General features: G+C 41.9%; 26 protein-coding genes, 3 long non-coding RNA genes and 1 other non-coding gene across 120 annotated transcripts; 17 read left to right on the forward strand and 13 right to left on the reverse strand.

Annotated features, from left to right (window-relative positions):
• Nucleotides 1-267: 267 nt before the first annotated feature.
• Nucleotides 268-31434, reverse strand: LOC107225270 (dynamin). 10 transcript variants are annotated; one of them, XM_046735393.1, is made up of 19 exons: nt 31324-31434; nt 28198-28271; nt 25288-25437; nt 24196-24399; nt 23774-23966; nt 23165-23374; nt 22045-22244; nt 21770-21915; nt 21381-21538; nt 18558-18584; nt 15492-15663; nt 15026-15271; nt 14293-14304; nt 13671-13877; nt 12862-13037; nt 12743-12748; nt 12015-12206; nt 9292-9387; nt 268-2735 (listed from the first exon to the last, which is right to left on the reverse strand). In XM_046735393.1, the coding sequence occupies exons 1-19, from the start codon at nt 31347-31349 to the stop codon at nt 2672-2674; spliced, it is 2559 nt and encodes an 852-aa protein (XP_046591349.1). In that variant the 5' UTR covers nt 31350-31434; the 3' UTR covers nt 268-2671. The 10 variants fall into 10 exon arrangements, with proteins under 10 accessions (XP_046591349.1, XP_046591341.1, XP_046591348.1 ...); XM_046735385.1 differs by lacking the exon at nt 31324-31434 and adding an exon at nt 30214-30767; XM_046735392.1 differs by lacking the exons at nt 9292-9387; nt 31324-31434 and adding an exon at nt 30214-30767.
• On the forward strand, nt 31035-34538 carry LOC107225268 (serine/threonine-protein phosphatase 6 catalytic subunit). The gene is made up of 7 exons (XM_015665679.2): nt 31035-31176; nt 31336-31431; nt 31522-31729; nt 32056-32135; nt 32243-32348; nt 32692-32853; nt 33192-34538. Exons 1-7 carry the CDS (start codon nt 31108-31110, stop codon nt 33380-33382), a joined length of 912 nt encoding a protein of 303 aa, XP_015521165.1. The 5' UTR covers nt 31035-31107; the 3' UTR covers nt 33383-34538.
• Nucleotides 34539-37132: 2594 nt separating this feature from the next.
• On the reverse strand, nt 37133-154766 carry LOC107225267 (hormone receptor 4). 5 transcript variants are annotated; one of them, XM_046735398.1, is made up of 12 exons: nt 154614-154766; nt 152035-153148; nt 57864-57968; nt 52431-53186; nt 50993-51518; nt 50091-50301; nt 49355-49708; nt 47135-47269; nt 46748-47011; nt 46284-46476; nt 45758-45885; nt 37133-45553 (listed from the first exon to the last, which is right to left on the reverse strand). In XM_046735398.1, the coding sequence occupies exons 3-12, from the start codon at nt 57961-57963 to the stop codon at nt 45473-45475; spliced, it is 2748 nt and encodes a 915-aa protein (XP_046591354.1). In that variant the 5' UTR covers nt 57964-57968; nt 152035-153148; nt 154614-154766; the 3' UTR covers nt 37133-45472. The 5 variants fall into 5 exon arrangements, with proteins under 5 accessions (XP_046591354.1, XP_046591353.1, XP_046591356.1 ...); XM_046735397.1 differs by having other exon boundaries at nt 152035-152200; nt 152745-154766; XM_046735400.1 differs by lacking the exons at nt 152035-153148; nt 154614-154766 and adding an exon at nt 71235-73013.
• A 15445-nt stretch (nt 154767-170211) lies between these two features.
• Nucleotides 170212-176109, forward strand: LOC107221298 (death domain-associated protein 6). Of its 3 annotated transcripts, XM_046734001.1 has the most exons (5): nt 170289-170423; nt 170497-170635; nt 171542-172847; nt 173056-173910; nt 174875-176109. In XM_046734001.1, exons 3-5 carry the CDS (start codon nt 171551-171553, stop codon nt 175879-175881), a joined length of 3159 nt encoding a protein of 1052 aa, XP_046589957.1. In that variant the 5' UTR covers nt 170289-170423; nt 170497-170635; nt 171542-171550; the 3' UTR covers nt 175882-176109. The 3 variants fall into 3 exon arrangements, with proteins under 3 accessions (XP_046589958.1, XP_015515729.1, XP_046589957.1); XM_046734002.1 differs by lacking the exon at nt 170497-170635 and having other exon boundaries at nt 170212-170423; nt 174765-174901; XM_015660243.2 differs by lacking the exon at nt 170497-170635 and having other exon boundaries at nt 170215-170423.
• Nucleotides 174879-186092, reverse strand: LOC107221290 (kynurenine formamidase). Of its 9 annotated transcripts, XM_046734011.1 has the most exons (10): nt 179565-179980; nt 178895-179048; nt 178626-178716; nt 178405-178506; nt 178177-178311; nt 178005-178083; nt 177680-177859; nt 176494-176620; nt 176191-176320; nt 174879-174994 (listed from the first exon to the last, which is right to left on the reverse strand). In XM_046734011.1, exons 2-10 carry the CDS (start codon nt 178904-178906, stop codon nt 174990-174992), a joined length of 861 nt encoding a protein of 286 aa, XP_046589967.1. In that variant the 5' UTR covers nt 178907-179048; nt 179565-179980; the 3' UTR covers nt 174879-174989. The 9 variants fall into 9 exon arrangements, with proteins under 9 accessions (XP_046589967.1, XP_046589965.1, XP_046589960.1 ...); XM_046734009.1 differs by lacking the exons at nt 174879-174994; nt 179565-179980 and adding an exon at nt 185848-186092 and having other exon boundaries at nt 176021-176320; nt 178895-179043; XM_046734004.1 differs by lacking the exons at nt 174879-174994; nt 179565-179980 and adding an exon at nt 185848-186092 and having other exon boundaries at nt 176021-176320.
• An 11962-nt stretch (nt 186093-198054) lies between these two features.
• Nucleotides 198055-198127, reverse strand: Trnar-acg. Its single transcript has one exon. It is a non-coding gene; the product is annotated as a tRNA-Arg (tRNA).
• A 4145-nt stretch (nt 198128-202272) lies between these two features.
• On the forward strand, nt 202273-206653 carry LOC107223419 (innexin inx2). The gene has a single exon (XM_015663100.2). It carries the CDS (start codon nt 202497-202499, stop codon nt 203568-203570), a length of 1074 nt encoding a protein of 357 aa, XP_015518586.1. The 5' UTR covers nt 202273-202496; the 3' UTR covers nt 203571-206653.
• Nucleotides 206654-212717: 6064 nt separating this feature from the next.
• LOC107223429 (innexin inx7) lies at nt 212718-216612 on the forward strand. Its single transcript, XM_015663111.2, has 6 exons — nt 212718-213119; nt 213547-213637; nt 213727-213799; nt 215296-215473; nt 215620-216148; nt 216232-216612. Exons 1-6 carry the CDS (start codon nt 213032-213034, stop codon nt 216521-216523), a joined length of 1251 nt encoding a protein of 416 aa, XP_015518597.2. The 5' UTR covers nt 212718-213031; the 3' UTR covers nt 216524-216612.
• A 16255-nt stretch (nt 216613-232867) lies between these two features.
• LOC107223786 (innexin inx1) lies at nt 232868-242862 on the forward strand. The gene is made up of 4 exons (XM_015663593.2): nt 232868-234080; nt 237897-238004; nt 238087-238242; nt 241098-242862. Exons 1-4 carry the CDS (start codon nt 233829-233831, stop codon nt 241671-241673), a joined length of 1092 nt encoding a protein of 363 aa, XP_015519079.1. The 5' UTR covers nt 232868-233828; the 3' UTR covers nt 241674-242862.
• Nucleotides 242863-255451: 12589 nt separating this feature from the next.
• LOC107223744 (innexin shaking-B) lies at nt 255452-279765 on the forward strand. Of its 4 annotated transcripts, XM_046735985.1 has the most exons (7): nt 255452-256148; nt 257172-257302; nt 257397-257601; nt 273616-273835; nt 274402-274691; nt 275352-275610; nt 278587-279765. In XM_046735985.1, exons 1-6 carry the CDS (start codon nt 255915-255917, stop codon nt 275598-275600), a joined length of 1329 nt encoding a protein of 442 aa, XP_046591941.1. In that variant the 5' UTR covers nt 255452-255914; the 3' UTR covers nt 275601-275610; nt 278587-279765. The 4 variants fall into 4 exon arrangements, with proteins under 4 accessions (XP_046591941.1, XP_046591943.1, XP_015519022.1 ...); XM_046735987.1 differs by lacking the exons at nt 255452-256148; nt 257172-257302; nt 257397-257601 and adding exons at nt 262766-263123; nt 264323-265375 and having other exon boundaries at nt 278587-279762; XM_015663536.2 differs by lacking the exons at nt 255452-256148; nt 257172-257302; nt 257397-257601 and adding an exon at nt 262766-265375 and having other exon boundaries at nt 278587-279762.
• An 11848-nt stretch (nt 279766-291613) lies between these two features.
• LOC107223740 lies at nt 291614-305284 on the forward strand. Of its 4 annotated transcripts, none has more exons than XM_015663530.2 (5): nt 291614-291736; nt 296271-296343; nt 299591-299930; nt 300001-300160; nt 300234-305284. In XM_015663530.2, exons 2-5 carry the CDS (start codon nt 296320-296322, stop codon nt 302587-302589), a joined length of 2880 nt encoding a protein of 959 aa, XP_015519016.2. In that variant the 5' UTR covers nt 291614-291736; nt 296271-296319; the 3' UTR covers nt 302590-305284. The 4 variants fall into 4 exon arrangements, with proteins under 4 accessions (XP_015519016.2, XP_015519014.2, XP_015519015.2 ...); XM_015663528.2 differs by having other exon boundaries at nt 291633-292027; XM_015663529.2 differs by having other exon boundaries at nt 291634-291758.
• Nucleotides 305285-308201: 2917 nt separating this feature from the next.
• LOC107223742 (GTPase-activating Rap/Ran-GAP domain-like protein 3) lies at nt 308202-371342 on the forward strand. Of its 21 annotated transcripts, XM_046735904.1 has the most exons (19): nt 328197-328373; nt 328452-328637; nt 329089-329818; nt 348211-348280; nt 360693-360776; nt 361048-361129; nt 361399-361520; nt 361642-361706; nt 361820-361886; nt 362674-362776; nt 363248-363346; nt 363923-364135; nt 364275-364540; nt 364649-364937; nt 367563-367831; nt 368118-368454; nt 368539-368625; nt 368701-368943; nt 369248-371342. In XM_046735904.1, the coding sequence occupies exons 3-19, from the start codon at nt 329496-329498 to the stop codon at nt 369502-369504; spliced, it is 2976 nt and encodes a 991-aa protein (XP_046591860.1). In that variant the 5' UTR covers nt 328197-328373; nt 328452-328637; nt 329089-329495; the 3' UTR covers nt 369505-371342. The 21 variants fall into 21 exon arrangements, with proteins under 21 accessions (XP_046591868.1, XP_046591878.1, XP_046591867.1 ...); XM_046735905.1 differs by having other exon boundaries at nt 328195-328637; nt 369260-371342; XM_046735915.1 differs by having other exon boundaries at nt 328195-328637; nt 369228-369416.
• A 1594-nt stretch (nt 371343-372936) lies between these two features.
• LOC107219189 (nuclear hormone receptor FTZ-F1 beta) lies at nt 372937-391691 on the forward strand. Of its 2 annotated transcripts, none has more exons than XM_015657337.2 (7): nt 372937-373123; nt 383425-383742; nt 385442-385734; nt 386745-387113; nt 387225-388634; nt 388833-389118; nt 389276-391691. In XM_015657337.2, the coding sequence occupies exons 2-6, from the start codon at nt 383592-383594 to the stop codon at nt 389097-389099; spliced, it is 2490 nt and encodes an 829-aa protein (XP_015512823.1). In that variant the 5' UTR covers nt 372937-373123; nt 383425-383591; the 3' UTR covers nt 389100-389118; nt 389276-391691. The 2 variants fall into 2 exon arrangements, with proteins under 2 accessions (XP_015512823.1, XP_015512831.1); XM_015657345.2 differs by lacking the exon at nt 372937-373123 and adding an exon at nt 378021-378693.
• A 2021-nt stretch (nt 391692-393712) lies between these two features.
• Nucleotides 393713-402590, reverse strand: LOC107219211 (NADPH:adrenodoxin oxidoreductase, mitochondrial). Of its 8 annotated transcripts, none has more exons than XM_015657367.2 (6): nt 402453-402583; nt 402146-402354; nt 398723-398861; nt 398333-398551; nt 397972-398187; nt 393713-397770 (listed from the first exon to the last, which is right to left on the reverse strand). In XM_015657367.2, the coding sequence occupies exons 3-6, from the start codon at nt 398840-398842 to the stop codon at nt 396943-396945; spliced, it is 1383 nt and encodes a 460-aa protein (XP_015512853.1). In that variant the 5' UTR covers nt 398843-398861; nt 402146-402354; nt 402453-402583; the 3' UTR covers nt 393713-396942. The 8 variants fall into 8 exon arrangements, 6 of the variants coding, with proteins under 6 accessions (XP_015512853.1, XP_046591887.1, XP_046591886.1 ...); XR_006903615.1 differs by lacking the exons at nt 393713-397770; nt 397972-398187 and adding exons at nt 399516-399611; nt 399700-400246 and having other exon boundaries at nt 398415-398551; nt 400330-402354; nt 402453-402590; XM_046735931.1 differs by lacking the exons at nt 402146-402354; nt 402453-402583 and adding an exon at nt 399700-399825.
• LOC124293738 (anoctamin-3-like) lies at nt 395311-396427 on the forward strand. The gene is made up of 3 exons (XM_046735932.1): nt 395311-395411; nt 395762-396013; nt 396296-396427. Exons 1-3 carry the CDS (start codon nt 395373-395375, stop codon nt 396425-396427), a joined length of 423 nt encoding a protein of 140 aa, XP_046591888.1. The 5' UTR covers nt 395311-395372.
• A 1137-nt stretch (nt 402591-403727) lies between the features above and the next one.
• On the reverse strand, nt 403728-406760 carry LOC107219220 (chromobox protein homolog 1). Of its 2 annotated transcripts, none has more exons than XM_015657377.2 (3): nt 406665-406760; nt 405071-405407; nt 403728-404807 (listed from the first exon to the last, which is right to left on the reverse strand). In XM_015657377.2, exons 2-3 carry the CDS (start codon nt 405399-405401, stop codon nt 404584-404586), a joined length of 555 nt encoding a protein of 184 aa, XP_015512863.1. In that variant the 5' UTR covers nt 405402-405407; nt 406665-406760; the 3' UTR covers nt 403728-404583. The 2 variants fall into 2 exon arrangements, with proteins under 2 accessions (XP_015512863.1, XP_046589569.1); XM_046733613.1 differs by lacking the exon at nt 406665-406760 and adding an exon at nt 406433-406640.
• Nucleotides 406761-415964: 9204 nt separating this feature from the next.
• On the reverse strand, nt 415965-418979 carry LOC107225851. Of its 2 annotated transcripts, none has more exons than XM_046733612.1 (2): nt 417997-418979; nt 415965-417735 (listed from the first exon to the last, which is right to left on the reverse strand). In XM_046733612.1, exons 1-2 carry the CDS (start codon nt 418330-418332, stop codon nt 417583-417585), a joined length of 489 nt encoding a protein of 162 aa, XP_046589568.1. In that variant the 5' UTR covers nt 418333-418979; the 3' UTR covers nt 415965-417582. The 2 variants fall into 2 exon arrangements, with proteins under 2 accessions (XP_046589568.1, XP_015521931.1); XM_015666445.2 differs by having other exon boundaries at nt 415965-417743; nt 417997-418950.
• Nucleotides 418980-419196: 217 nt separating this feature from the next.
• Nucleotides 419197-421443, reverse strand: LOC107225850 (tRNA (adenine(58)-N(1))-methyltransferase non-catalytic subunit TRM6). The gene is made up of 2 exons (XM_015666444.2): nt 421063-421443; nt 419197-420992 (listed from the first exon to the last, which is right to left on the reverse strand). Exon 2 carries the CDS (start codon nt 420957-420959, stop codon nt 419562-419564), a length of 1398 nt encoding a protein of 465 aa, XP_015521930.1. The 5' UTR covers nt 420960-420992; nt 421063-421443; the 3' UTR covers nt 419197-419561.
• Nucleotides 421444-422781: 1338 nt separating this feature from the next.
• On the reverse strand, nt 422782-454200 carry LOC107225853. Of its 3 annotated transcripts, XM_046733610.1 has the most exons (7): nt 454145-454200; nt 453749-453897; nt 434756-434961; nt 429189-429324; nt 427071-427204; nt 425001-425232; nt 422782-422967 (listed from the first exon to the last, which is right to left on the reverse strand). In XM_046733610.1, the coding sequence occupies exons 1-7, from the start codon at nt 454183-454185 to the stop codon at nt 422891-422893; spliced, it is 975 nt and encodes a 324-aa protein (XP_046589566.1). In that variant the 5' UTR covers nt 454186-454200; the 3' UTR covers nt 422782-422890. The 3 variants fall into 3 exon arrangements, with proteins under 3 accessions (XP_046589566.1, XP_046589567.1, XP_015521933.1); XM_046733611.1 differs by lacking the exon at nt 425001-425232; XM_015666447.2 differs by lacking the exons at nt 453749-453897; nt 454145-454200 and adding an exon at nt 447413-447979.
• A 1300-nt stretch (nt 454201-455500) lies between these two features.
• On the reverse strand, nt 455501-694458 carry LOC107218160 (autophagy-related protein 16-1). 9 transcript variants are annotated; one of them, XM_046735152.1, is made up of 15 exons: nt 694186-694458; nt 691174-691387; nt 690660-690912; nt 689914-690076; nt 689630-689718; nt 688104-688157; nt 686656-686794; nt 680593-680682; nt 678575-678680; nt 674949-675091; nt 470590-470710; nt 465162-465341; nt 463100-463184; nt 462310-462456; nt 455501-455922 (listed from the first exon to the last, which is right to left on the reverse strand). In XM_046735152.1, exons 2-15 carry the CDS (start codon nt 691301-691303, stop codon nt 455829-455831), a joined length of 1794 nt encoding a protein of 597 aa, XP_046591108.1. In that variant the 5' UTR covers nt 691304-691387; nt 694186-694458; the 3' UTR covers nt 455501-455828. The 9 variants fall into 9 exon arrangements, with proteins under 9 accessions (XP_046591108.1, XP_046591107.1, XP_046591105.1 ...); XM_046735151.1 differs by lacking the exon at nt 694186-694458 and adding an exon at nt 691719-691852; XM_046735149.1 differs by lacking the exon at nt 694186-694458 and adding an exon at nt 691714-691846.
• LOC124293632 lies at nt 457862-461408 on the reverse strand. Its single transcript, XR_006903505.1, has 2 exons — nt 459994-461408; nt 457862-459779 (listed from the first exon to the last, which is right to left on the reverse strand). It is a non-coding gene; the product is annotated as an uncharacterized LOC124293632 (long non-coding RNA).
• On the forward strand, nt 482484-576444 carry LOC107222060. Of its 3 annotated transcripts, none has more exons than XM_046735145.1 (6): nt 482484-482619; nt 537567-537970; nt 546803-547004; nt 569298-569634; nt 570005-570670; nt 573368-576444. In XM_046735145.1, exons 2-6 carry the CDS (start codon nt 537598-537600, stop codon nt 573905-573907), a joined length of 2118 nt encoding a protein of 705 aa, XP_046591101.1. In that variant the 5' UTR covers nt 482484-482619; nt 537567-537597; the 3' UTR covers nt 573908-576444. The 3 variants fall into 3 exon arrangements, with proteins under 3 accessions (XP_046591101.1, XP_046591103.1, XP_046591102.1); XM_046735147.1 differs by lacking the exon at nt 482484-482619 and adding an exon at nt 494222-494242; XM_046735146.1 differs by lacking the exon at nt 482484-482619 and adding an exon at nt 535979-536097.
• On the forward strand, nt 691989-693985 carry LOC107218162. The gene is made up of 5 exons (XM_046735157.1): nt 691989-692127; nt 692226-692425; nt 692706-692877; nt 693109-693194; nt 693557-693985. The coding sequence occupies exons 1-5, from the start codon at nt 692020-692022 to the stop codon at nt 693750-693752; spliced, it is 762 nt and encodes a 253-aa protein (XP_046591113.1). The 5' UTR covers nt 691989-692019; the 3' UTR covers nt 693753-693985.
• Nucleotides 694459-694571: 113 nt separating the features above from the next.
• LOC107218166 (peripheral plasma membrane protein CASK) lies at nt 694572-839302 on the forward strand. Of its 15 annotated transcripts, none has more exons than XM_046735133.1 (23): nt 694572-695099; nt 706576-706688; nt 710104-710209; nt 711075-711152; nt 712119-712294; nt 715722-715793; nt 719790-719879; nt 725353-725531; nt 728878-729000; nt 729362-729551; nt 729815-729936; nt 736187-736366; nt 816489-816680; nt 817064-817228; nt 819792-819866; nt 826067-826096; nt 828219-828456; nt 830961-831017; nt 833014-833133; nt 833523-833639; nt 834130-834237; nt 834512-834687; nt 835304-839302. In XM_046735133.1, exons 1-23 carry the CDS (start codon nt 695041-695043, stop codon nt 835481-835483), a joined length of 2946 nt encoding a protein of 981 aa, XP_046591089.1. In that variant the 5' UTR covers nt 694572-695040; the 3' UTR covers nt 835484-839302. The 15 variants fall into 15 exon arrangements, with proteins under 15 accessions (XP_046591089.1, XP_046591091.1, XP_046591090.1 ...); XM_046735135.1 differs by having other exon boundaries at nt 819792-819860; XM_046735134.1 differs by having other exon boundaries at nt 725356-725531.
• On the forward strand, nt 745589-763834 carry LOC124293631. The gene is made up of 3 exons (XM_046735159.1): nt 745589-745866; nt 758400-759179; nt 763776-763834. Exons 2-3 carry the CDS (start codon nt 758712-758714, stop codon nt 763791-763793), a joined length of 486 nt encoding a protein of 161 aa, XP_046591115.1. The 5' UTR covers nt 745589-745866; nt 758400-758711; the 3' UTR covers nt 763794-763834.
• Nucleotides 839303-839350: 48 nt separating the features above from the next.
• LOC107218163 lies at nt 839351-860931 on the reverse strand. 2 transcript variants are annotated; one of them, XM_046735158.1, is made up of 4 exons: nt 860719-860931; nt 841047-841275; nt 840451-840622; nt 839351-840244 (listed from the first exon to the last, which is right to left on the reverse strand). In XM_046735158.1, the coding sequence occupies exons 1-4, from the start codon at nt 860746-860748 to the stop codon at nt 840082-840084; spliced, it is 594 nt and encodes a 197-aa protein (XP_046591114.1). In that variant the 5' UTR covers nt 860749-860931; the 3' UTR covers nt 839351-840081. The 2 variants fall into 2 exon arrangements, with proteins under 2 accessions (XP_046591114.1, XP_015511425.1); XM_015655939.2 differs by lacking the exon at nt 860719-860931 and adding an exon at nt 844655-845183.
• On the forward strand, nt 849987-893541 carry LOC107218161 (ras-related and estrogen-regulated growth inhibitor). The gene is made up of 5 exons (XM_015655938.2): nt 849987-851670; nt 858504-858560; nt 866309-866385; nt 885306-885487; nt 890316-893541. The coding sequence occupies exons 1-5, from the start codon at nt 851610-851612 to the stop codon at nt 890572-890574; spliced, it is 636 nt and encodes a 211-aa protein (XP_015511424.1). The 5' UTR covers nt 849987-851609; the 3' UTR covers nt 890575-893541.
• Nucleotides 893542-924266: 30725 nt separating this feature from the next.
• Nucleotides 924267-927073, forward strand: LOC107218165 (hemolymph lipopolysaccharide-binding protein-like). The gene is made up of 2 exons (XM_015655940.2): nt 924267-924887; nt 925483-927073. The coding sequence occupies exons 1-2, from the start codon at nt 924471-924473 to the stop codon at nt 925777-925779; spliced, it is 714 nt and encodes a 237-aa protein (XP_015511426.1). The 5' UTR covers nt 924267-924470; the 3' UTR covers nt 925780-927073.
• Nucleotides 927074-935074: 8001 nt separating this feature from the next.
• Nucleotides 935075-938758, forward strand: LOC124293285. 3 transcript variants are annotated; one of them, XR_006903196.1, is made up of 8 exons: nt 935075-935105; nt 935166-935595; nt 935836-935972; nt 936245-936374; nt 936636-936757; nt 937532-937758; nt 938329-938434; nt 938699-938758. It is a non-coding gene; the product is annotated as an uncharacterized LOC124293285 (long non-coding RNA). The 3 variants fall into 3 exon arrangements; XR_006903194.1 differs by having other exon boundaries at nt 935085-935595; XR_006903195.1 differs by lacking the exon at nt 937532-937758 and having other exon boundaries at nt 935085-935595.
• Nucleotides 938759-947525: 8767 nt separating this feature from the next.
• On the reverse strand, nt 947526-953026 carry LOC124293315. Of its 3 annotated transcripts, none has more exons than XR_006903247.1 (4): nt 952391-953026; nt 948205-948310; nt 947835-947940; nt 947526-947568 (listed from the first exon to the last, which is right to left on the reverse strand). It is a non-coding gene; the product is annotated as an uncharacterized LOC124293315 (long non-coding RNA). The 3 variants fall into 3 exon arrangements; XR_006903246.1 differs by lacking the exon at nt 952391-953026 and adding an exon at nt 948633-948776; XR_006903245.1 differs by lacking the exon at nt 952391-953026 and having other exon boundaries at nt 948205-948479.
• Between the last annotated feature and the right edge of the window lie 22172 nt (nt 953027-975198).

Below are 975198 nucleotides of genomic sequence, written 5' to 3' on the forward strand. Positions count from 1 at the left end.
GAATTAAAAAAAAAGGTGAATAAATCGTTCGGAATTAAAAACAAACTTACCTTATGTATAAGGAGGCCAAGTTCATGTATACAAAGCACGTCACTCATGCGATCCAAGTTTCGTTCAATCATTTCTAACATGATCATCGGTTTTCAATCGAATAATTTTTGTTTTTGACTTACAAATAAAGAATATTTCCAAAAATGTATATTCAAAAATATCAATATCACCGTCTCAGTGTCATTTGATGGTACGATTTTCATCAAACGACAGAAGTCTAAGGTCGGTATTCCAAGTTAGTTTTTATTTTCACGACGGCCTTAAGACAGCTCTATAGACGTATATTGCGGGCGTAGAGCCGTTTATCAGGTAAGGATGACAGATTTTTTTATTATGACTATTAAATAACGTATATTAGTATTATACAGCCTAGGTACATTCATCAGTCATCGAGTTGCATTGTATAACGGACTGGCAATTGAAACAATGTTTGGTTGAATACAAAATTCTTCTATGCCAATACATGTACATATAATACTATAGCGATTTATTTACAATAATTATAGTAGCGCAAGCTTATGATGAAATTAAATGTACTTGATCAGTGTTTATATCCAACATATAATTGCATCAGATAATTCTTAGAACATACTGCGTGACATCCAAAATCGTAAAATTTTTCGCTAATATAGTGTTTAAATCGTGCCTATGATCACTTGGTGATTCGCTAAATTTGAGAGAAGAATCATAATGACATTACTGATAGAAAATATTGTATTAAATAACTTAAATCGAATCAAAAATTTACAATGATTATATTCGAAATGGCCTCGCTGCTAAACATTCTGCATGCAGCAAAATAATGTCTGATACAGTTTCAATTGTTAATTAAGCCTAAAATTGCCTGAGCGCTAGCCTTGTCTTATAGTCCTGGTTTCGTTTGCTGCTCGATTACAGGTTTAAAATGTATTCATTGTCTATCATATTTTAACATCTATTTGTACACGCGGTGAGTATAAATTGATTTGAAAGGTAGGAAATATAGTTGCACTTATGGCTTAGCGGCGATACATATTTCACTATTACTTATGTTTGTACGTTAATACATTCCTCATGCTATGAAGAGATAATTATACGAAAAAACGGATCAATATTTCTTCACTGGAGTTGAATGATATTTGAAAAAAAAAAAAAAAGAAACACGCTAAGTTAGTATACGACAACCTTGGGTGTGGCAAAGAGAAGAAAAATATTTCATTCGACTTTATTGTTGCGTATTTAAAATTTTCTATAATTGAAATTAATTGTTGCTGTGTTAATGGGTGTTCATTAAAATGAAAATGCACCGCTCTTCAACAGGTTCAACAATTTTTAATTCACTTTAAATATTGGACTTGTGCTGTACAAGTAATGCAATGGAAAAAGTAACTAGATGAAGAATTATGCTCTCACAGTGTGTTATCTCAATTTTTCTACACCGCAACTCTATCTTGTTTAACTAGGTAGGAGGCAGGTTACATGACAATATCCAATTGTTGCCTGACAAGAATGAGTGGAAGATAAAATATACACATACAAGGTGAAAGGAAGCTCCCACCTGCTTAATTGATGCCGGCATCAAAAAATAAAACACATACATACCCTGAAAGTAGAATTGCATGTTATAAATGTTAGAGTTAAAATATTTTTAGAGAGCCTGTATAAGTGTGTTACTTCTCTGCGAGGTAATCGATATATTTCAATTTTCCGATACACGATAACGAATATAATGATAAGAAAAAATGATACATGGTATTACGCGGTAAAGTCATTCATCCAAATAATAGATGCCATTTCACTCTAATGTAAAATTTTCTAAGTATCAAAATCAAATATAACTGTTGATGAACGTGTTACATTGCTTTGTTTTCGAATTACATTATTAGTATTTCTTTTTTTTCCGTCTCAGGGTATTCAAGTCTTAATATCAGCAGATCAATGAGAAGATTTTGTTAGCCACATTCCTTATTTATCAATCCAAGCCTTGATTTGGTAACGGCTGCGCCATTCACAAAAAAGATATATTTTTTACTCATCAAATTAATTAATGAAAAGAAACTATCTTCGTTACTGACCTCGGTATAAATTTACTTACGTCCAATTATATAGTTCGACCATTTTATGCCACATGACTTTCCTCATCCTGATACATAGGGTATTTTATTTAAACAATAGACCTCGATTAGGATGGAAAAAAGTTAGTGACCACCAACCTTGCAAGTCTGCTGACAAGGATGCATTGACATAATAGACATTTGTTATTTCGATAAACAAACGCTGCCAATTTCGTTGACTTATTGCTCCATTGCTCGTGCGGTGCAATGCTAATACTTAATCGACTAATATATCACGTTAAATAAAAATGACTCTGGATTTATAAGTGTTGACTTTATATAAACAGGGATCGGTATAATAGTTCACTACCTGTTTACTTTGGTCCCATCTCATTCCCTCGCTCTCTTCTTCACTATCTTCTAACACTGTGTGCGGCAGCAGTCTTCACAGTTTGACACAACTCTACACACACTCGTATACTCGTTTGTCCATTGGATACAACGGTCCTTCTTTTGATCCTTTATACACTTTGGAGTTGAAGATAGTATTTATCAGCACGTGTTGCAGGCATGCACTATGCACTAGCTCAGTTTAGCCGCCCAGAGTATGGTCTGTCAGGAATTCGGGGGGGAATATTGGGAACAGGTCGCCTACAACATACATATTTAATGAGTAACAGTTATATGTGATAATAAATAATAACGATTAATTTATAATACGATGAGATATGACCAATGAATTTTTTTACGTTATTATTGAATTTGATTTTTAATCTGACATCGTTACCAGAATGACAAACCGGTTCTACGGAACTTGGCATCAGAAAAATTCGATGTAAGTATCCAATAATTCGATGAGCTGACCATACTAATAATATTGATTGAATAGACTGCAAAAGATACAGAAATTAAATTTACACTGTGCGTATACTTTGTAATACAAAAGTGTTATTTTTTTTTCTCAATTTCAATAAATACGTATAATCATTATTATCCAGAGCTAATGAAAATATTAACTAATATAGAATGCCGAGTTTTGATCAAATGAATTCTTTTCATATGAATGCAATAACACAATGAATACTGAAAACACTTTATTGAAAACATTTCTTGCGTAACATGCATAAAAAGTAAGACATGCATGAATAGAATAGTTTCGAAGGAGTTCTAAAAATCTGTCAAAATTGCAAACAGTAACTGAAGTATATCAACATAGAAGAAAAAAGAATGGGAAACTCAGCGACCTTAGAAATAATATATTAAACAATTTGATTTAGAAATCCCTTGATTCTTAAACAATAACATATACATATCCTGAAATGCATGTCAAGCACAGAAACACCAAAGACCCGTGAATGAAATGAGATAATTTATTATACACATGAAACTAATTAGAAACAGAAAATAATGAATTATGATAGTAAGCTGAAGCAACAACGTGTACATTTATTATTATCGAGGAAAAGGAATTAGATTAGGATTAATAACAAGACAGAACATAGGCACACATCTTACAAATAATGTATAAATGTGTGTCCAGTATTCGTACAATTTACGATTATTATGTCATAATCGTTTATATTTTTTAACATAGTATAGTAGTCCCTATATACACATTTATATTGCAATAATCAGTGTACTTCTTATACAATATAAGTTCACATAAAACTTGTGTTTTATATATTAGAGTACGTTCGTGAAGTAACCCTACGTTAGAAGCATGAATGGCATTTCATCTTTGGAAGGTACAATTGCAGATGCCCATGCGTGTGTGTGTATGTGTGTGTCTATGTTCATATGCCACAATACGATTCCCGGTATATGGTCTACCAATAATTATTACAATTTTTCAACGCATTGCAATACAACTGAATGATAAAAACTTAGTCTACCTACGTGAAGGAACACTTCAAGAGAAAGAAAAAAAAAAAAGATGGAAACCTCATCTATAGATGTTGGTCGCGGGGTTTTTCAACAAGGCTTTGAGCCTATAATACCAATGATACTTCATAAATTATGTGCTAGATTTGATGTAATGTATTAAATCTTTCAAGACCAAGAAACCTTCGAAGTGAAATGGACTTATGTGGCGTTATCAATTAAGCTGCTGATTGGAAGAGCCATGTATTAAAATTCTACTATGTAACCGATTTATAACCAGAAGAAAATATGTCTCATATTTTAAACCGGGGAACCTAATTACGTTCAGCACGGAACGATGAGCAAAGAGAAACACGGAATAGTGCAAATTTAGCATGTACAACTTAAGAAGTGGACCCCAGGAAATTGTTTCTACCACATAGGTACGTATTAAAATTCAACCCATAAATTTTCAGGTTTTACGATTTATTATTATATGCAAAATATTTTCATCCAAAGAATAATTTTTGTCATACATTTCCATTTTGGCGTATTCAGACTATAAGATTCCCATGTATGTGTGTGCATATATGGTAATACAATATTTTTAAAAACTGCCTGGGGACTAACTCCCGAAGTCGAGACGAGTATGAAAGTTGTACACCACTAGTATGAAGAATCGATAATATTCGGCACACCACTTACGCAAAGACCCTAATCGTGTGATATTCCACTAGATATCATTTTGCATTGATCAAAATCATTTGATAAAATCAGAATTCCCCAATTTAAAGCATTCATTACATAAATATGACTATAGTACAAAAATATAAATTCAATTGAACCAAGGATTACTTCACGTACAAGTATTTTAGCTTTTCGTTTTTAAATTCACTTCAAACGTCTGATGGCAAGTAATATTCTTAAACCGTTAGAAGTGTAACATTAATTAATCGAGGACACTATTTTATTGAAGTCACTATACATTGCAAATATTCAACTTGGTATACTTATCTGTCAAATATTAAGGCTCTAGGTGGAAGCATTCAGTGTATCAAACTTCGATTTTATAAAAGAAAAATGTTATTGATGTTTCAATGTAAATTTTGTAACAAACACAATGAAAAGTATAGTCAGAAAAAAACATAGATTTGAAAATGAAAATAGCGATACCAAGCCGTATTATTCATAATGGTGCGGATGAATACTGAAGATGAATTTCTCGAATGATCTGAATGAAAATATTGTTAAGGAGTACTTTAGGAGTTGAGTTGAATATCCGCAAGCAAGTTTATGTTATATCCCTGGGATTCATCATTTTATGTAGTACTACGATCTAAATTGCAATAACTACTTACGCTAATGTCATAAATATTATTATTATTTTTTAGTTTTCTCTGTTTTTTTTTTCTAATTGTTATATATTTACCAACATTGTTTTATTTAGTCACAGAAGCGATCAGTTCAGTGCATTACTACAGTAACAATTTTTCCGCCCCATATTCAGTACTACGTGAGAGCATTTAGTAATTGCAAAAACAGAAGGAAAATTCATGTTCTCAATATAATTTAATTTGGAAAATTTACAACTAATATCTATTCTAAGTTGTCTCTAATCGCGTTTCTTCTAAGAAGTCGTATTAATAATTGACTTATGAATCCAGAGTGAATATAAGAAACCATCAATTAACTCATAAGACTCTGGTTTCCAAATAACTAGTTACACCGTCTGTTCGTTGTCGTTTGATCTGTGAACTTACTTCTCATTTCACATATATTGAAAACAAGCTACTACTTACACGCAAGTGATTTTTACAGATTGACCTGCGTACAGAAATCATACTCCGATCGAAAATTATAAGGAAATAAAAAATAAAAAAATGAAATGGTAAAAGTTAATTGAAACTGCAATGTAGGTAACTTTGAACATTTCTTAATGTGCTAATATCTACCGAACATGGGACATGGTGCTACAGACTAGATTTATAACTTATTAGCCTGGCAACAGTGCATGAATCTGTTAGATATACAATGTATACTGTACAATAACATTCCGATATAATGCCACTCGTGACTGCACATATTTTCATAAATAATAAATATTATTCATATATGAATGTAGCACTGCTCAGCTCTGAATGGAATGGTACGAGTTGACGTTTTTCTTATCATTTAATTTGAAAAAAACATTCACTTTCACAGTGAAATAGATTGTTTTATTAAGCAGAACTTGACATATATTTTGGCAATTAATGTTGTAACCTTCATACGGATCAAGTATATTCAGATATAATAATTTGATGCGATAACGTTTACATGACTTACGATTGATACTCTATATTTGAAAAGACCAAATAATTGTTATAACAAATCTCTAATTTCGTTGACGATAGAGTTAATGTTTTCATTATCTTTTACAATAAACTCCGAAGGTAGCTGCAATATATCACATATTATGATGAAGTAGGTTTTGCTTTAGGTAGCTAATAGTTAAACAATCTTTATCAACGCACTGACATTTCTATAAATGAAAACGACCAAACATCAAATTTATACTAAAGTTCAATCTCCTGTTTTCCAATTTTTTAAAACTACTTAGCACTTCACTTGTTCAGTATCGATTTCTAACATTTAAAATTTAATTAACACGATGATATAACCGTACAGTGAATACGAGATCGCTTTATCATAACAGCATGACATTTTTGTCCGATAATAATTGTAAATATCACTGAGAATCGTTATCAAGTAATTATATATGAAGATAACATTTATTCTTCTATATCAGAAAACAATACATTGCGGTTCAACTGCAAGAAATGCTTATATTTCTAATTCAACTGATCTATTTGTGGAATGCCGGCAGAGTTTACTTGTAGTAAGGACATCTAATAATCACCGCTATTCTTGGTAGACTTTTCAGGACTTAGTTACTTAGGGAATCGTTTTCCGTTTACTAGGAATGTTAGAACCTTCAATTATACTTACGACTATATGTAAAATTAAACCGATTGCTCAGCTGATAAATACTAATCTTTTTATCCATTTCAAACACATTCGCAGCAGGTTCTGATTTCACGAAGCAAAATAATTTTGACATCAATCATAATTTCACGCAAAGAATAGGGGGACTTGACCCACTGCAAAGTGGGACACTCGAGAAAAGCACACGATTATGATTATTCGAGTGAAATTTTTCTGTTTCTGTTTGCATACCTGCATTGATTTTTTAAAATTTTTTTTCGGAACAAAATAGGGTTCCTTCGAAAAATATGAAGAATAATTTTTCATACAAGTTTTACCTGTCTCATTTTGCTTTACTTTCACTGGTCTCACTTATATTCTTTACGCCGGAAACGTTTTTCACAACTAATAATTATATTGGAGCTGCTTAGCAATTCTCGCAATTGAATAATTTAAAATTGTATTTAAACTATATCATTCATTAATAGCAATAAATTTATTTTACACAGAGTTGAATTTGATAATTCTGAATAATTTACTTGAAAACACGTATGGCGTCAATGAATTCAACGCTGCGAACTGTCCAACACTTGGTGAATTACTTTTACTTTTTTGAGACGTCAGTCATCAAATAAAGCAAAAATCCAATTTTCAAGGGTCAAATCTCTCAACTAACGTTTCATTAAAATATAATATCTATACATCGTAATAATTACCATTGGATCGTTAGATTGAGTTTTTTTTTTTTCTATTCAGTAATTTAACAATATTAATCTTTCCTCTTTTCAAACCTACAAATATTATGTGTATTAAATATACACTTAAGAACTAGGGTGCCAATAAGGAAATCTTTGGTGAAAGGGCAACCTCCGAACTACGCGCACAACGCCTGTGCCAACACATGCACAAGTTTTCGTTTGCAGCATTTGTCCGTTACGCTCGGCTCACGTAAAAGTTGTGCACACATGGCTCGGAGGTTTCCTCTTTCACCAAAGATTCCCTGCATAATTAGCTATGATCTATTATCCAATTGAAACACAGCACAAGACAATCAAAAACTAGGTACTGTACAGGTATAGCTAATGCCAATTTTATATAATTGATACAATATTCAATCGCGATTGAATAAAAATCCATTTCTAGAACATTTATCGCAACCCAGAAAGTCATATTCATTTCTGTGATCATTTATAATTGAAGTACATACAACACATATCCAAGCAACTTTTGAAAAGTTCACTTCATTCGTAGCATCAAAATTTAATCTGTCTGTAACAATTTTGTGGCTAGAATTACACTAGTTATTAATTGACGTTTAGTCATAGTCTGTTGAAAAATTTTCTTTATCCAAATTTCCAACAGCCTGATTTATGTTGTAAATAAAAGAAATCTCAAGATCGTATTCAAGTCCAGTATCCAATACGGGATTTATTATTTTGTCCAGTCCCACAATCCATTGTAGCATACAATTAGATAAGTATACAATTTATACACATATCATGTCTTCTAATACCGTATATCATGACTACAGATTTTAGTTGAAACTTCAGTTTTGGAATAAACAGCCATGGCAAGAGCTGAATAAAAATTCTCCGATCTGAGTTATGAAAAATTTCTATAGTCTGATTTGTACACTAGTTTTCACTCTGGCTCGTTGGCCAGTACACAAAGTTTGATAAGACTTTGCATCGTCGTACATATGAATGTATACTAAGAAGCAATTTTGAAAATCTAGTTGGAATCGAAACAGTAAATATATTCTAGAATTTACCAAAAATTACCTAAAACTGTCCTTAGACACGGTTCAACGAATACCTATTATTATTATAATTTTTGTTTTCTTTGCAAATACACGAATTTGTAAAACGAACAATTCAATTTTCTTCAACTCTGGGTTACACGTGCATGTGTACTTCAATCAATGTATTGGTTTCATGCGAGACGAGTTACCCTTGATGTTAAAACTTGTTAACCCGGGACTTTTCCATTTATGCTCTAAATGATAGGTTTTGTAAAATCGAATACTAATTCTATCCTGTTGAACCTTGAGAATGATCCAAGGGTAAAGCAGTCTGTTCATGATCGCATGAGATACAATATGAATAATGTTATACCATACTTTGTGTTTATTTCCCAATGTCGTATACTTGTAAATAGTTTAGAAATCTAACAGTCATTAATTCAGCTTGTAAAATCATGCACAGAAATCAATAAGTTAGTTGCAAATTAGTAAACTTTTTCCATACAACAGAGATTAGAATTAGTTTCATCTTAACCCTGAACAGTCTACCATTCTACATAAGTTCAATTATTCATTTCAATTTAGATAGGCAACTGCAAAGTTGGATATGGCAAGCGATAGCATTTTTTTTTCATTATTTACTTGATCCTGAATGCATCCATCATCTCGTTCATAGCAGCATTAGCAGCAGCCTGTGTCGCAGCTTGACCCACTCGTTGCTGCAGCCCACCCCCACGACTAAACACATCAGTTTGTATTTACACTCTAAATTAACTAGAAATAGTTTACGTTTTGCTTAACACAATAATATGCTTGTTTAAGGGTTCCATTTTCTTTCAAAATAGCTGTAGAAACAAGGCTGTGAACAATGGTACTGAGTTTTTACTGAGACATCCACATTGTTCCAAACTGATCCATTTTCTTTGCATTGTAAATAATTTGGAGCCTCTTCAGAAGGTATGTGCATCTTAAAATAGGGCATTTCTGGGTGGATAGTGTTAAAAAAAAAACAAAAAACATTCCAGTGGCCGATTGACATTTTCTACACTTTAGGAACGCTTGACTAATTTTTACCCATATTAAGTAGGACTAAAAATATTGCAACACTTTAAATAGCGTTATATAGTTTATAGATAGCCCCGTGCCATTTTTAAGAAATAATTTTCTGGCACTTGCTCTAACGGGATATAACCATTAAGGAAGAAGAAGAAAAAATCGTCCTTCGAACTTCAATGAATTAAAGAATTAGTTGATTTTCACGAAAGTTTCGCAAATATCTTTATAATAACATTGAAAATGAATTTGCGTTTCATTCACTTTCAAATTTATATTCACGTATGTGTATTATCATAATAACTGATTTTCAAATGATCTTCTTTACACAAGATGAAGAAAACTGAAACTTTTGGTTTATAGTTTGTTCCACTTTTTCAGAACCTAACAGTAGTTATGTATCACTGATGTTATAGAATTGCATTTTTAGTCTTCTATCACCAAGCATCCACTCACAAAAGAAAGTGCATAGAGAAAATAACGTTATAATCGGGCGCACATTACATTCTTAGTTTCGTGTCTTTACGCATCCACTTAACAAACAGAGTGCATAATATGAATCGAGCTCATGTTATAATCAGGCGCCGACATGTCCTTCTCCAGGGAAATTTTCAAGTGATATAATATGTATTCGGCTTAGTGACAATATTAAAAACATGAGTACGTAATTCAAAAATTACGATGTATTGCTGACATGTGGACACCTGTACTGAATGACGTCAAAAGAATACTAATGATACAGTACCGATTGTAGAATGTTGGGTGTTAAATGCAATGTCATGCTGTTATTTGTTACAATTGTTATTTGGTGAAAACCAAAAACCGTTAACCACTGAATTATAAATATTTTCAAATGGTATATACAAGAATTACATACAATTTGAAATGCAAGTAGCTCAACAGTGGAAAAAGTAATTTAAACATGAATAATAAATTGTATTTTACATTTTTTGAAATATCCAAAACACATCATGTTTAAATTAAGAACAGACAAGTACTTGCATTTCATAAATTCTCAGTATTGCCAGGCTAAATTATGCTGTTAGTAACACTAGCAGAGATGTGCAGATTTTAGTAACTACACATCAAAGCTGACTTGATGGTATACGTATAAGCGAGACGATATCAACAATAATAGAATTTTATTCAATACTGCCGTTACTGTACATGAGAAACTGCATGTTGACTCAGCAGCTCAGGTTATCTCCAAAATGCAAGACAAACATAATAACATTTGAAAAGCTTTTACCATACCTATTAACCAAAGTTAGATTTCAATGATGACCGAAAACATGTCTAATTCCACAATGCAATGATTGAAGTTACGTTACTGCCGTAGATATGTTTACCATAAATTGAAAGTGATTCCGGCAAGGAGTATTTTATAAGTGAACTTTACATTTATTGTACAAATTTGCACACCTCCAACAGCAACTATCACGTACTATACATAGAATATGTAGATATAGAATACAATTTAGTGAGAACATTTTGAGTATTAAATATTTACGAACTAGATGCAACAAATATATATGGGTTAGTAGCGACTAGATGTTAATGTGAAGAAGTTATTGTCGGCGCCTGGAATAAAAAGGAACATTAACACTGCAGCCCGATTGAATATGAAACTAAATTGCCTGGCGTGTAGATTTTGAGTCACAAAAATATCTGGAATTCCGTTAGTGAGAAAATGTTTCTCTATAAATTGATAACTCATCTCTACCTAGGTATTATAATAGGTATTACATAGATAATTAACACAGACCTGTAGGCAGTAGAATCAATAGCAAAGCTTCTTTATATTCAAGCGTATTTGGAGCTGAATGCACAAATATTACCACAAAGCATTCATATATTATTCAAGATCACAACGTATGTGATGTTTCATACACGTAATGTATTTTGCATTCCAGGAATCATTCAAGATTAACTTCAATACCTGCCCTGATTTTCTTTTACCACACCCCTAAATAACTCTTGTATTTAACTGCCATCCATTTTTTAATTTTGTGAAGACCTGAACTCTAATTCTGAACTGTGAGTAACTGGAACATGCTGTTCAAATTAGTGACCTAATCGTCTAATTATCACAATTGTAAAATCTTCAAAAAAGATATTGAAGATAAGACATTGCTAAAAATACGTAATGTAGTTTCAAAGTTTCGGAAAAAGATATTGGTAAGGATAATTTCCACTTTGTGAAATTTGCGTAACAATTACGTTATTTCATTTTACACTAATAGTGTATCAACAGTTCGCAACGGATGATGAAATTTTAAATAAAGAGAGTAAAGCACGCGATTAGTACTTACGATGGTATGAGTGGTGGTGGCAGGCCAGGGGTGGCTCGGACTGGAGGGGGTGCACCGGGTCCAGGTCTGTTGGGAATAGCTGGTGCTGGTCGTCCCCCAGCTGGTACCGGTGGCGGAGCCCGCGAGCTTGCTGGAGGCACCATTGACTGTGCAACACCTCGCCTCGGCCCACCAGGAGATGGTGGAGACAGCCTGTAAAAAAACATGCAATGAGTATTTACCAATGAATGATAATCATCACTGGTTCTTTACTCATCCGTCACACGTGACTAAGAAATTCAATTGTCAAAATGTCTTTTACGATGTAAGTTGGATACTTGAAGTTATCAATAGATTTGAAGGTTTGTATGCGGCTAGAAATAACACATAATAGCAATTTCAATAATACACTTTAAAATTGATATTCAACTTTCGATACTTTTAATTATCTGTTTTTTTCCTCCCAATCCATACCAATATTGATGCACTCTGGCTCAATTGGCACAGAACATAGTGCTTTAGCTAACACTTATGACATGATATATCAATGCGCAACTGGTCATTGAATTAGATAAATTATATTCACACTGTATGAACAATATAAAAAACTTTTTATAAATAGTTCACATCAACTACAGATTGACGAAGCAAAAAGACAAATCGTAAATAAAAGTGGTAAAAATGGAGACAATCGAGGTGTAATAAGATTCAGAAATGTAAAGTATGAGTGAGTAAATATATGGTCTTACCCAAGACTGAAGCGTTCACGTTCAGAGCAAATGGAAAAAGCGGACAGAAAGATGTAGAAAAGTAGTAAATTCGTAACATAGGCAAATAAGAGCATGCAAATATGTAATCCAAATATTACCTTGGATTTTCACCGGACGCCAGCCAATCACTTTTGACTGGAGGTGGTACTGGTGTAGAAACTGTTGCCATTGAGACATCTCCAATAATTCGTAAAGCTTCTTTGCAAGCATGATACATTCTAAGCATTTCCTCGCGCTTCTGGGCTTCTTCGGGTGATTCTTCCATCATAGAAGACTGAAAATTCTCTCAGCATTAGTAATTTAAGGATTCACGATTTGAAATTATATTATAATTAAAGTCATCTGTTCATTGTTTCAGTTAAAATTACTGCCCCATTGATTCATCGCCGAACAATCAACGGAACATTGTTGCATTACACGGACATACAATATTATCATCTGCTATAAATACTGAATACACTGTGGTTTTCCAGAGACACTTCAGTCTTTATCCACTATATTCTCCCACAAATATATTGTTACAATACAGAATACACAAAATTAGTAGAGTTTTTGCTTTTGAGATACGAACGTTCTTTTCTTTTTAAATACAAAATATCATCAAATTAATCATAGCGTACATATATCCAGATTTGTTCTCTGTTACAAGGACAAAAAAACGAATAAGGTAGGGATAAGGATTAGCTTAGGAATCGGTAAGCATTATTTAGGACAAGGACTTACAGTAAGAGGTGAAATGAAATTCTTCAAATTATCTATTTCTTCTTTGGATAACTGGGAAAAAAGGAATTATTCGTAAGTTTTATAAAAATAAATAACAGTTTCCGTCCAAACATCTTGTTCACATTCCTGTAAAGTTTTCACGAAAAATATTAACAATTAGACAAGATAATTTGCTTTGACTTACTTGGTCACCGCTGGCATAAAGATGAGCTAATAATTCTCCATTGATGAAATCCTTTGCATTATTGATAATCAACATCATGATAGCTTTTGGTACAAGATCTCGCGTTGTTTTTGTGACTATTTTCATATAGGAGTCAACAAGATTTCTTATAGTTTCCACCTGTCGTTCCAGCTGAGGATCCATTGAAGATTGATTCTCAGTTCCACCCTAAGAACAGACATCTTCCATTTGTATCACAATCATTATAAAGAGTATACTTGGTAGACGTATCCTGTATTGCCATTGTGTAAACAATGTGCGCAGTGTCGAATGTGAAATGATACAAACGAGTTCAAAGAATAAGTTTAACTGTGCTTTATATTTTTGTGCGAAGAAATGATGGTACCTTAATTAACGTAACAAAATGAACAAAACGTATAATCAGGAAACATAAAACCATTGTGTTTTGTGGTGTTTTCGATTTCAGGTGTAATCACAGTATGCCAGATATGATGCAAGTATATGTATATCTATGTAACCATGGTGAAAGTAGTTTGTGATTTTACAACAGCGTGGCATGAATATTTAAAAGTGCATCATACGATTTCATCAAACACCAAATCAACTCAAATTTCATACCAACCTCATATCCTTCCTTTTGTGTGAAACAGTTTGAAAACAGAGATACAATGACAAATACAAGAAATAAATATATTTCAATTAACCACCACCATGAATATGCCTAGCTTCTAACATGGTGATTGCACTTTTACAATACTGACGCAAAAACAGCACTCGATCTTGTCATTGTTAAGAGTCTAAGGACGATGGAAGTACTATTAGATCCAAACCACCACATAGTTAAAATCAAAATAAGAAAACTGAAAAACTAAAAGCCCAATTTCGCATGCTGTGGAACCACTCACCCTAGGCAGTAGAATATCCTAGAACGAACGAAAGAAATGGTAATGATAGAAATTATAACACTAATGGGACTGTTTAATGCAATCACCTGTGAGACTGCAGGATTACAAAAAAAAAAAACAGAATATTTAAAATATAGGTCCCATTATATTCGTATAGATTCGAAAAGTGAAAGTTAGATGAGATGAGCATGGAACTCGGCGGATGTATAAGTATTGATTCTCACATGCAAATTGACGATCGATTGGTGAATAAGTTTTCGAATTTTGATAGTTACTAAAAATTACATAGGTATATACTTCGGTCTGCAGGAATATATGATATTTTTAATTTCCTTGAAGATTAATGAATAATTATCAATTCGAAGGATTGTTGAACTGTCTTCAAAGACACCTGATGATATCGGTATTTTCTGACATCTTAAGTAAAGATTAAAGTGACAGATATCTTACCTCGCCATCGCCATTAGCCTGTTCTGTTGCTCTCTCAGGATATACTCCAGCTCTGAGGAACGAGGCTTTCCATGAATCGACATCATCTTGTGTCTCACAACTCAATTCCAACTGCTTATAGTCTTTGTATACATTTCTCCCTTCGGGATTGAACAACGCGAATAAATGCCTTCGTGACATGAAGCTCTGTTCCAGATCTCGTAGCTTCAATCCATCCAGAGGTAACATATACTTTTTTTCTCTTTCCTACTCAAACAGGATAGAACCCCGTCATTTCAACAATTCACATGTCACGTACAAGTCCATATTAGTAGCTAACATTAACGAATAGAGATTACAAAACTTTTAAGGTTTGTCCAGAATTATAGCAATTTCAATGTCATTCATCTTTGTATTTACCTTAATTTACACAATTATTATGATGTCGGTAAAAAGCATCGAGTTGTGTTGAAAAAAAGATATTTACCTCCTCATCTTTGAACCAGGAGATGCTCTCTGAAGTAAGAACAAACCAATAATCTCTCGAACCACCCTTCATAATTCCCAAGTTATGTATGCACATGTAGCCCTTGCGGATAACTTGATTTCCCAACGTATGACGACCTGCTTTAACTGAATTTTCAGACGATTGCTGAGCACTATAACAGAAACAACATTGTACTGTGAAATACTAGGCAAACAGGTACAGTGTGCAGGTACTTTATTATAGGTATAAAGGTACTTTGCTGTTGAAGACGTAATTTGAAAAATAGATAGAAAAAAAAACAAAGAAAAATAATAAACTATGATATATTCAACGGAGCAATAGGCAAAGCATTCGAATGAACTAATAAATATATCATATAGAGGGGGGAGAAAAAAGTCTCAGTACTCATAGCATCACTCTGAGATAGTGTGCACTGTGTTGCAATGCCATAAATTCCATGAATTAATCAATACGTTTTCGTTTCTTTGTACATGCTTTCATATTTCGTTTATACTACACATGACCATTGAATGTTGTGGCACCTATTGAATTAATTTCTTCATTACACTTCTAGATTGGGGATTATGTTTTTACTCAAGTTCAAAGATTTTTAGATAAGTTTAGAATTAGGAATACTGATTACAAAGTCTATATCCACAAATTTATAAATCAATCATTCCTTACAGTGTAAGAAAAGTCATACGAGTAATTTATTTTCTGTAATTTTGAATAAGTAATTCAGTGTTATAATTATAATGTGATAATAAGAAAAATATTGATGAGAACTTTAACTTAATAGAAACAAACTAAGAAAGCGTCAGAAGAAAGCAGTTTTTTGCAACTAAAACTGTCTCTAAAGCAAAATTTATAATATAAGAGATGTGGCTTAGTTCTATTTCAATTTTATGGTACTGCGAACTTTTTACAAATATTCACTGGTAGCCTGGGTTATTGAATTCTTTTGAATTCCGAACAAATGAGCATTTTTAATTACACGCTGTGAGACAACAATTTACCCTGTTATTAGCATTGTTTTTTTAAATTAAAACATTTATGGTTAAATGTCAACTATAGCTGTATCAATTATGATTGGCGTTTTACAACTCGATGTTTGATTTTATTGTTAATATTAAATAATTGTCAGTAATTCATGTGATTTTACTACAATGCTACACATGCCAATACATGAAGTTGGCATGTAATTGAACAGATCAGAACAAAATATAAAAATAACCGATATTCGATTAAATACTAAAGCCAATCTGATCCAGAGTTACTTACAACTGATCGATAAGTTGTTATTATCGTGAATATTGATTGAAATTCAAGTTATCGGTACACCGTGACAAATAAACATGTACAAAGAAAATTTATAATTATAGTTGTTAGTAATGATGAATATTTGTAACCGTCTTTAATGTTCGTTCAAGACATCAAATGTTAAACATGTGGAAAAATTCAAATCTCTAAATGTTAAGATTAGAATTTATTAGAATTTGCATATAAATGCTATACCGGAAATATGGTTGAGAGACGTGATGGAATAGATAATCGTTTCTAAATACTAATATTAGCAAAATGAATTATGGTAGACTTCTGGCATACTTGTAATTATGATATTTGATATGAGAACAAAGTGAAAAACGAGAAAATGATTCTTCAATCCAGTTGAAAATCAGCACATGGCACGTACACTACCGGACATCAGATTGAAAAAAGTAACGGATATTGTGATTTAATTAAATCATAGTAGTATCTGCACACTGAAATAGAAATAGTATAACATAGATACTAAATTTTATATAAAATGCATAAAGAATTGCACATCTAGGACCTGCACAAAGAAAATAATTACAAGCAAACTATATTTCGTCAACTTTCACAAAAGCCAAAAAGAATTTATGGTAAGAATTTGTTGTTGATGTTGAGAATAATTTTAAAAATAACTGTAACAAAGCATTCACCGATCAAAAAAATAGTAGTCTGTTCAGCTTACAGCTTGAATCTTTTTTTTTCAATATTCCATAAAATTATACTGTATATGGATAAATAGAAGTTTACACAACCAAAATACGCGATTAGCCACATCATAGTTTACTCTAGAATGGCCAAAGAATTTACTTTTAGAAATACTGATAAAAAATTTTCAACCATATCAGTGAGAAATAATTTGAAAAAACCATAGCTTTGATGTTTTGAATTACTAAAAGAATTATCGTGTTAGATTCACCGTTTCTCTTAATGCAATTTTACTGTATGATGCGAATTTCGCTTGGAATAAATTAGAGACAAATTTGCGTTGCACTATATCTTTGAGGTTTCTCACTGAAACATCTTATAGATTTCATTTTCAAGTCAGTATTAGTGAAATATTTGCAAGGTTTCCTTTCACACGTATATCTGAAAATTATTTTGGTACCTATGATGCACGCATTACTTTATAACATGCCAGTAGGTAATCAACAATCTTCTGTTGATCTTATTGTTCATAATTAAGTAATTTAAATCACAGCTCAAGTACATCCCATTTAGAAAGCACAAAGATATCAAAAAATTGTCGGGAAAAATTAGGAAAAAAAACAAAATAAAAATAACCATAAATATCATGTATATGAATATTATACACAATATATTGTTTTATATTTATGCAAAAATATTCAATAAAACGCATACATACAAAACTAAACATATGAAAAAGATATAGAGACAATATCTGGAGCAGGAGATCTACATAAGAACACACATCACCGATTTTGAATTATAAATGGTGTTGAAATTACAGAAACATATATATATGTATATATACATATACATATACATATATAATATAATATTTCAAATTATAAAACGGGTGACATTTAAAAAAAACACAGAGTTGCATGCTTGCAAAAATTTGTTTCTGTATTTCGTCGGTGTTATGTGCTGCGGACTAGTGTTCTAGAGCAATGAGATGAAAAGTGGATAAATAGAAAAATTCAAGAATGAGGGTAAGGTGAGAATAGAGAGAGAGAGAGAGAAAGAGAGAGTGGTGTCAACCTCTGTTGCCATGTACGTTGATGTTCTTACCTTGCATTATGGCTACTGGCCGCCGCGCTGCCGGTATAATTAAATAATTGTTTTTATTCGTGAAATACAGTAAAGTTGATTATGGATATAGCAATACATGTCGGGAATGAAACATATTAGAATGTGTGTGGCTGGCCAATAAATACCACGCAGTCGGATTGATTATGCATGCCAGTTTTTTTTTGGTTTTACGCGAGCTTGAACAAAATTTAATTTATTTCAACATTCTAGTGCAATCGCAATACACTCAACTGTAGAAATACAATCAAATACAGGAGTTAATATTTTTACTTTATTTAGTCATAAAACACAATCACTCCTGAATTTATAGGTCAATTTGTATCCGGCACAAGGCAACCTTATATGAAATCAATGTAAGGTTCCTAATCACGTAGTATTTAAGGCATAGTACGATAGTATTTAAACAAGACCATTGCTTTTACCAAGTTTGTAAAGTTTCTGACTTTTGTGAGTTTTAATAATGCATTAATAATTGAAATCACCGAATATATCAACATTTCAATTTGCTTCGCGTTATGGTCTTTCGAACATTAATTCATTATATGTGATTCGTAATGATGCATTAGCTGAACAGGTCAGACTCTAAATAATTTCGAACATGACAGTGTGCTGATTATTAAACATTGAAATTGAATATAATTGAACATTATTCCACAAAAATTATTGCTGGTAAGCAGCCGTTTAAAGATCACTTCAATTCTACTTAATAATTTGCGAAACTTGTACTACAAGCTTAAATTGCAGATCCAATGTTAATATACAACAATATTTGAAATTAGCGTGAAAACCATTAGATTTTAAAACTTTACACACTGGTTACTTAATAATAAATGATTGTATATGATATGAGTGTATGAGAGAAAAAAATGCAACGAATTAGATTTTATGAAATAATAAAATGAAAATAATAATGATTATAAACAAGAGAATGTGTGCAATGTACACGATACAGGTATATATGGATATAGCCATTTAGATTAATGTGATGTACGCACAATGTCATACAATTACATGTACACAACGTGAATATAGGCATAATTAAGGCTTGTGATTTAGTTACTTATCAAGCACTAGAGAACTGCGACTGTGCCTCCTAATGGAAATGCGCCATGAGCGACGACGCCTAAGTTTGCCAAGTGAATAGGTCCTCATGAGGCATGCACTGCTCGAGCAAAAGTAACGTTGGGGAAATGAACTAATAAATAAAATTGTTGCAAATAAAAATAAACAATAACACCTTTCAAATCATTTTCTGCATTGATGGGTCAAAAGGAGGTATGTTCAGTTTTTTCGATGATTAAAAATATATAAAATGTTCAAATCCTATTGAAGGTGATGTCTTTTAGAAAATATTCCAGAATATAATAATATTACAATGCTACCATGCAGTGTGAAATTTAAACCGAATGTTACTGATTAATTGACTGCACTACATGTTAATATAGTAAGAAATCGCATCATTTACGCATTTACATGATAAGACTCTGTGAATGCACCTGACTGAATGTTTATTACGTTTTAACGAATCGATACGGGTTTGAATATAATACAAATAATGTAAAAATGAGCATTTTTAATAAAAAAAATCAGCATAAAGTATCTGCTAGTTTATTGTGTAATATGAGTGCAAAGGTTGGAACATCATTTATGACACCATAAAATTTTCGTAACTGTCAAGATACTGCGATAATGATAAGAAGAGAAATAAATAAAATTTTTTGTGCATGTACAAACGACATAGTACGTGTATGGGGCAACGTACGAGTACAGCAATGTTTATTAACAGCGAAAAAATATGCACTGAATCCCTTACAATTAGTCGCTAAACGTGCGAATTTAGTTCGTGCAGCGAGTACAAAAAAACGCCAAAAAAACTTTTAATAAATACAAGTGACATGACCAAATATCACCATCAAAAGCTGGTAGTATTAAGCGGCAAAGTATTTTCACTCGTCAGTCGACTCTGCTGCTCTCGTACACGAACACTATGTATTTGAAGCTCTGTGCATGAGGATAGGTAGAGCACTAAATTTCAATGCTTGTTATGAATCGTAATTTTATCGTTCGATTAGAACTTTTTTACAATGCGTATCTTTGGAACAATTATCAGTAACATTGGTGAATTTAGAAGTGCCTTTGTTCAACGCTTCGCATCTTTAGTGATTGACCAGATAACTATGAATGTCGTTGTCCCGAAAAAAATGGAATTCTGCACACAAAAGTTGATATTTTTATGTTCAAGTTATCGAAGTACAATTCCAGTTATTAAACTCAGTTTGTGGTTGACCGACTAGATATTGAGAATTGGAGAAGATGTGATATTATATGTCATAATGAATTTTAAATCTTTTTTGACACATGTACAAACCTGTATGCAATTTATAAAATACTCCAAAGATATTACAATTTACGGGATTCTAAAGTGAGATTGTTTGAGTTAGTTTGCGTACAAAAAATTATGTACAATAAAGCACTTATGAGGAAGAGGATAGGTGGTATAGAAAACTGTTCAGTAATAAGTAAACTGAAAAAAAAAAAAAAATGGCCAAATAAAAAGAAATATACCAAGCCAACGTAAAGTATTAAGAGAAAAAAAAGAGAGAAAGAAGAGAAATAAATTTACAAAATAAGAAGATAATAATATAACGGAATAACTAACGATTCTAAAAGTTTCAGTTTTTCTATATATTTGCCACAGCTTGATCTGATAAAATTCTGACGAAATATTAGCAGACCGATGAAAGACTATGTAAGTACGTAATCGTATGCCAAAGAGCGACTTGTAGGTGAAATAGCACTTACTTGGCAAAGCCGATAAAATCTTCGTGGTTCGTGTTCATGTATGCCAGTTCACAATCAACCAAGAGTATCAACTGGTCTTTACAAAGCTGCTCTCGCTGCCTTACATGAGTGGTTATAATACGTTCAGTTTCCTCTCGAAGTCTGGGATAACGAGCCATCTGTAATTTAAAAAAGAAACGGATCAAAAAGTGGATAATATTTTATAATTTAATTTCTATTAATTATAATTTTTAATAATTTAAAATTTGTATTAATACATTCATCTTTCATTGTCAGTTTATGAAAACACAAATAGCAGCCACACGCAACAGCAATCAAGTTTTCAATTCGATAATCAAAACTTGCAATTTATTCTCTTCGATAGTAATTATGAATTTCGATATACTAACCCTGTCAGTGCAAATACGCACAACATTGCTAAGTTCTTGTACAACCAAATCGACACACTTGAGGCTGGGCTCCTTCAGCCTGTTAATTTGTTTTTTGACGATGGCTTCAAAGGCCATATCGGGAGTGAACAGACCAACTCTGATTCCTAAAAAAAAGCATAAACAATTCGTATGATTTAAGCTTTATACATAATACTAGGGTCACCGGATTAGCAACGTATTTTTATCATGATTTTAGAATAAGTGATTAAGAAAAATATTTCTGGAATACTAACCGTGAATATTTCTAATTGCAAAAGCAATTTCTCGCCTTAGTTCCTTTTCGTCAAATTCCATTTTAACTATTTCAAATGGGAAACGTTCATGGAAGATTCTGTTTATTTTCGCACCACCACTTAATTCATTGGTATTGATTTGTGCTGAACCAGAACCCTCGATGGTCCTCTCAAAATCTGACTGCAGTTGTTGAATCATTCTAGAAAATCAAATGACTCAATGCAATTTATAACAATTTACAAACGTAATTATGTACATCTGAAGAGAGAAGATGATGTTTTAAAGATAGGAATATCTCACAAGATTTACCATATAAGACTTGCAATAACTGCAATAACCAGCGAGGTAGGTATAATTCGAAGGAAGCAAGAATAAATATTTGTTAATTTTTTATCTAACTCTATTTTCGATATTATGGCAGCTAGAATTGACATTACTTATTCCACATAATAGTCTGTACATAAAGCTTTTTTTCAAAATGAAGTTAATTGTTAAATGTAAGTTATTTACTTCTATGTTAGGAATTAAAAATCAATGAATTTCAGAATGCCTTGGTAATGTAGGCAAAAAATGTTCACTACTCAAACATTGCAAGTCTCATGCTTCGTTATAAACGCAATCACTGCAAGTATTTTGCTTTGTTAGAATTCTACAATTATCAGCGTACTAATAATAATTGGCGAAAACCGTAATGGGGGAAAAAAAAATAAATACTCGAGATACATACATAAACGTTTGTATTGATCTGTAAAAAAAAAAGAGAAATATGTGTCTAAAAACCAAGACTGTTCATCCATCAAATATTATTTTCTAACCACGTAAGTAGCCACCGACGAATGAAATGATTACGTCAATCCTATTCAACTCTGTTAAATTTGGACTTGAATTTTGCATTTAACTGATTCAGGTATGACGGATATGTTTTTATCAATTCTAATCCATTTATACGGGCATAATATTAGTAGCACTAGCAGAATATCCCACTAACGTAACAAATCAAATGCAGTTTTTGAAATAACTCAAATTTCAATGGAATTTAATTGCAGTGTATTTCGTTTCGAAATATATTTCCGTGTGAATTTCGTTACTTAAATTGAATTTAGTGAATAAAACACTCACTGAAGCATTGCCTTCGTCTTTATAGCTGGATCATCCGGTCTGAAGTGCTTGTATTGATCCACATCTTTTTCCAAAGTAAGTAATTGCTTCTGCAATCTATCTCGCAGCGCTGGTAATGTGTCTCTTATATGGTTCGTCAGCTGTTGGTTAAGAACTCTCTGCAAGTACGGTGTTCCAAGTCTGTCTGCCAAGTGTCGATAAGACGGATGGCTACGCATAGTAAACGATAGGTCAATTCATTTTCAAAGTTAGGATGAATAGGATGATGTAAATGCTGTGGTATTGAATATGAATATTTTTATGCAAATAGAAAATTTCGATTTGTCTCTTTTAACTTCGTACTTTCTAATCTATTGAATTTTTCAGTGTTTAGATTTGGCAATGAATACTACACAATTTTCGGAGTAATTTTTTTTTTTCTTAATCTCGGTTCCGTTGAAGAAATGTAGCTATTGTGTGCCTACCTCAATATTTTTTATGATTGTCGAGCATTTTTAGATAGAGTTTGAAGAATTTTTTTTGAAGATCAGGTTCTGAGATATTCAGTCTGAATAGAAAGAATGAATTTTTTAAATTTCCTAATACATCTTTTACTGAAACTTTGCTTACCTGAGAAAGAACTTTCTTTCGGCAGCCAAAGCATTTTTGATATCTTTACGACCCTCGATATCTTTTTGACTCCTATTAACGACACCGATATATCCTCGTCGAAGTGGTAGTAACTTATTTTCCAAAATATCTCTTGCATCGGTACCTTCGTCCATAAGATCGAGCTTTGTAATAACACCAATTGTGCGCACACCTTGGTGAAAAAAAGAAATACCAAGAGATTATACAACATGATACACTGTATTTAACCGATCAACAAAGATTATTCATTATTCTCAGGACATTAAAGCTTTGTTGTCAAATTCAAGATGGTAGTGAAACTCATTAACAACAATCATCCAATAATATGAATATAAACGCCAGCAGCAATAGAATCACCAATAGCAGAATTAAAATTTCATTGTCACATGAATATCACTCACCCTGCGGATCCACTTCCTTGGCCAACTTGAGTGCATCACTGTTTGCCAAATCAGTGTTAGCCGGTGTTACAGCTAATATAAGACAATTGTCCCTTTTGATGAACTGAAATATCATGCCCTTTATCTGAGCTTCGATATCTACTGGTTGATCTCCGATCGGTACTTTGGTGAGACCAGGCAAATCGATCAGAGTTAAATTTAGGACTGTAAAAATAAAAAATATGCTTCAATTTTAATCTGTTAGTTCTTTATCAAATCTTCAAATATTAGCATCTACCAGTTTTGCATACTTATATAAAATCTTTGTGTGAGTTATCTTATGTTAGGTTGAGCCCATCATGTAATTAGAAGAGGAAGAAAAGGTGACTTAAAAGATATTCCCCACATGCAATATCCTATTACTCCCCATTCTAGAGATTAACAATTAGATAGAAACACGGTGTTCACTTATACATGATTCATTTTAAAATAAGTCATGTAGCTGAAAATAGGTTGAATCAATATTAGCTAACTACACCAATATAGCAGGTTCTTATTTAAATCTCTTTTGAATCAAGTACTTCTACTGCATGAATATGGAAAATTTGATGATTAAGATTGTTTCATTTTACAATAAGTAAATAATTACAGATAAGGTTTTAAGCACTCAGCACTATTCTGTATTTAATGCATATGTTTTGAAATTTAAACAACTTATTAACGCATATTGACAATTGAATGTTTGGTAGTTTGGTGTGCCTTGAATGCATCGGCTGTTTATTTGCTGCCGTTTTGATAAGGCAATGCGCAACTGGTTGTTGAGCTTATCGCAAATTTTATAGTACACGATTATCCTCAACAATCATAGCAGATTCTCTGTTAAACGTTAATTTTAAGTTAAAAATGATAAATCTTTATTACGTATACATGCAGATATTTGTGCGTTATCAAATCAAAGACTCAACCGCCACTGTTACTTCTCATAAACAAAGTAGTTAGAATGGATAAATCAGAAGGTACACAATAAGAAAATTAAACAGGTTAAAACATGACGAAAGATGTTTACAATTCGCAAAGTTAAAAATATCACAGACAGATCCCAAAAATACATACCATTCGGCGAATATACTCTGAGGTTAATTGGTATGTTTGAAATTCCTTTGTTGCTCCCTGTAACTCTATCTGTCTCTGCCTCGATTTCTCTACGCACTTCATCAAAATCCACAAATTTTTTACCTTTACAATGAAGGAACTCGGCATGTTCTGAAACAAAAAAAATCACAAACTATTTAACACCGTATCTTTCAGTTTCATTGTACAACGAACAATGAATAAGAACAGTTGTAGTTCCCACATGAAAGAAAAAATCACTAATACGTATAACGATATTGTTCATCAGCATTTTCGACCAAATACCACGTGGATTTGTAGGTTCATTTTCATACTTAACTCCAAGATGAATATTATCTGAATTTTTAAACGGTTAGTGACAAATATCAGAGGCAACACAAAGAAAGACATTTTTTGTTGAAAAATGGTTGCGTTACATTCCTATGAGGTTGAATATAATGATGCACTTTCACAAAAAAATCGTTATTCCATTAGTTTACAACCGTCTGAAATTCATCATTCTATAATACCTTAATACAACGTACTCATATTTTGAAAACTTAACTCTTTCAAAGGCATTCCTGAGTTGTAAGTCAGTTATTTTTTAATAATGTTTGATTATATTAATGTCACTGACTTTATCTTGGCAAATTTATTTCAAAAGATTTGTTTTACCAGCATAAAGTAGAAGCATTTATAAATTTTTATGAAATTTAGTATCGCATCATTTCACATGAATATTACGAAATATTTCTAGTTTATTCCATTTAGTAAACAAAAAGCACGTTGCAACTTGTTAAAACTTTCAGGGTGAGTCAGCCGAGTTTTATGTATCGATTAAAATATCGGAACACCTAGTTTTGTGTTTATCAGTTTCCACTTGAATATCAGTTGCAAAAAATGTAATACCAGATGAAATTTTTACAAAAGTATCTGGAACATGAAAAATTGAATTTATCAACACTTTTAAACATTTGACAATGCCATGCACAAATTCGTGCTTGTAATGCTATAATTTTTAATATTTGTATTTTCTCGAATTAGACCGTTAGTGATTATATACCAAGTGAATTAACATCAAGGTAGTATAAAGGTAATGTGCCTGAAGTGCGAAAGAGAAACTTTGGAATGCAAATGCATGCAATATTTATGATACAAGTTCTTTTGATAAAAATCTCTACAGATTACATAATAAAAATTATCAATTCTGTCTGAATAAACCAGAAACAAAATGTCGTACCCAGTGACGATATTTTACAAACTAACCAGTATAGATATAATTTCGTTTACATTTTCCTTCAACTGAAAGTACCGAAGATCAAGCACATAAAAGCCGAGTGAAGGAGATAACTTTTACATTATAAACCTAAGTTGCGAAGCCTATCTGCAGCTGCCAACTCGCTACCATATGCATGTGAAGAGATAACATTGACAGGATGTTCCACAACTAAAAGCACGCCCAATACGTATTCAACAATGAACACATAGACTGAATTGTTGAAGAAAATTTGAGCGATCCACAGTAGTATTTGTAATGCTACATCTCACGGAAGGTATATCTTTTTTCATAAAAAAAATCCGCCATTTACCACACTATCTTTTAAATCGTGATCAATTTTTGTAGCTGCTCAGAGTTTTAGTAAAATTTGGGTATGTGAGTATATGCGGTAAGGCTCAAACTAGTCAGACTGCAGACTCGTTGAACCTTGCGTCCTCATCGGCACCCACTGATTGTGATAAGGAGATGAGAAGGTTTATGACTATTGAAATATTAAGAAAAAAGAGTCCTTTGATTTAGTGAATTTTTGTGGAGAACAATAGCCTTTTTCTTTATCTTTATCATTGACCATGGCAACATATATAACTTGCTTTATTATCTTCGATTCCAAGCATATCCTAATGACAAATGATTTGTATAATGATACGTATATGTAATGTAAAAAAAATTAAATTGAGTTCCCTTTTCGCAAGTGACATCTAATAATCGGCTAATCGAATTATAGCTCTGTTCCACAGTGTGAAATAATTCTGTGTCATTCTATCTACGATCTCGGATGCTAAACAATATCAAATATTAGCCGAAAACATTCAACAATCAAACAAATCAAATATTTAGTTAAATTATATTTTTATCTTCATTCCCACTGTTTTACAGATTTGTGCAAGTTGTTAATTTTTAATATATATATATGCATAGATTAATTATGTAGATTTTTTCTGGCAATTATAATGGTATAGAATAATGGAAAATCTAACAAGCCATTGTGCAATCCAAGTAAGCGTCTTAGGCAGAAGTAAGTAGATGGCTGAAGGCAGAATTGTGATATAAACACAAGCCTTGTATGCAGTGTTAATAGCTCATGTTACATAAACAAAGACAACAGTAGCTCAGGAATGTCATAATTGGACATAATAAAGAGAATTTTGCAATGCTGTATAATTTAATTTTCAATATCGATGACTCGAAAGCTATCATTTATTAAATCAAAGTTCAAACTGATACTATATTCTAATGACTAGCTGTTGGTTTGGCCATGCATATCAGCCGGAGCTGAGTAAAAGAGGAGAGTGGGAGGAAAGGGGATGAGAATCAATACTGGGCCTACACTTCCCTCATGTAGCTATGCTCATCACTTTTTGGTAACAATTTTTTTTCTCTACAATCAAGACAAGAATACTGCAGCAAGAATTGCTCATGGATCCTTGATGAAAAGAACAATATTTCTCAAAAATGTGAACTATTCGTAATTACATGAAAAAAAAGTAGAACAATCGAATCAAAATACAATGCATCGTTCTGCATTTACAAGTTTCCTAGTATGAATAGTATTCGGTTTTTGGAAGAAAACGAGATAATGAACCAACAAATGTTGATGATTTATAACCAGATGTTGAGTAAAAAATTGAACTTACCAGTAGAGCTATTGATCAGCTGGAGAATAAGTGGTCTTCTTGTTACAATGCCTGATCCTCTTGGCAAGAAATCTCTGTGAAAAAAACATATACGTTAACATATGATTGCTAAGATCAATACATTAAAGGTAATTTTATTGCAGAATTTTATTCTTAAAAAACGCTCCGCAGGCTTATTCTCTATCTTTGAAGTAACGCATACCCACAGAAATATTTGCGGTTCTATCGGAAAGAGCTAATGGGTAGTTTGATTCTACAATAACGTTATTCGTATTTTGAAATTTCGACGTTGTTTATCTATTGTCATGACAGATTTGAACACACAGGTAACAGATAGGCACGATTCCCTATTTTTTTAGTTATTTTAGCTGCAATTATTTTGTCGGGATGAATTCTGCGATTACGTAGCTGCAAGGTTGGAGAATAAGCCCCCAGGTCTTTAGGTAAAATAAAATTCTTTTTTTATGGTTAGATTAAAACTTAGTTCAGAGTTCTGGTTTGATGAATTATATCTTGACAAAAGATTCTTTGTGGTGGCAAAAACAATTCGAGTTGACTGTAACATGTGCGTGTGCTTAGAAGAGACAAGTGAATCCTCTTTTTTACTCACGCAGTATGAATCATTGGGCTAACTGCTGTGACATTCTTTGCTAAATGAATGAAAATTGCATTTAGCAAAGTTCACGGTAGCTGCAATTGTGTTTTAATTTCGTATGCAGAGATGAACAATAACACGAGGCTCGAATATTTTCAAAAAGCACTTCGTAACGGGAAATACTTGTGTTACAGCTTCTTTATACAATTACTCTAAAGTAGAGTGATAATTCTTCACCAATAACAAAATTTCTACAAAAATTTGGGTGAAAGAAGCATTTGGCAATCTTAAATTTTGGAAAATATTGAAATATGACGCTGTATTGATCTGTTAGGAAAATTGCAAATGCCAATATAGGGTGATTCTTTATCTGGGCTCGTATCAGTCTTATTTATTTACTGTGGAAATAATTATTCTTCACAAAGCACAATTTCTTTCAATAAGCGTTTATGTATGAATCGTTAACGAAAGACTGATTAGAAAATCGATATTCAATAAAGTAATTCTACATTACAAAAAACAACTGTATAGTTTGAAATACACAATCAAGCAAAGTAGAAACTAATTTGAAGTTATCATTGATTCATGACTCCACTTACGAAGACACCTTTGTTTGAGAATGATCCAATTTTTATTGAATTTATGCTACATCGACAAATCTTTAATCAGAAAGACAATTGACTAGCAAAAAATTTCAAGAAATCTTATGGCATGGATAATATATCGTGGAAAATCGTAAAAATTGTAACCAAATTTGGGCACTGAGATAAAATTCGGAAAAGAGACCCAAGAAAATTTTTTTCTTTTTGTAGATTTATTTTTCTGCACATGTCAGCACTGTTGAGTCTAATTTTTTTCCAATCAATATACAATTTGAAAGTGGTCTTGAGGTTGGATCTTTCTTCATCGGTGTCGCATGTCGTTTATTTGTTCAATTGTTTGCCATTTTTACATCTAGCTCTTTTTCTTTTGTTACCGTACAAAAGTCGCGTGTTTCTCAAGCCAACTTTCATTTGGAATAACGGGTGAAAGATAGCGTGAAAACAGGCTGACTCATATTATCAATTGTTAGATCATCGGGACGATTGAGACTTTAGAATAGAGAATTAGAGTCTGGACTAAATATTCGCGAAGGAACTTGATACAGGGTGTCACTCGAGGCGAGTGGGCGACCGGGGAATTTCGTTATTGACCCTGGCGACCCGTACGTTTGAAATTTCCCAACTGTCAAACGCGTTGACGTATCGTTAATTCCCAGCATCGACGGTATTATTATATTGACGGGACGTTTAAGGTCGGCTTGGTAATTTGCCACGCCTTGCGTTGTATCGGAGCAAATAGGTTAAGAATAACGATAAAAAAAATTAGCATGGATTCGTCGATAATTTCGGGGCGTTGATGGATGGAAGGATCGAACTTACCTGCCGACAAAATTTTCCAGAACGGAACTCTTGCCAGCACTTTGTCCGCCCACAACAGCGATCTGTGGCAGGTCGAGTTGCATGTGCACTCCGAGCTGAGTGAACGCATCTTGAAGCTTATTTACAATTGGTATCAACTGTTCCATTCCCGTATTGCCTGACATTTTGGTTAATTTTAAGTTATCGTCGGCACTTCCTCGAGCAACAAGAGCTATTCAACGACACTGGAAAACAGAATAAAAGCGTATCAGCACGGAGCCGCGACCACCACCTCCGTCCGACAGGGTAGCAGTAGAGCGGTCAGAACTGTCTCTCACACTGCTCGTCTCTCTCTCGATAGAGCAAAATGGCTGGGCCCACGATATTCCTTGAGCCGATTCGAACTCCGAACCCGAGTGTTTTCACCGCATTTTTAATACCCGGAGCCCGATTCTGCGAGCGAGAAACGCGCGTTTCAGCAAAGTTCCGTAAGAAAACGGACAGAACAGCAACACTGCGAGTGCCCTACGCCGCGATCACGCAAATGAGATCCAGCATCAAGATTCTGGACGTTAACGTTATAATCGATAATCGAAGCTTGCGCAGTGCCGCCGAGTTTCTGACCCAGTTTTAGAAACGGAAAGAAAATCTATACAGATAACGACGTAGTGAATAGCGTTTCGTTGACAGGGGTATTTACCAGCGTTAAAAGACACGTTTTATACAGTTTTTCAATCAAACAGTTATCCACAAAATTACCCGGAGTCGGTGAAATTTTTAATTAATAAATATGATATTTTTTAAGCAGCGCGCTCTTTCTTCCGGAATATATAGCGATAAGCCAGTCACAAGTACCCTGTTCCACAGATAGGTGACAGGGCAGACCCGCTATTTCCGCGACATTACGAATCCAAAATGTCAGACATCGATAAATGGATTGATATTGCAAAAGAGTGCAAATACCTACCAGAAAATGACCTCAAGGTAATGAGCGCATTTCATTGACGATAAATAAATATTTACTGCTCGTATAATCTCTCGCCGTACTTTCGAAATACCAATTTTCATGAAAATATTTTAGGTTACATTTCCCGAAGTATTATCTTTGAATAATTTAACTTGTACTTTTACCTGTTTATACAGAAATTGTGTGACATGGTTTGCGATTTGCTCCTCGAAGAATCCAATATCCAGCCAGTATCGACTCCAGTAACCGTATGCGGTGATATTCACGGACAGGTGAGCTACTGCGACCCAATATAACCTCAAAACTTTAGGGCAGTACTTGTTGATGCATATCCCATAATATTTGTGCGTCTTTCATGTCAGTTCTACGACCTGGAGGAGTTGTTTCGGAGCGGAGGCCCAGTACCTGATACAAATTACATATTTATGGGAGATTTTGTCGATAGAGGATATTACAGCTTAGAAACATTTACCCGTCTGCTAACACTAAAGGCCAAATGGTCAGACAGGATAACGCTATTACGAGGAAATCATGAATCGCGCCAAATCACACAAGTTTATGGATTTTACGGTAACCATGTGCTCTTCTATTTACCATTGTAGGATCCAGTAATCTCAGAGCTTTGGCTATACGTTAGGATGGATCTGAAGCCCAAAATATAATTAGCAAGTTTTCACGCTGCGAGCATGCGGTTGATTTTCGTTTTAGTATCTGTTTGATTTGCTTTTCTTTCAAGCCTTACGCTTCTTTCGCTACTGGAAGGAAATCACATAATGTTTACATGCAAAATTTAGTTTGACGAGCATGGGAGTTAAATGTCAGCTTTATAAGTTATTCAGGTTGCCTGCCCCCAAACTTTTTTGGAATTTGACTCCAGAATTCTCTTTCCTTCACAGATGAGTGTCACAATAAGTATGGAAATGCAAATGCGTGGAAGTACTGCTGCAGAGTATTCGATCTTCTTACAGTAGCTGCTGTGAGTATATTTATACATTAATGCACCATGATTTTCAGTACAAAAGTAGTAAAAACTGAAAATACTAGATACGTAATAATTTATTTCAACGAAATTTTTTCTTCTAGTTAATTGACGAACAAGTGCTCTGTGTTCATGGTGGTTTGTCACCAGCTATTAGGACTCTAGATCAAATTAGGACAATTGAAAGAAATCAAGAAATCCCACATAAAGGTATGAACAACTATAAATCAAGTCTATCGTATAACAATTTGAGTAAATATTATATCCATCAAAAATATTATGTAATGATTAGGAACGCTATCCTGAAAACTTCCAGTAAGCATTAAGTTACTCAGCTTTGCACTTTTGAAACTGGTGGGTGAAGTTCGTTGCCGAAATCTTGTCAAAGCTCATGGAATGCCAACATTTAAATAAATTTATAAACACAAAAGTGTACTGCTTTCCTCTATATAAGAAAAGTTTTGGTTCGATTGCCTGCCAAATTTGACTGTCAGTTTCAACTTCGTATGTGGCCAACTCGATTGATATTTTCTCATTCTTTATTTACTTGCAGGTGCTTTCTGTGATCTAGTGTGGTCCGACCCAGAAGATGTCGATACCTGGACAGTAAGCCCACGAGGAGCCGGATGGCTATTCGGAAGTAAAGTTACTCATGAATTTATGGGTATAAATGATCTTCAACTCATATGTAGAGCACATCAGTTAGTTCACGAAGGTAAGCCCTTGCGGTAATAATAGTTAGGTTATTATTTTGTTTATCCAATATATTATTTTTCTTTGCTTCTTCAACTAATCGTAAGCATATTGTTACTGTCGAAAGAAACTAGTCAATAATTTCGTATCAAGACATTTGAAATTTATTTACCAAATGCAATATCTCATTGCCAATGAAGTCGCCAGAATTCACTAAAGTTGAAAACTATAGATTTCAACTTGGTATAGCAAACACAAATGCACGTACGGCAATAACTTGATGCTAAAGGATCGAAATATTCTTTAAATCGTTAAGTATTATTCATATTTTGTAAATAAATATAACATTTACCTTTGTAGGGTATAGATACATGTTCAATGATAAGTTGGTGACAGTTTGGTCGGCGCCAAACTATTGTTATCGATGTGGCAACATAGCCAGTATTCTACAGTTCACAACGGTGGACCAGAGAAATGCGGTGTTATTCCAGGCAGTGCCAGATGCCGAAAGAGTGATTCCCCCACTTACGACAACACCTTACTTTTTGTGATCTAACTCGGCGCTCCATCTGTCTCGATGCAGAGGAGCGGCGTCGGGATCTAGGCCTCACGGAGATACATGACTGCTCCTTTGTCAATGAATTGGGCTGGTATTTTGACAGCATGAACGAATGTTCTTGTAGTATATCATAATTTGGGAGGTTTTTTTATACATCAGTTTATCATGAAATTCGTAGTTTTTGTTTTCTTTTTTTTCCGTATCAAGATATATTTCCGGCACAATGATTGTGCCCTTCTTTATTGTTCAAGTAAAATTATATGTAAAGGAATTTATGACCTTGTTTTTTAAAAAAATTTTATACGCTAGAAAGTTGTCTGTGGTAAACTATACTGAGAAATATAATGATATAAAAAGGTTCTGCCATTGCATCAGCCTGATCTGTTTACTTAAAAGAGCTTCTGTAAAAATTCAACAACGACATTCTATGGTCTAGATGCTTTTGCTGCCTACTGTGTACATTCTGTAGAGCATTCGCACCTCAGAGCAGCAAGTTGGACATGTTTGGTCGCCTGAGAGCTTTTAAGTAACTTATAAATACACGAAATGTCATTGGTCCAGTGATGTAAAGGGAAATAACATAGAAAATATTATTATTCAAACATTCCGACAAGAAGTGGGCTCTGGGAACAGTGAATGCTTCTTCGACATTACAGTTTACTGTGTCTAGAATTCAGGTTTCAAGAATGCATAAGCCAATGTCGTATCGTTAGGGTCTTCCCGAAGATATTAATAACTTGATTCTGTTCTAACGAGCTTCGTACCGACTATTATTGCTAATGCTAATATTGTATCTTTATCTTGAATAATTGTACAATAAAAATAAAACAGTATGATCACGGATGGTCCGGTAAAAGTTTAGCACATACCATTTTACTTGATGATAAAAAAAGCATTGCAACATTTTTGTACGAAACATGGCAATATTTTATCGATAACCAATTCCTTGCATTTCGTAAATTATATGATGGCTTATTGATATCAATACATAAATGTTTTATAAATGTTTAAATTCCGTGGATCGCAATAACTGATACTCATAAAAAAAAAAAAGACACATTACTTTAGGAACGATGGTAACCATAAACTGTACGAAGTTGAACGTAGTATACAGCTAGTTCAGTCCTTTCCGTGACCATCTTGATACAGTTGAAGCAGAGATACCACTTTGCCAAATAAAAAGAAACGAATAACAAGTATGAGTGTACAGTTTCCATATCATGTATTCATATGCCAAATTATTGTTGTATTAAATAATTGATAGGTAGATTATCATAAGTTTATTAACGTAGGGAGCAATTTTTTAAACTGAGACCCTTAGCAATGTGCCTCTAAATTAATAAGCGTTTGTGTAATATAATAATGCATAATGAAAATACATGGATAGTATTAACTCACCAGCTGCTGCTGTTGCTGTTGCTGTATGTAACAAACCTGAATTCTGGCACTCTTTGTCACTAATTTATGATACTCCTACTGAACTCACAAACGAAAGAATTATAGTATAAAATGGCACTAGCTGCCAAATCAAACCAATATACAATTTCAAATTTTATCAAATCGACGGAGTAGATCTGCTCCGAGCAGATCATATAGAATTTATATCGTGCACGTAATGCGTGTTCTTTGTTACAAAATCATGTCAGTTCTCAAATGCCACGTTACAGTGCTTTATTTTTAATGCAATTACTGTGAGAAATTCCTCAGCTTGGCATCTACACATTATAGAGTTATATCAATATCTGAATTTCATGTATCCGTAAGAATGATAGACATTTATATTGCCTCATATTACTTGCCAACTGACACAGAATCGTTGAACAGTCTGTTTTAAAGTGACAACAACAGTATGCAAGTGTCTTTTCTCGTTTCCCCCTGTTGGTCATGATAAAAATACTTTTGATATAAATAAAGAATAAAGACTTGAATAAAATCATTGGCTTGAATGGATGTGGGACTAATTAAGACATTGGGACTCACGTTATAAATTTTATAATCGCTTCGGCAGCATCTGATCCTTCGTAGATATGAAAACGTGAATATCTATACGGTTCGTACTCTTGGGAACCTTATAGTATTAGCGCCTACACCTGCTGAGGTACTTATCACATTTGCCTCCGTATCTCTCTATTTGCAAACACTCAAGCTTTGTCAAAGTGTCTAAGTACTTGCACCAAAACACATAAGTATACTTGATTCACCAAACTTAACTGATAAAAAATAAAGGAAGCTCAAATTTTGTGCAGGAGCTTGAACGCTACAAATGACCTTCAAATATCTCACATGGAGACACCACATTATCACGATCATGTACCTTGAAAGTATAGAACTTTGTTATGTTAACGTAATAAACATCTGTAATAAAAAATCCGTAAAAACTGATTTTATACATAAATTCATTTTTTCTATTACCCATTGTGTATTAGACAGAACAATATTTTAAATCGGTATAAGGAACGGTAAGTAGGTTGAAAAAAATGTACCCTTCGATTAGCGTTATGTGAAACGATATCACGGCATTAATTTATCAAATGATGCAACACGAATCTAGTTGTTGTGATCACCTATCTAGATATTGTAATAGATTTGTATTCAATGAATAACATAAATCAGTATCTAATAACTAGATTTTTGTTAACAAAGTTGTGAGGTCAAAGCTTCTTTAATTCAAAGTTACTCCAGATTTTCGTATTGGTTTCAATGATCCAGGAAGGGAGTTCTAGGTCTATTATAAATTTGATTGAGAACTCACAATGATTTAGCTGTCATATATTTATATACACACCATCGCAATCTCGCATATATTACACGTTGTTTTCGCATTATTTTCGTGTATCCGTACCGGGGGATCTTGAGCTATTGCCGTCCTCTCGGTCAAATGTTCATTGTCAAAGGATCGGAGAATCTCGAGCCGTTGCCGTTCTCTCGATCTCTATGACAAGAACTATTTCCGTCAACCGCGTGAGGTTGTATGTGTATCGGCCTTAGACTTTGACGTAAACGTGTTTTCCGGAGCGCGTCGTTCTGACGACTGCTCCAAATTCGCGCGCGCGTCTGCTCACTCGTCAGCGAGAAATCAGGTACCAGTGCTGCCATGAACCGATGGAGCGCGGCGATCTCGAGAAACTACGACGGCGCGATATCCAAACGACTTTCAGTCACCAGACAAAAGTGTTACCGGTTTGAATCCACCTTTTCACTCACAGTCACTGATATTTTTGTATGATTTTCCGTCTTATAAATTCGCTGACGGTAATCCCGTTTGGTATAAATATTCCAAGTAGATACACAATCATTAAATGGTTCAGGAACAGTTGTATTGACGATATTATTTTTATAAAAAGTAACAGAAACAAATAAACATTATGCAAGAATGTGTTTTACTTTAAGTACGGAGACAAGATTAATATTGAGGGAGAGGTATCAAAATTGGTATTAAGATTCGATAAAAAGAAAAATGCTAGTTTTACTGAGATATCTCACAAAAGGCTGATATAAGGATTTCCCACGAAGTGGACAATGTTGACCATGGATATGCTTTCTTTTCCTTCATAATGAAAGTTTGCATTTTATGATTAAAAAAAGTTGGTATTGACTCGGGGATTACAGTACAATTTGTTATTGACTTTTGTGAAATATTATAGTAAAAGTCTATATTTCTCACTTTTCCGTGGATCTAACATATCACCGTTTTCCGTGTTGAGAAATATAGATAATAAACAGTATGAAACACCGTTCACGATTTATTAATCAGTAATCAGTTTATTTACTTGTAATAATTATTTTTCGTCATATATATAATTCTATTAACTCCTTATTATTTATATAATAATATAGTATATTTATATTTAGTATGTATAATATATTATCTACATTTATACTCCCTATGAAAGGCATCTCCAAACAGACTTCAGATTTACTTCTTAAAATATCTTATTTATTCATAAAAATACAGGGGGCTGGGAGAGGCTTGTTACATGCCACTATTCGGGAGTTGTCTACTTTGCTGGGAACTAGCTTTTCAGTACAATTGACAATACGGTATTGTCTCTGCGAACAGTAGTACAACTTTGGATTATACTTTAATCACTATGAAGTGACACAAAAAAAAGAATAAAATAAAATAAACTGATGGGGGAAAGGGAGACTGGAAAAGTGTAAAATTACTTTCCAGTACGATCTCCAATTTCAGGAACTGTATAATAATGCAAATGCACAATTTATTATCGTCCTATTCCGATCAAAATGTAAATTATAGTACAACTAAATAGACTGCTGTATTCATTTTTAAGTCGATATTAAATATTTACAAGGCATTTTCGAAATAAGAATATTATGCGCGTATCATTCGTGACTAACTTTTTGCTTTGTAAAACAAAAATTAAATTTCACGCCGTTAAAATAAATAAAAAAAGAAATAAATAAATCAAATCGCGTTACGTGAATGTGTGTTTCTGAAACGATAATTTGTTTATAAGCGTTACAATAAATTCTACTACGATTTCGTGATATTTAGTCCATTCAGAAACGTTTAGTAACATCTTCGATCATTCTAACTTTTATAATGGTCTAATGTATGGGTGATACTCGTTTGTAAAGTTTTACTGCAGTTATTCAATTACAAATTAGCAGAAACCAATTTCATAACGACGTGTGGGATCTCTGTCAACCATAGTGAAATAATGAGATTGTTTTACAAGATGGAAATTATTATTAATCGATACCATTTGATTCTTGAAGAACTTGTGAATTGTGATAAAACCCCCAAATTTTATTACCGTGCACCTCTGCAGACAATGTTTCGAAATACAATTATATTACCGTACTAATATTTTAACCAATGATTGAGCACATACTCTCAAACAAATGTTTTTCCAGAAACCTTGTGCTCGCAGAATAATTTTGAAGAGTATAAGCATAATCCAGATGCATTTTCATTTTATAATACAAAATAATATCATAAACGAATCTATTTTTCTTTTGCTACTTTGTAAACATCTCACATCACACATGTATAAATCAGACGTAAATTTCTCCCATAAAGTGATCGAAAAAAGCAAAAACAAAAAATAAAAAAATACTCGGATAAAAGAATAAAATATTATTAAAACGGTACTGGAATTTTCAAAAAATTCACCTCTTTACCAGGCTTCAATAGCAAAGTGAAGGCAGGAGATCGGATAAGTTTTTCACCTAAAACTGAGTAATACAAAACCATAGTCAGTCTTTCAAAGCGACATCGTAAGTATATGAATCTATTGTTCTTTACATCAAGTGTTCGTATCACCCTTATTAGAACACGAGTTCCCAGCATTGACAACGATCTCCGCAGTATCCAATCTCAATAAAAAAAAAAGGAGATGTAAAATAAGAAAGAAAGCCCCAATCATTAATGGTAAACATAATAATGATGGTTCGCTTTCTAAAAATAGGTAGAAATTGGTAACTTTGACTCACTCGTTGAAAAATTATTGCCAATATGGCAATCATACATGTCTGTCGTTTCTGGGTTAACATTTGCTCACGTATACAAGTAAAACGCGTCTACTTTGGTTTATAGTCAAAGTCGACTCTTGTTGAAGTATGGGTATTTTTTACAGCGTGTCATAACCAAAAGTTATGATTTTTTTACATTCATTTTCAAATATAATTTTCATTTTTTCTTACGTTTTTTTTTTTTTTTTATATTTTATATTTAAAATTTATGAAAACAAATATATAATATGATATAATACAGATTCTCCGTTATAGTTAGCAAGCATTAGATTTCAAGCTACAAATGGTATTATTCTGCTCATATAAACACTAATTTAATCTAATAAATGTAAGCAAATACGAAACCAGAACACAATGAAAATGTTTAATTGTGATGAATAGATTATATCTCGCAAAATTGTAGGGAACGTAATTAAAAAACAAAAAAATAAATAAGTCTACCAGAATTTTCTGTAATTCTGATGGACGTTACTTGTTGAAAATATCAATCAATTAAATGTATCAAAAACTCGGCGATTTTTTTAAAGGACTGAGTAAATCACATATAAGATTGCTGTTATACTGATCAAGTAGCTTCTAACACTAACAGATTTCTAAATGCGATTAAATGATCTTTCGTTCCTGAGACAATTGTAATGAATTGCCTTACGATGTGTTTATAATTAAATTCGTTTATATGAGCAGGATCAGAAGAGTTGAAAATAAAATAGCACATAATCCTAATATTCTCTTACTGATCTAGGATTCAAAAACAGGATTTGAATTCTAATAATAATAGATGAACGTAGAAAATTATTGCTCTAACATCATTAATCAAACATGTAAGTATCAGTGTGATATAACAAAAGTATATATATATATATATATACCTAAATTAATAATAACTCACAATTTGAATTTCAAATCCTTTGAATAATCATTATCTAATAATTTGCTAAGAATTATAAAGCTACCCTTCAACGAATAGAGAATAATTTGGTTGCTTCGAATGGATTAAATACAGCAAGAGAGACTTAATTCTTATTCATTGAAAGTCATTCTGAAGCTCGAAACATTATATGCAGTATCACAAATAAATTCACCATACAACTGTCTAGACATACTTTCATGTGCGATTTTCCACAGAATTACCGATAAGTATAACAACACGTCATTGCAATATGAAATCGTTACATTTTCTTTTTTCTTTTTCTTTTTTTTTTTTGATAATAGGTAATCGGAAGTACAAAAACAGACTAGTACTTTCAACATAGTTATTTAATTTAAATTTTCGTACAATATGTACAAAGTTGAACCCATAAACGAGAGGCATTCTCATCGACTCTCACTCGTACTTAAATATTAAAGGTTGGGCATAATAATACTCTCGGTAGTATAATGCCCTAAGTCTTGCTGATCAAACGCTTTCTTTCCTGTAAGAAATACCTGTACTCCCTAATATGCATGAACGAATATGTATTTCAGTATACATGTATACCTTATTGGATCATTTCATAAAGGAAGTAGAATTATATCCTTCCAAAGAAATCACAAACCCAACTAAGATTTGTCGAAAATGTGTCAAATTATGGGAAAGTCTTAAACAAACATCTATTTGACACATTGCACCGGTATATTTTAGCAATAAATTTTTTTGGTCATCCGGGATCTCATTATTCGTCGTCTCGAAATTGAGAATAATTGTGCTGTTGAAAATGTATTTGTGACAACGTGTGTTAAAGGATAATAGCTAGATGGTACTATAGTTGTACATTTGTGCGTAGGCAACGAAAGAATGTACAACTCTTCCGGTGAGCATCCACAGTTAACAAAGTTATGCCACAGTTAACAGAGAAATATATTTGATGAATTTTCACTTTTATTGTTGTAATTGTCATGGGAATAATTACTTGATAATTAAACAGTGACCGTTTCTGTTTAAACACGGAATTAGTGTTATTCAGTTAATACCTACTATGCATGAAATTTACACGTTTTCACATCGATGATGAATTTCTGACGAACTAATGAATTTTAAAAACTATACGGGTGAAACTGATAAAGCAAAGTATAAAATGTAATCAACTAATACGAACCTGCACATATTTATAAATTCACAATAAAGTAATTTCGCCTGTAAGAAATGTTCGCTAAATGCTGAGATGCTACAAAACTGACGTGAAATACCTATGGTTTCAAATCAACTGTAAAGAATTGAAAATTTCTATTACTTTTATCCATTACCAATTTTTCTGATCATCCATGATAAAAGAATCTCTCTATTTGTTTCCACAATTCATTATTTACTCATTTTAATAAATATAAATCGTTATCAGAAAGAATTGTCCGAATTTGCTGTTGAAATTAATTGTTAGAGCCAAAGTTACGTAAGGAACTGGTAGTAGGAAAGCATGTAAGATAGACCCAAGACATTGCTGTTACGCTACAGAGGCTCCTGTGTTTTTTTACGGGGAAAATTATTATACAAGTAATATTGTCTGGTATATTTCATAGTGCCAGACAAAAGCAATGTCCCGCATATTACATGAATTGGAAGTAGCATTTGGATTTGGTAACTGCTTTACTCGTCTAAAAATGGAACAAAATAAAAAATCATGTGATATCAGGTGGACTGGAAAGATGAATCATGCGTGCAAAAATTATTTGCTCTGTTTTTCATTTTTTCTCTTCACTTAATTTTGGCGATACTGAGTGACCTAAATTATTAGAGGACGTAGCATTGAATTTTTCAAAAACATCGCATTTAAATATTATTTTAAATCTTTAGAGCACACAGAATTCATCCCGAAGGTCAAAAGTGACTTTGTAGTTTTATCGTAATTGTGGTCAGGCCCAGTGCTGGTAGTTTTCTTGTTGCAAACTTATATAATAATAATAATAATAATAATAATAACAACAATAATAATAATAATAATAATAATAATATATACATATATATATATATATATGTATGTATATTCCGATATCAGGGAATACAGGAATTCTTACTGCATATTCATATTCACAAATAATATAAATGTTTACAATATAAAGTATCCATCAGTAGTTAAGTCTTATAATATGGACAAGTAGCCTTGAGTCAATAGACCTAAGATTCTGCGTTATTCATGTTCATCCTTTGAAGTGTATTTTTGGTCATAAGTCAAGTTTTGTTTTGCGGAACAAGATTTCCGATGACTTTTCATCTGCGTTTCGTTCCGTCTTCGCAAATTGTATTTCAGTACAAGTCCTCCCGACAGCATTGTTGCACCAAATTGATTATTAATCTTCTAAACGTGAACCATATCAAATAACGATAATCTGTTTAGTCATAAGATTAATACGCACTAACAGACTTGTACCAAATAGAAAAATGGTGATTTTGTTGTTTTTCATGTAATATACAAATTTATTTGATGCAACATCGCCACAATGATTCATATTGTAATGTTTGCGGGTACTAGTTAGGTTTCAAATACCATTTGTAATGAAAAATTGGTAAATGTTCCGATCTGGTGTAGCAAAAATAAGTTGACGCGCAAACAGTACACTCGGAAACATATTGGGTGAAGTTTCAGACAGATATTCCACAAACCGCAGTGGGAATAGTATTTTTGAAATAACACGCACAAGTTCTTCATCATCGATGCAGGCACAATACAAACCACTTACGACCATGAATACATCAGTGATTTATATTTATGATAATTTCTATGGAGGCAAGATCAAATAACTAAAGGTTGTGTCGAAACAACATGCACGAAGTATGTGTTATTATAGTTATTTTTGTAACATGAACATTATTAACTAGCATCGCCCACTGGTACTTTTTGTTTAACATCTCGTACCTTAAATAGTTGAGCCAATTGTTATTACTAGCTGTTTCTCTTGTAAAAAAAATATATATTACTCACATTCGTAAAGATGTAACATATGCACCGATTTTGTGTTTTGTACGTATTAAATGTAATAGTAAATCGTGACGAATTTGATTTTTTCTTAACGTGATGAAAATGAAATGGGAATTTTGCAAACCCATTTAAATCCGCAGTTGTGTATCGCGTGGTTTGAGCTATGCCGCATATGTTTGTTTCAGTGCACAAAATTTGTAATAACGATATAAAAAGAGATCACCATTTATATTTTTTTTTCAAGAGAAACATGTAGCATATTCACATTTTACTATACACGTAATATATGTAGTCAGAATTCAGATGCGTCCAACCTTTAGTAATACTATGACATTTACTGTGGTAACTTTAGCAAGAAATAATAAATATAATGATTTACTGACGATTTTAATCAATATAATTGGTAACTGTAGGTGTTTTATGACGAGTGTCTGGTATAGGTACAAAAATTCACAAAGATAAAATAGTTTATTTAAAGCACAGTATTGTTCTGTGTATGGTATAACACAGTGCCTGTACTAGATGCTCGCCAAAAAATACCCAAACTTGTATTGAATTGTCAGTTATTGATTATGTTAGGTTCACTGCTATTTCAATCCAATTCATTCGTCGTCGAGTGGAATTGACTTGAGAATATTAATAACTATTGTCAATAATATTGATGTTATATAAGCATACCCGATCAGTTATCTCAAAGTTCAGATTACACATAAATGTTTGCGTCGCTTGCAATATCCTGTAGTGCTATGTCGAAAAGATATGTCATTTGAAATTATATCTATACTCGTATTATTGGATCCTGATATCTCAATTATCTACAACGATTCTTATTTATTTGGTGAATCTGGACCACTGAATAAATTTTAAAGTGTAAATTTATACCGTCACCAAAATGCTAATTGTTACAGATTCGACATTTTGCGATAGTTTATTCGGTAAATGAGTAATTATTTCAGATGTCCAAGTCCCCAGCGCTTGGCAGGATAATTGATTTGCTTTGAAGATTCAGATGCATACAAAGGCGTATGCAGATTTATTGTGTTTTAAATACTTCTATGTAAATGTACTTTGCAACATCGCACTTACGGTTATTACATTCTTTTCGCTTCTGCATTTATTCAAGTGGGCTATTTTAATTTTATTCTGTGTAGCGTATCAAGCTGGAAAATATGGATGAACTGATTCAAGCGTTGGGGTTGAAAGTTGAGTGAATATTTTTTTCTGAAGGTGAAAAACTCGTACGTACAAACGTAAAATATTTATATTTCAGTTACGTATATTTCTATGGTTCTCGATTTGAACGGGGCATTGAAACGTAATGGGAAATTCGTTTTCTAGATCTTCTCATTTAATTTCATCATCCTAATTGACTTTGAGATTTAAATGTAAAAGATTTAAAATATTATTACGAACTTAGCATATGTGGGTATGAGGCTATGATTAAAATATTATTTTGACTATTATACTTTTTTAGCAATTCGAAAATTTAGATCTGTTCGGTCAAACGTCGCAATTAGGGTATTCATATTTGCAACTTATTGTGATTAGACAAAAAACGTGAAAGAGAAGAACAAGGTGTGCGACTTCCCTTTTTTACACGCGCTATGGGAAACTATTACGGGAACACTGTATGAGATGGAAACTATCGCCTTTTGATTAAAATGACAATATCCACAGCTTTTAAACAAACTTCCAACGGAACTATTGAATGAAGTTTGCCGAGAAGAAATTCCAAAAATTGAATTTTCCGTTAGACGGATTGGCATTTTTCCCGCGTCCCTGCGTAATTTTTCAATTAATGTTTCTTGTCACAACAATTACTATCTTTCGCAAAGCAAGGCCAAGATTTCTATCACCCGGGCAATTCCATCATTGTTTTGACGAGATTAAACTATGCATATGTTAGAAAATATGCCAATAATAATCGGAATAATATTGGAACATTGGGCACTTTTTGACGAGTATCCAGTACAAGAACCAAATTATACCAAGAAATAGTTTACATCGTTAAATACTATTCCGATACAGCTTGATACCTAGATCAGAGCCCGCAGAAAATTCCTTTAAATGTAACACGTCAAGTGAACCTAACATAGAGACAATAAATGATTTAACTGTGTATCGCAAAATGGTAACGAAAAATACTTGTTGGCCACAAAGCTGTAGAGTTTTTAGTACTAGAGATAGGGTGGATATTATTATTCTGAAAGACGAGACGTAAAGGAAGCAAAACAATGGCTTCGTTGCACTAATGGCAGTATAACACAGTAGATGCTAGATACAAAAGAATGCTTTATGTATATAATTACGATGATTGTATCGATATTATGAGTTGATAAAGTTAGAAAAGAGTCGAGTTGATCCATAGAAATGTAGTATATCACGTCAGATGTGGAGATTGTGGTTGAGATGTGGGTGTGACGTGACCAATGGTGAGCATTCGAGAGTCTTATTAATCGGATTATGCAATGTGAACACACATGACGTAGTTGCGCAGCTGCGTACAGAAATATAGTCTTCTAGTTTTGGTAAAAAAGTTCAGTTCCTTTGTTTTTTTTTCTTTGTTTTTTGTTTTTTAGTTTTAGTTTTGTACAACGCAACGAACACACACATTTATATTATATAGTTATTATACATACACAAACAAAGCTTTCATTTCATAAGTCTATTTGTTTGTTTAGGTATTCATTTATTTACTATCTTTGAATTGCTGAGTTCAATAGGAAAGGAACGTAGAACATTTTGCTCTCGAGTAGTAGAGCTGCCGCTGATTGTACCTGTAATTACCAAATCATAACTTAAAAGTCGAAACGTAAAACAAAATCATCGCAGCCTGCATAAGGTAATGAATCCTTCACGGGCTGTAAACTTTTCGTTTCATTTGTAAATTGAAAAATAAAACTCATTTCGCAATTCCAATATCCAATACTGGATTCTCAGAAAAATACACTGATTAGCAAAGCACAGAATTCGAAACTTACTTCGGGCAATCTGACGAGAAGATCATGGAAGCGACCTGGCTGCTGAGGCGCACTGTGTTCCACAAAACTGCGTAAGCAGCTCATATACCGCTCTTGGATTTGTTCCAATTCCAATGTACCATCTCGTGCTAAAAGTATGATTAAGCCAACAATTATTCGAAGAACATCATCAATTTACAGTGAGTTTAGATAATGAGATGGCCGTTCACGACGTTGATACGATAACAATAATCACGCATCTCGCTTGAAAGCATAAATTTTGGCATAACTGTAAGAGTAGAAAATGTGAAACAAGTATATTATTACGTATGCTGCGTGATGCACATAATGGTTATAGGTATAACAGCAAAGAAAAGGAGACTTACATTTCGCATCTCCATTTGCAGCAATTTAATAAAAGAGTGAAAGTTTAGAAATGATTAACATCAAAAGCAACACTTATAAAGTCGGAGAATAATGTACAAGAGCTGTGTTTCTTAGTCGAAAACTTCTCAACGAATTCGTTATTTTCAATTCTAGAGCTTACCTTGAGATAACATGGTGATGACTTTTAGACACACATATTCCTCCATTCTTAATTTCACCTGTCGAAACATGAGCGTCACGTACGTAATTTTTTCTACCATCAGTCCCACGTCTTGTCGCAATTGGTCCATGGTTATTGGCCTTCCCATCATACTTGTGAGACACGTTTGCAGAGTACACAAGTTATTCGAAACCTGTTATAAATATACATAAAATATCGTACTTGAGTGTCAATTGATTCCATTCAAACATCACGATAGTTATGCTATTGAAATAGCTTTGAAACAGTTCGCTCTAATCGTAGGAAATTCAACAGAAAACTGTGTTTCGTAAAAAAGCTGATCTGATTTTGGTGAGGGGACAGGGTGAAAAGGTTTCATTTCATGTGACATTGCAGTGTTGGATGCAGCGTTATTTTGGAGTAATTTCTGTTTACGTTGAAAAAGATTACGTTGGTCAACATACCTCTTCCGTAAAATCTGCACTCGTGCCGTCGCTACCGACGCCAGTCCATTTCTGTTGCCCGTGAATCGCTTGATAAGCAGAGGTGGTGAGCACCAGTAATTCGTGCCACTTGTGGGTGAGCAGCCTCGTATGCACTTCAACAGGCAGCTCAAGGTAAAAGGGTAACCTCTTGGTCCACTGCACCAATTTATACACTATACTGTCTCCTATCTGACACAACTTTTCACTTAAGTCTGACTTATGATCCAGTAGTTCATCCAAGTTCTGAAACATATTTGAGACTTTATTAGACATTTCATGATATCTCTTTCGCTAGCTGCGACGGTCGTGAGAAAATTAATATGTTATAACGACGAAGATATTGTTGAAAATTACTCAAGAACTTACCCTTAACGTGGCAATGTCTTGGAACTCGTCACAGTCTATGAGGGTTTGAATCATCGCGAGCGTTGCGTCCAAAGGGAATGCTCTATCCCTTGAACTGCTCACTGCGTTGTCTAGCCTTTGTCGTAAATGTACAACCTGAAAAATTATACAAATTTGTAATCACGAATCGCGTAGAATTATCGTGACTATAATTACAATGGTTCTACGATTTGCGCAATACATCTCGTGACGTCCCTTCCCTCATTGCGTTTTATTTTTCTTTTCTTTTGCAATTTTTACATACGGCTAGATTAATATGGTGATCGCCGCTTTATCTGCGTAAAATTATGAAAGTGCGGTTTCTGAATATAAACAATTGTTTTTAATGACATGTTCGTTTATGGACGGAAATTGGGCACGATTGCGTATTAGAAAGTGTACGAAGTAGGAACTTTTCATCCGCAATTGTATGATAAAATACCGCTAACGTTTCTTGTTTAACAATTGCCTTACATGCGACACAAGGATAAGTTCAACGGTAATCAACTGTGTGATCAGTTCATTATAAATGTTCCGATGACAACAGATAATTTAGGCTTATGTAAAAAGACTTTTATTGGGAAAGCTGAACGTCGTGTCGATTCGAGAAGGTGAGTAGTAAAATTGTAAGTGCGGATCGGCCGTGAGAGGCCAATAAGTCATAACTTGGCGGAGAAGGATGAGGTCAGTGTCCCCGTATGAACACTTTCACAAAGTTACGAAAGCAGCGGACAACTGCCTGACTTTGGCACCAGCTACCGTTGCGTTTCTGTTGTCCAACAACGTATTTTATCAGAAACTTGCGCAAATTTGAGACTGAAAATTTCAAATATTCTCATTTTTGACCTTCCAACGAGGAAAATATTGCTAGTTATAAAGTGACTTGTGTTGCAATGCTGTTTGAGACTAAAAATGTTAGGTATGATAACACAGGCCTACGAAATACAACTTTCAATCCCCCCCCCCAAATACTAATGTTTTTTCTTTAGGTATCTAGGTACGTTGAATGAAAATATATTTTATTTATACAAATATAAGCTATATTTTAATTGAACATACCTAAATACCTAAAAAAAATGCATTATTACTTGGGCGGAAATTGAAAGTCATACTTCGCAGATCTGTGTAATCATTCAACGAGTTGTACGTAAATATTCGCATTGATTTTCGTAGGAGAATTGGAAAAGGGCTTCGGTCAGAGATCTTTCGTAAGTTATACCGATTTCACTTTTGGCAATGGCCTTTGTGCTTAAATCAACGATATGATGGTCAAATGTTGCGAGCACCTTTATTCAACAACTGCAGCTGGAACAGCCACAGAAGGTTTGAAATTTCATTACGGTATGATGGAAAAATTCCTGAAAAAATCCTGCGAGTAGACTGAATTAACCACGCGAAATAGGAGCGCCTATTATCGCTGCATTTTCCGAAAGTACAAGTACCTCAAACACTTGAATTTACCAGAACTAACCGACTGAATTTCAGACTGAAACGGGTGGTTCGTATTTTCAGATAGTCAAATACATAAGAATAATCGAAATTCCTTCAAGTCGAGAATGCAGATTCATTTCTGAAGCGATGATAGTCAAACATATGCTAAAAACGTGGTAAGGTTTGTTATATTTGGCATTTCATTTACGTACCTGTATGTGTAAACAAAATACATATTTACGTATATAATTATGTACTTGAGGCCGCGAGTTAGCGTGCAGATATCTATGCCCTTTCGTCAAACATACGTAGGTACTTCAACACTGCGAAGGCGAGTGCGTAGATGCATGGTGAATATCGATAGGAGTATACGCGCAGCATGCACGTATCAGAGTTGGGATCGCGTACAAGCTTCTATCGCTTTCGTAACGTAAGAAACCTTGAGGTTTACGCAACGGAACGTAAGAAAGTGAAATTGCGCTGAGAGTTCATTCATTCCAAGCGAGTGAAACGAGGATACGGCCAGTATTCAAGCAGTCTATAATACTCGATATTTATAACTTCGCGAACGGGTATAAAGAATACGCTGGCAATCACACTGGATTCTTTGTTCCCCCCCAAAAAAAAACGACAATAATGTGGATAACGGAGATATAAAAATATGATTCTACAAAAGTATGAAGCGGAGAATTCACCAAACTCCAAGACGCGTGAAACCCTGCGACAATAATCATTCAAGGGAAAATATCCGGCTGGTCTTTACGATCTTACCTCGGAAGGATTGGTGAGAGCAGTCTTAAGAATGGTACCATTGACGAGGTGACCGGCGTGCCCCTGATGACCTTGAACACTCTGATGCCCAGAGGCAGGCTGCTGAGAGGTATTCTGTGATTCCGGACCGGATGAGCCTTTGTGATGCTGCATGAGGGCCCCGGCCAATTGCCCGTGTTGCTGATTATGCTGCGCCGCCGCCGCCGCAGCCTGTATGTGTTTCTCCAGCATCGTCGGCGCCATTGTACCCTTGGTCGCATTCAAAGACCCGGAACCATTTATTCCGCCCGTACCGCCAAGACCAACGCCGACGTTCATTCCCTTGTTCGTCTTCTTGTGTTTCTTGTACTTCACCTGTACATCGATACACAAATCACACACATCGATCGAATTTATTAATCTAAGTAGGTATACGTCCACAATGGAGCCCAAAAATCACCACCAGTGGTGTGATTTGTCCAAACACAGTGATCGGCATACTTTCACAATTAAATTCTTTCAACGCAGCTGAACTAAACTCGTTCAATGATCGATTTTCTATTTTACCAAAAATACTATAAGTTGTTTTTTCAACATTGGATTTGGTTACAATACTACCAATTCACTTGAATAAACCACACTTGAAACAGTTTTAACGTTTATTCGTTAAATCTTTCAACCTGCGAATCGCGTTGCTGCATTCATATAGATGGAAATCGAATGTTGGAACGAATGACGAATGGATGCATGAATTTACCTTGTAGAGGTTGTAGACAGCTCCGGAGTTGCGACCACCCGGCATTCTGTCCTCGCGAACCGCTTGGAGTACCATACCCTGTTCGATGCACTTTTTGAACCGACAGTATTGACACCGGTTCCGTTGGGCTTTCGTGATTTCACAAATGCCTTCGGCCACGCATGTGTATACTCTCCGATTCTGAACGGTTCTCTTGAAGAAACCCTTGCATCTGTAAACGTGAAACTTGTTCATAAAGTCCAAAGATTTCGCTAATTATTGTTCTTCCGCTTCTTTCCTCGTTACGATATTATCCGTAAACGCAACGCTCTCCTTTTAATAATTCTCAATACGCCTTACCTACGATAATAATATCTGTTGAGGATAATGAACGAAGTTGTTACCAAGTTACTGATCTCAAGTTCATCTAAACTTTAAACAGTGAGGATATGATGTATATTTTCATAGCTGCCCTTGCTTCGGTTTATCCTACTGTGATTACTGCCGTAAGTAGAACAAAATAATCATATGATAGTAGCCTAATCGTCATTTCATTAAAAATAAACCAGCGTCGTTAATATCAAGCATGAAGCTAATGTCCCTGGTGAAGATTTGTTTATTTCTAGTAGGTATTCGAGAATCCTTGAAAGTAGGCTATACTTGAACACGATTAAAATATCGTTTGTTATTGACAAATTTGAAAATTAACAACATAAGAAATGAGCTGAAATCGGTTAAACTTGTGTTTATAAGGTCAGAAAGTAACGACCAGCATACCGCAACAGGTATCCGATAACCCTTAATTACCAGCCTATCAATCAGTGCTGAATCGTGACGTTAAAAGCACGAATCGACGACGAGTCGCTTGAACCGAGTGACAGAATTCGATAGTGACACACGCACACAAAGAAACGTTGACTTACCCCTCGCAGGTAATGATGCCGTAATGGAGTCCCGTCGCTTTGTCCTCGCAGATCATGCATATCATCGGCTGTTCCTCCTCCTCGTGTTCCTGAGGCTGAAGAGACGGCGCCGATGGTGTTTGCGAGGGTGCCTCCGTCGTGACCATGTTACCATTTCTCGACCAAGGCTGGCTGGAACTCGCGGTAAGGTTGAGTGCTTGGATCTGCTGCGCAGCGGGGAGTTGAGAGAGATCGCCGGCCCACAGGCGTTCCATGTTCAGCGGGGGTCCGAAGGATTGCGACGTGCCCGGCGGTTTCCCCCTCGGTTCGGACCTGAGGTTCAGAAGGACGTGGGCCGCTGACTCCTCGGACGTGGAACTCGAAGCGGTTGTCGCTGTCCAGGAGGCGGTAGGAGTTGGCGTAGGTTCCAACGGTGGCACGGACCAAATCATCGTCCGAACGCCGCCGACCTCGCCCATGATCACCGATGGAGCCGGTCGCGGCGTAGCCGGGGCGACTCTTTGAGCAGGTGGTTTCATCCCTTCGTCTGAACAGGAGGAAAAGAATTTTTTCTGTTCAAACGATCGCTTGAGCTTCTTGTTTCAGTAGAGAAGATGTGCCGGTCTTGGTCTCAGCTGAGTACCATTTGTGGCCACATTCATTACGTCTAATCGAAGAATATGACCACAAATGGTACGGAGGTACTTTGACCAACGTATAAACACTCACGTTCAAACAACACGGTATCGAAAACCTCTGCTCAAAACTTGCTCGGAGTCGTACTTTAGTCATGTATCAGGTAATTGAAGAGATTTCATTTAATTCGAAAAGAATTGTATCGGAGAACTATTATTTGTCACGTTCAATGAAACTTTGTTGTAATTATCTTGATACTTTTCAAACCATAAAATTAGATTGTTTCACAAGATTTCACGAGTTCAACAAGTCTAGAAAATTAATTCTATAACAATATTTGCTCGTGATTTAGAAACAACGTGTAATATCTACCTGATGATACGAGTAAACGCGTCATTGCAAATAATATTATCTTGAATAAATAATTATACGAGTAAGATGCACTTCATCTTGTCCCGTGTGTTCCCGATACACTCATTGATTTCAGTTTGGCACATCCTCCCGCTTCTCGAACTCATTATAAGATGTTATTGTTAGTTCGGACGTATATAGTTTCTAATTTTTCAAACCATCCTGTTGCTGAGAAAATAAATTATTTAAGCCGAGTTATTTCCCCGATCGCTCCCCATGGCGTGATAAAAATTTTATATGCACTTCATGTTAATTGAAGAAGTAATATATCTAGTCAAAGTTGATTATCGTAAAAGCCGACGATGCTCGAACGATAAACTATTTCAGGATGCCGTGAACAGAACTTTGAATTGTCTGAAAAAATCCCCATACATCCTCCCACATGCTTCTTCTTACAAATCATTCTACTTACTCGACGCACCGGTTGCGCTGGATAGGTTTTGTCCAAAGTTCACAGCACTGCTGATCACTCCGTTTAGCAGTCTTGTGTCGTAGCCCTGAACGCCACGGTTCTGGCTCCAGAATTGATGATGGGCTAGTATGTGGGAAGGGACCGTTGGCGCTCGTTGCCGGGGTCCAGGCTGCTGATTGGCACACGAACTCGAACCAGAACCGGAACTAGCACCAGAACCACAGCCACCGGCGGGCCCACCGCCACCGGGATTGCCGGTACCAGGGCTCGGACTCTCGATCCGATTGACACTCGGCGAAGGGGTGCGGTGACTAGGGTGGCTCGATCCATCCCCGCGGCCTCCGCCGTCGAAGACCGAGTTGTCCGACTCTTCCTTGGGCTGCACCAGGTAGTGGCTATTCGTGCCCCGATCGGGGGTTTCGCCGCGGTGAATTTCCCGCGGGGTTGGGCTTGTGAACACGTTGGTGTGACTTTGGAGCGGCGATACGGGCGACGCGCTAGCTGCCGGAGTGCAAAACCGCTCCTCAGCACCCCTGGAGCTCGCCGCCTCGGGGAAGACGGAGTCGGGCGAGGCGCGGTCGGCCGTCACCTCCCTCGTGTCCGTGCCCCTCAGGTCTCGCAGGTCCCGAGTATCCCGGGGAGTCCCGGGACTCGGGCTGCTACGAATGCATTCCGTCTTCACTTTGACCACTGGACAGCCCGGCGAGCCTGGCATATTGTCCGGCGACGAAGTCGACGTGTCAGCTGCGCTTTCCCCTGAAACAGGAGAAACGATCTTAGATGGTGATGATTCAGATTTTTAAGGACTGCCATGTTCCGAGTGACTGTTCATTTTTTTTTTTGTTTTTTTTATTCACGCAGCTGAAAGTGGATGTACCGATTTGCCGAATCCTCGTATGTTCGATAATTACAAAATATTGGTGAGTAATACGGTTGGCGACATTCACGCAACGGAATTCATAAAAAAAAATTCAAAACTGACGAAAGAAAAAGGATATTAAATTAGAGCCACGTTGGCGATTCAGTTCAGAGACAAGACGATTACCTTTATGCATAATTCCGACGTATATTGAAAACAGTTTTCCAAATAATACAGTCTCTGATCTAATTACGCGATCTACCTCTTCGATTGTACTCGAAACATGAGGAAGGCGACATTATATTACCGATCTGTTAGGTATTTTCACATTGGATTAAACCTGTGACGAAAGTTTTGTTTCACACACAGGAGCCGAGTGTTATAATCTATAAATAGACCTGAGACCCTCCAGCAATTCCCATCGGTATAATAGCAGTTTCCAATTATCGCTATCATCGGCAAATTGACGATTAGCAACGCGAACTCGCTCTGTGTTGAGGATGGCAGCGCTGTGCTTGTGGCGTAGGTCATGGGAGGAATGCGGTTGACAAGGTCGATTGTTCGCCGTCCCTGAGCCCTGAGGCCAACTGTAATATTAGCTTATGACAATGCAGTGATCGTGTCGTGAATAAGCTTTATCTACTGCCAATGATACGGTTAACTACTGTGATGTATGTGTCTCACACAGTTCCCTAAGTTGTACGTACGTACTTAAATGTATAATGCCAAGTTATTAAACTGGTTATCCAACAGTTGCGTTCCTGATCTACGCAACGTGATGTCGCAAGTATATCAACGAAATAATTTGACATCAAGAATTATAGGCATGTACTATTTTACGGTACGTTTGCAAAATGACATCTTATCAATCGCTTTGGAGCATATACATTTGCGAAGTATTGCACTGCACGGACAGATAATTATTATTCTGTGAATCGCGAGCTGCGGAGTTTACGATCATTCCAACAAACGGCAAAAAATTGAACGGAATTGATTACCATACTTGTAATACCTGTTTCGTCAAATTTTCGAACTGAGTACACGTGTTTCTAGTGAGAATTTATTCGCTTCAATCCATGTATTCGTTTCCATCCGCGCAAATGTAACCTTTCGATGCTTATTCGATTTAATTTTTCATTGCAATTGCAAATCCGATTTAGTACTATTTATCCGAATGAATTCTTTTAAAAAAAGACAAATCACATGAATCAATCCAAATCGAGGAACACCATTTCTTTTCTTGCCAAACGAATTCTTCTTAAAAAATAGGAAACACTATATTCGATGAATTTTTACGACGTTACGGATTCCTTTATATTATGTGCAATTCCGTCCAATTTTTCGAGCGAGTTAACTAATTCATGAATTTATTTATATTCGGGGTGCACTTAAGTATAAATAAGAGTTCTAGCGACGGTAAACTCCAAGTCGGGCATGTCCTGCGCCTATGTCCGTCCAATCCTTCGGTTTATTCAGGTTTTTCTGAGCGATGCCGGATGATTTTGATATAGGCGACGGTATATGTTTCGTTCCATTCCACAGTTTATATCAAAGTGAATTTTCCAGGTTGAATAGAACGTAAAAAGAAGCCGATAGTTACCTGTAAAACCTTACTTGTAAAACCAAACGACAAAACTACCTACTCAACCAAATAAATCATGATATTATTGTATTTAGTGTACAGATTTGTGAATAATTGTTATAAATAAGCCATTTGACAAATTTATATATGTATGTATGTACTTAATCTGACAAAATATTAACCTCAAGCAGTTTTTAAAGATGTAATTGTAGGAATTGTTTCGTATTGAAAAGTAAAAGCAAAATTCCTTTCTATTCGTTTCTACACTCGGATCACTTTATTTTCGATTCGTACTTGTACGGATTACCCGATAAAGAAACTAGGTTGGATCGAATTAAAAAATCTCAATCCGTTTGAATTCAAAAGCCGAACGGAGATTGCAAAATATTTGAAACGTCGATACTCGAAGCACGATTTACAGGCCACGGTTCGACACAGGATCATTGTTCGTTTATCTAATTATTATCCATTCCTCTCGTCGCGGTTTCGGTACAGTTAGAGATCACGGTCAGCCAGAGAATCGGATTCGACGGTCCGTACTTCCTGCGACTCTTTGTTCGGCCGAATGCGTGGACATTAACGATTTTTATTGCAGAGCTCGGGATAGTTTTTCACGAGGATCCCGTGAATCATCTATTCTTCATTGTCGCAGAACGTTACTTTGACCCCCACATACTATACATGTACCTTTCGTAATGCCGTTTCTGCACCGGGGCAACGACACCAGAAGAAGTCGCACAACGCGGTCTCAAGTTCCGCATGATGACCCGCACGCAGGAAATTGCGTCGTACCTAAACCGCTGCATACGTGCAAGCCCAGGTCCATGACGACAAATTTTCACCTGTTGGTTCAGCGTGTCTTTATCTGCACGTTATTTCTAGCCTCTCATGCTGTTTTATAGAGGTAAAAAACGAAATCTTATCACAAAAACACCTTTCTATAAGCAAACTGCCGCATGATGCACCCACCTGAGAAACTGTGGGAGACAACTATCTTCATGTTATTTTACGAAAATCATGCAGGACAGGTGCACGGTAAGCGAGTAGAAACTTTTTCGTAATCGTGACTACAGTAATTAGGCAAGGGACAATTGGTTGTGTCACGTTGTCGCGTGAAAGTTGCGTACAAAAGTACTACCTTACGGTTTTTAACCGAATAATAACCGGCGTATTAAACAGTCTTTGATAGTATAATTGAGGATGCGGGAAACCAGATCAGGTTCAACCGATCGCATTAATGCCAAACTATGAATAACACAAAATCACGCCAGTGATGAGAATACTTGTAATATCCGTCTAGCTAACGAAGATGAAGAATGAAGATTAGTTCCCAAATGTATGAAAACGTAAATTCACTCCGTACGTATTGTATAATCTACACTGTCAACGAGTAAAAGTATAAAGTAAAAAATGTAAGATAGCATTTAATTCAAACGGCAGATCGGTAATTTCCATCTTCAATTTTCAAAGCAAAATTGACTGAAAAGTGTAAGTTCGTGATCGAAACTCACGGGCCTGCTTAGCTGGCACATACACATCGCGATACGGTACGTGCAAGATAGAAGTAGATACCAAACGTTACATGATATCAGGCTGCATTCGATACGGTCGTATCTGCAAAGTAATTAATAGCATTCCACGATTATTCGCAAGCCTCGTCGCGGAGTTGCCGCGATGACGGAACGGACGATTGTAAGCAGATATGATGGTCCGCCGCTGTCTGACCTGTGCGAGGCTAAACCCCTGAATTATCAGTAGTACAGACCGTATTGCGTCGCGCACGGCAAAAGTGGTAAAAGTCGGGATCGTCAGCCGCGCCGCTTTGCATCGGCAGTGACGGCGCGGTGGTAGAAATCGATTAGAAAAAATTCGACAAAGTCTGACTGTCGATGAAGTTTTGACAATTTGAACGAATCGTAATGTACATACTATACGATATACTTTCCGATGGCATTCGTCGATCAAATTTGAAGGGTACAAGGGCATTGTACAACTGTATCCCGATATTTGTTGAAATTTATAAGGTGCCCTACGAAGTAAAGGTGCATATCACGTATACACGTTCTTTGCGAATTCACACGCCATGAATCATTAAATTTAGTCGACCGAAACCTGCACTCAGTTTTTCATTGGGTTTAATTGAACAAAGTGTCAAAGTTTCACCCGGATGAATATCGAGGCTAGATTTATTATAGTACTTAATCGGCGCAAAGTTTGACGGTTATAAGGTTGGGTTTAATTATCCGCGTGGTGTCAGAACGTCCGAATCAGTGCAGTGTGACGAGATAAACCCGAGACGTAGTATATATCCTTCACATCACCGATTTGGAGGACGCGTGTCCTTCGCATAAGAATGCTAAAAATACGAGCGAATTTTCGTGAATCCTTGGTCCTTCGTGGATAAGAAATTTTAAACAATATCTATTTTATGCTCGCAGTGCTTACGAGCAAGGTGACCAAACATTACTAGTCTTTTCTCGTCTGCACCGTGCAGCATTAGAACATGCCAACAGCGTATCCTAGTTCCAACGGAGTGCAATTATCCGAACTCAAAGTTATTCAATTATACGAAACACGACTAAAGTTTGCACTTGACGGTCCTATAATAGAGATTTCGCGCAAAGACAAAAATACCACGAACTATTAAGAGATTCGCATAATTGGTGGTATGCGAGTGACGATTTGATGCAACGTTATAGCTGCAGATAAGGTGCAAGTAGAAAAACTATAACTGTAGATGAATCCAGGAAGTGCCGAATTAACGCAATGCAACCACACACGCCTCGTTGACCCAAAGAGTAGTTTATTCGAGTTCATTAATTCAGGGAATGAAAGATGGGAAGCAGAAGCTGGTAGTTTGATAGAGGTGAGAATAAATGTGAATAGAAAGATGACGTTTTGCGTGATATAATCAATTTGGAGCGAGATGTTGTTTCCATCTGGAGACGAATAACCCCGAAGGGAAATAAATAGTTACAGAGTAAGCTCTTACCATCACTACTGCATCTGGAATCAACCTTTCTCCTTTTCAACTTGAGGTCTTGAAACAAGCTCATGTTGTCTAGCTCACACGGGCTGCTCGTAAGGGTCATAATTCCTGTAATCATAAAATAAGAAATTGCTCAGTAAAGTCCACCTCGTGGGTGAATAGTGATACGATTACTCCTCGAGCGAAAAAAAGAGAACAAAAGAAAAGAATTAAATTTGACATCCCAATTCGATGGAGTTTCGTACTGTAACAAATTTTAGAGTTTCACGGATGACTGTAAGTCGATGAGATTAACGTGACAACCTTTATCGGGTGTAAGTATAAGGAAGTTTTCAGATTACGGTTAAATTGCGAGCCAGCTTTGAAGCCGCTAATACGTTGAAAGTGTGGGACGGAATGGATTCAACCATTGAATACCGTGGCAACGTAATTATCCTTCTCGCAAAGAATAATCACGATACCTGCACACTGATTTACTCGGGTAACGAATTAGAGCATCGGATGTGTCGACAACGCGCGTTTCTCTCGTACCGGCAAGTACGTCTATAATAAATTACGCCACCAGCTGGCAGGAGATGCGCTTTCTGTGTCGCCGGCTTTAACTCCTCCGGGGTTTCGAGCCGTTCTACGACGAGCAGTTGCAGTCGCAGCTGGTACCAGTTCGCACTCAAGCAACGCACATGTTCGTTGTTTTAAAAAACAACCGATGCCTTCTTTCACTGTTTACGGCATTGACGAAGATTGAACTTACAGCTCCGTACGATCAACAGGATGATTTCCATCACAGAATTGTTTCAGTTTCTTACAGTTCAAAGCTTGTACTAATCTTCAGAATCATACTATCAATAGAATGTGAGGAAACGAAATTCGATGAAAGATAGGAAAGGATTATCGATGTATCGCACAGGAGGATATAAATTCCCACTCATCGAATTGAAATATAGACGTAGGTTGAGATGTAAGTATCGTGATCCGTATGTGCATTAATACGTACGAGAACAGGTATATACAGTTTCCGCGATTGCGAAAAAAAGGGATCGTTCAATGAAACAGGCGCGTAAGAGGTACGTACATAAGTGCAAAGCAATCACTGTTGGCATCGAACTTCGAGATGCGTCAACACGCGTTGAATGCCACAGCGTGATAATAAACATGCGTTCAAGGCGATATAAATGTTATGACGAACACATCGTAGTGCAAGAGGAGAAAGGAAAAAACATACCTACTATTATCACGTAGAATGACGAGGACGATGACGATGACGAAGGATGAAACGACCAGTGCGAAAAGAAAAGAAACCAGAGAAAAGATGGAAAATGAGAGCAAAAGAAAAAGAAGAGGAAAATCCGTGTAAACTCTCGACGAGCAACCTCGAACCGCAGAATTCGCTGCAACACCCCAACGAGAAAAAATGATTTTTTATCGCCCCCTCCAGACCAGGGAACGTGGAGTACGAGAGTGTGAATCTAGCTTGACGCCGACGTGCCGGAGGGCTAGCTGGCTAGGCGAGAGCTAGGCGAGAGTGTGTGGGTGAAGCGAAAGAGCGCGCTCACGCTGCCGGCACACCGAGAAGGCAAACAGGCAAACAGGCAGGCGCACGCGCGTTGCGCGCTGCTGCAACGGGGTCCTTGCTCCCCGTGCCGTATGTGGGTCACCAGGCGCACACACGACGTGAGTCGTTGCGTAAGCCGTGCATGCACGCGCCATTGCTTGTCGTTGTAAGCCACCCAACCTAACCCAACGCTCGTTGACGTAACCCAACCTGCCCCCTGTCTAACTGGTATACAGCCTCGGTGTCAGCCGGTTGGTTGGATGGACGGATGGATGGTGGTGAGTGCGACGTCAGCCCCGAGGCGTCGTCGCGGCGGTTAAAAAACTTCTTTTCATTTTCTAAATTCCATTTTACCGGCCTCGCAGCACGCCCGAAGGCTGCACTCGAACGGATATCCTTCGCAGGACGACTCGAGCTTTCGTCCCAACTATGGGACAACCAATCCGTGATGCCGTTCTTCTTGTTTCAGGGAAAATACAAAGATAGAAAGAAAGAGCAAGCGTGTAGATCAGTTCGATTTGTCACGGCTTTAAGAGGGTGCTCTGGTCGATTTCGGCGTGACGTATGTATCTCCAAATATCGAAGTCCGCGTATCTGAAACGCAAAAAAGGGCTTAACAGTCTCATTCTATACGCAATTCTGAACAAAAACACTCCAAAGAATTTTCATTTGACGCAGAAATTGAGAAATGACACGGATTTTACGAAATTACAATAGTAAATCATAAGTCCTTATTTGCGTTTGAGATACGTGGACCGTGATATTTGGATATATATACGTCAACGTCGAAATCGACCAGGGCACCCCCTTAAGGGATCCATAACCGGGAGCAACGTCATCTTTTTTTCCTCGTGCTCTTGCAGATGAGAAAGTGAAACAGATTTCGAACTGAGAATCGACGACGTAAGAGTATTTAATCTCTGTTACCTGAACAACTTATGTGTGCAAACCTCGAACGTGATTTTTCGAAATGAAATGCGGCAGTATCGAGATGAAGGTGCAGGAACCGCAAGCTCATTCGAATTAGATATGATGGACAGAATATACGTCGCAAGATACAAGTCGCTACTTGTACTTGGTAGTATCCTTTTCTCGATAGTGAACTCAATGCTAGAAATGTCGGTAATACCAGCCTGATATTCTTACAGAGTAGTCGATTTCGAGATATACAGATTCCGACCGAGCAGGCGTCATTTACCGGTGGTAACTGGCCACTCTATGGATCGATAGAAATACTGCAAGGTCCTGCACGTAGGTTAGCATCAGGCACTGGTATCGGACTCTCCGGTCGTGTCATGAATAAAACGTCAATTGGTTAGAGACAAGAGGCCGAGCGGCTCGCGGAGCGACTTAACGGTGCCGAGCAACAGATAGTGAAAGTTTGTCTCCCACGCTAGACATCCTAACCGTCTTGCCCCCCACTGGTCCTACCAAGTTCGCTCTAGCCACGTCCGCACTCCGAACGGATAGGTGTGGGATTCACGGCGCAACGGAAATCCTCGGCAGGAATTGATATTTCCGAATTCGAATTCCCGCAACGCGGCACTTGTCGCTGGGTCGATTTCCTGTCGGATCAGGGTCCAAGAATGCGTCGGCGACAACTCACGTCAGCGGCATCATGAACGCGGAACCAGAACTGTTCGTAATCATTTGCTCGAAATCAGTTCGTCATTTGTCTCTTTCAATCTGGTATTTCCTTTGTCTTTATACGAATATGTATATGTTTATACGTATTCAGACCAAGGTCCACTCAATTACCCGCTCCTTGAGGTAACCGTAGATTATTTTTCCGAGGATCTATTTCCGAGGTCATACGGCAAGGATGTTTCGTACTTCTACCCAACTGTCCGGTATTAGATATTGAATTTGTTAAGGTATACACACCGGGAGATTACGACTTACGCCTACCCCCCTCCCCTCCGCCCCGGTTACCTTTACTCCTTTCAATTTGCCGTAAGAAAAGTGAACCAGGTTAGGTTAGGTTAGGTTAAGTTAGGTGAGGTGAGGTGAGGTGAGGTGAGGCGAGACCGGTGGTATAATAGAAACTTTCACTGCTGAGGTTCAACGTACCGACTCTCACCGACTGCCGTTCTCACTCTCGAATCGCTCCTCTGTCTCTCCGTACATACAGCTAGCTAGCTAGTTCCTTCTCAAGATGGGTTTGTACTTGAAAGTTCGTCTGGCTACAACAAGGCGAACGTTACGTTAGGACGCACGTGCTTCTACCACCGCAGTAGGACAATCATTTTTATACTCTCACGTAAGCTTACTCACAGCCTGTAGTGAAATTCGACGGCAGTAACAATACGTAGGGATGCGTGAGAAATGGTCGAGCAGGAAATGATAGGGATCAGATACCTTTTGCAGGATCAAAGATAACTGCAAAGTGTATAGAACTTGGGTTAGAGCGGGGAATTTCTCGAAGTAGAAAACGAAAGTTACGTGCACACGTGTTACGTACGTATAATACGTGCATGCACACATGTCCGAGTGAACAGACTTAACGAGTTACCTATTATGCTTGGCACACATGCGTGAGTTTTGAAATTTGTAAAGAAAAAATTTTTTTCCCAGCACCAACACATTCATGGTCAGGGTTCTTTTGCGGGGTTTATTTGCCTCTCGACGTACTGCAGCGAGTCAATCAGATAAAGTTGGTCGGCCAATAACGTGGCCCAACACTACGAACGTTCAAATATCAAGGCCGATATTTGTCAGATGTCTAAGAATTTCGAAACAAATCTTGCACACACAAGCATCGTTCGTGTATCGTACGTACACGCGTATGTTTCAACACCGCGGCACCGGTTCGAAGCATTGGTACATAACCGCCTCCTCCAGCTATTCAGTCGATCCGGGAATCGCGAATTTAGAATCAAGAAAGAATCGTTGACTTGGCTCGGTGGGCTTACTCGTTGCAAAATCGATATGACGCGTGCCTAAACTCATGGGGAAAATACAGGGAATTGCAGAGTCGTCCGGTATTCGTAATTGCTTTTAATCCCTCAGGTGGCGGAAGCACGTAGAAAAGGAAAATTACCCTTAGAGACAAAACTTTGAACAATATTCCTAATCGCGCGTCCGCACGTCTGCATTATGCATCATGTAATGCTTGTATACATATGCATCAGCAGATAACGTATACATGCAGGATGTATATACCTAGAAGCATGTATACGTAGGTATGGCATGTACTTGAGTGCTGAAGAAAGAATATATACGGCGGGTCGGTTTATCTATACCGGTAATTCGCAATTGTAATTTGCACCCAGCGAACCATGCAGGAGTGTTGAAACCGTGTCATGGTGTTAATAACCTGCGGTAAGTACTCCCCTCCGAACTTCGAAACCGTTGAATGCTTGTTAAAGCAAAAAAGGATCCCGTTGCTCCGCGTAATTATTTAGAAAGTTAAAAAAATTAAATACTTCCGTACCTAAATGTCTGCCTTGGAGGACGCTCATCTTTGCACACATTTTACGACACCTTTATCCAAATAAATCCATTGGTTTTTCCGTTCTTTAGTTAATTTTTTTTTTTTTTCTCCTCGTTTTCCTTGATTAAACAATACTTATTACTAGCACTCCGGTATTATAACTTTACAAGCGTTCTACCCGCCACTCTTCACTACATTGTTATACATACATTGACACGTCTAAGACAGTCGTTTCTGTCCTATATTGCAAAGACGATCTAAGGTCGTTCGTCGGATGTTGAATAATGTTTTCCAAAGAAAAATCAAACCGGCGATAAAATTACTCCATAATATCACGTTTACTTTGTCACTTTTCCTCATTTTCATATCCACACTGCGAGAATAAGGCGTATACAACTGAAACATATCCGGTCACTGCGTTCCGCGATGCATACGAAGATTAGAAGGTACGAAACGAAATAACAAGTAGGTGACTTCTGCGTTAAGCGCGCGTCAATTAATCACCGGGGAAAGTTCTTCGCACGATAAATGCCATAGCGTCTGGCCCCGGCAGGTTGTGGTTCCACTCTCGATAAAGCCGCGCACAAAACTCAAGCGACGACTTGGCACAGGCGAAGAGATCGCCGGCAAAGCGCTCCGACGTCACCTGTTCCGCAGACCGACAAACGGCACGGGGTGCTTCTGACGCCAACTACCCGTTGCTCGACGATCTCCGCTGATCTCGGTAGCAGTCGGCGAGGAATACGCGTGCTAATTTGCTCAGCGTTCGAGCCCTGGAGGGCGCCAACCGGAGACTCCTCGTTCAGTTTTTGGCGTCCAGTCGGGTTCGGGCCACGCGGTGGGAACCGGGTGGTGGAAACGATGACCTCGATACCGTCGCTGATCCTCCAATCCCGAGCTCAATGCCAAAAGGCCCGCGTCGCTTTCACTGGCGAACCACAAACGGTGCTCGCACCATTTATCGGTACCACTTGCGAACACCGTAAGCGAGCGGTTGACGGTACCGAAATCACGATGGTCTGCAAGAGTTGCGGCACGTTTGAGGATCCCTTTCGCGAATTTCGAGCCTGCGATTGAACTGGTAAGAAGGAATACGCGCGGGTAGATCAGTTCTACTTAATGCTAAATCATACGATGACATAGGTACGATAACTTGGTGGTGCTCCGAGTTCGAAACGTCTGCAATTTCGTCGAATATTTCAACGATCATCGGACTTTCCAATATTCCAAAAGCAGATACATATAATGCGGGGAAATTTCATCGCTCAATGTTCTTCTCGTCTTCGTCGATGTCTTGTTGGTTATTATTCGAAGAAACCGCGGTGTTTTCGGTCGCTGTTGCAGCAGCGGTAGCCGCTTATTCTGGCTTAGGAATAGCATCCGCCCACCTAAAGACTGGACGACAGTTACGAGGCAGACTTACGAGAAGCGAGTTGGTTAACCTTGTTGGAGGGGATTCCACCGCCCCCCTCCCTGCCATACCGCTCGCGGTTTTTTACCACGGTATCCAGGATTATCTCGTACCGGAACACCGCCTGCAGGTATAGGTATACATAAACTTCCGGCGATTCTGCACCGTTCTCGCTCTCGATTGACGCGGAGCCGCGGGTAACTGGATTTTCGAGTGTTTCACTTTTAACCGAAGAAAGTAACGAAAGTTTATTGCGGATGAAAGTTCCGAAAAAAGATGCGACTCCGGCCGTGTAGTGGGAGACTCAGACGTCGGAGAAGGAGGAGGTACCACTAAGGGGAAGGGGAAATGGAGAGCGGAGAGCGGAGTCGTTCGGTTCTGCCGATAATTCGTTTCGTCTCTCCGTGCATTAATCCAATAAATTTACAATGACTTTTCGACTTTACGTATCGACGGAAATTTACCAATTTCCCAGAGCTGGCTAATTTTTGATTTTTTTTTTCTCTGATTAATTTTTATCGCACTTGTTATCAAGGTCAACAACTCTTGAATCTGCGGTTCTCGTTTAATATAATCGAACGAAATTTTATTATACGTTGAAAGAAGAGAGATAGCGCGACTTGTTTACGCGGTTAGTTGCAAAGTTGTATATATAGGTACTAGATAATCGTAAAAGCTTATTTTTCCCACATTGCGATCTAAGAACACTTAAAATGGTTTTCCGTATATTTTTTTTTTTTTTTTCAACTTTTTGAACGAATTTTCAGTACTTGACGAAATATTTCCACGTGGCAACGATTGTCTTCGGTGCGAATTGATACTCGCATAACTGTCGTCCCGGAAGAATATGTGTATCAATATTTTCTCCGTGACTAAGCAACAGTCAACTGTTGCTCTTATAGATATATACGAATATAGCAATTGGCCTGAGTCCAAAAAACCGATGACTCCTTGGTATACGAGTGAAAAATATGTAATGAACATACTGTGCAGTTCTTTATTATACACATCGAGTATCCGAGAACGTTACGCACAAATTTCAAGCCTACCGGAAATACAATTCACGATTCCTCACAAATAGAGCCGCGCAAGAGGACCAGCACTCGGTGTTCTTGGCCATGTACGTGGACACGCAAGTTACCTACGGCATACATCAGCATATATGTATATAAATTTATACCACGGATGAGAACAGCGCCAGCATCGCGTCGTAGGCAGTGCAACGGCAACTGGCCATGGCACACTTACGAATGTCAATCACACCGTATATACCGTGCACACTTCGCACACTTTACCCTTTTCCTGTGTGTTTGTCAGCTATGTACGCCGTAAATCTAGTCGTAGCTGAACGTATCTCGCAGAGTTTAGCGAGAATACGATTGGGTTGAAGAGGAGAGCATCCTGCATCTTGCGTCCTGCATCTCTTGCAGTTATCATGCGACTTGCGAATGTCCAAGCACATGGGGAAAAGGTGAAAATAATTGATGTGTGTGTTTTACAGAATTGAATCCGCCGATTTACGATGTTACGCAATACTGCAAAGGATGCGAAACTTGTCATTGTCACGCGGTGAAATATGCTCTCGCACCTTTTCGTCGAATAAGATTTTAATTTATCCTACCGAGCATCGGTGATTTCACCTTTGCTAAGTTCCATACACGCATTGCGCGTGAATATAAACCACGTATTTTTACCTCTTTTTTTTCACCTTGTATAATTCGTACCCGATTTATCGTTTGAAAGTTTTTTTTATCCACGTTCGTGTCGACATACCTCCCTGCAATAACGCTGTATGCTTGTATACAGAAAAATAAGTATCGAAATATATCTCTGCGTGTATATACTTTCGCAATGTGTAATAAAAACCTTGCAAACTACGCACGCATTGCTGCATCGGGTAGCCCGCTTGTGGATTTTATAGTGTAAACAATACGATAGTCGGGATCCGTGAAGAAAAGGTCCCGAAAAACGTCAAGAGCTCCTGTATTTGTACAAAGCAAGATATGATTGTAGATACTCCGAAACCGATTGCGGAGCCAATACGACAATACGAGCAGTCGATAATTATATTCACCTTCGGGGCTTTCGGTCGTTTGCAGCGTATCACGGAAGTTTGGGAAAAAAAAATGCGGTCAACCAACACTTGCAGGTATCAGATTCGAACAGACAACGTTGCATGAACGACACTGTCAAAGCTGATGGCTAACACACGCTGGCTGTTCAGAGGAGGTAACGGCTGCGTTCTTATCGCATATAACGCTGCGATGCATGGCATTGGACTTTGTGTATAATGAACCTGTGCGCTGCATCGACGTACATGTGTTCAAAAGCATTATAGCTTCATTGATCTTATACAATTAACCGGTTATTTACACGTTCTTCGGTGAAAAAGTTACGGAAACCAGGACAAAAAAATTCGTCATTTATAGTTATCTTCGAGATAAGACTTATCTCTAACGCTGCGCTGCAAGGCTACGAAACGAACGTCCCACCCAACAGCGCTGCACATGTGGCACGCAATCAACTACTCACAATTGTTTGGTGGTAATTAGAGCCGGAACAACGAAACGATCTTTCGATGAAAAGATTTCAGTGACACCGACACGTTGAGTTGCAATTTTAGATTAACCTGCATTGGTCGATAGAGCAATTTTCTACATTACAAAAACATTCCCAGATCGTGCAGAAATCTTCGATGGAAACTGTAAGGTATCCGCGCACAACCCCGTACCACAAATGTTAAAAAAAATTTCCGTGACCCTCTGATTCTTCCTAAATACCTCTGACAATGAAAAGCTTTATTATATATTCAGGAAGTTGGTCGGGCCTGATACTTTTAACGTAGCGAGGCGTGGATTCGTGTATAAATCCTTTTAACAAAATAAATAATAAAATCTTCTCATAGAGAAAACCACGTGCTGGCTCGCCAGTGTTTTGAACTTGAGTATGTCTATCATATTTTGTCAACAAATTACGTCGAAGGAGGAAAAAAAGCGCCGACTCGCTTTTTTTTTATTGATGGAGAAAACGATAAGTCGTTTGAAATACGTACCTACCTGTTAGAAACGTTTATCGATATTAAAATTTTTATAGGCTCAGTATATTCAAGCTATAGCACTTTTTAACAGAAAATAACGAATTTTCCTGGTAGTCTTACAAGTTTGGCATCACTAACTATGTTTTCGTTGACTTGGATGGGTGATTATCGTTTGTCACAGAGGATCCAAGGAGATGAAGACAAAATCAAAAATGAGAAAAACGAACATAGTACGTCAAAATGGTTTATAAATTGTCATATCAAGTGGCTTATCGATTATCTTCGGTTTTTGTTTTCCAAATACAATAGTATCACAGCTCTTGTAATAATGTACCGCACCTACGGAATAGTATAGCGAACGTATTTCTATGTATAAAATATCGCAGAAGGCCGTGTCGAGCCTTGGAGATAAATTTGCAAATAAATTTATCAGTTTTACCAATATGAAACATTTGTATAGATTCGCGGGTGGGATGGTCAACATGAATCTCATTGAAGTCCAGCGAACGTTGTTATTCTAACAAGCCATGACTAATATCTATCAAGAGATTACTCTCGCCTTCGGCACACGTTTAATGGACTTTGAATTTTGCTAGGTAGATGACGAAATTTAAGGCACTCACGTTAAACTTTGCGCGCCTCAAATCTCACGGTGGGGAGATTTTGTTGGAAGTTGGCGGTCACCTATAATTCTAAACAGTTTCCGCAATCCCGCAACTCGCACACGTTAGCCATCAGCAAAACAGTTAACATTTTATTCGTTTTATTCAAGGTTGGGTCCGTCAATAATTTTCAAATGTTAAGGTCCTTCTAGACGGTAGTTCACTAATTCTGATTAGAGGAAAAAAATACATATGCATAGTGGTATAAAAATAAAAAATAAACAGACAAATAAAAAAAAAAAAACATCGGTTGACGCGTAGAAGAGTCGTAACGTTGACAAGCTCTGTTTATCACTTCGCATCTTAGTCACCATGGTTTCCTACAGTGTTGCGTCAGAATACGGGTTGGTTATTAACTTCAAGGAAATTGACAAGCGCTGCGATAAAAAATGCGTGATTTATATGGTTATTTTAACGTCTTTTTTCGAATCGAGAAAAAAAAAACTGTAAATTTTTACCTAAGAATCCAAAGGCATTGGATACTTCTGTTAGAATTGTTAGTTGTCGATAAAACTCACTGAAAATTCTAGCAAATACTGCGTTTGATCAACATGCGCACGGAGGCACAGGTATCTACTATCGCGTATAGTAAACGTTAATTACAAGTTTCAAGGATTTCCCCACGGCTGCCATGTTATTATAATTGAGGTGGTAAAGAAAAAAAAAAAAAATTCTGGTATCTAATACGAGGCAACTACAGCAGTTGTACCGAGGTTGAGTACAAAATTGCGGTAGGTCGCGTATACGTAAGTACAGGAGGTATACAGGATAATATTATTCTGCACAAGATCAGCAACTGCAACGGAATTACGGACAATAAGAAATATTTTCCGATGCTTGAACATGGACGAATATCCGATCGATTCTTCACCGTGTCCTCTCAAGTTTTCACCTTGTGCCTCTACTTGGAAATACAATTAATATCCTGCAGCTCTTTCCCAAGATTTTCCATATCTCTTGCTTACTTATCTCTTTATCTCTTTTTATCCCTCCGTGCTTGAGCTCTCTGTGTGCCTGCAATGACCGTCTGTCAGGGTCAGATGAGATCACTCGGTGCAAGGATATTCATAACGTCGGTATTGAGTGTCCTTACGATACCGTGATTTGTCCTGGTAAAATCACTGTCTTGGTAATTCATCACCGCCTCCGTCATTCCGTTTTTCAATCGTCCCGGAAGTAGATACGAGATACAATTTGCCGCAAGCCACCGAAACTCCCAAGTGCATTCAAATACAAATATCTGTCAATATCGAAGGTTTTGCGTCAATATTAAGCGTATAGAAACGAACAAACAATAATGATAATAATTAAAAATGAAAGTATATCAAGTTCTACGAGTAATTGCACTTCCACTTTACTTGTCATTTTTTTTTCTCCTTCTCGCCTTTAACCAACGGTCGTTAAATTATTCCGTCAATGAAATTACTGCTAATAAGTAGGCGTATTATACGCTGCCTTTGAATTAGTTTCTTATCTTGCCTCGCTCTTAGCGACATTGAATAACATTCCTTATATCGTATTGCATTACAATTTTTTCACATCTCGACAGAATTCGAAAAGTTTTGCCGACCGACATATCAGGCGCAATCGATTATCAATTATTATTTGCTACGGAATACACAGTCTTTTGCAAATCAAAACCGAGGACATTGGATTTTTCTGATCGAAGGTTACCGTTGCGATAAAGTGCGTCCGGTAGGTTCTGAACAACATCCATGCCTGCGGATGAGCGAAGGTGTACCTACGCGATCTGAGAATCACTTGCGATTCGCGATACGACGGAACTGCAACCGTGCACCACGTCCTGCCCGCCACCCGACGGAGACTTTGCACGCGACCTACGCCAACCTCGTCATCGGCAACGTCGTGGACATGCGCAATGTGCAGAAACCGAACGCCGCAAGCTAAGCTTGTGGAACACGAACGTCACGTGAGCATTTCGCGTAGGAAGGATTCGTTACAGTTACAAGTTGATAAGAATTCAGCAGTGCACAGGTAAGTGGATTTGGTGAAAGTTTGTCTCGCGTCGAAGGCACCTTTCCTAGTAATAAAACCGTATCGTCACTTTTGACAGGTTACATGTACGATTGAACGCAGCGTTACTTACGTTGTACGAAGCGAAGAATATTATGCGCGATTTTGAAAGTGAATTTCCATAATTTGGCAAAAACTGTATAATTGCTGAATTTTTAGCATTGAAAATATTCCGCCTTTTCGCATTCAAGCATCTACGGATTATAGAAACGTGTTTAAATTTTACGAGTGAAAGTGACGGCTTTGATTTAATGAATCGTACCACTGCTTCTTCGAAATTATAACTCCCCCTCCCTCTCGATGTACGTATATGTAATCGGCTTCGCCACTATCCCTTGCTCCCCTTTTGCTCTAATTGTCTTAGGCGAGGGAGGGATGATCGAACGGAGCTCGAAGTACGTGCGTTTAGGGGGGAAACAGGTAATCAATAACGTTGCGAGATTAAATAATTTCAACGAATACAAGCTAGTAACTTTTAGTCGTATAAAAAAGCTCCATCCGATTGTAAAGGCAAATTAGCGAGAGGGGCGCAAAAACAAAACATATTATTACGAAAAATTGATTGGGAACTAGGTAACGTTATTGATATCAAACAGCTGCATTCGCTGGGCGGGGTGAGAAGTAAAAGTATTTCTCCCGCAGATGTAATGTATTGTGTAACGAAAAATATTAGCCCGTGAATTTTAACGGCAAATCCCTTGCGGTGTCGCTAGGCGAATATTGGCATGCTCGTTGGCAAATGAATTCTTGCATTTTTCAAGGCCTAAAATATGGACGCGATGGCCATGCGAGAAGCCTCGCGACCTAGACCTTTCGAGGAGCGACCATGGCACGTGCTGATTCTTTTGCGTACATCCGCGCCACGACGACATATTTATTACTATTACTTTTAAAAGTCATATACTTTTTTTTTTTACTTCGCCCACATCAACGGCGTGGTAAATTTAAACAAAAGGACTAGTTTTATTTATTTTACATTTTATCTATTCAGTCAAATAACCGAAAAAATATTATACTCGCCGGAATTAAGCGATGATGTTGATCATCAGAAATGGGCATACACCCGTGTAATAGGACGGAATTGATTATACGCGAGGCTCTCACGCGCGTATCTCGGATTCCGTTTAGCAGAATATAGAGGCATCAAAGCTGGCGATAGAAGGATTGCCGGGAATCTGTTTTCCAGATTCGCATATTTTATTTGGTAATATTTTAGGTATTTCATGGTATGGAATGGGCACTTACATTTCTCAAAACCAGACATCCAAGAAACAAAAATTGCTCCTTTCGGACAGTTGAAGCGATCTCGAGATGCGACCAGGCACTGCAATATTCAACCGTGTATCTTTTATACAAGCGACCAATACGGGGATAAAAAAGAACTCAGAAGACGATGAAAAAATCACGACTCAACAGTCTTTAAAGTCACGAGGCGAACCAAAACTGACATGTTATAGGAACTGTACGGTAGTTATCTATGCGTTATCGAGGAAGTCACTCTCGTCACTTGTGCAATAGGTGCCGCTCACTCTATCACTGCCGAAAAGGACTCGGGGGAAACAGAAGGCTACTATCTCCACCGCCGACGTTTCGTCCGTTTTCTCAGACACTTACTCGTATGCTCGTACCTCATTTGTTATAAAATAGTCACTATTCGAGCAGCCCTCGGTTTCTCTTTCTCCATTTATTCCCATCACCTTTTTGTTTAGTCACTCTTTTTCAGCCCCAGCAAACAACCATCGGAAAATTGCATCGTTTACACGTCCTTTCGTTTTTAATCCGATTCACAAGCGGCGTGCGATGCTAATTACACCATCCGCAGTGAGGCCGCACAGTGCGAAACAGCTGTGCGAAATTATTTTTCCTTTCCGTGTGTGATATATTTTGCCTCGTTACGATCCTTTAAAGTGTTCTTAATTAAACGGCACGGGAATCGAAATCTAGGCTGAAAGCCTTTCGTCCTAACACTAGAGGTTGTATCCTACGTTATCCATCCTCGTCGCTCTCACGCAACTCCTGTAACGGTTCCTCGCGTGGCCCACTGATCGCGAGTCGACGAGTCGCTGGTCATCTTCTTCGTCCTCTTTCTCCTTCTCCTCCGTCTCCTTCTACCGAGCCTCGTGGCCGTTGGCTCACTTTCTACTTCTTCGAGAAGCCCGGTGTCAAAAGCGAAGAGCGCCGTACGGAGCAACTTCCAGGAAATATCGTTTTCAAGTCATTTCACGTAAATATCACTTTCATTCGAGCGTACGTACGAACGTACGTGTACGATATGTGTGTATATGTGCCCTCCGTGTTCTTTTAAAATTCTCAACGCGGTATCGCGCAGGTTTTGTCGCCGCGTATCCGAAGCGCTTCGCGTTTTCACCGCGAAATCACAGCGTCGTTTGTCATCGCACTCCTGCACCTTTCGCTCCGAAAGTGTCCCTCAGGATGCCAGCAGGACGAGGAATGAATGAACGGCCTCCGTCTCTCGACTGCTGTGCGAAGTTTCCAATGTCGTCGCGGCGCAAGGTAAACACCAAGATCACCGGTCGAGTGTCGCATACGTGAAATACGAACGGTTGCAATCTTCCGCGTCGAAACGATCGATACGTGAGGTTGCGATCAATCACCTAAGCGGTCGAATTCCTTGGATTTCCGCCTTTTTCGCCGCCGACGCGTGTCACGAGTTTTCTCATCCAGCGCGGAGATGACGCGGTTAAAATTCAAAAATTTCCGGATCAACAAATGCGCGGGAAATGCGTAAGAACAAAGCGCGAAAAAAACGAAAGGGTTCGCAGAAACACTGGTAAAAATCAATCGTCGATGCCCTCTTCCGGCCGCCGCCCGGAAGTCCGAAACTGGCCGTTCAACCGCACGGAAAGCTTCTCGCGGTCGAATATCCCTCGGCGGTAATAAGAACAAGTCTTGAGGGATCTCGTCGAATTTCAAATCATTTTCGCACGGCCAAGTCGAGGAATATAGTAGCGCGCCGAGAGTTGGCTTGGTTAAAGTAGGGCGACGACTGGGGCAGCGGCCGCCAACAACGGCGCTCCGTCGTGAAGCAGCGCGGCGGTGGAAGTGGAACCCTCCTCGTAGACCCGCGGAGAGACCCAGTGGGGAAACCTATCCTCGTGTTTAGAGGTTATGTTCGTATTAGTTTGTCAATGTTTCCCAGGCGAGCCGCAGAACCACCGCGGGGTCGAGCGGTGCTGCGGAAATAATATTACGACTACGAGTACCTACAACGACGGTGATCGCGAGTGCGGCGATCCGGGAGCTACCCGTCACTTCGACGGAGACGACCGTGCCGCGGGACTACTCCGTAAAAATTGGCCGCCTAGATAAGCGCGTTCCAGGGTGGCCGCACACTTGGAAAACCTAGAATTATCAGGGGATTTTCAATTTGGTCGCGGAAAATACTGAAAATATCAGTTTTTCTATCGTAGGAATTAGAAATTATTTTTTTAAGTAACGAGTTTACTTTTCTTCGTCGAGAAAACAAATTGGCTTAAGCTGAATTTTTTTTTTTTTTCTTTTGTTTTGTACATAATATTATTCTTCAAATTCGAATTGAATTTGAATCGTATATAGAGTTAATATGCTGAACGTTTTAGGTTTTAGTAAATTACTAAAACTTGAAAAATGTTGATGAAAAATACTAGGTCTCAGGTCTTGGAAAACCTTGCGATGTTATGGAATGGTTTTCCTAAAAATTTGTGGCCATCCTAGTATTTGGAAAAATGCCCACTCCTTAGACACCGTTCAAATTCATTTTCATCATTTCAGCGATGGATCGTGACGTCACATTCTGTACCAAATGTGCATTGGTCATTTTAACTGGAGATTTTTAATATGTATGGTTTATACTACGTAGAACTGTTCAGATTATTTCGACTATGCTTTGACCAAGAATCAACTCATAATAATCGTTAACCAAACTGACAAATCATTTTTTGGTATTTTCTTACAACGGTTGAATCATATTTGCCAACAAATGTATCACCCTTTCAGTTGATTAGGATTACATAAAAACATCGCGGATGTGTAGTGTCAGTACAGTTGTTTTCACCTGTATAACGCCAAATGTTTATTGAGTACATATAATTTGTATACATTCGGTATAACCACTATTGAACTTGCGGGGTCAAATATGGCAACGACATTTTCACTTGTTAACACGAATTCCGGAATTGTTGACACAGCTAGATAGGTACGAAAGTGTATAGAAGTCGAAACAACTGCATAACTGAAAAATACTTGATTACTCCATGTAATTGTGAGTACGTATAACTGTTACAGCTGTTGTAGCAAAATGTACTTCATATTCGAAATATTTTGTAGTATCATCATTTTAAATTAACAGTTTCATCGGTGTGATGGCCAGATATGCGTTATACCTAGTCAAAACCTGTGGTCATCGTTAAATTCACTTTTACCGAGTCTCCGTTGAGTCCCGTGAAAATAAAGTAATTAGCACTCTCTTTACAGTCCATCGTGCAGATGGTCTTCAAGAGAGGATATAAAAAGTGCCCATTTCTGCCTCCGCTATATCACGCGACAACGAACCAACTTTTACATCTTTCAGCCACTGAATTTAGTGGCGATAGTCGAAAGTAAGAGTCGTTTTTTGCTTGAAATGTTATTAACAAGAAAAGCGCCTATACCTAGAGATTTTCGCTTCCTTTCTCAACTCTTTCCGCACGTTGATTCAACGGTTGACAAACAACCGCAGAATCAGTGATCCTCTGCCATGAATTGGAGCCAAAATTATTCTGGCTTTGCAATAATTTTTATTGAAAAGGAGCCACTGCTGATCACGTGGTTCCCAAAACTGTCGTATTTTCTTTATTTACTTTAGAAATCAGTTGGTACTTTTTTAAGTTTTGTATCGTTATCAGATTTCTTGATATTGTCCCCGAGCGGTAATTGAATGGAAAATTTGGTGTATCAGTAGCTACAATATGGCAAATATTTTGGTAACGTGAATGCGCATGGAGGCGCAAAATGACTTGTAGGAGAAGCGAGATACAACGTCCTCGAGAATTGTTGAGTTAGCGAATGGTTGCTCGTTACAGTCATCTCTTTTTCTGAGAGTGAACCATGATTAAAAATCGCAACATTGAGAGTGTGCACAGCTGACCCTAACGCATAAAAATCCAAAGGTTAAACTACGAAGCCATAAGCGGATGTCTTCTGGTAGATACGTCCTTTGCTTTGTTTGTTCGTTTGAACGATAACATTCGAAGTAAGGCTACGAAGTTTGAGCATGTATATCGGACTGTATCAAATAAATCTAATGCGTTATTTTCAAAATTCAAGTTAAAAATATTGTTCGAAATGACGAAAAAAAAATTCCAAAGCTGTAAATAAATTTCGTCCATGTTATTCAAATGAGAAATAGAAAATCGCGATGAGACACCTTTAAATATTAATATTAGAAGCTGAAACTTGAACAGCAGTTTTTTTTCGTCATTTCAAACAATATGTTAAACTTGAATTTTGAAAAAAAAAAAAATCGATTTTTTTTATACAGTCTAACGTATATAACACAGTTCGCAAAAGCAAGTTGCAATTTCACCGCGTTTAAGATACGGAAATCGATCAGTTACGTTGTGCCTAGTGGATTCGAAGCTTGAGAGCCAGCCGGCAGCTGGCGAGGATACAGAGAGTAACTAGACTAGAAATTGCGGGTCGGTTGATTCGCGGGAGCACTTCCTGGGCACAGAATTGCCGGCTACGGGGAGACGGAAAACAAATCTTGAGAAATATATCATTAAAAGAGAAAGTGGCGGCGTTGAAAACGTCAGACTCGGGCCTCCGCGGCCCCCGCGGCACCCGGCACACGATTACTGCAGATTCTTACGGTCTAGGCCAACCCGATGTTTGATAACTGTGAAACTTTCACCTTCCAAACTGAGTCAGGCGCGAAGATCATTTACGTACCGCGGATGCGGAGCTGTGTACCAATATCTCGCGTGTGAAAGTGATTTGACGACCCGCTTCTGCCGAATCTTAGCCTGCAGCCGGTGCTGCAGGTTTTCCTCCAAAATCAGGATGAGGAGTAACACTGTATGTAGGCGCGGATAATAATTAATTCGCACAAGACGATACAACGGCAATTACCGCTGCGATTGGACGTTTGAGGTCAGGGGAACAGCACGAAGTATATCCTTGCAGCTCCAAGGACTTGTCCGAGCCTTCGTTCAGGCTAGCTGCATCGAGTGTGCGTGGCTGTGGGAACAGCTATTTCTCATTCGTTGTTTCTTCGTTTTTCTAAACACCTTCCAGGGTGCCTGAATGACAACGGAAGATGGTTCAAGGATGACTAGTTACGTAAATATCTCTCACCTGGGATATTTTTCCCGGAAGGTTTAAACGTGATTTTCAGCCCTTTGGGGGAGATTTTATACAGACTTTAAGAGCCTCGACAAAGTAATATTATACGACTTTCTCGTAATCTACGCTTTTGGAGTAGAAATCGTAAGCTCCGTTTCGTCAAAAATTAATTCATTTTACAACCGAAATTACCATCGCCAGTTCTGCACTAATGATTCCTCTGTAATTGTCAACCTCATCGAAACAAATTTTAGAGCTAATTATTCATCGCTACAGGTAATCGAGCTTTTGCAATGGCCTTAATGAATTGAAATTTGAATATCCATGTAGCTCATGCTGCGATTCGAATTGAAAAGTTTATTTCCTTTTCGTCGTTGAGAAAATATTTCTATAAGCTTATGCAACCAAGATTGAAAAGTAAGGTCAACGAACTATGTAACTCGGTCAACAATAAAGATCAAGAGTAGTAAAGATACAGATTTAATACATCAAGTGTGACTAAATTATAATATAATTCTTTTACTACGCATAGTTTTATTTATTTATTTTCCTAGTCCCGTTAGTTGGATAATAATTTTGATGCGTATAATGAATAGCGTCGCGTATGTTGGTAATAATCGTCAGAAAATAATCGTCATACATACGCACTGAGAAGAGAAACGTATACTCAACCAGTTTCACAAACGTGGTGTTATGAAGAGGCCTTATCTTATCTCTTGGCCTCTGTATGAGAGATAGAATTTTCGAGCTTTTGAAATCAACGGAAAATTTGGTCTTGCATATTTCCTGTGATGTAGGAGGCCGAAGCTTTTTAAAAGAGTTCAATCGATCGACGGGTTCACTGCATATTTGAAAATTTTACATAATATAGATGGAGCGAGTTTGAAAAGGAAAGGATTTACGAGCAAACTCACGTCTCATCTTGTCCTATAGCTCAGTGTGAAAAAAATTATGTCCGATTATCACGGCTTGAACAGAGTGACTATGATGTGGTCGCATAGATTTGAACAAGGATCGTGGACGCCTTAGAGATGTCTAGTTAATTTGAAGGAAATTATTTTCGGCAGCATCCAGCTGACGAGATTCTGACACTTAACACGGCAGTGAAAGTACTTTTCCAAGTTCGTTGAAAATAGATACACATTTCTATTCGATCTTATTCTTGTTTTTTGTCGCAAAGCGTCAAAAGAACTCTTTACTGTATCGTTAGAGTTGAAAGGAAGATTTTCAGCATTCCTTGGCACGGCGAGGCTTCCAAGGATTTGTAAGGAAAAAAAGTAAAGCAAGACTTTCGAATCCTCTTCAGCCGAAACTGCAGGTGGATGCACGAAACACCAACCCTTCGAGTAACGTGGCTACACTTCGGGGAACCTCGAACCCAACAACCTGTAGCCTTCAATACGTTACACAAAGAATGTATTATGTTACCCGGTAACGAAAAGAAGCTGTTGATTTTTTTCTGCCGATACTTAGTACAAGACGGTGTACCTAAAACTTGCAATTTTACGACCCATTCGGACAAAGGGGAACGAATACTCCGTGAATGAAATGTGACCTAAACCACCGCAAGCATTTAGAACCAAAACCATTTCTATAGTGCTTAATCCGATGGTGCAGGCACAAGGTTATTTTCACCTTCGTACTGACTGTAAAAGTATTTTGAAACAAACGCGTAATTCTGGATTATTTATATTATTATGTTTATGTCAAAGTACCGCAAAGTGGTTTTGCACAGCACTGCAGCGCAGATTTGCCGGAAGAACTATCTGCAACGAGTTATTACCGTGTCAAGTTAGAACCAGAGGAATGTTCAGAGCACTTTTGCCTTTGCTGCGTGAGTTAATCGCACATTGCAAGTTCCCCAGTTCGGTGGCATCCGCCGTACCCGCAGAACCATGCGTGTGTGTTATCGTACGAGGATACTCGATACCCAAGTGCCGAACCTACACCTCGACAACGTCTGCGGAGTAAGGACACACGAATACGAAGGCGCATCGGTTGTGTGCTGAGAGAAGAATTACAGTTAGATTATGGAAATTCCGTAAAGCGCCGTTGCAGCTGAGCGAAGAAGGAGGAGGAGGAGGAGGAGGAGGAGGAGGAGGAGAAGAAGACGGTGCATCGTGCATATGCCATAGACTTTATAACAATGGCAGCCGGCAGACGAAGAGCGAACCAACCATGCGGAGGTACCGCAAGCCCTACTGACTCACAGAGTATAGTGACTCTCGCGGTGCTCACGAAGTGACTTTCCCTTCTTCCCCCACGTTGCTGGCTCCGTTCATCTCGCTCTTTCCCTCTCTTTCACTCTCTCGCTCTTTTCCTCGACACTCGTCACGAATTATGATTCGACGGGTATTGCGGCTGTTCGTATAACGTACCGCAACCCTTCGCAGCGACTGCATAACACTCGTTGTCAGTTCGCGTGAGAGGAGGACGTCTTCTGGAAAGAATATCTGAATGCTTGGTTAATAATATACGATGATATGAGAAGGTAACGAAAAGGAAACACAACCTGTGAACTTTGCACGGGTAAAGCGAGAAATTTCATGCACTTCGGTACCGCGTGTGCGAATCCGACCCACAATCAAGCGTAAGTAATAGGTAGGTAGGCAGGTACACCGCATCTCTCTCGTTGACGATGAACTCGTACTTTCTTTTGCATCTCGCGAGACCTTTCCGTCTCGAGAATCTTAAGCTGACCTCAATTATGACCCGCCAGCGGGCCTTTCACGAAGCATTAAACATCGTCGAAAAATTGATCGTATCATCGTGTTCGTTCCGCAAAAGTTTACACGTGTATACTAGACCTTAAGAAGGGCAAAATCGAATTTTAATGGTCTTATCCCCCAAATTGGTTCGAAGTAATTCAAAAAAAAACGTTCAAATTTTTAAAAATTTTTCACTCCATATTTACCCCTGCCTAGGAAGCCTTACTTTTTCCCATAAGAAAACCATTGGTGTCGTGGAAAAGGCTCGAGTAAATATGGAGTGAAAAATTTTTAAAAATTCGGACGTTTTTTTTTAATTATTTCGAACCAATTTGGGCGGTAAGACCATTAAAATTCGATTTTGCCCTTCTTAAGGACAGGTCTAGTGTATACGTATGCATAGGTACGTATTGGGATATATTGCGTTTTTCACATCAATGAAGCTGTGCAGGAATTAACGAACGATTATACTTTGTTTCGTTCGTTAGCCTGCGAATTTTACAAATCAATGTTTAATTACAGGATTTCCAACTCTCGCTGAAGCGAGCATTCTCGAACATGCCGAGAATACTGTTTACTGATTCTATGCTGCGTAGTTATCTTCGTTTACAGGCATTTCAATCGTTCTACACAGTATACCGCGCTATATCTCTGATCTATCTCTAAAAACCGCCTCTATTGCCGACGGTAGGTAACTTGAATAAAGAAAAACGAAATTGCGCGACCTCCCCAATAGAAACCAGCGCAAAGTAGATAAGGCAAATCTGTTTCATGCACACCGATGTATATCATGTATGTACACTTATTGCCTCGTTCACTGCGGTTATTCACCAGTCCCTCGTTTCACGTCGCGGACATTTTTTTACTTCCACCCAAGTTTCACTCGATATATTCAAGCTCCTGATATACTTTGAAAGCCATGCATGATCCGAAGGATTATTAACGACCCGGAAAATTTTCTCTAATGTGCACTTTTCAAAATTTTCAATATAGTCTCAAAGAATTCTTTTTTTTTCTTGCCGTACGGAGGTAATCGCGGCGTGACAAACGGTCAAGCCACTTGGTTCAGAAAGCCGCCGGATTCTGATCCCGCCTGAGCAGCAGCACGTAGCTGGTCTGCGATTGCAAGAAAAATCGTAACCAATCGAGAATCGGCAACGAATGGCAGCGGACTTTGTTAGTAAAAAGTGTCCCTCGCGCGCGACTGCCGTCGTCCATATCTACGTATCCGTCGGTCGGTGGGCCCGTGAGCCCCGGGTATCCATGCCGGGGCCCGCGCAGCGGCGAACGGGCGAACGGCCGCGGTTTCTGGGTCAAGATTCAAGTTCTTTGGTTCGAACCGGGAGCCGAAGTGACCCTCGTCGACTGCCAACTGTCAGCGGAGTCGAAGAGGCCGGAAATCCATTGGTATCAACGTTGCTGCGTAATTTCGTGCCGTCTGACCGTCAGCCGTTGCTAGCACCGCGAGCCGCAGAGCGCACTTTCACTTGGCGTACAAAGAGGCTGTTGCGTACAGGGATGTGTATGCCGATCCAGTTTTACGGATGGATTACAATATCATCATCGGCAGTAAAATTCTGCAGGAAGTATATCAAAGATTGACTTCCGAGTAGAATGGCCGGCGAGCCACGTCCCACATTTATACCGTCGGAGTCGGAGAGTCTGCTCGGCGATGACGACGAGGGGAATACGAGTCGTGATCCCAATCGGTGGTTCACTGCCAACCAGGTTGCCTGGCTCGTTCCTCCTTCCACCGCCACTGATCGCCGTGCAAGGATGTTGCTTGTTCCCCCGATAATATGACCTACCTCGCTCAGAGCTGACCCTTGTGCAGAGGGACGTAGTAGATTTCGCATAGACAAGTCTAATAAGTACAGAAGAGAAACCACATTCATCTCGGCGTATTGAGAGCAGAAGAAGAAGAAGCAGAAGAAGAAGAAGAAGAAGAAGAAGAAGAAGAAGAAGAAGAAGAAGTAGAAGTTGCACGTGCGAGTGCCGTTGCCAAGTCGCATCCGGTTAAACCCTTGGTAAACCTGCAAGCATCGTCGGTTTCATGCTCCCGTACAGACTGCGGTGCTGTAAGAAAGCATAAACTTCATCTCAAAATTGTAATATTCATCTATACTGTACCAGCGAATATATATACAGTATACTGTCATTCGGTACGTCGCATCGATGTTACAGAATTAAAGCGTGTTACACCGATCTGCGAATGATGCACGTATACGGCGTAGCTAACTATCGTATGTTACATAAACGAAAGTGCGAGGTATCGTGTATCGGTTTCACACCAATTAGTCTGTAAATAATGGGAGAAAATGAGAAGCGCTGCTGAAACAACTGGTGTAACAACAGATCAGAATTCAACCACACGTTATATCTTGTGCTTTCGCAGTCACTCGGTCTTGCCCGCAACGGCGCTCTATCGATTCTGTAAACCAAATCGGTCAATATTGGAGCAAAATGTACATCCGAATAACTGCAATTTACATTTCTTTTTTTATCAAATGATCCAAGCCTCTCAACTTTTGACAAATTTTACCGATCGTAAGAAATCGTTCAACGTAAAACTGGGTCTGGTATAAGAGTTCTGAACTGTAGATAAAATTAACACCTTCACGTCTTACTTAAACTTGGGCTTTCCTACAGCTAGTGTGCATATGTGCACTGTGTCGACTAATAGTAGAAAGCTTTGCACGCGCGTAAGACTTCCTCTGTCGCTTGACCTTTCTCCAGCCTTTTTGGACGGTGAATAATAATTATAATGCATTCATCAGCGAGAACCATCGCCCAGCAATTGATACGCGACATAAGCTTGCACACACTAGTTGTACTCTATGTTCGCGTCGGTGTGTACGAAGCAGTATAGTGGTTTTGATCGTGCAAATCCAAACGCGTTAGCTTCCGCTCTGTAATCACTTTTCCGGGATTCACCATCGTGCTAATTGGCGTTTCGAGCGAAATTAGCTGTATGATTTTAAGAGTCAAGTGGAGAAGAGAGAAAGGGGGCGAGGAGGTATTGAGGAGAATGAGAAACTGACATTTGGTCACGATCTTAGCCACGCGAAGTCGATTTAAATCCTCGGTTTCAGTGGGTCGACTAGAGATTTGATTGATTTACGGCAGCTTTATATTTTGCTTGGCAGTTTCCTGGTTAATCTTACTTATAATTATACGCCGGTTCCGGGCTAACGACCTCTGCCAGTTTGACTTGCGTTTTTCAAACAATGGGGAAAGTCTGCACTCTCCAACATCAGTCTCTGCGAATCCTTTCAATTTCGCTGCAGCATCATCAGTCTAAGTATCATAACGTTTCTTTTTCACTCGCGTCAACACTTCAAACCTTGTGCTGATTACTTTTTCATTTCATTTGCATTTCACTTTATTCAATTTTTCAACACGAAGCGGTTCTTTTCACGGTGACACAAAAAATACCTTCAACCCAGGTTGACGCTCTTCACTTTTTCGCGGAGAATAGAACAATGGCGTCACGTCGTCGGTATTTAAGAACTTTGACACTCTAACACGTGTGTAACATAACATTCTCTGCAAAAACTTACAGAGACATCGCCGAGCTTTTGTCAACCGTAGGTACAAAAATTCATTACTCTATTCAACCGTGAAAAAAAATAAATTTACCCCTTATGAATATTCTGAATACATAATCGTATGGATTTACGGTTCCGGACTCAGTCGGTAGGCAAAACCTACGATGCACGTTACCGAGCTGAGCTGAATCGAGTGCAGCCGGCTCTTCCGTTTACCATTTCGTTGATAATGAAATTAAATTCGTCACAGTTGCGAGCAAATTTTTCCAGCTTTATACGGCCTGGTGATTTCTTATACGAATACATCGCGGATTGCGTAAATCAAGGAAGCGGCGATGCGTTTCCCCTTTGCGTGCGCGTGCTGCTACAACCTCGCTTCGACAACGGTGCTCATTGCTCGTTTGATACGACGCAGTTCTATTAAGTTGACACTGACATCAAATTTATGTCCTAGGGATATACATGTACCTCAACACTCCTGCGGGTACCCAAATTTTTTTTTTTTTTCTTTTTTTCTCTTCTTTTTTCTGCCAGTAGTTGAGAACTTTTGCTCAGTGCCCGAGGTCGGTAACTTTCTCTTCTCCCGTCTTCTCCGACTGTATAAGACACGATCATAATGTAACACTACAGATATAATCCCAGGTTCTGCCCACGACGTGAGTCAAGAGCCGCGTTTGCTCGTGCTGCATCTCGCTTGGGATACAGATCAAAATTAATAAGAAACAGATATGAATCTACGTTTGACGATATCCTGAAAGCACGGGGTTGAGGACTATTGTCAGGACTATTGTACACACTGATATACCAAACTTACCGACTATTTCTCAAGCACTGAGGTTTCAAATTTGAGAATCTAAACAAAAGTGAAAGCAGATTTGGCCAAAAATGAAATATCAATCGATCAACAGTATAAGTTTTTTTTTCATTTTCAATGGTAAAATTATCAACTTGCACGATCTTTTTAAGAGAAATCTAATCCTCGAATTCCGTCAAAATGAATCACGAATTATTTCGAAAGGTCGTTGTTACTTGCAACGTTTTAGACTCCCGAACTTAGATCAGGTATCGAGATTTTTTCGAGTCAAAAGAGGTAGAAAAATTTGAATATAGTGAATTTCTATGCGATCAATGTTCAATTCTGATCCATGTAACAACTGCATCTACTGTCGTGTCATCTTCTGACCATAATAGGTAAAGTGTCGGTGTGACTGTTGATGAGACACTGATTATAATTGAAAATTATTGAATTCGAGTGATTGAAAAACTTTTGTCTTGGCACTATAGTTCCCCGAAAATACTTCTAAAGCGTCTGTACGTTGCTACCCCCGTTGGTGTAGTGCGATCATTATTACACCCTAGGGCAGCTGATCCTCTGCAGGGACAAATGTTTTTCAAATTTCTTGGTTAAATAGTCGTCACGGTAGGCAAACGCCGGAGTGTGTTACGAAGAATAGAGAGTGAGAGGAAGACGGAGGGAGAAATGAGAAGAAGAGTGCAAAGGGTTTCTTATTGCGGAAAGAACATTATAACATTCGTGATATCCGTTCGTCAGTGTTCAACCTACGACTTATAAATAGGCGCGTAATTATTCACTTGTCCGTGCGCGTGCGCGCCTCGCGTTAGCGAGCTCTTCGTTTCTTCTATGCGTGACCTAATTGCATTCAGCCTTCCCCACTAGAGTTACACGCTCAAATAACTTCATTTTTAGGTTCTGTTAGCCGACACGTGTTTTGGATTATAATTTGTCCGTTGGCGAAGAACGAGTCGGTACGTTTATTGATCAGGGTTGCTAACAGCGAGGCGCATCCGCGTACACCGCGAAGCAAATATCTCGCTTATGAAATTTTATTCTTCAGAGGCTGCATTCTTGAGTACATAATTTTCCCAAAACCGGCGTACATCGGAGAAAGGAATCACCGTTCGGAGGATTTTGAATCGTTTTTCAGCTATTGGTAAAAGGTACCATCTGATATCCAATTTTAAACTCGGTCATGTCATGTAAGGAGCAGTCGATGGATCGCTGAGGAATGCTCGATTTAATCCGAAACTTATAGCACGGTCGAATCTCCCGGCATATTTGGACTTCGGATATTTTTGCCCTCAAAGTATTTGCAGCTCGCTTAGTTCCTGTTCCCATCAACAAGTAAGAAGAACAATTGCGAAGAATTTAAATACGATGTAATGATATAACGTTTTCGAACTGCCAGCTGGCTTTTAAAAGGTTAAAACCCTCGTCACCTTGGTTAAGATACAGAATTATCATTGCCATCAAAAATAATTCACACCCAGTTGCTTAATTTCACATTTTCTTTGGTCAGTTGTCTCGTAGATGGCGTTTAGATTGCATGCCGTTGTGCATCAGGAGTCGGAGTTTTAAGGAGATTTGACTGTACAGCTGCAATATTTTCAGTCACCTAGACGAACGATTTTTTCTCGCGTTTGATGGACAATTTATCATTCATCGTGCGTAGATTGCGTCAAAGATTTGGTGAATATGTAGATATTAACTAAGCACGGTGTCATTGTCACGAGGGGTTCAGGTAGATGAAGTAATCACGCGACTTTGAGATTAGTATTTTGCGTGCCACAAAAGAGACCCTTCGCTTTTCATACCGCGAGAATATCAGTGAGGAAAAAGGTTAGGAAAATAAAAATTCAATCAATCATTTGGACCCGTTTTTATAAGAAAATAATTGTTAAGCCTGTGCGATATAAAATATCCACCGAAAATCTTTCGGTACACCCTTTTGTGTCCGAGCTTGTTAAACCTCGGCAGTAAGACGTCAAGCCATTTTACCAATAGTCCTAAGCCATGCAAATAAATTTCTGACAGGCCTCCGACTCCTGATCAAACCGAAAGAACCGCGCTCGATGATCGTCGCAAGGGTTTCAACGCCATGCTCAAAATATCAGAGAGCTCTTATAACCGTGCAAGTTGAAGACGCGCCAGTTCATGGTTACCCATTTAATCCCCGTCGATCCTTTTTTCGTGGGCAAATTGCAAGAGGGTACAACACGTCCGTGGTTAGATCGGTTAACCCTTAATAAGGTATAAAGTAGGGTGCAGCCAGACGGCAAAGCATGGCATGTTGACGGTATTGTCGAGGTAAGTTGTCACGCGACTTCTGTTATGGAATTCCGGTCTAAACGAGAGGGTGATAGAAAGGTAAGCCTGGAGGACAAAGAGGCTGTGAAGAGTGCAGGCGAAGACACGAGGGCACCCCTATAAGACTCCTTGGTCGTGGAATCGATAATTTATAGGCGGAGGGGAGAAGGGGGCGATGGCATCTTCGTGAACGGAAAAGCTTAATATTTTCGGTTAGACTTTCTTTCCGCGAAAATGCAGTGCATATCGGTGGATGCTTGGATCCATGAATTTCAGGGAATGATGACGACCATGATGAGTTAATATATTCGGCAAATTCATGTGGGCAGCTGCACTATTACAATGCAATTATGCATTGTGAACTTTGTGCGAAGCGAGCAAATAAATGGAAATAATTATCGATGTACTTGCGGTAGTCGATTCCAACGAGATTTTGACGACGTTACTTTTTCGTTCAAAACTGATTGTTTATCAACGCTCATATATCATGGGGCTGAAAGAATTAGAATTACCTTATCATTATCGTAGAGTAACAGCAACGCAATCGTTATTACCGCCAACCAGTGGAATCGTTCGTTGGTCAGCACTGACGTCCACGAGTCCAAGGTTCGTACGGATCTGGCACAACTTGCGAAACTGCGTCTTTTAACGCCGCGAAATGTCCATCATTTAATTTAATTTTTTCTTTGTAAGAGGCTTGTCTGCACAACAAAATACCGATATAGGGTAAGAATTCCGCAGGTAAAAAGTCACGAGATTCAAAAATTGTGTAAGTATGAAAAATTCCTCACCTAGATACGTATTACTAGTATGCCATACCGTATAAGAATGTACATACGGTTTTTGTTGCTTACTTTTGTTTATTTACGTACAATGATCTTTGGAAGTTGATTTTATTCAAGGAACAGTTAGCGAAGGAAATCCAGCGTTAAATGTTGAGTACGTGCGAATCGTATATATTGAAATAAAATATCGTTGCACGTGCCTTTATAATTGTATGTATACATATACGTAACGCATATGACCAATCGAACATTTAAGCAGAACCGTGATTTGAAGTACTTGATAATGCCAGGGTACCCCATTGTATTTCAGGGTGATTAATCGATCACGTCCACAATAAGCAGAGGACGACAAAAAATTTATGAATGGCCTTCGCTGCGCAAGGAATAGGTAAACAAAAAATAAAATAATAGGATCAGGGATCCGACACGCACCTACGCATAAATACACATATTAAAGAGGGCCGTGAACTGTAAATTTGGATGGGAATATCTGCCAATTATCAGTAAACGATCCGTCATTCAAATTTTAATTTGTTCCTAATTTTTACCTGTCACATCGCGTGCCGAGAGCCTAACGTTTGAACAGTTTGCAGCCTCCAAGACTTCCTGTTCTTGAGGCATCAGGACTACATCGTCGCGTTTACTCACGGTCAGCAGTCTGGGCTCTCGACTTTTTTTGTTAACTTCTCGGTACTTGTTCAGAAAACTGTTAACTACCGAGATAATTTATCAAAATGGAACCTCAAGTCGGTAGAACGTCCAAAGAAGAAAATTGCAAATCCTATTTTCTTTCTGCTTCTCTCGGTTACGTCAAAAAATGTATAACTTATTTGGGAATCACAAGAAATTATTACGAGAATTCCTTGTAATTATTGATTTTTTTTTTACACAACATAGTCGTGTACAAAAATGAATACTATACGCTGTAAAGGCACGGTTTCCAAAGAACTTAGAAAATCCAAAATACGTATTCAAATTTGCATCTGTCCAAAATTGCCGACAAACGACAATTTAACCCCGGATACAAATTTCCAAGAATACGTAAAAAGGTCTCCATGATTATACTTCAATGTATCTTATACCACAGGTTCGTTAAACCTGATCTTAAAACGAAAACTGAAACGTTCTCCCAATCACATAAATATCTTGTTTCAAGGTTAATCAAGTTTGTCAAATTACAATCTGATAAGTCCTGAAACTCTCGAGAGTGCCCAGGACAACATGAACCCAGAATTCGATGTTAGACGGGCAAGCAGAGGAGCCGCAACAAAACTGGATCCCTCACAAGGCTACGCCCTTGCTACTCGTCCTCGATGCGCTCGAAGTTCGAACCTCACAGCAGGAAGGGGCGGGTTGGGGGGGGGGGGGGGGGGTCTCGGTAAAAGAGAGGGATGTTCTGGTGGGGGAAACACGTCCCGTGACGTCACGTCGAGCTACGGGGGGTTAAGTAATCGCCGTGAATGCGATAGGGGTTGCAGCCACGGCGATGGTGGGGGGGGGGCCTAGGGAAGCACTGGTGGTGGGGATACACCTCCCAACTGTGGTGGGGGTCGGCCCTAGATACGGGGGTAACTTGGTCGCCGGCGGGGCTGGAGGAGGGGAACCGGGGTCGACGACCGACCTAGACTCCGAATCAGGGGTGGGCAATGCAGGAAACACCCCGTAGCTCCGTCGGCCCCGAGAGCACGTAAGAACGCGAGGCTAGAGGCGTACTACTCGAGCTATTACAGTCAGGACGAGAGGAGCTTTTCCTAGGATATGCAACGTCCCGAAAATTTTACCTTATTTTTCATTTCGATAATCCATTTTTTCTATTTAGAAGATACGCGTTACGCGCGATAGTTTCGCACGAAACAGTTTGTTTCAATCCTTTCTTTCTATCTTCACTTTTTAAGCACTTCAGGAACCAGAGATCGATGATATCGATTTTTTCTTTCTTGTCACATCACTGACGTGTTTAATAATCGATTCGTTTTCCATGTCTCTTAGCCACATGCATATATGGTTTTAGGTTGTGAATTAAAGACATTGTCATTGATTGAATAAAAATTTGATGTCAAATTGACTGGGGAACTTTTCTCGGCCTCGGATCGACTTCTATATCAAATCGGTGCCCCTAGAGTTTTTGAAAAAATTAAGAAATATGTATTGTAGGACCGTTACAACGATTTTCTGTTGGATCGATTATATCGTGAGATTTTTTACCGTCTATAATCTGTTGAAATTTTTAGAGATGAAGAATTCGATAACGTAACTTTACAACCCATAAAAAAACGGTAATCTGTAAAATTTTGCCTTTTCACGAACAGTGTCAATTTTTCAATTTTTTATACCATTTGTTTAATCCAACGAATCATTCAATGCCAAAGAATATAATTATCTGGTTAAACAAAGTTTCTCCACTTCATCGATGTTCGCGCGTGATGCTACTTTAATTATTACCTACCCACGACTTTTTCGATTTCCTTACCGAGTAGGCACTGCGTTGCAGGTGCAAGAGTTTTCACGGATTAATCATACACAAAAAAACTGACTAGTTGCACAAGGCTCGTTTAAATATCGTTAATTCCGAAGCGTGGGCGACTGTTGGCCTAAGCTTAGTTTTGTACATTGACAACGACTTCGCTATCGAATTAGGCCAGTCAATTATCGTTGCGAGCTCTACGGCGGCGTAACACTGCACCTTACGTAATTCTAGTGCAGTAGGTAGCGCCGGAGGCGAACGATAATAGAACGATACCAACTAAAAGATTAGATCCGCTATACTCCACGCCACAGAGTTCAGAATAGCTCATGGAGTGCTCGTTTTTCCAAACGCTTTGTTCCGCGATTAGAAATTTCTCTACGCATTGCGCAAATTTATCGACGTGTAGTTTACATACTCATCCAAAATAGTCCGTTCGATCTATGACTACGGCATCGACTAGTGTGATACGAAAATTTTCGAAAAATCCAAAGCAAATATACTCGTCCTACGAAAGTTCGATTGGGTTTGGTAATTTCGACCAAAGTTCCATTCCACGTTAGCATCTATACCATACACCTACGATATTATGCAAATTATGGAAAATGGTGGAAAAACGTTGAGCATCAAAAATATATCTTATCCCAAGGATCGGACTACATAGAAAATCGTAAACGGAGGGCTTTCTTTCAGGTGTATATACCGAGGCCACATCAACTACCTACAAAGACGAAACGGAAATGCGGAAAGTGGCGGCGGAAAATATCGGCGAAAAACATTTGACTCGGGTCTCGGAGGCTGCAGGTGGAAAGAGAAGAGAGGAGAAGATAAGAGGAGAGGAGAGGAGAGGAGAGGTTCCTCGTCGCCATGGTTGGCACGTCGCCGGGCCGACGCTTCTGGCGTCACAACGTCACTGTCCGGTGGCGGCACGAAAAGGAGGAAGAGCAGCGTCACCGGAGCACCACGTGGCACGTATTGATCCTCGGGGTGTTCCGCGTCTCTCCCTCCCCCTCGCCCCTTCCCTCTCTCTCTCTCTCTCTCTCTTTCTCTCTCGTTCCCTCCGACGAGCTTCGAGGTTCTCTCTCGCCTCAGAGGGTAGCAGCCCACTGCCCCCGGCGAGCGGTCGTTCACCCCAGCAGCAAAGGCTGCACCAACACATCCTCGCGGGGATTCCGCGCGCGCAAACACAGGCGCCTCCTCTCCTGGAAAGGCGCAGAGCGGAGGGCCACCAGCTCTCTCGATATAGGACAACGTCCGTACGGTTGCTCGACGTTGTGTGGGTGCATCGGTGAACGTGTACGGCTGTCGTATACCTGCGTTTGTCGGCGCACATTTATACACGATTCGGTGTGTATTCACCCTGCTCGAATACGTGTCTAGGCGCGGTGCCTTTACACACGAATGTCACATGCGGAAATACGCCTTGGTATAGGTGTATGTGTGTATTATACGCCGAACGAGTATGCGGAGAGAACTCGATTTAAAGATTTCACCCGAAAGTGCGATACCAGGATGATAATGCTACGTCGGTAGTCATCTATGATAAACGGCAAATGTACAGACTCACAATCACCTTAAGATTGTTTTCTGAACAACCATTGCATATTTCTAAGGTTGTTGAGAATGAAAGTGTAAGTGATACAAATCAAATTTCAGGCTTTCTGATACTTGATCTAGTTTTTAGATCATCAGGACGTCGCTATAGTTATCCAGAAATAAACAAACCATCATTTTTCAAGTTAATGAAGCCCCGTTGAGATTGGAATTTGGTCTGACTATTCGTTTTCACTCTTCGAAAAAAAGCGAGTTGACATGAGAAAGAGTAATGAAACAACTTTGGTCTTTTTGCTCTGCGACGGAGATAGAAAGATGGCAGAGAGAACGGAAAGATGGAAAATAATAAAAAGTTTTCTCCATTTTTAGGAGGGTTGTTTCTATCGACCTAAGATGGGCTATGAGTGGAACGTACAATTTGTCATTTCAATTTTGTTTCTACCCCAACTGTAAATCGTGTTGTAATTTACATGTATTCACACTTTCTATTCTATCGAATATGGATTTGAAATTCAATCGGCGAAACAAACCAACAAATTAATGCAAATATACACAATATCTACGCTTTTAGTTCCTTGGAGTCTTCCGACGCGCAATTGAATGACCATAAAATCAAACGGCTCGTGCAGTGGATACAATTACTATGGCTAGTGGAATGACTAATAATGACAGCTTGAACCATTCGTTACCGAATTTCGATTAAACGAAATTCTCAGCATTTATCAGTTCCGATGTGATTCTGCGTTTCTTTCATGCAAAACGAATGAGATTCCTGTAGCAATTTATAAAATATTATACTCGAACATAACACGGATTGAATTTGAAACGCTGATGGAGGTGCAACATAGACGCAAACATCGCCGCGAGTGCAATACAAAAATCTGATTCCACAATTCGCTAATCAGTGATCTACTAATCACTTTAATTATACAGTAACCTGACTCAATATTATCGTTGCTATACAATTAAAACTCGATATGTTCTGTTAAATCATAAATCATTCGCTGTTCAACGCGAGTAACGTGATATTATACGTTAGAAGGTTATATTATTGATCAAAAGTATGTCAGGGGATCGGTGATCGATAATCGGGCATATCGATATTGATTTTATATTCATCACCCACATCTCGCGGCTGCATCCGACCGCCGAATAATGACTACGAAGAGGCACGCAGGCACGCGCACGTTGCGTGAAGTTTAGAAAATCGAGTGATAAAAGAATGGAATAATAATAATGAAATTTAAAATAAAAGACCGCGAACACTAATTCGGAGAAGCGAAGTGTTAACGAAGTAATCGCATCGAGGCGACAGGCCGGTTACACACGATCACATTTCCTTCTTTTTTCTAACCCGAGGGACCACGCTGCTCTAAAAAGCTATCAAAATTGACGTGAAATATTTGTATTTGCGCAACTAGCTTCGTATAGCCGACGAAGAAACCGAAAAAGGGTATACAACACGTATACAATATGGCAAACGAGTGGAGCGCATTATACGAAGTAGCTGTCGCGGTATGCGTGACAGACACGAGAAAAGACGCCTCGAGAGGATCAGTCGTTGGATTAGAAAGTGAGTTTTTTTATGCGTTATCCTTACGGTCGCCTCACCCTCCGCAAAAGGTTAAGGTCATCTAGGTTTCGATCGCCTCGGTAGAATATCATTGCCTCACTATACCTTGTAAAAGTTTACCTCTGCGTGCGTGCGTGCAGGCGTTTGCTTTTAACAAACGCTCATTCCTCGCGCTTAACGTGCGCAATATATTTAACACGTAAATGTCATGTACGTGTGTAAGTCCGTCGCTGCGATAGAGGCGCAAATTTTTTGGCCCCAAGGAATTAATTGCACAGCCTACACTCAACCGTGACGACCTTGCGGACCTCGGTCTAAATGTGCGTAGTTTCGAAGAGGAATTGGTGGTTAGAAATCACCTTGAATAAAGTCCTGAGATCCAGGGACCAGAGATACTTCCGACACGCAGATATTGGCACTGGCCAAGAAATTTTAGAAATATATTCCTGTACACTTAATCTGCATAGATTCTCACGGTTATACATACGTACCGCGATTGATATTCAACTTTATCCAAGAGATACGGATCGCTGTTGCTAGGATAATCGAAATATATGTACCTGTGTATATATATACATAGAGAGAGAGAGAGAGAGAGAGACAGAGAGACAGAGAGAGAAACTTGTTTAAAAAGCCGAGGTTCACGAGTCGCTAAAAAAAAAGTGACAAAAAAATCTAATAACAAATAAATAAAAATACTTGTCGTTTTCTCCCAACTAGAAACATCCAAACCGTGCAGAAAGCGATGTTACGTTGCGTAATCGACGAACTTTATTTCGCCGCGGGGCATTCGTTGCAACATTGTAAAACACACAGGAGTTACCGCGTCGCGGCGTCGTCTCGAACGTGGATCAAAGTTCAAATGCCATATTTATTAATTCACGATAGCCAATTCGAAAGACCCGTTACGTTATGCTGCTGATTTTTTCTACGAATACAAAGGTGATACACACCAGAGCAAAAGGATGTCTTTTCAACTGTCGACGTCAGCATGCCGAGTGTGCCCTTGAGATGCCAATTTTACGATCAACCGAAAGGAGCACGATAAATTTTTCGTTGAATTGACATTTTGACTGTACAATGGAAAAAATAAGTAAATAAAAAATGTATGAAACAAGAATATTGTTAGATTATGTCTGCAGTTCGCCCAACTTCGCTATCAATCCAATATGAAATATAATTCAAAGCGCAATGTCTATAGGAAAACACCAGTCTTTTACGCTCAGTCTGATACGGATTTGAATCTGCATAATGAATTTAAGATTATTTTCAATTCATACGATTAATTCTTTCAGCATTCATCCGGTGAATTACTTCGGACAAGGCGACAGTAAAAAAAGTGAACTGCAAGGCGATCTTGTCATTATGAGCTATCAAATGTAGAAAAAACAAACACAAAATGATCTCTGTGTTTTATAAAAGCAACTACTCTACTTGTTGTTGAGGGATCAAAAAATCAAGGTGAATAATCTGCCACCTACATGTAATTCAGAATGATATACGTATACGTATACCGATGCATAATGTGTGTGAAGCAGGTTATAAATATTGGATCGAACAAATCAATCCTTGGCAATTCAAAGGCGTCGGGTTATCGTTTTTCAAATCAAAAACCACAATTTTTTCTCATCATTTCACACCCCGCGATTAATCATCCTCATGCAAAGAGCAATGCTATTGAATTTGAGAAGGGTGAAAATTTCAGTTACGGAACTCTCCATCGTGTGAGCGGAATTAATAATTTATTAAGGTCTACGGTGAGGGTGTAACTATATCCTGACTTTGCACAGTCCAGCTAAGACTGTGAAGATACACAAAAAACATTTCATCGCCGTTCGTACTAGGTACATGCAGTTGATACTGCTCGATCTTGTTCGAACGATAAATATACCAGAAGCATGACACCGGTTGGTCACCAAATCAATCAATCCTTGAAAAGACTTTCCTTAAATTAGTAGAACGTGTACACCGAATCACCCTCGACACCCTACATTATATACGTGTGTATATATATATACACGCCGCGTACAGCGCGGGTTAATGTTACACACCTCCCCTCGTACAATTAGGCCACACCTAACGCAGCCTACATTCGAGTACATTCACCCCTGCCGAGGTTATCGGTTCCTTTCGGAGTTTTCCGGAAGCTCGCACCGGCGCAATACATGGAGCACACGTGCCAGCCACGTGGAGACAAATTGAGAGAGATTCGCGGCGGTGGCGAGCGCAGCAATTCTGGTGTAAAATAGTAAAACGAGGGTGATAAAAGAGAAAAACCGACGAAAGAAAGAGGGGAAAAAGTACCTCGATTTCGAAGGGGTGACTATCGATCAAGGGCAAGGACAGGAGCATGCGTAGACGACGTAGTAGTACGACTATGGATGGAAGGAAGGATAGGATGTACGTCCATCCTTTGTACCCACCCCCTGCATGGTATAATTATATCCGAGCGACTTCGCCGCACCTGGTGAAATTGTTGCAATTTTATTTTATCTTCCCCTCTTCTCTTCGCTCGCGAACAAAAAGTGAGCGGTATGGTTGCGTGCATAAAGGCATCGGTACCCAGAAAGTCTAATGTCACGGCCTTTCTAAGTTCTAGCCATGAGAAAATCGCAGAATTTTTACCAGTCAGTCGATTACGGGGAAAAATGAATCGCGAAAACATTACAACGTCTATTCTGCGAATTCACGAACAATTCAAATTTACTTTGATCAAAACAATGGACTCGGTAAATGTGGTCGGAGTAGATTCTATCAGCTTTTAATATATCATCACGTTTCAATGAGATTCCTAATACTGGAAGATTGAGAGGTACAGCTGTTAGAATTTGTATTTTTCTCATACTGTACTAAATTGATTGACTACCGACGCACGAAAAATATTTGAAACACAGTCGATTCAAGCTTATTTGATACGTTTTGACTCTCAACTTGAAATTGGTATACGTAATAATATCATACGAGAATTTTTTTCTGCGAGTGATGTATTCAGATGACATTCAGGATAAAAGGAAAATCAGCGTAGTTCTGAGTCATTATTTCTGAAAAAATTCAGTATTAGTACAATGACAAAACCTTGTGTTCTATACATAAAACAACTAACCTCATGTGACGCCATGATTAGCAGTTCAAATAGGTTGTTTTGGAACGCAATGACAGATCGCGAGTAAGTGAAATGTTATAAAGAAAACTCATTTACGTCCTTCATTTCTCATTTCTCATTTCTCATTTCTCATTTTCACTTGAAACAACGTCCACAATATTGACTTGCAACCGTCAAAAAAGAATAATATCATTTGACGAAACGAAGAATGTATTCTAACAGCTAGAGTCTATTCGAACGAAGAACACCTTGCAATCGGATGATCTGCTGGACATATGCCGCAACTGTTCAAGTCGCCTTACAATTAGCCATGCTTCGACAGTTTCAGCGGGTAATTTCAGCTCTTCGTTGTGTCGAAACGATCCCCCGTTTCGAACGTCAAAGTATTTTTAAGTAAACATTGATCCCCGTAAGAAATCGACCCGCAGCGAATTTGAATCGTTTAGCAGTACATCTTACGAGGTTGCACGATATATAGGTGCAATCGGGGTTTCGTGACGGTGTAATACATGCGCAAGGCACACAGGTTTCCACGACGCTGCGGCGCTCTTTCACGGTGCTGTTCTAGTTTTTTGTTATTCCAAGCCAGCTGTCTGGTTTTGAAAGTAAGTTCAATTACGTAAAAGGCAATCGTGTGGGTCAATGAATCGTGTTCGCTTCCATCCCGATTGCACGAATGTTCGCGAGTGATATTCGACGGTGACCGACACGATTTCTAAGTTACGTTGAGGGTAATATTTCGAAATAAAGTCAGAGAGGGGGGAAGAAGGATCTCCAGGATCCCACGAGTACCCAAAGCTCGAGAGGCAGCACTGTGTCGGTAGCCACGGCAAGCCGGTCCGATAATTGGGTAGAGCGGTTCAAGTTTGGACAACCCTGCAACGAATGTTGGTTGGTATCGAGCGGCAATGCCAAGGGCAAGGGCGCCCTCTCCCCCCATTCCACTGGTCGTTCCTCGCGTACACTTCCTACAAACCGCCTCCCCGGTCGACAGAACCCCTTGGCGCACGCACGGAGGCGTTTACCGGTTCCACGCACTTTCACGCGTGACGGACACACGCGCATGTGCTGCGCGTACACGAATTAATGCCCGTACGCGATCCAGATCAACCCTCTCGGACGGAACTCCAGGTAATTTCTGGTCGCGTCTATCGTGAACATTGCAGATGCTTGTCAAAGTAACCGTCGTACAGCTGTTTTCTGACATTTCGAGGAGTTGTTATTAGATACCCGGTCAGAGGTTACTGGTTAGGATGGATCTACGCATGCGCAGTACGAATTTCTCCCCTGTAGATGGCGTTGATTCAAACGTTCAACCAATCGGTTTTCAGACTCGGTGCCTGGAATATTTGAATGTTACGAACGTTGAAGAACATTGCACAGTGTCACGAAGGAAAATGTGAGATGCGCAGGATCGGTAGGTAGTAATCGAGTTTGGTTAAATTTTATGAGAGTTGATTTTTGTATCCATAAGAAGTTCATTCTGTGGGGGTGACAGTATATGCGAAGACCAAGTTCCGGAATGGAATTGAATGGAAAGGATTCTAACTAAATCCTTTGAAAATTTGATATAAGAACACGGTAACAATCGCGGTGGGTCTCATTGTGAGCCACGCATTTCCTCCGCACTAATGAACTCAATATCAAAGACATAAACGACGGTCAGAAGAATGTCAGACGGATACAGTGACTGCCCATCTAGTTCATCTAGATTCAAGGGAGCAACAGACAATGAAACAAAGCGATCCTAGTTAATACCAAGAGGGAATAGAATTATCAACGTCCCCGAGGTTAATTATCTTCGAGTCCATAAGTCTGGCGTCATCGGTTCGACGATGTTCACGTGTACCAAGTGCCCTTCCAACAAGTCTCTGCGAAACTACCGCACTCGTAAGATGCTTCTTCTTCTCTCAATTATTCCTGAGTTATTCTATGGACACCCAGACGATTTACGTAACGGGTGAAACATCATTGTTAGTGGAAGCCTGACGCTGACGGTACGACGAGTAGGTACGTTCACCCCGATTGCACTGACGCTGACGTCAAAGCTTTCCCCGCGAGGAGAACCGGACGACTCTCAACCGTGACTCGATAATTCGATAAAAGAGTGAAAGGGAATTAGTAAAGCAGTCGGAATGGAAGCAAAGAAAGAGAGAAAGGCGGGTAAAAATCTCACGCCGATCGCTGCGGGGAATACAATTCCGCTTGTTTTTAACGCAATGCCCAGGTTCGAACGTACATGCACGCCTCGAGGGGTATGGCCATCGAAGCAATGGGGCAGACCACTCTCCGGATGTTCGGAAAGTGAGGCTATGACCGGAAGTAACAGCAGAAGAGTCAAATTTCTCAACGGGGAGTCTCGTTACGCGGTGAAATAAACCTAGTTAAATTCTTGATTTCCGTTTCTAGCTGCCGCTTTTTCGCTTTTTCATTGCTGGACATTAATTTCTGTTCCTGGTAATAAAATCTTTAGTAATTTTCACGCAAAAAGCGTAGTAAAAGTAAACCCCTGCTCGTACATAGTGTTTATTACAACTCTAGAGTCGGAAACCAATGAGAAAATTGACTCTAGAATCAGGAAGTGAATTTGAGAGTCACTGTTCCAAGAGAAAGTCGCGACCGGCACGTTTCGCGCACTGCGGTAGGTATGTTGGCGTACGTATTATAATGTAGGTTTATTTTTTGTTGGTAAGGCATGACAGGTACTAACAGAAATGGAAGACATGCGGCTACATAGAAACACGTCTAGAAGGCTTTGGTTACAGTGTATCGCTCAATTCAAACGGTGTGAACAACTTCTCTTGAGTGTTAATCACCGTTACCTATATTAATAGTATCTACATAACTTTATTCATACAAATAAACATACGAATGCGTGTAGAGATGTTACTTTGGGTGTAAAAAAATTACGGAAAATTTTTACCTTTCTGCGTAACGATCTTTAAGCAAGAAATAATGATTTCGAATAATACCGATAATAAGTAGACGACATAGGGAAACATGTTTGAAAGTGCTTCTGAATCTATGGGGAATACTGTGCATCTTGCGTAAGGTCAATTAGCAGCATTATTGAGCAATATTTTCTCTCTTCTTTTCTCTATGAGAAACATAGCGCATGCCTTCCGAGCAAGAAGAGTAACTAGACAAGCCAGTATTCTCACATCAAAGAGTCTGCCGTCTAGTTGAAGTGAACCTGACGTCATTCGCGTTTCATAGACGTACGCAATTTTTATTGCACCCAAGTATACATATAAGTCATATCTATTTTATTTTCTGGTTCTTCTTTCCACCCACCAGAAAAGTATCCTCCTTATCTGCGATCATAAATTTTGTTGAAAATTTAGGCTGACAATCAGCTAAGCAACGCATAGCGTGATAAAGGACGATTAGATATTACAAAACATCGCGTTGTGCTCGATGTTTTCTAATTACACGGTATCAAGTACGAGGGCCAAGAACTCGAAAGGCGATGTAGCGAAATTTTTTATCAGGGGATGGCCAGTCTCGGTTGCTAAAATTTCCACGATGTGACAGTATGATCTTATAAGTTATTGACTGAAAAAACTGACCAATGGATGGAATTTTCGTGATTAGCATGTACGCGATAAACGGTGGAGAGCCCCAGGTGCGTGCATTAGATAAGCATTCCTACGAATTGTTTCACTCGCTCGTCGTCAACTGCAGAATAAAAGGAAGGCGGGTGTACCGGTGTGCCGTAGGTGTGTCCTACAGGAGGACACGAGGTAAGTCAGTAATGACCTCGTATGCGTGTCACGCATTCAAGACTCACGCACGGCCGGTTGGTTGGGGAATGCATTGTCCGAAGCGAAAGTGACACAGCGGCTGTCACGTTTTATGCCTATTCTTTGACGTAGCTTATCTTATTCCGTATATTGTTTTTTACCGTTAACGTCTATGATCCCAACATAACGCATGGGTATGTCAAACTTACGAAAAGGGTTCTTTTCTTATACGCCAAAATCTACCGTTAACCCATGATGGTTACTTACCGTTAAACGACACCGTTGAGAATATTATTGTCACCTGCAGTTCTTATCGTTTAACAAAAGGACAATCCTGGTTACAGATGGAATTCTGTTCTTCAAGCCAACTTTTTGTCAAGGTAAACGGTATTATTTCAACCGGTCACCGTAATACCACGACTTTGAAGCGTTTGACCTCAAGTTCTCGTGTTAAAATGACGTGCAATTAGATTACACGGTAGTCAAAAACTGTGGAATACGGGAGTGGAGAGAAGAATCCAAAGTACGTTTTACCAAGCAGCACGCTCATGTTGCGTGTCCCGGTTCGTACCACCGCCGTGTTTCCGTTTCAACCTTTTTTTCGTTTCCTTTTTCCCACCCTTGAAGTCAAGAACGAAGTATTAAAAGTATAAACTGGAGAAACTAGGAACGATCAGATAAAGGTATAACAAAACGCGAAACAGCGTGCAAGAGAATAGTTCGCCACCCGCGAGGGACTTTCACTTCACCAGTGTTTGACCTCCGGCAGCAGCCGTGCTCGCTATTCTCTGTTGTGCATAAATAGGGTTAACACATTGCACCGCAACGATGCATTTGACAAACATTGATGCGACAATTTTTCGAAATGAAATGGAATACCGCGACGTTCCGCGTCGTTGGTATCACGTTTGTTATCCCTTCCACGCCAGGGCCAAGCGCAATCTTTTAATAACCCTGACAATCACGATGTGTTGCAACGCAGCCGGATCAGAGCCTGCAGAGTTGCTAGGCGAGCCAAACAAGCAACTAGGCAAGCGGGCAGGCCGAAGGGTCAAAAACATCGAGTTTGGTTTCTAGGCCATGCGGTGCTATCTATAACCCCAGATCACGGGTCCGCGTCATACGACTGTGGTTCATGCAGCGTCTCTTTTTCGCCCGCGCTCTGTGCTTCCGCGCACGGACTCCGCGGCCCTCCATAGACCATGCGAAGTCTAGGCGATGATATTTCCCTGGGGACTCGCGAGCCGCGCCGCAAGCGCCGTGCATCTCGCGCGGGGTTGCTAACTTAAAATAGAAAATTGAAAATATTTCCCTCTTGCCGTGCCCAGCGGCGAGCGTGCTTCTTGTTTCGGGGCGTGAAGGCGCACCCGTAACCAAGAGCCACGCTCTCGGATCAAAATTTTAATCATTTTAACTATCTTTAACACCGTGAAAGATTTGCTTCGAAGTGGGCATAATAATTTCCGCTTTGTCATAGGACCTGCTGAAAAGTCTGAGGGTGTAAGGTCCGGCTACACATCATATACGGGGTGGAACAAACGAAAGGGTAGAGACGAAAATATCGACGACGCGGGTCGGAAAACGTTTCTACAAATAGGTACATAAAATTTAACGAAAATATAAACAGCCCGATGAGTGCTGGGTAAAAATTTTGCTGCGCAAGAAAGTGTGATATTAGAAAGCTTGAGAACCACGTAACGTAATCGTGGCCCCGGTCGACATGGCTGATGGTAAACTTGACAATGGATCGACGAATGCGCGGACTTGAACGCTTGAGGACCTTATACGTCAAAGCGTCAGAAGCTTTTTAGACCCGGTCTTGAGCATCCATCCTTTCCCGTGTCAGAGGAGTCAAGAGAGGTAGAAAATCATGCGTTCGCCAATTTTTACTTAACTGTTCGCAAGCAGGCCGTAAGTTGGAAACGACACGGATGCTGCCATCTGGATTCATCGGTGAACTCGAGAGTTTGCTTGGCCGCTAAACGCTGCGAAATAAGTGCCGGGGCCTAACGACCCACGACGACGACGACGACGACGAGTTGTGGCCCCGCTCTCTCTTTTGCAGAATTGTTCCCGCTCGAGTGTTGCCGCGAGGCGCTGATCAACGGATTGTGAAAGGGGTTTAAAAATCAGAACCGACAAGTTGGTCAGATGCGCAATATGACTGAACGCGTGCAATTCAAAAGATTTTTTATTTTGGCGCCACCGACGGGTAGCGAATTCATTTTTCACACGGTATTATCGATTTATTCCACCATTGGATTAAGTTTCTACGATGATATGCAATCTTTGGTTTTCAATTCAGGGATAATATCACTGTCGGACGATTCCTCGCTCATTGCCAGTTAAGGGCGGTGAAAGTGAAAGAGATCGTCCAACGGTATATAGGACGCATCGTTCGTCAAAAGTTTGTGAATTTTTCCAGGTGCGTGAAATGACGACGTTCTGATACTACAGCCGTCGATCATACAATTTTTAAACATTTATTTTTTTATGATTAAATTTGTACTTTCAAGTAAAACGTCTTGTACGCACTGCTGAATAAAGATGACTGATCGCGTTCCATATTCCGCCTGATTGATTCGACCCTGAATAAAAACAATGCAGAGTATTCCCATCAAGTATCGAAGGTCTTGATGATCGAGGCGATCCGATCCGTACCTCACAGCGACCGCCTTTGCTTCGATCGTGGCTGACGACGAGAAGCAACGTTTTACAAAATTTGACTTTGACGTAATTACACTTGTGAAGTGACTGGGCAAGTCGCAGTAGCAAGTCTGTTTTACGAAAAGATTGCTTTACCGTTTTAAATGTTCTCCTTCATACTAGATTTAAGCCAATCAAAACTATACACTTCGCGAAAAAATTCTCCAACGCACAGTTACTCGTGCAACAATAATTTCTTTTTTTTTTCACGTTACAAAAGAAGGTCTGCAGTGTACTGCAGTGTACTCAACTTTAACAAACAGAGTACAAGGGTGGATGTTTTTTACCTCTAATCTTCGAACGCCGATGGGAGATACTCGCATAGCATGTCTGTTATACCTAACCACCTAGGAAAAGGAGCGTTTATCCGCAATGCAGTTCGCGGTATTTTCCAGAGATGACGTAATACCCGGTTGCGAAACGCGAGTTAATTCTCTGAGGTAGCCGCGGTTAGATCTCATCTTTGAGACGAAAATTGAAGCAGTGTGATAGTAGTTACGCGAGGCACCGTTGCTTGTGGCTACTAACTTTCACTCGGTGGATTAGGCAGGCGCGCCAAGAGTTGTCGGTACTTCCTGAATATACGCGGTTGGCCGAGCAGCCTCACCGTTACCTCGAAGGAGGTGAACGTTTAAGGTATACGGATAACGACGACGACGACGACAACTCGCAATTGCCATTCCGAGATGAAACATGAACGATTTTTCTAAGACCTTGTAACACGACTTTGCCCCGAGCTTCTCACGATGGGATGTTTTCTATGGGTAATTGAGGTCACTTATTGGCAATTAGATGAACAAAAATAAACAGCGAAAAATAACTCAACGGCAGGAAGACTCTCGCGCTTACATGTATATAGTTTTGCATAGGACACTTTCTAATCAAACAGCATTCTCCCTCGTCGTCCTCTATGTACTTCTCACTCGCTTGCTAATCATTTTTACTTTTCATGTACAGACTGGTATTTGTTCCGTCCTATTCCAAGCACTGTTTTGTTTCCTGTACATGTGATCTAGGAGAAACTGTACAGCGCGAATTAACGGAACAAGAGGCGATAGCGACTTGGAATTAGTTCTTGATCACGTTACGTTCAACAATTGCAACAGAGAAAAACGCCGTCTTCTGCACGGATCGCGTAGGGAGGGTCGCGTTCCTGGCAACCGATAAGACACCCACCCCCTCTTCGGATTGCCATTTCGACCAAGATGCCGCGGATACAGGAAAGAGGGTGAAACAGAATCGACCTGCGACGACTCGATGCAGCCGCGGTTTCGTCCGGCAGCATAACCCAATGGACCCAATGCACCCTGCACGTGGATGTGACGGTGAATTCCCTTTCCGTATCACATCCGGCGTGCAAGCGGCGCGATCATCGTCCCACCATCGGACACTTTCCCACCTTACCCAACCTACTTGTAGGTGTAACGAAGCAGCGGCAAAATCAGACGTACACAGAGGCCGACTCGCAGCTGTACGTGTTCGCGCGAACCTAGACCAAACTTAGCACATCTATCCGGCTCTCCCACCGCCGTTGCTCGCGTCCGTTACTCGGGTTAGTTGGCGATAGCTCTGCACTCCTATACGTCCACTTTCACGATAGGTCTATGACGGGGGTACCGGCGGCACAGGCTACGGCCGGGTGATCTCTCCTCGTTCTCCGCTCCTCTCCACTCTCTACTCTCTACTCCACTCTAGGAGTCTGTTCGGAGCGCGAGAGAGCGAACGCCAACAGCAGCAGCAGCAGCAGCAGCAGCAATTGAATGCAGGGTTACCTGCGGTCGTTGTATCCAAAAACTTTGGCAATAAACTTACACTCTCGCAAAGCAAATGTAACCACCGGTCGGATAGTTTCACCGGTTACATAACTAATACAACACTGCCTATAAGCAGCCTGATCGTTTCACGCAAGAACTATACTGTAACCGAAGCCTGAAAAGCTGGATGCCAGTTACCGAACGCGGAACGCGAAATCTTAAATGCATGAGGAAGCATTCGACGAATTATATACATCATGTATGTTATCTCATCATCTCACCGTGAATTTTTCATGGATATATCTGTCTTTTTATTGCCGCATTTACAATGTATACGCATACTCGCGAGGGGACCAGTATAATATCTGGGATACCTGCCGATTTGCCTGATAAAAACTTTGCCGTATAATATGAAAGAAAGGGGATGAGGGAAACAAAATATAGCACTCACGCGTACACACATGCGGTGGGACCATTGTCGTGATTTCAACAAATACGTTTATTTTGCGCAGTTTTCTTCTTTTTCACACGCGGAAGACCGCATGAAAGTTTACCGCTCTAATCGTCTTAGATTCAAACTTATAGACTTACGGAGCGCTTCCTGATTCACGTAAAATTTAACACCAGTATAAGAAGAAATAAAGACATCACTCCACTTTGTTAGATTTGATGATACCTAGAAGGGAGATAGACATAGATTACAAGGTTCAGTTTTTTATTTTAAAACTGGTTTGTTTCAAGGAGATTTTTCAATATCGCGCCTGATTTAATCATAGCAGTTCACTGGTCTGTTAATGTACTGTAATTTGGGTACGAATCACGACCGGTGAGACTTCGCCTCTCGCATATAGTTAAATTTGGCCGAAGTAAACTTGGATTGGATTTCGAAAGGTAATCGCTCGAACCTCATCGTGCAACAAAAACCATTGAAATTCACTTGAAGCGTTCCCTAATGATGCCACCTTATAAGGTCAAATCAGCGATATTGCAGCGATTAGGAAATTCGTTTCATTAACGGCAACTTTCATGTTTTAAAAAGTTTCTTTTCGTCAGTGGCATAGCGCAGTATGCGCTTACTTCGCCAAAAAAATATTAGCCGTTACTCATTGCTATCTGCGGAACGAGCATCTGACGAATTTTGATTTTTACTCCAATGATGACCGGGTAAAATAGATGGAATTTTATTAACACTGAAGCCAGTCAGACAGTTTATCCCGAATTATAACTCGTTTATACCACGAGTCCTGCTGTATGAAAGAAAGCTCCTTGAAAAATATAAGAAATATGAGTAATACAGGGTTGAATATTCCCTCTAGGATTCAAAGTATTTCCGAAATAAGTTATCGTATCTACTCAACTCGGTTCGAGGTTCACTACGAAGGAAAAATCGCTCAACTCGAAGTAAGAGAAAAATGGCAAAAAATTAAAAAAAAACAACTTACATTGCATTTCAAACATGTCATACAAATTGTGCAACTTCGCCACGTTTGACTAATTTTTTGAAAGACGAGAGGGCGATCGCACGCGGCATACTTGGAGCGAATATGCGCATGTGCTGCCTCTTGGTTGTGTTACAGAGTCTGATCACAGCTAGAGAGAGTAGCGAGCGCAGGCCGACAGGCCCCTGGGCCGAATCGCTAGTGCCGTGTGTAGGCAGTGGGGAACAGATATGGGTGCGAACCAAGGTGATGCAAGAGTTTGAAAAGTTCATGATACAAAGTCAGCTGGTTACGAAAAACTTACCGGGTGGCAGGGTAGGCCCCTGAATGTTAATGCCAATCCGGTAGGCGGCAAATGTGTATGTATATATGTTTAAGCAGTGGGCAGTCACAGGCCTTGGGACAACGTGGTGGGCTTTTATCTTCATCGTACACACGCTGCATTATGAGTCAAACACAGCCGGGTATTCGCACACGTCATTCTCTCTGCTTGTTGTATAAGATATTTCATCGGCATGTAATTTTCGGGTGACGATCAATTAATATGGTTTTTTATGGTGCCACTGAAACTCACGTTCCAAATACCAAAGCTCGAGCTGGCAATCGGCCGCAAAAAAATGGGATTGCACTTGTGACTAGAGAGATATAGCTGGTGATTTTAAGGTGTGATTAATCGGCCAGTCACAGAACCAGACGTAGAGTTTATCGCTGAGCAAAGCTATTTGAATAACTTGCATAATCAACTATTAAACAGCTTATTCAACGTCAATTCTTCGGACTGTTTGGAATTGTGTCCTTTGAAACTAAACTTTTCGAGAGTGTCTTTATTTTCTTGTACAATCTAGAAAAGGGAGAAACGCATGTAAGAGAGCTGGATCCCTCTACCTTTGGCTTCGCTACTGGAAGCGGAGGGTAAAATCTGACGCAACCGACTCTGGCACGGTCCTCGCAGCAATTGCGTAGGTACGTGAATGTCAGCGATCGAGGCTGCACGACTTCTTGCTCCGCGGGCTGAAGCAATGCTTGAGCCAGAGGGCGAGCAGCAGCCACTTCCACCCAAGACCTCAACCTAAAAATCATCTTGTCTGGAAATTATATGCCCTTCGCGTATCTAGTTCAGCAAGTATTGAAGATTTTATCAGAATATATGTTGTTGCGGGCAGAATTAGGGTGCATAAATATCATAGGTTATACGACCGAGTATCACCTGGTATGAAATATCCATCAGAAATTGATAGGTATAAGCTCTGTATCCGCGGGGCAAGCTTAACGCAGTAGGATAATCGTTCGGTGACAGTCAAATTCCGTTTCACATATTACAATATAGTTTCCTGTTATTCTCTTGAGCAAGCCGATCAGATGAATCAAACCGAGTTCGACGCAATTCAGATCTTATCTTATACCGAATGCTATATGGTCTTACAATGCTTCGTATCCTCGTAGTATCATGTTTAATCCATAACCGCTAAGACTTGTCTTGCATTCAACCTCTGACGCCTGATGTTGGATATTTTCGATTTGCATTGGTCCGAAATTATGTCAGAACTATAGAAACCGCGACAAAATCTTGGATATTTATAAACTTAACCATGAATCTACTCGGGAGTAATTCAAGTTGGAGCCAGAATTGAGGCACGAGTTTTGATGTTACGAATTTTCTAGATCGAGGCCAGCTAAAATTTGAAGCAGATATATGACGTTCATTTGCTACGGTCATTTATCGTCGGTTGCAACTATTTTCAACTACTCCTAGGAAAAGCGCAGTTTCTTAAACGTATACAAACTATTTTTCAATTTGTTTTCATTCAAGTTTCAACACGTCTACACTTACGCACTAGGCACACGAACGACAGATTCATTGGTTGCATTATTTGGCGCAAGGAATTATGGCCCTGGATCGAACGGCACACTTGCCACGGTAGTACTTTACACAAAAGGTATTAATTGTAAGAGGAAACGCCACCGCGTAGCGCATGAGTAATAAAAATTACTGCACCACTACTGTTTGAAATACTCCAGTTTCGAAATTTCAATCCAGCTTGACTCCTGTAAAAGTGACGACAACTTCGTGATTGATTATTCCGTAAAGCGGTCGACATTTTATTTCGTTGCTATCCGCTAACCAGGGCGGGTATGCGGAGTGAATAATGTTGTTGCAAATAGGCAATCATTGCCCAATACGCACTAAAAGGTCGGTCCTTCGCACGAATTAGGTCTACTTCAAGGTATTCCGAATCAAGAATCGCGTGTTTGTGTGCACTCAACACCAACGAGCTGAGGATTTGTGAAACTTTTGAGTGGGTACTGGATCGAATCAATCACTGGCAATATCTGACCTAGGGATACCCTATACGCAATTCCGTAACCTAACCTAGTACCCCGAAACCTTGAGCGAGCCAAAAGGTCATCCTCGTTTTAGGTTTGACCGTGGCACTTCGGGAATACGAAAGAGGGACTTACAATTAGGGTCTTGGGTCTTGGGTCCGCAGTATTGGGCCTCTGCACGGTAGTCGGCGAAGCCCCGGGCGGTTAACGCAGTGTTCGTCGAATCTCCGATGTGAATTCTAGGCACTAGCTGGCGCGGGTCAATGTATTCCGGGTTGTTTATTTAGGCCATGCGAGGTGAGCCGTCTGCGTGCACACGCAAACTGCACTCGCATGGCGTGGGCTATACGTATTGTTTTATGCTCGTTTCACGTTTGTCATACCCAGGATCGCACAGTTTGCAGTCTGCCTAACCAAGCATAGCGATGAGTGCCGGTCGCAGATACTCCCGATCGAATAAGAAGGATTCGGACCGATTAGCGAAAGTTATAATTTACCCCGTTATCGTCGAAAACGCACGTCTGCTGGGTGCAAGTTATCTGAGCATCTCTCCGGGGCGTGCGGGCAGCCAGGATATTGCGAATTTTGTAAGGAACCAGTCAAACTTCGCTGCGAATATGATCAACGACCAAAGGACCTGGGATCCAAGCAAGGTGGATGATATCATTCGTTACGGCTACTGCCTTTGCGTTGAATATAGAATTTTCTATAGTAGCCGAATCAAACGTATCCCGATATTGCGTCAGTGTAAGGATTTTAAATCTAATAATCTATTCATTCATTTGCTGCAAGAAAAATGTGCTTTCAAAAAAAAAAAATTATCTTCAAACTCAGAATCGTGAGGTGGCAGCCAACCAGCGTTCCACGACGGCGGACATCGACGTTAGCGATCAGCTAGAATTTAAGAATTTCATAATCGGAGAGCCAATAAGATCCGGGGAATTTTCGCGACTAATAGCGCCTACGTTTGAATTCTGGTCTCACTTCAGTACTGGCAGTTTGGGAGTAAACGGTTTGAGTCGCGTTAAACAGCTGTGGAAAGAAAGAATTACCGACTATGGAGTGGGGCCTTTTCTTGTGTGGCTGCGCAGCGTTAATTGCGAATTTATTCTCACGATCGAATTTGGAGACCGATCCAGAACCGGTACACCGACTGACGGTTGGCCATTTTAAATCTGCGTTATAGAGAAGCTCGAAATTCGTTTGCCGATCTTCTAGCTTGGCGGTCGTGGCTTGAGTATCGCGATAACGCGTAGTGTTGCTTTTCATTATTGAAAATTTTGAGTAGTCATTTCGTTGGTAAATTGTATGCACTCAAATTTCGCTGCACGGGTTCTAGTCGCGTCAGCGTGTTTTGAAAGTGTCATCTCTCGTCTAGCCCATGTCTCGCTGTGTGTGAACGTTCGATTTAACTGTAAGATATTTTGCGCGATTGGCGAAAATAGAGGTTTCGGATGCGCTGCGTTTGGAACGTCAATCTCAAGAATCAGTTTAGGCTTTGCCTCGAGATTTAGAGTCAGCTAGTTCATAAAGATTTCTTTCTTCTCCTTGGTTTGTTGTAGATTAGCTCGCGATTAGTGCGTTACATAAGTATTAAAATTTTTTCAGCATACTTGGGCTTAGAGCATCAACCGTATTAATAATTGATTTTGTTCTTTCTCCTCGTTTGGGCGAATAACGTCGCATTTAATCTGAAGTTTCAGTTAAGGCCGATTACCGCTTTGGTTAAATTGAGAACAATATTGTTTCAGTTAATTGTGTTTGTTATCGAGAGTACGACTAGCGCAGCTAGAATTAAGAGCTATTTTGCATTTTCTTTCGGAATCGTGAAGAGTGAATTGAGTATTTTGTTTCTTTTTTTCTATCGCTTTTATTACAGAATATATATACTGTGTTTTATTTTGGTAAATTGCATAGCGTTTCGGGTATTTGTTCTTTCTCTCCCCAAACTAACCCTTCCCGTCTCGGCTTCGTTTATAATGTACAGAGTAATAATCAATTTAAAGGTACACACCTTTCGCGCAATTCGCACGCTAGAGCAATGCAGATGCTACATTGACGTTCGTTAATAATGCAACTGCAGTAGCAGTCAACGGAGTCCATTGGTGGCTTCCACTCTATTGTAGAAAGCGAATTGCTTAGAATGGTAGACCTGCCACAGCTGCTATTATTATTTCGAAATGCATCCACCATGCGACTACGCCATTGTTCGATGTTTAAAAAAACTCTCGATCGTAGAATACCGCAGGTTATCTGACTCATTCGATGAATACTTATTTCAACAGTATCATGAAACAAACCGATGGATCATATAACTTCTCAAGCGGCAATGTCAATTTTAATCGTCTCTGTTAACAATTCTTATGTTGAAATCACGGACACACTCGATTTTAAATACTCAATAGCTACAATCTGTCGCAAAGCAAACAGATAACTAAAATTCCAATCCTCTTTCTCGTTACTATTGACTTAACCTTCTCTCACAGCTCTGATCACAACAGCAAGCAAATATATAATAATAAACTGGCACAGCCAGAATGAACTGCATATTACAACTGAAACACAATAATTATTCAGAATAGATATCATTTTGTGATCAATTTATCTGTACGTGGACAATTAGTACAATGCATGAGTGGGATAGCACATTTTTTTGGAAATCCTATAAACGTCGCCAATATATTTTTTTAATCACTATCAATATCACTATTAAATCTAAGATATTGCTGTGACGTGTTCGATGTTTCCGCTGATTTAAAAAGTTCAAACACAAGTAAAATTAAGTTTTTACGCGTCACTTGCTTTACAGTAAATTATTCCGAAGAAAAATCTTTTTTTTAATCTTATCGGCTATGCTTCGAATCGTTGCTTGCGTGTAACATAGATGCAGTTCCTTCGCTCATTTGTCTATGTGAATGCTATCGGTTCATTTTTGCGCCTAGTCCCTGGATATCAACGTTTTTTCTGTCCTACATCGTTATCATGCCCAGACGACGAGGACGTCGCTTGGCGCGAACTTCATTTTTCGCAACTCTGGTCTAGAGATCAGGTCTTTCACGTGTCATTGAAACCATTCAAGATCTAGTGCAGAAAATGGCCTTTTTCCGTCACGTATTGACAATTTAAGTATGGGGGAAGTGAACGTTGGCGGTGGAAAGTTTCCTCTGACAAAATCAAAGTAGCCGTTATTATACGTGTACTTATTCTCAACGGACAACAACCACGACACCATGTCACGTCTGTTTCTGTTTCGTAGACGATATTCAGCTTTCATTTTCGACGGGCATCAAGTCGATTACATTTCCCGTGACACAAGAACTCTTGTAACAATTCAGAGCAGAACGTAATTTCCAATTTTCCCTTTCATAAAGACAATATTATTTAATTTTCGTGGAATTTGACGTCAAATTTTATCCACATGCTTGATGCATGTGCTCTTCGAGCATCTTGTATAATATTCTCGATGGTGAGAAATTCAAGGACCTTAGATAGATACCTCTTGACCTGAATATCAATTTTTCTCGAACAAATGCGACACAAACAAGGCGACGATGTTACAAAGGCGCAACCGTATCAAGCTTCTATTACAATCGGCAACATTCAATTCCTATTTTAAATTTTAAAAACTCTCAACACATCGCGAAGGTGCAAAGGTAGGTATTTTTTTTTTTTTTTTCTATCAAGTAATTCTGTAGTAGCTTCACGTCAAACCTTGCAATTTATAGTTCGCTAATTGCAATGCAGCTCGTTTTTCAACTACTACTACATGTTCAAAGCTGCACGATTAGCACGAAATATATCTTCATTGATCTTAGAAATATCGAAAACCACTCTGTGGTGTAAAAAAAAAAAAAAAGCAAAAATCTATTACAGAAGAATCAAGGGTGACAATCAACACGCGTGGGCAAATCTTCGCGAGATTCGGAAACATACATGGAACATCGGCCAGTCTGCCGTACATAAATATGAATTGAGCTTTGGCATGGGAGTTGTCGAGGAAGAGAAGAGGGCGAGAGGATGACGGAGAGAGGCAGAGAGAGGCAGAGAGAGGGACAGAGAGAGAGAGAGAGAGAGAGAGAGAGAGAGAGAAAGAGAGAGAGAGAAAGGTTTCGCGGGGAGCGAGCTAGAGAAGGAGTGAAGAGGGAGCGAGTCACTGGGGGGAGAGAAGAGTATCGGTCATTACCTTCGTGGCGAAACTGGGTCAGTCGTCGCATCGCGGCGCTCGATGCAACGTTCGCGCTAATTTCCGCGCCCGATGACTCTTCTCCCTCTTCTTCATGCTCCTTCCCCTACCGCGTTGCAGCATTACGGACATGCACATGTGTGCCCATGTAATATAAACGTAACCGCTGCGTAGGTATACTTTGAACGGATCGAAGAGGGGGTGTTGGTACCGATATATACGTACATCGCATGCACGCGTGAACCGGAAAAAATTAATACACAAATTCGCAGGACTGAGAAGTCGTAAGCGTTGGCGTACAAGGTACGGAAATACTGTGTATGTGTTTATCGATACATAGCCGTCGTAGCAGCGTTAACACGCGTTGCGCAAGACAATCGGGTATGACGTAACGAATTAGCGAGGAAACAAACGAATCGTAGAGCAAAACAGTTTCCGGCCCGATAACTACCGACCCGATTATCGACTCTAGATCGATGCACGTACACAGGTTTTTTGTAATTAACGAGCCATTCGGAGAGGTTTGATCATGTGCGCTACCCTCGATATAATTCATGGTGTCGCGTCAAAAAATTATACGCTTACTTTCTCGCCGATCCACGATTTACCCGATACATCGACTTGACTTAAACCATTTGTACGATTCTTCGAATAGAAACAGACTAGAAAATACTCAAGCAATAAAACAGCGAAGGAATGCTGTGTGGTTTAAGTATATTGAAATTAGTGCCAATGTTCACGATTGACACAGAAAACTGTTTGGTTGACCTAGCTGAAGCTTTTGGCAGATGTTCCGCAGAGATTGACCATCGAAATGACCCTCGGGATTAAAATAATATAGACGCGCATGAGAATATTATACTGGTATCTTTACAGTGAAAAGTATTTACGTCAGTCTTACTGTAGGTAATGAGTACAATACTTCCGACAGGCGATTGATTGTGAGACTAGAATTAGAACTATTAACACAAACGTACCAAAAATATGTGAAAAGTTACGAAAATACTAAATTTATCAGTAAAGGTGGTACAAAGATACCATAATTCGATTCAAACTCCTGGACGGTCTTTATACTGACGTCATACGACACTGGACAGTATGAAGAGCCGATGAACAGCGGCAATCATCTTGTTTCAGAAGTATATACTTGTACAACTTATATATCCTCTGTTTTCTATTGGTCGTACAAGTAGAATACGGAAATAATCCGTCGAGGAGTCGACGGTTGACAAATGAAAAATAAATAAAGAGGTAATGAGAAAAAAAAAAAAAAATACTTCCCATTCATACTCGCACTAAAATCAAATGCAGCTCTTTCGATTCAGCGAATAGCTGATGAATTACGTGAGTTGGCGATACCGAACACACACAAGTATAAACGTGTACACGACGAGTCAAATTAATAATGTATGTCTGTATCGATACCATCAGGTATCCAATATCGAAGCGGAATTCGCGGCACGCCAATTGAGGTTATTTCAACGAGATCGCGCGGTTGGTCAGAGCGAAGGGAAATAGTTCGAAATCGAAAGAGGTTGAGGAACGCTGCTGCTCCGCAAGCTCTGCTTCTCCTCCCCCTAAAAACCCCCCACCTCCGTGTTCGCCGAGTACCGCTGCCGCGGTGCCTCCCTCCAACTTTTCCCGCCTCCCACCGCCAGCTAGACGTCCACTGCCTCCGCGAAGCTCGCGGTTGTCGGCATTGCACTTCGAGCTTCGGCGCGACCTGCCCCAACGAACACCCTACCCCCACCCCCGTTGCCGCCGCCCCAAACCTAGCGGGTAGCCAGTGCCAACCCCACGCCCAACTCCCACCTCGTGTCATCATCCAAGTAATCCTCTACTACCTACTACCTACTATCCACCATCCACCACCGTCACCTCACTCAAGTATTTCTCGGTGAAATCAAGGCTCGCCAATGTTCGTACCTCTCTGTTGATGTGTCTGCACAGAGTGTGGCGTGTTGGGTTAAATTGCGGACAATTTTCATGACTATCGTGAAGGATGAGCGGCAGACTGAGCAGGGAAATTCGGGTTTTTATACTTTCTACTCGGTGACCAGGAACAATGTATCTACTTTCGAAGCCTTTTAATTCATCGTGCTGCAGCGAAGTTTCAGCGTGCGGAAACTATTTATCACTCTTCATAGCCTGCAAGGGACATCGTTAATCTGTCCGAACTTGACTCTGTTTAAGAAATGCATATGTACATGACGTATGCACGATGATATGTCGTCATAGGCATACTTATAAGGTTTCAGGGGCAATTAAAGTGCGGAGCAATGAAGGAAAAAATTTTTTTCATACTAACCAAGACTAGACGGAGACAATTATTCGAATTTAATGTTAGAGTTCGTGTATTAGGTTGTGAATGAAGAATATTGATTCCAAATAACGAAATATAAACGTTTCAATAATGCTACATACCACCTAAACTGAGTTTGAATTTTTTTTTTTTTTTTTTGAAAGGCAAAGTTGTCAGCAGTTAGCCGTACGACTATCATTTGAAAGAAAATTTTGACAAGCTGTATGACACAAAGTAGGATGTATTACGAGGTTGAATTTAGTAACGTTATCGTAACGAAACATTGGGGAAAAAATCACCGTTTTCTTTATTTTAAATGGTCTTTAAGGAACTAACATTTCGGAATATGAGTGTGTATTGTTTTATAACAATTTACTGAATATCAGACAACTTCAAAATCGCGAAATAACGGTTTATACTCAGCATAAATCGTTACGATAACGTTACCAACTTCAATCTGATGACGTATTCGTGGAAATGTGAGCCTGGCGTCAATGAGAACGTCACGAGCGAGATCGTCTCCTAAATTTTCAATCATCGTGATAAACTTTAACGCCACACCGTTGGCTGCACTTGTTCCGCGAATAGAGACGACAGCATTACGGACCGCGCGCGTCTACCCACAATGCAATGCACGTTGACCCATATCGGGGCCGTTGCTATTTCAGATATCCTTTCCATAGAGGAAGGTCGTTGGAGTACGTGGAAAATGTTACATAAGCTATCAGGTTCTCGACGACGTTAGAGAACCGTTGGAAAATCGCTTTGAAAACTCGTACGTACTCCAGAAAGATATCTGGGCTTCGAAAAACGATAAGGACCAAGTTACGTAATTCGTGCTCACCGCGTGTGAAAGCAATCGCCGATCTTTCTTTTTTCTCTCGTCTTTTTCTCTTTCCTTTTCTCTTTTCATTTTTTCTCGCGCCCGCCTTTACTTCCCTCCGCTTCAGTTTCCTGTACAAAAAGAGGGGAAAAAAACAAAGAAAACCGACAATCGGTGTAACCACGTTTATTTACTGCGTTTATACGAGTGTGAAACCACTTTCACGCTTATATATCGTGAGACATTTGCGCTGGGAGTAAAGAAAGAAAAATAAAGAAAGAAAATAAAAAACAAAAACGCCGGTTTTTCCACTCGCAGAACGTGTCACGATATGTTCCTTCAAACCTCACCCCAGGTACGAATGCAGGTAATCGTTTTATTGCTATTATAGGTGACGGTTAATCTGATTACTATCTCGTTTTACCCGTGCAAACTGCAATTAATGAAAATTATAGGCACCGATCGAGCGTTCCACCACCGTCAATTTGTCGAAACCGGTTTGTCGTGCGCGCTGCTTAAGGCGGTCTTATACGTACGATATACCAACACAGTGCAGCACGTTGGCAACATTTCGTAATACGACGCAGTGTCGGCCCTGACTTATAAAACATCACTTGAATCTTGCCAACGCCTGACTCAATTTATTGTGATACTACTAGGTCGTTGTCTGGCCGTTCTGATTTTTTAATCTCGACGAATGTGAAGTGGCGCGCTTTTATCTCAAGGATTATACGAAGCAACTTTCGTATCGTTCAAAACAGATAACTATTAGGGCGCCGCTGACCTGGCTTAATGTAAATATCCATTTCGCGACGTTATAAGCACTTACAGCGCTTCTGGACTTTCAACGTTGAACTAAGGCCACTGATGTCACTGGCTAGTTTCGTTAGATCCGACCAATGAAATCACTTACAAGTCGAGAAAGACTTTTTGTCGATCATGAACGGGCTCCTGTCACCTGAAAATTTCCTTGCCGAATCACGCCGTATTTACGGAAAGATGGCTGATGGAATAGGTCTTCCCGAATTGCGTGCGTGCTTTTATACGTCTCTATCTCCCTGTTGGAAGCGAAAGAATTTCTGAAATCGTAGAAGTGGTGAATATTCAACAAGTCGGTCGTTGCGATCGGCCATGTTTAACGTGACGTGATCTTATCTATTTCATAATTATTCATAATAAATATTATCACTGATTCAAGTTACCAATTACTGAGATACAGAGGTCCACTTTTATTCAAGCTACGATTTAAAAAAAAATTATAATCAGATTCGTACCCCCGTTCTCGCACGATACGAAAAGGAAATTTCTCCGCTCTGACGTCACGAAATATGTATATGACATTCCGAGTCAACGGGCCCTTAACATTTTCTGGACGTTGTATAGAAACACGCAAATTTCATTTTGCATACCCATTTCATTTTCACTTTTTACTTTCTTTGATTCATTTTATTCTTACCTCATCTACTTCGTATACTTTATGCAGATATTCGTTAGATATTTTTACCGACTGCATATTCAAACATTCGACATTACTCTTTAGGGACTCTTGGCCTAGATCATCGATAAATGTCATTCTAATTCTAACACTTCTCTCGGGGCAGGTTATTTCGCATTTTTCTTCACATTGAACTTAGCCGGTTCGAGCGACGGGAAATAGCTAATCAAACGATTAAGCGCTGCGCGTATTGGGTTGGGTTGGGTTAGGTTAGTATTTACGTATCGAGCTTGCGCTTGTTGCACCGATAGACACACGAACGTCAAGAGAAACTTGCCGCGTATCGACCGGAGCGAACCTGATTACCGGGGCGATCTGGAAGAGCTATTAGTTTCATAAAACAACCATCGTTCATGTTATGTAATATATACGCAGATCCACAAGTTTAATTTACTCCTGCTCGAGGATTGGATATTTCTTACTCAAAACGATGCAAGGAAATACAGTTAAGGGGAAAAATTGTATCACAAATTTATTGATCAAGGAATTGAGCGGAGAAACAGTCATGATACAAATGAAACTTTCAGGCCCGTTTAACAAAAGATGCTGTATCGTAAACAGTTATATAGAGCTATACGGAGTTCGCTGATACAGACAAATCCTACGTTGCATTCGTCAATTTTGGTAAAGATATCAGATGTGAAAGAATCAGAGTTAAAAAGATTCCAAGTACTTGTGAATGGGCGAATGAAATATTCAAAGCCTTCTGGGCATGTCATAGTGTTATATGAATTTCTTTCAAATTTAATATGATTTCAATAAATTCAAACGGTAAGCATAGCCACGGCTCAAATTATGTTACCCAAATCAAAGAAACGCTGTCCTTTTTGCAACACATATTTCCTTAAATTCCTTTTACATACTCACAAAAGCTCACAATCGCTGCAGATGCGAAAGTGCGTATGCAAGGTAATTATAATTATCGCAACCACAGCTGCGTACACGCGACAATGGGAAATGGCATTTAGTCAAACCTCCGAAAACGTCAAACGAATTTCCAAGCACGAGACCTCGACAGGTAGGTTTCAATTCGAGAGATCTATTTCGGTGCGGCTGTGCACTGCACTCCTGCACTCCCATAATACCCAAGGCACACGCATCATCGAGGCGGCGGAACTTACGTATATTTACGCGGAGATGCGTTACGTTGCATAACTCGATTCAGACGCAGCCCCGTGCGACAATGAGGCATTCCGATCGGCGAAACGTATACGGGGTGTCCCGTTCCTCTCTGTACCAAATCATCGTTCCCGTGCTTTTATTTTTAAGCCTCACAGTTAGTTATTACCGAAGACGTCACGCGGACGACTTCAGCCTCTCATACAAGGGAACTCGTATATTCTTATTTTAAAAAAACGTCGGGACGAGAGAAACGCTGCGCTGCGCGGGAAAATAGAGCTCTCCGTTAACAAGGCGCATATTGATCAATAAGACGCATGTGGGTCACCCTGTGTATTTCCAAGGACTGTTTTCGTTGGCTGGGTGTTCGAGTAATTTTTCAACCTGCCTTAGTCGTTGGATCTGATAAGCTGTATAAGAACGTTCTTTTATGTCAGCTTTTAATCTTGTCTCTAAAATTTGTTGTATTATATAATATTGAATTTTGCAGTGAAAAAAAAGCGCTAAAGACTTCGAGGAAGTTTTTTTTTCTCTGCAACACCAAATATTTTGAAAATAAATATATATTTGTTATAAAAAACGGCAGCAACGACTTACAGGTGTATTTTTTTTTCATATATTTGGTTTAGACTAGCACGAAGTTTGAGCCGAGTGTGAATCGCTTATGTGTGACCGCAGCAATGTTAAGCATTCAGTTTCGAAAATATTCTGATTTCCGTCTCGACATTCGATATAAGGATTCCGGAATACATGAAATGTCTATCTTGCAAATACATTACAGAATATTCGGTGTTCAAATAACTGCAGAGCAAACACAAATGTGCCGATACGTTACAGGGTGTGCTGTCAATTATTAGATGGCGTATCAACGTCGAGACTTCAAATTTGTCTTAAGGTTTACTTACTAATTTCGCTTTGCACAAGCTGATGAGTCCGGAATTTCTAATTCCCATACCAAGGTAACGGGCACAGAAACAGTCTAAGCATCGATTCTTCGTTAGAAGGATTATATTAAAACAACGCATCGTACATGCCGGTGAAATATAACTATACCAGCTATGCTTAGCCGTGGCTAGAATCTTGTGAAATAAGTAGATAGGCACACACAATTAAGAGTATACAGCGTTATACAAATTTTACTGATCATACACTCAATCCTCGATAGGTTGTCAAAGTCTTGTACTCTACAAATTAACTGTAGAAACGGTGTATGATTAGACAAATTACGCTAAATAGACTGTGACATTTGCAATGCTACTAAATGAACGCAATCAAGAGCTGTCCAGAATAATAGAAAACAAGAAAAACTTGAACTAGCATAACATGTAGAACGAGTTTACTCAACAGCTCAAGAAAAAAATCGTGGAATCCCAAGTATAAAGAATCTATATCTATACCACTGAAGTAATGGAAAAAAATAATTTGAAGCATACTGATAAGTAGATTTAGTTTATACGGCCAGTTTAATTATTATAAGTTGCTCTGGTTAGAGATGCCTGTCAGAGAGTGTCGCAAGTTCCTTTAGGAGAGAAGAAGAGGAAAAAAAGAAGTAGCTACTTAACTCGCTTCAGAAGAGAGTCAATAATGCGTAAGGATTCCCGCTAAACTTGATTTTTTTCCACTACGCCCTATTTTATATTCCCAGACAAACCGTATATTATGTTTCTAATTTGCATCTCAAGTAATTGTGATTTGATTTTTAATTCCAGAATGCATTCGAAAAAAATACATACCGGACCGAGGTTCTGTTAAGAACCTTTACACAACCACAATCCCGTAGGGATACTGTTCCAAATCAGCAATTTCATTGACTATCTCGATGAATACAGTTAGTGAATTGACCAAAAATATCTAGATTTGTCGGAATGACCAGTTGTAAGAAGTTAAAGATAGAAAAAAAACCTGCAGTCTGGCTAGATTATCACGTTTCCACTAAAGAATTTATTCGTAAAGTATAATATAGAACCTGCATGTAATTGCAAGGAATAAAATGAATCTAGAAAAAAATGGTAGAAATTAAAAAAAATGTCAGGAATGACAAACGAACCCATGTGCCAGGCTCGCGTCAAGAAAACCGTGCGACAGGAGCCCACGGGCAAAGTTGCATTTTGCATTCTGCATGCTGTAGGCTGTAGGTTCGTCGAAGGGCACTTTCGCTTCAAACTAGGTAGAGATGGGTAGGTGGTTCTATCCACAACTCCGTCGAGTACGACAGGGTATCTCCCACCCGATGCAGCGTTCCTTCGTCGGTTCGTTGCAGCTCGACGTCGTCTCCCTCCTCCTCCCCCCCCCCCCCCTCGCGCCTCCTTTTGCCCCGCAGTGACGTTCCTCCTCCCTTTTCCAGACCCCCTCCATAAGTCGCAAACGTCCCCTAGCTCCCGGTTCCCCGAAGCCGGAGGTTGGAGGGTGTACGAGAAGCTCGAGGATCGCGCCTGCGCCTCCGAGTTATAAACAATCCCTGCCTGCGCACTGCGGTCCGACTTGCGGAAGGTCCGGGACAACCGCCACCGACGACGACGAGTGGAACGGGGATACCGGTCGAGGGTTGGGCGGCTCGATACGGCTCCGGGTTCAATGCTCACTGCGACTACCCTTGCTGCACTTCCCTGCCCGACTCCGTGTTCTACGTGTGTAGGTATCTAGACACCGGTGTGCGTCACCCATACGTCATAGTGCACACGGACACGCGCGATCCGTGCAACCTACCTACGTGAAACCGGCCTCGGCGGTATTTTTGCAGACGCATGGACAGGGCCCGAAGGGTGGTTATGTAAGAGCCGAGGGAGTGTCTTGCAATGTCTACAATGCACCCTGGGGTCAAAGACTTTTCTGAGGGGGAAATTTTTCAAGACGATTCAGGTCCGTGTGGATTTCACGATAACCGTTGACGGTACGTTAAACCTGTGGAACGTTGACCCCGATGCTTATAGGAGCTCGAAAAACTAACAAGGGTGTGCCGTGCAGGAAGTGCTGGAGGACGGTGATCAGTTTTATAGTTGACCTTCGACTCAAGATACGCCAATTTTTCCCGATTTTTCTGGTGATGAAAATTGAAAAAAAAATACCGAGAATAATACTGCAAGTGATGGTCGCGGTTAACATTTTTGTCGTTTCCTCGTTAGGTGGAATTTCGTGGTGAGTTATTCGTACGGAAAATGCAAGGAATAATTCCGATCCTTTTAGCGGTTCAAAACAGAATTTGAGCTAACTTAAAGTCGTTGTAATTTGTCAAATCACGACAAGACTATATGCTGGAATAACCTATTGCACAACCGTATTTTGTAGACTTACAATTAGATATTGATTTCATTGTATTATGCATATTTTTCAAATCCTGTACTGTTTAGTAAGACTAATCTTCACGTGATAATTGATCATTTTTTCGTGGAAAATGAATCTATTATGGCGAGTATGATGCAGTGAAACAATGCAAGGCAATTTTGTGAAACAGAAGAGCAACGGCAAAGGCAATTCGTAGACAAAAGAGGAGTTATCGACCTTCTGTCCATAGGGGATAGTATACATCGAGTTAAATGAAGTTAGCCTTTAGCAGTACCGTTCAGAATTTATAGCTAAAAGCAGAAGGATAATCGAATATTAGGTAATTATGGTACTCACAGTATTAGCGTACAGTTAGTTAGGGCGATCTTAATTTGTCCATGGCGTGAAATCTGAGGCAGATCATGGCTTGAAATTAACAAGCATACCTACTGCAGGGCAAATATGTATTTATTTCAAATCCCAGCTTAACGCCTCGACTTACCTGAAACAGAGAGAAAAAATCGTTGTCGGTTAATGAATATTGAGATTGTTGGCAAGAATTGCGGTTATAGAAGTCTGCATGGCATGTTTGCGCGTCAGTTTTATCGCCCGTTGGAATGAACCTACAGGAAGAGCGTAACGACGGGAAGGTAACTCCAGTCACGGTAACGAGACGCAGACTCTGCACAACACGCGTAAAGGCTTTAACCCGAAGGCGAACACTTAATCCGAGTGCGCAGCGGCACTTATCATTCGACTGGTAAGTGAGCCGCAGAAACTGTTATCAGATGACGGAGCTAACAACGAGCAACCGCCGCAGCCAGCCGGCAGCCACCTTCGTATCGTCGGGTGAAGGACCCCTCGAGCCACGTCGTCGTATCACACCGAAGGGATAAGGGGGAAAAATAGGGCAAAGTATATAGGTGCCGATTCACTCCCCGCCGAGCCGGTGGGAAAGTGTCGGTTCATTTGCCGTAATTATGCGTGAGTAAGCTGGTCGTCTCTGGAACGCGGAATGGACGTCAAACGGTCATCGAGCGAATGGAGAAAAAAGGGTTACGAAACATGCCGGATATTGGCACTGAGCTTGTTCGAGTAAGGAGGCTTTCGTTTGCAAAACGCAAGGTTCGCTGCTCTGATTCAGCTGTGCTATTGCCTATTTTACGAATACAATACCAATGATCTATGCCTCTATGTTACTATTGCACGGATGCAGACTGTCTGGACTTTCGAGGCGAAACGTCGACGGCACAGGCATGTTTATCAAAAAGTTTAAACGCGGTATGAATGTGTACTCTAAATTTTGTTGGATAAGAAATGAAACCAGCTGTATTTCAAGTGAAAGGGAAATGCAAGTGAGAGGTACGGTAGAACCCTGACAAGGAAAGTAAGTACCGGGCGTGACGGCATGTACTGACATCTCGACGGAATTTTGAACTGATGAAAAAATTGTCAGATCTATGGAATCACATTTTCTGATCCCTCGGAAGTTGAGTATATTATACTGTAATCAAACTTTGATGAGCAGCTTTATTAATCAAGTTTATCAATCGCAGTTATCGGTTTGAGTACGAATTTTTGAAAATTAATTGCAGGAGCCTTCCGCCAATAATATTTCTACCAGAGCAGCAGAGACTGTCTTGATACAAGAAAAATGTACACACTATTTGAGCCTCCAGATATCTCGGGAATTATCTGGTTCAATTAGACTTCATAATCTCAGTAATTCCAAAAATACAGTTTGTTAAGAAAAATAACACTTACGTGATGACGCAACTTGGGAGATCAAAACTGTACTACGTATAACACAAATAAATTGGGAATCCACCTATTTCTCTGAGAATTTCAAAGTTTTGGGTAAAACTCTTTACATTGATACAAGTTCGTAGGATTATACTTCCTTCGATTCATATTTTACGCCAAGATTGATACTACGAATTGATTCCGGATTTTGTAAATTTGAAAAATAAGACCACTCTAAACACAGAACGCAAGTTCTCCTGTGGCGTATGTTTTTCTCCGTCAAGTATTTCGAACAGGAACCGAAGATCTTCGATAGAAGAAAGAATTAATTTTTTCCACAAGACCGAATATGATCCAGACACAACAATTGTACGATAAATGAAGTACACGAATGAACGCAGCGTCGTAGAACTGTAATAAATACCAAATCCACGAACCTGTACTAACAGAAGTTTCCTGTTCGACGGATGCATCATCCCGGCGTGGATTCGGAATCGAAGACAAACCGACCAGACCAGGTCATCCTCGATATCCGGAGGTTTGAATAAACGACAAACCGAAAATTGTTCAGCTCCAACAGACACGGGTTACGTACTCCAGGCACAAGAGATCAGTTGAAAAGCACCGAATTCGCGCAATCGGCACCGATTAAAAGTAGCTCGAACGTAAACAAACTGCGGTGCAGTGGCGGTGCACCGCCTTCGAGAGGTCGTTGACCGAGAGTGGCGGCCGAGAGAGACAGAATGAGAAGAAGAGAGGCGGCCGGGAGGGAAGGAAGGAAGGAGAGAATGCATCGGCGAAGGGGTGGAGGGGTGGCGCGAGGCCGAGGGATGGGGGATGGGGAGAACCAGTCGCGGAGGATGCAGTTGCATCGACCGGGAACTCAGCTGAGCGGCCAACCCTCCCGGACCAGCGCAATCCCTGAGCCAGCCAAGGTGCACGGGGGCTGGGGGGGATCGCCCCCTCCGCCCCTGGTGCCGCTAAGCCAATCCAAGCCTCCCCGCGACTGCCGCCACCACCGCCTCCGTTGGCACCTTCCCCGACTGCAGCGCACCATCCCCACGTTGCCTCGGGGACGACTGCGCTGTGAACGTGACCCTCAAAATCAGGATACCTAGGTGTCTAGGTCCTGTCCCCTAGCCCGGAAGTCATCTCGCGAAGGTGAGGAGTCAAAAATCGACCGCGTAACGACGTGCGAAACTCGGAAGTATACCTAGACTGGAATATGGCGATGTAACACGTCGCAGAGATAACAAGGCACTTGGAGAGTGCGATTTATGGTACCTTCTGTCAGTTATGAGTTTCACAGATGTGCGCATAGTTGAGGTGAATACCAGATCATCAAGAAAACAAGTATAAGGCACACTCTGCACCGATTGATTGACTGTTTGTACTTCTTCGTTTTCCTCTCTTTTTCGCTCTCACTTTACCTCGCACTCACGTTGCTCGCCATCCCATTATCGTCGACGCCTACACACAAGCACACGTAGACGCAGTACAGGTAATCTAATCCTTTGCAAGCCGAGTTCCTGTTACGAGCGAACAGCAATAACGATAACTTTCCAATTATTAACACAGTCGAGAAGTCGGGGTATAGACGTTATACTCGATCAATGACGGGCGCACGTATAAGCTGGTATGTACCGGTAGTTACGAGTGCAAATACAGTAATTGGTAAGACTGGAACATATTCGAACGGGTATTTTCGTCGTTATGTACAGTTGAAACGAAGAGATGGAATACCACAATGTCATCTGCGTTTTTCAAAATTCTGCACGGTAATAAGCCACTACTGATATAGCTGATATAGGTGGCTAATGAGAAACCCTATTTTATGTCGATTGGACGCGAGAGCCTTGAATTTTTCTGTTTCTTAGCAAAAGCGTAATGACGCAATGCAAATATACCGCAGCACGTACGTCAAGTATAAAATTTTTACTGTAAATGAGGCAGACTCCGTCGGTCTCCGGTCGTAAAGTGAAAATGACGTGGTTGCGGATACTTGGAGAACAGGGAACTGACCTCATGACGCGAACTTGTTATCGACACGCACACTAACATTCTTATGGCACACAAAGAGGCGAACTCCGGAAGTGGGTACAGACTGTCTGATTCGCAGCAGAAAGTCGAGCAGAGGGACGTTGATAACCGTGTCTTCGAAATGTCTTCGAAAAACTGCCCGAGAGATGAAAATTATGAACATCGGTCAGCTGAGGTTTAATAACCGCTTGGTGCGAGAGGATTTTTGCGGCTTTTCCTTTCACTACCCAGAACAAAGAACGCATAGCTACGCCTGCATGTGTACGTAGAGAAAAGATGGTGCACAGAAGGCGCTGCCCACAATACGAATAATGCTTACACCACTTGTTCCTCGAAAATGTGGTGGATACAGTTTTCCTTATCAGTCGAGGAATACCGAGAACACATTGTAAGTGATGTCAGACCGCAAACTAAATGTCTTTCATACTTTGCCGTTCGACATTGAAATCTCAAGGTCATTGTTATCACTCGACTAATGAGTAATAGCTTAAGAACTCTGTTCGCAAAGACGGTTTTTTGTATAATAGCTACTCGTGACCTGTGGTTATACTTTTAGAAGTAAATCCAGCACAAATTGCCGAACCGTGAACCGGTGATTTTTTGAACTTAAGCGCATCTCTATGAAACATCAGGATTTTGGTAGCACTTCACTTTCGACGGTCCTCACCAACTTCTAATGGTGTTGTGAAATGATTACCAATCTATCTTCACTCAACGTATAATCTGTGCCAAGCTTCGAGGGTATAAGAGTATATTAGCGACCACAATAGGACCCGCCCATCTTTGCTCGCGCTGTTCCTCCATGCCACAGAATACTAAAGGAATTTTTTGAAGCTTACAACACTCTCGGGTCGACTGTGACGGCATAACACGATACCTATCATACGATTCCGAACGTTAATACGTAATACGCTTATACACATGTGCAGCGTGCATAAGACGCATTATATTATACGCAGATGCAGACGGCTGACCTCTTTTCAACTACGCACGTGCAGAATCCTGCCGCGAATAAAGAGGAGCGTAACATAGGGTAGCAAGTATGCGCAAAATGTAGGTTAAGACTCTTCTTCCAGTGGTATTAAGGGCGTGGACGGCTTAACAGCTTGACTAATCACATAACTTATATCGCAGTCCTAGTGGAACGTTTTCCTGAAGATATGCAATTCTGTAGACCGAAATTGTCAGTGAAACATTGCTTTCTTACTCAACAAAGCGTTATTCCAATTAAGCAAATGATCTATCCGGAACCTTGTGGAAATTCGTCATCTTTCTTACAGGTTTTTCCCAATATTATCGATTGTCTCAAACATCATTGAGTAAACCTCTGAAATCGAAAATTATAAACCGACAAAATATGTGAAAATCGGACTCAATTTGAAACTCTCAAGAACTTCGAGCTTGGAAGTTGAAGCCAAAGTTGCATATAACGTAATGGGTTCGAAGTGCATTACGCTTTGATATCACATACTTCAACGTGCAAATTTGATGAATAGCTACCGTGCCTCCTCTAATTAGGCAAAGTTTATCGACAGGCGTCGTAAACTATGTCACACCGCGTATCTTTCGAGAATCATTCAGTGTCCCAGTTTTAAAGCGAATTCACCCGAACCTGGGGCAACAGTATCCATGACGACCTGCGATGTATGTACCGATAGACCGCCGACAGACGCAGAGCCAATATAGTGTGAATACGGTAGGTCAGTGCTCTACGGTCGCTTAGCAACTATCCCCACCCAACTTCTCGTCAAGATAAAATTGTAAAACATGGAATCGAGGCCAACAATAAAATTATCAATTCGACCAACAAAAATCGCATCCACTGCTACGCGACTACGCCATAATTAATACCCCATTCAATTTCCACTTTTCAGAGCGAATATCTCAATTGGATGTCAAAGATTGTCCGACGCCTGTTATCGAGCGATTGTGTGGTAACTTTTTATCCACTGGCGATACCAATTTGAAAAAATCTTAGTGATAAATTTGATCCTAATTGGACATTACGAAAGGGATCTTTCTTCTCTGTATTGATCGATTGATTCTATGTCAAGTATAAGATGAGACAATGTTCAATATTTCCATTTGCAAGAAGATGCTCCGTTTATATCGTATCCGAGTGTACTATACCACCTGCGTTAGTGTTCAGGCAGCTGCGTCGTCAAGGCGTTGTGAATGAGGAAAATTTGCAATGCTTGATGTGAAATCAGCCTAGAATTACGCTAGCAATATTAGGTATTCTTTTTTTCCATAGTGACTTTAAGCATCTTCCTACCCGTCCTTTACAAGTAGGATCCTTATAACCAACGTTTCCCGCACACAGCATCCGCAGTTTCTCTTCCTCGCCTATATTTTCAAGAACTTCTCCACGAACTCCGAGCTTCCACCCTTACGTCCTTTCACCAATCAGCTCTACACGTCTTTAGACACTCCAACCGCATTCCTTTAATTTTTCAAACTAGTTATTAACAAGGCTCGGCACTTCAACACCAATCGTCAAATCGTCTACACATCTCTCTCAATACGAAGTAACTAAGTCTTTACTAGACCCCTTGAAAACTATTGCTACTTATCTTACGTCATAAACAATTGTCACGTCTCACATATTTAGCAAATCAGTCATTCTGTTATCCGTTAAATTCGTCGTACATCGAACATTATTTCTCTCTCTTGGAAATCCAAGCCATCCCTACTTAAAAAAATTGGAGTAAGGAAGCTGCGGACCCGTTTCGATAAGGAAAGCCCTTTTCCTTACAAACCTTGCAACCACCTATAAATCATCGGAGATCGTCATGTCACGCAACAATGCTAAAGTGTTGACTTCAGCCTCATTTCAGCATCAAAATGACGACGATACGTAATCGCCGGGCTTGAACTGCAGCGTCGAAACGAGAGGTACCGAATTCAACTTCAACTACACCGTTTCACGCCGCGGTTCCCTTATCCTGGAGGGTTTACCGCGGCCGTAATGTTATCTGGGTATTCCCGTGTGAAGAGAAAAGGTAGAGGATTGTCGGGTGCACAAAATGGTGCCGCGGATTGTAGCAGAGGCGGCATGTCGAGAGGTTGTAAGGCTGGATTGGGTGCTGTAAGTGTATCCATAGCGTTTGTGCACACAGAATGCAACGAAGGGTCATTCACCTCGGGATGCACGACCGTGTGCCATACGCACGTATACGTATGTATTCAAAGCTGCGTGATACATGAAATCCAGAACAGTTACCGGTGCATCTCGAACTGATTCTCGCCTTGCGCGTCTTTCTTTACATCCTGTCGATATCTTTCCGTATCTCGGAACAGGGTTGCAAACCAATTTTGAGATTCTAGCGTACCGAGACGTTGCAGTTGCCGCGACGACGTCGTTAACTGTTTATCAATGATAAACGTTCGACGACACTGATGAACCTGCGAAAGCAAACGACCGATAACTGTCAGACTTGTTTCCTCAACTGCAGGCAACCATTTGGCATCATCACTTTTGCATACATTACCATCAAATCGTGTTTCATAGAATCATTGTCAGACGCTAAACGAATACATGAATTTCAACGATCGAATATTCGTTGGTAATTTATTCTGCAATCAAATTCTGCATACAGTTCTATAAATAGAAATAATGCTGATTTGCCAAACCTTAGAACCAGAATATAATTTGCATTCACTGAGTTTCAACATGCTACATCTAACCTTAACCTTGCAGGATTCCATACTTTTGTTCATATTTGGGGGACACCGGTTAACACTTTGACGTGAGCGTTTGAAGTAGCCGACGTGAAAATCACGTAGCTGCATGAATGTTTAATTTGTACAAATGCACGATTGAGCAAAAATTAAAGTTTTAACTGGGCGGAAAAAAAATTATACCTAATGCAACTATAATCTCGTGATTTAGACAAAAGTACAGACGTCGTTTAGATCGTCGGTGAGAAGACGATCAATCCATCGATTGGAACACAACTCTTGCGATGGAAAAATGTGCTATTAAGCGTTGTACGATGTACGTGTACGTACTTGAACTCACAATGACGGGAGTGTATCGCACCACATGCACCCTGGGGTGCCGTTGGAGAAAGGAAAGGATCGTTGACATCGTGGCTGCACGAAGGATCAGAGCTTTGGATATCTTCCAGTATCGCTGAACCGATTCTGGCACTGCGAACCTCATAAAATCATTGTTACTTCTGGGTATGTTGGTTTACGCACTCTCCTAATAGCCGTATGTATTACAGTTGACACTTCCACCGATTTACCCCGTATGACATTACACGTTGAAAATGCTCATTCGTCTCGCCCGTACGAAGCATCCAGATCTTTGGAATTTAGACAAACCGTTCGGATGAATTAAACTGGATTTTTCAATTGTGTAACAATGCTATAAATTATTGTGAAATTCATTATTCTTCAGATATTTTTCAACGAAAGCAACTCAGAATTTTAGTAAAGCGTAAATTTCCTAGTTGAGATAGTGCTTTTTCCGTATCGCTCAACTCGGTCGTCATATTTTCCACTCAAAGTTTTGAGCTGCGTCTGAATTGTGAATACTGTAGCAAAAGTTTTTTAATAGTGTAACTCAGCTGTACAGAGCCAAAGAGTAAAACGCCACATTGCGCATAATCTACATAATTGCACGAGGTAAATTTTGCCACGTTGATCGTTGCGGCATAAGTAGATAATCACGGTGCAGTTGGCGTGTAGGTACTGAAAAGTGGGTGTAAAAATTCCCCCACAATGGTATCGGCGGCGTTATCATACAGAGGTGCAATATAACGAGACACGAGTGAACGAAACAACCACGCCCTGGCATTAATCTTTGTCCTTGAGTAGCGACGAGTGGTGTAGATATTCGGAGCTTCTCTATTGACGAAAGCTCACACCGCTTACGTGCGCTCGTATTAGCGACCGTGAAATTAGGCCTGTGTCAGGGACGCCGTTGGGCTAAAAAAAACTTTGCCAACATTACGTAACCGCGCTAAAATTAATAGATCCGAAGACATGTGTGAAACTCCATCCCCACCCCAAGCTACTTCGGTGTTTGCCATAAAAAGCCAACGGCACCGGTGGGCAAATGTATGTATAAAATCCTTCCGATAAGATTACACATTCAGACAGATACGCACTAGATCCAGCTATTATGCATTTGTGTAAATGCAGTCTGAAAGTCTCGTGCGCGTGCAGCACGAGGATCGAGGAAAAAAAGAGCTCCTCTCCGTCGAGACGAATCCGAACCGAGATACGAACCAGCCTCATTTCCATGACCCCTCTAATTGTATTTATCGGCATCCTGTAACTTTGCTTACCTTACTTACACTCATACTCCACACAGTGAAAAGCTCACTTGCGAACAATTGTCAGCGATTGAATATTTTGTCGAAAGCAAGCGACGAGTATTGATTCGCGACAACTGAACGAATATCAATTACTCGATAATTTAATACCGACAACTATGCGTATAATCGCACTGAATAATTACCTGTACCGAATTGCCTTGCAATTCCAACAATATTATTAAAAACGTTATTCTAACGATATTTTCATCATCATTTCCTAGTCTCTATAATAAGAAACGAAACGTTTGCTCACAATCAGTGCACAACGACGGAGAGATCAAGTTCCGTACTGCCTACAAACCACAAGGAACACACGTAGTTTATATCTGTACAATAAGTAGAAGATTGCCGTTTTGTTATTTTTTTAACAACGATTATTCATCGGCGTGGAAAAAGCGCCCGTCCGCATCAGGCTATACATACCTACTCGATTTTTGAACGGAGGTCGATCGTTGTAGCATCTGGACCATTCTGCGATCCGATTGTACGTAATTGTTGTACGAATGCCACGTGCACGTGACGTAGGAGAGGCCGGCCGACCGAAAGCTCGGCGGTACTCCGACCGAGCCGGCGGCCAGAGGACGCCTGTCCGTTTCGTGACTCCTGCGGAGCCGCGTGCGCGTCGGTGGTGCGTAAGCACGCGCCCGCGCCGGCGTGGACGTATCTCGGGTATTTTGGTGCAGCGCTATACGCACCGCGTGGAGGTCAATGCCCGTCCTTACACCGGCCCAAGGAAGAAGAAGCCTACCGAGAGGGTGGCGAGTGGCGAGTGGCGTGGAGGGGAGTGGAGTGAAATGAGGGTGTGGAGGGGAACGAGGGGAAGGTGGGGAGGCGAACGGAGGGGTGGGGTGAAGCGAACCAGCGACGGGGTGTCGGAGGAGCGGAAGCGCCCGAACAGTACCGGAAAAAACCGAGAGGGGGCGCGCCCACTCGGTGGATACGGTAACCGATCGGAAGCTGCCTGCCCGCTGTGTTGTCCCTGTTGCCGGTGTCGCTGCTCTTACTGCCTCCGAATAGCTCTGTCTCACGAATGGACCGATAATTGGTGTGCGGATGCACAGACCTAGCGTAAATTACATACGCAGGTAGATGGATCATGGATGCCTATGTGCAGCGTGAGAAAAGGTAGAGCGTGCGCAGCGCCGCTATGCGCAAGCGCATTGTGAAAAGTGCAATCGTTAAAGAAATTCGAAATGATATGTTTTTCAAGGTGCGATGTCTCGTATACAACGACGATTCACGCATGTTTTTAATTATTCTAGATGCGGGGGTTGGTTACGGTTTTCGAATTTGGCAATTCGTTACTGCGGTCAATACAAAGGGTGTGAAATAATTTTGACTGCCTCGTGAATCTGCAACGCCCATTGGTTTACCTATGCGCATATGTATCGATCCACGATTCGTCGTCAAGGGGATTTATTATTTTTTTACTTTCTTGTTTATCAAGTTGAAGGGCGATAATTTCGAAAATGGTATAGGTAAAATAGTGGCTATTAGTTAACTTTAGCACGTATGGTAATACAAATCGACGATGAAACATTATTTTCGCACGCGCGCTTGACACATCCATTTATAGTCTAACGATAAGCATCGGGTATTTCTAGACTTCTTCGATAGATGGCATTATACTTCGGAAACTTAAATCTGATTTTTGCCATCAGCAATAGAAATCTTGGTAATGCAGATAGGATTGTTGATAGCGAGCGATTCTGGGAAAACTCGAAAAGGAGGGCTCGGGAAAATCAAAAATAAGTGAGAAAAATATTGCAATTATTGACGAAACTTGTTTCTTTTCGCTGAGCGAAAATTCCGCGACACCTATATTATTTTATATACTAATATGACATTTTTTTGATGGCGTATTGTTTGACTTGCAGACATACGACGCGAGTTTTGTAAAAGGAAAGTAATTTCATGGACACCCTGTGGGCGAGAGTATCAAGCAGTCCACGTTGTTTCATAATGAAATATATACGTCGTAATTATTTTAATCCACTTCAATCCACCACAGCATTAATATTTTTTTCAATATCGGTCTACCACAGTGATTATAATCACGCGGCTGCTTTGTTTTCACGCCACGTACAAAAAATACCACACTTGGTTATAAATAAATAACCTGTCGCGGTCAAGTACAGAAAAAGAGAGAAAAAAAAATGCTGCATTTCAGATTATTTCAGCAAGTTGCAGATTGACTAATCAATCACCTTTCACATTTTGAACTCAGATATTTCAGAATCGATATTTCCCTGTCTGTTGACAATGTTATATTCGTAACCTTTTATTGTTAGATGGATCCGAACGCGCGTGCAATAAACATTCACAGCGGTACGTGAATTTCAAAAGATGTACGAGATATATTTATTTGCAATATATTCAGAATTACAAATGCGCCAGAAACTTCGTCATGTCTATGTATAACGGACTAAAGGTGTCCGAGCCGCAGAGACGAGACGTAAAACAGTGACAGAGTCCTCAGAGACTGCTGGTCAGAACGAAGCTGCGGTAATAACTAAAGCAAACGCGATACGGTCATCGACGTTCAAATAAAACGGTCAAGTAGGCCTCGACAGAATTCTCGAGTATAAATATAGAATCAATTCATACACTTGGTGTCCGGTGGTCCTGAAAGTCCTTGAGGTCATAAAAATTCCCTTGAATTTTGCTTGTCCTTAAAAAGTCCTGGCAATATCCTTGAATTTTTCTTGTGTTCTGGAAATATTCTATTTTTAAGGTTTGCTGCGAATGATACATTTATTTGTATTCACTGAATACATGTTTTTAAAAAGTGGGTTCCCACCACGAATCGCGTTTCTCATTTTTCTCTACTAACACATTGTAGTAGAAATAACGTATATCTCGGCTTCGCGCCGATTATGTACAGTGGCCTCTGCGTTCGTGTATTTTTATTTTTGTTTTGTCTAATGTCCTAGAAATTTCTTTAAATTTGCTACGGATTTTCAACTGGACATCATTATACAATTAAATCATATTCATCCCTTCGCACGATTTCAACAACTTTTTTGATAATTGCACGTATATTACACCATTCGCAGAAATAATGAAACCCCATTTTTTTCTCACTATTTTCTGGTCAAAAACAGGCAAGATTTGAAAAATTCAGATAACTATGCCATCGTCCGGAAAATGAATGTTGATAAATGAATAAGGAAATAGTACTTTATGCAACAAGTGACAAAAACCAAGGAATGGTGATGAGTCTGTGCGCGAGCCAAAGACGAGTGCGGAGCTCGCACGCGAATCACCATTTTCTGACTTCGTCACTAATTGTATACAATATTTTTCATCGCGAATGCGTCTAAAACGAGTTTTGATGCCTGTAACACGTACCTGAAATGGCCTACAGCATCAGCTGTGTATCAGACTTATTGTTAGCCTCGTTCGGTTTGCTTCGAGTGCACATGTGTAGCGGCGCACGCGTGTTTGTACGATTCAAACAACGCAAAAACGTTGCAAGCGGCCATTTTAGGCATCTGTTACAGCCATCGGAAGTCGAATTTTTAACGTGTGCGTGGTAAGAAAATCTTGACGTCATAAAGAAGAGGTGCCTCTTCTCGATCAGCGTTCCTGTCGCGGTGTTGACCCTAATTTGTCACTTGGGATAAATATTACCCTAAAGATTTTTCAAACTCCTCGTAGAGTTCAGGGACAGACTTTCACATATTTATTTGTTCTAAATGAATTGTGTAAAAGAAATAAAAAATTTTCCGTCAAAAAAAAAAGGATTTTTTCGTTACCTTAACTTTGCCGATGTCTTACAGTATTTAAACAATCAATTTTGGTTGGGAAAACTGAGAGAGCTTTTTCTGCGTTCCCTAAACAATACCTAGATATTTGTTTGTGACCAATGAGGGTTAAAAAAGGGTTCGAGTCTGCGTTCGCACGATCGCAGGCGTTGGATGACGTAGGCTAGTAATGGGCAAAAGTAAATGCGCGGCTGGTGCGCGAGGCGGGGTAAAGAAACGGTGAAAGTTTATAGTTGAGGTCAATTCGTCGAAGGGACGTTGCGTTTCTGGCTTATGTTTCCTTCTCGAGAACCGGGAGTTATTATTGCGGCGACGCCCACCGACGCCCACAAACGACTCTAAGCGACGTCTCTCTATACACGGTAATGTTACCCCGGTTCATGAGCTTTTCTATTGCTGGGACTCGCGGAGCGCGCTACACCGTCGCCCGTTCACCACGCCGTCGGGAAACACCAAGGCGCAGGTCAGTAACTGGGTCATCTCGGCACGTTCTTGCTCCCACGAGGTGCATGCGTGACCATTCCCGCTGTACGTACGGCACATGCGGATATTTCTGCACCCCAGAGGATCGCCGAGGAAACATCATGCAAACAGAAGTGAGCTTCTCGTAGCCGGGAATTACTGAAAGTCAATCGACGGTCCACAAGCCGTTGGTGCATAGAAAATCATGATCCTTTTGTGAGGAAAATACTTGGAGTTGTGAGAAAAAATATGATCGCAAAATGCTTGACATGCAAAACCAATTTGATGACTGGTCGAAAATTATCATAACCTGAACGATTTTACACAGGAAATTACAGTGCGAGGATGCAAATTTCAACTACGATTTCACTTTCATTCGATCAAATTCCGAGAAATGATCGTATCGCTTGCGATACTTAGTGCGACGGATTTTGAAAACAGATTTCTCGTACAAATCAGGGTTATGAGCAGTATATGCGGAGTCAAATGAAAAGCGAACGATTTTTGTTTTTTTAATGCAAGGAAGCGATCCTTCCTCAAAACGGATTCCGTTTGAAAGGATCATGCCTTGCAAACGAATGAATGCATAACGATAACAGCAGTGCGGACGACAACAAAGTCGTGTCTGGTCGTCCACCAGGAAGCGAGATGTAAGGTAAGGTACCTTGGCTATATAGGTACCTACACGTAGGTATACCCCCACTTTCCCGCGAGTAGAATCGCTTGCCTCAATCCCTGCAGTCTCGTCGTCAACTAGACTAGACTTTCACTACTGACCCAGAGTTGCCATCTTCCTCCCTCGCCCCTTCTTTCCCTTTGGTGTAGACCGCAGGTTTGCAATAATTCCCGTCTGTGGGATCCGCGCTTGCGGGCACTTTATTCTCCGACATCCGCGTTCCGCGCTTGCGGCTCCACGGACGTCGACGAAGATCAGAAAAGGATGACTTCCGCGTCACGAGCTCTGTGATCCTAGGCTTGCCTGCCGCGGCACGATCTCGAGACAGAGAGAGAGAGAGAGAGAGAGAGAGAGAGAGAGAGAGAGAGAGAGAGAGAGAGAGAGAGAGAGAGAGAGAGAGAGAGAGAGAGAGAGAGAGAGAGAGAGAGAGAGAGACGGGTCATTACTTCGACACTGCAGCATCCTGCGGCGTCAAGTCCATAGATCATCTTCTTGTTGGATTTCTACGGCGGTTTTATACCTTCCGTTTCGCAATAGAATTGCTAATTTATTGTGACTCTATTTTCTCAATCTCTCGCAACACTTGAAACTTCGAAATTTCCCACCATGCAGCGATTGCGAACTAGACGATACTTTGAACAACTTGATCGCAAACCTTGTTATGCAAGTCTTTTCAAAAGCGAATACTCAATATTTCCGGTATTTACTTTGCAACATTTCAAAGCGATTTTCAATGTAGTTATCGTCAAATATACTCGGTTTTTCATAACATCAATTTAAGCTGTGTAGCTACCTCATGAATTTACGATGATAATGGTGATATGTTTTCGAGCAAACTGACCAATATTTTCTAAAATCAAAAGACTCGTACGGAATTAGGATAATTTTTAAGATTAGCAAGATTTTACTCTTTTACAATACAAATTGTGCTGTATCTAATACAAAGTGTATTAAAATTAGTCATCCTTCAGTTAGTTACTTGGTCATCTTGGTACCTATGCGTTAAGCAGTAAAGTTACCGTCCGCAATACAAGTAGGCATATAATTCTCGATCTGCATCCTCCTTCACCCTGCCGGGGGACCGTGCAGAAAATTTCTATGATTGTGTAAGCCGGCGACGATCGAGGAGATGAAGGAAAATGGTCTCTGATGGGGTGAACGAAGCAAAGTAAGCAGAGGGGGTGAAGTATAGTTAGAAGGGTCGAAGAATAGAACTTGGCAAATTTCCTGGGAACATCCGAGTTCCGGTGCCCCGTGTCGCGATTCGCGCCCACGCGTAACTTATTCCACTGCACATATGTATGTATCCTCCTCTTTACCTATTCATATACATAGAACGGGTTATAGGCGTGTTACATGTACATTACGCATACACCACGACGTACACTTACCGCGATACATGTGCGAAAATAACCATATATACGTACGTATACATGTGTGCGTTTGTCCGGGCGTACTTATGACAACCGTACCTAATGTTAAACGTCACACGTTATACACGCAACTAGGTTATACATATATATATATATATATATATATATATGGTATATACATGGTATGTATGCGTATGTATAGGTGTACACATGTTATCGCGTGTACAGAGAGGCGTATGTATGCAAGCTTTGCTACGACCCTACCGCGATCCGACGTATACGGCGCCTCCCGCCGTTCGCAACGACGCGACGCGGCATCGCAGGGTCAACGACTGGAGCACGAGGCACAGAGGCACGCTTCTTGTTGTAGCTGACGATGAGGCACGAACCGCGGCCTTCCTCCCCCCTTTCGCCCGACGTGTTGCGGGAGTTATGAACCGAAGGAAAAAACAAAGACAAGGAAAAAAGGAAAACAATGAATAGTTGAAATGCGAGAGACAGAGAGAGAGAGAGAGAGAGAGAGAGAGAGAGAGAAACAGAGGGAATAGAACTGACAATGAGAGCAAATGTGAGATTTTTTTTTTTTTAATTTAATTTTTTTTTTTTTTTCATCCACTGCACCGAGAACGGAGACAATATCGATGGAATTTGTGAGTATTCGGTAGGTTCGAGGTGCATGATGCGCTTCTGGAGTGAGTGGTAACCTAGAGTTGGGGAATGTTTGGAACGTTTCGAACGACGCGGGTGTGAAATGAGCGCGGGAAAACAATTGTTTCGGGGTATGTGAGCACGTTTCGGCGTTTACACGAGACGTATTAACCTCCTCTCTCTTATGGGAAATACGTAAGAATTGCATAATAAATAAAGGTAAGACACTCGTGGCATAGTCTGATGGCGTATCTTCTTTCGCTATTCGTGCGAACTTCAAATTCATGCAATCTGGGAGTAGCCTAATAATGTGTGGGTTGAAGAAAGAGTCAGTGAGTGAATCGGACGATTCGGTTTTTCGCTTTGTAGTAACCGACATACGTATGGTGTGAGCGTGTCGTTGGAGATAAAAAAGAATTGATAATAAAACTAATTCCGGTTCTTTCATGGTATAATTCAATGGGCAGAGTTACAGTCATAGCTTTACTCCATCAGAAATATTGAGGGAAAGTTGGATAGGAGGTAAAATTAAATTGACTGGAACAGCATAAACTTTCAATTCATTCTTCAATTGCAGCTACATATGACCGGGATGATTTAACAGCTACAGTATGTCACTTTCGAAAAATTTCCAAAAGCCTCCAGGAAAAGTTTCCTTGTTATTTGAAACACAGCATGCTGCAAATTGGAATGAATTTTGGAAGAATTGATTTTACAATTTTGTCATAGAGAATCCATAATTTGCACATTTTATAAAACCGACCCATATTTTCCGTATACGCGCGATCATTATGCTCGATCGAATCAAGGTAGAATATAAGATGTCGAAGTTCTTCTACATTTGGTTGAACATATAACCCAACCTCTGCACCCTCGGCTGCGGGGATAAAATCCTCGTTCAAATGGCTTCTTCTTTGGTGGAGGAAAGCAATGAAACGAGTGAAGGGCCAATGAGATATAAACAAAGTAAAATAGAAAGGAAAGACGGGCCGTAAACCGGCGGTGTGTTATACGCGATTGCGAAATGTGGCGTAAAAAATCATCAAAAGAAAATATCTCGATTCGCATTTAAATCCCGTGCGGCGCAATTTCTTTTAATTTACTCTTACGCTGAACTTACACCACAGGCGAAGTCCTGTGAGAATATACGAGTAATGACGATGACGACGACGACGATGATGATGACGATGATGATGATGATGATGACGGTGGATATAAAATTCAGGGACTGCACCGAAATGCTGTCAAATGAATTTCCGCTAACAGAAAGGTGTACCATATTTTAATTTTTTTCTTTCGTTTCACGTATTTTTTATCTTTCGTCTTTCCTACCTCCCCCCTCATTCATAGATCGTGGAAGCGTGTCCCTCGCGACGTTAACACAAATCAAGAACCAAACCAATGTCGCCGGTGATGCATTTGATATTTTTATCCAGCAGTCATCGCTCCCATGGCGTATTTTTATCTGTTAAGTGGATATGTAGTCCAACACATACGTGCGCTGCATCCCGAATGAGCGGGGCTGAATTATGCGGCACGTATGTTTGTAGTGCCCAGGGGAGTACAAAATCGCTTGCGTGGGCGTTGAATATCGGGAGAGACAAAGTCACCCGATACCGCATTTAGAAGGACTTGATCTCTCCATCGCGCATCGCCTCGCTACACTCTGCGGTACAGGTAAAAGTTTCAGGCGTTAGCTTCGAGGTGAAATCACAATAAACTATCAAATTTCAGGAGGAATCTCGTCGGTCGTCGAATGACGATCGAAATTCAAAATTGGTCAGCACAAAAATTTCCCATTTCATTAAAACGTTGCAGAAATTTCGAAAGTTTAGTGTGATCGAGACAACAAATGATCAAATTTCATTCCTGTCAAAAAAAAAAAAAAAAAAACCAGAATTCGAACCACTCTCTTTTCCGGCACGAATGATTCTACGGATTTGTAAGGATCGTCGAACAAATTATAACATCACAGCTGATCGCCGTGCGTAGAATAACGTCGTATTAACACGTGAGCGGTAAAATTTGACGAGAAAAAACGATAAACGATAAAAGCTCTCTCTGTAAATTGTACAATTATCGCGGATTCCATTCACCATCGGACAGCAGCGGCGGGTCAATTAGCGGAGAAGAGAACCACGAGAGATGCAGGGTCTTACTTAACGCTGCACGCTGCGCCGACGAATGCGCTTCCGCCTTACCGCCGCGTTCCCAATGCGAGTGCGAGAGTGCACGCAGGGCACAACAAAGCGTGTGCGAGTCGTAAAATATTCACCTACGCGGCACGCGTGTGCGGCATGTGCATATCGGCCTGCGTAATATATATATATATTACGCATATATATATATGCGTATGGCGTAGGCTATATATATATATATATATATATATATATATATATATATATATATATATATAGCCTACGCCATACGCATTCGGCGACACAAACGCAGAAGTCTGCACTCAGCGCACCCGGTGGTCAATGTCTCCCGAGGAATGAGTCACAGGTGGTCCAGAAAATACTTCACGCCCGTATTGCAGGAATGTTTATTTTTTAGCTTTTGCTCTATTATTGTAACCCTTTTCTTCGACGAGATCTTAGAGAATTTTCATGTCTCCATCGAAGTTGTAATTTTTTCACCGCGCTGCAGACGGAAATAATAATGAAGATTCTGATGAGATTGATGTCAGTGTAACGTTAGCGCGAAGATGCGTGATTCAAGAAAAATTGTTTTTCGCAACTTTAGAACTGTCTCGACTTTAGTTAACCGTAACGAAGCAGAACATTCTCGTATTTTGATAAACACTCAACTTTTTCAACATCGTTCTATAATTGCAAAGTGATGATTTTTTTTTCTCTCATGTTTCGATACGTCAACGTTACCAATTCCAACACCGGGAAGTCTGTTGGCATTATATTGATGAGAAATTAATACCCTTTTTAATTCAAATTGCGCAGAGATTTCCCCCTAAAACTTGTAAAAACTTCAAATGCATATTTCAACGAAAGTCGATGATACAAATGATATAAGACGAGAAATTTTTACATCGTTGAATCGTATACTTTACATCGTTTTGTTCATTTCATTTTACAAAAAATTCGTCATTACGAATTAATCAAATTCATCGTCAGCCTGCAACAGACTTTTAGAACTTCGTATACATGAAGCTTCGCATGATAAATAAAATAAATTTTCATTTCCTCGAAGCAAACTAATGAGAAACTTTCTCAGCACAATTATTCCTTTAATTTCCTCTCCTTCGCTGTACGCACCAAACCAAACAATTATCACAACGATGTTTCCTTCACCCCCAGGTTCTTCACCCTTTCCTCCGGATCACTCGACTGATCCGGTATACACCTTGCACACCTTCAACCGCTCGCGTAGCCGAATCCAACACCCCCTGACTTACCAGCTAGAGGTCAGACGGATATCGTAATCCTGCGTTCAATCGTTTTCCCATTCTGCAGACAATGTATCTTGGTCGTATACAGCGTACCTGTGTATAATCTACCTGTTACCCATTTCGCACAAACGTTCGTTACGCATAGAATGCATGTATTGAAACACTTTTACGATGTAAATACGCATTTTTGCACTTCGTACCGTGTACTAATACACATACACGGCATATACCTATACATATATACGGGGTGTCCAAGTCTAGCAGACAACTTTCTCTGGGAGGACGATGATCCCCGTTCCTCCCCCTTACTACCCCTTCTCCCACTTTCAACTCTCGCGACTAAAACTGTAATCTACGAACTGTAAATGGTAAACTGCACAGTAATTAGCACTGTGCAGTTGGCATAAACGTCACGTTTGTACCGTAGATAGAGATACTGCAGGTTTGTATGTCTAATGTACGTGCATAGATGCGGTGGTTTTATTGTACAAGTGTGTATATTCGTATATACAATATATTCGTAGGTATTACATGTTGTGCATACCATATAGCAAGACCATGTAAAAAAAATTCTTTAGATGTCCTAATCGAGATTTAGGTGTTGATATTTTCATTGGAAAGCTATATTTTCATATTGCTCAGCTAGCGTATGACGTCAGTATGTCGCAAACCAGTGGCATAAAGTTCCGAAGAAATAAGTATTTCGAAAATGAATCAAGACGGGTTTTAAGTGCTCTTTAGGACCTCATTAGGAGCCCTATTGAAAATCATCGTGGTCGACTTTTTTTTAAGAATTTTTTTTAAATTTTGTACATTGCTCTCCTGGCTTTGCATTTTGATTGTTGGAAAAATTTTAAATGATTTCGAAAAACGATGTAACTGATTTTTCTGTAGACGATATTGATGTAGTTGTTCGAATTTCGTGAAGGCAATTGGAGCTCATTATCAGTCGTAGGAAGTTACACCTATACATTTAACTCATACGTGATTAATAATTCACGCGTTATTTGAATCAGTAATCTGCAAAGTAAAATGTGTGCATATTCATTGTTGACAATGTTGAGAAACTCTTACGATTAGAGTTGATGATAAATTTTATCACACTCTACGGTTTACCGACTCTGCTTTGTCTTTTTTATATTTTCGTCAATCGTATTCAATCCGTTATCTAAACGATATTGTATTCCGTTTTTATTCTTTTATTCTTGCGGCTTGACATTATAAAGTAAACAAAAAAAAAATAAAACATCATGTAAAGTCTCACAGGTTTATGTGACGAGATATTGTCCATCTGTCTTGTACTCTTCGATAAGAAAACGATGAGAGTATAGCCGACCATTACAACGATGTGTAAATATACCTACACGGATGTCAGTGAACTGAATTGCGAAATGAAATAAAATCAAATCAGATAATTTACTATACGTAAATTTAGCGTGTCATTGGTGCCCGTCACGAGCACATAAGTGCCGATCACCGACAAGTCGTCCAACTGTCTTCGAATATAGCGATGCTCAATCAAGAGTCAAAACTTGCGGCATTCAGTCACTTCGAGAATAATTACTCATCGTCAGATGTATACGAGAATGGATCGAAAAAAACCAGCTAATAATTTTTCGGGCTTTCGGTAGAGAGAAAAAAATGTATAGAACAACACGATTAAAAAAAAAAAAAAACAAAAAACATTAAACGACTTTATTCGCGCATCAAAATCCACTTGAAGTTGAAAATTACTCATTTACCAAGTGCTGAAATGGAAGTGACGAAAAAATCTTGGGTATTTTTAGTTTCATACGCGTATATTTATGTATACATATATACATATAAATATATATATATATATACATGTTGGTACAAATATTAGCTGAGTGGAATCATTCGTTCGAAATACTCGATGATGCAGACATCAGAGGGATTATTGGCCGGCCGAAAAGCTTGGGACAATTTTTCACGCACTGATTTCGGATGATACTCGTTCGAGGCTTTGATTCGTTATTTACGATCAGTTATAGGACGACAACGAGTGGTGAAATCTACATTATCAATCTCGACACGTTACCGCGATGCCCACGGTTAACTGACCGCGAAAAACCGTCTCGCACAAATTAACTGCCATGACGTCAGTGTCAGCATAGCGACCGAAGACCTCCTACAAATATAAACAGGCGATTCATCTTTCGCGGAAGATATATGTCTCTTTATATAGAAGAATCAGGAAGCCGAGAAGGCTGACAAGATTTGCTAATACGTACCTATATTATGTACGTTCGGAGGCAATAAAAATTACCCGGGGAATAATAAAAAATGTGAGAGATTCTTTGCTGACGTTGCTGTCAGTCGTCCGTTCAATTGATTGATACGAGGTGATAAATTGATACAGGGTGTTCCGTTTCAATCATTCCACACTGTGGTATATACGAAGGTAATTAATTGTTACGAAAGAAACAAAAAAAACTGATACAATTATAGGCCATGTTACCTTTTAGAATTCTGCTGACTTAAAATAATCGAACCGGTATTGGTCATGATTCATTTTTATTTGTAGCAATGGGTATATTAGGTATCATATCGTGATTATTTATATGAGTTCATTATTCATTATACATGCGCAATTGAACGTTTCTCCGCATTGGCAATGAAAAATCAGGATTGAACCTGGTAGAATGTCTCAATTATATACCGGCCTAAAATAAAATTAAAAAAAAAAAACATATAAAAATAAAAAAAAAAAAATTTCCAATGCGTAAAAATAAAACTGACACAAAGATTGAATCTTTCCGAAGTACAACTGTTCTTGTGTAAATACACGTATGCGTAATACATATAGTGTAAACATAAAAATATATCGGAGAGCCAAGCTGTGAAAAAACAATTTATCTCGCTTGCGAAAGCGGCACTTAGATTATATATATACGGAACGTATTTGCAAACTATCAAATTTACCGTGCTACGGTGAGAAAAATATCGTACATTTTATAACGTTTATCCTTCCGTGTAACATTGTCACCTGAATTTGTCGCGAGGAGGGAGGAACGCGGGCGTCATTGGACAATGACAGTGGGCCTTGGTAGAGCTCGGTGATCGTGAGTAGGACAGGTTAGGCGTAACGTGAAGCAAGTGAGAGTGCTTTGGTTCGCCGAAGGCGGTATATACTTGGTGAACGCGCAGGTGCAACGGCCTCTGCGCCGATCTGCAGGAGGTGAAAGTCGCCTACGGTGCAGGAGGCGGTTTAACCGAGAGGTTCGCTCTTTCGTCCCGGGCAAGCCGAGTTACACAACGCGTTGCGACTTACGACTGACTGACTGACTGACTGCTCACGATATACGGGACGTTGCGGACCGCTATCTTCCTCCTTGCTGCTACTCCCGGTACCGCTAACCAAACCTCTGCCACACACGCTTCGGAATAGACTCACTTTCGATACACCCGAGACGCTCGCTTTTACACCAGACTCAATTTCCCTACGAAAGGACAGGATTCAAAGTCTCCAGAAGTCGCAAGGTCGCGTCCGACTCGCTACGTCGGAAATTTACGGGGATCAAGGGGAAGAAAATCATGTGCTGGGGTAGGAAAGTGGAACGGCCACGCGATAAGAGGGTCGAAATGTTGATTTTGTACGATCGATGGAACGAATAATAATGTATAAGCTAATCAAAAGCTGCAAGAATCGTCATTATTCTAACCACCGCCCAAAATTACGTCCAAGCTGCTAACTCCTCGCTCCAATTTGCGGACTCTTAATTTACGGCTGAAAATTCTACAGTGGAATTGTAATTGATTTGTTTTGTCGTGTCGAAAGAAATACGTTTTCAATTTCGCAATTGCAAATTCATTCGATTAGCGGCTCATGGATATCCTGATAGTTGGCGCAATTTCAGAACCTTTTAATCGTGTACGGATTTGTGAATGAGTGGCGTTATACTCTGTACAATGCAAGGTAAAAGAAGGAATTCAGGCTCAATTATCGAATTGCTTTTTTCGAACGCTGATTTTCAATTATATTTTAATAGACGAAGAGATGAAAAAGAGATTCTCTCAAATGCAGGTATTGAAAGTTCTGTAGCCCCTAAAAACTTTTGAATTCGAATGTGTCATGAAAACGCGAAACGCAGATTGAACTTTCCGTACAACAAAGCCGCAATTTTCGTGGCTAAAAACAACAAAAAAACGTGGGTATCGAGTGAGCTGAGCGAAATATCGTTGAATATAAATAGGAGTTTTGAAACGTTCCAAGAATTTGATAAATGAATAAAATAAATATTTTCCAATCCTCAAAGACCGCGTTAAATATAAATTTATACACACGTGTACAGTAATGTATGAAAGAAGATGATAGTTAATTTTTTTCTCTCAAACTGCAAGGCGATTCAAAACAGATAGATAAGACGTTAAACCTATACAGCCACGTTTCGGGTATTGAATATTTGAATATTCATAGTATCTACATCTAGTGATTCAAGTCGTCAGTAAAGCAATTAATGCCACGTATTTCCTTCGAATTCAACACGTCGAGAAATTACACGACAAGTAGCAGCGAGGCAGCAGTCGTCCGTATCTACGAGAGTCGTAATGAAAGTCGATCGTGGCTCCCTCGCCGTACTCGCCCGGCACTTACCAAGTGGAGGGAAGGGGAGGAAAAAAAGAAATTAAAAATAAAATAAAAAAAAGGCCCCCCGAGATTTGACGGTAAGCCGGTCGGTCCCAAGGTCATCGGGATGACGGGTGACGCGTGAAATAATAAAATGGTCGTGATCTCCGGTATTTTACGTATTAAAAGACACTTCTCTCGCATTGTCGGTTCAATTTGCTCCGCCCCGCCACCTCGACGACCCCACTTCGAATGGGCCCGATGAATTTGACCTTCTCGTTCCTGCGGTGCACCTTTCTATAATCGAGAGTGAAAGAAAGTAAGCGCGTGTCTGTGGTGAACGTAGCCGACCGGACGACCGTAGACCGGCAAGAGCAACAGAAACGTGAACGCGGTAACGAGAAAGCGAGTAGCGAGCATAGCGCAGAAGGAGTGAAGAGAGCAGAGTAACGGTCAATCGAAAGTCCTACCGCAACTGGAATGGTCGTCGCGTAAAGGGATAAACACGCGCTTTCCGCAACCCGATTCGCACTGGCAACGACGGGGACATCTTTTGCCATGGTATTAATTTTGTTTTATTTTTTCTTTTATTTCTACGAAAAAAATTGACCCGAGTATAAAGTGTCGTATGTGGAAAAGCCTGTCGCGTGCGGAAAGTCGTGCAGGCCACAACTGTAGACAATTTGGATCATTTTTACGGATCAACGCTGCCCGATTGATATGTGTCAGCAATCTTCTGCCATCACATACAAACAACCGACCGCTCGAAAACTTTTGGAAATGGATTTTCATAGTTGCGATACTGTCAAATAAATTCATCAACTTTCTTATGACCATAGGACATAGGACATAGGTATAATATATATATATATACGATATTGCTAATGTAAAAATTATTTTCACGTCCCATGATTGCTTCGAATTTTGCAGTTAATTATAATATAGAAATATATGAAATATATTTTTATGAAAGAGTTTTGTACTTCAGATGACTCCAACGTAACATTGAGGTTATTTTTGACTCTCCGATATCAAAGTGAGGTGTTTTTGTTTTTATTCTTTTATTTTATTATTTTCTTCGTCAAGTTTCATTGCGCATAAAACGAGCGTAAACCGTGTCAAGCCATAAAGTGCCAAATGTGACGGCTAATCGTGAGCCGTGGCACAAGAGTGTATGCACATCTGCAGTCGACGAGTTTATGATGCTTTTAATTATTTATAGAATATATTAAACAGTTTCAGGAAGTGGTGAGTTCATTCGATGCGAGATACAGAATCTAGCTGATTCGATACGTTCGCGCTGCAACGTTACATGTAGCGAATCGCCGGAATTGCGACGTTGCAAAGCGAAATCAGTCGCGTAAATTTTTTTCCGCTGAGAAACCTGCAACATCTATACGAAAAGCCTTAGACTACACACGGCGAAATATCCGTGTGCGAATAGAGCGATGATGACAGCACGGCGTAATCGGAAGTAAAAAATTATCCCGCATGCATAACGCATGAATCTTTTGCGCTGCTGAAAAATTCATACCACCACGCTAGTTCCGAGTATTAAAACTTATGTGCGAACTGTGGGAAGACAGATCGGCCCAACGAGAATATCGCTATGCGAGACGGTATACGACTACATATGTGTATATCTATAGGTATACATGTAACCCAGTTCGGAGCAATTAAATATTCTACATATAAAATTATACAGTGTATAATAATAAGACAGAAAATTTATAGTACGCCTACGATATTTCTTACGAGTCGAGAAAAAAACTTGCACGAATTTCCATGTACGATAAGTTGACACTTTTAAACATGATCTGTGCAAACTTACGACACGCGAGCGCGAAATCAACTTTTAACCGTGATCTTGGATCGAAGTTATGTTACGTCGAAAGATGACGAGAAACTCTTGGTCTTATGGATACGAAGACGACCGACCGTGTACCGGGGAGATATCAAATCGAACTTGTGGCTTGAGCACGAAGAAAAAGAAGCATTGAAACGCGTAATTGCTAATGCTTCAGATAAGTCCGCGGAGGTCATTGACTATATAAATTGCCAACGATTGCGTCTTTCTCCACGCTTTCTCGATATTCCGAATTACGTGTGCAACACAAGCTGCGGATCGTTTACTGCTTGCCTCACTCTAACGTTTGCCTAAACCTAGAAATCGCCTCTCAGGTATATATTTGGAATTCCATTATTACTTTGCTCTGCTTAGTCTGGACATTCTTAATGGAAACAAACGCGAAATAGTCGATCCGGGTGCATGGTTTTATTCGCAGTGCATGACGAATGAGCCGGATGAATCTTTTCACGAGACGAATCGCGATCGAATAATTATGTTGCGAATTTTCTGACGGTGAAACGTAACCTGGTCTGACGTGAAAATTTATATCGCGTAGTTGCAAGTGAAGTGTGAAAATTACATAATCCTGATGTTCGTAAAAACTTAGGTGTAGGCAACTGAATGGAACATTAAGGCCTTGACCAAATTCCTGCAAGAATACCCCCACGATAAGAAGCTAATATTAACATTCCCGACGTTTATTCAGTCTGATCGGTATAAACGTCTAGCGATAAATTTGGTTCATTCAAAACTGCACATTCAACGTCAGTTATCACAGCGTCAACCTTAAACCCGGGGATTCAAGTAATCCCAAATGCGTCCTTTATCAAGTTTACCGACTGCCCGAAATAATGATTGAATCTTCAGAATTTCGTGGGTTACACACGAGGTTGAATTAACTCAAAACATCAACCCCTGCTTATCGATCGCCGCTGCGGCGGACTCGTCGGCAAATTAAGGTCAGAAGGTTCAAACGGAGGGGTATTTCCACGGCAGGAACGTGGCGTGATTTCAGCGTGGGGTTTTTTTGTTCTTTCATTTTTTACATCCATTTCTGTGTCGTCGCGAATCCCAATTACCTATCAGGTGATTCCATCCACCGATTACGCGTAACTCTGTATCTTCTCATTTTGCGCAAATTATACTTTTCCATGGCTATCAAAAATATGCTAATTAAAATAACCTCGGTGGTTGAAATCGTATTACAGGACTGTTTTAGACTGCGATTATCTAAAAACAACCGGCCAATAACTCTGCAAGAAGTCTCATTATCATACATTTCTGCAAAAGGTGTGACAAAAAGTTTTTCCTACTATCTTAACCAACAGATCATACCGTATAACGGGCTACAAAAATCAGCCGAGTAAATAAGCAAGGAACCGCCAGTGAGACGGTACAACAGGTACCCGTTTCAGAACATAGTTTCATATCATCCACCCCGCGAGTGTGAATATGGGCCGCAGGAACAAGGAACGGAACGATACCGCGATAGCCGGGTGGAATTTCGGCGTTGCGCCGGCAGCAGGCCGGGAAAACGCGTCGCTTCGGGAGGATCGGCAGGGAACAAACCGGGGAACGCCGGTTAGCCGGTAGAGCCCGAAGCGATTGCGGGTGGCGGCGCAGCGAGGCTCGGGCGTCCCGGTGTCATTGCCTCGCGGCTCAGGGCGGGCAGTGACTCCATCACTGACCTAGTGCCGAGCGGAGCCGAGCGCCGGCGGAATCACCCGAAGGGGCGGGCGTCGACCCGAACGCCTCGCCGGCCTCCACCGGCGCAACGCGCTAGCGGTCACCGACGCACACATTCATTCAGCCAGGCACCGATCTATCTATCGCACTACACGGGACAGCCGCCGATGGCTCATCGGGCCGCGCTCGTGCCGCGAAAAGAGGTTCGGTACTGATTTTTTCTATCTCTCTCTATCTATTTCTCTCTTTCTTTCCATCTTTCTTTATTTTCTCACAGCAGAGGAACGCAACGCAACAGCAATGGACCCCGTTCGCAGACGTGGACTGCGCGTTGGAGGAAGTTTGTCGTCTTATTTCTCGTGGGCTGGAGTAATGCGAAAATTGTTGTATTGGAAAAAAGAAAATTTTATTGATTAGAAACGTGGTTTTATGGTTCGAAAGAAGACTGGCACTTTTTTTTACGCTGATATTCGCGGTTATTTCGCGATACGCATTCGTTGCGATTCGTGCAATTTTGTTGTTTCTTCTTCTTCTTCGTTTTTTTTTTTTTTTTTTTTTTTTTTAAATCATGCACCACTACCGTGTTTTTTAGCAACGAATGATTCATTGCTAACATAGACTGTTCTTGAAAACCGACCGAGCGTTAAATCGACTTTGCTCGTTAACGAATATTTACCGCGCGTGCAAAAATTGGGGATAACTTCTGGCGCGATTGGATTCAAGTTTTCTTTTCTTTTCGCTTCTTTTCAACCCGAGCTACGCATCGCCTATAACCAGTGCCAACGAGGTGCCGCTACTGCTGATACTTTCGCTTTTTCCTAACAGAGTAACAGCCTCTGGACATGGGATGAAGGGTAAGGAGATATGTGAAAGAAAGGCTTATGCTCGTCGTTTCGCCGGTCGTTAGATCGCGTTTCAAATTTTGGCAATATTGGCTTGAATATGCGCTGCAAAATGTCGCGTCGCGCATGGTGCACCGTCTGTGCTTACGTCGCCTCGAAGGCTTGGTGCAGGTTTCGAACAACCATCGTCAACACTAGAAGCTACAACCGAAGCGTCAAAGGAATCAAATTTAGTTTTGAACCCCGCAGACTCTCGCGCATCCCGTCTATAACCGTACTGCAGATGTTAGCTGCCTCTACTTCCGGTATTGCGAACGCAACGCTCCGCGATCCAAACATCTCTGCAACATGGTGAACCGACGACGAGGGTATCGAACCTTGACTTGCCGTTTTTGGCTCTTGTTTTTCCAACGAGGAGACAGATGGAGCTCGCAATTTTTGGTCACCTAATTATATTATTATATTTATTCGGTCCGCTGCATTTCTACGATGTTAGACTGATATTCTGTGTATACAGGAATGATTGTGCACAATTGAGAGAAAATCTGAATATAATAAAAACAGTCGATTTACATTACCTCAAATTTGTAAGGTCAAACTACATTTGAACAACAATTAATATTCAATCACTTCATCGCAGAGGTAGGTACACAATAATTGAATATTTACTTAACATTTTTCATTAATTATAATTTCTAATGGTCGTCAATCTTGGAACGATCAGAGCCAGATATTACGATTTTCGATTAAATTTTCACTTCACGAAAAGAAAAAGATGACTTCTATAAATCAGGCGTCACTTTTGAATAGATGTCGATCGGTTTCGATTGAAGCCGACTGTTTAAAAATGTAGAGTACAATTTTCCTCTAGGTATTTCGATTAGAGATTCTCGAGGGTAAAAGTGGCGGCGGGTGTTTTTCCAGCGTGAAACGTTCACGGCTTCGCGGTCGCAAACGTCTTCCGTCCGGATGACGCGATATCCATTAGTGTTGGATATTTTTGTGGGATGGATCGAAGAACAACAATATACCTACGTCCTGGTATACTCTCGACCCGACTCGCTGATTGACAGCGTTGACGTTACCGGTTACAATAATAACGCGTAAGTACAACGGCCGCGAATCCGAGCGTGGCAGAGTCCGGAATTCCGCAATTGGGAATAAAGGCTTACGAGAAATGGGATGGAGTGAAAAATCAAAACTTATCCTGAACTTTCGAGGTGTGCAGACGTCAAAAACAACAATCAGTACACGATTAGCAGATTTTCCTAAACGATTAATTCTTTTTTCGCTGGCATAAAACCGTTAGCCAAATTACATACGGTATCCCTTGACCGAGGTTCACGCTGCTTGGACTAAAAAACGAACCGACGTATTTCCCGCGGCGCGGACACCGATAATAACTTTGTACTTTCGTTCTGTGTTGCTGCTACTGCATGTGTGTGACTGACTTTAGCAACCGCGTGTTTGCAAACCTCGCTATTCGAGTCGATCAAGAGCGTAAATCTCACTTTTTACACCAATGTGTGTGCAAAGAACGAACGCGCATATATCGGGAGAATTGGCGTCAGGAAAACACCTGCGTTATATACAGTACGATATATACGCAAATTTATTGTTTTCCAATCGCACTATCAACACCCCTTGAATTGATACTCGACTGCGACGCAATTACAGTTAACCTACAGTTGATCGAGAGTACAAGTTATACAACTTCATGAAATAGGTGCAATTGTGATTTTCGCCTCCGACACGACTTTATACCAGAATTGGAGTACCGTAAAAGTTTGCATACAACCATTTATCATCATTGGATAAAGTAACGAAATGTGATGCAGTTGAAAACGTACAGATTTTATGCGTAAAGTTATATGTACGTAAAAACTAAAGACTAAGACCATTTTATGAATATTGTTTATCAACAACAATCATACGGGGCAGTGAATATTGTGCACGTGAGTATAAAATTCGCACGACGGAACTGTCGTTCTTTCATACTGCGCAGGGAGATATTATCACCGGAAATTGAATCAGCGATGAATGATGAATCAATGACGAATCGAAAGTCTTTCGCGTTAAGAAACAATAAGGGAAAATTTGCAGAAAAAGAAGACAAAAAGTAAAATTTCAGCCGTCTGAGAACTCATGTACCGTTGTAAAGTTATTAAACGCTATATTTGTGAATGATAAATAGCATTTGCATACCTTATTATATGCACAAGCGATACCTACGTATAATTCCTTCAGAAACGTGATTATATCGCAACATCTACCCGGGCACCAGAGGCCCTTTGAGGTATATTCCTGGACGATGAACCTGAACGAACGGTGGAAGTGCAGGGAACCCGCGGAGAGATAAAGACGACAATCTCGTCGATACGATTAAATATTTGCAACTGATATCTCGCCGATTCTCGGATCGAAAGAACCACCGTCGTAGTCGAACGTTTATAACACACGTTACGAACACCGACAGAGCGTAAAATCGTCTGGGTTCTTGAGAATGTACATAATTAGAGCGATCAGTTTTTACGGTTGATGAGATAAAGACGAAAAGGCTTCGACAAGGCGTCTGAAATTCCGCTGCTAAGTCTACGCCGGCATATTTCGTAACTTTATGCAGCTGCGCGGTCGGTGTACCAATACGACGACAAAGTGGCTGACGGTGGTTGCGAAGTTGCGCAACCGCGTTTCAATTCTCTTCGTACAAGCGGGTCTACCGATATTATTTTTAGCATTCACTGGATATTTCGTTACGCATGTCAGTTACTCATACTCTACAATGTCACACGTGTGACGCGAGCCTACGGTTATAGGTGTAGGGACGATATTTAACACACCCGGTACATGTATGATATATATATGTATATAAATACATATACAATATATATGTATGTTATATCCACTCGTTCGGCCAAGACTTTCCGACGATCGATGTTTAGTTATGAAATTTTCAAAAGTATAAACGCGAACACCTGTGATTAGCAGCAGGGGAAGAAAAGTCTCCTGAGTTTTGAGAAGGAGAAAACACGGACAGATATTCGCTTTTATCGAACTTACGACAAGGCCAAATTATATCGATCATCCAACGAGAAACGGTAGCAAATATTTTTCGACCCCCGAATTAAAACGATGCAAAACATTTTTATGCGACAAAATGTTGAATTTTCTATCAACCCCAAAGTAATTTTAGTAAAATTGATATTCATTTATTTATGAATGTAAGCAATCGGTAATTTAGTTAGTATGTATCAATTATATTAGGGTTATAAGAAATATGTGAAAATATAGTAGGTATAATAATACGAAAGCACGTTGAGACTTACATTTTTGGTTCTTCGTTAAACTGACATCGATGAAAACACCGTCACGATAGAGAATAATAAATCTTCCTTGTTGCTGTAGATAACTCACAGAAAAAAATTGAAGAAAAATAATCTCCAAAAAATTCACAAAACTATCCTCTCGTTCGTTAAACTTATCGATCACATACTTCACAAAACAATAAAATTATATACATATATATATATATATATATATGTATGAAACACAGTACATTTCCTTGTATTAAATATTTGCAGTCTTCGTCGTGTGCAGTTTACAGCGGGGCCGGGTTCGAAAAGGACAAAGGGGCGGGGACGTATTCAGGTCGGATACGAACAAGGAGAGATGAAGAACGATGTGAGGCAAATGCGTCGAAGCCACGTGAAATTTCAAGAAAACTAGCAAGAGGTAAAGTAAAAAGAAAAAAGCGAAAATATTAGGCGAATCGAGAAACGTTACGAACGAAAAACGATCAAGGATCGATGCTATCGCTTTGCAACGACGCGTGATGTCCGAGTGACCGATCGGGGCGAAGGGGTGGTCTTGGGACCTTCCCACAGGCACGACGATGACGATGACGATGATCGCGATGATGATGCCGAGGGTGGTGGTGGTGGTGGCACGACGACCAGGCAAGGACAAAGAAAAAGGTATAGAATGGGGCGAAAGGGACAGTGCGAGGTGGATTCGGTCCCGCGTGTAAGTTCCTCACGTCACAACGGTGCTCCGCAGTCACGAGGAGGCAGAAGGTTCGCCGCCAGCGTCGTCCGGATCGCGACAATAGTCATAGTTTCACTTTTAAACCGGTGCCAGACCGCGTTCCACTCTCTCGAGCCGGCTTGGTGGACCGTTCCCGGTCCCGTTAGACCTAGGCCGAGTCCCGCGGGTCCCGCTCTCCGGCCAGCTTTCCGTTTTGAGCGTTCCGCGCGGCGTTACCGCATCGGTAACATAGTTACCCTCCTCCGCGGGGACACGTGCGATTTCCCCAGCGCGGCGTGGAGGATGGATTGGTCGAAGGTGGTGCAGACTCCGACTGCAAGCTTCCGCGAGCTCGAAAGCCCGAGATTCCTTGTTCGAAATATTTTTATACCCCGTGTTCCGCCGATCCCGTGATTACTGTACGAGTGGATGCAAAATTGTTCGTGTCAACGATCGATTCGTCGAATAAATATATAAATATTTATACAGGTTTCTTTGATGATGGTATTGCGGGTGAATATTGTTTCTCTTTTCAACACATACACGCACACACGCAGATGTCCGCCACTCGGGAATAAAATCACCTACCCTATTCTCGACCAGAGAGGACAAGGGATGGACGCCCTACGAGCACGTCGATCTCCCGCCCTAACGGTAAAACAGCACAACTGCGGACACTATTCCGTCCATCTACGCGTGTATATTATATGTACGCTTCGTCTGTCTCGCAAGCGGTCAATCGCTCGATCCTGCCGATTGTTTGCAGATTTGTATTCAATCTAACGGTCGGTAATTTATAGAGAAACGACAGAAGCGATCGCGGAGAGGTGTGATATAAGAAAACGGTCGAGAAGAAAGGGGTAAAAAGATCGAGGCGTTGCAGCGGAAAATTGGCGTAACGACGCGTGAAGCACATACGAGTGTTAACGTCTAGGCCTTGCGTAACAAGTAGCGTAAATGGAAAAATACGCTTGTGCCTCAACTGTGACGTATCTGTGACGTGTAAAATAAACACGGAAAGAAAAAAATAGACGAGAACTAGAACATTTCTTTTTTTTTTTTTTTTTCACCCAGACAAGACATACGCCGTTCTGTCATCAACCGCGCCCGGTGTAATATCCCGCGAAAAACGAACGCGACGTCAGAGTTTAGATATGCGAGTGTGGGGCCAATTAAAAGTACCGATGTACCGTGGTAACGTGAAATTAATATTGTCAGTTGATACTAAAAAGTTCGAAAGAGGTGCGAGGAAAAAGAAACGCGACAAAATAATCGGCAGATAACGATTGTAATTCGTCTGTCATTGATATATCTGCGAGTGATATATATATATATATATATATATATATATATGTATGTATATATATGTGTGTGTTTGTGTCGAGTGTGAGTTTGCGCGTGTGCGTCGTCGTATTTGACGTATCGGAAAGTGTCACCTAGGCGAATATTCACTCCTGTGTAAATTTCGACCGGCTTCGTAATAATTTCATCGACGATAACAAAATTTGAAAGTAATCTTTTCCCGTTTATCAAATCTTGGTGCAATAATTTTCGTCGATCGCGTCCGCGAATAATTATATTATATTTGATGTACGGATATGCGAAAACATGGATGGCATAAGGGGGCGGCGGCGGATCGGATCACGAATTATGTGTGTACTTGAATTCAGCATTTTAAAAATGTGTTTGTACGTAGGGTCACCGCGATTATAATGAGTATATGTCGACCAGTAGACCCGTATCTCGGTCGATCATTTGACGACGAACAACTACGAGGACGATTGTTCGAACGGAGACGATTGATAATCGATCGCGTTGCCCCGAAGGTGTATTTTATTTTTCCACCAATCAAAATTTTTCACTTCTTCATCGTATACGTTACATGCAATTTTAGTATTGTCATTTATATTGTATACACATATCTGTATAATGTGTGCATTTTAAATTTTGCTATATTCATAGTTGACGTTCGGTTCACAGCATGGAATACCCTCCAAATAAAAACACAACCAAAAAAGAAGAATTTATCACCGACGACCACACGACTAAGGTGGCATCGACGTCGAACGTCAGTGCTCAACGACACCAACGTAGCCAATGCCGTGGAAGATCCCTGGCCAAATCACACTACTTTTCAATCGTTCCGAACTTTTCCGACACACTGTGCATGTATAATACATATGTGCGTACGTATGTCGATACATGTATGCGTACAATTCATGATGTACAATATACTATTGACACTGTCACTGCACGGTTGTCTTATTTCAATTGAAAAAAAATTTTTTTCTTTTTTTTAAATTCTGTTTAAATTGTTTTTTCTTTTATTAGTCTTCAGTCAAACATCCCGGAACATGATGCACTTCCCTTCACATGCTTATCGGTTGTTGTATTTTTTTTTATCTTCTTCTCTTTTCTTACTCTCCTTCATTTTTTTTTTTTTTTTTTTATCCCTTTTCTTTTATCAACAAACACAGGTGGCGATCTCGGGCGAGGAGGGGCGGGAGGGGGCGGGGGGGAATGGGGTTCGGACGATTATAATAACAGTGCCGACAAACAACAACAACAACAACAACAACAACAACAATGGTAATAATAATGAACAATAATGACAATAAATGGGAAACCCGGCCTTGTTTACGTCTGTGTGCGTATGAATCCGCTCTTTTTTTTCAATTAAACGAGGCAAGCCAAGCGGCAAAAGAGAGGCTCCTCTCTCCGTGTACTCTGTCGTAGTGAGTTTAAGAATCAAAACGACTAGCGGATGGGCGCACGGGCGCGCACGCGGTACGAACACGGAGAGCCGGCAGCTCAGCGCTCTAACAGCCAGCAGCGAGCTGCTCGGGTCAATGACCTCTCTCCTTGCCGGCGAGCTCTCCGCTCCTCCCTCCGCCGCCCCACCACAGCTCCCACCCTCCCTACCAACGCTTCGTTCGTCTTCCCCTAACCCCTCCCGCGCGAACCGCTGCGCGACACCCTCCCCTCCAACTAACCCTCCCGCCCCTCTTCCTCCTCCCCCTCCTCCTCCCCCGCCCCCTGACGACCGCTGAGCCGACGAACGATTCCGCGGCCGAGTACTTCCCCCACCGCCAGAACTAGCATCGTACGCGCGATCGTCGCTTGTTTACCCCCACCCCCCTGCCCCTCGCCCCGCCGGACGTGAAGCGGCTCGGGGCTTCTCCCCCTCCCTCACTCGGCGGGGAGTATTTCACCCTGCATTATCCCCGCGCCTCTCCCCCGCCGCAGCTCCGCTCGCTCGCTCGCCAGGACTCTTCCGGGGGTGGCGGCCGGAGAGCGAGGAGGAGGAGGTGGGCGGGGGTGGTAAGGGATGGGGATGGGATGGGATGGCAACGCTCCAACGCGGGTTCACTGGTACAGTACCCTCTCGCGCGGTGCAACGACTCTTCCTGATTCCGCCACCCTTTCTTTCCCGCCCCCCTTCCCCCACGGCACCCTCTCGCTTACCTAGCGTACGCCGCCGTTCGTCGTTTTCCGACGTCCTCCGAGGACCTCCGTTTCCCTTCGATCCAACGACGACGTTAACCACCCCCGAAAAGCCCCGTTGACGACAGCGCCAGCTTCGTTCGTCCGTGCGAAACACGTCCCTCCGATGCGGGATGAGAGGCGCGGGCGGAGGGGTGGAAGAGAGATGATGCACCGAGAGACAGAGTGCAATCATTCGCAAAATTGTGTATACATCGAAATACATGTATTGATACACGTACGTAGGTATACGCGGGCGTGGGTATCGGGGTTTCGTCTGCGTTTGTATGTCCAACGTCCTCGCGGAAAATGTTGCGGAAGATAACGATGAAATCCTGTATCGATCAACGGTCGTGTTAGGCACCCGCGATTTCCGGTACGCTACGCTGACTCTCACCGATTCGGATTATGCTCGAAATACCCTGTAAGGTTGCGATTCCTTCCTTGCTACCGAGCGATCTTTATCACGGTACATGGATACCGAACTCGAGATTTATTGGCGAAACAGCTTCTATCGATATTATGCCTGTACTGAATCCGTACCCGATTGCTTCCAAGTTTTTCAGCTCAACCTTCGCTTTGTCGTACGTAAGGTGTATAAACTTGACATTTTTTCCTCATACAATCACCGAAATATTCTACCACTCTAGACTGTGAAAATTGTTGATCTGTATACCGATTCGCATTCTGGAGTCGTAACGTCGTAATCGTAGTGGCACGTTGAATGATTCCCTACTTTGCATTCGCCTAGTATACTGTAGAAAGAGTCCACACAGTTCGGTAATAATCATTTTAACGTTGTAATCGTGATCGGTTCATATTCATAAGTGGAATTCAAAACGTGTCGTTTGAATTTACGTACGAAAACACAGGGACGTCGTTACCGTAGTTTGGTGCCCCCCTCAGTAAAGCTGCGTACATTGTTCAATCGCGTGAAATTATTTCACCACAGATGCTGATGTGATTGTCGCGTCGAGTCCAGGTTAATTCGTTTTTTACAAGAAAAGAAAATGATAAATACAAGTTTTGCTTGATCGGATTTCCGGTACTTGGCAAACGCGAACAAGAAACCGAATCGTTTGGCCTTTGCGTTCTGTAATCAGGACGCGACACGTGTTGAATTATCCTCTACACTCTGTACTGTTCGTGACAAGGAAGGAAGCAGAGGATCCCACTACATCTTATCTGTAATTCTTCCCCATTCCCTGCCTGTGACAAAGTCACTCTCGTACGATTCCTTGAAACACCATATTACAAGTCTGTTCCTCGAGTAATCAGACACATCGGCAGGAAACAAACAGTTCTGAAATTGACTTTGAATCACATGTCGCCCGAGGCTTTGTTCAGAGACAATTGCGATATCGACACTTGCAAAATGTACAGTTTTACTGGTGAGGACAGTTTTCACCTGTCAAGTTCATATAAGATAAAAATAAGCGGCTCTGGGAGTTCACAACGTTGCTGATTGGAAGCACAAAAATTGCAATGCAAAGTGGTCGCGTGGTCTTCATTACAGTGTTCTTACATGTGCGGACATTACGCTGTAAGTGTTCGTTCCTCAATTACCTGCACGATTCGCGGGATTGCTGATGATTATGAATGTGCCGATCGTTGTAACTTTGACGTAGCCGTCGGAAAAGGACGTGGTAATTTTCCCGCCTCTCTCTATCCTCGCTGTAATGTTCTACATAAGCGCAATTCGAGCGCCATTGCAATCGTGGAGATGGTAGGTACTTTGCGCGTTGCGGTGCAGCAGCATGTGCATACAATATATCTTCTTACGTACGTTTACGCCAATTCCGCGCGCGTCTGTAGTTTCTAGACTTCGCATGCGTATATACACACCTATATCTAATCAAGAGCCATATCAACAGCACATATCTAGATTAGATTTAACTGAAACACAGTTGCTCGGCTGGTTAGAAGAAGCGCCTGACTCTCCCCGCGGCACTTTATAGAGCGTTGTAAGCGTACTGAAATACGTAACAGTTGACTCTGAAGCCGAGCATCCACGCCAACATTAACGCTGCAGTTATGTAACAATTGATAGACTCGTTATTTTACCGCAGTCGTTACGAATTAGATTTGGTACACAATTATCGTTGTTATACATGTAGACGGGTGATCCCTGTATTTTCGATACAGTAACGTGTACATGTAGAATTTTCATTCCTCGGTCACTGACAATGAGAGAAATGTTACAGTTGAGACAATTATTTTTCGATCATCAACTATTCTGAGATACGGAACGTACATTTTTTTATGTCAAGTTTTCGTTTTGATAGTGCTGCAGCCAGTCAAGGGTCATACCATTTAATATATGGTCGCACCGTATTATTGGATTAAAACGAAAATCACCTCTCTTACATACATTTTTCAAGACGACAGACGACATTATACATATTATTTGTGCGTTATGTACTACGAGAAAAGCGTCCGATGTCTCATTGTCAGTGACGTTTTTCCTTACGTCTTATCGTTGTCTGAAACCTGGAATGTTATACAGAATTTGGTTTTAACGATGTATGTTCAACGTTATACATATATGTATATTACTTGGCCGAAAGAGGAAGTGTGTTTTTATCGCCAAGCATAAGACACTGACGCACAATCACACATACCTACATACCATATGAAATATTTCGTGCATGCACGTACAATGTACGTACATGCGTACATGCGGTCACAAGATTGGCAGACAGTGGAAATCGCCACCTAGCGGCGAAGCATTGACTTGTGAATCTGTATAAAAAGCAGATTTTATACCAACATATTTCACTTCAATGGTCGATTCTATGCGATAATATTGGTATCCAGACTATATTAGCCGTATACACGTACCGTCGAAAACTATCTCTCAGGTTCGTCAGCAATTATTCACGCGCTTGTCTGTCATCTGACTCGTGCCAATTACGTCAGAAAGTGAACATCATCTGTCGACAAGCTCAACAGAATTCACGTATACATACCGTAACACATTGTAAGTGCGTTACTTCTGAGAAAACTGTTTTAAAGGATTACCAAATTATTCACCGGTGGACCGGTCTTGTACGCATCCTGGAATCACCTGTTTGCATTTCTAAAGCAAAAGAAAGTACTTTTGAAATATTTCATTGTCGCCAGCTACTTCGCAAATCTCAAATATGGATAGGTGGAGTCTTAACGAAATTCGCGCGGCTGCGATACACTCGTGATGATTCTTCATGCGTGAAATCTACGATTTATATGCGACTAGCTTTTACTTGCGGCATCGGTCGCGTGATTTTAATTGTAAGGGAAAATAACGGAGTTCTTGTCAATAGAGCACCAATCCTGGGCACAGTACAGAGCATTACATGATGATTACTATACGACGGAAACTGTACATTTTTCCAGGATAAAAAGTATTTAATACGTCCTTTCAGAACCTAGGAAATCTCTATACTAAATTTCATTAAAATTCGTTCAGCCGTTTGAGTGTGAAGAGGCAATTACAGAATTATGCCAAATAGCTATCCCACAGGTACTGTGCATTTCCCGACATGAAAAGTAACCTGTGCCACTCTCCAGCCCATAAACTATCTCTATCCAAAAAATGTCGTCGATCCATTGCTCTGCTGCTGCGTGAAAGAAGGACAAACCAACAAACACACTTTCGCATTTATAATATTAGTAGGGATGGAAATTATGTGTTGGCACTTACTAGTTGGCTACCCTAATTCAAGCGATTCTATGCGGTGATAAATGTTTTATATATTAGTACGTCTAATCATTTGAACTCGACTGTAATCTTCATATTTCACATGGCACCCAAAAAGAACGAGAAATCGATGATCCCAGACATCCTATAAATTTTGTTCAACTATTACGTGCATACTGTACGTGTATAAACAGTACGCGCATGATATATATGTGTATAAACTCTAACCGGTAGGGTTTAATCAGTTTCACGAACCTGTCCGCGCGGCAATATAATTTCTAACCGATAAAGATAAAAATTCCATCGTCGTTGATGAAACCGCGTATTATTTTCTTCCGATAAAACGCGTTCTATATACCGCGGTGTGCGTTGTATACAGTGCGCAAGGCTTGTCGCCATTCCTAATCGCCCGAGTACCCAAAGAGTTCGAATCAGTAGATAGTAAAAGATACGCATGCTGTTGACATGATCAAGCCACTCTTACAAATGTCTCCTTCCTTTTGTGCGATCATGTTCAACAGCAATTCACCGATAACGAATACAAAGGTTGGAATATAAATATGTAAGCATGGGTAATTAATTATGCTTCGAGGTACAAAGTTCTTCATTGCTAAAATATTGTTCAGCTGTTAATTATTACTATTCGTTATAATTTGTGTTCGTCTTTTTTTGCAATCTCATGAAAAATCAGCGACACTAGAATGGGACGGTTCGAAGGAAAAAGGCACGTTGTGCAACGAGAGGTGTTTAAACATTCGGAGCTTGATCACAAAGTCTTTGAGCAGTTTCTTTCGGCGCACACCCGCCAAGAATTATCGGCATAAGCTCGGACAGTCGACCGGCTGGCAAGTACGGTTGTTCGCGTGCCTCGCTCCTACTATACGACGCGTCGCGAGAAAAAGCACGCGTGCAGGGAACACGCGCGTAACAAGCGCGAGGTGTGGGTGAGCACAGTCCTTCATAGGACATTGACTTTGAGATATATGAAGTCACCGTCGACGTTTTGCCCCGCTATCTGCTTTCGGCTTATCGCCTCTATCCCCGGCCCCCTTGCCGACCCCCCGACGATGTCTTTATCTTCGCTCCAAGTCGCCCGGTCTGCTTCGTAAAATCATATTTTGGCGGTTCTCGATTTCGTCACAATCGTCACAATTTCACTACCGATCATCGGCCGACCAAGTAAAGAGGATCTCGTTCTTGACTATCCGTCTCTAGACTTTGAAAGATCCTTGTAAAAATCCTGATTCTTGTTGGCAGCGAAACAGCTGAAGCCACGTGTCAAATTCTTTTTCGGTCAGGTATTTATGAAGCTGCACAGTTCCCAGCAAAGAAATTATTTTCCAGTAAACACGGCGTCTCATTCAGTCGATGGAAGAGTAATTTCTCCAGCCGTTGCTAACATAAACGTGTTGTCTGAAATAAACGAACGTTCGCATGCCAGAGTGAATTTTTACTGTATACGTGAGTTCAGCTGATTCAACAATGAATTTGCCGGCGATCAAACAGAGCAATGAATTCGGTAAAGAGGTATAAACCAGCTTCCCGAAAAGCCTGCTGTGACAAGTTCCAATCGATTCATACTAATAACTCCAACTCTATAACTCTCTAGACTTCGAATCAGTTGGGACTTGTACTATTCGACAAAATCCTGAATATATCTGTAATCTGTAACCAGCAGGTGTCGACGAGAATGGAGATAGGTGTGCGTATGCGGACTTAGGTGCTCAAGTGTTTTTTGACTATAGATTGCGGCGGCATAGTAAACGAGATTAATGCAGAGAGCAGCATGACGCCTTGAAATGTGTCTCTATCAGGAACTAGTAGATACGATATTCTTGACGAATTAATCATTTAGAAAGTCAAGTCATTACGCGCGCCACGTAATTGTGTAAAAACATTTTAGCCATGCTATTACCTATTTAAATCTGTTTGGCGTAAGCATTTGCTTTAGCGTTCGTTGGGTGTAACGAATGAGAAATGTCAGGAGCAATAGAACATCGCACTCCAGGCTGTCTTAGACCCAGCTTACCGTTAGGTGTGTCAACCTGACAATTGATCGAAACAAAATAAACAAAAAACCCTTGCTTACATACGTATATACATGTAAATATACACAGCCGTATACGTAGAATCATCCGATAATTATTATACTACTCGTCTATAACTCATACGAAAAGTTGACAAGCGATGCGATCATCTTTCGCCCGGTTTGTCAGAGCGATGCCTGTATTTGCTATATCCAAAATGATCTCTACGCGCATCTTGAACTGCGAACGATAGTCCCCGGGATTATATTACGAGGACCGATGCTGCACAGACCTTGCTCGTGTCACGTGCGACAACCCACGCAAGGACCGCGAATTTCTGTCCAAGGTCACGCTCGTTACTTCATTCCTCATGGTCTCGTCGTTTCACGCGGCCATCCCGGACTCCAGGGTGACGTGCATACACGTAATAATTTTGCCGCGCATGCTCTCTCGCTCTCTCTTGTCCCAAGAGATCGGTATTATTTTTACATTCAAAAATCTGCAGCAATAAATTGAGCAGCCTGTGACCGATCGCATGGTGTTGATCAATTTTTGGCAAACTCCTTTTCGTCGTACCAAACGTTTCACGATTGTGATACTTCGCCCGGGTGGAGAGGTTGGATGAAAAGGATAGGTTTAAATGAGAACAAGAGTTGCACTACTGCAGTGATCGGTTGAATCCGAAACATCGGAGAAGCTTCGTTGGTTTAACACGTCACGTACGGATCAACGCCACTCGTCGCAAAGTGCCGTTAGTTCGCCGACAGTTCTAATGCCAAGATAGGTATTCGACTCTCTGATAAACTTATCTGACGAATGAATACATGCATATACATACGTTAAACATGGACTTGCGTGCCTCGCATTAGCGGACAAATGTGAATGTAACGTGAAAATATATTCGTGGTTAGCGTTGGTTCAAAATTTCGCTGTATTGTTTGAGTCGTGATCGATATTTCTTATGAAATACTGTTATACATATACTTTTAATCTTACCACAAACCGTTGAAAACACTAAGCTTGCTGCGCAATAAATCGTGAAAAAATCAAATTGGTGGTTAATGATAAGAACTTGTTACACACTCCCCAACCGAACCGCATTTTATACGAACGTGATTTAGAAAAACTCTTTGTGAAGTAACAGTTGGCAGGGCCAAGGGTGACTGCCAGTCGCAAACAGACAATGACCCAGTTTCGGCATGTAACGCCGCGACGATAAGAATAACAGCTAGCACGTATTAAGAATTACATTGCCTAGTGCGGCGTTAGAACTCTGTAGCTTCACCAGATAGGCATGTTTTGCAGTAATTAAATAAACTGCGATATTATGTAGTAAATTACACTTTTTCATTATCAGCAATATAAATTCCTTGGAGTTTATAAATATTAATGAGTATTTAAAAATAACTCTCGTACATTTCACAGCTATAATATAATAATATAAGTTTGATCTATCATTCATTAAGCTGAACAATCTTATTCCAAAATCAAATCACGTGCACGTGTTCGCCAAAGAATATTGTCAACCTCCGAGTCGAATACGAATTAAACGGCACACAACCATACATACGTATATGTATATTTGTTACGCGATTGGTTACCCGAAGGAATGATTTTCTAAAAAGATTTTGCTGTTTGACTAACGAAATAATCGTCGGGTTTACAACAACAATTCTCGCAGAGCCGTGAAGGAAATCAAATGCGATTAACGGCGTTGAAAAATACTTAAATACACCGTCTTAAATTATTTTCTGCAGTATCACGAATGATTGAATGCATAACATTTCGATTCTGATTTAGCGTCTTGTATGTGTTTCAAGTTATTGAGTTATTATCAACGGCTGGATATTAGTTTTCGCAAAATATTACTGACATTTCTTTTTCCGATTGACCCCTTCGCTTATTTGTTTATATTTATAATGAAATAAAAATCAGAAATATAGACGACCCATATATGTGACAATAAATCTGATTATTAGCAAAGATTGACCTGCTTTACCTTAACAGCAGGGGCACAAGTAGTCAGTTCGGGAGATCCCCAACTGTCATGGCATCCCAAATACAACGTGAGACCTAAGGAGTCGATTGTAAGCACATGGACTCGAGGATGTTAATGCACCGAGCGTATACCGTGGGCGTGTGCGTGACTTTGGAATCAATTCGATATGCTCAAAGGCACGTGTTCGTTAACTATGTCAACAAACGCATTATCAGTACCATTAGACAAGTCATTTCAGCATATTTACTAATCTACAGCCGCGCCATAGCAATCATTAGTGTAGCCGTAGAAATATTCTACAAAATTGTAAATGTGCCAACTCTAGAATTTATAGTCATAAATGGTAGCATAGTCCTTTGAGTCGAGACGTTGTGTTGCCATTTTTGTACTATGCAATAGGGAAAAATTTGATTGCTAATATATTGAGCTTATTCGATGATGAATTAGTACCAAATAAGGCCAAACTATCACCATCAAATCATTTCCCGATTTCTAGATCGTCAATGTTAGTCTAATTCACGTTACAATTCATTAATCGTAACACGTGATATCAGTGGTCGTTACAGGATGCAGATAACTCGAAAAGTAAACTCGAATTTGGTACCATTATCTGTAGAGGCTCGATGCTAATTCTACTATCGTTTCACGAGCCGGAAGCGTTGAAGACAAAGGGTATACAATATACGAAGCTCTGTTTAAACGGAACTTGGACGCTCCATTCGTCGAAAGAATACAAAAATAGCTATGCCCGATAGTACATGACAAAAGTCTCGCACGATATCACTGATTACCGTTGTATACACAGAAAATTCTGTACAATCATCCTACGTGAAGTCGCGGGTTTATTCGCCGTTGCTGTACACTTGCATGTCGGCACGAGAATAATATTTACTTGTATTCGTTATTCATATAATATGTTCATAGATCAGGATGTTTTTCTTTGCAATTATCTGCCGGCTATATCGACCCGATGAAAATACTTCCTAGAACATTGAGTAGAAGTAAAACACCAATAAATTATAATTTACGTAGCCAACAAACACCTCATTAGAACTTGAAAGATGTTGGAAAAATTTCCGTTTCGTTACCTTTGGATTCCACTGACAACACGAAGCGATTAATATCATGAAACTGTGAAATGTTTTTGGTGCGCCAAGATATCAGCAAATTTTTCTATCATTCCCATACCCTTGTAACAAAACAGAGGATTGAAAACTTTTCGAAACAGAAATCGCCTTCGTGTAATATCTTAAATGTAGATGCGAGACCCTTTCTGACAATCGCGAAGACACTGACAATGAGCGGTTGAATTGATGTCGCACAAACTGAGGCCGATAAAAGCTTTCTCGATGCTCTCGAGCTACAATATTATCTAGTGATAGTTTAAAACGGAAGTGACTAAGGGGAGATTGACAGCAACTGCCGTCTCCTTCTCGTACGCCTCGAACTTCCTCTGACAATGACCCAATGCTCAGCAAAGCTGTTTGGCCGACTGGCCCACAAATGTTAACGCATGTTTTGGAGATGGTGCATCGACCCCTCCACGTGTTCAGAGAACGCATGTTACATGCGGGCGGGTAAGTGTCGGGTCACAAGGCACGCGCGTATGTTGTGCGTACATCTGCGTGAATAGTGCATATAATACGCACAATATACAGTATATTACAGGCTTGTATTGAGTTTCGAACAAGACTTGTCACCACCGTCGCCGTAAGTCATCTTGATCGCACCGACGGATCAATTGACATAGGTATAAAAGTGGACGGAGTTAATTAACCTTGATTCCATGACAAGGCTGGGTTCTCGAACCTTACTCGAAATGAGTACCAACAATCGTCGAATATTATCGCGGTATCATACGTTGCATTCGTTTTTAATTATGCCGGACGAAATCCAATGATGCAATATTTCCTTCAACTTTTCATTATATCTTCGAAAGGTTTAGTGATAAATAACGTGTCGCGACAAACATGACCATTGAAATTATTTACGTTGACGTAAATAGTAGGTAACAGCTGAATCCGAGAAGAAATTGTTAATCGGGTGAACTATTTCCAAGGGATAAGATAAATTTGAATTTGACGATCGATCTAAATATAGCTGTGAGTAGAGATTACGGGTTCGTTGAAAAGTGGCTTTAACACATGTAAAAACTGTATGCTCGTGACAAGGAATTTAATCTGTTTGTAACGGGTAGATCAAATTTTAACACTACCGACTACATGGTAAAATACCAAATTTGAGGTGTTTATACCAACCGCATATCATATGATTTTAGAATAACTATAAGAATACGACCATCCAGAGTATTATCGCAACCATCGAGAAAACGACATACTGTCGGACTTTCGCTTATTCATCGCTGATTTTCTAGGCCATTGATGACGATCGATAATTTATGTCCGTCTCTTGCAAGTCGAAATTTTGTTTAGTACAAAAACAAATGGTGGCGCCATCTATAGAAAATCTCAGAACTGTAGTAAATATTTCTAGATCTAATCCCACAAAAGCTGAACTTCCAATCATAATTGATACTCGCGTTTTTCGTATCCCCAGATTACTAGCACTTCCTAATATGAAATTAAAACCGTTTTTGAATGTGATGTACGATGGTGAACGTACGTCGGTAACCGACTCGTATTTCACCGTTGTGAAGACAGTGGGTAGTGTAGAAAGGCAGTGTAGAGCACATTTACTACAGTAAATTGTTACAATAGTGGTGGGGAACGAGTGGATTACAAAATTAGCCAATAACGTGACTTTTTTGAGTTTACGAGTATCAGTTAGTTATCCATTGTATAAACTCAAAATTCATTATCATACACCAACACTACCTTCTTATGCATACGAGAGTAACCAATTTCCTGCCTATGCTGTAAATAGGAATGCAAATAATTTTTTGTGCCGCTTGTGATACGCTCTTCTGCCTTTTACAATTCCTGCTAAAATACTCAAGGTAGCCGCTTACCCCTTCCACTCGTAATTTCTTTCACCTCTCTAGCATCAGAGTTCTCAGCTTTGAAGTTTGGCGTAACTTAAGAAAGTACCGAGCAGGGTGCTTCGGGACAATATCTTCCTACCATTATTGATCCCAAGTGCGAGGCGGTAAATGTAGGGCATTGCTATTATCTTCGCGGCCTTATTTCAACTTCAAAGGAATACATGTATGTACAGCTGGTTGTCCTCAGCAATCTTCAGCCAACGGCGAATGATTGAAACAATCGCGTAGCGTCGCTTGATTGTTTTCACCGTAGCGCACTCTAGCAGCAGCCAATGGATAGTGCGGTACGTGAATTAGAGAGGAGTACTCCGCCTTGGCAGCACCCCAGAACACGAAATAGGATTTTGGAACTAAATTTCTAAATATCCTGGATCATAACTGCAGGTCAGTTACCGACCGTACCCCGCCGTGCCTAGTGTCACAAAAGCAGTCGATAATACAGAGCATGTTTGCCATAGGGAAGTAGCATTGTAGTAGTTGAAACTGAACAAATCACTAATATTAACAAATGATGTTACTGCGGCATGAATAAACAATTAACAAATCTTGTGTGCTTCAAATATACGACAAACATTGTTTATTATTTGTTACCGTATCTCCACAGCAAAACTGGGCCTAAATTTTTCAACAAGATCGACTCCGTTGAGCATGAAGAATAAAATAAGGATGAGTAAGCTTAAGAGAGGCGAGATTTCATGTACCCTATAAAATATTACCGCATCCATTTTAGTTTAATGTACGTAATAATAGTATTGCAATTTGAAAAACTGCACCTTGTCAGTATTCAACCGTTGACTGAACGATTCGATCAATGAAAATGAGTAGTTTTTGAGATTCTAATAAATATTCATCCAAAATCATCGATCTCCTTGATTGTAGTATGAATTTTCTGATTCCTGTGCTATTTACTCATTGTTGCAGCCTTCCGTCTACAGCGAATTCAATAAATTTCTATGGGAACAAATATCTATGGGGCCACGAATGTATGAAATTCATTTTACAAAATGATCCGCGAACAATATTCTTAGTAGTTAACACACATGCACACATTTATACAAAAATAAATTTACAAAATAAATGTGCACACTATACCTTATCTAAAAATTTCTCAAATCAACAAATTACATAAGAAAATAAAGATAAATCATGGATTAGAATCCGACAACGGTAGATCATCCGGGCCGTTCTGTTTCACGTTTTATCTCCAGTAGGCCTGTTCAACATAGTTCTTCGAAAATTTTCAGATAGTTTAACGTCGATTGAGTTCGGATGTTCGCGTACAGGTTTTAAATTTTCCCATTATAGAGTAGAGAACCTAGTGAACATTTGAAGCTCGTAAACCGACAGTGAAAATACCGAGTACTGTAAGATATTGGCATTCGTGTATCAGTATACATCCGATATTTTTGGCCCTGCGCATTGAATACCCGCCCTGCCAAAGCTGCGCTTTCTCAGAACCGAAAAGTATCAAGTCGACGCCCAAAAACTGCAGTCAAACTTCATAACTTGATTATTCGTAACAAAATAGACTGAACAGCTGAATACTGCTTTACTTTTTCATGTACCGTTTGCGAAATCAACGCGCAAAAGGTGCGATGGATCGATTCGCATCATCAATCGTCGCGCCAGAGTCACGTTCAATTATTGTGATTAATCTTCGTGCAAAAAGGCGCGGCCGATTAAACCTAATCTACATCTGCGTCTTTATGAATTCGACATATTGTGATGCGGATTGTTGTCCTCAGATGCCAATCAAGTCCTGGAGGAAGGTTCGAAGACATTCATTATTGTGTGGCGTGACCGTCGAAGGTCCTCTTCGATCCGAAGTCTTCGATTCAACTTAAAGGGATCCTGCATTCAGAGTAACATAAATATTCTTTCTAAATACGATTAGTTAGTTGATCCTTGCATAAATACAGATTCAGTCCTTCGATGGAGATGGGCTAGTGGACGAAGACAATTTTTTTCAATATATTATGAACTTAAACATTTTGTAAATTATTTATTCACACTACAGTAATATCATTTGTTAGTGTTTGTGATTTGTTCAGTTTTGACCACTACAGTGGTACTTCGCTATGGTAAATATACTCTGCATTATCAACTGCCAAAAACCTATTTCGGTTCGTACGGTTTTACTTCACAGAGAAGTAGTACTTGCTTCAAATGGATACTGATTGCTGGCTGGCCCTCTTCACCAATCCCAGTTGACGCTATATCCTACCGAAACGAGTAAGGCCCTGGGCAACAATACCTGCCGCTCAGGTTCAGCCGCTCGAATGGGCCAAGTGTTTCTCGGCAGTTTACATAATTCGTAGCGTTTGTCGGCAGGTGAAGACGCTGCTGTCTTGTCCGATCGGTAATAGTACATTCACTGTCTCTTTCTTACATATCAAATATAAAGAGCAGACCGTCGTTGTCGGTACGTCAGTCAACTGCACCGGTAATGCAAATCGCGTACTAATTTGCTGTCGTCGTTCGTGTCGGTAAGCCATCATTCAACTTATGCGGCGGTCGAATCCCCCATAGGGACAGGCTTTCTTCAATAGAATATAGGCCAAAACACAAGTAGAGCCGTGTTTCTTTTGCAGGACCACCTACAAGTCATAGGCGCACTTACACGTGCACATGATTGAGCGGGGCCTGGTCTGAGTGAACATTACGGGGAGCGCAAACTAAGGTTATCGACGAGGGGTATGAATCTTGAGGTGCGTGTGTGTTGCGCTTCACCACGAAACTATTAACGGGATTCTTCCTACCGAGACGTAAGATAGGTTGTTTTCTCTACATCGATACATCGAAAATATTGATATGTTTTCCTCGATATATAATATTTTTATATCGATATTACCTTGCCCAGCGTTTGATCTCCGCGTAATCCCCAACCTCATTCGATCACTGTGCATTTAGTATTTCATTCGCCTCTTCTTAGACATGAGCTACAAATCAATTAATCTGTTCATTGCAAACATACGTAGAATTAGTTATTTGATATCAGCAATTAACCTTGACCAACTTCAATTATCGATATCCTACTGTCGATAATCGGGTAAGATCGAGATCGAGACTTCGATATATCGTTCGATTTCGATATCGATACTTGGCTTTCGATGTCACCTCCAGTGCTACCACCACAAGCCTGTACGTTGACCCTAGACAACGTGAAAAGGGATTGGTTAAAACTGGGGAATCACTTCAGTGTGTACCAAGTACTACATAAAGTACTACGACAACAAATTTCTAACTTCTTCTGGCTACGTTCATAAATGTAAGTTTTTATTTTCAGCTTTGGCAATTCTGCTACTTGGTACTACATACCATCGTTCTTTGGACTGACGGCGAACAAAAACCTTGTTTTGAATGGTTTTTTTTCTGCGTCGATAGTCGCCATTACTTGTTTTTAACAACGTGCGTTCAACGAGTCGAGCAGCACGTATGAAATGGAGCCTATGGAAGTAATAGACCTCTCTTCAGACGACGAGAAAACACCGTCCGCGCCAAAGGTATGCTACACATCCATACCTATGCTCATTGTCAGATCGTAGCTCTTTCGCTAACTTTCTATTCTCATGTCAGTTACGCAAAGCCAAGACTGACTACCAACGTCATCACTCGAAATCAACGGTTCCACTAGCCAGACACAGCAATTAATTAATTATCTGCATAACGTGCCACTTCTAATGTTTATTGAAGAAATGATCTGTAGATTTGCATCGTATGTACATTTCACTTCTCTGTTTTATATATTGTTAGTTAGATACCCATTGAATTGTTGAAGTTAAAATTATGCAATGTGAAAAGTACATGCTAGAAGTTGGGTTATGTGGTTCTTATAAATCAACGGGACAATGCTTTATCAGTCAACTATTCAAAAATAACTGGTAAATGTGAAATAGCATAAATTTGCTTGCATCTGAGTTTTGTATAGAATTAGATATCGCTAAAGATTGCAATGATGTGATTAGAACATGATTGATTATTCCACGTCGTACCTTTACTTATTTTTGGTAATAATTGAAGTTATACAGGGACGGCCAGATAATTTTAATCTGCTAAACTTTTCGTCTCATTTAATGGAATTGAATTACGAATAAAGTTTGTAATTATGAAAAATTGCAATTTTCCCAATGTCCAATATTTACGTCGTAACGCAGCGAAAACTACACAACATACCAATAAGAATTAGCTGTCTATACGCACCTTTATTCAATTTCACTAATCTAGTAAAATATGCCATTGTAGAAAAATGTCATAAAATCGATGTGGGAAGCTCATGATAATTTGAATACTTTTATTGTGACCATCGATTAGCTACATACTATTCAGGAAACGTATAGCCTTGGACATTGAATTTAGCGTTTGGTCAATACAATCAATTGGTTTACTTTGTGTTCAATTGCGTGCAATACAATTAGTCTTTAAAGATGAATTGACAATAAACTGCACAGTTCTAAAAAGAAAATGAAAAGCTTATAATAAAACCCAACATAGTTTGGACATAATAACACATTAGTAAACCATTCAATGAAATGCATTCTTTATGAAATATTATCATATACAAAAGAGCCAATTAAATTTTCTTACTGACTCTAAGCGTATGTTTTGTGTCTAACTTTTACAGAATGGGGGCATGGAAGCAACTTTGTCATTACTTTCTAAGAGTAGACTACCAACAAAAAATCTTATTTGCAAAAACGAGGAAGAATTGGAGATCGTGTATAACGTAGTTTCAGCCAAGAAACGAATACATGATGATGGAAATCCAACACATGTGAAAAAAATTAAGTTATCTACGTATGATCAAAATCCTACAAATGGAGTTGAAAAGCTGGTTACTAATTCTGCAACCCTGTCAAAGTTGCATAACAACAAATGTCAACTGACTGCAGATCAAAAACAAAAAATAAAGCCAGACATTTGTTCACCAAAATCTGCTACTATACTCGTGGAACCTCATCCTGTGCAGAGTTCTGACATTGTTGTTAATTTAGGCTCAAAAAGAGAACAAAATGCAACTGATTCAGATATTAGAGATACATCAAAATCACGAAATGATCGGCAGAGTACTCATGCATTTAAGGTCAATGAAGGAGCATCATCATCCAGGCAAAACCTTGAGCCAAAATTGGTGGTTAAGAATAAAGTCAAAGTTTCTGAACTTTGCGATCCCAATTTGACTATCAGTAAAGAATTGTTTCAGTCATTTTTGAATGCTTGCAGAAGTAAAGACTGTAGCATGGATATGGTTAAAATCATAGCAAAACTTCAAAAACATTTCGATAATTTAGAGCCACATTATGCAAAGTCTGAAAGTTTTATTAAATTGATTCGTACGAAGGAAAAGTTAATCTTAAACGAACCGAAAATGTCTTTTGTGACTATAAGTGAGGTCAATGACGAAATGAAGGCTCGACAAATTCAAAATAGACTTGTGGCCAAATGCACCTTTGTCGATGAAGAATCAGATGAAAAAGATGTTAAACATAGGGAAAAATTGAGAGCATTGGAAAAAGCGATGAGACGCTGCGAACACTACATACAAAAGTGCGAAATGGCTGATGTTGATTTTGATGATGAAAATGATAGCCATTATATAATGGCAGAAAAATATAAGCAGAGAATGGTTGAACTTTACAACAAATATTGTGAAATGACAGGAGAGAGTGCAGATGCAGGTCGTGACTATTTGAGACCTAAGCATCATTCTGTAACACCTCTGCCGATATTAAATCAAGCAATTTCAAATTTTGTCAACATGAAAATGACCAAATTTAGGGAATCATCCTCTTGGAGTAAGAAAAAGGGTAACAGGACACGTTTCACCAGTGCTGTAAATTTTCCCGATTATGTAGATATTTTGAACTGCATAAAAAAGTGTAACATGGACCAAAATCTTGAATTGAGTAAGGCGAAACAAGAAACAATTGGTAAGCATGATCGATATAATTATATTACGCTGTATACAAATTTGACTTAACCAAGATCAGTTTCAGTGAATTAATTTTACCATGAAATCTTCTTCAGCATGATTTGTAATTGATTATTTGGAAAAATTCGTAGAATTGTATTTGTTTGTCCAATTATTACAATTTTCTTCGACTACCCACCACAATTCATTCTTTACTGATTTCCTAGCGAAGCAAGCGTTTCTGGACTTGGGTGCATACTTACAACGCTGCAGGCAATCTGACTATTATGATACTTTCTCATTATACCTTAACAATGACTCTGACCCGGCATTAGAAGATGCAAGCCTAGCGGAAAAATTACGTAAAAATAAAGAAATTGGTAGAGAAAGGTTGGAGAAAGTATTTGCGGAATTCGTGAAAAAACAAGATGAATCTAAAACCACTGAGAATATATCGGAATCAGAAAAAGCAGAAGAAACAGAGACGAATAATGAATCTTCAGATGACAACGAAAGTGATGAATCTGACTCAAACGAGCATGATCCACTGGATATAGAAATGGATAGTGATGTCAATGAAAGTGACGGTGATAAAGTAAGCATACGATCGCAAAAAGATTCCAGTCCAACAGATAATGACAGCAAACTCAATAGGGTTTCAGATATAGATGAAGAGATTAATAATGATGTAGAAAAAAATAAACGATGCCGAAGTAATTCCCTTTCACTTTCGAAAAATAGACGAACACACAGAAATTCGGGTACGAATAAATCTGCAACAGAAAGAAGTGTAAAAAATGTTGATGCTGCTGAAGAAAAAAACACGTACATGCAAATCCCATCAGAAATTTTGTTGCCTCGAACTGCTGTTGATGGTTCGACTGTCGATCAAACACAGGGTGATGAGATAAGTGAAACTAAAGGATCCAAAATTGTCAAGAAAATTGCTTTACCACCTGGTAGTCAGAAGAAAACAACTACACCTGTAGTCTGCAACATAAATTTATTACCAATGGTAAAAACAAACGATTTTGGATCAGCTGGTGGGAGCTCATCCCCAATTCCTTCTGACAAAGCGGAAGGTTCGTTATCAAACTCCATAACAAGATAACACATTATTTTTTTCAACATGTACTTCTTCCATCTCGAAATTTCATTCAGTTCATGGCGTTTTATTTCAATTTAAATAGTGCGATTGTTTTTGTATACTGATATAAATAATGTTTATATTGCAATAAAAAGAATGCAATGATAAAAAAGCGATTTCCTGCAGGGCCGAAGTAACTTCTATAAAGTATAATCCTATTCCAAGTTTGACATCTTTAACTTGCTCCTTGCATTCCACTTGGTTCAAACTGCCTTCGAGAACCACTACTTTTATACACATTTTTTTCTTAACGACACTGACATCTTTGTAATTTCGTTCGTTAATGGTTAATCAATACATCAATAGAATATCTATGAATTTCAGTACAGAAATTAAGTTATTCTCAAACACTTATTTTTCTCTATATATCATTAATAGTCACACTTCACACACATTCCTAGGGGGAAACTCTTGAGCCTTCCAACGAAAATATTGCTATTTCATTTCATTCATACAGTAACACAAACAGATTTACAAAATCTAACAATGAAAGTGTTACTACTGGTGGAAGAATACGGTGGTAGTATTTGTGGTTAATCCAGCCGGTGAAAAGACGCTTTTTAAAAAATCGAATTGATATTTTTATTTATTACTATTACGTCTACTTTATGGTGATCCTGCAAAAAGTAACGAATTACCATTTTCCCAGAGCATAAAGTCGATTAAGTACATCAGGACAGCCATGATTTTGTGCATGTCCTTAAAGACTCATTATTTGGTATTTTAATTACTCGTGACAATAGAGTGAACTTCCCTTTTGTTTATCACGAACGTTTTAACCACTTTCAGAATCCGCACAAGCGGAGCCCCTTGAGGCGGAGACTCAGATATAACACTGTTAAAGTGTCATCAGGTTGGCTCCCGGTAGTGGCTTGCTGATCTCGTTACTTGTGTTACAGTAACCGATGCTTCTGCCATGGCCCCAGCTGTCAAATCGATCTGCGTGGAGGAAGAGAAGAAACCAATTTTGAGGCCACGGTCATTCGCCAAGCCATCTGCTTATTGGGCAGATTTTCAGACTGAAACAAATAACTCGGGTGGAAATATGAAGATGAATGAAACGACAGATGTGGATATGAAGGAAGAAAAAAATGAAAAAATGTTGCAAGCTCAATGTGGACAACATGAAACTATAAAACGGATTAACCCAACCCCGACAGGAAAGACTATACAGGTGAATGCTGATGTCCTCAAAGATTTGCAGAGTAAAAAAACGACTATCATGATACCCACCATTGCGAGTAGAAATAGTCCGAAAATCAGTGTTAACAATGTGACGAATAACTTTACATTTGTAAATTTCAAGAAGCAGATTCAGTTAAAACCAAACAATACATCCGGCCCTTCGCAACAAACTAACACCGACAAAAGAGGGACAATAATTGCACATTGCAGTAATGTTGGGGTAATCAGTATTAGTTCCAAGAAAGGGCAATCTTCTCAAAAATCGAATGAGAATCAGACAGTGAAAACTTTGACAGTCAGCAGGCCGGTCAAACCAGCTAATTTCAACAATCAAACAACTACCGTAATCACACCGCCGAGACAATATAAAATTATAGCGCCAAAAAACATAGAAAATCAGGTTCAAAAAAGGACTATTTGCCATCTGCCCATTTTAAATCAACGTGGGAAAAAAACAATATATGAGGTGGTGAAACATATCCCCACAAACAAAGTTCAAAATATTGTTCTTCCAAGGCCTGTTGCGCAAAAGCAAGTACCACTTGATCCAGCTCAAAGGGTAAGCGGCAATTTACGCGCTATTGACCCAAAATTGAAAGTCCATGTTTCCAAAAGTGTTAGAAAAATTTTTCATATCAATGTTCCTCGGAAATCTCTGGATAAGTCAAAAAAAGTATACCATGAATCCGACGATACAGTTCCCACGTATGTGGTAGAGTAGATACTAATACCCTTTTTTCTACTGCACTCCTATAGTATGAAAAAGTATATTTATTATTACTTTCATGCAAAAGTTATAGATAGCGAAGTTGGTGAACAATAAAGTATAAAGTAGAATGGTAATACATTCGGCTGATAAATTAATCATCTTTTGTATTATTTATTGTAAGTATTACATATATTATTTTCTTGTATTCGTTGAGTATTAAATTGATTGCTTTTTTACAAATTCAGGAGATACCTTTCTTCTAAGTCCCTCAACAAAGACTAAGAGTAATTAAATCTGTGCATAAATTTTAATCGAAAGTACCTTTTATAAGTTTCACTATTCGTTTGGTGAGCGGAAAATCGCTAATTGTCAAATTTTCCAACATACTGTAGTGATCGATACTATCTCGAAGTAATATATATTCCACGTTGTCCATGTAGCTACAGAGTTGCTGTAAAACAAATTAATCGTAATATCGTATTCCTACTGTTGCGGTGAATGAAAATAAATTGAAATTTATCAAATTCGTGTTTTTGAGAAATCAAAATAGCGATTCAGGTTTTAGTCCTCTTCGATTCGTTTACCTACATATTGACAGTTATTAAATTGATTAATCTTTCGTACCTTGGTCAATTGGCGCGCTTGTTCTATAAATTCAGGAGAATCACATTCTCCGACCACAACCATTGCTTTCAAGTTCGGAACAGGAGCGTGCAATACACTCAGGGCACTCATGAATCTCGCTTCTTTGCTGAAATTGAAAAGAATAGATAATCTAATACATTCTCAAGATATTACTGAATATAGTGTAGAGTTCGTAATGTTAATTTTCATGAATTTCCATACAATCTACAGTTTACGTAGCCATCTGCCGAATTGGAAAGATATTCTAAACTGGCGCCCTGGTCGATTTCGACGTTGTTGCATATACCTCCAAATATCTAAGTCCACGTATCTCAATAATGGGGAAGAAGGTTTAACATCCAACTCTACATGCAATTCTGAACAAAACACTCTAATACATTTCCAGAGTTTACTACCACGATTTCGTAGAATCAATACCATTTCGTTATTTCTGCATCAAATAAAAATGTATCTGAGTGTTTTTGTTCAGAATTGCGTATAGAATAGGACTGTTTAACCCTTTTTTGCGTTCGAGATAGGTGGATCTCGACATTTGGAGATATGTGCGTCAACGTCGAAATCGACCAGAGCCCTCTTAATAACAATGATTTTGTAACATCATACGCTCTGTTGAATTCATTGTTTAGTATAAACAATGTATAGTTTCAAACATCACAAATCTACTAAAATTCAGTGACCCAATTAACTTTGCACACCTTCTAAATTCCATTCTACACACCTAACAAATTACAGAGCGGGTATTTTTTGAAACTGTTACTTGTAAAAAGAAAAGATCCAAGGTTCAATGCTACTTATAATGGGTTGTGGTCTCTCAAAGAGACAAACGTCTTGGAATCTGTAGTTGAGTGTAAGTAACTTTCCTTAAAATCGAAGTTTGCATAAGTCAGTATCCGAATGTTCAACTCAATCGCAACTCATGTCGAGCCTAGGTGCATTTATATATAACTCCTAGCGGTAATCCTTCATTTTGGATGAACAATGTTGCAAACTTATCGCTGACCGAATTTTCTTTATTACGTGTACCTTAACTTGAACTAATTGTTGATGAAAAACAGCGCAACAAACTACCATAAAAACTTCGTGCTGCTGTCCATGGCTGTCGTCTCCATTCGCACTTTGCAATCTTAAACACTTGAAGTTTAACTAATTGTAATAGACACTGTACCTGTCCAGTTTCAACTGATCGTTGTACGAAGTTGTAAGTAGTGGTTCCAGAAAGTAAATACCACTGAGAAGCACAAGTCCTTTGAGCAATGTACTGTTTGGTTCATCCACAAGCCATTTTGGTTCCAGTAAACTAGCCGACAAATGTGCCCCAGCACTGTGACCACCCACCCAAACGCCCCTATCGAATAATTCGTACGATTGGTAAAGAAAGTTGAAAAATTGTTTGCCATGATATGAAAAATGGGTATGGTTGCGAGTGGATGTCAAGACACTCGATAGAGACTTGTAGAAATATCGGAACAAATAGAATGGCTTGATCTTACCGAGATCCAGATTTGGCCGCACTATGAAGAATTTGATGCGTAGCGGACTTAATTTGAAGTACGATGTCACGCAGTTGGACTGTGAGATACACAAAACCGTTGGTCAAGAATATTGCACACGATCCAGTTGTAGCCTATTAAAACTTGGTTCAATTATTTACGTAATACCTACCGTTGGGGCATAAGTCATAGCCAACGCAAATAACCTTTATGCCTTCTGACACACAGTTTTCTACAGGAAATGCGATAACATTTTTACTCGTTTCTTGCCAGTATCCACCGTGTATGAATACAAATATCGGAGCATCTGAAATATGATGAATTAGTTTCATTAGTACATTAAGGAAGTTGAAGACACGTATTAATGGTATGACAACGTTCTTGTGTTATATATACTCACCATTTGGTAGATCAATGCCATAGACGTCATACTTAGTTTTTACGGAGGGTCCATAAGGAACGTCGAGTTTACACTTGGTATTTTCCCGGGCGCGAATGGTAACTGCGAAATTATCAAAAACAACTCGAAATTAGATATTTTTTACTAGAAACTGAAGCATCTTAAAAGCTTTCCTACAATTTGTAATGCGTGGTACCAGGTGTCTATTTTCACGCACGTACCTTCCTCGCCAAGCTTCAGGAAGTTTGTCACTACTTTCTCCGGACTTGTTCTTTTATTCCACATCGATGGTGAAAATAGTGTTTCTTGATCCTAGGTAGAATAATGATAAAATGTGATAGAATTTGCTAATTCAAAGATTAAGAATTATACGAAGTAGAGATTTTGTCAATAAATGACTAACCGTTTCTTATTGTGCTGGAGTATATATCGCATACTCGGAAACAATAAAATTATGGGTTTACTACTGAATATGTAATTGGAAACTCACGACGTTGTCCATTTTCCTGTGTAGAGAAAGTTGACACCTTAGAAAAGGAATATTTAATATTCCTCTCAAGCACCATACGTATTTTGATTGTATTATCACGTACTCTCCACAGATATTAACTTACAATTAAATTATTGGTGATCTGCTTTCTACTCTGAAAAAAAATACTACATTAACGACAGTTCATTGACTTATCTTCACAACAAGAGCGTCTCTTCACGATTTCGATTTAGCGTATGATTAACGTAAATTTGAGGTGTTAAGGTGTAAGAGGATGAAAGGCCAAAAATTCGTGTTCTGAGCAAACTCATTACGCACTTACGTCAATGCCCATTAATTTGCTGATAAATAATGAAATACCATTATTATATCATGAAATGTGATATTATACCGAAATTAAAAATTGAACCGCTAGATCGTAGAACGATAAATAAAATTCTGCCAGCTGTTCAAGCTCAGCCCCTGACACCTTATAAAATATCCAACCAAATACCATTTTTAAAAGTACCTCCTAAATTGAAATTTTATGGTGCATCATATTTTGCTTTTTCAAAAAACTAAACACAGAAGAATAACATTAGAATTTGTAATATTGTTATAGCCTGTAGATGGTTGGCGGGTGTCCGAGCGAAACCTCGTATAATAAACAATTATTCAAAAAATGACGTACCTCAACGAATTTTGAAATTATTAAACACACCTTGTCACGAACGTATCAACAATGAAGCCTATATTTATGTACGAAGCCATCACGTGTGGATTGTAAATAATTTCACAGAATTTCGAGACCTCAGACTAAGCATATAATATTGTTATCAAACTCAGCGAAATGATCTAATCTTATAATTAACACAGGTAACAGTTAGTACCCTACACTGAACTGTATCGATGCGAAAATAATCCACAATGATTAGGAAAAATGAGGTACCAACTGTTGATAAGAAACAATCCACGTGAATACTACTGGTATTCCAGGTTGCTGAGAAGCCACTGACAGAAGCAGAGCCTGGTAGAATTGGCTCGTTGTAATATGATACAAGAGATAGCTTGTATATAGTTCACCAGCGACCACTATTACTACCCAAGGAATATTGTATCTGTTAGAATGGTTGGGAAAAAACGAGACTCCAATAATTCTATTGGTATATTTATTCTATTGGAATACGTTAGGTTAATATTCGAATTTTCTGGACAACACCTGACATTCGTGGCGCTTTCTCTGCGATCTTGTTTTCGACTCTCTTTGACTCTGAATACATACATACGTGTAGGTCAGATTCGGTTTCCTCAATGTCACTATACATTACAGAGTGATGTGTGTACAATATAAATGTATAGTACATACATCAACACGCCTCCTTACATTTGTATTGTACACTTGATCATTTTCATTTTATCTTATACGATATTCATCATTATTCTAAACCTTTCAAATTTTTCCCTACATAAAGCCTTTGTGAATATATCCGCAATGTTTTCATTAGAATCGATCTTACATACTTCGATCAGTCCTTCTTTTACGCTCTCGTGTACATAATGGTAATGAATTTCTATGTACTTAGAATTTTTTGTAAAGTTCCCATAATTTGCAATATTTATCGCGCCAGTGTTATCCTCAAAAATCTTTATCGCTTCAGACATTTTAACATTAAAGAAATTTAACAATTCTTTGACAAACTTTATCTCGCTCACCGCCTCTGAAAGAGCTATATACTCAGCATATGTTGACGCTTTCGTTACACCTTTTTGCTTTCTCGATTTCCAGTCGATCACATTTCCAAACAGTCTAATAACATACCCGGAAGTGGACTTTCTGTCAATAATATCTCCAGCCCAATCCGCATCTACGAAGCAATCAATTATTTCACTATTCTTATTTCTATTATAGTTCAGTTTTAGGTTTTTAGTCAAGTACAAGTATTTCAGTACACGCATTGCATACTTCCAATGTGTTTCGTTATATTCATTCTGATACCTGCTTAAATAATTTACACTGTGTTCAGCATCGGGTCTTGTTTTCGTACTTATGTGAGACAACTCACCTATTAAATTTCTATATTTGATGTGTGGTTCACAATCATTAGCCTTTTCCAATTTCAAATTGGTTTCCATAGGAGTGCTGTATAGTCTGCTGCCTTCTAGCTGATATTTACATGCCAATGACTCAATATACTTTTCCTGACTTAGTTTCATATCACCTCTTTTATAATCGTACACTATGTTTATACCAAGATACTCTTTGACTTCTCCCAAATCCTTCATTTTAAATCTTTCTGACAGCAATACTTTTGTTTTTTTTAATTTACTCTCGGTTTTACAACAAATCAGTAAATCATCAACGTAAACTAACACATACATAATATTTTCACCCACTCCATGACTGTACAAGCAATTATCAATTTCACTCCTTTTAAAGTTTAACTTTGTCAAATACTCATCCAGGCATTCGTACCAAGCTCTTGGACTTTCACGTAGTCCATACAGTGCTTTAATCAGTTTACATATTCTTTTTGTACCATCTTCATAACCTCTAGGTTGACGTACATATATCTCTGAGCTTACTAAGCCGTTAAGGAAAGCAGTAGTTACATCTAATTGTTCAATTATTAATCCATATTGGCAACAAAAGGAAAATAGAATCTTCATAGTTTGAGCTTTCGCTACAGGTGCATATATATCGTCAATTACATTTGTTTGTTGATATCCTAATACAACCAATCTTGCTTTATACGAACCATTAGATTTCCTCGTATAAACCCATTTTACATCTAAAATTTTCATATCCTTTTTTTCATTTACCAGGACCCATGTTCCATTTTCATCTAGACTTTCTATCTCTTTGTTCATAGCTTCAACCCACGACTCCTTTTCTTCACTATTAATCGCCTCCTCAAATGTGTGAGGTATATCGACTCTACAAGAATTTACTTGAATGCTATGTGCACTATTTAAAGGATATCTTACCGGAATCTTTCTTTCACGCGCAGGTCTAAGTGGAAGTTGTAATTCTAGCAAATTATCTTTTTCTGGGCTTTCAACTATAGTTTTATTCAACTCATTTTCATCCTTCAACATGTCATCATCTGAGTTCTCATCTTCATTAGCATCATACTTATTATTCAGATCATTATCATCATAGTCAATTCCTATACATTTTACATCCTTTTCAATTATATCGACATTTCTAGCAACTATTATTCTGTTATTGAGTAGGACTCGATAGCCAACATCACTGTAGCCTAATAATACACCCATTTCGGCCTTCTTATCAAATTTTGAATCCCTACATTGTTCAGGCCTTTTCACAAAAACTTTACTCCCGTATACCCTCAAGTTCTCTATATTTGGTTTTTTCTTAAAGAATATTTCATACGGTGTTTTTCTTTCGACTGTGTTTGTCAAGGTACGATTTTTTAAGTACGTTGCTGCCATAATGATTTCAGGCCAAAATCTTTTATGTACATTTGCTTCTGTTAACAGACAACGTGCCATATTCATTATTGTCCTGTTAAATCTCTCAGCCGTACCATTTAGTTCAGCACGTAGGGTGGGCAATTATTTAGTGTTATTCCCTTTTCTCTTGCATAGCTATAAAATCTGTTATTTAGGTATTCTTTGCCATTATCGCATCTCAAAATTTTTACTCTCTTTTCTGTTATGTTCTCGACTTCATTAATGTATTGAACTAGACAATCAAACACTTCACTCTTGGTTTTAATGCAATACACTTTAGCTACTTTACTGTAGTCATCAATGAAGGAAACAAAATATTTTTCTCCGTTCAAACCCGCTGTTTTGAAACTACCACAAACATCAGTGTGGATAATTTCTAATACGTCTTTAGCCTTAGTTCTATTGTTATTAAAAGGTAAACAGTGCATTTTACTCTCAATACAGGTTTTGCATTTCATGTATTCGGATTCCAACTCACAAGGGATACCTGTTACCAATTGTTCTTTACTTAATGTGTTCAGATACCCAAAATTAACATGGCCTAACCTCCTGTGCCATTTCTCTTTTAAACTCATTTTATATGTATTATTGCATTCGATATTGTTAAAATTATCCATTTTATTTTTTAATGTATCTTTTAGTTTCAGAATTTTATTCTCTTTGAACCCTACTGCAATTACTTTATTATTACTATCAATAATCTCCGACGTATTACCCTTTGAGACAATTACGTTTTTTTCCATTATTTTTCCATAGCTAATTAAATTTCCATGCATTTTTTCCGCGAGAAATACATTTTTCATATTCACTTCATTTTTTGTTCCATACGCATTAAAATAACACACTACATTCCCTATCTTCGTTGCTTTTATTGATCTATTATCCCCCAAGAAGATATCAATCGGTTTCTTTAGTTTTATACTCTTTTCAAAATATTTCTCATCGTTGACAATGTGATCGCTACATCCGCTATCTAGTACAGTGCTCCCCCCCTAAGATTTCAGACTCGGGGCTCTGGTTCCAGGAAAAATATCTTAGAGAGGTATCCCCTCTACTCTTAACCCTTCAGGACATGGGTTATGAGATTTTCTCTCATGCTCAACGTAGATCTCAAATATCTTTTAAAATTCAAATGGAAAGACTACTTGAAAATTTTTGTATCTTCCTATAATTTAGTTTTCTAGATACACATTCACTAAAAACTGTTTTTTTTTAAATCAAAATTGCGAAAAAAAATAATTTTTTGGAGAACATGAGATTTTTTCTCATGGCCAGAGTATTAAAGGGTGAGAGATTTTAGCTTTCGTTTCTTTTCGGCCTAGTTCGGGTCGTTCCGTAGTATGCGTCCGCCATACTTGTTTACATGATACATCTACCTGAAGAATAATTGTGCAATGTTGTGCTGTGTTATCTGCTTTTAAAAATGTAGAATTTATAATTTAATTGTTGATATTCATTAAATGAATATTATTAAAAGGTGTTAAATAAACGTAAGTCAATATTTTTGCTTTATATATAACCCTGACAAATACATTTTATGAGTACTTAGATCTAAGTTATTTTGCATTGTGAATATTTAAGAGGACTGTTAATCTTGAAAAATAAAATAACTACTACTTTTAATTTCAAGTAACACAATAAAATGATAATTATTAATAATATTTGTTTCTATTATTTTTTTTTTTTTTGTTATTACTTTAATAATAAATTTGAGCAATTATTTTACCTTAAAAAACATTGAAAATTATAAATAAGTGATATTTTCTTAAGAAAGCTGTATTTAAAATATACTGAGCGCATGCGCAGAAGCCATGAGATTTTTTCTCATGGCCAGAGTAAATAATGGCAGTCAAAACACCCATGTCCTGAAGGGTTAAAAGGTGGGGTGTATATGTAGACAGCTGACTTATAGTAGCGGCTTACGCGCATGCGCAAGTAAACAACACTGAGTATAGTGGGGAAGCCGAATTGCGGGGAAATGATAGTAAAATGAGGGGAAGTAATATCTTACAGAGGGATATCTTAGGGGGGGAGCACTGTAGCCACAAAATTTCATTGTTACATAACTTTTCGCCCTGCGCCGCATGCGCCGTCGCTACCCATGCGCTTGCGCCCGAATCGTTGCTGTGTTGTTGTTGTTGACCTATGTTGGCTCCCTGCCGATAAGAGTTTCCGCGCCCTCTGCCATAGCTTCCTCTTCCTGCTCTGCCTCTGGTCCGACCACGTAGCGAGCCTCTCCAACTGCCGTTGCTCCGTCCAGAGCTGACGCCATCTTGTCCCGCATAGCAATCGCGTGCGAAATGCCCAAATTTTCCGCACTTGAAACAGCCTTCCCTTTTTTCCTTTTTGGCGGCAAATACATTCGATTTTCTTTCTCCTAGATCATTTTTATTCTTCATTTCTGCTATTTGAATTTTATTCTTCACGTAAGCTGCTGTCTGATCTGCTTCTTTCAGTGCATCGATCAAGTCACCGATGTAACTGTACTGACTTGGTAGCGTATTCAACATGTAATTCAATTTTTCTCTTTCATTTACGTTTGCGCCCGCACTTTTCAATTCGTTCATGCATTTTTCAAATTCACTAAAAAATGTCGCCGAGTCTTCATATTGCTCAAGCTTCATTTTTTCTAGTTTATTTCTATAAGCAATTTGTAGCGCCGTAGATTCCTTCAAGTATATTTCATCGAACTTTTTTATAATTCCGTGAGCCGACGTCTCGTCGCACACGAACTCCAACTGCTTGTTTGAAATTGCACTGTAAATATAGTTGATCGCTTTTAGATCGTTTTCGTCCCATTCTTCTTTATCTATACTTGTTTTTTTTCTTTTTATCACCTCATCACACTTTTTCATTCTTAGGAACACCATTACTCTTTTCTTCCACATGTTATAGTCTTCCCCGTCAAACACTGGTATGGTGGTCCTTTTTTCCTCCATCTTGGATCTTCTTCAACGTTCTCGAATGTTCCTTCGTGTTCGAATTTTCTGCGTTTCACATACGCGCACTTTCTCGTTTCACTTTACTTTAGGCCAAGAAGGAACCACGGACCTCTGCTACCATGTTAGAATGGTTGGGAAAAAACGAGACTCCAATAATTCTATTGGTATATTTATTCTATTGGAATACGTTAGGTTAATATTCGAATTTTCTGGACAACACCTGACATTCGTGGCGCTTTCTCTGCGATCTTGTTTTCGACTCTCTTTGACTCTGAATACATACATACGTGTAGGTCAGATTCGGTTTCCTCAATGTCACTATAAATTACAGAGTGATGTGTATACAATATAAATGTATAGTACATACATCAACAGTATCAAGTGTCGAAACAAAATCAATATGTGTACTTTTGTGAACCTAAAAACGCATTAACAAACTCTCAATCCACCCAGCCATTCAGAAAAGTACCGTTGAATTCACAATGGTTATCATCAGAACGAAATAGTAATTAGTACTCATCATCGGATTGTAGAGATACGAATTTCAAGATTGCATACCTTTTTACTTCATCGTCGGCTCTCAGAGGTCAATTTCTAGCTATCGAGCAGCGTCTATTTCTTTTCACTTTTAAAGTAATTGATACTTAAAACAATATGGGGGTGATATTAATGTTGCACTTTTTTACTTCATAACCGCGACTGAAATAGTCCATGAAAATCAAATCAATATTTAGTATTACTTAATATTGAGGTACGTACGAGCAATGCGTTATTTTACACTGCGTTAGATTGTGTGTTGCCCTGGAAATGGAGCGTCTTTCGTAGTTTGGGGAAAAAAGTTCTGCGCAAGCGCGCACGAAACCAAACTAGTGCCGTGCTCGCACCAGTGGCGTAGCTATCATAGGGCCAGGCGGTGCAGTGCACCAGGGCCCTGGAGCTCAGGGGGCCCTCTAACCTCAGCTTTGAAAAAAAAAATTTGTACGAAACAACGGATAAATTGAAAAAGTATCGAAATGACTTCGAGTCCTTCAAATCCAAAGCTACCGAAACCGCGAGAAAATACGATATCGATCCTACCTTTCCAGAAAAGCGACGGAGAAAAACTAAAAAGCATTTCGATGAATTGGCTTCTGATCACCGATTTGAAAACCAGGAAGAAGTCTTTAGAGAAATTATTTTCAACAATGTACTTGACATAATAATCAATCAGTTAGATGCGCGTTTTATTGGTATGAGTGCAGTTTGTAAATCGTTCGACTTCCTGATGCCAAAAAGTTTGCTTAGCTGGAATGAAACGATTTTACTCCAGAAATGTGATCAGTTTCAGAAGAAATATTGCGATATAATTGGACCCAATTTTTCGCTCCAATTTCTTCTTAATGTTTATCATCTGATCCTCCCTCAATTGATGAAGACGTGGTCTATTCGCCAGCTTTGCAAAGAAATCATAACGAAATTTGGCGTGCTCGAATGTGACCTTACGGAAGTGTATACAGCGATGCTTCTGTTTCATACAATTCCCGTTACTTCCGCGGCAGCAGAAAGATCTTTCAGTGAACTAAAGATTATAAAAAATTATTTAAGAAACAGCATTCGACAAGATCGCCTCTGACATTTATCGTTAATTGCAATAGAAAATGAGGTGGCATCAAACTTGGATTTGAGTGAAATTATAGACGAATTCGCAAAAATTAAAGCGCGCAAGAGATTGTAAATTGGGCGGCGAATTCTGTTAAAAATCGTTTTTTCCCTTAATTAATCTCATCTGTATAATAAATATTTTATATTGTCATGTGCGTCGTTGTTTATTTATTCCCTTTTTCTTCTATTAAACACATGGAGATTCTAATAGAGACGACGTATGGATTTAGCCTACTAGGGATAAGTTCAACTCACTGTTTCCTATTCTTATTCTTATCAATAATTTTGAAGGCCAATACAAGTTCAACCTACGCGGAAAGAGGGGAGGAAAAGGGCCCGATTCTTTCCCTATGCACCAGGGCCCTTGTCCCCCTAGCTACGCCACTGGCTCGCACCCGTGTTCACGAGGTCACCTTACATTGTCTTGAGTACACATTGCAAACAGCAAGGAGGTTAAATTTTTTTTATCCATTCGATTTCATCAGCCACCTCGGGACTTTCATAGTCTCCGGTTTCTAGGTTCCAAGTGTTCCAAACTAAGAGTTATGAGCAAAGAATTAACGTATTTCCAAACGTTGGACGAAGCCGTATCGATATCTCGCAGGAACTGAACTTCTGACCTGTAAACCATACAATCCCGGTAGTTGGCTGTGCTCGGTATAACTGCACATCAATGTGCCATCATGAGTTAACGATAAGACGAAGACCGTCAAATCAGATGTCCGAAAGAGTCTTACTGTGAGTTTGGCCCAAGCGCAGCTCGTAATGTAATACGTCTTTGTATTCATACTATCTTGTTTCAACTTTTGTGGATACTTGTAGCCACCTTCTGGAGATCATATTTTTTATTTTTTTTTGTCTCTTTGATCGTCACGCGTTATTACGGGCAAAGCACCGCTCTCAGCTTTAGTCATCTTGAAACAAAGATTCATTATCATGGAATAACGTGGTAGGTATATAAGTGATCCATTAAGAATACTATTACCAAATTAACCAACGAACATGTATAGTTGTGATGATGGCGTGGATTAAAACGACGACCTATTGATCAAACTTTATAATCTCCTATGCGTTATTGGTAAATATGGTCTTCGCATTCATTCATCACCAATTGGACGTACAGTAGGTGTCCTCAAAGAAAAACTTAGAACCTATAGATTGAGTCCCAGCCCGATAGTTTATGGATGATAGACTTCAATTTGCATTTCAGTGATAAATGAAAGATTTAAGATCGCAAAAGCTGTCGAGTTTCTATTTTACGGCATGTTGTATTAAACGTTTCACCGCAATCGTAAAATTTTCCAAATGTCTAGTACACTAGCGAATGGTGACAGTTAAAATTTATCTCTTTTTCGTGATGATAGTGACAGTTAAAATTTATATCTTTTTTGTACGGCATGTTTGAGGTATACAATAAAATGTGAAATTCAGCTAACCGGTTTTCAGCCGCAGGTGAGTACCATCACAGTCTACAATATTTGATCTTAGGTTCTTTAACATAACTCAGTATTACCTTGTGATTCGAATTATTGGTTTTATACTTTGCTACGAAACACTTGCTGTACATATTCAGTAGATATTTCTGATTATAATTCTTTGAGAAAATTCTTCAATCACCAGTAAAAGATATTTACGCACGAATATCTGTATTAATTAGTAGTACTAATAACATTCGAAGCGGGCAATTATAAAAATTAAGGCACGTCGTAACGCTGTTCAATGTAACAGGCAAGATCAAAGTTCCGACATAGTTTTTATGTTTAATTAAGCAAGCCCATTTTTTATTGACCTATACGGCTCCTTAATTTTAGGGTTCTTGAGTTATAGACGTTAGGAAGGGTGATGGCCGCGTTCGAAAGGGGAGAGCCTTCGTTATGATGCACCATCCGAATACTGCATATTATTGTTGATCAATAATTTTGTACAATAGATAATTACGGAATCATTCGGTGATGGAAACGTATGATAATCGGTACAAGATGGAAACATCCTCACTGTTACAGGCAAAGTGTCACGAATGATTTAATACACCGTATCGCCATAGGCCTTGCGCAAGAGTGATACGATCTCCTTTTCCTCAATGCCGCAATCGTTTGTGTGCCCAGATGCAGGAAAAGAGGACATTACAGACTGGTATATTAACCAGGTTTCATGGTATGTTCGAGCACAAATTTGTCAATAGTATTCAAGTTATATGGTCGCTGAGCCTTAGTCGTGAAAAATGAAGCCTTTAAAATCCTGAAATTAACATTCAGCTTATACGATATACAGAAAGTAGTTTTTCTGGTTGGTTTGGTTCTAAAATATGCGACTGCGAATGCCATGCAACCGATTCGTTCATAAATATTATTTGATTACGCTGAACAAATGACAAATAATAATTCCCACGTGGCAGTACCGGTTTTTGCGCAGCTAATTGGAAACGTCAAGTTTTTGATTTTTATTCATACGACCCGTTGACTTTAACGCTATATCGCGGTGAATACGAGACGCGAAAATTAGCATAAGAAACTTTTCGACTTCGATGCAAAGTCACGGCATGAACAACAGAAGAACATGAAGAAAGACAATAGCGATGCTTTGTCTGCGGAATGCGAGATCCTCACCGTTGTGCATACCAGACGGAGAAGAGTTGAACCACATGATGTCCACAATGCACTCTCACGCCTAGCTAGTTTTCTAGCTCAAGGATAGAGAAGTACGATTCAAGAAATGCCGGGATCAGGGCTATAATATTGTGGTTTCCATATTCCTTTATCAGAGGCGCAGGGCAATTATGCGGCATGCTTCAAGTATTAAATTTATACACAGAGGCACTTTAGACACATCACGAGGTAGTTATATCTGATGGCACAAAGTACAACTACTCCGAGATGATCGTGTTTAATTATAAAAGTCGTTCATTGCCCATATTAACAAATAATGTCGTTGATATTCGTACGATTCATCCAAAACACTCGTTTGACTACTATTTTGGTAACGCCTTCCTCAGCCACGTGTTCAAGTTTGATCATAACGTAGAGAATAAATAAAGGCATATATCAAAGTTCAGGTCCGGATAATCGTTTCGAGGCAAATATACCGTGGGAGAAAAAAACGAAACATTTTTCAATTTCAATACAACTCTTGTACTGTACTGATTGAATTGCGGGCGCCACTGAACCCACGCTTATTACGTCACTGATTCGCGTTCCGAATTATTATTCGAACAAACATCTAAAAGGTCCAGACACAGGTGTTCAAGTTAAACGGATCATTCGTTACGCTTAAAAAATTTCCGATGTAGTTGTGAGAAAATTTTACATTTTATACTTGTGTTAAATGACATGTGAAACCTGGTATGACCAACTATTTCGCAGCTCTGATCTATACTGCTGCATAAATGTCTGAATAATGGAAAAACCTGTGTCAACTAATTTTTACTTAGCTACACGGGCGAGGTCCTCAGCATTCTAGAAATTGTCTCATACCGAGTTCAACTCCTCGAAAATATCCTATCAGCGCTCTTTGACACTGCTATTCGCCAACCGTGTGCGATTATTGAACGCGAATCTGCAATTTCATATTTCAAATTTGAAGTGACAATGTTTGACACGCTAATCGTATCTTCCCTGCACTGTCGACTCCGTAGTTTAGTTTAGCGCAAAATTTCCGGACATGTTTGGCTCATCATCTCAATTAAGAAAGTGGAATTTGGATTTCGCCTGAGGATGAGAAAAAATTGTATTTTCGTTTCGGAAATTAAGCGAATGACACTTCGAGTTCGATTACTCCAATTGTCCTCAATGGGCTGGATTAATTAATCTACTGTTAGAAAAAGTTGGTAGGTTGTTTTAAAACACTACCAGCGTTTCTACCGCAACGCGCAGTGCATTGAAAGCCTTGTTTCTGAACATTAAATGCTGAAGTGTTACATTTATTGCAGAATCCAAGAAGACATCGAACGTAACTTTGTGGTTTCGTATAACGTAATATTTTGTCGAACGGAAACCGAATGACCATATGCGTTGTAAGAAATCACAACGTGATATCAGTAAAATTACAAATGAACGCTAGCTTGGAGTCTGCAAACATACAATTAACGTTGTACAATATGTTCTTGGCGTGAGAATCTATTACACTAAGTCTCGATGCTTGCGTACATCTGATATAAGTCACGTAGGCAATTTTATCATTACTGCAAGCTCTGTGATCAATCTGGATGCAAGACGTGTAACCGATCGTTTATCCTTATAAGGAAGCTTGGCTGAGGAGATAGGAAAGTGGTTTAATTTTTCAAATATTCATTATATATTAGGAATGTTACAATTTTCTCCAATAAGTCTGTTACAAACTACCTAATTAACATAACGATCCTCTTCCGGACATCGGAGGAAACTCAAATTAGGTTCAATTCGGTGGCATCGTTACAGTCCTCGGAGTCACAGGTCCCGGCAGTTATACTTACATCGAGAAAAGAGGACCTCGCGGCAACATTTTTCACCATCGCCCACGCCGCAGCAACCTGCGGTAAGGAACTCAACCCGAGAGTTCGGAGGGCCGTGAATTCGGCAGTAAAAGCAAATGGGAAGCCGGGCGGTTAGGGGCCCCTCGAAAACCGGCCTTACATTATATATACACCCTTCTTGACTCCTTTCTGTCAATGTACAGTGTATACATACCTACCCAGGCATAGATGAAGACACACGGTATGCAACGCTGGATTCCAAGGAGGCTTGAAAAGGAGGTAGGTGTTTGCTGCGAACGTTTCTATGCGAGATAGAAAGGCGCTGCCGTACTTCGGTCACCGAATGTATGTCATAGGGCAACCGCCGCTATCTGCATTCCCCCTTCCCTCGGGCCTCCTCCTCTTCGGCCGTAGATGGCAGGGCTCCGTGAATCCGGCTCCCCCGGAGACAGACGCCCGGATAGTTCCACCCTCGCCGCCCCCACTGCCGTTCATACGATGCCCACGGTGCAGCCGAGGAGTCAAGGCGAGGGAAGCATCGGCAAATCCAGCCCTGGAATACCTGGAGGCCTGCAGCAGAACCGCTGCGAGCCTTGAACCAGAAAAACCGGGCCCAAACCCCCCTCCTCTCCGCCCCCGTCGCCGGATTCTCGTCGCTACAAGCCGGACAAGTCCGCCATGAGAACCACCGCTCACTGACTGCGCTAACGACACCGTAGGATGTAGACGTGCGGATGTGGATGTGGGCGTAGATGTGGGTGTGGATGAGCCCCAGCCCATCGGTAGAGCCGTTGTGTGTGCGGGTAGAGACTGCATACTTTTGTCGGTGAAAATGTGTGGGGACGACACACGGATGTACGCATGGTGCATAGGCTGATGGTAGGTGCATAAATGCATTCGGGATGCATGCAGGACGACGTGGTTCGGTAAGCCTCCGGCAGGGCTGGAGTATACTTACCGAGAAGTATTATACAGCCTACAGGTGAGACGATATCCCGTTCTTCGTGATTGCCGCAGGTGACGACCGGTGTAGACGTCTTTATGTGTATATAGAATATATAGATATAGGTGTACAGATATTTCGGTTTCAACTTGCCTGTTAATTACTGTGCCCTGCGTTCTCACGCGCGGGGGACGAATTTTCGCACAGATCAAAATTCGTGAGAAGATACTCGGGTGGGGGAGGTAATATCGAGAGGTGTAAAGAAGGCTCTTTGTGCCGATGATTCTGCCGTAAGAAAACTAGTTGCGATCACGTATTGACCGCAAAGATCCCAGACGGCCGATTAATGGCTGCGGTCAAAAGTCCTGCTTCGTGAGGGGTTTCGAGTAGGAGGAGGAGGAGGAGGAGCTCTGCCAACTCTCCATCGTTAGGTGCTACTCCTTGACGGTATTCGGAACGTCGAAAATATACTGTAGTATAACGATGGTTTTCTTTTTGATCTGTACGTCATCCTTAGGATAGCATTTTCGGATATTTTATATTGTGTTCGTACGGATGGCAACACGTCGGAAAATTTTCTCACGGTATGAGGAAACGTTAGTGCTCGAGGTTCGTGCGTACAACTATAATTCCTCGATCCACTGAATAATTTAACTAGTCAAGTTTTTCACTTAATTATAAGTATCGGCAGATACAGAGGAATTATAAATATTTTTTATGATAACCGGGTGAACGGTATCCATTTCGTAGTTATTTCAAACAACAGTTTCAGAGGGAAAAAATTAACCTTTATTCCCGCAACGATACATTCAAAGTAAATGTCGCCGTTGTATAATTATTTTAACTATATTACTACTCTGTGATTAAACGCAGTTATGCAGTTTAATAAGCGAAGAAATAACAATGCAAAAACTGTGCACGTTTTCTTTTAATACTAGCGTCCGTTAAACAGCCTAGGACAAAGACTTATAGAGACGAGAATTTAACAGAGTAAAACCAAGTCAAATTGTGTATAAGCATAGTTAGAAGTATAAATACAATGGACATCCTGACATAAGGATAAGCTAGAGTCAGCGCGGACGTACTGTAGCTGATATAGAAGCCCAGAAGCGACCTCCGCATCTTTACTAATCATTTGACCCATCTTTTAGACACCGTCCCGGGTTATCCTGCGTGTAGAATTATGCACCCTGCATCTCCTCGCGCATTCCACGCTCTACGTTGAGCTTCGAGTCGTGTGTTCAATCGAAATACGTACGCATACACCAACAACGATATATCGGCCGACTAGTTACTGAAACTACGATACATGTCAAAGTAGTACCTACTGTGTGCTCATTTTAATTCACCCCAAAACTCGTCCGGAGTGCTGAGGCAACCCCGCCTACACCATAGTTTCCTAATAGACAATTGTCAACTAATTGACTATAATATCACCCGATAGCTTCACATGTAGTACCGCAACTCTGCGGTCAACTTAACCGTTGCTTTGTTACTTCCACCTCGCGTCGGTTTTAAAACTTCTTTGCCGGCTCTGCATTCACGCATCTTCTAAATCCGAAAAATCATCAACGGACTTCGAGATTCGAACGATGTCATTGGCTGCGAAAGGTTTTTCAAATCACGTACAAAGTGATTTCAAAGCAGTGTCGTGCTGTTTGTTACACAGACCAGCCTCAGTATGGAAATCTTAATATGTACTTATTATAAATATAGGTACAACCACTGGGTAAACGTATCAATATGCTTGTATAGTAATGGACGGGATTTTTCTCGGTTGGAGACTGGTTGACGTAGCGGGACGATACTGCAGTCACCCCGCACGTGACTGGTTAACCGAAGACCAGAGCAGATTAACTTTATTTAACCTATTATTATTTTTAGCCTCAATTAACATTTGTGCTTCGCTTCTTGGAGAACATTACACATATACGTCAGACGATACGTTTTTTTTTTCAATTGAAAAACAAGAGTGACTTGTTGTACTGTTCTCAGCAATGAAGTCCATTACTTGCGCGATACAAAAGTTAAGTAAAGCTGAGGAACGAGAATTGGAGATCATCAATGCCGGGACTGGGCTCGCTCTTTTTGCAGAACTACACGCTTGAAAAGATCAGTTACCATGCAAAATCTGAAAAGATGCCACTGCCTCAGAAATGAATATTGTAATTTTTCAGTTTAGTCAAGACTGTCAAATTTACGTCTCGTCGCTAAGAAGCAAAGCAACTGAATCCACACGAGGCGAAATTGAGGTATTGAACTTTTGGAATATTACAAAAGCTTACGGTGCGGTATATGTACAGTGTACACCTAAATATCTTAAGACTTCAGCGGCGCTTCTTTTTGGACCCGGAGAAACTCGGTGGCGGACTTAGAAGCTTGACCACATCTACAATTAGTAAAAATAATAAAATTAAAAATATGGGGCTAACTTGGTTTTAAACTAGACATCATCGTCGACTAACGTAGTTCCGATGGAAAAGTTGAAAAGTCAGGTTGTTCATGGTTACCTAAATTTATGCACCAAGTGGCACATAATTATAGAAGGAACAATAGAGGTAAATAAAGTTTTTGTTAAACAAGACGCACGATCGGATTACTCTTACCGTGTTCGGGCGGACGATGGATCAACGGACTATAGTTTGACATTTTATCACGTTCGTGTTAAAATACTGTTCGTTGCGCTGTACCTACCGTATGAGGCAAGGCAGTGGATCTCCGAGAGGTCTCACAAATGCGTGAGCTCAGGTATTTAATATGTCTGTATGTAGGTATGTACGCGAGTCCGCAGTGAAAGTAGATTCACCCTCGCCCTCGACGATATTCAAAAAGTTACAGTCCGTCCGCACGTAGCTGTTCAAGTTCCAGTATATTATAGCCGGGGAGTTATTCTTAAACGGTGGGAAATGAAAAGAAGATGATTGGGAAATAGAATAAATGAATGAATAAATAAACCAAGTGCATAGAGGAAGATTTATTACGTACATGGGAAAAAAGAGAATAAATTTTTTTAACATCTAACAGCGAATGTCATGAGGTAGTTTCCGCAAGTCCGTGGTTTTGCAACGCGTTGCGAGTCACGTTGTGATGGTCGAGAATTACAACGTATTACCATCATGATACTATTCTTAAGTGCTCTTCGAATAATCGTTTGCTCAACGTCAGTATATCATAATGTATATGCGAGAATTATACCCACGTAGGACGGTATTCAAGAATGTATCCATTCTTTGAAGAGAATAAGGAAGTCAAACAATCTCTTTGTTCAATTTTACAAATTGGAAAATACAGATTTCGTCACGTTCTACTTAATTATTGTTTACGGAAATATTTAGTTTTTCAAGTCAACGGAAAAACGTAGATATTCACGCTCTTTTGAAACTCATTTAGTTTACTGATCTCCACAAATTCTTCATAAAAGTACACGTGTATCCGTGACGTATGTAGAAACTTAAAAATCTGAATTTTTTGTAACCATTGTTTCTATGTTAACAAGTGGATGGACGTTTTTGACGTGACATTATTGACGATCTTCTTAAAATTGGAGATAAATCGTATATTACCAGCAGAATTGCACGCGATGAAAGTTACCCTAATACAATTATCCAATATCAGGTAATATGATAACTCCATATATTCTGCGTCTTTTGATCCTAATTTACTAAATTTGCAAACACAACGACCTGGCCCCTATTGTTTTCAAATATAGGGGCAGATATATTTTCAAATAAATACATCATTATATGTGTATTCGGCTGACACCGAAAACCCAAGTTACGACCAACTTTTCATCCTATTATAGACGCACAAGAAACCTTAAATCATCGCTTGCAAAATAATTCAGAATTTGATGTAGAAACAATGCAATTACTAGATAAGATGATCCGTAGTAATAATATATTTAGAGTAAAGAATAATATCAAATAACGACTTGGAATCAACAGCACATTACTTACATTACAGCTATATTGAAAGTAAACTCGAATTATATTAATGCTTCACATTGAAACCACGGCAAGACCATCGTCGTTTCAATTCTTCAAGATGTAATGAAGTAACAGCTATTTTTTCTACTCCAGTGAATTAAAAAATGCCGAAATCATACGTCATTTTTTAAAATAAGAATACCAAAATGTTACGAAACATAAGTTGAATAGATCAAAAGGTGGAGGCGTGGATTTATTCGGTATTTCATCCATACGGAACGAGAGGTCGGCATTTTAATTTACTTCGTCTTGACAGAAAGTTGACTACTACTAAACGCGTGAGCAGATCGGCATACATAGAATACAGATTAGCTATTCGTGAAAATGAATTTAACATATTTTTATTAAGGCACTGATTATTTTAACGCAGTGGGTTGTAGATAATTATTTACGGCGAACAGGATCGATTAAGATTCTGTATTGATAATCAAAAAACATAGCGTTCAGAAACATTTACAGGGTCAAGAGACTATTCAAATCTTACAAAGATAAAGACAATTTTCATGATAAAAAATAAGAATGAGAAGAGTTTGCCGAGGGCGCTAATGCGCTAGTCTTATAAACAATTCAAATATAGATCAGTGAAAACCGTAAAACATTACGTCAATCGTATCCATTTTCTGAGCAATGGTAATTTGTTTATTTTGTAATAACTATCCCCAAGTACTAATGACGGATAAACTGAAATGAGTTTCAGATACTCCGAACCAAAGCTGCTAACTCATATCGGCACACCTAAATCTTGATAATAATAATTTTTAGTTGGCGTCTCATGTCCTTCGCTAATTCCCACCGTGTTCGTTAATGGGGCTTTTGGTAAAGCGTACTTCATTTGGATATCATGTCTCTAAACGACAGCAGTTAAGTCCAAAAAGTCTTCTTAGAATTGAGAAGTTCAACGCTAATTCCCATTCATTGTTCACGAAGAGTAATGACGCCGCCATGTCTTTTCTTCGTTTTCTTTTATTGTTTGCATATGCTTGTATTCAAGTTGTATGTACGTACATACTATACATGTATCTGCGCGTGTGCGTGTGTGTGTAAGCCGTCGGATTATCCATGTAAATTGCTCCAAACGGTCAGTATAATCGTCCCTCGATGAATCGCGGTCCCGAATATTTCGCCTTGCGTGCACCTGAAAGAATGCCTTCGCAGGAAAAGTTTGCACCTTAAACATATATATATATATATATATATATATACATACATATATATATAGCTATATAGGTAGGTATAAGCTATAACCAGAAGCTTATATTACGGTCTTCTGTCTTTCGCCTGCGGGGATAGGCGGCAGGGAGAAGGCGTAAAATATAATTATTTCTTTCGGCACTGACGATGAGAACCTATCATTATAGGGAAGCTGAGTTGCGTGTAACAAATGAAAATATAATCACAACAATAAAATTTAGAGCTCAAACCGGTTGAATGGCTATTTTAAAAATTGGTAATTCTTCTAAATGTAGAAGATAGGTGAATAATTATTTTCTCATATCCATTATGCTCACAAAGTCGATCAATTATAATATAACTGTTTCTTATTATCGGTATATATATATATATATATACAACTGCAGTTCATTGCTATTGACCGCAAACGTTTGTGGCGAAATGGCGTGTACGATTATGATAAAATTCTAATACCATGTCACAAATAGTAATAGATTCTGTGTGTAGAAGGCTTTATTTAATAAAAAATAGGTAGACTCTTACAAGGATAAAAACATTGACGATTTAAAAATAGATCTCGATCCTGCCAGGATTCGAACCTGGAATCTTCTGATCCGTAGTCAGACGCGTTATCCGTTGCGCCACAGGACCCGTTATTTGTGGATGCGCTACTTTTCTAAAGAAACCGTAACTATTGCATTAATACAACGTATTTTCATGATTATAATAACCTTATCTCTCAATAAATCGAATAAAAATACCAAGGTATGACAAAGTGGCGGCGATACACACGATAAGATTACATCACCGGCTGAGAATAAACGAATTTTACATGCAAAACATGATGAATCCCTGTGTGCTGTACTGTGTAAACAAAATTATCACCCTCGCTATAAGGTACAAAAAAAGTTACAGGTGAATAGAATTAAAATGCTGAGAATTTTTACTTTCCCAAATACCAAACTTGAGAAATTTGAGCTGATATTTTGCACCGTAGAATATTCCGGATAAACAATACGTAATTTATCGGTAAGAAATAATTATCTCAAAGACTGATCTCTCAGCCTATCCGCATGATTACATAAATCGACGACGAAAAAACCTCCGCGTATAATTGCGTGTATTCGATTTGTAAACTATACGTGTACGAAGCCGTTTATATCCGTGATGCTTTACGGTGTTTGGCTTTCGGCCAGAACCCTTTCACCCACTCTTAATGGCTGTTTCTGTTGTAAAAGTGTAGAGGTCCACGATGCAGCGAGCGTATCTCGTAAACACGACACAGAAGTGCTTGACGATTGGCGTCGACGTTAGTTGTTACAGATTTACGAGGTAAGCTAGCATCTCGAGAATGCAACATCACAGCCGGATGCAGTAGAACATTGTTTCGGCGCTTCCTTTAAAATGTTTCCTGAACCTTTTCGTATACATATAACGGTTTATCATTTGCCCGAACAGCCATTCGGCGTTCACTACAGCCGGCGTAGTCCGTTGATTCACCTTTAGAAACTAACGCAGTTCCGATAACTGATTCACCGTTGTAACGACTCATGATTAACCGACGATTGTTACTCGCGTCGACGATAACAGCCGCAGCTGTGCAGTTCAAGAATATAGAAAGAATTGCAAGTGCTGATCGTTGAATCATGCCTTCGGGACTTTGCGCTGGCCTGATTTTCTTACCAAACCGAGTACAGCTCACGGGGAGAAAAAGAAATCGAACAGAAGTTTTCCTCAGGTATTTAGTTAGCGATAGCTGCATATTGCTGGCATGAGTAATCTACAAGGTAGAAATTTCATTACGATTATACGTGCACCGTGCCTTCCGTGAAACGATCGTTGAAATCTGAAAACCAACTAACGATCGATTATCTTTCCTCACGTTACATGTTTCACAATTTTAAGCAGTACGTATAAGTTAACGGATGTACGGACGCGTATAGAATGTAATATAATTTGAACGAATTACCCAACGAATCGTTCGACGAGCAGAATGTCGGAGGTAATAATTTTGACATGCGAGCGGTCAGAACGTAGATCCGAAACACCATGTACGAAAGTATACGCAGGTATATACAGTGTTTCTTTGCCTAATAATAAATAAAGCGACATATTCGTATTGCGATCGTTCGTGAAGGCGATAAAAGCGCGTAGGTCTTATCGTTTCGTGCTCCATGTTTCCGATGCTGGTACTCCGATCACGAATTATAACATCGTACTACGTGTACTTCAATATAGGTTTACATGATCAGGCTATGAGTCAAATAATATAATTAATAAGACAAGGTCCCATAGGTGTAACGTTTGCATGCTCATCGCAGCCGTATACGAACGGATGGAACACGTAGGTATATCGCTTAGCAAGCACCTTAAGCCTCACGTGCAATTTTGCAGACCTCAGGGCTCATACGATAGTCATCATATTCCGTACACCAACACGGCATGTGAAGAAGGCTCGTGTGTATATTGACATATTTGGCTTTCTCCGTAAGCTCATATCGAATAACGGTGATGATAGTAGTAAAAAGCGACGAGCATATTTAACGCACGTGTGAAATACTGTGTATACAAAATTATAAGCACTGACGTGTAATAGTGGTTAGGAAGATGTTTGGTTCGGGGTCAGAATTCTAACCGAAGATAAATCGGACACACGTCACGGCCCAACGATATCCTATGTTGTGATGAAAAAGTGGGACAGACCGAAGCTTTAAGTCGTGACACTTGTTTCACGCATTGTTTCTTACATTAAATTCCCATTGCTCTATTTTGCAAGTTTCATATACTCGTGATATAATTAATATAATTACTCACGTATGGGGCATTCTATTACATCTCGATCAAGATTCTACCTCGACGTCTCAGATTGGCTTTATAATGTCATGGAATGCCCCGTATATGTCTCACTTATAAGTCAAATTTATATCACGTTTATCAATTTACTACATCAGTATCTCTTTTAATTCAATGATTTCGTCGCGCAGCCTATTGATGACGTTACGCTTTTACGAGGCGCTACGTCACAATATCTTTTTATGTCGCCGCACACGTTGTCACATTTACAATACCAAAATCGAATAAAATGAGGGAAGCTATAACGAAACAACGTCGAAATCGACCAGAGCAGATTTTTAAGTAAGTGATCGGTGAAAGACTGCCTGTTTCGAGGCTGATCAAAATTATGAAAATGTAGTAAATTGAAAATATACAATCCCCCCCACCTAGTTTTTCAGTTTGAACTGGACTTGATTCGAAAAAAATGTTATCTCGCTAATCGCGTCACCCTACATTACGCCTGGCAGCCTTTCTATTTGCAAGAGTTGGTGATAAATTTATTCGCACTCGTAATATTGTGATAATGAGTTGAGTACCTACAAGTATTCCATATGGGCGTCAATTCATGCGTTAGGAGACGTATACTAATGTGACAACGAGACGAGCTACAGGTGCCGAGTTCATATGGAACACATGTTTCTAATTACTAACAAGACGTTTCCATTACCTACATACACACTTTCCGTTAAGCGTGTCACACTTGTTTGTATACATCGATTAAACTTTACAGCCTGTCAGAAACTAGATCTCTGCATGCTGTCGATATGCGTACACGTTTCTTTTCATGCCTTGAATGTTCCCGACAAGTCATTGCGGGTCACGTCAAACGTCACGTCTCAAATGTTTTGAAAACCAAGTCGTAATTAAGATACACGATCGACGTCCGTCAGAATTTCTCATCTTGCCGCTACGCGGGTGCTTATTATTTTCTGATTTCTCAATACTTTACTGACATTTTCGACAGGTTTAGTCGCGGTCTTTACGCTGGGCGAAACCCTGCAAGTACCGTTATTATTAATTATGCAGCCTGCTCGTATATTTTTCTGAGCATCAAGCGCGCAACGTACAAGATCCGTGTAATTGCGACAAGGTTTACAGATTATGGTAATTCTTCATTACACGCAGTGAAATATGGAGAAACTGATGAAACCACCGATTCCGGTTAACGTCTACAGTGGTCTTGGGGAAAGATGCAATGAAAAACCCCCCCGAGAATGACGTAGAATGGTTTGTCGCAACTGTGTTCTTCAAATACAACACGGACGAAGGTCTTGGGTAAGTAATTCAGTTTTTCCCTGTATGTACGATCCCTGCACGAAACATGCGCCATCCAACGGAAAAACGGAATTCGGCCAGTTACCCGCGTGATCGACATTTCGAGCGACAAAGAATGCTTGAACCAGTCACGGTAAAGGTACAGCTACCCCGAAAATGTGATTTTCGTTCTCAAGCAGGACGTCGTCAGCGGCCGTGCGTTTTTCCCAGACAAATTATGGTATTCTAAGGAAACATCATCCCGCAGCCGCCCTCGAGAGGCGCCCGCGTTCAGCCGCTCGTCACACGCGTGCATCGGCGTCGTTTAACGCGTCAGCCGTGTTACGTGCCGATGCCGAAAAGATCGCCGAGTAAGTATAAAACGTTCATCTTTCCTAGTGGAACAATCGCACGTCCATACGATATACCTACCTCGCGGCGACCAACCACCTGCTCAGAGACTAGCCCAACCGAGCGGGTAGGCTCGTCACTCGCCGACCCGTCACGAGGCTAATCTCGCTTAGTCGGTCGCCATGGTAACGGGATCAACTGGCCCGTGCGCCTGCGCGTTGGGCCGACGCCGCAAGTGGGGTCCCAGGTGTGCGGAGGGGGGAGCGAGGGTATCGCAACGAACAACTGAGCGAGGCTTCTCGGCCGAGGGGCGTCGGGGGAGGGGATTTACGACGGGAGTCTCGGCGGGTCGGCGGGGTTGAGTGGACCCGAGCGAGCAACGCAGGGGAACAACTCGTCGGACTTGTGCCGTGTGTGCGTCGACAGTATTCTTTAACCTAGATGACGACGCTTGACGGTATAGCAGTGTTACCGCGAGTGCAAGTTAGTTGGTTAGTGTGATTATTCGTAGCATCGAGCGTCGGTACGGGACGTGTGCGCCCCCGTGGGACTCGCCTAATACAAGGCCAAGACCGGCAAAATGTTTGACGTTTTCGGATCCGTGAAGGGCTTGCTCAAGCTCGACTCGGTATGCATCGACAACAACGTATTCCGTCTCCACTACAAGGCTACCGTGATTATTCTAATCGCCTTTAGCCTACTCGTCACCTCGCGACAGTACATCGGGGATCCGATCGACTGCATTGTCGACGACATCCCGTTGAACGTCATGGACACGTATTGTTGGATCTACTCGACGTTCACTTTGCCGAACCTCGCTGGTGAGGTCGGTAAAGACATCGTGCAGCCGGGAGTCGGGCCTCACTCGGAAAAAGACGCGACCAAGTATCACAAGTATTATCAATGGGTATGCTTCACGCTCTTCTTCCAAGCCATACTATTCTACGTTCCGCGTTACCTCTGGAAGTCCTGGGAGGGCGGCCGCATCAAGATGTTGGTCCTCGACCTTAACTGTCCCGTAGTAAACGACGAGTGTAAGTCGGATCGTAAGAAACTCCTCGTCGATTACTTCACGTCGAACATGCACACGCAGAACTTCTACGCGTTCAGATTTTTCCTATGCGAGATATTGAACTTCGTGAACGTAGTCGGTCAGATATATTTCATGGACTTCTTTTTGGACGGGGAGTTTACCACCTACGGCGCCGAGGTCGTCGGCATGACGGAAATGGAACCGGAGGATAGAATCGATCCGATGTCCCGGATCTTTCCCAAGGTGACCAAGTGCACCTTCCATAAATACGGTCCCTCCGGAAGCGTGCAGAAGTTCGACGGACTCTGCGTTCTGCCGCTGAACATCGTGAACGAGAAGATCTACGTCTTCCTCTGGTTCTGGTTTATCATCCTGGCGATCCTTAGCGGGCTCAGCCTCGCCTACCGCGCCGCCGTCGTCGCCGGGCCAAAGCTGCGTTTGATTCTCCTTCGCGCCCGAGCTCGCCTATCGCCGCAGACGCAGATAGAGACCATCGCCCGGAAGTGTCAAATCGGCGACTGGTTCGTCCTTTACCAGCTCGGGAAGAACATCGATCCTTTGATATACAAGGAGCTCGTTGCCGACCTCGCCGACAAGCTTGACGGCAAGGACCCCGTCTAACAACCCTAGACTCGATCGTCGTTTTCGACGAATGTTAGAGTGTCGCGCCATGTCCGAGGGGATGCAGTTTCAAAATTGGCCACAAATTTTCATATCACAATCGATCAAAACTACCTATTGTTGTCAATAGAAATGGAAAAGAAAACGATTAGTATAAACAACTCCCAGACTTTGGCGCAGGCTCTAATTGTGATAAATACAGGGGTCGGCGTCCACGCGATGCTGCGGAACACTCGAGTTAACGGTACATGTATTATTGCGATCGCGTCTCATTTCTAGAAAACGGCACGTGCATTGATCGCACGCATACCTAGAATTACTGCATGTCCGATCGTGTGTTGAGAAATATCTGGAAGACGTTTTCAAGGGTTGTACAACTGCTCTGCACAGGATGCACGCTGTTTACGCGTATATTTAACATACATATATACAGTACATGCCTATGCATATGTATACACACGAATGTACGCACATACACACACTCTCCGTTTTCGGTTGGCTTAGGCCGGAGCAAATAATAGGTTACAATTGGTAGTCGGGACAGATGTTGAACGTCCTAACGCTTCACGACCGTAAACGTACCCTTATGCAGCCCGACTGCATTCGGCATGCACGCCACGTAGCCTATCTTTGTTTGCGCCCTTGCCCGCCGCAGTTCTCGGAAAGGCACGGTTTACAACCGAAAGCGAATGTCTAAAGGCGGCCCTTTGTCACAGTCAGTCTCACAGCGGTTCTCATCGAGCGGTTTATCTCTGCCGCCTTGCCAGACGCCACCTATTCACGCATACCTGCTTCTATCCGTGCACTCTGTGTGTGTGTGTGTGATTGTGTGTTTTGAGGAGAGAAAGGAGAAAATGATAATTTTTGTCCATCAACGCACACATAACCGTATACCGATTCATAGATGTTCGAGCAAGTGTTGCAGCCGTGATATTTTTTTTTAATATTTTTGCGATAGCGCACCGCTGCACGCCGTTCCCTATTAACATTATTTTTATCGTAGTAATTGGTATACTATTTTAGTATATAGTATCTTTCTTAACCGTAAAGTTTTCATTCCACGAGGGACCAATAAAAATATATGTACATACATACATATGCCTACATATATAATTGATAAGTATATTCAAATGAATTACGTGTTTTTTTTTGTGGTTTTTTTTTATATATATATAAAAATACATTATTATTCTTTGTTAGATCCGATCCAATGAGGAAGAGTCACTGTTTGTTCATGCGTCCCCCTCATACAAGTTTCGAACAAAACTAGGGATTCTCCTCCATGAATGATTTAGAATTTTTTTCGTTCAGTTTTACGTTGCTTTTGGTAGTCGCAAATACCAAAATAATGTAAAAGGAGAGAAGACAAATATTTTTGAAAATTGATGCTCAAAGTAAGACTGCCACAAGTACACACTCCATCATATCGTATCTTGTGAAATTTTATATTATTATTAATAATAATGATTAATGATAAATCAATAATAATTCCAAACACGATTAGAGAATTGTGTGAATCGCATAATAGTTATATGATGAATAGATGAAATTACAATTATTATTGTCGAATGTCAGGCTCGCTGTCAGGTTTTCGTGGATTAACGTCTACGCAAATGTTCAACTAAGAGACGCACAAGATGTGAGAATATGCAATATAAATATATATTTTCACTGTATCCTTACAGATTGTGATTGTCGGAAATATTTTATATGTTTGTATATATATAAAAATATTCACTGTAATTTAAATAAGTCGTGAAATTTCTAAGAAGAAAGAGAGAAAGATACTTAAATTGAACACCAATTTTTATTTTTCTTCATTTTACAAACAATCGCACCATTTTCCTTGTCGAGACATCTCATCATTCCCACCTAAATACATTTCAAACGATTTGGTACGCCGAATGTATGCCATACGAGTTTCTATAATTTTCTATATGTATTTTAATAAGACATTTCATTATAGATGTAGCATTAAAAATCGTAAGAGATGTGGCCTGCCGTGTGAAAACATTCAAGCGCGCAATGCTCTAAGACGTTAGACTTAAGGTTTGATAAATTGCAATAATAGCAACAGTGATAGTTGGCGACAATAGTTTACATAATATTAATGAAACGCTGTAAGAATAAAATAAATATCATATTTTTTGTAGCCTTTAAACAAACACGAGAACTTCTCTGCTCCTTATCGCTTACCACACGATTGTTATTATTTTTTATTATCTGTTTTTTTCTCTCTCTCTCTCTCTCTCTCTCTCTCTCTCTCTCTCTCTCTCGAGGTTTCCTTCCTTTGTTTTTCTCACGGAGTATCTACACGTATAATTCATAATTGTGAGTATACACTTTGTATCTCGTCACCTCGTCGTCACGCTAATTGGTTTTAGATCATCAATTTTGTGAAATCAGCTGCGAACCTTCTTACTTACTTTTAGCACAAAATGATTGGCTGGATGCAATCATTTCTCACGAATGCAATTTTCTGTATTGTCAATAATCTTATTTTTATTATTATTATCATTATTATTATTATTATTATTACTAGTACCGTTCACTTCGCTACAGTCCGTGCTTTGGGTACGTTCTGAGATTAGCCTTTCCGTAATAGGGCTTTGTAGTCCAAGTGCCTCGCGAGACAATGATATCTATTCATAGATAGTTATTTTATTGATAAGCAACCCAGATGGTATAGTAGTTAATGAAAATGAATAAAAAGCGCCCGGTCAATTTTTAAATTAAATGTTTCGCCTATAATGAGCCGTGATTGTGGTCCGTGAGTGAAGACTGGATAAAATAAAATCAAATATTTGCGAAAGGTGTTGTCCAAGGGGATATATACGTGATAGTTACGAATTCGCTGCAATTTCTTGTAAATAATAAATAGTGAGGAAGATAACGAAACAGACCTGTATTAAAAATGAAAAGAAGAAAACATGTTCAGCTAACATTCCATATTGTATAATTTATGCATACGAGCTAGCAAAAGAAAGACAATTAAGTAAGTAAGACGATAATAAAAAGAAATAATTAATGTAAAGATGCAAACTAGCCGATCGAATTGAAATAAAGATAGCTGCAAAACAGTACCTACTTCACCGTCTTGTTTTTCCATCTAATCACATTCGGCTTCTCAGTACTTTTTATCCCGCGTAACTCCTTATATAGGGTCATTCGTTCATTTATTCATTCATTCATTCGTGTTATGACGCGTTAATTCTTATACGTTACGGGGAACCCGAGAGTGACGTTTCTTGCAATTTCCGAATAACACTGCGATTTTAGTGGAGTTAAGAATATCGTATATGTCCACGAGTTATTCCACGACCTCGGTGTAGAGAAAACTGAAAAACCTTTTCCTCATCTGATAGCGTTGATGTACTTGGAAAAACGATACGAAGGTATACGCGTAAAATTTTTAACTGTGATTTAAGCGTCTGAAATAGTCGCGTTTATTACTTGGTAAGGTCGAAAATCCTACCAGAGGTTTCGTTTGGTAAACCACGGTTACGAGAGTCTTATAAATACACTGTATGCACAATGTACGGCGTTATTGTAGGCTTCATTACGAATGTAGGCGTCCATACTTACACGTGTATATACACGCGGATGTTAAAACATATTCAACGGCGCTGCTTATTCCTATACCTACCTTTGTGCTCCAGCTGTGTATATTGATGTAAAAAGATTCTAATACCTCAGCGTCGAGAGGCACCGTCTTTCATCTAGTCGAACAAACGCCGCAGAGAAGGCGTACGGGGATTGGATGTACGTGGGTGTGCCTTAGACGCGGTAAGGACAAAGTTGCGGGTTCGTCGGGTACGCCTCACCTGGAGATGGAAGTGAAAGAAAGGCGGTTCGACCTCTCAATTGCTATGCTTCTCGGTTCTCATGTTCCGAAGACCTATTTTTTCGCACACGTGACACCGCTGCCCACGTGTTAAACATGTTTCATTTCCATTGGGAAGCGGACACTGCATCTCAAGTCAAACGGTCAAATCTTTAGATGATTGTAAAATGACGATAATAACGTTGAAAACATGTGTAGGGTTGATGAACAACGTATAACCGAAAGATTGTTTCGATTTTTATAGTAAAATCCATGGACAGGCAAGCAATCATTCATGGCTTTGGCCTGTAACGGAGGGATACATGTTTAAGTCCTGCAGGAAAACGCAGCACCTTCGAGACCTTCGGCAGAGATTACTCTGAGGTGATAATAGCTGAGATAGCTCTAGGTGCCATATAGATAAATCGGACAGGCAGGCCTACTTCCACTAACTAATTCTACGTTACGTTTACAAATCACCGACAATTTGCGTCATTCCTGGACAAATTGAGATGTAAGACATCAATTAGTTGTAATGCGAAAGAACTGTTCAAGTCTATAATGACGGATGTGATTCACATATTTTTTAGCTTACAGATTCACATTCCTCGAGGATATTGACTGCACGAGTGAGTATGCAGATACTTTTGAGTCCGTATTTCGAGCCGGTAAGAAGTGAGTCAACTATATCGGTAGAGTGACGAACGCCGATTTAATCCGGTTTCGAGGCTTCCTCTGCTCGAAGCACCGGGTTACAATGCTACCCCCATTGGCGTAGAGTCGACCACATGGTACACCGATCGCGCCGATTTGGCGTACAACTTTTTCTTCATCTGTACGCACAATTACAGGGCATTAAATCGCGGAAAAACATCTAGCTACGAGTACGATTATTGCTTTATTAAATTGACCTCCAACTTTATTGCGATTGCCCGATGCCCACGGCACCACCCTCCTAGGTAATCTAACTTTATCATCTAATGACACACTCGTGCATATCTAAACGTCACAAAGACCGGTTATTGAGGACCGTGCATCGTATCAACGCTGTACTGCAGCAATCCGGGGCTCGCACGCGACCAAAGAGGCTTGTAGAAATCTGACCGTTGTGTAAAACGATTCATGACAGGCATCACGTACTTTTCCATAACGAATTCCATTTAGCCAATTATCACGCTCGTTCCCGTTATCCTCGCATGAACACGTTTTCCAGCCTCTCCGATATTAGTTTTTTGTTTATTCAGGGAATATATTTACGTACACGATAAACTTCGACCAATGCAGCCGATGGCCACTGAAAGATTGTCATACCGTTCGTCGTCCGTTTTCCAGGCGAGAGAAATTTCATTGTGACCACTGGTTGCTGCAGTTGTCGCATTACAGACGAAACGAGCGTATTATACTGCCAGGGTATTCGAAATAAATGACTCTCGAGAAATTTAATGGCGATTGATTTTTCGCCAAATTCCACCAAGTAGAGACAGAGCCGCAGGCTAACGAATCTTTGATCGAGGAAATAATGACCGTCTAATAAAAAATAGAATCGCGAGGGATTTAGCAATCTCGAGATTCGAAAAACGTATTTTAAGTACAAAACCGTAGTGAAGCGACGAACATTGGGCATAACTTTCGAAAAATTGAACGGACAAAATACGGTCGACATCTACTTGGCGGTTCAAGGTTTACGGATTACACTTTCACGTACGACTGCAGCATCCGCGATTCATAAATCACCCGGACTGCATTTACAACTTGCATCACGAATGATAAACACGGTATAACGCCAGCTCTATCTAAGTCTAATTGAAAATAATCTCGCCTCCGTGACCTCTGTAATAAATAAACGGCAAAAAATAACCCCCTCTGTAATCGCGCAGAATTATTGGCAGCCATCGCGTCGTCGAAGAGACAATGGAACACGACGATCCGAACCTTTCGACGTCGACGCTATTGCCTCGTACCTGTAGGGACACGCCGCGTCAAGCGAGACCCTGAGACCGTCACCACGGGTCACGATCGGCGGACGACGTTCTTGGATCCATGGCGGCCGGCGAAGCCTGGCGAAGATCCGGCCGGCCGGGTTCGGCATCGACTGGGCATGAGGCCCGTCGGGCCCACGGGGGCAACGGCCGGTCACCGCCGGTGGTAGCCGCGGTAGCCTGTACGGGTTCCTGCGTTACGTGTATATTAGAGCCCGAGGACTCTTCTCCTCTCGTCTCACGAACTCTGCGTCCTCGGTCGAGCATCGTCGAAACCCAAGACGGTCGTGCACGGGTTGTATTCCCAATGAGCAGCCCGGGGAGCACGAGGAATTCAGAGACGACCGATGCAACTTTCATACGCCTCTCGGGCGTAATATGACAGAGACACGTGGCCCACACGTGGGACTCGCTGATCGAGTCGGTTTCGACTACCTTTGTCGGGGGATTTCGAAGATCGACGGTCTGCAGCCTGCATTCCGATTACCCTACAAAGACACGAACCTCACGCGGACTTCTGCACGACCGTTTATTGATGGCAATCGTTATTACCGGCCGGCATACTTCCTCGTTAACTTGCCCTAATTAAGGCGTGTCTCGTATAATCACATATATCCTTCGGAGTTACGTTTTGTTCTAGATATTGCCCGATAGTGACTTTGATACAGTTTATTATTGTAGATGTAGAGCGCAATGAGGCGGACTCGGCGATAAGATTAATTGCCTCGCTTGTTACAATGATTTTCAAGTAGCGTGATCATGTGTAAATGTAGCTACACGCTGTTTTTCATTATCATAGACTTCCCAGCATTCTTCGCCAATCATATATATTAATCAATTCTATATTTAGCCGTTCATACCTCGGATACCGAGAATTATCGTCAAACTTGGCCAAATACATCACGTTCGCTGTATTTCTTTTCCACTGCCATAATCTACAGTGATTAATGTCTCACCTTCTTTCTCTAAATTACGATTTTTTCGATTTCTTTTCGAATTTTGATAAAATTTTCACAATTTTTCCCTCATTTGTACATAGCTGTATTGATTCGTTCTATTGCTCTGATTGCTGTATGAAAGCAAGTCAGACATTTTTTTTTACAAAAAACGTTGTCACGCTCAACTTGCGTCGAAATTCGGGATTGATAGAAAGTGGATTCGTTTTAGTTTTCTATTGATTTTCTTAACGAAATTTATAAAAACTTGAGAAATCAAGAGACGAAATAGGAGGCCTAAACTGGAGGAAATAGGAGGTGTTTATAACCTACTAAGTCTGCATTTTTCCACCTTGCATAATAAATGTAACAGACGACAGATCTTATATAATTGAGAAAATTAGGTAAAACGATCGAGGAAGTATCAGTTAAGTAAAATTATAATCTCGTTGTTAGTCGTGTAACGGCAGACGTATATACCGTCTCTTTGCGGACTCTATTAAAGAGGTAGAATTTCTCGTGAGTTTTGACGTACATTATAACGCTGCACGTTTGTTATCTGCAGTTCGTCGACGCAAGAATAAAATTCTCGTTTCTCAATATCTTGCTTAGTTCTCGAAAAATATAAGTTGTGATAAAAGTTGATACAATTCAAACTGCGGTCGAGTAAATTCTTGTTTCGAAATTTCCTAAAACTTGATGCAACAGGCGAAGCGGGACGGAGTCAGTCCTATTGAAGCATGCCGTAACTCACGTAGATTATCACAACGATTTCGTTCCGGTTCATAAATCTAATCGCATCGCGATGACATCGTCGTTTTATACTGTCAGCTGATTTATTCGTAGATTTTTTCATCGATTCTGGCATCAAGTAAGTATTTGTTTTGCTGAAATAGAGGTATTTTTTAATCGGTAACATTTCTTCTCATCGGTATTACGCCCATCCTGTTAAAATGGCAAAGCTTCGTCTTTACCGCGGGTGAAGAAAGGGAAATCGCATAATTGGAATACCGCGATGAAGGCGTGGCGATTCCCAGGATCAGAACTGTTCGCTCATGCGTACTGCGACTACGTTACGTGTCGGAGTTCGAGTGACAGGCATTTCATTGTGATTGAAATGCCTGATGCCTGTTCGTGGAACGAATCCAACAGGTGGGAGACCTGTCATACCGTACGTGTCAGGTGGCGATAACCTTATCTTTCACGTCCGGAAAATTCTGATCGAAGTCTGTAATCGTAGAGTAATCACAATTCGTTGCAAGGTTATAGTCGCGTCTCTCAGGGTCTTGTAACGAATAAGAAATTCAGGGAATCACACTTCAATGCCATGGGGCGATAATACGCGAATTTGGATTCCGCGAAGTGCCAGAAATCGATTATTGTCGATCGAATTACCCTGACACATAAATCCGCTATGCGGGTACAATTAAGCTTGCTCCTTTTACCAACGAATGCAAAATATACGTTGAAAGACAGGTTTATTATTCTCGTTAATTTATCTCCGACTTTAAGATTTGAAAATTTTACCCGGGGCGTTCCATTCACGGATGGACAGATTTTTGGGCACATGCCCACCAATTTTGGCGAGCATGACTCCGAGTTCGGTTTCGTCATTTCACTTGAGAGAGGTGGTGACTCGCAGTAATAAATTCGGTCGTACATATAATGTTGAGCAATATAAAGTTTCTACACAATAATCTTTTACGTAACTATATCTTGATTTTTCGCGACTGAAAAAAGTACAGTGACTTGTGCTTTTTAAACATAAAGATCAATCGATTGTAACCACTATTCTGTACAGTGTTGTATTTTTTACGTCACATAACCTTGGGGCATTAAAAAAAAAAAATGTCTGATTTCAATTTCTTTACCTTTGTGAAAACAATAACCCTTAATTCTTAGGCGGAATTTTACCGACAATTGCCTTTGCTGCAAGCAATATAGAATTAACTCCAAAACTCGTTTGAAACAGGAATTCCGAGATTTTGAGGTGAAAACAAGGTGTGACATTATACGCAAAAGTGAAATAAGTAAAAAATTTGGCAACTCATTTCATGAAAATCTTACTCAGACTGTAGAACACGGTTGCCTGATGTGCGATTTGTTATAAATGAAATAAATTTAAGTCACTATGAGAGGTACAAGTGTTCCACGGCTCGGTGGCCTTGACGTCTGGGGATTCTTCAGAGTAAACGATCTCTCTGTAAAATTTGAGAAAGCATAAAATATTGTCTTAATTCAAATTTTCAGTAAAATTACGTCAAAGTAAGCTGAAAACTCTGACAATGAATCATGATTTCACGCAAGGAGGCTTATCGCTGTAAGGTGTGTGTTTAAAAACACTGAAGCTTACATCTACCGCAGATAGAAGCCTATCATTGGGTGTTAAAAATGATATACCGATAAAGGTATGCCGGTGTTCTGAAAACAGTGAGTGTCGGTGGGAGTGTACGTTGAAGAGATAAGGCAAATAAAATTTTCTTGCTTCAGTTTGAGTCCAATCAGTAAGTTGAGACGTCCTCGTCTACCTACCTTCCAGTTGTTTGTTCAAGTGTTTAGCACTCCGACGTCACGTCGGTAGACACGGGTAGACGTGTTACTTTTCGGGATAAGATATCAGGACTAAGGAAACAATCGCAGGACTTTGTGGTGAACCGACGAGCTGTGACAATTGTATTTTAGGCAGCACGGATTTTCTGCAGTAGCCCATCCATCGCCTCAACAATGGCTACCGTTTTGGCGACGTTCTCCGTCCTGAAAGACCATGTGAAACTGAAAGTCACACAGGACGCCGTGTCTATCGACAATCTTGGTAATTTGAGACAGCCATTAACGTAACTTATTAGCGAATAAATGGTCAATTAATCACGGGGTAAATAAAAGTCGGTAAATAGTAATTATTACGTATCGTGGTTGGATTGTAAGAAAAAATTACGTTAAATGAGAAAAAAGAGTTTCATATTCGTAGCTCGTGATGAAATGATTTTACCGTATGTGTCAATTTATCCCCTCGCAAGATTTTGCGCTTGATTTTATTGATTTGGTATTCTTCGAACTACTCTGAGGATGAAACAATATTCAAAATAAATATCAACGTTATTTTACGACTTATATCTTTTTGAGTGTTGTTTAAAACTTCGCTAAAAACAATATTTTTGATCTTCCGAAAAAGCAAATTCTAGTATTCTAGTAGATTTATAAGAATGTTGTTGTAAAAACACTTGTGCATATCTTTTCAGTCTTCAAGTTACACTACCGGGCAACATTTTTGGCACTACTAGCGGCATCGTTGCTGGTGTGTTCAAGGCAATTTATCGGGGAACATATAAGGTATTAAATGCCGTTTCAACTGTTCATTGTTACAATTATTGAAGCCCGGACGATTGAAGCAGATTCAAGTAACTTTCCAAAAAATTTAGATGCATTGCTGACCTGGCGATACCACCGCATGTTATAGACACCTACTGCTTTTTCACATCGACTTTCACGGTGGTAAGTGAACTATCACAGATACTCGCGATAAATAAGGCGTTCATGGTCGTTAATTTTGTAATACGTGTGTACCGTTAAGATTCGGCGTAGTGGGTCCCTTTCAACTATTCGAGGGATCTCTGTATCCCGTGTTAAACGCTGTAGGATGGCCCTTTCATTAGCGCGATGGGTTCACGGAGTCCTGGCGGTTCATGAGCTACCGTATTTGATTTGATAAGTGCGATCCTTGCGATAGGCCATTTTCGGAAGGGACTGCAAACCTCGTATACAAATAAATCGTGTTTGTAGTTAACGGTTTTCCTCTAAAGGAGTCGCGCCGGTAAACAGTAGATAAGAATTAATATCACGTCAAATACACCATGGTTTCGTAAGAGCCTCAAATAGTCATAGAATACATCACTCGATACGATAGTTGCATCACATCTGCCACGATTGTGAGGGTCGTAGCTTTTTAACGGAAACGCTGTAGAAGGATATTAATTAAATGCAAATTATAAGGAGAGCTTACTGAGAAGTTGATTACATCAGGCCAAAGTCTCGCAGCGTGTAAACCTTGTCTGATTGAACAGATGACGCGGGCAAATAGTTTTTGGTATTCAGCTAAGAAACTTGGCTCAATAGCGTTTAAGTGTTGAAACTGTTTTCTCGTGAAGCTTGCTGTGATTCTGAGCAGGTACATTTAGGTATGTCCGAATAAAAAAATATTCATATTTACCGACCGGAGATTGACGTATAAGTAAAATTGGTGCGTGGCCTGTGAAGTTTATACAAAAGAACTGAGAATATCGATAAAAAATAAATAATGTTGTCTACTTTCTATCGTGTGATGATTACACGAATTTGAAGAGTTCCTTTTGTTTTCCGTACAAATATGACCCCCTTGTACATATACCTAAAGATTGAGTCTCCGATAATTCGACTTCTCAAGCAGTCACACGTGTGGGCTGTAGTTATGTTGGAACTCAATTCGCATGTGAAGTTCATCACGAAAGAAAACAAAAAATCAGACAACCTCGATAGGAAAAATATAATTAGCTGTCAGCTAAAAATAAATCGTCATAGCATAGTAAAAATATTTTTGATCCCAATGTACAAACCGCGGTACTCTTGATATTATTTGTACTTGAAAGTATTCCTTAATACTGTGAAGTCGGTATGTCTACACAAGAACATGCACCATGCGATTCCGATGACTAACAATAAGACAGTCTTAATCGATGTTCAATTGGACGGAGTAAGTTCACCGCAGAGCATGTTATACGGTTATTACATATGCTTTAATCGGTTTGTCGTCGCGCCGAAGATAGCGCCCACTTTACGGCGACACAAATAGATAAAGACACGCAGTGGTTTCCGAGTTAAAAAAATATATTTACCGTATCTAAACTGCCGCTTCACCATTTCACGATGACATATCAACTTCATTATATCACCCAAGAGAAGAAACTTCTTCGTCGACCTACCGATGAATCGCTATAACTAATATATGTACATAGGTAAAACACATGGACTTGGATGCTGTGAACGAGGGAATTTTACCGCATCCTGGAGTTGGTCCCGTCACCGATGAGGATCCAGTCGTCCATCACGCGTACTACCAATGGGTTCCTTTTATTCTATTTTTTCAAGCAATCTTTTTTTACCTACCGCATTACATTTGGAGATCGAAAGAAGGTTAGCGATATTTTCTTCTTTGATGGTTCAATCGCTTCGTAGTAACCTGGTACTGATAATACACAGAGCAACACCTACGATATTCGGTGTAGGAAAACATGTTTTTCGAATTAGCTGAACCCGTGAATCGGGTGAATCGGTTTCAGGTGGGAGATTGAAGGCTCTCGTAGCTGGACTTAAGTTGACTTCTTTGTCTCTTCGAGACGAAGCGATAACGGTTAACGATACTCTGACCATCCCCTCGCGTCTCGACACTGAGCAAAAGCTGCAGACTATCAGAACTGCATTTCTCAATCGGCTCCACGTGAACCGGCCCTGGGCCTACTACCTGGGTATGTGCGAGGTCCTCAACTTCATCAACGTCCTCGGGCAGATTTACGCCACGGACGTATTTCTCGGCGGTGCATTTCTGGGTCTTGGACACGGCGTAGCCAAGGACAAATTTGACGACGAAATTGACGTGCTGGACATAGTTTTTCCGAAGGTGACAAAGTGCGATTTTCGCAAATACGGTCCATCAGGAACGATTCAGAGGCACGACGCGCTCTGCGTTATGGCGTTGAACGTTGTGAACGAGAAAATTTATATATTTTTATGGTTCTGGCTGGTTATTCTTGCGATAATCACCGGCTTAGGACTTCTGTGGAGAATTCTAACCATGCTACTGCACGCCAGGTTTGTGTAACTGTAATTCCGACCGCATACCTTCCGGCGAGACCAGGGTCCTCTGATTTTCTAAATGACTCATCGAATTCCAGGAGCAAGAAGTTCAACCAAATGGTATTCACGATGGCCTGTCCCGGGCGAAACAATCCCTGGAACGTGCTCACGGTCACTCGTGAGTACAATTTCAGCGACTGGCTCTTCCTCTACTACATTGCGAAAAATATTGACAACCACGTGTTCAAGGGGCTCTTTGAAAAGCTGGCCGAAGATCTTCAAGAGCGACGGGGCGAGGGGTACGAAAAACCCCTGCCGCCTATCCCGGAGGAGGACAAGGAAGAGGGCCAGCTACTGCCCACTTACGAGTACCAGCGGAAACAGGCTTAAGCCGAACATCTCCCAGGTGAAAGGCATTCCGCTAGATGGTTAAGCCTGGTTTATACTTCGGGAAATAAATGACGCGAGATTTCGACGTAGTTATCGATCAACTGATCGCTCCTGTTTCGAACCGGTTCAGATCTGATACGGTATTTTATAAACGACCCAAAGTGTGCCATACGCAATCGAGATATCTTGCTCATTAGCCGATATCGCCGTTTTTTTTTTTGTATAGTTTTCAGCACGGATTCTTCTCAGCTATATGCTTCGTGGCTCTCTCTGCTTATACGTCTTTCTCTTTCTTACTCTCTCGTTGTACGCGTACATACTTATTACAGGCGGATTTCCCGGTGCTGCGAGTTTTTTCATTCCAGTATCGGTAGCATTCTATTTACATATCTTTGGTGACATTATCGCTTGAGGTGTTTTATACGAGTAACGAAGATATGGGTTACAGTGTGGCGTTTTTCCCGGTACAAAAGTTCAGCCGTTGGTGCGATGAAACTTTGAAATATAGTGCAACGGAGGAACTAAGTTTCATCTCATTCAGTGTCGCGAATCATTTCAAGGTTGAGAACCTCTTGTTCCGGTAAAACCCGTTTTAAAACTGAAAGCGCCATCGGCGGCTAAGTGTCGGAATGAAGAAGTGAAATCTTCTCAGGGTTCCGCTAGGGCGGGACACCCTTCGGTACCCCAATCGACTGAAATTAATGCTATTCGCATTCGTTAATTACAAAAAATTAGTACGATTGTGTCTAAACGTTAAGAACGGGTCTTTTCAAAGTGCGACGATGTTTCTCGTTGAAACCTTTTCGCCGCTCGCCGTATTTAAAATCAATTAGATTACATCGGTATAATCAGGTAAAATCAGAAGAGACAATTTGGGAGAACATGGTAGCTATATTATACTATTATCAATTCGGTGATACGTAGATAGCATTCTGCACTTTCTTGACTATGATTGGAAATGATACTTAAGTGGTGGCAATGTTCTTGAATTGGGCGCCAATGACATTCTGCGAGAATACTCGTGGTAAATTCCAAAGAAATTTCTGGACTACGTGTCCGGTCTATACTTTACTGAAAGCATCTTACAAATTTTCTACCTCCGGAGATAAATCAAACCAGCAGAAAGGCTTCCTCGGAAAGAAAAGAGATAATAGTCGTACGTGTAATCCAGAAACCATTCCCGCTTGAACGAAGAGAAGGGTAAAGAAAAGGACGTCTACTTCAAGTCTCTGGAGTCTCACAAATCCTGACTTCCAGCTGAATATACTTCGAAAAACTGTAGACGGATGCAAACTGGCTGTGTATGTGTAAAGCGAAGCTACGATGTCGAACAGGTCATTGAGAAAACTCGGTTCATAAAAAATATCCCATTCGATCGACCAAATCTCGTTAGTGCGTAACGATTTTTATATCGTTCCCAGGTGCGAAGAAAATATGGATGTATCTATGTATGTAACAGCCTTTGAGTGTTCAATACGTAGTTTTACAGCTATAAAAAATTTCAATCCGATTAATTACCTCTCCAAGAGCGGTAAAGTGTGTTCCATTTGTAAATACCAGAAGGCGAGTGAACGTATTTAGCCATTAGCCAAGCTGCGTGACACATCGAAAGGACGCGTGCCTTGCGCAATAGCTGTGTATGTGTCAAGTACCGTTGTAATAAAAAACGAAATGAAAAAAACAAACACGCACTATTAGATTCCATCTGGCCGTATGCAATATATATTATTTATTAATAAACGTAAGACGTTTTTTGATTAGGTATATTTCATTACGCAATCATTATCCATATGCGAGATGTTGTAACGTCTGAGCCTTCGCTCCTGACCTTTAATACAAGTGCTCCCATAAATTTTGAACAGAATTTAATTTGCCAGCGCCTCCGAGCTCCGCGGTATCGTCTGCACAGCATATGTACAAATCTCGAAAAATAGGCGACACCAAACCAGTCTTCTACCAGCTAGACAAAGCTGCTCCGCTGCAGCTTGCAACAGAGAAAATGTGGCCAGCAGCTGTGCATCGGTGCTGTACGGAGGGGAAAAGGTCGTTTTACAATTCCTAGCTTGAAAGGCACAGACGAACCGCTTTGCCTGGAATGAATAGTCCACCAGGTATAAAATGCATCTATTTACCGGGTGGCCGATTTGAATCTTTCGTCATGCTGCCTTCAGTCTAGTCGCGACTGATTCTACTGTACTTTGATTACTTGTCTATTCAAAAACAACATTCAACTTTCAGGTGCCAGTGATAGACTCGTATTAATTTTCAATTTCTCCCGGCTCGCAGGACGAATGTGCCTAAGCGCTGTACCGACTGCCTGCCGTACACGCATTACTTGAATAATCGTGGTACAGACGATATGGGCCTTAACTGAGGGGGGCGTTGTCACTTAGCCTGCTCAAATAACTAGAGCTTTTATTAACAGTCGCTCGTATGCAGTATTACATATACAAGTGTGAGGACGAATACGTGCCTGGTCGTCAGACTCGGTCGCGACGAAATATGACCTGACAATAAAACGTCTTGGGAGAATGAATGCATGTAGGTACAAGTTTATAATGGGTACGCAGGCACCCGGATCCTCGGTACCTGCTAAACTTGACGCTCCGTGCACAACGACCAGCCGGAGGTCAGGCCTGTAGATTATATACCTGCGAATCCGTACAGGGTGTACTAAAAAATCTAATCGGCCATTTGCAGCTTGTGCATTTTTGTCGATGTAGGTAAGTATGGGCAAAGAAAAAGGACCGTCAAAATGGATTTCAGCTTTAAAACCAGATGATTCTTCGATAAATTAGAAATAGTCGATACATAACTTCATGGACAATGCTTAGATTTTTAATTTCAGAGTTTGTACCGTAAATTACTGCAAATGGGAACGATAACAATAAGGCAGGCGAAGAGTGTCGTGATCACAGCCTGAAAGCTGAGAAGAGCGATACTTTGTGGTGAAAAGTTACATCACAGTTCGAACGACACGAAGAGCAATTATCGTCGAAAGTACTGTGAACACTGCTTGAAACAGATGAAATTGACAAAATTCGATAATTTTACAAGTAATTTGATCACGATGACCTTCCATACCAGCCGAGTGTCTGTATTGGCTTCTTCGGCTTACTTTTATATTCAGTGTTTGCGCGTCCTCAATAAAGAAATATTGGTTGAGGACAACAATGAATTGCTGTGATTCAATATTCAAGCATCCCAGCGATGATACAGATTCTTATATACAATAAGTAACAATCTACGAAACTGTGGTTGACTATTGGAATGTGCGATATCGTCACCAAGAAGTGAGCTGTTCTTATAGTACTAGTTGATTCAAAGCTCGCTCCGCTTAAAGACGATATCATAAGTTTACGTGGTACACCATGAGAATTCGTGACTTTCCAAAGGTTGAGAAATAGTCTGTATTGGTTAACAATTGATCGCATTCACGAATCCTCACGATATCCTCTACTACTTTCGTAGTAAGTATAAATGTATTTCCAATGTTAATTTTTCTTGATAATGTAGGAATTAACTGCTGCAGGAAATATAAAAAAGTTTTACTCTCTATCCACGTCATATTTGTAGTTTGATTGTTTACCAGTCAACAATTACTATGCAATGTTACTATATGTATAATAGTCGTTTTGTACGTATATTTTATTTGTTCTTTAATCAATGTTTGTTATACAGTAAATCATCGGTAACTCGTTAGTACGATTTTTGTGAAATATTTATCGGAATCAGATTCACGAAATACGCAAAGTAATCCATTATTTAAATTTGGTATGACAATATCGCTATTGTCGTCCAACACATCCCCGAAAATTACAGAGTCAAACGTCACGTCGTAATCCACAAAGAACACTGTGATATTCGTTTTCAATTCAGAAACAATTACGCAAGAGATACAATCTTCATTTTCGTCTATAGCTCCCGGTCTAGCTATATTATCGATGTACAATTAATTTCTTAAATTCAAGATGGCATCAAGGATGTCCGAAGTCCACGATGTGACAGGGTAAAAAATAGACGTACAAGCTGACACTGCAGAGTTAGCTGTGCATTGCTTTCCCCGACTAGATTGTGAGAAGCTCGAATCCGCTTGGTGAGCAGGCCACATATAATTAATTAATCAAAATTATCATCATCTCTGCCAGTATCATGGGTTGATTTCTCTTTGTTTTCATTAAAATCAACGATTTTTCTATTATTACGATTAATTTTTGGGCTTTCTTTGGCCCTTTTTGTACGTAAAAGTTTTTTCTCAACATCATTGTCAGAACTGGATGACAGTTTTCTTGTACTCTTTCATTTTCAACTTATTAAATTCAATTCTAAAAGTTAGTCAAGTAAGCACGAAAAAGTCTACTCAACTCTTGTCATCAAGCCTTGTAATTAGCCATTCAATTCGTAAACTTAGAAGTCAAAATTTCAATTTACTCACAAGTTCAATTCTCAGTCAATTTTATCGTTATCATTCTAAATTCTATTGTTCTCAAAATCATCAGTTCTCATAACCTTTGTTGTACTAAAAATTAGAAGTTATGTAGTCGTATATTTATTTCAGTGTTAGTATTTTTCGTGAATGATGAAAAAGAAAATCTTGATCACGGATCTCCAATTATAATCTCGAATCAGCGAGTTTTCTTGTGTACTCGAAAAACAATTCATCTCGACACTTGAATCGAAATCAAGTTACAGATTACACCTAAGTGCCTATTCATTGAAACATTGATTTTTTCGTAGTTAATAAAGAAGGAAATCTTGATTGCGAATTCACTTCTGTCACTTAATCAAATCTTGTTTCAATGTTGATTTTTTCCGCAACTCAATCCTCCTTGAAAATGAATTCGTGTTGCCAACTTGAAAATCGTCAAAAGCAACATATTTTATTCACACAAACCAAAAACCACAAACCCTTGAATCTGTCAATCGTACACGAGAGCCAATTTGTCTTGTTAACTTTAACAATAAAGAAAACCAACATATTCCAGCCGTCCAAATCGCAACACGAAAATTATCAATACAAATGTATTCTTACTTACCTCAATTTTATGTTGTCTTGAATGAAAAATCTTGAACACAAATCGTAATACTCTCGTCATCCTTTGCTCTATCATTGGCGGTCAAAATGATGACAGTCCGGTCAACGAAACGGCAAATGACTAACAGGACCCAGCCAATCAACGCGCGAATAAAATATCTCAACAATAGTCAAGATATTTTGAGTTAGAATGGTCACGAATTAATGTTAAAATCAGTTGAGTAGGAATTTCATTAATGGATTCGTCACACACGTCGATTAGATATGCGGACGCTGAGTCGTCTACAACTTTGACCACGTGTACTTGGAATCCGACGGCATTCTAGAAACAATGAGCCAGATGAAATCATTCGTAATAACAGAACGCCGTAGAATGTAAGAAGTAACGTACTAGAAACGAGATTTATTATTTATGGTTGCTGCATGTTTAGCTTACGCTGTATTACGATATTATACGTTCTCGTTCTTAAGTGAAATGCAAAAAGCGTAACGTTGATTCAGAAATTTTCCAGTTGGTAAAGTCTCTTTATCACTCTTGAATTGTATCAAATATGCAAGATAAAAATCAGACGACTAGCTTTTCCGCACAGTTGCGGACAAGCTGGTGAGTACGTAACAAACCGGATGTATAATACTTTCTGTCTTTCTTCGTAGAGTTCTTGTCCCGTCAAACTGTTCTTGGGAGAGTGCGATTGTACATTTCTTGTCTCTAGACTTCAATACCCAGGGGTAACGGTTCTTTTAGGTGTTTAAACGTTAATTTACGGCTGAATGAACTTCAGGTCGAATAATCCGGAGTACATAACGGTCGTTAGAGTAGGTTCAAACTTTCATCAATCTATTGCGTATTCCATATGTGACCCTTTTGGGGATCGCGTCCATGCTGCAACAGAAGTTGTGGAAGGATGACCGAGAGATAATTCCAAGAGACTTGGCAAGAGTTTAAAAAAATGTAACGTTATAATATCGCTGCTCATTATTACTAGTTTACAAAATTGTCAAGTTCTTTATCATCGGTATCCTTTAGTATGCAGAACGAAAGACATACGAGTGAAAACGTGTATAGCATAAAACTATACGATTCAAAAATGTTTCCGCTTACAAAGTGGAACCATTTCCGCGTGTAAAACAGAAAATGTATGACGAACCTGCATGTTATGAATTACTCTATCCTTTGAAGTTTCATGTACATCCGTTCACCTCCACTTTGCGGTTCAGTTAAGGGGATACCTTACTTGTTAAGTTTCCTTCATATCATACGGAAACACTTGGTTGCGGTTAGTCGCGAATTTTGATTTGTTATTTCTTTGCGGTTGTGGCGGCAACATATGACTGCAGATAACATAGACTAGGCGGTCGCGGTAGACAAATAAATAGTGCGCCTTATTGTTAGAGCCTCGTTCGAAGCAACGCGCGTTTCGAATTATGTTCACAGAAGCCCGTTGCCAGTGTTGACATGGCACGTAGGTATGCCTAGTGCTCATAGCGTTAACTTAACGTAGTTGACCCTCAGTGGTTCTCAATCTAAAACAGCATGACGACCGACTTGACACACGTCGTTAAAAAGAGTATAATCACACGCGTTGGAAAGGCTCTTTTACAGAAATTGGTATACGCAATCCGTGCAGAGCTATTACCCGAGTCCGTGATTAGAATTTTAAACTGATTACTCGATAATTACTTTTCGAAAGGTAGTATCGACGTACGGGCATTCACATTTTGCGACAGCCCAGGGGAGAGAAACTTGGTATGCAGTAATTAAATGGCTGACTAGATAAAAAAAAAAAAAAAATTCAAGAATCGAGAGGTCGGTACCACGATTATAATCACCGATCGAGGTCGTAACGGTGCGATCGGTTCGATTATCAAGATAACGCCCTGTATTGTCAATTATGGACTCTCATACGAAACCGGCAATTTTAAACGTACAAAATATTTACGGTACAGGTGTAACAGCCGAATAAATAAATTACATATGAATATGTTATTCGTTAAGCCCCCGGTATGTTTGTACAACGTCTACAGTCGTGGATTGCTGACAGTTGGTGTCAACAATGCGCACGTAACATGCCCAAAACGGAAATAGCGGGATCTGTTGACAATTGGAGTTCTAAAATAAGGTACCCAATAGGACAACGAAGGAAACGAACACTTATTGCTCTGTCTGCGTACCTCGACAGGGATTTTCTGAGTTACAGTACTACCTGGTTGATGTCAGTCAGGTAAATACGGGTACCTACCTACGGTATATACGTTATACACATGCGCGTTTTAGTTCCATGGTAATATTTGCTGTTAGAAAAACGGAGGAGAATGTTGGGAGCCAAAGCGTCAAGGGCATCATTTGATTGTTTCTCTGTAACGGATGCTCGCGTATTATATCGGGTGTTTCTAAAGTCTGCCATTTCAATGGAACATGGTTCGAACGGTACTTCGGAGTGATAAAAAGCTTCGACTCCAAAACTTTCCGCATTGTTAATTGTCAACCTTTTTTCGGCATTCTATGAGCTTTCAACGTTACTCGGATAATCAAATTTCATTATAGTCAACGAAAGAATCCTCGAAAGACATCAGGTAAATTATGAATACTTATTTATTTGATAATATTTATTTTGAATGATATGCATCTTTCACTTGTTTTCTTAAATATAGTGCGTTCCAAAAATTCGATTTCAGAAACACGTGACGCGTCTATCCGCTGAAGTTTCATCATACTACAGTCTACACTCTGCGATTATTATAAATTACACTTCAGACTCGAGATCAGCGACCTCGGTAACGAAATGGGAACAAATTTCGCTTGGATTCAATTTTTTTTTTCGTATTATTAAAATATTAAAGTATATATTAAAAAATAGTTTCTGCTTTCACTTGAATCATTACGTTTAGAATCAATGAAAAATCATGAAAATTTTACAAAACCTTCCCAATTTATTTCACGGGATGTAGTATTTGTAATCCGTAAACCAATTGCTCACTGCAATTGTCATCGGACGAAGTTTCCGGAAGTTTCCATCTCCGGATATTCGTTATAAAGCTGGTCATCGTGTCACAGCATAATTTAAACAATTAACATGTAAGATTTTGTGAGACGACAAAAACCGCTACGAGCAAGTTACATGCGAGCATTCAAATACACCCCGTAAAGCCACCCTGTGGAAAATGTTTACGACTACGCATTTTTACTGAAATTGAATTTAAAAAATTGCAATTATGTATAAGTCATCATGAAGAATTGTTCATTTTTTTTTTTAAATTTTAGTGTCTCGTAGATTTTTTACTGAAAAAATACGAATTTCCATGAAAATTTCCAAGCTTTTATGAGAAACTATTTTACAATTATTGATACAAAATTGTACGAAATTATCCAATTTCTGTAGCAATTCATGGAAGATCGTAGAAATCATTTTCACCAGGGTAAAATTTTCTCACTCGCCCCTGCCGCTGAAATAATAACTACGAACAGCTGTGGGGATTGGTTTCAACCCCTGCAGTATCCAATATCCTAATGCATAGGGTCTTGTCAAAAATCCGGTCCCCTTCGACGTTGTAGCCTCCGACCGCACGAATACCCGCTGCCTTCGTTTTTCGGATCACCAAACTCACTTTTGGCTGCTGTACCCTAGTTTTTATCCACTCTTGCACAACGTTGCGACAGTGGCCGAGCCGTAGATTCAGTAATTCCTGCACTGGTTGCGTCATATGTGATCTGAGTTCATATCACGCTTGGCATGGGGCGACCAAGAACAAAAAATTATGACAAGTTGACGGCGAAGAGACCGCGTTTCTCCTCCTTCATCGGTTCGTCTGCAGTCGCTGGTTATAAATTAAGGAAAGGAGAAAGATGCGCCTGCCTCATGGTTTGAATCGAACCAATCGTCTCGTAGCAGCTTGTTTCATTTGACAATACGTTTTACCCGTTTATGAAAGGGTGGAAGATAATGTCAGCGTTAGATAATTATGTAAATTGAGATGATTTTCTCGGCTACAAAAAAGATATCGATAAGATATTATCGTAATCTATTATATGGGCTGCTGGAAAGAGTGACCCTCCGATCGATGTTTTTTTGATAACGTTAAAGCGGAAAAGGAAAAAATTAACTTCAGGAATATCAAATACAGTTTTATAGTCCATAAATGTCAACGAGGCGGACGAAGCGGGCGGTAGTAAGTAACGAGATAACCGTATACTTTAGTAAAACGAATGACATTGAACTTTATACTTTTGAAGTATCAGATTCAAGGCTTTTACCGAATCATAAGGTTCAGAAAGTGTACGGCGGTTGTTGTGACTTGTGAATATCACTCTTCACTGAGATTTATACGGGGTGTCAATATTTGTGGCGTTCTATGATCCAAGGTTCAAAGTTTGGAATATGTAATACCCGGCGTCAGTCGGGATTCATTATTTGTACTCACAGTTACGTACGAAGATACGCATAATAAACGTTACGACGTGCAAGTTGTGCGTGGAGTAAACGCTTTAGGCTTGGTAACACGGTAATTTATGAAAGAATCTGTATATATCCACAAAGAAAGGGACTATTTACACACGCTCTAGGCTCTAATTAATTATAGTGTGTAGCGTTTGACAAAATGCGATGTACGTGCCTCACCTTGTGCATTCTACAACTAAACGTCGCTCTACGCAGTCGTGTCCATGTAAAGACTTGTTAAATATTCATTCTAGCCAGTTGTGAGTAAAATGTTAAAAACTAATAACTTATTTTCAATTTGACGCGCATGGTTAGAGCGCTTAGAAACATCTTACAGAGTATCGAGGCAAGATGTGGGATATTGCTTTTTAAAAAATTACAGAATTTTTTCAAAAAACTGAACTACTCTCGACGTTCGACCCACTCGACACACTCGACCCGAATAACTCTGTGCAGCATTCGTTTTTCACGTATCCTTAATAAAAACGAAGCCCATGTAATGACCAACGCGTGCTTAAATCACGCGGTCCCACGGTTGGTAGATCGGATTGCTTCTAAATGCCGGACAAAAACGTGCCACAGTATTATTCTACTCTCGGCAGAGAATCAAAAGCATATCAAGACTGGCTGACAGATGGTCTCATTGTAAGACTGACCGGATAGCGTCGGTAGAAGCGCGCGACGAGCATCAGTGCCTACTCTGATAAACCGTAGGTATACGTACGTCATCGGTCGTTGCTGAAGAGATTGTGCGTGTCCAGCTAAAACGTGACGGGAATTGTTTGTAAGTTCTAAGCATAAATAAGCTTGAGCGAAATCCATCGTTAGCTGGCTTCTAGCGTGTCGAGCACCCTGAAAAGTTCGAACGTGCACTCGTTCGGTTCTTCTTTCTTCTGCTTCTTCTTCTTCTTCTTCTTCTTTGCGTCTTTGCTTATCTGGAGGCGATCAGACCTCCACGAGTTCCGCGCCAGTGAACTCACTCAATTCAAGCAATAACTGCAGCCTGCTCAAACCGTTCGCGTACGAGTTCTGAGCCCCGCATGGTGTTGCGCTCCATAATAATAATCGTGTACTTTAGAATGTACATTATCTTAGCCGCTAGTCTGACTGTCGGTATGGTCTGGTGGTATTTTACACAGTCGCTTTCATTATTAATTACACGCTGTGGAGACGACGTAACACGAATGGCACACCGTATGCTAAAAGATGTTGCACCACTTGTGCAACGTATGTTCATCTACGTTAGGAATTCAAAATATATAAATATACGTCTCGAGAAAAGCCCTTCCGGAGGAAAAGGAGATGCTCTAAACTTTGCTCTATGTATACACCGTTCTAGTCTGTATTTGTAATGCAAAGTCGATACTGGAATCTGTGTAACAACTGTTTTGTCGAGCTCTACTACACTTGGCCTGTATCAACGACACGTAACCGCCGTGACCACAGATAAACAATAAAATCCAGAGTGAGGTCAATGCACAGTTTGTTAGGTACTTATGTATATTCCAATCATAATTTTAGCTAACAATAAGTCTACAAATTCTACAAGGAGAAAAAAAGAACTGTCACATTTACATACGCGACGGTTGATATGTGGACAGCTCTTTTTTAGTTGATCGAAGTAATTTTTACTCCAAAAAAGTGCTATCCATATTTCCTTCGCGCATGTAAGCCCAACAGGTTTTTTCCCGTGTGGGTTGCGAGGAGTGAACGGAGGAAAATTTATGAAATATTTCGGATACAGACTTTTATTTACGTAATTAATTATGAAAAGAACTTGCTACTCGTGTTTTTTTTTAGTATTATTCTATGTCCTCTTGGCACGCAATCTCATCCAGAATCTGTGGGTGTGAACCAGTTTCAAACGCCTCCGTAGGAAACAGGTTTACATCGATTTCAATTTTTTTTTCCCTCTCTACATGTGGGTCAAGATTCTTGCTAATTGAATGAAATCGAATGGCTGAATCTCGAACACCCTCATCTTCCACTGTAGCGACCTGCAGGCTCGGGGCTTTTTGAAGTGTAGTTCACACCCAGTTTCAACCACTTGACTGCATCACTCCACTTTGTTGTATACAAGCGTTCGCTCTGGTACTTCACTCCATTTAACATGGTTCATCTCTTGTCGCTAACAATAAGTGTATTCGTGCTTACTCTTTTCCCGTTTCCTTTGCTTTGGCTCGATCCATCGGCGTCCAACCGTACAACCGCACTGTCTTATCGTGCCTTACCGTTTCGTACGCTCTACTCGTCATAAAGTACATGGTCACGTTGTTCTTACAGTATTTATTCGTAGCGTATCATAAATATTTAGCGATATCTGTTCGTTAGTTTTGTCAATTCAAATAGTATTTTCGGGTCACCGAAAGAATTCGAGAGCGTTGCGACGCGACTGGCGATTTATACATCGTGACGGTAGCGATTGAAATCCATTTGAGCCGGTGTACAACACAGATAAAGTATAACGCGAATTTGAAACCAGTACATAGTTTTTCATCGTATTTTTCTTCCGTACTAGAATACAAAGAAATACGTGAAAAGTAATTTTTTTCAAACGAAGCGTACACGTGTCTCCTATTTTATCTTTGATTCTATGACGCATATGTTGAAAAAAGACCCATATCAATTGGCCTGCTGATTTCCATATTTCCGTATCAAAATTTTCCGCGCCTTCAAATTTGAAAGGATGATTACACATCAGATCAATGAATAAAACAGAATAAGCCCTCTTATCAGTTCCTTGGGTACCACGATACGCAGTTGATTTGGATTGGAAGTTGTACATTGATATGTAAATAGCACAATGTAGACGAAATCAGGTGCCATATACGCGATATCTTTTTCTCCGTCGGTTTATGTATTCGCCGAATTTGTGTAACAAATATGCGGAGATCGAGGATGTTTGTTCACTCGTACTGGAGGAAAAACCAAGTTGTTGGGATGAAAAAGTTATAAAACAAAAATTAGTTCAGTGACAATTTCCGCGGCGTGGAATCGAGGGTAAAAACGAAGCGTAGAGAAGCGGCGTGGCCAACCGAAGCGAACAGAAATAATAAAAAGTCAAGGAAGCCGGCGAAAGCGTTCAGGTGGCAAGCGTGAAATCAGGTTGTAAAACCTTGACGATTTCGAATACCTGACTGACTGCCGATTCGTTTCGTTTCACTCAGAGATACAGATAGGTAGGCAGTAGGTAGGTACCTACGAGGCCACGGTCGGTAAGCCAGGTTCCATCCAACTGTATTTCCAAATTTCTAGGTCCTTGGAATACCGTAATTATCATTCACGGTTCCGTGACCGTTAATCGTTTCAGCTGGCTCACGTATCAAAGCTTACTCGCGCGATCGAGGGGCGCTTATTTTATACCACAATTTACGCCACGTGCAGTTGGTGTAATGTTTCGTCATATTTTTTTTCCCCGTCCGCAAGCATATCGTGCCAGCTTTCCATTTTCACGTCTAGTTCCTTATTGGCGTGTCATGTATACCTACTCATTGTCAGAGAGATTGATTCTGAAACGGAAGTGATAGTTGGTCAAGTTGTTTAGCTTTGTTGCCCAATCTAAACGACTTGTTCAGCTACGTTTATCACTACCGCGTTTCAGAATCGATCTCACTCTCGCAATTAGTATACGCATCGCGGTGTGAATTGAAAATCAAATATTAGACGTCTCACTTTCTACGCAGTAACTCATAAATTACATATCGATGAAACGAGCCTTGTGACGTTATACGCGATAACGAAATCTGTCAAATCACTGTGTGCACATTATTCGTTAGCTTATATTATACCTAGAGTGTATTTTCTACTAGTTCTAGTGCACTAAACTGCAAAGCATATTCCAAGTATGGCTGCACTATCAGAATGATTTAACTGCTGCAAGGTGTACCTTCATCTGCGTTTACGTGTCGAATCTTCCAACAGAGTCCGCAGTTCATTTATACTACGATTTACTTCAGCCTGACGAATGAAGCATTTTCTAAAGTTGACAAAAAACACCGGCAGCAACTGCAGCTCAGAACGAGTCGAATCTCGATGAGAATTCTTGTATGTTAAAATGTGTATGTACCTGAAATGGTAGAAGATCTATGATCGATGCAAATGAAGTGTTCGTCATTGCTAGACTATTTGTATTTATAGACGACCTTCGTCAAGAGACCTTCCATCCATCGCCAGACTGATACAGCAGGCTTACTCGTGCCTTTTTTTTCAACTAACAATAAGATATTTATCAGCGGTACATGCTATCGAAAATGTTCGTTTTTACACTTCCCGCCTCTCAACCTGATAAGTATACAAGCTCCGTTCTGTCGATCGTTTGCGGTGCTTTAAATTGATCGGAGCTGGTGTAATATGAGTAGGTGTGAAACTGTTCGTTTTATGGTTCGTGGCATGATGTCCCGTAGTCACGTAGGATGCACCCAACCGCATTACGCGTGACTAACAAATTACTGAAACTTGTCTTCTTTCATAATAGGTTTGCACACAGACGATTCCTTTGCGTCCGTATGAATTCTCAAACTTGTGAAAAGTTAACAAAAGCCTAAACTTCCAACATCATTCTTATGCAGATACGTATTAAAATGTATTTATCCCCCAAACTTGCTACAAAGTTTGGTTAACACAGAGTTCAGAAGTATTTGCATTGTAGTGTTAAAAGGTGTATGAATTATTTGTTGCGTAAACAGATTCACGGAAGATTAATTACATGTTATTATGTATGATACAAAGAACATAATTTCGCAGGTTTTCATCTACCAGTCAGTATTGAAATAATTGTAAAACGATTTTTATTTCTTCTATTGCAACATGACTTTATTTTGGCAATCCCTCACGGAAAAAAACCCAAATTGGGTGTAAATTCGTACCCCTAACTTTTTTCTTATGGAAAATTAGCATTATCTATGAGTTGGGGGTACGAATTTATACCCAATTTGGGGTTTTTTTCCGTGAGGGATCCCACGTACCCGGTCTCCGGTCATCGCCGAAGGCGTCTTGCAGGTGAAAAACCAGGTTGAAAGACACCGAATACAGCGTGTCGCAAAATCATTGACAACGATCGTTCGATACGCTCCGACGGGGATCGATGAATTTCTAAATATTTTATTCAATTTATTTTTCTTGTAGTACGAATGACTTGCTTTTAACATTGTATTCGACGAAGGGATTTTGTATTGTTTACAGGCAACAGCAAAAAACCACCTGAATTTCTATACTCACGGCGCGCCAAGAGTTTTTATCATTCTCGGAAGGTGAACAACTTCAAGGAATTTACGTTCCAGGAAAATTCCCCTCGTGTAGTCGCAATTTAACTGCACGAAGTTTATAATTGTTGATAATGAAGGTTCCACCGAGCGAAGTGCAGCTATTACAAGACATTTCGAACTTTGAAAAAAAATCTCACAGAACAGAGGAAAAACGGAGTCTCCTAACGTTGCTTGTTCGGTTAATCTGAAGAGAGAGCGTTATTTAAACGTGGAAAAGTGAAAATAAATCATGTGTATAATTTTAATACAAGAGCGCCAACGAACAATGCTCGTCGGCACGTGCGACATCCGCATAACATACAATGCGTTATTTCTCACAAAAATTTTCCGCAAAAGCAGACAAAGAAAAATTAATAACTACCTTATAACTGTATAACATTTGTATCGGTGTAAATGATATGTGTATATAAAAAGCAAGGAAAGTTTTGCGGTACAGTCTTCCAGGAAAAGAATACGAATCCGCAACCAGTCAGTATATGTAGGTTTTTTTCTCCAAGGTCCAGAGAAATGATATAAATATAACGATGATTATAAACCAGGCAGAGACTGGTAATATCAAACATCGACACGAAAACTGTAATCTTGGATGAATAATATTGTTACAAAGGATGAAATCACCCGTTTTGTCCCCTTTTTAATGATTTAGTAGTCATCATAGATAAAAAAACAGTCTATTTCGAGACTTTGAAAGGAGAGCTTCGTCACAAAATAAATCCTTTTCCTCTCTTAATTTTCCGCTTTGTAACAATATTTTATTTCAGGATGCCCATTGTTCTCAAAATTATGAGGAAACTGATTTTTATAAAGCGCTCATTGGGCGTGAACGCGGGCATTATAAATTTATCTGTCCTACAATGATGTTGGTAGAACGGAAAATTACGAGTTTATTTCCGGACTGCGTTATCGTCCGAGGTTCAAGATTTCCGAAATACGTCTACAAAATGCGAAAAGGAAAATCAAACATCACAATAAGTCGTTGCATCGAAGTGACAGCGCCATCTCTCGGCTAAGGCTCGTTGGACAACGAGGCCCGTACCCGTAGCAATTGAACAACATTAAACGAGCGCAATTGTTCGCTGCCTTCCGATTGGCTCGGAGCAACTGGTCCCATCACGATCAATTTTAATTCAGCGCCTTTCGCCGCGTCCTCTTGGCGATGCGCGTACGTACGCACAGATCTGTCAAGGATGCGACAACATGTGTAATTTTCCTTGGGGCGGGAAGCCGTGCTAGAATTTGAGGAAAATGCGAAGGACGGAGATGCGACGCGTCCACGATGCGATATTGCACACCGCGTTTTTCAGCGATTAACCCGTAACGGTGCGAGTCAGCCTCGGAACGAGGCAAAGTGGCGGTGCAAAGTACGAAGAAAAGTAGCATTAACCTTAGCAATCTTATACCTGATTGCCGAGAGTGTATTTCGGAACGGCGGCGAAGTGACCACGAAGAGGAAGGCTCGGCACGAAATCGTGGGCTTCGCGTTGGGCCGGCCGGCCAGCCGGGCTTGCCGGGAAGATAGAGGGGTATACGTGTACCGTTCGGCGTATGCAACGCGGAGGCACGGTAGTCGGTAGTTGGGGGAGCGGACTATAGAGTCTCTATAGTCTATAGTGGGGGGCCCAGGGTTTACCCCCCACCCCACACTTCTCCACTCCTCGTCAGCTGCTGCCGCCGAAGAGTGCTGCGTACGAACGCCAACACGATTCAGCTACTAGTAAGGCGCAAAGAGAATACACGAGAAGGATAAATCGCCCGAGACGATCGGACGGTCGAGTTACTTCGTACTTATTGGGTCGATGTTCCAGTTCGGTACAGTGTCTCGGTGTTGTTGTTGTTGTGATTGTGATAACCGGAATTCGCGGGTTCGGCTCGGGTCGGCGATCGAATCGGAATAAAAACAATCGGCGAACCCGTTTAAAGGCGAGGAAAAAAAGCCGAAGAAAAGGTCCCGACGATCGCTCGATAAAGCAGAGATCGTTCTCGAGCAAGGTTCGCTGCACCGTATGCACTGTATGCATTCTCTGCATACGAATACGCGCAGGGGTTGACGGCGAGGATAGATAATTGAGATGATGAGCGGAAACTCGGCAAACGAACGCTGAGGAGCGCCGCTGGAAATAAGGACTGGAGTCACTGCGTCGATAGAAAAGATTCGTTATCGTTATTTTGAAAGTCGGGGACCTAACGGTGCAACGTTATACACAGTTTCTCTATTAGCGCACGGCGCGTTGAAAGGTTTGATCCAACTGCAAACTCGAGGTGGTAAAACGGCGATGGAGCGAAACTGACCTGTTTTTTATATTTAGGATTAAAATTGCGACAATTCGTACGTCGTCGAGTGTCAATTGTTTCATTGTTCGAAAATTCTATTCGACACAGCTCCGCGATTTTCGCCCAGCGAACGAATTCTCTCAACGAATTTCCGACATCGGCGGACGTTGAAGTCTCCCAAATTCGAACCTGATCACAGGCGAGATTTGCGCCTCTGACCTAAGGAAAATTTCAAGAGTGTCTACCCGATGTGGGATAGTTTCTAACCTCAAAAACGCTACGATCATACGTCATACACCATGTACAAGCTACTGGGTGATTTGAGGGGGTATCTGAAATGGCAGGACATAACAACGGACTCGATGATATTCCGGATGCACAACATATTCACAACGGTTCTGCTCCTCACTTTTTCGCTCATCATCACCGCCACCCAATACGTGGGCAATCCGATCGCTTGCATAGTCGAATCGGGCCTCCGTAAGAACGCGATCAACACGTTTTGCTGGATTACTTCGACATTCACGATGCCCGACGCTTTCAATCGCCAGGTAATTAATTATTCTCACCGCGTCAACGCGTGCTGCAACCGCGATGGAAATTATATCGATTTTATCCCCCCCCCCCCCCACTGCCCCAATCATGGCTCTTCGTTGTCGCGTCAACTTCGTCGTCACACGAGGATAATTCGTTGCCCCGATGATGCTGTTCGGGGGGCTGGGCCTTTGAAGGCTGTGAAGGGCCGGTGGGGTGGGACTCGTCGAGTGTCTTCCAGAACCTTTGGTGGGCGCCCTTTTGTCTCATAGCATGCATGCCGCGCCGGTCTGCATCACACATGTCCGTTTGTCTCTCGCATGCACTTTTCTCGGTCCTGCGGTTTACGACTGCTCTCGCAGGAGATTCTCTCTACTAACAATAAGAACAAGGAAAGCATAGTACTATACTACAGTATATTTTGTAGGAGTTGTTTTTCATACTCGCAAAAGGGCGCCAACGCCTCCGTACATACGTGAGTCTCGTGACACGAGCGTGGATGAATAGGCATGTAATGTAATATGATCATCGTCGCTGCTGCACTTCCGGCCTATCGTCAATTCCGATTTCCACCAATGACTGTTCACTGACAATGAGTGATTGATGTCCGTACGCGGTGAATTTTGATAAGAGATACTGCAGGGTCCGTTGCTACTGCGATTTTACACAACACCTTGAATCTTGCGTTTTTTTCATCCAACATCGGAGCTTGCAGAATCTCCGCGTGGCTAGTAAGAAAATTCTAACTCTGAACACACATTTGATGGTGCAGGTCGGAAGGTGTTTCTCATTCTTGCTGTTCCGAATGCGTAACAGAAGCCGTGCAATATGTTGTAACATCGAATCTGATATTACTTGATATCGGACGCAGTAAATTTACGATCTAAGCTCGTCATTAACAGGAAATTTTCAACCGGATACTAACGATTCCTTCGAGTATTCCAACGCGATTACGTTTTGCGGTAGTAACAGGAAATGATATTAGAGAAGTAAGAAACTGCAGATAATCTTCCAGAAAAGACTTATCATAAATTTCCATTGCGGGATGTATTAAAGATAATGCAACGGTTCCCCTCGCTTACGTATGACGTGATAAATCAGGTCACCTCTCGAATGGAATGTAAAGAACCGTGGATACATAGCCCGTACATGATCTTGATTCGATGCAGCAGAAAAAGTTCATAACTTTCGTAACTCTGCAGTGTGTATTAGCAGTGATATTCCATTATTACACAGGTTTCGATTCCGTATGGTTTATCCTTGTTTACTTACATCTATAGCAATAGAATTCGGAAGTCAAGTGAACTCACTTAATTCAATCATTTATGTGTAAGACAACAAGCAATGACGAATAATTCACCAATTAGTATGAATGGTTCTTTTACTCACCTTTAACGCAATTGGAAGCAAAGTATAATTACGTAAATTGCCCGCGTTAGTTACAACAATTAAAACGAACAATAATGATTGGTAAGAAGATATCGCTTGTGTAAGAATGCTGCTTGATGCCTGAGGCTATCACGAGCAATCAAAGTCAATTAAATGAATCCAGTTCGAAGCTGAGATTAAACTCGTGGTACAGACGTTTGCAGATAAATCGATTTCTGGACTGCCGACGACAGATTTTTTATTATATTAAGTCAGGCACAGAGTAGTTGAGTAAAATGTTGAAACAAGTTTGCCCCGCACATAAGTATAGTCAGAGTTATCGCTCATTCTTAGCTTACCAGCTATCGCCACTGACGCGTGCGCGGAGTTTGCCACACATTCGTAGAATTTTATCACTTATTCGAATTTTATATCATATACGAGGAACCACATCCGTCTCCAACTTGTGTAAGAGCGTATAAAGAACAAGTGCGAAATCGTATAAATCCTATATTTATCACAAATCGCACATACGCCGCAATACTACTGTGCAACAATACCTGATTGGCACATTAAGTACAAGAACGGATTTTATACTTTCCATGTCGCAAGTTTCTCACTTGGTATCGTTTCGATGTTGTAATCTTGCACAGATCGCATCATCTTCGAAAAAGTCCAGTACTTTTAAATTTCTTATTGTTCATGATGCTAACAGAGTCGGTTTCGTGATAATCGAGACTGTAGATTTCTATAACGTAGACCACAGATGCTTATGAGGAGTTACTTAAATGGATAACTTTCAGTGTGACAGACCGTATAAATTCATTGTCGAACGGTAGAAAAGAAAGAACATTTAGAGCTTAAGCACTATCATGCTAAAGTCAACACGCATAGAACGATATTAAATTCAATTTGATTTTCAATTGTAGCTCTTGCATACATCGCAGATATTGTCGACGAAGGTCAATTCGAGTGGTCCGGGTCAGAGAGTCAGAATACATATGTGTATATAGTGAAGCTTCGTATAACGCGTGCTAAAGATAGAACGTGTTAACTGCGTTATGTACATGGTAATGCTCGTACGGATCCAAGAGTGACCCCTCACATGGCACAGCGTTACACAGAGATAACCCGGCTCAGCACTGGTTCACGATTTGTCTGGAACACTGAGCCGATCCTTGTAAAAGTCTCAGTGGTTCCGGATTCGAATTATTGTGGATATTGTGGTATCTTTATCAATTGAGTACAACTTCCAAGGAAAGTATCAGACCTCGGGATCACGGCTTTTGCTCAAACTTCTAGGGGTGTTTCTTTGACTCAAAATATGCGACTTTTGATGCTTAATTCCATCCATTTGGCCTTCCTTCGCTTAATTTACAATAGATCAGGTTGTCGGAAATTTATGGTTTAAACTTCACCATGGCTTTGAAATGATGGTATATTTGTTCATACTTTAATCTATAGAAGCCTGGCATCGAAACTAAAATAGAGAACATTGAAAATTATTATTTCAGGCAAAAATGTACAACAGGTTTCATTTATCACGGCATTTTACTCACCAAACTGCTAACTTGATCAATTTTAACCGGTGTGAAGAGCCTCGATGGATGGAATTACACGATAGAAGCTCTTCATTTACAAGATTGAAGTTAGTAACGTGATCGTAACGAAACAATGGAAAGAAAATGCTTTGTTTTGCAATTTTAGAACAACTTTGAACGAGATAAATTTTTAAAATACGGGTACGTCTTGCTTTACTACGGTTTACTGAATTTCGCACAATTATAAATTGGCAAGAAAAGATGTTCCTCAATAAGCTCTGTTACAGTAACGCTACAAACTTCAACATGATCCACATTTTGGGCTGGAGAAACACCCGTAACAGTTTCAGCAGAATCCGTGATCCGGAGGACTGACGCTACTTGTTAGTTAGGTCGTATGTGTCCATAAATCTGTTGCTGCACCCTGTATTATATAACAACATAACTTGATGTAGCACGACTCGTGTGATTGTTGAATCATAATTTCATTAAGAAATACATTGATTAACTCGTAGAAGAACTGATTCGGTTAACATTTCTTGACTGGATCTTTCAGCCGCTTTAAATTTTCATTCTCGGTTCTCGCTAAATCTTGTCTTATTCACATCATGAATTCCCCACTACTCTTGCAAGTGCTATCACCATTACATCCGTTCCCCGACAAAGCGTTCAACGAATTCCATAGCGCGCCTTCAAAGATGCAGAAATTAGAATAAGTTTCTAAAAAAACAAAATGGAGACTCGTTTACTAATTCTAAACAATTATTGAAGTGGAGAAGCCAGCTTGTCTCTTCGTAAATCTACGTACCTGTGATCCAGCAATATAGCGCATTCGCTGCACGAAGTTGTGCAGGTGTAAAAAATTCCTTGTCCGATATCGACTTGAGATTGTAAATACAGTGCATTTTTTTTTCTTTCCACAAGGTCGGCAAGGAAGTGGCTCATCCTGGAATCGGCAACGATTTCAACGACGAAAGCGCTCGCAAGTACTACACCTACTATCAATGGGTTTGCTTCGTACTGTTCTTCCAGGTGAGTCGTCAATCGGTAGATGTGATTCATTACCAAAATTGAATCGGTGATCTCAATGGCAAATCGGGTAATTCTTGTGCAGGCAATAATGTGCTACGTGCCTCAGTGGCTCTGGAACACCTGGGAAAATGGTTTGATGAGGAGCATTGTCATGGGGATGAATCACCAACTGTGCGACGAGAAGGAGAAGCTAAAGAAGAAATCTGTCATGATGAATTACATCATGAAACACCGCACGGTGAGAATACTTACTCCTCGATCCGTTTATCATACGATATCATGTTATATTTCGGGGTTACAAACTCCGGCTAATCGAATTACGTACACGCGTACGCCTCCCGAGGTGGATTCTGACCGATTCAAGGCCGCCGGTGTCGTCTGCTACCATTTATTCAACCTGCGTAGCAGACGACACGGGTGGCCTCGAATCGGTCAGAAGCCATTTCGGGAGGTGTACATACCTATCTACGTATGTATATACGCACCACTGTGGATATCGAATGCCGACGACGACGACGACTCGCTGTTATTTTTGACCTAATGATGTTTGTGGCTGACAGTAAGACGGCACATATCCGCTGTTCAACCTTTTGTTTGGGTTTACCAAACTTCCACACTCGGTGGGCGTCACTTTGGTCTTGCGCTTCCAGACGTCTCACTCCGCCTGATAAGCCTCCGGCGGTATTATTGTACTACCTCATCTTGGGTGGCTGCCCGGAGTCGCGTGGACACATCTTCCGTCTACTGCGATAACCGAGCAAACAATCGTGGTGTCGTATGTCGGAGACGGGGATCGTCAAAAGCTCCAGATTACCACAGTTCCGGTTACCCCGGGTTCATTGCTTGCGATCAATTTTCTCCTGTGATTTTTTTCATTTTCATTTCATGTGGTATTAATTTTCCACCATTTCAACCACGACTGCGTGCTTACGTGATACAAGTTTTCTTATGTAAACCTCCACGATTTGTTTTCATCTATGCAATGTTTGTATCAAGACCTGATACTATCTCCGCCACTAGCTATTTATGTATGCGTATATACTGATTTGTGAAAGCTGATTTTGGCTTTTGTACGGAATGTGAAAACAATACCATATACCGACGTATTGATTCTAGTTTTGAACGATTACAAAATCTGTTGGTGTGAAAAGCCAGCAAGATAGGAACACGTGTTTATGTAACTAGATTGGAATCTCAGTGGACGAGATGTAATACATTGCATAAAATTCTTGTGTGCATGACCAGCGTATAATCGTATTTAAATATATGAGCCGTGTAACGTATTACAATCTTGACCAAACAACGGCATTCACTCAATATATTCTATATCGCATTCGGTGAAAACATATGCCAGCTTGTTTATCAACGTTTCACGTAATCGGTCTTGCAGTTAGTTTGACGGACTAATTTTTTTATTCGTGTGAAAATGATGACATGCTGGGCGATAACGTTTGCGCTGTAATATTACGGATATTTGACAAGTTATTTCGACTCTATATTCATTGACGGATTTCATTTGTATCTCGAGGTTTATAAGTGAACGGTCAAAAACATGTCTCTGTTACGAAAACATCGATATCTTACAGTAAATTTGATCATTTCATAATAACGGTAAACAAGTTTGTTATTCCATTCTCAGTACAAAACGATTAATGTCTTGGTATGTTTCAAAAATATCACAATTATTCTTAAGTACTAATAGGAAAAATTCATTGCTGAATAGATAAAATTGCTGAGAAATAATTTCACACGATTCCCGCATACAAATGACAATGTTTATTGAAAATTGACAAAATTTACTTTGCGTTTACGTTATTTTTAGGTTTATTACCATTTAGAGGGCAAACTCGTTCTTATTTTTCGGATCGTACCGATTGTAATGGTGCAACAGAATCCGCTCGTATTCGTAAAATCAATTTGTGTGTTTTGTAGCATATATATATTATTTTGGATCAGTCCAAAAAGAAGTCATAATGGTCCCTCAATGGCTTTCATGATTTTATTTTCAATTCATTATGCGAGTGATCATTTTATTTCCCGTTCCTGAATTAAACAGTAAATAGTTGATCAACTTCCTTAGTTGATATTGCTTCTCCTATATCACCGATCATGTAACTATTGAACTTAAATGCCTACGAGTTACAAGTAAAAAATTATGATATATTATGCTACAAGTGTAGAAAGTGGGGCATTATATTTAGCGAGACCAAAATCGCGCTGATCTCGTAACCTCCATTTCTTACAAATTATAGTATCATACCATTGAAATTCTTCAATAGATAATTACACATATTTCTTACGAATGAAATAATCATCCGGTAAAACATTGTATCCATACACTTGACTCTTTACATCTTGTGTAATATATTAACGAACTCACCTTGGTTAATTTTAGTAACTTTTTTCATCTTCCAACTGAATATAAAGAGAAAAAAAACAATCGAGCCACAGCGAACTGCGAACTCTTCCATTTTACACATATCTACGCTGCTGAAAACATTGAAATTTATTTCGGAGCCATTCCGCAGTGTATTGTGAAGCCGACATATTAGAAGCACTGGAAATGAAAAACGGAAGATACCCATGCACGCTACTTTTTCCAACACCTGTGCAGAAAAGTTTGATCTGAGAAGCAGCGAACTTGCCGCTGGCAGCGCGTATCATTCGGCTAGGTAACTTATGATCAATGATAAAGTGCGTTAAATCGAGTGATTCGAAAGTGCGCATGCGGCAAAGAAATCCCTAGTGTCTAAAATCGGTCATTTCAGTTGTGCGCGTGCGCCAACCTCGTTTAACCGTACTCTTCGAAAATCGAGCACTTTCCGCACGCTCCACAGGCTTCGAAAATCGAACCTCCGAAGCAGGTGTTGAAAAAAATAAGTGTTATGATTGTGTTATTTTTGCGTGATGTGGTGGTAAAAATTAGCGCTTTATGCGCATAGATATCTCTGAGATCACGTGATAAAATTCAATGTCAACAAACTGACATGAGCCATGCTGCTCCAAAAATTGTCCAATATCTTGCCCCTGATTTAACCACTAATTTTCGCACAGCGCATAACGAATAAATGGTTAATTTTTTTTGTTCCACAGACACACATCAGTTACGTATACCGGTACTACGCCTGCGAGGCGATCTGCTTGCTGAACATACTGCTCCAGCTCTACTGTATGAACCGTTTCTTCGACGGTGAATTTATGGGCTACGGTCTCCGCGTTTTACAGTACGCGGACAAACCGCAGGAGGAACGTGTCGATCCCATGGTTTACATATTTCCACGCGTCACCAAGTGCATATTCCACAAGATCGGTCCCAGTGGCTCGGTACAGAAACACGATTCGCTGTGCATCCTTCCGCTGAACATCGTCAACGAAAAGACGTATATCTTCATCTGGTTCTGGTACCTGATACTTACGGTATTGCTGGTCGGTCTGCTCGCCTATCGGGCCGCAATTATTTTCGCACCCGCCATAAGACCACGCCTGATGCACCTTGCGGCGCGTGGAACGTCGAAGGAAACTTGTCGGAGCGTAAGTCGAAAGACGGATCTTGGAGATTGGTGGCTGCTCTACTGTCTGGGTACGAATTTAGACTCGATCATGTACAGGGAGATTCTTCAGGAGCTGGCAAAAAAGTTGGGTGATCAAAATTCACAAGTAGTTGCTTAGCGGAATATATTATGTGTATATTTTATTGCGCGATGCGCTCTTAAATGTCAAAGAGGCGATTTCGGACGAGGACTCGCCGTTTCGGTTATATTCGAACCCAATCTTGAGTGATTTCGTTTGCTTCTGGCCCTGGCCTAGCGTAAACATTTTATAGATACTCCGGCAAAGCTTTACAGACCGTATTGATATACTCTCTTGAACCTGTCAATATTTTTTTATCGACCGCTCTACTCACTCAGAACTTTATAGATGAGACTTTATCTGCCATTCCGTGATTCCTTTATTCTAGTAGCTAGAAAAAGTTTCTTTTTACTTTAAGTTGCTGGTCGAGTGCTCGGCTATCGTTTCTTTTTTTCTTCTTCTTCATATTACCTTTTTCTCTGCTTAAATCGGACGACGATTTGTGTTCGTACGCAGGTACATTTTTCATCGCTTTAAAAACGTATTTTTTAAACATTTTATTTCATCACTGAATTTTTTTTCCCTACTGACAAATATCCCATGTCTGATTTAGTTTTTACACCTCTTATTCCTAATCAACCGTGAATCTCACGTGAAACTTTTATGTGATTTTTGTTCGTTTTGAATTGTTGTTGTTTTATTTTTGGGTTTCTTTTTTTTAATTGATTTTTCAAAATCATTATAGGGTTTTCAGTTGAATGGGAGTATAAAAAAAGACTGAGAAAGTCTGAAAACTGCTCACTGAACATATGATACCTTTGACTATAGGTATAACAGTTATTATGCATTACGATATAAATAAATATATATATATACAGTATCATATACAGTATTTTGATATTTTACAAAAATTTTCTTACTAAATTTTAGGCGGTCGCATCGGACGCACTCGATTTGACCGAGTTACATAATTAGTAGCAAAATTGAGTGATATAGTGGAAGAAAGGTGTTTCAAATCGGTATGACTTCGGGGTGAAATGTTGCATATAAATCTAGTATATTGTAGTCTGTTTAAAACTTGGAGCTTGAGTGAAATTCTAAGATATTGATGTGTATGATTTTTTTTCTCCCTTTTATTTCACTCAGTTTTCTTGGAGCTTTGTTCTCGTTTCAATGAATATTCACATATCTAATTATAATTTACGTACGATTACAGTAAACAGTATGAAAAGCCGTCGCGATGACGGACTATTTTAGTCGATAAGCCTAATTAAATATTGAAATGGAATTTCTTAATTTGTGCTCAAAGTCCCTCCCCTCCCTTTACTATACGTTTGCACGTCTTCCTATACGTGTATCCATACATTTATCAAGGACGATTCACCTCGTGCAATGTCCGAAGAAACAAATAACAGAGGAACACCTCAAAATTCGTTTCTGGAAATCCGCAATCGTGAAATGTTCGAACGAGAATCCATTTCTTTGCTCAACGAGTTCTCAGAATGTGATTAGATGTGATCAACAACGCGTAGATACTCTCTTTTTGTTTCTTCCATCATGACTTTCTATTGCTAAATTTTGGAGGCTTTACAACGAATATTATCCTTATTTGACGTGTGTTAGTTGAAGAAGACAAAGCGATGAGTCTGATTTGCCCGTGCTTGTAGTAGGAATTTTTAAGTGGCACCTAAACTTTCCGTATGTCAGCATCGGAGTATAAATAAAGTATTAGCGGGACAAGTGGTCAAGCAGAAATAATACCGTTTCATTTTGAAACATTCTAATTATACTGGTGTAGGTATAGGTAATTGGTATATATACACGGTGCACAAGCTAAGCAGCAAAATGATGTACGGTCTTTAGTACTTAGGATGCGCTCGTAAGTTTCAATCAGATATATTCTCATATTACACTGTCGGCATTTGCGGAAATAGATGGAAGATATTCTCTGATTCCGGAAAAATGAAACAAATTAGTAAAAAAATAAACGACACATTACGCGTCTCAACTTTTTATCCTCCATTGCCAGCTCAAACTTTGAATGGCAACGGAAATGCTGACCGCAATGACGGTGATGTGAGTCGTGATTTAAAAATACAATCTGCATTTGGTAGTTTTTTAAATGCCTTAATTGGCTATCGTACACGTCACTTAACAGTTCCGGAAATACGTTATACTCTTGAGTAAACAGACTGGTGTTTATCCTAGTATTCAAATGGTTATCATTGCTAATGGAATGGTAGATACTGACTGTTCGTTTTTTACACTCCGTTTCTCCAAGATGTTAGCACCGCGGATAAAAGTAATCTTTTTCGTTCACAGCTACGCTTGGTTAACACGAAGGACAATCTACCGCGTTGATATTTCGGTATGTCATATTTGTGTGCAGTTGTTCTTTGAATTTATATCGGGTCTAATTGGACCCAATAAGATCTTGCGGAGCAATTGAAGACGTACATATCTGTCGCCCAATCGGAAGCGAGAACAAACAAGGGTATACATGCTCAACTGTGCTCTGCAGCGAATCGTGGTGGGACAGGCTAGCCCCGTGCAATGAAGAGCTCTTTCTCCCGAAGGGGAATGAACTGGAGACTCGGGCGACGACCTTTCCGCGTGGATCGTTCGCTTTTTTAACAATCCCGAGAATTCCGAAATTCAACCGAAGCTATCACTGCGCGTTAGAAATTTCAACGCGCATGCGGTTCGCGTTCGAACTTCAAACCCAGCCTTGAGATCCTCCACGTGGCCCACCTGTAAGATTTCCCTACGGAACTGACAAGTTCGCAACATCGGTTAGGCAAACTTTTCCCACACAATTAACAATAATTATTTTTTCAGCTTTCCGGAGAATCGGGTTCCAGTTTTTAATACAGCGTCTTATATCGGCCTGCTGTGTATGTACGTTTATCTTTACTTCAAATTCGGTTTTATTACACGCTGTTATAATGTATGGAAAAAGAGGAACAACTTCTAGCATTCCAGTGTAAATTATGGGGTATGCGAGCAACCTAGCAATACCTGCGGGCAAGAAGAAATATTATATATACATGTATATATATATATATATACATTATATTTTATATATATATACAGGTATATCCTTTTGGAGCGAATACTCTGGAAGCCTTGGTGCCGCTGCGGGCAACCGAACAATTACCTACCCATACTTTAGCTATGCATAGGTATACGTGGATATTGTATACGGCAAACGCCGTATTTTAGAGCGAAGCGACAGAGTATACAATGCACACGGCACGTTTCCGGAAAGTCCACTCTAGGAAGCATCATCGATTACCGGAAATGAAATACCTAGTCGAACGAGAACTCGCGAGAACACTTTTTTTTAACGGTATGTATACACTGTACATAGAAAATGTTCTCATTTGGCCCAGACATTTATTTTGTATATATTTGATACATAAATACCGTTGCCTAATATATTTCCGGTATAGATAATCCGGCATAATTACCACGCTTGTAACTTTCACGAAGGAATAAGTAAGACATTTCTTGAAATGTTTGTGCGATATGTATACGCATATACATAATCGGATACTGAGAAAACGTTCAGTGCTACTCAAGATCGTGCAGACGGAAAATTAGTTGCACTAATCGATTCGTGCTGCTACTGCTTTTTCTTATTCTTCCCTTTCTTCTTCGTCTTTTCTGTTAAACTTCCGTTCTCTTTTCAAGAATCAAGGAGTGCGGTTCTTCCAACAGAGCCATAAGCGTTGCTACCGCGTAGTCGCGTGGACAGGATGCTTAAGAACGAAGCACTCATTCTATGTATACGTAGATAATTATTCTAGAATTGTCGATAGAGATAAACTAAGAATTAAGATGCGAACAGCGATTTAAAAATTGAAATACAGCGAAAAAAGAGGAGCAAGGAAACAGTTACGCAGAAAACATAAATAAGTAAGACAAAATTGGCCATTAATTTTCGACAGTTGTACCAAATTCTAAATATTCAAAGCTAGAAATACCAATACCCTACACGTGGTGAGGTCACGCACCGACAACTTCCATTTGTTTAAAAAATTAATTGGTCGATGAGTATGTATACCTAACTCCAGGGCATGTAAGAGATGGTAGCAAGTTTCATGCAGTTTAGGAAATTCTGTATCATTCATGTGCGCTAGACAGATAACGAATGGATATCACTGCTAATCCATTACGGTTCGTGTTAGCAGAGGATATTATGTTCCGAGTCAAGACTGTGTCATGCTGTGCAGCCGAGCTGACTCGAGCAGGTTTGGTAATAAGAGTAGGTAAGCGTATTTACGGCACATACGTATATATACAAGTAACTTTCCGCAGAGAGTAAAGAGTTTACATCGACCTCCGGCTACGTTGCAGCAACAAGTCGGACACGTGCCGGAAAGCTGGAAAGTTCGTTAAGCCCAATAGCGAGGAATGATGTCATTTCCTAGGGGCTGTCGCTAATTGAAACAAAGTTCACGATGGCAGTGCACCAAGGCATGACTCTACATTAAACGATTTATCACTTATTATGCGGGGAAAGACACTTCCGTCAAAAAGCAACTAACTCTGAACATTACAACTAATAAAACTTCCGGACATCCAGGAATACCACATTCCGAAGATTAAGCATGTCGACCTGACGCGTTGAGGAAGACGAATTACGTACACTAATTGTAAGATCAGTCGCAAAGCCTGCCCGGAATGCTGGATCATCGGGATGGATACCATTTATGTAAACCGTGTCTTAATACTCCCAGGAACCGTCTATCGGAAATATTTTCAGGATGCCTACGAAACTTGGGTTAAGCTTTAGTACAAGCAAAGACAAGATCACGTTGCGAAATTACTGGGAAAATGTTGAATTTGATAAGTATAAAGTAATTCTAAAAAGTCGAACCCGGAAAGGAACTTCTTAACTCGTATCGGAATGTCAATAATTGTTGTTAGTTTCACCGAAGAAGCGCGTTGTTTGGTAGATAGCGTTACGAGTGTTCGGTCTGCGGTTTAAGATTTCAAAAATCTAATTTTGGTATAGTCACTGTGATCGAAAATTTATCTAAAAAATATTTTACATTTCAAAACGAAAGCTGATAGTTCTTTGTAAAAACGTGTGTGAGATTTTGGCATTAATTTATTTTTTTCTAATGATGAAGCTTGCATTAAAAAAAAAAAACAGAAAAATCACGCGAAATTAAAGTCTGAAAACAATAATTTATCGCAATTGCTTATAACAATTGATCTATGTTGTACAATGGTTCTGGGGGGGGGGGATATTTAGACGTTCTTGAGAGAAAACCGTTTGAATTGAAGAAAGACGATTTCGTAATAAAAAAACAAGGTTTTTTCATTTGCTTACTTATAGCAACGGCAGTACGAAGAAATTGAATTCCTAGAGCATTGCAGGGTGAAGCGATTACATTTTATTTCTTCCCACTCCGATTATTAAGTACATCAAATTTACATTTGATTTGTGAAGACTCAAAATTTCGAAAAAAGTAACAAACAGCCGGCAGAAATTCAAATTGCGCGTAAAAAATTTGCCAAGTAATTTGTTAAATATGTTCCGCTGGGTAGAAAAATTTGCGAAAATCTTGCGCCGCGACAAGATGGCATATTCCGAACGTTATTTCTTTCGGGCTAAAATTAGCGGGGCTCCAGTCGCGCCATTGATCGTGAAATCTTTATTGATACGTTGTCCCGAACGTCAACAACATTTCATTGTGAAATCTAATCTTGTTTAGAATTTCAGAGCCGAAATATTGCTTATTTGACTGGCCTAGTACCGAGGCAGCACCTCTCGGCTAGTCCCGGATCGACGATCCGCCGTACCTACTGATCGCAGTCCTTACCATCCCTTACCTTATTTCGTACCCTAGTGCGGGACGAGCAAGTCGATTTTCAGTGAAGTGTTCCGCTCAAAGCTTCCCTTTCCTTCTTTCCGATTATTATTTACTTCCTGTTACCTTTCTAAATATTGTAATTTCCACATTCCCCCCCCCCCCCCCCCCCCACCCCCTTTTGTTTCTAATTTCCATATTTTTTGTTTTCATTTTGGTTGTGATGTACCGAGAGGCTCATTAAGACATCAATCGGTTCAACGATGTTATTATTTGGGGTATCCTTCCTCATCCTGGTCACTTTTCATGTATCAGTTTAGAAACGTGTTTGAATGTTTGAACGAAGTGCAGTCGGCTAATAACGAGGAGACATTTAATATATTATGCCAGGAATGTGAGAATCTCCATACCTGTTATCATTCATTAGTCTGATGTTAATTTGGAGTCTCTAATGGACGCATCGAAAGTCGGTCCATCTATATTGACTCGTCCGGAATTGGCGACTTCGAAAATTATTGTATAGAACTTGAAAAGAATATTCGGGAAGGTGACGAAATATGGAATTACATCACCTGCCGAATTTTAGGAATTTAAGTTTTTTTTTTTTTTTTTGTCAAGCTCCACAATTTTAATATCTTGGGATTCAAAATATTATTGATTTCGTAGTTGTTGGTTTATTCGTAATTCAATAAATAGTTATTATACAGTTTCATAACAGAAAATTAAATGTATAAAAGTATGAACATGAAAAATACGTGTACTGAACGTGCCCTTTGCCTCTGCCTTGGGGTCGACTTTATGTCGCGAGGAGGATGATTCGGCTGATCCTACGTTCTGCAGGACGCTTCCAATGATAGATGAGCCTTGCATGTAATCAACTGTTATTGTATCAAGACGTCGCATCATTTGGTCGCGATTTCATGCATAATCGAATGGTGTATCTAAATGTACCGGTGATTTGGCTGTACGGCTTTGCGAGTCTCTTTTACGCCACATTATTTAAAAAGTATCAGCAACTATTCATTATAAATATCGTTGTCAATACTCAATTTTTTATTATTTCAACGTTAAGTGAGTTTGTACAATCAACTATATTTTATAATCAAATAAGGACTTATTCTCATTTCATTGCTGTGAGATGCGGAAAAATATGTAATACGCGTGACCATGATCAAAACGAATGGTAAAACATACTAAATACAGTTTTTTTTTTTTACTTTTATAGAATACAGAATTTTCTCTAGTCACAGCTATGAAACTTTTTTTCAATTTTCACATACAGCTGTATCTTTCAGTTGTTCTGAAAAATTAAAGTACTTAAGGACCCTGATCGTATAGTAACCGCAACTAACAATAAGCCTTTTTTCCGGTGTAAGCGTTCAATGTCGTCCCTCCCCCCCCTTGGCCGTAGGCAACCTGTCACATGAGCTTCAACGTAATGAATTTTTCTATTTATCCTTTCAACAACAAGGCCAGATAATTGGACTCAATATAAAATCAACAATGTTATTCGTAAAGTTGATTAGTTTGTGATGACGATCTCTGACAAAAATACTCTTTCATCGACGTGCAGACGTGGCAATGAATCAACCGTGGTAAATTTTTTTATTGTAAGTTCCCTCTGGTTCTTCGTTTAGCTTTAATGATTATTTTAATCAAGACCAGGCGGTCCGATAAAAATTCCGATACTCAATTCGAATATAATTATTTACATGCACGTAGTTATTCGGATAATCTGCTATGCAGAAGACAAACTCGATGTCTGTCTTGACGTATTTTGATGTTGAATGACATTGACGAAACATTGTACCATGCAGTTCTTCTAAAATTAGTTCTACTATTAAATCCTCAATCAAGTCTCAGTCTTCTCCCCCCATTCTTGTTTTCTCAAATCATTTCATCTTTGTCAGGCGAAACAATGTACAAGCGAAAGAAATAGGAAATAAATATCGAAGAAGCGCAAATGAGTCTGACCAAGTTGAATTAGTTCAAAACAAGTTAGAGAAACAAAACTAGAAAAAAAAAATTGGTATTTACAGCCAAAGAATTCATACGGAAACAGATAAATTGTGGACAACGTTATAGATATTATACTATTCTGCATTTTTTCGTGATCGAAAAATTCTCAACGAATCGTAGCTCGTTTTATTTGTACATGGATTATTCACATATCGATTGAAGTTAAATTTCGCTTCAGCTCTTCAACTGACTGGAAAACAGCTAATGTAAAATCAATACAGTCTGCATATCGCTACATTAGGGGTGTACCTTACTTCAGTATAGCGAATTTTTCTCGGCATCTCTTTCATCGAGATATATCGGAATGTCAATACCGAAATATCGAGATTCCGGTAGATATCATAATATTGTAAAATCGGTAGATACCGAAATATTGTGGGTTCGGTGAATCTCGCAATATCGCAAAACCAGTATGGAATATTGAGATTTGCTAGACAGTTAATATTGTATTATTTTGTGTGTGTATATATATATAGATATTCGCTGGATACGAATGCCAAATGTCGAAACTCAAATTCAAATCCTCCTACATACCAGACGGTATTAAATTACACAAGACATAAGACTGTAATACACAAGATTATGAGACGTAAGATGCAAAAGTCAGCAAATATATAATATATATAAGACTTTTAACAAAATATTTGTAATAAAAGTCCACGTTATTTGTGACAACGAAGATAATTAATTACCCATTTTTTTTGCATGAATTTGGTTTGTTAAATATCCCAGCCGTTTCATTTCCAGTTGATGATACCCTCTGTTTGTTTCAGCATTTGTAACAGTGCAATATAGATTTTTTTCAGTCAACATTTGTAGATTCAAATCTAAGGAAATATAGATCTTCCAGAGTTTAACGAAATTTAGATTTTTGGCATTTATCGAAATTGCGGTATCTATCTAGACTTTGATTTTGCGGTATCGCACTGAAATTTCGGTGCTTTGGGATTTGTGGAAAGATCGATGTTCGGTATTTCGGTTAACCGAAATACGAAGCGGCAGGGTATAAGTATCACACGGTATGCTTATGAAAAGTCTACAGCAGGAATTGCCATCGATGACTGGAAATGAAATAGTCGAACGAATACTCGCATTTGTCATACAGGTGCAAACAAAGTGTTGCATCGAGAAAAAAATGTGTACGTTTAGAATACGTACCCAATTAATGTGCCCGCGACATTCACGAACGAATCCTGAAATATCTACTGTAGCTATACATAGAAATAATCAAAGGTTGAGCACAATATTTTGTGCAACCAAAGAACGCGCAAACGGAAAGTTGGTTGCGCTAATGGATTTACTCTGTTACAGCTGCTTTTTTTTCTGCGTCTCCTTCTTCGAGTTTCTCTTATATTCTTGTTCTTTTTACGAGTATTAAGGATTGCGGTTCTTCCAATAAAGCCATTTAAGCGTTGTTGCCACATAGTCATGTGGTCGAGAGCCTTGAGAAATCGACTATAACCATATAGAACAATTCTAAATGCAGTAATCCGCGCATATGACTCGCGAAGTAACCGCAATCTGTAGCGTTTACTGGAATTGAGAAAGAACGAAGATTTTATTCTGCATACTTTATTACTGTCTACACATATACGCGTACATAATAAATTATTCAATAATTGTCGATAAGGATATTTTAAGAATTTAAAGGCAAACAGCTATTTCAAAGTCAAAATTTAATAGAAAAAGTACATATAAGAATCCCGCAGAAAACATAAATCAGTCAGCTAAATTTGGCCATTAGTTTTTTTGAAAGTTGTTTCAACCGAACCTGCCCTGCAAGAATTTTGACAAAAAATTTTTACGTAATGCTACCAAGTCGTAAATATTTCAAACTGTACATGCCATCCATATCGCGGTAAGGTCACACTCCTTTTTTTCAAACCGTCGAATGTCTCAAAAATTAGTAGTCCGACGAGTACGTAACTCCTGGGCTTCTGGAGATACGATATTAAATATTGATTTTCGTAAGAGAACCAGTATGTGCATTCATGATCGCGTCAAGCCTTGTGCCATGCTGTGCAAAGGTGCTGTGTCGAGCAGGTTTGGTAATTAGAGCAGGTAAGCGTATTTACGGTACGCACAGTAGATTCCCGCAGAGTTTACATCGACCTCAGCCGACTTCGGTGCAGCAACAAGTTGAACGCGGGTATCGGGAAGCGTGCCAGAAAACTGGAGAGTTCGTTGAGCACAATAGCTATGAATGACGTAATTCCCTTGAGGCTATTGAGGGTGGTGCCGGTTGACGAAAATTGAAACAAAGTTCATCGTGATTGTGCACAAAGGCGTTGCTTTGCTATCGCTGCCGCGACGGATTCATTATGCCGGACGTGAGCGTGTCAGAAAACTGTATTAACGACTGAGCGGCGAGCGGCGTTGACTGCAGTCGGTACGTGGGCGTGCGTCCTTACCCTCACGGGTCTACAAAGACGTTTTATCGACCTGGCAGCCGGCCAGCCGAGCACCCGCGAGTCCTGTGAAATCCAATCCCCAAACCTGTCGTCTTTATTGTTGTAATTAAAATTTCGTTTACGAAACGGGCCACCACAGGTATTTTATTTCTAGGTCGGTGCCGCTGATTTCCGTCGTGGATTTAGAGCGGAAAGTGCCGTCCGTTGGCACTTTATATCGGTAATTTATGCTCGGACAGCGGTAACTCAATAAAGAAGAGAAAAGAAAAGCATCAAAATCAAAAGTACCTTGAGACCGTGAAGCAGACTTGAAAGCGAAGTAACGACCAACTTCTGAGGCAGATTGGCGCCTAAATTTGCTTGAAAATCGTCCCGAAAATAACAAAATCTAGATGTCTGTATTTACTTATGTATAGAGCACGCTTATTCGAATGCCACTCACGTAAGTTTGAAATCGATATAGGATCTGATACCGAACAGACTCTATCTTCTGGTCGCTGTAGGCCGGTGAGGTAAAATTGATCCCTTACGTAATAGTGGGAAGTCGGAAAATTCACGATACATTACTACGCTCTGCACATTCCTATCATATTGCCACGTGTTAAATGAGGGGATTGTGCCTTCATGTAAACATAAAACAATAAGAGAAGCTAGGCCCACGTTATATTGACGTATGGGGATTGCCGCTGAATCCGACATACATCTCCAGCGACTCGACATCAGGGATGTCTTTGTAATACTTGGCTAGTCGCTGTAAAAGAAGAGGCTATTTCATTTTTTATCGATTTTCTGGAAGCCATTTTTCCGAAATGTTGTCGTAAAATTCCAATATTTCGACAGGCTGTTGAAATCGTTTTTCTTTTTGAGTAATCGTCGGATAATTTTTGTGAAACAATCCTTTGGAAATCGGAATATTGTTTTGTATCAAGAAGTGAAAAAAAATTGTTTCGTTTAAGAAAAGACGTAACTTACAAGATGTTTTCTCAGCGAGCTGGCTAGAAAGAATTCTTGAAAGAGGAATTTTGCATCGTTGGTGGAAAAGAGCACGGAAATTGATATGCAAATATCCAGACGGTGATATCAGCTCGTGAAAATACAAATGGAAGTTTATACAAACATTAACCGTTTTTCTGAAGAGCGCAGACGAACTCTGCAGCTTGCATTTCCCATAAAATCGTTTACGAATCCGTAATTATAGCAATAAAATGAAAACTTCCACACCGCCAAATTGATATAGGTGATCAAAACAAGACCTTGTTTTTCCCTGATACCGTGAGACTCAACTTTGTAGTAGCTGTTATTATTAGTCTTGCTGTGGACTGAATTTGAGGCGTGAAATTTCACTGATTTATCTCTGATTTTCAAATTATTAAATAAACCTCAAGATTTTCGATGAAAACGTTGAATTTGAAGTGAACCTATTCGACTTTGTATGTACTAACAGAAGTTGTGATTTTTTACGATGAAGAGATTATTATTCGCCGATGTATCATACTGCGATTTGAATATCAATATTATGATCTGAAATCAAATATACAATTTCTTCCTACAAAAATTATACTGTAAATATTTGTAGTCGTTGACTGAATAATTAGTATAACTTTGAACGTTCCGAATGGATAAAGTATCAAGATTTGGGGATCTTACATCGCAAAGGCAGGGAGTTTTGATCTGTATTATCAGCTCATCAAAATCCAATTACAGAAATCTCATGAAAAAAATCAATCTCAGAAATCTCCCTTAAAACGAGTCCATGATTCCCGAAAGCGTTCGTCAAGGATTCTTCTTAGTCGCATAAACACGGGAACCAACTTTCTACTGTTGTAGTGTCTTGCCACTCAACTGTAAACAATCTATTTCTTAGGACTGTCAAATTAGAGCGTGAAAATTCCCAAAGGAAGCCCCTCTTATTTCGCCGTCGACGATTTCAAATCTTCCGTCAACATACTATGAACAATGTGTGCAATGGAACTAAGAATAGGATAAAATTGAAGTGTCTGATAAAAGATGATAGTTTCCATCGCCCGGTATACCCTGACTTGATGTCCAAACAAGAGATTCTCTTGTACATAATACACCGTCGGTATGCGATGCTCTCCAGTTTTCCCAAGATCGTTGTTGTGTGGCGAAAATAGGTCAACCGGGTAGTTGCAGGCTACGAGATGCCTCGTTACCGTATCTTGAGTGGTAAATAATTAGTGGAGTGATTATATGCAGGACGGATCTTAGTGCAGTTATATCTGCCACGGGAGCTGTTAAGACTGCACAGGTCACTTCCATCACTGCTGTCTTCAGACAATATGATTTCGCCTTAACCCAGTTATTCCGGACTGCGGTGGGGTAGGCCTCGGCCCTCCGCCTCTTTAACAGATAAATATACTCCGGTGACCTCACGAGGGCGCTGACGAAAATCTCTTGGTTATTCGAATCATATGAAGATTCACTCAAATCCAGCCACAACACCAATGAGAATAACTTATAGTTAGTTATACGTCGAACGCTGGTTCTGAGGAATTTAATTCTGGAGCGAACGCGCGTCTCTGAGGCATGAACGTAAGGAAAGCTTCTATGTTTCGGGTTTCTCTGTCGGAGTACCATAATTCCTCAATCCGATCACAAGTGTGAAAATGCGTCTACTGCATAAAAATTGCAAGTAAGCTTGATTATTACCGTAAAGAAATAAATGCATTGTTTAAATTTGTGATCACTCTGTGATCAAATGTTTCCTGAAATCTGATTGGCTTAAATTCGTCGGAAAAATGGCCGTTTTAGATTTAAATCGCGCTTGCGCGAGACAACATGTGACATCGTGCCTATGTAGTGTGATCCTGACATTTTTGTCTGAGAATTAAGCGTTTAGTTGCTAAGTTGGAAAAACTCAGAGAAGAACACTTAATTCTGCAGCACCCTAATCGTATGGGTAAACTTATGGTACTAAATTAATTGCTTTCGACATTTAACGACAAGTTAACCAGAATTTTAACGAATCGGTGAAAAGTACAGCGAATTGGTTTCATATTCATTGACTCTGCAAAGAAAGAACTTACCATTTTGAAATTTATTGGGGAGACTTTATTGGGACCGACAAGTATTGCAGAATTGTTCGTTCCACAGTTAACAAAAGGAAGAGTTTGTAACCAACTTCCGAAACCTTTAAAATAGTTTGAATTGTCCGAAACGTGGCAGCTGCACGAGAATTCGGCTTCCATAGTGATCAATGGATCTTTCGTCAATCTCGTAACTGACGAACGTGTGTCCTATCGTGAAATTTTTCACCCAATGTCGAAACATTCGTGATTCGAGAAGAGGTCCCGTTTTTCCAAAATATTGGATGAGTAAAGCTGTTGGAACGGAAATAGAAGGCACTGAAACCCTCGTAATGGGTTATACTGGTCGGCCAACGAAATCAGTGGGGTGCCTGAATTATTAGATCAGAAATTTACATATGTATACATATTATGCATATACACACGTATTAATACATTTGGGTCGCAGCATGTAGAATGAATTAGTCTAAGAGAGAAAACAAGGAAAGATGAAAAGTGTAAAAATAAAAACAGAGGCAAGAATTGGCAAGGGGACGAGTCGCGTGTCCAAGATTCTTCTCAGTTTGTTGGAAGTCCTCCTGCGCCGCTGACCCGCTCTTCTTATACCTCCAATGCGTTTGTTATAGTGCGTGGCCGTTAAGACCATATATTTAACGACGTCCCGATGAGCATCAGGACCGAGTGTTTTATCCAAGAGCGAACGAGTGATCCGGTCGGAAGCCTAGGTTCCCAGGACCCCTGAGAATAAGGGCTTGTGTCGATTACGAGAGAAACTTATTGCATTCTATCACGCACAAAAAGCCCAATAGACTCGGTGATACGCGGTGAGGATGTTGCAAGTCGTTCGACGCCTGGCCGACGCCAGGTGCTCCACGAACTCCCTAAATCGCACCTCGTGAAGTACAAGGTGAAGCAATGACCTTCTGGCAGGTTCGATGCATGCGCACGGCCAGAAGCTGGGAAAGCTCCGGACCGCAGCTTGTCGAAGTTAGGAGGCGATGAAAGTCAAGGAACTAATTATCGTAGTGACTCCGGCTGGGAATGAGAGCGAACAAGTTCCAGGGAAAATCTGGTCATCCATCGTCCGCGCACCAGGGCAACGATCAGAAGAAGAGCGGCGAGCCGAAACAGTTTCGAAAAGTGAAGAAAAAGCTCGACCAGATCAAGGCCAACGGAAAGACCAAGGGTGCTGGTCGGAAGGGACGAAACGGCGGTGGTCAGGAGTCTGGTTCCAGTGCAATGGACGCGATAAGAAGTCTGTACTTTTTCTCTCACGTGAGTAAAATTCAATGACAATTCTCTACGCGGTCACTCGATTGATTTCGTAAATCGTTGGTGTTGGTTTCCTTTAATAACCCGACCGGGACGAATTACGTGCATCGAATGTTATTCCGCAACCATAATTTGTTGAGGGAGAGAATTAAAGACGCGGAACACGAGACGATCGACAACCCCGGCTAAGGTTGAACCCCGCTCGACGCTTAGCGTCTGTTGATATTGACGTGAGAGTGAAATTATGAAATTCCGCCTGTCAAGACAGCGGACCGTGTGGAGAATAATAAATCTCCACTTCCAACAAATGCCCCCCGCCCCCGTATAACGTATCGCCACAATATAAATCCATCATTGCTCCGCCTGTCGTACTTAGTAACGTCTGACAGACAAGCGATGTGTGTTGCCGGCAGGAGGAACTGCTCAGTTACGTGACGTCGGAATTCCGATTTTCACCCGATAGTTGAAATACTCGACCCACTCGACGGTGATTTAATTACCAAATTGCTTGTGTTCATACTTCGAGAATTACACCTCAATGATAATGATGCTTAGGTCAGGACCTTACAGTATCAGAAAACAGGAATTTTCGACAAACTTATATTAGGTCAAGTTTATTGGATACTATTCTCAAGAAGCCAAACTAATTAATTGATGTGATTGGAGGAAAACAAAAAAAAATAAAGCAAGTAAACATAGATCAAATCTTAAGGGTAGACCACATTGTAAAAAGAAATTTGCATTTTCACTTACAATATTATTATACAAGCTAACTTATAAGTTTTTTACATCGAGAATTGTCTCATGCTAAAAAAATGTTTACACAGTCTTAAATTTATTTTGTACGACAGTATCTTAATTGTTTTTACAGTATTTTAGATCAGTTTGGTGAGGGAACGAAAATTGTTTGTCATCAAACGTGCATATTTGTAAAAATATTGGGATTATCTTTTTAAGACAATTGAACCGTTTTTAAACGTTTCGCGCAAGACTGAGGGCAATGCCAAAACGAAATTTATGATATAGGTGAACAGAGTGAAAACAGATAGCATCGTCTTCAGGCTTCATCGATTAACGGCGGCACTGCTGTTGATATTTTCGATAACAATCAGCACTCGGCAAACCGTGGGGAATCCAATCGACTGCGATCATACAAGGTAAACTCATTCAATGACCAATCACTGGCATCAGACCTTATAACTTTGACCTGACCGCTAATATTTGTCTTTAATTGTAATCCTTATGGTCCAGAGATATTCCCGTGAACGTGTTTAACGCCTTCTGTTGGGTGCACAGTACATATTTCATAACAGCCGCCATGCTGGGTTTGAGTGGTATAAACGTGGCTTACCCTGGCGTCGGACCCTCAAGACATCAACATCCCCAAGGCGAGCACTCGAGCGTCGTGAAACACGTGAAATATTACCAATGGGTAGCCTTCACGCTCTTCTTTCAGGTACATATACATATGCATATAATCTCTTACGTGTAATATCGTTAACGATGCGATAGCAGTTTTTTCCCTCTGAAGCGAAGGCGAAAGTAGTTTTGATAGTAAATATGTACTGCTGGATATGAACTGTCAGGTATATCAGTAGAACATACAGAGTTTCCCTTTGTCGAAAGAAAATGAGGTAAGTTTCGGTGTGTTTTCGCAACTTCTAACTAGGGTATGGCAACGGTGAGATATCAAGAAAGTTCTACTCTTTGGGACGTTGAATTTGGACGTACATGACCTACATCCTTCTCTCCCAAACTTGTTTTGTACCGAAGTACCGAAATGTCGGCTCGTTGATATGATCTGTTCAAATTTCTGAACGAAATGTCTTCTACGCTGTATGTCTATGACGAATTACCTTGATAACGTATTATTTAACTATACTACGTGAATTATACGCAGTCTTACCAATTTCGTCGTCCATTATACAAGACCCTCAATACTGTCACGAATAACTGAGCACGAATGAAAAGAAAATTTGCAATCCACGTACAAGTCGCTTGAAACATTTATTTCACTAACACAAATATGCAAGTTGAGTTAACTCAGGTGAGAAATATTCCAACTGGAACTTAGATAAAGCACCTTGTGTTTTTTTGGAACCAATTAAACATTTTGTAGGTTTCAGGACTACAAGTCATGAATAAGTTTGATCGTGGACTATTTTTATTTATTGTTTACCAAATATATGAAATCATTGTAAATCGTCCGGAAATTGTGTGACCAAAAAAAAAGGTGTCAATAACCGAACGCCGTGCAAGATATTTTTTGGCAAACGACATACGCGCAGGTTTGACGTTTGACGTTTTGTGTTAGTGGGTTGCCTGGCTACAGAGTAAACTTAGACGTAAATAGTGATCGGAATTTTCAGAATAAACAAACCGAGTTCACTTCCTTCTTTATATTTGACCAAAGTTACAATATTTTTATTTTCCACGTGTATTGTTAGCTAACAATAAGAGAACATCTTTTCGCCTTACGTAATCAGTCATCGTTAATATCACCACCGACAATTTAGAGGTTTTAATTCCGTTTCGCCTTTGCTGACGCTTCTTTTCGCATGACTCGTAAACTCCTGTTACTTGATTCCATTAGGAACAACAGCCTCGGGCCCGACCCACCAAAGTGAAAATCTGCGAATATCTAGAGGTCGGTAACTGTGTTCCCGGACTCTTTGAAAGGGCACAAGGGTTTGACCCTTCCTCGGGCAAAACTCGAAGCTTGTAACCGACAGATTGCGGTCGTAATACAAGATATCATATCATTGGATTACGCTATAGAATTGGACCGTAATCTGACCGTTGCGAAAGCGGCATCGCAGAAAATACACAAGTGTAATAATGTAATAATAATTTCTCCTAAGGTTTACGAGAGCAATATATTCGCTGCAAGAGATAACGATCGGCTTTTAAAAATAAAATCGACGTCTGATCGACGGGCGCCTGCACTCTCTGCACGAGAAGGGGTTGGTCGGTGTTACAAATTGATTTGGCTACTTAGAGTGGTAATTTATGGGAAATCCTAGAGAGGATGATATAGCCACGGTCCTCTTCTGATCTCTTGCGTAACTGATCGTTATAGCTGAGAAGTACGTGCGTCATCAAACCTGCGTCTACAAATACGTAATTGCAATCGTCGTCCATCGAGTCCCCAATTACTTATAAAAACAGTGTAGTTAGACAATTGTCGATGCATGGATTCGTCCCTGAAATGGTCGAGGCGACGATCATGTATCGGTGATAATTTCGACCATGCAACTACTCGCCCGGAATATTATCAAACAATGCGCTATACACGCGCTTGAGAAATTATTGAGGACGCGTATATATCGGAGTCATTACTCGAAAATTGATGTGACACCTGTCACTATTAATTGTCAGTAGGCGAATTGTTGCCCGCCGCTGTACTAACACCGAGCGTTATTACCAGGGTAACAGTGCACGATTACACACGCTGTCGTCCAGAAATATACATAATCGAACGGTCAACACGCTTTCGTTTTCTAGTTTTCAAACTCCCTGTGAGCCACATTTCGTTGGTATCAGGCGTGGGTCGTATTGTTAGCAGGTATTTACAGCCGAGTCGTGAGACACTTTAATAAACAATCCTCCATGGTCACGAAATGATTGACGATTGTTGCTTCGGAAATTTTCAGAACACTACTCTGTTGTCTTAATGATCAAATAATCCGACGAACGGTCCGACGACGGTGCATATTGGCACTGCTGTGTCGAGTGATGACTAAATTCTCCTCTCGAGCCGGTACTTTAGATTTTTTAAAATGGTGGCGACTCTGGCATTTTATCTAAAATTGAACGGAAATATGCGGATCAATCTTCATTCAGAAATTAATTCAAACCTCGTGCGGTTCCTTTCCTGCTGATCAGCCGAGATTGATCTCGAACAAGTTTTTCTGTTTCTTCTATCTGTTTTAGATATGTAGATTTCGACAGCCGTAAACCCTCGCTGTTCGTCGTGTTTTTTTTTTTTTTTTTTTACGATTTTTTCGATTAGCTCGTTTCGCAATTTTTATGTAGTCTTCTTATTTTCAGGTAAACATTACCCCGATTTAACTAGCTACAATTCAAACTTAATAAAAACAAATTCACATTCTTCTTTCTTGTACGTTTAATAGAAGCCGCGTTTCGAGCTCCGAAGGATTACAAAATGTTCAGTATATTCGGAAAATCGGAATTAGAAAGTATTTCAAAGCTGCTAAAAACTTTTGAAACTTTGAAAAACCATACGAAACCTTAATCCTGGAATTCAATGCGAGCTCAGTACGAAGAAAATCGACATACGGTAACATTCTCTGGAGAGAATGGCAAAGATAAAAATAATTATTTATATTCGTGTTCGACTGTGAAACAGTCAAACCTGAAACAGTTGAAAAAGCAGTACCTTCCCGATTGTACTTCTGTTGACTTCTGTTGACGTCCGTTGACTTCTTTCCGTTGATCCAGCATGGCTCCTGGAGACTAAGGATGGGAAGACCGCGGATGCCACAGCTATGTAGTGGAGGAGAATATTTTTAGAAATCTTTATAATCGACTGAAAATACACGGACTAAAATTAAGTCACTATTTGACTTTTCGTATTCGTCGATCCGCAGGCGTTGTTTGGGCGTCCCGTACGAATGTATCATTTATCTATTTCTGCGGAAATAAGCGCGAAGCGTAAATCTATTCATTAGACGATGAAGGAAGAGAAAAAAACAACAGTATCCTTGAGATTTATCGCGCGGCTTAGCCGATCTCACGAATAATCTTTCACAACAATCGTGAATACACGTTATAATTTCATCGGACGCGATGCGCCGAGTTGGAAGCGTAAAACGATGGGTATAGGACCATGGGTGGACAGATATATGTCCCTGCGTCGCCGAAAGATCCCACGGGCATAAATACTGAAAGTGACAGGAGGGTGAATTTGTTGCTTTGCGGGCAGTCGTCGTGATGTACCCTCGGGGCCTCGGGAAAATCAAATATTACGTTTATTTTTTACGCGAAAAACTTTAATTTCAAGGCTCTGACGCAACTCCGAGGGCAATCGCACGCGTATATCCATCTGCAGCCACCCGTGCGCTGCCATCAAGTTTTAAGATAATATGTAGTAAATTCCGCAACTTTATATAGTACAACGTCATAACAGCATATGTCATATAGGTATATGTAGATGTACATAACTACCTACGTTACCCCTCGTTGCGGACAGCGCATGGGGCGTATTTTCGAACGTGTATTTGCGTCTTCAGCTTTCTATCCGTTTTGTTCAGTTTTTATAGCTAACGGAATGCCGCTAACGATGAGCTTCGAAAAGGGTACGGAGTCGGACGTAGAAATATGTATTTTAGTTGCACTGAAATACACGTGCTCGAATTATTTCGGGTATGTTTGATACTAAAGTCTGGGTAAAAAATACAATTTTGCGGCAAAACTCTAGAGATATTGCAATATAATACTGGCAATCATCACAGAATTAATCACTCTGCAATATTGAAAAAATATTCTTTCCAATCTATGGACCCATTTCACAGCAGGTATATAGAGTCTGCGTATAATCGGTTCTGCTAAGCCGTGAGATATGCTTGTGATAAAACAAATTTATAATATTTCACGGAATTAAATCGTGGAAGAGGTGTTTTTTCAAAATCCGAATCAGTTAAAATTCTGAGAACAATATATTACGCCAATGTTGTAAAACAGTGTGAAATTAGTTTGAAAATTAAAAAGTAACAAATCACAAAGTTGAAATAGAAAAACAAAATACGAAGAAAAAAACATGCGCACGCACACACGCGATAATTTTCTAACTATACATCAAAGAAAATCTCGCAATTCATTCATATTTTTTATTTCACTCGGGTCTCTGCTGAAAGAAATGTGGGGACAATCTGAGGCGTGCATGTATTTTTTTTTATCTCTGGTCAAGTCACCTATTTTTATGAGAAAACAGGCTATAATAATCATTGCTTGTTCGATTATATAATTAGGTATCACAACTATAAAATAAAGTTGCCCCCTTGGGTGTGCTATCTTTACGGTTAATTTAACTGTATATTCTTTCAAGAGTGCAATTCGAGGTGGGAAAAAGTATTTTTGCTATATCTTTAATCGGAAATTTGTATTCAAATATCTTTGAGATTTTCTTTAATTAATTGAAAAAAAAAAAATTCTGAAGCACATAAACGGGTGGGAATTTATTTTTTTTTAACAAGGAAACGAAGGAAGGGTTGATTTAAAAACTTGTCGGTAAATCCTATGTCGTCAACGATGACCGTCATCGGGGGCGGAGACGTACGCTACAAATTGTGGGCCTCAAATTGCAGGCTGTCGGAATTCCGCAGTTCCGCGTCCCCGCATCTGCGAGGCGCGGCAGATCGCTACTTGTAGTTGAATTTTGATAGCTAATACTTGATAAGAGCTTTTGCTTGGCTTGATTCCGAATACGCGGGGCGCGTGGTCCTATATAAAACCTGGCTTTCACAAGTATATGCCTGTCCGAGAGCGCGCGCTCGACTTGGACTTTGGGATCCGTTCTATTCCTGGAGCCGCTTGCCTCCACCTCTGGTCCTCCACGGAGGGACCGGGCCGTCGAGTGCGTGGCCAGCCAGTCAGTCTGTCGGCTCGCCTTTAGCCGAGAGATTTCCAAAATTTATATCGTCCGTCGTCGAGTATCGAGAGTTTTGAAAGTTGGTTTTGACGGTGGACGAATCGCGGTTGGCGGTGCGCGATCAGTTCGACTATAATTTGGCGTCACCGGGTTCGACGGAACGTGGCGAGATCGGAACTCCCTGCGAAGTGGGTTGGACCAGAATATTATTCACTTGACCCAACGCTAAAGGAACTTGGCAAACTCGCCCTTTTCGGGGGTTGAGCTGCGATCGAGGGGAGAGCATGCGACAGAAATCAAGGTCCTCGTTTCAGCGCTCCTCTACCCAGGTGCGGAAGATACGGTCAGTTCCGGACCGCGGTCACAGAGTGAGTGGGAAATCTGAAATATCGACTCGCCGCGACTGTCAGATTTGGTAACGAGGAAATAGCCGCGGAACAGATACGAGGCTTGCTGCTTTTCAAATTAGAGGAACTTGCATTCCTCAAAGTTACGGATTTTTCAACCGTTTGAAAACGCTCCGCGTTCACCTCCGCAGCTCGTCGACTGGTTTGAAACAATCTGACGTCGCGTTCGATAAACTTTGGGTATCCCGTTGCGTCATGACGCGCCAGCGAGTAAATAAACGATAACTTGCGACCAGAAGCCCGAGGCTGGTTGGATTCGTTGAAAAAGCTTTGTTCCTCGAAGATGGTGGGGTTTCGGTAGACGAAGATCCGGTCGTGTCAGCTTCCTGGAGTACTTACGTAGCGTGAATCAGAGCCGCCCTGCCTGCCGCCCACGAAATTGTTTACTATTCGTTGATATATTTACGAGAGACGTTGTACGGGTTCTCCCGGCTATAGCCTCATTTCTTGCCATCGATGCAAGTATTCCTTCCTCGCCGTGTTAAATCACCGCAAAACTTGCCCGCGGCCTTTCGGGATAGCTCGCCCTCTGTACTCGTTGGTATACAATATCCTTGCGCGCAGGAGAATTGAGAGAATCGCGGATTACCGACGAGAAGACGCTGAGCCCCGAGCTCGCCTCGGTTTCCGCTCTATTTCTGTAATTTCTGTCCTCAAAACATTTCTGCGCGAGGGTACGATCGGGATTCATATGCCCACTTAGTCTTGGTCGCGAATTGCATATGTAGTACGCGGAACAGCGAAAATAGCATCGTGACTCTAAGCGTAGGTACAATAGAACAAAATGACCCGGAGAAGAGAATCAAGAGACAGGCTGATGAGAAACAGCGTTCCGACCGCATCATTCCGCGGCCGCGCGTCGGACTAGAGAATCAGAGCTTTATTGTTACTACAATTGTGTAACACGGAAAGCGTCGAATCGGGTTTACTCGCGCTGGTAACGACAGCTTTCGGCATCGATTCGACAGTTTTATCTCTTCTTCTTGACGCCGGCGTTGCCATTGTCATCTTTCTTATTTTTCGTTCTCCCAAGGTTGCGTTCGCCGCCACTTCGGCAGTTAGTGGAACAGAAAAATAAAATAAAATTAGGTCCCCCTGCCGAGCGGCGTTTTCATCGAACCCTAACTTTGCTTTGGTTTTCGACTGTCGTAAAACTGTAGGAAACGAAGGGTGAGGGAAGGGCTACATCTAGGAACTTTTTCCGGAACGAGGGCAATTTGTCAAGTTGGAAATTAGTCAAAAGAGTTTGAAATATTGGACACCACTAAGACTCCGACCGCCCTGTCGGCGAGATCGCTGGCATTTTCGGGTACCCGGTTTTATCTATAATACGAGGAGGAGGATGAACGACCCGAGAACACCCGCTTGGTCCTCGAAGAATCTTAGCGGAATGGAGACAAATAACACGTGATGATCGCCCCGCTCTCTGACAAGATTAATCTCAGCCCATCCGTCCGTTCGCGCTCGCGTATAACGTTGATGTCGCAGGAACACCTGAACCGCGAAAATAAAGGAGCGCGCTCGGATACGGCGCGGAAAATTTGCACACGTGTGCCGATAACTTTGTATGAAAAAATCGACGTATACGCCGCAGTGTAACAATCGTCTAGTTCCTTAAAATAAAACCCATTAAAACCATACGACTCGATATGAGAACAATTAAAGTCGCCCTAAAACGTTCGAAGTACGGAATATCGTCGGCAAGGTGCTTCGCAGCGAGTGCCTGGACAAATCTGCAGGTCGCAACGCGGAGAACTCTGGGACCCCCGGTGTCTGAGGATTATTCGGTAATATTCTGCTCAACGGCAGAGACGAGGACCCGCTGCGCGACGGGATCGTAGTGCGTCAAGATGTTGGACATATTTCGCGGTCTGAAGAACCTCATCAAAGTTTCCCACATCCACATCGACTCGGCGGTATTCAGACTCCACTACAGCATCACTGTCATGCTGCTCGTCGCCTTCTCCCTGATCGTTACGACCCGGCAGTACGTAGGCAATCCGATAGACTGTATTCACAGCAAGGATCTGCCCGAGGATGTCCTGAATACCTACTGCTGGATTCACAGCACCTACACGATAACAGCGGCCTACAAGAAGAAGGAGGGCTCGGAGGTTCCATTTCCCGGGGTCGACAACTCCAAGGCCCATCCGGAGAGTGAGAAGAAGGTCTACAGGTACTATCAGTGGGTCTGCTTCATGCTCTTCCTCCAGGTAACTCTCACTCAACCCTCAACCGTTCAATCTTCTCACAGCTTTGCACTCAGTTTTATTTCAACCGGGCGTAAATCCGCCGCAAGTCTTTATCGCTTGTGTCGACCTCGACCGATGTGAGGTGCGAAAAAATTGCGTTATAGTTCTGCCCTTACAATGTGTCGACGGCCAGGCATCGCCTTGTAAGCGAAACTTCGACATCGGTAAACATCGATGTAAACTTGGGCCGGTTTGGTTCCAAACACGCCGAAAAGATGCACTCGATTGAATTAGGGACCCCCTTTCATCAGTCTTCGCACCCTCCCCGATGCTTCTAGAGTTTACATTTCCTCCGGTATTCCCGCGACTCGTTAATTAACCGCCAACTCCTTTCATCTCCGGCGCTCTGATCCTGAGTTGAACGATTTTCCCATCGGACGGGAACATTAGTCTGAATTTCCGAACGAGCGAAGTCACTTGTAACATATCTATATACACTCTGGCGTCAGCCTAAGTGTCCATCGCGGTTGATGAACGATCTTTCGGCGCCACTATCAAAGTCAAGCAATTCGTATCGGTCCAGTTTCTTCCTTGACAAAGTTGTGCTGCAGATCCGGTTGGTTTTAGCAAAGGAATTTATGTCAGCACTACGAAAGAAAAAAAAACCTCATCAGTCTCTCACTAAATCTTCAATACAAAAAGGCAGAATATTTTCAGTCAGGAAAAGCATGGATTATATTTTTCGCTTATAGAATCTTCTGCACATTGGTTCAACAGATTCACGAGGTACGGCGAGCCGATATAAAAGGCTTACACCCTTCTTAACGTTTGGCGAATCTTCTAACATAGCCGCGGGGCTGAGTGGCTTCAATTGTATCGAAGTAGCCCAGGATGGTGTCAAGGCTGAATTTCCGTTAGACAATCATAATTACACGGAAAGTAATATATTGTGACCATGTGTAAATGGAGTCGTTGGGAAGGTTACATATGAAAAGGTGGTGGTGGTTGTTGGGTTTGCGGTCACGCGGCTTACTATATCAGCTTATAACCAGACTAGTTCATTGCCAAGAAGGAAACCCTAAACGGGCATATTTCTCATTTAAGCGCCGCTTCCTTCGCGAGTCTCGCGATCACTGGGTTGTGTCACGTGTGCCAATAATGATCAAGGATACAACGCTAACTATTAATGCGATGGAGTCCGGTGGAACTGCACAGCTTTATCAATTATATCTATTTCCAGCGGTCAATTCAGCTGCATCGCGAGTAAGACGTCAAGCATTGAGAGGTGCTAGCTGGATTTTTCTGTAATAAATAATTTCCACGCTTGAAAATCTTAGCGCTGGAGGACAAGTTGTTTCGATATAAAATTTTAGAAATTGTTTTTTCGATGGATAGGCATTTGCAATACTCCTGTGATGATTTTAGATCTTTCGAGAAGTTCAATTTAAACCGATTGACGTGTACATAGTATTTCAAAGCAATAGCAAAATTTTTTTCGGCAATAGACAGCTAATAATCGACCTACGCGAACGGTAGCGTAGCTGTTGTCGAGGGTATACAGATCGTAAAGAATAACCCCTCGTTTCGCGTGGCGCGCAGCACCTTTCATCAAACTTCGAATCCGAGGTGTAAGTATCAGGGGAAGTTTTCCGGCCAAGGCCGGAGCAAGCCCTGCCTCACGTCTGACTCGCGTGCTTTTCCAACAATAGTTTGACAATGACCTGGATGTCTAATTTTCGGTGTCATCTGAGTCCAGCAGGTGTCGTCGCGCCCTTTTCTCTCGGATTTTTGCATCAACGACTCGTACCGCGATGAATGATAAGAGGCTGCACACGCGTCGCTCATCAGAGAGAGCCGCCAAGTGATGCGCGAGGTTTGACGATCGTCGCACACTTTAGCGAACTAGACAAATAAGCATAGTGAAAAATACCTAAGTTCATATCAATATTTTTCTCTCTCTCCTTTCTTTACTCTTGAAAATGAAATCGGAGAACACGTGATAATTTATTTATGAACGATAATAAATAACGCAGTCAAGGCGCCACTGTACAAGCGAACCGCGGTTATGTATCAAATTTTGTTCAATTTTAATTGGTTCTTGTACGAGCCGCGTCTCGAAACGCAATAATTTCCGGACGCTAATAGACCGGAGGCTCATTAAAGCTATGGTTGACGATCTGTAAAACTTCTGAAGTTTTCCGAGTATTTCACAACCGGGTAAGAGTCATCATGCATGATCGCAAATGAGAACGGCACGGACACAGAGTCGCAGATCAAAGTTTCAATGTGGAAATGAGTCGAAGAGATGAGAGTGGGTTTGATTCTTCCCTGTCCTCGAGTTTCAATGTCGAAATTCATGTATACGTTTTTCTACCGAGCCGTGCGGCGCCGAGCACCTAATTGCAAATAGTTCGCGTCGCTTTTCACTCGAGATGAGCGAAAACGAATTCTACGGGAGTTGTAGGCAAACTACACGTATACACATACATATATACTTAACACTTGTAAGTTGGTACGTGGCCGCGGGGCGGAAAACACAATTACACGCGTGACGAAGCGCCGCGTTTGCGGGATTTAAACGCTCTGCAAAACACGTCGCCGCGTGCAGGCTCCGCCTTAATAAGCCAAGCTCAACACTTCCGGTTCAGTCGCTCACACCTTCTTCGTCACCGTGCTTCTGCCCGCCGTCGGCCACTCGACCGTACGCGTCGTGCCGCTATTCCTTGCTTGCTTCCTCGCCTGACCGCCACGATCCTTTTCTACTTGACTTTCGAGCGTCTGACCGTAGGTCATCTATCACTACTATTCGAAGCTGCACGTCAGGGGACTTGGGTCCGAGAATGGTTCGAGAGCAACAGACCTGACTTTAACGGTGATAGAACGCCTCGCTCAAACTTGGCCATCGCGACGCGTCGCGTAAATCCCACAAGCATCTGTATTGCTCGAGGCTCAGGGGTCGTTTTCTTCGAGCGGTTATAGCGAGAGGAGAATTGCCCAGACACGGTATGTTAATTTGGTATCTTTTTTAGGAAAAGCTAGTACTGTCATTTTGCGGCCCTCCTTTTCTCGCATGTCGTTTTGCAGTTCGGATTTAATACGTCAAAGGAATGTTACGATAGTGCCTCGAAAGTGCGAAACTTACGTTCAATCCTTTCCACTGGGGATAAATTATAAAAGAAAATAAAACTAGTAAAACAAAAAGACAATTACAGTATTGATAGAGACGTGCACGTTGAAAAACGTTTGAAGTTTTCTTCTCACATCTTAAACATCGTTTTTCAAACGGTTCTTTCAAATGTCTTGCACACAGTTGTAACTTGGAATATGTTATTGTTAGAAATGTTCTGGCTTTAGAGTCGTTTATTAGGAAACTTCGTTTGTTCAGTGATACGTGACGATAAAAATTACCCGATTACAACGGGCGCTATTCATCAAAGAGATTTTTATTATTGTGCCTTTTGGAGCGTAACTAAACAGTAAGGAACCACGTTGAATATACGTGATGAAAGGTCTATAAGAAGGAGTTACACCATATTAAATGGATGTATATCCAGGCAAGAAGTGCAAAACATATTTAATCAACTTTGGCCATTTTTGCATCGAGTCTCACGGTTGTACTTAAATTGAAATACGGTCTCTACGTATCTGGAGGTATAAACGTGCAATTTATGTTTAACAACATTGTATAATGAGTGAAGGGTCAAAAGCAATACCCAAGCAGGGTGGATTTGATGTGGTGAGTATAGCGAGCGCTGCGGGGTAGCTTCGAATATTTTAATTAAAAAACAAACAAAAAACGTATAACTCAGTTGTTCTCGGTCTTGAATTCCAAGCTTGTATCCGACCTTGGGCTTTTGCCCGTTGTACCAAGTCAACGCAAGTATTATTCAGTCCAACGTAAAATTGGTGGTACAAATGGAGACGTTAAGACTAAAATTATGTAGAAAAAGTAACTTGTAACAGCTGGCTTAAATTAACAGCAAAGCAAAATGAAATGGAGCAGGACTCCACGAATTCCTGAATCATTCTTGCAAAACGAACTAAATCATTCAGAAGACGCCACGGTTATACGCTTTCTGGGAAGCGTTCGTAAGCGGGGGACAACGATCCATTGGTTTGTTGCGTTTGTGAAGACCTGTGACTAAGCCACGTACGCATTCTGACGTGGGCGAATTGAGACAAGAGTGCTTACCACTCAAGATGACTCTTATAGGCAACGTCGGAAAAGCGGAAGAATTATCGATGTCGAGAGCGTGCTTGAGGCATCGTTTATATGGCGACGAGAGGAATTGACGCGAATCACATTCCTGCCACATGCTGGTAGTATTCACTGTTTTACTCGTCAATTTTATTAGGGTGTAAAACAGCTTCGCATCGAGGATGCTTATTAATTATCAATAGTTAATTAATCGTGCCGTAAATTCCTGAGTGGCGGATTGAACATAATGAAGTGCAAACATGCCCGGTACCTTTCCACAAATAATACCGTGCCGAAATTTTTCTACCACCATTTCACTCTCAAGTCTGCCTTTGTTTATACGAGGCAAATAAAGCTGGATAAGCGAATGAACAATAAATAATCGTTAAGAACCGACTCGCACACTTATATGATAATTGACAAAACGTGTCAGAGTGTCGGTCGGTTTCAAAGTCCATTATCGATGCTCCCAAAAAGATTTAGCTAATCTTAGCATCTAAGGCCTCCGAAAAGAGCACTCTTCAATCATATAATCCGTACATAAACCTATGTACGTATACATATTTACCTACGCAGGTCGATCCTGCCCGGATACCTACAGTATGCTTGGCTTAAATCTATTAGGAGGTACACTTCTTAAGATTGATTTCACCTTTCACATGACACAGGGAGTTGGCTTACACGTTCCTCTTATTCCTTCCCTTGCCGTCATCCGATCATCTTCATCCGGTTATCGACAATTTGCAATCGAGAATGCGATAATCGACTGTATTTCACACAGTAAATTTGGAACACTGTGCCGACTTCAAGTCTTTGCCATTAGGCCGTGTGAACTTTAATCCCTTTCTTCTCTAGTTGTCGTATCATATCTGCTTCACGATCTCTCATCCGTTCCCATTTCGCCAAGTTTTTGGGAGTTGTTAATTTCCTGATCAACACTACCGCACCCGGCGCACCTAGTTAATCTGAAATCTCAGCCTGGTTGGCACCCGTTTACAAGACTCTATGAGGGCCAGTATTGGACGGAGATAATATAAGTCGTGTCTTGCGTGTAAGTCGTCCTAGACTTGTAGTAGTCGTAGTTGAGGCCAAGGGAACAAGGGAGGCCAAGGGGGGCCAAGGGAGGCCAAGGGAGGTCTAAGGAGGCCTCTCAAGTCTTTCTTCAGTCTTCTAACAGCTCGGCTCTGTGTTCCACGTGTTTATTCCGTCCTAAGATTGTGTTCCTTACCTTGCTTCTACATCGTTACTTCTCCATTCTTCTTCATTTCCTCCCAGACCGAAACTATCACAGTTGCATGCTACTTGCTTGGCAATCTGTGAGCGCCCTGCAGGATACCAATTGCTGTCGAGAATTGTAAAGTGCAGCAGTTATCCAATCAGCAAAGCGGAGAAGTATCGATAAGGAATCAGAAAGAATTTCAGCTGATCGTACTGTACCTGAAACCTTGACTTGATTCAGAAGAAAATTCAAGAGGCTGCAACTGTCAAAAGAATACAAAACAGTGAAGGTGGAAAGATGCGTTTGTGAAAATGTTAATAAGAAGGGTAAAGTTGCGCGTCTACAGTCTGCCTCTGAACTTGATCTTCGATCGGAATAATAATTTGTCTTCCGTGATCAATGTGGTGCTGATCCCCGGCTGGATTGACACTTCTTAAAGTCAACACGCGCGGCAGAAGCCTCTATGTCACGGAGGCTGAACACTGCGAGTGGTTCCGACGGTGAAAAAGCTAAGGGATTTGCATCCCTGCTTGAAAATTTAGGGGGAGCATGCCGATCATGCTAAAAATGATCGATATTTTTGGCTCGATCAGATCGTTGTTCAAGGTCCAGCGGGTTTCTGAAGACACGCTGATATTCCGACTACATTACCGAGCCACCGTCGCTCTACTATTGGCTAGTTGCTTGACCTTGGCATGCAAAAGCCTATCCGGATCACCAATTCACTGCGAGGCTGCTGGTTCTGTCGACAAAATAGTATTGGAGACGTTTTGCTGGTTACACACGACGTACAGCATGGTACACGCGTTCAACATGAGCCTGGGTCAGGCGGTTCCTTACCCGGGTGTTTTCAACAGTAAAGCTGTCGTACATGGCCACGGTCCACAACCCTTGGTCAAACAGCACAAATACTATCAGTGGGTCATCTTCGCACTTCTCTTCCAAGTAAGCTGCGGTTTATCTTTCCGTGTAAATACAACATGAAGTAAATGCAACGGCCGATATGTATTGTGCCCTACATTCATCTTGCGGTACCTAACGCAATTTTCGCCTATTAGCTGTCCAGTCTTCTGAATCCTAATTCGCGAGGTCTACTTAAAATAAAACAAGTCGTGGCCAAATGCTGACCGCATTACGTCTCGAAGGCTTTTAAAGTCTGCTACGAATTCTCTAGGCTAAGTCCATTTTAGGCCAGGCCGAGAATAGTATTTTTCTTTGTACCTGATTTAAAATATTGTTGTTAGAGATTTTGGCTACATAATTTTTTCAAAGAAATCTGCGAGGTACTTTTAAACTGATCACAAGAAGAGACGACTCGTTCTTGTATATTATATTTCGTTTTGCTCGTACTCTAGGTCGTACACTATCATTTTTTTGCTCTTTTAAGTGGGTAAACCGTATATAGAACTCCATAGGATATTTGTAATCTACATCGCTATGTCATGAACATTGTTGGGACTATTGATTTGCACGTTTGAAAGAACATTCGTATCCCAGCTTATTGGCGAAAGGGCAAATGCATATCGATGGGTGACACGAAAATTGAAACGAATTGGTAATCCTGTGTCACAAGCCAGTGCCACCTGTGTCGTAACGTAATTGGGTCTTTACAATTGTGATCGGTGATTGAAAATGGATCGCTGTTACGCAGAGTACATGATGTACAGGTTGGGGAACAGGTGAAAAGTTTTTGTTCATAATTGCGTTATCAAATCCCTTTCTGAAGTAGTAATTTGTTTCTGTCATTTGCACTTGGCAGAAATTCATGGTCTGTAAAATTTCAAACTACGCAATACTCCAGCAAGCAATTGGTTCCAGGTTCAACATGCTCTTAGACCATTTAATATAGCGTGGCTCGTATCCACCTTTATTGCCACTCGTACGTAGAACGGCGTCGTTCTCATATCCGGAAAGATTTTATATGAACTTTTAATATTTCGAGAGATGAATTTGATCAAGAGGCGAAAAGTAAATCTCCGCACGTGACAGCAGGAAGCTTCTGCTTCCTGTTTTCTTAGGCTGACAGTTGCACGTGCAGACACCGTCCTTCTTGAAGTTAACCATCATTCTCAAAACATTAGTCTGAAACACACATTTCTATACACATTTATTGATCCTGTCCAATATCGTCATTCGTACTTTTGAGCGCGTACATTTATTAGATCAAAGAGAGGCAATACATACGATAACTGGAAGCTATGCTATTATGGAACAAGATCCAGTTACTCGAGCGCTGAAAGTTGAAAAATGGCATTCGTATGTATGTCCGTTTTACACATCCTCCACACCCTTGGCATCAGAGGAAGATGAATGCCAAAATGAAAGTGATAAGTGAAATATATCGGTAGCCGAGAGTAAGATTAAAATTATTCTTGGAAACGATATAATAACTTGCAAAGTGGAGGTAAAAGGATGCCAAAGCGTGCTCTAATGGCATCCTAAAACACATCCTCTGTTTTATGTAAGTCGAGGTAAGGCGGTATGTGCGAATCCAGTACTTAGGGTCCACATGTTTAGGTCAAGCGGCTAGTAGTCGGTGGCCGATACGAACGCGGGCGACGGAACTGTAAGATTTGGAGTCGCGCCAAAAAGCTTATGATATGGAAAAACTTCAGCCTCGTGCGCAGACGCGCGAACGTTGAATACGTGTTTTGTTTCTCGCACGTGAACGTAGGTGCATTGACACCGGCTTTAAAATGTCTGTGCAAACATGGCGAACAATTGACGTGTGATTAGAAACTATTGTTATTGCACGAGATGTGGATCTTTATTTCTGTACGTGCAACTCGTTGAGATACTTTAAGCGTTGTTTTCGTTTACCAAACTTGGCCAATTCTGTTACAGGCAATTCTGTTCTACACACCGCGATGGTTGTGGAAAGGATGGGAAGGTGGGAAGATCCACGCGCTTATGATGGATCTGGATATTGGCATCTGCTCAGAAGTCGAAAAGAAACAAAAGAAGAAGCTGCTACTAGATTATTTGTGGGAAAACCTGAAGTACCACAACTGGTGGGCGTATAGGTACTACCTCTGTGAGGTTTTGGCCCTCATTAACGTCATTGGTAAATAACTTATTCCACGAAGTTCGAGCACGCATGAATTTTTTCTTTTTTTTTTGTTCCTTTCGTTTCTCCTTTCCTCTGTTGCTAGCCCGGCGTAATTCAGTATGACATACATAGGTGCCGGGTGAATTGTCCGTCCCAAGTTTAGCGATATGTACGTACCCTATGTATATCACTTGACTAGTATTTGATAGGCTATAACGATATAAGCTGATTTTATTCATTGCAAGCGTAAAAAAAAGATCGGTAAATGAATGAACTATTTATAGAGATTTGGCAGGCGTACAACTGGCAACGTCACAGTAATCTTAGAACCAGCTATTAGAACAATGTACCTCTGTGATCTCTAAACGTTTCTTACGACCCAGAGTTTGATCTTTGACTCGTATCAGTCGGCGATGACGCCCCTTGTTCAAACGAGTAGTACATGGTCCAATGGTACATGTCTAGGGTTTTCCCCCCCGGATCTTCCGGCAATGCAATTGGTATCTGACCGAGCGTATTGCTCGCAAGCGACGATTACTGGAAACAGCGGTGTTTGATTTTGAATTCTTTTTTTTGCATAGGTCAAATGTTTCTAATGAACCGGTTCTTCGACGGAGCATTCCTGACGTTTGGTATTGACGTTCTGAGGTTCCTCGAATCTGACCAAGAGGACCGAGTCGATCCGATGATCTTCGTTTTTCCGCGGATGACCAAGTGTACTTTTTACAAGTACGGAGTTGGCGGAGAGGTGGAGAAACATGACGCAGTCTGCATACTGCCTTTGAACGTAGTAAACGAGAAGATTTATGTCTTCCTCTGGTTTTGGTTCCTACTTCTCGGTGCTCTAAGCTTCATGACCGTCGTGTACAGGGTACGTAGGTCGTCCAAATTTTTCAATTTCCGTTCTACTACCTTGTCATAATATCAATCTTGTCAACGGCCTTTGGCTCTAAGTAATCACGAGAATCGTCGGTTTGATATAACGTGCGTCAAGAATCCCGGTATGCCGGAAGTACCGATGACAGCAGTTGACGTCATTACATAAGCAGCCTTCAAAGATCAAGACTCAGTCATGAGGTTATTGGAGGTACGTCGTTACAAATATCGAAATATCGGGCATGCGAACGGGGTAGGAAATACTCGAGGTTTTCAAATTCGTACAGACTGTGAAATATTTTCATACCATTCTTCCGGAGTGGGAGACGCATGGAACTATCTAACAGTGAATCGTAATACTGAGTATCAATAAATAACGCATTGCTTCGGAAATCAGTATCACATTTATCCAAAGTAGCAGCACTTTATCCCTGTAATGAGTCATTTCGCATTTACTGCCGTGCCACGGGGACCATTATCGCTCGAGCCTGGTATCGGACTTTGCAAAAGGTGCAGGCAAACTCAATGTCGTAAAGTTTCGGCGCGAAGTGATATGCGCGTGCAGCTCTGCGGGAAATCCTTGAATCAACATCTCGCGTTGACGACAGACTCCGTCAAGCGTGCATAAGTAATGTTTATCTTTGGCTCGCCACAGATCGTGATAATATTCTCACCACGAATGAGGGTCTACCTGTTGAGACTGAGATTTCGCCTAGTCCGAAGAGAAGCTGTGGAGACGATAGTCAGACGGAGTAAAATGGGAGACTGGTTCCTCCTCTACATGCTGGGAGAGAATCTGGACACAGTGATATACAGGGACGTGATGCACGACCTGGCCAACAAGTTGGCATCGAGGCATCATCACAGCGTCCCCGGCATTAAAGGCGAGCTCCAGGAGGCGTAGCCAAAAACCCGTAAGTTTCGAAACTCATTGAGGCTTGCACTATTTTCAAAAAATCTCATCATCTGCCCCTAGCCGAGGACGAACCTTAACAATAAATTATCGGCGAGGTGCCCGCGAGTTCGGAAAGCAACGCGACTACACGTGACGCGGTTTTGAGGGCTCTGGGCGAGGCGGGGGGCGGTGGGCCGCTCCTATTTGGAGCGCGGCAAGCATGCAGTCTTAAAATATTCCTCTATTGCCCGATAGACAGATAGGAACGGCCACCGGCACCGCTGTGGCGACGGTGTGCGCTAGAGTCTCGTTACCCTGCGGCCCCGAGAAGTTGTTTTATAAACTGGCCATCGGAGCCGGGCGGTCGGTAGGTCTTCGGTCTTTGGTTCCCGCGCTGTTCTGGAGAGAATTGTTGTTTCCCTCATCCAACGAAGAGCTTGGTTCTAAATTTAATCAACCTGCAGTTGCGAGCCTCGATGCTCTATGCCGTTCTTTAACTATTTTTATTATGCCTTTTAACGAATTTTACTCTCTTCCTCTCCCTGGAAAAAAGTTATTGCAGCCATGCCGAGGCGTCTCGTTCTCCTTAGCGACGTTTTAACGGACCGACGCTGGTTCCACGTTTGATATCACTTTGATGTTATGCTAACAATAGTCACGACGGAATGACAGGGCGTTAGGAATGAGCGCCGAGTTTCCGGTGTTCCCATGATGCTCGAAAGACGGATGAATCCCCGGGAGAAGCGAATACTGCGTTGCAAGTATAAAAACAACGTGGGCACGTTATTGCACAGCATATCGTAAATATGGGGAGTAAGTGTTTGGCAATATCGTGAACGTTTTTCGCGGGGTATCCTCTTATAATTCGATTGCGGCAACAAATAATATGCTTAATTATACACTCGGAAGTTATACAAGCTAGTTAAGTTGTTTAAAATATAGTTGGTATACGACGCCGTTAAGGACCCAAATATTAGATGGGCAGACAGCTTCTGGAATCACTCCGTTCGTTTCAATCATGGGTCGCGGGATCGGTAGGCATGAGCGGGAAAAACCAGGACACCGGTAGCACATGTGTATCACGTATGCGTGTGGCGAACCAGACGGTCGGTCGATTCGGTAGGGAGCATCGTACCTCTTCTCGAGTCACCGAGCAGCGGGCGCTCTCTGCCGATCGCAACGGCGAGCCGAATTAATTTAACTCGCTTGTACGCGAGCACGGTTCGTTTGTTGTTTCAGGCCTGCCGTGCCGCTGCTCTCTCTGCCCGTATGATTCGCCACGGTTAGTAACGCGTCTTATGTTTCCCTTAAGACTTAAAAAATGGCGAAAACTTAAGGGGGCGTTTACGGCCGAAAAATCGGTTTATCGGTTTTTTGCATTCTTGTTCGTTTTCATCCCTCCTTCGAATGGGCGCGTTGGGACTTAGTTCCTAAAAAAATTTTTGGGTGTCGAAAACGTTTAATTTGTATATACCGCATACTGCAACTCTTTCAGAATTTTTAACGCATTATTCTTCACGTTTGATTTTTCAAACCTCAGCGCAATGTTTCTCTAGTTTCTGGCCGATTCACCTGAAACCTTTACATGTTGTTATTTTAAAGTATTTTTCACACGTCGTCATAGAATTTTAGCTAAATTCTCACCCGGGAGTGAGATCTAATAAATTTTGTGTCGAAAAACTGTTAATTTTTTGTCAATATTCGAAAAAATTATATATTTTCGTTCAAAATGAAGGTATTGAAAAAATCCTACGACAATTCGTGGGTATTTACAAGTAGATTACGCCAAGAAAATCCGTGTGCTATGCCACAAATGTTAAGTGAAAAATCTTGCGCGCAATGAACTTTCACCTTTATACACTTTATTAAAATTGCACTCTGTGCATCACCCTGATACATTTAGATGACGAATCTAAGGGGGCAAGTTTATTCTAAAAGATGTAAGAGATGTATACCTAAAGCTTCTAGTAATAACATTAGCGATCCATTGTTTTCATATACCAGTCCCAGACGCAAGGCTATCGGTACTGAAGTGATCAATAAAGCCGTTATTCAATTTTGAGAGGGAAAAATGTTCACTCTTTGTTTCATTTAAAGAAAATTTTATTCACATATCTACATTATCAATCAACTGCCCTAACCACTTTCTGTTACATCACACGACACTAGCCAATGAGAGGCTGTGAGGCAGTTATAAATATGTACGAATCGTAGAAGCTGACTGGTAGTATTACGAAGAGAGAAAAAAATTCAATCATCGTCATTATTATCACCGCTATTTGAACAAATAAGTTCCGAGCGAATTCTTCGGTGCGCTCAGCATTATCGTAGTGGGAGAACTTGTTGGTTCCAATGATTTCAAACTGTCGATGCCGGACTTGCGAAGTAGAGTTGTAACAGTCAGCGACAGCGCTGACAGAGATCTTCCAGTCGGCGGCAACAGATAGCGACACTTGGTATCAGTTTCCATAACGATTACCTCGTCCTAACGTGCTTCATTTTAATCTAGTTATCAGTAAACGCTCGTTCGTGACGGACGCACGTAAATACGTTGCTTTCCTTCATTCTCCCGAGTTGCTTTCTGCTACAAACCAGATCAGAGTCCGTCTGCAGTAGGATATTTACCGACCTAGTAAAAGAAAAATAGTACATCGCAGTCTATCGACTATCGGCTGCCACATAACAATAAGCTAGAGAAAAGCATTTCGGGTTACATAGCGAATAAGAAACAAGAGTCGAAAAATAAAAACAAAATATTTGCCTGAACTCACATACCGACACATTCAACATAGGTACAGTATATGGGTACCTCACGTTTGAGCTATAACTGAGACGAGTGCTAAACGACGCGATATCGCCCCAAGATGACCTCGATCACGTCCGGGTTACAAGTCGTCTACGATTTTGATCGTTATTTTGACGTGTTCATTTACATCTGACGCAACCGGATCGCATAAGCGTAACGCCTGTAATACGTAAATTGTTCTTATTCCAGACGCCATTAACATCGATTTGTGTCTTCCCCATCGATCTCCAGCCGAGAGCATCTCAACCAACCAAAGGAGTTTCATTATTTATTTGCATCTTATACCAACTTCGTATACCAGGCTACGCATCAAAATCATCTGCCTATGTGTAGGGACGTGTGTAAGAATACGCCTGTCGTTACGAGATTTTGGTAATAATCATGCAAGATAGTCGATATGGGCTTAATTGTGTATTATAATTATTATAGTAACAGGCACTTTAGTACTATACATGATTATCATTATTATTGTTATTATCATCGGCGGTGTCGCCAATGCTAGATCCATAAATTTTATTGTTATCTTTATTCTCATTATTTTTATTTTATTTCTTCATTGTTATTGAGGTATCGCTAATATTACCATTATTATTATTACAATTATTATTATTATCGTTATTTATATCGAGTTTTTAAACTTGAAAAAGACGCGTTTTGTACGAGTGATAGGTGGTAGTTATAGTAATAATTACAGAGAGTGAAAAAATTAACGAGATGAAAATGAAAAATAAAAATATAATCGAGGGGTGTGTGCTCGTAAAGCGCATCGCTATACCTCGATCAAGAAGTGAAGATTTATTTAATGAATAAATCAAATTTTATTTAATAATAATAATAATAATAATAATAATAATAATAATAATAATAATATCTATATAGTTGAAAAAAGACAACTGCCACTATTGCGCGTGATTCGAAGAGTGTATAGGGATATTAACCTATTTTTAAATGGTACGGAGGACCAAGGTAAATTTCGATAAACATTCTTGCCTTTCGCGTTAAAGTTGCAGATTAAGGCTTCTCGAACAAATCATATTTCCGTTCAATAAATTCAGTGTAGGAGGTTTGTGCAGACAATTAGTTGCAGTACTTGCAGCAAGTTTGTCGTGATTTAAAACCGGTCTGTTCATAAAGCCTACTTATGCGTACTTAAACAACACACGAATACATCAAATACAGTTATACATATGTATATGTGGTGAAAATTTTTACGTATAACGGAAAATGTTGAAACAAAATGAAAAAAGAACAGAAGTGATGCAGTGATATATTCGCATATATATATATATCTGCGTGTAAAGTGTAGAGATTGGCGTGAATGAGACGAACGTGAAAAAATAAACGATTTTCAATATAAAATCTGACGTAGTGTTGGTCGATTATTTTGATATCCAATTCACGTGTGGCTTGTGCATATAAGTGGAGAAAAAGCTCTTCCTCTTTACCGGCCTGGCCTCTTGACTCGACGAATAGCGGCTGCGTCGTCGCTGGTCAGCTATAAATGAATAACATTTCAATTTCTTATTTATTCAGAAATCACATACGACCCACAACACGTTTTGAATTAATTCCGCGAAAGTCTGTGGCCCTATATGTTTTTTTATGAATATTTATTATTGCATCTCGTGTTGATCGCGTCGGTACTTTTTGTTTTATTCTTCTCCATCCTAAAAACTTTAAATATTATTAACCTCTTGACGAGAGAGGGATGTTTATAAAAAAATCTTTTATGACCTGACGTCAATATGCTTTATGCTATAATACGATATAATAAAAGCGACTTTTCAGGCCTTCCAAGTGGTAACCGATTGTTTGGTGTGGACTATATGTATAGTGCGGATCCAGCATAACAATAAACAATAAACCTACTCATCCGCGTCACATCCGTTTATAAAGGTGTATGATAGATCGCTGTATCATCTCCGCTGATCGATCATAATTCTTTATACATTTTCTGGCTATAATGCAATGATCGGGTACTTCAAGACTTACTAATGTACAATTTTAAATTGAAAGTGTAATACTAGTGTCAGGATATAGGATAAAAAATATAGATTTCTTTCGAAACTTCGCGCCAGATATCACCTTCATGTCGATAATCAGTTGAAATAAGTGAAAGTGTTGTGCCTGCCAGTGAGGGTGATTCTGTATTAATATGGTTAATGCAGGATAATCGATGGACTCTGTGTCGTAAAGAGCGGCAGTTCAAGTTGCTTTGTCGCGAAGAAGAAATCATGGTGCATGATTTTTGCCGTTAACAAGGAGGAGTCCTGTAATGTGAAAAGTAAAAAAAAAATAAAATAACACTTATGATTGGCGTGACCGAGTCAAAAGAGAAGCGACAAATTTTGTCCAGAGACTGCCGCGGAACTATTTAGAATCCAAACAAATGCGATATCTTGAGAATTTTTTTGGCGATATCTGTCAAAACCAATCATAACCGAAACGCAGCATCGTATCCCAGGCTCCGCGGTATGACGGAAAATGCGCAACCCCAGCATTAAAATTGGCTGTTAAATCGTTTGAAAGCGATTTGCTCGGTGCCTGCTGCCAAAACATACAAACCCCCGTAGCTACTCGGCAGTATCAACGTCGCGGGTCGGTGTAACAACGGAACGAAAACAATCAGCGGAATAAAGCAATACGAAGATCCCCCGAAGGATGTCTACGCGCCGTTGTCTCGACGTTTCCGACGCTAACGTATCTAAGACAAAGGGAATCTTTTGAACCGCATCGAACCCGAAACATTTGGTGTATAGATGAAGCCGATCCTTGGATTGATTGCGGCACTATAAGCCGTGCGAGGAAGTCGGGGGTATCTTCGTGTAAACATCTTCGCCAAACCGCGCTGGAATTCAGATCGCAGCCGGCCAGGAATACCCTAATCTCCAAAAAAAAAAGAAAAAAAATCTCCACATGTCGATGCTGCCTTGCTCGTTGCCTATCGCCTATTCGAAGACGTACCGTTTAGACGCCAAGAACGGGAGCTCATCGAAATCCCTTAAAGGCAATCTGTTGCCTCAGTTCCATTTGAATATCATCATCTATAACCATCCTCGTGTGGATAGTCTTTTACTGATTCGTTCATCTTGTAATTAATTTGTGTTATGACCGCGTTACGTAAGAGCTTCCAATTAGTCGACGTTCTCGTTATAAACATTCACATTCAACCGAAGTCGCGTTTTAATACTTGTTCGATAAACCTGGTTACGTCGTGCCATAATGATATTGAAAGCTTACTGGTTAACGTATGTGTAATGTACTATAATTTTTTGTACTCGTTATATTTCGAAAACCTGAAGGGAAGCGAATCAATGTTCATATATTCGAATTATCTCACATATTGAATGGAAATATTCTCGTATTTCAGTTCGCTAAACGCAGTGCAGATTCAGCTGTGTCAGAAAATGACTCGCAACTCCCCAAACTCCGAGGCTACTTGTAGGTATTATATGTGAAAATAATGACGTACGTTCAGACGAATTATTATACAACTATATTACTTCAAACGCGAAGTGGGTGTTTCGGGGAGAAATTTGCAATTTATCTCGATTGTCCATATAACTCTCTCGTCTAGACATGACGTACATTAAAGTATAGTTTTAGGCGATATTATAGTATCGGCGTTTAGGTTGCGAGGATAATCCAATTCTGATATCGGTTTTCAATTCTTATTTCCCAGCGGTATTTCAAATGAGAATTTCTTTCCCTGCCGGGTGATAGGGGTCCGCGCATTGGAGATGATGAATGGGCGGATGAATACCCTGCACATTCCACCCAACCTGCTCCGAGAAACGTTCATTTCATAAACGACGACAAGAATCCCTGGAAAAATGGTAGGTAAACCATTTCGTGTAGGTACCGTCGTGATTATTGAAACGTTAAAAAAGTGCACAGTTTTAACGAACGGGCGTATTATACCGGCCACGTCCAATCTCTACGAGATTGAGCAAATTGCAAAGGGCGTTCACAGGCCCTCGGGGCCCTGAAACCCAGACTATCGAGTCTTCTGTGGTTCTCGCCTGCAGAGCGACACGGTTCAACGCTCTTGTTCGGTCGGTTACCTAGTATTAAGAATTACCGGGAATTTTCACTAACGATAGAGGATTCTCACAACGCTTCGCGAATATATTTCAGAGAATACATCTCGAAAGTTCCCCCACTGCTGTCTCGAGTCTCAATAACCATTTTAAGACGCGACGTGCAAGTCATTTTCACGCCCTAGTCGTAATCCCGGACCCGCTTGACCTCTCGCTAAATTTCGATTAATTTAAATCTCCGAGCGAGGCGGCTTAATTCCCACGTCTCCTATCATTAAAGCCCGTTCCGCTCACCGGGACATAATTCAGTACTGGTTTCAACCCATCTCGGCCTCTGATCTATAAAATTCTGATACGGCGTAATATAGGTGCAGTTTCATAGCAATTGGCTTCTTTTTGCCGTGGCCAATTTAGATTATACATGTTTACGGTTTCCGGACTTCTCCTCTTGATTATCCAACAAGTTGTCAGGTGGATAACTTTCATCTCGAACGGTCTTGAAATTATTATAATATTTTACAAATCGTATAAGTCAAGCCCCGGCTAACTATCCAGCCTTACAATCCCACAAAACTCCAGCACTTGATATTGTCCGTAAACCTTTACCTTCAAATCGATATTATTCAATCTAAACTCAACAGATAATTCATTTATATAGATCGTAGCTTTGAACACCGACACAAGGGTCACCGTACATCTAATCGGCCGATCGATTGTTATACGTTACATATCATCATCTTGTCATTTCAACATTAAAATCGCGTGCCTCATAATGGATGACACTTATTTTCTCGTTGAAAGCTTTTTTTTATTTTGCCGCTTTCAATTCTGAACAACCCATTGAGTTCAGAGGACGAAACGTGTATTCACGAATGTCTTTATACGTCGTTTCAATCGCACTTACGTGGAAAGAGTAAAAAAAAAAAGACTCCACGGTGGAATATATCAAGCGTCTTTTATAAGCTCAAACAACCAATGAAAAGGCAAGAAGCGAAAAGAAGTTAAAAGAAAAAAAAAAAGAAACTAAGCAGAAGTACAAAATATTATATAACGCAATAATCTTGTGTAATACGCATGTGGTTCCATTTATAGACGTTTGGTAACGGATCTTTCTGTACGAAGCGCTGCATGAAACATACCCAGGCTACGAATGCGTTTATATCTCCTTTCTCGCTCGACAAATCGAACAGATTCAGGGTGACGATTGCAATTAATGAAAAATGGCAAAGTAGCGTTTTTTCGTGTACAAAAACTGGAACAGATTATACATGAGTTGAATTTTCTATACATAGTTTTCTCTTCGCAGTCGAGCATGGGCATCGGGTTAAAAGCTCGTCTGTAAAAATCGCTTGATGTGGAAGGTAAGTTGAAGTAGTGAAGTACTCGTTGGGTAAATCCGACGATTTTCAGCGAGCCGAAGTACGCGGGGGACTTTCGCTGGCTGGCTCCGCGCCTGAGCTAACCGGTAGTTACGCTCAAGATGCGCGTTGCTCGCGGGAAGGAATCTCACAGGATCGAGTGGAAGGCGTTCGTTGGTTCGTTGGTTCGTTGGTTCGTTCGTTGGTTCGCGTGGCCCACGAGGAGCTGACGCGCCGAGTAGAGGTTACTGCCCGGGCGCGAACGACAGCCGCGGCCACCCGTTGCATGGACCGAAGCACCCGTCGTCGCCCACGGACGATGGGCATCCAGGACCAGCGAGCAGCATCCGTGGTCGGAGGCTGATCGGAGACGCGAAGCTGAGGAGCGAGAGACTCGAGCGTCGCCGATGAGCACCGGTTGACCATGTGCGAAATGGCCTCGCTTCCCCCTTTCTTCCACCTCCGAATGATCGCTTGTCTAGCCGTCTTTGTCCCGCGAGGTCTGCGTTATACCTACATACCTATTTCTGTGGGTGTATTACGGGCCACGTTTGAGCTGAGCAGAAATCGGCTGACTGACGGATATTATCGCGGTTCGACGGCTTTCTATTACACTGTAATATGCTTGTATAGGTGTGTTCTCAACGTGCAAGTCGTAACAATCGAAAGTTGTTTTACCTAAAAAATACAGCTTGACCATTCGGACTATCTCCTTTCTTTTTAATACGCCACTGTCAACATTCACAATAAACTGAAGTTAGTTTTTTACGATTTATCAAATGACCGTTACGTGTATGAAAGGTTCTTGGACGCGATCGGCGGAGTTTATATATTTAAAACAAAACCAACATTTCGGTAAAGATTTTGGAAAGAACCGATAGGCTTATTTCAAACTTTTATTGCTGTTTGTACAATATCCCAAAGTTGTTTTATAATTAATTTCTCTCACTGCTCTGCGACGAAATTCTGTTCGATTCACAGTCGAATAAGTATTGCACTAAACAAAAATATTTTATGTGCACGTAATTCAACGCGTAATTTGAACAATGTCGTGGCTTGAGTTGACTTTTGTTTCTAGAATAATAATTATTGTTATTCCTAACCTGATTGAGATTTCAATGGAAGTGACTGGTTAAATCGCGATTCTGTAGTGGTAATATGTACTGCTCGCAGACCAAACATAATAAATCCCGAACAAATATTTACAGCTTTGTATTCGTGACAATAGTCGTGATACACCGTGAGGTTTTATTGTACCGTCGTGTGCATAAAGAAAAATGTTATTAGAATAAAAAAGTGCGTGGTTACAGGTGTGAAGTATTTGGTCACGTATCTATTCAGTCTTAACACGCTTTCCAGAATGTTGATTGGTCTTTAATACACTTTTTTCCTAACCCGAAGGCTGATTAACGAAATCTCGTCTCCCAATCAGAATATCGACCGAAAAATAAACGCGTTATTAATAAATTGACCATCGGAAAAATTCCAAAGGCAATATAACCGCAACTATAAGTGTCAAAAATCCATCCACCGGATGTAGAATATTATTTTATCCGTCAATATTTGATATATACCTACACGGGTATACTTGGATGCAATTTTTTTAATCAGTCCAAGCGAAGTTTGTGGGTTTTTTACAAGAATAAGTAGCAAGATCGAGTATCATGTCCGTGAGCAAATCGTATTGTGTAGGTTTAGACAACAGCTTGCTTTGATATGAAACTACTTTTTGTAGAAATTTAATTCTGCGATCACTCGAAGAGGCTCAGTTACAAAAACATCAAATTATAACAGAATAAAATGACGAAAGAAAAAAATATGTAGTATGCCCAAGGGACTCATTCTATAATGGAGTAAAAACTCGCGCACCTACACTAGCTACGCGAGATATGGGAGGATGCCTCGACTCAAGGTCTTCGGCTGCGAACGGAGAAAGTGCCAAGACACGCTCTCCGCTTTGAACAACCGCGGGAAAAGCGACGATGCATCAACGCATTCCTAATATAATTTTCTTTACTAGTTCTAACCAGCTTCAAATAATTAATATACAAACGTGTCATAAATTGGTGGTAAAAGCTTTGAGCTTGTGCTTGCCACTTGAAAATAAATTCGATACCGCGCTTTCTGACCGAAGAGTTTCTTCCGAATTTTGGAATTATTGAAGTCTGAAATGACCCTCAGCTACTCATGTATGTCGGCGGCGTTTCAAACACTGATTTTGTACCTTTTCTTGTTTTCCATCTCTCGAAACCTTCAAGATCTTCCCTACGATAGACACAACGCGATACGGCGGGCGCATACAAATCGACCGAGTTCAGAATACTCGTTCATTCTCGCGTGCGGACGGCGATTCTAGTCGTTCTGCGCTCGTACGTGACGATGATAATAACAGCGGCATTAATGACACTGAGATAATAACGACAAAAATAGCCGTGGCATTCTGAAATAGGTTAAGGAAATTACAAATATTCCAAATACATCCAAAAACTCAACTTTGCATCTTCGAATCATTCGGATATCATGGAATGGCGATTCAAAAACTAGACCATGTGTGCTTGTTTCTGTATTCTTTTTACTTAAAATTATCTCAGGTGGGTACCTGAAATAAAACGAATCTGGCGATGAACAACAATAAATTTCAAAAGATCAGGATCAGATCATAATTATTTATTGCGAATGGAATACGTATTTCACAGTTGAATTATAATGTACATTATAAGAGATGATTATTATTTATTGATTGATCGACTGACAAACTATACTGAACATGTAACCGTTTTGTTCGAGAGCGCGGTACTAAAAATGATCGGTGTGAAATGATTTCATTCTTCGACGCAAATGAATGACAGCATACTGCAGGATTGCTACAGAAATAATGGTCTTATTATGCCTGTATTTACGGTGTGTAAATAAGTGAGAGGTACGAATGCAGTTCGACATGCGTTTACGGTGCAATCGGTGCCTTTTAATCGCCTTTAATTAACTCCACGTCGGACAGCTCGTGCTCTGGCTGAATTGCGAAACGCCGGGAGTTGAAGAAAAGCGAATCCATAAGGTGTCGGTGCGGGTAGAAGGCGACCGCGTGGGCGCCCAAGGCCTCCAAACTCGAAGTACAAGTCGCCATTTACGGGCCGGTACACCGGCAGAGGCTGAGAGAGAGTGTCAGCCGAGAGGCTGACCGTCGTCGTCAGGAGAGACGGCCGCGTGAACCCTGCGGGGAAAGGAGCCGAGACGCGGAGGAAAAGGACGAAGAAAAAAGTTTATACGATGCGAAATAAGGCAATACGAAAGAGAGGATCTTTTGATTTGAAGCAATGATAAGGAAGAAAAAATTATAATAACCTGAAGGATGAAAAACTGGTCCTCTTCCGCTGCTGCTTTGTGCTCGTATACACACAAGAGCCGACGTTTATCGATTCAATTAAAACCGATGCGTACGGCTGCTAGATTACACTGCACCTGTGTAAATCTGCCTCATATATGGTATTGTGTATGCACATAGTTCGCGATAATGAACGTGACATTCGAATAACGTCGTTATATTTACTTCAGGTTCAATTTGCTACAGGAGACAATCGTCTTTGAGAATAATTATTCGTTCACAGAGTGAATCATCGTGAAAAACTCATACGAACTACTCGTGCCACCGGATTTCTCAACTGGATTTTCATTTTGTAGAATTAATTATTTTTGACCATTCATATGGAGATTTTGACTGTGGTGATTTTTCGACAACGTAATTTTTTTTTAGATATCCTCTTACTTTGTCGATTTGGCAATTGACTGACACATTATTTCTGCAGCAAAGGTTCATAGAGTAAATTTTTATTCTTGAACGTTGAGTCTGAATAGTTCGTGCCGAAATGGTTATGGTTCGCTTCGAAAGTTTATGCTTTTAGAGTAAATGGTGCCATACCCGAGGTTTCTGTGATACCGTTGGGAGAAATTTCTACAGTACACTTGACGCCCTGTGGGATAGTCGGATTACACAGTAACACACGCGCGTGAGGGACTTTTCCTACGTGATCCGGATGGAGGCAGCTGGGTCTGTAATTCATAAGTCGAGCAGGCTACATTGTCAACCTTCCGACAGTACGTTGAAGCAAACAATGATACTGACAGTGTAAGTATACGGTCGGGTATAAGAGTCAACCACGTACTTTTCGAGGCAACAAGTCTGTTGCGCGAAGCATCGTTAAATTTTATAAGCTAACGTGTAATGGTTCCCATGGTGCAATAGATTGACGTGAAAGTTAATGATCGGAACGTTCCAACATCCCTAAAAATCGTTTCAGCCTTGAGATAAATATTTTTTACCCTCTAAGTTCTTAGCGATACTGTAAAATCTGTGCACTCTAAAACTTGGGCCCTTTTTTTGGGAAAAAGTAACTAATTCTCTAGGTGAACTCATCAAATTAAGTCTGCATGTGACTTGTTCGACACGACGAGGATACTCCGACTCCATTTGCAAGTACCGACATTGATTTCAGAAGGTTCTAAACCTGACCTGAAAAAGCATAAGCAACAAAGGCACAATGTCAGTTCAATCTTATTTTCATCACCTTTATCAGTGCAGAGCGGCGAGGGAGGAAGCGAGAAAAGAGAGACGAAAACCGGGGGACAGGTGCAGCGACAATAAGCGACGACGAGGGAGTGATTAACTGACCCTTCGAAGCGTGACCCTACCCACCTGCGCTCCGTGTCCCTTACAATACCCGAAATCTACCCGCCAGAATTTCTATATACATACACATATACACGGTGCTCTGAAACATGCATAGCGCCCTCGAGACTCGTATAAGACCTGATGTGAATGAAATTAGGATAATGTGGTCGCAGGGACAAGGAAGTTTCATTTCCGTTTAGATGATTCCCGAAAGATTAGACCTAGCTAGCTTTTCCGTTGCAGTCTCGTTTTTGGGTAACCCTCGCAATTTTGTATATTAATTTCAACTCATTGCTCGAAGCTAATTGATCAAAATAATCAAGGTGATCGTGTACGACAAGATTTTCAGTTTTTACACTAGCGAATATAATCGTCGAGGTCGATTGCGATATTCTCTCGTTTGGCTTTACTTTCCATTCGAATGACGTGGCTGTAACCGAGTACGGATCATCCAAACTAAACGAATAAACTCCACGTACGTACGTATATGTATATAATCGGAAAAAATATTTTTTATCATTCTTCGAAGTAGATTTGTATCTATTTATTCAAGTGTCCCGGATAAAGACTGAGAAGCGTAACAATGTACAGAATAATGCTTACAGAATTTTACTTTCATTCGGAGAAAAATAAAAAAGTCTAGCAAAATTTGCAATGTCTTCGCAGTTCAAGATTGCTATCCTTTCTTCATTCGATTAAAAAGTCGATTTCAGAATTTCAGTCGATCAACCATATAAAACCAATTTTATCGCCAGCAAAATGTTACGATCCTGTAGGTATTGTTAGATAAATTATGACACAGCTTGAAGGTTCACCATGTTGAAAATTGAACGGAACTCGCATTAAATACCATTTGACATGAGGACGGTACATTATTCCGGAACACCCCGTGTAGCCGTAGGAGAATACACACATACGCACGTGTGTTTCAATACGAAGGTTAGGCACACCTCATACGTGCAGTAAACGCATCCTGACCAAGGTAAATCTAGCCCATCTAATTGCAGGGTGGTGCAGGGGTGGAGTAAAGGAGGAACAGCAAAGGGAAGCGGACGGGAGCCGGAAGTTGTTAATGAATTCGTACGGTTTAGGCATGCATCTGTAGAGGTGAAACAGTGCGCAGGAAAGCTTCGCACAGCTATACATAGAATTTGAACTTTGAGGTGAGTAGGCGGTCCTCATTTGCCGCTACCCACACGAGCCACCGTCTAGATAAGGTAGGTACAGCCTTCAGCCTTGGTGCAGGATCCGTTGCGTGCATGCCAGCATTTCGATTTCTCACCTGCGATATCAAAATTGCAGAATCATTGAAACCGGGAAGATATTCATACCCGGTTGCAGGGATTAGCCGAGCACACCGAAGCACGTATAGAGTTCGTGGGAGCATGACAAGAGCACGCGAATGTTGAAGCCTGGTATCCGCGATTGTCAACGTCCGTTGTCTATTCGTGCCTGAAATGCCGCGACGAATGATCCTCGTTTGAAACCGTGAAGCAAATGTTTAAACAACGGATTACGAGGTGCCAGACTCGCTGGTATAAACAGGCTAGAAAGTAGAAATTCGTCGGTGTAATGTTTTGGAGTGAAGAATGCGACTCGTCGTCGAATATTATTATTTAGTGAATAGAACATTTTCGTCTCTTGAGCACCCGATGTAAAAATGTATGTAGATGAATGTTTACATGTTGGAATCTTACGCTTCCGATGGGAAGCCACGCAAGACGGGCAAAGCCGTCTAATAAATGATATGCGGATGTGCATATCATTAATTAGGAGAAGTTCGTTGTTGGGAGATATAAATTCGAAAAACTGGTGATTTCGAAAAATGAACGACGGAGCCAGGAATCGAACCTGGCGTCTAGAGATGCTTGACCGGAGCCTTACTCCACTAAATTATTATTTAGTATTTGATATAAGCAATCGCTCAACCGTAGCGAGAGGCGACTGTTATAGATCAATTTCATCAAAAATTAAAAGCATTCCGATCGTTGTCAGTTAATTTTTATAGAATTTCTTTCAGTCGAAGTGAACGTATGCAATTATCGGCACTCCGCTACCGATTGCCTTGTGCGCAGAAAACACTTGAACATTCAGATTTGCATTGCGTGATGATTTCTTCCATAACAGTAAACTGGGACGGCTGAGTACACACGTTAAATTGAATTTCTTGACAGGCGGTAAATTTCAAAATTCTTACTCACTGAGAGATAATAACGCAATTCATGTAAAAAGCTTGTAACGAAATGAAAATAAGTCAGTACGAATAAAACGTAGCATCGGGTACCAGAAGCGGATACTTTCCTTGCCATAAATGGTTCTAGAGTTACATATTTCAATTGCTGAAAGAACTCATACGCGGTATAAGTGCACAAGGAGGTGATTTTCATACGGTATAATTACAGTGATTATTAGAAGTTTTTACAAATGAAATTAACAAGCAGCGAGTGTACGTATAACAGCTGTATTTATCAATAAAACCTGTTCATCGCTGTTCTTTCGTGCTCTTTAATAATTTTCACCATTTAGCATGCGATATTATGCATAATGGTTAATTACATAAACGCAGTATCTTGCTAAAGATGAGAAATCATTGACCATTGTGTAGAAACATCTACTTACACAAATATCAATCAAGTTTCTAGACAAGAAGTTTCGTCGAATCATCTTGTTCCGCTTAAGGTACTAATCGCTGTGCAATTATAAGTCTGCAGAAGCGTTGCATCTGTTGTGAATCGGCGGAAAAATCGGATGGTGAAATTGGAATGATCTTGGTTGATTGAAAGGTAGATCGAAAACGGTGGTAAAGTAGATGGAAAGTGTGGGGTAAAGAAAGTGATAAGAAACGTTGCAGAAAGGAGAGTGAGAAGAATCTACCGGGGAAGATGATCTGTGCTGTGTTTATTGAAAGAAAAAAAAAAGAGACCGCGGAAAGCGGGCACGGGCCTTAAGTGCATGCTTTACATGATGTACAATACCACAAGGCGACTACGCCGTTAAATATATTCCAAGAGAGAAAATGCGATTGTTGTTCAGGTGAGAGCAAAGAGAGAAGGAGGTAGTGGAAAAGAAACCGAACCGCAAAGGACGGAGACACTGGCCACTCCAGAGGAAGGTGGGGAGTCCATCACGACGGCGGTGAGGGAAACGCGGGGAAGTTTGGATCGGCAGCCTGCAGTTGCCGTCAGCCTCGCCTCCCAGTGAGCCAAGCTAGAGTAGCGAGGCTGCTTTGCCGATTCGATACTTTTTTTTATACTTTTCACAAACGAACAAAAACGGTGTGTGTTTCTACGTAATTTGGTCAGTTTCGCCTTAACCGATTCACCGCCTGATACGCATGTAACCTTGGTTAAATAACCCAGTAACAATCATCCGATTCAAGAACCAAGTCAACCGATTCATCCGATTCCGCAGTTGTCCGAACTACGCGCAACGCCTAACACCTAGAATATTCTTTGCCAACTAAACGCAAACACGCTGTAACGAGTAAAGGGTCTTTACCGAGTGATCAATGTGTGCGGAATAGTGCAGTCAGTGCCAGAGACCCTCGAGGAGACCGAGACGCTTGGGTAAGACTATTTCTCCGGATGCTGCACCGAGTCAGCCGTTGCTTTGCGTATACATTGTGCGAACGCGAGATGGCCGTTAGGAGTGCGACATCAAACTCTCCCATCCGATACCCGGAGTGAAGGCCGAATAAACAGACGGCGTACGTCACCTCCGTGTATACAGTATGCATAAATACGTCGTGATTCTGTACCGTGACCGAAGCTTCCAAGGTTTCCAATTTTTCCGATCTCTCTCGCGCTGCTCCGCACGCCACAATCGACATTCACGAAGTTGTAGCCACCTTTTATTACGATTATTTCAAGTGGGGCTTGTGTGCTTTTGTTATTTTTATTATCTCTCGACCAGGTTGCGTCACGATAATGTTTCGTCGTTGTTACCGCCGCGCTCGCATTCGCGTTGTACATCGTTTCTACGTCAGTTACATACACGTGCAACGCAAGATGCTAGCCATCCACGCTCCTGCCAGTTTACAAGTTTGCTCGATCCATTCGCACGGTGTGAAAGGATGATTTTTCTATTTATAGACCGATCATGGCCGAAAACGCACACAGGTACATACCTAGATCGAAAAGACCAACAACGGTGATGGTTGAACGAATGATAAGAGCCTCGGGAAGCCTTAGTTTACGCGAAAGAGCTTGTGGTACTCCAAATATCGCGTGCTCCTTACTCGTAACGAGGAACCGTATTTCCAGATGGTTTCGACGTCCCCGGAATAATTCTCCGAATGACGCGACCGCCATGTTGGTTCTCGCCCGAAATGACGTCATTGGTAGAGTCTTCGCCTCTCCGCGGGTCCGGTCCTCGTCCGTTCGCCACACGCCATCCCAGTCTCTTGACACGTAAGTGTGGTCAGCTCACGCATGTGTGCAAAGCGTAATATGCGCTGACTGGAAATACACGGAGGCTGCGTGCCTGGCTGTCGGTGTGTTGGGTACACCGTTCGTATCTACGAGTATATGGCGTGGCACAGGACACGAAGCAGTGAAAGTTAGCCTTTGCGCAACAATATCGACTCGGCCGGTCTTATTTGACGCCTGAAACGAAAAAGTTGGAGCGGCGGTCGGCGGTATGTACCACGTTTGTGTGGGCACACGCGTATAACAACATACTGTACGTTCCTGGACATCCTATAGTATGCATATAAGTTATAACGCCTATTATGATTATAACAACATAGATTCCTACACGCGGGTTGTCGAGCTGGAGAAAAATAACAGTCACTTTACGAAGTGAGATCGTACAGAGACAAGCGATGCAGCAAACAGCTTGAAGATCATGAGCCAAGATTATACGGTCGGATTTAACATTTCCAAGGTCATTTGCACAAACTGGAAAAAAGTGGATACGGTTTTGTGGGGAAGAAATATCAGCAACCTCACAATCTTAATCGTACTACTCTGGTCGAATAGACGTTAAACTAGAGGTTATACTGAATTCAACATTGGGTACTGGTGTCACTTCACAGAACGTAACACTTTACCAGGTGCAAAATGGAGGTAGTTGAAAAAAAGTGTGTAATACTTTTCCTAGCTTTACTATGCGTCAATTAAAACTGATGAAAGTTTCGTTAAACTCCAAACAGGTTGTACTTACCGCTGTGGAACCTGAACGGTTCTAGCTGTAACATTCATGAAGGCATATCGTTCGCAGTCTGCGCCAGCAACTCTGCGGCCTTCTTTCGAACGATCGGACCGCTAATAATTAGAGACTCCGTGGCGTAAAATATATAAGACTTGTTCCGTTCGCATCGATTAACCCATTTGTTGATTAGTTTGGAGAAAAAGTAGAAATAATTTATCAGTGCATAGAACTAATGGAAACCCTAATCGTGCCTGAAGGCAGCTAAAGCGGAATCATTTAACAGAAGCGAATGCTACGTCAAGTTTCCTCCGCAGAGCTCGATCGGAGAATCGACAAGCTGAAAAATTTCATTTAGTTCCACGAAGTATCAATTTTCTCGTCATCTCACTTCTCAGTTGCCATTCGGCAGTTGGGTTGCTGGGATCAAATTATCCAAGCTTCCGACGTCGCGTAAGACGTCGTGACAGTGTCGACGGTCAAGACAATCCGAGCGATTGATATCGACCGAAACGAATGCAAGGAAAAATTCACTTCGCGGAGCCGCAAGTACCGGAGACAAATCCTCGGGCCAAAATCAGCCGCGAATTTTCTTTGCATTCCCGCCTCCGTCATCCTCACAATCAGTGCTGTCGCAATCCGCGCGCTCTAGGAGGAACCAACGGTACCGATCGCCCTGGCTCTTGTGCCAGGTTACACTCGAGTGCGGAAGAACAACTGCATAGCGAACCTCACCGTCCTGAGAAAGCTTCATTCGAAACTACGGGATGTCCCAGTGCACTGATATGGCGGGGCTGGAGACGGGCAGAACGGGAACCGAAACCTTGCGGGAAAAGAGCATTGGAATTTGGTGTTTGTTTCGCGGAAATCGAGAGGTGCGACCAGGCAGTTGTCACAAGGGCAACAATGAGTGTTGAGTCACGCCGAGCCTTAGACTTCTCATTAATTTTTCAATAGCATCCGTTCTCCGCCCGAATTTTAAACTCACGACGTCAGTAAAGTGGGAAGAGAGAGAAGAGGGGCGATGCTTTAGCCCAGGCATGTCAAGAACGATTCAGCGCGCAGCGCCAACAGCCGTCACGTATTCCTCGTAAAATTATTCGAATTGGAATATCCATTATTCTTGTGTAAACAAGGCCGGTGGATGAGTCGTGAATTTCAATGGGATAATCGCGAATGGGTGAAAATTAAAAGGTGAATTCGGATGCCATGGATACGTCTGAAATTCGGCTAAAGAGAGCGTTTTCTTTTCGGAACAAGTTGTAGAAGGGGTCAGCGGTCTTTGCTCGAGTGCGTGAGGAGCGAGGCGTATGGCTCGGTACCTGAATAATGAACGGATGGAAGCATATACGAGACGGGAACAAAGAAGACATACGTGTTACACGATTTTCCAACAACGATCCTTGTTGACAATTCATAACGAGTCATGCATGGGACTTCTTCTTATTCTTCTTCTTCTCCTCTTCCTCCTCCTCATTCTTTCTCGTCGTTAGTAATAAAACTTCCTATCTGCGTCGATGTCGCATCTACTCTGCTGTGCGACGCGTTACGTGCTGCATGTTTTTAGAGCCGGAAATGTCGAAGGTCGTCTTCGTATCGCCGCGCGATGGCTTGTCTAGCTCATTGGTTCCGTCTTTAACAGGCCTGTAAGCTCTGTTCGTCGTGTCTTCCTGCAGTCGTCCTAATCGCTGGCCGACCAGTTAACTTACGTAATACTTGGAACCTAGGTGCGTTCTTGTACAAAAGCATTCGCGAGTCAACTTGCCAGACCTTTATTTATTCGGACAACGGGGCAGTCGAAAGACAGTAAATGTATCGTGACAGCAACACGTTCTGCGCCTTGTAGCACCGTTCAAGCTCCTCTCGGCGGCGTATTTATCACAGTTCTCGGCACAACAGCAACCCGCCATCGTGCACATTTGATCATGATTTATTTACTAATGATGTAAACGGAGTACAGAACCTGGGAGTGCTGAATAAGCACCCTGTTTTCAAATTTTAATAACGTTGATTACTTTTTCAGTAACCAATAAGTGATTCGTTACTCGGATTACGCGGTTTATGACTCTTTTTGCAAATGAGAAACCTAATTGGAAGAATATTCTAACAGCAGTTGCAAATTATTACTAGTCAAACTGAAAGAACGAATACCTATGAGTTGTAATTGATTTAGTTTTCGGGTTTACCCATTTGATGTCATTGTTTTTCGTAGTACTTTTGAACGTGTACCGAAAATGAAAGCCATGAATAAACATCCTATCCAACCAAGTGCAGTTAATTGGATGTGCGATCACTAAAAATTTGAATTTCGTAGTATTGATGCGTATACTAAAATTTCCATCATCATTCTTCACGAAAATAATTTTAAGTTTACAATTAGACAAGAACACGATAATTTTTCTTTTCAACACAATCCAATTGATTCTTGTTACGATTACGAAGTGCATTGCCAGAAGCTTTTTTTAATGAATACAAAACCCTTTATAGAATTTTGAATACAGCGTATAGATTTTGTTCATTATGTTCGGACAACAACGTGTAAAGTATAGGTGGTAAAAATAAATATCCATAATAAAACAATCACACTCCATATGGAATTTTTATGCGTGTACAAGTTTGATAAAATTCATAATGTTTTCACGATTAAAAATTCTTTTGCAGAACTTCCAGCCATGGGACGGCGATGAGACATTAATTTACCTGGAACAAGATGGGTCATCGTTACGTGACCAAGGTAATAAAACAACATATTTGTCACGAGTATGATATTCGATACTAAGAAATATTATGATCACAAATAAAATGCAAATGCATTGCATTGTTGATAATGTTGATACATCATCTTGCCGACGAAACTAGCTAGAATGGGTAGTGTAACGGTGTCTGGTGCACCGGAGCATGTACCGTGAAGAAGAGGCGAGCGAAAATCCCATTGTTAAAAATGGACGAAATTTTCATCCGAACGTTCTCTGAGCGCTCGTCAAACTTTCAAACATCTATACGGTGAAGACGAATGGAGTTAGGATTAATCCCCCCCCCCCCCCTGTGAACTCGACTCCTCTTTGTACCTACGCAATCTCCCTGAGTGAGCGATGTTAATATCCTTCGAGGAACTGAACACCACCGAAAGGTTCCCCGAAGCAAAAGGAAATCTCGAGGGATGTACGCCGACGTGAATGCATTGTTTCAAAGTTGGCAGACACACTCGAAAGTCGTCGAGGAGACGACCGTTTCTTACACAACGCTTTGCAGCCTTGCTCTACATACTTCACTGACTGACTGACTGGATTCTGCAGTTAAGTTTCACGTTTCGCGTTTCGCGTACGTCAATACGGCAGGAATCTAAGCTCTGTACACACTTGGCGCCATTCCGTATTCGATCACGTACTCCAGCTCACATTTGCCTAACCCAGTGGTTACGCATCTTGGGACTCGGCAAAAAGTACTAACAACATCTTCCGACGTGGATCCACCATTATGTTAAATTGAAAATCGAATTACCGTTGTACATTTCACGGCGTGGTGCGCCTCTGCAAATTATTATCCCGGCAATCTCGCAGTCGTCATTAATTGTAAGTCACGAATCATCCGTATGTTTTCAATCTGGACACTTAAGCTCCGATCTCTGCCCACACGTTTTTCATCGAGTCTGACATCATCGTCCAGTTCCTGCACCTACACATACCAATACGCTGCAAACAGTTAACGCCATTCACAGTATATACGTATATTATACGCACGCATTTACAGATCAGTGAGAGGCTGCGCGAGGTCTAAGCTTTACCGCGAATGCTTGATTAAGCGACCGTATCCCGTTAGTGATTTAAACTTAAAAAAAAAAAGAAAAAAAAACATGCTATCGAACGATTCAGACTCGATGAACGAAGAGTTAAATTATCACTTACCAGTTTGGAGGTCATTTGAAATACAGTTCTACCTCCACCAATCGTGCTGAATTTTCCTATTTAATTTAATTAAAACTTACCCGCCGGGACATGCTGCTTTCGTATCATGTGTTTTACGCAGAGATACATTCAACTAGGGCAAAAATATGTTCGTGGAACTTGCTCAGATCGTATCTTTCCTCCATAACCGGATTGTCCAAGGTCGGAGACTGTTCACGCAAAAATACCGTAGAATTTTTGCGACCCGTAGCTCGGATTCTGCTGGCGAATTGGCGATCCCCCGTTTAACGTGAATGACGTTACTTACCGATGACAGTGAATCCCGACGGAGAGCCCTCGCTGGACTTTGCTCCCGACGGACAAAATAACTGCACAAAAAAGGGCCACTGGCTCGATGAACGTCGTAGGAATTCACGATGGCGAATCCTACCTTCGTGGGAAATATCAATCCTTACAGACGACGGACAAGTCTCCGCCGTCTTTTTGTTCAAAGTGCTCAAAGATATCGAATAGGTAGTGCAAGTGCTAAAAACAGTGGCAGAAGAGAGAAAAATAGCGAGAGAGTGAGGTAGAATCTGATACGCGGTATAGGGACACTTTACGCTTGACGAAAGATCGTCAAGGTGATTGTAGCCGTGGGTGTAGTTAAGCATGGTTCGAAGAATGGGCGAACAAAAGAAAATGGGGACGGGATTCCTTGGAGAGGATGCCATGGATTTTCTCCGAAAGAGTGAACTTCAACAAAGTCAAGGATGTCCTTTCAAATTTTGATATAAACAATCGAGAATAGTTTAGTTTCACCTAGTTAAAAGAGGTATTAAAATCGATTGTCTTCGTAGTGAGCTGCGCGGTTTGCGAAGATCGATTTACACGTGTATTTATGAAAATTTTTGCTATGCGCATTACAAAAAGATAATGAAAAGTTCTCATGAAATTTTTATTATTTACAGCCTGACATAATTTACAAGTTTGTCGATTCTACAGATCTTTTCACTGCTGTCGTAATTGTTACGATAAGGTTAGACTAACGCTGTTCAATACATTTTAATCAAAGGGATTGAGTTCGTTCTGCGGGGTGGAAAGTAGTCGCCCACAAGTAACCTTGAGAACAAGGACGTTTAATTTTAGTCACACTAATAATATAGCATCACATTTTACATCAGTATGCGATTCTGAGTACATCCGTGGTGGTTAAATTGTGAACTTTGAGATTTTAGGAAATTGGTAATTTCTACAAAACCAAATTCATTTTCAGATGTAACCACTTACATAAAGCTTGACGTATAGTAACATACTATTCGGCAAAAAACGCACCGTCTCTTGCTAACCAGGTCGTACTATTGATTTTTGTTTTTTACACAAATTCGGCACTACTGGATTCGCTGAATTTCACGTCAAACTTTTCAGCACTTTGAAACGCTGAAAGTTCTCGCTTCTTTTTCGTTTTCCATTCGTGCGAACGTGAAGCGAGTTCAACCAGTACATTGGAATGCAGGCTCCTTGCAGACTGTCCAACGCGCATTGTCCTTGGGCAGCTTATAGCCGCGTACGTGGACTGATCGTATATTCTCAATCACTGCTGGTGAAAGTGATTGTGAAGTCTAAAGGCAGTGATCCATTTTGGGCCTTGCTTGGCGCAATTGGTTTCATCAATTGATTAAGATTGGTTGACACGTTGGAATCACGATCTTTGCAAATTATGCGAAACTGGCCTTAGCGTGCGCTAGTTAGAATATCAGTATTTTCCCACCGGAACAACTTTCGCTGGACTCTAACTGGGAAAATCTTATTTGTGCCGTTGGCGCGTAACGTAACGATCGTATTACTATCTACTCGTAGCCGGTTGCAAATTACATATAGTTCTCCATGTCTATGGTACACTGTACTGGGATCTTGCATCTAGGCATAACTTTGTCAATCAAACCGAAAACCATCAAATTGGACTTGAAAATCAATAATTACGATTAAGCTTAAGAAACATTTGATATCATCCAATTGGGGATTTTTGTCGCATATGTTTTGAGCTTTAGTAAAACATTTACAATTGAAGTTTATTTTATTTTTTATCATTTTCAGATGACGCTGTACCTGCTGATCCCCGTGTTCGGGGCGTTATTCACGCAGGTGTTGGCTCAGAGCAACTATGCTTCCCAGGCAAACAGCATCGAGTACCAGCCAGGACTCCCGCCTAGTACCGTTCTGGACGGCAAAGTCACAAAATTGGATGATATTTCTTCAGACATATCCCTAAATCGTACTAAAGCTCATCTGAACTGTGCTCAAGGCAGCATGGAAGTCGAGCTAAAATTCAATGAAGCATTTTACGGTGTAGCTTACGCTGACTTTGATCGCAACAGTGCCTGTATGGCTAGAGGAAACGGCGCTAATTTTACAAAATTAGAATTGCCACTTAAAGGTGCGTATTGCTACCCACTTGAGGCATCTTTGAGCTCAAGAACATAATAATCGACATTTTTTCAACATAGGCTGTGGCACGGTCCAGGATCCCCAGCGTGTTTTCACTAATAACATCGTGGTGCGATTCCATCCTGGTCTCGAAATGGAAGGTGACGAGGTTATCACCATTGTTTGCAGATATCCTCCTCCAGTGGTAATAGTACCACCGATAACGCAGCGTATAAGAACGTGAGTGAATATTGTATTAAAAAGTATCGGCTGGGATGGGAATTGTCAATAACCATTATCGGTATAATTACAGCGATGAACCAGCCGTAGTTCCTGTCCTGCCAGCACCACTCCAGGGATTCCAAATCCTTCTGATTATCTGCGCAATCCTGTTCCTCACGCTTCTACTTATTGGCTTGGGCTGTTCGTACATGTGCCTGAAGCGAAGAAACGTTCGCGTTATTCACCGGCATCCGTTCAGCACCGGATCCGGTTCTGAAATAACAAAAATGTCGACATCATCCCTCAGCAATTTGTCCATGATTGAGGGTCTCAAGATACCCAGGGCTCACGCGCTCCTTCACGCAGCTCCGTCATCCTCCGGAAGCGAGACCAATCTCGTCATCGACCATTCAGACACCCTTCCTAGCGACTATCCGAGTGAGAGCCATTCGGAAGTTGACGAAGAACGCTCCTTACCGGTCTCCTCCGCTGGATCCTACGATAACAAAGCTTTCATGCACCAGCAGCAGGCCGAGATTCGCACACCGAGTTCGCTCTATTCGGAATCGGTGGCGGACGCGGAGACCTCGGCAATGACGGCCGCCAATGCATCCAGAATCGCAGTTCCTCGACACCCCGTCGCTCTTCCAATAGAACCCAAATTCGACGTGCAAATGAGAGTGAAGAGAGCGCCACCTCCGCCACCTAGTCCGTTGCCGTCCGAGTCCGACGCAAGCATTGCCCTCGAAAGAAACTTGACGACAATTTTGGAAAGAGAGGAGTCCGCCAGATCGATGGAAAGTCCCGTCCCACCTGCACCTCAGATGACCTCGTTCTCGTACGTTCCCGAATTGCACTATCCTCCGAACGCCACCATATCCAGACAGCAAACACCGCCTGTGTACTCGAGGATTCTAAGGAAGCAGGCCGAGAGAGAGGCGATGGAACCACCGATGGCTATTCATCGTCCGAGGTCATTGACCTCGTTGAATACGGAGTTGACGGATACTCACTCCCTCACCGAAGTTACCGACAATACTCACGCTAGATACAAGGTCGCCAGCATTCTTGCACCGACGCCACCGCCTCCGCCATCCATTGGGCCGAGCACGCACACGACTGTTTTGCACCACGAACTACCCGCCGAACGAGTTGAGCCTCTCGTCGAGCCTGTGGTAGCTCAGAGGCGCCCGGAAATTACGACGCACGAGGTCGACGACGTCTTCCTGAGAACTGTAACGGAGAAGCGGACCATAGAGGACATTGAACGTCACAGACGGCAAGTGACCGAGTACCATGCGAGGCCGCAAGTCCTTCCGGACCCGAAGTGGGACGTGACCATTCGAAACTATCCGACGGAGGAGCTTCCACCACCCCCTCCCGAGTGGGAGAATTTCTCTGACATAAGCTCAGCGTCTAATCTTACCATCACAAACGAACCAACGCCTCACGAACCGGAACCCGAGCTGCTCGATATGGTCGATACGAACATAGAGCCGACGTACACACCCAGGGTGGAGATGCCGTCCAGAATGATGGACGAAGATCCGGTTCCAAATTGGAGCGTCCTGATACGCGTACTGGAACCGCAACACGCGGCGGAATTGACGGAAGAGGAACGCGTCAAGTGGCGAGAGATAATCACCACGGAAAGCACCCTCCGCACTCTCCTTACCGAGGCTGTGGTAAAGGAGGATTACGAGCTGATCAGAAAGGACGTGCGATACACGAATCTATTCTCATCGGAGAAGTGGGACGTGATAATCAGGATCCTCAGCCCTCCGTCTTCGGCTCCGCCCGGAAAAAGTGGGCAGCGTTACAAGCGCGGAAAGGGTTCCGAGTGGGACACCAGATCTCGAAGGTCGTCCCTACCGACGCTCTACGAGTACGAGAGTGACGGCGGCAGCTCCGTCAGGACGCTGACCCAGGACCAGCGGCAAGGAGCAGGCGCTCCTCTTCCTCCTGGTCGCTACAGACGCTTGAGCTCGACAACTCGGGGAGGCAGCGAAGCCGATCTCAGATCCATGTCGGAGATGACAGTCAGGGACTTCGCCAGAGCGGATCGCGATGATCTGACCAGTCTAAGCTCTTACGAAGGCGAGTCTCTCGTCAGGTCGTTGAGCCAGCCGAGTCTTGCCAGGTCCGGTTCTGAGTTCACAGAACACTGGGGGGTTCCCAGAGGGACTTGGGGCGGCGAGGACGGTGTCAGTTCCACGGAAACGACACCGCAACCCGTGAGGCGGATGCCCTATCAGCAGCACCACCAGCAGGTGACCTCTTCCGTCTTCAGCAACGCTCAACAGGGCGCGATCACTGCCAGCGGAGCACCGGGGACGCAGGGAATGGTCTTCAGGGAGGCCAGGTACTCTGAGACCGTTCGAGAAACCCAGCAACAGGGAAGTTCCAGTTGGTTCCATGACGACTCGGAACCGGAAATGCAGATCTGAGGATCTTTATGATTACGAAATTAGGGAGGAAGTGATACAGATGCCTAATGATGACGCAGCGTCGTCTCATAGTCCAAAATCAAAATAGATTATCGAAGGGACTTCTCCGAAAAATTCACGTAGGTGCGCGATTTTCTTTTAACAATATCGAAAAAACGCACTTGGCGGAAGTAACGATTCAATTCTAAATATACGTGTATTATCGGCAAAACCCTAAATCCGGTGAAACAATTGTGATACTGTTTTTTCGGCATAACCAATTTCACCTTGTTGCATCAGAAATTCTAAGGGATCGGATTAATCTTAAAAATCATAGTATTCCAGTTTATAAAACGATTGGAATTATATCGCTTTCTGAAGAGACCAATTTTCATATATTAGGCTTCATCTTTGAATACATCTACTTACAATTCGCGAACAAAATATAATTTTATTCCATTTCACAAATCGAGAGGCTTGTGTTTGTTGTGATAGATATTTCGTCTCAACTTTAAATTGGAAAATATTACTTTTGATTCGATTTTTTCATAATGCGATAGGGATATAACCATAAAAAAAGAAGAATAATTAATTATGCAAAATCTACACCGTCACCGGTTGTAACTATTTTTGTCGTACAGTGTATGAACTATCATTGAATTGGTCAGACCAGTTTTAACGGATTTTGGGGTATGAAGACCAGTATGCACGTAGTTATATTTATGCGGGGACTGACGGCACTCCTTAAAGAAGAACGTACGAACTTGGCGTGTTTATCGTGTGTGCTGAATTTGTTCTATCTCTATCAAACGTTCCACGAATCCATAAAATGACGTACTGTTACTAGTAGCGTAGAAACGATTTGAGATTCGCAACGGCCAAGTCACAACTATACTAGAAAGATAAGACACGCACGAGGGTAGCTAGCAACTTATAATTTCGTTCAACTGTTTGAAAGTTTAATTGAAAATCCCTCGGCTGTGTCCGCGTTCGTTTTTTGACCGTTGGTCCCTTCCGTTTGTACTTCCGCTTTCATCCCTTGGAATATCGGATCACAGTAAGAGACCCTGCTGAAATTCCCGTTGAACCTCGCCGGTTATTCGGATGCGAATACCGCCTTCCAGGTACGAGACCTGTCGCCAGGGTCAGGACAACGGGTCTTCTTTAAAGCTACACTGCCAGACCGAACTTCTGAGCTTCCCAGGCGTAAATTAATGCTCGCTCACGTAGGATCGTCATTGTTATGTTAATCGCTCGAGCTCGACAGATCAGCTGACTTGCTAACGGACTTGAAAACTCGTCGGTACATTTTCTCGGCATTCGCCGAGCCTGGCGCTCCTACATCGCGGCTCGACATAACCATTAACATTCAAATCTTTTTTTTTATTCTCGTAGGTATATAGACATTGCCCTCGCTAAGTTGGAGAGATTTCGAACTCCCATTATTAACGGGGATTAATCCGTCCTGCGGTTCACCAAGTCTTGCCGCGAAAGTCATTAAAACGATACGTTTAAATTAGCATTATAATTACAAAGTTCACGGCTGGAGCGAGACTCTCGTCAACTAATCTACCTTATACGTTCTATCGAGGAAAGGGATTTTCGTAGCACCGCTCGCAAACGACAAGCCAGGCTTTACACTAGCTACTCGCGTTTTCCCCGGTTTAATCTTTCTAACCTCTGTCTCTCTTTACTTACTTTTCAATTTTCATTTTAAACAATTCTTGAGGGTGCGAGTGGGACTGTAGAGTTTGGCTGGAAATGTTTTTAAACTAATAGGATTAACAGGACAATAATTTTATGCGTAACTCAGACTTAGCTTCCTAACAGGAAGGTCAGACAGATTTTGAAAGTCTCCAATTACGATGAGAGTAAAATGAACCCGACTTACCGAAGCTTGGCCACTTTCGAAACTTGACTGACCGTATTCCCTTGCGATCGCTAGTGATAATAGGATTAGGTAAAAAGTGGTGCTGGGTCTACGCTTAACGATTAGTTAAACTACGATAAATTCTATACCATTCGTATACATAAAGACACATGTACGTACCGACCTACCGTATTCAAACTTTATACCTACCAGTAGATAATGTACGCATACTGCAAATAGATACATGTATATGTGTATGTATGTATGTATTCCACTGATACATGTAGTTTGAACAGATAAATGCAAATATTGATAAAAGTGTCAAAAAAATAATATACAAATATATAATATTGTAACACGTTATACGAATCTAACGAGAATCAAAAAAAAAAAAGAAACCTATTTTGTAACTTGGATGAAAATATTTCGAATGTCTTTGTAAAAGGGTCGTTGCACGTTATAATTAGTACACATACGTTTCTCGCCAGTTTATGCATTTCAACGAATCGTTATTTCGACAATCCTGCTCAATATACAAAGTTATACATAACCAACTGCCAGCCAACCAGATATGCAAAAACTATGCCCCTTTTTACAGAGAGTCGTTCTATTGTCGACATATATTTTTAGCCATTTAAATTTAGTTACTTTAGTAAGGTGCTACTCTGTATATACACTGACTCAATGTGAAGAAAAAATTCGTCCCTACAATTCGACATATCTTTAAAAAGTAATACGAGGGAAATTACGTTGCGAGGCGTATGGTTTTATTTCTAATAAATTGTAAAACACTCGTTGTAAATTTTCACTAATTCTTTGAAATAAAATGTAATGATGCTTCTACTATTTTTAGGTAAATCCATCTCGAACTGCCGAGTAATCTTCTTCCAATTACGCTTGCACTCTTTAGTCGCATCAGTTTAAATTACACTCGATCGCTGTAAAAGTTTCACTGAAAGTTGCGAGGACTGTACAGATAAGCTTCAGTTGGAGAACCGCTCGTAAGCCACCTTCGACGGACTCAATAAAATAAACGAGATCGCAGGTGATCGGAAGAGGGTCAGATAAACCGATCAATTTTTTATTACGTTATAAGAAGAGTGCGCATCACAATAACAACGCTGCACGGCGTAAGAATATGATACAGATGGAATGGAATAATCAATAGCAGAATGGAGGTAGTGGCATTTAATTATAATCATTCACACACCGCAAATCCATAACCAAAGAATGAACAAAGCTGCGATAAATCAGCTGTAATTCTGTGCAATGGGTAAATCGTATAGATTCATGGATTCGAACGTTTCCAATTAACCCCAGCTGTTCTCTTTGTTCGTTTTTATCGATTTACTGAGCGTGCAGAAATAAGCCAGCTCGCCTAATCCCCGGTGTATCCGGGCTGCTGGGCTCGACGTCGGCTATCTTAACGTGGACCATTGTATTCTATGCAGAGTTTTTTTTTTCAGCTCCGAGTGAGGCTAAAAAACGTGACATGTTTTTTCGTGGTAAAAGGGTATCGGGGGTCCTTTATGATAAACTTGAGGGATTGCTATTGCTTCACGGTATCAAGTAGTAGAATAACGCCAGCGAGACCCTCGATCTTTTCACGCCCACAGCTCTTCGGCACATTAAAGGTATCAAAGACCGAATATAATTAACGAACCACGATAGCTCCAGCGGTTTATCATTCTTCAGGGGCAGCGTGGTCAATCCTATTCTCCAGCTTCATTTGTCTCACTTGAAAAGTATTCTACGGCCGTACCCACATTTATCATCCCCTTCAGATGCCTGAAGCATCCTACAGAATGTAGCGCGTGTACGCTCGGACGGAATGTGTTTGATTATTCACATTATGAAATTATGTGCTTTTCATTTACACTGGTAGATCGCAAGCTACATAGTAAATTATAACGAATAAAAGGTTCTGATGATTAATATTGGTCAGAGGGTCGCACAGAATTTGGGGTGCAAATTAAAAAGAAGGAATTCAATTTTGTACAATAGCATACTTCAGTATCTGGTGAATTCTGCGAATACTTTAAAATGCGAAAACAATCAGCCTTTGAGTGTGGGAAAATTCTGAAAAGTCGACTTGACGGGCCAGACGATATTTTCGTAGATTTGACATATAATATATATGTACATCTAGATAAGCTTCTTGTCGTAGTTATTTTGTAGGTCATTGACTATTTTCATTTTTTACCGCAACCGACGAAACAGTTCCGTGTACAAAGTGAAAAGGTACTTTGTAGCTTTACTTCGAAAATTCAGTACGTATTGCTATTATTTTTTATCATCATCACGAGGACTACATTTAACTGTGACTGCCGCGATAATTTGATATTAGTGTTACAGTAAATTGATGTTAAGGACTCATTCGCCTAAAAACATGTGATTACCCAATTAACAAATAAATTCAACGTTGCAATAACTAGGAAATATAGTGCCGTCAATTATAATTACACTAAATAGTTACTTGTAATTCCGATAATATTTAAACCAAAGCCGTAACAATACCCGTTTTATTATAATTTTCTCCCAACTGTAAGAAATCAAATTTTTCTCAGTACAGGTTAATCATCTCGCAAAGTTGATGAAAGAAAACATCGTATATTATACCTTTGAACAGGTACCCTGAAATGTAACGCGGATTCACCAGAGTAACTTATAAACGCGTCAAAACGTTGCAAGTATTATAGAATGTAATCGGACAAACGACCCTCCATCAATTTCTTACCCTGGTCAATGTGAAAACCGCACGACGTTCAACGTTTTGCTCCTTTCTCTCGAGTGACAAAATTTATCCGAAATGGATGGCTGTTACGCGGTGAACTTTACTACCCGACACAAACAGACGGGGTGCAGGAATGAATATCGTACCTACGTGCGGTGAATCATACCAGCTGCTACGGTACACGGGTCACCTATGAGAAGGTACAGAAAAAGCGCTCCATCACTGACAACGGAAGAGCGAAGGATAGAAATTAAAAAATCGCACAAAGCAGCAAAGATAGTGCGCCTCTGCCCTCGGGCACGGCCATTTCGCTGACACCCCTCGCTCTCAATTAAGCTACTTAATTAGAGACTTGATGGGCGCTTCATCGGGAATTCTTATAACTCGGTGTGCATAAAATTGTCTTGATTAGAGTTTGAAAAACTCGTTCGGTTATCAGCACGGCGTCTAGACGGTGGATTATTCAGAATACCCTGCACACCACGGGGTTCCAAATTTCTCAAATTAACCCGTCCGAGCGGCGACGTGCGCCGCACACCGAAGCTACAAGATTCCCGGACCGAGTGTCGTTGAAGAGATTAACGCGACGCTTACACGGCACTTTGTCCAGTTTGAGACAGACTCTTCCGATGTCTGGTGAGTCTCGTGAAGCTGTTTCCGCGTCACGTCGTGCCCAATTCCTAATAGTTCGATCGATCCTCGCGGGTGTTTGTCACTGGCGCGTCCTTGACGAAGCCGAGCAACGCCAGGATCACATATCCTAATCAGGATTCTATGATTCATTTGCAGGGTAAACGGCACGTGGCGCTTCACGGGAGAGCCGCCCGGAATTTTGCGTCGATAGCCGCCCCTCCTGATCACCCCCCAGGAATAGCTAAATTTCGGATAGCGACGGGGACAAAAGTTTGCCAGCTCCAGCAGACGCGGCCAAAGTTACAGTCAGACTGGCGCCAGCCCTCTGCCAACACAGCCAGACGTCGCCCACGTCGTCGAGGAAGTGTGGCGAACGTCGTCGCGACCAGAACACCAGTTCCCCTCGCATTTGTGCGCCGAAGCTTCACTGTGCGGGAAGCACTCGTGCGAAAATTTCCGGGCTAACTGGTCGAGAAGATTTGCGTCTCCCTGTGTTTTCGACTCTTTATCGTTATTGTGCAGTCGCAACTGTCGAACCAGACGTGTGATTACTCATTCGATCAACGCGCTCGCGCTCCGGGTTGAGATCGAAGTTCGAACAGTACATCATCGTTGGTCCCCGCAACGACGAAATGCGGGATCATCATGCCCACGTGCTATTCGCGAGAACGGTGATAATGCGATTCATCGTTTTTGAGCTTTACATCTCCCAGAGAAACTTTACAAACAATTTGAGTATTTTTGTGGCGAAGTGAAAGCTGCATCGCCGCGTTTTTTACGGATCTGAAAGAAGATGGACGGCGCTCGATTACGACGAAGACGTCTACGAGCACAACGCACTCTTGGCGACGATGCTTCTTCCAATTTACCATGTGCCAGAGAATCATCGGGTTCAGTCAAAGAACCGAGTTCCACGAGACGGTCAGCTGGATGGGAAGAACTCATCAGAATCAGCCTGAAGACGTTTGTCGTTGACCTGGACTCGTGTGTGTGAGTAATTCTCTGATGAATCTCTTTACAAAGAATCATATCTGACAAACATCTCGAAATATAGCAAAAATCTATAATGCCGGGGCACTGGCAGGATTCTGACATTTCGAGTTTTGCCAAGGGCGCACATTTATCCGGCGAATCCAAAAACGAGTCAAACTTTGGATTATTTGTCCTCATAACCTATGGATGAAAATGAACTGATTTTTTATTTTTTTTTTCTTGCCTATACGTATGAATATTTTGAGCGTGAAATTTATGAAAACAAAAACAAAGGAACCGCTGGAAAAACGTTTTTCTTTTATCCCGTGTAGCGTTGGACACTCTCCGGTCTCAACGATCTATCTGAAAGAAAGAAACAGAAACGAGTTATTTAAATCAATAGATTTCACGAGTCGTTGACGATCGCCAAGTTTTTTTTATTATTATTTTCACGAACTGGTGACCAATTAAAATTTAAATACGAAAAGTTCCTGAAGGATTTCGCGGTTTTGTGGAATTTTTGGAAAAATAAAAGTTGATTTTACAAAAGTAAGATCGTTAACGACTTTTTAGTATGTCTCCGCGTATTTTGTGTAAATTTTAAAAAGATCTATAAAGCGCTTCTCGAAATATCGTGTCGAAAAAAACGCGTTTGAAGTTTTGAGTGTGGTTCTGCTATTGTTGCGAGGGTAAAGAGCGAAAATTTTCAACTTCACCTTTGGTCCTAAATTCCATGGCTCTCTGTAACAATGGCAATTTCATGAGAGGTCGATTTCCGTTGCCTGCGAGTAATTCTTTTTGCAATTTCCAGCGCTCGAGCACGTTTCATACAAAATGTCGTAACTATGTCAATTTTATAGATATCAATATGAAATTTGCAGGAAACATTTTCAAGACATGAAACTTTCAGACGGAGTAGCTAAAAATCGAGTATTCAAACCTCCCCAGGTAGATGAGCCTCTTTAAGTGAAGCCGCTATCACATCTGTTTTTTATTTTTTTTTATTTTTACCTTTCTATTTGATAATGCGATGCAACGTCATCGGCGATTTTTTTAAAATTATAACCACGATCGGTTTATACTTACCGACTTTGTCTAATACAACTAATCGGGATGTGTTTGACTTTCAATACATGGTTTCGCAGTCTAGTGGGTTGATGCATTGTTTGAAAATAAATGTCTTCTAAAATTAGGCTCAAACCCCAAAAACCGCTTATCCCTGTTTCGAGTCGTCAAAATAATTCGCGACGAACATTCGGCCCAAGGGCATGTTCGTGACAAGTGCCGCTCGATGAGGAGCCGGCCCCTCAAAGAGCGTCGTGAACATTAAACGCCGGAAGTCATCCACCCTTATTCCATCAAGAGTATGATAAGGCTCGAAGTGGCAAGCGCCATTACAAACACGTCGCAGTTGGATGCCTTTTATACACATGCGCCTGCATTAATATTCTGAAGCAAAAAATTAAATTCACCCGTTTACTTGCTTTGTACAGTAAAATGCATTAACGGAATTCCTGATTTATAAATTTCACCTTCGCGCTAAATCGCAAGGATCAATCTGTATCTAATTCAAAACATGTATATCTGTTCAGGCTGTTCTACAAAATGAGATATTCAATCAGCATACTTTGCATGAATGGGTGAATTGACAACCAAGCCGACGAATAAGGATTCGCCAGTAATTGTAATTTCTCATTTGTCACAGATAGCGTTTGGTGGTACATTGCCAGGGTTGACTGGTAACAATGTTTAGGAAAGGGCGGTTAATCTACGATACATCCTTAGTCGTCGGAAGTCAACAATTCTCAACACCGCAATTTGCCACGCACAACTATGCCGTCAAACAATCGCGTACCGAGGAAACCCTAACTTCTCGGCGCACCCCGCTAGACATTCTTTGCAGTATAAAGCGATCTACACGCGTTTGCGAATTCCTGTCATATGGCACTTCAAAGTAGAGAGGTCGAAGCTTGTTTTGGCTATCGAAGCAGCTAGATGTTTAACAGGGGTGCTCAAAATTCATCATTTGATATCGGTGATTTATCAATCTCGAGTATATTTACTCGAGATCCAATTGAGGTGATCACGTAATCAGATTTTTTTTAAACACCAATTTTAAGAACGCTAAGCACAAGAAACACGTGCCACGTCCATTTGGCGAAAAAGAAAGACGTGTCAAGTAAATTACAAATATTTCGAAAAGAAAAAATGTTTCAACGTTAATTTTCCAATTGGTCGAAATTACTCCAAGCAAGGATCATTTGCAAACATTCCTCGAATTGATCGCTACATTTCAAGTTGAAAAATTGGTACTTTGGATCACGAGTGATTCATTAGTGTTCGGTAGCGTGAGCTCAGTTTTTTCTTTACTTCGTTTATAGAGAACCTTATAGCTGCGGTTCGTTCGCGGTGCGACGCATGCGTGGGCTCACCGTAATGGGCAGGATCGGGTGGTTCGAACTTTGTACGTGCGGGCTGCTCGAGGTGAAGGGGGTGGGAGAGCGGAGCTTCAGCCGAGTTTATAGCCTTGTAGGTATCCATGCTCAGTCGCAGCGTGATACTAGCTACCTTCAACAAGTGTGCTACTACCATCTTCGCCTGTTACCATTTAATCATCGTCCGACCGCCCGACTCTACTCAATATCGAACGAAAAACTAAACACCAATTTCAACTGTGACAACGAACGGAAGTATGTGCTCGCGTGATCCATTTGCCTACTCTTTCCGACACGGACAACGATCCGCGGACGGTGACTCGGCGATTAAAATATATCGGGCCAAAACAGAGTGATCAACACTGATACACGTGATGATAATAGTAATAACAACAACAACAACAACAACAACAACAACAACAACAACAACAACAATAATAACAATAATAACAACAACAACAACAATAATAATAATAATAATAATAATAATAATAATAATAATAATAATAATAATAATAATAGAAAGATTAACTAATTTTTCAGGAAAATTGGCCAAATTTCATTGTTTTACGTTTTAAAAACAAACTCGGCGTTCATATTTCACGAGATAAGTCGTACGGGTTGAGGTTGTGATAACAATAAATCAGTTACGCGATTACTCGAATAATATTGATAATGAACTCGATGATATTTTTTCAAATGGATAAAAAGTTATTAGACCATTTTTAGAGAGCAGACTATTTAGTGCTTCGGAAACAGCTGACTTACATCTGGTCTGACCGGGCGGTGGGGTAACGTCGTTTGGGGCAGAGCTTATATGAGGAACTGCATAGACTGCAGCGCGGTGATCAATTTAAATCTACATCAACAGGTTATCCGCCTTGTGAGAGTCATTTATTTAACACCATTTCTGCCATGTGTGCTTTTCCGTACAGATTTACAGTCCACAGACTGGAAATTGTATCATTGGTTGGCTCGGTATAGATTTTCAGCAGTTACCAGCTGCGAGAAATTCTCCATACCACTGGTATAGCAGTGCTAATTATCACGTGAACATTTTGGCAGAGGTGGCAGGTCAATCAATCATCTGTTTTCATCAAGCCGAAATTGCCGCTTTAAGGACATGCTGGGAAACAGTAGGGTTTCCTTTGGATCATTAAAAACGCATTAAGCCAAGAAATCCCCCGGCAGTTGACAAGGCCACAGATATTTAATTAAAATTATTATAATCCCTACCGAAAATTGATCACACAAGTGAACTGCAGACTGCTTGACTACAAACTCAACAATTTTTCTTTTCTGCCGGGGCAACATCGTCAAGGTGACACATGACTAATCAGCTCATTCGGCAGTGTCGCTCGCTCAAAGAAAAACCACTTTATGTGCGAGAGTGAGGTCAGCCTACGCAAACCCGACATCCATCTCTGTCAATCTCCAAAGATGAAACAACCAACATAAACACAACATGGAATATCTATGTTGAGTGCTCAGCAGTCTTCCCCTCGCATCTTGAGCACTTACTTGGCTTAGGGCAGACGGAGAGCCAACCAAACCCTTGAATTCAGACATCTAAAAATCGGAATGTGATTTCACCAGAAGATAAGAATTTACGATGCTCTTATCCAGAACGGTCAACCATAAAATGTGCCGTTCGAGGACCCAACTAGTACGTGATGCAACTCTTGTGAATTTGTATTATAACGCAAACTTGACGTGCCGTGATTAATATTTAACTCGAGGCGATAAAATTAAAGTTTGCACGATGAGCTCCGTGAGAAGAACAGCGACCGCCAAAGGCGGCACTGCACGTCGCATGGGCCACGTGCTAATCGGCTCGTCCCCAAGTGTGAGGAATCTGTCACCAGGAAACATCGGACGAGACAGCAATACCGGTTCCCCTCTCCACTCCAGGTCCAAGTATGAATTGAGAAGTGTCAGCTTTGAGGGATCCAGTAGGGTGCTGCCATGGACAACGCGGTGAGCTTTTATTGGATATATTAATGTGGAATGTCTCCTTCGCATGAGAAAGGTGTACGATAAGTGTACGATGTTCATGACGAATGGAGCATGGTAACAGATGTCAGTGAACTTATTCCCTTACCGTGGTTAGTGGGTCAGTTAAGGTCATTTTGACGACGAAGCAGTCTACGGAACTACCACCGCATATTTGACCGGATGAGCACCGCGGTTAATCCTTCGTCTTCGGCCCTTTAAATGCCAGTGTACCCGTCACTTACAGCCGCATCGTCGAGCTTTTCATCTCCCTCGAAACTCTCGGGAAATTTCGCTTAAAATATGAGCTATAGCAAGAAGCTTCGGGGGACGTACTCCTTTGTAACTTCTCTGGGAGAGATATACGTTATACTTAGCACGTTTCTTTATGAGCAGAGTAATTTTTTAGCACTTACACAGTTGTTCATTTAATTCCTCTTCTCTTGTTGTTCGCTCACTGCTCTTAAACTTTCTGCAAATCTTCCACATTGTCGGAGTTCGGGTAAATGATTAAGGAAACTTTTCGGCGCAAGACGCGAGTCCAACCGAAATTGCGTCCAGCTTTTTCAAACTTTTTTTTCCTAGAACCCTCGGCAACAATGAACCGTGAACTAGCTCTGCTTGCTAAGTTATAGTAGGTTCTACTCTCAAAGGTGAGCCTTCAATCGTGAATAAGGCATCCTCAAGGATGCTCCGCGATATTAAATTTTCATCAACGTGCATTGAAACCTAAATCCGGAAATGCCTCTGTCAGGCTGGCCGAATGGTTCAAATCTGCGCAACTGTGCATGCGTATGCATCGAACTGAATACCAGCACACGTGTGCACCTTTCATCATAGAAACCTTCAATACTAAAAGGTTCAGTCCCTTTAGCAGCTACACGAGTAGATATTTTATCGACTGAAAATTCTTTTTACCAATTTGCGAGAAGTCATCAAAAACTGAAATTTAATGTTCCAAATACTTTTTAGGGCTTACAATTAGCCCAAGCGTTGTCATTTCCAAAAACATTTGAGATTATGTAACCAAACAACGTTATGTCACCAATATCACCATTCTTGTAAACCATATATGTTGAAACATCAATGATTCTTGTTTTATCAATGATTCAATGACTTATCAAGAAGTAAGGAAAAACATAAATATACAGACGTTAATACGTATACAGGTGATTCTTTATTGGTAGAACTTCAGTGATCAATATACACATCAGTACAAGAAATCTATGAATTCATTGTAGTTTTTAGTCTCTGCATCACAATATAATAAGCAAAGACATAATTTCCAATAAATTGTTTAAAATTGTAATTAAGAGTAGTGATTGAACGGTGAAAAATGAGTCCATTACTTTGTGAGTGCAGTGTTCATTATTATCGCCGTGGATACTCACAATGGTGTACGTAATTTCTTTCCGCAAGCGATTTGCAGCGATCATTAGTCGCTCATGACGCCGAAAGCGATTACTTAAAAGAGGCACGTTTTTACCGTATTAAAAACGTATGCATGTGTACGTGAGGTGATTTCAAAGGTTCCGCAAAAGGTTAGTACCTAACAACCCCAGTCGCAAATGACATATAAAATATTTTCTTATAGTTATGGTGCCATTGTGGCATGACCTCGTGTATATTTCTTTTTTTTTCCTCTGCCTCGTAAGTTATATATCTCGATCGATCTTTGCTGTTGACGTATGATTCGAGCCCCAGACTGGTTGGTTAATACTCTGTGTATGGTGCCGAAAGCGAAGCGAAGTTGAATTACAGAAAAACGGATAAAAGAAATAAATAAAATTGTACAAAAAAAAGTAAAAATATCACCAAGTTTCTCATTGCTGCCGTTTCATTCCTAGTGCCCTTTCAGAGGTCGTGAATTAGGGATACGGTCAGGTGGCAGTGATTTGTAGCCCGAGGTACTTTGTCGGATCACAGTCAATAGAAGCTATACGAAAGTTGGCAATAGAGGGGCGCCAATGACGAGTCCTGATATAAGGTACTGACCAAGCTACGACTGACCTTGGCCTGGTAAGTTTTCAACACTTCTGATTGGTTTGAGCACGGTCTTCAATCATGCTCTTTTTACTTCGGAGTGTTAAATGTTACACGTTGATATATATATATATCTGCCGTTGAGGTTTCTGGTTGTAAGTCTGGCTTATGGAACTGCTGCTAGTCGAAACGGGTGGAGATTAAGTCAGTCCCTGATGAAGAGGAAGTGGGTGTATGGCGCGAACCGGGAACACGGTTACTAGGGGGCTCCCACCGAGCCATCGTGCCAGTTCTGTGTTGTTTAGGCTACATATCATCGCCCACCTGGCACGGTCCCAGCTGAGGGTTGTTTTCCTCGATTAATCGAAACCCGCTACAGGTGCGAGAAAGCGATGGGAAAATGTTCAGCCCTGTAATTCCATTCAATTCTTGGAATAGAATTAGCAAGAGTATGGTCCCGGGGTTCTTTGGCAAGGCTTTGGAAAAGTTGACAGTGGTTTTTAATTAACGCACCCACTCCCGCTCTGACCGACAACGAACATCACAATTACACACAATACAGATCCGATCTTTAAACTAACTACTTAGGTAGGACTCCTTTGCAAACGGATCCTTTGCAGATCCAAATCTCGTCACCACTACCAACCCGACATATCACTGTGGTAGCAAACTTTGGGGGAAGCAAAAACGGATCTTAGTTCCGCTACGTTCTTTGCTCGGGTAAACTTTGCTGCCGTATTTGTAGTCTGAACGCAAATATGCCAACACTCTATGTCTTATATTATATCTTTCCAAATGTGCTTATAAACTGCCGTGGCCGTGATTTAATGCTCGCCTAGGTGACCGTGTATTGATTTAAACGTTGAACCCTTGTAATGTATAAAATATTTGTTAAGGTGTTATCTTTCTCATGGAATATCACTATGTTTTGTTATACTTCCAGTGCAATTTCTTATTTGAAGTTTCCTTCGATATTATTCATTTTCTGTTTTCTCTTTACTCAGTTTCTCACTCCGATTCGTCGAGCAGTGGTAGTTTATAAGTCGGAAAATTACCATGCCACTCTTCATTTCATAATTGTCGAAATCCACGAAAAAAGAGGTACCTGTATTTTGAGAGAACTTCTCTTCTCTTGCCTCTTTGGAAACTGATTTACAATTTCTCTCTGGCAGGTGGCTTTGGGGAATATACGCAAAGAACGGGAGGGTGACGCGAGTATCCTGAATTCGGAATCAAAGTCGTCCGACGTCGTAGAACTCTACTGGGATACATATAACAATATAACATGCTCGCGACGTGTATAAAGTATAACACACAGGGTGTGCACGGTGATTGCGATTTGTTATCAGAGCGGTAGATAGACGTTGTTCAATTGAATTCACGAAGAACATATACATTCATGTGCTTCATTTGTAAGATTGATCGCAAATACAAGGTTTTTGCGAAACTAGGTGCTACTAAACTTTTCTACGTTTGCACCTTAAAGCCCATGTTCAGGTCATGAAAAGTATATTCGCGGGTAGACTTAGAGCTGAGAAATTCTAAACCTAATCTTCTTTCATTTCATTCAACATTTAAATCTGTATATACATCGTGCATGGACTGAACACCCTGTATATAAAAGAGGATACCGTTCCATTAGGCCCAAGAGACTGCCGCAAGCAGTTTAAAAACGTTGATTATTCACTTCATCCCGGTTGGCTTCTATCCGAATTGTCCCAAGACCTCATCTTCGAGAAAAAGAGCGAGAGAAGTGGGAAGGGGCGTAAAACGAATTCATTTTGAATCGAGCGAATCGTGGATACGTATCGGGGCTTAAAAACTAGGGCTGTGGGCATCAGACGAAAAATTGATTGCTTAAATATACCTCGGGCATTTGGTAGAGAATCGCTCGGAGGATCTGATAACCCCGAAAATTTATAACCAAAGCTTGTACATTTTCATGACTAAACGACTGAATCCCAAAAACCTTTGAATTACTGGAGGGAGTGGATGGACACAGTCGGATACATTGACCACGCTCCACCAGAAAGCGGAGGTTCAAGGAACCGTGTAGGGGTTTCAATTGCTCGAATTCTCAAGCTCTTCGGTAACCGATTACACGCCAGATTGAATTTGAAAGTAAATTTCTCGGAGGATACGAATGTGCGATTACTTTTCCACGGTCTTTCAATATGCGTAAAAACGGCAACTGTTCATGTCACAGAAATAATAGATGAAAAAGAAAAACACTTGTCCGAGCCTCTCTCATGTCTAAAATTTCTCGGTGGTAGACGACTTTCATTCCCGTTGAACAATGACCTACTGCCGTGTCATCCATATCAACTTCAGCTTGCTTTCTGCACAAAGTGAAAACGAAGCAGCAGCGCTTATGCCATAGCCACAGCCACATCTACTAGCGGCCAAGGAAATCCATTATTTCGCCAGGAGCGCACTTCCATTATACCTACCGAAATGAGGCAGTCCTCTCATTATCATATCTCCGTCTGTACAACTCCCTGAGTCCTTGCGATAAAGCACCAGCGGGATTCGGAGCTTGGAACTTAGTTCACTCTCAAGGAAATACGCCTGCAATACGTTTTTATAGAAGAAATATTATGTTTTTGTACATCTATTCATCAGAATTAAAAAAAAGTCCAGAAAATGTGATTAACGGAGGATGAATGGGGGCAGTTAAACCAATCGGTTTATCTCGCCGCGCCGCGGCTAGGTTAAATGTAGGAAACAGTACAACAACTCGATGATCTATTGGCCGCCACAGTTCAGTGCTCTGAAATCCGATCGGATAAAAAAAAGTTGAAATAAAATCGTTAAACGACGGTCCCGCAGCTCTCGATGCAAGACGTACCTTTGTTCGGATGTTGGACGCTTCGCGGTTCATCTGGGCTATGAGCTTCCATATACGTATATGCCTACGTATAGATAGGTTAAACGTAGAGTTATAGCAGGCTAGTCAGTTCCATCCGGGTGAGTTTTAATCTCCAGCGAAACTCGTTGTTGGCTGATCTATACCTTCCTCCACATTCGTCTCTCCATTCACTCGACGTGTCTTCGGTCAAGGATGTGCGAGCACTCATACAAGCGCGGGTATTCCACATTTAGCGAGATACGTGGTCTGGCCTGGTCTGCTCTATCCTCGGAGGGCCTTTAATATCACTATCCGATAGTGGCTTCGATCCAGAGAAATAAATACCCGTGACCTGGCCCGAAGGGAATATCGGACTCCCAGTTTCGCGGCTTTTTACCCTCTTGCTAGTTCAATCGCGTTTGGAAGTGTTCATATTCTCGGCACGTTCCGAGCATTCGAAACAGATGATACAGCACAATCCCCCATATGCCATTACCCTTTGCCCACACTTCGAAATCGATGCACTTAAGCCATATTGTCAGCGCATTAAATTGAGCTTATCCGCCGCGGGCCAGATCGGGGCGGTTAAATTAAGGTGCTAGTGGTCAAGTTACGAAGGCTGCTGTGACCGCAGAACCAAAACTTGGGACATATTCGGTCATAGTTTTCCAAGTAGCTGTCCACCCCAAAGGGTGAAGTGTCAACACTATATTACAGTTACAGGAAACTTCAGCGAGAGAGAGAGGGAGAGAGAGATTGGGGTGAAGTTCTGCTCAGCTCAGCTTTATAATGTCCTTCAAACAGTTTCCGACCAAAGCGAGAGAGCTTTCTGTGTAGAACATAGACCGCAGCTGTGAGCAAACTGGCGTGCGGCAAGGATATTGCAATACAAATTGAATTCAAGACGGTGTAAGCTCGGCGAACGCCTTTCCGTAAGCTCTTCAAACAACACCGGTCATACAGATTATTTAAACGAAGTTGTAATGGCGTTAAATATATGTATACATAAGTCGCTTTGTACGATCATCAATCATCACTAAATACGAGGCTGTACTTGATATTCTCGGTCGAGTCAACAACGACCGAAAACACCGAACAAAAAGCAAGAAGTAAAGAGAAAAAGAAATGTTATTTTAATGAGCAGGCCTTGCTCTCATAATCCGTTCAACACACATTCGTGACGGTAAATAAATGTCGAATATGTTTGTAGTCGAAACAGACTCAGGCAAAAGAATAATCTAACAAAGTTAATAATTCAGTAGCTTAGAAATAATAACAATAATAACAACAATAACAATAATAATTTGCACAGCTGTAGTCGCCAGATTACGTTATACACTTTTATAACCAGCCGTGTACACGCATGAATTTTGAAAACGAATAAATCAGATGTTCAGCCGCAAAAACTTTCCTCGCCGAGCATTATCGTTGCTGGTATTGCAGAAAGCAAAAACACAGTCCGAAATGTGTATCGTATACATTCGTACCTGTGGTTTATTTCGGTAAAGAAACGAACCAAGCACAGCACCATCTCGCCTCACGGCCACGGTTGGCGTCACGGAGTCCTAGAACTTTTGACCCACATATTACTGATAAATATTCACATTCTTGCTCTCACTCTCATCTCGCGTGTTTCTGCATGGCTGGGATGAGGAGGTAGCGGGGTTTCAGAACGCCAAAGTTTTAATACCTGTAGGAAATTCCGTTAGCCTTAATCCTTGACAAGTTCGGGCAGATGCCTTTGAGGGCCACAGCGCACGATCCCAGACCTGGTCCCCAGACGCCAAGACCTCAAGCTTGCGCTAATTATTGCGTGAGCTTCACTCGACGAGAAGTTTCGCCGAATTCCCATTCGCTATCACGCAACTCGAACGTATCGAGCCCGCGGCGTTTGGCGTTGCTTAATCGGATCGTCGGCTCGTAGAGAAACGCAATTGGGCAGCAGGACGAAGAGGACTTTTTCCTACAGTGAAAATTGCGTTCACAGGACTTGTCCATGCTCGGGTGACCGAGGCCGAAGTAGCTTATAACGATCGTCCAGCAATTTTCGTGTGGACTAATCGCAACGTGCGTCATTACTCGACCGCTGAGGACATGCGAATGCGTATGCCACCCTTTACTAAATCGTAAATCTTCTAATAACAACGTTGACTCTACGATTTGCCGCTTCAAAATGATTTTAATACGCTACCTATACAGCCATCTGCGATACCCTTTTTCAATCGTTATATATTGGAAAAAAGAGACGGTTATACGAAATTAATGAGATTACGTGACGCTTCAGTGAACTATTATATAACAAACGTTCTCCAGTATCCATCTCCCTGTTTTATTCGTATACCCAGTAAAACGGAGTTATAATTGAAAAGCCCTGAACTGAGTCGAATTTCTTAATCCACAGTAAACCATGCGCGATTAAACAGTCGGTGATTACATGCTTCTGAGTCAAGTTTGTAATTGGACAGATATCTTTTCTTTTTTTTTCTTTATAATCAGAAAAAAAATTCCGTCCGCAAATATTATTAAAAAATGTTGTATTCAAATATTCCTGCGGTATTAAGAACCGAGCCTGTATGTCTTTCTTAATATTCATATTATGGGGTAATCGATAGATGATGTTTTCAACAAATCGATCGTCCTCTGGACTTTTCATAAATTCGTCGAAGATTAAATTACCGTGGCAAAATATGTGAATTTTATGAAAGTTTCTCGATCGAGCGCGTAAAGCCTCATGCAGCTGTAATGTATTCAAATATATTCATCGATCAATTGAATTCACCGAGTTTTTAAATAACTCACGAGTCGAGGGAAATATGAATTTCGCGCAAGTGCGAGCTTGAATTATTCTGAAAAAAGTGCATTTCGCTAAGAAAATTATACTTTTTACCATATTTCCATAAAAGCTGTAGCCACCCGCGATAAGAGCTTTACGTACCCCACTCGAAGCTGCACGGGTGACGTAGCGAGAGCGTTAGACACCCGATTAGTCACGTGTCCAGCCACCCGGCAACCTGGACCTAATCCTGTCCCGCACGGTCTGTTAGGTATCTTCTTGATGTCGAGAAAGAGAAAAAAAAAGGCTGAAAAAACCATGCAGTTGAATTGGTGCCATCGTCTCTCTGCCTGCATCGGTGTCGTCGTGCCGTCAAAAGCAAAGATTTCAACTTCAGCACACGCTGTTCCAGTGGCTCGCGAAACGGAACGTGAAAGGTAATATTATATACGCGTGCAGGTAGAGGCGTGTTACTGTCACTCGTGGGCGTTAGCCTGGCCTGCACCCCTTTTCATCTTTCACCCGAGAGGCTAATTGCGGTTGACGCCGGAGAATCCCATTAAAGTTTTTTCTTTTTAATTAACAACCAACTCCTAGCATTTCAAGCCTGGACTCACACGTATGCACGACTCGTATGCCTAATTGAAACGAAAACTGGGACCACATCCGGCAGTTTAGCCGATCCCAGCTACACACTCGCATTCGTTGTCTAAATCCTCGTATGAACTGCTCCGCGCATGGCTAAGTAGTCCGTTAACAAAGTTTATACGACACCTTGAAAAGGGATACTTTTTTGTTCGAGCGCTCTGGGGAATTGCTCCAATAACAAAACCCAGAGTAAATTATGTAAGGGGGGTAATATGAGGTGAACGACAAGACTTGTGGGGTCGATCAGTCAGTTGAGTATCACCCTCACTTTTTTCAAAGGGGCCATTGACGTCCGTCGCTTCGACATCGACGTCGACAGCTCGAGAAAAACGCACCTCGAGAGAAATATCCTTCAAATTTATCACGAAGACGATGTCTGCGGGCATAGGTATAGATGATCGCGATGACAAGAAGGATATTTGCCACCAGGGATTCAAAAGCAGAATATGCTGGGTCAGAGGATGTGGGGTACGCTGAACAAGGGTGCTCTTTCAGGTTATCCAGGCTATTTTAAATTTCAGACGCGTCTCGGCGAATCATGTGAGATTCGTTATGCTAGACGCGGAATTTTTCGATTGCCCGTTCTCCGCGTTGAGCAAGAACGGGTTTATCAAGCGACTCGCCATCCGCCTTTTTACCTCCCTCAAATGTAAGGATCCATTGAGCTTACACATCGTATCTTGAGCACGTGACCATATCAAGGGACCAGCAGACGTTTCAGACAGCATTCCGCCAGAAGGAAGATCGGGCTTTCTTCGAATCCCGAGGACTCCGGTTCGGTTGTGTTGACGCTGGATATTTAAATCGGGTTTTGAAACCGTGAGGTGGTACATGGAGCAAGAAACATTTTTCAACGGGATTCCAGCGCGCTCTTCGTGATTACGTCGCGTCGTCTGAGCGACGCTTTGCATTAGCGTCATCCAAGATACGTTTTTCACGAAACGTGTTTCATTTGTTACGCGTTGAGACGTTATCAAACAAAGACCTTGTATTGTTTGGCCATTTTGCATGAAAGGAATACTTATGTAAATATTGCATTCGCAGGTCGACCCCTTGAATTCAGGCTACACTCAAGCGCTTTGCTTCTGTACAATTATATAGCGAACGTGATTTGAATGAAATTCTCGTCTTCAATAGCAGTGCTATTACACGCTGGTTGTAAAATTCATCTTAAAAAGTGGTTTCACTACTAATTCTACACAACTCCTATTCTGTTTCCCAGTATCTGGTGCGAGGATAGTGCAGAAAAAGCTTGTACTAACATTGCCTCGTCATTCGTATCGGAAGATTAAACACCATCAGTGAAAAAGCCTTGTAATCAATCAGTCACCCCTGAGCAACCATCGAATGTATCGTTTGTTGGGCACTCAAGGCGGTGTGGGTCGATCGCGATTAGATGATCGATCATCTTGACGGACCTTCTTCAGGTGCGACGGTCCGATTGGTGTAATCCACGTTCAGCGATACAGTCGCCAAAGTCGAGGGTACTGGGCCATCGGATGCCGAAATTTGACAACGCAAATCGCGGAGAAATTATAGTTGTTTGACTTCTCTCAACGTTAATCCTATCCTGTCATTCACTCATCGAAAATGACGTTGGCCTACTCCTTCTTGAAGGCTTGTACGTAATTACCGACCCTTGATATTCACCTTTCCGGTAAATGTAATACTCGGATGTCTGCGTCATAATTACAAAGTCACAGTCCACCATTTCGTGAAATTCGCTGAAGTAACCAGTACTCCGGTTACCCCGAGTGAATTCACACGTTCAACTTTATTTCCCTATACAGCGTCACGGCAGTACGAATTATACCTCTGTGATTCATGCACGAAGTAATTACATTATACACAGATATAAGATACGGTTAAGGAAGATCCTGACATCGCGGCTTTGTCACATTAGTGGAAAATCTGCACAGGCTGCTATATATATTTGGGGACAAAAGTTGGCAGGTCGCGGTCTAATTTCACAAGAGAGGCTTCTGTTTCGTTCTTCCCTTTGCCGTCGGTGGCCATTATTTCGCGTCATTTTTCCTTTTTCTGACCGTAACGCGATTCCCATGGCGCCGCGACTTTCTGCACGCCCGATCGAGTGGAAGTCAGTAGAGCTCGAGCGCTTCCGATTACTTTGCCCGGCGAGTTGCCGCTCGCGGTAGCCCAAATCCGAATATCTACACGATCGGCTTCACACGCTCAGCCTATAGGACCAACGATTCCACAACGTCGACTTCACCGGCATAACGAAGCTATAGCGACACACCAGCTCAAAGCTTGGGTTGAAACTTGCCCAAACGAAAGGGACCCAAAGAAGTGGAACCAAAAACGTGGATACGAAAGAAAGACACTGAATCGTTTCAAGCTGCTTCCACGTTGGATGCCGAACCTCGAATAGATTTCTTGCTACATATCTCAAACTTTGAAACGGCGAAAAGAATACAGTTAAGGTTAGTGTACCATTTATTGACACGTATAGACCCAATTATTGTTCCTTTAATTTTTTAAACTATGAACGGCACAAATTGTGAATTTCTCGATGATTAAAAACAATTCCTAGAGGGTTAGATACTGTCAATTTATTTTTTGATAATTTTAGAACTACGGTTCATGCATATACGACCGAAAAAGGTCAATAACTAGGATAGGGTCAATACCTGGTACACTTACCTTATGCGAGTATCAGGGTAAAGGAGAAAGTGAATTATCGGAAGGCTTGCAAGAAACGGTGGTAAATTATTACAACCGAGAATATGAAAAAAGTTTTCAAGAAATAAGCCTATTGACACTATTCAATGTTTGAAGTACTCTTGAAGGTGAATTTATGGATGAAGCCAGAAACCAGGCTGTGTACCTATCGATTTATTTGCGTCAGGAAAAAGTCGTGTGATGCTATCTCGATTGTAGTTGCATAGCAACCTAATAATTAAATCTCTTTTTTCTCCGACATTTTGTCAGAAATCGAAACAGAATACTTCAGTTCTCATGAAGTTTCAAACAAAACGTGAACCATGTCCATGGAGGTCATACATTTTCACCGGCATTAGTATAATATATTCGTATCTGATAATACTTAAAATTATATTGCAATCAGTTACAAAATTATTAGTGTTTTACTTAATGACGAGCGTTACTCAACACTAATTCAAGATCTAAGAAAGTAAAGAAAGTAGGAAGTCAAAGATCGACCATTTTGATAACTTCGTGAACGCAGCTAATTATTCTCGTAAAATATTAATTTCATTTCAGGTCAGTGGGTCACTGAAATATAAAGGAATTAGTATGTCGATTGAGACCTTCTCACTATGAATAATTAATCCCCTGCAGCGTTGAGAGAAATAGCGATCGAATCATCCTCAATAATTTATAGTACAGCGAGTCGCGCAGACGTGCGTGAAATCGTCTATTTCGACTTGCCAAAAAAATGATCGGTTGAGGCGAGTTGAATAAGACGAGACATCAATCTTGGAGCGGTCAGACTTTTCGCTATATTCAAACACAAGTAAACAAAAAACCAAGAAAAAAACAACCACGATATAAGAAGATCGAACGATGCATGAATATGAAATCAGGGTTGTTTCTATACGAACTATTGCTACTAAAATTCTCGGTTTAATTCATTTCTGTCAACCCTTGTTCACAGCGAATGCTATCAAAATTCGGACTTGGGATAAGTCTCGCTTTGAATGATGATCGTAAAGTAGTACGTATTGATATTCACTTTCAGAATTTAAGGCTATTTGAGACATAAAATTATACAAGTAAATTTAGCGCATCGCGTACCGTGAATGCATAATGAAATTCTCCGAGCTTTTCCTAGCACAATGGTTCAAAAAGTTTCCTTGATTTTGATTGACTCCGGCTGTTTTCCCGGTCCGTGAAACCTGTAACAACTCTAGGAATGTACCAATCTAGTTTTTGTACACAATAGTGAAGCCCAGCTGCTTTGCGATATTGTACCACGCGAATCGAATAGTTCTGAATCCAATTTGAATTGATTCACATTCCGAAAGTTGGCTCGGTGCCGGATTAGCTGCCACGTACCCTCGTCACTTGATTAATGTTATACTAACCAAGAACAACCGCCGTCACGTGCGTCAGTAATTACAGGTGTCTGCATGTGTGCGCCCAAAATTTCTATCGCGACAGCCAGAAGCGATCCGTACTTGAATACGTAAACGGTTGAATGTACGCTGGTTCAAACGACGCGGTTGAAAATTGAAATATTCAAGTGATTACAATTCTATTACGTTATGAAACGATCAACAATTCGGTATGCAGCATTAAACGTAACCATAGTTACAAAGCTGAGAGTTTTTTGCTTCCCTCGTACGTGCGAGCTTTTGCTGCGAAACGCTTACCATTTCTCCTACTAGACACTTGCGTGCCAGATTCTGTAATAGCGCAATGGGTTACGGTAATTACGAGTAACGCCAAAAACGGGCTCCCCCTAATTCTAGTATGCTAAAATTAGTGCAGATATACCTAGAGAAATCCTAATCAAAAGTAAACCTGACACCAGAACAAAGTGCCTGTAAGCCGTAGCCATCAAGGTTCAAATTACAACCCTCGAATACCATGATAGAAGGTTTCGTAATGATGTTACAAACAAATTTGGTAATTATACATATATATCGCATGAGGCTTCGGTCTGCGAATCATTTCAGCCACCCTAGTCTGAAACTGATGACATTTGATACTGTTCGTCGTCAAGTCTATCAGAGATAATACAAAAATCTATGCAAGAACAGGTGATGTGTGTTGAAAATATATTAGAGTAGAGTATGTGGTGTCAGGGATAGGGTGTTTAATGATTCATTCATTCAACTTTTCATTCAACAAAGATACTTCACAGTAAATTGCAATCGACAAGAATATAACAATTTCACCGATAAGAGGTAGCATAACTTTTTCGTTATGTTAGAGTTAATAAGCTTTAAATTCTCACATCTAAGGGAAAGTAGCGGTTAAAACAAGCGTTGATTAGCACTCCTTCACCAATCCGTGGTATTTCGAAGGGAAAGGCTAAACGGTCTAACATTTTTCAACTTTATAGCATTTACACAGATTAGGGAGAGTTTTGTGTAGGAGACGAGCTACATTCTTGAAATTTAGTCACAGAAATTCAGAAGCAGAAGTTTGAATGCCCGTAGAAAATGTTAGTCGAGAGCTTGCAGAGCATGGAAGTGTCAATTAAGCGGGACAATTATCCCTTCAAATTTTATTCACTTTCCAAGAATTGTGCGTGGGGGGATTGAATGACCACACACCATTATGGTACCTCAGACGCATTCGAACTTTTCGGTTAGGCCATCAAGATTGGCAAATTCAATTAAGCGCTCTTAACCAGGTCAAACTCACTCGCATTATAAACTGGAGAGCAACAGATATCGTGGAATCATTATGACTGTATAATTTGATCTCCATTGAATCCTTCGTGGCGTATGATCAAATTGCGTCGACAAATTTTCTATTCTTGCGGCTATTATCACGAATTTCGATATACTTAATACAAATATATCGTAAAATCTGTCGTCGTAAGAAAAACTTTGTTAGAGATGTTCAAAAGATGAAGTAAAGTTCATAGGTAGACGAAAAACGGCACTGGAATATCGCGTACCCACAACCTTGAGCTATCTTTTCAAACTCTTTTCACCCCGAACAGTGAAATGTGCGAAGTAGTATATTGTGTCACTGGTGAGGAAAGTGGGCGACTTCCGTTGAGTGCGAAGTTTGCAACGTAAGCCGCAAAAGCTAGTGCTGCAATCGTACGAGTACTAGTGTAATCACACGAGTCAGATATCGCCCGTCCGCACGTGTGACACACGCCATTTTTTTCAAAACCTGTGAAGGAGATTTTGATTTCAAAATCACGGAAGGAGCCGTTGATAGCGTGTATTATTTCTGTTAAGTAACTTATGCTGAATGGCACGATGCTTAAAATTAAGTTGTTCGAAAGCGCGCATGTGCCAAAGAAAGTCCTAGTGTGTAAGACCGAGCACTGAGGCTGTGCGTATGCGTTAACGTCATTTTATCGCACTGTTCGGAAATGGGGCACCTTACGCACGGTCCACAGCCTCGGAAATCGAACTTTATACGCAGACGTTGGAAAAAATATATGCTGGGGTGAATGTTGCTTGCAAATCTGCAGTTGTTCGGAATACGTAGTGAAATGTATAGAAAAATTAACGAACCATGATTTCGCATTTTTATGGAAAATTCTTTCGCTTCTTTAACCTTCACTGTTATAAGATAAATAGGTGCTTACAGAAACAGTCAATACCGACACTGCAAAAGTGTTTTGAAATTATTCCATAATATTAGCGAGCAAAGTATACCTACCTATACAATGTTCAGTAATAAATATGGATGCAACAGAGTTTCCAGCCGCAAAATGGAAAGGCTGGTCAGGGGATGGGAGAAAGGTGTGGTGGTTTGTACGGGGGAATCTGGTGCGCGGTATATGGAAGAGAAGCGAGTCAACCGATGATCAAAGCTTCACTTGTTGAGCGGCGAGGCGGGTGTTTGTCGAGGTTTTGTGCACGTCGTCGCACTGTCCGATATCCCGTTATACCCAGGCACACTAGGTGAGGCTCGTTGAACGACCCAATGATCCCCTGCAGAAGCAGCAGCCTATCGACGGGGCATTTCGCAAACTCGCGCACCGCTTCTTCATAGCCCCGCGTAAAAGCTCTAACGAGGGCCAAAGGCCGGGCTCATATCGGATGGTGTTGGCGCGCGAGAAACACGTCGTATTTAGCAGCGAGAACCACTAGGGCTGTACGTGCGGTGCACCCATGTGAACCGGCATACCTGTATTGAATAAGTGGAGCATCAATTCTTCGGGGAGATTCTACGTGTTGCAGGAACGGAAAAGCGACAATGGAACTTGACAGAAGGAAGTTAGTCCAGCTTGTACGTGAGTGAGTGACAGAGGCTATAATGACGACGCCCGAAAATTCTCATTTGATATGCTTTTATGGTGCGACTTGAAACTACAGTGTAAACTTCCGGCGAAACGTGCCTCGGCACATCCCAGAGGAAACAACTACTCTGAACTACGTTACCAACTTCTACGCGTATAATCATACCGGATGCTAAAGTTGGGTTGCCTCGACACTGACTACCAGTTTTCGGTCCATGCTGAAAAAATTGCCTGCAATCATTGGTGAAATTTTATGAGAACTGTGAGTTTTAAGAAGAAACTAACATATTAAGATAATGAACTTTTGATCATTGATATTCAAAACTGGCAAGCCGAGTGAATTTTTTATTCGCAGATAGTGCTCGACGTTACTTAAATAACCTACTATAAATTCAAATTAACCGGAGAGTCTCGACCTGGTTTTTTGTTTGTTGATAACAGTGACCGCAATATAACCTTTTGTAAATGTAAATACGCGGAATACCTGCACACCAGTTGTGTTCTTGCAGAAGAGACGTCATAAATCAAGTGCTGAATTCTGTGCAAAAAATTCGTTTGGAAAACTGAACTGCATTAATCAGCGTTGCTAATCGCACTTGATGTACGCTGTTCGGGCCAAGATTGTAATTGCGTATTCCAATTTCAAAATTAGTTAACTCGTCTTAAGACAGAGGTTCATTCTAGTTATAATCCTACTCTTAACCATATTGCAGAGCTGAACAGCCATTGCCGAGTTAGTCCACCTTAAGCATCAACGATTAGATCCCTGTTGAATCAACCTGCAGTATCCCAGCAAGATAGTTAGAACAGATATCGCCGGAGGCCGGGAATCAAGGAGCAGGAAGTGGTGGTATAATCTCCCAACGTATCCTCGTACGTGTAAGATATAATTAACGGAAGTAGAGCGCCTCCTCAGCGAAGTGCAGAAAGTTGAGAAATCCCGTTTCATTGCCTCGGGTTCGGCGTTCTCGTTTCACAATCAGTCAGAAATTCGACCCGGGATCGAGCCAACCGCTGAATCTGGAGAATCCCGTCCGGCAAAATAAGCTTTCGTCACGAGTGAGGAAGTCACGGCAGAGCAACTCATGACGTAAGAACCCTCGGATCACCTGCGCTTGGAATGGACCCAGCGGCAAGAGTGAGCCATGCAAGGAAGGCATCTTGTCTGCCGAGGGTGATTCCGGTGCCGCTGGTTCCTCTGCCCACCGGAACCGGAACCGGGACAGCTACCGAGCATGGAGTGATAACCAGATGGGGGAGCATTGGAGAGTTCGAAAAGGGCGCAAAGGCGGGTCTAATGGCGGAGGAGGAGAGCCCCTTGAGGAGAGCCCTGACGTTCAATGCGCGGGCTAAACGAACGGCCAGAAGTCACCGGCGACGGAGCGCGGTTGCTGACATTTTGCATCACCTACACCAGACGACATTGTCCATCGCGGTTTCGAGGTGAGTACGCCTATGGAAAACGCAACTCCACAAGCGGCACCGATGTGCGAGATCGTAACAGCGGGCAGAGTTTCCGCTGCTGGTACATACATGTATGTCTCCCCTTTATGGTCTGTTTACGGCAATCCGCAGCCGGAGAATGAAATCTTCTGCTGCAGACGATGAATAACCTGCAATCCTCTCTGCAGTATATCCCGTATCTTTGGAAACACACGCCTTCACCGCGAGTCTGTTAAGCGCCTGTATTTACAGTCAATGATTTCACGTTAAGCTGCGCTTGATCTTGGAGCGTAGTACCGAATGCATTGTCAGGGCCTCGGCGCAGATCAGCGTATAATTTCCGCCTAGGAAACTCCGAGTGCTTTTCAAATCCTAGATATTTCACAAGCAACAAGTATAAGCGTCTTTGAAGCCTGTAGGATTCTCTCGTATTCAGATCACTTGGGAGCCGTGAGAGGATCCTATTGTTACATACATCACCTACACTGTCAGCGCTCCGCTGCAGCTCGGTGAATATTAAAAATCTTTTGTTATCCCGAGTGAAAACATTCGCTCGGAAAACAACGGAACCGAGCATCTTTTATGCATATATCCGAGTACGAGTTGTGCTATGAGAAAAAAATCAATCACCAAGAATGTTACGAATTCACACTTATATAATTCTAATTGATTCGTACAACTGTACTTTGTTCCTTTTTAATGAGCAAAAAATCTCGACGAGAAACTTCATGAAGCCCTTTTTTGTCAGATCCGCATTTGGAATTATACGTTTTTTTACTACGATAAAAAACTAGTAACCCGAGGACTCGCAGCAAACTTTTGGCTTATGTTAGTGAGACGGTAAATTTGATTAAAAGGATTACGGTGATGCGACAGTGAAAAGTTACAGTAGATACACAGGCAGTTATTGGAGACTTTGACATCGGTGGCAAAAAGAACACCTCGTCATCCTGCAGCATTCGCCAGTTTTGCATTTCGCATATAAGAATTTCTGTAAACAAAACGGCCATTTGAGCGTTTTATTAATAAAGTTGAACCCTCGTGTTTGAACACAATTCGGATAGGTAAATTAACGCAAATATTTGCCCCCGACCGTTCGAGGTCGATCCATTTATCCGTCGCGTCGGATCTACGAATTACCACAGAATGTTTTCACCGACATGCTGCTGATCCGTGATTATTCACATTCGCACTCAAGACTCATGTAACGAAACTTCTCCCATTACATCATGAATCAATTTCCCTCAAAGAATCGCTAAAAAATAATCCTACGAATAGTAGCAAACTTATCGATGATTAATTCCTCGCACGTACACGAATTACCATTTCCCTCTATCGATCGTCAAATCTGTTATTCTCTTCTTGGCTAGTTGAAGAAAGCACAAGTTTTTCCGTGTTTGATGAGTAGACGAACGAGCGCAGAAATACTAAACGTACGAAACGGTGTTTTTATCGTTAGCAACGAATCGACGGGCGGAATTGTTTTAGTAATTAATGGGTTACGATGCGGCTGCCGTTGAAAGTTGATGACTAGAATATTCTTCTATAGAAAATTGGTGTATCGAATTGGTTACGTTACTGCACCACTTATCTGTCGAAACTAACCGAAACTAAACGACCGGTTTGATTGGTATCTGAATTGTATCGAAGGAAGTACGCAGCTAGGTACCATGAATATCGGTCGCTAACATGGTTCGGCGAACAAGGAAGAATTTCCATAAGAAAGAACGTAAACGCTTTTGATAACTTAAGCGCATCGACAGCTGTGTGCGAAGTAATCTATTGAAATAACGTTTATTGTTAACCAGGTTATGTTTATCCACTTCCTGCAGCGATGTTTCCGAATAACTGTTTATATACTGTCATGTCAGCACAGGATCGTCTCCTGCGTAACTTTTTCTCTGTTTTGTACAATAATTTCTTTCATCGTTACTAACAGTCTGACTCAACTGATCAAGCGCGGCGGGCAAATAAAATTGAACGATGCTCGGTATATTTGCAGGTAACGAATACTTGGATCGTGGATAAGCTAGAACGAAGCTGCGCCGGACTGTGAAAGTGAATATCTCGTGCAAATAGAACCAATCACAACTAATTGGATCAGTGTTCGATCACATCAAATTGTGCCCCATAAATTGTAGGTTTACCCGTCTCGCGGTCGACCGGTCAAGCGTAAATCTCTCAAGGGGAAACTGAGAGGCGAGAATCTCGTCCGAGAACTCGCTCGCATGCAAATCCTAGCATTCCACAATGAACGTTAAAACTTTGGGTATCAAGAAACCCGAGCTATACAGTCGAGAATGTCTGGACTTCGGGATTGATCTGCGTGTAACACGAATAGTAAGAGTTGTTATGTTTAACGAGAAAAAATTTCATCGTCGTGATCTGATTTACTTCTAGCATAAACGCAATGTCATTTCAATTTAGTGGTAAAATAAAATTACTCGGGTATTCAAGAGCTTCTGTGAACCTGCTGAAGTCTAGATAAGAAATCGTACAGTTAGGGCTGGAATTGATTTTATGCTACGAACCCTTCATTTTCTCATAACTTTAATTAACGCCGATGGTCTGAGTGAAAGAAAATTTCCAATTACAATATTCACATCTTGTATCGCCGAGTTTATATTACATCGTTATAATTGGATTTGACGTCTTGCGCGTTCCTTGTACTACTCCACGATTACGGAGTATGAATTTTATGATACGCACACGTGCCTGTGAAAGTTCCTGATTCTACTCGCGCGCATTCCACTGGGAAAATGTTTCATTCTCCATCTCGGCTTCAAATTAAATGAAATAAATTGTTCCCATACATGGTGGTATTATTTCGTATTCGGAGTATGCATGCGCAATTATAATTCATTTCGACGTCATTAGCGCGTAACAGCTAACTGACAAGATTTTTATCAATAATTACAGCAGAAGTGACACCAAACATGTATAATATGTATATAGAGACCCGTTGTAATTTGTGGTAATATTGGCTGCCTACGTGTATGTGAAGATATAGTCGAACAAGGAAATTGCGTCCTCAAAAACCCTAGATTAGAGGATATGAGAAAGACGGGAACTGTAAATTAAACCTTTCACGTAGCGTCACATTTGGCAGAAGGGCCAGGCTATCCATTATATGCCTATATCATTACCGGAATATCTAATACTCATAAATTGTCACAGGCACCCGCATGGCTGTCCGAAATGATTATTCTAAGAGCCACCGATTATTTCTCCATTTTCCTGATTCATTAGCATAGTCGCAATAAAGGTAAGCTTGAACGATGCCACCGACGAACTCACACGCACGTTCGCACAGTGATGTGGAATTTGTATTCATGGAAAACCGGGGTAAATCGTGAAGGAAATATCTGCAATCTGTGAATTGGTTAGTTGGAGACTTGCCCGAAATTCTGAGGACAAGACTAATGATTTCGATGCCGTTACAATGGACTGAGAAAACTTTTTACCTACAGGTGAACCTTGCGTAAAATATTTTATTTGTTATAAGTTGATTTGAATTCGTCACGAACAGAGTATACTTGGAATAAGGAAGAAATCAACTAACCACAAATTAAATTTTTGTAGCTCTGTTTGAATGAAGTGAAATTATTTCAAGCAAAATAAAAAAAGAAACTGAATGATTTCATTTTTCACTTGACGATAACTAAATATCCGCATGAGAAATAAGTGTTTTCTCTGTAGGTATAGGTTTATCCAAATTGGAAGGATATTACTGCCACTGACAACGTTTACCGTATACCCACAATATTGCAACGGTGCACCTTTTAATTACTTTACTCGCAAAGAGCGCTGTCGTAAATGATACGACAATTCGTAATAAGAATAAACAAGTCTGCAATGGAATTTCTGGCGTCTCGTCGGCCGAAGAACGGCACGTAACAATGTTTGCACAGAGAAGTTGGGAAGACGCAGAGGTGTTTTTGCCAGTAACACACTCGAGTGCTCTTGTACCCTTTCTAAAGATTACACGCAATGTAGGAGAGAATAATACATTTTACGCGGAGAGGAGAAATTTCCGACATGACCATACTGTAAATTAATCTGCAACACGTAAGTATGTACGAGTACACGGCACCATCTTGGTCGGGTGTTAAGGAGCTTGCATTACACGTTTTCCCGGTCAGCACACTACAGGCCGAAGCTGATTTCCCGTGAAACGTTCCTCAACGTTATTTCGTGTGTTTATTTTATAACCGAGAAAAGCTCAAAGGGTCGACGTTACGTAATTCATTGCCGCAATTACTCGAATACACATACAAAATATATTGACAGAGGTTCGAACCAACGTGACGAGCTTACGCGCGATGATCGATCTCTGCGCTTGAGGATTCCGGTGTAAATTTTGACCGTGACCTCTCACGTAACTATCAAAAGCCTGGTTTTTCCCGCTCTTAAAATTTCAAACAGGTAGACAAAATCCAATCACCGTTATCCAAAGTTGGCAGATTTATTTCAATCCCGCTGATCCGTGATCTCAATTTATTCCCGACGTTTTACTCCCAAGCTACCGTGTCACGAACTTGGAAGTTCGCCTATCGAAACAGCCACTCGAATTCTAGTGGCTTTCCCTGGCAGTTTTTCACTCGGTTTCCACAAATGGTAACAAATGGTGGTGAACCGGTGCCAATGTAACGTTCGTCAAGTTGAGTCCAATGTCACCAAATTCGATTTCCGCAAATTGATAGATGAAATGGTACATGGATATATATTTTTCAAATCTTACAACGCAGCGGAAAACTTTTCAACGTTGAACGTGATGGATCATCCTCTCGAACCCGCGTTATATTGCTGCTACACGGTTGCCGGATCGGTGCAGATTATTATTCGCCGAGGAAAGTTTTCTCACTTAGCGTAACGGATGGTTATGGGCATTATGTTTGCGTAATGCAATTTATCGGCATCCATGCAGGCTATAATGCATATTTGTCGTAGTCGATGCTAGCGGCAGCCGAGCTCGTAATCGCGTCGCAGCACATCGTGTTAATTTATTATTTTAGCATATAACTAGCACTATTAGTATCAGCCTGTGTATGCACCGTGTGCATATATTACGTTTATAATATTAGGCAGCAGCCATGTAGCAAATTGGGTGACCTTTATTGCTTTAACGGTTTAGACTTCACCTTTTGCTCGATGAAGCAACAAATATTCTGCAATGTTGCGCTTCACTTTGACCCCCCATATCCGCTGAAAATAAAGAATTCGTTATTTAAACGCGCCTGTGTAACCGTGTTTGAACTGCTTTTATTTGAAATTGAACAGAGCCCCATGGGGTGCATCTGTATTTCGAGCTACCGCGATGAAATTTTTTTGAGATAAAAAGCACACGCGTACTAACGGATGTTTGATTTTCAACCCTCCCTCGACGACAGAAAGTTACATACGGGTTCCATACGGCTTGTTTCTATTTCTGTTATTGAATTGCAGCGCGATTTACGAGACTGAAAACACGAATATGTTTACACGTACCTGATCGATACAAATATTATGTAATAAATGAAGTAGCTAACCATTTTCATTAGAAGGAAATTTCCCTGGAGAGTTGTTCTTTTAGACAGAAAGTGATTTAAGACCGAAGGTTGAACTACGTCGGATTCACCACACGAATCCACGCTTTTTCTTCAAAATAAGTTTTTATCCGCGTTTAAGCGACTTCAGAGGGTGATAAATCTTACTGATAAGATAAAACCCGAGATGAGGTAGCAAATGTTCAGCAAAGTAGCGATTTCAAAAACTTATTTAGCTTGTAAACTTTTCTCTTTAACCGGTGATTTTAGTCATTTTCAAATCGTTATAATTCGTGAAACGGTTAAAATTATACCCCCTTCAAATCAAAGCTTATTGTTACACTTTATTCCTGCTAAAGCTACGAATAGCGCCAAAAAATTGGACAGCGAACGAACAACCGAGGGCTGAGTATCGATTTAGAATGCAAAGGTAAAGCAGAACCCAGATGTTAGCGACGCCTCGCCTGACAGAGGAACCGAAACACGGGAAAGCTCGGAAACACTTCGAGCTTTCAAACAGATTTCTGTACTTCCAACCGATGGAGCTTGACGAACTACGTGTACCTACGAACCATTGCAGCGAGATAAAAAATGTTACCATCAAACGCGATCCGAACTGTAGTCGGAGAACACTTACCTACCAGGGGGTCAGTAATATTTTTGTCATACTAAAAAATACCGGGATCAAATTGAACCAGTGTACGACATAAATCCAACAATCATGGTGCGAATATGAAGGAACGACTTTGTTCATTTCCAAGAGGCATCCAATGGTCAGCAAAATTCAGTTTGCATGATTTAATTAATAATAGATAAATTGCGTACAATAATGCAGTAGCCTTACTGAAATAGTGAACAAATCCAGAAAAGTAACTGTATATAGGTCTTGGAATGATTATCGCAATGAAACAGATGCGTTATAACGAAAATTCCATAAATTTCAAAAAGTTCGATCTCGTTTTCAACTGGTTTTTTTATCGGCGTTATTATCCGTGTTACCTAACATTTCATACATTTTCCAGCGTAGCATAACATTTTATTAGGCCGTTATTATCACCGTATTTCAGCAGCCATTGGTCTAATTGTAAAATAAAGATGGCAAGGTATTTTTTGTTACAACCTTATGATAAAAATGTGGCGAATAATATAGCTGTGAAATTTTTACCAGAAAATCACATTGCGTAACGGAGGTCGTTCCATCAGCGTTATATAATTTATGGACGGCTTCTGTATTCATAACGTACGCCTAAAGTTATGATACCAATTACATCACGTCACGTAAAAGAATTCACTACATTTTCCATTCAATTACTGAAATTAATAACGTGATTAATATTTAGGCTCCCGACAAAACCTGACATTTCGTCTGCGATGGATTGTGTACGAATCGTTCATGCATCTCCCAGAGCAGATAATGTTATGGAATTCAGAATTCGTCCATCCTCTAAATGAAATTCGTAGACAAATGAATATCACTCATCAAGAAAAGAAAAGTTTTTAGAACACCAATTGGTGTTATCGCCAATTGAAATTTTTACAGAAAAAATTAATCTCTAATTTGCTCATTGTTCCGAACCGTCTTCTGTTTGTGCAGTGATGAGTACTCGTATTGTTCTTTTTCTTCGAACCACGATTGCCTGTTTCAAAATCAATTGATGGCCACTAAATCTCGTTTCTTTGTTTTTCAAAATTGCTAATTGGTCGCTTTCAGAAAGGTACTGCCGTTAAGTACTGGATGAGCTTAACAAAACCGCTGACTGTGGTTTTATCCTGGTTTTTATGGAGAAGAAAGAAAGAGGAGTCGAGTCATGATTGAATCTCACTTTACTCTCTAAGTGCAGGTCACCGTTTCCCTAGCATGAACAATATCAGCTACAGAATGCTCCTGGTATACGGAATATATGAATACATAAGTATCCCACGATTTTATCATGAACATTTTAGCATTTTCTGTACGTGAATCTTTCATTGTCATGTAACTACTTATGTATACATATATGTAGGCCCAGAAGGGTTTCGTTGGAGCCATTTGTGTACACGTGATGGATAGTTGCATACATCCCTATATCCGACAGGTGTAATCCAACGTGAATTTCTAAAAGCAGTTCGGATTACCAAAGGTAACTTCAAATCCTTCGCACAAGATAATTCAAATTCCCCTCGTCCAGCAAAGTTTCATGTCCTATAATTTGCATCTTTCATGCCATTACACTCCTCATTGTTCTGCAGATATTATCTCGTGATGTTATTTCTTTGATAACCCGTAGGTTTACCCGTTACCATTTCGCGATGATCGTTTCCCTCGCGAAGCACTGAAAGAAGAATCTACCGTTCATTAAATTCACATTTCTTTCTGTTTTCGTTTTTAAACTATTCTCCCCGCAGAGTTTACGCTGTCGTTTCTCATCCCTTCGAGATCTTCAGCCATCCTCGAAAAGATTTTCCACTCAGTACACCTGACGCGCGCGACCGCGTGGACACGTTGGATTGCCACTTTGTTTTCAACTTTAGCGATTTGCTGACTAAAACTGCCAGGCGGGTGGCAAAGCTGGGGTATCCTAACTGCCGAAGACGTGCTTGTTTAAAGTTAGCTACAATGGTAATAGTTTGCAATGCCGAGTCTGCTGTACACATGCAAATAGCTATATACGTATACGAATGACGCGATGTATAACGTACTTACCAAGTTTCAAAAGTACCGTTCAAACCTGTTTGCTCAGACGCTTCAACCCCACACCAAGTTGAACTAGATACGCAAGCTTACCAGTTTTTTACCATCCCTTGTACCTATAGCAGAGTATTTCTTGGAGATAAGTGAATACGAGATTGTTTGGACTGTGTTCCTGGCCAATTTGATATCTGAATAACCATAGAGATTTTCACCAACGGTCGCGTGGTCTGAATTATAACTTTCATTTCAACCCGGAACTTCTTCCCAATTCGATATTCTCATTCAATTCAAGGAACGATGACTTGTGACAGGGTCTGATTTACCGATTGAAAAATAACATCCTTCTCAAACCTGGAATTGTCCATTACTGTGCATCGATTCCAAACTCCAAACCAATGACATATCTACGATTTGCATGCTTCAAACATCCCGAAAATTGCAGGATCACATGAACTGTAGGAAAAGAATCGGCGATTCTGAATATGAAAAATTTCAAAAGTCATCACATCCAAAATGTTAGAAACCCGATTAAACTCGAGGCATTTTTCCGTCAAAGATTCAACATCAATCTTCACGATTGACTGAAATAAATCAACGAAGCGAATTAATAGTCACAAAGCATCGTACGGCTGAAGCAAAGTAATTCTCTTCTTTCCCTCTGTCGAAAACTCGCAGAAAATTAAAGAGGCTGAAAAGATTGGAAAAAGTTTGTGAAAAAAGAAGTGGATATACCCGAGCGAAATCAGTTATTTAAATTCCGCCTATAAAAAGCCTGGCGTTGATTTTTAGTAATTTGGAAGTTAGAGGACGGGAAAATACCCACTATCCAAACTCCTTCGAGCCGGTCGGTACCGAGAAGGTGGGTAATAAACTTTCGGATGCGATACGAATCGCGAGTCTCATTTGTCAGGCGGGCAGGGAGGATAGGATAGGAAAGTTCACCCAGCTGTCGTGAAAACTCGCCGATGTAATCTGCTATTTTGCCAGAATAGGTATGGAAGCTGCAACATATCATCGCGAGGAAAGAAGTCACGGTTCCGCGGTGTTTCAATTCCTGTTCTCTCTTGGAATTTGCGCTCGTATATTCGTACCCATAAATATCCGTATATAGGTACGTAAACCTATGGGCAAAGTATAAATTGATGTATGTATATGTACACTTCTGTCGGGTAAAGCTTTGGACAGCTGACGCGAATCGGAAGTGGAAACGAGAAAATCGTACGCGTATGGACAAACTATATCCCAATCTGAAAGAAGGAACACGTTCGGGGATAAATTCGTAGCTGTAAACCTCCTCAGAGTTCGATGAACGGAGTATGCATCGCATATATACATGTATAGTAAACCGTTCGCGAAGTGGCGCCATTGCGCCTGACCCAGACGATGTTTTGTTACAATCTCTGCGTTTCGTTGGTGCGACGCCAGGCGTCCTCCGTGAGTTTGAGTTCGACGCCCGACGGCACCCAACTTCCCCGACGTCGGGGATATTACAACGTACGGAATAGCTGAGGAAACCAGAATTGGAACTATCAGATGTAATTTTATTGCTCGCTGCTTGACCTACTCTCAAGATTGAACCTCAATGTTCAATCGAGGACGATCGTCATAAACGTCTGCATGACGATCGTGAAATCGTTGCGCTACCTTAAACGGTTTTGGAAACGTATAATCCTTACATCTGTTATGTAAAACACGAAATTCCACAACAGAACTACCAGACCAGTCGAAATGATTGGTTTTACAATTTCATTACAAAATTCGTACTTCACGTTACATTCTTTTTCCGCAGTGATGTAGTGACTTTTACAACGATAGTTAAAGGAGCAATATATTGAATTTTATTGTTGTTTTATAACACTGGTTTTACAATTTCACTCTCAAATTCCTACTTCATGTTGCATTTTACCTCCGTAGTTCTAGTGTTTATAATCGCAGATGAATTTTCCGAAGGTACGACTTAATCCATAAACATCTTGTCTGAAAAAAAATCCTCCCTACAGTGGCTCGAATCCGGAGATTTTCACAGCGGCGCAAAAATCCGAGATCCATTCGAAAGGGTTGATGATATCGCGTCAGCGGCTTCGTATCTTAAATCGGGGATACTGAGAACGATAAAAAACGACAACGCCAAATTTTTTCGATTCGATTTCCCCTGCTCCCATGTCTCATTCCTCCAAATTCATCCCGATTTTCTTTCATCTGCGGAAAGTCTCGTACACCGATTCGAATATGAATTATTGGATTGATTGGAGTTGCATTGCGTGCAGCCACAAAAAAGCTTTGTGAATTGGCCGTTGAGAGGAAAAACCAGTTGACGGTTCGCCTGAGGTAAACCAAATTTCCTCCAACCAGCAAAGCAGAACGAATTTCCTATGCCTATGAGACACGAATTCTGCACGATCTATAAGTGTACGGGTTACGCATTAGCACTTCTCTCGTGTTCCCCTGAATATACACGTTGGTGAAAGCAGGTCGTTACTATACGGGCATTTCGTACCCCCATGGGCAATTTTTACGCCTCTTTCGCACGATACGCATGCAATGCATGTAGGTGTACACATTCGCCTGAATTTATTGCAAATTCTGTTATTCGCTCTCATAACTCGACGTTACTCGCTTTTGTGAGTTTTTATTCTTTTACTTTTTGTACTGTTCCCTTATATTTTTTTCACTATATTTCGCTCGTTATTTTCCGCGTACATTTCTTCCGCCTCGAGTGATATCTACCCTCTGTTTGAAAACAGCTGATTATTATGCAACCGTGGATGTCCACGTGTGGGCAATAGCAAAGCGGTGACGTCCAACTTCGCTTCAACAATAAGCCTATTCCAAGCGATAACAATTACGTCCGCGTTTATGTACATGTATGCTCATAAATTATACTTATGTATACATGTATAATGGGATGACTGAATGGTTCGAAGGTCGTAACGTTCGCTGAACAGATTGGGGTTAAGTGTTGGACATAAGAAAGAGCAGGCAGTCAATATAATCTTTGCTCTTATCTTCCCGTAGGTTTTCTATACATTTTTGTGTGAACAAGGAACGCTGAGGCCATTGTGGTGCTTTACCTATTACTCCGAAATGGGTATTGTTGCAGTTTATTGTACAGATCGAAGGACAATGCGCGATAATAATTTTCCAGGTCAGTTGAGCAAAATATCATTTCATGTAGTAACATGAGCTGAATTAAAGAATCGATAACGATTCGTATGCGAGTTTAATTTTTATTTTTTATTTCAAACTCTTTTAAACTTTTTCTCTCCAACTGTTCAATCGAAACGGCGTTGTAGAAACATGCGATGTAATTATATGCACGTGCATATAACGTGCAATATGCATCATAAACTATCTCATGGTGTGTACAACATCAACGTCTAGCCGCCGGCATGCCGGTCCGTGTATACTCATGGTGCTTTGCATAAACTCGGTTGGCCGGAAGCGCACGCGGGCGAGTGTGAAATATCTATCCAGGGCATTGAAGGGTCGATGAAGGGATGGGAGAAGGAGGGTGCGGAAGGACGCCCGAACGTCGACGTCGGACACTTAACAAGGATAACAGCGTCGGCGTATTCTTTGAGATTACGAAAGCTCGGAAAGCAACGCGAACGCAAATTGGAGCACTTTCGGCCATCCCTGATTACGACGACTGTATTCCACGTGGGTAATGCCCGTATACACGAAGGCTCACCTGTATACATGCACGTATACCTGTATAAGCTCAGCATACTTTGAAAGCCGATCGCACCGGAGGTCGTTTCTTGGGGACGCAATACTTTTAATCACTTGTAATTACTCGAGGATGGTGACTTCGACTTCGGGTGGTAAAGAAAAACCGTAGCTGTACATCGTTCCGTATAATTTGAACGCAGGTACCTGGGTGTAATCGGAAAATTGATTACACGTCTCTTATATCGCCCGAGATTATTTATTCATTTTATTTCTCGGTCCTGTTTCTTCTTACTGACGTTCCCAAGGTACAACGATTTTTTCACGCGGAAAATAAATACTCCATGGTGCGAGATTCACCGCATGAAGATCAGATCGATAGATTGTTATTTCAATTTCTTTTTTCCTCCATTTGTACTCGTCGTTTGATGAATAAAATTCGAGTGATTCACTCTTGCATTGAATCCGAGTCGAATATACACGCATATAGTTATACGCAGGCGTTCAATTTAATAAATTTGAAATTATTGTGCAAAGGGAAATTTCTCACAGAGCAGGAAGCTTATAATTATATATAACGAAAAGTATAAATATCCGTAAATATCACAAAACGTGTGACGTTGTTACATATATACATCAATGTTTCAAAATTATCATTAATAAATTTCTATGGCGTAAAAATTTTAAAATACAATCAGCGACCTCGATTAATTGGCACTTGATACTCCAACAACTCGTACGCGTGGTCTACAAGTGGTATTATAGAAGCAGCCACTATCCGTATAAAAATCGTTTACGGTACGATTGTTGGTTAATTTCTATTTCCTTTTATTACGTTTCATCGATAATTGATCACCGTAGCAGAGTAACTCCTATCCTGTAATGAGCGAACAAAAGTGTAAAGTGAATAATGATCATGAGCTATAAATTGGCACAGGTGTGAAAAAATTCAATAGATCCAGTAAAGAAGCGTGAGATTTCCAAAATCAATACCTTCGTTAAATAGTTGAACTGAAATACACGATGATAGAACGAATGACATTTGCCACAGGGGATTGTGCAGATGGTAGGTTGCCAACACACGACACATGAGAGTCTAATTGTTACAGTTTCTATTTTCGTCGGGTAATGAGCGGTTATTTATCGTTCAAGTTATATCGGCAGGCTCGCAGCAGCAGCATCAAGAACAAAACGGAACATTGGTGATCTGTTGTGACCACTCTAACATGACTTGTTCAGCGATATTATTTGAAAGTAACAATTAGCGCGAGATAATGTTTTATTTTTTTTTTTTACTTTTTGATATATAGTTACGAAACGAACGCGACCTTCTTTCCGACACATGGCTCATTATACGCAGAAGCGATTATTCCACGCCTGCATTTAGGACGTGTATCTATATCGCGTGACTCTCTATGCGTCATGGGGTCTGCCGCATTCAAGAGAGGGAATGCAGGAGGTAAGCCGCGTTTTATTTCCATGGTAAACGCAGTAACCGTGTAGCTCCACTGCGTGCTGGCACCTTCTATCGTTTTCCTATACCCGCTCTTCAACGTTCTCCATAAAATTTATAGTTTATACAGAACGCGCCGACGTGACGCCTCGATCACCGGGAGAAAGGTTTAGTCAGCGTGATTTAACCACGGTATGACTCAGCCTTGAACAATCCTTTTCCTTGTGCCTGCTACGTTAGTCTTGATGGTTTTTCTTTTTTCTCCAACTATTTTCATATACTTTTAACTGATATAATCAATTGTTTACTACCCGATGACACGTATTTTTTTCTCTTTATCACTTTATCGATGTATGTAAGTATAACAAAAACGTGGATGGTGGGCCGAAATATCGATACGGCAAATTTGCAGTAACGAAAATTTTGCACATTTTTTAGTAACACAAACATTTATATGCTGTAGTATTTTATTAAATTTTAGGAATACGCTTGGAGTTTGTAATATGGTCTCTTTCTGCGTCGACTTTGTTAAAAGGGTTTCTGAATTTTCATCTAAGGGTTGAAACAACGATCTTGTTTCCCTCTGATTAATTGCGGATAGCTTGTTAAAATGTGTAAAACACGTGGGCGCAGGTCACGCGTATACATCGGATGAATAATTCAGGATTATTATTACGGCGTCACTTTCTTACGCGAAGAGAAACATAAAGAATTAAACGAGGAGGAAAAATTTATCGATACATATTACTCGTATTAAACGCTTTGCAGGGATTTTAATGACCATAGATCCGAACTTCGTATTTCAGGATTGTAACGATTACGAAAGATGATGAAGTTTCGAACGCTTCGACGTTTCCACACACCGCAAAATCATCGACAAAATTACTTCTTTCGGCATACTAGCCGTGTGTAGGTTTTTTTTATTTCTTCCGCCCCTTTCTTCACAGCGTCACACCAGAGTGTAAAAGACCTGCTCAATTCAGGAGGAGGCTGAAAATGAAATCTGTTTTGCGACAACGTTTCTCGCTATTCGAAGTGTATCACACCCGATATAATGTCAGCGCAAGGTGTGGGAAAAAAGTTTCAAAACCCATGGCCTACTTTCTCACGTGTTGTTAAAACAGAAGCTTTTCATCAAACGCGAATGAAAGAATAAATAGGAAACGCGATCGAAGGGTGCGAAATGTCGTGGCCGTTCTAAACAAAAGATCACGTATGAAAAGGGGTTGCATAAAAAGTTGCGAAACCCTCTTGTCAAAGGCCGCTTGAAAACCTTTTCTAATTCACGAACAATCCCCGCTGCTGTTACAGAAAAGACGGCTGAATCCTCAGATCAAAAATTTAACCAACGTATCGTGGGATTCCATCGAACGAAAGATAAAAAAAAGTTTGCGAGAGAACGTGACGGGATAACTTCGCTGCGGTAATTGAATAAGTTCCTCCCAAATTCCAAATATGCCGAAGGCTGGTTGAAGAAAAGGGAAAGTCACCTGCGCCGGACCTTGATACGCTTTTTTCGGCATCTTTTTATACGCATCGAAGAGACAGGTATAGAGTGCGTGCAAAAGTGTGTCAGTGACAAAGAACCGCCTCATCGACACCTCTCGACGCCAAACTTGTACGCTACGCAAAGACTATGAACAGATGTCAGGTTAGGTCGCACGCGACGCCCGCCGTCGCCCCCGCCGTCGCCCCCGCCGCCGACGACGACGACGTCGCGATCCTGGCCCAGTCGTAGTCCGAACGCGAAGCGGTACGTCGACGACTCACTCCGTCTGCCGCCTATTTCGCGGCAACCGTTTTAACCGGTGGTGAAGAAGCGGTGGAATTGAGTACAACTTGAAAAAGTAAACGAAAAAAAAATAAATTTCGCGTCTACGTCCCGTTGTAGTTGAGAATACTGCCGGCATTATCGTCGGGTATAATCCTGCTTGTATCCGAAGCGTTATCGAATTTGACGGGGTGGTTGGGGGTTGGAGGTTGCGTGTACGTGGCGGCCTGAGCAATTTCTGCAGTCGGACGTTTGCAATTAGGATTTGATATGACGATTGGAATGCTTGCTTTCCACGATTAGCGGCGCTTGAAAACGAGCTTTTGAAACGATCGTCAACACGGACGCGTGTTCACCGGGCTGCGTGTAAGGGATACGCGTCAGTGTGAGTCGCAGGTGTTTGCCGACTGTAAATATACACAAACGCCGCCGTGCATTTGTCAATAAAGTGAAACTTGTCGGGTGCCTCTTGAGGCGGCGAGGCTCGCGGTTTTTATCCCAAATCCTTCCGATAAACAAATAACACGAAATGTAACGCTCTGATATACGTATACGTACACCTGTGCATTGCATGTGATAAGGAGGGCGGCGATGGATTGCTGATAAGCAGCGGTAGAATTTGAGGCATGTTGTGTCTCGATATGAAGCTTGTGTCTCGTTTGAGAGGGTTATCCGGTTCCTCTTCGGCCTCCGACGCCACTCCGAGAAGGAACCGCGGTGGCAGCGTAAGCAGCGTGGTGCCCTCAACCGATCTTGAGAGCGACGAGGATGACCGTTTCTCGAGTTCAACAGATACCACTTTTGCATCGGCCAGCCCACCTCCGAGGATCGTCAGGGACAGATCGCGTTCCGTTTGCGTACCCGTCCTCAATTCCTCGCAATTGAGACACCTGCATCGTCGCGCCAGTCACAATATGTACGTTGAGTATCGTCATGATTTTGTATTATCCGAACTGATCGGCATCGAACCAAGGAAAAATGTTTTCTTTCTTTGTCAATAATTTTCTGCACAAATTCTATAACAGAGAAACTGTACAAGAATTTGGCAAGTTAATTACAGAAGACGCACAATTTTATGCTCGGAAGATTCGCGTATGCATTTGCCAAATTCTTGTACAGTTTCTGAACAAATCTTGGGAATCATCAATTTATCGGAAGTCTGCAAAGTTCGAAAATTAACAATCTCCACCGAATACTCGATTTTTTAACTGAGTTTCAGCTGAAGTCCTGGAACCGTTTTGTCGGGATTTCTGTACAGCCACTGTATGAAAAATTAACTCTCAGATTGACGTTTAAAAAAAAAAACAAAAAATATCCTACCATTTTGAAAAAAGTACTTATAAAGCGATGTACGTCGTTCCTGATAAAAAAAATTCCAAGCTCACTCCAATGCAGATACTACTTCGACTATACATACGTATATATATATATGTATAAAAGTATTCGATTTCACATATTTCAAACATCCAATTGTAAGAAGTAAGACATACTTACCTTTGTTTCATCATGCATTCTAATTCGGCCATGTGCTCACAAATCTAGCCCTCTTTTCATTATTCCTTGAGAAAGTATACTGTAGATATTGTTTGGGCGTATTAAAATGTATTCAATTGGATGAAAAAAAATGTGGAATGTAGTAGACTCTCGAAGATATCTTTATTTTCATTCAATGAATCACGGTGACCACGATCCCAATTGAACCACTGATGTGCGTAGCAAAATACAAAGTGAGACAATTTTCGCTCTTAAATATGTCATTCTGAAGCGGGCCTCGAAATTGATCGTTTGAGTACGAAAGTCTAAAGGACAAAAATCTCTGCAACGTTTTTTGTTTTGTCTTCTCGACTAGAACGTATACTTCCAAGTTACTAAGATTCTACTTAAACTTTTATCATAAAACTGACCATTTTATTCCGAGATTAATATCACGCTATCGGCAAGGTGCGAAACATAGGACGAAAATGTTAACAGAATACGTTGAACCCCTAGTTTCCGCGTGGCAGTGAATAACGAGGGACCCGTGATAACAGTACACACCTTGAGGTCGCAGTTACTCCGCCATTTTGGGTTAAAATTGATTTATTTCTTGTTTGCTCCGACGTGAAAACAGGTCCTGCAATAGCTTGACGATAACAGCTCTATACGATCATGTTCATAAATGGTATCTCCCGGATCACAATGGACTGCGTGGAAAAAATTGCCACTTCTTACGGTTTCGGAGCAGCTGAACCCCCTGATAATCCTGGACCGTTCTACACCACTCTACGAAGAAAATTTATTAGCCCCGGACTTATGGACCTTAGAATTCGGTTGGTCACGTAGTAAAACTGCTTCGGGATTGCAATATAGGTAGAGTCAATTTTTATTTTCAAATTTTCGTCGCTTACCTTTGATGTGCAGTCTATAGGTACGGTATAACGGAACCGAGTTGCGCAGTTTCTTGCAGCTATTTTTTTACAATATAGTGTCAAAACGTCGGGTGTGTGCAATAAATTGTTTATGCACACGTTCACGTGTAAATTGATGTCACGTTGGCGGATTTCGGCGCTAAGCCCAGCCCGGCGTAATCTCAAAACTAATCGACCGTCTGAACAATTCATAATGAAATATTAACATAATGTTCCGTGCGATAAACACCGGATATCTGCTTTATTTATCCGCCCGTTCACCACCCATATCAAAATTATACCTATTAAAATTATTCCTATAATTATTCTAGAAGCGGATGTAGAGCAGGGAGCAATAATGGCTGAGGTAAAAACCGATGCGTGAGCGGCGTATAGAAAAAAAAATCTCTAGAATAGTTATTGAGGTACTTTTCTCATTTCATGGATTTAATTAGACCGGATTCTTCTGTACTCGTCTCGTCTTTGCCTTCGCCTTCATCAGGGCAACTACGGGTGGAAACATTGAAAACTGAGAACCAAAGACGGGATTCCTATCCTCGCGCATGGGCGAGACTCACCCTTTCGATCGCTCATTAACCTATATCCGCGAGAGTATAAAGCGGACTTGGCTCTTTTTAATTAATATCCCCATTTCCATCTCTCTCCGTATATCTTCTCTCACGAATTTTCCCCTATATCTTTTGCTTCCCCTCGGCTGCCAAGTCCCAGGCTGAAACGTGCTGCTTTTTAGGGCTTAAACCGTGGAAATAGTCTGAATTCGAACTGATATCAGGCAGATGGGTTCAAGTTCCTTCCGATCACTTGACGGGGGTTAGAATTAAGGGCGCCGTTCAATCCCAGTCTAGCATTCGTTTCAATGCACATGCTCAATTGCCTCTTGTTATACTTGTTTCAGCTCACCAGCCACTGACACTGTTTCACGGAGGGGCGTCTTTTCCCGGCGATACTATGGCAGCATCGAAATGGTAAGGTCAATTGGTTTAATTTACGAATCGCAATCTACCGCATAGACTCGATAACCGATTACACGTGCTGCGTTGATTCACTAATTGCCTGCACTTTATACGTATCCATAAGACACTTGTGCAATGCTTGTCGAATGCACCGGTCAGTGGTAACGGTTGAAGAACGTGACTGACGAGCCGGCAAATTCTCGGTGAATCACACGTGATAATTTATACTTTAATCGACCATCCCGCTCAGCACTGATTATCACCGCTCCGTATACTCGCGGTCAGATTGCATGCCACGAGTGGATCGGGCAGCGATTTTAAGACGATCGAAAAGCCGTCTGCTTGCTGCGAGTAGAATAGTAGAAGTTTGAAAACCTGACGAAATGTTCTGATTGTAAATTTTTTCTCATCGACTATAAATTTCAGTGACATACTCGTGCTAATGTTGATATTATGCCAAGCAAGAGAAATTTGACTATCGGGTGAAATTTCCAACAAACCAACCACTTTGAAGCCGTATTTTCATTCGATTACTAAGCCGCAAGCTCTGCAAAGGCTAAGTAAGCAAATCGAGTTCCGCGAACGCGTATATAAAACGGTAAAAGCAGAGTAAATACCCTATCCGCTGATCCGCAATCAGATTGTAACCACATTCGATTATCTGAAGACGGTTAATCAAAACCTCGATCCTATACCTATATCGCCGATGCTGCAGGATAACGGCCGTATCTCTGCGATAACGCCAGCGTCTGGACACGGATATGCAAATTGAAAGAAAACAATTATTTTTCGACGTTTCAAATTTTTCACGTTTTCTGTGTACGTGCGTGCAACGTTGAATATGGATCAACCGAGGAAACCCGGCTCTAATCTCCCCGCGGTTTTGTAATTTACACAAATATACCGGTTACCGGAAATTCGCTCGCGACCGCGTTCAATCTACCGCTGTTAACCTATCTTTATACAGACTTAACGAGCCAGCGCAGGTTCATAAAATTCAGTCCGTTTTTCGCAGATTGCAACGTATAATATACTGCCAAAATAGAACTACAAAATGTTGTATTATATACCTTGAAAAATACAGTATAGGCGTATAATTCGGTCATTACTGAACAGGTACACGCATATTTTAAGAAAAGTAGCTATATTTTCACCCAGAAAATACTTCTGCTATGCTTCACACCTATAGCCAGTAAAAACAGTGCCGACATTTTTTACAATCGCGAGACCTCAAGGGCACTTGTTAAAAATTCACCGAGACAGTTTCAGACAAGATATAAGCGATCCTTGACCCTGTTTCATGTCTACTAATTAATAATTAACGATACCGAAAAGAATTCAAACGGCTCTTTGTTTACTCTCCTATGGTTTTCGTGAATGCGACGTTGACCAAGATAAATCTTCCGAGTCCAGGCATAATTTATCGGCACTTGAAATTGGCGCGAACTGTTGTTTCGGTAGCTATCTCAAATACCTATCGGCTCAATCGCAATATGCCAAAGGCATTCTAGTAAACCATATACAGTGTGTTTCCGAGTAAATGTAGCAGTGTGTAGGGTTGCGTACCGCTGAAAGGAACAAATATCGCTTCGAGTTATCAGTAGGTAGCGCGTTTGAAGTCCTCGCGAGTAAGTTGGAACTGCCCATGCTGCCAAGTTGTGAGAATTTGGCCAAGCAATTCTTTCGTAGTTTATAACTCGTGCCGAAGCGCGTTCAGTGGTCGAGTTCCAGAGTCTAGCTAACCCGTTCACTTTCAAATGAAAATATTAACTTAAAATGCCTTTATTTAACCAAAGAAACACTTTTTGGACGATTATGAGATGTTTTGGATATGAATCAGAAATCGAGTTTTATTTCCAAAATTCACGTTTTCCTTGCAATGTGAGAATAATTCTATAAAATAAATAGCGACAATCGTTTTGTCAGAAAATTTTACCCCTATTTCATACACTTGACAACTATTCAATATGCGGTATATCTTGTGAAAATCGTAAAAAACGAAAATCAAGATTGTACACTACAGTGTACGGAAAAGCGAATGGGTTAAAATGATTATATAATTTGACTTGACTAAAGTAATTATGACTCAGTAGGTCTGTTTTACCGATATTTGTTCTTCTTAGTGGTAGGCAATCCAATATACTGCGGTGTTTACTCGGAAACACACTTCATAATTGAAAATGTTGGGAACCGCAATATGTGCCGAATTGTAAAGCGTACGCGATGTGGAATATCTTGGTAGGAATGCATACCTGGGTTTACGAGTCTTACCGACTTCATTTCGTTATTCCTCTTGCCTTTGGCTGTGCCAAATTTAAAGCTGTGTCAGTTTTTCTCCGAATAACGTACCTTGTAAGTGTGATGCTTAGAGGAATTTCGACCTCGTGAAAAATGTAAACTTACTTTAATGAACTATGCGTATACTCACATCAGCGCAAATTGCAATTTCTTGAACCGTAAAAAGGGTTCGAAACCGGTTGACCAATCATTCCTTAGGGTTTAGAATAAGGTGGAAGCTGGGTGAACTTTTTCGCGTAACGACTCAGGCAAACTGAACTACCTTCTCGTTATGTCTGATTCGAGCAAACTTTACTACCGTCGTTACTTATAACCGAAATGAAAATATATCTCCACCCACGATTCAATCTCGGTGCTTGCTCAACGCTTCTATGCAGCTTCCTCTTATCCCTGGATGTATAAGTTGCGAGGAGATTCTCCGCCTCTTACATTATAATTCTTGTATTCACAAACAGTATTCAATATTGTACCTGCTGCGATCTTCTAGTTTCCAACATGACCATTTTCACATTCCATATATCGCCGTGCCAATGACAAATTGGTTAGTTTACAAATTTCCTTGCTCTCTCAGATTTCGCAGGCTTGCAGCAGAAAAATTATAACTTTTATAACGGTCTTCGTCGCGTGAAAAGTTGTCCGGAATACAAGGCGACGCATTAACATCGATTTCTGCGTTCCAGATCCCTGATCAAATTCCCCAATATTTCCGCATTCCGCAGGTACTTTGTACGACGGTTAATCTTGTTCTACCACCGAATGTTATTTCCCATTACCGCGTTTAGTCACGAGCCTGCTTCTGTATCGACTACCCAATTCATTATCTTGACATTCTGTAATTGCACCTCTCGTCTCGCCACTTTGACTGTTGAGAGAAGTGTAAATATGTATAGCAGCCAAGCCTGATCAATTAACCGCACGAGACGAGGCGATAAAAACAGACGACTAGAATCGACGTGCCCAGCTAGCAAAGTAGGAAACTGTTTCATTGATATCGCCTGACTGGTGCAAACGAATTCCCGTATACGTATACCTGCGAGGTGTCAAAGTCTCAAGGAGCGATGTAACGATAGGATCTGCACACACCCGGGCTCTATTATTTTTTGGGCCTTGTGACATTTCTCGCAACGTATAATAAATAAATCATGCATTATGCGTGGGGCACCTGCGAACGACGCTAAGCCCACAGGGATTTACGCGCTAATTTCATCGGAGGTCTCTCGCCATTGTGTTTCGAAAATTTACTGCGATCCTAATTTGCGTCCCAACCCACATCAAACCTTTTCCAGCTTCTCCCTAAGCCCTGAGCTGCTGGATGTTGATACTCTGCTATTTTTCGCTCAACATACCAAATATAATATGATGTGAAACTCGCCGTGGGAACAATTTTATCAATTAGATCAAATTAGGAAAATATTCAGCAGTTCAGCTTTGGCATGTAGGTATATTTTACGTTTGCAGTTTTATCAGTGCGTGTTTATTGATCAAAAAATTTAACTCTGCAGCCCAAAAACCCTCCAGAATTTTGTTCGGTATGACCGTGGCAAAATCTGTGTGAAATATCAGGCTAAGCGAGTAAAATTCAGGCTCTGTGCAGAAGCGCCGCCGTGGCCATACATATTTCATCCCCGGACGTGCGAAAAATGGGAAAGTGGTTACCACTCGTCAAGTAGCTCCATAAATTTCATTCGATCAGATTGCAAATTTTCACCGAATTTTCCATTGTTTGTAGGGAAATAAACACATCGTCATAAACTTCGTCCAATTCGTTAAATCGCACGTTTTTTTCTGCCTGATACAATCAATTTCTATTTCCGCGGTTCTGTGAGTTTTTCGTCAGCTAGAACTGAATCGATAGAAAATCTAAAATATTGTTTCCCTGGCCCTTCTTTACGCGCGTAGCGACACGTGATATGAGTAACGGTAAATATTGATCCACTCGGATCGTAGTCAAACGTAAGTTTAATAAAGTTTGAAATATTGTCAAAATCTCTGCATGCTCCCGCGCTTATACTCTAATATCTTTCGGCACAACCCCGAACGCACATTCTCGTGTTTAAACTTGTCGGAGTTTGGTCGGGGAGGGGGGACGCCGAGCAGAGAAAAGCTCGAGAAAAAATTGCAACATTCGGTTATCAACGTGGAAAAATTTCCACTCTCGCTTCAACGGCGGATCTCGCAAAGTCCAGAATTAAAAATGCTACACCCAATACCCGCATTATTCACATATTTAAAGAAAAGAAATATAAAATTTCCTCGTATTTAAGTAACGGGTTAAGAATACGACTTTCAGATAATGAGATAAACATGTCTGTAAACTAATTTTCAGTATTTAAAAAAATACAAATGGACGATTACAAATCGTTGAAATGACTATCAAATTCATGACTGCGTAAACCGAATGATAAACTCCTACCATTGCATATTGTACAAATTTATGACAAGCCAACTGTCACGTTTCGATGAATCGTCCATTTGATTCGCGATTTCAGATTTCATTATAATGCAACATACAATATGCAACACAATTCAATATATGTAAATGAGATCCAATAGAAAGGAGGTAGAGAAAATAAATGTATGATCGACTCGACTCAATGATTAATTGTCTCTTGACCTACAAAAGACTTATCTTATTCAAATGAACATACCTATCCGTTTTACCGTGGCTGGAAATTCACTTGCGTCTATAAAAATAAACATATACTTCATCAACGAGTCAGGTGAAATAATGTTTGAATTAAGTAAATAATACTTTTTCTCATCTCAGTCTGTTTGCAACGAGGCTAAATATCGTTGCGATACTTGTGAATATTCTCGCCAACTTTGGAAAAAAGAGAATCCGTCCAAGAGGATATTACACACACACACCTTAAAGAGGCATAATATATTACTCTGAAATAATTTCCATCCCGTCATTCTTCTGGCTAATTTTTCAAACGTCGCGTGCTTACAGCTGTCTTACACTCTGCAGAGCTTGTACCGCCCGAGTGATAAGATCCTTAATTTCAATTTCTCTGGTTCGTTACTTTCTCCGCAAAATATACAGTGACCTGGAAAGTTATAGGTAAACAATCGCCCGACCCTCTTAGAAGGAGAAATGAAAATGCATAAGGGATGAAGTGCGCGCTCACCGTCTGACCACACGGTCACCCTTACTACTAACCATCCTTCTTTCGTCGGATTGGCTTCAGTGAGGATCGTACCGAAGCGAGGAGAAAGTAGCGAGGTTCAAATTTCAGACCTTTCCTTCACCCTTTGCCCGTTTCCATTTAGAAAAAGGAGGAAAAGTTTCATTCATTGTCACAAAAGAGAATTATTCACCGCAGCTGGTTTGATCGAATTTTGGTGGGCAAACTTCTTTGGCAAATCATCAGGAAAATAGTTCTTTTTCATGAAAAATGTGTACCTTCAGCCAGGAAGATAATTTTCTTTCATGAAATAAATCACAGCAGTTTTTTTCCGAGCTCAAAGTTGCCAGGCTGCCGCTGCCGCGGTTAGTGAAGAATACCTCGAGAGAACGAATTTAGGGCGAAACCCGAAACGGAAGCTGGCAACTAAGTTTCACGATCAGGCAGAAAGGAGGTGAAGCAAAAAAATTACTCAGGGGAAATGTCAATTAAGGGTGAAAATATCATATTGAATTATTGAGTAATACAATAATTCTATACTGGGGCGAGTTTTACGTCAGCAAAATAACGGCGGGATTAATTGGGATTCATCGTGAAATTTTTCGCACTTTTTTCGCAGGGCGTGAAATTCTGTAGAATAATAAAAAGTTGTCGGCGCATAAACTTGCGAAAATTATTTCAACAGTAAATTGGCATGATTTCTTGGCGTTGTTTTTTATTTTTCTTATTTAGATTTTATTTTTTTTTTTTGTTTCTCGCATCCGTTCCTTCCATTATAATCGCATAATTTTTTCCATCGAAAGCACAACTACAACCGCGCTCCAAAGTTTACTTCTGATTCACACCCACTCGATGCCATTCTATACCGACAAAAGCCGAAACTTTTATGGTGCGAAATTGCGCCGGGTGAAATAAGTGGTGAAAATTGTTCAACAAACGATTTTGCACAACAATAAGTCATAATCGCGGAACGTACAAGTTTTGTTCTCCAAAATCTCTTGAGGGTAATAAAAATTGACGTCTGTTTTAATATGTTTAGCAGTGTTTTTAAGACGTTGAAACTTCAATTCCCCTGTCAAGATACTTGTAGACATATTATGAAGAACTAGTCGTAATCTTTCTCCAAAGTTGAACTTTTTGTCTTATTTACCTCACATCGGCGTTTTACATCAAGAACCTCACCGACGTTCGGCTATATATTTATTTATGTATATATTTACCATAAGATTATCAGTCTTGTATCTTCCACTTTCGTTAAAAGCTTTCACAGCGGAGCTGCATATATATATATATATAAATCTATCAGTTTGATAATCACCCGCTCGAATGATAACGAAGAGGAAGTGAAATTCTTGCAACAAATTTAAGTACCTATCGCTCATGAAACCTGTTTCTTCCAAAAATCTGGCGGTAATTAATAGAGCTTTGAAGTTAAACCAATACGTTCAATTCGACTTTCACGCGTATAATTATTATCGCAATTTTCTTTTTAATTAGTAAAATATGTATGTCCCTACAATTTAAGAATTGATCGTCGAATATTGTGTGCAATATAATTTGCATGCGAAGCAGAACATTTGTGCAAATATTTTCCCTACTTTTCCGCGTCGCATTTTTAATAGATCGAAAAGCTTCATCCGCGACTATTGAATGGGAGTGAAATTGACGATAATCGTACCCGTCACACTAACGTGGCTATTTCCAGATAATTTTCACTGAAGGGCTACCGGGCCCCTTCCAAGACGGTCGATTTGAGTAATTGCGTTCCTCCTCTATATTTAGAATTCAGGTGTTTTGTAGGTCACGACGATTTGTGCCGCGTTTCCACGCCGTCAAACACACATAATTCCGATACGGCACCTGCAACAAGGGGATTCGACGAGGGAATTTCACGAAAGAAGAAAAATGTATTTCCTCCTCGTTTTTTTCTTCTTCTTTGCTCGGAATTGACTCGTCAAGAGAGGAAATAACAATAGTAACGATAAAAATAATAACAAAAGTAATGTTGATAATAATAATAAGAACGACACTAACAACAATAGTAGCCGTAAATATATTAGTATGGAATACCGTAAATTTCAATAATATTATACGATGACTCAATACCAACATACGTAGCCAAAACGATACAACAAGAATACGCGATGCGAAAAACATGTAGTGGATCTAGATATAGGTCAGCGATGTAATAATGTAAAGTGACAGAATATAAATTAAAAATTAAGTATATCATACGTAAACACTAAACAATGCCAATACAAACACACATTCCAGTTGGTATTACGTACCAAGAGCAGGCGAACTCTTATCGGAGAATATTAATCTTATCTGATTCGGGCTAGCTGCATGTGAAGTTAGATGGGATGATAATCTTTGTCACGTATTTAGGAAATTTATCGAGTCAAATCGTTGCTTATCTCAATTTTTACCAAGATACTGACGCAAATTTAAGCTCGATAGAAATTGCCGGGATATTATCGAATTAGTTATGCGGTGCGTAATAAAACAGATCACAGCTGCCGTGCGAAAGGTTTCCCGCATCTAACGGGCAATGGCGCACAGAGTTCCCTCTTCACCCTCGTCATCTTTCACCGTTGGTATCAAGAACTCAATTTATTTCGTAATCTGCTCTAATATCGATTTAACCAGCTGGTTTCTGGCATGAAGTCATTTGGAATGCTTGAAGTACAGCAGCTCGCTCGTTAACTATATTCCTCGCTGAATAATGAAGGAACCAAAGAAATGGAATAAAAAAAAAAAACGTAATTACAGCAAGAAAAAATTAACACAAACACTTAGCAAACCGTCGAGTAGTAGGTAGTAGCTAGCGAAAATTGGCTGAAAATGGGATAAAATTCAAATGGCATTTGTGAAAAACTGAAAGAACATAAATACATTTTATTTTATACGACGTTTTTATTGGAGTTTTGGCTATAAAATTCAGTGGTTGGTATTTTTAAAATATAAAGATTTAAGAGAGATAAGACCGGATAAAGAAGACCATGGTTCTCATGCGCTGCTCCCTTATTGCCATGGTTGCGAGTGAACGATTAGATTTTTCGGCAATTTTCAAGCGTCATTCGCCTTAGGCAATGTTCTTCTACAGACTGAACCTAAAATTTTTGAAAATGTATAAAATTTAAAAAAATAGCGGTTAAAATTTGAAAAACATCGAAAAATGAATGACGTTTGTTGTAATAACAACAATAATAAATTTTTTTTTTACGTAGACTTTGGTTGACTTTGTAGAAGAAATTGATATCTTCATTTAAAACAAAAAGAACAAGGCGATATCCTGCGTTCTTGAATTATCGTGGCAAAACTAATGAAAAACGTTGTTTAGAGGAAACCGCGTGTAAATATGTATCACATAGAAACGCACGGTTGTCTTCAACGCTTAATATCTTTGTTCGTTATTAATATTTTTTTTCCGCGTAACACTGATTTTTATCGAAAAAAATGTGACAAACAGCTAAGAAATAACAAAAATTGCGTATGTTTTTTCAGTAGTTTATAAAGGCGAATTGAATTTTTACCACATATTTAGCCGTCAAAGCCTTCCTAGTCACCCTGAGCTTAATTTTGCTAATTTTTCAGTTTTTATTGCGCCAAAATGCTTGGAAGAGCTTGTAGTAACGGAACACAAAAAAAGTTTGTATTGCGGACTCAAGTTACTCATACTAAAAAATGACAAACTATTTAATCTCTATTCGTCCTGTCATTTATAATTCATTTCGATAAGTTTCTGAAATGAATTTGTATACTCGAGTTGTCAAAAAGCTTCGTTTGCATAAATTAATATGGCTAGCTGAATCGTATATTTTTTTCACGCGATACCCTATTAATCAAAATGTTGGTGTGTCTGACGTCTTAATAATTTAAACGGAATCGCAAGAGGTGAAGAAAAGGCGATGCGATGCCTAAATTCATGAAACCAACGAAATCCGACGTACCAAATAAACCATATCACAGTATTTGGTTAAGACTAGGCTAGAAAATATATTCAAATTAAATCGGTTCAACCCACCTACGATGTTACTGACAAAATGATGCGTTACACGAAGGGGCCTCAAGACGGCCAGAGCTGTTTGTCATTTTTTTCAATATCCACGGGATGGAAAAAACGGAGATAAAAGAAAACCTCGAAAATCTCACGCTGGATTTATGGTACGGATATGAGGGTAAGCGACTCGTTCTCCAGGGAGGCAAAACGTCCAAGCCCAACAATTCCTTCCCCTTTTGCGCGGTGAGAATAAAACATGCAGGGTGGTCCGTTCCTTTTTCTACATCAGTACCACGCAGTATTCAACATTTGAGAAAGCTCCTTGTACCTTACCTAAGAAATCGATATTTACTATTTTGTTTTTGTCGTTTTTTCTTACAAAACTACCGATGCGTAAATCGAGAAATTGTACAATTGTACAATTGAAAAAAAAAGTAGCACGAAAAAAAAACCAGGGGAGGCATAAATCGTAATCAATGTAGCAGAGGAATATCAGGAATGATCGAAAAGTTTCAGATCATTTGCCAAACGAGAGGAAATTTTTCTCGACGACGGTGCCGTGGTGGTGACAAAACATTTCTTTCTCTGAAAATTGTGGTATTTCTTACTCTCCCTGGAGGTGCGAATGGTGAAGGGAAGAGATGCGTGTCTCCAGGTCTCGAGAGACGGGGTTTCAGGAGGAAATGAGAGGACCGCATGGAAGGTGCGAAGTGGACTCCCGGTGGGCACCTAATGGATAGTTTCTGTCGACCACTGATTCTTTATTGAAAAAATACGAATCCGTACCTACTTGGCGCCCCCGCAGCTCGCTGCGGAAAGAGTGGAACCCTTATTACGCCTCTTTATTCCATTATTTCCCAAAGTCACGGTTACGATTTATTTTATATAGCGCTGTGGGATATTCTGACAAAGTTTCCAATTAAATTCAGTATTACAACATTACCTAACTGTAAATTGAACCTTGGGTAAGCGTGTCAAAGTTTAATTATTCGGCGAAAGGGTCTCGGGAGCCAATCAATCCCGACACGGTCCGCTTAACATGCATAAAGCGAAAACTTTTAAACGGTATGTCGATTGTTTGCAAATAAAATTTTATAAAATATTCTCTCTCGCCTCTCAATTTTACTGCAAATAATTTCAATGGTGGAAAATAATAAGCGGAAAACAATTGAAGCGGTGGTTGCGTCAATTCACGTATATTATACATGAAATTGTTTCCTACAATTCGTGACAAACTGAGGCCAGCATTTCAGCGCATCCGAATCGTGTATAACACTGTAGTGTGTATTTATTGTGAGATCCGGTTGTTTGACTTTATGATTATTCGACGTTTTGAAATTACCATTAATCAGATAGGATACACGCTGAATTTCTATTCTTTTATCAGATTATTCTTAGATGATTTCACCTCGAATTCGTTTCACGAGAAACTTTGATGATGTATACTAATCGTTCGTTTAAAAACAACTGAAATTTTCAAATAAACATTTCAGTATTCGGAAACGTTTCCTTATTGTTGCAAGTTAAATAAGAGCTCGCCGAGTTTCAACAATTATGAGCCATGCTCGGTTGCACGGGTAATCCGATAATTAATTAATACCTAAATCCTAGAAGTTGTCTGCGAATTAAATTTTCCGAACTTCTCGGTGTTCGGAATGATTAAGTGCTTGCATTGCAGAGCTTGCTAAAAACATTTCATGTTCGTATCGTAACAGTTTAAACTTCAAGTGCCTGCGTCGTAACAACATAAAAAAACCGTATTCAACCTCTAATTGCGTACCTCCACAAACCGAAATATTTCAAATATTTGGAACTTTCTCCGTACCTGATTTGTAAAAATTGAAACTATGCATAACTGTCTGTCTAGCTACGACAATTACATACGTAATTTAGTGGTGGTTTACGTTACGCTGGGCTGCAGGTCGTTTTTCTTTTTATCGTCATAAATGAAACGCGTGAATTAGATAGGCAGGTATCCAGGATTGATCGACGGGCGTTAATACGACACCCCATATGCTCGGCATGAATATCAACCAGCTGGCCGGGGCTTCCGATCGGACGTAAAAAAGGCAGTAAATAATCACAATGACAAGTGTGAAAAATGTTACCGAGCATCGTATTCGATACACTTGGTGGAAACGAATACTCTGAAACGTATACGGACGATATTTCATTGCTGGTTTTCTGCCTCCGAAAATTTGGTATCGCACCAACATACGGCGACAAACCGTTGTTAGTTTAGGCTTGGGAAATGACCGATAGCGAGGTGCTCTCGGGTTTCCGTAAAATAAATTATATTACGCAACCACTCCACGAAACTAAAATCTGCTTTACTTTCAAACGTATTTGCTTTTATTTCTTCGATTGAATGTATATCGGTTAATGACTGTACCGTGTACGTTGATGCATCGTCATTCCACTCATTGGATGTTTCCATTATACATGTGCGAGGGTTAAGTTAAAATTTCCTTCTTTTTTCAACTCTATAAATAAATATTCAACTTTCTGTTTGAAAAAGATTTTGGCAGAGACATTTGCGAAAATTTAAACACCGATTCTTTCATTTAGAGTGGAAGTAATAATCTTCCGGATAAAAATATTCTACTGAAATTTGAGGTGATAAAAGTTTTGCCACGTACCTGACAGAAATGGTCTGTTAAAATGAGATCCGTAATTTACTCGATTCGCGAAATTATCCAAATTTGCATAGCGAATAACTCATGGCCTTCTTGGGTCTCTGAAGACATCGTGAAATAGCTCTCGAGGTCAGTTCAGGAAATGTGGCTGCGTAATTCTCATTAGCAACTCGTTGAAAAGTCATCACGCTGTTATAATAAGAAAATGTAAAAGGTATATTATGTATGCATGTATATCTATATATATACAATGTCAATTAATACTGCGCAAATCTACTTGATAACGCGAAAGTTGTTACGAAGCTTGCATATTTCTAGATTAAATTTAACGACGTAATATCGCATTCTCTGTATTATAGTTGCCGCAGGTCGAGCAGGACGGCTTGGAAAACGGACGAAGATTTCGAGTTGAAAATGGCGATTCTCTTGGGGAAAAGGAAGAGGTGACTATTTAAATGATAAACTATGGTTTATAAGTGCAAATCTCATTCGAATCCAGTACGAAAATTTCTGTTAAAATGAAAAAGGATAGAAAAGTTTGAACTGAAACTTCGATGAATACGCGGCAAATAACATATATGGTATGGTAATATCGTAGAGCAGCAACATATAACTGTGCCTATATTTTTTCGGATTCAAATAAGTTATGCAAAAAGTTCCAAGCCGTCTCCATCACGTCGTGGAGACGAAAAGTAAGTTTGACGAACTTTCCAGATGTTCGGATCGCCCAGTACGCCGGTACTCGAAAATCCGGAGAACCAGACACGATGGTACTTCAAGTATTTTCTTGGAAAGCGTAAGTACTAAATTGCAAGATCCTGCACGTACATTAAGAAGTCCTGTACAGTATTCTGCGGATATACGTAGTCAGAATGTCTGCGACACGATCATCACGGTCTTCAACACACGCTTGGGTTTATTGCACCTGCGAATAAGTACCGAAAAGGCAGAGGAATCGTGAAGTAAAATAAAAAAAGAAGATGTCTGCAGAAACCGTTGGGGAAAACGGGGCTGTGCGATATCGTAACTTCTTCGGGACTCTAATCAAGCTTTTGTTTTTCAAAGTTCACCAGAATTACGTCGGGTCGGATCAAGAAAGAAGTCCCATCTTTCTCTCTGTTGTCCTCAGCGAAGGAGCCGGAGATCGCTGCGTTCCACATTACAGAGCCATTCTGTGGCGGCGAACAGTGAGCTTTTTCTCCGTTTCGCATATATATCTGTATATACATGCATATACATGTATGTGTATATATGCGCAGTTAGCTGATTAGACCTTATTTTTTCGGGTAAATACGACATTCGTTTCAGGGAGCGCAAAAAATATCCCTACCTTACATGGCAAACAAACCTATGACGGTGAAGCAAATTTTGAGGTCAGTAAACTTAACCAATCTATCGTAATACGTCCATCACATTACATATGCATTATACAATATGCATGTATATTCCGTGATTCTTGTTGTACTGATGTAACATATGACTTCAGCAATTTTCCTGGGATGGACAGACTGGACAAAGGACCACGTGAGATATTTTCTCCGGACATACAAAAGGTGAGTTATCAATCAAGGTCTCATCCCACAGTCTCTATGTTTCACGGGATTCCTTTCAGTGGGCCGAAATGCATGCTGGAGACGCTTGCCGCTTCGATAGTATGTAGTGTCAAGTCATTCCGTGTCGAATGGCTTTGGAAAACTCGGGCCCAAAAGTATTGACGCAAATAATTAGTGGATAATTGTTCGGTTTGAGCAAATTGAGCTAGAGGTCCCTAGGAAGAAGATGAAGAGGAGACGTGTTTTCCATGTAGAATATGAAATAATGGATTTTTATCCCAAAGCCTTTCATTGACTAATATTAAATCCGTGAAAAGTTTTTCGATGTATGTAAGCTTGGTTCTCAGTCGTATGATAAAACTGCAGTTGACGCTGAATACAAGTAGGGGATATCTTGTTTACACCGCGTAACTTTCCGGCTTAAATTACCATTTGCGACTGACTTCACTCCAGGCATAATGGTAACTAGGTGCAAGCCTTTTTACGAGCTCGTTCACCGAGAGAACGTCTCTATTAAATTTTTTTTATCTTTGCCGTGATACAGAAAAAGCAGCATTCATATTTCATCCAAACTGAACACATTTTTCATTTCGCTACCGTATTTTCCACCCTCTTCATTCTGTTCCAATGGTCCTTCAGTTTTCACCTTCTGGTTATAATTTCTTTCTCCAACCTCTTACGAGCATTGATTTTCCTTTTCATGATTCAGTTGTAGTTTTGTTCGGTCGAGACACCCCGCACTCGTTTACTGCGGTATTCAGAACGAGTTTCTTTCTTTACTTCCCAGGATCTTTTACTGTTGGAGGAACAAGAAGGTTCTGTGAATTTCAAATTCGGCGTTGTCTATGCCAAGGAGGGTCAGACGACAGACGATGAGATGCTGTCTAACGGTGAGTAAAGAAATTCGTCCCAACCTGACCTCAACAGCCTTCGGCCATGTATGTAATGTCACGCCATGAGTGATGTGTAAGGTCTTGTCTGCATTCCCTCACGGTAAAAACCCTCAACTTTAGTGTAAATTCGTACCCTCAACTCATAGATAATACTAAATCCCCGTAAAAAGAAAGTTGAGGGTACGAATTTACACCCAAGTCGAGGGTTTTTTTCCGTGATGATTCTCCCAGGCAAGAAAAACGAGATTAGACGCCTATCTGTGCGTAAAATGGATTTTACTATCGTGCCAAGTTGTCGAGGTGGCATCCTATCGTCTTGTACACCGAGTGAGGTAGATTCTGCCGTGAAACGGCGAGATCTTCTTACAAGCGCGGAATTTAAGCTGTCAGTGTCAGAGTCAGCCTCGCCAGATGTACGCTATCGAAGGCTTCACTGCGGTATTGCCAAATCTCTCTATCCTGTTTCAGAAAAAGGAAGCCACGATTTTCACCGATTCTTAGATCTACTTGGCGAAAGGATTCGACTGAAAGGCTGGGACAAGTATAGGGGTGGTCTGGATGTTAAAGGTACTACATTTGCTTTGGGCTTCATATAAAATAGCTCACTTTACTGAATTATTATAATATCTGTGATACGTAAGGAACGATACGCAATCGATGCCATCGTGTTCGGTGAAAAGAAGGGTGTGCGCACGAGGGTGTGAGGAATTTGCCTACATCGCGTTGCCCGGTCTTTTGTTTCGAAACTTTTTCACTCGAACTTTTTTATGATCGGTATTTGAAGAAGATGCGCGCCAATGTGGACAGTCAGGTGAAAAAAGTTATGAAAGGAAAAAGTGTTCGCCATTATCTTTTTTCTGAGTTAATCGTTGAATAAAATTTCATTTACTTGTCTTTAGTTCATATCTTATCGATTCCCTGTGTACTTTTCAATATTTCTAAAGTCACCCTGATAAACTATTGTTTCAGTAAGCTATACCACAGTGAACTCGATCATCCTTCCGTCAAATATCCCGTAGGCGTAATTGTACCTTAAACGAGAAGCAAAATTTGAGCTTCGAATTTCCTCACGAATATTACGTGATATGGAATGAAATGCGATTAATGAAAAACGAGTGATCTCACTCTTGTATATGCCGCCAGGTGACATGACGGGCAAGGAAAGTGTGTACACTGTCTATGCGGGACATGAAGTCATGTTTCACGTAAGCACCATGCTCCCGCACTCCAAGGACAATCCTCAACAACTCGAACGTAAACGGCACATCGGAAATGACATAGTCAACGTTATTTTTACCGATGATCCAACCGCACTTGACTCGTTCAATCCAAACTGCATCAAAAGCCAGTTCACCCGTAAGTTTCGCGTAGAAATACAGATATACGTACGAATCGTTTGAGTGCAGTGTTGATATAAAAACCTTTTACACTGTATGAAAGCAGATCGGTAGCTACGGTGATAATTTTACCGTGAAAGAAACTCTTCAATTTTCAGACGTATTCGCAATAGTGAGCAGCGACAGCAGCGGATGGAGAGTCGCGGTTTACTGCGACGAATGTGTACCTCTTTTTGGACCTAGTTTACCCTGCCCTCCAGTCTTCAACGACCCGCACACCTTCAGGGAGTTCCTCTTGGTGAAGCTTATCAACGGGGAAAAGGCGACGTTCAACACTCCCACGTTCTCTCAAAAGAGAGAAAGGACTCTGGACATGTTAATCAGGGACCTCTACCAGGAACACGTGCAGGACACCAAGGGCAGCGTAAGTAGGCCACGCGGTGATTTTTGTTCTCATCGTTCGTCATCATTCGTCGAAAAAACGATGATCCGTCCCCTTCAATTTGTCTTTACCCATTCCCAATTGTTTCAGAATATGCTGAACCGACGCGCCCTTTCCGACGTCGTCGAGGCGCCGGGACGACGGCGTGAAGAGACACGTGCCGTCGAAATGGTTCGCGTAGGACAGGCTTACAAACTCGAAGCCATAGTCAGAGGCCTCGCACCAACGTCAATGGCCACGGCTGGTCCCTTCAAGCCGAGTCCTTGGGAGCCCCTTTGCGTGTACCCGGATTTTCCGCAGGATATCATCTGCGGAGATTCATGGTCGCAGAAGAACCGAATGGTTCTGTCAACCGAATTCGGGACGTTTCTCATGGAAGGTAAGCGAGTAAGCAGTTTACTTCCGACCGAGTAGTCACACGTGTTTCTGGAACTGGAACTAACTATGAGCTGTTCTCGCGCTGTACTCGACGGACCTCACCCACCACCATATGGCATGTTTAATAATAATTAATCAGGACAATTAACGACTTGCTACTAAGTTCTCGTTAAGAAAATACACGAGCGCTCACCACTAGCAGCTCCACTGACTTATAATCACGCGTGGTAGCTTACCTTGTTCTCATTGTAAATTGTAAATAGTATTAAACTTCGAAACCTAAGTTTGAATGTTCGGATGTTCGGATGTTCAGAAAGTGACGTCACCCAAATTTTTTTTTCTCTTGACGTCATCGATCTATAGTGATCGTCACGACGAAAGTCAGTTAGCCGAATTTCTCAGTCTGGAACGAACCGCGCAGTAGAGCGGACGGTTGAGAATCGCGCTCCGCAGATTTCGAATAACGGGTTCTCTACCTCCTGGATCCTGCGCTTCAAGCCGCTTCCTGGGGCAACTCGAGTTCCAGGACAAGCGCTCCGTAGTTTTTACGCTCCAGGTCCGCTACCTGGTGAAACTCGACTTCCAGGACAAGCGCTCCGTAATTCTGGCCTTCCAAATCCTTGAACTGGTGACTTTCGACCTTCAGGACTAATTTCCCGTAGATTTGGCTATCGAGGTCCTCCACCTGGTGGATCTCGACCCCCAGGACAAGCGCTCCGTGGTTTCGGCTGTCCAGATCCTTAACCTGGTGGATCTCGACCTCCAGGACAAGCGCTCCGTGGTTTTGGCTGTCCAGGTCCTTGACGTGGTGACTTTCAGGACTAATTTTCAAGTTTACAAGTTTGATTATTGAAAACGTCATGTTTTGTACTGTCAAACCAATACACATGCTTCAGATCACATTTTAAATCCGAAAAAAACCGAACGACCGAGATCAAGAAATTGCGATTGGTGAGTAGTTGGCATAGTATACATAGGAATACACGACAATAACGTCGTTCATTTAGAGCTAAAATTGCTGTGCGTAGTGTTTTAAATCTGTCAGCACTTAGCTGATTGTTCCGTGGTATTTTTTGACGAAATTTACTGTCATAAAATCACAATGCGTTATACTTACATCCATACGTAAACGTGATTTGTAGCATTATATAAAAAAAATCTTACGGGCAGATTCGGTTTGCGTCACATGCACAAAGACAGTGTTCATTCTGTATACTGTGAAGCAAATACCAGAATTTTTTGGGGAGTCATCGTGCCCCAGTCTCCCCTACAACTATGTCATCTGGTAAAACACTGACAACAAGTGAGCGAGTGCACGAGCACAAGAACCAGTTACGCTAGGCATCCGACCCCGAGCGAGCTTTAGCGAGCGAAGGTTTCAAAGCTAGTTGTAAATGAAGTTTCATAGTTCATAACCCCGTGTAACTGAATCGTTCATCGAAATGAACCATGTAATGAGCAAACCCTGGGAAACAGCCTACGGCATACGCACTTGGCGACAGCGCCTGCGTAATCGAAGTTCTAACCTTGACGATGATAGAGAAATTCTTTATTCTCATTATTTTTCAAGTTCACAGCGGTCTCGAGTTTTGCTGAAAAGTCATCCAGTCAATTATGTGATCCTCGGTTACCTACGGAAATTTGAATTTTATTCCTTACCCTGATCGTAATGAAGAAAATCCTGAATATCACAATCCGGTAAGAAGATCTTTGGGAATCTGATAAGCTCGGTCTGGAGCTTCGTAAAAAAGTTTTCGTAACTTGGACCAACAATTTTCTACTTGATCTGATTTCATTATGAAAGTGATCGTGTACGACTTCCATGGTTCACTGAAAAGTTTTCTTCATTAAAAATCTTGGGAAGCAGCGTTAGTCACGCGTTGTTACACTTCTCTGAAAACAAAACAACAGATTTCCGTCAATCAGTATCAGGCGAGATTGTGTCGCAATTACTTTATGCAGATCAGTCTTACACGGATCTTTCATTATTAATATTTATTTTATACGCGGAATTACTTCAGGGACTGAGTTAACTTCCAATCATGCATGTCTGTAGAGTAGTTTCGCAATCTATGTAACTTGGTACAAGTTTAGCGGAAGCTTCGGTCATGAGAACAAGAACAGAGCCTCAGATGGGGTGACGGTCAATACTTACTGTTCATAGCCCGCGGTGTCCTGATTTACTCGAATGAATGGCTTTGCCAAAGTCTTATGATCGATCCGAGTTATGAATCTATCGTCGAAGAAATTGACAACGAGGTGAAGCTCGGTTGTAATAACTTACGATGTTTTTATTATCATTCTGCATTTAAACTATTACTATTACGCGCATTGATATTTTTTGGAAATGCTATCCTTCGACGATTTTCGGAATTCGATTAAATTCCCGAAGGTCACGCTAATAAGGGTCATGGATTTATTCTTTTCGCTGATTCCGACGAAGCAATATCCGCTCGCTTTGCAAGACCCTAATCAATACCAAGTGGGCGCAGCAAAGTGTAATTCGCTATAATCATCATCAGTTTAAATCCATGCCCACCGAATGAAGGCTCAAATTTACTCAAGCGTAAATTTGCGTGTGAAGCGCCGAGGTCGGAATTGAAGCAGTGCTATAATCTGCTTTCAGACGGTCTTTCGCACAGACTTATATTCGACAAGTCCGTCCAGATAAAACAATTAGACGTGGTGGAACAACACGGGATCCTGCTAATCAGAGCCGGCGACCGCGGGAGAGACAGCAAAATCCACGTGTTTCGTCTGAGCGAGTTCGATGCGGAGGCTGGAGGAGACACATTGCCCAAGACGAGATCACACTCCAAGGAGAGAAAACTGGAGCGCACCAGAGGCTGCCACATATACTCCCTTACTCGACCGGGTGGCTCGCATCTGCGAATGGTGAGTCCGTAGCAACTCGAGACCCTGTTCAGCCCCCGTGTAATCTTACTCTCAATTTCCTCTACCTTGAGATAAGCAACTCATCTCGCGAAAGCTTGAGTTCGGTGCTTAAAACGGATGCGCGGGAGATCCGCTCTATCACCTTTATCAAGCTTTGAAAAATGTCGTAAATCAGTCCCTCGGCTGAGCAGAAGCAGTTTGAGAATAATTTTCGAGGCTCAAGCTGATCGAAACCGCTCGATCCTGTCGACGACCTTAATTTTCATCTACTTCCGATTTTCCGCAGTGCGCTGCCATAGGGCGTCGACTGGTCGTTATGCAGTGGAAACACAGCGCTGCTTGGACCGCTTGGTGCCCAGCATCCGACACCGACACCGTCGACGGTTTCGTCTTCGTCAAGGAATTGACGGCTAGCGAAGTGCCGAGCTTCGTGACCATCGTTGAGGGGGCGACGGGATGCGGTGATTGGGCACTCTGCTGCGCTCTGCGACATAATTTCGAGCTCATCTCGGCGGAGGGTGCATCGAGAATACTATCCGTGGAAACGAGCAACAAGCCCCATCTCGTCGCTGCTCTGGACCTTCGAGAAGACGAGGAGCCGGAACTGCTTCTGTGCTACAATAGTCAGTATTATCGCAAATCGAAGCGAGTTGGTTCGCGAGACACGTTACTGCAGGTATTTCTCGGTATAATTGTTCAATTTTCAGATACGTGCCATTTCCAAAAGCTCATGGACGAAAGCATGGCTTCGACGGCGTTCGATTTTCATTGGAATTCCGTACCGACGGCGGTTGGTACGTGTGGAAATTTCAAACAATGTCATCGGTGAATTCCGTTAATACTGATTGTGATTTCATTATTATCCACAGTATGTGCATTTCCATACGTAATCGCTTTCACATCGGACACGATGGAGATCAGATTGATTATAAATGGAAATCTTGTACACACAATGGTGATGCCGAACTTGAATTTAATATCCTCGAAGAATGACATATTCTTCGCGACCACGGCCCCGGAATTCTTCTCCACCCGCACCGAGAGGATCCACTTTGATGGAAAGACGGATAAAGACGACAAGAACAACAGCCCCCCAGCATCACCCCATTCCGGTAGGTTACGGGAACAATGAGAGGGCGGGAGCAGGTGTTCGCAATTATTTTAATTACCGCGGGGTCGCTTCGCGGGCTTGAAACCGCGCTGAGGACCTTTCGCATCCTATTTTTTGCTTCGGTTCTTCTTTTATAAGTAACGAGATGCATGCCTCTGAAACGTTATCGATTTGCCGACCGATAAATTGAGCTCATTTCTTTTACCGGCGTATTAACTAAAATGTCAATTCGTCGTTGCTCATCCGACGGTTTAATTCTACAGCTATTCGTTTTTGACTCCGCAGCCAACCCGATCTTTTTACAGCCCCTCTTTCAGCCTCACCCGAAGCCAAGCCGATGAGGATCTACAAGATTCCTCTGAGCACCCTCTCGGGAACAACGGTTGCCACCTGCGAGAGGCGATGCCCGAGTCCTGCGGAGCCGGATTTAGTACCCGCACCACCCTCTGGGGATGCCAACTTTCTTACGGTCGACTCTAGCAGAGCTTTGAGCAGATCGTGCAGCAGCAGTCCGACGCCCGGTCACGTGCCCTGCTTACCGGGCATGGGAATAAACAAGTAACATTGTTATACAAAACGTTGAAGAATTGGATTGAAATTAATTTTTCTTTAATTGACAGAAAACCAAGAAAAAAAAAGAAACAAACAAAAAACACAACAGAAATTAGGATTTTTACGAACGATTGAATCGCCAATGCCTCAATTCCACTGAGCCCACATTGGGGCATTAGCTTCAAGCATGATGATATATAAATATATAATATATAAAAATATACGGTATAAATAAAACATAATATATAAATTTATACATAGTGCTGAAAAATAATTATATGACAGAATTTCATTTGTGTGTTGAATATCTGCATGCAAATTTCGTACGTACCTTTAATCTTTATAGTATTATTATTATATTATGAGACACGTGATTGTACACGTCTTTATTAAACGTCTTCTCTTCTGTGATACGGCGATACAGCTATTTTAAAACTTGAAAAACGTATGTTAACAATAAGAATATATAATAACCAATTACAGTTACACAGATAATAATACAAATAATAATAATTATTATTAAAACGATAATAATAATATTAACAACAATATTTATCTCGATAATGGCAAAAACTGTATATTATTTTAACCTGTGCAAACTCCACGCACATCCATTAGTCTCGATTAATATTCATGTGATACGCGAACGCCATTCCCTAAATAATATGTAGAATACAAGGAATGAGGCGGATCATTCATTGTGTTGCCCATACGCGTACGGACGTAGATTCGATCGAAAAAATTATATTATTCACAAATATTTGAAAATGTACCATATTTTATTTCAGAATGCGCGTACGTCTTAAGTAACCTCATATAATGTTATAGATGTATAAATATAGTTTAGCGTACTACTGTTATCTAGTCCGTGACGTTACCTGCATCTACTGTCTCTACTATGATTTTTACTATAAAAAATGCATAAAGCACACACATGATATAAGCACAAATATTTGTACACGTACATTTCAGGCGCGTTAGAGTAGTGGTGAATTTTTTATTTACCGGCCCGGTATTTAATTTTTAACTAGCATGACTGAGTGATAGGGTAGTTGATTGATAGTGATAAATAAAACTAAAAATGAATGTTCGTCGTAAATTGTAATTGTCACATTGAAATGCAGCATTACCTGTAAGTTTCACATTGGAAGAAAAATGTTTGCTGCGAGATCCGTTATGTTGTTACAGCAATAAAATGAGTTTCTTTAATAATTATGTATACTAGTGACTTGTGTTGGCCGTGTGCTGATTCCTGTGATCACATCGGATTCGAGATAAAATATCAAATGTCACACTACTCTGTGCGTATTATTATGTACGTGTAGGTGGCATATATTATTTATGATTGATTTTCAGAATTGAAAAAATGAAACGCATGTACAAATTTCTGTTATGTTTATTTCACTATACATAGATTAAGACATACAGGATGAACAATTCCCTGACGACAATCTATGATATGGTGTGAAGCAGATTGAATCAAATTGTTATAATCTATCAGGATTGGTAAAAAATATCCAAGGAAGCCAAAGACTAAGGAACCTCTTAGGAAATATGTACTTCCCGTGTTACACTGTACGCACTAATCTTCTCAGGCTATACTTTCGCAGCCTTTGAAAATGTACAATATGAGGTAAAATTAAGCAGAAAGCAAAAATAAAACAATGTAATGGAGTTATATGAAGAAAAAAATATATATGTATATATATGTCAAGTTTAAGAAGTAATTTTAAAGGGTCAAGGGAAAGTGGTGTGAATTGAGTTTACGTCGGTAACGCTGTTTAGAAATTTTCTCCCTGTCAAAAATGTTTAATAAATATCGAAAGATTAATTTCTCAAAAGTATAAAGACGAACGCCTTATTCTACGTACGTGGTACACTACTTTCCCCTGCATATTATAATACATTACAGACACATTGTTACGGGAGTGAGTTGAATTTATTATAAGATAATATATGACAAAGGTATTTAAGCGTTGTAAGAAAATACAAAATTTCTCTAAAACCAGTATACAGTTTAAACGATAGTCTTCACCCTTCGGGATCCAAGTAGAAGAGAAGATTGTGAAAGCTGCGTATCGCTCTTGGTAAAACGAAGAAATTGAAAAATATCTACAGATATTGAGGATGAGAAAGACTGCTCGGAGCAGCATCTGCCAGATGGCTCTGGCATTTCTTTCCTCGGTAGTCGACGGTCGAACTTGAGAAGCGTGGCGTTTATTTGGATATCGGAGTGTAGTACACGCGACTATCGAACACCACCAGATGGTGTTAAATCTCGGGCTGAAATAATTGGTATTACCTAAACTCTTTTTTCTCATGAACCGTGAATCCCCCGTTGCAGCGTTGGATTTCCCCGAGCTGAGAAAAGCACGGTATAAGAATGGTGATACCACGAAGAGGGGACGCTTAAAATGATTTTCACGTCCGTCAATGATACAGTTGCAACAAAGAATATATCCTAATTAAAATTCAAGTCGTGTATTTGTTGTCTACGTTTTACTAGTATAGTCAACATCATCCGTCCACGCTGCTTCTCTCATAGAAGATCTAAACTTCTACAGCATACGGTATATTATATCTTTCAGCTTGACTCTGTCGTAATATTCTAATATCAATGGAACGGATCGAGATTATTTATATTAATTGAAGAGTAAAAATGTCGTAAATAAAATAAAATCGGTGTGGTTTATTCAAATATTCCAATAATACATCGATGAACAGCAGTAACGATACGTACAATTTTCTTCCGGAATGAATTACAATAAATCTTACATCGTTAGGTACGATAATGACGTAAGTATTCCCGTATCAAGCAATTTACTAAACCATTGAATTTATCTAATTTTCGAATCATCGTGGAACTTGCAGACTCAGAATTCAAATTGAATATTCGAAATAGTGCCACGTCGAACGAATGACGCGGATAATTTATCCGTCGAAAACTTAGCCGAGTCCAGAGAATAACCTCTGAAGACAAGTAAGCAACCCTTCGGCTCGTGGGGGTTGTCGAACTCATGAAAATCTATGTATACAAAACTACCTTGTACGAAATACGAAGTGTCCGAGATTTATAGTTCATTGTAAACCATCGCCGGCTGCAACTCCGAATCATTTACGCACAACGCGCGCTCGTTCTTTCGTACCGCAGTTTTGTTCATCGTCGGTTATTCATTTCGGCTCCCCGTTGTTTTTTATTTCCGTCTAATCGATAGGTCGCGCGTAGTTGGCGAAACGGAGCAGACGTTGTCTATGGTCAGTAAGCCCCGGTGGCTGCGTAAAGGCCGCGGGGTGAGAATGAAGGGGTGTTTGAAGTCGCGACGAGTACGATGTTTTCCGAATGAACGTACGAGGAGCGAAGGGAGCCGGCGTTAAGTGCCGGTCGGAGCTGCCCCCTGCCGGCAATGCACTGTACTATCTTTGCCCGTGGTACTATAGGTTCCCCTGTGCGCGAGGCTTGTAACTTGTAACGTGAAGGTGTGCCTAGCCTGGATGGCCTGTTACCTGCTGTAGTACAGGGACAGCGTATTGTGAAAGTGCTGTGTGCGTTCTCCGAAAGAGAGTCGTCGGAACCGATCGCGGACTAGGATATTCCTGTGGTTTTCGCGAGACATCATCCGGAGCATGAGGTGAGTTTAACGATATCAAAGGTTCCTTCTCGCGACGCGTTTTCGAACAACGACGAGACATCAAATGTCCAGAGAGAGCGGTATTAATAGGGTTAGCGAGTGGACAGAGGTTATGTTTCGCATCTCATCTCCCCACTCCGGGTTGCCCTCTGGAACCAGAATCACGGCACTTTGTCTCTCGGGTATATTCTTCCGATCGACCAGGTTGTCAACGATCTACGTATGTACCTATTTTAAACGTTTCGAACGGAGAAACGTAGCGAGTCCTCGGAGTATCATGAGTGGATCATTCGACAGCCGCGCACGACGAGGGGAATCGAGTCGTCGTCGTCTGGCGAGGTATCGCGAGCGCACCTGACCGATTCTTTTTTGTTTTTGCTCGAGCCGCCGCGCTGCGGTCCGTTTCATAACTGCCCGGGCTGCTGCTGGCACTTTCATACATGTTTCGCAAACAATCCGTTTGCTTTGTAGCTCGCTGTTGCCGCCGCCGCCGCTGCTGCTGTTGCTGCTGCTGCTTCTGCTTCTGGCTATACCGCAATTTCATATTTGTTATATACGCGAACCGCGCCGACGGATTCGACGACTATCGAAGAGTTGATACCACCTCGTTTATAAAATTATACTACTAATACCACCGCGTACATTTCTCCTTACTCCCAAGCTATGCATACGTGTGATATCGTGTACGTTACTTCTCTCTCTTTCTCTCTCTCTCTCTCTCTCTCTCTCTCTCTCTCTCTCTCTCTCTCTCTCTCTCTCTCTCTCTCTCTCTATCTATATATCTGTCTATCTGTCTCTCCCTCTCGCTCTCTTTTACCTCGCACACGTTGGCCTCCTTCAATTTAACGTTTGTATAAACAGAATGCGAATACGACGAATAGGAGCAACTCGGCAAAGTTAGACGGAGACAGGTTTCGCTCGAAAGTCGAGTATTAACATGCGAGGAAATGAGACGGCTTGTTGATATTTCGGCGCGCAGGCTTCTGGCTTGACACTTGACAGCGCGGCCGGCCTTGAGCCTCCCCTTTCCTCTCCGCCGTCCCCGTCCCCTTCGCCTATCTCTATCTCTCTCCGTTCCCCGGCCTCTTTATGCCCTCCTCTTCCCCCGCCGCCTCGTCCTCGCGACCCCCAAATCACCTTACGCCTTTTATCTTATCCTCAGCGGTAAAACTACTGACCGCAGCGAGCGAGGCTTCGTCACAGCGGCTATACCAGGAAAGAATAATGTCGCATACCTCAACCGAACCCCCCCGACCACCTTTCAAAAAATCAGTAATCTTTTTCCACACCCGATTCAGCGTTTTATACGCACGTCGGCGTACGATAGTCATAGATCTGTATTTCACCGGCGAAATGATTCATTTTCTCTCCTCAAGGGTTTCGAGAACGCTCATAATTCAAGCCAATACACTCGGAATACTATTTACACGACATAGTTCGATTTGGCCGATATTATACTTATAGTCACGGCGCGCTGGATGGCAAACATTTCGATTAGAAACAGCTTATCTGAAACACGCTGATTCACGAGTTAATACCCGATCGGCTAAATCTCTGGTATACCTAGACGATAAAGCGAGCAACGTGTTCGCGGTGGCTCGCACCTCCTTCTCCTCTGCATCAAACCCAACCCAACAGAACCCAACCCGAGCCAAGAATTGCGTCAACGATTTTTCCGACGATTTAAAAAATTCCTACACGGTATGCGATAAATTTTATATTACACACTCGGGAGTTGAGGAATGGGCAAACGCATATATCGACTCCGAGGAGGAAGGGACCCGCGATGCAGGAGTGCCTCTTTCGGTCTCTCTTCTCTCGATCCTTGAGATGCGGATAAACCTCCGTAGGCTTATGAATATGGATGAAAAACCTTTCTCGACGCAGTGCAGCCCGGACCGCACCTCGCTGCTCATTCACTCGCTCGCTCGCTCGCTCTCCAACGCGTTCTTATAACACGCGGAGCTCAAGTTTTACCTGCGCTATGCCGCGCGATGGTATGCAGCAGTTATGTGTTGTAAGCATATTACGGGATGGAGTTGATCGTAACCCCGCTGGCCGCACGCGCGACGGGCTTTCTTTTTAGAAGACCAAAACCGATACTAGATTCACCTTCCGCATCGGAGTTCGCTGCTGCACCTCGTCGACTCGAAGCGAAAACTTTTTGGAATAAAAGATGTACACCTACCCGCCAAGTTGGACGTCACGACGTCGATTCCGCACCGCGTTAATAGTTTTCCACGCTTTCCTGAGAATATTCGAGTGCCCTTTAACGCGTTCGTGAATCTTTTTTCTCTACCCTCGTTCGCTCGGCTAGTACTCGTTAGTTGGCTCGGTATTTACCGTGCGGTATATCCTAACCCGACGTAATGTAGCGGATCGAGCACGGCGGTCGGCGCCCGTTTCTTGGCGAGCATGTAACTGTATTTTCTCCATGGTACCCGCTGCCAACGACGACGACGATGACGACGATGACGGCGACTCCGACGACGACCTTCTCTGCAGCGGTTACCAACAGTTTACGCTTAACGCTGATGCATAGTCAGTCGGCGTGGCGGCGCGTGGTCAGTCACCAACTTGTAGGTACACACCTATTCATCATCTAGCCGAGCTTTACGCGTCTGCGGCGAGCTGCGAGATCGTTTCGTTCTGCGCGATATTTTAATTTTTAATAATGCAAATAAAACAAACGTTCCGTCGCGCCCGGCATCGGGCGTTGAAAATAATGAATCCCCGCACTGATCAAATCGTACATCTGTCCACTTTTTATTTTTCGTAAATGATAAAAAGTCTGCCCAATGCCAGAACAGTGTCTCAATCTTTTTATCTACGAGACTATGGGCAACGCACTACAAAGTCCAGACCTAAACAAGTTTTGCCAATTTTTTGTTTGCATACCTTCGTAGACAAAATCGAAATTAATCATATTTTAGTGTAATGTTTTTTCTTCTTTACTTTTCTTACGCATGTGTTTTATAACATTTTATCAGCATTCAAATCGACCGTTTATAAATTATACATACCTGATTTCCATATTGAGAAACAATCTACCTTACTTAGCTATTAAGAAGTTGCGTTTTACAACATCGCGCTGTAGTATAAAAATTTTGAACATTTCACAAGATGAGGCATCTATATGTTAATGGATAGCTCATACGCATCGGAATCGTAATTTCGGAATATTTTCTGTGACGTTATTATATTCAGGATTAAATGCCCAAAAAATCCAAACAACCGGACGAAAGTACTCGGCCGGACGCTGAATTGGTACGCTCCCCAACAGGTTGCTTCACCGTCGTCTTCTTCCATACTTGGCCACAGATTAAATATTATCGATACAACATGTGGCCCATATGCAAGTATACAGATGCGATTAACTATCAAAATTGAATAAGTCTAAATCCGTGATTTAATCCCCAAACTGCATATCTATAAAAATCTCACACTGTGCAATCGTCGTACGTAACGATGATTTTTCCTATATTTACGTGCGCACGTATGAATCTAATATATACCAATCTAATGCGTGTATCGTTAAAATTGAAAGGCCAACGTACAATACATTATCGTTAAATTGGCGAATTGCTGCGTGCGAAGCACCGTAGCAGCGCCCAAGTTGCTTTTTTGCCGCTTTTTAATTCTTGGTTCTCTCATTTCTTACCCTGCCTCGCCGCGCCGCGGAGGCTGTGAGCGTAAGACTGAATGATCTCGATAAATCTGTCACTAACTGTATCCGTGAAACACCGCACACATGCAACGTAAGTCTACGCGTCTACCCCAGGAGTTCAGAGCTCCGAGTTCTTATACCTACACTGCAGATCGCCGCGTGTGTATGTGTGTACCGTGATCATTTCCTTGGCACCCTTCCAACCTATACGAAATTTTTATTATACACACAAACCTGTCTACTACCTACCATCCCTCGAATCGGCGCCATTAATCACCTAATAAAATCTACTATCTATACATACATGTAGGTACGCACACGGATATAGGTACACAAGTAAAAACAAGACGACGACACGAGGCTTGTGCGAAACAAAAATTTAATGTTGCACGCTACATTCGTCCTCGCAACGTATATATATATATATGTATACATACATACATACACTTATAAGCATTTGCACCTTTGTTATCTTCGCTAAGAGTTTACTTACTCACGAGAAAGCATTTTGCTTTACTCCGCGAGAAAACGACGACAGAGGAAATCATGAGAAATTCGGCGCTTCCCTGCTGCAGCGGCTCGCCGTACCAAAGAAATTAATCGCGGTCATTCCCGGGCAGGAAGGGGAGAGAGTAGAGGATGAGTCTCATGCACGGAGTGACCGGGGCAACCGTTCGGTTTGCAGACTCTGCTGTGCAACGCTGCAACGTGCGGTTTGAGGTGGTGCCGCGTTATGGGACGCCCTTCTTTCCTCCTCCCTTCTCCTCCTCCTCCTCTTCTTTTTACAGGTTGTGGTACCTCGCGACGACTCCCTCAGGTAGCCTCTCCGTGGTGCAAGAGGACGGAACTTTAGGGCCATGCAGCAGCCGCAAGTGGATTCTCCGTGACGAACTTACGGCCGCGGAGCAGACGAATGCTCGACACCCCGGCGCGTAGTTGACTCGACCAAGTCAGTCGGCTACCTCCTCGCCTTGTGGTGGCTATCGTCCGACATCGTCGCGCTTCTGACTCTCGTCGATATTACAAGTCGCCTATGCCCCGCGTTTCTTTTTTTTTCCTTTTCCTCAACCTCTTACACCTCTATTTATCGGCATACAGGTGACCGGTTTGATAATTATTTTTCCCGGGGCGGGGAGGAACCCGAGGCTGTGGTGCAAAAGTTTTTTCGCTCTTTCGCGAATCCGTAATCGTGCTCTTGAAACGGAATGTACCGAGTACGGAATCCGATGAATACCAACTGTAGATAACAAGGTTTCAATTGAATTGTGTTATAGCTACAAGTGTTTCTCAGTTATGAAACTTGAAAATTGTATCGTTGCTATTGGACAACGTCAATTGTTGAAAAGTTCGGACAATATTATTCAGTTATAAAAGTGCTACGGTATTATACGATAGTTGACCATTAAAGCTTTCAAATCACAGTAGTGCAATTAACAGCAGGAAACAAAGGAAAAGATAACAGACAATTCGCGTTTTTTTTTTGTTTGTTTTTTTCTTTACCGTCGTCATTATAATTATCGTTTTGGGAGATACCATTATACGTATACGTGCACGTTTTTAAAAAGTGTACCTGTGTCTAAAGTGTACGGCCTAAAAATGCAAATAATTAACGTGCAATTATAGTGTATCAAGATATACGGAATACAGTCATTCTAACGGCAAGGATTACAAAGGACAACGTCGTACATCGCGAAGCAAGTGGACAGTGTGGCACAAGTAGGAACTCGAGTTTGTCGACGTTCGAAAAGTATTTTTAAAAAAGTAATAATGGACATTGCATGATGTATGTTCATATACTGGAGATATAACGAGTGATAATTCCTACGTGATCTGGATCATGTAACATATATATTATACACTTATCGGGACATATCTTACGTATTTCTACAGATTACGTACACAGGTAATAAAAATTATTCCTGTTTACTGCAGCCATTGAGAATTTATGTACTCGTACGTACACACAAATAAAAAATAGGCATACCCTAATTTTATCAATATTTGAAATCCGAGATTAAGGCAATTTCGAACGAACGATCTTTATCGAGATATCGGTGTGCAGGGCTTCACATGTATTTGAACGGAACGGAAATCTCGAATCCAATCAGGAACCGGTTCCTTTCCAGATGTGTTCGAACGGATCCGCGTTACGAGAATAATAATTTCAATTGGTATCGCCGGTTAGTTGTAATATGTATATGCCTACCTATCTCTCGCTTGAATATACATGTACATGTGTATTGTATGGTGGAATAAAGATATGCAGTAGTTGCGGCAAGCAAGGCCCGGCACCACTCGGTGAAAGGAAAACAGACATATCTCGTATAACAAGTATGCGCAAGACGTGAGGAGGGACGTTAGTATTTTACACCTATAATGCTAGGTATTTAGCATACATACATACTACATTCGAAGGAGTCCACTCCAAAATTAGAAACGACCTTACAGGCTTCGTTTGACGTAAGAATTACCAACATTCGACGAGGATTACGTTCCCCGCGCGTTCACGTGAAAACTACCGGCGCAAGTTCCATGAATTCATTGAATATTTCTTCTCTCGCCTCTCCTTCCCCCTCTTCCTCTCATTTCCTTTTTTTTCTTTTCTTTTTTCTTCCTCTTTACACAAAGATTTCGCATATCTGCCGACAGGGAATTCGAATATACCGACGCAGGTTCGACGCGTGCATACAAGTGGGAAGCCTGTCGTCGGAAACTAATAAAGGTATCAGACAGTTTCCACTCTATAGAAATTTCACGGAACCGTGGTGGTTCGCCGCGACGCGACCTGAGAGCACGTGTTGGCTGGTGGCGCATGCGCGTGACAACCGCCCTTAAAATAGAGCAAGTTCGCTCGCGAACGTTTCCGGTCATTGACCTTTCGTTCGTCTATACTCTCTCCGTGTACATGCGGACGCACGGGCACATCCAGCCAACCGTACACGCGTATGACTGCGGTGCATCGTTGTTTTGCCTAGGACGTGTGTACATACGCTGATGCACGTGCTGCAGAGGTGTACAAATGCACATGCGCGTCGTGTACAATACTCAATGCCTGTTCGGGATGAAGTGCACAGTCTTCGTCGGTAAACGTTCCGCCGGCTTTATTCCCTTTCACCGCCATACAAGCTTCGATTTGTCAATCTATAAAGATTATACTCCTACAAAATTTCAACAATCAATAATCTTTCACCGCCAATATCTATCTATATCAGACATATTTCAGCCTCTACATTGAGCGTAACGATAGCACGATATCCCCGTGTGCATGTACATACATACTCTGCTTCATCGTAGGCAGACAGACACCCACACGTACGGGTACGCTGCAAGTAATTAACGGGCATCCGAGCATCGTTGACAACAGTTTTCCGTCCCGCGTTACGGGGGGGGGGATAAATAGTCTTGAAAGCTCGACGGCGATTGGTCACCGTGGTTCCGTCGGGGGTTCGAGGGGGTGTTCAAGAGGGTAGGGCGACCGGTCTAGTCTCCGGACTCCGGAGTCTGACTCAAGTGGCGGCTCGTCGAGGTGGGGATAGGAGACCTTGAGCGGCGTCACGTGACCCTAAGGTGCATGGGGTAGGGCGACGAGGGCCTTGACCTTACCGGCTTGGGAAGAGACTGACTTACTACTGCCGCGTCGAAAAACGTCGGTCTTTGCAACGGAACCCCTCTTAGAGGCGCGGGTTGTGCTCGACGTCGGTCGGGATGGATTGATAACGAGCGAAGGGAAGGGCACGGAGGGATACCTCGATGGGGGGGGGGGGGGGGGGGGTCGACGCGTAGGATAACGTGACTGACTGACTCCGACTCTACCCACCGTCATGGATATATTATATGTCCTTTGTTTGTTGTGTGCCGTCAATTCGCGCGAATGACTGCCCCGCGTGCATGCATACGCGCGTATCGATATATACAGTAGGTATACGTTTGCGTGCGTATTAAACCCTCTGTGATAAACTTTGTGTGGTTGCCTTTCACAATACAGTATATTATGCCTTTGTACACTGCAGCTTATTACATAGTTTTACTAAAATACATGTGCTGCTGTGGCATATGTTTCGATACAAATCTATACAAACTCGTTAACACCGTTTCTGCATATTAAAGACCGTATGTAATACTATTGTATTTTACGTCTACGTTACATTACAGGTATATACATTATACGTATATACATGGAAACACCTTTCAACTCACAGAAATTTTACGGAACGATCGTTGTACTGTAAATGTATGTATGTGTGTATGTGTGTAGGTATACACACTATTGTATACATACTATTCCCGAGAGACAAAGGAGGTACCGCTATTGCGTCACCTTTTTTCGTCTTACTTTTTTATACGTTTACATTAAGCCCAGAGAGGCGGGATCATGGCAGTTGCGCCAAATATAAACTCTATATCTATCGGTTATTTGATCTGATTTTTTGTCATTGCGTATTCGTATAGGTATAATGTATGTAAGCGTACGGATCAAGAATTTTTAATGCCAAAGCTGATTTATACAGTATAAGATATATATATCAGCTAAGGTGTTCGCTGAAATCGTAGAATGATTATGTCATGGCATTTGGCAGTTTCATACCTACGACGAAAACGACACCTGGAAATATAAGAGAATTTTGTGTACAGCCTGATATTTGTAAAAAAATTTATCTCGCGCGATTCATCAAATTTATTAGAAGCAAATGAATTCTTTTTTTTTCTCTCTTTTTTTTCGTATTTTCGGTTAACTTTCATTTGTTACGTAATGATTATCAAGACGGAGAAAGTATATTACACGTGTTTATGTATTAATTTTTATCAGGATCCGCGAAAACCGGGATTAGCCGTGAAATTTCTTAGGTCGAACATCTTGAGCGAACACCAGATTCCGATTGTTGGACGAGCAACAAAATATTACCGTCCATTTAATTATCCGCATGTATGGATGCCCGTGAAGTTTACGTGCATAGGTACATTATTACACCTATACCTAGTGAATAAAAGAGGTGCAGCTTGGAAAAGTCGGGTATGCGAGTGCAGTTGGACTTGACGAGTATGCGACACGGTGGTGCAGGCTTATATATACGTATGTAAGCTGTATAAGCCGAGTAACAGGACGAGATCAAAGCCTAAGGCCTGCCAGGAATGCAGGTCCTGTGATTATCTACTTATTTTGTCAATAAATAAAAACCGCAAAAACAGGTTCCCATTCCCGCGCAACTCCATCGCACCGACAACGGTACGTATAAGACGACGACGCTGCTTCTGGCACTCCCCGCTTCTCTTCTTCTTCGCGCGGCTAAATTTCCCTGCAGGCAATCGATTTTCGAAACATACTTTTTTAGCAATCTTTGCCCGGGAACTTGTTTCGTCTCATCGATTCCCCTCCACCTCATCCTCCTCATCCTCCTCATCCTCATCCTCGTCAACACTTTCCTTCTCGCTCTGATACGCTTCGAGTGCCATATTATACACGCTCGAATTCATCCTTGTTCGACCTACGCAAGCGCGCACGTTTTCCGTAGAGGCTAGGAGACACCTATGCCTGTAAGAATGTACGTGTATTCAAAGTACGCGTAATATACGCTCGCGGATCCCTCCCTCCCTCCATTCACGCGACGCCGCGATCTCTTTCTCTTTCTTCGCGTCGCGGATCTTTCGTCTCTCTCATTCGTTACATGCGTCATATCTGGCAACTTTTTATGTAGGCCGTTGGCGGCACAAATGTACAAACGTACAAACGAATATACGTATATCTATCTCGACTCCGCCGGTGTGTGCCCCGGGTATTTATATTTAACCAACCGACACTTGCCATGTGCGTGTCCTCTTCCGCGCGAAGGTCGTCTGGCACCGGAAGTGGGCCGGCCTTGCGGGACGACCGTTATACTCCGGAAGTTATACTCTCCCGTAAAGCCTGTAACTCTTTTCTACACCATATATTCCGAAAGTTTACGTACCCACATTACCCTCGTTGTATGTACTGTATAGGCTTACGTTGGAGGTAATTGCAGGGGATACGGAAAAGTTCGTTAAGGAACGATGCGCGTGATGTTGTTGCCCGCTGACCAACACATTAAATTCAATATTACGGTTATGCGGTTTAATTTCGAAATGATTTCTGTTCTGCAGGTTCGGTTTGTTAGGGTGATAAGATATTTATTAATTTACGAACGCATTTTATCTTTGCACAAGTACGTGTCGTTTTATGATTAACTTTTGATTGAAATATCCCCTACGAAACCATCTAATATATTAAGTTAATTTGTAGAAATAATTTTATTTAATAATTTTATAGTTCAATTCCGTTGTAACGTACATGACATCATTCACTCCTTGCGAAATGAAGTTGACGTTTGTATAAATTCGTCCTTGATATATGAGAGAAAGGTTATTCTCGTTTCAGGACTTTCTTTTTCACCGTTCGCGAAATTATACAGCGCAATTATATATAGTCGGGGAGAAATGATTGTCGAAGTATATAAGCAACTTTCTTCGATCTGATGAACAAATGTTGATTTACTGTAAAGCAAAACTCGGTTGCACTTGCATTTTGCCAGTATGTCTTGAATGTTGGTTTAGTTTTACTGGAAACATTTCAGAGAAAACAAGTATATGCTAATGGTACTTTGTATTGTTTCTGTAACAGCGGTTGGATTCTTGGGGTTTTCTCCAATCCGAAATCATCGTAAAGAATTCTCAACCGTCGAACGCGAAGTCTAGCTCAAAAGGACGGCTCAGAATGCTGGGCGTCCCGGCGAGCGTCCACAGGCCCAAAGTCAACGCCAGAATCGCCTGGAGGGAAGCCAGCTGAGAATGTCGGAGCAGAATGGGCCCCCGGAGGGCCCAGGCTGGTGGCCTCCGGCCCAATCCTGGAAGTCGTCGTCAGCCCCTGCACGACCAGAAGCAGGAAAAAACGTATCTGTGACCACCATCAACGTTCCACCAGCCCACGAAATGCATGACGGTAATTTTTCCTTCAACCCAACCTGATTTATAACCCTCTTTTTTATCAAGTCAGTCAGAACACACGCGCGTACCTGTACAGGTATATATACCGATATTTCTTATGCTATACAACGTCTATCGAAGTCCGCGCTTTCAGTGACCGGACATTCCGCGCAACTTTATCATGCTTCAAATGCCTCGACCCTATATCGATGCGCGATAAAAGTATATTATAAAAATAAAAAGATCGAAAATCTGGTAAACATTTCTCGAATCATAAATCATCTTTGTCTTTTTTCTTTAGCACTAACAGTTGGCAGTTGCTACAAATAATATTACGGAGAGTAGTTTACGATTAGATTGACGGTGACGCGATCGTCACTATGGTTCGTATGCGACGTTATCTGTTACAGCAATTCCTATCGGCTGCGATCTCTAAACTAGTAGAAGTTTGTCGTCCACTAGTAAAGTAGCCAATCGGAATTTGAAACTCATTGAATACCGATAGCGATACGTAATGAACGTTCGACGAATCGAACACTTAGACAGTGACTTTCATTCCCGATTAGATTCTATCCAAATTTATACGATTAAGAGGTTCAAACTAGCTCCCGATAATTGTAAGCAACGGAAAACATGGAGAGACATGAAAGTTCTTTTTTTTCCGTCCTATATTCTTATCAAACTAATCGAGGCGTACGGGCGGATGCGTTAAACGAGCGTGGCGGGTGTACCGCGGTGAACACCGTAAAGCATGGTGCCCTATGGGTGGAGGCATGGGTGGATTACGTACGTATAACGTACCGATACGTCGGTTAGCAAAAAGTGAAAGAATATTATTGTATAAGGCGACTAGATGTCGGAGGCATGTTTAGTCTTTGAAGCACGTTTCGATCGCACCAACAGGGTACAACAATTATTATGATCAACGTTACCCCCTCACATCCAACACGTCCCGCCCGCGCCCGGCCAGCATGCGATTATTTATTGCCAGGATACCTAATGCCGATTGGAATGTTTTCATTAAACCGCGCCACCGGGAACGGAGCGGGAAACGTGATACTCGATGAAAAAATCACCGGTGCTTTCAAACCGCCTTGAACCTTTTGCGAAACTCAACAGGGTGACAAGAAAATCACGACTCACCAACGGCTGCGCTGGTCCTTCGCAACATGCCTTTGGAAGCTTTTCATTCGTGCTGTTTGGACGACGCGACTCTTATCTTTTCGAATAATTTATTTGCCACCTTTACCCCTAAATTAGAATCCAATTTGTCCGTAACTGGAAGTGAAGATAAATTAGATTTAAGTAATTTTTTCATAATACAGAGCCGAGATATTGGTAAAAATTAGATAATACAAGCGAAGTAAATTGTTAATGAATATTATTATACATGTCTTTGTACGATGGCAACAGTCATATGTACTTACAAAAAAAATTAATTACAAAAAAAAAAAAAAAAATGATTTAGATTGTCGGGTCACTGCCTTAATGAAAGGTGAATAACGTCAGATAAACTTGAATAGGTCATTGTCATTACCATAAATTTCAATAAAACTTAGTTTCTTACTTGTCACATAAAACTGGAAAGGAATATATTTTTATTTTCATTCCTGCATCCTATCGTGCATATTGTTTAAATTGTTGTAAAATACCAAATGAATTCCGAATCCACGAAGATGCTTGATAATATTTGGTTACTTATCTATCTCACGCAGGTAAAAATGTTAAGTATTTGAGTGGTCGGAATGGCGTGACGGTGTCCGTTGTGTCCGGATGCGGGACCGGAAACGAACCTGAAGATGACGGAGCGGACAGCGATGGAGAAGTGAGCAAGATCGACTTCCGGGGAGTAAACCTTCGTACTAAGAAGAAGAGGGACGCGCCAGAGGGTCAAGAAAGCGACGCCAGCACCGTGACCGAGGCGATGCTGCAGCAACCAGAACGGCCCATGTCCTGGGAAGGAGAACTCTCCGACCAAGAAATGTCTTCCAATACAATAACTAATCAAGTGCGTGTTTCATTTTCTTAGCTATCCTTAATACAATGCGATTTTATATGAACTCTCAATAATGCCATGTGCCATGTCGTTTTCGTGATTCACTTCCGAATAACGATCTTCTGACTCAGCTCAAGAGTTTCGAGGATACACTCTGAGTCAGAACGTCTGGAATCCGAGGTGAAAATGATGTAATGCAAAGACAGAACGGGCACGTGGTTTAAGTTATTGCTTTTTCTTAAGATAGGGTTTCAAGAATTTTCTCGTAACAAATTCTGCACGTGTTGAGAACTAACTGCTTAAAACTTATAAAAAAATTTCGAGAAACATTATCAAATCCGGAAATGTATCGTACATATCGTGATTTTCCAGTAAAAGATCAATGAATACGAAAAATGTTTTTGTCGCATATGATTTTCAGGTTTTGATTTACATTTTATTTATTTATAAATGTGAAACCAGACTTTGAGGTATTGCGATTTCATATGCATTGCTTCGTAATTATGTGCAAAGGTATTACCTCAGACGTGAAATTTTCATTCAGAATTTTCTATGTAGGTCAAAAGTGCCATACGGTATATGTCCTTGGGCAACCAATGATTAATTTACGGCAAAACACAAGGTTTAATTATGCACTTATGATTAATCGTTAAGGATAGTGATGCACATGCGGTTACATCGGTTTTAAAAAGAATCCCGCAGTCAATGTCGTACAGAAATGTTTTCTTCTGTTTGCGTAAGAACAATGTTTATCTGACCAGAATCATAGAGACCTATGTGATAGGATAGTTTGAAATTTTACCTAATAAAAACATAAGCATATTCCTAAAAGTGATAGAATGCTGGTGAAAATTGGTTCATACCAAAATCCATCACAACTCTTCGTAAAGGAATAGTTAATTAATATCGAGCTTCAATCACTATCTCAGAAACTGGCAAGATTGGTACTATTAATGTAAGGTCACCCTTTAAAATAATTCGATAAACAAAGTTGTCATTGATTACAACGCTCGCGGTTTTAGGACCATGAAGAAACTTCAATGGAAGGTGTTCAAGTGTGTAGTGCGAGTCCAGGGCCGACACTTGCGCCACCGGAACCTAAATTCGCAATAAAACTGGAACCAGATTTCCGCTCAAGCCCAGGGCCTCCTTTAGGCCCCCCAAATGAGGTGACCCTATCGACTACCCAACAGCAACATCAACAGCAACAGCACCAACAACAGCAGCAACAGCAACAACTGAATATCGACGGACTTGAACAAACTCAACAAAGTGATTTACCACTTTTAGTTGGAAAGCTGCTGGGAGGATACAACAACGCCACTCCGAATCATAGTCCAGTTCTTAACCCAAGGCACCACCTGACTAAACATAGTCACACAAGATCGCAGGCTAGTATTCTTTATAAAGACCTAATTTCTTACAACATGTCTTTTTCTGTTATAGACTGAAATGAAACTTATCATATTCATACTCAATTTGCCAATCATTGCGATCCATAGGTTCCATCCCCGGATTCGGCGATACATTCGGCGTACAGTGTGTTCAGCTCTCCGACACAAAGCCCGCATGCTGCTCGACACTCGGCACTTGGAGCCGGTAGTCCAGTTCCGTCTTCGTCACTGTCACTTTCGCGTCATAGTTTTAACAATTCCACGTCGTCGCTTTCCTTGTCTCTCTCGCATTCGCTTTCGCGTAACAACTCTGATGCATCCAGTAGCTGCTACAGTTATGGGTCTCTCAGCCCACCAACACATTCACCTGTACAACAGCCAAGACACTCTCATTCTCACACTTCACATCCTCACCATCAAGTAGCCGCTCAGGGCAGCCCCTTACACTTACCAATATCTCATCACTATTCAACGACAAATTCAGAACTTTCCGAGGGGTTGAGCGAGGATCAAGAAGACTGTAAGATAGCACCGGCTGCGGCGGGCATTTCGACCAGGCAACAACTGATCAATAGCCCATGTCCCATTTGTGGTGATAAAATCAGTGGTTTTCACTACGGCATATTTTCTTGCGAATCGTGTAAAGGATTCTTCAAGAGGACTGTCCAGAACAGAAAAAATTATGTCTGCCTTAGAGGGGCTGGCTGTTCGGTTACCGTGGCAACTCGTAAGAAGTGTCCTGCTTGTCGGTTCGAAAAATGCCTTAATATGGGAATGAAATTGGAGGCGATTAGGGAAGACAGAACTCGAGGTGGCAGAAGTACATATCAGTGCAGTTACACACTTCCGGCAAATTTGGTGGGCTGTACTTCTGGCGGATTACCTGGTGATAAAATGGCTGGTGGAACATGCAGTCCCGCTCCTCCTGGATACGAGCATCATCATTCAGCAAGACATCATTCAAACCATTCTCACAAGCAACACGTTGTGCCGCAACTATTGCAAGAAATAATGGACGTAGAACACTTGTGGCATTATAATGACAATGATAGAACGACAAGTGCGCAAAGTAGTAGCAGCAGTAGCAAGTCGGAACAGCCCAGGCCGAGCTCCGCTGGACCACAAAACACCGATCATGATCAACAACACCCACCTAGCAATGCAAACACGAATGCGAATTCTTCGCAGCATCCGGATTTCTTGTCAAACCTGTGCAATATTGCTGATCATCGGCTTTATAAAATTGTTAAGTGGTGCAAAAGCCTGCCCCTGTTCAAAAACATTTCAATTGATGATCAAATTTGCCTTCTGATCAATTCGTGGTGTGAGTTATTATTATTTTCATGCTGCTTTAGAAGCGTGAATACTCCGGGAGAGATTCGAGTCTCGCTGGGAAAGTCAATTACACTTGAACAGGCCAGACAACTAGGTCTGGCTAGCTGCATCGAAAGAATGCTTGCTTTCACCAACAACCTTAGGCGATTGAGAGTGGACCAATATGAGTACGTCGCAATGAAGGTAATATTTTTTAAACTAACGTTATAAACAGCTTTACGAAGTACAATCCGATATTATCATCCGAACGAAATTAGCATACTGTAAAATGATACTTTGCATACTCCGTTCCTAGTCGAATTTAAATAATATTTAATTTATCCGTATATGTTGATGCTCAAAATTTATTGGTGTTTATAAATATTTTTTTTTCAATCTAAGGTAATTGTGCTACTAACTTCTGACACAAGCGAGTTGAAGGAGCCTGAAAAAGTTAGAGCATCACAAGAAAAAGCATTGCAGGCGTTACAACAATATACAATCGCCATGTATCCAGAAATGCCAGCCAAGTTTGGTGAACTTCTTCTCAGGATCCCAGACTTGCAGCGAACATGTCAAGCAGGAAAGGAACTGCTCAGTGCAAAACGGGCTGAAGGAGAGGGCAGTTCATTCAATTTATTGATGGAACTGCTTCGCGGGGACCACTGAGTACTAACCATCACCACAGGTAAATATTGTTGCATATTTTCATTCTGTGTAACTATTGCTCCACTGAGATCGAGTGAAGTTTTGGGACTTTTGAAATGATTAGATCTTCTTTAGTATATTATCTTACCTTCTGAAATACGGAAATAAAATTTAGAGAACCATTTTTTCTCTTATAGATTCCATGCTTATACGGAGTGTTTATAAGCAGATAGAATCGGGTGTGGTATGTAAGGACATTTTTTTAAAGACAAGAGAAATGACTGTAACAAGTAGTCTGTAATAATGTTAGCTCTTGGTGAGGGGGATTATTAGGTTGTTAGAGGACTTAGATAATAATAATATATTTTTTACTGAAATGCTTCCATACAGGGCCTGTATTCCTGCCTTTAAAGTTTAAGTACAGGAGTTTAAGACGGCCTATAGTATGTCCGTATCGTCCAGTGTGCATTCAAGTGAGAGTCCGAGTGCGAGTGATAATATTTGGTCGTGTGAATGATGGAAGAGAGCAAATATGTTTCCAGTGTAATCTTAGAGTTACACTATAATTATGAAACACCAGTATTTCGTACATAATTGCGATTACTTAAAAACAAAGCATAATGTCTTTTATGTCCCGGTAAAAATGTACTTAAAATCTATTATCTGTAAGGCTTAATTATTACTACCTTATTTAGTTTTACTATTTCAAGGTATTTTTTACGATACTTTATACATAATTACATAATTAAATATTATATATATTAATATATATATATATACATATATAGGTATATATATATGTTAAACAAAAAAAAGTATATATTATATATTATAGCCTTACCCGGTTTTGATCTGACAATTCAGCTTCAGCTGATTCTTGTTCAGTCGCAGAGTTCCATCCATTATAAAAAAGGTATAATACCAAGAAAAAGAAATTTTTAATGTTTCTTAGCATATATCGTGCCAAGTAACTATCGTTAGCAAAAGTCGCACAGCCATTGTGGTTTTGAAAAAATATTCTTAAAAATGATAAGTATATTATATATATATAATATATATAATATATGTATATGTATAAAACTAAATCCAATTGGTACGTTATTTTTACTGTTTCATACCACATTTATTTATGAACTTTTATAAACTCTTTTTGCATAGTAATTTTTCTTAGACTCGCGGTAACTCTTCAAGTATTCAATGCGAAATATCACAGAGGTTTAACTTCAGTAATGATAATTATTTCACTTTAATGTTGTAGTAATCCGAGTAACATAACAAAACAATTATGAGTAATTGAATATTCAGTTGTAAGTACTCGTAGGTACCTAAGTAAGTACACCCAAAGTAAGACTGCTGTAGGATGGAACTGCTGATTTGTCAGATGAGGCAGATAAATAAAGAAATTCATATTTTATTCTAATCGAATGAAACAGTTACGTACTACTGGCAATATAAGGACCGTCAAGTTCCTTAAATTAAAACAAAAGAGTAAAATTATTACAAAACCAGTATTCATGCAAATGCGAAATGAATTGGTATTAGAATATTCAAAGGAAGTATAGTTAATATAACATGAAGTTATAAAAGAAGAAATGAGTGACAGAAATAATGTGTATATAGAAAGTGGTGTCATGTTGAACAAGCAAAGGAAGTGCGCGCGTGAACATGTTGTAGCCATAAGATAGTTTTTGCCTGTTGAATTGTGTCTATTCTATATTTATATTTGATAATAATTATTTCTACATACTTCATTACTACACATAGTGCGGATCGTTATTTTATTTTTTGTTTAATTTTTTTTTAATAAAGTTAATAGTTAAAACTATTTATAAATTCTTTTCATGACGGAGGTGGCAATAAACTCGAGCTATAAACTGGTGTTTTGGGAAACAATACTTGTTATATCGACACACGGTAAATGAGTATTATTCATTAATCAATTAATTTTATTCCAAGTGAAAATGGCGGCTACAAGCAGCTATTTATTAAAGTTATTGTACAACAAAATATGATTAACAAACGGAGCTCCAAAAAGATTCGTTTGCACTCATATTTAAGTTCGATACCTGTAAAGACGTACATATTTGAAGAGAAAATGGATCCATCGTTTAAAAAATGTGTATGAAAGAATTGAAGGGAGAGGGGAGGGGGGGGGGGGGATAATGCCAGTGATGACAATATTAAGGCAAAATTATGTGAAAATAAATTGATATTCAAAGAGCTTAAATACAACAGACTGTACTGACAATTATATTATATCTTTACAAACTAATATAAACATTAGATACCAATACGAAATAAAAATGGAGTAAATACTATAATGTTGAACAGACAATATTATAGTATAATATCATAGATACTCACGTATAGTATTCCTTGTCGATATCAAAAATTGACATTCTGGAAGAAAGAAAAACAACAAACTCCACAAAAATATTTAGAGCCACATAATGTATGCGATAAGAATGATGAAATACAGAACCCATAAATGACCATAAAAATATTCCATTCTTAAAATAATACTAATAACAAGACGATTCTAGTAAATATATAGAGTAGTTTTATACTTACGATACGAACAATTATTAATGCAAATAAAGCACGTTTTAAGAAGTGTAGTCTTTCCCTATGTTACTTATGTTAAGATTTCGTTAGTAATTTCAAAATTATTGTATCCTGTACACCCTATATTCATCACCTCTTAAGTAATTTTACATACAGTTATGATTCTAGCTTTCACATTATTAATCTTATCAAATTCTTTGGTAAGCTCAAAGCAAAACGTGCAGAGTGTAATTTTAGTCTCCTGAAATTGATGAAGAAATTACTGAACACCCAAACAATTTTAACAATGTAGGATATTGCTTGTTACGAATTTCGGACATTATCGTAGCCCGAATGGCGTGTAAACGTTGAATGCAGATAATACCACTTCAAATGTTTCTCTAACTTCCAAAGGAAGCAGTCGCGCGTGTGCTGTGACGTATTTAAAAATGAGGGAAATATAAGCTCTGACAAGATTTGAAAATGAACGGTCATTTTTATAAACAATTTCACTTTAGCTCTTTTATCCATGTTTGTGCTGGAATTTAAATGTTTACACTTCGCATGAAATATGGTTCGTTTTCAATTACAATAAGGTGGCCAATCATTTCCACTAACCTGTCAAATATTTTATTTGTACTTGTCAGATTGACACGTCTTACTTTGATGATGGTAAAAGACACATCGATGTCATACTAGTATACAAAGTACATTCGCACGAGGAGCCGCAAAAGCAGAAATGGCGAGACACATTTTTTACCAATATTATGCTAGAAATGGGATTGGAGACTGAGCTAACTCTCGCAACGGTAGCTACTTACCTGAACTCAATCACGAAATGACATTGACTATCAATTTGCCTTTTCATCATAATATGCTAATTTTTATCACATATATCAAGAAAAATATTTAATACTTTGTATTTATAAGTACACTGGAATACTTTCATCCCTAAAAACATAACACTTATAGAGTTTGCTACTGTACCAGAAGAACAAATTACAAATGAGATTTTATTTTGTAGAATCCTGAAAGCGGATTAATCTTTGTAAAAATTCATGTACCATACAAGGAGTTGGTGAGGCATGCTAATTTACTGGAAATCAAACCAACTCCAAATAACATTATGGAGCAGACATACCGTACCCATTGGTTGGATAAGTGGCTCCCAATTGGTTTTCCTAAACTAGAACAATGCACCGAGTACCTCCGAAAAATTTATATAAATGAGATCATCAATGGACTGTACTTACATCAATAGTTATCTAAACCTTCCTTCTGATTGAATCATTTAATTTCCTACCTAGCCATAATTTAATGAACAAGAAGCTTTTTAGTTTTTGTTTTTTTGAACTCTGACTTCTTTGAGCATAAATAATATAACAGGTATTCACTACGAAAATTAATTTACAAAATATCTGTGCCTACTCAGTAGTAAATGGGAAAAACATGCTTATACAACGGCAGATCGAGCAATTATCATCTGGGAGATAATGTGGAGAACGAAATTTGGTCCTGAACCATACCAAAGTGGTTTGCTAAAGCTACTGCATGAAGAAGTATTTTTAACTGTATATCCACTACATGATGGATACGTGGATGCACGGAAGAATGAAGTACCCACCCATCGCCAAGTTTGTATTCATTATTTTACACTATGTGTGTATCTTCATTCTTCACATTATGTGTCACATGGTTTGCTCTGGATGCGGATATTTTCCAACAAGTCTAATTATCTAGTTCATCATTTTCATTTGCTACACACCGTCAGATTCTTTTGGAAATTTTTTCAAAAATCATGTAGTCAACAATGTAGTCAACTATATGATTTTTAATCTGGTATGTCCAATGATTCGTACTTTTATAATGTTTTATGCGACTTCTTAGATGTTTTATCAAATTTACAAGAGAACTCATGTAATCAATTGCACGCTGAATTCTTTCAAAACATTACATGATTTAACACATAAAAATTTTAAGTAGGGTCATGAGAATAACATTGTCTGGAATAGTGAGTTCAATGATTTTAAGTTAACAATATTATTGGACAAATAAAAATTTTTGACGTGGGTAGGGTAAGGAAAGATATGTATATGACAAATTTATAATTTCATGGCATGAAATTCCATTTCACATGCTTACATTTTTAAACTTTTATTACTATATTTGAAAATGAATTATTCACATTGTATCTCATCAACAGATTCTGTATCATGAGTGGGGCAGTCCTAAGGCGACATTTAAATACCAACCATTGAATTTAATTTGCCTCTACTTCGGTTGCGAAGTTGGTCTTTACTTCACTTGGCTGGCGTTTTACAATCGAATGCTGCTATTTCCAACTGTTGTAGGAATTGCCACATTCATTTTTGGAGTTACTACTTTACATGGAAGTAACTCATTTGTGTAAGACTATGCCATCATGAAAATATTAAATTAATGAAATCGGATTGCCTAATAACTGTTCCTATTTAAAATTAACAAACAACTTGTTTACATACAGAGATGAGTTGTGTTCAAGTGTGGAAAAAATGTGTGGACGGTGTCCGGACGAAAACCACTGTTCTGCATACAAAATATCTGACTCTTGTTCCTACACAAAAATTTCGCATATCGCTGATAACAATATGACAGTTTTTTATTCAGCATTTATGGCATTATGGGGTATAGAGATCAAACCAATCATGTCGATATACTGTTCTAAGTTGCGTCGTTTTTTATACATTATTACAATAAACATATCATTGATGGGTCAATTTCAATAGCAACAATCTTCAACAAAATGTGGAAGCGAAAGTTATCAATTTTAAGTTGGTACTGGAATCTTCGTGATACAATAATAGACCACGACATTCGACCACAGTTTGAAAAAGCAGCAACCAAGTATCGTTATAATTCACTGACAAAAAAGGTTCATCTGGAGCATGATGCATTTCGTAAGACCTGGCAAATAGCGTTATCCGTCAGCCTCATCATGGTACTGGTACGTATGACAAGATAATTCATTACTAAATTTTTTTTCAGAGCTGAGCAATCACTCTAGAATTTCCTGAAAATGAAAAGGTCTAAGGTGTATAACATTTACTTGTACTTCTAAATATCCTTTCATGTTTTAGACAGTTACGGCATGTTCAATATACTTTGGCGTTGTTCTTTTGAGAACAACAATAACAAACTTTTTGAGAGTTAGCCACAACCAAATCCTTCGCTGGAACAGTTCAATAATAGCAATTGTTATTGCTTCATTTTTAAATTTGATCTTCATATTGGCACTGGAATTTGTAAGTACAGATTTGGACTCCCTGTAACGTGATAAAAGACATTTCAACGTTGATCTGAATTTTTTGTTTTTACAGGTATATCAAAAGCTAGCTTTAATCTTGACTGATTTAGAGAATCCTAGAACACGTGCAGAGTATAGCAAGAGTTACACTATAAAAATCTATATTCTGTCATTTATTAATTACTACTCTGCATTAGTGTACGTAGCATTCTTCAAAGGGAAGTTTTACACACATCCTGGCGATCATGGACGCTGGAATCTTATGTCTGGTATTGCTATGCAGCAATGTGATCCAGCAGGTTGTTTAAGCGAACTTTCAATACAGTTAGCAATTATTATGTGTGGAAAGCAAGTGTTTATGAATATTGTCGAAATACTTGTTCCAAAAGTTCAACATTGGTTCAGGGGAAAGATGAACAAATTTGCAAATTTGCCACGTTGGGAAGAAGACTACTTGCTTAAAGAAAATGGACAATTCACTTTGTATGCAGAGGTACATGAAATGGGTAAGAAATTAGCAACCTATTGAAAGTTATCATGACAGTAAGATAATTAACAAAAAAAAAAATAATTTAGTGCTACAATACGGATTTGTAACTTTATTCGTATCAACATTTCCTCTGGCACCAATGTTCGCATTGATAAACAACATATTTGAAGTACGAATTGATGCACAGAAGATGTTGTGTGACCTTAGAAGACCTTTTCCGCGTAGAGTGACAAATTTGGGTGCATGGGAAGATATTTTGCAAGGAGTGACCTATACCGCAGTTGTATTTAATGCGAGTAAAAATTATCATTCTCCAAGTTTACTATAAATGCAATAATAATATTGAAATTATTCTGTATCTCTCAGGGTTTAATTATAGGATTTACTAGTGATTTCGTACCAAAATTGCTCTATAAAATGGAACATGGTAGCCTAACGGGCTATGTAAATGACTCACTGTCAATATTTGCAACTAAACATTACAAATCAACTTTAAAACCGGATACGTGTAGATATGTCGGTTACCGCTATCCACCTGATCATCCACTAGCATATGAATTAACACCGCAATACTGGTACATACTATGTTGGCAATTCATATTTCTCGCAATATTTGAGGTAAGTTTCAATACCCTCAAACCCACCAAATAGTTCACGATTGTACAGTTTTGTAAACTTGTCGTTTGCTAGGAATTAGCACAAGTAAATTAAAGTTGAAATTTAAATCATAGAACTGAAAGTTATCTCAATCTAAGGTGAGTGTTAAGCGCTTACACGTTTTTTCGGAATAATGAGAAATCGTAACTGGCACACACAATTTCAGCTTTTTCTAGCCTTAAACAGAAACTACGTTCTACTGTAAATTGGTACTGAAACAGGTACTTTTTCCTTTCTGTTTAGCATTTCGTATTTGGTGTAACAAAGTTCATATCCTACATAGTGCCGAATATGCCACAATACATTAAAGAAAAAGTTCAAGCAGACCAAGAATTTATACGCACATTAAGGGATCGTACCATTGAAAATGAATAATATGTACTATGATCAATTATTATAAAAAAACTGTTATACTTGTACATAATTACGATAAAAGAATTTAAATATAACTGCGTATAACAACTGTAAATTGGTGATTTAGCACAAAATTTCGCGACTTATTGAAAATATGAGTAAAAGTTTAATATGTTTTCATACAAATATAAATACAATCTTTTTATCTACTATATCAGGACAATTTGAGATTCCATTACTACAATAAGTATTTGCACTCATATTTAATCGTATTTTGTGCATTTATAACCCGTGAATGTGCTAATCGACTATGATGCCTTCCCTTTCTGAATAACTAATGTGTATTACAAGTTGATTGTATGTTTCACCTAAAAGATATTACAGTTCAAAAAAAATTATTCTATGGATATCTATGATGCAAATGTCGTTGATATTAAAGCCTTGATAAAAATTTCCATTTATGGCAAATAAATACTTTTTCTTTTTTTGAGTATAGGAATAAAGTCCAAATACACTTCAGTATAACTTAATATTCATTACTTAGACGCTATATGAAGCATTTCGGTAACGTCCACAATCTTTTCTCTTGGTTTCCCAACAATTTTTCCTCTCTGCTGTTCCACTTGGTCTATTTTTTCCCAGTCTTCGTACGTGACAATTTGTACTTTATTTCGAGTTAAAACAGATGAGACTTCAGTCCACCCTGGTTTTCTCTCTTCTACTTTCAACTCCGTGCATATTCGATTGGCAACTTCAAAAGCATTCGTCATGGTGGACAATATTACTCCTACAGGACCAGTTGCCACCCAACCTGTAGCATAGAAGTTTTCTGCTACCTTACCATGTTGGGCTAGGACTCGGCCATTCTTTGAATCGAACAGAATGTCAGGATCAACTTGAACCGACTTATAGCCTATGCATCTTAGTGCTAAGCCACACTTAATATCCTCAAAACTGTTTGTACTTCTTGCAATAAGGCCAGTTGTGTTATCGCCACTTAACTCATTTATGCATAATTTCAAATTTTCTACAGCATTTGTGCCTTGAAATTCGACAGGACCTCGGAAAAATATAGGAGCTAACACGTTTTTAGAATTGGATTTGGTCGCAGGAGTTTCATCCAAAGACTTGAGCATCAACTCAGTTAAACGCTTCCGTGGCCGTGCTAATTTTGGTAAGTGATCTCTCGCGCCATAAAAATCAGCACTGCGCCATTGTGTACTACAGTTTTCAAGTTTAATCAATTCACGAAGTTCCTTTATAGTAAAAGCAGCTTGCAGAGGTCCACGACGTCCAATTAACCAGACCTTCCGCACTTTGCTATGCGATAGCTGTTCCAATGCATGTGCCGTAATATCTGTGTTCTGTAATTAAAATCAAGTATTTCAATTTTTCAAGAGTTAGTAATTTTATTGACTAACCATAGTCTTGTATTTTTTCGTGTGTCATAACTAGTATCACAGATTTCATTTTAAAGGTGGTCAAAATATTGTATTATTAAATGAGGATAAGATTATTTCATTTATGATTAGTTTGTCACAATATTCATAATCTTGACAACATACCTTTAATTTGTCAATTGGAGTTAAGAGAATTCGAGCAATGTCCATAGCAACATTCCCTTGACCACAAATTACAGCTTCGTCGACATCCAAATCAATGTTCAAATCTTTGTCGACTGGTAGTCCGTTGTACCAGCCTACAAATCGACGTCCTGATATAACATTGTTTAAATTTTCACCAGGTATATGCAATTCTCTATCTTGTTCTGCACCATATGCCTGTAATTTTAATTCATATCTATTACCAAGCAAACAATACTGATTTCCATATTACATACAATAACATTGGTTCTTAGCACCCATTCATTGGATGAATTTTTGATACTTCATATGAATAACTTTTATACTAATTGTAAGTATTTACCAATATAATAACGTGGTAGGCGTCTCGCAATTGTTTTATTGTAACATCTTTCCCCACGTCAATATTTCCAAAGAAGTTAACATTTGGATTTTGTGCAGTTTTATGAAATGTGTGGATAACATTCTTTACTTCAGGATGATCAGGGGCAACGCCAAATCTTACCAGTCCAAATGGCACTGGTAATCTATCTAATATATCAACTCTTGCATCTTTCAATGTCTATATAATAGGATAACACGAAAAATTAGTCACAGATTAGCATCTAGATCAAAAATATTTTGCAAATATTCTTCAAGATCTTACTTTGTATCATATGTAAGATCAATACAGATCATAAATCTCAAAATTACACAAATAATTTGTCACGAATTCAACATCAGCATCATGTACCTTAATCAAATGTTGAGTAGCATAAAAGCCAGCCGGACCAGCGCCGATAACACATATTTGTGGAGTAATTTTTTCGCTTGTAAAATGTCGGACACAATTATGCAACAGGTTACTCCTCATATTTCACTCAATATGTAGTCTAAAAAGACATTTATAATTAGTTACATTAATTGATAATACGCCACCTTCACTACACTTAGAAACACTCGGTCTAATCTAGAGCAGTTAGAATGAGTAGCTGAAGAACTCTGAAGTATTACGCAACTATTTCAAGAAAACTAGGTATATTAACTGCTTTGCTACAGAAAGAGCTTTTGATTTTATCTTGGGCATCACCGGTAGAGTATACCACGTAAAAGTAACTTCAAATACGGGCATTTAGGTCAATGTGCGATGAATAAAACATAAGTATGTATAGCATACTTATCTATCGATATGGAAACTTAGAGACCTACAAGGTATGTTAAAGAATATATTCTCAATGTCTCATTTATACTATTTATTCGTCAGATAAGTATATAATTCATAAATCGCATCAACGTATCCAGTTTGGATGAGTCATAAAATTCTTGCATAAAATATTACATTGCTCTGTACAAATATTTCGAAGTTTATTTAACTGTGTCCAGTAATTCCCATTTGTGCTGAAAGGATCAGGACAACCATGTATAATTTTATTCAAAACTTCCATATTATGGTGAAACTTTGAAAGACTCTGATTTTAGTCATTCATTTTTGAGAAATAAGTAAAAGATAATCACATGTATTGTATTATGTTAATGTGATGTATTACTTGATAACTTTTTTTGCACACATTCACCAATTCCTTTCACACAGTGCGCGATGGTCCAATGATTAGCGTCAACGATGTTGGGATAAAGATCGCTTTCTAAAAGTATGAAATTGGTAAGAAATTTGTAATAGAGTGTTTGATTTAATAAGAAAATTACTTAGGATGGACAAAGCTTTATTCTTACCACAAAGTTTTGTGACAGGTAAAACTGATAGTACAGATTCACCAGAGGCTTCAGCTTTAATCGTAGCATTGAGAACTTCTTTAAAACACTCCAATATACTTTTAGTGTGTAAATTATGCTTCAATATAATTATGCAGCCAAATTTTTCATCCAATATCACACCGAGTGATTTAAATGTGTGGGCCAATATGTATAGAATTCCTACATTCAACTGAGTTAACAAAGAATAGCCAATCAAAACCAGACTGTCCCCTTCTAGTATGTTCTCCAGTTCTTTATTTATCTTGCTTAAACTACTGTTATTGTTTTGTGTAATTGATGGTTCAAAACCCAAATACTTATAATTCTTCGTATCACTTTCTAACACATTTACAAAGTTTCGAATGGATTCTACTTGACTGCAGGGATGATCAATACCAAGTTTTTCCGATAGTTCAAAAACTCTGTTACGAATTTTCAAAAACTTTCCTGTACAGAATTTAGAACTCTGCACTTTCAGAAACAATTTTCCACAGCAGATTTGCAATGCATCCAAAGGTCCTGTGAACTACAATTATGTTTGAGTTAAACCGTTGACATCGTCGATACAATAATTACACACGTAAATATATATTAAGAATAGAATCTCACTGTAAACCACCGTGTCATTTCTCGAACTTGAATTGGAATTAGATTTTGACATAGCGTTAAGAGAAGGCATTCTGGCTCTAGATTTTCCATTACTCGCCGTCTATTGTATGAGCCATCTGGTATTCTTGGATCCAAATTGATGGAATGGATGTGTGTCAGTTTAGTTTTTCCAACTACTTCTAAACTTTCATTTTCCAGTTTTCGAAGACCATACGTTGATATGAATTTATTTGCAACAAGGCGTTTAATTTTTTTAGTTTCAAAATCTAACTGTCCATTATCCTCGCCGCAATGATAGGCTTCTATATTCTTTAATATCACTTCACTCTGATAAGCTTTGAAGAACTCGCCGCATGAGATCATTTGTTGGAAAAATTCATCTGGTATATCCTCTTTACGGAACATTGATTTATCTGGACGTTTCTCATAATATTTTTTCAATATGTTCAAATAAGGAGCAATATAGCTTGGTCCTCGATAATCCAAGCATACCAAATATATTTCAGAATTTCCCTCTTTGCTGGTTGCAGGCTTGTTTATAAATACTTGATGGAACAAACAGGAAATAAGGTAAACTAAGCACAATGAATCATGTTCAAATATTGTAAACATTTTCAGGAGTAGACTTCCGTGCTCGGATAGTAGCAAAAGGCCTGTGACTGCTTCGCAATAATGCAACGGTGCAACGGTTGATTCTTGCTCTCCAGGATCATTAGTACAATCTATACTGCCATCAGCTGTAACCAATAATACATCTCCTTTTTCTTGACACTTTTCAACCAGATTCATCATGTTTTTTAGATTCATCAGATTCCCAGTATAATCACTGCCGAAGCACCATTGATTCAAGGAGGATATGATAAATCTATCGTCATTTATCATACAAGAAAGAGGGTTCCCTTCATAATATGGATTTAATGTCATAGCAGTCCAGTCCCATTGTACATTAGGTGCGTTCAACCTTAACCAGTGATTTAAAGATGTAATGAAAGCACCAGGTGCCTCACACAGGTGAACTGACAAAAGTTTCTCAGCCTTTACAGCAGTGTTTGGTACCAATGGGAAACAAGATACATTTTCATAAAATTTACACCATGCCTGAGTCAGGAATTCCGGATCTATTTCATTACGGAGACGCCACTGCACATCTCCAGCTCTGTTTCTTCGGCTTGTGTGCTGATGCCACGTGGCGATGTCATAATCGTTTAACTTGTTTTTTATATCGTTTAGCTCTCTTTTCAATATTTGTAGCCTATTTATATCCCATGGATTATCGGTAAACATTGTTTCTGGTTTAGGGATAATGAAGTTATCGTTTTCAATTAAGAATTGTTTTTTAAACAAACTTTCGACTAGCGGTTCAAAGGCTTTATCGCTTCTTGATCTTTTTTGCCAATGATTACGATTTGACGAAGTAAACGCCTTTGGTAATTCAGCGTTTGACATTTCATTCAAATGCCGCTTTTTTCCAAATATATCCTCCTTACTCCCCATTCTATTACCGAATCTACATTCGTTTTGCTCATACGACAGTCCATATAATGTTATGACCTGCAGTTTTTTCAGGAAAATTCAATAAAAAAAATGGTCCTATCTTTTTCATACAGTACCGGCACATAAGTGAGGTTTCAATAGAATAAAAGTACCGCAGGCTGTTTCGTATATTGGACTTTATACATAGAGTTATTTTTTATCAATAAATTAAGAGAAAAGCTCTCGTCTGTTAAATCTTTATTCAAATAATATATTCAGACAAAACAACTGTATATGCTTGACGATGTGAGCAATTTAGATAGAAAAACACGTATTTTCTCACCTACGCAAATGAGAATACACTCAATTGATGGTATTGTTGCTTGTTTGACACCATGTGACCGTACAGCGTTATACTTGTGCTGTGCGCTCCTTGGGTGCGCTCTCACCAAATAATCAAATCCATGCTTGGGTAATCTCGGCCCTCGGTCGCTCAAATAAGCAACCACAGTCTCTTGCAGAGACCAGTCCGTTTGAATTGGTCTGCTACGTCTGCCACAAAAACATAATGGTGAGTTACCGACATAAGCGTATATAGTAGATTTCTGCGATCTGTAGTGCCGGTGAGGTAGACTGAGATGCCAACAAACCTAGCAATAGAGGACAAAGATGTTCTCATGCTATTTACTTCGCGTGTTAAGAAGAAAGCGAATTTCTTGATACCGTTGACTGAAGACACATAGTGACTGCTAGCCAAATTGGGGCTTTCCATGACCGAACTAAGTCGGTAGACGGTCGGTACGTAAGGACGACAAGAACAAGTGTTACTATCCCGTGTACCCAGATGATTTATGTAGTGTCGGATATTATTATGACTGTGAAATGACCGACGGCTAAAAAAATTCATTTGAGGTAATTCATTTCAGCCAAATTCAGCAATGTTAATCAAGTAGGAAATCTTCCGTTTTTCAGCTGTACTTTTTGATCCGTTGCTCGCAGCGTATTTGGATTGCGCCCAATTGATTCCACTCGCAAAATTACGTCGACATAGTGTATCAAAGAATAAATTCAACTATTTTTCAAAATCGGAAAAATTTTGACTGAAGAAATCCAAATGGGTTAACGAAAGACGAAAAAGATATCAAAACGAGCGTGGGACCAACATCAGTGTAATTAAATTAGAATTTTTCGTTTTTTCGGCTGTAACTCTAGATACGTTGCTTGCAGAGTATTCGGACTGCGCGCAATCAATTCCTCTGAGAAAATTATGTCGATATGGCGTATATAAAATCTATTGTAGCATTTTCAACAATCGTCGATGTTTTCACGAAAAATCCAAAGGGGTTGCTTTACTTATTTTTTAAACAAAAAATATTTTGTCCTAGAATCGATTTTTAGGACCCTTTCATGACTAATTGAACCCCCAGAAAAGCAGAAAACGTATCAAAAGAGCGCATGTATAGAAATTACGAAGGAAATATCCCGTGTCTCAGCAGTAAGTGTTGGAACTCTTGATACGTTAATCGCAGCGAATGTAGCTTACGCGCGTGTTCTTTTCGTAAAATTACATTAATGCTAAGCTGCAATTCACTCTTCAGATTTATTAGTCTTCTTTGCGTCTCCTTAATGTATTCTTCAATCTATGAAACTCAGTGAAGTTGTCGAAAACTATAGAAAATATACGTTACAGAGGTGTCGGATTAGGAAGGCAGTAGTATAAGAGATGTACTTAATTGAAACTCCAAATTAATAGGTCTATCGTTTAAGAAGTCAATTACCTGTAGTACCCCGGTTTTCTATTGGACCATTCTATCCGTAAATTTTGACGCAACGCGTATAGATCATATGAAACGAAGGATAGTAGTAAAAATAAAACTTGTACTATATCATCCCATATCACGAAGGGTATATAAATGCTCATTTGGTTATGCGTTTATTCGATAACAACTGTTATATTCTTGTTCTTTTTTCTCACACGTTCACTACAAAAAATATAAATGCAATGCCAGTCGTATAGGCTGATTCACATTTTGTAACTGTAATTAGACTTAAAGTTATTAAAACCGAATTAAAAGAAACGCACAACATGGGGCATGTTGAGCCACAACATAAGTGTGAACTCGTACTTTAACAAATAGAAAAGAAAATGAACGCATCTCACCAAGTCACATAATGGTATGACATGTAAATGATTCGTAAAAATTATACCACGTCTACTTAGCGAATTTGCTATTTTTCCATAATAAAACCAATTTTTATTACGAAGAAACTTTACACGAAGCAAATTATAATGAGCTATGTTATATTTTCCAAATGCGATAAACAGATATTATCCACGTTTCATTGTTTTCTTAAATATCAGTTTAAACTAGAACTTCACTTTTCTCAACAAAATGTAGAGATAAAACGTCAATATCACCAAACGAGAATGTTTTTGAAAAAGTCCAGTTATTTATTCAAAAACTAAAGTAGATGTGCTTTAGTAACTGTCAAATTTCATTATTCAGATCCGCGTTTCCTACACATATATACAATATAGCTAAAACATAATTCTAGATACTGTGTAAGTTATAGCGGTACGTTAAATGAAGAAGTATTATTCAAAATTTAAGAATCAATTTGCATCATGCTTTTATGGATCCAAGTAAATTAACGAATCTGCTCGTGTGTGTAACATAACTTATACATGAACCTAATATGACATGGCTATATGCGACATATTTTAAAACGAGCAGTATAAGACAATCCCAATTTGGGTTTCAATGTTTCAGGTCTTAATTGCTACTCAGGATCGGCTTTGTTGTTTTCTTCGTCATGGGTTGGACTATGCCAGGTTAGACGTTCTTCATAAAATCTAATTACGATTTGGGGACATTTTTCGTTAGCTATCCTTGCTGGAACAAGATCTGCATCGTCCGTACCCTTCCATTTCATCAAAAACATTAATTCACCACTAGAGTCAGTCGCTCCAATAATTCTTTCTGGTTCTAAATTTCGGTCAAAACCTGTAAAATAAAATGTTATTATATGAAAATTTTTTTTTTAAATTCAATAGTGGTTTTGCTCTAATCGTTCATACATGTAATATATTCCCGTAATAATTATCAACTGTAAGTATTCCTCTGATATTATAATTCAAATACTTTTTATTTACTCCATTTGTCTCGACTTGGTAATTCGAAGGATTAGGGAAAAAGTAAATTAAAAAAATACACATGACTATCTAAGATTTAAATTCTTAAATCTTCTAAACCATAGTGTCTCTCACCTTCAGGTTTCTTATCTTCAGTAACCTTTTTCTTTGAGGGAGCTGTTGGAGTTGGTGTAGACGAACTCTTTCGTTTCTTCTGTTCCTTTTCATCTTTCTTTCCACTGCCTACAGCTTCTCTTTTTTTACGCTGTTCTTCAAACTGTGCTATCAGGTCTGGACAATCAAGGTTTTCCTCTGGTTCCCATGTGTTTTCATCGTTACTGTATCCTTTCCATTTTAGATAATATTCAACTTTTCCCTTTACGACACGTCTATCCAAAACTTTCTCAACACTGAACTCCTCCTCAGTTTCTCCATCCGCGACAGGCGAATCTTTAGTTTTACTCATTTTAGTCTGCAACAAAGAACATACCATAATGTAGATGTAAATATACCAATATTGGTGATATTTTCAATGCAATAGGTATACAGGGATACACAAAAATATGAATGTTTTGCAACAATATTAGATCATGTTAGAAGTAGGCAGTAGTTGACGCTTGCAGAGCTGGATCAGAATTTAACTCAAGATATATTTCAATGTAATGCTGTTAGTTTTTATCAAGCTTACATTATTACACGTGGCGATATTCTGTATGATACTAGACATATTGGTCTTTAGAATTCACCATTTAGACAATTGACAGTATTCCTTGCATTCTAACACTAACCCACTACATTTCAGCAAATTTTGTTAATCTTTTCTAATTTAGCAAATACTTTCATCATTCAGAAATTTCCATATTCATCTATTGTCAAATAAAGTACTGTTCTACTTACATCTAAAGCAGTATTGAGGGTTTCAAATATCAAAACATTGTTAGACTTGAAGTGTGTGATAAACTAGCAAAGCATGGTTCAAATTCCATCAAGTAGAAACCAAAAAGTTTTTATAAATGTGAAAGAATCTACTAATTATTATTTACCGACTACCTTAATATTCTCTGTGCACATTGCTGATGATTCTATGAATATATTCACACTCACACATCACGAAAGTTTATACATACATATACATATACATATATATAAATTCTCATTTTGTTTGCTTTTGCTGTCGGCCTGATACGGCATTGTGTATCACTCCGAACGTCACTCAACATATAATACTGATGTACTGATTGAAATTTGGCAGTGAGGTAGGTTCACAGTGGCACGCTATTCACGGTAAATGCATTACTTCGTTGTACATAACTGACAAAATATCAAGTTTCTATCGCCTACGGTTTAACAACATGACCGAGTTGACTTGAAATAACTAAGCGAATGATCATTTCTCGAAATATTTGGAGACCGTCAAGGCACAAAACAATCCTCGTATTAGGTGAACTAACTATCATATCAGAATAATTATAAATATAATTATCATTTTGAAAATACCTTCATATTCAAGGTAACGCTTTACATCAATCACCAGTTTACACTCGACAATACTCAAAATGGCTGGCCACAGCAAGCCACGCCAAGCGATAGGAAGTTCTAACGAAATGTATGCAAGTCCGAAATTTGGTTCGGAATTTGTAAAACCGACAACTGATTGTGACAAGTTTTGGTACATGGAGTGGGCGACGGATATTTACTTTTCGTTGATTCTTGTGAATAAACTACTTACATAGTTCCGTGATACGCCACTGTTCTGTGTAGCTCGTGCCTCTTTGGCATCTGCCGTTACCGCCAGTTGCCGCGGAAATCGAAATGCATAGACAACGAACGCATGAGACTACCAACTTTCCCGCCAATCGCCGCTGATTGCGCTCAGCGCAACCCAACTGCCCCTGACGGAATAATGAGAGACGAAGGTACGAAACAGTCAAATGGAATATTGGAAAAGGTAATAATTAGCGTTGATAGAGACGAACCTTCCATATTACGTTTTGAACATACCAATGCTCAATATTCCGAGTTCGTAAAAAATAGTCCCTATTCATTTATGAGCCGACTTCATCAACGCTTCGTGCACGTGTGAAGCATTGACTGAAGAAGATAAAGACAGTTACCCCTAATGAGCTTTGGTGTGACAACCGAAAGTCGTCCTGCGCTTGCGCCCCTGAGACGTTCCAATGGTAGAGTTGAGAACTTCTTACAGAACATCAGAGAGTTACCAACTTCGACATGATGCTGGCTGCATTCACCTTCAGAGTAACACAATCATCGCAATGGTGAACCCGAGCCAGTACTTGGCCTGTGTGTATTTACCGACTTGTCGGCGATACAAGAAATTATTAATGAGAATAAATTTCTTCCTAAATTCGTAGCAAAACAGTGATTTAATAAAGTATAGGTACCTGAGAGAAGAATGTGTACATATTTATATCAGATGTAATAATGATGCAGAGACCAAACAGTACACATGTATATGCTGTCCTAGTACGATATTAATATATATGATCCATTTACGATTAATACATGATGCATACCATAAATTACATAATTTTCCGGGAGACAAACTAGATTATCTACAATAATCGGCTATAATACGAAAGCAGAAGAATTATTCATTTCGAAATGGAATTCTATTTGACACGCGCTAGATGTATTCCATAACATCAATATTCATAATTATTCCAACAACTTTTCATTTGCTCTCTCGATCTTTAATTTTCGCAGGCATAGAATCGGAACGCTGTTTTAGCTAGTCGCAAGTGAAGTATCTGCGTTGGGTGGAGGAGCAGAATTGTTTTTCGAAAAGTATTCGGATGGAAAAAAATTCAGAGTAACTGTAATACATCACGGATGCGTTAATTTTGAACGAGATGAAACGGATGCTTCGTATATGAGACAGTATTTAACGCTGCGTAGTGATTTAAAGACCTAGAAAGGTGATAGGGAGAGAAAGAACGACGCTTCTTAACATTTCGAGTGTATTTTAACACACATTTGAAAGATACGAGCGAAATTTTTCATCATCCAACTGTCGCAGAACGGCAGCGTTATTAGCCGAGCCGTTCACTGAAGAATATATCTTCAGTCAACGGCTGACCATCGAAGGGCCTGGCCGCTTGAGTCTGGAATCGGCAGGAGAGATAAAGGGTGTATTTCTTGTATGAAACGTGAAAACTAAAAGCATTATACATCATATCATATCATCATACATCGTACATCGTACATCGTACACCATACATCATACATCATACATCGTACATCATACATCATCATACATAGTATCAAAGTTCGAAACCATAGTTTGGATGTCGGACGTTCAGAAAGTGACGTCACCAATTCAAAATCAGCTAGCCGAATTCCTCAGTCTGGAAACAACCGCGCAGTAGAGCGGACGGATCAGAGTCGCGCTCCGCAAATTTCGAGTACCGGGTTCTCAACCTCCCGAATCCCGCGCTTCGGGTCCGCTACATATTTCGAGTACCGGGTTCTCAACCTCCCGGATCCCGCGCTTCGGGTCCGCTACGCTGTGAAACTCGACTTCCAGGATAAGCGCTCCGTGGTTCCTGGTTCATGTTTACAATAAATTATTTCAATTCGTTTTTCGCCCAACCCCAAATTCGGTAGCTGTCAGTCCGCTAATAAAATTTCTCGACTTCCAGGATAAGCGCTCCGTGGTTCCTGGTTCATGTTTACAATAAATTATTTCAATTCGTTTTTCGCGCAACCCCAAATTCGGTAGCTGTCAGTCCGCTAATAAAATTTCTCGACTTCCAGGATAAGCCCTCCGTGGTTCCTGGTTCATGTTTACAATAAATTATTTCAATTCGTTTTTCGCGCAACCCCAAATTCGGTAGCTGTCAGTCCGCTAATAAAATTTCTCGACTTCCAGGATAAGCGCTCCGTGGTTCCTGGTTCACGTTTACAATAAATTATTTCAATTCGTTTTTCGCGCAACCCCAAATTCGGTAGCTGTCAGTCCGCTAATAAAATTTCTCGACTTCCAGGATAAACGCTCCGTGGTTCCTGGTTCACGTTTACAATAAATTATTTCAATTCGTTTTTCGCGCAACCCCAAATTCGGTAGCTGTCAGTCCGCTAATAAAATTTCTCGACTTCCAGGATAAGCGCTCCGTGGTTCCTGGTTCACGTTTACAATAAATTATTTCAATTCGTTTTTCGCGCAACCCCAAATTCGGTAGCTGTCAGTCCGCTAATAAAATTTCTCGACTTCCAGGATAAGCGCTCCGTGGTTCCTGGTTCACGTTTACAATAAATTATTTCAATTCGTTTTTCGCGCAACCCCAAATTCGGTAGCTGTCAGTCCGCTAATAAAATTTCTCGACTTCCAGGATAAGCGCTCCGTGGTTCCTGGTTCACGTTTACAATAAATTATTTCAATTCGTTTTTCGCGCAACCCCAAATTCGGTAGCTGTCAGTCCGCTAATAAAATTTCTCGACTTCCAGGATAAGCGCTCCGTGGTTCCTGGTTCACGTTTACAATAAATTATTTCAATTCGTTTTTCGCGCAACCCCAAATTCGGTAGCTGTCAGTCCGCTAATAAAATTTCTCGACTTCCAGGATAAGCGCTCCGTGGTTCCTGGTTCACGTTTACAATAAATTATTTCAATTCGTTTTTCGCGCAACCCCAAATTCGGTAGCTGTCAGTCCGCTAATAAAATTTCTCGACTTCCAGGATAAGCGCTCCGTGGTTCCTGGTTCACGTTTACAATAAATTATTTCAATTCGTTTTTCGCGCAACCCCAAATTCGGTAGCTGTCAGTCCGCTAATAAAATTTCTCGACTTCCAGGATAAGCGCTCCGTGGTTCCTGGTTCACGTTTACAATAAATTATTTCAATTCGTTTTTCGCGCAACCCCAAATTCGGTAGCTGTCAGTCCGCTAATAAAATTTCTCGACTTCCAGGATAAGCGCTCCGTGGTTCCTGGTTCACGTTTACAATAAATTATTTCAATTCGTTTTTCGCGCAACCCCAAATTCGGTAGCTGTCAGTCCGCTAATAAAATTTCTCGACTTCCAGGATAAGCGCTCCGTGGTTCCTGGTTCACGTTTACAATAAATTATTTCAATTCGTTTTTCGCGCAACCCCAAATTCGGTAGCTGTCAGTCCGCTAATAAAATTTCTCGACTTCCAGGATAAGCGCTCCGTGGTTCCTGGTTCACGTTTACAATAAATTATTTCAATTCGTTTTTCGCGCAACCCCAAATTCGGTAGCTGTCAGTCCGCTAATAAAATTTCTCGACTTCCAGGATAAGCGCTCCGTGGTTCCTGGTTCACGTTTACAATAAATTATTTCAATTCGTTTTTCGCGCAACCCCAAATTCGGTAGCTGTCAGTCCGCTAATAAAATTTCTCGACTTCCAGGATAAGCGCTCCGTGGTTCCTGGTTTATGTTTACAATAAATTATTTCAATTCGTTTTTCGCGCAACCCCAAATTCGGTAGCTGTCAGTCCGCTAATAAAATTTCTCGACTTCCAGGATAAGCGCTCCGTGGTTCCTGGTTCATGTTTACAATAAATTATTTCAATTCGTTTTTCGCGCAAGCCCAAATTCGGTAGCTGTCAGTGCGCTAATAAAATTTCTATAACTTTACAATCTTCTCATAATCTTTTTGGTAAAATATGTCGATAAAAAAATTATATCAAACCTTACACATTATTTTTGATTTGTTCTGAGGCTGAAAATATTTATTAGTATTCGAGGTATAACTCGAGGTGGTTGGTGGTTTTCGTTGGAGGTAGTTAGGGGTGGTTGCGGGTAATCTCGGTGATTCAGGAGGAGGGGGACGAGGATTTGTGCTCGGTGAGTAAAACACTTTTATAATATTTCATGGCAATTGTAATTATATTTCATCTGAAATATTACAAACTTGTCACGTTTACAATAAATTATTTCAATTCATTTTTCGTGCAAGCACATATTTAGTAGCTATGAATAATCTTATACAATTTATTATATTATTAATTAATTAATTAATATTCTTATAATATTTGATGGCAATTGTAATTATATTTCATCTGAAATATTACAAACTTGTCACCTTTACAATAAATTATTTCAATTTATTTTTCGTGTAAGCACAAATTCAGTAGCTACGAATAAGCTTATACAATTTATTATATTATTAATTAATTATTTAATCAATTACTCAATTATATTAATCCTTACACAATATTTTCGATGTGTTCTTATACTGAAAATATTTATTACTATTCAAGGTATAACCTGAGGTGGTTGAAGGTGGTCGGAGGTGGACGAGGAGGACGAGGATTTGTGCTGGGTGAGTAAAACACTTTTATAATATTTGATGGCAATTGTAATTATATTTCATCTGAAATATTACAAACTTGTCACGTTTACAATAAATTATTTCAATTCATTTTTCGTGCAAGCACATATTCAGTAGCTATGAATAATCTTGTACAATTTATTATATTATTAATTAATTAATTAATATTCTTATAATATTTGATGGCAATTGTAATTATATTTCATCTGAAGTATTACAAACTTGTCACGTTTACAATAAATTATTTCAATTCATTTTTCGTGCAAGCACATATTCAGTAGCTATGAATAATCTTGTACAATTTATTATATTATTAATTGATTGATTAATTACATTAATCCTTACACAATATTTTTGATGTGTTCCTATACTAAAAATATTCATTACTATTCCAGGTATTACCCGAGGTGGTCGGAGGTGGACGAGGAGGAGGACGAGCTGGACGAGGAAGAGGACCAGGTGGACGAGGAGGAGGACGAGGTGGACGAGGAGTCGGCGGGGTGGGTCGTGGGAGAGGACCTCTCCTCTCCTCAGAGGAGGGGAGGGGGACGGGCAGGGAGGGGGAGAGGTGGGCGGGTAGGGGGAAGGGAAGGGAAGGGAAGGGAGCGGGTGGGGCAGGGGCAGGGGGGAGGGGGCGGGAGAGGGGGGAGGGGGCGGGGGCGGGAGAGGGGGGAGGGGAGAGGGGAGAGGGAGGGAGGGAGGGAGGGAGGGAGGGCGGGCGGGAGGGAGGGCGGGGGGAAGGGAGGGAGGGAGGGGAGGACGGATGTCAGTGCAAGCCCGTTAGAGTTAATAGAGCAGAACACGCCCGCCCGCCCGCCCGCCCCTTCCCGCTCCCTCCCTCCCTCCCTCCCGCCCTCCCGCCCTCCCGCCCTCCCGCCCTTCCCCCGCCCTCCCTCCCTCCCTCCCTCCCACACCCTCCCCGCCACCCTCCCTTCCCCTCCCCTTCCCTTCCCTTCCCTTCCCTTCCCATCCCTTCCCCCTCTCCGCCCACCTCTCCCCCTTCCCTGCCCCTCCCCCTCCCCTCCTCTGAGGAGAGGAGAGGTCCTCTCCCACGACCCACCCCGCCGACTCCTCGTCCACCTCGTCCTCCTCCTCGTCCACGTGGTCCTCTTCCTCGTCCAGCTCGTCCTCCTCCTCGTCCACCTCCGACCACCTCGGGTAATACCTGGAATAGTAATGAATATTTTTAGTATAGGAACATATCAAAAATATTGTGTAAGGATTAATGTAATTAATCAATCAATTAATAATACAATAAATTGTACATGATTATTCATAGCTACTGAATATGTGCTTGCACGAAAAATGAATTGAAATAATTTATTGTAAACGTGACAAGTTTGTAATATTTCAGATGAAATATAATTACAATTGCCATCAAATATTATAAAAGTGTTTTACTCACCCAGCAACCTTATCCTGGAAGTCGAGAAATTTTATTAGCGGACTGACAGCTACCGAATTTGGGGTTGCGCGAAAAACGAATTGAAATAATTTATTGTAAACATAAACCAGGAACCACGGAGCGCTTATCCTGGAAGTCGAGAAATTTTATTAGCGGACTGACAGCTACCGAATTTGGGGTTGCGCGAAAAACGAATTGAAATAATTTATTGTAAACGTGAACCAGGAACCACGGAGCGCTTATCCTGGAAGTCGAGAAATTTTATTAGCGGACTGACAGCTACCGAATTTGGGGTTGCGCGAAAAACGAATTGAAATAATTTATTGTAAACGTGAACCAGGAACCACGGAGCGCTTATCCTGGAAGTCGAGAAATTTTATTAGCGGACTGACAGCTACCGAATTTGGGGTTGCGCGAAAAACGAATTGAAATAATTTATTGTAAACGTGAACCAGGAACCACGGAGCGCTTATCCTGGAAGTCGAGAAATTTTATTAGCGGACTGACAGCTACCGAATTTGGGGTTGCGCGAAAAACGAATTGAAATAATTTATTGTAAACGTGAACCAGGAACCACGGAGCGCTTATCCTGGAAGTCGAGAAATTTTATTAGCGGACTGACAGCTACCGAATTTGGGGTTGCGCGAAAAACGAATTGAAATAATTTATTGTAAACGTGAACCAGGAACCACGGAGCGCTTATCCTGGAAGTCGAGAAATTTTATTAGCGGACTGACAGCTACCGAATTTGGGGTTGCGCGAAAAACGAATTGAAATAATTTATTGTAAACGTGAACCAGGAACCACGGAGCGCTTATCCTGGAAGTCGAGAAATTTTATTAGCGGACTGACAGCTACCGAATTTGGGGTTGCGCGAAAAACGAATTGAAATAATTTATTGTAAACGTGAACCAGGAACCACGGAGCGTTTATCCTGGAAGTCGAGAAATTTTATTAGCGGACTGACAGCTACCGAATTTGGGGTTGCGCGAAAAACGAATTGAAATAATTTATTGTAAACGTGAACCAGGAACCACGGAGCGTTTATCCTGGAAGTCGAGAAATTTTATTAGCGGACTGACAGCTACCGAATTTGGGGTTGCGCGAAAAACGAATTGAAATAATTTATTGTAAACGTGAACCAGGAACCACGGAGCGCCGCTTATCCTGGAAGTCGAGAAATTTTATTAGCGGACTGACAGCTACCGAATTTGGGGTTGCGCGAAAAACGAATTGAAATAATTTATTGTAAACGTGAACCAGGAACCACGGAGCGCTTATCCTGGAAGTCGAGAAATTTTATTAGCGGACTGACAGCTACCGAATTTGGGGTTGCGCGAAAAACGAATTGAAATAATTTATTGTAAACATGAACCAGGAACCACGGAGGGCTTATCCTGGAAGTCGAGAAATTTTATTAGCGGACTGACAGCTACCGAATTTGGGGTTGCGCGAAAAACGAATTGAAATAATTTATTGTAAACATGAACCAGGAACCACGGAGCGCTTATCCTGGAAGTCGAGAAATTTTATTAGCGGACTGACAGCTACCGAATTTGGGGTTGGGCGAAAAACGAATTGAAATAATTTATTGTAAACATGAACCAGGAACCACGGAGCGCTTATCCTGGAAGTCGAGTTTCACAGCGTAGCGGACCCGAAGCGCGGGATCCGGGAGGTTGAGAACCCGGTACTCGAAATATGTAGCGGACCCGAAGCGCGGGATTCGGGAGGTTGAGAACCCGGTACTCGAAATTTGCGGAGCGCGACTCTGATCCGTCCGCTCTACTGCGCGGTTGTTTCCAGACTGAGGAATTCGGCTAGCTGATTTTGAATTGGTGACGTCACTTTCTGAACGTCCGACATCCAAACTATGGTTTCGAACTTTGATACTATGTATGATGATGTATGATGTACGATGTATGATGTATGATGTATGGTGTACGATGTATGATGATATGATACGATGTATAATGCTTTTAGTTTTCACGTTTCATACAAGAAATACACACTTCATCTCTCATGCCGATTCCAGACTCAAGCGGCCAGGCCCTTCGATGGTCAGCCGTTGACTGAATAGATTCTTGCATGCGCTATGTCGACGTAATTTTGCGAGAGAAATCGATTGGGCGCAGTCCCAATACGCTGCGATCAACGCATCAGAAGTTACAGCCAAAAAACCAGAACCTGAATTTTCGACATTTTTCAGCAGGTGCTTTTCTGCTTGCCATTTCTCTCCTGTCGGTCCTACGCTCTTTTCGCTGCGTTTTCTGAGTTACGGAGCGTCTGATTAGTCAGGGGAGGGTCTTCCACATGAAATCGGAAATCACTTTTTTCCAGATTTTTTTGCCGTATTATCAAAGAACAATGGTCAAAGTGTAAATTTTTTTGGCATAATGAAAGTCCACGAAAGAAACTTCCAAATGACACGGTTAGTGTCGATTTATCCTTGCGGCACTTTGAAAGCCAATCGTAATTTCGAGGGTTTCATTGCTCACAATACCAGCCCCGGTTTCCGGCAACTTTTGTGGAACACGAATACACAAATTTGCAAAAATATGCATCAAGTATTTCGAAAGTTATAGCGAATCGAAAAAAGAACATAGAAGAATGAATAAATTCAGATTTTTACATAAAAAATAATTGTATTTCAAAGTAGATGACGAAATTTCGTGTAAAATTTTTCGCGGTAGATATTTTGTTGAGAACTTTTATGAACCTAAAGCTAGCAGCCAAAGTTAGCAGCCAAACGTGTTGAATGTTTCGAAAGTATGAAAATGCAATCCAGATTCATCCTCGGGATTCTATAAAGAATATGGGGGTCCAAAGTACTTTACGAAATTTTGGTTGACGGTCTCCCCTACCTTATTGGAATAAATATTAAAATAATAGGCTGCTAATTCCGGCTGCTACCTTCAGCTCCACGGACTTTTTTTTGGACGACCACCGCGAAGCGAGATAATCCACAATAAAACAAAAATACGAATGTCAGCCAATTTATGGACAGTTTTGAAACACCCCATCTAGAGTCATCCACCAACATTATAACAAGTTACTGGCGACGCCCATCTGTACATAGTGGAAAAAATTCAAGAGGTAGTTGGAGGTAGTTGGACGTGGTGGAAGGCGGTTAGGGGTGGACGAGGAGGAGGACCTCTCCACGAGGAGGTTGGAGGTGAAGAAAAAGTACGCAGTGGTGTACACTGCATCAAGGAAAACTCAATTGGTAAGTCGAAACTTGCGTCATACAATAACTATACTCCGAAAATTATGAAATCTGGCACTGCCAGCTTACGTAGATTAAATATGAATTATATTTGAAACAGTACCACGTGTTAAAAGCACGCCAGTTTATTTACGCCAATAAAATGAAACTTGTAGAGATACAAAACAAACTAATAATAAAAATAAAATATCATGGATCGTTACATTAATCAGTCGAATTAATCATACTCAATCCTTCCATAGACAGGTTCGCATTAAAATATTTTCTCTTATTTTGTTTTCATTGCTATTCATCAAATTTTCGAAAATTAGTGTGCATGTGGGCTTAAATCCCAATGGAAATTTCGACTGTCTAGTACTTAAAGGTGTTCATTTGCGATTGTTTTCTTTTAAAATATCAGATTTAGACTTTTAATTGTGGCGTATATTCATTTGAACGCTTGATGCTCAGTTGTGAAACAAAATTAGCCAATAGTCTACACAGTCGTAGTACATAGCAATAATACTTGAAAATGGTTTGCATCATATGCACCCAATGGTCCAGGATATACTTGTAGAAAAAATAGCCTCTACCAGGCATAGTGAGTGAAAAAGCTACAAGATATACGCTGAGATTAAGTTGATCCTGAATCGATCAAGACAAAATATCTAAAACTATCATTTAGATAAATATGTTACTTCTTAATTCCAACATAGTTGTCAATACGTTATGAGTTATTATTTAATTACTAAATTAAGTAGTACTTTAAATATTAAATTAATAGGATTTTTTTTTCATTTATAAGCCAACACAGTTGGCTGTTTCATTTGTCTTACGAACAATAAATACTGAAAATACAATACAAGGCAGGGGGTTTATACAATATGCTGCTCAAGTCTTATCATTACAGTACAATTTGGAGGGATGACAAGTTCAAGTTTAATTTCAATCAATATCGGAATCGTCAACGCAAATTTAACGGAAGGAATAATTAATTGGTATATAGAAGAGATACACGATTTTTAATCGTAAATTATAATCATGTCCCCCTGCGATGATCATTTTGAACAAGAAATTGTAAAACAGCTACAGTCGGTTCAAATATCAGAAACCGATATTTTCCATCCTTTCTTAGTTCCTTTGTCACGAATGCTTTTTCCATTGAGTGAGACTTAAAACATAGACTTGTTGTGAAATAAGTTATCGTCAATATCAATTAGGCAGTGAAGATTCATTTTTTCAATGTACGTCCAAGTTGTGGATAGCAAATTATGATTTGGATTTGAAACAGCATGATAACTTTCGACGGTGTTTTGAACAATAAAGCCGTAATTTGACTTTTTTTAAAAATTTAGTTGTAAATTCACCAGTCGTAATCAGATTGATCATTAATTAGCTCTGACGTGCTATCTATAAAACATGTAAATCACACAAGCTCGCATTATCAAAAAATGTTAAGGCATCAATTATCTTACAATAAAAGTAGCAGCATTCAGCAATATATCTTGCTGGGAATGAAATATTTTTATCCTTTGAAGGATTAATAAACGTGAAAAAATGTGCTAATTAGTAATCAGTATCTGTGCGATAGATGTATTGATTTCAGAATTTATCTGAACGTAGTAAAGCCATTAGCTTTGGTTAGTTGAAAGGGTTTGCGCAATTTTTGTTCAACGTTGGTAAGTTTATGCATGGCACTGGAATCCTCATTCTCTTTTCCAGGTGAATTACTCCAAGCAGACCTTGGCGACTCTATGCCAAATGGACTGTAGAGTTTTGTTGGTGTCCTGCCCAACAGATGACGAGACCGAGTTTGAGGTGTCGCAGAGATTGTGGGGGAGTGGCATTCCTCTAAACGTTGCCTCCTGCGTGTTGAACTTCTAAATTTCTTGATAGAGAAAAAGGAGCATGTTATTGTTTGTTCCACAAAAATCACAATCCAATGCACAGTGATACAGACAGATATAAAGACAAATGCTTGAATAGATTTTTAATTCAATGGCTATAGCAATCGTTTGAATTTCATGCAGGTGGTATTTTACTATCATGAAGTAAAAAGTAAAAGGTGTTGAAAGGCAGTTATTAAAAAAGGGACGACAAGTTACAAAGAATTCAGATATATTATAGTACCACGCACAAACCTGAGAAATTGTTCCAAAAGTCATTCGAACCGAAGAGATGGTCTTGGATAATTTTTCAGCTCCATTTCTGAAGGCTCGTCTTGAGTCGGCCGAAACGTTACTCAAGCTTAAATTACTCCATCCTTTTTCGGGAGTTAAGGAACCAGCCCTACTTTTGGAAGTACGTTTTTTTGAAGGTGACTCTTTGTTGGCCAAATTGTACGGGCATTCTTGGTCAAAACGATCCTGCAGTCTTCGACGTAAATTTCTTGACTCTTTCGGCTCGTCTGAGGTGTTGTTTGCGGTTAAAGCCGAGCGGTGAAATGTGAACGAGATACTCCTCGAATCTGGCCTCATTATCACTGCTTATATCGTGGCTTCTAATGCCCAAATAATACCGCTTATCAAACTGTCAATAATTCACTAGCCTCTTCTCTCAGTTCACTTTTTCCTGATTGCTTGTCGCTTGAGCTTTGGCGAAAGCACGATACGGTAGAGAGCATGGATACCAACGTGATTGAACGCGACTGAACGCCAACGGCTGCCAAGCGGGAATTAACGATTTTTTGGGCAAGGCTGCGTGAATATGTTGTACTTAGATATTGAAGCACTCGTAATGCACTCACGCAACACTCGTTTCAAAACTGTTTAAAACATGATTCAAGTCAAGCACAGCATGATAACATGGATATTGGATTGGAATTTCGGACCAGTTCGTATTTGGATTAAGGAAATATTTGAATTCAAATTTCGGCATTAATTTCACTTCCCAACAGCATTATAGGTATATCGTTGTACGATGTAAAATGCACTTTCCAATCTGGGTCCAAATATGTATATACGACAGATATACGATAGGTATCTACAGTCAACGCTGTAGGTCGATTAGGGTTGCAGCAGATTCTGATATTACCAACTGAAAGTACAATCATACGATGCGTTGATAAATACTCATTAGGTACAAAATGGAATAAATTGGAGGTATGGTCTCAGGCAAGCCCTGCATCTCTAACGAAACGTATCGATATTTAATTAACAATATCGTTACCTGCAATTTACGCAAGGATCAAATATATAGTTTTACATATAGATTGACAAAATTTATTTTTCTCGCAGATTGATTATTGAATGCTCTGAAATTTTTACCAAGTCAACAATACAACGGATTTCATTTGTAAGATGCAGTTGGCCTAATAACGTATATCTTCATCCGAATTGATATAATTTGCATATTTATACTTTTATAAGAAATGTTCATCTTGATTGTATGTCATTTAATATAATGAATGGAATTCTTATTAAATTACATGAAGCTAGCACTGGAAATTTCTCCAAAAACTATTTTCAAATAAGATTTGCACAAATTATTGGTACTGTAATATACTCAAAAATAACTTTTGTTATACTTGGACCTTGTATCAAATCACTGATTTTATTTGCAGTTTGTTATTTCGTGAGAAAGTTTTTCTCTACAACTTTGTCAGCCGTATGCTATATGGTTTAAAATAGCCTGAAATTTTCACTAAAAGTGCTACAACTGTGTTGTGTTTTGATCACTGTGTATTGTGGAAGTTTATGTGTTAAGCTTAGTCAACTAAATATCCATACAATAAATATCCACCTGTGTCACTCATTAAAATGTCAGGATGTGTCCTATCTGGCAATACTTGATGAGACCGTAAGAAGTTGGCGAATAACCTTAAATTAATAACATCTGATCTTTGCTTCAAAGCAACGTAAGTTTCCTGTAATGGTTCTCGAGATGAATGATAAATAACAAATGGCCTAGAGATTCCTAAAAATGGCAGAAGACCTTTGATTATATTAAGTGGATGTTCTTTAGCTATGATAGCTAGACCGTCAGCTTTAGTTACTTTCATAATCTCAACAGCCTCTTGTGTTTCTATAAGCCATTTAGGTTTTTTAGGTGGTTCGTGACTTGGTGCATCTTTAAGCTTGCGTTTCAACCCTTTGCTTTCGAATGAGTTCACAGCTCTGTTGCTTGAATTATCTTCTGTAATCCCCTCTGCCTTTACTTCAGCTTCAGCCTTGGGCACTTTAGGATTTGCCACATCTTCTGTGAAGTCAGTGTCATTGGATTCCAATACAATGCATTCTACGTTCAGGGTATCAGATTTTGCTTTGTACTTTGATACTTCTAGAAATTGTTCAGTCCCCTGGTAATACATACGTATTAGACTATAAATGTTGACAGTAAGCATTCTACGCAGCTGCTCCTCGGGAAAGTTCATTGCTTGAATCAATGTTCTTTGGGGAATATTTCCTGGATGCATGTGAATTAGTTTACCATTTGTTCCGGCGCCAATGCGATGAAGCATAGCTGAAGCGGGCAACCCTTGAGAACCACTGTCATAGACCATATAGAGCCCATCAGCATTAACACCAGAATAAGAAAGGAGCTGAGCTAGTGTATCCATCCTCAGACTGCTGATCTTCTGATGATCCATTCGAAAATAAATGTCTTGAATTAGCCGTATTGTAGGTTTTCTAATCGTGATGTACTCAAAATATTTCTTTTCTTTTTTTTTCAAATACTTGGCTTGTGAATATTCAGTTTTATTCTGAAACGTTTTGCTATTCTCTATCAGTTTGCCAACTATTTCTTTACTCGACTTCCCTGCTTCCCTTAATCCCACAATATCTTCGGTTGATAACTGTTGCGACGTTCCGTCGTCAATGATGCTTCTGTTGTCTAGCCCACTGGGTAACACACTCTTCAAGTCTTTCGATAGCGATTCAACTTCTTTAGTCTCCAGCAAAGTGTATAATCTCTTCCCAGTCACCTTTGCTTCCATTTTATACGTTGTCCACATTGGTCTACCAATTATACTACTCATCTCCAGCTGGTCTTTACCCAGTAGTAAATTTCCATTCGCCGTCACCTTATGGAGCTTGTAGTAATTCTGTCTTTGTACGACAACATAGTCTCCAACTTTAACAACTTCTGCATCAAGCTCGTTCATTGTGGTGGCACTTTGGGTACACCAAATTCCAAGCTGTAATGTGAAGTTTGTTTATATTTTCTATCGTCCGTGGTAATCAGATATCCACGTGAGAAATGATTACCTTAACCTCCAAATGCGAGGCCAACGAGACGTCAACTGTTGGTGTAGCGTAACCTCAGATCGACCACAGAGTACAGACTACTACCAACTACTACTGACAAGATCGACTTCAATGGCCAATCCATGGGCTAATCGAAGCTCGGGTCGACGCTGCCAATGTTATTAACCCAACGATTTCAAGACTGCAGTCCTGTAGATTTGAAGGCGGGTATATTTAAACATCTACATTGATAATTAGTTAAAATTTTATTTGCGGACGTATTTGTAGAACGTTTGCGGTAGGATAGCTTCATTGGGATATTATAACAAATACTCGGATTTCACTTTTTTAAACCTGATCACGTTTAACTGTTACCCTCAATCAGTGGAAACGGTTTACGTAAAGCGTGAATTGCATTGAATTTGTGTCAAGCTCCTGGAGATAGATGGGCAACTTTTCATATGTGAAAATAATTGCCTACTTCTAGGAGCAAGCTTTATTTTAGTTCCAAATGATCAATAGCCGGGGATCATCTCTCTCTCTATACTCACTTCATTTCCTTCTTCCTCAGCGTCTACTTTTGAAAAAGGAACCCTATTGCATTTGGATTGGTTTCGATTAAAAATCTAGTTTAAAAAAATTCCTACGACATTTTAGACGTATATATTCAACACTGAATTTAATAAATAATCGATACGATTTGTATTTTCTACCAAAACCATTTAGACCTGATGAATGTTTTTTATTAGGTTGTAATTTTTAAATTTCTGCAAAAGCGAATTTCAGTAATGAATTGAGTATTCGAATAAATAAATTAAAAGTCACAATAATTAATCAATACAGCATTTTATCAGACTGTAGTCACAATACTCACAATTACCATATAATGATCATACATAGTGCTTCAGACAGTCTCCAACGAAGTTCCCAGAGAACTTATTTCGATGAACTACTAGAACGCTCCGAAATTTTTGAGCAAGAAAAGTTTCATGCGAGCTTTGAGGAAGCTACACTTTTAGCAGCTTTGAGGAAGCTCTCACGGCGCAACTTTTGAGCTCCTTTGTAACTCAGCATGCATAGCTCGCAGGAAGCTCTTACGGAGTTCCTGTGAAAATGCCGTCAGTTATTGATAAATTTCACATACTTGTAATATATTTTTCATCGTTCATTAAGAATGTTTCATGTGAAATCCACTGCCCCCTCCCACCTTTATTTTTTTATCTGACTATAACTCTTTTTCACGTTAATACTACAAATTGACACAAACGTAACATCGATATTTATTTTCGATTGTATGTGAATATTTTATTATACAAACTCTGCACGTGACACACAGCGTACACTCGGTGCAGCGTGACATATTTCTAGTTTATGTATTTAATATCATATATGTAGTATTTTACATTGTTTATTGCATATACATGTAATTAACATTAACATATCATGCAACAAAAATAAATTGACATTTCAAAACGGATTTACTTCTAGTCCTGTTTTTGGTCTGCGAAAATATACGGGTATACGAGTGTTGGGCGATTTTGATGACGAATGCCAGTATAACTAGGGAATGTTCGTATCCATTTTGTTTGAAAAAAAACCCCGTCGTCTTAATCTGAGGAAGAAATTTGTTCGCTTTTGACGGTCTAATGGCGCGTAGGTGTATGTTACATTATTTAAATCAATGCCACTACACGGCTCTTCCGGCAGTGCTACACATCTACACGAATAACATACACACGATAATGTTTCAACAAAAGGGTTTTTAATTATTTTCAAAGTTTTACAAACAATTTACTTCTTCATTCCCAGTACACTTAAACGCGTAAAATCAACTGAACGTTCTTTGGTGTTATCTCAGGCTGTATAACAGTAGGTTCGTTACTGCCACCATGAAAATCCACTGCTCAACTCTTCGTCCGGCCTTTCCTGAAATCAAGTTATACTTTTTCATTCGACATACTTATGATTCAAATCACAATCTATTGATCGGAGTTTACGGATTCAGCATTATAACGGTTGTTTAGTACCCGTTAAGAGTTATTACATGAACTAAGCAGTGTACATTAAAAACTCGTTAAATCCACCGTAACCGGTTTTAAGTAAAATGTAAAAAACTAATAACTTCTTTTCAAATTGACACACAGCTGTGATAAAGGTGCCTAAGGAAAAAAATTAATAAAGTAGAAGTGTTATAATCATGAAAGCCTGAATTAACTTTGTATGAAAAAATAGATTGAATTATATACTTCTGAACAATTTGATCTAATAAGTTCTGCGACTAATCATGTCACTGCAGGAAATAAAAGATATACGGTAAAGATCTAGTCTCCGTTTGAAATCGGATTAAATCCAATTGTCATCAAAATATTATTGGTTGAAAACTACCATTCGTTTACCTGAATATCATTACATTTGTATTAGGATGATTAGGATTTGTATGAGGCGCTTCCAAACGTTTACCGAAAAATATCAAGAAAGTTTAAAAATAATTACTTTGCACTGGAACTGGAATCATAGAAGAATAAAAAGAAATAAAATATACGGCAATATATAAATGCCACTACATACCAAAATAAATGTTGTGGACTGGGTAATTGGAAGAAATACATTAGATGATTAAAAAAACGAGTTAATTACCGGATGCTGACATAGGAGTGTATAGGACGTAATCTTATTCATCAGTACAAGCCTCAACTAATCGCAACCAACGAATTTTAACGCCGAACTGAATTTGTATCCGCGTAAGGTATGCAAGAAAAAGTTATTCACCATTTCTGAGTAAACGGAAGGTTACACATCTCACAGCTTATTTATTTTACTAATTAATAACATGAGATGAAGTTATAATTAGTACTATACCGAGTCCGAAGTTTTTAATACCTGTAAAACCGTACGTATGTATAATATACATGTAGATTATTTAATTGAACAAGCTGTATACTGGCTTGCCTTGTTACCAAGAACATTAAATGATCCGATATTATTTGGAGTCACCGGCAGGGTATTAAATTTCTTTATACGTAACTGCAAATTCAATGCTGTACCGTGAAAGATGTATTTATATACATACAATTCTCATGGTATTGGTTAAGTATCTGGAAATATTGTTTCTCGGTTTTAACACATGTAAATTCACGGACAATAAGAATTATTATACAGCTATTTCGGTGGCAGAAAACGGGAAAAGAATGAAGAGAATTGAGAGAGACTTATTTCGTAACTGGCTCAATTGGGCTTCTTGGAATATCCTGCAATTGACGAGAGTCAGAATTTCATTCTTTTTAGCCACTTTTTCTTTTATCGGGTCAATTCTGGCATTTCCTCACGTGATGACTTCACCGGGTTATGGACCATACAGATTTAATATTCACGGTAGTCATGGTGGACTATTACTGTATAAACTAGTACAAGAAATCCTGATTTGCGGTGTTTTTTTTTTTTATTCAATTATATGCGGCTACCGTACACGTTGATATCTGATTCCTTTGAATTTTACGAGAGAACTTTTCATTAAAAATCTTTAGAAACGTGTTTTTAATACAGCTGAAAAGTGTACATAAAGTTTTTCAGATATTACAGCCTGTGGAATGCATTAATCTCCGGTATAACGGTGCCGCAGAACGGCTTCACAATGCTCAGAAAATGGTAGAGAATTTCGTTATCAATGTACGATCATTTTATAAGAGCTCGCTAAGTTTGGCATCCTTTAGTTCAAAAGTGATTAATTATTCAACGCAATCAAAACCCGGTAAGCGAAAACTAAGTAGACGTTAAAGGTTGAAAAATTACGTATTAAAAAAGTCATTTGCATTTATTTTCGTTACAAATTGAACTCTAACGTATTACTTACTGAATAGCTTGGCTGTGAATGGAAATTGATTTTATTCACATTTATTTTTCTTTATTTTCTCATCCGTTTTCTTTCTACCTTCTGAAAATAATCAGGAATATAACATTACCGGTGTAGGATGATTCGCGAGTTCCGAGAACAGATGCTAATCTTGGGCGCTCCTCTTCTACGAATATTTCGGATTGAGCTGTATACAAATCAAACACGTTGACTCGACACGTGATGTGGAGTCTCCCGTGGTTGAAACTATCCGGGGCAATTTCCAAGTCCAGTCCAGCAACAACCGATACCAGCGGATTTTCCGCTTTAGATGGCGACGAACGAGAGTAACTCGAATTTACCTGAACATACGATTAGACATCGACATGTTTACATAGATTTGCGTACACATTCATACGTCTAGATTTTCTTCAACCTCACGTATAATTTACTATAATTTACACTTAAATGGACAGCGTTTTTTGTTTTTGTCAATTTACAGTAGAGCGTCGATTATCCGAACATCAGTTACCCGAAACGTCAATCATCCGAAAGATTATTTAGTTCCTGGTTTTTCGAATAACAGGCCAAACTTCCGTTGTAAAACAGAGGAAAATTGTGGACTTTTTTCCAAAGGAGTAAACCAAATATGTACATACACCTGCCACTTATAAAATATTAATATTAGTATAGACACTTGTTTCTCAATACATATATTTTATACACTCTCTATTACGTAAGCGTTAGGAATGTTAACCAAAAGTACTATGTATAGAATAAGAAGATAGTTCGTCTGTTTGAAATACATTCGTATGTATCTACATTGAACAAATCAACGTTTTTTTTCATATTGTTCGGTTATCCGAATGGTTCCCGGCCCCAATTAGTTCGGATAATCGACGCTCAAGATGTAACCTCAGCTATCTACTTTTCTTTAAAATCAAAGACTTCGTACAAGAGAGTTGAAAAACTGTTCCTTTTTATGGCGTTTATTTTCTGGTCTGCAGGCAGATTTAAAACAGATATTTAGCGAGAGCTATATTAAACCTGAAATAAAATAGGAAAAATAATGAGATTAAGCTAGGTAACAAGTCAGTGTCGTTGATTGCAATAAAAAATCGTACACTACATAGAACTTTTGATCATAATTTATAAAAATGTCATGGCCAAACTCTATTAATTGTTTTACATTTGAACATTGTGCATGACATTCTCTCCTCATCAGAGTCTGCAATGAATCTTATGAAATTCGAAGCATATCATACGTTACTTCTTGTCTATCGATGCAGATTTTTGTGATAAAGTTGAATTCGTCATTTTAAATGGATCTAGTACAATATTCGTCACACGTACAAAATCTCATTTATATCGTTGTCATAATAAGTTTCAACGATGTCATAATTACGATTTGTCGTTCCAGTTGTGCCGCAATCAGTACAAATATCACAGTATTGAATTCCGTCCATTCCGTCCGCGAGTCAGACATGGAGTTCCATGAAAACGTGTCTTATATATCGCGTGACTAATGCCAAAAGGGCGTACTACAGCAGTTAGATAGGGATCCATGCCAAAAGGGCGTATAAAAAAATTTTTTTTTGCCATTCGACTTAAAATCACTCGAAACGTAAAGATCTGCAAAAAAAAATTTTTAGATGTACTAACGCCAAAAGGGCGTATCTCAAGATATACGCCCTTTTGGCTTTGAAAATTTTTTTTTCATTTTTAGGCTTAGAATATATTGACAAAACGATTGGCACAAAAAAAAAAATTATACGCCCTTTTGGTTTTGAAAAGCCAAAAGGGCGTACAATTTTTATACGCCCTTTTGGCATTAGTCACGCGATATGTTATCTATAATACCCTGTATCTTACGTAATGTAATTGCAAGGTTTGGTTGGCCTTTCGAATCGGGAACTGACCTGAAGATTCGTTTAAGTTTAACACCTCGACGGCTCAGCCGCGCGAATTGAACCGCGATAAAGCGAGCCGATCGGGAAAAATCGCGCAGGTAAGTATCAGGCAGATACCTGCGGGTTGCTTTGCTGCACGTTTCCTGTTCTTGCGCTCTTTCACCGGCTTCCGTTTATACATACGTGTCTCTTTGTCTCCCCCCGCAGCCCAGCATCACGACCCCCGACCCCGGCTTGCGGCCCGCGGCCTTTCAATCCGCACGACGTTTGAACCGCTCAAAGATACGTACCGGTAATCCGTTTACGGACCACGTAACGTTGGCCGGGGGATTCCCCGGTGGCGACGTACAGTTGCCACGCACCACGTCACCGACAGCGTATTTCATCTTCTCGACGCGAATCTCTGGATCCCCCTCCGGTAGGTCTGGAAAATTTCGGTCCTTCAAATTCACAAGCACCACTGAATAATGGAGTAAAAACGATGAACAGGAGAGGAGAAATAGGGTAAACAAAAAACGGAATACGGGAGCAATTCTGACCGAATAATTCGTGACTCACTTTTTTCATCCGATAGTTGAAGTTACTGGATAAAAATCGATACGCGAATGTTGAAAGGCTGCTTCTTCTCCTACAGATAAGGCCGTAAGACTTTCAAGTTTACGCTCAATTCATGGGCAAACGTTGAATTAAGGTATTAAAAAAAAGGCTACGATGTAATACATTATTGGTATAATAAAGCTTTATTACTATGGTGATTTCAGGTTCACGTTACATCGGCTGTTCTTTCATGCGCAGTCCACAGATAACAAAATGTTCTGCTTCAAGGACATATTTTTTAGGGAAGAGCGGAAGGTTTATTTGAAAAGAACAGCAGTAGTGGCACCGTTCATGAATAAATGTACCTACTTACTAAGACGCGAATAACATTAATAATAATAGTGATAATGAGAGCGAAATCAGTAATTTTTGACGTCCAGTAATGTATTTGTAATACATACTTTATGGGTGGTAATTATTTCAGGAGTCGGTCATTAAAAAGGAATTGCTCTCACCTCGGTACTATAATGACCTAGTTTCAGGCAAATTCGACTCATGGGACCGAACTACATTAGCTTTTTACGGTACCGTTGGCACCAGATGTGACATTGTAACAGTTACGGCTGCAGACAGTGGCGAATTTACTATATGGTAATGGTGGCAAAAAATAGGGTTACCCGAAGCGAGGGATGAAGGACTGCAGCACATGGGCGTAAAAAATGTATAGGGAAAAACAAAATTTCAAGAAATGCGTGAAAGAAACTCTCATTTTCACGCGACGTTTTTTTCATCTCATTACGACTCTCTGCGGGCGACGATAAATAGGCCCGACTAAAACTACAATGTAGAAAATATCATACAGGATTCATTTGACTAATGATTCCTCTGTAGGTCGTTAAATATTTTTGAACGGCTGTATTGTCGAAAAATGGTGAAAAATTCATGACCGCAAAAAGGAAAGAATTTCATGAAATCTCGAGCGCTTTTCTTCCGGGTCGAAAGCCAGATTCGATCTCAAGCTTCCGAGACGTTTGCCATTTTACTTATGAATGACCGGACACGCCCCATATGTTATCAAGGACTTCAGCTGGAACCAACGAAATGGATTTCTCTCACACATTCATTACAACTCGCCAGATCGAGTACTACCTTTACTTTTATACGATAAAAATAATCCTAGTGTTTGTATAGGATCTGGAGATCATGGTATGCAGTTGAGTTTAAGAAGATTTTGATAATCTGGGTGATCTGTAAGATTTCTCACTGTTTTACCATGCAATGCGGAAATTCATTCCAGCCGGCTTTTTGTAGAAGACGGGACTTCGCAGAATGTGAATTTTACCATGGTGTTATTGCAATATTTTTTAGTGCAGATAAATTCTTGGCGATTTTTCATTGACTTATGCAAAGTGGGAAGCCGGATGGGCAGAAAACATTGTATAAATCACATTCGAAATTTTCTGTTCAATAAACGGATGTAACAGTTTTAACGAAATTTATATCAGATAATATGCGATAATTCGAACGAATTTGTATATTGGATGAAACACGGTATGTAAATTTAACAAAAAAGTTTTATAAAATTCGGACGCGGGTTGCAGGTTTAAAGTTACACGTATAATTTTTTTCTAACATTTCTTACGCGGTTACTTACCTTGTTAAATATGATAACAAAGTTTCTGAACTTGCAGATAATCGCAGTTTTTGCTTATACGGCACAAAACTTGTCAGGTGGAAATGTCTGCTGACTACAAGCGAATGTATTACGGAGTATGAATGAGGGTTCAAAGCTTTCAGTGAACTCTATTTCTCACGCTGACTCGGCATAGTTGAAAATGAATGAAAAATCTAAATCGACAAGGCATACTCACTGACAACGTGCATGTAGCTGGATACCATTTCCGTGTGAAAAGACGGTGCATCAGCGGATACTTCACACCGATATTTGCCAGTAAGATCGGACTGTACGTCGTGCAGGACAACATGATGCGAGTCGCTCAATGCGGTCTGAAACAGAAGAAAAAAGAAAACAAAATGAATAAAGTAAAAAGGTAAAGAGTAAATAACAAAAATACCCGTTACTTTATCTTACTCATCACCACCCCAGTAGACGTTTCCTTAACATAATTCTAAGATCGATCCCGCCTTTCTCTCGGACGTGAACGGCGCCACACTCTCGGTTGTTTATCACATATCGCGTTTGCGAATTTCCCCCGATCTCCGGGGCGGCGGACTCGGAGGATTCGGAGGATTCGGAGGATTCGGAGTGACAGTCGGCGGCGCCGGGGTCGAAAGATGAGAGCCGACGAAGAGAGAAGGCGAGGAGGAAATAGGAAGGGCGCGTGTCGTGACGTGGAAGACACCGAGGCAGAAGCAGAAGCAGAAGCAGGAGTAACAGCGAGTGTCTTTCACTTTGCATAAAATATACGTCGTATTACTTATTACGTATGTAGCATATGTATGGATGCCGCTACATCGTCGGATTTCTCAGAATCACCTATATGTACACGGATACCGACTGTATACCTTATACCGTCGTGGTATTACACGTCCAACCGTATGTGCGGGTTATACCGCTGGGAAAGAGGAACAGGAAGCATAATCTGAAGCAGCCTATCGCGTGTTGCATCCTGTAAAAATCCTACCTCACAAGAGGCTTTCTAGATTCTCGGAAAACACAATTAACTTGTTAGGTAATCGTAGTTACCTGCGGCGACAGTTCGCGTTACGTCGTTTCTCTCGTTTCGGTAATTATTAATTATCCAGCAATTTTTCGACACAGGATGTGTACGACGTGATGTAATTCGGTGGGAAGAGGAGGGGTGGGTTTAATTCCGGCAAACGTTGCGTGAGGTTTGTCAATAACTTGGTGAAGACACTCTGTACGATTCCGATTGTGTGTATATTAATTCTCCAAACTTTAATTATTCACACTTTTCGTTCCACGAGTGTATAATATTGATTCTATCGCCTCCGGTATACCTCCGAAATCTGTATTTTCTAATTTCAATGCAATTTCGATTGCGTGCATCGGGCCGTGCAGAGTTCGCAGCACGATGTTTGTATATTCGAATGGATAAAAGTCGCGCCTGGAGATTGGGTATATACCTATATCCTCGTACAAGCCGGCCGGCATTAAAGTTATAATAGAATCACAATTACCGGAGTTATGAGAGGCACAAACTGCATTTGCGAAATGTGATTTTGGTCCGGCATTAAAAACTTCTCAACTTCAGAAACTTTTTTTGTTCCGTTTTATTCGCAATGATGTGTATACACGCTTTTATTATAATACCTAACTCACTTCCTGTACTTTCGTTTTAATGTAAAATGAATCGTGCGAAAAATTGATACATCGTACATGCATGTAAAACGTTATTTCGAAGCATGGATTTGAATATACTTTTGGTTTCTAATAAAATTGAAACTGTACGGAAGTTTAATCCGGACTAGACGCTTGTAATGGAACCAACGCAAGTTTCAGTTTCAAGATTTAAACATCCTGGCGCGGAATGATCTCCTTTTCCTGAATCTCAAGAATCCCAATCTGAAATTACGACCCTGTTTTATGGGACGGAAAATATTTGACCTGGAACTCGTCCGAAATCGATCATAAAAATACATTTATTCTCCGAGATTGGTAGCTTCGTGCTGAGAAAAATATTGCCTGACGTTGTTGTAATCGTAGATGATGAAACGAAAGCGGTCCAACGATCACTCGGGAAATATCAATTTGGTCTTTTTTTTTTACGAGATATGAAAAAAATCACATTCAAGCCGCGTTTCTTTCTTCGCTGTATTTTCGGAGCTCACACGCTTTAACTTCATCACTCATGTACGATCGAGTAGCGGTAGAGTCCAAAAATGAAAAGAGCTACAAGATTCATACCGAAACGGTGAAGAAAAATCGTGAAAAAATTGAGAAAAGCGTCTTTGGGTTAAAGTTATGTGCGAAGATTCGTTGGCGTGAAACAGCATTGGTGTGTATGAATCTAATTGGGTTGTCAATGCTGTGGAAATGTCCCTGACCCAACTGTTATCCAGTTTGAGTACAAACAGAGGGGAGATAAGCACGTTCTTGAGACTGAGGTTGGGGATAAACGGTTAAAGGAAATAAAAAGAAACGGAAGAAGAAACAGAAGAAGAAGAAGAATAAGTAGAAGAAGAAAGAGAAAGAGAAGGAGAAAAAGAAGAAGGCAGATAGAAAGATTTGCGCTCGTTATCACGATTCCGAAATAAATATTGACACCATATTTGTTGGACACGGTAGGATCAGAGCTTTAACTTATGCGACTCTGCGAAGCTTGAAATTTGATAACTCGAATGCCTAAACTGTATCATTTTTATTTACCGATTTGATGTAACCCGCGATGCAGGTGTACACCGTATAGCCGGATAAATCGGATAAATAGTGCTCTGGCAGACGAGCCTCTGTTTCGGCATGATCGGCGTGAATTTAATACTCGAGAGATAGTTGAGAAAAATATAGTGGATGAGTATTCGCGAGAGGGAAGGAGCTAAGGCGTTCTTTATAGGAATAAAAGCGAGCATAAACTGATAATATTACGGATGATGTACGAACACCGATTTGAATACGCGAACTGCGGTGGTGAAGTGGAATCTCTTTCTGCCGGGAGCCGCCTTTCGAGACTCCTTGCGGAAAAGGGAGCGAGAGGAGTGAATTTACAGCTTCGGATCTGGTACATATATAGAAAACGTGACAATGAACCGGGCCAACGGAAGATCCGCCTGATGCATGTATGATATACGACTCCCGTTCTCGATCTGGCTTCGATCAACACCTATTTCCTTATTCCGCACTTAAATCCGTTCAGCCGCGTGAAATCGACGAGGCGTCGATTTTTCTGCATACAAGGTACGCGCAAGGGCGAACGAAAAATCCCTTTATCTGCAATATCCGTCTTGTTCGTCTTATATAGCTAAAATGTGCTCGTTATATTGCACACATCAAAGATACAATATTTAGAAATTAGATGGGAAGGAAAATTTCTTGCCGTCTTTCCAAAAATTGTAATACGAGCACGATCATGACGAACAAATTATCGCGTTATAATAAAGTCAGTATTTCCTAAGTGTTTTTGTTTACGAGATGCTGATCGTCGATGCGATATTTCCACTGGGACCAATACTATGCACTATACGTGCTTGGTTGTTGAACGATTTTTGTTACACTGCTGCCTCATCGAGTGTCCGCTAAATATACATCCAACTTCGTAGCATATCACATTCAACGAATTATTCATGACATGGTACGAATGAATATTAATGCTAGCGTGACAATTTTTCTTCACGACATTTTTAAAAGTAACTGGTAATTCGTATACGGTGAACAGGTTACGAACAATGATGGTCGAGGTACAGACCGAATTACAGAGCGTGAAAATTGTTAGATATCCGAGTTCCTGTGTGTGGCCCGATAAAAAAAAGTAGTTGTAGTATGATAGCAAAAGTCATACCGGCATAAACGGCCATTTATCAAAATTTCGATATGGTCTACATATAATGGCTAATATAATTTACGCTCGAAATTTCAGTTAATAATCTAGTGCCAGTGATGGGGCATTTATCAAACGATCAATTCTCTTTGTTGTGTGGTTACCTTCGAATCGGTGCAAGTCCATTGTTTTCCGACGCAACAAATCCAGCGGGAAATCGTTTATAATTTCGCTGACACGAGTCAGTCCTCACTCAGCGCAGAAGCTCATTTTCTATTACAGGATCGTTCATTAGTCGGTGACGGTTATGCTCAATAAACTTGGTGCTCTGCCCGCGTGATATACTGCAGGTGGTTAAGACGCGGGGTTTCATGTATATTGCAATACACATTTTACACGGGTTAAGGAGGCGAGCCGCACGTTATAAAGGCGCTCGAGTCGAGTTTCGCATATTCATAAACGCTGGATAATCGATGTGCGAATATAATAAATAGGCGGCTAAGCCTGCGTCACGACCTGTATTTTACACGTTCGTAACAGGAGTTGAAAGACCAATAAAGACTTTATATTTTCCAGTACAATTTTTCTTCGTTACTCAGGGACTCGGCGTGCCTACGTGTGCGTACAGGCAATACACCTTCCCGAATGTCAGGGTGGCAACGATAAATCTTTTCAACGTGTCTAGCGAACTTTCCTACTATACCCTTGCCATCTCCAAGAGTGACGTTAGTTAAACGGGCAGGTATCGTCTATTGCCCAAGTTTAACCCTGTTCAACTTTATACGATCCACCTGTTTCAACGCTATTCAGGCATCATAAGTGCCGATAATACAGGCGTAATTTTAATCGCCTCGAATTATACCGCTGAACCACAAAACCTGACGCGAATACCGCGGAGCTGATTATTATTTTGTATCCACCGCGCGTGCATCTATATCTATATCACACACACACGCGCCAATCTATATCGACGCAAATTTACAAAACAGGTCGATTCTGTAGAATGGCCTGCAGAGGTAATTATTGACACGCATAATCCCGTCGTGCTAATTGATTCGGCGTCCCTCAGCCCTTCTCCCACCTCCCCTCATCCGCATTTACACAAAATTCATCTCCAAGCCTATTGATATTGTATGAGGCTTATACACTTAAGTATCCGCACATTTAGCGCACGTCGGTATCGTTAATACGCTTCGACAATTTGAAAGGGTCGATAATATAAATGACTGTTCGATGTAAAGCGTCGGAATATTTAAACTTCTCTGAATTCTGCAGATAGTGTAATATTTGATATATTGGGGTCGTCTTTGTTAACTGGGTCACTTTATCAAATAACTTTTTTTTAGATGCTTTCCATAATATAGCTAGATCTTAGCATGTATAACACTCGGAGATGAAATATCTTATTGCGTGATGTCTTTTTTACCCTGTTCAATTTATCTGCTACAGTTTTCAAGATACATTCTTTTATTTAACCCGTGTTAATACATGAAAACTATTCCAGCTTATAGAAGAAAGTGGCAGAAAAGTATGATCGATTAATTGACGATTTGAAATTTCTCTTAAATATTTACAGAGTTCTTGAGAAATAAGGTGACCTGTACTGTATAAACTGAATCAAACCGTGATGAAAGTGCACGTTCAGTAAGTGTATTTTTTCTATCCTCGGATATCACCGTGTCGGAAATGACACTCTATATGTATACATATTTCTATGATTTCGGCAAGATACATACATATATATATGCATATATATATATACATATATATCAAAATACGAAAAAAATGTATCTCAAGAAACGATTCAGTGAAAGCTGAGGGGAATTCGCAAGAGATTTTTACAAGCACACCGCCTACCGGAACCTTGAAGATAATCTGAAATATCATCCCTACAGACATAAAGAGGAAGGAACCCGCAAAAAAAGCAGGGTGCATGCATATGGATTCGTGTCAGGCAGTATAAGGCGACAAAGCATACTCACGTCGACGTTGACACCCGGAAGAGGAAAGACTTTAGTGTGCGGCAGCTCCTTCAAGACATATCTGAAGAATTCTTTGCGCCCCTTGTACCACTTGACCGTATAGAGTAGATCCGCTTCTAGGTCATACTGACAGGTCATAGTAACCGTGGAGCCAGGTGCGACCGCTAGAGGTATTTTTATCGATACGTCTCGCAAGCCTCGCACTCCTGGAACAAGATAGCTGTTAGAAATTGGAGATTGAATGCGGAAGAACGGCCAGTCGCTTTCGGTTATACGGCCGGCGGGTGAACCGACTCAGGGCGAGCCCCAGGTGCAGGGGAATATCGTAAATGTCCTAGAAGTGGGTTTTGCAGAGACTCGCGCACGAGCGATGTTCCAATCTGCTACGTGGGCACACACCCAGTTTCATATGAAAATAGTAAACTGACATATCGTATAAAGGAGAACTGCAGAGTTTCTACTTCTCGAACCGCGCCCCAATGACAGACGTGTTCCTTAGGTACAATATGATTTTCATCCAACGTCAGAAGTTTCGAGGACCCCGATGAAACGTGTCACCAAGTTTAGAACGCGCCTTCTCTCGCTACCCCCGAAGAATACATATGTACTCACTGGTTGGTACCATCCACACGTATAACGTTTGCACCTATGACGACAGTTTGGGACCCCGGAGACAGTCGGGCGAATACGGGGTTTTCGACTCGTCGCGTGTGGGTAAAAAATACAACTTTTTTTTCTTCGATGTCGAAATAATTGAGTGATCTTTGCCGAAGCGTTCCCTGAACGTGTCTAAGGGCGGTTTGGACGGAAACCGTTCGTTTCTAAGATTAGAAGATAGAGTTGCGATAGTGAAAACCAAGGTTTTCGATAGAACACAAATAGCTTGCTTCTGATCGAGCCGTGTGAGGAATTAGGGATAGACGAATATTGCAAGCTTGAAAAATATGAAAAAGTTGAGGAAAAGTACAGCCTCAGCGTTATATTTCTTAAAAGATGAAATCTGTCCCTCGAATCGATAGACGCAATCTACCTGGTTCCCCGAAAAATTTATGTTTCGTATTCCTGGTTGTCAGTTGTATTGCGAGACGTGTCGCTGTACGAACATCCGTCAAAGCGACAATATTTATTGCGAATCGAATTAGTTTTTTTTTCGATGCATAGTAAAAACAGATCTTCCGAAATGCTCGCAATTAATCACTGATTTGCCGTAGCTGTTGTCTATGGCTTCTCAGTTTCTCACGCTGCGGATACAGCTGCGAAGGAAAAAAGTATTTTTTTAGTCCGCCATTGAGGGTTGGATGGTACCCTCTTAATCGCTGGTCGCTCGATTACCTACGTCGACGGTAGAAAAAAGCGGCTAGAACGATCGGCATGCGATGGGAATACGGTATCAGGGAATCTGGCAAGCGGTAGTTTCTCTCCTACATGATCCCTCTTCGACTCATTCGTTTTTGTCCACGATTTTCCCAAATTGTTCAAGCCCTCGGCATCTAATATTCGTTAGGATCGATTACGTAGTCTCGTAAAGGCGTTAAGCTGCGCCGTAATTTTCCTGCACCCAAGAAGCTTGGTAAAGCTGCAGGTGACGAAGCTTTTAAATTGTTTCTCCCGTGTCGCAAGTATAGAATGTTACACGGGAGTTTTGAGAGGAGTGGAGAGGAGCGGCGAAGAGAAGAGAGAGGAGAGGATCCCGGGCGAGCTCCGCTGTCATTACTTATTGGTTTAGTTTATTTATGAGTTTACTTAGAGGGGTTTCCGATTTCAAGAGATCCTGTTTCCCGGTCCTCGTCTCCTCCTTTATTTTCCTCTCGATAAAGCATTGCCCGCTACTTCGTGCTTATTCGCCTATATATACCAATCGTGGCTCTATATATAAGCTGTGTGTATGGGTATACATGAGGTTATCTAATGCGATCGTTTATATTCATTGCGATCAATCTGTATTTAATTTACAACGGGCAGTCTTCGGTACATTTATCCAAGTCACGGTGCCTTTCCAAACCCGCTGAATATTTCAAAGTTTAAAAGCATTTCCTGAATCTTTAAAGATTCTCTCACGGTATCGTGATCAGCCGGCACCTGCTCTTCCGGTGCTGATGCTTCGAAGCCCCGTTCGCAAGTAAAAATTAATTTTTTACGCGAGTCTCGCTAAGTATTCTTCACCGATAGGTCCCATGCTTCTCGCTGGTTTTTACCGTAACGTTAAAGGTCACCGATCCGCTTTGAGCTACCTGCGGAATAATGCGGGCGAAATGGAAAGAAAAAAAAATCCTGAAATCAGAGGTATTAGGTTTTAAGATAAACAAGAAATGAGATTAAAAAAACATGTAGTCGACGGACATCGTTAACTCATTTGCTGTGTCTGACGTCACCGTTCGGGCTCCGAATACTTGAAATGTAAGATTAGCGGAACTTTTGCAGAACCGCTCCGAAAGTCCGACGGAGTGACCGAGCTCTAAAAGACCTGAATTTATGAATGCTTTTAAACTCTCTTATAACATGAAAATTTTCGGTCGAGTCATTTAATTTCATTGGAATGATAACCGTATAGGTACAGTTACGGTATAAGATATTGCATTACACTCGTTGGAAAATATTTGGTAGAGTTTATTGAAGGACTGCAGTGCGTACCATCGATAGATCGGTTTATTCGACTGTAAAATTCGAGCACGGTTTCTTTGATCTCTGAGGTCACAGGTCGCAACTCGGTGGAATTCGAAATGGGGGTCAAGTTTGGGGCAAAGATTAGGTTCACAAAGCAAACTCGAAGTAAGTATTTCGGGACCGAGAATTTCGCCGAAGAATGTTGGAGAGAAGTCGAGTCTAGGATGCGAAAAAAGACCGCAAGGAAAAAACTGTTATATAAATCCCGGAGTATAAGTAGCGGGCGTTGTAAATAAACCCATTATACACGAGTATAATCTCGTTAAATATCGGTGAACGGCTCGTAGTCCGAAAAATTACAACAAATACCTTGCAATTAACCGATGTGTATCGTTTAAATTGCTCCGATTTACCGTAAAAATTTTGTCAAGGTCATCAGAATTGGGTGAAACCATTTGCATGCTACGCACGACTCGCATCAGACTCGACGTAAAAAGCAACGGTCGGAGGCTAGTAATGAGTTTCGGAGCAAATCCAAATTCGCCACAAAGATGTAGATGTATGCGAATATATGCGCCGCGGGTAGACGACGTATGCGGACGGAGGCAGATCATCCCTCGGGCCCTGTTTCGACGTACCCTCGAGTCGTGCACTTTGCGCGGTACGGCGCGAGCTATACAAGCACAGAGGGGTTCTCTTTGCCACCGAAGAAGGGTTGCCGCCCACGAAATTCGCCCAGCTCAGACAGAGGGTTGTTTATTCACCGCGATCTTCATACCACGTCATGTCCCCCGGACTTCCGGATAATTAGCACGCTTCTATAGCCGCTAGTCTGCTGCGGGCGAGCTGCGGCTGCAAAAAGAAGGAGTGGAGAAAAGCGCGCCGAGACCGCGAGTCCAGGAATTCCAGGATCAACTCCGAACGCTGAACCGGTGTAAGTTGTACACAGTGCGGTGCGGGGTCCTGGAATGCGGCAAGATTTACTCAGGCATCGCCATCCCGGCGAGAGGCAGGGCTTCAGGGTGAAAGGAGCGGAAGTTTCTCGTGCTTAAAACTCGTAAAAGAAAGAATCGCCGGTTCCGTCTTTCGGCTGTCGCGCAGTTGGCCGTAGTAACTCCCCTTTAACGTTCCGGGCGACTCGCAGCCCGCGCGAACTTCTCAAAGTAGCGAATCCCGCCTCACGGCACTTATTGCAATTTCTCGTAGGCCGAGGCGGGTGTGGGTGCCGAACCGTAGTCGCGAGGGAAACTTTTTTGTCTCGAATTTCGTTGGATTACTCGGGCTGTCTTGAAGAGAAGTTCCCACCCCTCCGCACCTCCGCCCCATCGATAAACGCTCCCTCGTATATTTCGAGGATACGCAAAATACGTTGCAGGTATCGGCAAGTAGACGCGTATCGGTCGAGGAGCATGGAGGTACAGCGATCGGTCCGTCGTTGAAAACGGAATTCTTTGTGCTTTCGATGGAGAAAAGTTCGCGTGTAAGCCGAAACTGAACTTCATTTACCGATGCGACGCACGGTTCGACACTTCTTTTTATTCGATCTGTAGAACGAAGGCATTGTTACCATTTGCGTCGGTACGTAGGATGTAGATCAGATTTCGTAAACAAGATACGCCGTGAGGAACTCGGCGTAAGGTGGAATAAAGAGGAAAACTGAGATGAGAAAGAGGGGATCAGAATTAAAACTTTCCCGCTTTCAGAAAATACACAAATCAAGGTCTTATTATGTGATTAACGGAATTATAATCCAACTTCCTCGCCATCTTAATCAGAAAACATTTTAAGCGTCGGAATTGAGGTGATGAACGCGGCTCTTTGTATTATAATAAACTTACATAACTCAGCGCCAAGTTTAAGCCGTATTGTTGATAAGATTATACATTTTTAATCATTCACTTTGATCCTGTTATACTTATATATTCTTCTCCTTTGCCAGCTCTCGTCGTTGAGCAAAGTGTAAGAAGCAGCAGCTTCGCAACGTTACGGTGTTAGATAAGAAATTACAGGGGCACCCGCCGCGGAGTTATTTGCATTTTTAACAATATTGACCGCGGCTAAAATTTGTTCGGGTATCCGTCCTCTAGCTTTAGAGCCTAACGTCATGAAGCATGCATGGCTGATGGTTGAGTGGTTCGCACAAAATACCTGCCGGATATCTGCGGTGGCATGGAATTTTAAATTCCTCGGGATAAAAGGGTACGCCTCCCATCATTTTCCATTAGGATATACTGGAAGGGGCGGGAGGGGAGGTAGGTATGTACTTACGGCAGGTATATACATACCTTCAACCTTTCCTCAAACGTCGACTATATTCTCATTTTACGTGCAAGATACCGTTTCAGCGGTTTTTTTTTCCTTCTTCTTTTGCTTATTCTTCTTTTTATTATTCTTTTTCTCCCCTTTCTTTATCAAGCTCCAAATTATTTTACCAGCGAAAATTTAGATCGCTACGACCTAAAAGTAACAGGGGCAGCAGGGTGTATTCGGTGGTAAAAATTCATGTATAATAGCTGACGCCGTGGGATGTCAACGAGAAGGGTGTGAAAAAAGAGTGCTCATTCATCATTTACAGCGTTATAGAGGGTATTGATCTTACATCAAAGTTCATAGCGCGGACGATTTTTCCCGGGATGCTCATCACGAAGGGGCGCTCGAAGGGTAGTTTTAATTTGCACCGATTTATCGGTCATCGTATAGGTGCGTTATGTTATGTGTTGTGAAAATTTACGATCAGCTATGATTATAGGATTTCAGAGAAATATTTTTATCATTTCGAGTACGTTTTATGGTCACGACTACCAATCGGTAGAACGGAAAAACTTTAATAGTATTTTTTCCCTCGTCTTATATACGAGTTGAGAAGCTTTAATTTTTATTGCAAATTGCCTTATATACATATATCCAGTTGAATATTCTCAGAGAATTTAGACGATCTTATTCCAGTCTCATTTTAAACATTTTACTATGGAAAAACCTCGAGCGAAAGTTCTTCTTTAATCATCATCGTATTATTTATGATGATTGCAGCTCAAGAACACCTAATCCAGGGACGATATTCGCTATTCACCATTTTGTGCAGGATGAGCATTAAATTTTCACCACCGGTAGAACCGATCGAGCCGCTGACTAACCGCACGTTGTAGATTGATTGGAAAATAGTTTGTAACTTTCAAACCGATATAACGAAGAGCGCGAACATTACTCTGCAGTCGAAAAGTAAAAGAACTTTGACGCAAGCATATTATAATATTAATAATAAGATTGAAAAAAAAAATAATAAAGAAAAAAAAATTTTAAGCTAAGCAGATAAATTTCATTCATGAAATTCCTGATGCTCACGCCATGCGCATTGTATCAGTGACACGTAATGAAAATGAGAATGATAGGAGGAAGGGTTCTTGCTTTGACTTATGGCTTCAATGGTTGGCATTTGTGTTTCATCGCGACTGTTTGCCCAAATTTCGGGGCTAAATAAGGCAAAAGTACACCCGGACCTTCGTTTGAATAACCCGGGATCCTCCGCCGAGGTTCAAAGAGGCGAATGTTGGATGAAGCGAAGGTAATTGTATGCGTAAGCAAGGGGACGAAACGTTGCTTTTGCATGCACACCGTGCTAGTTGGATTACGCAGCCTGAGGGGATTCGGGGCGAGGTGTTTTATCTGTTATTCACGTCTAGTTATACGAAAAGTTTTTTCGCTGTGCTTCCATTCCACTTTCTTGTTTCGTTTTGTTTCCAATTGACAAAACATTTCCCGGGGTTTCCTGCTAGATCCGGTTAAAAGCTATTCCATGCTTCAATTAATAGATGCATACGTATCGTATATATATATATGGATGTATGTATTAGTATACATATGTATCAATTTGAAAGTCTTCGTTTAAGGGATTGCGTTTTGTTTAGCACTTGAAGATTGTTAATTTTTTTTTTTTTTTCTTTCAGCGAAGCAAATGAGGTAAAAATTACTAAACGACGTTATAACATTTTTTTATAAAAAATTTTGAATATTCGTTACAAGCACACAGATTTGGTGGAAATTTTTTCGACGGAAAACGCCGCGTTACGTTTTGAAAATCGACGATAGGTTAACGGAAATATGTATTTCGCGACACTCAGCATCCATCGAGTGATCAGCGAACAAAGGTCTTCGAATCGAACAGGAGAAATAAGATTGGGGCTTTTCAACTTCGTCGCACGGTAAGCCGGTGCCCGCTTCATTACCTTCGTTTCCCGACGTCATTTTCTTCCTATTCTGCAGCTTACAATTTTCAGAATGAAAGTCACCGAGCGTTCACTGTATCGAGTTTATACGTGCGTTCGTTCCCATACATTCGACCAGGATTTATCGATAAGAAATTGGCAGAGTAAAGCTTCCAGCATGCTTAAGTTCCACGAGTACGTGTAAATGTGTACAGAAATTGACGAATATATACTCGTACACGTATACAATATACATGTACATAAACACAGTTGTAATCGCACCTCCGCACTTTTTTTTCACTCACGATTTCACCGCATTATATTTTCGGTACCTCCACGAACCATTGTTCACGATTTACACACTTCTTTATCACTCGATGAATCGCAAACTCGGATTTCACCACACTGTAATTATTGCATTCATAACTGCGTGTACTGATTTAAAAAATTATTCACCAAATAATGTTTACTTTGACGTCAGATGGATTTTATACACGTGTCGCACATATTCGTAAATTTTTCGCGGTTATTGACGATTTTGCGACAAGAAAGTTTAGCGACAGTTAGATTTTTCCCACATAAATTTTATATAATACATACGATATATACGAATCCTACATGTTGCATATAACAAATCTTTTTCCCTCGCATGTTTTTTTTACGAACGCCCATAATTTTTATTCGCCAGTTTTATAGCTCTGTTTGGGAGAAATATAACGGCATACACAATTGAACCCCTAGGTGGAATAAAAGCGTTAACACGAAATATCGTTACAGAGATATATATCTACGCTGAAGGGGTCGAAGCGCAGAACTTATCTCGTGACAAGTTTTTATGTAAACAAAGAACGAACGTTATAATTCGTTTTTCATGCACAGAATGTATCCGAATTGATTTACTGTCTGTTAACATTTTCCGCATGAAAATGAGACGTTCCGAACAACGAAGTTCTGGTTGAGTCAGTGGCCTTGATGATTTCGCATATCTTCATTCAGCGAACGTGTCAGAACGTCGGTATTTACAGAGCTCACAGCAATGAAGGAACGTCGAAGGGTAAGGCAGGTATTTTATCGCAATCCGACGACGAGATGTAAGACTAATTCCTGTCAACATCCAAGATAGATTCCGGTTCTGGGAACTCCAGGGTTCGATACTGCCCTTCAAGTATAATGCATAGGATTGGAATCTCGCATGACGAGACTGACGACTTCGTTATTGAATACCGCTGATTGTCAAAGAAACTCTTTCCACATTTCGCATTGCACTGACGGTGAGCAGCTGAGTAACTAAATCGATTTGTAAATCGTGCAAACGCAAGTTTCCGTGAAGAATTCTTCAAAAATCATACGTATAGCAGGTTAATTTGACAGCTCCACCGTTGAGATTTTTTCAACGATAGGTATAACACTGCGGATATACAAGACCGTTGTACGACAATCAATAAACGTGATAATCGACTGTCTGTATACTTTTCGAAAGCACGCAATATCCCTAAAATATTTTAAGGGCTTCGTGAAAACCCTCCGACGTCCTCTTCGCGTTTTCATCTCCACGATACTGCCCATTACCATTGGATTATCCACTCGGAGCCCGTTAGGTCGTCACATTTTATATCCCGAGAGGTCGAGAAGATATACCTCGTAGAATTTTCCTCGGTGCAGGTTAAACCATATTTGCGCGCAGTTTGTTTTCAGCTTTGGAAACCTGAGAGTTTCACACCGCGAGGTAAGCTCAAAACGGATAAATGCGTCGTTGCGCATGAAATTCCGAGACTTCCGCAAGCTTGGTCTTTGGGATTTAGCGATTTTGACAAAATTTTCCTCACCTAATTACGTATCTACATCAAGTACGCGAACGTGCCGGAATTTGACGGATGGGAAATCGACCTCGGGCATTGTTGACCCCGGAGGAGCTTATCCAAACTGTTCCAAACTCGTTCGGCCTAATCCCTGTCCTAATACGTCTAGTTAGTTGGGCAACGCTGGTTTATGCGATACGCTCTGTAAATTGGTACTCGCGATTAAGAAGTTAGCTATTCGCACCGCACCGCAAAAGGGCGAGGTGTATGCTTGTTTGTCGTTAATTTTGTTTTATTTTTACACTTTGCCTTGAATTATTTACACTCTGCGCGTGTCGATACGCCGCTGACGCGCATCTTAATTGATAGTTATTTTTCGAAACGAGACACGAGTGCTGCCCGGTTGGCACCGGGTCCAGCGTTGTTTTCTATGCGATTTAGCAATTCCGGTAAATTACAACTAGCTTCTGGTTCAGGTTCCGGCGCGTCGCGTTCTGGCGGCCGCCAGCCGACTCGAGCAAGCCAAAAGACGTTCACCACCCTCGACTATAAGGTACAAGGTATGTGAGACTGGTGTTGAAATTTCAACTTAAAAATCGTTACCCCGAGGAGTCATGCTCCCTGAGCGAAGATTTGGCCCAGAGTTAGAGGAGGAGATAAAGGAAGAAGTTACAGAGAAAGAGGTAATAGACAGGGAGGGGCGGGGGGGGGGGGTGAAAAAAGAGAAACTTGAGCCATAAATCGGAGTTGAGCTCTTGGTGAATTGAAAAGGTCCCCGCGGCAGCTCATAGACTCGTATATGGGTGACGCGACGAGAACTCGTAGATAAAATATGGTTGTCGATTATATGATATTCATCGTTGAAAAATGGAAAAAACCACTCTGTACGAAATGATCGTACAGATGGAGAATATGGGGGAGGGGGGTACGTAGCTTCCATGGGAAATGAAAAAAGGGAAAGAAAACGAAAGCCAATAATAGAAAAACAACAAAAATGCCTGTCGTCGGTTTGAATAACGAAAGAGGGTGGTTACGCTGCGCTGCAGGAGTCGATTGGTCGCCCGCGTGTCAGTCGCTTTGCGGTAGAACGTGCTCAATTTAGTTTGATACTCTTTCTTTCCTCTTTTGTTTAATTTTTTTTCTTCCTCTTTTTTCCCCTCTCTCTCTCGCTCTTTCATTTACACAATCATCGGAGCTCATTTTTCAAACCCCATTAAATATTAACAAAAAAAAAAAAACAATAATATGAAAATAAAAGAAAATCATCAAAGGATTTTTCAGAATTCATTTAACCGTCACGCCTCCTCACTCGATACACATACACACAGAGTAAGGATTTGTTGAATTTACCAAATATGGTATATATGGCGATCAAATCTACCGAATGAATTATTTTTGTCGAATGAAAGAAATGTTATTTGATTGAACGAAAGAGTGACACGAACTCAATAATTTGTCTTGTTAAGCGAACTACATCTAGTTTAATTAATAAAACATTAATTTCGCCATATTTGGTGAATTCAACAATTTTTTTTTTCTGTGTACATAATCCGTCCTGCACGCTGTGTTTTATTAATCGTTGAAAACGCGGCGATTTGCCAAATTGAATTGCGATCAAGCGCGATGTATTATTATTATACGCGGCACACAAAGCGGTTATTGAAATGCATGCGAACGAATTGAATGAATAAGTCAAAAAAGTTTTGCATTTAATATGTGTATATATATAGAATACCCGTTCGTGAAAACAAATTGAGGAAAAAATTTATAATTTTCTTCCGTACGATGGCCGTACGAATTCTGTCAAATTTTCGCTTCTCTTTTTTATCTACGTATTATTTGTTTTATTGGCAATCAATATCGTGCTTTCCTCGCAGCTGTAGTACAATATCGTTCGACAATTTGATGCAATGACTGGTGTAGAGTGGACCGACCGGACGCGTATTGATCTTGGGCACGGTGCAACTCAACCGGAAATGCTCAGTTCCAACGTCATTCCAGATTTGTGATTCAGCAAATGGTTGGTGTATGGTGGTCATAACTGTTGCCAAACAACGTGTAGCCATCCGTCCGGAAGTCGTAATAAAAGTTTACAGGTGCAGAAATCAATGTTGCCCCGCGGGAGTTGATCCGCGACATTCGTACGGAGTATGTCGTGCACGAGCACAAGTTGTCAGAACTATATGCGAATGCATGCACGCGCCCGATGATTAGAGAAGCATAATTGCGGCAAAACGTTGATGAAACAGCAACAGGAAATACAAGACGCGAGCCAAAGGCGGGAATATAACTATAAATGTACGACCGAAAGCAAGCTAATTTCGAGAAGTTTGGAGTGTTTATATCTGTGTACGAGATGTACGAGATTCCGGGGAATTTGTACAAGCGGCTTGTTTCTCGCTTATATTACGTACATGCGAAAAGAGTAGGTAATACGGTAGTCAGCGAACGGCGACAAAATAGAGATACACTCGAAGGGGAGTTCAAAGGCGGGCGCGTTTTAATTACTCGACGTTATAATTTTCATTAGGAAGTCACCGCGTCGTTTACCGGTCGGCAAGTATACATCCCCTCGAGAGAGCTGCAAAGTCGGCACATCTCTGCCGGTCCGTCTCACATCTTACATGTATGCACGTACATATGTACATATAATATACATTATACGCGTACGCGGGTTCAAGCTTATTGAAACACCCGGCTTAGTTATCGGTCTCTCCGATGCCCCGTACAAGGGTTAATGGTCCGATTTGAATCTGGGAAATTTTCGGGGGGATGAGACCCTTCTTTCGCGTGCCGGCGCAAGTTTTGAATTTTGATGGGCGGAGGGCCGCGCCAAGGGGTCAAAGATTGTCTCTCCGTCGGTATTCCGTGTTTACTCGGAAGAGATAAAATCTCTTTCGACTTTGGCCACCGTCACACACCATCCCGCCCGTAATATACCCTGTACACTTATACGGACAGGTGCCTTGCCTGCCCTGCCTGCCCATGCCGTCTCGGTTTACGTTCTCGCGTCACGTCGAGCTTTCTCGGCCGCGCGGCACGCGTATATATATTTCTTGAGCGACCCCAGCCATACCCACCCCGGAAGTGTATCATCGTCGAGCTTTTCGCACCTCCGAGGAAAGTCCGACGTCTCTTATTGTTTAGACGGCGCATTACCGAGCGATGAAACCATAAAGGAACATATCACCAGATTAGATCGACGCGGACGGGGGGATGACGCCGAGATAGGGAGGGGGGGAGCTCGGGGCTTTCAAATTCTGATTTTCTCCCACGAACGTGCGAGCGATCGTTACATCCTCCATTATCCGTGTTTTCATCATTTTCAGTTTACGCATTGACGCTGCAATTTGAAGGGCGATTCCTCCCGCGTCTGGATTTGACAGTATTTTATCTCGTACCGACCCTGCTCCCAGGGTGATGGTCAACGAGTGGATCGACGCGGGTAATTGACTCAAATCGCTCACGATCGCTCGGTGCTCAAACCTCCGGCGTGTTCCGAGCGCCAGTTGCGCGATTAAACAGGCCTTCGGCATCGGCGCTCTAATTGAATAATGTATTTTTGAAACGTCGTTGTTATCCCTGATTATCGGGAAGTTCACCGCTGACGTTGGATGATACAGTTATGCGGTAATGCACGGTTGCACCGTAACGAACAGCCTCGCGTCGTCGGCGGAACGTCGTCTCGTTGCGATTCGAGTCGGACACGAAATATCTGTCCGTATTTTACTTCTTTCTTTTCGATCCAGTTCTGTTTTTCGACGATCGGCGTCTTGGTTTTGAACCGTGATTTTTCTTTCGGCAATACGATAAGCCGCGCGTATTATTTAATTAAGGTGTAGCGTAGGGTGCAGGCGGGTATTGAATGACGGCTATTTTTCCGGTCGGCCAAATAGAGCCTCCGGATTCCTGCGGGGCCGGATGGATTGGAGGAAACGATCGTCTCTGTTGTGCGAAGGAGCGTAAGGGATGCTGAGGGATGCAATTGAAGGGTAAGAAAAGGTCGGGGGATTCTTTTGACGGGCGAACGCGGAAGGAGATAATGCGCTTACCCGTAGCAGCCGAAAGTAGGAACAACGGCGCGTAGAAGAGTTGAAATCTTCGGAGAGCCGCGAGACTTTTCATGGTTTTCGTATTTTTGTTTGATTATTCTTTTTTTTTTTTTTTTTATTTTTATTTAGTATGTTTATAGAGATCCGATCACAGAATCATTGTCACCACTTGGTTAGTGTCGTTGGTTCGACGAACTCCGGCGGGACCATGCAGCAGCAGCAGTGGCGAAGGTGAAAATAATAGTCACTAATTGCGTAGGCCGCAAAATAACCGGGATTTTGATTTTGCGTGGTGGGGTTGTGGGGTTGGAGGGGGACGCGGGCGTGCGGAATAAGTTTAGTGCGAATTCGAGTTCCGAAATAATAACTACTTCCACATCCGAAATCGAGGGCCAGTCTTCCCTCGTTCGAGGGTCAGCCGCCTCGAGATGGGGGGTTCGATGTCACGGTGTTTGCAACTTTCACGTTATACGTATGCGACGGTGCGATTTCTGAAAAAAAAACGAACGATCTCTCCGCGGGGGCGTCGGGACGCGTCGTCGCTCGTAAACTAAGTCGCACTCGGCGTTCGCGCCGAGACTGAGCTCCCGCCGGTGGCGCGACTATCTTGCGTCGACGCCGAAATATTCGGCCATTTTGGCGTCGCGACGCGGCCTCCGATCGCTGCGCGAAACACTCACGTCCGACCGAGTGATTGATTGGCGTGGAAGCCCAGTGACTGATTGAATCTTTTTTATACACATTTCGATATTGATATCAGTCACGGGCCTCTCCATGAATAAATACGCCGGGCCCGTCGAGCGGTCCAACGGCCGAACCGTCGAACCGTCGAACCGTTGACGAGGACCGGCCCGCCGGCCACGCTCCTTTCATCCTCAAGTAGCCACTTGCCAAACGAGGGTTGCCAAATGTCGAACTTGAACGCTCGTCAACGCGTCAAACCACCCGGCCAAGACACGATCCCCTTCCCTCGTCGGCGATACGTACCAATTTCCAACTGAACGAGCGAATACGTAATATCGATACGCTCGTATCACGAATATATGAATAGTTTCACCAATTGTTCATTGCAACGCACCTCTGGTCATGCTGTATAGTAACCAAATACCTACATTTGACCCATTTTCCATTTTCACCCCAAATTGAAATTTGACAATTATTGGAAAAATTTTTTCTTTTTTCCAATTGTCTTGAATTTCAGGAATGTTTATCGTTTCTACCAAATTCTACGACTTTGAAGTTCAAGAATTTTAATTGGTTTCAGGAAAGTTGCAATACTGTAGGTGCCGTGAATTTGTTTTGTAAGATTTACAGTAAAACTCAGATATTACCAGTAAGTCTGAGCTTAGTCGGACAAAGTTGAGAGGACGCGTCGGTGAAACTGAAAACTTTTGGTTTCTGTCAAATTTTAACTATATATTGGTATATACGATTACAAAACTGTATTATTTTTCCGCCTGCACGGATTGATTATATTCGATAATTTCTTAGATATTCTTTTTCTATAATAAAAATTTGATACAAATTCAAAATTATCCCGGTAGCGTAGACAAGAAAAGTTGGCATCCAATTTGCAATCTTATAATCAGTCGTCAAAATAAACCATTCATTTGAACCAACATTTCAGAATTTACCAAATATAAACAATCAATCCGAATAGACAAACAAATATACACTTTATGAAACTTCATTTGATGTCAATTGGAAAAGCTTATAATTTCACTGACACGCTCGCTCGAGTTGAAGAGGCCTAATTGTGTACAGGTATATTTTGAATAGAAGAAAATATGGATAACAAGACGCACTGTACAACACGACGTAATATCAATAATCAATAAGTAGGTGCAAAAATGACTAAAGTTGAAGTGCAATTGCAAAAAAATAAAAAACACGTCTCGACTACAAACAGATTCAAACCCGTTATCGGGACAGAATGGCGAAGCAAGTTACAGCCTCGAAAGGATGACTCACCTGAAATTGATGACATGTATCGTGAAAATTCAACCGCACCACTAGTGTAAAGTTTCGATCGAGAACACTAAAATGGTCACATGTCATGAACACTTGGTCCAACAGTGACAGAGTTACAACTTCACTTCCCGCCGCTGCGGTCACTGTACTTCACAACAATGCTTGCATCCACAGTACATAAAGCGAGAAACAACAAACGGCTGATTGTACCGCGTTCCGTTTGATACACCGTATGTTTTTCTATCAGAGAATTTGAAACAGACTACACTCGATAATTCAATTCCATTTGCCGCTGACGAGCGTTGGACTCCATTGACGCTATACGAGATGATTTGCTACAGAGTTCCAGTTCGTCTATCACTTCGGATTACCCTTTACACATTAAGTCGATTAAGTTCGTACTTCGTGTTCACCGTCATTGGAACAAATAATACGGCTGGAGAATTTTTTGAAAGTTTTTTTTTCCTTCTCTCTTCCCAACTTTTGACTCGGACGGTAAGGCCGGTTTATCCATGAGGGAACGATCAGACGACTCTAGCTGAAACAGAATTAAATCGAAATCTGTCTTGGGTGCTGGCGAACGCGCCAATCAGATATGGAAATCGGGCCAGTTCGCTTGACTGACGGCGTTTGACTCGCCTCCTTCGAAACTCGAGGAGAAAAGTTCGTTTCCTTTCCTGCGGCAGCTATAAGGACGGGGGGTTTCGTGCGCCACGTCTTTCTTGGCCAAAGTCCCCCGCGAGATGTACGACCTGGTTCTTTGCGGAGCCGAGAGACTCCGGAAACGTTGAAAAACAATGCATCCGCAACGGGCGAGCCGTGGTATTGAATTTTCTAAAACATTTTTCTTCCTCACCGCAGTGGCGTCGCTCTCCGATTCCCATTCCCATTCCCACTTTTCACTCCTTTCTTCTCGCTCCTACGAATTATAAGATATACCTATACGTATGTGGGGATGGCTCGGAGGTGAGAAAACAGCCGCACTCTGTACTAATTACGAAGCCAGCGGAGCTTGACGGTTCGCTCCTTTTTATACCCTCTCCTGACGCCTTGAGATAATTCACCTGTATCCGTAACGCTATCCTGCGTTTTGTAATGGTCTATAATGTGTTGCTAAAATTACGCGACACCTCTGGAAAATGCGGCTTTTTTACATCGGCACACTTTTTTTTCAGTGTATAGAAAGGTGTTTTATCGGAAATTTAATTCCGTAAATTCGTTTCGTAAATTTCATTCCCAACAGCTGTAACAATTACGACTGAATTATTAAAGCTTAGGGTATTTGTCAAGATTCAAGTTTTAGACGTGAAATAATACAGACAGCTGGCAACTTGGTCAAAGTTACTACGCCAGTTGTACTCGTAAGACATTTGACAGGAGAAACCCAGAGCTGACGTCAAAGAAACAAGATGGCCACTGACGCGGTTGGAATTTCATTTCAGCTGTACGATCATTTTTTACACTTACCCATCATCGAAAGCCGTTCCAAGTGAAACAAGATGACGGCGAAAAGAGTTCAGCCACAATTTCGCCTTCGAAAACTGGAAATATGCGTTGGATTACAGACGCGATTGAGTATCGCGAGGGGATTTTTTATCGAAGCCACAATAGCAATATCGAACCGTTTTTCCCATCCCGGCTTGTTATACCCTAACTTGATCTTCGGTAAGCGAGTAAAACGAGGCCGTACGTAAATACGTAGACGTCTGAACGCACCCGTCATAGGAATTTAAGGAGAAAGAAGGGCGCGGACGGGGTGTCTCGAAGGCCCGCATTTATCCCTGGGGTCCATATCGATGAGCAGGAAGTTGAATGGGTCTCATTCACGGCGAATGGATGGGCAAGGCGACGCGCCGATAGCGGGAATCGAAACACGCACCCTTTCAGATTGCGAGGGTCGGTCAAGTGTCGGAAATTTCGAGATTCGGCACTGCGGTAGGTATACCTATGTACCTGGCTACGAAGGGCTGAAAACTCCCCCGATATCAAATCAATATTTTTCAATCAACGATCGTGAATAACGCCCACAACTTTACTCGGCATCGAACGTTCCGCGGTGTCTCGGAAGTCCAAAGGTCGGGTAGAAATTTTTTTCCAAACGCGTTAGACGCTGATCGTTATACCGTGTACGAGATGCCGCGTACAATAAACTCATGGAAATGTATACCTATAGGCACGGATACCCAGCCGACATGTGCTGTATCATTTACAAAGGTACTAACTCCGTTACATATTTTACTCGAACCTGCAAACTTTGGAGAGCTACCGTGCGGAGAATAAGAATTTTCCAAGGAAGATTCGTCGAAGATTGAAGATACGAAAGTAGAACATGGTTAGGAACTTTCATCCCCGAATGTAGAGGGCCTACATATACACCGTCGCGTCCCGTTTACGTCGTAAAATATATACACGGGTGATTTCCGTTCTGGTGTTAGGTAAGCACGGATAAAATTTCGGACGAAAAATCCCTATAGGCGTGATCCCAGGCGAACGGATTCCCGTCGCTGTATTTCTCCCCATTATTCCAGGATAAAATTATAGTAAGAATAACAATAGTAAACGAAGACATGAAAAAAAAAAAAAAAATACAAAACGTCAATAATAACTATAATGACGATAATAATGATAATTCGCGATAAAATACCCCAGCAATTATTTCTGCAATGGAAGAAAGAAGAAAAGGTAAAGAAAGCCAAGCAGTAGCGCTGGGAGGGACAGGTGACGATGAATGAATGGATAACGAAATGTTTTCTTAATAACGTTTAGTGCAGATATTATCACAGGTGGCCGTAGGAAGGTGAAAGCAATATTCAAGACTGGGCGACCTCTCGGTTCGGTTGGAAAAAATGAAGATATTTGGCGTTTAAATTTTGACCTGCTCCGCGGGCCGACAGCAGAGCGGGGTTCAATCGGTAGTTTCGGGAGTGGCGGTGGTGCGAGTTGGATTAGCCCCGAGGGTGAATCGAAATAATGAACAGGGAAACGAGATCCGACCATCATACTTCGTAATTTCACGCGTCACCTAAAACGAAGGCGAAGCTCTTCTCGACGAAGACACCATCAAGACTCGGTAGACTCGGGATCTTCTGAAGCCTCGAGGGGTTTTCAGTGGCAGGGCAATAACGCGCCGACTCTAAAGAATACCCACGATGAATATTCATTTGAGTTATTTGAATTTCACCTTCAATTTTTCACCTTTAATTTTATACCTTTAAGCTGTGGCACCGCCACCGTCACACCTAATACCCCGTTCGTCGAACCGCCCCCTACTCGATTTGCAGTAACGGCTATAGTTGACTTTCATTTCAAAGAAGTAATCAGGGATTAAAAACACTGCACAGGACATCGCGGTGGAATGAATTTTCTATGAGAAATTATTTAAGGGCTCTCCGAAAGTTTTCGATATTAATGTGTGATACATAAATTCGTAGTTTCAATCACACGTATACAATTACACACGGGCAGTCGTACTTGATGCAACCGGAAATGCTTACCGCAGTACCGCGGTGAAGTAAAATATCATACTTGAAGTATTTCACTAATTGAATGACTACAGAAAACACAAAACTGAAGAAAAATCACTCGCAATATTCTAAGTCAAATTAACGCCTTACTATTTATATTAGCTGCTATATTTCAGGGATGAAGTAATTGCGCCGGCCTGAAAATTTTTCAAACAGTCCTCGAAGAGGTATTATTATATCTAATCATAGAGGTACCCGTGAATTATCATGCGGTGATTCCGCTTGAAGTTGGCAGCCATTTCAAGATACGCGAGTGCAGTCGACGAGATTCAAGATTATACCCACCTAGTCATAAAATTGTAAGATCACGGGTTAGTTGCCCCGTAAACCGAGATATTGGATATTGATCATTGTCCATTTGCCATTAAACTCTAACTTTCGCTTTATTCTTCTGAGCTATGACGTTTTACGGTGCACATTATACGTTTTCAGTATTACAAAAGGGCTGCTTAAGCTGATTACCTGGCTCCAACCACTCACTTCAGTCTCTAGTTCCCTGACAATGCTTGCAGGTGCTTAAATTGCAACGTTTAAGAGTATTTGCGTACCAGCGTGCTTACCCACGTACCTGTTTATGTAAAACCGATTAGCTTTCGAGTTGTTTTCCTCATTATACTTGTTTAAGGTGGAATTACTGTGCTGGCTGTCAAACTCCATTCAAAACGACAAGTCACAAGGCAAGTCACAAAAGTTGCGTTAAACTATCGATGACGAGGCTGAAAAGCGCGATTCTGTGTACTGTCGAATAAACGGTAGATGGTACGATTTTTACAACGGCAGCAATCATGGAATATTTTTTATCAACAGTTTGTAAGGATATCAGTATTGTGAAAAATCTTACCTTGGTAGATGAGATGATGTCTCCTCGGAAAGAGGCCAAATTGAGTTTTTCCACTTTTTAACATCTTTAAAATAAGTAATTCAAACAAGTTTGTTTTACGTCTTCGAGCCAGACGTAAATTTATTTTTCCTATATAAACCTCGAGATCTCTGAAATAATGTTTACATATAAGTTGAAATTTTTGTTCCCATTCCGTACTTTCTGTGAATTGAATCAGCGACGCAACTAAGAAGCTGAAAAATTCAATTTCAATTAAAGTATTTCAGGTACTGAAATGAGGAAAGAGTGAAAAGTTTAAAAGGAATCCGTTAATCAGATTTCCACTGGAATTTTTGCGAATGATCGAGGTGATGAACCTAACTCCGGATTCTGACGCCTAATACCGGGCATCCTTACCTTGGCACGACTCGTCGGGCCGTCGGAACGTCGGAAAGCATAATCCGTGATTCAATATTCTCAAAGCAAGATGGAAAGCGTTCAGTCTTTTGTACGCGTAAATATGCTGTTTCCTAATACATACATACACTCGTGTACACGGAGGGGTCATTTATTATGACAAGCTCAGACGAGTATAATTAAGTTGTCGTGTTTGAACTTATTTTTTTCTTCTCCCTCACTTGTTTCTTGCTCATCTCATCGTCGGCTGTATTACGATCTCGTTACATAATATTCTTCTCGTTTCTGCTTCTGCACCGTAACGAGATTCGAACGACGCGACGCTTCTGTTATACTTGTGCATTTATGCATGTATCTATGTCCGTGTGCACGTATACGTATACCTTCGAGACATTTAACAAACACTCCTAAAACATTGAGCAACGCATAATAAAGTTGGTTTAACGAATTTGCTCGCATTAAGCATCACACAAACTCACACAAGCACACACACGTATACATAACATTCCTACCTACTAGTTTACCCCAGAGTTGTGGTTGCAACGGAAGTTTAAACTGATGCAGTGCTGAGTGACGTATCGGGTTACTGCACCGAACATCACTGCGAGGAGTATGATGAACTCTTGAAACGTGAAAATAAGGATATGAACGCTACCCGCATTCGCTCACTGATCGTTTAGAAGCGGTACATTTGTCACATTTTCTTTTTTCCTCCTTGAATTTAAAGTTAGGTACATTTAGAATAGCATTTGTACAGATGAATCGAATAATCTTACGGAAATTTTTTTTTCGCAGAATTACACGAGTTGTAGAGTTCAAATCTGACTCGGATTTCAGAATTAGACACGGTCTGAGATTATTTTTTCAATAGGCATCTCGGAGGGCGTGAAAGGTTTTTGCCAAATCGGTGGAATCGGAATTCCAGTTTTATCGATTGACCTGAAAGCCAGATGAAGTTCCGTGCGATTCGACCGTACGAGGCGTGAGGGCTCGACGATTTGTACGGACGACAAATAAAATGACTCTCGCATTGCTGCGTGATATTTTGTAGTAAAAGTAAATTTTATAAAGTTCAAAACAACAATTAATTCTTTTTTGAGTATTCGTAAAATGTTACACTTCGAACGTACCAATATCGTATTTATATAAGAATCTAAGTAATATTGTGTACCTCAGTTTTAGCTTACGTATAACGTGTTAATACGTATACCTATACATCACTACATCACGGTATACATGTATATAATCGTATCTACTATATATAATGTACATAATGTATATAATGTATATATAAACTCCGTACGAATGTATCAACATTCTTTATTTTAATTTGTATTTTTAAATTTAATTTGTTTGTTGCTGGCGAAATTTGTTTGTAAATTTACTGTGCTTCGTTCGTATCTTAAAAATTAAACGATCCTGTTACTGTATATCAGACTCACTGAAACATGTATAATACAAATAGCAATTTGACCAAACCGTAGAGCTGCCTTTTTAGCGTCAAAGTATATCCTTCTAGCTGGCTCTGTGCATTTGCGTAGACATGAAATCAGGGAACTTGTTCAGTTCGAGGGCAGGATTCCTCCTGTGAAAATATACCCACATTTCCACCCACCCTCGGAATATAAATTTGATTTTCACGCTCCTTGGCACCTCCAGTTCGTATTCAAGGCGAATAATCCTGTCACACGTCGCCCCAAATGGTCGCCTGCTTGGTCCTGTCTACGGAGGCGAGGTACGTTCCCTGAGGATGCCACGCGACCGCCGTCACCGACGACCTGAGGACCAAATGAAAAAGGCCATCGCCCTGAAATCTGCTGATTACAGCGAGTCAGCGAGACCGAAGTTGAGAGGCGAAAGGCGAAAGGCGAATGGCGAAAGGTATGAAACGGATCGTATTAGGATTAGGCGCATGTCGTAACCGCGACAATAATTGCAGGAACGGTGGACTCCGGGGTTCCGGGCTTCCAGTGTTCCAGGTCACCAATAAGTCTGTGCTTCGCGGAACCAACGGGGCAGAAAAATTAAGCCCAAGTTATGACTCGGTCGGTGGCCTGGGCGCTATTAATCAGCGCCAGTTGGCCACGGAAACGGCAGGTAACGCGAGGGAATGAAACCTGCCTGACTGACGCCTCTATTAATCTTGCCTGACACTGACACCTAACTGACTCGTTGTCACCCTCCCGAAAATGAAACACCGCGCGACCCAATACGCGGGTTATTCTCTTTCCCCGAACCCTCCCCCGCCCCGCCTTCCCGTTACTTCATTCTCACTCAGCTTCAGCCCTCGTCGCTTTTTGCTCCTGCCGATCCTTTGACTTTTGAATGCATATTATAGACTTTCTATGGAGCCGTTTTTCGTCACTTCCTAAATTTGACCCGTGAGTCGAATTCTTCTCTTCTTATTCGCCTCGTTTCTTTTCCCGACCAAGCGTCGACGAGTCGTGATCGCATGTCTTCGACTTATATAATACGACTCTCGATACGAGAAATCTAATATCTGTACACTCCATATTCGTCTTCGGACGCGCTAGGTTGTACAACGCGGGTCTGCGTCATAAGGAGGTGAGGTAATCTTCGGGAGCGGTTGGAAGTTCACGACCATACGAGAGATGGAAGGACGTATTTTTAATACCGAAATGCACATAGTGCGCAGCGCAAAGGTGGAATTGCAGAGGTAAATCTCCATGCTGCTTCGCTTGAATTTCCTTATATTTCATCTTTGAAGGCTTGGCGTTTGAAGGCATCTACTGTGTTTCGTGTAACTATATCCAGTCAACGACTGGCTCGTTCACGTCTTAGACTCCCCGAGACATTTTCGAATTGTGAATTGAAATGGTGTAAAATGAAGAGGGATAAAATAAGTCGCAAACGTGGCAGGAGTTGCCTATCAATCAAGAGTTCTCAAGTTTGAAAAGCAAGAATTGTAACAACCGCGCACGGATGCCGCTCTTTGCCCAGCCTGTTTGGCCTCGGCGAGAGATCCGCGGAATACGCAGCGGATCGTTGGAATGGCGGTGCGGACTCGCCGACGTAACTCGCTATTGCCTCTTTTGTAGTATTTAATGCGTTAGTTTCTTCTTTCGGTCCGCGTCGCGCCGGCTCGCGGATCGCCGCTCGTCAACTGCCATATCATTCAAGTAACGTAAATTGCCAAGGTAGGCATGTGGGCTCGCTGACGCTTTGAGGCGCCGTTGTTCTAGTACCGCGTCTTCTTCCCTTTTAGTTAATTAAAAACGACCTCGGGTTACAAGGGCTGGGCAGCTTGGCTCCCCTAATTACAGCGTTCGACCTGCGGCCGCGGTTCGCGCGCATCGAGAGCACGTACCGAATGGCGGAGGAATAAAGAGGGGAAAAATAGAATTTGAATACAAAAGCGGAAAGGCTCGTTTAATGCACGCGAGTAACGAAAACAGGACCGCATACCCGTTATCCGAACGTATCTGTCTCTTTGAACTCTGAAAATTGTATCCTACCGCTTTTATAGGCCGCTGAGCTACGCGTATGCCTGTCATTTTCCGTCCGCTGCAGTTCCAACTATCCGGAATTACAAGCGTGACACTGAGCAATTATTTTTCCGTCCTCCGTAACATTTTATACTTCATGCGATCGGTACACGCAAATTTTATCATCATATAATATAACCGCACCCTATCTCGTTGGCCGCATATTATCATCGTATTGTACCATCGCCAATGATTAACTTATTTGTAGGTATTTCTATTCTCTAGCTATCCAGTTTGTCGGATCCATTTTCTCATATTTTACAAATTTTCGGGGGCTGAGTGCCGCTAAATTTATATGTACCTAACTCTTGCGATTGGCTGACTGGATTTTTATCCCATTAAGTATGTCAATGGTGGTCGGAAGAGTGATTTTGTAATTGCCTTCGTATCCCACCGTTTTTTACCCGCCTCGATTCGCACATGAGATTTGGTTCGCTGCATTATCCGCGTTTCCACACTGTGGGAGAATTATCTTGAGAGAAGTAGAGAGAAGTGGAGGGAGTGAAGGGAGTAGAGGGAGAGGAGGGATATAGCGGGAGGCAATTGTGCTTCATCGTTGTCACGCGGCGGAGGAACTTCGAGAGTGTGAATAGAGCATGGCGACAGCCGAGTTCAGAGGAGAGTACTTTACCGCTACACCAAGCTCGTGGTTATCAGCCACATGGCTTTAGCATCTCTCATGGCTGTTAGGGCGCCTAATTAATTAAATAATTATTTAAACAAGGGTCATATACCTCGGCGCAGCGGAGAAAACTTTCTGGTAGGACGGTAACAAGGAGATAATCAACTACATGTGCATCAGTGTTATCCCTGCATCGCGAATCGCAACGCTGCAAGCTATACATATAGGTATACTCGTATATTTTTCACCTTAAGGATAAAGTTCATATAAACGCGCGCTTCGTTCCACCGGCGGTGTCTCTGTTGTACAGGTATTAGTCTTTCGATTTTCATCCGCAAGTTTTTACCCGCGGTTTTAACTTGCGTAAATTCGACAAAAAAGAAAGAAACAAACAAAAAACCAGTGAGAAATCCTGCACGGTATTTCACTGCGGGTAAAAAAAATTCACACAATTTACACAAAATTTTATTCCTCCGCATGCATTCTTAACGCATGACGTTACTCGTCGAGTACCAATCCACGTCTGATGGAAATGTGAATTTTTTTATTTTTTTTCTCCTGCGTACGAATATTTCTTCTATATGTGTACGAATGTAAGCTTTGATTAGATGCGACGTGATTTCTGAATATTTTAGTACAGCAAGTACGAGCATCTGTCCGCACACCGGTCCTCGTGCATGGACTTCATTAAAATTTAAGTTCAGCCAACGGTAGAAATCGGAGAAATTTCTCCCTGCGAAACTTTTCCGACCAACAGGGGCAAAAGTTGTTGTACATTTGTCGTTGATTTTTGACAAATACAATCCTTTCCCCGTCTTTATACTTTCTACACATTCCTACGAGCGGCATTTTATTCCAGTCAGGTACTTTTTGGAACTTTTTCCTGCACCTTGCCACTTCACATCGTCGACACCGAACATTCCCTTGAAGTAGTTTACGCGACGCAAAGGTACTTGACCAGATGTCGATACAGCAAACTGTCTAGTCTGGGCTATTTTACGAAAGCTCACGCGGATCAAGAAAGCCCATGAAGTTGAAGACATGACGAAAATTTTGATTATCATTACGCTCAATTTATACATACAAGAATGTCCATTCAGAGCCATTGGGAATGAAAACTAAATTTTAATTTTGGTACGTAGGTGACGCAAAGAATGCAAGACCAACCCCAGAGGTTTTCAGTTTCAAGATCTGTTATCCTCATAATTAAAGTGCATCCAACCTGTGGAAATTCCTTAACTTTTCATCCTGATCGTAAAATCCATTCCATTTCCATTAAAAGTGACTAGTTTTGAAACCCTCGCTCGCTAAAGCTCGCTCGGCGTCGGATGCCTAGTGTAACTGGTTCTTGTGCTCGTTCGCTCGCTTATTCGTTGTCAGTGTTTTAACAGATGGCATAGTTGTAGGGGAGACTGGGGCACGATGACTCCTCAAAAAATTCTGGTATTTACTTCACAGTATACAGAATGAACACTGTCTTTGTGCATGTGACGCAAACCGAATCTGCCTGTAAGATTTTTCTATATAATGCTACAAATCACGTTCACGCATGCATGTAAGTATAACGTATTGTAATTTTATGAAAATAAACTTCGTCAAAAAATACCACAGAACAATCAGCTAAGGGCTGACAGATTTAAAACACTACGTACAGCAATTTTAGCTCTAAATGAACGACGTTATTGTCTTGTATTCCTATGTATACTATGCCAACCACTCACCAATTGCAATTTCTTTATCCTGGTTTTTCGGTTTTTTTTCCAATTCAAAGTGCCATCTGAAGCATGCATATTGGGTTGATAGTACAAAACATGACGTTTTCAATAATCAAACTTGTAAACTTGAAAATTAGTCCGGAAGATCAAAAGTCATCAGGTCAAGGACCTGGACAGCCAGAACCACGGAGCGCTTGTCCTGGAGGTCAAGATCCACCAGGTGGAGGACCTGGACGGCCAAATCTACGGAAAATTAGTCCTGAAGATCGAAAGTCATCAGGTCAAGGACCTGGAAGCCAGAACCACGGAGCGCTTGTCCTGGAGGTCAAGATCCACCAGGTGGAGGACCTGGACGGCCAAATCTACGGAAAATTAGTCCTGAAGATCGAAAGTCATCAGGTCAAGGACCTGGACAGCCAGAACCACGGAGCGCTTGTCCTGGAGGTCAAGATCCACCAGGTGGAGGACCTGGACGGCCAAATCTACGGAAAATTAGTCCTGAAGATCGAAAGTCATCAGGTCAAGGACCTGGAAGCCAGAACCACGGAGCGCTTGTCCTGGAGGTCAAGATCCACCAGGTGGAGGACCTGGACGGCCAAATCTACGGAAAATTAGTCCTGAAGATCGAAAGTCATCAGGTCAAGGACCTGGACAGCCAGAACCACGGAGCGCTTGTCCTGGAGGTCAAGATCCACCAGGTGGAGGACCTGGACGGCCAAATCTACGGAAAATTAGTCCTGAAGATCGAAAGTCATCAGGTCAAGGACCTGGACAGCCAGAACCACGGAGCGCTTGTCCTGGAGGTCAAGATCCACCAGGTGGAGGATCTGGACGGCCAAATCTACGGAAAATTAGTCCTGAAGATCGAAAGTCATCAGGTCAAGGACCTGGAAGCCAGAACCACGGAGCGCTTGTCCTGGAGGTCAAGATCCACCAGGTGGAGGACCTGGACGGCCAAATCTACGGAAAATTAGTCCTGAAGATCGAAAGTCATCAGGTCAAGGACCTGGACAGCCAGAACCACGGAGCGCTTGTCCTGGAGGTCAAGATCCACCAGGTGGAGGACCTGGACGGCCAAATCTACGGAAAATTAGTCCTGAAGATCGAAAGTCATCAGGTCAAGGACCTGGAAGCCAGAACCACGGAGCGCTTGTCCTGGAGGTCAAGATCCACCAGGTGGAGGACCTGGACGGCCAAATCTACGGAAAATTAGTCCTGAAGATCGAAAGTCACCAGGTCAAGGACCTGGACAGCCAGAACTACGGAGCGCTTGTCCTGGAAGTCGAGTTGCATCAGGAAGCGTACCCGAAGCGCAAGATCCAGGAGGTAGAAAACCCGATACTCGAAATCTGCGGAGCGCGATTCTCGTCCGTCCGTTCTACTGCGCGGTTGTTTCCAGACTGAGGAATTTTCGTCGTCAACGATTACTATAGATCGATGACGTCAGGAGAAAAAAAATTTTGGGTGATGTCGCTTTCTGAAAATCTGAACATCCGAACATCCAAACTTTGGTTTCGAACTTTAATCTATGTATGATGTATGATATGATTAATCACCCGGTTATACGCGAAATGACGGGATGAGTTTAAATTTCTTCGTCACATGCTGTAATCAAACGCTGTACAATTTATTTGTAAGTTTAGCGATTCGTTCACCTTTCACCTTTCACCTCGATCTTCGTCTCAGCCTTTCCCCGCTAGTAACGTTGACTTCGGTTTACTAATTTATCGCGTTACTCACATCATTGATTTAAACGTTCTAACATGCACACGATGTAAATTGAGCCCTGTGTATCTTCACTTTGCTCGAGCAGCTGAGCGGGATTCACGGCAAGTGTCAGTTTATTACTAAAATGAACATCCCGTCACGATTTACACCTGGTACAGCGTTTAGCATGCCAGAGAATTAGGTGTACTTTGAGTGTATAATATAAGCGGCGCGTTGGTAGGTCGTTCAGAGCTCGTTGAGGGTGAATCCGAAATAAGGAAAAACATTGGCGAAATATTTGACGAACGAATTCAAACGGCGGTATAACTTAAATATGGCCACCGTCGGCATGCTTGGAATTTAATTTTGGGTTTACGATCACGTTTTACAGACGCCAGTTACCGGGCGCTATATTTGTCATACCCGGCATAATCATGGCAAGAATCGGTCAGGTATCATTTTATGTCGATGCAAGAGAGAATCTTCGGAAAACCGACAATTCAAACCGTGTAATTCATTTGTGCCTACGTGCGCACTGCGCACGCATGCGTTGCCCAAGGTTCACGCTCAACTCCACGCGGATGTATGAATGGTAGATAAATTCTAGAAACTTACGTGTGGTCTTTGAGCACCGATTCCACTTTGTTGCTGCTCACGGACCAGATGAATACAGACCCATTGGAAGATCCAACGGCAATGTACTGTCCGTCCGGACTGAAAGTAGCGCGTGCCCAATCGCAGCCAACTTTGAAACCGTCGGCACTGTAACACATTCGGTATAAAAGAAACGTAATTTTCTTTCGAGCAGAAGTCAAGTTTCGCTTGACGTTGCATTTTCTTCATGCATTTAGCCATTCCCGCGGGTTCATTTCAACCCCATTCCACACTGCTCCGTACTTTGCGTTTATTCGTCGAGATATACATAATCAACCGATGGTGTACGATATTTTTTGTTTGGCAAACCATAAACTCGGATTGGTCGTTTCGTAAGGGGGGGAAAATATTAATAAGGCTTGCACGGCATATTGTATAAATTTTCCAGCTAGCCGGGTGGCAGCGTCTGCAGAGAATAAGACGATGGTATATGCCGTACTTACATGCTACACGTATATGCAGCCAGACTCATTTCATGCAAAGCTCGTGTGCAAGTTTAGCTGCATATCACGCAGGCGTGACCCTTCATCGGAGAGACGGTAGAAATAACGCGTTTAAGTGAAATTTGAATTTAATTCCAGTCTCCGCATAAATTAACCTCTCCAAGCTTTACCCTGTATATGTGCTCTCCTGTATATTTAGATGCACGTATGCATCAACTTAATTCGAACAAGCGAATAATTTCACCCGGAGTTTGCTCAGATTTATAATAACGCTTGGACGAAGAAAGCCAGAATAAAGTTGGCCTTACCTGAAAGTACCGATAATTTGGTTCATCCTTAAATCCAGCAACTTCAATGTATCGTCACGGACGCAGCTCAACAAGTAATGCGCGTCTGAAAATTAATTTAGAAAAGAAAAAAAGTTATTAAATATGCTATTTGCGAGTACATATCACAGTTTTACGTTGCAGTAGTCGAAATTCTAACTGACTGATAGGTTGTAAAAATGAGTCAATCTTTGTAGAATGATTATCGTGTATAGAGTTAGATTTTCATAGATTTTACTGCTATTATTCATTCGATACAAAAAATCTACTTTCTATTCAAATCGATCATTTACATATCTTCATTTTCAAACAACGATACGGTATTCTCTTTACGTTACGACGGTAATTTTTCCAATAATAACTCATCTCCCGGTATATCAGATCTATTTTGCTGACACAACGAATTGTTCTCGCTTTGCAACAACTAGTCCCAATTCGAGGAACTGTTAGTTACATCTGGCTATACGTAAGCGTGATCAGCAAAGGGTATGTCGAAAGTGGAAAAAAGAAAGAAAGGAGAAAAACATCGATTACCGCTTGAAATATACAACAAGACCTGTATGATTAGCCGTTCTATCCTGGTCTTGGATAACAGTGAAAGTCCCAGCACTATAGGAGAAAAAAGTGGGTATGATGAAATTCGAAGCTTGAGATGAGTATAGCGATTTTGTCATCTTCACGGGGCCCCAGAAACATACCGCGTGATGTATAATACGAGCGATCTTTGATCGCCACCAGAGCGCAGGAGCTCGAAGATCCTCACCGCATTGTCGATCGACAGGGTAGGTGAGTGGATGGGTGGGGATGGAAGCGTAGGTCCGTAGGTACGGTTAAATGAAATACGACGGGACGGGTGTGGCATAATATCTCTTTTGCTCGAATGAGCTGTCGAATCTCCATGGTGAATTCCGTAAATGGGTGCTTTGGGTGCTTTGGGAGTACGCGGGGTAGCAGGGCGATACGTCAATGCAACGGGGTAACTGCTCGAATAATGAAAAAACGAAGGAAAGAGGGAAAAGGAAGGAGGAAAAGAAACAAGAGGGTGGAAAAAACAGATGAATGAACGTTGAGAGATTCCCATCTATCCAAACCTTGGATATTACAGCGACGGGTAGGCGCACAGGATCGGGTATTTATGCCATACTTTGCACCCTGAACCCATCCACCTTCCTACCTTGGAACCACTACTGGAATGGCATTATGTAACGGCACATGCCATGCTCGATACAAGCTTGACTTCTGTGCGTATGCACGGGTTGAAAAGTAATGACGAAAAGGGTGTAATAAATGGCGGTATACGAAGACAATGCCACCGGTAGAAGTTGAACGTACAATTTGGCCTTATCACGTATTTCGGAAAGAGAACCACATCATTTATTACAAATTCTCCATGGAGCGAAATTTCTACACATATATAATAGTGCGGATTCACATATTGCTTCCGTTTTACACCCCAGTTCTTCTGCAACGTTGGATTACACGAACAGATCATTTACGTTTCCCGAATGTGTTTCGAGAAAATATTGTCTTTAGGTCCGGCGGATTTGTATCGTTTTAAAATTTGGGCTTACGGCGACTGGTTTTGTTCGATCCGTTCCCACAGCCATCTTATATACGTAGACCCTTACACATCGGGAGGTGTTAAACACGAACGCATATTATACATGTTCTCCCATCCGGAAATTTGCGAACCCTTCGACGTTCCCTTTGCTCCCCGGCTGTCGCTAAATCGAGTGGTTCTACTCGATCGCCCAAACGAAGAGAACGTTATATATAACCGGAAGTTTATTCGCCTGAGGGGCGTTTGTAAACGGGATAATAACAGTATGAATTTTTCGATTGAAAGAGTGATATTTTCACTGTGAAACGACAGTCGGATGAGCCTTACCCAGATGCATGTCGTGATTACAAACTAGGAGAATTTTGAGCACGATTTCCTACATTCACCCTGAAGGGATGCGGATATGGTGACCGTATTTATCGTTGGTCCCGTAGGTCTGAGATAAGGTGCAAGTTGTTAATGACTGGGGATTTATAAACTCACCTCGGGATAGATCCAGCGACGTCACTTTGCCTTGGAGCAAGATGTTGTTTGAACTGGACTCGGCTCGCGTGTCCCAGAATCTTATCGTCTTGTCAAAGTGTCCGCTGATTATCGTCGATCCTGAGCCGTCGGATATTACCACGTCGTTGCAGCTTGATCCAGCAAACTTTGTCTCTATACCTGTAAAATCATTCGCGTATGAATAACCGTGCATTTCGGTAGATCGTCGAACGCGTTATATTTGCAACGCTGATTGAAATTTCGGGACCACTTTATATCCAACACGGATTTCAGGCGGCTTACGCTAATGTTATGGTAGTAAATATAAGAGAAACACGCGGAATATAGAGCTTCGCATAATTTTTTAACAAAAACCTATTTCGCCGATCCCTGAGGCGTTTATCTGACCTACGTTGTTTTAACATATCGAAAAGCACGAGAGTGGAGGAGGGACTTTTGTGTTAGACTTAAAGCCTGATCCAAGTGCGATATTCTTCGGAGGTCGGACAGAATTTGGGGTTTCGTATACCGAAAGCCATGAGTCTGTAAATTCGGGAAATCGGAGACACTGATTATACGACACAAGTGCCGGTCTGTTTCCAGATAATTCTCGCCGTGGTTAACCACGTAATTGCCCTGTTGAACGTATAACGTGAAACGAAGGGTGAAAACGAAGAATTTCGCGGCGCCTTATCTGGGCACTTTTCCAGATCTTGTAGAAGACTGAGCTGTGAACCGACCACTTGTCTCGGAAGTCTTTTCTGCCCGATACCTCCAGGGGAAAAATCACTCCAGGGAATTACCCCGAGCGGCCTCACACATCGGCCTTACTTCAGAGCCTGGCTTACAGCGGAGGGATAATGCAGCCAAGATTTTCTCAACCCATAAGTAACGCTGGGACAGGTTTTCTCGAGTTGAAAGACCGGAGTACGGATTGTACTTTGCATGCGCGATTCGATTCCTGCAAAAAGCGCGTGTTTCTGCTCAGTTTTCGCAACGGAGACTGTTGAAGGAAAATTGATCCTGTATTACGGCGAGCATTGCTGACGTAAAACGTGTCATTGGACGATGTCGAGAATCCTGGCTTTCTCTTTGCGGCTGGTGGGAAAGAAGCGTTCTTGCCTTGACAACGTAACGTGTGGCGATGCTGCGATATAAAAATCGGCTTCCGTCCCGCAGAAGCGTTCGTCCATCATTGCAAAAGTTTCGAAGCGAATCAAACAATGGGAAGCCACAAGTGTCGCGGGAGAAAACCCGGCGCTAAACCACGTTGGTGTTAATTCGTGAAGGGTTCGTTGCGTGCGGCACGTGGCTGCCACAGATCGTTGGTCGGATCGGGTTCGGTAGATTGAATACAAGGGCGGAATTCCCAACGTGGGTATTGCCCTGTACCTTCCGAAGGAACGGTAGAAAGCGTCAACGGCGGGCGTCAGCTTGAGCGTGTAATGGTCGAGAGTCATTGTTACCGGATGGCTGAATTATCAACATTTTCGCGGTCCGCAGGCAGGCTTTGAGGTGAAGAAGTTACCGATGGCGGACGACGGTCCAGGTCCTAATTCCTTGTACCGCGAGTTTAGGACTGGTCACCGTATTTTTGCATCAGTCAACGATTACAGAGTTTCGAACGAGAGTTGGATAATCGTATATCGCACTCTTGAGTAAACTTTTACAACACTGTTTAACTCCAATTATTATCTTCCACCGTGTAACTTGGCGCAAGAATACCCGAGTTGCTGTATTTCTCAGAAGTTGCCGAGTCTCAAAATCCTGACTTCATAACTGTGTACTTCACCGAATAACGAAAGTTCCACCCTAATGCGGGGTTCGAGATAACTGGGTTCAAACGAGGCGTGCTCGGTTTTGTACACTCGTCAATGTATATGTTGAGCTCTTGGTGAAATCGCGAATCTCGCATTGCGCCATTGCGTACTTCGTGATTAGTTGAATGGTTGCAGCGTAATTAGGTCTTCCGTTCATTTTGAAATTTGAAAGGGTTCGATGGGGTGGCGAATCGAACTTTTTGGATATTTCATACTTGACAAGGAAATTATCCAAGTTCAATGGTCTCGGTTGAATATTCATTTATAACAGCTTCTGCAGGTTCGGGAAAACGAACGAGCCGATAAAAAGTCTCTTATCAGTTGAAGGTAACGGATTAGGAATAATGAACTTTTTAAACGAGTAACTGCAGCGGTCCGCTCCTTAAGGCGAGACCGTGCTGAGAATAATCTCTACAACAAAATGAGGGAAGTGTATAATGAAATTAGAAAATTTGACAAGACGTCTCAAAGTTTCGCGAACAATTTCCACAGCGACGTTCCTCGCATAGTTTTAAAAATTATGCAGCCAGACGTAAAGGCGACGGATTGTAATTACAAAAATAATTGTAATAATAAACGGAATAATAATCATAATAATAGTAATAAAGTATGCCGATCGCTCTGGAGGTGTCGGGTGGGAATATTAAAAATGACGTCACGTCAAAGCGGGGAGGGCCGGGAGTTCGAGTAAGGACCGAATATTAATATCCGAAGTTAATATTCTTTCCCCAAACCCCTGTGATACTTCGTGGCGATAACGTTTCGAAGAGAGTCGATGGAAGCTCGAACAATGCGACAAATGCGACGGGGAGGGCGAAGAATTCCGGAATCTGCTACAATGGCTCTAATCAATACGAATTCCCTCTTGTCTCCGAGACATTTGTCTTTGGCGTAAGTGTGACTCGGGGCAACGGTATTGTTTTAATCGATCGTAGAATTACCTATATTGGCACGCAGACCAAACTCAAATACAACTAGCCCGTGCTGCACTTCAAGACTCATTACATATGCATGGACGTTACGCGGACTGTACATGTGGGCATATCTATATGCCAAAATTACGCTCTAATGTATATTGACTATTCGCCATGCTTCGCTAACATTCGTACGATTATCGGCCACGAATTGAGCTTCGAAGAATTCGTGAAATTGCTGGCTGTTCATAATTATGTGTTTTCCCCATTCCGTATGTTTTTCTATGCCCTTCAAGAACACGATTTGCGGAAGAATAAATCAACGCTGTAACGCAAGAGGTGCCTTATGTCCTGAATTTCGATTAAGAATAGAGAAAAAAAAAAACGAAGCAATTCGCTGTTACGCTAACGCGTCGCGAGTTTTACAGATTGAATTTGTGAAATCTACGCCACAATTAATATTCGACTGAATTTGCGTATAATCGATGCAAAACCGTTAAACATGTATATTTAATGCAAATGTATGCAAAATAGGTATGATTTATTTCGACTAAACCATTGATTTTGCGGTCAGGATGTCTCGGCATATGCTCGCTAGACACGATTATTTGCTTGCTGCCTTTATTTGAATTTCACCTTTAATTTCGACGAGAGTATTTTATGAACGGGGAGATTATTTTTGATGGAAGTGAAAGAAAAAACTAAATAGAAGAAGAAGTAAACAGTTCAACGATCAAATAAACACAGCTGAAACGGTGAATTGAAAATTTGATAACGTTTCAAATACTCGCACGCAGCATGCATCCGAGAATTTCTTCCAGTTCTTTTATAAGGCATATTAAACGGTGAATTGGATAAAAAAAAATAAAAAGAGGAGGAAGAATGGATCTTTATGCCCTTCGACACGGTCCACTTAGGATTTATATAATGGTAAATGTGTATAGAAGAATACAAAATCAAGACAGATAGATGAAAATATATTAAAAAAAAGCAAATCGAAAACGTGAGACTTAAAGTAAAACTTTTAACGAATAGAGGACGGTAAAGATACACAAACCGAGAAAAAGAGAAAAAGATTCATATGAAAGAAATATCGGTGTATTGCAGACACATTATAGACGCATTAGCTGAATAAAAATAAACTGTTATATCTGCGTTTGAACCAATACTTCTCTATAGTGTGTCAAATTGTAAAAGGATTTCTCGATTCCTTATTGCCCTGGGTACTTTTGCCCGAACAGCTGTAGAGGCAATAATATTGGCAGGTGTCGTGAACAGTTTTTAGATATAGTTCATACAAATCGTAAGCGTTGATTGTTGAAACGTTGAAGAACCGTTTTACCATCGGCTTTTAAATCCACGAATGGGTAATTTCAATTCTAGAGCATGACGGATAGAGAGAAAAGAAGAGAACAATTTTTCTTCCACGCGTCATTTGGGCGAAATTTTCAATTGTCATTTTTTAATTCATTGCATAATAACTCCCGGTTTTGACTATCCAGTTATACAGTTTTAATTTAATGTACGCTGGAGATAAATTTAGAAGGAACATACGAAGGTAGGTACTAATCTTAACAATTCTGTGAGGTACGGTGCCGTGCGATTATTTGTATTATAACAGCTGGGCATTACTTTAAAGAATTTTATTCATTAGTTACAATAGTTTCGAATCTGTGTAGCCTCAATTTTGTACAAGCAGCGTGTCTATCAACGGAAGATGCGGCGTGAAAAAGCAGATATTATGCAACTCGAGAACGAGATTATGTTCGCGGATTATTACCGACGTTAATTTTGCCGACTCATTCAACTGAATAGTCATTTTAAGCGGGTTGTGCGCTGGAAAATGAAATTAAAGTTGGGTGCACTTCAAGATATCCCACTTGAAGATATACGAGATTCGAAGCAACTTTATACGCGCCAACTACTACTGCCTACCTATATAACCAAACTGACCTCACATGTAACTTTTCACCTTTATAAGTATTTCCCGTAAAACTTGTTCCTGCGACTATCGTCTGACAGAAATGTATATCACAAAGTTTTCGTACGTGTACTACCGCAAAGCGTGAGTCGTACATACACTTTGAATTAGATGGCTGATAAGTTTGAAAGGTGTGCAAAACTCGAAAGCTCACTTTTTATGAATCACACAAAGATATACCCGACCAATTCAATGCGCCGAAAAACTCAGTTTTATTGAGTATTTTCACGTTTCAGAATTTTTCAAAATGCTTATAACCTTCCCCTTCCAAGACAGAGGTATAACTTGAAAAAATAAATCTTAATAACTGAAGCGAAACTCTGTTGACTTGAAAAAGGTATGAGCTACAAACTGCGACAGTATGCAATTCCTATTTTCATTCGTTTCGTTCCAGTTATAAAAAAAAGGATTTCAAAAAGGAGTAGCAATGATATTTTCTTCTTAACGGCGTTACATTTTTATGTCAGAGTTACGTTTCGAACACGAAGAAGCGCTACGTCTTCTTTAAATGGGGAAACACGATGAGTCGGCTTTGTCATCTCTCAGAAATATTCGATACACGAAATTTGCCGTGGTAAGAAGTAACGACGGAGTAGAAAAAAAGAATAAAAGGAACAAAGACCGCAAAATTTTTGTAAATCAAGATAACAAATACGGTTTGCATAAGTTACTAAAAGATATCGATCGTTTGAAGGACTTGATAAAATGCTTACATGCTCTGCTGCGAAGGTCCCAGATTTTGAGAGTCCTGTCATAGCTTCCTGTGACGACTTTGGAGGGTTCGCCAAGAAATTTAGCAGCCATAACTTTGTTGCAATGGCCAGTGAGGGTGTGCTGGAACAAAAACCATGTCGTTGCTTATTGGTCAATCTGCAGTGATGAACGAAACCTGGAAGAGTATAACTGAAGTGGTTGGGTAGATGGTGTGTAAAATTGAATAACATAAAGTTTGTTTTTAGGGTTTTTTATCGGAAGCAAGAGAACTCGAGCGACGAGAGAATTTCCCGACTCGGAGGACTTTTATAATGGGCTTGTCCGATCCCAATGTTTTTTTAGGACAAGTGAGCCTTGTGTCAAGCAAGCCGGACCACGCAAAGTCCTGTGAAAAATTGCGAGGATACAGCCAAATATTGCGCACGTCATGTTCCGTGCCAAGTATCTCCGGGCGTTAAGTATACAGTTTGAAAATTTAACACCGGATTCCGGTGCGCGAAAGCTTTCGTCGCGGCTTTATACGCGGCTCGCTTAGGTGCAATACAAAAACAAGTAACGCTGGTAAGTTTCTCACTTCTGTGTGTATACGCACACGAGACACTTATTATATCAACTTAGTACATCACGCACTTTATAACTCCAGCCTGTACGCGATACAATTTGCTATCTTCCCTGGGGGACGAGGCCGCGCGGAGGACAGGAAAAGAGAACCGTAAGAAAGAACGAATGAAGCCGTACTTCGAGCGGTGTATATAATCACGTAATGTTTTGCAATCGTTAAAATATCATTCGCGATCGTGTTGAATTTAAATCCACTTTGGAGCCAATTCACCGTGATCGTAAGAAAAATTAACCATGCATGTGGTGTTACGGGAAATGTCGAATCTACACTTTCTACATGCCAGTGATAACCATTATTGATGGTTAATTGTGCGCGTCTGGCTCCCTCGCCCCGATGATTCCGTCCAAGAATTGCTCGTTTTTATAAATTACAGACATCGAGATTGCAGGAAGTGAGAGAATCATAACTGGTGATATTTAATATCTTATTAAATGAGAGTACCCTTTGCCACGGGTAATAACCTAGACTGGTCTTTTCTCATTCCTTTGAATTCTTCTCGACTTTTATATTCAAATTGATAATATCATCTTGAATGCATCTATAAGACCTGGAGCAGTTTTACCCATTGGAAATGTGGGCGTTGGTAATATTTAACTTGTTGATATAAGCACATGAAGCAACGGAGGCACGATACTATATGCACACACGTGTGATTCGTTGCGTTGTTCAAGGCTATTAAGCGTAAGCGTTGATCAGATCTCAACCCGGAAATACAATGGTTACTTTCGCACACAATGTGAAAGAAATAACGAAAATAAGAAAATCAAATCCCCATCCTTATTACCGATTCGGAAAATGACGAGAGGATCACTCAATACTGTAGTTTGGAGATCATAGGTGGTAGAGGGTCAGGGTAAACAAGTTAGCGGACCCGTTTTGTCAACAGAAAATAACGTCAGAGGCAAAAAGATATCCAGTTTGATTTACCGGATCCGCGAATGGTCAGACGATATTTGAAGCATTGGGCATCGCCACAGTAGGGAATCAAGCACCGACCTGATCCTGACAATCTCTCAACGTTGGCGGTAGTTGAAGTAATCTGTTGGCTCACTCGGTTGAGTCAACCCCCCTGCATGCCGTATAGGTACTCAACTCTCGGAGAGGGCGATCCTAAGTAAACAAAAAAGTAGCTCGAACCCCTACCGGAACTATAAATATTGTTCGTCATCGGCGGCAGGACCCGACGTCGCTGTCATGTGCGTGCAGGTTCATCAAGATGTTTATGAGTGCCAGCGAGAGCAATTTGCGCATGATTTGACAGGCAGGAGCCCTTTCGGGATACGTTGTGATGGGTGGGATTTAACGAGCACGAAAGAGGGAGAAACGGCTGTCTCACATTTTTACACTCGTCATCCCGATGAAAGAGTTCCGATGGCCTTATGACCGCTAATTGCAGGGAGCGTACCGTCTAGGGTCAGAAAAGCGCAGTCAGCAGGATGTACCATTTGCCGAAAAAGCTTTATGCTCCTTGCAACTGGAGATCTCTCATACCTTCGCGTTCTATCTTGTTCATCTGCAGCTATCGTTAGGAGAACATCACGCTAACATCATAGGTATCGGTTTTCCATTAATAACGTCTGCCGCACTCTTCAACACTCTGTAGCAGAGCGCGTCCTCCAGGCTCCCGGCCATTTGCTGATGAATAGACCAAGATCTACCAACAAGTGGCCGATCGGGACGTTATCAACGTCCTACATCCCTCCGCACCGAGTACATCGCGCGACGTGCATCATGCACATCCGTGGCTCAATTCTAGTTGAATTTTGCAAGCCGAGAACTCGGGTAGGGAATATTCTTCGGGATTTTCAACTACACCTCAACTAAACGGTGGGTAAAGGTAAACCGGTATTTAGCCTGTCGCAGGGTCTCCGTCGGTGTGTCAGCGACATTGAATGCCGTATTTTCGTTCTTTGAAAACCTTGTCAACACCGTAAAGCCGGCACATTATCTGCGAGGTGACGAAGCTCTGTAAAAAGTTCCGGCCACATTTTGAAAAGAGGTTAATTACATCTCATCCACGCTTTTCCGTTTTCTTTTCTTCCTAATGAGAGCGTTTTCGCGACGGAAATGTATCGTTTTTCTGCACGCATCGGTAGATTTTCTCAAACGCAATCTTCTATGCATCTTACACGCCACGAAAGCCTCGGCGATAGGGAAACTTAGAGTAGCGCGTGTAAATTATCAAGTGCATTCATGCTACCGTATTGAACGTTATTGTACCATCCTGAATTATGTGTGGGATATGCATATGGCACCAAAAGCGTCTCTGCCTGGTCGGTAAAGTGCGTTGAAAACGTTATATCTACCTGCGTAATAAACTGGAGATGGTATCAAAAGGTGCTCTCACAACTTGAAAGCAGCACGTATTTTCCAGAAAATGGGTACACAACTTTTCAAAGCCTCGTTGAGCAACACGTATAATAACGCGGGTTTCAAAGCATGTTTCAGATGATCCTGTACAGAGAAATACGGCTTATGATGTCGTGGTGAAAATGACAAGTTGTGAAGCGCTGGACGTGGCAATTCCCGTGTTTATTTAACCTTCGTCTTAAAAATTTTCAGACTACTTGCAAAACGAGCTTTCACTCCTGCAATGATATTCCCTTCCAGCCACCGCACCACATGTTTCAGCGGAAGGAAAAGTTCGCGCACATTATCAGCGGCGGAAGTTTACCAGAGCACATCATTCACGATTTAGCTGAGCGACACGAGAAAACTTTGATCATCTCGTCGTTGGGTCTGGTTGGAGGAACCGCGTCTTTCGATCGCCGAAAAACTATCCATCCGTGTCATTCCTCCCCCCCTAATGACCTTTACGATATTTTCTCCGCGTTATCAATTATTACCAGCTACACTGTAGGAATTGGGCATTTCCAATTTACGATTAGTCCTCGTCGCGTCGAGGGTGGAGACCTCGGGTTAGACTGGAAAGTTGGTTTCAGAGCAGGAAAATACGGTCCTCTGGTTCTCTACAAGCGTCGGAAGACTCGAATCGTTTTCTGCTGAACCGTCGATTGTTATTATAATTCGACAGTCCGTGTACAGGTATACGGGAACAGTAGACAAAATCGAGTTCTAAAATTCAGGTTCTATTCGCGCCGGCACTTTTTCCCCAGCAATTCGCATGCCGTTTGCTTTCTTCGTGACAAATGGGTCAAACGAGTCTAGCGGTGCAGCGCAGTCGGCGCGGCGGGTCGAGAGGGCAAGGTAAATACTTACTACCAGGTTTTGCTTCGGATATACATATTTCCTAGAGAATCATCGCGTCTGGGCTCTGCTCGGCAACTTATGATCCCGAGTATACGAGCGAACTAGTTTGCTGATTCAACAGATACGCGTTACACCAACCACCCTCTTGGAGTCGGTATTATCTGGGATGCCGCAAACTTTACAGTGTGCAACGTGTTCCGACACGCGGAGCGATGCTTTGGCGTTGTAAAACACAACAATCTCGCTGGAAGAGCGGTGTACGTATTGTATTCCGGTAAATATACCCGCTCGATGCACGCAAGTCAGCCTTATACGTACCGTACAAACCGCGTGTATACGTCGGTGAAGAAATCAACGAGCAGCCTGGGATATTCGAGGATAGCGTTGCACATCCATCGAATATTACGCTGTGGTCTTTTCATGACCTTTTACGAATTATCAAACGACCCGAAGAGGATCCCGACCATTTCCGTATGCCTGGTTACTCACTTTCCGCTCGCGGAAGAGGATTCACCTGCTGAATAAGGCGAATCTGCACCGCCGGCACATCCTCATATACCTACCGTAACAACGCCGGGGGAATCGTACAAGAAGTGCACCAGAAGATTTGCATTTTCCGCGCCATTGGATAGAAGAACGGGGGGACTGTAATTTGGCGGCGTACGCGGATTACATCCTAGCGGGTAATCAGACACCCCGGCAACCTGCAACCTTACATACAGTACCTGGTACACCAGATAACCGCCGACGACGCGTCGTCGACTTTGCACCCGCCTGCGCTGGCTGAATCAGCGACCCTCCGCGACTATTCGGCTTCGTACCTGCACGGTGCGGCATGTAGCACTGGATGAATCGGACAGGGAGTCAGCCACTGCCGAGACGTTGCCAGTAGCACCTACCTTTTAGACCGTATACCCACGCTTCACAGCTTGATATTTTTCCTAATTATTAAGATCCCTGCACACCCAGCTACCAGCGGCACTTCCTCCCGGTGCTTCTGCAGGTATGCCGAGCCGAGGAGGGTGGCGGTTCCACCGAGCCGGGTGAACCGAGGCAGCAGCGGTTATTTAGTAGGAGATGTGGGAGCTTACTACTGCAACAGTTGGGGAGGGAGGAAGAGAACTCGGTGCATCTTTTCCACCGCGGACTGCATAGAGAGAGGCCCGCGGGACGGTGAGGTAGGCCGTCGGAGGAGAACTGCGAGAGAGAGAGAGAGAGAGAGAGAGAGAGAGAGAGAGAGAGAGAGAGGGAGGAGGGAGACACGGAGGCAGGCAGGAGTAGTCGCTGTGCACGGTGGAATGAGGGTCGATGACCGCGGTGCGACTCCTCTGCCGACGCTCTTCCACGGCCTTGGCGATTCAATGCCCGCACCAGATAACTCCCCTTCTAGATAATAGATTATTTCATACGTGTAACTAGTTGCCGTGGTGGCAGACGATGCGCAACGGAGCCCTCTACGCAACATTACCTATACTGGTTATACAACGCTGACTAGAATAATATTTTGTCGTCCCATCTTCAGAAAGCGGGAAATGAATTTTTCTTCACCTCTTTAACGCGTCGTTCGAAACGAACGGGGAAATTTCCGCATGCGAGATTTTACGCGTGTCGCACGTTCGCAACCGCGAGTCACCGTCCGTGCAGCCTCTCCGCGCGGCGATATGAATGAGCCGGGAGTATCTTCAATTTCATCCGATTGTCCGTGCAGTGGGGTGATTATCGTTTGCCATGAGAAAGTCGCGAGGCCAACGGCGGGAGGGGGAGATGATACTTGAGGTTGCATAGCCGAGTGCTGTCGAGCCGACTTAACGACACATCGAAGCATATGCTTTGCTTTGCTTTATTATCACTCCCTCGTAAGTCGCGCCATCAAAGGTTGTGATTTTGCGAGAGCGATCCTCTCCTCTCCATATTTATTTACCCGCAACGCATCCCGCGGGCCCACGCAGCGTGCGTTCGCGTAACTTTCTGCTGTAACACACTTATTCAACGGATGAAATTGTTTCATAGTCGAGCTGCGTAAGAAGCCCGTATTACGTACATGCGTGGAAAATAATATCGACGCATCGGTGAACCAGGAAGCGTTCACGTACCTACGTAGTACCTTTGCGGCAGCACTTGCGCGTACATATACAGACAATTTTCAGACGTTAGGCGAAACCAATTATACACTTTTCACCGCAGACTCCGGACTCTCCGTTACCGTAAATCGTTATCCTCAAGTATCTCGCTTCGCGGCCGAAGGTCGTTCTCCAAGTTTAGACCCGCTACGGCTTCACTGACCTGTGCGGTTTGGCCCACTGCCCGTTTTATTCGTACCTAACTATACGCGCGTATACATGCAATCCGATTTTAGCGGGGGTGAAATTTATATTTTTCTGTCATTCTGACTCTTTCTGTTTAATTTCTTGCGCAACGACGTCTCGGAAGATTCGTTTCGTGGATTAGGAAAGGTCGAACGGACGACGACGAGATGACCACGCGACCATATTCGTCCGCCGAACACGAGAACAGACGCGTCTTGGGTTCAGGTACAAGAAATAACATGATTGCAATTACACTTTCATCTCGGAGGTGAGATGCGGTTAATTTTTTACCCGTTACGTAAGACGACGCGGTATCGTTGCACCTGCAGCTCGCTGGCGGAAAGAGAATCCTTGCTCCATTGCTCCAGGCCAACACGCTGGACCTCTGGTTATAAATACTTACAAAGCTGGCTTGTTTTCTGACTAATATTAAATGCAGCATAACTGCTATAACCGCTTTACAAGATAATGGCCCGTAACCTTATAACATTGTTAAGTAAACGAGGATGTAACTAAGTCACGTATAACTTCGCATCTGCATGCAGGTGAATATATACATAGCTGAGTGGATTTATCAGGTATATCAGGAACACCGTACATAGTACAAAAACCCGACCGCGTCATCTCCATAAAGTGCTAATTTCTTAACGTCTACCTATGTGTCAGTTTCTTGTTTCCCGCAACGGTCACGCCACTTTGCCGAAATCATCAATGCCGTTCCCGTGCAACGGGCGTAGCGATTCACCGCGTTCAAGTCTCCTTGTATCGATAAATTCCCGGATCGGGCGAGGATGGAGTAGGGAAATTCCCGATATTAAGAGAGTGTAAGCAATTTGCGGAGGAAGCGGGCGCGTGGAGTCCTGTGAAAAAGCTGCAGTCCGACTACTACCGAACGGGCTTACGGCAGCGAGAGACTACATTACTCGAATGTACCGTACCCTGCCCAAATACAATCTTTGGAGAAGAAACGGGAAGCGACTCGAGCGGTGCCGGTGATGCATATGCATGTGGGTTACGCGCGTAGGTAGACCACATCGATCAATTCCGGAGTGCACGTTATCACGTTGTCAATGTCTGCACGGCGGTAGGTGCCCGTTACACTAGATGTAATTTGTCCTTCCAAACAACCTGTGAAGGATCGTTATGGCAAGGGAGACGTCACACCGAAACGAACGACTCTAGCCGGGGTAAACCGCCAGTGTCTGCTCGACCACACGTGGTTGGGTACGTGTGGGTTGTATCCGTGTATGGTTAGGGCGATGGGAGCCGAGGGAGTCAGTCGCACGTAGGTCCCCACCGTCGAGAGCTCATATAGGCACGGACGTCGCGACGTCGCGTCGCCGCGTTAATCTAATTAGAATATCGCATTCAAGTCTTGTTGCCTGAGCTAACTGCGAGAAACTCGATTAGTGAAAAAGCAGTGTGTGAATTCTCTGATAACGGGTTTCATGCCCAGCAGGAACCGGTTGATCTTATCAGGAGATTTGAATCAATGTGGAACGCATAATTTGCCATATGATACTCGCAAGTTCCAGAGGGCGCATCCCTCTCACGGTGCTTTTTCTTCCCTTTGTCCATCTCTCTACATCTTCTTCGTTCCTTTTCTCTCGATTGCTTCAACGCGAATAACCGCGCGGATGATCGATGAGAAAACTCGCGGCACACACGTAGGTGGTATACGTGTATCTGCGAAGAGCCGGGACCACCACCGGATGGATGTGCGCCGCCGTTTCCACCGGGTATCACGATATCCTCGTGTCACCGGGTATGTAATTCTGGATGCAGGAACGTGGAATGGGTAATTGTATGTGCAGAAGAAACCGGAGGGGCGCGTTGATTCTCACTATTCGGAATTAAGGTTAACGGTCGATCGGCGTGTCCTACACAGGCTTGGAGGAGGACGTGCGCCTTCACAAAGGAAGGTTTCCGGGATGATGACGATAATACCCGGTGTACCTACCTCGAGGAGAGACTTGGCTATTTTCAACCGGGAGAAACGTTTCGTATTCGTTAAATACCACGTTTGGCTTAATATACGGCCGTTCACGAGTACAGTCGAGGATTTTGTAACCGTTCTCACGTGTTGGTTTAACCGGTGTGTGCGGGCCAGACTTGGTTTGGCAATGTGTGATGCGTATATACTAATTATACCGCTTAATAACGTATGGCTGGATTCTCTTTTCGTTACGCAGGAAGTTTCTAATTAAACGGCTAGAATGTAGCACAGTTAAGTCAAGATCTGCGCGGTTACCAGATTTTTATTTATATACCGGTTGGACTTGCGTATACGGCGCGGCGTTTCATGCCTTACGCTACGCGACGCGAATAAGTAAATTTCAAGTAAGTTTTTTCTCACCTTTTCAACGTTATACTCTTTTATTCCGTCAACTAACCTATTTCAGCCACGGCTGGTATTACGCGTTTCTCGGAAGACGTAATCGACTCAAGCGTTACACGTATAAGTATCAAAAATTGTGGGCGTATAAGTTCAAGTTTAAGAAACTGCTACGCTGGTGTAGCTTGGCTACCGCCGCTGAAACGGTAGACACTCAACAGACCGGGCAGCGGATAATTGAATTTCAATTATATACGTGTCTCGTTATCTTAATAAGTACGTATTATGTGAACGTGTGACTTATGGGGGACAACCGAACAACTTAATGAATGGCTTCGCGGCGTCGGACGGTTCACTTACCATTTATTAGCGATAGATGCCTTTCGACGCATCGTGACAAAAACCAGATATCGCCCTAGTCTCAGCTTATACTTTTCCCATCTCAATTTCTACAGAGCAAGCCGACTGTTTCACCATAAAAAAGCGGTCCAATTAATGTTTAATTGTTCGCCTTTTTCTACACTTCGAAAATAAACTTGCTGCTGCGGGTGATAAACCGTTTCTTCCTTTGACAATATCCAATAGAAAATCTATTTATTCTCCTTTCGATCACCGCTTGTGAGAAAAAATGATTCAAAATCTTTACGATCAACATCTACACGTGACAAACAAACAAATATTAAAGCACGCAGCATCATTACAATAAATTTCTATTATCAGTTGATTGAAATCTAGGCATTATCAACTGGGAGTCGGAATATACGAGTAATCAATATTACATGTACGCAAATTGTGGTCGTTGACATTTAGATTACAATCAGTACTAAAAATATCGCTAGTCCGACACATTGCGTACGCATAATGCACGTACACATGGTGCAGAATTATAGTATAAATGGTAGTTGTTGAAATGGATTTCTCTCGATTTGACGAGCACCGAGTACTCTTTATATCTCACAAATAACTACATGTTTCGCTTTTAATGATTTAGTAAGCATGTATTAAATTGTATATTTTCCCGACTGCACTGCAGTGCGAAAACATATTTGGCACGTAACTAACATCGGAAATGGTCTAGTGATTCTGCCGTTCGATACACAGTTCAACGAGCTCGTTACGCGACAAGAACACTAAAGGGTGGTAACAAAAATTTTCAATCTACAACGATCTCATATTTCATCTGTAAAAATCAACGGTATTCATACGGCATAACCTTGTTGCGAAAAACGATTCATCGTTTCAATTTATCTATAAAACAGTAGTTAAATAATACGTAAAGTTGAAGTCGGTGCAGACCGGATTTACTTTGAATTGTAAATTTAGCAGTGGAAATCTTTCCGGGCAAGGTAGGAAATATTTTCATAATGAAAGTAGTATTGAAAATGAAAGTAATATTGAATTTGAATTTAAGGTACTTGCAGGTACTATTCTCGACGGGTTTCGAGCAATAGAGCAGCTTATACTAACTGGCAACCAGTTGTTTCTTCGGCAAACATTCAACGTATAATAAGGGGTTAAAAATTTTTAATTCCAACCCTGTAGGATAATAGGACTCGCTGCATTCCGAGAACAAGAACTTACAAATTCCTTACATGTCTGCCCCGAAGCTTTACAACACGTATGTATATTCAGTTTTTTAATTTATATGCATGAATTTCCTTCCCTCGGCAAGTAGTGCCGGGTATCGCAACACCTGTTTACTGCAGTAAAAAAAATCCAGGACATCGAAGCAAAAAGGCTTCAAGGTAAAAGCTCGGTTACCGCAGTATGAAAAATCCCGCGTAAACACAAGGTAGCAGTAGGAGCACGTTTACAGATTGCACGGTGAGGTCGGTTTATGTCTGGGTTTTTCATTATTAAGATTCAAAAAGTGGGTAATCGCAGGATTAAATTTTTCACGCTTCGCGGTACGAAGAGCCTCGAAACTCGAAAGCGAGATTGGGTGGAAAATGCGTGCGAGGGATGCGTATAGGCGATATCGGTTGCAGGAGACGGCGTCGCGGAGAGGTCCTGGAGGTGTCAGGTTACCATACGTAGACAATATACACAATATTGTGTGTTCGATCCGCGTTCCTGCATGTTCGCGATTCGAGTTGGCCGAGCGCGCGGCATCGCCTCGTCCGTGACCGATTGTTCCCGCGAAAAACGACGGGCTGTGAGACGAAGACGTGATGAATAGCTTTTTGGAATCAATCTGTGTAAGAAGTAACGGGTACCGCGGTTCCAAGGCATGCCTGTAATTATTTCCACCAGAATTCACGATTGGGTGAAAAAAAATGCATCCACCACGTGTCACGTAGTCTGCTTGTCCGACGACGGGAATTGCTGGATGATAAAAGATGGATGAATAAAATAAGAAAGGCCCCATACCATAAGTCGTGACATTTCGGCAGGGGCCGATAATCAAGTTTTTTGTTATATGGAGTACCTGATACATTCTTTACGGCGCGATTCTCACTGAAATAATAAGAAGATAAACGAACGAGACGCGCGGGACCCCGACGTGTGAGTCTCGCAAGCGGCACGCACGTGCACGTGAGGAATAGACCATACGTTGCGTAAGGATCTATTGACGATAGAGCTGAGGAAATGGAGAAGAAAAAGAGGAGAAACTATCATCGGATCTTTTGATGCGCTCGTGTATAACCGGCATGGGTATATATATATATGTACACATGTACATTGTACAGGTATATTGTTCCGTGAAAGATGCGATTGATGTTATGCCATAACGATTCGATTAACGAGATTTCGGCGCCTGTCTTCTCGCACAAAAAGGAAATTAACCGTCCCGGCGTACGTCCAATTTTTTCAGCAGTCGCAACACAACGGCGCTTAATTTCAATTTCAAATCATGTACGCGTGCCGATTTCGATATTCTTTGTACTCGCAGACCTAGTTCGTTTTTATTTTTATTCGCAACACACATACCTTTCATTTGTTACCTACTTTGACACGGGTCGCCGCAACTTTTCGGAACTCGTATCATATACATACCTACCCTGTACCGGTATCAATTTATGCCAACGTTCAGGTACGTATGACTGCGATTTACGCGAAGTAAGAAAAAGAAATTCACTCTGTTTCGAAGTCGTCGCGGCTGCTCGGATTTCTCAAAAGCCTTTCGCTGCGTTGAACCGGTTGCAGGATTCCGGTAAACGTTCTGGGATAGAGAAGAAATGAACAGTAGTGAGAAGAAGTGAAAAATTTGAAAAAAATAGAAGACCGTTTGATTTAATTTCGAAATATTAAATCGGGACGAAGAATTTACTCACGAGGAGCAATTAGGTTCACACATACGTACACACGTGCGTCCATCCAGAGCGTTTTAACGTTTGAGCAATTGGACATTCCACCTGCCAGCGGCAGCCAGGCAGATCCCCCCACCTGGTGCAGAGGCAGGAAAAGTGGACGCACGCCTTGGGATCGTCGCATTTCTGTGTTGGTTGTGGCCGTGAACGGCACCTCAAGTCCAAGGGCAAGGCGAGCTCCTCCAGTGAGACATTTCTCGGCCCGATTGATAGCGATTCCGAAGGAAGTTCAAGTCATCTTTCAGGTAGGTGAAGCAAACTGGCAACTAATTTCTGCGTACCTACGTCAACTTGCATCCGTCGAAAGGCGAAATTTCAAACGATTCGTTGATACGGAGTTATCACCGGTCTCTAAGTTTGCGATGCGATGTTTTCGGATTACCTTTGATAATTGAAACGATATCGGGAGGAAGGGACTCACCCTCAAGTATAAGACTCGGCGTGTGATCTTCGCGCTTCGAAATCCTAATGGATTTAAAGTTTGCTTTAATTTTTGTACCACTCGAGGAAAATTAGAAAAGGAAAGAAAAAACCCCCGCGAGTTGGATTGAATTTTCATTCTGCACCGCGAAGCGAACTTTCAACGTTGTTGATCTAACGAATTATCGGCGAAGATCTCGGTTCGGAAATTGTTACCTACACGTATCCAGGAATGGTAACGGTGCCAGGTCGTCGACTTTTAATCGAACGTCGTCACTCTTCGTTCGCGGCATTGCGGCGTACGGTTATATAATTTTCTAAGTTACGGGAATATCAAACCGGGCCACCCTGGAGCGAGGCGAAATGTGTTTCGCGAGAGAGTTCGTTGCCTGCAGAAACGTCGCGTTACCGCGACGACGACGGTACAACGAGTGTAGGAAAATTGACTAAGCGGCGAGAAATGAAAGAAACAACCCGCGAACCTAAATCCTTTCAAAACCCGGGGACGAAAGCCTGAGCCGTATTCCCGGGGCGCGTTGTCTTTTAATCTACCTTTTTAACGTCACGTAACCGGAATTAGCATAAATTCACAGTGCGGAACTTCGGGCTACGACCCCGAGGCGCAATGCGCTCGTTTTCCTGTCCGCGAAAGAAAGGGAGCGAGCTAAATCCTCGCCTAGAGTGCAGCCTCGAGAGGGTTATTACGCCTATCTAAAGGCTCGTTATGGCGGGTGTCGGTTTGGGTTTCCCATAGTGCGAGCGGCGTGTATCGCGCAGCTGCCTTTGATACCGCGTAGGAATTTAGCTAGGGTAACCAAAGGTAACGCTGATAAGAACCAGCGTCGAGTGGGTATACAGAGCGTTGTTTCCGCTCTTGAATCATTGTTTGCAAAAGGTTAACAGAACGCCCCGCGTGTATACGTGCGGCGGTACCCAAGTCGCGATCGTCGAGCCGCCAAACGTCTCGAGAGCCCTAAAAATCTTCCGAGTTATTTGTACGCGCGGAGAATCATAGGAGAGCTTTTGTGCTCGCTGGTGCTTCACGGTATGCTTTTCGTGGCGTTATACCGACATATTGTATGTAACAGCGTTTACTTATTACTCGTTAATTACGACGAGTCCTCAGAGGTTGGAAAAATTAAATGGAAATCCGCGCCGCGAGGCGGAATACGGCTCGAAACGCGTACCCGTGCCAAATTATAGCTGCGGCAATTTTGACAAGTGGTTTTACTTTAATTTGTGAAATTTCCGCAACACTGCTGAGAAACCGTCCGCCTCATCGCCTGTCAACTTCAGCGAGCTTACGCGTACCTACAGCGCGTTGAAGACTGGTGTTTGACGAGAAAAAAAGCACGGGGAAAAAAAAAAAAATCAAAGAACCCCTCCGACAGAATTAGAAAGCTCGACGAGATTTCGGGCTAATTTATACGGGCAAAACGAAACGAAGATCCGCCCGAAAGCAATCAAATTCCGCAGCCGTTTCGTTGGTTGTTTATTTGCAAATGAGAGTAATATCCGAGGAGATATTCCGACAACCGTTTCAACCAATTAGGGACCACCCTCGGGGAAAGAGTGCCGCCACCACAAACCACATGTCTCAGCTCTTGATTTGAATTACAGTCCCTGGAGAGAGAGATTCGAATCACCTCGCCTGGGATTACGAGGCGATCAGAGATTATACGCTCTCAATCTAGTAATCCAGTAATCCAGTGCACATCGCGAACGCCGATTACGTGTGTATGTCTATGCGCGTGCATGCCTAGCTTCGACTTCGTGCAGCGTGCGTTGAGAATTTGAGATTATCATTCGGAGGAGAGCTACGATCGAGAAATTGCTATCCCCTAACCGAAATATAGTTATTATCATATTCGCTACTCGAACGCGAGCCGTGCGCATTCAAATTCGAAGGAACGGTGAACAACGAGTTTGGCTTACCGAACCCGGAGTCCAAGGTTCTGCGGCAGCGCGTTCGCCCGATAGAAGGATTTCGTGATAATGAAGAACCCACTGATCGTAGGGCCTATCGTAATTATTTTATATTGGCAACGGATTCACGGTCCGTAGGTATTATATCTATATTGCTCGCAGCCTGCTAGAGAATTCTAATTATTCGGTTGGTCTCGGTGCACACCCATTGTTGCTTCGATTACGCTCCGGCTATGATTATAATTCAATCGTCTCAATCTCGGCAGGCTCGACCGCTAATTAGCGAGTTGTTGCAACTAGAATATACTGTAAACGACGCAGGGCGAGCTGGACACATCCGGAGATGGTCAATTTTCTAAGCACGCGCTCCTTAAATTTCTGCAGTAAATAAAAATAACCGCGTAATTACCAAACGGTTATACGTATACGTGTACTTGTTTTATTCTATCCTCTAATCGGAAATAAATTAAATTTTTTATTATTCCTGTAGTAAGCCGGAATTTTAAGACTGGGTAGTTAATAACGTGTCTTTTGAATAAATATTTATACGGCATTTCGACTGTCTCGCGATGAGCCGTCTCTTCATATTCGAAGTCGGAATAATCATTGCCTGTACAATTAAGTATTATCCACTTCTTTTCCACTTCTGCTACGAACAAAAGTCATTCAGATTCAAATTTCGGAATGTCTCACTGTGATAATTCGAGCCTAATGAGCATAAAAAATTCAGTTAAAAGATCTCCTGTTGTATCCAGACATTATGCCAATGCTTACAGAGACGCAAAACCGATTCCGTACACAAACTGCTTTTACTTTTGCCAGTTATGAGACACTGAGCAAATACTGCCGCGACGTGTCAAGTCGCGAGTGAAATACCATCGCGAAATACCCTCGAGACGTTCTCGTAGATAATTGGAAAGAAAAAAAGATACATGCATAAACAAACGGCGTGAACGTGATCGTAAAAAATCGAGTCGACTCGCGACGCGATCGTGATTTATGAGAATTTTATCGCCACGTGGCCAGAAGCAAGGTTGGTTCATTCGACCCAACTTCCGGCTGCATTCGGCTACGTCGTCGATGTCAACCAGCTGCACCAAGGGGATAAAAACTCAAGGATGACGACACCCACACTCGTCTCGAGGCGAGTGAGTCCTCGTCTATCACCGTGGCTGCAGCAATTCCGCAGAAACGTATACATATAAGGTACAATAACCGCAGCCTTATCCGTGAAAAGCGTGCCCACAACGTCGGAACGGACAGACGTTGCTGGTATGTAGAAGAGAGACTGACGGACGTGACGTCGTGGTGTATATGTATACCTCGGGAGTATATAAAAATATTCGTTCGCCTTGGGAGGAAAATTGCGCTGCTCGAAAGGCACGGGATAAAGTTTTAAGTGGCGCTTGCCTTCCTCTGGTGGGGTACCGTTACTCCGATCCCGCGGCGGGGCCCCGTCGTGACGTTTCCCATCTCCGTTTCTCCGCCATTTCTCTCTCTCTCTCTCTCTCTCTCTCTCTCTCTCTTATTATCTTCGTTGCGCGGGGGACACAATTGCTAACCGGCTCATCATACCGCTTTGGGCAAAGTGTGACGTGGTCTAAAGAGCGTCGGCACTGTTCGAACTTTTGGAGTTTGGTCTCCGGTGTTGAGAGGGACCGCGGTTGCGCCTTGTCCGGTAATTTCGGACGCGCTAATGCGTGGATAACAAGCCAACAATGACCCGACCCCGGCTTGCACAATCTCGTTACGTCGTCCGTGTACCTTGTATTCCAAATGATTTGCTTTATTTCTCGGGGGCACGCGAGCAGCGAGAACCGCGTCATACGGATGAGAGTCCGAGTCTGCGCCGCGTGGGTGCGCCTATTAAACATTCGCCCATTAAGCTCATACCTAACCGACGCGACGCTCGGCTATCCCGGTGACGTTTAAACGGATGTAGCGGCAATTACGTTACAGTCAGCTCACGTCGACTTCGGCCGACACCGACACTCGGCCGCGGGCTGAAAGGTTATCCAGAAAAATTGGATATATTTCATCGGCGATCAATTGAGCCGTTGGAGGGGAACGAGAGAGCGAGAAAGAAGTAGAGGGATCGTGAAAAACGGGACGCGGGATCGAATCGGGGGGGGGGGGGGGGGGGGGAGAATAATCCGATCGGTTGTGCGTGACCGCGTGCGGCATTAAACGCGCCGAGTGGAGGAAGAAAAACGATGGAAAATAAAAAATAAAAATACAAAAAAAAATAGGTAAAAATTTTCAAACTAAAAACTGCGCGAGCCGTAGAACTATATATAATATATATGTCGTACAGTTCTTTCTCGAGAACCGTTTGACTCGACCGCAGACTATCAACGGGCGCGTTATAATCAATGAAATGTTGCCAATGCCGGCGTCGGAGCCCTGCACAGAAAGAGAGACACACACACACACACGCATTATAATAACACGCGACGTCCGCGTCGCAAATATCCTGCGGCCTTTCGCGCGAACGAGCAGTTATGTCTAGTAGGTAGTTCACACGTTTCCTTCGCAACGAAATCCCCCGGCGTGTTATACATACACACACACATTATACACACATTCGCAACCGCGATGAAACAACAGGGACAGCCGTGTATTCTGGGGCGATGGGAATTCCTTCGCATAACGAAAAAGAAGGCGTTCTTCCCGATGCATCCGATGACGATAGCTTATCCGACAATGCACGTGCGCTATCTTTCTCTCTTTCCGGGTTTGGAAATATCGGAACATTGGATGAGGGGCTTCGCTCACACTAATCGCCAGTTTACCTGCGCGGTTCGCACATCGACACTGACGCGCGTTCATATACCTACACGCGGTGCATCGGGAAGCGCGACTCTCGTTAAAGGGAGGTAAAACGGGACCGCCCACAGAAACGCGGTCAGGCCCAGAGGGGGGGCCCCGCGACCCAGATGATGCGTGCCGAGGGGCCCGCCGGTGGGAATAAAGCGATCGGCGGGTCGGTCGGTCAGCCGAACAAGAATGAGCGAAGATCGGGGCGCAATTACGTGCCGCATGACCATCTTCGTGGCGATTCCTCTGCAGTCGGTGGAGGCATGAGGCTCGACGTGCGCTGCGTTGCGTCGCGTTGCGGAGCGTTATACCGTTAGTAAGACGTCGTTGCATACACACACGCGCAAACACAGCTCGGATCTTTGGTTGCATACCGAAAGTGGCGGTGCTTCGGTTGCCACTAAAATCATGGGGATTTTACACTGCCCGTATATACCTACACACACACACACACACATATTTATGTATATTGTATGTACATAGTGTATCATGTGTAACGCGGCGGGTTCGCGTTCCGTCAGCACCGCGTTACGCTTGCAATTTTAACTCTTCTCGGCCTCGGCAGTAAACGACAGCCTGTCCTCCCCTCTCCCCCCGCCCTTGTACGACGTCCACTCAACGTCCATATGCACTCTTCCGCGTATACTTATTACCTTTTCTCGCGTGCGGATTCCTGCACCGTCCACTATTGTTTTACTGTATCCTTTGCTACGTTTCTCGAGCTCTCTTACTCGTCCGACTTCATCGTCTCCCGGTGCTTCGCCGGGAAATCGGCAATCCGGCAACGTAAACGCAAATTACACGATCGTACCGTCGGTAGTATTTAGTTTCTTTTACCTCATTATATCGCGAATATACGGCCTTCTATTTCACAGGTCAAGTTTAATAGAGACGTTTCAGGAAGAGTATGCAGCTAAGGCGAACGCAAAATTCACTAGCAGCGTTACACCTCGGAACGAACGATGAGAAAGTCAAATCGTCTGCCACGAACGCGCAGAGTGTTTATTTATGTAATTCGAAGGGGTCTCTTGATTGTGGAGGAATTTTCTTTTCTTTTTACCGCCTATTCTTCTCTGACGCAACCGAATTAATTTTTCACGGGACTTATAACTAATGTACGGTTGGTACTGTGTTTTATATCGCACTTCTGAAATGCATAGAATATGTACTCTGGTTACAATAAAACTTGTAGTGAACTCGAAATTCGACCTCGCCTTGAAACAGCCTTTGGATGCTGAAAAACTTTAAAGAAATTTGGCATCGAGAAGAAATAAGCTTTAAGGCTGGTACGACGAATGAAAGAGAGTAGGGCTTAAGGTATTTTTTAAATCAATTTCAACTTTCTTTCTCGAGCAAAACTGGGCAGCTCACCTTTTTCCTCGATTAAACATATAAATCAAGTTATATCATTCGAGAACACTGCCAGCGGTGGAAAAACTCCTCGGCAGGTTCGGAGCGCAGCTCTTGTTCCCCGACACGCATCCTTTGTCCCGCACTTGACTGATTACCAAAAATGTGCCCGGTCACTTGACTCGACGTCAAGCAGCGTTGCGCCATCGGTTCCCTCACGGCGTGCACGGTGACAAAGTGACGGACAAGCCAGACTAGCAGGGTGGGCACACAGAGTCCCGGAGAGACAATCGCCCGGTCGAAAGCACTTTCGAAGGCGCTTTCGGTGAACTTTGCGCGTTCCACGCACGCACGTCTAGGACCCACGCGAAGGACGAGCGCGTAATTAGTTCGGCGGGTGTGACGGAAGCGGATCACAGAGGCCGTTTCGGAAGCACCGCACGGACTGGAGAGAAGGAGAGTATACGAGGTGAGAGGCGCCCTCGACTATCAAAACTTTATTTTTCATCGTGCCTAGTCGAGTTTACCACTCGATGTACCGCTTTGTGCCGATCAAACGAGGCTTGCCGTTTGGCGCCTTCGAAGTCCCGCGAAGACTACGAGGAACTCGGCGCCACCCTCTCCCTCTCTTTTTTCAAACCCACACGATTTTCCCTGTGCGTTATTTCGTTTTGTTTGTTTGTTCGTTTCCCATTTTTTTCTCCCTCTCGTACCATTTCTCCCGGCGGCACCTACACCCCGGTCTTTTTTGTCGAAAATAAAATATTATATGTACCCGCTCGGGTGCTTTCTGCACCCAGGAAAACTCCGCGGTGACCCGAACCGACCAACTCCTGGAACAAGAATTGGCTAGCCCGTTTCCTAGCTCCTTATCGTTTGCTCCAAGGCACCCGCGTTCTTTCACGAATGTGTATCTTCACCCACCAGAAAGACTACTCTCAGTTACAACCCCCGCTGACACTGTTATAACCCAGTCGGAAAGCCTGGATGCAGGCCTTGCAGACATCGTCAGTCGCCACCCAGCGGATTTATCCTAGAATAACAAGTCAAGTGCAGATGGCTTTTTGCCTAAAAGAAACCGTGCAAGTTTGTTTCATAAAGTTGTGCTAGGATCTGGTTGGTAACTATTGCCAATGAAGAAGGGTACCGCGTTCATAATCTCTCACCGAGATACTTTTCCGCAATGGGAACCCTCTCGATAAAAGTTCGCTCGGTTACACTTGCGCTCAAGTTCAACTTACACCGAAGTCCTTTGAACAATGAAAGGTGGCTTGAATTCGCAATCGAAGATGACGAAAAAAGTGACAAAGCGGAGAGTATGGTTCCCTCTTTTGAATGACGCGTTCGAATGCACGTGTTAGAAGTTAGTCGATCGCGTCGTCGGGGCGTGCAAGGTCTTACCTACGTAGAGGGAGGGAACGTACTTCATCTTGGTATAAATAGGGGAAGTCGGATGCCGGGAATTGTTACGCAGCCTTTGCCTTTGCCTTTGCGGTCCCAGAACTTGGTTAGTTCTCGGTTGCTTCTCGTTGTAAGCTTAGCTGCTTGGTAACGCTCGGCAAAGTAACGCGTCCCGCACACCGCCGAAGTTGAATAGGTCGGTTGAATGGGTTGGCTAGGTATACGTCTACTTATCCGCAAGTATGTATACGTAGGCAGGCAGGGTTGCTTTCCTACAGCGAGCCACTCATGCCGGCTTCCGTCCAGGCCGAGTCCTACAATCGGCGATTTACGGGTCAAGGTGAACCAGGAAGCTCGGGATCAGGCTAACGCGCCCGTGGAAGCCGGTGATTTTATAAATACACGTGGGCACGGGTCAGCCGACGCAACGTTTAATTACGTGAGTGCGGTAAGCTCGTTAGGGTTAGGCTTAGGTAAAACATTCAGGTCTGAATACCGCCGCGTAGCTTTTTCCCCGCATGCGTTGCGCCTAATCATTCAGGGAATCTGTTCGCTCCGCGTTGCGCCGATCGCTCCTTCTGTAGAAAATTGTCGGATAGGTAGGCAGCTCGACTTAGCTCATCGCTGTACGATTAGCACGCACTTCGAACGGTCGTTATTTTCTGCAGGTATCGACTACCGTTAGAGGGAATTGAATAAAACACATGTCCGCGTGATTCGACAGGATTTCGTTGTTTCTCTTCTTTGTTTTTTTAAGAAGGGGGGATTTTTTTTCGGTTTTTCCAATTTCAAGAAATTCGGGCCCCGACTCGGCTGCGTCGTGGATCGGTAAAAGGGGCACAAGAAGGCGTATCGGAAGCACGCCGCTGCGAGCATACGTGTCGTCAAAGAATGCTGCGGTCTTTACAGGTTGAAAATCAGGAGAACCGTTGCCCGGCTCGATCGAAGAGAGGCTTCGGCGAAGCGAGGTGCTGCTGCTGTTGCTTCTGCCTGTCGTACGAAACCCACACAGCTTCGGGGTATTCGTGACTCGTTGAGTCACGTTTCGTCCCACATATCAACGACGCATAACTGTACAAAGTACTTTTGCCTGGCTAATTTCATTCGAGTCGCGCATAGCAATGCGCGTTCGCCTGGCCTTAATCCACGAATTATTATTCGGGCACAGATTTTACGAGTGCATTATTATCCTACCACCAGCCCCTTATACCCTCTTACTAAGCGCTTCCCGTACCCTCGCGTAAGTGATGCCTCTTAATTGTTACAATAGAGAGTCTTAAGCTAGAGGACCGTTGCACCGGCTCGCGATTCTTCGAGCAAACAAACGGTGCGCGACCGGATTACAGTTCTCCTTTTTCAGAGTCTGTACACCGCTTCCCAGCTCCGTTCGTTCGCAAAGTTACTTCCCGATTCGTTTGTATTATCCTACTATTCCAGAAGAACAAACCTGCCTGCCGTTGCTATTGCTGCTGACGCTGCTATTCCGTAGCGTACAGCATATAATGAACTTGCATTTGTTCCTCAAAGTTCCGTCGAAAGAGTATGAACCCTACGCCTCATTATGACGAAGGGGAATTTCTCAAGCACGCGTATTTCTTGAAATTAAATGTCATTTCTTTTCCTTTTTTTTTCTTTTTATTTTTTTTCGTTTTAATTACCGCGGTTTTGTTACGGCGAAACTTTTCAATTTCATATAATATTAGTTAAAAGTCAGAAACTCCGGAGAGGTCGCCCTTTCTTAATTAGATGCAGCCAAAGTAAAGGGGCTTGTCGTAAGTCACGGTCCGTAGCATTTCTCGAAAATCTTTGAAATTTACTTGCGGTATTACAGAATCACGCCCATTTCGTACCTACTCAACGATGCTACGAAGGTTTAATCGTATCGCAATTTACCGAATCGTGAATCATTTCACCACGTAAATTCAATATTTTACACACGTAGCTTGTTCCTTTTTTCTCAATCGGTACACATTTATGGCAATTACAATACAATACGATACAAGTCGATAAAGTGTAGTAAAGAATCCGCTGACATTACTATTTTTGTTTCACATTCTATCAGTGAGCATTCAGCGAACGACGATATTCACGATGTTTCCCCGACTCTCCGCACGTATGCTCGAACAATTGAGTAGACAACAACGGACCCGTGCATGGTCTAAGAATTACGGACCGATCGTTAGAATGATTCGAAACTGCTCGGATGCGAAAACATTGCATAAACTTTTCTTCGCACTTGCAGCCTCGAGGGGCGAGGAATATGAAGAGGAAATATTGCTCCGTCCGGGTAACAGCTAGGCGCATAAAAGAGAGCTAGACGGGTGACCTGGAAATTCCGTTTCCTCGGGTGAGCACAAAACAACTAAATTGGCATATCGACTCGATGCATCGGAAACTTGCGCGATTCGATTACTTGACGCGGTGGATTTGCTTTCCGTGGAAAGATTTTCCGTACTTCGAACTTCGTCTAGTTTCGTTCTTTGTTGCGCATACCTACGTATACCAGGTCCAATCAAAAGTGTGTAAAGGGAAGTTTTACCTGCCTCTCGTCTTTTCATCGGCAAGGCATTAAAGAGTTTTCTCGGTGGAGCGAATGGTCGTAGAAGCTGTACGGTGTTCCGGGATAGGTAATTTACGAGTTTGTACACGGAGTGACGCGGAAAGAGAAGTGATCCGATACGCTGCAATAACTTGTCTCGGTAATTACGTAATTTGTTTACCGGAAGCGCGCGGGGGGGACGAAACGTTGTACGGCGATGTTTGCCGACGCGAAAAGAAAGGAATACGTCAATATCACGCATACAACCGAGCGCTTCCCTCTGAACCGACGAGGCAAAACTTTTCCCGCAAACGCGTCATCGTTACACTCGATTCGAAAATCTTTTACCGAAACATTTTACTCTCCTGCCCCTTCATATATGCTCGCCCTTCGAGTTTGTATTGTATGCCTTTGAATTAACTTCCAAACAAATATTTGCGCCTCGATTATCGCAAGAGATCCTCGCTCGGCTTTAACAAGGTAAGCCAGCGATAATTAAGTTTTCATGGTTCCCAGCACGTGCTCAGCGAAATGAGCTCAGCGCCACACGCCTCTTTACGTGCGTGTGCGTGCGTGCACATTTATGCGCCTATGTCCACCTTTATGCACCTACGTCCACCTTTAATACGCGCGTATCTGTGATTATCGTTATTATTCACGTGTCAACACCTTTTTTACCGAAGGAAACTATTATGCATGTAAAATTGGCCGATTCTTTTCTAACTCTTTCAGTTTTTTCGGAAATGCAGGTGCACACGTAATTCCTGGAGAGAACTAAGACGCCTTATAAGGTTCGACGACCTGGCTGAGTGTCGTTTCAATTTGTAAGCCTTGTATAAAGGCTACTCGGTACCAGTAAGAGGCCCAAGGGAACGAACGTGTACACGAGTATAGAAAATTACTGATATTTCGTCACTTCAATTTCGTGTACGGGCTGCACGCAGCGACAGATACGAGTTTTTATTCAATTGCTCTAATGCTTTTAACGACTGTTTGCACCGAGCCTTAAGAGAAATTTCATTTTAATAAAAGCACCGTTGGACACGTTCGGAGAAATTGATATAACGTATTCCAATCCATCATTTTTCAAATACGCTACTCTTGTAGTCGAGAATTGAACATCAAAGAGTCTGGACTCGAATAGAAAGGACCAAAAGTCAATCGCGGTGATTAGGGGGATTTTTTCAGGCAAAGAGAGACGAGCCATTGTTAATAACGTGTTCTGTTGGGTATAATCTTTTATCAAACCGTTGGCATTACTAATAATAATATTATTATTATTATTATTATTATTATTATTATTGTTACTATTATTACTTTTGTCTCTGTTACCACGAATCAGTATTCTTCGCCGTAATGAGGATGGCGAAGAAGATCGAGCTGCCTGGAACGGTATCCGGTAATACCTCATTCTGGTGAGCCAATTACGAGTATATACAGAGGTACAGTACATTGGCGTCCAAAGTGCAAGAGCAAAGTCGCAGCGCGGGTGCTACTCTTCTCCCGTCAACGACGAGTCCCAGTGATGCGTACCCTGTTGTATACTCCTTCCTGTTACAAACGTAATAACAAACCACGGTCTGTTTGTTGGAATGATACGCTCCTTGTGTACATACACTGATTGATTTCAGGGATAATTTTAACAACGAATAAAAGTAAAATGAATTGAAAGAAGGATCGGAGTAACAAGAGAATGAATCCATTGTATATACAGATAGAAATCGGATTCTCCCTGAAAAAATGATGCCATTTCTCTCGTTTCATGTAACGAGACCTGACTTTTTTTTTTTTTTCTTACCACGGTAACGCGAGTTGGCGACACTGCAGCGGTAAAGAGAGAAAAGGAAATGGAAATAAATTATTCGCTCGGATGAGATGACGAAGTCGCGGAAGGTTTTGAAGCTTGATGAAAAATACCCTGTCTGCATTCCGGGGGCATGATATGATAGTGCAGATGCGTTATATTATGCCTTCGGCAGAATATTATAAATATACGGGTAAAAATACACGGTTGAAAGGCAGATTTCAATATGGGATGGTAATGATAATAATAGCCAGCGGCGTGTAGTGGGCAGGATCATATTTCGAAGTATGCGACCTCGACGCGACCCAGCTGCAGTACCAGTTACATGCATTGATCACATACGCGGGGATCGATTGAATTATTGACGGTCAATCGAAGCGACGCGTTCGTTTCCACGGTTCGCTTCGAGGAAGAATCCTCTTTCAGATCGATCGGGTAAAACAGGATAATAAGTCGCGACCTACAACTTTGCGTTGGTCGGCGTACCTTGCCTGCCTTGCTCCTCCGCCGCGCACGTATTACACCTGCAATCTCCGCGGTTTTCTATCCATCCATCCATCCGTCCATCCATCCATCCATCCATCCAGTTGTCCCGCATCCTGACGCAAGCTCGCGTACCTCGTACGAGTAGCTGTAAATAGCCGATCCGCGTTTATCGATAGAGCAGAGTTTTTCAATCACTCTCTATATTGGTAAGGGCGTTTGTCTTTTCTATCCTCTTTGAATTTCAGAAAATATGAAGCTGTGAAAATTTCATGCCGCGCAAGTCGTTCCCCGCTAACGCTGGATCAATGGTGTGCGAATTACTCGATCCGCGCACCGCACTTTACCGCGATGCACGAGTGCAGCTCTGGCTTCGGTTCTGCATCCGGTTTACCTCTTGAAATCGTTTCTAGGGTAGGAACGCGAATTACCCGAGGAATGAAAAGAAGGAAAGCCGAAGAAAATTCAATGCGTACGTATACGTGCTTACGTCTGGTTTACATATAACGTACAGCATCGATTTCATCGTACAATGGCCCTGACCGATCAATCCTACGCACGACAAATTATTCACGCAAGTCATCCTGCGCGAGGAAAATGTCGAAACGGTTAATTTGAGAAGCAGCTGGTATCTTTGAAAGGATCCTTCCTGGCTTGCGAACAGCCGCATTATGTAGCCTATAATAGACTGGGCAGGAGAAGCCGGGCCATGAAAGGAACCGCGGAAATGACGTATCTGTAACCGTGCTCAATAAATATCCAATTTCACCTCAAGACGAGGCGGGGGCGAAAGCGCATAATATAATTTTACGTAAATTTTTATCGCCTCTTGGCGTCTAATGGCATCATTTATTAAAGAAATTGGCTGTAACAGTACCTATTTGTCACCTGCCATCGGTAACTCCGGTCGTATTTTATAGAGAGGCGACTTGACTGGTCCGATTTCATAGCGATTCTTGCACGCGGTTTAGGGTGACGCTTCTCCCTCATTACGATCGCCATTTATCTTTCACCCTCAATGGCAACTCCGTGGGTACTCGTCACTAATCACACCTCAGCCAATTAACACAACGCCGATGGCCGATGAGGAGGGTTAAAAATTGTTCAGGATACTCCAGCCGACGATCCGACGATTCAATTGAATCGGATGTTAACTACAGGCACCACGTTAAAACTGATACTTTACGCTGGGTAATATGGAGCGAGCTGCACACTGCACCGCGCACTGTTCGTTGATCACAAGATTAATGTCAACTTCGTTCACGGTGCCCGCGTCCGACGGCCGACCTTGCCGAGGAGCAGAAGTAAGCGAGTGTCGGTATGTGCGTGCATCACGAACGGCAAGAACTGGCGGTAGATTCAATTCGATAATCCACTCGGAGGGGTTGATAAAAACAAGCGAATATGCAGAGGCCGTCACAACAGCCGTTCAAGCCGCTCGACCGCAATAATACGAGGAATGATTGCGTACGGTGTAATCAACATCTCAATTCATTCGCGCACTCGGCGGCTGTCAGGGGAGCCGTCCACCGTCAAGAATCGGTCCTCCGGTTCCCAACAGCACAAGAAATCAATCCAGATCGTCATTCGACACGCTTGATGTCCCGCGCCATGGCGTAGCTGCCACCGCGGTCTGACCACAACGTCATCTCCAATCACACCCTGTCACTCGATCGTCGTAAGGATTGCAGAGAAGCTAAGCATAAATGAGAAATAAATACCGCCCACGAAGCCCGACGATTCATCGATGTTTAATCGAGGCAGCTTTCCAGCGTTTCGTTGGCGCGTATAAAGAGGGTCCCGGGCACTTCTTTGTACCGCGGTTAATTTACGGGGCAAACGGGATGTCGGGCTGTTTTCGGACCTGAACGACATTCGCGGGAGGGGACGTGAAAACGGATCGAAAGAAACGAAGCGAAGGAGGTGTGCAAGAGCCGTTTTGTGTGGGAAAGGGAATCGCGGATCGATTGAGGGTGGCGGAGGGTAGTTCTGCCTCCTGGAGTTGTAACGGCGATCCGAGGAGCTGCGGGAACAAGAAAATGCCACGGCCGTTCCGGTGATACATCGGGGAAATAATTCTCCCGCCTGTGAAGAAGGAAGAGAAGGAGTAAACGAAAAGGGTCCTCATGCCGTGTAGTTAGCCCTCCGAGAGTTTGATTCCGCCAATTTTACCCCGCGGACGAGATTTCCTCCTCGGAGTTGTTGTTGGCTCGGGCCACGGAGCGACTACCGGTCGAGTACTCGAGGAGGTCGAAGGAGCGGAAGAGACGAGATGAAAACGACCCTGCTTTGCAAACCCGTGCAAATTTATGCGCGAGATAACGCGGACATCGCGGACATCGCCACCGTCGCTCCAGGAGCTGCTTGTTGATGCACGACCGAGCCTCGTATGAGGTTAACTCTCTTGTCCATCGGAATAGAGCGCGGGCGACAGATAATGCAGCATCATTTAACGCAGCGCGGTCTCATCCTCCGGCTGTTCTTCCGTATCCTGGTAGGTACCGACGTAGCCAGGTTATCGTGGCATAAATCAACCAGTTGTGCAATCTTTTGCGGCGTGATAGACACCGCGCGGAAGAAGAGAGAAAAATTCAATCATGCAGGCAGCGTTGAACCAGTTTCCACTACCACCTACCGAGTGGCGCGATGTGCAGAAACACTTTTGTGAGCATTTTTCCTACAACATGCAGGATTCCCATTGCGGATTTTTATCCACTCTGATTTTACACGTTTCTATATCATGTAAGCTCGTTTCCGTGATAAGATTTTCCATCGTCAGACGAACGGTGCGCCATCGATTCGCAGCTGAACTTCTGAGAAGACTAGAAGAGAAGATCCTTCTCGAGTTTAGCAGTTTGGTGAACGGTCCTTTGTTCAATTATTTAAATTAAATGAAAAGAAAAAGCGAATCTTGCGCTGCGCCGAGGTGCAGTCGGAGAGTTAGAATCAATTGGTAGAATAGAGCTCCCGGGGAATTACGTGACAATCGAACGGTGATGAAAATTCTGATTCGATATAGGATTCGGAGGACTTATTGAAAACGCATTATCAATAAAAGCTTTCGCTCGATTCTTTCAAAACCGTAACTATCGTCAAATTCTTGATAACGAAGATAAACCACGTTGTTTTGTATTCAAGAATTCTTGACCGAAAGAGTAAAAAAATTGACATTCTTCTCAAGAAAGATGACGATATTAGAAAAAACAAAATACACTAGCGTTTGCAGTTTTTTGGACCAACACGTGTTCCGTAGTTCAGATCATTGTCACCGGTGAGGAGAGTAAACGAACAAGATTCTCCCTGATCTCTCTCGGATGGACGTCGGGAAAAAGGTGTCGCGGAATTCCAGCTGTTGCCAAGAATCTATCGAAGCAAGGAATAGGCGGACGATCGCCAGTTTGCCGGAATCGATTCTGGACGAAATGGAAAATAGGATGAGATATACGGCGGGTCGGGAGAGGAATCCCGCCCGCTCCGCAACTAATGTCTTCACCCCGCCGTTAGCTCTGTTCTGCAACAATGCCCGTCATCTTGCTGACGTTGGAAGGCAATTGGTGCGGCGGGTCGACAGCCGCGGAAGAAGCTGGGGGCTTAGAGGTTATACACAGCCTCGGCGAGTTTGGTTTGGAAGTAAATTTCTTCCTCTAAGCCTCTTACGTTTAATGCTCGATCCCGCGGCCGAAAGGGGAAATAGAAAGGGAGGTCGGCGCGGGGGCGGAAAGACAGTCGGCCCTTAACTAAGCCACGGAAAATCATGCAATTATCACGCTCGAGCTAACTATCCGAGATTGGGTAGCGCCGATCGGTAAACCTTTTGCGGTCATTGCGAGCATGGTAGCCATCCACGCTTCGGCGTCTCCCATGGCGCCGGTACCAAGTAACGGACCGAGGAGATAATTGTTTCGGTGTCAGGGTTCATCGTGTATAATTGAAAACGTGGCCAACTCCATATACGGCCGGCAGGTCGACGGTCTGTACCGGTATGACTTTATTCCTCGCCTGCACTTTCCTGCCCATCCGATCTCGGCTGCGCGACGTTAGCGACCTTTCGTACACCGGATGCATGTACCTGATATTTTATTTATTACCGACGACACGTCAAACGACCCTAATACGGCATGATCGAAGGTGCCGTTTGTAGATACCTACCTACGCAATGCGTGCTAGATTAGAAACACAATCTGTTTTCAACCCCGTTATGGGAATGTGGAAATTGTTATATTTGCTCGGATACCGTTCACTTTGTTCATCCGCGTCTATTTTTAAGCTTAGAAATTCAACGCGCGATTCGCACAGTCGGGAAAACTCGACTTGAATTAAACGAATGAATTTTCGGTCGTCCGTAAATTGCTTCGTTGTACAATTTTAGCCTGTTTCAACGGTGCTTACGCGAGTGCCTTTCAGCATCTGGTCCAATTAGCTCCGATTTCCATAAAGCTGAATGCGACCAAAGAAGTGGCGGTTGAAACAGCGAATTACGTGTTGAACGGTGGTAATTGTAAGCCACGCAAAGCCGTACGCGGCTTGTGTCCGGACTTGTGCGAGTGTCGAAATTATGCAGGAATCACCGCGAGAAACCGCCGTTGTCTGGTTTTGGCTAGCATTCACAGGTGGACGATTCATTATGCAGATATTTGGTAGCTTATAATGGCTCAGCGATTAGGGGGAAAAAAAAAGAAAAAACGAAAAATAGATTACGTATCATTAAAGCTATTTAAGAACCCTCAACGATTAATCGATGGGAATAAAATTTCACGTGCTTTTTTGCAAAACAAATTTTCCCTCCGTTTCAATCTAGAGGAAGAGCATAATCACACGTGATGAAATCATTTGAAAATCTGAAAAATGACGAGCGTTGACTCTCGAGGCCCGACTGACATCCGGTAGTGAGGCAAACTAGGGTGAAAAACGCGTGTGTTGAATGTCATTTACAAAATTTATACTTGCAGTAATTTTTAACGAATTAGACAACGCCGACATTTTTAACACCTGGCTCCCAAAAATCGCCCGCCGTTTCTGCCCTGAAGCTTGAATATTGCCTTATACCTACCCCGAAACCCGGGATCCCTTCCCTCGGTTTGTAAGTGCCGTTCCACTTTACTCGGCTTCTCCTTTTCCTCGTCTCGTTTTTTGCCGTGCAGAGGAGCGACCGTGATGTGTGCGTTTATGGAATTCGGATTCGGCGGGTATTCCGATGCGGATCCGCGGTTAAAAGTTATCGCTGACGTGCGCTGGAAGCGCGCATGTAGACCCTCGCACGGCTGCCGGATAGATAGGGGAACGACGTTACGCGGCTGATATGCAGCTTATACTGCCGCGAGTACACAGCTTTATGTATGCATACGCTTATACATGTCGCGGCTGAGGTGGAGCAAGAAAAAGCAACTTCTGCCAGAGCAGACGGCTCCCCCGCTGTTCCGACACCGCGGGCATCGCGCGATCTAGCTGCAATTTGCATTCCCATCCTTGCAAAGGTGTGTTGCTCATGGATATACACACATTGTGCGCGACTGCCTAGTACACGGATTGACCGATACCGCCGTCCGTTTCTTTTCACGATAGCTTCATTTCTGTTCGTCAATGATCATCTATTTGAATGAGTTTTATAGCCGTTACCAACTAAGGTAAGTGTACCAGTTACTGACCCTGTTCCAATTAATGACCTTTTTTGGTTGTATTTGTATTTGTTTTTGTTTGACCCTTAGTTCTAGAATTACCAAAAAATAAGTTTCTAGCGTCTAACCCTCCAGCGATTGGTTTTACTAATCGAGAAATTCAAAATTTGTACCGTCAATTTATAATTTTGGAAAATAAAAGGGTCAATAATTGGGTCTAAATCTGTCGATAACTGGTACACTTACCTCGTACGTATACGCGGAGAAAACGAAAGTGAGGAATACAAGGTGTGGCTGACGGAAGTCAAACCAAACAGCGGTAAATTCAATGATTCGTCTTTTTCCCCTTTCCATAACTTGAGAGAATCCATTTGAACGGGGTTTGCCGAGCTTTGAAAGGATTACCCGTATCCTTTATGGCGAAAATGTGTCCTCCCGGCTTGTAGGACGTCGCGCGGTCGCGGAAAAGCAAGCCTTTTATCCGAAGGTTATTTTTGTATCGGCCACAGGTCACGTATGAATCGTATCAGCCGAGTCAGAACGGGCGATCCTCTACATTGTGGGAGAAACGAGTATGAGTATGGAGCACAGAAACGATTTGCCAGGGTGGCTGAGATACGTACCTACCTATAACGGGAGGGTTTTAAGGTCCCGGGTGGATCGGCGGGTGCCGCGGGAATACGGACTCGGGGAGTCAACGAAAGCTTGCGGTGGTTCCGAGAGAGGTGAGCCTGACGAGCAATTGACGTCGGCATCCACCGAGCGAACCGCAATCCAATAGGCGATAGCGGTTTCTCTCGAGTTGGCTTGGGTCGGATAATCGTCGTACCTACTCTCTTTCCCCCGCATATTCCCCCTCGGAGTGTCCGGCGAGAGCCAAAAGCCCGTGGGCCGATTATCGTACCTTTAACGCGAGGAGGGAATAAGGAGTCGCAAGGCAATGGTGCGCAGCGGTGTTGCAGGCGCCCTGGGCGCGAGACGAGGAAAAGATACGGACAGAATTTCCAGAAGCATTCCGAGAGCGAGAAGTGCCAGCCAAGATCGTGGCGAGAGGGAGCTAAGACTCGACCGCAGGCATTTCCACCGCCGACGAGACTCGGACGCCCGAGGGACGGTCGACGTCGTCGACGTCGTCGACCTTAACTTGCACCATCTTCGAGGGAAATTTTGAATTCCTCGAGCGGCATGCTCAGGGCGGAGGTCAATCCGCTGTCACTCTGAGGCACTCGCAGTCGGACGTTGCGTACGAGGTCTTGGCAGGTGCAGCTGGGTCAGGGATCGCGTTGATTACGACAGAGATGAGAACGCGACACGTTCGAGGTGGTAGGCGAGCTAGTCCTGACAGTGGTATAATGGAGTTTTCCTCCTTCTGCAAGCGCTAGGCGTAGGTTGATCGGCAGATTATAGCGAGCGGGGGAACTTTTTCGCCCAACCCTTTCGCTAACGTGATTTTAATCTCTAAATTGCAACGAGCCAGCTGCAGCATCGCGGCGTCGAGGCGCGGTGACGCTGCCGGAGCAAAACGAGTTCGAGGCGGGCGGAAGCGAGTCCGCGGCAAACGGACGAGGAAATGCCTCGACTTCTTGAATATGATTTGCGGGCCGAGCGAGCGCCGCGAAAGGGAGAGGAACGGGGCCCTCTGCAACCTGGGAGCAAGAGAGGCGAAGAACGAAGCGAGCCAGCCTCGAGGGTGCACGTAAGAGCCGAGCTCAGGCTCGCGTCTGTGTAACGAGTGCGTGCGACGATACGTGAGGTGAAGAAGGAGAGTCGTTTCCCCGCAACGCCCACGCGCACTTTGGCTAATCGTAAGCGTCGGAGTGATCCGGCCAGGCTGACTATCCAGCCTCGGATCGGCGCGTCCTGCAAATAGAATAACGTATCGCCTGCTCGTGTCCGCGCAGATATGCACCAAGTTCATGAATCACAGCCTGCCCGATAATGAATTCGGTCGACACTCTTCCTCCGCGTACGGCGCGAGGTCAGAGACTCCTTTTACAGGAAATTCGCAGCCAGGCTTCTCGTCCGCAGCTCATTTACCGTGCGCATTATGCAAGCGTGCAGGGGATAAGCAGTTACGCAGACTTTCCCGTTATTGGGGAACGCTTGAGAACACCTCGATGTTTACCGGAAGCAGCAGACTGCTCGCTTGCGCACATTTTTACAATGCGGTTATACGACGGGGACGCAGACTCGCCGTTTCTCAGCTGGGATACGGATAATCTCAATTTTTAACTCATCGTCAGTTGAGCTGGGAACAAGGCGAAGCGATCAGACCCTGTCAAGAAGAGACGACCTCTCGTCTGGGTCGAAATTGGGGTCAGCGAAATGACGGCCTCTCTTATTTCCACCACCGCACTCTGATCGCGGGGCGACTAGTTCCTGAAAGCCGCGAATCCCTCGGTTATACGATTTCTGTCGTCGTCGCAGCGCGCAAGCCGAGTTTCCGGACGGCACGTCAAGGTGTTGGAATTCACGCAAATTGGATACTTACACGACACCCGTTAGCTCAGGCGCGGGCAGCAGCTTGCGTTGACAGCTGCCACGTGATAGCATCGGAAGAGAGTATCGCCTACGTGCAATTAAGACGCGTGTAACTAACAGCCACGGCCGGGCTCCCCTGCGCCACGACGCGTTGCATAACCTACGCCGTTTTGCATCGTAAGATGGACAGCGCTTGCGGGAGGTTCAAGCTTGACCTTGCAAGGCTCGAGTGGTTCGCCGGATGGCGGGAGACTGCATCAAGCGGTGGACTCGGACCTTCAATGTTCAACGTACGGTTTGACCCGGTCCATTCCCTCCGGAAGGTACATTCACTTAGACTTCCGTTTTAAAGTTATTAGGAGTAATTCTCTCGCTGAGCCTCCGTACGTCGGCAGGTACCACGTACTTACTAACAGCGTGCAGTTACACTGCTCCTAGAGAATTTATAATAACACAACCGCGGTGCAGGAGCGAGTTTTATACCCCCATAGCCCGCTAGGCTTACCGGCTGCAGCCATTCCGCCGAGCTCTGACAAGCTGACCGTCTTTACGAGCGTAAATATAATAACTTTAATTATTTAATGACTGCCGAGTGATACGAGTCGAAATATATCCACACACGTATGTAACAGGACTCTCAAATCATTTCTTCTGCACCGCGTTCAGTTGACCGATGAAATCGCTAATGACAAACTCCGTAATTGCCCCCCCGCCCCCGATAAACCATACGCGCCGTTATTATTGTTGCTCATAGCCTGTCCTGCGTTGTACGGCTACACGTCAGGCGTTGCTTGACGGCCGATGCCATGCGAGCGATCGCAGAAGAACCTGCAGCAATGGCAGCGAATCCTTTCGCAGGCAATTGACCGGGTGATAGATTTTATATCCCTGGCACATGGCACCGCGCCCGTACGGTAACCGGGCTCTCTTCCTCTCAACGTACGTCGCTCACTGACTCGCTCACTCCCTCCTTGGACCGCTCACGCAGGTCCTTCTCTCTTCTCCCCTAAGCCGGCGCGTTTAGCCGCGTTGCACTTAGCAGTTTGCCCTCAGTTGTAAACTATCAGCGTATCTTGTTCTTCTCGGCCGGCTTAACCGTGGCAACTAAGTCGACTTCCGACAGACTCGATTTCTCCGTGATGCCGCAGCCGGTCTCATCGTCAGGTCTCTCTGACTTGTACCTACTTACCTCCGGGGAGGATTCTTTCTCTGATATCCACAATACACCCGGGGATAAATCGTCCGCACAGCTGCAGCTGTCCTGGGAAAAGTTCATGACTACTTCGCCGATGGGGGTATATTCCTTAGAGTTATACATCATTCCAATGATTTGTGGCTAATTGCGTATGGCCATTAAGGATATCGCAGTCGCGGCTTCCGCGGCAGCCGGAGGATAGCAACTGGACTTCGCTTCGTAAAGCTTTCACGTTCGGTCGTAGAACATTCTCCGACCACGGCGAGGTTCGAATGAATTCACTATTCATTTGATTTCCTATTTTTTCCAATTAATTCCATGCTACGGATGAACGGACGAGTCATCGGAATACCGCGCTTATTTGATCGACTACTCCAGGCTCAATGGCGTCTGATCAATTATGATTAACCCACTGTTAGCGCGCAAGGTTCGATGAACAGTGTTTGTATTGCTCATTCCCTGATTAGCAGTTTACGCGATCATTGATATTTGCCAGTTCACGACGGGATGGGTACCGATGATCAATCGTCGCTCACCGAGGCCGTTGGAAACAGCTCGAGCGGTGTGGGCGAGCACAGTTCGGACACAGTGGCGAGATTATCGAGTTGAAAATTCATCGTCGGATCATCGGTTCTCCGGGAGAAACGTGGCTGGTCTCTTTGCCTGAAAGTAAAAGTCATGAGCGTTGTAACGTAGGCACGTACGGTTCAAGGTTCACCGTTTAACGCAACGTCACGCACGAGAGAGGCAGGTCACGCGTCTATTATTTGCTTTCGTTTTCTTTAGATTCCACTGACACGTCCGGAATGGGGAGTAATGCGTGATTCAAATTCCGAACTCGATATGTCCTTTCAACCTTGGTTCTAAAAGTAGACCTATGCCTTGTTCGGCGGTAAAGTGTGAGAATCAATATTCGAATTTCAAATTACTCAATGCCAGAGTCCGCAGTACGTATACGCGTGGTAAAAGAAATAACAAGAAACGAGTATGAATAAAACGGATCAGGAAGTACAGAACAATAGGGGCTGAAGGCACACAACTCACCTCACTCAAGTCTGGCGCATGGGCCCGTGAGTAACCTATCTTTGGGTAATTCTCGTTTCAATATTGACTTAAAGGCAAGCGTATAATTGTTACCCGCAGGCGTCGGCAATTTAGTTCTATCTCCCACTAGCTTGTCAGACGATAACACCTTGTAAATTACAATTCTCGCCAACAACTAACCATAAAAATCGTTGCGAGTCTATCGCAAGATTACAGCCGTGCAAGTAGATACCAGAGGCCATATATATTATTATTCTCAACAGAGTCGCCGGCTTGAAGAGCAGTTTACCTACGTCGTTTTTCATTTTCACAATCACTTCCATCTCGCATTTTCATTACCCTCGTGTTTTATACGGGACATTGAAACGAATTCAACGACGCCAATTTAAGTATCTTATCGTTCAACCACTCGTGAGATATTGCCTCTGAAAGTTTCCAACAATCTCCCATCAGAAACGAACTTATTGTTAGACGAGGTTGAAATGACCAAAACAAGTCTTTTGTTAGTCTCAGCAGACATCTATCACATGTACTATACTGGTAAATACGAAATAAAATTGAAGTCTTGATAGCCTTCGCACGAATTTGTACACGGATACAACACGTGACTTTAAATGACTGTGAGTTCAACAAAATGCATGTAAAAAAAAATCCCTGTAAATTTCTAATGTTTTACATATTTCGAAACCCTTACGAAAACCATCTCAATGTCCCGTAAGAATCTTATAGAAGCTATTCGCTGACGTGTTGCTTCTTTTCAAAAGGCTTATATTTAGGTAGGTTGTAATGAAGGAAAAGACACGATTGCGTGACAACACCGAACCCAGTAGATAGGATAATTAGTTTGATGGGACGTGAGTTGGAGTTACATATAAATTGTAACCGCCAAGTTGAAGGCGGATAATAATATAATTCTTTTGCCGACAGAAAGTTTGAGGCTCGATCCTCGTCGCGAGTCTCTACCAAACGCAAAAGGTTAATTTAGTTGATGGAAAAATGGGGGCAACCGAGTGTAAAGTCGAAATACGATGGGGGCACAGGGGCGCAGACCAAAGGATCAGCGGAGAGCGACACAAGAAACGTAAAAGCGAGAGAAAGATTGGAAAGAAATAAAAGTGAAGAGTAGAGAGGAAGTGAAAGGGAATCTGGAAGGCAAGGAAAGGAAAGGAAAGATAAAGCGAGGTGAGGCGAGGCGAGGCGAGGCGAAATAAAAACAAGGAGACATTATACAGACGACTTCGTGTAGTTGAGCACGAAGTGCAGCGGATATGTGGCGTTGAAACGAAGCTCGACACCGGACCTACATACTTGATCTTATAGTCGCGATTCAACCAGCTGCAAATATCTCGGGTGCCGGTGTAACGCGGTAGTCTAGGTAATTAACGCCTCGTGTAGATCTTATCACTCGGGTGGTACGCGCAGGGAGTTCATGATGGCCCGTGATGGGCCGTGATGTACAGCCTTGCTGGCTTAATGGAATATTATTATCGGTTAGCATCAGCTGGCCGGGGCTGAATTAGCAGGAGGTAGATTTGTAATTGGAATAGAGCGATCTGAGCAAGAAGCTCCCTCCGCGACGGGAGAAACAATTCAGAGGAAACCGAGAGGTGGCCAGCAAGACGTGTTCCTCAAAGCTGCAATCAGGCTCTGATCAATCGATGCGCCAGCCCCGGAACGTCCTCTTCTTCTCTTCCCCTTTATCCGTCGAGCTCTTTGTGTCTCTTACTGTCTCGTTTTCTTGGGCTACGTTTCCTGGTATTATTCAGCGGTATGCGCTCGTTGTCGATGACACGGCGAGTTGCCTTTCGAATCAGGTCGTAAAACGTTTGCGTTAACAAGGGACAATGCTCATCGCACTTGCCGTCGTAAAAATTCTTATCAGTTATCCAACGAAACGTACAACGATCGATATTCGGGACAACGCGATGTCACGCCGCTTGCCCCGCGGAATACACGTACGATTTTTTGATAAAATTCGTTCCGTCCTTATCACCACGTGGTTCGAACGAAGAGGGAAACCGGCGACGGGAAAGAGGAAAGGTCAGGTAGAGAAAGGGATCGGAACGTGTCGACTTATTTATTTAGTGACAGCTCCGAAAATTGTGAACCGAATAAATTGAGATGTACGGTGAGACAAGACGCTACTCGGTTCCCGTAACTCTGTGTTTTGCCGATAAAAGAAGAGGAATTACAAGACCAGCGAGAGCACCGATCCTTCGGCGCATGCATCATGATCCAGCACTACGAGATCTCGGAGGACAGGGCAAACACAACGTGGAAATGGCAAGAGCCGCCCAAGTTCTGAGACGCGGTGGAATGCCGCCGTGCCAGGCCCGAGTGTCGTGCCGCGGTAGAGCGAAGCTGGAGCGAAGCTGAGGCGAAGCTAAGGCGAAGCTAGAGCCAAGCTGGTGGCGTATGAGAGATAAGTACGGAAAGCGCGGCGATCCGTCCGCTCAGACTGCAGGGAGGACGGACCAAGTTTCGTTGCACAGCGAGGGAAGGTGGCGGAGGAGATTAATCCGAAACGAGAGAGGCGCGGAGAGGCGCGGAGAGTCGGATGGTGGCGTTTGGCTCCGAGGGTCGGCCACCCGTTTAATTCGTTTTAAATTCGTAGCGACGGTTTTTGTTCCTCGGAGGAGGGTCACGCCTCGGGTAGACGTCGGGGGCCGTCGCGCCGCCAGGCGTCGGCTGGCATCCGCTCCACGTCCCGGTTGAGGTTACGAACTTCCTTGTGAACGTCGACCCGTACACACCGGCGACTTCGATGTCGACCGTGAACCGGAGGATGGCTCCCGGCTCCTCCGGATCTCCCCGATACTCCATCGCATTCCGTCACGCTTATTGGTTTCATCAGATTGCTTTGCTTCTATTAGGTGTCTACACGGATAGCACGTTTCGCCAGCCAGCAGCACGTTCTCTAATACCCCGAAGGAACACCAAACAAATGAAATAGCAAGCTGCACAGCCCTCTCCTCTCTCTCTCTCGCCCTCCTATCCTCTCCTCTTCTTGGGCGGCGTGTCCTCCAAGCTCCCCGATAGTTCTACGATACGGTGTACGCCAAGGCGGAACGCCATCCACCGCACACTTCGCTGTCTCTCTCCCTCTCTTTGTCTCTCGTTCCTTCTTATTTTTATCCCTCAAGTGTGTACATGTTGCGAGGAGCAGCGTACAGACCCTACTTTCCACGGGCGGATTGGGATTGGAAAAATTCACTGACCCGTAATACGGAATATCATGCCAATATTTGCACGGCTTGTCTACAAATAATCAACTCTAACAAGCCTTCAAATGTAATAAGCCGCTCGGCCTGCCTTGTCCGAACTCGAACGCCGAGAATATCCATCGTCGATGTGACATACGTGGGACGTGTGTGCACGAATCGACGCATGTACCACGTCACTCTTTGTATACGGTGGTCCGGATGGTGGGTATGCGTAGGTGTGCATCTGGCGGTAGGTAGATGCCGCGATATCTTACCCATCGTAATAAGTATTTGCGAGAATGGTGGCGGTGGGTATAAAAGAGAAGTGCACAATGGAAAAGAATCGAGGTATAGACCGACGCGAGGTGGCCGACGTGTAGATGCGGGTCGGACGTAGGTGTGGGCGGGGTTGTGTGCTCGCATCTACGTGTGGATAAAGTATACATAGATGCCTACTTGGGTGCACGACAAAGACATTCGCCCGAGTTATTGATCACTGGTCATCCCGAGGGACGAGGCGAAGGAAAGTGTCCATTGTACCGTGGTCAGCAGCCGGAATATTACCGGAACACGGTGTGAGTTTAGGGCGGAGAGAGGTTCTTCGCTCGTTGTTGTCATAGACTGACAATTGTACCCAACTAACCATAAGCGTTGTGTAACGCTTTCCCGACAAACTTCCATACTCCCGAATTACTAGATATGTACAATGATGAAAACTGTTCCGTTCCATTCTCTTGGTTATAGCGCCATTTCCGCGCCTTCTCGTTACCGGGTGCGTTAATAAACACCTTTTACCGCCTGATAACGATAAACCCGCTTTACTACTCTTCGCGTGCATTACGGTGCATGAATGAATTATCCGGATTCGTAAATTCGTCAGATAATAAGAGTCGCATTGGAAATTCATGGGACTGAGGAACATGATTTATGAATGGTTCTGGCTTCTGAAATCTTTTGATCCCTTACGCTTTGAGACGGTACAAAATCTCCTCGAAATGATCAAGAAGGTTTTCGAAAAGCCGATAAAGAGGATGTAATCTCACGATCGGATCACCTGAAAGGCGAGTTACGAACAATATCCAGGAATAGCGTTAGATCACTCGAATGGCCCTTGCGGTTTCTACGAGGACAGCGAGCGGTGTAGTAAATAAGTAAATAAATGAGCCAGGCCGAGAACTATCGTCGTGGAAATTTTGTTTACGTTTTGCGGAGGAGCAAACCCTGGACCGGTTTGGCGGTAACCATCGATTTTCAGGGAGGAAACCTCTCTATACTCGACTCGCGGACGCTACTAACTTTCATTCTGCAACAAAATAAGGGGTAAAAAACGTGTTTACTTTATTATCGCGATCAAGTAGGTATCCTAACGATTCGGCAGTAGCTGTACGTACTTCGCGAGGAGATATCATTCAGGACTTTTTTCCCAAGCCGTAGCCAAGAGACTACAGACCGGGGGATGGGAGAAGAGTCGAGACCAGGGGTGGGACGAAAAGTACAGCGAGAGCTTGAGGATGAAAAAAAAAAAAAAAACAAAAGGAAATAGCGGATGAGCTTTGTTTAACGGTGCGTACTCGTCTGATTCTTATTTACGTTCGTCCTTCTCGGCGAGCGTCTGGGTCTCTTAACTCGGCTATCTGCTCGAGTAGACGACGAAGAGACGGTCGGCGGTGGCTGCGACGCCAACGGCTAAAGCCCTGCCACTCAATTGCAGCCCCCTCATTCCTTGTTTCGCCGGCTGTGCGGGACGTACCGCGGCGTCCGTATCTAGGAAGTATACGTGTATCCAGGATTCTCTCGCCATTTTGCGCCCGAGTTTCTCGAATCGTGGCGATAAAAACGCAACGAGATACTCGTCCTTGCTCGTGTCTATATTTTTCTTTCATCAATCGGAGATAGCGCACTAGCTGTTGCGAAACAGGGTACTCCGCCTGTAAAAGTGCCGCCGGCAATAGAAGCGATGGATGTACGAAGAGAGAGAGAAAGAGAGAGAGAGAGAGAGAGAGCGCGGACGTAAGAGAGATAAAGATGCCGGCCTTACAGAGCCGTGGAAAATTACGAGACTACAAAATTTGCACGTAGGATACCAACTGCCCAGTGGTGATCAAAATAAGATGGGGCGAAGGATTCCAGCATAATTTTCTACCGTATCCGAGAACAAGGGATTCTTTCTTTTTGCCTTCTTTTTTCCCTCACCGCGAAGGCATAAACGTAAAAAGCGCAAAGTGAACCAATACATAGCGTGGCGTCGTACGTAACACACTGAGTGAGAGTCTAAAACCGACACGTTGGCTTTCTTCTCCCATTAAATAAATCAATTGTCATCGAGTAGCTTACCGCGAGTTGTTGGCCCAACAAGAACCATCGCAGCTGGAAATTTGATCGACCGTTAGCAAATTCCGGTTTCAAGAATACGAAAAATATATAAGACTCGCGGGACCCGAAATGGGTGTAGATGAACTCATTGGGAGAACGGGACTCGATCGTGACGCAATATCAGAGGCGCCTTTCCTACATGCGCACATCACTGATCTTGACACGGGATTGAACAAAGCGGCGAATATACACCGTTATAGTGTATTTAATTAATTCAAAGCTAATATCTCTGGTCTGATGTTACATCTGGAAGACCGTGGAGCTGAAATTGTACGACTATAATTGTACGTGATGGTATTGTTTGTTTCATTGTTTAAAAATGATCGTTACGCGGCGAAGATTGAGGAGCGAAATCTTCAAAGGGAACTACAACCCAGACTTTCCGCGAAATCATTTGCCCAACATTCATTTCCTGTTCGAATTATATGAGTGGGATTAATAGCTTGTATGTTTCCGTTGTAAAAACAGTTATTAAAACGGGAAATGATCTTCGTACGTAAAATAGACTGACGTAACGTAACTACCATCAGACGTATCTCACGCTCATTCTTTCACTGTTACCGACGCATCCATTTCCAGGTTGTCAAGCCAAAGTTCCGCTAAGTGATAAATTTTGTTCGGTTGCTGAACTCAGTTGCCTCTGTCTTTTTCAAATACTGACAATCATGTCAGTCACGATGAAAAATTCGCACGTGCGGAAACTGAACCATAGATCAATCAAATTTCCGGAAATTCAAGAAAAAAATTCGCTGCTAAGAACATCGAATCTTGAATTGTAAAAGTCTGAAAAATACCGTGTATCCCCATGAGCTACGCAATGGCAATCACTGTAAAGGAGTGGATATATTTCGTATAAAATTATGGTTAAGAATACGACGTGCTAGCGTTTCATTCAATTTCTTAGAAACAAACGAGACACCGGTGAAGCATAGAATATACAAGTACAGGCTCGTAAAATTTGAGCAGCCGGAAGTAAAAGGACTGGCTGCCAGGGAACATCCGGTTTTCCTAACAACATAGTTACAGGTATACGGTCTATACATGTCAGTAACATATCTGTGCAAGATCTCACGCGTCTTATTACCTTACATTTAAGAGCCCTACCAAGGTACTTGGGTTATAACCAAGGAATCTTGCAGAAAAGGAGACGAGGCCGAGAAGGGTAACCCCCTTGAAAGTATTTCCAGAAGAAGATGAGCAGAAAATTTCACCTCGGATAGTCGGGATTAACAGTGAGGAGAATTAAAGTTTTACAAGCCATAAAAGCGCGTGAGACGCTTGATGCGGATCTGGGTTGAATCCGCGTTGGCGCCAAACGTTTCCTTCGACCATATAAGTTTCCGCGATTCGACTACCGTCCAACAGTCCAAACCAAGCGTTTTAACTCTCTGCATCACCGCGCTCCATGCACATAGACCTTCTAACCTGGGCGCTGCTAAGAGAATTAGTATCCAGCCAGCTTCGCGGCGTGTGCTAAAGTGCACTTAGTATTCAGATCAGGCCGAGTTCCTGTCAAAAGTCTTTGGGCGGGCTTGTGCCCGAGTGAAAACGAAATCGGGAATGCTGGAAGACTGGACTCATTCCTGACATAACTTTCTGACTCGAATCGATCCCCGTTAGAACTTACAGTGTAGGGTTAATGAAGTTTTACGCATTACAGCTACAGGTACCGGTGTAGGGCTTTAAGGAAGATATCCGGTGTGTAAGGTATAATAATATATGCGCGGACGTATAGCAATTTGTGTACAACACGTATGAGAGGAGGAGAGTAAAGCGTAAGGACCGTAACGGCAAGCTTGGCAGTAATCCGTTTTGATCCTAAAATATCTAGGGTATAAATTGTAGCCCAGATATGGCGGGTGGCTCAAAATATAATGCAACGATAAATTAGCATGCTAACGAGGGAACGGTGCTGCCGGGTGCCGGGAGTGCCAATCGGGATAAATACTCGTATTGTCTAGGAACGGGCCTGCACGGGAACAGGGTATGCGGTTGGTTAGAGCTGATTCCACGGAGAGCGGCGGCGGGTGCCGAGCAGCGGTGTAGGTATACCTCTGTGTATAACAGGGTGAATCGTGAGGTTCTTGACTTCGCCGAGGAACGACGGTTGGTCCGGTATTACCGCGAGTGGATTACGTAGAAAGATCAAGGGGTCTCCTTCCTCTCTTCTGCCGTAGCGGTGCTTTGGCACTACCCATGCGAGCAACGAAGCTGAGATCGAGGAGCGAGTCTGGGCGGAAGGCAGAGGCAGAGGCAGAGGCAGCAGGGAGGATGTCAAGCAGCCCAGCCTCCCTCTTACTTCCTTCCCGGCTATCCCAGGGCTAAAAGTTACTTTAAACTTTCTAATGTATGTGAGATACTTCGCTCCGCTACGTACCTACTACACGGCGTCCGTTCGTTGTTCTATGACCGCGGCCGGCCGGTGTCGTGGCCTCTGGAATCGGGCCTCAGACCGCGACGACGATCACCGCGGATCCCAACACGCCCACCGTTACAGCTTACCTTTTATACCCCGTGTCTGTGGCGAATCGGTCCTTTTGCACCGCTACGTGGACCTCGGATCGACCTCGCTCTGACCTTGATTCGCGATCTATGACCCGACTCTGCACTTTTGCTGATTCGTTTTTGGGGAAACGGGGAAAAAAGCATCGCGGCCACTGGTTGATATTGCAGGTTATAGCCGTTTTGGACGGTTCGTTTGAACAAGGTCTTTTTCATACGGAAAGGTGCACAGTGACTCCGCATGAGTAGACTTTCGATCCGTCATTATCATTTCAAAGCAATTCAGGCTTTCCGTTCATTTCTCTTCGTGCAATTAGGGTGGCGATAATTTCTCAGGCGTAAGGTTGTTTTTTCCGGCAAATAATCACGGTGGATTTACCGCACAACTGATTTTCAAATCGCGGTATTTATCGAATCAGAAAGATGATTGGCGAAATCTTGGACGGTTGGTTGCCGGAGGAAGATTATAAAAAAAACCATGGCTAATGTACTTACGAGGTATCCGAGAGTGAACGGTACGCTATGAAGAGCACGAGTCAGTCACGGGTACTTACCTGAAACAAAAGACAAAACAGTTAAGAACGAGGAAATGTCGCATTTTGGTCAAAGAATCACGCTGCGACAAACTTGGAGTACTTATTTGCGGTTTTGTTTCATTGTCTGAAAATTGCACGCTAAGCGTTTCGAGTAATCGATCGGAAAGCTTGCAGGCATAGGCCATTGGTTAGAAAATTAATTACTCGGTAGCAAGTTTCGTGCCGCAGGTGTAGCAAATTGTCGTATCGCTACATTTTTTTTCTCTGCAAATTAGACCGATGAACTCTTACAGCTTGTTGAACTCGCACGAAAAGGGGATTCGTTGACGGTAGTCTGTCACCATCAGCCAGTAGCGGTCGTGCCCAGCCGTTTGTATGTACATTGCGAGGTGCTCCGGGGAACGTGGCGTTCGTTTTTCGAGAAATTTTCTAATCCCAAGCGTCGTGTTTGTGTTTTACTGCGCGTCACGTTTAGGAGAGCTTGTAAATATTTTTCGGCTGATAGAGTAAATAGCGCAAGCTTGAAACGTTAAATGAACCAGGAGAGACAGTCGAGCGAGCGAGCGTGGAAAGAACGGCAGGGCAAATATTCAGAGGCGCGTAGGAAATGCGTTCGTTCGCGGAAGTGCCGAGTTCTGTCGGCGAAGCCTATGTTTGCCGAAGACGAATCAAGGGAAAATTGAAATCACGGTGTTTACCGTAGAAAAGTCTGCTTTATACCAGTTTCGTGAAATACTCACAATCAGTCTAAATTGACAACTCGGAGCGTAGCTTTTGGATCCCCGGAACAAACGTTCCGAGCGCAACGTACCTGAGAGTTGAAATTATGGCAGAATCTTCGTCGGTAGAAACGTTCCTCGAGAAACTTGCCCGTCTCGCGTGGCAGGCAATAATAGAGCAGACCATTCAAACTGGCAGAAGAAATCATTCCAGAAAAGGCCAACTGCAATCTTATTCTTAGACGAACCGGTTTTCTCGCGGACACTCAATGTCCAAAACTAATCTCTCGACATGAAGCTCGGGCAAATGAAAACCACACGATTTTTCACGCACAAAAACCTGTTGCACCTCGTACCTTCGCCGCGGCAGCTCGTACCAATCAGGCAGCATCATAACTGGCTTAAAGTATAAGTGAAAAAAGAAAGTTTACTTTTTCAACGGCACATTGGCATTCTTTGTATGATTGCAAATATCAAATATTCCAATAGACGGAGGATCGTATAGTCATATGACTGTAAGTCAGAGAAGAGAGTAAAGTAGTTTTTGTTATAATCGAAAGCCTCGTCGTCAACGCTCCTGAAATACTTTTTGCAGTTGGAGAGCTAGGCGAAGTTTACAAAACGAGAGAAGCAATGAGCAGATACTGAATTATCTTGTTCATTTTTTGTCTTAATTATTTCAAGTGTTCGTATATAACCGCGGTTGTTACTCCCGTAGAACCGTACAAAGGCAGAGCGCGCATGCGCGAAATATACAAGCTGCAGCATGCCGATGCGCAGCCAATAATCTTGGAATATTTTCTACCTCGGAAGTGGATGCGGCAAACGCAATCGTTTACGGGGTAAAAACGAGGTTGCAAAATTGGTTTTCAACTGCAACGGATCGCCGACGTAGGCGGACAGAGTTCGGAGGACCGTTACGCGTCGGAGTAGCCAAGCCACAATTGGCGATCGCAACGGTCAAAACGGCGGAGCGAAATAGTTTCGCAGTTTAGGTATTATTTTTGACGAGGGGCGGAGGGAAATTGCCCACAATCAAAGGCGTGATCCGTTACCACCCGGATGAACCGCACCGCGGATCGCTGTGGACGGATTCGAAATTTTCCGTCACCGAAAGGCGTACCCACACAAGTCACGATTCGCTTACCGGATCCCTATTTCCGTTAGTCTCTGCGCCCAGATAATATCGAGATTAGGATGCGCCAGCGCTTTGAATCTTCCTTCGCCCACCTCCAATCCTCGGCCTAGTTAATGGAAATTCTGACTGTGCAGCGCGTTTCCTCCTAATCCCAGCAATTTGAGTCATCCGGATCTAATACGCGGTTAGCGATGGCCGGCTAAAATGAGTCGAGGTTCCCGTGACGCATGGCGGGTTTCTGATCCGCAAGATCGGATCTCTCGACGACGCTTGCGTCTCGGGAAATTCCGTAACGGGTTAAGCACGCGGTGTTCCTGGGTGTATCGGATACACGGGCATTTGTAATGACATATATACTCGTATAAGTAGGGAGGGATGAACGAGTGGAGGCAAAAGACGCTTTACGTCTTTCATATTTTTTTTTCTATCCGCCATTTCGTCTATCGCGCGAATAATTCCTCGAGTATCTCGAGTGGCGTTTTTTGCGCGGACAAGACGGGCTGCGGTTGGTTCTTGACTGCGGGGCAGTGACGGGTTTGATGACAATAAAAAATCGATGACAAAATAACGCTGCGACCGCCAACAGCTACACGGCAGGCTATGGCTGTGGCACGAACCGACTTTTGCCGTTTCCGCGTGCTTCTTTCCGCGCTCACCGACTCGTTCCTGTTCTCCGTCTCTATCGACGAGGCTGCGCGCGGACCTTGTATTATGATAATGTCGTCTTAACAACGATACCGGTTGTAAAGTACTCGGGGATCCGAGCGGGGCAAGCGATCGTATTCTACCGGTCGCAGAGGTTACGAGGTGGGGCAATATATAAATGTAACTACACAAACACATGCATAATCACCCCGGGCTCGGACCGCGTCTGCGTGCATTATACCGATACGTCTACCTCACAGGCATAAATGCTAAGAGGAGGCCTGCCTGCGAGTAAACCGTACGTTGTACGAGTTCGAGCCTTTTTCAAATTATTGCCAGGATGTTAAATTGACGGAAAAAGTTCTCATCGTTTCAACATTTCCAGCATGTTACGGTATGGCTTACTCACGACGAAATTCATTTGATGTGCTAATATCTCACTGCGAAAAACATAGCTTACACGTAATTCGATAGAAAACGAATTCTAGGATAAATTTGGAATAATTTTTATAGATAAAATTTATACAGAACATTGAAAAAACTTTACAATCAGATTTACTAACAGTAACACATATTTGAATCGCGCCGTATCAATGAAGCAGCAGGAAATTGAAGGTTCTTTGATCGCGATAAATTTGTAGATAATAACGTGTTTATTCCGAAACAGAATAAAGAATATGCGAGATTCGGAAAAACTATTTCCAAGAGTGTATATCAATGGACTTGCAGCTGAGAAAAGAAGTGGCCCTATAAAGTTTAACCCTTTTCCTCCGTATAAAATACCGTCAAGATTTGTACTCTTTCTTACGACTCCATTTTCGCGAAACTTTTCCTCTACACAGGCATACATAGGTATACGCGCCTGTGTGCAGGAGTGAGCTTACGTACACATCGTACACGCAAGTTAGCGGGTTGGTTGGTTCGTTGGTCGGACGTGGGGGGTATACAACGTCGGGTGATTCGCCAAAGGAGCAAAAGTTTTTCGGATATATTTATCGTTACCGCAGTCAGCGACCGCAAAGAACAAAGCGCTACTTGTTACAACTAACAGTTTGCCGTTTCATTGAAAAATGGACGGGGTGGAGGCCCGATGTAACGCCGATACGAGGCACGCGTGAGCCGAGAGATTTATGTACGCTCGTACCTATTACGTGGCTACATACCGTGTACCCTGTAGGTTAGACGCCCCCTTCCTCTTTCTCCTCCACTTCCTCCTCCGGAGTTCTGGACCGTACAAGTGTGAAGGATAGGGGTCCCACCTTCGCCAGGAGATGACAAAACTAGATCCCGCACCCACCCACACACACACGCCCACACACGCACTCACACGCGTGACTAGATACATTCGGTTCGTTCCTCGCACCCAACCAGTTTCCCACAATATTGTGCTTCTCGACACGTCCACAATCTGGATCTCGGAGCATTCGTCAAAGAGGAAAATTACAAGGATCCTTTCGGATCCTTCTTCCGAGTCCTACTGATTTATATCATATTTATATATTTCCACGAGCGTTCACCGCAGATGTGTTTATCCTCTTTTCCCTTCCCTGCCCCCTTTCATTCCGGAGATATCGAACGAATGATCGGGTCGCTGCGATTTAGATCCGTCATTACTTATTTCCCGAGCAGCTCCCGCGTCTGAGAGCGCTGACACTCGGCTGAAAGGCGGTCCGAAACCGGTCGAGAACCCGGGGTACCCGTAAGAGAGATTACGCCTACATGTACGAAGGTAGGTGGAAGTCGTCGCCTGACCTGTGTTAACATCGTGACCTCGGTTCATATTGTGAACTGGTACCGTACCGTAACGACGCCGAGCTGCAACGGCATCCGTGAATATGTACATGTACTATATATATTCACATACAGGTACGTGGGCAGGGACGCACGCAAGCAGGCGGACACGCGTGTGCGTCGCTTCGCTCCTCGCGAGAGTACTCGAAGCTCGTAGGTAAAAGCCCTCGGAGGCGGAACGCCACGCTGCGCCGTTCAGTTTCAATATTGAACCAGGAAATAACGCGCTGATACAAGGTAACCGCATTAAGCCTCCTCGAACCGGCCGGCCTTAGACAACGAATACTAATTCGGGATGTAAACTTGCAGTGGCCGCGTCCTGCAGCGAGCGAGTTGTAAGTGCAGGTAACCACCGGGTGCCAAGCGGTTTATATGTATAAAGCCCTTCTCATCGCCGATGGAAAGGAGAAGAGTAAGGCCACTCGCTGTCTCCTTTGCCTCACGGATGTATCTTAATAACTGGGAACGGTGCAGGCGGCACACGTGGCACGTTTTCAGAGTCAACAAATCCTCGGATCTTTTTATACAGACACGGAGATGGGGACAGTTTTTTGTGTTTTTTTTTGTCCTCTCCTCTCTTTTGCTTCGGCGTAGTTGAACGGTTTCGAGCACGGTGTAATGTATTCGTTGTTCCACGTTTATGCGTATTAAATTGAAACGGAACACTCGCGGATGTCTAGACGTTTGTGTATGGTAATGCGCGCCAGGGTGAAATAAAACGAAGAAGAAATGAAAAAAATTTCCAAATCTACCACCCCTACCACACATCTGTTCCTAATGCCGACGAAGCACTCCCGGTTGAATAAGCCTGAGATTGGTATATACTCGGGGGTGGCTTAGGAACGATTCGGGGTTTTCTTTCTTCTCCTTCTCTTTCGAACCATCATTTTCGCCATTTCCTCCTTCAGATATATTTCCACGCGTCGGAGAATCAAGATAAACACGCAATGAAAGTGGTGTTAAATTATCCTCTAAAAGATCGTTCATAACTTGAAAGACTGCAGCCAGCTATCTCGAGGGAATTTTTTAACCCCACGCGACTTTATTACAGCGGTCTGTAATAATCTTTTAAAGTGTTATTCGGGGATTGAGTCGAGACTCTTCGAGACCTCGCATCTTACAGTCAGATGCAATCACGGTAAAAGCAGATTTCTTGAAGTACAGACCGCGTACCATTGATCGACAACCTTTGAAATCTCGCATTTTCAGTAATGCTGTTTCTCGGATTTCAATAATATGAATTTTAGCGAATAGGATTCAGTCTTTTTTTCTCTTTCTTGATACGAGGCATGACCTATTTTTTCGATTTTTCTTCAATGTATGTCAAGTAATGCCTTTTGAAAGTCTAATTCTTGTAGTGACGTTACATTTCGATTTGAACCCTCGAATTCTTACAATTATGGTTTGTATTTCTTTACTACGCTCCGCAGGTTGTGACTTCTGAATTATTTTCGTAGACAATATCGCAGTTTACTGCGGTAAACCGTAGTTTCCGAGCAAATGAGCTCTTCGAAATTCCGACTTAACAAGGTCTGTCCGTCATTTCGTTCGAGTTTTCCCGTTTCGTGTAAGATTTTCACAATATTTTATATTCTCTGCGAAATCTTAAGAGTTGCTATACATCATTCTGGACACCTTAAGGAATGTTGAAAAATAACAGCAAGGGTAGATATTAAAAAAGAATTATGACGCGGGGTTTCCACGGACCGGGTAGTGGTAAATATTGCAAGGGCTAACTCCACCACATCATATTATTGTCATGATAATTTTGTTTTAGTAAGTAATCACGAGATTAAGTCCCGCATGACAAGAAGAATTGTTTATGGCTTCCCATATATTTCCTCTTTAATATCCAAAACAGAAATTAGCGATAACAAAGAGTATTGGATAAAAGTTAACCCTATAGAAAACACAAGAAAAAAAAAGTATTCCGCCTAATTGCTGTATACGCAGCATTTAGAGCGACGATTAAATTGCTCGAACGAACAACAATCTTCTCCACTGTTGAGATCTCGTCGTAAAAACACTAGAAATCACGGATCGGCGATTCGGTTATGCTTTTAACTCTGGAAATTCATCCGGATTCAGTTACTTTGATACCGGGTAAAAGGATACCATATATCACCAGAAATCGAGCCACGTTTCAGAGTGTCTAATAATCACAGATTCAGGTCTGTTACCGAACTCCGACAGTGTGCGGGATTAGCGAAAGCGGTACGAAACCCGTGGAAGATCTTTCAAGGGAAAGGAATTCCGAGGAGCCCGGGCAATTCGCATCCTTGAACTTGACGTATAACACTCTCCAGGTGTAAGCAGCAGAGTCGCGTGTCACGCGTGTCGGTGGGTCATGTTCGTACATTAAAATACCGGCGGAGAGTGGCTGCCGTGGTAGCAGGAGCAGCAACAACATCAGCATCAACGCACCACCAGCACCAAGAGCTGCGTCGTTACCTGTGATAATAAGCACGTCGGTAAATTTAGTCGTTAGTCGGCGGAATGGCCGAGAAGGAAGGAAGGAAGGAAGGAAGGAAGGAAGGAAGGAGGTGGTGAACGACGCGTCGAGGTAGCCTTGCAGAGTGTTGAGGTTCATCGGCTACCGCCTTACCGCACAAGATGAATCATTGGAAATGCAGCGGTGCGGTGGCAGTTGGGATTCGCTCGCGCGAGCGCGGCGAGTCAGGTGCGTGTGGATAACTAGAGAGGCTCGGAGTGTGTGCGTAGGTACCAGGAGAGCGTGCAAGTGGACGATCTCGTATAGAGGCAAAGCCGAGAGTGCGAGAGGCAGCCGTCGGGATCCCGGTGTGGCAGCGACGAGGGTGGAAGACGCGAAGCGGGTTCGCGGAGGGGATTCGGATGCGAACCGTTCAAGGCATTGTTCGATATAAGACACGACTTCATTAAGCATTCAAGTAATGTTCAAACATTGTACATTGAATTGTACTTGCCCCCGCGACGTTGCGGAGCCGCCGCGCTGCGGCATACAATGAGAATATCGTCTTGGAAGTCGTGATGCGGCAATATCGAATAATGTATAACTACATCCCGAGGTGGAGAGGCTTCTACGGGGCGCTCGGAGGAGAGTGACTCGCCCCGGGAGTACGGGACGCCCGAAACACAGCCGACTCGTGTAGGTACCTTGATTCCCGGCCGACTTTCCACTCGCTTATAATACATCTTCCGAGTATGAGAATCGCTCAAGTGGCAGACGAGACTCTCCCCGCAAGCTCGGATAGGACTTTATTGCTTGCTCTATCGGTTGCACGATCCACGTTCCCGTGCGCACCGTTTACCCAATCCGTGATATTAAAGTCGTATACTCCACACATTGTCAACCGAGTACATTGACTGCGGTTCGTTTCCGTAGTCGAGGAAGAGAGAGAGGGAGAGAGAGAGAGAGAAAGAGAGAGAGAGAGAGAGAGAGAGAAAGAGGAGGAAAATCCATGGTTTCCCGGGCATGATAAGCGAGGCTGCTGCGCAGATTGTCGCGGTACCCACGATATAAAGTTGCTGGGTAATTATCTTTTATCATTCGTTCTTAATGAATCGAGAGACGCGTGAGAACCGACCGTCTAAATCGAAGCGCTAAATGCATTCCGGGTAATTGGAGTAGACGCGCGGTTTCAGCGAGCGGCGGCTTCGCTTGTCCGCGAGTCGCGCGGCACCCACGTAATATCTGTCTGGTGAAGAATTGTGAGCGCAATTTCGCGGCCGGGAAGTGGAGTACCGGGAAATATAAAAAGTATTACTCAAACGACTTACTGCTGGGCTCCCTCTGACCCCCCTCTCCTCATCTCCTCTATTTTATACAACTCCCTTGCCGCTATAATTTTTCTCTCTGTGAAAACACGGGAAAGTTTACACACCGTTATACATCATATCAAGATTTCGCACCAATCGTTGATACAGAACACCATTGCGGTGTCGCGTGCTCGATCGCAATTGAAGCGAGCTGCGCCGAAAAATTTGACGCGACAGGGTCGATGACCCTGAACCGCCCTCCGCAAAAATCTCCAGAAGCAGGCGCAGCAGTCTCTCGGTATTCCGGAATTCTCCCTCGGGAATACCTCCGCGCGGGCTGCTTGCTTATTAGCGATAATGGCAGCCCACTCCATTCAGTTGGTCTCTCTCTCTCTTTCTCTCTCTCTCCTCCCTCTCCGTCTCGACCGCTCCTCTCTTCCCTGGCTAATAACGAGGGCCTAATTTATCAACGTCCCGTAATAATAACGTTATACATACATATTTATTTATCTAATCTGTATGCATGCATACATTTGCTTATATACTCGTTTGCTCGTCCGTCGTCTGTTAGTTCGGCCGGTCGGTGTGATGAATGGAATTAAATTAACCAAGGTCCCTCGTTACGTAGGCGCGTGACAACACAGAAATATTCAAGTTGCGAACGAGAGCGGAATTAACGCGTGACACTTTTTAGTTTCCTAAAATTAGCGATTAATTTACGTCGCCCAACGCCACCCGTCGAGTTTTCCCGTTTGAGTGGCTCTCACGGATGAAAAAAGGTTTATCGTGTGAACGTCGTTGACAAACAAGAGAGATTCACGAATAGCCGACATACTCGTATATATCTACAAACAGTCAGCCGGAGAGGACAAATAAAAAAAAAAAAAATAAAACCCTAATTAAAGGAAAATAAATGAAAAAAAAAAAAAAAAAAAACATGCGCGAAAAAACGAACAAGAGACAAATTATTGCTAACCCGCCGATCGAGCAGAGCAGCGCACAAATCTTCACAACAAATTTCATCCCTGAACCGCATCGGTACGTGCGTTGACCGGCTCTCTCACAGCTCGGCGAACTTCGCATGGCGGCGATATAGGGGACGAGTAGCCGTTACGAAATGGGAACTGTTTCACTCGATATATCCGAGCGCGATATCGCGGGTTCAATGGGACGTGGCAAGCGTCGATGTACTCCGGCACGAATACATGGAGACGGCAGCGGGAGTCAGGTGAATAGAAAATCAACTCTGCGCGAGTCGGATATACGGATGCAGGTTTGAAAGGGTCAACGCGTGGAACAGGCTCCCCTGAAACTGCGAGCGGGAATCGGATCCGCGATCCGGTGAATCGGGGCGCAGAGTTTTGCTCGACACCCGAATCGGCGAACGGGTGGGAAAGGTCACGGTGAAAAAGCTCGGGCCGTTCGTGCGCGATGCGTCGCTCTGTGCACTTCCGTCGAAGATGGCATGCCAGGTAGAACAGGAGGCGGCGGCAGAGGGAGCAGCAACGGCAGCAGCGCCGGGGACTCGGGAGTCGAAGAACGCCACGGTGATTCCGTGGGAACGGAACAGTGTCGGAGATTGAGAGCGGCGGGGGCGACGCGAGTCAACCCGACGTTGAATACCGTGTTTTCATTGCGCGTCACTGAAACAGCTACTCGGTGGAAACTCCGGGGAAGTATTTTACTCGCAAGTCAATTTCACGAGGTTTACGCCGTTTTCATTTTACTTTGTAACAAGCAGCTTAACTGCACCGGTGTCTCGTCTCGTTCTTCCCCGCTCTCTTACGAGAAAGAAATAGAAGGAGGGAAATTGTTTCGGTTCGACGAGAATGCGTCGACAATCGCTATTTTTTGCTCCCATTTCTAAACGAATTACCGGTAAGAAAGATTGGGCAAGAACGGCGGAGAACGAGACGGCATAAAATAACCCCCGGATGGTTATTCCGAAGACCGTTTTAGTTGCGGATTTATCACGTGTCCGCATTGTAGTAAAAAAAAAAAAAAAAAAAATCCGATAGGTAGGTACGGAACAAAATTTCTCAAAGTATTCATATCAAATTAGAGGTGCGTATCATTCATCGTTCAGGAGTTATGTACAAGGCTTTAAAAAGTCGCGGTGATATTTTTACAAACACCCTGGATCTATCTGCCGCTTCGCGTCGTTTAGGTATCAGAGGACCTCTAGGCATTGTAATTTCTCAAATTCGCTGGCACCTGCCTGAAACGTTGTCGACATTTTATTACAAATTATAAAATGTTGACGTCTGTCCATTCGTATCGAGTAGAACAAAGGTCCCAGGTTTTAACGCTGTTGCGTGTTTTACAGATTCGAATTAAGATGGTTAAAATCGGAATAAGAAAAAGGGCAGAACAATAAATAGAAAACAAGTGGCGGAAAGCAGCTGGTAAAATAAAGCAGATCTCAGTATTCTCGCAATTTCTAGTTCGGAATAAGCGGTGAGGGCTCGATGATTGCTGCACGTTCTGGCTGATTGTAACAAGGTTTCGTGACTTTATGGTGTTGCAGTTCTCGAAACCGTTTACGAAAGGCCTCAGTGGGGCATGAATCCGCGTGTCTTCGGTACAGGCAGACTTCTGCATCTGACTTCTTTTCTTCCCGAGTCTGCCTAACGGCGTACGTTCCTTGTCTCAAAGTCGTATTGTACGGGCGTTGTGGCAGCGGAATTCGCTTGCTGTTGGTCCTCCGCAGCCGTGCCCGTAATCTGACCGGCAGAAGCTACGATATATTTTTTTCGGCTTTCGGCTAAGCTCCTGAATTTGACAGCGCGGAGAAAACTCCCTCGCAGACCGGGGTAGGTAATTAATAGTTCTGTCAGACACGTATATATCTATGTACGTACACACGTGCATGCCGTACCTACACGTACCCTCTTCCGGTTTCGTATGGACATTTATTTGCTCTTCGTCTTGAAAAATACTACACTGCTGCCGCGATACGTGTCCTCATTTTTCGTCTTCAACTCTGAAATATTCAGCATTCCGCTCCCTCGAACTCTATCTTCAAAGTTGAATTAAAGAAACGAGGGCGCTTGGGGAACGATGAAAGTTAATCAGAAGCAATCACACGACTGGCTTGCTTCGCATCGAGAAGTCAGCTTTCCCGTACCCTGCTGTATGTTTATGCAAATACCCAAACAACTAGACAACTCTAGAACCGTGCTTAAACAGGGGAGAAAAAATACTTTTCCACTTACAGCAAGGCCTGTTCAATAGGATCGGGAAAAGCAATCTACGATCAAATTACAATTAGGTGGGAAGAGTGGTTTATGTAGTTGCACAACTCTTGACGAGACATAGACTACGTGGTGGATGTTGAACGAGTTGTCGTTACAGTTATTACTATTTGAATCGGTGGAGAGTGACTGGTAGAATAGTGAAGAAAAAATGAGGAGAGCTGCAACGAGGAGTAATTGTTTCCACATACCGTCACTGTGCATGGAAAGAATACAAATTGAGGCTTCTGTGTAATACGAGGGCAGCATACGGAGCCGCGGTACCCACCACTTCTTGTGAGTGAAATTCGTGCGACTTGGAGACGACAGTGACTAATGCTCTGTGACTGAAATCATGTTTTAACAAAGAAGGAGGATTTCGTTCAACAATACAAGGGAGCTTGATCCCGCTGTGTAGTTTTCGTTTCACCGTGAATTTCGATCTGTGGTGGAACTTGGAAGACGGAGTAGAAACCGTCTTATAGAGAGGAATTTCTAATCAAGATCACGTTTTCCTTATAAGCTCTGGAAACGATTCGAGTCAAATCTTTGGCAAAAAATTTTCCATCGGACCTTGTTTTACGAGAGAAACGAAAAGATATTTGTGTATACTACGTGGCAGACGGGGGTGGAATACGAAATGGGAGGAAGAGGAATACATGGAAGGGAACTCGCCTAACAGCGAGACACCTAAAACCGCTGATCGTACAGAGGCGTAAGAAACATTGACATTCACGGTATTAAATGTTGCGAACCACCCTCTCTGTGATGGGAATACTTCGACTGAGGGATGAAGTAATTTTTTCTCCCCGCTTTCTTCGAAGGAACCTTTCTCGCATCCCGCGATACGTCGGCAGGGTGTTACACGGGTTGTATACGTCTACTATTAGGTAAACCGCGTCTTCGTGTCAATAATTGAATAGTCGAACGGAATAACTTGCTTAGGAGAAATGTTTTCGCGTTGAGGGAATAGAGGGAGCTACCTTATTGGTTCAACGTTTTCCACTCGCGCACACACCTACGGTGACAAACGCGTTTCCCCGTCTGTGGCATATATAGAGAATAAATTACATCCCGCATGTAAAGTGACACACCACGTCTGCCATTTACCCAGAGACGACGCCACTCTTACAGCATCGCCGAGATCGTTTGAGGTCGCGTTTATATCCAAGGCTGTGTTTCCTGCACGCTAAGAAATCCGATTACCAAACGAATCTGGTTCTCGTACCCAGCCTGCGAATATATACGCGGTATACGAGCCGAGTCTAATTAGCCATCCAGATTAGACCGTAATATACACGTATATATATTCACATCTCTGAACGGACGGTGGGAACTCTTCGGTAATATTATTACATGCTTTGCGACCGGTTGGGACTATTCCAGTTTTATGGACTATGTATAATAAAGTTGCGCCAATATCATCGCGTCCAATCACGGTCCCACGAGCCTCTGACCAAAGAAATATGCTATCGCTGAACGATACAACCTGTAGATATTATAATGAACTCGAAAATCGTTAAACACGATGATGGACGAGTCCTTGTAAAAGCTGCTCAAATGCGCCGAGTAAACTCGACTTCTTCTTGCGGTTCTCCGCTGACCATCTCTGTTCACTCTTTTGCCGCAGTCCACAGGTGCACAGCAGTTTCGAAAGACGCGTAGATTTTCGAGATAGTCCAGCGGCCGATACCAAGGCACCCCGGGGAATATCGAGACAGCTTTATACGAGCTGCGGCTGTGGCGCGGGCTGTCCTCGTGGTCGATTTTCTTCGGTGAAATTCGGGCCGCGGGGACTCCCGATGATTTTCTCAATATTGCATCGAGTCTCGTGTGTAAATCATAGCAAGACGTCTCGAGGTTTAAGTAAGAAATAACTCATGGCGAGGGTGAGAATTGAAAGTGTGATTGTTGGTGAAATCGGTTTGAAAATTCACTGCCAAAAGGACCGAGAGAAACCGACGACGACTGTGAAGCTCCGTGTTATATAGCCAACGGGTTTATAATTCAACCGAACAGACAGGGTGAGGTTCAAAATTGAGAAAGACCAAAACGTCGAGTGGTCGAAAACCCGAAATTTTTGAGTTACGAATTTTAGAACAACGAATGATTAGCCTACCAAAGTTGGAATTTTCGATAAATCACCCGGTAGAATAACTATTTTCTCGGAAGTTTATTTATCCGAACGCTCTCTCATCCTAGCAAGTCATCTTTTCGTATTTACGGTCTTTCTAGGTTTTTAACTGTCGGTAGTTCGACTTTCGGGATTTCGTACCGTCGACTTTTTGGTCTTTCGCACTTTTGTACCCCACTCAACAGATAAACGTTGAGTTCACAATCGGCGAAATTCACCATTGATACAGCGACACGAAGTTACGGAGAGACGACCATTTCTATACGGAGCTCTGGGAGTGCGGAGCGTGGGTGATTATTGTCGCGGTTTGAAAAAAAAATCTATTTAAATGCTAAATACAGGGTCATTGTGTCGCCGAGGCCATATTTCAACCTTTCGAAGTCACGGGGAGTACGCTTTGGATGGCTGCTTAACAATGCAAGGGTGCTTATAAGTAGATTCAATTATGAGTGGGAGCAAGTGCGCAGCCACGACCGCAGAATCGGCAGGGGAGCGATGCTGTAAAATAAATATATATACGTATTAAAAAAAAAAAAAAACAATCTAAAATTGAATTTTTCATTTCGTTTGAAGAATCATCGACGCGTTTGCAAATGTCCGAAACATGCCATCTCACCGTCGATCGGAGCATATTAATATTCATATTTTCACGAGTAGGGATATAACCCACGGAATAGTTATTAATATTTTATATTCAAAATTGAATTGGTTCGAGGGTATTTTGTACATAATTTTGCGATTTCCAATTGCAGTAGGTTAAGCTTTTTTCACGAAAGAATCCACGAGACCTTCCAAAGTGGTACGAATACGGGTTTTATTCTCGAGGGCTCGACTCGGCGCGCTTTCCTGCCTTCGCATATTGGTATATTATACTACCCATATATCGGTGAACAGTGAGGTGAATCTACTTCACCTACGAACAGGAATATATCCGGTCCAGCTGACTGGGTTTAACCGGGAGCTGAGGGACGGCTCGGGTCCCGGGGACGCGCCGGGTCGTTCCCTACGGCCGGGACTGTTTCCTTGATATTAATACCACTGCCTAGTAAATCACACCTCTAATAAAAACCAAGGAAAGGAAACCAACCCGCGCGCCACACTATAAATCCAACGGTTACGTTTTCACTCTGCGAGGCGAGAATAACCGAGGCGAGTTAAGCGGGCGACCCGCTTGGACCCCGGACTTTTACCAAAGTCCTTGAAAGCCTCTTAAATTATGAATAGCCAAGCGAGAAAGGCTGATTAACATTCGACAGTGGCGGCAGGTACACTTTCAGGGATTTTACCTTGCAGACAACGCTGATTCAAACTCGATAAAATCTTAACTCGAGTCAGGAACGAGAGAGTCGGAGACAAACCGCAATTAGTTTCTTCACGTCGTCAGTCCGGTTTTAAATGCCAGCGTAACAGCGTCCGTCAATACCTTGCAACTTATCGCAAAGAGATTTTCTACTAGGGTAAATTTCCATCATCTGTCTGCGACAGCTGGTTATCGCCCAAAAGGCCTTCTGAATTTATGTAACCAAACTTCGGTATACCGTACACGAGTACCTGATACGTATATTTCGTATACGTATAGACGTGTTCGTCACATGGAAATGAAGTAACTCTGGCTGACTCTACGTAGACTAGCTGGCATGTTGCTGTGGTGCGAGTCTGCATAATATCAATGATCAAATTTTTGGCGATCTCAAAAATCGAAGAGTACGAAACAGTCGGCGAAGATACCGATTTCCTACAAAATTATACATGGAAGGCATCGTTGTCTTATTTAACGATAACGACACAGACCGAGATCAGAATCATCAATCATCACCGGATTCGAACCTGGGTAAAATTCTTTCAAGAATTATCAACGACGAGATAAGGGGTGATCGCTATTAGCGCGGGAAGAGGTCGCGTTGCGGGATCTGCATCGATATCGAAAGCCCGTAGGCCAGAGCCAACTAACCCTAGTGGAACTCAACCGATAGCAACGCCAACTCGGCTGCAGGTGTGGCACGATATAGGTACCACGGGTACGTAAGGACTTAGGCGCGGACACGTGTAGGTATGGGCGATAACCACATGTAAGTAAACGTACGTGGTGCAGTATCTATCTTGTGTACAGGGAACACATGCCTTGCCTCACGTGACTCTTGCTCTAATGAACCGAGGTATAATATAACTCCGGCATCTCATCTTCGCATCTATCTCATTTGCCTCAGTTCGTTATATTGTCGGAGAATAAGTACCCGGAGCTCTACGGTCGGTCGTTCGGTCGATAATTGCACGTAACAATGTACGAATAAAAGACTATAAGCTCCATGTACGCGTACATGCTTATATAACGTGCTACACGTGGGCAACGGAATGTTTCGAGTCCTCTTTAACTCGCGAGGCTGTTTGTATAAGATTATGCTCGCGTGACTTACAACGCCACAGCTGGTTTCCTCGCTTCCGAGCACATTCTGTCCACCGTGTTCGTTGTACCTTTGTATCGTTACAAATGGTATCTATGTTTCACACCGGCGTGTTCAGTCGCGGGGTAAAAGGTCCGAGTCAATTGTAACACTTTTCACATTTCCACGGACCGTCGAGACGCAGGGAATGCGTGTTTCAGTCAGAAATTCGGCCCAGCTCTTACGCTGTGACACTTCCGCACCTTCGGAACTCGGATAAAAAGAGAGACGGAGACAGAGACAGAGGCAGAGAGAGAGAGAGAAAGGGAGAGAAAGAGAAAAAGTCGTAATAAAATTTTTACGGTGGCTGTTGCCTCGCCGTTTTTCCGTCATTTCTTTCTTCCACTTTAACTGTTACAATTCATCCCAGACCATCGTTATCAAACAATTTTACGGACGAGCTCTTTCACGCCTCGATAGACGTAAGCCGGATACTAAATGATTCTTACTTCTTTTTTTAATTCCAAAGATTTTTGTTCTAATGAAAGATGAGATGTCGGGAGACAATACCTCGTATCTCGATAGCCTTAGTGGGTATTATGGGCGGGGTGATTAAGAGAAGAAAGAGGATGAAAAAAAATGTCCAAAGAAGGGACAAAAATTGCCTCTCGCCTTGACAATGCCGCAAGCAAAGTAGGTGTACGTGTATAAGTACGTGGATTGTAACGGCGCGCGACTAGCTCTCTTCGGGGGAAAACTTATCTCCTTCAATGGGGTCCATTTACAGCTGGCAATGGGAATGGACCGATTCTACGGAAATCTGTCCCACGGTGTAAAAGTCCTCCGGGATCTTTTCTACAGAAATTTCATCCTGCATAGTGCGATCCCACAAAACGAAAATCCTACAGAGCGCGGTCATACGGAAAACATTTAACCGGAAATGATGAACATAATCTTTTCTACAGAAATTTCATCCTACATTTTAACTTCGTACGAGAGATTTCTTTGAAAGCTGAAGCCTCTCCTGGTAATTGGGTGCCCTTGATTACATTCTGTCCCTTAACGTCCCAGGGTAATAAACATCGTTATAAAACATCGTTATAAATTAATGCTGGACGAAGGCGAGGTGGCAGCGATTTCCGCGCAATATCTCGCGTCGCTAACGATAATCCAATATTGTTTTGAAAGCTATCCCGCCGCCACTTCTTTCGATTACACTCGCTCCGCAAGTCGTGGCTCGCCTTTTACAATAGACTTTTTTCTCAACCAGTTACCAGTTGTCCGAGGCAGACAGTGCCCCGCGTGAAAATCCTTTTAACACAACGAATCCCGAGCGATAGAGTAATTTCACGCGAGAAAATGGGGCGGAAATTTTCATTTTACCATTGTCCCGTTGTAGAAAATGTCAAAGAAATTGGCGCTCCGATATCATTACCCGCCCGGTGTAATTTCATGCAATTGAATCGCGCGTCGCAGATGCTGGCCGGTGTACTCCTTGGACGGAACGAACAACATACACAATAACCAACTGTAATAAGGCCCAATAACCAGTGGCGAAATGAGAGTAGTTGGCACGCGGTCTATGGGTAAAGGGGAATGGAAGACACTCCGGAGTAAGGATTGCTATCAATCATACAAAAAGACAGTCGCCTCTAGCTACCGGTCAGTTCGTTACCGGCCGGGGCTGCTGCAGTGCGGGAAAATAATTATTATGAGTAATGACTGTGCCCAGTGAGCTTGCAATCGGCGGGGCGCGCAGGGCGGCCCACCCGCGACGTTTTCCTCCAGCGTCCCGGCCGCGTCTCTGATGTCCTCGAATTCGTCATCTCCTCCAGGGATTCTATCAGTTTTCAGCCCTCGTATGGAGTGATCGATCGAATCAATCCACTTACGTACGTCCAATATCATAACAGCGACGTCCACGAGGGACAGGACAAATGCCCCGAGTCGGCACCAGGGTGCCCTAAGTTTTTTCAAACCGTCCTGACCTTCGAGATGTTTGGCGACAGAAAATATTTTCAGTCTTGTAGATATTTTACAGAGTTATTATTCACGGGTAAAAAAGTTTATTATACGAAAATCCCATATATACAAGTTTCACTGCAGGGGACCGAGTTGGTGGAGAGTCAAGATAAACGATATACCGACTACCTACTTATTTTACAGTATCTACAGTCTCTTCGCGATGATACCGGTAGTTAACCGTTCGAGAGGATAAGACTCCTTTGCTTTAATGGCAACACCCCGTCACCAGACGAGTTCGTCAATTGCAGGATGAACCCTCAGAAGTGAATTCAACTGCAATCTTTATGCACGAGTTTAGTAGTTTAGAACTGTTTCACTTCCGCCAAGCTATTTTATCAAAATGTTTACCTTGCCTGCAAAGTTTACTAAGATATTTAAATTGCGATAGCGTTCCTAAGAAGTTTCAAGGGGGGTGAGCGGGCAGGCGGGCAGGTACTTACCTACTTGTTTATTAAAAAGCTACCCGAGCTTTTCAAGTGCACGCTGTTAAACGGTGACTTTTGATTATTTTTACTCTTACACGGTAGGCAGGAAACTGAGTCAAGGAAGCGTAAAAAACTTAATTGGGAAATTAATTACGATTTGCTAAGGTATGAAAAAAATGAACGAACATTTATATTCGGAAGAGACGTAATTAGCAGCATGTGTCTAGACGTTAACCGTTACGTTCCATTAACTTCGGTGAACAAAAAATTTTTAATCCGTGACACTCTTATTATCTGATATAACATGACTTTATTCAAATCAGTGCGAATCAGCGACGTACGAGCGTAGAAACTGTAATTCTGAAACGACGATAAATATGTGAGACGCGAAGTCCGATTCCAAGTTCTAATTAATCCACGCGCTGTAAAAAATCTGATTCTCTGCATCACGTTAGCATCAAGACGGCACGACAGGTTTCAGTGTGGTTACGAACAGGCGTTTATATCCAGTAATTGCAACACGTGAAAAAAAAAAAAATAAAATAAAAGTGAATAAAATATAGTGAAAGATGATACGGGGAATATAGTCGGTGCCACTGTCGTAACAGTACAACTTTACCGCGGCTAGAAAAGTGCTATAGCTCAAGGATCAATACCGTTAAACTGATAGCCGTACGCCATATACGTGTGTATCCGAGCATTCATGTGTGGTATAGATTATTCCTGTTTCTCAGAAATTATCTCCGTTCGCGCTCTTCGTCGGGGGTTCCATCAGCGTTGATAATTGATTGAATCGTTAGGTTCAGTCTCTTAACAACCGTAGCTTGCGTTACTTATACGGAGAATCTTAGATGGAATTTGTCCGATTTCGATACCAACAAGACAGCAACTACTCGACGCGCTCGCGTCTTGCGGGAAGAGAATATAATTGTAACTGAATAATCCCCCCGTCACTCAAAAGTGTCAAGTAGTATCATTCGGTGATTCAGCGCTCCGAATTGATTTTAAAACACTTTTTGCCAAGGAGATTACATCCCATTATGGGGGCCTTTATGCGACGATTAGACACTTTGACACCTGGAGATAAACGACGTTGACGAGGCAAATGATTATTAGCACTCAGCGAATAGTTGGTCGCAAATTGCGACTAGCTACTGTCGCGCTGGGGTTCTGACAGCGGGCTGGTTATATATTGTTGGAACAATTGTCGATCCGACCTCCGCTACCTACGTACCTTGACTTGATGTTACATCGACGCATCGTTGTGGTTAAAATCCAGCGAGGGGATATAAGCAACGACGTGCACTCGCCCAGATAACGGAATGGCCATTGCCACGAACCGTTGCGGTTTCGCTCACGCTGCGCCCGAACGCAGAATAGAATTATTGCCACTAAGCAGTAATTATCAACGCGAGGCGAATTCCCGCTGCGACACGCTACGGCCGCTCTTTCTCCGCCCTCCGATTTGTCTTTTTCTCACTCATTCGACACACGCGTGAGATTTATAATGGCGGTAGCGGTCGGGCCTTACACCACCTACGAAAATGTATCGCAGCAGCGAAGCGTGATGCCGGTGTGAGAAGTGGGTAACTGGGTAACCGAATCCTCGGCAATCGGTATCGAATATTGTTAATCCTACAATAACCTAAAGCTGATTACAGAAGAAGGTTGCCGCAAAAGGTTTGCATTTCAAATGTTCGAAATTCACCAACCGTAGTGCTCGGTAGATAGAATGAGAATAGGATGGAGCTGAATGTTTTTTTCATCTAATGAAAAAGGACGCGCACGCAGCGATCGAGCAGTGTACCTGTATGGAAATTCGAATCGACGACGAATCTGCATATAAATCCGCAATCCACAAGTGGAATGCAGCCGGTGAGACTCTCGTACCCTATACTCGGTAAATAATATGCACGCGGGTATGGTTTATTCCGCGTAGTTTTCTTTTTTGTCCACTTGTTTTTTCGTTTTCATTTCATTCTTCCACCGACATAACAACCAGTCGTCCGTGACACGTGCAGAGCGGGCGTATCGCACCTCCAGGTTTACAAATTAGAGGCAATTCAAGGGGTGTCTCGTTCGGCCCTCGATCTCGATTACCACCGAGCTCGGTGATGAGGATTACCTCATAAATACTGAACCGCAAAGGGTGCTGCAGCAGCGGATCCAGCACACGTATGTCGAGGCGAAATAAACCGATCCTTCTGCCACTTCGTGTCAAGATCCTTAATCGCGATATTTAGCGGGAAGGCGCTACACGCGAACCACTGTAAAAGGGGGGTGTGATAAGAATAGTTACAGGCAAGGCGGGGGGCCAGGGATCAGAGGTTTCGTTATACCCACGTATGGGGCGTCGTCGTCGCGACAGGGTAGCTGGTGGGTAACGGGAATGGGAACGGTTCATCAATCTTCCGCGACACTCCAAGGAGGTCTTGCATAATACGACTAAAGTTTAATTACCGCGATACTTCGGCGGTGTCCCCGATTCCTGGTGCGGAGGCACGGATCCATCACCGTACGACAGGTCGTTCACGTTACCCTAAACGCAAATACTTTGGGCCCCGGAGCGACGGGCTGCAGGGCAGTGCTGGTGGACGTCGGCTCGCCTCCACGGACATGACCACTCGTCTTTTCCGTATCGAGAGAAAGAGAGAGAGAGAGAGACAAGTGGTGTTTGTTAGCGAATGATGCGAGTCATACTTCTCTGGTAATAGTATCCGTATTCCGGCTGTAGAAGGCAGTGGTACCCACTTAGAGACACGAGGTAACCAGACATAAACCAGTTTTCTGCTTATCCGACTGGCATTTTCCTACGTATCGCCGTCGTCGACTGTCCCAAGGGATCCGACACGGAACGACCATTGGCCATTTACCAAAGCTTCGACAATCCTCCGACGAGCGATATACCTGCAGCATGGGCAGTTATAAGAGCGGATATGCCGTCCAGCGGTCGTCAATCACGTGACAATTCGCCGATAAAGAACCCACGCTGAGTGAGAGACTGCTAAAGGGAGCTTCCCGATGGATATTGAATGGCGCTACAGAAGCTTGGAACAACGGATTGTCGATTAGAGCCTCGCTAACGACGGTGCCGGTCGATGTTCGCGAACGCGACAGCGAAAATGTCCAACTTGGAAAATAGCAGGGAAGGAGTTTGGTCGGTCTCATCGAGGGTCAGCGGGAGACCGATAGTCCCGATGAACGCGTTTGTCGCATGGCCTTTAGCGTCATGTTTCTTGTTTCACCGTGGCGGAAGGAGGAAGAGAGGACTGCTTTTTTCCCTCGGCAGGACCTCTGCCCTGCTTAGGGATCGTTATCCGCGGCGAGGAATCGATAAAAATAAGCATATCGGCTAATTAGCGACCGGAACGAAAGGAGGACAGCCGGCGAACCGGCGCTGTTCCGCGACCAGTTTCGTCGTTGGTTCACGTAATTCCGAGGTGTTGGTGTTAGCGGTGATCTCTTGCCGCGATAGCAGCGCGACTGTCATTGTGATTGGGTCTAGGAACGTCTCCCGCGACCCGTTACTTCGCCATGTGACGCGTCAGCACCTGGTATGCGAAACCCAAAGAGAGAAAGACGGAGTCGTGAGCGGAGGAAGAGCGCAAAGGTAGCGGTGACGGTGGAATATCCGACCGTATTCAAAGACGCCGCGCGTCGGTGTCGTCGCCACGGTCAGGTCGCCGTGTTCACACGTGCGTGTACCATCTCCTAGTTCACGCTCTGTAAGCATTTGCCGAGTTCGAATCTCGCCGTGCGTTGATCCTCAGTCGCCAGACCTCGGTACCAGGCTACAGTCGCAAATGTGGGTACCTAGACGATATTCATCCCGGCATCGAGTATCGGTTAACAAGTGTGCGCACCTTCTTATCCCCTTTCATCTCGTCATCCTGCAAATCTTGACAAAGCGAGTAACATTATCACGGTGATTTCGAGTACAGCGTTTCGTGCGGTACCGAGAGTTGTTTGTTCCGGGGTTCATTCGGTTATTTCATTCGTGCGGAGGGCTGAGGTGGTTTGTCATTTCGCAGCGTCCACGTAATTCCGTTATCAAAGTCTACGGCCGCTCCGAGCCGTCTGAAAGCCGTCAATGTCGCCTTACGGAATGGAAAAATTGTGGGAATAAAAATTTTACAACGAAAACCTCTCGATAAGAGGCCGCTGATGTCATGTGATGTTGCACAAGGTGCAAGGCTGTATCTCACACGGGGATAAAACGTAAAGAGGTTCACGGATAATCGATATCTTCTGCCATTGTCGGTCCATCTCCCGTTACCGGCTTATACCGCCGAACGATAAACGATGTAGATAGCTACATAAACTACAGGATTTTTCTTTCAAGCGTTATGTTGGAAAAATATTTCACGCCTTAGCAACGGGGCACGAGGTTTTCCGCCGCGACCGTTACGGCCAAGTGTTTGCGTTTCGCCTCATCCAGCATCATCTAGTTCAAGAGACACTTTTTATATACCGATGATTTTTCCACTCGCTATTTCACGGCGAGCAAAAATCAACAGGTTCGGCTACCGGAGGATTGTTCAAACTTGGTCGATACCGCATTTTTCACCATCGAATCGCACGTCACGTTGCGTATCGATAAATGCGACGTGTCATTAGCTACCGGATTGTAAACTATCGATAGATTCACCGCACGATAAACTCGTCAACGAGAATTTCCGACTCGGGCCAGTACCGTTTCAACACTTTTACTTAATGGAGTGTGGCCAGCATCATCTCCAAGCTTACGAGCAGTATAGTACGTACGGTACTTGAAACAGGTATTTAGTCTAGACGCGAGAAGAGTGAGCGAGGGGGAGTGAGAGGATAGCGGGTGACAGAGTTTCGGGAAAACTGGCCTGGTAAAATATTTGCTCAAAGACCCGCGCGCAGCCCGCGATGTTTCTATAGATCACGATCGTTGTTCCAATATTTGCTCGACCCGGCGATAGTTATATAGGTACACACGCACGGACTCAAACTTGCATAATTCACGGTTCAGCCGGGCTTCGATGGCCGACGAGGGTTGGCGGTGAGCGATAATGAGCGTACCCGGGGTGCTTCGTTAGCCCTTCAATAGCGCTCAGCCGCCTTCTTCCGACCTTCCCGGGAGTCGCGGGGTGTGCCGGGGGGCGGTACATGGGCCGATAGGAAAAGGAAGCGACGGGATAAGGGGACGGGATGAAATTTCAGGTGGAAACGGGTTTCCACCGATAAGGCGAAAGCCGCGAGATATAAACTCTATAACGAACGACCTTTTCCTTTGTTCTTTTCCAGATAACACCGCAGTTCGAGGGTTCGCCTGACAATGAGGAGCAGCCCAGTTTACCGGATGGCCACCGTTCGGTTCGTCCTCGCTATTTTCATACTGATCCTCGGCGGCGCCGCCTCCGCGGACGAGGATTCCCTCGTATCGGCGTCCGCGGAACCGTCGGGCGTCTCGGGTCCGGACTACACGGGTCCGTCCGCTGGATCGGACGAGTGCGACCCGGAGATGGTCGGCTTCGAGCTGGTCACCGGATGGGTTTACACGGACCCCGCCAACATGCTCGACTCCATACCCGGGACGCTGATGCTCACCGACTGCCTCGAGACTTGTCAAGCGAACGATTCCTGCCAAGCAGTCAACTATGAAACGGGTCTCTGCGTGCTGTTCGGCTCGAATGCGGATAATAATCCAGGTGAGATTAAATCGGTACAGATTCCATGAATATACGGGAAGCCCTCGTTAGACGTTTCGAAATTCATGCGTCGCGGTTAGTCTTCGGTATCCGGTGTCTTTGGATCCACCGAGTGTCCCTGATCGAGGTAGGCGTGAATTTCAAAAAATTGCTCCGACCTCGGCAATCTTGGGACTTCGGGTAACGGCGCATGTACTGCGACGCTTTTACTACTTACTTACTGCTACGGATGTGGATGGCAAAACATCTTGAACGAGCACCGATACTCAGTAATTGAATATTTTCGCAGCAGAAAGTATCTTTGTAGCGCTGTGCGAAAAATTACGTATCGTGAATTTAAATTCCAGATCAGCCCCGAATTGTTTAATCAACCAATTATTCGGCAGCGAGATATCGAAGAAGCATTTGCTAACAGTTTCGGTCATTTGACACAGGAATCAGAAAAAAAATAAAAAATAAAAATTGCTTTGCGTAGTTGAAATTACGATCACGAGGAATTGAATCGACGGAAGATTGAGTTTTTTATAGATCGAAGATTGAACGAAATATAAAGTAACGAGCTTCTATTCGCCGAATTATCTCCTTTTCTTTATGGATAAAATATGATTGTTCATAAATGAGATATGAGAATGAAAACATTGATGATTTCACGTCGAGCTGAGTCGAATAGCTCGGCGCGTATATATATATACATATATATACCGTAGGAATATGTATACCGCACTGCAAATCGCTTCTTGATATTGCTGTAATTATTAATATTGTTATGATTATTGTTACGATTACTGTTATGAGTGTTCTACGGTACGTGGGTATTAGAATTTATTCTTAATCGCTGAGCTCGCGTGCGCATCATACGTACTACCGCGTTACGAATCGCTTAGTATATGCAGTTTCCAACGTGCAGCTATAAGATGTACGGAGCCTCGATGCGGGGCGGTAAGACGACCATCAACCAGCACACACTGCACGTGAGAGGGTGTAATTACGAGATTGAATTTAGACGGTTAGTTCACCTTCGCGTGTTCCGCGATAGCCGGTTCGAACTTATACCTAATACCTCTACAAGATGATAGCGTTTATCGGCTATCTCTTGCCCATCGTCCTTCGACTCTCATCCTTCCTTCCATCTACCTGTTCCATTATCGCGGCTCGTACACGGCGAAACAAGACAAACCGCCGGCTGACAGAGACGAACGAATCTCAATTTGGAGCCGTCAAAGCTCTTCGCCTTTTCCATTCGTCTTACGGCTGTACCAAGGTTGTATGCGATGCCTTTTACCTTGCTCTGAATTGTCGTTGATCATCCAGAAATTTTTACCAACATCATAGGATTTGTGCAGCCGATTTTCCATTTTTCTTACTATTAATCACGGTAACGCTGTACGTACACGGGTGTTCGTACCGGGACAAGGAATATAATTCCGTGAACGAGCTTCGAAAGCGATAATTGAAATCGAATATCTGTTAGCTTAACTTTCGCCGGCGTTCGGCAGGAATAAGTTATCATAGAATATCGTGCATTGTCAGAGGGTGTGCCTGCTGTGCCGGGCTGCCTCCTCGTCTATGAATAATGGATACCAGTATAAGTAAGTGTAACGAGAAACGCACTAATTGAATCTTCCGGGGTGTAATTAATATAAACTATCCGTCCAGCGCTTCTCACGAAGTAGAAACATTAATTAAACATTGTAATAGTATACGTCACCAAAAAGTAAGTGATTGAAGTACTTTTTGCCTCTCTCTCCCTCTCTCTCACTCTTTCTCATTCTCTCTTTTTCCAACACGCCAGAATTTCATCCAAAGTGAAACAATTGCAGCGCGGAACGCGGGCCGATCGAACCCGTTACGCGTAGGGCTGCTGAAGCGTTCGATAGGTTTTTTTTACCCGGAATACTCGTCAGTTATTTTCTTACTCATTGTTCATCTCATTCAGAATGACGGAACGTGCCACTCTTTAGATGCCTCAAACTCGTGTATCCGTTATACGGAGGTTCTCGTGCTTTCGTGGAATCCGTAACGCGATTCGATCCGCTCATCTCTTGATCACCACCCGAGAAGCGGACGAGCTTGATCTAATCTTGCGACATTTCGCTTCTCGACGGAAAAGGTTTTCACTAACGAAAGTTGAACTGACGCGGTACAGAATAGGTAGCTGATGTACGGAGGGTGTGAAAAGGTCGAAAGGATTGTTTTCTCTTATTTTTTTCCCTCTTTTTTCTTTCAAATTTCACGCCGGTCAAAATGGTATTAGTATCGGTTCTCGTCCAGGCGGGATTGTTTGTAATTTGTTTTGAAAAAAGATCTCTTCCGTGCCTCCTCTATCGGTTTCTCAATTTGTCATACATCGGCTGTTCTAAATGGAAATTCTTTTTTTTATATCTATTCGAGAGCGATAGAGGAGTGAGAAAAAATAGAACTTGCGGCGTTGGCGTCGGAACGGTACCGTGCGCTGCGTGCCGATGACACAGGTCAAGAAAGAGAGAAAAGGAGTCGGAGAGAGGAGTCTTTCGTCGATTCAACGTGTCGCCGTGTTTCATCCTGCGACTCTCCGGCCACCTTGCGATCGGTTATTCTCCGTTCATGCTCCGACTAACGGGGACTGACCGCATACCGACGATACCGCGCAGGCTGCACTTGACCATAATACCACATACCGCATTAATGCGTAATAACGATTTCCGTATATAAAATGCACAATACGGTTACACAAACGGGTGCGAATCATCCTTTAATAAGCGGTATTAACATCTTCGGCTGCACTCGCAACTTGCGGTGTGTGCTGAGTCTTTCTTCTTCCACGAGATCGGGGAGCTACGCCGAGATATCGTTACCTCGTTTTGCTCAGCTCGCGACCGTTCCGCGTTAATTAGACAATAATACCAAGAGCTCAGATCGGCGGAGGGTATCAAGCTCCGATGGGAAAGACCGCGGAAGTCAGCGCTTCGCGTTTTATAGTAATGAAAACGTAGTCAAGAACGGCGGGGCGAAGAATGGAAGGGGGGCCGAGGGATTGGGAAATCTTGGGGAAAAGCTCGCGGGAGAGACAAGCACGTGCCTTTGCGGCACGGGAGGAATTCGAGCATCTGTATAACCGCGGTGGCATACCGGCAGCCAGTGTGACAAATTACACATAATTCACAAGTCAATTTCACACATGGCTGTCCAGTCGGTTGGTCGGTCGGTCAGCCGTCCGGCTCCGGCTCCGGCGATTGAGCGAGCAGTGGGCCGCGAGACCGAGCCGGGTTTCGCGTGGTGGTCAGTTTAATCCACTTAACAACGGCATTGTTGCCCGTTCTGTGTCCGGCCCTTCCTTCGGGCCCTCGGTATCCCTCCGGAGTTCGGTCTCGGGGGTTGCGGGGGTTTCGAGGTCTTCGGTCTTCGGTGCGCCACACACCGCATCAAGGCATCCCGCGTCTGACACGAATCCCATTGAATACGAAAGCTGCCCGCCCGTCTCACACATCTCGCCGAGATGCACACCCACGCACTCGTGCACGTCGACACACCGGTCCGCGCGCGTTTCGATTCCAAATAGCCGTGGGAAATGGCATGCCGCGTTGTCTCGAGAATACTTAACGCGAACGAGCGATCAAAGCACTTCCATTCCGGGCCTGGATCGCTCACTCGTACGCCGAACACGATCGCCCATCCGCAAACCGCAGCCCTAAGACACCTAGATGCAAAGTCATTGCCGGTCTACTTCCACCCAGGCAAACGAATTCGCTTGCTCGCTCGCTCGCTCGCGCACGCAAGCACGCACCCGTGACCCCGTCAAGTCTCCAGATTTAAACTCATATCGCGGTGATTTCCACAACGCAATATACGCCGGCGAAACTCAATCGTGCCACTTCCTATTAAGCCCATTCGCCGGCGCATTTCGTACCTTCCTCTTGTCTTCCGCTTTACAGAGGGGATTCAAAAATCGCGACGAGAGGCGATTCATCAACTGCTTAGTTTTACTCGAGGAAAAGATCACGCGAATCAGCGTACAAAGCCAAAATCATAAGCGGCTTACATACGGGCAATCCCTGGAGTGGAGTATGAAGATCTGTAATATTCTCTGTGGGTACGTTCGAGGTACGATAACATGTACGAAATTTCAGTCCTCCGAAATAACGCCGCGCCGAGCGGCTGTACAGCTTCGATGTGAATCTTTCTCGGCGCTTGTAGAAACGGTTGAAAAAATTAGGTTCCTTACATCATCCCCAGGCGGTGGAGGATTAATTGGGATAAAGTTGAGTAGATGGATTATAAACTTCGGGCATGAATAGTACGCATCATACAAATTGCACTCCTAATCCGGGGCTTCAAAATTCAGGGGAGGCAGGGCAACGAAACAGAACCGCGGAAATTTCCCAAGTACTAAATGGCGATCACTTCGCACGGATTATATAATCGGAAACGGCAGCTTTGAAAATCCAGTAAGCCTTTGTTCGTCAATTTGAGAACTCGGACAGTAATAATATGGTAACAACATTCGATAGCTCTTTCGAAGTGAGTCGCCGCACTAACAATGCTAATACCCGTACGAATGGAGTCGTTAGACCGGCGTGATGGCTGAGCACGACCGCCGAAACGGTTTATCATTCGACTATAACAACGCTGGACGACAATCGTAGCATAGTTGTGACGAGGAGCACGGATTGTCCATGGAAAGAAATGCGAGTTGCCGTTCATCTGGATAGACTAATTGCTATGATTTCGCCCACAGATTTTTTCACTGCAAGCAGTGGCACCGACAGTCCTTTAATCTGCAGGTATGGCTCTCGATCGGCGTGAAGTTGGACGAAAAAAGTAAAAAAAGAAACGTAGTCGGTACACCGTGTATGGTTTTACGCCCGGCATTTCGTATAGTTGCGGGTTCGTTCATCGACTTTAATATAAGCACCAACACGTGCACGCGTTCCTTCATATACGTACGCCTACGGTTACACTCGTACGAGACCACGCTTCTGGGTTATATATTATGCAAATCGCTACGCGTGAGTTATTATTGGAGCTGGTCGTGTGTCGCGTAATCGGGGTCGTCGCGAGGAGCCTGCCTGTGGAAACGACGTGTGCAACAGCAGCTGGTCTGTGATTTTGACCAATCAGTTGACCGCGATACGTGTGTGGATATACTGCACGACGTGCTTGACCTGAGAAAATCGCCTCTCGCTACACGCGAAAACGGGTCCATTCACGGATTTCGTGGCTGCGGAAGAGTCGGCCGTGTTGCCGGCCTGCCGGGTGAACAGCTCACGTTCCACATTTGGAAGAAGTAGCACTGCCACCGGGATAATCGTGACGGCGAATCATTTCCCGTTACAATATCGAACCGGTACCACGGCAACCTTTTAGTATCGTTATGGCTGGTGTCGTCTGCTCAGCATTGATCTCCCGATGAATCAGCGTGGAAATCTAGTGAAAATATGCGTGATCGTCCAATTTATTTCGGCATCTTATCAGCTGGCTGATTTGCTGCACGATGATAGCGTTGATCGAGGTTCTATGTTTTCCGCTCGATAAGGCAAATCTTCATTTCTGTTCAAATTTTTTGGGTAGTTTTTACTAAATGAGTTTTTACCGAAATCACTTCGAGTGGCAGGAAATCGCGAGGATGCGTTGGCCATAATAATCCGTGTAAAGTATGACCGCATATTGGGAATACCGACGGAGGCTCGTTGCCCGACATCGTGAGTGGTGAATCCATTACGAAGGAGTTTTTCACGGCAAACTTGAAGAGGCGGGAGAAGGCATAGAAGGACGCGACGTGCGATCAGCCCCCATTATGTTCGTCGACGGACAGAACTAATTTCATTGTTCGATCACGGTGTTTCGTAAGTCGGGAAGCCTTCGAGCGTGATCCGGCGTAGCTACATCAAAGGCATGGCAAGGTTGAAAGGAGCTTCGAGAAGAGCGGAATGAAAAAGTTGACGTTGGAATTCTATTTTCTGTCGCGTTTTTGTTTATGCCCTCAGCCACGATAGGTGTCAGAAATGATTGGGGAAAACAATACACAGCGTCTACGCGATGCGGTACAACGTGCACGGTCACACACCATCTCCTAGACATGTCCTACCTTTTCTCGGCGATCGTAGTACGACACGCTCGGGTACCTGCGGGGCATGCCCCTTGCCAATAAGAATTAAAATTAGAAAAGCTCACGAGGCTATGCAGGATTTCATTCTTCAATGTCGCATCCGTGAGATGCTTCTCGGTATTTCGTAATTGGTTTAAAGAATTGTTGGCTCGCGATATTCTATTCATAGCAACAACATCTTGTGATATCTTAAACCAGTTGCTGACGCGGTGTTCGGACACAATGGAATTGGATCCGAGAGAGGAGAAGAGTAGGCATAAATTTGCAACTTGCGATTCGCGGCGTTACAGGTCGCCGGTGCAACTCTGGCGACAGAGTCGAGCAATTCACTTGGCCGATACTTCTTGACCGAGATTCAACGCCGCGTGGTAGCTGTAGGATGAGCCGTCGTACGTACGGTGAATTCCGATGATCGCAACGGAACAGGTTGTTGCCACCGGTATGATGATACCGATCACTTATGGCTCAATATTGCGAAGCTTGGTGTACATCGCCTTGACGCCATCGACGTTGAAGCCTCGTCTTATTACACCACACTAGAGTATATATATATATATATATAAGCTGCCGGGTCAATTACTCAATATACTGCAAGTACACCGGCAGTCTGCCATTAACCGGCCAAAAGGAATAGAAATTTGATGTAAGCCTAATATAGGTAGGTGCTGAACGAATTGATTTATTTGGTTACTATAATCGCTTTACGGAATGAACGGCCGGTTTGAATCGGCTATGTCAGACGATACTCTGTTATAGAGGCACAAGAGAAACGTCTTGGCGTTAATGTCAGCAACATTCAGCCACGATATCTCGTGTCACTGAGCAATTAGCTTCGTCTCGCCTCGGGAATGTTGAACTGGCACAATATATCCCACGATTTTATTCGAGAGGTTCATTCCTGGTTCTTCTTTTCGACGCTGTTATTATTTTTTCGTTTTTTTCTTGTTCTTTAACACGCATTTCTGTACCCTGCACGGATATAACGCAGTTGTTTAGATACTCTATAAAGCGAAAGGGTTCGCCGATGGCGGGACCGAAGAACTAAAGGTGGGAAATGGCTGGGTGGTAAATCAGTAAGCCCGGTTTCTTTATGTTTCGTTTTTCTATTTTATTTACTTTGACCGTCGCCACTTTCTCACCTAGGTATCGCACATCGCGAGGTGTACGTGGATGTATACATAGGCAAACCCATACCTAGATGCTATACCCGTACGTATTACCACGGTTCTCTGGCGGTGATTCTCTTGATCTTAACACATTGAACGACTTCGGAAGGTGCCACAATAAAACGGGCTACAAGAATCTTTTTCTCTTCACACATTCGGTGATTTCACGCAGCCGTGTCTGCCGGAATTTCGGGGTGGAAGCACTGAGGAGAAAGAAGTAAGGGATGGTAAAAAAGTAAAGAAAAGAAGAGAGACGGCCGTCATATTTTATTATTTTTTATCACTCCTTATTGCCGCACGTATTATTATACAGCGAAATTGACGCAATGTGATATTGAAACCATTACGAAACTTCCTTCGTAAAATCGTCCCGTGGGGAAAAATAATACCGTCGTTGATTTTTATTCGGCAGCAAACGGATGCCTTAGGGTCAGGTTGGGTTAACTAACTTGTACTCGAATCATTTTATATATATACGGATGCCTTAGGGTCAGGTTGGGTTAACTAACTTGTACTCGAATCATTTTTTATATATATATATATATATATATATATATATATATATATATATATATATATATATATATATATATATATATATATATATATATATATATATATATATATATATATATATATATATATATATATATATATATATATATATATATATATATATATGCATGTATATTATTCCAACACTACGGGTGCGACACTTTAATACTCATCAAAATAATAACAGACCGGTCGAATTGGTGCACCTTGTGTGGGCAGCCAACTAAGAATACAAGTTCCATGTTCACGTGATAGATTGATATTTGATGTACCTACATGTCGGATAGAAATGGCTTCCTCATTTAACCATATCGAACGAAGCTCCGCTGATGATATTAATTACATAATTACCAATGCAATTACCAGCAAGCCTGCCTGCGAACACGAAGCGAACCTCCGCTGATCGGTCAAACCGTAACTTTTTAATGTGTAAAAAATCGGATCCAAGTTCGTTTCGATTATCACGGTCGCTTTATAACGCGGTATAAAGAAGCTCCACACAAACCAAAATCTGTGGCTGATTGCTCAGACCGATTTCGGTTGAAAATTATCGCAACGGACGGCTGAAATTATAGCGGTTACATTTATCAACACGTTATGGTCGGTCTTTACTGTGAAATAACTCAACAACGCTACAGTCGATTACGCGGAGATCCATCGTGAAGTCGAAAACTATCAGTCTAAGCTAACCGTCAACGGTTAATCGCGATTTCACGACAGTATATCTTACATCCACTTTCATCCGAAAAAACTGATTGCTGAAAAACAGTGTGATTACAGAGTGAGAAGGAGAAGTGTCGTCGGTAGAAAGAACTTTACGAGTGATAAAAAAATACTGAGAGAGTTTAATAACGGATTTGCTGAATTATGTGTGCACCTAATTTTTTTTTTATACATGGCAGAACGGTTCTTTGTATTCCGTATATACATTCTAAACTTTTTTAGGGTGTGAAGCACTACCTGCGATTATAAACTTGTTGGTATTCGCGCAGCTGAATAATGAATTGTTCTTTTTTCTCGAAACAGGTGCGCTCTCGCAATCACAGTTTCCGGTCTTTACAATCTACGCCCAGAAGAGCTGCTTGAGCGTGAAACCGTGCGAAAGAGCATGGTGCATCGACAGGGTGCAAGGTCATCGTCTCCAGGGTCATACGAAGCGCAACGTGGCCGCATCATCGAGACAGCATTGCCTGGAGTTGTGCCTCGGAGAGAGAGAATTCCTTTGTCGGTAAGTGGGCGTTTCACGGAATTACGTAAATTATTCTAATTTGTGGGTCATTGATCGTTACGCGTTAAACAAACCGAGTCCGTTTCTTCGAGGAATAGAAAGGTGCCTCTAGATTTGCGTAGGAAGCTGCGTCGGCGTAAAAACATGAACGGACGATTAGCATTTATTCTTAAATACTGCGTTTCAACTTTCTTTCAACGTTCGTTTTTGTTTTTCACAATGAGATTATTAATAGAACGAATAAAAAGCACGGGGAGTGATGAAAAGGGTTTTGAAATTAATCTCAGTTTTGATCCGGAGCAGAGTTTCGCGGGGCGAGAAATATTCCGCACGGTCTCGGATTTTGCAAATTTCCGACGGTAAAAGTGAAAAATTACGCGACGTTCTGACAGGAACGGCGATCAAGGGTGCATAAGCTGCGAAATAAATTAGACCTTCCAAATCTAATGAATTGGTAATTTATGAACCGCGAGCGGCGTGTCCTACGGGGTCGGTTGGTTGTCCCGGAATCTTCATTTGTCAACGCTCCCGAGAGTTCAGAATTTCCCCCTTTTTTTTCACACTTCCCGTGACTACATGTAGCCGCTCCATTGTGTGCACGCTTGATAATAAACGAGAAAAAAATGAAACTTTGCGAGAGCACCCCGGTTTTTTTGTTTTCTCTTCCTTTTTTCTCCCGTCTTTCTTCCGCAGCTACTCTTCTGTTTCTTTTCTTTTTCTTTTTTATTTCTTCTTCATTCTTGTTACGCTGTGAATCGGCCAAAAGAAAAATAGCTTTGTATAATGACTAAAGTTGCGAAGAGTTCGTGCATAGATATTCACCTCCCGATCAAAGTACAAATTTTATGTGCCGCGTTACAGGCCATTGGCGAAAGCTAAAATCCCTCCGGTGTACTATAGGTCAAAATCGCGCACGTCAAATTGCTGCGGCAAATCTCTGGGGAGTCAGACGCGTTAGTACTGTTGCACACTGACGTTCGATGCAGGAAATACGTTACAGCGGGAGCTTTATCTACTGTCCAGTCCCACATTGCCGACCGCATACTTTGTCCCCCCATTTCACTGTTTTCCATATTCACATAACGCATATGGATTATGCGTCACGGGCGTCACGATTAAGTATCGAGATTTGCAGAATTTTTAATACCACCGGGATAAGTGACCCGGAATTACGACTCGAGGAGCGCTGAGCGAGGAGAGAAAAAAATAATATGGATCTCAATGTCGCAATTCGTATCTTGAGTTGAGTTGTACAGGTATATTACTAGTTTCAACAAAAGTTTAAAAATTCTGAAACCCCTAGTTTTGGCGATTTGCGCTGTTTTCCGCGTTCAGCGCATGCAACATTACAAAGCGTGTCTGCTAGATGGGCCCCGAGCTCCGAGGTGCGTGCGCGGAGATTAGACGGAATTAGAAGTAAAGCGAGCTGGCCCAGGAAGCGGGAAAGTGGCGTAGTGTAGACGGAAGTTGTATGCAACGAGGAAACACACGCGACTCGAGAGTTTAGTCGTAGCTGGGGCGGAAGACGGAGGTGCAGGAAGGCTGTGTTGACTTCGCGTGTCGCCCGTGGAGCCCGGAGCGGTAGAAACCGGAAGTGGGCCCGGGAAACTGTCGCCCCCGGGGGGTTTCGCGTCGAGATGATACCGAAAGGTCATGGAAAGGTCATTGCGGTAACGAAAGCTGGAACGGGGGAGGGGGGCATAGAGGAGTGAGATAATCAAGTGGCTTCTCGATTACGTAACAATGCCGCCCGCGAATTGTGCGTGCGAATGCGAAGCTGGTGCTACGGAGGATCGCGAGGAACGTAGCCACCGAGGATAGCCAGCTGGTTCAGGAACTCGGAGCGTGCAGTTCGCATTAACATTCTATGGGAACGGGATCTTCTTCGCCTGCGATTCACCACCGGCGGGTGCCCTTCTCTTCCTCTTCTCTTATCCTCCTACTCGCGTCGTCGCTCTAACCAGAGTTTCTCCAACGTTCGCTGTTTACGCTCTTCGGACGACCAAAGCCGCTTCCTTTACTTCCTGGACTATTTCTTCTGCTTCTTCTTCTTCTTCTTCTTCTTCTTCTTCTTCTTCTTCTTCTTCTGCTTCTTCTCCTCCTTCTCCTCATCCTCGGCACGGTGTGGAACAGCTTGCGGTTTTTCACCCGGTAACCCGCCTCGTTTCGTGGACTACGCCTTTGGCGTTCGCCTTCCCCTTTCACCTCCCCGTATGTACACAGACTTAGCGATAAGAGTTTCCCTCGCGCCGCCTCCCCGTCTAACGCGAGTAAGGAGGCTGCACGTTGTTGTTACATGTGATATCCTCTTCGACTCCGCGTAGGTCGGTATACCTTTATGGCGCTAAATTAGTGTAGTAGACTATTATGCCATTTTCTAGCCTCGTACGAGTCGCCGAAAGGGTTTACGAGCATGCTGCGGATTTTTATTACGCTCAGACCCGGGACGAGGAGCACCGGATAGGTACTTACTTACCTTCTATACACGGTTACTTTATTGCGCTCGCAAAACACGCGCTGCAACAGCTCCAGCGCCACCAACCGGCACAACTAGAAGCCAGTTCTCGGCTAAGATTTATCTATCTCACTTTTCTATATCCTGTTAAGGGATTCGCCGCGGTACAATATCCGGTATCAAACCTCATATCACGCTCGATTATTAGACTTTAAATGAATCCCTTTCTCTCCCCCTCTCTCACTCTCTATCTTAAACCAGTCACGGATTGATTGTACGTATCGGCTTCTACACGTTTTGTAATTATGGAAACAGTTAGCTCCGATCATCGTGAATTGAGTCATATAAGAGCGGCAATAAATATTAATACAGTTAGTCTGGAACGTGCACCTCCGCAACGGAGCAAAGTTATAATGCGGGATCGAATCTGGTGGGCAGGTATTCAATTTCAACAGTAACCGACTGATTCTTACATTTTTTAAACAGACGTGAACCGACAGCGAGAAGATAAGTCTCATGACAAAGCCGCTCGGACGTAACACCCTATCCAAATTTTATGTACGGTGAGAATCGAATGCAGATACTGCTATAGATTCTGCATGACTTATCATTGTGGAAGAAAAAAGAAAATTATTTCTACGTTATTGAATTAAATAATTTCATTAGTTTCATTTTTTATAACTTTTTGTCTCACCTTGAATATTTTCAAACTCTCAACATACTTGCAATTTTCCTGATACCTAATCACGTTCATACGCAAGATATTTGCGATTTTCGAAAGCTGTAGGCTATTTTTATTTCGGAATCATACGGCGAAAAAAAAAAAATATTTCAATGGTGAAAAAATTTGAGAACGTTTCAAGGTGAACAACGAAGCAGGGTTGTAGAATTCTTAATGAAAATATAACATATCAACTATTAAATTTAATTTCTTAATGAAAATTTTGTCCATTAAAAAAATAAATTCAGTGGTTAATGATAATACAAGCAATTAAAAGAATTAATTTAAAGGTTTATGCAAATTCTTCCCGTTAAAAAATTTAATACATTATTTACAACTTTGCAACGGAATTGCTTTAACTTGTAGTTGAAACGTGTAAAAGGACGCTAAAACTTTTCTGAATTTAATACTCGAAAATTTTCTAAGCCACGGCGAATTTTCTCTCTTTGTTGTTGCTGCCGGTGCACAAAAAGTATCAAGTTTGACGAAGCAGGCGGAAAAAGTGTCTTACCGTCACAGCCAATTGGAATGTGAGATGTGACGGCGACGCATTCGGTAATTTTTCGTTCCCTTTGACGAGGGAATATGTAACATAATACGTGGAGAATGAAAGTTTTAATCCCGGTTAGAATATCTGCAGCCCCAAACATACACCCCGAACATACACATATCACTCAGCGTAATAAATTTGTTGCGTCAGATAGTTATGCCGCTTACAGTTATGCTTCAATCAATTACAATAATGTAATATAATCATAGCAAGGTCCCGCGGCGCGAAGCAATATAATGAGCTCTCTAATGAGAGGGTATGAAACAAGGGATGGGCATGCATAGCCCAGGCGTACCGAGATCGTGTCGAGTCGATACACATGGACGAGGGCACGTAACTCACACACGTGGGTGCGGTGTAAGGACCGATCTCGGAGGGACGGCGAGCCGCGGTAATGGCGGTGCTGGCGGGTCGGCCGCGTGTGCGGATAAGAACGGCGCCGAAGTGAAGATTATCTCTGTGTCACGCGACCGAAGCCGGCAAGCCTACGAGTGTCGGCTGTGTAGAGGCGAACGGATGCGTAAGGACTGATCCTGCGGCGTACGAAACCTCCTGCGTGCTCGGCCGGAAGACCGGAGGGGTTGTATACTTCTAATCATCCTCCGACGATTACTTTGCTAATTTCTTACTAGTTCCTAATTACACGCCACTTATCGTCGGATGTTTCTATATGAATGACGGGTCGAGTCATTCCCTACGAATTAACCGATTAGTGTAATGTACGTGTATCCTATTTTGTTGTTTACTTCGTGGTTCACTCTGTTATTACTCGGTTCGAGAAGAGCATGACAATTCTCACGCTCGATCGATATCCCGGAGGGTTTCAATTGTTGAACATTTCGTAATCATTCGACGGTCGACGTGCACGCGCGATATTGTAATTATTCTTCCCGAAAGAATGCTTACGTCTGCTGCGACGTTTCAACTTTCGTTGGAAAATTGACTCTGTCGAGAATCGCTAATTACGGAGTAAAGATTTTTCGCAAAAGAAGGTATACCGTTTAATACTCAAGTCGTTTCCATTTCAAGCAGTGTCTCAATATTGGAAACTGTCGGTAAAAATTTTAATAAATATATTCATACTTGTCGCGGGATAAAAATCCGTGAGGCAATTTTCATCATTTTTCCGATGAACCGCGGCTCGAATGTTAGATTGAAAACATAACTTGTATGCATGAAGGGAGGAAAGAAAAGGAAATTTGTTCTTTTTGATTCAAATTTATCACCATCGTGTATTTATGTAATCATAAGTTGTTATTCTTGTGAGATTTTGATTTTTCTGATCCTTTCAAACAATAACGACTTGGCTGAAGAATATGTATTATGTATACAGTGGCATAAGAGGTAGGTAGGTGATATCTTGGAAGCGGATATCTACGGTCTTTGCGAATTTTCCACCTGAAATATTAGCTTGTAATTCCTGGAGTCGGTATTAAATTCTGAGATGGCTCGATAAACAAATTTTCCACCTAAAATTTTGCTGCAAAGCAAACATACGAGAGATGGGAAACTCAGCTCAATATTAATATCTAACTTTGTGCTGCCGCACACTCCGCTGACAGTATAAAATTTCAGTACCGCAAGTGGCGTGATTTTCAACGGTTATAAAATATGAAATCATTTTTGATTATGATACTGCCGCAATTATATTTCGACTAAACTGTATCATGAAATCACATCCTTCGTGCCAGGATTGGTTTAAAGGTAAGAATTGCATAAGTTACGTACCACGATAATAGCCAGTCAAAGAAGTGAATTTTCATTCAGGGTTTGTTTGATCCAACTGAATTGATAATCTGACACAAAAAATCATCTTGTACAGATTCTCTCACGGAAGAAAAATACGCTGTTTGAATTTATTTCTGAACTGCAGAGCAATTTCCGTATCATCGTTTCTTTTTCCTTCTTTGCATACGTTTAAGAGATAAAAAACGTTGGGTTTCGCCTCCGGGCAGAAGGCACGAATTCAGCAACGATCGCTTCGAGATAATAATTTACGCTCGTTTCGAATCAGCGTCGATGCCAAAGACGATACATGCACCTGATCTGGCTATTCCGTTGAAAACTTTTCGAACTGAGTAATTCGTTCTGGGTCGTAATACTTGTTTACCACCTTCAGGTACACGTGTATAATTTATTTGACGAAACGGCATTGGCGCAAACAGTTTTATGTTCTCTACACAGGCTCGAAACTGAGATCAAAGATTGCAGAGATAGTTTAAATCTCTGACATGTGCATTAGGTCGAGAACAGGCGTTAACGTTACTTGGACAAGTGTAAAAAGTTTTCGAATCCATTTTTCGATGTTGAATTTACATATTCGATAGCACGGCGTTGTATAAGAATGCAGTCCGTTCTGAAAATACCTTAAAAAGTTCTCGACCCATAAATAAAATTTCGCGATCTTGGAAAAATCACGTGTGATTTTGTAAAATCAGTTTCGCGAATCGTAACATTATAAATTGAATTCGTTGCAAGGCGATATTTGAAGAAAAGTTGAGACACTCGTCCAAAAGAGGTCGGTCCTACGTTCCGATTTCCAGATATTTAATTAAATTCCCTGACTCATCCCGGTTTCAAAGTTTGTAGTAACTCCGGGTACAGTAATTGCTAATCGCGAACCATTCGCAACGGTAATATCGATTTACGCGACTGCAAAATACCAGTGTTGGCTGTATGCTGCGATAGGTTGAACCCGCACCGATTCACATGCACGGCTATTGCCGCAAGGAACAAAATGTCACGTTATTCTATCACCTGGCGTAATAAAATGGCGAACCAAGCGTGGTATACGTAGACCGTAGTCTGGGTAGGAAGGAAAGCAGAGATCAGCAGGTCGTGAGTTATAACAGGGAGAACGCGGACTCATCCCGCCGCCCCTTCTGGGCCAGCGGCGTTCGGGTTCATCCTGCTCTTCCGAATCGCTGGTTCATTAAGCGTTTAGACGTCGGCTACACGGTACGGGCAGATATTCAGGTGAACGTACGACGGGTCGAAGGGGGTAGAAACGCGCCTCCGTGGTCGAAAGTTCCCCGCAGAAAGGGAGGGGTTAATAGGTGGGGCAAATGGGACGCGGGACGGGGGGAAGGGCAGGGTAGCTCGGAGAATGGATAGGGTGTTCGCGTGGGCGGCTCGCCGCGAAAAGGTTTTAGCGCCGCCGAGCACAAAGTAATCAATCACCCGGGAGTTGTTTAATCCTCGGCAATAACTTATGCACCGTTGTATCGTCGCGGGACCGGGCACGTTGACTTTCCGACCTGTCTTCTAACTTCGTCGATAATCTTCGACTGCGCCATCGGCGACCTCCCGGCACAAACGACATCTCACGTGCCTTTGTACGTCGAAGCTGACAGGAGCGATGAAAAATTTGGCAAACATCCTATTTTTCCCTTCGTGCGAAGATCTTTGCTTCGATGCTACGGTTCACGCGGTATAAAATTGCCGGATAAGTTAACGAGCCACTTACATTTTGTTGAGAACGTTCTTCGTCGCCAGTTGCGTTCAATTTCAGTCGCCGATGGAACTTCACTTGTTGTAACGTGAAAATTGCAAATTCAATTCACTTTCGATTTTAATTTCAAATTATCGTACAACGATCGTAAATTACACCTTGGCACAACCGAAGTTGGAGCGATACTGACTGATTTGAAACAAAATATTACCATCTGACGTTGTAAATATGTACCGGTGCGCTCTGCGTTAAGGTTGAGTGTTTACATTCCTCGAGGGACTTATTCGCAGGCTATGTTTACCGCATGTGTATAGACTAGGGTTTAAGAGATACTTAATTGTAGACGGAAACTGACCGACGATCCGCTCGGTTATAAGACATTGGTTTCTACGTCGATCTCACGATTACCATGATTGAAAAAATTCGCTCGGTGTCGAAGAGTTTTCCATTTTATTCGTCAAACTTGACGAACCGAATAATCGTCCGTTTTCCCACAATCGTATATCACCGAAATTATTTCCGGAGTCAGAAAGATGATCATCCGTTATACGACTCAACGGGCTATCCTCGTTTATACAGACGTAGAGTATAAAACGGTTTTTGCCGATACTTTGACAGTTTTTTCCCTCCGTCCCCGGTGGAACCGCAGCCCTGCTGAACGGTGCAGAAATATCATCGATTTCGAGGATTAATTCTCTCGCGACAGAGGTTCCGTAAGAATAGGTTACAGGGATGGGGCAGGCGTATACTTTTTCCTCGGTATATGAAAAGCAATTGACTCGGATCGGCAGGCCTGGGCAGAGAGCTAGGCGTGTCCTCCTCCGGGTCTCGCTGATCGTTTGAGGGGAACTAACTCGTCGCTCGTAAGACATAAATATTCACTTTCGTCGAAGGCGTTGCCCCGGCCAGCAATCAATTTCGTAGGGCGACAGTAGAGCGCCGGCAAACGAAATTTGTAGCGAACCGTGCGGGAGGGTCGCCGTACGTGACATTGGTAAAGAGGGAAAATATAAAAAGAACAATCGGAGGCAGGGAGGGAAAGGGAAAGGGCGGCACTCGGAGAGCGATAAAAAGACAGCGACGGAGGAAGAAGAGAGAAAGAGGGAGAGGAGCCGAGAAGTATAGAGACAGGCATCGGTCGATCGAACCGATTTATCACCGCCGAGATGCAATCGGGTTTACTCTCCTTCGCTGCTGGCGCTCGACTGTCGATAATGCCGAACGGATCACGATCCGATTCCAGGTATATCCGCAGCGTACAACCACCCCGCGCCATCTTCTTCTATATATCGCGCACCAGATGCATACCTAATAAAGTAGCCGCATCCGGCCTTGCCGATGAACAAGCGCATCGCTGCGCAGCGCAGGGACGATTCTTGCCGAAGAAGAGTTCGCGGATCCGAAAGAAGAGTGCCGCAGCATCCGGCTTCGACCGTAGAGAAAGTCCGCGGAACGAGAAAAAACTTGCTCGGATTTCTCAAAAACCGCTCCATACAAACTGAGTAGTCGAGTAAATTTTCAATTTGAGCGTAAGGTAGAACGAGCGAATTCCGTGGTTAGCACAGCGCCACAATTAAGACTGCGCAAGACAGCGATATTATATACATATTTGCTGCTTTCTGTAAATTCATACAATGGACAGTTTTTGCACTCGCACCGCTTCAGACTCTTGAGATAAATTATTCGCTGTATAGAGACGGGGTTGTGCACACCTTGTACCGAGGCCTTTGCCATCGGATGAACGTAGCTCGGTAGTGCGTGAGAGGTGACGATGGCATTGTTATCTATTATCATTACCGCGTATCGAGACACAGTGTCCGCCAAAGCGAACACGGTTCTGGTTTAAGCCATACGCGTATGCGTAACCGTGGGTAATTCGTCATTAGGTACGTAAGTTAGTAAATGATAACCGAGTTTGTTGATGTTGAAAATCGAAACCCTCGTCGTTCGTTCCAGATGTTGGTAGAAGCGTTTAATCCCTGATACATTATTAAATGTACAAACGGAAGCATTGTACCTTGTGACCTGAAAGCCACGGTACTGTACGGTACACGGTACGAAAGAGCATATCTTCGCGGAATTGGTCCGATCTTCGGAAATTATCTTATGGTACCTGAAGTCTAATTGAATCTGTTTGATAAGCGTGACCGAAAGCTTCCAACCGAAAAACGATTGTCTTATGATACGACTCCAGGCATTTATTGGCGACCTTTGGAACTCGGTGGTTGATATTCTACGAGATATGATAATTTACATACCAGTGAATTCGATCTGCCAAATATTCAAAACGATACACTTGAAAGTTCCGTATATAATGTTTTAATTAGCAATTTTTCCAAGGCATTGTGTACGAAGGTTTGACAAATCCTTGGAAAAATCCTCCCACCGTGTTACAAACATCCTGATTACGCGCGGTTTTGCAAGTTCGAATGATACCGAGGCTGATATGATCACCTCAAGCCCGAAACGGTGTAGGCATGACATGACTGATTTATTGCGAATACCGGGTAGAGAGCGGCGGCAGGTGGAGGCGCAAAGGAAGCTGCTGCCGAGGGATTCGAATAGTATAGACGGAGGTGTGTAACAATCCGACGAATGCCGAGGTGCACGAGCTGCTGCCGGGTTCGACGCTCGGCCGGTCTTCTGGGATATCTCTGCAACGTAGGTACAGCGAAGAGAAGCTGGGAGGATGAGGCGATCTCCGTTTGATGTAAAAATGGCAAAACAACTGCGGTTTTGCTGGGCGGAGGAGTATTGCGGCGCCGGCACCGCGCATTATGATATCAACAACAGCTAACGCCGGCCGCAAGCTCACTTGGCACAGGGTGGCTGCGCTAGTCGCCCATTGCTGAGCTCCAAACGAGTTGGAAAACTCCGCCCTGGGTCACGGTGGCTCGGTTCTCACCCGAGTGCGAAGCCTTTTCGAGCTTTTAGGATATACCCTGGGGGGGAATTTCACTTCCACGTCTTGATTCCCGCCGTCGAGATGACCGCGGTATAAGTTACGCAGAGGACCAGAAATTATATGGATCAAGGCAAGGGTGGGTGGGGGAGGGAGGGGGGGGGGGGGTGTCGACCGCGGATCCATATCGGCGATGCCAGTGACGTAACACACCCGAGGATATTAATTCCCGACACCTCGCCACTTGAGTGCTCGTTATACCCGGTAGAAAATGGAAACACCTGGGGCGACACGACCCGTGCACCAGTCGTGTGTCACACTGGTTAAGACCCCCGGGCTAATTTCGTCTGATCGATAAAGCAAACAAATTTCTGACACTAGGACGGGACGCGTGTCTTACGGCGTTTGCCCTACGCCATTTCCCGTATTTATTTCATACCGCTAAACGATGATTTACCATCGGTCTGCAGTCGAGGGATGTATGAAACGGCGCGTCAAAGCATTAAGCCTGGACCTATACAACGCGGGAAGAACTCCTAGATGTCGAAAATTTCATGAAATATCTCTACAAGCGAAGTAGACCTGTGATGATTTGGCGGGGGATTTTTACCGTTTGTGACTTGCGAATTGTGCCGATTACACTTTGGTATTTGGATTTTTCACGATTATTGTCTCAGTGTGTGCGGCTGACATAAGAAATTAGTTTTAAATATTGTTCAACATTTTGCTCTTCATGTTCGTTACATCTCAAGTGACGAGAAAACTGTATTGAAAAATAAGGTATTTGTGAACTTGGGGAAAACAGTTTGCGTCACTGTAAGTCTAAGAATCTCGAATAGGAATATCGACACACTATTCGAGTCAGAAAAACAAAGATATAAAAAATTACTGATTTTGAATTTTATTTAGACTAAATGATGGGAAAATACGAACATATGAGAATAAAAATCACATTCAGGACTGTACCAAAACTCGTTTCACCGTATACACGGTACACTCGCAATCACACGCGCGAAGGTTAGCAAACGTTTGAGAGAGATCAAGCTTTCGGAACGCTCGAAGTTGCGTGAAAGCACCTACGGCTGGTCCAATCTTGTACATAAGTACCGTAATAAAAGTGGGTAATGATAGCTGGGAGTCGCTACAATGATATCATCTGGGCCAAGAGACCGAGGGCAAAATTCTTCTTGTCCGAGATATTGCGAACCGCGAGAACGCTTTAGGTACGCGGCGGTATTGTACAGTAAGCTCTCACGTGCAAGAAAAGCCAGCGAATGATCGGCTGGAGTACCGTGAAATAGTACCTCGTAGACAATAGATTGGTATCGGTTAATGGATCGATCCAAGCGGTGTTTTTATCGGTCTTTGTTATAGTCCGTCCTGCTCTTCCAATTCTGTTTAAATTAATTCGATATATTTTTCTTATACAAAGGTTTTTTTTTTTTTTTCTATTTCATTTTCTTTCTCTTCACCTCCAGACTATTCGGACATTAGACGATTCGCGAGACCTCTTCAGAGAATTGAACAGATCGTGTTATTCGCAGGAGGATTTTGCGGCGGTAGACATAACAAATGAATAGGTCGGCCAATCGCCGGGGAACGGAGCTTCACCCCTACGGCCGCGAATAATTTTGTAACCTGTGTGGGTGGATGTGTATAGCACGTATAGCAGACTTCGAAGAATGTAATGAACGGACTTAACGCTGCTTGAATTTTTTAGAACTTGTAAAAAGGTTGCATTAACAATTGACCAGTACGCTGTTCGCCGGAAATTATACGTGCGCACACGTATAGGTGGTTCCGACGAGATGGCGTTTCGAATTCTTCGCCGTATATAAACGGCTCTTGAACGGCGCGATCTCCTCTGGGAATTTTGCCAGTAGAAGGAAGAGGGGTGCACTTAGGAACGCAACGCCTGTGTATCATACGTGTATCGATAAATTTGTACCAGACGTAAAATCTCCGGAGAGTACTGGGATGCTCGTTATTAATATAATACACGTTGTATTTTCAGCTGCGGATATAATTATACCGCGAATCGGTAATTAGATACAGAGTAGCCACTTAAGCAGCGCGTTAATTTTAGAGGAAAGTTTATTCGGTACGATATTTTGCTGTCAATATAGTGATATAGGGACTCGTGGAGACGCGCGATGGCGTGACCGGGTAATTATGTCCCCGCACTCTTTTCATCTCTCGACGTTCTCGCGTCTGTGTTTGTTTCTCGATCGAAGATCCTGCACGCCGCGGTGCTCCCGGGAGGAGTGAGAAAGAGTTGTCAGTCGCGGCCATACAGCGAATATAGTGATATACAACATAATATCCCCGGCGTATCCAATTATTAGTTATTATCTTTGATATGTATAGACGGGCGCAGGACGTACACTAAATTACTTATCATTTCAGAGGTGGGTAATTGATAGGTCTTTGTTTTTCTCGATTTAAAAGAGACCGGCGAAGAGAACCTTTTGTCTCACATTCGGTCTACCTTATCGTTAATAGGTAGGTACCTACCATTTTGCAAATTGGCCTTGCGCGGCGAAACGAAGTTGAGCATTCCTTGTTCGGCGGGAAACACGCCTCGCGTTGAAAAATACGTAAGTATTTGATTGTCGATGGTGTATAGAGTGAAACGCGGGGAGCTATAAGTTACGGGTAAGTTCGTTAAAGCGATGGATATGGGCATGGCGTACGTTAGATCCGCAGACAGAGCGAGCGTAACTAGCCGTAACTATAAATGACACCGGGAGTGGTATCCAGATTGCGATGTGGGTATCGTCGTCTCGAGGATTATAGATACACGGTGCGACCGCACCATCGAGTAAAGGCCGGGTGGTGCCGGTCGGGTGATAAATTCGCTCCTATTATAATGGAGGATCCCCCCGTGCGTATGTATACATATATATATGCAGGAGCACTAACGGCGGTAGCGAAACTTTACAAGACGATGGAGTGAGTTACGAGCGCGTGTATACATGCGCCGCGATAACGGATGTGTCGTGGCATTGCGTTACGCAGAATGTCACCAACCGCAGCCACACACCGAGGAAGGAAGATTACCGTGTGCTCAGACGGCGAGACAGGTCCTCCCGCAGCCCGTCAGATCCTTGCTACCGCATGTTTATATCCAGGTATTGTGTCCGCGGCGTTTCCGCGCTGCAGCACCGCCGTCAAAGAAAAGCCAACCCGGCGTCACCGGCGAGTCCTGCAAGGAGTCGGACACCGGTCAGCGAGAATCGCCGCGCCGGCTCAAATAACTTGGGAATAATGCGGAGATTGGGGACCAAGTTAGCGCTTTCCGAGGACGGACAATATATCGTTGGTTAGCCATTACCCAGGACCATTAGATAGCCGGCACGTCCAGATAACGAGCATTAGTCGGCGTGCAACGGGCGGGTTAACTCCGAACGGGCCACGTACACCGATCGTACCCTGCAGTGCCTCTCGTCTGCTGTAACGCAGCTGTACTTAGCCGTACTTTGTCCGTACCGAGGCCCCGCACGGTCGGTTCGTCCTTATAGCGACGGATTATGCCTGAACGTAATCGCAGGGACTCATCTCGCATTCTTCGAGTGGCAGCGACTCCGCCTGCAACATTGAACGTCGCGCGTTGTTTGGTTTGCAAGAATGTATTATTCGTCGCTTTCGGACAAGGGAAACCTCTCGGACGTTGAAAATTTCAATGCACACAGGACGTACGCGACATCAAGTATGTACCCGGACGACGCTCTATGTCCTGTCTCTTCAATCTGAAACTATAAAGATGCGCGGTGATATGAAGCTTCTTCAGGAGTCGGCGTCATGCGTTCGCGGAATTTATACCGGTATACTTCGGTATGAAACACCCCCACGCTACTACTTTTTCACCGTAATGGTCATATCGATTGAAACCGTCTCCCTAGACGAGCCGAGGAACACGAGAACACGGACGATGATCTTGAAACTCCGTCGTCGGCATGATCACCGATTAGCCAGGACCTTTTTGTTCCTGCGTGCGTCAGTTGAATTGCCATTTCGTATTTACCTCAGGGTTCTTGGAGATTCCTGAGTAAATCTGAAGGAGGGAATCGCAGCTAAAGCAGGAGATAAGCGACGTCGTTTTCCCCTCTTTGGCTGCTCACCCTGCTACAGTGCATTTCTGGGTGCGCGTAGGCTACCCACACGTGTAGATCCCGTGCTCCCGAGACCGCCACGCGTTCGCATGATCGGGTACGGGTACCGCGCTACCGTGCGTGATAGCCGTACCGTTTTCTCCGATTCCATTTACATAATTCCTTCGCAAGGACCAAAGGAGTCCCTGCAGAGCTCGCTCAAAGTACAAGGAACGCATGTTAAGCCCGAGCATAGGCGATTTGATTTGGTTCTTTCGAAGAGAGTTGGACGAGGCGAGTCGTTACCGCAATGTGCCCAGTTATCCAGACTCTCCGAGCTACTTGTGTCAGGCGGTGGTACAATATTCGTAAATACGTAAGCACCATTACTCGCACGCATTTGGACGTAAATACGTATCCGTATTACAACGATGCGCGTGGGTAGGCCGCATATTAGGAAGCGTACCGCCACCGGTTGACTCTTAGCTTATATTGTGGGTCATATTCCGGGTTATTCAGCAGGTTATTACGGGTTATCGTGACAAACTGAGAGCAGCGACTCCTACCGAGAGGCAGTTCCGTTTCTAGTCGGCTTCGCATCGCAGGAAAGTCTCGCTTGATCTCGACGCGTTGGAGATTCAGGGACGTTTTTCCTTTCCTTTTTTTTTTTCCTGTGCAAAGACGGCAGTGGGACGGGAGCGCAGGGAGTTTTTGAATTCCGAGCACATAATGGCTCGCCGCGGCATATTAGCTCATGGAAGGGCATGAAATGGGGGGATTTTTGAGGGACTGGTACCTCGCTCGAACGAATTTTTTTGTTATCGCGCAATTTTATCACAGTCGTTGTCTGGTATCACCAAATGTTGTCCGTTAAAACTTCGTCTTTCATAGTTGGGCGGTGTAATCAAACTAAAAGCGTTTGCAGTCAGACTCATACTGTATTGTTTATCCGAAGCTTTGAAATGATTAAAATATCCTCAAATAATGTTGCTTACACAGGGACATCTAGAGATAAGACTAGCCCGAAGAAAGTGCCAAAAAATGAATCACAAAGTGAAAAGCAATGAGAATAATGAGGAACACACAAACACGATAAGCATGCAAATAAAGATGTATGTTAAGCTTTACTGCACGTACAACATAAAACATCTCTAAATGTATTACCAAAAGAAAGAAACATAAATAAATAATTAATACAATAATACAGTAACACAAAAATACACAGGAACAAGCTGATAAAGTTGTAATAATGTTGATTTTTAAAACACCATTTCACAACTGGCTGGATGATAAATAAATTGAAATTATAAATAATAAAGCAAGGCGTTGGTAGATATTGGTGCTTATGTTTGACAGTTGTATCAGATATCTCTAAATTACTGTAAAAAAAAAAAAAAAAAAAAATGATAAGTTTGTAAGGAAATTCGAGAATATCCTAAATGAGATATACACCTATCCTAAAAATATGACAATTTTCTTGAGCGCAGTCCACCCTTGGAAGGATAGCTGTTTCTACGTTCAAATTTTTATAGCCGATTTGTTGCTTTGTTTTCACGTTTTCTCTGTATCTTTCTCGGTCCGGTTTTATCGGTTTATTTATCCTTCGCATTTATGCAAATTGATCGATAGTCAATTACTTCGCAATCACCGGCCGTATCGACTATAGCCATTGGCGACAGATATAATTAATTAGCCTGATGCTCTGCACTAATTAAATTAGTAGGCACGCGAGATTAAATGATCATCGTACTTGGCTATCGGTGTACGTATGTGGGGCAGTTGCATGAATGCCGGTACGTAAGTGATTGATTGCAACGCCGTAGAAGTGAAAATGTTTTCGCATTATTTCCCTGCAAAATGGGATTCGATCAGTCTAATCACGAGTGCTGATCTAGCCCATTCGAGCTACCCACATGGTCCGATTCGCGAGACAGTTATAGAACGCTAAATGCCCCGATCGTTACAGCGTCCGTTGGTATGATAAAAGCGGACGGCATGAGCTTCAATCGGAGCAGGAGACCTCCCTGCCTGGAATAGGGTCCACCCTTCGCGGTACTTTCTCCCTTTTTTGTCCTCTCCCCTCTAACTAACTCAGCCATGACGTTCAATCGGCGAACCGTGAGCAGTCAGACGAGATGAACGAAATAAGGATATACGATCCCAGGAGCGGAAACAGCGAGGCGTTTCCCGGACCATGGAGTGTTCAAAGATTATACGAATTCTCGAGCATAGTATCAGCCCCGGAGATTGATGGAGAAAAGTGCTCCTCGTCAAACTTTAAGGACTCATGAAGCGCTGTGACGTACTCGAGGCGGTATGGCGGCATCGTCGAATTATCTTTTGTTTTCGCGCAAGTGAGACCCATTGTTCCATCCTTCGTGAATGGAAACCGATTTTCATCTCTTCGGGAAAATTGCATGCTAAAGGTTGAACCAGGCTTGGTAAAGAGCCATCTTTAAGTGAAATAGATGCGGCGACGAAGAAGAACGATACACGTGGAATTGATAGGAGCGCTTAGTCTCCGGATCCCGAGTACTTTCTTCACGGTTCCACACCTCGCTCGTCACAACGTCCAGAAGTCGCTTACCACCACATCTCTCTGGCTCGTGTCTCTCGGGACAATTACCAAAACTGTGAATAGCGCCGCAGACCACTGAGTGACGTAGTGCTGGACATTGGAAGTTGAGAGACCGCTCTCTTCCACCACAGTTGCTGTACGTCGACACGCGCGGTTATATATCGGCAGATGTACGTAATTGTAGCCATTTATCGAGGGTATGGAGGGCGGCTTCTGGCTCTGGCGGCTGTCGACTGGCTCCTACGAGTCCTGCTGGCTGCGGATGGTAGACTGGAAAGTGTCTGCGGCTTAGACTTGAACTCGGCGGGCGTCTCGCCCAGTCGGAGCTGCAGCTGAGCGCGCAATTCATCACGGGATTGGATAGAGCATACGTATCTGTGTATGGGTACCGGGTACATGCGAGTATATAATACATAAATTATGACGCTGAGAGGAAAGGGGCACTGTACCAAAACCATGAAAACTGCAGGGAAGAGTCGCCGGCTCTCACGATGTGTAATGCGAGTACCAGCCGTGCGGATAAAATATGGAATCCACGGGTTAGAGACGATGCACGCTAAGAGGTGAAGGTCTGAACGAAAAGGAAGCGATGCGAAATTGCTAGAGAAATAGGAGGCGGATTTACCCCTGGGGCTTATGTTGGACCGTTACTGTTGATTCTTTGTTGCATTTTTCCTAGTCACGGGTTTACTTCTATTTTACTATTTGACTAAAATAATGTTTTCCAAGAAACGGTAAAGCTAGAATGCGAACACGAAACCACACTAGACCGAGTTCCTTTGCATTGAGTTTTATATGATCAATTACGTTCGTATACAGTCAAAAGATAAACTCTCGGACACTCGAAATTGAACACATTTTTAGTGTGGACGAGTCGGGTTTTTAAAGATCTTCGTTCTTGATCGCTTATGAAAGCGTCAACAGGATTTTTTGTACCGAATAGAGGCACAATATCAACTTTTCCAGTCTTCCTTACAACCAATTTCATGTAATGCGATCTTACACACCCTGTTCCACAAATTTTTTCCAAGTTCACGAGCCTGATGTTTATGGGGCTTGAGGATTTGGTTTTATGTTGGCTGTAAGATCAATAAGGAACTGGTCGAGACTGTCGTAATGCTCGTGATCAAAGATAGAATATACAAGCTCGTGTACAAACTAAACGATTTCAATTTCATTCGATGGAAAGATAAGCTGTCTCATTGCCAATATTTTAAACTAGAAAGTTGAAACTAGTCTATTGCAGAAGGCTGGCACAGTCCAAAATTCCCATAACCACAATTCTGTGGAATTATATTTTTTTCTACAAGTAAGTTTATCTCCGTGACATCTCATTCTTGCAATAAGATACGTATATCTCCGTCGCTTTTAATTTCGTCTAACAATAAACCGAGTCTGGCCAGTTCAAGCATCAAGATTAGGTTAGGCCGTGAGTTGAGCTGTACCGAATAAGATTGAAGCGGAGAGATTTGACTAACGTTTAAATCCAGAGGGAGGAGTTGTTTTAGTCAACGCCGAATAAGCTCAGAAAATATTAATTTCAAACTTTAATTGACTTCGTAACTCGAGATAACAGCTTTTCTTCCAAACTTCCATAGTTTTCGGTAGCCAAGTTAATAGTTAATTAAGGTCACTCTGAGAGGAATATTTTCCTTAGACATATCTGTATCCCCTTTCTTTCTGTACTTTTTCTTATTCTCAAATCGCGCCAATTTCTGCCGCAGATATTTATAACTATCAAACATTTTTTGCTACGGAGGCGATATTTACTGTAATGGCACGCTGTTACGGTCCGCTAATTGAGGCTCATTACCCGAGTTTATAACAGGTTCCGTAATGTACGCTACGTTTCTTACATTATATCCTACTGCAAACATGTTTTTGGAGTGCTTCACAGTGCCCCAGCGGCAGACGGAGAACGAGTATGGTAGAGTACAAGGGGGACGATTTATTTCGCGATCGTAGCTTCCTTCGTCACATTTGTTTAATTATTATTTCTTGTTATTCAAATTAGTCAGATCATCGATCTCGACCGTATAATTTGCACTCGTAATTTCCAGATACGCGGTCTCCGACTTCAAATAAAATACGTTAAAATGAATGAAAGGCGCCAGATGGGCGTAATTATAAGATTGTTAATTATCCGGGAGTTGAAGGACTAATCAAAAACCGGTGAAATTTCAAAGCCATAATAATAGACATTGATGAGACAATTAAAACGGTAAAGATAACTTGAGCGAAATAAAAAAAATTCGATAAAAACGTATCAGCACGGTGATCAGTAATCCGTCTAGCTAGGCCAATGACCATCGCATTTTCTCCTCTGGCGATTACTCACGAATTATACACCTCGTGTTTACCTTCGGAGTCTTGTGTACTGTAAGCTCCATTTTTTTGTATAGATCCAACTCCTACTTATTTGCCAAAGGGGTAATTACACTCGTGCCGTGGAGTACCGCAATGATACACAGGTCTGCGAAATTGAAAACTACATTAGCGTATTCATCAGCATTTTACTTGCTGCTCTATAAAAAAGGGTGGTCAAGAATTTGCGCCATTACAGAGTTTTTAAGCTTTCTGCCTGATATTAATGTAGTAAAATATTTTCGGTCAATTCCGAGTCGCGTTGAAACGATATCTGAACAGCCCGTGTAGGCGCAGACGGAAGTTTACACTGAGCTACGGAGAATGGCGTCTTAGTTCTTGCATGTAGCAAGCAGTAGATCAGACACGTCAGAGTAGCGTATAGGTATAAACGTACTCTGGGAGCAGTGAAATAATTGAGATTCATTCGAGACGCGATCGTGCTGCGGTGCCACTTGTAATTCTTTCCCACTGCCTCGCTGATCCGCGGGCACTTTTTTGTCTCGTCGTTTGTTGGAAATAGCTTGAGAAATACGAGAGAGCGAGAGAGAGAGAGAGAGAGAGAGAGAGAGAGAGAGAGAGAGAGAGAGAGAGAGAGAGAGAGAGAGAGAGAGAGAGAGAGAGAGAGAGAGAGAGAGAGAGAGAGAGAGAGAGAGAGAGAGAGAGAGAGAGAGAGAGAGAGAGAGAGAGAGAGAGAGAGAGAGAGAGAGAGAGAGAGAGAGAGAGAGAGAGAGAAAGGTGGACAGAGAGGTAGATAAAAAGAAAAGCAGACCGTCTGGAGGTGGTATTGCCCGGACAAAGTTAACTTTACGTTCAACATCTGCCCAGGAAGGTTAAAATTTCCCTCGGGATTATTCCAAGTTTGCCACGGGTGAGTATCTTTCGTCCTATTAGAGAAGGGAATCAAAATGCATTAAGAGCCGAGAAGTACTTGAACGTAGAATTGTCAACGATCCGATTACCTGACTGAAAAGTAAGACAAGAATCTTGAATTTCGGAGGAAACTAGGACTTTGGCTATACCGCTAGAGGCCACGACGAAATAAATGAATAAAGACTCTTCGCCAGAAACAGAGGAAACTTATACGAAGGAAAAGTGCCGGGGAACCGTAGTCGTCCATCATCTTTGGTCCAGTAACCGATAAGGTGGCTAATTCGAAACGGCTCTAGTGCCAAATCCAACGCTTCATTGACTCTGGGTAACGGATGATGGAGACGGATTCACCGCTCCAATGTGTCACTCTTATTGAAAGGTTTCAAGTGACACGCGCTGGGAGCAAACATCGCAGGCACACGTGTACGAGAATTTCAATAATCAGACTCGTAATAGCGTGTAATTGAAAGGAAATTACAATCAGCCAGAGTGTGATTAAGATGGAAAGAAATTCCAGCTGAGTCAGGTGAAACTGTATGAAGGTATTCATTTCGGTGATTTTCACAAGTCCTTACAAATGAAAATTAGGGCTGTTTGCAAGGTTCAAGTAACTCTGACGTGATTCAGGGAAAAATCGAGTCGTGCCAGTTGCAGGCTCTACTTCATTTTGGCGTGTCGTCGGAAAGGCCGGATAACGAGCCTATAGACACTTGGAGGCAAGTGTAGTGGTTGGGTACACCACTTTGGAGATTTCATTAGGTTCGCGCGAGCGGAGCGTGGCTTTGAAAATTCCTCTTTAAAGCGCCGGATCAGACGGAATCTCGATAATGGGTGTGGAAGTAAAAGTTGACGAGAGAACGTGCCTGTGTGTATGTATTTCGGTGGAGGGACTTGAAATTTAAGACAACATTAACGGAAGTCGTGTGATTCTTAAATTTCACCGACAAGAATATCTTAATATTGAAATCATAGCGAAGAACGCCCATGAATATTATTCAGGTATTAAAAGTAATACAAGGAATATAATCCAAAATCGATAAAGCTTGATAGAATAAATTTCCATCGCTCAACGACGAAGAAGCTCGAGATATAGGCGGAAAGATTTTCTTCATTAACAACGATACAGATACAAGTTCGTGCACTTACATGGAGGAGAGAAATTATTATTGCGAGATTGTTTAAAGGGTGAAATAACGGTCAACATCAACTACAGATGCAGTATAAATCCGTGCCCTACAATCGTAACACAATGCAGGCTACTAAAAACAAAATGGTATTGCTTGAAATACTTTGCCGCAGTTTATTTTTTTTTTCACTTCGTTTTACGCAGCGCTGAAAATGATACCTGCCTCTGGCATATGCAGAGCGGAAACCTTGCATTTCTCCCTCTATTTAACCGTCGTAAAAAGTTATGTGCGTGATAGGCGGTTTAGAGTATATGCTTCAGAATTATCACTCAGACAATTTATTAATTTTTGTTGTTGGAATCGGGTTACATAAGAATACATGGAAAAAGAGTCACGGTTTGAATAGGATTAGCGGTACAGTCAGTACCTCACGTTATGCGGTAACAAATTCAATTATTCTCCAAAGACGATCAGAATTGGGCTTAGCAACGACCAGAACTTTTACGGGGATGGGAAGAGGGCGGCGTAGTGGGGAAAGGAGCATAAGAACTCGCACCGCATAAAATTAGAAACATGATTAATCACGCGTAAGATGGTGAGGTCTATGGATGACTGAGCATATATATGTATATATTTTTCGCTCTCCTGTTATGCGGTCGCGGGCCGCCTTGGAACCGCGTGAAGTAAACCACCACTTTCAATGGAAAGGGTGGAGTCGAAACTCACGCTTTGAACGAGATGGACAATGGAAGGAACTAACCAAAGAACCTGTAACGCAGGCTTCAACCAGACTGTAACTAACGTTCGCAGAGATGATTGCGTTTACAAAGCATTAGGTTAATTGCCTTCTAACATAACACACAGATACCTAACCTAACCACGTTTTTTGTGTCTATAAACAACAGAGTTAACTCGACATGAACAGTTCTATAGATTTCAACATCACGATACGCTAATGAAAATCTATACTTGACTTACGAAATCACCGAATGAACAGCGTCTACAATAATCGTAGTTCGTTACCGTTGCTCCTTTTTCATACTTCGTTTGCCAATCAATTAAAAAAATTCTAAGGACGTGACAGTATGTGAAGAAAAAGAAAAAAAGAACAACAGACAATCAAGTGACTCGTATTAACGAATAACTGACGTATAATTTCGAAATTTGGTTCATTGTTGCAGGTCCGCCAACTACGAGAACTCCACCAAGACTTGTGAGCTATCCGATATGGATCGGTTGACTGTTGCTGGTTCCGGCGCCTTCCAAACAGCAAACGGCTTCGACTATTTGGAGAACCATTGCGTCGAAGAGCCAATGAAGCTCTGCGAATTCAAGAAGTTGACCGGTCGAATTCTGAAAACGGTAGATTCAGTTTACCAGGATGTTGGATCGGCCGACGAGTGTCGTGAACTTTGCCTCAATTCGCCTTTCCGTTGTCACACCTACGATTACGGCGACACCGGTGACATGGTTTGCCGCCTCAGTCATCACTCTCGCGCGACCCTCACCGACATTCAGGTAAGACTTCGATTAACACTTGACGGCATCTCATTCGTTATGCTATCCCACCTTGGTATACACTCTCGTACAGTATACTGGATGTAGTATCAATCCGCGGGTCGGGGTCTCGCTATGTTATGATCAAAAGACGCCATTTGAAAACGTCAAGGTAGAACGTAATTCTGGAAAGGAGAGAAATTCCTACTACGAATCTATCCCTTCACGGAATCCAGTGAAAGAATTTCATGAACTTTGTAGGTGTGGGATTGCAGATTGTGATTTGATTTGATATTCATACTACGGCCAAATTTATGAAATTCTTCTAAGCGATCTTGTAACTTTTGTAGTTGCGACTGCAGTCTTCGAATACGCTTGTTTTGTTGCATAGGAACCTTATCTAGACGTACCCGAAGGATCAAGCTACGAGCTGAGCTCCTGTTACAACGTAACGATAGACTGCCAGGCCGGTCAAATGGTCGCCCACATCCAGACTAGCAAGCTTTTCAACGGTAAAATCTACGCCAAAGGCTCCCCGAATTCTTGCGTCGAAGATGTGAAGTCCGATCTCGAGTTCGAGCTGCGCATGGCCTACGACGACCTTGAATGCAACATCCGTCAACAGGGTCTCGGCAGATACATGAACGACATTGTCATCCAGCACCACGACACTATAGTGACGAGTTCCGATCTTGGTCTAGCCATAACCTGTCTCTACGACCTGACCAACAAGACGGTGTCCAATGAGGTTGACCTCGGCGTTCACGGGGAGATCACTCCCGCCCTATCGGAAGAGGTGATCGTCGACTCGCCTAATGTGGCGATGAAGATTACCGATCGCAGTGGAAACGACGTCGTGCGCTCTGCCGAGGTTGGAGACCCCCTGGCCCTCAAGTTCCAGATACTGAATCCCAACAGCCCGTACGAGATCTTCGTCCGCGAATTGGTGGCGATGGATGGCGTCGACTCCAGCGAGATCGAACTTATCGATGCACGCGGATGTCCTACCGATCACCTGATTATGGGTCCACTCTATAAGTTACCCACCACTGGCAAGGTAAGCGCAGCAAAGACATTATTCGCTTGTGAGAATTACTGTTTTTCATTGGAACCCTCAGGTCTCATATTTAGGACTCAGTTCAAGGTCTGTGGGAAAGATGAGAAACCTTGGAAACTACAAAATGTAACTTTATGGAGAAAAATCGTTCGCGTATATTATAAGGTGCATCAAATGTTCAGAAAATGCTAATTCCGATTCAACGGTTTCACCGTTCTTCGACCTTATTCGAGTTCCAGCAGACCGAAAAAAAATTTTAGTTGCAAATTGGTCTAGCTAGAATAGAAGCACCGGGAGATGTAATGCATCGTCGTGTAGGTACGTGGATGGAATGCGCTGGTTGAAGAGAAAAACCGAAATTACCGTGCGGTTACGTATTGTTCTAACAAATTTACGAGTCTGGAGAGATTGCGTGGAAGGTAAATTACGTTGGCAAGTTATGCGGGAAAAATTTCTCGCCATCTGAACGTATAGAAAGCAGGTTTTGGAGTTTTTTTTTCAGACATTTACTCTCAACTTCATCTAGATTTAATTACGATGAAGACGAGTGAGTGCAGCTCTTACGAACGCAGAGAATATAACATTCAGGAAATGGGGTGGGGGGATTTTACGTTCCAGAAAGATTTAGATAGCATTCGTTGAAGAAGCCTAATAAATGGTAGAAGTACCTACGCTACCGGTTGCAATGGGACTGGTTTAATAGATGGTGTTGTAGATCTGGTCATTTTGCAAGATAATGTGGCTCGGTTCGCCGCAAGCGTACGCGAACGCCGTGAGCGAAAGCAATAGAACGAAATAAGTGAAGGCAAATGAGAATGAAATGAAAAAGGTGAAAAGAAATGGTATACATAATCTCTGCCGTCCGCGGAACAGCCAATGAAAGTCGACCAGAAGCGGCCAGGGTGTAGCGTCTCGTTAGCAGCGCCGTTCCACGTCATTTACCACAAAGAACGCCACAATATTGCTTTATTAGAAAGTAATATGAGTTACACGCAACACAGAGGGAATTTCGTTGATAGCTCGTCGGACATTTTGCAAATTTAAAACGCGGCTGTTTTTACCGTGTGCGAGAGTATTTCCATGGTTAGTTGAACCTCTGAAACCACATATACGATGCACGTTTTTTCACGATTCTTTCCAGTCAAGTTTTTCGGTTCTACTTTCATCTGCCTGATCGAATGGCAATTAACTCGTGATTAAATCATGAAAAATAATTTTAACATGGACTTCTCGCGTTCTTATTTTTTGAGCAAAGCTTGCAATATACTTTGCCTTGCAATATTACTACACCGGTAGGAATTCGATAAAAGTTTCGCCTGGTATGTGTGTCACGTTTACCGTAGAGCTCCCATTTTACAACCGGTTTGAATTAAATTGGGAACATTTCTCAGCCTTGCGTGGATTTCGGCTGAGTTTAGAAGTGGACAGAATCGGCTAAAAGGTTCAAAAGTTAGGGGCGTATAATGAAAACGGACGTGTCTACAAATCCACCTAGGTATTGTGGTAACTCTGAGAGTAAGAGAGACAGAGAGAGAGAGAAAGAGAGAGAGCGAGAGAGAGAGAGAGAGAGAAAAGTACTGTGAAAAACGAGTTTCGTAAGTGAGTAATATCGTTTACGGCGAAGGTTGTGGCAATTTACAAGATCCTGCAAGTTGTTCGTTCTCATTTGCAAATTGACCGTGTTCCCCGATCCACGCCCGGATCAGAACTACAAGAAATCTGATATTCGCAAAACTAAAAAAAAAAAAAAAAAATTAAAAAAAAATTAAAAATAAAAACTGTCTTCAAAAATAATTACGATTAAAAACCTGTTCACGATGCTTACAGACTTCTTTTGTCACTCGGCTGCATTTCGAAGCGGTTCATATTTGCGGCAAACATCGCTTCTAGGTGTAAAAAGTACCGCAAGCCGACGGTTAAAATTATTCGAAATCTCCGTTATTTGCTCATCTAATTAGGTTGGACTTCATATTCGCAAAAAGTAGTCACGCCATGTACAACATCGTTTTCGATTAAATATCTTGGTATTTCGGTTTCTTTATATTCCGATTTGGCAATCTGTATGACATATGACGGAGGTTATTGATACAGCATGCGAAATCGTTACTGTTTGTTACGTGATATTTTTTTAACGGTTTAAATAATTTGTGTAAACAAAAAAAAAAAAAAAACGGAGTACACATGTACGTGCTTTATGTAACCTGAAATTATCGACATCGGCGAAATAGGGAGGGAGGGAAGCCAACGTACCCCGCTGTTCACTCGAAAATACCTTGTACATGTATATAAGCTACACCCGCCAACCTATTAAACTCCCCCCGGTGAGTTCGGATTGCGCGCAAAATGCCCTCACGTAATTAATTCCCATTCGAAACTGAGCTGCGTCACAGCAGTTGACAAGAAGAGGCCAAATTTCCGGTACGATTATCGAGAAGTAGGAGCGACCGATGAATACGTGACGGGTGTCGCTGCAGATTGGTTTCAGAGTGATTTGCAGAATTGATTGACTTTCGAGGGTTCGTGTAAATATCACATTTCAGGGGAGATGGACCGGCCGAAATTTATGTATCGTCCTGAAATCTGACAGGATGAGTTACCGCCACTCAAACAAACCCGTGCTCGTTAGCCTTCCGGTTATGTTAACATGTACTTTTGTATCTTCACGCATCCAACAACATCGGAATGATCTTGTTTCAGATCCTTTTATCCCACTTCGACGCCTTCAAGTTCCCGAGTTCCGAAGTGGTACAATTCCGTGCCCTGGTGACCCCGTGCATGCCGAGCTGTGAGCCAGTGCAGTGCGACCAGGAAGAATCGACGGGTGATCTGCGTTCCGTGATCTCATTCGGTCGTCGGCGCCGACGTGCGGCATCCCAGTCGCGAGACGACCTCCTGGTGGTGCAGTCGATCCAGATAACCGATAAGTTCGGGTTCGAGCGGGACGGCAAGACCGGTAACGCGACGGCGACGAAGGACACGATCTTCGTCGAGTCGGAGGCCGTGAACGGCATCTGCATCAACCTAGGCGAAGCGATAGTCGCCGGAACGGTATTCCTCGTCGCTCAAATAGCCATCATCGCGGCGTGGACCTTCACATGGCAGCGACGTCGACAGATTCTGAAACACCAGGAAGCGCTCTCGGTGTCGGTCTCGGTGCCGGGTATGCACGCGGGCATTCCTGGACGTGCGGACAGCCTTTGCAAGCTCTACGACGCTGGTTATTCACGCCGGTTCTAACGGGGTGAGCATGGAACTCAAATGCGCCATTGATTTACCGCCTACTTATCGTGTAGTAGCTGCCTTCCACAGGCTACGCCGAATGTCATTGGTTGCGCGAATATCGAGACTTGCAACGGTAACTATAGGAAGTCGATAATGCGTCGGAAGATTATTAGCGTCAGGATAGATGATTTTGTCCGAACGGGACGAGACAGATTGTCCCGTTCGAACGAAAGAACAATAATAAGTAATTCGCGTTCACTCTTCGTTCTCGAGTAATTTACTCGTGAATGGACAATGGGCCTGATATAATATCGTGAAACGAGATCGCTTTTCGCCGTGTAATAGGTACCACTTTGGAGCGAGTTGCAGAGAATACTGGATAACGCGTCGTTGCCCACCTACGTCAACGATTTTTAAGGTCTTTTCAATGCTGCCGTATCGCGGCATTCTTATGTAACGAACCGTAACTGCAGTACTATTTGGGTGCGCGGCCTGGCACCGCGTAAATTTTCCGTTTTTTCTTTCTATTGTATACCCCACAGTTCAATGCTGATCCCATTCGTCAGAAATGGAAAAATAGAACGGTGTTTATTCGGTGAACGCTTCTATTTACCAACGATTCGTTATTAGAATCACATTTGCCGTCAATGGTGAATTTATACGAAGATGATGGAGGATCGACAACTCAATTTAGTGATGGGAATCGTCCTACGCCATTGACAGAAAAAAAAAAAAAAAAAAAACTGCCAAGTTCCGAGCCACACTTGGAATGTAAGCTTACATACAGTACCAGATTGAATATTGTATTGACTGCCTTTGACTGCCTTTGAATGCTTTTGAATACCTTTTGCAGCAGTGAAAAGACCTACAAATCGAACAAAAGTTTGAGCGCAAAGACGAAGCGCGGAACGACTCGGTAAGGTCAATTTATCATTAGCTTAATCGTCCCACTACGTACGAGTCGAGACGCACAACGGGGCGGACTAACGCGATGTACGTTCGCGTCACAGAAGCTGGATCGCGTCAGAGATGATGGGGGTATATTGGTGTATTTGCAACGAACCGCAGATTCTAATTAGCATAGGGAATCAAGCGTGATTATGCAGATGTGCCGGAGAGTGGGATATCAAGGGAGTGGCGAAGTACGTATACAGCAGCTAGGGGTTACACCGGAGGGTGCATGCGCGCAAAGGGGAGCCGGGCAGCGCGGAAGGTTAATTGCCTCTTGTGGCGGCATCTCCTGTGCCTGAGCCGAGCACGCGAGGGGGGGTTGGGTATCCGGGTGAGGTCAAGAGGGCCCAGCCCACTGGGCCAGTTGGATCGTATCAAGGATATCTCCATCCGCCGAACCGTCTCTGTGCCACTTTGAGCTTCGCCGTGTGATCCCATCCTCCTTCGAGTTGACCTTAGCAACGTCACGGCGTCGCGCCCGCGCCAAGCATATAAATCTGAACTCGCTCCAACGTGGGTAACTGCCACCGTGCATACTTGCCGTTACTTCTCCAACAACAACCGGGGCCTTTTCTGTACCTCAGCCGCGATATACGCGTGTCTTCGCGCCGCGTACGTGCGTACGTAGTTACGATCATTACGAGATCACGTATCAAGTGTGGGGAGTTACTTTGCTCCCAGCACCTCCTTCGATGTGTCGTCGTTGGATCGTTTGGGTACAGTGTCCGGGTGTCTCGACGAAAATGCGATCGGTTTCGTTTCATTGAATTTTAATATTGACGAAGATGAAGATAAGGTTTATAAATTTCATCGAAACTGAGGGGCCATCGCGTGTCACGTTTCCCCCTCGGTTTTATGCTTATGGTGAGAGCGTAGTGCTAATTATACGAGTTTGGCAGGCCAGTATCTGCTGAACACGCGTAATGGGTTTGTACGCTGAAAATGTACGTGTATGCACAGTGCGCACTGCATACCCCCTGTTTCGTATTTGAGTATTTTGTACATGACACACACGTATACTGCCTACTGCAATACTAGTATACATTAAATATACACGTGTCTTCTGTTGCCTGAGCGGGGCTAAAGAAGCGCCGCGAAACACTTTTCATCGACTTGATCGAACTGCATTATCATAGCTACATTGACGCGCGTTCGATGCAACTCAATGGAAACTGTCTAAGAATATTGATTTATATCGTAATAACTACTATTACTGCTGCTACTACGACTACTACTACTATGATTAATGTTACTGAGTACTACATATTATTATATACATACGCTATCACATCATTTTTATCAGTATACCATTATTAATGTTATTATTAAAAATATTACAACTTTTCTTTATAATTATTAATATTCATATCACGATAAAAACACATTATGATGTATGAAAATCCGAGCGCCGTCACCTGTGCAAGGTTAGAGTTCGTCTCGTCGCAGATGTTGAGCGTGAGAGTTGGAGTCGAGATGAACAGTATAAGAGTGTACGGTAGTGAGAAGAGAAGAAGAGAAGTGACGGTAAAAGGCGAAAGAGTAAAGAAGAAGTGAAAAAAAAAGGAAGAGAAAAATGAAAGGAATAAAAAAAGCAGAAAAGACGACGAAGAAAGACGAAAGGTATAATATTAGGCTCGAGGACGACCGCTTTTCCTCAAATTGGACTCCGCGGCGACAGGTTTGCATGAATACCACTGAGTCTTTTCATAATGAGTATGTTTCCGAGCAGTGCCTCTCTCCCTACGCCTATGATATAACGCGTAAGAGGTAACTGCCAAATGCCTGAACATAGACGTCGGTGCTTGTCCTCGAGCCTGAGGTGCGCGCCTAGCTGGTCCAAGTCGGCGGAGGCTGGGACATACCCGAGTCTGCTCTGTACCATGACAACCGTGAATTTTTTTTTCTCCTCCCGCCCTTTTGCCCCCCCCCCCCCCCCCCCCAAACCTTAGTCCGCATCACCCGTCAACCTTGCTCCTCCGACTCCGGAGGAGCCACTTTACGTAAAACTCCACCAGATTAAACTATTTTAATCATCTCAACAGCCGTCACGCACAGAGCCGACCCGGCGACCGAGCCTCCACATTGCGTCGCACCACGAGTACTCGTGCTTATTTATTATTTACATCACACAAACACACTCGCGCGTTTATTTTTTCACCATACGCGCAAAGCAGTTTTATAATTACATTTGTACGACGTATCAAATTAACGGTAACTCTATTAGTACTTACATATGATTATTGTGACTTTGTGTAATTGTTTTTGTTTGAGTTTTTTTTTTAAATTTATTATTATTATGTTTTTTTTTTAGTACTTCAGAGTTGTTTCCTACAGTAACGATCAACGTCGTGCGTGTCCATTACCAGGACATTGTACTATGACGTATATATACTATGTGGTAAAACGAAATAAACTCATTTTCTAACGAATGTCAGAAACCGCCTTGCTTGTTTGAAAACTTATTTCGTCCCTTGACCATCCTGTCACACCATAACCATATAACTATAATCCCGTTTCACCGCATTCCAGACGTTCGTGTCTATCTTCCTGGCGAGAGCTTTTGCACGTTGAGCAAAATCCACTCGCGAAGGATTCGGATTGTTACAACCCGGCGTGGGTGTGTGTGTATAATGTATATATATATACACATGGAAATAAGGGAAATAAAATTCGTCGGCCGAGGACTCGAGGATTTGGGAAATTCGTATACCCCGAGGTATAATTGGTCGAACTAAGGTCGCATCACTCCAGCGCCTATATAATTAATGAACTTTTCTCAATGACATTGGGTCAACGACTCCCGATCCATCTCGAGTTTCACTGCGAACGAATCAATTTGGAAGCGAAAATCGTTCTGGTGTTCCCATTCCGACGTACGAGCCCGGTAGTTCGTATAAGGGTGAGTATGTTTTCAGCAGTTCGGGCAAGGGGCGAGACTGCGATGGCGAGAGAGCGAGAGAGCGAACAAGAGCAGAATAGCGATCGAGAAAATAGGGTTGAGTGGGAGGAGGGGGAGGGTGGGGGAATAGAGGGATTCACACGTCCCTGGTGTGCGGCAATATCAACAGGAGGAGAAATATCACCAGAGTCTGCCGAGTGGCTGAATACCTCCGCCACAGGGTTATCGACCCGCAACAGCGAACGCTAGTTGGTCGACGTAAAAGTCTTGATAGGTTCCTGGTATTTCCGGAGATCGCGGTGACGAGCCGATGGCTCGGTGCCGACGGCGGTTGGCTTAGGAGACACCAAGACGCAGTGGCTTTGCCTTCGACGGGCTCCTAGACTATCCGGATACTGCTTTCGGTCGATGGTTGCCACATTCGCGCCTGCAGTTTTCCTTGTAGAGCAGCTCAGCCATCGCTATTACTTTCCTATACGTCCCTGTGTGTGGGTGTACGCTCCAGGTAATCGAAACTCTTCGTCTGAGTTCCCTATCTGCGCCTTCCACCGCGAAGTGTCCTCGTGCACGAGGTTTGGCTGTTGTACTATCTGATTATCGCGGTTACTGAAGTTTCGATGGTAGAACATTTACGATTTAGGTTCCGGAGGGACGGCCGAGGAGTCTCTGAGATTCACGACGTAGGACAAATCGGTTGTACCTGGCGGATTCGGTGCCGCATTATTCCTTCTTCGCTGATCCATCCGGCTTTGCGGAACCGACGGCAACTCAGGATAGTCGAACATCTCTTCATGCGAAGTTAAACCAATGAACAGCAACAGAGATTTTCAATCGATATTCTGCGAAGAAAACGTTCGACAAATCATTTCCAATACTTTCATGCTACTTTGCTGATAAAAGCTCTTCAACGCGTATACCTCGCGAAGAATGCATTGCGCAACTTTTTACCGGTGAGTTATTTGATCTCGAACTTGGCAGAAAGGGGATTCCACCACCCGCAGAACGTGTGCAAGTTTGCTCACTCCTAAGTTGAGGAATAAAAGGAGGGGAGAAAAATGTGACCGATCCTTTCAGGTGAAAATTAAGAAACACGTAAGCAGTCCAACATCGGGAATAAAAAAGAAAAACACTATCCCAAACTTGATTCACCAGAATTCGCACGTACCAGACTTTTCCGGGTTTTCCGCCGATGAATCTGGCGCCAGTGCAGGAGACTTTCAGAAAACACTCTGTACATACGCGTATCAGACGGCATTTTACTCGGTCGTGCTCGCCAGCACTCAGACAGAGCCAGACTGTGACGTGCCAAGGAGCTACGTCGCGTGCAGCACAGCGTACAGATCCGCCGACACTCTAACGTCAACAGCCAACGGACTCTCCGTCTCAAAATAGAACAACAACTATGAATCGGTCCTCTCTGTCAAAGCACTAGTGTTCGCTGGTACAATAGGCCAGACGGATAGATTTGACGAATTTGAGTACCTACGTATGGGTGAAGCGAAATCTCGAGCTCAATCAGGTCGAAACTGAGATCCTAGAGGTACCCAGAGTTTGGTTCTAGGACAATTTATTGCTGTTGCATTTGTGTCTCCGCTGTTCAAAAACGAGCAGAGATTATTATTTAATTATAGGTAAAAATATAAAATTTATGATACCATACCCCTCGAATTCAACGTAGTACAAAGGTGCATCAATCATATTTGAATTCGGTTATATTTTCGTTAAACATTCGTTTTATTGAAATATTACGTACAGAATGTAAAATGTTGAATGTAGATCCGACGGTTGTTCCACGCTTCGGTACATACTCTGCGCAATACTTATTTCAAAAACATACTCGAAATCGTACGTACGACCAGAGCAGAATGGGTTTCGTACAAACGAACCGTTTGTATCGATGACAATATGTGCCTACGGGCTGTACATGTGCAGGGTATAAAGGTAACGTTATTCGTTTTGTCGTGTGATTGAAAATTGGATTTATTAGATCGAATTTCCACACGGAGTGTGACATCGCTTGGTCATTATTCACTCAACGTCGCGGGACTTGGAAGGCCAGAGAGAAGGTCTTAGATATAATGCGCAGCCATTTATCAAAAGGCAAACCCGCACGATCGACAGTTCCCGAGGGCTTTCGGCAAGGGTGCCAAATTCCACGTCTCGTCCTGACCATCCGGCCTGTCTATCCGAAGGCAATTATACATTTATTAACCTTCCCACTGTTGATCGATCGCTCCAAGGAGTCTGCGAGCTTCGCCAACCCTGGATCACCGGCCGAATGCGCGACTGTCTAGCTTACTGTCGTCTGCTTCCGGACAAAATGCAATCCCTATCCTGCGGGACGAGGTTCAGGAATGGCCAAGGTAAGTATCGGCCACGTCCAGACCCAGAGTGCACGGAGTGTGGACTGCGGAGTGTTTGAGAGGAGACCCGTTGTCGAGGAGGTGGACCCGCATTCCCAGGGGGCGGCCGAGCGAGTACTTGCGCGAACACTCCTCGGACCCTCCGTTCGATCTCCACCGTGCCTATTACCTCGAAGTGCGGCGTTGTTGCCGAAGCAAAACCGAACAACAGTGGCTTAGTTTTCTCCCGGGGTTTTCCGAGCTCCGTCTCTTGTTGTTATCCCCGCGTTTTTGGGCCTCGAGTATCGATTTCGCCGTCAAGAAGAGATGGGAGGGGTGAGGAACTTCCAACGACGAAAAAGAAATTAGCGACGAAGATCGCGCGCGGTTTTGCTATTTTCGCCGAAGAGGCGACGCGCGGTAGTGTTCTTTTGTTGAGCCCCGAACGAACCCGACGAGACCTTTATGATATCAAAGATCGCGGTGGTTTTCCCTTGTTCCCAACGTGAACGGCGGAAGATAAGCGGAGTAAATAATACCAGCTCCCGTTCTCCTATTTTTATTCCGCTCTTCAAAAGCACGCGCGAGCGCTTCCGCTTTCTTGCCATTTTCCGGGCAACTGCAGGGTGAACACTACGGGATGTCGTCTTTGAACTCCACGACGCTGATAAACACGAGGCTTCTGCGAAACTCGGGCAAATTCCTGCCATTTCACGTTCAAACTCTTTGCGCTACACGTAAGATTCCCAGCGTGCATCAAGCCGCAAACTTTGAACAACAAATCAAGTTTACCTCCGGTGGAAAGGATAAGCAGTCTAATAATTTCGATTTCTGTCCAGCTGTTAAAGTGCACACAGACTTCCGTCGTTGCTGTACTCGTTATCTTCGCGATCTACCGTCACACATGTCGTCAGGGTGAAAACTGGCTCCCTGGAAGACAATAGCGGATGCACCAGGATAGTACGGATAACCGGGTAAAAGTTGCTTTTCGCGCGCAACACGGCGAGGTCAGGGATTCTCTCTTTTATGTACTTGCTTCATCGAAACAATCTCTCTTCACGATCTAAATGTCGCAGCTATAGTCATCTAGAATCCATTGTTTCACCCAGCCGAGTAGAGCTCGCGACACTTGCAGCAGGCACGTCGATACGCCGTGTATTAATACCTGGGCGTTGTACTCCATACCGGATCCTGTTCAGATGCACATGTAAGTAAATTTCGTAACGTGCATTAATTTGAATTATTGCTGAAAAGAGCCAAGATGGTTATACACGAAAATTGAGGCAGTTTCGCATGATGTTAATTTGTATAGTTAATTTGAAATTTTGTACATCCCCACAAAAGCCGACTCGACGAATGCAGAATTATACTTTTTAGTTGCAATAAAAATTCACCATAGTCGAGTTTCGTCCATTATTTACTCCGGAGTGAAGGAAAGCGGAATTATTTATTACCCAGAGGCAAAGCCGAGCGCGTCCCAGATGCAAAATTTGAAGAGGTTGGGAACGTCACGTTAGCCGGTTCGTCGAACGTTTCACCCGTATAACGATCATTAGTGGGCTAAGCTTTTATTAGGGGATAGAGGACAATATGTTACAGGAGCGGTTCTCCTCCGCGGATGATTTCCCGTGGGATTCCTGATCCTATCCCAGTCGGGTAACTTTCCAACGTTAGCTACTTCTTCCCCATACTGATCTCCAAGAGGATATTAACCGAACTAAAATTCCGAACGTAGATGCAAAGTTGTCGGAACAGACGCTGCTGAAAATATATTCAGAGCATCTAAAAAGTTCTTCAATCACGTAAATCGTGGATCAAGTTTTATACGCGAGACGTAAATATTTTCCCAGGAGCCATTCAAATTAGTCTACGTATAGTTTCTCAGCTTCTTTCCAAACCCATGTGCCGAGGCACGTAAACAATTTGTGTTATCAACGGTATATCGGAGAGTGGTCCCCCTTCTCGGCGTGTAATGGAAATAAAATCAAAAAGGTATATAATTAAAAAAGTTCGGACTTTAAACGGGGCGAATATTAAATTAAAAGGACAATCTTGCAAGTGCGGTATAAAAGTTTAATTTGCATTATCATATGATCGTTTCCAAGGGTCTACAGCGTCCCTCTTCTGAGTAATTCGACAGCCTCCGGTGATGTCTGAAAAGTTGAAATGATTTCGGCGTGTCTGGAGGAGGATAAGTTGCACAGTCTCCGAAATCTTAAGGCTCCGGATCGAGCATAATTCCTACGAGAGTAACCTAGCACTTTCGAGGGTCTGCTACACTTAACACCCTCTCAAACGCTCTGAAATGCTCTCAAACGGTGGCGAGATTGTATCGCCCGTCAGGGTAACACCTACCCACCCGCCATCGTCTACGCTTCTGCGTGTCTGCCGACCAACACACGTGCGTTTCCATTATCCCGCAGCTAACGTTTATTAAAAATTTGCTTTTTCACCGAGATGATGTTATTTCTCATCGTAATCTTAAGTTGGCTGGAGCATCGCGGCTGGAGATGAGGGGTGTGATAATAACCAAAGGATCTAGATAATGATTTGATTTTTTTTTCGGTACAAGCTATCCGCACTCCGAGTACCAAAGAAAGCGATGATTTATTTGTTTTGAAAATGTCCAACTTGTGTTTTTCTCACACCCACTTAGAATTTTTGTTCTTTCACGGGCCCTGCGGGTGGGCACACTTCACACTAAGTGATTTATACGCCGCTCTCTACCCGGCCAGTATTTTACTTATTCTACTTCCTGCAGCAGTGCTTTGGTAATAGTTACTAGACGGGCCAGCCAAGCCAGGCAACCACAACTGACCTAAGCCGTGGGTCATTTTTTATCACTAGTGTCATGTCCACTCATTCCTTGGATTTTGGCGCTTCGAAACAAGCTTGTTTTACGCCCAACGCTACTTGGGATCTTTAGAATGCGGAGGACACACCTTGTAATTATGAATCATTGAAACCTAATTTCCGGACCAAGCGTTGAGAAATCACGGGATGATGAATTAATGAAATAATGAATTTAAATTAGCCAATTTTCGAGCTTCGCAAAGCTCGGGCGATGTTTTCATGTAAATAGTGAACCTATTGCTCATTGAAACGGCACATTGTTGAAAAAAAGATATCAATAACAAAACCACCCAACGCTTCGCACAATTTCCTCGAACGTTGCGAAACCATTGCGGTATGGATGACAGGTGGCGTAAAAATAGGACGTATCTATTGGACCAGCCTGCGTTGAAAAATTATCAGACCACATTCCTCGAAATGCAATAATAGCCAATATATCACGCAATGATGGTATTTCGTTCGGTTGAAATAGGAATCGACGGCGAGTCAAATATCGACGAACTAATTGGCTTATACCTGGCGTTGGCTTAGAAAAGCATGTGCGAAAATTGCAATACCGGATTCGAAAATGTGGAATGAAATTATATGATACACCATAAATACAAATTTGGTACCAGTGTTTCATCGGTACGAAAAATAGATGAGAAATAGGTTTTAAAAATCACTTGCCCAAGCTAGAAACGAGAAGACATTGTCTTAGCTGATATTCGAATCCGAGAGGTATCGTAACAATTACACAATACCGTGCACACTTTCGTACGTTGCAGGCGGTTCGTGAAAGAAAAATATTACTCTTCGTACCTGCGTGGATACCGCAATACAAAGCTCGTAAGCCTTGTCCCCTTTATTTGGATTACGCCGTTCTAAAACGTGTTTTTCCACGATGGTCTCTTTAAAGCACATAAATAATCGGGAAAGTAAAAATTGTTCGCGGGGAATTTCCACCACTCGGCAACAACTGACAGAAAATGGTTTATGCTTTTAGCTCCCTCTCTTCCACCTCCGTATACGAATCTACTGCGTCCGTTTGAAACGAGCGACCCTTTACGTAGCGACCACCAATAACAGCATAACGACACAGAGCCAAATGGTTCAACCATTACCGCGCCAATATTACCTGCTTCACTGAATTATTGTGGCCGGCGTGCGAAATATCTACCATCATCGATATTGAATCAGAGAAGTCTGGAATAAAAATAGCGCGAACTGATCGCGTGCACAAAGGGCTAATTTTATCTAGTCACGTTCAACAAATGCAGCCGCATGATTTTTAGTACAGTTTCTTTATTTTTTCTCTCGTAATTTTCTGTAGCAGTCTTTTTCTCTCTAATTCTCGCTACTTGTAAGCTTCCTAATTTTATTAATGTCTCGTTCATTTTTATGTTTATTTGATTCACTGCAACAGCTATCCGCGTTTCATCTTTCGTTTATTTTCACTGGACCTGATCTATTCGATAGAAACCAACCGTTACTCTGAAATATCAAGTTCTCATTCCCGAAGAGTGTTACTCACACGTTCCTATCATATTTTTAGAAAAGCAAAGCCAGTTGTATTGGTTCAATGTTTGTTGAAGGCAAAAATAAACGTGCCGAGTTGCGAAAGAATTAATTAAAAGATGACACAGAGGAAGGCGACGTCACCGGTGATTGAAAAGTTTACAAATGAAATTAAACGTCTCGATAAAGATCAGCCGTTGATAAACGATGGTTATCACTAACCACCAGCCGGATGTTACTTCATTTTGCTAATTGTGAGAGCCGAAAGACTTTGGTCTCAACGATTTTCAACGTTTCGTTTTATTGCTTGGGATTGAAATGATCATTGCTTCAGAGCCAAAGACTTTTTATTCGCTAACCGAAAATGTATGAGTGCTGTCGTTCGGGAAATACGATCATGACTGTATAAAAAGAAATACCATTTAGAGGAGGCTACAGTCGATTTCGACATAGACTTAGATATCTTTAAATATCCACGTCCATGGATCACGAACGTGAAAGAAAGGAATAAAAGCCGTATTCTACACACAATTCTGAATGAAAATATACCAATACATTTTGACTTCATACGAAAATTGCATCTAGAATACGGATCTTAGCTCTTTTTGCGTTACGATGTATAGCCTTTGATAACAGCTAATATTGTAAGACATTTAACACAATCGGTGGGGACTGGGTATAGAAACTCCTTGAGAGATTCCTATACATAACTTAACCCAGATGAGTTCGAATAAGTTTGAAAATCAATAAGCTTCTTGCCGTTTTGCAGTAAAAGTTGGTGCCAAACTGGAAATTGGTATTTCAGTTCACATCTCTTGTAATTAATTAAATCTCGCAGACAAGAGACTCATCAGGAGATTTCAGTAGATCTCCATTTCATAAGCTGAATCATCAATTTACCATTGGAAAAAAGACGTAACAATATTTGGAATTAGAAAGGAATGAGATAAAACGGTACTTTGAAATGAAGACTGTTTAAGATGCGGTCCCTGCCCGTCGTCCAGTATCATTTTCGCACGATTTTTCATTCGCAGATTGAATATTCTGGTAAGAATTTACGGCAATTCAAGTGGACGCCAAACTCATACTTAAACCTTCATGTACGTGTGTTTCTGGGTTTGATTCATTTCGTATTTTCCCAATAAACTTGTTTATGATTCGACTATTCAACGGTCACAACACTCGGTGACGCTCAATTTTAAGATTATACCGATTGACTGAATTTCAGTTTTGTGAAAGTCACACGCCTTGCCACCTTTACATAAATGCTAATATTATTTGCTTATCTTTGACAAGTTAGTTACGTTCGCGTGTCAATTTGAAACGAAGTTTCTACATTTTTTTTTTTTTTTTTTACGTCGAAACCTATGCGAAACCGGTTACGACGGATGTAACTAGATTTAAATATTGACTCCTGAATTACATTTACATACATATGACATCTCGAACGTGACCTCAGTCCTGAAAAATATACAGGGTGATTATTGAACAGGTATGAATAACTCTATGGTTTGCAATGCGCGTCGTGTTGGCATTACTGTTAAGTTATTAACTGGAGAGTGCAGAGAGAGAAAAAAATGAGAATCAAAAAAGATGGTTTCTCGAGTTGGCAAGTATCTGGTACAACAGAGGTGGATTTCGGCACAATTTCCCGACCACTTCAGTGGCGTAATTTATTGGAAACGATTTGCGGCAATGGATCCCGAGAACGGGAACAAAAAAGAACAATTTTACTTACCCGTCGAAATCGATCGACGGTGACCAAACCAAAGTTCTCAAACTACCCGAAGTAAATTCACCCGGAATTACTTCCGATCAGCTTGATAATTTCCACCTCGCCCCGAAAACACGTTCCCGTTCTTGTCCGGCGGCCTGACGGAGGTGAACATTGTTAACCTTCGGTCAACCTCTCCTCCGTCGAATGGTCCTTGCTCCAAAGAGCAAGGGCGACCCACGCCTGTAAGGCATACCTGTAACTACTGCCTGCCATTAAAGATAAGCCTACGCCCTAGCGAGCACCGCAGGTTCGTTTTCATTACGCATTCTCGTTACTTTCATTGCCGATTTGGTCCTCCTTTTATCGGTAAACCGATACGCATGGAACGCGGGTACGTACGAATGGATCGACGTCTGTTCCCAAGTCGGGTGGGCCTTTCGGCTTGGCTGTCACGACGTACTTCTGTAGTAATATCATTTGCGTTTGTCGAGGACGACGGCGCGTCGCCCTTACTCTACATCATCCTCATCTGGATAGATAAGAATTCGCCCAGTCTTGAGAAACTCTTCTTTACTTTCCTTTTTTTTTTTTTTCTTTCTCTTCCCTCGCCTTTTTTCGTTTCCGCCGCTCTCCACTCCGTTATAATTTAATCAGCTGGTTGGGCGGATTCTAAGGTGGGTAGGATGGCGCTGCAGAAAGAGTCAGAGCCAAGTTACTCCAAGTTACAGCAAGTCTGGCAGGCATACGGGAGACCGAGTGACCGGGAACTCTGATATTTTCATAATCGCTAGTCAACGCGAGTTAACGCGCTGGGTATGAATCATTCGAGCGTTAAAAGCCGGTTTCTCATCTCCTCTACAAAGTCTTCGCAGGTTCTAAAAATATCCGTATAATAAAATGGCAAAAATAAAGAAAAAACAAATGTTAAAACCCACAGAGGTTTCTCCTCTTTCCTACGAGCTCGACTTCTCGACCATCTAAAGATCACTCGTACGATTATAGTTCGATGAGCGATCAGCTAACAAATTGTTACATCGGTTTTCATTGGTTTATATCTCTCCGCCGCAAGTCAAAGGCGCCCTCGAGCGTTTTGCACAGCTGTGATTCTTCTCGACTCGATGATCATTTGTAAGAGATAAAATTGGCGGGTGAACGAGAGCGCGGAGGCGTAGGTGGAGGTATGCGCGTTACAAGAGCGAAATCGCTTCTGTTTAATCGTGTTATCATCAGGGCTACGAGGCAGCGTATTTTTAGACCAGGTTGTAAACAACGCAAAATCTCTCACTATCCTCCCGCGCGGTTTTCTGCGCTAATGCGATTGGCATTACACGTATTATCTCCTGGCAAGTAATCACGTTTCGCATTACCAATCCATCCACCTATTCCACCCAACCCTCAGCCCTTCACTTACCGGAGCCTCGCGTCGTTCCCGGGTATATTGGACGAGGGAGAAACAGGAAGGAAAAAGAACGCCTCAAATCCCGCATCAAAGGTAAGCAAATTATTTTGCCTCATTTGCTGATTACGAAGGCAATAATTGCGTACACGTATAACGGAAGATGGTTGGCCGCGCGTTATTCCGTAATTGGGCGTTAATTGTTATCTCGTAATTTGTGGATAGCGTATATACAGCCTTGCCGGAAGTCACAGGGCATATTGTGATCGGGTAAAACGACGCAATTCCGGGGTATAATCGATCGTTTATACAGCTCCGCGTTGAGAATTATCTCGCCGATAGCTGATTCGACGCTAAGCTTGCTAAACACCTCTTAATAAATCTTGCTTCGCGTGATATAATCAGAAGCAATTAGTACGCCGAGGCGCGACTTTTTTGTTTAAAAAGTTAATCGTAATTGGAGCCCGGGAATTATCCAGCTGTAAGCGAAGCGACAGAAATCTTTTGACATCATCCGATTAGAAGGGATATCGGGTTAATAAGATTTGAGAGACTCGGTAGATACGAGATAGACGGAACAGAGGACGGGTTCGAGAGACGCGAAGAAAAGCTAATTTCAAAAGGAGTTGCAGGGAATGAAAAGCGGTGAAAAGTTTTATGCGAGACGATACGAGTCATCTGTTACCTCGCAAGTTCAATACAGCTCATCGTTTATACCTCTGTACCTACCGCAATGAAACCACACAAGGGGAAGACTTAGAATTCCTCGGAGTCGACAGACTGCGTATTAAAGCTCAAGAGAAACAGTAAGACGAACGTTGCAGGGTACAAATGTAAGAGTATAGATTGCAATTCCAGTTTTTTTCCTTTTTTCTTTTATTGTATTTTTTTTTTTTTTTTCTTGAAATACGGCAAGTCGATCAGACCGCGGTCAGACAGTAGCGACGACTCGCGTATTCGCTAAGTCCTCTCGGCTGACTAAACTTCGGCAAGTGTTCCAGCAATTACCAGACCAGGGGACACGTAATAATGAACATTCTGTGCTAACTTCAATCCTAGCAATGAGCGTATTCCGTTGCACGAGCACGTGTAGCGTGGATCAAATTAGTTATATCGAATAGAAGCGAGTTATTACGACCATCGTGTGAGCAGCAGTTTGTAACAAAGTTTGCGTCTCACTGTCAGTATTATGGACAGGATCAAAAAGGACCGAACCACCGTGGGAAATTCACGAATTGTTGTTACAAAGATTTGGCAGGGCTAGAATTTTGTGCTATTTTCTTATGAAAAGGCGATGAATAAAAAACGATGATAAAGGGATTGAACGTTTTACGCGCGAAACATCGTTCCACCTCAGAAAAATACGACGAGAATTTTGTCGAAACTATTTTACGCGGCTTGATATATAACCGGGGTTCGAGCTGCCTGGATAGAGGGCAGGTTTACCTAGATATATATGCATATGGTTCTTACACAAGGGTAAAGCGAAGTAAGTTTCACTCGAGTAGGGAAGCTGCAATCACGAGTGGCTTCCTCCTGGCAAAGCGGGATAGTGTAACTTGGAGAAACTCGATTACGGAGGATGACTCACGCTGCATTCGCCATTAAATCGTAATATTATACTAATCAACCGGCGTAGTCTCAGAGAATATCCCGGTGGTTCCTGGATGCTGCAGGATTACCTCAAGTATACGTACTGGTCTCACAATCAACAAAGCTGTCGGCGCAGCGCTACCGCTACGTTTCGCCGGACCGCGGACAGTCGTCGAGGAACTTTGGAACGATTCGAAAGAAAAGGAGTAAGAAATCCGATAACCCATCTCCCTACGATTGCATTATTCGGGCCGATAAATGCGCGTAACACGCGCTCGATATTCCGAGGCTTCTCCACGGACGCAAATTCAACGTAACGGCCGGGCAGCCCACACGGCCGAAGGGTTGGAAAGGTTGGAACCCTCCCAGTTCTATTGGCCCTTCCGGATTACGCACGAAATCAAGCGGGTTTCGCGCGAACGCCGGAAATTCCGGGGGTGCTGGAATTTCAGGATTTTGAAGCGGCCGCGCGCTAGAAATTCTATCGATACGATTAATCTTCAACGGCATGCAGAGGGAGAATTAACACTAATCCGTACAGTGAATATGCTAACGGGGAATAACCTAGAAAATTATTGCAAACTTTCCATTAAATCAATGTGGAAGAAGGGGGGAGGGGGGCTTTTCGACGTGTACAGCAGTGGAAAGCCGGAGAATTGATTCGTTGGTTGAAAATACTAGCCAATCAGATTCTACACCAGCTTTTGCACCGGAACGGTGGAACTGAGCAACGGGAACAAATCCAATCTCACGGATCTGACGGAGCAGGCTTATTTTTATTTCGATCATTTCGTACGGAAGGATTTCGCGTAGCGTAAAGTATGACCTCTGTGCGGCGAAATTGCGTCAGGAAGACACCATCAGACAGCAATTTCCGAAACAAGAATATCCGAAGTGGTGGTAAAATAATCTTCGCACGTGACGATTCGCGAGGCGGAAAACATTAAGTATAGCAAACAACCGGACAGAGCGCGACAATCTGCTCTCGGCGAGGTAATTCATTCCTCTTCCTGCTCACCGGAACTGTCCGATATGCGTGTAGCTCGGCACCCTAGTTCACAGTGAGACGTTGACGTTAGTCCTCCGATTAACGTACGAATACCGGGAGCGCCGCGTTGCGTGATAAGCGGGGTTATACCTTGTGAAACAATAATGTTATTTCAGGTGGGCGGGAAGGCTTGCAAACTGGAAACGTAAAATTATTATTGAATCCCGCGATGTGTACAAAATTAAAACAAGGAAAATACCACCTGGGAATATCGTCGATTGCGGGCGGTGCGGACAATGATTTTCGTGCACAACAAAACCCCACTTAATTCTGCGAGACAATGAGAAACAAATCGATTTGCAGTTGGAAAATATAACTGGGCGCGCGCTTCTAATTTCCGATTTAATTAACAACTTGCGACGAGTTTGTTCTGGGTTACAGAGTTGGACGGCGGTAGTCGGCGGGTCGGACGTGGGGGAAGAATGGTGAATTAAACGAGTCCCGGGGAACGGAACGCGACGAAGTGGGCGAATAAGACGACGACGAAGGAACGATTAGTAAACAAACTTGAGAGAGCGGAATCCCTTCGCGGCTACTCCGACACCCTTCGCCGAGGATTTTCCACCTCCGTCCCCTGCCGCGCAGACCAAACTTTTCTTCCACATCACGGCGCTTGCCTATTATAACTATCAACTAGAATTAATACTCCTTTCAAAATTTTACTTCGACTGGGTTTATCGGAGTAACTCATTCGGCAGAATACGAGACATTGTGACAAAATGAGAGACAATCGTTAACGCCGAAGGTAAATATTGCATGACAAAAGATAATACGAGGGTGATCCGAATTTCACGATGCTTGCGGTTATTTTCAAAGTGAGATAAAGATGGAAATTATCGCGTCGCTGCCGGCAGGCAGAATCGTGCGGCGCGTGAGCTTTCGCATATTCTGAGAGGTGTCGAAACCGGTGGAATGAAACTGACAACCGGTCTGCCTTGTTCGCGGCACAAAATATTTTCGAGAAGACACATCGGCCGAAGGAGTGCCGTGACGTGTCGGGTACAAATCCCACACGGATCAGTCGAGATTCGGTAATAAGTAGGTAACGTGTTGCGGATCACGCGCAGCTCTTTCGGCAAATTTTCACACCTGAAAGTTCTAAACTTTTTCAGAGCTAAGCCATTCGTTCCTTGTACACGGATGATGGGCTTATACTTGCCGAGCTGAGATCGGCAGGCGTTCAGGTATGGGGTATAAAAAGCTAAGAAGAAAGAAGAAAAATGTAAAGTAAAGTTACGCGTGGCTGCGAGATTATTTACAAGACTCAAACGATGTGATTTGTTTCTTGTAAATATAACATAGATAAAGAAGGCAGAGATGAGGGAACTAGAAACGAGGAAAAAGTGTATAAATTGAAAAAGTTTCCAAGCAAAGAAAAATTGCCAACTTTATTAGTAGGTATCTGAGAAATTGTTTTGCATTTCCGACATTGATTTGTTTGTTTGAAAACGGGATTGTAATATGAGACAATCGGAAAAGTTGCAGCCGTAACTTCGTCGGAACTAGACTAGACCAGACGAGACGTTAACGCTTCTGCAGTAGCGAAAAGCTCGCGAAGACATCAAATATAAAACAGCGAAGATTTAGTGGAGAACGGGATTTGGACAAATTGATGGTTGAAATGAGATGGCGAGTGGTTTGGAATAATTGGCAATTTTCACTACGCAAGTAAACTTCTTTACGAGTCTATTAGACAGCTAGATAGGTATAATAGTGAGAGATGAGGAAACTCGTTCCAAGTCTCGAGAAATTGGGTATTTCGGGCGAAATGAATATTCGCGAGTTCCTCAAACAGCGATCATCCTCTCAAAGTGAAAGTAGCCGTTAACAAACTGGGCCAAAAAGTAGTCGGTACAAAAGCAGCAAAGTCAGCGAGCCGTGACGAAGTCAACTGTGACGACTTACTGGAGCAGGCTATGGAAATATTTTCGTGGAATGATGAGAGACGGGGAGACGGCCGGGGCGCCGAGGGGAGAAGTGGAGCAGAGAGGAGTGGGAGATAAGGGAAAGTGAAAATTTCCTTTTTGACAATTTCACGAACGACAACGGAGGTCAGGACGAGTACAAAGTAAAAACTTGACGAAGAATATATCAACGTCCTTAAGAATGTCCGTGTATCGCGTGCCTTAATTTATTACACCTTGCAATTTTCCAGCCCCTTAAATGTATGCCCGTAAAATATATGTCTCGATCGTTGTTATTCAATCTTCGGTTTATATATTGTTACAATCAAATACACAGTGTTTGTCCGAGAGAAATTTGATGAGAAAATTTTATTGCGTGGCATATTTTAATATATATTTTGTCATAATACATCAGACGAAGCACGTTCCTTTTTGTACAGAATTTCTGATCTTGGTGCAAATTATGTCCGGTATTGACATTTCATAGATTTAACATCACTCGCGACATTTTCGTAATTGGAAAGTTCTTAGCAGCAGATAATTTGTTGAATACAAATTTTCATCGGCATTTCAATAACTATCGTGACCGAGAATCTTTGTTTCAGAGGTAGTAACTGTCTCACTGGTATACATTTCAAAAAACGTCAGGTAATAAAGGGACGAAAAAAAGAATTATAAAAGATTATTAAAAAAGGCCATGAAGGATGGAGCGTAGAAAATGAGGCGTTGACGTGAATCTCGTACCTCTTCACACATAATTATAAAGAACTGTTTTTCTCCTCGGGTCCTCGTTGGCACCGCGACTCTTTTATCTCAAGGGATTAATCCGCGAAGCTTTTATACGCGCGAACAGACTTTTTCTTCTGAATCTTAACCACCGCGAAATATTGACTCTTTGGAATTCACTACAGCGACTCATTTATTGTGAATATGTAAATTCGATCGAACGACGGTAATCTCAGAATATTAGAAACGAAAATAGAGAGACAAAAAAAAAAATAAATAAATAAATAAATAAAACAGAAATAGAAATAAAGAGGAAATAAGAAACCGTTGAATGTTACGTGAGTTGCGAGTCCGAAAACAAACCGATTCCGAAATTGACGTTAATCTAATTGGTGCGGATCGTTAGTACAAATTTGGAAAATCACTTTGGCTCAGCGGATTGTTCGCAGAAGGAAAAAAAACCAATTACTTAAGCCGTTCAATGAGGTTATGTAAATATAAAAGCGTAGCGAATCGCTATCCCGGAATATCCGATTTCATATCTACACATGCATGAATAGTAGCTGGTACAAGCTATGCAGAGTCGACTTCAGGCGGGAAGAAAAACGCCAACTTTTTTTATTCCTCATTTATCCAGGCTGCGAACTGATACTAAAGTCTTATACGTTACACTGACGATGAGTTATTTGCCGGAGAATCTATTGCTCGATCGCGGTCATTTTTATACATGCCGGGAGGAGTTACGCCAGGTAGTGCGAGAAAAATTGAAACGAACTAAAGGGAAGGGCGTAATTGATGAGAATAGGGGATAGTGTACAATGGCAGAATTACAAGGGCCACCATTACGGTCATTTTTTATAACGTCCAAACGTCTGATGAATCATCGCAACTGCTAAATTGGGGGTTGCTTCAGTTTCCGAAAATTAAAACCACGGAACTTGAATGATGTTACACTTGCCAGTTGCAGATACGTACCCTCTTCCTTAAATACCTTGATTTGTAGTATATACTCGTACAACGAGAGACTCGGATCTTCAGGATGTTTTCGGGAAAGTTTTCTTTTGTAAATAAAAGTAAAAATAATGTAAATCTTGTCTTTACAATAAAACTTTTAATGAAGCGTGTTACAATATTCTTCTTTTAATTAAATCTGCTTTAGTTAATTAACCCAGGATTATTGATACGTGGAAGTATTACGAGACTCAGCAGTCTCGGATCAAGTAGATGTTGGAAAAAAAAAAAAACGTGTCGATTGCTTATTTTTGCGAAGAAGTCACGTGCTTGGCAGTAACGATTTCGGTTTGAATATTTTTCGTGGGTAAGGGTATTGTTGGAGGTATTTATTTGCGTGCATTGTAATTTTAGTGGTTTTTGAGTTGCAAGGTAAATTCTTGTTTTTAATGTACTTAGCGCAAGGTTTTTGCGATTAAGATGCGTTTTGGAGATTACTTCTAGGAAAGTCGTTCGTTTTTCCATTTTTTTCATGACATCGTACTTCGAATTCAGAATAATCACGACTCCTAGTACGAGGTAAAAAGTAAAAGTCAAAGAGTGACAATGAGCAGATGTGAGTTTGGGTGATGAAGGTGATGATAGAAAATTTGAGAAATTTTCAAGACTCGGGCATCTGACATTCCAGCGTGACTTTACATTTCTGTGATTTTCAGTACAGCCGATGATCTTAACTGTAGGCATGTCCACAAACGTCCCGAGACGAATCAATTGTTCAAAAATCAAGCGAGTAAAACAGACGTCGATTAAGCTAGACTTATTTTTTGAACAGACGTCTGGTGGCGTGTTGATAAAAATTCAAAACGTCACGGAACACGATCGTAGAGAATCGAACACGATCGGATGTGACAAAAACGAAATCTACGGACCGGATTGTCCTCTGTCGATCTGCAGTGAAGTGTGCAGGCATAGAAACGGCGCAGAGTTGCTGCTGAAAACCCGCGCGCGTCCCGCGGACAAGAAGTTCGATTCGACGCTGATTATATCGTGGAAATGGCCTCGAAGTCGAGCCGGGTGAATGTGTCTGCGGAAGCGACTCGGATTACCAACTGGAACTGGACTCCCGAGTATAAAGGAGCAGTTCGTCATACGGGGAAGGAAGATCGCCCCTACTTTGTCAATCTGTCTTCCAACTACGCAACGCGGACTTCCATTACTGCAATCCTTTCCCGCTGCCGCACGGCGTGGTTTCAGCCACCGTCGGCGTTACCCGTAGGTGCAGTTCTCGCGTGGGAAGGAAGGCATCCCGTGGGTCCGCAGCTTTCGCCTTGGATATCGCTCGAAGTTCCCTCGAATGACGCGCCCGTCTGAGTCCTGGTTGTATAAAGGGACGGTTGAAAACCGCTTTTACGGTGACCGAAAGGATAATGCGGATCGTCGAGTATCCCTTGAGAAAATGCTAGCTCGCTGCGTATCATAGTGTAAAACACTATGTAATATTACAAATATAGATGCGCAGCCGAATACGTTTTATTATACGAATTTGTTCTTTTACGTCGTGTTTCATCGAAGCAATATCTAAAGCGAAAATTGCGTTGCGAAGTTTTGGGTGTACTGCAAATAATAGGTATGAAACGACTCTTGAGTTGAAGATATTTAAGCGCGATCGTTATTGTTATTCTTTAAAAGAACTTTCGTCGTGGCCTCGTAATTTTTAACTGAGAAATTAAGTGAAAAACGGCTCTCCGAGATGAAAAGAAACAATTTATGTCTGTATATGTTTCTTTCAATCTCGCGACAAGTTACACGGGTCTTAATTCAACTACGCCGCGCTTCACACAGCATAAAGGAAGTCTCAAAATCAAAATACTTTCTTGGCTTTTGTTACGATTGATGAAACAAAGGCCAGTCTACGTCACTGGGATAAAATAACGTTCTACTCGAAAGAAACTAATCTTTCTGCAATTAGACGTAGCCTTTGTTCTCTGCTGCTTCCACATAATACCGTCCGAAGGCTTCGGTTAATCGTCAATTAGAACGTATAACGCGTAACGCTGATGGGAGTTTTCCACCGCGATAGTGAAAAATAACGTATTCAGATATTCGATTAGTCACAGGCAAATTAACAGAGGATTAGCAAAGCGTGATATATGCGACACGCTGCAAGTATGGCACGGCAGGTATTTACGATCAAGTAATGGATGATTTGACAGTTATTATAAATATACATGTATTGTACATACACGGTATGAAGGTAATAATAAAGTATCAAACAACAGGAGAAACAAATGAGCAATAATATGAAGAAGCATGAGAGATGTGCGTGCAAGTCTTTTGCGAAATAATAGCTTGGCAATAACAAGATTGCTGAATGGTAGCCACGACGAGGGTGCAGCAGGGAATGATAGATAGACGGTCTAGCCGGTAATCGCCAGAGGCTTAACATGGGAGCTCGTTATTATTGTACGCTTAGGCGCATCGATACGTGATTGCTTTATAACGCGGGATGCCTCCGAGATATGGCAAGAAGGACTATTGTCAAATCGCGAGCAGGTCTCGGGAATTGATAATACTGCTGGTACTGAAGGACAAGAGGTGAAAATGCGAAGAAGGCAAAGAAGAGGAAAATGAAGCACTGCAACACTGGCCTCGTTAACGTTTTACTTCCAGCTGAAATGAACAAACGGCAGTTTGAAATTGAGCCGTACCTGCTTACACGCGGACTCTCTTCGTCTCTCACCTGGCAATATTCGCGTTGCTTTTATAAATTTATATTCTTCTAACCGTAATAAGATTCTGTAATTGAAGTTTTCAAGCGCGGTGCAGAGCCAGGCTCGCTGTACACCGCGTATACCTTCTACAATACTGCACTGTAATATAATCACCTTCTTCGAACTTGGTACGCGTTTTGATTGCAGAAATTGAATCGGCGCTTGATTGCTCTGCTTGTAACGTAATATAAAAATGATGAAATAAATCGGGGAAAAATGATCACAAAGAACAATTGAATCTCCTATGGGGAAAAAAGAAAAGATTACACGATTACAACGCTGTTTCTGCCACAACATAAAACAGTTACTGTTCAAATAAAATACCAATAAAAATAATGGTCCGGAAAGTACACGGGCGTATTTATTTTATTTCTTTTTTTTTTTAATCATCTTCCCTTGTTTAAACGTCGTATTTAAAGGCATCGAATGATCGAGTTTTGATTATTACCGAAACTGCGGGCAACACCGGCCATTGCGGTAGTTACTGAACCGAACGAAGGTGCGTGTAAAATTTTTATACCGCCATTTATTTTATAGCTAATAGGCGGAGAAAGTAGCGAGGGCAGAAAAAGGTAATTAAACGGTTGGACAATGCACGGTGGCTCGAATGTTTGATAAACGACGAGTAAACTGCCGTAAAAGCTTTGCAATCTACGATCGAGCTATACGACCAATGTATTATTGTCTTTTGCATAATTGAAATAAACGACAGGTTTACACACGCGGCGATTCCGATGCTCGCGGTAGCCGGTAATGGTTTCTTGGAAATGCAGGATTATCATCGACCACATCAAATGGCCCTAATGCCGACGCGTTATATTTTCGAGGCCCGGCATACATGCCGCGTTGAGAGTGAACTTTGATTTTCAGAGATGACGATCCGCTGGATAATCGAAACGGAGATATGCCTCGACGGATGGACGGACGTTCCGAAGCTCGATCGAGAGATATATTAATCGGGAATCTCAATCTCTGTCGATTTTTCCCACCGGGTTAGCCGACGTCGACCTGATCGACCCACGCATGGAGCAAGAGGTGACGGGTAATCAAGGGGATCACTGTGTGAGGTGACGTTGACAAATGGGAAAAATTTTCATTCCGACACATTGTTAGAATTTCTTTGAAAAGTTTAATTGTTTCGATAAATGAAAAAAACTTAAACTTTATGAAATCTCATCGGTTTTGTGGGTGATTCGTGGTTTATTACCGTTGCGAAAAAATGGTAAAATTACTATTTTTTGAGGGCCTGATTCTCAGGGTTTCCTTAAAAGTTTAAAAAAATGAACCTCTCATCGGGTATATCAACAGAAAAGGCAGTTAAAAAACCGTACCCAAAATTAGTGTTATGGTCGTATGAGGGCTTATGATTGTGTTTGTTTGGATCCACTGAGAAAAGTTCGGAAAAACGATGAAAGAATCCAAGTATTTGCAGCTAGTTCAGAAACAGATATGTTTTGTATTTTACGATGAATTTTTTTGAAATTACCCAGGTCAACGCACAAGCACAACCATATGCCCTATCGTTTGGGAAAGTTTGAAGACACGTCGTCAGCCAGAGAAAGGAAGAATTGTAAAATAAAATTTCGCGTATTTGACCCAAGTGCAAAGTCCGAGTTTGATACATGAAACGGAATGTTTCATAAAATAACATACAACTGGATGTATGCTGGCCGTTGGTCAAAGTTGACGCAAACTGATCGTCTCGACAATATTTACATCTTGTGGACACGCGGGTCCATAATTCTACCGGTTCGTATAGTGTTTCACCGATAGCGTAAAGTTGAAAAAAACTGTGCGGTTAATAGAATTCCGCCCACTGGTGCATGGTGCCGGATAATACAACCGGTTGCAGCGAATATTTGTAATTAATTATCGAGACTAATTATACGGATCAAAGTAACGACCGTAAAGCAGGTATAATAAGCGAAGAGCCCTGCAGATGGTATATGCGAATCGGCTTGCATAATATCGAAGCGCGGTAGTGTGTAGGCGCCGAGCAGAAACCAGTAAAAACATGCATCTATTTCCATATAACAGGTTTATATATTACGCCGTCACGAGCAGGGCACAGTTACATTTGAATACGGCCGCCCCGAACCGAGACCAAAATCATAGCGTCATCCCTCGACTCGCTTCGCGCCCCCCAGCAGCCTCTCGTTTCTCCCCAAATACCCTCGCCTACGCGTACGCATATAATTGCCCCGTAAATGGAGCTCGTAGCGCGAATGTTTAGAACAAGATGGAAAAAGGCAAGTGCCCCGTCCCGTCCTTCGGCATTAGCATCGTCGTTGGATGACGGCTACGAGTTAGGAGAGAGGAACACTGCGCTTGAGCGCTGCGGAGCTTCGTGCCTCGACGTCCGTCGACGTACCTCGGCGAGATCGTTGCGAGGGGAAATAAGGATAAAGAACCGGCACGTGACACCTACCACTCGACACTAGACCGTAGACACCGCCATGGTTCGTGCGGGCTGCAGACGTAGACGGTTTGATGGCCAGTGCCAGCTGGCGAGAAGATTCCACCGAACAAACGGACCCCGACTTTATCTTTCATTAATACTCGCGCAATATGGTACGTCCATCGGATTGGATCGGATTGGTTTTTACAGCACAGAGCATATTTTGCTACCTAGATTCGACCATCGGTTATACGGTTTCAGCTATATTTGAAACGTTGCAACCGCGACGAGCGATGCAACGCTGCAACGATGTAATCGATTCCAGAGTGACCATCTACAAATCGTGGTACTTACTATTCAATCCACTGCGACGGAGCCGTGATATTATTTTGCGTTGATCAACAGTTACTGCAGGGTTACTGCGTCTGGGTTTGAGCTTGGAAGAGTTCCTCGGTTTAATTGTGATGAATGACACCCAGCAATACGACAGCCACGATGCAGTTGAAATTGAATAAATTGCACGGTAACGCTTTGCCGTGTTTGATCTCGACCTCTGCGGGGGTGGATTCACCGGATAACATGGTCGTAAATTTGAAGCTGGGATTTCGGTTTAATTGCCATCATTTTCAGACAACCGAGTCGATTTTTAACGATCGTTTCGACGGCTCGTTCGCTCTTCAAACCGAAGTGAGCTTTACACCTGGCGTGTTGGGATCTAAACTTCCGGAGTGAGATTGGTGAAGTGAAAGTCTCGATTCGAGAAATACACGAAGCTGACGCTCGGTGAACGAATGTAAAAATGGAAAAATTGCGAACACCTACGCGATTCATATTCTTCGGCGAGCTTTTCCTGTCGGCCTTTGCTACGGTTTTGCGATTCAACTCGACGCCGGGCTCTTTCGTTTCGCAAGCTTCATGCGAGGGTTCACGGGTTTCCACACGTCTACACGACGAACCTCACGGTCTTTCGACTTCCTCGGGCGTGTATAACGGTTCCTGAAAATCATTCCGGATCGCAATGAAGCCGCAGACCGGATGCTTGTACCTAAAGTAGAGTCCGTGAACCCGGGACGGAGGTTGGGGAGCACAAGCCGTGGCAAAATACGTACCTTACATCTTGTACGGATGGGAACTGAGGATCCGATTACAGCAAATAGAGCGTCTCATCCGCGAGTGGCCCGAAGCCACGTGCGCGTGTTCTATACAGGCATAAGATAGCAGACCCAGTTCCGCCCAGTTGCGCCCAGTTGGAGCCAGTCGCTAACGATGCATCCGGAAGTCGAAAGACTGCCTGTAAATTGCATAATCTCGCGGGCGGCGCACGGCGAGCTTGGCTGGCATGATATATATTCAGGGAGGTTCACCTCAGCCTAACAATGACAGCATGACGGCGCGAGATCCCGTCCTGGTCCTCTCTCTCTCTCTCTTTCTCGAGGGAGAGAGGGAAGGGTTTGCGGCCTTGCAATGCTGCGGAGGATCTCTCCCGCTCTCTTTTTCTTCAGCTGCGGGGCATCTCTCCGCTTCTCTCCTCTCCTCTCCTCTCCGCAAGACGTTGGCCTATGTGCCACGCGGCTCGACCTTGCCCGTTCGTTACTCTTGCGTGCCTCTTATATGCACCGTGGCATCTTATAGTTAGCGCGCGATAGAGTCGAGGGAGTCTCGCGTGAGCTCCGGCGCAGCCTCCACCCAATCGATACGATATAAGCCTTTAAACCCGTGTCGTAGGCGTGCATACAGATATATCTGGAGCCGGGTTATCTCGACGCGATGCAGCCGCGTCCCTGTATCACGACAGCGCCCTTATCTCCCATCATTATCTCAATCTTCATCTTCATCGCCAGCCGTCTCCCGATCTCGGTCTCCTTTGGCTTTGCCTCGTCTTCCTTCTTCTCCCCTCCGCCCCCCCCCCCCCCTTCCTCCACCTATTTTGCTTTTCCTCCCTTAGCACAATTTACGGTCTGCCCGATTCAGATTATGTATTACAGCGCGATTGAGCCTCTGTAGATGAGAATCTTGTTCTAATTTTCACCGCCACGTTTTCAAAGATTAAAACCGAACGAGCGGATCCTGGGTAAAAAAAAAGTGTAGAAAATGTTTTCTTTGATTACCATCTCCCTTTTTTCGTTATGCCTTAGAGAGCTTATAGCGCGGTTTTGCAAAGCTCGTTAAAATTTTAATGGTCTTTTCCTGTGCGGCTTATTTCCATTTGATTTTTAATTATTTGGCTTTGCTTTTCGAACCATCATCACATACCGGAGTATAATATTCGAAACGATAACTCATGATGTTTTGAGCACTCAGCGTTTTGCCAAAAAAAAGTAGTCATAAACTCGGTTCTACACTTTTTAATCTTCCGTGAACCGTGCATTCCACATTGTCTCGGTCATTGGACCCTGGCGTGCAGTTCTAGGATTATGGATGTTCAGGTCGTACAGCCGAGTCAGAAAGGTGGGTAAAAAAAGCTCGTAAAATGCAAACTTGAAGAATGAGACCGACGTCGATTCATTTAAATTTTGCAGAAACGACACACTCTTGCGATGCAAAGAAAATAAAATAAAACTGTAAGAGAATCCAGTCATCCTTCTGCGAAAAATCGATCCTTCGGAGAATCGACAATCAAACGGGCATGCACCACGACTCGTTTTGCTTTCAAATGAATTTTCTACTGATCATCGGTGATTAATTCCTCTGTGTTGTTCGTCAATGAGCAGAACGTACAAACTGAAAGAACTCGGTAATTTTTCATTCGTCGGCTATCGTAAAAATGTAGTCGCTTGTCATCCTCGAGTTTATCCATTGACCAAACTATCTCGTCGTTCGCATACATTCCCTGTTCTCAGCAGACTGTACACCTCAACATAATTGAAATCTGACGTAACACGATGAAGAGGTATTAACAACGCGGTACATTCATTTCGACTTTCCCGACGGACCAAACGCCCTAACCTAAAACCCAGGCATATGTACACACAGCGTGTATCCAACACAGCATCAACGAGCCAGCCCACCCTCGCGATCCGCAAATCCCGGAAATGACTCGATCGGATCTGGTTTCCTGAAGTGCGTCAAATTGCGAATCGATATCCCCCAATCACTCGGATTATAGATACCTATCGGCTGAGTGGATGGATTGGCGAAGTGTTACATAAGTTCGCGACGTCTTTACACGGTGCATTGAACCTGTCTATCGCCACGGTGCGGCGGACTGTCCTTCGAAGCGTGTCAATCCTGGCGTATAAATTTTTTTGCCACGTAAAACCAACGCTGAGCCGTATACCGATAGACCGTACGACCGGTCAGTTTTTACGTTTGATTAGTTCTCCTCGGCAGCTCGTGCGGCGAATTGGGTCAGCCGCGAGGATGTGCTGAAGTAAAAGGGATTCGTTGGCAAAGATGAGATAACGTTGGAAGAAAACAGTTTTGAAAAAAGGGCGAGAGATGGAATTAACGCAGCGGTTTGTACTGTAACTGCAGCGGAAGACGACCACGAAACTGCACCTCCAGAGTTTTCCAACTACGGGGGTTGGTACCGAGGAGATAACGGGATTCCACCCGAGTCTAGATCGACGAGTCACGAAGTTGGTTACGCCCATAACCATACGACGTGCGAGTGGGTACCTGATTTATTCAAATTGTATAAAATAAGTTATCGTTTTTCAGGCCAAAGAAGATCCTGGTTGGCGCGGGTATAAGAGCAAGTGCACGGTAATCGTAAATTAACTTCGAAGTTTATACCTCGACTATGTTCAGGAAGTTAAGGTCACCGTCGTCAAACGCGGAAAGCTTCATCGGTAGAGGGATCAGCAAGAGGTCACTGATCCGACCGCCAATAAAATCTCAGTGTTATACCACCACGCTGCATGGCAAAGCGATGAGGCGAGAAAAAGGTACAAGAGCATGAAACAGAGCAAGCGAAAGAAAAATGAGAAATAAAAGAAAAACAAAACCCGAGGCATAAGAAAGTCGGCGATGAATACCATATTAAAAACCAATTTTAGCACTCAACGCGTCCGCGGATGCCTTCTGAATATTCAACATCGTACATAAATGTGCAATAGGTTTGCACGGGGTTCGTAGACGAACGCGTGAAACAGTCACGACGTTTTGTTTCGGGTTTAAAAAGATGCCGGAAAGTAGCGAAATACACGCGGTACGAGGGAGAATTTCACATTAGGGCGCGATTCACGACGCGTTTCCACCGGTGTTTTATCTTTCGCGCCGAACAAAAATTTTTTATTCCACTCCATGGCCAAAGCCACACCTCGTCACGGGGCGCAGACTGATATTTCTTAGCGTGCGAGTCGTATTATACGGAAGTGGCGGATTCGTTTTTCAAGCGACGAGGAAGGAGGGTGGTTTTCCATAACTAGGCCGGTAGCGGTAAATGGCGAGATCTCGACAGTTTTCCTTTGGCGAAATGGAGTGCGCACCTTGGCAGCGAGTGCTTTTCTTTTCCCGCGTGGAGGAAAAGGTTTCGTTTGACTCTGTACCGTTCCTGCCCCGTCTGTCAGGCACATTCGTTTGCCGCAGTTTCGCGTCAAATATATATATATACTCGTATATATATACATATGTATGTACCTCTGTAACGGTCAGTTTCAACATCAAAGCCGGCGAGTGCCAAAAATAGAAATACACAAGCCCGGGAGTTTCTGTAAATATTATCCGTAAGTACACGCGCCAGCTCTGCAGTAACACTCGCGTGCAATCAAAGCTAGAATCATATCGCGGGTCGTGAAACTGTTTGTCCAAGATGACGGGGATTTTTATTCGACTTGGCGTTGAATAAGTCCACGTACTTCGAATTCGATCTACCCGTACGCTATTCAGCCGAACTTGCAGCATTACAGAAATAACAAGCTGATGAAACGATCCATCGACATTCGTGCGACTCGATTGACTCTCGTTAATATCAAATGCGTTGGATGCGCGTCTGTTACGGTACTTTCCGTATCACCGACACGATGACTGCGGTCCGCGTACTTTATGGAATACAGCAATGCAGAGTTATACGAATTCGCACGCACTCGTATGCGTACACGTGTATCGATAGGAAACATCCTGCGGGCTCCTAGACGGAACTGCCTACCGGCCTGCCTACCTGCCGGCGATAATTGCTGTCGAATAAATTACTGTAATTACCGCAACGAGTGTAATTTTACGACTACGTCCAGCTATAAGGTTTATTATTGAACGTTGAATCATTGAGTAGATTTCAATAATTAATTGCGTGTCCCGAAAACGTGATTAACCATATTGGCTCACAAACCGTGGCGAATAATTTCAAATTGAATTTGAAATTAATTAATGCTTCGACTATATTATGCTCCGACATGGAAATCACTTCGGTGAATCGTCTGTTCAACGCAAACGAAAACAGATTCGTCAACCGACGCAGAACCAAATGATAATCACGCATAACCGACCAATATTATCCGTATAGATAGCAGATCTTCAATTGTTTCGAAATGAAATTTCTCAATCTCGTTCTCTCAGGGATGCTGGACGCTGGATGTGTACAAAAAATTAACGACCAGTCCTTAAAGCTGGTAATTGCTTCACCAAAGTACTGTTAACGACTTGACACTGGGAAAAAAATTCAAAATGGCAGATCTTATGCATTATAAAATGACGAATAAAAATTCGAGGGATATATGAGAAAAAAAAAAAAAAAAAACCACAAAAAAACAAAGAATTCCACACGGTTATCATTATTACATTATTTATTACCAGGCCTCGGGTGGGATACATAAACCGACACCTAGTGCTCGTGAGTCGATACACTTTATGCGAGGCGCCAGCGATATATTAACGCGTGACTGAGAGACGAGAACAATGGCGCAGTCACGCAAGTAACCAGTCCGTGGCTTGGTAAGCACGGGTCGTCCGAGAAGTTTTACAGGAATTTTCGCACGCGAAGCAAAGCCTGGGAGTCGAAGCTGCGGAGAAGGTAGGAAAGGCGAGTATCGTCGACGTTTGTTCAGATAAATATAAATCGTATGTAAAATAGTCATTCGTTGTAATACGGTATAAGGTGCAGATAGCGATGCGCAGCGTCCAAGAAGGAAGTCAAGCTCTACGACTAAGGCCCGTATTTGGTCGTGCAAGGCGGCCTGCGGTGGGAAATTTACCAGCATAATAAATATAATTACTATTGCATCACTTACATGCTCAAATCATAAAATAAAGTAAAGAGTAGCGCGAGCATCCTCCAGCACAGAAATTCAATTCTAACGAGTTGTATTTGCTTCGGCATAACTACTCGTCAGGTTATAACTCGCACTGCGTTAGGCAAAATCGTCCGTCGAGAAGACGGTTAGCTTTTCTTTCTCACTGCAGTTAATTCTACGAAAGCAAAGAACAACTCGCTTGGAATTCAATGGGCCAATAACGTACGTATGACGTAGTCGAGGGGAACGTTCAATATATTCACATTTCCCCGTTCCGCATCGAAGTTGGTTAAAAAAAATCGTTTCTCCGAAACTTCGAGTTCGCACCGTGACTACGAATTAAACGACAAGTTGTGACACGTTGGCAAGTGAGTTAGAATCCAAGTAGGACAGTTATAACTCCGTTACAATAGAAATCTTGTAGACGAAGTTGATGCCGCGTTCACTCGACCCGCGAACACCTGAGTTCGAGTTTCAATTCCACGTCGAGATTTAGACGGCGCATCTCCGTCTTCTTCCCACCTCGAGCACGTATCTCATTTACCTTAACAATGAACCGAGCCGAGGGTATTTTCCACGGTGGTCACAAGATCTCTGGAAAAAACAGCGTTCCGCGGCACGAGTAACCGGTAACGAAATTCCTTGACAACTCCATGACTCTCGATTATTTCCTGGCCAGCAGCAACCGTGATTTTCAAATTGTTATCTCACGCGACGGTTCGGCTAATTTGCAATTCGAGCGAAAATATGATACGTATATAAATAATATTACTTGCGTGTACGAGACAACGGAAGATATCATCGGTTCCAGCGCCTGCTGAATCACATACGAATTCGCGCAGTAGGAGAGAGTTGAACGATTAATTAATTATTTCGGCAGTGTACCGCGCACAGCTGATCTTACTAATTACCACCCAACCATTACACCGATGAATACTGAGAATATCAAAGTTTCCTGGTTGTTAGAAATCCGCGTCGCATTGCCAGCAGCCTACAGTTTAGTTTGTTTGTCTGGCTCGATTGTAGCGCCGTTGAACGAGAAAGATTAGCACCGTGCCACGGATGATCTACCGGGTATAACGCCGAACTATTATATGACTGGCAAGTTGGTATTTTCGCTGTTAATTGGCAACGTCAAACTTGGGTATATAATGGACAATATCCGTATCAAGATATACCGAAGTACCTGGAGGAAATTGACGTCACCGTTGCCGGCGAGTCGTTAGTGACGTTCACGTAACTAGTTCTTGTGTCTATCATAGAGCGGCGAACCTCTGTTACTCGGTGTCGTTAACATACAAAGATAAATCAACAACGCTGCTGACAACTTTCTGATTACCATGTAATTGACATTTTACGTCTCAACTTTTAGTATAAAAGCATATCCAACTAATTGCAAGCACTACCTATACCGTTCATAAATTTATTATTAGAGTCGTTATTACACGCATGCCGGCGCGGCGATGGGATCCAGTTTCCTTGTAACGGAGCTCAGAGGCAAATTGATAATTGAGACAATAAACCAGGACGACGTTTCACATCTCAGATCATTAGCGCAACATCGGGTGGAACTCCTCTTTCTCTTCGAGCGCTGAATCTTTTTTGTCAACCTCTGGAAGATTGCGGACTTCGAAACGCGCGACATTTTATAAAGCAAGGGAAAAAAAAAAACAACAATTTATACCCATCCTGCTTGATTGCTGTTGCAAAAAATGCGACGTAGGAAGAAAGGACATTCTGTCTCATCTTTGAAAATGTTCCCAGAGATTTTCACAGTTAAATGAAAGATTCCTACGAGCGGGGAGATAAGTAGGCGTACGTCTTGAATGAGGAAGGAAAAATATGGACGGCTTGTATCAGTAGGTGAATTTAATATATTTTGAGTCACGATTCTTACCGATGGCAGAAGTAGTTGGTGGGTATCTCGAGGATACAGTAAAGTGTTTGCATCACTTTGGTTCGCCGGCGCGTGGCGTCGTAAATATAACGCTGCCTCTCGACTCCTGCGGCGCCCCGGGGTGTCGAAGGGTGACTAGAAAGAGAGGGACGGCGACGGTGCGTGACGTACGTAGCTCACTCACCGAAGCCTCGGATCCCGATACCCTCGATTATTCAAATTTCGAAAAAATAATGATAATGGTAAAATGACGAAAATAAAATGGAGGGAGGATAAAGTGGGAGTAAATAAAGTTTGAAAGCTCGCTGATATTCGGGCACAGATGCAGCACCGACAACCGCGGCGACCTGGCGCCGGTTTATATCCCGGAATACATCGACGTTCGAAACTTCGATATCGACGGAGTTCGGTATATTCGGTGGCTCCGAAATCATTTCGGATCCGACAAAGAGTAGATCCCGAGTTGCATTGGTGACTGAATATGCAGCTTTTTAAAATTCTCTTTCCCTAGATAAATTTATCGGCAAAGTACTCCCAGCGTAATACGTAGTTGCTGTAAGCGTTTGATGAAAAATTCAACTCGACGATGACTCAATTATTCTTTTTCAAATCCGCGCGTCTGAGAATAGTTAAACAATAAAAAAAAAGATTAGTCCGTATATAAAATTTCTCCGTCAAGTGCAGAAGAAATATACAGCAGTTTGAAACAATGATTCCGCAACAAAGAATTGCGGGAGAAGAAAAAAGAAAACGGAATTCAAAAAGCACGGTTCATACATCACAGTAACGTCCTTTGCGTGAAAATTGCTTCGACGTTTTCACCGGAACTGTAGAAGCGATTGCCTGGCTTCCATTTCGCGGAACGCCTTGTACATCGTCTATGTGTACACCTATATCCTCCGATAGTTCGTATGCGAAGCACACGTGCACGCCTGTGTATAATACACACCGGTGATGTGCCTTCACCCATCCAGCATCCCTTGGTCCTGGGGGACTCGAGCATCTGTTACAGCCTCGGAAGGTCTTTCAGCTGTGGTATCGGGACTCGGCCAGTTGGTTCTCGAGTTCCAGTGGCCGTAGAGTGGCACTGCAGGGAAGACTGCCGGAGGTGTTTTAGTCCAAGTGCTATTCGGACACAGATCGTAAAACACGGGAAACTCGATTCCTTGATCTGTGTGACGAACAATTGCTCGACAAACATGTGCTAATGACGCTATTGTATGGAAAGAACCTTTAAGGGTCTGCGGGAAATATTCTCTACGTGTAACATCGCCGCTCGGGCTCCGCATCTGACCGTTCGTACTAGCTGTTCACGTTCTACGTACAGCCTCACAATGCTTCAAGGCTTATGGTTCGCTGCAAGTTCGAATCAGAGGCCACTGATGCTGCCGCAGTTAGTGAGAAACTAAACCAAGACATTCGGATGCATGGGTATATGTCTCTCTGTTGTCGTACCAACAATCAATACTCCGACATGCAATAATTATATTATTGTTATCACCCCTCGTAGAGACAATATTGTTCTCTCAGCTATCGTTGGATGGAGGGTAGAAAGAAGCGTGAAAGAACGGCTGGCTCTGGGTCCCTTCATTCATACAAGAGAATAAACGCATTCTAGGTAACAGGAAACGGCACCGAAGTAATTGCTGTGTCTTACGACTTCAGGGAAAAAACATTTCTCGTTCGCGTATGGCCTATAATGCAGAACCACGAGTGAAGGGAGTTTGCTGTATTGTACGAATAAGGGCACGATGCGAGGTGAAGAAAATTTTAATGACATTCATTGTGTTCGCTGCTGTTCTTTTGTGTAAATATATTTTACACTTCCAGAGTCGATGTGCATGGCAGACGTGTATAGGTATTAATCGGGTGAAACTGCGAAGATTAAAATCTCGCTCGATGATATTAATTGTACATAGAATCGAATAATAAGTGCGCGTTACATTTGTACGCCGTTATCGCACATCGCGATATGAAAATCCAATCATACCGTGAAACTGTTGAATCCTGATGAAATCCGATCTCGTTACAGGAAACGAAATCTTCTCTATAAACTTCGTATGATTGCGGAATGTTAATTTCTGATAGAGAAATTGTGTTTAAATGGTATAATGGTGATTTCTATTTAAATAGAATATATTAGTATTGTCCTTAATAGAGTAATATCGTCCTTTGAGCAGAATTTAAGCGTACAGCTCGGAAAGCGAATAAGAAGAGAGCAACCGTTCAATTACCCACCCAAGACTTCCACGGCAAGTTGCTCGCGTTCGTTCGTTCGTTCGTTCGTTAGTAACAGTATGCGATGGTCGTTCTGTACAGTGAACCTAATAAATATGCAATTCAACACGGTAAAACAGCGAGCTAATGTTTCGCGAGGTCATTGCACACTGCCGTCAAATTGTACAAGCTTATTTTCCTTAATTGCGTTTCGCTAACAAAAATAATCGCGTATAGGCAGTTTCGTCCTTTCCGAATTACGCGCCGGTATCCAGTTTCATGCGCCTGTAGGTCCACCATTGACAAAGGTTGTGATAAAATTACGTTGATTGGCGAAACAGCACGACTACTCGTCGCTGATTAAACGGCGAATTCCACACACCTCTTACGGAATCGTTGCTCGTACACGCGTTTCTAGTTACGTTGGACACGTACGTACGTGTATACGTACAGGTACAGCAGCCAGCAATTATTCAATTGTTCTTGGTAGAGAGGTTCGTGTTAATTATATTGCCAGGTTAATTATACACGTTGTACATACACAAGCATATGCTAGCTGTTTACCACAGGTGGACCAAGTCTACTCGTTCATCTCTGTCAATACACAATATTATATGCATATTATGCTGCAGCGACGTTGAAAATTAGGGGACATAAATTCCACGCAGTGTGTTACGACGTCTGAAAAGGGTTGTTTGGAATGGAATGAAAATCTGAATCAGAGAGCTTTCGTTTCTTTCTTGTTTTTTTTTTTTTCTTTTTCTTGTTTTTTTTTACGAGCGCCGAAAATCAACAGTTCCAGAAACACGAACAATAGGTATATACCTACACGATGACAGAGCTCAGCGCAAAGAGAGAAGAAAAAACAACCCGATACTTTGGAGCCAATTTTACAAAAAGCGAAAGGCCGTAGCAGGGCGGTGAAAAATTATGGTTTCATATTCCCCGATGGGTAGGTACACGGCAATACAACTCATCCAAATGAGAAAACAAAATCAATTTTTCAGTGTCCCGATGGGCGTGTGAAACTGGTGAAAATTCCGGCGTAAACGCGCTGGGTGCAGATTGTAGGAAATTTGCGCAGATGCTACGCATTCGGCTACCACCGACTGCAGCTCAACCAGCGTCGAATCGAGGATTCAGTCCGTGGAAACTTGGCAAGGATGCATAATCGAGCCTGGCGCTGCTGCTTGCTGGAGATTATTACTTATTAGAGGGAAAAATGCAGACGACGGCGGTACGAAGATGGAACGAGAGGCATCAGCTCAAAGGGCGGATTTGCCCTTTTTTATTTCACTTTTTTCTCTCTCTCTCTCTCTCTCTCCTCATCTTCGTTTTCTACCAAAGAACGAGGCGCGCCCAGCTGCAACGGTGTGGCCGGCACGGGTGTCGATTGATTGCTTTAAATTATACACATCAGCGGCGAACGATATTACATGGAATCTACTCGCGCGGCTACGAACTATAGATCATTACCGTTCCCTCGTACCAGTACCTTGGATATCTGTCATTTGCGTAACCCATGGCCTCGCTGTGGCAGCTAGCCATCGTCGATCTAACCGCGTCGCGTCGGCGCGCTTACAGGGTCTTCGTAAATTTCACATTACACGTTTACGTGAGAAGAAATGATAAAGAAATTAAGCAAAATAATGATACGCGGAAGAAGACACGGAATTACCTCAATGGAAATCCAAGATCACATTATTCATTATGGAATCGAGCGGTTTTAATTAGAAATTAGGATAAAATTACTGAAATAAAACAACTTTTTATCATATTTTAATCGGTATAGTGCAATATTCGAAAATGGTATTAATGCATTGGCGAGCTTGCCGATGAATAGCAATGGACAATCATAATTGATTACAATGAACGTATACTTATTTTCATGATAGTTTCTGATTTGTGAAAATCCACGGCAGAATAACCCATCCTAACACTGAAATTCAACGAAGCATACTGGGCGAACTTCGACGCATCCGAATCCAAGTATCCGATAACGAATAGAGGGAAAAAGAAAAAAAAAAAAGACACCTTAGCTGGTGATACAATGCGAATACTAATTAAAAGGAATCGTTCGGCCACTTAAAATTTGCTGCCTGTTAATTGGTGGCGAACAAAGGGCGGGTGGGTGGCTTCGCGTGGCCCTCGAGAATAATTGAATTACTCGGAGAAGATGGCTAATCACGTGTCAAGATCAGGTGTTTCGAAAATCGAACCTGTAGAAGTGTCGCACGGGCTAATTGTTGGATAATTAGAATTCCTCGAGAGTCTCGCCCGTTCAATCGCATTATCAGAATCGGCCGCGTGACGACGCAAACGCAACGCGACGGAGCAAACACTCGTCTTGAATGACTAAGTGCGGTGCAACGGAGATGCTGGGCAAAATTGCGATTTATTTTGTAACGCAGTAGTCAACGCGAAACCGGGTAAAGTTTCGCGAAACTTCAGCGCGGACGTTGGATACTCGTTTAATTCCGACTCTGCCGTACAAGCGTCGGGACCTAGGATATATAATACGTGTGTACGTGTGTATGTATGCAGCGGCGAGTATGATACACGCCCGCAAACGTGCCGCATAACGCGGCCGATATAACCTCAGCCCCGTGTCAGTGGGTGAAATTTATTTTAAAAAATATTCCGCTTTCCGCGAACGTTTGCAGTATTATACATATATCAAAATAATAAGAGAAAAATATTTCCTCAGACAAAAAGTGTATGATTTTAGTCATTTTGCTCATTTGAACAATTTTATACCCATCTAGATATTTCACCCCGTTGTACGAACATATTCAACCCTCTCGCCGCTGTCTTTTTCGTTCTACCGCTTAAGCTCCCGATTGCTTTGTCAAATCAACTTCGCTTTTGTGGTTTATTTCGGCCTTTTATCGTCAACCACGGTCCGCGCGATTCAGTTCTATAACATTATACAATCCTGTTACTTGAATTCTACGGTACACGATTGTGAGATTCTCCTGCAGCAATTTGAGAAGAATTCAATTCACCGGTTGATCGATATCAGAAATATAATCTTAATCGAGTTGTTTACCACAGTTCGATTATATTACTCATCAAACACACGAGTTATAATTTTCTGATACACAGCAGAGTCTTTGGTAAACAAAAGGGTGACAAAGGTGACTAGATATATTTGAACAGTGACCATTGAATGACAAGAAAAAAGTGATGAAACAGTGACGTATGTTGGAAAATTTATAGATGAAATTTTGGAGTACGTGGTTCATACCTGTTATATCGCATGCCTGTCCATTAGAGTGGAGCGAAAATGCACAAGTTTTGAAAATTCGTATGGCCGGGTGTGGAAGAGTTGTGGGTACGCGTGCAAGTACAGAAAATTCTTTGCCGCACCCTAAAAGTTGGGGTATTCAGCTCCGGAGAAAGCTTTGGAAATTCGGTTTTATCGATTAACCCAAAATATGTGCTCTTTCCGTACTTATGCGCGTATGAACGATCATTACGTTCACTTAATTACACACATACCCGCGACTTTTCTATACCTGGCCATATCGATTTTCAAAAATTTTTCATTTTCTCTCTACCATAATAAAGATGTGACGATAAAAATGTGACTAAAAGTGATAAAAGTGACATTTTCTTCTTACATCCAGAGCTCGTAGTGCGTAGGTCTGGATATAAAAGAAAAAAGAAAAATTATTCATACACGGGAGAAAGGATTATTTGGATCAGCAAAGGCATTTTTTCAGGCGGCGGTGACAACATTTTACTTTAGGTAACCGAATGTTTGCTGGGGCAAGAAAAACATTTTGTTGGTTCGAGAAAAATTTCAACGCCTCAAGTAAAATATCATCACTAGCACCTTCAAAAATGCCATTATCGATCCGAACAATCTTTTCCCTCCGTGTATCATCGCTGAATATATTCATCATTATTCTTTTTCTTTTTTCGTTTTTTTACGAAATATTCGAATAAAGTTTTTTGCGTACATAAATGATGAGAGAATATTTTCATCTTTCGTCAATTTCGTCGACAAATTCAACGATGTACAAACATATATAGATATACGATGTAGGCGTATCGCTTTACATAGAGCAGAAAAGTATTACCCTCCGAATACATACATAGGTATACGCACGGACGTAGAGGGGAGTATTTGAGAGTCGGAATTCGAGATTCAGGAGTCGCGGCGGCAGTCCCGCAGACCCTTGCCAATCCTCGACGCGGTCTGGTGACACAACTGACACCTCGTAATACCGGGTCTTGGCCTGTTGCCAGTTTGCGTAAGAAATGCACATCCGTCGCACACCCTGCACACTAAACAGCCTGCACCTCGATCCGCTTGGTATTTGCGAGGTGCTTGTACGGCTAGTACCGTTAGGAGACACTCGCCTGTCGCCCATTTTGCCTCATCCTCCCGCTCTCCCTGCCCCTGCCGACTTCCAACCCTTTCGGAATTGAGTAACTGTCGACTTCCGATTGATTCATCGCAATTACTGGGCAAGAGAGGGGTCGGAAAATTGTATTAGTCGGTGTTTTGCTTCGTTCTTTTTTCAATTTCAATATTATTCATCCCTCTTATTTGTTGGCACTTTATTGCATCCGGCAATATCCGCGAACCTCCGTAACCTTAATTCTATAATCCGCCGCTTTTTCCTCTCCCCTCCCTCTTCCTCTCTCTCTCTCTCTCTCTCTTTTCACAAGGCGAACGCCGTGGGGCAAACGTGGGGCAGAGAACCACCGAACCGAGAAAGATAAAGTGATTACGAAACACGATGCGGACCGAATAATTTATTAATTTTGTAATAAATCTTCGGGCATCCGAGCTAAGGCTGTGTGTCGAATAAAATTGTGAAATATCGATCCCCTCCAAGTTCCCGGGATTAAGCCGAGCCGGAGTAGCGGCACGTTTAATTGAAAAAAGGAATAAGGAATTCGCGAATCTTACACAAGGGATACTTGCTAATTAACTTGCCAATTTGTTGGAAAACGGTTACGTAGACATATATATACCAGTGGGTAGAGAGAAACTTAGAGTCGAGATGGTACCTATATTTCAGGCTGCGTTAACCAGCCGTTGGAATCCCACTGGTGAAATCTTTTTTTTTTTCACCTGCATCACGGTCGGAACTTCCTTTGATTTTACACTTGTTCCCTTCCAATTCTTGAGCAAGGGATGAGACATATTGGCCAGGTAGAACCGTGATTCGAAGGCAGCGCGTACATGATAGAAGGAATTTGGACTAACAGAAATAAACGGCTTACCGCGAAGGGTCAGATCTGCCGAATCATGCCAGCCGCGGGAGATCGGTGGACAAGGTTTTTCAATCTACTAAGCCTTTCGTAGGGGCTATAAGGCAGCCCGGAGAAAGCCGGGATTCAGGGGCAAGTGAGAAAAGAAGCAGATTTTTCTCCTCTTCTTTTCGCGTGTCTTTTTTTCCAATTTTTCTCATTTTTATCCTCAATCGATTTTTCTTCCACGGCGCAAAAATGCGAGGGAGTCTAGGCCTGACGAAAAATAAATGCCGCTAAGAATAGGCGCGGGCCGTGGGGAATAAATTAATGTAATTGCCGTGGGTTGCTCCACAGGTATGGGTACGGATGGGTATGCGAGTCATAAAGAGATAGCGAGAGTGCTCAGGCGGCAGCGCATAGACATGCAGCAGCATAGGACGATGCTAGTCATAAACAATCGCACAAATGAACGTAACACGAGTCGTAATGCAACAAGAAGAGAGTCAACGGGAACCGTAACTCTTGGAGGCTTCGATAAAGTCCGGGCATATACGTACGAGCGTCTTGGCAGCGCGGCTTGTATACTTTACTTACGTATACACGTATACATCCATATAGACATACATGCATGTATACGTATGATGTATATACATATAAACACGTACGCGAACTGCTTCGCAAATGAGTAGCGAAATTAGCAAATGCAAAAAGTCGGTGCAGGTACGTCCGAAGTATGAGGAGTGCGAGGAGCGGAAATAGGTGGAAATAAATGAAGGGAAAAAGTGGCGATAAGGGCGTCAGGTTGCGGATAAACGTCTAGCGGCGTCCAGCCTCCGCCGGCATCTCGCCCTGACGCTGGTAGCCATAAAGGTACAGGGGACAGATAACAATCTTTTGGTACACGAGCCGGCACGCCCGCATAGTTCCGTTGTGTCCTCTGCTTCCGCACGCTCCGCCGCTTCGTGCTGGCTGCATGCTTACGTACTTTTCATCGCCGTTCGCTGATGGGCGCTCTCTGCGTGTGGAATATTTCCCGCAATTGCAGGCGGAGTGAATTTTTTCACGCTAGTGAAATTCGACGGAAAATAACAGCTGCGTTCGCGCGTCGCGATCAACGTCGCCGCGGCGTCGACGACAAATTTCAGGGGACCGGAGACGAGCGATCACGTCCAAAAGCGGAAATGACGCTTTTTGAGCACTTTTTCAGGGACGGTGAACGCGCGGCGAAGGTACAACGCGGAGAAATTGCTACGGCGAACGATTACCGGGTGAGTATAGTGACCGAATTTAACGAGGTGGCGGGTTACGCTTCCATCAATTATTTCACCTCGGAAAAGCGGCGGAAGTGTCTTCGGGCGAAATGGACGGCGCGGGTGCTGAAACTGAGTTAAATGAAGGATAAAACGAAAACCCGGACTATACGAAATGAGCCGTGGATCCCCGCTTCTCCTGCTCATCTATTTACCGGTAGCAACGGGCTTTTGGTCTTAGATGAAAACCAGCCAACCCAGTCAATTTTCTTGCCGGAACAGTTCGGGCACTGTGGCGGGGCTGGGCTGTATTCGTCAAAGCGAAAACGGGCTGTACCGGGATAATTCGAAGCTTTGATTTAGCTTGGTTATATTTTGACACGAATATGCGACGTCCTGCATTGCGTGTATTTCTTATGGGTCTGGTAGCTTACCTCCCGCCACGAGTAATGAAAAGCCTGATGTCTTCTTTTTCAGCAGGCAGTAAAATCGGTATCTATCCAGTGTAATACTCGCTTTCGAGATGAAATCGAATTCAGTGAGAAATACAAAAAGGAGGATTTTGAAATAGGAACCGTACAAAGTGGCACAAGATCAAGAGAAAATCTCATCGTTCCAAGTTCTGTCTGGTTGTAAGGTCTCAAAGGGCAGGTTTAAGTATTTCGCAGAAATTATCATCAGGGGTATGACATAACGACAGATGTTGAATTCTCGACTCCACGCGGTTAACTGATCTGCGATTTAGACAAGGAGATGAAATAACAAAGCAGAAGCTTTACGAAAATTCAAATATACAGAAACACAAGAGAAATATTATTCGACAAATTGGATAAGAGATCAGAGCCCAAGGAAAAGAAGCGAGTTTTTTTTTTTTTTTGGCAGCGGCGGCGGCGGAGGGGAGCAGTCGTTCCTACTCGAGTCTAACAAAACCTCGCGTTTTCTCCAATTTCTGCTTCGGACACTTTTTTGTATCGGTATATTTTTGTTCGTCCTCGCGAAGTCAAGGGAGGAATAGGAAAGGTTGCGTTAGTTCGCGCGTAGGCTCCGCCAGCGATATCCCGAATGTTTCTCGCATCAGCCCGTTTGGGTTCGTTTGGTTTTGCCGAAAGTGGGTTTTGGATCGGGAGTCGAGGTCTCGGGCGGTGACAGGGTCGACCGATCCCCCGCACCACCGGCATATTGGGCGAGCCTCTTTATTGGCATACGGAAAGAGCTGCGCCAACTGACCGCGTCGGTCGCTCCGGTTGATACACACCTACACACCCTACATACACACACACACCGAGTTTCTCTAACAAATCCCAAAACGATCGTTACAGCTTAGCGTCGCCCGGAACGCGGCGTCCAAAGGGCCGAACAATCGAGGTAAAACACATAGTTGAACCGGTAAAACTACACATAAGTGGGTGGGAAAACGGCCGTGTGATATTCCCGAAAAAAGGGAGGAGCAAATAAAGAAGAGAACGAGCAAACACTCGCGTCCTGTGTATCAACCGAATGCTCTTTCGGCTCGAGACCAGACGTTCCTCCGACTTAATTAGATCCTCCGCTGTTGAAATGTATATTTTTTTAACTGGCCGCGGTATAATTTGAACAATTTAAATTTTACTCGGTATTATCCATGAATTCCGCGACGGGTTCATGTTCGACTCCATCTGCGACAGGTCTTCAACTACTGCTGTATTCTTCCGCAAAATCATCAAATCAGGATGACATATTATTAGAGATACACGCTCAATTGTTACCTCGAATATTCCGCGGCAAAGCCGGAGATGTAGAAGAAAATGAGAATTGCAGAACGAGCGATTGGAAAAAGTGGCAAATCGTCAAGCGTCGAGAGGATCGCCTCGAAGGGAAAAGTTTTAAATCGACGTAATTACGCAGCTTTTCTTTTAACAAGTCGAATGAAAGCCACCGCGGAATTTTTTTTCCTCGATTATACGTACTATACGCAGGCAAACCAAGGGAGAAGAAAAAGAAAAGGAAGGGTAAAAAAGGGGGGGGGGGGGGGGGGGGAGAAAAACATTTTCACCGAGTCGAAGAAGGGTGAGTGATGTAATTAATGAAGTTGGACGAGGAATCTAGTGATTTGAGCAAGATCTTTTATCACGGTAATCTCACTGTGGTGTAAAAGATGAATTGCCTTGAATTAAATGCGAGCGCAAGATATTCATCTTCCTGGCTTGTAGACTCGCCGGTATAATGATACGAATTGATTAGAATAATTGCAAAGATACCGTGCGGGCTACCTGCTGGCGCGCTTGCCTTCCACCCATACCAACGTCCGCTAATCCTACGGAGGAAAAACAAACCATCGCGTTGAATTTATCCTCGCTACGTAGAGCTGACTGCGGTTCATTCCGGCCATTTTTATACCCATAATTGCGTGTACACCGACGTCGGTTATCCTCGTCAGAGTTATATGGCTTCTGTATTTCGTTTTTCTCGCAGATTGTGAAAGTGTTCGGCGAACGAGCTAAGGGCAAGTTTCTGATCAGAATCGTCCTTCGAGCATAAACGAGAATCCCTTGCATCACGGGACTCTTTATATTTCTCGGTCCCGCAGCACGCGGCTAGATCGTATAACCCCGAGAGATCGATCTTTCCACCGTTTTATACGCATTTTAGTGCGACGTTAAAAGAAACAACAATCGTACGCAGTGAAATCTGTAAATCTGCTTCCCAGGTTTCGATGTCGAATAAAACTAGACTCTATAAAATTTCCTAAGGTTTGCTTCATATTTCATCCCTCATGGATGCTGGGAAAATGCGGGAAAAACGGGTCGTCGTCCGTAGGTGCAGGATGCGCCTTTGAGGATCCTTTCGCATCTGTTGGCACGGAAGCTACGCGGAGCTTGCAAGCCGCATGCTCGTTAAGCGTAAGTCGAAGAATCAAGCGAATGCAGGAGCCGAGATTATTCGCGTTCAACTCGGTGTACTTGTTCGCGGTATAAAACGGGCGGTACCTGCAATGCGCGTTGTCACGACTCCTTCTGTCCCGTAATAACTAAGAGCAGGCAATTCGCGCGATAGAATCTACGGCGTCGAGTGGTGGGTATATAACTTAACGCGAGTGAATAACGTACCGATTATGGAATTTGCGGCGCGGTTATTTTGTCAACCATTGAAATTCAATCTTGCAAGATTTGCGTCCTCTAATTCGTATTACAGATATGCGTAATATAACACAGCCGGCTGTTTACCGCAGTGGTAAAATAACTTGAATCATCACGTGCCGTGACGATTTGTACGATAACTTTTCATTCCTTATACCGCAACAACAAATCATCGTACCAGAGACTGTTACGTTGGCTCGTAAACAAAAATACGCGAATATTGTACCGTGCTAAAGCTGTTGGATGCTTGTGTTGCAGCTGTGCTAACGAGACACAATAAATTGTATGTATGCGGTAAATTCGATTTGTGTGCGAGCATCGACCACCAGGTTAGCTTGAATTATTGAAATTGCTTCGGGTAGCGAAACTGAATCGTCTGGATATATTTGTCAGAAAAACTTGGCATAAACTTTCCTGCAAAATTTCTCCACGGATGCGTGAGAAATGCCGAGAATCTCAAAATACGGCAGAGTTCTAAACTTTACAGCAACGTTATGTCTTTTTTTCATCGAATTTTTATATTCAACTTTATACACGCACATACGCATGTATACTTATGTAATTCGATAATATTGGTGAAAAAACGCGAGACTGAAATTTTTCAACAAACCTTGTTACATTACAGGTATTCTGAAGATCCAAAGGATTCACGTACGAATTTATCCTACTGCAATTTGTACTCGAATTATTTTATTCGACAAGACTCCAACTACAGTCTGATCTTCGATAAGTATAACTAACAAAAGTCGCTGCGTTCGCGCGTTGCCGAAGAGATGTATAACAGGAGGGTGAAAAGAATACCTATAATAAAAATAAAACCAAACATATAAGTGAGATAAATAGCTAGGATACAGACTTTGGGTACAGCTGTAAATAAGGATGTTTGTGGGGTCTGCTTTATCTCGAATCTGTGGGCGCCTCTCGAGCCACGGATAGAAACGGAGGAGAATCCTGAGGAAGGCGCGAACGGTGGATGCCAAGTTGAAAATGAAGTCGTCAAACAAGACCACAATGCGCGCTGAGCCACCCCCCCTCCGACCCCCTTTTAACCCCCTTCGCCGTATACCGACGTGTTCTAATTAATAGTAATTAAATGCATTTGGTAGACGGCGGTGCGCGAGTCGAGGGAGGGAACGGATCGCGACGTCACGCGTCGGCAGCTCCGGCAGCGTCGCGTCGAAGGGGAACACGTCGACGGGTTTAAATTACATTTAGTGCGTTGACGGTGGGCCGAGCGGCGAGGGGTGAATCGGGAAAGGGGGGGGGTTGAGATTGCCACGTTGACATCAAAGCGGTTCGTATAACGCCGGTGTGAAGCTTCTCGCTGACAAACCGACGACGAATCGACCTCGTGGCTGCTGATCTCGAAGTAGGATCGAAGCGAAACCGAGCAGTATACACATTCTCCTGCAGCCCCGCTGTTAGAGTTTCCAGTTTCTTGTGCAGTCGGTAAATATTTGCTCACCGTGTTATGGAATCGTCCTTGAATGCCGAGTAATCAACTTAAAAGTTTCCCGCGACTGTGGAATCTGGAATTAACGACGCTGGGTCAAGCTCGCCTCGAATATACGAGGTGTTTTTTTAACTGAGAGCTTATAGGTATAATAACGAACCAATTGTGAGATGTTTCGAAACGATCATTTTTTCGCATGCTCAAAATGGACACTCGACGGGCTGGAAGTTTAGAGCGTGTTTGGCCCTCGTTAACAGTAATCGCACCGTTATTGGAACCAAAGCGTATTTGAGAGTGAAAAAGCTTTCGCAGAATTGTACTGCATCCCATTTGGATGATGAAAATTGTTTCTCTTACGAACCGTTATTAGAGGCACTCGATGCCGGTGTGGAAACATTCTTTATACAGCGGTAGCCGTATTTCTCTATTGATTCAAACTGCGTTGGGGATTTAGCGGCACTTTCTGTGCTTGACCCCGGCATTAAGGATATATGTAAGAGTAAAAGTAAGGAACGCATAGAAATCACTCTTTACTCACTGCGATATAACTTTCAACCGCGGACACGGTTGTAATTCTTTACGCAGCAAATTTACGCTCAGCCAAGGGAGCTGAAGTAATTGCTAATATGAACTTACGTTACGAGCTACGCGGCGTATAACGAGTTACACTTAATTATAACCAGATTTCCAAAAGCTCGGGGTAGATTGTTAAAGCTAGTTGGGTTGGGCTGAGTTTACGTAACGGATTGCATAAGTTTCTTCGGTAAACATTTCATACGAAATTCGCAAGAGTTTCGCTATCGTAAGTCATTCCGCGAAGCTTATATCCGTACACGTATTGCCCACGGTATTTCCGCAGCGCGATGCAGGCATGCGCCGATATACAAGGATGAAACAGATTGTGTCGGTATAACCTACCCTGGCCGATTTTCATCACGCAAATAAGTCAGCTGTCTTCGAACTTTTCGCTCTTACATACCAGTTCGCCAATGGGTAAGAAAAATACCGCGTCAACGAGGTGGATAAAGTGGAGGTCTGAAATTTATCGGGTGATGTATATGAAACGGCGGGACGTTTACGGAACCTTCGTCGTATGGAAACAAATATGAAGATAGGGGAGACCAAGTATGATTGTCACAAATTTCTGGCTTTCATATTTCACTTACGGTCGCGTGAGTCTCGGAAAAACGATATTCATACTGTCAAATATAGCGATGTTCATAAAGCGCTTGTACGATGTTTTTTCCATCTTTTTGACAAGGTAGAAATTCATTCCATCGAGTATGTCGAGACGGTTGGCGAAATATTACAATCAACCTTCCGGCCAGACTGGTCGTCATACTCCCGCGCAATGTTATACTGTTACACTATTCTATGGAATAATGAATGAATTCCCCACTAATGGACTACAGAAAATGATTACATTTCTTTTTTTTCCTTTTTTCACCAACCAGAAGTAGTATGGACTTCAGTTTCTCGTTGCAAAATCACTTTACTCATGGCAAGTTGTTGAATGTTAATTATCGATTCCATAGCACAGACGTATTGTGAATTTCAGTTTCAAGATTGGCAATTTCTTTGGCATACTGTTGAGAGCGTCTCGACATACTTTCATTTTTCTATTTCATATACTGACTACAGAAAACTGTTCGCAAAGGTCTTTGCACGAAAAGCAATGCAATACTATTTATATTCCAGCAAGCTCTTGAGCTTTTCGTGATTTTTGTTTCTATATTTGAACAAGGCAAGTTAAGTCACGACGTAAAATCTCCGGCAGGTACATAAAGCATGGTCGAGGGATTTTTGAACGCACCTTGGGCGCTGCAATGCACGATGCATTCAGGAGCACCAGTTATTTCAGAGGTGGGTGTTCACTGTCTGGTGCCCTTTTAGCTCAACTTCGAGTAACACAGGATCTCCGATCTCACGCTGCGCATTTTAAATGCTTTGATTTCCGTGGCAGAGTCACGGGTATATATTCGGTAGACTAGGAAGGCGAAAAAACGAAAAAAAAAAAAAAAAAGAACATCGTAGGAATAAAAAATACGCTACAACGACAGAAACTCGGCAACGAAGGTGGATAGAGGTACCTTTTTCAAACTCGGCTCGAGAGCTTGCGACTCGAGACAAATGTAAGCGCGCACTTGAAAAGCGCGCGGCTGCGTCAACCGCGTATACCTGAAACAAAAGCGATCGTCAAAGCCCAGACAGAACATGGCGCTCGGGAATGCTTCCTGTGCCTGTATAACGCTTTTCGAAGAACAGAGTTGAAAGAAGCAGTGAAAAAAAGAGAGAAGGAAAATTTACAGCTGAATTTCGCCTCGACGCACTACCAAAAAGCGAACGGATCACGTAACGCGCTTTCACCAAAGTCGGAAACAGAACAGGAACGACCCGACGATCCGCGACTCGCGGGAATCTCAATTTGCATAGAAATCAGAGTCGGGCCAAGTCATTTAACAAAATACAAAATTACCTCCGCTGCGGTGTGCACGAATTTTCCTTTTTTTTTTCTTTCTCTTTTTGTTTTTCTAGTTAGCAGCGCCCAGGGACAAAGTTGGGGGCGAATGATGGGCACGGTAGCCGGAACCGGAACGCGTGAAAAAGTGTAGAAACCTCGGAAACGTAAGAGGTCCGTACCTCCAACAACGGTAACGACAAAAACGCAATGAAATACTTCACCCTGGGTCTTTTTTTTCCTTTTCAGCTCACCTCTTCGCTGCAATTACATTACTTTCAAATATGACAACCGCCACAAACGTCGTTACCAGCCATCATATAATCTAGAGGCTTAAAATAATTCAATAAACGTGCAGGAAAATCTAGACCTTTTCTTTCAACAGTTGCTTTTATTGTTTTTACTTATTTGGAACATCATTCGTTCTACAGTCTCGTAATTATCCTTCTCTGGAGTGCCGCGATCATCATTATCAACATTACTGCAGTGTGTTCTCCGAGTACCATAGTAATGGCCGCATCTAATTCCGTTAATATTATTCCCGGAAAGTCACAGACCGTATGCCACGACGGGATGTATGTGAACCAAGTCACCGGCCCGACCCGACGCGCTTCGGTGTCGCAGAAATGATCAAGTAGAAAAAAGGAAAACCGCGGTGAATGTATTTCCTTGTCTTTACCGCTATTCCCGAGACTCGCAACAATTGCTACGTTGCAGTATGACGCCATCGTACGTTTCCACGTAACACATATATACAGTTATTTATCGCCAGTTACATTACGGAATAGAAACTAACTGTTAGTGAACGTTCCCGCCACGCTTATACAGCGATGGAATTGCAATAATATGCAGATTTGCGCAAATGGTGTAGCCGGTGGAAACTTGCGTTCCAATTTCATTCAAGCTCGACAAAGGTTCTCTAATGCATATATAAAGCAAATTCACACCCGAAATTCCTGAAATATTCATCTCCAGTTTTTACCCGAGGGTCAATGCCAAGGGGGAACTTAGTATTACCGGACCAAATTTAACCCTAGTTTTCTGGGCTGTTGGCGATTCCTGATGCAAATAGGCACGTCAAAGTTTTTTAGGATACATTTGTTGCGTGAACCTTATACTTGCTGCCTCCAAGATTTCCAGCACTCAACCAAGGTCTATGCGTACGTGGCTTAAAGCAGCAACTGTGAGGTATTTCAAGTGTTTGTAGACTCGTTTTAAATCTCCCTTGACTTTTGTAAGAGACTTGGCCATCATGGTTGTTCCAACGAGGCTTTACGAGTGCGTCATACGCGTGTCTGGCACGCGCCGGATACTCGGAGACGAGATGAAATCCGGCGTGAAGAGACGGATAAAAAAATAAGACAGGTCGGCACTGGAAAGCTTTTCCAGAAGTCTCAGCAGTTTGTTGTTCAGCGATAGAACGGACAGGTGGTTGCTGCATCGCAATAACACATCTTTACATATATATATATATAATTATAACATCATTCGCGGCATGCATACAGCGTATAAGACATACTTGGTGTGTACGTGCATACCTTCACGGTTCTGTATGGCGTAGGTACCTGCCAGTCCTCACAACAAAGCAAACGTTTCGCTTTTGTAAGATAATACCCGCGGTAAGAAACTGACTGGACTGAACTCGCGATGCTGGAACCGCGCCTTGAACATAGTGAAACTAGCATTTCATCTAGCGGAGGATGTACCTGTTTACCACCGCATCTTTGTCCGAAATATAAGTGAAACTGTATAAAGAACACTAAAAGTGATTGTGAGATACTACGGATTGTGCCTTGATGGAAAACTTTGCCGTTTCATCGCTGCTTGTGTAAACTAGCCATTTTTTAACAACTGACAGAGACATCAGGTTACCATCGGCCAACGATACTAAGAACTATAATTCATCTCGGCGCGGTTCTGGAGTCTGAAAAGTCAGCTTTTAAAATTTGGGATGGTTCGATATAGTTAGTACCATATGCAATATCATTGGCAGAGCCATGTCAAAAGGAACGGACCGTGAGATATAGCATAATTAAGTGTTATTCAGGTACTAATTAGACGCCCTAATCACGATTTAGGTATTCGATTGGTTTTAGTCCCCTATACGTACTACAATCATTCATCGCAGTGACTTGGGACTAATCATTCCGGAATCATTTTCTTTCAAAATTATGTTGACATACCGTATAGAATAATTGATTCTAGCGTTTTCCAAAATTAGTTACTCTAAGTATTTCAGTTGCATGCTATTGAAGCCCAAAAAATGTTCATCTTGAAATTCATTTTCAGGAACCTTTCAAAAAATATCTAAAGAGCACTCGACGACGTTATGACTTGTGATTTTTATTTATTTATTTATTTTTTTTTTTTTTTGCCAATATTATCCACATCTTCGTGTAACAGGGGAATGTAAGAATTGTAAAGTGTAAGTTGATGAATTGCTGTTGGTACAGTGCTACAGATGCAAATTTGAGCTACCGGAACGTTCGGGGGAAATTGAAAGTTGAGCGAAGGAGAAGAATACGCAGAAATTTGAAAGAAATCACAAAAAAATATTTCAGGTGGTTCATTCCGTGAAAAGATGAAACGAAAAATCATCGACAACGGATTTTGAAAGCGCTCACAGAAACTCGAGAAAATCTATGAGCGTAGAGTTAGCAATAACGATTCAGATCTGCGTGAATGGTATAAGGTAAGATGGAGGAGGAGAGCTATTGAATTTACTAGAGTCACTGCAGTGAAGAGGGTATCTAGAAAAGTTGCGTAATACCGATCAGAATTGGAAGGCAGAAAATAAGTGGCGATCGAGAGATCGACTGATATACATATATGACTCCCGATCGTTTGGCACTCGAAAGTTTCGCCGGTGAGTGCGGGGCTGACAGTGCTTTCAGAGTTGCGGGTTTCATGGCGTCGCGACGCGGCAGCTGGGCCATGTTATCCTCGCCCGAAGTTTCCACATTAGGGGTACCTCGCGTATGCCAGTGAGATTGTCTAGATTAGATTAGATTAGGGTATATGGATTTCGTCGCTCGGTTCCTAAAGATATTTCACCTTCTGCATCGGGTATTCGTGTGTAGATACAGATTCCAGGTGCCATTTTGCCTGCAGCTTGCGAACCAGCTTCCAATCATGACTGCACGCAGCTGGAGCTTTGCTCGAGGTATCCGCATACGGTAGCAGGCACAGTGGCTGGCTCCTACTAGTTTCTGCAGCGTTGCCTGGTTACTCGCTTTTCCCAGGGTACGCGAGAGTTCCATGCGAGAATCACGCTCAAACTTATCCCGATAGAACCTATCTAATCTCGCGCATACGCTAATACGAGTAACCACCACCAGCTTCTGTTTATACGACGAAGTTGGCGTCGCTTCTAGTTGTACCCACTGCAGTGTACTCGATAAGTCATTAAGAATAACGCATAACTCTGCAGATTAGAATTTCGTTTGGTCCAAGATATCCCATAATTGGTCGGTATGATTAGTCACTTAAGACGACTTACGACCGTTCTGCAAATCAAAGCTTCCGATCAAATAATTTCATTGAATAACGTGGCTGCAATGTTTTTCAGGTCAATCATGTATGCACAAGTGAATTTTTACAGCTGGATGCCAACGATCTGACAAAATCCTCGTAGGAGTCAAGCGTATCATAATATTTTGAACCTGTGATCCGTGAAGCTTGATGCTTTTTGGACCTGAAAAAATCTGGAATATAAAGTTCGCTAACTTAACTTTCACCATATCTAAGTGCAAGAAGCGGCGTATTATCATATTTTATTTTTAAACCACGACGAGATATTGCATAAAGTTTTTTCAAGACGTTCAAGTTATTCAAGAATACATCCTTTCAATGGCCTCGGGCTGGTGAGGTGATCGTTATTTCGCGGAACTTGATGTTTACCGATCAATCGAATTCATAGGAAAACGATCATGTGTACCGGTAATATTCGGATTTTGTAAGGAAAAACTCTCAAGAGGATAAAAGAAGAACAGAACAGAACTAGCTGTTGACGAGTACGCCGTTAGCGAGCATATCGATCCAACTGGAATACGGTACTTGAAACTTCTACGCAAACTGACCAGAGAGGGCATTTTTTGTCTTCCTACTCGGAAGACTCCAATAGTTGATCCAATGGTTAGAAGCCGGAAACGTTCAGTGCCTCTGATCCGTTATACATATGATTGCTAATGGAAATATAGCTATCAATATGCGGGAGTAATCGGAGCAGAAGATTAAAAAAAGTCAAGCCAAATCAGTCCAACTTTAAAATAGATGTAAGAATACAAAGTGGAAACGTATTCAAAGTTTGTCCGCCGCGAGCAATTTATGATTTGAACAAGACTGTTTGTACTACATAGAGAAGAGAAATTTGAAATGGATTTAAGGAAATACGAATCGACGGTGTTCGAGTGCGCTAATTGAAACGAAAGGAAGTCTATTTAGTACGAGGATCAGGAACACCGGGGCAAAGTTTCAAGTTGCAGTACTGGAGTACACATACGAAAGTGAACATCGACAGTACTTGAGGTTAATGGAGAAGTCTCGGGACTGATCAGAGAAACTCGGCAAGCCCTACGCTGCACGAGCGGCCGTAATTTTGAATGCATACGGGCTATTCCGCGTCAACCGGATCAGTCATCTCTCAGATATTTTTTTAATTTGGCATGTGGATTTTGTGTGAGGAGTTAGATTTTTGTGCCAAAGCGCGAATCTCATAATGCAAAATTCGATTTTTTATTAACAATAACAAATTAGACTCCCATTTTTTTCAAAAATTCATAACTTTGGCAAAAAATTAGATACAAGGTATATTTTTTTTTCAAATTACGCGGAAAGCTCCATAGAATTTAAAAAAAAAAACGAAATGCTAAAAAAAAGTTGTTATCAATTGTTTATTTAATAATTAATTTTTCAAAGATTTTTAAAACAGTGACTGACACGATCAAAAATTTTTTTTAAAATTCTGAACTGTTCCTTGAACTGTACTACAACCTGTGAATTAATTCCAGAGGGGTGTTTTTCTTCGTTTTCGAGTAAAAAATCATTAAAGGTGTCGATGCGCATGAAATTGCGGCGCGCCGAGTCTACGTAATGGCGGGCGGCCGGTTGCCGTCCACCGCTACCCCGCGGTGGCGGCGCAGCGTTATTTTAGAATCATTTTCACGATGTAGGACATGATTGGAGAATCTGAAAAAAATACTGTACCTTCACAAGGCCTGTCCAAAGCGATAAGTGAAGTTTCAGGAATGTGTTTTTCACCGTTTTTTTATTACAGAGATTCAAAATAACGGTTACACACCATGAGAGTGCACATAAATGATAATAATTACATAACTTGCTACTTATTTTAAAATAAAAACACATTCTTGAAACTTCACTTATCGCTTTGAGCAGGCCTTGTGAAGGTACAGTATTTTTTTCAGATTCTCCAATCATGTCCTACATCGTGAAAATTACTCTAAAATAACGCTGCGCCGCCACCGCGGGGTAGCGGTGGACGGCAACCGGCCGCCCGCCATTACGTAGAGACTCGGCGCGCCGCAATTTCATGCGCATCGACACCTTTGATGATTTTTTACTCAAAAACGAAGGAAAACACCCCTCTGGAATTAATTCACAGGTTGTTGTACAGTTCAAGGAACAGGTCAGAATTTTAAAAAAAATTTTTGATCGTGTCAGTCACTGTTTTAAAAATCTTTGAAAAATTAATTGTTAAATAAACAATTGATAACAACTTTTTTTTACCATTTCGTTTTTTTTTTTTCAATTCTATGGAGCTTTCCGCGTAATTTGTAAAAAAATGTATATTGTATCTAATTTTTTGTCAAAGTTATAAATTTTTGAAAAAAATGAGAGTCTAATTTGTTATTGTTAATGAAAAATCGAATTTTTCATTATGAGATTCGCGCTTTGGCACAAAAATCTAACTCCTCACACACAATCCACATGCCAAATTAAAAAAATATCTGAGAGATGACTGATCCGGTTGACGCGGAATAGCCCATACCCAGGTCTTACAGAGCTGCATGTTTTCTGAATCCGTATTAGGTTTGACGCGAGACATTTTTCCCCGTATCGCTTGCAATATTCTTAACCGAGTATTTTCGACGCAGATCTTTCTGTAAGCGGCCCTGTAACTTGTGAGATGACAATTTTGCCCAAGGACTCGACATCGCGCTTCAAAATGTAGGTGCGCAAGCAGTCAGATAGGCCAACGTTATACGTCGGAGCATCGCGTCTAGATTTCATGCTATGAGATATTAGGCGAGACGTGATGAAGTGTAGCCGCTTTAACGTCAGGAACACGTTCGGCAGTGTAGGTAATATCCTACGTAGTACCTACGTTCGTAAAATCATTCCAGCCAATCAATAATATTACACTTGCCGGTAAAACCGCGCGTTTCTTCCCCATTTCAGTGAATTGGTATGGTACACTTTCCCTTGTGTATATGTACAGAGTACCTGCACACACGTATCTATATTACACCTATATAGTCGTCTTCTCGGAAGGTGTAGTCGTACGAAACTGGAACGATCTTACGTTTTCGCTAGAATATAGCTAGGATCTTCGTGCTCTGAAATTCCAGAGTAGCGTAATAATTCTCTGATCCTAAAATTATTACGAGGCGGGTTATTTCCGGACGTTTAATTAATTTTCTGTAATTAGTTTGATAGCGGGTAGTGAAGTGTAAAGCGTGCATTTTCCACGTCAAAATAGAAGAAAAACAAATTTTGTTAATATCCCACAGTCTTTGATACCTACTGTGAGAAGAGTTGAAACAATTATTAGACTATGATATTATTAATGCTCAGTTAGTCCCTGGTTGTATATAGTATCCAGGGTGAAGGAAGAAGAGAGGCGGATGGGCGGCAGGAAGGAAAAAATGAAGAGCCGGGAGCTTCGAATGGTAAAAAAGAATCTTAATACGTCGTGGCGGAAAGGGTAGCTATTAGCGAGCATGTCCGGAGTTCCCCAACAATCTACTACCCAACAAAGCCTCGAGAATCTCCTGTGTTTTTATCAATCACGTTTTTTGGAGAAATGCAATTAGGCCGGATTGCCTTGAAACGCCTAATTTCATTTGCCGACTACCCTTCTTAGATTATTTGCCGCGAACATCTTATCTATATACGTATATAGCTCTTCAGATTCCTAGGTACGATCGATATCTAATCTAGTCACGCCACAATAAAAACGGGAATGGAAAAAACAAGACTGACTTTTGTACATTCAAACTGCAAAAAATGCATGCACTGAACTTCCCGTACACTGACAACAAGTTGGGGTGTAACTTGTCAAGAATAAATAACATGAAAAAAATTACTCGAAGTACAGGTATCGAAATTCTACTTTAAAAATATTTCATGAGGTACACACGTTGAATCGGATGAACAGGTCAGATATTGATTTGCCGTTCGATTCCATCCTTTTCGGTGCAGTGGTGGAAAACGGATTGAAAGTCGAATGTTTTGACGGTATCGCGTAGTTAATACAGTAGAACGTGGCGTATATAATGTATATTGTACAAATGCATTGTGTATAGAATAGTGTTCGTTAAACTTGATTAAGAAATTATTTATTTAGGCTGACTGAGCTGATTTTCTAGTTTTTTGAACAGCTGAACAACTAATCATTGGCTTTGCTTGGTATTGGAGGTTAAACCTTGACTATAACCTCCATGGCAAACCCAAGATCTGTACAAGCTTGCATAAAAATAGCCGTGAAGTTCATCCATTTGTTCTTCGACAATGCGCTTTCTCGCGTTGGTTGGAACCTTGAATGTATAATATAACCAGTAAAATCACTCTAAATCTTTCTAAAATTGGAAGTACAACAATGAAGCGGAAATTGAGACGAGTGGAGCGGAGAACGAAAAGCACCTTGCGGTGAAAGACGAAGCAAGCTAACCTAGTAAAGTGTTTTTTCACGATCGGAGCACTTTTGTTGCCATAATGCTCATTGTTCGTATCACCGCAACTGACAATGGGCTGATATCTCAGGATCCAACTAGGCGCTGAACCATTTAAATTCAAATCCGTCGTACTCGAGCATTTCTCTGTTCGTGAAGCAGTTGTAATTGTTGACGTCCCTTGCCGATTTTGTCGCTTGACACCATGGTGTTGCAGAATTTTTTTTGTTAAACTATTTTCATTGTTTTACTTGGATTACCTTAATAGTTCAAACATGCGCCACGTTCATGTACGGATGAGTTTTATTGCAGACAAATTGTAAAGTCCGATCACTTTTTTCTCTTTAGTACAGATGAATGATAATAGGGGAAATTGTCAAGCATCCGATCGACCAGAATATCGCAGTGACGGGGAGGAAATATTTTACAAGTGGGAAGTTGTTGGGATAAAAAAGTAGGATCAACTTGATATTCGTTTATCCTCTCCTCCCTAAAAGAAAGATAAAAACTTGCGGAAAGACTTGCCGTATAGTAGGACGATCATCCGAGATCGGAGATAAAATCTTTTAAACGAAAAGAAAAGTTTGCGTGTACGGGGGTAATGCGGGAAGCCAGGACAAGACGGAAGAGTGGGTATTCTTAGCGGCAAGCTGGTTGTTTGGCTTTATTCGTAAGGCGACAATGACAAATGACTACGGGGTCCCAGTTCTTCCGTGCCTGCGGGATCAGACTACAGTTGGAGAACAATGGAGTCGCTATTAAACGGAAACATAAATTGGCACGGGGTTAATTTTATAGCCATTACAGTTGCTCCCGTTTAATACAATCAGACATTCCCAGTCGCCCGGTGAGCGCCTTTCTGAAATTAAGTCAAATGCAGGACAAACAACGGTAAAAGTAACGAATAGATATTGTGCTTCCCGGCTTCCCGGCGTACCGTCTCTGCTCCCTTCAGGCCTTAAAATTTCACATCACCAAAGCGGGATGCCCGAGAGAATATTTCTGAATTCTTTTCAGTCTTCCGCTGCACAGGGAGACTATTACGTCGGGATTAAAGATTCCTTTGTTAATAAGGAAGTAAACATGAATTGCAGAAGTAAGAAGAAGCCGCTAGGCGTTATTAAAGATGAAATGTAGAGCACTTCATTTGATTACCAGTCCTGCACGTGATGTAGGTTGGCTCGCATTTGGATCATTCCTCGACATTGAGTCGCAGCGCGCCGGAACCCTGACAAAGCTCTGCAGTAGCAGTGCGCTTCTTGCCGAGGTTCTAATCCCGGCGGAAAGTACGACTGTGGATGGTCCTCGAAGCACCGATTTACTACCACGTCTAGTTTCTGCGGATTTAACGAACGATTTTCCTCCACCGATTAAGGATAAGTACACAGCATTGACGAGTTAAGTACACTTCGGGTTTGAAAACGCTGATTAGACCGGAGTCGTACTTTAACTGATCGTGAGACAGTAGAGTGCGCGGATCGGTAGGTAGGTAGGTAGGTGTAAGGAACAGGAGAAAAAGCGTAGAAGGAATCGGGCAAGAAGTAAGAAGATTAAAGACGTCTTAAGACGGCTCCAATGAACCGGACGCGGGCCATTCGTGAGAGCTATTGCACCTTTCGAACAAGTAAGTCGTAATATCGACGACTCTCATGCGAATAAGCTAAGCGAGATAGACGGTGGATACCAACGAGCAAGAATTTACCTTGGAAAGGGGTCAGCGATGATTACCACTCGACGAGTAAAATTGTACACGTATATTGTGTGTTGTATGTATAATACATCCAGCTCCTGAGTTTGCCGGGTGCCGCGGGTTATCAAAGCGGAGGAATTTTTCTCGCGAGGGAGTTCTGATCGGTGATCGAATAACCCAATATTCGAAGGATCTTTCACTCGAGAGTGCCTCGAAGAAATGATTCTTTATTGGATGAGCAGCACCGGCTGGTTGACCACACGGAGATCCACCCGGGCCAAAATGAAACCGAGCACCCAGATCGATGCCATGGTTGTCCACCATTTGCTTTGGCCGTGTTACGGCGGATATCTTTCCCGAAGGACGTCGGACGGCTCGTGTTACAATTATTTCGCACGGCCTTTACGTTTCGTCGGGTTATCAGCAGCCCCACATTCGACCCTCTGATGACCAAGAGGGCTTACGGCTCCGCCTGTCCCCATATCTTGTTCCGATCTCCTTCCCGCCCATCAACCAGCCTATACCGAGTTCAAAAGCGCAAGAGACGAACGGAATAGCTTACCGTTTTGCACTTTTTCACAACGTTGTATCGACTGCGTGTCAATTGACGCCCTTGGAATAGATGGCGCAATTGAAAAAATCTCGGCATCACCGATGGATTCAATACAGGAGACACGAATCGTTACCGCTCCGACACTGATTTGCTCTGCCTCTTCTCGCTGAGCCCTTGCTCATCCTAATAAGGCCTTTCGAGGAAGAGGACTGAGGTGTAACGTTGTATTCTGCCGGCAATTAGGACTCTGGAAGCCCCTGAGGGTTCCGAATATCGATAACCTGATAGGTTGCCACGGCTCAACCACCGAGAGAGAAATTGCCCAGTTTTCATCATAAATTTATACCTCCGGTTGAAGTACACGCGAATGGCCATCGTCACTAGATTGAAATGAAACCTGAACTGTCGAGGTTGTACAAAGGGTATAGTTTCGATCACGGATTCAAGCTGGCTCTGCAGTTTACTTCCGGCAATAAGTTCGTCTCTCGTACTATTCCGACTAGCTCAAACACCTACCCCCGACCATAGGGACCTGCAGCGCCAATGGGATCGGAGGCAGGCGGAGCTGCTTTCCAAGTAGACCGCATACCTACCTACCAAGGTTGGCGTGATGCGATTGTGTGTATATACGGATACCAAGGGAATGCAAACCGTCATTTGGAGCTTGGCTTTTGTCGTCAGTGAGCCAGTTCAATTACACACCGCGCGAACATAACGAGCCAACAAGGCCCACTGTGGTCTGCAAAAAGTTGACTATTTTTTGCTCCTTCCGTTCATCGTTCCCGGGGATCCCTCGGGCGAAGGATCAAGAACCGGAGAAGAGCCGGAGCGCGAGGTGGTCTAGCTAGGGAGGGAAATAGGAATGTCGAGAGATGGACGAGGCCGTCGGGGTGAAATCCTTTCCATATTCGCCCTCTTCGTTATCGGGCGAACGATTAAGGCGACGTGTGGCGTGGTGTGGGTTCGACGGTTCCATTCGGGAAGGACACTTTTCGCGCGAACACAATATCCGAGGTCTCTACGTGACTCCAATAAGGAAACTTTGTACTTTGAAGCCGGAAAAATACTGGCCCCTCTGGTATTTCGATATAACTGTGGCCTCGTGCGTTGTTGTCGCGTACGAACCTCACCGCGGGTCGACGACGCGAGCTCAAGAGGTATTAAAACTTTGAAACGTGCCTTGCGAGCCCCCCTTCACGGTCTCCGGCCACAGTTCGACGCGCAGCCACCAAGGAACGCTGTCTGCGTCGGAAACCAAGGGATGATGTATAAGAAATACAATTGACCTGTAGGCGATGGAGGGCGAGTCGAGTAAATGACCACCTCAGGCACGTACGGCGTCGCTAGGTTTGTATTATCGCCCGACTTATCAAACTTTTTTCCTCCGCACCCGCTCCCTATCGGTTTGGACAGATTCTCACCCCGCCGCAGAGCCAAACGCGCGGTTCGACTTTTTGCCAGGCATTTCGAAAAGTAATATATGACACGTGCGCGGGGGATCGGGATATCTGCGCAGTTTCAAACCTTCGGATAACCCGTCTTGACCCTGCGATGGCCACGGGACACTTAGGGAGGCCGTAGGGTCGAAGGAGTCTGCGAGTACCCGGATCGGGACTCTCACACCCCCCGCCGAAGGGGCTGTTCGTGAATTTCGACCGACGGCTGGGGTTCGGCAGGGTTCGCCCTCGGTAGTTCGACTAGGAGGTATCCAGGAGGTCGGATATCGGAGGCCGAAGGTCGACCCAAAGCGACGACTATCCATTGGGCAAGCAGCTCCCCGGAGTGCGTTTCGTGGGCTGAAGGCAGCGGTGATCATCTACATAATATAATCAGCTTCGGCTGCAATTTGACTCGAAAATTGGTCAGGCCTCCGGCCCGGAACGGTATAACAGGCATTTGGCAGAGGGATGAACGTTTCGCTATAGGTATACGTAGGTACGCGTGAGCTGATGGTATTAATGGATAAAGAGTACGAAACAGCTGGCGGTTCATTTAAGAGATGGACAATCGTTCGCGGCCCACGAGCTTGGATTATTGAGACCATTTTCCTGGTCCCGTTTGTTTTTTAATTGTCTTTCCGCCAAGAGAGTCTCGACGATTCTGAAACATTCGATGCTCCGATGTTGAACGCGTAACCGGGCGTGGATATAAAATGATGATACCACGGCTTCGAGCGATAACCCGAATTAGTCAGTTCGCTTGAGACAGCCGGTGTAATTGTGCCGAGTCTGCTGATTTCGAGCCAACCAGAGAGAACTCCGGAGGGAGTATTTGTCAAGGTGAAATTTAACACCTAAGTATATCCGAGTGAGAATATTTCGACGTCATTTTAACCAAGTTCACGCACTTGTAATTAATAATTTCACCATGGCGGGTTTTAATTGAGTTTAAATGTTTTAAAACTTTCCACGGTAATATAAACGTAAGAAATCGAAACAATCAAATCACCGGTAGAGGGCACCGATTGTACTTGATCGAATTTTTTTCAAAGTATGATGTGCCTGAGCAGTTACTCGTGTAAGTTGTGACCCTCACCCTAAGACTTTACTCATATCCGCATCGACAATATAATCGTCAAATTTATACGATTTACATTCTATGGCAGAGTTGCATAGATTCATTTTTATCGCGCAGTTTCTATTCTCCGAATAAATTCAATCTCTTTGATGTTGGCTGTCGAGCATTCCCTAGAAAAAATCAATCAACTTGAATTGAAACAAGCGCTTCGCCTCGGCACAAAACTTTCGTATACAGGTATAAGGATTGCGCAGGATATTTCACAAGAAATGGGCTCTTCGGATCTTAATCGCGATAGATAAAGATGATATGTGTAGAAGTTCCGAAAGACTCCGAGTGAGTTGATAAATTGACCAAATGATTCTGACAAGGGTCACTTTTGCACACTTTACTAAATATGTGCGAGCATCAAAAATAACGTGGGAAAAGAATCGCTAAAGAGAGATTATTAGGAAGAAAATACTACGAAAAAGATGCAGAAAAATAAAACGCTAAACTTCTCTAGCTCTCACAGAAACTGTGATATGGCATGTGGTTACACCAATTTTCAACGGTCATATTTTCACGAAACCTGTCTCCAGGAATGAAAATTTAACCGCGAAGAAAGTTATGCTCGACCGTTTCGCTCTGAACCTTAGCAAGTTGTACGTGCAGATTACCAAGCTTGTTGCCGGCCAGTCACACCATGTCTTTTTTGCTTACATTATTTTTGCTACAACCGTCGAAAAACGAACAGATCTTTGTTATTCCGAGTTTTCCGATGAATAATCATTTTTCTCTGGAAAAAGCGAAGCATGCATAATAATATGGCTCAGTTTTGAGATACATAAATAAACATTCCGCTCAAGTCAAACTGTCGTTTTTTTCTCTAAGCTCGTGAAATGCAATTCTGGAGCCGTTTGAGTTTTTCACACTGAGAGAGTGGAATATCCTCAGTCCGAAATAAATAAGTCTGGAAAAGAAAATAAAGAAGGACTCAACATAAAGAAAGAGAGAACAAACGTTGAATACAGGTAGGTTTGAATATTCAAGTCTTCTACTTGAAGCGCTCAAAGAACGTCGAGTTTTAGTGTTCTGAAATTCGAATATTCACATATACTTTTGTTATTATAATTCTGCGACGGAAGAGAGTAATTTTCAATTCCAATTAAAAATTTGTCGCTGCATTGAATTGCAAAGTTTGCACAGTTTGTAAAGTTGTATAGAAATAAAAAAAATAGCCACCCGATTTGATTGGAACCCTCGAGTTTTATAACCCATCATGAAAAACTTCCAGCTATCTGGAACATCGTTGCTTTGTTCGTTGTTATTTTTTACTATTTCTTTATTTATTTATTTATTTTTATTTACTTTTTCATGTTCTCAAAAGAATGTAGACGCAGAGAATGCGAGGATAAACTCTCCTCAATATCGGCGAACGCAGACAACGGTGAAAATTGCTGTTGCAGATGAACGAACGTAACGCAGTAAAACCCCAAATAATTTGGAGTATCTATATTCGTAAATAGGCGAATCAATGACCCAGTGCAACGGCACAGCCTGATCGTGGAATACGTAGAATACCCGCAAACGGGGACCATGAGCGACAAGTAACGATGGTCCTCAAAGTACTCGGTGTTTGCAGTTTGCAGAAACAGAATCAATATGAGCGAGGGGTAGCATGCGCGTTGCACCACGGGACCGTGCAAACCGATGTATTAAATTTATACTTGATGGTGAAATACGGTGTTCGTGCAAACGCGTACCCTCCATGATATACTATACCCTGCTGTTTATTGCCGTATATATTGAATTCACACGGCACCCCCAGTCGAAAGTTTGCCTCAACCATTCGCCGAAAGAACTTCTTCTCGCGCCCGGCTAGCTATTGAGACCTCCGCGTTACCCCGCATCAAGACTAAGTCTAGTTCACGTTTCATACCAAACTCCATTAGAGGCTGAATACCGAAATACAATCTTGACGTCGTCAGAAGTTCTGTACCGCCTAGCGTGTCGTCGGGATTTAATTGATTCAGCAGAAACTAATTTCGTCCGCCACCATTATGCGCGGCATTCTCAGAAATTCTCGATACTAGGTATTCCAAGGTTCGCGGTACCCACACGTGTGAACGTTACACGGGAAGTCGATGCCTGCGCCAAGCGAACTTTCACCTCCTGGTTCGGCTCCGGTAAGGCAAGGAGAACGGAAACCAACGCCTTCTTGTCAACCAACCTGTTATTCGACACCCTAACGAGGTTTCCGACAGATTTTTATCGGACTGAAACGACGCGACGGAAGGATCCGGACCGCTCGTTCCGAAGGTGGTTATGGTGATGCGGATCCAGGGCTGCATACTCTCAAGGATATGGGTAGCGGGCCGCCACCGCCGTACCGTCGAAGATTCAGTGCCATTCCGAATCGATTATTTCGGAGAGTGCTGCCGCCGAAGGAGTGGAACGTTTCAAAGTAGACATCGGACTTGCAAAGATGGGCTTATGTTGGCGGAAGAACGGGTTCGCGCTTTCACATCCAGCATCTACGGCATGGTACCGGGACGTCAAAGAGACGCCAATGGCATATCAATGGAACGAGACAACTCGACAACTCGACTCGGATATCTAGTGGGGCTGCTTTACACTGGCTATAAATCGTTTCGCGCGCTAGAAAATTTCGCGTCGACACCGTCGCTGGATTTCGAGCTATCGGAACCGACGGCAGAAGGGAAAGGAAGGAAGGATGGGGAAAAAAACTTGTTAGCAGGGAATAGGCCTCGTATTTTACTGCTTCTGCAGGGGCTATCGTCAAGCACATCCACGCGATGGACAAGAAAGAAGAATAAATAGACATCGGCTATACAGCGAAAGAGATGCTGCAGGATTCGGAGTTGGGACGGACGAAGAGGGGAATCCGTTAATTGCGGTGAAACCAGCGGACGAGTCGAGGTCGAAAAATACTGATGCAAACGAATGTAATTCATTTTTCAAACGAGATGCGACTTTTCATTACACCTTATACATTTTTCTCAAGTCCGCGTCGCAGGTGAGGCCTCATCGCCTCTTTCCTGGATCCGGGCAAGTAGTAGAATCGATATCGCTTTGTTCGGAACCTTTTCGAAGGAGGCCTGCGGAAGCGTTCAGAAGACTCCCACTTAGGCAACACCCGAGCTCTTCCTCGGAGTGAGAAACTGGTGGGTTGAGCTTCTTTGTAGCCTGTAGAGTTGTGAGGGTCGCGAGAGGACGGGGACCCGACGATTTCAGCAAACTGGATTTACGCGCCAAGTTCGGAACGCTATTACGGTGTAATGAGGAACCGCGGTGGATGGCAGTGATCGTTGTGCGACTAAATCGCAGCCAGCTGTGCCTAATTGTCAGCAAATCCGGATAAAATACATTGAAAATCAGCCCATCGCCGTTGTTACAATACATCAAACTATTTGGACGTATTAGGTGCATTTTGAAAATCCAATTACATGTTTAATTTTTTTTTTTTTTTTTCTTTGGCTTGGGAATAAATGACTGAAAAAAACATCGTCTTGTTGGATTGCGCATCATCAAATTCATTAGCCGAGAAAGAACATGTAGGTCGCAGATAATGTTAGAAATAAACGCGAAGAACTGTGAGTTACAAAACTAACTTCAAGTGGATACGTCGTGCGTACGAAAGTAAAACTTGAACTCTGATTAAATTACTGCAAACAAACTCACTGGGACGTTGATTCTTGTAACCGCAAGCCAAACGACCCAAACTATGGTTCAAAATTTGAGTTGACAAGATAAATGCACACCATTAAACGTAGAACACGAATATGTTATGCGACATGTGGTGTGTACAACCCAGAATTAGGATTCCATCGGTTGATCCCAAGAATAACTAGCGAAGATAGTTTTTTCGGCTCGTCATCAGCTGCTACGCAAATCCACGAGAGATGAAACCAATCATTTTCCATTTGTAGCTAATCGTCCAAATCAAAGTTCTGCTGGGTAAGATGGATTCAAGGGACGAATCGAAGGGTCGTTCGCTTGGAATTCGATAGAACGATCATGAAACAGATAGAGCAGATGTTCTTGCCACCCGTAAACATCGCAGAATCCAGCAACACGGCACGTTTGCGTTAACGATGACCAGACTGACTTATTAATCTGTTTTGCTAAAGCAGGCGAGGTACCGCGATTGTTCGGTTAGAGCTAAACAAACTCCGGCGTATCGACCAAACGGAGGTTCATAACCGACGCGTCGAGATAGAGCCGCGCATAGTTTACGTTGGCAAACGCCGGAATCGGCTGCAGGATTCACCAGAGTTTCACTGGAATAGACGCTTGCTGGGCAAGGAACTCGACACCGCGATGGGTTCTCTAATTAAATACCAACTGACATTGCCCACGGAGGGCGACATTAGCCAGTGAATCGATCCGAATTCAAACCCAAGCAAAATTAACAGGACCGGTTCTCTACCAGACTTCATTGGTTGGCAATCAACGATTGCTTACAGAGTCTCGTGAAAATGTAGAACAAACGACGCTTTGAAGGTGAAAATTTCGATTTCTTTCCGAGTAATTGGAACGATCCACCTTGCTTCGCCGTTGAATTCCATCTAATCCAATCTTCAAATATATATTGTGAGTAACGATTTTGATTAACGATCCCGGTGGTCTGCTTCACTGCATTACACCTTCGGAAATACCTTGTACATTCTAATAGAGTTTTAGACTCGCTTAAAGTTTGATCAACGGCACAAATTGCCTTCAATCGCCGTTACAATTTCCGTGGGTACGGAAATCACCGATCTCGGGCCTGAAACGAAATAACTCCAGATGCGAAGAATGCAAAAGCCAGAGTACTTTTTTAAGATATTTATACGAAAAAGCACCGCGTGGCCAAAGGTTATATAATTTTAACATTCGTTTGAACAGAAAATATATTTTCTTGTTTAGTCGATAGAAATTCTTAGAATTTCGAGGTAGTGAATTTCTTGTGAACAATGTTTCATGTAGGTATAGCGTGTATAACAAACATACATATTTTCGAAATACAGCTCTATGATGTAGAGCTTGTCAATGGAATAGCGAAATATCTCGATTTCATGTCCGTCCAGTTTGCAATGATTCCGTGAATCGACGATGAAACAAAAATCAAACACAAGTAGAGTGTGAAATCAAAGGACCACCGGTGACGGAGGAATCCACTGCAGGATGGGAAAATATACTTCCCGAACGTCTAAGTACAGTTGGAACATCATATTGACAAATCTCGATTTTATGTCTGTCCAGTTTGCAATGATTCGGTGAATCGTCGATCAAACAAATTTCAAATACAGGTATAGGGTATGATGTGAAAAGCGCGCCAGTGGCAGAGGAATGCACTGAAGAGTGCGAAAATATATTCCCTGAAAGTCTAAGTACCGTTGGCATACAGAGAACCGTAAGCAAGGACGCGTATATCACGCTCTAATTCACATAAACTATTGTAAATCGATTGATGGCACGGCAGTGGGAAATTCTTGAGTGTCGCAGGGCGGAACCGAGCCAAACATTGGCGAGTTTGCGCGCATAAATGGGCTGGTGTAGTACCTACGTATACCTACGAGGATAGACGCTACACCCGAACGTAGATAATAATTAATGGGTCTTGCAACGGCACCGGGTGTGTAAACGGCTCCATTACAATCCCTGTACTTCATTACCGAGTGCACCTCGACGGCAGACACACGCCTGCATCGTAGCTGCACGCACACACGTAGGTGTGTGACAAGTGCAGCGGTTGTCTCCCATGCAGCCTACTGCGCCGGCATAAAATGCCAACAAGTAAAACCGCGTAGACACGAGCGGGCAACATGACGGGAGGTTGAAAGGGATGCAATTAATAGGAGGCCCAGCGGCGTTTAATAGATTTTTACAAAGCCTTCGTATACATTACCGGCTAACAGATTCTTAATCGTACAAAGTGTATAATGGGTCATAACGGGTTATTGATTCAGGGTTCTTCATTCCTCCAAGTTGTCTTCTTTTTCAACGCTGGTAATAATTTTATCTACGATAATTGTCCTTTATACCGATCAAGTTTTACGCGACTATATTTCTACAAGCGTAATCGTTGTCGACGGGAAAATTATTGGGTTTAAACTATGGATGTATTTATGCGTGTATAGTAAGACCTGATTTCCTTCGGGGACCTTCCTCATTGACACAAAAATATCGAGACTGCGAAACCGTTGCATGCACCACATTTCAACCACATCGGTTATATTTAACGAGGGAATTAACATACATACATTTGATGTAAGTGGGTACATTTAATCGGCCCCATCCGCTTGGGACTCGCGATACAAATTGGAAACCAAAGAGACGAATTGAAACAGAATTCGGAATAGGAAATTATCAGGATCTCGAGGCTCAGGCGCGGCGGTATCACGATTGGGGAATTCAGGGGTCGTGGCTTGAGGCGACGTGGCTTGAGGTGAGACTGATGCTTCGCATTTTTCAACCGGAGTTTAAATGCGAGAAAAGCTTTTACTCCCACTTCTACGTACCAGTCCGCCGTCGGACCAAAGGTACACGATGGTATTCTGCAATTTTCTGGGCGGAAGAATAAATCCAATTTATCCACGACTTCCGGTCTCGTTTCCGCATACTTTAGCAGGTTGAACTGGCACGCGATTCGCTACTTCGTGAGTTATAAGAAACTGTAAAACAATTATGTGTTTAGTGGGTTTTTTTTTTTTCATTTTTATCTTCACTATGATTCAACGATAAGCATTTCAATCGGTGTAGGGATTAGGGCGAAGATTAAATAGGCTACGTTAAGTAAAGAAAATGTGTCAAATGTCTGAATGTGAATATAACGTGGAAGAAAATAAAATATCGAATGAATGAAAAATGTCAGGGAGTCCATTTTGACTTAAGTACTATTATTAGGCCGACAGGTACGTGTACAGCTCGGTTTATTAACTCCTTAATAACCAACCGATCGTCTCAAAATTCTGACCTTTTAATCGGAAGTAAAAATATTCACGGAGTGTTATGCAGGAATTATGAGATAATTGTGCATATTACCGTAGACCCAACGGTACAAGCGGGATACGCCACGCTCTTCTAGATAATTAAATGAGCACGCAAATCTCAGTTTTACCATACGTACTGCACGTAGATGCATTCTTTGGCGCATTCCACGTGCAATCCTAGCTAAAGCAATATTAACCATTGTGTAGAAATATAGGAGTAAAATGTGATACATGAACAATTATGAAGCTTGGAAGAGGGAGGTATGCGCATCCATGTTGAATATTAAAAATTTAAATCTATTCCTCGCCATTTGCATAGAAGAGGAAATAAATCAACACCGGCGGACATATTTTTCACGGGTAGCTTGTTCAAGTGTTCGAGATTTATTTTCACGCGTGTATAATGTTTCACCGTTTCCAAGATACCTTTCAAACTATAATATTTGTGCTGGGATGCGGGTGGAATCTCGAGCAGAATTCACCAACATAACTGTTTCTTGCGGTTATGCAATTGAAATTTCATAAATTGTTCTGAATAGTTTTTAAAACAAGAAATAAACGACGGTGAAGGTTGAAGTATTAGCAAAATTCCTTACGTTCTCGCATCAATTGATTTTCGAAGTGTATAAAGAGAACAGAGAGGAGATCACCGCCTGAATAAATAACCGTCATATGGACACATCGAAGGACAAGAATAATCCCAGAGAGGAATTTTCATTAAGCAGGTACACCCATCGTCACGATATTCGTCGCCCCCGAAATAGGCAACCGAAGTGACACGTTCAATTTTGGTTGGCAATAGCTGAGGTAATATAGGAATCCGCTAACTACAAGCTTTATTCGCTAGCTAGCTTCACATTTCGCGCGCACTCGAGTCAGCAGATCTCTACATGACTTAAGCTACTGCCAATCTAAAGTGAATTTGTCACTCTCATTGCCTATTCCGGGTGCGACAGACACCGTGACGGTGGGTGTACAGTTTTTAAGATATACTTTGATTTTCTAGAACCTATTCACGAGGTCAGACTGACGCATGAACCGAAAGTTGAAAATAGAAATAAAGTTGAATACTGCGGTGAAAACTCGTCTTAGCAGATCATTGATTCGCCTCCTTTGCCCCAATGGTGCAAAAGTCGTTAATGTCTGAGGGTTCGGGACGGACGTGGGTGGGTTTCGTCGCATGTGGCGCCCCGAGCAACACGGAATCGACACAATCTGGTGACCGCAAACAATCCGGCACACTCTGCCGATATCTGGTCAGGACCGCGAAGGGCGTTGTCGCATCGAAGGAATGGGGGAAAGACGGAGCAACTATCCACCGGCTGGTTTGGGCAGGTCGTTTGACGTACGACGAAGCAATACGCGTGTCTGTCGGGGGTCCTGCCGATGGGAAATGGCAGGGGTGATATTCCAAGGCCCGCAGGGGCGGAGAAAGCGGCAAGTGGCTGGAAGCCCCGAAGGAGTTCCAAATGAGGTTAATTTCGAAAACCTCGACGACAACCTTCGTAACCCCTTAATTCTCTCGCGTTACTGCTCTGGCTGGTGCTCGTCCTTTTCCATTTCTTCTTTCCTCCCTTCCTCGTTCTCTCACCCTATCCCTCTCGTTCGATCGCCGTCTCAGCTTTTAGAATTTTACTTTTTGCGTGCCGGAGCTCTTGTCTTTCGCGTCACGCAACGCAGACCCGATAAGTCATTAAGTTTTAGTTTACGGGAGTTGACTGTAATATTATGGAGTAGCAGCGAGAGTGGGTCTCTAAGGCACTGCGGCGGGCGATTCCTCGCGCGAATTACTTTCGCCCTTTATACCGCTCCGCGTCTCGGCGGCGAAGGGACGAGGACTACGACAAGTTCCTCGATGATACGGGACTCTTGGCATCTAATCGAAGTTCCACGTCACCCGTTTCCGCTAACGGGAGTAGTTTCTATGGGATCTCTCGCGCCTCCTCTCTTACCGCCGTATAAACGAAGTTAGTACAGTCCTCAACTTCACTCGCGAAGTCTTACACGCAACGCCCAAGTCAAATGTAGGTAGGTATAAGATGCTGATGCGAGTGAGTGTAACGTGTATACTCGCGTACGCGAATTACCGAACAAGGTTGAAAGCACTGACGGTCCCAGTACATGTCAAACAAAGGAACTTACTTAATTGCTTTCTGGGTGTGTCATTAGTACGTCTTCGAGATGACTGGTTGATTTCGCGCAGGAAAAGAGGCAAAAGATACGGAAATTTCGCAATGCGAACGATTGCTATCAGCGAATTGATACCTCTGCAGCTTCCTGACAACGGTATGGGTAAAAATCGATGACGAAAACTAGGCGAAAACTCTAATTCGTAGGTCGGCTTATCAATGAGAAATGAAGTTTTATCGCCCGCCGGATTATCGCAGCTCCAGAGCCAGTGGACAAAAATACATATATCCGGCAAAGCGTATACTCGCCGAAGCGATTCGCGCAACGCTCTGCGACGCCGGGACCATTTTATGGATAGTAACAAGATACGGAGGGTTCCGCGAGGGCAGCGATTTCTGGAAGATCTGTAGGCACCCAAACCGCTCTCCAATACTTGGAAGCCGGGCTGCGATATTATGCCAAGTAACGCTATAATGCCCATAAGAGATCTCGAACTGTGAGTAAGTATATTGTTCGGTTTTACGGCTCTGGGATCCTTCCCGTCTCTCCGTCTCTCACTCTGTCTCCTTTGCTCCGTACTTTTTTGCCGTCACTCCCAAAGGCCGGTATTGCCCGTCAGTCTTTGCACGCTTAAAGAGAGCGCGGAAATAAGCAGAAATCGCAATTTCGCGCGCGTCGGTAGAAGAAACTTTTGGCAAATTCGCGGGTCACGGGCCGCAGCTTTTTGAGAAGGCACACGCGCCTGTATTTTAACATCGGCGACAAAGTCTCTTCCGCTACATTGTCCGTCTGTGCCCGAGGCGAATCTCGTGGCTAGACCCTTTAGAAGAGACGCCCTATGGTTAAAATGCTGTTCGCGTAGCGTTTTCCAGACCTCTCACTGACGCGGACGAATGTCTGCCCATTGCCAGCCTGACGCCACTCTCGGCGCTCCAATTTGTTGTTCTCCGGAGTTTGGCAAAACGGTGGCTCGCCTGCAGATGTATAACACCGCGTTCATCTCGGTTCAGGTGCACCGACGTCAGCTCGTTCTTCTATTCGCTTCCAAAACTCCGAACTCCGTGACCCAATTCGCCCCTTTCCTGGGCTCCAAAATATCGAAGGGACCACCGAGGGAACTTTGAAACTTCGAGAAACGCCTTTCATTTTTCATCATTCCGCTGCTTTTGCAGACATATTTATTCATCCTCGCCTTAATTAACCTTCCACGTAGTATTTAACATCATTAAAGTAGGCAGGTTCAAAGTAAGAAGCATGATTGAAAATTAAATTCAATTCGTAATTTGTTAGTTCAAACTCCGAACAGATAATGAAGTTGGGCGGAAAAAGAAAAAAAAAAAACACAATTAAATGCAAAATAAAATAAGGAAAATATACCTGGTAAAAACTTTTCCACGGTGCGCCTTTTCATCTCATTCGTATTTATTCTCCAATTTTTACCTCGTCCCACTGACATGAATAAATAATAAAAACTCCCGTTGCAATGAAACCTGTTCTCTGCACAATTTACAATTCAAATGATTTTTATTGAAACTTTTCATATGTTTTAATATAGAGGCGTACAATCCACAGAATCAAACGTCATAGGATATTGTTTTGAATCGTCGACTGCAAAGAGATCTTCGCTTCAAGGGCACTCATGTTCCATGTATTACGCGTTTGAAGCGAATGATTGTCTAGAAATTTCAGCTGAGGGTAAAGTTTCCTCTTCGAACAAGCGAGTCTTAAGCCGTGAGGACCACGGTCAAATGCTCAGGATCCAAATGGGTTCCAGGTGCAACGTCGCTCGCTCTTCACTTTGAGGGTTCCAAGTTCCATGGCCCGAGTGCTTCCTCTTGGTAGTCGGTAAGTTTGGGGAAGAGGCAAGGAAATAGTTAATGTTCGGGGCACTGGCTGTTGGGGTAAATAAGTGCCTAGACACCGGCAGAAGTAGGGCGCCAAGTAAGTGCACCTGGAACCCGGCCTACCGACCTATGATTTGATAGACGAAGTATGCTCTTCCGTTCGAGAGAATTTCATTTCTCTGTACCAACCGCGAATATACGGAGATCCGGCAGAGAATTCAATTTTCAGTCACAAAATTTCGCGGCTTGTATGCAGCAGCTACGGTATTTGACGAATATCGATAGCGTGTACATGGAAACTCGTTGGGTGTGTACGTATATATTGTAGGAACTCTTCGAGGAATCCAATAAATCGCAGCGAGGCGCGCGACATAAAGTCCCCCTCTAAAATAAACCAAAATGTCACTAGATCCTAAGATTCTACGCGCGCTGCACGTGAATACTCAGTCTTGTGATGTATACGGCTTTGCGAAGCCTTTGCGGATGCCTCTTCCCTACAGGCTTTCAACATTTTTTATATTGCCGGGGATACTCCGAAAAAAAGTATATTTTGTACTGCAGCCGCGCAATGAAGAAACGATATTTTTCATCATTTTCTTCACGTTCAATCTCAAACGTGCAGAGGGTAGGTATTAGCTTTAGAAAGAGAGAGCTCGAAATATCCACTAAAAATATTTCATCAAAGAAAAGCATCCAATTACCCGATAACAGATACATTCCAGCGCGTTACCGACTAAACGATCAATCAAGTAACGACTATATGTAGAGTAAATAATCCTACCACGACTTGTATGTGTCACATTACTTTGATTATACAGCTGAAACAACGAACATTAAGACGAGGAAAAAAATTGACACAGATGCATCAGCAATTCTTAAACATAGAATTCCATCACTTCCAAATTTAATCTGTATCCTGCGGTGTATCAGCACATAGAACACCTTTGCGTGCGGTATGCAGTGAGAATTAAGAATGTATGAAGATACTTTGCATCACTACAGTCATACACAGTCGCGTTATTTCCACCGAGGGATTTCAATTCCGCTCCTTTAGAATTTAGTTGGCTACGTGAATCGTTTTTGTGACCAGAATTTTCGATTTAAAGTCGCACCTACCCCCCATGCCTGACTGGCTCGAGACTCACCCCTCTCTCTCTCTCTCTCTCTCTCTCTCTCTCTCTCTCTCTCTCTCTCTCTCTCTCTCTCTCTCTCTCTCTCTCTCTCTCTCTCTCTCTCTCTCTCTCTCTCTCTCTCTCTCTCTCTCTGTAAGTATCCGGTTGCGAAGGAGACGAAGAGGTGCGCCGGAGGTTCGAAGACGCAAAGGGCGACGTGGTGTTTTTTCTAACCAGATATCATCCGACGCGACGCTAGGTTGCGTTTTGAAAAGGATTGAAATTAAATTTAACGTATATAAGGTGGTAGTCCTGTATATTTGAGAAGTTTTTCTCGGGCCAAGGTTCGTACGGAGCTGCAGGAGATTTGAATTTGGAGGATTACGGAATATGGGAGGCATTGAATGGCGAGGATCAGCACGTACCCAATTATTAATTTCATAAATTCGGTGGTACAGTTGACGGGTGCGGATTCCCAAATCTCCAGCCCTCAACCCCTCACTGAGCAGACTTCCCTTCTCCCGCACACCTTCAGCCCCCGCCTCCGACTCTTGCCCGAGTTTAATGGATTTAACGGGTTAATGGATATAATTTCCAGCTCCGTTGGCAAATAAATCAATGCCGTGAAAAAGAAGAGCGTATAAGCGAGAAAAGGAGATTGCGCCAAAACGAAATTCGGCGCACCCGTCAGCCAAAACTCTTCTACATCCATATGCCGCTAGATCCCGTTCCTTCAACTATAATATGCTCGAGTTTCGCGTTTAGATCGATTCTGGAGAAGAGCAGAGCGTCGCATAAATATTTATGGAATTGTTAGAAATCCGCCACCAGCAGCGTCTATGCTTGCAGGGTTAACGTATGCGGCGAATAGAGAGGAGATAACACGTGTTACTGAATATTTTTTCGCCAAAATTCTACCACACCCATCGAGTCAATATCACTTGGAGAAAATATTAGAAAACTTTTCGCAACCACGAGCGGTTCTCCTCAAGCAGCCCGTATAATCAGAATCAAATTTATTCCTATACAAATTAATATTACACCTCATGCCGCCTCGTTAGTCGGGTAGAAATATGCGATTCACGATATGGGGTTAACTTCTATTCGCCCTCTTGTAGACTCTACATTCAGCAAGGTCAGAGTGAGAGGGTCAAAAAATTGCCCAAGTGAAATTCCCACAAGGACTGAAGGGGGGAAATCGAAATATTCAAAACATAGCCACTGTATACTTCGTCGTGAAATTTCATCGAATAAATACATTTTAACGAACCCTTCGTACATTCCCGGGGTGTGGAATATCATCCCATTTGTCTGCGTGATCTCGATCTCGTCGAATCGCGTCAACCCCCCGGCGAATCGTTGACCACTTAGAAGTGATCGATTGCGACAGGGCCGAAGTTCCAGTATAATATTATACGTAGATCCAATATATCAAGTGTCAATGTAAAGCTGAAATCATTTCCCATCGTTTTTCCTCCATACATAAATATCGAATCAACTACGCCAGCTATACGATATACGTATACTGAATGTAAAATTTTTAAGGCTTGCTGATTTCAAATTAATTTGTCAGCCCAATGGAACGGACAGATTTCTACACTCGTGAACCTCGACTAATGAGAAAAAAAATCTCGACGCAGTCACGTTGTAATTATTTTCGTAATTGATGACAGTTATATACGGGAATGAATTTACTACCGTTTAATAATCCCATGAATCAGTTTTTGCAGGACTTCAAATTGTTTTAATCAGAATTATCTCTGCATGAGCATGTTTTTTCCATCAAATTATTAAATTGAAAGATCCAGCGATCTTCTTCAAAGATTGTATAATTTGTTCATATTTCTACGGAGGATGTAACGCATTCATAGATCATCATCTAGCTGCGCCTGAAGCTCGTCTCGAGACTTGTACAGTTAAATTATCATCCCATTATACGAATTAGCAAGACTGACGTAACATCCAATATACTGTATCGTATATGAACGCGAGCTTACGGAAAAGACATCTTCTTCCCCGCAGGTAGGTATATTGTAAGGTGTAACGCGACCGCGTGTTAATGAAGGAATTTCCAGGCTGTCGAAGGAGGGAAAATGAAGAGGGAGAGAGAGGAACGGGACGAGATTTGAAAAGCAGAAGCGAAGCGGTCGGGCTGTAATTCGCTTAGCAGCTGCTCCTGTCCCGATATGCACTGTATTAACGGCATAATATTATGCTGCACCACGTACTTACGTCAAGCAAGCGGCGTGCACACCGATACTCGCACATGCCTTCCTGTTTCACTTGATCCTAGCCTATACGGGGTTTGCCAAAGCTCGCTCGCCGCTGCTGATACTTAGGTATACATATATAAATACAGCCGGTACACTCGCAGCTTGCAGGATTATGAATTATTGAAAACCCAGGCACCGTGAGTGCATCATTTGCCAGCGTACATGCTTCCGGTAAGTACTTTTGGAATGGGCCTGCAGGTGATTGTATTGAAATAATTTTTCCCGAGTCCCGTACCTACCCACAACAGGTCTTTCAGTTATTGGGGTTTCATCGCGGAGGCGTAAAAGCGAACATGGAAAAACCGTATTTGCACGCACGCTCGATGGTCGATTCAATTTGCTGCAATTATTTGCATCCAGCGATGCATCCGGCTTCGCTTTGTTGATCAATTTCGTATTTCGCGTCCTTTTTTCCATCTCTGTTTCCGATTTCGTTATAGGCGCAATCACACGTCGACTTCGAGGCTTATGCCATGCCTTGCACGAACTGTCTCTCGCGCTGGTACAATATTCCAATATCCGAAATGTAAGTGATCGATTCTTTTGTATGTATAAAAGGGTATTTGCGTTAGAAATTCTGATTCTTATTTCGATGTTTAAGAAGGGGGGATTCAAGGGCTCGGTAAGTTCCATTATTGATATCTCCTTGGAAAGTATATTATTATAGGTAGATGGAATTCGTTGACGGCGCAGAAAAGCAGCGGCTTGCCAAACTTCAGAAAGACTGCGACTGCTGCGAGATTATCCTAAATATTGAACGACTCCTATATGTAACATCGATACCGCGACTGCCGAACAATATAAGTATACATATATCCCCTTGTCACGAGTGTCCAAATACATTTCTTTTTTCCATTGTTTTTTCCCCCTCCTGGAACATCAACAAACGTATCAGAGATTTGATCAAGCAACTTATACGATCCCGCGGGATCTAGTTTCGAATTTGATTAACTCGATTCGAGTCGACGAGGTAATTCCCAAGAGTTGTTCGGGCTTGGCTGTATAGAAATAGCGGGTTAGTCAAGAGGTCAAGAGGTTGGCTCTCGTCATAAGGGTTCCGCGTCTCGAAATACCTGAGAAGTCTGATCAGTGGACAGGCTCTCTCAATTGATCCTGAGAATCTCTTGAGAAGATTACCAAGCGCGTGCTACCGTAATACAGTCTGGTAATCAAGTGTTGAGACGAGCACGCGAGTAGCTGGGGAAGCAGGGTGCAAGGCGCAGGTTGGCCGTGGTTATCTTTGATGTACCGGGATTATCGACGAAGATTGCGACGCGTGTCAGAATTATTAAAATCCATCAATTTCGCAAACGGGGGTAAACGGCAGAAGAAATAAACGGATATAACGAACGAATCGGCAAACGAGATGACTCAGCGGAGGGGGATTGAGGTGAAAATTTGCACACACGTTCGAGAGTTGCTGGGTATCATGAAATCTACATGTCGGCTTGAGTAAAATTTTCGCACGCTCTGTTTTGACGGAGATCAAGATTATTGAAAAAATTTCACAACAACGGTCAGTCAAGGCTCCAAAAGAGGGACTACGGGCTTTCCACTTGACATGTACCGTGTACCTTGTACGTGCGATAATTTGTGACGAGTGAATTTCTGCGAGAGTAGAACCTCCAAATATCCAAACCATGCCAATTTTCGCACCAACGGACAAGCGATTCTCTGACCAAATAGTAATCAGAGAATGTGTCCGAAGGATTGTGACGGATGGATGGACTCTGACCAATTGCTAAGTCAACGAATACGGAGAAACGGTCCCTTCGCCGTTACATTCGAGTCTAACCTTTGAAGATCTCGAACTGTGGAAAGGTGCGATATACAAGACGCGAAGTCAAGAACCCGAGGGCTTGTCATGTGGTCAAAGCCTCCAACGTAGGTAGATCAATGGGTTATGTACGTTTGTATTTTTGATAAGAAGATGATAATAAGAAATCACATCAAAATCTGATAAAAAATTGATGATGAGAACAGAAGTCTTTTCCAGCGAAACGAGAGGAAAGAATAACAGAGAAAAATACAATACGGAAACGAAATAAAATTGAAAAGGGAAGAAGGAAATGTTGGATGAAAATGTATGCTCGGTACATATCTGATCAGGTTACGTTATTCTTAAGTCGTTGAACCGTAAGATTTTGACCGCAGAATTTTTTCCTGCCTCACATTCTCCGAATGGAAAACCATTTTATTAGGGCCTCTTATGTGCACATACATAGCCCCGCCATTTACTGCACATGTACATACGATATGTATACATATCGCGTATATAATGGAAAAAGATTGTTTGTGAAGGGTGTATGATTTGCTGAATAGCGAAAGTTCAAGACTTGGGAAATTTCTACACGAGGTTGGTGAAATCTTGGCGTCAACCCTCTTAACCTTAAGCCTAAAGTGGCACCAGTCAACGCTTTTGCCCGGCCATTGTTGCCTGAAGAATTTTATCGACCGAGTACCATCTAACAATAAACTGTCAAACCAAACCAAGTTTCGCCATTATCCATTAACCTAATTAGGTCGGATTCAACAGTATTGGGGCTTTGCCACTTTCGAAACTTCCCCTGATCTAACTTGGCATCAAGTTCATGGCAAATAAGTAAACTAGCCGCAATCGAGCCCTGGTTACCAGGCCGCGTCTACCTAACCTAATGCCCGCACGATGCATAAATTACGTCAGTTATAAACGCGTTATACGCGTTGGAAATGTGGGCGTGAAACTGCGAACTAAACGTAAGCCTGAACTTCTGCACTGCATTACGTGCATATATGTATACATGTACAATGTACATACGTGCAGGCAAAGCTACAAGCGGCGTTACATGCATCTCCTACGATTACATACCTACACCGCGAGATGCGATACTAATTGTCAAGGCTCCAATTTCCATAAACACTGTGGAAGCGGCGAAATCCTTTACGGCTCCGTCTGTGACGCTCTCATTTTTTACATCCGGCGAACTCGAGTCGGGATGTTTGGAATCTGTGATTTCGTATTCGTCACTGCAGAAGCGTGACTGATCGAGATTTGAAGGGGTCGGATTGCAAGCTTGATAAATGACGGTAAATTACCGGTAGAATGATGCAGGGTGGAGGATGTATAATTGTGTCATCCCGCGAATCGTTTCATCCGTTTCCTGTGCAGATGAGTAAGAAACGCTTCATTACTACTTTCTCTCCCTGCCTCCCTCTCTCCCTCCCTCTCACTCTCAACATATGATATATGATTATCTTATTTTTCAAATGTCAATGTATTACGACTCATACATGTATGTTCCTTGTAGGATTAGCTCATTATTTAACTAGGTTTGTAGTACCACCCTGATAGCATGTGTTTTTCAATAAGGCTGTTACATGTTTCTGTTTCTTACGTTCTATCGAGAGCTCAACATTGTAATGTATCGTTGTCCTTAAGGGGTACCTTGCCCCAGGACATTTTGAATAAACGCTTCTCTCTCTCTCTCTCTCTCTCTCTCTTTTTCTCTCTGGCTCTCTCTCCCTTTCTGTTTGCACGGGGTTCAAATATTCGCCGAGAAATTGCTGTGCAGCCGAAACTGTGAAACTGATGACAATTCACGAAACGCGGTACGTGGTTTCGTTCTTTTCTTTTTTCTTCCATCTTTCTTTTCTCCGCTTTCCGAATTACCTCGCAGGGGAAGCCGAGTCCATATTCGCGGCTACGCTTCGGAGCCAGCGGACAGTAAGTGGAGCAGATCTGGGAAGTGACGAGGAGAAATGGTGAGATACAGTAGTCGCTATCCATAATGGGGACGCTATACACGGCTGCACGTACATAAGCACCCGACACAAGTGTGTATAACGTCTATGCAGGCGAAGGTCTGCCAAGCCGGGCTGCCTACGTTCGCACAAACAGAGGCGAGGTTTGCCACAGCCGGGTGTAAAGATGAGGATTCGAGCTGAAACGAAATGTTTGCACTGGCTATTCATTACCCTGGCCTCAGGCAACCGTCTTTTAAACCATTCAAGATATTTCAGATGTAAACTGTTTCGCCCTTTTTTTATCTCATTCATTCCTTCCTGAATTACCGCCCGAGAGAGCTCGGCGCTTCGTATTTTATTCCAGAAAAGAAGGAATATGCGTATAAAGGTATATAGCGCAACTCGATTCACATCGCGTCGTGATTAAGGATTGTAGGATTGAGGCTGAATGCATATGCATACATATACAACGTGCGACTGTACATAAGTATATAAATATACATATAATATAAGCATAACGTTGGAACGATTTTTTGTCTCCATTTCCTAGTTACTATACACTGAAGTATAATTATCACGACGTCGATAATTTTGCAGATTTTATCACGTGATACCAGAGGTGAAAAAACCTGCAGCACGGAACGGAAGAAAAGCATACGTCTGATCTTTTCATGCGGTAGAGTGTTATACGTATACGTACGTATTACAAACATAATATATATGTATACGGGTCTACATTTTTGAATAAAAGTACAACCCGTACCGACGCGACGTTCCTACGTATTACAAGGTATATATATACATATGTGTGTGTGTATACATATATAAAGGAAGTAGCGGGGCTGCATGTTTGCCCGAGAGTCATTCGAAACCACGTAATCAAACAAACCAACGTAGCGTAACAATACACACCACCCTGTCTCACACAGCACAAGCGTCGAGGCGCCGCGCATCGCCCAGTGTACACTCGGTGGTCGGCAGATGGGACCCACCCCCACCCCCACCCCCGCCGTCTGCGCTACTCGCCAACCTTCAATATTGACCCTATATTCCAGTTCAAATTCACATACCTCTGTAGCGCCCGATTGGCAGCTCCTACTTTCGGACCTGCACACTTGTACGTGGCACGTGCACTGGTTGCGAGTAAATCGACGCCGAGTATGATTCGCGGACAGATTGCGCCGAAATCAATGCGCCTGACGTGGTTATTCATTAAAGGGACAGGTATGTCGTGAAGGGCAGTGCAAGCGAGGCGGTTAAACACCCGATCTGCGGCACAAGGTGCGCCGGTTGCATATAGGTACGTATATAGAGGACTATTAGGTATATGCATGTATCCATCCGACCCGACGTCAGATTAAATCCGAAATGGAAAGAAAGTGTGGGATTGGTTGGTACGGAGGACGGAGTTGGGGATGGGAAATAAAATATACGGTGGGAATATATATGGAACGTTTGCGCGATAAGGGAGGAAACATAATAGGGAACCCCTTCTACCGGCATAGTTAACCGGCTCCATGAAAAATACTAATGGGAAGAGGTCATCGTGGAGGAGAAGTAAATTTTGCAGGTGGATGCTGAACACAAAAGATAAGGGCGGCGGTGGTGGTGGTGGTGGTGGTGGTCGCGGATAGCGCGGCCTGGGCGCCGATGCTGGTGGTCGTAATATGTGAACCCCGTTCTATCCTTCCCTAACACACCCCAATAGATTCGGATTTGCTTTCAGATGGAAGGCGAGCCTAGAATACGAGAGTTCCGCCCGATACAGTCGCGGCCGTCGAGCCGTTACCCCGCCAGTGATTTATCTCAATCCCATTGCGAAGAGGAGGAACCCGCCAATCCTTGACGATAATAACTGGATACATGTATATATACACCTAACCGAAGATAGTTTCAGAATTACTCGAAGGAACGAGATTAATTCATTTCCTCGAGAGGACCTTTCACCCCCTCCGAGGACCCCCGACCCTCGGCGAGCAGCCCCGATTCCCTCCGATCGTCAAACCGAGTCGACCCGAGCCATGACACAATATTCTTCCTCCGCGCCTTCACCCTTCGTTTACTCTCGCTGCTTCTCCGTAGTCATTCGATTAGTCGATATTTTCAGCTCGTTGATACCATTATCTCTTACGGGGTTTCTGATGGGATTCACTTTTTCGATCTTATACTTCGTCGCCGGGGATCAAAGTATCGCCTCGCCGGGGCGTCGTATTATTATACGTTGCATGTCGATGTGCGAAATTGAGATTTTAGCACGAGGAAATTTGCATCGATATACTTGGACATGTATTACAGATGCGTAAGAGACTCGTGAAATAAACGAACTAACGAAGGACAGAGAACAATGATGAAAAACTTTTCGAATATAAATCACCGACGAAAGCGTCGTTTTGGGGACTTATTTTCAGCAGCCGCGACAGTCGTTGAAAATTGCACCGAGGCGAGCCTTAAACATTGCCGTCTTTATTTTTCATAATTAAAATCACACCGAAGCTGAGATTTAATTTCACTCTCATAATTTTTCCAGCCCGGTCGGCTGGCAGCTCGTTGAGATTCCGACCACAACCTGTCGTATAAATCTGCAGGAATATAATTTTATAATATGAAAAAATTCCAAAGGGATGTGCCCATAATTTAGTTTCGAACGGAAAGGGGCGTTAAATCTTGACGCTTACTTTTTATTTCCTTTCTGTTTCGTTGAATCTGTGTATTTATACACACTCAATCTCCGTCTCGCTGACAAATTCAAACGATGACACGATGACACGATGTTAATTGCATCAAAGCGAGATACATTATAACTTGCACCTAGGCTTGCGCCATCCGTGAAGTCTGTATAACCCAACTTCGTACTTGCATTACAACTATAACTAAGTCGGCGGAGCGAGAGAGAAAGTCTAGCACATTACTTCCCACTAGAAAAGTTTCACCAAGCGCAATTTGAAGTAGCAAAGCAGGATGCAAATCGCGCGAAAAAGTTATCCGCGAGTACCTGGAGCTAGGAAGATAGGACGAGCTGGCGAACCGCGCGACGTTTGCGATTTAGGTTTCCCAGGGCGTATTGCGAAGTTTCAAATGTTTATACGATTCTTTTTAAACTGCACACTTTGCTTGCGGACCCGCTATAACGCGATAAATTCAGTATTGAATGATTGAAAAAATGAGGAATTCGAACTGTATGAAATGCGAAGGAATGATTCGATTCATTTGAAAGAGGTATTCGCTTAGTTCGTTTCTCTTTTCTTTTTCTTCCGGTGAACATCTCGCCCCCAATTTTTTCCGACCATGGTATAGGTGAAGAAGAACAGCAATTGGATGTTCGGATAATGAAAAATAGAAATAAATAGAGAGAAATTGATCAGTTTTTCACCCAGTTGGAATATTAAAGGGGAAATCCATTCGGCGGCGAACATTTGTCACGAAATTTTTTCGACACAGTGAAACGCGATGAAATGATGAACGTTGATCAAATGTCCTCTGTTATTACTGTACGTACATTCAGATTGTACCTTTCTCGTCGAAATCGTTGCATTTACGGGGACAAAATAACCGGACGAATGCATAGTTCCTCTTCCCTTTAATTTTTATTTTCCATTGGAAATGTGCTATTGAATTTAATCCACATTCCACATAGGACAAAGACGCGATTCACCGATACCTAATACAAGTACATTAAGCATGAATCCCGCCGGTATTGGACACGTTCGACGGGGAAGAAGTCCGGGGAGTACAGGCGGTCGATCCCCTCCCCGGATTGGCCACGGGATAAACGGGCTTCGCCTTGGATCTAGCCTCGGACGTTCGGTCGAGCTGCTCGAAATCTGATCGTTGCTCAGTAAGGGTCCGTCGGTATCTGGATGCCTAGGAAGAGCGGAAGAAGAGCCGGCCGGATAAACCGAGCGGTCAAGCTCTGTGGACAGTGATCCGCATAAATGGCAGGAAAATCAGATAAAAGGCACTCGAGTCGCGTCTAGATCTAGACGAGACTGGAGGTCAGCTTGATCGAGTCGAAATTCGAGCCACTTTCTTCACCCTCGACGAACACCGTTTTTGGTGTATCTGGATTGAGTCTGTCATCATCGCTTCACAAGATTCTACAAGTCTCCGGAGGCCAAAGTGAATTCAATAACGATTCGCGTACGATAATTGGTGGAAATTATAGAAGTTGTCAAAGGTTTGAAAAAAGTGCTAAAAGTGTTTCCCGCGGGCGAAATAAGAGGGGAAAAAAGAAGATCAACGATATCCAGTGAATCTGCACACCTTGAAAGCAAATTGATTCGAATGTCGATTGGTAGAGACGCGCGTCTCCGACCGTCGAGAAGATGGGTTATTAATTTGGCTCGTAAATCAGAGAATCTAAGCGTGGTGCAGCCATTTCGGTGGCTCAGGGTGCACGGGAATCGAGAGGAGAGGAAGAAGAAGGGGCGAGAGGAGAGGAGAAGAAGTAGAGGGTGGCGAACAACCACCGCTTGTCGGTATTAGAGCCGAGCTGTTTATTCGCCCATTTACGGTCGACGCCGTTAATATCATAAAGCGCAAAGAAACGCGCTGCCTTATTGCCCTGCTGGTCTTGCTGCGCCTAAAACAAGATAAATTTATGCATTCACTTAGCGGTTTGCATGTAGCGACTCCGAGCCACGCGACACGAGGCGACGCGCGTTTCTAGGAGGCGAGGTACGTGCGGCGACTCGACGCCGTCGTCTCGAGGAAACATTTTTCCGCTTATGAAAACGATATCCCACCAGCTCGTACGAGGAACGAGGAGGTGAGAGAGAAAAAGAGAAGTCGTGCAGCCTCCCCTCGGCCCCTTTGTTATATCATGGTGACGTGAATGGGCCACCGTTACCCGCCTCGACGTGTTTTCCATGCGGTAATTTTTCCTCAAAAGAGAAATGCGGCAGGCGGTTCAATGCCTGACGACAATTCCGCACCGGCTCCGACCCATTTTTGGGTACAGGTGCGCCAGCTCTTGGACCACCCAACTAGCTCACGACAATGTACGCTTGTTCCACTATTCTCCAAGTCCACGGAATGATAAGAGCGAAAAGGCTGACCGGATTCGAATAATCGAAAAGCCTCGTTTGCACCGACGCGAAGCTGCTTCCGAAGACGAGGTTAATATCTTGACGAAGGTTATAATACCGGAAAGCTTCGCCCGCCTTGTCTCCGTTCTTTCGGCACGCATAAGGCAAGGGCTTCAAGCGCGAGAATATCCCAAGAGTGAAATTCCCTGTACAGGGTCCAGGAAGCCGCGAGGAGAGGATATCCTTATGTATACCTTGAATGGGATCCCTGTCACAACGATTAGTCACGTATCTTCAAAGTAAACTCCTCTGATAAGACTTTGCAGGCTTAACAAGCCGGGAAAAGTTAATCGGATGCCTTCGGAGGGTTTAAGCTATTTTCGCTAACCGGAGATTGTAAGGTTGACGAAAATCGCCGATGAGATATGCGATTGAGTGAAATTTAATGCGTTTTATCAACGCCCGCACTCTTTGTGAACGGAGATACTTTTAGTCCTAATCGATCGAACACGCGTAGGCTGAACATTCCCGAAACCCTGAGATATTCGACTGCGCACTGATCGTATGACGCGTTGCATGGAAACTTCTTTCAAGTCCATGGTAAGGAAGCTGTGATTAATTTGGCAAATAACCTCTTACATCGTCGTCGAATGAAATGTATTTCAATTAGGAATAGCAGCGATTTCAAGTTGAAAGCTAACGTTGTTACTCCAGCACGCGATTCAATTTTGGAATCGGTCGTCCGCTGACTAATTGTACCAATTCACTCAGTGCGGGTCGATAAATTGCGAAGTAAAAAAAGGATTACGTGAAAGAATACTAGAAGAGACGAAAAAAAAGAAAGAGAGTTATATGTAATTAAAGGTAAACAAAAGGGATTTGTCTTTAGTTAAATTTCTTACTAATCCGCAGGTGGATTTTTTGCGGTGGTAACAACAAGAGAAGTACTTACACGCGGATGTACAACGAGGGGATTTTAAGAACTTTTAACCGAGGGCGTTTTCCATTCCAAGAAAATTGTCAGGAGATTAACGCGATAAAACAATACTTTGCTCGCAAGTAACTTCGAAGTAAATCGGAATTGTATAAACTGCCGGAACAACTGCCGCGAGGAGCAATAAAGTTTGGAGTAAAAAGTTTAAAACAATAGCCGGTATATAAATCACTCGTTGAATATAATCGTCTTGGAATTGTCTAGATACGTGTACACGTTTACAAACGCATATATGTATAACATATAGTGCAATGCATAATGTATTAGGGTGTTTGAGGAAAAAATAATTTGAGAATTTCCACCGTGGTACTCTCTGAAAAGTTTATTTAGGTTTTGAAGAAAAATTCTCTGAAAAGACGAGCGGTATACGTCACGTCTAGTTGTAATATGTAGCTCGTTTGATTTTTCACTCTTCTTCACACTTTCAATTCCTACCGGGTTTCGGTCTCAATATGTATTGGATCATGCGCGGGCTTGTGTTCCGCATAGCGACAAGCTCTGAGAAGGTGATAGTTACGGTTTACTTCGTCCGCACTTGTCTAATACGTGGCGACCATCTAGTATAAAAACATTGACCGTCAAAGCAGAAGACCGATCGTGGCGTAAGCCGGGACAGCTGACGTTTGCAGCTCGGAATGTAGATATTATTTACAAATATTATCTTATCTGCAAACATCAGGGTCAAAGTTTACGCCACGACCGGTCTTCTGCTCTGACGGTCAATGTTTTTGGGCGAGGTAGTCACCACATATTAGAGAAGTACGAATGGGGTAAACGTTACTATCTCTCTCTTCCGCTGATCACTCCACGGAATACAAGTTCGCGCGAGTTCCATAATAATACGCAGATAATAATCAAAGATAAGCATCACGTTTCCGGCCAGGCGCATGAAAACACATTATATGTAATGTACAATGCAAGAGGTGTTTCACTGGAGCAAAAATTGACACTATCGCAGTGTAATTACGGTGATCACGAAATGATTTCAAATGATATAGACACCATGATCCCTTGAGTGAAACATCCCTTGGCGTAATGAAAAGGAGATGTGCTTTCTTCGATTGAAGCATGCTTACCCTGTAAAAGAGTTCGCTACATATTCCCACTACCGAAGCCTAATTCGTCCCAACAGGTTAGCGGAAGAATCGATCAAGGAAAATTCATTCCGAGACACGATATCGAAAAGTTCGGAATATAGCGGTAGCGCGAGATAGTCGGGGGACGAAAAAGGGAGGGGAGAAGAAAAAAATAACCTTGTCCCCAATCCGCGTCACGTGTCACATACAGACGTCGAAGGTAACGTGCAATTTATATCGGTTTATAAAGGGCAGTTCGAATACTACGTAGCTCTGAAAGAGGGTTACGTTATCTTACGTCACCTTTATTTTATTCAAAATTCAGTGAAAAATATGAACAAGATGAAAAAAAAACAAACAAAATTAATATGAAGAGATCCGGGTGTATTTCGGGGGGTTGAGGCATCCAATCAATTCCATTTATCATGGAATGACAATCGGCTATGATGTTGCTCGGGAAGAATTCAAACGCGGAGTATCTTTGACAAGTACCTTCTGCGGGGGGTAGGGACGGGAGGAGAGATGAGGGAGGCTTCTTTGTAATGTATCTAACACCATCGGAAATGTCTGACGGGCGAGTCGCATGGGTTGCTATTTAAATATAGGTATATACATACTCGCATATAACAGCCGAAGAGCGGGCGAAGGAAAGTTATGAAAATTGGCACTTCGCGTATTACTTGAATGTCCTCATGCAAGTGAGTTAGTTACGCGTTTTCGTGTGCACGCAGACGCCTAATTGAACGTAGGTAGTATGACGTAGGTGTACCTCAGCTAATATCAACTCGAAACTTGTAGCTGGCTCCAAGTGTCATTTCAGGCCCGTAGTGGAATTAACAAGCAATTTCCAACTCTGGAGAGAGGAGGACGGTATCCTTCGGAGTTAAGAGACACCGCTCCTGCACAGATCCGTATAATTAATCACGTACACATGGTAACTCTAATCAGGAAGTGCAACGCTTCGATGGTTTTAGATCCGCGCCTTGAGCCCTGTATCGCAGCGCGGAGTCTAAACTTGATGATTAGATCGTTACCGCCGAAATTCTTCAGTTCCAATTAAAGTCGAATCAACTTCTTTAAGTCGTTTTCGCGCCTCGTCGAACGACTGTAGGCGAACCTCCAGGTACCGAAAGAATCTCTTGGCCATCTCTGACCCGTTCGAAAAACTTTCACGAATGATGTTACGAGAGTGAGTCTTAAAGTTCCGGAGCAGAGTGTTTGTTTTCCTTAATTCCCTTTATTACGCCGTAAGCTCGCTTTTTTTTTCTTCCGAATCGACTCTTCAATGATAATGCGGCGCTAAAATCAGTACACGACGATATATATTACGGGTCTTTACTGATTGCAACGAGACATGGTGGCTACGGCAATTCTGCCCAAGAGCAAAGATATATCGAAAAGTTCAGAGGGTTTCGCCAAGCTTTGAGCGGCACGACACAAGTCCGTTAAAATCAATGTTAAGAATAATCGAAGAGCCAGTGACATTTGACGTACGTCATTCCATAAGTGAAATTTTACATCTTACCGCACTCTCTTGACATCGCTGATAATTGAGTTTCAGTTGTCTTCCAGACTGTTCGGGTCAAGATTTTTGCCTGCTCTTTTGTACATAGAATTTGGATGACTTTCTGTAAATATTTATTTTTGTACCAGCCTTTAAGGTATGACGTAAATTAGACATATTTTTGCTTTTCTTTATTGCCGTCTGCCGCCATTTTCCAGCAACCAAATCAATTGATATTTTTTTATCAATTAATTTTTTCAACCCTTCGCGCCCGTCCCGCCACGCTATGCAGCACTGGCTGCCAAACAGACTTCCGAATCAATTATCAGCGATGTTAAGAGAGTGCGGTAAGATGGAAAATTTTGTTTATGAAATGAGGTAAGTCAAATGGCCACCAACTCTCAGTCTACAAGTCGTCGTCAAATTTACGATTCCACCTCTCAGCCAGAAAGTACGAAAAGTGGATCGCTACACTGATTAACTCTGACAAATGGGAGGAAATACAGACACTTTCGCGAATGATTGAATAAATCTGAGCAAATTTAGGCTCAGGTATTCTCGTGGTGTTCACTTTAATTTTTGGATCATCAACAATAAAAATGAACAAAATATTACATCATCATTCTTCAAATCAATATAAGTACTATAACGATATATGTAATAAATTTTTGATCTCGTTGGATATAATGATATCATAATGATAATGATGATAATAATAATATAACGATATAATGACTCGGATTTCGGGGGTTTCATATCGACTGTGAGACACGTGACATTATGATTATAAAGTAAAGTATGTTTTAATTGCGTCCAAATATTTAGAAATCTCGACAAAAAGATTGAGTTTGTTAATCTTACTTAAGTGAGTTTAAGGGGGCACGAAGCTTCGTTCGTTTTATTGCTACGTATTTTTTTCATCGTTGGCTCGCTGTAAATTTAATTCAATTGAAGAAAAAAAAAAAAAAAAAATGGCTACTACGTATAAAACGAATCGCTACTCTTAACCGCGGCTTGTCAAAGTTACTTTATACTACCCTCTTGAACCTCTGCATACGTACACAAAGACACAACACGTGTACACTAGAGGGGGAATCTACACCGTAGACGATGCGAGCTATCAAGGCGAAGTAACCAACCGATAAACGTTCGGCCAATTAGCGAAAGCCAGGATCTGTACTTCGTTCGGTGAAACTGTACCATTTAATTGTTCCTGTTCAAAGGCGATTTATCTAATTATCTCCCTCTTTGACAACCGTTTTTTTTTTTTTTTTTCCCTCATACTTCAACTTGCTCGATTCTTCTGTTTTTTACATTTATTTCGGGGGTACGCGGAGAGGTCTGGATTTTTTTTTCTCTCTCTTCAACTTTTTTCGAGTTACCCAACCACCGAGAGCTGCGTCCGTCTGTTGCAGTTACCGGTCGATACCCCCGACGTCTCCAACCCCTTGCTGCTCGAGCCGGCCATTTCATTGTGTAACTATAGCAACGCACTCGCAACGAGAAATTGTGACCACTGCTCGACGGGTTTAGTTGGATATAATAACCGTGAGAGGACCATCTTCAAATCCATCCACCCTGTGCCGTATCTCATCCAAGGGGCATATGCTTCTCGTACACGCGTTTGTTCGCGGGGGGTGGATGTAAACACGTTGTCGAGGAAATCTCTTTGGTCGTCTGACACGCGCCGCGGGGTTTTGCACGCGAGTTCGCAACGCATAAACCTGCGGTAATAAAGTGTCCATCTCGTTAATTACACGCCTGACTTGCACGCAGTCGTCAAATAACGTATTATAGGATAGTAATTATAGGTACGTCCAAAGGAGAGCAGAGAGATGTGATAAAAAGCTACTGGGTTAAAAATATCACATATTATATGTTATAGAAAACGATCGACAAATATACGACAAAACAATTTATACGTGGCTAAGAAAATTATATATGTATACGGATAATCACAAGTTCTCCATACGGACGTTTTATATTCTTCGGTAATAAATCGACCGAACGGCAGGGATTACGGTAAAACCTATAGCGATATGAGTTTATCGAAAAACTTTCAAGGAATGCAGAAGTTGATCTGAAACTTTCTCTATTTTAATAATGTACCTAGGTAAGATAAAATGCCCTGCGTGTCATTACGTATGGATAAAAACTCGGTTAGCATCGTCTACTCCGGTCACGATGAGGTCACCGTTGGATTAGCGTGCCCCGAGCCGCTAACCCGGGTTAAAACCGAACCCTCAGCTTGTCATTTTTCAACCTTGATAACGGGATGGAAAAGCTATATTCAAAATCCGCCAACATCCCGCATAATTTCAACCTCGACGTTTATAGTTGTGGGTTCGTTAACGCAATCGTGACTGCGGAATTTAAATTGCATGTGACCGTGCAGTAAATGCTTATCGGAGCGTTACATACGGGGCTCTACGTTCGAGATAGTTTCAGCGCATCAACGAACGCAGTTTCGAATAAAGCAACGCCGTGCAGTGTAATGGGCAAACAGTTTTGCCGGCGAAACCGTTTAAACTGTAGAAGCTCGTTACCTGGCGTTGAGCAAACGTGATGCGTGGCTACCAATTTCGATATTACGGTATTTATACTGTCGTTGATAGGGCGGATATTCCGGACCGAGGTTCAAATACATTATTTACTTATTTAGGTACATAATCACCTATGATGAATAGTGGTCAAGTTTCTTTCAACACCGTGTAGCTTTCAAGGTAACAAACATATTTGAAATAAAAAAGATGAAAAAGTAAGCCAGAGGTTGTGTTTTCTTTTGAACTACCTAATCGAATCGTGTGAGACATAAGCGAGTAAATTGAGAATTAACCCTTTGAGGGGCAGTGGGACGTATACGTCCCGCTTGTTTAGTCTCAGTTTTTTTCATATTTCTAATATATTTTTGCACTTTTTATACGCGCGTAAACACTTTTTAGGCTCTTGACTGTCTGAGGCATGAAAATTTCAGGCAAAATTGTGATAATTTATTTATTTGTATGTTCGTTATGAAGAATTAAAGCGAAAAAATTCGTTTTTTTCTAAAATAAAATCAGTGTTTTCTTGTATACCGTAAACAGGCCAAGGCTCTGAAATTTTTTTCACCTATTCTCTATGCATATTTTTAAAATATACATATTTTTCTCAGAATTTTCCGTAAGCTAGTTTTTTGAAAAAGGAAAAAAAAATTTCTGCCGAAGAGATCACCTATGATTTTCGAAATTTGTTCAGTAGAAAAATGTCCCTTTGAAGGGTTAAGGCAACAACGAATCTGTTTATTATTTCGAACGAGGAAGTGCTGGTACTAAAAATAGTGCAGTGGCGCAGTTGAAGTTTATACGCGGTAACGCAAATTCACAAAATCTGTGAGTAAACTGAATTTCACCACCGTGATGGTGGTTCGTGGTGGGGAAAGGGGGTGGTTGACGGGCGGCAGCAGTGATTTAGGTTGGCTAAGCTATCGGTGGGTATCTTCTTTCCGCTCTCGGTGAATTAACCCGAAGTCAATTCTGGAAACACACCCGAGGGTCACGAACTGTTCCGGACTGCTCCCGAAGCTTGGCGTTATCGGATTATCCCTGTATATTATACAACAGTAGCGCCCTAAAAGCGACGGACCGATCATCTTCTTGTTCCCATTGGCAAACACGCACGATGGCCGTATTTCGGCAGCCCTCGAGAGGCCCGAGCATCGGCAATTCAACTTTCACTCCCGTCCTGCGACTCTGTTTTAATAACTTTTTTTTTTCCTGCACAATGTGAACCAAGAACGACGGACATCATGCAGACGACGACGGGTACTTTTCAGGGGATGGATTATAATCGGAGTGGAAGATACGACGGGGAAGGATGGAGGGTGGAAAAAGATAAGAATAAAAATTGCATAACGTAATTACGTAAGAGAAGAGCGACCGAGGGACGGGCGGATCAGGGGGAATAGAAAAGGAGAATACGCCTCGGCGGCCTCGAGAATGTCGTGAAAAAATTGATGATGACATGCGGAGCAAGTTCTATATAATAGCGAGAGGCTTCGGCTCGGTATTTCCGGCAGAGATTTAATTATTGCGCAATCATTCCGTGTGAATTTACCCGGCATTGTTCCTGACACGAATACATTATATAGGTTGTACTCATGTAGGTATGCTTGTACATGTGGTTCATCCGCTTGACGCCGAAGAAATTGCTCGTAGCACCCTGCAGGCGAGGTTCAAGGTATACGGAATCCTCGAAATGGTAGGAATGGAAGGCGAGTGAGTGGAAGTCGAGGGCCCGAGGATGGTATCTACGTCGGGGATCCATAAACTAATTCCATTAACTCTCCGCAGGTCGTCGGATTAATGAATGACGTGCAGCTATGTAGGGCTATAGAGAAGAACGGGAATTGCCTGGGCCAGCCCGCCGCTGCATCAAACCTAAGGCATTATGTACCTACGTACATATCGAGGTATAAATGGAATTCGCCTCGGTCTGAGGACAAACACGTAACTAAACTCCGTTCTCGCGATCAAAAGCAAACACAGCTGCAAATACGCATTGCGACGTATGCTTTTCACTGTTCAGCGCGTCGTGCGCCCTGAAAAACGGTCTCTCGGCCAATTTTACAACGTGTAGTAAAAATACGTTTGGGTTACAGCGCGCGGAAGAAAATACGCTTTTCTCAAGTATTGTGTAATCAACGTCGAGCTAAATCATTTTCAGCGTAAAATGTATCCGCGAGGGAAATAGAAATTGTGGTGTAAAAAAGAAGAGTACCGCTACGATATACGAAAAAGAGTTTTAAAGGGGTAAAAAATGGAATGTTTCTCGTTAAGCCCTTTTGTATTCATTTTTTTTCTAAACTCTGGACGAAAACCATATAATACTGCGTAAAGGTGCAAGATGAGAATGAACAATTCGCTTTACCGTTACTCGCGTCATACAAGCGTTATACGTACGTATACACATGTACAATATAGTAATAGAGGTGCGAGAGATGGATTTACGGGATAAGTGGATTTCTAAAAGTCTGCACCACCACCGTTTGCAATGCGAATCGCGGCATGAACGCGTCCGCTGTTGTGCATGCAGCTCCGGAGATGATAACGTTTTCGTAAGTAGGGTGAGCCCTTGATAAATTCAATACGGCCTGCCTGATTCCCTACCCGCGGGTGGTGGGATAGGTATGCTTGAATATAAATTTGGTCTTTAGAAATTTTCAGGCCAGTGGTACTTCCGGGAGTCTTGAACACGAATTCCTGCGAAAGCGATCCTTCTCGGATTCACCATATCCAACCGACATTACTTGCTTCATTTTTTCTTTACATTTATATTCTTTCTTCCTTTTTCTTCTTCTTCATCTTTTCAGGTCACCCTTCGGCAAACTTTATATATTAAAGTTCAGGACTTTACCAGGAATTTTCTTTTTAAAGACTGAACGAAAAGTACTCTTCGCCAATATGATAATTTTTTCGATCGAATGCTTCTGCATTCATTGCTAGCGAGTGAAACAAAAAGTAGATCCGGGTTCATTGAGTCAAACGTGACAGTGTATTTTCACGGAAGGAAAAATATTGTAGATTTTGCATCGACTGTGGTGAATTTATGGACAGCACTTTTCTGGAGTCGCATCTACATCAATTGTAACAAGATTTGCAATTCCAATAATAAGAGTTACAAAACCAATAGTAAGAGTTAGAATGTGCTTAAGTAGATAAACCACAATTGATGTAGATTTCACTCCAAAAAAGTGGTGTTTACATATTCACATAGATACGGAGATGTAAAATCTACATCACATTTTTTACCGTGTGGTAAAAAACTTTTCTAAACTATACACCAACAAAAAGTGAACATTTCTAAGTATGATTTCTAAAGCAACTATCGTACCTACACATTTTTGTACAAACTCCAATTAGAGAATAAATATGATTTTCCCTCGTTGTAAAATTTTCCATGTAATACTGGTAACGCATGGAAGTTGCACAAATTGTAATATGATATAAAATCCAAGAGTACGCGAAACTTGTTAGGTAACGTTACACAAAAGCTGAAGCCAGAAGCGTACATGCGATACCGATAAATTTTTCGGTACAAGCTCAAATAAAATTTGGATTATCAAATTTATTTTCAATTTCAACATCGTTATAAAAATTGCCTGAAACTGTTGGGTTTTTCGAAATTTACAAACTTCACGAACACCGCAGCCGGTTGAATTATTTTCTCGTATTATATATACTACGCACATCGCGTCTACCGCGGATATTTAGCTGTCAGGGGAGAAGAAGAACGGAAAATTGTCGAGACAGATGAGTGATTAACGGAAACTGGGTTTGATTCTCGGCAATTTCTCTGCGGTGCTGAGAGCTTCGTCGAGGTTCGGGTGGTCTGAATACGCGGAGGAAATCCATCGGTAATCGGGAGGATTGCCATCGGTTCCAGGAGTGCTCGTGGCCCGTAAGGATGACCACCGCAAGCCTCATTTGCTCCGGGAAAATGATGCTTCAGGCGAAAATACTCTGACCGGATGGCGCGGACAGAAGGCGAAGGGTCGAGGGATTCGTCGAAAGTGAAAGTGAAAGTACTGTGTACGGTACAGGGTATACCTACTTGGAGAATTAACCGGGTGAAACCGTCATACAAAAGTCAGCGAGATGTACGCGGCTTAGCCGGAGCTTTCCGATGCCGGAGAAAATCCAGGCGTACATTTCCGTTCGCGGTCGACGGTCCAATTATTGTCTCCGAACCGAACAAAGCTGAATACAAACGGGCTAACAAAGGGAGTTTGTGGAGATGGTCGTTAAAGATGTGGCCGAAATTCCGGTGTCCTTTAACAAACGTGGAAGAGGGCAGGGGATATAAATTCTCATTGTCAAACGAGACTCGTCGCAAGTTTTAATTTGATTTCGGTCAACGTGAGATTTGTGGGAAAGAGATTGGCCTTGGGAAGGAGGAACGAGAGGAGCGCAAATCCGACCCAATGATATCATGTCAAATCGCCAATTAATTAAATTCCTTCTTCTACTCCAAAGTTTTGTGATGCCCGGGTACATATACATATACATATATATATATATAATTATATATATAATTGTATGTAGACAAGAGCGGCTCATTACTGAAAATAAATGCCTGTCCAAATCTCCAATATCAAATGAAAATACTTCAAAATCCAGAACTCTTGTGGAATTCGGCGAGATAATCTGAATCTGCAACCGGAATCCGCTCGATAGAGTAAAGAACGTTGAGGCGAGGACGGGGTTTGAGTTTCAAACGAAATTCCCTACCAGGGGTGGACTCCGGAGTTTCGGGGGACAACTTGATGTCCAGACTTTCTTATTCTACGTCCTTATCTCCAAATTGTCGAAACTGATTGGGAGAGGATGTGAAACCGGTATGGAATTTCAAGCTATTGTATATCAACACTTCGTGTTCCATCCACACAGCCTTTCTTACGAAGTAATATAGAAAACTTGGCCACCGCGACTCGGTCGACCGCAGGTTTTATTTCCTATTTTTCAATCTTCGAAGGAAAAAAAGGAATGAAATAACACGAGAAAAAAAAAGAATAAGAAAAAAAAAAAAAACTTACGGAAAAACGAACATAGGAAATACTTTTCTCCAGTAGGAGACAGCCGCGGAAGTTGAAAAGAAAGTTACACGAGGCGCGTGATTTAGACGACTGTCAATAGAACTCAACTTTCTTCATGCTGTTAAAAAGAGACGAATAATCGAAGGGGCAAAACTATTATATGTATACATATATACACAATGTGTATATATTATATCTATAAAAATGTATCTAGGCATGTTTTAAAGACTGATACATAACTGATACTGCAGCCGATATCGCGGATCACTAAAACAGTTCACATCAAGCTTCGCTTTTTTCTAAATAACTGGAAGAAAATACGCATTGAATAATTCAATCGCTTGTGGAATTGTTTTTCCATTCTTAAACCGCATTGAATACTGGACAGTGGTTATGTACCGACGAAGTTTGGCGAGGATTCAATTCGCAGTCATTGGATATCTGCAAGTTGCTGTACGCGAATTACTATAAGAATCGAGAAAGTATACTTTCGCAAGAATCACGATACCGGAACTAATTTTTCAACATTGTATAGTCGTGCTTGGTGTGAAATCGTAATGAATTATACTTATACTTATGGTAAAAGTAAAAAACGCAAGTATAATAATTTTTTCATTTATCTTCTTGCTTTCTTGACTGCTCATATATACTGTACTGATTACTACTTAGAATCGATGATTTCGAATTAAAGTAGAGAACCAAAATCGACCGGGACGATAAAGTCTGACTAGCACGTTTTCAGATAATAATGCTGTAGAGATTGATTTATGTGAAATCTAGTGTGAAGCGAGAAGGTTTGACGTGTAAAATGGAAAGAGTTTTATTGCCACTTTTAGATAAATAAAAAGCAAAATAAAAATAAAAAATAAAATAAAAAATACACCGAAAAGGTGAGTATAGTAGGCTGTGGAAATTCGACAAACTGTGTGAGATGTTACACTCTAGGGACTTTTCACTTTTTCCCTTCCTCGACAGGAGATAAATAAATCCCACCCCTGCAAACATACGAACCCCGGACCTGGGGTGAAAATTGGCGCACGCACGGTCGAAACGCGTCGGAAAAAGCTCTAAGAAACATCCCGAAAGTATTTTGAGAGTGTAGCGAGGGCCTTGCCGGCTGTCTCGCAGGCATTTTGTTTCGTAGGTGAAAGCAAGACGGCTTGCAGCCGGTAACAGAAATATCTCCTTCTTCCTCCGTAAAACATATTTCTGGGTGTAAATCTAACACCATCGGACGTTGATCGGCAAAATTTGGCGGATTTGACCTTCAATGCCGATTTTTCACAGTTTACGTATGAAAGGTTGAACCTGTAGACAGGTTTTAGCCAGCGAAGGAATCCTGCGGCAGTTACGATCATTCCGAGCTCGATCGATCGCCGTTGGTTACGGAACGGTGAACACCGTAGCCAAAAATCGAGTCCATTATCGCCTTACCCAGGTTGTACCCGACTCGGAGTCTGGTACCCGAATACTATCAATATCTGTTTAACGCGTCGTTTATTTTCCGTGAAGTTGACAAACAAGGGTCGCGAAGAAGAAAATTATATTGAATTTAAGGACTTCGATACACGAGAGGTATTATTTTTTATTTATGTTTTATCTCTCGTTATTTCTCTTCCTCTCTCTCTTTTTCTTCCTTGGTAGGTTTAGTTTGAAATTTTCTTCTGGATTTGCATACATTCTTTCATATTTTTTCTTCATACAATTTCATTCTCCCAGAAGAAGCTGCCAGATATCATATTTGTTGAAAGAATGATGAAGTTTTCACCAAGCATATCGGTTAGTTACGATCTATAAAAGCTACGCACATACAGATCTGTGCTGCGATAAACCGTTTCCTGAATGATTTTTTTTTATACATATAAAAGTTCATTTCCTAGATGAAAAATATATATATCAGAAATCTAGACGGTTCCGGTTCATGTTCAGATTCACTTAATGAAAGCATCAATAATTCAAATGGTCAATAATTCATAATGAGCTCTTGAGGTCGGTTGAACAAGGGATGTGCACCGGGAGTAATTTGAACGTAACCCGACTTGACATAGTAGAACAGAATATAGCATATTCATCTGGGAAAATTCTTCCATTATTATCATACGCGCAGACATCACTGATGCGTCATTTCTTCATCGCCGATCAATCGAGCTGGATAGAAATACCATTTTTCAAACATCGATCAAACTCGTGGCATTTCAAGTGATCGCGCGAGAGTTCTGATTTAGAAAATTCATCCTTCCACACATTCATAACAGTATACGTACGTATACCGGGAATTTACATGTTAAAAGGATATAGGCTCAATTAATTCAGTGGAGATTAATATTTATCTTAACCGTTCCCATGTTTTTCATTAAAAGAGATTACTAACCGACATTTCCAACAAATATCTACCGTGCAGAATATAAAACGAACGTTGAACAACTCGTGAACGAATATCGCCTCGTTATTCAACGAAAATAACAATTATTCAACCGGAGCAATTTCATACCATATAAACAATTCACGATCCCTTATATTAATCCCCGATGAAATGCTTCGAGCGCAAAATGGTCGTTGGGTCCCTTCCGATGACGATTTCGACCAGTGTGCCAACGAATCGGGAGATATATGTATAAGTGTATACATTGGACGAATCAATCGCAATTCGCGGTTACGGTAAAATTCTAGATTCTCTTTTTCCGTTTCGGGATAAAGGGTGCGCTGCGTTTGACGGTAGATTAATTAACCATCAGCCGCAAGCTAACGCGAAATTCTATGTGAACCGGGAAACACGCGGCCGGATTGATGGTGTATTTTTCATCGCTTAGACGCCACACTCTCTGCACACGGATTTTACCTGATATACATTATTTATTGGCCAGTTGCGGGCTTTCCCGGGTCTAAGAGCCTGTCAAGTTCGACGATCAGACAAGGTGTCTACATAGATTACGGAAAAGCTTAGGAGCCACCCTATGGCAACCCAATCGTGATTAATCACCACTGTTTGCGGCAGGCAGCTGGCTACGCATAGTCGCCGTTAATTATTACAGGGTAAAGCGGACGAACGAAATATTCCTAATCTGCAACTTTTGACGAAGTAAGGTGCAATTTTTCAATACAAAATCGTTCAAAATTTTAGAAATACCGTACAGTTTCCCATCGTCGTGCTTAAAATATCAACAACAAACTGGCACTGGAGCAACGATGCATGCGACGAATCGAAACGTCCCACTCGTACCTTTCATTGTCAATTTATCCTTAATTCCGAAAAAATACAGGAAAAAAGTATGCTCTTCAAGCCTCTCGACCTACTAAATTGTGAACGCTGGGCTAGAGGTGAAATTTTTTTCATATCTCGTTTGAATGGATTCTTCGATTTTTTCATTAAAACGATCCACGTATACGAAATGAAGCGTATTTTTCCACTTCGGTTGCTTTAGATGCGAAAAGTCGCATGCGAGCTTTCGAAAGTATGTGTCAAAAGGCAAGAAATTATCACTTCAAAACGTACTTTTATACTAAGCGGTTGTGTAAACAAATTATTCAAACAAGTTGTATGCTGCTGGTAAACCGACTCTGCATAATTTTGTTCTGTAACTTCTTTAGTAGGTGCAGGTACAGAAAGACGGAAAAGTTTAAAAGACAAATTTCATGTATGTTGATAATTTTTTTTTTTACCACAGTTTCTTCAAGTTTTCTCGTCGCAAAAGTTGTGTCGTTCACGCCAAGTACTATTGTCTAACATAAAGAAATATTTTTAAAATAGAATGATAATCGCCAATGTTTATAACAACGAAGAAAGAGGAGCTGTGATATTTTACCCAGGTACGAAAACGGCTTGAAAACGGGAGTTATTCGATTTCGTAACGATTACCAAAGAACGGTAAAAAAAAAAAAAAAAAGCAGAGACGTCATAGGTATGTATAGGTATATCGGAAGAGGATCCAGACAGACTCATCGAGTACAAGAATTATCTTTAAAGGTCCAAGTTATATCTCTTTAGAGCTATCCATCTGTCTGTCTAGCTGCCGTTTCGAGAGTTGAGAGGGTAGCGAAACGATGGGTTTCTGTAGGGGGATTGAGTGCAGGATAGAGGATGAAAACAGGGACGGAAGGAAGAATAGGACGAGAGGAATAGGAAGAAAAGACCCGCCCCGAAATGTAGCGAAAAAATAATAGTTCCAGGCGGCGCCTGTAAGGCGGAGGTTCGGTGACTGTATTTTTCAGCCCGGAACGTCATTAGTTTTACGATAGAGCAGTAAATGTAGATGGGCTTTATAATAGACGGGAAGGTGACGATAAATTTCATATTCTATTGCAAATACATTCCCCTGCCAAGTGTCTCCCACTCCCCCTACCCTTCATCCCGCGACATTCTCCACCCTTATTTTTCCATCTCACCTCCAAACTCTGCACCGCACCGAAAACGGGGGAAGGTGGAAGGGCAGGGGCAGGGGTGGAGGAAGCACCCCTCGTCATCTCGTCTCCCATAATTTAATGGATGTTCGCGAGTCATTCGCGTCCCAATGCAAAATCCACTCAGCCAATCAGATTTCGCGCAAGGGAGGAGAGAAAAAAAATGTTGAAGAAAAAAAAAAAAAAAAAAAGAACACGGAAAGGAAAAGGAAAATCCAAAGAGACGATCTTTCCATCCAGACCAACGGGGTGCTTCAATCTTCCGCGACGTAGTCTGTGAGCCAATAAATTTTCTCGCTATTTTCACGCGTTAATCCGTTTTCTCAACGTAGGCAATCTTCCAAAAATCTTATTTGCACCGCCGTAACTACCTATACACGGTGGCCTGCCTCCGATATACCTATACATATATATCGTTGTATATATAAAAATACACGTATATACATAGCTTATACGAATTTTCCTCTTTCAAGATTTTAAGTTTGCCAGCTGTTGTAAGGTACGCAACGCAAGCGGGAAGGCATGCCTGCAGATCCGGGTCTCTGTAAATTGTTGCAAAGATACCACGTTTCCCGCTAATCCGATTTACAATTCCGTGCGCAAAATTTACAACAACTTGTGGATAATAATATCATAAATACAAACGCTCAGCGGAGAACGAAGTAGAAACTGTGGTTCGGTCTGCATTTGTATCGTACCTACATACGTATGTATACCTATAGTTTCCACAAAGAATAATGCGCTTTCTGGCCGAGCTTGCAGCGGCGAACCGCGAGAAGAGACGAACGGTAACAACGCCCTTGAGTAAGTAGAAAAAATCAGTACCTGAACGCGTCAGATTTGCAGCAAGTTCGATTCCTCGACTTTGAAACAGCACGGCTTTCACCACGAGAAGAATTCAATAAGTATTACTCGAAAATGCAACAAAATATCAAGCACTCACCCTCAGTCGAAGATCGCTGACCGTCCAAACGCGGCTGGCGAAATCGTTGGATGCACCCAAAATCAGACTTCCGGTTGAGTCAAAGTCCACCGACATGACGCCCGCGTTGCTGCCAACCAGCATACCTTTACTGTCGTACGAGCCTGAAAATAATTCAAGTTTTCACTGGGTGCGCGGTATAAAAAGTCGCTTCGTTGCTTCTTGTGTAAATAACGTATTTAAACACCGATGGAATCTACTTGTGTAATTGAAATGACAGTTTTTAACGTTTGGACAGGACTCGAGCTGGTGCGATATTGATTTACATCGCTCTTTAACGGCGTCGCGACGTTTATACTGATCGTGAGATGGGTGCGATTGGAATTCGATGAATTGCTGGCAGGTCTCGAGTGCCTCGAGTATTGATGTAGATATACGACGAACCAGATTAGACGTATGCGTATATTTCTGTAATTCATGAATCCAGAGTAATATGGAACGATTTAATTATTTCAATACTGCAGAATTATAATTTCTAATTGCGAAACTTTATTATAAGCATAATATAACCGGCAAGCGAGCAGAAACTGCAGAGAGTGTTTTCTGCAGAGTTCAGAAAGCGATTAGTAAAGGATTTTCGTCAAACTTCGAGTGATTAAATTGCGCCGGTGAGCAGTAATAGAATTTAGTACCATTCAACGGCAAATTCAGTCTGCAATCGGTCATGAAATTTCGTTAAACCGCGCAGATTAAAAATGCAAATCTTTACAATCGGATATATATAGTATAATTACAAAAATTACTAATCGAATTCGTTTGCACAAAGAAACTAAGCTTTCTCCAATTCTTGCAGATGATGACTGAATCATCGACAGTCAACGAAGTAAACAATTTACGACCAAACTTTGGCAGTGCCTGTAATCTTTTGTTACAAGATAACACGAAAGTTTGATTGAATATTAACCCTGGCATCTCAGAAAACTACAAGTGAAAGCCTAAGCTTGCGTTTCTCGAGAGAAATCATTTTTTCAACCGAATATATCTAAAAAGTCTTCGACTCTGTTGATTTTGTCAACGCATAGATAGATTTCTCGACCAATTGACCATCGCAAAAATAAAGATGATGAAAATACGACCATTTTAACAAGAATTATTGATAGACGTCCCACAGAACCGGGTGTGGCATGAATGGGTTAATTTTATAACGCCGATGGTCCATCTCTCTCATATTCTTCCGATCTTTCTTCCAATACTGTTAAAAGCTGCTGCTAACCTTAGCTATGTCTAACACCTACATTGAATGCGAGGGATGTTGTACTTCTAAAGTATCATAATGTTGACGTAGCATTTTTGGCACCAGAGATTACATGAACGCAAGTATCATATCTGTTCTTTGCATTGGAAACTGAAGTTGTTTCGCACCGTGGAATACGGAGAATATCTTTTTCTCATAGTTACAACATTGCGTAGGTGTAACGTAAAAATATATTAACGGAAAAAAAATATAAAAATAACATCTAAAAATGAGCAATAAATGGCGTGCGGAGCTCGGGTATTAACGCGAACGAAGAATGATCGTAATGAGTTTATTTAAAAATGTTTCAAAAGTTGAGCACATAAAATTCTTGGATATAGACACGCGGATCGAGGCGATCTAATTTCGAATATTATTGCTATGACGTACGGTGTCGCAGATAGAGTTTTGAAGCGAAACTCTAGAGCCTCGTAATTGTTGAGAACGTCGACTGAGTTTCTCGCTAGAAGTTTATATTATACACTGTTTACGAGAATTCTGGAATAACATAAAACTCTTCACCCTTTTGAAGCGTAGTTTCCTGTCTCATTGAACGACGACGGGAATAAAATGTAGGTCGAGAAGAGAATGGAAATAAGAGAGACAGAGAAAGAGGGAGAGAGAGAAAGAGAGAGCGAGAGAGAAACTAGGATGAAAAAATAGTGGGGATCATCTTTTCGAATACAAAGAAAAATAAATAAAATATTCTTCGGTAGGTGGAGATTTTTATTGCCCGTGCATTATAGTTGCTAGGTTACTCTTAACGTCAATGTTATCTGCCTGAAATTCGCATTTTGCACGTCGTGCAACTGTTAAAAATTTCTGTACGGAACTTCCTATACACTATACTCGGAAGTCTTATTCAGATACGAACAGTGAATTCACCATGCATTTACTGTTTATTCAATTTACAATGACAATAAATTTACTACACAATTTGTTAAATTTAAATAACTTTTTTCTGTTTTTCCTATAAATTTGAGTAAAATCAAAAATTTTCATTCTAAATTTTAAGACAAATGCATAGTAATTTAGGTCGCTACGCTGAATTTGTAAATTTTCAACCTGATTTCGCAAATTGACAACTCTTTTCTACAGTAAATGCGTAGTAAATTCATAATCATTGTTAACAGTGTGTTAAAATACGCAAAATAAGTATGCTCGATACCGCGACTCTTTGGAATCTCCCGAGTACCTATAGTGAAAGAGGAGCATATATTCCTCGAGTAGTTTACCTACAGTTCCTCGGCTATTGTCTGAGGTGAGCCGTTCAATGTGGTCGGCAAACAGATTCCCCGACTTAATCTTACCAGTCGAAATGGCTAACGAGTCCAGGGCTCAGCTCTCGACTTGAAGAACAATTACGCACCCGCGCGTGTAAGTCTGTACACACCTGTATACATATGTATATGGGGCATTCCACGTCAAATTAGCAGCCCATATACCTCACCCTCTTCGATTTTAATAATTTTTCAGTATAATGTTTATACCGACCTAAAAAGGTCTCAAATTTTTTTCAGATTTGTGTAGCCACCGGTGAATTATGAAGAAAATCGAAAATAAATTCCGAAAATGCCATTATTAACAATATAAAAAAATTCACACAGATTCTATGATTTGAAATTTTCTTTCTCAAGTTTTTAGTTTTTCCATATGAGAATTGAAATATTGTTGTTCTTTTTTCGACTCTCCTATCTAAATAGATCACGGAATCATGAAAATAATATAATTCTGCAATCTATTCGGATCGAGACATATTAAAAATAAAACAAAAACGATTCCGATATGGAAAACCTAAAAGCTTGCAACAAAGAAAAGAGTAAATATTCTGATCCCATTATCGAGCGGTGCTCAAAAGTTACATTTTAAATAATAGAATCAGTGTTAATTTTTCAAGATTTTTCAAAACCACATTTTCGTAATTGGTTTTTCGATTTTGTATAAATTTCACCAGTGGCCAAAGAATATCTAAAAAAAAATCCCGAGAATCTTTTGCGTCGGTAAGAACACCATACTAAAAAATAATCAGAACCGAAGCGGGTGAGGTGCATGGGCTGCTAATTTTACGTACTGTATATTTTACGTACGTATAAACACCGTGACAGCGATGAAATAGGCGCAGACGGGTGAAACGAAGTATTGCGTTGTTAACCGGGGGATCGTTTTGATCATTCAGCGGTTATCGCCCGCAGCCTCATTATTATACAAATTCCACTAACTCATGCAGTTTAAGCTGCGCCGTTCGCCGATTCGACTCTATAATCTATCGGCGAAGAATTATGCTCCCCGTTTCCGCCCCCAATCCGCATGCAGTTCGTCGACCATTCGATATAATTGACGGTTTATTACTCACCCTTCGATACGTCCCAGAGTTTGACTTTCCGGTCGGCACCACCGGTCGCCACTATTCGGTCGACGGGTGACCATTTCACCGCGTTCACTTCGCCGTCGTGAGCATCCTGCAACAATACACCAGGATTATACAGGTCCGTGAGGAGAACAGACGCTGCGCAATGTGTTAAACATGGTTAGCTGTTCGATTTTCGTTACGGGATCTTGTTACGCGCGGCACGCTAGTCGGCCTCGATATCACCCCGAGCGCGAAAAAATTTAACTATCCTTCGCAAAGTGCTTGCGGGATTTCAATAAGAACTTTGCCTGACTTGCTTCATATACTCAACGGCAATTAACGTTTTGCTCATCGAGCCCGTTTATGTGGACGAGTAAATGGTTAAACGGGAGATAAGATTTTAACATTATTAAGAAAGAAGAGAAAATAATTGCTTGCGAGTTATGTTAGTAATGAAATTCGCGAGTTAACTGAGCACATGCTCAGTATTTTACTATATGTCTCATCACTCGTGGTAATCACCCTCTCGCCTTATAGGGAAATATTACTTTTGCTTGCAGGGTTTCGGTAAAAACTTTGCCTGACTTGCCTCATACTCAATAGCAATTAACGTTCTGCAGATTGAGCCGTTTGTGTAGATGAGTAAATGGTTAAATAGAAGCAAAGAGTTTTAGATCATTGGCTACTAAGACGAAAAAAATTTCTTGCGAGTTATACGAGGAACTAAATTCTCGAGTTAGCTCAATTTTGTACGGACAAATTGTTTTTCTACAGCTGTTTCTTTTACTTTTTCATCATCTAGAAGCTGTGGCTACATTCTTTCTAAAATGTGCCTTTCTAACCCGAACGCTAAGGTTTCAATCAATTTAAAATTGGGAAGCGGTATTATAAAGTTTCCTATATTTAGATTAACTTTTACATGCAAGAAAGCAGAGGGCTTCAAGGAACTAAATTTTTAATAAATCACGAATAATCGTTAAGAAAATTTATTGATAGCATGTAGAGATAGTTAGGTTAGAAAAAAAAAATTACTTCTACTGAATCAAACTACGTTTCGTCAAAGAAATACAAAAGTTTCAATAATTCGAGTAAACATTCGCGTTTAGCGGATAAACTTTCTAATGAGTTCGTGAATAACTAATATTTGGTTGCTTTTATAACACTTCATGTTTCTGGGTTCATGTACGAACTAAATCTCGAAGACACAATCTTTATAAAGTACCTGCAAGTTGTACAACAGGCGGAAACTTTGGGATAAAATCTTGCCCAGCCTTTCTCTGTAAATTTTTTTTTATGTTTTTCGGTTATAAATTTATATTGGTTTATAGCGTAGTATATTTACCATCAATACAGAGATATTGTGACCGTCGAATATTTGTCGTATCGGTCAACACAACGAATGTTTCAAAAGCGTACATTTAATCCCAGGCGTGCTATGCTATTAAATATTTAATGGCGTGATGGATCACCGATAGTTTAAAGATAGATATGAACAAGGAGATATATCCCTCTCCGCACATATTGGATTCCAGTCATATTCCCAGCAGTCGTTCTCAGTTTTTGTCTCGCCGGAATTAATTATTTCTATTATATATAAAGTCTCGTGATTCGAATAAAGCTCGGAATACGGTGAGTATTTCACTTTCGCTTGAGAGCAAGTGTCACTAATGAGCTCTAGGAGGGGTCGAAATGTAATTGAGAAGAAAATTGTCGTCCGACAAAATGAATTCCCATCTTGATTTCTTGATGCGCATTTATTTCAAAGTAATTACTTCCACTTTATCGTTACAGCCATTCTCATTAATTTCCGTTTAAAATACGTAAGCTCAACGCGCAGAGCAAGGTGACAATTTTCTTCCTCTGTAGCGCAAATTTCCAACAAACGTAATTCGTAACGAATGAATATCAAAAAAAAAAAAAAAATTAAAAAATCGGGCATGCAGTACAATGACCAAATCCTCGGATAATCCAAGTAAACTTTTTACTGCTCACGACAATCATATATTTATCAAAAAATATACCTGTATCAAAATATCCCTTTGGTAGCGATTCGTCAGACGCGTATTGTGTTTCCTATTCGGCATATTTGACACAGCTTTGAAAGCGTTGGCCTAGCAAAAGAAAAAAAAAAAAAATGCAATGAAAAGAAAAAATTTCGTCGAGACGATTTCAGTGCAGTCGGTTGTACCGGATATCACACGGTTGTTTGGCTCGTGAATTAAGTCAATTGGCGAGCAAACGTTGCGAGTGGTTGCTTCCGTTCTTTCCTTCAATCTCGTCGAGGGGTAAGAATATTTATTCAAACCCAGGTATCCGAACAGGCGTGGCAATTGCGGTCTGTAACTGTCAGATTCTTCCGCGTTCGATCGTGAAACCGCAACGTCAACCGCAATTCACAAGTATACAACAACACCGGCACTCGAAAAAAAAAAAAATCTCCGTTTATTCGACCGTTTTAAAGAACACCGAACCGAACGGGTGTCCACGTAACTGAGGAACGAATTAAGGAGGGAAGGAAAGAGGGAAGGAACCACGTGGTAACTGACACGTGAAATGAACGGCGCTTTTCGAAAATATTGTATAATACCGTAAATATTGTTCACAGAGATGAGCCGGGGAAAAAAATCACACAATCAATTTCCGCACGGTTGATTCGTGGGCAAGATTACAGCGTACACTCCGCTCTGCGGGTGGCGCCGCTTGTGAGTAAAGTAACGCATTCGAGAGGTTCTATTTACAGAAAATTCACGAAAACTACGATTAAATATAGTCCGCCGATCGCATGCCAGAATTCTCGGATTTTAAAAGGCTCGCTAGCTGCAGACTGCAGTCGCTGCAGAAACTTGAGATACCGCAAACAAGTGAAATATGTACTGTACATGACGAGGATGTTGCCCCAACAATATGTCGGATAATACAAAAATTTATAATCACTTTTCACGTGTACCTGTATCGAATATCATTCGAAAACTCGAGTTCTTCGTCACTTTAGTATCTTCTGGCGATGATTGAAAAATGAACAAACTAAACCAGAACCGTGATATTTCATACCTCGCGCGGTGCGTGAAAAATAAACGAAATCCTAATTTCGACGAGCTACATAAAAACATCGAAGGAAAATAAAGAAAGGGTGAAACGCCGGAGCCGTGCAGAAACGAATCGCGAGCTTGTACAGCTCTCTCAATTTTGAGAAATCTCGTTAGTCCTGGTAATGGTTATACGGATAGAAAACAGCGGCGAAAACACACTTTCAGAGGCCGGATCGATATAGCTGTAAAAAGGCTAAACGGTGGATTCCGTCAAGATTTGTTACGAGATGATGCAATTTTTTGGCTCGGGAGAAACGAGCTCTTCGTACCCGCCCGAGCTTCGGGATGGTAGACGTATACTTACTCCACGTATCTCAAGGGGTATTTTCCAAAGGTATAACAGACCTGCGTGTGGGAGTCTACTAGACATCTACGTACACTAAGGTGCATACTTATGCGAATGCGTGTATAGGCATAGATACCCGCATACAACCGCGCAAGACGTACACTTTCGATCCGAAAGCTTTCAAACTCGGTCCTCATCGACGCGGACCATACATCTATTCAATCTCATCGCATGCGGTACTTGCGTTCGTACAAAGAACTTCGTGCTATGCAATTGGATTATTTTACTTTTGAAAACTGGCAAAGTTTCACCAGCATCGGCTAAACAGCTTTACTCCAATTTCAAATTTCACAGCATATACGGATAGAAAAAAGGAGAACCAGCACTCGACGAATAACTTCACTCCTAACCCGTGACGCTGTGTGCCGATATACGTACATTGTACGCAGAAACTGAAACACCGCGCAGGTTATAAAATTTGAGAAATGACTTGATTCAAGCAAAATTTTGATCGCCCTGGATATTCGAGGTCGTTAGTTCGATATACTTGACATATGAGCGTTTCCGAAAATTCATACAATTTTCAAGACGGTACAAGCGAGACAGAGGATTGACGAATAGACAGCCGCCCACATGATGAAGATTCTGCGGGTACGAAAAAGTTTGAATAATGGCCGCGCGTAGCCAGGCCAACATCGTGCGTGTATGGTTGAATGAATGTTATTATGTTTTTCAGCGTAATGGTTACAGGTATCGTTCAATTCGTTTGAAACCGGTATTCAGCCTGACATGATAGAAATAAATTGAATATTGTATCTAGTAAAATTTCTTCACCGGCGCGTCGCGTAAATTTCGACAAAGAAAAACAACAGTCTTTACTTGGACGGCGATATATTGTATTTCAGCTGGTTTTATATTTAAACAAAATTTATGTATCCACGGGGGAACGGTTCCTAGAATAAGTGGGTACGGTTGTTTTTTCCACTATCTATACCACGTTATTTTTGCGTTTCGCACAGAAACGAGGAAGCAAGTTACGTTGAGAGCCATAGAGGAGATGCACGATAAAACTCCATTGAAAAGCGCGGTCTACTTTTGGGGAGAATGGCTTTGTCAATTGGTGACGAGTTGAAAGAAAACATCGATATCACGGGGGGATCGCGTGGAAGGATGGGGCGAACTCTCTTTCTCTCTCCGCATGAAAACAAGTTGAAAATCTTGAATATATATGAACTTTTCGCGTTCGTGAAAAATTCACTCGGTATAAAAACTTTCGTTCCAAACGTTTCGTTTCGTCGACCGATTTTTCGACGAGGAATCGCCCCATTGCTTCTCTTCGAGTTTTGGATGGGTGGCCAATTTACAATATATTTAACAATAAGCTAGAAGAGGCGAATCCCGATGTAACAAGGTTCCAACTAACTCATGCGGAGGGGAATGAAAGACGTTGCGCAATATTGACGTAAACTAAGATGGCTTATCTGTCCGGTTTAATTTTTCCCTTTTATTCCTACGAAATTAATCGCGGCTCCAATCTCCTTTCCTTTCTTTGTTCCCGACGAAGCGAGCTCATTATTTATTACCAGCGTCACGTTCAATCGGTCGGCTCTGCACGTGGCGTAAAATGGACAAACAAGATTAATTAAAATGAAACGTACAACTCCGAAGTCATCTAAAGAAAACGACGTGGGCAGCTTGAACCTCTATTCTATCTTTATCTACTTCGGGCTATACATCGCGCTCCGGCGCTAATGAATTGAGTTTTAGCGGAACTGTTCCCTCCAACTTCGCAGTAAAAATTCCACGTGGCTTTTACTGTGAATCCACGTCCTTTTTCTTCGACAGGCAGATAAAAGACGACTATTTTTATTCTGCCCGCAAGTTCAGATTCTTATATCCAGTATCCGGCAACAAAGGTGTACAATTCGTTTCACGACTGATTGTGTAACATTCTCGTTACAGAACCAATTATTACATCTTTCAGCAGACAGACAAACCATTCGCAAATACACGAGTATACTTTGTGATTTTCTCATCGACGGTACATCACGTCTACCTACAATGGGGTTCTGATAGAATCAGTTACAATTCGAACAGACTTCGAAGCCAAAATCATTGTTCGTTTCACCTTTGCTTCAAGCTTACGTCAATGAATTCGAACGGTTCAAGAATCAATGCGTGAATTCGACAATAACTATGGAGCCATTGAAATATTAGTTAACGCTAAAACAGGGGAAGGCCATTCAGAGAAACGTTATCAAATGATACTCTATAGCAGTAGGCATTCCAGGCAAGCGTTAGCTAACATAGGAAATTCGAAATGCGTTCTCAAAGCCAACACGCCGCCAGTTTGACAACGATAAAAAAATGTCTTTAAAAAAAGGTGTTAGTAATGCGTGAATTACCGAATAATAATATCTTAGCAAATATAATGTTTATTGCATGCATTTGAGAAGAAAGACAATACATAATAGATTTGATACTCAATGAACAACAAATTCACGTTTTACTGAACATGTATTAATAATTAATAGTAACTAATATTTAATAAAGTAGGAATAAATTGATCAGGATGTGACTATAAATGGCATTTCTGCCATTCCCAGGTATCGAATCGATTTACCGATAAGCTTTTCAAACAGCGTTAGCTAACGTTAAAAAACAGTAGTGGGCAAACCAAGCGAAAATGGTGGAATGCAAAAATTTGCAGAAAATGCTTTAGTACTTGAATGGCTCTCGTTTCGAGTCGTCTCGTTTACTCGAATCAACAAGCGTCGAGAGAAGACGCAGCTTGCGATGAGAGAAGGATAAGAGGTGAATTTTTCCGCAAGGAAAACACTGTGTTGCAAAAAAAGACACAGGTGTCCTAATAGGTGCACGAGACGTTCGATATTTCTCATTTCGATTTTAGACGGCAGAGGGGCGTATACAGGTACGTTGTATATAATAGATGATATAAAAAGGATCGTGAGAGAAATACGCGAGGTCGTTGCCGGTGCCTCGCTGAAAGGACCACTTCGCGCGGTTCTTTATTTGAAATATGAGACTTTGGCCGAGGCGAGTTGACCGGTCCTTTTGTAACGTCACGCGTTGTAGGCCATCGCAATGGGGGATGCCGTGCCAACTCTTATACGAGGGTCGGACATTTGTTGGGTACGATTCGACGGTTGTTTCACGGGAAGTCCCTGCACCGAAATGAACGAATTTCCGTGCGACGTTCAAACTTGACTATTCATCAAAAACTGCGTACGGCATATCCTCCTACGTGCGAATCCAACCGAGCCAGTCACGCAGCTCGCCCTCTCCTTCCTGCACTCTCATTTTCGCGAACGAGGGAATGCGAATTGATAAGATTGGACCGGCGTTACGTCGTTTCCACTTTTCGCCAGAGCGGTTGACTATTGTTGAAATTTTACGATCATTTCTCACTCCGCTATAGAGCTAGTATTAGAGAACTTAGTCAGGTACGTAAGAAGTGAGGCATGATTTACGACAGTAACGATTGTCGAATCATATTGCTGCGCATTCCGTTTTTTTGAGCGTTTCCAGGAATGAAATAATGATGTTTTATCAGTGAAACTACCTCGGAAACTGCTGTAATCCTGTATGCGCTTCTCGACTCACGAAATTTTTCACCGATAAAACTAATGACAGACAAATATAGTCTACTGTATCAAAACTGCAGCTGATAATACGTGCGTCATATATTTACAGTGGGATACGGTAGAAACTAAACACCGAAATGTAGTCTCGAAACTGATTTCACCATTTTGAATCTCTGCTATTTTTCAGCTTTTGCGTTACACGGTTATCGAAAAACTGGTACAGTTATATTCTGTGATTAATCTATTCTCTGAAAACAATATATCGAAGATGAAATCGAATCGAAGGAGTTACGAAAAGAAAACAAAGAACAACCGAATGAAACATTGTATTTCTAGCTCTGATTTTGATATATTATACGAATTAATCGGTGAAAGTAGGCCAAAAAGAAAATGTTAAAACAACCCAAAGAAAACGTATACAAATTGTGAATTCCGAAGTTGTAACCAGCCTTTGAAAACAAACTCAGCGTCTATTGAATACTTATTCTCGACAAGTGCAAAAGTATCCGCGTGCAAACGAGGATGAAAGCGATCATTTTAAGTATTTGATAAAACGTGAGTATGCCATAAAATGTGACAGTTTGGGTAGAAATACGACACTCTTGGAACCAACTAAGTATCCACCATTTGCATTGGCGCATAACCCGTGTAACTTTTAGATTAATAATTCAGTTGCTACAGTAAAAGTACGTAAAGAAAGCGAGAAAGAGAGAGAGAGAGAGAGAGAGAGCATACATACAAGAAATGTGTACAGCATTATGATAGTCATTTACGATTTTTAAGTAAGTAAGATTCCGTAAGTCGAATTATACAAGTATCGAAGCACGTGAAAGTTGTAAAAACAAAGTCTAACGAAACTTGAAAACAAACTCTCAATGTCGATCTAGTTTTTATATGATATATAATCTTTTGTACGATTAGATATGTGATATACATGCAACGTGAGTGTTATTCAACAAAAACACTCTTCGCACCAGATGACTCAATTATTTGAACTTAATTAATAGTCGAGCAGTTTTGCAAGAAAAATTATTCAAACATGCAGTTAAGCGATGCCGTAGCCTCGATAATGTCGAGAAATGTGAAATACGAGAATAAACTTACAAATTTGGAAGAAACTTTGGTGGGTAACGACGGCGAAAATCCAGCGGGACATTCCTTCAAACTTGTTCGATCTGGACTGATTCCGCGAGTATCTCGTGCTGCGTCTTCTAATTCCTTCTGCATTTTAGCTTGCCGTTTTCTGAAAAATATAAAACCTTTATCAATATCGTTGAACCTCACATTGATCGAGCATCTTAATATAACGTAAAATATGTAAATAATTAGGTATTGTTTCTGTTAAGAGCAGAGAATAAGAGTGTCGACATGCCAGTAGTCAAATTTTTGGACAAGCTTTCAGTTGAGAAAATTGCAACAGGTAACGGCGAATACCTGGATATCTGTTCAGGTCAAGTGAAGGATTTGAAAGTAGTGTTCTCACAGATTTGAGCCAATAGGCAGTCCCGCCTAACATGCCTTAATAATTTGCCAAAACTAAAATGGTAATATATGTCTAACTTTTGTTGTGCTCATGCTGATTTGATGACATGCTATTAGAGACCCTAGACTTATCGACGAATATTTCATTGTGGATATGTCGGAAGGAATATTTTTCTTCGAAAGAAGAATAATAACAGAAACTTTTGTAAGGTTTGGGTGTTGTTAAAACCAATTTTACTACATGTATAGTTTGGTCGAATGATATGATGTTGGTAGAGGGATCGTATTTTAGTAGCACTCATCAGCAACAAAACCAATGTGAATCCATGATAATAGCGCATTCTTAATTGCTGTTAAACAGGATAGTCAATCGAATGTTTGAGAGTAGGTGCGTTAGATACATGGGCAATGTATTCGCTCACTTAAACATAAAGTGGCGATTGCAACTGGCAATACGAGGTTTATACTTATGAATCAGTTGAATGATCCCGGTTTAAAAATGAGAAATTTCAATTTTTCAGAAGAGTGATATAAATTACGTACTCGTGTGAAATGCGAGTATCGTAAGAGAAAACAAACAGTAGAGTGAAATAGCAATGATAAACCCATGGAATGATGAATACTATAAACAATGATGATATTTTTATAACCATTTATTGTCATCTCCAATCCAAGAGAGATATGGGTATATGTATAGCATCCATGCAACATTAACTATGTTTCTACACAAGTTTTTGTGATAGGTACATTCAGGTAGCACTGAATAAATAGCAATTGGCATCATCGACGTTGGATGTAAAACAGCCTAATATTTTAACCGAATGAACTCCAAATAAAGAAAGGCGACGATGATTTTTTGTAATTTTTCTATAAAACTACAGCTGCATTCAAATTACATTGATTTATAAAGAGTAGACGCGAAACAGTTATTTTTTAGCAAAGCAGGTGTCACCATAAAATGACTGAATTAAAATATTAATAAAAGAAACGAAAAAAACCCAACAACTGAAACGATATGAGGAAAGCAGAAATATGATCATTGTCTTCTTCTTTTGATATTGTAAACTTACCCAAATTTTGATAGTGTATGCATCAAAAAGGTTGTCGGGCTGGTAAAAGCCTCACTGAAAAAAAATGTCAACTAGCGTGAAGTGGCTGGTGTAGCAAGCCCTATTACTCCTATACCTACGAGATGCATCAGTGAACGTGAACTTTCGTACAAAAAATCCAATCACTCAACCATGCGATGTACAAAATCAATTACAGGTATCCTCATTTCAACAAGTATATTCCAAGATTATCGAATCACAGTGAAAAACCACTTTCCATGGTCTTTTTCAAGCCAAAAAGTCTTTGGTATTCGCAGTGTAGATTTAGAATCATGATACTTCGCACTACCTGACTAGAGCGTTAACTTTGAAAATTCTGATGAAATTGCAAGATAACTGGTTCGTGATTTCACATTCTTTAGAACGACCAATCCCTAAGAGTTTTTGCTGTGCAGATGCACATGCAAACTAGTCAAAACATGACTATAACAGACTCTTAACACCTATTTTTGGAAACTGCATGATGATTTGAAGATGTGCCGACTAAACCTCAAAAATAACGATTTTTAAATGTTTTCTTGACTCTGAATTGAATTCAGGGAATACATGCAATATTGTACATAACATATATATGCATATGTCAATATTTGAATATATCATCAAAATCAACATGAGAGTCTATCAATGTGAAGATTAGCAAATTGCACAACCTAAATCGTATGTGTATACATCAGATTTACACCTGAACATTTTCTCAGAGTTCAAGACTAGTGGTAATCTTGTACTATCTAAGCTCTGATAACCACGTAGATGAAACACAAGTCAAACACAAGCAGTATAATGACAAACTTTGATTCACCATTAAATGAGATTATGTCTCACATTTCGCAAGGCATTCAAATGATACAAGAACACAACGAAAGCTTTCCTTATTTTGCAGTAGTTTTGAGTGGACCGAGCACAATTGGTGTTACATGCAACAGAAATTTTTTTGTCTCTTTACTATGCATCGAGGCTATAACATCCATAAAGACTTATGAACAGCCGTGTATAGATGACGTTTAGCAGAAAAAATACGACGAAGAAGATACAGATCGACATGAATTGCTCAACTATAATTAGTGTTTTGGAAACTTTTGTAGAAAGTTTTAAATATGATTCTAGCTTCAATATTACAGAAACCATAATGGACAGTCAAGATATGTACAGTATCCTTGTGAGAGATTCAAAGATATGTTTTTGCAACGACTATCACAACTTTCATTGGGTGAGAATTTGTCCTCTTTGAATGATACCATATTACTATGGCCTTTGCCATCGAGTATTCGAGATGCTTGTTTCTGTACAATAATCTCAACTTGCATTATAAAAGAAGAATTATATGAAGACCAGTGTTCCGAAAACGTAAATAATAGGTACATGCATTGAAAAATTCTAAAAACGAAATTGAAATATTAGCGTCAATATCTCATGGTCTGTACACAATGTAATTGAATGAAAAACAGTTAAAAAGGTATTCAGTACAAACCTCAATCGACGAGACTTACTTTAAAAAATTGTCATTTTCTTCATTCATTTTCTCTGCATCCTTCGCCTTATACCTGATCAGACGTTCTACCAGCTGACGATTCTCTTCCTGAAAATTAAATTGTAAATGTGGTTAGTATAGAATACGCATTTTAATAGAAATCAGGCTATGATTTTACTTATAATACTAGTGAAATTGTAGAAGACCTGGAGCAGGCATTGTGAATTCAAATGATGATCAAAGCAAGCACCTATTCTACTAAGTACGGGCAGTATGTAACTCAAAGTAATAAGAGGATCTAACCTGAACTTTTCGAAGTTTTTCTTCGAGAGCGGCGAAAGCAAGCTGCAGAGCTTGATGTTCGTCTTTCAGCATTTGATTTACATTCTCCAATTCTCGCTCCCTGCTGACACATCTTGTAATTTCTGCGCGCAGCCCAGCATTCACTTCTAAACTTTCTGCAATACTATTCACATAAATTCAAGAAAAGATTATTTTTGTATCAAACGTTGCACACTGTTAATTTTTTATGTGAATAATTTTTCAGGATATGAGTATAAAAATTAATACAGAAAAGTTAAGATTTGATAAATGAACAGGCATGATGAATTACGTACATCGCACTCATTGAGAGCACGGTAATCAAGAATAATATAGATCAGAAAATCCTCATTTAATGACTCAGCTTCATTAAACGGAAGCATTAATCAGCAATAATTCATGCCATATTGACTGTATAGTAAATAAAATGAGAAAGTTATGATGCAAATATTAATACTCAGTTGATTTTTAATATAAAATTTAAACATGGTATAGTAGTTTTAGCACGAGACCTGTGCAATATTATATTTTTGTCTCACGAACAACACAGCCTTTCGTTCTAACTCAGCTGAAACAACTATATGATGATTTCCTCACATGTACATACTTCTCAAAACAAAATGATCGATTTTGTATTCAATTCAAATTCAGTTACATCTGGATTTGTCGAGTTTAGTACGTGTATAATCTGTTGGACAATAGTGTTATTCATAGAAGATGGTTCTCACCTAGATTCTTTTGTTTGTAATTCTTTTCGTAACTCCTGAAGTTTGTTGTTAAGATCTACAATCTGCTGAGTGTGTTCACCTCTTCGTTTATGTAGAGTGGCCAGTTCTTCAGCATGAGCCAAAAGTCGAGCTTCCAAAGTTGAATTACCTCCAAATCCACCTGATCCCACCTCACATTTTAGCTTTTCATTAGCTATGGACAATTGATAGTTCTCCAATTTTAATGTATTGGCACTTTCGAGAAGTCGATTATCTGTAAAATAAAATACAAATTTTGAGATTGGTGATCTCGCTGTTGATACCCTGAAAAAACATCATAAGAACAGTAGACAATATCTTGCTTAAAAGCTGCAAGCTTGACAGTTCAATGACGCGATTGGTAGTGTTCTGGCGTGAAGCAGAAAACCTTTCTTCTGCTAAACATGTTGTCAAACTGCTTATAATAATAATGCATATTTGTATATTCAAGTGCTAATTGTTAAATGTGAAAGAAATAGTAGTTATCGGAACTTACGTAGGCAGATAAGATCGTGAAAGCAGTAAGTTTCAGATCTATTCCTGTCTCGCAGTTGGGTTATAATGTTTTTCCTCCAATCGGTGTCCTCCCCAGGCAGGTGGTGAGTGTTTGCATTGGAAGCAGCCATGGCCCAAATATTCTTGCCAACTGATTCCGTTTTAGCAAAGTAACTGAATCTAAAGATCGTGCCGGTGGGTTGTGCGAATTAAGACTGAAAAAATTCGAATGATTATAATAATAGATGCTGCTCACTTTGCTCAAACCAGAAATAGGCTTGCATTAAGGGTTCTTAATGAATTTTGTTGGCACATACATGAATCCTACGTAACTACCGACAATATGTAACAGCGAAAAACCCGTAATAATCACATGTCATCACAGTTAGAGCCAATAAAGTTTTCAATTTGCAAAAGTGACTATCCTAACCTCAAATATGAATGTCGTTTAGACAATCGGTACTACACCGTACCAAACACCAATCTGAATAGCCTGAAGTTATCGCCACATACATATCACTGTTCTCGAATGCATGCGCACCTTACTTTTGAAGATGAGCTGACTTTTCATTGGCTACTTTGGGCAGATCAGGGCATCCATTGGTCGAGTCTTTAAGTTGGAACTGCGTCTGTGTGAGGAGCAAGAGTATCGCAAGCTTCGACTCTTGCCTATCTCGAACAGACCGACCGTCAGCAAATGTCACAGGTGTTTATTACTTTCGTTATCAGCATGAACCGCTGGCTTGGGAAAGGTTAACTTATGGAATGAAATCTCAAGTAAAAGTGTTTAACGGACTGAATGCATACTTTTAAGAATTTTAGACGCTTAATTCACGTTTAATAGGACATGTCAAAGAAATTAAAACGCACAAGGCACGGAACGGATTGGTTGTCGGATACGCTGTCAACCATAAAGAAACTTCTATCGGACTCTCGCGAGAGTCTCTCGATCGATGTAAACACGTTTTTCAGTTTGTATATTTACCTCTGTTTACCTCCGCCAATAGCAAGTCATAGATTAATATCTATGATTCAAACGAGATACCTCAGCAGGATTTCTGCCGCGCAGATAACCTCTTGCTAACAGATAATAATGGCAAACGTACTCGGTCAGTCGTGCCAGTTTCACCCAATGATTGTCAAACTACAAATACACATACCTCGAAGAGTCAAAAGCAACCGACCAGATGCAGTTCTTCGAACGAATGGAAAAATTCCACCGGGTCTAGAAGACGACTAAGAAGTTGTCAAAGGTTCGTTATCAAACTATTTGTTTACATACATGAAATCATTGCAATGGAATACTTAAATCTGTGATAGGTTTGACCTAATCTGTTGACTTTATCCCAGTAATCATAGACGAAAACTTATGTATGATTATATTAGCATTTAAGTACAAAGAAGCTAGTAGATATTCTTTTAATACCTTTATTCCTAATTTACTTATAATCTGGAAGCCAGTTAGCGTATTTCATCGAAAGCAAAATAAAAAACCGTTCTGAATTTTTTTCAATACAGCTTTTTATATTTCAGAAAGAAATCTGAATCGGAAGAAAACAGCAGCGCCTCATCCAACTCTGATTCCGACACACGTCCACCTTTTCGGCATGCAAGTAGAAGTGTGTTATCTAGACTTGTCCAGTATACTTTTTACTCTGTGATAAATACAGGTGTGGTGATGGACCAAGGTGTGACGGCTGCTGCGGTATTATATTTACCCATTCTTTTCACTTTCAAATTTTTCCAAACTGTTGCTGTGACCACTTTTGACTCATATTTTTCAAAAACTAAGATGTATAAAAGATTCAGGATGAAAATGATAAATTTTTTCTAAGAAGCACAATTGGATTGGTACCGTAATAAAATCGTATACCTAATTTATATTGTCAAGATATTTCTGTCCGAATTGATAAAAGGAATGTTTATGCTTTCACAGCTTTGCAGATCATTTCTCGCTCTCTATCTAAAGCTAGACGAAAGCAACGTTCATTCGAGTCTGGTTGATTCATGGGATAGAGCAGGGTAAGGTTCTGATAATAATTAACCTGTTTGTATGCTAACGAGTGAACAGTTTCAAGTTTTGTAACAACATACAACGACAGAACAATTTGGTATTGCCAGTATGTATGATACATAATACGTATGATTGAAATCCCTCAAATAAAAAAACTATGCTTATAACCTGATATTATTTTTGTTCCCATTTAAATTCCTATTTATCAATACTCAAATATGGTGTTCCTTGCATTCAAATAGTTGAATATCACCTGTTTTTATCACACTAGCAGCGCTTCTATCGATTCACAGTAACTGAAGTCATGCCTGTTCTATCAGATCTCTTAAGCGATATTGAGGGGTTATTATATGTTTTATTTTCATTCTAGACAGAAGATAACAGTGTTGAAAGGGTATAATCACAAACACCTCGTATACCTGGCAAAGAAAGTACGTCATGTAGCTGTTGAATCAAACACTTTATACAGAACAACTGGTCAGGCCAGAGTAATGCTGGTACTAACAGCGTTTGGCCGAGAGGAAGATATGGAAGAAGCATTTGACGATCTGTGTTACTTACATTGACGTCCATGTAAACAACTTGATTTGTCGGCATAGATGTAGCGGGCAACTTCACTGCCACAACGTGACATATCTCTTTGACCGTGTGTGGCTTATACTGTGTGTCAAGTCATTAGAAGCTATGTTACTTATTTAAAGAGCCTCAAAGTCGTTTTGGACAGAAATTCAAGTCTAACAAATATTTTGAATAAATAATAACGAATCAATACAGGGTTGCACATATCACGGTTTATAAATTCGTCTCTGTTTTTGTTTTTCCTAGTTTTTCTTACCGCAACGTAAACGCAACAGCTGAAGTATATCTTGTTCTAACACTAGTCTTTCAAGCATTACGAATTCACAGCAGCGAATCCGTATACGTACCTAACCATTTGTCGCTCAAGTAGAGCTAAGTAACTAATTTTAATATTATCAAGTTGTTGTCAAATATGCGTACTTATACTTATGCATAGACGGTATCACGTACAGAGTCGGGAGCTTTTCTACGCTTGTTTGCATCGTTGATGGGAAAATATTGTCAATTAACACGTATGCGGTGTTTGACATATTCCGCGATGAATTTTGAATTCGTCCGTGATACGAGCAGGGCTCACCGTGGGTCGAGAAGGCAGTGAGACACGCCCCACCACGTCGATTTTGTCGGCAGTCCGCTTGCGCGCGCTCCGCGCGTTGCGTAGACGACGGCAGGCGCCCAGGTTTCGGTGCCGAAACGTCGCGCAGCCGCCCTGCGCCCGCCGTGTTTTATGCAACCAGTTTTGCGTCGGAGCAACGGGTTGGTTGGTGTGGTTGGGTGTCGAGCGCTGCAGCGTTCGGCGGAGAGCAGCGGGGTTGTCAGAAAGGCGTGTGCTATCTGTCACGGTCCTAGTAGCAAGTAGGATTGCTGTCAAAACGTCAGTGAATGGAGGCGCGTGTCCTCCGGCCATTTTCGTAGTTTCAAAACCGCCTGACAAAAGTGTGAATTCCGCATTGTGCTAAAAGGCGGTGTTTGCGTGTGCGCTCTCGCTGCGTTTTGCCCCCTTGTGCTCTCCGTGCCGAGGGTGGAAAAATAGGTTGGTGTACGTGATAAGTGACAGTGAAACGAAGTAACGGACGAACGAACGAACAAACGGCTCGCGCCGAACGACCAGCCTACGATCGCTGCCAACTACCGTAGGACCAGACTCCGCGAGGAGGCGAGGCGAGGCGAGGCGAACGCCGTGGGCCACTGCCCCCTCCTCCCCCCCCCCATTCTGCTACTACCACGCCGTGTTGAACGGAGGCAGCGGGCTTGTCGGCCGGCATAGACGAAGTCATGGCAGAGGATGAGGTCTTGTTCGACGATGTTTACGAGCTCTGTGAGATTATCGGAAAGTGAGTAAACTCGGGACTCTTGATTCTCATCGGAACGAATAGAGAATATTCTACTCCCTCACATTAACCTAGTAACGGTCAACGGTTCGAATGTTTGTCCGCTGACACACTGCGAGCGTTTTCGTGTCCACGATTGTATTTTGTTTTTCAACTTTTCAGGTGTTTACTACACTCTTTACCCGCCGAACGAATTTCGGTCGGTATTCGAATGCGATACCGAAATTTCGAATAGGCACACTTCTATTATCATTGTTTATAATTTTGTCACACTTGAACCTAACCTGATTGACGGGCGTTTCGTCAGCGTGATCTCACATTTCCAGGTATACGTGTCGACGACGCACACACGGGTGTTTACCTACTCTTCGAAATGCTTATTACGGGAGTATGTGTGGATAGCCTGACTTATATCAGGTGTAGTTGGCCATCTTGTGTTTACTTCAGCCCGCCAAATTCAATTATCCGTTATCAAGACTAGTTTATTTTCTCTCTATCACCGTCAACTTCAAAGTGGAAACGATAACCTCAGTCTTCTATTTTCCAACGACATTTTAACGAGCAGTTGGAATTTGCTCGTTTTAAACTTGGTACTATAAATTCCAGGTTCACTGATCGTCTCCTTTGCATGTTACACAGGTGAAATTTGTCCGGAACTATGTAAGCGCGCGTCAGGGTTTCGATCTAGCGTATTATCTTCAACTTCTATTTCATTCTTTGAAAATTAGCATAGGCAGATTATTTCATGCATATAGACATACCTAGTCCACAGTACCTTTATTCACGTACATAGGTATATTATTATACATACACGGACTCATATGCTTGCATGTATGTATCAGGTCGGGAGACGGGAATGTGTTTGATATCGATTATTTTGTCCCGAAATATATCCACCGAACAGGAAAGGGGAAACGAATATGAAAAACTTTTGTATTACCACATATGCCAGTCCTTGGGTTTTACCGTTTCCGAGTCAAAGTTCAACCATAAAGTTTTCTACAGATTAAAGCCCAAGCATAATGTTTTAGACGAGTATCAGGCAACACGTGACGGACGAACAAAATGTTATACACCAACGATTGCCAGGAAAGTAAACTGTGACGGACCTTTTACTCTTCTTACCTGAACGTCACAGCGTTAAAATGCGCCACGAAAAAGTTAACAGTCCTTGACGTGAGTTGACAGTTGAATTTATGGTACGACCGTCGAGTTGAGCTTACTCTGGGTCTTTGTTGGTCTACATTGGACTCTTATTCAAACAATCCTGTGAACAATTCTTAATCTCCCAAACTAGATTGAGCTGTGGCGCTGTGGATGCACTCTCTAAATATGAATTAGTTATAAGTATACCACTGGAGAAAATCATTGTGCATACACTGGAAGTCAATGACACATTATCAGGCTGAAATTGGTGACGTAACAAAACCTTAGGCTAACAAGTCGACATTATCGGGCAATTTAAAAATGACTTTCAAGGAGTTGGCTATTCAAAATTAAAGTATATTTTGTTTGTAATAGTTTACTAAGTCTCAGGCATTCTTAAAAATGCGGATTAGCGATTTTTCTTGAACATGCATCATTACAGTAACGTTAATAACTTCACCCTGTGAAGTATTAGTAAAAACTCACTGAATCGTCAGTGCATATGTACTGATTTTTTCCAGTCGTATACTTATGATTGGGAATCAGCGAATTTTCACTGATTCAAATCCAGAGAGTGGGCTCGGCAGAACTACACTCACGAGCAGGTATAAGGGTTTTATTATCGAAAGAAATTTGTGCACTACGCAGTAGTATCTGTATTACTTCATAAATCTTTTAAGCATTTTATGATTTAATGACAGAGAATATTCGTCGTGTGCGTTGAAACTGTACGACCGTTGCATGTGAGTTACATGAATACTTGAATGGTTCGAGTCAATTTGCTGTTCGTCAATTGAAACTAACCTTTAGCTGGTCATACCTAACATACCTTGCGGTCATTTGTGACGTAAAGGTTTGTAATCTTTAGCTGGCACATTTATCTGGTCTAACATTGCTGGTACCTTGGGTCGACTGTAAAATTTAAAATTATTCTTGGGATCTTTTTTATCTTGTAAAAGACACTTAGGTGAATACTCAAAAAAAATAAAGTTCACATATTAAGTTGCTTCATTACAGCAATCAATTTTCGATCGGAGTCTTCAATGACCCCAAGGTGCCAGCAATGTTATACCAGATAAAGGTGTCAGCTAAAGATTGAGTGAACACACGTTAGATATGCAGATCCAGTTAGACGCAATCGACGAACGTTTCTTTATACTTGGTCTATTTTTTTTTGTTCTCCTTAGAACGGTTCGTTCCATCGATCGGTAATGCGGTTCAGAGTCTAATGATAAGTCAACCAATTTGATCTTCAACCTTCGGTATAACTGGGTACCTACAATTATATATTTGATCATATTAATACATTGCTCGGCTTACTTTATTCCTCCCACTCAGGGCTGTCCTACACTTTTGCGGTTTAGTTGTTCAAATCCATTTTTTTCGTCTCGAAAATTATAAATATAAAATATTTTATGAATTTATTTGATGTTTTAACAAGTTTTCATTCGTTACTGCATCTCTTCAGTCACAAATAAACGACATCAAGTAAAAATTGACCGTCTGCTCTTTACAAATTGCGGCAGGGAGGGGCTCTCAGACAATTATGACTCACGTGGAAAATTGAGTCAACCATTTTACCAGGTGTTCCCGTGGACACCCTAATCTACGAGCTATGTGTCTGATACATTAAAGTCGCTTAATTGTATTGCCGTTGGGCTGCTCACCTAAATGAATATATTCATTCGACTTTGCGTGTATGTACATAATTATAGGTGCCGTTGTGTACCCTAAATATACATATATCCATATGCCTGTCATACGTATGTTACGATTACTATTTTTGACTGCTGGTCGCTACTACACTGTGTTCCAATCCGGAAATTGATCGTCGTCCAAAATCGAATATACCTGTGTAACACGCCCGTATCTGAAGGCACACTGAGGTTCACTCTGCAAATGAAAATACACAGAGGAACGTTATTTAGTCGACTGTCTTGAATAGCCGCGACTAATTAATTTATCTCGAAAACTCTCTGGGTAATGGAAGCATTTGAAGACTCCGCCGGAATCACGCGGTGTGAGAATTAACCGGGTAGTAAACAACCCAACTGCTTGTGAGAATTACAAAGATTCCCCCCACATCCAAATTCCGTGGGCTAGTCCTGCAGCATTAGTGACGACCACCACCGCAATCGAGCTGACCATAGTACTGTGCCAAGTTAGAGGACAACGGCACCATTGAGAAATATTGCAGTTTTTATATTTCGGTTTTTGAAAGAGGCAAAAAGTTGGCCACGACTTTGCGTCGTTCGTTCCTTCCGCGTTGCCTCGTCCGGTATTTCCGGAAGCGAAGCAGAGTGAGGAAATAGAAAGATGAAAGAATTTTAAGTACGCTAGGGAGGGTGAGAAATGGAAGGGCTGAGCGCCCTACATCATTCACTCGTAGTACCTTGTACATTTTGCCTGTGAATAAATGTCCGACTAACGGATTAGAGGTTCAGGAATTGCATGACCTGCGTACACGCAATAGGCTGCTTGGATCGTGTCCAATCACCGTGTAACTGAGACAATAAGCGTCATGTAAAGGACTTTGATTTGTCGATTTGTCTTGCCCCTGAACTTAACCGACGAAGTACGCAGAGGTAGAGATGTAGGTGTATGGCATGTTCGTGTGTTCACCCCTGCATATGAGTTGGAAGTTTGATTTATCGCTTCGCGATGTCTAATATTATAAACATGCGAAGCAGTCTGATTTTGTCACTTCTGGCATAAATTCTTTTGTCTGCACGTACATACATTCGTCTTCAGAGGATTTTTTTTTTTTCTTTTTTGGAGAGAGATAGAATTCACTCAGCCACAGTGCTCGTTTAAATATTTATAAAGCCTTTTCTCACCGCCAAACGTGATGAATCGCACCCGTTCAGAATACGATATAACAGGTATGCATATATTTTCGTGGTAGACCAATAATCGAAGACAGGATGTTGTACTTGGAACGCTTCGACTGAAAGAGTTTTTTTGAGGATGAAAATAGCACCGTTTTTGCTGGTCGGTGGTTTTTTAGCCGATCTTAAAACCACACATATACATATTATGTACAATTTACGATGTTTCCAGCCATGTAGAAAATCTTTGAAACTTGGAAGTCTCATCAGGTATCATCCCCTTTTTCCTCTTCTCGTAGACATTTATTTTCACAGGACATTAATCTCGGTTATAACAACGTATTTTATTACCCACCGTATATTATATGTCACTTATAAAGCTCTCGTAAAAACATCCCAAAACAATTTTACATCCATTTTCTTACCTTGTTCTATAATATCTTACTACCAATAATCTATTACACTTTGAAGACGTGACGGGATCGCAAAATTTCGTACAATTAAGCAGTGTTGAGCAAATTTGTGATTAATTAATTACAAATTACAAACTACAGTTGTGTTAGTAATTGAAAAAAATTAATAACAAATGTATTTTATATTTGAAAAAAAAAATTGATCACAAATTACAACTGTGATTGACATATTTTTTCGAATCAATTACAAATTAAAAAAGTAATTGACATCCTTTTTCTAATCAATCACAAATTAAAATTGTAATTGACGCGTTTTTTTCGAATCAATTACAAATTAAGAAAGTTCAATTGTAATTTGAAGGTTGAAATATGAAGGTTGTCTGCTGTTTGTTTTGTCACACATGTTTAGATCGCACAAGAACTTAAAAGGCATTTGATTAAGCCGCATACCTATGACATTTTCGTGTCGATTAATTCACCGAATCACTAAATTTGAACTTAAATAGTGCATCTCGTTACAAAAAATCAGAGAGAGGAAGAGAGAGAAAAAGAAACAAGAAAAACAAAACAGCTTCTTTACAAACACCGCGCATGGCTATATAAAAGAAAAAACGAAGAATCGAAGATTGCTGATTCACAATTAAATAATCTGAACTGACGTAGGTTTAAGAGGGGGCAAGGATCCTTGAAATTTAAATCGTATTGCGATTCTGGACGATCTGTCCTCGTAATGTGTGAAAAATTCTATCAAATCCGTGGTGAACAAATCTACTAATACTCGATATCAAATCTGATGTAAAATACCATTGAACTTTCTAGTTGAGTTTGAAATTTCGCCAAATACTGTACACCAACCTTTCGCTTTGAGCCATTGCCCCGTAGAGGTGAACAACAAAACATCCATTCGGGAATAATCAAATCGCAGCAAACGTCTAATGGCATGCATCACGTGCTTATAACTGGTGGCAACGCAAATGCGCCTAATTTGACTCAAAATATGAAAGTCTTGTGGCATAATTCGAGAAATATTTCACCTGTAGTGGTAATATTATACCCCAGTTTGACCTACCACCGTGTGCATGTAATTGAACAATAATAACGACACGCCATCCAGTAGCTCATGTTGATATTTCTTGCAAAACTCTCATCCAGGTCAGTTTGCATACGCCGCAGACGTTTTTCATTTCTTTATCATTTATCGTTGCTGCAAATCCCCTCGACCAACATCATGCTCTACTCGAAACACATACTTCGCCTGTCATGCAACTTGACGTGTCTGCTTATACCGCACATACTTTGCACGGGGCAGGTTACACGGGACCATACCATGTAGTGCCTGTCTATGTATAACACTCGCGCCATGGTACTAATCTGTTATTCGATGAATCGAAAACGCCGCGGCGACAACGCATTAGAATGGAAATTAATTCACAAAGAGTATCACGTAAATCGCCAATATACTTGGCATAAAGTGCAATCGTTGGCCTGGCAGAAGTGCCAGTAAAGCGTGAATCGTTTGTTACCTACGGGATAACACTCCTTCCAATATCCTAGAGGCAACTGATGATAAAAATAATAAGTGATGCATACCACGAATGGTTTTTATGACTTGTTATCACATCAAGTAAGGTAACTTAAGCGTAACTTAGACGTGGGAAAACTTTGACGGGAATCCACCCTCGACATGCTAATACATGTAGATTCAACGTAGGCGTAACCTAAATAACCAAAAAGTTGAGTACTCACGAGTGTGCGAGACCAGTTGTGTTCGATGCCGTTAATATCATCCATCATGTCTATTTTTCAATGAAATATCTCGTTACCAAAAATCACGTTATGCAAGAATGAAAACCTAATTTCAATTTCAATCATTTTAAAATGAGCGAAAATCGGGTATAATACTGGACCATAGATCGATCGTTCTTTATAAATAAACCTATTGGTATACCGGTCTGTCTTCCAACTTGATTAATTCGAGTGCTGGATATGTCGTTTACGTTTATAAAATAAATAAGCCAAAATGCCTGTGACAATTGTGAGGGTTAATTTCGTAATACACTTCAGAGAGGCCATTGATATCTTCTTGGGTATACGTTAAGCTTTGGGGAAAACACCCTCAGGATTAGTTTTAAAATTTGAGTTGTGCAAAGAATCCGCATCAAGTGCAGAAACTTTATTTAATCCCCCCCGTAATAAAAAGAATTTCAAGAAATGCGATACTTGCGAAAGAAAAATTCATCTAATTAACTAAATAAGCCCCTGTGGAAAATAACTTAATAATACGAATCGATTTCACTGGAATGAATTTTCTTTCTCTTTTATATATACATATATATATATATATGTATACATGAGACGTACAATTATGGCAACGTCCGACAAACTTTACGCCAGGAAAATTATGCAGCCTTGCCTCAAGCAGTTTTCGCAAATGACGTAGAACAGAAAGCAGGAACAACATTTTTAAATTAGAAAGGAGGTACGACGTACTGTGTGTCGTTTCTTTTACTATCTCGTTGCTGGAGGCACTGCATTACGGAAATGTATCCTCGACGTGTTTCGCGTATTTGTTCTTAGTAATCAACGCCTCTCAGGAACTATACCGTATCTAATGCGATAGTCTATCCAAATAAAGTATTTCATGATCCTGTAGAACTGCGTACTATCGCTTTTGGTTATTGCCAAAATTTCAAACAATATTGCAAAAATGAAGCAATTAATGGTTTCATGCGCCACATCGACGTATCTTTTTAAGAAAATGCAATGGCGATCAGTCGTAAAACGATCAGACAATTTATTCTCAAAAGATACAGCCGAAAAATATCGAGACCTCATAATTGAGATTTAACTGACACGAAACTCATCCACTGCGGACAAACTTAACGTGTGAATATTTCTGACGTTGTTAATGTTAATATGGAGATTTTTTGGAGAATTCGTTATTCCGACTACATGCAACAATACAAGTGATTGTAATAGAAACGGGATAGGAATTATTACATCAGTGCAATTACTTTTTCTCTTTCATTAACAATACTAAATTAAAATTCTGTTTTTATTGCGTTATTCATGTAAAACCGATACAAATGTTCACCTATTTCATGATCTACTCCCACATCACTCGTGAATGAAAATATGTCAGTAACATTTTCATATGTCATCATATTACATTGTATTATCATTCATGGTCCAGGGAAAGAGTCCACCTTTCCGTTTCATTGAGAATTTTCGAGCATCAGCGAATGCGGCGTTCGTAAAGAACGTGTAAAACGCGAATGGGCGAAAAGTTGAAAACGAATCGCTGCTCAAATCTCTCAGCGTCACCGTCATTAACGAACTGTGAATTTATTGTTAGTCAAGAGTTTCGCAAGTAGTCGGACTGATTTATTTATCTGACAATGAAATAAAAGTCCGCGGTTCAAACGCGCTCACTCGAAACGAGTGTCTCGTTTTCATCGGTTCAAATGGCAGACTCTACGAATTGTAAGAAACGTATTACACTGCGCGAGCGCTTAACCCTTATTGATATTTATCTTCCATCTCCAGCTCTTTGAGTACAGCTATTTTATATTCTACAGTTTCAACGTTCCGCTCGGGACACCCGATGAGAAGTCGATGGAAGTGGATGCTATTTTCTTTCCCGGCCATCCCGAGTACTTTATAATTCAACAAGACTGCGATACTTGCCCCCAGGAAGATATATCGTATGTTAAAATTGTGGCATAGTCAGTGATCTACATGCAGATACACCATCGGTCATTTTTAGAATATGTGAATATGTTTCATTTTGCTCACAGTTAGTATGAAACGACATTGGACTACGTGTAGTCATTACTATGCGTTACTCTTGGCGACTTGATTCTTAGGCGGCCAGTTTCAGCGTTAAACAATTTTTATAGAGTGGATCAGTAAGAAGCAGATGTTAACTAATCAGGCTGGCGGAAATTCTTCCATTCCTTGTCTCTTTCGCGCCGTAACTCAAGTACACGTTGACACAAAGCAAAGATTTACCGAAGCCAAGTATCGGTCGATGCTAGACATCTATTCGCGTAGCTATTGAATTCCAAGGGCTTAACTTTCCTTATGGAATAGCTACACCAGCAAAATCGATAGTGCAGAAATATAAGTCATGTATTACCGATCACAGTTTAGATGAAGAAGATGAAGGGTCGGTATATATTTCGAATGAGCGTTCCATCAGGGTGGCTTCGGCTAAATAAATCTTACACCCGTAGAGAAGTATGTGCAGATAGCTTCGCAAAATGCAAAGCTTCTGTATCCCAGCACTTTCAAGTAGTCAAATGGAGTTGAGAATAATTGTAGTCACTTTTTTAGCTGAATGCAAAATTTTTTATCATCCATGTAACCATGAAATCATATTCGATGAGGTAATTCTATCACGTAGTATTTCTAATATCCAGACTGATGAGAATGAGCAGTGACGGTATACTATATCGGTGTTACTTTTAGCGCACTACTAGGTATAGATGCATGGTTACTAAAAATTTAATCAGGTTATAAAATCCTGAAAAGTATAAATTTTTTCTTGCATATCGGACAACGTTTCCGGCGCGGCCTTGGCCTTAAGATAGCTGGAAACTTGGCGTTGTGAAATTTTGCCAAGTGTGGATTTCAGGAGCCAAATAATTGGACCATAACTCCGAGCCGAATTTTTAAACAGGCATTACTCTCCTGCGTAGTACATGTTCGTGCAGAAATGTCTGAAACCAATGCGTGTCTATAACGCGCAGCTAGCTACGTGGGGTATTAATACAACATGCAGAATCTATTGAAATACACCGATAGGCACCGAGAGCCGGACAACAAGGGTCTGCCGACTGTTCGATGCTGGCGGGTGGCCACCGGCGATATTTCATCCGAATGCGCAAAGCTGCGAATCGGGGGGCGTTATTTATTTGCGGGGATGCGCTGTCAATTCCACTTGCAAACTTCAATTACATGCAACTCCAAGCTTACCTCGACCAGTTCGCCTTCTATTAGAGTGAACGTCACAATTTGTTATGCTGACGGTGAAACTCGTGATGTTCTGCGCGCAATCGCTGCGAGTTAGGGAAAGACTTCTGTTATTTTAGTACGTGCTAAGATTTTTCGGAGTACCGTTAAGGTGGAATTCCGTTATCGCTGGATTAGACGTTGAATTCTTTTAATTGGGCTGCACATTCTATGCTTATCGTGCGATGGTCAAAATGCGAATATTCAGAAATTAGTCAATACATTTGTTTTTTCAAGTCGGGTGCTAGGTTCACATAGGTATGTCGTTGATATACTTGTATATTTCATAGGCTGTACAAACGAAGACGTCCAATTGACAGTAGCAATGAGTAGTGAATACACGATTCTAAGTCGGACAATCTTCCATCCAAGCGAAGCAGGTTATAATATCTACGATTCGCTCCACGTCTCCCGAACTTGATGACCGCACCTAAGGGGATAAACTGCTACTATAGGTATAAACAGATGGGCTCACGTACAATAACAGGGCTGACAACAACTATAACTGCTGTGACTCGAAGGCTCAACTTATCAGAGTAAGGAGCAGCGTCTTGCGGGCTCGTCTTGAAAGAAAAAGCTCGCAAAATGATCTCGGTGGAACGTGGCTTTCAGAAGCTCCAGGCTTTGCCGAAGAGGTCACCTGGTTGATTGACCTGCTGGGGTGAAATACGGCGGGATCAACCTCGGGAAATTGTGAGCGAAATGAAAGTTCGTAACTTACTCGAAATGGCGAGGCCATCGGTGGGACGGTTAGTTTCGGTGCGAATCCCACCCGACACCTTCGGCCCTTAACTAAGTCGCCAAATCCAGCTGTTGGCTTTTCACAATTATACCTGTACAAGGTTATTGTCGAGGGAGAAGACGAACCTAATAATCGTCTTGCATCGTGTGTAAAACCATCCACTTTGAATACTTTCAGTTTCAAAGCTGAATTTTAGAATTTTCAATTGATCTTATCGTATAGTTTCTGACCGATTGTGAGATTATTTTATTCCGTCGCGGCGGAACAACGTGCAGGGATTTTATTTTTTTCCTTCATCGTATCTGCATTCCTGCGGACTGACCGTGGATTTTCCTTGAATTTTATAACTGCACGATATAATCATTCTGACGGCTTCGGCACCTGACTCGAATTTGATAGCAGACCGGAAAGTTCGGTCCTGCCGGTCATATTAGCTAGCTATAACAGATTGCACTTTTGAAAGTCGATGCTTGTAGAATTCGACATGTTTTTATGTGTCAAGAGTAACATAGGTAACGTAATCTTTATATTCATTCAACAACGTAACGTAATTATTCAATGAATAACAAATGACGCAAAGTTTAGTAGCTGTGAAGAACCAGATAAAGCCCTTGATTAGGGCAAAAAAATTATTGAACGCAAGAAAATAAAGTGTAACGACGAATTTCTTAGACATTGAAGACTAAAATGTTAACGTTAACTTGCGTTCAGGCACTAAGTACAATGGAAATGATATTATTGATTTGAAGTACGAAAATAAATTTCTTCTTCAATCAGAATGCAGCGAATCTGACTTTTATAAATCCAGTCAATCTCTCGAAACCACATATTTTCTAGATACCCAACGTGACTAGAAATATACCGTAACGGATTTGAGACGCAACGGATCGAACCGAAAAATTGAATGAATTCTGGCATCCTTCGCGTCTGATTGTGAGTATGAAATTCAAAAGGATCAGTTTGTCTGTCACGTCAAGCATAGGCTGAACAATAATATATATATACATGTACTATACGGTTCGTTGAGCGATAAATCTCGGATAATCTCAGCACACTGGTTTATTTCGTTATACATGACTGGAATATCGATTATAGGTGGTATTTTAAAATCAATAAATAATGTGTAATAAATATTATATGGTAATGTGTTTGTTGCGGATGCTTATCATTCTATCTGATCATGCTCACAGGGAAATAACGCAGGCAAGGCAGTCTGCACATGTCTTTTTTGTAATGGGTGATCCTCGGATCTCTTTCTCGAACACCGTCAAATTCAAATATGCACACATATGTATAGCACGAAAATCCCTGATTCTAACATTCTTTTCCATTTTCAGAGGGCCTTTCAGCGTCGTTCGAAAATGCAATCACCGTCAAACTCGTCAAACATTTGCTGTGAAAATCGTCGACGTTGCGAAATTCACTTCCAGTCCTGGACTCAGCACAGCCGGTAAGTACATCAAGCGGATCATATCTAATCATCGCTGAATTATTCACCCAACCAATTATCAGCAAAAGCCACAGGTAATGACGGTAATGATTATCTCATCGAGTTGTATTCGCACTAAAATTATAACGATCTACGTCCAAGTGTTCTCCTCACTTTCGCCATTTATACTTTGTGTTCATGGATCGTCGTGGAACACGATCTGTTATTTATTCGTCAAGAATATACGTCTAGGAGGCAGGTTGCTGCATTTTTATGTCACAACTCCGCCCGTATTTTTTACCGGCTCGCAGGACTTGTCGAGTCGATTCTCCGCCTTCTGCAACGCTGTTTGTATTTTGAATGAATGCCCACTCGAAATATCGGTAACAAATGTTTTCATGTTTCTAGACTGTAAAGCTTGAAGTACGAAAGATTTTTCCAACAGACGTGAATTAAGCGATAGTGAAATATAACTCTCTAAAGGAGTGTCAAAGTTTAGGATTGGCAAGTTTTCTTGGAGGAGGATACTTTCAGGAGAAATACATATACACATACGTATATGTATGTAATATGTACGTGCGTATACGTAGATGGAAAGTTACGAGCAGCGTGGGGATCCGGGTGTGGCATTGCGCTTTTGCATACCTCAAAAACAGTGAGAGCAAAATTCTATACCGCGATATCCACTCTTCCAATATTGAATATTCATAATTCAATAGAAGGTGAGACCCTTGCGCGGTTTCGAAGCTTAGACATACGTTTAAGAACTCTAAGGAATATTGACTCCTAAAAAGGAAAATTTAATTTGTACCAGTAAGAAAAACATTTCGCCTGAAATGAAGTTTTCATTTTTTCTGTTTTCTTTCTATTTCGGTTACGTGAATCGAACAGATTAAGGTAAGTCGATAAGAGTTGTTTTATCTCCACTTCAGAATTCGTGAGCATGGTTAAACATTCAATTGGTTTCTCGGTCTGAAAAATCCCTGAAAATGTATTTTTATCCAAGTCTTGCAAGAGTAGGCTACACTACATCCCACTAGCCGAGTCTGTGTACCATTTTGGATAGGTACGTACATGCGAAACTTATAATATTTATTCATCAACGTTTCTGGGACTGCTTTTGCAGGCTATTTTGCTGTACACTAGAAACCTAGTCATGCACAAGTTATCGATGGAAAACGGTTCTCTCAATTTTCTCACACCGATTGCGCCTTTATCTAATATATGCAGACTCGTTGTCACTGAATTATCAGATAGCTTTTGAAGCTGACGATTAGATAATCTAATCGAAACAATTAAATTTGACAAGTGTGTGACAGTTATCTAACCCTACTTATAAAACTAAGGAGATAAAAGTTTGTTAAATCCAAGTAATAATAGTTGTCTCTACTGAGAAGATCGAATATCGTATGTTGCCAGGCATTTTTTCATAACAAAATCACCCTGAAGGACAAAAAAAAAAAAAAAACGAATACTCACTTATAATCTTCTCGCGAAAATAATTTTTTTCCGAAAAGTGGAAAGAGCTTAACGAGCTTTTCTCGGACAGAAATAACGTGCGCTCAATGTTCGTAATTCTTTGCATTGAAAGACACGATCAGTAAGTGGCGGACCAGGTAGGCAGGGGTCTGTTTGCCTAAATATTAACAATAAGAACTCTTAACTGAATAAAACGAGGTATCACAGCTGGAGTAACATCCAGGCAACTGCGTTCTTGTTGCGTTGTTCATTCGACCCGTCAACCCTCAATCTCGTGTCGTCCCAACTAACCTGTTATACATCATTAGGAGCACTGATGGATATGACTCCCACCTGAGTCCTGGTTGCGCAAGCATAATGGGCTTCGCTGCATTGTGCGTCTTCCGAGGTGATTTCTTGTCCGAAAATACTCCCGGGAATCCATTAGAGGAATTAAGGTTATTAACTCGGCAGTCGTCACTGAGCGCGAGATTCTTCTTTTCCTTTAACATCTGCGTGACCGTTATGTGCCCTCCGATGATTAATGAAACTACTGATTGACTCTGTTAACTTTAAGGGTTAAACCATTTTGCTACAAGTTTTTCATCTCTGTTCTCCGATTATGCGGCAATGATTCACTGGCGTCTTGAACGTGGGAGTAAATTTTTACTGAGCATTGGATTGATCCCCCCCCCCCCCCCCCCCCTCGAGTATCATGTCATAAATAGAAAAGGGGGCTGTTACACTGCCATTGGGGAAAATTGGAAGGACATTTCTGTGGATTGGTAAACAAAATACAAAAGAAAATAATGCGTCGGTTGGTGTAGTATTAAACACGACTTGAAGGAAACTGGTCTCACGCATCCTACGTTTCGTCCAAAAATCATACAATTGTAATATCCGGCCGAGTCTCGGACTGCCACTTTTATCTCTTAACTGTAACCTCATACTTCTCATCTTGTCCCTCTATCTTTCACGTCTCCTCGGACTTGCATATATCTGAAAAGTGCCTACTCAGCTATGCGTGACCCCCTGCTTCTCCCAGACCACCTTTGAACATCTCACATTTTGATCCCTTCTATCACTCAAAAACCTGCTATTTATGAAGACACTTCTACACACCCTACATTCAATTACATTCACAAAGTAATCTTTTAATTCACGTTCTTAGATAAACATTTCGACCAACATCAAGCAGTAATCAATATCTCACCTATAACGCTTCAGGTGTTATCGCTTTAAGCGGAAAGAATCCATGTCATAGTCCATAAGGGATGTACCACAATTGCGCTTCGAACGCGCATTGCCAGATTTGTGATATCTTGAGATGTATTTTTGCCTGAAGAAAGTACCCAGCGTATATTCCCCTTTTACAAAAGTGTAGAAGCGTATAAATTTTACCAACACCGAAACACGTTTTAATAAGAACTTGCGATTCAACCGAGAAAACTTTACGTCTGGAATAAAATATTCCGCGTATCGATCGATTGCCTATTTTAATATACGTGCTTTGGAACGTTTTTTTTCGGAACATTGATATCAACGCGTTCGAAAAAGTTGATTTAAAATATGGTTGTTTCTCATTGTCTCTCTGTGTAGACACGCGTCGTTATTGTTATTTTAGTTTACTACCTAGTTCATTCTCAGTAACCCCCGGGCGTGATAACAATACACGGTAATTACCATCCGCTAATTACCGCGCTTCTTTTCACGAGCTTCAACTTTTGCACGCCGGGGATTTACTCTCACGACAAGATACAGTCGCAGAAAGGGTAATGTGGGTCAAGCTCCAGCTTACTCGTTAGCATTCGAAAAGTTTCTTCGTACCAGGCTCCTGTTGCAATATGACACAGCCGCCACAGGACATCTCTAAAATCCTTACTCTATCCTGATTCTACGAACTGTCCAAATACTCTTTCAAAAATTTGCCCAACTACAGTGTATGCCCAATGCATATTATGTCGCACGGATGTTACAGACTTGAAACGCGAGGCAACGATATGTCACATGCTGAAACATCCCCACATCGTGGAACTCTTGGAGACCTACAGTTCCGAAGGAATGCTTTACATGGTGTTCGAATAGTGAGTATGTTCTGCGGATACAGCCCCATTTACACAATTTACATGTATCGTACGGTGGGCCTTAGATGATAACGAGTTTACTTGAATTCAGTCCATGGGATACAATTCAAGTGTCGTCCTCTTTAAAGGCTTACCTAACTCGAGATGTTTTGACAAGTTTCTTGATCAGTTCTTTTCATTGTAAAGTCTGTTACCCTCAAACTTTTTCGTCGGAATAGGCAAACGAACTATTTTGCGAACATACCTGACGAGAAAACTCGCTTGGAAAAGGAGATCACCGAATTCACTGATTCAGTTTTTGAACCTACAGCGTTGCAAGAAAAATAAGTCGATAACCTCGAGAGATTTCTACATCAGCAAAAATGAACGTCGACAAACTGTAACTTTTCAACAGTCATTCCACGAACAGAGCTATATCGAACTTTCTTTTTTGTCATTTGATAATCTAGTTGCGGTTTTATACTCTTTTTATAAAATCCTATTACAAGATGTTTCACAGAACTTTTGTTCGCATTGCCAGAACGATGGTGTGAAAGCTACGGCTCTAGCGATAGTTCGTTCTTGCAGATGCAGAAATCTTGAAGGTAGTAATTATAGACGTGATTTCAGTAAATTTATGAATCAAACGAACTAGATTACAGAGGTAGGTACGTCACATAAATCTGACAATATGCAATCAGTGAGTAAATTTGATGCAGCTAAGAGCATATCGTGCGTATCAAATACCATGCATTAATATAAGAAGTAGTTGACCTCGTTTGAGTATCGATAAGAATTCTCATCTGTATATTCTTTGAACACAATACTAGGATTTTATTCTCCTTGCCGGTGGTGAATAATCATTTATACCCGTTTTAATCCACAGCATGGACGGATCGGACCTTTGCTTCGAAGTTGTGCGTCGTGCCACAGCTGGTTTCGTCTACAGCGAAGCAGTTGCCAGGTCAGAGATTAATTTTCCCTTATATATCCATGCGTGACAAATGCGAGAGCATTCCTCGGTCATAAGTTCATGATCGCGGTTACTTGTTTCGTCAACCATACAACGTAGAATGGTTTGTTCGAGGGTCTATGAGCAATAAGAGCCTTTATTTAAACTTGGAAATAGAGCTTGCGGTAAAATAGCTCTATCCCAATGATCAATGAGAAGAAGCACATTATTGCGAGATCCAAAATCTCCGTCAATCCGTTACATCACGCAAGCACGACTGATGATAGCTACTCACGTTTTACACCGTGCAAAAAAGACGTAAAACTAGTTGAGAATTGTTGTTTCAATGAACGCGTTAAGTGGTAATTTACGTTGTGGAATTCTTTTTATATACGTTGGAGAGTAACGTACGTACAGATACATTGTATAACTTGAAGGACTTCGTACCACCGCTAATTAATAAAAACGAATTACTCTTTTTCATTAGTTTTCCACACGCCTTAATTCACAAAATTCATTGTCACCCTCGCTGTTTCAATCTTCTCGCCAATTTTCTCCTTCCTCTTGATTAAAGCACCTTCATTCTCGACGTCGCGGGAACAGTCGACGCAAATTCGAGCACGTTCCTGCAAACTGTTCATTTCAACGTACCTGTTGAGATCTTTTCCTGTGAAAATTCGTCACCGATCCATAATAAGTGAAATACCCCTGCACGCAATTTTCCATCCTTATCACATTCGGTGGGAGTCTTCTCAGATTTATACTGACTCGGGTTGAATTTCTTTTCCCGTCCCTCGCGACCCAAGAAAGAAGGTCAGACGTTATTCGGTTGCTCCAAAGTACACCCATGGATACTCGTACCTTACCGGCAGAACTTTCGGCTCGCACGGCATTCGGGCTGAACCTTAGCTCTTGACCTTTTATCCTAGAAATCCGCGCGATCTGTCGAAAATGTTTAACTATGAAAATTTCTTCCAGTCACTACATGCGGCAGATTCTGGAAGCCCTTCGATACTGTCATGAGAACGACATAATCCACCGGGACCTGAAGCCGCAGTGCGCGCTCTTAGCAGGTCGGGAAAATTCCGCCCCTGTCAAGCTACGCGGATTTGGCGTTGCGGTCCAGCTGCCAGCGTCGCAAACAAACGGCGTCGGTACGTTTACACATTATTCTCCCGCATATTGTGGTATTTTGTACACGTGCAAACATACATATGTATGTATATAATTATATGTATACATATACACACATTATGTATATATATACACACATATTCATCTAGATAGAGATATGATTATTTCGATTTTGTATTAAATTCCTGCGTGCCGAGAAATTTACACGATGTGTTTATTCCCAGCTCTTTTTCTCCGCTAGACTTGGCTAGTTGATTTTCACCCACGTTTCTCTGTCTGGAAATACGGTGAATACATGTATCTGTGTATGTATATGTATATATATATATGTATAAATGCAGAACATTCGTATGTGTAGTAGTCATGTATTGTAAGTATATAATTAGACACCTGATTTCCGTACTTAACACCATAGAGTCATAAGATTTCGGGTAACATTAAGTAGGATTAACCCCTCGAATGATTGACAGTATGAGAGTAGGTACAGCACCTTATCTCATGACAAAAGTATAAATTCGTCTAAAGTCGTTTCCTCGAATTTCTCTTCGCGTATATCATCATGCACATACGTAAATTGTACAGTAATTAACGTCGGAGAGTTAGTGTCAGAGAGGCAGAATTCTGGATAGCTTCGACGTTTGTTCGTAACGAAAATCCCTTGAGACTTAACGTCATGTTGTAAGCCTTTTATCGACTCCACTGCACGGTACAGAGATGTAAGGGATAAAAAACAGTCCGTCGTCTCTTTTCCTAACCCAAAGGCGCTCACCCTCAAGTGATTTCAATCAAAGACAGCCGTGAACCGGCCTTTTTCATTCTTCCTCTATGGTCTATCGTTATACCTGCTCTCACCACCGACCATAGCTGCGTTGGACGACCTGTTGCCGGATAGTTGCCAGTGTATCACATGAAAAGAGCACGTCTTACGCGCTGCTCACTTCCGTTGGCTCTTGAAGTCTGTTCATACCGCTCGTTCGGCTCTGTTAATCCTCCTTCGTAGACGCAGCGAGAGATAGGGTGAGAATTACGTGCGTCGCGAAGCATGGGATGAAACTGATACGTGCACACAGTTCGTGGGGACGTCGCATGGGAGATGATTTCTTCATTTTCCAGTGCAATGTTTCACTCGTCGGTTACAGAGTGCGGCGCATTGCGCACCGCTCGCTAATGCGAATACAAATTAACCAGAAGTCGTGCCTTCGTCAAAATTCTCGAGTCATGTTCCCCTTTGAATTGACGACGATACCTGCGTATAACGAGCTGTGCATACCGCGCGTCCGAATTCTACTCCCTTTTTTCAGGCATCGTGCTTACGCCGACGTTTCAAAGCTCCGAGCTTTATTTTCACCGCTAAAGGTCACCGGTAGACTGGTGGCGCAATTTTCTGGAACCTTTCAAACGACCGTCGCAGCTGCCTCGTACTTTTGGCATCAAAGAAAGCCCGTTAGAAATGAAATTGGTCGGAATAACAATATTTTGGCATTCGGGTAACGGGACGTTGAATTTTCTATTCGGCAAAGGGAAATGCGTAAACGATAGCCTGTTTCTTCTTTTTCGGATCTTCCTTTATACGCGATATCGCGCATTGCATTCGGCTGACAAAATTCACCTAATTCACGTCGTATATAACAATCCGGCAACTTGGCCAATTAATAAATCGGACGAAATATGCGATCTTGTAAGTATAACGCAGAGAACCCGAGGCCATTCACAATATTTCGCAAAGTTTCCAACTGTATTATATTCGTGTTTAGGTCGCCCTATTCGCCGGTATGAATTCGCGATCGCTTTGAATACTGCCTCTCTGATTTAGTATTGCCATTGTTATATCGGCCTATTCTATAACAGTAACGTACTTCTGTTACGTAAATGGCCCTATAAATTGAATCGTCTATGAGACATTGTATAAATGTTTTAATTTCGTTGTTGGATGCTCTTCTTGCGATCTTGTATTATATTATACACTAATTTTGCTTCGATAATTATTGTACTGGCAGTCGCATTCGAAATTTTCAATGTTCAATGTGGCGGGGATGATGCGGAGAATGCAGCGGCCGCAAAAGCATTTTATTATAATTATAGATTCTCTGATTATTCATCCTCCACTATGGTTCCATTATATATATAATAATCGCTGCAGTTACGCATAATATCATGTACTGATTTTTTTCTACTACGTATAATTTTTGATATTTTATACATGTATTCAAGTGACAGATCTTTCTTAATATTCTCACCGTTACTATTATGATTATTTACATTATTATTATCGTACAGTGTGCAACTTTAGGTTAAATTCCTTACTAATTACCTTGTACTAATATCTTGTGCTGATTTATGGGCTAGAACTTTGACGATCATTAGTAGTAACAATATCTTGACCGAACATTGGATCAATTTACTACTTATCGCGTATGGCGTCGGTTGTACAATCGCATTATTGCACATGGATAAAAAGCCCGTCGAGGTCTTGAATGATCACTTTAAAATCTACACAGAGTGCTGCTTTATTTTGACACACTTATTTAACAACGTGTTTCGGAAAATTTTAACTTTCAAAATCCTCTTTTCTGACGCTTCCTCTTTGTCACCGAAAAGCTAAAGGGTTTAAATTAAGATTGTAAAGTGACGTCAGGGCTACGAGCGTGAAGCAAATTTCACCTCGCACTTGTCGAGCGAAGTTGTTGAACGTTTTTGACAAGTTCGCCAAACTTCGCTTAGCGCGTTAATTGAACTTCTTCTTTACGATACACGAAAGAAAGAGTTAGGTAACTTTGAAATTTATCAGAATATTTCCACAAAGTCAATTTATCCGACACTCATTCTCAATTGTCCGATACCTGCACTTTCAGATCGTCTTACATCGTGCGAGGTGAATTTTCTGGCTCTTTTATCAATGTCTTTTTAATAGTGACGTAAAAAATCCCCCCATATAACTCACGCCCCGATCCGCGAAATGCGGCTCACGTTCCTCCGAGATACGAAATCGTAGGCGTGGAAACTAAATCGGCAGGTGTTCAGAGAATTTTCAATATCACATTGCATAAATTTGGGGTTAAATTTACAAACATTGTTTAGGAACTCGAAAATCACTGCCGTTAATTGTTATACGAATGAGAAACGTCTTTAACTCACATAATATATCACCTTATAATTATATACACAGTGTTCAGATTTGAATCAAAATTTCTAGTTGCAAAGGACAATTAGCACTGTATTCAACTGTCACTTTCAACGTGTAATGATTCGCGAGTACATTGTCGTATAAAAAATGAGAGCAAGTGAAAAATTCGATTAAAATTAACAATTGTCTCGCTAAGAAGCTGGTGAAGGGTGACCCATCCGGTTAAAGAAAAAGTAATCCTGTATATGTAGGTAGACATATGCCGTGATACGAAGTTGTATAAGGTAGGTTTGATAACCTGTATTTGGTTTGAATGAATGCAGAGTGTTTCACGAGCGAGTATCGGCGAAGTCTGAGCCCAAAGGGGCAGCTCTACTTGAAGGCCGACATCGAGGGTAAGCCTGACCTAACCTTTTCTCATCGCTTCCCCAGGACCTTGTGCCGTTTCGTTACACCCTCGAACCACACACGACGCCTTCATTCTTCCCGACTGCTATCGCGCATTATCTATTATTGCATACGTACGTGTACACACACGCACAGACGCTCACACGCAGGCACCTTGGCGCACGCCTTTCTGCCATAATGTGAGAGAAGTCGCTATCGCTTGCCTGCTTGCCTCCGATCCCCCACCTCGGCCTCCTTCCAACTTCTCTTACTCATAGAATATACGTCGTACATCTATTCCCGTCGTCCTTTCACTCGCAATTACCGCCGTCATTCGTTGTTTATCAATTATTAGACGCATTTTCACTCCTGTTATTTATACACGCCTCACACCGTTGGTCTTGTCAATTTCACCCGCGCTGCTGACAGCTTTTCAACATCGCTCTCGACACTCTCCATCACCTTGTTTACCCGCGCATCATACTCACGCCAAGGGGTTGGCCATTCTTCCTTAAGTCAGGTTTACGCTAATTCGAGCATTGGAAGCTTTTGAACTCGCCCAAAGTCACTTAACCCTCCGCAGGCCGACACGGACGATATCGGCTAAGCTGACCTTCTCACTTATCGGTGTCCCGGGAATTTTTCACTGTTCAGCAATTTCTACTAATTCGCTCATAGAAAATTTCGGAATATGAAGCGGGCATCTAGATGAAGGCCCAGGACGTAATCGTCCATGTTAGCCGGCAACGTCAGTAAAAAATTACACGCCGGCGGAGGTTTGAATGTGAATTCACTCGGGGTCGATTTAAGCTTTATCAAGTCCTTCGGGTGTACGCTGGTTCATAGAAGCAACGATCAACCCCTCGGCCTTTGTCGCACAATAGATGAACATGACACTAGCTGGAAATGCTTCGCAATAACATCGCTTATTGCAGTTATACTCGGGTAGCGTCGCGATAGTCAACGATAGCTCTTCTGCATTACGGCCGGTGAAAAGAGCTTTTTTCACATTTTGTACCCACGCATTGTCTCTGGTGTTCGCTCTGCACGAAATCATTAGCGGCGAGTGTCTTCACATTTTGTAAGTGCGTAACGGTATTTAAGACTCACCTATTCAATTAAACCTATTCAAAGTCTGTATTCGCTAGGAAAATCTGAAAACCACTATAAGGGTGCGAGAATTGAGTAAGCTCTCCTCTTCCAAGTACATGTGAGAATTATATTTTCGCGATTCTTAACACATTACAGACAGCAATTTGTAGACTGTTCAAAGATGAGGTCACGAATTTCCGTTGAGAGGTGGCACTGATACCAAAATTAAGCTAGAAATTTTATGCATTTTACAAATATGATCTTCCGAATTTCCAAAAGTGAATTCTCGCAATTTAAATGATTCAAAATGCTCTCCAATGGTTCTGCAATATCGTCGTTCGCTAATTAATTTTCACGAAGTTTCAATTTAATATCATATATTTAGACTTTCCTGAATTAAATGTCCTTGCGTATGATGTATGATTTATACTTGAAGCATCGAACAATATATGCTTCGTTTTACGTATTACAGATGTTTGTAGAGTAATATCTTGCTTTTCAAACGCGGAGTCAAGAAGAAAAAATTATCCCGAGTCTTGAGAATAGCGATACATTCTCACCGCAATAATCATTTATGTGATATTTTTAACCTTTATATTTATGTATTTGTGCTTTTTGTGAGTTAAGTATTGAATTGGTTAGCAAAAAAAAAAGTTTACAGTCTCAGGTTAACAGAATTAAATTAATTTTACATAAAAAACAATATAAATATGGCACACGATATTTTTTTGTAGTTTTATTGGAAAATATTTGAAATTTTTGATTAGTGTTATTTTTGATCGCTGATATCTTTGAAACCTTTGATCTGAGGAACTTTGATCTTCGGGCGTTTTTTGTAGAGCGTGAAATTTCCTACAAATCTCTTTTTTCAGATTGTTGTTACGATGAACCGTTCCAAAGTAATAAAAATTCAAAAATAAAAAAAAAAAAATTCCCGTGTTATTTAAATGAAAAATAAAGAAATGGATAGAGGCAAACCTTCCTATTGATATTAAGAGCTCATATTGGCGCCAAAATTTCTGTTTTTAGATATACTATCAACTTTTGGACACCATAAGAAAAAAAAAAAAATTCGTCTTTTTTTGAAACACCCTAATATACACATATGACAATTATGTAATTATATAATTATCTGCACGTGACAGTCGTGTATAAAGAATATGACAAAATTATAATGCATGGAAAGTTTTGCAGTACTCGACAAAAAAAAAAAAACAAAAACAAGCAAAAGAATTTTTAAACTTATATTTGTACGTACATACGCATACGTATCAACACAGTGAATTACTTACAGTCCCTGCATAGAAATTGTTCTACGATATAAGGTGTTCGTCAACTCCTTGGCATACAGTTAACGTGTATGAAATTACTTGTGTACGCGTCAGAGAGAAATTGCATGCAACGTGGCCCTTTCAGAATTAATTTCATTGCTAGTCTAGACAAAAATTAATGTTCATAATTGAGTTTAGCCGTTATTATGTTCGCTCGTAGCTTATATTTCATTCTGGTACTGCACAGTAGGGTGGTTCTTCTTTTTTTCTTCTGAATTTCTTCGCGCTTACCTTTCAAAGTAATCAACGTATACAGAAGAAAAATTGGCTGCAACCCTGAATTTTTCGACAACTCTAACACGCCCCGTCAAACGGTAGAATTTTTATATCGATCAAATTCGGAGTTCCGGCCAAGTTTTTTCCATACATCCGGCATGATCAAAATAAGAACCACCTTACTGTACAGCCTTTGGAACGTAGCAGTTTTGATCTGTACTTAATGAAATTTTTTAAGCTCCGAAAAAAAAATTTGCTTTCCAAGAAGAAGTAAACAAAAAACACTTGTAGCTGTATTTTCATAAACCGGTAGGCGTTTAACTCCGCAGCATGCCCATGGCTGTAGGTTACGTTAAAAATAGTAATTAATAAAAATAAAAATCAATTAACGCCATATCGGACAATTGCTCTCGTGAGAATATAATCAATTCCGTGCGATAATAACCGTCATCGTGATGAAATTTATTTGTGCTTACGCCTGCACGATGCCTACGCGTGTATAATGTAACACAAGCCGTCACACGCGTTAAAATCGCAGCAACAAACAAGTTTATCTCATATGGTAAAATTTGCAGATCAGGCGTATCAAGGCCATAGATGTTATTTAACATGTTCTGCTAAATTGCGATACGCGATAACGACGATGATGCAATGAAATTAATTATGGAAAAACTGAATTCCTTCAGTCTGGTGCCGCAGTGTAATTAAGTTAACCGTGAATTAATTATTTCCTGTGGTACGTTACTCCTAACGGTTACACTGCGCAGAATACGAAGTGAAAACGTGACCGATCGAGTATCCTTATCACTTGGTATTCCGAGCCTGTAAAAGCCTGCGCTACACTCGGAAAATTTACTATACCGTATAAAATATACTAGGTATACTATACTTTCCTAGGAAAAACGAGGCGTTTCCTTGGCGCGAAATAAACGTATAATAATAATAGAAAGGTATAAAAATAAAAGCTAGACGAAAATCGCGGGGGCGAAACGTCCCTCGACCCCCGCGTAACGAATTGCGGCTGCTCTAATCTTGTATAATCCAAATGCATACGTTATACCTACTTGTTATGCTTCACTGTAGCGGGCTTACGAATAGCTGCTGAAATCGCAAATGTATTCCTCAGCACGTTCGGAAGCAGTTCGCATAGGTGCTCTGTTGTATCGTGCGTTTAATTCCACGCGTGAATCTTGCGCGTGAGCGAAGGCCAATTCACGTTGATCACTCATTTACATTTATTTACTCGTTTACTTGTTCATTGTATTTTACACACAGATAACCTCTATCCCTTCTCAATAATCGTTTAGCAAAAATTACAAATGACCCTACCGATTAGACATTTCTTTATTATTATTATTTCGGTAGGACCGACTGCGCCTCCAAGCAGCAATTTCCCTTTCGAGGACCTGACAGATGCGGAGGACTCGCTTGTCAGCGACACGGAGGAGAAAATCGGTATTCCCCAGTTTCACTCATTACTGTTACGTTGACGGTATGCGTTTATCGACGACGTATCGTACAATACGTATAATTCTCTGTATTCGCAGACGCATGGGTACGTGAAAATGTTTTTGCGCCGTAACGTCTCTGCACTCGAGTTTTAAGTTTTTCAAAATTCGTTTCACCGTGTAAAGTCGATAAATTAATAAATACTTTCACAGAACTGCGACAACCCGGCGCAAGAATAACAGTATCAACAATATACCAATTAGCCTTAGCGTTGAATAAAACTTATCGCTGAAGGATTTCTAGTGCCTTGGCATATTTTCGCCTCGTTTAAAAGAAATCGAATCAGCATACAAGTAGTTCTGTGGTAATGTGCGAACACGTATCATTACACCTGTACACATAAATAATGTTGTTTGAAAAATTTGCTTCGATCGTAGGAATTAGGATAATTGTGTCTCGTGTGTTTCGTGCCCTTTCTTTTACGATTAATTCTCTTCAGTTTTTCGCCTGTGCCATAGTACGTATGTATAGCTACTGTACTATACCACTCATAGTTATCATAGTCGTGTTTAGGTGGCTCCGTCCACATGTGTGCGTGTGTTGTGTTTTTCCGCCTAGGCGTAATATAACGTAGCAGCAACGTAATGCGTTAGTTTGTGTACACTTACGTACGACATATGTAACGTAAATACCCTCCGTTTGTCCGTCTGTCCGTCCGTCCATCATTTCGTCACGTGCAGACAATTAAACCTACGTTGTACATGTTAGTTAATTTTATCATCAATTTTACACCGTAGGTATACGTGTTTATATGCAAATAGTTATTCGTGGTTTGCGGATAAGCTTTTACGATTCGTTCGCTCCGCAGTAGCGTTCATATAGTGGTGTATAAATCGCCAAATATTCGGATAGCGTTCTTCTTTTATTTATTTATTTTTTTTTTATCACTGTGATTATTGTGTCAATATTGAGATTAGAGATATTGCAGATCGTCACAAAGCCCATTTAAATTCAACGAGAGTAGATATGTTCCCAGTTCGTTGAATATAGAGCTTTTCTATCTCTTCGAACGATATGCAATGCACGAGCAATGAGTACGTATTCGTGAAAAAACAAACAAAAACGAAAAAACACATCTGGTACGGTACGAGTAGTCACGTGTGTGCATTGTTTTTAAAATTGCGAAAATATTAACGTTTTCCGATCAGGTACGGAGCCGTTATTTCGAGTATCGACGAATGAAAATAGAGATTATGAAATGGAGAACATTCCGACATGTTGTATCGAATATAGCACAAAAAGCAAAACGAGAGGAAGAGAAATTGCGGGACGGGTTCGGAAATGCAGGGTAATCGAAAGAGGAGGCGAAAGCGGAGGAACAGAGAAGGACGGTGGGGAAAGAAGGAAGGAGTAATCGATTTTGAAGACAAATAGAGCCGCGGTTTCGCAGTTAGTCGAGAGTTTGCAGATTGAAACAATGCCCTGCACCCTGCTACGTCGCGTCGCCGAACCGCAACGCGAACCAACGAACGTTGTTCACATTCAAGCGCCGTTCCAATAACGTTTATACGACGCAGGTCGGTGGATGACAGCCTCGTATCGTGTTTAGAAAACGAATCGCGAGTCAATATCAACGGACCCAATCTTTCCAAGTCCGTTGCGGAATTTTGGCAAAGACGTGGAAATTCGTGGAAGTAGCGAGACCGCGCGTCGTTTTCACGAGTTCCGGCTTTCGTTTTATCCTTACTTTCATTTACCTCATAACCTGCACTTATATAGCCAGGCGGTAAAATTTTATACTTGACATTTTCCAGGCGCCGTGTCATTTCCGTCTTTTTTAAATTTTATAAGTAGGTATGTATAGACGCAAAAGTCATACCTGCTCTCAAATCAAGTAAATGCGAGCTATTTAAAACGAAAACAAAAAGTAAAAAAATAAAAAAGGAAGGAAGGAAGAAAGAAAACACGATTATAATTGCGACCGTTATTCGATGTTACTCTTCGGTACGAACAAGTTTTGTTACGAGTTAAAAATTACTCCCGCATTCATCGATTCACTTTTCTTACTATACACAAGAAACGCGATTTTTGATGCTCCCATATTTAATTATTGAGCTGTGCGATACTTACGAATAATTCATAATTCTTCCGCAACGCTTATGTTTATCGTATATTTGTTTATTTTCGAATATCAATACCAGGTATATGTATATTAGAGTATGCAAAAAAAAGAAACATTTGTTTTTTTCAAACGTGCATCAAAATTTCAGTAGAGCATCTCAAATAGTATATCTCATCTACATATGACCGCTCAATATTGATATTTAGAGGTGTCTGTTTTGTTTCCTCCATTTTCCATTTAAATAACACGTAAAGAAAATCGGAAAACTTTAGAATTTTATTTTTCGTAAACGGTTTGACTTATGACCCATCTAAATACAGATTCTTGTAGGAAATTTCACGCTCTATAAAAAAGTACTGGAGAAAAATTTTCCTAACTTTAGCTGATTAATAGATTTTCAAGATGATCCAAAGTTTATAGGCGAATATCTCTTAATCGGTCAGAGATAGGAAGATTTGACCTTGGTACTTTTTTATAGAGCACAAAATTTCCTTGAAGAATTTGTATTTAGATAGTTTATAAGTCGAGCCGTTTACGAAAAATAAAATTCTAAAGTTTTCCGATTTTCTTTACGTGTTATTTAAATGGAAAATAGAAAAAACAAAATAAGCATCTGTAAATATCAATATTAAGAGCTCATATTTAGATGAGATATACTATTCGAGATGCTCTACCAAAATTTTAACGCAGGTTTGAGAAAATGATTTGTTCTTTTTCTTTTGGCTCAACCTAATGTATACATACACATTATACATAACATAGTATACATGTAAGCGTTTCGAACGTTCGTGACATCAAAACTACCGTATCAATAATATATTTTGCCTGCTACCGTTTCGTTATTACGTTAATTGCTTCTGAAACATCGTATCATTTTAATGTACAGCTTCATCGATATTCCCCGCTTCAAAGCTAGCATTTATACTAAATACATGTTTGTCATTGTCGTTATTTCGTCTATGCATCGTTCTGAGTGTTCGGTGTTGCGTCGCAAATAGAAATAGCACTTGCATATTATTCGTACATGCATAAATATATATGTATATGTATGTATATATATATATTGCTTTTATTTGACACGTTTGGGCAATCAGCGCCGCAGAGATTTACAATGGGATCTCTCCTCTGTGCTGGTTACTACAATAAACTGAACGCATATGAACTGGGAAGCCACAGTGTGTGCAAACCAATTGACCGAATTGGTTAATTCCGTCTTGTTACATCCATTAAAACAATTGCTTACTTTGTGCGCAGTATTTCTTCCGATCTCTTGTTGTTGGAAACTTATTCACGCCTTGAAAATTGGCGTTCATTGAAATGCTCTACCACTTCTTACGCTGTTGTAAGAAGCATTGAAAGCGTCGAGCATATTCTGATGCTGTGCAATCAATGGGTTTGGAAACACACTCTGGCATCAAACCGCGGCCCTGAGATAGAGAATCAAGCATTGTGTGTGGCTTTCTTTCGTCTAGAGTTTTTATCACCAGATGGTTAAGATATGTTGCATTCTGTTCGCATACCACATTGCACTCTTGCTGCAGTTGCGTGTTAACTTTTTTTTTCTTTTTTCTCAAATGCCTTTTCGTGTCGATATTCCGGGTACACTGCATAATTAACTGCCTGCGGAAAAAACAATTCAACAGCACTTGGTTGGTTTTGACAACGACTATGCAGAATGATTTAAATCGTGAATCGCGTGACGCAAATCTAATTTGAATTTGCCCGCGGTTCGTGTTCGAGAAGGGCTTAGCATCTCGGATCTTTGCACTTCTAGTGCTTTCGGGCACTGTACTCGTGGTTTGTCGGCAGCACACCGATCAGCTACCGTCAAAGTTTTATTCGATTCAACCGAGGAATTTTCAACAACGGTTCTCTCTTGCATCCGTGCGTTTACATCTTGAATACCTAATTTGAGGGACGGCACAGCAGCTACAACTCGCCGTTTGCCACTGTATAGTGCCCATCGAATCTCCAATTCCCACGTAAACATTTTCAATCTACAAAAAGCCACTCGGGTTGAATTGCGATTTCCAAAGTTATCGAAAGTATGAGAACAATTTATCACCAATGGTCGAATGACCTCTCCGTCAGATTGGAAATCGCCCGATGTGAGGAAGTGGGAAAAGCGGTGTGAAAAGCATTCGTGTCGCACCGTGGAAATGACACTTTCAATTAACTCTAGCATCTCGTTTTAGAATCCTTCACGAGTCAATCAAACTCCTTGGAGGCTGTTTCTTCATGGGACGCGAAACGCATGCTGATTTATGTACAAGAAGCATTTGGAAGGACTTGTTACTGCACCTGATAACTCAATTACTTGAATTGAACAAATATAACGCGTCTCAGCCTCAAGCCATATCATATATTCGCCATTTCGAACCACTTACCGAGCGAATTCATTCGTTTTTATACAACGGCATCCAAAATTTAAAGAAACTAGCGAAAAAGTCGCGCAGCTTAAGTTTCAACGAATCCTAAATGCCAACCTCGGTGGCAACGAAGCTAAAGGACTCCCCGGCAGGAAGTTTAGAGATTACAGTAACGTCCAGTCCTAAAAGTCGGCCACCCTTAAGTGTACCTATACCGTTTTGCGTGGCTCGTCGCCGGTGGTCCTCATTCGCGTCGGATTATCTTATTTCTCTAGATCGCGACGCGAGTTGAGGGTCGCGCTGTTTCCGGACCGAGATAACTACCTCGACAGTTTTCAGGGAGAAAATCTAGAGGAAGAATATATCAGCGCGAGATGAGTCATTTTCTTTGTATTTTTTAAAAACCAGAGGATTTTTCCGAGGAACATTGAGAGGTGCGGGATGCACCGCAAAAAAATCGACACAATTCCCCGGAGGTATGGATGCGGATTTCATTCGCTACTGTCGCAGCGAATGTAGGACCCGTCGTAAAGGTGGGACCCTTGATTCTCCAAATCTTTATTCGCGGCGCGTCGCAAGGCTGCAGCAATATACCTACTAGCTCCTATCCCGATGCATAATAGAACAATTTACGCCCCTAGCCTCTGGAGGACCCGCTACTTTTTATTGCCTTGTATTTTTACGTGTAGGAAGAATCATTCTGGATGGAAAATCGTTGTTGAAATCGACCAATTGCACGCGGTTCTATTCATAGAGAAAAGGAAACAGGATGCGACATAATTATTGCAACGAAAATCGTTATCGTGATTTGCTGCCTGTAAACGATTTCGTTGTTTTTGCGATAGTTTTTTCTTTTCTTTGCTTTTGTTTTTTTTTTTTTTTGTCTCAGTTTCTATTTTCGTTGAGCTTACGAAGCAGCGATGAAAATCGTTCGACGCGTCCACCGGATGTTGTTCTATAATTTTTCCGATTCTTGCACATGGCCAAGCAGGACGAGTCGGATGTCCGCACTTCATGGCACCGGAAGTTATTCAACGACGACAGTACGGGAAGGCTGGAGATGTTTGGGCGGCCGGAGTTCTTCTCCACGTTCTCTTGACCGGCAGCTTACCCTTCATCGGGGCCCGTGATCGCCTGCGCGAAGCCATCTGCAGGGGGCGGGTACAGGTACGTTACGAACTGCGTAAAGCATACATGATGAAAATTTAATTTGCACGAAACGAGGGCAAACAATCTGACTGGAGTCCTCAAATAAATCTACCGATGTTTGATTTACTGATGGAACGTACTCTATGTTTATTGATTCATGAAACGTGAAAGGAAAGAGACGCTTTATTTTGTCGATAGTTCCATGGTCAAAATTATTGAATCTGAATTTTCTGTCTACGTTTGTGAATTTTCAACATGAGGCGCTACTTTTTCATGTGAGATAGACATTACTCAACGAGTTTGGCATACCTAGCGCAAAAATCTTTTCAACTTAGTTTTTTTAAATCAATCGCGCAAGCGTAAGAGAAAAGAAATTTGAAAAAAAAACAGTGATAATAAACACAGCAGTAATAACAATGAGCAATCTGTTCATCAGTCGAAAAGAAGATTTATAAAAAATTTTATGCGGCTTATGAAAGATGCAAAAGTTTAACCGACTGCCATTTCGTAATCTGAAGTTGCGGGAAGAAGTTGAATAGGTTAATGGCGCATCTTCTCCGAGTACCTACTTAAGATTTCCCTGACAAATTTTAGCCAACTCGGTCGAGTTTTTCCTCGAAAGTTCAAGACATAAAATCGATTTCGCGTACACTGTACATATACACGCTCAAAATGCTAGCAAAGTGTAACACGCGAGGCATAGGGCACATACGTCCAAGTTAAAGAAGAGAACTTATTTTGCAAAGCGAGGCGTTCTTCGGATTAGGGTCTAGAAGTAAAATAGCCACACGATAGAACGACGAGGCTTGAGCTAGCATCCGGAATTAGCAGCCAAAAGTTCTGAAGTTCATTCTAATAAAGTTGTGAAATCCGAAAATCAAAATTTTTTGAAATACCACGAATCCCGACACTTTTATACAATTATCCGAATAATACTGAAGTGAATTTTATTAATTCCACAAAGTTTAAAAGGGTTGGCTGCTTACTTTCTTGACTGCTAGCTTCAGTTTTATGATAGAACGGTCACAATATCGAATTTCCACAAACTCGAAAATCCATTACATAAAATTTGAAAATTTAGAAAAATCGAAATCCGAAAATCTTGAAGTTAAAAAATGGCCGGGATTCCAACGGTTCTATATTTTGGCCCGTTATACTTTGACGTTTCTACATTTTCATATATATATTAGGCCTAACATATATACATACATGGCTGATTCCGCCAATTATAGGTAAGCCGCCAAGTTCGAAAAATTCGATTGGGCTGCAATTTCGGTATGTCATGATGCGTCCTGAGGTATGAAAATCCTCCAAATCTCAGACCTCTCGACCTTACCGTTTACGAGAAACACATTGATGAATTTTTTACTTTGAATTTTCAGCACCTCTTGTCACAGGAGAAAAATATGGACCTCTATGTTATTTTCTGTAAAAAAAAAGTCTTATCTCTCCAAATTTTGAATCCATTTTCGGATAGGTCGTACATTTCCTTCAAGGTTCCGCAAACAATAAAAATATTTTGATAATTCCATTAAAAAGCTGGGAATTTTTTTTGTGAAGAACCCAGATTTTCGGTGTGGGATGACCGTGGAATCGGTCTGAGCTCAATTTGTGTGAAATTTATACTTACTCACCCTGGGATTGAACCAGCCGTACCGGAGGTGTTACCCTAATATCTGAAAAAAAAATGATTTGTATTACTACTAATTACACAGATCACAGTGCATTGTGATGACATACCGTAATTGTAGCCAAATCGAATGATTCGCACCTGCTGGTTTACCTGTGATTGGCGGAATCAGCCATATTCATATACATTATCTTTCTACATTTTAAAGTGACAGGAATCACACTTCTCGGTTTTCTGAAAATTCCACATTTTCACTCTCATATAGCGTGTAGTCATTATAATTTTTCACCCCGAGCCGCGTCTTTCGCGACAGCAAATCTAAAAGGCAGTCGCTGCCAAAATAGGAAGGAAGATGTATAACCCTCATGTATTATAATGCAGCGTTGCGCAGCGCACTTTATAGCGTAGAGAACGTAACCCCCGGTATTATCTCCTCATTTTCCCGTACGAAGGGCTGGAGTGGACCAGGATATAAGCCAATTCCTGCGGCGCCCTTAACGTAAGCCTTCAAACTCGATCTTCGATCTTCATCCCGTCTGCAAACCTCCGAGCATCCGTGCCGCAGAGCTATCGAGTCAGCTTTCGCTAACCCGCGATTCCGTTGAAAAATGTCAACCACGTCCTCCACCCTTCCACCAGAAACAATTCCGCCTCCTAATCTCAGCATTTACACAAATATTTCTGCTCGAGCAATGCATTTATTCCCACATCAGTGCTATGTTGTACAAAAGTCAGTCGCAGGGCGGACAGGTAAACGCCGGTTGGGTATACGAATTTCCAAAACCTCCACCTCTCGACTCCCCGTTGTTCCATAAATTTCTCTCACCCCCTTGCTTTCTTCCTTTCTTCCTTTCTTCCTTTTCTTCCTTCTTTTCCGGCATCAACGTATCCCGTCGCGTTCCGGTGGTGCCATGAGTATGTTTTAGTTTGTTTTCATCCTGCAACGGGTGAACGTTCTTCCAGGGGTAGCCCGTAGTTTAATCGATATTGAACATCAACCCTGTCTCACGGTAGGTTAAATATCGCCGTTAGAGCAATACAGAGGCTGCAGGGATAAGGGTGGATATACCTTACACGTGTACCTACATCCCTCACAGCACATTCACAGATGTGTTACACGCCTGTCGAGGAATTTTTCAATTGCCCACACTGCTCCGCACACGTGTGCCCGTGTATGTGTTCACATACGAGTACATGTACTCCACTCCTCGAACATGTACTCCACTTACTCTTCGTGTATACTGCGATAGTTACACCTGTCGATAAAATGGTAGTATTTGTATTGTTTTTTTTTTCTTCTCCACCGGGACGGAAGCCAGAAAACAACTATAATAACGTTATTCTCAATTTGTCAATCGTAAATAATGCCTCTCGCAACGAAGGCATGCTTCCTTTTACACCAGAGTTTTCCTGCAGGGTGGGAGGATATTATAGATCGGACTCCTACTAGCCGACAGATATTGATGTGTCTTCTGACCCGTCACACATATCTACGTCTATGTAGGGCTGCGATTGTACAGCACAAATGTACGCGAATCCAGCTCATAAATAGATCTCCTAAATTCGCTTCTGCTTTCGAGTTAATTCCGCTATACGTGCGGGATGTATATATATATTATATGTACAGAAACGGTTTAATTTTATGTTCTTTTTTTTTTAGTATATTCCATCCAAAATATTTCACACTTGATGGTAAAAGGGGTTTTATTGAATTAGGCTTGATTAAATTTTCAGATGGAGACGCCAATTTGGGACACGATTAGCGAAACCGCCAAAGATTTACTCAGGAAGATGCTCTGCACCGATTTGAACCACAGAATCACGATTCAAGAAGTTTTGAACCACAAATGGCTTAGAGTAAGTTTGCACATGTATAGAGTAATATTATATGCATATAAATATGTATATACACGAAATTCTCTGGTCTTGTCATGCCTTACAATTATGATGCTTAATTAAAGGGGAACAAGTAGCTTGAGGCTTAATTTTGTCAAGAGTTTTGTTAACATTTATCATCAAGTTGGGTATAAATTTAAGGAGGGAACAACTTATCTCACAGTTTTGAGCGATTTATAACTCTGTTAAAGAGAGACCGGAAGTTTTTCAATCACTTTCAACGTATACATTTACATTTATATTCGTGCATCGTTGTCATTTTTTGTTTTCCTCGCTGTTGTGTATAATGAATATAAAAATGTGTGTATATTTTGCGTGGCAGGACCGTGACAAGGGCGCAGCGCGAACACATTTAGGAGGCACAATAGAAGAGCTGAAGAAATTCAACGCAAGACGGAAACTGAAGGAGGCCGTAATAGCCGCCGTCTCGTCTCCAAAGTGGCACACTCACTACCCAGAGACGAATACCGACAGTTTTTCAGACGTCGGTGACGATGAACTCACCACCACAGGTTAGTCGGGTCGCAACACGTGCCCAACCATGTCAATTCATCCCCTCCTACCTTGAAAGTATAACACGATAAGACTGACCCGATATTCATTCCATGAAGAAGGGGCTTAGAAGCTTTGAAAAAAGAGAGTAATACCATTCTGCCCAACAGGAGAAACAGTTATCCAATATTGCTAATTGATATCGTGACGCGTGTGTATGAAAAAAAAAAAAAAAAAAAGTGCCCATCAGTCAAATATTGAACGATCAATTTTCGAATTTCAGGAGCCGTAGCGGAAATTATAGACTCTCTCGACGGCATCGAAATACTCCAGGAAAGTGCCAAACTTTCGCGAAGTGAGATTTTAGCAACTGTCGATGATCTTACACTTCGAGCAATATTGGAGGTAAGCTGGGATCAAACGTCAAGTCGGGGGACGCGACAAGTATCCATCGATTTTATTCGACACTGTTCTTGTTGCTCCACTGCGCTAATTAGCAGTGACCCGATACCCCTAAAATTGTCCACTAAAACTAAAGGTCAAATTTCACATGCAGAATTATGTGCAGATGTGCAGTTTTCTGCATGGCCACTTCTGCGTCAGTTTTTATGCTGATGCCTCGAGCAATCAGTTTGATTTATATATAGATCAAATATCTAAATCCTGACGAAAGTGGTCTCAAGATCAATGATCGAAGGTCTTCGAAAGTAGAAAATAAACGAGAGTGTGACTAAGACTTCTGCATACAGCGATTAAGCAGAATCCTTTTGAATATGATTAATGGATTCTTTTCGTCTCGATATTTTATCTGACAAAGCTACGGAACTCGATCATATTTACAATAGGTCTCTTTATGAAAAATGAAGCGTCGATCAATTACTGGATTAAAGTTGAAAATGATTAAGGAAAAAATGAATCTGCTAATTGAATGAGAGAGAGATTGAAGTGGAATTGATAACACGGAAATTGGAACGTCTGTTCGACGTTACGTCAACTGATATTAATGACATATAAAAGAAATTATCGATGTCAAATTCAATATACCACAGATGTCCGAATGATGGGTTACAACAAGCTTGAAAATGACACTGAAAAATAAGCAGAGGGCCGTTTATCAGGGTCAGTGTTCAAAATTTGTACCTCACGTCCTTTTCTGACATTCTCTTACAATTATTGTTGGAAACGTTCTACCTGCACTTATCTATTTTCAAAGGCTATATTTTTCGATGTTTAATAATTCCAGTTCACGTTATCTGTAAATTAAGTGTGATATTCTGCAAAATGCATATGGAACATTTAATATTCGTGCGTCACAGTAATCTGACAGTCCGTGAGCTTGTTGAAAAATGAGCGTAGAAGAGATCAAAACTAGATTCGTTGGAAGCATGAATAGTTTTGCACTTTGATATTGTCAAATAATGCTGATTAAGCTCAATCTTCACCTAGAAAACAAAATCTGCTTCAATTGACGATAAATTCGTTAAACAACGAGAACTCGTCCACGCTCAAATCACCTAACTTACGTAATCCCGACTTTGTATAAGGTGAAATTTATCATACATCTCAGTCAGGAATATTATCACAATATTTACCAAGCTTATACAAGAGTTGAACTAAAGAAAAGTGGTAATAATTGTGTTAATTGCAAACACTTGTATCGCCAAAAAATATTATGAATGCAAAACTGCGTATTTACCCTAAGCTGAAACGAAAGCATTTTACCGACACTACAGAAAATTCAAAAAATCTGTTACGATAATAAGATCAAGAGTCGGGTTAGCGGGCTAATTGGCATTATTGTAAAATATTGTCATTCGATCGACCTGTTTGACATATTTTTTTTCCTTTACTGTCGATCGGAGAACAATTTCATCTTACAAAAACAGCATATGGCACATCTTTATCAGTCCTAAACGGAAGACAGAGAAAGTCGTCGAGTAAGGCGTGTCAATGGCTATCATACACGGTTGACGTACTGCCAACGATTGATGAGAGCATTCATGAGTGGCTATAGCTAAAGGGAACAGGTATCTTTGCGGGCTGAAATACCGACAGTGATCCTACTACACAGAACCTGAAACGGTGGTTATGTCGTAAGGAAGGAGTTCGAAGTAAAGTCTCATAGCTTTTGGGTAAGGAAAGGGTGATAAGAGAGATAGGTAGGTAGTTCGTTCACCGTCGATTGCACGTTTTATGATTATGAGGGTACATCGTTGGGGCAGTTGGACCCTCTCGGCTCTCGGATACGTAAATCTCCGATACTTAGGTCGGGCAATTTCCTGTTTTCTTCCCAGCGAATGCTGTTCAGGCTCAAATGCTGGAATGAGAATGTAGCGTGAGGTTGAGTTCAAGTTTCGAAGTATCGTGGGTAGTACAATTTGAAGTTTCTTTATCTGATGTAAGAAGTATAATTTCAGTAAACTAATACCGGTATAGCAATATTTTGTACTTTGAGATCTAGTGATAAAAAATTGTATCAACATTTTTTTTTCGGCTCTGCGTATTTTTTTTCCTTCGGTATTATCAATTCCTCTCTCCAGTCAACCGAATCAGTTCTCACGTTTATTTTGATCAGATAGGCATATTTACGAACAAAATAGTTTCCACTGATCGTTTTTTAACCTAATAGTATTTTCACCCTACAGAAATCGAAATTCCGAACTTGGTCAAGAATGGCACAATCGATACGAATGATTTATTTTTATCATCGTTATTGTTATAAATCTCATTTGTTGAAGTAGACAGAATTCGAGTTCCCACACACAGTGCATCGATGCTACTCTACGACATTTCAAAAGTTCTATTTCAGAAGAAATATACACGTAGTTTTTTAAAAACTTTTAAAACTTTCCAATAACTTTATCTAAATTCTTTTAAACACTACAATGTTTACTTAAAATTGTTATTCGTTGAACTTGTATATTTTTTTTTCAAGTTCGTCACTCTTTCTGTGTCAGTAGTATTAATTATAGTATCCTTCACAAACTTGTTCTTATCAAGTTAGGAAGGTTCGTTTCATAAGAGACAATTTTTGGTACCGTTGGACATAAACCTGTTTTTTTCAATTTACTAAATTCATAAAAACTTGAAATCCTGGCCTCGAAATCTTCCCTTCAGCCACCTCTTAATTTCAGTGCTCAACTACGGCCACGAATAATTACTATTTGGTGATGATGATTTTTTCACGCGAATCTTTCAGCGCCGGATAAATACGTGAAGAATTGAAGAGAAGGACTGGGCCTGACCTTAACTCGTAGGATAAATATGCAAAGCTATCTCGTAATTCATTTAAATGCTACGGCTGTTACGACATTATAATCCGTTAATGTAAAAGCCTCGCATACATTCTACGACGCGACTACGCGAGATAATCCAGCCAGTGAATTCACTGCCATGTATTTGGTGGGGAAAAGTTGTAAAAAGAAAAAAAAAATATATGAACATTTTCAACGTCTTCTGACCCCGAGAGCTATTGTTGAATTGCCCCGGTTGCATTTACGGTTCACTGAAATACATTTCAATACTTTTAATACAGTAGCAGGAAGTGAGTTCTGTGGGAAAAGTTGTATTCTGTTTAGATTTACGTCGCAACTTATAACTTCAGTACAGTGAAAAGCATCGAGAATCACGATAGATTTTCTCCCACGATGTAAAGAAGCAAGCAAAGTTACACATACGTTCGGTTTTCTCCACCCTTTTATCGTGCCCCATAATTTAATTGGATCTTCGCTGCGATAAAAAAATTATACTCTACTGCAAAGAATAATCGACCTCAAATCAAATAGAAGAACGGTAATGATTTCGCAGCTTCTTTACTAGATATTCGAAAGTTTGTAACATAATGTTCCCTATACTAATTTCCAACTAAATTTATATCGTCGTATTATCGTGGCGCTGTGATTACCGGAACAATTGTTTATACAGAAAAAAAGGAGTTAGCACCGAGGAAGCTATTCCTCATTTACATACGTCTACGAGAGAGTGTTCGAGAACTTAGTCCAATTTCCGTGACAATTCTCATGTAATCCGGTTTGGCAGCCGAGTAGATTGTTATCCGGTATAGAGCTAGGCTTCTTCGGTTCCCTCTTGTTTTCTCAGTAATACCTTTGTCATCCTAAAACCATCTGACACACTCCGTTCCAATGACTTTATTCAATCTCGCGAAACAATTGAGACGGAGTTGGTAACGCCAGGTAATTGCTGCAGCAATGATCGATGTTGAATACTTTCGCGGTATCGACAAGTATACCAAAAGCTCTCGGAATCTTGAAATTTGTTCTTTCTGGTGACCTAAAGTTCAAAACCATTGTCGCAAGAATTAAGCGATACGGAGACACTATCAGATTATATACGCTATCGTATTTCCACTGCTTCCTTAATAACACAATCGAGATGATATGTCATCGGGACATATTTCGCGTTATTATGGCTGGCATGATATTCTATTGTATGCAATGGTTGGACATTTCGTAGCATAAGATTTAATACTTCTTGACATAGTCACGTTGAGAATGCTACTCGGGAAAAAAGCGGTACAACTTTTTCAAAGTCAGTCGATTCGACGATGTACCGACACGCGTTGGAAGTTGCGTAAGGAGGACAAGGGCGCAGGTACGATGAAGTTTTAACGATCTGCTTCTGAATCAATTGCGTGAAATTTTGCGAACGGTCCGTACTCATCGTCAGTCCTTTGTAACTTCGATTTCGCGCGTCGGCGACGATCAGGGAAACGCGACGAGAGTGCGAGGTAACGATTTATCCGACGCCGGCGTCTGCGCGTTGACTCGAGATAAGAGGGAAGGATAAACTGTTGCTCGCGGGGATTTTTTCGTTCATTATTTTTCCCCCCTTTTCATGTTCGGTAGAGGGAGTCCGACGGCTTTCCAGCAGAGGCGACACCCTGCACGTTTCGGAAAAGTCGAGTTGCGCTTATCCGGCGCGTCGCCGAGACGGGCAAGCGCCCTGAAACCAAAATGGCGATGAAAATATCGTGACAACGATAAACAATATTCACCGACGAGCAAGTTCTCCGGCTCCCAAACATCGAAATGGACACGTACCGATAATCGTTTTAAAGGAAAAACGAAAACGAGACACCGAGAGACTCGTTGACATGACAGGATAGGCAAGGGCAAAAAAGGGCGGGGGAATATTGTGCGCGTTGGTATGTCTCGGGAGTGATATCACGGCCAATATGCACCTTTACCAACTCATGTTCATCAATGACGCCGAGCTAGCCGGCGACTTGCTTGAAATTGCCGGTCTCCTGGTGAGTTTCGTTCTCATATACACGAATAACACGCGACGTTTCGATCCGCTCTTCCGGCAACGGCGACTCTTCTCGCGGTCGCTACAATCTTCACTACGTTTTCATACGCGACAATCCGCAACAATCGGTGTCCGCCTATGTTTTCTTAGGATGTGTTACTCCGCGTCACGTGTCCGGCACATCCCGGATACATTCCTCTTATCCGTCAGTCGAGTTAGGCCCGTTTAATTTTGAGGTGTTGATCGATCCTGGATGTGTGCGACTCGAGATTAACCGGCGATTAGAGTTTATCTGAAAGGCGAATCAAAGCTCGCCAAAACTTTTTCCAAAGGATTTCACCCTGGTTCTAGAGGGTGTGTTTCGCGACTCGTTGGACGCAGTAGTTCCGGACGGCTCTGGAACAATGAAACTTTCCCGATTGAGCAAACAAAGTCTATAGCACAGCTCGCATAAGACCGACCTCGCGATAAGAATGCCTACCATAGGTTGAGAACTCACTCAAACAACCTCTTAAAGGCTTCCAGTTCCTGCCTTTGTCTCGCCTCCTTAATCCGTTCCGAAGTTCCATTCGTAATAATACGGGCAGTAGTTCTTCTTACTTAGCGCACAATAATATATTACCTACCTCGACAAATGAACGAACCGTAGCTTCGCTGAAGCTCATATATTGTACACTAGCGTCAAAAACCATAACATCTAAAAGGTCGGAACACCGACTTCCGGCTGCAAAATATTTCTCTGTTAAGTAACACCTGCATTAAAGGTGGCTCACAACAGAATCTGAGCAGAGTTACGTATCATCATCAATAATCTTCAGCAGTCTGCGAGGGTTTCCAAGCTATTTAACGTACATCCAACTTCAGATCTGTGGTTTCTTTTCTTCTTCTTCTTCTTCTTCTTCTTTTATAACGGCCCGTACTGATGTTATTTAGGGGATTAGTTTGCAACTCCATTCAATCTGAATTACGGATCTGACGTAGCACCGTTTCTTGTCTCACCCCGCGGGAAACTGTCCACCGTAATTGAGTTTGTCAAGGTGGCGTTGACGGGAAAATTAGGTATCTGATCGGCACATCATGATTAATTTGGCTACTCTCAGTGGACTCAAACTCCTTCCTGGTCTATGATATACGACATCCAAGGTTACGCTGTGAAAAAAATTTCGGTGATAATGCAACGGTGCTCGAATTCTGTACGGAGGTACAATCTCAGTTTCAATTATAAGATCGGGGTGTCCGTGGATGGATTACAAAAATTTCTTACTTCCATTATTTCCATCAAATAAACCTGCACAATGTCCAGTTGCATCCACTGTCAAGCAGCATGGACGGTACCTTGAAATGTTTTCATCGCGTTTCTCTCAATTCTCTTCTCTGCCTTTTGCAGCTGTACGATAGAATCTCGAGCAGAGTTCCTACGCCGACAAGGGCGCCTCCCACCGACGCTGTCCAACGTGCTCGCGAGGTCGAAGAGGTTCTGAAAGAAGCGGAACTGTCAGCAATGAGGAACGTCGATCGTGCCGATCTCCGAGAGCTCCGGGATCTTTTGGTCCAGCCGCATCTCAAGGTGAGTTAATTTTCACTTGTTTATTTATTTATATTTATTACGTGCGAGTGGCTCGGAACTCTGTCCGAAACTGTTAGCGGCCAACCATTTGAGTAAGTTATTCATATCATTGGTGCAGGCTGAGTATCGCGTGTGAGAGTCGATAGAGATGAAATTTTTATACTTGAGAATACCAACCTCTTGGAATCGCTCCGATAATGTTCAAACTATCCGTACACCGGGGTAAATCGTGCCCCTGGCATTACGATATTCTATTATTGAGAGCCGATACCTTCGGTATAAGGGTGGTAGTTTCACGTACCGCAAAATGTTCTCAGCACGTCTCGATCGCCAATGTCAATTGTACAGTTACATTGTAAATTGTTGCTACTTTTTCTCGTGAATCCCGATTGACTTTAAGCAGCTCCACTTTAAGTGTATGGAATTGAAGAATAACGGCGTTACTCGAGGCTGTCAAATATTAGGAACAAAGAATTTACACGACATTCGAAGAGCAATTCTGGCCCTGGCATCATCAACATTTTACCGCATGGCTCTGCTCGAGGGATTTTCATTCCATCTAATTCACAGATTCGAATATGGAACGTAATTATTTAAGCTCCCCTGCGTACGCCCCCTGCCAAAGAGCAAAACATAATGAACAAAGTGCTCAGCCGTACCGCGACTGTCTCGCTCGGGTAACGAAATAACGGCGAAGATGAATGGCCATTGTAGTTCCTCTGTCGGCTGAATTCGCCGAGGATGAGCTTTGTATGACGGAGAGTGCGTTGGGTGTTGTGTCCAGGAGGAACAAGAGGGTGCTGTTGCATCAGATTTTAAACAGCATTAACGTCTCTTCGGTTCGACGTGTGCCCTGAAGCTCGTTATCGAAGAGGCTTTTGCAAGTTTCTCTACACATCGAGGCCTGCGCTATTGGGTTCACGGGGGTCTTCAAGTCTCGCGTAACGCGTTTCATTTATGTTTGAATTTCTGACATAGCGCTCCCGAGTAATTTCCATCGTGATGGGCTGGCCAATTAAAACGCGTGAGGTAACCACGGCGAGGCTTCGGTACACCGAGGCTCACCTTCCTACTAACTGCAGGGAGTACACAGGCAAGTGCAATTAGACCAATTAAGGAGAGAGGAGAACTCGGCCCCTTGGGGTGTCGATATTGCGGCAAGGCTCTGCTGAATTGAATAAAACAATTTTACCCCTACTTAACAGACACCCCCTATAAAATTCTCGTAGGTAATGGTCGCTGCAGAATAACACATCCCCGTTGATCGTTTGCTCCCAACAGCTAACACCCTGAGTAAAGATGACGATTTTTTGATCGATATCACTAGTTCCTCAAGATATGCGTACGGAATACTATTCTAAAAAAGTATTATTCCTTGCGATTAGGCGTATAGGTGTATAATGTAGGTTTAATATCAACGTATACAGAGGCGAAAGAGATTTTAACTTGTGGAGGAGAAGAAGAGAGAAAGGGGAAAAAGTCAAACATGGAAAAAAAGACAAATCCAGCGACACGTGGTGCACATTTTTAGTACAAATACCGCAGAGAGAGAGAGAGAGAGAGAGAGAGCGTCCTGGGTATAATACCCACCTTAAGGTGCACGTGATAAAAGATTAGTGCTTCCGGTTTCGCATTTCCCCCAGGCGTTTTTTTTAAGACGTGACCCCATAAGCCCCGACGCTCTTACGCGGTGGAGTGCGAGTGATATCGCGGAAAGTTCTTAGAGGAAACAGCCAGCCTGCGTGAGATATCGCAACACGAGGACCACGATTTGTAGCAAATCGTGAGAAAAGTGTAGAAAATTTACAACGGGCTGCTGCGTTTCCGGTTCCACCTCGCGGGCTATTCTCAGGCGGCTTCGCTTTCCGGGGACACGGTGATAAACACGCCGAGAAATCCAGCCCCAGGAACATCGGAGTATGAAAAAACTTAAACCTCGTACGTTGGCGTGACACTTTTTCTTATTCATGGTTCGAAAATTCCAAGTCTACCGACGCCTTTGATTCTGGGATATACCGAACGCGCGGTAATGAGGTCCTCCAGAGGAATGAAGAGAAGTCTAATGAACTCGCAATTATTATATTACGAGAATCTGGATATGCCGGCGAGAATCTGCCATGGATAATCCTACTATTGGAAATTCTTCAGAATTATGGCGCGTTTCTTGGATTATTTGCCTCTCCTTCTGAAAATTCTCGTCATATTCAGGATACGTCGAGATAGTAATTGCTTCACGATCTCTGCTTAAGATTCAACAGCCGGTCGATTCTCTCATTTTTGACAAGTAACTTACTCTTACAAGTTACCTCAATGTAATTATTCCCATTTTCAAAGTTAGCAGCGAACATCAACATACTCTTCATGCACTCTCATTGGGCTACTCTTGTCTGGCGACGAACTAATTTCACTTAAAATATCCCACGAAACGACAGCTGCTACATGTTTTGAAATTTTCAACATCCGCCAGGCGACAAAAAACTTTCGTACCATGATCTAGGTAATATTGCGCATATACGACCCACGATTTGGTCCGGCGTTGTTTCGTTCTTACCCCATCTGGGGGAAATCTAAAACTTGACTACCCCCGCATAACGTGGTCTATGTATACAGTTATAGAACAGTTTCAGTAGCTGGGGAAAACCGACTCGACCCCCGACCCCCGACCCCCCCCTGCGGCAAACCGCATCAGATACATCTCCGTGCGTTAATTAAGTGCGTGGTTAAATGGAAATTTGGTAACAGCGCCAGTCTGTGCTCTGACTCACTTTTAAGGCGTATTATGTTAAAACCGAGTTCGCGCATTTCCTGAAAATTTCACAGCACCGGACTTCTTCGCAAACTCATAGATTACGCGTTATCGATTACTGACAAGCGATACCATCGGGAATTTCTCCGTCAACGAAGGAACTGATATTTTTCATCATCGTATCTGAAAAACCCAATTCAACGTTTTTCTAGCTTTCCTAACGAGGTACCGCTTCATTCCTGGAGATCGAAAATATTCCGTAGAATGAAAACCCAACTTTTAGGTCAAAGATCAACTTTGATTCAGCGGAGTACGTATTCGGTTTGCCTTTGTTGTGGGGGGTTTGTAAAAGCCGGTAGATATGCAATATACACATAAGATACTATTATAATTTATATATATATATACATATATATATGTATAATTTAATAAGGACACTCACTACAAGCCAACTTCGCGATTATTTTTATCGAATCACGAGTCTCTGATGAATCTTACCGCTAGTTATACCCATACGTATATACTTTTATACAGTTTCAGGCGCTACGTTTGACATTATTGCAACACAGCTGTACATAACTATCTATACATACAATATCTTCGCGTGTATGTAATAATATTCTGTAAACGGGGCAAGTAAATGTAGGTCGATCGTTAAAATTCTCATTCAAAAATCCTGTAGCAACACCGGCAACCACCTGGGCTAAATAAGTACGCGAACGGGGAATTGGTACTGTATGGATATAATATACTGAATTCAACCAAGTAGATACAGGCATTATCTCGCACAAGTGGCCATCAGAATGCATGCTCAGAAATCTTTAGATATTTCTATTTCTTGGTTTAATTTTTTTGGACTGCGCACAACGTAGAATGCTTGCTCGATAACACAGGCCTGCGAAATATAACTTTTAATTTCCACCTCAAATAATAATGCTTTTTTTTTTAGGTACTTAAGATTGTTGAATTAAAATATAGCGCTAGGTTTTTTACAGCACATCGAGATTTATGTTTTTGCATCGTTGAACTGTTTTCATGGAACGCAAATAAAATTAATATAAAACTGAATGTTTGGGTATAAAATGAACAGCATTAGATTCAAACAAGACTATTAAGAGACTAGATAAATCAAACAGACTTGTGATATCTTTTACTCTTGTACCGACGATTCGGTTCATCTCACCGTTGAACATGAGCATTAAAGAAAGTAGAAAAACATATCACAAGTCTGTTTGATTTATCTGGTCTCTTAAGTCTTGTTTGAACCTAATGCTGTTCATTTTATGCCCAAACATTCAGTATTATATTACTTTATTTTTGTTCCATAAAAATAGTTCAACGATGCATAACAATAAATCTCGATGTGCTGTAAAAAATTAGCGCTATATTTTACCTCAACACACTTTAATGCCTAAAAAAGCATTATTACTCGAGGGGTAAATTAAAAGTTATATTTCGCAGACCTGTGTAATTGGTGCTTCCGATAGCCCAGCACTTGTTATTCATATGAGACATAAATCAACTATTGAGATATTCCCACATGCCGTTTGCAAGCCCATCGGTACCCGAACCCTCTACTTCTCACCAACAATTCTATACACTCCAATGGCAATACAGGTACGCGCGAAAAGGTTATCGTACATTCAGGGGCTTACGTGCTTCAAAGTTTTCTTTTTTTCTATCTCCCGCCCTCGTTATCCGACGATTGTTAGAGTGATTCTTGTCTGGCTGGGGGTTTCGGAGTAAAGCAAACGACGAACGGTTAATTCTCTCGCGGTTCCTAGCGCGACCGGAAAGCCAAACACCGTGAAGTTTGCGCTCACGAATGGTTCGGTTGTACTTCGTATCGTTCCTGGGCTTCGGAGTATTTTCACCTTTTCAAGAAAGTGATATTAAATGCGTCAACCGCTTTGTCGAGCTTGCGACAACGCGGCATCTGGATGAGAAACGTCAGCCTTCGCCCGCTAGATAAGCAACTGTCAGTTGCACCCGTGAAGCCTCTACCAAGCTTAAATATATATGCAAATTATTTGGCACGGCACCCTCTTTGGCAGCAGCACGTATTTTCATCAATTACGTTTCACCGAATGACGTTTCTGCCCGGTGTGCCTCGATCTGCATGGTTGCACAAACAACGAATTATACACCAGAGTCAAAAACCAGGTCGAGGGTGAGAGCGTCAGCTTTTACAAACGCTAATCGAATGTTTAATACCCCCCTTTGTACGTCATGGCTAATTCCTTTGAAACTCGTCGCAGCTGTAGCTTTCAGCTAATAACGTGCAAGGAATTAAGGCCGCTTGGCTCACGGCGACAGAGGTCACTCGAAGCTCGGCTAAAATCGTAGAAACAAATGTAACAACCAGGCTTTTTCACGTTCGAAACCATTTCCCCATTCGTCTTTTTTTCCCAGCATCACTTTTGTGTGTGTACGGACGATGGGGAGGAACGAATATATGACAATGCTGTTTGTCGCTGGGTTCTCGGTATACTTTCGTAGTTTACTCATATATTATTCCACCGCAGCGAGATACGCGATATTTTAAGAGTTATTCTACCTTGACCGATTTCACAAAACCCAAGCCATCCCTGCAACTCCGTTTCCTTTCATATTTTTCCAAGGACCGAGAATACTGAGCACGTATGTCTCTACCGGCCTGAACGAATAAATTATATTTTTCCGTCTTAATATTTTCGGAAATATAATGCAGCAGCTCACTGTGCCGCAGCACGGGAAATTGTGTGTAACGGTGAAGGAGATAAATGAAATGCATGCAAAACTGGAGCCGGGCTCCTTACAGATTCAAGTCTCGCTCCAAGTTTAAACTCTGACTTGATAGAGGTAGGAGCTCAAGCAGCACCACGTCTCGGTGAAATCTTTGTCAAAATTTAACCAGGACGTTGGAGCCAGGAGGCTTAATTCCCGAAGGAAGAGAAGGAGAACGAGGCAGAAATGTAGGGGCGCGAGGCTGCTTGTCGTCAAACTAAATGCAAAAACCTAAGCGCTCTATCTTTGGGCCAGAAGGAGGTCAGGGTCAAGGGTGGAGTCGAACGGTTATTATATGGGACATTCCGGGAGTGGATCTACGAAGATCCTCCCGCGCAATATCGCGAATCCCGTGGGACACATGCGGCAGGTGATTAAAGATTCACCTAACCAGCAGCGGTTGTATCTGCTAGGGAAATAAAAGTGGAGACGGCCTAATTATCCGTATTAGCTACCCAAAACCGAAAAGGACGAGGAAAGGGACACCGATTATTGTATCGGGGTCGTTGGTATTACCGAAAGTTCCCTACGGGTCTTCGGGTTCCCTTTTAGCATCCTGCACGCTACTGTCCGCGGAAAATTTCGTGAATGTTGAGCCAGAGTTAGTAATTGTTCTTCCCCGTACGTTAAATTGATGCTGTAGCAAGTTGGAATTATTTTGTTGCCTGGAAGTAATCCTATGTCGGTATATATTCAACTTGGGGTAAGTCAAATGGCTCGAACGTGGCCATTTCTACCCTTGTAATTCAGCGTATGTTGGAAAACGGTGACGTTGCCGGTTATTTATCAACGACAGATTCAAATTCAACTTCGAAATTGAGGCTCGGTAAATTTCTTCCTTTCTTAAGGGTAATTTAAATCATCATTTAAATAAACTGCGGTCTGAGTCCGAAAGCACCAAACTGTTAAGTCGTCTTGACTCGGGAACATAAAAGTACAAAAATCCAAGATTTCGTACGGACTTCACATGCCTCGGCATTAGTGAGTAAAGCACTAATTAGTTCATTCTTATCGTGCCCCGTAATTTTCACAACGACTGAATTATTGACAATATTGCAACATCTCCGTATGATGGGGTTAAGCGATAGTTTCTCAAACAAGTTGTTCGCGGTAAAAGTTCACTCCTGTATCGTCTCTCTAACTTCTGTACCCCCCTCCTATTATAGAGCTTGTTTTCGACTGGTTGTAATAGCAGAAGGATTGATATCCGAACCAATGATTGCCTGCTGACAGACTGCACTTGTTGCATCGAGCACACTCGAGAGAAATTAACTTTACGGTTACGGTGAGGTGGGTATTATTGGCCGATCGTTTACGAACTGGATTTTACCACTCAACTGACTTGTCGAGCAGACAAGCTTTAATAAATGGATTACTTGCAGCTTCGAGCTGGAATTGAGGGTATGTACTCAACTTTCCGATCATTACAGAAACCTACTCGTTTCTTCGTCGCTTGATTTTGAGGAGTTCGTTAGTCTGATTACACTGGTCTACAAAAACAAAAAATTTCATTTCTTTCTTCTTATTGTTATGTATGATTGTAATAGAGTTGAGTTTCCTGAATCAAAATATAGTAATCAAAAATATTTACCATATATACCTTGCATGTAATGTTTTTTTTTTTTAAGAGGGGTGGGTGTACAGCTTGGACGGTCTAAAGCATACCGATTTTTAGCAGTTTTTGTTTAAAAAAAAATGAAAAGACTTTAAGCAATTTGAGTTTGAGCGCTTTATTGTTTACAGTTTCAAGACCATTTTAGAATTTTTTCATTGGAGTTAATAATAAAATGGTTTTGATTTTACTCCCCTGTAAAGATGCGATATTTTTGTTTACAAATTATCACCAAACACTAATCATAGCAACATTATTTATACAAAAAAGTTATCCAATTCAAATGATGAAATATTAAAATCATCAGAAAATTTATATATTAGTATAATTCGAGTTATTTTCTAGTTTTTTTATATATTCGTTCTACGCGACATGAATTCACGACGAGAACTGCGGAAGGGCATGCATTGGTGTGGAAACAGCGTTAGGAGATAACTTTCTTCCTCTTTCCATAAGTTCGAACTGGGTGTGTATGTACATTGTACAAATACTATTCAAATACATGAAAGTAGTGTGAATGCAAAAATAAAACACTGCAAATTATAAATTTTGAATAGTATGAAAAAATCATATGATATAATACATACAGTGATAGAAAAAAAACGGAAAACAGATATAGATTTGGCACATTGAAACCTTCATATTTATAATACTTTTGTTCGAAGGAGGATTTTTTAGCAGACCTGTGTTCTCTTTTTCAACCTCAGGCAGCATCGCTTGAATTGTTACATGAAACTAGATTTTTGATTTGGCATGGATTTTCCGATGCTATTTGGATTATATACTCAATTTTATGGATAAGGGTGCTGCTCAGTGTTCATTAGCTCGGTGACGCCGCTCGAAACGTCTGGGTCGAATCGATTACAGGAGTATTACTAATAAACCACTGAGGTCGCAGAAGTGATTAACCTGCACGACCCTTCGCTGCATGCTTAAGCCTTTGATCAATGATCGCATTATTCAGATTATACGTGAGTGTTGATCGACCAGTTGTCTTCCGGGCCTCCGCACGTTTGCGGTTAGGCCACGGTTTCGTCGGATTTGATTTGGGTTTGAGCTGATTTTCGGGTAAAGTAGCCGTTGACGAATAACAATCATTGAAGCGCCGTATATTGATACGCGTACTGAGGTGATTTGAAAGGAATCGATTTTGCCAAAAAGATTTCAAAGAGTGAAAAGCTGCAACTAGACTTTCGACGAGGTTATTTCAAGTTTTTGGATCCCAGAGTAGATTTTTGATCGTGACCATTCGCTGTGTGCAATTCTTTTGTATGACGAAGAAGGTCCTTTTTTGTTTTACGTTGAGTCTATCTATAGCCGGACTTACGATACGAGTCTTGTTAGAAAAAGACGAAAAAAACTGGAATGTCATACTACGGTAGAAAATCTTTTACACGTTCGCAGATAAAAACAGAGGACTGACCGAAACGGACGTCGTTTTGCAAACTTGTTTAATTACACGGATATTCGACAAAACAAACAATGGCATACGTTGTACTAAACGATTACCAACAAATTAGGGTCTTGGCCCTGATGTCAACTTTGTAAAATATCCTAGGGGCAAAGAGTTGAAAAAAGAAACGCCTTCTCGGTATACCTATCATAATCCCGTGAAACTATTTCCAGCGTTTTTGTTTTAGTGGAAATGAATTTACAGAAATGCTTCCGGGTATCTCGAAGACTTCGGGCGAGCAGGACCCTGAGCACCGGCCAAAATCCCTCAGTCTGCATTCCCATTATCCGTTCCACCCCAGTGTACACCAGCAGGGTTTTAGCATCGTGAAAACGGAGGAGAGTAACGACATGGCAGTTTTAAGTCACGGGAGGTTGCAAGGTGGCGGCGAAAAACGTAGCGGTAGGGTGGGCATTTGGCCGGGTGTGCGGGACGTTAGTTCCGGGCGGGACCGATGCGGGAATGGAAGTGGCGCGGACGAAGGACGGAAGTGAGGCGGAGGCGGAGGCGGTGGTGGTGGTGGTGGTGGTGGTGGAGGCGGAGGAGGTGGATGCGGGGGTGAGCGGCGAATCGCAAGGGTGGGGGTGGGGGTGCCGCGGGCGCCAGGGCATCTAGCTAGTGTGCCGCAGAGCGTGGATCGCGAGCGACGCTACGCGTCCGTCACCCTGGCCGTCGCCCTGGGGTCGCGTCGCGTTGAAGCGTACGGTTCTTTATCAAGGGTCTGGATCCTCACGTACCTATTGCCGGCTACGTCAAGTTTCGCATCCCGCCTCGGCGCTAAGACCCCTTCTCGTCCAACGTGATCAACACGGCCCAACCCCCATCTCGCATACCCTAACCTAACCTGACCCGGTCTCATCCGACCCTTAACTACTACGCCTGCTTAAGGATTCCCTGATTGCTGTCTTCTCATCTTGGTTCTTGTAGGTGGATCTAATTTCGAAACTTTGTTCTTCGTCGGCGTAACTCTTGTTGTACATGTTTTAAGTCGAACCAGAGAATAATAAAAAAAAAAACTTCAAAGTAAACCAATAAGTAGGTGAAACATTATAATCTACGAAATAAATAATGGGCTAAACTGAAGAAAACAGATGGAATAATTACAAGGGATGAACCGTAACTGGCAGTCCTGTGTGCATGTCGGCTACTGGTTTGAAAGTGCGTGAAGTTGACCGGCAGGTTGTCGACACTGCGGGTGGCGCGAAAGCGGCACCTTCCAGGCACCCTGCAGTGGAGCTCTGTCTCGAGTCGAAGCTCTTCTTACCGGTGCTGCCGCCCGGGTGTAGAGCCTTGCGGAGCCACGGGTTTGCGAAAACCTGACCTCTTACTAGCCATCGTGTTCCCGCGCAACGTGGCGGGTGTTCAGGAAACCTCGAGTCATGTTGTCAGTTAACTCTTCAAAGCAACATTCGCGGTGCCTTAGCATTCGGAAACTTACTATTTGCCTGTTTTATGCAGATACAGTAGATGCCATTTACTGATGTCAGATTCACTCTTAGAGGGATGAAATTTTCTCTCCCGATATTTTCGCAATCACTCTTGAAGGTCACGGCAGATTTTATACGTACAATTGTGCCTTGACGTGGTTCCAGGGTACGGAATCATTTCGTTGAGAGATTCCGATCAACGACGACGAAACTTGAATCTGCAGACTAGTTGTAAATGGGATTTAGAGGGACGAGAAATGGACGCGTGAATGGGGCCGTTTACTCCTTAACGGTTCAATTGGAAATCTGTACAAGATCAAGGCCCGGATTATTTGAGGCCCGTAGGTCTCTTTCACGGTGCATCAACTTCATCCTGTTCCTTTCAACTCTCGCGGATCATCGATATTCATTACAACTTCGTATTTCGCCCCTGAACGTACATTATAATTCCTTTTACACAAGCTTCGAAGCGAATGATATTCGCTTGGGTTAAATGACGGGCACGAGAACAATCAATGAATACAAAGCTGTAGCGCGGGATGATGTGCATGGATATTCGTTTCTGTACTACAAGCTGAAAGGCGTGTACGCGTGTCCACGATGTACAAACACCGGTAGACTCCTTTCACCTACAGACGCTGGCGCGCGCACGCACACTCGCAAACCCGGTTGATCGCAGGCCGCGCGCTCGCGCATTGATTGAATTTGGTACAGCTGGTTTCGCTGGAAACAGACGAATGAGCTGAAACTATGGGATGGTGGAAGGACGACGCTATCCGCCGCCAGCCTCCCCTGTTTGCGACTTCTGCGTCGTCGCCCTCGCACTTTCGTACGTGCCAAATTGTTTCTCTCCCCGTTATAACTCGGCCGAAAGTCGAGCAGAGGTGAGATCTCTTATAGACTATACTCGCTCCTTCTTAAGCCTGACCCTCTGACTCGGACAATTTACAGAGCCTATAGAGAGCGAGGCTTTTTTGTGCTACAATCAACGGCAAAGTATGCATGACACTCGAGGTCGACGAGGTCGATACTCGTACATTCGGGATTCACTGATTACTCGCAATTTAAATGAAATGCGCTGATTAAAACGTTCACATTCTTCGTTCCAACTAGGAAGAATCTTTTCAACATTTACCGAAAATTTCTGGAAACCTTTCACGCGACTGCAAAAACCGCCGCGATGATCAACCCGTATATTTCGATTTGGCACATCTCAAACTGCTGAAAGATTTCCTGTTCGCTTCATTTAATCTTGTTCAAACTCGGAACCCTCGAGGGGCTGGTATTTCGACGATGAATGCTCAGGGTTTAAAAAGCAATCGCGTAGCTGCTTCGATTCCTGCCACAACACGTTTTATATACCGTGACCTGGAAAGTAGCGGAATAATAATCCATGCCGAATGACCATAAATATTTTTCATCGTATTTGGCGACTCCAACTACGAATACGCCTAACTACCTAGGTTTACACCAATAATTTATAGTCGGTAATATTGTCGGGCCGAATTAGACGACAGGAGTCGTTTAGGGTGAACGGGGAATTATGAGGGAGATAATGAAACGCGAAACTTGTATAACTCGCGCGAGATTCGCGGATGCCGAATTAAGAGAATCCTCGGAGGCTCGAGCTTCGGGACTTCCGGACTTCTTCTGGGCCTCGGGGCATTGCGATGGTACCGTCGACGATATTACTTCGTGTGTTTCCCTCGACGAGCATTGAAACGTTGCATGTTTTGTCATCGGGCTGCTTTGTCTCTGAGCCCGTGCATAAAAATGTACGTACCACCTGTCTCTGCCTTCTCTCATATCGCGGCTCTCCTACCTACCAGTCTGTTTTCGATTTTTCATCGCGCCAACGCTCACAATCAAACATTTCAAGCCTCTCTTGTCAGCCAGCCGCCTCGTAATCACCAGACGCACGTTTATTGCCGTAAGGATGCTCTCAAAGTACGCAGGGCTTCTTACTCCTTGTTTTTTTTTTTTCAACCTTTGTGACGATGATCAGGCACTTCTTTAGTTAGTCAGCAGCAGACAAAAAAGATCGCGGCTTGTCATTTGAGCTGCTCAAAACTCGTTGGGATTTTTTCAAGCAATTCTTGGTCCTCTCCATCTTCCCAACCTTGGTTCCAATTTCTCAAATAATCAACTGAAACTGAACCTGAGACGTGTTCTTATCAAGTCTCGCGCAGACAGGCTATCTAAATAGAGTCGTTAAACTTTCGATTTAGCCAAATGCTTTTTCACCAGCATAACATTATGCTGAATTTATCCAGGCGAGCGTGAACGTGGACACTTTCTCCGAGTATTCCATACGCTGCGGAGTAGATTTTTTCAGAAAAGGGTGACTATAGGCGGCTGTAACTAGGAAGTAGCGAGCCTCTACTGTACCTTTGAAACGTAAAGAACGAGTCGTAAAGATTTGAAACGAAAGTCTTGTACTCACAATAATGTTTCCCGTAAAATAAAGCAATGATTGTCCATTTAGTATCGTTAAAAGTTTAGTGGCAGTAGGAAAAGCCACTTAGTTGCAGTGTCGCGAATATCAGAACGCATCGCGGAAGTGGTGCTTGCAGTGTGGCCAAGAAACGTGATTTAAATTTCCAAAGTTTGTCCAGATTTCGGGCAAGTCCGCAACGTCGCGACACACGCAGTCGCCTCGACGCATATTGGTTCCAGCAAAAGTAGTAAGAATCCTTATGGCCGGAGGATGCATTATTAATGATTTTCTGAAAGGCGGGTTGGAAAAATCTCCCCATTTATATGAATCACGAACCTAGGTAACGGCTGGTCTTGAGTGCGGCTCTGAGAAATTGAACGGAAGCAAATGTAAAGTTATTTATAAACCACGGACTAGCATCTTATCTGCATTACGGTCTTAGGTTCACGCTGATTCAATGGAAACCAGGAATTAAGCATGCTTTAAAATTGACTCCAAAAACAGTTCCTGGTCGGCTTTCAAACTTTTTTTCACTGTTTTCATTCTCACCCTTTTTTATGCACTACGTAGACTGTGTACGTGTATCCCGGTCAAGTGGGTGTTTGCTTCAAAACGTTCCTGGGATTGTATTATACCAATTAACAAGAAACCAACTTGAGTGTAGGCTGTGGTAAGCTTTGCTTAGTGGATGGATGTGATTAGCAAGATTTCGCACGTATTTCGCTAACCGTATAGGTGCGGAAACTTCATTCGTTGGTACAACACAGCTCATATTGGCTGTAGAAACCTCCGTGTTGTTCCACATCATAAATCAGCCTTTCAGCAGTAAACTCAAATATAGTGCGGTGAAAACAATCGATTAAATTATTGACTCGGTAAATATTGTGAAATTCGACCAAGCGCGTAACCCTCCACATGTGATGGGGGTAGTCACATAAATGTATTTCTCTTCAAAAATTTTGTTCCCGAAAAACAGACTTGAATTCCGACACCGTAGAGAGTCGTACTGGCTGAATTGGATTACGATATTCGTAGGAAATTGTGGTACAGTTCCGAAACAGATCGAGTTAAAAAATTTACCTACAGAAGTGCAAATTGCACTCGGCGACGAATTCCGAAATATCATGGGAAAGTATAACTTTGGAGAGGTCAATTAGTGTTCTTGTAGCTTTTCCATCACCTCAGTAATTTGGATCCCGTCACAAGCTAGGTGGAGGTAGGTGGATATTGATTCTTAACCGTGGACACGATTTGCTGCGAAATCACCCGTCGCTGGCGAATCCATATAGACGATGCCAGGACCCTGGGCTGCTGCGAATTTCATATTCCACCAGCTGCTTCCACGGCGTTGGAAACATTGCCATTTCTACCCTTGATGCTACGCACAGCCCTGTTCTTTCACCCTCTGACCTCTTCGTCCTCCGCCTCTCCGTCACCTTTCACCCCGTATATTTTCCCCGCGATTTCCGCGTCCCAAAATATCATTTCTGCGTACTTAACGTCAGCTACAAAAGCCCTCCGTGCAATAACAGCCTCACGATGATACGTCTCCACTCGGCGTTAATATCAATCGGCTCGATCGGTAATGTGAAATCTTCGATTGATTATCCGAAATATTTCCATACGGATATCTTGTTACCAGCTGTACAATGGGGTACACCAAATAGGGAGGAAAAACCGAAATGTCGTGTGTTAGAACAAATTTCGCTACTCCTGGAATGAGATAGGTCTACCGTTCACCGTGGAATTGAAACTGTTTCTCCAATCAGAATACAACGTTTCTAGTTAAATAGTAACAACTCTCGACGCTCTGCTGCAGAGACCTTCGTTTTTACTCTCAAACAGAATCTCCTTCTACCTTATTTTCATATTTTAACCTTGTGTAACAGAATTTATTACACGTTACTTATACTTTCACATTAGCAGCGCTCTAGAAATTGTATCGATAGCTTCAGATAAACATATCTACGCGGTCAGTTACGAGATGAAATGTGTCACCAAATTTTGCGGAATCAACAGTCATGCGGAGTCGTAGAAATTAGGATTCGCCCTTAATTGAATTTCACGAAGAAAAAACTATTTTAAAAGCGATCGTACAGACAGTTGTATTCTATCGAGTTGAAAAACTTTGAAAAATAAGTACAAATAAAAACATTCGATGCTGTTGAAACACTGCCAATTCCACTCCCTTGCTTCTGCTCTTGAAGTATAGGCGTATATCGGATGTAAAGGACACATACGAAAAAAATAGTGAATCGGAATAAGAAAACCTGCTGGGGAGAATAGCGGATGTAAAGTTCCAAAGAAGTCCGCTCAAATACTTCTACCTATATGTATAAGATATCCTTTGCAGGCCGGCGTCCTTAGTCCTTGAGCTTTGGTCGTTGCTCTTCGACTCTTCTCCTTCCTGTATCATTCCCCGCTCGCCCTCTACTTTTTACTTCCTGCTTTTTATTTTTTACCGCTTACCCCTTATAGCTCAGCGCATGGCGAGTCACTTCATGGCAAACTGCCCAGCTTCCCACGACCAAACCTCCCTCTTCTTCTCCTTGCCCTCGCCGCCTCTCGCTTCGCTGCAGCCCTCGTTGGCTTGAGTAATCGGAAAATGTACGGGGTGTACGAAGAAGAATGTTCGCACTTATCAACTTCATTGTCCGTTCGTACTGAGTGAAGTTTAAATCGAAATAATGGCGTTATTCTTCACGTTGATTAAAATAGCGGCGAGTCAAGTACATGAGACCGAACAAAGAAAATCAAAATTTCGAAACATCGCGAGTCATGCTCATTTCTTTGACTGGAACAGCCATTTTGCTTCTTATCCGTTCGACTCGTTAATTTTTCAATATTCAGAAAAATCGGTAATATCTTATGCTCTACTAAATCGACTTTTTCCAACTACCTGTTTCCAAGCAGAACCCTTCCAAAGATGCAAGTTTTCTCATTGCATTTCATAACTCAAAGACTCTTCTACCAACCCATTACAAGGTAATTAACTCTCCGGCGGAATTGCAGATTGTTAATGGCAGTTGGAAGAATGGCAGTTGTGTTGTAATGGTTCTTTTTCATCTTGATCTCAAGGACGTGCCATAACGACATTATAAAGAGGTTTGTGATGTAATAATCTGCTGCATAACTTAGTAGCGCAATTCTAATTTTTTTGTGAAACCTCGCAATCTTAATGGGTTTCTCGAAGCGTTAACATAAATTATATGGACATCTTAACTGCTGAATAGGCCGTGAAAAAGTGTCGCACGTAGGCGGGGTGGTCAAGTGAGGTTCCCGAAGAACCTGAGGCCGAGTACTTTATGCTTTTTTAACCAGGTCCAAATTATTCGTACCTTTGCAAACAACCATGTTGACGAACCACCGAAAAAAGTCGAATTAAACCAAGTGATGATGCAGCCTTCGGCGGGGTAAAGCAAATATTCAGTTGAAATAACGTGAAATGTTGGTTGATGCAAACAACGACTTATTTACCTTACCCGCATTGAAACTCACCGGTTTGATTTGGTCCGATCATTGTCTGTAACATATTACCTTCGGATATCGAACTAAACACTTTTTCATTACTTCTCCACTTCCGACGGGCTTTTTTTTCCAGCACTGAGCTAGCATATTGGTAAACCACCTCTTATCGTGTTGATAGTGTGGCTGAGATTAAGGAGTCCCATTATACTCCGCAAGTCTTGCATCCACGCTTGTATCGGAGTGTATGATTTTTCAGTGGTTGGTTATTCATCTTCAGGCAGTACTATTCGCTACCTCTTCATATATCTCTTTTCCTCCTCGGCTGTAGGTATCGGGAACTTTTAATCTTCCTTCATTTCTCCTGATTCGCAAAAGACAAGGGTGCAGATCGGAGATGTTGAAGGCAACAATAACCACGCGAGCATTTTCAATCACCTGCGAAACGTTCACGAAGGCAATTAGTAGATTTCAGTGTCGTATCTAATCTGCTTTTGGCATTTGATTCTGCGACTCTGTCCCAGCCAGGACTTGAACAATAATTTTCCCCAAAACTCGTCCGAAATTCAGTCGGCACGTGCAGCACGTCTTCCGCCTCGAATCATTATTCAATACTCGTCTACGCTCACCCCATCGGGCCCCCGACCACCCGGTTTTCCATGCCTTGAAGCCGTCCGTTCGGAAGCTCGCTCCCATTCTCAAAACGGATTCGGTCTGAAAGATCTTTACTGCAAAGCTATGGACTCCCTGAACACCTTTCTTTGTCTATGACGACTGCCGCTTGAATCCCCCACGTTAAAGTTTTCTTCTTCAAGGGGCGTGTCTTCTACTAGCGCAAGTTCAAAAATGCATAGCGGAAGATGAAGGGTGCGGAGATTGATTCGGAAATTTTTATGCAGCCTTCCGCTTTATAATGTGGAAAAAATCGGTGGCTATTTTTCGCCTGCCAACGAGTCCGGATCGGAAAATGCAAAGTCAGGCGGTGGAAGTTGAATGACGACCATCAAACCCTCGCGAGCGTTAAAACTCACCGATAACGGGAACGCGTGCCGAAACTGTTACCATCGCTGTAAATTTTGATGGCCGTCCTCAAACCTTATAAACACCAGCGAAACCTTTCGAAAATATTTCATATGAATTTTCTGTTCACTGTATATAACGTCTATGAGAAAATTTTTAGACGGTATGGTTGAGCGAACTATGCGATCGTCATTCTGCCGGATCGTTAAACCTCCTATATGAACAAGGATGCTCACGTTTAATGACGCTAGGAGATCTCCGGTCGCGAAGTAATTCTGACGGGCTGAAATAATACTCGGCACTGTTTGCAGCTCAGGTCGAGATTCTCAAGACCGAAAATCAATCGTTATCCGTGTGCAAATGCAACTTGGACACTGAACTCATCCCGAAAACTGAAGTAAAATTTTTCGACGTACGATTCGACTTGACTGGGCCGTAATTAACACATTAAAATTGGATGTAGAGTATCGGAATAAATGGGTAGTGCGTGTCTTCAGCCATAATCCTGCTCAACTAGTTTGCAGCGCCCGATATTACGCACGCAACAAGCTTCCTGGTAGATAATTAGAAAACGAGAATTGAGATACTCTGAGAGAAACCCGAATACCTATATTGACGTAGCCCATAACGAGACGATCGCATAGTGGAACCAATTATCCCGGGAGTTATCTTCCTAGCACTTTTGTGGCTTGCTTGAAAAATACTAGAGCGTTGAAATTGAGGTGTGTCTAACGATCGGCAGTCAAGCTCAAAAGTAGCGAACATAAAAGAATATGCAAATTGCGCTGTTAAAACTTTCTTATGTCCGGATTACCGTGAATTTTGTGCGTATTACACGTTACCTCATGGTTTATGGGGAAATTGAACGTAGGCGCGGCGCATGCTTTGTGGATGAAATTTATCACAGAAGGTAGCTTGTGCGAATTAAGAGAGGCGTACGGCTGTGGAATGAAATATGTGTGTGAGTCTAAAGGAAAATTTCGTCGCGGTGTGGAGAACTCGTCGAAACGTGACGGCGCCGGTAAAAATACCCTAACAACTCTCTTCGCTTATCACCGATACGCCAGACTGTGTCAAACGAACGATTAATTATACGTTCATCCCCAGGTAAAAGGAGGGTTTTGGTACGCTCGGTTCGCTGCAGGGCGCGGATACATAAATATATGTACGTATCTACGTACATTCATACCTGCTACACTTTGCTTTCACATCAGTCGCGAAATGAGCCACTGGATTTCGAATGACGAAAAGTGCCGAGAATGTCTCTCTATAAACCGTGATTAATCAATGCCATCCCGGAATACTGGGTGCCTGCCCGATTTATTTTCAGATTTAAGTCCTGCATCTGCCCCTGGCTCACTGGAGTTTCCTCATTAAACCATCTCCCCTAAATTATTTATTAACCAAACATTGACCGACCACACGGGGCTCCCGAAATTAACCCTGGCCACGGGATCCACCGTCGCGAAATATAGGCTTGATTATTCAATAACAGTGTGAGAATAACAAAATTGAGGTTTATTAGCCAAGGTCGAATGATTTTTCGAAAAAAATCGCTATGTGAATTTGACAAACCTTGTATTGAAACATCTTAAACGATAGACAAATAATTAACAGATATGTGCTGAAAAACAGAAACTGGCAGATGCTAGTGACAACGGAAAAAAGCATTTTGCTGGTGTCAATTTGAGACTGCAATGTGGCGCCGGTACCTAATATTTTTCGTGACAGATACAGCCGATGGTGAATATACTTGAAAAATTGCGGAGATGATACTCCGCGGAGTTCCTCATCGATCAAACCTTGAGCGGACACTTTTTTCGCGGTATCCATGCGAACGGTGAACTGTCCATGTCCCCTTAATATTCATTGACGGAACGATGCTCCTGGGCAACTTTCCAATGCCGATTTTGCAGCTCGGAATTCTAGTATTGCCCGACTTCAGAGAGAATTCGGTGTACGGCAGGAGCTACACAGCACACGTTTGTACCAGAATAGTTAGCTAGAGAAAGGGACTCGGGGATGAGACGAATTTCAACAACGTGCGATACATTTTCACACGTAAAGGAACGAAGAACCACTTGCTTCCTTTGAAGTATCGTCACCTCTTGTACCTACGTACTCGTATTACAGCACTTCGCTCTGCTTTGTATTCACAGCCACGCACAAGACCGCGTCTCTTCGAACCGCGATTAAATTGACGCACCTTTTTCCTTCTTTAGCTCACTGGTACATCAGTGTGAGTTTAATTTACGCAGATCGGGCACGTCAAGTCCCCCAAGTATCGTATAAAGTATTAACTGCGAGAGAATCCGATAGAAAAGGGTAGTTCTCTTCCACCAGGCATTGATTTTCTCTTCGAGCGACGACCTTTCGCGGAACATCTGTCTTGCCATTTCATTATATGACTCGTCTCGTTCAAACGAATGGACAAATAATACATTGACTCGACAGTCCATCAATTTCCTCTCGCCTAAGGGCGGTCAAATTTATTTCCACTTTCGAACACGTTCAAGATGGCTTTTCCCTGCGATCGCTGCTTTTCATTTCAGGATTTTTTGTCCGTATGTATACGAACGAGTTGTGCTTAATTGCCTGTGACATTTCTGGTTAATCTCGTTATGCAAATCATCTTGTTTGCTTCCAGAGTTTTTTCCATGCGAGTCTGACGAACGCAAGGGGTAAAAATTAGTTCGATACTGAAAATTGTTCGTAACGTGGTATAAGATTAATTTTCGATAATAGTCTGAATGAAATTATTGAATCGCTATTTCTAAATATATTTATGAGAGCGGGAACATTCTATTGAACATCCACGGTGACGCGTAATTGGATATAAATTCTCTTTGCCCCAACGAGACGCTGTAGGTGGGTATATGCGTAATTCTCACGCGTCATAAATATGGTTAGTTTAAAAATACTTAACGTCAGCGATGAATTATTTCTAATGAACGTAAAATAAATCTTCCGCCCCTAAACGATCGATCTCTAATGGCCCAAAGTTTGGGGCGTGCAGATAGAAGTGCCATATCGCTCTCTCTTTTCCCCCCGAATATCTTGAAAATAGCTCGTCCACACGAAACTGATGGCGTGTGATATCTCGCAAAATGTTTAATGCGGTTTTCTTGATTCCTTCGATTCTTTCAGCGCATACTTTCACGACTCTGCATTTTTCTCCAACGACAATAATATTCCTCGCTGTACTCACTCGAATGCACACACATAATATGTACTCGGACAAAGTTTACGCATCCAATAATCACATAGTCGTTAATTTACACGCGACTGAATTGAGGTGCTTCATATTCGCCATAATTGTAAGAGATCAACTGAAACTACAGCAGCTCTACGGCAACAATACTAATCAATCCGACGACTCCTCTACGCACCATTTCGTGATCGAGCGTTCAATTTGTTGATTGTCAAACTGGAATAATGTGCCTGTGCGCCAACGCACCGGCATGTTTGCTCCCCAGTGCAGGTACATTGTTTGCTACGGCAGTTCACTTGGTTTAACGTGCACACATGCACGGACACAAATGTGAACTCAGAAAAAGGTCTTTCCATATCTGTTAACATCAATTTGTTGACGCATTTTTTATCAAATTTTTTCGAATATATACAACGTCGAGACTGTTTGTAATCGGTGACTTTCAAAAAATACGCTGATATACCACATGCAAAAATTTATTTTAGCCTTTTTGAGAATCGCACAATATTTTTGCGAAAGTTAAAAAGCGTTTGTATTTGAGCGATTTTCAGGCTCAAATTTTTTTTTTCTCGTAATCGATTTGTAGCCGCCCTTTTTTCGGTTAATCGGTACCTCAGAACCTCAAAAGATACGAAAATTTCTATATTTTTAAAAAATATCTTTTGACCTATTCACCGCAGTGCATCAAAACAATGAAAAATTCCCGCGTTCTTGTTTGACGTTGAATGTTATTCATGTAGCATAAATCATATTAAAACGATAATCTTTACAATCAAAATAGTTGAAAAATTATTTAATCCAGTTTCGCAATTGCAACAGAACCCTTCGAATTGTTGCGCTCTAAACTTTTCCCCAGACAGTACTAAAAAATGTTTGTTTTCTTCGCAAAATGACTCGATCAATTTTAGAATCGTCTTAAAATTCACGAATTGCATCAGAAAATTTGGCTGTTGAATCTAAATATTTTTTTTGAATGCATAGAGTGGATTTGTCATTGAACAGAAACTGACTAGTGAATAAGCTCAGTTTATTTTCGTAGTTTTCTAACAGTTGGGCCTAAATTTTCTTCCCACCCTCTGGCAAGTGCTTTGAACAAAGTAGGACAAATCGAAATTCATACATCAAGTCCGTTTTATATGCGGTTGTAAGTGGAAGAACGGCCGGATGGCTGATCGTAAGGGCAAAGTGAGGAGAGTATAAGAGTTTCACGTGCCAACAGAGCAGTTTTCGTGTTCTTGGAAAAAAGTTGGCTCTCTTTGTGCATCGTTGTATCTACAAGTTCCGTAGCTTGTCTAGTTGGTCGATGCAGTGTCTTAGACGTCGATTGAAAATATGGTGGCGATGTGCCGCGAGAGATGTTTGGCTATCCGAAACTGTGCCGAAGAGGCTGTTTCTTAGCTGTGAATGGAAAAGCCGCCCAGCAGTCGTAACTTTTCACCGTTTTCTCGGTAATCAAAACTAACGCGGCTCTTTCAATTTCTCTTATTTTCGTTTATTCTTCTCGGTTAGATAGTGGCCCACACAAGGTGTTGGTCTATCGCTCTTTATTTGCGCACGTCTCTTTTTCTCGGCCTCTCGGTTCGTTCACAAGGGAACGCGTTACTTGTGGTACAGAGCCTGAGTTTCACTTTAAATTCAGACCTGATTGGACGTTTTCTTTTTCTTTTCTAACTCTCAAGTGGTTTGGCTGGAAAAAAATAATTAAAATAACGAAGGCGGTTTCTCGGGTTCGTCCTCCAATCCGATAGAATGAAATAGAAGTATCTAACCATCTAACCTACAGCGCGCATGCACATCGGATTGTAAACAAAGTGTATTTCCTCGATATTTAAGACGTTTCTAGATATTCAGTAGAGATCCTAGATGGTCGCATGTAGTAGATAAATTTTGTGTCAGACGCTCGCCTCTGCCTGCGACAATGATTAGGTACGCCTCATCCCACCATTAACGGCCGCGAGTAACCAGTCTTGATGAGGCTTCCAGCGGAGTTCCGCGGAGTGTTACCCTGCAGCAAAAACCCTCCCGTAAAGACTATCATCGGCGACGTGTTTGAAACTCCTGGCAACCACCGAGAGAACCGCGCTTCGTCGATCAAACCTGCGCTGGCATCGTTAAAAAGAAAATGTTACACGCGGCGACCGGTGATTCAAGCGTTTCCCCGCGAAAACCCTCGACGCTACTTTCGTAAAGTGCGATGTGACTTGCGCCATGAATCACCCTGCGACCAGGGACCCGTTCGGGTTGGTCAGGTCGGCGGGGTGCTGTTATCATCCTTGGAATTCTCAAGCTCTGCCGGTCTGCCGGTTGTGCGCCAGACCCGCGTCCAGCTTCCATCTCTGCGGAGCCCCCGACGCCCTTGGGGGTGTCTTCGCCGACTCGGATCGCAACCACCAAGCGGTTCTTCAGGGGCGGGTCTCGCCCCGCACTAGCTTCCGCTACCGCACTCACCCCCCGACCGCCGCCAGGTCGCCAAGCGTCAACTCTGCTCCGGCCGGATCGTGCGTTGGGTCGCCGGGACGTTCGCTGGCTCGGAGCTCACCCTCGACGACTCAGCGACCTCCGGGGCTCGATCATCCTGACCGATGGATCGGGGAAGAGACAAGGAGATCGCTGCGACCTCACGTCTACAAGTATTACCTCGGCCACGTGCAAGAGTATCGTCGACAGAACATGAAGGTACGCCTCCCCCATTCCACCCCTCCATCACACTCCTCGTACGAGCTTCACACTAGGTACTATTCTACGGACGTTGTTATGGCGGATTAGATTCTTTTCTCACTTCTCCATTTTGCACTGCAGTTACGAGCTGAAAGAAAGGGAAAGGACACCAGGGGAAGAAACTCTCTATGCGTAGGTATGTACGTATATATACGCAACGCGAGTGAGAAATTGTGATTGGAAATCGAAGCACCGAAAGAAATGAGAGAGCAGGGTTTTGAGGTCTCGAGTGGGGGTTGAAATCCCGGCACGCAGTATCATCTTAACGATAAACTCTTGCTGTCTGATGTACAGAAGGTAGGAACCTGGTGAGACAGATTTATTTCGGACTTTTGTTGAATCCAATTTCAGCTCGGGAGCCGAGTCGACAACTGAGCAAAGCCTATTTTATCGAAGCGAATGCAGATAGATCACGGTAGCCATAGATAATTGAAAGAAACTTCGATGCCTCGCTATCACTCGACGACACGAAGTTCAGTTCAAAAAACGTTGCTGCGGTATTTGAATTTCGAGTGACATCTTATGATGTATACAAATCTTTTTTTTCTTGGTTCACGGACTTTTGCGCTAAGGAAAAATATTGGGAACTTGAGGTTTATTCATGATTGCCCTCGCGTGAAATTATTTTACACAAAAATTTGACCATCGATGTAAGTACGGCAAATTTCGTTTGAACCTTTACACTCTCATTAAAATCTCTCTCAGGGATGAAAGACTAATTCGAGAGGCAGCCACGAGTGAAGTACCATAAATATTCGAGACTGTCTGCTAATCGAGAAAGATCAAACCACAAAATTACGAATATAACGTCTCGTTGCGGTCCTTGTCACGAAATGAAGAAGCTAATCATAATATTTCTTCTCAAACTGTATGGCTATATTTTAAATGTATTTTCATTCCTTTCATTGCACTGATTTACACCTGCAGTATAACAGCATGTATCTCTGCAAATAATTACTGATATATTTTCTTCGCATATCGTCATCATCATCATCATCATTATTGTTATTGGTACCTGATTGTTGAATCAAGTTTTTCAAACCGACCAGCTTAAGCATGGTTTCTTTTCAATCTTTTCTTTTCGCGCGAGTTCGCACCATCAATGTTCGTAAAAACAGCAGTCTTTCATGGTTTTATCGACAATGAGTTATCGAGGCCTCGTGTGTAAGATATTCTTCCAAAATACATATACGCACATATGGATGTTTGTATACATTCATTTGCTAACGTGTAACAGCAATCACGATTCTCATTTTGTAATACACCACTTGACGAACATGAAACAGTGTGCCAAAGTGAAAGAAGAAAACGTTTGAGAGAAAGTCTGGGATCTCGAATACAGCTGTTGTCTGGTTTTCGAGAATTTTTGTTATTTTTTGCGAAAAAACGCCTGACAAGCTAACAATTTGAAATTTCTGTAAGAATTGTTCAAAAGCAGAGCTATTCCACGAGACACTTGTCGTCAGTTTTGTCGTTCGTGCCGATATGCGACGATGAAACCTTTCCGGAAGAGGTACTGATGAATGTTGCATTATTTATAACGTCTCATGAAAGGAACTTCCTTGGGGAATGAGCTGCGAATGTTTATGATGCAAATTGTTGAATGACTTTTGAGCCGGAGGAAAACACCTTTGAGGATGTACCGCGTTCTCCATGTGGAGTGAGCGACTGACGCGTTGGAAAAATTCCCCACGGCATGTTTATTTCATCTTACGTATATTTTTTATGTATCTACATATATGCCGAGTGTAACATCCATCGTTGAATAATACCGATACCCGTATAGGGTGAAGTTCGTTCGACTTTTTTCATTCGAAGAAAGTATTGAAATTGTAAACCTATTTACGCAAGTGTTTTTACACCATTTCGGTCCTTCAAGGTAACAATATTGAGAGGTTGGATAGCATTGATGAAGTGGTTTACCCATAACCCCGAATTTCCTTGAAAAAATATTGCAATTCTCATTCCGTACAACAAAGCTATTACGATTCAACAAAAAACAAAAATGTCAACAGAAAGTAATTTGAAGGATCCTAAAAATGTTCATCAATTCCTATAGAAAATAATTTTTGCACTGGGTGCATTACTATTGAGCAATATTACAGCTGAGTGTACTCGTACATAAGATTCGAAACGTTTACGTTACTCCATATCTCTAAATATGTGTTTTCCCATCTCGTTAATTAGTTCCACAGAGTCCAAATTTAATTTCACTTATTCCTTTTACTTATCATGTTCAACGAATGTTGGAGATCTGCTACAGATTTTTCGTTTCAATAAGCATTACGCTATTTGTATAGAAAGTGATATCCAACAGCTAACTTTCGTTAGGGCCAAGTTTTCCATCCGCTTTCTTAATTCTCACTAAATCCTGAAAACGGTGCAGGCGTAGGCGAGCCGAGCTACGCAGGGAGAAAGGCCTGGTCTAAGTACGTTGAGGGGTGCTCATCATCCGACTTATATTCATACACTGAAGAACATATTAGCATAATCACTCCTTGGCTAATCGTGTCACCTGCTTATGACGGTCGATGAAATCGCTCGAATATTTATGCTTCAAGTACGTTCGTTTACAGGACAAAGGTTTTGCTGAATTTCTGACAGGCTTGAGAATATTCTGAACTGACGTGTCTTAGACTTGAAAAATTTGTCTATTTTCGGATCTCACGTCGAAAAGAAGACCGACGAAATTCTATCGAAAAGCTAAATAAGCTGTCGACTGTTGATATTGTAAATTTGGTGGCTCGATTTCTCGTCTCCGTTGTATATTCGAGTGTATTCGGGCATGAAGCTGAGTCAATTCTTCATTGAGTTTATTCGAACCTGATGCCGTTACTGCAGAAGTAACGAAGCGATTTTCCGTTCTTAATCCAATTGTCTCGGAGGGATTCTCCGACCTTTAATGAGCCCCTAGTGCGCCAACTGTAGTCGGTTTAATTGTAACAAATTCTTAGCGGATCAGTGTCGTCTACATTTAAATCAGCCCCGTGTAGGAAGTTTCGTTTGCACTTCCTTAATTAGCAAATTTACCGTGAACATATTCCCAAGGGTGATTGTATAGACTATGGAGTGATCCCGAGACGCTTGGTAACCCTCGCGTGCACTTTCACCTTTCAACGCAGCCATCTTTAATCTCGGTACAAAGCGTCTAACCCACCAGAACTCCGGACTGCAGACGTCTGCTGAATTTCCGATCATTGATACGTCGCACGTACAGCTTGGTTGCTGAAATTCGCATTTCCGGCAGGACCCCATAATCAGTCACTCACTATCCAAAATCGGTGACTGCGCACCGAGTCCTTCCACCTTTATCTGTTGGTTCAGGATAACGAGACTGCATCGCCTGATGAAACTTAACGCTTTATGAAACATCAGTAGTTTCACAGTTCGAATTAACCCATACACAGAGAGATGTACTTCCATCGAGCAGCGCTGCTAATTATACACATATGACCATAAACGCTACTGTGACAGATTGCACCCTTGAAAATGATCGGTACGGTAAAAACGGATCAGTGGTTAGTATTGTTGATGAATTGCACACGTATCTAGATACATATAATAATTCACGAGTTATATTCAAGCAATGATGAATATTTTTTTATTTCAAAAGAATTTTTCCACATGTAAAATTCTTTGTAGTCTCGTGGAACTTTTAACCTGGAGACAAAAAACGGGAAAGAGCAGCCGGTGGCACGTAATTATTCAGTGCGGTGAATAGGACAAAAATGAAAAAGCTAGAGCAAACTCGCGTGCTTAATTACCGGTGGAAAATCATCTGAAACTATTTATATATTCACCCATGTGAAAGCTGAATTCGTTGATTTTCCTCCCGGAAAATTGAGCACGAGGTCACGTTGACCTGAATACGCAATCCTCAGGTCAATCCAAACTCTATATCACGTACTTTGGATACTCACGTATCCCCGCGAATTACCAATCGATTCCCGGTGTCCCGCACATCGTATTATAGGCTGCAGTTTATCGCATACACGGTCTGGAACGTATCGTAATCCATTTGAGCTTGAATCATGCCACTAATATAGGCACGGGCACGAAGAGAACAGCGTTTCAGTTAAAATCAGAATGTTGTAAGCGGAAGCTGGAGAAATACGAGTGAAAAATTTGCTTCGGCACTTTTTCGTTATCTCCGGCAAGTGGGGGGGGCGATTTTCTGCAAAGCATTGCGAAGCTCGAGTGAAATCGGCGAGAGCGAGTCCCGTATTTTCCCTTCTCGGTGTAAAGAGTTCCTATATCTGTTTGTACGCGTACTTGAGTAAACTAGAAATGCATCTCATTTCGGAACCTATAAAAGTTGAGGAAAAGTATATATGCATATGGTAATGCATCGCGCGACCGCGCCGAGGGCCGAGAGAAACATGAAACTTCCCTCGAATTTTATACACAGACATTTTTCTCCATCCGCTAATTTTGCCATGCGAAAAGTCTTTCGAAAGGCAGAACTAAAAGTTGCTATCCCGCCTGCCCAACTAATTTTGTGCATACGTTTTTTATCTTTTATTTTATTTATTTATTTATTTTTTTTTGTTTCAGGTAAGTCTTAAAGCGTGAAACCCCTCGAGCTAGATAACTTTTTACTCGATGAAAGAGGCTCGTACTACACACGTAAACCGGGATCACCTTTCTCAACCCGTGTCCTTCTTTCAATGTAAACTTTTATCACGGAAAGAAAATTAGTTTTAAATACAATTTGCTCTGATTCGATATGAATTCTTAATAGATTCTGGTCATTTTAACATCTACTATTGTTCGTGCAGTTCTCATGTTAATTATCCGACCTCTCGATTCTGGGCGGGCGGCGTGATCCTTTGACCGCGTCTCGACAAAGAGAGGCACAAAGTTTTGTTTCACGCGAAATCTCTGATATTTTTCGTGTCGTCTTACTCCGATATACACGGATGATTCCGGTATTTCTGCTCACATACCTCGATTTCTCTGTCCCTAAGCATGCGCATTGTAAAACGTTGCGTCATGTAATATGCGTAACGAATTTGCGGTAAACTTGTGCTACCTAACGACTTACGGTTCAAAATAATTTCCGTCTCAATTGAAATTTTCCCGTTAATACGGTAACCAGGCGTAACTTTGTTTGAGAGCGTGGCTGTACGCTTTTTCAGTGTTAATGATTATCGTCTCGGTCCACGCAACATCCTTTATCTTATAATTTTGTTATCTCGTTGGAACTGAGTTAACGTTCCCGATCAATTTTAGGTGTTTTAGTAACTCCCTATATTCGCCGCCTCTGTACATAAACCGCGGTAGTAATATTATTGAACCGATTATACGCGGCAGACATCTGTAACGAACCGTAACCCAGCTGACGAATTTATTGTGTATATTCCAAGCAAAATCGATGATAAACACGACGTGTGCCGGATTTATATTCTACAATGATTCTTGTTCGCATCAGATATTCTGTCAATGAAATCAATATTTTTCAATACGGAATATTCAGAGATGTGACAGTTGGGATCTAAAACGTAAATTCATTATGAATATTCTACAGGCATAACGGGTGTTTCGAAATCAGCAAAAAATTCATGAATATTCTATCCAAACGTTTCTGCCTCGCGAACTATTTTCACGCGAATAAAAATTTCTATCCGCTTTCCATTTCGCCTTATTTCGCTAAAGAAAAAATTTCAAAACCTTTTTTTGGAGTGATTTTTTTTCGTTTTTTTGCACGAACGTGAAAATATTAGTCTCATCGTAGGTGTCTCATTTCTTCGGCTCGCACGCATGCCACTGACAACTTGTGTCTCAAATCACTGTTGTCATTCTGTCATACCAGGGCTTTAAAAGCTAATTCCTATGCTCAGTGTACATTGTTAACGAAAAAAGATGATAGAATAACCACAGGGTGGAGATTTCTTGAGAGTCTACGATCTGGGAATCATTTTGTGCATTTTGTGACGATATTTGCAAATTGAATGTAAACCAGAATCGAAATCTAAACTCATTCAGGAATCAAGATGACGGCATTGTTTTCGACACGTCCATGGAAAAATTCGCGTTATTTCAGAATTAAGTATTATCACAGTAATTCAGGGGTCTACTGTACAATGTAGCGAAATCGGGTGAGGATTGTCCCCAACATGCCAAATAATATGGGTCACCATTCCTTGGTAAACACGATTACGTCTGCCAGTTGTTATATATTTATGGCAGGGTAATCTACGGATGTAACGGCAATATGCAGACATCACAGAAGCATTTGCAACCGACTTTACACACATGCGTATATTTCTTGATAATCCTGGCTATTTTGGAACCAGGCCGAGTTTAAGAGGGTGCAGGTTATCTCCACCGTCGCGTTAAACTCTGTGAAATAACATTTTACAGTCTCGCGTACCTACCCTTCACATTCAAAAGCTAGTGTAAGACGCGAAGTTACGACGCAGCATGAGTTAATTAAGTCTCGCGAAAGTTGCACTTGGTTATCTTAGTTACCAAGTGAGTAAACAATCGCACCAGACCAATACTAAGTAGTGAAAAGCGGAAATCATTATAAAAGATGGCGACAAAACAGTGGTTTGCCAGAATGAACGCTCTGCCCTTGCTGACTGAAGTCATTTACATTAGGAACAGCCGAGTAGTTGACTTTTCAGTGCAGACGGTGGAGAGTCGAAGGATAAAAAGGGGTTACCCTTTTCCTCTTCGCATCCAAGTGCTGCTTATAAGACACTTCTAATTGTCATTTCTATAGGCATTGCGCTATAAAATTTGCTTCTATATTTCAAAGCCGAGAGCAGGGCGATGAGTGGTAGAAGCAAGGTACCTATAATCCCCTCCGGAGTGAGGAGAAGTATCTTCCTTCGATCACCCAGATATCTTAAAAAATTTAAATTGGTGCTTACTTATTCCTCGCACGATACGTTTTCCATCCTCGACAAATAGTTCCCGAGTTTGAGTAAACGCGTTAGGATTTCTTCTCACGGTCACCCCGTCGGCAACTCCACTTACCGTTGCGTTATCTCAATTTACCTTGTATTACTTTTACTAAGCTTTATATTTGACCGTTGATTTTCACCGTATTCAACGTCCACGAATCATTGAGGTGAGTACCAAATTATCCGAGTCATAGCTTACTCTGCCTACCTCAGACACAGAAGTTACTCATTCGATTTACTGCACTATCTTCCCGTTTAAATTCAACTCTGATGCACTCGAGAAATGTTGAATACTGCTCGAAGCAAAAAAAAAAAAAAAAAAAAACAGGCAAGATTAACACCGAAATCGAAACAAATCAAATCAGAGACTCGTCTGTACGAAACGTGTGTCAAGCAAGATATTATGGAACAAGGCAAAGGGGTTGAGAGAAGTGCAGAACGATCTTGGGGTGCACCTGAATACGTGCAAACATTGGAAGTATTTATTTTATACTTGCTTTAATGGTTGATCGTTGCAAAGTATGGCCGATATTTTTTGCAAGCGGTAAAGTCGTCGAGTTTTTGTGGTTGACTGTTCGTGACTCGGTTAACCGAGTTTCGGGCTACGACGCTGAGGAACATGTATTATACAGACGCCCGGCGTTAAAACTGACAGTGATTCGGGCCGCGTCGCCGTTTCACCCTTGGTTGGATTAGGTAAACTGATTTGAATACTATAATTGAATAAGACATCAAAATCAGCTATCTCAATTTCTCGTCAACTTGACTCGAAGGTCACCACTGCCCTCGAAGGCATGTTCACAAAGTCACGTTCTGGTTCCAACTAATTACCAGTCACAAAGCTCAGGTTTGATTGTTATGCATAATTTGAATAGAACCAGCAACTCTGTTCATCTTGATTCAAGTTTGACTTGACCCCAAACTTGCATGTATGTATATACATTATTATACATGTATATTCAATATATGTATACATATATATATATATACATATATACACACATATATATATATATATATATATGTGTATATGGAACGCAGGGCTCTGTTTGCTATGGCAGACATATAAATGTTGGAGTCAGGTCCTCTGTGTCGTGAAGATACGGCGTTTCCAGGGGGCGGTGATAAATACGTAAGCAAGGGAATATATCGTGACATGAATGGTCTTGTGAAGGGTGAAATCCGATGGCGATTAGATTGGTGTTTGTCACGATAAAGTTGGAACGCTTGACGAGTCCGCATACCCGGCTGTAGGTGTAGTTGTATTTCCTCTGTGGCCTTACCACTTCCTCCCAACTTTCATCTCCCAGTTCCCCGGCCACCTTCAGCGTTCACCCGACTCCGAGCTATCGATCTCCCGATTCGGCGTCCATGCCGCCGTTACCGCTTCTGACAGCTCCTCCTCGTCCTGTGGTGTCCATTCGTTGGCTCATTCGCTCGCAGAATCCGTGACTCGCTCGTGACCAGATTCTCCGACAGCCGTCTATGCCTGAGGGTCATCTTCATTTGCAGTCTTTGTTCCGCGGACGAATGATCCATCGATTCCAGGGCTGTCGAGCACAGGGCGAGATCAAGTCGAGCGTTGAATATGGAGCGCATCGAATCGGACGCGGCGTAGTGGCTCGTCGACGGCGGGGATTAACCGTGGAGTTTTCAAAAAGTTACAAACTAATCGGAACTCTGGTTTTGCATGTCAAAGCCGAGGGACCGTATTAACTACGAAGGAGCAAAAATTAGATTTTAATTGAATTTTTTCTCACCCTTTTCATCGTTGGAACGGATAACTTTAGGCAATAGATATATGTTTCCGGGCTCACCGGGAGCCCCAGTTGGCGGTCTTCTCATCTTCGCGTTCCTTGATTCAAAATTCCTCACGAGAATCCTACCATTTTGCTCCCTCTGCAAGCTAGACTCAAAATTGATTTGCCTCGAGAGAGGTGAGGCGTGGTGAGGTACACCTTCCGTATTATCCACCGCAGTATTGTAGTTTTGTCAATCTTATTTTGGCTTGTCGAGACTCTAGCGGCGTGCAACCGATGTGATTGAATGAGATCGAGAACAGGGATCCGTATCAGGATAATGAAAAGAAGCGGATCGGGGATCAGCTCTTCCTACGCTGATTATCAAAGATTTGATTGAAGGTTGCACTCAGTCCTTGGTCGATACCGCGAAGAATAAGCTTGATTGACAGCAGAGTTGTCTTCCGAGTCACCGAGCCTCTGTTTTACCCCGTCCTTTCACTCCGGGGATACTCGAATTGCCTGTAGACACCGCCTCGATAAAATAGCGAAGTGGAACGCGAACAGCCTCGAGTTTGTACCGAATTGTACCTGCCGCCATTGGCATTCGGCGCATAAATTTATTTGAGGTTGCAATTGGCGCGCCTCTCTGGCAGGTTATATTGCTCGAACATTAAGGGCAACCGTTAACGAGACCGCTATATAAAAAAAGCGGCGTTTTTCATGTGACCCGTATTTCGGTGCTCGCAAGATGTGTTTTGTAAATGAACATCCACATGTTTTGCACATTCTTCCAAGAGTAAAAGCGTTTAAGGCCTTCGGCAAGTCTATGGTGAATTGTTTGCCCGCAGAATGAAGTTGAGGGTTGGGATTGCTCCTTTGCGAATTCTTAATGTACTTCACGAGCGTCGTTAATTAAAAGCTGTAACTATAACGCAACAAGTGTTGTCCCTGAGGAATGTTCGTCGGTATGTTTTCCCTGTTCGTTTCGCCGTTTCTCATGAGAAAATCACCGCTTTCGTATCCGCATAAAAATCTCACGTATACGCACGCATCCCAAAGCTAGGTCCCTCGTCTCATCCGAAGGTCCAACTTTGAGCGGTGCTTTCTGCAATGCCCAAAAGAACCGCGAGTTTGGCTTTATTCATTCATGAAACGGTCCTCACCGCGAACCACGTGCCTGAGCTAATACGCTATCAAATATTTTCCTCGGAGAGTATCCGTCGTCAACTCTCGACATTTGGCCAAGGTAAGCATAGATATCGTTACCGCGAACTTCCACTCCTGAGCTGCAAAACGATGCCGAGTTTAATTACGGGACAAGATTTCGAAGTTGAGGACCGGGACGAGGGGCTGAGAAGGACGTCTTATGTCCCAATGCATAGGTGTGGGCGCGTGCATGCGAATCCCTTGCCTGTATGTCGCAGCGAGAGAGGGGTGAACGGGGCCATGGAAGAGGGAACGAGCGTTCGGTCCATGGGGACGAAAGAGGCTGAGGCGCCGGCCGAGGGCGAGGGAAGGTTGGCGGGGGTGGTGTGCGGAGGTGGGACTCGGTTTGCGTGGAGGGACTGCGCGTCGACGGCGAGGCCGTGCTACGACGGCGGGGCTCAGTGCTAGGGAGCGCGGCATCGCGACGCCATGCGTTCGGGTGCTGCTGCACTCGCTTTACGTCTTGCGCTCTCTCCTCGTCTCTTTCTCTTTGTGAATTGCGGAATAATAACTTTCGAATCTCGGTAAAACTGCGCGCTGAATCGTCGAGCCGACGTGGTGCCGATCGGAATTAAAATTGTGAGAACGCAACGTCGGTAGTAACGGGTGTCGTTCGTGTAAAGTTGGCAAAGTCCTCGTCTCGCCGCGAACTTCTTTTACTCTTGTGGAAATCTGCAGAGCTGCTAGATAGTCACTCCTAAATGGCGCCGGACAGGGCCATGTGCTACGGTCAGTGTAGACTCGACTTCCGAGTGTCGGGGCGTTCTTCGTGAGTGCCTGAATCCGGATTGTGCCATGGATCCGTACGGTGCCGGAGGAGGAATCGGCGGAGGTGGCGGAGGCGTTGGATGGGGACCACCGCAAGGACACCCTGGACCCCGGTGCTGGGAGAGACCGTGCAGATCGACGGATCCCTCGCCGATGCGTCCGATCGACCATGGTCTCCGCTCCGTCGAGTCAATGCGATCCATGGAGTCCATGAGGTCCATGGATTCCATAAGGCAGATGGAGCAATCAAGGCCGATGGTCGACTCTATCAGATCGTTGGAGCAAATCAGGCCGACGGAACAAATGCGTCAGATGGATCCGTCGGTCCGAAGTCTCGAGCATCACGCTCCGCGTGCCATGGAACATCCTTGCAGGTTGATGGACCACACGGGACACGCGCGTGAACAGCTTGCTCGTGCACACGACCACGGATGCCGTTCTGTCGAACATAGGCCGCTCCACGATTACGTTGGCGGCAGACCCGTCGTCGAAGCAACGTGTCGACCTTTCAACTATTCCTGTCGCTCCCTCGAGCACACGCCTGGCCGTCCCTTGCCTATGGACTCCGTTATCTTTGGATCTCACACCCATCCACCACCGCGAATGCCTGCGGAAAGTCCGTTCAGAGCTAACTGTCCCGTTCACAGTCCTTTCAGATTTCGATTTCCCAATGGTGGATCGGAGTTTTTTCAGCACCAGGTAAACCGAAACTTCGTACTCTATTTATTGGTCTTTCTTGTTCTGGTTTTACCCTTAATTAACTTCCCCGATTCGCGCTTGTTCTCCGGACCAGGTTGGTCTTGTTATTATCGACGTTCTTCGGTGTAATACCGTTATTGCCATTGACAGAACGCGGACGAACATTTTTCATCCTGACGCTATTACTCCCCCAAGGTTCGGAACGTGTGCAAGCGGTGCGTGCGACGGTTAACACTCTTTCTCGCTGGTAATGGAGCGTGCGTCGTGCTCTCGTCGCAAGAAGTGCATTATACTCTTGGGAAAAGCCAGTGCATATGATAGCGATAAAGTTTGTGGATAGTGTCGAAAGGGATGAAGGGGAGAATGAAATGGCGTCGTATTTCACGCCCAGAGAGTTTCAGTAACAGTTTCAGGACACCGTCCTTCTGTGTAAAATCTATTGTCTGCGATCCTAGAAAGATTTATGCCCGTGCATGTTCATACCTGATTGACATTTTCAACCTTGAATTCCGTATCTGAGTCGGTCCTCCCCCCCCCCCCTTCAACGACCCTTACTCGTCAGTCTCACCAGTCACGCACACCTCACCATATTCGCGCGTGATAACTGCAGTTGTGCCTTTTGCGCATGATTTACTGTCGTGGAATAGACCGTCGATTTCCAATAGTGGCCTGACCAAAGCGCTGGTGGTTCGCAGAATTTACTTTGTCATCTATGACTCGACCGCTATCGGGACGCCGTCGGTGCCAGATTGACTATTTCGTGTCATCGTGGCTTCAAAGCCCGCAATGGGCTACTACGTGCAAGGCTTTTTATTTGATACCGTGGTGTGAATTTATTCTGTTGATTGACAGTTTTGTGAAACCCGGTAATCGATTACAGACGGGTATTCGCGAACAATACGCATTAAATATTGGCAGCGCTTCGAGCAGATTCCTTCAGCACTTTACCAAACATGGGATTAACACGCACATACACCAGCACCAAGAATTACGTTTTCAAGTATCAGTTCGTACCTTTTCCAGAGCCAAATATCAGAAGCTGCAATGTACAGTCGTCGATCATTTTGCGCGTACAGCTTTGGATTAGGGAATTCAGAGTACACTGGTAAGGCCGGTCTTGCTTTATTTACAGTGAAATTTCATCGAGATTCTCGAGTCCACTTACAGTCAGAAACGCGCGCAGATGACGCGAATAAGCGGATCACAGAAAACAAGTGCATGGACTGGTTTGAGGAGTATTAAATTATCGAATGAAAAATGTAATACGACAATATATCGGGGATCGAGGCATATGGAAAACAGAATTTTCTTCGTAACATTGAAGAAAGAACATTTATGATATGTTTCTCTCAATGAAACATCGAATAATCACATTTTTCATCTCGACATTCGCTGATTTGATTCAGCCGTACAAATAATACGATATCGATTCATATGGTTTGATAAATATTTATTAGTTGATATTGAGTGCTAATACAATTATACACAGATATATATAAATATATCTTAAAAATTTACCATTACAGAATAGTGCAACATGATCACAGTTCTTTTAATCGCCAATCAATCAAGGATGGCATCACGTTGATAATAATCTCAGTTACACAGATGTTTTGAGGGGCAGTTCAATTGCGCAATTGGATTTTTTTATCCAAAGGTGCTCCGCTGCATACTCCACACACAGCGAGTGGATGGTAAAATCGACGATTGTTTTGTGCAAGTTGAACTGTCTTGATTTATAGTGATACGTATCTCGTTTGAATTCATGTAGTATATTTTTCTCTCTACTAGAAATACTGCGAAACTTTTCTTTATGGATACTCTTTCGATCTTCTACTTCTTTCTTGTAGAAGAGTTCAGCAATAGCCTACCACATAATGTTTCGGCGACACAATGCCGTTCCAAGTTGATACGTTTTCCGGTCCAAATTCTGATTTCCGTTGGATATTAAATTGTAGACCGCGATCGAAAAACCGGTTGCATTTTGATGAATTCCGATATCACTATGACATTTTTCAAAGCTTCTTTGCAAGGGCATATCAGTTTTTTTATTCTATTCATCAACGCCGTAGCAGTTCTTTGCTCAACTAACGCAGTTTTTTACGTAAATTTAATTTTCTTCCTTCGTTTCTTTTTCCTTGCCTGAGACGTCAATAATCTTGCAATGTCGCAAAGAGCAATTAAGCCCTGGCTAATTAATCCTGCTACAACGCGCGGAGTTATTATCAATTATACGGTAATAATTATAGTACAACGTAAATCGCTTTTGACTGAACCCGTTTACCAGGGGCTACACGGATCGTTTTAACAAGCCCTGCACTTTCCCATTGCAGGATCGACCCACTTGCGCAAAGATAAATGAACGACGATATACGTATAGAATACTTTGCTCGCAAATTAGTTACTGAAGCACTACTTTTTTCGAACGGCTCTGGGCCACGATCCTCGAAATTAATTTCACCCAAGCCGTTGTCTGGCGTAGGCAGGGTTTTCTGCTTCCGCGCTAAAAACAAGAAACATTAGATATTTTCCCCACAGTGCTCATCACCCCAACGGTAAAAATATTTTGTGACATTCTGCCCTTGGTAGTCATTTACATTAGAAGCCTCGCACTGTTTGGTTTAATATGGACAATTCTGTGCGTTCTCGCACGTAGCAGTTGAAATTGCTCAGAAATTTGGCGAATGTAATTCGTACTGTCTGCATCTGGTAAAGCCGCATCCATTGTGCCAGTTTCTGAATGAAATCTTGTGAAAAACGGGAAAATGTAAATTTCGTTGAACTTTGGCGAAAAATTAACATTTATATAGTCACATTAGCAGACGCCAATCTATCAGACTTACGCAAGAATTACCTGAACCCATTCATGGGACTGCAAAATCTCATTTCACTTCATTCGCGTGAATATCGGACAAATCCGTTGGTGCAGTTAATACCTTCATCGAAGGAAAGTGAAGGAGAAGAGCAGATCATATAATTTATCAAAGCCGCGCAACGTACCAATTAGCGCCAACACACTGTTCAATATCAGGATCGTTATCGTGACGGAATTACGTATTTATTCTATCCATGTTGTCGGTAGTCCTTGGCTACGATTTAACATTTTTTCTCGCCACTTCACATTCAGTTGTACCAATTTGCGACAGCACAGAAATTCCTTGAATTCCAGGATGGAACGTGTCTCACTGAACCTGGCAACCTAGCTTGGAGGAATCCGGGCAACGAAAATTTTTGCAGATATTTTACAGTTGACATTTGCAAAAATAAAATAATACCGTCGCACCTGAACATTTTTTCAATTAAATTTTTATTCCAGTTCCATTGAAAACACTACTTGCATCGACAGATTATCGCTCGGACAGTAAAAATAAAAAAGCTACGTGCTTAGGTTACTGACTGAAATTACGTCCAGTTCAGGTAGCAGAAAATTTCATTTTGAAACGAATCGCGAGCGTGTGGGTTAAAGTGAAATTATGCAGAATCAATACAGTTTTACTGCTTTCCGCGAGTTCCTAACCTCAATCTGAGTATTCTGAGTTTTATTGTTTTCCACCAAACGATTCGCTGCTTCTGCCATCTGCGTGGAAAACAGAGTCTTGCCCAGAGTTGGTATGTATATGGTATACGTGGATTTGAATGAACCAAGAATCACGGTGTAATTTTGCCCAGACATTTTCGTCGACGACGCTTGCGCTTACTTGAAGATTCCAGAAGCCCTGTAGGTACATACGGACGTGGATATTCAAGCTGTGAAGCAAGAATAAAAATCCCTCTATTTTTGGGCACGTCAAATTCTCCTCGCAGCGCATTTGAATCGTTCGTTAGCTCTCCCGTCTCCTGTAATGGTGTAGTTAGGCGAACCATTCAACGGCCAGTAACCCAATTCAAGCTGGTCAATTGTGAATCGCGTTGGTGCGTCGCCCGCTAGCGCGCTGATCTAGGAAAAGCAGGAATCAACTACTAATTCCAGAGGCGCAGAAAAGCTCAGGCATCAGTTGGTGCTTGTGAGCAAAGTGTTTCGCAGTAAAGAGAACGGGCGCGACGCGGTTGGCTCAGAAACGTCAAGCAGACACAGGCTTGACGATTCTCTGAGTTTCTTGGCAGCATTCAAGGCAGCGGTGCCACCTCCTATCTTCATAATTTAGACAGCAAGCCGTTGTGTCGATACGGTGGGCTGGGGTGTTGACCCTAGCCAGTGGGCCCCGTCAATGGAATACATTAAGCTCTGTTCGAAAGCTGAAAGAAAAATTTACCCGGCGTTGAACGGACCACGCCATAAGTCCACACCCTGACACCGAGCGTCTATAGCGACCTCGCACTCCACCGCGACAGACCCTGGCCGCATTTATGTGACTTTGCGCACTCACACGCTCGGCGAACTTTTCATCGTTATTATGCCAACCACCACTGCAAAGGCTGCATCCACTACACCCTGCCGTGCCCTCGAACCACGAAGGGGCCGAGATAGACTAAACCCGCGCTACAACCCTCATCACCCTCTGGTGAATATTTCATGAAATATTTTTGTCGCTGCTTATACCTACGCGTTTCCCGCTCTCGCTTGTTCGCGAACATTCGCGATTTTGCTAATGTCACCGACGGTGCCGCTGTCCAGTTGCTGTGTTCGCTTGATCGTTGTAAAACATTAAACTTTCAAGGCTACCGCGTTGATCCTGCAGGCGCGTTTCGTCGCCGCTGCTAAACTCTACTCAAAAAATTGTTCCACCCGCGTAAATGCCTCGGCCAATTCGGCAACGTTCAAGACTTAATCCGCAAACAGCGAATCTAGTCAAGCTGACCCAGATGCCGAGCTACGCGCTTCTCTTTACTTGCTGGTGGTAATTGGCACAAACAGATACACGTAACCTTTCTAACCAACGTATAGATGTACGCTGTACAAGATGCAGTCATTAAAAGCCCTCGAGCACCCAAGTGTCGAGTTAGACGCTCGAGCGTTCAATCGAAACCTGAAGGAGAGCGCAGCGCGATTGAAACTCTTCCTGCTCGAGGTTAACGATTCGTGCCCCAATGTTCATTGTTCACCTTTGGAATATAATTCCTTGCGGTCGAGGAAAAGGCTGGATTGATTGTTACGCTTGAGTGGGGCTCCGAATGCCGCGTAGACCGATCACTCGAACCTTTTTCTCGCACCCTAGTTACGCGAACAACGCTAAACTGCCAATTGAGCAGCCAGCGGATCGATAAGGACGGCCCAGTCCCAATAAATTTGTCTCTCAAGTTATTTGCCTAGCGTCGCAGCCGAGCAGAAGGACCCAAGTTGACGTACATCATCTTACCATGGAATCGAAGCTTTCCAATGTTGTTGCAGCCCTCTCACGCCGGCACGGGAGGAACAAAGGAACTTTTTGGCCGAGCCTAAAGCAAACCGACGTCGTCGTAATCGATAATCCATTGAAGCAGGAGGGTCAAAGGGTTGCAAAAAACGCTTCTAGGCTAGGCCGACGAGGCGACGAAGCAGCGACTAACCAAAATTTCGAATTGCCAACAGTTACCAGTCTCAACAGGCTGTTGCCGGGACGATAATTCGATAATTTAGACGAAATCTCATTTCGCCAAAACTCGAGGGCATATGTATTCATGAGCTGTAGCCTAGGTACGACGGTAGGTGCAAGTTTGGTAGCGAGGACTCGTCAACCATTCTATGGCGAACCAGTTCCCGTTATACCGTTGTCGCGATCCACAGAATTACTCTGCCTATCATATTAATCGAGGAGTTAATTACATCAGCATGCGACAACACAGGGTTACGACGGACTCGTACGTCAGTGCGGCAGCGCATGTACCAGATTATTTATCGCCAACCTGTCTTATGCTTTCGTTTGACTACCGACTGCCGACAGCAAACTCCCACTTATCATCAAGGGTTCCCCAACATTTTATACATACATCACTCTCCCTCTTTCTCTGACCTTCTCCCTCGAGTATCATCTGCTTTTGCGGTAATGAAGGGTGACACAAATTTTGCACGCACGTATGGGCCGTGTAAATTGCCTAACCTCAAGCCTATTGTACGCTAGGCGTTAAACTGACGAGAGAAATCTCATTAAGTTGCTCAAACTACTTGGCATATAAGATGCTGAGCTAAACGGCCCGGTAGTATCGGCTGATTCAAGCCTCGATGATACGTCATTCGTAGCTTTTCGAAGGCACCGCGTTAGCGCGTCCGAGTCGCATAGTGCCCAGACTTGAAAACCACTCGGGGAACACGGGATGCCTTTTAGTCTTCCACTAAACTTTGGATATAATCTGCAGAGCGGCCTTTGAATTATCGTCGAGGAGTGAAGATTTTTCGAATAACGATTTTCCCTATCCTCTACTTCTCTCTCCCACTTTGCCCCATCGAGCCAGGGAACAGGTGAACCATTCAAGGTGAACAAAGTTTGGGAAAAGATTCTTTGGCTCTTTTTACGCTCAACTACGTGCAAAAAATTTTGCAAGGTATCGTCTAATTGCATTTGGTACTTGTTAATGTTTATTATTTCCTTTCGTGTACATCGTATGTTGCATGTTACACATGTTCCTCTTGAAGTTGTCCTTTGATTCTACTTTATCCAATCTTAAATATGCCTAATTAAATACTTCATTCTCTAAGGCATTCATAAGTTCGGGAGATCGAATTAAATGAGTTTTAGATGTTTCAATCATTCTTGCGTTTTGTTATTTTACCTCTCGTTGACGCCTGTTGAAAAATACGCATATAAAAGTAACCAATATATCGTCATGTGTCAAAACAAGCACGCGAAGTCTTGGCCAACTGCCACGTGGCAACAGCAGTTCTTAACGGTACAAAATCGAGACACTGATATATCCCTCTGTCGCTTGAATTCGACAGGTCAGCTTTTTTGCCCAAACCTTTTCCTTTCTTTCTTTCATCTTATAGCTGCTCGGCAACGTATAAGCCCACGAAAAACTCTTATCGACGGCAGTATTTAAATGTCTGTTCGAAGCAAAAAATCTGAATTTCTCGTTTATTATACCCTGAGGTGATCGGCAAAGAAATCGTTTACGGTCTCTAATTATTTATCCGCCGCTGAACTCAGTTGTCATTACTATTTCTCCGGGCACGGTACTATTTCTAGACTAACATTTCGCCGTCATCAAAGAATTTGAAGCTCGATGCAGAATCTCCAATATTGCGTGAGTATTGTTAAGTTACCGGAACTTGTAGCATCATATTTCGGAAAATGTAGTTCGGAATATACCAGTCTGTCTCTGTCCTCTTTTCCTAGATCTTGTTCCGGAAATCGGAGACTTCGGACTGAATCTGTAACTGTGTGCACATACATTAGGACACATACCAACAGCATAGTTGTGCTCACGTTTTGAAGAAAAACAAAGCTGTCTCCCTCCTCCCCTATCGCTAAGCTGAGGGATTATGAAGACACACATATTGGGACTCGGCCAGACATAACGTCCGCGTTCCGCGAGTCCTTCGAGTGTCCTGACCTCGATACCGAAGTATGTGCTGCAAAACGACGGGCATATAAAAGATGACAAGAGAAAAATAACCCTTGATGTTGGTGGTCTCTCTGAAGCACCGGTATATCTCAAACGAATTCTGTAACCTTTCAGACATAGCAGCACAGTTTTATTGAAACAATTTGTTTGTCGTATGAAATTTGATCAGCGAGTCAGAGTTATTCAAAAGTTTTTTAGCACTGAATGCCGTTTCTCACAAAGCGAACGTAAAATCTCTTTCGTACCCGCTTGGTTTTTGCGTATGGTATAATACTAAACATGTTACAATAATTTTGAATAAAAATCAGTTTCCAATTCTGGTTAGAAAATATAAAACAAAAGAGGTCGTCATAAAATATGCAATACATTTTAGGGGCGTTACGACTTGTTCCAGGGGTCGAGGGGTGGAGGTTTCGTTATATAACTCCAATTATTCTTCTTTGTTTGACTATTCACAGAAATCATGAATTTTCCTTTGAAAATTGTAGTCAAGGTTAATAATACTCATCTCAAAACAATCCAAATTCTACTGAATACTGAATGCAGATGTAAGAACGCATAATAATGCACTCCTAATCGCCTTCTTTCCGGCCTTGATACACAATGTACTATTTCTACCTGGTGTTGTGTCACTTTTTGTGGGTGGGCGGACGTCAAATTGCCCAAATTTGTGTTGCTTTTTTTATGGACGGCCCCAAATATGCAATTACTGAATGACACGTGTCTCGAGTGACTAAATCGGTGCGTATTTTGTGACGAACGCTTTGACCCTGGGCAATCAAGTAATTTGCTAAATTGCGAGCAAAACAATCGACCAGCCAATAAATTAGCAAACACTCCCATTTTCGATATGGGACATGACCAAGGTCCCATTTGACCAAATTTCCTCAACATACAACACATGTAAACATTCGCAGTTTCACCACGTAGAATTTCGAAGATAGCATCGCGTGGATTATTTGCCATGGCGTATTCGAAATATGATTGACATGTATCACAATACTCAATACTGTGGTATAAAAGTACACTTCTGCGAACCTTGGCATACTTTTCACAGCCGTAAAATAGCCATACTGGAATTTAACCAACGGTTACACGTAATCCAAGTTCAGCCAAGTCGTCTCTGTAAATACAGCTACCAGCAGAAGTTTTACCCATTTTTCGTGAAAAAGATAACGGTTCTGTCGGAAGGTGGAGTGGAGTTAATTGCAAAATAAACTTCTGCCTGTGGTGTGGGTAGTCCTTGGCTCGGAAGATAATGTAGGAGGATAATACAAAGTGTTAATTACCTGTCGGTGTTTGACAAACTAACATTGAACAGAAATTTTCAACCCTACTGCGTGCTTCGTCGTGTTGGTTAGTATTATCGGTACGTATTTCGTTAAACTTTCAATTCTCATCATTAAATTAAAACACTTTAGAGGGGAACAATCTATCTGTATACATTATTATTCACCTGAATTATAGATTCGTAGTCACGGTTATGGTTTCTGAACTCCTTTGAATTGGACAACTTTTGAACGGGGTTGGTGACATGAAATTAAACGCCGATCAGTATCAGGCGGACTCGAAATATACGAAACTTGCTTATAGTGATAGAAAAGAGAAGACACTATGAAAAGTTTTGCAAGTTACGTGACCTCTTTGTCGCAAATAAGAATACGTTAAACAGTTTCTGTATCAGCTGGATCCTGGACATTCTTATGTCGCTAAGCTTCTTTCAGAGTTGTCAAACTCCAAAGGTTCGGACAAACGTTCGCACGAAGGCTGCCGATTTGCAGTCATTAATCTTTCGCGTTGTCGCCTCTCTATTATTTATGCGGTCCGTCGGATAACCAGACCTGCAAAAACGTTACCATTGTTTCATCGTCAGATGGACAACAATGAGCTGGATAAATATTAAATATTCCAGGAAAAAATTAATTTCAATGCCCTACACTTTGACTTTCGATCCCACCCTCGTTAATCGACAAATATATCTTTTTCTAAAAGCAAGCTAATCCATCCGCAGGTCCAGCAGTGGGTTATTCACACCTAACGTCATTAATATTCACGTATTTTTGGCACCTCGAGAGGGACTCGAAAGAGAGAAAGTACAGGGGTAACAGGTTGAGACGGACCCTGGGAGAGAGGCAATAAATTATTTTGCGAAAATGCAGCAGAGGCTGTAGGCTTGGAGTGCCTCTCCGGTTGTGTAGGCGCTTCGTCGTTAGGTATCTACCGCTAGGTGAAGAAAACCCGATCCCAGTGGAAAGGATCCGGCTTCGTGTTGCGCATCGTAAAAAAGGTTCTCCTCTCACGGATGCGGTCGTCACGCTCGTCTTTGGTGCTGCTTCGAGTACCGGAGTGCCACGCGAATCCCTTGCTGTGGTTTCCACCTCTCATCGCTTCCGCCTTTAACCTCAGCGTCAGACGTTCTCGTTCATGCAACACATCACGGTAAATCCGAGTGGTCTTTGAAGCTTGTAGCAGAAAACCTTGCGGGATGAATTTTTAATAAATAACCCATGCTTGTTTCGAGACTTGTTATTTCACACTTTTTCAGGTTCGTTACCAATTTGTTTTGTCTTGTTTTTCTCTTCACGTTATATACAATCAGCCACTTACTAAACCACTGTCAATTTCGCTGATCTACGCTTCGAGTTGTAAAGAATTAAACGTACTTATCGTAGAAGCAGCTCATACACGAAAACTGGGCATCGGTCGCAATTCAATTCGTTACGCAAGCATCGTCGTATGTGCAATATAGACGTATGTAATAGAAGATCAATAATGTACCAGAAACTGCAGTATTACGGACTATGGAGTTACTTTGGTTTTGTACGTCTACGAGACATTTTCCGCAATAAAATATTAATAACTCCGTTACCCAGTTATATCCCATCATAAACGGTATACCATTATGACTGAATTATATTCATCTAATCAATTTTCACCCAACGTAGGCACACGTTCACAGCTTTGACAATCGAGCAAAAATGTTCTTTCAATATTTTTAATTGCCAGTAAATTCTGCATATCATTGTTATTTTTTGACACCAGTACTGGAGGAATTTTCTTTTGTCGTAAAGTAAATCGGTTTCAAAAATCTCTCATTCGTGAAATAATTTACGGAATCTTGAGTAGCACGTATTTCGTTCCCCTGCAACAGAAGGACCGAGTAGCTTCTGAAGGAGCAGCGAGAAATGTGCTCTGGCTTTAACGGTACGGGGCTGTTGGAAAAAATGAGAGAAAAAAACAAACAAATGGAAAAATTTTCACAACGACGGGGCCATTTCTCTGCAGTCTCATACAGGGTAAGGCCACCCTATTTTTTGGTTTAGTGATCCCAGCGAAACGCCGCGGCAACCAGTTCAGAATACCCACGTCGAGCGAGTCGTTATTAAATATAATTTCGTGAATTTGATACAATGAAATGTGACATTTCTTCTACAATCTCGACCTGATCATTCGTCATACTGAACCCGGGCGGGATCTGGTCTCATATACCAAAGATTTCCTTTCGCGAACCCCACGCACGTGTAGACTTCTCCATATTTCTATTTCTCAGATCAAACTCTGCAGCCCGTCGTATTAAGAGTGAAAAGTATTTCGAAATATTCCCCTATTGTGCCCGACGCAAATAAGCCGAGCAGGCTGTACCGCGGATTTTCTCTTTTTGTCCTTTCTTTTTTCTTCCTCCCTTGGAGTGGGGTTTCGATCGATGCAGGTTGTACTCTTCTGCCGAATCGGGGCAAGTTGACTGAAAAATCAATCTTTGCCCTGAATCAACGCTTGGATTTTCGGCATCGAGTCCTTCAAGTCCTTCAACGCCAATAATCGATTTTCTTTGAGATCAAACGCGAAAGTCATCAAAGCTCTTACGGGACTGGACACCTATAATACTCTCCACTGGGTAACCTCTGGACTCCCGACCGACTGTTCGTGAATGTTCTCCGATATTCTGAACTCCGATATTTGTCGGTGCAACTGTATCCGCCCAACAATCCCTTCGGTTCTTTTACTTCGTTGAAAGGAAGAAAATCTAATTACGGCGACCCTCGTGGGACGTCAATGTCCGAGAACTAGCAGAGTAAATCGGCTAAAACGAGTCTATGTTTCACGTATTATGTATGTATCGTTGTTACACGTCTCGAGACAAACGCGATGCACTGACGGGATATTAGCGATTGAAAGGTGCTGGCTAATATTCAACGGGCTACATACCCATTTCATTTTTCTATTTTCAATCATACCGCATCGCTGCACATTTCCACATGAATATCGGCTGACCCGATGACCCAAATTGCATAAGTAATCAAGGAAGATGCATACAAGCTGCATTGGTCCATAAAAACCGCAAATCTGGTAGCCGGGTAACAGCTTTGCCAATCCGCGTAGTAGGTACGTCAAACATCAATCTTTCAGGGTAAAATGAAATGGCACATTTTCGAATGGCTTTCGACGATCATTCACACCCGCCTTGCTGACTACACAGAGTGATTCCAAACGCCTCGCGGTTCAATAAAAGAAGAGACAAAATAGCGAGAGGCTTGGTTCTCTCGGGGTGAAAAATTTACAAAAATTTGGGTGACACGCCGAGTGTGTTATAGCCGACCCGCATTGCGGACTGGGATCCGTTACCCCGTTTCGCGCGAGCAAACGCGATGAGAACCCCCGCAGCGAAATCACTCTCAATCATCGTTCGCGTGCCAGCAGCGGTCGTTCTACACGTCATTTCACCGGTGCCCATATTCGGTGGGAAAAGTTTCAAAGAAGAGAGGAACATATGCGACCCTCTTTTTCTCATTCGAATCAGTGGTGATCCGGATCCTGTTTCCGAAGGCATTTGGAATCGAATTATGCAGATATCTAAAGACGAGTGACAAGTTTTCGTCATCTCAACCTTTTTAGTGGATTTCTTATCGGGATTCAATTGCCATCGCTCAGGCTGCAACCAGAGGATTGCGAAAATGCTGACTAGGGCGGAAAGATTGAACAAAGTCTTGAGGCTTTCTCCGATTTAACCTATGCATTACCGAACAGAAATTTATTATCCATAACTCTAGGAACGAGCCTACTGCCCAACTTTCAATTCTCCGGGGAGGAATCGACCGAGCGATAACCACGAATTTAACAACAGGATGCCAAAACCTAATCCCATTAACGATGAGTTAATATAGTTTAGGCCTTCGTCAAGGAGGATTAATTCGACGTATTTCATTTGTTCAATATGTAATACCCTAATATACAGTTCACAAGGGTGAACGTATCTCGAAACGGAGGCCCGGACATTACTAGAAGCTCACAGCAACTCGCCTTTGTTACGTCGATCGGGGATTTTGGATAGCCTGCAGCGGGTGTCCCCATGCTAAATTCTTGATCCTTGTGTACAACTGTCTCGACCGTATCGATCACCCAAAACCTCCCCTCGCGGCTAGCACCACACAACAACTATAGTGTTGTAATTGAATCGGTCTACCGATGGAATCGCCGCGCCAGTTGCTGCCATCATTTACCTGACCCTGCACACTGGGGACAAGTCTGGTCTTTGCGCAAGTCCTGCGCTCTGCATCTAGATAATATGAGTGCCCTTTCATGTGTTGCCTAATTGATCGTTCGAAGCCGGGGGGGGAGGGTGAGGGAGCCGTGGACAGGATTTAGGAAGTCGTGCAGCCTTTCCGATTGAGCAAAGGTGATTGAAGCCCAAATTCAGTGAATGTAGCCGAGGAGGGACGGAAGTAGAAGCGAACGCCAAGGGATTATAATGAAACCTTTCGGTTGTACCGGCTCCTCGATTTCTTTTCACTTTTATTTATTTTTCAGTTTTTTTTTTTTTTTTTCTTTCCTATTATAGAATATCGACTGTATATAACGCTGTGCACCAAATTTTCTTTTCCAAGGAACAGCTGTACGTACATTCACAAGGCTTGTACCCGTGTTATCAAATGATATTTTGGCTGTCTAACGAATATCTCACGATGGTTTCTCTCGTTTGTTGAAATCCACTCCACCTTGCTTTTGCTCGAGATAATTATTCTGCCGAACTATATCACTTGAATTATTTCGGTTTTCCAAGGAAAAGAAGTATTCGAGATTTATCTGATTTTATGTACGAAATGACCGTGAATAGATATACGTGTTATACGCGATATCGCAACTCTTAGTGAAATCTCTACCATCCCATAAAAGCAGATAAAATTTCACGATCACGTGGTAGAATGAAAAAACTCATTTCAAGACGAATAAAAGATATCGTTCCTTAGCCGCGGGGATAAGAGGCTTCAAAAATCCAAGAAGTATCACTTTCACCGGCATCGTTTGCTGAAGTTTTTTCATCTATAACGCGCAAAGTCTCTTTCTCATAATTTACGACTATAACTTGTGTAATTTTTTGCAACCGTCGCGTGATCTCAAGTTAGTGAAGAGTAAAGCCTGCTGTAATACGGGTGACAACGCAAATTTACAGAAAAACCATTTCAATATCAACTACAAAATATGAAGGCTGTGCGATTATGGGTGATAAAAAAACAGATCAATCGTCGCATTGAGCTGCTCCTACTCGTCCACGAAGTCAAAGAATTTATATTGCGATTTTTTTTTCAGTATTCAAATTTGCGTAACGCGCAAATAATTATCACCCTCATTTTTGTGCAATTACAACAGTCGATCTCCTGTATGGATTTCTCACCAAAAGACCAGCCCACCAGAAAGCCTTACAACCCCGCAATGTAGAACCAACTGACTAATGTTCTTTCCATCAGGAGCGTCATCACTTAGCAGCACGATCCTGCTTTGCGGATTGATCTAGATTCCAGACACTTCGGCCTCCTTCAATGGTTCGGAGCTGTCGCTTTCCATTGATGCCTCCCCCTTACGAATTCCTTGCAGTAATACCACGAATCCCCAACCCTAGCCGCGGCTTTTTATAGTTTTTTCTTTTGTTGTGGTTTGATAGCTTCAATTGGTTTTTATCCCAAACAGGAAGCTCTCGTGGCAAGCATTTATAGTGAAAAACAATAAATCCCGTGAGAGGCTGAAAAAGAATCGGATGAATATCGCTACGTATAAACGGAACGAATCGAATTTTGTCTTGCTACCCAATTACAGTAGCAACCTATACAATTCTTGGATACTATGTGATTTTATTTTGCCAAGCGATTGAAGATTCTGCGAAAATGTCTAAACCTCTTCGTAAGATCGTGACGCCGAGCGTCTCCAGAGAGATACCAATTCCATTACTCGTTCCAGTTGAAATATCTTCGATTTTCCACCACAACCAACGATGGTCGATTCATTCGTTTGGTTGTCCGATAAGAACGACCCAGTTTCCAGACATTCTCCTTGAATAGCTCAACCATAATTATAATTGTCTTTGTTGATCGATGTGGAAAAAGAACCCCGTATTTTTTAATTTGATTTCTCAACCATCTTCGTGAATTTATGAGGTTGTTCCGAGTATTCACATTCCCACCGGTGAAACCCCAAGTCGGCCGCGAGTTACGCCTCAGTTCCTAATTCGAGTAAAACTTTAATGCTTCCAGTTGAATCCGGTGAATTTTGCTGGTGATGCAGCAAGTTTCTGTAAAATTCTGCAACAACTATTAAAACTAATGAAACGAATTATATAATTCAGTGTGTAGGTTTCATCGGTGTTGAACTTGATTCTCAAAAAGCCCTCGAACAATGAAGTAACAATATCCGTCCCAGCCGTCGTCGGACTCCTGAATTATCACGTTTATTAAGACAATCTGGTCGTCGTAGAATGGTGCTGACTGCAAAAAGCGTTTAATCACGTCTTCAACCGTAGAGTTGTCAGCAACGAAATTCCCAAAGGACCCAACTCAGAGGCTGCACGATGTATTTTTTCTTTTTCTGCTTCTATCTTATTTTTTCTCTTCGAGGTCCTCGTCAGCGAAAAATTCACACCGTTAGCGTAAATCCTATTACCTGGCTCGGTTAGCCTTCGATCACGGACGGTCGAACGCGCAGCTCGTTTCACTTGGCTGCTTCCTTCGCAGATTTTTGATATTCCGTTCACATTCTCGGTACTTTTTCCCGCTTTTACGTTTAGTCATGTTCCCTTGTCGAGCTAGAAATGAAGTCGAAACATGGAATGACAAAATATAATTTATGTGCAAGCATAATTGCGTATATTAAACGCGGCTAATGGCGCGAAGTTGCTTGAAAGGAAGGAGCGCTTTCGATGCGTAGCCGTCACGGTCGTTTCATCTGAAAGCGGATGTAGCGCGTTCCACCCGCTATTAGCGATTTGACTCTCGGAACCAGCTGTCATTTGTACTAGAAATTTCGACCTTGGTACACGTCGATCGAGATGGGATCGAATGGGCTGGGATGCCGAATCGCGCTTCTCTTGTCTCGTTTAATTCACTCGGTAACAGAGTTTTCATCGATCGAGTGGTAATGAGTTTTCCAGCTATGAATCAGCCTCGAATGCAATCGTCAATACCCACTAGTACAGGTTCCAGCGCTTCGGGTTCGATTTAACGAATATCCCGAATTCACCGCGGTTTCTACACCTCTACGGGCATGCACTCGATTTTCGAGTGTACAGTGAATCACGAAACTCGTACGTCGGTACATTTTTAAAACGGTGTTTAGCCGCCACGTAACAGTGCGAAAATACAGCAAAAAAGATAGCTCGTCGCGTGAATTCCTGCCTAGTACGAACAAAGTAAATTTATTCGTAGTTAGGACGAGGCGAGCATGGAATTCGAAACGTGGACAAACGGTCGGTTTGAAAACCACTACCGAACATACCGCAATGCGAGAATAGGGTGTAGCCAATCGGTGGAGTTGCTTGGACAGAGGCCAAGTCTTCCGCGTCTCCCGTCTGCAGGCGCGTAATTCAGCGAACCGCAAAGAACAACTTTCCTCGTTATTTTCCTCCAAGGAATATCTCGCTCTAATGAATTGCCGAGAGCATCTTTTTACCTTGCCGCTTCAGCTGTCTTAACCTGGAAAAATCTCGCCGCGTGACGTTGAGAGTTTCAAGTCCATCGAACCAGCTACGATGTACCCCGACGTATAAGCGGCGCGACGTTCCTCGACCTCGCATCCTGCAGTCGCGCGTCTCACCAGTTGCCAAGTTTGACCTCCGGCTCGCGTATAAGCGAGATTGGAATTGTATACAGAAAGGTTGAGAGTATATGAATTTAATCCGTGAAAATCGGCGTCGGCGTGTCCCGCCGTGCATAATACATCTATGATACGACGTTGTTCGATACCCTTAGGCCATTCAATGCACACAGTGACGCGATGACGTCTCGCTTTCTTTATCCCTTCGTTCAGTTCGAACCGACGTTATTCTCTCTGGTTGTTCAGTTGTTCGAGTTTTTTTTTGAGCCCAGAGTGAAAATATTCGAACGATGAATAGCGAGCGCAGGCATTGGATCACCTGAACGGACGTTTATTTGAACGTTGCAGGACTCGTTTAGATTCGGTTTTTCGTAAACAAATCCGTTTCCTGTTTAAAATTTTATACGCCGTCGGTAGTTTATTCGTGAATTTCAATGTTGGCCGACTGTATCGTGAAAAGACTTTCCGCCTACGGTAAAACCTTTCGAACCTTGTAACTCGTGATCCGCAGAAAGTTGGAACTTGAGGAAAGGACGAAACTGATATCGAACACTTGACTATACCACAATACTCGTGCGCATATCAACCCCTATCCCCTTTCCTGTAACCCGAGCTAAGCTTCGGTTAATTTGTTGCCTTTGCGGCCATCCTAGATTCGCTTGGCGAGTGGCAATATGGTTACACAATAGACGGCACCAGCTCCATGTATAAGTATTGAACGCCGGGCTCGTCTCCTCAAGAATCTCCACTCCCACCGAGTCGCTGCACAACCGGAGACGGGAAATCCTTCATATTTTTTGCCAAGCTTGTGTCAACGAGGAGAACGTTCCAAAGTTTGAGTGATTCAGGAAATGATACCCGCGGCTAGACTACCGTACAATACGATGAACCATGTGTCAACGTTGGTGTTGTGTACGGAAGCTAACAATGACCCTCCATTATGTTGTACCATAGCTACTATTCAGGATTATCTACTGAGCGTGACAACGCGTCAACGATCAAATGAAAGCATATTACTTACGGGAGGACCTTCGTCGAGCGTCCTTTGTAAGCATGTTGGGATTCCTTACTCAAAATTTGATGGAACATTGCTCGAGGAATCTCATGCCTACTGCGCACCGCTAAAGAAAACACTCTGCGCCGACAGTGAAGCAATTCTCACAACTTTTTCACCCTTTATTCAAAGAGAAACTACGAGGCGTGCGGGAGCTCGGCACAAACGCAGTGCATCCGCCTGCGTATTGATCTCTGCTGCGTCGAATCTAAGGTACCTTTACCTCTCTGCTGGTCAATAGTTCTCACTAATATGCAGCAGTGTATCACCGAAAAAACGACCAAGTATTTTATGACCTTCACGACCATAATCGAGGGCTCCATTCCTTGCAATTTTTTCCAATCTGCGGGCAAATACCGCCAAAACATCGAACATCGAAAACTAACCACAAGTTCCCCAACGTCTTCTTCGACGAAGCCGGGGAGACTGCAATGAACAAGAAATTAAGAAACGTTTGTCACAAGTTCGATTCCGATAAAGCCAAATTGTTGTTGAAAAGAACCGCATCATGTGCTTTTTGCTCTACGTTTCGACTATTATGGTTCTACCTTATCACGCTACCAATAGCCGGCAAAACGCGCAAGTTGCGAGATCGCGATGAGTGTCATGTTACTTTGAACTGACCTTGCCACCAAGCTGTCGCCCGGAAATTTCGCAAACACCGTAATATGATCCACCGCAGGTACTGCTTGCATCCCTTATCTTCACACTTGCTGAGTATTCCGGGGCCATCTCACTAGTTACCTGATTCTACAGCCCATCAACTAGCTAGAGCAGGAAGACCTGCTTCGCGTCGCCTCATCAGCAGATAATCAAGGACGCCCATCTTGCCTCTTGCCCGTCCTTAATTTACACCTACACTGATTCACGTGTCGGCGCAAACACACGTGAATCAGATATTCCGAGAGTCGAACACCTACCAATTAATGTATCACTACGTGCTTTTTCTCCAGCATGAAACCAAGCTAGCTGTGTTCGACGAAAAACAGCTTCGATCCTTGATCGTCATCAAAGTACGAGTCGAGCGACTTGATGAATAATTAGGAAATACGTTCAGATTATTCATACAACAGATATGCCTATTTTTCGTGTCTGAGGGAAATGGTCTGGGGAAACGGATTTTTCATCGTAAAAACTGAGCGCGTATCGTAATGATAAATATGTAGGAGCTAACTTACGGAGTTCTGAAAGACTGGAAAAAGTATTCGAAGATAGCAGTACAAGATATCTTTCAGACGATAAAGAATCTCTCGTATTTTTACCCGTCCGGCCAGAAGGAACGAGTGGGTGGGTGTAGGTATCCATGTGTCGTACATGTATGTACCAGTGAGCAGGTTGACTCGTAACCGTTCGTCGAAGCTAGGGTTAGATATTGCTATTCCAAGCGGGACTTTTTGTTTGCAAAACATACTTAAACGGTAGTTCGACGCTCATAACAGTGGGTGGAAGTGGATGAGTGAACTAGGTCGTGGCTCTGCCAGAGCAAATAAGCTTAAGCTCGGGAACCAGCGAGTTTCAGCTCACTTCAGTCAACACAGGTATACCTGCAGGTATGATATATTATGTACGTCTGTAACGGTACACGTGCCAACCATGCATGCAAAGTCAACCACATATTCGAATTAGAACTTGGTAGTTTTCGTAATCTCTTCCGTTTTTTCTTCGTCGTTGCCAAAAACAAGCTTGTACACCACTTTTCTTACTTTCAATTTTGGGGAATGGCCATAGTTGTACGAAATGAAGAGAGGAGAGAGGGAACAAGTCGCTGTAACGTTGGAAAATTAACATCATGCCTTTCTCTCATTCATTGCGTGTAATAAGCTCGTGGCCAGAACACGAAAAAGCTTACGCGACGTGATGCCGGGCCGGCTCGAGTCAGGTTCGGCTCGGTTGGACGATAACGATAACAAATTATCCCGCAAAGGGATTTCAGTTTTTATTCCAGGCGGGAATTCTACCCCGGTCTTTGCGGCCACCTACGCATTCATTTGTCTCGTTTTCATATCGCGGCTCTGCTAGAATTAAAAAAAATTTAAACAAAGCACAGAAAAATTTGCTTTTTCCATGCAAATGCATTTCTGTTCCTGTTTTATACTCTTTTTTCAGACCGGCCGTTTAGCTTTACACTGCATTTCTGTAATCTTAGCTGACTTGTCACTGTTCTATGTTACTCCTATTGCTCTTTCACTACTCTACAATTTGCGTATTAAATTTTTCGCAATTTATTGCCCGAGGGTGGCAAGGCAACTCGCATCCAGACACACGGCTTGGTTGATTTAAAATTTAATTAACCAAGTCATTCGCATACTCGTTCGCCGATGTTTTCCAATTCGGTATAAATTCAATCGTCATATTCTGTTTTGCGCATTATATCGTACACCCACACCTTTTTTTTCACGATACACATGTAATTCCTAATTTTCCAAACCCTTTTTTTATTTACGGTCACAGAGGGATGAAATATGACGCCCGATATCGACAACTCGGCCAGGCACAGTGCGGGCATACATTCATGTGTACGTTTTCATACATGCAACACAACGACATCCGATGGATGGCTGTGAATTCGTTGAAGAGTAAATTCCTGGTGGAAAATATCATCCATGTGATACCATCCCACGTATTGCGTTCGATTGCTCGCCTGCGGCTCTCTTGATGGGTATATTCCAGTATTCCGTACGGATTGTCACAATAAAAACTAGGAATGCGTTTAAGAGATTGTGCATATTACCTCGAATTGTAGAAACCGATTTCGAGAAACTGTGTGAAAATACCGATGCATAATTGAAACTCTCGTATCATCGCCACCTGCCGTCCTCGTGACGGTCAATACCGTGAAATTTTTATGACAAAGTTCGATGAACATGAATGTTGACTTTAAGCCAGTAGAATGTGCTATTTGCTGATGGATTTACTTCTAAACAGCTCTTGGCACCGGGTAGGTTGTTTGGCAAGTTTTCTGTCATCTCAACCTGTTATTTATGGCTGCATGAACCTTGACTGGATTAGTTACAAGGATCAGAAGAGCTCAACCTTTGCCTATAACTGATGTAATCGTATCTCTTTACAGAATAAATAAAGCATAAGTTGAATGCAATTTAAGTTTTACCGACCACTTTATAGAAAGTGATGCACTTAGTTGTAAAGGGTTTGACAAGTTCCGAGTAATGTGAAATTGCGGATGCATAAACCTGCCGCAATATGCACCGGATCCTGTGGATTCCTCAGTTGGTTACGTCCTTTGAGGCTGGATGAAGATTTTCTTCACATCCGTGCCATTTTGACGTTGAGGAATCTGAGGTTGCGGAAACTCTTGCAATGTCTGTAAAGAGACGCGAGTAGCACGTTGTCTTTTTGCGATGGCGAAATGTTGTACTTTTACTGCGGTTTAAAATACAGTAGCAGTCTTGTGTTTTTTGAATTGATCTTATCTTACTCTCTTTCTGAATATTCTACTATCCGAACGTTACATTATAACTTCAATGGTTATTAAATAGGCGCGGGTAAATATTTGCTGAACTATTTTGCATGGATATTTCAACATGCGTAATATACAGCTATGCGCAAGGCTTTTCGCCGTGAATCCGATGAATCTTTATAAGGGTCCTGCGAAACGATCGACCCTTACCGTTTTGTCGCAAGACAAGGATTCCGGGGGCGTGGTTTACCCTGTGTTGCGGAAATGGAGTATCGTGCTGAGATGCCTGGACAAGCAGCTTAGAAGAAGAGTGGGAAACAAGTCGATCGATTGTGTGACAAATGGAAAATGTAGTAAACATCGTATATACCTGGTTGAACGAAGCATTGTAGATGCGGAGCTGCTTCCACCTGTGGCACCTATTTCTTGCCCCACGAATCGGGGCTCCGAAGCCTTCGGAGTAATCAAGTGCCCACACATGCAAACCACACATGCAATATATCACAGGCATATCGATCAGTAATTAATACGCGTGAGTACGTTAATACGCGTGAGTACGGAACGTAGGTATCCGTCAAAAGACGAGAAATGACAAAACGCACGAAGGAGTCGATTGTGAAGAACAGTTATAAGGAGCGGAAATGGCGAAGGGGATGAGGCCGAAGCCGTTCCACTGGTGAGATCAGATTTCAATGAACCTTCAAAAACTACAAACGACTATTTTATGCAGATTGCACAACACTTTCCGCAATCGTATTGACGTTTGTAGCTGCTTCCAAGGTTCAAGTAAAAAAAAAAAATTCTACACGCATCCGCAACGGTGCTGCTAAACTAGGATGTGAAACTTCATAAAGATAGAAAAAAGAGCGTCTGCAGAAAGTGAGACAGTTTTAGCGAAACAAGTTCGTTATCTTTTTTTTTATTATTATTATTGTTATTATTTTGTGCCGACTGTGGTGGATGTGGTCATGATAGTGCCGGAGAAAGTTTGTCAGAATTCCGGGGCTAATTTGTGGTACAACGTGAGGTCAACTAGGAGACAGAATTCTACGTCAGCCTCGACGTCAGTGGAAAATTAAGATTTACTATCCTCGTTTGTCGCGGCGTCGCCGAGCTTCGTGGCTCAAGCTTGCCACCTCAAAAATATACGTTTACCTTATACCTAGATATGTATGTGAGTGTGCAATACGAGACGAATATAGGTGTACATTTATGTGCTGCAATTTATTCGTACCCAAGACTTTCTTTACTTTTTGTTCTTTTTTTCTTTTCTGTCCGCTGAAGGCGGAAATCCTCATCTCGTGTAAGTATCCTGAGTGAAATTTCAATGGAAATATCAACGTAAAATGTAAAGTTATTTCAATTGATACAGCTGGAAAGTGTACGAGTTTGAGCTCCACCGTTTTACCAGCATCGAGCCAAATCTGATAGCGAGCCTTGCGCCATTATCTGATAATATCTAACTGGCTGGAGCTATTAAAGACCCTGTGGATCAGGGTGAAAATACACCTCAGATGTTAAAATATAAAATTCATTTGCAAGATTTATCTGTGTAGAGTCTGCACCCGCGGTTGAGGTCGGCTCTCTGCCAGGAAATGCATACACCGGATGTAGAATGGGGCGAATTGGCTGTTCCTGAAAAGCCCGAAATACCGGGAACTCCTATCATTTACTCGGCCAGCTACTCTTGCCGTTTGCTGACTCATCCCAACTTCCCAACGAGCCCGCCTGCAACGCCAAAACTCCGCTATACACCCCGAGTTTGGAGTTTGATTTTTCAACCCAGAATTCGTGAAATCATTTGATGAATTTTGATTTCCCGCAATGTAAGATCATTCTCACTCGTTATTCTGATTTATTGTTAATCGCGGAAGAGTATCAGGATTACCATTAATACCTACACCCAGACGGGGGAAAATATCGTTCGTGATCCAAATAACTCACTGCACTTTTCGCTTCTCACGTAATTTACCAGCTTACACGGTAACGATTAGTTTCTGGTACATTATTCAAGGTTATGACGATGTTTGATTGCTTCGAAGCTCTAACCGCATACGGATGAAGAATTCAGTTTCAACGTTATCTGCCATTACACAACTCAAGTTTGCTCATGGCTGCGGTCTAATATAGGGGCTCTGAACTTCAGGGATCTCTGTGCCCCCACACGAGAATAAGCAGACTTTGAATTCGCTGCTTCCAATTATATTGCCGGAAGGGTTCCGCCGGCACTCTGATCCCCTACCGGCACCTCTGCGGTATGTGGCTGGTTTCGGAGACATCTGAATACAGCGACTATCTCCAACTGGAATACTGATTGATTTTTGATTACGGAAACGTTTTGTAAATGCGTTCACGAAAGTAGACTACTACAACTCATGGAATTTTATTACGTCGGTCATTTTCTACTTTCAGTCCACTGCGAAGTAGAATTATGTTAACAATCGAAGATGGAGTTCCTTTAAAGAATCAACCTCAGTTGTCCGCGAACCAAGGTTTTAGTTCTACGGAAGTTTGCCCTCAAACTCGTTCAAGTGATTAATCGGAGTGGCTTCACCGAATTGAATCAGACCAGTGACTGGCGCGGACTTCAGCCTCGCTTCGTTATTTCGTTAGGGGAATGTTACTGATGGCAGGATTAAGAGAAGGCGCGGCCAAATGATATCTGGGAGGCTATTTTCTTCCAGAAGCAGACTCGCTAACATGGCAAGATATTTTCTTCCCACGGAGAAAAAACTTAGAGACCCGTAATAAAGAAAATGTGTATAAGCAGATAACACAACGCCTTTTGCGACGGATTCGAAATTGTCTTTTATTTATGAGTGTTGGTTCAATTTGTGTTATGGAAGGATTGTTAAAAGTATTATTACTTTGGGTAGAGATAAACCCTACAAAAGCCTTATACGGGCTTCAATGATAACTTGACCTCCTCCGAGCGGTGTTCATCTGAATCTCTAAGAGTTTAGGAGTTCGAAAGCTTGTTCAAACAAACGTTACCTTTGAAGAGAGTTCTACGTACCGCACAGAGATGTATGGAGATCGTAAACGACAAACGAACACTAAAAATGTGAAAGTCACTGTCACCCTGACAGAAGTACCTTGAGCTTCTTTGACGAAGATATTATTTTTAGTGCCCCGATCGATTCGTTTTATTCTGAAGTAGCTACTGCAACTAGGTTAAAAAATTAACGAGAAACTGCAACGGTGCATTGTTTAAATTACGGGAAAATCGTTTCACCCGGTGAATCAGGTCTCTTAATTTTCCCTCGTCAATTTGAATCCATCCAGCTCTCAGCACTCGTTACATCGAAACGTCTGGCTCAATGAACTAGACCGAACACTCTGGTCTACACATGGCGGACAGAGTAAAGCACTAAGTTGAGAGCTATTGACGAACCGAGTTTCCACGTGACGCCTATCTGTTATTCGATAGGTACACACCACTATTCCGAGCAGTTAGATTGCTGTGAAATGCCCGATCGGTTACGATGCTGTCTTGAAAAACGGCCAGCGTGAAATCTGAGTTGGTGCCGACCTCTTGAATCAGGTATTCTACTTGTACATAAAAAACATGTGTACGTATGAAATATACGTGCGCATCCAGATTGATGCATCAGAAACGGGAAAATCCATGTTCGTATGTATGCGTATAACGTGCGTATAACCCTCTCCGGAATTCAGTTTGTCCGTTACTACGCTTAATTTCGTTGTAGGTACGGCAAATTGCGTAGGGTGATTCAAATCTCGTATACCGTTACGGAAAAGGGAGATAATCCGTTTCCGAAATATATTACGTTATAAAGTAAGTGGTTAACCAAACTCAGTCTACGATCGTTTTGCGTAGGTTTTGAAATACGTTTTTTCATTCAACAATTTGTTCATTTTCTCAATGACGGGACTGACTGATAAAAACAATTCAAAAAAATTTGAGGAAATGGTAATTATTCTTCTCAAATATTGCGCAAGTGTTTCCGTAATTTACTAAGGCCAATTCACCTTTTAGTTCGTTGAGGCAAGGCTGTTCATTGTGCTGGGGGTTGTTCCTCATGAATTGTTTAATGTGGTCTTTTTTCCGTCTCGTCTCCCTTGTATCTTCTAGGTTTTTTTTTCTGGGCTATTCAATAGCAAGGTACGAGGTCTAAACTTAATTATCAAAAAAGCTTTTATTCATTAGGCAGGGCGAGGAGGCGTTGCTCGACGATACATCACGTGAAATTATAAAGGAAGATATGATCTTTTATCTGAGCTCGTCCTCGGTTGTTCTCGTTTGCTAGGGCCTAACCCTGCACAACTCTTCGTTCCCTGCCCTCGGCTTACTTTGCGCTACTTCACTTCGCTTTATTACATTGAATAATTGAAGTGAAATGTAGGTGTGACGGAAATATTGCTGAAAAAGAGGGTGAATATTTTAAGTGACAGAATTTCATTAAAACACTTTGACATACTTCTCGGACATATCCATAACCACCGTCAGTATACCAGATGCGTTGTAGAATTCTAATCAAAAGCCAATTTAGTTTACTAAATTCTTTCTCATCTTTTTTTTTCTCGTCTTATTATTAGCTCAAATATTTCTATCCAAAAACGTGGGTCAGATATTTCCAACACGAAAACTTCGGACACGCTCATATACTTTCCCAGTTAGCTCAATTGGGTCGATCGTTGACAATGAGCTTGTTACTTGGGTTAAAAGTTTAATCATTTAATTTAATGTTAACGTTTGATGGTGGGTTTGGTATTTTTACCCAGAAGTAGTGCAAGCAAAATATTTTTTCATGCAAATATTTCGGTGGCCCTGAACACAGCTGATTATTTTCTCGATGTTGGAATAGGCCTCTGTTCACGGATAACAGTGCGATGATTGAAATTGGATACTTTCAGGAATTTTACAAAAATTTGCTTCATCGTCGTACTTTTTATTGCTTCCGTGGTATACAGCTTTCAACTATGTAGATTTTTTAGATCCTTTATTTTCCTGGAAACTTGGGAATCCAGGGCGTGAATTTTCTTAGCTTCGACAGTTAAATATCTTAATTATGATACCAATTCACTGAAAATAATGTTAACAGCTTGTATAGCGCAAAATAGGCGAACGCACGTTATCTTTTGCGATTATCCTATCCTCGAATGTTCAAAGAGAGAATGATAAATAACCCAACTGCCGAATAGTATGGTTTGTGAATATATTTTGTGCGTCGCTTTTTGATGTACGCGGCGTTCAATAATACGACGTATATCGAACTCTGGAGAATGATATTTCACAGTGATCGACGCGATACTGGAGCTCCACGACTGGCCATGAGGTATTGATACGCTTCAAAGTGCTAGAGAATGGTGGAATTGTGAAGCGCGATGGTATCCGCAAAGCAAAACCCTTGACGTGCAACTTTAACGAAAGCTTTTATACTACCGTTAGAGAGAAACCTTTTTGTTCCTTCAAACTGCACGGAATAATCCGAACGTCTTCCGAAGGAAGAATTCGCGCCTTTGAGAAATACGCGAACAGCTTTCAGGAGCAATTCACTCTTCGGAAGACTAGAAAAGTCGACACGGCATTTGTGAAATTTTTTCGCTATTCACTCGTCCCTAATTGAAGGTATATGATCTACGTACGAATATAATATTAAAGCAACCGTCAAATCGTTGCTAAGTGTCGTGGTGGTGCGAGTTCGTCTTTTAATTTATCGCTAATACCTCCATTCCGACTGAGATGCACGTTGGTAGCTTTGTGTTTGCCACATAAATGGGAGCGTAAAATTGAAAACAAATAATTACTTGGTTTTTTTATTACGATGATACGTGACTCTGCGTGTTGATTCACCTGCGAATAAGGGATTCCGGTTGTGCTCTTCGGACGCTCCCCGAATATCGATCAATTAATCACGCACCCACCCGAGAACATGACGAGGAGAGGCCAGAACTGATAGTAGCGACAAAAGGCTGGCTTGAAATGGTACGTGAAACTCGGCATCCCACGTGGTGGGGTGGCGGCGAAAGTCCCAGGAAATTACAATACTGCCTCCCGGGTGCAATTCATACGGCCTATCTTGGACCTGGCTGGTTCGTTCCGGTATGGCGTAAGGGGATTCAAAGGGAGGAGGATTAAGGTCACGTGGAGTGATTAATTGGCAAACATGGCGCCCAGCTTTGTTTGGTTATAGGTGTGTTATTTACTCCAAAAATGGTCGTTTCGGTTGCCCATGCGCTCTAAAATTGCTCCTGTTCATTTGCCGGCGGCATGAGCTTTACCATCCGGAAACAGATGAGTATCCCTGCGCGGCGCCCATTCTCGAATAAAGTATCGATCTGTCATTTTTCATCTCGCCCCTCGCGGGGGAGATGAAATTAATAGGAGACGTTAAATTTTCGCGGAATGCCGTGCTAATTTCTCTTACCATCGACATTTTCCAATTCTGTTGGCTACCAAAGATCGTTACATAAATTCTTTCGAGTGGAATTAGAAGAACTCCCGAAATTCGTGCTTCGCTAGGAGACCGCATCAAATTTATCCGCTAGTGAGCTGGGAATTTCCTAGACTAGATTCGGAGCTTAAGGAATGACCTCACAGACGGACTCTTCAAAGTCTCGTGAAGATACCTGCAATCACGTGAAAGTGTAACAAAAGCCCGCACGCAGCGGCATCTTTATCCAATTACTTATTTTTGCAAGTAACAGGTGAGCTTTCATCACGGCTCTCGTTATTCCAGCAAAATCTTTGTAACTCCATGCCGCGAGATACCGCGTTTCACCTTTCGTCGACTCGGTTTGCAGGAAGGACAGAAGGACAAATTTCTCCTGAATTCGAGGAAAAATCTGTACAAATGTATACCGCCTCACTCGCGGGAATAAATTCATTCGCGCAGAGGTCTGTAGATATGTTTACTACGGCTTCTACGACTGACAGGCGCATGGCTCGTAATACCCAAGAGGCGTCTCTGTAATACGTATGTCCGATAGTGAAACAGTTCATAATCAGTCATGAGACTTGATTAAACGGCTTACCTGGACAATTAATTCCGAGCGAAGCTGCCGTCACTCAAAGAGCTCGAGTGTTGCGCAACTTTACTTTTGGTCAAGTTTAACTGTTCTGCCGCAACGACTTCCACCTGCAGCCGAGCTTGAGGCAAAATGCAGCAATGCGTCTTTGGCTCTATAGAACGTACGTACCCACCCTCGAGAGATTAGACAGCTACACACCGAGAGAGGGCACCGACGTGTCGGTGAAAAGTCAACTTCGTCGCCTGCTCGTCGCGCTGGTGAAGTTTAATCGTCAGTTTGACTACCCTCTAAGGTCTTTCCGCTGTCAGGCCTCGTTTCAACCCGAGATCGTTAACTCTTGGAGCTACTTAAATTTAGTAATTATAATTTCGCCGTTGTTTCGGAGGCTGGAGGAATCGCAGCGGTCCCGGTAGGAACTTTCTCGGAGCGGATAATCAGCGACACGTTAATGCGAGGCTTCCAGCGCTCGGACCTCGCCGTCGGAGACGACTGTGTCAAGGTTCAATTCCTGCCTCGACGTCCCACTCGGATCGTTCGTACCTCGATCTAGGTCAACCGACGAGAGTCATTGCAGCCCCTTTGTGAGCGAGAGGGAGTACCGTAGTGGCCTCGTTGCCCAGACAGGTCGGGATGAAGTCCCGATGACACTTTTCTAGGGTGCGCAGCTCTTGTTGACTTTTCAACCGCCCTCGCTTCGGCAGCTCCGTACAGCGAAGAGCACTCTTCGAATACCGCGATATCAAGTTCGCCCGGAAATTATTTCCTCTGGATGGATCCTAATGCGAGGGTGTAAAAAATGACGACGCGGGGCATATTCCGAAAAAAGTTTTCTAGCGGGGTTCGCGCGACCGGAAGTAATTCGAAGGATGGGCAAATTGGGGAAGGAATCGCGAAACTTCCCCAACTTTTACCCGGCCTGCAGATTTTTTCGGTAAAGGAGTGTTCGAGTTTGGGAAAATCGATTGAAAAAAGAATTGGGAAATTTAACGCCCGTGCAATTAGTGAGAGGCGGAAACGAAGTCCAGTCGTGCATGCGGAAGGTGCGCTTCGAAACGTTTAACGCGATGGCGTCGAACAGAGGACGGGAAGATAAAAAATTACGCTGGAAATTCTGAAGGCACGACGCGTGCTCTGTTTCGACTGTGACAAGGGAGTTCACTTTTTTCTTTTTTATTGTCGTATCATGTTCCGTGTGCGTCGTTCGCTGCTCGCATCAATTTTCAAACGTGCCTACACTAACGAACGGATAACTAGCCTGTTTGTTTATACCTGTACTCTTGCCGTAGAGATTGAAATACCCCAGCGTACAATGCGACATTTTGTATCGCGAACGCTTCACCAACACGCCAATCATCCAGCTGTTGTTTCAGGTGGAATTATGTCGAACCTGTGCGTACGTGTTTGCAACCGTCACAAAATTCGATTCCACGAAGATTGATTCGAACGTTTCCAGTACGCAAAGCAAGTCATTTTTACGAGTTAGAGGTTCCGTCTGAAGTATAATATTCGAATATGGGTTACGAAGAGGCTGGCTAATTTAATCACCCTGAGGGTGGTGAAGGGAAAGATCTTATTACGTTATTCGCCTGTTATTAATAATTACGTATTTCTTGAGTTAGAAAGACTTTACCGAAAAGTCTTATGAATTCCGGCTTTTATGTATATACCGGAGCGGTCTTGAACAATTTCAACCATTAGAATTTGAGACATTTTACCAAAAAGTGTTAGTCTACAAACCATACATGCTAACCTTTCGTCTGAAATTTTAGTTGCCACAATTCGATTTCAAAGAATAGAACGTGGAAAGCTATTTGAAAACAGCGCTACTTTCCATTAAATTGCAGTAAAGAAATTCACTCTGGTTTAACGGTCTGGTGCAATAAAGTTTCCCATTCCATTGTAAAAGCCATTGAAAAAGCAGATCCGAGCGAAAATACCTTCAAAATTCTTACACGACTGAAATACTCGCGATACTTTTTCTCTTTGCGTCTCCACGTTTGAATTGTAGGAAATATAGAGGGGAAATCGGCTTGCAAGGATGTACACAATTGGCTGAATGGAATATAATCCTTCTGAGGAAATTTCTAATCCATCTATGAATTGTAGATTTTCAAGTTGAAGTGTTTTGCCCACACACGCTATTCTGCACACTATTGTAATTACTGCTTTCGCGTACGTGACACCTGAGACGCGAACCTGAGACTCACTTGTGAGAGATAATTGCCCTATCATCTTCCACCCGGTAGGTATGTATAATTATGAACGACGCGTCGTGACTTTCAATTTACCCGGACAATCCATGAAGCCTCACACAAGCATGGAGAAATTCACCGATCTCTATTCTACCTTGGCGCATCCCACTTTCGTTAGACTTGATATGCAGTAAAACCACCTGCAACCTACGTAGTAGGATGTAGACAGAATTTGTCCTGACCTATTTTCGTATTTTTCCCCCGATCTATCCAACGATCTTCTGTAATGTTGGTTTCAGATAGCCTCATCCCGATGTGAGCCAAGAAATGCAGTTTGGTTATATCTAAACATCCTACATTACATCATGACACAAACTTTTTATCATTACATTCATGCACGATCCCTTTGGTTTCAGCGTCATAGACCTTCTTTTCGTCCACAACATAATTACTGTTTTGTGGTGAAAATTACACGATTCAAATACGTTTTCAGTTGATTCACTACAGCTGTATGTAATTATAGCAAAATTGTCAGACCTCGTAATACCTGAAAATTCTGGCTGAATAAATACAACGGCTCATGCGAGATGAACAGTAAAAATTTCCTCACACGTGTAACGTGGTTGTATTTACCGGCTTCAAGGGCAGCAAGGAAGGGATGTTCGCGTGGTAGAATTTATTGTTATCATAATCACCTGTCAGAAGCACATCTAGGTGGGGAGTCTGATGCGAAGGTATATTATAATGCAAAGGTGATTATTGCGAGCCTGAACGGTGTATGCATAATACGCTGATAACGAGCGGTAACGGATTATCGTAATATCTTAGCTCGCGAAGGGTCAATCGTCGGATAAAATCGACGTTCGGTGACGGGGGCGAGCGAGCAATGGGGTCACAATTCCGTTCCTTTTACCCATGGCCTTGAGATACTCGCATCGGCATCGTTGTTCGCGCTGAACTGATTAATCACAATGAAAAATCCAATCAGAAGCTTACAATTCGAGGACGTAGGGTAACAACAACGTGACAAAGAAGATATGGTGAAAAAAAAGCTTGAGCGCCATTGAAAATCGCCGCTTCCGAGGCTTACACGGGGGTTCTCTTTCCCGGTGGAGTGAAGAATTTTTTATTTAATAATAAATTGAAACTCAGGTGCGAATTAGTCTCGCGTCCGAGCGTCAACCTAGCTTTAGGTACCCTCTTGATGAATCATAAACAGCGATCACTTCCGCCCTGATCCCTAATATTCGGGTGCGTTGGCAATTCCGTCGAGGGATTCGCCGCCTCCATCCGCGACAGATATTACTAGGACTGATAAATAGGCTGTTTTGTTTCCGGGGAGTAATTGATAAGCTCTCGCAGGGTTTGGCGGGGCTGAATGGTGGTGAATCACGCACCATTGGGCGCCATCGAGCGGTGAATGGCGGAAGCTCCGCGGATTGGCGCAGTGAATCAATTCCCCCGAACTCGCCCCCTGGGAAACTGCGAAGCTAAGAACCGTGCGTTCTGCGCCACGGCGTATCAGCCAAACTCATTCCCAGACAACGTATTTATCGGCTGCCGCGGCCTGTTTGTTTGCTTACGAGCTCCTCGCCGCGCCGCCTCGAGCTTTTCTCACTTCTTCTTTCACTCGCCCCGCACTTATGTCTCCATGGTTTCACAATATTGCCTTGCACCGATCACTACTGAAACACGCTGCTTCTAGTTCATTTTATCAAATATGCCGACAAGTAACACTGCAAAAAGAATCCCTCATAAATTTTGCAATTATTGTCATTGTTGTCAGATTTCTATGGCATTTTTTATTTCTACCGGAATTTCCCTGCAGGCGTTAACTTCCCGCCACTCGTTAATTCATAGTATGAGCTCACACTGATATACCCAGTGCACGGTGCAAGATGGCGCAGTCGGTGGGAAATGTCACCTCATAAACCGGAGTCTCGTGAATTAATCAGCTTCCATGATGCCGGATCCCCTTCCCGGAACGACGAATCTCACATTTCTATTCAAATTTGAAATTTATAAACAGCATCTTGATTCACGTGAAGCCAGTCAGTAATCTTCGTGCGATGTATTTCTTCTTCGCGTGCTAGTAATTTATGAATAAATAAGACGAAGAGCGGTCCATGATTAGAAAAATGAATTTATGGGGTCGCTGAGCTGTTTGCCAGACTCGCTGAATTACATCAATTTATTATATCCTCGTATCACCTGTCCCGTATAGTTGAGATCTTTTTTCTGCAATTTGTTTCGGTCCTTTGCTCATTTTTCATCTCTCTTTTGTTTCTTCTTCTTCGAAATATTTCCAACGGTAAGAATTTTTGCCGGCCTCGCTGAGTAAATTGCCAATTAGATTGCAAAATGGCTCAGAGTACGTGATAAACTGACTTTGTAATTAAATCGAATGCCACTGCTATTACCAAGCACGTATTGCTTTGAATACGATTGAGAACGTTGGATGTCTGTGAACATTTGACACGTGGAAATGTTCAGTATTTCCGACAAACGCAACCGTTCACAACCCCAAAAATCCCACCAATTAACTCTTCCAAACTTTGAACCCCAATTAACCACTCCCAGTATCGGATTGAAGCGCCTCAACCTTTCAGACATAAAATCGCTCGTTTAACAAGTTGCGGTTAACTTTCGTCAAAAAGGAAGCCTCACCTCGACATCGATCGAGTATTTAATCGAAGTCGGTGAAATTAATATCAGAAAGAAAATTCTTCACAATTACGGCCCGAGCTTTCATCACATCGACTGACAATGATCGAAACCGCAATATTGCGGAAACTTTTTAGCGAAGCCTCCGGCAACAATCGCTTACGAAGTAGGCATGGTCAGTAGGTAGGCAGTCAAAGGTGCAGCAGCGGTTTCATCCGGCGTAGAATCTATACGGGACCCAATTTCGATTCTGGAATTTCCGGCTCATTGGCTTACTGCTGTCCGAATCCTCTCCTGTATTGCTTTTCGAGAGGAAAATACCGCATCGCGAAAGACGGATGGTTCGCCTGCATTGATTGTCGAATAAAAGGAAGCAACACGGGAAAGAAGCGGGTGTAGCTGCTCTCGGCCTCGGATATTGCGAAAATACTTTAATGCTTGCCGCGTGTTTTTTCCAAAGTTAAATGTAATGATTTTCAGACAGGATATAGACTCCCTTCCAAGATTATGTTTAACAAATTATATAAGAAATAGTTATGCTCGCTGACCACACGAATTAACTCCAATAAAAACACGCGTATAGTTTTTCCGCATTGATCGAATCATGCTGTAGCTTCAACGCCAAGTTAGCCATACAATGATTATTCCTCTGTGTAGAAACGTTCCTAACTGCCGCATGCGTTTGGTTTTACTAAATAAACGGAAAAAACACGGTTTCAAGCATATTAAAAACGTGCATGCCGCTGACGTTTTCACGCAGTACTGCAGTTCTACCAGAGATTTTTTTTTCTCCGTAGCTTTGAATACTAATTACAGAATAATTTTCAAATCCTGACAGTTATAACGAGTGGGTCGTGTAACGAGTGTATATTAACAAACTGCACACTGGAGAACAACAAATTCGTGCTGCGAATTTTTGCTAATATTTCTCTCGTCTATAAATCAACGATTCAGATTCAAAGGGTGATATCGCGCGATCCGCGTTAGTCCGGAAATCTGCGATACCAACGACCAATGCATTAGATCGTACGAAGTATTTACTGCTAAAATTTGGTGCACAGCGTATCTTTCGCCGCGTGAAAAATAGCCAAAATTCGATCCCACTGCAGAGAAACAAACGCACGTCCTTTTTTTTTTCTCCGTGCCTTGAATAATTTCAGACCCTCAAAAAGGTTACTTTATTCCATTTGCTCTCTGAAAACCGATTTTTAAGCCGCGTCACGTGCATCCGGGTCGCGAATTCAAATTTTGCTCACCACGTGCCGCGTAACTTTGCCGAGAATACGAGGGCCGGTAAAAATTGAATCTGTAGAGGCTGTGTGAGATTTAAAAAGTGGGGCGAAATATACGTATGAAAAATTAACCCGCGTCGCAAAAAACCAATCACAGACATTTTACGAGGCCTCGCGCCGAGCTCCGAAAACCTATAAAGTAAAGCAACGGCGCACAATTTGTCGAAATCGTATTTAACGCGCGTACACCTTTTTCACGCGATTCTGCTACTTCTTCACTTTTATCGGCCTCCGGGGGGACGAAGTTACGATTAAGGATCAACCAACAAGTACTGAGCTGGGGTTTGCTTTCAACCAGACCTTATAGGGACGCCGTATTTGTGCTCATTTAGATGCCCATAAAAGGGAAAAATCTCCGGAATATCGTCGGAGAAGCTAATAAACCCGCCTAAGTGTAATCCGAAAATTGGTGAGATTAATTCCGCAGATATAGACTGACCGAAGATTGAAGCAATTGTCCCGTATAAACATTTACCTTTCTTCGGCAATTCTCCTCGACGCTAAAGGTTCCGAAAATAACCTGAAAGATTCTTCGAAACGTCGGCGCAGCATTGCGACACACGAAGCCAGTCACGCGTGCGTTTTCCAAGATATCCCCGATACGTGGCGAATCCTAGATTCACCAATTGGACTAGGATCTATTCGCGCGGAAATAACCGTACTCAAATCTGATCTCGAAATCGTTTCGGGTATCGCGATTTCAATCAATTCAATAGGTTGAGCAACAGGAAGCTGTAGAGTTCACGGTTCCACTTGATTTCGATAACCCTTTTCAATCCAATTTCAATTTCTTTCATTGTTTCGGATGGTTTAAGCATCACAAAATAAGAACATGAATAATGCTGTACGCGGAAGTTCCTGTGAACAAATAAAGAGCACCGCGATTGTGTTTTCACCCGCCCACGCCAAGCCGTAATGCCCACTGACAATGAGATGAACGCAAATAGGCGTGAAATATATTTGTGTTTGGTATACAGCGCGAGGTATTCGTCGGGCAAATAAGACCCTCGTTTCTGATCCGCAAGCTTTCGAATCTTGGCGGGAAAGCGAGGGTGGCGACAACGTGGCTACGTCGACGACGCTCGGCGTCGCGGTGGGTCGAGAGTCAGTTCGCGGGCAGCCGCCCCATTGCGCGGGTGGTGGTCACGTGCGTGGACGACGTTTGTCATCCCCGTTTATCAGACCAAAAGCTGCAGTGATTTGTGAATATCTGATCCTCTTACTCGATTTTTACCTTATTTCTCATTCTTCTTTTTTTTTTTTTTTTAGCTTGCCCCATATTTCGTATTTCGAATCTCCCCTAGTGAACAGTTATGTGCTCACCGCAGTTGAATCGACGATTTAGACAGTGTCTAGGAAAAGTAAAAGAGTTTTAAAAATATCGACATCATGCAGGTTGAAGATCCGTTCTAGGCACCGTTCGTGCAACCAGAAGTCGCAATGTTGTGTTACGTGAGTTTTCAACTAATCTCCAATATTTAGAAATGAGTTTTCAATTAGAATTACGGAAATTATTGGTGTAATATTCCGCCACTCTTGACGCATACACGTTCGATAAAACGATTTCACGCAATTAGCGATTTGGTTAACACCGTTATTCCACACTGTGTAGCATTACGGATATTCAATTAATTTCGTATGTCACGCGCGTTCAACCACCTGGCACAAATTTCTATCGTCACTGTTGTAATAGTAGTTGCGATAATCTGGGAGAATCAATTATCCTGTTTACGTTGAGGTATCGTCGAAATTTTCATTCCCATTTACTGATTTTATTATTCGGTTACGAACCAGTGCACTAGATAAAGGAGGCTGCAAGTAGAGGAAGAATCTTTTTAATCTACCGAATTAGTCCGGAATATTGTTTGCCATAACAAGCCTTCTCTCTGTTCATAAATGAATCTTGTGATCAGCGCCATGGTGCGATAGACGTTTTCCCAGTTATTTTCTGGTTTCTAAAATGTATTTTTCATCGGAGTTTTGAGCGCACACCGAGTAAATTTGAGCGACGTAATTCGAAGGCGCCGAAAGCTTTCTCACATTGTATTCGATCTAAGAAGCCATATTCGTTCGGTATATGAAATATTACGCACATAAACAAATGCGGGGATGCTGCTGCGGGTGTTCCATATTTTACGAAAATTACGACTCTTCAAACATGCTCTCATTTCTGACGTGTCGTATCGTGGCTTCATGGCCCAGTACTAGAATCACGTTTTTTACCAAAGCGGCAACGCATTAACTCGGTACGTTACGTAAGAAAGAAGCGTCGGAAAAATTTCTGACAGCTCGCGGATACCTCTTCTAGACTTCGAGTTTGACTTTGAACAAATGAGCCCTTCGCCTTAAGAAGCTTGTAAATGATGTTCACGGCACCACGAGTGCAGGTCTATATCTACGAACCTTGACAACGTAGTAGCTCTATTATCCTAATTAACTCACCACTCATACAAAATATCTCATTAATCGCTGCCGTTGCAATTGAAAAAAAAAACGCAAACTTCGTTCATGCGTCGGGCATCAGCTCTTTCGTTTTGCAGATACCAACTTCGGAGTGTAATCAATTGCCGATCTAGTTCTGAAGCGTTGGTAACCGTCGTTGAGTCCACTAGAAAAGATTAGAAATATCCTGAAATGCGCGGTGAAAGACCGAAATTGTTGGGATTCTTCTGAAAAAGGAAAGATAAAGTTGCAGTTCGCTGGCATTTTCAATAACGGACAGAACGCCGCTGCTCCACAACGAAACCAGTGATTATCTTTCGGAATCCTTAGCCCAACCCTTAACCTGTCCCTGTCGTCCGCACATTCGCGGAAATTCTCAGCCGAGTTCAACTTGGCGAACATTTCGGATATTTCGGATCCCCGCTTTATCCGGGTAGGACGACAATTAATTTGTTCAATTTGGGGTTGGTTAAAGTTTTGTAAAAGCTGTCACGCATTGGTCTGTTCGCTAATCGATGAAGACCACATTGCGAGTAAAGGCTCATCGAGTCAACACGGTTGCAAATCCGCCGAGATTTTATCGCGTCATTTCTTTTTTTTTTCACGTATATATTTCTCGGTGGAATATCTCGTTTCACGTTATCAGTTGCTCTCGTTGGATTCCTCTTGGCTCGATAGCCGGTCTATTTGAACGACAGGGCTGAATCGGAAGGGTCGGTTTCTGAGGAGCTGAGGCAGCTAGATGAAACGGTGTTTACGTTTACTTCGTATAAGCTGCAAACCGAGTGTTCTGGAACTGCGGAAGTTTAATCAATGCGAATTAGTTGGTTGTTTAACGGGGCAGATTACTACTGCTATACTCACTGTATTCCGATCGAACTTCGGTACATTTGTGAAACTATACCAAGTTGGGACGAGTCAACCTAGATTTCCAGCTGTAGCTTCTGCAAAAGCAAACAACGGAACTGGTATTGGATTCATCCATTAAGGAACAGAGTCGAAATTCTTGCCCTGCTGAGCTGGAAGAGAGAAATTTCGTTTCTTATTTTTCCCCGCAATCCACCCACGCGAGTATCCTCTCTCAATTATCGACGATCTATGTTACGCATATTTCTTCCGATTGCCAAGACAGAGGGTGGATTTCAATTAATCTGATATTCTAGAGCGGAAAACAGGGAGCGTAGGCGGGCAGTGCAGTGGTTTGGCAGTGAAACCGAAACCGTGAATTCCTTTTTATTTCGGGAATAAAACTGAATTATCCCATCGGCATATACCGTGCATAATATGCTCATTGCCGGTGTAATACATTGATAATAATCCCTTTTCCTATCGCATTATCGTGGCATTAGGCTTAATTGAAACCTCCGACGCTTTTCTCGTCTGCAACGACAATTTGATCCAGAGTTCGTTAGGTTTGAGAAAACAACGGCGCCCAAGCTTCCTTGATCACCTAATCAGTTATCCTGCTACATAATCGTTCAAAATTGGATATGGTAAGCCCGGGAGCTGGGGAAGTTGTAGGCGGGTGATTGAACTGCTTGTAAAGTTGCTTCGAACACATCAATTTCACTCAACCTCGTTAGTATTGTACGCGCGCAATCTCCCAAGTCGTCAAGTGCAACAAGTGTAATCCCTTGACGAAAAGAACTTCGGGGTGTCTGCGGTTACCGTCAAATTTCCGGAATGATTGAAATAACACCATTACTAGCTCCCCTGGAAATAACCGAGCAATATGTGAGAAAGTTAAATGAAGTTTGACACTCCTCGAAATTGTTATATCCGTAGATTTATGAAAATTCCATTGTAATTCGGAATGAATCGCGTTGATGACCTCCCTTCAACTCGCATCCGCAACACATCGCACGTTAGATGGAATATTTCGAAAGTAACTCTTGTATCGCGAACTCTTTGGAACGACGAGGCAGTCATTCTCAACGATCGTTGAATTTACACTCACATCTCACCACCAAGCTATAGTACGTATTACGCATACCTATACGAGTTGTTTGCGCGGGTATGATAATCGTGATACTCCGTGCGAGAGATAAGGTATTCACTTCGGGCGTTGGATAGGTTGAAAGTTATGTATGCAGATTAGACATGGGAGGTTCGCGGGCGCGCCGAACAACGTGAAAACATACTGGAGTAAAAAGAGAAGAAGCAAATGGGTCTAGAGTGGGCGGGGCGGGGCGGAGAAAAAGACGAGTTTCACACGCTTAGGATCGAGCCGAGTCGAGTTGAGTCGCGAAAGCTCCGTGAAAGAAGAAGAAATCTCGGTCGACTTAATGACCAGCAATTATGAAAGCTTTCGGGGTGCTCGCCTGACAGCCAAATATAAAGAGCGACTCATTGTCTGTAAGGGGTGGGTAGGCTTATAGGTGGCTGCGCGCGTCTTGTACAGAAACGGCGTTCGAATATCCAATGCCTTTCGCGCAACCATTGTGACACCTGTGTTTATCTTTGTTCTTCTTCGCCTTCTTTCGTTTTTTCCCATCTCCTTCTCGCCCACCCTTAATCCCTTCCGCCGTGTTTAAACTCCTTCGTGCACTTCTTCATTTTTAATCCAGGGTACAGTGTTAAATGATAAACGCGCAACCTTCTTCGAGCTGCATTTTTTTCAAACTCCGTTTTCATACGAGAATCTGCCCTTTTCGGTGCACCTGCCAAGCTTTCGGAAGCACGCCGATTATACGCTGCGAAAATTCCGAGGATCACGGTGAGCGCTACGTTTTGACAGATCCTCGATGTGCGCTAGGTGGTCATCGGATTTATTCAGCACATCGTTCTTGCCGCAAGGGTTTCACACCTGGATCCATAGTATTTGCAAAATTTTTGGAGTCGTCGTTTTCATAAGTTCTTCCATGTAGTCTATTTTTTATTTTTTTCACAAAACAAGTCGAAAAATTGATAGTCTGGTTATGTGGTAAAGTGTAAGCTCAGAGTGCGTATCTAAAAAACTCTGGTACGCTATGTGTCTAATAAAATTTAGCCTTGAGGGATGCAGATGAGTATTGATATCAGCAAACAATGTGGATAGATGTGATAGTTTATTCACACCAATTGCTTTATACCTGTTACAATATCGAAGTTATTACAACCGGATAGTTTTGAATTAATTCTAGAACACATGTATCTTTTTTACTACCTTCTAATTCATGAGTACGTCGATAACGACTCCACGCGTTTCTTGTTCGTAAAATTGTTATAAAAGCAACAATGAGACTTGTAAGTAAATAAATCTCATCCGTTTTTTATAAGAAAATGAACGGTGAAGAGCAAACTTAATTTTATTGAAGTTTAGTTGTAGTATTAGCGTAAGTGATAACGCGATAATATTTATTTCTAGCTTAGGAGTGCAGTTTGAAAATCTGCTGCGGTCGTTTATGACCTCGTACATATGTCCTAAGGTTAATATTACGGTTGACCCAACAATGCGATCTAAAATTCGGTTATTATTTTACCATTCACCTGCCACACCAGTAAACTGTAATATAATGCAAGCTCATAACAACTTATTTTTTTTTTCATCTCTCTGGCTTGCCTTAAATACATGAGAAATAAAATTATTTCTAATAAATTGTGAGTAACAGATGCGTTGCATTTTTCCAACAATATTTAGGAGGGGCCTCCAGTTCTGTAGAAATATAATCTACAGACTAAAAGCCTTACAAAAAATATCTTACCGGGTTTTTTCCACAGGAAATTTTATCCTACAGGGTGCGGCCATGCAGGAAAGATTTAACCTGAAATGATAAACATAAATTGCGGTTCTACAGAATTTTACTGTACAAACGGACTCTGTAGAAATGCATTCTGTAGGATGAAATTTCTGTAGAAAAAAATGTTGTATATCATTTCAGGTTAAATGTTTTCCGTAGGACTGCACTCTGTAGAATTTTCGTTCTGTAGAATTGTGCTCTATGATCTACGAGATATAATTTCCTTAGCAAAGATCCTGTAGGACAAATGTCTGCAAAACTGGATTTCTCTATGTTTCGCGCGGGATGATTTATATCAGTAATTGTCTGTGACGCAATCATTTTGTCCACTTTGTCCCCATTCGCGTTAGTACGAGTGGTTCCAGAAAATCCGGTTTATTCCTCTTGTCATTTTTCCTCACGACATTTTCAACGCAACGCATTGACCGAATCAGTCAGTCAGTGATTGGAAACTTGAATCAACGGTAATTCAAAAAATGGAGGATCATTATGAATTTCAATCGATATCACTGAAAACCTAAACTGCTGTAAATTGTTTGCACTTCGATAAATTGACATGAAGAAAAGCTACTTCAATTTATTTATTTTTTGCTTTTTATTCCTTATTTTATAGGAAGGAATCGCATTTGCACGACTCTTTAATTTATAACTTTACCATTGATACAGTAAAATGAATTACCGTTTCCTGTACTGTGTGATTACATAGGTATAATATTCATTCTAGTATAATGTAGAATCGAGGAATAATGCAAAGTTTGAATATCTCGGTGAAAAACAAAAAAATATTTTACCGCAGAAAGTGTAATGAGACACTAGAGCTGTTTTCGTATATAAAGCAATATTAGGTGTTACAGAGTAAAGGGTAAGAAAAGGATGATATTAGTGTGCAAGTGACAATGAAACGCTTCAGCATCAGGAAGGTACATTCGGGTCCCCAGCTCCGAGATAAGTCGTTCGAAAACGAAATGAAACGAGGATGAGGGTAAACGGCGAAGCTGAAGCCGAAGCTTATTTACGAAACCCGTTAACCGAGTGCGCACTAAATTACTCGTTTTTTTCCCTCGCCTTTTTATTCTGTTTTCTTCTATTACGTTCGCTTTTACCCGGAATGATGGAGGGGTTCGTGCCGCAAAAAAGGCAAGGAATAAAAAATAAAAGTGAATAAAAACTTGATGAATAGCTATACAGGCCAGGGCGCGAGTTACGAGAGATGGTAGAAGGTGCGAGGGCGACGGTTAACAAAGCCAACCGAAGAATAACTCGATCATAATCCAACGCTACCGAGCACTGCAGGCGATAAGAAGCCGAACGAGCTTAATTCGATCTGGTTTTCACTGTAATAACCTGCATATGTGGTTTTGCCCAATTTCCTATAGAAAATTTGCGCTCTATCCTTCGGACAAATGGTCCCACGTGAGCGTAATTTCTGCATCAAAATTAGAACTTGAAGATTGTACTTTTTGTGATTTTATATTGAAATCAAATAATAGGAAAAAAGAGTGGCAAATTCTGTGTATGCTTTCTCAGACTCTGTGCAGGCTTTAACCATGTTAAAGTAATTTCGGAAAATCTGGAAGGCTTCCGCAGAATCGGCGCGTTGACAAACGAGAGTTGCCCGTCAATTATCTCAGCTTTAATATTTTACTCTTTCGTCTCGTAAAATCAGAATGACCCCCGCAAATACGGTGTGTTTCCCCTCAACCTACCTACTGGATTATTTCGTTTCATTAAAGAATTTTACGCGGACAATAATCGTCAACCCAAACGAGCTTGTAACCCGCTTGGTTTTTCTTTAAAAGCTCACCGAAATCACGTACGCGTCTGTATGGATATCGCGTCCATTCGCTACTCCAAGTTTATTGCATTTTTTCACTCCACATCTCCAACTATCAGGCTCAAAACGTTTAAAAATTAAAACGCCCATCCGATTGTCAAAAAATGGTAAAATTTTTCACTGTAACAACTAGATGATTAAATTGTTTCGATTATCTTGGTGACACTTTTTCTAAAAGTTATCAGACACCACGGGCTTCAAATTGAGATACTTCGATGCATTGATCTCGTATTTCTACACGTCGGTGTCACAATTATTTTCTACGCTTCGGAAAAACAGGTTTTTTTATCGAAACTGATTGCTATTTTGATCCAACAAATACATATACGTTCGATCGAATCGCTTTCGCACAGCTGTCGTTTACACAAGCGACAAATTTGATCTATACGTTCGAGTTCTTCAACGTAGTTTTCTTTTAATTCACTCGTGCTTTACCCGAACAGTTTTTTTTATTCTTATTTCAATTTTTCCGCCTTACTTTCCTTGCTCATTTATTTTCCAGCTAAGTTTACCGCGAGTCCACGGCACCATTTTGCCAGCTACTCACTAAAAGTTGCACAATCTGCACCTGCCCGCTTGAAGTGTTGATGAAGAATATGAAGACAGAAAACAGCTAAGAAATTTCTCTCACGGAGAAAGAAACTTTGTTTCACTAGTCAGTCATTATCTTAGTTGCAAAGTAAACTGCCCGCAACTTTTGTTAACCTGAGTCGAGGTGATATTTGTTACCTCTTCAACGGCTTGGAATCAAATTGATTATTAAAGGTCGCACAAATAAATGAAGTAGATAGTAAATGACGTGCGACGTCTCACTGAGCTTTGATCTCGTCAGTATCACTCGGTCAAAGCACGCGGTGATCATTTAATTATTTTTTCTTCTGGTTCGTAATGTGCCAAAACTCAGTGTCAAGTATAGAAATCAAAAAGTTTGGGTTTGTTTCGTTGACACGGATACTAAAAGCAGTGGATTCTAGAATAGTTTCAACCCAGACGTGTTTTTATCAGCACTTTTTCCCCACTATTTCCCCCTACCGTAACAACAAGTAAGGCATGACGAAATATCCGAGGCGGATCACGACAAGGGTCTTATTGATCGTTACGTGAAACCTAGATCCTAGGTAATAGTTCTCGGTAGCACCGATCAAACATGGCTCGCTTAAATTTATCTTGAAGGTAATACAATCTGTGCTATCATCGATACGTCTTCCCTCCTTATAGCATTCGAACATTTCACCAGACCTACGCAAGCGATGCGCAGCTTACGCGCTTAACTGGGATCAATTATTTTTTCATCACTACACCTTTTAACGTTACAAAAAATTTACTTTCAATGTCGATAAAACGTCTAAAAGATGAGCAGGAGACGGTTGTAACGTTTCATTCCGTGTATTTCAATACTGTTGAAGCTGTGATTTTTAGTAGAAAAGCTAATTTTGTTACTGTCGTCAAATTTGATTGGATTTCGATTCTATTCAAGGTTTTACAATTGAAATATTTGATCTACATGTCAAGTGAGACGTTAATGTCGTGCATTATTCTGTAACTTTTGTCTCAATAAATAAGTATATAACAACATTAATTTCATTATTCAGCTAGTATTACAAACTTCCCGGGTATGGCGTCGGTTGAACCATTATTTCCGATTTTTTAAATTTCCACCAGATGTTTTTTGAAATGCAGAGAATGCCGCTATAGCCTTGTATATTAGTAGTCAGGTAACTAAGGTTCAATTAAAGCATGTTATCAATTATGCTTAGTTGAAATTGTATTTGTTAACAGTGATTTTCCGGAAAGCGTGTCAACCGACCAGACGCAATACTGACAAAAGAAAAGAAAAAAATAGAATTAGTGTCAGAGAGCTCGGAGCTTTTTCATCCCCTCAACGGCAGAACCGTTGGCCTGATTGCTGCAAGCCTGCAGCAACATTACGCAAATGCCTACGTGCGCGGCGGAGAGATTAATTAAGAATAATCGCCGACCGTAATGGAATAACTGAAAATGGAAATCGTTATCGACTGGGTGGTTATAACAGGTGACGAGCTTGGCTTCGCTTCAAATAGGTAAATTGCCTTCAAAGTCTAGAACTCTCTGACATTCCGGAAGCGCGTTACTCATCCAGCTGTGAACCTCTAGGCGCGATGGCTGGTGCATTCGAGGAGTGCCACTTTGGTCTGATATCCTTCAGGTCTTTCCGTTGGCAGCTATCCAACAAATTATCCGGTATCTTCTAGGCAACCCGCTTGCTCTTGCTATTTCTCATCATTATCGAGCCGGATTCGCCGATGGCATACATTCACTTCTGATTAATGCCATTCAAGCGATCAAAGCCTAGAGTGAACGACGCTTTAGGTTGATTATCATAATCAGGAATGCTTCTCGTTTCGCTCGTTCGCTGGAAGGAATTAGATTACGCAATCTAAGAGAAAGAAACTGCTCGCTCGCGGAGGTTGATCGAGGTTAAATAAATGGGGAGTAGTTAATTATTCCGGGAACAATAAAAACTTCTTTCACTTAATTTTGACTCATTTTACTCTAGTGTTGAACAAGTATGGAAAAGCTGAATTTAAATTATATGCGCGATAAAGAGAACAGTGATCATAGCAGTTCCTGAACAATAAATTTCCTTCGAACGAGTCAAGGGTGCTTTGCGCGCACAGCAAACTCACCGAGCTTCTCGAGAAGCGAATTTTCTCACAATGGCTACTCCCTCGCATTTATCACTGCCTCGCACAACAATACGAATGCATCTCCTTATGCTAATTCTATGTTCTTCGAATGAATGCATCCGAGCGCAGACGTATATGTTACGCCTGCACGAGACGCGCGATCTATTATCTAAATATACTCACATTCAATATCCGGCAAGCTCTAACGATCATCCAGTGAAACAGCTGTTTCTCATGGTTCAAGAAAAATCAATACCAATTCGTAACTACAATGTTCGGAAGTTTCTAGTGCATAGAACCAGGTAGAGCCCAGGCAATATTCCAACCACTGGGGATGTTATAATAACGTACAATTCACGATCGCTCCGACTGAGGTTTGCTTGTTTAAAACTTGGGTTGCCTGCGAAAATTGAATTAATTCAAACTAGCTTCTCGCACAATCATCGCACGTGAATTGATTATACGACAAAAAAATGGTACATGTACCCATGTTACTTCTGAAAAATGTTTAAAAGAAACATTTATAGAAAGAATTTGTCGAACCAGTGCTTGTTTGCATTAACGCAGTTTACTTATAGAATAATGCGTTCAATTCTTTATCTCCAACAGTCGGCTGCAAATAATTCCACCATGACCCTTAACTTTATGCAAAAGTTTGTTCTTTCTTCATCGAAAATTCTTTGATGGTGAGGCAGGCGAAAGCCTTTTCGTTAAGAGATATCGAAGCTTATTTCAAAGAATTCAATTATTCCGTACAATCACGCGGACGTGCTTCTGAAAACAAAAAGATGATTATTCTTGAATTGCTCTTCTAACTTCTGGAGCATTTGATGCCAATGTTATCATCTCATTCGCCATCGCAGTATTCACCTTAAAAGGGTTCAGAGGAGTTCCGTTCACTAAATGGCGCGTAACGTTATACCAGCTTCATTAAAATTCTCTTCCCATTTCCAGATTTTGAGCCGTTGTCATTGAACTCGTTCCTTCAATTGAATTGACAATTTCAATTGCGAAAGTTCATCACTCTCTAATTACATAAATAAAAAAGTTACTGTGGAACTCGAGTCGATCATTTACTAAAATTTGCCTCAACACTTCGTGTTCCAGGCGCTACTACAAGCACATGATGTGGCAGGACACGACGTCTACGGCGAAGACGCGACGAGAGTTACGCCTCCACCTCTTTTTCCTTACCTGAACGGGGGCGATGATCTCGAAGGGCAAAACGGTGACCTAGACCTTGAAAACGTCACGCGTGTTCGCTTGGTACAGTTCCAGAAGAACACTGACGAGCCAATGGTGAGTTTCTTCTCTTGATAGACACATAGATGCGTATTTATTTGATTGCATATAGGTATATATAATACGTACATGTGTAATATAAGGTAAGTTGGTCGGTAAACCATATCAAAATACAATAATGAAACATTATACCGGCACCACGCAAATAGGCGCAAGTGCAATGAAAAGCATACATCAAAAAGCATACATACACGTACTATGAAAAACTGCCCGAGGTTCCACGTCTTTGAATATTCTCATTCGTCTGACTGAGTTTCAATACCAAAACAGTAGTCAAGTTACTGAAGTCAAAATTCCTCTTGGAAAACGAATTTTTCGCTCATCTCTCCACAGATTTCGGAAAGTGATCAGTTATGAAAAACATAAATTTTTGCCTGCAGGGAATCACGCTGAAAATGAACGAGGACGGTAAGTGCGTCGTCGCTCGTATAATGCACGGCGGGATGATTCACAGACAAGCAACGCTTCACGTCGGGGACGAGATTAGAGAAATCAACGGAGTCCCAGTCGCCAATCAATCGGTCAACGCGTTACAAAAAATTCTTGTGAGTACCAGCTTAGATCAAGTACAGTATTGAGGTTGCCGAATATACGTGCATGGAAGATAGGTTACTCTTATCGTTCAAGCATTGCTTGAATATCGAGGGAGAACCGAGCGTGATTCTCGTAAAGAACGACAGTTGAAGGGAACGTTTATTACGAACACGACTCCCTTTATATGTTCTCCCCAGTATTTAGTGACCCACGGCCATTACCTCGTCGTTGTTGAACATAAACTTTAACGATTTGTACTCTGTATGTCGTTCTATATGCACAACTTGCGCGGGTAGATTGTAAAAAACACAAAATTTTCGCCCTACCCCAGCATGAGCTCGTGGACATCAAGAACCACAAAGTACTTCGGCCCAATATACACATCAAGTTGAAAAATTTATGCTTTCATTGCACACTGTTGCTTTAACAATACAGAAACGGTGCATTCAATCTGATTCATCAAAACCGTTACTTGTACTACATTGAAAAAAGCCATGCGTCCAATAAAAATTTGTGCGAACGAAATATTATTATAATACAATATGACGAAAGCAAGGTCTCTTAAAAAGTTTATGATCGCCAAAAGTCGCCGCATAACTCTACCTTTACTATTATAAACTTCTAATGTTTGGAACTAGGGTTCAATTCTCTCCGTCCTTGTAGCATGGATTTTTTTCTCAATCAAAGTTATCGGAACTTTTTTTTTTATAAAGAGCACAAATGGAATAACTTGCCGTCCATGAACTCCATGTGGTTTGGATGACGCGCCAATATATAATATCTGTGTGCGCCCTCCAATCCCCTGCTGACTTGCGGCACGTGCATCTGGTATCCAGGATCTATACATCTGTAGGGCATGTACGATTCCCCCAGTCCTTCGCGGTCCTAGATATTGCATTTCACGGATGATATTCGATACATGGAAGCATCGTTTAACTCCCTCGCACGAGATTGAACCAGATCAAAGCTTAGAAAAAGTTGAAAGTATATCCTCGAAAGCTATTTCCGGGTATTTCTTGACATCGTTCAGTACTGCTGCAGATGTTTCGCTTTCAAACATTCAAGTACCATTTTGTGGTGTTCGGTTCGTCTGCGCTGGCTACAAATCCTACTAGTCACCGGTACGCACAAAGACAATTTGCTTCCAATATAGCACTGCGGATTTTTTCGACTGAGGAATTACTCTTCCGCTTTTGACGATGAAACCGGCCCTCTTTCGTATTTTCAATTGACGGATACGAATGCCTTTGTACGCGTAGTAAAAGCCTCAGGTCTAATTCCTTTCAGAAAATTCCTCTGCACTGGCCTCGGAGATTTATTTTCTTTGTGAACTATCGCATGCGCTAGCTCACCAAGCATTCAGTTCTTAAGTTGTCTGGCTGTTGAAGCGGTAGTCCGATTCTTCGGTAAACCAAACCAGACACTGACTCGAATAAAGCGGAGTACCTGATATTTGCCTAGAACTCAATTCGCAGTGAAAGAAAGTCGAATACTTGACTCTCACAATTTATTCCCACCCGTACTTGTGGGAATTATTCTTTCACGTCGTCCACGCAAAAGTTTTATACCAGACTCGAATCTGACAAATGAACTCACCACGCTACGGATTGCATTCAAGTCCGATGCAGAGTTACCTGATAATGCATGCAGCCGGCGGCGTGACTCTATTTCATTGTTAGACGATTTTCTATGGGAAGATCGTGCTTATATCTGTTACCCACTCTCGAATATTAAATGCAGCTCGATAATACAGTCGCTGAGTATGCCGCCTCAGCTTCACCGCCAACGATTATCACTTGGCAAGGTCAATCACGTTCTTCCACAGACCAATAATAATCGAATGTTTCTTCTTCGAATTTCCTTTTTTTCGCCAACGCACGAGTCATTTCTTCCGCAAACGTGATAAAGTAATATATCTGACTGGTAAAATGAATGAATCGACGTACCAAAAGAGGATATTTTGACGGGGCATATTTCCAGAACAACGAAACAGTGATGAAATATCAGGGCAATGTTTGTCGAAAAATACAATCAGACCAGCTCTGAATACGCTGCTGCTGTGGACTTGAGTCTTCGACTTTAAATCATGTCCGTGGATCAAAGTCTAGTACTTCTTTAATTAATTAATGATTTGTTTGTTAACGATCCACGAAGAATCATTAGGTCGTGCTTGAATCGTGGAAGAGTTGTAGTTTTCTGAAAGACAAAAATACCCTCGAGTACATAACTGTTTTCACAGAATTAAGGGTGAATCGAAATGCAGCAAATACCAAAAATCGTTGCACCAAGATTCATGCCTATTCATATAATAGAGCATCGCCGACCAGCAGACGCCAGAATGCCGACATAGACACCCAACTTTCCGTCACGAATATTTGCATTCGTTGACTTTAATTATGCGCACTTCGTTCGCTAACTTCTCCGACAAGACTGCACCCGTTCGTCGCTCTTACTCACTCGCCTTGGTATACGCGCACTTACCTGTCACCTAACCTATGGCTTTTGAGAGCCATCCCGTCCCGATTACCCTCCACACGAGGAAAAGTTTCTTGAAAGAATAATTTTCTGTTTCAGCGAGAGGCGAGAGGATCGGTGACCTTCAAGATAGTGCCGTCGTACAGGAGTGCGCCGCCCCCCTGCGAGGTACAAGTAAGCCCCAGCCCAAGCGGCGCTCGTTCCCAAACCACAACCCCCGCATCCTCCTCGGCACCCCCGTCCACCTCCTCGGGCAACGCAGCCGGTACGGCAAGCGTAAGATCCGCATCCACAAACACTCCGAAGTCACCGGTGACCGCGGCCTGCTTGTGCAGCGCCGCTCCTAAGACCCCGAAAACCCCAAAAAGCAAGAAAACAAAAGTCGGTTCCTCCTCGGCGGAAAATACACCGAAACGTCGCCTCAACCCCTTGTCGGCTCTGAGGGCTGCTCGCAAGTCTTAGGCTTACGCGTTTTTGCGGTGCTTAGCTCGCGTTTTTACAGTAGTTTGCGCTCTTCGCGGATAGTTTATCGCTCAACTGACGATTAGTTCGCCAAGATAGGGAAATGCGCATAATACTCTCGCCAAAGATCGCGTACCTGTTCTAAAGTCAGTTCCTTCAAGGTTAGTCCGGCTCATCACACAATCAGTCTGGCTTAGTTTAGCTAAGCTCGACTTGGATTAGGATAACTTTCCCGCTTCGCGTTTCGCGTTTCACGCTCTGTGGCTATTAGCCAAGATTTCTCTAATGTGCAAACTCCTTGCAATGACTTGGCAGCGGGCTTCTTAATCGCTGTCAGAAATGAACATCACATCGCAGTCTCGAAAGATGAGGAGTAGTCGTGTTCGTTAACTCGATCTCGGCCGACTAAAGCGTCTTTTAAATCGGAAGTGATCCAAGCCGGATTCTTCCCTCTTCTAGTCAATTTTAGGACGGCATGTTATAAACACGAGCAGCTTGTCTAGATTTCAGATCTATAGTATAGTCAATTTAAAGCTTTGAAATAGCTTGTTAAAGTAGATTATATCGAACCGTTAACATTGTTCATAATTCTATCGTAATACCGTATGTATTGAATATTTTCATGAAACTAAATAATTCACAGTTAAATGAATATTACATTATTGTCATCCTAAGCTACGTTAAACGAAATACTCTCAAATAGCCGGAAAAAATAAAAAATGACAAGATTATTCGATGTCAACGATCGTCAGGTTGCGTCTAGTTGAAATGGAAGGCTCCGCGGAAGGCTCATCGATTCGTTCCGGTTGACGTATTTCCCGCCTTGACGTGACGGCGTTTGGCGACAAAGTTGAAACGGCTCCCACTAATTTTGCTTGTGAAATATTTATGAAGACAACTAACGAATTTAATTAACTCTCTGCAAAGGACCGCCCGGATTCAGGGTCGACTGGGGTAATTTCGGGAAGGGACCAAACTTTTGTTTACCAAACCATCCGGAATCCGCCATTTCCTCCGTTTACGTTTGGTCGTTCCTCGAGTGGCACTCATATGTATGTATATATGGTTATACGTACAGGGTACCCTCCTTATTCACGAACCTTTTGCGAACCCCCTCCCTGGCTCTTTCCGAAAAATAAGCTTCACCTATCTCTTCTCTGTACTCTTTCTTTATTATTTGCTTTACGTTATCTCTCATATTACTTATTGTATTCTTGTTTCTTTCTTATTTCTTCTCTTCTTTTATCCGTATTATACGTACATACATACAAATACTTATTCGAAAGGATCTTTAATATTACTTGCTCATGTAATAGGTACCATACAGTTTCACAACACAACTTTCATACACGTACAGATAGTGTATTGTATACAACACAGATCGGCATCTTGCTTCGGTTAAATGGCATGGCATAAACACGTTATTAGGAGTTAAAAGTTTTAGTATTATACGCACGTATTCCCATTCCTTGATTGTATGTCTGCGTTTTTGTTCGGGGGCTCGATGATCACTCCATACTACACTTACTATATGTACGTAATATATTGTATATATACGTGTTTTATTAGGTACATGTGTGCATACATATTGTGGTATATATATATATATACAGTGTTTATGAAGCGAACGACAAATAATGGACATACATTGTATATAATCTCATAATTTCGCCAATATTGTTCTTACGTTAAAATTTCATGATGCGGGGCATTACTTGGAGGATGCGTGTCGCGCGACTGTGACGGGGTCTAACAATCGCTTCATCGATCAACAAGCAGCCCGATTAATCGAACGTCTTTGCGGAAAAATCTCTGTTCGCAAACGCGGGAATTTCTCGGTAGTTCGCTATGGCTCGGATAAAAGAACCGCTAGGCAAAGACGTGTATGATTCACTAAGGAAACATCTATTTTTATGGTTTCATAACTAAAATAAGTACACCTACGGCTCTTTTATGAAGGAATATCTCAGTGCAGTTTCCCACGGACGTTGTTGGGTATCCAGCGGGGTTATAAAGTATCAATGATGGTCCTCAAGTTTTTATCCGGGGTTAACATCTTATGCCCCGATTTATTTGCAATTTTGCTTGTTCCAAGTACAATCTCAATGTCCCGAAAATTTTGATGCTTATCTTAAGTAATTCTAAAGCTTTTTTAACTATCTTCATTGGGTTTGACCAACTTGGCGTGGGACACAGATTATTTGACATGTAAGAAGCGTTTGTTACACCCCGCTTTGTTTGCCTGTTATATGACGTCCATTTTATAGTCTATTTTTTCTCCACGATCGTCGGGTTGCCGCCTAAAATGATAAAAATATGCCAACCAAACGGTGAAAAGGTAATTTATTTCTCTTGTTTCCACTAGCAACGAGAGTCGATTGTTATAATTCCTATTTTTCGCTTGGATTGCGTCAACTTCAAGTCAGACTGTAGTTCAATCCCCCCTTCAACCAGTTCGATGTGTTTCTATTCGCAAACCTAGCGCTTTTCAAAATTTGATATCTCCGGTTTCGATAATCTTCAGTTTTTCAAGTGGTGAGCAATAATTTTGAAACGAGCGTAACTTATCATTCTTTCTTTAGAACTGTACTTATATCCATTTTCACATATCTCTTTTTTCTCTTTCATGATTATTGTAGTTCATTTTTACCCTCATTCCTTGCTCTATTTATCCAATGTGATCTGTCGAAGTATTTTTGGGAAACCACAGATTTAACCGAGTCTTGTAACTATACAGGAAACCTATGTAAACCTATGAAACTAAAATCAACGAATTTAAAACTAAATCGTCACAAGCATACAAAAGTAGCCGTAAATGTGGTGGGACAGGACTTGTTTTGAAGACCGCCACGCTTTCTTCACAGCCTGTAATACATAGCTTCAGCTCTTTCATCTGCATAATTTGCAATGTAAAATTCAGTGCTTGATAACCACCGACGTCAAGATCTGAAAATTTTCATGTTACGTAAAGAATAATTACTTCAAGTGCAACTGTGTTACTAAACCTGTAAAATAAACGCAATACTGAAATCAATGTTACCATCTGTATATTCAGTGAAAACCGCAGTGACATATTTATTACTGTTACAAATTTCAACTGCTGTGTAAATCCAACAATGTAAAAGTAAACGTAATTGTGTACCCGTGTGCCGCGCTAGACGTTCTGTTGTAACAACTACATAAACTTGCATTATTTTGTCGAACAAAGGGACAAAAAATATATTGCACCCGTATACGTGTAATTATAATTGAGAAACACTGCAGAGCGTGCTTCACATTCTATCCTCGTTCAGCATAGACTCGACGTGTTCGGCGAACCAGCTTTGCGGTCTACGGTTACACAATTAAGTTTGACTGAACTAATCACCTCTATATATACACCTATCTTCCGGTAGCAATAGCATAACGAACATAACAACAATAATACACGCCCCCCTAATTGAAGCACGTCTCGAGTCCAAAACGGATACCATTTGTAACTACGGGATTTCAGTCGGCGAAGTACCCTCGCAATTTTGGTAATATCGACCCCCTGGTGGTGAGTCTTGCGGACATTTGGTAACTCCGTTTTAATCCGGGACGTCTTCGCGTCCGCGCTTTGCAGACCTTCGATCGAAAGCTCGCGTGCACGGGTTTTCCGATAACTCTCTTGTGTATGCGGCGATAAGAAGACGAAGGAGACCAAGAGCTGATTGAATTTACCCAAGAATGAGAGAAGACAAATTGTTTTATTTCGAGTTCTTCCGCTGGTTCATGCTGCGTAGGCGACGCTTACCGACTTTGACAGTCGCCAACGAGTTACTCGACAGCCTCGTGTCGGTACATTCAGAGCACATTGTTCCAAGGCGCACGACGAAGCGTGAAACGAAGGCACACGTGACCTGTTCTTACCCATCCTCGTAGAATAGAACACGCGACGTTGTGCCGCGTATATGTGAACTATGTACGTTCCGTTCTACCTATCCAATGCATTTATCGCCCACCTGTACGCTGCGGTATAACGCGTACGATCCATTCTATAATCTACCCGTCGCCACCTTGCCAGTTGGAGCTTACGACCGTTGCTCGGTCGGGCGGTCCTCCATTTTTAAAGTACTAACAATAAACTGAGTCGAATACGTTGTATCTTAACAATCGGCAGAAGGTAGGATCGTACCGTCTTGTAATGCAAAAAGAGATTGAAAAAGCAGCTTTCTAGCTGGTTCCGTTTGCATTATTAGTGTCCGAACTTGTTACCGAATATTTTTTCTACGATATTAAAAAAATCTGTTTTCACTTTGTGGCAGATTGCCCTCCTCGTCAAGGAGATTCAGCTGTGGTATCGATCAGTTGTTTCATTTTGTTCATTTTCACGTTAATTAAACGACACCGCGTACCGTTGATTGACAAAATAACGTAGAAAACTGAGTAAACAGATTTCTCATAAGATTTCATGGCTTAAATTGACAATTTGCAAAAAAGCTACGGAATTGTTTGTGTTTTTTTTTCTGCGTTAATTTCATTCTGACAGGGGTACATGTAGTTTGTCCCTTAAAAAGTTGATCGAAAATATAACTTCGGCAGCTTCCAACTGCATCCCACGAGTAATATCCCAACCTCGACTATCCTTCATTACACGTATTGTTGCAGTATGCGTGGATTATTTAGGTAATATCTTTATGTTTACTGTTATCATCAATATCATTCTAACATCGTAGCACCTTCCCTGATACACGTTACCTCGTAGTGAGCACTGCACTAAAGTTCGTTGAGATTTTTTTTTTTTTATTCATCTTCCTTTCTCAACCATTCGAATCATCTCGGTCAGCTAATTCACGATTATAGTATCGAGTATCCGGAAGGAAAGATAAGTGAAAAATAGCACAACAGTAGCGGAGGATTGCACGTCTCGCGTGAGAATCCTCTGGATGTTCATCGACCACAGCAGCCAGTCCACCAGTCGAGTTGTGTATCGATAGTTTACCCGCTATAACGTATCTATCATATTACTGTGTAGAGAAATCGTCATTTGTCCCAGTCTATCGTACCTTCAGTACCGTAATCCGTAGATTGTATCATTTTAGTGCACTTGTGCCGTACTCTCATCACCATAACATACACTCGTATATATCAAGCTAAACTTCAGGACGAAGAAGACGGATCCAGTACCGTTCTTCTTCGTACAATCGGACCATCCCTGTATTGTTCGCGACAAGGGTGAGCTTACGTCATGTCTGACTACTTACGGATAATACATTAACACCGTTTCGATCGGTCAACGGAGGCAGCGTGCTGTTCCAGCAGTTTCAAAATTCTTTGAATTTATAACCGGTTTGTGCCTGTTTTGCTTTGCTTATTGATCAAAAAATAAAAAAATACATAAAAAAAAAAAAAAAAAAAAAACACTATTCAGAACTAACAAATAACAGCGCTGGTGTTGGAATGCAGACCATGCTTCGCACAATTAACATAGATTCATGATTATTGAAAAATGTGAGTAAATTAACAATATTTTACGCCTGGTGTTTGCGGACTATTTGTGCTGCGAAATTTTCTTACACTGCCCAACTTTCTTTTTTATTTTTTTTTTGCATCGCAATCGTGAAAATTGATAACGATCTGCATACATAATGGACACTCGGCATTTGATTTCTATACACATCACTCGTATTCTTTCGATCGTTTTTTAACTCCATTTGCTTGCAATTGTTTTATTGGTTTGTGTTTTTTTACTCGTGAAATACGCGTCGGAGACGACTGCCTCCGTGCAACAATGGACTATCACAATGTAGCCTGATGCTGAATCGCATGCGGCAGGGTCAGACATGCACCGGGTAAATCGAAACCTGACAGCTGCCGTATACTACACAAAATTAACAAATGAATTTTCTCATGAATTAATAATTACTGTTCTTCTGTTTTCCAAACTCTAGTTGTTCAGGATTAGGCCTCTGCCAGTGTTAGTAAGTACCATGACTTGATCTGGTGTGATTGGACTGCTGTAGTTAGAAGCTATGCGCACATGCAGCTACCGCCTATACAATGTGTAGGTTCTCACTAACTTTCTGGTATTGATTTTCAGTTGGTTTGCGGTCTTGTTTGTCGAGTTGGATTTTGTACACAACACACACCCCGCGGCATGTCGCATAGCGAACTGTAGCGTATTCATATTTTATTTCTCAACGACAGACACCCGCCATCACACCCTCCATAGCCCAGCCCCTCTAACCCAGCTTACACGCGTAAACATGCATTCGTATTTGCTTATGCATACTTACACTCGGACATTTTACAGTTATTTTTATGCATAACCGCGTTACTGCATCGTCGTACTCTGCACGCGTATCGGTGTGCGTATGAAGGTTGATCCATGTTACACCGTCGGACATACCGGACTGCTTTCTCCTTAAACCAGGCAAATTTTTTCGTTGACCTCTAAGTACTTCTTCTTGTACTTTGCCAGATTGTACTTATACTTGATTGATCACTTTGTGAATTTTTCACATTATCAAATCCACTGTCACCAATGTTTACAAATTTTTTAATTCATCGTATGATCTGTAATATTTTCGATGCGATTTGAGCTGCAATCCACTCACTGGTAATCGGCCGCTAGACGAAAAATTATTTTTGACAATCTAACGGTTCAGCGAAAAAATTGACACGATTAATACTGAGAAAAATTCCCCACATGCACAATAATGCGTAAGCACACCAAATGCTTCTACGTACGCGATAGTGTGACAAACAAGTAAAATCGATCAACACCCAGATAATCACCGCTCAGCTCAGCTTATGATTACGAAACCACGTATGTCAATTCACTGTTTTCTTGAACATACAGTTTTTGCTTCACAAAGCCGTTATTGTTTTCAAGTCACAACAATATAACATAGCTGCCTGCGTAACTTAGCTTTTGGTTCGCATCTTACGGCAATGCGTGCACACTACCCGAAATCCAAGCTCGGTGCTATTCTTCAATATTGTACGTTCGTTTTGCCCGTGTTTTGACTTAATGCAACTTGTCGAAACAATTTAGCGTTAATAGCGCTTTATTGGCAGTGCTTTCTCGTATGTTTTACTTCTCTCTCGATCTCCAACTCGACTCCGTTTCGCTTCGATTTTTATAAAATACGTGACGAACAAAGAAACGAGATGTAATCTAAAATCGATGCTGCTATAGCGATCGTTGCATATGATATTGTTGAATAATCTATCTTGACTGTCTATTTACCTGCAGAGTACCGCCGAGCGAATACCACGACAATAACTGCAGTCTTTACACGTAAATGAAAATCGACTCGATAATATCTCGCCTTTTACATGGCTTACCCCTGAGAAAAAATAGTTCATATATTAGTGCGATAAAGCCGCGCACGTTCTCCCTGAACACAGCCACTCACGATTACCCTTCATACTTAAGTCCGAGTAGTTTGACCCGAGTTTTGACCTACATAATGCAACATCGGCCACTTCACTTGCTCATATTAGCCCAACGAACCGGAAACTGCAGTTCACGAATGCCGACGAATAAGCGACACGACGTCAGTCAGCCACCACAAGAACCTCGTAGCGTTTGGCATAGATTGACTATGAAAATTGAATTTGTGAATAGAAGAAAATGCATGAGAATAATTACTTACCGAATAAATCGTCATAAATCCATCCTGCTTGCCGCGGTACACGCACAGTTTTACTTGTGCCCTTTTCACCCATAGGCTTTTACGATTAGTTTGTTACATGTGTGAAAACGTTCATTTTACGTATCCGAGATTATCCTAACATATTTTCTTTCTTCTTTTATTTGTTCTGTTTTCTCGCTCTCTGTGATATTTTTCATTGACAGGGGCATATTTTCGCGCCTTAAATAAGCAAAAAAAGGTTTTTTTGGACAGAGATAGAAAAGTAATCGATCAGCTTTGTAGGTATAAAAAAATTTTCGAACTCCATCCCTCTGTCAAAGAAACGTATGTGAACTCCTCTGCTATAACGAATACATATAAATGCTTAAAAACTGATCGCCAAACCGCAAAAGTTTTTCGATCAAACTGACGCCCTTCTTCTTGCTCTCTTTGTTTGATACAGATTTTTGTACGAGCCCAGTTCGATTACGATCCCCTGGAGGATGAGCTCATCCCCTGCGCGCAAGCGGGAATCGCTTTCAAGACCGGGGACATACTGCAGATCATCAGTAAGGACGATCATCACTGGTGGCAGGCCCGAAAGGACAATGCCGCCGGATCCGCGGGCCTCATACCATCCCCGGAACTCCAGGAATGGCGCACCGCCTGCGTGGCTATGGAGAAAACGAAGCAGGAACAAGGTGCGTTTTTACGCCTCCTCCCCCCCCCCCCCCCCCTCTCCTTCCCACCCTTCCCACCCTTCCGACTTCCACTTCCATTATACGAAAGCACTTGCGTTTTGTAAAATGAAATTTCCGCTTTTCGCGAGTAGAAATTCTTGTGCGTATGAAGAGCCGGTTACACATCTGTGAAAACTATGTCCTATAATTCCCATCGCGCGCGAAGCAGGCGAGGGTGTTGCCATTCAATTGGGAATGTGCATGACGGTTTCGTGTATCCAAACAGTGATAAAGTTGCCGGGTAAATTTTCTGAGACAATAACAGATGCAAACGTGGCTGTAAACGGAAGTGAAACTTGAACGGCGAGCCTGCAAAGCCCGCTGGTTCCAGCAGATCGCATTGTCGTGTCCATGCGACCTCTTGGGGGTCATTATTTATATATTTATACACATCCTCAAAGAACAATATACTATTTTCTCGCATTTTCGTTCAGTTCCCTTTTCACGTATATTTATCACATACTTTATGATGTCTCGTCGTGTGGAATGCGTGTAATATATTGTTATGTGAGCATTCATATTATATTAATCTAGAATCAGATATGTCATAATTCAGATCATTAAGTATATATACTTATTTGTATGAGATTTTGATGGAGCATGCGCTGTCATTCCACATTTAGACGAATGATGTACATTATATAACTCCATATTAGAATATATATTGTGCATAAATATGTTTTAAAAGGAAGCAATTCCCTAAATTCCAAGATAAAAAAAGTATCGATTAATTTTTCAAAATTGGACAAATTTTCTGCCAAAAATAATTCTGTTCATTGTCACTTTTCCAGTACACAGTAATTTCACTATTCAAATCTTCAGAATTATCGATTGGTTTGGTTATTCCTCTTTGTTTATTCGTTATTCATTTCATTTATGCCTCTTTGTCGGTATTTCCATTGACAGATTTGTATGTTTCGTGAAATCCAATAATTGTGATCCTCAATTGTCTCTTTGTCATCCGACTTCTCTGTCATAATAATACGTCGGTATGAAATATTGTGTTTCGAGTCAGTCATAGTGATTTGTTAAATAGTAATATTAATGGTAATAGTAATAATAATAAAATCGATCGATGTTAAACAATTTAATAACCCTAAAACCGTGCAAAATTATGCTTATGTGTGCTTTTCTGAAATCTTTACAATTCATCTGCGCTGTAACGGGAGTTATCGTGCAAATTTTCAGAGTGATAAAAAGAATTGTTGGGGAAGTTTTCCCATTGCAGTTTCTTAGCAAGAAACTACGTTTTAGCCGTAAATTAAAATCGTTGAGAAGTTATAAACGCGAAGGGGTTTTTACTGGCAACAGCTTCTTCCACTTTCTATAATAGTTTGAAATCGAGAAAAACGCAGCAGAAAATATTGATTTATTACGCTAGGCGAGAACAAAATTGCCTCATGCAGATTTTCACTATTATTAAACAATATTACAGCAAGAGATGATACATATATTTCACGTTCCGTTCGGTATAACCATTTGTCCTGCAGAGTCGGAGTCATGAACTTGATACCAGTCACGTACGAAACGAAATCAGGCGTCCATCGAGTTTCCGGGAGTGATTGCTAAACCGAAATACCTGCCGAAACTCGAAATGTAAGCTCCTCTAATTGCCAATGCACTGCTATCGATCGGTTGATGAAATTCCAGCACTTCTAAATACGAGTTACAAACTTCCACCAAGATCGTTGAACGGTGCAGCCTAATTACAAACTCATAATGAGATAAACTAGCGTAAGCATGTGCGATATTTGTGGTTGAGCATTAGATTGGACTTGGATAAAACAAGCGAGCGCAATTCTTTACTTTCTTCCGTTTTTGTAACGCAGGGGAAATGGTCGAGTTGAAATATGCTATCGCATGCTTGCAGAATAAAACAGTTTGCCTGCCGCCGAGATACGAGCTTTTATTCTGAGTCCTAAAGACACGTCGTTAAAAATTTTAATTCAAAAAGAGGTAAAGCAAAAACCAAGAAGTAACGCGAAAGTGGAATGTACGGTACTGGATCACAGCGTGTTGGGTGTCAGGCGACATAAATCCAAAGCGTGTATGTACGTAATACAGAGGGAAAAATGTTTTCGAGGAAAAGATAATAATGACGAAAAATTAAAAATTTTTATTATTCGACAAATCTCATTCAACTCATTCGCCTGCAAGCTTGGATAAAACTTTCCCAGCCGTGTTCAGTGCTACACAATACCGTAAATTGTATGATATCCGGAAACGTTTTTTTCTCAATCGAAATAACGACACTCACGCTTGTGTCCTCAGCTCGCGATCTTACGACCCGAAAATTCACATTTCACGAGGGTAAAAGGAAGCCGATTACATTTGCCATTTCTCATCTAGTTGTGCAGTGGAAGTTAAAAGTGGTGGGTGGTTAGCATCACCCACTTTCGGCAGATAGTTTACGCAGTTGTCAGTTGCGTGATGATGTTTGTTATTGTATGTTGTGCGTGCTTTAGAAGCGGAAGGGGAAGGAGGATGCTCGTCTCATGCCGAGGGCTGCGACGGTTCCACAGGTACGACCGACTGGCCTAGGACTGGTAGAGTCGCGTAGCAGCATGCCGTATCTTAATTAATCCATAAATCAATAAATCAATCAATCAATCAATCAATCAATCAATCAATCAATCAATCAACCAACCAATCAAACAATTACGCCTACCCTCCTCTAACAACTGTCAAGCATCAATCGCCTCGACGCGAGATTAGTCTCAGAGCAAATTTTAATCGCACCGCCATGTGAACGGTGGAAACTTCAATTTTATCGATTTTCCATAAAAAGTGTCATATTTTATTTCATTCTCGTTTCTCCCAGGTAGAAGGTTCCGGTACCTGGCATACATTAATGCGAATTATACGTATTTCAGTCATGCATTCAGATATAAAAGCTTTTCCGGAAGACGCGCTCTCTAGTCTTTTATTTCGAGAAGAAAATGTACACGGATCGTGGCCTCGTTCTGGAATGAAAAATATCAAGATATCTTGCCTCGAGGCGTTTTACAAATTTCACGTACCAACCGAGTCTTGATACTCTCCGCAAGGCTATATACAGAGACCTAAGATTCAACATTTATTTCATCGCCAAGTCGACTCCGCACCACAAAATATGTATCCTTCTTGTAATTGTTCACCCTATTCCCGCTGAGCCACACGAGGAGCTTAAAGATCGTTATCTACACGAAAGCTCCATCGGATAACCGAATTGCATTTCACTTTGTTATTTATCAACCGAAAGTAAAATACTCTATTCTCATTACAACCAAGTACGTATACACATGGATACATCCGTAACGGCACAACCGCCGGTCAGTCACTCGTCATAAAACCTAAATCACGTATCGTGCACGTCGACTTATCAAATTACACAGCGGTCATCGGAGCACAAAATACCTAAAACGCGATCAACCGAAACCGTTGTGGTATTCGATTAACCTGTGACATTGCACCATCCGCATTACATGTATACAATTAATCTATGACATTGCACTATCCGCATTACCTGTACTCACATTTCAATATTTCGAATGTAAGAACCAGAATTGCATGTCCAGTTGGATCCCCGTTCTGTTTTTCCATGTCTACTCTTTCGGCATGTTCCTCTGTATTGAAATATTCTCACGAACACGTTGCCTCACGCACTGATGACACATTAAGCTTGTTCGATATTGTGACCTACTGGAACATTTCAAGTCTATCGGAACGCCGACCCCATTATATGTTTGGCTTTTTACCGACTAGTGGGCAGAACTGTTCTTTAGTCTTTTTGTTAGACGGATATTACATCAACACACGCTTCTCACAGTCCTGTTCTTGGCAAGGGAAATAGACGTGGCGATGCGGCGAAATATGACGAACGACAAGTGAGTCTGCCGAACATTTTTGAACTGTTAATTAAATTGAGTCAGCAATGAAGTTAATCATCATCGCAAGACTCACTTATCGATGAATATTCTTGCCCTGCCAAGACCTAGAATACTCGAATTTGTATGTCTTACAATTAAATTGCGTCAGTTTGTCTAATTCTTCCGTATAATCTGTTTCATTCTCAAATCTAGGAGTGCTTGTTGTATCGCTGAAGAAACTCCTTGGCAGAAACTGAAGAGAAAACGTCAATCTCGTGGCCCGAGAGCTGTCCGATACCCGATACGCCAGTTTCGTCTTTTATTGTCCTTTCAGGCGCAACGAGTGTCTTATGCAATCCCAATTTTCGCGCAAGAAAACACTCAGATAAACAGAGAGGCGTAAAACCTGAGTCTCAAATCTGCTGAAAACCAATGCTGCTGGCAAATTTTGTTTACACCGGATGAAGAAGAGTTGGAAATGCGCAATTCCCGATTTTATATGAAACTTGGCGATTTGTTAGAGATTAAAAATTTGGTGCTCAGAGAGTTCAACGATTATACAAAACGAAGGAACAATTGCGTTGTTGCACCTGTACATTATATACGTATTTTTGAGGTGATACCTCTGAGGTAAAGGTACAAATAACGTAACGATCTATTCTGATTTCAGTAAATTGCTCAATATTCGGTCGGAAGAAGAAGCAATACAAGGATAAGTATCTGGCGAAGCACAACGCGGTTTTTGATCAGCTGGATCTGGTCACATACGAGGAGGTCGTCAAGCTCCCTTGTGAGTCCCTTTGTCCGTCTATCGATTATTTCTCCGTCAGTCTAAAAGCCCCTTCTCTAAAACTTTGAGAAACTTCCTATCCGCTTCTCAAGGCTTCCTCTGATCAGAAGGATAGATCGGATGGACGCCCCGCTTTAAGGTGCCATATTCGCAGTTGTTATCGGGCCCGCATGTGGCCCGAGGCTTTTCGCTACTAAAAATAAGAATAGAAAAGTAACGGGAAAGTACCGCGAGCTGACGCGAGTATCACGGCGAAGTTCTATCCGGACAGAGTCTTGAAACCTCGACGGGTGGATGGAAGCTCCGAAACTCCGAAGCTCCGAAGCCTCGGAGGCTCGAAGTTCCGGATCTTTTGTGCGGTGTTTAATCGAAATTTTACGTCGCAACAGATCCCGCCTTTCAACGCAAGACTCTCGTATTGCTCGGCGCGCACGGCGTTGGTCGTCGGCATATCAAAAACACCATCATCGCCAAGCACCCCGACAAATACGCCTATCCCATTCCGCGTAAGTGGTTCACCATTATCATTCTAAGAATATTTCACCTTTATGCCAACCCTCTTTTACATATTTTCTATTTTCGTTTGATCGAATTCGAGGTACGATTTTTCCGAAGATTATCCACCCATAGGTAGATATAATATGGATTTTCGCTTACACATTTTCCCTTCAAAGTCTTCCGGGTACGGAAATATTTGCGTCTCATATTTTTATCCGTAAGCGCCTTTTACCAACAGGCGAAAGTAATAAAGAGCGACTAAACCATCGTTACGTACGAGCAGTATTCGAGTCGGCTACTTTGCCTAATTGCTTTTTGATTGAAAATTCAAACTCACTGCACAAAATTGCATTCAATTTTTTCACCGTTTTTATTTTCCGTCGCTTCTATCAAGCTCAACCCGAATTCTTTGATAAATCTTGAAAGAAACAGTCGCGTGGATAAGGTGGAGTGACAACTGTAAGATACAAGCGTTAATCTATTATTCATTCGATGCAGATACAACGAGACCGCCACGAAACGACGAAGAAAATGAACGCAATTATTACTTCGTATCGCACGATGACATGATGGCTGATATTGCTGCGAACGAGTACTTGGAATACGGTAAGAAGGGGACCCCGTGTATGGGATCTTTGTGTCAATTGATATCGTATAAAGTAGCGACAACAGTTCGGTGAACCTTGCACTCTCAACCTTCCGAACTGCATCGGTGTTGAAAAATGAGCGACTGATTTATTACGGGAAATCAACCATTTCGTGCAATGTACCTACCAGACATATTAACCATTCGACAAATTGCCATTATAAATCACGATTCGAGCGTAGCTGAATTTGCAATTCCTGATACTTCGATGCATTAACGAAAAACGAACGACAGGGACGCACGAGGACGCGATGTACGGAACGAAGCTGGAAACTATTCGCAAGATTCACGAGGAAGGCAGGATGGCGATTTTGGACGTAGAACCACAGGCGCTGAAGGTGCTGCGCACCGCCGAATTCGCACCCTACGTCGTCTTCATAGCTGCGCCAGTCCTGCAGAATCTTGCCGATGTGAGTAACGAGTGAAAAGGGGATGAATTTCTCATTTTTCAATATACATACCTACTTGTGGAATGTAACATTTCTGCGGATGGATGAAAACGGATGTAGTCAAACCTCCAAAGTCGAGTGAAAATTTCAATATTTTTCAAGTCTGGATTCACGCATGAATAGCGAATGCATTACGCCGCTTGCTCTCCTCTTCACACTACCCCCGTATGTATATCTACGAGCCGTGTGGAAGCGAAGCTGAATCCTATCGATGAAATCTCCATCCCCGGCCGATAGGAGTATCTATCTGTAATGGAATTCGAAGTACCGGCATTCCTCGCTCCGTAGCTCTACCTAATCCTTCATCGTTCACCGAAATCCTCTAGTTTTTTTTTTTCTTTCTTCACTTACTTTTAACAAGTATCACTAATTTTTAGAAGAGAAACTCGTATGAATTCTGCCAATGAGACGAACTTAAATTGAGCGGAAAAATCTTGACGCACGCCAAGAAATTACTATTAAAGTGTTATAAACCCTTATCTGGAATGAAAAAGAAATTGTAATTATTTTTCATTCGTATTAACCTTGCTTTCATCGGAGAGAAATGATTTATGGAATTAATACCGACGTATTTCAGTACGACGGGAGTTTGGAGAGATTGGCGAAGGAGTCGGACATGCTGAGGCAGGCGTACGGACACTTCTTCGACCTGACCATAGTGAACAACGACATCGAGGAGACGATCGCTTCCCTGGAGGCGGCGATCGAGCGAGTCCACACTACACCCCAATGGATTCCAGTCTCCTGGGTCTACTGACAGCGGAGTTCGCCGACGAGAGCGATTTACACAGAATACAACGGCTTCAACGGCCCCGCTAAAACGGCCAAGCAGTGATTAGGCGGCACGACGCGAATGCGGACTAATCAATCGCCACGCAGTGCCGCGTGGAACAATCAATCAAACAGTAGCCAAGCGACACGTATCGGGACCTTAGACCAATCAAATGACGTCACCGCAACGCCGAATGCCGTGGCAGTGACCGCGTGTTCATAATTATTACTTAAACGTACATATACGTATGCATGTATATGTATATGCATTATTTATACACAAACAAACACTCGCGTACACACACACCCAAACCACACACACAACACAGCTACCAAGCGTGCATGTATATAATAATATATTGCAGATCGATCAGCGAAGACGTTAGTCTTGTTATACCTAATGATTGAGACGAAGAGAAGGAAAATGGAGGAGCTAATTGCGGCCCTAAGGATATATCTGTATCAATCCTCTTTCGTAAATCAAGGTAGTAGCTGCGAATATTTTTATCCCTTGGGAATTTTTTTGCTTCCCGACTTCTTCCGGACTCAATCATTTATACCCCCTGTGTATTTTTTTTTTCTTACTCTCCTTTTTTACACCGTGAGATGGAAACCGATTGCGTGGAAGCTTTTTGCTCCGTTTCTCCGGAAAGACTTGACATTTCGGCAGAAATATAATGGACTCGTAGCTCAGCATGAGAAGTACATAACCGCCGTGTTGGAAAGCTCGTCCTGAATCAGTTGGTAATATCTCGGGGTTCCGTCACTCTCGCGATCCTCTTCGTTTAAAATCAACGGTTTAATTTGACTGAATTCTTATCATAAAATGAATAGAATAAAATTCTATTTCTTGTCGAGTCTTTCAAATTTCAAAATATTTGTCACACGTTTCGACGATAAATAGATCTTAACGATAATTGGGGAAGTAAAAATTTGCGGTGCATCTTAAAATAATTTTTATAAAACACTCACTTCATCTAAGTTTTGTCTTTGAATATCATAGGCCAGTTGAATGGAATAATTATAATTTCATCCTTGAACTGTATTTGAACTATTTTCCTTCTGAATTCGTCGACAACAAGACTGGCTCTGCGAGTTGTGTCGAACAACCGCAGTTCGTCAAGTCGAAAGAACGGCTGATTGTCGATTAAACTATTTAATAATGAAATTTAAGAATTGAAGATGATGAATTTCGATAGTAACGGTGGCTGCCTGCGGCAAGCGTTTCTATCGCCCCTAATAAAGCCAGAAACACCTGGTTTGCATACCCTCGTACAAACGCATAATCGAAATATCGAACTAAACGCGGTTATATAGAAGTTTATATAACGTAAATCAAGTAAATAGATAGTTTACCAGTCTATAATAATTAATAACAGAATGGAAAATATAAAAATAAAAATTTAACATTAAAACAGATTAAACGACCTAGGTAATTAATGAATTAATTGTGTAAGTAATTAATAATGAATTACTAGAAGACTAATAGAAATTTCCATACGCAACCCGTAGGAATGCTGGATGTGAGTGCGCGCATGAAGAATTGAATATGAAGATTGGATTATATAATCACGATGAGTCGAAGTTACTGGCATGATTCTATTGTATATCCTACATAGCAGCGCCGCTGCGCCTACGTACTCTTTTTATTTATCGATCTAGTATTTTCGAATCACCGGTGAGAATGGATAGCATAATTAACGATTAATAATAAATATATAATTGATTATATACTTACAGCGTGTGTGAGAAAACGAGAGAAAAAAAGGGAAGAAAAGAGAAGGAGAGGGAGAGAGAGCGGGAGAGGGAGAGGGAGAGGGAGAGGGAGAGAGAGAGAGAGAAAGAGAGAGAGAGAGAGAGAGAGAGGGTGAGAGGAAGGGAGGGAGAGTAAGTTGTTTGCACGTGTCATTATGAAAAATTGAATGTGTGCGTGAAAATTATTGAGAGCTAAAAAAGAGAAACACAAGAAACCGTAAAGGTCGTAAGTGATTTTGTAATATTTCTCATAAGTTGTAGCTGCCATGATTAACTAGCGATGAGTACTTAAAAACTAAATTCCGGAAATAATATCAGTAATTCGAGTATCAAAGTGGAGGCATTCGCGCTCTTGGAAAAGTCTGTACTTGATAACCAACGACCGGCTGCATGGCTGATCTAGAGCTAAAGCTGAAGCTAACGGATGTTGAAATAAGATGACGGGTCTAAAAGAAACAATAACAGTTCATTATAATTATGTAATTATAAATGAGAGAGAGAGAGAGAGAGAGAGAAAGAGAGAGAGAAAGAGAGAGAGAGGAATGAAGAGTATTATAAAACGTTGTTAATTGAATTAATAAAACTAGCCCAAAGTATCAAAAGTTGTATTTTAATTCATTAAAAACTTCCTAAATGAATTTTGATAACTGAATTGAATAACCTGAGAATAGTTGTGTGCGAAATTGCGAGAAGGCGAAGGGAGACAGACTTGCCGGTTTAATTAGCGAGGATTAAGGTATATTTCCATTAAAAGTTACCCAGCGCCTGAAATCTGAATCTATTATATTGATTCCGAACCGTCGCATCGCCTTCGCCTTTTTCACGATTCTGATAACCTTCAACTATCTCTCTGCCTTTACTCGAATCCTTAGAGTAACGGAAACTTCATTTATACGGCCTTCCACGCCTCAAAACTAACGAATTCTCTCTTTTCGTCGACACTTTCGGCGTTCTACTCACACTTGTCTTACAATCAATATAGCACTAGACTCGTGTAACACGTCCCGGAAAAAATTTGAGCATTGAAAGTCATATTAGAAAATACTGGGTCTAATAACGTAAATTTGTTGGAATTTTAACACCCACTCTGTGTTTTTATTTTTAATACTTGACAAAGAATGCAACTTCAACCTTTCACTCTTTTGAATTGACGGACAATCACGTTCGAAAAATATTATTTTTCAAATACGAACGCGGTTTGGAACGGTTATCGAGTAACTAAAATATGGCGTAAAACAAATAAAATAAATAAGATAGATGGTTAAACAATCGGTCTTGTGTTAACTTGAACTTCCTTTCATCATCTCAACAATTGAATACGAAATATTACTCTTCACGCATCACTGCCAGATGATTCATGTTCATGGACAATTCGATGCTACGATCCGTTGGTAAAAACGATGCATCAATGGTTTTAAGCTTGTTGTTTTGACTAAAAATAACCTAACATTATCCAAAGAAAAAAAGAATGTATAAAGATGATAGTAATAATAATAGTAGATAGTAGTAATTGTGGCACGATATTTTATGCTTACTCCCATCAATTACATCAGGCATTACAAAGGAATATATAAAAATTGCGTGAATTGCGAAGTAGAGTATTAATTAGGTACTGTATTCCTATACGCTTTTACTTAACTATACGTACGTCACGTCTCTTTTAATGTAACGACGATCTATATAGAAGATAAAGAAGAGTAGGAAAAAAAATTATATATCGCCAATTACTTGAGAAGTTATACCTTCTTCAAATCAGATTGTATACGCTTTACACATTTAATGCTTATGGTCAGCTAGCACTGTTACCTGTGTCTAGAATTTTTCTATCTTTTCTTCACCTTTTCGCTATATCACATAATTTTATTTACAATCAGTACATAACGCTAACTGCTCTCTATGTATATACGTTTATCTCTTACCCTTAAAATTGTATACTTCCTGATATCATTTTCTTACTCTACGCGGATTCGCACGCGCTACTCGTGCATATAATTTCGACAAGACCAACTAAAGTACAATACTAAAAGAAAATGACTCTCGTCTTCAATGACAAAAAATATGACACGATAGTAACAATGATAATTTTTTAAACAATCGATGATGAAAATTTGTGTTCTCCTTTGCAATGAGTGTGATTAGTTTTCAGATCCTCTTGCTAATGCTGAAATTATTTTGCGTAGAAACGATCATTGATCAAGTTAGTCTTGTCGATATGCCTGCACTTGCATAATCGTCGTGAAGATATCGGCACGAAAAGGCAGATCTTTTACAAGCAGAGAGAAACGCTGTTTTGGAAATTGGAATTATAGTGTTTTCACTTCTGTCAGGTGGTATTATCATTATTATCATTATCATTATCGTGATTATTATTATCATTATTATTATCTATATAATAATTACGAATATTATAGTACATATTACAAGATCCGACTTATTACACTCTGTGAATAATTACATCCATTTACAAACGGCAATATTCCCACTTCATATATTACCTCGATTTATTTATACGCATTTAGCCATAACTAATTATAATTCCGGCATCTACTAACAGCTGTTAAAACAATAGCTTGTTATTGTACAGTTCTAGGGAGCAATGCCCAAACGATTTGAGCAAATCCGGGGTAACAACACGGGTCGATTATTAATTGGTTCCAATTAACGGGGGAATTCGAAGCAATGTATCAAACCTCTTCTCGACAATTTCGTTATTCCGCTAATACGTGTAATCGTCAAGGACTTGTGAATCAAACCTTTGCAAAATTCAAAAACTAATACTAATTAAACTCTCTCATTCAAGGCTGCGGCATTATAGCAGTTCACAGGTAATTAGAAGCGACGATTTTTCCTCTTCAACGGATGTCGCCGCCCCCCGTTTCGCCTCTTCGACACGACGCGTACCGGAGGTGGCATCAGTAGTCCGATTCCTGGATCCACAGTCGTGCAATTTTCTTGAGACATCGGGAACATGTACTCCAGGTCGATGTCATACCTGTTGATAAAATTTTTTGGATCAGGCTAATCAGGGACTTGATTCGCATTTATATTACATCATCGGAATCGTGGCAAAGATTTGTCAATTCCACCAAACTTTTCATCATCGATTCGTAAGTCAGTCAAAAGAGTTATTCCGCTTGAAAATTTTCCTGAACTTAACTGCAAATCTAATATACACTTAGGTTGATAACTATTTCCAACCTGGGGAGTTTCTCTCGGAGATAAGAGATGACGTTGACCCCAAGTTGAGGATCCCGGCTCATAATGAAGCTGGATAGGTATCGAGGGCTCTTGCTTTTCTCGGCGCAATGCATCAGTAAGGCCCAAGACTTGTAGTCGGAATCGAGTACGTACGTGTTGTATATCCCTTCGTCTGTCGATAACAATTGTCACGATATCAATGCGCGGGAAATTTATCATTAATATATAACATTTTATTTAGACGCGTGAAAGAATTGAGATCCGTAAAATTAACGGCCTTGACTCGCGCCCTTGTCAGTAGAGAGAGGGGCGCTTCTGGCGCCAGTAAATTTTCACAAACACAATACCCGCTCGAATCGTTTTACCGAAGCATAAAATATTTTTGCCAAAATACCGCAGGCTCGTTAGTTTCAACTTGTTCCCGATTCGCAGTTATTAACAGCCGCGCTGCTACGTGATGTTGGGTAAAAATCTCGGCCCTCGTGGCGCCGGTAACTAATTCTGAGCATAAAATCATAGCCGAGAAATTTCGGGTAAAGCCTCGCGAGGGAGAAAAAGCTGCCCTACGAAATTGCAACGGTACGTGTAGTTCTCACATGTGTCTTCGGCGTGGACCCAGTGCGCAGGGAAATCCGGCGAAGGTATTTTCCAGGTGATGTTTCCACCGAGCTGTTCGTTGATTGGATCGTCGGCAAAACTGTAGGTGAAGTTCATCGTCACTTCGGCGATCTCCGAAGAGACGGACAGCTCGGCTCGCATGCATCTGTAATCCAGAGCTTCCTCCGAGCTTGCATAGTACTGGACGATGTACCAATATCCCAAGAACTGTGGCGTACGGTGAAAATTCATTCGGTAAGAATTAGGATTATTTAATATATTGGGGGAAGTTTAATGGTGCGAGGGAAAGTAGAAAAAGCTGCAATGTGACAGACGTATCGGAAAACCTATATTTGAATTTAAATAATTTCTCTGTACTTCGTGACAAATTTAACAAATTCCGGGACGGGACTTTTGTGAATCCGACGCGGTGTCTTGGGGTATTAGCTGCAGCGTGTTGATGAATTTCCCGATATCGCTACAGCTTATATTTTTCAAGTGCCGATACAAATCTAACATTGGTTAATTCCTTTTAGACGATACGGAATCATCCGTTATTCGGTTCTGGTACAATCCTTCGCACTAAATTCTTACGAGTGGTATGAAATGAGACACACCCATTAACATGGCTCTCTAGCAGCTCCGTATTACCGAAATAACTGCCGCTCTATGCGTTAAACACTTTTGAAGCACGGGAAAATGAATCGTAAACTCCAAATGCCACGGTTTGACCGCAGGTTTGGACAAATTACAAAACACGAGGGTTTGCCACGTGGAACTCAATACAACTACTCCACTTTAGTAAACAATTTTGATCTATGCTGCAGGGTATGTATGTAATACAATGCGAAACGTTTAGTCTCTTTTTCCACTAATAATTCAATAAATAAATTTTTTTTATCTCGGTATAGTTGTTTGATTAATTTTAGTAACGGCTAGGAAATAGTTTACCCCTTTTAAAAAATTTTTTCGCAAGTTGCATCAAAGAACCAATCTTTTTCAAATGTAAACGTTTGTGCCGAGTGTATAGATTGTGTAGTGCACTCAAGTGTACCCTTGACTTATCACCACGTGGCAATCTGACCAGACACGCTAATTAAATTACCGGATTTACAAATTAGAAGAATTTCCTATTCAACGTTTATTGTTAGAGAAAACTGAACACCACGGGTATGTAGAAGCTTGCAAAATGAGTTGTAACAGGATTTCAGATTCATGGTACACCGTTATACTCCATCAAAAAGTACACCATCGTTGATAATTTTTCTCTCACTTCGACAATGATGAATGGTCAGTTATTGCTGGAAATTTAAAAGCAATTTTGCACAGTTGAAAACCTACGATCGTTGAAAAATAAAGCCGATATTTTATGATCACCGGGTAATGAATGCTCAGGCTAAATCTCACTGTGATTGTATACGAATCGGTATAAAGAATATTTTCATCGCGAATAAACATATATATTATATTACCATATTATACAGAGAAAAACTAGGTTAATGTAATCTCTGTCAGTCGTCAAGATACGAAAATGAAATTTACTCGTATAAATATGACCTACTCCATTTATTCGGATCAAAGCTAATCATATTTTCCAAAGTCTCGGTAACGGACACATAAAATTGCTACGTAACGATATATACAATGCAATGCGATCAAAGATTCTTCCGTGGACCATTGCGAACAAGAAATTATTCATCATTCAACACTCCTTTCCGTATCTCCCGAAGAAAATAAACCGACGAGCCAAACATTCCTCATAGTCCAGACGATGAAAGCTTTCACCACGAGGATAGCGTGCGTAACAGAGTCAGCCGACATCGCAAGGATCTTTTCGTTGAAGAAACTTGTCATTCAAAATTTCTCGAGCCTCGATTGAAAGGAATCATCCGCAGAAGTTGAAATCCGTGTCTTTTATAAACCCACTTCAGTTTATTCGATCTTAATCGACTTTACTCTCGTATAATCGTTCGCGGTCTAGAAATTGGTCGGGATATTGTCCGTTACGTCACCGGCTCAGCCTTGGCTGATCATCACACCAAGCGAAGCTGTTATCAGTACTCGGTGCGAGGCCTCGGATTGAAGATGAACGCTCGCGTAAACTAATAATTGAGGAATCGCGGCAGAGCCGATGATGCCGTCTCGGTAAGCCGGGGGTTCAAGGATCGGCCGAGCCTGTGTAATCCAGTGACGACGGGATGTCGACGCGTTGGCCCAATAACCTCGAATTTCCAGCAGAGTCAACAGTGGGTCTATTTCCGTAGCCGAAGAACAGTGAGCCGTAACGAAGCTTTATATGAGCGCCGCGCGGTTTCTTTGGGCATTTTCGCGTCCAGTCGACCGGCCGCCTCGATACAAATCCCCGCTATCAATGACCGGGCAGATCGTGGCCTCAGATACACCCTGGAGCCCTGAAACCCATGCATCGCGTTCCGATAGCCGGACGGACGCGTTACAGCTCGTAAAAACGGAGATCCCTAGGTCACGTTTCCCAGACGACGACTTTCCGCCCGACGAGGCGATGCGTCGCCGCGTCGTTCCAGTGCAGCGAGCTTCTTCAAAGGCGAACGAGAGCATCCCTTCGTCTCGCGCAACGGTACACGGGCCGAAACGCCACACGCCAAATTCGTCATCGAATGGGTATTTTTAACCATTGTCGCGACGTGGCAACGCCACTCTGACTACCAGTCACGATTTCACTCATATTTTCCTATTCCCTTGACGCTGGCATTCACAGGGACGAACTCGAGCCCCCGGCAGAAGCATCATCCCCCTCGTCAATGCCAATTTTTAAACGAGGCGGAGTGGAGCCCGAGACAAGCGAAAGGAATTCGAAAGCATTTCAACCTGGCTTTTGATGCAACTTCTCGACCCTGGGTGAGCATTTTTGAAAGCCGGTCTCGTCTTGAGACTTGTCTCAAGTATAGAGCGAGCCGTAATTTATCGATGTGTTATACAGACGCTCTATACCTGTTCAATAGCACGCTTCTCGCAATAGTTTGATGAAATTACTGGCGTATGCCCATGGGTTCGACCGGAAGACGTTACCCTTGTAGCTAAATAATTCATGTGCGATTCTTGCATTAATTAAATCTCAATCGGAAGACTTTGAAAAATTCTCAAAACGAGTTTGCAGCGGATTTTAGAACTGTTACTACGGAAATGTTGATTGCCGAGTCAATAATCAACTCATCAATATACATATGCACGAAGATATTTGCAAGTATTTTGAATCCGATTTATGTTCATCGAATAGGAAAATTGCAGAGCTTTTCCGGTTACTAATTTTTCAAGTACCTATTCAGGAAAGATCAAACGAATTATTGTTTTTAATAAGAACGAAATAACGACCGCTCATCGTGTGAAAATGTTTCTAAACTGGTCGTAAAAGTGAGTCTAAAACCGCGCTCGACGGAGGAGGCTGGGAACAAGTCCGTGGTGGAATTTGCAATCGAAAAATAAACTGGAATCTAGGGAGTGTAAACATTGAGTGAACTATAAATTCAAGGCCCCTTCGTCAAGTTGAACTACTTACTCCAAAAATATCAAGTGTGAGAATTGGACAGTGTATTTAATGAATTAAAGTAAACATTTTTTCAAAACGTACCTCAGCCGTGTCAAAGTTGCGTATAGCTTTGACCTTCGGGCACTTAGATTTATCCTCCCGTCTCTTGTAGACGCCATCGGTCTCACTGATAAAGTAAACGGTAAGTAATAAGAACAGGAAAATACGGACACGGTAAATGCCGAAAGGCTCGAAGGCGGAGGTCATTTTTGTCCGTCCACTAACGTCGACGCGCTACGTTCTACTATCGGAACCACGAGGTCTGTCTGTCTGCACGATTTTAGGGGGGAGTTCGGATGGGGGCAACGGTAAGGGCGCGGATGAGGGAGGGAGGGAGGGAGGAAGGGCCTGAAACGGGAATCGAAGCACTAATCACAAAGCTCCTACTTTCCGCTCTGCCTTACTACTTTTCCCAATTATCCCAACGGTTTGATCAATATAAGTTTTCCCCGCGCGCAATCTTTCTCTTTCTCTCTCTACACTGATCCCGCTGCCTCGCAGCGGAAACGATCGTGTCCCGTTCGACTGATTAATCCGTATCTCTATGTCAGTTCCGTTCAAAGTACGACTGTAAAAAATAGAGCTGCACACTTTCGTGTTCCGGTAGCCTTGGACCTTGCACCAAGAATCAAATTATTGTAATGTTGTAATGTCGCATGACGAGCTTAAGGAAGACTCGCATGTAGCGCTTTAAATGAATTTAGTATTCGTAAAGTTTTTCTCGGGAGGCTATATTCACGTGTTTATGTCTCTGTCCTTATCGCCCGGTCTCTGGGAAAATGGCCCCAGAACTACTGCATCGGTTATACGCGCGTATACACCGTTCGTTTTATTTCGTGCGGAGGAAAGTACATTGAGTCACGAGTAGTGTCAGCTGTCTGCCAAGTTAGAGAACCCAACTACCTAACGACACTTGCCTTTTGTCTCCGCTGATGGGAACCGCAACCTCTGAGGTATACTTTGTACGCCGAGCGAATACAAATTCGATTTGGCCAGACTCGACGTGTTCGACGAGCATTCGGAAGGTATAAGGTACACACTATAACCTTCGATTTTATTCCACGATATAAACTGAGACTCTATAACTAGCCGCTGAACAGTCTGTGGTTTTATTATCGGCATGGGAATAGTTAATCAGTGTATGTTGTTTTTTTTTTTTTTCGAACCTTTTAATTATGAAATGACGGCATCCGGTTAAAGCCGATTTATGATTCCACCGTGCGCCCGCAGAAATTCATTTAAATTTCTTTCCAATTGTCACATTCTTAAATGGATCATAAATTCATGAATTTCTATTCTCTGATATTAGTCGTGTGTTCCATGAATTAGTGCCGATTGCCCAGGCTTGCTAGCTGTTATGTCAAACTCAGATTTTAATTTCGGGTATAGTTTGCGTATGTGCAGACTGTTAACATCTGAATTAGTTTGACGCGAAATTTGCTGGTGAAATAACTTATAAACGATAACGAAATTGACGTTTAGTTTGCAATTTATTCGATTCACGACGTGTAAGACGTGATCTTCAGTGACGAGTGATTTTATCGTAAGCAAGGATTATTTCGGGGGTCGCTGTTGGAATTCTCAGATTTTATCCCCGATGTAACTTCGTTACGACCCGAAGCGATCGTATTTTTAGATATGGTTGCAATGCATTGACAGGAGTTCGAGCCTGGTGTGAAAAACAACAGGTTCATTCTTTTCACAGATCCGAATGGTGTCGATTAATGCCACCTCTGTTTTTAGGGGCGAGCCGTAGTTTCGATGGACATTTCGGGAACGCATTTTCGCAATGATTGGATCACTCGATCGTTGAACGGCAAAGGAAAGCTACAAAGTTTTGCACAAATACGAGTAAACCAGTCTTATTATATGCGTCGACTGCTCAATAATGTACCGCTTCGTTCCTCGTCGATGACTAATCACTCCTAGTGTCAGTAACACGCTGTTTCCTGTCACTGCTGTGGTTTCGTCGAGAACCTGAAAACCTATAAACTTCAATGCAGCCCTTTGAAAGAAGTCGGATGAAAAATTGTGGTAAAAATTTTTAAGCAACTCGTAAACGGGAGCGCGGCATCGTCGTATCAAAACAAATCAAGCGACCGGCTCCGTGAACTGACTCATTACAGCTTTATGACATAACCGGCGTAATTGTAAAGCGCTTGCACATGTTTCGAGCGAAACAATATTAACCGAGCACGCAGCAGAGGGCCGGTCATTGAGGAACGTGAATCACGTATTTCGTCACTCCTTGTCGAACACCACGAATAGCAATAAGAATTTCGGACGTCAAAGCGTGTGAGTATGGCTTGCTGGATGGACAAAAGATAATTCCATTCGGACAATTGCAGTCCTGAGTATTCGTACACGGTCGTTTTATAATTCTGTCCGTACAGCCTTGACGTGGCATGACTCTCAACATATCGAACAGACCAGAAAATGTACTAAATGCCAATGCCGAGCTTGTAGAAGCGCTCCAGTGTCTCAGACGAAGAGCGCTTGACGAAGTATGCAATAAAAAGATTTCTGTAAGTATACAGTCGAATAAGCGAAAGTATTTACTACACTTATACTGCCATCATTTCGTCCCCTTCTCTGAGTTTCGTTTCCGTTAAACTTCTCTGCAATAATTTCTTGGTAAATAATTAACGGAGTGGAAAAATTTTTCCATGTTATTCACCGGGCTTTCCAGTAACATAACTTCTATCAATTTGGTTGAGAGCTATCGCATGCAGTTATCTCACGTCCTCTTCCTTTGACGGTTGTAAATATGATAACGCCGAAGCCACAACGCATCAACACTTGTATAATTACAAAGTGAGGAGCGCGTGTCCCGCTAACACAATCGGGATGCTTGTTCATGTTCATCGTATGATTACCCAGCGTCATGCTGTGGGGATTCATGAATGTTCGATTTTTTGACGCCGTGTGATTAATCTCAAAAAGACGTAAACGACGATGCGTCGCTTGAATTAGTTTTACAACCCTTTTACCCATTTCAAACTTCCAGCACGTGATGTAGACCTGAATAGTAGTCTGTTTAATTTAAGAAGCTTTGTGGAAACCGACTGTGGATCGTAATCAGCGATTTGTGAATGAATAATACCAGTGTTTGATGTTTGAGATTTTATTCGTACATCATTCTTTCTTTATATACATTCTTGTCTTTATTTTTAGTTTATATTAAGTTTTATAAACAATGATGATGACGGTGTGATGAAGGTGAATAGTTGCAGTTCCCTCTTTGTCAGTGTCCTCTTACCCTCCGAGCGATGCTTTGGCTTTCAGCTGTTGTAGATAGAGACAGCATACCTACCGACAAAAGCTCAACCAGTTTCAGATGAGAAAACCGGAGTGCTGCGTTTATCCGTGGAGATGTTGCACAAACGCATTGATAAAGAAGAGCACGCCGAGTCCCTCTAAAGTTACTGGCGATTATTTCATTGGGATGCACTCGGTGTATTTAGACCTCTTTCTAACAGTGTTAGGGAAGAGATGATCAGAATACATTCGGTGTAGACGCGTTATCACGTCTAAAGTCGTGGCGCTGAGACTAATGGAATGGCACTAATGACGGTACTAGCATCCGCATTTTTCTCGGAAATGCTTCACTATTACTCTCCTAATCGTCCGTACAGTCTTTCAATTGTCAAACATCGCATTGATATGCTCCAGGAATTTTTCGATTCGCTATACATGTGTCTATCTATACGTGTGTGAATATTCAATTGCGTATTACATCGCAGTCAGAGAGTGGTAGTGATTATCATGCTCGTGAGCCGTCTACCTTGTCAGCTTCGAGTCCTCATACTGTGCAGTTGGATTCTATAATTAGAAAGCGAAACAGGAATTGGGAAAAATTAATTAGGAATAGACAGCTCAGTGATCCATCTGAGTCGCAGACGCGGAACGAATCGTGATTACTGATCTATAGGCACCGATCAGTGGTAATTTTTTCACACTCTTCATTCGGGTCGAATGAATTACAATAGACGGCAGTTGGCTGCAAACGGTAATAATTAATCATTTTTCAACACTCCCGGGTCTTGTGCATCATTCCAGGAGCCACCGATGAAGCGAATAACTGAACTGAGGCTTTCACTTGGGTGTAATTCTTATCGTTAATTTGAATGCAAAGACTTTTGCTCATCGTGTTATATCGAGGAACGTGGATCAGCGAAGTGTTCAAAGAGTACGGGGTGCTCGTTATAATTAAAATGTCGAAATCAATTTCCGACTGCCCGTGATCGATCGACGCTGCAGCTGCCGCTGCTGCTGTTGCTGCTGCTACCGTTGATCGGTGTACTCTCGCTGTTACGAAAGTCAAATTCGGTGCAATGATTTTCAAGATGTACCTGATGCTGTTAGAATTAAACATCAGTTGAGCTCAAACGTATTGAATATTCGAGATGTAATCATGTAGCAGCTGGCATCACAAACATAGACGTACATATACGTGTACATTTGCCAGTTATGCCGCATGCAGGCTGCAGGGTGTTACACGCTATTTCAAACGGAGCCACATGATCCTTGCGCAGCAGCCCTTCCAATTATTTCTATTTCAGTACTTCTAAAGAAATATAGCGGTGCAAGCTTCCTCCGGAGTATAGACACGATTCGTTGAAACCATACCGAGGATGAACGAAACCTTGAGTTTCAAACAAAGTTGAGAATAGAAAAAAGAAATGGCTGCTTTTCAGAATCTTAATAAATTCTTTTTCAAGTAATGACAAAAACTTGAGAACCCTCGTAGTAAATGTAACATGAACTCGGCGGGGCAGGGGAAAGCTTCCGGCGGCATATGGTTTCACCTGAAGAATGCAGAATTTTAATGAAAAGTATAAAATTTTCATAACACGACCGAGTTAGCGAGTACAAATAGGCGGTATCGTGATTCTACATTTAGTACGGTGGTACTCCGGCGAGCGAAAATACAGAAAAGAAAAACAAAGAAAAATCACATATTACAAAGAGGAAAACAGGAAAATGGTAAGCGAAGGTGAAGAAATTGAAAAATAAAAGGAAAACAGAAGAAAACGAACCGGTTAAAGATCGCGGAACCGCAGAGGCGTGATTACGGAAGGGAGGAACACCCCCCGATTAACGACCACCGGAAATACTCCAGCAGCTCGAGTGAGTACTTAGTTCGTATACTGGTTTTAAAGTGCGACGTCAATTCTGTACGAAACGATCGGGCTCGTCCGGTTCGGTATCGCGAACGCTCGCCGCCGCCGGGTCCTTTGCCGGTGACTCGCGAGCCTCGCGAGTCACTCTTTACCTGTTGCATTGCGCACCGCCAGAGACGCGGAGCGGAGCGGAGCGCATACCGGCACCGTCGGGCGCCACGGCGTGTCTCTCAACCTCCGGGTAGCCGGCTAGCCGTAATCCGACTGCGGCGGCGCGGGAGCGTTTGAGTTGCGCAGCGCGGACTGGCGCCTTAAGCGAACGAAGCGTGCGCTGGATATTAGATGGCACGCACAGCCTTGCGAGAGGCATTCGCCTGCCGCGTTGCGAGCGAGAGGGACGGTTCGCGATTGCGTCGCAAGAGTCGCGTCAGCCGAATCGTCCGACCGATGTTTCGAGTACCTGCTTCGTACTTACGCACCTTCTCGTCCGCATAATCCACCTGCCGTTGTCGCCGTTGCCGCTGTTCGATAATCCTGAGTTGTTGGTGTGAGGTGTGCCTTGTGCCGTTGGTTCAAGCGCGGTCCGCCCGGGCACGTGCTTCTTCTCCTCGGAATTACCGATCGGCAATTTCGAACGATTATAAATCGAAGATTCGCCCTTTGTCGCGGAGACGGCGAGACCTTATCGTCGCACATGTTACAGACGCTGGCAGCGATCGAGCGACGTACGTAAATACCGTTTCACAACAGTGCCTCGTGTTGTGTTGTATCATCCTCGACGAGTGACATTTCCGTCCCACCCACCTAGATCGCGTATACGTTTCGTCGTCGGATGAACGCACCTTGGCTCCGCAACCGCGCACGCTCATTCAGCATCCAAACGCGAATGGACCAAGTTCGAGAAGCGGCGTGACGCTGGTTTTGACACCGCGCCGGCTTTTACCAGTCCGTAAATTTTTACTTATTGAAGCTTGAAAGCTACTTATTGACGTCGCTGTTCCCGTCGTATCCTCCAATCGCCTGGTTTTAATACAAACTTCTAATTTCCGGTGTGCCGTCAAACGAAGAGAGTGCGTGGGAAATCAGTGAAAAGTGAAGAAAGTGAAGTGAATCAGTGAGGAGCAAAGAATAACTGAACGGCGGGAATTTTTTCGCGCGTTTAACTCGAGACTTGTTTGAACACGGATTTCGCGTTGATCCGGCCGAAAGACACAGCGGTCGCGTAAGTGATTGTCAATTACGCAATTGGCTCGGTTATTGTGTTATTAAGTATGCGTTTGGTAAACAAGGCGTTTAACTGCCATGTAAGCACGTCGCGCTCGTCGGGGTGCTCGAGACGCGTTATTTCTACTTGGCGTGACTTTCGCGTTATGCTGACGCCAGACATCATCAAATGCTAAGTCGTGTATTATAAATAAATATATATATATATATGTATAATGTACCGAGAACCAGGAACTTGTAATTTGCTGGCGACACTGCACCGCGTTCGAAATAATTACCTCTATTCGTGACTCAAGGTAGGTAGGTTGGTTGGTTGGTTGGTTGGTAGGTTGGTGTATGAGAGTTCGCCTCGAGTTCTCCATACCTGCCCGAAGTCTATAAATTGCCGGCACGCTGCTGGAACGGCGCTTCCTTTATAAATAGGTCAGTGCCCTGGATCAGTGCGTATAGTACAACGAACAGGACGACAAAATAATGTGATCGATAAATATCGGTGAATCCTACGCGAGAGAAGATTTCCTTTTTAACGCTACCCTCCTACCAACGATAATTAATCACCGCTCCACACTCGACGCTGATTAAGAACTACAGATAGAATGCGCCCACGTGACTCAAACGATACTTGACCACAACCCCATCTCTCCTGGTCGATGACAAACGTCAACAGGATCAGGGTGGTCGTCCTCGGCGGCCCCAGAGTCGGCAAATCTGGTAAGTAACGCTCGTTGAACTTTTCGCATCTCGTACTCTGAAAAACGAACGATCGCAATTCACTTGGAACTCGATCTCATTGATTTTGTATGTATGTTTGATAGTTGGGCAAATACTTTGTTCTAAAGAAAAAACAATAATTATAAGATGTGACGGTAACAGCGATCTCAAATACGAGTATCATATTTTGAACCTGAGCAGTACAGATAACTACTACTAATAAGTAGCATAAAGGGATAATATCGGCAGAATCAGTAAGGAGAGACTATCATTTACGAACTGGTTCAATTCTTAAGACAGCTGCCTGTAACTTTTGTGACACCGATTTTAGCGAACTAGAAATCAAATAACAAGTATTGAGTAATAAGAGAAAACGGACGTTGAAAGAAAGCAAGCTTTCCTCCAGTTTCCTATTTTTAACCTAACAGGTTGTGGGAAAACAGTTTACTTATTCCATATTTGTGTAACTCAGTCCTTATGGTAAGATATTACTTGGTAATTGAATCAGAAAAATTGTGGGACTGAGAACTCGATTCAAAGTGTGACTGTTAAATTTTATTGAGGTTGTAGATATACCCACGCCTCGAAGTCAGGACAAGTGTTAATTGTATGTGAAACGAAGTGCTGGTTCAATAGCTCGGGCTAAGGGGCTGCAAGAATGTCGAAATTCTGGTATATAACTATTATAGCATGTCCCGGAAACATTGGTAAAAACTGATACGGACGAATGTCTGCTGCATCTAGCCTCAAATTTTACCGTAGTGCATCATATACTGGATTTTACTGCGTTTTATTGTTGCTGCATAACCATAAAACCTCTCAGGAATAACAATCGAATCGCGAGCCCCGTATACTGATTTATTATACATATAACATACATTATAAACTCAGAACTGTGGATAATATACTTATTAGCAGTTCTAAAATCTGATGAACTATCAACGGTGAAGGTGCAACTTGAATATAAATTATCACGTTTAACATTCAAATTCAATTATGGTCTGTGATTTTTCTCTCTTGCCTCTTTCATAATCAATATTCGAGGTCCCATATTGATGGTTTCTTCATATTCAATTTTCCACGTGATTACACGATGTATATTTATATTCAAAGATAAATCCTGCATCGCACAGATTCGTTTATTCTTTTTTTCTTTCGACTCTTCAGCAAACGAATGAAATTTCTTCTTCTTTGACGATGACGTCGGTACCTACTTTCTCGTTCATTACACTCCCACTCATTTAGAGATTAATGCGGCACTAATTTTTCCGTCGAAAGTGAAGAAAGAGGTTCTAGATTTTTAGAACTCATTTCAGTTCGTTCGTCATCGTAGTTGTGCGTGGAGCAATAAAGAAATTTCATCACACGAATTACCGCGTCGTGATCATTAGCTGGACATGAGACATCACCGCGCACGTTCTCCAATGAAATTTAGCAAGCGTTTAAAGCTCCTCACCTCTGTAAGCTCCGTAAACGTAATCCCCGCTTTAGCGCTCCCATACGTATCGTATAACCGATCCCTGAGCGTCTCGTATAAGACCCCCCCACAGGGGTTGGTGAGTCCCTAAAAGTGGCGTGAATCTGACGTGAAATTAGGATCTCCGGATGAGCGATCGAATGTCGCCTTGTGCACAGTCGTCGGCTGGCCGAGCGCAGGATATGCAGTCTGAGCCCAATAGTCCGTAAAGGGTGCTCCCGACGGCAGGTAGGGAGATGCAGACATCCGATATCCATTTGGAGTACGGAGTATTATGGTACCTACTGCCTCCTGTCCGCATTAAGCCAAAGTTTTAAGTCCAAAATTCCACACATTTTTCTTATTTCAATGGTTATCGACGCCCCGCGTTCCCTGCACTCAGCGGACCGATCGTTTTTGTGACTCCGTTCAACCACGGGGTCAAATTGGTCTTACATTAGTTGGTGAGTCTCGAGAGCCGAGCATTCCGAACCTGCAACCGCTGCCGAACACCTTTATCACCTTTCGCTGCATGTCCTCGTTAAATACCTTTCCAGGCTTTCGTTGCTGCTGACCCTGGCCCTGACTTTACCGCTCTGTCTATATTTAGAGAACGGTGTTTTATAGCTAGTTTCGATTTCACCGTACGTTGACTTACCTCCGCAGCCTCGGGACCGCGTTGTTCGCCATATTCTTTGCCGATTGACAAACTTTTCTTATCGTATCGATTGCCGTTTGGCAATCTAGAAGAGTTGACGCAAAATCAATTCCAAGAAGAGAATCGATACCTACCTCATAAAAGTCAGTAATTCCCGCAGGCGATGATGCTTTCGACAAAAGGAACTCGTTGACAGTTATTTCCTATAATCACGTGTTTACTTCATGCGAACTTGACGCATTCGATATTATACATCCTAGTACCTCGACCATAAAACCTGACTCCCTCTTCAATGCAGACAGACTCGGATGCAGTTTAAATCTACATTAGAGTTCGTGGTCCCGATCGACCGACGATTGGTCTTAACCCAAGAACCCAGTGCCCTGTATTCGATTATACTAGTCGATACTCTGGTAGAGATTGTCAATACGCTAATTAGCGGTATAATTAAGCTGCGCCGGTAAGTTTTTTTCACGTCGCGGCTTCAGTGCTGCTGCAGCAAGTGCAGAACCGCAAGCGTGTTCTATAGGCGATCTCATTTCGAACCGCTGCGACCACGCTATCATTCGTTCGTTCCGCTGCTCTTTAGATCGGATCGACTACAAGTGTACGTAGTAGGTAGGCGGTTTCTACGGGGATTTCTTGCAACCATCTTAAGCCTTTCAGCTTCACAACTACTTATTTACTCCCTTGCTTTATACGATCGTTCGTCTCGTCTCGCCTCGCTTGAGTATTTGGCAAACATTATATTCACCGCGGCGGCTATATTTGCAGCGTTATTTGCAGTCGGGTGTGATAAGATAAGCGAAGATGAACCAGGTCAGAATTTCTCTTTCGGCTAAAGTCAGTTTACTTTGTTTTAATAAACATTGATTACACTGAAGCTGTACTGTGCGATTTTAGTTTCCAAAAATTTCTCGTTCATTGTCACTAATTCTGCAGATTTTATATTGATGAAAACAAATCATTGCGGTAAATTATACTTGCAATCTACAGAAATGATATGGTTTATTTTCATGATTATTCAATTCCTTGCGATGGAGACTATAAATGGTTAATGCACGGTTTAATTCACATAGCATTCCTTTATTTTTATTCCAGTCACCGTTCCAATTGTAATAAATCGTTCCTACAACTCGGATGAACAGCTCAATGAGAATAATATTTTTCTACACAATTCAATATTTATTGAACTTTTATTATCGATAATACATTTTCATTGAAAATATATTTATACAGCTGCTGTCAAGTCCTGCTAATTGGCCAGATGAAGCCGAACATGTGTCGTACATAATATTATATGTATACGCTATAAGCTTATTTTCGTGACATCAGCAGAAAATTTTTTCATCTTGTTTTCAACTCGGTCTTAGTTAAATGCGTAGTAAACAAAGCCGACATTTTTTCTGGAGTTGCAGAGTTCATCAGCGTATCTTGATTAGATAAGACTCACGGTATCCGGAAATAATAACTTGAGGAGTCGAATTAAGATGCCGTGCATCCGCTGATCATACGATCCCGGCATCTCGGGATTAGCAAAACGAGTAGAATATCATGAGAAGTTAATGATGAATTTCGTGAAGAATGTTGTAGAAAGCTTTGAAACGAAACAGAAGGAGTTAAATTTTGTGATCTGCATTTGTAAAAAAAGGTACTAGAAACAAAATTTCGTGACTTTAAAAACAAACTCAGTTCCATCCTAACAATATCACTTTCTTAATTATAATTATATACCGAGACATTTTCCCTACGGAGAAGATCAATAAACGCGAGCGGTCAAGAACTCGGGATGCTGCAAGGTAGAGATAACCAGTTATCGGTAAACGAGCAAACAAACCGCGTGTAGCTGCGAGAACTAGCGAGCCGTATAATTATCCAAGCTGGTACACACACTCCCTGATTTGAATATGGAAGTCTCGTCAAATATATTTCGACCCTCGCTGCTTGCCCGTACAGCTTTGCGGATAGTGATACAGGTATCTATATCCATGCCATTGCATAAAGCTGCAAGGTGCAACGCGCACCGATTTGACCTTTGCCCTCGCGAGGTGCCCGTAGTCACGATCGTACGTCACGTGGCATTTTCCAGTTTGCCTCACAAAATGAACCGAATGAATTTTTATAAACGAAGTAATACGACCGACGACGGAACAAGGCAGAGATCACAACTTTTCACAAGTTTCAAGTTGGGCATAAAATGAATAATCAAAACATTTACTTGGCACAAGATTTATAGCTCCGCACAAGCTCCCGTTTTACTTGGCACAGGATTACATTTAATCGGAATGCTCGATTCAAGAATCATTGGAGTTCAATTGTGTGTATCCAAACGGGATACGTGCCTGATAAAGTTTTAGATCGCACATATATCTTGGCGGTGTTCGAACGGGATTCTCTGAAAACCTAATTATCCTCCCGAAGTAAGCGTATCGCGTGAATTTCAGTGTCCTGCCTCGTTTATTTACATAGTCGCAAGCGGAATCAATTGTAAAACTGGCATCGTATAATGTACACAATTTCTTGTTCGATCAGTTTTTCCACTGTGAGTATAACAGAGCGTATTTAGTATCAACCGCGGACGGGTATTGATAACACAGATTTCAAGAAGCGTCGAATCGTTCGGCTTTCAGACGACCGCAGTTATTACTTGTACAGATGTATTTTTCGCTCTACCTGCAGCAACGCCGCAAGTATTTATGCTGCCATTATCGGAGTTTATGCGTATAATATATCCCGAACCACACCTTGGGCGAAATATTCCTGCAACACACACCAAACCTCGTCTCGACTTGACCTAACGAAATTTTAACTTCGCACCTCCGTATTCGCTAACCGCAGACACTTGGCTACGTAACCACTTTTGTGCCGGCATTCCTCGCTTCAAAGGGTAAATATCTCTTCACGGAAGACCGAAAAAGTAATTTCACGAACTTTGAGTCAGCTTCAACGCCCGCCGTGGAGTTAAATTTTGAATTAAAAATACTCGAAATTCACGAGTTCGATGTTAATAGTCTACTTATAATTGCGGCTAATCTGCCATGTAATAAGATTACAAAATTTAATATTGAATTTTTTCAATTCTTATAGATTATAGTAGAATTAGAACGCGTTCAAGCACGACGACCGTACAACGCGTCACGCCAAAGTTGTTACGTTATTCTACCAAAGCACACGTAATTAATCTGCAGTGCAATGCGTTATCGCATTTTTCTTATTATCTTTTATTTTTTTTAACACCATTCTCCGTACAAGGCGAACGTGCATTTTACACGAGATGTATTTCCTACGCAATCTGCTTTATATTTGCGCTTGGAGCATTAGCTTGCGATTACAATCGGTATCAATGCGATGGTTACTTTGAAGCGTAAGGCATCTAACGTGAACCTAGGTAGGTATACAACTTTTTTTTTTCCTGTCTAGTAATCATACCTCTCGTGGCAACACCTAAATACTCCCCGCGAGTTTTTCTCATGATCTATGTTGCCGCTGTGTGTAGGTAGGCATTAAAATATTATCCGTAGCAATGCAATGTCACGGTTAAATCGTGAACCGATCACCGCAAATCATCCGCTCTTTTGGAGGTGTTACATTGCCGGACCGTATGTAGTGTACAGCGTGTAATTACCTTCCGATAAGGGTTCATGATCGGTACGTGTGTGCAATTTTCTGCCTTCAAAGAATGAGGAAAATTGCAGGGCTCCAACTTAAAGTATCGTCGCACAACCCGCAGGGAACTCTCTCGTTCGGTAAGAGGGAAAGAGGTTCAGGAACAAAAGGAGGAAGTTACGCAAAAAGTTACTCGCTTCCTTTGTCATATAGTTGCAGAGTTGCAAGTCCGACACGCATCAACGAATCCGCGTAACTAACGATGTCAAATAATCTTCTTCTCTGACTAAATTGAGATCATCGTATCTGCGTATGAATTTTGACAGCCGGCATCAAGAAATTTTGTACCTCCATGTATGAGTTAGAAAGCGTATCTGTGTACTGACAGAAGCGTTGGCAACACGTATTGGAGGAACGTTACTCATTTGCGCATCGTTAATGCCTCATCTTGGCGTAAGATTGGCAGATAATGAACTCTTTCTGCAGCGTCGTAAACTTTCCGTGAACCGGTAAATTGAGATAGAGGAGAGATACAACTTTCCACTCACCCGCGACGCCCCCTGCGAGTTCGCCAATCTCGGTATATTCTCTACGTTCGCACGAGTTGGCTCGGCTGGCTTCAGAGCGGCGGTGCAACGCGAACAAGAACTTCTCTCCAGCGTTAAACGATTTACAGATGCTAACCGACCGCCGATACTCATTCTAACGATAGGTTGCCACTCGCATAAAACCGTATAAGGCGTGTGCTCGGTGAAAAAATGTCGGAAAGAAAATCGAAAATGATAAAAACAACAACGTGAATTTGCATGTAAATCCCCAACGTTCACCTGCAAATACGAAACTGCATATTCAGACGAAAGGAAAGTGTCAATTCTCGTCGATATACCGATGAGAAGGAAAATACCTTACAGACTCTGCAAATGTACAACAATTAAACTTTCTACTAAATTGTAGTCACAATTGTTCGTGGTCGAATTTTTTATAGAAATTCAGTGATAAGTTTGCTTCGAAACTTTGAGGTCCAGATCAATTTCGTCCCGCCAATACCGATGTCGAATTTTTAATCTTCACGCACGACTCAAGTGACTAAATAATCGTTGATGTCTGTTTCAGCGGTGGTTGTCCGATACCTGACGAGGCGATACATCGGCGAATACAGCTCGACGAGTGGTGAGTAAACGTTTTTTTAAATTACCCTCAGTAATTAACGGAATGAATGGAATCCCAAAGAAAAGAAATAGAAATCGAATAAAGTTAGAGTAAAGTTAAAGTAAAGGGAAATAACGTGGCGTCACACCGAATCCTCAGCTTCCAAGTTTTTTCTGCTTTAATAATTATAAATTTAATTATTTAAAAAAAATTTTTCATTCATTTCTCGTGGAAGATTCAGAAAAAGTGGACATTATATGTGGAGTCGATTCGAATCTTGGATACAGCCATATAATAACTCGTGGCCTGAGCTAGTCGATCTAGTTTTTTCTCTCGGAGGCCGGACGGTGTTACTTTATTGGAATGCGCGCGATGTGCTAGCTGAAGTCAGTGGTGGCCAGCTATGGCGATGTGCAAGCGTAAAATTGCCGCTTTTTTTTGCGACATTTTAGACTGCCTTGATACTGATGCCTCTGTGTACAATGTTCGGTTGTATCACAATGCTCTCGACTATTCGAAGAGTTCTTAGCGTGGGTGGGACGGGAACTCGAGATATTCTAGAGTTTACACTTAAATTAACGAGTACCGAGATCGACGAGTTCGTAATTGCTGGATTATCTCGACTCGAGATAATTCCCATGGAGGGTGAGATCGGTACTCCCGCAGCAGCCGTGCATTCGTGTTTCTCAAAGTGCTAATTGTTTATATATTCAACCACTTCTTACACACCCTATAATGAAACAATGGAGCAAATTGAAGCGCGCGTATATAGGCTCAAGGATGTGAAAATACATAGTACCAGCTATTTTTCTCCAACGTTCTAAGGCGATCAGCTGTGAAGAAATTGTAGAAGAAGCTTAGACAATGTTAAAATCATGCGCTTTGTCAAGTTCGCGATATACTTGAGACTGGTTAATGATTTTCATTCCGTTCGTTTCACCGTGGATAATAACGGTTTAAAACCGGTTCAATTCAAAGGTAATCGTTTTGAACCAATTCAAAGTGAAAAAAAAAGATTCGACGTTCTAGTTGCGAATTTATGTTGCAGCTTTTACAGTATCAATAGTCGATCATTTCGGATGACGAACCGTTGCTGCAGTGCCGAATCTATATGAGACGGAATTAATCAATCTTCACACTCTTCGCGCATCACAATTGTCACCTGCCGTTTCAAACACGGCGAGAGGTGTTAGAACGACAACGCTAACTAATATATAATATATCGATGAAAAATTTCTCTCAACCATAAGCGTGTCAAAAAGTCAGTGGTTTTCGTTTTTTATTCTTATCTTTTTTTCACGGCACAAATTTATTTTCCCGAAATTCTATTTTCGTCGAGCTACCTGTCCCATTAGCGGCACCTTTAATCTTATATCATAGAGTTTCGTCTTGTCTTCCTAAAAATGATTGTTGAGTCTAGCGCGTAGCTCTTGCGGTGGCAAAGTTGAATGAGTATAACGTGACCGTTGTTTCACAGGGAGCGGTGAAACAGACTCGCCGCAATGGCAACACCCCGGGTGATGCATGTAATATCCTTTATTGAAGATACTATACATCTGCTATAATTCACAAGGCACGCGTTGTAAGTTGCATGTTGAAACTTTAGTGCACAGCACGACCCTTCTGAGCCCGGCACCATAAACTATTTGCAAATGACAGTGTAGGAACCTGATTTATGACTAAACTTGCAGCTGCAGAAATATTGGTTCAGATTAAAAATGTATTTATAGTAACCATTTCTTTCGCCAGTCTTTTCCCGTCCAACCGGTTGGAAATATCGCGTTATTATACATACGTGTCGGTTCAAGGTCCTTCGAAATTTAAGGGTACCCATCAGCTGGTGGGCATGTTACATATAGCTCATTGGAGGGGGAGGCGTGCCGCATACTCCGCGTATAAATATCTCTCCGAAAAAACGCTCGCGGAACTTCGATCAGCTACGATGATAATTCGAGGTTAGCTTACGGCATCGTTCGACCCTTCCGAATTACCGGACTCGTAATTAAGATTGGGGAACGCGGGGTCTGACCACTTGAGGATATAAAACAAACACCTACGTCTTCCGATTTCCTGCGTTGTACCAATTCTAAGAATAGTCCTCGTACGGCACCAAGTCCACTTCACTCCAGGCTTCCATATACAATTAACCAGTCTTCGTGTCTGGTTCAAGTTTCCTTACCATCGACATGTCGGCCCGTTCTTCCTCCATAAAAGCACTTGCACCATCGTCACTCCGCCTGCGGACGAATCCACGGTTCGAGGATTCGTATGTCAGGCTGGTAGGTGCGCGTTAGATTGTATTTTTCAACCTGGGATCCACGTTGCGGTTCGGATCTTTGACAACTTCTCGTTAATGCCGATTACCACGAAGGCATCAGAACTTCCGTTCAGGTTCATCCGTGGCCTACTGACGGTCTTCGACCGGCCTGACGTTGGTCACCATTCAATCCCGATTGCGAGTGTGTACACGTACCGTCGATGCCCATTGTGTAACCCATGACGCGCAACGACTAATTCGATTCAATTAGCCTGACAGGTTACACGAACACGCGTCGGAACAAGCTGTACAACGATAAAATGGTGAGATTACCAGATTTCAGAGAGCCGCGTGGTCTGCGCGCGTTCGAAAGCTCCGGTTCAAGGCTTCCGAGCGATAATTTATTGACTATCGCACGGCGGAGGAGAGCATCGACTAGGCTTCGGGCAGTGCAACGGCAGCACCAGCAGCAGCAACAACTCTCGGCGGAAAGGCTTAGATCGGAGGAGCTGATAACGAAAAATAAGTAAATGAATAAATAAATAAATAAGAGGCGTGCTGCGGCGTTTGCAGGCACGGCGGAAAGAAATGAAGTGGAAGGAACAGCCCGCAGAATGCAGATCTCTCTCATAACTCACCCGAGCATTTGGTGCCTCCGCAGGGACCTTATGATCGTAATGTTCACCTCCCGCAGACGCCAAGTCGATCCGCAGCTCGGTGAACGAGCGAGGATCCTGATCCTGGGGAAGAAACTTTTCGTATCGGGGAGCCGGACGAGTAATTGGTCAATCCGTAATTGCAATTGTCCAAGAACTGGTTGCGCCTCTGGGTCAGTGGGTGACTTGCCACGGGACGCCAGTGTTCGACCGGGTTTAATTCTTCGCTTCCACATCAACGCCGACGAAGTTCCACTTCGCGTTTCTATCCATAACCGATGCTGAGCGTTGCCTCGATGCTGAAACATCCAGCCGCGTAGCGTGCGCGTGATTATTTCACCTTCGGTGTGTAGATGCGGACGCCTTCGGAGTGTTTTGAGAAAAATCGGAATGCCTATGGGAGCGTCGAGGGTGAGGAAGAAGCCCCGGTGTCAACGCCCCGTGGTTTCGTGCAGCGATCAGCTCGCCGAGGCGTAGGCCGGGGATTTTCTTGACCTAGCAATTACAGCTCTCGGACCGCCATACAGTGCGGAGTGCTCCAGGGGGCTGGAATCATTCGAGTGTGGAGAAACTGCTTATCGATTGACCGGACTCTCGGTTGAGTATTTGCCGGAGGATTGCAACGCGATCGAAAAAGTTTAATCTCCTTGTTGGAGAATCGATCGTTATAGCAGCTTCGCTAATCCTTTGCCGATATACGATTCTCCAATACGTATCGTATTGCTACGGTGCGAGGAGGGATCAACGTTGCGTTTTTCGTTTCGCGAGCAGCTTCTATAAGCTTCGACTCCGCGCTGCGCAGGAGAAACGAGACCGAACCTTTTCATCTTCGGCTTTGGAAGTGAGGCAGCTGCCCAGACGGTGTAACAGAACCACGTTACCGCGTGTACCAGCCTCCCGAGATCTACTATTATTTCGATCTCGATTAACAATGCAAATTTCTCCCATCTCCGCTTATTGCGTGGAATAATTCTAGGTAATGATTTAGAAAGCGAAGTTTGCATTGTGATCTGGACGCTGGGAACGCGCCGTCCACGACTGATCGACAAGAACCAGCCAATTATTGGACTTTACTTTCCGTTGTCTCTATTCGAGCAAACTCGCTTATCCGACATCCGGATGTATTTGCATCTATTTGCGTACGCCAGCTTGGCACCGCACTTTTGCAATTTTCCTGCACTTGGGATTCCACCGTACAATTCAAATTACGCACGAGCAGTGTGCAGGGCGCATCGTATAACCGGCTCTTTTTTTTCCGTACCATACTTTATAGTTCAATCACGCTTGAGGAACTTTAGTTATGCCCTTTGCTCGATCGACTAGGTAAAACGTGGCTCGGCTCTGACGCATCGATACCTCGCGCATGTCCAACCGTGTACAGTATACGACTTTACAAGGTTCAAGATCACGTCGCGTTTCAATCCCCTGCACATACGTATACCTGCAGCAGCTAGTGTACTTGGAGAAGGCATCCTCTCTCCGATCCGTTCTCCGTGCATTGGGTGAATAAATTGCATCTGAATTTTTGTTTTTCAACAAGTTTGACGTAATATGCCAAGTGAGAAACTGCCTTGTTAGTCGGGAAAACATTTCGTTCGCATATGTATAATAAGATAGCGTTACATGATTAACAAACGCTTCAAACGGGTACTTAACCTCTCCTCGCGCTTACACCCACGTAATTTCTCGTTATCGTCGTCGCGGCAAACAAGAAATATCTACATATTAGTTCTAGGATGAAAAATGAACAAGACAAACCACACTTTCTCCGCAATTTACACATTTCCTTCGGTCTGTATTGTGCTTGCATGTGTACACTATTATAATACGATGTAAACACGTCTGTTTTCTTCTCTCTTCTTCTTCCTCGAATTTTATATTTAATTATCTTACGATTCTCTTTATTTATTGTTTCTTTCCCCTCAACCTCAAACAGAATCCCGCCCACCTAAACGTTATGACTATTGTTTCGAAAGCAAATCTTGTACCGGTCTTCGTTTTTCGACGCGTCCCACGTGGGTGATCCTTATCAAGAAAACGATTAAATCGGTGGTCTTCACTGCTGGCCGCATATTCCTTGCAGCCTCCCGGTGAGAGATCCCGAGTTCTTAGGATGCTTGTTACCGGTTATTTAGGCTGCACCATTGTGCCTTTCCGTTTGACTTTCCACCGTTACAGTGGAGTCATTAATTGGGTCGAACTAAAGAGCATTGTGCGACGATTGATGGCAATTCGGCTACACCGGGTTGCCTCATATCTTCGAGTATCGAGATCGATCCGAATAACGACAGTGGTGCGCGTTATATTTGCCAGAAATTCATCGCTTTCTAACCGTGTCAAGAGATTGAAATTTTGCCAACGATATATTTTACTGCGAATCAACCTGTCGTCCGTTTAAAATCTCACGCTTGTGTTCCACCATTGTCTGGTAATAAAACTTTCACGAAGGTAACGACCGTGGATATACACCTAGGTAGGTACATAAGTGCAGCGGCACACATGCATCCCAGCACGGCTGGTGCAGCATGCACGTACTGCGGATATCGGATACTGGTCAGAGTAATATAATATAACTACTAGTCTTTATTTGCTTGTTTCTGTAAGTGCGATCTTAATCTAACGAGGGAAGATCTTGTTTCTTGTACCTTGTTAAGCATATCCGGATTACTTCCGTACATATTGTCCGCCCACACCGTTGTGCGAAGCCGCGTTATGCAGATGTCGAGTAAATCTTGTCACCCACGGATATCTCTTCTGCCCGTGCAATTTCACAGCGCGAAATTGCACAGTCAACGAGGAGTTTTCAAAATTATTTTTCCTCCTTCGATATTTAATGAAATATAGGCGAGAGATTCCGTTGAAGGGAAAAACTGCGAGGCGAAGAGACGCCAATGCTGTACGAAGGACCCGCGCCGCAATCTTTATTACACCTTTTATTTTTCTTTCTCCCCGCGATTGCAATAACGGTGACAGTTGAATTAAAATATCATTGCAGACGGGCTTCGCGGTTTCGTATCTCCATACAATTCGCGGTATGGTGCCTGAACCAAGTTCAGTCCAGTAATTTCGTTATGACGCGATAACGGAATTCAACGCGCATCTCTTGCCTGCAATTGCTGCCTTCGCAGAAATCATGCTGACAGATGGCAACGCACTCCTGATTATTTTTGATTCGCTTTTTCCTTTCATGCTGTTTCATTTTCGTCTTTCTTCGAATGACGAACAGAATCCCAGTACGAAGGAAATGCTCGATAGTATGCGATTGAATGGATTGGCGTAAAAAGGAGCCGCGTTTTCTCCGGTAATTTACTTGCTCTGGAGTAAAAAGAGCTTTTTGACATTGGTTTTGAACACCGCGTACGAAGTATTGGAAAAGGGCTGTCGAGCTCCTCACTAATTTTTTGAAATCTCACAGCATTTAAGTTTTTTAAACTTGAGTAAAACGTTGTTCCATTTTCCTCCTTTAACGACCCTTCCATTGTCGATCCTCACAGTCCGACTTTACGGAGCGAAAGTTCAGTTACTCTGAGATCGGATCTAATGGCAGAGCTGTACTCGTACTGGCTGAGGTGATAGCGCAGCTGATTCAAACTGTCGCGCTCGGATGCCACGTTTACACATAACGTGTAATACAAACGTATTGCATGCACCTCGCTTCTACTTTACTTTTACGATGCGGCCGATGGATAATCTGTCCGTCTTCATACCCGGGCACGCATTAAGTCGTAAGGCCTTCGCCAGCTTGATCGACTTGCAACCATCTCTTTGCGATTCGTTTAGCCAATTTACCCGCTTCTTAAAATACGTCATCACTGCCAATACTGAGTTTCTAGCTTTCTTTCCATCTGTGTTACCTTCTCGTCGTTTCATCGCTCGATCAAAACTTGCCGACATTAAAATAGCGACGTGTAGCAAAGCTTCGGAGACACGACGGAGAAATTCATTCCAACCTATATATACATATACATACGTAATTAACATTCAGTTATTTTCGGTAAATACTTTGTAAACGTCCGGTAAGTGGGGAGAAAATTCTCATACAAGATGCGTTACGCTCCAATTAGGATAATTAAGGTTATATTTTCGTATGCGTAGGAATATCAACGGCACGTATTCCGGATGGTCGAAATGACCCCGGAGCGCGTGGCCGCGGTAGTAATTAACGTTTACCCGATGCTCAAGCCTCGATGCATAACGTAACGCGTAACGGAAAAAATGGTGTCACCTTGCGGCTATCATTGTGAACCCGAGCTGCAATGGGATGACCTAAATTTTCGTTAATAACCACGCGCGCCGCCATGCGCTTCCACGCGGTGCAAGACGCGCGTGTATCGGAATCATCCGAATGGTTCAAAAACCGATAATATTTAGAAATATAAAGTACGTCTCTGGGACATTCAACTTGAGAGATAATTCACGCGGCACCATCAATAGCCACATTTCTCTTACATTCGTGCATATTTTGTTAATACACTGTTTTGTTCGGATAACTTGAGCAACTGACTGACAGTGCCGCTTCAACGAAATAGCTCAAATAGATAACCATAAGTCTTCTTCATACTGCGAGTAAAAAGTTATCGTCCATCGTTCCGTGCTCCTTGCGTATCCCCAAAGGAAATTACGTTTCATCCATTATAACCCCTTCCATGTACCATAAAGTTCCTGATGTCGATGATGCTTTGCTTAGCGTTAAAAGATTTATAACTAAGAAAACGAAGGATCGGTTATAAGACTTGAGAGGGTAATCTATTATGGGCAGTGAATTATATTGTTTCTTATTTTATTTTAATGGTTATACCTGCGTGTACTCGGCGCGGAATCCTGCACTCTCGCTTATTATATATATTATGTTGCAGATTTCCTCTACCGCCACAGTGTCACTATTGATAACGTTGCCACTGAAGTCGAGATATTGGATACTTCCAGGTGCGAGGTAAGTTTCTGCTATTTATTTGAAAATTGAAACGTTTCCTGACGATCTCTCGTCACCTACTGTAGAGAATACTTGGGAAAAAAAATAATATTCATCAATTGTCTAAAAGAAAATACACACCGAAGTTCATGACACAAGTTCTAGCGCATTATTTTTCTATAAGAGGAATAATTATTGCCTTGTTGAGTGCGATGAAAAAATTCCTTCTCACAAGGAAGCGAATGAACCATCAGCCGCAACCGATCAAATATATATTACATCTTATCTCAAATCACGCATACACATTGTTATGTTTGAGATAGCAAAAAGGTATCGGCATGTAAAGGCAAAAGCAAAAAGCGAACGAACATGTTGCGGAGCTGGATCTATAAGCGCGTGGTCCGGTGCAGCAACGCGTGTAATAACGTCCAGTCGACACACACGACTTGCAACATACTTATACGTATGCATATCGTTGATAGCCGGTCGTAATGGGAAATAACGAGCGAGGAGGATTTATCGATGCAATTCTCGCTAACAATGAGTTAAGCACACCGATCAGTGGGGAACGCTGATTGACAATACTACGTTGCACCGAGCTTGGGGGCACGAGTCTTAATAAGATGCTTGCACACCACCGATGCGGAGTTCATCGTTTTGTGCTCTGATAAATTGCGCTTGTATCACTAACAGCTATAAACCATTACCGCCGAACAAGGATTTGCTATCAAAATTTCAGTTACGAACCGAGTTAAGGAGGTTTGTTCGCCGAAAATCGCTGCTTTTTATTAATGTCATTACAAGGTAGTCGTACATTGAGTATTCGTCAAATTATTGTATACTTAAGCTACAAAGATATTTTTAAAGGTACAAAAATAGAAAATACTTAAATTATAAATAAAGAGCTTGTGTATTCTTGCGTCATTTCAAAGCGCTTTGAAATTATTAAGAATATAATAGATTCGTTTGATTTCACTCCGAGAATGCTCATTTTATTCATAATACTTTTTTCTTCAAAGACAGTGGTTTTTTTTCAGAGTTTTTTTTCAGCAGGTACTACAGCATTGCCATTTGTAAATCATAATCAATATCGATGCAAATTTGTGAAATTGAATATTTAGCGGTTCCTGCATGATGAAAAAAATTGTTTCAGTAAATTTGTGTACAATAGTCTTACGAATAAAATTAGCCATCGTAGAGTGAAATCTAATGAATATAGAGTTTCAATAACTTTGAAGTGATTCGAAATTAAGCATCGTTACCTAAGCCATTTTTCACAATTCCAATGATTTCTAATTATGTGTTTTTGGATAAATCTTTGAAGCCTATGAATATGTAATGATTTTCCGATGACTCAATCTATGACTATCTCGTAATAATATCAATCCGAGGTATCGACTTTCGGTCAAACAACCCACGTGAAACATCGTAATGATACATTCTTATCTTATCAATTAACTTCTTTTTGAAAAGAATTCCAAGTAGACGTTCCAAACCCCATCGAACGTGAGGATAATTTCTTATTAAATTTTTTCCTTTTTTCAAACACATGCATTACTTTCCCTTACCCGCCGGAGGTAAAGGCGTCGCAGTTCTTCGTTCTCGAGATACACGCATGATGGTCGACGTACTCGTAAGCGTTGTCGTGGTTCAGTCAACACCTTTTTTTCAAGTTTCGGGCCTCGGCTCCGTAGGTTCTCAGTCCACCTTTTTACTATTTTCCCTTCAGACGTCCCGAGAATACGTGTAGAGGTGTGACGCGTTTTTCTACCGTGTATCTCGGATGCGCCGAGCCCCTCCGGAGCTCGTGGCGTAAAAAATTACATCGTTATACCACGCACGAATTTCTAAACTCATCCCGCAGCTCTTCACCATGGCCACTGTAGCCGTTAGAAAATATCTGTAACACTAGACTCCAGCATCCAGACGAGGAGGGGGACTGGAAAAAATAAAACGATTCGACACCATCGTCGAGGGAAGACTCTCGACCGAAAATGAGAGAGAATTAGTGAGGAGATTGAAGTTTGGGAAAAAATGTTCCTCCAGAATTCCTCTGTTGATGTTCTATGGTCCGGCTACTCAAGAAGCCAACTTTCCGAGCAAGGTGAAGAATAACGTGTGTATAGTCGTTTTCGTGGTAAAGAATAGTTAGAATAGTTGCAGAGATAGCACAAGCGGCTGGCTTCAAAATTGCGGGCATTCTTCCCCCAATAGACCAATAGAGTAAACGGTATCGAACAATTCCTCGTACTGTGGGAAACGTCGGACAAAGTACAATTTACGAAGGGAAAAAGATTTCAATACAGCAAGAAATCCGAACTTCAAGAGTAATTTGAACATAAGGTCTCCACAAACCTGGAGACGTTTGTTCAATCACAGTTGTTCACACGGTTAGACAACAGGAGTACTTTTAAAAGATACGAGAGTCTCCGAGAGGCGAGAGACGTACGTACGTACATAATGGTGACGAAACATGTGGCGTTGTTTACTTATTCATAGGTTAATGCACGTAAGCGTTATTTCAACTGTTAGGTAGTCTTGGTTCCTGACACTCGGTGTATACTGAAAACAATGCGTTACATGCAAAACCGTTCGCCTGGATGAATTTCAATGGTGCAGTTTCGTTGGAGCTACCGTGTCCGCGGCAGGTACACTCCGTGTCAGGATTAGTCTCCGATGTACCATTATACGTGCCCTGTACGTAAGGCTGGTGCACCCGCACCCACGTCTGGAAATACGTAGCATGAATAGGCGGGTAAATAATATTATGTTCGGAGAGAAACGCTATAAGCTCCTGAGAACTCATTGCGAGTTACCCACATTCGAATTTATACGTGATTGTTATTCAATTCAAACGTGCTAACGGTACCCGTAGTTTTACGCTATACGGGTGTATATACAGGCATCGTCTGTATACGTATATACACCTGTAGGTTGGTGTGTATACGATTTCTAAGCGGTAAAAGGTATGTATCTCCATGCTATAAAATACCGACGATCACTTACGACCGGTCCGCTAATCTCAGTATGTGTATGTATATATATGTGTGTATAAAGGTATGTTTCCCTAACTATTCAAAGCCTAATCTCCTGGCTACCGCAGGTTTAACTCCTTTGAAACGCCGTAGTTTTTGACACGCTACGGTGATTAGTGACTACCGCAAAGTGTATCTAAACAGACCCGTTGAGAGCCAACCTTTTCTTTATCAATGGTAGACGCATTAGAGCAATTCAGCAGGTAATCATTATACTGCGAGTATACTTTTAATAGATCTCTCGCTCATGTGGTATTAAGTAATCAGATATAAATACAAGGTACAAACTATTCTCATTCACTGTATTGTAAATACAACAAGCATGTATCGCAATACCGCGTATAAAAACTATATTTACCAAAGTGCACTTGCTGCTAGTTTTTTTATCTATTGAAAAGGGTTAGCGATGTATTTTAGTCAAATTGTGTGACGAAATAGTGTTTCCGAATTCTATAGATTGCTCTGGAATCAGTTTGCTGTTGACATGATCAACGGAAAGTGGTAATTGATGAAAACGATTCTTAACCAAATCTAAACGACAATTTGATTCGTTAATCTAGTATGGTTTTCGATAAGTGGACGATGTCCGTCTTGAAGCCTTTGTACTAATTGATCTAATCTCATTCACCGAGAACCTCAATGAACCGACAATGAAACTGTCATTCAATTATTCCATATGCATTCTGTATGATTCAAAAATGAAATGTGGCGAAATACATCAATCTTGTTATAAATTTGTAGAGATTCTACAGTAAGCTTGCGACGCTAGTTTACAGTGTTAACAGTGCGCACCTGGGCCTGAACAAATTGTTCCGATCAACTCATGGAATCGAATGATTCCGTTGCACAAGCACCGAAGGTGTCATTTTCGTAGATTTGTTGGGGAATCTCTATGTCGTATACAAATACATCTACGATCTAACGGTTGGGATTATTCAGCAGGTATCATGGCATCTAATTTGAATAATACGTGAAGCCAGGCATTGTTTTCATACCTTCCGGCACTTTGCCACAAAGCAAACAGCCGGCAGGAAAAAAAAATTAATTACACGTGAAAAATCGTAGAATACGTAGAAAGAAAACACGCGTCACAATATTTTTTAATTATTTTTCATACACGAAGTTGTCTCGCGAATGACTATTTTCTTTGAAATTTTTTGAAGAAGTTGTGTATACCTGATGCATAGAAATATCAAAGGTATCGGGAAATATCTTGAGATTGCAAAATAACCCAATAATTTAATTTTTCTTCAAATAAGCAGATTAATCGGTCGTGGTTAATTTTTTTTTTCTTTCTGAAATTGATTACGTCGTTCCGTGCTTTTTACGGGCCGTATACTATTTCTGTGTCACTAGGAAATATAACTGTAGGTTAAGCGCTTGTGGTTAGGCGAATCATTATGGAGTTAATTAAAACAGAGAATGAAAGCTCGGGACCTGCCACACATACAAATGAATTTGTAAGTAGGACACTTTTGCCACCAATTATAAGTCGTACTACTCATGTACATACACCTGTGATAATATATATACGTCTGTTAATTCATAGAATAGTATACATGCTCCGAGAAAGTAGTTTGATTATTACCATTATATTGAAAAAAAAACGTGCTTACGCTCAGGTGCGGTAAATGTATTTTTTAAGAGAAAAATTGTCAGGAGACTTTGTCAAATAGGTAAAATAATGGAAAACGTTCCAGTAGACCTCAGGAAATGAACAATCAATTGTCTTATTACTAACGGCACCCTCGAATGAATTCAGTTCTGCTCAATTCTCAACTGACTATACATATAAGGTGTGCTCGAAATTGGCAATTAGTAATGATCTCAACGTAACGTTCGAACCGCTATTCACGTGAAATACATTTCTGCAGATAGATACTCCGAGGAATGTATTATGGCAGAGACCAAGAACCAGGTAGTAATCCCAGGAGAGCACAGCGGTGAGGGAAGTTCATACTTGATTACCGTGACCTGTAAGCTTAGCATTTAATCAAGAGTAATATTCGCCCCCAGCACCCTCATCCCATAAATCTTATAAATAATTCAGCCTGTCAAAAGATGGTGCAACATCGGGTGCAGTTGGTCTGGAATGCCGATAAGCCGAAGCGGCCAAACGCTTACCGAGCTGCCGTACCGCCTCTATTTCGAGAGGATGAAAACACTTCTAATTTCATTGCATGCTTTGTCGTACGTCAGTCGTCCCCCCTCTGAGCCTCCCACATTCAAACAAGTCGCCATTATTGTGTCCGGTATAAACAGCTCGCGTATGCCAGCCAAAGGGTCGATCGTCTCTTGCGATGCGCGTGTATGGACGTGCCATTGAAAAGGATCTCTCGCTATACATTCACTCGCATAAATGTCTACCATCATCGCGAGCAGGTAACTCCTCGTACTTTACCTCGCACAAAGGCTGATCGTACACGCAGGCACGGCTCGATGTATGAAACTCCCGTTTCAACCTGTCAATCAAACACGCTGCCAGTCACTCCATCGAGTGCAATGCTAGTCACCTGGAGGATCCGTAAGGGCGTGACAATCGTGCAACCACCTCCCACGGGACGATGAGCATTACGTTATACCCGAGTGTTTCTTCCTCGATACCGGGAGGGGTGAAGCGAGGCATTCTATTCATTCTTCGTGATCGAAGCCGAGTCGATAAAATTCACGCGGAACACTCGTCTCTGTTCATCCTTGAGGATGGTCGAGGGGAAAAATCAAACTCGCGCAGTCACGATCAACGTTTGAACGGTGGTTTGATTGCAGTACTTCAGGCTTGAGATGTGCTCAGAATTGTGGGGATTGGCACTTATCTTCGAGTCACGCTGGTGGATATGGACAATGGAGAAAAGGGACGTAAATGGATTTAGTCATCGTTTTCATTCGGCTGATTTATTGAAACACTCTGCAACGAGTCGTTTCTACGACCCGTTGAGAAAACATCTTTCTTCGTTTACTCACAAAACGAAATGCCTAATATGCGGAAGCATTTTTTCAACTGCAACTCGACGACGTTTCTGGCTTTTTATTCGATTCACGACCACGTTATACAAGCTGTACCGAAGGTGTGATGGAAAATCCGTTAATTGATGTTGTACAGGTAAAACCAACGTGATGCTATGTATCTTGGAATGCGCATCCATACCGTGCTATCGAAAGGGTACCGTTTACCTTCTTCACTGAACTCTATAGGTGCACATGTATAATTGTCAGCCGATAACTTGAGATAGCTTTTCATCTATAGAACCCTTTTTTTAATCGCGGCGCTCTTATACCAGCTCTACGAGAATTTGTTTTTGTTCATCGTGTAGCCGCGGGTGAAGAATATATAAACCCCAAACTAATCGCCTCGATTCCTGATTATAATTGACTGCGTAGCCCACGGGTCAACGGGGAACCCATCAACGGATCCAAAGCTAAGAATACCGGCCGTCCGTCTAACTGCCCACCGTCTCGAGTGACCTTGGCACGTCGGAGCCGACGGGTAGTAAGAACGAAGCTGCAAGCGTCTTACGTCGTCGGGGCTTCGACTCCCCCCCCCCCGCACAACAGAGATCCGGACAACGGAACTAGTCCGTCTTCGCTTCGCTTCGCCGCTTCGCTCGACGATCCACTGCAGACTCAAAGAGAAATGGAAGAAAACGAGCACCGGATGCCCGTTTCTCGGAGACTTCGGGAGATCTACACCCCCGATTTTCCCGGAAACTGATCGCCTCTCATAGAGGCTATAATTGTCTCAGAAAAGAAGAAAATATCTGTAGGTTCATACGGTTCAACGTGAGCTTGCAAATGAATGAATGGATCGTTGGCAAGTGTCGAGGATCTTACCATGGAAAACCATAAACCGACTATCGGCAGAAGTTCGATGGTTATTGGCATCGGATCGTCGTGTCGATTCCCACAATTCTTGTCACCACATAACTACAAGCTGCGGGTAATCGTTGCGATCGACGACTACCAGACCTTTAATAATGGTGACCGCTGAAGTTGGAACAGTATATTTGCAAACGATATTGTGGAAAAACAGTTACGATTAGTCGGGGCCTTGCTGTGTGGTTGGTTCGAATTTATCAGTCGAAAAGGGATATTGTGTAGAGGTATAATCGAACCAAGGAGGCCATATGGACACGTTGAGAATGCGCGTGGGCGTGAACGTGACCAAGAGACGAAGAGGTGCAACGTAATGGAGATGTTTACATCTGGCGCCCCTGGCATGGCCCATTCGTCATATACGATGGGTGACAGATACCCTGGGCCCTTTGTTGAGGTGGATCGTTTTTGGGCTTTGGTGTATCGAAACATTATCTCCTGATTCAGGTTGACAGGTCGGGGCTTAAGAATTAACCCTTACAGACGCCAAGTAGGTTAGAACCGATCCTCTCACGTTCAGCCTTGTCATTTACGAGTCATTAATTTGTTTCACACAATATCCATGTCGATGATCGTTACTAGTATCATTATTTTTACCGGCCCCTACGGTACGACGTTTGCTGTACAAACTCTTCAGTAATTTCCAAGTTATTTCGATCGGTCTTTTCTTTTCTTTCGCTGCAGGTTTCGTGACGCTTCAAGGCCCAAACGATCGGTGTCTGGCGTACGTGAGACGCGGTTCGTATATATTCGGTAGCACACTCTGCTCCGCGATAGGTGGGGCAGGCTGTTTTTAGCAAACTGGTTTCACGTGGCCTGTAATTAGAGTCTGTTTAAAAAATGTTCGACCAATTTTTTTTCTCCAACATGGACTTGAGGAGAGAGAAAGAGAAGTTTGCACCTGTCGGACAAAAACCACAATACTACAAGCGGAAAAAAAAGTGACGAAAGAAATCTTCGTCTCATTTATATAACGCGCAACCCTCGCGGTATTCGATGTTTGCGCACAATCGTGCACGTAATTTCATCGTGTTGTTTAATAACGGAGAACAAACGATCCGCAATCCGCAGGAATTGAAAGTTACCACTCCGTAAAAATTTTTCTTAAAAACCTCACATTTTCTGTATACCGAAGTACGTTTACCGAACTGATCGGTTACGATGGTTGATTGTCGGTTTGCTGCCCGCATCCATTCGCGGACTTTGCGTATGTCTATGATTCGCAACAGAAAGTGGTGGTTATAGCCAATGGAGACTTACGTAGGGAAATGACACTAGTGTTACCCTCATCTACAAGTCATCCGTTCTCCGTTTGCGAATCGTACATCAACGATACGTTCAGCCCGAAGGCAAAATTCGCGATACTCTGGGAGCAATGTAATTCGTGGCTTCGGAACGCGGAGTGCGAAGGAGAAACTTAAGGCTGCGATATTGAATTGTGATTTGCCAAAGCGATTCGAATTTCGAGCCAGACGTTATGCCTGGTAACGATATTGAACGCAATTGCGCGGTATAACGTGTGAATGTGTGCGTGTGTGTGTGTGTGTGTGTGTGTTGACCCGCAAATACTGGTCTACAGCTGATGCATACGTGCAGCACCGATGTTTTCAAGTAATATAAAGATACAATAGGTACCGTTGATCCATGAGTTCAATAAATAACCTCGACAGGGAGCAGAGAGCTGTTCTTGCAATTTGTACCAGTTGAACGTTTTCCGCATGTATATGTGTGTTTTGCACGTCCGAGTCCGATATCGAGACGTGGTGTGGGTATGCTACTCGCACATACAATTACCTGAAGATATAGTTGGATTTACGGTTCTACCTGTATCAAGTGCGCCCCGAACGAACGTCGGTATAAACCGTACAGGTAACGACGTTCGCTGCAACCAGGAAAAGGAGTAGTCATTGTGTGTTATGTGCCATGGCACCACTGCCACACTGTTCTACATCGATACAGATCTCCCAGATCCCGCTCCGATTTCAATCCCCGTATATCGTGATACTTTACGAGTTGACGTTTGATTTTTTGTTTAATTTTTTATTTTTTTTTCTCTATTCCCTGTTCATAATTATTTTTATCCTACCGACCGAAGGTTCCCAGCAGTGCAACCTACCGCGCAGCCAAGAATTTTCATTCGTATGTAAATCACTGTAGAGCTATCTATCTAGGCCTATTCATGTCGTCTGGACGATCCATTATCAAGTCGGATTAGGCAAGTGTATACGGTCATCAATTTTCATGAAATGGAAGTATTTTCTCTAACCTACTGATCGCCGGCGTTTTATTTTATCGATTTGTATCTCCACTATGCTCACAAGCATTAGATTTGCTTCCAGTCAATCTGGTTAGTCGAGAACTGGATCATCTGATAACCAGTACATAAAACGTGGAGTACTTTGTAGTGTTTTTCAGTGCAATCGTCTGATAAATTGATCACTGTTAGTTTCGCAAAAGGTTCAGTGAATCGGTGATGGAAAAACTAGGGCGAAAATTGACGTCTGGTTTCTTTCCATTTTTTCTACCGCCGATAATAAGCATGCATAATCCTTGGCATGCACATTTGTCGCGTGCCGACTAGTTTCGAAATAATTATCCTTGGAGTTTCGCATACACTGTGACGGATTAGCAAGAAAATGCCCCAGAGCATGTTGGAGCTCCAGCTTGATAGTCTTACACGAGAGGGTTATAGAATCTCGACCACACTTGAGTTGGGTTACGAATTTCCGCAACCGTGAGAAAGTCTGATAGTGCAATTCCTGACGCACATGATGAACGACAAGTGGTTATTAGGTTTCCGTAGAGAGAGGTTATTTTTTTTTTCTTTTCTGTATTTCTGCAACTATGGCAAAGCCATCGTTCGAGAACCGCAGGAAAGCGGGTAACCGTAGTGTGAACGATGTTTTCCGACACACTATCGCGAAACAGGAAGTGAAATATTCGTGTCACGATCAAGGCCAGCAATCGACGGCACTGATCGAGCTTCCATCACCTTAACGCGTCGCGCACTAATAGTGAATACCGTTTTGTCGAAGACGGCCGACTGACCCGTCAACTCGCCACGCTCGTTCTGCAGGCTTTGCGTTACGTACGTGAGCCGGTGAGGATGAAAATGATATGAGTCAGTAAGTGATCAATTTTGGTCATGCAGCCTGTAATGTGTAATTTGACGCAACATCGGCTCGCCGCTGTTATTGGGCGAATTGTAGTCCTTGAGGGTAAAAAAATTGACTTGTACCAATTTCATTTCCAGCAGGACTGTGCAGATCGAGGTATCATTATAAGAGCCGGGTACAATTGCGGGAAGTCGATTATACGCGCTGGTAAAATGAGAAAATGATTTTTGAAAAGTGAAAAATAAACCACGTAGGACCGCATTTGCATGTGACCAGAAACATTTAAACCAGGCACAATCCGCGGAACAAGATTTACATTCGGTCGTTTGAATGCCTAGGAAATGATGATTTATAGCGGAAGTTATGTTATACGTCTACACCTGCGTAAAAGGCCACGGCCACTATTGCAAAGCCGAATGAAAACGCGGTATGTCGGATTTGTTTGCGGATTTTACTCTCGCAGGTTTACATTCTCAGGCTGCTCTTCGCGGAGGGACTGAATTAGACTCGACTGCATCATGGGCGGAGATTTGAAAATTTATGAAAATCTAATTACAAGAGATAATTCATCCGCGGCGTGATGCTGGCGCGTGTGGCAGTGCAGCACTTTGCAATGTTTAGTCAAGCGTTAAATACGTTCCAAATGTTATGGAACGTGTGACTTTTAACGCAATACAATCCGTGACTCATGCCTTATTGCCTGTACGAACGATATACATACGTGTACGATCGAGTCGCGTGTTCTCCACCAACGCCTCCGTCTAATGCGCAAAGGCTTCCTCGAACCCGTTCCTATACTTCGATTTGCTGGGACTTAGGGCTGTACGAGAGTAAACACGAGAATGTTGGTTTGTTGCTACAAATCCCAACGTGACACCTTGTTTGATATTCTCTTCGGACATTTGCGTTTGTTCAACCGAAGCGACTTTAACGGGGAAAGCACATCTCCAAAATGATTTGTCGGAAATTCTAGACGCGTTGCGTCGACCAACGGCACTAACAATAAGCTTTAACGTGACCGAATATTAGAATGTAAATCGCACTCAACAATTTTGCTGATTGGTTGCTTCGATTAAGTCGGTCGAATCGACTGCTCCTCGAATTACCGATCACTGTTCGCGAGACGTTATTTTACATCAGAACTACTTGGTCACCACTCGCTTAATTTACGGATGAATTGCTTATAGGATCGAGATAAAATACAAATTTCTCGTAATCAGTTGAAGGAGATTGATTAGCGTCAAGTCGATGATTGGTGGAAGAAAAAGAAAAAGAAAAAAAAAACAACTGCATCAAAATAGAAAATGAGAAGCGGAGATTGCTAAGTGGTTAAAAACCGTAATTGGTTCGAATCAGTGACGCGAGTGACGAGAGAGTATCTCGACGCCAATCACGGTGCGAAGCGGACATCGCGTCACATCGCGTCGTTGAGCAGGGTGCTTTCGTCTCTCGACTCGGACACGCGACACGCGTCTGTCGTCGATCGTCACGTCCGTGAACAGCTGCGTTGAGCCAGACCATAAATTCACCGTTGCCTCAATAAAATGTAATAGTGATCCAATAAATTTCTCTTAGCCTTAAATGGGCAACAACCTCCATTACCAATCGCCGTGATGACAATTGCGAAATATAAACGGTTATTCCTTAGCAAGAATACACAATAGAAATTGAAGAACATTTTTATGTTGCGCTGAGATATTGCACAAGTATTCCGCCTCGTGTAACCTAATGCCGACGCTGTTAAGTTTTTTCATTGTATCATTCTTGATTTACAAGTGCATCGTGCATTTGGCACGCTAAATATAGCAAAATCATTGTATCGTTCTCTTCAATGGATAGAGATAATCACTTTGTGAAATCGTGGTTGATCAATCGTCGCACTGCTCAAGATTGAGTGTTGTATGCATTGAAAGTAGTAAAGTACCGTTAGTTTCCTTATAATTACCGAAATGACAACCAAGTTGTCAGTAATCATATCACAAACGGTCTCTGGTGCTGATGGTAAAACTACTATGCCGTATGTTACCTAATGCTTGTATCTATTAGTGGGGGGGGGGGGGGTTTCATTTTCCCCACACATCGTATTCGGTGCATGAAAATTATACCGATGTGAGGTATGAAGTGGATTTGAATAAACTGTCGCAACGTGGTATTCGATCGAGGCAACTATAAATATAACTGCACCCAATAAGGTTACAGTTGAATATCATTGTTAGTGTGCGTTAAAAACGCACGTTTGTCAATTGATTGCTCGGAGATTCCGATCAGCTGATAATATGTAACAGCGCAAGGCCCCGTGGCTTTCTTGTCGATGCTAATTCTTGTATGCCATGCGGATGGGATATGGGAAGCGATGCAGAATCCCTGCGAGATGCGCCCGATCGCTATTGTATTTTAATCGATCCATTTCACAAGACGACACGTCGACAACCTATGAGTGGTTCATGCTTGCCCGACTGCCTGCCTACGCTCACCGTAACTTGTAACGGCGTCGTGATGCCGTGGCATGAAGTCTACTTAATAAACCGTACGTGCAGACATTAAACCTGATAAATTTACGAATCCCCGTCACCACCACCACCACCACCATCACCGCCTCCACCACCATTATCGCTGCGGGTACTCGCTCTGCCCACCGTCAAGTCTTCACTTTGCGGACTGCCACATGCTGGATGTTGATTGCCGGAGCGTCAAATCACTTCCTTATACTTTCCCATAACAATATCGTATATAACAACGCCACTGTAAATATCCTAAGCTTTACGACAACTGCGGAACGAGGGTCGTGCGATTACAAACGTCATATTCCTATCAATCGTACGTACTCCAGTCCTCGATATTGATAAAACGAATCACGTGCTCATGATCAGCCTGTACCCTGCTAACGGACGCGACTTAAGACAGAATACGCATTGTAATATTCTGCTGAACGATTTTTCTTCTACCAATGTCTTACCTTTACTACCCTTTAATTATCCGCATCATCTCAATGCAGCCGTAAGTAATTTGCGCTATTCGAACGGGCGATGGGCCGGTCGAAAATGTTAAGCTGTAAGTCGTAAATCTGACCGGTGGTCGTAACTGTTTTAAAAATGGGAATAAAAAAGAGAAAGAAATGCTATTAACTCCGAACAGCCGGGCTTATGATTATTCACGCCCGAAGTTGTCCTTTGCATTGTGCGTTTATCGTCTTGTCACGTAAATCTCTACACGCGTCCGGTGCCTGCAACGTATTATATATTACAAGTTCGCGCCCAGGTCAAGCGATCGGAGAGTCTCGGTTGAAAGGCAGGCGGTGACGATGCAACAACGATGCTCTCGGACCAACCGCGAATCACGGCTCAAGCTCGATTGTAGTGACACACTTCCCCAATTCTTGCATTGTTCTTCCGTGTGTTTCAATCGCATCGGGAGGCTGGCGAGATAAGATTAATAGCAGTCTTACCCTTGTAACTGCATACTCCACAGCCTGCACCGTGTAATTATTACTTTACTTTTCATGGCACGAGAAGGTATATACCGGTCTGTGCAATGCACGTACTGCAACCGCGGTCATTTACGATGCTTGCCCTCTACCGTACGAACCAAACTGCATCACGGACCCACGCAAAACGCTCGAGCAAAGCGGTTAATTGCGAATTATTATTCACGGACTTTTGAAAACGGAGATGAGGCGGATACCGCAATTGCAAGAAAAAACTCCAGAGCCGATCCTTGGATAACCGATATTAACGTCCGCCTCTGCCGTATGTAATGCTCGCAGAAGTACCTTGGCACGATACAGTCGTCATCGTCTCTGTCGGAATAACAAGGGGCCAGCGAACACCTTGGCGAAGTACCTGAGACCGAGCAAATAGTAGCGACAGGACAGTCAAGCAGGATGTCGAGACGGCACCGAGCTGTTGCTCTATTCAAACCAGCCTGCACTCGCAGGAATTCGAACTTAAGGAATGTATACTCGCAGCGACTTGCACTTTGCTCTCATACGGTGTGCAAATATTTAAACCACGCGTCGTTGGTTGGTGAGGCAGTTAATTGTCACGGGTTCAAATTGCGCGAAGTACTTTTGAGAAGGTTGCAACATGTTGCAACGTTTGCACATCCGTCAACTAGGATCCCCAAAACTTTGTGTAGTTTAATTCGAACGAAACGCTCTCTTCCAAATACTACTTGTCGAATGTGGGTGGAATCGCGTCGTATCTCGAACAGTCCTTATCGGCAGAGAGCCTTGGGCGTGGTGTCGGTATGCGTTTTTAAAATATTTTGTTTTATAAATTTCTTTTCGCTACCCCGGTCAAGGCTTGGTGAAACGTTGACAGAAAGGATATGACGAGAGTACAAGCTCCCTGTGGCGATGACTGTGGCACGCAGAGAGGCCTGTTGCCCTTTGGCACCGTTGACTGTGTGAGTAAAACACACATGGTACCGAAGTTACACAAGCTTACAGAAGTTACGCTGCAAGGCAGCCGGTATAACGTCGCCCGATGCCCGATAGGAGCCCCTCGTTGGTTTCCTGGCGTTTCTACCTTCAGATGCAATGATTCCGTTGACAGCGTCATTTCAAACCTCTCGTCTCTTGCGCGATTCCCTCGACGTCCTCTGAAGCAGTATTTATATTTCTCGTTTTCCAAGCGGGAGAAAAGAAGGTCAGAGATCATCGTGATGATGACGTAAACGCAGTAGGAATATGAAAGATATCGTTGAAAAAACAACTTTGCTGGAAAGGAGAAAGAAGAAAAAGAATAAGAAGTCAGAAGAAAGAAGAATAAGAAGAAAGCTGCTGCACACGTTCGGTCGCCGCGTATATTCGAACCTGCAACTGTATCCTTCCCAAGTCTTCGGTATAACAGCGCTGGATCATTAGTCTGACGGCGGTAGTATTATGTGCAGACATGACAGTGAAAACAATTAACAAGAGGAAATAATATATCCTAGGGCATTACAGACATCTCTCGCTTCGTGTACTGGCCATGCATGATACTCTTTGTACGGAGTGGAAGAAAAAGGAAGTATACGAATACAAGAGCCTTCCACGAGCTATCTCATCTCTGTGCCTCTTTTCTTCATACCCTCAACCTACCCGGGCGATTGTTACGTAATCGTTATCAATCTACCATCAGCGCTAACTTCACTCTGATTCTTTGCTCCTCGAGGCGACGACAACGCACGGTAAATAGTTGGACGATGTAACCGACCGTGCCTCTCTGCTTTATCACGCTGATACCAAGACCAGCCCTTTTCTTAACAGTAAAACGTAACTTTTAAAAATTCACTGGCACGTCGTTAGGGGACGTGGTTCTTCTTTCCTTTTCGAATCACGAACCCTGAAATATTCGGCAGCCGCAGACGTGACGCGTAAGATTTCGATCTATGGTTAATTTGATCCCGGCAGCATCTGACCCTTCGGCCTCACGAGTCCCGGGTACGGTGTAGAGGTACCTGGTCGAAACCTGGTATCATTTACAATCGCTTCGGTAATTGCCTAATGATGTCTGCCAGTTCTCGGGCATCGTGTTATGTAAAGCTAAATATTGAAACAACGGTATATAGGTAGGTAGGTAGGTAGGTACCACGTACCAACCGATGTGTCTATGGATGTACCGGGATCGGGGTTTCGTACTGCAGGCCGGCTGTTTCATCGTTATGAAATTTTCGGGCCGCCTCGAGGGGGAGGCAAACATACGTAAATACATGTACCCGCGCGTATTTATCTATAAGTACGCGTACGCGCGATCTCTACGGGGGAAAATTGTGTTTGTGTGCACAGGTAGATGCGATATGGGCATATATCTGCCCACCTTATCCCATTAAACTAACGCGTACGTGTGCCCGTTGGATTGCTCAAGCTCCTACTCGTCATAACATCGCAAGTTCCTCCTGTGTACATCTAACTACCAAACACACCGGTATCTCATCCAATTGTCTTGATACAATCGATCAATAAATATTTATGAGCTATTAAATAGCGTTACCACATCGGTCGTTTTACCTACGTTCAAACGTATTGGTTTAGTATTCGACGTTCGAACCTCTCAAGCAGATGTTACTCTCGTGTTCTTTCGCTGCTTGTTCCCGGTATTACCAGCTTCCTCCTCCAGACTCCAATCACCTCTTCAATGCACGAAGATGAATGCTATTACGATTCCAGCAGCTATTCCAACCGGAGTTTCGCTCAAAGGCTTCTACTCGTATCCACACGAGGCTACAGCATTCGGTTTCCGTTCGAAATTCGATGAAATCCGGCCTTTACACTTACAGTACGGAGCCTAGAATCAGTAGAATAACAATTACAGGTTCATTAAAGTTCGAAACCAAAGTTGGGATGTTCGGATGTCGGATGTTCAGAAAGTGACGTCACCCGAATTTTTTTTGTTCTTGACGTCATTGATATATGGTACTAGTCGACGAAAATCAGTTGGTCGAATTTCTCAGTTTGGAAACAACCGCGCAGTTGAGCGGACGGATGAGAATCGCGCTCCGCGGATTTCGAGTACCTACCGGGTTCTCTACCTCCTGGATCCTGCGCTTCGGGTCCGCTTCCTGATACAGCTCGAGTTCCAGGATAAGCGCTCCATAGTTTCTATGCTCCAGGTCCGCTATCTGGTGAAACTCGACTTTCAGGACAAGTGCTCCGTAGTTCCTGCGCTCCAGGTCGGCTACCTGGTGGAACTCGACTTCCAGGACAAAGGCTCCATAGTTCTGGCTGTCCAGGTTCTTGACCTGGTGACTTTCGACCTTCAGGACTAATTTTCCGTAAATTTGGCTGTCCAGGTCCTCCACCTGGCGGATCTCGACTTCCAGGACAAGCGCTCCGTAGTTTTGGCTGTCCAGGTACTTGACCTGGTGACTTTCGACCTTCAGGACTCATTTTCCGTAAATTTGCCTGTCCAGGTACTCCACCTGCAGGATTTCGACCTCCAGGATAAGCGCTCCGTAGTTTTGGCTGTCCAGGTCCTTGACCTGGTGACTTATGAATTTCAGGACTAATTTTCAAGTTTACAAGTTTGATTATTGAAAATGTCATGATTTTTACTATCAAACCAATATGCATGCTTCAGATAACATTTTGAATCGGAAAAAACCGAACGACCAGGATCAACAAATTGCAATTGGTGAGTGGTTGGCATTGTGCACATAGGAATACATGACAATAACGTCGTCCGATTAGAGCTAAAATTGCTGTGCATCGTGTTTCAAATCTGTCAGCACTTAGCTAATTGTTCTGTGGTATTTTTTGACGAAATTTATTGTCACAAAATCACAATACGTTATACTTACATGAATGCGTAAACGTGATTTGTAGCATTATATAGAAAAAATCTTTCGGGCAGATTCGGTTTGCGTCACATGCACAAAGACAGTGTTCATTCTGTACACTGTGAAGCAAATACCAGAATTCATTGGGGGGTCCATTGTGCCCGAGTCTCCCCTACAACTATGTCATCTGGTGAAACACTGACAACTAGTAAGCGAGAGCACGAGCACAAAAACCAGCTACACTAGGCATCCGACCCTGAGCGAGCTTCAGCGGGCGAGGGTTTTAAAGCTAGTAACAATTACAGGTTCACGATCGGATCGCTATTAAAACATGATCGACTTTCTTTTCAATGCTCAGGAACGATGAAACGGATTTTTATCAGTATCTTCAGTCGTCCATTGTAATGAGACAAAATATTTCATGCCGGAGTTCTTTCAAATTTTAATTTTTGAAAGTGTATCTAGGATTATTGTGTACCGTAGCAATGAAACAAAACCTTTGTAATCTGACCATGCATCTTCTCTACGATAGAAATATTATTCCAAGGCAAGTTCGTACAGCAGCCAATCGCATGCGTACGTAGCCCTTCTTCTATTGCAAAAGTTCCTCTCGGTTTAATGGAACCGTGGCTGATCGAACATCGAACTCACTGACTGCGTGACACTGCTCAATTTCCTAAATGAAATTCAACTGACTAAACGCGTCTTCGAGGCGTTGGGGAGTAGTCGGTTATTAAATTATACATGAATAAAAAATGAATGCAGCTCGGTCATTTCATCGATAGAAGCGTTTGAGTAATTGTTGAAAGTTGCTACCTAATCGTCCGCGAGGAGGATGACAGTGAATTACAGAATTAATTATAATTTATGTCTCTGATGGAGAATATCCTGGAATACCTGAAGTGTATTTTTGATAACGTCCGAGTCTTATCGCAGCAGGTGACTACAGACTCGTGTAGCGCAATGAGTCCAAGTGAAAGTTATAGTGCCGTTAGGAATAAGATCAATTGCCCCTTGTGTTTTGGACCTTTTGGTCGTCGATTGTCTGGTAGAGAGAGAACCGTCTGTACGATGAGCAATGCAGATTTTACTCCTTCAATATATCTGCTACCTGGTCAATCAATTTCGTTCGGGAAAAATTTTCTTACCGAGGGGTACCTGACATCGTATTTCAAACGTAACCGGGAATCACTTATCAGCACTGTATGTAATTTTTTTCTTATCTCATATCTCTGATCGGATAATGAGCGGGCACGAAAAATTGGCAGTATGCAGTCAACTGGTTCCTGTGAAGTGGGCTCGTATTCGAGTGCGGCATAACATCTACCTTGGTATTACAAGTTACAAGGCAGTTAATTGAATTACCGGTAGAAGGATTGAAAGCTCGATTGCACGCACAAAAATAACACTCTCTTTTGATAAAATACATGGTATATGTATTTAAGCGGCTTTCCCGCTGATGCGAATATAATTCAACAGTTTTGAACCACGGGTTGAATTGAAATGGCGAAGCTGTCTACCTGTCTCTCTGCCTGCCTACCTGCCTGTCCGTCAGGCGGTGTAAAAAGTGTAAAAGAACTGCTGCACCGACGCACTTGAGGCGCAGGTTGGTACGCAAGAACGCTGCAGCGACGAGCTTTAAGTCGAATGTGCATATTTTCAGGAAAGCGGCTGCCTCTACTCGCACATAAGATGGGGCGAGGCCTTCGTCGTGGTTTACAGCGTGACCTGCAAGCGGAGCTTTCAGGAGGCGAGGGGCCTCCTCAAGCAGCTCGCGGACCTCCGCTTACCTTCCTACTTCACAGCCCTCCTACTTGGCAACAAGCGCGACCTGGATCATGCGAGGTAATTCACACTTCAATTTTTCTCACAATTTTCTATCATTTTCTTTACTTCTTTAACACAGTCTCGACGCTATTTCTTACTACGTCGTACCTGCGGCTGGGACAAAAACTGGTCTATGCTTTTTCTTCCAATTCCTAACTCAACACTCTATTCAGACTTACCGCGGGCTTAAGCCGAGACCAGTTTTTACCAGAACTCAATATCTCTTTAAGTGGACGTCTTCTTTTCACAAACTGTCGGCTCATTCCAAATTATTTTTAATCATGGGCTACGAAACATCGGATAATCATTTTCACGATTACATGTAACGTTCGGTAATTAGATAATTACGTGCTCACTTGTGAGGATAGTTTCGTCGAACGAAGGCGCTCTTTGAATCGAAATGATCAACGTTGAAAATTCGCAACCCTGAAATTTAAAACCAAACAGTTGAGCTGTGCCAATTCTGATAACCACTAAGGAAGCAACGAAGCCGAATCTCTGCGCTCCGTTGTGATTTTTTATTATCTTCATTGGAATGCGAAACGGGAATTGCGAATGGAAATGTGCAATTTGCACGGCTGTTGGCCGGTGCCCACATTTGAAATCCGAGTAGAAGCGGCACGGCGCCAGTCCAGAGCTCATGGTCCACTCTGCCGCACCGCAGAGCACCGCACAAGATACCCGGTAGTGGTTGGTATTCGATTCTGGTCACCTAGAAACCATTCACGCGATCTCCGTACACGCACCCTCCGTCTGCTTCATTTCGATCAAATGGAAATCGATGGAATAAAATTCTTGAACGCTGCGTTAATTGAATTAATTCGAGCTTAGGCCAGTTTTGCATCAGTGCAGATGATGGAAATTAATTTATGTTTGAATTCAAGGTACAGCCATTAAATTAAATCGTATTCTTTATGTCGCGAGAATGGACGTTTGTATCGTAAATACGAGATCAGTTCGTGATGGTGTTGATAGTCTTCAGTTCTTGAATTCTAATGCTGCCCAATTTCGTTTACACATTACCGCGTCAGTGTCAATTTTTTTCATTTTCTTTCTCTTTAAAGTTACTTTCCAGTTTCGGTATATTTTTTTTTTTTTTTTGGAAACACATCACACTAGATTTTACGGAGAATTGATTAAAATTATGTACGTTCGAGAATTCGAAAAAATTAGAAATATCAGTGAGAAAAAATCTACACGCTCAAGTTATTTGTTGTATAAATTAGGATTAAGCAAGAAATCGTGATTTGATAATTACAAGTCTGATCACCAGAAATGTAGCACAGTATTTGATTCCTTTGATTAAAGAGGGCGTGCGGTGTATCTGTGCCGATTGACTTTTGCTAATCCTATCATGAGAATACTGTAAAGTAGGAGGAGATATAAATTGATACCTATATTCCTTCAAGCTGAGAAAGTAGACGCCCTGGTACAACATATCAGAGAATCTTGTCTGCGTCGCAGGTCTGGCTGATCGATCCCATTAACCACTGAACGTATATTTGTTTATTTTTTTTACTGTCCGTGATTCGAATATTCCAGATGTGTGTCTAGCGTTTTGCCAGAAATAAAACATTTGATCGAACCGTGGTGTATTAACTACGTCGCAGTAGCAACCAATGTCACGTGACAGGGAACTTGGGATCTGAATAAATTTATTCAATCGACGAGCGAAGACGAAAAACGTTGAAATACATGTTTGATAAAGAAACTGCGATAAACTTTACACTCCATTTTCATTCGTTGCTCGATTTTTCAACGCTTACAGTCTTTCTTCTTTCATATCACCGTAGTTTTCCAAAGCATTTTCCGCTCGTAGATGCACAGCCCTTTCCTCGAGTCTCTGACTCTGAAAATCAACATAAGTACGTACGCGAAGTGAACGGTCGCCAGAGAGCGTGTGGCTATAGAGCGCAATATTGCTCTTCCATAAGTTTTTATATTTGACCGCGGTGAAACTGCCTGTATGTAATAAAATTTAAATAGTTGAAGGCGTTTCTAAAAATACGGCGTATGAGGGATACAATTCCGTAGAACATGGGGTTGAAGAACCTAAGATTCACATTATTATGGTGCACAAAGACCTCAAAATACGTCCAAGAGCTACCCCTAAAAAATTGCTTAAGTGATGAAATTCCTTGCTGAACGTACGGTGCCATTCAAAGAAATAATGCGAAACAAACTCAGTGCGGAGTAACCGAGGCATGCAAAAGGGCAATGAAACAGCTGTAAGTGCGTTGGGTGACGTCGATGTCAGCTGACAGCGTATTACTTGTACAGTCTTATTGAACTGACGTTGTGAAGTCAAGGTCCAAGCTTTCTCCACTAGCGCACAAGAACTTGTACTGCAAGTAACAGATAATGTATAATTACGGGACTCTGTTTCTCTCATACGCGTTATTTTTCTTTTTTTTTCTTTTTCTTATTTTTGCCTTCTGTCTCTCTGACGACCATATATATATATACAAATGTATATATATGTATAAGGTACAATGTCGTCGAGTGAACTGGAGCAGACAACGAATTGATTTCAGCGTATTTTTTCTTGATACGTCGTCGTTATAACTACGGCAATATATATTGAAACATAATTACATTAATAATTGATTATCCAATTAAGCTTCCGTGTCTGAGTATGATCGTACATGAGGCGGAGCGCAAAGTGTTATAATATACACGTATACATTATGTACGCTGGTTATAACGGAGTACCTGATGTTCGACGTTCTTTTTACCCACCCGGAATGGAAAGGAGAAATCCGTTTAAGATGTATTTTCCGTACTCCATATTCTCCTTCGGCATTAACAATCAATATTCAACCGGGTAAATACATTATACATAACATATATTCTTGGCGTATGATGCAGTGCCTGCGGGATACGTATATAACGCGGGGAAGCGTCACTTCATTCAAGTCTCGTTTCGTCGTTTCTCTCTCATTCTAACAAAGAGAATAAACGAAAAAAAAAGAAAGAAAAACGGAAAAGAAAGACAAAAAAAAGGGTCAAACCGGATCGTGGCATTCGAGCTTGCGTATTTTATGCGAACGCTCGAATGACTATCGAGCAATATTTATGAACGCAATTAAATTTGCGGTACACGTGATGTCCGGAGTGTTGAGCTATCGCGTGGGTGGGTGGTTCCACTGCCCGGCACGTTGCCCTACGTCACACTACATCGCTCGATGCGGTGTTCAGCCTTCTCTCTTTTCTTGTTTTATTATTTTATAGAGGAGGCAATCGGGCACTCCGTACGGTCCCGACTCCAGGCTTCGCCAGATCCATCGCACGGTGCAACGCAGCGCCCAACAGCCATTTCACTTCCACTATTATACCCATAACCTTACATTGAAGCCATCTCAAGACTGCCCAGGTTCCCTCTCGACTCGCCTTTATTCCTAACATCGTATGAACCTCGAGCTCGCTCCGTGCACGTTTCATCTGATCCGATTAACGTCACGTGGCAATAATCCTCACACGGGGGAAAAAAGGTGTCGATATTTTACCGACAAACGCTTTTCTACCATTATTCTCAGTATTGGGTCACACATGTTAACTCGTTAGCCGGCCGTCTGATTAATGGGATCGAAATATTTAGCACTATTCAATATGATTTGGCGATCGATATGCTGCAGGGACAAATCTATTTTTGACTGCCCGAGTAGAGGTCAAGCACCTCGTCGGTTAAACTTCGCCCGTTACACGATATCGATTCGAGCTGATGTATTACGTCTATTATAGTATTTCCGTGCACGTGCCCGCGGAATGGCAAAAGCTCGACGAAACCGTAGACAATTCTTATCGAATTAACAGTCTTTGAATTATGCAAGCTGAAATAATCCAATAACAAGGTCACTGAAACAACAAAACTATACGCCGGTCCTGCGGACATTAGAACGCTACAAAAAAATGACAACAATTAGATTCCAGTTCTGTAATTGGTTACCGATGGTAGAGAACATCAGCTAGAGAAGTCGGTGCATCTCGGGGGACAATCTAATAAAAGCTCGTAATGATATTACAAATTTGAAGTGGTTGGTGGGTGGATACAATCTCCTCCGGCTTCACCGCAGGCCTGCAGTGTTACCTCTCTTATTCAGAGCGTGCCCACTTCTGGCTCAGAACCAAAATTTTCGTTCTAAAACTGCATCGAGGAAATCAAACACCGCTGCACTCAACGTGTCAACGAAAGTCGAATATGCACGTACGAATGGCTAACATCGGATGCTTGCGTGGATAATACGGAGACATTGCTATCTGCGTGCACATTCGACTTTGTTTCGTTTTACCAAAAATTCATTACTCGCATTGAATTTTGTCCGTTTCACAACGCGGAATGTACCTGGCAGATTTTATTTTCCTTTCGTAGTTGATTTATTATAACTTTTCCGATTTTACATGAATGTGAATCTATTTTTTCCCAGAGTAAAATTCCAAGCTTAACTTTAAAAATGTATTGATTATACATTTTAGTGCAAATCGACTGTCAAAACTGCAGTAAATTGAACAAAAAATGCAATCGAATACTGAAAGTAGGTGCTTTGAAATCGACGTTGAGGACTCGAACCTCAAAATGGTCCAATGTGGTCGAGTACTACTTGCTGACCAAAATTTGGTACAAAAGACAAAACGGCGAAAGACACAGGCAATACAAACGGCGGAAATTGGCTGCTGACTTGACCTTCGAGAAGATTCGGAAATGCGTAAAAATGAACACCGCTCACGTTGCAACATGCATTATACGCAGTCGGAGGAAGCGGAAGGTTGCCAGAGGCAGGAATGGCTCCGCATCGCACGGATGGCTATAGGGTGACAGGTGTCGTAATCCGTTTGTTTCGTGTTTCAGAGAGGTGTGCGTGGACGAGGGTCAGCAGTTGTCGCTGGCTCACGGGTGCCAATTCTACGAGGTCAGCGCTGCGGAAAGTCCCGCAGGGGCGGCCCTCGCCTTCCAGGCTCTCCTCCGGGAAGCCCGCTCGGTCCAGCTGCTCCGCGCTCTTCCGATACGCCGGAAACTTGGCGTTCACTCGGTGTCGCGGGTACTCGGTACGATATTCGGGAAGAATACCACCAAAGACCGGAAGAAAAGGCCATCTCTGAGTATATGACGTCTCCTGTGCGCGCTTCTCCTCGGTGGAAGTGACGATCCCAGGCATGGGACGGACGTGATCGTGCTGAGCAGCAGCGTGCACGGAAACTAGCGGCGTGTGATTCCTTCGTGGATGTAATTTCACTCGGTTATATTATTTTTATTTATTACGGGTACGCGTTGCGGTGGTTTTTATGTTTTTTAGTACGTCTGCAAGAAGCGTAACGTTTTGTCTGTACCACAATTCGAACATTTGATACGTGCGGAAACACATAGTTCGAGATAGAACTGCAGCTACTTTGAAATGGTTTGATTTATTTTCATCTAAATTTGGTACTTGGAATTATCTGGTCTGGATCGAATATTGAAATAGCTAGCGGTACAATTGTCTTTCCAAAAGGCGTTTCACTCGCTTTCCCAATTATTTTTCTCCTCATTGGAATAATGGAGTCGAAATTCGAAAAGTAAAAACCACCCAGACGTACCGGAAGTTCTTCTTAAACAAAAAGTGTTAGAAGTGGATATTGGAACGGAAATATAGCGTTACGGGTGTAAGTGCTTTAAGGTGTTGTGGAACTTAGATGTTCACAAGCTTACGTTTGATACTCACGAAAATTTGCCACCCTCTAATTTACGTGAGAAACAATAAGCGAGTAATCTGCATTTCTAAGTGCGTATAATGGAAGTGGGCAAGCATAACCGACATGCAGCATGTGCTGGGAATTGTAAAACATGTTTGCGGTCTATGCAGTGTTAGAAGTTAGTTTTCAGCTTGGACATTCCACATCTCAAAACTGGGCGTGGGCGGGAAAAAGTGCGGAAAATTCGTACCCAGAGATTGATATACGTAGTAATAATTACCGTTACTTCATAGCTATAATATAATATCGATAAAAAATGCATAAATGTACGCAGCTCTGTTAGTGTTACGTCAGGTAAAATATTTAGGTAGATATTATACTGTACGCTAGATTTATAAATCTATACACATAATGTGAACGCGTGCCAAGCATCGTCGGGTTGGTGCAATTGAATTATCGTCTTCGTTAATTTACCACGAGGGACACAATGAGTTCAATTTATATTTTATAGGCTGTATACGGATTTCTTGAAGGCTTTATTTCGATTAATCGGTTTCTCATTCTTTCAGTACTTAATACTCGTCTCTTCTATCGGCTGTTTATAAGTTTCTCGTGAAAATTTGCTGATACACGAGAGCGAGAGTGAGAACGATCGGCGATACTCTCTTATCGCTGCGTCTTGGGCCAGGTGCCAAAGTATGGCTTGACTGCGTACGCAGTCGATGGGAAAACAGAAAAGGCAGAAAATACTTAATCCAAACTGTTTAATTTACGAATATAAACATGGTACGCTAAAACCGTTGTTATGTCAATGACTCAACACGGTCCAGCTCTCGCGTTATAAGGCCACTCTTTGAGAAGCCAGTCCTCGCACGATGAGCACGAAAACTCAAAAATGTACATACAGTGTGGTCGATGGTCCTTGATATGACTGCTAGGTGACAACAATTTATCTCTAAGTTGATGAAGCGTGATCTGAATTTTTGTGGGGTTCAAACTGGTGCAGTAATTACGTTTGGTGGATGTTAGGGATATTAAAAAGTAAGCATACGCGCATCGAATCAAGTCGTATACCTGATGTGCTGAATTATTTTCTTTCTTCTTTCTTGCTCTCCTTTTGAACAGTCCCCTGACCGCCTTTGCTGCAAAATAAAGCAATGCGATGTATCGAAAAATAAGTGCCTTGCAACTCAGTTGTAGCCCAGAGAGTTTACATGACCATGTATCACGTGTACACGAGTATCAGTTCTTTATTCATCGATTCGGGAAGTTGTAACGCGTTATTAAATTACGGAACGAACGGACGTTCAAGTAGGTGAAATAGCCGGTGTTTCTTAAAGGCATTCGATGAAACATGTCCGAGTCTTAGCATACATTTTGAGATCGTCGAAAAATTAATTCTGATTCCGTCGAGCGTAGGTCAATTTTTCTGTCGTGTGAGAATACTGTACATAAGCGTGCCACGTTTAATCTTCGGTCTCTAGGTCGTCAAAACTCGAATTCTACTACACTCATTTAACAACAAATTACAAACAGATAAAAGATCTTCCTAAATATGCTGAGTACTCGTACAGTAGCTGGTGAAAAAATGTTCGACAAAATAACGATGATCTATAGGTTGTAGATTTTGAAACTACGGTAGCTTGGTTGGCAAATTGCATATGTGTCGGAATCTATCGTAATCTCCGACGAATTAAACGCAATTTCTAATCGGCCAGACGTGCGAGGTCCTCGGATCGACCCGTCAGTTGCATTCGAACGCAGCATCCCATCCCCTCGGCGGTCGGAGAATCTTTATACCCTGTAGTTAGCTCTCGGTTACAAGTCTTGTATTCAGCGGGGTTAACTTCCTAGGTTTTCGTATTTTCAATTCCGCGTACAACGTTTGCCGCAATAAACCTCTGGGCTCGTGATTCGAGCGACGGTCGCACAGCGAGAGCCTCCGTTGGCCGCAGGTTGAGGGTAGCCGGTAGCCTTGTCGGAGGTCGCATAGGTTGACCCGGGTGACCCCCGTGCTCAAGTACGAAGCCTCTGTTTCTTGGCGAAACCTTTCTTCGAGTCCTCCTCACCTCCGCGCCGGTACTTCCTGGCTGCAGCCCTTGCCCGACCCTCTGCCTATAATGCATCGGCATACCTACTCCGTAAGTCCGTGTCGTTAACGTAGCGTAAGTAACACGTATATGCAAATGGCGGACAAATCATTGTACAGAGTTCCTGTGCATAGGTATATCACGCACACGGTATACATATACATGTTAGGCGTATATGTTTATATACACCTATTCGCGAGGCCTTGAATATACATTATATATATGTGTGTGTGTGTGTGTATGTGTATACATACACATACTATACGTGTACACATCGAAGTGACTGAAATTAATGTAAATTTAAATTATATCCGATGTTGTTGTTGTTGTTGTTATTATTATTACTATTATTATTATTACTACTATCATCATTATTGTTGTATACAGCGTAGGTGGTTTATATATTAAGTCTTATTTTTGGAGTGCCCTACTTCCGAGTGAGCCTGTGCTAAGGATACTAGTAAATCTTAATGTTCCTAATCTAGAGTATAACCTTGAATTATATACATGTATTATACGGTTACGCGTAAACGCATGCTAGACGTATATTATTGTACATTTAAGTATGAAAGGCGAGCCTGCAGGTATATTAATGATATACAACATTTTTTTTCTTTCAGATTTTTTTAAAACAAATCATGAACGGATTTTATTCATTTGAACATTGCTTACGATTTCGGGATCTGAATAACCCAGATCGGCCATCTGAACGGTGACAGAAAATGTGATGTAGAAACTTAATTGTATTTTAGTTTAGAAGCGACGTTTTATCCTTCATACTACTCCATATCGATTCAAATGTGACTGAGTGAAGGTTTTACAGCTAACACAAGGTTTTTATAAAATGATTAGCTCATAAAAAAAACCATTTGCTGATCCTAACCAATAATATTCTCAACCAATAACTTCCGTAACCAATCGTTTACAAAATGATCCTGAATTATTGAAAAACAAGGAATAGAAATTCGTAAAATGATTGCATAATTTTTACAACACAGTATATCTGCAAGGTGGCTTTTGTTGTATGAAATAGCTTTCTTATTATTATTTGAAGCTTATGGATATTTGTGATGGCTTTATCCTGATTAACCGCACCAGCTGTCGGTGTACCATAATAATTTAGTAACCGGGTCCTGTGAAAGATGCCCGCGCAGTGAGATTCGTTCTGAATGTGAGAATATACGATTGTTTGCTGGATCCATCCGATCGGTAGGTTGTATACTTAATTTCAGTTGAATCGTTGTTATTTTTATTTATTTTCGTTTTTTTTTTCCAACCATTATTTGATTATCTTCTCAAAACTTCGTGCAGATTTACCCGAATTGAATTTCAGCGAGATATTCGTTTAGATGTACTTTTCGTTTCGAGGTATCACTCAGGTTGTAAGAATTGTACCGAGTTTTTCTTTTCGTCGGTTTTCTACTTCATCGTTATCACCTTCTTCTTATTCTGCGATTATGATAAAACTGTTTACTGTAGGTCAGATACTATAATCTATAGCTGTACATAATATATTACAATATTTACCATATTCAGTGCCTTCCAGAAAGTATACATTATACTTATTGTTAGTTCTCGTGCATCGGTGCGCGCGCTCGCTACCGTTGAGAAAAAATAACGAAGTGTGAGTTTAAAGTATATAATACCTATTAATTATATTAATAGTTGATAAATACATTCCAAATGTATAAGAATTCAAATTATTATATGCATATACATACAGATACGACGTCGAATTGAATGCGTTGAATTAAACCTGTACTTCAAAGTGCTAGTCACTTGTTATTGTAAATCTTTTTAAATAATAAGCGATGAAACTTGTATGTTAAGTTATACAGCAGAAAAAAATATCAAGATTTGAAATTACAATATCGTCTATCGACTTATCCACTGTCCAAAATTCTCACCGAATCTTCTTTACGCGCAGATCCGCTCGCGACCTGCATCCTGTACCTACCTGCTGCATTTGCAATTTGCGTGGATCACGTTCGGTGTACCAGTGCATGCACGAGACTCGAGGTGGGCGGGCTGCAGATTTGGGCCAAGGTTCCAGAGCACGTGTCACGCACTTGTGCCTCTCGAAAATACATTTCCTCGATCTCTTTAACGGCGTATTGGTTTCGCAGGCAAATTCCTTGCTGCCCACCCCCGTCCGCGTCTTGCGGAACTGTCCGAAGAAGAAGAAGAAGACCAAGAATAATAATAAGAAGAAGAAGAAGCAGAAGAAGAAGGAAAAGAAGGATCCGTGAAGAAGTTGAGCATATGAAGCGGCGCGAGAAAAACGCGTCGCGACGCCACGCCGCGATGAATCTTCGTCAAAAACTACCGTAACTTTACCTGTTGTATGTGTGCACAATTAGATGCGCCAGCGCGGCCGAACCGCTTGCGTTATTATTATATTGGCCAGGGTCTCGTGACCCGTCCCGTAGGTACGTACACGCATGCAGATGAGACGGTTACACCGCGTTAGAACAACCCGTCAACCATAAACGGCCGTCTGTATAACCGGAGCAAATCGCATCAGAGTTGGCTCTAGATTTTTCCGACTACCAATTGCCGGCATTGTATAATACGGAGGCCCCGTGAAAGCGTCTATGGCGATTACACGTCGTTTCATCCCCTTGGCAGCGCCAGCGTGACGCGGCAATCGAGCTCGGACGAACCGACGATGGTAGGAATTTATGATAATTTCGATCCCGAGAATTATATCCGGCACAAAAATTCAACGTTTGCACACATCTTACTACGAACTAATTTTACGTGTGTTATAATATGGGAAGAACTTCATCTGTCGATTACCATATTCGATTCCGTATCGTTTAATGTTCCATGGAAACTTGAAGAATCTTGTGAAATTATTTTAAATTCTCTAATCCCGTGAAATCTTTCCAAGTTATGCTTATATTTTTCTGAATTCTTTGAACATCTTGGAACTCCCATAAGAAAGAATAATCGTGTGAAAGTTGTAAAAATCTGTAAGATCTTGTTACATCTGGAATCCCTTGAAATTTCTGAAATCGGGTGAAATCTTAGCTGCCCCGCAGGATTCCGTGAATCGGATGTGCGCAAAAATCAACGAGTAGTTAACCCCTGGGTTGAAACGGCCGATAACAACGGTCTATTACCCGCACGAGTGCGCAGGTGCGTATATAATATATCCATGTATGTTTACGGTTTGCGCACTTGCACGCACGCGATGGAGAGTAATATGCATGTATAATATATTTAGCGGAGGTAAACTGAAGCGTTAAACGCGGGATTCTCGAGTCTGGAATAAGAGGCGCTGGCCGCAGTTAGCTGGGCCAGAGGTACAAGTAACAGACTTGCCCCTGCTCAGCCTGGAGCGAGACATCTCGGTAAGTTCCCGACTCTCTCCGCGTCCCTCAGGTCCTCCGGGTTCGCCTTACTATATCCTGCGGGAAAGACAAATCGCGCGAGCCAAACGCCCCGATAAACACAGACGCCAATTTATCGCCGAGAATAGCAACGCCTCGGAAAACATTTCGAACCCGACTGTAATCGGGGACTTCTTGAGCTTCGACACGTCACGTGGAATTCACGTGGGTGGCGGCTGGTTAGACACGTTCAACTTAATTTATACCTACCTACGGTTACTCGAGTACGGTAATTATACCTCCGATATATGGATGGAGAGAGCCTCTTGACAGGGGTTGTAAGATTAACCACGTGCCGGTAATCGAATATTATACTCTGGGAAATTACACGGGAATTTTAAATAATTATTGATATTCGATGTGCGTTTTGTGCTTATATGCAGGAAAGTTCGAGCTACATACGGCGAGTGATCTTCCCGGCGATTCACGTACAATCTATTTCTGCTTGAAACAATCATTGGCCCTGGTTGAAAGTTAGGTTGAAACGGAATTCTGGCAGCCACATCAATTCATTGCAAGAAAATTTATATATCCTATTTGGTAGAATTCGTTACCAATATTTGTTTTCAATACGTGAAATTTTCCAACCATACAGTTTAACTTGTATGCCGCTGTGAACAAATCGGAACGTTAGTATTTAAAGTGAAGAATTCAACTCACCAATACAGCGCCAAAATGCTATTTCATGGGGACAGAAAAGATAGCAAAAATAGTTTGATTGCTATTTCGTCTTCAAGAAAATTTGACCGGTCTGGAGACTGCAGTTTGCGGCATTCGATCTCTGGAGTTAATTAACGCGTTCAAGTATCGGTATATAATATTTTCGTAAGGATAAGTTAGTAAAATGTGAGCGAAGAACTGTATATATCCTCGAAGAGTTTGAGCAGCGTAGTCGTGACGCGAAGGTTGTAGGTCACCACGATGCACCTTGCACCTATCGCCCGGTTCGCTATATCTCAGTGAAGGGGAGTCGGCATCTCTCGAGTTAGTCTGGCCCGAGGCTAGTCTTGAAATTTAATACATCTGCGTCCTCGTCTGTCTTGCGGAGTTCTACCTCGAAGTTAGCTAAGCCAACACTCGTTATACCAACCCCTTATGCACACCATCTTCCCAGCCGAATCATTAAATCACACGGTGAATCCCGCATGGGTGATGCAGGCGAAATGCACACCGTCCCTGCACACTTGTGTCTGCGCTGGCAGGTTTTTACGTCCTATTAGCGTGAGCGTCGGGACGTCGCGGAATTTATCTTGGGCTCTAGGAAGTAAAGAGTGTGCAGCGCCCTTGGCGTAGCCATCCTCTCGAGAAGTTGACACTGAAATTGAGTATACAGTGCGCGATCGGTTCGACCGATTCGCGTGTCAAGTTAATTCTCCAAAGTTCGAATCGTGAGTGGAACGGAAATGTGATGGAACAGGGTCCGCGTAGCGTATTATGAGCATCGAGACACATGTGGACCTTCTTTTTTTCTCTACTAAAATTGAAAATAAAAATATTTCTGGAACGAATTGTACGTGCAGCACGTAATAGTTACGACATGTGTGCCGTACGTTGAAAAATTTCCGACCGTCGATTTGAAATAAAAAATATACTATTGCAATTTGAATAGTGAGGACAAACGATCACTTCAACCTGATTTTACAGGTATTGTTAGCAGGACAGTGTCGCGCCAAACAGCGATCGGTTACGTTTCGTTACCATGTTTGCTTCCACTGTTTTCTGCTAGTTCGATTCGCGTTTTAAGGAGCTGTTGCAGCTCTTTATTTATGCAATTCTGTTACACGTGCCACTCTACAGCTCCACACTCTGCAAGAGCATAATTCATGCTAAGTAGTCGAAGTAGGTATTGCCGAGCGCCACCGGTAGGTAAGTATAATGACCAGTTACATTATTTATTTTGTCAACAATTTTTGCAGTCGTTGTCACGGCGCGGTAATGAATATTTTTGTATTTTTATCGGTGGCAGCCCTGCAAAAATCACAATTCTGTAAAACGGTCGTTGGATCATCGAAATCCGAACATCATTTGTCGATTGTACTGACTACTTACTTTTCCTTCATAAACGAATTCATGTATCGGAAAGTGGTGTGTAGGATATTTCACAACGCACACACGATTGCACAAATAGCCAATGAACCTCGCTTATTTCTGACCATAATATACGAACATTTATTCTTTCGTTACCTTGAAGAATGAAACTGCTTAATCATTGGTTACGGTATCGCGCTTCAATTTCAACCTAAGCGTCTGTGGATTCATTCGAAAACAGAAGCACAGCCACTCGATATACTGCCACGCTTTTTCTTATCGCGTAAAACGACACTTGCTCGGTACTCAGCTTTTGTCAACTAGATGCAGTCAAGATTAGCCGACCGAGAGGAAGGCAGTGAATATGCCTCGAGCGTATTTCACAATCAAATAAAAATGAAAACAATCGTTTTATTTGAAAACTTGATTGTGGTGCTCTTGGATCGTTTTTTAGATCTGTCTACGCTCGCGAATTTCCCCGCCCCTTTCCTCGCAGGCAAAGAACAACGGAAACGTGTGTAAAACTGTTGCAACACTTCGGGATGTTTGCAATATGTAATACGCGCATTACGCCTACCTGTGTGGTCGTATAAGTCGTTTCGCATACGGGGATCTAGCTGTTGTTTCTGCTTTTCAATCTGCGGGCACCTAGGGTTATAAATATGCATAGAAAAGACGACGATACATGCACTGCTTACTCTGGTTTACGACGTGTGTTAAATACGTCTAGAGCCGCACAACTGGCGTCATTACGACCCTGCGACGCGACGCTTAGGCATATCGGCTACTCGGTTATGTAATTTCGATTTATCAATATTATACGGTTTATGCGGGGCATATTTTCATTGACGGGAAAATTTTGTCTGACGTACAAAAAAGCCCCTAGCTGTAACGTATAATTTCATCGTTTTCTGTACTGATAAAAAGATCGGCACAATTAAGGTCCCAGAAGAGGGCGATTCAGCCGTTAGAGAAAATACTTGAATTATGAGGCAAACGCGGCGTTGTTCCAACGGAATCGCGAGCTTCGATGGCAGAAACGATTGCCTCGCGCATCATGCGTTGTGCGTGGCCTTCGCTTGCGGACATGACCTACCACTCTGGGAACGATGCTTTCTTGGCACCAGATAGATGCCGCATTGCCTCCACGCAGCATGCGGGGTGTCACAAAGGGGATTCCCGCTTCACAACACAGTACCAGCCTATAATACGGCTCTTGTACCTGCACTCTACCTTCGACACAATCGTGTATACGCACAGGATAGCGCGCAGTCTTCGACAAACGCTAATAGCGGCAGTGTCTCGAGTGGTTTCAACCTCAAAGGTTGCCTCGACTCGATCATCCGCGGGGAAGTGAATTATGATAAATTATCCACGCTGCGTGGCACGATTCGTTCTTTTTCCTCAATGTTTGAAGCACCTTTTTCCAACCATGTACACGACTAGCCACTTGTTGCTAAAAATGATTAACATTTTTAACTTATTGCTATGGGAAGATCCGTGTAGACTGTGAGGATTGAAATCAAAATTTGATAGATATCAGGGAAACGTATAATAAGAAGCGTGTCGGATACACCCAAACATTAAAGATTAATTATAATAGTGTATTTATTCCGTCGTCGCCTTACAGAACAACATTCGCAGTCATTAAGACGAAATAAATAAGACGTTGATAGCGAGATCGCACGCGGTCACGTTTACGGCATTTATTCGGCATATGTTTCTGATTTAACAGAAATGGTTTCACGGAAGGGCGTCTATTTCCAGTTTGATACTCTTGTTTAGCCGCTAATTTATAATATTATTATCTCACACCATATTGGCGGATAAAAAACAATTCGTCTTTCGTCCGAGTAACGGTTTTCTAAAGGTGTAAAAATATCACTCCTTTCCAACGGAAATAATTTTCACGAGGCGCAAAGAACACGAACCCGTATAATATAATACTTAAACATCAAAGAGCGTAGTTGTACGCAAACTGCAGACGTTTGACCGAAATAATCCTATATACCGGCGTGACAAAGTTGATTGCAGCTAAATTTCCTCCCTCTTTACACGCGCGCGCACACACACAATAATTCTCAAACGCATGAACCATTAACAGGAACGTAGAAAATAAAAAAAAAAAAATTCAAATTATGCCCGTGCACGTATCCTACCATCAAATTGTTTGCATTGTTAATATTAGAGAAGAGTCAGCATGTGACGAGAATACTCAACTTAAAGTGGTCGACTAGAAAATATAATTTGAAATATTCACCGCACGGATTCAGGCCCAGTTCATATTTTCTCACTGTACGAGTCCTATTTTGAAGATTGTGAAAATTAGCGAGAAAGTATCAATTATCTTCACATAAAGGATGAGAAAGGTAAATATAGTTCAACTATATGCATCGGTGAGTAAAAAACAAAATCCTCGAGACGTTGATCAGCGTGTAATAAAGAGGACTCGGTGTAAATTTATGGCATCTGTTCAGCACTTCAGCAGATTTGTCCATCAGAGATGAGTGTGAACAATATTGAGGAAAATCCGGGCTTGTGAAAAGCATAAAGTAGTGAAAGCAGAGCGAAATAATTCCATGCGGACGATACGTCGAGAAGTTCCACTGCAGATATGATAATGATAACTTCAGTGACCATAGTGAGACACTCGCGCCCGCAGACAAAGCACTTCTAATGGGTTTCGCGATAAGCCCTGGGAGCTTGTTTTCAAACACAATTCGCTTCCATGTAGCCAGCGTCCCACAGACGTCCTATACAGCAGTGGTTAGCAGTAAATCTGACTTCTCCGTATTCGCAAACAATAACCAGCTGAGCAATATCATACCAACATTTACACGTACGACCAACTGCAGGGAGGTGAACACTTCGCACCGCGACGAAACGGAGTGTTACACCAACTTGCGGTGGCAAGTACTGTTCCCAGAACTCTTTTGCCACCTATGCATCATCAGTGCTCGACGAAACGGCTCGAGTGACCGAAGAATCTCTGTATCTCGCTGTCACATCGGTAAATTTTTCGATTAATGACAAGCCCGCGGTGAGTTTCCAATGGAAAATTGCTGCGCAGGATCGTTTCGAGGACTAAAAAACAAACATGACAATGGAGGAATGTTGCGTACCCTACACGTAAAAATTGAAGCAATTACGTAGACCAGCCATCGGAGTCCGAGCTTACGGTACGGTTACACAGTCATCTCGGAGATGGTTGAGGTCGGTACGATGCTCACCCACCGGCTTATTACCGCCGCTCACAAGGCGCATGTGGATATGTTCATCGCAGTAATGGTAGCTATCATTGAAAAAAGGACGGGGAGAAAAAAGAGGCGTACGAGAAAAATAAGGGATAAAAAATTACCGCGCATACCGTGAGCCGGGGATTGCGCGCGTGGACAGTCGTTGGTTAACTTAATTAGCACCTGCAGGACCTCGTGTCCTCTCCGTTCTTTCCAGATTCATCCTCCCGGTCCCCAGGCAGTCTCCGGTACAAGCCTGCATGCTGCGTTGTACAATGGCACGAATTCCAAGCGTAGCTTGTGTGAACGATAAATACTTGCCTGTGTAAAATGGAACTACGGCTTCCATCCAAACAGTACCTACTCAGTCTACTTTGAAGTCTCGTAACGAATAACACGGATGAATTACACGCAAGTACCACAAATGTATGCCAACCGTGTTACATTGGGAAGAGTGTTGTGCTATGCGAGTCAGTGATATCGATTCTCCGATGTTCTTTGTCACAGTGTACAATAGCTGCTCCTTTTCTCTCGTCAAAGTGCCGTAGTTGTGCATGCGGGAAATTTTAAGTGGCATTTAATGAGTTTTCTTGAGAGGGTAATGCTTCGAAATCGCGGTCAGTGGGTGAAGTGGTAGAGTGTTGGCAAGTGAAATACTGTAAATATCCGAATCCTTGCTCAACATAAGCGTATTGAGTTTCGGACAACAACGTGTCATCATGGGAAGGTAAGTCTTGTTTTCAAAGTGATCAGCTCATTGGCAAGTTCGCGGACCACACGTTACAGGCTGTGTAAAAGGGAAACTTGACATCGTCAACCGTATTGCACCGGTAATTGGCTGGCATTGTTCGTTCACGGCTGGATGCATGTGTTAACATGGGGTAGAGTCCTGGACGGGCAACTTTCACCTAAACTTAATTTTCATTTATCATCGTAAGTGTCTCGAGGAAAGGGGATCTCGGATAAATCTCGCGGCAGTTCGTAGTGTCCCTGTTACATCGCTGAGGGATTCCGAAGTCTTGATAACGAACCCCTTCTTACGACGAGTTTTCAAACGGATTCCAAGGGAGAAATTAATTCGCAAAATGACGCGATTATTGCAGACAAGTTACGAAGGTGTGAAGATATTTCGATTCGTTGAGGATATCTGCCGCATGGATACGGTTGATTGTAACTTTCGCGAGCAGTAGAACCCTTCACCTATGACGTCATATTCATTCGTCCGGGTGCGGCGAGGCTGCATGAAGTTTCAAACGTTTCCGCATATTGTTCCTCGATGGATGTAAAAGAATGCTTAAACGGACTGAACCCGGCTGGCTGAATCACGATTATATTGTTACCGAGAGAAGTATAACCGGGCTCTATCCATTATCCGGCGAATAAAATAGAGATGTATTGTCTTTACACGGGAAGTTGTATGCCCAGGAGGTACACCGCCATTTATTACTTCGTAACAACTAGGTACAGACTCGGGAGTGGATTTATCCAGGAAACGTAAATTCTGTCATATCACTCACCAAGTTTTCTAATATTACATGCGCCAGCCTTCAGAGCACATCTCGAATATTAATTCCTCAAGCAGAGCACGGAAAGTTTCAGTTTTATTTTCTAACGCCAGCTGCGTTCAGACAGGTCTAATTTAACAACAATAATTCTACTCCTTGCAAACCTGTGGAAATTTGTGCAATTGAATTACCTCACTTATTGCAGCTTATAGTAAAAACCAAAGAAGCTGCATCTTTGATCTTGTCAAGCAGATTTTTTCATACGAAAACTTGTAGAATCTCTGAGGTTCGTCTCCTTTGTGTACAATCTTATTGACGGAAAACTAATCAATCGAGCTAAACCCAGTTAATTAACGTACAGATTTTTCTTCTGTATCGATTTTTCCAATCAACCGATTGGTTCCGATATTCACGTTGAGCCATTCGTTGCTCAACCGATTTAATTGAACTGATCTGGTCCGATCTGTGTGTTTCGGGGGGCTGATTCGACGGTGGTCACATTGCTGGGACGACGCGACGTCGCACGAGAGGAGAGACACAACGCCACGGTTGTAGACAAGCACGTTGTTTTCGCTGGTAAGTAGAAAGGCGAATCGTGTTGTACCCGGCTGCTATTTATTACGGTACCCCGATTTTATCGAGTAATAATAAAGCGGAAAAAGTTCTGCAAGTCTTATCAGATAATCTGCTTTGGTACGGCGTGCTTTGTGTATTTCGTAACCACAAGCGATATATCACCACACAGTGCTTCGTATGAGTACGTATGTCCATGTCATAAATAAACGCGAGCTAATGCGACGGCCGGGAAACGAACGAAATCTCATATTATATACGGAATTTATTTCCCCATCCCGAGCGACTCGGTCGTAAATTCAAAGAGCATGATGGCATCCTGCGCTTCGATGTTGAGGGTAAAATTCAGACAAGAGATGGCCGAATCGCGAGTAGCATCGATGCATGTATGTCCAATGCACTGCATACCGGCAGGTAGAAGAATGCAAGGGTTCGAGGAAAGGAATATATTATGCGTTCTCATTCAGGCGTGCGAAGCACACATGCCTAGAAACTGTAACGCTGTCGCAATGTTTTCTCAACCTTAACTCACCGAATGACATGACAATTATTGACACATCCAACTATCGGTCCACAAGTTCCATAATATCTTATTGTACTCTACTGTGATTGAATACGATGCGATTAATCGTAACTCTGAGAGATCGAGACCAGGTCCTTAAATTTTTTCTCCAAGTGAATATAGATTCGTTGTTAACATTCAGATAAGATAATCGGTCACGTTGTTATTGAAATAAATAATTAATGCACGTGATGCGACTAATGGTTGACTAATCATGAAAAGTAAAATTTACGAATATTGTTCAGAAATTGACAAACTACATTTTTTAACCGACATTTTCGATAGTGTCCTTATTTTCTTTGATCCTTTGTGCACAGGAACAGACTACCTCGTATATTTCGTCGACTCGAGCTGGCAAATCTTATCCGGTACAAAGCCGACGTGTAAACTTCATTGTTGTAGCTCCAACGCGTTTTATATCACGTCCGGAGCTAATCAGGAATCTTGCTACGGTAACTCGAAGCTCTATGTATTTCCGATTTCAGAAATACCAACTCCGGTTACGCAATATGATCTCAGAAACTTTGACTCTCTCCAAATCCTGTCATCTCTATACGGTGTAACTGGAGATGTAAATTTCTCGAGGTGAAACTCTTGAAAGTCAATCGGATAAAAAATAACACCGAAAAGCATCTTTAAAAACGATTATCGAGCAACTGAAAAGCTGTTTTACTTTCATAATAGTACCGCGGCCGTCATATTTGCATAGCGTAAGTGAGCTGGACCGATATAACCAACGGAGTACTCCACATGACCGGAGAGTTGTCGGTTTTTCGTGGATCTCTCATCGCCACCCTTGCGAAGTTAGTTAATTTTAGAAACTACATAATACGTCTTTCTATTTCCGTTTCCTTTCCGTACGGGAATAACTCCTTAGTATATTATTATAGAGTCTGGTGACGTTCGTTTGGATTGCAAACGAAAGATCAAATAAATATTGCAGTCTAAAACGGTATACTCGTCGATTGATCACCGCGATATTTTCACGGATATTCTCGAACTCCGATTCTTTATTTCACGATCATGGACAGATGAGTAAATTGCATCCATGGAAAAATTTCTGCGTTGTATAACTCTCTGCTTTAAGGTGCTTCAAAGTGTTTTTCATATGATATTTTTTAGAGTGGAATTTTTTTTACATATCAGAACTCCGCGTATAATACGACGGAACAATTCGAAGATTACGTTTCACATCCGAGCGACGAAAGGATTCATCTTCTTTTTCCTCGGAACATTGGAATAACACAATTGTGAAGGAAGAAGAACAACCCCACCGTAGAACAATTTATTAAGAACAACGTACGTGTATAATTTTTATCTGTGCAGATTTGAAAAATAATTCGCAATATACAAGATAACTGATGATTACGCAATCAGGATGCAGCATGCAACATGGAGGCGCCTGCAAAGTCAGGTTATTGTATCTTCTCTCGCACGCAGCGTGTTCACGGATAAAAGACGGATCCTCCTGATGAAGCACAACGCTGTTATTCGAAGGTCATAAAGCAGGCTGCCCGTCGTGCGTTTCGCTGTTACGAATTAATGAAATCTAACGAGGTGGTCGGTCGGTGTTCGTTCGTTCGTTGGTTCGGTTCGTTCGGTCAGTCGGCACGCACGCGTTGCACACATTGAAGCCTCTAATCCTTCCGTATCAGTTGAAACCCACCGACGTGGGTGAGCTTATATCGAAACTGGTCGTCGCCTCGACTGATCGGATTCAGGCCTTGAAGGAAACCGCTTTTGCGATATACCCACCATGAGCGATAGAAACTGCGAGGGGAACGGGAGAGGGAGAAAGAGAGGGATAGAGAGAAGGAGACTATCGAGCAGAATGTACTCGGGACAAGCTACCTATAAGATAAGCTTCAAATAACCCCGACGCGTTCAACTAGTACCATGAGAGCGTACGTACGCCGCCTATTGCCGTAGGTAATATTCCGATACCTTGCATCACTCACGAGAAAAGAACATTTCGTAAAAAGACATTGAAAATTTGGTAGAGCGGTAAATTTTACTGATCTCGTTTCCATCGTCCCCTCGTGGTTTCATCTTTAGCATTTTGCGCACTTCGTTCATACGCCGTAACGCGGGTAGTAAATATTTCCAATTTCAACCTCGCGAGGCTTTAGCGGCACGGTGATAAGTTGGGCTTAATTGCACTCGAATTTTATGATCCGGATGAACGAGGGGCAACACCTCGGATATCACGCGGAGGTTGTAACTAACAATGAGCGCCGCAGGAATCCCGCTTCCCCCGGTCGAGATCGGCTTTTGCACTCGTTTCGGTCGAAGGGGGGGAAGGGCCACTTTAAAATAATCACTCCCATCGCGTGTACGGAGTACGGAGCGGTATTAGTACCGTAGATCACCTCGATCCCGGGAAGTTGGAAGTTAGTGGGGGGGGCGGGGAGGCGTAAAGAAAGTAAGAAGGAAAAATGCAGTTGGACGAGTTCCCCGCGTTCCGTTGCTTATTTGCCTTCACCTCGTATTCCCGGCTTGAGAGATACGTGCAAATTCGTTACCCGGACGTTTTGTTATTCTCGACGTGGCTTTTCCTGAGCCCCCCAATTTTTTTTCCTCTCTTCAATGCCGCCGTTGGTTGTCGGGTGGCTTCCAGAATCCAGCTTCGTGTGGTGGGGGATGCTCGCTCTGGCAGCCCATTAATCAACCCTGCACACGATCCTCCTATACATTCGAGCATGCATTTTCGGACCCCGCACCTATCCACCAAGGAGTCGATACACCTATCCTCGAACACTTCCTAGCGCACGCGTGTGCAGCCGTCCTGCATCTACCTTTCGGCTTTCGGCTACCGGTCTTCTCGCACAGATATCATCACCCCTGGGACTGATTTTATTACGATGCCCAACGACGCCGTACGCCTTCGTGAGTAATTTTCATTTAATTAAGCTTTCGTTCTTGTGCTACCTTTTTCTCGTTTCGGTTCCTTACATTTCGCCCGACAGGTGCACGTTGTTCTATAATACGATTTTTCTTCTCTCTTGCTGCACATAATCTCTGCAAATGGCGGGTTGTTGGTAATTTTATCCGTGTGACGCGATGTTTCGGATGCACACGCATATCTGCATATATGTATATACATTTTACCCGGGATTCGTTTGGCCGCGGTAAATTTATGCAATTCGTCAGAGACGGAGCATTCCAAGAATTGTATATTCGTGCATAACTCGTGCAGCGAGAGACGGGCAGTCTTGATTTTTTTACCTTAGAAAATCGTTCCTCATAATCCACCGTGCAAGGTCCTGGTGATAATTTTAAATTGTCCCTGACCCAAATGCATTGCGAATAATAACCGCGCGTACCACTTCGCAGGATATCTTTGCAAAGGTATGTATTTGTCAAATTTATCATTGACTCTCTACCGCAGCTGAAACTTTCACCGAGATTCTCCCCAAGCCACATTCTTTCAGTCGTCGTACAGATTTCGCATCTGCAGATTTCAGGCCGAACAGAGCAGCGAAATACGACCGCGCAAAAACATGCTCGAATCCCAGTCATTAATAGATTACTCTGCGTCATCACTCCAACCTACGTAAACTCAAAGCTTGCCACCTCAGCGGTTTAATCTCGTATATACTATTATGCCTCTGTAACGCTCTTGTGCAAAGGATGGTTCAATAGTCAGAATAGAAAATTTGACTAAAAAAATTTCCTTTTTCAATTTTGTACTGCTGCTTGTGAATTATACGGCGTGTAAATTCAGAGTCAGTTATTCTGCGCGGTCAAGGGTACCTTGATTATCGCAATGTAAAGCATCGTGCTTTTTACAACTGCATCCTACCGCGTCGTGGGTTTTCTTTTCTTGGTCCGAGAAGGTCGATACTTGGAAAGGGAAGGGAAAAAGAAACGTTGAAAATTTCGTCGGAAGGATTTCGTCAGCCTTGCAAAATGAGTGAAGCGCGAGTGGCAGAGTAATGAATTGTTCGGCCATTGAGCACAGCCCGATGAACTTACGTTATTAATCAGATGTGTTGCACCTTGATTCATTTTACAAGACGTTAATGACCTATACCGATCGTATCTCAAAACTGTTTGTAGGTACGATGTAAAAACCGGTTATCACGGCGTTCGTTACTGCATCTCAAGATGCACATGAACTAGAACTTAACGAACCCTAAATTGAAACTTCCTTTTTCCTCAACTCTATACACTCCTTTTTTCTATTCAACAATCATTTCCACCGGACCAGAATTTACCCCTCCAAGGCTATTTTTAAACTTTTATGCCGGCGCCTTGCTGCACCTGTCGTTGAACTGTTTCAGGTTCCACAGACTCATCAGTGCTCATCAGTGCCCTTTTGCTTCGCTCGGGATGCTTACGCTGGAACTCGGCACTCGTTAAGGTAACGTAAAAATCACGCCTTGGGCCAGACCTATGAATATCCAAGTGCGGTGCGTCAAATGCTTGCAAACTTGCCAGTTGACGAAGGCACGGCAACATCTGTTAACCAGCGATCACACTTGCTGAAAATACGCTGCAAGATGCAGATTTTAAAATCAGCATAAAAGCCGGATGATGAATAAGCGCATTACGAAATTCACAAGTCGGGAAGAGCACCAGAGACGGGATCGAGAGGCGGATAGGGCAGGACATTGCAGATGAAGAAGGGCCGGGGAAAATTGAAGATGAAGAGTGAAGGGGAGGTTGAGGCGAAGGTAAATATAGCTGCTCATCGTGATTGCAGGGGGGCAGCACACCACCACATGGTCGGTCTATCGGGTCTTTTATTTTCGTCAATTTATCTGTAAGTTTTATTCTTGTTGGTGCTCTGCACATGCTGCAGCAGGACTTGAAAGTGGACAGCACCGTAGCAAAAGTCTACCAGCAGCCCATGAGCAGCGATCGGATCACTTCTGGCCCTTAAGACGGAGGAGCAAGGCAGGGGATTTGATCTCGCGATCATCATGCCGGCATTGTACCTGTGATACCATCGATTATTATTCATTAATTATTCATCCGATGCTGGTTGGCGTGTTGTAGGTGCGATCTGTATCGATCTACATCGGCTCGTAATAGATACGAGGATAAAGGGGTTCACAGTCGGACTTATTCCGTAACGCTCGCTGAATAGGTCGTCGCCGTTACCAAGAATGCAAGCTCCTGATTCGAGATTCACCAACACTTTCAGCAGACCTTCCAGGGATTATTGCTAATCTATTGATGGAACGGATGGAACCACATAGAAAATTATCAATATCCTGCAGTGGTTTCGAGTTCAGGATTTATTTGTACATTATACCTTACACCATCCATCAGGACTACCATCACTAAGCAATCAGCATGAAAACTTCGTATCGCGGATGATGAATGGTCACGAGCAGCTCTTCGACGAGATCGATGCTGCGAATGAGAGTAACTTCTCTCAGTTTAACTGAAAGATCTTGATAGATCTCTGCAAAGTTTCCGGAATTGCTTCACCAAATAGTGATCGTTGTTCAAACGGTCTCGCCATGTGGCCTATAACGCTGTAGCCAATGAAAATAAAGCTTTGGTAGTAGCGACAGATGCATGAGAGAACAGCTTGCGCCTGTATAGACGATGATACTTTGTCGTCGAACGTACGTATTAGCTATGTTAAACGTGCATTTATCTACTTGTGTGTCCGCGAGGGCAAGTAAGAATATATTGACGAGGAGCGCAGGTTGCGGACGAGTGCACCGACCGGAAGGGCCGTCTGCATCAACGGTAAAAGTGAGAACGTAGCATTATAACTAACCTATCATAAGCCATGCTAACGTAATCTAGGAAAGGCGATTATATTTCGTAATTGATCTAATACCATCCATTGTTCATAGGTATTTACGACGGATAAGGAGACGGACGGAGAGACAGAGATATTGCGACGGGGAACCATGGGCGAATATCACGTTGTTCGACAACTGTCGAGATACCCGGGTTTAATGCCTACGTAAGTCACACCCACAAACGCCTGGCACGATTCAGCTGCAGTTAACTCTCGGTGAGCGTGTATCATGCACCATGCAGAATGATCATCAACGTTGATTGCTGTGAGGCTTGTCTTCCGGACTCGCAAAGTTGCGTTAATCTCTTCTAATGGTCCTGTAAATGAACAGGAGTAATTTCCGTTCTCGGGTTTCACGAATGGTTAACGGTGAACAATTATTATTAAACGTGAAAATTAACAACAGAATGGTGAGACTATGTTTTGGTTTCAGAGTGGTTTGACGCATCTTAAATGTAATACGAAATTTCTGGAATTCGTACGGATTAATCAGTACCCACACAAATCATACGATGCGTCAGCTACGATCACACAGGAATTTAATAAGCACAGCTAGAGCGCCATTGATCATATCAGATCGGGACGTCGCGTTTGTATACATTGTTTGGCAGACTCTTGAATGAGTACAAATTGTGTCAGGTTAAGTTGAGCATGCCCTCGCACCTTCTCGCATTTACCTTTTCCGACCACTCCGAGTCTTTTCATACCACCGTCTTGCGTGTATATATATCCACAAGGTGGCGTCTGTCCAAATAACAACATAAATCTTGCTTTTAAACGTCTTTTTATTAACAGCATAAATCTTCGCGCTTCTCCTTTGGGTATTTTCATTAATCCCTGACGGAGAGAGAGAGGAAAAACAGAAAGATGTTGACTCGGAGAAAAGAATATGGAATTCAATCCTGCAAGGAACGGTGCGCGCGATACTCGCTCATCTGCCGGAAGTCACCGCCTGTATAAAATTCTGCTTTATTCGAACGGTGTAGCTGCGCATGCTACACGAGCATCCAGTACTGATAACGCACAGTGAGCTCTTATTTCAACGGGATTCCGATGAGGTATCAGTTAATAACCAACAGCAAACCCTAATTCTCGATAGTGACTTCTGTGAATTAACTTTAGATATTCCGTAACCGTACGCGTACCATACGAATAACGGTACAACTGTTATGGATGATGGATATTACGCGGAGGTACTCGACTGTGGATGAGCTATCGTATTCCTTGGGTTGCCACTAGCGAAGTTTACTGAACTTGACATTCGTCCTGCACGATAAAGACCGGTTCTCGACGAATTATAGCGCAAATGTGACAGGGCTCGAAGAGTACCGCGATTCTCTTTATTCGATTTGCGCAACTTCGGTCAAGAGGACACTGCAGGTTCACCCGTAAGTACGTGAAAAACTGTAATTCGAAGCAAATGCTTTCTTTTCGCAATCATTTTTTAAATGAGAAAAGGGAGCACGTGGCGTAGGTTGCCAAGGCAAAGGCATTCGTGGGGTCGAAGAGATGCAGCGATGCCCAGAGTCTGTTATTACGAACTTTTTACGCCCGAGCGAGCGCATTGACGGCCTACGCGTTCGCCACCGCCCCTCTGCCATTGAGATATTCGTGTGATTTATCAAAGCGTTGGTTATATTTAACAACGGATACGACATAGCCAAAGTCACCTCCCCTACTAGGCCTCGGGACTTCTCTCGGAGACCTGCGCTTTATCGCGTCTCAATAGCGCAGCACGTAAGCGCATTCATCCTGCATACCTTGTGGATATTTTTTATACACCCGTGCCATTTACTCTTGCAAATGTCTGCCGAACGATTCTTCACTCGGTTGCATGCTCCCTCATCTTCCACAATTGGTGCCTTCGTTATATCGTGTATGATTAAGCGAGTGTCGTTCCTTGTTTTTTAAAACGTCATCCGGGGAAAATTTTTTGATTTGTATTTGAATTCGTGGTTAATGATATTATTCACGCAGTATTGAAATGTGTTTGAAACATGCAATTTGAGTTAATGATTAGTTCTTGTCAGAAACCTTGTTCCCAAAAATTCAAGATGGGTTATGGGTATTTCAAAATTGTGATACTTTGATTTCCCAGAACTCAAGGTATAAGAATATTTCAGTGAAACCGAATAATTCTCGATATTTCTATGAGTCACTAGATCGTGAACCTGTCGTGCATGCTGGATCATCTTGTTGCATTTAAGTTTGCTCTCTATTCTTTTTTTTTGTTTTTACCTTGACTCTCCTTTACAAAAACTGAACAAAGAATGAGCATATTTTGGTCGTGCGTGTCTGTAAATTTGCAGCTCATAAAACTGATTTTACGTGGATTTCGTTAACCCGTTGCTCTTCGACCTTAAACGAACCGTCGATACTCAATCAGATATTTTAAGTTGTAGGGTGCGCCATACCGCTCAGGTGAACAAGGGTAATCGAAACGGACGCCGAGAGACACGCCCCAGCGGCATACTTCCCCAATTTCTGCGGTATCTCGTGCTGGACTTCCGTGATCTCGATATACCTATATCGAAAAACAATCGTTGTTGATAGATTGATGGCCAGAAGCGCCAATAACAGCCACTTACCGAAAGAGAACTGGGTCATCCGGAATCGTACACTCGTCACAATAAACATGGCAATGAATTTTGTTCCACGAGTTCTAGGGATCAGTTATGAAACCGTTCACTGGCACAATCATGTATGGTGTCTCAAATCTTATTCAACCTTAATGTAATACCATTATCGTGGAATGTATTGTTCGGAAATATTTTTTGAATAACCGGGGAAAGGATCTTCTGCTTTGCACAAGTAGATCATCTAATAATAGTTGGCCTGGTATTAGGACATTAAGTCTACAATTTTAACCACCGAACGTAAACATGTTAAGCACTGTTTTTCCCCAATATCTATATCCTTGGGCTACTGCTTCGCTACGCTACGGATTCTTTAATGCGGAGAAATCAAAGCCGTTATAATTGGACAATAATTTCATGGCGATCGCTCACAAACGATATATCCACTCTTTTTGTCAGTACAATGTCGCCCAAGGGCCGTTCAAGTTTCTAGTGAAGTTGTGCAACCATCACAGGGACGAATATATCACAGCGGCGAAGCATGAAATGATTATAAAGTTATATTGTCAGGCAAAAATAGATTCGGAGGGTCAATGACGTACATTCGTTGGATCAATAAGTAATAGTCGTTCCTGTACCGGGTCATTGAGCGAGCAATTTGGACCAGTGGTGAAAAATATTTCGAAAAGAACTGGTACCAATCCTCGTGAAGTATAACTTCGCCACGAGGTCTTCAACGCGAAGAGCGGAACAACAATAGTTTGACGATGATGACTTACAAACGATGTCCATTCGCCGTTAACAATAGGACGTTGCCCAACCAAGGGCCCCATAAGCCATAGTTTCAGAAGAGGTTGTGCAACGACGAGGGTATGTGTATCACAGCGGTGAAGTAAGTTACATTGTCGGCAATTACGAGCCTCGCTGGTATAACACTCAGACAAAGATTGGGCTAGGTGCAAGCGGCCGGTTATGGAAAGAGGTGATCGATACTCGGAAGTAGTCATCCGATTCCGAGTACATCGTGGGCAGCCGCATAAGCTCAGTGTGGCGCGGCGCAACGCTTACGACGAGGTTCACCTTGGTACAAAACCACCAAGTGGGCAGCCGTGGTCCAGTCAGTAACAGTAGTAGAGCGTACAGCATGGACTAGCCGGCAGTGGATGCACGGGGTATAGAGATAGTTGTAGGCAGTAGCAGCAGACAGAAGAAGCGGAGGCTGCGCTGGAGCCGCAACGAGTATCGGGCTGGTCCGGTAGTCACATGGTCAGTCGCGTCGACGACTCTTATCGGGCATCTCAGGGAGCACCGGCCTCATCCTGCAGGCCAGCCCCGGCGACTGCTTTGCCTCAGTTGCTGCTCCCCGTAACCATCGATACCCATGCAAGTTATGCAACTATGTAGATCTCGATAGAGCGGAACTTTTAGCCCCCACGAATACTTCTTTTCGCTTCGGGAGTGGATTAGCCTTCTTATTATTTTCTTCTTCTTTTCATACCATTTTAAGTCAGCCCATTCTTATCGCCACTCCAAACGGCGCCACGGCCTCAACGGGGCATTATCGTACACGTGTACACCGGCACTAGGTGATCAGAAATATTTGGGTTAATCCGTCGCCTAGTCGCTTGGAACACGGGCATCTTGATACAAATTTGAAGACCACAATGGACGCGTCGACAATGTTGATCACACTTCCAGGCCTGGCCTAGAGATATTCGTGAGAATCTAAGGCGGACATTGGATCATAAAACGGAATCGATCCGCTTGATAATTTTAAAAGAGGAAAATCAAATGAACGACTTATCTTGCGTCGGACAACTGACAGTGCAGCCCTTGCGATTGGTTTTTAATTAAACGGAATGAACCTTTCACTGGATTGTGTAACGGTAACTGCTTTCTTCGATCAAACGATTTGATTAATTCGAGTGAATAGATTTGTTTCGGCCAGATACATATTCGTTAAAGCGTATGACCGAAGCTTGAATTCAGGAATTTACAAACATTTATACATATATTTTTCCAATCATATACAGATACGATCGTATCTTCTTGAAATTATGAAAGAGACAAGTTTCTATGCTCAATTGTAAAGTCGGTATTACGTACAAAAACGATACTCGTGGATTCGTTCTTTCCGATTTCTCGGTTGTCCTGATCTTGAGCTCAAGTGTAAGGCTGCGAACTAGAAATGACGGAGAGTCCGTGGCAGGCCAACGACGATGGTTGCTTCATAATATATCACGGGTATTGTTCACAGATGGTGTACGTTTGGGTCCTGAAATCGTGCCTCGAGAGAACCGTGAAGACGAGGAAACAATGTCGTTTGAGTACAGCCCGTGAGCAAACGATCGTGAATGAATGCATGTGCTCAAGTATAAAAAGTTTATAGAAGTGGCCTAACAGTGTACGCGGGAAGTCAGTGTTGATAGGTTCAGCGAAAGCATACCAGTCTCATCTCTTCACCGTTGTTTGTGTCTGTGAATGCGTGCTCGGCACTCGGACTCGGCGCACGATTTACTTTTACGAAGCATGAACAAGCCACGAGTTCAATTCATAAACGAGACTATCGAAAGTGGGAAATGAAAGCGTCTTTTTTTTTTTTTTCTTCTTACGTTTCATTTCAATAAACCTTATGGTAATCGAATCTCATTACCACCTGAATACCCGCGTGACTCGCGATATATTATTTAGCAAACAAATTGAGCATGCGCTAGCGTGTGTGTTTAATGAACCTTTGGATAACCTGCATCCGAGTACTACTACAAGGTTAATGACATTTTAATTAACTGGCTAACGAAGTATGAACAGCTAATTAAAATAGCCGATGGCATATTCGCCGTGGCGCGTATGAAACGATAGATATATCCTGAGATAGCATCTACCTTCGGCGCAAAAACAAAGGAATGTCGTGCAGAGGGATATTTCTTTGCGCTGGAAAAACATGGCTTTATACACCGCGATTCGAACTCTTTTTTTTCGTCGTTTTTCTTCCACGCAACTCGTTAAGATTACTCGATCCCTGCACATTTTACTTTACTGATAGACGGCACATCGTGTTTGCCATTTACTTAATTCCTATCTTTCTTTGTCGACTCAGCTGGCGTTCAGGGCGTACAGGGCATGTTACGTGAGCTTATGTAACAATAATTTCTAATAATTTACATGAATTTCCGAGTTTTTGAAACATAAAAATTTTGTACAGCAAATATTCTTTTCTTCAAATCTCCAAGCGGCTAGTAATGGTCTATTACTTTTAAGAAATGACTGAAACAGCAATGATTTTGTCATCCTAATTCATCGAGGAAAAGCAAAGCGAGCATCGCTAGAAATGTACTATCTACGTACCACCAGTTCAGTAACCTTGATTTTGAAACGCGCTGATCTCCATGACGACGCTGCTCGCCCATTTAATAAATTGATTACAAGTTTCGTATTTGCCGATCACCCGGCCGCGGTACAGAGTTTAAGCTACTCAGGGGTCACTGATCTTACTCAGAAATGATTGAGATTACATATCCGAGTCGCGCAAAAAATTCCTATACCCATAGTATGTTATTAGAAACAGATCTGAATTTTATTAGCATTATTCGATAACCGGTACGTCAGCATTGTAGACCGACTGTCGGTGTCCAGTGGTGATGCTGTCAAAGATATTTGTCAAAAACAATAGATCACCGTTGTGACCTCCCAACTCCGTCCTGCCACCATTCAATCCTATCTCAAAGATCGAGTAGTGGTCACACTGCCCCCCAAAAAAAACCACTGCATGATTTTTAATTTTTATTTTAAATCATATCAGGCTGTCAAGGCATTAGGATCGCCATATAGTCCATGGCCGCTGTAATATCACCGGGTTTGATCTTTCGGTAACAGTCAACAACCTCGGCGACAAATGATCATCAAAATATTACACCATATTCGGAGTTATTTTTGTGGGCAAATTTTCGATCTCAGATTTGAAAAACTGTCCATGCCAAAGTGTTTAGAAAAAAATACTATAGAAGTATAATCGTTACACGTTATAAGCCATCGCAGTGACCCGAATGGCAAAAAGGCAAAGACAGATCCGATGCTACGCGTAACTGATTGACCGTCCGCCCATTTAACCGGTCACACCGTAATGTCAGATGATATTTACGATAAGATGGGGTTCCGCTTATACGAACGTTCAAACTTTTGTTCAGTTAGTTTTTTAGTGAAAGCCTTTTAGCATTGCAATTTCAGAGAGTTCTGTACGCAAAAAATTACTATTAGTGAAGACTTGTGACTTGTAAGATAGCCTTATAGCAGGTAATGAGTATACGCTTGGGATGTAGTATTTTTTTATGGACAATACGTTATCGATTTGTATGTTTTTATACAAGTTTCGCGCATGCCAGTACTTAATTACAACAGCTTAATTGTGAGTCAAGTCCAACAATTCGGCTACTGCTGCTTATCAAAAAAGATATTCATGAAGAAATACGAAGACGCACGAGTGTGATACAAAACGTATGCACCAAGTATATATATACTCAGAAAAATCAATACCGCTCAGTACTTCTCTTAATCCGGAAATGAAGAGATTAAGTCCTTCGGGTATCTTTGACCAAAGAATTTCTCCAGTGCCGTACATGTATTCCGATGTAGTAACATAGTCATCAATTATTATCCTTATAGATATTTACCCAACAATTAGAGGCATTTAAGGGGTAGTTAGGAAGAAAATGAATAATTTAGTATAATATACGCGCAGCGATGGGCGACTAAAAACTGGTTTCTTAATAAGGCTTAACGTTTATGTTGCATGAATTTTGAACACAGTCATAAATTGGTCGATTAGGTACCTAGGCTTGATTTGCATTTAAGTTTATACCGTCATCCGGTGAAGCAGTTTTAATCTCAATCTCAGCGCGGTCAGGTATACAGCAACAAATTTTATTAACGCTAGATGAAAAATGCGGCACCGCAGTGCATCGCGCTACGGTACAGATATTGCCGGAGATAATTGGTTATTTGAAATTATTTTCACCCGCAGCCTTCCTATACATTTGTTCCAATTTCCATCGCGCTATTACACCACGTGTACGCAGTTATAACAATAAATTAAGCGTTATACTGACCTGCGGAAAGACACCTGAGATATTATATCCGAAAAAACAAACACTCTAGATCCTCAACGACTTTCTTTCAGTCCCTGTGTATACATATCAAGCCGTTATCGTAGTAACTAACTGTTCCATGCGTGTTCTGAACTATGTATTTTCTACCTACGTAATAATTCCCCTCGACGACCAAGCACGCCCGACTGTCTCGGCTTAGGAATAGGAGGATTATTAATAACCTGCTTTAGAAAAGTGAAATGCACGATTTGACACGAAGTAGCGTGACGAATCCGTCCTAGGCAGAGACCTAGGAAGTAGCCTCACGTGTAAATACAAGTACTAAACGATCATCCAAGGATCGCACACGATAGAAATATCCCGCCCAAGAGGAAGTTGCGGATAACTAGTTTCCCGATTCGTTTTCGCGGAAACCAATCCGCCCCAACGGTCGTCAACTTCTTCCGTTTCTGAAACTGCGATTTCTAACTCTATGGCACAGCCTGCAAAACTTTTACTCCATAATTCGCAATGCTAGTATAACTTTGCTTCCGGCTGTCACCGGGATACGACAGTTTGCATCACTATTATAACCATGCATGTTGATCCGCCGAATCTTCCATCTTATTCGCCTGTCTGCCGGACGATGCAAGGATCGCGATAAGACTTTGCTGAAAAAGTTTAACAGATGACGCAAAGCCGTCTCACTTTGACATCGGTAAATTTTACTTCCATATGGAGCAAATCCACTAAATAATATCGTCGGATCAATCTCCCCGTGACAGACGCTATTACTTTGTGGCACTTATCCACTGCAGCTGCGTAAGTATTACGTCTACGACTATCAGATGCCCATCAATGTTCGAGGCATTATCGACGTGCTGCTAAATATTGAGGTGAAATTGACACCGTGATTGGTAGTTTACAGCGTCAATCACTCATAGGTACCGAACTCTGGGTCCCGAGTGATCGACCAACTTCTGAAAAACTACCGGCAGATCTTGTCAGGTGTTCGGAATGCTCGTAAATTTTGATCGGGTCGTGTAATACCTAGCTTATTTATGTGGCTTGCAGCATCGGCTTGATACCAACTTTTGATCGGTTGGTAGTCTAGTAGAAACACACAGGGTATGTAATATCTTTCGTGCAATGCCATGGCGCCTCCATTTTTTCGTTCAAATCGGTAAATGCCAAAACATAATGAAGGCTCAATTAATGTAACACCGTAATTTTCAGCTCGATTTCTTTGATCCCTTCCGAAGAATCAAAGCACGTTCCATGATTTTCTAGACGTTATACTTATAGCCGGATCACATGACATTGATTGATCGAAAAACTCCATTTCTTATTCTGATCCTGAATTCTTTTCCCCTTAGAATAACCAGGAGTCATTGTCATCCGCTTGATTTGCTTATTACAACGAATGAAGAAGGAGAAGCGATAGAGATTTACCAGACCTCATATCCGTAATCGAGGATGTTTATAATTCGACAGCTCCGTGCATGTAAATCAATCGCCAATAACAGCCGATGCATCTTACTAATTTCCCTTTCTGCGCTGAGATACGATTTAAATCACGCAGAGTATCAGTATGATTTTTAGATTTTTTTACATACGTGTCTGAAATTTATTTTCTCTTTCATTCGGGTTCAGTTCGATACGCTCGAGTCATTCAAGATGTCGAGATGTTATCTGTAAATTAAAACTGAGTGAACCACTTTGTTCAGAGAAAGAAACAAAAAATTTAGAAGGCAAAAGACACACAGCTCTGCTCAGAGGATCGGCTCTGTTTCGGAGACTGATCGGATGTGTCGTCGGCGACGTTTAGACGACGGTAATTAAAGAGGAATCTTCCGACTGGAGTGAAGTTACTGCCTTATTTGATCCGTTTTGAAGCTTCTGATGATCTCAGCTCCGTACCTTTACCTTCGGGACATTATACCTAGAACCCGGCTTCTCGGATGAGCGTGGATTCGTCGACAGCCGTACACCCGTTGGAAACGTTGATTAATGTCACGTGGAGAGCCGAGGACCACGGAGTTGGTCACTGTACCACCATTAGTCTTGCTTTTCATCTCCATTATATCACCACGCATGCAGCTAGCCCCGCGGCCATTCACGCGTTACAAAGTCCTGCACGGCAATAGGCGGAAAAAAGATTCGCTTGATGGTTGAATGGGTACTGCGGTTCTTTATTGTGACATTTTGTTTGAAATTTAGAGGAATGTATATTTACGGTAAGATTTTTGCAGAATCAGTAATGTGGTTGGTCGAAAATTTCAACGAATGACGATTCTTCAAGTGTTACCAGAATTTCCACCTCTTCAGACTTCATTCCCGAGGTTAGAGTAAATATATCTCTACTGTCCGAGAAGCGGAAACATTCTTCGCTGTGAATTGTCCCGCTAGCTTGAAGTTATTCGCGATTACCCCCATCAGTCCCATCAGTACGTATACCAACGTGTAGTGCAAAAGTCGCGTTCAAGTGCAGACCCCAGAGTATCGCTTAAAGTTCATCTGTTCGGGAAGAAGCGACGTCTAGCCAGTGTGACAGATGTGGGTTTCAGCAAAAAAGATGTTGTTGAGATCGTGATGTCTTTCTTTCGATAATAAATATGCGTTCACGCGTCTAATGTGAAATATTTATGTATTATCCATAAATGCTGGTACATGTACGAGTATGTATACATATATATATATACATATGCATACCTGTATATGCGCGTAAACGGCCAGGGCGTATACACATGTAGATATGTATATGCCTACATGTATACGTATAATAAGGTAGGTGAAGAAATTATGAAATCAGTCACGCATAGCGTAACTAAACACGTAGCATTAATCATACGTACCTCACCTACACTTAAATTCGTTATATATATATATATACATGTATATATGTTTTGTAGTTATCAAGATGATGGAGTTTGCAATCCACGCACGCGGGATGTTTATGGGGTAGCGATAATCTTAATGTAACTTCACAATTACCATCGCTCAACACGCGCATCTTTTACTGCAGGAGGAGCATGAATTAATGGTGGAAAAAATATAATAATATTACATACGGTCGTGTGGATCTGAGCTAGGTTGTACGCGTACCGCGAGTGTGGAGCCTCTTCTTCTTCTCCTTCTCAACGGAATAATCCCATTTGCGTACACGCTGCTCATACTTAAAATCCTCCAGATTATATCGAGAGGGGTTTCGATTACACGCGGTAACGCTACCGTGCACCGACGTCTCGGTCGACTCGATGTCCAATCACTTGCCCGCCAGTCATTTAATAGTCGTTATCAGCCACTCGAAATGACTAGGCACCTTTGACGGTGGTGCAGCCGTGAGTGCAGCGCGATCATCTCCTCTCAACCAAACCAGGTCAGAAAAACTTCCGAGGACCACGATGCGGCGGGGAGATGAACGTACGGATCTTACGTAGCGTCGACGTTACACGCACCACACTCACATGTAAATTGAACATCCCTGATCACATGCGTGTCTACCGCTGCGCTGTAACGAACCCGCTGATACGTCTATCGATGTAGTTTATTATTACACAATCCACATTCTGTGAACGACAGATGCGTCCGGGATAAGATCGGGCGGAGAATGATCGGTTTCACCGAAATGGTACTTGTCCGGAAAAAGATCCTTGAGTTTAATTTTGGTTATACGATGCCATCGGCCGGAGCACGCGATGCACGCACTTCCATTCCTCATTCAATTTCACGCTCTTCTGAACTTAGTTAGGTATTTTATCTCCTTTTCATCGGAAGTCGGGAGTCATGAACATTCTGGCGCGATGCGCCGATGCTCGTGTATATTCGGGAGCTGACCCTGCACCTTGCGCCTTTGATCAGACTCGACCGATTTGTACGGGATGACTGTGACCGCGCCTCGTACCCAAAGTATTATTTCATTCATTTTATTATAATTACGCGGCAACTCCTCGATGCAACGTTACCGGAAATATTCAATATTTTTCAAAACACGGAGAGAGTGTATCTAAAAGTGGCAGCTAATCTCCAGTCGTATTCGATTCGAGTGATGTCTCCGTTTACGGGGTGCATGAACTGAAAACATTGAACGGCTCGTTAGAGGACTTGAAAAAATCGGTAATAATCACAGTCTTATGGCTTATTGCGGCAGAGCCGTAAACGTGGGCACGATGCTTACGATTAGGCTTCCCAACATGTTTTATGTTCTCGTAATTAACGCCGCTTGAAATTCCTGCTAAGAATTGCATCGGTTGCTGAAGATCTTCATAATCTTGAAGTTTAAAACCTCTCATGGTCTTTGAACCGAACTCCACCTTCATGTTTTTCGCGGTGGTAGTTACTGAGAGACACCATACGTATAACATGTTTTGGGTTTACCGACTCAGAGTAATCTTGATGAGCCATTCGATATTGGCTCTCCAGATTATCCGATGGCGCCATCCTCTGCTTTCCATTCCTCTTGAGACGCACATGCATCAAGAACGACCTTGCAGCTCACGCGAGGGGCCGGTTCTCCATGAATTTAAGAAGTAACGCTAAGAAGCAGCCGGGAGAGAACTCGATCTGGGTAACCACTACGCACATATTTGTTTCGCTTAAGTGAAATGCCGTGTTCTTTCTACTTGTGCTTTCAATTGACCATCTAAAACAGCGCAGCTCTGATACACGTATACCACTCAAGAGCACTGTTGAGTTTTTAACGCGATCGCGAATATATAACGCGGCATTAATTTTGTTCGGAGGTGAGAAAGTTGCCCGTTTCAAACATTTGATTCTCATCCCACAGACGAAAGAATACAAAGGTTGAATTATATTTTTCAAGATGTTGACGACCTGCTAATATAGCCTCTTCAATATGCCTTCGTCTTCGACAGAATTTATCATAATCTCGAGTCTTTCCTTTGTGCGCACTTTGGTATGCAGAAAATATTTGCTCGCTTCGAGTGGGTAAAAAGAAAAGAAGTCACTGTGAAAACCAATATCGCGAGCCGGCGTGAATCATGGGGAATGACAATCAAGTGCCGCACGTAATTGATAGCCTCCTTCCTACACTCATCCGTTACAGCCAGTCCACCAGGTGAAGAGCAAGCTTCGATACGAAAGGTGAAAACGATGGCGTATTGCTGGTATTGCAAAATATTTCAATTACTGTTATGCAAATATGCCTATGCACAATGTATCACGGATATATTTCATAGTCGCAACCGCAATAAGCAATGATTCTAAATCATCCGGGAAAATATGACTCACTGCCCATATGGTAGTGAAAGCAGTGGAGAATCTCTACCTCATTCTTATTATTTCGTATTCTCATCATATTATCGTATGCTATCAGTTCATATTGCAGACGCGAGTTTCATTCGTTCCAGCTTCGTGTTTTTGCTTATCGAATGGCACTTTTGTTTGAGAAGCATCGTTTTTATTCGGCCGTTTATAAGACGATATGAATGCAGTAGCGTGTTGGCCATGATAAAAGCGCGGAACTAAGTACCCACAACAACGACTAGAGTATCAAATATTTGCTGTCTGTACACAGGCACACACATAATCATCGTCAGAAAATAAATTTCTGCTTGCATAGAGAGCACAAAATAAATTTATCTTAAAACAAACAGCGTTAAGCTACTTTCACAATGAACCTGCAGCTTATAATTGAATATAATCTAACATAATATGACCTGAATAGGCGCGGCCGGAAATGTCAATTCCGTTAAGTTGATCTATATCGGCATAATTCATTGAAGGCTTAAATTAAACTAGATGACCTTAATCCATTACCCCAGCGGTGAGAAAAGTACTTGTACAATACAGAAACTTTATAAAATCTAAAGTACGAGAAAATCATCCTTCAATGATTTCGGTATTATTTTAACAATTATATCGCAGTCAAAATATGCGTCGCCCATAATTATAGTAGCTAAGCTGATTGAAGAATTTGATCGTGAAATTAAAGATAGTTATGAAGACATTAAATAATTTCAGAAAAAGTTTTCCTTGAATAAAATTCTTTTTTCTTTTTCATCGAATGTACTACTTGTGGTACGGGAGACGAAAGTGACTGAGAAAAATTGAATAGGTCGAAATATTGTGATCAACTAGACACGGTCCCCCCAGGTCTTTGAAGATGAGCCACGGCGTAACGAATTACGAATTACGAGTGAACGTATGACGATGGCAGAACAATGCAAAGTCAGCGCAGGCATAGGTTGGGGTCGAAGGTACGCAGACGCCGTCGCTATTCGTCATCGTAGGCGTACATATGCATACGGCCAGACTCGGCACCGCCCTATATACATATAAACTTTGAACGACGCCGCAGCGTTCTTCCAATAAGAGCGTTTATCGTCTATCGTGTTTCGTCTCCAAACATAATACGCGCGTGGATTGCCGTGAGGAAACGGCTAATTAGTGCGGTTAGGCCCGACGTCTGACAGAGGGACTTCAGTCGGCCGCAGGACGCAGTGAAATTTGGACGTTCTCGTGTGGTGTTATTTATTTATATTTTACCTACGCGTTCCAAAGCTATGTGGAAATTGCTGGTCATACTCTTCTTCGGCGGAGTCTTCGGTGGTCCGTTGAAGAACGGATCGCCGCTGGCCTTCAAACCTGACAGCGTCGAAACTGCGGAAGAACCGTGCCATTGTCCTTCGTCCTCAGTGTCTTCTGCCCAGATCGAATCACCCACCGTGGCGAATCGCCCTCTGCTCTCCTCTGGCACCGGTACCCGCACCAATTCGTTGCAGAACCTGGTCTACAACGGAATGCCTTGTGTATGTAGCTTCGGTCCCTCCAGGATTCCGATAAGGGACGACTACATTTACACGCCAGGCATCGGCTCGCACAAACTTCACACGCGAGCTCTGGTCTGGAACGACGCGAGGAAGGTCTGCAACGACGAAGGCGGCCACCTTGCTATCATTAACTCTGTCTCCGAGGCTCGGGTAACGTTATATTTGTTGATAAAGGACACGCGATCCACCTCGATGACGCACAAGTACTATTCAATGCCTGGATTTTTCCTTGAGCCTCACAATTGCACCCTCATTTATCGCTGTATTAAATATGTTTCGAGTGTCGTACGAGGTGTACTTGTAGCGTCTCGAGTACCATAATGCAATTACTGGATTGGGGTATGGCACCGTTGAAAGCGCCTGCGTTTTAACTATAAATACTGTGTTTGGTCCAAAATGACTAATTCTCGGATAATCTGCTTAGGGGACTGTATGACAGGACCGAGAGGACGAGTTTGTCACACCGGCTTACGATTAGCCTACCGTATAATAAATTTTCGTGACGATAATTTCTTTACGAACAAATTATTCCATTCGACTTAACTGTCAAGAGAATTAGGCTATTAAAAACGAATCTAAGACATTGATCGAATAAACCTATTATCGTAAGCCTAAAATCGATTCGTTGTAAATTCTTAGTTGGAATTATCGTCGCTTAGAGCAAGATTACAAGATAATTAAATCCATGTGATAATTACCATGGTCAATAACCCCCTTAAAATAGGAAATTCCTTGACATCCCCAGGTGCTGTTGGACATATTCAACAAGTCAAGTCCGGTGAAGGGCGCAGCCTACGATCACGCGGCGTACCTTGGAATTCACGATCTGTACAAAGAGGGCGAATGGGTTACGATTTCAGGGGAATCTTTGGCTCAAACTGGATATACCAAATGGACAGACAAGTGGGGCGGCCAGCCGGACAACGGTGATGGCAAACAGAACTGCGGTGTGTTGTACAAGGAAGGAGGCATGGACGACGTATTCTGCGAGGCAGCTTTTGCGTACTTCTGTGAACTGCCCACAATTCAGTTCGTCAATTGATTCGATTGTCGCAATAGCCGATCTTCGTGGAATTCCGTTTATCGTGTGATGTCTGATCTACGTTATTCGACAACTTCGAAAATGGTGTCATCTATGAAATCATCTTTCTACTATTCCATTCGATCTTAGAGACTCAACATTTTGTTATTTGCAATAAAAATAAGTTTGTCTTCCAAGTTTGATCATCACGCAGCGCAAAATTTACTACTTACATGTCTGGTTGTAGTTTATAATAACGGACGGTGAATTCATACAGAACGCGATACGGTTACGGTGCGGTTGGGCTTAAGTCACGATCCTGATGCATCATGCCTCTTTGTGTGGTTGAAAAAATATGTTGTTTTCTTTCGTCTGAAACTTTTTACACCTCGTTAGCAAATATCTGTACCGATGCTCGAGAACTTCAATTTGCACAACCTTTTTAATCTGCTCCTGAAATTTTTTTTCACCAACTGTTTAGCGCACGGTTAACCCAGCTGTGTGCTGTTCGTGAGAGTACGCGGTGAATCGTCATTGGCAGAACGATGTTACTCATTTTACTGGATATCCTTGCTAATTGCCAACAAACATTGCTGCCGGCATATGTAAGAAACTTCGAAGGATCGCGAGTAGCTGACGCTCCCAGACTGAGCCTTGGCTCCTGCGCTCCTTCTGCCATTCTGGCCTAATACACCTCGCGGCGCAGTCTAGTTCATAAATATCGGAACAAGGAGATTGAATCCGGCGGGTTTGCAAGTGCTTCATAAATTTCAAATTCTCCGTCTGACGGTAGCACTGCAGCAGAAGTCACCGATCGATATACGGGCGTTGCAATATATACTATATCGATTTGCATTTCTTTTTCTTCTCTGAAAATCAAGAACCAGTTGGCAATTATTGCCGCAAGTAGTCACGCCACCGACGAAAGATACTGCCAATTGGGTGATTCAATTTACCATTAAGATAGGTAGATCTGTTAATTACTGTAATTTATTAACCCTACATATATGCGCACTCGATGCAGCTCGATAGATATTAACAGATATAGCTTTCAATTCCATAAAGCTTCATTTGAGAGGCGAAAATTCGCCTCGGCCTTTATATCACACGCGGCCAGGTAATCCAACTTTCGGGCCTAGGGTCGTAATGTACTATAGAATTCTATAAATCACAACCGCAGGTGACACTGTGTATAAGAAATCTCCGGCCGTGTTGCGTAAAGATATACCAATTACAACTGCATAATTTTGTTTCATTCCTCCATCAACATTTCTCTATGTTTAACAATAACAGAAACCCCATTTCAGGGGAGAATTAGTTCCATGATTTATCAACTTTTAATATTCTTAGTTAGTTTTGGAATTTTACCTTAGAATTGATCGCACTCCATAAAGAACTTGACTTATTGTTAAACTATATCTTTTCTTTTCCCTCAATCTTTATTTTTGTGAACAGAAATGCGAAAGGTAATTATTCGATATCTCATGTGAAAACCAAATTTCAATTCAAAAGCTAGAGAAAAATGCAGCAATATTGTGATTTACAATACATCGTTACAACAGTGTATCGGTGTCTACGTGCACACCGGGTGCTCTGATGGTAGAACGATCCGCGAGAACATTCTTCGGGTATGTGCCTCGTGCACAAGCTCCAATTATAACGGACCGGGCGAAAATGCTGTTTAAATTGCAGGTTCGCGCCACTTCGGTGCGTAAAGTCGTTTTTCCCCCGCCCCCGCCGTTCCCTTCCTCTCTTTCACCCTCTTCATTGATTCAAGTCAATGGGCAGTCCTTGTGGTTCAATGATCCCATCAAACGTTCCAACATTACGCCGAGATGTAAATCAGCGCCGCACTAAAGAGTCCGTCCCACTGAAGAACTGAAGTATATTACACCGATGTGGATTTATGTAAAGAGACCACCGTGGATTTCTTACCACGAATATTCATTTGTAAAAAAATTAATTGATTTGACCCTGAATCACAATGCGTGCAGATTTTATTGTCAGATCTATACAGTACTTTCTCAGTTCTCTTCCGATTACGGAGCAGTGTAATACACAACAAAAATCTAGGCATAGCTTGAAGCGAAATAACTTTTCTACTTCGTTTCTCCTAGAATGGAGAGTCATTTGCGTAAGAAGCAATAAGTGCACCATGTCAAACCGGATACGGTAAGATCAGACCAGAATAGCCCTGAGTGCAACGCTCTCCCCTTGCTTAAGCTGAAGGAACAAAGTAATCAACATCAAACCACAGATTTTACTATTACCCCAGCTGCTTGGTGAAGGAGTAAAAATTCATTCCTAGATGCGGTGATGTTTGATCAGGTACCTACTACAGTACTTACAGCGACTTTTGAGAAGCAACGTGTCAAAAATCCAAAAGACCGTGGCATTGCGTTATAGTAATACAAAAATAATCTCTCGGTTTCTTGAAAAGTTAAGCGATGGATCCCACGTCCGTGGCGGAGCCTGCAGAGGACTTCTATACGGAGGAGTGCAAGGAACCCGAGCCACTTCAAGCTAATGTCACACGGCTAGGGAAGAAGGCGCAGGTGCAGATTCATGATTCGTTCGCGAGGTCGATTAAAATACCAACGTTCGTGGTTTTAAATAACAATAGGCCAGAGGTTTTAGCTCTAAACATCTCTGTCGGGATGTATTGTTCGCCTGTGGAGATGGCAAAAGGAGCTATAAGTCATTACACGTCAAGATGTTGATTATGATCTCCATTGTAGCCACCGTGTCGTGAGCATTGTTCGCGAACCACAGAGCCACCTGTATACCTAGACTTTGCTGTCTCAAACCTAGGCTTCGGTACGTTTCATTCCGCTGTACAGCTGTATTCGCAACCGAGATTTCTGTGCGCTAGAAAGCCGATCCTAGCTGCTTCCATCTGCACAGCACTGTGCACCATATCTACGCCCAGGTGGCCCACGCTACATATCGATCTAGAAAACACAGATTGAATGCAGCATCCTGAATCTGAAAGGCTTTCTCACGATACGTTTGTAATAAAATGCCGGGACCTTTTTTAGTAAGAGAGGTAAAGCTAGTCCTTCGAGCATTGGCATTTAAAGGGTGTATGAGAAGGAGGAAGAAGGGCCAGTGATCGAACACTGAATTTTGTATCCCAAACGAAAGAGCTTTTTATATAGAATTCAAAAGAATCGACTATAAGCGCAAATTATTCGAGTACAGTAAATTTTTCCCCATTCTTTATTATTGGTCCACACTAATATGGGCTTCAAGAGCCCAGCCAATGATCGTCAAAGTAACGATGTCTTTGACGATTAAAGAGTTTGCGAACTTAAGGAATAATATGTAGATATGTATAATTAGAGGAATAATAAAATGAAAAATATTCTAATGTCGACAGATGAAGACTGAAGGGTTTGGAAACTGAAATGGTCATCATGGCCTTATGCCGGTTACCTAATCACTTACCAGATTACGCGCTATGCATTTATTGACAAAGCTGGATAATCACAGTCCATAATCAGTTCCTCAAATATCACAAGATTAAGAATCGCACGAAGATCAGTTAGAACTTGGCTTGGAAATGAAATCGCACTGTCAGTAGGCAGCAAATGAACAGAGTCGTCCGACGGGAGGCCAGTTTCTCGTTCACGCGCCAGCGAGCGCAGATCCACGAGCCACGACCGGCGCACTTGGTTATAGACTTTGTCTCTTCCTGTCCCTCGACATTGTCCCGAGCTCTCTCGATTCCCGAGACTTGAGCTTCCACGTAAGAGTTTATGATATTTTCTGTTATTTTTGACACAAGGTTATGGTTTATGGTGCTCGATACTGCATGGAATCGAAGAAAGAGAATCGGAGATACTTAGAGGGAGGAAAAAATATATTATTGTTCCACAGAATGTAATGCAACGGCCGAGAAAGAGAAAGAGGCAGAAATCATCGAAAAAATGAAAAAACAATATTGTGGGAAAGACGGTAAAATAGGAAAGAAGAAATGGGAACTAAACGGAGATCGGAGCTCAGTGAGCGGTCGATCTCAGATGCTGCCATATTTCTTTTTTCCTCTCTTTCATTGAACAGAGATAGAGAATGCGACAACGGTGAGTAGCCAACATAGAGATTCCATTAGTTTATCCGTGTCAGTCGTGTGATTTGGAATGAGAAATACGTGCGTTGCCGATTATGCTCAGCCCCGAACGGTACATCCTAAGCACAATATCTCACAGTGCAGGGGGCCGGTGCACCTACCATGTGTACCATCGTTGAAACGTAAGGTTTAGCCTGTATAAAAATATGAAAGCACTAATTCCAAGAGCAAGAAAATAACAAGGATCAACTACGAATTCAAGTGGAATAATCGAAATCGGGAGAGATAAAGAAGAGGAATCCTCGCAGTTTCTTTAGAGATTTTACTGAGGCTGGATTTGGGCTAAGTGATCACAAGTCATGTTTAACTTATTTGTTCGAGATGTTGTTTTGCTGTTGTTCGGTAGTCCGACTATTTCGTTGGCCGGCAGCAGGGCTCAAGTTACTTGGACAGGAATCCTTATCCTTATCTCGTCCCGCTTCCTATCTCGGATAATCGGGTCGACTCTCTTCTGGACTTCAAACACGATAACAATATCGCAACGTCAACAATCCTCCTGCTGTCGCATGTCCTGGTATCACTGTTCTCCATTCTTGTAATTTCGTCGATAAGGCCGCGCGTGTACCGCGATCGCGATCACATCTTGAGATGTTTATAACAGTTATCGGATTTTACAGTTCCGCTATTTACCACCTATTCCCTGATTTTCTCTACACTCTATCCGTTTTCTAAGCCGGCGTTATGGCCCCGGGGCGATTGCACCAGGCAAGACCCTCGAAGCGCGATATTTCACGCTTAGTTAGCAGAACTCGAAAGTTTATACGATGGACCAAATAAGTTCTCCGGTGCAGATCGTTGTTCACCGCGTTACTCCTTGAAGTCAGCTCAAGCTCATAAAGCAAATCCAGCTTGTCGGATACGGGGAGAAAATTTATGCTCGAACTTTTCGAATGGTTGTTTATTTTCAGCACTTGTGGCACCCTCACGTGTCAAAACCGCAGGGCAAAACTATTTAATTATAAAAGTAGATTCTTATCTGAATTCTCATTCCAAGTAAATCTGACTTTGGAACGTGAAAGTTGACCAGTCTGTACGAAATATTTCACATTTTGATATTGGAATATAATTTATTTCATTTACACTTGTTTCTAGCGTCATATCGCTTATTATTAACCACGCCTTTTGAGTTGGATCCCGATGAAAAATGTGTCGAAAATGTACCTAATCAACTAGAATGAAGTAGGTCGAGTGTTTTCGTCGGATTTTCAAAGCCAACAGTAATTTCGCGTCGGGTGTAATTCATGCAACTCAAGTTTCATTTCTATTTCTTAATTTGAACGGCACGCACTCTCGATCGGTTCATCCGTCTGTCCGTCGACTGCAGTGAGCCAGCAAGTTCTCGCGAAGGTTCGGGTACATCTTACGTGCATTTCAGTTCAAAGAACTCGTCGCCTGTTTCAATATTTATTGTGGGATACGTACAGGCGCCTAGAACGTTTTCTTACTCCGAACTAATGGAACAGAACGTACATGTAGTTTCGATGCAACGTTTGTCTTCGTTTAGAAATTACGCCGGGACCGTCCGGCTCTTGCCCTGCAGTACTTTCGTAATACAGCGCTTCCAACTTGCAGGAAAATAGAGTTTGTTTTACCACCGATGACTGATCACACACAAGCTACCGATGGACCGAACGGACGGACGGACGGACGGAAGGTATGACATCAAAGTCCAAACTACACTCAGCGATATATAATACATGAAAATGCGTATCTATGTACTCACCTATGTACACAAACGGGACTGATCAAGATACGGAATCTAGAGCGTATGGAAAATAGTGATTATTAATTACGATATACATTTAATTCCGCAGATAAATATATGTATAAGAAGAAAAGCCGTACTCGGGTATCTTCACACTTATATACGTACAATCCGCTGTAGTAGACCCCGTGCATCATCCAGATTGAATTAACACGTACTAGATGTATCGCTCGCATTCCACGTATATCAGAAGTTATAGATCACCGATTTAATTCTATAATGTCGCCTTGTGAAAGTTGTTCAATAAGCTTCACTTCGGAATTAAATTTGTATGGGTGCGCAACTCATTGATTCTTATCCAGGAAAATTTAGAGGGTACGTATACTGCTGGTTTAATTTTTTTTACTAGCCAATATTCGTATACACGATTACGGAAATAATTACCGCTGCAAGAATCCATAAGGTAATTAACGAAAACGTGTTCAATAAATTGTATATTTATTCAGAAATTTTTTACGCCAAATGGGAGTACACTTTATCGACCAATAAAAACTAATTCGATTTCAGTGCTTTAAGGTAATGTATGTTTTAATATGAGTGAATCATTGGTCAGTGTCTCTGGGTAAAGCCAATTCTTCAAAAATCAATATTCGCCAAGTACGTTTACTCTCATGAACGGTTTTTGCAATGTTTCTTTGATGATGGTTCTTGAGCAAGAAGCATTCTTGGAATACTGAATATTTAGCGAAAACAAATATTGTGCTGTAAGACTCTAGAACGTTGTTCAATCAGTTCTATTTCATGATACACAAGTTGAACAACTCAGGCGTTAACTTCTCGCCTCATATATTAAGAGTTCTTGTGGCGAGACGGATATTCTTGGAAACTTGAATAATTAGTGATCCGTAATATTGTCATGTACCCAAGACCCTTAGAAGTTGTCGGTTAATTCTATTACCTAATGCACAGGTTTAACGGAGCTGGTGCCCAGCTCTTTGCCTCGTTTTCGTGAAATAACGAAGGACAGCTCGAACTTTGTAACACTCAACTGTAATGCGGCTGTACCATTGAGATAAGATCGAAGAGACTCACGTTGAAGGTTTAAATTGGAAGATGTACGATTACTTGGTAGCCAGAAAGGATATGGTCGGAGTGCATGGCTCGGGCTCTCGTTCGGGCAATACACCTCTGCCTGTACCTGCGAATGCAAATAAGCTTTGGCGCCACGAAGGAACCTCCTCATGCACTGGGAAATGATTTTCATGGAAGTATATCATTTGTCTCACGCAAATGAAGTTAAGTAATCACTCTCAGTGTAATTGAATATTGCAGGCAAAGCTTCTGTGGTTTTTCAGCATCGGCATTGACTGACGCGAGACCTGATTGGAAATCTGGGTTGACAAATCAATTTCTTGCCTGTGTCAAACCCTCGTCAAATCTTTGCGGGTGCAAGGATTGTGATGATGAAACGACAATTAAGTGGAATAAATACAAGTACTGGCATGACAATGCATTTCGCATAGTTGCGACAACATATATGATAGAGAATTAATCTCCGAGAATCCGTTGCATGATTTCATGTGGGTTAAGGTGAGAAATAAGTAATATGTGAAGTAGGAGCACTGTGTCAGCTTAAGATATTGAGCGTAAAATTGTGTTGCAGCTTTCTCAGAAAAAATTCTCCATTCGGTGAGGGTTCGAGAATACTCGGAGCAATCAGCCGCCAATCGATCATCAAACGTCAACGTGGTTCATCGCGCTCTGCTGATTTGCAGAACATCTTCGAACGAGTCACCGAGGCAGTCTTATCTTAACTACAGTGACACTGTCCGTTAGCGATTTCGTCCTGTCTCTTACAGGCGTGCGACGTCTCAAGTACCCTCGATCATCCTCTGGATGGTTGACCGAATTGAAGATTAAAGAAATCCGTGCTGCTGTGAGATTTAGTGATTCGGTAAAATTCTATTGAAAATGACATGCATGATTCGTAATCGATCTAATTATAGTCGTGAATGGATTTAAAGTCTGCCATGAGAAACCATAACTGATAATAACAAAATACTTATGTAACGTGTATTCATTGGTGGACCAATAAGCTGAATAATGTTATGCAATCCCTGATATTCTCTAGACATTTAAAGCATACATACATGCACGTACTGCATACACGCTAAAAAGTCTAATGACTAGTTACTAGAAGTGGTGGATATGCATTTTATCAGGATTAAAGAACAGCAAGATTATTTAAATACGTAGGTATGGATGGAAATCATATTAGGTATAGATATCGTTTATGACGTGATGAGTGGACCAAATTGACTCGTATGAGCATAAATGTGGATAGTTTCCGGATAGTTACCAGAAGATGCCCTGCGGATTTGCCAGCTGTAATTCTCCGCTGCGTAGTCTAAGCAATTTAGCAAGCTAATTGTAAACCATATCAGTTCCGCTAGCGGTATGACGTCAAAATGACTAATACAAAAATCGCTCTTATGACATACAGGAAATTTCATTCAAGCATTTATCATAACACCGATGTAATTGAATTAAAATGCTACAAAGGTTAACCTGAATATTTGATGACAATAGAAATGTATTCCACGAAAATCGATTTCTGAAGGATTTAAGAAATTTTGAAAAGATTGACAGTGTGAAACGTGAAATTGGTACCAAGGATAGACCAGCTTCCTCGATCAGGTCACAGTAAAATGTTGAATAATCCCCTCACAATACATGAAAAATGGTCTATACTAAGAACCGATTTTTCAGAAGGCAAAAAACGAAGTTTTACACAATTTTGAATATCTTGAAGATCGTAAGACTTCGAATGTTCTACGATGCGCCGATTTAAGGGAAATCAAATGAGTTCTAATGCGCTACCGAACGAAGATCCGTCCTTTTACAGAAAAATAATTAATTCAATCCAGTCGTCATAATTGGATTTCTTATTATACATATTCATCAAGAAGCGAATACGAAATGATGCGTTCAGGCGGTTCAATATTATGTTGTGAACTGTTATATGAATATTTTTCATTTTCTGGTTGAAATAATGTACGAGCAAATAATAAAATACGAGCAAAAAGTTTTATCATCCAACCGTCGCAGAACGGCAGCGTTATTAGCTGACCCGTTAACTGAAGAATATATCTTTAGTCAAAGTTGACCATCGACGGGCCTAGCCGCTTGAATCGGCAAGAAAGATAACGTGCGTATTTCTTGTCTGAAATGTAGAAACTGAAATCATTATACATCATATCATATCATCATACATCATATCATCATACATAGTATTAAAGTTTGAAACCAAAGTTTGAATGCTCGAACGTTCAGATTTTCAGAAAGTGACGTCAACCAAATTTTTTTTTTTTTTGACGTAATCGATCTATAGTAATCGTCGACGACGGGAATTCCTCAGTCTGGAAACAACCGCGCAGTTGAGCGGACGGATGAGAATCGCGCTCCGCAGATTTCGAGTACCGGGTTCTCAACCTCCTGGATCCTGCGCTCCGGGTCCGCTACCTTGTGAAACTCGAGTTCCAGGACGAGCGCTCCGTAGTTTCTATGCTCCAGGTCCGCTACCTGGTGAAACTCGATTTCAGGGAGAAGTGCTCCGTAGTTTATGCGCGCAAGCTCAACTACATGGTGAAACTAGACTTCCAGGACAAGCGCGACGTGGTTCCTGTTTCATATTTACAGTGAATTAATTCGATTTATTTTTCGCACAAGCCCAAATTCAGGAGCTGTCAATGCGCTAATAATAATTATACAATTTTTTATAATTTTCTCATAATCTTCTTGGTGAAATGTGTCGATGAAAAAATTGTATTAATCCTTACGCAATACGTTTGATGTGTTCTAATACTGAAAATATTTATCAGTATACGAGGTATAACCCGAGGTGTTTAGCGCTGGTCGTTGGAGATGGTCTGAGCTGGACGAGGAGGAGGACGAGGAAGACGAGGAGAACAAGGTGGACGAGTGGGACGAGGATTTGTACTCGGTGAGTTTAACACTTTGATACTATTTAATGTCAATTGTAATTATATTGTATCTAAAATTTTTCGAACTTGTCATGTTTACGATAAATTATCTCAATTCATTTTTCGCGCAAGCTTGAATTCAGTAGCTATAAATAGGCTAATAGAATTTATTATATAATTGATTAATTAATTAATTATAATAATCCTTACACTATATTGTTTATGTGTTCTTATACTGAAAACATTTATTACTGTTCTAGGTATAATCCGAGGTGGTTGACGGTGGTTAGAGGTGGTCGGAGGTGGTGAGGGGTGGTTGCGGGTGATCAAGGTGGACGAGGAGGAGAACGAGGGGGAGAAGAACGAGGAAGCGACGGAGAACGAGGATTTCTGTAGGGTGAGTACAACACTTTTATAATATTTAATTCCGATTGTAATTAGGTTTTACTTAAAAATTTTTAAACTTGGCATGTTTACAATAAATTGTTTCACTTCATTCTTCGAGCAAGCCCAAATTCGGTAGCTCTTAATGCGCTAATGAAAGTTCTATTACTTTTTATAATTTTCTCATAATTTTCTTAGTGAAGTCTGTCGATGAATGAATGGTATTAATCCTTACACAATATTTTTGAAGTCTTCTCATACTAAACATGTTTATTGGTATTCAAGACAACCCGAGGTAGTTAGCGGTGGTCGTTGGAAGTGGTTGGCGGTCGTTGGAGGTGGTCAGAGGTGGTTGCGGGTGATCGAGCGGGACAAGGAGGAAGACAAGGAGGAGATGGACGAAGTTTCATACATGGTGAGTATAACATTTTTATAATATTTAGTGGCAATGTTGATTATATTTTATCTGAAATTTTGTAAGCTGGTCATGTTTACAATAAATTATTTTAATTCATTCATTCATTTCTTCGAGAAAGCACAAATTCAGTAGCTCTAAATGCGCTAATACGATTGATTGGTTTATTAATTTATCAATTGATTATATAAATCCTCACACAATACTTTTAATGTGATCTTATGCTGAGAATATTTATGACTGTTCATGGTATGACCTTAGGTGGTTATCGATGGATGTTGGAGGTGGTTGAAGGTGGTTGGAGATGTTCGGAGGTGAACGTGGAGGAGGTCGAGGAAGACGAGGAGAACAAGGTGGACCAGAAGGACGAGGATTTGTGCACTGTGAGTATAACATTATAAAGTATTAAATAAAGTAGGAGTAGAAGTAGAAGTAGGAATAGGATCAGGAGTAGGAGTAGAATTAGGAGTAGGATCAGGAATAGGAGTAGGATCAAGAGTGGGAGTAGGAGTAGAATCAGGAGTAGGAGTAGAAGTAGGAGAAGGAGTCTAGCCTACTCTACCCTACCCCCCACCCTACCCTACCCTTCCCGCCCCTACCCACCTCCTATACTCCTACTTCTACTCCTACTCCTGATTCTACTTCAATCTTACTCCTACTTCTACTACAACCTTACTCCAACTCCTGATCCTACTCCTATTCCTACTCTTGATCCTACTCCTATTCCTGATCCTACTCCTAATTCTACTCCTACTCCTGATCTCACTCCTATTCCTACTGCTAATTCTGGATATTAATGTTACGGAATATATAGATTACCTATCGAATTGAATCCCATATCGAAACGAACAATTCTTTTATTGTCATATTATAGCCAATTATAGTGGATTATCTAGTATGTTTTCTAGAAAATTATAAAATTTATAATTTGCATCACATGTTAATCATAAATGAATCATATATATATCAGTGTCGAACATGGACCGCGTATACTGACATTTATACTTTTTGGTCTCTGCATCATTATTACATCTGATCTACTTTTATTCATGATCTATGTATGCATCATTCTTCTCTCGGGTACCTATACTTTAATTGAATCACTGTTTTGCTACGAATTTTAAAAGATATTTATTCTCATTATCAATTTCTTGGAGGCCGACAAGTCGGTGAGTACACTCAGGCCAAGTACTGGCTTGGGCTTACCATTGCGAAGACTGTGTTACTCAGAAGTTGAATGCAGCCAGCATCATGTCGAAATCGGAAACTCTCTGATGTTCTGCAATAAGTTCTCAACTCTACCGTTGGAATACCTCACAGAGCAGTTTTCGGTTGTCACGTTAAAGCCCATGAGGGCGACTGTGTTTATATTCTTCATCCAATGGTGAGGCTAACCCCTTTGTATTTTTGGCGAAAATTTCCGCGATTTTGAAAAGTGCCGGAATAAATTCTTTCATGCACTATTCCGTCGTGATTTTGCGAGAGAAATCGATTGAGCGCAGTCCCAATACGCTGCGATCAACGGTTCTGAAGTAACAGCCAAAAAACGAGAACCTGTGTTTTCGACATTCTTCAGCAGGTAATTTTTTCCTCGTATCTTTTCTCCTGTTGATCCCACGCTCCTTTCGCTGCGTTTTCTGAGTTCCTGGGGGTCCAATTAGTCAGGAAAGGGTCGTACAAATCGAATCTGAGACCTGAAATTTTCGGTCGAAAAATAGAGAAAAAGTAAGGCATTTTTGGCAAAAATTTTCCCGATTTTCAAAAGTGCTGGAATAAATTAATTGCGGCACTATTCCGACGTAATTTTGCGAGAGAAATCGATTGAGCGCAGTCCCAAGACGCTGCGATCAACGCATCGAAAGTTACAGCCAAAAAACAAAATCTGTGATTACATGAATCCTTACGTAATGTTTTTGATGTGTTCTTATACTGAAAATGTTTACTGCTATTCCAGGTACAACCCGAGGTGGTTGACAGTGATTGTTGGAGGTGGTTAAATGTGGTCGGAGGTGGACGAGGAAGAGGACGAGGAAGACGTGGAGAACGAGGTTTTCTGCACGGTGAGTAAAACATTTTTATAATATTTGATGACAATTGTAATTATATTTTATCTAAAATTTATTAAACTTTTCATGTATACAATAAATTATTTCAATTCATTTTTCGCGCTAGCCCAAATTCAGTAAGTATCGGTCCGCTAATGAAATTTTAATAATTTTTTATAATTTTCTCATAATCTTTTTAGTAACATGTATCAGTAAAAAAATTATATTAATCCTTACACGATATTTTTGATGTGTTCTAATACTGAGAATATTCATTAGTATTCAAGGTATCTCCTGAGGTGGTTGGCGGTGGTCGTTGGAGGTGGTCGGCGGTGGTTGGAGGTGGTCGGAGGTGGACCTGGAGGAGGACGAGGATTTGTGCATGGTGAGTAACACATTTTCATAATATTTAATGGCAATTGTAATTATATTTCATTTAAATTTATTAAACTTATCATGCTTACAATAAATTATTTCAATTCATTTTTCGTGCAGGCCCAAATTCACTATCTCTTAATGCGCTAATAAAAGTTCTATTTTATAATTTTCTCATAATCTTCTTGGTAAAGTCTGTCGATAAAAACATGATATTATTCCTTACACAATGTTTTTGATGTGTTCTTATACTAAAAATATTTATTACTATTCCAGGTATAACCCGAGGTGGGTAGCGGTGGTTGTTGGAGGTGGTTGGCGATTGTTGGAGGTGGTCGGAGGTGGACGAGGAGGAGGACGAACGGAACTGAGTCTCAAAGCCCTGTTGACATAAAAGCAGCTATTCGATAGAAATTATAGTTTATAGTTTACACAGCCCATTGCATGATATTTCATTATAAATACGTATGTTTCAATGTATTTAGGAATAATTTATCAAATGTACAGAGGTCATGTGCAAATAATAAATGAATTCGACCGCAGTTTGACGTATTCATTAGAGCTTTAACAATAAATTTAAGCTTTGTTACTTCTTTTATTTCATTATGGATAATCAAAAATATTTTCGACTATTCGTGCTGTGGAAGCATGGGGATTAAACCAAATGTAGCAAAAGATTAGAAACAGTGTATGTAGAGTACGGGTATTTTTCTAATAATGCAAATAGAATAGAATACCACGCCTTGCGAATTAGCTTTCCAGACAGAGATGAATGATGAATTTTAAGGACTGCATTATCGTTGTTGAATACTCTATGCCTCATGGAAAAAGAAAATCTGTAACGATAAAATTGATGCACCGGATCATCGTCGACTTTAACTTTTGAAATGTCCTACCATTTCGAACACCTCCTACCTCCCCCTGCCACCACCGACCGTCAATGGCCACTTTCGACCACCCCCTATCACCTTCTGCCAGCGCCGACCACCTCCTACCATTTCCGAACACCTCCAACCATCCTATTTACCTATATTACTAGATTAGCTATGATATGAAAAGAGAAGAATGATTCATTTCGAAATGGGATTCTATTCGACGCGCGGTCGATGTATTCCATAACATTAGTATTCATAATTATTCCAACAACTTTTCATTTGCTCTCTCGATCTTGAATTTTCATAGGCATAGAATCGAAACGTTGTTTTAGCTGGTCGCAAGTGAAGTATCTGCGTTGGGTGGAGGAGCGGAATTGTTTTTCGAAAAGTATTCGGATGGAAAAAAATTCAGAGTAACTGCAATACATAACGGATGCGCTAATTCTGAACGAGATGAAATGGATGCTTCGTATATGAGACAGTATTTAACGCTGCGTAGTGATTTGAAGACCTAGAAAGGTGATAGGAAGAGAAAGAACGACGCTTCTTAACACTTCAAGTGTATTTTAACACACATTTGAAAGATACGAGCGAAATTTTTCATCATCCAACTGTCGCAGAACGGCAGCGTTATTAGCCGACCCGTTCACTGAAGAATACATCTTCAGTCAACGGCTGACCATCGAAGGGCCTGGCCGCTTGAGTCTGGAATCGGCAGGAGAGATAAAGTGTGTATTTCTTGTATGAAATGTGAAAGCTAAAATCATTATACATCATATCATATCATCATACATCATACATCATACATCATACATCGTACATCATACATCATCATACATAGTATTAAAGGTCGAAACCAAAGTTTGGATGTCGGATGTTCAGAAAGTGACGTCACCAATTCAAAATCAGCCAGCCGAATTCCTCAGTCGGGAAACAACCGCGCAGTAGAGCGGACGGATCAGAGTCGCGCTCCGCAAATTTCGAGTACCGGGTTCTCAACCTCCCGGATCCCGCGCTTCGGGTCCGCTACGTATTTCGAGTACCGGGTTCTCAACCTCCCAGATCTCGCGCTTCGGGTCCGCTACGCGGTGAAACCTCGACTTCTAGGATAAGCGCTCCGTGGTTCCTCGTTCATGTTTACAATAAATTATTTCAATTCGTTTTTCGCGCAAGCTCATATTCAGTAGCTGTCGGTCCGCTAATAAAATTTCTCGACTTCCAGGATAAACGCTCCGTGGTTCCTGGTTCATGCTTACAATAAATTATTTCAATTCGTTTTTCGCGCAAGCTCATATTCAGTAGCTGTCGGTCCGCTAATAAAATTTCTCGACTTCCAGGATAAACGCTCCGTGGTTCCTGGTTCATGCTTACAATAAATTATTTCAATTCGTTTTTCGCGCAAGCCCATATTCAGTAGCTGTCGGTCCGCTAATAAAATTTCTGGACTTCCAGGATAAACGCTCCGTGGTTGCTGGTTCATGCTTACAATAAATTATTTCAATTCGTTTTTCGCGCAAGCTCATATTCAGTAGCTGTCGGTCCGCTAATAAAATTTCTCGACTTCCAGGATAAACGCTCCGTGGTTCCTGGTTCATGCTTACAATAAATTATTTCAATTCGTTTTTCGCGCAAGCCCATATTCAGTAGCTGTCGGTCCGCTAATAAAATTTCTGGACTTCCAGGATAAACGCTCCGTGGTTGCTGGTTCATGCTTACAATAAATTATTTCAATTCGTTTTTCGCGCAAGCTCATATTCAGTAGCTGTCGGTCCGCTAATAAAATTTCTCGACTTCCAGGATAAACGCTCCGTGGTTCCTGGTTCATGCTTACAATAAATTATTTCAATTCGTTTTTCGCGCAAGCCCATATTCAGTAGCTGTCGGTCCGCTAATAAAATTTCTGGACTTCCAGGATAAACGCTCCGTGGTTGCTGGTTCATGCTTACAATAAATTATTTCAATTCGTTTTTCGCGCAAGCCCATATTCAGTAGCTGTCGGTCCGCTAATAAAATTTCTCGACTTCCAGGATACACGCTCCGTGGTTCCTGGTTCATGCTTACAATAAATTATTTCAATTCGTTTTTCGCGCAAGCTCATATTCAGTAGCTGTCGGTCCGCTAATAAAATTTCTCGACTTCCAGGATAAACGCTCCGTGGTTCCTGGTTCATGCTTACAATAAATTATTTCAATTCGTTTTTCGCGCAAGCTCATATTCAGTAGCTGTCGGTCCACTAATAAAAATTCTCGACTTCCAGGATAAACGCTCCGTGGTTCCTGGTTCATGCTTACAATAAATTATTTCAATTCGTTTTTCGCGCAAGCCCAAATTCAGTAGCTGTCAGTGTGCTAATAAAATTTCTATAACTTTACAATCTTCTCATAATCTTTTCGGTAAAATATATTGATAAAAAAATTATATTAAACCTCACACAGTATTTTTGATTTGTTCTCATGCTGAGAATATTTATTAGCATTCGAGGTATAACTCGAGGTGGTTGGCGGTGGTCGTTGGGGGTGGGTAGGGGTGGTTGCGGGTAATCGCGGTGATTCAGGAGGAGAGGGACGAGGATTTGTGCTCGGTGAGTAAAACACTTTTATAATATTTGCTGGCAATTGTAATTATATTTTATCCAAAATATTTCAAACTATTCATGTTTACATTAAATTATTTCAATTCATTTTTCGAGCAAGCACATATTCAGTAGCTATGAATAAGCTTACACAATTTATTATATTATTAATCAATAAATTAATCAATTAATCAATTACTCAATTATATTAATCCTTACACAATATTTTCGATGTGTTCTCATACTGAAAATATTTATTACTATTCAAGGTATAACCTGAGGTGGTTGAAGGTGGTCGGAGGTGGACGAGGAGGAGGACGAGGAGGACGAGGATTTGTGCTGGGTGAGTAAAACACTTTTATAATATTTGCTGGCAATTGTAATTATATTTCATCTGAAATATTACAAACTTGTCACGTTTACAATAAATTATTTCAATTCATTTTTCGTGCAAGCACATATTCAGTAGCTATGAATAATCTTATACAATTTATTATATTATTAATTAATCAAATAATATTCTTATAATATTTAATGGCAATTGTAATTATATTTCATCTGAAATATTACAAACTAGTCACGTTAACAATAAATTATTTCAATTCATTTTTCGTGCAAGCACATATTCAGTAGCTATGAATAATCTTGTACAATTCATTATATTATTAATCAATTGATTAATTACATTAATCCTTACACAATATTTTTGATGTGTTCCTATACTAAAAATATTCATTTCTATTCCAGGTAATACCCGAGGTGGTCGGAGGTGGACGAGGAGGAGGACCAGGTGGACGAGGAGGAGGACGAGGTGGACGAGGAGGAGGCGGGATGGGTCGTGGGAGAGGACCTCTCCTCTCCTCAGAGGAGGGGAGGGGGAGGGCAGGGAAGGGGGAGAGGTGGGCGGGGAGGGGGAAGGGAAGGGAAGGGAAGGGAAGGGGATGGGAGGGGAGCGGCGGGGTGGGGAGGGCGGTGGGGAGGGGGGTGGGGGAGGGAGGTGGGAGGGAGGGGAGGGCGGCGGGGAGGGAGGGAGGGAGGGAGGGAGGGAGGGAGGGAGGGAGGGCGGGCGGGCGGGGGGGAGGGCGGGAGGGAGAGAGAAAGTGGAGGACGGATATCAATGCGAGCCCGTTACAGTTAATAGAGCAGTACACCCCTTCCCGCCCGCCCTCCCGCCCTCCCCCCCCGCCCCCCCGCCCGCCCGCCCTCCCACCCTCCCTCCCTCCCTCCCTCCCTCCCTCCCTCCCTCCCTCCCTCCCCGCCGCCCTCCCCTCCCTCCCACCTCCCTCCCCCACCCCCCTCCCCACCGCCCTCCCCACCCCGCCGCTCCCCTCCCATCCCCTTCCCTTCCCTTCCCTTCCCCCTCCCCGCCCACCTCTCCCCCTTCCCTGCCCTCCCCCTCCTCTCCTCTGAGGAGAGGAGAGGTCCTCTCCCACGACCCATCCCGCCTCCTCCTCGTCCACCTCGTCCTCCTCCTCGTCCACCTGGTCCTCCTCCTCGTCCACCTCCGACCACCTCGGGTATTACCTGGAATAGAAATGAATATTTTTAGTATAGGAACACATCAAAAATATTGTGTAAGGATTAATGTAATTAATCAATTGATTAATAATATAATGAATTGTACAAGATTATTCATAGCTACTGAATATGTGCTTGCACGAAAAATGAATTGAAATAATTTATTGTTAACGTGACTAGTTTGTAATATTTCAGATGAAATATAATTACAATTGCCATTAAATATTATAAGAATATTATTTGATTAATTAATAATATAATAAATTGTATAAGATTATTCATAGCTACTGAATATGTGCTTGCACGAAAAATGAATTGAAATAATTTATTGTAAACGTGACAAGTTTGTAATATTTCAGATGAAATATAATTACAATTGCCAGCAAATATTATAAAAGTGTTTTACTCACCCAGCACAAATCCTCGTCCTCCTCGTCCTCCTCCTCGTCCACCTCCGACCACCTTCAACCACCTCAGGTTATACCTTGAATAGTAATAAATATTTTCAGTATGAGAACACATCGAAAATATTGTGTAAGGATTAATATAATTGAGTAATTGATTAATTGATTAATTTATTGATTAATAATATAATAAATTGTGTAAGCTTATTCATAGCTACTGAATATGTGCTTGCTCGAAAAATGAATTGAAATAATTTAATGTAAACATGAATAGTTTGAAATATTTTGGATAAAATATAATTACAATTGCCAGCAAATATTATAAAAGTGTTTTACTCACCGAGCACAAATCCTCGTCCCTCTCCTCCTGAATCACCGCGATTACCCGCAACCACCCCTACCCACCCCCAACGACCACCGCCAACCACCTCGAGTTATACCTCGAATGCTAATAAATATTCTCAGCATGAGAACAAATCAAAAATACTGTGTGAGGTTTAATATAATTTTTTTATCAATATATTTTACCGAAAAGATTATGAGAAGATTGTAAAGTTATAGAAATTTTATTAGCACACTGACAGCTACTGAATTTGGGCTTGCGCGAAAAACGAATTGAAATAATTTATTGTAAGCATGAACCAGGAACCACGGAGCGTTTATCCTGGAAGTCGAGAAATTTTATTAGCGGACCGACAGCTACTGAATATGGGCTTGCGCGAAAAACGAATTGAAATAATTTATTGTAAGCATGAACCAGGAACCACGGAGCGTTTATCCTGGAAGTCGAGAATTTTTATTAGTGGACCGACAGCTACTGAATATGAGCTTGCGCGAAAAACGAATTGAAATAATTTATTGTAAGCATGAACCAGGAACCACGGAGCGTTTATCCTGGAAGTCGAGAAATTTTATTAGCGGACCGACAGCTACTGAATATGAGCTTGCGCGAAAAACGAATTGAAATAATTTATTGTAAGCATGAACCAGCAACCACGGAGCGTTTATCCTGGAAGTCCAGAAATTTTATTAGCGGACCGACAGCTACTGAATATGGGCTTGCGCGAAAAACGAATTGAAATAATTTATTGTAAGCATGAACCAGGAACCACGGAGCGTTTATCCTGGAAGTCGAGAATTTTTATTAGCGGACCGACAGCTACTGAATATGAGCTTGCGCGAAAAACGAATTGAAATAATTTATTGTAAGCATGAACCAGGAACCACGGAGCGTTTATCCTGGAAGTCGAGAAATTTTATTAGCGGACCGACAGCTACTGAATATGAGCTTGCGCGAAAAACGAATTGAAATAATTTATTGTAAGCATGAACCAGCAACCACGGAGCGTTTATCCTGGAAGTCCAGAAATTTTATTAGCGGACCGACAGCTACTGAATATGGGCTTGCGCGAAAAACGAATTGAAATAATTTATTGTAAGCATGAACCAGGAACCACGGAGCGTTTATCCTGGAAGTCGAGAAATTTTATTAGCGGACCGACAGCTACTGAATATGAGCTTGCGCGAAAAACGAATTGAAATAATTTATTGTAAGCATGAACCAGGAACCACGGAGCGTTTATCCTGGAAGTCGAGAAATTTTATTAGCGGACCGACAGCTACTGAATATGAGCTTGCGCGAAAAACGAATTGAAATAATTTATTGTAAACATGAACGAGGAACCACGGAGCGCTTATCCTAGAAGTCGAGGTTTCACCGCGTAGCGGACCCGAAGCGCGAGATCTGGGAGGTTGAGAACCCGGTACTCGAAATACGTAGCGGACCCGAAGCGCGGGATCCGGGAGGTTGAGAACCCGGTACTCGAAATTTGCGGAGCGCGACTCTGATCCGTCCGCTCTACTGCGCGGTTGTTTCCCGACTGAGGAATTCGGCTGGCTGATTTTGAATTGGTGACGTCACTTTCTGAACATCCGACATCCAAACTTTGGTTTCGACCTTTAATACTATGTATGATGATGTATGATGTACGATGTATGATGTATGATGTATGATGTATGATGATATGATATGATGTATAATGATTTTAGCTTTCACATTTCATACAAGAAATACACACTTTATCTCTCCTGCCGATTCCAGACTCAAGCGGCCAGGCCCTTCGATGGTCAGCCGTTGACTGAAGATGTATTCTTCAGTGAACGGGTCGGCTAATAACGCTGCCGTTCTGCGACAGTTGGATGATGAAAAATTTCGCTCGTATCTTTCAAATGTGTGTTAAAATACACTTGAAGTGTTAAGAAGCGTCGTTCTTTCTCTTCCTATCACCTTTCTAGGTCTTCAAATCACTACGCAGCGTTAAATACTGTCTCATATACGAAGCATCCATTTCATCTCGTTCAGAATTAGCGCATCCGTTATGTATTGCAGTTACTCTGAATTTTTTTCCATCCGAATACTTTTCGAAAAACAATTCCGCTCCTCCACCCAACGCAGATACTTCACTTGCGACCAGCTAAAACAACGTTTCGATTCTATGCCTATGAAAATTCAAGATCGAGAGAGCAAATGAAAAGTTGTTGGAATAATTATGAATACTAATGTTATGGAATACATCGACCGCGCGTCGAATAGAATCCCATTTCGAAATGAATCATTCTTCTCTTTTCATATCATAGCTAATCTAGTAATATAGGTAAATAGGATGGTTGGAGGTGTTCGGAAATGGTAGGAGGTGGTCGGCGCTGGCAGAAGGTGATAGGGGGTGGTCGAAAGTGGCCATTGACGGTCGGTGGTGGCAGGGGGAGGTAGGAGGTGTTCGAAATGGTAGGACATTTCAAAAGTTAAAGTCGACGATGATCCGGTGCATCAATTTTATCGTTACAGATTTTCTTTTTCCATGAGGCATAGAGTATTCAACAACGATAATGCAGTCCTTAAAATTCATCATTCATCTCTGTCTGGAAAGCTAATTCGCAAGGCGTGGTATTCTATTCTATTTGCATTATTAGAAAAATACCCGTACTCTACATACACTGTTTCTAATCTTTTGCTACATTTGGTTTAATCCCCATGCTTCCACAGCACGAATAGTCGAAAATATTTTTGATTATCCATAATGAAATAAAAGAAGTAACAAAGCTTAAATTTATTGTTAAAGCTCTAATGAATACGTCAAACTGCGGTCGAATTCATTTATTATTTGCACATGACCTCTGTACATTTGATAAATTATTCCTAAATACATTGAAACATACGTATTTATAATGAAATATCATGCAATGGGCTGTGTAAACTATAAACTATAATTTCTATCGAATAGCTGCTTTTATGTCAACAGGGCTTTGAGACTCAGTTCCGTTCGTCCTCCTCCTCGTCCACCTCCGACCACCTCCAACAATCGCCAACCACCTCCAACAACCACCGCTACCCACCTCGGGTTATACCTGGAATAGTAATAAATATTTTTAGTATAAGAACACATCAAAAACATTGTGTAAGGAATAATATCATGTTTTTATCGACAGACTTTACCAAGAAGATTATGAGAAAATTATAAAATAGAACTTTTATTAGCGCATTAAGAGATAGTGAATTTGGGCCTGCACGAAAAATGAATTGAAATAATTTATTGTAAGCATGATAAGTTTAATAAATTTAAATGAAATATAATTACAATTGCCATTAAATATTATGAAAATGTGTTACTCACCATGCACAAATCCTCGTCCTCCTCCAGGTCCACCTCCGACCACCTCCAACCACCGCCGACCACCTCCAACGACCACCGCCAACCACCTCAGGAGATACCTTGAATACTAATGAATATTCTCAGTATTAGAACACATCAAAAATATCGTGTAAGGATTAATATAATTTTTTTACTGATACATGTTACTAAAAAGATTATGAGAAAATTATAAAAAATTATTAAAATTTCATTAGCGGACCGATACTTACTGAATTTGGGCTAGCGCGAAAAATGAATTGAAATAATTTATTGTATACATGAAAAGTTTAATAAATTTTAGATAAAATATAATTACAATTGTCATCAAATATTATAAAAATGTTTTACTCACCGTGCAGAAAACCTCGTTCTCCACGTCTTCCTCGTCCTCTTCCTCGTCCACCTCCGACCACATTTAACCACCTCCAACAATCACTGTCAACCACCTCGGGTTATACCTTGAATACTAACGAATATTCTCAGTATTAGAACACATCAAAGATATTGTGTAAGGATTAATATAAATTTTTTATTGACACATTTCACTAAGAAGAGTAAGAGATAATTATAATAACTTATAGAAATTTCGTTAGCGCACTGATAGCCTCTGAATTTGGGCTTGCGCAAAAATGAATTGAAATAATTTATTGTGAACATGACAAGTTTATCCAGAACTACGGAAAATCAGTCCTGAAGGACAAAAGTCACCAGGTCAAGGACCTGGACAGCCACAACTACGGAGCGCCTGTCCTGGAAGTCAAGTTTCACCAGGTAGCCGACCTGAAGCATAGAAACTACGGAGCGCTTGTCCTGGAACTCGAGTTGCACCAGAAAGCGGACGCGAAACGCAAGATCCAAGAGGTAAAGAAGCCGGTACTCGAAATCTGCCGAGCGTGATTCTCATACGTCCGCTCCACTGCGCGGTTGTTTTCGGACTGAGGAATTCGGCTAGCTGATTTTCGTCTATATAGATCGATGACGTCAAGAGAAAAAAAATTTTGGGTGACGTCACTTTCTGAATATCCGAACATCCGACATCCAAACTTTGGTTACGAACTTCAATACTATGTATGATGTATGATGTATGATGTATGAAGTATGATGTATGATGATGTATGATGTATGATGTACATCACTCACTCACTTATTTTATAAGACCATCGGCATGACCGATTTTCACGAAGTTTGCAAATTGATTTCAAGATTGGATAACATATAAATAACGAAGATTTCGGAAGAAGGATTCGATCCTCAATAATAACGTTGCCATCAACAAGATTTGTCCTGAGTCAAAAATCATTGCGTTAAGTTTCTTACCGTCGCGATGATGTTGGCACCGGTATGCCCGGCTGACGAGCGTTAACGAGCGGCAACCGAACCGCACCAGTGAAATAGCTCAAGTCTAAATACCATTCAACGCATCTGTACTCACAGAAGCCCCACGGCGGCACGCGTTCGACGATGAATAATTGACTTTTGATCAGTATTCTCTTCGAACAGGTTTCTCGTAGCTTCCAAACTTTCTTATCACCTTTTGTTGCTCCTTGAAAAGGCGAATCATTATTAGATTAGAATTCAAATGTGATGACGCTGTTTACGATATTCAAAGGACGTTACAGGTTCAGCAAAATTACACTTCGTGTACCGAAAGAAGCAAGACCTAGGGGTATCATCATTAGGAGGATTCAAAGATAAAAAGGAGAAAAGGTTACAATCATATTCAGGGAATCTCGAACCATCGCAGTCGGATTAACGCTGGATAATAAAGCGAACGCGGACTCGCTGAATTATAATTAAATTTCATTCGCCGTATTCAAGAATGAATATCTGGTTTGCCCGCGAGCAACGCAGAGGAATGGAACGATAAGACAGCGTAACACACCAAGGCGCTAATCACCTTGCTACATCTTTGAGATGTGGAATACGGAAGTGATCGAGACTCAATAAAATGTACGTTTGCACGTAGAGACACGAAGAGCCGGTAGGCTTTGCCCGGTTCAGTACGATATCTCGAGATGTGTGTAAGCGTGTGCTTGGCTATACGCTCAGTGTCCACGCGTGAAACGCGGCACGTGTTGGTTACGCCTTTTCTCAACTGACAATTCTCGAGAGATGCCAGCATTCAACTTAGGTAAATAGTCTCACCTCAGTCGGCCTGAACGGTGGGCATGGTCATTATTTACTCGGATACGACGAGTCGCTTAATTGGAAAATTTTCACAACGTGACGTAGCCGCGGGCGCGAGTGTGGTAAATCACGGCTTTATCATCGCCGTTTCATTCCCGGACGCGGACACGGCTTCGTGTAAAATACGCGAAAGCAGAGAATTGAAGGACAGGTGGCGCCCTGCGAATTGGATGTAGCAAGGCTATCCAGCCTGCAGCGAAACGAGGAAAGCTTCTTGAATGTCCTGCCAGCAGGCAGGATCCTTTTCGTGACCCAAGGTCTGTTTGCACGGCCAAGGCGACCTGCCTGCCTCTAAGATGCGCCGGTCGTTTCGCTGCGTATCCGTGGACCGCGCTATGTGCATGCCTCGTAACGTACGAGCAAGTACACACGTCGTAACACATGCCGGTAAATTATTGACGTGTGTAAAGTTCACGTGCAAGTGCGAGTATGGATGACGAGTGCGTTCGCCCTGGTGTCCGACAATCAAAACCATCTCCCAAGACCGCGCCAATAACTTTCGCAAACAAAGAACGCTGCACAGAATTTACTTAAGCTATACAGTCGTTTCTGCAGCCGTCGCCTCTTCATCGCCAATTTGTTTAGCGATATTTAACGACTTGTAAGCACCTGCTTGAGGTTCGTTTGCACAAATTGACGATATTCCAACTTTTCCAATTTTTTTTCAAAATTGACCAACAATTTCCCACTTCAGTGTCTAATTCAGTTTTGCCCGTCTGTTATTTTGCATTTGCTCTGCACTGTCGTAAAGATATCAGATAAGGCCGGACAATCTATAATTGATCAATCTAATGCAGAGATTAGCATACCGCACGCGTATGCTTACGATTAGTATCAATGCACATTACATACTCGAGATGTTCATTACTCAAGCAACTGTCCATTCGTCATTTCTATGTCCTAGCCTTGGCGCTGATCGCGATATCTCAAAGAGATTGATATATGTCCCTATACAGTGCACCTCGCGGATGAAGGACGTATTCTGACAAACAAGCTACAAGTGGTTTCGACAGTTAGCTGTCAGTTTATCAGAAGCACAAGAAGTAAAATAGTTGGAAAAATATCAACTTTGCGTATTATTACTTTCCGCAAACGTAAAACAGAAATAGCATCGAAATTATAGCACAGGATAGAGAGGCGACCGTTGGAGAGTGATGAGAGACTCTTAAGGATGAAACACATCCTCGATCATTCATATCGAAAGATAAGTTAACATTACCAGCGGCGCGAATTGCATTTCCTTCATTACCACTTAACCCGGTTAATTGGACCGAGGATACGCCGCGATGTAGAAGAGCGTATAGATGCGGTCATAGAAACTTGCTGATATGTACACGCATTAACTTCACTTTATTTCACTTCATTACGCAGGTGATCGCAACGTTCCGTTTCACGATCGAACGATATACGGCAAAGGTAGAAAAGTAATCAAATATAATAAAGCAACGTGCTGCAGAAACACTTACCGAGGCGGAAGCCGGTGGGATTGAGTGACAAGAACAGGCTCACCACGCGCGAACCTGACAATGAGATAATACGAGGCGCAATCTGAATAAACCCAGTGAGTGTTTCCCCTCGGCTGACAATTACCTGCGTTTAACGAGGATTAACGAGCCGCACACATTGTACTTGCCCGAGCTTTCACGTGCAATATTTCCCATGCGATTTGCCACATCAGGAAAAATAGGCAATCTTCACAACACCTAATTATCGGCACTTGGGAATTCACATCAAGCTTACGATACGCAATAAGCGTCAGTTCGTTTGCCCTGTGAGAATTTTGCGCAAAAATCAGTATGTGGGTAATGAAAAAACAAATAAAAAAAATGCCTGATTCATAGCTGCCACTGCTACATTACCCATAGATTGTAATATCGCTGTTGGAATTGGCCTTCGCTTATCATAATATGCGGTGATACGATACAGCCAGCCGGGGAAGAGCGTTGCCTCTGAATTGGTAATGCGACTCGTGCATCAAGCGCGACACGGGCAATATACTAGACCGAACATGCATGCACGGTTGAATCGCGGCTTCTGAATCCTGACACCGCAACGCCTAATAGTTTTCAACAGGAACGACAGAGAGCATCGGTTGGTTCTTTTGCCGCATGAAATAACGCTTCGTATGATAATGCCCGAAGAATTTATCCCTTTTCTAAACCGTTTCATATGCATTTCTCGTAGGGTGAGAGTTTCCTTCGGCCCAAAATTAATTCTGCACGAAAGACTTGTACCGTACCACCATAACGCCGTTGCCATTTCCATCTTCCCAGCTCCGTTGCTAGGCTGCCAGAATTGCTAATCCACTAGAAGTATACATGAGTTATAATTCTTTCCAAAATATATTATACCGTTGAATTAATCATGATATTCCAATTGTGAGAGCGAGTCATTTTTCTTGTAGATTTTACAGCAGCGATAGCGTCGATCGTTTGGAGCACCATAAATGTCAAAGACTGTCACTTGAGTCACTGCAATAATTTCTTCGCGAATAACGTTAACAACTGAAATGAGATGAGACGGGATGCTGAGATGCATTCGCGGAACGAGAATTCATTCTTCGAACAGCACATAACACCAGAAGGCTGGCGCCGCTTGCGTCATTCGTCCCGGGAATCTTATAACGATAGAATCAAGTTGCAATTATGAGAATACACGATTAATAATTTTCGCGAACTGCAGGCACGCTTAACTATCCGATCAATCAAGGTTTCTTCACTGGTTCACAACGGACAAGAGCAGCGGTATTCGGTTAACATTTAAACTTTCTTAGCCTCAACGATCATTTTGTGTACAACTGTACCAATACAACTAGCGATCGAGGCGCTTCTTTCACTCTTTTATTTTCATAGAGATTTGACTTGATGACGAAACGTCAATTGTGTCACAGACGATCTATTCAAATTGCTCAAGACTTCGTTCCCTGTTGTTTCAATTGATTCTCGTTTTACGAGCACAGAGACCTGAGCTATGACGATTTTCACTATTCCCACGTATTGTCGAGTGCAAACTGTGACACGAACATAGGCAGACAGACAGACGAGTTCTGGCTGTTGTTATGATCCATAATCATTTCTCATCCATAAAATGAACCATCAGCCTCCTTGACGTATGCATGCAAGGAATAGATTGCTCCGAGTACAAATGCGGCAGACCGTGGAGAGTTTGTAAGTTAATGTTCGAATATATATGGCAACGTGTAAATTAAATTGTAACGGCTGACAATTTCATTTATGACGGTTCGCGTTGCACCGCATCTTTAACAACCACGTGCCGCATATTTCAACACACAAACGAAGCCGAGTCGAACCACCGTGATACGTAAACTGGGGTTCGAAGTAATTGTGAAATCATGGAAAGTAGTTTTGTAACGTAAACCCAGCACACAGTATTATTAAGACTGTGCCTTAGTTTATCACAGGTTCTATTTTCCGTTTTTCTCATTACAGGCTCTCCTATTCAGTTTTAATGTGGCACGGTAAAAAACGCACGCTAGAGCACTTAGCTAAGACATACTGTAAGATGAAAGGTGCGTACCTAGACGAGGGGAAATCGCTTGATTCGTCTTTAGGATGACGATAAACCTACGATTAAAACACTTTTCACTTGTGAGGGTTTAGACGACAAGCACTTTCACTCGAAGCTGCGATCAAACCGTACAGCGATTATCTTTGAAATATTTATAAAGTTGTAGGACCAAGTTGCTCGTACGGGCTGCTCAGGTCATAATGCGGAGCGTATAAGTCCGCCTTTACTTTTGCATAATACACCAAAGCCCTCGCGTCATGCTCCGATGATTTTTGAACTTGGGTATCTTTCGATCCGAGGCATAACGATCGTACTCACGTGGCGAGCAGAGAGATTCGCGCGTATACTGCTAGTTGGGATAAGGTAAGAGGACTCGTTCGAGAGGCGAGCCCGCGTAATATATCTCCGTATACCGAGAGCTGAATTAATAGCCAACTTGTCATAACAGCATCCGTATCGCTGCTGCAGCCTGGGCTTAAGCTCTTGCGATGGGGAATATTCTCGAGTAGGTATCTATCGTGGTCCTGAGTCCTGCGGAGTCCAGCTAGTCTCTCAAGCTTTGCGAACGTTTCCGTGCGTGCCTTGGCGTGACGAATTTCCAACGTCAACTCTCTTTTCTACTCGCTCATACCGCTGAGTGACATATATGTAAATAGCATCCGCACCGTGCCATCTTTTGCCAGGCATTTAACATAAACTGTGCGTAGCGACTGATCCTGCTACACAGCAGACCTAATCCCACTTTCCTAATTATCAAAGTCGATAATTTACTCGGTCGGAGAGTATAAACTACTCGCAGACCTTTACTTCCGCCTGTCTTCTCGCGTGATTGGCTTGAGGAACTGATGGCACGTGAATATTCATCAATCGCGGTATCGGGTACTCTACTACGAATGCTTCGATGAATGATTCTATAGAATTCTTTTTTCTCTTTGTATTAAAATAGATGGCAAGAGATTTGTATATTTTATCGCTTGCAAATGAGGAACGAAATCGTACTCGAGCTGTACACCCAGTGAAAAATACACATAGTTGCCTCAGGGGCCATCCACATTTTATAGTTGGAATAAATTTTTTGTTGTGTGTTTAAATGTAATATTACCTGAGAAACTATCACTTTAGTGCAGTTTACCATAAAAATAGTTATACTAGTCATAAAATCCGACTATCCCTTTTTCTCTCTCAGTGTATGTGGTAGTTATTCGATTGGCTTGAACAAGGCTGAGTACCTACCTACAAGGACACGGATGATACCGAATTGTTACAACTTCCTATTATTATCACATCTGTAAGAGGAACAATCACTGACGAGTGTGCCGTTAACCTGAATTTCACAAGGCTGAAATAATTTCTTCTAATACAGAAAAAGTTGCGAGTCGAAGCTTATTCATTCTCCAAAATTCGGGCTTGACACATCGCGCTGAGTTCCGAAGCTTCAGGCTTTTTTCAACGCGTCTGCAATAGTTGGAAGCAGTGAATGGTAGATGATAGGATACGCAGGCATTGTGTTGTTGGAACATTGGGATATCGCCGATAGCTACCGGTGAATCGAAACGACTAATTTGTAACGCGTCTTAGGCGTCTATGAGGCATACAAGCAAGGAGGATAAGGAGCAAGGAGTTAATAAAGTACCAAAAGTCGTAACCACGCTATCGGGGGAACTTTTACCACGGCTTGGCTCTATCCACTTTCGCTCGCTCGCAAAAAATACTATAAGTTATACGAATGACAGACGGAGTAGTGACTATACGCTTCGGTTAGCTGAATACAAAGCCGTGGGTATATGCTTTATTCATCGTTGCACGTTTGGCTTGAAAATTATTATCATTATGTGATGGTTGTTGATATCGTTGTTATTCGGTACTACCTTTTTCCACTTTTGCTTACCTGCATACATTTTTCCCTCCTCTTTATTTTTTTCTCAGTCGTTGAGTTATTCGCGGCAGACAACGCAGCGCCTACATCTATTCAACGTGTGGGTATTTGACTTTACAATCACACATTGTTGACTTCCTTGAGAATTTCTTACAGCTCCCCTACTTATACCAACATTATACCTACCGACTAATATTCTTATTCAAATTCGAACTCCGCATGATCGGTCGATTAGAACACGCGCGGCTTGAACCGTGCTGCAGCCTCTGGATAAGATAACCCACGTGAAGACGCGCGGAGACAACACCGAGGTAGGTATAACATTATACCTACGCATATCGCTATTCACACCTTTTTGCGCGCTCGGTACGCAGTACTCATTGGACAGTTACGAAACGGTGTGATTTATGCGCACCAGCCAGTTATTACAGTATTACACTTTACGAGCGCTATTCATCATGTCATTATTGAGTGCTGTGAGGCGTGTTTAATCGTAACAGTTCAACATTTAGCGGCTGACGAGTGTAAGCAGTAGTTGCCGCCCATTTTTGAGGGGACCACTATATCAGAGTTAACTTTGACAAATGGCGAGAATAAAAATTCAGTCAGGATGTGATTATTTTTTGGATAATTCGCTGCTTACGTTGAGTGAGAATCATCACCATCTCGGTGATTGTTAAAGTAATCGATTAGAATCGTATTACCCGTTATCGCTGGATACAGAAATTGAAATTTTGCACAACACTTACTCGGATCTGTTCAAGTTAGTTCATCCGATTTCCATTGTTGGGATCTCTACCTCATCGGAATAAAAATCCTTTGTCGTACAAACGAAGGAAGTTCCGATAGTGAATTAAGTTCTCTGGGAAACGATCACAGTGTGACTGAAGCTGCATTGTTCTATTCGTCAGACGAACCCCTGTAATTAACGGATCTCGTAAACGGCAACATCATTGTTTTGGTAATTAGCTGGATTTAATAGCTGTCCTATAGAGGGTTCACCGCTAGCAATATACGGATGCTTGTCACGCAAAGGAAATACCGAGTATCTCGTTAAAGACGATTAAAGTTCAACGGTCAATTCAAGCGAAAGAAAAGGGGTCAAAGGGAAGAAAAAAAGTGTGTTAGAACCTCCTTGAAAAATTAAAACGATGCATTTTCTACACGCATGTTGCGTTTTGAAGTGGCCGGTATAACGCCGCGTGATCAGCACGTAAGTTCAGTAAACCCGCGCGTTCTTACAAATCTTTCAAACGAATGATTAATGACGCGCAAGCTACTATTCCCTTCTTACCTTGAAAACGCACGATGCCCGAGGGTTGTCGAGTCACCAGGATCCCCTGGGTTTCTTTCGGATTTTTCTACTCGACGGGACTCAGCAGTACCGGAACTCAAACTGGGTCTGGTATCGGTGCCTAATAAGCCGAGGTAATATCGTGCCCAACTAAGTGTATTATAAACACGTGTTCCATGACGTGTGAAAATGAAGAAGAGATCTGGAAGAATCCCGGGGGATTTCATAATCGATTTTTAACACGTTACGGTGTCATAATTTTTTCCTCTCGCACCACTAGTTTACGTCCATGGTGTTCCATCCTCGAATTTACCACCATTTACTAGATCAACGCTGATCCGGGTATCGTGGCGAAGTGGCGCTGTACTAATAATACGGATAGTTTTTTGTATTCAGGTTAAGTTCTATTCAGTACGTGCCTGGCACCATTTTTCAAAATAACGATCTAAACTCCATCTCCAAGCCTGAAGCACGCTCAAGCTAAGTGGCGCGCCTCGCATCCGCACGTAAAGACAACGAGATGATCTCTAAAGAGTAAAGGCACATCCACACCTGACCGTCTTGCGTTACGGATCACAAACGTTAACAGAAAATATATTTTCACTGCTGTTAGTTAACTTTCGCAATTGCATAATACACATTTACATGTATTTCATAAATCAGATCGTCAGATAAGACACGGTTTAAATAAAGTCTTATGATCTAGAGATTTTTTACAATTATGTATGAATTTGGAAAGACTTCGGAGTGTGGACAAAACAAATAAATAAAACCGCTTTCTCAAAATAGGCCATAACCATATATTTCACTTTATTGCCACACGGAATGAACCTAGCAAAAACTTGGGCGTTCCGAATTGTACGATAAATATCTAATACTTACTTGACGAAACTTTCAAAGAAGATTGTCTTTGGGAAACGAATTCCCAAATCCAAGTGGCTGAATGATTTTCGGTATAATCATTCCAGCATCCCGCTGAACCTACGACATTGGAGGATGCTCAACCTGAAGCGATTCCTCGGGGCAGCTGAAGCGGGTACTCGAAGGATGCTTCTTACGAGTTCTCCGAGAAGTTACATGCTTCGGCCGGAGGGCAATGCTGGGACACTTTCATCTCGATCTTGGAAGGGATCGCCTTGCGTAGGGGCGTGAGGAAGGGGAATAAGTGGAGGTGCAACTTTCTGCAGGTGTCAGTCTGTCCAGTTGTCAGCGAACTAGTCTTCACGTAATCTTACGGGTAATTAATATTACGTTCTTGTCATTTTTATTTGATTTTTATCCTTTGGCCCAAGATCCCGTGACAGCATTACCATCAAGAGTGCATCTTTAGATTCCTAGCTGTTGAAGCTCATGCTCGGGTAATTCTGATTGCAGATGCACAGCTGTGACACCTGAAAAACGTTACCTCGTAAAAAGATGCAAAATTCAGCAAAAATTCCCGCGCAAACGTAATTTGTTTGACTTTACAGCGTTTCCTGCAGAATCATGCAGCTTCCTATTCGCTGCACGTAAAGCTGGAGAGATGCGAATAGGATGTTCCCTTTAATAAATGAACATTATCGTTCTTTGTGGGTTCAACAATATCATTCGCGCGTCTAACAGTATTGAATTTCAAGAACAATTCGCGCTAGCCGCGATAGCATTCCGGTAACGTTACTCGGGTAACACCGAAGAGATTTGTCCCTACCTTTCGAAGAATCGCTAAGATAAGTATGTACGGAGATAACGCTTACCAACGGCTGAATAGTCGGTAATTAAAATTAGCAGGATCTTTCGAATTTGAAAAAACGTCGGTGCAGCAACTTAAAGTGCTCGTATACTTCTGCGATATTGCAGGAATAGAATTAACGCGTATCAATTAAGCCACATAGATATTGTACAACCACGAGTAACCTTTCAGTCTATGAATGCAGCACTGTAAACAATTTTTCATAATCTAAAAGACATGCCCGATAATTTTCAACCAAATTTGGTACCCGGGTGCTAAAGTAATACCAAGGTCAAGCATTGCAGCCTCTGCACCGCGATACCGAGAAAGTTGATGTCATGAGAAATATCTTATGAGAACCTGGTGTCAAAGTAAATGGATTGGGTTGTGAAACGGATCAAAGAATGTGTATAAAGAGATTGTGAGAACACAGTCGTTCGTTTTCTGACTCGCCTCGCTAACGTACGCGCCTGGTTTACCCGCATCGCCTTTGCTGCTTTGTGCCGCGTTAAGCAAGTGCTGCAGACTCAGTCTCAGAACACAACTGTGGCTCGGAACCTCAGCCTCATCCCTCTGGGCCTACGGCGGGTTATATTCGTTATTCCTGTCCAGCGGCAGCTATAAACGTACCTTGCTTTACTTTATGGCGTCTGGAACGTTGAATGTCACAAGGCTGCGAGTTGCAGAACTATAAAGAAGCACCGCCTGCTCACAACCGTGCTGACAATGACATACTCACCGATATCTGCTCTCTTTTTATTCTCTGCCGATTGTTGTTTATCCCAACAAACGGTGAAGGTTCCATGAAAGAAATATTAGGATTATACCTATGGATAAGTACCTGCTTCGATGACAACGACGATGAAGCTCACAAAACGAAATTAACAGTGAGGATTTCACTTTCGAATGCCAAGGCACTAATTAAAAAACAATCAGGGTCCGGAATCGTGTCAGGAGTGAGTGTGAGGCACTAATGATTGTCAAGTTCCGGAAAATTAATTGTCTGATTCGTAAGTGAACAGATGTTGTAGCCCGACGACTGTTACCACGTTCGGTACCGCCGTCTAATGAAAGGGCGGTGAATAACAACGATTCTAGACTCTACGTTTCAGGTTCTAGATCCTCAAATTAGGAATCAAAAGTGATGTTCCAGGGTTACCTGCAGTATTACAAACTTTCACTTTTCCCTCTCCCTTCATAGCCGTCCATGGAAATCAACTCAGATTCGATACGAAACCTACGAATTGCCTGTGATATCTAGTGCCCAATTTCTTTTTAATTCAACCTCTAATACCCGTGATTTCACGCAATATCGAGGGCCCACCTTTAAAGTACCCTACGAGGTTACGGGGTAACGAAAAACTCCATGACATTGAAGGATATGCGGCGCGGACGGCACTCCGACGGCGGTTGTCACTCGTAAAAGACTCGTCCGGCAAACGTGGCGATGATAGACAGAGAGAAAGGGTGATAGCTAGTGCCAACAACTGTATCCCGAGAGTGCCAATGAATGTAAATCTTAACCTAGCTGAACCGGACTGGTCACGAGCTCACCGACGCGTGGCTAACTCGATTCATCTTTCTCCTATCAAGCAAACCGCCCCCCACGCAGCAGGGTGTCTTCGAATATGCCGTAGGCGAGGACCCCTGCATATTTAACGGAACGGGAAAGGAACTCGTTCGACTGCGGACTTTTATAACGGAGTGACTCGCGAAGCTCGAGGGCAGACCAGGTGACGCTGCTGAAGCAAGCTGCAAGCACAAGGTGACAACACTGAAGGTAGGTTATTCGTTTCGCTCCAGAGTCCGCGGGCCGTAGGAGGTCCCACGACCTGGAACGGGTCAATCTCTTGATCGCGTCGACTGATATCAATCCAAGAAAATCTCGGCGAGCCCTGTCGTGTTTGAAGGGCAATGACGTGAGGCGCACGCAACTAAATCGCATAACAACGATCGCCGAGTGACATAGGATATCTGTGAGGAACTGAAACGCGCCATCGTTATGTAGTCGGGGTTATCAATTATGCACTTCAAATCCGTCGTGCCTGACTACCTGTGTCCTTTGGGATTATCGAAGTATTTGGATGTCATGGAAGCCGTCGGTAGCCTGAGGCACTGCGTCGCGTCGCGACATCCGGTAACCGAACTTTCCAACTGCTCGTCAACTTTTACCGTTCCTGTAGGAAGAGGCCACGAATGATTGAAATGGAACCTTTGCCTTGAACAGTGTTGCAGAGGTCACGAGGCCACGGGGAACACATGCAGGAGGTTCAATCACAGTAAAAAATTGCACTTTTAGCTGCTCGACACGGTTGTAAAGTTATACCGAAAGAGTTAAAAGACGCACGGCGACACTCGGCCTCGCTACGGTAATAGCGTCTCTTGACTGACTTCAAAAACTGGTTTCAATAACTCACGATTCTCATTTGTACCAGTCGCACTGAGAAATAAAGGAACAAGCAACCCAGGTGAAGAGAAATTCTGAGGTCACGACAACGAGAGTATCCATATTATTGTAATCGGAAATGACCGGATTTCGGCGTCTGATATTTCGATTCCAAAAAATACGAATTCCCTACGAACCTTGGGCGAAGTCAACGCTTCGGCGCCATGACCCGCGTTTTATTAACCTCAGTTTCCGCAACAACTGTTACAGCGCGAGTGATAATGCAAATCTCTATGATCTAAAATTACGTAACACGTGTCCCGCAGGGATGGTGAACATACATATATCTCACCTCTCGAGATTATACTCATCGTGTAATCCAGCAGGTAGGCACACCTCTTCGATATACATTGTTTAATAATTCATAGGACGTGATGATGCATGATTGGACATGTTTCATCTACGTGTGAGTAATACGTTGATTCTCGGCTTGCAGGACCTTTCAACACCCGTAACTTTCATGGAGATCAATTCCGAACCGGGGATAACGCATACTAAACCGGACGTAAAGTATACGAAAGATCAATTTTATCTTAGATTTCGATTGTAGGTTGTCAGTAAAACCGGAGTGTCATTATTGCGGCAACTATCCATTATCTAATCAAAAAATAAAGTTCAGGGAATCTGTGATAAGCAGTCTTGAACGTTGATGTGGTAGAACATTTTTTTCTCATGTCCTGTATCACAGTCTGCTAATCATTGAACATCACAACTATTATGACGGAGAGAATAATACAAAAATCTATCCCACGCGTAATTCGCTTTCATCCATTAACGGATGACGCAACGATTTTTTCGTACAACGATAGGATCGCTCGCGGTGGGAGGAAGGATTTGCTTCCTCATTATGTTACCGTGTTCGTTGACCCGGGGGCCAGGTGAGCCATTCGGTTCTCAAAGCATTAGCTAAATTTATCGGAGATCAATAATGGATCGTTGTACTTGTACGGTTCACCTACCCCGTGATATTACCTTGTCTGTTATAATTACCTCTAAACTCGGACGTCTCACAATCAGTTTTGACGTAGCTGATGAGCTGTATCACTCGTACCTGGTCAGCAGCTAGCAATATCTGATCACAAGCTAATTAATTGTCTACATGAAGCGGCTACCAAGACCGGTGTTCATCTATTTATAAACATTTGCTTCCTCAATGCAGATCCGTAAAGTATTGGGTAGAAAATAGCGGCCAACCAATGAAACGGATATAAAGAATAGTGTGCCTGGTGCTCTATTAACGATCTACGTTCATGCAGGTGGAAATTGTAGCGTTGCCGCAATACAGCCTGCGGAGAAATGAGCGTTTCAACAAGGAACTCGTGGAGTAAAACTGATCCAACAACGAGATGGAAATAATAGAAGGATCATTCAGGATGCCTGGTTCGACAATGGGCTGTTTATAAAAGTTCACTTTCTACTTTCAGCGGGGTATCGTTATTGAGGAAAAGATCAAGTAAACTGGTATGGATATTTAGACGGATGTCTTTTCAGCCGATGCTGCATTAAATTGTTCGCATCGTCTGCATACCATCACGCTTGCCTTTATAACCTCGGAGAATGAAATCATCATTATTAGGTAGTATATCATTGATCTACGAAACAGGAATAAGGTAATCTTTTCCTACCTCGGTTCATAGTCGAGGAAAAAAAAATACTGTGTAAATTGCAGAGTGCTTGTGGACGGTGCGCGTGGACGATAGACGCCGTACTCCGAATGATGAAATTGCGAAAAATAAATACATGGCGTATCGTAAAATTACTTTGATATACTAGGCGAGATACGTCGATAGCTTTTGCAGAACTGTTGACTCTTGATTTCTCTCCAGACTGCACGGTGAATGAAATTCATAAACTCACAAATACCTAACTTCATGACCAAGCTCAAGAACTACGCACGTGGTAATAATCCCGTTCACGTTGAGGCCAAACGTTAAGATATGCCCGATTCAACGCTTAATCGTCAATTGAGAGACCAGCGTTATGTCCTGAATGGGTAAACACAGAACGGGTAGGCTGCAGGGATATTCATGGGCTGTTTAACTGACAGTCGTGTAGCCAGCACGGCGCACAGGCGGGCCCCTAATAATCCTTGGAATATAAGTTAAGACAGATTCCATGTTCCGTAACAGTAACCCACACAGTTGGATGTCATAGGGTTCGTCGAGCAAGCCGAAGCCATTTCTCCCTTGTTAGGTGCCACTTCTTGTACAACGGTCGTAACAGTTACTCAATTTCTCGCTTCCAGATAAGATCGGCTGATGGTCCGGTGCAGCCTTCGACTCTGCGCCACCTACGCCCTGCAGCAAGATACAATCGTGTCTTAAAAGTTCAGGTAAGAAAATATCAATGTGTCATTTGATCGCCATTATACGCCTTGTGAAATTCATTCGATGAGATATTACCGTACGAACGCATTCTCATTGGTACCCACAACCTTACGAATCACACAGGCGGACGGATCAGCACGCGTGTGCGACGGCCGCAGTCTGCACTGCCTGTAGTGTATGTGGCTTCATCGAATTACCGAAGCCAATTTTACGCCTGCGTGATTGTAAGATCATTCTCGTCTGCGACCTAAGAGACAGAAACGAGGCCGGAGGATAAATGCAGCGTATCTTCCTTCCTCCGGGAACTGGTTTTTTTTTTTTTTCACTGTCAGTTGCAGTAATTTCAAATGTATTGAAGAAGATGTTGACAACGAGAGCCGAAAAACAAACTCGTGACATAATTTCGAAATTAGTCCGAAGTCTGAAGCCAATTATACAATAGTATAATGTTGATGAAAAATTAATTTTCAATAAATGATTCAATGAACAACAGTAAAATGGTCCTGTTAGAAATACAATCAGTCCAAATTGAATTAATTTTATCCAGGTCTTTCTAATAGAAGCATAATAAACGCAACAATCTTGTTCCTGTCCGAAGGATTACAACATCCAAAAGTATGTGATGGATGGGATCGTCACCAGACGAGCGTACAATCAGAAATTGTCCGTTCAGTGAACCGTGGACACATCCGAGGCTAACATATCTTCAACGAAAGTGTACGTTAAGCGATATGGTCGCCGTTTGAAATTACTCGGGCATTCTGGTCGGATGTTTTTACTGGAATAAGAAACGTGGAACGAGGCGTTTTTCAAGTCTGAGATAAAAACGAGGCAGGCTTAAAGAGGGAGAAAAGGAAAGTATATTGATGGTCCGTAGATGAGATCGACAGACTCCTTCAGGGGGAATCCCAGTTCGGATCAGGTTACTCACGCATGCTCCCGAGTAGGCTGTACCCCACGTGTTCAAACCGAGAATAAGCCGATAGCAATACCCAGTAGTGCAAACTAAGCCGGTGGTGCACGTCCTACGCGCGGAGTGTAACTACTCTGCGAGTACAATGGAGGAATATAACGAATTGTCGGAGTGATCGCATAAGTGGACACAGACGAAAGGATGGTGTCGGAACAACGACTCACTGGTCAGAGGATTTGTCACATGAATCGTGGTATTTCCTTCACGCATGCGGACTCGCACAACTTTCGGAATCCAACGGTATACGAGACGGAGTTTTCCGCATCGGCTTGCGGTCCATCCCTTATAAATAGACGTCCAAGCCGGCGATTCAAGTCGGACTGATTTGTGAAGATTAGAGAGCCGGCGTTTGTCAGGTCTAAACGTCAGCCCGAGCTTGGCCTCGTGTCGGTATGCTTCAAGATCGGGACGCTTCGAGATTGTACACCGACGGACGCACCGACGCCAAAGCTTCAGGGAGTGAAGCGGTGACTGGACAACTTTTCTTTCTCCTTCTTTCAACACAGCCGGCGCACCACGTCGTTCCGTCCACGTCGCTTCGTACCTACGTCCGATCGGGCGATTGTTTTGATTTATGTCGAACTGTTTCACGGGATGATGCAGCGAAACTTGGCGTCGCTGCTAAGCTCACCTCTGACCTCCGTCGTCGTCATCCTTTTCTGATCCGTTCATTATTATTCGAACCGGCCCGACGAATTAGAGCAAAACTGTCCATGCGGTCCGTTTCATCGTTGCGTAACGCATCGCGCAACGGGCAAATTTTCCAGACCTCAGATTGACAATCCTCAATAGTTACGTTCAGAAAGTGAATGGTCGACGATTTGACTTGTTGAAAGGAAACACTCGGACTAGCACTTGCACTCTTATTCAGCGAATTTTTTTATCGAGCTTAGGACTCTTCGTGCTCCCGCTGCAAACCGTAACCACGATAAGTATACAACGATCGAGCGGCTGTAAATAAGGCAAATGTAACTGGACTTTTCCAGTCAGAGTATTGCAACAGACAAAATGTTATGCAAGCGGTGTATTTTCGCAAGATATACTTACATAGGTCTGCGACACGCAGGTGTGTACTTCATGCATCGAAAGTTGAGCTACAATAAGAGAAAATAGGAAAAGCATTGAACGAACAAAGAAAAAATAATAACAGAATGAAAAAGAAAATACGTTGAACGGGAGAAAGCTGATGCTTCGATTACGCCGAAAGATTAGACGGCTAAAGTATCGAGCCAATCAAGGAACTAGAGGATCTATTACTGCCAGTAGATAATGGAATAATATGTCAATTACAGATCACGCAAAGTGGCTGCATAACATCGTTGCGACAGTGGATGCATGGTAAACGATTCGGTTGCACCATTCCAGCCATCCCTGCGATCCTACCCGTGATACTCTCGCGCTATTCAATTACAGTTTTCTGTCACTGGCACGGTACATGCGGTTAATTGCTTTTCAAACAGCCATTGCTGCTCTATTCGTCTTCTACTATCCTCATGATTTCCAGCATGAGAATGGGAATAAGATTGTCGAAAACGTCTTGAGGGCAATGAAGGATCGCGAAGAAGCTTTTCACGGAACTTTTATAAGTTCCCTACTCATCAGGTTCTGCCTGACCAAAAACAGCGACGTCTGATTTCCAAACTACAGTAGGTGTCCCACACAACCTACGCCATCTATTTGGAACCCACTCCTATCCGACTATGTCTCTTTTCCGGTAATATTGAATGAGTGTTACATAAAAGTGTCTAAGAAGGAAAATAAAATGATGTCAAAACAAAAAATGCACACTCACTGATTGGCCCAGTGTCGATGATTCGAGAATAACTGGATACAGTTCATAATTTCACGGGTATGATTTAACTCCTTTGCAACAGGAACTTATACTCTGAGATATTACAATGACCACGTTGAATTTATTTTAACGTACGTAGCACATAAATGTTGACGCAGGTGCGGATAGCTCACTCCTCTTAAAATTATCCCGATCTCCTTGAGTCACGTTTAATACGTGTGTATTTCACATCGATTGACGAAGAGAATTTGCGATGAGTTGAAACTGAAATACCGCGACTGGGGGTATAATTGATACACAAGTAAAGTTATATCGCGGTGAAAGTGCACCAAGGATATACGCTAATTGAACAATAATTTAGCTCGCGTAGATGGAAATTAGCTGCGATCGTAAACCCCGTACAAGAACGGGGCAAACTTCCTTAAAAGTATTTTGCGCAACCGTATAGGTACGTGGGGCTTGCACTCGACGTGTACTACTTGTAAAATAATGACATAAAGACGGGCTGCCGTAACTTCGTGCAGTTCCAACGGCCGGCGTTTAGTCCGACGATTCTTTCCCTAACAGCTAACTTCCTTCCTATAATACATATAATATCTTTGCCATTTCATAAGGCTGATGGCGCCGTTGAAGGTGAGAAAAATAAGACGTTAGGTTCATCGTGTGTTGCGTTGCAAGACCCTCCCTAGGATACAAGAACTAACTTACAATTAAGAACACGTCTGGTTCCCAAATTCTTTTCTACCAACTTTCACTAGGTCCTTTAGTTTTGTATCCGTATTTTCTATGTCCAACCTTTGAAGTACCTACCGGCATATTTTCCCGCCATGTCCACTTTCCACATATTTATGACCCTTGTCCTATCATTTCTCTACCCTTTCTCACAACTTTGCCGTGTTTTCAATTCCAATTATATATCAATTGTCCACGCACCAGTAACCAGAGCAGACGTGTTCACTCCACGAGTTATGCTCAACAAATTTCAATCCATACTCGTGTAATGGTCCATCAATGAGAACTTCGTTAACAACCAATCACATCGATCAACTGCCACATGAATTTGTTAAATATATTTATTGTTATTTAAATCACTATCAAATTTCATTCAAATCTAAATACCTGCATGTAATCCTTCAATTAGTATTACAAGAAGTTCACGTGATATCCGGAGCTGACGTAATACAAGGATAAGCGTGAACATCGTGATAGTGCGCTATGTGATTTTTATGGGTAATTTACCAGAGTCTTTATCGTGAAACAGAAGAAGCGTGTAATTTCGTTGCGGGCTGGAACGCATGGGGATTACAATTACCTTTATCGTTTTAACTGTGATTGCTTCGTATTGTCTGCTTCCCCGGGTAGTACTTACACTTTACAGTGTACCTTGTACGATAAATTGGCGCTCGCGGGACACCGAGGGACCCCATGGGACCCTATAAGACCCCGTGGGGTTCCGATACTCTTTGTCTACGTTTACCTCCGCTTACACCGTTTCTCGCAGCTCCCCCACTGGTGACACGTAACGGATATTATGGGCAGAATTTTATGCTTCTATGTATACCTAATTACAAGAAGTCGCGACGTGAGTTTCAAACAAACAAATGTCGCTGGAAGAAACGATTATTCCTCAAACATTTCTTTTTTAGACGGCGTAAAACATTCTCAATTAATGGAATTTGCCGAGAAAACTGTAAAATTTTCACCAGATGTACTCTTCAACGATACATTCTAATCCTATTATAATAGACTGTATAAATATTGACTTTCACGGCAGTAAAATTATTCGCTCGTATGCTGTGTATACGCCGTTTTGCAAGCATTAAACCTTTCCCAGTAAATGTTCTAGGTTGTAAAGAGTAGTGGGTATCGAAACCTGGGTTAATTAATTGCAATCACGGAAATTACACAAGGCAAGTCCTAGAAGGGTGATTGAAATCGATCGGATTAATCCTTGTTTGAATATTCAGAAAACCCAAATCGGTTCAGCTTTCTTTCTTTCACACGCCTCCGACAGCCGGAATCAATCGATGATCACGCGTCTTGATTTACTTCGTCAGAGGAAAACTTTCACATTCAATCCCGCACTTACATTATATACGAATACACTGTATTCGACGTATTAATGATTAAATTATCCGAACGGTATGCACGAGATGGGAGCAAACGCGTCAATGGAATACGAAAGCAACCGATCTCCACCCATATGGCAAGACGAGACTGATGGATTCCCGGCAATGTTCGCCTGCAAGTGGCACCTGCTCTGTGATTGTGAATTTACCTACTCGGGACTCGAGTTGAGTCTCGACTCGACATCACACCGTGATCAATCGGTGACATTTACAGCTTATTTATATTCAACAATTCGCTTGAATGTATTAAATCCTTCCATGATTCATTGCGCGATCAAATCTCCCTGCACTAACCTCTGCCACGCGTGTTTTCAATTTACACAATTACACGGTCGAGAGTCTTCTCCAGACGCGGAGGTGTTACTTGAAACAAGGTTTGCCATCGTATAAGCGAGAAATTTATTCGACCGTAAGACATTTACTTTCAACACTAACGAATAATCATCTTATATCATACAAACGTCAAAACCGAAATACCCTCACTTTGTACCTGCAATGGATATTAATGGACGTTATGCTGGTGGGGCGTGTATACATCGTAATTACAGAGACAAGTAATTACACGCGTGTAGGATCAAATTCTAACTTCCTTGCATCGTAGCGACAACAATAACATCGAAGGTACCAATAACGAAACCGATCGTTCTCATCTTCCTGTGAACCGAAGCAGATGCAATACGACGCCGTAGAACTCCCATCAAGATATCATTGTAAAGAATTAATTGTCCGGGAAATTGAATCTCATTATATGTAGTGACGAACGATATTACGAATCAATGGAAACATTGATGAGACGGGCTGCTGGAGCATCTACCATATGTTTTGACAACGAGTAAAACGATACATACCAACTTTCACTAATTTAGAGTTTCCATTAGTAACTCGATTATGCAGGTATTGGCTACCATTTAACAAACATGAATGTTCAAATTTGGTCGATCCAATTTTCTTTCCATGACTCGAGCAGTAATTTAGTACCACTGCACCATTTTAGAAAACTCTTGCTTCAAATTTTGCAGAAAAGACAAATCAGAGATCAGATCAAATCCAGAGAATATCCCAGAGAATTTCTTTGTTAGTTAGTTTTTTAGAAACCGAGAATACCCACACGGTGATGAATATTTGTTGGCACAATTGGACCGTAAGAGTTAGGAAAATTGACTTACAAAATTGTTACTAAGGTATAAGAATAGTCACAAGAATAACGCAATCAATATGCAACACGTGTGCGTGTACGTAGATAAGCAAAACACCTATATATAGGCTGCTGGGTACGAAGACGAATCGAGGTTAACGTGCTACTGAAAAATAAAATGTCAAAACCAAAGTTGAATACACCACAGCCACGTACCGACGTCGTTGACCAGACCGAGTAAGAAAAAGAGATTAAAGAAATTAATTCGCATTCGCGGTAGTCGCAGATCTGAAACGGATGCGAGGACCCTTCCATACTTATAACACGCTTATGCCAGTCGTGAATATGCAGAACGACGAGCGGTGTAATTTGTGAATCATCACGAGTTGTTAAGAGTTGGGATTTTCAGAACGGTGTGCAAACACGCGCCTCTCGACCACTTAGATTTCGATCTAAAATATCAAATTACTAGCTGCGGGGACCGTCGGGGATTGTTAAGGCCAGAATTTATGGGTCTGGGACTACTCTTGGAAGCTGGCACATGAGTCGACCTATAAAACAATCGTAACAACGGAGCCCGAGAACCGCCAGGTCTCCGAGGTCTGCACGAACTCATGGTTTCCACGCGTATCTTCCGCACCGGTCGGCCGATACGCAGAGTTACGATGCTTCGCCTAGATGCAGGCATGCAGATGGCTCTGGATCAAGGCCAGATCCATTAAAGATATTCACGAGGAATTCCTCGGTGAGTGACTGGGCCTGATGGGTGAACGGATCGCAGCCTCTTAATTGTGTCCAACCTCGGCTAGAGCAGATTCTAATCCGGCCTGAACGCGTTCGCGGTTCTTGTCAAACGCAAACTGCAGGCACCACTTTGAACCGCGGCGTCCCGGCGACATCGGCCAACCTGCCGCTGCATGAGAAGACGGACGAAAGAAAGTCCCGAGGTAATTGACAGCGTCCGTGCGTTGGCGCCAGTCCCGGCAATTTCGCGGTCACGGTTGCCCGACGTTTGCACGCCTCTTAATCACTTTAAAGAAATTTATTACGCAACACCTGACTTACCGTCTTCGAGGAATTTTTATTAGATTTAATTAGTAATAGATACAAATGGGCCCAATTTTACTCACCTTTAGCGGAAACTCTTCTTCCGCGTCCCGCTTCGAGGTACGTGGAACGTGAGCCACCGAAAAAATACGTTTCGGTCAATGTTAAGGACTCCTTGTCTTGATGGGTGTATCTGCTGCTCCGAGTTCCGCTTAGCGACCCTTCGCGCTGGGTGACAATTTTGGAATGCTCCCTCGCGCCGAGCGCTCCGATTTTCAGTTTGATCGCTTTGATTTCCGGTGGCGCCCTCTGCGTCTGGGACAGATTTTTCGCGCAATTACCACATTTCGGTGATGTACGTACATACTCTTATTCTTCCGAAATATCCATCAAGGCAACCCACTTTGAATGCGAGTACTTGAGTGACACAGGCATCTTTGCGTTCTGTCTTTCAGAACAGCCCGTTGCGCATTGCGTTCGTTCCTTAGGGTTCAATCACCCCTCAGAGCACTACCCTCGCTGTCTCGGGGGTGAGCTTTTTATTTTCCGGATTGCCTGGATTTATAACTGACTCGTTGACATAATAGTTACGTCCCACGGCCTGGGTCACGATACAGTCGACAACACCTTCCTTGTAATTTTTTCTACCCACGCTTGTTGCTGTCTGCATGCCAGTGTATGCGTATCACCTGCGGTGAAATCAAACTACATTGGTAACTGGAATGCCGCCTGGCTGATCGGCGACTATCAGTAGAGATATCGATTATTCGAAGGCAAGACGAAGGGGTGAAGTGAAGTGGAATTCGGTTTGTCCAATTTTTTAGTTTTGTTTTCTGTTAGCCGTGGATTTTCGTTTATTTTTCAACGTATCACTCGTACATCGTATCGCTGTGCAACGTGACGAGCTTGCGCAATCAATATCGTGATCGATACTCTCGCGGGCGAAGATCGCGCGAAGGTAAGAGAAGAGATTTATTATTGCGAAAAAAAATAAAAAAATACCGGTACGCAATTTCTCACGCTGTTTACGAAAACAGCTCAGATTTTATCAGAGAATGCAAGATAATGAGTACTGCTGTTGAGCGAGACAGACGAGACGAGATTGATTTGTTGTACAGACATTTATTCAGCTCCAGACATATAAGCTTTGTTGTTTCTGATAATTTTTACCCAGTTCTCCGTCTTTGTCTCTGAAGATCTTTATTTCTATCCACCAGATGAAGTCGTTGTAATGAAACGAGCATCGCGCTAACGTGACGCACAAATTACATTATAGGTATAAGGTAGCAGCGTGGACGTACGATAATTTGTCTGACATCCTCGTTGCCGAAAACAGAAGCTACCTGACATGGCGCGAGGTTTTCAGGATCACTAGGGTACCGGTATCATAACGGATCGCGTGAAACTAACGCTTGAATTACCCTACAGTGTAACATCTCTCGCCGCCTTGTTAAGCCAAGGTGCGATAAAATTCACCAACCACTTGGTATTCCCCCTTTCGTGGCCCTTCGGAGCCTTCATTAACACCACGAATACTGAAAGATGCCCGAGCGGCAAAGAGAGAAAATTACATGTTCACGATTTTACAGTTGAGCGCAAGCTCCTCATCCCGAGCATCAGCCGGATCGGTGATGTCCGCGGTGGTGCAGAGAATCGGTATGGAAAGTCGAGATACTCGCGTACGTGTAATAAAAGCACTGGAATGAGGTGATGCCTGAAGAATTTCGACCAGACGAAGGATCACTCCGAGCGACTAGATTACTAGTCCGTTGAGCTTGGAGAGGGCAGGGCGAGTCTGCGGTCTGCCAGATCTATTTATAGCCTCTCGACGTTAAGGTACACCTTCGTGTGTACTCATATACGCGTTGCATATCGTATCCATATGGACACATACGTGTACGACTACGGTACACAATCTTGAACCGTATCCGTACACCCTCCGTAATACCCGCACGAGCTCATGGCCGACACGCGCGCTATGCAATCCCATACCTGCACGCTGATCTCCGTAACACGTAAGTTATAACGGACTCCTTAATATCATACCTGAATGCATTGCTGCACATTTGCTTTGTGACGGATGCATTGCCATTCCCATACAGGTATCTTATATTGCACTTTCCTCCAAGTGCGAGGGATGAAATTGTTGTATGTACTTTGTCCACGTGTCGAGAAACCGTGCGATCATTGTTCAAGAAACAGGAAGGGCTGACACGGAAGAGCTGCGGAAGAAAAATTATTAGTGCAATTCAAAAACAAACTTGGCTGTTATAAATTTAATTCAAATGAGTAAACCGGCTATCTTTCAATGTATGCGTAATATAATATAATATTCTCTACAGCGACAAAAGTGGTAAACTAATTTCTCTCTTCTTTGTTATTTATAATATTACTTCAATTCCTATTTTCTATGGATTTTCCCAAAAATTATGTATCGGTATTACCAGTTCATTGTTGACCGCGTCGGATGATAATTCACGCGACAAACATTACTCGACAAATTTTACATTATACAGAAATCCATCGAAATATTCCGTACCCGGAATCGTCACGGTGGTCAATGTGTTGATTAAATTGAACGATAAAATGGGCCCGGAATACTGATTGCGGGATAGCAATGATGGATGCAGGTCCCCCCATCCTTTCCTTCTTATACATCGACCATTTCGTGGTGCGTGAACAAATGACCCGACCTTTACCGCAGGCAGTACACGCCAAGGTCGCTAACCTTTCGAGCCCTAAGGTTCCGTTTGGCGCCACTCTTTTTCACGTTTCAGCTTTAAACGCACGCTGCATAGGCTGTAGTCACTCACTGGCGATGCATCGCCAACGATAAGATTAGATCTCCATGATAATATACCTATTCGATACTCCGCGCACTTTCACGCCGCCCGGTGCGTGTCTGTAACCGCAAACACTGCACCGAGGGATAAGTATCAAATTAATTGAAAATTAGTTCACACATTCGAAAGGTGTACTCGAGCGCTGCACCTGCCTTCGTACCGCATCCGTGTGTGGCAATCATTCCAGGCTTGCACATATTGGTTGAGTGGGTATACAACTACTTAACCGGCTCGTACGAGATGCGCTGGGCGTTCATCGTCCAGCCCATTCCTTGGAGATTTCGTCGCACCGAAACTTCCACGTTATTAATCCGCGTATAACGGTCTGCAAAACGCGTGATTGCCGAAAGACACGCTTTGGCAACAACCTGCCACGAATTTTCAATACGCGTATTTCATTGAGCAAAACTCGCTGACCTGATGTAAGGGAACATCGTTAGATCCTTGTCTATTTATACATACGCTTCGGTAGATGGTCGATCAGTGAGAAATGTAAGAAACTGAAGTCAATCAAGTCATGAAAACGGGTGTTCACGGTAGATTCGTAAAATTACTTGGCACGAATTCAATACCACTCTCACTGTCATCCCTTAACAACTTTTGCATGGAAATATGAAGTAATGCCGTCGTTGCGTAATTTCATTTACAAACCGAAGTCAGTTGATGGCGGTTAATTTATAATCATTCGTCCGATTGATATAAATTTGAATCTGAACTGTGTACGTGAGTATATTCTCCGTGGTTCAGTGTGCAGACAATTAATCGATCAACGTCACTCTTACTACTAATTATTAAAATGAAAAATTCAAGATTCATTGTCAGTTGTCGCGTACACGCCTGTCTCAATCTGGTTTGGTGGGTTCGCCAATCCACTGGCAAGCAGTTACACGGCATACGAGTATACCTACTACACATCTCAGAAGACATTCACTCCGCACGACGATCATTATTCATTCTTCCTGAAAATTACAGCATTCGGAGAACGCTCTCGTACATAATTAATTAGTCAACGAACCGATCCACAATTCGTTCCATTCTACCCAGATGATTCGATTATTCGATAACCGCGTTCCAAATTACATTCCTACATGGTGTTACAAGTAGAATTCAGTTCAAATTGAATGTCAATGCCGGATCAGTGTTACTGTATAGCTACGCAAAGGCACTATAATTCTATCGTCAAATACCACCGGTCACCTAACCCAAATCAATTGTCCAACTGAACGGATTTGGATCAAGTAATCAGTTAGAAACAGGTATGAATACGCGAAATACGGCCTTTCGTACGTCGAGATCTCATGCCGTTCGACAAACTTGTATAATAACGTAAATATTTAAAAAAAAATACAATGGCATGCGTCATAAATTCACACGTACAATCTCGCTTTTGTCCACGTGGCGATAAGCCTGAATGCCAGCCTGGCCATTTTCCTTGGCCCTTCCAAGGGATGCGCAGGCTACTCAAATAACAACCGCAACCAGACCAAACAAAAATACATAAGTTTATTAAAACCAGTTAACCATGGAATATTACCCATCTACCCGTTACTAATTCGAGAAACGTCGAGTTGAGTGTAACATTATAGTTGCAGATTCCTCCAACATATTTTGGTACCTTTAGCATATCTTATAACAAAGTTATTTTTTTCTTTCTCGCGTTTCCGCGCAACTAGTGAAATGCAAGACAGTATTGCATTCGGAATAGGTATCAGAGACATTCTATGATTATAAGATCAGAATTTACTTCCACATTAGGAAGACGGTTAGTTTTTTTTTGGTCTCGTACATGTAGGCAACTACTTGACTGCTTCAATACAGGAAAATGACGAAACGAAACTTTGATTAATGTATTTCTTTCAATACCGCAGGAATCTGGTGCAACAGTTCATTAAATCTCTGGATTGTGCAGCGTGGTAGCCTATATTATAGATGCGGAAGGTTAATAGGTTCGATCACGATCATTGCCGTAGACATAAGATGTCTATACCGCGACATGAGTGATCAATGGTTATGTAATTGTCCAACCTATGTACAGGTACTGATTGTCAATCACTGAATACC

Source organism: Neodiprion lecontei, chromosome 3 (assembly GCF_021901455.1).
Source record: "Neodiprion lecontei isolate iyNeoLeco1 chromosome 3, iyNeoLeco1.1, whole genome shotgun sequence".
NCBI classification, from domain to species: Eukaryota; Metazoa; Arthropoda; class Insecta; order Hymenoptera; family Diprionidae; genus Neodiprion; species Neodiprion lecontei.

What these genes read in the sequence shown, in the direction of transcription:
- LOC107223429 (XM_015663111.2), top strand. Translation starts at nt 213,032, where the DNA reads ATGGCTACCGTTTTGGCGACGTTCTCCGTCCTGAAAGACCATGTGAAA. An exon ending in CGTGTCTATCGACAATCTTG is followed by an intron (nt 213,120 to 213,546) that starts GTAATTTGAGAC and finishes ATATCTTTTCAG; the next exon opens with TCTTCAAGTTACACTACCGG. An exon ending in CATTTGGAGATCGAAAGAAG is followed by an intron (nt 215,474 to 215,619) that starts GTTAGCGATATT and finishes AATCGGTTTCAG; the next exon opens with GTGGGAGATTGAAGGCTCTC.
- LOC107225853 (XM_046733610.1), bottom strand. Translation starts at nt 454,185, where the DNA reads ATGCTTTCCGACGTTCCGACGGCCCGACGAGTCGTGCCAAG. An exon ending in GCCCGACGAGTCGTGCCAAG is followed by an intron (nt 453,898 to 454,144) that starts GTAAGGATGCCC and finishes ACATTATTTCAG; the next exon opens with AGATCTCGAGGTTTATATAG. An exon ending in ACATCATCTCATCTACCAAG is followed by an intron (nt 434,962 to 453,748) that starts GTAAGATTTTTC and finishes ATCTTGTTCCAG; the next exon opens with GAGTGCGAGGCTTGCGAGAC.
- LOC107225270 (XM_046735385.1), bottom strand. Translation starts at nt 30,377, where the DNA reads ATGTCAGGCAATACGGGAATGGAACAGTTGATACCAATTGTAAATAAG. An exon ending in TGCAATTAGAAATATTCACG is followed by an intron (nt 21,916 to 22,044) that starts GTTAGTATTCCA and finishes GCTTTTTTTTAG; the next exon opens with GAATCAGAGTTGGTCTGTTC. An exon ending in TTTATGCCAGCGGTGACCAA is followed by an intron (nt 13,038 to 13,670) that starts GTAAGTCAAAGC and finishes GAGAATTTTCAG; the next exon opens with TCTTCTATGATGGAAGAATC.
- LOC107222060 (XM_046735145.1), top strand. Translation starts at nt 537,598, where the DNA reads ATGAGGAGCAGCCCAGTTTACCGGATGGCCACCGTTCGGTTCGTCCTC. An exon ending in GAATGCGGATAATAATCCAG is followed by an intron (nt 537,971 to 546,802) that starts GTGAGATTAAAT and finishes TTCTCGAAACAG; the next exon opens with GTGCGCTCTCGCAATCACAG. An exon ending in GAGAGAGAATTCCTTTGTCG is followed by an intron (nt 547,005 to 569,297) that starts GTAAGTGGGCGT and finishes TCATTGTTGCAG; the next exon opens with GTCCGCCAACTACGAGAACT.
- LOC107219211 (XM_046735927.1), bottom strand. Translation starts at nt 401,823, where the DNA reads ATGGGGAGTAAGGAGGATATATTTGGAAAAAAGCGGCATTTGAATGAA. An exon ending in ACCTGTCACAAAACTTTGTG is followed by an intron (nt 399,612 to 399,699) that starts GTAAGAATAAAG and finishes TCATACTTTTAG; the next exon opens with AAAGCGATCTTTATCCCAAC. An exon ending in TGTGCAAAAAAAGTTATCAA is followed by an intron (nt 399,367 to 399,515) that starts GTAATACATCAC and finishes TGATCCTTTCAG; the next exon opens with CACAAATGGGAATTACTGGA.
- LOC107223742 (XM_046735903.1), top strand. Translation starts at nt 329,496, where the DNA reads ATGGACCCAGCGGCAAGAGTGAGCCATGCAAGGAAGGCATCTTGTCTG. An exon ending in CATCAAAAGCCAGTTCACCC is followed by an intron (nt 364,136 to 364,274) that starts GTAAGTTTCGCG and finishes TTCAATTTTCAG; the next exon opens with ACGTATTCGCAATAGTGAGC. An exon ending in CCCAGCATCACCCCATTCCG is followed by an intron (nt 368,944 to 369,247) that starts GTAGGTTACGGG and finishes ATCTTTTTACAG; the next exon opens with CCCCTCTTTCAGCCTCACCC.
- LOC107225851 (XM_015666445.2), bottom strand. Translation starts at nt 418,332, where the DNA reads ATGAGGCCAGATTCGAGGAGTATCTCGTTCACATTTCACCGCTCGGCT. An exon ending in CTTTTGGAACAATTTCTCAG is followed by an intron (nt 417,744 to 417,996) that starts GTTTGTGCGTGG and finishes TTCTCTATCAAG; the next exon opens with AAATTTAGAAGTTCAACACG.
- LOC107218160 (XM_046735152.1), bottom strand. Translation starts at nt 691,303, where the DNA reads ATGGCTGCTTCCAATGCAAACACTCACCACCTGCCTGGGGAGGACACC. An exon ending in AAAAACTTCGAAAAGTTCAG is followed by an intron (nt 689,719 to 689,913) that starts GTTAGATCCTCT and finishes TTTAATTTTCAG; the next exon opens with GAAGAGAATCGTCAGCTGGT. An exon ending in CCAAAGTTTCTTCCAAATTT is followed by an intron (nt 680,683 to 686,655) that starts GTAAGTTTATTC and finishes TTCTTTTGCTAG; the next exon opens with GCCAACGCTTTCAAAGCTGT.
- LOC107225850 (XM_015666444.2), bottom strand. Translation starts at nt 420,959, where the DNA reads ATGAACGAGCTTGATGCAGAAGTTGTTAAAGTTGGAGACTATGTTGTC.
- LOC107218162 (XM_046735157.1), top strand. Translation starts at nt 692,020, where the DNA reads ATGTCAAAGAAATTAAAACGCACAAGGCACGGAACGGATTGGTTGTCG. An exon ending in CGACTAAGAAGTTGTCAAAG is followed by an intron (nt 692,426 to 692,705) that starts GTTCGTTATCAA and finishes TTTATATTTCAG; the next exon opens with AAAGAAATCTGAATCGGAAG. An exon ending in GATTCATGGGATAGAGCAGG is followed by an intron (nt 693,195 to 693,556) that starts GTAAGGTTCTGA and finishes TTTTCATTCTAG; the next exon opens with ACAGAAGATAACAGTGTTGA.
- LOC107221290 (XM_046734009.1), bottom strand. An exon ending in CCTGAAGCTTGGCGAGGAAG is followed by an intron (nt 178,507 to 178,625) that starts GTACGTGCGTGA and finishes ATAATTTCGCAG; the next exon opens with TTACCATTCGCGCCCGGGAA. An exon ending in GATCAGTTGAAACTGGACAG is followed by an intron (nt 176,621 to 177,679) that starts GTACAGTGTCTA and finishes TTTCAATTTCAG; the next exon opens with CAAAGAAGCGAGATTCATGA.
- LOC107218163 (XM_015655939.2), bottom strand. Translation starts at nt 844,819, where the DNA reads ATGACCTCCGCCTTCGAGCCTTTCGGCATTTACCGTGTCCGTATTTTC. An exon ending in GCAACTTTGACACGGCTGAG is followed by an intron (nt 841,276 to 844,654) that starts GTACGTTTTGAA and finishes CGTACGCCACAG; the next exon opens with TTCTTGGGATATTGGTACAT. An exon ending in GGTCCACGCCGAAGACACAT is followed by an intron (nt 840,623 to 841,046) that starts GTGAGAACTACA and finishes TGTTATCGACAG; the next exon opens with ACGAAGGGATATACAACACG.
- LOC107223419 (XM_015663100.2), top strand. Translation starts at nt 202,497, where the DNA reads ATGTTTGACGTTTTCGGATCCGTGAAGGGCTTGCTCAAGCTCGACTCG.
- LOC107218166 (XM_046735133.1), top strand. Translation starts at nt 695,041, where the DNA reads ATGGCAGAGGATGAGGTCTTGTTCGACGATGTTTACGAGCTCTGTGAG. An exon ending in CTTGAAGGCCGACATCGAGG is followed by an intron (nt 715,794 to 719,789) that starts GTAAGCCTGACC and finishes TTATTTCGGTAG; the next exon opens with GACCGACTGCGCCTCCAAGC. An exon ending in CGACACGGAGGAGAAAATCG is followed by an intron (nt 719,880 to 725,352) that starts GTATTCCCCAGT and finishes CACATGGCCAAG; the next exon opens with CAGGACGAGTCGGATGTCCG.
- LOC107225267 (XM_046735395.1), bottom strand. Translation starts at nt 62,885, where the DNA reads ATGTGTGCAAAGATGAGCGTCCTCCAAGGCAGACATTTAG. An exon ending in CCTCCAAGGCAGACATTTAG is followed by an intron (nt 57,969 to 62,845) that starts GTACGGAAGTAT and finishes TTATGATTACAG; the next exon opens with GAATTATGACCCTTACGAGC. An exon ending in TTCCAGATGCAGTAGTGATG is followed by an intron (nt 53,187 to 57,863) that starts GTAAGAGCTTAC and finishes CTCCTGTTTCAG; the next exon opens with GGGAAAGCGCAGCTGACACG.
- LOC107219189 (XM_015657337.2), top strand. Translation starts at nt 383,592, where the DNA reads ATGTCGGAGCAGAATGGGCCCCCGGAGGGCCCAGGCTGGTGGCCTCCG. An exon ending in CCAATACAATAACTAATCAA is followed by an intron (nt 385,735 to 386,744) that starts GTGCGTGTTTCA and finishes TCGCGGTTTTAG; the next exon opens with GACCATGAAGAAACTTCAAT. An exon ending in ATAGTCACACAAGATCGCAG is followed by an intron (nt 387,114 to 387,224) that starts GCTAGTATTCTT and finishes TGCGATCCATAG; the next exon opens with GTTCCATCCCCGGATTCGGC.
- LOC107221298 (XM_015660243.2), top strand. Translation starts at nt 170,361, where the DNA reads ATGGAGCCTATGGAAGTAATAGACCTCTCTTCAGACGACGAGAAAACA. An exon ending in GGCGAAACAAGAAACAATTG is followed by an intron (nt 172,848 to 173,055) that starts GTAAGCATGATC and finishes CTGATTTCCTAG; the next exon opens with CGAAGCAAGCGTTTCTGGAC. An exon ending in TCCTTCTGACAAAGCGGAAG is followed by an intron (nt 173,911 to 174,874) that starts GTTCGTTATCAA and finishes CTTGTGTTACAG; the next exon opens with TAACCGATGCTTCTGCCATG.
- LOC107218161 (XM_015655938.2), top strand. Translation starts at nt 851,610, where the DNA reads ATGACAAACGTCAACAGGATCAGGGTGGTCGTCCTCGGCGGCCCCAGA. An exon ending in CCCCAGAGTCGGCAAATCTG is followed by an intron (nt 851,671 to 858,503) that starts GTAAGTAACGCT and finishes TGTCTGTTTCAG; the next exon opens with CGGTGGTTGTCCGATACCTG. An exon ending in CGCGACCTGGATCATGCGAG is followed by an intron (nt 885,488 to 890,315) that starts GTAATTCACACT and finishes TTCGTGTTTCAG; the next exon opens with AGAGGTGTGCGTGGACGAGG.
- LOC107225268 (XM_015665679.2), top strand. Translation starts at nt 31,108, where the DNA reads ATGTCAGACATCGATAAATGGATTGATATTGCAAAAGAGTGCAAATAC. An exon ending in ATCTTCTTACAGTAGCTGCT is followed by an intron (nt 32,136 to 32,242) that starts GTGAGTATATTT and finishes TTTTTCTTCTAG; the next exon opens with TTAATTGACGAACAAGTGCT. An exon ending in ACATCAGTTAGTTCACGAAG is followed by an intron (nt 32,854 to 33,191) that starts GTAAGCCCTTGC and finishes TTACCTTTGTAG; the next exon opens with GGTATAGATACATGTTCAAT.
- LOC107218165 (XM_015655940.2), top strand. Translation starts at nt 924,471, where the DNA reads ATGTGGAAATTGCTGGTCATACTCTTCTTCGGCGGAGTCTTCGGTGGT. An exon ending in ACTCTGTCTCCGAGGCTCGG is followed by an intron (nt 924,888 to 925,482) that starts GTAACGTTATAT and finishes TGACATCCCCAG; the next exon opens with GTGCTGTTGGACATATTCAA.
- LOC107223740 (XM_015663530.2), top strand. Translation starts at nt 296,320, where the DNA reads ATGGGTCATCGTTACGTGACCAAG. An exon ending in GTCATCGTTACGTGACCAAG is followed by an intron (nt 296,344 to 299,590) that starts GTAATAAAACAA and finishes TATCATTTTCAG; the next exon opens with ATGACGCTGTACCTGCTGAT. An exon ending in ATAACGCAGCGTATAAGAAC is followed by an intron (nt 300,161 to 300,233) that starts GTGAGTGAATAT and finishes GTATAATTACAG; the next exon opens with CGATGAACCAGCCGTAGTTC.
- LOC107219220 (XM_046733613.1), bottom strand. An exon ending in TGAAGATAAGAAACCTGAAG is followed by an intron (nt 404,808 to 405,070) that starts GTGAGAGACACT and finishes TTTATTTTACAG; the next exon opens with GTTTTGACCGAAATTTAGAA.
- LOC107223744 (XM_046735985.1), top strand. Translation starts at nt 255,915, where the DNA reads ATGAGAGCGAACAAGTTCCAGGGAAAATCTGGTCATCCATCGTCCGCG. An exon ending in ATCGACTGCGATCATACAAG is followed by an intron (nt 257,303 to 257,396) that starts GTAAACTCATTC and finishes CTTATGGTCCAG; the next exon opens with AGATATTCCCGTGAACGTGT. An exon ending in CCTTCACGCTCTTCTTTCAG is followed by an intron (nt 257,602 to 273,615) that starts GTACATATACAT and finishes ATTCTGTTACAG; the next exon opens with GCAATTCTGTTCTACACACC.
- LOC107223786 (XM_015663593.2), top strand. Translation starts at nt 233,829, where the DNA reads ATGTACAAGCTACTGGGTGATTTGAGGGGGTATCTGAAATGGCAGGAC. An exon ending in GCTTCGTACTGTTCTTCCAG is followed by an intron (nt 238,005 to 238,086) that starts GTGAGTCGTCAA and finishes ATTCTTGTGCAG; the next exon opens with GCAATAATGTGCTACGTGCC. An exon ending in ACATCATGAAACACCGCACG is followed by an intron (nt 238,243 to 241,097) that starts GTGAGAATACTT and finishes TTTGTTCCACAG; the next exon opens with ACACACATCAGTTACGTATA.
- LOC124293631 (XM_046735159.1), top strand. Translation starts at nt 758,712, where the DNA reads ATGAATCACCCTGCGACCAGGGACCCGTTCGGGTTGGTCAGGTCGGCG.
- LOC124293738 (XM_046735932.1), top strand. Translation starts at nt 395,373, where the DNA reads ATGGACAATTCACTTTGTATGCAGAGGTACATGAAATGG. An exon ending in TGCAGAGGTACATGAAATGG is followed by an intron (nt 395,412 to 395,761) that starts GTAAGAAATTAG and finishes TGTATCTCTCAG; the next exon opens with GGTTTAATTATAGGATTTAC. An exon ending in TATTTCTCGCAATATTTGAG is followed by an intron (nt 396,014 to 396,295) that starts GTAAGTTTCAAT and finishes CTTTCTGTTTAG; the next exon opens with CATTTCGTATTTGGTGTAAC.